Here is a 1153433-nt window from a genome sequence, read left to right on the forward strand (position 1 = left end):
GATCTCCAGCATCTTCAGTCCTCACTTTCTCCCTGTTCCCCCAACCTCCTGCACCTTGTGTCTACATTGGCTCCTGGCCCAGCAACAGCATGGTTTTCAAGTTCTCATCATTGTTCGCAAATCCCACTCTGCCCTCCACCCTCCCTATCTCTGTAACTTCCTCCAAGCTGCCTCAGTCAGTGTGATCAGCAATCTTGGATGTATGGCTCTCTGTTTCTCCATCCCAGTCATTGAGAAATATCATAAAAAGCTGAGCTCCCAGCACAGATCCCTTGGGATACCACTATTCACATCATCCTCATTGGAGGATGCACACACTATTCCTCCTCTCTGCCTCCTACCTCCAAACTAATTCCTGACCAAAGACAAATACTTTTCTCTAATTGGCTTGTGGCAGGAAGCAGTGGGTAATAGTGGAAGGATGATTGTCAGACTAGAGGCCTGTGTCGCGTGGAGTGCCTCGGGGCTCGGTGCTGGGCCCATTACTCTTTGTTACCTATATCAGTAACTTGGATGAGAATTTGCAAGGCATGATTGGGAAGTTTGCAGATGACATTACAAAAGACATTGAAGAAGGTTATCAGAAATTGCAGCAGGACCTTGATCAGCTGGAGAGATGGGCAGAGAAATGGAAAAATGATTTCAGAGAGATAATTGTGAGGTCTTGCACTTTAGGAACTTTAATCGAGGTGGGAGTACCATGGTGAATGGTAATGCCTTAAGGACTGTAGTGAAACAGAGAATTCTTGGAGTTCAGGTGCACGGTTCTCTGGAAGTTGAGTCACAGTTTGACAGGACAGTGAGGAAGGCTGGCCTTCATGAGTCAGGGCACTGAGTATAGATTTTGGGAAGTTATGTTGCAATTGTACAGAACGTTGGTGAGGTCGCACTTGGAGTATTTGGTCACTTTCTTGTAGGAAGGATATTATTAAACTGGAACGAGTTCAGAGGAAATTTACAAGCATGATGCCAGGACTCAACAGTATGAGTTTTTGTGAGAAGTTGGACAAGCTAGAACATTTTCTGAGAGTGTAGGAGACTGAGGGTTTTTTTTTGTTCGAAGTGTATTAGACTTTGAGAGACATGGATAGGGTGAATGCACTCAGTCTTTTTCCCAGGGTTGGGGAATTGAAGACTAGAGAGCATCGGTTTTAGGTTAGAGTGGAAAGAATAAAAGGGAACCTGAGGGGCAACTTGTTTGCACAGAGAGGGGCACACATATGGAATGAGCTGTCAGTGGAAGTGATTGAGGCAGGTATATTAGCAACTTTTAAAAAGGCATGTGGACAAATACATGGAGAGAAAACTCTGCGAAGGATATGGGCCAAGTGCAGGGAAATGGGGTTAGCATGGATGGACATTTTGGTTAGCATGGACCAGTGTGGACCAAAAAGCCTGTCTCTGTGCTGTAGGACTCGATGACTCTATGACTCTATAATTCCATATGTTTCCATGTTTATGTACAGTCTCTCAAACACAGAAACAAAGGAACTAGGAGCAGGAGTAGGCCATTCAGCCCTTCGAGTGGGCTCTGCCATTCACAATGACCAAGCTGATCATCCAACTTCGTCCCCTGTTCCCACTTTTTCCCCATAACCTTAATCCCTTTAGTGCTAAGTCCCTTTAGACCTATCTCCATCTTGACAACTTTTAATGTTTTGGTCTCAACCGCTTTCTGTGACAGAATATTCTACAAGCTTCCCACTCTCTGGCTAAAGAAATGTCTCCTCATCTCAGCCTGAAATAACCTTTCCCTTTGCTTTAAAATGCAATGCCTGGTTCTGGATTCTCCAGATATCAGGAGCATACTTCCTGTGTTTTTCCGGTCTTGTCCTGTTAGGATTTTAAAGGTTCCAATGTGATTCCTCTAAATCTTCTAATCCCCAGTGAATATAATCCTAACCAATCCAGTTTCTCCTCAGATCTAAGTGCTGTCATCCCAGGAATCAGTCTGGTAAACCTTTGCTGCCCTCCCCCCACAGCCAGGACAACCTTCCTCAGATAAGGAAACCAAAACTGCACACAATACAATCATAAAATCACACAGTATAGAAGAGGACATTCAGCCCATTAAATGTGTACCAGACAAGTTGCACTAAACCTACATCAATCCCACTTTCCAACATGAGCCCCATGGTTTGAATGTTATGACATTTAAACTGCTCACCCAAGTAGTTTTTAAAGTTTGTGAGTTTGCCACGTCAACTACCCTCCCAGGCTGTGCATTTCAGACCCACACCACCCTCTGGGTAAAAAAAACATTTTCCTCAAAACATCTTGAAACCTCCTATCTTTCACACTGAATGTGAACCAACTTGTTATTGACCCTCCCAAGAAGGAGAACAGCTGCTTTCTATCCACCCTGTCCATTCCCCTCCTAACCTTATACACCTCGATCAGGTCCCCCCTCCACCTTCTCTGCTCTGAAGAAAACAACCCGAGCTGATCCAATTTCTCTTCATCACTGAGAGGTTCCATCCCACACAACTTCCTGGTGATTCCCCTCTGTACCCTATCCAGTGCAATCACATCCTTTCTACAGTGTGGTGACCTGAACAGCACACAGTACTCCAGCTGTGGCCTAACCAATGTTCTGCTTAACTGCAGCATATCCTCTTGCTTTTATAACCAATACCTGAAATGACAAAGGCAAGTGTCCCCTGTGCCTTCATAACTGCTCTGTTAACCTGTCTTGCCACATTCAGGGATCAGTGGACAAGCACCCCAAGATCACTCTGTTCCTTTGAGTTTCCTCAGGTCAAACAACAAGGGAAAAAAACATTACTAAACAGGAACAGGCCCTTCAGCCCTCCAAGCCTGCGCTGATCCACAGCTTCTATCTAGACCTATCATCAATTTTCCAATGATCTGTATCCCTCTGCTCCCTGCTCATTCATGCATCTATCTCGATACATCTTTAATGATGCTATCATGCCCGCCTCTACCACTTCCGCTGGTAACGTGTTCCAAGTACCAACCACTCTCTGCGTAAAGAACTTTCCACACATAGCTCCCTTAAACCTTTCTCCTCTCACCTTGAACCCATGGTCCCTTGTAATTGAGCCCCTCACTCTGGGAAAAATCCTCTTGCTATCCACCCTGTTTATAGCTCTCATGATTTTGTAGACCTCGAAAAGGTCCTCCCTCAATCTTCAACTTTCTATTGAAAATAATGCTAATCTACTCAACCTCTCTTCAGAGCTCACACCTGCCATATGAGACAATCCTGGTTAACCTCCACTGCACCCTCTCCAAGCATCCACATCCTTCTGGTAATGTCGTGACCAGAACTGTATGCAGCATTCCAAATGTGGCCAAGCCAAAATCCGATAAAATTCTAACATGACCTGCCTACTCTTGTACCCCAACCGATGAAGGAAAGCATGCCATCTGCCTCCTTGACCACTCTATCAACCTGCATTACCACCTTCAGGGTACAATGGACCCGAACATCCAGATCTCTCTGTGCATCAATTTTCCCCAGGGCTTTCCATTCACCGTATAGTTTACTCCACTGTTGGATCTTCCAAAATTCATCAGATCACATTTGCCCAGATTGAACTCCATCTGTCTTTTTCTCTACCCAGATCTCCAATCTATCTATATTCTGCTGCATTCTCTGACAGTCCCCTTCACTATCTGCTACTCCACCAATCTTAGTGTCATCTGTAAACTTGTTAATCAGACCACCTATACCTTCCTCCATTCTGTCATATCTATCATAAACAAGAGTGCTCCCAGAATGGATTCCTGTTCTCCATTTTGAGAAACTCCCTTCCACTACTACTCTCTGTCTCCTGTTGCCCAGCCTGTTCTCTATCCATCTAGCTCGTACACCCTGGACCCCATGCGACTTTAATTTCTCCATCAGGTTTCATGGGGAACGTTATCAAACACCTTACTGAAGTCTATGTGTATGACATCTACAGCTCTTCCCTCATCGATCAACTTTGTCACTTCTTCAAAAAATTCTACAAAGTAGGTAAGACATGACATTCCCTGCACAAAATTATGCTTCCTATCACGGATACATCCATTTTCTTCCAAATCAGTATCTGTTCCAGCAGCTTCCCTTCCACTGATGTCAGGCTCACCGCTTGATAATTAACTGGATTATCCTTGCTACTCTTCTTATACAAGGGGACAACATTAGCTCTTCTCCATCCTCTGGGACCTCAACAGTGTTCAAGGTTGCCACTAAGATAGCTCTTAAGGCCCCAGCTATCTCCTTTCTTGCTTCCCACAGTAACCAGTGATAAATTCCATCCTGACCTGGGGACTTGTTCACCTTAATGCCTTTTAGAATACTCAACACTTTCTCCCTCCTTAAACCGACTTGACCTAGAGTAATCAAACATCTATCTTCAACTTCAACATCCATCTTTTCCCTCTTCTTAGTGAATACCAAAACAAACTACTCATGAAGAATCTCTCCCATTTTCCCTGACTCCATCCATAACTTTCCTCTGTCCTTCAGTGGGCCAGCCCACTCTAGTCATCCTCTTGTTGCTTATACATGAATAAAAGGTTTTGGGATTTTCCTTAACCCTGTTTGCTAATGATATTTCGTGACCTCTTTGAGCCCTTTTAATTCCTCATTTCAGATCAGTCCTAGTTTCCCAATATTCTTCCAAAGCTTTGTCTGTTTTCAGCCACCTAGACCTTATGTATGCTGCCTTTTTCCTCTAAGCTAGTCTCACAATTTTACCTGTCATCTACGGGGTTCCCTAATCTTGCCATTGCAATCCCTTATTTTCACAGGGGCATGTCTGTCCTGCATTCTAATCAACCTCTCTTTAATAGCCTCCCACATATCAAATGTGGATTTACCCTCAAACAGCTGCTCCCAATCTACATTCCCCAGTTTCTGCCAAATTTTGTTATCATTGGCCTTCCCCCAGTTTAGCCCTCTTCCTTTCGGACCACTCTCATCTTTGTTCATGTGCATTCTAAAAACTCACGGAATTGTGGTCACTCTTCCCAATGTAATCCGCGACTGAGATTTCAACCTCCTGGCTGCGCTCATTCCCCAACACCAGGTTCAGTATGGCCATTTCCTGAGTTGAACTATTTACATAGGATGTAAATTCCTCCTGGGTGCTCCTTACAAATTCTGCTCTGTCTAAACCTGTAACTTTACGTGAATCCCCGTCAATGTTGGGAAAATTAAAATCTCCCATCACCACCACCCTGTTGCTCCTACATCTTCCATAATCTGTTTACATATTTGACCTCGATCTCGTGCTTGCTGTTGGGAGGCCTGTAATACAGCTCTAGCATTGTTACTGTACTCTGCCCAAATTGCCCCACTGCTCAAGTCCTCCATCGTGCCTTCCTTCAGCACAGCTGTGATGTCCTCTCTGACCAGTAATGCAACTCCTCTACCCCTTTTAGCTCCATCCCGAACCCATCTGATACATCAGTATCCTGGGATATTTACTTCCCAATCTTGCCTTTCCTTCAACCAAGTCTCAGTAATAGCAATAACACCATACTAATAGGTACAAATCCAAGCCCTGAATTCCTCTGCCTTACCTACTACAGATCTTGCATTAAAACAAATGCAGCTCAGACCACCTGTCCCTTTCCGTTCATCATCTACCTATTCTTACCCTTAGTCACACTGATTTCATTACCTAGTTCCTTACAGGCTTTAGTTACTACCTCCTTACTGTCCACTAACCTCCTAATTTGGTTCCCATCCTTCTGCTACATCATTTTGAACCGTCCCCAAGAAAGTGAGCAAACGTAGCCTGGAGGACATTGGTTCCAGTCCTGCCAAGGTGCAGATTGTCTGATTTGTAATAGTCCAACCTCCCCCAGAACCAGTCCCAATGTCCCAAAAATCTGAACCCCCCCCCCCTCCCCACCAACTGCGCCATCTCTAAAGCCACTCATTCATCCTGCCTATTCTTTCATGTCAACTCTGAGTAGTACGTGTACGCAACACTGGTTGTAATCGTGAGATCACTGCTTCTAAGGTCTTTATTTTTAATGTGGTTCCTAACTCCCTAAATTCTGCGTGTAGGACCTCATCCCATTTATTGCGTATATCATTGAGGCCTACATGCACCATCACAGCTAGCTGTTCACCCTCCCCCTTCAGAGCTATTTGGGAGTCTCGTTTTCAACCACAGAACCACCTATCTGTTCCCCTTACAAAGTCCAAATAAACCACATCTGCTGGCTCCCCCTTATCAAATCCACTCTACATCCTCAAACAATTCCAGTCGATTTGTTAAGCATGATTTTTCTTTTGACAATCCATGCCGACTCTGTCCAATTCTGTCACTGTTTTCTCAGTGCTAAGCTATAAAATATTGTATAATGAATTTGAGCTTTTTCTCCACGACAGATATCCGGATAATTAGTCAAAAATTCCCTAAAGTTAATGCTCAATGTTTCCCTTCATGGGAAAGTAAGGGCTACACAGAAAACCACTGAGTGACCACTAGGACAGGATCCAGATCACAGGGGTATCAGAAAGCTGAACTGTATCGATTTTAATGTAAGGAGCTTGACCAGGAATGTGGTTGAACTGAGAGCATTGAGCAGCACGTGGGAATATAGAGTCATCGAGACATAGTATGGAAACAAATCCTATCGTCCAACCTGTCCATGCCGACCAGATGTTCCAACCAATCTGGTCCCACCTGCCAGAATCCGGCCCAAATGCCTCCAAACACTTTCTACTCATATGTCCATTCAAATGCCTTTTAAATGTTGCTTTTGTACCAGCCTCCACCACTTCCTCTGGCAGCTCATTCCATATACGTACCAACCTCTGCGTGAAAAAGTTGCCCCTTACATCTCTTTTATATCTTTCCCCTCTCATCCTAAACCTATGCCCTCTAATTCTGGACTCCCCCACCCCAGGGAAAAGACTTTGTCTATTTACCCTATCCATGCCCCTCATGATTTTGTAAAATTCCATAAGGCCAACCCTCAGCTTTCGACGCTCCAGGGAAAACAGCCCCAGCCTGTTCAGCTTCTCCCTGTAGCCCAAATCCTCCACTTCTGGCAACATCCTTGGAAATCTTTTCTGAACTCTTTCAAGTTTCACAACATCTTTTCAATAGCAAGAGACCAGAATATTTCAACAGTGGCCAAACCAATGTCCTGTACAGTCGCAACATGACCTACCGACTGCTGTGCTCCATACTTTGACCAATAAAGAAAAGCACAGCAAACACCTTCTTCACTATCCTATCTCCCTGTGACTCTTCTTTCAAGGAGCTATGAACCTGCACTCCAAGGTATCTTTGTTCAGCAACACTCCCTCGGACCTTACCATTAAGTGTATTAGTCCTGCTAAGATTTGCTTTCCCAAAATGCAGCACCTTGCATTTATCTGAATGAAACTCCATCTGCCATTTCTCAGCCAATTGGCCCATCTGATCAAGATCCTGTTGTAATCTGAGATAACCTTCTTCACTATCCACTACACCTACAATTTTGCTGTCATCTGCAAATTTACTAACCATATGTCTTATGATATTTCATATGCTGTTGAATGGTCTTTTTGTAATATCGTATTGTTGCAATTGCTGAGACATGATTGAACAAAGATAGGAATGTCAGCTCAACATTCCAGGGTAGAGAAGTCTCAGGTGGGATAGATAGGGTGCAAGAGAAGTAGGTATGTTGCATTCTTGATAAAGGAAACCATGACTGCAGTTTTGCTACTGAAGGTTCATTTCTTGGAAGGGTCTTCACATGATGCCGTCTGGGTAGAGCTAGACAAAAGGACAATCACTTTGCTGGGATTATACGACAGGGTCCCCAATAGTCAGATGGAGAGAGAGGAGCAGATATGTCGGCAAATCACTGAGAGGTGTGAGAGGAATGGGGTTATATTAGCAAGGAATTTCAACTTCTCTAACATAAACTTTATGTTTGACCTCATGTGAATGGAATTTTTGAAGTCCAACCAGGAGAGCTTTTGGTGCCAGGACGTAGATAGTCCCATCAGACATTGGCAGTGCTGGGCTCAATCCGAGGTAATGTCAAATTGTTGAAGAGACAATGGGTGAGCATTTTAGAGATAGTGAACATAACTCCGTAAGTTTCCTAATTATTATGGAAAGGAATAAGGGTAGTGCAGAAGTTAAGTGTCGAAAGTGAGGGCAATTTAAATTTCATTAGACAGAATATGGCAAATATAGACTGGGAGCAGTTATTTGCAGGTCAGTAACATTTGGAAAATGGGGATCTTTTTAATGTAGTTCAGGGCCAGCTCAGAAAGAAAGGGAAGGACAGCAGCTCCTGGGGTCTTGGATATCAAGGGACATGGATAGTTTGAGAAAGAAAAAGGAGGAAGCATATGCAAAGTACAGAGCATCAAAAAGAGGGAGGCCCTTCAGGAGGAGAGAAAGTGTGGGGAGGTGCTTAAAAAAATAGGAGGACAAAGAGGAGCCATAAAATATCTTTCGCAACCTGATCCCCTCACCCCAGAATACTTTGGAAAGTGGCACGAGGAAGAATAGATGCACTCGTGGTCATCTTTCAAAATACTAGACTCTGGAGCAGTTCCTATGGATTGGAGAGTGGTTAACATATTTAAGAAGGGAGGCAGAGACCGGTTAGCTTGATATCAGTAGTGGGAGAAATACTGGAGTCCATTATAAAAGATGTGCAGCAAATTTTGTTCTAACTGCACCTTATAAACTAGCACTCTTGACAAACCATCAAAAGTTATATCCCTCAAATGCCGGAAAGTTTATTAATATATCATTCTGTCCAATTGTTATGCATTTACAATATATTAACTTCAGTGTAAATATACTTGTTTTTCAACTGGATGGCCACATGAAATACTAACAGTTGATTCAATTTCGAGTCAATTTCTCCTCAAACACAGTGACCTGTCGCGATGCCCGGGTAATCAGTTGAAAGTGTGAGTGAGAAGGATATGGGGAGAAAGTGGGCTATTCTAGATACAAAGCATTGCTGACCACAATCATCATCTAGTGGCCTGCTGGGTGTAGCTTGTCAGGAGCTGGACAAGAAAGTAAGAGCCATTAAGCTGAACAGGAAAGTTTGCAATTAAAGATGCCCAAGTTAAGGACATTCGTCACATACTGAGAGTAAAAGGATTTGCCTGGATTCTGGAAACGTAGGAGCGTTAGCAGAGATGTGGTGACTGACAGATGTGAAAACAGTGGAAGGATTTGTTGGATTCATCAAATATGAAGTGCCAATTTCTAATTAGAGTGACAATCACGATACAAGCCAACTATTCTCATCCCAACTGCTGGTATTATTGGACAACACAGATCTCAGAACAAACCCAAAAACTGCTGAAGAAATGCAGTTGGTCTGCAGCATCTGCAGAGCATAATCACGCAAAGGCAAGTTGGGAAGTTGATGGTGAAGGGTTGTCTTTGTAATTGGAAGCCTGTGACCAGTGGTGTATGACAGGGATTGGGGCTGCGACCCTTTCTGTTTGGAATGTACATTGTTGAATTGACTGTGATTGTATAAATAGAAAGTTTTCAGTTACCACATAAGTTGGTGGTGTTGTTGATAATTGTTTTATTTTATTTTATTGTCACATGGACTCAAGTACAAAAGTATTGGAGTACAGTAAAAAGGATGTGATGTCACCTTGTAAGGAGCCATCTTAGGTACAAGGACCGAGATACAGAATCTTCAGAACAAAGGAAAAAGAAAGAATAAGTTTAAAAGTTACATGTTACAGACATCTTGACCGTTTTAGTTTTACGAAGAACATAAAGAAATAAATCATTATTTCAATCATTACAGTCTTTCTTAAGCGCTTAACTACCGTGGGATCATACTTTGAGTCATCACTTCGAGACCGGAAGGCAAACTGAGGCTGTGCTGGGCCAAAAGATCACCTTATACAGCAAAAGATCACCCTGTGGGCCAACAGACAACCACGCTGGGCCACTGAGAGGTCGCCATGCTAGGCCGAGAGTCCATCACGCTGGAGTGACAATTGAACATACTGAGCCGAGAGGCCACCATATTAAACTGAGAGTCCAACACGTCAGACCGAGAGTCTGCCTCACCGAGCTGGGAGGTCTCTATGCCAGGTCAGGACTCTGCCACACCAAGTCAAGAGGCTGCAATACTGGAGCTGCACTGTTCAGAGGCCTGGCAAGTGAGGCTGGGAGTCCGTGGCTGGGAGAGAAAAAAAGAGAGAACGACAAAAGAAAAACACAAAAGAAAGTAAAAACGAGTGGAAGAAAAAGCAGAAAAGGAAACAGCCGGAGCAGATGAACTTGGTCTGAAGAGACTTACTCTGCTGCCATCTTGGATGACTTGGTCCCAGGCTACAGTCTGATATTGATCAGCTGGTAATTGGGCAGATCAATGGCAGATGGAATTTAATCCTGATAAGTGTAAGGTGATCCAACTTGGGAGGTCTAATAAGGGAAGGATATACACAATGAAAGTTATGTGCCTTGGGTGTCCTTGTGCATGGATCACAGAGGGTTGGTCTGCAGGTACAACAAGCAATTCGAAAGGCAAATGGAATTTTGTCCTTCATTGCTAAAGGGATTGAGTTTATAAAGCGGAGAGGTTATGCTGCAGCTGTACAGGGTGCTGGTGAGGCCACACCTGGAGTACTTTGTGCAGTTTTGGTCTCCTTACTTGAGAAAGGATGTACTGGTACTCGAAGGGGTGCAGAGAAGGTTAATTCCAGGGGTTGAAGGGGTTGGCTTATGAGGAGAGACTCAGTAGATAGAGATATATTTATTGGAACCTAGAAGAATGAGGGGGGATCTTATAGAAACATATAGAATTATGAAGAGAATAGATAAAACAGAAGTAGAGAGAATATTTCAACTGGCAGGTGAAACTTGGACTGGAGGGCATCGCCTCAAAATTATGGGAAGCGGATTTAGGATTGAATTGAGAAGGAATTTCTTCACCCAGAGGGTCGTAAATCTATGAAATTCCTTGCCCAGTGAAGTAGTTGACGCTACTTCAGTAAACATTTTTAAACATTTAAAGGAATTAAGAGATAAGATGAGAGCGCAGGTAAGTGGAGTTGAGTCCGGGAAAAGATCAGCCATGATCTTATTGCACAGTGGAGCAGGTTCGAACGGCCAGACAGCCTACTCCTGCTCCTAGTTCTTATGTTCTTATGTTCCTTGGGAGTAATGAGGAACAAAGGGACCTTGGTGTACAACTCCATCGATCCCGGAAGGCATCAGCACAGCTAGACTGGGTGGTGAAGAAGACATTTGGGATGCTTGCCGTCATTAGCCAGGGTGAAGAATATAGGAGTAAGGAAGTCTCGTTGTTAATTGACAGAGCATTGATTAGGCTGTTTCTGGAACACTGTACAGTTCTGGTCATAACACTGTTGGAAGAACATGATTGGACTGGAGAGGGTGTAGAGGAGATTCACCAGGATGTTGCTTGGGATGGAAAGTGATAGTTACGAGGAGAGAGACTGGATAGACTGGGTTTGTTTCCTCTGGAGCAGAGGAAGCATGGTGGTGGGGGGTGTGGGGGAGAGGTGGGGGGGGGGGGGGTAGTGAATCTGATTAAGGTATACAAAATTCTGACAGACATAGACAAAGTCAATCGTGATCATCTTTTCCCCATGGCAGACATGTCTATGACCGGAGAAAAATAAGCTTAATGTGATGGAAAGGTGGTTTAGAGGGGAATTGAGGATTGTTTTCTTTCCCCAGAGGGTAGTAGAAATATGGAATGTGCTGCCTGAGAAGGTGGTGGACCCAGCTCAACTCACATTTAAGACACATCCAGATGAGCACATAAAATGCCAGGGCATGGAAGGCTATGGATCAAGTGCAGGTAAATGGGATTAGTGCAGTTTGGTGTTTACTGATCGGCATTGACATGATGGGCAGAAGGGCCTGTTTGTTTGCTGTATGACTTTATGACAATGAAGAGAAGGAGGTGGAAACATATTTCATGTCAATTGAGAAGCTATTTAAACAAGTGAGGTGAGGAAAAACAATGGAGCTTGCCCATGCAAAATGAACTTGGGAAGCACAAGAAGTTTCTATATCCCTGCCAGAGGAACATTCTCAGGATCACGCGGAAGTTAAAAGGTGAAAAGCACATATGCGTTGATCCCAGAAACATACAGACAGATGTTTCAGAACTTACAGAAATAACCTCCACAAACTTCTACTAAGTTTGAGAGAATTCAGCAAAATAATGTTGACAGGTGGATAAGAGCATTAAAGGCTGAGAATACTTACAATGTTGATGGAGAAATTATTCTCTGAAAAGGATTTAAAACTCCCTTCCCTTCTAGAATCAGAATTCATGAAGGGGAACAACACCATGGAAAGCAGCTAGAATGGCTAATGATTATAGACTTCATGAAATCCAAAACCCTGAAGATGCTGGAATCCAAAGTAGACAAACAGGAGGCTGGAAGAGCACAACAAGCCAAGCAGCATCAGGAGGTGGAGAAGTCACCTGATGGGAGATCAATCCAGAAACCTTATTCCCATCAGGCCCAGAAATGGGAGAAAAATAAAAAATGGGAGAGTGTGTGGAAGGCAGGTAGCCAGGGGTGAGAATGGACAGGAGGGAACAGCCCGAGAACTACTCTTCAGATTAAGAAAGAAATTGCTGTGGGTGGAAGCAATGATCAGAAGTTTAAATGATTCTCTTGGAATAAGGTGGGCCATGTGCATATGGAATGTTGCAAGCTGTGAGGTAGACCCGGGAGATTTATGGGAGTTAATAAAAATGAGTCAAAGGAGGGAACACAAACAGATAATCACATGGAGCAGGTTGTAGCTGTAACCATAACAAAAAGGCTGGAGGTGAATTCTGTCATTAGTAAAGTAAGTTGGAACTTAGATGAGAGGTGGACAGGATTTTAATCAAAAGGAATGGTGACTCCTTTTTCTTCAGCTAAACCCAGAATCAAACTGAGAGATACAGGGGCAAAACAATCACTTTTACTGGAGAAAGAATTGATTTTCCCTCCAGAGAGCTCGATGGATTCTAAGGTGTTCATCAATGGGATTGGTGGAGAATATATTCCACTTCCACTTTATAAAGTACAACTGGAATGTGATTTGTTATCAGGAGAAGTAATTGTCGGAGTGGGGAAAACATTCCCTGTTGAGGGTGTTGATTTCCTTCTGGGGAATGTTTTGTCAGGATTAAACGCAGTATCTTCCCCAATGATTGCAGAATGTCCAAAGGAGGGTCAAGAAACAGAATAATGATAGGAACAGGTTCCTGGTCTCACTCCTTCGTGTGAGGTAACCAGGGCAATGGTTCAACAAAATTCATCAACAGCAAGTGAAACGATCGCTGAAACTTTCCAAAAGGGTGAAGATTATCCAGGTGGAGTGTTTGGTATCATGTCCCTCATTACAGCAGATCCAAAAAGCAAATCCCGAATGAAATTAATGAGCACAGTCAGTTCATACTGAGGTCGAGGCTGGAGGGGATTCAGAATGGTATTATCTTCAGAATGGAGTGCTGATGAGGAAGTGGAGACACCACACCCCCCCCCCCCCCCCCCCCTCTCCATGCATCTCCAGATGAAGAATATTTGGTTAGACATTGGCTAGTGGTACCACCCTACTATCAGAAGGAGATATTATGAGGAGCACATCAGATATCCATGACAGGGCCATGGGGATTTGGAAATTGTCCAATTGTCCACAGGCATCCAGAATCAGGTGTTTTATTGAGCCAAAATTATATAAAGGTGTGGCGCAGTTTTATAAATGTATCATACTTGAACTCATCTTTACCAATCTGCCAGCTGCAGACGTCTCTGTCCATGAACGTATCACTAAGGGTGACCACCGCACAGTCCTTGTGAAGACCAACACCCGCCTTCACATTGAGAATAGCCTCCATCGTATTGTGTGGCACTATCACGAGACTAACTGGGACAGACTTACAACTGATCTCACAACTCATGACTGGGCATGCATGAGGCACTGTGGGCCATCAACAGCAGCAGAATTGTGCTCCAGCCCCGACTCGACCATTATCATCAAACCAGGGGATCAACACTGGTTCAATGGAGAATTCAGGAGGGCATACAAGGAGCAGCAGCAGTCATTCACCAAGATGAGGTATTCCTGTATTCCTGATGAAGGGATTTTGCCCGAAATGTCGACTTTACTGCTCCTTGGATGCTGCCTGAACTGCTGTGCTTTTCCAGCACCGCTCTAATCTGGACTCTTGTTTCCAACATCGGAATTCATTGTTTTTACCAAGATGAGGTATTTACCTGGTGAAACCACCAAACAGGACTACTTGCATGCCAAGCAGCACAAGCAGCAATTGATAGACTTTATTAGACAACCCACAACCAATGGATCAGGTCTAAGCTCTGCAGTCCTGTCACATCCAGTCATGAGTGCTGATGGACGATTAAACATCTCACTGGATGAACAGCTGCACAAATATTCCCATCCTCAATGATGGAAGAGTCCAACACATCAGGGCTAAGATAAGGCTAAAAATTTTGCAGAAAACCTCAGCCAGACGTTCTGAGTGGATGATCCATCTTGGCCTCCTCCAGTGGTCCTCAGCATTAAAGATAACGGTCTTCAGTCAATTCGATTCACTCCACGTGTTATCAAGAAATGGTTGGAGGCACTGGGCACTGCAAAGGCTATGGGGCTTGACAACATTCTGGTAATAGCACTGAAGACTTGTGCTCCAGAACTTGCCACTTCCCTAGCCAAGCTGTTCCAGGAAAGCTATAACACTGGCATCTGCCCAACAATGTCGAAAATTGCCCAACTATGTCCTGTACATAAAAAGCAGGACAAATCCAAGCCAGCCAGTTACCGCCCCATCAATCTCCTCTCGATCATCAGGAAAGTGATGGAATGTGTCATCAACAGTGCTATCAATCAGCACCTGCTCAGCAACAACTTGCTCCGTGATTCCCAGTTTGGGTTCCACCAGGGTCACTCAGCTCCTGGCTTCATTACAGATTGGTTCAAACATGGACAAAAAAGTTGAATTAGGGATGAGCAATAAATGCTGGCCTTGGGCAACTGGGAATAAGCAACAAATGGCAGTGATGCTCACATTACTGAAAATGAATAATTTTTTAAAAAAACACTTGTCAAGTTATAGGTAAACCTCAACATGTGATTGAAACAACATCCTTAATTCCTCTCCCAGTTTTTTAGGAACCATTCAGTCATGTACAGATGTGTCGAGTAGTGAGTATAATGGAGGAGGGGATGAGAGAAAGCATGAGATCCAAAGACAATTGGACAATTTCCAAAGTGAACTTCCTCCTATGAGGTGAACAAATTCAGAGATATTAGAGAATTCAGAAACTGTATTTTTGCAACTGGAGGAAGATCAACAGAGGGAGAGAGTGAGATTGCTCAGAGAATACAAAGAAGTTTGCGTGAGGAGTGGTTGGAGCCTGTCTTCGGTCTGTACTCGATGGAGTTTGGAAGGATGAGGGGGAATCTCAATGAAACATACAGTATACTGAGAGGCCTGGATAGAGTAGACATGGAGAAGATGTTTCCACTTGGCAGAGAGACTGAGGGCACAGCCTCAGAGTGAAGGGACCATCCTTTGGAACTGAGATGAGGAGGAGATTTTACATCCAGAGATTGGTTAATCTGTGGATTCATCATTGCCGCAGAATGCTGTGGAGGCCAAATCATTGAGTATATTTAAGACAGAGATAAGGCCCGTCCCCTGGAGAGGGGCAGCGCCGCTGGCGCGCTGCAGGACTGTCTCCCCCATTCAAAGGCCAGCACCTCTTCCCCAGAGAGACAGGGGGGAATTTATGTGGTGGGGGGCAGGCCTGTTGGGGAGAATCCAAAGGCAAGTCCCAGGCAGCCCCAAAATGGAGTCCTAGGCAGCAGCAGTGGAGGTGGCCCTCAGGCAACAGCAGCAGCAGTGGTGGAGGTCCTGGGGAGGGGCCCCAAAGCAGGTCCCAGGCAGCAGCAGTGAGGCAGGCCCCAAGCAGCAACAGGGAGAGTCCGTGCACGTGTGCACACAGAGTCACAGTCACACACTGATCCAATCTCCAAAGGGAAGGAAACACTCGAGTGGCCAGTCACAACTCAAGGGTGTTTGTGGACACCGCGTGCTCCTTCTCCAAGGACACCCGGGCTCTAACGTAACCCCGGAAGAGGGGCAGGCAGTCGGCCCTAACGACCCCCTCCACGGCCCGCTGCCTCCTCGTCCTGTTGATGGCCAGTTTGGTCAGGTCCAGGAGCAGACCCACGAGGAGGTCTTCGGACCTGCCCTCCCTCCTCCGTACCGGGCGCCCAAAGATCAGGAGCGTGGGACTGAAGTGCAACCAAAAGCAGAGGAGGAGGTTTTCAAGAAAATCAAAAAGGGAGTGCAAACGCACACACCCAATATATACATGTTCCACGGACTCCACAGCGACACAGAACAAGCAGTTGGGCTGGGAGTCTGTGAACCACCACAATCTGCGGTTGCAGGGGACTGCTGCGTGCAGCACCCTCCACCCCAGATCCCCGAGAAAAAGGGGGAGGACTCCCGCGTAGAGAGCCCTCCACTGGGGATCCCCACCGCCCGGTGGCAAATGGGCACGCCAAGGCGTGTCCGGACGGTGGATGAGGGAGAAGAGGTGGACGGTGTGCAGCAGCAGTCTTTACAGGGCCCTTCTTTTCACAGCTTTGAAAGAAACAAAATGAAAATTCCGGAGGCGGCTCAGTTTGTGGGGCACAGGCTCCCGCGGGAAGTACGGGACCTTGGGGCCAATGTGAAATTCCGTCCGGGCTGGTGTGAGCGCGGACGGGATCCCACCGCACACTTGAGCGTCCTCCAACTGGTGCACTATGTCGGGTCCGAGCACCGCCATTTGACAGTCCCCTTTTTTTTATTTCCACCAAGCACTGCCTTTCACATCAAAGTGCAATGCTGTGTGATGAAAACAGTAAAGGGGACGGCAGGGAATAAATCAAAATAGAGTTGGAGGGGGAGTCTTCTGGTTGTATTTTTTTAGTGCCCATCCTGGATAGTCTGCCTTTTTTTTCCTTTTTTGTAATTTTTTTTCCTCCTGATTCTTTTTTTACCCCCACACAACCGCCTAAATGTGGTAGTGCTTATTTTTTTCCCAAGCACCCATGGTGTGTGTGTGCAGGTGTGAGACACAGTGAGAGACACAAGGTGTACAAATCTTTATTCAATTTCCACCACCAGGAAGATAGGAAAAAACCCGAGTGGCCAGTAACAAGCACTGCCCTTCAAACCAAAGGGCAATGCTGTGTGATCAAAAACAGTGAAGGGGAGGGTAGGGAGTAAATCAAAATAGAGTTGGAGGGGGAGTCTTCTGGTTGTATTTTTCTTAAACCCCCACACTATCGCCTAACTGTGGTCGTGCTTATTTTTTTTCCCCAGCACCCATGGTGTGTGTGTGTGTGTGTGTAGATGTGCGACACAGTGAGAGACACAAAGTGCACGAATCTTTATTCAATTTCCACCACCAGCAAGATAGGAAAATACCCGAGTGGCCAGTGACAAGCACTGCCCTTCAAACGACAGGGCAATGCTGTGTGATCAAAACAGTGATGGGGGGGGGCGGTAGGGACTAAATCAAAATAGAGTTGGAGGGAGAAATAATGCACTCCACTCCCTGTAGCGCACCCCTCTCCCTGAACAACTCCAGGGTGTTGGTGGACACCGCGTGCTCCTTCTCCAAGGTCACCCGGGCTCTAGCGTAATCCCGGAAGAGGGGCAGGCAGTCGGCCCTAACGACCCCCTCCACGGCCCGCTGCCTCCTCGTCCTGTTGATGGCCAGTATGGCCAGGCCCAGGAACAGACCCACGAGGAGGTCTTCACACGTGCCCTCCCTCCTCCGTACCGGGTGTCCGAAGATCAGGAGCGTGGGACTGAAGTTCAACCAAAAGCAGAGGAGGAGGTTTTTAAGAAAATCAAAAAGGGAGTGCAAACGCCCACACCCAATATATACATGATCCACGGACTCCACAGCGCCACAGAACAAGCAGTTGGGCTGGGAGTCTGTGAACCACCGCAATCTGCGGTTGCAGGGGACTGCTGCGTGCAGCACCCTCCACCCCAGATCCCCGAGAAAAAGGGGGAGGACTCCCGCGTAGAGAGCCCTCCACTGGGGATCCCCTCCGCCCGGTGGCAAATGGGCACGCCAAGGCGTGTCCGGACGGTTGGATGAGGGAGAAGAGGTGGACGGTGTGCAGCAGCAGTCTATACAGGGCCCACCTTTTTACCCCCTGAAAAGGAACAAAATTAAAATCCCGGAGGCAGCTCAGGTTGTTGGGCACAGGCTCCCACGGGAAGATCTGTAGCATGCCCAATTCCCATTTGTTGATGGCCCTGACACTTGATTGTTTAACCATTTCCTGCTGGTTCCATTCAGTGACAGGCAGGATGTTGGAAGAACACAGCAAGTCAGGCAGCATTGGTTGGTGGAGAAGTTGATGTTTTGGGTGTAAACCTTCTTCAGGAATGGGGTTAGGTGTAGAGGAAGCTGCAGATAAAGGGGGCAGTGGGGACAGGATGATGAAGTGGGGATTGGTGATGACAGGTAGATGGTACAACTTGGTTGGTCAATGGGAGGAATGAATCTGGTAGGTGGCAGGCAGGAGTGGAAGGGAGGGAGAACTTAATGTTGAGTCATCTGGGCTGCAGGCTGCCCAGACGGAAGATGAGGTATTGTTCCTCCAATTTGTGGTTTGGTTCATTAAGACAATGGAGGAGGCTGATGATGGTCATGTCGGAAAGGGAATGGGAAGGGGAATTAAAATGGGCAGGGACTGAGAGGTCTGGTCGGCCCCTGCAGGCCTGGCTGTGATGCTCGGTGAAAAGTTCCCTAAGTTTATATTTGGTCTTCCTAATGTAGAGAAGACCACATCGGGGACACCTGATGCATTGAAATAGGTAGGAGGAGAAGCAAGTGAACCACTGTCTCATCTGGAAGGACTGTTTGGGGCCCTGGATGGAGGGCAGGGATCGGTGTACCAGCAGGCTTTTTATCTTTTTGTTTTGCAGGGGAAGGTTCCTGGGGGTTCGGAAGGGTAGGTGGGCAAGTGGCACAAACCAAGAATTGTCAAAGGCAACAGTCCTTGTGGAAGGCAGCCAGGGGTGGGGAGAGGAAGATGTTCTTGATGGTGAGGTCTAGTTGGAGATGGTGGAACTGTTTCAGGATGATGCGTTAATTGGTACAGGAATTGGCAATAGTTGTGGACAATGGGGACTCTGACTTTATTGTGTTTGGAGGGGGCTGGGTTTAGAGAAATGGAACGGGAAATTGAGGTGGTGCAGTGAATGACAGAAGGAGAAAAAGCATGTTATTCATAACATTTGGACACCTGTGATCAGCGGAATGTCTCCTCATCCGAGCAGATGGAGTGGAGGCAGAGGAATTGGGAGAATGGGATGGAGTTCTTGCAGGATACTGGTTGGGAGGAGGTGAAGTCCAGGTAGTAATGGGAGTGTGTGGGTTTGAGGTAAATGTCTGTCTGAAGATTATCACCTGAATTGGAAATGGAGAGGTAATGAAAGGGCAGAAAGGTGTCTGAGATGGATGAGGTGAATTTGAGGACAGGGTGGAATTTGTGGGGAAATTCAATGAACTGCTCCAGTTCAGCGTGGGTGCAGGGTGCCCTGCACTGATGTAATCACTGATGTAATGGCAGAAGAGTTGGGGCACAGTGCCTGTATAGTCACTGACGAGGGACTTGTCAACATAGCTCAACCGGGTGCCCATGGCCACCCCCTGGACCAGTTTGTCAAGGCAGAGGAGTGTATTGGTGGAGGGGGACTGGATGGGTCTGTTGCAGAGGGAAGGGTGTTGGGTCTGGAGGCAATCCTTGTCGGGTATGGTCATATATAAGGACTGCACATCCATAGTGGAGATAAAGCACTTAGGGCTTCGGAACTGGAGGTTTCTGAAAAGGTGGAGGGCATAGTTGGTGTAGTGGATGTAGGTGGGCAGTGCCTTAACCAAGGAGGAAAGTTGAGGTACGATGAGAGGAGTTTGGTGGGGAAGGGGCATGCTGAGACAATGAGTCAGCCGGATAGTTGGGCTTGTGGATCTTAGGGAGCAGGTAGAACTGGGCAGTGCAGATTGGAGGCAATGGAGGCAATGGGGGCACTGACTGTGTGAATGATTTTGGCCTGATGGGTCATGGCGGGGTCATGGGCAAGGGGGAAGTAGGACATGGTGTGTGAGAATTGGGGTTTGGCCTCTGTGACATTTAGGTCTGTTCTCCAGACTAGCACCTCCCCACCTTTGTCAGCGGGTTTGATGGTGAAGCAGGGGTTAGCACAGAGAGAGTGGAGTGCTCGATCGGAGGGGGGGTGTGGTTGGAGTGGGTGAGGGGAGAAATTGAGGCACATCAAAAGTCAGCAATGAAGAGGTCTCGGGTGCGTACACAGCTGGTGGTGGGGGGTGGTGGTGGAGGGTGGGGGAGGTGACCAAATGGAGGAGGAAGGTTGCAGGTTGGAGGAGGGTTCCTCAGAGGGAGGTTGGGAGTTTTTTTAAAGAAGAAGACACGGAGGTAGAGGCGGCAGAAGAAGAGCTCCGTGTCGTGGCAGGTGCAGGTTTCGTTGAGGTGGGGTCAGGCGGGAATGTCTGTGACCCTTTCCTGAAGATGGACCTTTTGGCCTCAGAGAGTTCAAGGTTGGGGGGGATAGTAAATATGGGGCAAGCCTCGGGGGTGAGGTTTTTGGGGAGGGCCCAAGGTGGCTGAAGGAGGGGAGGGGAGAAGGGTGATGGCATGTGGTGGGTGAGGGCTGGTTGTGATGTAGACGGGGGAATGGGTGTAGGAGAGAAAGGAGATTGGAACAGAGGTGAGTTGTGGAGTGAGATAGGGGAGTGGGAAGGTGGTGATGAGGTGAGGAGGGAGAAATGGAGGGATAGGGTGCACTGTGGAGGTGGATGGGTGAGGAAGGAGGGCGGGTGTGCTGGCTGGCTGCAGGTAGGCAGTTGGAATCAGGGTGACTCTGGGACATGTAGTATGAGTCCTGGTTGCAGAGTGGGTGGGGCCAGAAGTGGAGGCAGAGGCTGGAGTGAAGTCAAGGCCGGCTCGAGTGTTTTGACCCAGGTTGGATTCCAGCCTCAGGCACCTGTCTGTGTGGAGTTTGCATTTTCTCCAAGTGTCTGCGTAGGTTTCCTCTGGGTGCTCTGGTTTCCTCCCACAATCTGAAGACGTGCGCGTAAGGTGAATTGGCTGTGCTAAGTTGCCCATAGTGATCAGGGATGTGTAGGTTAGGTTCATTCGTCAGGGGAAAAGTAGAGTAATGGGAAAGGAGATTTGGTCTTCAGTGGGTTACTCTTCCAAGGATCAATGTGGACTTGTTGGGCCAAATGGCCTGTTTCCTCACAGTAGGGATTCTATGACAGTCCATTCCAGATTCCCACTACCCGCTGAGTGAAAACAGTCTTCACCAAATCTTATTTGCGGTGTCCATGATGAAACCTTTCAAACCATTCATTTTGTCTAGTGTCGTTTAGCTCTTGAGCTCCTTGTTCAATAAATGTTTTATTCTTTTTGATAAAATATGCGTTCCCTGACAGGGACAGTTAACTTTGTCCATTCAGGGAATGCTGGCTGACAGAAAAAAAAAGGGGAGTGTGATCACACAGCCTTGCCCTTTGATGTTTTGGGTAGTTCTTGTCACTGCCCACTCGGGTGTTTTTCCCCCATTGTGTGGAGATATCGGATCAGTGTTGGACTGTGACTCTCTCTGTGTGTTTGCGCACACGTGCAAGGACTCTCCCTGGGGCTGCTTGGGGCCTGCCTCACTGCTGCTGCTGGGGCTTGCCTTGGGGCCTGCCTCACTGCTGCTGCCTGGGGCTTGCCTTGGGGCCCCTCCCCAGGACTTCCACCACCACCGCTGCTGCTGTGGCCTGAGGAGAGGCCTGTCTCCACTGCTGCTGCTGCCCGAGGCCTGCCTCCACCTTCGCTGCCTGGGACTCGCCTTGGGGCCCCTCCCCAGGACCTCCACCACTGCCGCTGCTGCTGCCTGAGGCCTGCCTTCCACCACCGCTGCCTGGGACTCAATTTTGGGGGCTACCTGGGACTTGCCTTGGGGACCCTCCCCAACAGGTCTGCCCCGCACCACAGCGACCGAGGGCCTACCTGGGAATCGCCTGAGGCCTGCCTCCACCGCTGTTGTCACCTGAGGCAGGTCTCCACCGTCGCTGCTTGGGACACTCCCAGCGATCTCCACCACTGCTGCTGCCAGAGACCTGACACCACCACCAGCAGCAGAGGATGGCGAGCCCGAAGGTCGCGGGGCCCAGCCGCACCTACGCCGGGGTAGCCGCTGCCTTAGGCTCGGCTGTCCCAGCCCCGGCTGCAAACCACACCCCCTTTAGGCACCTAACTACACGCCTGGGGGTCAAGGCCTATCCCCACCCGAACATGACCATCGAGGCCTGCAGCAAGGCCATGGCTAGTGTGGTCGGCCCACTGGCCATCGTCGCTGCGGCCCGGATGTACGGGAAGGCCGTATTTTTCCTTGGGACCGAGCAGGCGGTCCACCTGGCCATGGAGAGGGGGCTCACTGTGGGCGGGACACATTTGCCCGTCGACCCTCTGGAGGTTACGGCCCAGAGGGTCGTGATCTCCAACGTGCCGCCCTTCATTGCCAGCGAGCTCCTTCTCCCCCACCTCACCACCTTGGGGGAGATCCGGTCGGGGATCCAACCGCTCCTGCTCGGTCTCAAGGACCCTGCCCTCCGGCACATCTACTCCTTCCGTCGCCAGGTGTTTATTTGCCTGGCCCGGGAGGAGGTCACGGAGGGCTCCTTTACCCTCCTCCACGAGGGCGCGGCCTACCGCGCCTTCTGGACGGCAGACGGAGTGCGGTGCCACCTGTGCCGCGAGGTGGGGCACATTAGAAAAAACTGCCCCACCCAGAAGGCCGCCCAGCCCTCACCCACGGCTGCCGGTGGTGCCGCCGCGCCCACTCCCCCTCCCCCAAAGTCAACACCACAGGCCCCGGCACCGGAGCCTGAGCCGGAGGCATCCGATCCTCCAGCCCCCGGCAGGGAGGGGGGTGAGCGTCCAGCCGGCCGGAAGGCGCGACGCGTCAGGCCCGCCCACGGGGAGACCACCCTATCCCCATCCCCGACACCCAACCCACGACCTGCCCCGCCCCGGCACGACAGTGCCCTTGCGGCCATGCCAGCATCGCCCCGGCGCGGGAACCCTGACCCCCGAACCCGTACCCGAACCTGACCCCACATCGACCCCCCACCCCGATGGAGAAACCCCTGGGGCTGCGACGCCTGCCCCAGGCACTGCAACATCTGGCCCCGGGGACCCTGAGCCCGAGCCCGAGCCCCGCCCCGCCCAGCCACACCCTGGCACTAACCTCGGGGGGACCACTGCTGCCCGACCTCCCGCAGCCACCGTGTCTCCGGGCCCCGGAGAGGGAACTGGGCCCCTGCCCCGCCCGCCATCACCTGATAAACCAGGGGCGGGGCAGGAAGTAACACGGCTGACCCTCCCCACCCTGGCCACGCCCCCTGCCTTCCCCCAGCCAATCGTAATCTGGGAAAGGCTGGTGGGAGGGGCTTCCCGCCCCATGACCAACAAGGCGGGCGGGGAGGAAAAGGCCCATAAATCCCCCCCTGTTTCTCTGGGGAAGAGGGGCTGGCCCTTGGAGGGGAGAGAGACAGTCCTGCAGCGCGACGGCGGCGCTGCCCCTCTCCGGGGGACGGGCCCACGAGACCCCCCAATGATCCCGCACCGCAGCCCGACCTGCCGAAACCCCCAGGGGCTACAGCAGGGCTTCCTGCTGCCTCAACTCCACTGGCCCCTGGGGGGGACTTTAACAACCACGAGGGCCACGGTGCGGGTGATGACAAAGGACCCTTTACTGGGTCGCCGAGCGGCGGAGGTGAGGTAGGTGTTATCCCCGCTCCTCCCTCCCAGACTGTTTTTCCGGGGGCCTTGGCCCTGGGGGATGACCTTTTCCTGGGGGATGACCTTTTCCCCGAGGAGCCAGGCGTCCCGGTGTCGGGAGGAGAGCGGGGCCCTGAGCCTCGGCCGCCCGACGACCGGAACTCGGGGCGTTCCGGGACGGGGTGCGCCGAGGAAGGTACCGCCAGTGACCCTGGGCGTGGGGTCGCCGGGGGTTCGAGGCCTGTTGGCGGCGCCGGACCAGCCCCCATCCTCTCGGTGGGGGAGGGGTCGGTGACCGAGGGCGACCTCCCGGAGGAGGGTTCAGGGTCGGTGGCGGACACCGGGGACGACGCGGACTCTGTCTGCAGTGACGTTTTAGAGTCCCAGGTGCCCCCCGCCGATCTCCCCCTCATCCCCCTCGAGGAACTCCGGAAATTTGTCGAGGAAACTCGAGGTCGCCGGGATAGAGCCCAACTGGCGCTCCACCGCTGGAGCTCTTTCGAAAAAGTTTATTGGTCGGCCCACGCTGCTCGCCAGGCGCCTGGGCTCAATTCCAATGAGCGAAAGCGAGTCAGGAACTTCCTGGGGGCACTCCTGGTGAGGGCGAGGGACTCCTGTGCCCCTCCCTCGTCCTCCCAGTAATTGTATTTGTTATTAACTGTACTGGTGGTGGTAGCACAACGCTTCTGACATGGAGACGACTATAGCCAGCCTCAACATCAACGGCAGCAGGGAGTCACAGCGCAGATTCCAGACCCTCTCGGTCCTTCGGGACGGGAGGTATGCGGTGTGCTTCCTGCAAGAAGCCCACACTACCCCGGGAGACGAAGCCATCTGGCTCCTGGAGTGGCGAGGAGGGGTCTACATGAGTCACCTCACCCGCAGATCTGGCGGGGTGGCTATCCTGTTGGCCCCGCATTTTTAGCCGGAGATCTTGGGGGTCAGGGAGCCGGTGCCAGGCTGCTTGCTTCACCTGACGGTTCGGCTGGGGGGCGCGGTGCTTCACTTGGTGAACGTATACGCTACCCTGGCCGGGCCGAGGCAAGCGAGCTTCTTCCAAGAACTGTCCGCTCATCTCGCTTCCATCGACGAGAACCAGTGCGTCGTCCTCGGGGGAGATTTTAACTGCGTCCTCGAGGGCAGGGACCACGGCGGTGCCCGCACTGGCTGTGCGTCGGGGAAGAGGTTGGGGGACTTGGTCAAGTCCTTCGACCTGGTGGACGTCTGGCGGAATCTCCATCCCGACTCCATCGCCTTCACCTTCGTGAGGCCTGGGGTCGGAGCGTCCAGAATCGACCGCCTGTACTTTTCGCGGGCGTACGCCTCCTGTTTTCCGAAGGCCTCCACGCGGCAGGTGTCGTGCACGGACCATCACCTGGTGTGGGCGGAACTCCTTCCGTTCGGCGCCAGGCTCGGCTCCGCATACTGGCACTTTAACAACCTGCTGCTGGAGGACGAGCGGTTCCGGGACTCGTTTCGTCGTTTCTGGGCCGGCTGGAGAAGGAAGCGGGGAAGCTTCCCCTCCCTGAGGCTATGGTGGGACGTGGGCAAGGCTCACGTCCGCGTCTTTTGTCAGGAGTACGCGAGGGAGTCGACCAAGAGGCGGAAATCCAGGATCGTGGAGTTGGAGAGGGAGATGCTCGACCTGGAGTCACGCCTCGGTCAGCCCGACGCGGACCCGGCCCTGCGCGGGGTGTACGAAGAGAAGAAGGCCGCGCTCCGGGACCTGCAGCTCGTCGGGGCTCGGGGCGCGTACGTGAGGTCGCGGATCCAGCTCCTGCAGGACCTGGACCGCGGCTCCCCCTTCTTCTACTCACTGGAAAAAAGGCGTGGCACCCGTCAGCAGCTCCTTGTGCTGCTGGCCGACGACGGGTCCCTCGTCTCGGATCCGGAGGGCGTCAGGGCCCACGTCCGAAACTATTACACGGCTCTGTTCTCTCCGGATCCATCCAGCGAGGATGCTCGCAGAGTTCTGTGGGAGGACCTGCCGCAGCTCGGCCCGGAGGACGCCGGAAGGCTCGACGCTCCCGTCACTTTAGAGGAGCTGACCGGCGCCCTCGACCGGCTCTCGAGGGGCAAAACCCCGGGGCTGGACGGGCTGACTGTGGAGTTCTTCAGGGCGTTCTGGGACGTCCTGGGGAACGACTACGCATAGGTCCTGGTGGAGTGTCTAAATGCCGGACAGCTGCCCCTTTCTTGGCGCAGGGCAGTCATTGTCCTGCTGCCAAAGAAGGGGGACCTTCGTTCCTTAAGGAACTGGCGTCTGGTCTCCCTCCTCAGCACGGACTACAAAATCTTCGCCAGGGTGTTGTCTTCTCGCCTGGCTTCCGTGCTGGCCCACATGAAGGGCAGTGCTTGTCACTGGCCACTCGGGTATTTTTCATATCTTCCTGGTGGTGGAAATTGAATAAAGATTGGTGCACTTTGTGTCTCTCACTGTGTCTCACACCTGCACACACACACTATGGATGCTGGGGAAAAAATAAGTGCGCCTAAGTGCGGTAGTGTGGGGGTTAAGAAAAAAAAAAAAATAAAAATGAAAGAAAAAAAAATAAAAGAAAAATAAGATAAATAGGGATTTTTCCAACTCTACAAAAAAAAATGCCAGGGAATTTTTGATCACACAGCATTGCCCTTTGATGTGAAGGGCAGTGCTTGTCACTGGCCACTCGGGTGTTTTCCCTATCTTCCTGGTGGTGGAAATTGAATAAAGATTCGTGCACTTTGTGTCCTTCACTGTGTTTTACACCTGCACACACAAAACAGAAAAAAATATATAAAAAAAAGAACAAAAAAAAAAGATTCGTGCACTTTGTGTCTTTCCCTGTGTCTCGCACCTACACACACAAACCATGGGTGCTGGGGAAAAAATAAGCACTACCGCAGTTAGGCGGTAGTGTGGGGGTTTAAAAAAAGAAAAAAAGAACAAGAGTTAAAAAATATTATACAAAGAAATAAAAAATAAAAAAGAGTGTCTTAATCCCTACCCTACCCTTCACTGTTTTGCTCACAGAGCATTGCCCTTTGATGCGAATGGCAGTGCTTTTCACTGGCCGCTTGGGTGTTTTCCTATCTTCCTGGTGGTGGAAATTCAATAAAGATTTGTACACCTGGTGTCTTTCAATATGCCTCGCACCTGCGCGCGAACACACACACACACACACACACACACACACCATGGGTGCTGGGGAAAAATAAGCACGACCACAGTTGGGCGGTAGTGTGGGGGTTAAAAAAACAGGCGTGTCAGGGGTTCTGATCATTCTGAGAGCTGGCTCTGAGGGAGCTGGATCAGTGTCATGGACTCTCCACATGGAAGGAAGAGAAAAAAAAGAGGAGTGTCAGATGGACTGATGAGTCAGGTACCTGACTCTGAATAACAACCTTCCAACCAACACCCCCTCCTTCTGTCACCCTCAATGTCCCCATGCTTCCTCTTGTTTCCCCTTCGATCCAGCTTGTGCTGCTTTTGGGAGAGGTTGGCCTTCCCTCCATCACCCAGGAATGTGGTCATCATCCCAGAGCAGTCACACTTTTAACCTGAGGGTCATCGCAGCTGAGGCAGGGGGAGAGAATGTGGCACATTCATGGTGGTCACACCTGTCATTAATCCACCGCAACCTCTCTTGGAGCTGCAAGAATTTCACCTCCCTCACTCAGACAGCTCCCATCCCTGGAAGGTAGTATTGCTGCACCTAATTTTGGGTTAATTTACCACTGAAATGTGACTACGGGAAACCAGCATTGGCTGGGCAGGCAACCACGACTCCTCTGGCCCTGGATTCAAAAAATGACCTTGGAATTGATCATCACATTCGGGATCACAGTGCCCACTGCCTCTGAAATCCTTCACGTACCGAGACTACACTCTCAGTATTCACCTTTCTCAGCTGTCATCTCAATTTACTCTAAATTCTGTGTCCAATGATCCTGCCCTTCCAGCTACCCAATGAAGGAGCAGCACTCCGAAAGCTTCTACTTCCAAATAAACCTATTTGACTATCATCTGGTGTTGTGCGCTTTTTAACTTTGGCCATCTGAAGGAGCTGCCATCTCAGACTGAATCAGCTGAACTGTTTTTCATTCATGATTTGAGAAGATGAAAGCCTGATCTTCAATCCCCAGCACAAAGCCCATTCTCAATCCGTCGCTCGGAGACATATACCTCAGAGAGACACCTACAGGCTGCACTCAGTAATACACACACTCTGTGAGACAGGCAGCACTGAGGAACACACTCACACTCCATGCTGCGGACAGGTGTCTCACTGAATGTGGGTGTGTTACTGTGCGCTGTCTGTGGTGTGTCTCTGAGTAACACACTCACACTCAGAGAGACATGTAGAGGCAGAATTCGGTTAAACACTCACACTCAGAGAGAGCACACAGCCAACAAAGTCTGTGATTGGCCGAAGATTATTTCAGGGGCGATCTGACATGCAGCAGAGAATGCACAGTGCGATCCCATCAGCTGGGCATGGACCAACAAAGCGAAGAGGGAATACATCAGATTGTACTTATTGAGTCCTAACAATTTTCTCTTTTTTTGGAATCTACATAAATTCCTGACCAAAGGGATCATTTGAAAATGATTGATGATTGTAACTGATTGACAGGCCAAGTAACCAATTGTGACCATGACCTGCTGAAATTCAGCCAATCAACTGGGGTGGAAGTCAGCTATTTCCAAAGCAAACAGAGACAGAGACTGAATCTTCACCTTTATTCCCTTTTCCACATTCACATTGACAGAAAAAAGAAACTGGAATTAATAGCCCAGACAGAGGAAGCTGCTCAAATTCACAGCCACAATGCAGCTTGAGGAAAACACTTGGAGAGATTTTCTCAATAACATGAGAATCCTGTCCCTTTAAACAGTGATAAAACCTTAAATTGAAACTGGAGGCTGAGCAGGAAGGAGATCTGGTTTACTGAAGCAGAGACTTCTGAGGTTCACATTGGTTTGTACAGCTGTCATCACAAGGCAATCCTGTCCCCATCAAACACTCCCAGGACAAGGACAGTATGAGGTTTGACACAGTGTAAAGCTCTCTTGCCGCTCCCCCAATGACCTGCTTTAACATCCAAACCTCAGAAGTTTCTCTGAGCAATCCTGAGAAGGAAGTGAGTTGAAATTCAGTTCTGACAATGACCTTTGTCCTGCCAGCTCAGCCCTGTTCTATTTAAAGTTGTGTCTCCTCTGTGGACTGTCTCAAACACTCTACACACATTCTGATCTCCTGATACTCTTGCTGAGGGGAGAGGGGAGAGTCACGTGGCTGAGGGCACAGGAGAAGCGAGCGTTGGACTCCCAGTCAGACCCAGAGAGGGTCAGCAGGCTGCTGACACTGTAGGTGCTGTCCGAAGCTCGCAGGTAGTTGCTGGTCTGAACCCCGTCCGAAATGACTGCACCGTCCTTCTTCCACTGCACCTCCAGCTGATCGGGATAGAAGTGATTGGCAAGGCACACCAGGGTGGCAGTGCCCTTGGCATTGATCTGCTGCGGGGAGGGAGGCATACAGGGTCAGCTTGGGCTGAGAGTTGTCACGGCCTGAAAGACAAGATAAACAATCTTAATTCCTACCACTGGAAGGGAATTCAACCCTTCACTGTCCATACAATCTTTTTGAACATTTGTAGTCAATACAGAATAAACCCAACAAACGACCAGGCATTGTTCAAATTGCTTCTTGGATGTGAGTGTCACTGGCAGGGCCAGCATTTATTACCCATCCCTAACTGCTGCAGAGAAAGTGATGGTGAAGCAGCAGAAAGAGAAGGGACAGTTTTGGACCATTGTTTATAAAATGAATGTGGGCAGCTGGAAGGGCTGTCAATGGGGGAGCATTTTCGTGACAGTTCTCAGATTGAGAGTAGGAATGCAAATGGAGAACCATGGAGCAAGTGTAAAAGTTTTCATTTTACTCAACTGTGTGGTGTTTTGGTAAAAGTGGATCGGAACAAGCGGCATTGTGGGAAATCAGTGTCAAGACAATGGGAGCCCTCGAAGGACGAGACAGAGATTGTTCAGAATCTGTTCCCACAAAGAGTAAGGGTGGGACTTCCAGATCTCGACCAAATGAACAAGAGGATTGGGGGTCATGTACTGACATGGATTGGGAACTGGTTCGCAGACAGGACAGGAAGAACGAGTCTTTTTCTGAATGACAGGTAATTACAACTTAGGGTGCCACAGGGGTCAGTCTTTGGGACTCAGCTATTCATAAATTATGATAATACAATCATCGAGTCAGAGAGACCCAAAAGGCCCATCAGCCCATTGTGTCCAGACTGGTCAGAAAACAACAACCCAATACTTCTCATCCATTTTACTAGCATCAGGGAATGAGATGCAGTATGTGTTCAATAAAGAATTAGATATAGTTGTTCGGATTAAAGGGATCAAAGGATTTGGGGAGAAAGCAGGAACAGGGGACAGTGTTGGATGATCAGCCATGATCATATTGAATGGTGGAGCAGGTTTGGGGGCCGAACGGCCTACTGCTGCTCCTAGTTTGGATGTTTCTATCTCTTTCTCAGATAATGAAGGAATGTCTCTTGTCAATTTGAAGCTGCAAGTCAAATGTTTGTGGAGGTGGAAGACGTGGCCATGGTGATTAATTCGGGTCAGTAAGGTGGTAAGAAGACACATGGGATAAACTGTTCTTCATTTTCCCTTGATGGAATGGGGGCATTGCTGGATTGGCAGCATTTATTGCCCATCGCTATTCACCCAGAGGGCAGTTTAGAGTCAACCACATTGCTGTGGGTCTGAGGTCACATGGGAAGGATGGCAGTTTCCTTCCCTGAAGGACATTAGGGAATCAGATGGCTTTTTCCTGACAATCAACGATGGTTTCATGGTCGTCATTAGACTCTTAATTGCAGATTTTCTTTGATTGAATTTGAATGCCACCATCTGCTGGATTCTAACCTTGGTCCCCAGAACATTATCTGGATCTCTGGATTAACAGTTCAGCAATAATACCATTAGTCCATCACCTCCTTTATCTCATTATTGGTTGACAGCGAAAGCAAGAAGTTTGTTTATTCTGCAACTGGATAAAACCCCAGTTAGAGCACAGTGAGGGAACAGTGTACGGTTCTGGTCACCAAATTACAGGAAGAATGGGATTCCATTAGAGATGTGGACAGATGAGGAGTTTGTCTGGAATGGGGACTTTGACCTTTGAGGAATGATTGGTTTGGCTGGGAGTGTTTTCTTTGGAACAGAGGAGGCTGACGGGAGATTTGATTGTGGTGTGTAAAATGATGAGGGGCCTGGACAGAGTGGGTGGGAAGGACTGATTTCCACCAGCACAGAGGGCAATAACCATGGGGAGAGATTGAAATCAGTTGGGGGCAGGATTAGAGGGGAGTTGAGGGTATTTGTTTTCACCCAGAGGCTGGTCGGATGTGGGACTCACTGTCTGAAAAGGTGGGAGAGGCAGAAACACTCATCACATTGAGAAAACGCTTGGATATTCACTTCAAACAGTGAAATCTCCAGAGTTATGGAGCAAGAGCTGGAAAGTGGGATGGAGCTCGATATCTCTTTAACAAACCTCCGATCACCCAGAGATCAGGAGAAATGTATCCGAGAACATTGGAACAGAATCGGATCAACACACTTCGGGAAAGAGTCACATTGGGGTGTCTGTGTAGAAGGTTCTAGATTACATTTCAAACCGTACTGCACACTGCTGGGCTGAGGTCAAGGGTGAGACTGCAAAGAGTCTCAGTGTCCTTTGGGTCACTGCTACTAATGACCCCATGCCCCCGGAAGGTGAGAGTGCACAGACAATGGGTGAATGTCAGGATCAGGAGACTTCAATCTTAAAGACAGACTTGCATTTGTGTAGCGCCTGTCCCCAACTCAAGATGTCCCAATGGATCTTTCCAGCAGATTGTGCAGAGCGAGATCCCCAACATAGTATGATAAATAGCAGAGAAATAGATTTTTTGTGATTTCTATGGGGGATAAATATTCATCAGGGACACCGGGGGTTCTGCCTGTACTTCATCCAATAGTGTCTTGGAATGGCATCTTTCACAACTGAAAGACTCCCAGTTCATCCAAAAAAAAGAAGAATAGATCACTGAAAGTGAAGTTGCACGTCGGTGGGCGGGGGGAGGGGGAGGTGGGGGTGTAGTGACAAAGTCATTTGGTTTGCTTTTCTTTATTGGTCAGTGCATTGAGTATTGGAGTTGGGAGCTGTTGCGGCGGTACAGGACGTTGGTTTGGGCACTTTTGGAATACTGTGTGCAATTCTGGTCTCCCTGCTATAGGGAAAATGTTGTGAATCTTAAAATGATTCAGAAAAGATTTACAAGGATGCTGCCAAGGTTGGAGGGTTTGAGCTATTGGGAGAGGCTGAATATGCTGAGGCTGTTTTCCCTGGATCTTTGCAGGTTGATGGGTGACCGTATAGAGGTTTATAAAATCATGAGGGGCATAGATAGGGTGAATAGAGAAGATCTTTTCTCCAGAGTGGGGGAGTCCAGAACTGGAGGGCAGAGGGTGAAGGTGACGGGGAAAGATTTAAAAGGGACCAAAGGGGCAACGTTTTCATTCAGAGGGTGTTAAATGTATGGAATGAGCTGCCAGAAGAAGTGGTGAAGGCTGGTACAAGTACAACATTTAAAAGGCATGCATATGTAAATAGGAAGAGTTTAGAGGGATATGGGCATCAATCCAGCCCTTAACATTTCAGGGTCTTCCAAAGACATTTCCAGACAGTTTTGTTTGACAAGCAGTCACAGTTGCAATGTCAGGAACGTGGCAGCCAGTTTCTACACAGCAAGATCCAACTCGAAGCAATGAGATCAAAGAGCATTAATGATGTTGGATTAATGATAAATATTGGCCTGATTAGATTCCCTACAGTGTGGAAATAGTCGTTCAGCCTGACAAGTCCACATCAACCCTCCGAACAGCAGCCCAATGAGAAACCTTCCGTACATTTACTCCTGACTATTTCACCGAACACTGTCGGGAATTTAGAACGGCCAATTCATCTGACCTGCACATCTTTGGACAGTGGGAGTAAACCAGAGCACCTGGGGGATACCCACACAGCCACAGGGAGAATGTGCAAACACCACACAGACAGTTTCCCAAGGCAGGAATTAAACCCGATCCTTGGTGCTGTGAGGTAGCAGTACGACCTCTGAGCCACCATGCCTGAAGTCAACACAACGATAAAGTAATTTGGTTCACTTGGATGGAAAATGAGAAAACAGAAGGTGAAGGAGAAGGTACGATTGATGGTTAGCGATGGGATTGATTGTTACCAGAAAATAAAAGATAGGGATGGATTTTTTCAATATCAAAGGAACTAAAGAAGTGCAGGGAAAATCAATAACAGAACAAACTTAAAGGGTTTGTATCTAAATGCACGAAGCATTCAGAGTAAGGTGGACAAAGTGACGCCAAAAAATCCAGGTAAATTGAGTGTCCAAGGAATTTAAACTAGTTAAAGTGGAGAAGGGCTCAGGAGAGGTTATTCAAGATTCTAGAAGATGTACGAGGACAGAGAGTACAGAAAGGAAGAAGAGTCGAACATCAAGCCCAGCAGATAAGAGGACAATAATGAGAAGGAGGGCAGTCAATGCAGGACTGAGGGTGTTGTACTTAAAAGCACACAGTATACACAATGAGCTGGTAGTGCAGATTGAAACTGGCAGGTAGGATGTTGTGGGTATCACAGAGACATAGCTGTAAGGGGATCCCGGCTGGGAACTAAATATCCAAGGATACATGTCCTATCAAAAGCTCAGTCAGATGGTCAGAGGGGGAAGAGTTGCCTTGTTCGTGTGAAATAAAATTCAATCAATAGCAAGAAGTGATCGACAGTCAGAAGGTGTAGAATCTGTGGGAATATTTGAGGAACCGCAATAAAGAATCTGATGCAGGTTATGTTCAGTTCTCCAAGCCATAATCAGGGTGTGGGGAATAAAATCAATCAGGACACAGAAAAGACATAAACTAAATGTTAGGGTAGACCTCGATGGATAGATGGACTAGGTAGTGCGTCTAAAGAAAAGGATTTCAAGGAATATCCACGAGATGGTTTTTGGAGCAGCTTGTGGTTGAGCCACTATGGAACAGGCAGGTTTGGATTTAGTGATCTCTAATGAGGCAAACCTGATTAGTGAGTTTAAGGTGAAAGTATCCCTGTGGATAAGGGACCATAATATGATGGAATTCCACCTGTAGCTTGAGAGGGAGAAGCTACAATCAGATGAAACTGTATTTTAGCTGAGTAAAGGGAACTACAAAGACATGAGGAAGGAGCTGGCCAGGGTTGATTGGAAGGGGAGCCGAGCAGGTAAGATGGTGGGGCAGCAAACCGCAGAGTTTCTGGGAGTAATTCAGGAAGTAGAGTAGGAATTCATCCCAAAAAAGAAAACAAAACATACTCAGGGGAGGACAAGGCAATCACGGCTGATAAGGGAGGTCTAGGACAGCATAAAAACAAAAGAAAAGGCATCCAATGTGGTGGAGAACAGTGGGAATTCAGAGAATTAGGAAGTCTTTAGAAACCTACAGAGGATAACGAAAAAAGCATTAAGGGTGGAGAAGGTGAAATGTGGGGGTATGCTCGCCAGTAATACAAAAGAAGATTGCAAGAGTTTTAGCAGATGTATAAAAAGGAAGAGGGAGGCAAAAATAGACATTGGATCACTGGAAAGTGAGGTTGGAGAAAGAATAGCAGGAAATGATGGAATAGCCAAGGAATTGAATCGGTACTTTGCATCAGTCTGCACCATGAAAAACACCAGTAGCATTCCAATACTTCAAGACTGTCAAGGGCAGAGGGGAGTGTAGTGTCCATTACTAAGGAGGAGGTACTGGGGAAGCTGAAAGGTCTGAATATGATAACTCACCCAAACTGGATGAACTACACCCGTGTGTTCTAAAGGAGATCACTGAGGAGAGTGTGGAGGCATTGGTGATGATCTTTAAGGATTCAATGGAGTCAGGGTGTGGAGGTGGAGATTTGGTGGGGGTAAGGGATTAAAAAGATGGCTCACATACCAACCCTGTTTAAGAAGGGAGGGAGGTAGAAGATGGGACATTATAGGCCAGTTAGCCTGGACTCAGCTTTTGGTAAGATTTTAGAATTCAATTTAGGGATGAAATTGCAGAGGACTTGGAAGTGCAATGGTAAAATAAGGCTGAGACAACACGGTTTCATCAAGGGGAGGTCATGCCTGGCAAATCTGTTAGAATTCTTTGAGGAGGCAATGAGCCAGTCAGACAAAGGAGAGTCCGAGGAAGTAATGTATTTGGATTTCCAGAAGGTATTTGACGTAAGATAAGCACCCATAGTGTTAGGGGCAATGTACTGGCATGGACTGAGGACTGGGACTGGCAGGTTGGTATAAAGCAGAGAGTGAGGAAAGATGGCAGCTGTTGACGAGTAGAGTTCTGCAGGTGTCAATGTTGGGACCATAACTATTCACGTTATACATGAACAATCTGGATGAAGGAAGTGAAAACATTGTTGCTAAGTTTGCAGGTGACATGAGATAGGTGGAGGGACAGGTAGTGTTGAGGAAGTGGGAAGGCTGAAAAAGGTCCTGGAGAGGCTCGGAGAGTGGGCAATGAAGTGACAGATAGAATACAAGAAGGAATGCAAAGACTGTTTGCTAAATGAGGAAAGCCTTTGGAAATCTAAAGCAGAAACCTCATTCAGGTTTCCCTTCAGGTGAACAGGCAGGTCCAGTTTGTGCTTGGGAAGGTAAATGAAATGTTCGCATTCATTTCAATAGGGCTAGAATACAAGGGCAGATTTGTACTGCTGAGGCTGTGTAAGGCTCTGGTCAGACTGAATTTGGAATATTGTGAGCAGATTTGGGACCCATATTCTAAGAAACAATGTGCTGGCATTGGAGGGATTTACAAGAATGATCCTGGGGATGAAGGGCTTGTCATTTAAGGCATGGTTGAGGACACTGGGTCTGTACTCGATGGAGTTTAGAAGGATGAGGAGCAATCTTATTGAAATTTACAGAATTCTGACAGGCCTGGATAAAGTGGATGCAGAGAAGATGTTTCCAAAAACAGGAGACACTCAGTAACCAAGGCACAGCCTCAGAATGAAGGGACGACCCTTTAGAGCAGTGATGAGGAGGAATTTCTTCAGCCAGAGGGTGGTGAATCTGTGGAACTCATTGCTTCAGAGGGCAGTGGAGGCCAAGTCACTGAGTGTATTTAAGACAGAGATAGATAGGTTCGTGATTGTTAAGGGGATGTAAAGTTCCTGTGGAGCAGGCAGGAGAATGGAGGTGAGCAGCATATCTGCCAAGATCAAATGGCAGAGCAGATTCAATGGGTGAATGGGTGATTTCTGCTCCTATTTCTTAACGTCGACTGGAGAGTTTCCCCAAAACGCTGGAACACTGAACCCACTGGACTATGAGCCCTGCTGTAGCTGTTTTTCATCAGAACATTGTCAACAGATAACCAAAGAGTGGAGAGAGTGTGCATTTAGATGGGAACTTCAGAATGCTTCCCAGCTCCTGGAATACCATGAGAGCAGGAGGTGTGGTCAGTGACAGCAGTTGGAGCTCCGGGTTTCGGAGCTTGAGCAGCAGCTGGTGTCAGTGCGGAGAGTCCGTGAAGCTGAGAGCTCCGTGGAGAGCATGTTTCTAGATGTGGTCACTCTGCAGCTTCAGAGTATGCAGGGAGAGAGTGAATGGGGGAGCAGCAGACAGTCCAAAAGAACCAGGCAGCAAGTACAGGAATCCCCAGAGTGCCTCCCACTCTCCAACTAGGATTCAGTTCAAAATCCTGATGAGAATGATCTTTCATCTGGGGAGTGCAGCCAGAGACATGTCCCTGGCCCCAGGGTGGGGGGCTCAGCTGTACAGGAGGGCACAAGGAAGACTGGAAGAGCGATACTGAGAGGATATTCGAGAGTGAGGATAATCAATAGGTGTTTCTACAGCTGCAGATGGGAATCCAGGATGGTGTGTTGTCTCCCTGGTGCCAAGGTCAAGGATGTCACTGAGCGGCTGCAGAGCACCCTGAGGGGAGAGGGGGAACAGGCAGCAGTCGTAGACCGCATTGGTCCCAGTGATGGATGGAGAAAAAGGAACATCGTCCTGCAGTCAGAAGTTCGGGAGCTCTGGAGGGAATAAGCAGCAGGAACTCAAAATGAGGAATCTCCGGATTTTCCCAGTGCCGCACGCAGGTGAGAATAGAATCAGGAGGTGAACACAGGTGACTGTGAGGCTGGAAAGAGGATCCCTGAGGGAGTGCATGAGATTCTTGTGAGGTGGTTTACTCGTGCTATTAGAGAGGGTTTAAACTAACTTGGCAGTGCTGTGGGAGCCAGGAGGGAATGTCAGAGAGGAACACAAAGGAACACAGAATCCTCAGTGCAGTCAATAAGTCACCTCCCAGTGGGAAGGATGTGGAGGAATACAAATGCATGAATTTACAGAGACCTGCAAATATGATAGAGTTGTTATAAATGGGCGGGAGGTCTTTAGTTTCTGAATATAGACTGGGATATTCAGGTGGCATCAGTGGCGCAGTGATGGCTCAGGTGGGGCAGCACGGTGGCTCAGTGGTTGGTACTGCAGACTCACAGTGCTAGGGTCACAGGTTCGATTCCAGCCTTGGATGACTGTCTGTGTGGAGTTTGCACATTCACCCTGTGTCTGCATGGGTTTCCTTCGGGTGTTCTGGTCTCCTCCCATTGTCCAAAGATGTGCAGGTCAGGTGAATTAGCCATGCTAAATTGCCCATAGTGTTAGATGCATTACTGACAGGGAAATGGATCTGGGTGGGTTACTCTTCGGAGGATCGGTGTGGACTTGTTGGGCCAAAGGGCCTGTTTCCACACTGTAGAGACTCTAATCTAATTATTGGCAGCGAAGAAGGCTGTCTAAGAATACAATGGAATCTTGAGCAGCTGGAACAGTGGGCTGAGGAATGGCAGATGGAGTTTAATTCAGATAAATGTGAGTGCTGTATTTTGGTAATACACAAGAAATGGGTGAGATCCCAAACAAATATTTCAGGTCAGTATTTATTGTGGAGAAAGCGAGGGGATTTGGAAAAATAGTGATGTCTTGAAAAGAGATAACACACAAAAGAGGAGACGCTCAAGATCTGAAAACACATAAAGGTAGGAGATAAACCCTAGGACCTGATCATGTGTATCCCAGAGCATTGTGGGAAACTAGGGAAGAGACTGCTGGGCTCCTTGCTGAGAAATGTGTATCACTGACAATCATGGGTAAGGTGCTGGAGAACCAGAGAGGTTGGCTAATGTTATGCCATTATTTAAGAAAGACTGTAAGGAAAAGCCAGGGGAACTATAGACCAGTGAGCCTGATGTCAGTGCTGGGTAAGATGTTGGAGTGGATTCTGTGGGATAGGATTTACATTCTTTGGATAATCTATGTGGTTTTATGCATAGGAAATCATGTCTCCTGAATTTGATTGAGGAGGTGACAACGAAGATTGATAAAGACAGAACAGTAGAAATAGTCTATATGGACTTCAGTCAAGTTTTTGACAAGGTTCCACATGATAGACTGGTTAGTAAGGTTAGACCACATGGGATCCAGGGGGAGTGAGCCATTGGGATAAAAAAAATTAGATTGAAGAGAGGACACAGAGAGTGGTGGTAAAAGGTTGCTTTTCAGACTGGAGATCTGTGAATAGCTGTGTGCCACTAACATTGGTGCTGGGTTCACTACTTTTATCATTTAAAGATATGATTTGGATGTGAATATAGGAGTTACAGTAAATTTGTAGACGATATCAAAATTGGTGAGATCGTGGATAGTAAAGAAATTCATCTCAGGGTACAGCGGGACCTTTATCAGATGGGGCAATGGGCAGAGGTGTGCCAAATGGAGTTCAGTTTAGATAACTGTAGGATGTTGCATTTTGGAAAGGCAACCCAGGGCAGAACCTATACAGTGGTAGGGCCCTGTGGGGTGTTGCTGAACAAAGAAACCTCAGAGTGAAGATGCAAGTGCGTTATTACTTGAAAGTGTGGTCACAGGTAGACAGGGTGATGAAGACGTTGTTGAGTACACTTGCCTTTATTGATCACTGCTTTGAGTATAGGAGTTGGAACATCATGTTGCAGCTATACAGGAGATTAGTGAGGCCACTTTGGAAATAGTGTGAACAATCATGATCACCTCGCAAGAGTAAGGATGCTGTTAAACTTAAAAAGCTGCAGAAAATACTTACAAGAACATGGCCAGGAATTGGAGGGTTTGAGCTATAGGGAAAGGCTGAAGAAACTGGGCCTATTTTTCATGCAGCATCCATGGCCTAGGGGTGACCTTATAGATGTTTATACAATCATGAGGGGCATGGACAGGGTTATATCCAAGGCCTTTTCCTTGCGAAATGGAGTCCAAACAAGATGGCATAGATTTAAGGTGAGAGGCAAAATATTCAAATGGGACCTGAGGGGTAACTTGTCACACAGAGGGTGGTGTGTGTCTGGATCGAGCTGCCAGAGAAAGTATTGGAGGCAGATACTATTCCAGCATTTAAAACACATTGGGATGGGTACATGAATAGGGAGGGTTTGAGGGATGGTAGACAAATGCTGGTTAATACGATGAGGTCAGTTTAGGATATCTGGTTATCATGGACAAGTTGAACTGAAAGGTCTGTTGACTCCATGACTATGAGAGGCTGGAAAAGTTGAGACTTTTTATTCTGACGCTTAAGAGTATGAGAAGTGAACTTATAGATGTTTATAAAATCATGAGGGCCATAGAAAATGTGAATAATTCAGGAAGGAGGTGAAGTTTTGTAGAAATGGCAAAAAAATTCCTGAAAATCAATCCAGGGATGAGGAACATCAGTTATACAGATTGATTGGAGAATTTGGGACTGTCTTCGTAGGAGAAGGTTGAGAGGAGATTTGTTTGAGGAATTAAAACCATGAGGGGCCTGGACAGAGTAAATAGGGAGAAAATGTTTCCAATTGAGAAAGGATTGAGACCAAGAGACCACAGACTGAAAGTAATTAGTGAAAGTAACAAAAGTGAGATGGGGAACAACATGTTCAGCCAGTGAGTTGGTTAAGGTGTGGAATGCACTGCCTGAGAGTGTGGTGGAGGCATCTTCAATTGAAACATTCCGAAGGGAATGAGACTGTTATTTGAAAAGGAACAATGTGCAGGGTGACAGGGAGAAGGCAGGAGAATGACACTCTGTAAATTGCTCATTCAGAGAATCAGTCCACACAGGATTTGTGGAATGCCTCCTTGTGCACAGTAACAATACTGCGATTGTGTGATTGAGCAGAGTTAAAGCTGGGGGAGGTGGGAGCTCGGTGTCTCACTGTGCTGCTGCTGGTACTGCTGCTGCTGCTGAGGTCAGTGATATCAGAGACTGGGACAGGGAGCCAGAGCTCACATCAAACTCTGCCCGTGTCCATCACACTTAGACTGGCAGGAGGCTACTCACTGATTTCACTCCATGCTGCAGGAATGGGACCACAGGCTGCAAATGGACAGAGCTCCTTCACACGGTGAGTAAAACTGACTGACTTATATCTTGCTGTTTAAAGGGGGCAATGGGACGAAAGAAATACAGCTGGACACCCTGTTAGACACAGTGCTCCTCAATCAACCATTTCATTCACTGCAGCTCCCCACTAACACCTTCAACAATTCAGCAACATTATTTTAGAAAGTGTGTTTCAGTATTGACAGGGTTAATAACGGAGGATTGAGGTTTACTTACTCAGTCTGAGCTTGGTTTCTTTACCGAATGTGAACCACAGTGAGAGCTCCCAGTGCAGAGGCTGTACAAAAACCTCTACTCTCTGCTTCCCCCAATCACTCTCAACCTCTCGCTGTCTCCCAGTCTCTCGTTCACTCTCAACTACTTTCTACCCCTCTCTGTCTCTCTCTCATCATGTGTCTTTCTGTCTCTGTCTCTCTCTGTGTCCAGCGGGGCTTGGGAGCTTTATGAAATTTATTTTTCGATATTAAATCTTCGCAAGTGGCCATGGAGTGGAAGAGGGAAACTTGAAGCCTTCAAGTGAGTGGTGGACAGCACAGGGACTGGAGTGTGTAGTGGACAGTGACAATCCCAGCATGGGGTAATTTGTTCAGTTTCATTTATATCTAATTGTGGACGTGTCATTTCAGACTGTGTGCCCATTATTATACATTTTATATGACTGATTCATGTGTCAGTGCACGAGGTGGTGCTGTGTGTCTTGAGGTTTTGGTATGGCTTTGTATCACTGTGTAGAATGGAGCTGCTATAGTAGTGGTTCTGACAATAATAGTCAGCGACATCCTCATTCTGAACGTTGCTGATTGTCAGGGTGAAACTGGTCCCTGATTCACTGCCGGTGAATCGATCAGAGACTCCTGTGAATCGATTTGTTGCAGAATAGATCAGGAGAGAGGGTTTCTGACCTTCTCGCTGCTGGTACCAAGCAAGGTAGCTGCTAATACTTTGACTGGCCGTACAGGTGATGGTTGCGGTCTGGCCCAGTCCCACTGGCAGCACTGGGGGAGACTGGGTCATGGTGAAGTCCCCATTGATACCTGAGGGGTCAGAGAGAAATGCAGTGAAGTCAGAACTGTCACAGAAAGAGCCGGTCAAATGAGATATTGTCGGAGACACTGAGCATTGCTCTTGTTTCAACATTTTCCCTTCAATCACAAGTCAGTGGAATTGGAGTGAAATGGAGAGCAGCTAAAGATTCAAGGTGGAAGGAGAGAGATTTGTACCTGCGACACAGAATGCCAGGGGCCAGATCAGCTGGATGTGTGAAATCATGGTGTGTGCTCCTGTCCCTGGGCCTGGTTCCTGATAAACTCTCCCTTCACTGGGCTCTGCTTTATAAAGCTGCAGCCTGTGAGAGTCTGACTGGGTGTTCCTCAGTATGTAAATGGAATTAGGCAGAGAGAGCCACGTCACACTTCCTCTTCTCTCTCTCTCTTTCTCTCTCTCTCTCATCCTTCCTTTTCATACTTCCTTTCTCCCTTTTCCCTTTTTTCTCTATCTCATCTTTCTCTTGTATATATTCATGTTATTCGTATACTTTCTCCCTCTCTTTCTATTTCCGTCTCCGACTCCGTCCTCTCCCAATTATATAACCATTTATATCTTTCCCTTTTTCCATGTATGTTTGACATTCTGTTTATCTCCCTTTCCTTCTGTGTTGGTTGGTCTCTCTCTCTCTCTCTCTCTCTCTCTCTCTTTCTTATCATTCATTTTTCCTCTTCACTTATATAATGCCTCGCCATCTCTCACTCAATCTCACAATGTACACTTGTGGTCTCTCTCTCTCTCTCTCTCTCTCTCTCTCTCTCTCTCTCTCTCTCTCTCTCTCTCTCTCTCTCTCTCTCATTCTCTCTCATATATCTTCTGTTTCTCTCTCAATCAGAAGTCCAATGACGTGATAGCATTTAATAAGTCTGTACTGGTCATCAATGCTCCAGCAACATCAATCCCAGCTTGGCATTGAGGGAGAGGATCAGCCATGGTCATATTGAATAACAGAGCAGACTCACAGGGCCAATCCCTAACCCTAACCCTAACCCTAACCCTAACCCTAACCCTACTCCTGCTCTCTGTTTCTATCTCTGTATGTCTGTGTAATCTCTAATCTCTGCCCCTGGATATTGATCCCTCTATTCATGGAAAAAGTTGCTTCCTGTCCACTCTATCCCTGCCTCTCATAATCTTTTTGCCCTTCAGCAGGTTCCCTCTCAAACTTCACTGCTCCAAGAAAAAGAATCCTGGCCTTTCCAATCCTTCCTCATAGCTCACACCCTCCTGGGAAATCTTTGCACGCTCTTGAGTACAGTCATATCCTTCTCATAATTTGATGACCAGGACCTGTCTGCATGTCTGTCTATCTCTTTCACTGGATTGCCTTTACTCTTTGTCTCACACCTACTCTGTCTCTCTCTCTGTCTCTCTCTCTGTCCGATCTCTCTGAGTCTCACTGTCTCATACTCTATCTTGCTCTATCTCTATTCTTCAACCCCACCATCTCTGCCTCTCTCTACCACTCTCTCTCCCCCTTTTACTCATCTTACACTGCCTGAGACTCTTTATCCCGCTCTCTCTCACTTTCACACCCTGTCCTATGTCACTCTCGCCAACAATCTCTCTCTCTCCCCCTCTCACTCACTCTGTCTCCCTCTCTCTGTATTGCTCCAGCTCCACCTCACTAATGGATGTTAACCCTTGACACCAGGGGTATGTCTACTCCGAGAATAAAGCCCCATTTCCCACATTGACTAGGGTTTGGCCTCTCTCAGGAAGATGGTCAGATTCTTGTGAAATGAAGGGCAATTCTGTGCTGTTGGCCTATTCTTACTGGTGACTGGTTTGTACACAAACCTCATTCCATGAAAGCCCAGCAGAGACAGGACATCCTCAGGCCATCAGTGTGAGCTGGAGGGATAGGACAGGCTCTGACCCATTGACCCATCCTGTCCATTCACAACATATTCCAATCCTTTCCCCTCACCTTCCCCTTCCATTGTTAAGCTCCAGTTTTACTGGTATAAGGACTGGACTTTCACACATTTACTATAGAAAGGAAATGGGCCTCCCACTCACTACGGTATTCATGTCCCACTGGATTGTCCAGTGGAGACCAGTAAGCATGGAATTTATTCCCACTGAACTCTCCAGTAGAGACCATTAAACATCGGCCTCTTTGCCACTGGAGCCTCCAATGGAGACCAGCAAAAATCGGTCTATTTCCCACTGAATACTCCAGAAGAGACTAGTTAACATATACCTTATTCCTGCTGGGCCCTCCAATAGAAACCAGGAGAGAAAGGCCTCCATTTCTTTGAACTCTCCAGTACAGATCAGTAAATATGGACCAGCTTCAAATTGGACCCTCCAATACAGACCAGTAAACATGTGACTCTTTGTGACTCGATCCTCCAATACAGACCAGTAAACAAGGAGGATATCATTGCCTAAGCAAGATTTAACTTCGGAATGAGGAGCAGGAATAGGTAATTCAGCACTTCAAGCCCGTTTGCACTTTCACATGATCATGGCTGATCTTAACCTCCTCTCCACTTTCCAGACTGCTCCCAATTGCCCTCTAGCCTGCTTTTCATCAGAACAATATCTGTTTCTTTCTTGAATCTGTTGATTGATTCTGCCTCTACTGTACTTGAAGAAGAGGGGGATGGGAGAGCTGGGGGGTGGGTGTTGCGCACTGACTTCAACAGATTCGCAACACTCTGAGAGAAGTAGTTGGAATGGAACAGATTCCATACAGTCTGGAACAAGGCCATTCAACCCAACAAGCCCACACCGAACCTTCAAAGAGCATTCCACCCAGAGCCAATCCGGAACCCTTTCCCTGTAACCCACATTTCCCATGACTCATGAATCTAACCTGCACTTTCCTGGACACTGTGGCTAAATTAGCAAGGCCAATCCTCCGAATGTGGACATCATTCGACTGTGGGAGGAAATTGGAGAACGCAGATAAAATCTCACAGACAGGGGGAGAATGTACAAACTCCATGAAGTCGCCCGAGGGTGAAATCGAACCTGGATCCCTGGCACTATGAGGCAGCAGTGCTAACCACAGCACCACTTCACCCCAGTTTTAAACATACCTCCTCTCACTCTTTCTCTGTGACCTATTGTTCAAGACTGGCCCACAAGAGGGAACATCTGTTCCATGCCTGCCCAATCAATCCCTTTTGCATCTTACATACTTCACCCAGATTCTCCCTTCATACGACTGAATTCCAGCGAGTACAAAATCTAGCTCTTCAACCATTCCTCATATGACAGCCCTTTCATCCAAGGGATCAGTCTGGTGAACATCCTCTGAACTGCATCCAGTGCCACCATATCCTTCACCAAGGAAGGAGACCACAACTGGACACAATGCTTCAGATGTGGTCTCACCAATGCCTCATAGAATTGTAACAATATTTCTTTATTTCTGTAATCCAGTCCTTTTATATTAAATACCAAGATTCCAATTGCTGCAAGAAATGCCAACATTCCAATTCCATGGGACTCAATTGGAACCTCTAACAGAGATCAGGAAACATGTGCTTCCATCCCACTGGACTGTCCAATGGACATCAATAAGCCTGGGCCTCTTTCCCACTGGACCCTTCAGTATTGGAGCTTCAAATCCCACATCCTCTCCATCACATAGGTCTCTTATTTCAAACTCCACAACATTGTCCTTCTCTGCTCTGCATCAGCCTCTTGACCACAGAAACTCTTATTCCTGCTCATCCCACCTCCAAACTCCATCATTCTGATGTCCTCTCTCAGCTTACTCCATCTGTGCTCAATAAAATCCAAATTGTGTGAAATGAAGTGGCCCCTTCCCTGTCTCACACCAAGGAGGAGATGGACAGATTTGATATTAGTAATTAGTTGAAAGTTTACGGAGAGTGGATGTGGTCAGAATTGGTCAAATTGATGACGGCTCCTGCAGTTGAATATCCTGCTGGCAGGCACGAGCCTTTTGCACACAGAATGGAGAAGTGTGTATGGTAGGAATATATTGTACAGCTCCACAGAACTAAACCTCAGCATCAGATGTCCCTCAGGAGGGGAGAGAGAATGTTCAGGGTCCTGAGCGCCATTTCCCAGACCAGGCAGTTTGCCTCCCAGTGAATGAATGAGGTGCCAGTTTGGAGCCCAGGTTAGGGGCAGTCTCTACTGTGGACCCAGGTCTACAAGGGGCAGCTGGAGATCGAGCTGAAAAGGAAAGATTTGCTGTGTTATTGGGAGAGAGGGTGGCAGTGGGAATAATTGGATCACTCACAGACACGATGGGCTGAATGGCCTCCTCGTGGGCGAGGGGGAGCAGATTTAGGACTGAATAGAGAAGGAACGTCTTCACCCAGAGGGTTGTGAATCGATGGAGTTACCCGCCCAGTGAAGTGGTTGAGGTTTCCTCATTAAATGATTTTCAAGCGAAGGCAGGTAATGTTTTGAACAGTAAACGAATCAAGGGTTTTGGTGAAAAGGTGGGTAAGGGGGAGCTGAGGCCATGAAAAGATCAGCCATGATCTCACTGAATGGCAGAGCAGACCGAGAGGCCGGAGAGCCTGCTCCCGCTCCTAGTTTTAATGTTCTTATGTGCTGTCAGATTCCAGGGAGTGCAGACAGTTCACAGTTTTTCCCCATCTCAGTAACAAATGTTCAGCTGCTCCGAGCTCCTTCTTTCACATCCTCTCTTGGTGAAGTTTCAACCTTGCGATCTGACAGTCTTTGCAGTTATTTTTTACACTGGGGCTTTCTGCTGTGGTCAGAATCTCTAATAATAACTGTCCAATCAGTGACAATCACAGCAGCTCAGAGCAGTCAGGACTGAGGAGCCAGGCTCACTGGGAAACATATTGGGAAGATTAAAGCCATCCTCTTCAGCTCCTGGTACAAACTCCATCCCTCTCCCTGAGCACTGTCTGCTGCTCAACCAGACTCTTTACAAAAACAGAATACCTCAGCAGATCCGGTCGCATATGGGGTAAGAAATCAGAGTTAACCTTTTGGGTCAAATGACCCTTCTTCAGAACAGTTCTGAGAAGATTCACTTGTCCCAAAATGTTAACTCTGCTTTCTCTCCACAGATGGTGCCAGACCTGCTGAGCTTTTCCTGCAATTTCTGTTTTTGTTCCTCATTTGCAGCATCTGCAGCTTTTTCAGCTTTTATTAAAGTACCAGATTCCTTACAATCTTGGCCTCATCTTTGAGGTTGATCTGAGCCCCAAATCCTCCCCAACACAGAGATCACTCACTGAAAATCTTGGTCATTTCTTTGGGACTCCAAACGTGATCATACTAATGTCCTGGGCCACATCACGGCCACTGCCCTCTGTAAACGTCAGCTCATCCCAAACTGTGCTGGTCGTATCCGAGCTCGCAACAAATCCCATCTCTATCCCCCACTGTCCTCACTGACCTACACTGGCTTCCGGTCCAACAACACCTCGATTTTCAAATTCTCGTCCTTGTTCTGAAGTCCCTCCTTGTCCATCCACCCTCCCCATCTCTGTAACCTCCTCCTAGCTGCCTCTCTCAGTGTGGTCAGCAATCTTGGATATATGGCTCTCTGTTCCTTCATCCAAGTCATTGAGAAATATTGTGAAATGCTAAAGTCCCAGGATGGATCCCTGGGCACACCATTATTCACCTCTTGCTCATTGGAAGACACACACATTATTCCCTCACTCTGTCTCCTATCTCCAATCTAATTCCTAACTCAAGGCAAATGTTTTTCTCTAATTCAATATGTTTCCCCGTTGATGAACAGTCTCTCAAACATTGAAAGTCGTAGCAGGAATAGGCCATTCAGCCCTTCGAGCCTGTTCTGCCATTCAATATGATCATGGCTGAGTATCCAAATCAGTTGCCTGTTCCTGCTTCCTCCCCATAACCTTTGATCCCTTTCATTCTAAGAACTGTATCGTGCCTTTTCTGGAAAACATTCTGTGATTTGAGCTGAACTACTTTCAGTGACAGAAACTCCTCCAGGCTTCCTGTAGAATGAAAACATTTCTCTCCATATCAGCCCTAAATGTCCTTTCCCGTATCCATAAACTTGAATACTTGATTCTGGACTCCCTCGTCATCAGGAACATCCTGACTTGTCCTGTTAGGATTTTCGAGTTTTCAGTGTGACTCCCCTCAATCTTCTAACCTCCAGTGAATATAATCCGAACTGATCCAGTTTCTCATCAGATCTAAGTGCTGTCTTCCCAGGAATCAGTCTGATAAACCTTCACGGCCCAGCGCCCACAGCCAGAACATCATTCCTCAGATAAGGAGACCAAAACTGCACACAATACAATCATAAAATCACACAGCACAGAACAGGCCCTTCGGCCCATTGTACCTGTACCAGTCAAACCACACTAAACCTGCAATCATCCAACTTTCCAACACAAGGCCCATAGCTTTAAACGTTATGATATTTCAAGGGTTCATCCAAGTACTTTTTAAACGTCACCTCAACTACCAGCCCAGACAATGCATACCAGACCCCCATCACCCTCTGGGTGAAAATCTCCTCTTCAAATCCCCGCTGAAGCTCCTGTCTTTCACATTGAATGTGTGCCAACTCTGAGTAAGGGGAACAACTGCTTTCTATTCACTCTGTCCATTTCCCTCATACCTCTATCAGGTCCCCTTCAACTTTCTCTGCTTCAAGGAAAACAACCCAAGTTTATCCAACCTCTCTTCATCACTGAAATGCTTCATCCCAAGCAACATCCTTGTGAATATCCCCTGCAACCCTTCCAGTACAATCCTATCCTTCTGATCGCGTGGTGACCAGAACTGCACACAGTACTCCAGCTGTGGCCTAACCAAAGTTCTGTATAGCTCCAACATATCTGACCTGGTCTTCTCATCTGTACCTGAAATGATAAAGGTAAGTGTTCTGTCTACCTTCATAAATACTTTATTCACCTGTTACATCTTCCAAAGTTCATCACCTCACATTTATCAGGGGTAAGTTCCATCTGACTCTGATCTGCCCATCTGACCAATCCAGTTAGATCCTCCTGTAACCTCAGACCTTCTTCCTCACTGTCAACCATCTGCCAAACCTCGTATCATCTACAAACTCAGTCATCATCCACTCACCCCCACCCCTCACCTCTCACAATCTCTTTTTTCTTGTTTCAATACATCCTGAACAATAAGGGACCCAGCACTGATCCCTGTGGTATCCCACTGCACACTGGGCCCAGTCACACAAACAACTTTCTGCCTCCACCCACTGTCTCCTGTCACTGAACCAGTTTTGTTTTGAATATTTCAGGTGTGGTCTCACTAAGGCCCATACAATTACACCAAGACATCCCTGATCCTGTACTCAAATCCTCTCACTATAAAGGTAACATATCATTTACCTTCTGCACTGCCTGCTGTACCTGCACGCTGACTTTCAGTGACTGGTATACACGGACACAGGCATCTCTGCATCTTCTTCACAGCTCCCCCTCCCACCCAGCTTTGTGTCATCTGCAAATTTGGAGATATTACTCTTAAGCTCCTTCAACTAAACCATGAACAAATGTTGTGACTAGCTGGATCCAGGCCTGTGGTACCCTTTCATAAAAAGGCCTGTTTTTCTTTTACTCTTTGTTTCTTGCCTGCCAACCAATTCTCTATCCATCTCAGTACACTGCCCCCAGTCCCATGAGTCTTACTTTCATACGCTAGTTTCTACTGTGGGACTTAATAAAACCTTCTGAATGTTCCAGATAAACCACATCCATTGGCCCACCCTTGTCAAATCCGCTCAATTCATCCTCAAACAATTCCAGTCAATTTCTCAAGCATGATTTCCATTTCAAAAACCATGTTGACTCTGTCTAATCCTGTCACCATTTTCCATGTGCTCAGTGATTAAATCTTTCACAACGGACTTGAGTATTTTCAAAATACCAATGTCAGGCTGACGGGTCTAAGATGCCCAGTTTTCTCTCTCCCTCCCAATTTAAACAGTGATGTTACATTCGCAAGTCACTGGGAACTGTTCCAGAATCTATATAATCTTGAACATCAATGGTTCCAAACTTTTTGGGCAATTCCTAAAATAATCTGAAATGTAGGTTATTGGTCCTTGCGGATTTATCAAACTTTAATCCCATAAATTTTCCAAAACCATTTCCCGAATACAACTAATTTTCTTCAGTACTGCTCTCAGTTTATACCCTGTCTTCCCGACATGTTTCAAATGTATTTGAGTTTTCCATTGTGTACAAAGATCCAGAATGCAGAAAAGGCAGAAATTTCCTTGGCTCTTGTCAGCGGTACTTGTCAATATACTTTCATCAAATCAATTTTCGATAGGAACGACGCACCACCCACCATTTCAATGCAATCTTCTGACCTGGCAATAGGATACAAATCCATCTTTGTGACTACATTCACTTTCCTATAGTGTACACAGAATCGAATTGAAACATCTGGCTGAGGAACCAAACAGGAAAACTCCAATTACTCTTACAATTCAATCAGGGGACCCTCTCTCGTTTGTGATCAGTAATTTGCTGATTTTTAGGTGGTTTGAATCATCCCCACATCCCGAGTTCTGCAAATAGACTTATTTTAAAATGTGAAATAAAGGCAGTAGCCAGGTTCATTTATTCAATACAAAAGATAAGTATAATACAAGAACAAATGCCAATGTAATAAACAGTGAAATTAAAACGATCAATGATACTGACGACAATAATGAAATACACTGTCAAAGTAAACACTTGCAGAAGTGTTACTAATTTACACACAGGACAGTAATTAAATGCAGGATAAAATTAAACACTGGTTAAATACTGTTAGAAGTTTGAGTTAAAAAGTGTGGTGCTGGAAAAGCACAGCAGGTCAGGCAGCATTTGAGGAAAACAAGAATTGATGTTTTGGGCATAAGCCCTTCATCAGGAATGTTGAGGCTGTGGGATGGGGGCTGAGAGACAAATAGGAGGGTGGGGGTCGGGATGGAGGGAAGGTAGCTTGGAAGGCGATAGGCAGATACAGGTGAGAGGTGATAGTTATAGAGGGGAGGGTGGAGTGGATAGGTGGGAAGGCTGATTGGAAGGTTGGATGTGGGTTGAGGTGGACGAAGGTGAGATGAGGAGACTGGTGAGGTCGATGTTGATGCCATATGATTAAAGGTTCCCAAGGCAAAAGATAAGTCATTCTTCCTCCAGTCATTGGATAGCTTGGATTTGGCAGTGGAGGAGGTCCAGCATGTCTTTGCATGTCTTTGGCAGAGTGAGAGTGGGAGTTGAAGTGGCCGGTCACAGGGTAGTGGGGTTATTTAGTGCGTGTGTCCCAGAGATGTTCCCTGAAACATTCTGTGTGTCCTCCACTGTCCCCCTCACCACATTCCTGATGAAGGGCTTATGCCCACAATGTCATTTCTCCTGTTTGTCGGACCTTTTCCAGTGCCACACTTTCCAACTCTGATCTCCAGCATATGCAGTCCTCACTTTCTGCAATTATAAGCGAAACAGTTTTGATCACAGAAACTTTAATCAGGCTTCCTACCCTTGGGGTCCGAATGCACTGTCACCACCCACCATCCCCTCCCTGCGAGCTCAGAGGGAAACCTTCGGGTCTCAGAATTTTCAGCTCACCACTGAGGAAAGTACAGGTTTAAAATGTGTCCTTTTGCTGAGGTTCTCACCGTCGGTTCTCTTGGCTCAGAACAAGCCTGTGTCTGGAAGGTCTTGTTCAGAGAGCGTTTGGTTGGTGTTCCCGCTCTCGGGTGTCATTTGTTACAATGATGCTCTTGGTTTGGTGTCTGGATTCAGCTTCTGTGTTCGGCCTCTGTGTTTCTTGGTTCTAAAGCTGCTTGTTGGTAGTCTGTGTTAGTAGGCCGAGGTTGTAAAAGTTAGTTTCAGCCAAGAGAATGTGTTCTGGTTGGTGTCCCTTTCAGAGTTGAGGTGTGAACTGGAATTCCAGGCAGAACAATAGTTCCAGGCAGCCATTTTTTTACAAAAATCGGGTTTTTGATGATAGTGACTTTTGCTCAATCCAACATAAGAGAACTCCAATTACTCTGACAGTTCAATCAATTGATTCTCCAACAAGTCTTGAGCTTCATTTGTTACTTTGACTTGTTTCTCTGGTTTTAATCAAAATGGGTTTTATTTTATTGGGTCTGAATAACCTACATCCACATCATGTTCGATTTAATCTGGCACACCTAAGTGTATCTTTTTAAGACCATGTATCAGTGCAGAGTTAGGCCATTCAGCCCATCATGTCTGCTCTGCCATTCGATCATAATTGATTTGTTTGTCAACCCCATTCACCTGCCTTCTCTGCATTTCCCTTGATCCCTTTACCAATTAAGAATCCATCTGTCTCTGTCTTAAACATACTCAACGACTTGGCCTCCACAGCATTCTGCGGCAATGATTAATCCACAGATTAACCACTCTCTGGATGTAAAATCTCTTCCTCATCTCGGTTCCAAAGGATGGTCCCTTCACTCTGAGGCTGTGCCCTCAGGTCTCAGTCTCTCTGCCAAGTGGAAACATCTTCTCCATGTCTACTCTATCCAGGCCTCTCAGTATACTGTATGTTTCACTGAGATTTCCCCTCATCCTTCCAAACTCCATCGAGTACAGACCGAATACAGGCTCCAACCACTCCTCACACAAACTTCTTTGTATTCTCTGAGCAATCTCACTCTGTCCCTCTGTTGATCTTCCTCCAAATGCAAAAATACAGTTTTTGAATTCTCTAATATCCCTGAATTTGTTCACCTCATAGAAGGAAGTTCACTTTGGAAATTGTCCAATTGTCTTTGGATCTCATGCTTTTTCTCATCCCCTCCTCCATTATACTCACGACCTGACACATCTGGACATGACTGAATGGTTACTCAAAAACTGGGAGAGGAATTAAGGATGTTGTTTCAATCACATGTTGAGGTTTACATTTAATGTGACAAGTGCTTTAAAAAATTTATTCATTTTGAGTAATGTGAGCATCACTGCCATTTGTTGCTTATCCCCAGTTGCCCAAGGCCAGCATTCATTTCTCATCCCTAATTCAACTCTTTTGTCCATGTTTGAACCAATCTATAATGAAGCCAGGAGCTGAGTGACCCTGGTGGAATCCAAACCGGGAATCACTTGAGCAGGTTATTGCTGAGCAGGTGCTGATTGATAGCACTGTTGATGACACATTCCATCACTTTCCTGATGATCGAAAGGAGACTGATGGGGCGGTAACTGACTGGCTTGGATTTGTCCTGCTTTTTATGTACAGGACATAGTTGGGCAATTTTCCACATTGTTGGGCAGATGCCAGTGTTATAGCTTTCCTGGAACAGCTTGGCGAGGGAAGTGGCAAGTTCTGGAGCACAACTCTTCAGTATTAATACCAGAATGTTGTCAGGGCCCATAGCCTTTGCTGTACCCAGTGCCCCCACCATTTCTTGATAACATGTGGAGTGAATTGAAATGACTGAAGTCGGTTGTCTTTAATGCTGAGGATCACTGGAAGAGGCCAAGATGGATCATCCACTCAGAACGTCTGGCTGACGATTTCTGCAAAAGTTTCAGCCTTATCTTTTGCCCTGATGTGTTGGACTCTTCCATCATTGAGGATGGGGATATTTGTGGAGCCTGCTCATCCAGTGAGATGTTTAATCATCCACCAGCACTCATGACTGGACGTGACAGGACTGCAGAGCTTAGACCTGATCCATTGGTTATGGGTTGTCTAATACTGTTTGTCAATTGCTGCTTGTGCTGCTTGGCATGCAAGTAGTCCTGTTTGGTGGTTCCACCAGGTAAATACCTCATCTTGGTAAAAACAATGACTGCAGATGCTGGAAACCAGAGTCGAGATTAGAGTGGTGCTGGAAAAGCACAGCAGTTCAGGCAGCATCCGAGGAGCAGTAAAATCGAAATTATGGGCAAAAACCCTTCATCAGGTATACAGGAATACCTCATCTTGGTGAATGACTGGTGCTGCTCCTGGTATGCCCTCCTGAATTCTCCATTGAACTAGTGTTGATCCCCTGGTTTGATGATCATGGTCGAGTCGGGATGGGCACAATTCTGCTGCTGCTGATGCCCCACAGTACCTCATGGATGCTCAGTCATGAGTTGTGAGATCGGTTGTAAGTCTGTCCCAGTTAGTACGGTGATAGTGCCACACAACACGATGGAGGCTATTCTCAATGTGAAGATGGGTGTTGGTCTTCACAAGGACTGTGCGGTGGTCACCCTTACTGATACTTTCGTGGACAGATGCATCTGTAGCTGGCAGATTGGTAAAGATGAGTTCAAGTATGATACATTTATAAAACTGTGCCACATCTTTATATAATTTTTGGTCTATAAAACACCTGATTCTGGATGCCTGTGGACAGTTGGACAATTTCCAAATCCCTATGGTCCTGTCATGGAACTCTGGTGTGCTCCTCACAATATCTCCTTATGATAGCTGGGTGGTACCACTAGCCAATGTCTAACCAACTATTCTTCATCTGGGTGTCCATGGAGGGGGCGGGGCGCGGGGGTGTCTCCACTTTCTCATCAGTGCTCCATTCTGAAGATAATAGCATTCTGAAACCCCTCCAGCCTCGACCTCAGTATGAACTTACAGTGCTCATTTATTTCATTCGGGATCTGCTTTTTGGATCTGCTGTAATTTGGGACATCATAGCAAACACTCCACCTGGATTATCTTCACCCTTTCGGAAAGTTTCAGCGATCGTTTTACTTGCTGTGATGTCACATTAGCCCTTATTGATGGATTTTGTTTAACCACTGCCCTGGTTACCTCACACGAAGGAGAGAGAACAGGAACCTGTTCCTATCATTAATCTGTTTCTTGGCCCTCCTTTGGACATTCTGCAATCATCGGGGAAGATACTGCCTTTAATCCTGACAAAACATTCCCCAGAAGGAAATCAACTCCCTCAACAGGGAATGTTTTCCCCACTCTGACAATTACGTCTCCTGATAACAAATCACATTCCAGTTGTACTTTTCAAGTGGAAGTGGAATATATTCTCCACCAATCCCATTGATGAACACCTTAGAATCCATCGAGCTCTCTGGAGGGAAAATCAATTCTTTCTCCAGTAAAAGTGATTGTGTTGCCCCTGTATCTCTCAGTTTGATTCTGGGTTTAGCTGAAGAAAAAGGAGTCACCATTCCTTTTGATAAAAGTCCTGTCCACCTCTCATCTACCTTCCAACTTACTTTACTAATGACAGAATTCACCTCCAGCCTTTTTGTTATAGTTACAGCTACAACCTGCTCCATGGGATTATCTGTTTGCATTCCCTCCTTTGACTCATTTTTAAAAACTCCTATAAATCTCCTGGGTCTACCTCACAGCTTGCAACATTCCATACGCACATGGCTCACCTTATTCCAAGAGAATCATTTAAACTTCTGATCATCACTTCCACCCACAGCAATTTCTCAATCTGAAGAGTAGTTCTCGGGCTGTTCCCTACTGTCCATTCTCTCCTCTGGCTACCTGCCTTCCACACACTCTCCCAATTTTTATTTTTCTGCCATTTTGGGCCTGATGGGAATAAGGTTTCTGGATTGATCTCCCATCATGTGACTTCTCCACCTCCTGATGCTGCTTGGCTTGTTGTGCTCTTCCAGCCTCCTGTTTGTCTGCTTTGGATTCCAGCATCTGCAGGATTTTGGCTTTAATGAAGTCTATAATCATTAGCCATTCTCGCTGCTTGTCATGCTGTTGTTCCCCTTCATGAATTCTGATTCTAGAAGGGAAAGTAGTTTTAAATCCTTCTCAGAGAATAATTTCTCCAACAACATTGTAAATGTTCTCAGCCTTTAATGCTCTTTTCCACCTGTCAACATTATTTTGCTGAATTCTCTCAAACTCAGTCGAAGTTTGTGGAGACTGTTTCTGTAAGTTCTGAAACATCTGTCTGTATGTTTCTGGGATCAATCCATATGTGCTTTTCACCATTTAACTTCCTCGTGATCCTGAGAATGTTCCTCTCGCAGCGATATAGAAACTTCTTGTGCTTCCCAAGTTCATTTTGCATGGGCAAGGTCCATTGTTTTTCCTCACCTCACTTGTTTAAATATCTTCTCAAAAGACATGAAAAATGCCTCCTTCTCTTCATAGTCACAGAATCATACAGCAAACAAACAGGCCGTTCTGCCCACCATGTCAATGCCGATCAGTAAACACCAAACTGCACTAATCCCATTTACCTGCACTTGGTCCATAGCCTTCCATGCCCTGGCATTTTATGCTCATTTGGATGTGTCTGAAATATTGTGAGAGGAGCTGCCTCCACCACCTTCTCAGGCAGCACATTCTATATTTCTACCACCCTCTGGGGAAAGAAAACAATCCTCAATTCCCCTCTAAACCACCTTTTCATCACATTAAGCTTATTCCCTCCGGTCATAGACATGTCTGCCGTGGGGAAAAGATGATCACGATTGACTTTGTCTATGTCTGTCAGAATTTTGTATACCTTAATCAGATTCACCACCCCCCCCCACCTCCCGTCCCCCCACCCCCCCCCCCCCCGCCCCCACCCCCGCCATGCTTCCTCTGCTCCAGAGGAAACAAACCCAGTCTATCCAGTCTCTCTCTTCATAACTAATACTTTTCATCCCAAGCAACATCCTGGCGAATCTCCTCTACACCCTCTCCAGTCCAATCATGTTCTTCCAACAGTGTTATGACCAGAACTGTCCAGTGTTCATGAAACGGCCGAACCAATGCTCTGTAAATTAACAACGAGACTTCCTTACTCCAATATTCTACACCCTGGCTAGCGATGGCAAGCATCCCATGTGTCTTCTTCACCACCCTGTCTGGCTGTGCTGATACCTTCCAGGATTGATGGAGTTGAACACCAAGGTCCCTTTGTTCCTCACTACTCCTAAGGAACATAAGAACATAAGAACTAGGAGCAGGAGTAGGCTGTCTGGCCGTTCGAACCTGCTCCACTGTGCAATAAGAGCATGGCTGATCTTTTCCCGGACTCAGCTCCACTTACCGGCGCTCTCATCTTATCTCTTAATTGCTTTAAATGTTTAAAAATGTTTATTGAAGTAGCGTCAACTACTTCACTCAGCAAGGACTTTCATAGATTTACGACCCTCTGGGTGAAGAAGTTCCTTCTCAATTCAATCCTAAATCTGCTCTCCTTAATTTTGAGGCGATGCCCTCTTGTCCAAGTTTCACCTGCCAGTGGAAATATTCTCTCTACTTCTTTTTTATCTATTCTCTTCATAATTTTATATGTTTCTATAAGATCCCCTCATTCTTCTAGGTTCCAATAAAAATATCCCAATCTACTCAGTCTCTCCTCATAAGCCAACCCCTTCAACCCTGGAATTAACCTACTCTGCACCCCTTCCATTGCCAGTACATCCTTTCTCAAGTAAGGAGACCAAAACTGCACGAAGTACTCCAGGTGTGGCCTCACGAGCACCCTGCACAGATGCAACATAACCTCTCTGCTTTTTAAACTCAATCCCTTCAGCAATGAAGTGTAAAATTCCATTTCCCTTCCGAATTGCTTGTTGTACCTGCAGACCAACCCTCTGTGATTCATGCACAAGGACACCCAAGGCACATAACTTTCATTGTGTATATCCTTCCCTTATTAGACCTCCCAAATCGGATCACATTACACTTGTCAGGATTAAATTCTATCTGCAATTGTTCTGCACAATTACCAGCTGATCAACATTAGACTGTAGCCTGAGACCCAGTAATCCAAGATGGCAGCAGAGTAGGACTCTTCAGATTGAATTCATCTGCTCCGTCTGTTTCCTTTTCTGCTTTTTCTTCCACTGGCTTTTATTTTCTTTTGTGTTTTTCTTTTGTCGTTCTCTCTTCATTTCTCTCCCTGCCACGGACTCCCAGCCTCACTTGCTAGGCCTCTGACCAGTGCAGTCCCAGTGTTGCGGCCTCTTGACTTGGTTTTCCAGAGTCCTGATCTGGCAGAGAGACTTCCCAGCTCGGTGAGACAGACTCTCGGTCTGACGTGTTGAGCTCTCAGTTTAATGTGGTGGCCTCTCGGCTCAGTATGTTCAATTATCATTCCAGCATGATGGACTCTCGGCCTAGCATGGTGCTCTCTCAGTGGCCCAGCGTGGTTGTCTCTAGACCCGCAGGGTGGTCTTTTGCTGTATAATGTGGTCTTTCAGCCCAGCACAGCCTCAGTTTGCCTTCCGGTCTCGAAGTGATGATTCAAAATATGATCCCACGGTAGATAAGCACTTAAGAAAGACTGTAATGAATGAACTTCCAGATTTATTTCTTTATTTTCTTCCAAAAACTAAAAAGGTCAAGAAGTCTGTAACGTGTAACGTTTTAATTTAGTCTTTCTTTCTAACTTCTTCTTAAGATTCTGAACCTTGGTCCTTGTACCTAAGATGGCTCCTTACAAGGTGACATCACATACTTTTCACTGTACTCCAATACTTTTGTACTTAAGTCCATCTAACAATAAAATAAAAATAAAACCATCTTCAACAACACCACCACTTACTGTGGTAACTGAAAACTTTCTAATTGTACAATCACAGTCAATTCATTAAGGTACATTACAAACAGAAAGGACGCAGCCCCAATTCCTGTCATACACCACTGGTCACAGGCTTCCAATTACTAAGACAACCCTTCACCATCAATTGTCAACTTGCCTTGGATACCATGGGCTCTGACCATCTGGACCAGCCTTCCATGTGAGGCCTTTGTCAAACAAATCAACACTGGCATCCCTACCTCTCCAAGTATTGCTTAATTCTGTACTTCAGGATTTTTTCTAATAAGTTCCCTGACACTGACATCGGACTATCTGGTCTGGAATTGCCTGGCCTATCCCTGCTGCCCTCTTGAACAAAGGAACCACATTGACAATCCCCCAGTCTGACACCTCACCTGTGGCCAGTGAAGTATTAATCAAGGGAAAGGCAATCAAACTTCCAATACAATGAAATGAAAAATACAGTTAAGTTAAACCTAAAGACGCGTGAGAGAAATGAACCCCTTCTCCCTGTTATTTAAGTACAATAAAGCAATAATGTTAGAATAGAAATGATTTTATTTAGCCGTGTTTTGAAATCTACTGAAATTGTGTTTTCTGTCAGTATGTTTTATTTTATCTTCATTTCTTTTGTGTACTGAGGTCTTATTATTCAATCTAAATCATCAGCATTGCGTTATTATGCTCCATAGATGCTGCAGACCAACTGCATTTCTTCAGCAGTTTCTGTTTGTGTTGCAGTCTGAGATCTGTGTTGTCCAATAATACCAGCAGTTGGAATGGGAATAGTTGGCTAGCATCATGACAGTCACTCTAATAAGAAATTGGCACTTCATATTTGATGAATCCAACAAACCCTTCCACTGTTTTCACATCTGTCAGTCACCACATCACTGCGACCGCTCCGACCTTTCCAGAATCCAGGCAAATCCTTTTACTCTCAGTATGTGACTTATGTCCTTAACTTGGGGCATCTTTAATTGCAAACTTTCTTGTTTAGCTTAATGACTCTTTCTTTCTTGTTCAGCTCCTGACAAGCTACACCCAGCAGACCACTAGATGATGATTGTGGTCAGCAATGCTTTGTATCTAGAATAGCCCACTTTCTCCCCATATCCTCCTCACTCACACTCTCACCTGATTACCCGGGCATCGCGGCAGGTCACTGTGTTTGAGGAGAAATTGACTCGAAAATAAATCAACTGTTGGTATTTCATGTGGCCATTCAGTTGAAAAACAAGTATATTTACACTGAAGTTAATAAATTATGAATGTATAATAATTGGACAGAATGATAAATTAAACTTTGCAGCATTTTAGGGATATAACTTTTGTCGGTTTGTCAAGAGTGCCGGTTCATAATGTATAGGTTGCAACAAACTTTGCTGCCCATCTTTTAGAATGGACTCCAGTATTTCTCCCACTGCTGATGTCACGCTAACCGGTCTACAAAACCCACTGTGTTCTCTCTGTCTTCCTTCTTAAATAGTGGGGTTATGTTTACCACTTTTCAGTTCATAGGAACTGCTCCTGAGTCTAGAATTCTGAAACATCACGACGAGTGCATCTATTCTTTCCAGTGCCACTTTCCTCAGTATTCTGGGGTGAGGGGATCAGGCTGCCAAAGATATTTCATGGCTCCTCTTTGTCCTCCTATTTTTTAAGCACCTCCCCACACTCTCTCTCCTCCTTAAGGGCCTCCCCTCTTTTTGATGCTCTGTACTTGGCATATGCTTATTCCTTTGTCTTTCTCAAACTATCCATGTCCTTTGACATCCAGGATCTCAGGAGCTGCTGTCCTTGCCTTTCTTTCTGAGCTGGCCCTGAACTACATTAAAAAGATCCCGACTTTCCAAATATCGACTGAATTCCAAGTAATTGCTCCCAGTCTGTATTTGCCATATTCTGTCTAATGAAATTGAAATTGGCCTTGCCTCACTTTAGACACAACTTCTGCGCTACCCTTAATCCTTTCGATAATAATTAGGAAACGTACGGAGTTATGTTCACTATCCCCAAAATGCTCACCCATTGACTCTTCAACAATTTGACATTACCTCAGACTGACCCCAGCACTGCCCATGTCTAGTGGGACTATCTACGTACTGGCACCAAAGGCTCTCCTGGGTGGACTTTAAAAATTCCATTCACATGAAGTCAAACATAAAGTTTATGTTCGAGAAATTGAAATTCCTTGCTAATATAACTGTATTCCTCTCACACCTCTCTGTGATTTGCCGACATATCTGCTACTCTCTCTCTCCATCTGACTATTGGGGAGTCTGCAGTATAATTCCTGCAAAGTGATTGTCCTTTTGTCTAGCTCTTCCCAGACGGCATCAGTTGAAGACCCTTCCAAGAAATGCTCCTTCAGTAGCAATACTGCAGTCATGGTTTCTTTTATCAATAATGCAATATACCAACCTCTCTTGCATCCTGTCTTTCCCACCTGAGACTTCTCTACCCTGGAATGTTGAGCAGCCAGTCCGATCTTTGTTCAATCATGTCTCAGCAATTGCAACAATATGATATTCCAAAAAGACAATGCAACAACAAATGAAATAGCATAACTGAAGTGGACAGCATAAAAGGTTAGGAGAAAGTGAGGACTGCAGATGCTGGAGATCAGAGCTTAAAAATGTGTTGCTGGAAAAGCGCAGGAGGTCAGGCAGCATCAAGGGAGCAGGAGAATCGACGTTTCGGGCATAAGCCCTTCTTCAGGGATTTATATTAAGCAAAGAAAGTTACCTAAGGTTACAACAGGACGTTGATCAGATGGGCCAATGGGCTGAGAAGTGGCAGATGGAGTTTTGTTCAGATAAGTGCGAGGTGCTGCATTTTGGGAAAGCAAACGTTACTCGGACTTATACACTAAATGGTAAGGTCCTCGAGAATGTTGCTGAACAAAGAGACCTTGGAGTGCAGGTTCATAGCTCCTTGAAAGTGGAGTCACAGGTAGATAGGATAGTGAAGAAGGTGTTTGCTATGCTTTTCTTTATTGGTCAGAGTATCGAGTACAGGAGTTGGGAGGTCATGTTGCCGCTGTATATGACATTGGTTAGGCTACTGTTGAAATATTCTGGTCTCCTTCCTATCGGAAAGATGTTGTGAAACATGAAAGTATTCAAAAAAGATTTACTAGGATGTTGCCAGGGTTGGAGGATTTGAGCTAAAGGGAGAGGTTGAAAAGGCTGGGGCTGTTTTCCCTGGAGCGTCGGAGGCTGAGGGGTGACCTTATAGAGGTTTTCAAAATTATGAGGGGCATAGACAGGATAAATAGACAAAGTCTTTTCCCTGGGGACGGGGAGTCCAGAACTAGAGGGCATAGGTTTTGGATGAGAGAGGAAAGATATAAAAGAGACGTGAGGGGCAGCTTTTTCACTCAAAGGGTGGTACGTATATGGAATGAGCTGCCAGAGGAAGTGGTGGAGGCTGGTACAATTGCAACATTTAAAAGGCATTTGGGTGCACACATGAACAAAAAGGGTTTGGAGGGATGTGGGCCAGGTGCTGGCAGGTTGGACGAGATTGGGTTGGGACATCTGGTCGGCGTGGACAGGTTGGACCAAAGGGTTTGTTTCCATGCTGTACATCTCTGTCTCGATGACTCTATATCCCCACGTGCTGTTCAATGCTCTCAGGTCAACCACATTACTGATCAAGCTCCTCACATTAAAATCGATACAGTTCAGCTTTCTGATCCTCCTGTGTTCTGGATCCTGTCCTAGTGGTCACTCACTGGTTTTCTGTGTAGCCCTTACTTTCCTATGAAGGGAAACATTGAGCATTAACTTTAGGGAATTTTAGACCAATTATCCGGACATCTGTAGTGGAGAAAAAGCTCAAATTCATTATAAAATATTTTATAGCTTAGCAGTGAGAAAACAGTGACAGAATCGGACAGAGTCAGCATGGATTGTCAAAAGAAAAATCATGCTGAACAAATCGACTGGAATTGTTTGAGGCGGTAGTAAGTGGATTTGATAAGGGGGAGCCCGAGGATGTTGTTTATTTGGACTTTGTAAGTGGAATAGATAGGTGGTTCTGTGGTCAAAAACGAGACTCCCAAATAGCTCTGAAGGGGGAGGGTGAACAGCTAGCTGTGATGGTGCATGTAGGACGCAATGATATACGTAATAAACAGGATGAGATCCAACATGCAGAATGTAGGGAGTTAGGAGCCACATTAAAATAAGGACCTCAGAGGTAGTAATCTCAGGATTGCAACCAGTGTTGCCTACTAGTCAGAATAGATATGGAAGAATAGGCAGGATGAAGGAGTGGCTTGAGAGATGGCGCAGTGGGTGTGGGGGTTCAGATTTTTGGGACATTGGGACTGGTTCTGGGGGAGGTGGGACTATTATAAATCAGACAGTCTGCACCTGGGCAGGACTGGAACCAATGTCCTCCAGGCTACTTTTGCTCACGTTCTTGGGGACGGTTCAAAATAATGTAGCTGTGGGATGGAAACCAAATGAGGAGGTTAGTGGACAGTAAGGAGGTACTAACTAAAGCCTGTAAGGAGCTAGGTAATGAAATCAGTGTGACTAAGGGTAAGAATAGGTCGATGATGAACGCAAAGGGACAGGTGGTCTGAGGTGCATTTGTTTTAATGCAAAAAGTGTAGTTGGTAAGGCAGAGGAATTCAGGACTTGGATGTGTACCTGGTCGTATGATGTTATTGCTATTACTGAGACTTGGTTGAGGGAAAGGCAAGATTGGCAGCTAAATATCCCAGGATACAGATGTATCAGATGGGTTTGAGAGGGAGGTAAAAGGGGTAGAGGAGTGGCGTTATTGGTCATAAGGGGCATCACAGCTGTATTGAATGAAGGCACAATGGAGGACTTGAGCAGTTGGGCAACTTGGGCAGACCTCAGAAACAGGAAGGGTACAGCAACAATGCTGGGGCTGTACCACAGGCCTCCCAACAGCGAGCGCGAGATACAGGTCAATTATGTGAACAGATTATGGAAGATGTAGGAGTAACAGGGTGGTGGTGATGGGAGATTTTAAATTTCCCAACATTGAAGGGGATTAACTTAAAGTTACAGGTTTAGACAGATCAGAATTTGTAAGGAGCACCCAGGAGGATTTTACATACTATGTAAATAGTTCAACCTGGGAAGGGGCCATACTGGACCTGGTGTTGGAGAATGAGCACAGCCAGGTGGTTGAAATCTCAGTCAGGGATTACTTTGGGAACAGTGATCACAATTCCTTAAGTTTTTAGAACACTAATGGACAAAGACGACAGTGGTCCTAAAGGAAGTCGGCTAAACTGGGGGAAGGCCAGCTATAGCAAAATTCGGCTGAAGCTGGGGAAAGTGGATTGGGAGCAGCTGTTTGAGGGTAAATCCACATTTGGTATGTGGGAGTTTTTTAAAGAGATGTTGATTAGAATGCAGGACATACATGTCCCCGTGAGCATGAGGGATTGAAGTGGTAGGATTAGGGAACCCTGGATGACAGGTGAAATTGTGAGACGAGCTAAGAGGAAAAAGGAAGCAAACATACGGTCTAGGTGGCTGACAACAGGCAAAGCTTTGGAAGAATATTGGGAAACTCGGACCGATCTGAAATGAGGAATTAAAAGGGCTAAAAGGGGTCAAAAAACATCATTAGCAAAATGGGTTAAGGAAAATCCCAAAGCCTTTCATTCATATATAAGGAGCAAGAGGGTGACTAGAGAAAGGGTTGGCCCACTCAAGGACAGAGGAAAGTTATGGATGGAGTCAGGGAAAATGGGAGAGATTCTTAATGAGTGGTTTGTTTTGGTATTCACCAAGGAGAGGGAAAAGATGGATGTTGAAGTTGGGGATAGATGTTTGATCACTCTTGGTCAAGTTGGTTTAAGGAGGGAGAAAGTGTTGAGTATTCTAAAAGGCATTTAGGTGGACAAATCCCCAGGTCAGGATGGAATCTATCCCTTGGTACTGTGGGAAGAAAGAGAGGAGATAGCTTGGGGCCTTAAGAGCTATCTTAATACAAATCTTGAACATGGGTGAGGTCCCAGAGGACTGGAGAATAGCTAATGTTGTCTCCTTGTATAAGAAGAGGAGCAAGGATAATCCAGGTAATTATCAAGCGGTGAGCCTGATGTCAGTGGAAAGGAAGCTGCAGGAACAGATACTGATTTGGAAGAAAATGGATGTATCCGTGATAGGAAGCATGATTTTGTGCAGGGATTGTCATGTCTTACCTACTTTGTAGATTTTTTGAAGAAGTGACAAAGTTGATAGATTAGGGAAGAGCTGTAGATGTCATACACATGGACTTCAGTAAGGTGTTTGATAACGTTCCCCATGTAGCCTGATGGAGAAATTATAATCTCATGGGGTCCAGGGTGTACTCACCAGATGGATAGAGAACAGGCTGGGCAACAGGAGACAGCGAGTAGTAGTGGAAGGGAGTTTCTCAAAATGAAGAATAGGAATCTATGCTGAGACCACTCTTATTTATGATATATATAAATATATATATATATATATATATAAATGATCTGGACGAAGGTATAGGTGGTCTGATTAACAAGTTTGCAGATGACACTAAGATTGGTGGAGTATCAGGGGACTATCAGAGAACGGAGCAGAATATAGATAGTTGGAGAGCTGGGCAGAGAAACGGACAGATGGAGTTCAATCTGAGCAAATGTGATCTGATGAATTTTGGAAGATCCAATTCTGGAGTAAACAATATGGTGAATGGAAAGCTCTGGGGAAAATTGATGCACAGAGAGATCTGGATGTTCGGGTCCATTGTACCATGTAGGTGGTAATGCAGGTTGATAGAGTGGTCAAGGAGGCAGATGGCATGCTTTCCTTCATCGGTTGGGGTACAAGAGTAGGCAGGTCATGTTCGAATTGTATCGGACTTTGGCTTGGCCACATTTGGAATGCTGCATACAATTCTGGTCACGACATTACCAGAAGGATGTGGATGCTTGGAGAGGGTGCAGACGAGGTTAACCAGAATTGTCTCATATGGAGGGCATGAGTTCTGAAGAGAGGTTAAGTAGATCAGCATTATTTTCAATAGAAAGTTGAAGATTGAGGGAGGACCATCTAGAGGTCTACAACATCATGAGAGCTATAAACAGGGTGGATAGCAAGAGGATTTTTCCCAGAGTGAGGGGCTCAATTACTAGGCACCATGGGTTCAAGGTGAGAGGAGAAAAGTTTAAGGGAGATATGTGTGGAAATTTCATTCTGCAGAGAGTGGTTGGGAGCGGAAGTGGTAGAGATGGGCATGATGGCATTATTAAAGATGTATCGAGATAGATGCATGAATGGGCAGGGAGCAGAGGGATACAGGTCCTTGGAAAATTGATGATAGGTCTCGATAGAAGGTGTGGATCAGGGCAGGCTTGGAGGGCCGAAGGGTCTTTTCCTGTTTTGTAATTTTCTTTGTCCCTTGCTCTTGGACCTGAGAAAGCTCAAAGGAACAGAGTAATCTAAGGGTACTTGTCCACTGATCCCTGAATGTGGCAAGACAGGTTAACAGAGCAGTTATGGAGGCATATGGGACACTTGCCTTTGTCATTTCAGGTATTGGTTATAAAAGCAGGAGGATATGTTGCAGTTAAGCAGAACATTGGTTAGGCCACAGCTGGAGTACTGTGTGCAGTACAGGTCACCACACTGTAGGAAGGATGTGATTGCACTGGATGGGGTGCAGAGGGGAATCACCAGGATGTTGTGTGGGATGGAACCTCTCAGTGATGAAGAGAAATTGGATCAGCTCGAGTTGTTTTCTTCAGAGCAGTGAAGGTGTCGGGGGGACCTGATCGAGGTGTATAAGGTTATGAGGGGAATGGACAGGGTGGAGAGAAAGCAGCTGTTCTCCTTCGTGGGAGGTTCAATAACAAGTTGGCTCACGTTCAATGTGAAAGATAGGAGGTTTCAAGATGCTTTGAGGAAAGTGTTTTTTACCCAGAGGGTGGTGGGGGTCTGGAGCGCACAGCTAGGGAGGGTCGTTGACGTGGGAAACTCACAAACTTTAAAAACTACTTGGGTGAGCAGGTGAAATGTCACAACATTCAAGCCATTGGACCTCATGTTGGAAAGTGGGATTGGTGTAAGTTTAGTGTAGTTTGGTTGGTACACAGTTAATGGGCTGAAGGGCCTCTTCTGTACTGTGTGATTTTATGATTGTATTAAGTGCAGTTTTGGTCTCCTTATCTGAGGAAGGATGTTCTGGCTGTGGGGGGAGGGCAGTGAAGGTTTACCAGACTGATTCCTGGGATGACAGCACTGAGAACTGATGAGAAACTGGATCAGTTAGGATTATATTCACTGGAGATAAGAAGGTTGAGAGGAATCGCATTGGAATCTTTAAAATCCGAACAGGACAAGACCGGAAAAACACAGGAAGTATGTTCCCGATCAGGAATCCAGAACCAGGAATTACATTTTTAAGAAAAGGGAAAGTTTATTTCAGACTGAGATGAGGAGACATTTCTTTAGCCAGAGAGTGGGAAGCTTGTGGAATATTCTAGCACAGAAAGCGGTTGAGACCAAAACATTAAAAGTTTTCAAGAAGGAGATAGGTCTAAAGGGACATAGGACTAAAGGGATTAAGGTTATGGGGAAAAAGTGGGAACAGGGGACTAAGTTGGATGATCAGCCTTGGTCATATTGAATGGCAGAGCCCACTCGAAGGGCTGAATGGCCTACTCCTGCTCCTAGTTCCTTTGTTTCGGTGTTTGAGTGAATGTCCATAAACATGGAAACCTATGGAATTATAGAGTCAAAGAGTCATTGAGTCCTGCAGCACAGAGACAGGCTTTTTGGTCCACACTGTTCCATGCTGACCAAAATGTCCATCCATGCTAACCACATTTCCCTGCATTTGGCCCATATCCTTCGGAGCCTTTCCTATCCATGTATTTGCCAACATTGCTTTTTAAAAGTTGTTAATATACCCGCCTCAATCACTTCCACTCACCGCGAACTCCATATGTGTGCCACCCTCTGTGTGAACATGTTCCCCCTCAGGTTCCGTTTTATTCGTTCCCCTCTAACCTAAAACTGATGCCCTCTCATCCTCAATTCCCCAACCCTGGGAAAGAGACAGAGGGAACTCACCCTATCCATGTCTCTGAAGGTCTTATACACTTCTCAAAAAACCCCTCAGTCTGCTACACTCTCAGAAAAAAATCCTAGCTTGTCCAACCTCTCACAAAAACTCAGATTGTCGAGTCTTGTACATGCTTGTACATTTCCTCTGAACTCGTACCAGTTTAATAATGTCCATCCTATAACAAGGTGACCAAATACTCCAAGTGCGTCCTCAACAACGTTCTGTACAATTGTAACATAACTTCCCAACTTCTATAGTCAATGCCCTGACTGATGAAGGCCAGTGTGTCAAAAGCCTTCCTCACTGCCCTTTCGAAGTGTGACTCAACTTCCAGAGAACTGTGTACCTGAACTCCAAGATCACTCTGTTTCACTATTTCAGCTTTTTATGATATTTCTCAATGACTTGGATGCAGAAACAGAGAGCCAACATCCAAGATGGCTGATCACACTGACTGAGGCAGCTTGGAGGAGGTTACAGACATAGGGAGGGTGAAGGACAGAGAGGGATTTGCGAGCAAGGATGAGAACTGGAAAATCAAGGTGTTGCTGGAGAGGAGCCGATGTAGACACAGGGTGCGGGAGTTGGGGGAACAGGACTTGATGCAAGTTTGGATACAGGCATCAGAATTTGGGATGAACTGAAGGTTACAGATGGCGATTGCTGTGATGTGTGCCAGAACAACATTGGAGTGGTCATGTTTAGAGTCCCACCGGCATGACTGAGATTTTCAGTGGCTGGTCTGTTTAATATGGAGGATATTGGGCTCAGGTCATTCTCAGAAATGTGGCCATGTTTGTAAAGTGTCTGGTTGTGCAGCAGACCCCCAGGGAGAGAGAAGGAGTTTGTACCAGGAGATGAAGAGGATGGCTTTGATCTTCCCAATATGTTTGACAGTGAGTCCAGGCTCCTCAGTCCTGACTGCTCTTAGCTGCTGTGATTGTCACTGATTGGACACTTATTATTAGAGATTCTGACCACAGCAAAAAGCCCCAGTGTAAAAAATAACTGCAAAGACTGTCAGATCGCAAAGTTGAAACTTCATCAAGAGAGGAAGTGAAAGAAGGAGCTCAGAGCAGCTGGATGTTTGTTACTGAGACGGGAGAAAACTGTAAACCATCTGCACTCCCTGGAATCTGACAGCACAGGAGGCTGGTTCTGGGATTTCTTTTGCAGAAACAGCACAGTAATGGAAACAGTGTCAGTCATTCTCTCACAAACACACACTTCTGCACTCTGGAGATCAGAAACAGAATCCAGCAGCAGCTCTGTCTCCAAGCTGTGAAACCTGCACAGAATTGTTCCCTCATTCAGTTTTTAACTGGCAGGATAGACCAAGCAGGAGTGGCAACACATTGGAGTGTACAGTCGGAAGGGAGTTGCCCTGGGAGAGCTCACCATTAACTATGGAACCCATGAAACCTCATGACAGCTGGTCAAACACGGGGAAGGAAACCTCCTGCTGATTACCACATAGCACCGCCCTCCCCTCCAACCTCAACTGAGCAGTCAGTCCTCCTCCATGTTGAACAACACTTGGAGGGAGCACTGAGGGTGGGAAGGATGCAGGATATACCCTGGGTAAGGGACTTCAAAGTCCACCATCAAGAGCTGCTCAGGAGCATCACTACTGAGCAATCTGGTCAAGTTCCACAAAATTCAGCTGCTCCACTGGACCTGGGGCAGGTGGTGTGGGAACCAAGAAGAGGGAAAAAATCCTCACTATCACCCTCACCAATCTGCCTGCTGCTGGTGTATCTGTCCATGACAGTATCAGTAAGAGTGACCACCGCACAGTCCGTGTGGAGACAAAATCCCATCTTCACATTGAGATTACCTGACATTTTGTTGGGCAAGAGATACGGGATGTCAGGAAGGACTTTGTTTTTAGCAGCAATTGGTAATGACTTGGAAATTATTGCCCATTCAGGTGAGGCAGGTGAAGACACTCAGTGATTACAATGACAGATTGGATGGGCTCTTGATGGAAATAAACCTGCAAGGCCCTGGGGGTCGAGTCGGGGAGGGGGTGGGACTGACTGGATTGCTCCATGAAATGACAGGATTTCCCTGACAGGCTGAATGTTCTCCCCCTGTGCTGGAAATAGGTCTCACTCAATGAGGGGTTCACAATTAGAGAGTTTGGATGCAGTAAATACAGGACCAATTGTTTCTCCAGGCAGGAGGGTTTAACCAGAGGGCACACATTTCAGAAAGGGTCTGAAGGACAAGAGAGAAGATAGGAACATTTTTATCCAGCGAGTTCATGGTGACTGTCTGCAAGGTGAATGGAAGTGGATTCAACAGCAACTTTCAAAAGGGCATTTGGAGAAATAGCTGAAAAGGAAACAATTGCAGGGTTATACAGGGAGGGCTGGGTAAATGGGACTCATTGGACTCATTTGACTAATAGTCACAATCGGCCCAGTGACCTCTGTCTGTGCTGTTTTAGAGCTTACACACACTTAGTCTCACCTTTACACAAAGACTGGGAGAAACAGACAACCCAGTTTACAGAAGAGTTTTTTTTCAAGCAAAACGCTCTTGAACCAACTCAGAAAACAGGCCAGACGAGATTTACTGATATAAATCGGCCATGCAATGGCAAGGAACAACGAAGCAAAAGTAATGAGTCTGAACAGGATGTTCAATAGCAGTATCATCAAGGGGGGAAGCGATGAAGGGCAGGTGGTCAGAGAGTATGCTCTAGGGGTCTGAAGGTTCTGTTGTCACTGGTGGGATGGAGGATGCAACAATGGGCAGGAGACCAGAGAGAGAAGATGGAAGGGGGAGGGAGGCAATGTGAGTCTGCAACAGGACACAGAGTGATGGAGGAGGGAGGCCATGGAGGCAATTGGCTGGCAGTGAGGTCAGGAGTCATTCTGGATTGATACTGGGTGTAAGAGAGGGAAGGACCCACTCTATATCAGACAAGTTGGGGTTTATGGAATATGGGTTTAGGAAGCTGGGAAAATAAATTGGAATCATGTAGTTTGGAGGTGGGACGAGTGGATTTAGGGTTTCTGTGGTCAAGGGGCTGAGGTAGTGCAGAGACAGACAGTGTTGTTGAAATTGAAATAAGAGACCTACATGATCGAGAGGATGTGGGTTTTGCAGCTCAGGTACTGGACAGTCCAGTGGGAAGGAGGTCCATGCTTACGAGTCCTATGCGAAGATGGCCCATGTATACATCAGCAGAGAGTCATAGATGATTACAGCATGGCATCAAGCCCTTTAGTTCAACTCATCCATGCTGACCAAGTTTCCAAAACTGAACTCGTCCCATTTGACTGTGTTTGGCCCCATCCTCTCAAAATCCTTCCTATCCATGTTCCTGTAAAAATGTCCTTGAAATGTCGTAATTGTACTCGCCTCTACCACTATCATTGGCAGCTCATTGCACACACACACCATCCCCTGTGTGAAATTGTTGCCTCTCTGGACCCTCTGAACTTAAACCTATTCCTTCTTGTGCGGGACTCTCCTACCCGGGGGCAAATCTATGACCCTCGTGATTCTTTAAACTTCTGTAAGGTCAACCGTCAATCTCCTGCATTCCCTGGAAAAATATCTCGGCCTATCCATCCTTGCCTTGTAATTCAAACTCTCCAATCTTGAAAACATCCCTGTTAATCTTCCTTTTATTCAATCCAGTGTAATAACTTCCTTCCTATAGCAGGTCGAGCAGAAATATACACAGTGTCCAAATGTGGCCTTCCCAATGCCTTGTACAGCTGTAACATGATGTCCCAGCTCCTGCTCTCCCAGCTTTGACCAGTGAAGGTGAGCAGGCCAAATACCTTCTTCATCACTTTGTCTACCTGTGGCCCCACTTCCAAGAAACTATGTACCTGTCCCCCTCAGTCTCTCTGTTCAAGAACACTACCCATTGCTCTACCATTAATTGTGTAATTCCTGCCCTGGTTTGTCTTACCAAAATGTAATTCCTTCCGTTTTACGAAATTTCCATCTGGATTTGTTGAACCACTGGCCCAGTTGATCAAGATGACATTGCACTCTTGGATAACCTTCTCCCCTGTCCACAATGCCAACAAATTTAATGTCAGCCACAAACCTCCTGACCATTCCTGCTATTTTCTCATCCAAATGTTTTATATAAATGATGAACAACAGTGGGTCCAGGATCGATTCTTGTAGCAGACGGCTGGTCACTGGCCTCCAGTATGAAGAACAACCGTCTCTCACCAGCCTCTACCTCCTAAAATCTGGCCAATTTTATATCCAATTGGTGAGCTCTCCCTGGATCCTATGTGATATATTCTTATTAAACAGTTTACCATGAGGAATCTTGTCTAAGGCCGTGCCTAACTCCATGTGGACAGAGTGTACTGCTCTAACTTTATCTATCTTCTTGAATACTTCTTCCAAAACTCAGTCATCGACACATCTCCATCGGAAACTCCAGTGAATAGGAGGCCTATGTTTATTAGTCTCACTTGGAGGCTCCAGTCAGAAGGAGGCCCAATTTTACTGGCCTGTCTTGGAAGATCCAGTCAGAAGAAGGCCCATGTTTACTGATCTCTCTTAGAGGATCCAGTCAGAAAGAGATCTATGTTTACTGGTCTCTGTTGGAGGTTCCAACAGGAAAAAGGTCCATGTTTACTGGTCTCCTTTGGAGAGTCCAATAGAAAGAAGGCCCATGTTTACTGGTCTCTACTGGATGATCCAATCCGAAGGAAGTCCATGTTTACGGTCTCTCATGGAGGTTGCAGTCAGAAGGAGGTCCATGCTTACTAGTCTCTCTTGGGATGTTCAGTGGGAAGGATGCCCATGTCTCTCCATTGGACAGCCCCATGAACTGAATTCCATGTTTACTGGACTCCAGTGGAGTGTCCAGTGCATCATGGACACCATGGTGAGTGTGGGGTCAGTTCCATTCTGTTGTAACTGTGTGATGCTCTGACCTCTATCCCAGTCAAACAGCCTGAATCAGAGACTGATCATGGAAGGGGAAGGACAGGGGAAGGGATTGGAACATGTTGTGAAAGGACAGGATGGATCAGTGGGTCAGAGCCTGTCCTATCCCTCCAGCTCACACTGATGGCCTGAGGATCTCCTCTCTCTGCTAGTCCTTTGTGGATGAGATTTATGTCCAAACCTTATCTTACGAAAATACAGCACTCACATTTATCTGAATTAAACTCCATCTGCCATTCCTCAGCCCACTGTCCCAGTTGATGAAGATCCTACTGCACTCTGAGACAGCCTCCTTCACTGGCCACGATGCTACCTGAAAATTCACCTGGACACAGTCTCACAACTCTGGCCCCTCTCTGCCCATTACATTCCAGTCTACATTCAGAAATTAAAGACCCCTTCCCCGCATTTATAACGACTCTGTCATATTTGCAGGTTTCTGTAAATTCCTTGCAGATGTATTTGTCCACATTCTTCCCACTGGGTGGTGACTAACTGACTGCATTGAGGATTCTATGGACCTCGGTGTTTGTTACTGAGATGGGAGAAAACTGTGAACCGTCTGCAATCCCTGGAATCTGACAGCACAGGAGGTTGGTTCTGGGATTTGTTTTGCAGTAACAGCACAGTGATGGAAAGTTTGTCAGTCACTCTCTCACAAACACACACGACTGCACTTCGAGATCAGAAACAGAATCCAGCAGCAGCTCTGTCTCCAAGCTGTGAAACCTGCACAGAATTCTTCCCTCATTCAGTTTATAACTGGCAGGATAGACCAAACAGGGGTGGCCACACAGTGGTGTGTACAGTCAGAAGGGAAATGCCCTGGGAGACCTCACCATTAACTATGGAACCCATGAAGCCTCATGACAGCAGGTCAAACATGGGGAAGGAAACCTCCTGCTGATTACCACATAGCACCGCCCTCCCCTCCAACCTCAACTGAGCAGTCAGTCCTCCTCCATGTTGAACAACACTTGGAGGGAGCACTGAGGGTGGGAAGGATGAAGGATATACCCTGAGTAAGGGACTTCAAAGTCCACCATCAAGAGCTGCTCAGAAGCATCACTGCTGAGCAAGGTGGTCAAGTTCCACCTGATTTAGCTGCGAGACTGCACCTGGGGCAGGTGGTGAGGGAACCAACAAGAGGGAAAAACATCCTCACTATCACCCTCACCAATCTGCCTGCTGCTGGTGTATCTGTCCATGACAGTATCAGTAAGAGTGACCACTGCACAGACCGTGTGGAGACAAAATCCCATCTTCACATTGAGATTACCTGACATTTTGTTGGGTAAGAGATACAGGATGTCAGGAAGAACTTTGTTTTTAGCAGCAATTGGTAATGACTTGGAAATGAGTGCCCATTCAGGTGAGGCAGGTGAAGACACTCAGTGATTACAATGACAGATTGGATGGGCTCTTGATGGAAATAAACCTGCAAGGCCCTGGGGGTCGAGTCGGGGAGGGGGTGGGACTGACTGGATTGCTCCATGAAATGACAGCATTTCCCTGACAGGCTGAATGTTCTCCCCCTGTGCTGGAAATAGGTCTCACTCAATGAGGGGTTCACAATTAGAGAGTTTGGATGCAGGAAATACAGGACAAATTGTTTCTCCAGGCAGGAGGGTCAGTAACCAGAGGGCACACATTTCAGAAAGGGTCTGAAGGACAAGAGAGAAGATAGGAACATTTTTATCCAGCGAGTTCATGATGACTGTCTGCAAGGTGAGTGGAAGTGGATTCAACAGCAACTTTCAAAAGGGCATTTGGAGAAATAGCTGAAAAGGAAACAATTGCAGGGTTATACAGGAAGGGCTGGGTAAATGGGACTCATTGGACTCATTTGACGAACAGTCACAATAGGCCCAGTGACCTCTGTCTGTGCTGTATAAGAGCTTACACACACTTAGTCTCACCTTTACACAAAGACTGGGAGAAACAGACAACCCAGTTTACAGAAGAGTGTTTTCTCAAGCAAAATGCTCTTGAACCAACTCAGGGAACAGGCCAGACTAGATTTACTGATGAGGAATAATTCAGCAAATCAATGGCAATGGAACAGTGAACCAAAAGTGATGGCACTGAACAGTATATTTAATAGAGCAACCATCGAGTGGGGAAGGGATGAAGGGCAGGAGGTCAGAGAGCACGCTGGAAGGGTCTGAAGGCTCTGCTGTCAATGGTGGGATGAAGGAAGCAGCAATGGATTGGAGACCAGAGACAGAAGATGGAAGGGGAAGGAGGGAATGTGAGTCTGCAGCAGGACACAGAGTGAGGGAGGAGGGAGGCCATGGAGGCAATTGGCTGGCAGTGAGGTCAGGGGTCATTCTGGAATGATAGACGGGGAAGACAGGCAAGGGCCCATTCCATATCAGAGAAGTTGCTTGCTCCTCCTGCAAAATGTGGCAGGTGGAAGACATGGCACACGTCTCCGCTGGCTACATCTGTGGGAAGTGCACCCAACTCCAGCTCCTTGAAAACCGTGTTAGGGAATTGGGGCTGAAGCTGAATGAACTACGGATCATTCGGGAGGCTGAGGGGGTAATTGAGAGGAGTTACTGGGAGTTGGTCACTTGTCAGTCTCAGCACAAGGATAAATGGGTTACACTTAGTGGGAGGAAAGGGGACAGTCAGTCAGTGCAGAGATCCCCTGTGGACATTCCCCTTAGCAGTAAGTATACCGTTTTGGATACTGCTGGGGGGGATAACCTACCAGAGGAAAGCCATAGCAGTCAGTTCTCTGACACTGAGCCTGACATTGTGGCAAAGAAGGGAAGGGGGCAGAATAGAAAAGTACTCGTGGTAGGGGACTCGATAGTTAGGGGAATCGACAGGAGATTTTGTGGTCAGCATCGGGATTCCCGGAAGGTATGATGCCTCCCTGGTGCCAGGGTCCGGGACGTCTCTGATCGGATGGAAAAGGTTCTAAAATGGGATGGTGAACAGCCAGAAATCTTGTTACATATTGGCACTAATGATATAGCCAGGAAAAGGATCGAAGATATAAAAAGTGATTTCAGGGAGTTAGGATGGAAGCTGCAGAGCAGGACGAACAGAGTAGTGTTCTCTAGTTTACTACCGGTGCCACGAGATAGTGAGGTGAGGAACAGGGAGCGGGTGCAGCTTAACACATGGCTGCACAGCTGGTGTAGGAGGGAGGGCTTCAGATATGTAGATAATTGGGGTGCCTTCTGGGGAAGGTGGGACCTGTACAAAAAGGACGGGTTGCATCTGAACTGGAAGGGGACCAATGTCCTGGGTGGGAGGTTTGCTCGAGTCGTTCGAGAGGGTTTAAACTAGTATGGCAGGGGGGTGGGAACCTGAGCTGTCTACCGGAGGTGAGAGTTGATGCAGGGGAGGCAACAGCAAAAGGTAGACCAGCTAGTGGGAAGGATTTTCCTGGGAAGGAACCAAGGGATCAGTTAAAGTGTGTTTGCTTTAACGCAAGGAGTATCTGAAATAAAAGTGATGAACTTAGAGCATGGATCAGTACCTGGTGCTATGATGTTGTGGCCATAACTGAAACATGGGTTTCTCAGGGGCAGGAATGGTTGCTGGATGTTCCAGGGTTTAGAGCATTTAAAAAGAATAGGGAGGGGGTAAAAGAGGACGGGGTGTAGCACTACTGAACAGAGAGGGTATCACAGCTACAGAAGCTTCCATTGTCGAGGAAGATCTGCCTACTGAGTCAGTATGGGTGGAAATTAGGAACAGCAAGGGAGCAGTCACCTCTTTAGGGGTTTACTACAGACCCCCCCAATAGCAGCAGGGAGATGGAAGAAAACATAGGTCGGCAGATTTTGGAATAGTGTGGACATAGTAGGGTTGTTGTAATGGGTGACTTTAACTTTCCCAATATTGATTGGAACCTCCTTCGCGCAGAAGATTTGAATGGAGCTGTTTTTGTAAGGTGTTCAGGAGGGATTCCTAACTCAGTACTTTGACAGGTCGACAACGGGAGAGGCCATTCTAGACTTAGTGCTCGGAAACGAGCCAGGGCAGGTATCAGATCTTGTGGTGGGAGAGCATTTTGGTGATAGTGACCACAACTGCCTCACATTCTACATAGCTATGGAGAAGGAGAGGATTAGGCAAAATGGGAGGATATTTAATTGGGAAAGAGGAAACTATGATGAGATTAGACATGAGTTAGGAAGCATGGATTGGGAGCAATTGTTCCATGGTAAAGGCACTATAGACATGTGGAGACTGTTTAAGGAACAGTTGTTGCAAGTGATGAATAAATATGTCCCTCTGAGACAGGCAAGAAGTGGTAAGATAAAGGAACCTTAGATGACGAGAACGGTGGAGCTTCTCGTCAAAAGGAAAAAGGTAGCTTTCATAAGGTGGAGGAAGCTAGGGTCAACCTCAGCTCTAGAGGATTACAGGCAGGCAAGGAAGGAGGCTTAAAAATGGTCTGAGGAGAGCCAGGAGGGGGCACAAGAAAGGCTTGGCAGAACAGATTAGGGAGAACACAAAGGCAGTTTACACTTATGTGAGGAATAGGAGAATGGTCAAAGAAAGAGTAGGGCCGATCTGATGTAGAATAGGGAATTTGTGTGTGGAGCCTGAGGAGGTAGGGGAAGCCCTAAATGAGTTTTTTCTTTCTGTCTTTACGAAAGAAACAAACTTTGTAGTGAATGAAACCTTTGAAGAGCAACTGTGCATGCTGAAATGGATAGAGATAGAGGAAGCTGATGTGCTGAAAATTTTGTCAAACATTAAGATTGACAAGTAACCAGGCCCGGACCAGATTTGTCCTCGGCTGCTTTGGGAAACGAGAAATGCAATTGCTTCGCCCCTTGCGAAGATCTTTTCATCCTCGCTCTCCACTGGAGTCATACCTGAGGACTGGAGAGAGGCAAATGTAATTCCTCTCTTTAAGAAAGGAAATAGGGAAATCCCCAGCAATTACAGACCTGTAAGTCTCACGTCTGTCGTCTGCAAGGTGTTAGAAAGGATTCTGAGGGATAGGATTTATGACCATCTGGAAGAGCATGGCTTGATTAAATGCAGTGAACACGGCTTTGTGAGGGGCAGGTCATGCCTCACAGACCTTATCGAGTTCTTTGAGGATGTGACTAGAAACGTTGATGAGGGTCGAGCTGTGGATGTGGTGTATATGGACTTCAGCAAGGCATTTGATAAGGTTCTCCATGGTAGGCTCACTCAGAAGGTCAGGAGGAATGGGATTCAGAGGAACATAGCTGTCTGGATACAGAATTGACTGGCCAACAGAAGTCAGCGAGTGGTAGTAGAAGGAAAATACTCTGCCTGGAACTCTGTGGTGAGTGGTGTTCGACAGGGCTCTGTCCTTGGGCCTCTATTGTTTATAATTTTCATTAATGACTTGGATGAGGGGATTCAAGGATGGGTCAGCAAGTTTGCAGATGACACAAAGGTTGGAGGTGTCGTTGACAGTATAGAGGGCTGTTGTAGGCTGCAGCGGGACATTGACAGGATGCAGAGATGGGCTGAGAGGTGGCAGATGGAGTTCAACCTGGATAAATGCGAGGTGATGCATTTTGGAAGGTCGAATTTGAAAGTTGAGTACAAGATTAAGTATAGGATTCTTGGCAGTGTGGAGGAACAGAGAGACCTTGGGGTGCAGGTACACAGATCCCTTAAAATGGCCACCCAGGTGGACAGGGTTGTTAAGAAAGCATATGGTGTTTAGGCTTTCATTAATAGGGGTATTGATTTTAAGAGTCGTGAGATCTTGTTGCAGCTCTATAAAACTTTGGTTAGACCGCACTTGGAATACTGTGTCCAGTTCTTGTCGCCCTATTATAAGAAAGATGTGGATGAGGATGTTTACCAGGATGCTGCCTGGACTGGAGGGCTTATCTTATGAGGAGAGGTAGACTGAGCTCGGACGTTTTTCATTGGAGAAAAGGAGGAGAAGAGGGGACCTAATTGAGGTATACAAGATAATGAGAGGCACAGATAGAGTCGATAGCCAGAGACTATTTCCCAGGGCAGAAATTACTAACACGAGGGTGTCATAGTTTTAAGCTGGTTGGAGGAAAGTATAGAGAGGATGTCAGAGGCGAGTTCTTTACACAGAGAGTTGTGGGCGGCACGGTGGCACAGTGGTTAGTACTGCTGCATCACAGCGCCAGAGACCCGGGTTCAATTCCCGCCTCAAGTGACTGACTGTGTGGAGTTTGCACGTTCTCCCCGTGTCTGCGTGGGTTTCCTCCGGGTGCGCTGGTTTCCTCCCACAGTCCAAAGATGTGCAGGTCAGGTGAATTGGCCATGCTAAATTGCCCATAGTGTTAGGTAAGTGGTAAATGTAGGGGTATGGGTGGGTTGCGCTTCGGCGGGTCGGTGTGCACTTGTTGGGCCGAAGGGCCTGTTTCCACACTGTAATGTAATCTAATCTAATCTAAAAAGTTGGAGTTTATGGAATATGGCTTTAGGAAACTTGTAGAGGACATTGAAATCATGTAGTTCGGAGGCAGGACAAGCAGGAATTAGGGTTTGTGTGGTCAAGGGGCTGAGGTAGTGCAGAGATGGACAACGTTGTTGAGATTGAAATAAGAGGCATACCTGATGGAGAGGATGTGGGGTTGGCAGCTCAGGTGGTGGAAAGTGCGGAGGGAAGGAGGGCCATGTTTATTGGTCCTATGGGAAGGTGGCCCATGTGTACATCATCAAAGGGTCGTAAAGATTTACAGCATGGCATCAGGCCCTTCAGCTCCACTCATCCATACTGACCAAGTTTCCAAAACTGAACTAGTCCCATTTGCCTGTGTTTGACCCAATCCTCTCTAAATCCTTCCTATCCATGTTCCTGTAAAAATGTTCTTGAAATGTAGTAATTGTACTCACCTCGAACACTTCTTCTGGCAGCTCATTACACATACAGACCAACATCTGTGTGAAAAGGTTGCCTCTCAGGTCCCTTCTAATTCTTTCCCCTCTCAACTTAAACCTATTCCTTCTCGTACTGGACTCTCCTACCCTGGGGAAAACACTTTGACTCTTCATCTTATCTATGATCCTCATGATTCTATAAACCTCTATAAAGTCACCCCTCAATCTTCTGCATTCCCTGGAAAAACATCTCGGCCTATCCATCCTAGTCTTGTAATTCAAACCCTCCAATCTCGATAACATCCCTGTTAATCTTTTTTTATTCAAACCACTGTAATAACTTCCTTCCTATAGCAGGGTGAGCAGGAATGCGCACAGAGTCTAAATATGGCCTTCCCAACGCTTTGTACAGCTGTAACATGATGTCCCAGCTCCTGCACTCCCTGCTTTGACCAGTGAAGGTGAGTGTGCCAAATACCTTCTTCACCACCCTGTCTACTTAGGACACTACTTCCAAGGAACTGTGTACCTGTACCCCTCGGTCACTCTGTTCAACAACACTCACCATGGCTCTACCATTAATTGTGTAATTCCTGCCCGAGTTTGTCTTGCCAAAATACAACTCCTTCCATTTATCGAAATTAAGCTCCATCTGGATTTGTTGACCCACTGGCCCAGTTGATCAAGATGACATTGCACTCTTGGATAACCTTCTTCCCTGCCCACTCTGCCAACAATTTTAATGTCAGCCACAAACTTAGTGACCATTCCTGCTATTTTCTCATCCAAATTGTTCACATAAACGATGAACAACAATGGATCCAGGATCGATTCTTGTGGCAGACGGCTGGTCACTGGCCTCCAGTCTGGAGAACAACCCTCTCTCACAAGCCTCTGCCTCCTAACATAGGCCAAATTTATATCCAATTGGCGAGCTCTCCCTGGATCCTATGTGATCTAATCTTATTAAGCAGTCTACCATGGGGAACCTTGTATCAGGCCTTGCTTAATTCCATGTAGCCAGAGTGTACTACTCTACCTTTGCCTATCTTCTTGCTTACTTCTTCAAAAACTCAACCATCTACTTATCTCCATTGGAAGTTCCAGTGAATAGGAGGCCCATATTTACTATCTTGGAGGATACAGTCAGAAGGATGTCCATGTTTACTGGTCCGTATTGGAGGATCCAGGAGGAAGGAGGTCCAAGTTTACTGGTCTGTATTGGAGGATCCAGGAGGAAGGAGGTCCATGTTTACTGATCTCTACTGGATGATCCAGTCAGAAAGAGGTCCATGTTTACTCGTCTCCTTTGGAGAGTCCAGTCAGAAGCAGACCAATGTTTACTTGTATTACTGATGAAGGGCTTTTGCCCAAAAGGTCAATTTTACTGCTCCTCGGATGCTGCCTGAACTGCTGTGCTCTTCCAGAACCACTAATCCAGAATCTGGTTTCCATCATCTGCAGTCATTGTTTTTACCCAATGTTTACTGGTCTCTAGTGGAGGCTCCTGCAGGAAGGAGGCCCATGTTTACTGGTCTCTGTTGGGAGGTTCAGTGGGAAGGAGACCCATGTCTCTCCATCAGACAGCCCCATGAACTGAATTCCATGTTTACTGGACTCTGTTGGAGAGTCCAGTGCATTGTGGACACCATGGTGGGTATGGGGTTCAGTTCCTTTCTGTTGTAACTGTGTGATGGTTCAACCCACATCCCAGTAAAACACCCTGACTCAGAGACTGATCATGGAAAGAGAAAGAGAGTGGTAGGAGAGGGGAAGGTATTGACAAATGTTGTGGATGGACAGGCTGGGTCAGTGGGTCAGAGCCTGTCCTGTCCCTCCAGCTCACACTGATGGCCTGAGGATCTCCTCTCTCGGCTGGGCCTTCATGGAATGAGATTTCTGTCCAAACCAGTCCCCAGTGAGAATAGGCCAACAGCACAGAACTGCCTTTCATTTGACAAGAATCTAGCCATCTTTCTGAGAGAGGCCAAACCCAGGTCAATGTGTAAAATGGGGCCTTACTCCAGGAGAAGAAATGCTTCTGGGGTCAGGGGTTAACATCCATGAGTGGGGCAGAGCATTCAACTGCGACCACCTGAGACACTGTGAGAAAGAGACAGAAGTGAGACAGAGACAGAGGGCGAGTGTCTGTATGTGTGTGTGTCTGTGTGTGTTTGTCTGCGTGTGTGTGTGTGTATCTGCGGGTGTGTGAGAGAGAGAGAGAGAGAAAGTGAGAGACATGAGCATGATTAGAGACAGAATGACAGAGAGGGAGGGAGTGCGGCTGTAGATTGTGAATACAGAGAAGGAGGGAGAGAGATAGAGGGAGGTATAGAGAAGAGAGATAACAGAGGCTTTAAATTGAAGCGAGAGAGGGAGTGAGTGATGGAGACAGTGAGAGATGGAGAAATAGAGATTATGAGATGGAGTGAGAAAGTGTGAGTGAGTTGGGGAGAGTGGCTATGAGACAGAGTGACATAGAGAGAGAGAACATGAAAGAGTTTAACGGTGGTAGAGAGAGAGGTAGAGAGAAAGAAGTGGCAGATGTGAGACAGAGAGAGAGGTGGACAGGTCCTGGTCACCACATTCTGGGAAGGATGTGATTGTACTTGAGAGGGTGCAGAGATTTCCCAGGATGCTGCCTGGGATGGAGGGTCAGCTGTGAGGAAATCTTGGAAAGGTTGGGATTGTTTCCTTGGAGCAGTGAAGGTTGAGAGGGGACATGATAGAGGGCAATAGCATTATTCAGGGCAGTGATAGGGTGGGCAGGAAGGCACTTTATACGTCAGTAGAGGACTCAATAACCTGGGACAGAGATTGAAGGTAACACAGACGTGGACACACGGAAACTCGGAGCTGGAGTAGGCCTTTCGGCTCTTTGAGCCTGCTCTGTCAATCAGTATGATCATGGCGACCCTCCATCTCAAAACCATATTCCTGCTTTCTCCCCATTCCCTTCATGCTGTTAAAATGCAAAACAATTATCTCTCTCTTTTTCTTGAATTTATTCAGTTCCTTGGGTTCCACAGCTGTCCTACCCTTTGAGTGAAGAAACGTTTCCTTGTCTCAGCCCTAAATGATCTACCCTGTATCCCCCTGACACTGTGTCCCCTAGTTCCAGACTCCTCAACCAGGGGAAACCTCCTCCCTGCCCAGCCCTGTTGATTTTTACACATTTCAATCAGATCCCCTCTAATCCTTCTGAACTCACGGGAGTCCAGACCCAGTCGAGTTCGAGAGAGTTGAGGAGAAATGTTTTTTACATTACATTACATTACTTACAGTGTGGAAACAGGCCCTTCGGCCCAACAAGTCCACACCACCCCGCCGAAGCGCAACCCACCCATACCCCTACATCTACCCCTTACCTAACACTACGGGCAATTTAGCATGGCCAATTCACCTGACCTGCACATCTTTGGACTGTGGGAGGAAACCGGAGCACCCGGAGGAAACCCACGCAGACACGGGGAGAATGTGCAAACTCCACACAGTCAGTCGCCTGAGGCGGGAATTGAACCCAGGTCTCAGGCGCTGTGAGGCAGCAGTGCTAACCACTGTGCCACCGTGCCGCCCACCCAGAGGGTGGTGGGAGTCTCGAACTCTCTGCCTGAAAGGCTGGTTGAGTCACAAACTCTCGTGACATTGGAGCAGTGTTTAGATATTCCCTTGTGTTGCTGCAGCCTCCAGGGTAATGGGCCAAGAGCTGGAGGGTGGGATTAATGTCATCAGATCTTTGTTTAACAGCACAGACACAATAGGCCAAATGGCCTCATTCAGTGCTGTTCACATCAATGACTCTCTGAGACAGAGAGAGAGAGAATGAGGGGGAGAGAGAGAGAAGAGGAAGTGTGAGGGGCTGACGTGGCTCTCTCTGTCTGATGCCATTTACATACTGAGGAACACCCAGTCAGACTCTCACAGACTGCAGCTTTATAAAGCAGAGCCCAGTGAAGGGAGAGTTTATCAGGAACCAGGCCCAGGGACTGGAGCACACACCATGATTTCACACATCCAGCTGATCTGGCCCCTGGCATTCTGTGTCGCAGGTACAAATCTCTCTCCTTCCACCTTGAATCTTTAGCTGCTCTCCATTTCACTCCAATTCCACTGACTTGTGATAGAAGGGAAAATGCTGAAACTAGAGGAATGCTCAGTATCTCCAACAATCTCTCATTTGACCGGCTCTTTCTGTGACAGTTCTGACTTCACTGTGTTTCTCTTTGACCCCTCAGGTATCAGTGGGGACATCATCATGACTCAGTCTCCCCCAGTGCTGTCAGTGGGACTGGGCCAGACCACAACCATTACCTGTACGGCCAGTCAAAGTATTAGCAATGCCCTTGCTTGGTACCAGCAGCGAGAAGGTCAGAAACCCTCTCTCCTGATCTATGATGCAACAACTCGATTCACAGGAGTCTCCGATCGATTCACCGGCAGTGGATCAGGGACCAGTTTCACCCTGACAATCAGCAATGTTCAGAATGAGGATGTCGCTGACTATTACTGTCAGAAGTTTACAGCTGGCCTTCACGGTGATACAGAGCCGTGCAAAATCTCAATACACATAGCACCACCTCCTGTACTGACACATTCATAATTATATGTTATACATAATAATAGACACTCAGCCCTACCTCTGTCACTGATACAAACACAGTAATAAATAAATAAAAATGAGCAAATTACCCCATGCTGGGATTGTCACTGTCCTCTACACACTCCAGTCCCTGTGGTGTCCACTGCTCACGGAAGGCCTCAAGTTTCCCTCTTACACTCCATGGCCTCGTGTGAAAAATGACTGCAAGATGTAATATCAAAAAATAAATTTAACAAACCTCGCGAGCCCAGCTGGACACATCTCAGAGAGAGAAAAAGAATGAGAGGAAGAAAGAAATGAATGAGGGAGAAACAGAGAGGGGCAGGGAGAGTGAGAGTGACAGAGGGAAGTAGAGAGTAGAGGTTTTTGTACAGCCTCTGCACTGGGAGTTCTCACTGTGGGACACATTCGGGAAAGGAACCAAGCTCAGACTGAGTAAGTAAATCTCTATCCTCCATTATTTACCCTGTCAATACTGAAACACAATTTCTGAAACACAAATGCTGAATTGTTGAAGGTGTTGGTAAGAAGCTGCAGTGAATGAAATGGTTGATTGAGGAGCACTGTGTCTAACAGGGTGTCCAGCTGTATTTCTTTAGTCCCATTGCCCCCTTTAAGCAGCAAGATATAAGTCAGTCAGTTTTACTCACCATGTGGAGGAGCTCTGTTCATTTGCAGCCTGTGGTCCCATTCCTGCAGCATGGAGTGAAATCAGTGAGTAGCCTCCTGTCAGTCTCAGTGTGACAGACACGGGCAGAGTTTGATGTGAGCTCTGGCTCCCTGTCCCAGTCTCTGATCTCACTGACCTCAGCAGCAGCAGCAGCAGCAGCAGCAGCAACACAGTGAGACACCGAGCTCCCACATCCCCCAGCTTTAACGCTGCTCAATCACACAATCACAGAATTGTTGCAGTGCACAAGGAGCCCATTCTGCCCATCCTGTCTGTACTAGCTCTCTGAATGAGCAATTCACTGAATGTCATTCTCCTGCCTTCTCCCTGTCACCCTGCCCATTGTTCCTTTTCAAATAACAGTCTCATTCCCTTCGGAATGTTTCAATTGAAGCTGCCTCCACCACACTCTCAGGCAGTGCATTCCACACCTTAACCACTCACTGGCCGAAAATGTTTTTCCTCATCTCACTTTGTTAGTTTTCCCAATTATTTTCAATCTGTGGTCTCTCGGTCTCAAATCCAGTCTCAATTGGGAACATCTTCCCCTATTTACTCTGTCCAGGCCCCTTCTGATTTTGCGTTCCTTGAATAAATCTCCTTTCAGCCTTCTCCAAAGAAGACAGTCCCAAATCCTCCAGTAGATCTTCATAACTGATCTTCCTCTTCCCTGGAATGACGTTTTGGAATATAATTTGTCATCACTACAAAGCATTCACATGCTTTCTGAATTAGTCACAGTATCTATTCCCTCATGATTTTATAAGTGTCTCAGCCTCCAATGCTGAAGGGTAAATTGCCCCAGTTTATTCATCCTCGTCTTATCGGTCAAACCCTCCAATTCCTAGCAAACTCTTTGTAAATCTTTTCCTGCACCTTTTAAAATTTTAACAACATCCTTCCTATCACAGGATGATCAGAATTGTTCACATTATTCCCAAAGTGGCCTCACTAATCTCCTGTACAGCTGCAACATGATGTCCCAACTCCTGTACTCAATACAGTGACCAATAAAGGCAAACGTACCCAACACGTTCTTCATTGCCCTGTCTCCCTGTGATCTAGTTTTAAGGAATAGTGCACGTTGCCCCCTCACCCCTCACCCCTCACCCCTCACCCCTCACCCCTCACCCCTCACCCCTCACCCCTCACCCCTCACCCCTCACCCCTCGGTCTCTTTGTTCAGCAACATTCCACAGGGCCCGACCATTAACTGTAAACCCCTGCCCCGGTTTCCCTTTCTAAATGCAACATCTCACATTTATCTAAACTGAACTCCATTTGCCACACCTCTGCCCATAATCCCATCTGATCAAGGTCCCGCTGTACCCTGAGATAATCTTCTTCATTATCCATTGTTGCACCAATTTTGGTGTCATTTACAAATTTATGTTAACTCCTATATTCACAGTGAAATCATTTATTTAAATGACCAAAAGCAGTGAACCCAGCCCCAATCCTTGTGGCACACAGCTGTTCACAGAAATCCCCAGTCTGAAAATCAACCCTTTACCACCACTCCCTCTCTCCTACCTTCAAGCTAATTTTTTACCCAAATGGCTAGCTCCCCCTGGATCCCATATGGTCTAACCTTACTAACCAGTCTATCACGTGGAACCTTGTCAAACACTTTGCTGAAGTCCATGCAGACGTATCTACTGTTCTGCCTTCATCAATCTTCTTTGTCACCTCAATCAAATCAGGGAGACACAACTTCCTATGCACAAAACCACATTGCTTATCCAAATGGATGGAAATCCTGTCTCTCAGAATCCACTCAAACATCTTACCCAGCACTGACATCAGACTTACTGGTCTATAGTTCCCTGGCTTTTCCTTACCGCCTTTCTGAAATAATGGTACAACACCTTACCTATAGCTGTTGATGATAAACATATCTCAGCAAGGGTTCCAGCATCTCTTCCCTAGTTTCCCACAATATTCTGAGATACACCTGATCAGGTTCCAGGGATTTATCTACCTTTATATGCTTTCAGACCTTTCACATCTCCTCATTTGTATTGTGGACTTTTTCAAAACATCACTATTTTTCCAAATTCCCTCGCTTTCATGTCATTCTCCCCAATAAATACTGACCTGAAATATTTGTTTCGGATCTCACCCATCTCCTGTGTCTTACCAAAATACAGCACTCACATTTATCTGAATTAAACTCCATCTGCCATTCCTCAGCCCACTGACCCAGTTGGTCAAGAGCCCATTATACTCTGAGACAGCCTTCTTCACTGGACACGATGCCACCTGAAAATTCACCTGAACACAGTCTCATAACTCTGGCCCCTCTCTGCCCGTTACATTGCTACTACCCCAGTCTATATTCAGAAATTAAAGACCCCGTAACCCCATTATAACGATTCTATCATATTTGCATGACTCTGGAAATTCCTTGAATTTGTATTCCTCCACATCCTTCCCAATGCGTGGTGAGGATACCGTCGACCTTGGTGTTCGTCTCTGATATTCCCTCCTGGCTCCCAGAGCCCTGTAAATCACCCCAAAGGAACTCAGTCCCAGCTCTGTTGAGGAGCAACACTGTCTGGTCTGTCCAGGTCCCATCTCCCCCAGACCCAGTCCCAATGTCCCAAGAATCTAAAGCTCTCCCTCCTGGACCCTCTCTCTAACCCCACAGTCATCTGCGTTATCCTCCTGTTCCTCTTCTCACTTGTGTGGATCACTGGAAGTAATGTGCAGATTCCTACTTTTTAGTTCCTAGTCCTAATTCCTTTCCACACTCCCTAAATTCTGACTGCAGGACCACGTCCTTTTCCTCCCTCCATCACTGAAACCGATGTGGACCACAACGCTGAGTGTTCCCCCTCTCCCCTCAGAGTGCTCTGCAGCTGCTCAGTGACATCCTTGACCCTGCCACCACACCATCCTGAATTCCCATCTGCAGCTGCAGACACACCTATCGATTGCCCTCACTCTTGAATCTCCTCTTACTATCGCTCTTCCAGTCTTTCTTGTGTCCCGCTGTACAGCTGAGCCCCCTGTGGTGCCATGGACTTGGCTCCGGCTGCACGCCCCAGATGAACCGTCGTTCCCATCAGGATTCCAAACAGCTCCAGCAGGACTCACAGTCCAGGGTTCAGTGTTCCAGGGTTTTGGGGAAACTCTCCAGAAGACTTTAAGAAATAGGAGCAGAAATCAGCCATTCAGCCCATTGAATCTGCTCTGCCATTTGATCTTGGCAGATATGCCTCTCACCCCCATTCTCCTGCCTGCTCCACAGGAACCTTCAATCCCCTTAACAATCGCAAACCGATCTATCTCTGTCTTAAATACACTCAGTGACTTGGCCTCCACTGCCCTCTGTAACAATGAGTTCCACAGATTCACCACCCTCTGGCTGAAGAAATTCCTCCTCATCTCAGAACGAAAGAGTCTGCCCTTCATTCTGAGGCTGTGCCTTGGTTACCGAGTCTCTCCTGTTTTTGGAAACATCTTATCCCCATCCACTCTTTCTAGGCTGATCAGTATTCTGTAAATTTCAATAAGATCTCTCCTCATCCTTCTAAACTCCATCGAGTACAGACCCAGAGTCCTCAACCACACCTCATATGACAAGCCCTTCATCCCCAGGATCATTCTTGTAAACCCCTCCAATGCCAGCACATTGTTTCTTAGAACATGGGTCCCAAATCTGTTCACAATATTCCAAAATTCAGTCTGACCAGACCCTTACACAGCTTCAGCAGTACATCTCTGCTCTTGTATTCTAGCCCGATTGAAATGAATGCTAACATTTCATTTGCCTTCACAAGCACAAACTGGCTGTTAACCTGAAGAGAAACCTGAATTAGGTTTGTGCTTTAGATTTCCAAAGGCTTTCCTTATTTAGCAAACAGTCTTTGCATCTCTTCTTCCTCCCAAAGTGCATACCCTCACATTGTAACACATTGTATTGTATCTGCCACTTCTTTGCCCACTCTCCCAGCCTATCCAGGACCTTTTCAGCCTTCCCACTTCCTCAACACTACCTGTCCCTCCACCTATCTCATGTCAACTTCAAACTTAGCAACAATGTATTCACTTGCTTCATCCAGATTGCTCATGTATAACGTGAATAGTTATGATCCCAACATTGACACCTGCAGTACTCTACATGTCACCAGCTGCCATTGTTCCTCACTCTTTGATTTATGCCAACCTGCCAGTCCTCATTCCATGCCAGTACATTGCCCCTAACACTATGGGCACTTAACGTATGTCAAATGCTTTCTGGAAATCCAAATAGATTACTTCCTCGGACTCTCCTTTGTCTGACTGGCCCATTGCCTCCTCAAAAAATTCTAACAGATTTGCCAGGCATGACCTCCCCTTGATGAAGCCGTGTTGACTCAGCCCTATTTTACCATTGCACTTCCAAGTCCTCTACAATTAAACTGAAGTTTAAAACCTTACCAACAACTGAATCCAGGCTAACTGGCCTATAATGTCCCATCTTCTACCTCCCTCCATTCTTAAACAGGGGTGTTATGTGAGCCATTTTCCTGTCTCTTGCCCACAACCAAATCCCTCCCCACCCCACCTCCACACCCTGACTCCATTGATTCCTGAACGATCATCACCAATGCCTCCACATTCTGCTCAGCGATCTCCTTCAGAACACACGGGTGTAGTTCATCTAGTCTGGGTGAGTTATACATATTCAGACCTTCCAGCTTTCCCAGTGCCTCCTCCTTAGTGATGGCCTCTCCACTCCCCTCTGCCCCCTGACAGCCTTGAAGTACTGGTACGCTGCTGGTGTTTTCCAAGGTGCAGACTGATGTAAAGTATCAATTCAATTCCTCGGCTATTCCTTCATTTCCTATTATCCTTTCTCCAGCCTCATTTTCCAGCGATCAAAAGTCTATTTTGAGTCCCTAATCCTTTTTATATATCTGATAAAACTCCTACAATCGTCTTTTATATTACTCGCTAGATAACTCCCACATTTCACCTTCTCAACCCTTAATGCTTTTTTAGTTATCCTCTCCAGGTTTTCAAAGGCTTCCTAATCCTCTGGCCTCCCACTATTCTCCACCACATTGTATGCCTTTTTCTTTTGCTTTTATGCTGTCCTTGACCTCCCTCATCAGCCATGGTTGCCTTGTCCTCCCCTTATTATGCTTCTTCTTTTTTGGGATGAATTCCTGCTCTACTTCCTGAATTACCCCCAGAAACTCAGCTGTTTGCTGCCCTGCTCGGTTCCCCTTACAATCAACTCTGGCCAGCTCCTTCCTCATTTCTTTGTAGTTCCCTTTACTCAACTGAAATCCTGTTCAATCTGATTGCAGCTTCTCCCTCTCAAACTACAGGGGGAATTCGATCATATTATGGTCACTTATCCATAGGGATACTTTCACCTTAAACTCACTAATCAAGTTTGCCTCAAAACACATCATTGAATCCAGACCTGCCTGTTCCATCGTGGCTCAACCACAAGCTGCTCCAAAATCCACCTCGTGAACATTCCATGAAATCCTTTCCTAGAGACGTGCTACCCAGTCCACCTATCCATTGAAGTCTGCCCTGACATTTTGTATCTGGCGTTTCTGTCTCCTGATTGATTTCCTTCCCCACACCCTGATTATTGCTTGGAGACCTGGACATCAGATTCTTTATTTCTTACGGTTCCTCAACTCTACCCACACAGATTCTACACCTTCTGACTTTCTATCCCTTCTTGCTATTGATTTAATTTCATTTCTCACTAACAAGGCAACTCTTCCCCCTCTGACCATCTGCCTGTCCTTTTGATGGGACATTATCCTTAGATATTTAGTTCCCAGCTCGGATCCCCTTACTGCCATGTCTCTGTGATACCCACAACATCGTACCTGCCAGTTTCAATCTGCACTACAAGCTCATTGTGTATACTGTGTGTATTTAAGTACAACACCCTCAGTCCTGCATTGACTGCCCTCCTTCCCATCATTGTCCTCTTATCTGCTCGGCTTTATGTTTGATCTCTGATCCTTTCCATCCTCTCAATTCTATTACATCCTCTAAAAACTTGAATAACCTCTCCTGAACCCTCCTCCACTTTAACTCGTTTAAATTTTTTGGAAACTCAATTTACCTTGATTTGTGGCATCACTTTGTCTCCCTTACTCGGAATGTTTCGTGCATTTAGATTCAAACTCTGGAAGTTTGTTCTATTATTGATTTTCCCTGCACTTTTATGCTTCCTTTGATATTCAAAATTCCATCCCTTCCTTTTATTTTCTGTGAACAATCAATCCCATCACTAACCAGCAATCCTACCTTCTCCTTTACCTTCCATTTACTCATTTTCCATCCAACTGAACCAAATTACTTTCTCCTTAGGTTGAGTTCAGACCAATATTTATCGTTGAGACAACATCATTATTGCTCTTTGATCTCATTGCTTCTCGTGGGATCTTGTTGTGCAAAAACTGGCTGCCACATTACTGACATTGCAACAGGGACTGCTTGTCAAACAAAACTGTCTGTAAATGTCTTTGGGAGAGCCTCGAGTGCTAAGGGCTGGATTGAAATACAATTAGAGTCAGAGAGATGGACAGCACAGAAACAGGCCCTTTGGTCCAACTCTTCCATGCTGACCAGATATCCAAAATTAATCTGGTCCCATTTGACAGCATTTGGCCCATATCGCTCTAAACTCTTCCTATTTATATACCCATGCCTTTGAAATGTTGTAATTGTACCAGTCTTCACCACTTCTTCCGGCAGCTCATTCTACACATTTATACCCTCGGAATGAAAACGTTGTCCCTTCGGTACCTTTTAAATCTTTCCATTGTCACCTTCAACCTATGCCCTCCAGTTCTGGATTCCCCCACTCTGGTGAAAAGATCTTCTCTTTTCACCCTATCTATACCCTACATGACTTTATAAACCTCTATACGGTCACCCATCAGCAGCAATGCTGCAGGGAAAATGACCTTAGCTTGTTCAGCCTCTTCCTTTTGCTCAAACCCTCCAACCTTGGCAACATCCTTGTAAATCTTTTCTGAACCATTTTAAGATTCACGACATTTTTCCTACAGAAGGGCAATCAGAATTGCACACAGTAATCCAAAAGTGCCCAAACCAATGTCCTGTACAGCGGCAACAGCTCCCAACTCCAATACTCAATGCACTGACCAAACAAGGAAAGCAAACCAAATTATTTCTTCACCCCCCTACTTACCTGCCTGCAACTCCACATTCAAGGAACTATTATTTTTACTTCTGGATGAACTGGGAGTCTTTCAGTTGTAAAAGATGCCATTCCATGACACTATTGGATGAAGAGCAGGCAGTTCCCACCTGCTGTCCCTGGTCAATATTTATTCCACAGTCAAGATCACTAAAAATCTATTTCTCTGTTAATTATCATACTGTGCTTGGGATCTTGCTGTTCACAGTCTGCTGGAAAGATACACTGGGGCATCCTCAGATGGGGACAGGTCCTACACAAATGCAAGTCTTTCATTAAGGTTTGAGTGTCCTGTTCCGGATCCTCATCCATTGTCTGCGCACTCTCACCTTCCAGGGGTCATGGGTTCATTAAGAGCAGTGACCTTGTCTGACCCCAGGACACTGAGACTCTTTGCAGTCTCACCTTTGACATCAGCCCAGTGGTGTGCAGCAAGGTTTGAAATATAATCGAGAACCGTCTACACAGACACCCCAATGTGACTCTTTCCTGAATTGTGTAGATCCAAGTCTGCTCCAATGTTCTTGGATAAAGCTCTCCTGATCTGTGGGTGATCGGAGGTTTGTTAAAGATGTACTGAACTCCGTCCCACTTTCCAGCTCTTGCTCCATAGCTCTAGAGGTTTCACTGTTTCAAGTGAATATCCAAGTGTTTTTTCAAGGTGATGAGGGTTTCTGCCTCTCCTGCCCTTTCAGACAGTGAGTCCCAGTTCTCATCAGCATCTGGGTGAAAACAATTACCCTCAACTCCCCTCCAACCCTGCCCCAAATTCATTTCAATCTCTCCCCATGGTTATTGCCCTCTGTGCTGGTGGAAATCAGTCCTTCCTACCCTCTCTGTCCAGGCCCCTCATCATTTTACACACCACAATCAAATCTCCCCTCGGCCATTTCTGTTCCAAAGAAAACACTCCCAGCCAAACCAATCATTCCTCAAAGCTCAAACTCCCCATTCCAGACAAACTCCACCTCTGTCCTGGTCTCTCATGGGATCACATCCTTCCTGTAATGTGGTGACCAGAACCGTACACTGTTCTCTCACTGTGCTCTAACTGGGGTTTTATACAGTTCCAGAATAAACAAACTTCTTGCTTTCACTGTCAACCAATAATGAGATAAGGGAGGTGATGGTCTAATGGTATTATTGCTGAACTGTTAATCCAGAGATTCAGATAATGTTCTGGGGACCAGGGTTAGAATCCAGCAGATGCTGGCATTCAAATTCAACCAAATAAAATCTGCAATTAAGAGTCTAATGATGACCATGAAACCATTGTTGTTTGTCAGGAAAACACCATCTGATTCCCGAATGTCCTTTAGGGAAGGAAACTGCCATCCTTACCATGTGACTCCGGACCCACAGCAATGTGGTTGACTTTAAACTGCCCTCTGGGTGATTAGGGATGGGCAATAAATACTGCCGATTTAGCAATGCCCTGATTCCATCGAGTGAACAGTTTATCCCATGTGTCTTCTTACCACCTTACTGACCTGCATTAATCACCATGGCCACATCTTCCACCTCCACACACATATGACTTCCAGCTTCAAATTGATGAGACACATTCCCTCATTGTCTGAAAAAAAGATAGAAACGTCCAAACTAGGAGCAGCAGTAGGCCATTCGGCCCCTCAAGCCTGCTCCACCATTCAATATGATCATGGCCGATCATCCAACACATTCCCCTTTTCCTGCTTTCTCCCCACATTCTTTGATCCCTTTAATCTGAAGAACGATATCTAATTCCTTCTTAAACACATACTGCATCTAATTCCCTCATGCTTGAAAAAATGATGGCAATTATTGAATTGTTGTTTTTTTGACCAGTGTGGACACAATGGGCTGATGGGCCTTTTGGGTCTCTCTGACTCGAAGACTCTATGATTATATATTACTCATAACTGGGTACCAAGGACTGACACACGTGATACCCTAACTTGTAACTACCTGTCATTCAGAAAAAGACTCGTTCTTCCTGTCCTGTCTGCCAACCAGTTCCCAATCCATGTCAGTACATGACCCCCAATCCTCTTGCTCATTTGGTCTAGATCTGGAAGTCCCACCCTAACTCATTGTGGGAACAGATTCTGAACGATCTCTGTCTCATCTTTCGTAAGCTCCCACTGCCTTGACACTGATTTCACATCATGTCGCTGCTTCCGGTCCACTTTTACCAAAGCACCACACAGTTTAGTAAAATGAAAACATTTACACTTGCTCCATGGTTCTCCATTTCCATCCCTCCTCTCAATCTCACTGAGTTCTGATCACTGTCACTGAAATGATCCTCCATTGATAGACCTTCCAGATGCCCACATTCATTCCTTAAACGATGGTCTAAAACTGTCCCTTCTCTTTCACCATCACCCTCTCGGGACAATTCGGGATGGGCAATAAATGCTGGCCCTGCCAGTGACACTCACATCCCAAGAAGCAATGTGAACAATGTCTGTTCTTTTGTCAGGTTAATTCTGTATTGACCAAAAATGTTCAAAAAGATTGTATTGAGAGTGAATATTGTGAGGGTTGAATTCCCCTCAAATGGCAGGGATTAAAATTGTTTCTCTTGTCTTTCAGGCCGTGAGAACTCTCAGCCCAAGCTGACCCTGCTACACCCCTCCCCAGAGCAGGTCAATGCCAAGGGCACTGCCACCATGGTGTGCCTTGCCAATCACTTCTATCCCGATGAGCTGGAGGTGCAGTGGAAGAAGGATGGTGCAGTCATTTCGGACGGGGTTCAGACCAGCAACTACCTGTTAGCTTCAGACAGCACCTACAGTGTCAGCAGCCTGCTGACCCTCTCTGGGTCTGACTGGGAGTCCAACGCTCGCTTCTCCTGTGCCCTCACCCACGTGACCCTCTCCTCTCCCCTCAGCAAGAGCATCAGGAGATCAGAATGTGTGTAGAGTGTTCGAGACAGTCCACAGAGGAGACACAACTTTAAATAGAACAGGGCTGAGCTGGCAGGACAAAGGTCATTGTCAGCACTGAATTTCAACTCTCCTCCTTCTCAAGACTGGCTCAGAGACATTTCTGATGTTTGGACATTAAAGCAGATCTTTGGACATTGTCGATAGAGATTTATGCTGTGTCAAACCTCATGCTGTCCTTGTCCTGGGAGTGCTTGATGGGGACAGGGTTGACTTGCGTTGCTAAATAAAATTTCTTGAACTGCTGAAGACTGTCAGCTGTACAAAACAATGTGAACCTCAGAAGTCTCTGCTTCTGTAAACCAGACCTTCTTCCTGCTTAGCTGTCAGTTCCAATTTAAGGTTTTGTCACTGTTTAAAGGGGCAGGATTCTCATGCTATTGAGAAAATCTCCACAATTGTTTTCCTCAAGCTCCATTGTGGCTGTGAATTTGAGCAGCTTCCTCTGTCTGGGCTGTTAATTCCAGTTGTTTTTTTTTCTGTCAATGTGAATGTGGAAAAGGGAATAAAGATGAAAATTCAGCCTTTGTCTCCGTGTGCTTTGGAAATAGACGACCCCACCCCCCCTCAGTTGATTGGCTGCATTTCAGCAGGTCATTGTCACAATTGGTTGCTTGGCCTGTCCATCAATTACAATCATCAATCCCTTTCAAATGATCCCTTTGACCAGGAATTTATGTAGGTTACAAGATTCCAAAAAGAACAGAAACTGAAAGCTGTTAGGACTCAATAAGTACAATCTGTCACATTCCCTCTTCAGTCTGTTGGTCCAGGCCCAGCTGATGGGATCGCACTGTGCAATCTCTGCTGCATGTTGAGTCGCCCCTGAAACAATCTTTGGCCGTTCACAGACTTTGTCGGCTGTGTGTCTCTCCGAGTGTGAGTGTTTAACTTAATGCTGCCTGTCGGTGTCTCTCTGAGTGTGGGTATGTTTTTCAGAGAAACACCTCCAGGCAGCACTGAGTAACACACGGACATTCGGAGCGATCTCTCCGCAGCATGGAGTGTGATCATGTTACTCAGTGCTGCCTGTCTCTCAGAGTGCGTGTGTTACTTAGTGCAACCTGTAGGTGTTTCCCTCAGTGCGAGTGTGTTACTCTGTGCTGTCTGCAGGTGTCTCCCTGAGGTATGTGTCTCTTGCTCTGGATTGAGAATGGGCCTTGTGCTGGGGATTGTAAATTACGCTTTAATCTTCTCAACTCATGAATGAAAAACAGTTCAGCTGATTCAGTCTGAGATGGCAGCTCATTCAGATGGCCAAGGTTAAAAAGCACACAACACCAGGTTAAAGTCAAACAGGTTTATTTGGAAGTAGAAGCTTTCGGAGCGTTTCTCCTTCATCAGGTACCTGGAGGGGCAGGATCATTGGACACAGAATTTCAAGTAAATTGAGATGGCAGCTGAGAAAGGTGAATACTGAGAGTATATTCTTGTTAAGCGAGGGATTTCAGAGGCAGTGGGCACTGTCTCGCCAATTCCGAGGGGATTTTCTGAATCCAGGGTTAGAGCAGTCGTGGCTGCCTGCCCAGACAATGCTGGCTCCCCATAGTCATATTTCAATGATTAATTAACACAAAACTAGGTGCAGCAGTATTACCTTCCAGGGAGGTGAGCTGTCTGAGGGAGGGAGGTTGAACTCTTGCAGCCCCAACAGAGGCTGCAGTGGATTAATGACAGGTATGACCACCATGAAGGTGCCACGTTCTCTCCTCTTGCCCAAGCTGTGATGAACCTCAGGTTAAAAGTGTGACTGCTCTGGGATGATAACCACCTTCCTGGATGATGGAGGGAAGGCCAACCTCTCCCAAAGGCAGCACAGGCTGGATCGAAGGGGAAACAAGAGTAAGCATGGGGAGATTGAGGGTGACAGAAGGAGGGAGGTTGGTTGGCAGATCACTATGTAAAAACAATGACTGCAGATGCTGGAAACCAGATTCTGGATTAGTGGTGCTGGAAGAGTACAACAGTTCAGGCAGCATCCAAGGAGCAGTATGGGCAATTTAGCGCGGCCAATTCACCTAACCTGCATGCCTTTCGATTGTGGGAGGAAAACGGAGCACCCAGAGGAAACCCACGCAGACCCAGGGAGAATGTACAAATTCCGCACAGACAGTTGCCTGAAGCTGGAATCAAACCTGGGTCAAAACACTCGGACCAGTCTTGACTTCGCTGCAGCCTCTGCCTCTACTTCTGGCCCTGCCCACTCTGTAACTAAGACTCCGGCTGCATTTCCCAGGGTTACCCTGAGTCCTACGTGCAGCTAGCCAGCACACTCACTCACCCTCCTCACCCATCCATCCCCACAGTGCACCCTATCCTTCCACTTCTCTCTCTTCACCTCATCCCCACCTTCCCACTCCCCCACCTCACTCCACAACCGACCTCCGTCCCAATCTCCTTTCTCTCCCACACCCATTCCCCTGTGCTACATCACAACCAACCCTCGCCCACCACATGCCATCACCCTTCCCCCCTTCCCTCCTTCAGCCAACCTGGGCCCCCCGAAAACCTCGCTCCCGAGCCTTGCCCCATATTTACTATCCCCTCCAACCTCGAACTCTCTGAGGCCAAAAGGTCCATCCTCAGGAAAGGGCTCACAGTCATTCCCGCCCGACCCCACCTCAAAGAAACCCGCCCCCACCACGACGCAGAGCTCTTCTTCCACCGACTCTGTTTCCGTGTCTTCGTCTTTAACAAAAACTCGCAAACTCCCTCTGAGGACCCCTTCTCCCAACCCCAACCTTCCTCCTTCACTTGGTCACCCCCTCCAGCTGTGTACACTTCCGAGACCCCTTCATTGCTGACTGCTGAAGTGACATCAGGTGCCTCAATTTCTCACCTCACCCCCTCCAGCCACACCCTCCCTGAACATGCAGCACTCCACTCTCTCCGCTCCAACCCCTGGTTCACTATCAAACCTGCTGACAAAGGTGGGGCAGTGGTAGTCCGGAGGATTAACTGTTATGTCGCACAGGCTGAACGCCAACTCTCCAACACCACGTCCTACTTTCCCCTTGACCATGACCCTGCTGCGATCCATCAGGCCAAAATCACTCGCACTGTCAGTGCCCCCATTGTCTCCAGTGATCTCCCCTCCACTGCCTCCAATCTCATAATCCCCCAGCCCTGCAATGCCCAGTTTTATCTGCTCCCCCAGATCCACAAGCCCATCTACCCTGGGTAACCCATCATCTCAGCATGTTCCTGCCCCAGTGAACTCATCTTGTCCTACCTCATCTCCATCCTCTCCTCCTTGGTTCAGACACTTCTCATCTACATCCGTTACACCAACCACACCCTCCATCTCTTCAGTAACATCTAGATCCCCAGCCCTGAGTGCTGTATCTCCACTATGGGTGTGCAGTCCTTACATATGTCCATACCCAATAAGGATGGCCTCCAGGCCCTCTGCTTCCTCCTCTCCAATAGACCCATCCAGTCTCCTCCACCAATACCCTCCTCCGCCTTGCTGAACTGGTCCTCATCCTCAACTACTTTTCCTTTAACTTCTCCCATTACCTCTAAATCCAGGGGGTGGCTATGAGCACCTGGAAGGGCCCCAGCTACCCCTGCCCCTTTATTGGTTATGTTGAACAGTCCCTCTTCAGTGCCTACACAGGCACTGTGCCCCAACTCTTCTGCCATTACATGAATGACTGTATTGGTGCAGTGACCTGTACCCAGTCTGAACTGGAGCAGTTCATTGACTTCATCCACAACTTGCACCTTGGCCTCAAATTCACTTGGTCCACCTTGGACACCTCCCTCCCCATTAATGATCTCTCCATTCCCATCTCCAGTGACAATCTTCAGACATTTACTACAAACCCACAGACTCCCATAACTAACCGGACTACAGCGCCTCCAACTCAGTATCCTGCAAGAACTCCATCCCATTCTCCCAATTCCTCTGCCTCTGCCCCAACTGCTCGGATAAGGAGACATTCCACTGATCACAGATGTCCCCCTATTATGAACAATGTGCTATTCCTCCTTCTGTCATGCACTGCACCACCTCCATTTCCCATTCCACTGCTCTAAACCCCTCCAAACGTAATCAAGGCAGAGCCCCCTTGTCCTCACCTACTACCCCACCAATCTCCATATCCACCACATCATCCTTAAATACTTCCACCAACTCCAGCTAGTCCACACCACCAGGAATATCTTACTCTCCCCACTGCTGGCTGCCTTCCACAAGGACCATTCCCTTTGACAATACTTGCTTTGTGCCACTCGCCCACCAACCCTCCCGACCCCCAGGAACCTTCCCTTGCAACCCCAAAAGATGCAAAGCCTGCTGGTACACCAACGCCTCCCCTCCATCCAGAACCCCAAACAGTCCTTCCAGTTGAGACAGAGGTTCACCTACCTCTCCTCCAACCTAGTTCACTACATCAGGTGCTCCCGATGTGGTCTTACCAAATGTAAACTTAGGGAATGTTTTGCCAAGCATCTCAACCAGGCCTGGTGGGACCGAACGGTTCTCCCAGTCACCACCCATTTTAATTCCACTTCCCACTCCCTTTCTGACATGACGATCACTGGCCTCCTGCATTGCCACAATGAACCAAACCACAAATTGAAAGAACAACATTTCATCTTCTGTCTGGGCAGCCTACAGCCCGGAGGACTCAACATTGAGTTTGCCAATTTCAAATAACCACCCTTCCCATCCCCAGACTCCCTTCCCAACTCCTCGCCCTCCCTTCACTCTTCCCTGCCACCAAACAGATTCATTCCTCCCATTAACCAACCAGGTAGTACCGTCTACCTGTCATCACTGATATCCACTTCGTCATCCTGTCCCAGTCTCCCCCTTTAACTGCAGCTCCCCCAAACCAAGTGGAAGAGATGCGGTGGAGGGCATCGTCGACGACGTCTGGGGGGAATTCATGATGGGATTAACCTCGACAGTTCCCACTTGCCTTTACACCGATGGTGGAACAGGAAGTCACCACGCAGTGGTCTCCTGGCTCACACTGAAACACCAAGTTGATGGTATAACTGCAGAGAGCAAGACAATGGCTTGGACTCACCGAACAACCAGAGGCTTCAACCAACAACTGGGTGACAGGCAAATGGATTGTTGGATAAACTCTCAGTATCTCAGGGAACAAACACAACTACTGAGCTACAAAACCAAACAGGATATTTTTTATGACAAATTGGCATTCCAAAAATAAAATCCAAACACAATATGTATAAACACTGAGTACAATCTCATTTCAAAGACAACAGCATTTTCTTTGAAAGCTGGATGATAATGAGATGGGAATCCAAACAATTACCCACTCCATCACACAGTGCTCTCATCATAACACATTTGAAAGCCTCTTAAAAACACGAAGGAGAGAGAAACATTGCAAAATTATTAACACGAGTGAGGATCCATTAAAAACTAGGATCATGATGTTAAATGCTCCCACCCAGAAACAACACGGATGCATTCACATCATTAGAATCTGAAATGATGTCAAAAAGTCTGCCAACCACTTTCATAAAGATGGAATATTTTAAATCTCAAGAGGCATTTATGATTTTTTTCCAGTTCCATAGCAAGGAAGCAGCAACTGACATATAAACTCTAACAAAATGATAACAGGCACTGAATACAGAGCAGGATCCTGAGAGAAAACAGATCAACAGCAGAGATCTGTCCAGTGCTGGGAACATTTTAGACAAGACACCTTGTTGCCAGCAAGTTACTGCAGCTTGAAAACTCCAGTACGGTCAGAAAGAGAAAAAGGACAATGTGCAGATTGTTGAACAGGCCCCTACACCTGGGCCTGAGGCAGGAGCCCAAGCTCCAACACACTGGCCTCACTTTACACCAATCTTCACACAGTGCGGCGTCATGAACTCCAGCCATCAATCCCTCTGGGACCGGGACGGAGTGAGGGAACAAGGATAATTGCAGAAGAGTCAATAAGGAGTAAAGCAAGATGGAGAGGGTGTTTTGGAAAGGGGCTAGAGGAGGAAATATACTTTGTGCCACTCAATACTGACATTGTCGACGTGTTTAACAGAATGAACAAAACATCATGCTGTGAAGACAAACAAGAGTCACATCAAAGTACTTTCCTTATCACAGGGGACATTTTCATTGTGGTGCGGCAAGTACCCTGCTTGTAAAGCTGTACACTCTATGTGTCTTTACAAATTGAGCCTGTTAGCTCCAAGCAGGGCCCCAGTTTATTTTTTTACAGATCAGGGACAGTGAAGCAGCCGCCCTCTCGTGGCGAGAGAGTGCTTGCACGGCTGCTGAGGATTATGGGTAAAGTCTCCTTCCATTCGCGCCCACACAAACCAGCAGCCACTTCAGCTGCTTTCTTGAAAATCACAAGCTTTAAGGCTCTGATCTTTCAACGGTGGAACTGGCTACACGATCATACGAATTAGGGACAAAAATGAAGGAGATTCATCCTCTTGAGCCTGCTCCCCATGGCTGACCTGATTATTCCACATTCTTGCCTCACTCTGATAGATTTTTGATAAGCAATGGCTATCTACTTCTTCACTACAAGCATTCAGAGGTTTCATTTCAATGTTTGAAGAAGAGTTCCAAAGATCTATGACCTTAAGCAAGGAAAAAAAAACTCTGCTTATCTTGGTCTTAAATCAGGGAACTTATTTTAGTTTTCTATTCTCCCTGAAAAGGAAGCATTCTTTTCACATCCACGCTGTATTCTATGTTCATGTTGATATGGCATCTGCTTTAATCAGCTGCTCTCCCATGAGGACAGCTGCCTATCCTGCCACCTTCAGTGACTGATGCACATAAATATCCAGGTCCTACTGCCCCTACACCCACCCCATACTTGTACCCTTTAGCTTGTTTTGTCTCTCCACGGTTTCTTTCCACAATAAACCAGTGACAGCTCTTTCCATTAAATTCTATCTGCAACCATCTGCTCATTCCATTAACTTACCTATATCTTTTTTTGAAGTTAGACACTATATTCTTCATGAGCCATAATACATCCAAGTTTCATCCCATCAGCAAATTTTGAAATTATGCCTTGTACACTCAGGTTAACATAGATTTAACTATTTTAAATAGTTTTTAAAATGAACTATTTTATAAATTATTGTAAATTAAACCTCAAATTTATTGCCCATCTCCAGTTGCTCGGACTGAGTTCTGAGCCAGATCATGGGGCCATGAAGAATGAATCGCTTCACTGTGGGACTGGAGTCACTGTGATGACTGGTTTCCATTGTCCAAACTACATTCATGAACATGACATTGAATTTCATAGTTTTTTTTTGTTCAGATCCCAGCACCTTCCTTCCCAGATATAACATGGCTCACCACCGCCCTCTCCAAGACAATTCGGGAAGGGCAACAAATAGCAGCCACTTTTGTGCCCGCCCATCCCAGGAGAAATCAAAATAAACGAGCTCCACTTCAAATGATCAAACTGGCTAGAATTGAATTAATCTCTTTGAAAAACTGGAGCCTCGGCTAAAAGTAGAGCCATGACATGGGTGAACCTGGTTTGTCAGACTGAAAGGTGGAGTGTCCTTCGGATTGACACTGGGATCAGGCACAAAATGAATTACACTCAAAAGACCGAACAAACGGCTATCAAAATGCGTCACGAAAATGCAAATAGCAGCAATTTATCTGGGAGAACTCAGCAAGTATCAGTGGGTGTAAGAGCATTAGACTGGCAAGTGTCAGATATTGTTGAATACACCAGAAACACAGTCACACAGAAAGGGAAGCTATTGGGATTGAGCAGGGAAACGGAAATATCTGAATTTCTCCACTGAGAGCTGGAAGGGGTTTTCTCGGTTGTAACTCCTCTGAGAATGATAAAGGTTGAAGGGCCATTTATATTATAAACAACACGGCAGTGCACAAGAAAGAATGTCGAGTGACATATCTCCTTTAACTGGGGAACAATACCAGAAACAAAGGTCAATGTGATTTTGGATTGAATATTGAGAGTGAGTAGATGGAGGGGAGAATGACCATGGCAGCTGTCCTGAAGAATGGTTAGGTCATGGCTAGAATATGGTGCACAGTTAGGGGCTGCTTTGCGGGACAATACATAATGGGACAGGGACAGAGGATCTAGGTCACAAGTTTTATTTCGGGATGTAGATTTCTTTACACAGAAGGTGGTAAGAATTTGCAATTTTCTGCCACAAGCTGTTAAAACAAAACCTATCCATGTTTTATTCTCTGCTGGGACATGGGTACTGCTGGCTGGATAGCATTTCCTGCCTGTCCCTCATTTTCTTTGAACGTGGTGAGGAGCTGCCTTCCTGAACCCGCTGCAGCCATGTGCTGTCGGTAGACCAAGAATGCCCTGAGGGAGAGAATTCCCCAATTTTAACCCAGTGACAGTGAAGGAACAGTGAGATATTTCTAAGTCAGGATGATGAATGGTTTGGGGGAAATCTTGTAGATGACAATGTTCCCATATGTGCACTATTTTAAAAGGTATTTAATGACCTGACAAAGAGGAATAATAAAGGGAAAGTAATGCTGAAAAGCATTCAACTGGATGGTGATGGACTAATTATTGTGGTGACCTTTTGGGCAGAGTTGGCTGTTCTTGTCCAGCAGCAACATTCTCCATGGTAACGCTTCATTGCATTCCAAAAGTACATGTTAAAACCTCAAAACTCTGACCTTGCACAAAGGCAGTGCTAAGTGTTGACAGATTTTATGACTTTTCAATGTATCAGCCTTGGCTAAGTTGGTAGAACTCCTTCCATGGAGTCAGAAAGGTTTAGGTTCAGTCCACTCGGAGGTGGGTCAACAACGATTTCACCCATCAGTGACAGAACTGCTGGGGAGCTCCTTCTGGTTCATGGGGAGGGCCCCAGTTAGAAACGAGCAGAGCAATGCTTGTTGGAGGCAGTGCTCTCACTGGAGACCTTGTATTATTATGGAATCCCAGACCAAAAGCAACTGAAGGCAGGTGTGGGTCATGGGAGAGGTGGCAGTTTAACATGAGGACACCATCTGAAGCAAGGTCCCTTGATTGGACACATTGTGGGAAAGCAACGCTGATTTGATCCCTGAACTGCCATTAAATCAGGATAGATTCAGGAATGTTGATGTCAATTGGCTCTTCGTCTGTTATATCATCTGTTGGTGGCTGGGAATTCCAGTTCACTCCTTCTATCCTGATATTCATTGGGAGAACTTTTGCTACCATTGGGGCACTGAAATGGGCCACCTGAATGATTAGGTTTGCCGAGAGTCATGTTTCCAACTGTGTTAAATCTCGCCCAAAGTGTAAAAATCAAAACTGATGTTTCATTTGCAAAACTGAGAGAAGATGCGTAGGTCGGGAGATTGGCCGTGCTAAATTACTCATTATGTTCAAGAGATGTGCAGGCTAGCAAATGGAAAATGCCATGGAAAACACAGGGTTACAGGGATAGGGTAGGGGAGGTGTGGGTCTGTGTGGGATGGTCTTCAAAGGGTCGGTATGATCTTGCTGGGCTGAATGGCCTCCTTCCACACTGAAGGAATTCCTTGATTCTATGATTCTATGAAGGTCAGAACAGGATCTCGACAGTGGAGGGAGGGAATTCTGATGTTCAAAGATTCTTATACAAAGAAACACAGTAAATGTAGATTTACCATCAGTGCAGACAAACTGAAAGGCAAAATTACACATTCTCCAGTCATATACCAGGTACAGGAAAGAGATCAGGGAAAATATTTTGATGCAGTTATTGGAACTTAATGATGAATGATGATAAACTGAGTGCTCCATTCACAAAAGGACAGAATTACTTTCCAGAATCTCAACAGGTCTGAAGCAAAAGAGGAAATGAGGATCAAATAGTAATTTGAAAATTTGGAACTTGAGTGAGAAAAAGTCCTTCTTATGAAGACATTTAATTTTGCCTTGCTTTCTCTCCATAGATGCTGCCTGACCCTCTGGGATCTCCAGGCTAACTGGTATTTGACTTTCTTGTACCATTTCTTGCAGATTGTCCTGATGTGTGCAAGACAAAAGCTTCGACAAAACGTCTCTTTTTTTCAGCAACACTCAAATTTGGATCAGTTTGGAGAGAAAGCAGGGACAAGGAATCATTTTTCCCTGCTGGGAGGGAGGGGGTGTGTGTGAAATCTCCCATGGCCAGGGTTCTCCTGGCTGTCACCACATCAGGAAGGCTGAAGCTTGATGATCGATGTGAATGGACAGGGCTCACTCTCACAGTCCTCAGGGCCATGGAGCCTCTTGTGATGGGAGCATCTGCTTGGTGTCAGGGCAGACAATGACATTGCAGTGGGATTGGAAATGTGACAATTCGACAATGGATGCTGCACAATGGTTGCACTGCCTCTTCCTCTCTGACTGATCCCTTCAGGAGTGAACGTGGATGTACAGAATAGCTGAACACCTTGGTTTTTGAAGAAGGCATGTGCAATGGAACATTATTCTCCAGCTGACTGTCACCAGCTTGGTGCTAGAAATGGTTCCTTTATACTTTGAGCTGAGAGCCTTGCTCCTGACCCAGCAGATTGGTGTTGAGTTGAGTTTCAGGCGATAAAGAGAGGCTGAGAAGGGAGTGAATGAGCAGATGAGTAAATCTGCTTCTCAAATTTCCCAGCAACATTGAGAGCTCAGGGTTAAGACACGAAGGAGAAAGGGTGAAGAGTTGAAGAAATCTTTCACACAGAGAGTGTGCATGAGTGGGTACAAAGAAAAGACCATTCAATTGTTTTGAACTTACAAATTAGAGGCTGAATTAGGTCATTCAATCCTTCAAGACTTCTCGACCAATCGATAGGACCATGGCTGATGTGATTTTGCTTCCAATGCCACATTCCCATCCATCACACAATGGTGAATGCTCAGCAAAAATGGACAGAAAAGCCAGATCCTGAACTACAACAGCAACCACCCAAACACATACAGGAGAAGCTGCATTAGGCCCCTGTTCAATAGGGCTACAACACACTGCAGCACTCCCGACCTGTGAATAGAAGAACACTTCTAAAAAGTCTTTGCCAAGAACAGATTTTCCCGCAACTTCATCCGCAGATACCTAACAGACAAACAACACGATGAGGACATGTCATGACCTAAATCACTAACCACGCTACCTTATATAAAATAAACGCCACAGAACTGACAGCCAGACCTGTCCAACCATGGAACGGTGGCTCAGTGGTTAACACTGTTGCCTCACAGTGGCAAGGATCCAGGTTCAATTCCCACATCAGGCAACTGTCTGTGTGGAGTTTGTACATTCTCCCCGTGTCTGCATTGATTTCCTCCGGGTGCTCCGGTTTCCTCCAACAATCCAAAGATGTGCAGGTCAGGTGAATTGGCCATGTTAAATTGCCCCCAGTGCTAGGTGCATTAGCCAGGGTCAGTATTGGGAAGGGGACTGGGTCTGTGTGGATTATTCTTTGGAGGGTCGGTGTGGAATTTTTGGGCCAGAGGGCCTGTTTCCATACTATAGGGAATCGAATCGCTCATAAACTGTCCAGAAACTGACAGCCACGCTCAGACAACAACGTATGAGAACAAAAGACCCAAAACCAATCATGTGAAAGACAAATGTAGTTCACAAGATTCCATTCAAAGCCTGCACAAAACACACAGGACACACAGCCAGACAACTAGCCATCCACATCCATGAGCACCAACGAACCACTAAACCCCATGAGCAGCTGTCCCAAGTAGCTATACAAACAGATGACAAGGACCACAAATTCGATTGGACCAACACTATGATCATAGGACAAGCTCAACAGAGGGCAGCCAGAGAATTTCTAGAGCCACGGGCTCTAGACCCAGCATACCAACTACTGAAATGGACATTCCCAAAATCAGCAACCAGCAACAGCAGGAATGGAACCAAATAAATTCCAGAAGACACAGCACAACAGCACTTCACAGGAAGCTCCAAAGCTCTGAAGATGTCACCTAGACAGAGGACAAAATGTCTACAAATCAACTTCCCAGCTCGGTGAGCATACTCACAACTACAGCAAGAGTGACGGGTTTTCCTGTCCTACAGTATTCTCCAAATTCTTACCTACTTTCCTCATAGTCATACCCTCCTGCCCCTTCCTACATATGGAATTGGACTGCCTCGTCCTGAGGCTTATAAGTTCCTTCTGGAACAAGGTCTCCAGGTATCTCTGCACCTCCCTGATGTGTCACCAATTATTTCAACTCAGCCTCCAGTTCAAACATCCTCTGTGGGGGTTGTTGTAGATTTATACATTCACTACAGATGTATTTAACTTGAGTCACTTTAATTTAATAAAGAAATTTAGATCGCACTTACAAATGAAAGATACCCATTCCTCTATTAATCCAGTAATTGTCTTCAGTATCTGAATTAAAGTTTTAGTGCTTTCCATTTATTTACCCTCTCGAATGTGGGTGTCCTGAAGCAGTACAAGACGACACGAGGATATACACGGGCTGGGAGGGTCAGATGGGCTGATCAGTAACAAGTGGAATTCATTCAGATAAATGTGAGTCAGTGGACTGAGCTCCCCCTGACCATGCGAGTGAGGTGAGGGCAGAGTGATAGCACTTGACATCAAGGCCTCTTTGATGGTGTGTGGCATCAAGGAGCCTGAGCAATGCAGCAGTTTTTCACCTGCTATTCCAGGGAAGGGATCAACATCTGGATCCCTCCGAGCAACTCCTGGGAGTTCTGTCATCCCAAAACGACAAGTCCTCCTCCTGAGTTCCCACAAATAGCAGCAAGTCTAAACTTTTTGGGGGAACTGACCTGAGCTCTCACAGCCCTTCTGCCATGCTCTGCTGGAAGATGGAGGGACTACTGGGGAGCCCTTGGGGCAGACAGCTCCATCAATATTGTTGGTCTTTAAACGTGAAGGTGAACTTGTCCTGGTCCTCAGCCCTCCCTGACCCGATATGGGCCAGGGCACATTTGAAATGACCAACTGTGTAAAGACCCATTTCCAGTCCATCAGCAATGAGCCAATGTGCTCTGAACACTTCCTGAGTGAGTTCACTCCATTATGTTTGGATAGACTACCAGAGAGTGCCCAGGCAGCCCAACCTCACACTCCAGGGTTTTGATAGCTCTCCCATCACAGAGTCCCTCCATGACCCCTTCAGTTCATTCACCACTGGAGGCCGGCTGATCCCAGTGGTTTTGATGGATGCATCCGTGTGTGATATAATTATATATATATATATATATATATATATTCAAAGTTTGTGAGAAGATTTGTAGCTCGGGTGCTCATTGTTGCGGTTCTGTTCGCTGAACTGGGAATTTGTGTTGCAGACGTTTCATTCCCTGTCTAGGTGACATCCTCAGTGCTTGGGAGCCTCCTGTGAAATGCTTCTGTGATGTATCCTCTGGCACTTAGGGTGATTTGTATCTGCCGCTTCTGGTTGTCAGTTCCAGCTGTCCACTGCAGTGGCTGGTATATTGGGTCCAGGTCAATGTGCTTATTGATCGAATCTGCGGATGAGTGCCATGCCTCTAGGAATTCCCTGGCTGTTCTCTGTTTGGGCTTGTCCTATGATAGTAGTGTTGTCCCAGTCGAAGTCATGTTGCTTGTCATCTGCTCAGGATAGCTGGTCGTGTCGTTTCGTGGCTAGTTGGTGTTCATGGATGCGGCCAAAGGACGAGGCACACTAGCATACTTCAAGAACATTTCTGAACTGGCAGCCAGACTACTGCGACCACTAGGACTCATAACAGCACACAACCAACAGCCACTCTCAGACAACAACTCACCAGGACGAAGGACCCGATACCCAGCATGAGCAAAACCAACAGAGTGTACAAAATCCCATGCAAGGACTGCACAAAACACTACATAGGACAAAAAGGAAGACAGCTAACGATCCGTATCCATGAATACCAACTAGCCATGAAACAACACGACAGGCTATCCTTAGTAGCCACACACGCAGATGACAAACAACATGAGTTCGACTGGGACAACATTACTATTATAGGACAAGCCAAACAGAGAACAGCCAGGGAATTCCTAGAGGCATGGCACTCATCCACAGATTCAATCAATAAGCACATCGACCTGGACCCAATATACCGACCACTGCAGCGGACAGCTGGAACTGACAACCGGAAGCGGCAGATACAAGTGGCTGAGCAGGAAGGAGATCTGGTTTACTGAGGCAGAGACTTCTGAGGTTCACATTGTTTTTGTACAGCTGACAGTTTTCAATATCTTTGAAAGGTTATGCTTGTTACTACAAGTCAGCACTGTCCCCAGCAAACAGTCTCCTGGACAGGGACAGAATAGGGTTAGATCCAGAGTAAAGCTCTTTCCATGCTGTTCCCACTAAAGACACCCAGGGCAGCGACAGGATAAGAAACAGAATAAAGCTGTCTCCACACTGTCCTTGTCAAGCACTCCCAGGACAGGGACAGCACTGGTTGGGAAGAGAGTGAAGCTCTCTCTACTGTGTCACAGTAACCTGCCTTAACCCCTGAACCTCAGAGGCTCCCAGAGGCCAGCCTCAAAAAGGAAGGGAGTTGAAATTCAGTGCTGACAATGACCTTTGTCCTGCCAGCTCAGCCCTGTTCTATTTAAAGTTGTGTCTCCTCTGTGGACTGTCTCAAACACTGTTTGGGATCTCACTGTCTCCTTGAAAGAGCCATTGGGACATCCTGAGTTGGGGACAGGTGCTACACAAATGCAAGTTTTCCTTTAAGGTTGACGTCTCGTGATCCGGGTCCTCATCCATTGACTGCGCACTCTCACCTTCCAGGGGCCATGGGGTCATTAGGAGCAGTGACCCTGTCTGACCCCAGGACATTGAGACTCTTTGCAGTCTCACCTTTGACCCTCAGCCCAGCAGTGTGCAGTAAGGTTCGAAATGTAATCTGGAACCTTCTAAACAGACACCCCAATGTGACTCCTTCCTGAAATGTTTGGATCCAAATCTGCTCCAAAGATCTTGGATAAAGTTCTCCTGATCTGTGGGTGATCGGAGGTTTGTTAAAGAGGGATCGAGCTCCATCCCACTTTCCAGCTCTTGCTCCAGAACTCTGGAGGGTTCACTGTTTCAAATGAATATCCAAGTGTTTTTTTTCAATATGATGAGGGTTTCTTGCCTCTCCCACCCTTTCACACAGTGAGTCCCACATCCCAGCCTCTGGGTGAACACAAATACACTCACCTCCCCTCTAATCCTGCCCCCAACTGATTTCAATCTCTCCCCATGGTTATTGCCCTCTGTGCTGGTGGAAATCAGTCCTTCCTACCCACTCTGTACAGGCCCCTCATCATTTTACACACCACAATCAAATCTCCGCTCAGCCGCCTCTGTTCCAAAGAAAACACTCCCAGTCAAATCAATCATTCCTCAAAGTTAAAACTCCCCATTCCTGACAAACTCCTCCTCTGTCCCCGTCTCTAATGGGATCACATCCTTCCTGTAATGTGGTGACCAGGACCGTACACTGTTCCCTCACTGTGCTCTAACTGGGGTTTTATACAGTTCCAGAATAAAGAAACTCCTTTCTTTCACAGTCAACCAATAATGAGATAAGGGAGGTGATGGTCTAATGGTGTTATTGCTGAACTGTTAACCCAGAGATCCAGATAATATTCTCAGGACCAGGGTTAGAATCCAGCAGATGGTGGCATTCAAATTCAATCAAAAAGATCTGCAATTTCATGTCTAATGATGACCATGAAACCATTGTTGATTGTCAGGGAAAAGCCATCTGATTCCCTAATGTCCTTTCGGTAAAGAAACTGCCATCCGTTTCATGTGACCTCAAACCCACAGCAATGTGGTTGACTCTAAACTTACCACCTTACTGACCCGCATTAATCACCATGGCCACATCTTCCACCTCCACACACATTTGACTTCCAACTTCAAACTGATGAGAGACATTTCTTCATTATCTGAGAATCAGATAGAAACATCCAAACCTATAGCAGCAGTAAGCCATTCGGCCCTTCAAGTCTGTTCCGCCATTCAATATGATCATGGCTGATCATCCAACACAGTCCCCTGTTCCTGCTTTCTCCCCACATTCTTTGATCCCTTTAATCCGAACAACTATATCTAATTCTTTATTGAACACATCCTGCATTTAATTCCCTGATGCTGGTAAAATAGATGAGAATTATTGAGTTGTGGTTTTTTGACCAGTATGGACACAATCGGCCTTTGGGTCTCTCTGACTCTATGACTCTATTATATTATATTATGAATAACTGAGTACCAAGGACTCACACATGTGGCACCCTAAGTTGTAATTACCTGTCATTCAGAAAAAAACTCACTCTTTCTGTCCGGTCTGCCAGCCAGTTCCCAATCCATGTCAGTACATGACCCCCAATCCTCTTGTTCATTTGGTCTAGATCTGGGAGTCCCACCCTTACTCATTGTGGGAACAGATTCTGAATGATCTCTGTCTCGTCCTTCGAGGGCTCCCACTGCCTTGATACTGATTTCTAATCGTATCGTTGGTTCCAATCCACTTTTACCAAAACACCACACAGTTTAGTAAAATGAAAACTTTTACACTTGCTCCATGGTTCTCCATTTCCATCCGTCCTCTCAATCTCACTGAGTTCTGATCATTGTCATTGAAATGCTCCCCCATTGATATCCTTTCCAGCTGCCCACATCTATTCTATAAACAATGGTCCAAAACTGTCCCTTCTCTCTCTCTGCTGTTTCACCATCACCTTCTCAGGTGCAATTAGGGATGGGTCATAAGTTCTGGCCCTGCCAATTACACACACATCCCAAGAAGCAATTTGAACAATGCCTGGTTTTTTGTTGGGTTTATTCTGTATTGACTACAAATATTCAAAAAGATTGAATGGCCAGTGAATATTGGGAGGTTTGAATTCCCTTCCAGTGGTAGGAAGTAAAATTGTTTCTTGTCTGTCAGGTGGTCAAAACTCTCATCCCAAGCTGACCCTGCTGCCCCCCTCCCCGGAGCAGGTCAATGCCAAGGGCACTGCCACCCTGGTGTGCCTTGCCAATCACTTCTATCCCGATGAGCTGGAGGTGCAGTGGAAGAAGGACGGTGCAGTCATTTCGGACGGGGTTCAGACCAGCAACTACCTGCGAGCTTCGGACAGCACCTACAGTGTCAGCAGCCTGCTGACCCCCTCTGAGTTTGACTGGGAGTCCAATGCTTGCTTCTCCTGTGCCCTCACCCACGTGAACCTCCCCTCTCCCCTCAGCAAGAGCATCAGGAGATCAGAATGTGTGTAGAGTGTTTGAGTCAGTCCACAGAGGAGACACAACTTTAAACAGAACAAGGCTGAGCTGGCAGGACAAAGGTCATTGTCAGCACTGAATTTCAACTCTCTTCCTTCTCAGGATTGCTCAGAGAAACATCTGAGGTTTGGATGTTAAAGCTTGTCATTGGGATAGTGGTGATAGAACTTTACACTGTGTCAAACCTCAGACTATCCTGGGAGTGTTTGTGGGGACAGGATTGCCTTGTGATGTCAGCTGCACAAAACAATGTAAACTTCAGAAGTCTCTGCTTCAGTGAACGACATCTTCTTCCTACTCAGCCACCAGTTCCAAGTTAAGGTTTTTTCACTGGTAAAGGGACAGGATTCCCATGTTATTGAGAAAATCTCTCTAAGTGTTTTCCTCAAGCTCCATTGTGGCTGTGAATTTGAGCAGCTTCCTCTGTCTGGGCTGTTAATTCCAGTTGTTTCTTTTTCTGTCAATGTGAATGTGGAAAAGGGAATAAAGGTGAAGATTCAGTCTCTGTCTCAGTGTGCTTTGGAAATAACTAACCTCCACCCAAACCCTCAGTTGATTGGTTGCATTTCAGCAGATCATTGTCACAATTGGTTACTTGGCCTGTCAATCAATTTCAATCATCAATCATTTTCAAATGATCCCTTTGACCAGGAATTTATGTTGGTTACAAGATTCCAAAAAGAACAGAAACTAAAAGCTGTTAGGACTCAATAAGTACAATCTGATGCATTCCCTCTTCACACTTTCGGTCCAGGCCCAGCTGATGGGATCATACTGTGCAATCTCTGCTGTATGTCAGACAGCCCCTGAAACAATCATTAGCCATTCACAGGCATTGCCGGCTGTGCCTCTCTCAGTGTGTGTTCAATTTTGAAATATTAAAAAAAGTGTGTTCAACTTAATGCTGCCTGTCGGTGTCTCTCTGAGTGTGGGCGTGTTACTCAGAGAGACACTCACAGGCAGCGCTCAGTAACGCCCGCATCCACATTCAGAGATACCTGCAGGCAGCATGGAGTGTGAGTGTGTTACTCACCGCGGCCTGTCTCTCAGAGTGTGTGTATTACTTAGTGCAACCTGTAGGTGTCTCTCTTAGTGCGAGTGTGTTACTCTGTGCTGCCTGTAGGTGTCTCCCTGAGGTATGTGTCTCCGAGCGATGGATTGAGAATGGGCTTTGTGCTGGGGATTGAAGATGAGGCTTTAATCTTCTCAAATCATGAATGAAAAACAGTTCAGCTGATTCAGTCTGAGATGGCAGCTCATTCAGATGGGCAAAGTTAAAAAAAACACACAACACCAGGTTGTAGTCAACAGGTTTATTTGGAAGTAAAAGCATTCGGAGCACTGTTCCTTCATCAGGTAGCTGGAATGGCAGGATCTTTGGACACAGAATTTATAGTAAATTCAGATGACAGCTGAAAAAGGTGAATACTGAGAGTATATTCTCAGTAAGGGAGGGATTTCAGAGGCAGTGGGCACTGTGCTCCCAAATGTGTTGCCGAATTTCGAAAGGATTTTATGGATCCAGGGTCAGAGCAGCCGTGGTTGCCTGCCCAGCCAATGCTGGCTCCCCATAGTCATATTTCAGTGGTTAATTAACCCAAAACTAGGTACAACAATATTATCTTCCAGGGAGGGGAGCTGTCTGAGGGTGGGAGGTTGAATTCCTGTAGCCCCAAGAGAGGTTGCGGTGGATTAATGACAGGTATGACCACCATGAAGGTGCCACCTTCTGTCCCCCTGCCTCAGCTGTAATAACCCTCAGGTTAAAAGTGTGACTGCTCAGGGATGATGACCATGTTCCTGGGTGATGGAGGGAAGGCCAACCTCTCCCAAAGGCAGCACAGGCTGGATTGAATGGGCATCAAGAGTAAGCATGGGGAGATTGAGGGTGACAGAAGGAGGGAGTTTGGTTGGGAGGTTGTTATTCAGAGTCAGGTCCCAGAGTATCAGTCCTTCTGACATTCCCCTTTTTTATCTGTCAGCCAGGATTCCCTGACTGGACAAAGTTAACTGTTCCTGTCAGGGAACTCATATTTTATCAAAAAGAATAAAACATTTCTTGAACAAGGAGCTCAAGAGCTAAACGACACAAGACAAAATGAATGGTTTGAAAGGTTTCCTCATGGACACCGCAAATCAGATTTGGGGAAGACTGTTTTCACTCAGCGGGTGGTGGGGATCTGGAATGGACTGTCATCGAATCCCTACTGTGAGGAAACAGGCCATTTGGCCCAACAAGTCCACACTGATCCTTCGAAGAGTAACCCACCCAGGACCCAATCCCCTATCCCATTACCTCTACTTTTGCCCTGACAAATGAACCTAATCTACACATCCCTGATCACTATAGGCAACTTAGCGCAGCCAATTCACATAAGCCGCACGACTTTAGACTTTGGAAGTAAACACAGAGCACCCAGAAGAAACCTACGCAGACCCTTAGAGAATGTGCAGACTCCACACATACAGTTGCCTGAGGGTGGAATTAAACCTGGGTCAAAACTCTCGGACTGGCCTTGACTTCGCTCCAGCCTCTGCCTGCACTTCTGGCCCCACCCACTCTGCAACCAAGACTCAGACGACATTTCCCAGAGTCACCCTGAGTCCAACTGCCTATCTGCAGCCAGCCAGCACACTCGCTCTCCTTCCTCACCCATCCACCCCCACAGTGCACCCTATCCTTCCACTTCTCCCTCTTCACCTCATCCCCACCTTCCCATTCCCGCACCATACTCTACAACCCACCTCCGTCCCAATCTCCTTTCTCTCCTACACCCATTCCCCGATGCAAGATCACAACCAACCCTCACCCACCACATGCCATCACCCTTCTCCCCTCCCCTCCCCTCCTTCAGCCAACCTGCCCCCCCCCACCGAAAACATCACCACTGAGCCTTGCCCCATATTTACTATCCCCCCTGACCTCGAACTTTCTGAGGCCAAATGATCTATCCTCAGGAAAGGGCTCACAGTCATTCCCGCCCGACCCCACCTCAAGAAGTCCCACACCCACCACGACACGGAGCTCTTCTTCCGCAGCGTCGACCTCCGTGTCTTCTTCTTTAATAAAAACTCCCAAAATCCCTCTGAAGACCACTTCTCCCACCTCCAACCTTCCTCCTCCAATTGGTCACCCCCCTACCCCCCACCACCAGCTGTGTACACACCCGAGACCTCATCATTGTTGACTATTGATGTGCCATCAGTCACCTCAATTTCTCCCCTCACCCACTCCAACCACACCCCCTCCGATTGCGCACTCCACTCTCTCTGTGCCAACCCCTGGTTCACCATCAAACCCACTGACAAAGTTGGGATGGTGTTAGTCTGGAGAACTGACCTAAATATCACAGAGGCCGAACTTTCTCCAACACCATGTCCTACCTCCCCCTTGCCGATAACCCCGCGGTGTTCCATCAGGCCAAAATCACTTGCACTGTCAGTGCCTCCATTGCCTCCAGTGATCTCCCCTCCACTGTCTCCAACCTCATAGTCCCCCAGCCCTTCATTGCCCACTTCTACCTGCTCCCCAAGATCGACAAACCCAACTATCCAGCTGACCCAACGTCTCAGCATGCCCCTTCCCCACTGAACTCCTCTCATCCTACCTCAACTCTCCTCCTTTGTTCAGGCACTGCCCACCGACATCCGCTGCACCAACCATGCCCTCCATCTCTTTAGTAACCTCCAGTTCCCCAGCCCTAAGTGCTTTATCTCCACGATGGATGTGCAGTCCTTATATATGTCCATACCTCACAAGGATGGCCTCCAGGTCCAACATCTTTACCTCCGCAACAGACCCATCCAGTCCCCCTCCACCAATACATTCCTCCGCCTTGCCATACTGGTCCAGGGGGTGGCCATGGGCACCCGGTTGAGCTGTGTTGACCAGTCACTCTTCAGTGACTATACAAGCACTCTGCCCCAACTCTTCTGCCATTACGTCAGTGATTCCATCAGTGCTGGACATCCTGCACCCAGGTTGAACTGGAGCAGTTCATTGACTTTCCCCACAACTTCCACCCTGTCCTCAAATTCACTTCATCCATCTCAGACACCTCCCTGCCCTTTCTTCACCTCTCCATTTCCGATTCTGGTGATAATCTTCAGACTGACATTTACTACAAATGCACAGACTCCCATTACTACCTGGGTACACCTCCTCCCAACCAGTATCCTGCAAGAACTCCATCCCATTCTCCCAATTCCTCTGCTTCCGCTCCATTTGCTCGGATGAGGAGACATTCCACTGATCACAGATGTCCACCTCTTACGACCAACGTGCTTTTCCTCCTTCTGTCATCCACTGCACCACCTCCATTTCCCGTTCCATTGCTCTAAACCCACCCCCCCTCCAAACACAATAAAGTCAGAGTCCCCATTGTCCTCAACTATTAACAATCTTCATATGCAACGCATCATCCTAAAACACTTCCACCAACCCCAACAAGACCACACCACCAAGAACATCTTCCTCTCCCCACCGCTGGCTGCCTTCCACAAGAACTGTTCCCTTTGACAATTCTTGGTTTGTGCCACTTGTCCACCTACCCTCCTGAACCCCCAGGAACCTTCCCCTGCAACACCAAAAGATAAAAAGCCTGCTGGTACACCAATCCCTCCCCTCCATCCAGGGCCCCAAACAGTCCTTCCAGGTGAGACAGAGGTTCACCTGCTTTTCCTCCAACCTATTTTACTGCATCAGGTGCCCGCGATGTGGTCTTCTCTACATTGGGAAGACCAAATATAATCTTAGGGAATGTTTCACCGAGCATCACAGCCAGGCCTGCAGGGGCCGACCAGATCTCTCATTCCCCACCCATTTTAATTCCCCTTTCCATTCCCTTTCCGACATGTCCATCATCAGCTTCCTTCATTGTTACAATGAACCAAACCACAAATTGGAGGAACAATATCTCATCTTACATCTGGGCAGCCTACAGCCCAGATGACCCAGCATTAAATTCTCCAATTTCAAATAACCACTCTTCTCTTCCCCCGACTCCTTTCCTAGCCCTATCCCTCCCTTCCACTCCCGCATGCCACCTACCGAATTCACTCCTCCCATTGACCAACCAAGTTGTACCATCTACGTGTCATCACCAATCCCCACTTCATCATCCTTGCCACACTACCCCCTCTGTCTGCAGCTTTCTCGACATCTAACCCCATTCCTGAAGAAGGGTTACACCCGAAACATCAACTTCTCCACCTCCTGATGCTGCCTGGCTTGCTGTGTTCTTCCAACCTCCTGCCTGTCACTGAATAGAACCAGCAGGAAAGGGTTGGATCATCAAGTGTCAGGGCCATCAACAAATGGGAATGGGGCATGCTACAGACAGATGCATTGAGACAGTCACTCACAAAGAGAAGACCAAACTGGAAATGAACAATAATCCACAGTGGACGGAATTAATGTCAGAAAGTGTGAGACCATGCACTTGGATCGGAATAATCTAATGGCCGACTATTATTTAAATGTGAGAGATTCCAACAAAATGCAGTACAGAGTGATCTGGGTAGGATTGTGCATGAAACACAGAGAGTAAGTGCAGGTACAGCAAGTCAGCGAGAATGTGAAAGGAATTTTCACCTTTATTGTTGGGGGTTGGAATTTAAAAGTAGAGAAGTCCTGTTAAAACTATCGAGGGTGTTTGTGAGCCTGCACTTGGAGTATTGGGTGCAATTTTGGTCCCTGTATTTAAGAAATGATGGACAGCTATTGGAGGTTTCATCCTGCTCCTATTTCCTGTGTGTTTGTGTGCTCCAGTGTCCTTCCCTCACAGCAGAGCTGGTTGGAGCATGCCTGCAGTAGCAGCCTCCAATCTCTGGGTGGTGCTGCCAAAAGATCTGCCTTGCCCAGGCTGTCACAATTCCCACATTGCAACAATGTCTGGACTTTGGAAGTATTCCATTGGCTTAAAATATTTCCAAACATCCTCAGTTCAAGGAACGAATAACACACATATAATTTTCTCTCCTTTTATATTTTATCTCCATGTCTTCCCAGCTATCGCCTGACAACTGTGTAAAATCTAGAATGAATCATGAATCTCTGGGAGAACTTAATCTATGACAACACTGGAATTAATGACCACCTCCTCAGTGGGCTTTGAGCGTGAAGGTCAACAGCAGTCTCACGGGGACTTGATCAGGGTAATCTTGATCGTGGTCCATTCAGTCAGTGTTTTTATCTGGGTCCAGATAGTACAGGAGAAAGTGAGGACTGCAGATGCTGGAGAACAGAGCTGAAAATATGTTGCTGGAAAAGCGCAGCAGGTCAGGCAGCATCCAAGGAACAGGAGAATCGACGTTTCGGGCATAAGCCCTTCTTCAGGAACTCGATGTGTTTCGACAGATTGAGCCTGTTCGCTCCAAACAGGGCCCCAGTTTATGTTTTACTGATCAGGGACAGTGAAGCAGCTGCCCTCTAGTGGCGAGAGAGCGCATGCTCGGCTGCTGAGGATTATGGGTAAAGTCCCCTTCCATTCGCGCCCATACAAACCAGTAGCCACTTCAGCTGCTTTCTTGAAAACCACAAGCTTTAAGGCGCTGATCCTTCAACGGTGGAACTGGCCACACGATCATACGAATTAGGGACAAAAATGAAGGAGATTCATCCTCTTGAGCCTGTTCCCCATGGCTGACCTGATTATTACACATTCTTGCCTCGGTCTGATAGATTTTTGATAAGCAATGGCTATCGACTTCTTCACTCCAAACATTCAGAGGTTTCATTTCTATGTTTGAAGAAGAGTTCCAAAGATCTGTGACCTTAAGCAAGAAAGAAAACCTGCTGATCTCGGTCTTAAATGAGGGAACTTATTTTAGTTTTATATTCTCCCTGAAAATAAGCATTCTTTTCACATCCACACTGTATTCTATGTTCATGTTGATATAGCATCTGCTTTAATCAGCTGCTCTCCCATGAGAACAGCTGCCTATCCTGCCACCTTCAATGACTGATGCTCATAAACATCCAGGTCCTACTGCCCCTACACCCACCCATACTTGTATAATTTAGTTTGTTTGTCTCTCCACGTTTTCCTTCCAAAATGAACCAGAGACAGCTCTTTCCATTAAATTCTATCCGCAACCATCTGCTCATTCCATTAACTTACCTTTATCTTTTTTTGAAGTTAGACACTATCTTCTTCATGAGCCATAATACATCCAAGTTTCATACCATCAGCAAATTTTGAAATTATGCCTTGTACATGCAGGTTAACATAGATGTAACTATTTTAAATAGTTTTTAAAGTGAACTATCGTATAAACTATTGTAAATTAAACCTCAAATTTATTGCCCATCTCTAGTTCCTCGGACTGAGTTCTGAGCCAGATTATGGGGCTGTTAAGTTTGAATCGCGTCACTGTGGGACTGGAGTCACAAACCGGGTGGTGACTGGGTTCCCTTGTCCAAACTACATTCATGAACATGACATTGAGTTTCATGGGTTTTTTTGTTCAGATCCCAGCGCCTTCCTTCCCAGATATTACATGGCTCACCACCGCCCGCTCCAGGAAAATTAGGAAAGGGCAACAAATCGCAGCCACTATTGTGCCCGGCCATCCCAGGAGAAATCAAAATAATTGAAATACACTTCAAATGATCAAACTGGTGAGACTTGAATTCATCTCTTTGAAAGACTGGAGCCTCGGCTAGAAACAGAGCCATGACATGGGTGAACCTGGTTTGTCAGACTGAAAGGTGGAGTGTCCTTCGGATTGACACTGGGATCAGGCACAAAATGAATTACACTCAAAGAGTGAACACACGGCTATCAAAGCAGGTCACCAAACTGCAAAGAGCAGCAATTTATCTGCGAGAACTCAACAGGTATCAGTGGGTGTAAGAGCATTAGGCAGGCAAGTGTCCGATAATGTTGAACACACCAGAAACACAGCCACACAGAAAGGGAAGCTATTGGGATAGAGCAGGGAAACGGGAATGACTGAATTTCTCCACTGAGAGCTGGAAGGGGTTTTCTTGGTTAAAACTCCTCTGAGAACGATAAAGGTTGAAGGGCCGTTTATATTATAAATAACACTGCAGCGCGCAAGACAGGATATCAAGTGACATATCTCATTTAAATTGGAAACAATATCAGAAACAAAGGTCAATGTGATTTTGGATTGAATATTGAGAGTGAGGAGATGGAGGGGAGATTGACCATATCAGCTGTCCTGAAGAATGCTTAGGTCATGGCTAGAATGGTGTATAGTTAGGGAGTCCCAGCTTTGAGGGACAATACAGAATGGGGCAGGGACAGGGGATCAAGGGTCACAAGAGATGTGCAGGATACCAAATGGAAAATGCCATGGAAATGCAGGGTTACAGGGATAGGGTCGGGGAGGTGTGGGTCTGGGTGGGATGACCTTCAAAGGGTCAATACGAGCTTGCTAGGCTGTGTGGCCTATTGCCACCTGTAGGGACTCCTCGATTCGATGATTCTGTGAAGGCCCGAACAGGATCTCAACATTGGAGGGAAGGTATTCTGATGTTCAAAAATTCTTCAACAAAGAAACACAGTAAATGTAGATTTATCATCAGTGCAGACAAACTGAAAGGAAACATGACTTATTCTCCAGTCATATAACAAGTACAGAAAAGAGATCAGGAAAAATATTTTGATGCAGTCAATGGAACTTAATGATGAATGATGATAAACATCGTGCTCCATTAAAAAAAAGACAGAATTACTTTTTAGAATTTCAACAGCAAAAGAGGAAATCAGGATCAAATAGTCACTTGAGAATATAATACTTGAGTGAGACAAAACCCTTCTTGTGAAAACATTTCATTTTGCCTTGCTTTCTCTCCATGGATACTGCCTGACCCGTTGGGATCTCCAGAGTTTTGCTGTGCTATTTCTTACAAATCTTCTTGTTGTGTGCAAGACAAAAGTTTTGACAAAATGTCTCTTTTATTCAGCAACACTTGAATTTGGATCATTTTGGAGAGAAAGCAGGGCCATGGAATCATCTTTCCCTGCAGGGAGGGAGGGAGTGTGTGTTGAATCTCCCATGGGCAGGGTTCTCCTGGCTGCCACCACATCAGGAAGGCTGGAGCTTGATGATCGAGCTGAATGGACAGGGCTCACTCTCACAGTCCTCAGGGCCATGGAGCCTCTTGTGATGGGAGCATCTGCTTGGTGTCAGGGCAGACAATGACATTGCAGTGGGATTGGAAATGGGACAACTCAACACTGGATGCTGCACAATGGCTGCACTGCCTCTTCCTCTATGCCTGATCCCTCCCCACACACAGGAGACTCTGCATTAGAAACCTGTTCTAAACGGCTACAACACACTGCAGCACTCCCGACATGCAAAGAGAAGACCATTTCTACAAAGACTTTGCTAATAACGGATATTCCAGCAACTTCATCCACAGCTGCCTAACAGGCAATCAACGCGATGAGGACATGCCACGACCGAACTCACTAGCCACAATATCTTATATAAAAACATCACAGAACTGACAGCTAGACTTCTCCAACCACTCATAAACTACCCAAAAACTGACAGCCATACTCAGACAACAACTCACAAGAACAAAAGGCCCAATACTCACCGTGTGAAAGACAGATGTAGTTTACAAGAATCCATGCAACGTTTGCAGGAAACACCTCGGACAAACAGGCAGACAACTCGCCATCCACATCCATGAACACCAATGAGCCACTAAACCCCATGAGCAGCTGTCCCGAGTACCTATACACACAGATGACAAGGACCACAAATTCGATTGGACCAACACTATGATCATAGGACAAGCTCAACAGAGGCCAGCCAGAGAATTCCGAGAGGTGTGACACTTATCCATGGGCTCCATCAATAAACACATTGACCTAGACCCAGTATACAGACCACTGCAACGAACATCAGGAACCAGGAACTGGAAACAGCAGGAATGGAACCAAATAAATTCCAGAAGATACAGTACAACAGCGCTTCACAGGAAGCTCCAAAGCTCTGAAGATGTCACATAGACAGAGGACAAAATGTCTACAAATCAACTTCCCAGCTCGGCGAGCATACCCACAACGACAGCAAAAGTGAGGGGTTTTCCTGTCCTACAGTGCTCTCCAAATCCTTACCTGCCATCTTCATAGTCATACCCTCCTGCCCCTTCCTAAACGTGGAATTGGACTGCTTGGACCTGAGGCTTATAAGTTCCTTCTGGAACAAACTCTCCTTTATCTTTGCACCTCCCGATGTGTCACCAATACTTTCAACTCAGGCTCCAATCCAAACACCCTGTGTGGGGGTTGTTGTGGATTTATCCATTCACTAGTGTTTAATCTGAGTCACTTTAACTGAATAAAGAAATGTTAATTCCATTTACAAACGAAAATTTTCTCAGGGTCCTGCATTCCTGCTGAACGTGCCCCTTCTGTCCCTAACTGTAGTTATTGCCCTCCTGCCACCGGGACCCCATTGCCCTCTCTATTCTCTCCCTCGTTTTCCGTGCCCTGATGGTGGAGGGTGTCACTTCACACACCTTTCCCTTAGGCTTCAGCTCGGGCCATTTCCAAAGCCAACACGAGACAGTGACTGAGATAGAGACTGAATCTTCTTCATCTTTATTCCCATTTTCAGATTGACATTGACAGAAAACAGACACCAATTAACAGTCCAGACAAAAGAAGCTGCACAAATTCACATCTACAATGGAGCTTGAGGAAAACACTTTTGGAGATTTTCCCAATAACATGAGAATCCTGTCCCTTCAAAAAGTGGGAAAACTTTAAGGTGGAATTGGTGGCTAAGCAGGAAGGAGATCTGGTTTAATGAAGCAGAGACATCTGAAGTTCACATTGTTTTTGTACAGCTGACAGTCTTCAATACCTTTGAAAGATTATGCTTGTTATTGCAAGTCAACATTGTCCCCAACAAACAGTCTCCTGGACAGGAACAGAATAGGGTTAGATACAGAGTAAAGCTCTTTCTGTACTGTTCCCACCAAAGACACCCAGGACAGGGACAGGATAAGATACGAAATAAAACTGTCTCCACAATGACAGGAACAGCACTGGTTGGGAACAGAGTGAATCTCTCTCTGCAGTGTCACAGTAACCTGCCTTAACCCCTGAACCTCAGAGTCTCTCAGAGGCCAGTCTCAAGAAGGAAGAGAGTTGAAATTCATTGCTGACAATGACCTTTGTCATGCCAGCTCAGCCCTGTTCTATTTAAAGTTGTGTCTCCTCTGTGAACTGTCTCCAACACTCTAAACACATTCTGATCTCCTGATGCTCTTGCTGAGGCGAGAGGGGAGGGTAACATGGGTGAGGGCACAGGAGAAGCGAGCGTTTGATTGGCAAAAGTATCATTTTGAAAATTTGTATCCAAAACCCAACAAATCCGATGTTTTTTAAATTCCTTTTTATTGTGGACATTGAAGTCCCCCACCAAGAGTACATGCTGTGCCCTCACCACCCTCAGAGCTTCCTCCAAGTGGTGTTCAACATGGAGGAGAAACTGATTCATCAGCCGAGGGAGGACAGTACGTGGTCATCAGCCAGAGGTTTCACAGAATCAGAGAATCATACAGTGTAGAAGAGGTCCCTCATCCGATCATGTCTGTCCCACCAAGGCAAAACTAAATCTACTCTCCATCCACTTTGCAGAACTGGGACAAGGTATTGAATGTTTGGATATTTCAGGTGCTCATCCATGTATTTTTTAAAAGTTATATTTTATGGGGATCTACTCTGCTCTTCTAATAGAGAAATGGCATCTTCTACTGAGAGAGCAGACATCAGATCATCCCATCTGAAAGATGGTCCATGAGAACTGAACCTCTGACAGTATTGCACTCCCTCAGTATTGACACACCAGCAGTGCAGCACTCCTTCATCATGAACTATCTGACAGTGCAGCACTCCCACGGTATTGACTTTCTGATATTGCAGCATTCCCTCAGTACTCACCCTCTGACAGTGCAACCCTCCCTCAGTACTCACCATCTGACAATGCAGCACTCCCTCAGTACTGACCCACCATTAGTGCAACACTCCGTCAGTGCTGGCACTTCAATAGCGTGGCACTCCCTCAGGACTGTCCCTCTGACAGTGTGGCAGTCCCTCAGTACTGACCCTCTGACAGTGTTGCACTGTACTCTCAGCCTGGATAATTTGCTTCAGTGATAGAATCATGTAATGATGGAATCTGTACAATGTCGAAGCAGGCCATTCACTCCAATGAGTTCACACCAATCCTCCGAAGAGCATCCCACCCAGATCCAAACCACTGCACTATCCCTGCAACCCTGCGTTTCCCAATGGCTCATCCACCCAGTCTGCTACATTGTGAGTGTGAGGGGAGAGTGCTCCCCACTGAGATCAGGCTGAGACCTCCCGGTCCAATAGCCAGCCTTGCTTCCCCATCCCAGCCCACACTTGGAGAATGAGACCACCTGGGGAGGCTAGAGATGTTTCCCAGCCAGAGATAGTCCCTCTAGGAGAGAGATGGTGAACAGATGTTCGGGGCAGGGGGCAGTGGGATCAGTTGTCTTGAGGTGGGGTGAGGGCACATTGAAGCCGGCGATGGCAGGTGCTGAGCCCTTTCCCCAGAAGAGTTTGTAAGTCGATGGGTGAAAGTGGGAGGGGCACTAGAGTAACAGCTTTGTTGCTGCTGAAACCCTTGCTGTCTGCTCAGTCACGTCTGAGAGACACACAGACACATCAGACACACAGGAAGCAGCTTTCTGTGGATGTTCTCCTGGGTCAGGCCTCATCAGTCACGGAGCTATGGTCAGTAACAGTATAAGCTGTGCACCCTGAAAGCCTGAGTCTGCAACTCAGCTCGGAAGGACCTCAGCTCATTCGTCAAAACTGGTTCTGTCCCTCTGCAGCCTAGCCAGTCTGCCTGTGCCTTTCCACCACTCCCAGGTTTTGCCTTCTGCCACAGCTCATTCTCCTGAGCGACAGCTGTACTCAGGCCCAGCACATGATCTTGTCCCACTGTCAGATCCTCTTCGAGAAACTCATGGCTCACCACCGCCCTCTCCAGGATAGTTAGGGAAGGGCAATAAACAACAGACATATCAATGTCCTCCCCATCCCAGGAGTAATCAACATAACTGATGAGCAATTCAAACAATCAAACTGGTGGAAGGTGGTTAAATCATTCCAGTTATTAAATTTCACCTGGTAATTCCTGTCTTAACTTCAAGGTGAAACTATCCTGGTCTTTGCTGAATTTAGACCAATTTTCATTGTTAACTTAATACATTTCCATCTTTATTCTTTCTCTCCAAACTGATACTAATTTGAATGTTTCGAAAAACAAAACATTTTGTTGAAGCTTTTTTCCTTGCATGTATCAGGACAATTTACAAGAAATGCCACAGCGAAGGGAAACAATATTTAAACTGGTGTGTTCATAGTGACAACACCTCAGCCTGTCAGCACTTTCCTCATATGCAATATAAATGTCATGTTTTTCCCCTTTGATTGGTTCTTTTACAATTATCCTGATGAGAGCAAAATGAAAAGCTTCCAAAAAACAAGCATTTTTCAGGCCAATTCAATATTCTCAAACGACTATTTGATCCTAATTTGCTCTTTTGCTTCAGACCTGTTCAAATTCCAAGAAGTAATTCAGTCCCATTTTGAATGGAGGACCCAGTTTACCAGCACTTGCTAAATTCCAATTTCTAGATCAAAATATTTTTCCTGATCTCCTTCCTGTTCCTGTTGTATGACCAGAGAATGTGTCATTTTGCCGTTCTGTTTGTCGGTATTGACAGTAATTTAGCATATCCAATTCACCTAACCTGCACTTTTTTGGATTGTGGGAGGAAACCGGAGCACCCGGAGGAAACCGACGCAGACACGGGGAGAATGTGCAAACGCCACACAGACAGTCGCCTGAGGTGGGAATTGAACCCGCGTCTCTGGCGCTGTGAGGCAACAGTGCTAACCACTGTGCCACCGTGCCGCCCGTAAAGTTGCAGCTTGGTGACACACCTTGGCAGCCGTTTGTTCGGTCTTTGTGTAATTCATTTTGTGCCGGATCTGTAGGGCACACCACCTTGCAATTTGAAAATACAGGTTCACCCATGTCATGGCCGAGGCTCCAGTCTTTCAAAGAGATGAAGTTAAGCCTCACCAGTTTAATCATTTGAATTGTACTTCATTTATTTTGATTTCTCCTGGGATGGGGCAAGCTTTGATTTGTCTGCTATTTGTTGTCCTTCCTGAATTGTTCGGGAGAGGGCGGTAGTGAGCAATGTCATATCGAGAACACAGAACATCGACCATGACAGCGCAGTACAGGCCCTTTAACCCTCGATGTTGCACCGTCCTATGGAACCATTCTGAAGCCCATCTATCCTACACTATTCCATTTTCACCTATACGTTTATCCTGTGACCATTTAAATGCCCTTAATGATGGCGAGTCTGCTACTGTTGCAAGCTGTGCATTCCATGCCCCTACTAGTCTCTGAGTAAAGAAACTACTTCTGACATGTCTCCTATATCTATCACCTCTCAATTTAAACCTATGTCCCCTCAGCATCTGAGGAAAAAGGCTCTCAATGTCCACCCTATCTAACCTTGTGATTATCTTAGTATGTCTCAATTTAGTCAGCTCTCAACCTTCTTCTCTCGAATGAAAACACCCACAAGTCCCTCATCCTTTCCTCATAAGGCCTTCCCTCCATGCCAGGCAACATCCTCGTATATTTCCTTTGAACCCTTAAGTTTTTTTAATGCGGTGACCACAACTGTATGCAATACTCCAATTGCTGCCAAACCAGAGTTTTGCACAGCTGCAGCATGACCTCATGACTCCTAAACCCAATCTCTCTACCAATAAAAATTGACCCACCATAAGCCTTCTTAACCACCCTATCAAACTGGGTTGAAAATGTGTTGCTGGAAAAGCGCAGCAGTTCAGGCAGCATCCAAGGAGCAGGAGAATCCACATTTCAGGAATGAAGAAGGGCTCATGCCCGAAACGTCGATTCTCCTGCTCCTTGGATGCTGCCTGACCTGCTTCACTTTTTCAGCAACACATTTTCAGCTCTGATCTCCAGCATCTGCAGTCCTCATTTTCTCCTATCAAACTTTCAAGGATCTGTGTACATGAATACCGAGATCTCTCTGCTCATCTACACTACTAAGAATCTTCCCATTAGCCCAGTGCTCTTTATTCCTGTTGCTCCTTCCAAAGTGAATTGCATCACACCTTTCTGCGTTAAACTCTGTATTTGCTACCTCTGCAGCTTATCCATGTCCCTGTGTAACCTGTAATATCCTTCAGCACTATCCACAACTCCACAAACCTCAGTGTCATCTGCAAATTTACTAACCCATCTTTCGATGCCCTCATTCAGGTCATTTATAAAAATGGCAAACAGCAGTGACCCCAAAAGAGATGCTTGCAGTACACCGCCAGTAACTGAACTCCAGGATGAACATTATCTATCAACAACCACACTCTGTCTTCCTTCAGCTCGCCAATTTCTGATCCAAACTGCTAAATTACCCATAATCCCATGCCTTGGTATTTTGTGCAGAACCTTATCAAATGCCTTACTGAAGTGCATATTCACCACATCAACCGCTTTACACTCATGCACCTGTTTGGTCACCTTCTCAAAGAACTCAGTAAGGTTTGTGAGGCCGGAGCTACCGTGTTGACTATCCCTAATTAACTTATTCCTTTCTGGATGATTATAAATCCTATCTCTTCTAACCTTTTCCAACACTTTACCCACAACCGAAGTAAGGCTCACTGGTCTATAATTACTAGGGTTGTCTCTACTCCCCTTCATGAACAAGGGGACTACATTTGCTATCCTCCAGTATTCTGGCACTGTTCCTCTCAACAATGATGACATAAAGATCAAAGCCAAAGCCTCGGAAATCTTCTCCCTCGCTTCCCAGAGAAACCTTGAATAAATCCCATCCGGCTCAGGGAACTTACGTATTTTCACACTTTACAGAATTGCTAACTCCTCCTCCTTAAGAGGGAAATCACAAAAAAGTAACATGAGATAGCTTTGCTTAATTGGGCTAAGGAGAATCCAAAGGGAGTTTATAAATGCATTAAGGACAAAAGAGTGATAATTACCAGAATAGGGCCCCTCAAAGATCAGCAAGGCAGTCTATGTGTGGAACTGCACGAGATTGGGCAGATACTAAACAAGTACTTTGTGTCAGTGTTTACTGTGGAGAAAGACACAGCAGATATAGAATTTGGGGAAATAGATGGTGACATCTTGAAAAATGTCCATATTACAGAGGAGGAAGTGCAGTATGTCTTAAAATGCATAAAAATAGATAAATCACTGAGACCTGATCAGGTACACCCCATAACTCTGTGGGAAGCTAGGGAAGTGATTACTGGGCCACTTGCTGAAATATTTATATCATCGATAGTCACAGGTCAGGTGCTGGAAGACCAGAGTTTAGCTAACGTGGTAAGGAAAAATCAAGAACCGGTGAGTCTAACATAGTTGGTGGGCAAATTGTTGGAGAGAATCCTGAGGGGCAGGATTTACATGTATTTGGAAAGACAAGGACTGATTCAGGATAGTCAACATGGCTTTGTACCTGGGAAATCATGACTAACTAACCTGATTGAGATTTTTGAAGAAGTAACAAAGACGATTGATGATGTCAGAGCAGTAGACGTGATCTGTATGGACTTCAGTGAGGCATTCAACAAATTTCCTTGTGGTGGATTGGTTTGCAAGGTTAGATCACATGGAAAAACAGAGAGAACTAGCTATTTGGGTACAGAAATGGCTTGAAGGGAGAAGACAGAGTGTGATGGAGGAGAGTTGCTTTTCAGACTGGAGGCCTGTGATCAGTGGTGTGCCACAAGGATCAGTGCTCGGTCCACTGCTTTTTATCATTGACATAATGATTTAGATGTGAACATAGGAGGTACAGTTAGTAAGTTTGCAGATGACAACAAATTGGAGACGTAGTGGTGAGTGAGGAAGGTTACCGCAGAGCACAATGGGCCGATGAGTGGCAGATGGACTTTGATTTAGATAAATGCGAGGTGCTGTATTTTGGAAAGTCAAATCAGGCCAGGATTTAGATGCTTAATCATGGAATTACTACAGCATGGAAACAGGCTATTTGGCCGAACAAGTCCACACCGATCCTCTGAAGAGTAACCCATCCAGATCCATTCCCCTACCCTGGTCCTCTACATTTAACCCTGACTAATGACCCTAACGTATATATGCCTGAACATTTGACAATTCAGCATGTCGAATTCCCCAAACTGCGAATCTTTGGACTATGGGAGGTAACCCACGCAGATACATGGAGAATGTACAAATTCTGCACAGACAGTCACCCGAGGCTGGAACTGAACCAGGGCTCTGGCACTGTGAGACTGCAGTGTTAATCACTGAGGCACTGAGCCACCGTGCTTTAATGGTGAGGTACTGGGGAGTGTTGCTGAACAAAAAGACCTTGGAGTGCAGGTTCATAGTTCCTTGAAATTAGAGTCACAGGTTGAAAAGAGAGTGAATATGGCATTTAGTATGGTTTCCATTATCAGTCAGAATTGAATACAAGTGTTGGGAGGTCAGGTTGTGGATGCACAGGACTTTGGTTTGGCCACATTTGGAATGTTGTGTGTAAATCTGGTCTCCCTTCTATCGGAAAGAAGTTGTGAATCTTGAAAGGGCTCAGAAAAGATTGACAAGAATGTTACCAGTGTTGCGTATTTTTTAAGCAATGGGGTGAGGCTGGACAGGCTGGGGATGTTTTTCCTGGAATGTCGGAGGCTGAGGGGTGACCTTATAGAGGTTTATAAAACCATGAATGCCATGGATAGGGTAAAAAGACAAAGCGTTTTCCCTGGGGTGGGGGAGTCCAGGACTAAAGGCACAGGTTTAGGGTGAGAGGGGGAAGATTTGAAAGGGACTTATGGAGCAACTTTTTCACACAGAGGGTGGTGCATGTGTGGAATGAGCTGCCAGAGGAAGTGGTGCAGGTTGGTACAGTTACAACATTTAAAGGACATTAGGATGGGTGTATGAATAGGAAGGGTTTGGAGGGATCTGGGTCGAGTGATGGCAAATGGGTCTAGATTAGTTTCATACATCGGGTCGATATGGGCGAGTTGGACCGAAGGGTCTGTTTCCGTGCTGTCCATCTCTATGATTCTGAGACTCTATGAAATTCAGGAAAGCTAACACAAATCCACAGACATTAACTGGGTAACAGTCACACCCACACTCAGGGACACACACCTACAGACAGTACTGGGTAGCAGTCACACCCACACTCAGAGACACACACCTACAGACAGTACTGGGTAGCAGTCACACCCACACTCAGGGACACACACCTACAGACAGTCCTGGGTAGCAGTCACACCCACACTCAGGGATACACACCTACAGACAGTCCTGGGTAGCAGTCACACCCACACTCAGGGATACACACCTACAGACAGTACTGGGTAGCAGTCACACCCACACTCAGGGATACACACCTACAGACAGTACTGGGTAGCAGTCACACCCACACTCAGGGATACACACCTACAGACAGTACTGGGTAACAGTCACACGCACACTCATAGACACACACCTACAGACAGTACTGGGTAGCAGTCACACCCACACTCAGGGACACACACCTACAGACAGTACTGGGTAACAGTCACACCCACACTCAGGGACACACACCTACAGACAGTACTGGGTAACAGTCACACCAACACTCAGAGACACACACCTACAGACAGTACTGGGTAGCAGTCACACCCACACTCAGGGACACACACCTACAGACAGTACTGGGTAGCAGTCACACCCACACTCAGGGACACACACCTACAGACAGTACTGGGTAGCAGTCACACCCACACTCAGGGACACACACCTACAGACAGTACTGGGTAACGTCACACCCACACTCAGAGACACACACGTACAGACAGGACTGGGTAGCAGTCACACCCACACTCAGGGACACACACCTACAGACAGTCATGTATGATGTAAGCTTCTGACTGATCCTCTTTCTGAGCCAGGTTATCACTCAGTTCAGCTTTGAGCTGTCACTGTGAGGAACAGGCTGGGGGGGAGAAATGAATGTATTGACTGAAGCCTCCAGTGTCTTTGATTGGCCTCAGCTCATTTGAAAATTGACTCAGCAGCATCAAAGTGGGCATCGTGCGATCCCACCAGATGGGTCTGGACCAACAGAGTGAAGAGGAAATGCGTCAGATTGGAATGATTTGGCCCAAGAAGATTTCAGTTTCTGTTCTGTTTAGAATCTTGTCAACTTGACAGATTCCAGATCGAAGGGATCTCTTGAAAATGATTGAAGATTGGCTGAAATCCAGTCTTTAGCTGATGTGTCATTGATTGACCATCCATGCAGCCAACCATGACAACCATTTGCTGAAACGTAGCCCATCAGCCGAGGCTGGAGCAGTCTATATACAAAGCACTCAGAGACAGAAACTGAATCATCTTCATCTTTATTCCCTTTTCCAGATTGACATTGACAGAAAACAGACTGCAATTAACAGCCCAGACAGAGGAAGCTGCACAAATTCACAGCCACAATGGAGCTTGAGGAAAACACTTGTGGAGATTTTCTCAAAAAAAAGAGAATCCTGTCCTTTTAAACACTGACAGAACCTTAAATTGGAACTGGCGGCTGAGCAGGAAGGAGATCTGGTTTACTGAAGCAGAGACTTCTGAGGTTCACGTTGATTTTGTACAGCTGACAGTCTTGAGTATCGAGGAGTTTTACTTGACATCACAGGTCAATGCTGTCCCCAACTAACACTCCCAGAAGAGGGTAGTACGGCGTTAGATACACTTTTAATGTCCTTTACACTGTCCCAATGACCTGCCTTAACCGCTGAACCTCAGAAGTGTCTCTGAGCCAGTTCCAAGAAGGAAGAGAGTTGAAATTCAGTGCTGACAATGACCTTTGCCCTGCCAGCTCAGCCCTGTTCTGTTTAAAGTTGTGTCTCCTCTGTGGACTGTCTCCAATACTCTACACACATTCTGATCTCCTGATGCTCTTGCTGAGGGGAGAGGGGAGGGTCACGTGGGTGAGGGCACAGGAGAAGCGAGCGTTGGACTCCCAGTCAGACCCAGAGAGGGTCAGCAGGCTGCTGACACTGTAGGTGTTGTCCGAAGCTCGCAGGTAGTTGCTTGTCTGAACCACGTCCGAAATGACTGCACCGTCCTTCTTCCACTGCACCTCCAGCTCATCGGGATAGAAGTGATTGGCAAGGCACACCAGGGTGGCAGTGCCCTTGGCATTGACCTGCTCCGGGGAGGGGGGCAGCAGGGTCAGCTTGGGCTGAGAGTTGTCATGGCCTGACAGACAAGAGAAACAATTTTAATTTCTGCCATTCAAAGGGATTTCAACTCTCTGAACATGAACTGGCAAAACAATTCATTTTGAACATTTGTATCCAACCCCTATAAAAGCCCATAAAAGAACAGGCATTGTTCGAATTGCTTCTTGGGATGTGGGTGTCACTGGCCACTATTGTCCATCCCTAATTGCCCCTGAGAAGGTGATGGTGAAAGAGAAGGGACAGTTTTAGACCATCGTTTATGGAATGAGTGTGGACAGCTGGAAGGGCTATCAATGTTAGAGCATTTCAGTGACAGTGATCAGAACTCAGTGAGATTGAGAGGAGGGATGGAAATGGAGAACCATGGTGCAATTGTAAAAGTTTTCGTTTGGGAACAAACCATTTTACTAAACAGGGCAGGGATTGGGTAAAAGTGGGCTGAAAGACAAAATGCAGGGGTGAAATTAACCAGGACCTGAGGAAAGCAAAGAGCTGACAGGATGAAATGTGTCGAAATGAAATCAGGGAAATCCCAGTGATGCTTATAATCACAGAAAGAACAAGAAGAGAATGAAGGAATGTATGAGGCCCATTCGAGAGCAGGAAGGGAACTTGTGCGGAGGTGGAAGATGGAGCAATGGTTCCTCAAGAAAACTTTCCATCTATTTTCACAAAAGAAAGGGACAAAGCAGAAACTGTGGTTCAGGAGGAAGCCTGTGCAATATTGGAACGGCATCTTTCACATCTGAAAGACTCCCAGTTCATCCAAAGAAAAGAAAGATTCATGCTGTCCCCAAGACATTTGCAGACAGTGTGAGACTTGTTTGAAATGTGGTCACTGTTGTCATTTAGGAAATGTGGAAGCCAGATTGTACACAACAAGATCTCACAAGCAACAATGAACCAAGGAACATTTTGAGTGATGTTAGTTCAGGGATAAATATCAGTCTGAATATGATTCAAAGAGAAAATAACTGGGACAGTTGGATGGAAAATGAGAAAATGGATGGCAAAGGAGAATGTCGGATTACTGGTTAGTGATGGAATTGATTGTTACCAGGAAATAAAAGGAAAGGACAGAATATTGTGAATGTCATATTGGACGAAGGAAACATAATTTGCAGGGAAGCTCAGCAAAAGAACAAACGTAAAAGCTTTGTCTTTTAACACACGAACCATTGGGAATAAAGTAGACAAAGTGGTACCACACAATCCAAGGTAAATAAGGAAGATTGGGGCTCATGGGAATTTATGAAAGCATCCAGACCATGTAATAGGATGGAGAGTATGGAAAAGATCAGGAATTGAACATGATGCCTAGCAGGGTGGAATGGTGGATCAGTGGTTAGCACTGCTGTCTCACAGCTCCGGAGACACAGACTCAATTCGAACTGACTGTCTGTGTGGAGTTTACACATTCTCCCTGTGTCTACTTGGGTTTCCTCCCATTGTCACAAAGATGTGTAGGATAGGAGGATTATCTATGGGAATTGTAGGGTGGGTGAGATACTTTTTGGATGGTCAGACTGGGCTGAATGGCCTGCTTCAACACTGTAGGGTTTCTATGATTTCTGACAGAGATAACTATGAGAAGGAGGCAGTCAGTGCATGACTGAGGGTGTTGTACTTCGATGCATCGAGTATATGAAACAAGGTAAATGAGCCTGTAGTGCAGGGACAGGGCTGCAAGGGGATCAGGGCTGGGAACTGAATATCCAAGATGCACATCCTATTGAAAGGAAATGCCAGGGGATAGAGGGTCAAGTGTGAAGGAGGAACTGAAGATAATCCTTATAAGTTGGGATGTGGTATTGTGGAGACTGACGATATCAAAATTTGTAATTCCCCAGGGTCTGATGCTCTGCAACTCAGAGTCCTTAAGAAAGTGGGTGTGGAAATTGTAGACACAATAGTGAACATTTTCCAGCATTCTGTAGACTCTGACAGAGTTCCAATGGACTGGACAGTATCCAATATAACTCCACTTTTTAATAAAAGGAGGGAGAGTGAAAATGAGGAATTATATATGAGGAAAACGCTGGAGTCAGTTATTAAAGATACAATAACCGAGCATTTGGAAAGCAGTGACAGGATCGGTCCAAGTCAGCATGGATTTACTGAAGGGAAATCAGGCCTGACACATCTTCTGGAAGGTTTTGAGGATGTGATCAGTGGAGAATGGTCAAGGTTGAATCAGTGGACAATAAAAACAAAAATTGATGAAAACATTCAGCCGGTCTGGCAGCTTCTTTGGAGAGCAAGCGAAGTTAGCATTTTGGATTGAGTGACCCTCCCTCAGGACTCAGTGGATGTTGTGTTCAGGACTTTCAAAAGACTTTTGACAAGGTCTCATACAAGAGATTAGTGAGTTACATAAAACCTCATGGTATTGGAGGTAATGTATTGACATGGAGAGAGAACTCGTTGGCAGATAGAAAGCAGAGAGTTGGAATAAATGGGTCCCTTTCAGAGTGGCAGGCAGTGATGAGTGGGGTACCGCAGGGTTCAGTGCTGGGACCCCAGCTGTTCACAATATACATAAACAATATGGACAAAGGAATTGAATGCAATCCCTACAAACATGCAGATGACATGAAGCTGGGTGACAATGTGTGCTGTGAGGAGGATGCTAAGAGGCTGCAGTGTGACATGGACAGGCTAGCTGAGTGGATAAATACTTGTAAAATGCAATATAATTTGGGTAAATGTGAGATTATCCACTTTGATGGTAAAACAGGAAGTCAGATTATTAATGAATGGTGGAAGTTTAGGAAAAGGTGAGGTGCAATGAGAGCTGGGTGTCATGGTGGAACAGCCACTGAAAGGGGGCATGCAGGTGCAGCAGGCAGTGAGGAAAGCTAATGGCATGTCGGCCTTCACAGTGAGAGAATATGTGTGTTGGAGTAAGGATGTCTTGCAGATTTATACAGGGCTTTGGTGAGGCTTCACTTTGAGTATTGTGTACACTTTTGGTCTCCGAGTCTGAGGAGTCCGAGTTGTTTCTATTGACGGAGTCCAGCGAAGGTTCACCAGACTGATTCCTGGGACGGCAGGACTGACATATGAGGAAAGACAGCATCAACTGGGCTTGTCCTCACTGGGATTTAGACGAATGAGGGGAATCTCACGGAAACATATAAAATCCTGATGGGATTTGACAGGCTTGATGCTGGAAGAATGTTGCCAATATTAGGGAAATCTAAAATTCAGGGTCAAAGATCATGAATAAGGGGTCAGTTATTCAGATGTTGTGAACTTGTGGAATTCTCTACCACAGAAAGCTGCTGGGGCCAGTTTGTTCGATATATTCCAGGGGGACCGTGTCCTTGTGTCTGAAGGGATTTATGGGTTTAGGGGGAGAGTGGGAATGGGATACTGAGATTGCATAATCAGCCATGATCATATTGAATGGTGGTGCAGGCTCAAAGGGCTGAATGGCCGATTCCTGCAGCAATTGTCGATATTTCTACATTTCTAATATCGGTAGATGGGGGTTTGGGATAGCAGGTTTACTCTGTTAATAAGAAATGAAATTAAATTGACAGCAAGAAGAAATATAGAGTTAGACTGCATAGAGTCTGTGTGAGTCAACTTAAGAAACCACAAAGGAACAAAGATCCTGATGGGAGTTATGTACAAGCCTCCTCGCAGTCGTCGGGATGTGGGTAAGAAAATAAATCAGGAGATAGAAAAGGCAAGTGAGAAAGGCATTATTACAATAGACATGGCGACTGCAATATGCAGATGGACTGGGAAAATAAGGTTGGGAATGGATCTCAAGGAAAGGAATTCGTGGAACGTCTGCGAGAGGCTTTTTTTGGAACAGTTTTTGATAGACCGACTAGGAAACAGGTAATTCTGGATTTGGTGATGTTTCATGAGGCAGCCCTGATTGGGGAGCTGAAGGTGAGTGAACCCTGAGGGGGCAGTGACCATAATATGATAGAATTCACCCTGCAGTTCGAGAGGGAGAAGCTGGAATTCATTGTAATATGAGGAGTTAATGAGCAAGTTAGACAAAGGAGAGCCAATGGACATGATCGATTTGGGTTTCCAGAAGGTCTTTGACAGGTTGCCACACAAGAAGCTGCTAAATAACATAAGAGCCCATGGGGTTTGGGGCCCGGTACTGACATGGATAGAGAGTGGAAATAAATGGGTCTTTTGCAGGATGGCAGCAAGTGCCTCGTGCAGTTCAGCAGGGGGCAGTGTTGGGACCTCAGCTATTCATGTAACAATTAATTATATATTAACGATCTGGGAAAAGGAACTGAGGGCATTGTTCCTAAATTTGCTGATAACACAAAGATGAGGGAGGGACAGGGAGAGTTGAGGAAGTAGGGAGGCTGCAGAAGAACTTGGAAAGGCACAGAGAGTGGGCAAAGAAGTGGCAGATGGAATACAGAGTGGGAAACTCTGAGGTTATGCCCTTAGGTTGGAAGAATAGAAGCTTAAACTGTTTTCTAAACGGGGAAATTTGGAATTCTGAAGCATCAAGGTACTCAGAAGTCCTCTTTCAGATTTCTCTGAAGGTTATCATGTCGGTTCAGTTGGCAAATAGGAAGACAAGTGAAATGTTATCATTCATTTGAACTGAGTTAGAATACAAGAGCAGATGTGTCCTGCTGAGGCTGTATGAGACTCTGGTCAGACTGCATTTGGAATATTGTGAACAGTTTTTGGACCTGTATCTAAGGAGGGATGTGCTTGTATTGGGGGAGATCCAGAGGAGGTTTATAAGAATGACCCTGGGGGTGACAGCGGGGTCTGATGAGGAGCGGTTGAGTACTCTGGATGTGTACTTGATGGAGTTCAGAAGGACGTGAGGGATCACATTGAAACTTACAGAATACTGAGAGGCCTGGATAGAGTGGGCGGGGAGAAGATGTTTTCACTCGTAAGAGAAACTCGGACCAGTGGGCACATCCACAGAGTTAAGGGATAACTCATGAGGACTGAGATGAGGAGGAATTTCTTCTGCCAGAAGGTGGTTAATCTATGGACCTCATTGCTGTGGAGGTGAAGTCATTGAGTGTACTTAGGACAGACATTGATTGGTTCTTGATTGGATAGGCGATCAAACATAATGGAAGAATGGTTGTGAGAAATACATCAGCCTTAAGCAAATGGCACAGCAGACTTAATGAGGCGAATGGCCTAATTCTGCTTCGATATCATAAGGCCTTGTGGTCTTTTGAAGAGACTCTGCCAAACCCTGGAACACTGAAAGTACTGGATTGTGAGCCCTGCTGGAGCTGTTTGTCATCAGAACTTTGCCAAGAGATAACCAAAGAGTGGAGATAGCGCAGATCCTATTCTTTGTGGGGACTTCAGAATGCTTCCCAGCTCCTGGAATACCATGAGAGCAGGAATTGTAGTCAGTGACAGCAGTTGGAGCTCCGGGTTTCGGAGCTTGAGCAGCAGCTGGTGTCAGTCCGGAGAGTCTGTGAGGCTGAGAGCTCCGTGGAGAGCACGTTTCGAGATGTGGCCACTCTGCAGCTTCAGAGTATGCAGGGAGAGAGGGAATGGGGGAGCAGCAAACAGTCCAAAAGAACCAGGCAGCTAGTACAGGAATCCCCTCAGAGTGTCCCACTGTCCAGCTGGGATTCAGTTCAGAATCCTGATGGGAGTGATGGTTCAGCTGGGGAATGTAGCCAGAGCCAGGTCCCTGGCACCGTGGGGGGGCTCAGCTGTACAGGGGGGCACAAGGAAGACTGGAAGAGTGATAGTGAGAGGTGATTCGACAGCGTGTGCAATTGATAGGTGTTTCTGCAGCTGCAGATGGGAATTCAGGATGGTGTGTTATCTCCCTGGTGCCAGGGTCAAGGATGTCACTGAGCAGCTGCAGAGCACTCAGAAGGGACAGGGGGAACAGGCAGCAGTTGTGGTCCACATCGGTCCCAGTGACAGAGGGAGACAAGGGATGTGGTCCTGCAGTCAGAATTTTGGCAGGAAATTTGTAGCAGGAGCTCAAAAACAGAAATCTCTGGATTACTCCAAGTGTCCCACACAAGTGAGAATAGGAACAGGAGGATAACACAGGTGTATGTGAGGCTGGAAAAGTGGTACAGGAGGGAGGGCTTTAGATTCTTGGGACTTTGGGAATGACTCTCGGAGAGATGTGACCTCTGTAGACCAAATGGGTTGCTCCTGAACAGAGCAGGAACTGAGCTCCTTGCTGGTGTTGTTGGAGAGGGTTTCAACTGACATGGAAGGGCTGTGGGCACCAGGGGCGAATATCCAAGGAACACAGAATCCTGGAAGAGTTAGATCACCAGAGTAAGGAATCGTAACTTAGTAGGCAGGGTCAAAGTGAGGAAGAGAGTCATCATTTCTAAACCCCGCTGACTGTGCATGTATGGGACTGCACGGAGTGTGGGGAATAAGATTGGGGAGTTACAGACACAGATTGCCAAGTGGAAATCTGAAGTTGTTGCTGTAACACATGAGGCTCAAATAAGGACAGGATTGGGTGTTAAATATTCCTGGATATAAGGTGTTCAGGAAAGATAGGAAAGGGTGGAAAGGGTGAGAGGTGTGGGATTGGTTAAAGAGATCGGTGCAGAGCTGCAGAAAGAGGATGTCCCAGAGGGCTCAAGGACAGAAGCGATTTGGTTTGAGATAAGGAGCAAAAAAGGTGCAATCAGCTTCGTCAGTGCAGTCTATAGGTCACCAACTAGTGGGAAGGAAGTAGAGTGACAAATCTGCAAGGAATTCATAGCAAACATTAGGGGGACTTTAAATATAAGAATTCGACTGGGATAGTAGCAGTGTGAAGGGCAAAGAGGGGCCAGAGTTGTGAGAGTGTGCTCAGGTGAATTTTCTCCAGCGGTGTGTTCCCATTCTAATGAGAAACAAAGCTCTGCCAGACCTGGATCTTGGGAATGAGGACGCCCAAGTAGATTAAGTGTCAGTGAGAGGACATTTATGGAAGAGTGACCATTGTATCACAAGGTTTAGGGTGACAGTGGAAAAGGACAAAGGACAATCCAAAGTAAAGTCATGATCATGGATCGTATCCCATGGAGCACCTCCAAATGTTTTACAATTAGAAATTTTCACTTTCTTTTTAACCAGAATATGAATGAGTCACAAAACAAATATTTTGCCTCAATACTTATCATTGATAAAGGTAGTGAATTGAAGGAAATTCAGAAAATAAATGTTGATGTCTTGAGTAGAGTCCTCATTACAGAAGAAGAGGTGCAGTGACCTTTAAACTGATAGAGAAATCCCCAGGATCTGATCAGGTCCATCCCAGTACTTTGTGTGAAGCTTGGGAAGAGACAGTGACACCCCTTGGTGAGATAATTATATCATCAACAGCCACGGAATGGAGCATGGCTCATGTTGTGCTGTTAGTTAAGAAGGTCTACAAGGAATACCCAGGGAATTCTAGACAGGTGAGACTGATATCAGTGGGGAATAAGTTGTTGGAGGGGATTTTGAAAGACAAGGATTGATTAAGGATAGTCCACAAGGCTTTGGAAGTGGGAAATCGAGTCTCACAAATTTGATTGAGTTTTTTGAAGACATGACCAAGAAGATAGCTGAGGGCAGAGTGGTAGACGTTGTTTACATGGACTTTAGCAAGGCCTTTGACGTGTTCCCGCATGGACAACTGGTTAGTAAGGTTAGATTAAATGGGATCCAGGGAGGGCAAGCCAACTGATACAAAATTGGCTTAATGGTTGGAGACAATGTGGTGGTAGAAGGTTACTGTTCAGACTGGAAGCCTGTGACCAGCGGTGTGGCAAAAGGATTGGTTCGGGGTTCATCATTGTTAATCATTTATAGAAAATATTTGAATGAGCATATAGGAGGTATGGTTTATGAGTTTGCAGCTGACACCAAAATTGGCGGCATAATGGGCAGTGATGAAGGCTATTTGAGAGTACATTTACATTCCATATTGAGATAATAGTGAGGTGTTGCATTTTGGTACAAAAACTAGTCCAAGGCTTACACAGTTAATTGTAGGGCCAGAGGGAGAGTTCTCAAAGAGTGAGACCAAGGGGTGGAGGCATATAGTGATATGTAGACAGGGTGATAAAGAAAGCATTTGGTAAACTTGCCTTCATTGGTCAGGGCATTGAGAAATGGAGTTGGGACATTATGTTACAGCTCTCCAAGATATTGGTCAGGCCACATTTCTGGTCACCCTGCTATTGGCAACATGTCATTAAACTGGAAAGAGTGTAAAAAAGATGACATGGCTGTCACCGAGACTGGAGGGTTTGAATTATCAGGAGAGGCTGGTTAGGCCTGAGCTATTTTCCATGGAAGGTAAGAGGTTGTGGGGTGACATTTTAGAGGTTTATAAAATCATGATGGGCATAGATAAGATCAAAGTCTTTTCCTCAAGGTAGGAGAGTCCAAAACTAGAGTGCAGAAGTTTAAAGCAAGAGGGGAAAGATTCAAAAGGGACCTTTGGTGCATCTCTTTCACATAGAGGATGGTGCGTGTATTGAATGAGCTGCCAGAGGACATCATAGAGGTGAGTCTGAATACAACATTTAAAAGATATTTGAACAGATACATGGAGAGGAAAGATTTAGGGGGAAATGATCCAAATGCAGGCAAAAGGGACCAAGGGGAATCGATAAGGTGAATAGCTCATGAAGGCTGTGATTATTTTGCAGATGAGGGAAAAAAAGTTCCTGTGGAAAATTCAGGGATGAGGAAAGTCAGTTAAGAAAGTATATTGGAGAAATTTGGATAGTCTTCCTTGGAGAAGAGAAGGCTGCGAGGACATTTGTTTCAGGAATGTAACATCAGGAGGGTTCTGGACAGAGTCAACAGGGAGAAAATGTTCCCAGTAATGAAAGGATTTACAGCAAGAGGCCACAGATTGCAAGTAATTAGTAAAATAATCAAAACTGAGAAGAGGAAAAACATTTTCAGCCAGTGAGTGGTTAAGGTGTGGAATGCACTGCCTGAGAGTGGGGTGGAGGCAGCTTCAATTGAAACATTCCGAAGGGAATGAGACTGTTATTTGAAAAGGAAAAATGTGCAGAGTGACAGGGAGAAGGCAGGAGAATGACACTCAGTGAATTGCTCATTCAGAGAGCTGGTCCAGACAGGATGGGCGGAATGGCCTCCTTGTGCACTGTGGGGGTGGATGGATGAGGAAGGAGAGCGAGTGTGCTGGCTGGCTGCAGGTAGGCAGTTGGACTCAGAGTGTCTCTGGGAAATGCAGTCTGAGTCTTGGTTGCAAAGTGGGTGGAGCCAGAAGTGGAGGCAGAGGCTGGAGTGAAGTCAAGGCTAATCCAAGTGTTTTGACCAAGGTTCGATTCCAGCTTCAGGCAACTGTCTGTGTGGAGTGAGCATGTCCTACCTATGTCTGTGTGGATTTCCTCTGGGTTTCTGTTTTGATGCCACAATCTAAAGACATGCAGGTTAGATGAATTGGCCATGCTAAATTGCCCACAGTGATCAGGGATTTGTAGATTAGATTACTTACAGTGTGAAAACAGGCCCTTCGGCCCAACAAGTCCACGCAGACCCGCCACCCACCCAGACCCATTCCCTTACATTTACCCATTCACCTAACACTACGGGCAATTTAGCCAGGCCAATTCATCTAACCTGTGCTTTGGATTGTGGGAGGAAACCAGAGCACCCGAATGAAACCCACGCAGACTCGGGGAAAATTTGCAAACTCACACAGAGAGTCGCCTGAGGCGGGAATTGAACCCCAGGTCTCTGGCGCTGTGAGGCAGCAGTGCATACCACTGTGCCACCGTGCTGCCCACAATTGATTTTGGCCTGATGGGTTAGGTTAGGTTCATTAATCAGGGGAAAAGTAGAGTAATACGATAAAACGTCTTGGGTGGGTAACTCCTCGAAGGATCAGTGTGGACTTGTTGGGCCAAATGGCCTGTTTACCCACAGTAGGGATTCTATGACAGTCCATTCAAGATTCCCACCACCCACTGAGTGAAAAAGCCCTTTTTCAAATCTCGTTTGCGATGTCCAAATGAAATCTTTCAAACCATTCATTTTGTCTAGTGTCGTTGAGCTCTTCTGTTCCTTGTTCAATAAATGTTTTATTCTTTTTGATAAAATATGAGTTCCCTGACAGGGACAGTTAACTTTTGTCCAATCAGGGAGCCCTAACTGACAGATAAACAGGGGAGTGTCTGAAGAACTGATAATCTGGTACCTGACTCTTACCAACAACCTGCCAACCAACCCCCTCCTTTTGTCACCCTCAATCTCCCCATGCTTACTCTTGATGCCGCTTTGATCCAGCTTATGCTGCCTTTGGGAGGAGTTGACCTTCCCTCCATCACCCAGGAACGTGGTCATCATCCCAGAGGAGCATAGTCCCACATGGTCATCACAGCTGGGGCAGGGGGAGACAATTCTCGGGGTTTCAAGAATTCAACCTCCCTCCCTCACTCAGACAGCTCCCCTCCCTGGAAGGTAATATTGCTGCACCTAGGTTTGGTTTAATTAACCACTGAAATATGACTATAGGGAGCCATCATTGGCTGGGCAGGCAGTCATGACTGCTCTGACTCTGGATTCAGAAAATCCACTTGTAACTGAGCAACACATTGGGGAGCACAGTGCCCACTGCCTCTGAAATCCCTCCCTTACTGAGAATACACTCTCAATATTCACCTTTTTCAACTGCCATCTCAATTTCACTGCAAATTCTGTGTCCAATAATCCTGCCCTCCAGGTACCTAATGAAGGGGCAGCGCTCTGAAAGCTTCTACTTCCAAATAAACCCCGTTTGACTATAACCTGGTGTTGTGTGTTTTTTTTAACTTTGGCCATCTGAATGAACTGCCATCTCAGACTGAATCAGCTGAACTGATTTTCATTCATGATTTGAGAAGATTAAAACCTAATCTTCAATCCCCAGCACAAAGCCCGTTCCCAATCCTTCGCTCGGAGACACATACCTCAGAGAGACAACTGCAGGCAGCACAGAGTAACACACTCGCACTAAGAGAGACACCTACAGGCAGCACAGCACAGAGTAACACACTCACACTGAGAGAGACACCTACAGGCAGTACAGAGTAACACACTCACACTGAGAGAGATACCTGCAGGCTGCACTAAGTAACACACTCACACTGAGAGAGACACCTACAGGCAGCATAGTGTAACACATGCACTCTGTGAGACAGGATTTGGAGATGCCGGTGTTGGACTGGGGTGCACAAAGTTAAAAATCACACAACACCAGGTTATAGTCCAACAGGTTTAATTGGAAGCATACTAGCTTTCAGAGCAACGCTCCTGCATCAGGTGATAGTGGAGGGCTCGATCGTAATACAGAATTATGATCGTAACACAGATCGTGACAAAATCTGTGTTACAATCGAACCCTCCACTATCACCCGATGAAGGAGCGGTGCTCTAAAAGCTAGTATGCTTCCAATTAAACCTGTTGGACTATAACCTGGTAAAAACAATGACTGCAGATGCTGAAAACCAAATACAGGATTAGTGGTGCTGGAAGTGCACAGCAGTTCAGGCAGCATCCAACGAGCAGCGAAATCGACGTTTCGGGCAAAAGCCCTTCATCAGGAATAAAGGCAGTGAGCCTGAAGCGTGGAGAGATAAGCTAGAGGAGGGTGGGGGTGGGGAGAAAGTAGCATAGGGTACAATGGGTGAGCGGGGGAGGAGATGAAGGTGATAGGTCAAGGAGGAGAGGGTGGAGTGGATAGGTGGAAAAGGAGATAGGCAGGTAGGTCAAGTCAAGGAGACAGTAACTGAGCTGAAAGTTTAGAACTAGGGTGAGGTGGGGGAAGGGGAAATGAGGAAACTGTTAAAATCCACATTGATGCCCTGGGGTTGAAGTGTTCCGAGGCGGAAGATGAGGCGTTCTTCCTCCAGGCGTCTGGTGGTGAGGGAGCGGCGGTGAAGGAGGCCCAGGACCTCCATGTCCTCGGCAGAGTGGGAGGGGGAGTTGAAATGTTGGGCCACGTGGCGGTTGGTTGATTGGTCTGGGGTGTCTCGGAGATGTTCCCTCAAGCACTCTGCTAGGAGGCGCCCAGTCTCCCCAATGTAGAGGAGACCACATCGGGAGCAACGGATACAATAAATGAAATTAGTGGATGTGCAGGTGAAACATTGATGGATGTGGAAGGCTCCTTTAGGGCCTTGGATAGAGGTGAGGGAGGAGTTGTGGGCACAGGTTTTACAGTTCCTGTGGTGGCAGGAGAAAGTGCCAGGATTGGAGGGTGGGTTGTTTGGGGGTGTGGACCTGACCAGGTAGTCACGGAGAGAACGGTCTTTGCGGAAGGCGGAAAGGGGTGGGGAGGGAAATATATCCCTGGTGGTGGGGTCTTTTTGGAGGTGGTGGAAATGTCGGTGGATGATTTGGTTGATGCGAAGGTTTGTAGGGTGGAAGGTGAGCACCAGGGGCGTTCTGTCCTTGTTACGGTTGGAGGGGTGGGGTCTGAGGGCGGAGGTGCGGGATGTGGACGAGATGCGTTGGAGGGCATGTTTAACCACGTGGGAAGTGAAATTGCAGTCTCTAAAGAAGGAGGCCATCTGGTGTGTTCTATGGTGGAACTGGTCCTCCTGGGAGCAGATACGGCGGAGGCGGCGAAATTGGGAATACGGGATGGCATTTTTGCAAGAGATAGGGTGGCAAGAGGTGTAATCCAGGTTGCTATGGGAGTCGGTGGGTTTGTAAAAACTATCAGTGTCAAGTCGGTCGTCACTAATGGAGATGGAGAGGTCCAGGAAGGGGAGCGAGGTGTCAGAGATAGTCCAGGTAAATTTAAGGTCAGGGTGTAATGTGTTGGTGAAGTTGATGAATTGCACAACCTCCTCGCGGGAGCACGAGGTGGCACCAATGCAGTCATCAATATAGCGGAGGAAGAGGTGGGGACTGGTGCCAGTGTAATTACGGAAGATCAACTGTTCTTCATAGCCAACAAAGAGACAGGCATAGCTGGGGCCCATACGTGTGCCCACGGCTACGTCTTTGGTCTGGAGGAAGTGGGAGGTTTGAAAGGAGAAATTGTTCAGGGTGAGGACCAGTTCGGGCAAACGAATGAGAGTGTCAGTGGAAGGGTACTGTTGGGGACGTCTGGAGAGGAAAAAACGGAGGGCTTGGAGGCCCTGGTCATGGCGAATGGAGGTGTAGAGGGATTGGATATCCATGGTGAAGATAAGGCGTTGGGGGCCAGGGAAACAGAAGTCTTAGAGAAGGTGGAGGGCGTGGGTGGTGTCTCAAACATATGTGGGGAGTTCCTGGACCAGGGGAGATAGGACAGTGTCAAGGTAGGTAGAGAAGAGTTCAGTGGGGCAGGAGCATGCTGAGACAATGGGTCGGCCAGGGTGGTCAGGCTTGTGGATCTTGGGAAGGAGGTAGAACCGGGCAGTGCGGGGTTCCCGGACTATGAGGTTGGAAGCTGTGGGTGGGAGATCTCCTGAGGTGATGAGGTTCTGTATGGTCTGGGAGATGATGGTTTGGTGATGGGGGGCAGTAGGAAGAGGTATCCTCGAGTTGGCGTTTGGCTTCAGCGGTGTAGAGGTCAGTGCGCCAGACTACCACTGCGTCCCCTTTATCCGCTGGCTTGATGGTGATGTTGGGATTGGAGCAGAGGGATTGGAGGGCTGCGCGTTGTGAGGGTGAGAGTTTGGAGTGGGGGAGGGGGGACGACAGGTTGAGGCGGTTAATATCCCGGCGGCAGTTGGAAATGAAGAGGTCGAGGGCAGGTAATAGGCCAGCGCGGGGTGTCCAGGTGGATGCAGTGTGTTGGAGGTGGGCGAAGGGGTCCTCGGAAGGTGGGCGGGAGTCCTGATTGTGAAAGTAAGCTCGGAGGCGGAGGCGACGGAAGAATTGTTCGATGTCACGGTGTGTATTAAATTAATTGATGCGTGGACGGAGGGGGATGAAGGTGAGTCCTTTGCTGAGGACTGATCGTTCGTCCTCAGTGAGTGGGAGGTCTGGAGGGATGGTGAAAACTCGGCAGGGCCGGGAGCTGGGATCTGGTGCGGGTGTGGAGCTGGGAGTGGGGTCGGAGCCAGTACCTGGAGTGGGTGTGATGGTGGGGGGAATGGGGGTGGAGGCATGAGCTGGGGTAATGTTGACCTCGGGGGTCTGGGGTGTGGGGATAGTGACAGGGGGGTCTGTGGGGGGCATGTCAGCAGAATGCAGGTGAGTGGCGCTGGTGGAGGCAGAAGTGGTGGTGATCATGGCAGAAGGGGTGGCGGGAGTCACTGAGCGTGTGGCATCAGCGATGATGTGAGGGCCAGAAGTGGCTGTGGGAGTGGCCATGATGTGGGCGGAAGTGACATCATCACTCAGTGTGGGGGTGGTAGCTGTGTCAGCCGCATGGCTAATGGCGTTTCCGAGGCCAGGGGAATCTTCTGGAAAGTTTGAGGAGCGCTGGTTATGGAGGTGGGTGGATAAAAGTTTGTTGTACTTACAGTTTTTGATGTTTGAGATGTGTAATTTTTAACAGAGGAACACACTCAAACTGAGAGAGACACCTCCAGGCAGCACTAAGCAACACATGCACTCTCTGAGATAGGCAGCACAGGAATAATGTGATCAAGGATAGTCAGCAAGGTTTTGTGAAGGGCAGGTCGTGCCTCACAAACCTTATTGAATTCTTTGAGAAGGTGACCAAGGAAGTGGACGAGGGTAAAGCAGTAGATATGGTGTACATGGATTTTAGCAAGGCGTTCGATAAGGTACCTCATGGCAGGCTAATGGAAAAACTACGGAGGTATGGCATTGAGGGTGCATTAGAGATTTGGATTAGGAATTGGCTGGCTGGAAGGAGACATAGGGTAGTAGTTGATGGTATAGTTTCATCTTGGAGCGCAGTTACTAGCGGTGTTCCACAAGGATCTGTTTTGGGACCATTGCTGTTTGTCATTTTTATAAATGACCTGGAGGAGGGGCTTGAAGGCTGGGTGAGCAAGTTTGCGGATGACACGAAAGTCGGTGGAGTTGTGGACAGCGAAGAAGGGTGTGGCAGGTTACAGCGGGATATAGATAAGTTGCAGAGTTGGGCAGTAAGGTGGCAAATGGAATTCAATGTAGCTAAGTGTGAAGTCATTCACTTTGTTAGGAGTAACAAGAAGATGGATTACTGGGCTAATGGTAGACTACTTGGGAGTGTGGATGAGCAGAGGGATCTTGGTGTTCATGTACACAGATCTTTGAAAGTTGCCACCCAGGTAAATAGTGCTGTGAAGAAGGAATATGGCGTACTGGGCTTTATTGGTAGAGGAATTGAGTTCCGGAGTCCTGAGGTTATGTTGCAGTTGTATAAGACTCTGGTGTGGCCTCATCTGGAGTATTGTGTGCAGTTTTGGTCGCCATATTATAGGAAGGATGTGGAGGCATTGGAACGAGTACAGAGGAGGTTTACCAGGATGTTGCCTGGCATGGTAGGAAGATCGTATGAGGAAAGGCTGAGGTACTTGGGGCTGTTCTCATTGGAGAAAAGAAGGTTTAGGGGAGATTTGATAGAGGTGTACAAGATGATTAGGGGTTTAGATAGGGTTGACCGTGAGAACCTTTTTCCGCGTATGGATTCAGCTGTTACTAGGGGACACAGCTTTAAATTAAGGGGTGGTAGGTATAGGACAGGTGTTAGGGGTAGACTTTTTACTCAGCGGGTTGTGAGTTCATGGAATGCCCTGCCAGTAGCAGTGGTGGACTCTCCCTCTTTATGGTCATTTAAGCGGGCATTGGACAAGCATATGGAGGTTATTGGGTTAGTGTAGGTTAGGTAGGCTTCGGTCGGCGCAACATCGAGGGCCGAAGGGCCTGTACTGCGCTGTATTTTTCTATGTTCTATGTTCTCTGAGTAACACACTCACACTCCATGCTATGGATAGGTGACTCGCCGAATGTGGGTGGATGACTGAATGTTGTCTGTGGGTGTCTCTCTGCATAACACACCCACACTCAGAGAGACATCTACAGGCAGTATTAGGTTAAATACTCACACTCAGAGAGACACACTCAGCCAACAATGTCTGTGATTGGCTGAAGATTGTTTCGGGGGCTATTCGACATACAGCAGAGATTGCACAGTTCGATCCCATCAGCTGGTCCTGGACCATCAGAGTGAAGAGGGAATACATCAGATTGTACTTATTGAGTCCTAACAATTTTCAGTTTCTGTTCTTTTTGAAATCTGCATAAATTCCTGATTAAAGGGATCATTTGAAAATGGCTGATGATTGAGAATTGAAATTGATTGACAGGCCAAGTAACCAATTGTGACAATGACCTGCTGAAATACAGCCTATCAACTCAGAGGTGAGGGCGGGGGGGAGGTGGAGGTCAGTGATTTCCAAAGCACGCAGAGACAGAAACTGAATCTTCACTTTTATTCCCTTTTCCACATTCACATTGAAAGAAAGAAAAAACTGCAATTAACAGCCCAGACAGAGGAAGCTGCTCAAATTCACAGCCACAATGGAGCTTGAGGAAAACACTTGGAGAGATTTTCTCAATAACATGAGAATCCTGTCCCTTTAATCAGTGATAAAACCTTAAATTGTAACTCGCAGCTGAGCAGGAAGGAGATCTGGTTTACTGAAGCAGAGACTTCTGAGGTTCACATTGGTTTGTACAGCTGACGTCACAAGGCAATCCTGTCCCCACAAACACTCCCAGGACAAGGACAGTATGAGGTCTGACACAGTGTAAAGCTCTCTTGCCGCTACCCCAATGATCTGCTTTAACATCCAAACCTCAGAAGTGTCTCTGAGCCAGTCCCAAGAAGGAAGAGAGTTGAAATTCAGTGATGACAATGAACTTTGTCCTGCCAGCTCAGCCCTGTTCTATTCAAAGTTGTGTCTCCTCTGTGGACTGTCTCAAAACTCTATACACATTCTGATCTCCTGATGCTCTTGCTGAGGGGAGAGGGGAGGGTCACGTGTGTGAGGGCACAGGAGAAGCGAGCGTTGGACTCCCAGTCAAACTCAGAGGGGGTCAGCAGGCTGCTGACACTGTAGGTGCTGTCCGAAGCTCGCAGGAAGTTGCTGGTCTGAACCCCGTCCGAAATGACTGCACCGTCCTTCTTCCACTGCACCTCTAGCTCATCGGGATAGAAGTGATTGGCAAGGCACACCAGGGTGGCAGTGCCCTTGGCATTGACCTGCTCCGGGGAGGGGGGCAGCAGGATCAGCTTGGGCTGAGAGTTCTCACGGCCTGAAAGACAAGAGAAACAATTTTAATTCCTGCCACTGGAAGGGAATGCAACCCTTCACTGTCCATACAATCTTTTTGAACATTTGTCGTCAATACAGAATAAACCCAACAAATGACCAGGCATTGTTCAATTGCTTCTTGGGATGTGAGTGTCACTGGCAGGGCCAGCATTTATTACCCATCCCTAATGCTCCAGAGAAAGTGATGGTGAAGCAGCAGGGAGAGAATTGACAGTTTTGGACCATTGTTTATAAAATGAAAGTGTGAAGCTGGAAGGGCTGTCAATGGGGGAGCATTTTCGTGACAGTGCTGAGAACTCAGTGAGATTGAGAGGAGGGATGGAAATAGAGAACCATGGAGCAAGTGTTAAAGGTTTCATTTTACTCAACTGTGTGGGGTTTTGATAAAAGTGGATCGGAACAAGCGGATTGTGGGAAATCAGTGTCAAGACAATGGGAGCCCTCGAAGGACGAGACAGAGATTGTTCAGAATCTGTTCCCACAATGAGTAAGGGTGGGACTCCCAGATCTTGACCAAATGAACAAGAGGATAGGGGGTCATGTACTGACATGGATTGGGATCTGGTTGTCAGACAGGACAGAAAGAAGGAGTCTTTTTCTGAATGTCAGGTAATTACAACTTAGGATGCCACAGGGGTCAGTGCTTGGTACTCAGTTATTCATAAATTATAATAATAGAATCATCGAGTCAGAGAGACCCAAAAGGCCCATCAGCCCATTGTGTTCATACTGGTCAAAAAACAACAACCCAATTATTCTCATCCATTTTACCAGCAAAAGGGAATTAGATGCAGTATGTGATCAATAAAGAATTAGATATAGTTCTTTGGATTAACGGGATCAAAGAATGTGGGGAGAAAGCAGGAACAGGGGACAGTGTTGCATGATCAGCCATGATCTTATTGAATGGTGGAACATGCTTGACGGGCCCAATGGCGTAATGCTGCTCCAGGTTTGGATGTTTCTATCTCTTTCTCAGATAATGAAGGAATGTCTCTTGTCAATTTGAAGCTGCAAGTCAAATGTTATTGGAGGTGGAAGATGTGGCCATGGTGATTAATGCAGGTCAGCAAGATGGTAAGAAGACACATGGGATAAACTGTTCTTCATTTTCCCTTGATGGAATGAGGCAATTGCTGGATTGGCAGCATTTATTGCCCATCCCAAATCACCCAGAGGGCAGTTTAGAGTCAACCACATTGTTGTGGATCTGGCGTCACATGGTAAGGATGGCAGTTTCCTTCCCGAAAGGATATCAGGGAATCAGATGGCTTTTTCCTGACAATCAATGATGGTTTCATGGTCGTCATTATACTCTTAATTCCAGATTTTGTTTGATTGAATTTGAATGCCACCATCTGCTGGATTCTAACCCTGGTCCACAGAACATTATCCGGATCTCTGGATTAACAGTTCAGTGATAATACCATTAGGCCATCACCTCCCTTATCTCATTATTGGTTGACAGTGAAAGCAAGGAGTTTGTTTATTCTGGAACTGTATAAAACCCCAGTTAGAGCACAGTGAGAGAACAGTGTACGGTTCTGGTCACCACATTACAGGAAGGATGGGATTCCATTAGAGATGTGGACAGACGAGGTGTTTGTCTGGAATGGGGACTTTGAGCTTTGAGGAATGATTGGTTTGGCTGGGAGTGTTTTCTTTGGAACAGAGGCGGCTGAGGGGAGATTTGATTGTGGTGTGTAAAATGATGAGGGGCCTGGACAGAGAGGGTAGGAAGGACTGATTTCCACCAGCACAGAGGGCAATAACCATGGGGAGAGATTGAAATCAGTTGGGGGCAGGGTTAGAAGGGAGTTGAGGGTATTTGTGTTCACCCAGAGGCTGGGATGTGGGACTCACTGTCTGAAAGGGTGGGAGAGGCAGAAACACTCATCACATTGAGAAAACACTTGGATATTCACTTCAAACAGTGAAACCTCAAGAGTTATGGAGCAAGAGCTGGAAAGTGGGATGGAGCTCGATACCTCTTTAACAAACCTCCGATCACCCACAGATCAGGAGAGCTTTATCTGAGAACATTGGAGCAGAATCGGATCCACACACTTCGGGAACGAGTCACATTGGGGTGTCTGTGTAGAAGGTCAGCGAGAAGGGGACATGAAAAGTCCTTGGTCGGTAGGATTAGGGAAAACCCAAAGGCTTTCCATAGGTATGTCAGGAATAAAAGGATGACTAGGGTAGGTATCGGTCCAGTCAAGGATAGTAGTGGGAAGTTGTGTGTGGAGGCGGAGGAGATTGGAGAGACACTAAATCAATACTTTACGTCAGTATTCACTCAGGAACAGGACACTGATGCTGATGTGAATATTGAGTCACAAGTGATTAGAATGGATGGCCTTGAGGTACGTCGGGAAGAGGTCTGGGGAATACTGGAAAGGATGAAAATAGATAAGTCCCCTGGGCCTGATGGCATTTATCCTAGGATCCTCTGGGAAGCTAGGGAGGAGATAGCGGAGCCATTGGCCTTGATTTTTATGTCGTCGTTGTCTAGGGGAATAGTGCCAGAAGACTGGAGGATAGCGAATGTGGTCCCCTTGTTCAAGAAGGGGAGCAGGGATAGCCCGAGTAACTATAGGCCAGTGAGTCTGAATTCTGTTGTGGGCAAAGTCTTAGACAGAATTGTAAGGGATAGGATTTATGAACATCTGGATAGGAATAATGTGATCAAGGATAGTCAGCATGGTTTTGTGAAGGGCAGGTCGTGCCTCACAAACCTTATTGAATTCTTTGAGAAGGTGACCACGGAAGTGGACGAGGGTAAAGCAGTAGATGTGGTGTATATGGAATTTAGCAAGGCATTCGATAAGGAACCCCATGGTAGGCTAATGCGAAAACTACGGAGGTATGGCATTGAGGGTGCATTAGAGGTTTGGATTAGGAATTGGCTGGCTGGAAGGAGACAGAGGGTAGTAGTTGATGGTATAGGTTCATCTTGGAGCGCAGTTACTAGCGGTGTTCCACAAGGATCTGTTTTGGGACCATTGCTGTTTGTCATTTTTATAAATGACCTGGAGGAGGGGCTTGAAGGCTGGGTGAGCAAGTTTGCGGATGACACGAAAGTCGGTGGAGTTGTGGACAGCGAAGAAGGATGTGGCAGGTTACAGCGCGATATAGATAAGTTGCAGAGCTGGGCAGTAAGGTGGCAAATGGAATTCAATGTAGCTAAGTGTAAAGTCATTCACTTTGGTAGGAGTAACAAGAAGATGGATTACTGGCTAATGGTATACTACTTGGTAGTGTGGATGAGCAGAGGGATCTTGGTGTCCATGTACAGATCTTTGAAAGTTGCCACCCAGGTAAATAGTGCTGTGAAGAAGGCATATGGCATACTGGGCTTTATTGGTAGAGGAATTGAGTTCCGGAGTCCTGAGGTCATGTTGCAGTTTGAAAAGACTCTGGTGCAGCCTCATCTGGAATATTGTGTGCAGTTTTGGTCGCCATACTATAGGAAGGATGTGGAGGCATTGGAACGAGTGCAGAGGAGGTTTACCAGGATGTTACCTGGTCTGGTAGGAAGATCGTATGAGGAAAGGCTGAGGCACTTGGGACTGTTCTCATTGGAGAAAGAAGGTTTAGGGGAGATTTGTTAGAGGTGTACAAGATGATTCGGGGTTTAGATAGGGTTGACAGTGAGAACCTTTTTTCCACGTATGGAGTCAGCCATAACGAGGGGACACAGCTTTAAATTAAGGGGTGGTAGGTATAGGACAGATGTTAGGGGTAGATTTTTTACTCAGCGGTTTGTGAGTTCATGGAATGCCCTGCCAGTAGCAGTGGTGGACTCTCCCTCTTTATGGTCATTCAAGCGGGCATTGGATAAGCATATGGAGGTTATTGGGCTAGTGTCGGTTAGGGAGGCTTCGGTCGGCGCAACATCAAGTGCCGAAGGGCCTGTACTGCGCTGTATTTTTCTATGTTCTATGTTCTATGTTCTATGTTCTAGATTACATTTCAAACCACACGGCTGGGCTGAGGTCAAGGGTGAGACTGGAATGAGTCTCAGTGTCCTTTGGGTCACTGCTCCTCATGGCCCCATGTCCCCGGAAGGTGAGAGTGCACCGACAATGGGTGAATGTCCGGATCAGGAGACTTCAATCTTAAAGAAAGACTTGCATTTGTGTCGCACCTGTCCCCAACTCAAGATGTCCCAATGGATCTTTCCAGCAGACTGTGCACAGCGAGATCCCAAACACAGTATGATAAATAGCAGAGAAATAGATTTTCAGTGATTTTGATTGGGGGATAAATATTGATCAGGGACACCAGGGGGATCTGGCTGCTCTTCATCCAACAGTGCCATGGAATGGCATCTTTCACAACTGAAAGACTCCCAGTTCATCCAAAAAAAAGAATAGTTCACTGAAAGTGAAGTTGCAGGTCGGTGGGGGGAGGAGGGGGGTGGGGTAGGTGGGGAGGGGGGGGGAGTGAGAAAGTCATTTGGTTTGCTTTCCTTTATTGGTCAATGCATTGAGTATTGGAGTTGGGAGCTGTTGCGGCTGTACAGGACGTTGGTGAGGGCACTTTTGGAATACTGTGTGCAATTCTGGTCTCCCTGCTGTCGGGAAAATGTGAATCTTAAAATGGTTCAGAAAAGATTTACAAGGATGGTGCCAAGGTTGGAGGGTTTGAGCTTTTGGGAGAGGCTGAATATGCGGAGGCTGTTTTCCCTGGGTCATTGCAGGTTGATGGGTGACCGTATAGAGGTTTATAAAATCATGAGCGGCATCGATAGGGTGAATACAGAAGATCTTTTCTCCAGAGTGGGGGGAGTCCAGAACTGGAGGGCATAGGTTGAAGGTGACGGGGAAAGATGTAAAAGGGACCTAAGGGGCAACGTTTTCATTCAGAGGGTGTTAAATGTGTGGAATGAGCTGCCAGAAGAAGTGGTGAAGGCTGGTACAATTACAACATTTAAAAGGCAAGCATATGTAAATAGGAAGAGTTTCGAGGGATATGGGCATCAATCCAGCCCTTAATATTTCAGGCTCTTCCAAAGACATTTCCAGACAGTTTTGTTTGACAAGCAGTCACTGTTGCAATGTCAGGAACGTGGCAGCCAGTTTCTACACAGCAAGATCCAACTAGAAGCAATGAGATCAAAAAGCATTAATGATGTTGGATTAATGATAAATATTGGCCTGATTAGATTCCCTACAGTGTGGAAACAGGCAGTTCAGACTGACAAGTCCACACCAACCCTCCGAACAGCAGCCGACCCAGAAACATTCACTACATTTACTCCTGACTGTTTCACCTCACACTGTAGGCAATTTAGAACGGCCAATTCACCTGACCTGCACGTCTTTGGTCAGTGGGACGAAACCAGAGCACCTGGGGGAAACCCACACAGACACAGGGAGAATGTGCAAACACCACACAGACAGTTTCCCAAGGACAGGAATTGAACCCAGGTCCTTGATGCTGTGAGGTAACAGTGCTACCCACTGAGCCACCATGCCTGAAGGTAACCCAAAGAGAAAGTAATTTGGTTCAGTTTGATGGAAAATGAGAAACCGAAGGTGAAGAAGAAGGTACGATTGCTGGTTAGTGATGGGATTGATTGTTACCAGAAAATTAAAGGTAGGGATGGAAATTTCAAAATCAAAGGAACCAAAGTGCCGGGAAAATCAATAATAGATCAAAATTAAAGAGTTTGTAACGAAATGCATGAAGCATTCCGAGTAAGATCGACAAAGTGATGCCACCAATCCAGGTAAATTGAGTTTCCAAGGAATTTAAACGAGTTAAAGTGGAGGAGGGCTCAGGGGAGATTATTTAAGTTTCTCGAAGATGTAAAAAGACAGAGAGTGTGGAAAGGATCTGGAGTCGAATGTAAAGCACAGCAGATAAGAGAACAATGATGAGAAGGAGGGCAGTCAATGCAGGACTGGGGGTGTTGTACTTAAATGCACACAGGATACATAATGGGCTTGTAGTGCAGATTGAAACTGGTAGGTACGATGTTGTGGGTATCACAGAGACATGGCTGTAAGGGGATCCCGGCTGGGAGCGAAATATCCAAGGATACATGTCCTATCAAAAGGACTGGCAGATTGGCAGAGGGGCAAGAGTTGCCTTGTTAGTAAGAAATAAAATTCAGTCAATAGCAAGAAGTGATAGAGAGTCAGTAGGTGTATAATCTGGGTGGGTAGATTTGAGGAACCGCAAGAAATAAAGAATCTGATGCAAGTTATGTCCAGATCTCCAAGGGTGTGGGGAAGGAAATCAATCAGGAGACAGAAAAGCCATATCCAAAATGTTATGGCATACTTCAATGGATAGGTGGACTGGGGAGCACATCTCAAGGAAAGAATTTCATGGAATGTCTATGAGATGGTTTTTGGAGCAGCTTGTGGTTCAGCCACTATGGAACAGGCAGGTCTGGATTCAGTGATGTGTATTGAGGCAAACTTGATTAGTGAGTTTAAGGTGAAAGTATCGCTGTGGATAAATGACCATAATATGATGGAATTCCCCCTATAGTTTGAAAGGGAGAAGCTGCAATCAGATGGAACAGTATTTCAGTTGAGTCAAGGTAACTGCAAAGGCATGAGGAAGGAGCTGGCCAGAGTTGATTGGAAGGGGAGCCGAACAGGTAAGATGGTGGGGTAGCAAACAGCAGAGTTTCTGGGGGTAATTCAGGAAGAAGAGCAGGAACTCATCCCAAAAAAGAAAAAACATACTAAAGGGAGAACAAGGCAACCATGGCTGATGGGGGAGGTCAAGGACAGCATAAAAGCAAAAGAAAACGTATACAATATGGTGGAGAATAGTGGGAAGCCAGAAGGTTAGGTAGTCTTTAAAAAACCTGGAGAGGACAACGAAAAAAGCATTAAGGATGGGGAAGGTGAAATGTGGGTGTAAGCACACCAGTAAGACAAAGAAAATTGTAATAGTTTTATCAGATATATAAAAAGGAACAGGGAGGCAAAAATAGACATTGGATCACTGCAAAATGACGCTGGAGAAAGAATAATAGAAATAGCAAAGGAATTAAATAGATAATTTGCATCAGTCTTCACCATGGAAAACACCAGCAGCATACCAGTACTTCAAGACTGTCAGGGGGCAGAGGGGAGTGTAGTGGCCATCACTAAGGAGGAGGTACTGGGGAAGCTGGTAGGTTTCAATGTGGATAACTCACCCAGATTGGATTAACTTCATCACTGTGTTCTGAAGGAGATCGCTGAGGAGATTGTGGAGGCATTGGTGATGATCTTTCAGGAATCAATGGATTCGGGGTTGTCGGTGGGGTGGGGAGGAATTTGGTGGGGGCAAGGGAATAGAAAATGGCTCTCATAACAGCCCTGTTCAAGAAGGGAGGGAGTTGGAAGATGGGAAATTATAGGTCAGTTAGCCTGGACTATTGCTGGTAAGGTTTTAGACTTCAATTTAAGGATGAAATTGCAGAACTTGGAAGTGCAATGGGAAAATAGGGCTGATTCAACATGGCTTCATCAAGGGGAGGTCATGCCTGGCAAATCTGTTAGAATTCTTTGAGGAGGCAATGAGCCAGTCAGCCAAAGGAGAGTCTGAGGAAGTAATCTATTTGGATTTTCCAGAACGCCTTTGACATCAGTTAAGAGCCCATAGTGTTAGGGGCAATGTACTGGCATGGACTGAGGACGGGCAGGTTGGCACAAAGCAGAGAATGAGGAAAAATGGCCGCTGGTGACGAGTAGAGTTCTGCATGTGTCAATGTTGGGACCATAACTATTCACGTCATACATGAAGAAAGTGAACACATTGTTGCTAAGTTTGCAGACAACATGAGGTGGAGGGACAGGTAGTGTTGAGGAAGTGGGAAGGCTGAAAAAGGTCCTGGATAGGCTGGGAGAGTGGGCAAAGAAGTTGCAGACAGAATGCAATGTGTTTCAGTGTGAGGTTATGCACTTTGGGAGGAAGAAGAAACACAAAGACTGTTTGCTAAATGAGGAAAGCCTTTGGAAATCTAAAGCACAAACCTCATTCAGGTTTCTCTTCAGGTGAACAGGCCGGTCCAGTTAGTGCTTGGGAAGGTAAATGAAATGATAGCATTCATTTCAATAGGTCCAGAATACAAGGGCAGAGATGTATTGCTGAGGCTGAGTAAGGCTCTGGTCACACTGCATTTGGAATATTGTGAGCAGTTTGGGACCCATATTCTAAGAAACGATGTGCTGGCATTGGAGGGGTTTACATGAATGATCCTGGGGATGAAGGGCTTGTCATGTGAGGCGTGGTTGAGGACTCTCAGTCTGGACTCGATGGACTTTAGAAGAATGAGGAGGGATCTTACTGAAATTTGCTGAATAATGATCAACCTGGATAGAGTGGTTGTGGAAAAGATGTTTCCAAAAACAGGAGAGACTCAGTAACCAAGGCACAGCCTCAGAATGAAGGGCCGACACTTTTGAGCTGAGATGAGGAGGAATTTCTTCATCCAGAGGGTGGTGAATCTGTGGAACTCATTGTTACAGAGGGCAGTGGAGGCCAAGTCACTGAGTGTATTTAAGACAGAGATAGATAGGTTCGTGATTGTTAAGGGGATCGAACGTTCGTGTAGAGTAGGCAGGAGAATGGGGTTAAGAAGCATATCTGCCAGGATCAAATGCAGATTCAATGGGCTGAATGGCTGATTTCTGCTCCTATTTCTTAAAGTCTTCTGGAGAGTTTCCCCAAAACCCTGGAACATTGAACCCACTGGACTGTGAGCCCTGCTGGAGCTGTTTATCATCAGAACTTTGCAAAGAGATGACCAAAGAGTGGAGAGGGTGTGCGTCCATGTGGGAATTACAGGATACTTTGCAGTTCCTGGAATACCATGATTGCAGGAAGTGTGGTCAGTGACAGCAGTTGGAACTCCGGGTTTCGGAGCTTGAGCAGCAGCTGGTGTCAGTGCGGAGAGTCCGTGCGGCTGAGAGCTCCGTGGAGAGCACGTTTCTAGATGTGGTCACTCTGCAGTTTCAGAGTATGCAGGGAGAGAGGGAATTGGGGACCAGCAGACAGTCCAAAAGGACCAAGCAGCTAGGAGAGGAATCCCCTGAGTGCATTCCACTCTCCAACCGGGATTCAGTTCAGAATCCTGACGAGAATGATGGTTCATCTCTGAAGTGCAGCCAGAGCCAAGTCCCTGGCACCAAGGTGGAGGGTTCAGCTGTACAGGGGGCACAAGTAAGACTGGAAGAACGATAGTGAGAGGAGATTCGAGAGTGAGGACAATCGATAGATGTGTCTGCAGCTGCAGATGGGAATCCAGGATGGTGTGTTGTCTCCCTGGTGCCAGGGTCAAGAATGTCTCTGAGCGGCTGCAGAGCACCCTGAGGGGAGAGGAGGAACAGTCAGCAGTCGTGGTCCACATCGGTCCCAGTGACAGCGGGAGAAAAGGGATGTGGTCCTGCAGTCAGACTTTAGGGGGCTCTGGAGGGAATTAGCACTGGGAGCTCAACAGTAGGAATCTCCGGATTGCTCCCAGTGCCCCAACCAAGTGGAAATAGGAACAGGAGGATAACACAGGTAAATGTGAAGCTGGAAAAAGGATCCAGGTTGGAGGGCTTTAGATTCTTGGGACATTGGGACTGGGTCTGGGGGAGATGGGACCTGGACAGACCAGACAGCGTTGTTCCTGAACAGAGCTGGGACTGAGTTCCTTTGGGATGATTTACTAGTGCTGTTGGAGAGGGTTTAAGCTAACTTCGCAGGGCTGTGCGAGCCAGGGGAGAATAACAGATAGGAACACCAAGGACCACAGAATTTTCCGTGCAGTCAATAAGTCACCACCCAGTGGGAAGGATGCAGAGGAATACAAGTGCAAGGAATTTACAGATACCTGCAAACTTGATAGAGTCATTATAAATGGCTCTTTAATTTTTGAATATAGACTGGGGTAGTAGCAGTGTAACAGGCAGGGAGGGGCCAGAGTTGTGAAAGTTTGTTCAGATGAATTTTCAGGTGGCATTGTGTCCAGTGAAGAAGGCTGTCTCAGAGTACAATGGGCTCTTGACCAACTGGGCCAGTGGGCTGAGGAATAGCAGATGGAGCTTAATTCAGATAAATGTGAGTGCTGTACTTTGCAAAGCCAAACCAGGGCAGGACTTTTACGGTTAATGGTAGGGCCCTGCGGAGTGTTGCTGAACAGAGACCTAGGGGTGAAGGTGCCGGTGCAGGTGCATTATTCCTTTACAGTGGAGTCACAGGCAGACAGGGAGATGAAGAAGGTGTTGGGTCTGCTTGCTTTTATTGGCCACTGCATTGAGTATAGGAGTTGGGACATCATTTTGCAGCTGTGCACCAGTTGCTGCGGCCAGGCATTTGGGAATAGTGTGAACAATTCTGATCATCCTGAGATAGGAAGGATGTTGTTAAACTTAAAAGGCAGCGGAAAAGATTTACAAGGAGGTGGCCAGGAATTGGGGGGTTTCAGCTGTTGGGAGAGGCTGAAGAAATGGGCCTATTTTCCCTACAACATCTAAGGCCTCGGGGTGACCTTAAAGATGTGCATAAAATCATGAGGGGCATGGACAGGGTGTAGATCCAAGGACTTTTCCTTGGTAAGGGGAGTCCAAAACAAGATGGCATAGGTTTAAGGTGAGAGGCAAAAGAGTCAAAAGGGACCTGAGGGTAACTTGTCACACAGAGGGTGGTGTGTGTCTGGATCGAGCTGCCAGAGAAAGTGTTGGAGGCGGATAAAATTACACCATTTAAAACACATTGGGATGGGAACATAGATAGGAGGGGTTGAGAGGGATGTAAGGCAAATGCTGGCAAATGGGATGAGGTCATTTAGGATATCTGGTTAACACGGGCAAGTTGGACTGAAATGTCTGTTTCCACGCTGTATGACTCCATGACTATGAGCAGCTAGAAAAGCTGAGACTTTTTTTCCCTCAAGTGTAAGAGTCTGAGGAGTGACAACATAGAGGTTTATTAAATCATGAGGGACATAGATAATGTGAATCATTCAGAAAGCAGGTGAATGTTTTGGAGCAATGGCAAAAAATATTCCCAAAGATCATTCCAGGGATGAGGAATATTAGTTATGAAGATAGTTTGGAGAATTTGGGACTATCTTCTTTGGAGAAGGCTGAAAGGAGGTTTGTTCGAGGAATTAAAATCAGGAGGGGCCTAGATACAGCAAATCGGGAGAAAATGTTCCCAATTGAGAAAGGATTCAGACTGAAAGACCACGGATTGAAAGTAATTGGGAAAAGTAACAAAAGTGAGATGGGGAACAACATTTTTGGCCAACAAGTGGTCAAGATCTGGAATGTACTGCCTGAGAGTGTGGTGGAGGCAGCTTCAATTGAAACATTCCGAAGGGAATGAGACTGTTATTTGAAAAGGAACAATGTGCAGAGTGACAGGGAGAAGGCAGGAGAATGACACTCAGTGAATTGCTCATTTAGAGAGCTGGTCCAGACAGGATGGGCAGAATGGCCTCCTTGTGCACTGAAACAATTCTGTGATTGTGTGATTGAGCAGAGTTAAAGCTGGGGGAGGTTGGAGCTCGGTGTCTCACTGTGCTGCTGCTGCTGCTGCTGAGGTCAGTGAGATCAGAGACTGGGACAGGGAGCCAGAGCTCACATCAAACTCTGCCCGTGTCTGTCACACTGAGACTGACAGGAGGCTACTCACTGATTTCACTCCATGCTGCAGGAATGGGACCACAGGCTGCAAATTGACAGAGCTCCTCCACACGGTGAGTAAAACTGACTGACTTATATCTTGATTTTTAACGGCGTTATAGGACTAAAGTGATACAGGTGTACACCGTATGGGGGGACGTGGTGTTCCTCAATAAAATATTTCCTTCACTGCAACACTTCAACAATTCAGTATTTGTGTTTTATAAATTGTGGTTAGAGATTGAAAGTGTTAATAATGGAGGATTGAGGTTTAGTTACTCAGTCTGAGCTTGGTTCCTTTACAGGACGTAAGGCCAGCTGTAATACTGAACGTTGCTGATTGTCAGGATGAAACTGGTCCCTGGTCTACTCGCTCGGAGACTTCTGTGAATCGAGTTGTGCACTGTAGATCAGGAGAGAGGGTTTCTGACCTTCTCTCTGCTGGTACCAAGCAAGGTAGTTGGTACTGCTTTGACTGGCCGTACAGGTGATGGTTGCTGTCTGGCCCAGTCCCACTGACAGCACCGGGGGAGACTGGGTCATGATGATGTCCCCACTGATACCTGAGGGATCAGAGAGGAACACAGTGAAGTCAGAACTTTCACAGAAAGAGCCTGTCAAATGAGAGATTGTTGGAGACACTGAGCATTCTTCTGGTTTCAGCATTTTCCCTTCAAGCACAAGTTAGTGGAATTGGAGTGAAATGAAGAGCAGCTAAAGATTCAAGGTGGAAGGAGAGAGATTTGTACCTGTGACACAGAATGCCAAGGGCCAGATCAGCTAGATGTATGAAATCATGGTATGTGCTCCTGTCCCTGTGCGTGGTTCCTGATAAACTCTCCCTTCACTGGGCTCTGCTTTATAAAGCTGCAGCCTGTGAGAGTCTGACTGGGTGTTCCTCAGTATGTAAATGGCATCAGGCAGAGAGAGCCACGTCAGCCCCTCACACTTCCTCTTCTCTCTCTCTCTCTCTATCTCTCTCTCTGTCTCAGAGAGTCATTGATGTGAACAGCACTGAATGGGACCATTTGGCCCATTGTTTCTGTGCTGTTAAACAAAGATCTGATGACACTAATCCCATCCTCCAGCTCTTGGCCCATTACCCTGGAGTCTACAGCAACACAAGGGAATATCTAAACACTGCTCCAATGTCACGAGAGTTTGTGACTCAACCAGCCTTTCAGGCAGTGAGTTCCAGACTCTCACCACCCTCTGGGTGAAAACATTTCTCCCTGACTCTCCTCTCACTCTCCAACTCGATTGGGCCTGGACTCAGAAAGATAAGAGGGGACTGATTGAAATGTATAATATTCTAACTGGGCTGGGCAGGGAGGATGTTTCCCCTGGTTGGGGATTCTGGAACCAGGTGGACAGTCTCAGGGGGATACGGGGTAGACCATTTCAGACTGAGATGAGGAAACGTTTCTTCTCTCAGAGGTTGGTCGATCTGTGGAATTATCTTCCACTGAAGGCTATGGAGGACATGGAACTGAATATATTCAAGAGAAAGAGAGAGAGAGATTTGTTTTGCGTTTTAACAGCATGAAGGGAATGTGGAGAAAGTAGGAAGGTGACTTCAAGAGAGAGGATCAGCCATGATCATACTGAATGACAGAGCAGTCTCAAAGGGCCGAATGGCCTAATCCTGCAGCAGTTTCTATGTGTCCATGTCTGTTTTTCTTTCAATCTCTGTCCCTGGTTAATGAGTCCTTGACTCTTGTAAAAAGTGCCTTCGTACTCACCCTATCACTGCCGTGAATAATCTTATCCCCCTCTACCAGGTCCCCTGCTGCAAGGAAAACAACCCCAACCTTTCCAATCTTTCCTCACAGCTGACCCTCCATCCCAGGCAGAATCCTTGGAAATCTCTGCACCCTCTCAAGTACAATCACACCCTTCCCAAAATGTGGTGACCAGGACCTGCCCCTCTGTCTCTCTCTTTCTGTCTCACTCTGTCTCGTAGCCACTCTCTCCAACTTACACTTCCTCACTCCGTCTCATAATCTCTATTGCTGCATCTTTCTCTCTCACTGTCACTCGCTCCGTCGCTCGCTTCAATTGAAAGCCTCCAAATGTTAATTGCCCCTCACTATTCCTCTCTCTGTCTCTCCGTCCCTCTCTGCATCCCAATCTACAGTCTCTCTCCTCCCTCTCTGTCATTCTTTCTCTTATCATACTCATCTCTCTCTCTCTCTCTCTCTCTCTCTCTCTCACTCTCTCTCACACACACTCAAACCTACCCACTCTTTCTTGATTCCCTTCACTCTTGGTATCACACCCATCCTTTCTCTTTCTCACTATCCATCCCTATCAGTCACATCTTTTTTCTACTCTCTCTCTGTCCCTCAACCACACCACCTCTACCTCTCTCGATCCCTTCACATATCTCACACTGTCTCAGATACCCCTCCCTGTATCGCTCAATCACACACACAATTAGCCTCTACCTCTATCTCTGTCTCGCTTCTCTGTCTTTCTCACAGTGTCCCAGGTGGTGACAGTTGAATTCAGGATAAATCTCCCTCTGCTCTGCCCCACTAATGGATGTTAACCCTTGACCCAGAAGCATGTCTTATCCTGGAATAACTCCCCATTTCTCACATTGACCAGGGTTTGACCTCGTTCAGGAAGACGGACAGATTCTTGTCAAATGAAAGGCAGTTCTGTTCTGTTGGCCTATTCTCACTGGGGACTGGTTTGGATCCAAACCTCATTCCATGAAGGCCCAGCAGAGAGAGGAGATCCTCAGGCCATCAGTGTGAGCTGGAGGGACAGGACATTTTCTGACCCAGTGACCCAGCCTGTCCATCCACAACATGTTCCAATCCTTTTCCTTTTCCTTCCCCTTCCATGATCAGTCTCTGAATCAGGCTGTTTGACTGGGATAAAGGTCAGAGCATCACACAGTTACAACAGAAAGGAACTGACCCCACACCCACCATGTGTTCATGACGCACCGGACTCTCCAACAGAGTCCACTAAACATGGAATTCAGTTCACAAGGCTGCTCGATAGAGAGACATGGGCCTCCTTCCCACTGAAGTTCCCAGAAGAGACCAGTAAACATGGGCTCCTTCCTGCTGGAACCTCCAAGAGAGAGCAGTAAACATTGTCCTACTTCTAATTTGATCCTCCAAGAGAGATCAGTAAACATGGGCCTCCTATTTCATTGGACCTTCCGATTCAGGCAAGTAGATGACTGAGTTTTTGAAAAAGTAATCACGAAGATAGGTAAAGGTAGATCAGTACAATCTGTCTACTTGGACTTTAGTATGGCCTTAGATAAGGTAGATTGCTCCGTTAGATTATATCACACAGGATCCAAGGAGAGCTCGCCAATTGGATATAAAATTGGCCTGATGATAGGAGGCAGAGGCTGGTGAGAGAGGGTTGTCCTTGAAACTGGAGGCCAGTGACCAGCCGCCTGCCACAAGAATCGATCCTGGACCCACTGTTGTTCATCATTTATATAAAACATTTGGATGAGAAAATAGCAGGAATGGTCAGGAAGTTTGTGGCTGACATTAAATTTGTTGGCATTGTGGACAGGGGAGAAGGTTATCCAAGAGTGCAATGTCATCTTGATCAACTGGGCCAGTGGGTCAACAAATCCAGATGGAAATTTTGATAAATGCAAGGAGTTACATTTTGGTAAGACAAACCAGGGCAGGAATTACACAATTAATGTTAGAGCCATGGGGAGTGTTGTTGAACAGAGTGACCGAGGGGTGCAGGTACAAAGTTCCTTGAAAATGGTGTCACAGGTAGACAGGGTGAAGAAGGTTTTTGGCACGCTCACTTTCACTGGTCAAAGCAGGGAGTACAGGAGCTGGGACATCATGTCACAGCTGTACAAGGCATTGGGAAGGCCACATTTGGTCACTGTGTACATTTCTGCTCACCCTGCTATAGGAAGGAAGTTATTACACTGGTTTGAATAAAAGAAAGATTAACAGGGATGTTACCAAGATTGGAGGGCTTGAATTATAAGGCAAGGATGGATATGCAAAGATGTTTTTCCAGGGAATGCAGGAGATTGAGGGGTGACCTTATAGAGGTTTATAGAATCATGAGGTTCATAGATAAGGTGAATAGCCAAAGTCTTTTCCCCAGGGTAGGAGAATCCAGTACTAGAAGGAATAGGTTTATGTTGAGGGGGGAAAGAATTAGAAGGGACCTGAGAGGCAACCTTTTCACACAGAGGATGGTGTGGATGTGTAATGAGCTGCCAGAAGAAGTGGTAGAAGGGAGTACAGTTACTACACTTCAAGGAGGTTTTTACAGCAACATGGATCTGAAGGATTCAGAGAGATTTGGGCCAAACACAGGCAAATGGGATTAGTTCAGTTTTGGAAACTTGGTCGGCATGGATGAGTTGAGCTGAAGGGCCTGATGCCATGCTGTAAACCTCTATGACCCTATGATGATGTATACATGGGCCACCTTCCTACAAGACCAGTAAACATGGACCTCCTTCCCACTGGAACCTCCAACAGACACCAATAAACATAGACCTCCTTCCCACTGGAATCTCCAATAGACACCAATAAACATAGACCTCCTTCCCACTGGAATCTCCAATAGACACCAATAAACATGGACCTCCTCCTCACTGGTTGTTTCAGGAGAGACCAGTAAACATGGGCCTCCTTCTCTCGGGACTGTCCAGTATTTGAGCTGCAAACCCCACATCCACTCCATCATGAGGATCTCTTCTTCCAATCTCAACAACACTGTCTCTCTCTACACGACGTCAGTCCCCTGGCCACAGAAATCCTAGTTCCTGCTTGTCCCACCTCCTAACTATTGATTCCAATGTCGTCTCCCAGATTCCTGAAGTCACATTTCATAAACCCCAACTTATCTGATATGGAGTGGTCCCTTCCTTGTCTGCCATCTGAAGTCGTTCAAGAATGGCCCCCGAACTCACTGCCAGCCAATTGCCTTCATGGCCTCCCTCCTCCCTCAATCTGTGTCCTGCTGCAGACTCACACTCTCTCCCTTCCCCTTCCATCTTCTGTTCTGGTCTCCTACCTATTGCTGCTTCCTCCATCCCACCATTGAAAGCAGAACGTTCAGGCCTCTACAGCGAGCTCTCTGACCTCCTGCCCTTCATCCCTCCTCCACTCAATTGTTGTGCTGTTGAATATATTGTTCAGTCCCATTGCTTTTGGTTGACTGTTCCCTTGTCATTGATTTGCTGATTTATTCCAGTAAATCTAGTCAGGGCTGTTCCCTGAGTTGGTTCAAGAGCGTTTTGCTTGAGAAAACACTCTTCTGTAAACTGGGTTGTCTGTTTCTCCCAGTCTTTGTGTAAAGGTGAGACTAAGTGTGTGTAAGTTCTTATACAGCACAGACAGAGGTCACTGGTCCTATTGTGACTGTTCGTCAAATGAATCCAATGAGTCCCATTTACCCAGCCCTTCCTGTATAACCCTGCAATTGTTTCCTTTTCAGCTATTTCCCCAAATGCCCTTTTGAAAGTTGCTGTTGAATCCACTTCCACTCACCTTGCAGACAGTCATCATGAACTCGCTGGATAAAAATGTTCCTATCTTCTCTCTTGTCCTTCAGACCCTTTCTGAAATGTGTGCCCTCTGGTGACTGACCGTCCTGCCTGGAGAAACAATTTGTCCTGTATTTACTGCATCCAAACTCTCGAATTGTGAACCCCTCATTGAGTGAGAACTATTTCCAGCACAGGGGGAGAACATTCAGCCTGTCAGGGAAATCCTGTCATTTCATGGAGCAATCCAGTCAGTCCCACCCCCTCCCCGACTCGACCCCCAGGGCCTTGCAGGTTTATTTCCATCAAGAGCCCATCCAATCTGTCATTGTAATCACTGAGTGTCTTCACCTGCCTCACCTGAATGGGCACGAATTTCCAAGTCATTTCCAATTGCTGCTAAAAACAAAGTCCTTCCTGACATCCTGTATCTCTTACCCAACAAAATGTCAGGTAATCTCAATGTGAAGATGGGATTTTGTCTCCACACGGACTGTGCAGTGGTCACTCTTACTGATACGGTCATGGACAGATACACCAGCAGCAGGCAGATTGGTGAGGATGATAGTGAGTATGCTTTTCCCTCTTGTTGGTTCCCTCACCACCCGCCCCAGGTCCAGTCTAGCAGCTGAATCAGGTGGAACGTGACCAGCTTGCTCAGTAGTGATGCTTCTGAGCACCTCTTGATGGTGGACTTTGAAGTCCCTTACTCAGGGTATATCCTTTATTCTTCCCACCCTCAGTGCTCCCTCCAAGTGTTGTTCAACATGGAGGAGGACTGACTGCTCAGTTGAGGTCGGAGGGGGAGGGCGGTGCTATGTGGTAATCAGCAGGAGGTTTCCTTCCCCATGTTTGACCTGCTGTCATGAGGCTTCATGGGTTCCATAGTTAATTGTGAGGTCTGCCAGGGCAACTCCCTTCTGACTGTACACACCACTGTGTTGCCTCGCCTGCTTCGTCTATCCTGCCAATTAAAAACTGAATGAGAGAACAATTCTGTGCAGGTTCCACAGCTTGGAGACAGAGCTGCTGCCGGATTCTGTTTCTGATCTCTGAGTGCAGGCATGTGTGTTTGTGAGAGAGTGACAAACACTGTTTCCATCACTGTGCTGTTTCTGCAAAACAAATCCCAGAACCAACCTCCTGTGCTTTCAGATTCCAGGGAGTGCAGACAGTTCACATTTTTCTTCCATCTCAGTAACAAACACCGAGGTCTACAGAATCCTCAGTGTAGTCAGTTAGTCACCACCCTGTGGGAAGGATGTGAACAAATACATCTGCAAGGAATTTACAGAAGCCTGCAAATATGACAGAGTCGTTATAAATGCGGAGAAGGGGTCTTTAATTTCTGAATGTAGACTGGAATGTAATGGAGAGAGAGGGGCCAGAGTTGTGAGACTGTGTCCAGGTGAATTTTCAGGTAGCATCGTGGCCAGTGAAGGAGGCTGTCTCAGAGTGCAGTAGGATCTTCATCAACTGGGCCAGTGGGCTGAGGAATGGCAGATGGAGTTTAATTCAGATAAATGTGAGTGCTGTATTTTGGAAAGATAAGGTTTGGACATAAGTCTCAATCCATTAAGGCCGAGCAGAGAGAGGAGATCCTCAGGCCATCAGTGTGAGCTGGAGGGATAGGACAGGCTCTGACCCACTGATCCATCCTGTCCTTTCACAACATGTTCCGATCCCTTCCCCTGTCCTTCCCCTTCCATGATCAGTCTCTGATTCAGGCTGTTTGACTGGGATAGAGGTCAGAGCATCACACAGTTACAACAGAATGGAACTGACCCCACACTCACCATGGTGTCCATGATGCACTGGACACTCCACTGGAGTCCAGTAAACATGGAATTCAGTTCATGGGGCTGTCCAATGGAGAGACATGGGCATCCTTCCCACTGAACATCCCAAGAGAGACTAGTAAGCATGGACTTCCTTCTGACTGGATCCTCCAAGAGAGACCGTAAACATGGACTTCCTTCGGACTGGATCATCCAGTAGAGACCAGTAAGCATGGGCCTCCTTTCTATTGGACTCTCCAAAGGAGACCAGTAAACATGGACCTTTTTCCTGTTGGAACCTCCAACAGAGACCAGTAAACATAGATCTCTTTCTGAATGGATCCTCCAAGAGAGACCAGTAAATATGGGCCTTCTTCTGACTGGATTTTCCAAGACAGGCCAGTAAACTTGGGCCTCCTTCTGACTGGATCTCCAAGTGAGACTAATAAACATAGGCCTCCTATTCACTGGAGTTTCCGATGGAGATGTGTAGATGACTGAGTTTTTGAAGAAGTATTCAAGAAGATAGATAAAGGTAGAGCGGTACACTCTGTCCACATGGAGTTAGACAAGATTCCTCATGGTAAACTGTTTAATAAGAATATATCACATAGGATGCAGGGAGAGCTCGCCAATTGGATATAAAATTGGCCTGATTTTAGGAGGTAGAGGCTGGTGAGAGACGGTTGTTCTTCATACTGGAAGCCAGTGACCAGCCGCCTGCCACAAGAATCGATCCTGAACCCACTGTTGTTCATCATTTATATAAAACATTTGGATGAGAAAATAGCAGGAATGGTCAGGAAGTTTGTGGCTGACATTAAATTTGTTGGCATTGTGGACAGGGGAGAAGGTTATCCAAGAGTGCAATGTCATCTTGATCAACTGGGCCAGTGGGTCAACAAATCCAGATGGAAATTTCGTTAAATGGAAGGAATTACACTTTGGTAAGGCAAACCAGGGCAGGAATAACACAATTAATGTTAGAGCAATGGGGAGTGTTGTTGAACAGAGAGACTGAGGGGTACAGGTACATAGTTCCTTGCAAGTGGGGCCACAGGTAGACAAAGTGATTAAGAAGGTATTTGGCATGCTCACCTTCACTGGTCAAAGCAGGGAATACAGGAGCTGGGACATCATGTTACAGCTGTACAAGGCATAGGGAAGGCCACATTTGGAAACTGTGTACATTTCTGCTCAACCTGCTGTAGGAAGGAAGTTATTACACTGGTTTGGATAAAAGGAAGATTAACAGGGATGTTTTCAAGATTGGAGGGTTTGAATTACAAGGCAAGGATGGATAGGCCGAGATGTTATTCCAGGGAATGCAGGAGATTGACGGTTGACCTTACAGAAGTTTATAGAATCACGAGGGTCATAGATTTTCCCCCGGGGAGGAGAGTCCGGTACAAGAAGGAATAGGTTTTAGTTCAGAGGGGAAAGAATGAGAAGGGTCCAGAGAGGCAACATTTTCACACAGGGGATGGTGTGTGTGTGCAATGAGCTGCCAAACATAGTGGTAGAGGCAAGTACAATTACTACATTTCAAGGACATTTTTACAGGAACATGGATAGGCAGGATTTTGAGAGGATTGGTCCAAACACAGGCAAATGGGACGAGATCAGTTTTGGAAACTTGGTCAGCATGGATGAGTTGAACTGAAGGGCTTGATGCTGTAAACATCTATGACTCTCTGCTGATGTATACATGGGCCATCTTCCCAAAGGACTCGTAAGAATGGACCTCCTTCCCACTGGACTGTCCAGTACCTGAGCTGCAAACCCCACATCCTCTCGATCATATAGGTCTCTTATTTCAATTTCAACAACACTGTCTGTCTCAGCACTACCTCAGCCCCTTGACCACAGAACCCCGAAATCCGCTCGTCCCACCTCCAAACTACATGATTCCAATATCCTTTCCCAGCTTCCTAAAGCCATATTCCATAAACCCCAACTTGTCTGATATAGAGTGGGTCCTTCCCTCTCTTACACCTAGTGTCGATCCAGAATGACCCCTGACCTCACTGCCAGCCAATTGCCTCCATGGCCTCCCTCCTCCATCACTCTGTGTCCTGCTGCTGACTCACATTCTCTCCCTCCCCCTTCCATCTTCTCTCGCTGGTCTCCTGCCCATTGTTGCATCCTCCATCCCACCATTGACAACAGAACCTTCAGATGCCTAGAGCATACTCTCTGACCACCTGCCCTTCATCGCTTCCCCCCTTGATGATACTGCTATTGAACATACTGTTGAAACTCATTACTTTTGCTTCATTGTTCCTTGCCATTGCATGGCCGACTTATATCAGTAAATCTCGTCTGGCCTGTTTGCTGAGTTGGTTCAAGAGCGTTTTGCTTGAGAAAAAACTCTGCTGTAAACTGGGTTGTCTGTTTCTCCCAGTCTTTGTGTAAAGGTGAGACTAAGTGTGTGTAAGCTCTTAAACAGCACAGACAGAGGTCACTGGGCCTATTGTGACTGTTAGTCAAATTAGTCCAATGAGTCCCATTTACCCAGCCCTTCCTGTATAACCCTACAATTATTTCCTTTTCAGCTATTTCTCCAAATGCCCTTTTGAAAGTTGCTGTTGAATCCACTTCCACTCACCTTGCAGACAGTCACCATGAACTCGCTGGATAAAAATGTTCCTATCTTCTCTCTTGTCCTTCAGACCCTTTCTGAAATGTGTGCCCTCTGGTGACTGACCGTCCTGCCTGGAGAAACAATTTGTCCTGTATTTACTGCATCCAAACTCTCGAATTGTGAACCCCTCATTGAGTGAGAACTATTTCCAGCACAGGGGGAGAACATTCAGCCTGTCAGGGAAATCCTGTCATTTCATGAAGCAATCCAGTCAGTCCCACCCCCTCCCCTACTCGACCCCCAGGGCCTTGCAGGTTTATTTCCATCAAGAGCCCATCCAATCTGTCATTGTAATCACTGAGTGTCTTCACCTGCCTCACGTGAATGGGCACTAATTTCCAAGTCATTCCCAATTGCTGCTAAAAACAAAGTCCTTCCTGCTATCCCACATCTCTTACCCAACACAATGTAAGGTAATCTCAATGTGAAGATGGGATTTTGTCTCCACACAGACTGTGCGGTTGCCACTCTTACTGATACGGTCATGGACAGATACACCAGCAGCAGACAGATTGGTGAGGATGATAGTGAGTATGTTTTTCCCTCTTGTTGGTTCCCTCACCACCCGCCCCAGGTCCAGTCTAGCAGCTGAATCAGGTGGAACTTGACCAGCTTGCTCAGTTGTGATGCTTCTGAGCAGCTCTTCATGGTGGACTTCGAAGTCCCTTACTCAGGGTATATCCTGCATCCTTCCCACTCTCAGTGCTCCCTCCAAGTGTTGTTCAACATGGAGGAGGACTGACTGCTCAGTTGAGGTTGGAGGGGAGGGCGGTGCTATGTGGTAATCAGCAGGAGGTTTCCTTCCCCATGTTTGACCTGCTGTCATGAGGCTTCATGGGTTCCATAGTAAATAGTGAGGACTCCCAGGGCAACTCCCTTCTGACTGTACACACCACTGTGTTGCCTCCTGTGCTTGGTCTATCCTGCCAGTTATAAACTGAATGAGGGGACAATTCTGTGCAGGTTTCACAGCTTGGAGACAGAGCTGCTGCTGGATTCTGTTTCTGATCTCTGAGTGCAGGCATGTGTGTTTGTGAGAGAGTGACTGACACATCACTGTGTCAGTCATCATCACTGTGCTGTTTCTGCAAAACAAATCCCAGAACCAGCCTCCTGTGCTGTCAGATTCCAGGGAGTGCAGATGGTTTGCAGTTTTCTCCCGTCTCAGTAACAAACATCCAGCTGCTTCGAGCTCCTTCTTTCACTTCCTCTTTTGGTGAAGTTTCAACTTTGCGATCTGACAGCCTTTGCAGTTATTTTTTACACTGGGGCTTTTTGCTGTGGTCAGAATCTCTAATAATAAGTGTTCAATCAGTGACAATCACAGCAGCTAAGAGCAGTCAGGACTGAGGAGCCTGGACTCACTGTGAAACATATTGGGAAGATCAAAGCCATCCTCTTCATCTCCTGGTACAAACTCCATCTCTCTCCCTGGGGGTCTGCTGCACAACCAGACACTTTACAAACATGACGACATCTCTGAGAATGATCTGAGTCCAATATCCTTCATATTAACAGACCAGCCACTGAAAATCTCAGTCATGCCGGTGGGACTCTAAACATGACCATTCCAATGTTGTTCTGGCACACATCACAGCAATCGCCGTTTGTAACATTCAGTTCTTCCCAAATTCTGATGCCTGTATCCAAACTTGCATCAAGTCCTGTTCCCTCAACTCCCGCACCCTGTGTCTACATCGGCTCCTCTCCAGCAACACCTTGATTTTCAAGTTCTCATCCTTTTTCGCAAATCCCTCTCTGCCCTTCACCCTCCCTCTGTCTGTAACCTCCTCCAAGCTCCTCATTCAGTGTGATCAGCCATTTTGGATGTATGGCTCTCTGTTTCTGCATTCAAGTCATTGAGAAAAATCATAAAAAGCTGAAATAGTGAAACAGAGAGATCTTGGAGTTCAGGTACACAGTTCTCTGGAAGTTGAGTCACAGTTCGAAAGGGCAGTGAGGAAGGCTTTTGACACACTGGCCTTCATCAGTCAGGGCATTGACTATAGAAGTTGGGAAGTTATGTTACAATTGTACAGAACGTTGGTGAGGTCGCACTTGGAGTATTTGGTCACCTTATTATAGGATGGACATTATTAAACTGGAACGAGTTCAGAGGAAATGTACAAGCATGTTGCCAGGACTCAACAATCTGAGTTTTTGTGAGAGGTTGGACAAGCTAGGATTTTTTCTGAGAGTGTAGGAGACTGAGGGGTTTTTTTTTAGAAGTGTATAAGACCTTGAGAGACATGGATAGGGTGAGTGCCCTCAGTCTCTTTCCCAGGGTTGGGGAATTGAGGATGAGAGAGCATCAGTTTTAGGTTCGAGGGGAAAGAATAAAATGGAACCTGAGGGGCAACTTGTTTACACAGAGGGTGTCACACATATGGAATTCGCCGTGAGTGGAAGTGATTGAGGCAGGTATATTAACAACTTTTAAAAAGGCATGTGGACAAATACATGGATAGGAAAGGCTCCGAAGGATTTGGTCCAAATGCAGGGAAATGGGATTAGCATGGATGAACATTTTGGTCAGCATGGACCAGTGTGGACCAAAAAGCCTGTCTCTGTGCTGCAGGACTCTATGACTCTTTGACTCTATAATTCCATAGGTTTCCATGTTTATGGACATTCACTCAAACACAGAAACAAAGGAACTAGGAGAAGGAGTAGGCCATTCAGCCCTTCGAGTGGGCTCTGCCATTCAATATGACCAAGGCTGATCATCCAACTTCGTCCCCTGTTCCCACTTTTTCCCCATAACCTTAATCCCTTTAATCCTAAGTCCCTTTAGACCTATCTCCTTCTTGAAAACTTTCAATGTTTTGGTGTCAACCGCTCTCTGTGATAGAATGTTCCACAATCTTCCCACTCTCTGGCTAAAGAAATGTCTCCTCATCTCAGTCTGAAATAACCTTTCCCTTTTCTTAAAAATGTAATTCCTGGTTCTGGATTCTCCAGTGATCAGGAACATACTTCCTGTGTTTTTCCGGTCTTGTCCTGTTAGGATTTTAAAGATTCCAATGTGATTCCTCTCAACCTTCTTATCTCCAGTGAATATAATCCTAAATGGTCCAGTTTCTCATCAGTTCGAAGTGCTGTCATCCCAGGAATCAGTCTGGTAAACCTTCACTGCCCTCCCTCCACAGTCAGAACATCCTTCCTCAGATAAGGAGACCAAAACTGCACACAACAGAATCATAAAATCACACAGTACAGAAGAGGCCCTTCAGCCCATTAACTGTGTACCAGCCAAACTACACTAAACTTTCACCAATCCCACTTTCCAACATGAGGTCCAATGGCTTGAATGTTATGACATTTCAACTGCTCACCCAAGTAGTTTTTAAAGTTTGTGAGTTTCCCACGTCAACTTCCCTCCCAGGCTGTGCGTTCCAGACCCCCACCACCGTCTGGGTAAAAAACACTTACCTCAAAGCATCTTGAAACCTCCTATCTTTCACATTGAATGTGTGCCAACTTGTTATTGACCCCCCCACGAAGGAGAACAGCTGCTTTCTGTCCACCCTGTCCATTCCCCTCATAACCTTGTACACCTCGATCAGGTCCCCCCTCCACCTTCTCTGCTCTGAAGAAAACAACCCGAGCTGATCCAATTTCTCTTCATCACTGAGAGATTCCACCCCACACAACATCCTGGTGATTCCCCTCTGTACCCCATCCAGTGCAATCACATCCTTCGTACAGTGTGGTGACCTGAACTGCACACAGTACTCCAGCTGTGGCCTAACCAATGTTCTACTTAACTGCAGCATATCCTCCTGCTTTTATAACCAATACCTGAAATGACAAAGGCAAGTGTCCCCTGTGCCTTCCTAAGCGGTCTGTTAATCTGTCTTGTCACATTCAGGGATCAGTGGACAAGCACCCCAAGATCACTCTGTTCTTTTGAGCTTTCTCAGGTCCAAGAACAAGGGACAAAGAAAATTACAAAACAGGAACAGGCCCTTCGGCCCTCCAAGCCTGCCCGGATCCACACCTTCTATCTAGACCTATCATCAATTTTCCAAGGATCTGTATCCCTCTGCTCCCTGCCCATTCATGCATCTATCTCGATACATCTTTAATGATGCCATCATGCCCGCCTCGACCACTTCCGCTACCAACCACTCTCTGCAGAAAGAACTTTCCACACATATCTCCCTTAAACTTTTCTCCTCTCACCTTGAACCCATGGTTCCTAGTAATTGAGCCCCTCACTCTGGGAAACATCCTCTTGCTATCCACCCTGTTTATAGCTCTCATGATTTTGTAGACCTCTAGAAGGTCCTCCCTCAATCTTCAACTTTGTATAGAAAATAATGCTAATCTAATTAACCTCTCTTCAGAGCTCATGCCCTCCATATGAGACAATTCTGGTTAACCTCGTCTGTACCCTCTCCAAGCATCCACATCCTTCTTGTAATGTCGTGACCAGAACTGTATGCAGCATTCCAAATGTGGCCAAGCCAAAGTCCGATACAATTCTGACATGACCTGCCTATTCTTGTACCCCAACCGATGAAGGAAAGCATGCCATCTGCCTCTTGACCACTCTATCAACCTGCATTACCACCTTCAGGGTACAATGGACCCGAACATCCAGATATCTCTGTGCATCAATTCTCCCCAGGGCTTCCCATTCACCATATAGTTTACTCCAGAATTGGATCTTCCAAAATTCATCAGATCACATTTGCTCAGATTGAACTCCATCTGTCCGTTTCTCTGCCCAGCTCTCCAATCTATCTATATTCTGCTACGTTCTCTGATAGTCCCCTGCTCCTCCACCAATCTTAGTGTCATCTGCAAGCTTGTTAATCAGACCACCTATACCATCTTCCAGATCATTTATATATATATATATATATATATATATATATATCATAAATAAGAGTGGTCTCAGCATAGATTCCTATTCTTCATTTTGAGAAACTCCCTTCCCCTACTACTCTCTGTCTCCTGTTGCCCAGCCTGTTCTCTATCCATCTAGCGAGTACACCCTGGACCCCATGCGACTTTAATTTCTCCATCAGGTTACATGGGGAACATTATCAAATACCTTACTGAAGTCCATGTGTATGACATCTACAGCTCTTCCCTAATCGATCAACTTTGTAACTTCTTCAAAAACTTCTATGAAGTAGGTAAGACATGACATTCCCTGCACAAAATCATGCTGCCTATCACGGATACATCCATTTTCTTCCAAATCAGTATCTGTTCCAGCAGCTTCCCTTCCACTGACGTCAGGCTCACCGCTTGATAATTACCTGGATTATCCTTGCTACTCTTCTTATACAAGGAGACAACATGAGCTCCTCTCCAGTCCTCTGGGACCTCACCCATATTCAAGATTGCTATGAAGATAGCTCTTCAGGCCCCAGCTATCTCCTCTCTTGCTTCCCACAGTACCCGGGGATAGATTCCATCCTGACCTGGGGATTTGTCCATCTTAATGCCTTTTGGAATACTCAACACTTTCTCCCTCCTTAAACCAACTTGACCAAGAGTGATCAAACATCTATCCCCAACTTCAACAACCATCTTTTCCCTCTCCTTGGCGAATACCAAAACAAACCACTCATTAAGAATCTCTCCCATTTTCCCTGACTCCATCCATAACTTTCCTCTGTCCTTGAGTGGGCCAACCCTTTCTCTAATCACCCTCTTGCTCCTTATATATGAATGAAAGGCTTTGGGATTTTCCTTAACCCATTTTGCTAATGATGTTTTTTGACCCCTTTTAGCCCTTTTAATTCCTCATTTCAGATCGATCCTAGTTTCCCAATATTCTTCCAAAGATTTGCCTGTTGTCAGCTACCTAGACCTTATGTATGCTTCCTTTTTCCTCTTAGCTACTCTCACAATTTCACCTGTCATCTAGGGTTCCCCAATCTTGCCACTTCAATCCCCCATTTTCATAGGGACATGTCTGTCTGCATTCTAATCAACCTCTCTTTAAAAGCCTCCCACATATCAATTGTGGATTTACCCTCAAACAGCTGCTCCCAATCCCCTTTCCCCAGCTTCTGCCGAATTTTGCTATAGTTGGCCTTCCCCCAGTTTAGCCGACTTTCTTTCGGACCACTGTCGTCTTTGTCCATTAGCGTTCTAAAAACTTACGGAATTGTGATCACTGTTCCCAAAGTAATCCCCGACTGAGATTTCAACCACCTGGCTGGGCTCATTCCCCAACACCAGGTCCAGTATGACCTCTTCATGAGTTGAACTATTTACGTACTGTGTAAAATCCTCCTGGGTGCTCCTTACAAATTCTGCTCTGTCTAAGCCTGTAACTTTAAGTGAATCCCCGTCAATGTTGGGAAAATTAGAAATCTCCCATCACCACCACTCTGTTACTCCTACATCTTCCATAATCTGTTCACATATTTGACCACTATCTCACGCTCGCTGTTGGGAGGCCTGTAGTACAGCCCCAGCATTGTTGCTGCACCCTTCCTGTTTCTGAGGTCTGCCCAAATTGCCCCACTGCTCAAGTCCTCCATTGTCCCTTCATTCAATACAGCTGTGATATCCTCTCTGACCAGTAACACCACTCCTCTACCACTTTTACCTCCCTCTCAAACCCATCTGATACATCTGTATCCTGGGATATTTAGTTGACAATCTTGCCTTTCCCTCAACCAACTCTCAGTAATAGCAATAACATCATTCTACCAGATACAAACCAAGCCCTGAATTCCTCTGCCTTACCTAATACACTTCATGCATTAAAACAAATGCACCTCAGACCACCTGTCCCTTTGCGTTCATCATCTACCTATTCTTACCCTTAGTCACACTGATTACATTACGTAGTTCCTTACAGGCTTTAGTTACTACCTCCTTACTGTCCACTAACCTCCACATTTGGTTCCCATCTCTCTGCTACATTATTTTGAACCGTCCCAAGAACGTGAGCAAAAGTAGCCTGGAGGACATTGGTTCCAGTTCTGCCCAGGTGCAGACTGTCTGATTTGTAATAGTCCCACCTCCCCCAGAACCAGTCCCAATGTCCCAAAAATCTGAACCCCACCCCCCCTCACTGCGCCATCTCTCAAGCCACTCGTTCATCCTGCCTATTCTTCCATGTCTATTCTGACGAGTACGCGACACTGTTTGCAATCCTGAGATTACTACCTCTGAGGTCCTTATTTTTAATGTGGCTCCTGACTCCCTAAATTCTGCATGTTGGACCTCATCCTGTTTATTACGTATATCATTGCGGCCTACATGCACCATCACAGCTAACTGTTCCCCCTCCCTCTTCAGAGCTATTCAGGAGACTTTTTTTGACCACAGAACCACCAAACTATTCCCCTTCAAAGTCCAAATAAACCACATCCGCTGGCTCCCCCTTATCAAATCCACTCACTACATCCTCAAACAAGTCCAGTCGATTTATTAAGCATGACTTTTCTTTTGACAATCCATGCTGACTCTGTCCGATTCTGTCACTGTTTTCTCACTGCTAAGCTATAAAATGTTTTATAATGAATTTGAGCTTTTTCTCCACTGCTGATGTCCGACTTATTGGTCTAAAATTCCCTAAAGTTCATGTTCAATGTTTCCCTTCATGGGAAAGTAAGGGCTACACAGAAAACCACTGAGTGACCACTAGGACAGGATCCAGAACACAGGAGGATCAGAAAGCTGAACTGTAGCTATTTTAATGCAAGGAGCTTGATCAGTAATGTGGTTGAACTGAGAGCATTGAACAGCACGTGGGGATATAGAGTCATCGAGACATAGAGATGTTCAGCATGGAAACAAACCCTTTGGTCCAACCTGTGCATGCCGACCAGATGTCCCAACCCAATCTAGTCCCACCTGCCAGCACCCGGCCCACATCCCTCCAAACCCTTTTTGTTCATGTGTGCACCCAAATGCCTTTTAAATGTTGCAATTGTACCAGCCTCAACCACTTATTCTGGCAGCTAATTCCATATACGTACCACCCTTTGAGTGAAAAAGTTGCCCCTCACGTCTCTTATATATCTTTCCCCTCTCATCCTAAACCTATGCCCTCTAGTTCTGGACTCCCCAACCCCAGGGAAAAGACTTTATCTATTTATCCTATCTATGCCCCTCATAATTTTGTAAACCTCTATAAGCCTCCACTGCTCCAGGGAAAACAGCCCCAACCTTTTCAGCCTCTCCCTTTAGCTCAAATATTCCAACCCTGGCAACATTCCAGTGAATCGTCTTTCAACACTTTCATCTTTCACAACATCTTTCCGATAGGAAGGAGACCAGAATATTTCCATAGTGGCTTAACCAATGTCATACACAGCCGCAACATGACCTCCCAACTCCTGTACTCGATACTCTGACCAATAAAAAAAAGCATAGCAAACACCTTCTTCACTATCCTATCTACCTGTGACTTCACTTTCGAGGAGCTAAGAACCTGCACTCCAAGGTCTCTTTGTTCAGCAACACTCTCTCGGGCCTTACCATTTAGTGTATAAGTCCTGCTAACGTTTGCATTCCCAAAATGCAGCACCTCGCATTTATCTGAATTAAAATCCATCTGCCACTTCTCAGCCCATTGGCCCATCTGATGAAGATCCTGTTGTAATCTGAGGTAATCTTCTTTGCTTAAAATAAATCCCTGAAGAAGGACTTCTTCCTGAAATGTCGATTCTCCTGTTCCTTTGGTGCTGCCTGACCTACTGCGCTTTTCCAGCAACACATTTTTAAGCTCTGATCTCCAGCATCTGCAGTCCTCACTTTCTCCTAACCTTCTTTGCAGTCCACTACACCTCCAATTTTGGTGTCATCTGCAAACTTACTAACCATACCTCTTTTGCTATTTCATTTGTTGTTGCATTTTGGAGTATCATATTGTTGCAATTGCTGAGACATGATTGAACAAAGATAGGACTGGCAGCTCAACATTCCAGGGTAGAGAAGTCTCAGATGGGAAAGACAGGGTGCAAGAGAGGTGGGTGTGTTGCATTATTGATAAAGGAAACCATGACTGCAGTACTGCTCCTGAAGGTTCATTTCTTGGAAGGGTCTTCACACGATGCCGTCTGAGTAGAGCTAGACAAAAGGACAATCACTTTGCTGGGATTATTCTACAGGCTCCCCAATCGTCAGATGGAGAGAGAGGAGCAGATATGTCGGCAAATCACTGAGAGGTGTGAGAGGAGTAGAGTTATATTAGCAAGGAATTTCAACTTCTCTAACATAAACTTTATGTTTAACTTAATGTGAATGGAATTTTTAAAGTCCACCCAGGAGAGCCTTTGGTGCCAGTACGTAGATAGTCCCACGAGACATGGGCAGTGCTGGGCTCAATCTGAGGTAATGTCAAATTGTTGAAGAGTCAGTGGGTGAGCATTTTGGAGATAGCGAACATAACTCCGTATATTTCCTAATTATTATGGAAAGGAATAAGGGTAACACAGAAGTTGTGTCTAAAGTGAGGCAAGGCCAATTTCAATTTCATTAGACAGGATCTGGCAAATACAGACTGGGAGAAATTACTTGCAGATCAGTCTACATTTGGAAAGTGGGGATCTTTTTAATGTAGTTCAGGGCCAGCTCAGAAAGAAAGGCAAGGACAGCAGCTCCTGGGATCCTGGATGTCAAAGGACATGGATAGTTTGAGAAAGAAAAAGGAATAAGCATATGCCAGTACAGAATATCAAAAAGAGGGGAGGCCCGAAAAGAGGAGAAAAAGTGTGGGGACGTGCTTTAAAAATAGGAGGACAAAGAAGAGCCAGAAAATATCTTTGGCAGCCTGATCCCCTCACCCCAGAATACTTAGGAAATGGCACGAGGAAGAATAGATGCACTCGTGGTCACCTTTCAGAATTCTAGACTTTGGAGCAGTTTGCAATGGATTGGAGAGTGGCTAACATACCCCACTATTTAAGAAGGCAGACAGAGAGAAAACAGTGGCCTTTGTAGACCGGTTAGCGTGACATCAGTAGTGGGAGAAATCATTATAAAAGATGTCCAGGAAACTTGCACCTTATGAACTAGCACTCTTGACAAACCGGCAAAACGTATATCTCTCAAATGCCGCAAAGTTTCATTCTGTCCAATTATTATACATTTATAATTTATTAACTTCAGTGTAAATATACTTGTTTTTCAATTAAATGGCCGCATGAAATATCAACAGTTGATTCAATTTCGAGTCAATTTCTCCTCAAACTCGGTGACCTGCCGCGATGCCCAGGTAATCAGTTGAGAGTGTGAGTGAGAAGGATATGTGGAGAGAGTGGGCTATTCTAGACAAAAAGCATTGCTGACCACAATCATCATCTAGTGGCCTGCTGGGTGTAGCTTGTCAGGAGCTGAACAAGAAAGAGTCATTTTGCTGAACAAGAAAGTTTGCAATTAAAGATGCCCAAGTTAAGTACATAAGTCACATACTGAGAGTATAAGGATTTGCCTGGATTCTGGAAAGGTAGGAGCGGTAGCAGTGATGTGTTGACTGACAGATGTGAAAACAGTGGAAGGGTTTGTTGGATTCATCAAATATGAAGTGCCAATTTCTAATCAGAGTGACAGTCACGATGCTAGCCAACTATTCCCATCCCAACTGCTGGTATTATTGGGCAACACAGATCTCAGACTGAAACAAACCCAAAAACTGCTGAAGAAATGCAGTTGGTCTGCAGCATCTGTGGAGCATAAGCACACAATGATTTCGATGTAATAATAATACCTCCTTAGACAAAAGAAATGAAGATGAAACATACTGACAGGAAACACAAATTCAAAAGAATTCAAAACACGGCAAAATAAAATCCTTTCTCTTCTAACATTATTGCTTTATTGTACTTAAATAATAGGGAGAAGTGGTTCATTTCTCTAACGCGTCTTTAGGTTTAACTTAACTGTAGTTTTCATTTCATTGTCTTGAAAGTTTGATTGCCTTTCCCTTGATTAATACTTCACTGGCCACAGGTGAAGTGCCAGACTGGAGGATTGTCAATGTGGTTTCTTTGTTCAAGAGGGCAGCAGGGATAGGCCAGGCAATTCCAGACCAGTTAGTCTGATGTCAGTGTGAGGGAAATTATTGGGAAAAATCCTGAAGTACAGGATTAAGCAATACTTGGAGAGGTAGGGATGCCAGTATTGATTTGTTTGACAAAGGCCCCACATGGAAGGCTGGTCCAGATGGTCAGAGCCCGTGGGATCCAAGGCAAGTTGACACGTTGATGGTGAAGGGTTGTCTTAGTAATTGGAAGCCTGTGACCAGTGGTGTATGACAGGGATTGAGGCTGCGACCCTTTCTGTTTGTAAAGTACCTTAATGAATTGACTGTGATTGTATAATTAGAAAGTTTGCAGATTCCACGTAAATTGGTGGTGTTGTTTATATTTGTTTTATTTTATTTTATTGTTACATGGACTCAAGTACAAAAGTATTGGAGTACAGTATGTGATATCACCTTGGAAGGAGCCATCTTAGGCACAAGGGCCAAAGTACAGAATCTTAAGAACAAGGTATAAACAAAGAATAAATTTGAAAGTTACACATTACAGACTTGTTGACCTTTTTAGTTTTAAGAAAAAAATAAAGGAATAAGTCTGGAATTTCAATCATTCCAGTCTTTCTTAAGTGCTTAGCTACAGTGGGATCATACTTTGAGTCATCACTTCGAGACCGGAAGGCAAGCTGAGGCTGTGCTGGGCCGAAAGACAACCTTATACAGCAAAAGACCACTCTGTGGGCCAAGAGACAACCACGCTGGACCACTGAGAGAGCACCATGCTAGGCCGAGAGTCCATCACGCTGGAGTGACAATTGAACATACTGAGCCGAGAGGCAACCAAATTAAGCTGAGAGCCCAACACATCAGACCGAGAGTCTGCCTCACCGAGCTGGGAGGTCTCTCTGCCAGGTCAGGACTCTGACACACCAAGTCAAGAGACTGCAACACTGGGGCTGCACTGGTCAGAGGCCTGGTGAGTGGGGCTAGGAGTCCGTGGCTGGGAGAGAAAAGAAGAGAGAACGACAAAAGAAAAACACAAAAGAAAATAAAAACCAGTGGAAGAAAAACCGAAAAGGAAACAGACGGAGCAGATGAATTTGGTCTGAAGTGTCCTACTCTGCTGCCATCTTGGATTACTGGGTCTCAGGCTACACTCTGATGTTGATCAGCTGGTAATGGGGCAGAACAATTGCAGATAGAATTTAATCCTGACAAGTGTAAGGTGATCCAATTTGGGAAGTCTAATAAGGGAAGGATATACACAATGAAAGGTTTGGGCCTTGAGTGTCCTTGTGCATGAATCACAGAGGGTTGGTCTGCAGGTACAACAAGCAATTAGGAAGGCAAATGGAATTTTGTCCTTCATTGCTAAAGGGATTGAGTTTAAAAAGCAGAGAGGTTATGTTGCAGCTGTACAGGGTGCTGGAGAGGCCACACCTGGAGTACTTTGTGCAGTTTTGGTCTCCTTACTTGAGAAAGGATGTACTGGCACTAGAACGGGGTTCAGAGAAGGTTAATTCCAGGGTTGAAGGGGTTGGCTTATGAGGAGAGACTGAGTAGACTGGCATATATTCATTGGAACTTAGAAGAATGAGGGGGATCTTATAGAAACATATAAAATTATGAAGAGAATAGATAAGACAGAAGTAGAGAGAATATTTCCACTGGCAGGTGAAACTTGGACAAGAGGGCATCGCCTCAAGATTAAGGGGAGCAGATTTAGGATTGAGTTGAGAAGGAACTTATTCACCCAGAGGGTCGTAAATCTATGAAATTCCTTGCCCAGCGAAGTAGTTGACGCTACTTCAGTAAACATTTTTAAACATTTAAAGGAATTAAGAGCGAAGATGAGAGCGCAGGTGAGTTGAGTCCAGGAAAAGATCAGCCATGATCTTATTGCACAGTGGAGCAGGTTCGAATGGCCAGACAGCCTACTCCTGCTCCTAATTGTTATGTTCTTATGTTCCTTGGGAGTAGTGAGGAACAAAGAAATTGGTGTACAAGTCCATCGATCCCGGAAGGTATCAGCACAGCGAGACAGGGTGGTGAAGAAGGCATATGGGATGCTTGCCATCATTAGCCAGGGTGTAGAATATAGGAGTAAGGAAGTCTTGTTATTGTTTTACAGAGCATTGGTTAGGCCATATCTGGAACACTGTGTACAGTTCTGGTCATAACACTGCTGGAAGAACATGATTGGACTGGAGAGGGTGCAGAGGAGAGTCACCAGGATGTTGCTTGGGATGGAAAGTGATAGTTATGAGGAGAAAGACTGGATCGACTGGGTTTGTTTCCTGTGGAGCAGAGAAAGCATGGCGGGGGTGGGAGTAGGGGCATGGTGGAAGGGGGTGGTGAATCTGATTAAGGTATACAAAATTCTGAGAGACACAGACAAAGTCAATCGTGATCATCTTTTCCCCACGACAGACATGTCCTTGACCGGAGGGAATAAGCTTAATGTGATGAAAAGGTGGTTTAGAGGGGAATTGAGGATTGTTTTCTTTCCCCAGAGGGTGGTAGAAATATGGAATGTGCTGCCTGAGAAGGTGGTGGAGGCAGCTCCTCTCACAACATTTAAGACACATCCAGACGAGCACAGAAAATGCCAGGGCAGGGAAGGCTATGGACCAAGTACAGGTAAATGGGATTAGTGCAGTTTGGTGTTTACTGATTGGCATTGACATGATGGGCAGAAGGGTCTGTTTGTTTGCTGTATGACTCTATAACTATGAAGAGAAGGAAGTGGAGGCACTTTTGATATCATTTGAGAAGATATTTAAACAAGTGAGGTGAGGAAAAACACTGGAGCTTGCCCATGCAAAATGAACTTGGGAAGCGCAAGAAGTTTCTATATCCCTGCCAGAGGAACATTCTCAGGATCACGAGGAAGTTACAAGGTGAAAAGCACATATGCATTGATCCGAGAAACATACAGACAGATGTTTCAGAACATACAGAAACAGTCTCCACAAACTTCTACTGAGTTTGAGAGAATTCAACAAAATAATGTTGACAGGTAGATAAGACCATTAAAGGCTGAGAATACTGACCAGGCTGTCAGAGAAATTGTTCTTTGAGAAGGATTTAAAACTTCCTTCCCGTCTAGAAACAGAATTCATGTAGAAAACTGAAGAGGAACAACAGTAAAACAAGCAGCTAAAATGGCTAATGATTATAGACTTCATTAAAGCCAAAACCCTGCAGAATGTGGAATGCAAAGTAGATAAACAGGAGGCTGGAAGAGCACAACAAGCCAAGCAGCATCAGGAGGTGGAGAAGTCACCTGATGGGAGATCAATCTAGAAACCTTATTCCCATCAGGCCCAGAAATGGGAGTAAAATAAAAATTGGGAGAGTGTGTGGAAGGCAGGTAGCCAGGGGAGAGAATGGACAGTAGGGAACAGCCCAATGAGTCCTCCTCAGATTAAGAAAGAAATTTCTGACGGTGGAAGTGATGCTCAGAAACTGAATGTTTCTCTGGGAATAAGGTGGGCCATGTGAAAATGGAATGTTGAAAGCTGTGAGGTAGACCCCCGGGATTTATGGGAGTTAATAAAATTGAGTCAGAGGAGGGAACACAAACAGATAGTCACATGGAGCAGGTTGTAGCTGTAACTATAACAAAAAGGCTGGAGGTGAATTCTGTCATTAGTAAAGGAAGTTATAAGATAGATGAGAGGTGGACAGGACTTTTATCAAAAGGAATGGTGACTCCTTTTTCTTCAGCTAAACCCAGAAACAAACTGAGAGATACAGGGGCAACACAATCACTTTTACTGGAGAAAGAATTGATTTTCCCTCCACAGAGCTCGATGGGAGCTAAGGTATTAATCAATGGGATTGATGGAGAATATATTTCACTTCTACTATATAAAGTACAACTGGAATGTGACTTGTTATCAGGAGAAGTAATTGATGGAGTGGGGAAAACATTCCCTGTTGAAGGAGTTGATTTCCTTTTGGGGAATGATTTGTCAGGACTAAAGGCAGTAACTTCCCCGATAATTACAGAATGTCCAAAGGAGAGCCAAGAAACAGAACAATGACAGGAACAGGTTCCTGGTTACCTCCTTCGTGTGAGGTAACCAGAGCAATGGTTAAACAAAATTCAGCAATAAGGGTTGATGTGACACCACAGCAAGTGAAAGGATCGCTGAAACTTTCCAAAAGGGTGAAGATAATCCAGCTGGAGTGTTTGCTATGATGTCACTAATTACGGCAGATCCAAAAAGCAGATCCTGAATGAAATAAATGAGCCCAGTCAGCTCACACTGAGGTCAAGGCTGGACGGGTTTCAGAGTGTTATTACCTTCAGAATGGAGCGCTGATGAGGAAGTGGAGATGCCCCCTTCATGGGCTCCCAGATGAAGAATGGTCAGTTAGACATTGGCTAGTGGTACCACCCAGCTATCATAGGGAGATATTGTGAGGAGCACATCAGAGTTCCATGACAGGACCATAGGGATTTGGAAAACACAGGCATCCAGAATCAGGTGTTTTCTTGAGCCAAAGTTATATAAAGATGTGGTGCAGTTTTATAAATGTATCATACTTGAACTCATCTTTACCAATCTGCCAGCTTCAGATGCATCTGTCCATGAAAGTACCACTAAGGGTGACACTGCACAGTCCTTGTGAAGACCAACATCCGCCTTCACATTGAGAATAGCCTCCATCGTGTTGTGTGACACTATCACGAGACTAACTGGGACAGACCTACAACCGATCTCACAACTCATGACTGGGCATCCATGAAGCACTGTGGGCCATCAACAGCAGCAGAATTGTGCGTCAGCCCCGACTCAACCATTATCATCAAACCAGGTGATCAACACTGGTTCAATGGAGAATTCAGGAGGGCATTCCAGGAGCAGCACCAGTCATTCACCAAGATGAGGTATTTACCTGGTGAAACCACCGAACAGGACTACTTGCATGCCAAGCAGCACAGGCAGCAAGTGACAGACAGTATTAGACAACCCACAACCAATGGATCAGGTCTAAGCTCTGCAGTCTGTCACGTCCAGTCATGAGTGCTGGTGGATGATTGAACATCTCAGGGGATGAGCAGGCTCCTCAAGTATCCCCATCCTCAACGACGGAAGAGTCCAACACACCAGGGCAAAAGATAAGGCTGAAGCTTTTGCAGAAATCTTCAGCCACAAGTCCTGAGTGGATGATCCATCTTGGCCTCCTCCAGTGGTCCTCAGCATTAAAGACAACCATCTTCAGTCAATTTGTTTCAATCCACGTGTTATCAAGAAAAGGGTGTAGGCACTGGGTACTGCCATGGCTATGGGCCCTGACAACATTTTGGTATTAATACTGAAGAGTTGTGCTCCAGAACTTTCCACTTCCCTCGTCCAGCTGTTCCAGGAAAGTTATAACACTGGCATCTGCCCGACAATGTGGAAAATTGCCCAACTATGTCCTGTACGTAAAAAGCAGGACAAATCCAAGCCAGCCAGTTACCGCCCCATCAATCTCCTCTCGATCATCAGGAAAGTGATGGAATGTGTCATCAACAGTGCTATCAGTCAGCACCTGCTCAGCAATAACCTGCTCCGTGATGCCCAGTTTGGGTTCCACCAGGGTCACTCAGATCCTGGCTTCATTATAGATTGGTTCAAACATGGACAAAAGAGTTGAACTAGGGATTAGCTATAAATGCTGGCCTTGGGCAACTGGGGATTAGCAACAAATGCTGGCCAGCCAGTGATGCTCACATTACACAAAATGAATAATTTTTAAAAAACCTTGTCAAATTATAGGTAAACCTCAACATGTGATTGAACCAGCATTCTTAATTCCTCTCCCAGTTTTTGAGGAACCATTCAGTCGTGTACAGGTTTGTGAAATAGTGAGTAAAATGGAGGAGGGGATGAGAAAAGGTGTGAGAACCAAAGATAATTGGACAATTTCCAAAGTGAACTTCCTCCTATGAGGTGAATAAATTCATTGATATGAGAGAATTCAGACACGGCATTTTTGTATCTGGAAGAAGATCAACAGAGGGACAGAGTGAGATTGCTTAGAGAATACAAAGACGTTTGTGTGAGGAGTGGTTGGGACCTGTATTCGATCTGTACTCGATGGAGTTTGGAAGGATGAGGGGGAATCTCAGTGAAACATACAGTATACTGAGAGGCCTGAATAGAGTAGACATGGAGAAGATGTTTCCACTTGGCAGAGAGACTGAGGGCACAGCCTCAGAGTGTAGGGACCATCCTTTGGAACTGAGATGAGGAGGAGATTTTACATCCAGAGAGTGTTTAATCTGTGGATTAATCATTGCCCCAGAATGCTGTGGAGGTCAAGTCATTGAGTGTATTTAAGACAGAAATCGATGGATTCTTGATTGGTAAAGGGATGAAGGGTAATGGAGATAAGGCACGAGAATGGGGTTAACAAACAAATCAACGATGATCGAATGGCAGAGCAGACGTGATAGGCTGAATGGCCTAACTCTGCCCTGAATCATGGTCTTTAAAAGATACACCTAGGTGTCCCAGATTAATCGAACATGATGTGGATGTAGGTTATTCAGGCCCAATAAAACAAAACCCATTTTAGTTAAAACCAGAGAAACAAGCCAAAGTAACAATTGAAGCTCAATATTTGTTGGAGAATCAAATGAATGAACTGTCAGAGTAATTGGAGTTCTTTTGTGGAGGATTGAACAAAAGTCAGTATCATTTAAAACCCTGGATTTTTTTTTTTAAATGGCTGCCTGGAACTATTGTTCTGCCTGGAATTCCAGTTCACACCTCAACTCTGAAAGGGACACCAACCGGAACACATTCTCTTAGCTGAAACTAACTTTTACAACCTCGGCCTACTAACAAAGACTACCAACAAGCAGCTTTAGAACCAAGAACCACAGAGGCCGAACACAGAAGCTGAATCCAGACACCAAACCAAGAGCATCATTGTAACAAAAGACACCCGAGAGCGGGAACACCAACCAAACGCTCTCTGAACAAGACCTTCCAGACACAGGCATGTTCTGAGCCAAGAGAACCGACGGTGAGAACCTCAGCAACAGGACGCATTTTAAACCTGTACTTTCCTCAGTGGTGAGCTGAAAATTCTGAGACCCGAAGGTTTCCCACTGAGCTCGCAGGGAGAGGATGGTGTGTGGTGACAGTGCATTCGGACCCCAAGGGTAGGAAGCCTGATTAAAGTTTCTGTGACCAAAACTGTTTCACTTGTAATTGTAGAAAGTGAGGACTGCGTATGCTGGAGATCAGAGTTGGAAAGTGTGGGACTGGAAAAGCAGAGCGGGTCCGACAAACAGGAGAAATGACTTTTTGGGCATAAGCCCTTCATCAGGAATGTAGTGAGGGGGACAGAGGAGGACACACAGAATGTTTCGGAGAACGTCTCTGGGACACACACACTAAATAACCCCACTGCCCTGTGACCGGCCACTTCAACTCTCAGTCTCACTCTGCCAAAGACATGCAAACACATGCTGGACCTCCTCCACTGCCACATCGAAGCTATCCAATGATTGGAGGAAAAATGACTTATCTTTTGCCTTGGGACCCTTTAATCACATGGGATCAACATCGACCTCACCAGTCTCCTCATCTCACCTTCCTCCACCTCAACCCACATCCAACCCTCCAATCAGCCTTCCCACCTATCCACTCCACCCTCCGCTCTATCACTATCACCTCTAACCTGTATCTGCCTATCGCATTCCAAGCTACCTTCCCTCCACCCCGACACCCCCTCTCCTATTTTTCTCTCAGCCCCCTTCCCACAGCCTCAACATTCCTGATGAAGGGCTTATGGCCAAAACATCAATTCTCATTTTCCTCAAAAGCTGCCTGCCCTGCTGTGCTTTTCCAGCACCACACTTTTAAACTCGGACTTCTAATAGTGTTTAACCAGTGTTTAATTTTATCCTGTATTTAATTACCGTCCTGTGTGTAAATTAGTAACACTTCTACAAGTGTAAACTTTGACAGTGTATTTCATTATTGTAGTCAGTATCATTGATTGTGTTAATTTCACTGTTTATTACATTGGCATTTGTTGTTGTATTATACTTATCTTTTGTATTGAATAAACACAGAGCTTCTTTTGCCCTGAACCTGTCTACTGCCTTCTTTATTTCACCATTTTAAATAAGTCTATTTGCAGAACTAGGGATCTGAGGATGATTAAAACGACCTAAAAATCAGCAAATTACTGATCACAAACGAGAGAGGGTCCTCTGATTGAATTGTAAGAGTAATTGGAGTTCTCTTGTTTAGTGACTCAGCCAGATGTTTCAATTTGATTCTGTGTACACTATAGGAAAGTGAATGTAGTCACAAAGATGGATTTGTATCTTATTGCCAGGTCAGAAGATTGCATTGAAATGGTGGGTTGTGCGTCATTCCTATCGAAAATTGATTTAATGAAAGTATATTGACAAGTACCGCTGACCAGAGCCAAGGAAATTTCTGCCTTTACTGCATTCTGGATCTTTGTACAGAATGGAAAACTCAAATACATTTGAAACATGTTGGGAAGACAGGGTATAGACTGAGAGCAGAACTGAAGAAAATTAGTTGTATTCGGGAAATGGTTTTGGATAATTTATGGAATTAAAGTTTGTTAAATCCGCAGGGACCAATAACCTACATTTCAGATTACTTTAGGAATTGCCCAAAAAGTTTGGAACCATTGATGTTCAAGATAATATAGATTCTGGAACAGTTCCCAGTGACTTGCGAATGTAACATCACTGTTTAAAATGGGAGGGAGAGAGAAAACTGGGCATCTTAGACCAGTCAGCCTGACATTGGTATTGGGGAAAATACTCAAGTCCGTTGTGAAAGATTTAATCACTGAGCACATGGAAAATGGTGACAGGATTAGACAGAGTCAACATGGTTTGTGAAATGGAAATCATGCTTGACCAATTGACTGGAATTGTTCAAGGATGTAATGAGCGGATTTGACAAGGGGCAGCCAATGGATGTGGTTTATCTGGAACATTCAGAAGGTTTTATTAAGTCCCACAGTAGGAATTAGCGTATGAAAGTAAGACTCATGGGACTGGGGGCAGTGTACTGAGATGGATAGAGAATTGGTTGGCAGGCAAGAAACAAAGAGTAAAAGAAAAACAGGCCTTTTTCTGAAAGGGTACCACAGGCCTGGATCCAGCTATTCACAACATTTGTTCATGGTTTAGATGAAGGAACTTAAGAGTAATATCTCCAAGTTTGCAGATGACACAAAGCTGGGTGGGAGGGGGAGCTGTGAAGAAGACGCAGAGATGCCTGTGTCCGTGTATACCAGTCACTGAAAGTCAGCGTGCAGGTACAGCAGACAGTGCAGAAGGGAAATGATATGTTACCTTTATAGTGAGAGGATTTGAGTACAGGATCTTGCTGTAATTGTATGGGCCTTAGTGAGACCACACCTGAAATATTCAAACCAAAACTGGTTCAGTGACAGGAGACAGAGGGTGGAGGCAGATATTTGTTTATGTGACTGGGCCCAGTGTGCAGTGGGATATCACAGGGATCAGTGCTGGGTCCCTTATTGTTCAGGTTGTATTGAAACAAGAAAAAAGAGAATGTGAGAGGTAAGGGGTGGGGGTGAGTGGATGATGACTGAGTTTGTAGATGACACGAGGTTTGGCAGATGGTTGAAAGTGAGGAAGAAGGTCTTAGGTTACAGGAGGATCTAACTGGATTGGTCAGATGGGCAGATCAGAGTCAGATGGAACTAACCCCTGAGAAATATGAGGTGATGAACTTTGGAAGATGTAACAGGTGAATAAGGTATTTATGAACGTAGACAGAACACTTGTATATATCATTTCAGGTACAGATGAGAAGACCAGGTCAGATATGTTGGAACTATACAGAACTTTGGTCAGGCCACAGCTGGAGTACTGTGTGCAGTTCAGGTCACCACACGATCGGAAGCATGGGATTGTACTGGAGGGGGTGCAGAGGATAGACACCAGGATGTTGCTTAGGATGAAGCATTTCAGCGATGAAGAGAGGCTGGATAAGCTAGGGTTATTTTCTTTGAAGCAGAGAGGGTTGACGGGGACCTGATAGAGGTATGAGGGAAATGGACAGAATGAATAGATAACAGTTGTTCCCCTTACTCAGAGTTGTCACACATTCAATGTGAAAGACAGGAGCTTCAGCGGGGATTTGAAGAGGAGATTTTCACCCAGAGGGTGATGGGGGTCTGGTATGCATTGTCTGGGCTGGTAGTTGAGGTGACCTTTTAAAAGTACTTGGATGAACCCTTGAAATATCATAACATTTAAAGCTATGGCCCTTGTGTTGGAAAGTTGGATGATTGCAGGTTTAGTGTGGTTTGACTGGTACACGTACAATGGGTCGAAGGGCCTCTTCTGTACTGTGTGATTTTATGATTGTATTGTGTGCAGTTTGGGTCTCCTTACCTGAGGAAGGATGTTCTAGACTGTGGGGGGAGGGCAGTGAAGGTTTACCAGACTTATTCCTGGGATGACAGCACTTAGATCTGATGAGAAACTGGATCAGTTAGGATTATATTCACTGGAGGTTAGAAGGTTGAGGGGAGTCACACTGAAAACTCTAAAATCCTAACAGGACAAGTCAGGATGTTCCTGATGACGAGGGAGTCCAGAATCAAGGATTAAAGTTTAAGGATATGGGAAAGGACATTTCGGGCTAAGATGGAGAGAAATGTTTTCATTCTACAGGAAGCCTGTAGAAGTTTCTGTCATTGAAAGCAGTTCAGCTCAAACCACTGAATGTTTTCCAGAAAGGGCACCATACAGTTCTTAGAATGAAAGGGATCAAAGGTTATGGGGAGAAAGCAGGAACAGGCAACTGAGTTGGATGATCAGCCATGATCATATTGAATGGCAGAACAGGCTCGAAGGGCTGAATGACCTACACCTGCTCCGAGTTTCACTGTTTGTGAGACTGTTCATCAACATGGAAACATATTGAATTAGAGAAAAAACATTTGCCTTGGGTTAGGAATTAGTTTGGAGATAGTAGACAGAGTGAGGGGATAATGTGTGTGTCCTCCAATGATCAAGAGGTGAATAGTGGAGTGCCCAGGGATCCATCCTGGGACTTTAGCATTTCACAATATTTCTCAATGACTTGGATGAGGGAATAGAGAGCCATATATCCAAGATTGCTGACCACACTGAGTGAGGCAGCTAGGAGGAGGTTACAGAGATGGGGAGGGTGGATGGACAAGGAGGGACTTCAGAACAAGGACGAGAATTTGAAAATCGAGGTGTTGTTGGACCGGGAGCCAATGTAGGTCAGTGAGGACAGTGGGGGATGGAGATGGGATTTGTTGTGAGTTCAGATACGACCAGCAGAGTTTGGGATGAGCTGACGTTTACAGAGGGCAGTGGCTGTGATGTGGCCCAGGACAACATTAGAATGATCACGTTTGGAGTTCCAAAGAAATGACCGAGATTTTCAGTGAGTTATCTCTGTGATGTGGAGGATTTGGGGCTCAGATCAGCCTCAAAGATGAGGCCAGGATTGTAAGGAATCCGGTACTAAATAAAAGCTGAAAAAGCTGCACATTCTGCAAATGAGAAACAAAAACAGAAATTGCTGGAAAAGCTCAGCAGGTCTGGCACCATCTGTGGAGAGAAAGCAGAGTTAACATTTTGGGACAAGTGAATCTTCTCAAAGCTGTTCTGAAGAAGGGTCATTTGACCCAAAAGGTTAACTCTGATTTCTTACCCCAGATGCGAACAGATCTGCTGATGTATTCTGTTTTTGTCAAGAGTCTAGTTGAGCAGCAGACAGTGCTCAGGGAGAGAGATGGAGTTTGTACAGGGAGCTGAAAAGGATGGTTTTGATCTTTCCAATATGTTTCCCAGTGAGCCAGGCTCCTCAGTCCTGACTGCTCTGAGCTGCTGTGATTGTCACTGATTGGACACTTATTATTAGAGATTCTGACCACAGCAGAAAGCCCCAGTGTAAAAAATAACTGCAAAGACTGTCAGATCGCAAGGTTGAAACTTCACCAAGAGAGGAAGTGAAAGAAGGAGCTCGGAGCAGCTGGATGTTTGTTACTGAGATGGGAGAAAACTGTGAACCATCTGCACTCCCTGGAATCTGACAGCACATAAGAACATTAAAACTAGGAGCAGGAGCAGGCTCTCTGGCCTCTCGGGCTGTTCTGCCATTCAGTGAGATCATGGCTGATCTTTTCATGTCCTCAGCTCCCCCTTACCCACCTTTTCACCAAAACCCTTGATTCATTTACTGTTCAAAAGATTACCTGCCTTAGCTTGAAAATCATTTACTGAGGAAACCTCAACCACTTCGCCTGGCGGGGAATTCCATCGATTCACAACCCTCTGGGTGAAGAAGTTCCTTCTCTATTCAGTCCTAAATCTGCTCCCCCTCGCACACGAGGAGGCCATTCAGCCCATCGTGTCTGTGAGTGATCCAATTAGTCCCACTGCCCCCCTCTCTCCCCATAACCCAGCAAATCGTTCCTTTTCAGCTCGATCTCCAGCTGCCTCTTGTAGACCTGGGTCCACAGCAGAGACTGTCCCTAACCTGGGCTCCAAACTGGCACCTCATTCATTCATTGCGAGGCAAACTGCCTGGGCTGGGAAATGGAGATCAGGACCCTGAACATTCCCTCTCCCCTCCTGAGGGACATCTGATGCTGACGTTTAGTTCTGAGGAGCTGTACAATATATTCCTACCATACACACTTCTCCATTCTGTGTGTAAAAGGCTCGAGCCTGCCAGCAGGATATTCAACTGCAGGAACCGTCATCAATTTGACCAATTCTGACCACACCCACTCTACGTAAACTTTCAACTAATTACTAATATCAAATCTGTCCATCTCCTCCTTGGTGTGAGACAGGGAAGGGTTCACTTCATTTCAGACAATTTGGATTTTATGGAGCACAGATGGAGTAAGCTGAGAGAGGACATCAGAATGATGGAGTTTGGAGGTGGGATGAGCAGGAATAAGAGTTTCTGTGGTCTAGGGGCTGATGCAGAGCAGAGAAGGACAATGTTGTGGAGTTTGAAATAAGAGACCTATGTGATGGAGAGGATGTGGGATTTGAAGCTCCAATACTGAAGGGTCCAGTGGGAAAGAGGCCCAGGCTTATTGATGTCCATTGGACATTCCAGTGGGATGGAAGCACATGTTTCCTGATCTCTGTTAGAGGTTCCAATTGAGTCCCATGGAATTGGAATGTTGGCATTTCTTGCAGCAATTGGAATCTTGGTATTTAATATAAAAGGACTGAATTACAGAAATAAAGAAATATTTTTACAATTCTATGAGGCATTGGTGAGACCACATCTGAAGCATTGTGTCCAGTTGTGGTCTCCTTCCTTGGTGAAGGATATGGTGGCACTGGATGCAGTTCAGAGGATGTTCAACAGACTGATCCCTGGGATGAAAGGGCTGTCATATGAGGAATGGTTGAATAGCTAGCTTTTGTACTCACTGGAATTCCGTCGTATGAAGGGAGAATCTGAGTGAAGTATATAAGATGCTAAAAGGGATTGATAGGTCAGGCATGGAACAGATGTTCCCTCTTGTGGGCCAGTCTTGAACAATAGGTCATAGATATAGAGTGAGAGGAGGTACTGTATGGAATCTGTTCCATTCCAACTACTTCTCTCAGAGGGGTGCGAATCTGTTGAAGTCAGTGCGCAACACCCACCCCCCAGCTCTCCCATCCCCCTCCCCACTCCCCCTCTTCCTCAATTACAGTAGAAGCAGAATCAATCAACAGATTCAAGAAAGAAACAGATATCTTTGTGATGAAAAGCAGGCTAGAGGGCAATTGGGAGCAGTCTGGAAAGTGGAGAGGAGGTTAAGATCAGCCATGATCATGTTAAATAGCAAACGGGCTTGAAGTGCTGAATTACCTATTCCTGCTCCTCATTCCGAAGTTCAATCTTGCTAAGGCAATGAGATCCTCCTTGTTTACTGGTCTGTATTGGAGGATCCAGTCACAAAGAGTCACATGTTTACTGGTCTGTATTGGAGGGTCCAATTTGAAGCTGGTCCATATTTACTGATCTGTACTGGAGAGTTCAAAGAAATGGAGGCCTTTCTCTCCTGGTTTCTATTGGAGGGCCCAGCAGGAATAAGGTCTATGTTAACTAGTGTCTTCTGGAGTATTCAGTGGGAAATAGACCCATTTTTACTGGTCTCCATTGGAGGCTCCAGTGGCAAAGAGGCCTATGTTTAATGGTCTCTACTGGAGAGTTCAGTGGGAATAAATTCCATGCTTACTGGTCTCCACTGGACAGTCCAGTGGGACATGAATACCGGAGTGAGTGTGGGGCCCATTTCCTTTCTGTAGTAACTGTGTGATGGTCCAATCCTCATCCCAGTAAAACTGGAGCTTGAACATGGAAGGGGAAGGTGAGGGGAAAGGATTCGAACATGTTGTGAAAGGACAGGATGGGTCAATGGGTCAGAGCCTGTCCTATCCCTCCAGCTCACACTGATGGCCTGAGGATGTCCTGTCTCTGCTGGGCTTTCATGGAATGAGGTTTGTGTCTAAACCAGTCCCCAGTGAGAATAGGCCAACAGCACAGAATTGCCCTTCATTTGACAAGAATCTGACCATCTTCCTGAGAGAGGCCAAACCCTGGTCAATGTGGGAAATGGGGCTTTATTCTAGGAGTAGACATACTCCTGGTGTCAAGGGTTAACATCCATTAGTGAGGTAGAGCTGGGGCAGATTTACCCTGTATTTAACTTTTACCATTTGGGACATTGTTAGAAAGGCAGAGAGAGGGAGACAGAGTGAGTGAGAGGGAGAGAGAGAGAGATTGTTGGCGAGAGAGACATAGAAGGAAATGGTGTGAAAGTGAGAGAGAGCGGGATAAAGAGTCTCAGGCAGTGTAAGATGAGTAAAAGGGGGAGAGAGAGAGTGGTAGAGAGAGGCAGAGATGATGGGGTTGAAGACTAGAGATAGAGCAAGATAGAGTATGAGGCAGTGTGACTCAGAGAGATGGGACAGAGAGAGAGAGACAGAGAGAGACAGAGTCGGTGTGAGACAAAGATTAAAGGCAATCCAGTGAAAGAGAGAGACAGACATGCAGAAAGGTCCTGGTCACCACATTATGAGAAGGATATGACTGTACTCGAGAGGGTGCAATGATTTCCCAGGAGGGTGTGAGCTATGAGGAAGGATTGGGAAGGCCGGGATTGTTTTTCTTGGAGCAGTGAAGGTTGAGAGGGAACCTTCTGAAGGGCATAAAGATTATGAGGGGCAGGGATAGAGTGGACAGGAAGGCAACTTTTTCCATGAATAGAGGGATCAATATCCAGGGGCAGAGATTAGGGATTACACAGACATACAGAGATAGAAACGGAGAGCAGAAGTAGGGTTAGGGTTAGGGTTAGGGATTGGCCCTGTGAGACTGCTCTGTTATTCAATATGACCATGGCTGATCCTTTTCCTCAATGCCAAGCTGGGATTGATGTTGCTAGAGCGTTGATGACCAGTACGGACTTATTACATGCTGTTCATGTCGATCTTCTGGTTGGGAGAGAGGGACGGGATAGATAGATGGATAGATGGATAGATGGATAGATGGATAGATGGATAGATGGATAGATGGATAGATGGATAGATGGATAGATGGATAGATGGATAGATGGATAGATGGATAGATGGATAGATGGATAGATAGATAGATAGATAGCGCAAGTGTACATCGTGAGACTGAGTGAGAGAGGGCGAGGCATGTAACCGCTGCCCCAGGACACACTGTTCCAATGTCCTGGAATAACGCCCGTTATAGAGATCAGTTAGAGAGCGACCGGAGGGAGGGAGACAGACAAAGATAGAGTGAGGCAATTAGAGATTGAGAGTATAAGGAGAGAATGAGTGAGAAAATAGCTAGCAATATAAGTGAAGGAGAAAAATGAATGATAAGAAAGAGAGAGAGAGAGAGACCAACCAACACAGAAGGAAAGGGAGATAAACAGAGAGTGTCAAACATACATGGAAAAAGGGAAAGATATAAATGGTTATATAATTGGGAGAGGACAGAGTCAGAGACGGAAATAAAAAAAGAGGGAGAAAGTCAACGAATAACAGGGATATATACAAGAGAAGGATGAGAAAGAGAAAAAAGGGTAAAGGGAGAAAGGAAGTATTAAAAAGGAAGGACGAGAGAGAGAGAGAAGAGGAAGTGTGAGGGGCTGACGTGGCTCTCTCTGCCTGATGCCATTTACATAGTGAGGAACACCCAGTCAGACTCTCACAGGCTGCAGCTTTATAAAGCAGAGCCCAGTGAAGGGAGAGTTTATCAGGTACCAGGCACAGGGACAGGAGCACACACCATGATTTCACACATCCAGCTGATCTGGCCCCTGGCATTCTGTGTCGCAGGTACAAAACTCTTTCCTTGCGCTTGAATCTTCAGCTGCTCTCCATTTCACTCCAATTACATTGACTTGTGATTGAAGGGAAAATGTTGAAACCAGAGGAATGCTCAGTGTCTCTGACAATCTCTCATTTGACAGGCTCTTTCTGTAACAGTTCTGATTTCATTGTGTTTCTCTCTGACCCCTCAGGTATCAGTGGGGACATCACCATGACCCAGTCTCCCCCGGTGCTGTCAGTGGGACTGGGCCAGACCGCAACCATCACCTGTACGGCCAGTCAAAGCATTAGCAGCTACCTCAGTTGGTACCAGCAGCGAGAAGGTCAGAAACCCTCTCTCCTGATCTATGATGCAACAGATCGAGACACAGGAGTCTCCGACCGATTCACCGGCAGTGGATCAGGGACCAGTTTCACCCTGACAATCAGCAATGTTCAGAATGAGGATGTCGCTGACTATTATTGTCAGAACTACGATAGCAGCTACACTCTACACAGTGATACAAAGCCATACAAAAACCTCAAGACACACAGCACCACCTCGTGCCCAGACACATGAATCAGTTATATAAAATGTATAATAATGGGCACACAGTCTGAACTGACACGTCCACAATTAGATACAAATGAAACTGAACAAATTACCCCATGCTGGGATTGTCACTGTCCACGACACACTCCAGTCCCTGTGCTGTCCACCACTCACTTGAAGGCCTCAAATTTCCCTCTTACACTCCATGGGCACGCGTGAAGATCAGCTGCAAGATTTAATATTGAAAAATAAATTTCATAAAGCTCCCAAGCCCCGCTGGACACAGAGAGAGACAGAGACAGAAAGACACATGAATGAGGGAGAGACAGAGAGGGGCAGAAAGAAGCTGAGAGTGAACGAGAGACTGGGAGACAGGGAGAGGTTGAGAGTGATGGGGGGAAGCATAGAGTTGAGGTTTTTGTACAGCCTCTGCACTGGGAGCTCTCATTGTGGTTCACGTTCGGTAAAGGAACCAAGCTCAGACTGAGTAAGTAAACCTTAATCCTCCATTATTAACCCTGACAATACTGAAACACACTTTCTAAAATACAGTTGCTGAATTGTTGAAGGTGTTAGTGGGGAGCTGCAGTGAATGAAATGGTTGATTGAGAAGCACTGTGTCTAACAGGGTGTCCAGCTGTATTTCTTCAGTCCCATTGCCCCCTTTAAAGAGCAAGATATAAGTCAGTCAGTTTTACTCACCGTGTGGAGGAGCTCTGTCCATTTGCAGCCTGTGGTCCCATTCCTGCAGCATGGAGTGAAATCAGTGAGTAGCCTCCTGTCAGTCTCAGTGTGACAGACACGGACAGAGTTTGATGTGAGCTCTGGCTCCCTGTCCCAGTCTCTGATCTCACTGACCTCAGCAGCAGCAGCAGCAGCAGCACAGTGAGACACCGGGCTCCCACCTCCCCCAGCTTTAACTCTGCTCAATCACACAATCACAGAATTGTTACAGTGCACAAGGAGGCCATTCCGTCCATCCTGTCTGTACTGGCTCTCTGAATGAGCAATTTACAGAGTGTCATTCTCCTGCCTTCTCCCTGTTACCCTGCACATTGTTCCTTTTCTAATAACAGTCTCATTCCCTTCGGAATGTTTCAATTGAAGCTGCCTCCTCCACACTCTCAGGCAGTGCATTCCACACCTTAACCAACTCACTGGCTGAACATGTTGTTTCCCCATCTCACTTTTGTTACTTTCACTAATTACTTTCAATCTGTGGTCTCTCGGTCTCAATCCTTTCTAATTGGATACATTTTCTCCCTATTTACTCTGTCCAGGCCCCTCCTAGTTTTAATTCCTCAAGCAAATATCCTCTCAGCCTTCTCCTAAGACGACAGTCCCAAATGCTCCAAACAATCTGTATAACTGATGTTCCTCATCCCTGGAATGATCTTCAGGAATATTTTTTGCCATTTCTACAAAACTCCACCTCCTTCCTGAATTATTCACATTTTCTATAACCCTCATGATTTTATAAACATCTATAAGTTCACTTCTCAGACTCTTATGCGTCAGAATAAAAAGTCTCAACTTTTCCAGCCTCTCATAGTCATGGAGTCAACAGACCTTTCAGTTCAACTTGTCCATGATAACCAGATATCCTAAACTGACCTCATCCTATTAACCAGCATTTGGCTTCCATCCCTCAAAACCCTTCCTATTCATGTTCCCATCCCAATGTGTTTTAAATGCTGTAATAGTATCTGCCTCCAATACTTTCTCTGGCAGCTCGATCCAGACACACACCACCCTCTGTGTGACAAGTTACCCCTCAGGTCCCTTTTGAATATTTTGCCTCTCACCTTAAACCTATGCCATCTTGTTTTGGAATCCCTTTCCCAAGGAAAAGGCCTTGGATATAACCCTGTCCATGCCCCTCATGATTGTATAAACATCTATAAGGTCACCCCGAAGCCTGAGATGCTGCAGGAAAAATAGTCCCAGTTTCTCCAGCCGTTCCCTACAGCTCAAACCCTCCAATCCCTTGCCATGTTCTTGTAAGTATTTTCTGCAGCTTTTTAAGTTTAACATCATCCTTACTATTGCGAGGTGATCAGGATTGTTCACATTATTCCCAAAGTGGCCTTACTAATCTCCTGTATAGGTGCAACATGATGTCCCAACTCCTATACTCAAAGCAATGACCAATAAAGGCAAGTGTACCCAACAACTTCTTCATCACCCTGTCAACCTGTGACCCCACTTTCAAGTAATAACTCACTTGCATCTTCCCTCTGAGGTCTCTTTGTTCAGCAACACCCCACAGGGCCCTCCCACTGTATAAGTTCTGCCCTGGGTTGCCTTTCCAAAATGCAACATCCCACAGTTATCTAAACTGAACTCCATTTGGCACACCTCTGCCCATTGCCCCATCTGATGAAGGTCCTGCTGTACCCTGAGATGAATTTCTTTACTATCCACTATCTCACCAATTTTGATGTCATCTACAAACTTACTGAAACTCCGAGATTCACATCCAAATAATTTCTTTAAATGATAAAAGTAGTGAACCCAGCACCAATGTTAGTGGCACACAGCTATTCACAGATCTCCAGTCCGAAAAGCAACCTTTTACCACCACTCTCTGTCTCCTCTCTTCAATCTAATTTTTTTGATTCCAATGGCTCATTCCCCCTGGATCCCATGTGGTCTAACCTTACTAACCAGTCTATCAGGTGGAACCTTGTCAAAAACTTTACTGAAGTCCATATAGACTATGTCTACTGTTCTGTCTTCATCAATCTTCGTTGTCAGCTCCTCAATCAAATTCAGCAGACATGATTTCCTATGCATAAAACCACATCGATTATCCAAAGAATGTAAATCCTATCCCACAGAATCCACTCCAACATCTTACCCAGCACTAACATCAGGGTCACTGGTCTGTAGTTCCCCTGGCTTTTCCTTACCGTCTTTCTTAAATAATGGCATAACATTAGCCAACCTATCTGGTTCTCCAGCACCTTACCCTTGGTTGTCGGTGATACACATTTCTCAGCAAGGGGCCCAGTAGTCTCTTCCCTAGTTTACCACAATGTTCTGGGATACACATGATCAGGTCCTAGGGTTTATCTACTACCTTTATGTGTTTTCAGATCTTGACCGTCTCCTCTTTTGTGTGTGATCTCTTTTCAAGACATCACTATTTTTCCAAATTCCCAAACTTTCTCCACAAAAAATACTGATCTGAAATATTTGTTTGGGATCTCACCCATCTCTTGTGTCTTACCAAAATACAGCACTCACATTTATCTGAATTAATCTCCATCTGCCATTCCTCAGCCCACTGGTCCAGTTGCTCAAGATTCCATTGTATTCTTCGACAGCCTTCTTCACTGCCAATAATTAGATTAGAGTCTGTACAGTGTGGAAACAGGCCCTTCGGCCCAACAAGTCCACACTGATCCTCCGAAGAGTAACCCACCCAGACCCAGTTCCCTATTAGTAATGCATCTAACACTATGGGCAATTTAGCATAGCTAATTCACCTGACCTGCACATCTTTGGACCATGGGAGGAAACCAGAACACCCGAAGGAAACCCATGCAGACACAGGAAGAATGTGCAAACTCCACACAAACAGTCATCCAAGGCTGGAATCGAACCTGTGACCCTAGCACTGTGAGGCTGCAGTACCATCCACTGAGCCACCATGCTGCCCCACCTGAGGCATCACTGCGCCACCGATGCCACCTGAAAATTCACCTGAACACACTCTCCCAACTCTGGGCTCTCCCTGCCCATTACACTGCTACTATCCCAGTCTATATTCAGAAACTAAAGACCCCCCGCCGATTTATAACAACTCTATCATATTTGCAGGTCTCTGTAAATTCATGCATTTATATTCCTCCACATCCTTCCCACTGGGAGGTGACTTCTTGACTGCACTGAGGATTCTGTGTTCCTTTGTGTTCCTCTCTGACATTCCCTCCTGGCTCCCACAGCTCTGACAAGTTAGTTTAAACCCTCTCTAATAGCACTAGTAAACCACCTCACAAGAGTCTAATCCACTCCCTCAGGGATCCTCTTTCCAGCCTCACAGTCACCTGTGTTCACCTCCTGATTCTATTCTCACCTGCGTGCGGCATTGGGAGTAATCCGGAGATTCCAACATTTGAGTTCCTGCTGCTTATTCCCTCCAGAGCTCCCGACCTTCTGACTGTAGGACCATGTTCCTTTTTCTCCATCCATCACTGGGACCAATGTGATCTACGACTGCTGTCTGTTCCCCCTCTCCCCTCAGGGTGCTCTGCAGCCGCTCAGTGACATCCTTGACCCTGGAACCAGGGAGACAACACACCATCCTGGATTCCCTTCAGCAGCTGCAGAAACACCTATCGATTGCCCTCACTCTCGAATATCCTCTCAGTATCGCTCTTCCAGTCTTCCTTGTGCCCTCCTGTACAGCTGAGCCCCCCACTGTGGTGGCAGGGACTTGGCTCTGGCAGCACTCCCCAGATGAACCATCATTCTCATCAGGATTTTGAACTGAATCCTGGTTGGAGAGTGGGATGCACTCGGGGATTCCTGTACTAGCTGCCTGGTCCTTTTGGACTGTCTGCTGCTCTCCCATTCCCTCTCTCCCTGCATACTCTGAAGCTTCAGAGTGACCACATCTAGAAACGTGCTCTCCACGGAGCTCTCAGCCTCACGGACTCTCCGCACTGACACCAGCTGCTGCTCAAACTCCGAAACCCGGAGCTCCAACTGCTGTCACTGACCACACTTCCTCGTCTCATGCATTCCAGGACCTGGGAAGCATTCTGAAGTTCCCACCTAAATGCACACTCTCTCCACTCTTTGGTTATCTGTTGACAATGTTCTGATAGTAAACAGCTCCAGCAGGACTCACAGTCCAGTGGGTTCAATGTTCCAGGGTTTTGGGGAAACTCTCCAGAAGCCTTTAAGAAATAGGAGCAGAAATCAGCCATTCAGCCCATTGAATCTGCTCTGCCATTTGATCTTGGCAGATATGCTTCTCACCCCCATTCTCCTTCCTACTCCACAGGAACGTTCGATCCCCTTAACAATCACGAACCTATCTATCTCTGTCTTAAATACACTCAGTGACTTGTCCTCCACTGTCCTCTGTAGCAATGAGTTCCACAGATTCCCCACCCTCTGGTTGAAGAAATTCCTCCTCATCTCAGCTCTGAAGGGTCGGCCCTTCATTTTGCGGCTGTGCCTTGGTTACCGAGTCTCTCCTGTTTTTGGAAATATCTTCTTTGCATCCACTCTATCCAGGCCTATCAGAATTCTGTAAATTTCAATAATATCCCTCCTCATCCTTCTAAACTCCATTGAGTACAGACCCAGAGTCCTCAACCACGCCTCATATGACAAACCCTTCATCCCCAGGATCATTCTTGTAAACCTCTCCAATGCCAGCACATTGTTTCTTAGAATACGGGTCTGAAAAATGCCCACAATATTCCAAATGCAGTTAGACCAGAACCTTACACAACCTCAGCAGTACATCTCTGTTTTTATATTCTCGCTCGATTGAAATAAATGCGAGCATTTCATTTACCTTCCCAAGCACAAACTGGACCTGCCAGTTAACCTTCAGAGAAACCTGAATGAGGTTTGTGCTTTAGATTTCCAAAGGCTTTCCTCATTTACCAAACAGTCTTTGAATTCCTTCTTGTATTCTATCTGCCACTTCTTTGCCAACTCTCAGAGCCTCTCCCGGACCTTTTACAGCCTTCCCACTTCCTCAACACGACTTGTCCCTCCACCTATCTCATGTCACCTGCAAACTTAGCAACACTGTCTTCACTTGCTTCATCCAGATTGTTCATGTATAACGTGAATAGTTATGGTCCCAACATTGACGCCTGCAGAACTCTACTCGTCACCAGCTGCCATCTTTCCTCACTCTCTGCTTTATACCAACCTGCCAGTCCCAGTCCTCATTCAATGCCAGTACATTGCCCCTAACACTATGGGTGCTTATCTTACTTTCAAATACCTTCTGGAAATCCAAATACATTACTTCCTCGGACTCTCCTTTGTCTGACTGGCTCATTGCCTCCTCAAAGAATTCTAACAGATTTGCCAGGCATGACCTCCCCTTGATGAAACCGTGTTGACTCAGCCCTATTTTACCATTGCACTTACAAGTCCTCTTAATTTTATCCCTAAATTGAATTCTAAAATCTTACCAACAACTGAGTCCAGGCTAACTGGCCTATAATGTACCATCTTCTACCTCCCTCCCTTCTTAAACAGGGTTGGTATGTCAGCCATTTTCTTACCCCTTACCCCCACCAAATCTCCACCTCCACACCCTGACTCCATTGATTCCTTAAAGATCATCACCAATGCCTCCACACTCTCCTCAGTGATCTCCTTCAGAACACACGGGTGTAGTTCATCCAGTCTGAGTGACTTATCCATATTCAGACCTTTCAGCTTCCCCAGTACCTCCTCCTTCGTAATGGACACTACACTCCCCTCTGCCCCCTGACAGTCTTGAAGTACTGGAAAGCTGCTGGTGTTTGTCATGGTGCAGACTGATGCAAAGTACCGATTCAATTCCTCGGCTATTCCATCATTTCCTATTATTCTTTCTCCAACCTCATTTTCCAGTGATCCAATGTCTATTTTTGCCTCCCTCTTCCTTTTTATATATCTGCTAAAATTCTTGCAATCTTCTTTTGTATTACTGGCGAGCATACCCCCACATTTCACCTTCTCCACCCTTAATGCTTATTTAGTTATCCTCTATAGGTTTTTAAGGACTTCCTCATTCTCTGACTTCCCACTGTTCTCCACCACATTGGATGCCTTTTCTTTTGCTTTTATGCTGTCCTAGACCTCCCTCATCAGCCGTGGTTGCCTTGTCCTCCCTGAGTATGTTTTTTTTTTCTTTTTTGGGATGAATTCCTGCTCTGCTTCCTGAATTACCCCCAGAAACTCTGCTGTTTGCTGCCCCACCATCTTACCTGCTCGGCTCCCCTTCCAATCAACTCTGGCCAGCTCCTTCCTCATGTCTTTGTACTTACCTTTACTCAACTGAAATACTGTTCCATCTGATTGTAGCTTCTCCCTCTCAATCGACAGGAGGAATTCCATCATATTATGGTCATTTATCCACAGGGATATTTTCACCTTAAACTCACTAATCAAGTTTGCCTCAATACACATCACTGAATCCAGACCTGCCTGTTCCATAGTGGCTCAACCACAAGCTGCTCCAAAAACCATCTCGTAGATATTCCTTGAAATCCTTTTCTTTAGACCACAACCCGGTCCACCCATCCATTGAGGTCTACCCTGACATTTCGTTTATGCCTTTTCTGTATCCTGATTGATTTTATTCCCCACACCCTGGTTACTGCTTGGAGAACTGGACATAACCTGCATCAGATTCTTTATTGCGGTTCCTCAACTATTCCCACAGATTCTACACCTTCTGACTCTCTGTCACTTCTTGCTATTGATTGAATTTTATTTCACACTAACAAGGCAACTCTTCCCCCTCTGACCATCTGCCTGTCCTTTTGATAGGACATGAATCCTTGGATATTTAGTTCCCAGCCGGGATCCCCTTACAGCCATGTCTCTGTGATACCCACAACATCGTACCTGCCAGTTTCAATCTGCACTACCAGCTCATTGTGTATACTGTGTGTATTTAAGTACAACACCCTCAGTCCTGCATTGACTGCCCTCATTCCCATCATTGTCCTCTTATCTGCTGGGCTTGATGTTCGACTCTTGTTCCTTTCTGTACTCTCTGTCCTCGTACGTCTTCTAGAAACTTGAATAACCTCTCCTGATCCTTCCTCCTCTTTAACTAGTTTAAATTCCTTGGACACTCAATTTACCTCGATTTATGGCATAACTTTGTCTACCTTATTAGGAATGCTTTGTGCATTTAGTTGCAATATCTTCAAGTTTGTTCTGTTATTGATTTTTCCTGCACTTCTTTAGTCCCTTTGATATTGAAAAAATCCGTCCCTATCTTTTATTTTCTGGTAACAATCAATCCCATCCCTAACCAGCAATCGTACCTTCTCCTTCACCTTCTGTTTTCTCATTTTCCATCCAAGTGAACCAAATTACTTTATCGTTGGGTTGACTTCAGGCATGGTGGCTCAGAGGGTAGCACTGCTACCTCACAGCACCAAAGACCCGGGTATAATTCCCGTCCTTGGGAAACTGTCTGTGTGGTGTTTGCACATTCTCCCTGTGTCTGTGTGGGTTTCCCCCAGGTGCTCTGGTTTACTCCCACTGTCCAAAGATGTGCAGGTCAGGTGAATTGGCGCCGTTCTAAATTCCCGACAGTGTTTGGTGAAATAGTCAGGAGTAAATGTACAGACGGTTTCTCATTGGGCTGCTGTTCGGAGGGTTGGTGTGGACTTATCAGGCTGAACTACTATTTCCACACTGTAGGGAATCTAATCAGGCCAATATTTATCATTAATCCAACATCATTATTGCTCTTTTATCTCATTGCTTCTAGTTGGATCTTGCTGTGTAGAAACTGGCTGCCACGTTCCTGACATTGCAACTGTGACTGCTTGTCAAACAAAACTGTCTGTAAATATCTTTGGAAGAGCCTGAAATATTAAGGGCTGGATTGATGCCCATATCCCTCTAAACTCTTCCTATTAATATACCCATGCCTTTTAAATGTTGTAATTGTACCAGCCTTCACCACTTCTTCTGGCAGCTCATTCCACACATTTAACACCCTCTGAATGAAAACATTGCCCCTTAGGTCCCTTTTAAATCTTTCCCCTGTCACCTTCAGCTTATGCCCTCCAGTTCTGGACTCCCCCACTCTGGAGAAAAGATCTTCTCTATTCACCCTATCTATGCCCCTCATGATTTTATAAACCTCTATACGGTCACCCATCAACCTGCAATGATCCAGGGAAAACAGCCTCCGCATATTCAGCCTCTCCCGATAGCTCAAACCCTCCAACCATGGCAGCATCCTTGTAAATATTTTCTGAACCATTTTAAGATGCACAACATTTTCCCTACAGCAGGGAGACCAGAATTGCATACAGTATTCCAAAAGTGCCCTCACCAACGTCCTTTACAGCTGCAACAGCTCCCAACTCCAATACTCAATGCACTGACCAATAAAGGAAAGCAAACCAAATGACTTTGTCACTCCCCCCCACCTCCCCCACTCCCCTCCTCCCCCACCAACCTGCAACTTCACTTTCAGTGAACTATTCTTTTTTTGGATGAACTGGGAGTCTTTCAGTTGTGAAAGATGCCATTCCATGGCACTGTTGGATGAAGAGCAGCCAGATCCCCCTGGTGTCTCTGATCAATATTTATCCCCCAATCAAAATCACTGAAAATCTATTTCTCTGCTATTTATCAGACTGTGTTTGGGATCTCGCTGTGCACAGTCTGCTGGAAAGATCCATTGGGACATGTTGAGTTGGGGACAGGTGCTACACAAATGCAAGTCTTTCTTTAAGTTTGAAGTCTCCTGATCCGGACATTCACCCATTGTCTGTGCACTCTCACCTTCCGGGGGCATGGGGTCATGAGGAGCAGTGACCCAAAGGACACTGAGACTCTTTGCAGTCTCACCCTTGACCTCAGCCCAGCAGTGTGCAGTAAGGTTTGAAATGTAATCTAGAACATAGAACACAGAACATAGAACATAGAAAAATACAGCGCAGTACAGGCCCTTCGGCCCTCGATGTTGCGCTGACCGAAGCCTACCTAACCTTCACTAGCCCAATAACCTCCATATGCTTGTCCAATGCCCGCTTAAATGACCCTAAAGAGGGAGAGTCCACCACTGCTACTGGCAGGGCATTCCATGAACTCACAACCCGCTGAGTAAAAAATCTACCCCTAACATCTGTCCTATACCTACCACCCCTTAATTTAAAGCTGTGTCCCCTAGTAACAGCTGACTCCATACGTGGAAAAAGGTTCTCACTGTCAACCCTATCTAAACCCCTAATCATCTTGTACACCTCTATCAAATCTCCCCTAAACCTTCTTTTTTCCAATGAGAACAGCCCCAAGTGCCTCAGCCTTTCCTCATACGATCTTCCTACCGTACCAGGCAACATCCTGGTAAACCTCCTCTGCACTCGTTCCAATGCCTCCACATCCTTCCTGTAGTATGGCGACCAAAACTGCACACAATACTCCAGATGAGGCTGCACCAGAGTCTTATACAACTGCAACATGACCTCAGGACTCCGGAACTCAATTCCTCTACCAATAAAACCCAGTACACCATATGCCGCCTTCACAGCACTATTTACCTGGGTGGCAACTTTCAGAGATCTGTGTACATGGACACCAAGATCCCTCTGCTCATCCACACGACCAAGTAGTCTACCATTAGCCCAGTAATCCATCTTCTTGTTACTCCTACCAAAGTGAATGACTTCACACTTAGCTACATTGAATTCCATTTGCTTCCTTACTGCCCAGCTCTGCAACTTATCTATATCACGCTGTAACCTGCCACATCCTTCTTCGCTGTCCACAACTCCACCGACTTTCGTGTCATCCGCAATCTTGCTCACCCAGCCTTCAAGCCCCTCCTCCAATTCATTTATAAAAATGACAAACAGCAATGGTCCCAAAACAGATCCTTGTGGAACACCGCTAGTAACTGCACTCCAAGATGAACCTATACCATCAACTACTACCCTCTGTCTCCTTCCAGCCAGCCAATTCCTAATCCAAACCTCTAATGCACCCTCAATGCCATACCTCTGTAGTTTTTGCATTAGCCTGATATGGGGTACCTTATCGAACGCCTTGCTAAAATCCATATACACCACACTAACTGCTTTACCCTCGTCCACTTCCTTGGTCACCTTCTCAAAGAATTCAATAAGGTTTGTGAGGCACGACCTGCCCTTCACAAAACCATGCTGACTATCCTTGATCACGTTATTCCGTTCCAGATGTTCATAAATCCTATCCCTTACAATTCTCTCGAAGACTTTGCCCACAACAGAAGTGAGACTCACTGGCCTATTGTTACTCGGGCTATCCCTGCTCCCCTTCTTGAACAAGGGGACCACATTCACTATCCTCCAGTCTTCTGGCACTATTCCCGTAGACAATGACGACATAAAAATCAAGGTCAATGGCTCCACTATCTCCTCCCGAGCTTCCCAGAGGATCCTAGGATAAATGCCATCAGGCCCAGGGGACTTATCTATTTTCATCCTTTCTAGTATTCCCCAGACCTCTTCCCTACGTACCTCAAGGCCATCCATTCTAATCACTTGTGACTCAATATTCACATCAGCAACAGTCTCCTGTTCCTGAGTGAATATTGACGAAAAATATTGATTTAGTGTCTCACCAATCTCCTCCGCCTCCACACACAACTTCCCACTACTATCCTTGACTGGACCGATACCTACCCTAGTCATCCTTTTATTCCTGACATACCTATAGAAAGCCTTAGGGTTTTCCCTAATCCTACCAACCAAGGAATTTTCATGTCCCCTTCTCGCTGACCTTCTACACAGACACCCCAACGTGACTCTTTCCCGAAGTGTGTGGATCCGATTCTGCTCCAATGTTCTCGGATACATTTCTCCTGATCTCTGGGTGATCGGAGGTTGGTAAAAGAGGGATCGAGCTCCATCCCACTTTCCAGCTCTTGCTCCATAACTCTGGAGGTTTCACTGTTTCAAATGAATATCCAAGTGTTTTTTTCAATATGATGAGAGCTTCTGCCTCTCCCACCCTTTCAGACAATGAGTCCCACATCCCACCAGCCTCTGGGTGAAAACAAATACCCTCGTCTCCCCTCTAATCCTGCCCCCAACTGATTTCAATCTCTCCCCATGGTTATTGCCCTCTGTGCTGGTGGAAATCAGTCCTTCCTACCCACTCTGTACAGGCCCCTCATCATTTTACACACCACAATCAAATCTCCCCTCAGCCTCCTCTGTTCCAAAGAAAACACTCCCAGCCAAACCAATCAATCCTCAAAGCCCAAAGTCCCCATTCCAGACAAACTCCTCGTCTGTCCCCATCTCTAATGGAATCCCATCCTTCCTGTAATGTGGTGACCAGAACCATACACTGTTCTCTCACTGTGCTCTAACTGGGGTTTTATACAGTTCCAGAATAAACAAACTCCTTGCTTTCGCTGTCAACCAATAATGAGATAAGGGAGGTGATGGTCTAATGGTATTATTGCTGAACTGTTAATCCAGAGATCCGGATAATGTTCTGGGGACCAGAGTTAGAATCCAGCAGATGGTGGCATTCAAATTCAATCAAAGAAAATCTGGAATTAAGAGTCTAATGACGACCATGACACCTTCGTTGATTGTCAGGAAAAAGCCATCTGATTCCCTGATGTCCTTTAGGGAAGGAAACTGCCATCATTACCATGTGACCCCAGACCCACAGCAATATGGTTGACTCTAAACTGCCCTCTGGGTGATTAGCGATGGGCAATAAATGCTGCTGATCCAGCAATGCCCTCATTCCATCAAGGGAAAATGAAGAACAGTTTATCCCATGTGTCTTCTTACCACCTTACTGACCCACATTAATCACCATGGCCACATCTTCCACCTCCACAAACATTTGACTTGCAGCTTCAAATTGACAAGAGACATTCCTTCATTATCTGAGAAAGAGATAGAAACATCCAAACCAGGACCAGCAGTAGGCCATTCGGCCCCCAAACCTGCTCCACCATTCAAGATGATCAAGGCTGATCATCCAACACTGTCCCCTGTTCCTGCTTTCTCCCTAAATTCTTTGATCCCTTTAATCCGAAGAACTATATCCAATTCTTTATTGAACACATCCTGCATCTAATTCCCTGATGCTAGTCAAATGGATGAGGATTTTTGGGTTGTTGTTTTATGACCAGTATGGACACAATGGGCTGATGGGCCTTTTGGGTCTCTCTGACTCGATGATTCTATTGTTATAATTTATGAATAACTGAGTACCAAGGGCTGACCCCTGTGGCACCCTAAGTTGTAATTACCTGTCATTCAGAAAAAGACTCCTTCTTTCTGTCCTGTCTGCCAACCAGTTCCCAATCCATGTCAGTACATGACCCCCTATCCTCTTGTTCATTTGGTCTAGATCTGGAAGTCCCACCCTTACTCTTTGTGGGAACAGATTCTGAACAATCTCTCTCTCGTTATTCGAGGGCTCCCACTGCCTTGACACTGATTTCCCTCAATGCCGCTTGTTCCGATCCACTTTTACCAAAACACCACACAGTTGAGTAAAATGAAAACTTTTACACTTGCTCCATGGATCTCCATTTCCATCCCTCCTCTCAATCTCACTGAGTTCAGAGCACTGTCACGAAAATGCTCCCCCATTGACAGCCCTTCCAGCTGCACACATTCATTTTATAAACAATGGTCCAAAACTGTCCGTTCTCTCTCTGCTGCTTCACCATCACTTTCTCTGGAGCATTAGGGATGGGTAATAAATGCTGGCCCTGCCAGAGACACACACATCCCAAGAAGCAATTTGAACAATGCCTGGTCATTTGTTGGGTTTATTCTGTATTGACGACAAATGTTCAAAAAGATTGTATGGACAGTGAAGGGTTGAATTCCCTTCCAGTGGCAGGAATTAAAATTGTTTCTCTTGTCTTTCAGGCCGTGACAACTCTCAGCCCAAGCTGACACTGCTGCCCCCCTCCCCGGAGCAGGTCAATGCCAAGGGCACTGCCACCCTGGTGTGCCTTGCCAATCACTTCTATCCCGATGAGCTGGAGGTGCAGTGGAAGAAGGACGGTGCAGTCATTTCGGACGGGGTTCAGACCAGCAACTACCTGAGAGCTTCGGACAGCACCTACAGTGTCAGCAGCCTGCTAACCCTCTCTGGGTCTGACTGGGAGTCCAACGCTCGCTTCTCCTGTGCCCTCACCCACGTGACCCTCCCCTCTCCCCTCAGCAAGAGCATCAGGAGATCAGAATGTGTGTAGAGTTTTGAGACAGTCCACAGAGGAGACACAACTTTAAATAGAACCGGGCTGAGCTGGCAGGACAAAGGTCATTGTCAGCACTGAATTTCAACTCTCTTCCTTCTTGGGACTGGCTCAGAGACACTTCGGAGGTTTGGATGTTAAAGCAGATCATTGGTGTAGCGGCAAGAGAGCTTTACACTGTGTCAGACCTCATACTGTCCTTGTCCTGGGAGTGTTTGGTGGGGACAGGATTGCCTTGTGATGTCAGCTGTACAAAACAATGTGAACCTCAGAAGTCTCTGCTTCAGTAAACCAGATCTCCTTCCTGCTCAGCTGCGAGTTACAATTTAAGGTTTTATCACTGATTAAAGGGACAGGATTCTCATGTTATTGAGAAAATCTCTCTAAGTGTTTTCCTCAAGCTCCATTGTGGCTGTGAATTTGAGCAGCTTCCTCTGTCTGGACTGTTAATTGCAGTTATTTCTTTCTGTCAATGTGAATGTGGAAAAGGGAATAAAAGTGAAGATTCAGTCTCTGTCTCTGCGTCCTTTGGACATAATTGACCGCCACCTCACACCCCCACCTCTGAGTTGATTGGCTGTATTTCAGCAGGTCATTGTCACAATTGGTTACTTGGCCTGTCAATCAATTTCAATTCTCAATTATCAGTCATTTTCAAATGATCCCTTTAATCAGGAATTTATGTAGATTCCAAAAAGAACAGAAACTAAAAATTGTTAGGACTCAATAAGTACAATCTGATGCATTTCCTCTTCACTCTGATGGGATCGAACTGTGCAATGTCTGCTGTATGCCGGATAGCCCCTGACATCATCTTCGGCCAATCACAGACATTGTTGGCTGAGTGCGTCTCTCTGAGTGTGAGTGTTTAACCTGATACTGCCTGTAGACGTCTCTCTGAGTGTGGGTGTGTTGCGCAGAGAGACACCCATAGACAGCATTCAGTAATACACCCACATTCAGCCAGACACCTATTCGGAGTATGGAGTGTGAGTGTGTTACTCAGTGCTGCCTGTCTCACAGAGTGCATGTGTTGCTTAGTGCTGCCTGGAGGTGTCTCTCTCAGTTTGAGTGTGTTACTCTGTTAAAAATCACACAGCACCAGGTTATAGTCCAACAGGTTTAATTGGAAGCACACTAGCTTTCAGAGCAACGCTCCTTCATCGGGTGATAGTGGAGGGTTCGATTGTAACACAGATATTGTCACGATTTGTGTTACGATCATAATTCTGTATTACAATCGAACCCTCCACTATCACCTGATGAAGGAGCGTTGCTCTGAAAGCTAGTGTGCTTCCAATTAAACCTGTTGGACTATAACCTGGTGTTGTGTGATTTTTAACTTTGTGCACCCCAGTCCAACACCGGCATCTCCAAATCCTGTCTCACAGAGTGCATGTGTTACACTATGCTGCCTGTAGGTGTCTCTCTCAGTGTGAGTGTGTTACTTAGTGCAGCCTGTAGGTGTCTCTCTCAGTGTGAGTGTGTTACTCTGTACTGCCTGTAGGTGTCTCTCTCAGTGTGGGTGTGTTACTCTGCGCTGTGCTGCCTGTAGGTGTCTCTCTCAGTGTGCATGTGTTACTCTGTGCTGCCTGTAGGTGTCTCTCTCAGTGTGGGTGTGTTACTCTGCGCTGCCTGTAGGTGTCTCTCTCAGTGTGCGTGTGTTACTCTGTGCTGCCAGCAGGTGTCTCTCTGAGGTATGTGTCTCCGAGCGATGGATTGGGAATGGGCTTTGTGCTGGGGATTGAAGATCAGGTTTTAATCTTCTCAAATCATGAATGAAAAACGGTTAATCTGATTCAGTCTGAGATGGCAGTTCATTCAGATGGCCAAAGTTAAAAATCACACAACACCAGGTTATAGTCAAACAGGGTTTATTTGGAAGTAGAAGCTTTCAGAGCGCTGCCCCTTCATTAGGTACCTGGAGGGCAGGATTATTGGACACAGAATTTGCAGTGAAATTGAGATGGCAGTTGAAAAAGGTGAATATTGAGAGTGTATTCTCAGTAAGGGAGGGATTTCAGAGGCAGTGGGCACTGTGCTCCCCAATGTGTTGCTCAATTACAAGTGGATTTTCTGAATCCAGAGTCAGAGCAGTCATGACTGCCTGCCCAGCCAATGCTGGCTCCCCACAGTCATATTTCAGTGGTTAATTAACCCAAACCTAGGTGCAACAATATTACCTTCCAGGGAGGGGAGCTGTCTGAGTGAGTGAGGGAGGTTGAATTCTTGAAACCCCAAGAATTCTCTCCCCTTACCCCAGCTGTGATGACCATGTGGGACTATGCTCCTCTGGGATGATGACCACGTTCCTGGGTGATGGAGGGAAGATCAACTCCTCCCAAAGGCAGCATAAGCTGGATCAAAGGGGCATCAAGAGTAAGCATGGGGAGATTGAGGGTGACAAAAGGAGGGGGTTGGTTGGCAGGTTGGTAGTCAGAGTCAGGTACCAGATTATCAGTTCTTCTGACACTCCCCTGTTTATCTGTCAGTTAGGGATCCCTGATTGGACAAAAGTTAACTGTCTCTGTCAGGGAACTCATATTTTATCAAAAAGAATAAAACATTTATTGAACAAGGAACACAAGAGCTCAACGAGCGGCACAGTGGCACAGTGGTTAGCACTGCTGCCTCACAGCGCCAGAGACCTGGGTTCAATTCCCACCTCTGGCGACTCTCTGTGTGGAGTTTGCAAATTTTCCCCGAGTCTGCGTGGGTTTCCTCCGGGTGCTCTGGTTTCCTCCCACAGTCCAAAGCCCAGGTTAGATGAATTGGCCTGGCTAAATTGCCCGTAGTGTTAGGTGAATGGGTAAATGTAGGGGAATGGGTCTGGGTGGGTGGCGGGTCTGCGTGGACTTGTTGGGCCGAAGGGCCTGTTTTCACACTGTAAGTACCTGCATGTCTTTAGATTGTGGGAGGAAAACAGAATACCCAGAGGAAATCCACACAGACATGGGTAGGACATGCTCACTCCACACAGACAGTTGCCTGAAGCTGGAATCGAACCTTGGTCAAAACACTTGGATTAGCCTTGACTTCACTCCAGCCTCTGCCTCCATTTCTGGCCCCACCCACTTTGCAACCAAGACTCAGACTACATTTCCCAGAGTCACTCTGAGTCCAACTGCCTACCTGCAGCCAGCCAGCACACTCGCTCTCCTTCCTCATCCATCCACCCCCACAGTGCACCCTATCCCTCCACCTTTCCCTCTTCACCTCATCCCCACCTTCCCACTCCCCCACCTCACTCCACAACCCATCTACGCCCCAATCTCCTTTCTGTTCCACACCCATTCCCCGTGCTATACCACACCACATGTCATCAACCCACCCTCCTCCCCTCCTTCAACCAACTTCGGCCCACACAAAAACCTCACCCCTGAGCCTTGCCCCATATTTACTGTCCCGCCCCGAACTCGAACTCTCTGAGGCCAAAATGTCCATCCTCAGGAAAGGGCTCACAGTCATTCCCGCCCGACCCCACCTCAATGAAACCCGCAACCGCCACGAAGCGGAGCTCTTCTTCCACCGCCTCTACCTCCATGTCTTCTTCTTTAACAAAAACTCCCAACATCCCTCTGAGGACCCCTCCTCCCACCTCCAACCTTCCTCCTCCCCTTGGTCATCCCTCCAGACGTGTACACATACATCGACCTCTTCATTGCTGACCAGCCACCTCAATTTCTCCACCCTCCCCCCCACCCCCCACCCTCTCCAACCACAACCCCGCTGAAGGTGCAGTGCTCCACTCACTCTGCACCAACCCCTGGTTCACCATCAAACCCGCTGACAAAGGCAGGAGCGATGGTAGTCTGGAGAATGGACATCGATGTGCCTGTGCCCAATCACCAACTCTCCAACACCACATCCTACCTCCTCCTTGCCCATGACCCCATCGCGTCCCATCAGGCCAAAATCACTCGCACTGTCAGTGCCCTCATTAACTCCAGTGACCACCCCTCCACTGCCTCTAATCTCATAGTCCCCCAGCCCCGCAATGCCCAGTTCAACCTGCTCCTGAAGATCCACAAACCCAACTAACCCGGCTGACCGATCATCCCAGCATGCTCCTGCTCCACCGAACTCCTCTCATCCTACCTGGACTCCAGCTTCTCCTCCTTGGTTCAGTCACTACCCTCCTCTGCCTCGCTGAACTGGTACTCACTATCAATAACATTCCCTTTAAGTTTTCTTCCTTCCTCCAAATCCAGGGAGTGGCCATGGGCACCCGCCCGCCTCTTTATCAGCTAAATTGAACTGTCCCTCTTTAGTGCCTACACAGGCACAGTGCCCCAACCCTTCTGCCATTACATTGATGACTGTATGATGGAGTGACCTGCACCCAGGCTGAACTGGAGCATTTCATCGACTTCGCTCACAACTTTCACCCCACCCTCAAATTGACTTGGTCCATCTCGGACACCTTCCTTCCCTTTCTTGACCTCTCCATTCCCATCTCTGGTGACAGTGTTCAGACAGACATTTACTACAAACCGACAGACTCCCATTACTACCTGGACTCCACCTCCGCCCACCGAGTATCCTGCAAGAACTTCATCCCATTCTCCCAATTCCTCTGCTTCTGCCCAATCTGCTCGGATATGGAGACATTCCAGTGATCACAGACGTCCACCTATTTTGAACAAGGTGCTTTTCCTCCTTCTGTCATCCACTGCACCATTGCCATTTCCCATTCCATTGCTCTCAAACCACCACCTCCAAACACAATAAAGACAGAGTCCCCAGTGTCCTCACTTATAACCCCACCAATCTCCGTATCCAACGCATCATCCTTAAACACTTCCGCTAACCCCAACTAGACCACACCACCAAGTACATCTTTCTCTCCCCACCCCTGGCTGCCTTCCACAAGCACCATTCCGTTTGACAATTTCGGGTTTGTGTCACTCTCCCACCAACCCTCCCGAATCCCGAGATACCTTTCCCTGCAACCCAAAAAGAAGTAAAGCCTGCTGGTACACCAACCCCTCACCTCCATCCAGTACCCCAAACAGTCCTTCCAGGTGAGACAGCGGTTCACCTGCCTCTCCTCCAACCTAGTTTACTGCATTAGGAGCTCCTGATGTGGTCTTCTCTCCATCTGGAAGACCAAACGTAAACTTAAGGAATGGTTCATCAAGCATCTTAGCTGGGCCTGCAGGGACTGACCAGGCCTCCCAGTCACCACCCATTTTAATTCCCCTTCCCATTCCCTTTCTGACGTGACCATCCTTGGCCTCCTCCATTTCCACAACGAACCAAACCGCAATTTGGAGAAAGAACACCCCATCTTCCACCTGGGCGCCCGACAGCCCGGAGGGCTCAACATTGACATCTCCAATTTCATATAACCAACCTTCCCATCCCATGTCTCCCTTCCCAACCCCTCTCCCTCCATTCCACTCCTTCCTGCCACCTACTAGATTCATTCCTCCCATTGACCAACCAGGTCATAACCTCTACCTGTCACCACCAATCACCACTTCATCATCCGATCCCTGCCTCCCCCTTTTATCTTCATCTCCCCCTACACCCACCTCCATTCCTGGAAAAGGGTTACACCTGAAACGTCAACTAGGGTGGCACGGTGGCTCAGTGGTTATCACTGCTGCCTCACAGCACCAGGGACCTGGGTTCAATTCCCGTCGCCTGTGTGAAGTTTGCACATTCTCCCATGTCTGCGTGGGTTTCCTCCAGGTGCTCTGGTTTCCTCCCATAATCCAAAAATGTGCAGATCATGTGAATTGGCTGTGCTAAATTGCCCATAGTTTTAGGTGTGTTAGTCAGATGTAAATATTGGGTAGAGAAATAGGTTTGTGTGGGCTATGCTTCAGAGGGGTTGTGCGGACTTGTTGGGCTGAAGGGCCTGTTTCCACACTGTAGAGAAGGGGGCAGCATGGTGGCTCAGTGGTTAGCACTGCTGCCTCAGAATGCCAGGGACCCAGGTTTGATTCCATCCTCAGACGACTGTCTGTGTGGAGTTTGCACATTCTCCCCGTGTCTGCATGGGTTTCCCCCGCGTGCTCCGGTTTCCGCCCACAGTCCAAAAATGTGCCAATCAGGTGAATTGGCCATCCTAAATTTCCCATCGTGTTATGTGCATTAGTCAGAGGGGAAATGGGTCTGGGTGGGTTACTCTTTGGGGTCAGTGTGGACTGGTTGGTCCAAAGGGCCTGTTTCCACACTGAAGGGAATCGAATCTAATCTACTCCGCTGCCTGGCTTGCTGTGTTCCTCCAGCCTCCTTCCGTTTCTACATTGAATGGAAACAGCAGGAAAGGGTTGGACAATCAAGTATCAGGGCCATAAACAAGTGGGACATGCAACAGATAGATGCATTGAGGTGGTCATTCACAAAGAGAAAACCAAACTGGAAATGAAACATTCAGACACAATGGACTGAATTTAACATCAGAAAGTGTGAGACCATGCATTTTGGTCAGAATAATCTAAAGGCCGACTAGTGTTTAAATTGTGAGAGATTCCAACAAAGTGCAGTACAGAGTGATCTGGGTGTTCTTGTGCATGGGACACTGAAAGTAAGTGCAGGTGCAGCAAGTAATTGAGAAGTTGAATGGAATTTTCAACTTTATTGCAGGGGGTTGGAATTTAAAAGTAGCGAAAGCCTGTTCAAACTGTACAGTGTGTTACTGAGCCTGCATTTGGATTATTGTGTGCAATTTTGGTCCCTGTTTTTAAGAAAGAATGGACAGCCATTGGATTCTCTCTCCTGCTCCTATTTCCCATGTCCTTGTGTGCTCCAGTGTCCTTCCCAACAGTGGAGCTGATTGGAGCCTGCCTGCAGTAACAGCCTCCAGTCTCTGGGTGGTGCTGCCAAAAGATCTGCCTTGCTGTCACAGTTCCCACATGACAACAATGTCTGGACTTCAGAAGTATTCCATTGGCTGTAAAACATTTCCAAACATCCTAAGTTCAAGGATGGTATAACAGAAATATAATTCTCTCTCTTTTTATATTTTATCTCCATGCCTTCCCACCTATTACCGAACAACATTCGACACTTGTGTCAAGTATGTAATAAATCATGAATCTCTGGGAGAACTTAATCTATGACAACACTTGGATTAATGATCACCTCCTCAGTGAGCTTTGAGGGTGAAGGTCAATAGCAGTCTCCTTGTGACTTGATCTGAGTTGGTCTGAGTCAGTCAGTGTTATTGTTCCGGGTAGAGACAGTACTGACCAACCTCAGACCCTGTGATCTGATTGAGATGAAGGGTTAGCTGTGCAGGGCTTTCACACATGGCTCATAAACATAGTGAAGCAGGGGTTCCCCATTTTGCGAGAGTAAATGGAACTAACAAACTGGGTGGGCGTGACACCCGCACACTATCCCCAAGTGAGTGGGGATAGGAACAATAATATTCTCAGACAGAAAGGATGGTAGAAATGGTACCCCACAGAGAGAGAGAGAGAGAGAGGACAGGAAGCAGGACACTCCCCAGAGACAGGCGAACAGTAACTGTCTGCTCCCCACTTTCTTGTTGTGACATATATCCTTGGGAAATGGGTTTGGTTTATATTTCTCAATTGTATTTAGGTTTGATGATGTGATTCGGGAACAAGGATTCCAATTCCATATTTTGTGTGGTAGCAGATCCACTGAAGGTCATGCTTTCATTTGGAGTTTGCCCAGGATTCTGTCCAGGCTGATACAGCATGGTCTACCAGTGCTGCTCCTATTGGGCTAATCCATCACAAATGAGGGAATCTGACCGACACTTTCTCTTTGTGCTAGCAAAGGGAAATTTGTTTACAATGTAATTGCGGCCAAAGAAATTAGTCAGTGGATATATTTCCAGCTGAATATAATGTTCTGTTTTTCATGATGGGATTAACCTCGACTGTACCCACTTGCCTTGACACCGACAGTGGAACACGAAGTCACCACGCAATGGTCTCCTGGCTCACACTGAGAAACCAAGTTGATGGTATAACTGCAGAGAGCAAGACAATGGCTTGGACTCACCGAACAACCAGAGGTTTCAGCCAACAACTGGGTCACAGGCAAATGGAGTGTTGTGTAAATGCTCAGTATCTCAGGGAACAAACACAACTACTGAGCTATAAAATTGTACAGGATTTTGAAATGAAAATTGGCATTCCAAAAATAAAATCCAAACACAATATGTATAAAAACTGAGTCGAATCTCATTACAAAGACGACAGCATTCCCTTTGAAAGCTGCACGGTAATGAGATGAGAATTGAAACAACTACCCACTCTATCCCATGGTGTTCTCATCATAACACGTTTGCACGCCTCTTAAAAACACGGAAGGAGAGGGAAACATTATAAACTATATTACCACGAGTGAGGACCCATTAAAAACTAGGACCATGATGTTATATGCTCCCAGCCAGAAATAACACAGATGCATTCACATCATTAGTTTGTTAAATGATGTTAAAAAGTCTGCCAACCACTTTCATGAAGACGGAGTATTTAAATCTCAAGACGCGTTGATGACTAATTTCCAGTTTCATAGCAAGGAAGAAGCAGCTGACACGTGAACTCTAACAAACTAATGATAACAGGCACTGAATCCAGAGCAGGCTCCTGAGAGAGAGAGAAAAAAATCAGCAGCCAAGGCCTGTCCAGTGCTGGAAGAATTTTAGACAAGACACCTTGTTGCCAGCAAGTTACTGCAGCTTAAAAATTCCAGTACGATCAGAAAGATAAAAAGGACAATGTGCAGATTGTTGAACAGGCCCCTGCACCTGGGCCTGAGGCAGGAGCCCAAGCTCCAACACACTGGCCTCACTTTACACCAACCTTCACACAGTGTGGGGTAATGAACTCCGGCCATCAATCCCTCTGGGACTGGGACAGAGTGAGGGAACAGGGACACTTGTAGAAGTGTAAATAAGGAGTAAAGCAAGATGGAGAGGGTGTTTTGGAAAGGGGTTAGAAGAGGAAGTATACTTTGTGTCACTCAGTACTGACATCATCTCCGTGTATCACAGAATGAACATAACAGCACACTGTCAAGACAAGCAAAAGTCACACTGAAGTACTTTTCTTATCATGGGGGCATTTTCATTGCGGTGTGATAAGTATCTTACTTCTGAAGCTGTGCTCTCTCTCTCTATGGATCTCTACAGATTGAGCCTGTTCGCTCCAAACAGTGCCCCAGTTTATTTTTTTACTGATCAGACACAGTGAAGCAGCTGCCCTCTAGTGGCGAGAGAGTGCTTGCACGGCTGCTGAGGATAATGGGTGAAGTCCCCTTCCCTTCACGCCCACACAAACCAGCAGCCACTTCAGCTGCTTTATTGAAAACCACAAGCTTTAAGGCGCTGATCTTTCAACGGTGGAACTGGCCACACCATCATATGAATTAGGGGCAGAGGAAAGAGATTCATCCTCATGAGCCTGCTCCCCATGGCTGACCTGATTATTCCACATTCTTGCCTCACTCTGATAGATTTTTAATAAGCAATGGCTATCTACTTCTTCACTACAAGCATTCAGAGGTTTCATTTCTATGTTTGAAGAAGAGTTCCAAAGACCTATGACCTTAAGCAAAAAAGAAAACTCTGCTTATCTTGGTCTTAAATGAGGGAATTTGTTTTAGTTTTATATTCTCCCTGAAAAGGAAGCATTCTTTTCACATCCACGCTGTATTCTATGTTCATGTTGATATGGCATCTGCTTTAATCAGCTGCTCTCTCATGAGAACAGCTACCTATCCTGCCACCTTCAATGACTGATGCACATAAATATCCAGGTCCTACTGCCCCTACACCCACCCCATACTTGTACCCTTTAGTTTGTTTTATCTTTCCACGTTTTCCTTCCCAAATGAATCAGTGACGTCTCTTTCCATTACATTCTGTCTGCGACCATCTGCTGATTCCATTAACTTACCTATATCCTTTTTTGAAGTTCGACACGATCTTCTTCATGAGCCGTAACACATCCAAGTTTCATACCATCAGCAAATTTTAAAACTATGCCTTGTACACTCAGGTTAACATAGATTTAAATATTTTAAATAATTTTTAAAATAAACAATTTTATAAACTATTGTAAATCAAGCCGCAAATTTATTGCCCATCTCTAGTTCCTTGGACTGAGTTCTGAGCCAGATTATGGGGCTGTTAAGTTTGAATCGTGTCACTGTGGGACTGGAGTCACAGACCGGGTGGTGACTGGGTTCCCTTGTCCAAACTACATTCATGAACATGACATTGAGTTTCATGGGTTTTTTTTGTTCAGATCCCAGCGCCTTCCTTCCCAGATATTACATGGCTCACCACTGCCCTCTCCAGGACAATTAGGGTAGAGACACTTTTGTGCCCGCCCATCCCAGGAGAAATCAAAATAAATGATACATTTCAAATGATCAAACTGATGAGACTTGAATTCATCTCTTTGAAAGACTGGAGCCTCGGCCAGAAATAGAGTCATGACATGGGTGAACCTGGTTTGTCAGACTGAAAGGTGGAGTGTCCTTCGGATTAACACTGGGATCAGGCACAAAATGAATTAAACTCAAAGACCGAACAAACGGCGATCAAAGCGAGTGTCAGATATTGTTGAACACACCAGAAACACAGTCACACAGAAAGGGAAGCTATTGGGATAGAGCAGGGAAACGGGAATGACTGAATTTCTCCACTGAGAGCTGGAAGGGGTTTTCTCAATTGTAACTCCTCTGAGAATGATAAAGGTTGAAGGACTGTTTATATTATAAACAACACTGCAGCGCTCAAGAAAGGATGCCGAGTGACAGATTGGAAATTGGAAACAATATCAGAAATAAAGGTCAATGTGATTTTGGATTGAATATTGAGAGTGAGGAGATGGAGGGGAGAATGACCATGGCAGCTGCCCTGAAGAATGGTTCAGTCACGTCTAGAATATGGTGTACAGTTAGGGGCTGCTTTGAGGGACAATACAGAATGGGGCAGGGACAGGGGATCAAGGGTCACATAAAATGTGCAGGATAGCAAATGGAAAATGCCATGGAAATGCAGAGTTACAGGGATAGGGTCGGGGAGGTGTGGGTCTGGGTGGGATAACCTTCAAAGGGTCAATACGAGCTTGCTGGACTGTGTGGCCTGCTTCCACCCTGTCGGGATCCCTCGATTTGATGATTCTGTGAAGGCCAGAACATGATCTCAACATTGGAGGGAGGGAATTCTGATGTTCAAAAATTCTTAAACAAATAATAACAGTAAATGTAGATTTACTATCAGTGCAGACAAACTGAAAGGAAAACTGACTGATTCTCCAGTCATATACCAGGTACAGAAAAGAGATCAGGAAAAATATTTTGATGCAGTCATTGGAACTTAATGATGAATGATGATAAACATAGTGCTCCATTAAAAAAAAAGACAGAATTACTTTTTAGAATTTCAACAGCCCTGAAGCAAAAGATGAAATCAGGATCAAATCGTCATTTGAGAATATAGTACTTGAGTGGGACAAAACCCTTCTTGTGAAAACATTTCATTTTGCCTTGCTTTCTCTCCATGGATACTGCCTGACCCGCTGGGATCTCCAGAGGTTTGCTGTGCTATTTCTTAAAAATTGTCTTGTTGTGTGCAAGACAAAAGTTTTGACAAAATTTCTCTTTTTTTTCAGCAACACTTGAATTTGGATCAGTTTGGAGAGAAAGCAGGGCCATGGAATCATCTGTCCGTGCAGGGAGGGAGGGAGTGTGTGTGGAATCTCCCATGGCCAGGGTTCTCCTGGCTGCCACCACATCAGGAAAGCTGGAGTTTGATGATCGAGGTGAATGGACAGGGCTCACTCTCACAGTCCTCAGGGCCATGGAGCCTCTTGTGATGGGAGCATCTGCTTGGTGTCAGGACAGACAATGACATTGCAGTGGGATTGGAAATGGGACAACTCGACAATGGAGGCTGCACAATGGCTGCACTGCCTCTTCCTCTCTGCCTGATCCCTCCCCACACACAGGAAAAGCTGCATTAGGAGCCTGTTGTAAAGGGCTACAACACACTGCAGCACTCCCGACCTGCAAAGAGAAGAACATTTCTACAAAGACTTTGCCAAGAACGGATATTCCCGCAACTTCATCCACAGATGCCTAACAGACAAACAACGTGATGAGGACATGTCACGACCTAACTCACTACCCACACTACCTTATATAAAAACATCACAGAACTGACAGCTAGACTTCTCCAACCACTCATAAACTGCCCAAAAACTGACAGCCATACTCAGACAACAACTCATGAGAACAAAAGGCCCAATACCCACCGTGTGAAAGACAGATGTAATTTACAAGATTCCATGCAACGTTTGCACAAAACACCTCGGACACACAGGCAGACAACTAGCCATCCACATCCATGAGCACCAACGAGCCACTAAACCCCATGAGCAGCTGTCCCAAGTTGCTCTCCACACAGATGACAAGGAACACAAATTCGATTGGGCCAATACTATGATCATAGGACAAGCTAAACAGAGGGCAGCCAGAGAATTCCGAGAGGCGTGACACTTTTCCGTGGGCTCCATCAATAAACACATTGACCTAGACCCAGTATATCAACAACTGCAACGAACATCAAGAACCAGTAACTGGAAAGAGCAGGAATGGAACCAAATAAATTCCAGAAGACACAGCACAACAGCGCTTCACAGGAAGCTCCAAAGCTCTGAAGATGTCACCTAGACAGAGGACAAAATGTCTACAAATCAACTTCCCAGCTCAGTGAGCATACCCGCAACTACAGCAAAAGTGAGGGGTTTTCCTGTCCTACAGTGCTCTCCAAATCCTTACCTGCCATCTTTATAGTCATACCCTCCTGCCCCTTCCTACATATGGAATTGGACTGCCTGGACCTGAGGCTTATACGTTCCTTCTGGAACAAAGTCTCCAGGTATCTCTGCACCTCCCTGATGTATCAGCAATACTTTCAACTCAGCCTCCAATCCAAACACCCTGTGTGGGGGTTGTTGTAGAATTATACATTCACTACAGATGTGTTTAATCTGAGTCAATTTAACTCAATAAAGAAATGTTGATCCCATTTACAAATGAAAGATACCCATTCCTCTATTAATCAAATAATTGTCTTCAGTATCTGAATTAAAGTTTTAGTGCTTTCCCTCCCGAATGGGGGTGTCCCGAAGCAGTACAAGACGACACGAGGATATAGATGGGCTGGAGGGTCAGATGGGCTGATCAGTAACAAGTGGAATTCATTCAGATAAATGTGAGTCAGTGGACTGAGCTCTCCCTGACCATGTGAGTGAGGTGAGGGCAGAGTGACAGCCCTTGACATCAAGGCCTCTTTGATGGTGTGTGGCATCAAGGAGCCTGAGCAATGCAGCAGTTTTTCACCTGCTATTCAAGGGAAGGGATCAACATCTGGATCCCTTTCAGCAACTCTGGGAGTTCCGTCATCCCAAAGGGACACATCCTCCTCCTCAGTTCACACAAATAGCAGCAAGTCGGCCACACACACTGTCCAAACTGTTTGGGGGAGCTGACCTGAACTCTCACAGCCCTTGTGCCATGCTCTGCTGGAAGATGGAGGAACCCTTGGGGCAGAGAGCTCCATCAATATTGTTTGTCTTTAAATGTGAAGGTGAACTTGTCCTGGTCCTCAGCTCTCCCTGACCCGATATGGACCAGAACACGTTCAAAATGACTAACTGTGTAATGACTCACTGCCAGTCCGACAGCAATGATCCAATCAGCTCTGAACACTCCCTGAGTGAGCTCACCCCATTATGTTCAGAGACACTGCCATTGATTGCCCAGAGAGCCCACCCTTCCACTCCAGGGTTTTGATAGCCCTCCCATCACAGAGTCCCCCCATGAACCCCTTCAGTTCGTTCTCCACTGGAAAGGGCTGGTCCCAGGGGTTTCGATGGATGGATGAGATATAACAGGGTCTACTCGATATGTTCCCTGTTCCCCACCCACTCACATGTGGACACAGGCTCTTCTCCATTCACCGTACATCCCCATTCAGGCACAGGTATTCAGGATGGGTACTGCCCCTTCAGAGCACCACCATGGTGGATGGGGAGTTATGGAGTGAAAGGTACCCTCCCCACTCTGGGTTGGATCTTCCCCATCTACACCCTGAGTTCAGCTCACTCTCGGCATCATTCTTCAATCTTTCTGAACTCCAGCATACGTTTCTTCTTTACCCCATTTATTGGGGATCATTTTCTCAGGCTCTGCATTCCTGCTGAAAGTGCCCCTTCTGTCCATAAAGTGCGCTCCTGCTCCCGGGACCCCATTGCCCTCTCTATTCTCCCCCTTGTGTTCCGTGCCTTAATGGTAGAGGGTTTCACTTCATACACACTTTCCCTGAGGCTTCAGCTCGGGCCATTCCCAAAGTACACACGAGACAGAGACTGAATCTTCTTCATCTTTATTCCCTTTTCCAGATTGACATTGACAGAAAACAGTCTGCAATTAACAGCCCAGACAGAGGAAGCTGCACAAATTCACAGCCACAATGGAGCTTGAGGAAAACACTTGTGGAGATTTTTTCAATAACCTGAGAATCCTGTCCCTTTAAACAGTGACAAAACCTTAAGGTGGAACTGGAGGCTGAGCCGGAAGGAGATCTGATTTACTGAAGCAGAGACTTCTGAGGTTCACGTTGATTTTGTACAGCTGACAGTCTTCAATATCTTTGAAAGGTTATGCTTAGTCTTACAAGTCAGCACTGTCTCCAACAAACAGTCTCCTGGACAGGGACAGAAAGGGTTACATACAGAGTAAAGCTCTTTCCATATTGTTCCCACCAAAGACACCCAGGACAGGGACAGGATAAGAAACAGAATAAAGCTGTCTCCACACTGTCCTCTTCAAATACTCCCAGGACAAGGACAGCACTCGGTTGTGTACAGAGTGAAGCTCTCTCTACAGTGTCACAGTAACCTGCCTTAACCTCTGTCCTGCCAGCTCAGCCCTGTTCTATTTAAAGTTGTGTCTCCTCTGTGGGCTGTCTCAAACACTCTACACACATTCTGATCTCCTGATGCTCTTGCTGAGGGGAGAGGGGAGGGTCACGTGAGTGAGGGCACAGGAGAAGCGAGCGTTGGACTCCCAGTCAGACCCAGAGAGGGTCAGCAGGCTGCTGACACTGTAGGTGCTGTCCGAAGCTCGAAGGTAGTTGCTGGTCTGAACCCCGTCCGAAATGACTGCACCGTCCTTCTTCCACTGCACCTCTAGCTCATCGGGATAGAAGTGATTGGCAAGGCACACCAGGGTGGCAGTGTCCTTGGCATTGACCTGCTCCGGGGAGGGGGGCAGCAGGGTCAGCTTGGGCTGAGAGTTCTCACGGCCTGAAAGATAAGAGAAACAATTTTAATCCCTGCCATTTGAAGGGATTTTAACTCTTTGAATATTCAATGGCAAAAGTATCATTTTGAACAATTGTTTCCAATATCAAACAAACCTGATTTTTTTAAGAAATTCTGTTTTGATGGTGGATATTGAAGTCCCCCACCCAGAGTACAGTCTATGCCATCACCACCCTCAGAGCTTCCTCCAAGTGCTGTTCAACATGGAGGAGAGACTGATTCATCAGCCGAGGGAGGACAGTACATGGTCATCAGCCAGAGGTTTCACAGAATCAGAGAATCATACAGTGTAGAAGAGGTCCCTCATCTGATCATGTCTGACCCACCAAAGCAAAACTAAATCAACTCTGCATCAACTTTCGAGAACTGAGCCCCAAGCATTGAATGTTCAGATATTTCAGGTGCTCATCCAGGTATTTTTTAAACGGTTGTGAAGTTTCCCACCTCAACTACCCTCCCAGGCAGTACATTCCAGACTCCCACATTCTGGGGGAAAAAGGCTTTCCTCAACTCCTCTCTCAAGCTCCTGTCTTTCACATTGAATGTGAGCCGACTTATTATTGACCCTCCAACTAAGGGGAGTAGCGACTTTCCATTCCTCCTGTCCATCACCCACATAACCTTATACACCTCTGTCAGAGCCCCACTCAAACTTCTCTGTTCCAAAGAAAACAACCTGAGCCTCTCTTCACATTTGAGATGGTCCGTCCAAGGCGTCCCAGGCAAAGGTTTTCTCTGCATGCTCCAGCCTCCTCCCACAGACCAAAGATGTGCAGGTCAGGTGAACAGCCTGTGCTAAGTTGCCCATAGTGTTCGGTGCAGGGGTAAATATGGGGAATGGGTCTGGGTGGGTAACTCTTCGGAGGGTCAGAGAGGATTTGTTGGGGTGAATGGCCTGTTTCCATACTATCGGAAATCCAATCTAATCGAATCTAATTTCCTGCTGAATCCCCTCTGCACCTCATCAAGTGTAAATCACGTCCTTCCTAAAGTACTCAGTACTCCAGCTGTGGCCCAGCCAGTTCTGCCCAGCTCGAACATATCCTCCCTGATCTTATAATCTGTGCCTAAATTGATAAAGACTTTACCACCTCCTCTGCTGGGTCTGTCCTGCTGATATGCCCAGGACATATCCAGGGATGGTGATGGTGGTGTCTTGGACATTGTCTGTAAGGTATGATTCTGTGAGTGTGACTGTGTCAGGTTGTTGCTTGAGTCGTCTGTGAGCTCTCCTGAATTTGGCACCAGCCCCCAGATGTTAGTAAGGAGGATGTAACAGGGTAGACAGGGCTGTGTTTGATGTTGTTTCCAGTGCCAAGGTCGATGTCAGGTGTCCCATCAGGTTTCCTTCTGTTTCTGAGCTTTCCCAGTGATTGTTAGAATGGAGGGCCTTGCTCAGCCATTACAGAGGGTGGTTAACAGTTACCATCATTGCTGTGGGTCTGGAGTCACGTGTAGGCCAGACAAGGTAAGGACAGCAGATTTTCATCCGGAAAGGACATCAGCCCTTTATCTCAATGTCTCTTTACCAAACATTTGATCACTCACAGATCAGGAAAATTTTATCCAAGAACAATGGAGCTGACTGGGATCAACATACTTCAAGAAGGAGTGACTTTGGCTGGCTGTGTAGAAGGTTCTAGACTACATTTCAAACTTTGCTGCCCAGCACTGGACTGAGCGTCAAGAGTGAGATTGCAAAGAGTCTCAGTGTCCTGGGTCCAGCCAGGGTCACTGCGCCTAATGACCCCATGACCCCTAAAAGGTGAAAGTGGTCTGACAATGGGCGAGGGTCCGGATGGATCTGAGGAGTGCAAACTCAAAGAAAGACTTGCATTTGTGTAGCATTTGTCCCCACCTTAGGATGACTAATGTCCCTCACTTCTGATTGCACAAAGCAAGATCCCAGCGTGCAGTCTGATAATGAGCAGAGAATCAGGTTTTTACTGATGTTGATTGGGAGATAAGTATTGACCAGGACACCAGGGGAATCTGTACTGCTCTTCTAATAGTGCCATGGCATCTTCTACTACCCCCTGAGAGGGCAAACATCAGAACATGTATCTGAAAGACAGCCCCACAGTGCTGAACCTCTGATAGTGCGACACTCCCTCAGTACTGACTCTCTGATAGTGCTGCACTCCTTCAGTACTGACCTTCTGACAGTGCGACACTCCCACAGTACTGACCTTCTGACAGTGTGACATTCCCTCAGTACTGACCCCCTGACAGTGCGACACTCCCACAGTACTGACCTTCTGACAGTGTGACATTCCCTCAGTACTGACCCCCTGACAGTGCGACATTCCCTCAGTACTGACCCCCTGACAGTGCGACATTCCCTCAGTACTGACCCCCTGACAGTGCGACATTCCCTCCGTACTGACCCCCTGACAGTGCGACATTCCCTCAGTACTGACACCCTGACAGTGCGACATTCCCTCAGTACTGACCCCCTGACAGTGCTGCACTCCCTCAGCGCTGCACTGCACTCTCAGCCTGGATAATTTGCTTCAGTGATAGAAACATGTAAAGATGGAATCTGTACAGTGTCGAAGCAGGTCATTTACCCCAATGAGTTCACACCAATCCTCCGAATCCCACACAGATCCAAACCAAGACACTATCCCAGTAATCTTGTGTTTCCCAATAGCTCATCCACCCAGTCAGCTTCATTGTGAGTGTGAGGGGAGAGTGCTTCCCGTTGAGACCTGGCTGACACCTCCCGGTCCAATAGCCTGCCTTGCTTCCCCATTCCTGCGCACACTTGGAGGAATGAGGTCATTTGGGGAGGCTGGGGATGTTTCCCAGCTAGAAATAGTGCCTTCAGGAGAGATGGAGAGCAGATGATTGGGTGGGAGCGGGGAGGGAGCAAGGGTGGGTGTGGTTGGTGTGGTCTGTTGTCGCAAGGTGACGTGTGGGACGTTGAAGCAGGTGGCGACAGGTACTGAGCCCTTTCCCTGGAAGGAGTTTGTAAGTCGACGGGTGAAAGTGAGGTGGGCACTCAAGTAACGCCTTTGTTGCTGCTGAAGCTCTTGCTATCTTGCTATCTTCCTATCCAGGCTGCTGTGCCTTTCCACCCCTCCGAGTTATACTCAGCCTGAGGACAACCAGCCATTCTTCTGAGGGGTAGTTGTACTCAGGCCCAGCACACGAAATTGTTCTTCTGTCAGATCCTCTTCGAAAAACCCATGGCTCACCACTGCCCTCTGCAGGACAGTTAGGGAAGGGCAATCAATAGCAGACACGTCAATACCCTCCCCATCCCAGAAGAAATCAAAATCAATTGATGTACAGCTCAAATGATCAAACTGGTGGAAGGTGGATTGGATCAGCCCAGTTATTAAATTTCATCTGATAATTGTTGTATTAAGTTCAAGATGAAACTATCCTGGTCTCTGCTGAACATAAGACTAATTTTCATTGTTAACTTAATACACTTCCATGTTCATTCTTCTCTCCAAACTGATCCTAATTTGAATGTTGCTTAAAAACAAAACATTTTGTCAAAGCTTTTTGTCTTGTTTGCATCAGGACAATATACTAGAAATGCCATAGCAAAGGAAAACAATATTTAAACTGACATGTTCATAGTGATAACACCTCAATCTATCAGCACTTTCCTCACTTGTAAGATAAATGTCATTTTTTTTCTCCTTTGATTGGTAATTTTGCAACTGCCCTGATGAGGGCAAACGAAAAACTTCCACAAAACAGGCATTTTTCAGACCAAGTTAATACTCGCAAGTGACTACAAAGAACAAGGAAAATTTACAGCCCAGGAGCAGGCCTTTTGGCCCTTCAAGCCTGAGCCGATCCAAATCTACTATCTAAACCTGTCAGTCAATTCCGAAGCATCTGTATTCCTCTGCTCCCCATCTACTCATGCATCTGTCCAGACGCATCTTAAGTGAATATGCCGTGCCTGCCTCTACCACCTCTGCTGGCAACGTGTTCCAGATGCCCACCACCCTCTGTGTGAAGTACTTGCTGTGTGTTTCCCCCTTAAACTTTCTTAAACTTTCCTTTTGAATCCTAATTTTCTCTTTTGCTTCAGACCTGTTCAAATTCCAAGCAGCAATTCTCTCCCATTTTGAATGGAGGACTCAGTTTATCAGCACTCACTAAATTCCAATCTCTGCATCAAAATATTTTTCCTGATCTCCTTTCTGTCCCTGGTGTATGACAGGAGAATGTGTCATTTTGCCTTTCTGTTTGCCGGCATTGACAGTAAACCTACATTTACTGTGTGTATTTTATTAAGATGTTTCGATAATCAGAATACCCTCCCTCCCCCCTCGAGATCCTGTTCTGGTGTTTCCTTGTTACTTAGATCCCCTATCCCTGTGCCATTCTGCATTGCCCCTCATAGGAGCCCCTAACTGTCCACCATATTCCAGATGTGACCTAACCATTCTTCAGTACAGCTGTCCTGGCCATTCTCTCCTCCATCTCCTCACTCTCAACATTCATTCCAAAATCCCCTTTCCCATTTTTTTTCTGAAAGTTTTCCCAATTTTAAGCATTTATGTCACTCGACATCCTTTCTTGTCCGCTGCAGTAAGTTGTTCACAATATGAGCTGCACTTCATCCTTTATCGTTCTGATTCATTATAACCAGGAAAGCTCCTTGCCAACTCTCAGTCGAGAAATTCAATTGATCCCATTGCCCTGCTCTATCCCAGTAGCTTTACTGTATTTCTGGTGTATTCAACAACATCTGCCTTATGCTCTTACACCCACTAATGGCTTTCTGTCATCTCTTGAGTTCTTCCCGATAAATTGCTTTTATTTTGCAGTTTGGTGACACGGTTTTGGTAGCCGTTTCTTAGATCTTTGAGTGTAATTCATTTTGTGCCTGATCCCAGTGCCAATTGTTGGGGCACTCCACCTTGCAATCTGAAAAAGCAGGTTCACCCATGTCTGGCCTAGACTCCAGTCTTTCAAAGAGACGAATTCAAGCCTCACTACGTTAACCATTTCAATTGTACCTCATTTATTTTGATTTCTCCTGGGATGGGGCATGTGTCTGTGATTTGTTGCCCTTCCCTAATTGTCCTGGAGAGGGCGGTGGTGAGCAATGTGATATCTGGGAAGGAAGGCGCTGGGATGTGTCCAAACAAAAACCACGTTCATGAATGTTCTTTGGGCAAAGGATCCTAGTCATTACCTGGTCTGTGACTCCAGACCCACACTGACTTGATTCATTCTTAACGATCCCATGATTTGGCTCAGCAAAGAACTCAGTCCGAGCAGCTGGAGATGGGAAATAAATATGAGGCTTGCCAATGACATTAATGCCCTGAGAAGGAATAATGCAGCTCTTTGCTGTCTGCCTTTTAGCCTCTGAGCCACCACACTCTCACTGTTAGGGGTCTCTAACCCTCTCACATTAATTAATTAGATGATGGAAGAGCTTTTAGTTTGAACTATATGTTCTCTTTTCCCATGCCTCTCTCCTCTCCACCTCCCTCCAAGCCTTTCACCAGATGTTTCCCGTGACAGCCTTGCTGTGCAGAGTGAAAGCTCTCTGTGTTCTCTCAGGCCTCACTCTGTCTTGTGTCTGTCTCCTCTCCAACGTAAGACAAAATACATACTTGCAGATACCAGCAGGTAGCGACAGACCCACCCCAAAGCTGTTAAACAGAATCTCATCTTTTTTAGCAGCACTTAAAAAAATCAGGACAATTAAACAGGACAGACATCCAAAACATGAAACCAGATGGATCCAACACACCACGCTTCAATGGATTACCAAAAATACACAAACCAGGAGTCCCCTCAGACGTGGTACACAAACATACAGACTGGCCAAAGAACTCCACTAAAAACTGAAACACCGAACTGAAGATACAAGCCACTCCATTCCCTCCACCCAAGAATTCCTGAACACCATCAAAGACAGATAGAAGAGGATGAAATAATGGTCTCCTTTGATGTTACAGCCCTTTTCACATCAATTAACATTGGCCTGACCAAAGAAACATTGGCATTGCTCCTAGGAACACCAGAACTACAAACACCAGCCAGCACGAATGTCATCAGCAAAGATAGCATCCTCAAGCCAGTGGACCTGTGCCTCACCACCCACTTCACATTCATTGATAAAACCTACAAACCTGTCAATGGAACGCCTATGTGGTCACCAATATCAGGTCTCATAGCAGAAGCAGTAATGCAGAGACTTGAACAAGCTGACAGCACATTTATCCAACCCAAACTTTGGGTCCGCTATGTAGATGACAACTTTGTCATCACAAAACGGAACAAATTAGAGGAAACCTACAACACTATCAACGATACCCTGACAGGCATCAAATTCATAAAAGAGGAGGTGAACAACAGACTCCCATTCCTAGACGTGACAGTTGAACGTACAGTTCACGGAGAGCTTCAAACCAGCATCTGCAGAAAAACAACACTCACGGACCAAATACCTAACTTCAGAAGCAATCATCTCAACACCCAGATGAAGCTGCATTAAGACATTATTTCAATGGGCTACATCACACTGCAGCACCCAAGAACTACAAAAAACAGAAGAAAAATATTTACGTTTTCAAGAAAAACAGGTACCCAATAAACACAGTCCGTCGATTCCTCAGAAACAAACCCAGACAAGTAGACACAACGCAACCAAAAACTATAGCCACACTACCTTACATACAGACTACTCACACCCCTTGGCATCATGGTAGCCCACAAACCTACCAACACACTTAAACAGCTACTAATGAACCTAAAGGATCCATTAGATACCACCTGCAAAACTAGCATCATTTATAAGATGCCGTGCAAGAACTATAAAAAAACACTATATCGGACCGACTAGCAGGAAACCTACCACCAGGATACCTGAACACCAACTGGCCACCAAAAGACATGACCCACTATCACTAGTTTCTGTACATACAGACAAAGAAGGACACCACTTTGACTGGGACAACACATGCATCCTAGGACAGACGAAACAAAGACACGCATGAGAATTCTGAGAGGCATGGCATTCTAACCCTAACTCCATCAATAAATACATCGATTTAAATCCCTTGAAAAAATGACCCAGAAACGGCATCACCCACCTTAAGAAACCAAGACCTAAAAATCGAGAGGCGGGACATACAATCAGCACTTCACTGGAGACTCTCACTGATGATGTTACCGAGTATGGTGACAAAACGTCGGAAAACAAACCTTCAGGCTCAGTGAGCAAACTTACGGACTTAGTAGTGGGTGTGTGGAATGCACTGCCGGCAGTGGTAGGAGAATCAGATACATTAGGGACATTTAAGTGACCCTTGGATAGACACATTGAAGTTCGTGCAATGGTTAGTCTGATCTTAGAGTAGGATAAAAGGCCTGAAGGGGCTGTACTGTGCTGTACTGTTCTATATTCTATATTCTGTGTCCTATGTTCTATGCTGAAAGCTTTCCCATAGCCCGTACAAGAAACTTCTTCACCAAAGATTCTTTCAGCTCCTTCATGATACCTTTCCAAGAGGCTCCGGGATACAATGTACACTGTTAATTTCCTACTACTGACTCTATATATCCACCTTGGAGTCAAAGAGCCACAGAGTTCTGCAGCCCTTTGCCCCAAACTCGTCCATGCCAACCACACATCGATCAGCTCTAACCCCATTTCCCTGCATTTCACCCACATCCTTCTAATCCTTTCCTATCCATTTATTTGATCAAATGCTTTTAAATGTTGTTAATTTACCCTCCTCACCCATTTCCACTGGCAGTTCATTCCATATGGTTCCCTTTTGTTCTTTCCCCTCTAAACTTAAACTGATGCCCTCTAATCCTCGATTCCCCAACCGTGTGAAAAAGACTGAGTGCATTCACCCTATATCTATCCAGTCATGATCTTATACACCTCCATAAGGTTACCCTCCCTCCCCCCGGACTCCTACACTCTAAAGAAAAAAGTCCTGGTTTGCCCAACATCTCCCTATAACTCAGACCATTGAGTCCTGGCAACATTTTGTAAATTTCTACTGCACTCTTTCCAGTTTAATAACATCCTTCCTATAACAAGGTGACCAACACTGAACACAGTACTCCAAGTGCAGCCTCACTAATATTTTATACAACTGCAACATAACTTCCTAACTTCTATGCTCATTTCCCTGACGGATGAAGACCAGTGTGCTAAAAGCCTTCTTCACTGCCCTGCCTACCTGTGACTCCAAGATTCTTCTGTTCCACTTCTTTAAGGCCCTGCCACTCAGCATGAAATTCCTACATTAATTTGACTTTCCAAAATGATAGACCTCAACTTAACTATACTAAACTCCATTTGCCATTTCTCAGCCCACTTCCCCAATTGATCAAGGTCCTGCTGTAGTTTCTGACAACCTTCCTCATTGTCCACAATACTGCCTCTTCTAACGTAATCAGCAAACTTACTAATCATGCCTTGTATATTCTGTCAAATTATTGATATAGATAACAAACAGTAATGGGCCCAGCACTGACCCCTGAGGCACTCCACAGGTCACAGGTCTCCAGTCCCACAAGCGTCCTTCCCCTATTACCCTCTGCTTCCTACCATCAAGCCAACTGTGTATCTGCTTTGTCAGCTCACCATGGATTCCATGCGATCTAACCTTCCAGATCAGCCTACCATGTGGAACCTTAGCAAAGGCCTTGCTGAAATCCACATATAATATGTCTACCACCCTGCCCTTGTCAACCTTCCTGGTCAATTCATGAAAGAACTCTAACAGATTTGTGAGGCATGAACGTCCACTCACAAACTCATTGCTGAAGCTACAGCCCAACACTGTTCCTATCAGTATGTTTCAGTCAAGGAGACAGAGAGAGCTCCGGTACATTCACAATGAACATCTCTGTTGAATGTCTGTTGTTGGGAAGTGATTGAATTTGGTTTTAGATACAGAATGTATGACAAATATGAACTACTCAGAGAGATTCAGCATGGATTTAAAACATCGAAGGATGTTGTTTGTATGAACTTGCAGAAGACATTCGAGAAAATTCCACGGAAGAATTATAGTGCAATAATGGGAACAAAAAGATGGCAGAATAATTAAATACATACTCTGGATCTTTGTACACAAAGGAAGACTCAGGTATATCCCAAAGAAATTGCAGCACAGGGTCTAGAGCAAGGGAGGAACTGGAGAAAATCAATTTTATTAGGTAAATGGTTTGGGGAAAATTGATGGGATTAATGTTCAATTAATCCATGGGGACCAATAATCTTCATCCCAGAGGACTTCAGGAAATGGCCTGAAAATTTTGGGAACATTAGCGGTCATCTTCCAAGACTCTATACATTCTGGAACAGTTCCTGCAGGTTGGGGAGTTGCTGATGTAACCTCACAATTTAAAAAGAGAGGGAGAGAGAAAACAGGGAATTTTAGATCAGTCAGCCTGACATTGGTATGAAGGAAAATACTGGAGTCCATTATAAAAGATTTAATGGCTGAGCACATGGAAAACAGTGAGAGGGTTGGATGGAGTCAGATGGATTATCGAAAGGGAAATCATGCTGAACAAATCCACTGGAATTGTTCGAGGACGTAACGAATGGACTTGATGAGGGCGAGCCAGTGGATGTGGTTAATTTGAACTTCCAGAATGCTTTTAATAAATCCTACAGAAGAGATATAAAATTAAGTCTCATAGGATTGGGCAGTGTTTTGGCACGGACAGGGAATTGGTTGGCAGACAGGAAACAAAGAGTTGGAATAAACAGGCCTTTTTTTCTGAAAGAGTACCACAGTTATTCATCATATCACTGAATGGTTTCGATGAAGGAAGCTAAGAGTAATATCTCCGATATTGCAGATATCGGAGCTGGGTGGGAGAGGGAGCTTGGAGGAGGATGCAGAGATACTTTTGTGTGATTTGAACAAATTGAGTTAGTGCCAGATGAAATGCAATATGGATAAATGTGAGGTTACATAGTTTAGTCACAAAAATGTGAATGCAGATTATGATCTGAGTGGTGATAGATTGGGAATGGGGAGGTTCAATGAGACCTTGGCATCCTGACACATCAGTCACTGAAAGTCAGCGTGCAGGAGCAGCAGGCGGTGAAGAAGGTAAAAAGGATGTTGGTCTTCATAGTGGGAGGATTCGAGAACAGGAGAGGGGTGCCTTAATGCAATTTTACAGGGCTTTAGTGAGATCACCTCAGGAGTACTCAATCCAAAATTGGCTCAGTGACAGGAGACAGAAGGCGAAGGCAGAAAGTTGTGTGTGTGAGTTGAGTACAGTGTGCAGTGTCAGTGCTGGGTCCCTTATTGCTTGTGATTTATAGAAATTATGTAGATGAGATTGTTGGAACGGAGTGCTGGTAACTCAGTTTGTAGATGACACAAAGATTGGCCGGATGGTTGACAGTGAGGAAGAAGATATTAGGTTATGGTAGGGTATAACCGGATTGGTCAGATGGGTAGATCAGAGTCAGATGGAATTTAACCCTAATAAATGTGACGTGATGCCTTTAGGAAGACACGACAGGTTAATAGGGTAGTTGTGAAGGCATATAAAAAACTTGCCTTCAACACTTCAGGTATCGATTCTAAGACAGGGTGGATATGTTGGAGCTGTACAGTCTTTGGTCCGCCCAAAGGAACCAAAGTACAGTTGTGGTCACCATAGGAAGGATGTGAATGTACTGGACAGGGTTGCAGCTCATGGAATACTGGGAAAACTAGTCATTTGGATACAGAACTGGCTCAAAGATAGAAGACAGAGGGTGGTGGTGGAGGGTTGCTTTTCAATTGGAGGCCTGTGACCAGTGGTGTGCCACAAGGATCACTGATGAGTTCACTGCTTTTCGTCATTTATATAACTGATTTGAATGTCAACGTACGAGGTATAATTAGCAAGTGTGCAGATGACACCAAAATTGGAGTTTAATGGACAGGGACGAAGGTTATCTCAGATTACAATGGGATCTTGATCAGATGGGCCAAGGGGCAGATCGAGTTTAGTTTAGATAAATGTGAGGTGCTGAAATTTGGAAAGGCAAATCAGAGCAGGACTTAAACAGGAAGGTCTTGGGGAGTGTTGCTGAACAAAGAGACCTTGGAGTGCAGGTTCATTGCTCCTTGAAGTCACAGGTAGATAGGATAGTGAAGAAGGCATTTGGTATGCTTTCCTTTATAGGTCAGAGTATTGAGTACAGGAGTTGGGAGGTCATGTTGCAGCTGTACAGGACATTAGTTAGACCACTTTTGGAATATTGAGTGCAATTCTGGTCTCCTTTCAATTGGAAAGATGTTGTGAAACTTGAAAGGGGTCAGAAAAGATTGGCAAGGATGTTGCCAGGGTTGGAGGATCTGAACTACAGTGAGAGACTGAACAAGCTGGGGCTGTTTTCCCTGGAGCATCAGAAGCTGAGGGGCGACCTTATAGAGGCTTATAAAATCATGAGGGGCATGGATAGGGTAAATAGACAAGGTAGTCCAGAATTAGGGGTTTAGGGTGAGATGGGAATAATGTAAAAGTGACCTTTTTCACACAGAGGATGGTGCGTAAGTTAAATGAGAAAGTGGTGGAGCTGCTCCAATTGCAACCTTTAAAAGGCATCTAGGACTAGATTAGTTTAGGATATCTGGTCAGCATGGACGGGTTGGAGTGAATGGTCAGTTTCCATGCTGTACATCCCTATGACTCCATGAGTGTATGACAGAGCAGATTAACCAGGATGTTGCCTGGGATGGAGTATTTCAGCAATGAGGTGAGGCGGGATAAGCTTGGGAGGTTTTCTTTGGAGCAGAGAAGGATTAGGCAGGACCTAATAGAGATATATAAGATTATGAGGGGAATAGACAGGGTGGAACTTTCTGAGGAGCAGGCAAATCAATGTTTCGGGCAAAAGCCTTTCATTAGGATTGCCTGATCTGCTGTGCTTTTCCAGCACCACTCTAGTCTTGACTCTGATCTCCAGCATCTGCAGTCCTCATTTTAGCCTAGGGCGGAACTTTCTCCTTAGGCGTAGGATCAACAATATGTTGGCACACATTCAATGTCAAAGAAGAGAGGATTTGAGGAAATCCTCACCCAGAAGTCGCACTACCTGGGAGGGTAGATGTGGTGGGTAACCTCACAACCTTTAAAAAATACTTAGATGAACACTTGAAATGTCATAACATTCAAAGCAATGGGCCTCATGTTGGAAGGTGCAACTACTGTCGGTTTAATGTCATTATGCTGGGACAGGTTCAATGGCCTGAAATGCCTCTTCTGTGCGATATGATTTTATGATCCTGTTGTGTGCACTTTTGGTCTCCTTATCTGACTGCAGGACCACATCCTTTTTCTTCCTCTGTCACTGGGACTGATGTGGACCACAACTGCTGCCTGTTCCCCCTCTCCCCTCAGGGTGCTCTGCAGCTGCTCAGTGACATCCTTGACCCTGACACCAGGGAGACAACACACCATCCTGGATGCCCATCTGCAGCTGCAGAAATACCTATTGATTGCCCTCACTCTCGAATCTCCTCTCACTATCGCTCTTCCAGTCTTCCTTGGGCCCCCCTGTACAGCTGAGCCCCTTGTGGTGCCATGTACTTGGCTCTGGCTGCACTCCCCAGATGAACCATCATTCTCATCAGGATTCTGAACTGAATCCTGGTTGGACAGTGGGATGCACTCAGGGGATTCCTGTACTAGCTGCCTGGTTCTTTTGGACTGTCTGCTGCTCCCCCATTCCCTCTCTCCCTGCATACACTGAAGCTGCAGAGTGACCACATCTAGAAACGTGCTCTCCACGGAGCTCTCAGCCTCACGGACTCTCCGCACTGACACCAGCTGCTGCTCAAGCTCCGAAACCAGGAGCTCCAACTGCTCTCACTGACCACACTTCCTGTAATCATGGTATTCCAGGAGCTGGGAAGCATCCTGAACATGGAACAGGATGCTTGCCATCTCAACTCCCTGGCTATCTCTTAGCAAAGTCCTGATGACGAACAGCCACAGCAGGATTTGTAATCCAGTGATCTCAGTGTTCCAGGGTTTTGGGGAAACTCTCCATAAGAGCATAATGCCTTAAGATGGAGGAACAGAATTTGGCCAATCAACCTATCAAGTCTGCTGTGCCATTTGACCATAGCTGATTGTTTCTCAACCCCTTTCTCCTGCCTTCTCCCCTACCAGTCAACAGCCTCACTATCTCTGTTTTAAACACACTCACCGACTTGACCTCTACAGTCTTCTGTGGCAATGAGTTCCACAGATTCACCACCCTCTGGCTGAGGAGATTCTTCCTCATCGCATTTCGAAAGGGTCATTCTTTAACTCTAAGTCTGTGCCCTCGGGTCTGAGTTTCATCGGCGAGTGGAAGCATCCTCTCCACACCACTCGATCCTGACCTCTCGGTATAGTGTAATTTTCAATCAGATACCGCACCCCCCATGTCCTTCCAAATTCCATGAAGTACAGACCCAAAATTCCCAACTGCAGCTCACATGACAAGCACAATATCCCCAGGATCATTCTTGTAAAGCTCTTCTGCACCCTCTCCAATGCCAGCACACCCTTCCTGAGCTATGCAGCCCAAACTGCTCACAATATTCCAAATGTGGTCTGACCATAGCCTTATCCAGCCTCAGCAGTCCACTTGTATTCTAGTTCTGTCACAACGAATGCCAGCATTGCTTTTGCCTTCATAATTGCCAACTGACCCTGCATGTTAACCTCAAGAGAAACCTGAGCAAGTTCCTTTCTGCTTCAGATTTCCAAATTTCCCCATTTAGGAAATAGACGACACCTCTATTCTTCCCACCAAAGTGCACAATCTCACACTTTCTCACATTGTACTCCATCTGCCACTTCTTTGCTCTCTCTCGCCTAGCTGGTCCAACTCCATCTGCAGCCTCTCTGATTCCTCAACACCATCTGTCCCTCCATCTAACTTTCTGTCTTCTGCAAACTTAGCAGCAATGGTCTCAGTCCATTTTCCAGAGGCATGGTGGCTCAGTGGCTAGCACTGCTGCCTCACAGTGCTAGGGACCCAGGTTCAATTCCCACCTTGGTTGACTATCTGTGTGGAATTTGCACATTCACCCTGTGTCTGTGTGGGCTTCCTCCCCCATTCCAAAAAAAAATGTATTGGCTGTGCTAAACTTCCCATAGTGTTAGGTGCATTAGTTGGGGGAAATGAGACTGGGTGGGTTACTCTTTGGAGGGGAGGGTTGGGCTAAAGGTCCTGCTTCCACAGTGTAGGGAATCCAATCATCAATGCATAGTTAATTTTTATGTGAATAGATGTAGTCCCAACACTGACCACTGCAGATGTGAAGCTAAAGAGCACAGCAGATCAGACAACATCCAAGGAATAGGCAAGTCAATGTTTCGGCTGAAATCCTTCGTCAGGACTGACCTGACTGACTAACTAACCTTCCCTAACAAAGGGTTCCATAACTGAAACATTGACTTTCCTACACCTTAGATGTAGACTGACCTACTGTGTTCTTCCAGCTTCACATCTATTGACTCTGACTTCCAGCATCTGCAATCCTTACTGTCTCCTAGTCACTGACCCCGCAGATTTCAACTAAGCACTGTCCACCACCCCGAAAAAATCCATTTTATCCTTCTCCCTATCCATGCCAGTATCGTGCCCATCTTATTTTCGTTTTCAGCTCATGTATGACAACTTGTCAAAATCTTCTGGCAATCCAAACAGACCATGTGCATTGGCTCTCCTCTGTCTAACTTGCTCATTAATCCCTACTGTTACATCAGATTCCAGCTTCTCCTTCTCAAACTGCAGGGTGAATTCTATCATATTATGGTCACTGCCCCCTAGAGGATTTTTCATCTTCTCTCAAATCAGTTTTGCCTCATTACACATCACCAGATCCAGAACTGCCTGTTCCATAGTGGGCTATACCACAGGCTGTTCCCAAAATCCATTTCATCGATAATCCAAAATTCCCTTCCTTGAGATCAGCTACCAGTTTGATTTTCCCTGTCCACCGCATATTCAAATTCCCCATGGTTGTTGTAACATTGCCTTTCTTACATGACAAATCAATCTCCTGATTTATTTTCTTCCCCACTATCGCTAGGAGGCCTGTACATGTGTCCTATCAGGGTCTTTTTCCCTTTGTGGTTCCTCAACTGTAACCCCACAGATTCTGCACTTTCTGACTGCATAAAGCTCCTGCTATCTATTTAATTTCATTTCTTACTCACAAGACAAACCTGCCCCCCTCTACCCACCTGCCTGGCTTTTCAATAGAGGACGTGCATCTTTGGATATTTAGTTCCCAGCCCAGATCACCATGCAGCCACATCTCTGTGATATACTCATCATACCTGTCAGTTTCAATCTGCACTGAAAGCTCATTGTGTATACTGTGTGCTTTTAAGTACAACACCCTCAGTCCTGCATTGACTGCCCTCTTTCTCAAAGTTGTCCCCTTTCATGCTGTGTTGAGAGTTAGTTTCCTGACCCTTTCCATACTCTGTTCTTTTATTTGTTCTGGAAACTTTAATAACCTCTCCAGATTCCACCCTCATTTAACTAGGTTAAAGTCCATGGGTACTTGACTTACCCCGATCTGCCACATCACTTTGTTTACCTCTTTCCAAATGTTTCATGCATTGAGATATAAGGCCTTTTAGTTTGTTCCATTCTCAAGTAACCCTGCACTTTTATGGTTCCTTGGTATATTGCGGCATTTTCAAATTCTGGGTCTTCCTTTTATTTCCTGGTATCAATCAGTCTCATCACAAACCAGCCATTCTACCTTGTCCTTTAACTTTCATTTTCTCATTTTCCACCTCTTTGGATGGAGTTCAGGTGAATATTTATCCCTGAAACATTAGTGTATATGCTCCTTGATCTCATTGTTGCTTGTGTCACCTTCTTGTGTACAAACTGGTTGTGACATTCCACACATTACAAGTGACTGGTCTTCAGTCAAGACCCTCACTGTCTGTAAATGTCTTTGGGAGAGCAAAAGGTGTGAGATACTCAATGGAAATACATGCCTTTTCAATGGAGTGGCACGGTGGCTCAGTGGTTAGCACTGCTGCCTCACAACACCAGGGACCCAGGTTTGATCCCTGCCTCATTCTCCCCATGACTGTATGGGTTCCTTCCAGGTGCTCTGGTTTCTCCCCTCAGTCCAAAGATGTGCTGGTTAGGTGAAACTGGCCATGCTAAATTGCCCATAGTGTTAGGTATGTTAGTCAGGGGTAAATATAGGAAAGTGAGCCTTGGAGGGTTACTGTTCAGAGGGCTGGTGCGGACTTGTTGGGCTGAAGGGCCTGTTTCCATATTGGAAGGAATCTAATTTTTTTTTAAAAACTGGGAGCCTTTCAGTTGTGAAAAAGCCATTCTATGGCACCATTAAATGAAGAGCAGGGCAGTTTCCCCCTGGTGTCCTGGTCAATTGACCTCCACCCAAAAACCATCACTAAAAATCTGATCCTCTGCTCATTATCATAATCTTGTTGTGCCCAGGGCGCTGGATGATTACAGTATGTGAAATATTACAACTCTAACTATTGCAAACTGATAGAATGAGATGTTGCGAGCTTCGGACAGCACCTACAGTGTCAGCAGCCTGCTGACCCTCTCTGGGTCTGACTGGGAGTCCAACGCTCGCTTCTCCTGTGCCCTCACCCACGTGACCCTCCCCTCAGCAAGAGCATCAGGAGATCAGAATGTGTGGAGAGTGTGTGAGACAGTCCACAGAGGAGACACAACTTTAAATAGAACAGGGCTGAGCTGGCAGGACAAAGGTCATTGTCAGCACTGAATTTCAACTCTCTTCCTTCTCGGGACTGGCTCAGAGACAGTTGAGGTTCAGGAGTTAAGACAGGTCATTGGGACACAGGGAGCTTTATGCTGTATCTAACCTTGTGCTGTCCCTATCCTGGGATTATTTGATGGGGACAGTGCTGACTCCTACTGCCAAGTAAAACATCTCAAAGATGCTGAAGACTGTCAGCTGTACAAAACAATGTGAACCTCAGAAGTCTCTGCTTCAGTAAACCAGATCTCCTTCCTGCTCAGCCACCAGTTCCACCTTAAGGTTTTGTCACTGTTCAAAGGACAGGATTCTCAGGTTATTGAGAAATCTCCACAAGTGTTTTCCTCAAGCTCCATTGTGGCTGTGAATTTGAGCAGCTTCCTCTGTCTGGGCTGTTAATTGCTGTGGTTTTACTGTCAGTCTGGAAAAAGGAATAATGATGATGATGATTTGGTCTCATGTACGCTGTAGAAATAGACTATCTGCCTCAGCTAATTGATCGACAGGTCACCCAGCCAATGACACATCTGTAGTTTGAACCGAGAGCCAATGACTTTCAAATGATCCCTTTGATCTGGAATCCGTCAAGGTTACAAGATTCCAAATAGATCAGAAACTAAAAGCTGCTGGGACTCAATCATTCCAATCTGAGGCATTCCCTCTTCACTCTGTTGGTCCAGACCCAGCTGGTGGGATCACACTATGCATAGGGAACACACTAAATGATTTAGATTACAGATGTTAGAGGCTGCAGTCACAAGATTCATTCCTCCCACTTTAGCCTGTCACAGCTCAAAAGTGAGGCCTAATTTCAGAGAGAGGTTCAATCAGGAACTCAGAGCACACATGAGCCTGTATGGGTGTGACTGTTACCCAATGATGTCTGTAGGTGCGTGTCTCTGCATGGGGGTGTGACTGTTACTCAGTACTGACTGCAGGTGTACCTGTCAGTGTGGGTGTGACTGTTGCCCAGTTAATGACTGTAGGTGTGTGTCTCAGCTTTGCAGCATTCCATCCCTCCTTGAGTTTGGTTTGTGTGAGAAACCCAGTTGGTGATTTCAGATTTGTTCAGAGGGGAAGGGACGGGGTGTGCTGTGTCCAGGGAAATTGCGATCGTATCCTGGCCCCCATTTCCATATTCCAGTTAAAATTAGATTAACGGGATGTTGTTATCCGTGTATTTATAACTGAGATTTACTGGAGAGAGTGCAGTCACTTACTGACAACCCTACTTCGGTCCAGAATGGGGTCATGTTGATACCAATCGAATGTTTGAAGTGAATGGGGAAGAATTGGGATCTTCCTATACAGCTAGCTGAAAGGCCAGTGGTGTAAAGCGAGCACAGAACACAGCCAAACCAACAAAGGGAGTTAGTTTATTGTTGAAAATACAATTGTTACAAATGTAAGCTGCCCCAAGAGATGGTTGCACCAGGGTGAACAACAGGGGGCAGCTGGATATTACAGATAAACACACCAACAAAAGGAACCTGTTCACTGAGACAACAGGCTGCTGCAAGTTTAAGCTTAAAATTTCCCCAGATTTTAACTACATTTAATATCGAACTTGTTTGAAAATTAAAGAAACAAGATAGATCATTTGTTCTTTGTACATTGTGCAAATCGAGTCCTTTAGCTGTTCCTCTGTCACGTCCACGCACATCGGTTTGTAAAGACTGAAAAGGGAAAAATGGTGGACAGACCTGTATAAAGATCCAAGCAGAACATTAAGTGGGTAAGGCAGGATGAGCAGAGTGCATCATGGGAACTGACCTGAGCAAAAACATCGTGATCTCTGCGAGTCAATGAATAGGAGCTGCTCTCAGTCCAGTGAGAGAGAGAGAAGCAAGCAAGCAAAGTCTGGATAGCAAGTAGTTCAGAAAGAGGGAGCACACAGGAGAGTGTGAGAGAAGAAAGGAGAGCAAAGAGAGACAGGAGAGAGTGAAGAAGATTCTCAGTTCGCCTGCGCAAGGTGACAAATCAGCAAACACTGGCATTTCTCACAGGCCCTCATCCTTCACAGAACCTGGAGAACTGACCTGTTCACCACATTAAACCAATGAGATTCTCAATTAACTGCTGCCAATGAAAATGACAAGAAGGTACTGATAGTAAAATACAACATTTCTTGTTCAACAATATACAAACCATCAATCCGTCAGATTGGATCCCAGAATGAGGAAGGATTTGAATGTACAAAGAGTTGGACAGCTGGCCCTGAGTAGGGCCATTTCTTGAGCTTGAGGATGGTGCCAGCAGTGAGGGGGGCTTGCTGTTGAGTTCAGGCGGTGATCCTCAGGATGGTGTTCCCTCACCATCAGGGGCTGAGAAGACGGGGGGTGGGTGGGGGAGAAGGGGGGAAGGACGAGGTGTGTGGCACTATGTGCTTTCCTTTGGAGCAGGGGAAGGCGGAGGCTGAGGGGGTTGAGTGCCAGTGGCAGTTTTGATCGAGGTCAGGGTCTTGCTGAGCCAGGAGTTTTTGGCAGCTTGGATCTCATTGAGGAGAGCTCCCCGATGGTGCTCCAGCTCCTGGGAAAGGCAGAGGAAGGAAACAATGATTTCACCGGGAAATAACCCGTCAGCACGACCCAGAGACAGAGTACCAATGTGGAGCCTGTTTGAAACGCACTCAGAGCGAGACCATGTCGGAACACTGGTCCTGTGCTCTCTCTCTCTCTCTCTCCCTCCCTCCTTCCCTCCCTCCCCTTGTGGAGCCCCCATTTCGGCTCTGTACCTGGATTTTACACTTGGCCTCCACCAGCTGCAGTTTGGTCTGCGCTAGCTCCAGCTCCATCTCCCGCAGCTGCTTCTTCAGAATCTCCTTCTCTTCATCAACATACTGCTTCGCGTGATCCTGGCCAGGCTCGGGGAGCTGCAGCTCACCGTCCTTCCTGAAGAGCTCACAGCAGCGGTCACATGACAGCACTTTACCCTGGGAATTGAATTGAAAAGGCAGCAAGCCTGAGGCACTCAGCAATGACCCTGCGCTTGCATCTTCTTATCCCACCACCGTGTTGAGAGTTTAATTCCTTATCAGGGAGAACAACGCGGCCGGCTGGGCCAGTATTTACTGCACGTCCACAATTGCCCTTGAAAAGGGGGGGGGGTAAGCTGCCTTACTGAAACGTTGCAATCCATTCAGTGTTGGGGCAGCCACAATGTGGGCGGCCCGGTGGCACAGTGGTTAGCACTGCTGCCTTACAGTGCCAGAGACCTGGGTTCAATTCCCGCCTCAGGCGACTGATTGTGTGGAGTTTGCACGTTCTCCCCGTGTCTGCGTGGGTTTCCTCCGGGTGCTCCAGTTTCCTCCCACAGTCCAAAAGATGTGCAGGTCAGGTGAATTGGCCATGCTAAATTGTCCGTAGTGTTAGGTAAGGGGTAGATGTAGGGGTATGAGTGGGTTACGCTTCGGCGGGGCGATGTGGACTTATTGGGCCGAAGGGCCTGTTTCCACACTGTAAGTAATCTAATCTAATCAATGGTGCTAATGCCAAGATTTTGACCCAGCAACACAAACGGAACAGCAATATTGTTTCTATGCTAGAATGGAGAGTGGCTTTCCTGATGAGACCTCAGTACCACCATGAACAGCAAACACGGTTTGATCTCAAAGTCAGCTCATCCCCAGGAGAAGGTGGGTGAGCTGCAATGGTGGATGGCTAAAAAATGCTGGCCCAGTCGGTGATGTCCACATCCCATGAAGGAATAAGGAGACATTTGATTGTTGGGTATTTAGCTCACTGTGGAAATCTATTCACAATCAGGTGGCTGGAGGGGCAGGAACCCTTCAAGACGTTTTAGAAACATTTAGCGGAGTCCTTGAAACCCCGTAGCATGCAAGGCTACAGGTCAAGAGCTGGGAAATGGGATTAGAACATATTTGATGACCAATGTGGACACCATGGGCCATAGCACCACTTTCCGTGCTGGAAAGACTGTGACCACACAGGATATGACTGGAGATTCCATTTGGAGACAGCAGAAACTCAAATGACAGAGTGGGGATTAGAGGCTGCTCAACTCCTACCTTCACTAGTTCCAGTTCCTCCTTACTCGCCGCCTGCTGTCTCTCCAACCGTGTACTCAACTGTGAGCAAATCTGAACAGAACAAGAGGGAGACTTAGTGCTGCTCTTGTCACCTCACTGATACATCTGCATAATACCCAGCTCAAGTTATCAGACTGCACTGTACTTAAGTTTAGTGAGAAGGCCTTAATTGTCATGGATTAAATGGGATTTTCTTGTTCCAAAGGAAACGGTGTCCCTACTTCTGGATATCCTCACAAAAGGTATCCATCTGTCATGTCCCCTCAGGGTCTTAAGTTAGCCCAGCAATATCTGTGGAGAGAGAAATAGAGTAGCGCTTCAAATCGAGTAAGGCTTCTGTAGAAACCTTAACTCTTATTTCTCTCTCCACAGATACCGCCAGACTCGCTGAGTTTCTCCAGCATTCTGCTTTTGGATCCCGATTTCCAGCATCCACAGTCTATTGCTTTTCTCCCTGAGGACCCTCCATTTCAATAGGATCACCTCTCACTCCCTAAACTCTAATGTGTACAGCATGTCCAACCTTTCCTCAGAGGATAACCCCCTCATCCCAGGAATGAGTTGAGTGAACGCTCCCTGAACTGTTTCTGACAATTACACCATAACATACAGAAGATGAAATGGCCATTCAGCCCATCAAGTCTGTTTCATGATTCAAAGAGATTATGGCTGGTCTGACCATCTTCAATTCCATTTTCCTGTCTTTTCCCCACAACCCTTGATATCCTTTCTTAAATGAGACCAAAATAATACACAGCTCTCCAGATGAGGCCTCATTAACATCCAGCAGGTAATAATTGTTAACTGGTGAGATGGCCACCAGTACAGCCCTGAGGATTGATTCAATATACAGGTACTAACTCCTGGCTCCAAGTACTCACCACGTTACACTTAACACTTAAAAAAAAAGAAAAAATTCTTCTTTTATTATTCAAGTGATCATCAACATAATAGATTTTATTGTTTTGCAACTGCTTTAGGTTCTTCTAAAAAGAGGCAGCATTGTAGCTCAGTGGTTAGCACTGCTGTCTCACAGCACCAGGGACCCAGGTTTGATTCCAGCTTTGGGTGACTGTCTGTGTGGAGTTTGCACATTCTCCCTGTGTCTGCGTGGGTTTCCTTCCACAGTCCAAAGATGTCCAGGTCAGGTGAATCGGCCATTTTAAATTGCCCATAGTTTTAGATCCATTAGTCAGATGGAAACAAGTTCACACTGACCCTTCGAAGAGTTACCCACTCAGACCTATTTCCCTCTGACTAATGCACCTGACACTATGGGCAATTTAAAATGGCCGATTCACCTGACCTGGACAGATGGACTTGTTTCCACACTGTAGGGAATCGAACCTAAATAGTAAATCAAAAACACACACACACTATGTATCCCAGTGCCAAGGATCCAGGTTCAATTCCATTTTTGGGCAACTGCTCGTGTGAAGTTTGCACATTCTCCCAGTATCTGGGTGAGTTTCCTCTGGGTGCTCCGGTTTCTTCCCATAGTCCAGACGTTTGCAGGCTGGCTGGACTGATTGGCCATGTTAAATTGCCCGTAATGTCTAGGCTCAGTGGATTAGTTGTAGAAGATGTTAGGATGCTATGACCTTCCTATTAACTTGGATGCTAACTTTGTGGTTCATGTACCAGGACACCCAGATCTCTCCTTGTTTTCCCGCACAATGGGGATAAAAATAGAACGCTTGCTTAGAGTTGTTGTGCTAGTCATGGGTTAATACTTGCTAAAGGGAGCTCTTGCTGGGACAGAAGGTTAGGAGAAAGCAGTTGGGACTTTCCAGTGCATTACTAGTCAACAAGTGATTGCGGTAAGTTAAGGATTCGTGCTATGAAAATACAGGTACAGGCCTCAAGAGGACGTGACAGTGGACTGCTGCTTGCACAGAGCATTCAGCAGGTACTGTGGTCACATCAGCTAAGGAAGACTGGGAATTTTCAACTCGAATGTCTCAAAACTACAACAGAGGTTCACTCAAATATTAGACTGAAGGTGAAACCTCAGTGTGTCTCATCGGTCAAAGGACCGAGAACACACATCCCAGGATCCACAGGTGAGACAGACTGACCTACAGTGACCTAGTTTAACAAGTCCCATCTCCTGAATGGGAAGTACCAATCTTCTCTGCCCAATAAATCCTGTTCATTTACTTTCCAAATTACTGCTTACCATCGCTGCAAGGAAGGTTATTCCCCAACAAGAAATTTCTTCCTCTTGGCTTCAGTCTAGCATTTAAATCCCAACATATCCAGCATGGTGAGGGAATAATCCATAGGGAAGAGGAGGAGAGGGTGAGAGACAGGGAGGAGTTCTCAGGTCTACCCAGAAAGTAAACGGTATTATTTATTCTCCCGTACCGTCCACTGAGGGCTTGTCCCTGGCAAACTGGTCCCATTGTCTGGGCCAGTGAAGGAGGGGCTGGCAGATGGACTGCAGTACACCCATCCGCTGCACAGGTTCACTACCTTTCCTTGTCAGCATCAGCCAGGAAGCTGGGCCCCAGCAGGATGCAGCTGCTCGAGGATGGTCACCCACTGACATTGAGAAAGGAATGAGAGACAAACCCCACACTCTGACCCTGAACCACCCAGCCACCCGATGCACCATTCGGTTCAACCCAATCTGCTCAGTGTCCATCTCCCAGGAAATAGGCAGCAGGTCACGGTGTCTGTACCTGTTTGTATTCTGAAATGATGGCACTTGTTCTGCTGACTTCACATTCCGCTTTCTCTAGCTCCCTGCGAAAAACCTCCTTAATCTGTAACAGTGGGAAAGCAAAGATCAGAGCGAGAGTCTCAATCAGCATCAAATGATAACCAAATGGATGAAGCCTCTACCCGCCCCCGCCTCCTGGGTCTCCCCTCACCGTGCAACTGCCCACACCCCCCCCCCTCTCCCTGCCCTCTCGGTACCTGCGCAGACTCCTCCTCCTGTCTCCTTTTCTCATCTTCAGTCTCCACCAGCCTCTGTTTGGTTTGGAGGAGCTCCTTGTTGAGGACATCAGCCTTGTCTTCAACCTGAGTGGGAAAGATGGACACAGTGTGAGGGAGCGAGCAGAGGACTCCTTCCAAGCTTCCAGACAGTACAATTGGACACTTAAACACCCTTCCCCAATTTCAGGGGGCTGGGGGAGAGCACACCTTGCTCTGGAGATGAAGCTGCATTCAATTGCCCAGCTCCAAGCCACCCAGTCAGTCAGTGAGCACACCACGCAGTATAACTGATCCCACGCAGGCCTGTCTGTTGGGGTATACAGCACAACCAGCCTGAGCTCTCTGCTTCCAACAAGAATGGTGTAGGTTCAAGTCCCGTGCCAGAGATTTGAGAAGTGGCGTTGAACTCTGACAATACAGTGCACACAGTGGGGAATGCTGTACTGTCACACCGACTGTCTTTTGGATGAGCCCTTAACCCAGTCGGCACCCCCCTTGCCCTCTCGGGCGAGTGGAAGTCTTGCCCTGGGTCGAATTCTGAACAGCAGGGAAAGTGTCCACTTGCTGAGTGTCACTTGCTTCCCACTCCCCACACCCCAGCTCCTGGACCCTTCCCACATTACAGTGGTGGCGACATTTCAAAAATAATGAATCTGAAAACCAGGTTGAAACAGCTGGAGGTTGAGAGAGATTGTACACAAACGCGAGGCTCCCTTTCGATTTGGGATCTTGGATTAGAGAGTGAGGAGAAGTCATGTCTCTTACCTGATCCAAGTCACTCCTCAGGGCGATTTTGCTGGTCACAAGCTCATGAGCCAAGTCATCGTTTTCCTGCTCCAGGCGCAAGCTGGCCTCCTGCAGCCTCCGATTCTCCCGCTGCACAAATCAAACCCACACAGATTCGCTCACTCAACCTGTGGCAATAACCTAACCTGCTGAGTGCTCCAAAGTCTCCAGTCACATGCTCAGAGCCTGACTCTCCCCACTCATCCTAGTCACCATCATCCTGGGTCTCCCCCTCACTCCCCAGTCACGAAGCCTGGGCCCTGGGTCTCCCCCACACTCCCCAGTCACGGAGCCTGGGCCCTGGGTCGCCCCCACACTCCCCAGTCACGGAGCCTGGGCCCTGGGTCGCCCCCACACTCCCCAGTCACGGAGCCTGGGCCCTGGGTCGCCCCCACACTCCCCAGTCACGGAGCCTGGGCCCTGGGTCGCCCCCACACTCCCCAGTCATGGAGCCTGGGTCTGGGTCTCCCCCACAATCCCCAGTCATGGAGCCTGGGTCTGGGTCTCCCCCTCACTCCCCAGACACGGAGCCTGGGTCTGGGTCTCCCCCTCACTCCCCAGTCACGGAGCCTGGGCCTGGGTCTCCCCCTCACTCCCCAGTCACGGAGCCTGGACCCTGGGTCTCCCCGTCACTGGGCCTGGGCCTGGGCCTGGGCCTGGGCCTCCCCCTCGCGCCCCAGTAACGGAGCCTGGGCCCTGGGTCTATTCCTCACTCCCCAGTCACGGAGCCTGGGGCCTGGGTCTCCCCCTCACTCCCCAGTCACGGAGCCAGAGCCTGGGCCTGGGCCTCCCCCTCGCGCCCCAGTAACGGAGCCTGGGCCCTGGGTCTATTCCTCACTCCCCAGTCACGGAGCCTGGGGCCTGGGTCTCCCCCTCACTCCCCAGTCACGGAGCCAGAGCCTGGGCCTGGGCCTCCCCCTCGCGCCCCAGTAACGGAGCCTGGGCCCTGGGTCTATTCCTCACTCCCCAGTCATGGAGCCTGGGCCCGGGGTTCCTCCCCCTCACTCCTCAGTCACGGAGCCTGGACCCTGGGTTCCTCCCCCTCGCTCCTCAGTCATGGAGCCTGGATCTGGGTCTCCCCCTCTCTCCCCCTGTCACAGAGTCTGGGAGCGAGTCATGAAGTAACTCTCCGAGCCTCGAATGTACCGTCACAGGACAGCAAGGAAAATCCTGATTGAAGGAGGGGATGGCATGCTGGGTTACATTGTCTCAAGGAAGTTGTTCAATATTGAATGGAACCAGCAGGAAAGGGCTGGACAATCAAGTCTCTGGGCCGTAAGCAAATGGGAATGGGATATGGAACAGGCAGACGCACAGAGACAGACACTCAAAGAGGAGACCAAACTTGAAATGAGATACTAATACACAGTCGATGGAGTTTAATGTCTGAAAGTGTAAGGTCATGTACCTTAGTCAGAATAATCAAAAGGCAGTCTATTATGCAAATAGAGAGAGATTCCAAAACAGTGCAGTGCAGAGGGATTGGTGTGTTCTTGTGCATCAAACACAGTTAGTGTAGATGCAGCAAGCAGCAATTGAGAAGGCAAATGGAATTTTATCCTTTACTGCCAAGAATGGAAATTGAAAAATAGAGGAATCTTGTTACAACTGTGCAGCTGCACTTGGAGAGCTGTGTGCAATTTTGGTTCCTGGAAAGGATGAACTGTCTTTGGAAGCCTCCTCCTATTTCTGATGTCCTTGTGCACTCCAGTGTGGTTCCCTCACTGCAGTAGCAGCCTCCAGTCACAGTTCCCACATTTACAACAACGTCTGAACAACAACGAAATACTGTTTTACAGCCAATGGAATACTGAGTCATAGAGACATACAGCACAGAAACAGACCCTATGATCCAACTCGCCCATGCCAACCAGATAATCCTAATCTAATCTAGTCCCATTTGCAAGCACATGGCTCATTTCCTGGTGCCTTTTAAATGGTGCAATTGTACCAGCCTTCACCACTTCGTCTGGCAGTTCATTCCACAATGTACCATGCTCTGTGTTAAAAAGTTGCCCCTTAGGTCTCTTTTATATCTTTCCCCTCTCACCCTAAATTTATGCCCTCTAGTTCTGGACTCCCCCACCCCAGGGAAAAGACTTTGTCTATTTATCCTATCCATGCCCCTCACGATTTTATAAATGTCTGTACGGTCATCCCTCAGCCTCCAGAGCTTCAGGGAAAACAGCCCCAGCCTATTCAGCCTCTCCCTCAAATCCTCCAACCCTGACAACACCCTTGTAAATCTTTTCTGAACCTTTTGAAGTTTCACATCTTTGAGCATCCTGAGCTCATGAACTATGCAACATAAAACAATTCTCTCTCCTTTTTGGTTCCTCTCCATGCCTTCCTACCTGTTCCCTCATAACATCCCTCCCTTGTTTAAAAGCTGGAATGAGTCAATAATCTCTGGGAGAACTTTGTGGCAACATTTGAGAATAATTACCACCTCCTCGGTGGGCTGTGTATATAAAGGTGTGTCTTGATCTGGATTGTCTCCAGTCAGTCTGTGTTATTGTCCTGGGATCAGACAGTGCTTACCAACCTTAGACCCTGTGATCTGATTGAGATGAAGGGTGAGCTGTGCAGGGCTTTAACACACGGGTCAGTGCAGTGAAGCAGGGATTACCCACTTCACAAGAGAGTGAATAGAATTAACAAACAGTGTTGGGGTGGGGGGGTACAAGAACAGTAACATCCTCAGACAGGATGCTAAAATTGGTTATCCCCAGTAAGAGCAACACTCCGCAGAGACGGTCTGTTCCTATTTCCTTGCTGTCCTTGGTTTGGTTTATATTTTCTCAGTTGTATTTCAGTTTGACAAGGTGATTCAGTAACAAGTATTCCAATTCCATATTTCGTGTAGCAGCAGATCTACTGAAGGTCATGCTTTCATTTGGAGGTTGCCCAGGTTGATACAGTATGATCTCCCAGTGCTGCTCCTATTGGGCTAAACCATCACACACCAGGGAATCTGATGGGCATTTTCTCTTTGTGCTGGCAAAGGGAGGGATTTGCTTTTACTGCAATGGCGGCCAACGAAATTAGTCAGTGGATGTATTTCTAGCTGAGCACAATGTTCTGTTGTACATGATGGGATTAACATCGACAGTTCCCACTTGCCTTTACCCCGACAGTGGAACAGGAAGTCACCACGCAGTGGTCTCCTGGCTCACACTGAGAAACCAAGTTGATGGGATAACTGCAGAGAGCAAGACAATGGCTTGGACTCACCGAACAACCAGAGGCTTCAGCCAACAACTGGGTCACAGGCAAATGGCGTATTGTGTAAACTCTCAGTATCTCAGGGAACAAACACAACTACTGAGCTACAAAACCGAACAGGATATTTTTATTACAAAGTAGCACTCCAAAATAAATTCCAAATGCAATATTTACAAAACCTGGACGCAATCTAATTTCAAATGTAGCTACAAAGACGACAGCATTTTCTTTGAAAGCTCAACGATAATGGGATGAGAATTCAAACACCCACCCACACTTCATCACACTGTGAAGACACACTATCCTCATCACAACACGTTTGTAAAGCTCTTCATAACACGTAAGGGGAGAGAAACATTGAAAACTGTGTTATCACGAGTGAGGGTCCAGTAAAAACTCAGATCATGATGCTAAACGATTCCAGTCATAAACAACACTGATGCATTTACACCATTAGGTTGTTTAACAATTTTTAAAAAATCTGATAAGAAAGAAAATAAGGACAATGTGCAGATTGTTGAACAGGCCCCTACACCTGGGCCTGAGGCAGGAGCCCAAGCTCCAACACACTGGCCTCACTTTACAACAACCTTCACACAGTGCGGGGTCATGAACTCCGATCATCAATCCCTCTGGGACCGGGATGGAGTGAGGGAACAGGGACAATTGTAGAAGAGTCAATAAGGGGTAAAGCAAGATGGAGAGGGTGTTTTGGAAAGGGGTTAGAAAAGGAAGTATACTTTGTGCCACTCAGTACTGACATCGTCTAAGTGTATCACAGAATGAACATAACAGCACACTGTGAAGACAAACAAAAGTCACAACAAAGTACTTTTTTTTCAGGAATATTGATGTATCATATCACAGGGGTCATTTCCATTGTGGTGCAATAACTATTGTGGTTTTAAAGCTGTACTTGGTCTCGTGACTAAGCTGGTTAGATCCTAGCAAAGCCCAAGTTTATTTGTACCGTTCATGGACAGAGAAACAGTTGCCCTCTAGTGACTTTCCAGAGCTTGTACTGCTGCTGAGCTACTCCCCCTACTACTGGCACCCGAAAGACCAACAGACAATTCAATGGATTCCAACTTTGACCTGGGCCCCCATTTCCACTACTCTTAGTCAGAAAGAGTTCTTCCTGAAATCACCCCAATTCTAATTTTATCAAACTTTATCCTGCTCTGGACTCTGGCACTGAAGAAAACAGTTTACATGAACACTTAAATCACCTCCAGGGGAAGAGCATCACTTACACAACCTGTTCTTTCTCATTAACAATTAGGGGCAGGGCAGCTTAACCGAGAACAGTCTCCCTTTTAAAAAAAAAAGAGGTGGTGCTTTCTTGCTGAGGGTCGACAGTCTGTGGAAATCTCATTTCTATATCAGAATGGAGGTTGGATCATTGAGTTTCCTCAAGGCTGAGTGAGATAGATTTTTCATGAACATAACAGTTAAGGACAATGGGGGAGACAGGAAAGCAGAAAGTGTAGCTGAGACCACAACCAGATGTGCAGTGATCTTCTTCATTAGTACAGCAGCTGCCAAAAAGGCCTGCTCCTGCTCCTGGGTCTGATGTTCTGGCAGATGGCAGAAGCAATCCTGGACCCTCACCTTTCCTTTGTCACTCACTGACAGAAATATAATTTCAAAACAAACATTATTTTCTTTAACAAGACCAATTCAACTCATTGCAGCATTTTTATCAGCTCTCTTTTCATCTCAACAGGGTTTTAGAAGCGTGTGTTTTGTGTTACGTTGGAGAGGAGACAGACACAAGACAGAGTGAGGCCTGAGAGAACACAGAGAGCTTTCACTCTGCACAGCAAGGCTGTCACAGGAAACATCTGGTGAAAGGTTTGGAGGGGGCTGAAGAGGAGAGAGTCATGGGAAAAGAGACCTGACAGTTCAAAATAAAAGCTCAACACATATTGCCACCATCTAATTAATAAATGTGAGACAATCACAGACCCATAACAGTACCAGTTTGGCGGCTCAGAGGCTAAAAGGCAGACAGCATAGAGCTGCAATATTCCTTCTCAGGGCATTAATGTCATTGACAAGCCTCATATATATTGCCCATCTCCAGCCGCTCGGACTGAGTTCTTTGCTGAGGGAGGTCATGGGTCCGTTAAGAATGAATCACGTCACTGTGGGACTGGAGTCACAGACCGGGTGGTGACTGGGTTCCCTTGTCCAAACTACATTCAGGAACATGACATTGAGTTTCATGGGTTTTTCTGGACAGATCCCAGCACCTTCCTTCTCAGATATTACATGGCTCACCAGTGCCCTCTCCAGGACAATTAGGGAAGGGCAACAAACAGTAGCCACTTTTGTACCCACCCCATCCCAGGAGAAATCAAAATAAATGAGATACACTTCAAATGATCAAAGTGGTGAGGCTTGAATTCATCTCTTTGAAAGACTGGAACCTCGGCCAGAAATACAGCCATGACATGGGTGAAGCTGGTTTGTCAGACTGAAAGGTGGAGTGTCCTTCGGATCAACACTGGGATCAGGCACAATATAAATTACACTCAAAAATCTAACAAAAGGCTATCAAAGCGGGTCACCAAACTGCAAAGAGCAGCAATTGAGGCTCTGCCTCCCCACCTCCCTTCCCCCTTCTCAGGTGGATCTGCAAGATTCCATTCAGAAGGGATTCCCTCAGGTATCCTGCTGAAAAATCAACTGCTGCCAAAATAGATTTGTCTAGTCATTCATTTGCTGGTCGTGGGATCTCACCATCTTGCCCATGTGAACGTGACTGCACTGTGCACACCGCTTTAAATATCCTGAGACATCGTTAAAGGCTGAACAAACAAGAGTTCTTTCTTCTTCATCATGTAAAAAGGGAGCAACAAGCAAGTGATAATGCACACTGAGCGCAAACACCGAAGCTTCAGCTGAAAGCCTTTTTGCACCATGTTAACCTGCTCCCTGGGCATTTCCTTCCAATGTCCGAGATGGTTATCAGGCTGGGCTGGAGGCTGACAGATCACATGGAATCCTTCAGGCAAGGTACACAAGGGCACAGTCCAGGCTTGCTGCAAACATTGGCCTTCCTTCTATTGAAGGGCTGGGAGATTCTCTATGGCGATTTCTAGTGCACATCCTCCGTGGAAATATCACAGACTTTACTGAAATGAAATGAACTGAAAGAAGAGAAGGAAATGGGAAGAATTAACCAGACAAGGGTGAGCATCAAGAGAGGTGGGAGTGTGTGGAAGGTTCAGTGCCAGTTAAAAATTCCAATTGGATTCCACAAGAGAAGCTCAAATATTTACAAAAGATATAACCGAGTACTGTGCACATTGCTCCCACAATACATTTGGAAATTGCAAATGGAATCACACTGAAGATCATTGGGACTAGGAATGCAATGTCACCTTCTCAAAGTTAAATGAAGGGTGGGCAATGAAAGCTGATCTTGCCAGTAACACTCATTCCAAAAACTAATGAAAACATGTCCATTCCCTCTTATCCCTAACCATGAAGGGAGATGCAGTATTGTCAACCTTGGTTTTGGGGAGATGTCACTAGCCTATTAATCCAGAGGGTCAGGCAAATTCCCTGGGACACAAGTTCAAATCCTACCATGGCAGGTGGGGAATGTGCAGTCCATGAATAAATCTGGAATTGAGCGCCACCCCACAGTATTGGTGATCATTGTGGTAACATCATCAGTTGGTATAAAAACACATCTGGTTTACTGATGTCCGTTATGGAAGGATTTCTAGACAAGATTTATTAGGATGTTGCCAGGGGTGGAGAGAGATTGGAGAAACTGGGCTTTTCTCTTCTGAGAGCAGAGGAGATTAAGACAGGACATGATTGACATGCATAAAATTATGAAGGATCTGGATCAGGGAAATAGGAAAGAACTTGCCCTCTAAGTGAAAATCTTTTCACAGAGGGTAGTGGGAATCTGGAACTCAGCCTGCAAGTGTTTTGGAGGTAAAACCCCTCACCACATTGAAGTAGTATTTAGACGTACACTTGTGATGACAAGGCATACAAGGCTATGGGCCAAGTGCTGGGAAGTAAGATTAGAAGGTAGGTGGGTGTTTTTGACTGGCTCAGGCCTATTGGGTCGAAGGGTCTTGTTCTTGTAGACCTGTTGTCGATGTCGGAGTCTACAAGGACTCCAGACCTACCCTTGTCTGTCATTTGCAAAGGCCATGCAATCCACTCGGTTCCAGGCTGTTAGGGATGAAGAACAAACACTGTACAGGTCATGCCAGTAATACCTGCATCCCAGGAAAGAATAGAGGCACTCAGTGGTAGTACCTTCAAGCTCCACTCCAAACACTGGAGCACTATCCTGAGGCTGGAATGCCATCTGCTGGATGATCGGTTGAACTACTGTCCTCTCAAGGCTTTGTCATTGTCTAAGGGCCGATCTGTCCAGGGTACTGGTCAATATTTCTCTTATAACCAATGGCATTAAACAGACACAAAAGCAAATACTGCAGATCTTATAGGGCGGCATGGTGGCTCAATAGTTAGCACTGCTGTCTCACAGCACCGGGGTCCCAGATTCGATTCCAGCAGGTCTGTGTGGAGTTTACACATTCTCCCCGTGTCTGCATGGGTTTCCTCCCACAGTCCAAAGATGTGCAGGTCAGGTGAATTGGCCGTGCTAAATTGCCCATAGTGTTAGGTGCATTCGTCAGAGGGAAATGGGTCTGGGTGGGTTACTCTTCGGAGGGTCGGTGTGGACTGGTTGGGCTAAAGGTCCTGTTTCCACACTGTAGGGAATCTAATTTAAGAAAAAAACAAGATGCTGGAGAAAGGCAGCCTCTGTGGGGAGAGGAGGAGTGAATGTCTTGGGTTCAATGATGTCTTATTGAAAAGGCAACACCTTGAAACCATAAATCTCTTTCTTTCTTTCTCTCTATGTGCTGGCAAACCTGATGATTCTTACTGTCCTAAAATAGCTCGCCTGACAAATTAGTGGCGGTTTCTCACATTCCAGCCACCACACAAAAAACTATCAAATTGGTCATAACATCCTTCAGAGCGTTACAAGATTGTGAAAGTTGTTACAGAAATAGGGTCCTCTTTGTTTTACATGCCAGTAAATTTGGTTTTTTTTATAAAAGGAAACAAATACAATCTGAACCAGATGGTTTCAGGGTGGTTAATTTCTTCCTAACTAGACTCAATACCTTTGGAGAGGGAGAAAGCAGATGCTTGAGGTCAGAGTCAAAAGAAAAGTGTGGTGCTGGAAAAGCACAGCAGGTCAGGCAGCATCCGAGGAGCAAGACAGCTGACGTTTTGAGCATCTCTTCCTGATCATGTTCCTCATCATATTCCTGATGAAGAGTTTATGCTCGAAACGTCAACTCTCCTGCTCCTCAGATGCTACCTGACCAGCTATGCTTTTCCAGCACCACACGTTTTGACTCCGGACCATTGGAGAAACCTGAAGTAATGTTTTGGCGGAAGTTGCAGAGGCCGGACAGGAAGTTTTTTGTACACAGCTACAGCAACTGGATATCTTACTCCCACTAACAGAGAGGTCTTTTTCCTTGTAATTTCCCCAAGGGTGGTACCAAGATGAGTCCAATGGGCTTCACTCAGCCATGATGCTGGTTATGTTTGACAAAACAAATCGCTCATTGCTTAGTCTACAACAGACCGAGACGGGAGGCGAAAACATCCGAGTGGTGGACAGCTTTGGAAACTATAGGCCCCAAGTTTACTTCCCCAGCATTTAAGGTCCCCTGTGGCACAGTGGCAGTGTTTCTACCTCCTGGACCTGGAGATCTGGGATCAGGACCTATAGCTTTAGAGGGTATGTAACAAGAACAGACGGATTGGAAAATGTCTCTTGCCTCATCAGATCTCACGATATGACTGAAATGTCTCTCTTCTGAATGAAATCTCAGCTGTTCTTGAATTTACAAGTTGTAATTGCTTCACCCAGGGAGTGGGCTCCTTGCATTGACCACTCACTCAAGTCACGCTTCTGTAGATTTAATTTGAGACGCCTGGTTCTGCTGGTCTGGACCAGCATGCTCTGCTATATTCTAGCCCCTGTGACACAGTGCCATGGTGCTAGGAAGAAGTGAGTAACCTAGCCTGCAAAGAACTGGCCAGCGAAAACTAATCTTGCTAACCCTCCTGGACATCAAAAGGAGATGACATGTGTGGGTTATCAGTGAAAAGTGCCTCGTGAATTGCTTGGATGAGGTGAAAAGCCCAGATTGAAGAGGAAAACGAATCTGGGAAATACACCTCTGACCTGGTTGCGATAATTAAAACTAACCCTGTATGATGCATGGTCATGGACTAGAGGCTCCAATAGCTCAGAGTGGTCCCAAACATGGCTGCCCTGTCCGCCCCTTACTGTAGTCTGAGCAGATCCCTTCGCACAGCCTCACAGAAATCAGCCTTTGTCATTTAGTCAGTCGCTGGTTTCTAGCAGCAAGCCACCCCCCCACCCGCCACCACCCCCCCCCACCCCCAACCCCCTCCCCAGCATCAATGCACACCCAACACCATTCCTCGTCACAAGACAGCTTCAAGAAACCTCACTCTGACGGGACACTTCCCCTACCTTATATCTGTCAATCGGGTCTTCCTGATGTGCCTGCTGCTCTCTCAGGGTTTGATACTCCTTCTCATATTTCTTCAGCTTTTTCGTTGGCACCTGGAGAGATCGAAGTAGAGAAAGGCATGTTAGTGGAAGCTACAGACAGCCCTCGTCACCACCAGCTGTGGAGAATGTTAACTAAGCTCAGCCTGCAGGTGGCAGTGTTGCTTCTGAGGTTGTTAAGAGCCCAACTCGTCACAGAGATACTGGGAAGTAAATCAGTGAAGACCGGGGCTGGGGAAGCTGCTTTACTCAGTGAGTAAGGGGAAGGTGGGGTCAGGTCTGTAAATGACAGTTAAATAAATAACACGAAGCAGTGCAGATCAGTCAGCGATGCCAATATTCATTGAGATCATGGTTTATCCAGATCCTAACTCCATCTATCCCTGGTTCCACTCTTCCAAAGTCACCCCTGAATGGCCTAATCTCTCAATCAATCCGAGCATCTGCTTTTAGTTATCTTAAACATCAGTCAGAAACATTGAAGAATATTAGGAGAACACAAATACAAATGATCCAAATATCAGAAATCTGGACAGAAAATAAAAACTACAAACAAGAACACATGAAATGGCGGAAGCAGGAAACCTAGAAGACAAACAAAGTTGTGGAGAAACTTGGCATCTGGGCAAACATTGGTGGAGATAGAACCTAGAACATTACAGCGCAGTACAGGCCCTTCGACCCTCTATGCTGTATCAACCTAAAGCCCATCTATCCTACACTATTCCATTCTCGCCCATATGCCCATCCAATGACCATTTAAATGCCCTAAAAGTTGGTGAATCTACTGCTGTTGCAGGCAGTAACTACCTCTGACATCTGACCTATAGCTTTAAATTGAGGAGTGATAGATATGTCCCTTCGTGCTAGGCATGACCATTAGAGGAAAAAGTCTCTCACTGTCTAATCTATCTAACCCTCCGATTATCTTATATGTTTCAATTAAGTCGCCTCTCAACCTTCTTCTCTCTAACAAAAACAACCTCAACTTCCTCTGCCTTTCCTCGTAAGGCCTCCCCTCCATACCAGGCAACATCCGAGTAAATCTCCTCTGAACCCCTTCCAAATCCTTCCTATAATGCGGTGACCAGAACTGTATGCAATACTACAAATGTAGTCGCACGAAGTTTTGGACAGCTGCAGCATGATCTCATGGTTCCGAAACTCAATCCCTCGACCAAAACTAACACACCGTATGCCTTCTTCACAACCCAACAACTTGGGTGGCAACTTTCAAGCATCTATGTACCTAGACAGAGATCTCTGTGCTCATCTACACTACCAAGAATCTTACCATTAGCCTAGTACTCTGCATTTATGTTACTCCTTCCAAAGTGAATCACCTCACTTTCTTTTGGCATTAAACTCCATATGCCACCTCTCAGCCCAGCTCTGCAGCTTATCCATGTCTCTCTGTAACCTACAACGTTCTTTGTCACTATCCACAACTCTACTGACCTTAGCGTCATCTGCAAATTTACTAAGCCATCCTTCAAAGCTCTCACCCAGGTCATTTATAAAAATGACAAATAACAAATGGACCCAAAACAGATCCTTGCAGTACACTAGTAACTGAACTCCAGGATGAATATTTCCCATCAACCACTGCCATCTGTCTTCTTTCAGCTAGCCAATTTTTAATCCAAACCTCTAAATCACTCTCAATCCCATACCTCCATACTTTGTGCAATAGTCTACAGTGGGGAGCCTTATCAAACACCTTACTGAAATCGATATACACTACATCAACCACTTTACCCTCATCCACTGTTTGGTCACCTTTTCAAAAGAACTCAATAATGTTGTGAGGCATGACCTACCCTTCACAAAAGCATGCGACTATCTCTAATCAACTTATTCCTTTCTAAATGATTATAACTCCTTCCTCTTCTAACCCTTTCCAACACTTTACCCACAACCGAAGTAAGGCTCACTGGCCTACAATTTCCAGAATTGTCTCTACTCCCCTTCTTGAACAGGGAATAACATTTGCTATCCTCCAGTCTTCTGGCACTATTCCTGTAGACAATGACGACTTAAAGATCAAAGCAAAGGCTCAGCTATTTCCTCACTGGCTTCCCAGAGAATCCTAGGATAAATCAAATCCGGACCAGGGGACTTCGCTATTTTCACACTTTCCAGAATTGCTAACACCTCCTCCTCATGCACCTCAATCCCATCTGGTCTCGTGGCCTGTCAGCATTCTCTTCGACCAGAACGCCTTTTTCTAGTATGAATACTGATGAAAAGTATTCAGTAAATGCATCCACATCCCTTCTGACTTCACGCACAACATTCCACGACTATGCTTGATTGGCCCTAATCTTCTTCTAGTCATTCTTTTATTCCTGATATAGCTTATAGAAAGTCTCAGGGTTTTCCTTGATCCGATCTGCCAATGACTTCCCACGTCCCTTCCTGGCTCTTCCTAGCTCTCTCTTTAGGTCTTTTCTGGTTAACCCGTAACTCTCAAGTATCTTTCACCTCTCATCCGAACATAAGCTTTCTTCTTCATCTCAAAGAGAGATTCAACTTCCTTATCAACTTCCTTAGTAAACCATGAATCTCACACTCGACAACTTCTTCCCTGCCTGACAGGTACATACTTATCAAGGACAAGCAGTAGGTGTTCCTTGAATAAGCTCCACATTTCAATTGCCCCATCCCATGCATTCTAAATCTTGTCTATTCATATTGTAATTGCCTTTCTCCCAGCTATAACTCTTGCCCTCCGGTATATACCTATTCCTTTCCATCGCTAAAATAAAAATAATCGAATTGTGGTCACTATCACCTACCTCCAAATCTAACACCTGGCCGGGTTCATTACCCAGTACCTAATCCAATGTAGCCTCACCTTTTGTTGGCCTATCTACATACTGTGTCAGGAAACCCTCGTGCACACATTGAACAAAAACTGACCATCGAAAGTACTCAAACTATAGTATTCCCAGTCAATATTTGGAAAGTTAAAGACCCCATAACAACTATCCTGTCACTCTCGCTCCTACCAAGGATCATCTTTGCTATCCTCTACATCCCTGGAACTATTCGGAGGCCTGGAGAAAATTCCCAACAGGGTGACTTCTTTTTTCCTGTTTCTAACCTCAGCCCATATGACCTCAGTAGACGAGTCCTCAAACATCTTTTCTGCAACTGTAATACTGTCCTTGACTAATAGTGCCACACCACCCCCTCTTTTACCATTTTCTGTGTTCTTACTAAAACATCCAAATCCCGCAACCCGCAATAACCATTCCTGTCCCTGTTCAACCCATGTCTCCGAAATGGCCACAACATCGAAGTCTTAGGTACCAACCTATGTTGCAACCACCTTATTCCGGATGCTCCTGGCATTGAAGTACACACATTGCAAACCAAGTTCTTTGCTGCCAGTGCCTTCTTGTGATCTTGAAATCTTAGTTCTGACTTCACTACTCTCACCCTCCCATATACTCAAACGACAATTTCGGCTCCCATTTCCCTGCTGAATTAGTTTAAACCCACCCGAAGAACAATAGCAAACAGCCTCCCCCAGGGTATTGGTACCTGTCTGATTCAGGTGAAGACTATCCTGTTTATAGAGGTCCTACCTACCCTAGAAAGAGCCCCAATTAGCCAGGTATCCAAAACACTATCTCCTGCACCATCCCCTGTAGCCATGTGTTCAACTCCTCTCTCTCCCTGTCCCTCAATTTGCTGGCATGTGGCACGGGCAACAAACTAGATATAACTCTGTTTATTCTAGCTCTTGGCTTCCACCTTAGCTTCCTGAATTTCTGTTTTAAATCCCCATCTCTCTTCCTACCTACGTTGTTGGTGCCGAAATGAACCACGACTTGGGGTTCCTCCCCCTCCCCCTCAAGGATTCTGAAAACACGATCAGAGACATCATGGACCCTGGCACCTGGGAGGCAACACACCAATCGTGAGTCTCTCCCATTCCCACAGAGCTTCCTATATGTTCTCCTAATGATGGAGTCCCCCAATGACCAATGCTCTGCTCCTCTTCACCCTTCCCTTCTGAGCAATAGGGACAGACTCTGTGCCAGAGACCTGTGCCCCATTGCTTATCCCCCCAAGAGTGTTCAAAATGGTATACTTGTTGTTGAGGGGAATGGCCACAGGGGGTCCCTGCACTACCTGCTAGTCCCCTTTCCATCCCCTGATGGTAACCCATCTACCTTCTTCTTTTACCTGATGTCCTAGTGGTATTATCACTGCCTAGTCTAACATCTTGGAGACCAGGGTTCAATTCCCACTATGGCAGCTCACCAAACTTAAATTCAATGAAGAAATCTGGAACTGAAAACTAGTCTCATACTGCAAAATAAAAATCCACCTGGTTCAGTAACATCCATTAGGAAAGGAAACCTGCCATCTGTACATGACCTGGCTTACATGTGACTCCAGACCCAAATGCCCTACGATATAGGCACACAAGCCAAACATTTCTAGGGCAATTTCATGGGCAAAAGTGCTGCCCACATCCCATGAGTAATCAAAGGAGAAGGGATGTGAGTTGGTGCTTCAAGTGACCCAGAGATGTTCATACTGTCTTCTGTTTGAAGCAGCGCACATGCATCTCCAGCAGAAAGCAGCTTGAGATGTTGACATGTTAACTGTCCACAGATGGGCTCAGGCACATAATGAGCCCTTGGGCTTTTGACTTTAATATTACAACTTATAGAAACTGCGATAAGCCAGGGGGAATTCTTCCACCCAGCAAAGCTAGGAATTGTGAAGTGAATTATCCGGAACGTGGTCTGGAAATATGGTGAAAAGACACCTTTTCAAAAGGTGCCCTCCACAACTGCTTAGTGTCACAATATGTTATACAGTCTATCAAGTCATTTTTAAAAAATGTATGCACTGCCATAATGAGGGAAACCAGAGAAGTGGCTTTTTTTCCACTGCAGCATTGGAGGTTGATGGATAATCTTATTAGAGGTTTATAAAGTCATAAGGGGTATAGATAAGATGGGTGTCTTTTCTCCAGAGAGGCAGATTTCAAGACTCAAGGGAAAATTTTTAAGGGGAGAGGTGAAAGACTTAACAAAGATGGAGATCAGTTTGTCTTTGTTTTACAGAGTGGTTCATGTGTGGAATGACCTTCCAGACAAAGTGGTGGATGTGGATACAGGTTCAGTTATGACAGTTAAAAGACATTTAGAGACTTTTATAAACAAGAAATGGTTGCAGGGATATTGGCCAAGTGAAGGCCAGGCACTAGGTTAGTTTAGGATTATAGTTGGCATGGATTATAGTTGAACCAAAAGGGCTTGTTTCCATGCTGTATGACTCTATGACAGTCGTGTACAGAAAGACCTTTTTATCTGATATTCTTGAAATTGCTCAGGACACAGAGGAGAACTACCCTGGTCTTCTTCAGAGTTGGATCTCGTACATCCATCGAAGACAGCACAGTTTAGATGGCTCATCCCAAAGCCATAACCTCCAAGAATGAAGTCTTTAGGTTTGCGCTCAAACTTTGGAGAGCGGCCCTCAACCTTTCAGCTTTTGATCGAGACAAGAATGATACCAACTGAGGCACAGTCAACATCTGACAAGCGGAGACAGAGGGCTAAATGATAGCAGTTAGGTAAGAATGGTTAATCTCTGATTGGAGGTGAGTTTATTTCCCTTCAATAGTGTTGCTGTGTTCTGCAAGTCTGTGTGTTCTCAAAAGGTGACATTCAGGCATATCAGACTGTTTCAGTCATTACTCCAGTCTCTTAAGCTCTATTCCCTAACTACCGTACTGAGAAAACACATATGGGTGACCTGTTTCTGGAAAAGAACAAAGTGTGAACTTCGTACCTTGGAGGCGTAATCTGCAATATTCAACTATAACAAAAGTTTACAAGAATGTTTAAAATCAACAGCTTCCTCTTTCATCTCAGGATCAGGCTACAATTCATCCAAAGAGAAAATTGTGATTGCAGTGAAAAACTGAAATGGCTTCTGATCAAGATAGAAAGTTGATTTGTGTACGAGCCAATATGAGCTGTCTGTTTTCTTATTTATACCCGAGCTCCACCCTGAAAATACTTGGATAAAAAAAATCCTTAACCACACAAGGTGATATTCGGTCAATCACAGAACCAGGTCAAGTGAGGCTGATTTCAAACACTGAAGACTTCATGGAAGAGGAAGAGTTTGTGGGCCCATCTCCCTGGGTGGAGAATGGGTGACCATATTTTCAGACTGCAACTTCAGCTTCGATTCCCCAGGCTGAGGGGGCACAATGGAGCTCACCCGGTTTCACAACTGGCTCGTGTTTGTCTCTGTGGTACGATCCACGTGGCGGTGATGGATCAGGACGTGACACCCTCACAGAAGTCTGATGTTTGCCATTTTTCTGATCACATGGGGTGGAGGGAGGCGGGGGGGTGGTAATGCTAGAGGCCCAGGCGAATACTCTGGAGAAACGGGTTCAAATCCCAGCGCAGCAGATGGTGAAACTTCAACATCATGAATCAATGTGGAACTTGGCAGTTCTCCACAGTAACGGTGACCATAGCAACAAGCATCGATTGTTAACAAACCCATCAGGGTGACGTTTTGCCCTTTACAGAATGAAATCTGCCATCCTTATCCAGTCTGACCTACACTTGACTCCACACCCACAGCCATGTGGTTGACTCTGAACTACATCCTGAAACAAAGAGCAGTTTGGGCTGGGGAATAAGAGCTGGCCTTTTCTGTGACATCCCATGACAAATAGAAAGAAAAAGGGTCTAAGCAATCCAGTGAGTAATACGGGAGACAACAAATATTCAAAGGACAAGGAGGCAAAACACAGCAAACACAGTCTTTCTCTCAAACTTCAGAAATGCTGTCCTCTGGGGCATCTGTTTGGAGGGCCAAAGTCTCAATGTTAAGATCCTCTCGGAGCTTAGCTCCTGTTATGAAATTTTCTGATGCAGAAGAGAATCTCTACACACACCTTTCCAGTCCAATAAGCTGTTAACAACTTTGGGGATCAGTGAGTGCTAAACAGTTTAAGTAGCTAAACAGAGATAGGGTGAAGATGGATGATGATGCAGAGGGAGGAAAATACAAAGTGTTGTCAATAAGGCAGCTGAATAGTCTGGAGTTCAGCTGAGGGTCACACACATATGGAGATGGCAGACGGTCAGATTCAGGCAGAGGAAGGGTGTTGTTTGTTAGGGTGTAGTTGTGATGGGCACAAAGTGCATTGCTTTCAGTCTTCCCAATAGTTGGTTGGAGGATATTTCTGCTCTTTCAGGATTGGATGCTAGCTCAGCAGAGAGATTAAAAAAATGGTATTACAAGGATTTAGGAGAGGTGGCGCCATGTTAGAGCTCGGTATTGTCAGAACCCATGTAGAACTGGATATATTTTCAGATGATATCATTGAGAGGCAGCACATAGATAAGAAATAAGAGGCCAAAGGAAAATAATTTAACTTCGAGGATACAAACATAGAAGATAGGAGTAGGCCATTTGACCCCTCAAGCGTGCTCTACTACTCAGTATGATAATGCCTGATGAAGACAGAAGAGGGGGAACCAGAACACATATACCCGGACTCTCAAAAGGTGCCATTTAAAGGTTCATAGACAAAGTAATGGAATTCGGGATAAGAAATTAGTACGGACAGAGGATTGCTTAACAGGAGGCCAAGAGTCAAGTTAAACAGACTGAATGTTAGGAGTTCTGAAAGGATCAGTGATGGGACCTCAGCTATTCACGATCTACATTAATGGTTGAGATAAAGGGACCAAGCAATGCAAGTTTGCTGATAATACAAAGCATAGAGGAAACGTCAGCTGTGAGGACAACGGGACAGAATGAGGCTTCAGAGTGTAACAGATGGGCAAAATGAATGGTCACAGAGACAAATGCAGCATATATAATGTGTGAAACTGATTTCACTCACTTTGGTGGCAGGAATAAAAAAGTGGGACATTTTAAGAAAAAAATATGAGAAATTTGGAAATGCTGTGATGAAGAGGAGTCAGAGTCATAGAGACGTACGGCATGGAAACAGACCCTTCGGTCCAACCCGTCCATGCTGACCAGATATCCCAACCCAATCTAGTCCCACCTGCCAGCACCCAGCCCATATTCCTCCAAACCCTTCCTATTCATATACCCATCCAAATGCCTCTTAAATTTGCAATTGTACTAGCCTCCACCACTTCCTCTGGCAGCTTGTTCCATACACGTACCACCCTGTGTGAAAAAGTTGCCTCTTAAGTCTCTTTTATATCTTTCCCCTCTCACCCTAAACCTATGCCCTCTAGTTCTGGACTCCCTGACCTCAGGGAAAAGACTTTACCCATTTATCCTATCATGCCCCTCATAGTTTTGTAAATCCCTCAGCCTCTGACGCTCCAGGAAAAACAGCCCCAGACTGTTCAACCTCCCCCTACAGCAACCTCCAACCCTGGCAACATCCTTGTAAATCTTTTCTGAACCCTTTCAAGTTTCACAATATCATCCCGACAGGAAGGGGACCAGAATTGCATGCAATATTCCAACAGTGGCCTAACCAATGTCCTGTACAGCTGCAACATGACCTCCCAACTCCTGCACTCGGTACTCTGACTGATAAAGGAAATCATACCAAACGTTTTCTTCACTATCCTATCTACCTGCGACTCCACTTTCAAGGAGCTATGAACCTGCACTCCAAGGTCTCTTTGTTCAGCAACATTCCCAAGGACCTTACCATTAGGTGAATAAGTCCTGCTAAGATTTGCTTTCCCAAAATGCAGCACCTCGCATTTACCTGAATTAAACTCCATCTGCCACTTCTCAGCCCATTGGCCCATCTGGTCCAGATCCTGTTGTAATCTGAGGTAACCCTCTTTGCTGTCCATTACACCTCCAATTTTGGTGTCATCTGCAAACTGACTAACTGTACCTCTTATGCTCACATCCAAATCATTTATGTAAATGACAAAAAGTAGAGGACCCAGCACCGATCCTTGTGGCACTCCACTGGTCACAGGCCTCCAATCTGAAAAACAACCCTCCATCACCAAGTCATAGACTCTTACAGCACAAAGAGGCCATTCAGCCCAGATTGGTCCGTGCCGATCAAAATGTCCCTCCACGCTAACCCCATTTCCCTGCACTTGGCCCATCTCCTTCATGTATTTATCCAAATGCCTTTTAAATGTTGCTAATGTACCCATCTCGACCACTTCTGCTGGCAGCTTATTTCATATGCGAGCCACCCTCTGTAAAAGATCCCCCACAGGTTCCCTTTTAATCTTAAAGAAAACCTCTAACCTTAAACTGATGCCCTCTGGCCCTCAATTCCCCAACCCTGGGATAAAGACTGAGTGCATTCACCTTATCCATGCCTCTCATCTTATACACTTCTTTAAATCATTGATAACAAACAGTAATGGGTGCCGCAGTAAGCCCAAGGCACTCCACTCGTCACAGGCCTCCAGTCCAACAAACATCTTTCTCCTATTACCCTCTGCCTCTTACCATCAAGCCAAGTTTGCATCCAATTTGCCAGCTCGCCCTGATCCCATGTGAGGAATCTTGTCAACGGCCTTACTGAAAACCATATAGACTATGACTACTGGCATAGTCAACCTTCCTGGCTACTTCAAAGAACTCTAACAAATTTGTGAGGCTTGATTTCTCACTCACAAAGCCAGGCTGACTATTCCTAATCAAACATCTTTCCAAATCCAAGTTTATCTCATCCCTCAGAATCTTCTCAAGTACCTTACCCACCACAAATGTTAAGCTTACTGGTATATAGATCCCAGGCTTTTCTTTGCAGCCCTTCCTGAATAATGGCACAACATTCATTACCCTCCAGCCTTCCGAGACCTCACCCATGGCTAACAATGATGAAAAGATATCAGCCAGGGCTCCTGCGATTTCTTCTCTCGCCTCTTGCAGTGTTCTTGGATATATCTGGGTCAGACCCAGGAGATTTATCCAACTTCATACATTCTAATACATCCAACATATGATCATGGCTGATCATCCAACTTACTAGGCTGTTTCCTGTTTCTCCCCCTCCATTTCCTTTGATCCCTTTAGCCCCAAGTGCTGTACCCAACTCCTTCTTGAAATCAAACAATCGTGACTGTTTTCTGGGGGAATGAATTCCACAGGCCCACCATTCTCTGGCTGAAGAAATTTCTCATCTCAGTCCTAAATGGTTTACCTTGAATCCTTACACTGTAACCCTGGGTTCTGGATTCCTCGGTCATTAGGAACATCCCTCCAGAGTCGACCTGGCTTCAAGTCTAGCCCTATCAGAACTTTATAGGGTTTTTTAAAATTAAAATGAGGGTCCCCCTTCATTATTCTGAACTCCAGTGAATATAATCCTCACCAATTCAACTTCTCCTTTTAAGTCAATCCTGTCTCCCAGGAATCAGTCTGGTGAGCCTTCACTGCAGTTCCTCTGCAGCCAGAACATCCTTCCTCAGATAACAAGACATCCTTACTCCTGTACTTGAATCTTCTCACTATGAAGGCCAACATACCATTTACCTTCTTCACCACCTGCTGCACCTGCACGTTTACTTTCACTGACTGGTGTACAAGGACATCCAGGTCTCATTGCACATTCTACTATCTAAATTGAAAGCTTTCCTGTTTTGGCTAAAAATAAAAATGGACAACCTCACATTTATCAACATTATACTGCACCATACATGCATTTGGCCACTCAGCCTGCTCAAATCACACTGAGGCATCTCTGCATCCACCTCTCAGCTCATCCTCCCACCCAGCTTTGTGTCATGTGCAAACTTAGATTTTACATTTAGTTCCCTTGCTAAATCATTTACTGTGAATAGCTGGTTCCTAACACTGACCCCTGCAGTACTCTATTGGTCACTGCCTGCCATTCAGAAAATGAGCTGTCTATTCCTTCTGTCTGCCAACCTGATGTCAATACACTGTCCTCAATCGTATGGCTTTGATTTTACACACTAATCTCTTATCCAGGACTTATCAAAAATCTAAATGAACCACATTCCATAAGTCCCCCTCCAACTCCAGGAGTTGTATCCTCGAAGAATTCCAATAGATTTGTGAAGCATGATTTCCCTTTTGCCAATTCATGCTGACTCTGTCTAAACCTCTCCCTGTTTTCCAAGTGCTCAACTAATAAATCTTTTACAATGGATAGTATTTTGTCCATGACCGATGTCAGACTAACTGGTCTATATTTCCCATTTTCCTGTCTCTTTCTTTTTAAATAGTGGGGTTACATTAGTTATCCTCCAATCCATAGGAATTCCAGAGTCTGTAAAATGTTCAAAGATGACCAATGTATCCACTATTTATAGGATCACTTCTTTAAGTACTCTGGAATGTAGGTCATTAGGCCGTGACTATTTATTGGGCATTTATCCCATTTATTTTTCTAACACCACTTCCCATTAACAGTTTAAAAGTGCACAAGTACAAAGGAGATCCTATGTAGGTGTGCGCTAATATTAAAGATCCAAACATTTGCTCACACAAGTAGCTATTTTATATTATACGGTGTTGTGTTCTGACTTACGTACAAAGTAACGCGAGAATGGAACCATTGGTAATCTGGGGATTCCTGGAATAGATTTCCTTTCATCCCTCAGTCTCACTAAACCTTCGGTTCCTTGACATTTATGATATGCCCTCTTTTGTGAGAGCAACCAAACAATGTACTTAGTTGGTCAGCCAATTCTTTGTCCCCCATTACAAAGTTCTCTGCTTTTGACTGTAAGGAACCTAACTTGTCTTCATAATCCATAGAAATTTTGACTTCAGTTTTTATTCCCCACAAGTTTACCCTTGTACGCCATTTTCCTTCTCATTATCAATCCCTTTCTGCACCACCATGCCAGAGGTCTGTTGCTTATTTCTGGCCATTTGCATACCTCTACTCTCCCTTGTAAAGTAGGGATTTGGTCATTTTTCCCTTTTTACTTGTGCATTTAACAGGATGTCAGGCTAATTGGCTAATAATTGTTACAGTTCCACTATGCCTTTCCACTGTCAACCCTTTCAGTAAAAGTTCTGCATCTATCACAGTCTCATATCATTACTTCCTCCATTTAGATTGCGGACCCTAATCTCAGGATCAATTATACCTTTGTGAGGAATGCTATCATATTATGGTCACTCATCACAATGGGCCTTACATAACTAGACTGCCAATGATTTCTTTCTCATTAGCAACACTCAGTTCCTCAATGTATTGGTCCAAAAAAAAACATTCCAGGAAATCATCCCATACATTATTGCTACTAATTTGTTTTGCTCAATCTAGATGCAGATTAAATCATCCATAATTAGAGTTGTTGCTTTATTGCATGTGTTGCTAATCTCCCGAGTATGCCATTCCTAACGTCACTACTACAGTTTGGGTGTCTATATACAGTCCCTACTCAGGTTTGTTTTTTACCCTTTGGTGTCTCTCAGCTCTGCCCATACAAATTCCACATTGTCAGAACTAATTCTCTTTAACCAGCAGTACAATTCCAATGCCTTTTCCTTTTTCGCTGTCCTTCCTGAATATCGAATACCCCGGTCACCCTGCAGCCATGTCTCCATAATTCTGATTATATCAAATGCATTTACATCATGTGCACGATTAATTTGCTTTATTATGAATGCTCCACACATTAAGCCACAAAGCCTTAAGGCTGGTCTTTTTAACATTAATGGGAACAGGACAAGTAATTTTGACTGTCGCCCTATCTGATCCTGATCCGAGATTCCTCTGCCTTTCACTTTTCTTACTCCCCTCTTTTCCCCCCCCCACCTATTTTTTATTCTAGTCCTCGACTGTCCTCCCTCTGACATCTTGCATAGGTTCCCATCCCCTGCCATTTTAGTTTCAGGCCTCCTCAACCGACCAAACACTTACCCAAGGACATCAGTCCTAGTTCTGCCCAGATGGACCTTGTCCAGTTTGTACTGGTTGTACCGCCCCCAGAACCAGTCCCACTGTCCCAGGAATCTGAAGCATCTCCCCACCCCCTCTCCATTACCAGCCACATCTTCAATCGGATATATTCTGCTATTTCTACTCCGACTAGTATATGGCACTGGCATAATCCTGAAATCACTACCTTTGAGTCCCAATTTTAAACTTACTTCTGCAACCCTATATTCTGCATTTAAGACCTCGCCCTTTTTTTTAACCCAAGTGTACCATGACCACTGGCTGTTCACCCTCCCCCACTATGTAGCCACTCTGAGACATTGATACCCATAATACCAGGAGGCAACATATTATTCTGGAATCTCATTTGTGGCAATATAAATGCCTGCCTATTCCCCTTCCAATTGAAACCCTTGTAGCTATTGCATTCCCCCACTTTTTACACCTCTCTTGCAGAGCACAGACACCAAATTTAGCCATTGCTGCTCCCCCAAGTACAGTTCGTCTGTAGGCCCCCCTTTATCCACAGCACTGTTACTCCATCAAAGAACTCTAATACATTGGTTAAACATCACTTTTCTTTGGGAAAAACTTGCTGACTCTTCCCAATTACCTTGAGGTTTTCTAACTGCATGACTATAATCTCTACTGATCAATTTTAACACCTTGCCCATGTCAAAATGTCAAGCTAACTGGCCTTGAGCTTTGTGTTTTCTGCCTCCTTCTTGTCTTGAACGTAGCAGGTTTCTACTTTCCAATCGGATGGTAGCTTTCTTGAATCTTGGAGGTTTTGGAAGAAAATACCAACTCATCGACTACCTCATTATCGCAACCTCTTTAATGATTCTCGGATGAAGCCCATCTGGACCCAGAAACTTGTCAGCTCTAGCTTCTGAAGTGGCACTTTGTGACTGTAATTTTGCTACTTTCCTGTCTCTCTTCCACCTCCAGACTTACAGCTATTACTGGAATGGGTTTTGCATCCTCCATGGTGAGGACAGAGTAAAATACCTGTTCATTTCATCAGCCATTTTCTTATCTACTATTAACTCCCCATTCTCATTCACTAAAGGACCAACACTTATTTCACTTCCCTTTTCTTTCCAGACACCTGTATTGCTACGCTTGCTATTTTTACATTTCTCATGAGCTACCTGTCAAATACTAACATCTTTGTAATAGACTTTTAGTCATTCTCTGCCTTTTTTTTTAAATATTCTGACTAATCACCCTTGTATAATTATGGTTTTTCCCTCAGCTTTGACACTTTTCCTAGCTTCATTAGCTATGGATGGTGGGTCCTTCTTAGAACCCCTGCAGTGTGGAAACAGAACGCTCGGCCCAACAAACCCACCCAGACCCATTTCCCCAATCCAATTAGCCTATATTTAAGCCCTGACTAATGCATCTAACCTCCACGGGCAATTTAGCATGGCCAATTCACCTAACCTGCACATCTTTGGATTATGGGAGGAAACCCACGCAGACACAGGGAGAATGTGCAAACTCTACACAGACAGTTGCCCGGGATTGGGCGCTGTGAGACAACAGTGTTAACCACAGCGCCAAAGTGCCTTCCTTTTAGAATATCGCCTTAAATGTCTGCCAGGCTCTCTCTATTTAACCTGAATTAGATAATTACAGTATTCAGGGATTTAATCTAATTGGCCTGTCGCTGAGCCTAGTCAGCCAGTGTAATACAGTCTGAAACATTAATCATAAGACCCAGGCATCTCCCTTTCAAAATGGATATAAAATATTTAAATCACATTGTGGTCAATGCTACACACCTGTACTCTGAGATCTTGAGTTAATCCTGGTACTTTGAATCTTTTATCTTTGCATCACAGGATCAGTGAGCAGCCTTGGAAGAGGCACGCATGTGGCTCAGCCAGATTTGGTGAGGCATGGCTAAATGACACATGGCTTGTCTGCTATGCCGGCCCGAGTCCACTTCTGTGGATTTAAGGGAGCAGAGGTGGAAGCCATACTCGGGGGGGAAATGGTCAAGCTGGGACAAAAGGAATGACGTTTAGAAGTTTGGGGGCAACAAAGATGGAAGATACAAGACTGCGATGAGCAAATTGATGGCTGCGAAACAGCACGGTGAACAGCTGATGGCTCAAGCTCAGAACCTGATACTACCACTGAGTGACTTTACACACAAGAGAGTTTTACACGTGAACTAAGACAGAGAGAAGGGAGAAGAGCAATACAAAGTATGTATATAGATTCACTTGCAATGGGAATAGAGAAGCCAAGTGAGAAGATACAACTGTACCTAGATAGACATCTGAAGGACAGCGAACACAGAGGAGAGGGGTACGGTCTGAAAAGTTGAGGTATAGTTTGAAATCACCTGGGATAAAGGAGTCAGTCAGTCAGTACAGTCGTCAAGAGGGGGGAGCCAGGAAGATCTCTCTCTTTTAGAGAGCAAGCATTTTTACCCCACTGCAGTATTCTTAATTAGTAACCAGCCCAGGGCAGAGCTTTTACCCTGGTTATCACAGACTGCCATGTGTGGGATCTTACCCTGTGAAAATGAGAGATGTTTGCCTACAAAAGAGTGACAAAACTTCAAAAATATTTCATTAGTCGTTAAACCCCTTTGGGTCTTCCTAAACTAACATTTGTAGTGTACATTTCTTCCAATCTTTCTTTGTTCATAGATTTCTAACAGCCTAGTCTTATTGATTTAACACTCTGTGATTAGCATCCTTCTTACACCACTAAGCGAAAAACACTGCAGCCCAGATTAAACACACAGCTGAACCTGAAGAGGTAAGGCACTACACTGAACATTAACTACATTAACACTGAACATACAAACAAATCGATCAGAATTGAAAGGAGTCATCTCTTCTCAACTGATCCCATTTTCCTTTATATACATACTTGAAAAGGTCTCCAAACCCAAATCCTTGGAGATCATCATGACCTTTTCCACTACCTAGTCTGAAAACAGAGCACCAATTAAAAGATTCCAGAAACTGTTTGCTGCAGGTCAATTCACACTTTCAACTGCAGTCACTAACTGGAGAAAGTTACGTCACTGCCAACTATTCCTTCCCCTGACTAAAATTCTTAGCATCTCCAAGCTTTGATCTCACTGATCATCAAGATTGGATATTGGCTAACTGGGTCTTAGAAGGACAGGCTCGTCTTCCTGATTGTACCCATGTTTGGTGTTAAATGAGGTAATCACAGCTGGGAACAGTAACTAATGAATAAATCAGAGAGAGAGAGAGAGAGAGAGAGAGAGAGAGAGAGAGAGAGAGAGAGAGAGAGAGAGAGAGAGAGAGAAAAGCAGGAGGAAGAAAAAGAGGAAGAGATCAGACAGAAAGGGAGGAAGCCTGACAATGTCTGACACACAGCCTCAACCCTCAGTTGGTTCTCCTCGTGTTTATATGATTCCCACTCTGTTCATCTTTCCTCCAGACACATGTCCTACTCTATCCTGATCAAATACCTTGCCTCGACCCAGTTTTTTTTTCAGATCAATGCTGTCATTATTTCAAACTAACAGACTTACACCCTCTGCCCACATTGATCCTTACTGTCTGAAAACAGAACAAAAAGAACTGCTGATTCGGAAAATCTAAAACAAAAACAGAAATTGCTGGCAAAACTCAGCAGGTCTAGCAGCGTCTGTACAGAGAAAGCAGAGTTAACATTTCAAGTCGAGCGACTCACCATCAGAGCTCGTCTCAGAGTCCTCTCTGCTTTTCCTCGTCAAAATCCTCTACGAACAAGATTTCCTACTCAAATTCCTTTGAATTGCCTGTCACTGATAACAACACAGACTGATTGCAAAGGCAACACATCCCCCATCTCATTCATCAGCCTCATCTCTACAGGGCGGACCTCACGTGATGCCATCCCAATGCAATATATTCTCTTGCTGTATGTGGCAAGATTGGGAAAGTCGCTATACAAATGTAACTTCGAAACACATTGTCGAATGCTATTTGAAGAATACAGGGAGCATCAATCTGGAGAGAAGAATTCCCGCACAGTATTATCCAAACCTGCCTGCGTTCAGGTGCATGTGAGTTAGGAGCAGAACAAGGCCACTTGCCCCTCAAGCATGCTCCACGATTCAGGAAGATTCAGAGATCATTGTGTCACTGCTAGTGTTTATCTTTTTTCCGTGTTTCCTGCGTGGATGAAGTTTCCTTGATCTTTAAACTCAAACAGCAATCAGACTTTCCCAGGCGGGAGAACTGGTACGGAGGGTGGTTTGCAATAATTGTTGGATTGACCCTTATTTTCAAAAGTTGACTAATTGTTCAGTTATATGGCATCAGGGGAAAAATAAGCACTACCGCTGATGTTCCCCTCCCACCACACTACCACCTAACAGTGGTATTGTGGGAGGGAAAAGGGGAGAAAAGGGAAAAAAAAGTGTGGCCTCAGGCTTCCCTCCCTCAGGCACTGTGCCTCTGGCCACCTCCCCAAGCCTTTGGTGACCTCCAACCTCATTCTCTGCCCGGAGCCACGACCCCTCTGACAATGCCCAACATACACCGGCCCACAATCCCCAGCATAAATGTTCCAGATACAACTCGCCCTCCTCTACCTTGTCCAAGTTGGCAATAATGTGAGAGCCTTCAGAGTGCTAGGCCTTGCCTTGCGTTCACTGGCCACGGTCACCCACTCCCTCCACACACCCACTGCGAACCCTCCCAAAGCAGGCTTTGGACAAGCTTCCTTGGGTTGACAAACGTTCAGCAATTTTTCTGCTCTTTACCCCCAAGGGCACTGAAGCATACTACAGTTCAGTCAACACACAACAGTCTGCATGACTCAGCAATTCTTCACAGGAGTCACTTACCAAAGTTTATTTCATTAAACCATTTTACCATTTCCTGCAGTTATGATCTTTAAGTTAATCGTTGCACTTCACTGCATACTCCATCTCGGTTGTACATAGGAACGGGTGCACACGCAAAAGGGCATCATGTCTGTGCTAGCAAGCTGCATCTGTCCTACGTCTTATCACAAAATCATTACACAACCACTTCAATCTAGAAGGGCAAGGGGAGTAGATACATGGGTACATCACCTCTCCAAACCACTCAACATCCTAACTTGGAAATATATTGCTGTTCTTTCATTGTCATTGGGTCAAAATCCTGGAATTCCCACTCTAATGGCAACCAAGAGCATGTGCACCGCAATGGTTCAAGGTGGCAGCTCACCACCCCCTTCTCCAGGGCAACTTGGAACAGGCATAAGAGATGCCCATGTGCCCTGAATGAATTTTTTTATTTAGGAGAACATTCTAGCTCCTCTTTAAATAGTGCAGTGACACTTCTTACACCCGGGAGGGAGGAATTAGACTGTGCCTTTGTCTCACAGCTCAACTCTGCATGTGCCAGTCTGGATTATCTGCTCAGATTTCTGAAATGCACCCTTCAGCTTCTGTCTCAAAGTCAAGAGGGTTCGAAGGCTTACTGGAGATCACTGCACAAACAACAACCGCAATCAATGGTCTTAACAAGCAGAGGTCCATTAGATTGAGGGGTTTTTTTAAGGCTATCAAACGTCCTTGAACAAGGCCAGCATCCTCACAATTACTGTTCACAGCAGTGAGGCGACCTCGATCAATGTAGCGAAAATGTGGCTGTGGTGCATCATTGCTCCTCTTTCTCTTGGTTGTTATCAAGGCAGTTAGCTACATTACCACTTCCCTCTGCTTCTCAGTTCCTCGAGTCCGCCCTCTCTGGGCACCTCCTATCAAGTTTTTAGCATCTTCAGCAATGGCTCATCCCTCCCTCCAAAGTCCATCCTTGGACGCACTTCTTTTTCTCAATTATATCAGAATTCTGGGTAAATGCCACACTGACTGAGAAGAAATATCTGGCAATCATTTAAACTTGCACAGGTTCCAGAAGTCAGGGCGCTGGATGATTACAGTATGTGAAATATTACAACTCTAACTATTGCAAACTGATAGAATGAGATGTTGCTATCGTGTTACGGAATGGTTCTGAACCCATCCAGAAGAAACAGAAGTACACCATTCAGCCCCTTGAGCCTTTCCTGCCTTTCAAAACGACCAAAGATGATCTTTTTTGCGACTACACTTCCCTGCCCTGTCACTCAATCCCCACAGATGTCAGAAATCCATTGATCAAACTTTAATATACCAAATGACCAAAAGAGCACTCTAAAGATTCAAAACCTCAAACAAAGGCATTTTCCCATTTTGTCCTGAATAGTTGTCCTGATCCTGAAATTATGAATCTTAATTCTGAATACTGCAGCTGAAGGAAGCAGCATCCCACCGTGTTAAGCCCTCTCAAGGGTTTCAATTACATCAAATCTCATTCTTGTTGAAACTGGAGAGTACGGGCTCATTCCCTTCATTCATTCTGTCCTTACAAACCAACCCTCTAATCCCAGGAATAGAGACCAAACTATACATTGTAATGCATGTGTGATCCCACCAAAACCCTAGACAATTGCAGCTGGATTCTTAGACCGTATTACTTCAACACCCTGATCAACAATCCATTTGTCTTCCTAATTCTCTCCTGTACCTTCAAGGTAAATATTTTGCACTGTGCGCACAAAGGTACCTAAACCTGTTCAAAGGCTATGCCTATCAAAAGAGAAAAACCTCAGTTTTCCACATTATGCTGTCATCTTCACAGTGATTCACAATACCTATATAGTCACATTTGCAAACAGTGTCCTTCTGCATCTAACAGCTTACTTTCCTACCTAACTGTGTAGGCACAGCAATGAAAGTGAAGTCAGACTATTATTTGAAACCTGCTTTCCAAAAGGTGAATTCCAGTTCCCTCATCCCCTCCATCACTAAACAGCTTATCATGTATTACCCCCATCCTCTTAGTTGTTTCTGTGACGGAAACCCGCATGCAAACCCACATGAGCTCTTCATTCTTGACCTTAAATAGCTGGTGTCCCACGCTCTACTGGCTGAGCGCTTTCGGCTTCTGTGTCATTATTGCCTTAGTGTTCACCAGCACCAATCCAAAGATGTGCAGTCAGGTGAATTGGCCGTAGTGTTAGCTAAGGGGTAAATGTAGGGGTATGGGTGGGTTGCGGGTCGGTGTGGACTTATTGGGCCGAAGGGCCTGTTTCCACATTGTAATGTAATCTAATCTAATCACCTCTGTCTTTGTTGACGTTAATGAGCTCTCAGCTAAGCATGACCTCACTCTCGGCCGCACTCTTCCCCATTTCCGATCTGGCCCAGACCGACAGTCCTCTGGATAAGCTTGTTGCTTTAACCTAACATCTTGAGCACCTCTAGTTTAAACAGATTAGTACCTGCTGGCAATGCCCTCAGCTGCTGGTGTTCTAAATCCTGGAACATCCTCACTAAACCTCTTCTCCTCCTCTTCTTCTTCCTGCAAGACTCTTGGTAACATTTACATCATCTGCCCTAATATCTCACCACACTGCTCAGTGTCGAACTTCGCTGGAATGTTTTCTTTTAATATCTGAAGGCACTATATCAATGCAACATTTTGTTGCTGTAAGCTTCAGTGGCTACATTTAAACCTCCATATTGTCTTCAGCTCCTTTGAGATCTCTCCTGCTGGCATTTTCCTCTGCACCTGGTCATTATCCCTACCCTCATTGAGCTGCACGGAGGCCCAAGCCCCCTCTCTTAAAGATTATTGTTTGTACATGAGTGTTAATCCTTCCCTGGCATCAACCATTGTTCTCTAACTTTCCCAAGATGCCCCCTACTCTTCCAACTCCAGCACCTGGTAGCTAGACCATTACTCACCCAGAGCACTCAAATTTCCTCCCCAAACACCTCTGCTCTTCACTTGTCTCACCACTCCCTCAGAACACAAGTCGTTCATTTGGATGTTTGCCTCTCCATGCCCTTTAACACGGAGGTATCCACTTCTCATGTCTGAGGGGTCCATTCAGGAACTTTGTAAAGTCAACAGTCGCTCAGCCAAACAAGGAAACCTCTGAACTTGGTGTGTTTACCACACTGGTCATTTCAAATATGTCAAACACAAGTCGGTTACAGATGGTGCCTGATATTCTACAAGAACCCTATAGCATGATGTTTCACAGTGGAATTACCTTTTACTCAAAGGCATTAATTAACGTAGAACGATCAGAGAAACCACTTCACTGGAGTCAGCATCATCAGAACAACAATAACTTGAAATTTATACTGCACCTTTAAATATCTTCAGGAGCTCTATCAAACAGAACCTGACACCAGGCCATATACTGAAACATCAGCATAGGTGGTAATTCTACTTGGACAAGGGGATTAGTGTACATGGGTTTGATACTCCCAGTGAGAGTCAGCACCTTGAGGGAAGAAGTGGGGTCTGTAGAACTGCACCCACACACCCTGTTAGAGCCCACCACCTTCACGCTAAGGAGGGAGTGGGAAACTTTAAAAATAAATAACCCCTCAAATGTATTTTATTATTACTCTTTACAACAGAATAAGACACTGGCCAATGGGGCTATTGGGAATAAGGGTCAGAGAGTGGGACAGAAATTAAGTCAACAATTTAGTGTGTAAAAGATCAGTATTTTAATTTTCAGATGGGGAAAAAATACTGCTTTAAACCAAGGAAAGAGATGCTGAAGTTTTGAACCAAGTTACTGAGACTCACTAGTAGTTACACAGTTGCTTTGTGCAAAGGGTGGGTGCAGGGATGGGTAGGGGCAAGAGGAGGAAAGGTATGATTGTTGGACTCAGCACCATGAGTGCACGTTCAGGGCAGCTTTGCTCACAGCCTGTTAGATTGAAAGACCAAAGAGGCAGTTGTCTAGATCAGAAAAGCTCTGCTATGATGACCCACTGATTGGTGAGCAGTCTGCGTAAGCAGTGTATGGCAGAAAGTCTCCAAAGCGCTAAAGAGTTGATCCCTCTCCCTTTGTTTTTCTGCAAAGAATTGGAAGATTGCTCACTATTCTCAATTCCCATTTGCTTACAAGTTGCCTATCAGCGACTGAGATACAACCACCCTGTATCATAGAATCCCTAGAGTGAAAACAGGCCATTTGACCCAAAGTCCACACCGACCTTCCAAAGGAGTATCCCACCCAGACCCATTCCCCTACCCCCCGCTACATTTCCCCTGACTAGTGCACCTAGCCTACGCATCACTGAATATTATGGGCAATTTATCAAGGCCAATTCACCTAACCTGGGACTGTGGGAGAAACCCAGAGGAAACCAACACAGGGAGAATGTGTAAACTCCACACAGTCACCAGAGGCTGGAATCGAACCTGGGTCCCTGGCACTGCGAGGCAGCAGTGGTAACCACTGAGTCACCGTCCGTCCCATATATTCAATAAAAAACTGGAAAGAAGATCGGAGGAGGACCCAGAAGCTGCAAAAGGATACCTTGCCTAATCTTGCGGACTCGGTGCTATTGAACTGTGTTCCCCTAATATTTTTCTCTATGTTTTTTCTCTTGTTTGTTCGTCTGTCTGTATGCATGTTTAGGGATGTAACAGGTAGGGTTTATGTCAGAGAATTGTAAATTGATTTTTTTTTGGCTTGTGGTTAGAATCGATTTATTTGTAATCATAGTAGCTTCTTCCAAGTACAGAAACCAGTCAGTATTTTCTGTTAACTTCAATTCAGCAAACAGAAACATAGGGGATTTTGAGCAACCAGATTAAATCTTTGACTTTCCTGACAATCTCAGGAGTAGTGGGTCTTGAGTATTAGTGTAACTTTCCAAGAGGATTATTACATCTACTTGATTAATTCAAGTGACTGATGTGTGTATACTGCTATAATTAAACTTTGCACTATGCATTGTAGGAGGGAAAAATAAACAGTAACTCTTTCACAAGGATTTGTTGGTAACCTCAGGATTTTTCATTCCCTCCACTTAATTAAAGGGAAACTTTGCAATAATTTAGGGAGATCCAGTTTGTGATAGAAACAATGAGAGTTTAAATTTAACAATTCATCTTTTTGGCACATCATTTGCAAAGTTGGTATTTGCTTTCTAAACTAAACAAATTAAGTAAAGGGGCATTCCAGGCCACCCCACCAGGCATATCAGAGTCAATCACATTTGGAGGCAGATACAGGCCATACTGAATAAAGACATCAATTTTTTTTAAATAAAGGCAATGAATCACCTGAATTTTCCATTGCAAACCGGCAATTTCAACAGTCACTCTTACAATGCCACTTTCTTCATCCTGAACATAAGTACAAGAACTGCCAGGGGAGGATTCAAATTCTCAGTTTCTGGATTACAAGTCCCAATAACATCACCGTCACATGGTGGGAGGAGGGCATGGGAAGGAAACAGGGAGCCAGGCAACTTGAGGAGCAAAAACAAAAGCACCTCATCACTGAGGTACCTCTGGAGTGTGGCCATTGCAATACAGGAATGCAGCAGTCCATCTGCGCACAGGGAGATCCCATAAGTGAACATTCATGTTTTTACAACATGACAGTCTTTTTAAAACAGAGATGCAGGCCTAAAGATAAATTTTGGTGAGGCCACTGGTTTGCTTGCTTTCAAACAAAGGTACACTGAACCTTTCACATTCAATCAGGGAGCAAATACGACCTTATAGTTCAATGGCTCATCTGAAAGCCAGCACTAGATAATTTCACTTATAACCCCTACATTAACTGGATCTTGCCTTGTATCATTGACTAAATACCATTTGCAATGACCTACCATTGACTTGGGCTTTGTGGTTGCCACCATATTGGCCAAAGTGTCCTCCTCATCCACTTGACCGAAGACGTGAGCATCATACGCAACCGTCATAGAAACCTCTTCCATCATTTTGGCAAAAAAGCAACGACTTTTAAAAAATAATAAATTAAATAAATAAATACCGCCTCCCTAAGTGGAGGGAAAAGTGCCAAGAGACTGAAGAGTTTCTGCACTGCATCCACTCGGGGCACTAAAATGGGTCGTGGTGAAGGAGCAGATTAAGATCAGTCTTCTTTACTCGAAACATGGGTTACACACCACAGACTCCATCAATTGACAGCACAGTAGCTCCCATTGACAGAAACCCAAGAGAGAGTGTTGAAGGGTCGGAGTTTTATTTAAGTGTGTGCTCCCTCTTTCCACATCTGGGCCGAACCCCAATTCTGAAGCTGCGCTTCCAAATTCAGGAGATAAACAGCTCAAGAAACCGGGGGTAGACGCGGATTAAACGGTCTCATCTCTTGGAGGGGAGGGAGATCCTCATCTGCAGCCTGCTGACCACTTCCTGCCTGTCATCTGCCAGAACTCAGAGCAGGGATTGAAGAGCTCGGTGGCCGGTTAGCACTGGCTGCTCTCAGTGCACGTTCCTTTGAGGGGGTGGGCTTGGCGAGCAGTTTAAACGGTCATAAACGACATCCTGTGCCTCTCCACAGAGTGAGAGCAGAAGCCGCGGAGGCTGAGTTTCAGAGCGCACGCGTTCACGCTCACTCTCACACATCGATTATCTGAGGCTCTTCGTGTACACACACACACACACACGAAAAGAAAACAGCAGCACAATCACAAAGGAATTGTGGCAGTGGGCCACCTCAAAACTGCCTTAACTATTTCCTGGTTCCGATCACTCCCTCCGCAGGTGTCTCAAGAGATTCCAGGCTTGAATCAACTGAATGGTATTTTGTCGTCTCTTGAGAGAGCGAGCCCCCCTGCAGGAGGGGAGTAGCAGGCTCTTTAGGGGAGTCAGGAAGTCAGGAGTTTCTGGAAAGGTTGCCTGCCATTTTTCACAACATGAACTACCTGTTCCACAAGAGGTGAAAGGAGCTGCAGCCAGTGCCTGTTCCCACAGTCAACTCTCTCCGTCTAAGGCGACTGCAGCTTTTCTTAACACTGTGCAAAACCAGGAAGCAGCAGCGATCAAAAATAAACTTTCAGATGCTCTAGATTCCTCCCTAATTCACGTGCTCTCTTTCAAGGAGTGGCTTGTTTCAGTCTATCAGTTCCTAAGGGCAGGTTAATCAGCTACAGAGAGACAGAGAGAGAGAGAGAGAGAGAGAGAGAGAGAGACATACACAGACAGAGACAGAGAGAGACAAACAAATAGAGGAGGGCAGGGGAGAACCACAGACAGACAGAGACACACATACGGAGAGAGATAGAGAGAGAGAGAGAGAGAGATGCACACAGAGAGACAGAAACAGAGAGTGAGAGACTCAAACAGACAAAAGGCTGGGGGAGGGCAGGGGTGGCCCCGTGAGGCTCAGTGCTAGCAGTCAGAATCAAAAGTAGTACTGCTCCTCAATGTAACTGCGACTGCGAGAGAGGGAGAAACTCAGAAGGAGACACAATCCGTTAATTAGGCAACACCTACTTGAAGATGAACACAAGGATCTTAAGTACAATTTACAGATCATTGGAGGGTGGATGGAGTTGGAGGGAGAGGAGGAATATTTGACAATTTGCTGTTCTTTAACAGTCCAGCCTTTCTCATTTATATAAAACATTTCAGGACCTCAGGCATGTCCCAAAGCTCTTTAGTCAATGAAGTATTTAGAGTCATAGAGATGTACAGCATGGAAACAGACCCTTCCGTCCAAGCCGATCAGATATCCCAATCCAATCTAGTCCCACCTGCCAGCACCCGGCCCATATCCCTCCAAACCCCTCCTGTTCATATATCCTTCCAGATGCCTTTTAAATGTTGCAATTGTACTAGCCTCCATCACTTCCTTTGGCAGCCCATTCCAACACGCAGTACCCTCTGCATGAAAATGTTGACCTTTTGACCCCTTTTATATCTTTCCCCTATCAACCTAAACCTATGCCCTGTAGTTCTGGACTCCCCAATCCCAGGGAAAAGACCTTGTCTATTTACCCTATCCATGCGCCAAGTATACTCATCATTGCAATGTAGGAAATTTATCTGTTCGACGACAAAGAATTGTAGAGATCCAAAATAAACAAAAAAACAGAAAATATTGGAGAAACTCAGCGGGTCTGACAGCATTTGCAGAGAGAAAGCATTACTGCCCCAAGTCCATTGATTCTGAAGAACAGTCACTAGATGCTGTCAAACCTGCTGAGTTTCTCCAACAATTTTGTTTATGTTTGAAACAAACATCTGTCAGTTTGTACATAGGATGATCCTGCAACCAGCACCATGATAAATCACCAGGTGGTATGTTTTAGTGATGTTGGTCGATAAATACCAGCCAGGACACCAGGAAGCAATCCCTTGCTCTTCTTCATACAGTGAAATGGACAGACCCTGAACATTCTTAAGCCTCCCCCCCACCCCCCACGAGGACACAGCTGTGGCCTTGATTTAAAGTCTCACTCAAAGGTTGGCGCCATTGACAGTGCAGCACACCCTCAGAATCCAATGTCTTGTTGGGTAATGAAGCCCCTGCAGTAATGACTGGAACCTAGAGGCAAAAGTGTTACATGCTGAGCAATATGGAGTAACACTTTACACATTAATCAGTGAACAAGTTTCTGTGCTCATCACAGTAAGACTATCTGAGGCCGCAGTCCATGTTTAATAACTCTATGTTAGCCTAAGTACCAGTCAGAAACATAGTAAAGCCTCCTCTAGCCTTTTAAACAGGAAGTAAAGCTCCTCTACACTATCCCCATCAAACGCCCTCCCCAATGGAACGGAAAGTCAACCTACAGCAGGTGGACTGCAGCAGTTCAAGGAGGCAGCTCACTGCCAGCTTCAAGGGCAACTAGGGATGGGCATTAAATGCTGACCAGCCAGGGATGCCCATATCCCACAAATGAATTTTCCAAACTCTCAGGATAGGAACAGCACGGGGTTACATCCCGAGTAAAGCTCCCTCGATACTCTGCCTATCAAGCACACCCAGGACAGAGCCAAAGCTCAAAAGGGGGTTTAGAAAGAGGCGGGGAAATTTGTCTTTACTGATGACAACTTGACCTCAACAGAGCCTAAAGCCCCTTATTACTAATGAAATGCTGTCACTACTTTTGTAAGGAAATGTGGGTCCAGATTGCTTCCAAAAATAGCAATGAGGTAAATGACCAGATTACCTTGCAACACTGGCCAAGCAGTCAACATTCGCAAGAACAGAGTGTGGGTTTGGATAATGGATGCTGGTGTAATAGAAGAATATCTCTTGCTCTTCACCTATTACTTCATCCTTTCACATTCAGCCTAGCACGACAGCACCATAGTTTAAAATCCCATTTGAAGAAGAGACCTCCAACTGTGCAGCACTTTCTCTTTACTGCACTGAGACATTAGGCAGAGTTATGTGGTCAACTCTCACATTCATGACCTTCTGATTCAGAGGCTAGCGAGGATGTAACTCCACAGAAGCTGGTATCCCAACCACTAAGGCACCCTTTATATGGAGCAAATCTTTGACACTGATCCAGCCTCCTCAGAGCCTATGCTAAGTGAACAGAGCCTTAACCTTAGGGTGACATGGTGGCTCAGTGGTTAGCAATGATGCCTCACAGCACCGGGACTCAGGATCAATTCCAGCCTCGGGCGACTGTCTGTGTGGAGTTTGCACATTCTCCCAGTATCTGTGTGGGTGTCCTCTGGGTACTCCAGTTTTCTCCCACAATCCAAAGAAGTGCAGGTCAGGTGAAGTGGCTATGCTAAACTGCCGTAGTGTTCAGGGATGTGTTGGTTAGATGTATTGGACAGGAGTAAACATAGAGTAGTCAGGGAATGGGTCCAGTTGCATCACTCTTCAGAGGTTTGGCGTGGACTTGTTGGGCTGAATAGCCTGTTTCCACACTGCAGGAATTTTATGACACTCCTGATCTGATCAATCAGACAGGGTTCTGATTGGGGCTGTTAACCTGGTCCAATCAGGGAACCCATTCTATGACACCCAGCTGGCTGACATCATTACAATTTGTCCAATGAACCAAGGCTGACATTTAAGCATACTGCATGTGATTAGGGAGACTGTAGAATCTTCTCACATACTCTCAGATTTGGATTAGTCCAAGTTAGACCCAGGAATAGTGGTGAAGCAAACAACTTGGAATACTACCTGAATCCCATCAGAAATTTCAACCCATGTACTTTGAGCTGGTGTGCAGGTTTTATAATCTGAACTGGAACATCACCAGACACAATGGTAGCTTAAAATACAATGCATCCTGCTTTATTGCAACACTGACCACATCTGGATGAAAAGTGACAGGATATGAATGGTACATAACTGAAGTACACCAAATTGTATTGAGAAATAGCTGGACATGCTATGCACTCTGAAGACCAGACATCCCATGACATGGAATCACAGTCAAACCATCAAAAAACAAAAAGGCCAAAGTACTAGAGAAATTCAACAGGTCTGGCAGAGAATGACAGAGAGATCATGCTTAGAGTCTGGTATGATTCCTATTCAGAATGGTGCAATTGCCATTCCACTCAGTTCTTCAGAAATATAAAGTGTATTATAGTGTAGGACAGAGGAGGGCATAGTCAGCAACACAGTCAAACATGAGCAGCTGCTGTGAATGGTCAACTGTTATGAGTAAATGTGCCCTTTCATGGCAGGGGACTTAACACTAACATGCAGAATTCACACTGAATTAGTGGAAACTAAGTGTTGCCAGAGAATTCCAGATTCCAGAAACTGCCCATCACGATTTACAATTTCCCAGGGAATCTCCAAGGAATCAGCTGTGTTCAGGATTCAGCAGGGTCTTGAAGCGCAACTTTATTCTGCACTGCAGAAACACTGTGGTTGGAGATATATTTGAGTGATAGGTCCTCCTTCTGGTAGCTGGGTAACCACTTCTGCTCTAAGCCTGCAGCATCAGTCCAGGAAGAGATAGTATTCACTTATGACACTCATTTCCCTGAGGATATTGCATCACACTTGGCTCCATGTCATCAAGTCATTCAGCTTGGGGACAGGCTACTGGATACAATACAATCACAAGGGAGTCGGAATGGACAATTTAATTAGGGGATTATCATTGGGACTTCTCTTGCTTTCTGAGAGAGCACACAAGTGGAGAAAACAAAGGGAGAAAGGTGCAGAGAGTGAGATCACAGATGATAATTTTTATGCCCCTCAGAAATATCTAAAAGTCAGCCCAGAGTCCAAATAGCAAAGCACACTGTTGGGATGCCCAGAATGTATCACAGGCGTAGTCTTGTGTCAGCTTTTTCCTATATTCAAACTTCCTGTATTCGAGCATATGCTTTTCTTTTCAGATATTGGCTTAACTGCATACCTGATATACCCAGGCTTCTATTGCTCTATGTATCTGTGCCATTTCTGAACCATACCCAATGAATGGTATGAGGCCATCCCCTTACCTTGCTGCCAGTGAAGAGTACTACTCACTTCGTCCCACTCCAATGTCACGTTAGATTAGGAAGCAGCTAGATGACAGACAGTCGGCACAAGAATTTCTATTCCTTGTTAGTGTAAAGTCACCCCAATTTTGTGTTCTTTATTTCTTCATTATGAAGAGGTTAGACTGGGAAGTGTGTTGGAAAGGGACTCAACATTTGCAGAATTTTACAGAACACCACAGCTATAATACAGGAGCAGAGAGAAGACGCACTAAACTTCCACACCATCCTAAAGTGTGAGAGAGCTAATCAAATACCAGTTTTTGCTCATACTACATAGGAGAGTCTTTCAGAATCTAAATGTTATCAGTCTCTCCCAGATCCATCTCCCCAGCTCCATTTATTTTTCTCCCACATTCAAACTTCCTGTATTTTAGCATATGCTTTTCCTTTCAGATTTGGCAAGATGAGTGTCCAGGGTTTCCACACTCCTGTTCCACCGTCCCTCACCAACGCTCCCCACCCCCACTCCCACCTCCTCCACCTGTTCAGCACATATACTGCTTTTCCCAAGCTATTGCCTCTGATGGAGAGTTCCTGGATTCAAAAGTGTTAACTCTACCTGCTGATGTTCACCAGAAATTGCTGTTTTTGTTTCCACACTACCTATTCTCCTCTGGCTCAACAAATGCAGTCCATCCCATCAACAGGCTTTACAGCTGGAACTGAATTTACTCGAGTATCTTGGAAATGGAGCAAGCCCAGAGGTCAGAGAACCCGTATCATTTGTGTTTCAGCTTATAGCTGTGGAGTCACAAGCCACCACATTAACCCTTTCACTTTTCGAAGTCGAGGGGATCACATTATGTTCTTTGCCCCGGAGAAGCAAAGGCTGAGGAGAACCCCCCAACGGAAAGGAGAAGGGGTTCAAGGGGGATAAAAAGATATGACACCAAGATAGATGAAATTAAGAAGCATAAACCCTTGCAAAGACGAGTTGGGTGCAATGGCGTGTTTCCTGTCTATCATATTGCAGGTCAGGGGAGATAGGATAGGTCAGATTCACAAAACAGTAGATAGCTAAGTGTATAGCAGTGGCTAAACAGTACAGACTATTGATAGTAAAGACAATTTTCCTGCACTCTTGGGAGAAGACCAAATTTGGCTGCTGACAAGCCTGATGTCATTGTCCATGACCAGAGTTCCTGGTCTGCCCAGTCAGAGAAGGTCTGGAGTCTTCAAATCATCCTGTACTGTTCCCACTGGTTGGAGACGGAAGCTCCCATCTTTCTCTACTTCCTGTCCTACGTCCCCCTCACCAATCTGGGGCTGCCCACAAGAGCCACCACCTGCTGACCACCCTGTCTGCTCACTGCCCCACAACATGTTTCCTAGCTGTTCTTTCTTGAGTTGCTGTCCACTCTCCTTCCAAAAGAACACCAAGCATGAACTCTCAGTAAGAACAACAGCAACCCTTAAATTCTCCCTTGCAGTACCATGCCATAATCAAAACTCAAAGAAAATTCAGGATATTAATGCTGCTGGCTGGGATAAGTTTATAGCCCACCCATCACTACCCTGGAGTACACAGTGGTGAGCTGCTTTCCAAATCCTTGAACCTGTCATCATCTCCCAAGGCTTATATCCATCTTTCCTGGATCTCCATGTTTGAATTTCTCCAATCAGATTTCTGATCCATAAAACAGAGGAGCAGAAATTAGGCCATTCAGTCCATCGATTCTGCTCCACTATTCAACTATGGCTGGTAAGCCTCCTCCCGGTAACCCTTGATCCCCTTGACAATCGGGGGCCTCTACAGCCTTCTGTGGCAATGAATTCCATAGATTTCTCACTCTCTGGCTGAGGTTTCTCCTTACTTCCCTTCGAAATGGTCTTCCCTTTATTCTAAGCCTGTGCCCTTCGGTCCTAGTCTCTCCAACCAATTGAAACACCTCCCCAAATCTACTATGACTGGGCCATTCAGTATTCTGCATGTTACTACTAGATACTTCTCAGCTCCATTGAGTATAAACCCAGAATCCTGTTAAAGCTTTTCATTCCTGGGACCATTCTCACTAATCTCCTCTGAACATGCTCCAGGGTCAGTCAGCCCTTCCTGAGATATTGGGCCCAAAACTGTGCACAATACTCAAATGTGATCTGACCAGAGCCTCAGAAGTAAATCCCTGCTTTTATATTCCCCAACGGGCTGGGGATACACTCGGATTCCACTCATTCTGCTTGAATAAATGAATCAACAATATGATTCACCCTGATCCTGGCCCATTACCTAGTGTGCCCTTCAGAAGATCTATGTTTAGCCTCCACATCTGCACATACCCTCAGCAATGTCAGCCAACAATAGTTTTTAAGATATGGAGCCAACTTTGCTTCAACTCACCATCACCACTACCACTGACACCTTCACCTGTTGGGTGAGACTAACAGCCTTTGATATCAAGGTCCCAATTAATGTGTGGCGCATCAAGGAGCAAAACAGGAATCAATGGGAATCAGGCAGAAAACCCTTCACTCGCTGGAATCATACCTGACACATCAGAAAAGATCAGTCATCGCAGCTTCAGGACCCCTCTCTGCAGGAGTTCCTTGGAGTCGGGTCCTAGGCCCAATCATCTTCAGCTACTTCAAATGACCTTCCCTCCATCATAAGGTGGGGATGTTCACTGATGAATGCACAATGTTCAGTACCATTCATGGCTCCTTAGAAACTGAAGCAGTCCATAATCCAAGAACAGCAAGACCTGAACAATATCCAGGCTTGTTTTGACAAGCGGGAACGAACATTCACACCACACGAATGCCAGGCAATGGTCATCTCCAATAAGAGACAATCTAACCACTGCACTTCAAAATTCAGTGCTGCCCCATCACTGAAACCCCCCCATCAACATCCTTGAGTTACGACAGACCAGAAACTTAACTGGGCTCACCACAATAGATACTGCGGCTACAAGAACAGATCAGAGGCTAGGAATACTGCAGCAATTAACTCCTCAAAGCCTTTCTACAAGGTACAAGGACTGCTTTGTCTAGGTGATGCCAAGCTTCTTGAGTGAGGTTGGAGCTGAACTCATTCAGGCAAGTGGGGAACATTCCATCACACTCCTGACTTGTGCCTTGTAGATGGTGGACAGGCTTTGGAGGAGCCAAGAGGGGTGACTTCACTTGCTGCAGTATTCCTGGTTTCTGACCTGCTCTGGTAGTTACTGTATTTAGATGGCAAGTCCAGCTGAGTTCCTGGTCGATGGCAACTCCAAGGATGTTGCCGGTGGGGGATTCAACGATGGTAATGCCATTGAACACCAATGGAGTGATGGTCAGATTCTTTTTATAGGAGATAGTCATTGCCTGGCACATGTGGGGCACAAATATTTATTAGCTCACACACGATTGTTGTTCAGACTATGCTGAATAGGAGTTCAAATAGGCTTCATGTCATGTGTCTACTGCCCTGAACTAATATGGACTCTTAAGGATTTATCTGGTTTCAGAAGGACTGATAACAAAGAATCCTGCTAACAGGCCTAACGTCTCTAATAAGATCATCAGGACTTGCAATCAAAACGTGTACACGTATAACATTGCACCGAATACCTTCACCACAAAAACACTGTTGAATCTCAATGTGTAAGACACAAACCTTGCCAGAATAATAGGCCCTGATCACCCACACCAATTTGTACCCACATAAACTGTGGAAGTAAAAACTCAAAAACACAGATTATAACTGACTGCAACTGGTGACATATGGACAGGTTTGAAACAAGGAGCACATCGGGTGTCAGAATTTTCCAGTTTGACCTTGTAGTTAAATCTAAGGGTGTTGAACGGAGAGACTGGCTAGTTTGCTTGCAACATTTGTACTTCCTTAGTGCTCAGCTCCTTCTGTCTTCGGACTAGTTTTCATGTGGGACCAATTACTGGTTGCTAGGATACAAGAAGGTGCCTTAGGAACAGCGAAAACAAGAGAACGCAGCCCATGGGATTAAATTCACGTTGTGGAGTACAGTTTGTACGTTTTTCACTCATTATGACTCAGTCTTTTGCTCTTTGATAGAAATTCTCTTGGGATTAACAGTGTTAAACAAGCAATTTCTTGCATTTTAATGTCAAACTACAAAACATCCAATGGCAAAGCTGCTGTCCTAAAACAGGTCAAAAGGTTTCCAATTGCACTTTCTTAGCTGCAGACTATGAATGACACACAGAAAGCGGAGACAATTCAAAACACAATCCTTTAATCTGTCATTCTCGCCAACACAAGAAGAAAACATGATCAGATAGTTAATAAGATCTGCTTTGGGTGCCTTAGCCAGAGATTCTTGCACTGCGAGAACCCAGAGACTTGTATTAACTCCAGAGTTTGGAATAGAATACCACACGGTATTTAAACAGCACCTTGAAATTGCATAATCAAATAAAATTTGACCATGAGCCAGGTAAGGTGATACGAGAGAAGGGATGGCTTTAAAACAACAATTTAAGACGACAGGGATTACAGGCATTCAGGATTGAGCTGGATAGGGGAGGATGAAAGAAAAGAAATTGGACCTCCCCCACAAGAGAGCCTGGAATGTGGATGCTAAACCAGGAAGTGGACAAGAGACACAACTCAAGAGCCCAGGCGAACAGCAAAGAGATTTTATTCTTTATTCTTTTCATGGCTGTGGTGCCACCCCAATTGCCATTGAACTGAAAGACTTGCTGAGCCATTTCAGATTGCAGGTAACCACACTGTTGCAGCTTTGGAGTCACACACAGCCAAAGTTAAAAATCACAAATCACCGGGTTAGAGTCCAACAGGTTTGTTTGGAAGGACTCGCTTTTGGAGTACTGCTCCTGATGAATCTCCTGTTGTGAGATTTTTTTTTTAAAAAACCTTTGTCCACCCAGTCCAACACCAGCATATCCACATCACACATTGGCCAGGCTCAGGCAGCAGATTTTCTTCCCTAAAAAGGGCATTAGTGAAGTAGATGGGATTTTACAAGAGTTGATGATAGTAGTTTTCAATTCCAGATTGATTAATAAATCCCACCAGCTTCCAATGGTGGGATGTGGACTCCTGTCTCCAGCTCAGAGACATTACCATGACACCATTCTCCTCCCAAGTGTTAAATATAGGGTAAACATGACATGAGATTATTTCATGATTGGGTTGGCAAAAGTACAGAGGCAGATCGCTTGTTGACAGTGCACAGGGTAGTTTGCCCCGTTATGGTAAATATTCCTGGTCACGGCACAAGGTGGCAACCTCCAATAGGGCGTGGGGATCAGCAATGCTGACGGCAGTAATGGAGTCAGGTCTGTTCCAGCCTTGTGGGACCTTGTGCACCCGGTGCACTGTGGGAGCGACACCAACGAAATGCTCGGGATGGGAGGGATACAATGTGTCAGGCAACAAGGTCAACAGAGTGGCTGAACAAATTTGTGTATGTGTGCGTGTGCGCACTTACTTGCTTCAGGTGAATTCACTGAGGGGCTGCTTTACACAGGGGCAAAAACAGTGAAGGAACCTCATTGATGTGTATGCACTAAACAGGAAGTAGGTGTAGATAGCCTCACAGAACAATCTGAAGAACTTAGATGCTGCCTGACCTGCTGAGTTTTTCTCGCAATTTCTGATTCCATTTCAGGGCTGTGCAGCTCTCAGAAGCAGGGATAAGGATCTCCTCAAGGTGCACCTTTAGACAAGCATTGATGACAAGGGACAGAGATTTGCAGTGACTCTGAGCAAATGGCAGACCCATATCAGCAACTGAATTCCTGGTAGAGTAACTGGGATCATTTGAACAAAGTGAAAAAAAGACACATCAAGGTTCAGTGGTTCCTCCTATCATTCAGGCAGTTCCGTGGTGCAATTATGGAAGTGTGACAAATCATAACAATGATTTCGATCCACAAGTCCCTAAAACAGACATCCAGGGAGGAAAACCCCACAGGGGAGCAGATTTGGAAACCCATAACTCCAAAGTCACTCTCCTCTCATCTGTCAGCAGCTGGGTTCCAGTGGTGGACTTGGAGTATTGGTATTTATTCCCAACTTTCAAAACCATAACCTGATTTGTTTCACTATTTAAAAAACTAATTGTGTGCTGTGGAAAGGGAATGCTGGGCTTTTATTTACTAATGAAAGGACAGCAGCAAATGAGAGAGATGGAAACACTCAGCAAGTCTGGCAGCAGCTGTGGACAGAGAAGCAGTGTAAATGTTTCAGCTCAATGATCTTTGATCAAAACTGATGGGAAGTGTCCCAGTATTTGAGTCAGTGGGAGGGGTGTGGAGGCAGTCGGAACAAAAAAGGATCTGTCATCATAGGATGGAGACCAGGAGATTAAATAATTTTTTAAAAAGGCTTAATAACAATTTGTTTTCTTCATGAATACAACAAGATTAAAGTATGGCCTTTTTCATTTATCCTATAAATGACCTGGATTATTGATATACAAGGCAGGCATGTGTAGCTGCTTCTTCAGTGTTGCACAGTACTGAGGACAACTTCAGTTAATTCCTGGATCAAAATCTGAAGACGCTTTCCTGATTAATAGTGTCTGCACTTTGCTCATTAAACCAACTGTGGTACGAACTTTTGTTTGTTTGCATACTGAAGTGGGTGGCACGGTGGCTCAGTGGTTAGCAGTGCTGCCTTACAGCGACAGGGTCCCAGGTTCAATTCCAGCCTCGGGCGACTGCCTGTGTGGAGTTTGCACATTCTCCAAGTGTCTGCGTGGCTTTCCTCTGGGTGCTTCCTCCCGCAATCCAAAGATGTGCAGGTCAGGTGGATTGGCCATGCTAAATTGCCCGTAGTGTTAGGTGCATTGGTCAGAGGGGAAATGGGTCTGGGTGGGTTGCTCTTTGGAGGGTTGGTGTGGACTCGGGCTGAAGAGCCTGTTTCCACACTGTAGGGAATCTAATCTAATCTAATCTCACTTGTATGTGCCGAGCGATGCAGGTAATCCCCAATTGCTCTTTTCTCCACGACTCTCACCCATCCAATAACTTACCTTTATGTTACAGGCTTGCTCCATTAGTCTCCTGGCATTTTCCTCAGCCCTATAGCGTTTTGGCAACTGGACGCGGAAGAACTTCAGTGCCCCTTCAAAGTCAGCCTGCAGCAAGTCCTCTTTCGAAGTCTAGGAAGAGAAAACCAAATATGAGCTGCAGCCTCACAACATAGTGCATTAGACATTTAGCATGAAATTCAGCAGTGAAGTAGTTTCCAATTCGCAGCATTTATTGAAAGAGGGAGAAATGACACTTCTAAAAACCAGAGCTCTTCAGTTTGTATACACTACCGACACCAGGCAAGGTCTGCCATAACCCCACACACACACAAAAAAAAGCTGAACACTCTTCCATAACACGTTGAGGGGTCTTAATTCGATTGGGGGCTATTGTCAAAATTATAACTATCTCAAGGTTACAAAGTTGGTGCGGGGAGCTGGGGGTGTTGTTCGGGGTGCAAGCCTTGTGGCAATCAAGACGTAAATCTGTTTCAGGAACACATCAGCCGAGATGCGACATTGTTGCAGAACATTGCAGAGGTCGAAACAGGCAGCTTTAGTGACAAGATGGATGCGCAGTTGGAACCACACCTCAAGAGTCAACTGCAAAACACTAAATATACAAGCAGATTGGTTTTATCTCAAACTGTTGCCAGGGAGAGGGATGGAAACAGCAGCTAGACAGAAGTCTGTGTGTAGGGAGCAATCAGGCTTTGTTGCATCTGCAAACTTTGAAATCATGCCTCTCCATCAAGCCAAGTTAATTCATATTTTTGAAAAGGAACATTGGCTCCAGTGCACACCTTGGTGAGGGGAAAAAAAAACAATGCAACTACGCACTGCTACTCTTTGCTTTCCACTCCTTAGCTAATTTCATACCAATATTACCACTGTCCCTTAATCATGGGAGCTTCATTCTTGCAGTCGATTATGCAGTAAGTTTGTCAAAAGCCTCAGCCAATACAATAGCAACTCTTTCCCCCAACTCAAGTTTACCAGACACCGTTCACCTTCAGTCAATGCCTGCTGGCTGTTGTTTATTAACGCAGGAATTTCCAAACTCCAATTAATAGTTTCTAGAATTATGGTAAGGTTTGGGTCCTCCATGCTTGATGTTATGCTGACTGACCAGTGGACAGGTTTCTCCTACTTCCTTTGGTTGAACAGCCATGTAATATTTGCAGCTTCCAGTCCTTGGCATTTTTCCCCACATTAATGACGATTGGAAGATTACAATCAGAGCTCTAGTTACAATTCGTGACTTCTTTGGATGAATTGCATCGTTTCTACTCTGGGAGCTGTTCTTTAACCATTTTATCCTCTCAAATTTCAGAGATCTTCTTCCTTCACAGCATTCACATCTGTGTGTCTGGGTTTAGAACATAGAAGAATACAGCGCAGTACAGGCCCTTCGGCCCTCGATGTTGCGCCGATCCAAGCCCACCTAACCTACACTAGCCCACTATCCTCCATATACCTATCCAATGCCCGTTTAAATGCCCATAAAGAGGGAGAGTCCACCACTGCTACTGGCAGGGCATTCCATGAACTCATGACTCGCTGAGTAAAGGATCTACCCCTAACATCTGTCCTATACCTACCACCCCTTAATTTAAAGCTATGCCCCCTCGTAATAGCTGACTCCATACGTGGAAAAAGGTTCTCACGGTCAACCCTATCTAAACCCCTAATCATCTTGTACACCTCTATCAAGTCACCCCTAAACCTTCTTTTCTCCAATGAAAACAACCCCAAGTGCCTCAGCCTTTCCTCATACGATCTTCCTACCATACCAGGCAACATCCTGGTAAACCTCCTCTGCACCCGTTCCAGTGCCTCCACATCCTTCCTATAGTATGGCGACCAAAACTGTACACAATACTCCAGATATGGCCGCACCAGAGTCTTATACAACTGCAACATGACTTCAGGACTACGGAACTCAATTCCTCTACCAATAAAAGCCAGTACGCCATATGCCTTCTTCACTGCACTATTTACCTGGGTGGCAACTTTCAAAGATCTGTGTACATGGACACCAAGATCCCTCTGCTCATCCACACTACCAAGTATCCGACCATTTGCCCAGTACCCCATCTTTTTGTTACTCATACCAAAGTGAACCACCTCACACTTACCCACATTGAACTCCATTTGCCACCTTTCTGCCCAGCTCTGCAGCTTCTCTATATCCCGCTGTAACCTGACACATCCTTCCTCACTGTCAACAACTCCACCGACTTTCGTATCATCCGCAAACTTGCACACCCAACCTTCAAGCCCCTCCTCCAGGTCATTTATAAAAATGACAAACAGCAATGGTCCCAAAACAGATCCTTGCGGAACACTGCTAGTAACTGCACTCCAAGATGAACCTTTACCATCAACTACTACCCTCAGTCTTCTTCCAGCCAGCCAATTCCTAATCCAAACCTCCAACTCACCCTCAATGCCATACCTCCGTATGTTTTGCAGTAGCCTACCATGGGGCACCTTATCAAACGCCTTACTAAAATCCATATACACCACATCTACTGCTTTACCCTCGTCCACCTCCAGTCAAGGATAGTAGAAGAATTCAATAAGGTTTGTGAGGCACAACCTGCCCTTCACAAAACCATGCTGACTATCCCGGATCACATTATTCCTATCCAGATGTTCATAAATCCTATCCCTTACAATTCTCTCTAAGAATTTGCCCACTACAGAAGTGAGACTCACCGGCCTATAGTTACTAGGGTTATCCCTACTCCCCTTCTTGAACAAGGGAACCACATTTGCTATCCTCCAGTCTTCTGGCACTATTCCTGTAGACAATGAGGACATAAAAATCAAGGCCAATGGCTCTGCAATCTCTTCCCTTGCTTCCCAGAGAATCCTAGGATAAATGCAATCAGGCCCAGGGGACTTATCTATTTTCACCCTTTCCAGAATTTCCAACACCTCTTCCCTACGTACCTCAAAGCCATCCATTCTAATTAATTGTGACTCAGTACTCACATCGGCAACAATGTCCTATTCTTGAGTGAATACTGATGAAAAGTATTCATTCAGTATCTCCCCAATCTCTTCAGCCTCCACACACAACTTCCCACTACTATCCTTGACTGGACCTATTCCTACCCTAGTCATTCTTTTATTCCTGACATACCTATAGAAAGCCTTAGGGTTTTCCCTAATCCTACCAACTAAGGACTTTTCATGTCCCCCTCCTTGCTGCTCTTAGCTCTCTCTTCAGGTCCTTCCTGGCTACCTTATAACACTCAATCGCCCCAATTGAACCTTCATACCACATCTTTACATAGGCCGCCCTCTTCCATTTAACAAGGGATTCCAATTCCTTATTAAACCACGGCTCCCTCACACGACCCTTTCCTCCCTGCCTGACAGGTACATACTTATCAAGGACACTCAATAGTTGCTCCTTGAACAAGCTCCACATATCAATTGCACCCTTGCCTTGAAGCCTACTTTTCCAAGCCACGCATCCTAAGTCATGCCTCACCGCATCATAATTTCCCTGCCCCCAGCTCTAACTCTTGCCCTGCAGTGCACACTTATCCCTCTCCATCACTAGAATAAAAGTCACCGAATTGTGGTCACTGTCCCCAAAGTGCTCACCTACCTCTAATTCTAACACTTGGCCTGGTTCATTACCCAGAACCAAATTATTAAAGCATTCCTTATCTCAGCCATGTCGTCTGCCTCTACAAGGATTTCTTTAAATCAGCCTTACGTTCCCCCTGATGACCTCTCTATCTCAAAAGCATTACTCTTCCGAATTATGTTCCCAGCTAATCTGGGTCATTTTTTTGCCCTCATCTCCTACTTTGCACTCTTCTGTTTACATCTGCGACTATAAACCTTACTTGACTCTATTTGCAATATTGTCAAACTGGGACAAGCAGGGAAAACACACTGAAGGGTTTCAAAAGACAGTAGACGGAATCCCTATAGCCTGCAATTCAATATTAACTACATGGATTCAGAAGCAGAATACTAACAGCATGGAAAAATGACCCCAAAGGCACAGACTGCAAACGTGTTGGGCTAAATGTGCAAATGATAGCCATGATGTGAAGGTGCCGGTGCTGGACTGGGGTGGGCAAAGTCAAAAATCAAATGAAGCTGGTTATAGTGCAACAACTTTATTTGAAACTGCAAGCTTTCAGTGTCTCTGCTCCTTTCTCAGGTAGCTAGTGAGAGAGAATGCATTGAACACAGAATTTAAGATCAAAGGTCATACAACTTATCAGAACATATTGAACAAACCTAGATGGATATTAAGTCTTTAATCAGTTAGAATGGAAGTGCAGGTTTTGTTTGATTAATAATATAAATTCCAGAATTTCTTTTGAGTCACTGGCCCAACATAACTTCAGGTTCTATCAGAATGAGGGTGACACCTCAGGTCAGACAACACATTTTAGGTGTAAGGCCATGTTTCAAATCTGTTTGCATCACATCCTGGAGGCAGACTGGTTTTATTCCCAAAGTAGGAATTTATAAATGTTACATTGCCTGATTGTCTACAGATAGTGAGTGAGTGAATGAATGTGAGAGACAGAGAGAGAGAGATAGAGGAGAGAGAGCAAGCGAGGAGAGAGAGCGACAGAGTATGTATGTATGTATGCGCCTGTAAGAGAGAGTGTATAGTGTGGTGGGGTCACCTACAGTGTGACATGAACCCAAGATTCCGGTTGAGGCCATCCTCATGAGTATTGAACATGGCTATCAGCCTCTGGTTGGCAATGATGCATTGTTGTGTCCCCCAAAGTTCACCTTGGAGGACAGTTACCTGAAGATCCGAGGTGGAATATCCTTGACCACTGAAGTGTTTCTCCACTGGGAGGGAGCATCCCTGTCTGGTGATTGCTGCATTGTGCCCATTCATCTGTTAGGGTTCATATCACACTGCAGGTGACCCCACCACGCTATACACTCAAACATATAGAGACACTCTCACAGGCATATACTCCCTCTCTCACACACACACACACTCTGTCTCTTCCCCCAACACAAATCTATGGGGTGAGTTTGCAGGTTTCTATTTGCAGATATATTCTATTATGTTCAAAAAGCACCCAATCTGCAGAGTCAGTCAGCCAGTCAATATGGCATTTTATAAATTCCTACTTTGAAATAAAACCAACCTGACTCCAGGATGCGATCCAAACAGATTTGAAACATGCCCTCACACCTGAAATGCATTGTCTGACCAGAGGTGTCACCCTTATTCTGATAAAATCTTAAGTCACTGCCCGCATAACTTCAAAGAAATTCTGGAATTTACACATCAATCAATCAAAACCTGCACCTCCATTCTAACTGATTAAAGACTTAATACTCATTTAGATTTGTTCAATACATTCTCAAATTGTATGACCCATTGATTGTTTAAATTCCGTCTAATGCATTCGCTCTCACTCACTGCCTGAGGAAGGAGCAGGGGCTCCAAAAGCGTGCAGCTTCAAATAAACCTGGTCTCATGTGACCTGGTCTCAGACTTAAATGTGTAAATGCAGAGAATGGCAGGAGAGATTTGACATGTAATAAATCACTAATCTACATTACTGAAGGAAGTTGTTCATCCCCTGGGAGCTGTGATGGTCAATAAACAGCTAGCCGGCCAATCCTATTTCATAGCTCTTGACATGCAGCCCCTATGGGTCAGAGCATATTTAAGACTTAATATACATGATGAGGATTTCTGCCTCTTGACCCTATCAAACGGAGTTCATCCTTCACCAGCTATTGGGGGAAGCAGCCTCCCACAACTCCACTGGAATCCATCCAATTATTACTTACTTGAGAAATGATGTGCCCTGGTTATTGCCCTCTCTGATGGAAATCAGTCCTTCCCATCCAGGCCCCTCATCATTTTACACACCTCAATCAAATCTCCCCTCAGCCTCCTCTTTCCCCAAAGGAAACAGTCCCGGCTAATCCAATCAATCCTCAAAGCTAAAACTTCCCTTTCCTGACAAAATCCCCTCGTCTCTGATGGGATCGTGTAATTCTGGTAATGCAGATAACCAGGACCTATTTCCAAATCCTGACTTTAAATAATGGAACTATGACTGTAATTTGAAGTTTTTAAACTTTATTTCTACTTTCTACTGACAAGACCTGTAATGCAGAAGTTTTAAATTTAATTCTTTTCTTTAATTATTTTCCTACTTTTTAACCTAAGATTTTTCACACAGATACCTTGTATCTAAGGTGGCACAGTGAATGGTGACAGTAAACTTTTCACCTGTACTCCTAGATCCCTGTACTTGAGGACACGTTACAATAAAATTTAATGCTAATGACTCTGAAAGTCTGCTTCACCTGCTCTGTTATCTACAGGGATCAGTGGACATAGGCTTCAGAGTGATTCTGTTCCTTTAGACGATTCAACATCCCCACAATCTAGTGTGTACTCCCTTGCCTGGATTAGTGGTGCTGGAAGAGCACAGCAGCTCAGGCAGCATCCAAGTAGCTTCGAAATCGACGTTTCGGGCAAAAGCCCTTCATCAGGAATAAAGGCAGTGAGCCTGAAGCATGGAGAGATAAGCTCGAGGAGGGTGGGGGTGGGGAGAAAGTAGCATAGAGTACAATGGGTGAGTGGGGGAGGGGATGAAGGTGATAGGTCAAGGAGGAGAGGGTGGAGTGGATAGGTGGAAAAGAAGATAGGCAGGTAGGACAAGTCCGGACAAGTCATGGGGACAGTTACTGAGCTGGAAGTTTAGAACTAGGGTGAGGTGGGGGAAGGGGAAATGAGGAAGCTGTTGAAGTCCACATTGATGCCCGGGGGTGGAAGTGTTCCGAGGCAGAAGATGAGGCGTTCTTCCTCCAGGCGTCTGGTGGTGAGGGAGTGGCGGTGAAGGAGGCCCAGGACCTCCATGTCCTCGGCAGAGTGGGAGGGGGAGTTGAAATGTTGGGCCACGGGGCAGTGTGGTTGATTGGTGCGGGTGTTCCGGAGATGTTCCCTAAAGCGCTCTGCTAGGAGGCGCCCAGTCTCCCCAATGTAAAGGAGACCACATCGGGAGCAACGGATACAATAAATGATATTAGTGGATGTGCAGGTAAAACTTTGATGGATGTGGAAGGCTCCTTTAGGATAGAGGTGAGAGAGGAGGTGTGGGCACAGGTTTTACAGTTCCTGCTGTGGCAGGGGAAAGTGCCAGGATTGGAGAGTGGGTTGTTTGGGGGCGTGGACCTGACCAGGTAGTCGCGGAGTGAACGGTCTTTGCGGAAGGCGGAAAGGGGTGGGGAGGGAAATATATCCCTGGTAATGGGGTCTGTTTGGAGGTGGCGGAAATGGCATCTGCAGTCATTGTTTTTACCTCGTACTCCCTTGCCTGTCGGCTCTCACAAACACATTATCTCACATTTGAATTATTCAACGGATACAGTATGTCTAAAGATCATTCGGCCAATTACGCACATGCCAGCTCTTTGCAACAGCAGTTTAGCTAGTCTCACGACCCTGCCATTTCCCCTACAATTCGACAATTGCAACCCCACTCTTCCTACCAGTTCCCTTTTCAAAGCCACAATAGGCTCTGCCTTGATTACTTTGAGTCAGCCCATTCCAGATCCCAGCCAGTCTCTGCTTAAAGATGCTTCTCACGACTCCTCAAATTCCATGGTTAAATTGGTGTCCTCTTGATCTGCACCTTTATGCCAAGGTTAACTATTTCTCTTTTACAGATCCGGTTTGGAACAGCTGATGATTTGGAATTCCAGTGGCTACCTTTCTCCAATCCCCAATACCTTCCTGCCAGCGACAGTTTACTTCATCATCAATAACAGGGTCAAATTGTGGATCTTGGGGCAGCGGTGGCTCAGTGGTTAGCACGGCTGCCTCCCAGTGCCAGGAAACGAGGTTTGATTCCCACCACGGGTGACTGTCTGTGTGGAGTTTGCACACTCTCCCTGTGTCTGCGTGGGTTTCCTCCGGGTTCTCTGGTTTCCTCCCACAGTCCAAAAGATGTGCAGGTCAGGTGAATTAACCATGCTAAATTGTCCATAGTGTTAGGTGCATTAGTCAGGGGTAAATGGGTCTGGGTGGGTTACTCTGAGGGTCGGTGTGGACTTGTTGGGCCAAAGGGCCTGGTTTCCACACTGTAGGGAATCTAATTTAACCAAATCCTAACCCTGATATTTTTTTAAAATTCACTCGTGTGAGGTGGGTGTTGCTAGCTGGCCAGTTTTTGTTGCCTGTCCCTGGTTGCTCAGGAAGATGGTGGTGAGTTGCCCTTTTTGAACCACCACAGCCTGTGCTCTAAGTTGACTCACAATGCCCTTAGAGACGGCAGGATTGTAACCCAGTGACACTGAAGGAATGGGGATAGATTTCCAAGTCAGGATGGTGATTGGCTTGGAGGGGAACTTGCAGGTGGCGGTGCTCCCATGTATCTGCTGCCCTTGTCCTTTGAGATGGATGTAGCCATGGATTTAGATGGTGCTGTCTCAGGATAGAACATACAACATAGAACATAGAAAAATACAGCGCAGTACAGGCCCTTCGGCCCTCGATGTTGCGCCGACCGAAGCCTACCTAACCTACACTAGCCCAATAACCTCCATATGCTTATCTAATGCCCGCTTGAATGACCATAAAGAGGGAGAGTCCACCACTGATACTGGCAGGGCATTCCATGAACTCACAACCCGCTGAGTAAAAAATCTACCCCTAACATCTGTCCTATACCAACCTCCCCTTAATTTAAAGTTGTGTCCCCTAGTAACAGCTGACTTCATACGCGGAAAAAGGTTCTCACTGTCTAAACCTCTAATCATCTTGTACACCTCTATCAAATCTCCCCTAAACCTTCTTTTCTCCAATGAGAACAGCCCCAAGTGCCTCAGCCTTTCCTCATACGATCTTCCTACTTTGCCAGGCAACATCCTGGTAAAGCTCCTCTGCACCCGTTCCAGTGCCTCCACATCCTTCCTATAGTATGGCGACCAAAACTGTACAAAATACTCCAGATAAGGCCGCACGAGAGTCTTATACAACTGCAACATGACCTCAGGACTCCGGAACTCAATTCCTCTACCAATAAAGCCCAGTACGCCATATGCCTTCTTCACAGCACTATTTACCTGGGTGCCAACATTCAGAGATCTGTGTACATGGACACCAAGATCCCTCTGCAAATCCACACTACCAAGTAGCCTACCATTAGCCCAGTAATCAATCTTCTTGTTACTCATACCAAAGTGAATGACTTCACACTTAGCTACTTTACTTTATAGACATTCTGTGCATTAATCAGGCTTCCAAACCATCACTAATCTAGGAAATCACAACAACAACCAGTGGAAGTTTAGAGTCCAGTGATAGCACAGTAAGGTTGTCTTCAATGGATCACAGACTCTTTTTTTGCAAGTATATTTGCAAATATCAGAAACTTGCAACAAAAGTATGGATTAGTGGTGCTGGAAGAGCACAGCAGCCCAGGCAGCATCCAAGGAGTCTTTGGCAAATTTCCACAGTGCATCTTGTGGATAGTAACAGCTGTGTGCACTGAGTGTCAGTGGTGGAGGGAGTGAATGTGGTGCAAATCAAGCAGGTTGCTTTGTCCTGGATAGTGTCAAGCTTGGAGTGTTGTTGGAGCTTTGTCCATCCAGGCAAGTGGGTAGCATTCCATCACAATCCTGATTTGAGGGACAGGCTTTGGGGAGTCAGGTGGTGAGTTATTCACCATAGTATTCCGAGCGTCTGATCTACTAAATTGTCCATAGTGCTAGATGCATTAGTCACGGCAAATATAGGGAACGGGTCCGGGTGGGTTACTCTTTGGAGGGTCGGTGTGGATTTTTATATTAGATTACCTACAGTGTGGAAACTGGCCCTTCAGCCCAACCAGTCCACACCGACCCTCTGAAGAGAAACCCACACCCCCTATATTTACCCCTGACTAATTCACCTAACACTACGGGCAATTTAGCGTGGCCAATTCACCTAACCTGCACATTTTTGGACTGTGGAAGGAAACCGGAGCACCTGGAGGAAACCCCCACAGACACAGGGAGAATGTGCAAATTCCACACAGACAGTTGCCCGAGGCGGGAATTGAACCCGGATCCCTGGTGCTGTGAGGCAGTAGTGCTAACCACTGAGCCACCATACCACTCCAAACTTTAAGCAGACAATTCAGTGCTTTCCTGAATGACTGCAGTACTGATTAGATTCCCTACCATATGAAAACAGGCCCTTCGGCCCGTGGGATTCAATTCCAACCTTGGGCAACTGTCTGTGTGGAGTTTGCACATTCTCTCCGTGTCTGCGTTGGTTTCCTCCCACAGTCCAAAGATGTGCAGGTCAGGTGAATTGGTCATGCTAAACTGCCCATAGTATTAGGTGCATTAGTCAGAGGGAAATAGGTCTGGGTGGGTTACACTTTGGAGGGTCAGTGTGTACTGGTTGGGCTGAAGGGCCTGTTTCCACACTGTAGGGAATCTAATCTACTCTTTTAGCCAGAGTTTATGTGGCGAGTCCAGTTGAGGTGCTGTTCTATGGTAACCTCAGGGATAGTGGGGGATTCAGTCATGGTAATACCATTGAATGTCCAGGCCCAGTGGTTAGATTGTCTCATATTGGAGATGGTCATTGCCTGGCATTTGGGTGCTGTAATCTGTTTGCCTCTCTCAATGAAGGGTTATATTATTTCTCAGAATTTGCCCACCATTGAGGTTAGGCTGACTGGCTTACAATTACTTAGCCTCTGAACCATTCTTTTTTTTTAAAAAACAGCAGTACAATACTAGCAATCATTTATTACCATGCCTATAGCCACAAAGGATTGAGAAATGATGTAGTTTATTGCATAAAATGCAGGAAAAAACAAAAAACAAAAATCAGTGACTTCTAAAATCTACATTCGGCTAACCAATCCAAATTTTCATTCCAGGAGATTCCAAAAGTCACAGACATTACTGTGAGCAAACCAGGAAGGAAACGGAAACAGTCATAACAAATTAGATGTTTAAAAAGATATTCTTGGAACCCTGTTCACCAATGCTACAAATATCAGCCATGCAACAAAAAAAACCAAAAATGCTCGGTGACCAACATCGAAGAGTCACCCAACAGGAGAAGGGGCTATTCGCCATTTGATTGTTGTGGGAAATGATGCTCCGCAAGTAAGGGTATGATAGGAAACCAGCACTGGGAGAGAGCGAGTTTGAACAGCAGCAGGTAATCATACATAGGATTATATATGTAGCACATACTGTACAGAAAGAGGCCATTTGGCCCATATAGTCTGTGCTGGCAAATCTCCTCCACAAGTCTACATGTAAATCTATCACACTGTTCTACTTCTCCCTCCCTTATTTAGTATGCCCTTTAATGTATCTGTACCATTTGTTTCAACCACTCTGCTTCTGGGTTTCCTCAGGAAATGAGAATGGATAAGATCATAAGATGGTGATATAGCAGTGACATCAATAGTCACATGCTAGACATGAAGGAGAGATGGAATAACTTATATTAGACAGATGTATTACAGATATAGATCTGTGGTGACCAACATGAATCACAACTGATTGGTTGATTGCTTGCAGTGAGCGTGTGCATTTGCTGGGCAAGGAAATGTCTAAATCTTCAATTACTGCAAACCTAATTAAGGCTGTAAATGGCTTGAAGAGAAATTAACACTTCCTGAAGTTGGAAGATTTTGAGCAACTTATTTATTCATTGCAACAGTAGCTTAATAAAGAACCAGCTGAAATTGGAACAGAATGAGCTTGGCCCTTGACTCTGGAACATGTACCAGTAGCCAACCCAGCATGACTGATGGTAACGCCACTGAATATCAAAGAGAGATGGCTCAATCATTTCTTACTGGAGATGGTCATTGCCTGGCATTTGTGTGGTCCAAATGTTACTTACCACTTTTCAGCCCAAGCCTGGATATTGACTAGATCTATTGCACTTGGACAGGGACTGTTTCGTTATCTGTAAAGTCATGAATAGTGCTGAACGTTGTATCTGCCACTCATTTGGCCCCTCTGCTAATGTTCCTGCATCTTCCTGAAGTGTATGTTGCTCATTCTGCTACAGTGTGCAGTTCTAGGCCTCCTGTTTGAAATGGGACACTTGTATTAGCAGGTCAGAGGAGGTTTACTCAGTCAGTTCCTCAGATGAAGGCACTATTTTACGATGGGGAAAGCACGTTGGGCCTTTATCCAGTGGAGCATAAGGAATGAAAGATCATCCTACTAAGGCATGAGAGATTCCGAGGGGACTCAATGATGTATGCACAGGGCGCTTCTTCTAGAGAAAGCTAGAATTCAGGAACAGGGTTTGAAAATAAAAAGGGGTCTGTCATTTAAGGAAGATAAGGACCGTCTCTGTTCTGAGACGGTCATTACTCTGTGGAATTCTCTTCCTCAGAACAGCGAATGCGGAAAATATTCAAGGTTGTGTTCGACAGATATTCGATGGGTAAGGGAGTCAAACATTATGGAGTGCTGGCAGGAAAGCGGAATTAAAGCCAAATCATGTCAGCCACGATCCCATTGAATGGCAGAGCAGGTATGAAGGGCCGAGTGGCCTCATCCTATATCTGTACCCTCCTGAAAAGCTCATTCAGCTCTTGCGTCTTCCTGAAATGGTCACATTTGCCAACCCCTCACATCCCTAGTTGTGCCATCTACAAAGTTCAACACCGCACCTTAGACACTTAAACAAATCAACTACTGTGCTGAGAGTAAACCTGGATACCACACCGTCTTCAGTAAATGCATACTGGCTATCCTCAATTAACCCTTGTATCTCTGAATACTCATTAACTTGATCCTGAATTATTGAGGTGAATTGGACACTGGACAAGTTAGTCAGCCTGTACATCTTTTGAAGGACACAATGTTCCATCAGAGCTACTCTCCAGTCCTGCGTCACAATTGAGGCAGCCAGAATGCTGAAAAAAAAATTGAGACCCAAGATTGTACCTTCTTCGAACAACACAGTGTACCTGCCACCAGAGCCTAGTTACTTATCCACCCAGAGCTCTTCTGACAGGCGTGAAGCAGAAAATACATTTGAGAGCCAACTGAAACATCAAAGATTTGGACGGGGGTGCAAAAGCAAGTAACAGAAGCAAAGAGGAATTATGAGAAATGGACTAGAAGCTAAGACAAAAAGGGAGATCCCAAAGTATATAGACACAAACAGGAAGAGTATGGTTAAAGGAATGCAAGGCTGATCAAAGACCAAGAAAGGGATTTATACATGTAGACAGGAATATCACTGATATGTTAAACTAACATTTTGATCAGAAGAACCTTGAAAGGCAACAGGAGAACAATGCAAAAGAAGCTTCAAGAACAGAGGGATCGGTGTGTGCATGTGCACAGATCACTGAAGGTTGCAGAATAGATGGAGACAGTGGTTAATAGATCAGTGTCCTCAACTTCATTAATAGGGGCATAGAGAATATGAGCAAGGATGTTAAATTTGTATAAGAGTCAGTCATACAGCACAGAACCAAACCCTTAGGTCCAACTCATTGATGCGAACCACACTTCCCCAAATTGAACTAGCACCACCCGCCCCCCCCCCCACCACCCCCCCCCACCACCCCAACACCCCCTTGCTTGCATCTGGCCTGTCTCCCTCTAAACATTTCCTATTCATGTACCTGTCCAAAATGTCTTTTAAATGTACTAACTATATCTGCATCTACCACTTCCTCTGGTAGTTCATTCCAGATACTATATGACAAAGTTGCCCCTTAGGTCCCTTTTCAATTTTTCTCAACTTAAAAATATGCCCTCTAGTTTTGAAGTCCCCTACCTCAGGAAAATACCTTGGCTTTTTACTTTATCTATGCCCCTTAAGATTTTGTAAACCTGATAAGGTCACCCCTCAACCTCCTACCCTCCAGGGATAAAAAAAAGGATTCGGACTATCCTTATAACTCAAGCCCTCCAGTCCCAGTAACATCCTTGTAAATTTTTTTTGAACCCTCTATAATTTAATATCCTTCCTAAAACAGGGTGACCAGAAGTGGATACAGTAATCCAGAACAGTCCTCATCAACATCCTGCTCAACTCAACATGATGTCCCAACTCCTATACTCAGTGGAGTGAGCAATTAAGGTAAGCATGTTAAATGCCTTCTTTACCAGCCTGTCTACCTGTGACACAGCTTTCAACAAACTATGTGCCTGAAACCCTAGGTCTCCCTGTTGGGCAACATTATCCAGGGCTCTATTATATAAGCCCAGCCCTTGTTTGTTTTACCAAAATGTAATACATTGTATTACTCCAAATTTAACTCCATCTGCCACTTCTCGGTCCATTTGCCCAATTCGTCTAGATTCTTTTGTCACCTTAGATAACCTTCATGTGTTCAATTTTGGTGACGTCCGCAGACTTACTAACCACGCCTCTTAAATTCTCATCCAAATTGTTCATACTAAATGACAAGAGTGGACCCAGCACCAATCCCTGCAGAATACTGCTGGTTACAGGCCTCCAGTCCAAAAAGCAACCCTTTACCATCATCCTGTCTCTTACTGTCGACCCAATTTTGTATTCAGTGAGCAAACTCCCTGAATCTCATGTGCTCCAATGTTACTAACCAGTCTACCATGCAGAATGCTTTTCTAAAGTCCATGTAGATGTCTACTGCGCTCTGCCCTCAATCTTTTCGGTCACATCCTCAGAAAAGTCAACCAAGTTTGTGAACCATGATTCCCCACACACAAAGCCATTCTGACCATCCCTAATCACTCCTTGCCTCTCCAACAACACACCCAACACTGACAGACACACCAGCTTACAGTTCCCAGGCTGCTTCTTACAGCCTTTCTTAAAAGAAGGCACATTAGCCATATCCAATCCTCTGGCACCTCACCAGTATCTGTAGATGATACAAATATCTACGCTAAAGGCCCTGCTAATTTTTTCCCTAGATTCCCACTTGTTAGACTTCAGCTGGGCTATTGTGTACAGTTGTGAGTACACTATAGGAAGGATGTCTACACATTGCAATGTGTGCACAGCGATTTACAAGAATGGTTCTAGTAATGAGAAGCTTGAGTGATAAGGATAGTTTGAAGCTGAGACTGTTCTTGTTGGAGAGGTGGCAGCTGAGGGGAGATTTGATAAAGATTTTCAAAATTATGAGCAGGTTAGACAGAATAGATAGGGAGAAAATGTTCCTGCTAGTAAAAGAGAAAAAGAACAAGAGGGTGTACACAAAGTCGTGTGCACAAAACCTCTCTCATGCAGTCAAGTGTATGGAATGCACTGCCTGGAAACGTGGTGCAGGCAGATTCAATGGAGACATTCATTCAAAATGGGCACTGGATGGTTATTTCAATAGAAATAGTGTGCAGGGTGATATAACAGAATTGGAGCAGGCAAAATGGGCCAAATGGCCTTCTCTGGGCCATAATAATCCTAAGGATCAGAATTCTGAGTTTGCTCTTGATCACTTACATTTCAAATAAATGTTAAATATTCATCTTCCACAATTCGATTTTGTTTCAATCCAGAGAATCTGGTCTTTCCTCTTGAACTGCTCTTCATATAGCACAATGCTATACTCTTTCATTATCTGCTGGCTTTTATTCAAGTCACCTTCAATTCCATCTAACCCCTTTGTTCACAATACGACACCTCAAATTCATGATTTTCCATGTTGTTAGCTTCAACTCATCTTGTACCTCTTTAAATTAGTTTAGTATGAAACCATTTCACTCTATTCTTTGCAGTCATTAAGAGCACATTTGTTTTGTCTTCACATTTGAAATTTGAAGATTTGTTATTCCATCTTGCTTGCTCATGTTCTTACTGATTTGTTCTGAATCTTTAGTATCCACCTCGATTGTTTTTACTCTAACTGGTCTCCAGCACTCATGATTTAAAATTATCCTCTCCTTTCCTAAATTAAGCAATGTTTCAATAGAGACAGCACATGTGTGTGAGGGTGAGAATGCGAGCAAGAGAATGTGAGAGCAAGGGGAAGAAAACAGAGGAGAATAATGACATCAACGCTTGTTCGCTGCCAAATCCTCGATGCACAGATCTAAAATCAGAAGAATATTCTCAAAGAAAGGTGGTGACATAACGCAGAGTTACGTGTAATCTTCAAAAAGGTTTTACGGAGGGTCGTACAGGAGGGAAGGATAGTGATGATACAAAGGTCAGGATTCACACAACATGGGACTCAGTGGCTGAAGAAGCGGCCTCCAATTGTTAGGCAATGCTATCAAGGCCAGAGTCAAATAACCGGAGAGAGTCCGGTGATTGTGCAGGGAGGCGAGGAAAACTTATAAACACGAGGATGAGAATCCTCTCAATGGTGGAACTTGGTGCAATGTAAGATAGAGACAGCAGAGTTATAGACAAGTTAATGTTTAAGGAGGAGAGGGGGTAGCATACTGACAGGGTAGCATTGGGATAATAGGGTCTAGAGACATTGGAGAAAGGTTTCAGCTGTGGATATGCCGAGGTTACTGCTCTTAGGATGTGATTGGCAGGAATGTGGAATCAAGCCAGGGCTGTATCTATAAGGCTGATGACAATGGATAAAGGTGTTGCAAGGATGATATAGTTGACTGTGACATATACTGCAAGGTCAAGGAGGAAGAGGTAGCCAAACGTGTGATGGTCACAATCAGAGTTCTGTGGCAGAGACAGAAGTCAGACTTGGGTGATTCAAACACTGAGTTACACAAAAGACAATTGGGTGAGCAGGGAGATTAGATTAGATTACAGTGTGGAAACAGGCCCTTCAGCCCAACAAGTCCACACTGACCCGCTGAAGGGCAACCCACCCATAACCCTACATTTACCCCTTACCTAACACTACGGACAATTTGGCATGGCCAATTCACCTGACCTGCACATCTTTGGACTGTGGGAGGAAACCAGAGCACCCGGAGGAAACCCACGCAGACACGGGGAGAATGTGCAAACTCCATACAGTCAGTCGTCTGAGGCGGGAAATGAAGCCGGGTCTCTGGCGCTGTGAGGCAGCAGTGCTAACCACTGTGCCACCGTGCCGCGTTTTTGAGAAAGGTGGACGACAGCAACTACATTAAGAGGAAATCAGACATGCGCTCAAAAAGGAGCAATGTCCATTAAGAAAGGGCCCAAAAGGGAAGCTGAGTGGTTCAAGGTTTCGGGTTTAGAATAGGGGTTAGAGAACAAGAATTGGGTCTTATTGAGAAGGCAAGGATGGGACAAAGGGTTAACCTTGGGGGAGAACATGGTTTGGTGGGCAGTGGAAAGAGTGGGTTGTGGTAGACGCAACTAAGATGATGGCCTCAGTTTTGAAGTCCAGAAATTTATGCCACTTGATCAAATAGAGGGTGGATTGGAGAAATAGAAATTGTTAAGGGTGGTTGGTTGTAGAGAAAAGCTAAAGGATTTTCTGTTCGTGCCGGGATAATCCCAAGTACTGAGCAGTTTTGGAAGATGACAGCAGGGTCAAATGATGCTAGTTCAGATCCACCCAGATTATTGAACCAAGGTTGAGACTGGCTGTGGCCAGATACACTGAAGTCTGTGGTCCCAGAGTCTGTCTGATATAATATGAATTCACACAATGATTGTTCAGATATGACACCACAACTACAGCAACAATTGGACACAATTTAACCGTTTTGCTCAGCTCCCAATTAAAAAATTACAGTTCAATAGTATCGGTCACCATCTCAGGAATTCCCACAATGCTTAGAGCCATAGAGTCCAAGAGTAACACAGCATGGAAACAGGCCTTTTGGCCCAAACCAGTCCATGCTGACTATAGTGCCCACGCAGCTAGTTCCAATTGCCCGCATTTGGCCCATATCCCCCTCAACCCTTCCCAAGTGTGTTTTGCAATGTTGCTACTGTACCTGCCTCAACCACTTTCTCTGGCAGCCCATTCTGTTTACATTCCACTCTGAGTGGAGATGTTGCCCCTCAGGTCCTCCTTAAATCTTTTCCCTCTCACCTTAAACCTATGCCATCTAGTTTTCAATTCACCATCCCTGGGAAAAAGATAATATGCATTCATCCTATCTGTGCCCCTCGTGAATTTATGCACCTCAGCAAGGTCACCCCGATTCTCCTATATTCCAAAGGATAAAGTCTTATCCTGGCCAATCTCTCCCTATAACCTAAGCCTACTACCCCTGGCAACATCCTCGTAAACGTTTTGTTTTTCCGATAACAAGGTGACCAAAACTGCAAACAATACTCCGAGTGCAGCCTCACCAATGAGTTATAGAACTGTAACATAATATAGGAGAAAGTGAGGACTGCAGATGCTGGAGATCAGAGCTGAAAATGTGTTGCTGGAAAAGTGCAGCAGGTCAGGCAGCATCCAAGGAGCAGGAGAACCGACGTTTTGGGCATCAGCCCTTCTTCAGGAATGAGCAAAGTGTGCCAAGCGGGCTAAAAGATAGGGAGGAGGGACTTGGGTGAGCGGCGTTGGAAATGCGATAGGTGGAAGGAGATTAAGGTCAGGGTGATAGGCCGGAGTGGGGGTGGGGGTGGGGGTGGAGGGGTCAGGAAGGTGGTGCTGAGTTCGAGGGTTGGGACTGAGACAAGGTGGGGGAAAGGGGAAATGAGGAAACTGGAGAAATCTGAGTTCATCCCTTGGGGTTGGAGGATTCCTAGGCGGAAGATGAGGCACTCTTCCTCCAACTGTCATGTTGCTATGGTCTGGTGATGGAGGAGTCCAAGGACCTGCATGCCCTTGGTGGAGTGGGAGGGGGAGTTGAAGTGTTGAGCCACGGGATGGTTGGATTGGTTGGTCCGGGTGTCACAGAGGTGTTCTCAGAAACATTCTGCAAGTAGGCAGCCTAATATCCCAACTTCTCTACTCAGTGCCTTGACAGATGAACGCCAGCATGCTAAATGCCTTCTTTACCACCCAGTCTACCTGAGACACCACTTTCAAAGAACTATGTACAGAGGAACCTCAATTATCCAAAGGACATGGGTTGGGAGCATTTCGCTCAGTTTATCGAATTCCGGATAATTGAATGCTGGGTAACAGTGTAGCCAAGCATCGGAACATTGCAATCTTGCCGAACAAGCTGACATTCGGATAATTGAGGTTCCTCTGTACTTGTACTCCTAGATCCCTGTGTTCCACAACACCTCACTATTTACTGTAGAAGTCCCACTTTCCAAAGTACAACACCTCACAATTATCTGCATTGAATTGCATTTGTTAATCTTCAGCTCACCCCCACATCTGATTAAGATCCCACTGTAATTTTTGATAACCTATCAATGATACCCCTAATTTTGTAATTGCAAACTTAATCATGCCTTGTATATTCATATCCAGATCATTTACGTAAATAATAAAGGTCTCAGCAGGTGAAACTTTGATGGATGTGGACATCCACCAATATCATTTATTGTATCCGTTGCTCCCGATGTGGTCTCCTCTACATTGGGGAGACTGGGCGCCTCCTAGCAGAGCGCTTTAGGGAACATCTCCGAGACACCCGCACCAATCAACCAAACCGCCCCGTGGCCCAACATTTCAACTCCCCCTCCCACTCTGCCGAGGACATGGAGGTCCTGGGCCTCCTTCACCGCCACTCCCTCACCACCAGACGCCTGGAGGAAGAACGCCTCATCTTCCGCCTCGGAACACTTCAACCCCAGGGTATCAATGTGGACTTCAACAGCTTCCTCATTTCCCCTTCCCCCACCTCATCCTAGTTTCAAACTTCCAGCTCAGTTACTGTCTCCTTGACTTGTCCGACCTGCCTATCTTCTTTTCCACCTATTCTCTCCACCCTCTCCTCCTTGACCTATCACCTTCATCTCCTCCCCCACTCACCCATTGTACTCTATGCTACTCTCTCCCCACCCCCACCCTCCTCTAGCTTATCTCTCCATGCTTCAGGCTCACTGCCTTTATTCCTGATGAAGGGCTTTTGCCCGAAACGTTGATTTCGCTGCTCGTTGGATGCTGCCTGAACTGCTGTGCTCTTCCAGCACCACTAATCCAGTATTTAATTTCCTGCAAACAATCCATGCTGACTATCCCTAATCAGATCTCGACTATCCAAGTGTTGGTTGATCCTCAGGATCAACTCCAACAACTTGCCTATCACTGATGTCAGGGTCACTGGCCTGTAATTTCCTGGTTTGTCTTTGCTATCTTTCTCAAACAAAGAAACAACATTAGCCACCCTCCAGTCTTCCAGAACTTCACCAAATGGATAGAGACGAAGCAAAAGTCTCTGCAAATTCTTTGCTAACGTCCAACAACATCCGATGATAAACTTGATCAGGCCCAGGGTATTTATCGATCTTAATGTACCTGAAGACTGCAAACACCTCCTCTCTCGTAATATGTATGCGGTCCAAAACATCCAATGAAGTATTTTTGAAATACAAAATCACAGCTGCAGCTATAGGAAATGTGGCAGCCAACCAGTGCATAGCCAGGTGCCATAGCGGTCATAATGACTGGATAATTTGTTCTAGTGAAGTCAAGGACATTCCCTACATCCCCAAAATGATACCATGGGACACTACCTGAACAGGCAGGTGTGGCCTTGGCTTCACAACACATCTCAAAATGTTTATTTGATGGATTGATGAGGGTGTCAAAAAGGGGTTTTTTTGGGGGTGTAGAAAATTAGAGTTCAGGCCACAAGCAGATCAGCCACGATTTCATTGAAAAGTTCCGAGCTGGTCCCAGGTGCCAAATGGCCCACTCCCGCTCCTAATTCATACAATTTTAATGGAATGATACTAACAGTGCAGCACTCCCTTGCTACTCAAATTCAGTCACATGCAACAGGATTTGAATCCAGATCCTCCAACTCAAAAGCCTGTGCCGACAGGGCCCCATAATTAACATCTACCTCTCAAGAGTCCCACCATAAACCACCGCCCTCCCCCACCTCCAAATTAACTTGGGACCGACTGATGCTGCAAGCAAATCTGTCCTGCTCCCATCAGCTTCCCTCACCATAAGGTCATTAGTGGAGGAACTTGAAACCGTGATTCACAAGCAACCAACTACATACTCACTATCCTGGTGAGCATTAGTCAGTCATTACTGGGTGCTTCTGTGGCACAACCTCTTAACAGATTTATTAGCTTTACACAGTTACCAACATCCATGTTGGCCTCCCAAACTGCAGTTTGAGGAGATCAGACAGCAAACCGTCTCGCTGCTGTTATAGTCAGCTCTCAGCTGTCACGAGTGAAAATCCAGATTAGTGAAGACAAACCACTGGAGGTCAAGGGGCTCTGGCTCCGCTGGCTGTGCCACCTCAGTTTATCATTGCAACCCACCCACATCTGGCTGTAAATCCCCAGATTACTTGCCAGTGGCAGTGCCACACCCCACTCAGGCATGATTAGCTTGTCCTTGCATGAGCAACTCCACAACTACCTTGTTAATTAACCCAATGAATGAAAGCAAAGGCAGCTCCCAAGAGGCACAGGGTTGCTCCATTTACACAAGACTCAATGCGTGCACACTGTCAAAAACCCGCACAAGTACACTGCCACAATTCACATTTCAGGTACTGCATGGGCAAACCAGGCAAGCTGACAACTGCAGCCCTTAAATATCAGCAGGGGATGTCAAGTGTCCTGTTATACAAGTTGTGCCAGATTTTTTTTTACAAAAGCAGTCAGTCAGACATCAAGGCAACAATGTATGCAAGGATTTCATGCTGCTTTTCAGTGCACAGATCCTTAAGAGATCTGACTGCTTTCAATGCTCAGGGTCCTCCCACAGGCAGCCATCAATAAGCTGAATGACTGTCAAACGTCATTCATTCCGGGCTGCAGGCCTCTGCCTCCCATTAGCAAACCCCTGAACCCGACAGCCACAATCTCCCGGAGACCAGAGACTCACCGGCAGCAGCCGAGGTACAAACAAGCGATGGCCCATCCCCAGCAGCTCGAGCAGCCGGCAGGCATACTCGTTCACCATCTTGTGGCCGTCATCCTGCGGCTCTTGGGTTTTGGATCGGGGGTTCTGCACGGCCGAGAGGGAAGGGGCGGAACAGGGAAGCCCCTCTTCCGTCAGGAGGAAGTAGGATGGATCCAGCTTGCTGGTTCGGGTGACAAAGTGAACTGGAAGTCACTTGAGAGGCGGGGGAAGGGGTCACGAAGGGGTTAATTTGGCCGTCTTGCCCCTACCAGTCAGTCAACAGCAAACGCAGGCTTGCCGACATGGTGTTGCCCGGTGAAAAGAAAATGACAGCACGTTGAGATACACGCCGAGGAGCTGAGGCAGAGCTGCTCCTGCTAATGTAGTCGGTGAGCTCATCGCCTCTGGCTGGAAATGTGATGATTGCTGCTCTCAGCGTTGCTGTGAATGTGTAATGAGGGAGCCAGTGACTGAGCATGCAAGCCCATGCCTCATGGGAACTGTCTGGAAACAGAGAGGGCTGTACTGAGGCACCTCAGCTCTCAGCTGGTCCAATCCTCTGACATACTGACCACCCCCTGCAGACAGTTATCAATGCCGTGCAGCTTCAGTTAGAAGTCAGACTCGCTCGCTTTGTTCAGCTTTCCAGCCTCCCAGTACAGTGCTACTCCTTCATTCTCATTCCCTGAGTAAACAGTATAAATTGATAGTCAGGTTCAGATCTAATTCCCTGCTGGTGTTCGAGGTATGTCACTGTAATGGGGACTCTTGCTTTAAACCCCATGTTTTGATGATTATCTCTAAGTGACATTTCAATTGTTAATGGCAACAAAAAATTAATTGCTTAAATTGCCATGTCCCTGTAAGGGACTGGTACCCTTGAATTTTGTTTAATCTTAAAGGATTGATTCAAATTTTTAGATTAGATTCCCTACAGTGGGGAAACAGGCCCTTTGGCCCAACAAGTGCACACCGACTTACTCCAAAGAGTAACCCGTAAAGACCCATTTCCCTCTGACTAATGCACCTAACACTATGAACAATTTAACATGGCCAGTTCACCTGACCTGCATATCTTTGGACTGTGGGAGGAAACCCACACAGACACGGGGAGAATGTGCAAACTCTACACAGTCGCCTGAGGTTAGCATCGAACCTCGCTAACCACTGAGTGCTGCCTCATGTTGTTTTAAAAAAGGGATACTTCACCCAGTCTCAGGTTCTCTGGGTAGAACAGCAGGATATACCTCGAATCTCAGATGATGCTGTGCGTCAGGACGGCTCTTATTCTTCCTTTTCCGAGATGGCATTTCTAAAGTCTCAGAACTGAAAGATTGAGTGGGTATTGGGTGATGTAGCTACAGTACAAAGAGGGGCCAGGGAGATCAGACTGCAGAACCAGGAGATAGAGTGAGTGTGACAGCTTAGAAAACCTAGACAGGATTATTTAGAGGCTTTATAGATTAGAAAGGTAAAGCACATCAGCATGACTGGCCAAAGGCAGAGGCCACCTCATTACAATATAGCAGCTATCAGCTTTCTTTACCCCACAAAAACTAACTCAAAGCAAATTACAACATGCTAAAACATGGAGGTACAGATACAGCTAGGGATATTTGTAATACTGCAAAGTGTGCGACGTCACAACCTGCACTGCTGACTCCAACACCAGATGGAATCATTCTATAGTACATCAGCAATGTCAAATAACATGCTGTATGTAATGAGGCCAGTGGTCTGTTCTGAAGAGGAGTCGTATTGCACTTGGAAACCCTATTTCCATTTGAACAGATGTTCCCAGACCTGCTGAGTTTCTCCTGCATGTGTTCGAACCAGGTCACAACATGGCACTAGAGGCGGAGGTGTGTGTGCGCATGTGATGGTGCAACAGGAATTTAGACACTTCAGTTGAAGATTGAAGTGGAAGATAACTACATTTGGAATCTCCAGATTAGTTCCATACCACAAGGTACTGAGTATAAGAAAAAGAAGAAAGGTCAGATAAGCACATGGCTGTAGGGATGGGGTAGGAGAAGAGCATTAGATTTTTGGATCATTGAGAGTGTTTCTGGACAGGTTTCCCCGAACCAGAATGGTCCAATATCCTTGCTAGGAGATTTGCTCACGCTGTTGGGGATGTTTTATACTGATTTATCAGTGGATGGGACAGATTTGACGTAAAATTGAGAGCAAGATTAATGTTCAGTCAGATACAGAAGGGAGACAAGACGTAAGCAGGTTAAGGAACACAGAGGACCAGAAAGCTAAACTGTATCTATTTTAATGCAAGGAACTTGACCAGTAAGGCAGATTAACTTATTGCTTTGATCAGCACGTGAGAAGGATGGACGGAACTGGGAGCTCAACATTCCAGGGTATAGAGGCCTCAGGTGTGATAGGGGTGGATGTGAAAGAGATGGGGGCTACGCATTATTGATGAAGGAGATCATCACTGCTGTAATGAGGGAGGATGTCTTAGAAAGCTCTTCAGATGCTACTGATATGGTTTACAGACATCAGTAAAGCCTTTGATAAGGTTCCAAACGGAAGGCTATTCTTAAAGATAAGATGATGTGGAGGTGCCGATGCCGATGTTGGACTGGGATGGACAAAGTTAAAAATCACAACACCAGGTTATAGTCCAACAGGTTTATTTGGAGGTTCTAGCTTCCATCAGGTCGCTACCTGAAGGAGTAGCACTAACAACTATTGCAACCTGTTGGACTATAACCTGGTGTTGTGAGATTTTTAACTTGAAAGTTAAGAGCCCTTGGGATCCAAGGCAAATTGGCAAGTAAGAGGCAGACATGATGGTGGAGGGTTGTCTTTTCAATTGGAAGCCTGTGACCAGTGGTGCAGCAGAGTGATCAGTACTGTGACCTTTGCTGTTTGTTACATAAATGAGTGACTTGGATGTGAATGTAGAAGGTATCATTAGCAAGTTTATAAATGACACAAAAATCAGGATTGTTGCTGATAGCGAATAAGATGGTCTCAGGCTATTGTCTGATATTGATCGCCTTGTAAATTGGGCAGAGCAATGGCAAATGGAATTTAATCTTGATAAGTGCAAGGTGATGCATTTTGGGAAGTCTAAGGGAAGGATATACCCAATGAATGGTCGGAGGTCCTAAGGGAGGAGTGAGGATTAAAAGGGACCTTGGTGTACCAGTCCATCGATCCCTGAAGGCATCAGCACAGCGAGACAGGGTGGTAAAGGTGGCATATGGGAAGCTGGCCTTAATTAGCTGGGGCAGGGAATATAGGAATAAGAAAGTCTTGTTACAACTTTATAAAACATTGGTTGGGCCTGAAGTGGAACATTATGAGCAGATCTGATCACCACATTATTGAATCTTATCTTTCAAGCTAGGGAGGAGATAGCGGAGCCATTGGCCTTGATTTTTAGGTCGTCGTTGTCTTCGGGGACAGTGCCAGAAGACTGGAGGATAGCGAATGTGGTCCCCTTGTTCAAGAAGGGGAGCAGGGATAGCCCGAGTAACTATAGGCCAGTGAGTCTCACTTCTGTTGTGGGCAAAGTCTTAGAGAGAATTGTAAGGGATAGGATTTATGAACATCTGGATAGGAATAATGTGATCAAGGATAGTCAGCATGGTTTTGTGAAGGGCAGGTCGTGCCTCACAAACCTTATTGAATTCTTTGAGAAGGTGACCAAGGAAGTGGACGAGGGTAAAGCAGAAGATGTGGTGTACATGGATTTTAGCAAGGCGTTCGATAAGGTACCCCATGGCAGGCTAATGCAAAAACTACGGAGGTATGGCATTGAGGGTGCATTAGAGGTTTGGATTAGGAATTGGCTGGCTGGAAGGAGACAGAGGGTAGTAGTTGATGGTATAGGTTCATCTTGGAGCGCAGTTACTAGCGGTGTTCCACAAGGATCTGTTTTGGGACCATTGCTGTTTGTCATTTTTATAAATGACCTGGAGGAGGGGCTTGAAGGCTGGGTGAGCAAGTTTGCGGATGACACGAAAGTCGGTGGAGTTGTGGACAGCGAAGAAGGATGTGGCAGGTTACAGCGCGATATAGATAAGTTGCAGAGCTGGGCAGTAAGGTGGCAAATGGAATTCAATGTAGCTAAGTGTGAAGTCATTCACTTTGGTAGGAGTAACAAGAAGATGGATTACTGGGCTAATGGTAGACTACTTGGGAGTGTGGATGAGCAGAGGGATCTTGGTGTCCATGTACACAGATCTTTGAAAGTTGCCACCCAGGTAAATAGTGCTGTGAAGGCGGCATATGGTGTACTGGGCTTTATTGGTAGAGGAATTGAGTTCCGGAGACGTGAGGTCATGTTGCAGTTGTATAAGACTCTGGTGCGGCCTCATCTGGAGTATTGTGTGCAGTTTTGGTCGCCATACTACAGGAAGGATGTGGAGGCATTGGAACGAGTACAGAGGAGGTTTACCAGGATGTTGCCTGGCATGGTAGGAAGATCATATGAGGAAAGGCTGAGGCACTTGGGACTTTTCTCATTGGAAAAAAGAAGGTTTAGGGGAGATTTGATAGAGGTGTACAAGATGGTTAGGGATTTAAGATAGGGTTGACAGTGAGAACCTTTTTCCACGTTTGGAGTCAGCTGTTACTAGGGGACACAGCTTTAAATTAAGGGGTGGTAGGTATAGGACAGATGTTAGGGGTAGATTTTTTACTCAGCGGGTTGAGAGTTCATGGAATGCCCTGCCAGTAGCAGTGGTGGACTCTCCCTCTTTAGGGTCATTTAAGCGGGCATTGGACAAGCATATGGAGGATAGTGGGTTAGTGTAGGTCAGGTAGGCTTCAGTCGGCACAACATCGAGGGCTGAAGGGCCTGTACTGCGCTGTATTTTTCTATGTTCTATGTTCTATGAAAAGAAGTGATTACACTGGAGAAGGTGGAGAGGAGATTCACCAGGATGTTGTGTGGGATGAAGGTTTCAGTTAAGAAGAAATAGACTTCTCTGCTCCAGGGGAGGATTTGGAAGGGGTAACCTGATTGGAGTATACAAAATTATGAGGAGCATTGACACAGTAAGAATCGCTTCCCCATGGATAATGTGTCTCAAGGCCAATGGGCACAAATTTAAGGTTAGGAGCAGCTGTTTAAGAGGAATACAGAATACAGAACAGTATAGCACAGTATAGCCCCTTCAGCCCTTGATGTTCAGCCAACCTTTTATCCTACTCCAAGATCAAACTAACCTATATACCCTTCATTTTACTAGCATCCATGTGCCTATCCAAGAGTAGCTTAAATGTCCCTAATGGATCTGACTCTACAATCACTGCTGGCAGTGCATTCTACACACCCAGCACTGTGTGTAAAGAACCTGCCTTTGACATTTCCCCAAAACTTTCCTGCAATCACCTTAAAAAAATTATGTCCCCTCGTGATAGCCATTTCAGCCATGGGAAAAAGTCTCTGGCTATCCACACTATCTATTTCTCTCATAATCACGTACACCAGTATCAAGTCACCTCTTATCCTTCTTCATTCTAATAAGAAAAGCCCTAGTTCTCTCAATCTTTCCTCATAACACATGCCCTCCAGTCCAGGCAGCATCCTGGTAAATCTCCTCTGCACCCTCTCTATAGCTTCCACATCCTTTCGATAATGAGGCGACCAGAACCGAACACAATATTCCTAGTGCGGTCTAACCAGGGCTCTGTGGAGCTGCAGCATAACCTTGCGGCTCTCAAACTCATTTTCCCTGCTAATGAAAGCCAACACACACCATACACCTTCTTAACAACCCTATCAACTTGGGTAGCAACTTCAAGGGATCTATGAACATGGACCCCAAGATCCTTCTGTTCCTCCAAATTGTGAAGGATCCTGATTTTAACCCTGTCTTCTGTATCCAAATTTGACCTTCCAAAATGAATCAGGTTGAACCCCATTTGCCAGTTCTCAGCCCAGCTCTGCATCCTGGCAACGTCCTGTTGCAATCTGCAACAGCCCTCCACACTACCCACTACTCCATCAACCTTCATGTCATCGGCAAACTTACTAAACCACCCTTCCATTTCCTCATCCAAGTCATATATATAATCATAGAGCAGAGATCCCAGAACAGATCCCTGCGGAACACCACTGCTGACAGATCTCCAGGCTGAATACTTTCCATCTACTACCACCCACTATCTTCTATGGGCCAGCCAATTCTGTGTCCAGACAGCCACATAGGCCTTTCAACCCACTATGGCTGTGCCAACCATGATGGCCATTCAAAACTAAACCCATCTGCTTGCACCCGGTCTCTATCACTTCATTCCTTGCCTGTTCAAGTGTCTACGTAAAACATTTCCTTGAATATGGAGAAAGTGAGGACTGTAGATGCTGGAGATCAGTAGCTGAAAAATGTGTTGCTGGAAAAGCGCAGCAGGTCAGGCAGCATCCAAGGAGGAGAATCGACATTTCGGGCATGAGCCCTTCTTCAGAAATGAGGAGGGTATGCCAAGCAGGCTAAGATAAAAGGTAGGGAGGAGGGGTGTTGGTAAGGAGATAGGTGGAAGGAGGTTAAAGTGAGGGTGATAGGCCAGAGAGGGGGTGGGGGCGGAGAGGTCGTGAAGAAGATTGCAGGTCAAAAAGGCGGTGCTGAGTCCGAGGGTTGGGACTGACATAAGGTGGGGGAAGGGGAAATGAGGAAGCCGGAAAAATCTGCATTTATCTCGTGCGGTTGGAGGGTTCCTAGGCGGAAGATGAGGCGCTCTTCCTCCAGGCGTCGTGTTGCTATGGTCTGGCGATGGAGACGGTAAAGGACCTGCATGTCGTTGGCGGAGTGGGAGGGGGAGTTAAAGTGTTCAGCCACGGGGCGGTTGGTGCAGGTGCCCCAGAGGTGTTCTCTGAAATGTTGTGCAAGTAGGCAGCCTGTCTCCCCAATGTAGAGGAGGCCACATCGGGTGCAGCGGATGCAGTAAATGATGTCTGTGGAGGTGCAGGTGAATTTGTGACGGATATGGAAGGATCCCTTGGGGCCTTGGAGGGAAGTAAGGGGGGGGGGGGGGGGGGGGGGGGTGGAGAGGAGGTGTGGGCGCAAGTTTTGCATTTCTTGCGGTTGCAGGGGAAGGTGCCGAGTGGAGATTGGGTTGGTGGGGGGTCTGGACCTGACGAAGGAGTCGCGGAGGGAGTGGTTTTTCCGGAACGCTGATAGGGGAGGGGAGGGAAGGGAAATATATCCTTGGTGGTGGGGTCTGTTTGGACGTGGCGGAAATGACAAAAGACGATACGATGTATCTGGAGGTTGGTGGGGTGAGTCCCAACCCTCTGACTCAGCCTTCTTGACCTGCAGTCTTCTTCCCGACCTCTCCACCCCCACCCCCTCTCCAGCCTATCACCCTCACCTTAACCTCCTTCCACCTATCGCATTCCCAACACCCCTCCCCCCCTACCTTTTATCTTAGCCTGCTTGGCACACCTTCCTCATTCCTGAAGAAGGGCTTATTGTCGATTCTCCCGCTCCTTGGATGCTGCCTGACCTGCTGCGCTTTTCCAGCAACACATTTTTCATTTCCTTGAATATGTCAAGTACCATTCATCCTTAAAGCTGGATAAACCTTGGTGAAGGAGTGAATTAAAGATTTGTTTGCATTCTTAGCACAGCATCTCATGACACCAAAACTAAGCTTTCTTGGCGATAACTTTGAATGTCCCCTCTGGCCCAATTCTACTTTCCTGCACATTCCCTTTAATATCCCACCCAGTCTAACTCCCCTCTCTTGCAGAGTGGCATAGTTGCCATGTCACTAAACCTCTAATCCAAAACATAGACAAAGTTTTGAATGGGTTTGAATCCCCCGCCCTGGGCAGAGTGGGAGGGGGAGTTGAAATGTTGGGCCACGGGGCGGTGTGGTTGATTGGTGCGGGTGTCCCGGAGATGTTCCCTAAAGCGCTCTGCTAGGAGGCGCCCAGTCTCTCCAATGTAGAGGAGACCGCATCGGGAGCAACGGACACAATAAATGATATTAGCGGATGTGCAAGTAAAACTTTGATGGTCTCTTTTATATCTTTTCCCTCTCACCCTAAACCTATGCCCTCTAGTTCTGTACTCCCCGATCCAAGGGAAGAGGCCTTGGATATTTATCCTATCCATGCCTCTCATGATTTTGTAAACCTCTATAAGGTCACCCCTCAGCCTCCGACGCTCCGGGGAAAACAGCCCCAGCTGGTTTAGCCTCTGCCTATAGCTCAAATCCTCCAACCCTGGCAACATCCTTGGAAATCTTTTCTGAACCTTTTCAAGTTTCACAACATCTTTCTGATAGGAAGGAGTGCACGCAATATTCCAACAGTGGTCTAACCAATGTCCTGTACAGCTGCAACATGACCTTCCAACTCCTGTACTGAATACTCTGACCAATAAAGGACAGCATATCAAACGCCTTCTTCACGATCCTATCTACCTGCAACGCCACTTTCAAGGAGCTATGAACCTGCACTCTAAAGTCTCTTAAGTCATGGCCTAATACCATATTCCTGCTCACTCCTGAAAACCCTCGAAGATCCCACCAGTTTACCAACAATTTGATATCCTTTAACAATCCAGTCTAACTCTATTTACCTTATCCCATTCTCTTCAATATCCAACTTCATTAGATTCCCTACAGTGTGGATACAGTCCCTTCGGCCCAACCAGTCCACACCGACCCTTTGAAGAGTAATCCACCCAGACCCATTTCCCTCTGATTGATGCACCTAACACTATGGACAATTTAGCATGGCCAATTCACCTGACCTGCACAGCTTTGGACTGAGAGGGGAAACCGGAGCACCCGGAGGAAACCCACGCAGACACGGGGAGAATGTGCAAACTCCAGTTAGCCCAATGCTGGAATTGGACCTGGGACCCTGGTGCTGTGAGGCAGCAGTGCTAAGAACTGAGCCCCAACTGGTTTAATTCGACTCTGTTGCTTGCTCCCAATTCTTTTTAATATCCTTTCTGGTCTACTCACATTCTTGTAATCTCTCTTCATTCCCTTTAAGAACTTACCTGACCGCATTCTACAGAATCCTGTCCGTACTCTACTGCCCTGTACAGCTTTATTCTAGATCACCACTGACTGGTGGTACCTATTCACATCATATCACTCCCTATATTGCGTGTTTTCCCAATCAGTACAATCCCCCAATCATTTTAATACCCCAGCCAGTCTAATCTCGCTTTTCTGTTCAGTCTGCCTGCCTTCAAAAGACCCACCAAGTGGGATAATCCCACCCTCTTAAACTCTTGTCATAATCTAATATGCCAATCTAAACCTGCTACTCATTCACAAACCATTATACAAGGAAGGAAGGGCAGAGTAAAGAGGGAGATATATGTCAGTTACCCTGACCTCAATCCCTGAGGGAATGTTCGAATCATGGTAACAGAGCATGTGAGAAATATGGGCCTGAGAGTCTGACTCTGGTGGTGGATATGTTGCTGGAGGGGATTCGGAAAAATAGGATTTATTTGCATTTAGAGGGGCAAGGAATGATTAGGGATAAATCAGTACGGTTGTGACGGAAATAATTTCTCACAAACTTGAATGAGTTTTTTTGAGGAAGAAACTGAAGTGGGAGATGGCACAGGGCAGGCTGATGGCCACTGAGCCATCAGTTGGCCTGTTGAGACATAAGATGGCCGCCGGACCACAATATGGTGAGAGACAGCACAGCAAATGCAGACACTGCCTGGGGCCACTAGAACGTCAGCACAATGCACTCACAGCCAAGTTGATTAGTTTAAGGTGGATAGGGGAGAGAGTACATGAGTAATGTACACTGCCTGAAGTGTCTGGGTCCAGCCAACACCTTTGACAGTTTGATACGTTCTCAATACAGAGTGCCAAAAACCAGGGCTGCAGTAATTGTCCTTCTCAGGAGGAGAGATTAGCACCCATTACTACAGCAATGAACTTTCGCGCAGCCATTGAAACTGAATACCTGCATTGAAACTGACAACAACTGCGCTGAAATTAACAAAGGCTGAGCTGGAACTGACCATGACTCTATCGAAACTAACAACAATTCTGCAATGTTTGCCATAAACAAATCATGCTACAAAGACAATAATCTCATCACTGACCTAGAGAAGAATCACAGCTGACCATTGTGCTGTTGGTATCTCTCTCTCCCCGGAGCTCCAGTATTTCCTTGTACAATAAACTCAGTCATTGAACCCTGACTCTGACTCAGAGACTGGGGAGTTTCCCCATAACAAAACCAAAAAGATGTAGGAGGCAGAGCAATGGACATGGTTTAGATTTTAGATTAGATTCCCTACAGTGTGGAAACAGGCCCTTCGGTCCAACCAGTCCACATCGACCCTCTGAAAAGTAACCCACCCAAACCCATTTCCCTCTGACTAATGCACCTAACACTATGGGCAATTTTGAATGGCTAATTCACCTGACCTGCACATCTTTGGACTGTGGGAGGAAACCCACGCAGACACGGTGAGAATGTGCAAACTCCACACAGACAGTCACCAGAGGGTGGAAACGAACCTGGGTCCCTGGCGCTGTGAGGCAGCAGTGCTAACCACTGAGCCACCATGCCACCCCAACATTAATGGGATGAGGGCATCACTGGCCAAGCTAGCATTTATTGCCAATTTCTAATTGCCCGGAGAGTAGATTTGGACTTTAGTGATGTTTTTGACAAGGTTCTGCATGATAAACTAAATTAGTAAAGTTAGAGCACATGGGATTCAGAGTGAGCTTGCCAATTGGGTACAAAATTGGTTTAATGGCAGGAGGCAGAGTGATAGTGGAGGGTTGTTTTTCAGACTGGAAGCCTGTTACCAGTGGTGTTCCACAGGGTTCAGTGCTGGGTCCGCTTTTGTTGGACAAGGAGATTTTGATCAATTGGGTCAATAGGCTGAGGAGTGGCAGATGGAATTCAGTTTGGACAATTATGAGGTATTGCATTTTAGTATAACATTCAAGGGCAAGACCTGTACAATTAATAGTCGGCCCTTGAGTAGTATCTAGAACAGAGAGACCTAGGGTTTCAGGTGCATAAATCTTTGAAATTTGCATCACATACAGACTAGGTGGTTAAGAAGGGTTTAGCTCACTTGCTTCATTGCTCAGACCTTTGAATACAAGAGTTGGAACATCACGTTGAGGTTGTACAGGACATTGGTAAGGTGGTAAGGCCTCTTGTGGAGTATCGTGCCCAGTTCGAGGAAAGGATTATCAAGCTGTAGAGGGTTCAGAAAAGATTTACCAGGATGTTTCCATGAATGGAAGGTTTGAGTTTAGGGAGGGACTGGATAGGTTGGGACCTTGTTCATTGGAGTGTAGGTACTTGAAGAGTGACCTTATGGAAGTTTGTAAAATCATGAGGGGTATAGATAAAGGTGAATAGTGGGTGTCTTTCCTTTAGGGTGGGGGATTTCAAGACTAGGGGGCATACTTTTAAGGTGAGAGCAGAAAGATTTTAAAAAGAGCACGAGGGGAAACTTAATTTTTTAACAGCGGTTTGTGTGTGGAATTAACTTCGAGGAAGCAGTAGGTGCAGGTACAGTTACAATGTTTAAAAGACATTTTGATAAATACATAAGTAAGAAAGGTTTGGAGGGAGATGGACCAAGTGCAGGCTGGTGAGACGAGTTTAGTTTGGAATTATGGTCGGCATGGATTGGGCTCCATGCTACATGACTCTATAAATCCATTACCATTAGACTGAGTCACTGGTTTATGAAAGAGAGAAACATACTGCACAAATGAGCTGAGGCTGTCATGAGTAGGACAGAAGAAGAAAAAAAAAGCCAGCAAACGCAATGTATTTGGATTTACAAAAAGCATTTGCTAAGAGACCACACAAGAGATTACTAACAAATTTGAGCTTCAGATGATTAGGGTTTAAAAATAGTAAATTTAATGCATTAAGTTTACTTTTCCATCTTACCTTCAGCAGAGCCAGTGCCACATTGAAAATGATGCTCAGTCCCTGAGAAGAAAGACAAGATGTTAGTCCTCAATCACACTAGACTTAATAAACACTAAAGAGTGTTTTAGAAATTTACCTCCTTTTTCATACATAGTCAGCCAAGGACCCACTCTTCCACTGTCTCTATTCCTTTAAACATCCAATTCTGTGACCCTTTCTTCAGATTCAGCTGCCCATACCTCCAATTTAAAGATTTGACCTTGCCATCAAAAAATTTCAGTGATCTCTCGTCCCTCACCTGTAACTTCACCCATTCACAATGCTGGATGATGATTTTTGGGTTCCCTGTAAATGTCAGCCAGTGAACTATTTTATCTTTGACAGTTCCACTTTCATCTGCTCTCATTCTCTATTTGTTGTAGGTAGCTTGCTTCATGTTTGAAGAATTCACCAGACATGTTCTTAACCTCTTCTCCATCTACATCTACTTGGAGCCCTGGCTTGGTCTTCACGACCGCATCATTTTTGTTGCAATGAAATATTGCAATGAAAAATTGAAATATTTCTTCCTGAATAGTCCCCTATTGTTCCATTAGATTCTCTGTTAGTCTTCAGCTCTATTTCACACTGATTAGCTCACCTCACACCCCAGTGAAGTCAACTTACCTGCAACACCAAGCAGAAGCATCTATTTTCACTGTTTGAGAGCTATTTGTAACATCAAGTGCCAGGACAAAATTCCCAACATCACGATTTTTGCTAAGTGATATGTATCTGACAGCACACGTTCAGAGAGATCAGCTTTGCCAGGTTGGTAATGTGTTTCAAACGGAGAATGACCTGACATCAAAGGCTATACTCAACAGAAGAACCAAAAATGTCCAAAATTTTGTTTTTCTACCTATCTGGAAGTCTCAACCTTGGACCGTAGCATACCAATAAATAAGAAACATCAACTGTGTATCGACCTAAATGGCGAAGTCTCTTATCAAATTCACTGGATGACATTTCAGAAGAACTGAGTCATCTGTCTTCCTGACCAGTGAACAGAACAGAACCATCATCTATCCTTCTAACACTAATATGACATTTGCAAAAGGTTGTAGAAATTGAGACTTGGTTTAATGTCACGAGAGACAACATCAACCCAGATTTAACTAATGTAAATTTTTTGTCCTGAACATTCTTCCAAAGCTACAAGAAAATTTGACGGATGTCCTCTCAACCCCTGGAAGTTAACCCTCTAATACAGAACTTTAGTTCATTCCTTGCATTCATTGCACAGATAGATAACATGGGTGACCCGCTGAGATTTCCAGCATTTTGTTTTCAGTACAGATTCCAGCATCCGCAGTAATTTGCTCCTCCAAAGATACATGGATTGCAAAGATGCATACCCAGCACATTCTCCTCAATGTCAAGGAAATCTTAGTTACAAGTCTCCCCATATGATCTATTACAACAGACCAGCAAATAAGTGGTCAGCAAACTCTGCTACTTGGATCTATTGCGACAGACAACCTGTGCCTTGATGAGGAACTCAGCATACACATTGGAACAGTAGCTAGCAACCTTTGACTGACCAAACAGGCACAGAGGGCCAGAACGCTGACCTACACAATTGAGTACTCTCAGCACAGTGTTGAACAGCAAAGTCTGGTCAACTTGTATCGACTGAGAAAACAAAGCCTTAACAGCATTCATCTCCAGCATCTGCAATGCAACCATAACATAATACAAAGAGAACAAAGAAAATTTATAGCCCAGGAACAGGCCCTCCAAGCCTCAGCCGATCCAAATCTACCGCCCAATTCCTGACCATCTGTATCCCTCTGCCCCCCACCTACTCATGCGTCTATCCAGACGCACCTTAAATGATTCTACCATGCCTGCCTCGACCACCTCTGCTGGCAACGCGTTCCAGACAACCAGTACCGTTTGTATGAAGTACTTGCCGCGTGTATCCCCCTTAAATTTTTCACCTCTCACCTTGAAAGTGTGACCTCTCGGTACTGAATCCCTCACCCTAGGAAAAAGCTTGTCTCTATCCACCCTGTCTATATTCTTTACAATTTTGTAGACCTCAGTCAGGTTTCCCCCCTCAATCTCCTTTATCCTAATGAAAACAAACCTAACCTACTCAACCTCTCTTCATAGCTAGCACCTTCCATACCAGGCAACATTCTCGTGAACCTTCTCTGCACCCTCTCCAAAGCGCCACGTCCTTCGGGTAATGTGACGACCAGAGCTGTACACAGTATTCTAAATGCAGCCGAACCAACGTCGTGTACAATTTTAACATGACCTGACACTCAATACCCCGTCCGATGAAGGCGAGCATACTATATGCCTTCTTGACCACTCTATCCACCTGTGCAGCACCCTTCAGGGTACAATGGACCTGCACTCCCAGATCTCTTTGCTCATCAACTTTTCCCAAGGCTCTTCCGTTCACTGTATAACTCGCTCAACAATTATACTTCCCAAAATGCATCGCTTCACATTTGCCTGGATTGAATTCCATCTGACACTTCTCTGCCCAACTCTCCAGTCTATATTCTCCTGCATTCTTTGATAGGCCCTTGTGCTTTCTGCTACTCCAGTCTGTGTCATCTGCAAATTTGCTGATCATACCAAAAAATGCCCTCTTCCAGATCATTTATGTATATCACAAACAACAGTGGCCCCAGCACTGATCCCTGTGGAACACCACTGGTCACCTTTCTCCATTTCGAGAAACTCCCTTCAAATACGACTGTCTCCTGTTGCTCAACCAGTTCTTTATCCACCTAGGTAGAACACCCTGCATACTGTGTGACTCACTTTCTCTATTAGTTTATCATGGGGTAAACAGACAGTTTAATGTAGACAGACAGTTACCATTGAGGTAATCTTCTAGGGTAAAAGGTGCCAAGCATGCCACTGCAAATCATGCTAAGGCAGCTTTGTTGAATTGATCATGCTTGCAGACTGGAAATTAGCTACATCCCCAAGGACAAGCCGTATGGAGAAGCAGCAGGATGGTCTTGGCAAAAATGCTAAATCGAGATACAAAAGTTTTAAGTATCAAAATTGCGACAAATGGAAAACTAGCTGATGATCAATGCAAATAGCACCACATTGGGACAGGAGTTCACCAGCTGCAGGATGTGTGTTTTCAGAAACTCCTAAGCAGATGCCAGCCCAGAACAAAGTCACACCATCCCACACCACCAGCAAGTGACAATTTTGATTGTAGCACATTTTTTCCTCAGCAGATTTGGGCAGTTCAGCCAGAGATACAAATTATTAGTTTTCCAATTCTTTCATTGTACTCTATGTCAACGCAGGTTCAGTATCCCTTATTGCTCTGGAACTGAGTGGGTCACTCAACCAGAGTGAGTAAGAGTCTTAAGTATTTCATGAGAGGTTAAGAGTGTGGGTCTGGAGTCACATGGAGACAATAAATGGACAACAATAACAGATTTCCTTTCCTAAAAGGGATAATATTGTGATCTAGATTTGCTTTTTAAAAACGATAATCAACAGTGGTCACATGGTCATTAGGTCAGATTTTTATTGTTTTTTTAAAAATGAAAATCAAATTTCATTATCTGTCATGGTGTGATCTGAACCCTTGTAATCCAGACCTCCAGGCCACCCTTATGCTAGTCCATTACATCACTGCTGCTTCTTCAAAGAGCTTGGAGTTATTAAATTCTGCAATATCCCCACTGCAGTTTTTGCCCCATAGTTTCCATGCAGATTTGCTGCTCTCTCATGCCATTTGGAAATCTGTAAAATACTCTCAGGAATAGGATCATATTCCTTATGCTTCTCAGTTCTAACCAAATGAATGTCATCCTTGCCCCCTCAAGGTATCCCCTCAACAGTACAATTACTTCCTTAATCAGTGCTGCCACCCCACCCCACCCTGCTTCCCTGGGCAGAATAAGCCAAACAAAACACTAATTGAATCTGTTAATTGGTGAGTAAGTAGCTGCAATTACTTTTGCCTTAATTTTAACACTGATGTGCTGGGGTTCTCGATCATTGAGAATAGGAATATTTGGAGAGTATTCCCCCTTCCTGATAGTTGAACTGTCCATCACCATTCACGGCTGCACAGCTTTGATCAGTTGTGAAGCTTGATCACATGTTGAGCACAAAAGTAGCCCTGTGTTCTAGCTTCAGCAGATTGGCATCGGTCACGCTTGGTGCTGGGCCCTAAAGTTATCTGTCTGGAGTACATTCCAAGCTGTTCTGTTTGGGTGGGCTTTTGGCTCCTAAATGCTTGAAAAGGTTTGAAGAGATGCAAGCTCTGTAATTGTAACTTGCTCTGCTGCTTATAAGACTGTGGAGGCTGGTGTTATATAAAGACCTAGTTAATTAGTTCCAAACTTTTAACAAATACACATTGTAGAACAAAGAGGTTTTCAACACAAGGGAGAACAGAGTCATCAGCAGGAGGTCTCTGCATCCATGTTTGACCTGATGCTTGGAGGCTTCACAGAATCAGGATTTGATGTTGGCAACTCCCAGGCAATTTCCTCTGGACTGCACAACTGTCAGCTCTGCTGGGTTTGGCCTGCTGGTGGGACAGGACATTCCTGTTTGGTGTTGGGGGCATTTGGAATATTGTCTGTAAGGTATGTTTCAGTGGGGGCTGTTGTTCTGCAAGATTTGAACTCAGTATCCAGAACGACACTCTTCAGTAACATTCCTCTGTTACTGGTTTCACCAGGGCACTGTTCGCCCATTCTCTCGCACCAGTGACTAGTACACTAACATCTGTAAGAAACAATGTTTGTTTTAAGATCTACAGAGACACATTCTGCTTCTGCTGTGTCTAATTAAACTTATTTTATTAGCTCTTAGATCAGTGAGTGTGTTTCCCAGAGCAAATACCCTTTTTTTTTTAAAAGAGGTGAGCCAATGGAAGGAGGAGAAATGGGAGCAAAAGGGGGTCTAACAGTTACATAATGTTTCAAATGAAAACAGTATTGTTCCCCAGTCTGAGCTTCCAGTTTCATGAAGTCTGACATCTCATGTCCCAGATGGTGGGGCAAAATAAGGTGGCAGAGAGTTTGTTGGGTCCCTGATTTATGAGATGTTTAAAGAGATCCACTCGAGGGAGACTAGCAGCTGCTGTATAATGAGGAATTTATTACAAAGGTGTGTAATTTTAAGAGATCGATATACCAACATTTCCTGTACTTACAAAAAGCTACTCTCAAACGCCAAAAGGCATGGATTTATGGTAGGCAAAGGTGAAGATTGCAGATGCTGGAAACCAGAGTTTAGATCAGAGTGGTGGCTCAGTGGTTAGCACTGCTGCCTCACAGCACCAGGGACCCGGGTTCAATTCCTGCTTCGGGCAACTGTGTGTGGAGGTTACACATTCTCCCCGTGTCTGCGGGGGTTTCTTCCGGTTTCATCCCACAGTCCAAAAGATGTGCAGGTTAGGTGAGTTGACCATGCTAAATTGCCCGTAGTGTTAGGTGCAGGGGTAAATGTAGGGGAATGGGTCTGGGTGGGTTGCTCTTCAGAGGGTCGATGTGGACTTGGTGGGCTAAAGGGCCTGTTTCCACGCTGTAGGTAATCTTAAAACAAAAGTGGTGCTGGAAAAGCACAGCAGGTCTAGCAGCATCCAAGGAGCAGGAAAATGGATGTTTCAGACAAAAAACCCTTCATCAGTAATTTATAGGAAGTCAGGTAGTTATAATAGCTGACTTGGAACAGTTATGTGTAGGGCAGCTCAGTGGTTAGCAATGCTGACTCACCGCACCAAGGTCCCAGGTTCGATTCCAGCCTTGGGTGACTGTGTGGAGTTTGCACGTTCTCCCAGTGTCTGCGTGGGTTTCCTCCAGGTGCTCCAGTTTCCTCCCACAGTCCAAAGATTGCAGGTCAGGTGAATTGGCAATGCTAAATTGCCCATAGTGTTAGGTCAATTAGTCAGAGAGAAATGGGACTGGGTGGGTTATTCTTCGGAGGGTCAGTGTGGGCTTGTTGGGCCAAAGGGCTTGTTTCCACACTGTAGGGAATCTAATCTAATCATCACAACACCAGGTTATAGTCCAACAGGTTTAATTGGAAGCACACTAGCTTTCGGAGCGTCGCTTCTTCATTTTTCATCAGGATCACCTGATGAAGGAGCGACGCTCTGAAAGCTACTGTGCTTCCAATTAAACCTGTTGGACTATAACCTGGTGCTGTGTAATTTTTAAACTTTGTACATCCCAGTCCAACACCGGCATCTTCAAATCATAATCTAATCTAGTCAGCAGCAGAGTGTTAGGTTTCAATGTTCGCTGCATTTCCCCAGAGTAATCTGCAGCAACAACACTTCTGGAGTCATCTCTGGCTCTACGTCAGAGGATTGAAAGTTCAAATCCCATTCAAGAGACTTGAGCAATGGGGTTGAGCTACCTCTGTAATTGTCACCACTTGCGAGATTGTCTGCTCTCCCTCTTTTTCTTGAGATGTTCAAAGAGATCCACTAGAGGGAGACTAGCAGCTGCTGTATAATGAGGAAACAGCATAAATTCACTGACTCCTGAAATTGCTGTCGAAGAGGATACTATCCGTCAGTGCCACACTATAGATTCTAATTCCACACGACTTTCAGGTCCACAGATCAACTTGCTCCAGGCGGTAAAATAGTCAGCTGCAATAGGTGGTTAAATTGCACTGAAATGGTTTTCAGACAATCCAAAAGACTGAAAAGAACTGTAAGTGAAGGCATGTTCAGGGACATTATTACTATCATCAGTGCCCTTCTCTCCCTCTGATGGTGACCCTCACGGGGGCACAGTGCCCTCCTCTCCTGAACATTCAATGAAAACGTGTCAATGCCAAAAACAGAACGGTTCGAGTAAGCCTGAGGCACCAGATCACCTCAACATGTCCAAACTGCAGCCAACAATGGAATGCTCAATTACACCCATCAGGCAGAGTTGCCCAAGCTGTAGCTAGCTGTGGTCACTGGTGTGAAACATCTGAATTACAAGCAGGGACTGTGAGCAAAATCAAGCAGGGAATGGAGGCAGCGGAAGGTGATGAGAAAGCAGCAGGATCACATCAGTGGAGAACATAATGTGGAACACCACAATTAAATTGCAAGACCATGATAAAATGATATACAATCAATTTAGCAAAACCTTGATCTGCTGAAACCGACATCATAGGATACACGGCCAGTTTACTGTATAAATTCAAAAGGTAATACCACCTGTCCTCCCCTCCAACCCCAAAGTCAGGCTTTCCTCTGCTTCAAGCATTTAACCATTGATGCAACAGCCTCTGGTTAAACCACTCCCAGCAGACAAACATTCCCCAGATAAGGCAGATTAAAAATATTCTCTCTCCCCCTCACACTCACATACAGCAACAATCTCAGATTGTTAACTCATTATCAAGCAGTATCCATAACCTGCACCCAGCTTTCTTATTGCAGCATCTACTGCCTTTAGAGCAGATATATTCTTTGCTCTCATACTCTAGGTTGTATGTAACTAACCGGATAAATCGTTCGGCTTTTTGTTTCTGTAAAACTTTCTACCAGCACTAGCTTTGGGGATTCCTGCACATATTTTAACAGATTCACATTTTCCCCCCCCACCCCCGTCTTTAAGTGTCAGTTCCATTATTCAATTCCTTTCACTTCCTCATTCAGTGGAACACATACCTAAAGGAACAAAGATAAAGAACAATACTGCACAGCAACATTTGCTGCCACATTTTGCCCTTCCATACTAAAACGGTCTTCAATTACAGGAACTGTATCTCTCTATTCCCGTGTGTCTAGGGGCTTCTTGAATGCTGCTAATGTGTCTGCTTCCACCACCTCCAGCAGTGCATTCCAGGCACTTACCCTTTTAAAAAAAAAACTGCCTCAACTCTTAAACCCCACCACAGCCCAGTACCATGAACCGGTGTCCCCTAGTAATTGACCAATCAACCCTGGGGGAAAAAGCCTTACACTTTCTAGTCTATCCATACAATCACAAGCTTATAAACTTCTATCAGGACGCCCTTCAACCCCCTGCATTCCAGTGAAAACAAAGCCAGTCTAGCCAACCTTTCTGCAGAGCTAAAATCCCTCATACCAGGCAACATCCCAGTAAACCTTTTCTGTACCCTCACCAAAGCATTCACATCCTTCGGATAGTGTGGTGACTAGAATTGCCTTTAATATTCCAAGTGCGGCCTAACTAAAAAGTTCTATAAAGCTGCAGCATAACTTGCCCATCCTTATGCTCAGTGCTCCTTCCAATGAAGGCAAGCATACCTTAAGCCTTTTTTGAACTACATTATCTACCTGCACTGCCAACTTCAGTGATCTGTAGACCTGCACACCGAGATCCCTCTATGTCAATACTCCTCAGGAGTCTGCCACTGTATAATTCCCACCTGTACTCGACTTTCCAAAACGCATCACCTCATATTTGTCCAGATTAAACTCCATCGGTCACTTTTCTGACCGTGCCTCCAGCTGATCTATATCCTGCCGTACCCCGATAATCCTCCTCAATATCCACAACTCCAATCTTTGTATCATTCGCAAACTAATTAGACTAGCTGAATTTTCTTCGAAATCATTTATGCAGATCACCGGAGGCCCCAGCACTGATTCCTGTGGAACACCACGAGTCACAGCCCTCCGTTCTGAAAAGTATCCTTCCACTGCTACCCTTCCATGACTCAGCCAATTCCGAATCCATCTTGCCAGCTCACCCTTAATACCATGTGACTTCACCTTTTATACCAGTCTGCCATGAGGAATCTCTGTTAAAGGCTTTACCGACATCCACGTAGACAGCATTCAACCACTTCCCTCTCAATCATCGTCTTCACCTCCCCAAACAATTCAACAAAGTTAATGAGGCTCTACCACCCCAGCCTAATGCTAATAAGTCCACTTGCTTCTAAATGCATATAGACTGTGTCACTGAGAATCTTTTCCAATAATTTCCCGACCACCGAAGTGAGACTCACAGGCCTGCAATTTCCAGGATTACCCCTGCTACCCTTCTTAAACAATGGGACAACAGTCTACTCTCCAGGCCTCCAGGACCTCACCTATGGCCAAAGTGGATACAAAGATGTCTGTCAATGCTCCAGCAATTTGTTCTCTCGCCTCCCTCAATATTGTGGGATAGATCCCATAAGGACCTGGGCAGTTATCTACCTCAATATTTTTTTTAAGAGAACACTTCCTTTTTAATAGCAACTTGGTGTAGAAACTCAACACTCTTTCTCCCGAGATCATCCTACACCAATTCCTTCTCTTTGGGGAATACACAGTATTCATTTCAGACCTTTTGGCTGCACACACAGATTCCCTCCTTCTGTCAATGATCTGTCCATTGCCTGGCCATCTTCAAGAGTTGTACACAACAACCTCTGCTCCCCACCCCCACCCCGTCACTGGCCCAGAAGTAGAATTGGCAGAGCAATGTTTGGAGCTTGTGTCCCATACGGTCAAATTTAAGTCTTCACCCAAGTTTAACATACAGCAAGAAACTGAAGCAAAATCAGTCCTATCTCTAGGGTAAACCATTTCAAATTCATCTGCGACACGAGCAGCCTTCAAACTTTTTTTTAAAGATTAAAAATGTTCCTTTAACCACATTCAGAGATGTTTTTTTAAAAAAAGTTGTCACCTTTGTCCCATCCATGCCATGCGTTACCGACCCAATTGTTAAGTACCTTTCCCTAACCGACTCTATCAAGTCCACACCTACATCGATCATCTTTTGGATGTTATTCCTTTCCACCCCAGGAGATTCTTTCAACTATTTATCTGAATACATACAGTTTGGCACTACACATCATCGCTACCACAAACTCAGATTACTTACAAATACTACAGAAAAGTAAACTCCTGCCCAATAGTACCTCTAGTTGAGTGTGAACTCCACACACTTCCAACTCACAGCTCAGCTCAGATACATTCTTAATTTACACAGCAGTTAGAGGGGTGAAATACACAGCCAATCAGAGAGCAGCTACTCACACCTCCTGTTTAATGACAAGTCACACCATCCACTTATCCAATTAACCTAATGCCAGTATAATCCAGCACATAGTTAAGGAATTGAATAAACAAGCATAAACACCTCAGAGTACTAAACAGGCAGAATTTCAACACATGGTGCAATAAAATAACTAAGTGGAAAAGTCATTGCTTCTGTTCTGATCATTCCCGAGACTAAACTTCATTCATTTCATATAAAGAATCAAATAATGGATACAAAACGGGAGGCCATTCAGATGTGAGGCAGCTCTCTGTGAGAGCAACTCAGTCAGTTCCACGTCATCACTCGAATTTTCACCACAGCTCGACAATTTCTTGCCTCTTCAGATAATTATCCAAATACTTTTTGAAAGCTGTAATTGAATCTGTCTTCACCACACTCTCAGAAAATGCATTCCAGATCCCAACCACACGCTACTTACAGCGTTTTTCCTCATTGCATCACTGCTACTTTTGCCAATCTCAATAAATCAGTGTCTTTGAGTTCTTGATCCTTCCACTGATGGGAACAATTTCTCCATATCTATTCTGTCCAGACTCCTCCTCATTTCAACCTCGCTCAGACTTCATCTCACGCTTCTCCTCCAAGGAATACAACCTGGAGCATCTCTGGTATATCCTGATCACTGGAGTCCCTCAATCCTGGAATCATTCTGGTGAGTTTTCTCTACACCTTCTCAGAAGTCTTCACATTCTTACTTCTATAGTAATAGAAGCAGGAGTAAGCTATTTGGCCAATCGAACCTGCTCTGTCATTCATTAAGATCATGGCTGATCTACCCATCGTCTTAGCTCCTCCTACTTGCATTATCCCACATTCCTTAATTCTCCAAACATGCAAAACTGTGACTTGAATATATTTAATGAAGCTTCCTTGAGCAGAGAATTCCATAGATTCACTACTCTCTGGGAAAAGCAGTTCCCCCTTATCTCTGTCTTAAATCTACTCACCCTAATCTTGACGCCATGTCCCCTAGTCCTAGTCTCACCCATCAGCAGAAATAACTTGCCTGCCTCCATCTTATCTATCCCTTTCATAATTTTATATGTTTCTATAAGATCCCCTCTCATTCTTCTAAATTCCAGCCAGTAGAGTCCCAGGCGGCACAACCTCTCCTCACAGGGTTAACCCCCTCATCTCCAGTACCAAACTGGTGAACATCCGCCAAAGCCAGGATATCCTTCCTCAAGTAAGGAGACAAGAACAGCGCACAATACTCCAGGTGCGGCTTCACCAACACCTCGTACAATTGCAATAGAACCTCGCTGCTCTTAAATTCAATCCCTCTCGCAATGAGAGGCAATATTCCGTTTGCCTTCCTGATTAGCTGTTGCACCTACAAATCAACTTTTAGCGATTCATGTCGCTAAGCCCCTCTGCACAACAGCATGCTGTAACTTTTCACCATTTAAATAATACTTTGACTCACATTTTTACTTCCAATGTGGATAACCTCACATTTACCGACATGTAACTCTGAAGATGGACAAGGGAGATCCAGTAGATGTAGTGTACCTGGACTTTCAGAAAGCTTTTGATAAAGTCCCACATAGGAGGTTAGTGAGCAAAATTAGGGCGTGTGGTATTGGGGGCAAAGTACTAGCTTGGATTGAAAGTTGGTTGGCTGATAGGAAAGAAAGAGTAGTGATAAATGGCTCCATTTAGGAATGGCAGGCAGTGACCAGTGGGGTACCGCAGGGATCAGTACTGGGACCGCAGCTTTTTACAATATATGTTAATGATATAGAAGATGGTATTAGTAATAACATTAGCAAATTTGCTGATGATACTAAGCTGGGTGGCAGGGTGAAATGTGATGAAGATGTTAGGAGATAACAGGGTGACCTGGACAAGTTAGGTGAGTGGTCAGATGCATGGCAGATGCAGGTTAATGTGGATAAATGTATGGTTATCCACTTTGGTGGCAAGAACAGGAAGGCAGATTACTACCTAAATGGAATCAATTTGTAAAGGGGCAGTACAAAGAGATCTGGGTGTTCTTGTACAGCAGTCAATGAAGGTAAGCATGCAGGTACAGCAGGTAGTGAAGAAGGCTAATAGCATGCTGGCCTTCATAACAAGAGGGATTGAGTATAGAAGCAAAGAGGTTCTTCTGCAGCTGTACAGGGCCCTGGTGAGACCACACCTGGAGGACTGTGTGCAGTTCTGGACTCCAAATTTGAGGATAGACATTCTGGCTATTGAGGGAGTGTAGCGTAGGTTCACAAGGTCAATTCCTGGAATGGCGGGATTACCTTACATTGAAAGACTGGAGCGACTGGGCTTGTATACCCTTGAGTTTAGAAGACTGAGAGGGGATATGATTGAGATATATAAGATTATTAAAGGATTGGACACTCTGGAGGCAGGAAACATGTTTCCGCTGATGGGTGAGTGCCGAACCAGAGGACACAGCTTAAAAATATGGGGTAGACCATTTAGGACAGAGATGAGGAGAAACTTCTTCACCCAGAGAATGGTGGCTGTGTGGAATGCTCTGCCCCAGAGGGCAGTGGAGGCCCAGTCTCTGGATTCATTTAAGAAAGAGTTGGATAGAGCTCTCAAGGATTGTGGAATCAAGGGTTATGGAGATAAGGCAGGAACAGGATACTGATTAAGGATGATCAGCCATGATCATATTGAATGGTGGTGCAGGCTCGAAGGGCAGAATTGCCTTCTCCTGCATCTATTGTCAATTGTCGTCCATCTGCCAGACCCTTGCCCACTTACTTAACCCATCGAAATCTCTCTGCAGATCCTCCAAATCCTCTGCACAGTTTGCCTTTCCACTCAGTTTAGTGTCTGGAGTAAATGTGGATATGTGGAATCATGAACAGTTGCAGGCCCAAAACTGACACCTTCTTGAATCATTGTGCCTAGAATTGGTACTGAAGTTGATGCTGAACCAGTGTTTCATAAAGGCTTATCACAATCTATTGTGCTCCATACCACTATTTACAAAGTTCATGATTCTATATGACTTATTACTACATTTACCTGAGTAATAAGTGATCTCACATAACAGTTGACCCCCTATTTTTGGCCAAAGATCTGAAATTTTCCATGTATCTCATGTAAAAGTTGACCCTAGTTCTTCACAGATAACAGATCAACATTTGTCAGTCAAGATAATACCCTATACATAAATGTTATGATGAGGAAATGAATGTTTTTGTGCTAATATGTGATTTGATGTCCAATTCGCACCAATTTGACGCAAAGGAGTCAGGTGACAACCAACCTTGTAGAATGCAATCATATACCTAGTCGAGGTTTTGAAATTTCTTCACCATTTTATGTAAAAACGCCCTCCGGAAAAGACAAAAACATCATGTTTTAATGTAAGTTCCACATTTAAACTGAAAGTTATTGAAGTTGCAGAGAAGACTGTGTCACAGCAAGAGAATTTTGTGTATCGGAGAAACCTGTGAGAGACTGGAGGAAGATTTGAAGCAACTTCAGACAATGTTAAAACTAAAGTGTGCCAACAGAGGTCGACCTAACAAGTGGCCACAATTGGAGAAAAACTTGCTGAGTGGGTACTTGAAAATCATCAAAATGGAAAATGTGTTAGTCCTGAAGCCATCCGAATTCACGCACGAAATGAATCAAAGAAGGATGGAATTTTGGATCTTAAGTCAAGTGTGGGACGGCGCACAAGGTTCATGAGAGGGGATGACTTAGTACTTCAGCAGAGAGCTTAGACTGCACAAAAGCCGACTACTAGAAGATACTACAGTTTCAGCAGTTTGTAATCAGAAGGAGGCAGAAGGAATGCCACAAGTTCTCATGCATTAGAGATATGGAGGAAATGTCTATTACTCTCGACATGCTGGAGAATCAAACTGTGAACCAAAAAGGAGAAAATAAACAGGATTGGTGAGAACCACTGGCCATGAGAAAAGTAGGTTTACATTAGGTCATTCTGTATGGCTGATGGCATACAAGTTAAAACTGATGGCTGTTTTTAAGTGAAATTTTCAAAAGGGATTGACATCCATGTACATTTACAAGGCTGGATAAAGGTGGATGTAGGAAATGCATAAAGGAAGTTTAAAGGAATTTATGACCTGTTGGACTACGCAAGGAGAAATGTTTGCTCATCTGGGACCAGTTTAGATCACATCTAGTGAAGAATGTTGTTGATAACATCCAATCACACAACACTGACATAGCTGTAATTCCCAGTGGACTTACAAGTGATTTGCAACCAAACCATAGTGGTATCAATAAGCTAATCAAGGACATACAGTCATAGAGATGTTCAGCAGGGAAACAGACCCTTCAGTCCAACTCATCCATGTGAACCAGATATCCTAAATTAATTAGTCCCAATTGCCAGCACTTGGCCCATATTCCGTGAAACCCTTCCTATTCATATACCCATCCAGATGCCTCTTAAATGTTGTAATTGTACCAGCCTCCACCCACTTCCTCTGGCAGCTCATTCCATGCACGTACCACCCTCTGTGTGAAAACATGCCTCTTAAATCTTTACCCTCTCACCCTAAGCCTACGCCTTCTAGTTTTCGACTCCCCCACCCCAATGAAAATACCTTTTCTATTTACCTTATCCATGCCCCTGATGATTTTACAATCCTCTATAAGGTCACTCTTCAGCCTCCAACGTTCCTGGGAAAACAATCCCAACATTTTCAGCCCCTGCCTATAGCTCAAACCCTCCAACACTAGCAACATCCTTGTAAATCTTTTCTGACCCTTTCAAGTTTCACAACATTGTTATGGTAGGAGGAAGACCAGAATATTCCAACAGTGGCCTAACCAGTATCCTGTACAGCTGGAGCACGACCTCCCAACTCCTATACTCAATGTTCTGACCGATGAAGAAAAGCAAACCAAACGCCTTCTTCACTTTCCTATCTACCTGCAACTCCACTTTCAAGGAACTATGAACCTGCACTCCAAGCTCTCTTTGTTCATCAATGTGCGAGATAAGTGGCTATCCAGCCCCATCTACGGCACTTTTTATTTCCCTTCCCAGGAACAAAGACACGGAGGAGTCTGTCCAAAACTTTTTCATTCAACTTTGCAAAGTCGGGTGCTGTTCCCAAAGGTACACACACACAAGCATAGTAATCTCCACACATTATATACATGTATATGTGGGCTGGGTCTACTACTGCTGCCTTGACCAACGAGTGCTCGGATTCCCCACTGTTTTCCTTATTTGGGTTCTGGTGCCTGCGATTATTTTGTTATTCACTTGGCCAATCAGTGTTTGAGCTTCCCGTTCTTCCCTTATATGGATGATGTTGTACAACTGTGGTTAAGGGCGGTCTCTCAACTATCGAGGAAAGCTGTTACAACTGTTTCATTCATATAAACGTGGGGGAGGTCCGGCAACAGTTTCGAGTGTCTGCTTGTGTTTACTATGAGGTAGAAAAGACTAAAAGGCAGCTAACCGTCTACCCCCTACATGCTTGTGTTCACTATGAGGTAGAAAAGACTAAAAGGCAGCTAACCGTTTAAAAATTACACTACCCCCTACATCAACAATCCCTAGGACCTTCCCATTAAGTGTGTAAGTCCTGCCCTGATTTGCCTTTCCAAAGTGCAATACCTCACATTTATTGTGATGAAGAATGAAGTGGAATAACTGATGGCATGATGGAGAAAAAGCAAACATGAAAGGAGGCAATATGAGGGCTCAATCACTGCCACTGATGTGTCAATGGAGCGTTGATTCTTGGAAGGAAATAAAAGCTGACACTATTTCCAAATCATTCAAGAAATGTGGCATTTTGAATGAATTGGACAGTAAAGAGCACAAATCATCTGTGGGATGACATAGATGAAGAAGCAGATGATGTGCTATCACTAACTGCCAAGGAATCCAGATGATGATATTATTCATCCTGATGATTGTGAAGCTTTTTAGTGCTGAAAATGCTGATGGAGGACAGGAAAAAATGGTGGCTGTCAGAGCTGCTCCTTTTTTTGAGGTATTTTAGGTGTTGGAGATGATTTCCTCAAATTCCAGGAGCAGCAATGACTGTTTTACTTGCCGTTGCATTGTTTTGGAACTTTGGTGAAAAAAAAACAGTCAAAACAATGGCACTTTTAAAAGAGAGAAGGACAGACAAAAGGCAGCACATGGTCAGTGAAGGAGAGAGAGAGAGAGAAACTGAACTGTCACAGCAGTGAATCTGAGCAGTTTATTGCCTTTGCTGTTTGAATTCATGTATCTCTGCTCATGGGAGTGTGTCTAGGAAAAGTTAAACAGCGAAATTTACAACTGATCTTGGAGTAACCTGTGTGGGAGAGCTCACAGCATAAAAACAGATAAGTGCATAGTTTTTAACGTGTAACCTTGCTGTAAGTCTACAGTAGTGAGTAGACTGGGTTCTTCCTTGATTATATGTTTTATTGAAATTGGTCTCTTGATTAAATTTTAAAAATATAAACCTCAAATACTAAGAGGATAAGTTTCTAGGACCTGATCAGGCGTACCTTAGAACTCTGTGGGAGGCTAGAGAAGTGATTGCTGGTCCTCTTGCTGAGATATTTGTATCATCGATAGTCACAGGTTAGGTGCCAGAACTGGAGGTTGGCTAACGTGATATGACTATTTAAGAAAGGTGGTAAGGAAAAGCCAGGGAACTATAGACCAGTGAGCCTGACGTTGGTGGTGGCCAAATTGTTGGCGTGAATCCAGAGGGACAGGATGTACATGTATTTGGAAATGCAAGGACTGATTAGGGATAGTCCACATGGCTTTGTGTGTGGAAAATTATTTCTCACAAACTTAGTTGAGTTTTTTGAAGAAGTAACAGAGAGGATTGATGAGGACAGAGCAGTAAACGTGATCTATATGGACTTCAGTAAGGCGTTCGACAAGGTTCCCCACAGAAGACTGGTTAGCAAGGTTAGATCTTATGGAATACAGGGAGAACTAGCCATTTGGATACAGAACTGCCTCAAAGGTAGAAGCCAGAGTGTGATGGTGGAGGGTTGTCTGTCGACTGGAGGCCTGTGACCAGTGGAGAGCCACAAGGATCGGTGCTGAGTCTACTATTTTTCGTCATTTATATAAATGAGTTGGATGTGAACAGAGGAGGTATAGTTAGTAAGGTTGCAGATAGAACATAGAAAAGTACAGCACAGAACATGCCCTTTGGCCCACGATGTTGTGTCGAGGATTAATCCTAATGGAAAATAAAGTAACAACCTACGCACCCTTCAATTCACTGCTATCCAAATGCATGTCAAGCAGTCGCTTAACTGTCCCTAATGACTCTGCTTCCACCACCACTGCTGGCAACGCATTCCATGCATTCACAATTCTCTGCATAAAGAACCTTCCTCTGATGTACCCTCTATATCTTTCTCCTAGTATCTTAAAACTATGACTCCTCATGCCAGTCAATCCTGCCCTGGGGACAAGTCTCTGGCTATTGACTCTATCCATACCTCTCATTATCTTGTATACCTCAATCAGGTCACCTCTCTTCCTCCTCCTTTCCAGAGAGAAAAGTCTGAGCTTAGTCAACCTCTCTTCATAAGGCAAGCCCGCCAGTCCAGGCAGCATCCTGGTAAACCTTCTTTGCACCCTCTCCAAAGCCTCTGTATCCTTCCTATAGTAGGGCAACCAGAACTGGACACAATATTCCAAGTGTGGTCTCACCAGGGACTTGTAGAGATGCAGCAAAACCTCACGGCTCTTAAACTCGATCCCCCATTAATGAAAGCCAAAATGCCACATGCTTTTTTAACAAACCTATCCACTTGGGTGGCAACTTTGAGGGATCTATGTACTTGAACACCAAGATCCCTCTGTTCCATCACACTGCCAAGAATCCTGTCTTTAATCCTATATTCAGCATTCGAGTTCGACCTTCCAAAATGCATCACTCACATTTATCCAGACTGAACTCCATTTGCCATTTCTCAGCCCAGCTCTGCATCCTGTCCATGTCGCGCTGCAGCCTGTAGTAGCCCTCGACACTATTGATGGCACCTCCAACCTTTGTGTCATCTGCAAATTTACTAACCCACCCCTCAACCTCCTCATCCAAGTCATTTATAAAAACTAGAAAGAGCAGAGGCCCAAGAACAGAGCCCTGTGGGACACCACTCAACACTGATCTCCAGGCAGGATACTTTCCATCTACAACCACTGTCTGCCTTCTGTCAGCCAACCAATTCTGAATCCAGATAGCCAAATCTCCCTGTATCCCATACTTCCTGACTTTATGAATGAGCCTACCATGGGGAACTTTATCAAATGCCTTGCTGAAGTCCACATACACCACATCCACTGCTCGACCGTCATTGACCTGTCTTGTCACCACCTCAAAGAAATCAATAAGATTTGTGAGGCATGACCTGCCCCTCACAAAGCCATGCTGACTGCCTTTAATCACGTTATGCTTTTCCAAATAGTCATAAATCCTATCCCTCAGATGTAAGACTGACTGGTATTTAATTGCCAGGGATTTCCCTATTACCCTTCTTGAAAGGAGGAACAACATTCGCCTCTTTCCAATCCTCCAGTATGACTCCCGTGGAGAGTAAGAAGTCAAAGATCTTTGCCAGCAGCTTAGCAACCTTTCTACCTTCCCGGAGGAGTCTAGGATAAATCTGGTCTGGCCTTGGGGACTTATCAATCTCAATGTTTGCCAAAATTTCCAGCTTCTGTTCAAGCCTGTATCCCAACTCCTCAAAGTCCTCATTCACAACAAGGTCCCTTTCCTTAGTGGAGACCGAAGCAAAAAACTCATTTAACACCAAAATTGAGGTGTAGTGGACAGCAAAGGAGGTTATCTTAGAGTACAACTGGATCTTGATCAGATGGCCAATGGGAGTTGGGAGATCATTTTGCGGCTGTACAGGACATTGGTTAGGCCACTTTTGGAATAATGTGCAATTCGGGTCGCCTTCATTTCGGAAAGATGTTGTGAAACTTGAAAAGGTTCAGAAAAGATTTACAAGGATGTTGACAGGGTTGGAGCATTTGAGCTATAGGGAGAGGTTGAATAGGCTGGGGCTGTTTTCCCTGGAGCTTCAGGGCTGAGGGTGACCTTATAGAGGTTTATAAATTCAGGAGGGGCATGGATAGGATAAACAGACAAGGTCTTTTCCCTGGGGTGTGGGGGTTCCAGAACTAGAGGGCATAGGTTTAGGGTTGAGATGGGAAAGAGATAAAAGGGACCTAAGGAGCAACATTTTCAAGCAGAGGGTGGTGCGTGTATGGAATGAGCTGCCAGAGGAAGTGGCGGAGGCTGGTACAATTACAACATTTAAAAGGAATCTGGATGGCTATCTGAATAGGAAGGGATTGGAGGGATATGGGCCAAGTACTGGCAAATGAGCCTAGATTTGGTTAGGATAGCTGGTCGGCATGGACGAGTTGGACCGAAGTGTCTGTTTCCATGCTGTACATGTCTTTGACTCTATAACAGTGTCATTTTGCATGATTTTAATGAACTTTTGTATTTGACATGCTCAATTTAAGATGTAACATGTACCGGTAATTGTGATTTAAAGCCATCTTATATTCCTACTTCACTTTTTCTACGTACAAATTAAAGCTTATTGTCAGCAAATCATTTCTGCTTCTATTGGCTTTATTTGATAATTCGTCATATTTTTTTCCTCCTTACTCACTTAGAGATCAATTGAACTTTTTTAAATGAGATGGCATGAATTTCAGCCCCTCAAAAGTAGTATCCATGTAATAGTCAGCTCCATACATTTAACCTTAAAAAGATGTCTAAACAATTTGACTATTACATACAGTAACCAGTTTCTAAACAGGCCCTGCCACCTTCAATGATTTGTTCATTTAGATCGCAGGTTGCACTGTTCCTTGACAGAAGTGTACCTTTTATCGTATATTCTTTCATCTCGGCCTTCCTACTGAAGTATACCATTTCACAGTGCTCTGCATTAAACTTCATCAGCACCGGCTTGTTTACAACAGATTCACTTGACATCTATAACCATCATATCAGTTCACAATTCCTCCAAGTTTCTGTATCATCGACACTTACTTCCACTGAATTAGCATTGCACAGCTCAAGATTTCTCCCAAAATGCTTTTCATATTAATAACATATAACAAACCTCCCAATATAGTGGATAATGTAGCCCAGCAAACATTTAGGAAAGAATTCAACTCAACAATGTTGGACGTCTGGATGGATTGACCTATATTAGATATATATTAGGTATTCCTGATGAAGGGCTTTTGCCTGAAATATCGATTCTCTTGCTCCTCAGATGCTGCCTCACCTGCTGTGCTTTTCCAACACCACACTCTTGACTCTAATCTCCAGCATCATGCAGTACTCAGTTTCACCTATATGAGGTATACCCAAGACTGGAGTGTCACAACACAACACAAAATTTAGATCGCTGGAAAAGTCAGCAGGTCTGGCAGCATCTTCAGAGTGAACGCTTCGGGTCCAGTGATCCTTCTTCACAACTAGATTTCTCTCACTGGAGCCAAAATATCAACTCTGATTTCCCTCCATAGATGCTGCCAGACTTTTCCCAGCAATTTCTGGTTTGGCTTCTGATTTCCAGCATCCACACTTCCTTTGGTTTCTTTAACACAATATCATACACATCCTAAACTTTGAAACCTGCATACAACACAGCAAAACGCAGAACATAACAACCAGATCTAAGCTCAACAGTTTTACCACTTCCAGGTGTGAAGTGTATTGGACAATTAAGCAATTAGTATCGCTACATCCTCACTGATGGGGAAAGCCAAAGTTATTAGTTCAAAAGCCAAGTTTGAAGCATTTGCATCTAGCTTCAGCCAGAAGTGCCAAATGGATGATCCATTTCAGCCTCCTCCAGTGGTTCTCAGCATCACAGATACCAATCTTCAGCCAATTCGATTCACTCCATGCTGCTGATGTACTGATGCAAATGTGATAGAACCTGACAATATTCCCCATCTTCCGCCTCGGAACACTTCAACCCCAGGGCATCAATGTGGACTTCAACAGTTTCCTCATTTCCCCTTCCCCCACCTCACCCTAGTTCCAAACTTCCAGCTCAGCACTGTCCCCATGACTTGTCCTACCTGCCTATCTTCTCTTCCACCTATCCACTCCACCCTCCCCCCCTCCCCCGACCTATCACCTTCATCCCCTCCCCCACTCACCTATTGTACTCTATGCTACTTTCTTCCCCCCCATCCTCCTCTCATTTATCTCTCCACCCTTCAGGCTCTCTGCCTGTATTCCTGATGAAGGGCTTTTGCCCGAAACGTCGATTTTCCTGCTCCTCGGATGCTGCCTGAACTGCTGTGCTTTTCCAGCACCACTCTAATCTAGACTCTGGTTTCCAGCATCAGCAGTCATTGTTTTTACCCTGACAATATTCAGGCAATAGTACTGAAGAGGTGCACTCCAGCACCTGTCACTCTCCTAGCCAACCTATAGCTGCAACACTGGCAACCACCTGACAATATGGAAAATGTCTAGCTATATCTTGTCCACAAAACAATAGAACAAATCTAACCCAGAAAATTACTGCTCCATTAATCTACTCTTAATGTTCAATAAATGACAGAATAGATCAGTGACCTTGTGACCAAACCACATTTGCTCAACAATAACCTGCTCAGGTCACACCAAATTTGGATTGTGTTAGGGCCACTCAGCTCAATACAGCCTTAATTCAAACATGACAACATAACTGACTCAAGACAGGAAGAGAGCATAAGTGCCCTTGACATCAAGACTATATTTCACGAATGGGGAATTAAGGAGCCCGAGCAAATTTAAAATCAATGGAAGTGGAGAAGGCTCCCCACATGCCAGCACAAAGGAAGATGACTGTGTTTGTTATAGAGTCTTCGTCCTGTACAGCACAGAAACAAACCCTTTGCTCCAACTCATCCATGCAGACCAGATATCCCAAATTAATCCAGTCCCATTTGCCAGCACTTGGCCCATATCCCTCCAAACCCTTCCTATTCATGCCTTTTAAATATTGTAATTGTACCAGCATCTACCATCTCCTCTAGTTGTTCATTCCATACATGCACAAGCCTCTGCATGAAAAAGTTGAACCTTAGGTCCTTTTTAAATCTTTCACCTCTCACCTTAAAACTATGCCCTCTAGTTTTGGACTCCAATACCCTGGGGAACATTTCTTGGCTACTCATCCCTATCCATGCCTCTCATAGTTTTATAAACTTCTATCAGGTCACCCCTCATCCTCCGATGCTCCAGGGAAAACAGCCCCAGCCTAATCTGCCTCTGACTATAGCTCAAATGCTCCAACCCTGGCAACATCCTTGAAATTTTTTTTCTGAACTCTTTCAAGTTTCTTCTTACAGCAAGGAGACCAGAATTGAATGCAGTATTCCAAAATGGTCAACCATGTCAAAAGTGGGGATGTTCACTGATGATTGCACAATGCTCAATGCTATTTGCAATTCCCAAGATAATGAATCAATTAATGCTCATGTGCACTGAGTTTTTGTCCTCTGTCCAATAAAAAATCATGAAGCAGTCAGACCTTGACTGTTAGATGCTGGCTAGTTGAGTGTACGTAACTTATGTATAGTCTCCTCATGTCAGGAATATAGTGGAGTAATCTTTATTTCCCTGATCGAACACAGTTCTACTAATATTCAAATCCAGCCCATTGATTAATACTCCAACCAACATCATTGCACAGTGTTAGCAGTGTGCACCACTCATCAGAAGCAGTGCCGCAACACACCATGGTATCACCTTCCAAACATGCAACATCTCCCACCTCAAAGGACAGGCAATGTGCAGGTTGTCTTATGAGAAAAGGTTGGATTGGACACGCTTGTGTTTACTGGAGTTTGGTAGAGCAAAAAGTGACTTGACTGATACATATGAGATCCTGAGGGGCCCTGACAGCCAGAAACATATGAATTAGGAGCTGAAACAGGCCAACTGGGCTTTCGAACCTGCTCCACTATTTAATAAGGTTACACCTGACGTGACATGTATGCAACATTGCATCTACCCATTTGATTCATTTGCCTAACAAGAATCTATCCACATTAATCTTAAAAATATTCAATGACCTCATCTCCACAACCTTCCGAGGTAGACAGTTTCCAAGTTGAACAATGCTTAGAGAAAAATGTTCCCTTGTCTCTGTCTTTAAAGGCCGACCATTAATTTTAAAACAGTGTCCTCCAACTTTGTCTGACTGACCCACAGGAGGAAATGATTTGGAGATGCCGGTGTTGGACTGGGGTGTACAAAATTAAAAATCACACAACACCAGGTTATAGTCCAACAGGTTTAATTGGAAGCACACTAGCTTTCGGAGCACCACTCCTTCATCAGATGAAGGCGCTCCGAAAGCTAGTGTGCTTCCAGTTAAACCTGTTGGACTATAACCTGCTGTTGTATGATTTTTAACTTTGTACAGGAGGAAATGTCCTTTTCACATCCACCTTGTGAAAGACCTCATGATTTTATACATTACAACCAAATCACCTTTCACTCTTCTAAACAAGTGCTGTCTGTCCAATCTTCCATCATAGAACTACATGCTTATTTCACATATCAATCTAGTAAACCTTCTCTGAATCACTGCTAAACATCTGGATTCTTCTTAAAATAAAGAGACCAGACTGCAGGCAGCATTTAAGATGTGGTCTCACCAATATATCAGTACAACTGAAACAGAATATCCTTACCTTTGTATTCCTTTTGTAATACATAGCATTCGATTAGCCTTCTTAATCACTTGCTGCACCTGCACACTAACTTTTTGTGACTCATGTACTAGATGGGGAGGTCTTGGAGGAGGGGAATCGGAGGGGGTGATGGTGGGGGTGACTGGGTGAGGGGAGAAACAGTGGGCTCTGGTTGAAACCTGGTTTGCGGAGCGCATTGCTGAGGCCATGCAATCTGTCGAAGCTGCAGATTAACATTCTCAGTTTGATTTAGGAAAGGACTGCAAAGCAAGATGACCATCTGGACCAGTAAACCCACTGTTGGCCCGTTTTTGTGTACGCTTGCTCACAGTCTGCCTCATGTGACAACTCCTCTGAGGAAGAATATGAATCAGCAAATACTGAATATGAGAGAGATGTCTCATGGGGCATTACTTAAAGCTCCCAGAAAGAAATATCTGGCACCAACCGTGCATAGTGATGAGGTGACTGTATTAGGAGACCAGTGGCCTAGGCCAATAACCTCGTCATAAAATTTCAAATCCAAAGCCCTATGAGGGGTGCAGAGTTGGACTGTACTCATCGCTCAGTATCTGATGCGCATCGTTCTATTCAAAGTGATGTTGAGTAGTGGAGTGGTCCTAACCAGCTTGATGATCATCGCAGGACATTGAGCTTTAATGTTCTTAGAAACTGTTTCCCAATCAAGTGTAAAGAAACAAATGCCAGCTTACGTATCATAGGTACTCAAAAATGTCATATGCGGAATAATCTCACTTGAACATTTCTGTAAAGGTCACCAGAGGGCAATACTGATACACCACTCTGGTCAGATATACACAAACTCACACACGAACAGCTTAGTCCTGACCAAATAACTACTACAATAATGTTCAATTTTATATGATCTATTTTTACATACTTCTACTTGTGGGAAGTAATTGTGAAGCCAACTTTGTCTGCCTCAGGTAAACATTGACTGGGACTGATTCCATGCTTTCATTAGCATTAAATGGGGGTTGAAGGTGGAAGAGATGGAGAAGATTGGGATTTCCTGACAGCCAGTGTTAGATGAAGTGGCCCCCTGTGTTCTTGTACTGCAAATCCTGACCCAAAAATACTGGTGTTTCTCTCTGTCTCTGTCTGGAATACAATTACACAGTGCTGATTCCATCCATGCCTAAGTTTATCTGTAGCTGAAATTCAGCTGCCTAGCATCCACAAACAGGATTGTGACAATAATTCCAATGTTTCAACTTGTTCTTGCCACTCAATTGATTTTTTCCTATTTTCGTGCTACGTTTTGCCCCTTATCCAGTCATGTCCATCATGTGCTTGATACTCCATGTCATTTCAACAATTCTTTATCATATTTGCTTCTCATCTCCACCTTTGCATGACCCATCTCTAACATGGACTATCCCTTCCTGAATTTTTCAGTTTCCATTTTTGGGGACAGGTTATTTGCTAAATTCTGAAGCACACTGGCTCCAACAGGTGGCTACACCTCCTCACATCCTGCTTCCTGTAAAGGTTCCATCCCATTCTCCCAGTTTCACCATCCATGGGGATAATGCTTCCTTCCACAATAACATTTCCTAGATGTCTTTCATTTTCACCATCTGAGGATTGTCCCCACTCCGCCCTGAGGGAACTCAACTGTGCTTACATAGAACATAGAATAGAGAACGTACAACGTTACACCACAGTACAGGCCCTTCGGCCCTCGATGTTGCACCGACCTGTGAAATTAATCTGCTGCCCACCTAACCTACATCATTCCATTATCCAATGTACGTTCAATGCCCATTTAAATGCTCTTAACATCGGCGAGTCTACTGCTGTTGCAGGTAGGCAGTTCCATACCCCTACTACTCTCTGAGTAAAGAAACTACCCCTGATATCTGTCCTGAATCTATCACTCCTCAATTTAAAGCTATTTTCCCTCATATTAGCCTTCACCATCCAAGAAAAAAGGCTCTCAGTGTCCACCCTATCTAACTGTCTGATTATATGTCTCTATTAAGTCACCTCTCAACCCTCTTCTCTCCAATGAAAACAGCCTCAGTTCCCTCAGCCTTCCCTCATAAGACCTTCCTTCCATACCAGGCAACATCCTAGTAAATGTCCTCTGAATCCTTTCCAAAGCTCCCACATCCTTCCTATAATGTGACCAGAACTGTACGCAATACTCCAGGTGTGGTCTTACCAGTGTCTTGTACAACTGAAGCATGACCTCGTGGCTCCGAAACACAAACCCCCTACCAATAAATGCCAACACAGCATATGCCTTCTTAACAATCCTATAACCTGGGTGACAACCTTCAAGGATTTATGCACCTGGACATCGAGATCTCTCTGTTCATATAAGCTGCCAAGAGAATTTTACCATTAGCCCAATACTCTGCATTCCTGTTACTTCTTCCAAAGTGAACTATCTCACACTTTTCCGCATTAAACTCCATTTGCCACTTCTCAGCTCAGCTCTGCATCTTATTTATGTCCCTCTGTAACCTACAATATCCTTCCGTGCTATCCTGCACATTTCCCACATGCCTGCCCACGACCCTTCCCCATGCCCTCCTTCTCAGAACCATGACATTCCCCCCATCTCCAGGGATCGGGGTCTGTCATTTTCACCACCTCAGCCTAGTGTCACCATTAAACATTTCTTCTACTTCTCTCCTCCATCAGTATTCTGGAGGGACCATTCCCTCCAGGACATCCTGGTCCACTACTCAATCCCCTCCATCCACAGCACTTTCCCATGCAGTTACAGAAGGTGCAATACTTGTTTTTTACTTCCTAACTCTCCAAGGCTCCAAACACTGCTTCCAGGTGAAGGAGCCATTTACTTTTACCTCTCTCAATTCGGTTGCCTTCTGAGCAGCGAACAGAGTCAATGTTCTCTATATTGGGGAGACCAAACACAAACTGGGTGACTACCTTGTGGAGCACCTCTGCAAACATGAAAGGTATTATTTCATTGAATGTCATAGAACCAAAGAGTGCAGAAGAGGCTATTCGGCCCATTGAGTTTGCACTGACAGTGAGAAACACCTGACATTCAACCTAATCTCATTTACTAGCGCTTGGTCCATAGCCTTGAATGTTATGGCATACCAAGTTCTTATCCAAATCCCTTTTTTAAAGGATATGAGGCAATTTGCTTCATACTCACCACCCACCCAGGCAATTCCAGACCATCACCAGTCTCTGTGTAAAAGGATTTTCCTCATGTTCCCCCCAAACCTCCTGTCCCTCATCTTGAACCTGTGTCTCCTTGTGACTGACCCTTCAACTGAGGGGAACAGCCGCTCCTTATCATCTCTGTATACACCCTTCATGATCTGGTACATTTCAATCGGATCGCCCCTCAGTCTTCTCTACTCCAACAAAAACAATCCAAGCCTGTCCAACCTTTCCTCATAATTTAAATTTCTCTATCCTGACAGCATCCCGGTGAATCTCCTTTGCAATCACAGCCTGCACACAGTACTCCAGCTGTGGTCTCACAAAACTTTTAGACAACTCCAAATGAATTCCCTGTTTTTATAATCTATGACTTGATTGATTAAGGCGTGTCCCATATGTCTTTACACCACCCTACTAACATGCCCTTCGGCCTTCACAAATTGGATTAGCTTCCCTACAGTATGGAAACAGGCCCTTTGGCCCAACAAGTCCACACTGACCCTCTGAAGAATAACCCACCCAGACCCATTCCCCGACCCTACATTTATCCCTGACTAACACACCTAACACTATGAGCAATTTAGCATGGCAAATTCACCTAACCTGCACACCTTTGGACTGTGGGAGGAAACTGTAACACCCGGAGGAAACCCACGCAGACACGGGGAGAATGTGCAAACTCCACACAGACAGTCGCCCGAGGCCGGAATCAAACCCGGGTCCTTGGTGCTGTGAGGCAGCAGTGCTAACCACTGAGCCACCGTGCTGCCCAAAGTTTTCTACGGACAAACAATTCAAGGTACCTTAGTTCCACAGAATTCCTAAAGTCACGCCATTCATTGAATACTTTATTGTCAAATTGCTATTTTAAAAGTGTGTCATCTCATTCACTCCGGGGTTAAATTTCCTCTGCCACTTACCTGCCCATTTGTTTATATCTTCCTGTAGCCCAGGACACTCAACGTCACTGTTAACCACCTGACCAATCTTTGCGTCATTTGCAAACTTACTAATCCAACCCCTACACAGTGATCTATCTCATATAAATGACAAATAGGGAACTCAACACAGACCCCTAAGTATGCCATAGGACATTAGCTTCTGGTCATTAAAGCAGCCTTCTATCATGACCCTCTGCCTCCTACAACTGAGCCAATTTTGAATCCACATTTCAGCAAAAGTTCACTCGGATGACCCTCAATATGGAAGGACAGTCCTATGAACCAAGGCTAAATAGGTTGGGATTCCACTCACTGGAATTTAGAAGAATGACAGGTCATCTCATTGAAATATAAAGGATTCTTATGCGGCTTAATAGGATAAAGGCTGACAGTCAGTTCCCCTCAAAGAACAAAGAAAATTACAGCACGAGAACAGGCCCTCCGGCCCTCCAAGCCTGTGCTGATCCAGATCCTCCATCTAAACCTGTCGCCCATTTTCTAAGGTTCTCTATCCCTCTGCTCCCTGCTCATTCATGTCTAGATACATCTTAAATTATGCTATTGTGCCTGCCTCTACCACCTCTGCTGGCAACGCATTCCAGACACCCATCACCCTCTGCGTAAAGAATGTTCCACGCATGTTTCTCTTCAACTCCTCCTCTCTCACCTTGAACTCATGATCTTGAGTAATTGAATCCCCCACTCTGGGAAAAAGCTTCTTGCTAGCCACCCTGTCTATACCTGTCATGATTTTGTAAACCTCAATCAGGTGCCCCATCAACATCTGTCTTTCAATTGAAAATAATCTTAATCTACTCAACCTCTCTTCATAGCTAGCATCGTCCATACCAGATAACATCCTGGTGAACCTCCTCTGCACCCTCTCCAAAGCATCCACATCCATTTAATAATGTGGCGACCAGGACTGTACGCAGTATTCCAAATGTGGCCAAACCAAAGTCCTATACAACTGTAACATGACCTGCCAACTCTTGTACTCAATACCCCGTCTGATGAAGGAAAGCATGCCATATGCCTTCTTGACCAATCTATCCACCTGCGTTGCCAGCTTTCGGGTACACTGGACCTGAACACCCAGATCTCTCTGTACATTAATTTTCCCCAGGGCTTTACCATTTACCGTATAGTTTGCTCTGGAATTGGCTCAGGAGTGAGTCTCGGATGAGATGACATATTCTCAGAACAAAGGGGCCTCAACTTAAGTCTGAAATTAGGAGGAATTTATTTTCTCAGAGGCTGGAGGGTCTTTGGAACTCTTGCCACAGAGAACTGTGGAGGCAGAGTCGTTGTGTATATTTAAGGCTGAGTTAGATTTTTGATCAGTCGAGGAAACATGGGTTACAGGAAAGGGGGATAAAGTGGACATGAGAAATGTCAGATCAGCCATGATCCTATTGAAAAATGGAGCAGTTCCTATTTATGGACTGATGGATACTGAGCTTGTGGTCATTTGCTATTTCTAGTCATCACCTTGTTCTCATGCTTGCATCTCTGTCATGAACCTGCTACAATTTTCCAGTGGGGACCAACACTATTCCCTTTGCCTTTTGCTCTATGACACCTTTGTTGTTTAATTTCTTCCACACTCCCACCCTCTCCACGACTTGCTCTTTTGTTCATTCTTGCATAAGAATGTGCGTTGTGTGTAGAAGATGATGTGCTGTCTGTTTAAGAGGGTGCACTGTGTGTGTAACAGCTTGTGCTGTGTCTAGCAGCATGTAGCTTGTGTAAGAATGTGCACTGAATGTGTAAGAGGGGGCATTCTGAGTTTAAGAACGGACATTCTGTGTGTAGGAGGGAGTGTTGCGTCTAAGAGGGAATGTTGTGTTTAAAAGCTGGGCAAGTGAGTATGTAAAAGCATGTGTAAGAGTGTGTGCATCTCGGATACATGACTGTATGAGACAGGGAGGAACACTTCAACCCCAGGGCATCAATGTGGATTTCCCCTTCTCCCACCTCACCCCAGCTCCAACCGTCCAGCTCAGCACTGCCCTCATGACTTGTCCTACTGCCTACCTTCTTTTCCACCTATCCAATTCACCCTCCTCTCTGACCTATCATCTCCATCCCTACCCCCATTCATCTATTATACTCTATGCTACTTTCTCCCCACCCCCAACCCCCCTCTCATTTATCTCTCCACCCTGCAGGCAACCTGCCTCTATTCCTTATGAAAGGCTTTTGCCCGAAACATCGATTTTCCTGCTCCTCGGATGCTGTCCTGACCTGCTGTGCTTTTCCAGCACCACTCTAATCTAGACTCTGGTTTCCAGCATCTGCAGTCCTTGTTTTTACCCAGTATGAGACAGGGTGCATATTAGGTTTAAGTGTGCATTGGGTGTAAGGATGTATGTGAATATATGTAAGACTGTGAGATAGGGTGTAAGAGAAAGTGACAGAGAGTAAGAGCCTGTAAAAGTGTGTACAAAGAGTGTAAGAGCATGTGACAATATAAGACTCATAGATGTACAGCATGGAAACAGACCTTTTGGTCCAACTCATCCATGCCAACCAGATATCCTAACCTAGTCTAGTGCCATTTGCCAGCACTTCGCCCGTATCCCTCTAAAACCTTCCTATTCATGTATCCATCCAGATGCCTTTTGAAGGTTGTAATTGTACCAGCCTCCACCACTTCATCTGGCAGCTCATTCCACACACTCACACACTACCCTCTGTGTGAAAAAGTTGCCCCTTAGGCCTTTTAAATTGTTTCTCTCTCACCCTAAACCTACGCCCTCCAGTTTTGGAATTCCCTACCCCAGGGTAAAGACCTGTTTCGTTACTGTATTCATGCCCCTCATGATTTTATAAACCTTTATAAGGTCACCCCTCAGTCTTTGACGCTCCAGAGAAAACCATGTGACAGAATGAGAATGTGTGCAGTAGAGTGTAAGAGCATGTGAGACAGCATAAATGAGTGAAGCAGAGAATAAAAGTGTGTATTCTTACCTCAGAGAGCAGCAGATCGATGATGTGGAAGACCATGCAGAGTGGGAACTTGACAGTGAAGAGTGTGAGGAACCACTGTGAAGCATACATGTGTGCCTCCAAGTTCAGATCCATGAAGTGATTATGGAGATCAGGTAACCGTTCCTGCAAATACCAAACAAGAATTAGGGGTTTGTCTTCAACACCCACTCTCAAAATAACAGGCAACCATTATACAGGCCAACACAAACACAAGTAGTAAGGGTCTGAGGAAGGGTCATCAGAACCGAAACATTAACTCTGATTTCTCTTCACAGATGCTGCCAGACCTGCTGAGCTTTTCCAGCTATTTCTATTTTTGTTTCTGATTTACAGCATTCGCAGTTCTTTCAGTTTTTATTATCGAGGCCATACCGACAGTTCATACTCACTGCTTTAAACAAAATGAGCAGGACTCCAATTTTACCATGTAATGAGGTGCATCATTAAGAATCCATTTTTGCAATAGAGAAAAGGCACGATATTTAAACTATCATAAGTACACCATCACTGGCAGGTCACCTTAGGTCCCACACAGCGTAAATGGAACAAGGGCTACATGTGACAAGAAACCATCAGCCAATCATCCAAACGGAACACAGGGCTGTTGTCCTTTGAGGGATGTGTTCAAAATCATGAAAGACAGTATAGGTAGAGAGAACCCGTCCTATTAGGAGGAGGATCGAGAAACATGGGATACAGATTTAAAGGGATTGGTAGGAAAGACAGAGGAGAAAACAAGGAAAACCTTTGTTTCCATAGTGAGTGATTAGAATCTAAGTGCACAGAATCTGGCAGAGTGAAAAAGGCAGATTCAATAATGGCTTTTGTAAGGGAGAGTTTAAAACAAAACCATGCAGGACTACATGGAAAAGGTAGACTAGCTGAGTTGCCATGGCAGTCAGTACAGGTTTGATGGACTGAATGGCCACTTTGTATGCTGTAAACATTGTATGGTTGCAAAGTTAAAATTCAGTTGGTTGTGAAGGAGCAGCGTTCCGAAAGCTAGTGCTTCCAATTAAACCTGTTGGACTATAATCTGGTGTTGTGTGATTTTTAACTTTGCACACCCCAGTCCAACACCAGCATCTCCAAATCATGACTACCATCGACACCACTGACCGTACGGTTGCATGAGTGCAGAAATGGGTGACACTGAGGACAGCATGAGAAGCTCAGGGTTCCAAGTGATGTAGTTCGCTGCTGGATACTTCACTGCATCCCTGTTTGTGTCACCGTCACCCAAACATTTCTGGAAATCAATGAACGGGGCGTTGATATAGTACCACCTTATTAAATAGGCACCTTCATCAATTGGTAATGTTATCTTCAAGGTGAAAGTGGATACTGCAGATTGGAGTCAAGACTAGAGTTGTTGGAACGCTGATGAAGGGTTTTTGCCTGAAACATCAATTTTCCTGCTCCTCGGATGCTGCCTGATCTGTTGCGTTTTTCCAGCACTACTCTAACCTTGACCCCAATGTTATGAGCAGCAGAGATTTAATTCCATCTGCAGGAACTATGGTATTTGTACAGAGTTACTGCAGCATTTTTGAAGAAAACAGATACACTGTTGAAGCTTTTCATCTTGTACTATCAAATGCCAAAGAGGAATAATAATTTATATTATAAATACAGAAGCTCAGCACTATGGAGCGACTAAAGTTTACCTTTCATAAATTAATCAGGATTTTCTTTTAAGTTTTTGAGTACACAAGTTCATCCAAAACTGCGTTCTGTCAGCTGCTTCTTTTCAACAGTGAAAACACTTTGAGAAAACACTGGCTAGACATCTGCAGGTGTGGATCAGAATCTGTAACTCTGAAGCTGTGACAGGTGATATATATAGGGCAGTGTATGCGAACAGTTTCATGTGGATAGATGATACTCCTGGCTGCTTTACAACTTCCTGACTTCCCTTCAGGGTTTTGACCCAGGCCTTTTCACCAGGTTGGCTTCAGTAATAGGCCATTTACTCAGTGACAGATTCTACTGAATCCCTTTCGCAGATTAGATTAGATTAGATTACTTAGTGTGGAAACAGGCCCTTCGGCCCAAAAAGTCCACACAGCCCCGCCGAAGCGCAACCCACCCATACCCCTACATCTAACCCTTACCGAACACTATGGGCAATTTAGCATGGCCAATTCACCTGACCTGCATATCTTTGGACTGTGGGAGGAAACCGGAGCACCCGGAGGAAACCCACGCAGACACGGGGAGAATGTGCAAACTCCACACAGTCAGTCGCCTGAGGCGGGAATTGAACCCGGGTCTCTGGCGCTGTGAGGCAGCAGTGCTAACCACAGTGCCACTGTGCCACCGTGCTGCCCACAAACTCACACCAAACTCACCAACGTTCTCCTTGCTTGCTTCAATAGACTCCATTGATACATGCAAACTCAGAATCAGTGTAGAGTTTTAATTTCCCATGAACAGCCTGAAATCCGACCTTTTAGATATTAATAAATAATTCAAATGTCCACCCAAGCACTCTGGTTTCAGTTTAACAATCTTAGAAATGATGACGACTATGGATCTGAATTCTGATTCAGAAGGTTGTGATTTCAAGTCCAAGTCCCATACAAAAACATAAGCAATGATCTTGACTGACCATTCAATGTGCGACTGGGAGAGAACTGCACAACTGGGAGTAAAGGTACTGTCTTTCAGGAGCAACATACAAACAAGTCTAATTCTACCCTATCAAGTTGATTTAATGAAGAGAACTAGGTGTCCATGCTGATACTTGACTCACAACTGGCAACATGACTGCACTTGCTACACTTTGAAATTATTGAACACGAAGTAACCCATGTTCCAAGAGGGATCTGCGACCTGCAACACCAGCAAAACACTCGCTGAGGTGGCAAGAGTGAAACCCCGCCCACCTATTGCTGCAGATAATTACAACCATTGAATACATATTCAAATGAACAAAAACATACAGTGAAATGCAATATTTCCAAAGGAAAAATACAAGACAACATTGAATAAACTCACAGAATTTTCATCTCAATCCATGTGTGGTGAGACAAGGCACTTGGTGCTTACCTGGAGTAGCCTCTCAAGTTGGTAAAATTTGCAATGTAGATCCTCAAAGTTGTTCTTGTAGAGTTCCCGGAGACCATAATCATACATAATCTTCACCAAGACGCAAAATGCCTGCTCCTCCGGCATCTGTGAATAGGTATTTATTCCACACGTCAGGATGACATTCATTAGCCATAGAAGGTCTCTGAACAGATCAGACTAACATTTTTGATCAGCCCTGAAGCCAACAATGTTCACTATTACTCAGAGGTAGCACTCTCAGCTGAGCCCAAACATTTAAAGATTCATTCTGATACTGAACTCAAAGTCTACACAGGCACTCTGAGTGTGGTATGGTCAGAAATGGTCAGACCATAACAGAGTGAGATAAGACAGCATATACTTGGGGAAGTTGAGAATTTGGTGCATGGGAGGAAAGATGCTTTTGGTCAGATTCATTGGAAGAACTTAAGTTTGCTGAGCGGGCATTCAGTGAAGGGGAAGAAGAAGAGGTCACTTTATGAGTAAATGCTATTAGGTACTACATTTCAAAGTCGGGGAATTTTGCAAAAATGTAAATTTATAAAATGACCCATCACTAGAAAAAATAAGTCAAAAGGAAACATTACAAAAATAAGATTAAGGTATGATACGCCCATCCTCTGGCAAATTGGGGGTTTGGATAGTTCACATGATCAAGACAGACACATGTGCAGGATGGATCACCAGGTGTAAAATCTTCAGCTACAGTGGTATCAATGTGGTACATCTGCTTGGAAGAGAACTGCGTGGACAGCATATTCATGCAGGTTAGAGGCAATGCAAGCAGTTAGGGAATGGGCAACTCAAGACAGCCAAAGAAAGCAAAGTAGGAGTTCCACAAGATCTCTCTCACTAAATGGGTATCTCTGCAGAATACTAACAAAGGTGAAACAGAAGGATAAGGCAGATGAATACATAGTTGGAAAGATGGCATACGAAGGGCCTCTAGATTCCATGGACAATTGAGATTGGCTCTGGGGATGATGGCACCGGTACAAGCTGGACGGGGTGCACCTGAACAAAGCTGGGACGGAGTTTCTTGGACGGCATTTGGCTAGTGCTTTGGGCGACATGAGATTTAAACTAACTCAATCAGAGAAAAGGAGGAGGGGTTGGAGAACCTGGAGAGCGGATTAGAAAGTATCACTCTGGTGCACAAGAACACAGGGAAAGACACAGGGAACACACCAAGACAATAACATCTAGCAGACTAAGAGGTGAAGTTGCGGAAAAGAAGGAAAGAAATAAATCTAAATCAGGGTGACATATTTGTGAGCATACAGCGTATAGTCAATAAGATTGTTGAGGTACAGGTGCAGATTGCCAGGTGAAATTATGACATTATGGCTCCAGAGACATGGTTGAAGATTCAGCAGGAATGGGTGTTAAATAATCCTGGTCACAAGGTATTCAGAAAAGACATGAAAGGGAGAACCATGGCAGTATTGGTTATGGAGTTCAGTGTAGTGGTGGAGAAACCGGATGTCAAAGAGGTTTCAAGGACAGAATCAATTTGGCAAAAGCTAAGGAACAAAAATGGTGCAATCACATTGCTCAGTGGTAATTCCAAGATTGTATTCAGAAGAACTTTCTACAACAGCGTGCGCCTAGTCCAACAAAAAAAAAGAGGAGCTGCTCGGGTTCTTGGGAATTAGGTGGATCAAATTGATCAAGTTCAGTGGGGGAAGCACATAGGGGACTGTGATCATTGTAAATATAAACTTTACAAATGACAATGGGAAAGAACAAAGGACAACCCAGAATCTGAGTTCAGCAGGGAAAGAGGAGAGCTCGGTTGGACAGATTGGAACTGAAGATTGGCAACAAAAACAGTAGCTGATCAATGGGTTACCTTCAATGAAGAGATGGTTCATTAAGGTATATTCCCTCAAAAGAAGGAGGTAGGAAAAACAAATTCAGAGATCCCAGGACATAAATGGAGATAGAGGAAGAAAAAAAAAACCTGATGGGTATGAGGTAAAAAATTGAATTCAGAGCCAAGATGAATGCAGGAGATTCAGAAGGGAAGTGAAACCCAAATAAGAGCAGCTAGGAGAGGTTAAAAATAAAGATTGGCAGCTCATATAAAGAATAATCTCAATGTCTTCTATAGAACATATAAACAGCAAAAGTAATGGAGTCACAGGCTATTCAGGATAGTGAAGAAGGCATTTGGTATGCTTTCCTTTATTCGTCATACTATTGAGTACAGGAGTTGGGAGGTCACGTTGCGGCTGTACAGGACATTGGTTAGGCCGCTGTTGGAATACTGTGTGCAATTCTGGTCTCCTTCTTATCAGAAGGATTTTGTGAAACTTGAAAGGGTTCAGTAAAGATTGACAAGGATGCTGTCAAGATTGGAGAATTTGAGCTAAGGGAGAGGTTGAATAGGCTGGGGCTGTTTTCCCTGGGGCATCATAGACTGAGGGTGACCTTATACAGGTTTATTAAATCATGAGGGGCATGGATAGGATAAATAGACAAAGTCTTTTCCCTGATGTGGGAGAGTCCAGAACTAGAGGGCATAAGTTCAGAGTCAGAGGGAAAAGACATAAAAGAAACCTAAACGGCAACTTTTTCACTCAGAGGATGGTATGTGTATGGAATGAGCTGCCAGAGGAAGTAGTGGAGGCTGGTACAATTGCAACATTTAAAAGGCATCTGGATGGGTATATGAATAGGAAGGGTTTGGAGGGATATGGGCCGGGTGCTGGCAGGTGAGACTAGATTGTGTTGGGATATCTGGTCGGCATGGACAAGTTGAACTGAAGGGTCTGTTTCCGTGCTGTACATCTCTATGACTCTATGTAGGAAATGGAAGAGTAGGGCCAATTAGGGACAACCAATGAGATTTACACGTGGAGGCAGGGAACATGGCTGTGGCATTAAATGAATAAGTTGAATCTGTCTTTCATAGGGAAGGAGATGCTGACCAAACTATGGTGTCAGAGGAGAAAACAGTCATTGGAAAGGTTTAAAATTGATAAGGAGGGGCATTGGATAGACACTGGTATTTAAAGGTGATACAAATGATCCAAGAATATTAGAGTCACAGAGTCACAGAGATGTACAGTACGGAAACAGACCCTTTAGTCCAACTCGCCCATACCAACCAGATATCCTAACCTAATCTCATCCCATTTGCCAGCACTTGGCCCATATTCCTCTAAACCCTTTCTATTCATACACCCATCCAGATACCTTTTAAAGGCTGTAATTGTACCAGCCTCCACCACTCCCTCTGGCAGCTCATTTCTTACTCGCACTCTCTGTATGAAAAGGTTGTCCCCTAGGTCTCTTTTAAATTTTTCCCTCACCCTAAACCTATGCCCTCTAGTTCTGAACTCACCCACCCCACGGAAAAGATTTTCTTTATTTACCCTATCCATACCCCTCATGATTTAATACACCTCTATAAGGGCACTCCTCAGCCTCCGACACTCCAGGGAAAACAGCCCCAGCCTATTCAGACTCTCCCTGTAGCTCAAATCTTCCAACCCTGGCAACATTCTTGTAAATCGTTTCTGAACCCTTTCAAGTTTCACAACATCTTTCCGAAAGGAAGGAGACCTGAACTGCAAGCAATATTCCAACAGTGGCCTAACCAATGTCATGTACAGCTGCAACATGACCTCCCACCCCAGGGAAAAGATTTTGTTTATTTATCCTATCCATGTTCCTCACGATTTATTTACCCTATCCATACCCCTCATGATTTAATACACCTCTATAAGGGCACTCCTCAGCCTCCAACGCTCCAGGGAAAACAGCCCCAGCCTATCCATCCTCTCCCTACAGCTCAAATCCTCCAACCCTGGCAACATTCTTGTAAATCTTTTCTGAACCCTTTCAAGTTTCACAACATCCTTCCAATGTCCCTCCTTATCAATTTTAAGGAGACCAGAACTGCACGCAATATTCCAACAGTGGCCTAAACCAATGTCCTGTACAGCTGCAACATGACCTCCCAACTCCTGTACTCAATACGCTGACCAATAAAGGAAAGCATTAGCGAGTTTTGAGTTTTGGAAACCTAAACACATAAATAGAAAGTGAGTCACTAACACCGTCAGAGGCTCACTGATGATGTTACCTAGTATGGTGATGAAACATCTGAAAACGAACCTTCCAGCTAGTTAGCAAACTTACATCCAAAGGAAAGCATACCAAACGCCTTCTTCACGATCCTATGACTCTACTTTCAAGGAGCTATGAACCCTCACTCTTTGCTTAGCAACACTCCCCAGGACCTTGCCATTAATATTGAAGGGTGGAAATCACAGAGGCACTGATGGAGAACTAGAAAATTGCAAACATTGTGCCCTTGCTCGAAAATAATTTGTAAGGAGAAATCCAGCAGTTACAGACCGATCTGTTTACCTTTTGCTGACTGGCAACTTCTTGATGTGCAGGGGACAATTTCCAAATTTGTGGAAGATACGAAACATGGAAGCATAGTAAACAGCACTTTCGTGGAAAGCATATGGAGAGAGACTCTTAATAATGGGCACTATCCTAACTATGCAGGGCACAGTGACCTGGGTGGATATCTGCCTCAGTCATTAAAGGTGACAAGACAGGTACGCCAGTGCTTCAATTAATAATTAATAATACAATTAATAAAGCATACGCTATCCTAGGCTTCAATAATAGGGACAAAGAGTATAACAGAAAGGAAGCTAGTCTGAACCATCATAATTCACCAGTTAGACTTCAGCTGCCGTTCTGGGCATCAGACTATTGGAGACTATGGGACTGTTTTCCATGAAGAGAAAAGTGCTGAGAGCAGGTTTAATAGGAGTTTCCAGAATCAAGAGGTGGCTGGATGGAGTAGATTGGGAGAAAAGGTTCCCTCCCATAAAAGAAGTGAGAACAGAGGGTGAAAATACAAGGTAACTTAGAAATGAAGCACATTGTGAGCGATTCGGTTCTGGAGCTCCCTACCTGGAAAGGTGGTGCAGGCAGGTTCAATTAAGGCATTCAAGAGGGCAATAGATGATAATTTAGTTAAGAGCAGGATTTTTGGAAAAGGCAGGAGAATGGCACTAAGTCATGATGCGCATTCAGTTTGCTAGCGGATATATGATGGGCTGAACAGCTTCCATCTACAGTGTAACAACTTTGTGATTCTGTGAAATGAGTTCCCCACCATCAGACATGAACATCAGTCTGCCTCCCAGGGTACACAAACAGACCCATGGCATCCCAGGTGCCCCGAACATTTACAGTTAGCTCTCGATCCACATCGCTGAAACACATGACCTAGTTGTCATCACATTTCTGTTTGTTGGAGCTTGCTGTGCACAAATTGACTGCCACAGTCCTCAATCTTAAAACAGCGACTGCAGCTCAGAAATTCTTATCGGCTGAGGGCAGTCAATCTGCGGAATTCTTTACCACAGAAGGATGTCGAGGAGGGTCATTAAGTGTATTTGAGGATGAGATGGACAGAGTTTGATAGAGTTAGGGAATCAGGGGTTACAGGAAAAGGCAAGAAAAGTGGAGTTGAAGATTACCAGATCAGCCATGATCTCAGTGACTGAGGGAGCGGATTTGACAGCCAGATTAGCCTCCTTGTGCTCCTGTATCGTGTGTCACGGTTAATGGAGCTGCCTTTGCTGCCAGCCTCTTGCTTCCTTCTTAAAACCCGTACTTCATTTCAAGTTCCGATAGAGAGCTTCCGAGAAGGTTTTTCTGGAGTACCAGAACCTCTCAATAGTATGGTACACATGGACCAATATTTCCAACTGAAGTTAAGGGTAGGGGATCACAGTCTGCTCATGTGCAGCAGCTTGGGATTGAGAATCTGGATCATGATGGTTGGGGGGAGAAGGAGGAGGCTACCAACTCTAAGGGCTCACCTCCTACCTGGCTTCAACAGCCTGAGGAATAGCATCTCACTGCCAGGTTGAGGTCCTTCATGTGAGCTCCTTCTGTTCCTGTGGCAGACAGCCACCTGATAACTGTGAAGCACCTTCTCACCTGATACTTACTGGAGGTGATAGTGTAAGCCGCAGGACCATTGCAAAACCCAACCTGGCTCTTCCTCATTAACTGGTTTACTGCCCAGCCACTTGCACAGAAAGTGATTGCCACACGGGGTGGATGAAGGTCAGAAGTCCTGACTGTCATATCGCATGTAGTGACATGAGATTTTCTGAAGCACAACAATGTACTTACATGCAGCAGAAGTACAGCAGCAAGGAAAGACTGGCCCTGGCAATAGCCAATGTCCTCGTCATACACAGAGTACGCCTGCGGAGAACGAAACAGCAGTGAAAATCAAGGCTCAGTTACCAGCTCCACAATCATTGTCTCCACCTTGTAAAGATTTGCCCCCACCACCTCCATCTCCACGTGAGCTCACAGTTTAAAAGAATTCTACACATTTTTAACCTGGATTCTTACGAGTTTTAAAGGACAGGCAACTTTAGGATACTTTGTTCAATCAGGTCGCTAAGAAAGTCAGTAAAATGCCAGAGTTCTAACACCTGGAGAGAAGTTGAATATTTATAGCCTGCAGTAGCATTTTTAGTCGAAATAAATAAACACTTTATTTTGAAAAACGCATTTAAATAGGCAGGCAGATGATTAAGAATTAGCAATTGGCATGTGATTGCAATTGTGTATGTAAATGTTTCCTCTCTTGGAAGTGTGTAAAAAGATATCTCTTGTTGGGAAAGCTGTACATATTAAAGTGCTCACGGACTGTACTTGTGCAAAGATTACATGTGCCAAGGACAGGTATCACACAGCTGCAGAAGTCAATGGTTACATACAGTCATCGAATGCTACAGCACAGAGACACTTTGGCCCAAACTGGTCCATGTTTACCAAAATGTCCACCCACACTAACCCCATTTCCTTGTACTTTGCCCAAATTAGGCTTATGCCCAAAACATCGACTCTCCTGCTCCTCGGATGCTGCCTGACCTGCTCTGCTTTTCCAGTGCCACACTTTTTGACTCTGATCTCCAGCATCTGCAGTCCCCACTTCCTCCCAAATCTTTCTTATTCTTTCCTATCCATGGACTTGTCCAAATGCCTTTTAAATGTTGTTAATGTACCCACCTCAATTACTTCCACTGGCAGCTCATTCCATATGCATACCATCCTCTGTGTAAAAAGGTTGCCTCTCAGGTTCCCATTTATTCTTTCTCCTCTGACCTTAAACTGATGCTGGGTTTGGATTCTGGATAATCCAAGATGGAGGAAGGGAAGAATTTCTGGCTATAAGAGCTGCCCCTTTTTTTTGAGGTATTTTAGGTGCTGGAGGTGATTTCATCAAATTCCAGGAGCAGCAATTACTGTTTTGTACGCTGTTGCATTGTTTTGGAACTTTGGGGGGGAAAAAAAGTCAAAACAACAGCAGTTTTAAAAGGGAGAAGGACAGACAAAAGAAGCACATGGTGAGGTCAGTGCAGGAGAGAGAGAGAGAGAGAGAGAGAGAGAGAGAGAGAGAGAGGGAGGGAGAGAGAGAGAGAACCTGCACAGTTACTGCCTTTGCTGTTTTTGAATTCATGTATTGCTGGACATCGGCGTCATCTGGGAAAATTAACAAACAGTGAATTTCACAAGTAATCTTGGAGGAACCTGTTTGGGCGAAGTTCACAATACAGAGTCAGATATGTTAATAGTTGTTTTAAGTCTGTCCAACAGAAAGGCTGCAGTAGTGAGTACAGTGGGTTCTTTCTTGATTATGTGTTTTTGGAGATAAGTCTCTTGATTAAACTTAAAATATAAGCCATAACTATTAATTTGATCTGGTGCAGTGTTTTGTAAAGGAATAAGACGGTGTTATTTTCTGGGTCTGTAGATTGTGAAGGAGCAAAAATGGCTTTTGCAGTGATATGTACATCTTATCAGATGTGAAAATGTGTTGCTGGAAAAGCGCAGCAGGTCAGGCAGTATCCAAGGAACAGGAGAATTGACGTTTCGGGCATCAGCCCTTCTTCAGGAATTCTTGTCAGATGTGGCAGTCTAAAGAGAGTTTAAGGGTAACTGCGGATTATATCTGCCATAAATGCTGTTGGATGTGAATCTTATCAGATCGAATGGATCGGTTGGAGACACAGTTAGAAGCGATAAGGAATTTGCAACAGCAATAGTATGAGATGGATGGCAGTTATAGGAAGGGGGGAAAGTCTCAGATACAGACACAGACACAGACACAGACACGGGTTAACTCCAGGAAGGGTAAGAGAGGAAGGCACCGAGGACAGGAGTCTTTTGTGGATATACCCATTTCAAACAGGTATGATGTTTTGGAAAATGTAGGGGATGATGGATTCTCAGGGGAACGCAGCACGAACAACAGCCAAGTTTCTGGTATTGAGGCTGGCTCTAATGCAACAAGAGGTACGTCAGCTTCCAAGAGATCAATTGTGTTGGGGATTCTCTAGTCCGAGGTACAGACAGACATTTCTGTGGCCAGCAGAGAAAAAGCAGAATGGTGTGTTGTTTCCTTGGTGCCAGGATCAAGGATGTCTCAGAGAGGGTGCAGAATGTTCTCACAGGGGAAGAGGGGCCAGCAAAAGGTCATTGTCCACATTGGTACCAGCGATATAGGAAGGGAAAAGGTTGAGATTCTGAAGGGAGGTTACAGAGAGTTAGGCAGAAATTTAAAAAGGAGGTCCTCAAGGGTAGTAATATCTGGATTACTCCCAGTGCTACGAGCTAGTGAGGGCAGGAATAGGAGGATAGAGCAGATGAATGCATGGCTGAGGAGCTGGTGTGTGGGAGAAGGATTCACATTTTTGGATCATTGGAATCTTTTTTGGGGTAGACGTGACCTGCACAAGAAGGACGGATTGCACTTAAATTGGAAGGGGACTAATATACTGGCAGGGAAATTTCCTAGAACTGCTCGGGAGGATTTAAACTAGTAAGGTGGGGGGGGGGGGGGGGGGGGAGGGGGGGGTGGAGACCCAGGGAGATAGTGAGGAAATAAATCAATCTGAGGCTGGTACAGTTGAGAACAGAAGTGAGTCAAACAGTCAGGGCAGGCAGGGACAAAGCAGGACTAATAAATTAAACTACATTTATTTAAATGTAAGAGGCCTAACAGGGAAGGCAGATGAACTCAGGGCATGGTTAGGAACATGGGACTGGGATATTATAGCAATTACAGAAACATGGCTCAGGGATGGGCAGGACTGGCAGCTTAATGTTCCAGGATACAAATGCTACAGGAAGGATAGAAAGGGAGGCAAGAGAGGAAGGGGAGTGGCATTCTTGATAAGGGATAGCATTACAGCTGTACTGAGGGAGAACATTCCTGGAAATACATCCAGGGAAATTATTTGGGTGGAACTGAGAAATAAGAAAGGGATGATCACCTTATTGGGTATGTATTATAGACCCCCTAATAGTCAGAGGGAAATTGAGAAACAACTTGTCAGGAGATCTCAGCTATCAGTAACAATAATAGGGTAGTTATGGTCGGGTATGTTAACTTTCCAAACATCGACTGGGACTGCCATAGTGTTAAAGGTTTAGATGGAGAGGAATTTTTTAAGTGCGTACAAGACAATTTTCTGACTCAGTATGTGGATGTACTCACTAGAGAAGGTGCAAAACTTGACTAACTCTTGGGAAATAAGGCAGGGCAGGTGACTGAGGTGTCAGTAGGGGAGCACTTTGGGGCAAGCGACCATAATTCTACTCTTTTTAAAATAGTGATGGAAAAGGATAGACCAGATCTAAAAGCTGAAGTTCTAAATTGGAGAAAGGCCAATTTTGACAGTATTAGGCAAGAACTTTCAAAACTGATTGGAGGCAGATATTCGCAGGTAAAGGGACGGCTGGAAAATGGGAAGCCTTCAGAAATGAGAACAAGAATCCAGAGAAAGTACATTCCTGTCAGGGTGAAAGGAAAGGCTGGTAGGTATAGGGAATGCTGGATGACTAAAGAAATTGAGGGTTTGGTTAAGAAAAAAGGAAGCATATGTCAGGTATAGACAGGATAGATCGAGTGAATCCTTAGAAGAGTATAAAGGAAGTAGGAGTATACTTAAGAGGGAAATCAGGAGGACAAAAAGGGGACATGAGATAGCTTTGGCAAATAGAATTAAGGAGAATCCAAAGGGATTTTACAAATATATTAAGGACAAAGGGGTAACTAGGAAGAGAATAGCGCCCCTCAAAGATCAGCAGCCTTTGTGTGGAGCCACAGAAAATGGGGGAGATACTAAATGAATATTTTGCATCAGTATTTACTGTGGAAAAGGATATGGAAGATATAGACTGTGGGGAAATAGATGGTGACATCTTGCAGAATATCCATATTATAGAGGAGGAAGTGCTAGATATCTTGAAACAGGTAAAGGTGGATAATTCCCCAGGACCTGATCAGGTGTACCCGAGAACTCTGTGGGAAGCTAGAGAAGTGATTGCTGGGCCTCTTGCTGAGATATTTGTATCATCGATCGTCACAGGGGGGGTGCCGGAAGGCTGGAGGTTGGCTAACGTGGTACCACTGTTTAAGAAGGGCCGTAAAAACAAACCAGGGAACTATAGACCGGTGAGCCTGACCTCGGTGGTGGGTAAGTTGTTGGAGGGAATCCTGAGCGACAGGATGCACACGTATTTAGAAAGGCAAGGACTGATTAGGGATAGTCAACATGGCTTTATGCGTGGGAAATCATGTCTCACAAACTTGATTGAGTTTTTTGAAGAAGTAACAAAGAAGATTGATGAGGGCAGAGCAGTAGATGTGATCTATATGGACTTCAGTAAGGCGTTCGACAAGGTTCCCCATGGGAGACAGGTTAGCAAGGTTAGATCACATGGAATACAGGGGGAACTAGCCATTTGGATACAGAACTGGCTCAAAGGTAGAAGACAGAGGGTGGTGGTGGAGGGTTGTTTTTCAGACTTGAAGCCTGTGACCAGTGGAGTGCCACAAGGATCCTCTACTTTTTGTCATTTACATAAATGATTTTGATGCGAGCATAAGAGGTACAGTTAGTTAGTTTGCAGATGACACCAAAATTGGAAGTGTAGTGGACAGCGAAGAGGGTTACCTCAGATTACAACAGGATCTGGACCAGATGGGCCAATGGGCTGAGAAGTGGCAGATGGAGTTTAATTCAGATAAATATGAGGTGCTGCATTTTGGGAAAGCAAATCTTAGCAGGACTTATACACTTAATGGTAATGTCCTAAGGAGTGTTGCTGAACAAAGCAACCTTGGAGTGCAGGCTCATAGCTCCTTGAAAGTGGAGTCGCAGGTAGATAGGATAGTGAAGAAGGCGTTTGGTATGCTTTCCTTTATTGGTCAAGAGTATTGAGTACAGGAGTTGGGAGATCATGTTGCAGCTGTATAGGACATTGGTTGGACCACTGTTGGAATATTGCATGCAATTCTGGTCTCCTTCCTATTGGAAAGATGTTGCGAAACTTGAAAGGGTTCAGAAAAGATCTACAAGGATGTTGCCAGGGTTGGAGGATTTGAGCTATAGGGAGAGGCTGAACAGGCAGGGGCTGTTTTCCCTGGAGCGTCGGAGGCTGAGGGTTGACCTTATAGAGGTTAACAAAATTATGAGGGGCATGGATAGGATAAATAGACAAAGTCTTTTCCCTGGGGTCGGGGAGTCTAGAACTAGAGGGGCATACGTTTTGGATGAGAGGGAAAAGATATAAAAGAGACCCTAAGGGGCAACTTTTTCACAAAGAGGGTGGTACATGTATGGAATGAGCTGCCAGAGGAAGTGGTGGAGGTTGGTACAATTGCAACATTTAAAAGGCATTTGGATGGGTATATGAATAGGAAGGGTTTGGAGGGATATGGACCGGGTGCTGCCAAGTGGGACTAGATTGAGTTGGGATATCTGGTCGGCATGGACGGGTTGGACCGAAGGGTCTGTTTCCATGCTGTACATCTCTATGACTCTATGATGCCCTCAAGTCCTCAAATCCCCAAACCTGGGAGAAAATCGGTGTGCATTTACCCGATCCATGCCTCTCATGATCTTAGATATTTCTATAAGCTCCCCCCCAGTCTCCTACCCTCTATAAGAGAAAAGTCCTAGCTTGTCCAACCACTCCCTGTAACTCAGACCATTGAGTCCAGGCAACATCCTTGTAAATTTCTTCTGCACACTTTCCAGTTTAATAACATCCTCCCGATTGCAAGGTGACCAAAACTGAACACAATACTCCAAGTGTGACCTCACCAACGTCCTATACAACTTCATCATAATTTCCCAACTTCTATACTCAATGCCCTGACTGATGAAGGCCAGTGTGCCAAATGTCTTTTTCACTGCCTTGTCTACCTGTGACTCTACTTTCAGAGAATTGTGTGCCTGAACTCCAAGGTCCCTCTGTTCCACTACACTCTTTAAGCTTCTACCATTCACCAGGAAACTCCTACCTTGATTTGACTTTCCAAAATGCAAGACCTCACACTTGTCTATATTAAATTCCATTTGCCACTACCCCAGCTGATCAAGGTCCTGCTGCAACTTCTGATAACTTTCCTCACTGTCCACAGTATGAATATGTTTTATCCACTGGGGGAAGAATTGCTACACAGCTTCTTTATAGTGTCTTTTAGTTAAGCATGTGAGAATTGGGAGTTATCAACCAAGACCCAGCACGATGGCTCAGTGGTTTAGCACTGCTGCCTCATAGCATCAGCGAGCGAGGTTCAATTCCCACCTCAGGGGCTGTCTGTGTGCAGTTTGCACATTCTCCCTGTGTCTGCATCGGTTTCCTCCAACGATGTGAGGTTTGGTGAATTGGCCGTGCTAAATTGCCCATAGTGCTCAGAGGTGTTTAGGTTAGGTGCATGAGTCAGGGGTAAGTCTAGGGGAATGGGTCTGGGTGGGATAGCCTTCGGAGGGTTGGTGTGGATTTATTGGGCCAAAGGGGCTGTTCCACACAGTAGGGGTGCTAATTCCTGAGGTGTAGGGGGGCTGAGAAAATAAGACAACAGCCAAAACCAGGGGGTTTGGGTGTGAATTAAGGAAGGTTTTGGGCAGAAAGTGTGGTTTCTCAGTAAAGATTCTTTTCCAATATGTTGTGGTGACTGTGCACATTGGATGGATGCCAAGGCTAAATTATAGAACTTTTCAGCATAGGAACCAGCCCTTTGGCCTACAGTGTTGTGCCCAACATAACATCAAATTAAACCAATCTCTTCCACCTGCCCTTGGCCTATTTCTCCCTATGGCTTGCATATTCATGTGCTTATCTAAACAGTCTTTTAACACCTCTGATGTATTTGCCTCCACCACCATCCCTAGTAGCTTGTTCCAGACTCCTACCACTCTCTGTGTAAAAAAACTGCTCCTCACATCTCCTTTGAACTTTCTCACCTTAAACGCATGTCTCCTTGTATTAGACATTTCAACTCTGGGAAGAAGATTCTAATCGTCAACCTTATCTATACATCTCATAATCTTATAGACTTCGATCAGTCTCCCCTCAGCCTTTGCTGCTCCAGAGAAAACAACTTGAGTTTTTTTCTTGCCCCTCCTTATAGCTCATACCCTCCTAATCCAGGCAGTATCCTGGTAGATGCTGGCAGCATCTTAGTAAAACTCTTCTGTATCCTCTCCAAAGCCTCCACATTCTTCCTGTAACGTGGCAACCACAATTGAATGCAATACACTAAGTGTGGCCTAACTGAAGTCTTAGAAAGCTGCAACATGACATCCTGAATTTTGCACTCAATGCCCTGACCGATAAAGGCAAGCATGCCATATGCCTTCTTTATCACCCTATCTACTTGCATGACCACTTTCAGGAACCTGTGGACTCGAACCCCAAGATCTCTCTGTACATCAATGCTGCTGACGGTTCTGCTATTAACTCTATACTTTCCTTCACATTTGATCTCTCAAAGTGCAACACCTCACACTTACCTGGATTAAACTCCATTTGCCATTTCTCCGACCATATCTGTCACTAATCTATATTCCACTGTATCCTTTGACAACCTTCTAAATTATCCACAACTCTTTGTATTGTCTGCCAACTTAATAATCCACCCATCTGCATTTTGATCCAAGTCATTTATAAATAACAAACAGCAGAGGTCCCAGTACGGATCCCTTCAGAACACCACTAATCATGGACCCCTAGACAGAACAAAACTCTTCCACCACATGCTTTCTATGGCCAAGTCAATTCTCAATCCACATGGCCAAGTCATCCTAGATCCCATGCATCTTAATCTTCTGGAGGGACCATGAGGGACCTAGGCGAGGGTCTTACTAAAAGGCATGAAGAAAACATCCACTGCCCAAACCTCACCTCATCGAAAAATTCAATCATGTTAGTAAGACATGATCTGCTCTCACAAAGCCATTCTGACTGTCCTAAGTATAGGTCATGCTTTTCTAAATGCATGTAAACCCTACACCTAAACATTCTCTCCAACAGCTTCTCTTGGGTGAATGCTGGCATAAAGTACTCATTTAGGAGCTTGCTCACATCCTCTGCCTCCAAGTGGTCCTTGAGTGGTCCTATCTCCTCCTTAATTATCCTCTTGTTTTTAATGTATGTATAGAATGCCTTGGGATTCTCTACTTGCCAAGGTCATCTTGTGCCCCTCTGGGTCTCCTAACTCCCTGTTCGAGTCCTTTCCTGCTTTCTGTGTATTCCTTATGGACCTGATTTTAGTTTCTTAAACCTTACATGTGCTTCTTTTTCCCTTTTGATTAAATTCACAACCTCACTCGTTTTCCAAGGTTCCTTTACCTTGCCATCTTTGTCCTTCCTCCTTACTGGAATGTGCTGGTCATGAACTCTGATGAGCAGGTCTTTAAATATTTCCCACATGTCCGACATGGACTTTCCCAATAACAGCTTCTCCCAATTAACACTCCCTAGCCCCTGTCTATTACGGACATAATTTGCCCTCCCCAAATTTCGTAACTTCTCACAAGATCCTGACTTATCCTTATTCATTGCTATCTTAAAACTTAAGGAATTGTGATCACTGTTTCCAAAATGCTGTCCCACTAGAAGGTCAATCACCTGACCAGGCTCAGTATTGCCCCTCTTCTAGGTGGACAATCCACACACTGTTCCAAGAAAACCTCTCGGATGCACTTAACAAATTCTGCCCTGTCTAAGGCTCTCACTCTAAGGGAGTCCCAGCCAATACTGGGGAAGTTAAAGTCCCCACAATAACAACCCTGTTGTTATTACAACTTTGCATAATCTCGTCTGGAAAGTTCAGCAGCCAGTCCTGTCCCTCTCTCGAGCAAGTCTCAATAATGGCCACAACATCATAGTCCTATGCACTGATCCAGAATCTAAGTTCATCTGCCTTACCTATAATAATCCTTGCGTTGAAATAAACACACTTCGTGTTCATTTACCTATCTTTGCCTCTCCTTCCTTCCTGACTTACTGGTCCTAATGGGAAAGTGAGGACTGCAGATGCTGGAGTCAATAGCGTGGCACTGGAAAAGCACAGCAGGTCAGGCAGCATCCAAGGAGCGGGAGAGTTGACGTTTCAAGCATAAGTTCTTCAGCTTATGCTCGAAATATCAACTCTCCTGCTCTTCGGATGCTGCCTGACCTGCTGTGCTTTTCCAGCGCCACACTTTTGATCTACTGGTCCTAACACCCATCTTCCCCTCAATCCCCATGAACAGATTTAAACTGGTCAAACCAATCAAGGTGTTTTTGTCATTTTGTCCAGCTTAGAGATTTTGTATCCAGGAATTAGAATGTTTACTTTAATAAACCATTCATAGTTGAGCCAAGCCCCATATGTGTGTGAATTTGTTCTTTACGAAGTTCTGAAGTCCAAGGCCCATCGTAAGGGAGGAAATGGGAACTACTTACACATTTCACAAAACTCTGTGCCTACTCTGACATTGTTAAAAATCACACAACACCAGGTTATAGTCCAAAAAGTTTATTTGGACGTACGAGCTTGCAGAGCGCTGCTCCTTCGTCAGGTAGCTATGCAGCAGGATCATAAGACAGAATTTACAGCAAAAGATCACAGTGTCATGCATGCAACTGATACGATGTATTGAACAAACCTAGATTACTGTTAAGTCTTTCATCTTTTAGAATGGGTTGCAGGATCATTAATATGTAAATCCTAGAACTTCTTTCAAATCACATTCTCGAGATAACTTAAGGTTTTATAACAAAAGGTGACATCTCAGCTCAGACAATGCATGAAAGGTGTGAGGTTAGAGTCTGTCTGTATCCCAATCTTGAGTCAGATTGGTTCTATTTCCAATGTAGGAATTTATAAAATGTCATACGAATTGATTGCCTGCAGATGGTATGCTTTTTGAACAAAACAGAATGCATCTGCAAATGTAAATTCACCCCTTAGATGTGTGAGTGTGTGTGTGTGTGTATGAATGAGAGAGAGTGTGAGAGAGAGAGTGTGAGAGAGAGAGAGAGAGAGAGAGAGAGAGAGAGAGAGAGAGAGTGAGTGTGTGTGTGTGTGTATGTGTGCGCACGCACCTCAGGGGTGTCTGTGTGTATATCTGAGAGAGCGTGTGTATGAGACTGTGTGTGTGTGTAAGTGTGTGAGAGAGAGAATGAAAATATGTAAACCTAACTCTGACCTTTACACTGTTAACATAAGTTACCAACATTCAAATCCTCATTTCAGCTTTATTCAGCATGATTATAAAGAATTTCCCACTAATCTTGACATTTAGATTAGCACAGAGGAGGGCCATACAGCCCACCATATCTGTAGTAATTCTTTCACAAAATAATCAAATTATTTCCTCTCCACTGCTCTTTTTATTTATTTTATGGATGATGATGAGATGATCAGAAAGTTAAGTCAGGATGGTATGGAGGAAGCAATTGACATTATCAAAGAAAGTTCTTCAATCCCTGATCAATGCAGTTTCTCAGCCCCTATTCTTATGTTCACGGACATCTGCTCAGGCAGTTTCCCAGAAAAGTTCGCTTGGCCTGCAAACTAAGCAGATTTGGCTCCTTAGAAATTGATAAAGTGAAGGGGTGGTAATGAAAATGTGACGGCAAATATATCACGTTAAAAAAAATGTGCAAAAGTTTCAAAGAAAGAGGAAGTGCTGCATATTCCTGATCACACCTGGAAAACTCACATTCCCAGCTTTCACATTCTTCAGAATGTGTAAAATATTATCTGGGTTAACTCAATAATCTCTGAACAAAAGTGTCATCTTATTGAGTAAGCTTGGAATCTATTTTATACATCCCATCATGCAGCAATTCTCTTAGCCCTTTTGACACAGGTGAATATTTATATGGTCTCAATGTAACACACTGTGTGTGAAGTAAATCTAGCTGCTTTCAGCTCCACCATTCAAAGGCCAGACTGCATGGTAAATGACTGTTCTCCTCAGATGCTGCATTCACAATCAATCATCAAAACTATAACAGGCTCTGCGCTCCCAGGCTGCAGCCACATCTTGCATTTATGCTGACTCTCTCTGCACTACCCCATCCCCACAGGTTATCATTCCTTCAGCGCTGTATTGCTTGTACTATGCCATTAAATGCACCAAAATTAAAATTCCAGTACTGGCTGTTTAAAAGCACAATTTACTTACAATTCCAGACCTAACCAGGCAGCAAACATTCTCTTAAGAACATAAGAACTAGGAGCAGGAATAGGCCGTCTGGCCCCTTGAGCCTGCTCCGCCATGCAATAAGATCATGGCTGATCTCTCTCATGGCCTCAGCTCCACTTACCTGCCCTCTCACCATAACCCTTAATTCCTTTTCTGTTCAAAAAAATATCTATCTTAGCTTCAAACACATTTACTGAGGAAAACTCAACCACTTCACTGGGCAGGGAATTCATCGATTCACAACCCTCTGGTTGAAGAAGTTCCTTCTCAATTCAGTCCTAAATCTGCTCCCTCTAATTCTGAGGCTAAGCCCGCTTGTCCTCATTTCACCTGCCAGTGGAAACATCCTCTCTACTTCTATCTTATCTATTCCCTTCATAATTTTATATGTTTCTATAAAATCTCCCCCTCATTCTTCTAAATTCCAATGAATATAATCCCAGTCTACTCAGTCTCTCCTCATAAACCAACCCCCTCAACTCCAGAATCAACCTAGTGAACCTCCTCTGCACCCCCTCTAGTGCCAGTACATCCTTTCTCAAGAAAGATCAAAGCTCCACGTTCAAAATGATAAAGTTTACGATGGATTTGATAAAAACTGGACAAGGACTAAAGCATGCTGGGAAATGGAAACAGACTTTGACCCAAGTGACTGTGCTAATTATTCGACCAGGTGCCGCACAAAAGGCTGCTGCATAAGATAAAGATGCAAAGCGTTACGGACAATGTAGTGCATGGACAGAGGATTGGTTAACAAACAGGCCTTGACCAAAGTGACTGCTAAGCTGCAGAATACAGACAGGCTGCAGCTACCAACAGACAGTTTGGAAACAAACCTGGTAGCTACAGGCCGTACAGTACACACCTGAATTTGGGTTTGAATGGAGGCAATCCTCAAGGCAATCAGAAACATCGAAGTGTGCACCAGACACGGAGGCGCCTCACACCCTTACTTGGAGGATGCTACGTACACCCAGCACCTCCAGGAATGGGTGCCATAGCATAAATTAAGTTGAGGAGTTAAATGTATGGCACAAAGATTGGCATGGGAAAAATGGGTTTTAGTTATAGAGTCATCGAGATATACAGCATGGAAACAGACCCTTCGGTCCAACTTGTCCATGCCAACCAGCTATCCCAATTCAATCCAGTCCCACCTGCCAGCACCTGGCCTATATCCTTCCAAACCCTTCCTATTCATATACCCATCCAAATGCCTTTTAAATGTTGCAATTGTACTAGCCTCCACCACTTCCTCTGTAAGCTCATTCCATACATGTACCACCCTCTGAGTGAAAAAGTTGCCCCGTAGGTGTCTTTTATATATTTCCCCTCTCACCCTAAACCTACGCCCTGTAGTTCTGGACTCCCCCATCCCAGAGAAAAGACTTTGTCTATTTATCCTATCTATGCCCCTCATAATTTTGTAAACCTCTATAAGGTCAACCCTCAGCCTCCAACGCTCCAATGAAAATAGCCCCAGCCCATTCAACCTCTCCCTATAGCTCAAATCCTCCAACCCTGGCAACATCCTTGTAAATCTTTTCAGGACCCTTTCAAGTTTCGTAGCATTCTTCCAATAGGAAGGAGACCAGAATTGCACACAATATTCCAACAGTGGCCTAACCAAGGTTCTGTACAGTTGCAACATGCCCTCTCAACTCCTGCACTCAATACTCTGGCCAATAACCATGGGTAGAAAGGAGCTGATCTGGTGGAACCGGTATAAACTTGAACTATGCTGGGACCCAGCATCCAGGCAAATTGTGAATTTGATTATTCAGTTTGGGTGTTAGTTCAGGAACTAAATCCAGTGGGCTACAGGGAAGAACATGCTGTGCTTCATAAAAGTAGTGCTGAGAGATCTTTTGCCCTCCACCTGAGAGGACAGACACTAAGCAAGAAGATAACCTCACAGAACCAAGACTGAACCTGTATGACAAGCTGCTATGCTGGATTCTGAATTTATATTTCTGTGGATTAGTATCCCACATTTTGGGATCATTCTCCCAGTGAATAAACACTATTTCCTGATAAAGGGCTTATGCCTAAAATGTCGATTCTTCTGCTCCTCAGATGATGCCTGATCTGCTATGCTTTTCTAGCACCACACTCTCGACTACTAACTGCAGCAACAGACTGGGAATACTATCACTCTTCGTCAATATAATGCACTACAGAAATTCACCAAGGCTCCTGCCAAGTACCGTCCAAACCTGCAACCACTACCATTTGGAAGGATAAGGACAGCAGATACATAGAAACACTACCCCTTGTGAGTTTCCCTCCAAGCTACTCACCATCCTGACTTCAAAATGGGCGGCACAGTAGTTAGCACTGCTGCCTCACAGCGCCAGAGACCCAGGTTCAATTCCTGACTCAGGCGACTGACTGTGTGGAGTTTGCACATTCTCTCCATGTCTGTGTGGGTTTTCTCCAGGTGCCCCAGTTTCCTCCCACAGTCCAAAGATGTGCAGGTCAGGTGAATTGACCATGCTAAATTGCCCGTAGTGTTAGGTAAAGGGGTAAATGTAGGGGAATGGGTGGGTTGCGCTTCGGCAGGTCGGTGTGGACTTGTTGGGGCAGAGGGCCTGTTTCCACACTCTAAATAATCTAACCTAATCTAAAATATATCGTCGTTCCTTCACTGATGCTGGGTCAAAATCCTGGAATTCCCTCCCTAACTGCATTGTGGATCTACCCACAGCACATGGATTGCAGTGGTTCCAGAAGGCAGCTCACCACCACCTTCTCAAGGGGCAATTAGGGACAGGAACCAAGTGCTGGCCCAGCCAGTGATGCTCACATCCCATGAATTAATTTTATTAAATTGCCCTATGTGCCGATACATATTCCCGTGGAAAGAGAAAGACAGTCAGTCCAAGAACAAGGGGTCTCAGGGTGCTTCCTTACACAGTAAGTATTTCTGGAGTCTCCTGGAATTAAAAATTAATACCCAAAATACCAGTGCAAACAAAAGATCCAGGAGCAAAATCACAGCAAATCAGAAAGAAGCAAGAACCGACTTCAGCTCTTTCAATTCTTTTGATCACTTCCATTTATTACTTATAAAACGTGATCACAAAAACTGGTCAATGGACTGAGGAGTAATCTTTTAACTGGCTGATGGATAAGCCATTTGTTTTCCAATGGGCCAAAGGAATTTTGTGTGCCATAAGGTTGGATATGTAGGGTAACCAATGATGGGAGTGTAGGGACCGAACCTCACATTGGAACACCTCTGTAACATGCTGTGGAATGTTACGATTACCAGCTATTGTTAATGAAACATTGAAGAGTCAGAATATGTCACAGCAAGTGCGTTGGCTTCCCACGTCTGCAGATGGGACTTTGCCGTTGAGTACTTGGCTTTCAATCCGTGGCTGCTGTCTGAATGTTTTACCAACAGCAGCTAAAGGAACCACCAGGCCTGACACACAAGCCATGCCCAAAGAGAAAAGGTGGCAAGAGTGGTGGGTGGGAGAAGGGTGGAAGACAGCAGTCTGATCACAACAATTTGGGGTACCAGCTACAGTGCAGAAGCAATGGTGCACTTATGAGATAGAAAAGTTGTCTCATGCTGAATGACTCAATTGCCTCCCCATGTTCAAATGCTGGCTTGACTGGTTTGTCATTAACACCATGACATTATGGCTTGAGACTCAGTTCTCATATTACGCAGAGGTGCAATGACATCTGAGACTATTTCACCCCTTTGATTTGATGTGACATTGCCAAGCAAGCAACTTGATAGAAAATATCAAAGCACCTTCAGCCAATTCAAAGTGCACTGTATCTATAAACATTATAGAGATAGTAGACTGGAGCTTCAAATGTCACACTCAGCTGAGGAACAAGATAACCCTTCGGTGATCTAATGCCCACTGTGGCCAAACAAGCTGAGTATACACAGTGTCTCAAGTTAGACCTGAAACATGCACACTTGTGAAACAGAAATGTGAGGAACTATAGCCATGAACATATTCAGAATTAAATGGAGGAAAACAGGATTCAGCTAGCAGTCAATAGCACTGAATAATGCTGTGAGGCATGCATGTATGCGTGATTCCAAACATGCAGGATTTATCTATTAAAAATCACACAACACCAGGTTATAGTCCAACAGGTTTAATTGGAAGCACACTAGCTTTCGGAGCGATGCTCCTTCATCAGGTGCCACTACCACCTGATGAAGGAGCGTTACTCCGAAAGCTAGCGTGCTTCCAATTAAACCTGTTGGACTATAACCTGGTGTTGTGTGATTTTTAACTTTGTACACCCAGGTCCAACACCGGCATCTCCAAATCATTATATATTAATAAATACAAACCTGCAACCCAATCGAAAGATTACCCATTAACAGCAATCTAGGTTTGTTCAATATATCACATCAGTGTATGACACTACGAACCTTTGCAATAAATTCTGCCACCTATGATCCTATTCTACTAACTACCTGACAAAGCGCTCTGAAAGCTTGTACTTCCAAATAAACCTGTTGGACGATAACCTGGTGTCACATGATTTTTAACTCTGTCCAACACTGGCACCCCAACATTATGATTTCAAATTGCTAGTGAAGCTTGACAAACACTGGCTAAAGGGGCAGTGGAAGCAGGTTCAACTACACCTTCAAAAGGGAATTGGATAAATACCCGATTGAGTGAACTTAGGGAGTGATGGGGTAGCATAAGGGGGTGGAACTAAATGGAGAACATTTTCAAAGAGCTGTAACAGGTACGAGGGATTGAATCTGAAAAATGTGTCGCTGGAAAAGAGCAGCAGGTCAGGCAGCATCAAAGGAGCTGGAGAATCGACATTTAGGGCATAAGCCCTTCTTCAAGATGCTGGTCTCCAGCATCTGCAGTCCTCACTTTCTCCACGAGGGATTGAATGGCCTCCGTCCATTGTTATAAATCCAAAACTATTCATGTCTCATTGCTAATTATATGCATAGTTAATATTTATAATGACTAGAAATCATGTCTGCACACAACTAAATAGATCTTGATATTTATTTATAAACTGATTCAAAGCAAGAGCTCTGAGGATTCAGCCTCAGAGAAACCCTGGATCGTATTCACCAGAGAAGGGGTGCACTTAACATCATTGGCTGCAAGTGAACTTGGTAGCAATTGAATGTGAAAATATACTTTTCATTCTTTTTTGTTTCCAGCCCAAGTATCAGCTATTTCAGATGGTAACAGTGGGGAGGAGCTTTTAATTGTTGTTTTGGTGATCTGGGCAACAGCACTAGGCCTGCGTAGATCACATCGCCTTAAATGGGAAGCCGATCCAACAAGGCAAAGTCAGCAGGTGGGAATTGTTGGCTTGGAGAAGCTGACGCAAATTCTACAGATGAGGAAATGCATAAGTTTGTCATGGCGCAGAGAACTGGAGACATGCCATTGCTGGAGACGCAGTGGCTATTCCAAAGGAGTGGCAGTAGACAACAACAACCCCCAAAGTGAATGAGAAACATTGGATATAAGAAGAAGCAGAAATAGGAGTGGGTAATTCAGCTCCTCGAACCTGCTCTGGCATTTTGATACGATCATGACTGATCTTATCTCAGTTTCAACTCCATTTTCCTGCCCACTCCTCAACCCATGACTTATTATAAACCATGACTTTCTACTCTTTCAATGTCCAGTTGTCCACCGCACTCTGGGTTTGTGAACTCCACAGATTCACATGTCTCTGAGAGAAGCAACTTCTCATTTCTGATTTAAATCTGCCACTGCTTCGCCGAAAGCTTTGACCTCTCGTTCTAGATTGCCCTGCAAGGGGAAATATCCATTGTATGTCTACTTTGTCAATTCTCTTCAGGATCTTAATATATAGACTTTAATTAGATTTCTTCTCATTCTCTCATTGAGGGGGATATGAAGCAAGGGAAGTGAGATGCAGAGTTACCGAATCAGTAAGTATACTCCAATATTCTTCACAACCTATACAATTCCACGTGCAGAGTCCTTGTAAAGAGGTCCAGAGTGTCCTGGGTTCACCCACAGCTTACACTGACCGACTCATCTCAGTAATGGCAGTAATTCTCTACTTAGGCCTCAGTACATCCAGGCTCAGAGAAGAGAACAATTTCAATTGAATAATGTAGACTTAGACGTTGTAAGTGTGTCCATATTTGGACAGCAGTCAATACTTCCATGTTGAAGTTCCCATTTGAGGGAGGAAGCAAGGGTGGCTAGGCTTAGGGGATCAATACTACTGTAAGTACCTGTTCTTCTATCAGGGTCCTGGAAGGAAAAGTGTAGAGTGTAGCAGCATAGTTGATAACCTCAACCAGTCTGAAGGACCTAATCTCACAGCTCAACTTCAGATTAGCAGCCGATCTCGATCATTGAATATCAGGTCAGAAGTCAATTGATTTCTTACTTTGACAGCCTGTGAAATTCTCTCCTGCCTACGCCTCCCCCCCCCCTCTCCCCACACCATTCAATATTTTCAGGCCTGATCATTCACCCTAGTCCCCCGCTCTAGCTTTCTCTTTATATCTTTGATTTCTTTAGCCCTAGGGGCTATGTCTAACTCCTTAAAAACAGTTAATGTTTGGCCTGAAACACTTTCCAAAGGCTCACTACTTTCTGGGTGAAGACATTCCTCCTCACATAAACAAAATGACCTATCCCTTACTCTTAAACTGTAACCCCTCGTCTAGACGCCGGTGACTGGAACATTATTCCGACATTTATCCCATCGATTACTGTGAGAATATTATAGGTTCATATGTTATCAGACCCCCGCCGCATCCCCCCCGCCAATTCTTCTAAAATCCAGTGAATATAGCCTAACTGATTCAGTCCCTCTTCTTAAGTCAGTCTGCCATCCAGGAATCAGTCTGGTAAATCTTCATTTCCATCCACAGGCAGAACACCCTTCTTCAGATAAGGAGATCAAAACTGCACACAATTCTCCAGGTGTGATCTCACCAAAGCTCTGTACAATTGCAGCAAGACATGGGTGGCATGGTGGCTCAGTGGTTAGCATTGCTGCCTCTCAGTGCCAGGGACCAAGGTTTGATTCCAGCCTCGGGTGACTACCTGTGTGGAGTTTGCACGTTCTCCCCGTGTCTGTGTGGGTTTTCTCCGGGTGATCCCACAATCCAAAGATGTGCAGGTCAGGTGAATTGGCCATGCTAAATTGCCCATAGTGTTTGGTGCATTAGTCAGGGGTAAATATAAGGGCGTGGAATGGGTCTGGGTGGGTTACTCCTTGGAGGGTCGGTGTAGACTTGTTGGGACTAATGGCCTGTTTCCATACTGTAGGGAATCTAATCCCTGCTCTTGTACTCAAATCCTCTCATATTGCAGGCCAACATACCATTTTCCTTCTTCACCACTTGCTGCATTTACATGCTTATTTTCAGCAACTGGTGCACACCCAGGTCTTGTTGCACCTCCCGTTTCCCAATCTATCGCCATTCCAAAAATAATCTGTCTTCAGGTTTTTGCTAATAAATGGACAACGTCATATTTATCCACAGCACATCTACCATTAATTTTCCCATTAACTCAACCTGTCCAAATCACACTGAAGCATCTCTGCATCATCCTCTCAGCTTACACTCAAACCTAGTTTTTTGTCATCTGTAAACTTGAAAACGTCAAATTTAGTTCCCTCATCTAAGTCATTAAAAGCACTAATACCTCAATTATCATTGACACCAATGTCAAATGAAACAATTTGAAATGAATAGTGAAAATATAATCCGGTCTTCACAGTTACTCCGCTGGAGTTTTGTGCAAGAACAGAAAAAATAGAAGCAGAGATCAGCCATTGAACAAAGTCAGAACAAACCCACTGCCTGCACAATCCTGTCAAAGCCAAAAATCAATGGACTTCTATCCTGATATTCAGTGACAGAGATAGGCTTTGATTTCTTTTTAAGTGCCGCATTGTTAGACGTGCACTGCCAGAGAAATATCGGCCACTTTGAAAGAGTGCAGGAATTGTTTTGCAGGAGGTTCACAGAATGACTGGGTACATTAAGATGCAAAGGTGCTGTAAAGTATTTACAAGGATAATATGAATGCTGAAAGGTTATAAAAATCAAAGACTGAACAGGAGGGGGCCTTCTCTCCATGGGTGGCTGCATGGAGGTCTTCAGGAGTTCAAAGATATAAAAGCAGAACATTATTTAAAAGGAACAAGATTGCAGATGTTTAAGGTACAAAGGGATTTTTCTTATTGTTTTATTGATTCAGGGAATGAGAGCTCTGACAGCTGGACTATCGGTTAATTCCCCTTGAGAAGGTGAGCTGTCTTCTTGAAGTACTACAATCTATTTGGTGGAGGCAGATGCACAATCCCTGATTTTGGCCCAGTGAGATCGAAGAATTGAGTATATATTTCCAGGTCAGAATGGGAACTTACAAGTGGCAGTGCTCTCTAGATGGTACCTGCTGTGGGTTTGGAAGGTGCTGTCGAAGGAGCCTTGGTGAATTCCTGCAGTGCATCTTGTAAATGGTACACACTTTGAGGAAGGATGTGTTTAAAGGACCACATGCTCTTTTTTTCTTTCTGAATATAAACTGAAATGGAAGTTGATCTGCTTAAATAACAGGAAAATTTTTCAACCTGGGGAAAAAAAAAATCAAGGGCAGCCCATTTTCATCTGTAAGATGACATTGCTTTGAGTAGCAGTGAGGGGGCTACATGGAGACAGAGTGGCACCAAGAGTATTGGAGTTGACAGGCATTTAGTTGAGCAGGGCAGCCAAAGACCTCCAGAGCTAGCTAATTAAAAACATTTCACTCACCCCTTGTCCCATTGAAAGTGAAAGGCAAAAAGCCAAGAAAGCTTAAAAGTATCAATTCTGCCAAGAAAGAAAACAAGGCCAAATTTCCGAAGTGAAGAGTGACCATAACTTTACAAACTATAGCATATCATCATTGCTGAAATCAAAAGGAGCTGAGAGAGATAATTTAACCCACCCTTGTCATTTGGATTTTTGATCTTCATAATATTGTTTTCTGTCCATACTTCCTCCATCAAAACATTTATGTCTTAGCCCTTGAGCTTGTCTAACACGGTTTGAGATTCTTGCTCAATGTGTGGATGAGAGCGAGGGCTGTAGGGAGGATGAGCAATCTAACCATAGCACCGTGGTACAGGGAGTCATTCAAATGGGGGAGAAAAGAGAAACGCAGTTGTAATTAGGAGTAGTATAATCAGGGAATACACACTGTTCTCTGTGGCCAAGATCAGGAGTTCCGAAGGCTGTGTTACCTGCCTGGCGCACAGATTCAGAATATCTGTGTGGAGTTTGCACGTTCTCCCCGTGTCTGCGTGGGTTTCCTCCGGGTGCTCCGGTTTCCTCCCACAGTCCAAAGATGTGCAGGTCAGGTGAATTGGCCATGCTAAATTGCCCGTAGTGTTAGGTCAGGGGTAGATGTAGATGTAGGGGTATGGGTGGGTTACGCTTCGGCGGGCGCGGTGTGGACTTGTTGGGCCGAAGGGCCTGTTTCCACACTGTAAGTAATCTAATCTAATCTCATCTGGGCTGCAGTGGGCGGACAAAGAGTTCCAGCAAATCACAAGATGAGGGCTGTGAATAGAGCTTTAAACTAAATTGTTGGGGGGCGTTGGTTCAGGTGCATGGAAAAGTTCAAAAGTTCAAGTCGGGGGGTTGGGGGGGGGGGAAGGTGTCATGGGTGGAGGGTTCAGCAGATGTTATTAAAGTTTCCAGAACAAGTAATAGGACAGAGAGTAGAGAAAGGATCAGGAATCTAGCATCAGCACAGCAGATTAGAAGACAACGACGAGAAGGGGGCAGTCACCTCAGGACTGAGGGTGTTGTACTTCAATGCAAGCAGTATATGAAACACTGCATTGTCGTGCAGATTGAAATTGGCAGGGATGACATGAACATCACAATGACATGGCTGCAAGGATTCTGGACTGGGGACTAAATATTCAAGGATACATGTCTTATCAGAAGGATGGGCAGAGGGGATGGGTTGCCTTGCTAGTAAGAATTGAAATTAAATCAATCGCAAGAAGTGACACAGAGTCAGAAGGCACAGAATCAGCGTGAATAGAGTTGAAGTCCCACCAGGAATAAAGACCTTGATGGGAATTATGTACAGGTAGCACTCACAAAATGGGGAAGAAAATAAATCAGGATATAGAAAAGACATGTAAGAAAAGCAGCCTTACAATCATCATAGGGGACTTCAATACACAGATGGATTGGGAAAATCTGGTTGGTAGCAGATAAGGCATTGATAAGATTCCCATGGTAGGCTTATGCGGAAAGTCAGGAGGCATGGGATAGCGGGAAATTTGGCCAATTGGATAGAGAACTGGCTAACCGGTCGAAGTCAGAGAGTGGTGGTAGATAGTAAATATTCAGCCTGGAGCCCAGTTACAGGTGGAGTTCCGCAGGGATCAGTTCTGGGTCCTCTGCTGTTTGTAATTTTTATTAATGACTTGGAAGAGGGAGTCGAAGGGTGGGTCAGTAAATTTGGAGACGATACGAAGATTGGTGGAGTTGTGGACAGTGAGTACGGCTGTTGTCGGCTGCAAAGGGACTTAGATATGATGCAGAGCTGGGCTGAGGAGTGGCAGATGGAGTTCAACCCTGTCAAGTGTGAGGTTGTCCATTTTGGAAGGACAAATAAGAATGCGGAATACAGGGTTAACTGTAGGGTTCTTAGTAAGGTGGAGGAGCAGAGGGATCTTGGGGTCTATGTTCATAGATCTTTGAAAGTTGCCACTCAGGTGGATAGAGCTTGTAAGAAGGCCTATGGTGTATTAGTGTTCATTAGCAGAGGGATTGAATTCAAGAGTCATGAGGTGATGTTGCAGCTGTGTAGGACCTTGGTAAGGCCACATTTGGAGTAGAACATAGAACATAGAACATAGAACAATACAGCACAGAACAGGCTCTTCGGCCCACGATGTTGTGCCGAACTTCTAACCTAGATTAAGCACCCATCCATGTACCTATCCAAATGCCGCTTAAAGGTCGCCAATGATTCTGACTCTACCACTCCCACGGGCAGCGCATTCCATGCCCCCACCACTCTCTGGGTAAAGAACCCACCCCTGACATCTCCACTATACCTTCCACCCTTCACCTTAAATTTATGTCCCCTTGTAACACTCTGTTGTACCCGGGGAAAAAGTTTCTGACTGTCTACTCTATCTATTCCTCTGATCATCTTATAAACCTCTATCAAGTCACCCCTCATCCTTCGCCGTTCCAACGAGAAAAGGCCGAGAACTCTCAGCCTATCCTCGTACGACCTACTCTCCATTCCAGGCAACATCCTGGTAAATCTGCTCTGCACCCTCTCCAAAGCTTCCACATCTTTCCTAAAGTGAGGCGACCAGAACTGCACACAGTACTCCAACTGTGGCCTAACCAAAGTCCTGTACAGCTGCAACATCACTTCACGACTCTTGAATTCAATCCCTCTGCTAATGAACGATAATACTCCATAGGCCTTCTTACAAACTCTATCCACCTGAGTGGCAACCTTCAAAGATCTATGTACATAGAGCCCAAGATCCCTCTGTTCCTCCACCTGACTAAGAACCCTACCATTAACCCTGTATTCCGCATTCTTATTTGTTCTTCCAAAATGGTCAACCTCACACTTGGCAGGGTTGAACTCCATCTGCCACTCCTCAGCCCAGCTCTGCATCATATCTAAGTCCCTCTGCAGCCGACAACAGCCCTCCTCACTGTCCACAACTCCACCTATCTTCGTATCGTCTGCAAATTTACTGACCCACCCTTCGACTCCCTCATCTAAGTCATTAATAAAAATTACAAACAGCAGAGGACCCAGAACTGATCCCTGCGGAACTCCACTTGTAACTGGGCTCCAGGCTGAATATTTACCATCTACCACCACTCTCTGCCTTCGACCGGTTAGCCAGTTTTCTATCCAATTGGCCAAATTTCTTTCTATCCCATGCCTCCTGACTTTCCGCATAAGCCTACCATGGGGAACCTTATCAAATGCCTTACTAAAATCCATGTGCACTACATCCATTGCTCTACCCTCATCCACATGCTTGCTCACCTCCTCGAAGAATTCAATAAGACTTGTAAGGCAAGACCTTCCCTTCACAAATCCGTGCTGGCTGTCCCTAATCAAGCAGTGTCTTTCCAGGTACTCATAAATCCTATCCCTCAGTACCCTTTCCATTACTTTGCCTACCACAGAAGTAAGACTAACTGGCCTGTAATTCCCGGGGTTATCCCTATTTCCTTTTTTGAACAGGGGCACAACATTCGCTACTCTCCAGTCCCCTGGTACCACCCCCGTTGCCAATGAAGACGAGAAGATCATTGCCAACGGTACTGCAATTTCCTCTCTTGCTTCCCACATAATCCTAGGATATATCCCGTCAGGCCCGGGGGACTTGTCTATCCTCAACTTGTTCAAAATGTCCAACACATCTTCCTTCCTAACAATTATCTCTTCTAGCTTAACAGTCCGTTTCACACTCTCCTCTTCAACAATACGGTCCCTCTCGTTCGTAAATACTGAAGAGAAGTACTTGTTCAAGACCTCTCCTATCTCTTCCAACTCAATACACAGTCTCCCACAACTGTCCTTGATCGGACCTACCCTCATTCTCGTCATTCTCAGGTTTCTCACCTTGGGGTTATCCTTGATCCTATCTGCCAAGGATTTTTCATGCCCTCTCTTAGCTCTCCTAATCCCTTTCTTCAGCTCCCTCCTGGCTATCCTGTATCCCTCCAATGCTCCGTCTGAACCCTGTTTCCTCAACCTTATGTAAGCCTCCTTCTTCCTCTTTACTAGACATTCAACCTCCCTCGTCAACCAAGGCTCCCTCACACGACCATTTCTTTCCTGCCTGATAGGTACATACATATCAAGGACACGTCGTATCTGCTCCTTGAAAAAGTTCCACATTTCCACGACATCCTTCCCTGACAGCCTATGCTCCCAACGTATGCTCCTCAAATCCTGTCTTACAGCATCGTAATTTCCCTTCCCCCAATTGTAAAATCTACCTTGTTGTGCGCACCTATCTCTCTCCATAACCAAGGTGAAAGTCACAGAATTGTGGTCACCATCACCAAAATGTTCACCCACTAACAAGCCCACCACTTGTCCCGGTTCATTACCGAGTACCAAATCCAATATGGCCTCCCCTCTGGTTGGACACTCTACATACTGCGTTAGAAAAGCTTCCTGGACACACTGCACAAACACCGCCCCATCCAATCTACTTGATCTAAAGAGCTTCCAATCAATATTTGGGAAGTTGAAGTCGACCATGACTACGACCCTGTGGCTTCTGCACCTTTCCAAAATCTGTTTCCCAATCTGTTTCTCCACATCTCTGCTGCTATTGGGGGGCCTATAATAAACACCCAACAAGGTGACTGCACCTTTCCTATTTCTGACTTCAGCCCATACTACTCCAGAGGCAGATCGCCCTCAAACGTCCTTTCTGCAGCCGTTATACCATTTCTAATTAGCAATGCCACCCCCCCCTCCTTTTTTACCACCCTCCCTAATCTTACTGAAACATCTGTAACCAGGAACCTCCAACAGCCATTCCTGTCCCTCATCTATCCATGTTTCCGTGATGGCCACAACATCGTAGTCCCAGGTACCGATCCACGCCTTAAGTTCACCCACCTTATTTCTGATACTCCTTGCGTTGAAGTATACGCACTTGAGCCCATCTCCGTGTCCGCAAGTAGTCCCTGTCAGTGCTCCCTTCTCCACAGCCTCCCTACAGTCTTGGGCATCCTGACACACAGCTAGCTTACTTGCTGGACTACAAGTCCGGATCCCCTGCCAAATTAGTTTAAACCCCCCTGAAGAGTGCTAGCAAACCTACCCCCCAGGATATTGGTGCCCTTCTGGTTCAGGTGCAACCCGTCCTGTTTATACTGGTCCCACCTTCCCCAGAATGCAGTCCAATTGTCCAAATATCTGAAGCCCTCCCTCCTACACCATCCTTGCAGCCACGTGTTCAACTGCACTCTCTCCCTATTCTTTGCCTCACTGTCACGTGGCACCGGCAACAACCCAGAGATGACGACTCTGTCTGTCCTAGCTTTTAGCTTCCAGCCTAACTCCTTGAGCTCTTGAATGACCTCCCCACCCCTCTTCCTACCTATGTAGGAAGTGTACTGTGTGCAGTTCTGGTCGCCTCACTTTAGGAAAGATGTGGAAGCTTTGGAGAGGGTGCAGAGGAGATTTACCAGGATGTTGCCTGGAATGGAGAATAGGTTGTACGAGGATAGGTTGAGAGTGCTAGGCCTTTTCTCATTGGAACGGCGAAGGATGAGGGGTGACTTGATAGAGGTTTATAAGATGATCAGGGGAATAGATAGAGTAGACAGTCAGAGACTTTTTCCCCGGGTACAACAGAGTGTTACAAGGGGACATAAATTTAAGGTGAAGGATGGAAAGTATAGGGGGGATGTCAGGGGTAGGTTCTTTACCCAGAGAGTGGTGGGGGCATGGAATGCGCTGCCTGTGGGAGTGGCAGAGTCAGAATCATTGGTGACCTTTAAGCGGCAATTGGATAGGTACATGGATAGGTGTTCGGCACAACATCGTGGGCCGAAGGACCTGTTCGGTGCTGTATTGTTCTATGTTCTATCTCAAGAAAAGGATTTCATGGAAGGTCTACAAAATGGCTTTTGGAGCAGCTTGTGGTAGAGCCCAGTAGGGAACAGGCAATTCTGGATTTGGTGACGTATAATATGGCAGACTCGATTATAGAGCCCTAGAGGGCAGTGACCATAAACATGATAGAATTTATGGGAGAAGGTGGAATCAGGTGTAATGGTATTACAATCGAGTAAAGGTAATGACAAAGACATGAAGAAACAGTTGGCCAGGATTGACTGGAAGGAGAACCTAGCAGGGCAGATGGAGGAGTTGCAATGGCAGGAGTTTCTGGGGGATAATTCAGGAGGCATAGCAGAAATTCATGCCAAGGAAGCAGCAACATACTAAGGGGAGGACAATACAACTATGGCTGACAGGGGAAGTCAAGGAAAACATAAAAGCAAAAGAAAAAACATACAAAGTGGCAAAGGTTAGTGGGAATCTAGATGCTTTGGAAGCCTTTAAAAATCAGTAGAGGACATCTGAAAAAACAAAAAGGGGGGGAGGGGGGGAGGGAGTAGGTAAAATATGAGTGTAAGCTAGCTAGTAGTATAAAAGAAGATTGCAAGAGTTTTTTGAGATATAGAAAAGGTAAGAGAGAGGCCAAAGTGGACATTGGACCATTGGAAAATGAGACTACAGAAGTAGTAATGGGGAACAAAGGAAGGGCAGAGGAACTGAACAGATACAATCAGCCTTCACAGTGGAAGACACCAGCAAACCTTCAAGAGAGTCAGGGCACAGATGTGAGCATAGTGGCCATCGTTAAGGAGAAGGCACTGGGGAAGATAAAAGGTCTGAAGATGCATAAAATAGATGACACCTCAGGGTTGTGAAGGAGATAGCTGAGCAGATTGTGGAGCTATTTCTGGTCATCTTTCAGGAATCACTCAAGTCATAGAGGGTTCCAGAGGACAGGCAAATGGCTAATGTAACGCACCTGTTTAAGAAAGTAGGGAGGCAGAAGACGAGAAATTAATCGGCCAATTAGCTTGACCTCAGTTACTGGTAAGGTTTTAGGGTTCATTATTAGGGATGAGATTGCTTGGAAGAGCATGGTAAAATGGGGCGGAGTCAGCATGGCTTTGTCAAGGCAAGTCCATGTCTGACAAATCTGTCAAAATTCTTTGAGGAGATAATAAACAAGTTAGACAAAGGAGAGCCATAGGGCATGAGCTGTTTGAGTTTCCAGAAAGCCTTATGGGAGGCTGCTAAATAAGATAAGAGCCCATGGTGTTGGGGCAAGGTATTGACCTGGATAGAGGATTGGCTGACTGGCAGAAGGCAGAGACTGGGGAAAAAGGGATCTATGTCAGGATAGCAACCAGCAACGCGTAGAGTTCCACAGGGGTCAGTGTTGGGATCACACCTATTCACTTATACATTAACAATCTGCACGAAGGAACTAAGGGCATTGTTGCTAAATTTGCAGATGACACGAAGACAGATAGAGAGACTGGCAGTGTTGAGGAAGTGGGAAGGTTGCAGAAGAAATTGTCAAGCTAGGAGAGTGGACAAAGAAGTGGTACATGGAATAACTGTGGGAAAGTGTGAGGTTATGCACTTTAGTAGGAAGAATTGAAATGCAGACTATTTTTTAAATGGGGAAAGATTTCAGAAATCTGAAGCATAAAAGGACTTGGGAGTCCTTATTCAGGATTCTCTTAAGGTTAACATGCAGGTTTAGTTAGTGGTTAGGATAGGCAGGTGCAAGGTTATCATTCATCTCAACAGAGCTGGAATACAAGAGCAAGGATGTCATATGAGGAATGGTTGAGGATTCTGGAACTGTACTCAATCGAACTCAGAAGGATTGGGGAAGAGGGGGGTGGAATCTGGTTGTAACTTATAGAATACGGACAGGCCAGATAGAGTGGACACAGGGAAGATATTTCCACTAATAGAAGAGACAAAGACCCAAGGGCACAGCCTCAGAATGAAGGGATCACCCTTTGGAACTGAGATGAGGAGGAATTTCTTTAGTCTGAGGGTGGTGAATCTGTAGAACTCAATGCTGCAGAAGGCTGTGGAGATCAAGTAAATGAGTGTATTTATGACAATAATAGATTTATTCTTGATTGGTAAAGACATCAAGGGATATGGGGAAAAGTCAGGAGAATGGGGTTGAGAAATATATCAGCCATGATTGAATGACGGAGCAGACTTGTGGACCAAATGGCCTAATTCTGCTCCTATATTTTGTGGACTTATGGTTCAGAATAAAGGTGGCGCGATTACTTACGGAGTTCTTGTTTGTAGAATTGGGAGCAGAAACTGTGTACAACTCAGCACAATTAATAAACTTAAATTTTGATTGAAGTTCCATGAAATCCAAACCCTGAGAATGATGATACACAGAAAGACTAGTCCTTGGTTCTAATAACCTGAATATTCTTGGCTCCTGATGCCCATTTTATACAGAATTATGAAGCATTTTGGAATGTACTATTTGCCCAAACATATATGCGCCAATGTTTCTGCTTCACATGAGCTCCCACCCTCTCCATCTAATCCCATCAATACATCCTCCTTTTATCCTACATGTGCTTACCCAAGTCCCATTTAAATTCATTATCTGGTGAAGTTCCCAAGACCAGGAAATATCCCAGGGAACGATCCCATATTTTTTTGCCAATGTTAACAATGCAAGTATGTAACACAGACAAAAAAATTGCAGTGCCTTTATAGTCTGGATGAATTTCAGACCAGTGAGGTGAGTGGTTTATAAAAACAGGATGCATTCCCACTTATTTTAGTATTTTAATATTCTAGACCAGCTGCCTAGTCACCAAGAACACTTTGCTGATTTTAAGAATATAAATCATAGATTTTTCACGAGAAGTGACTGTTCCATGAATGTATAAACTTCAAGAATATATATATTTTCCAGTCTACATTCAATATTTTTCGATGAAATTCCCTACAGTATGGAAACAGGTCCTTCGGCCCAACAAGTCCACACTGACCTTCTGAAGAGTAACCCCCCCAGACCCATTCCCCATATTCACCCCTGGTTATGGGGCAATTTAGCATGGTCAATTCACCTAACCTGCACATCTTTGGATTGTGGTAGGAAACCCACGCAAACACTGGAAGAATATGCAAACTGCACACAGTCAGTCACCCAAGGCAGGAATTGAACCTGGGTCCCTGGCGCTGTGAGGCAGCAGTGCTAACCACTAAGTCATGAGCCACTGTGCCGCCCCATTGGAACCCAGCATTTTCACACGTTGTAGTTGTGCAGTACTATTCAGCTGCCATGTTAAGCGATTAACTTTCGTGAAAATGTAAGATAAATCTTTCGGGTTCCTCTATTCCCAAATGTTCACACTCTATTTCTTCCTGACAATATTGCTGTGCAGGTTAATGTGAATGTGACAGGCCAACTGACACCTCCTGGCCAGTCAGTGCAATGCTCCTAAAACAAGGAATGATTGCCTTATGGCATAACAATGGGAAATAAAAACAGAACATGGTGGATATGCTCAACAGGTCAGGAACTGTCTGTGAAGAGGCGGAGTGAGAGAGAGAAAAGAAGAGAGTGTGTTAGCATTTCAGGTCAATAACTTTTCATCAAGATTGGGAAAAGTTGGAAATATAGTAAGGTTGGACAAAAGAGACCAATATCCATGTGCTGAATCAAGCAGCGAATGACTTTGAGGCTTACAACAGGTTTACTGTAAATCTACAGTTTAGCACACCCAACAGTTTTCACCTCTCCACTCTGTTCCTTTTCTTGTCCAAAAATCAGCCTCCAGCCCCAAACCAGAGAAGAATCCAGCTTTTGTTTTAATCAACCTGTTCAGACATGTTATAACACAACTCGGAAGCAAGTGGGACTTGAACTGGAAAAGGTAGGTACAATACCACTGTGCAACAAGACCCTTCAGAACCCAGCTCTATTTTTTAACTTTGAAAAACTCATCATCGAATCACCCAATTAAAAAACTACACAACTAACAATGAACAAGCACTGCCCACCAGGGGACCTTATTTCTATTGGCTTTTGTTTTTAAGAAGCTGAGTTCTAGATATTTCTAACCAAGCTGTTCAGAGATGTTATTACACACTGCTGGATTAGGTGGGACTTGAATTCAGGCCTCCCAGGGACACTGCTACTGTACCTCAAGGAGAAATATGTGTATTTACTGTCCACTTTCAGTATCCACTTTATCTACCTGTGTAACCCTATACACACTACATAGAGAAACACAGAAGATATAATTGTACATAAGGCACAGATACAGTAAATACACACACAACAGTTCAATGATAGAAATCTGAAACGAAAACAGAAATTGCATTGGAGCAGAGCTAGTGCATCAAGTCCAGTGACCCTTCTTCAGAAGTGATAGCTAGGGAAAGGTGGCCGAAGACAGGGGATTAGAGGGGAGGAAGGAGCAAGTGGATAGGTGGAGATGTAGTCCGGAAACAAAGAACGACAGTTAGGGAGACAAAGGGATGGATAATGGTGAGGCAGGAAGAAAGAAAAACTGCTAGTGGGCACGAAAAGCAGCCCACGTGACGCCAGGTCCTGGGGTGTGGGGTGGGGAAAGGACATGGAAGGAGGTGTTCAGGCCTTAAAATTATTGAACTGGATATTCAGTCCTGAGGGCTGCAGGGACCTTAAAAGGAAAATGAGATGGTGTCCTTCCAGCTTGCAGTGAGTCTCACTGGAGCACTGCTGCAAGCCCGAGAAAGAGATGTTGACCAGGGAACATGGAGGAGCATTGAAGTGGCAGACAACTGGAAGCTCAGGGTCATTTTTACAAACAGATTGTAGGTGTTCCACAAAGCGGTCACCCAGTCTGCATTTCATCTTCCCAATGTACAGGAGACCACATTGAGAACAGCCAATACAATAGACTAGATTGAGTGAAGTGCAGGTAAATTGCTGCTTCACCTGGAAGGTGTGTCTGAGGTCTTGGATAGTGAAGAAGAAGGAGGTAAACTGGCAGAGTTATGTGCTCTGCAATTGCATGGAAAGGTGCATTAGGACTTGAGGAGGTGTGGGCCACAGTGTCCCAGAAGTAACAGTCCCTGCGGAATGTTGGTAAGGGAGGGGCGGGAAATTATGTTTCTGCTGGTGGAATCCCATTGGATATGGCATAAATTGTGTTGCATAATGCTTTGGATGCAGATACTGGAGAGGTAGACAGTGAGGATTAAATGGACCCTATTAGCGTTTTGGGAGGGGAGAGAAGGGGTGACTACAGAAGTGTGGGAGCTGAGGAAAAAGATGGACATTTCTGAGGCCCCTCTGCAAAAGGTAGATCGTCAGAAAAGATGCAACGGAGAGAGAGAAACTGGGCGAATAGGATAGAGCCTTTAAAGGAAGCAGGGCTGAGGATGTAACAGGAAGATTGTAATTCCACACATCGCCAATACACAGACACAGGCACAGGCACAAAAACAACGTCATACTGTACATTGTTCACAAATGCAGGGACTGTCAATTCTACACATAGCACCTTCACACAAAAACAAGGAACAGTGTAATTCTATACATAGCTCCTTCACACGCAGTGCAATTCTAAACACAATCAACATTTGACACAAACACAGGGGCTGAGAGTTTCAATGCACAGCCCAAATAAACACATCCACACAAAAAAACATATCTGCTGCTGAACTGCAAGTATAAAGGCTTTCAATCTACATCATTAGTTAATTTAAAATAATGTCTGAACATATTTTACACTAAGTAATTACACTTCTTCAAACAGTCGATGAAGAAAAGCAGATATAGCTTTTGGACCAGTTAGGAATTATGTACAGCACAAAGTGGGTCAATGCACTGGGTTTCCATGCCATAGTTACCTGCAACCGTATCTCCATCAGAAGCAAATTGTAATAACCTACCTTACAGATCTTGTACAATGAATCTTGTCCATCCCCCTCAGTGTCCTTGAAATAATCGTGGGCTGGGAAAGTCCGATTAATATCACGGGTAATGACGTTTTCCTGAATGGAATCCTGTATGAAGAATAGAAATAAAGTAAACATTGTGCGATTTACAATAAGAAATAAGCATGATTAACAGAGAGTATATGCACTATGCACAGTTTTTAACATATTACTCAAAAATCTTGTGGAGCACTGTTCAAGGAATCCTTTCATTGTTTGCTGTCTCTTCATTTTGACACCATGTCCTGTGTTCAGCCCTTTTACCCCACAACATCTCTTTTTTCCACTCAGTCTGACCTTCATTGGATCTCTAGAATCTCAAAATCCCAACAGTGCGGAAAGAGGCCATTCAGCCCATCACGTCTGCACCAACTGTCTGAAGAGCATCCCACCCAGACCCACCCTCCAGACCTATTCCTGCATTTCCCACAGCAAGTCCACCTAATCTATACATCCCTGGACAATTTGAGCAATTTCCCATGGCCAATCCAATTAACCTGCACATTCCTGGACATAATGGGGCATTTTAGCATGGCACGGTGGCACAGTGGTAAGCACTGCTGCCTCACGGCACCAGAGACCCGGGTTCAATTCCTGCCTCAGGCGACTGACTGTGTGGAGTTTGCACATTCTCCCCGTGTCTGCATGGGTTTCCTCCAGTGCTCCGGTTTCCTCCCACAGTCCAAAGATGTGCAGGTCAGGTGAATTGGCCATGCTAAATTGCCCATAGTGTTAGGTAAGGGGTAAATGTAGGGGTATGGGTCTGGGTGGGTTGCTCTTCAGAGGGTCGGTGTGGCCTTTTTGGGTCGAAGGGCCTGTTTCCACACTGTAAGTAATCTAATCTAATCTAATCTAATACACCTAATCTGCACATCTTTGGACTTTGGGAGGAAACTGCAGCACCTAGAGGAATCTCATGCGGATACGGGAAGAATGTGCAAACTCCACATAGTCAGCCACCCAAAGGTGGAATTGAACCCGGGTCCTTGGCACTGAGAGACAGCAGCAGCTAACCACTGAGTCACCCTTATACCTTCCAATATCACTCAATCTTACCTGAGCATTTCTTCACCCATGTCTTTTTGTAATGACCTTACAATCAACAGTTTGTATTGTTTTCAATCTTTCTCTGTCTACCCCTCTAATCCAGGCCTGTCCATGGGATGGCCTGAGGACCACAGTGCGACTTGTCAAAGGCTGCTAGCTGGACTGCGATCAGTGTCCTGACTACAGATGGAAGTCTGTGCAGGAGATGCTGCTTTAATCAAAGGCAGGTTCTTACTCTTGAGTTTATCAGCAGCAAACATGGGAGAGAAGCGGACACTGATTGAAGAAGCAGTGAGTTGTGACAGCAAGTGGCTTCATGAAGCCTGCGCAGTGGGAGGTGGAGTGGAAATAATGAAGTTTGCTAGGTGAGGGGAAAGACAAGGCTGCACATCATCGTCATCTGGCAGGAGTCGGGGAAAGAGGCTTAGAGTCATGAAAAGACCTGGCTGCTATCCTCTACAGGCTTCCTGAAGTATTGGTTAAATCTAACTCCTTACCTCAGGCCCAATTCCTCACCTACTTCCCTAGCAACCAGGGCTTGGGGCTTAGTCTGTATGTTTAACTCTACTCCAAAACTGGAAAGGCCCAAAAACAAAAGGTTTCAGGAGTTGGCACTGCTATTTTTACTGGCCGTTTCTATTAATTAGTTAATTAAATTGCCAGATTTACTGCTTTGAAAATCAAAGAAACAACAACCCAAGTTTAGTCCATGGCCAAACCTTACATTGCTGAAAATTCACAATGGAGCAAACCCCCCAACCAATGGAGTGAAAAAATGAAAAGTGGTCCAACATACCAAAAGGTAGGACAAGCATGATCTACTTCATCTTTCAAAATCTCTGCATTCCTCATTCTGTCGCTCTTCCTAATCTCTCCCACATCCTGAATTCTCTCAGTCCCCAATACTTCCTGTCTCTATTCCTAATCCACACTGCTTCCAGTGTCTCCCAATCCCCTGTCTGATTCCTGCTGTCCTGCGTCTCCCATTCCCCATGTCCAATTCCCTCTGCCCTCAATTGCTCCCTTTCCCAAGTCTGATTCCCTCTGTCCCTAATCTCTCCCATTCCCCTGTCTGATTCTCTCTGTCCCCAATCTCTCCCACTCCCTATCCAATTGCCTCTGTCCCCAATCTCTCCCAGTCCCTGTCTGATTCCCACTCCCAATCACTGTCTGATCTGTTGTCCCTAATATCTCCCGCTCTCCGTCCCCACTTTTTATTTCACTTGTTCATCGGATGCGGTTATCATTGGCTGAGGCAGCATTTATTGCCTGTACCAAATGCCCTACAAAGGATGGTGATGACATATCTTATTGAATCACTACAGTCTTTAGGTCATTGCCTGGCTCTGTGTGGGATGAGAAATATTTGCCATTTATCAGCTCAAAGCTGAATATTGTCCAGGTCTTACAGCGTTTCGGATACGTGTGCAGCTTTTGTTCTGTTTGCAAGAGACCGCCAGGATTTTGACCCAGCAAAACTGTGAAATATTTCCAGGCCAGGATAGCAAGCGGCTTTGAGGTAGTGTTCCCATGTATCCACTGCCCGTGTCCTTCGAGATAGAAGTGATCATGGGTTAGAAGATGCTGGACCTTTGGAAAATTCAGGCTGGGAGCTGACATTTGACCCTGCAAATATATTATATGAATATGCAGAGAAAATCTAAAGCAGTAAATTCTGCCCCAAATTTTTGTATTTAAATTTTAAAACTCGTGATTATTCTCTCACACCAACGGGTGGAGCTCCACACACAAGAAGCCACATGGAATTAGCAGCTGGTGGGACTGGGGAAGAGAACAGCAGGTAGACCTCAACGTTCATCTGTTAACTCGTGTTCAAGCTGCAGATACTGGGACCACAGCAAAACTGCACACAGGTCAGAGCGGATGTTTTACAAAGTGCAAATTCAAATGTACTGCGCTGACAGAGTGAGATCTATAGTCAAAGAATTAAATGAAATTTGAAAAAGAACATCGAACAAATTTATGCCATGCACAGTATAATGAGGATCTCACCTCAACTGTTCCCACGAAGATTAGACGCCATTGCATGGAATTGAGCAGCACAGAAAAGAGGCCACTCAACCAACAAGTGCAAACTATTCCATAATCTCTTCACTATGTTCCACACTCAACTACAGTCTGACTAAAGCTGCCGTTATTCAATTCCCTATTGAACGTATTAGTCGGATTCATATTTTTACCAGCTCTGGTACTGGAGGAGGGGAAGCAGGTTGAATGACGGGCACATCACTGCTGACTCTGCTTGAATTCCTGCCTCTCCGCAAGAGTGAGACCAGGGCCTCGTCAATACGAAAATGGTGCGTACGCTAAAGTCAGTAGTCACATGTTAACACAACTAGGTGAACTGATATATTCGGGCAGCGGCTAAACCGGAAACGCTACATGTGAAGTGTCTCCTACCTGTCCTCCTCCTCTAACCAAAAACAAAACACTCTGTGGGGAGGGTTGGTAAGGTAAAGATTTTTTTCAACCCTTCTGGCAATTTAGAGCCGAAGGGATGGAAGCTAGGGCAGTCACGTGCTCCTCTTGCAGGATGTGGGAGGTAAGGGTCACCACTAGCGTGCCCGCTGACTTCACCTATGAGAAGTGCAGCCAATTCCAGCTCCTCACAGACCGCGTTAGGGAACTGGAGCTAGAGGTGATCATTCAGGAGGCTGAGGAGGTGACAGAGAGGAGTTGTAGGGAGGTAGTTCACACCTAAGTTACAGGATAAAGGTAGCTGGGTGGCCGTCAAAAGAGGAAAAGGGCACAGGCAGTCACAGTGCAGTCATCCCTGTAGCTGTTCCCCTCAATAATAAGCATACCGCTTTGGATACTGATGGGGGGGGGGGGAGGGAAGTGACCTACCAGGGGAAAGCCAGGTCTTAAGCACTGAGCCTCGCTCTGAGGTTCAAATGGGAAGGGGGTAGAATAGGACAGCGATAGTCATAGGGAATTCAGTAGTGGTCGCAAATGAGACTTCTGAATGGTATGTTGCCTCCCGGGTGCCAAAGACAGGGATGTCTCGGATTGAGTTTACAGGATTTGTGGTACACATTGGTATCAATGACATAGCTAGGAAAAAGGATGAAGATCTGACAAGTGAATATAGGGAATTAGGTCGGAAACTAAAGGCAGGACAAGCAGAGTAGTAATCTCAGGATTGCTACCGGTGTCACAGACTAGTGAAGCTAGTCTAGTGAACAGGGAGCGAGTGCAGCTGAAGACATGGCTGCATGGCTGGTGTAGGAGACAGAGCTTCAGATGTGGATCATTGGGATACCTTCTGGGGAAGGGGGGACCTATACAAGGAGGGTAGATTGCGCCTGAACTGGAGGGGCGCCAATATCCTGGGCAGGAGGTTTGCTAGAGCTCTTCAGGAGGGTTTAAACTAGTTTAACAGGGGGATGGGAACCGGAGCTCCAGATCAGAGGATATGGTAGTTGGTGAACAGGCAGATACAGCGTGCAGAGAGTCTGTGAGGAAGGACAGACAGTTGATACGGCAAAGTTGCAGTCAGTGTGATGGGTTGAAGTGTATCGATTTTAATGCAAGACGTGACAGGACGAAGGGTGATGAACTTAGAGCATGGATCAGTACTTGGAGCTACGAAGTTGTGGCCATGACGGAGACTTGGATATCACAGAGGCAGGAATGGTTGTTGGACATTCCAGGGTTTAGAGGTTTCAAAAGGTATAGGGAGGGAGGTAAAAGAGATGGAGGAGTGGCATTACTAATTAGGGAGAGTATCACAGCTGCAGAAAGGAAGGTCATCGAGGAGGGTTAGTCTACAGAGTCAGTATGGGTGGAAGTCAGAAACAGGAAAAGAGCAGTCACTTTATTCGGAGTTTTCTATCAATTTCCAATAGCAACAGAGATACATGGAGGAGCAGGTTGGGAGGAAGAGTTGGGAAAGGTGCAGTGGAACAGGTTTGTTGTCATGGGTGACTTCAACTTCCGTAATATTGATTGGAACTTCCTTACTGCAAATAGTTTGGATGGAGCAGATTTTGTTGGTGTGTCCAGGAAGGATTCCTGACTCAAAATATAGATAGGCCGACTACAGGGGAGGCCATATTGGATTTGGTGCTTGGCAATGAACCAGGTCAGGTGACAGATCTCACAATGGGAGAGCATTTCCGTGAAATTGATCATAACTCCATGACCTTTACTATAGTCAAGGACAGGGATAGAAGCAGATGGTGTGGGAAAGTATTTAATTGTGGGAGGGGGAATTACAATGCTATTGGGCAGGAACTGTACAGCATAAATTGGGAGCAGATATTCTCGGGGAAATGCACGACAGAAACGTGGAGGTTATTTTGGGAGCACTTGCTGCAAGTGCTGGATAGGTCTGTCCCACTGAGGCAAGGTAGGCATGGTAGGGTGAAAGAACCTTGGGAGACAAGGGATGTGGAGCATCTAGTCAACAGGAAGAAGGAAGCTTACTTAGGGTTGAGAGAGCAAGGATCAGATAGGGCTCCGGAGGATTACAAGGTAGTCAGGAAGGAACTGAAGAATGGACTTAGGAGAGCAAGGAGGAGGCATGAAAAAGCCGTGGTGACTATGATTAAGAAAAGCCCTAAGGTGTTCTACACTTATGCGAGGAACAAGAGGATGGCCAGAGTGAGGGTAGGACCAATCAGGGATAGTGTCGGGAACTTGTGCCTGGAGTTGGAGGTGGTAGGGGAGGCCCTTAAATGAATACTTTGCTTCAGTGTTCTATAGTGAGAGGAAAGTTGTTTGTGATGACAGCGTGAAACAGGCTGATAGGTTTGAATAGATTGATGTTAAGGAGGAGGATGATCTGGAAATTTTGAAAATCATTAGGATAGATAAGTTCCTTGGGCCAGACAGGATATACCCAAGAATACTGCAGGAAGTGAGGGAAGAGATTGCTGTGCCTTTGGTAATGGTCTTTGCATCCTCACTGCCCACTGGAGTAGTGCCAAACGATTGGAGGGTGGCAAATGTCATTTCCCTGTTCAAGAAACAGAATAGGGATAATCCTAGGAATTACAGACCAGTCAGTCTTACATCAGTGGTGGGCAGAGTTTTGGAGAGGATTCTGAGAGACAGGATTTATGATATTTGAAAAAGCATAGCTTAATTAGAGATAGTATGGCTTTGTGATTGGACTATGGTCATGCCTCACAAGCCTTAACAAATTCTTTGAGGATGTGACAAAACAGATTGATGAAAGTAGAGCAGTGGATGTGGAGAATATGGATTTTAGCAAGGCATTTGACAAGTTTCCCCATGGTAGGCTCATTCAGAAAGTGAGGAAGCATGGGGAAATTTGGCTGTCTGGATACAGAATTGGGTGGTAGTAGATGGAAAGTACCCAGCCTGGAGCTCGGAGACCTGTGATATTGCACAGGCATCTGTTCTGCAATCTCTGCTGCTCGTGATTGTTATAAATGACTTGGATGAGGAAGTCGAATGGTGGGTTAGTAAGTTTGCTGATGACAGGAAGGTGGGAGGTGTGGTGGATAGTGTGGAGGGCTGTTGAAGGTTGCAACGGGACATTGACAGGATTCAGAGCTGGGCTGATAAGTGGAAGATGAAGTTCAACCTGGAAAAGTGTGAAGTGATTCATTTTGGAAGGTCGGATTTGAATGCAGATTAAAGATAGGATTTTTGGCAGTGTGGAGGAACAGAGGGATCTTGGGGTCCACATTCATAGATTCCTCAAAATTGCCACTCAAGTTGTTAGGGTTGTTAAGAAGGCATATGGTGTGCTGGCTGTCATCAGCAGGGGGAGTGAGTTTTAGAGCTGCAAGGTTATGCTGCAGCTCTATAAAACTCTGATTAGACCACATTTGGAATATTGTATCCAGTTCTGCTTGCCTCATTATAGGAAAGGTATGGAAGCTTTAGAGAGGGTGCAGAGGAGATTTACCAGGATGCTGCCTGGACTGGAGGGCATGTCTTATGAAGAAAGGTTGAGGGAGCTAGGGCTTTTCTCATTGGAGCGAAGAAGGATGAGAGGTGACTTGATATAGAGGTGTACAAGTTGATGACAGGCAGAGATAGAGTGGATAGCCAGAGACTTTTTCCCAGGGCAGAAATGGCTATCATGAGGAGCCATAACTTTAAGGTGACTGGAGACAGGTTTAAGGGAGATGTCAGAGATAGGTTATTTACACAGAGAGTGGTGGGTGTTTGGAATGCACTGCCAGCGGTGGGAGGACAGTCAGATACATAAGGGACATTTAATTGACTCTTGGAAAGGCATAAGAATGACAGCAAATGTAGGGTCTCTGTAGGTTAGTTTAATCTGAGAGTAGGATAAAAGGTGGCATAATATCGAGGGCTGAAAGGCCTGTAGTGTGCTGTACTGTTCTATGTTTCAGAACCTAGTGCGCCCAGAGACTGAGAAGGCTATAGTCAGAATGGGCGGCACGGTGGCACAGTGGTTAGCACTGCTGCCTCACAGCGCCAGAGACCCGGGTTCAATTCCCGCCTCAGGCGACTGACTGTGTGGAGTTTTGCACATTCTCCCCGTGTCTGCGTGGGTTTCCTCCGGGTGCTCCGGTTTCCTCCCACAGTCCAAAAATGTGCAGCTTTGGTGAATTGACCATGCTAAATTGTCCGTAGTGTTGGGTGAAGGGGTAAATGTAGGAGTATGGGTCTGGGTGGTATACGCTTCGGCGGGTCGGTGTGGACTTGTTGGGCCGAAGGGCCTGTTTCCACACTGTAAGTAATCTAATCTAATTCATAGGAACATGTTTGGCACTTGCTTGTGAACCTAAAGATCCCGCAGCATTTCCAATGCCCCCTCGAGGAAAACCAATGTCTGTCACGTACCAGGCTGCCATTGACACTGCCTCACCATTTACCCCAGTCACAACAATTTCAATCCCTCTTTATCCTGCTTCCCGTCTCTGGGAGTCTCTCAGACGCATCACCCCGGTCAGCCTCAGGTGGGAAACACTGAGATCTCTACAGTCACAGTGGTTAATCGTGTCTTTGAGAGAGGTCAGTGGTCAGTTGTGTCTGTACAAGAGGTCGGTGGTCAGTCATGTCTGTAAATGAGGTCAATGGTCAGTTGTGTCCATAAAAGGGGTCAGTGATGTCTGTACAAGAGATCAGTGGTCAGTCGTGTCTGTATACGGGATCAGTGGTCAGTCATATCTGCACAACAGGTCAGTGGTCAGTTGTGTCTACACGAGAGTTAAGTGGCTAGTCAAGTCCAAATCAGGGGTCAGTGGGGGGGTCAGTCATGTCTGTACAGTGGGTCAGTGGTCAGTTGTGCCTGTAAGGTGGAAGATGGTGTCTGTATGAAACGTCAAGGGTTTCAGAGCCTTTAAGAGTTAGTGAGAATGGGATCTGTGACTTTTTATCAAGTCAACGTCCAATCACAAAGAAGATTATCTCCTGAGTAGGCAGAGAGTTCAACCACATTTCAGAGTACACACCGTCCAGACTCTACCCTATAAAGCTCAGAGTGTCCAATTTAAGCTTATTTAATGAGCACTGACGAAGATCTCTGCTATTAGCGCATTAATTTTCCAATTACTTTAATGAGCTATCATAACATCAGCACAGTCACTGTTAAGCTGACAGGGATCTCAGATGGAAAGCTTCTGGCAAGCTCGTTTTAATGAATCTACAATTACTTGGCCTTTGTAAATGGATTAGTAAGGCAGCTTGGCACACAGTGAAAATATCATCACTTGGTAAACAGGACCCACATATTTTGCCGGTGATGTGGGGCTAAGGCATTTCACCTGCAGAAAATCACCTGTGGCAAATATGCCTCCCCAGCCGAGAGAAAGAGGAAGTATCACTGGAGTGCGCACACCAAAAGGAGACACACAACACAGGGAGAATGAGGGTGGTGTATCACAGATTCAGGAATGGATCCCGCAAGAGAAACATTCCGAAGCCCAGACATGCCACAATGGCTTCCTCCAGTACTGCATAAACTATCAGTGTATCTACACAACAAGTAAAGCTCAAATTTGGGAAGTTAGAAAAAAATTTATCTGTGTAACGATTTGGAGATGCCGGTGTACAAAGTTAAAAATCACACAACACCAGGTTATAGTCTAACAGGTTTATTTGGAAGCACACTAGCTTTCAGAGTGTCGCTCCTTCATCAGGTGGTTGTAGAGTATACAATTGTAAGACACAGAATTTATCGCAAAAGTTTACAGTGTGATGTAACTGAAATTATACATTGAAAAATACCTTGATTGTTGTTGAGTCTCTCATCTGTTAGAATGGCCATGATAGTTTCACTTCTTTCACATGTAAACCACAAAACTTTTTTATAGAAAAGTGACATCCTCAGGTTAGAACTGTAACAATTAGTGTTAGCCCCCTGTGTTCCCTGTTTGTGCTATAACGTTTAGACTGATTCTAATCTGAAAAGTGAGTTAACAGAGTCTTACATGGATTCATGCAGTTTTTGAACAAAGTTGCAGTTTACTTGCAGAATTACATTGTACTCTGCTCAAAAATTGCATGAATCCATGTCAGATTCTGTTAACTCACTTTTTAGATTAGAATCAGTCTAAACATTATGGCACAGACAGGTAACACAGGGAGCTAACACCTTCAACATCTTAACATCTTATCTGGGCTGACACCAATTGTTACAGTTAACCTGAGAATGTAACTTAAACAAACTTTTGTGGTTTACATGTGAAAGAAGTGAAACTATCATGGCCATTCTAACAGATGAGAGACTCAGCAAACAATCAAGCTATTTTTCAATGTATAATTTCAGTTACATCACACTGTAAACTTTTGCTATAAATTCTGTGCCTTACAATTGTATCCTCCACAACCACCTGATGAAGGAGAGGTGCTCCGAAAGCTAGTGCTTCCAATTAAACCTGTTGGACTATAACCCGGTGTTGTGTGATTTTTATTTGTGTCACAGTACACTCACCATCATGGGCTACATTGCCACTCTCTCAGATGTTACACATGGCAACAAACTACAGAATCCAGATCTCAGCTGCATATGTGACTGGAAGTGACAGGAAACTTCTGTGTTAACGAGCCTAATCTGCAGGTCAACAGGATTGCTTCAGTTGCCCTGCAAGACACTGTGGTTTGGGAAGTCTCACCAGCATATGATATGGAAAATAAAGAACATGAAAGCGTGGGAAGGGTTAAAGCATGAAGACCACTGGCAATCTGTGGTCTGTGGAAGGCAGGATGGGATAAGAATAGTGGAATGCTCTTACACCAATTAACAGAGTAAGGTTAAGACTGAAAGGTCATTATGGCGAGATGAGATAGCACAAGTAATAAAGCAAGTTTCTCTATGAAGGATCATTGTGACAAGATTGGGACAATAAATATTTGTGACATGATATTAAAATATCTAATTAATAGTTAGTAGAGTCAGCTTGTAACCGAAGACTATTATAATAGATGGAATAGCTAAATATCTATCATGACAGGTTAGTCTGGAATGGAAGATCACTGCAACAGAGTTAGCAATAAATATCTAACCGTGACATTAGATTAACATTAAGTAGAATGTACAACTAAAGAGATAATGGGAGCTAACATCACTGACTTATTGCGTAGCTGGAGCGAGGTACTTTGATTAATATAGTTGGACATGCTGATAAGCTAACAGAAGCATGATCAAAAAAATAAACATCCACGGACCCTGAGGATTGTGGGCATTCGGGAAACTGCTTTCTCAGTGTCACGGTTTTTTGTTTGCAAATAAAATACCTACTTCTTGAAGAACCCTCTACGTCTCCTGGTGATTCTCTATATTTTCTCCACGACAATAACAGATTTACAGTCAGATGTAAGAGGGGACACACAACAAATAATAGCAAGCCCGGTGTAAGCTGGAGGATGTATCTTAATTAAAGGTTCAGAGAATATCATAGTCCATATCGTAAAATGGAGAGTCCGCCACTGTTGTATCAAATGGCAAATACCCATATTCAAACAAATTTTAAATCTCTCAATTTTGTGAATGGTTCAATGTGGAATGCAGATGTGTGGGATTAAGCTGAGGAATATTGATGTTAGGCAGGAAAGGACCTGAATTTATATGGCGCCTTTGATGACAACATAATGATCAAACGGCTTTGTAGTCAATCAATCAAGTACTTTTGATTGAAGCCAGGTCAAAGGTTGCTTGGGCAGCAAGTATTCTAAAACTGGCAAGATTAGCATGGCCCTTGTGCAACGTGGACAACAAATTTGTGAAGCATATTTAGAACGAGGATCTTGTGGCAGGGTGGTAGTGTCCTCCACCTTGAGGAGGAAATAAAGAACAGTACAGCAGAGGAATAGGCCATTCGACTCACCATGCCTGCGCCAATACACGATCCTTTCTAAAATTAAAGACCTTTTGCTTCTACACGATCTGTATCCCTCTATTTCCTGCACCTGTCACGATTCCTTTCAAACACTGTTATTGTATCTGCTTCTACCACCTCCTCTGGCAGCGCACTTCATCCTCTTGGTGAAAACCTTGCCCCTCACACTCCCTTTAAACTTTCCCCTTTTTGCTTAACGGTCTGCAGAGGCACTTGGATGGGTGGGCAATGATTCAGTTGTCATTCTCCACACAGGTATCAACCAAAAAAGTGAGAAAGAGGAAAGAGGTTCTGCTGATAGAATATGAGCAGCTAGGGACTCATTTAAAAAGGTAATAATGTACGAATTATTGAGCAAAGTGGCATAGGATCAACAAGATTAAAGGGGTAAACACGTGGCTCAAGGATTGACTGTATTATTGAGTAGATTGAGAAGGCTTAGAATTAAATATTTTTCTTGTTTGAAAAGTGAAGACATCTGGAGAAAAACCTTTCCACATAGCAAGTGGTTTTGATATGGAATGCGCTGTGTCTGTGGTTCAGGCATGTTCGGCACGGTGGCACAGTGGTTTGCACTGCTGCCTCACAGCGCCAAAGACCCGGGTTCAATTCCCACCTCAGGCGACTCTGTGTGGAGTTTGCACATTCTCCCCGTGTCTGTGTGGGTTTCCTCTGGGTGCTCCGGTTTCCTCCCACAATCCAAAGATGTGCAGGCTAGGTGAATTGGCCATGCTAAGTTGCCCGTAGTGTTAGGTGAAGGGGTAAATGTAGGGGAATGGATCTGGATGGGTTGCGCTTCGGTGGGTCGGTGTGGTCTTGTTGGGCCAAAGGGCCTGTTTCCACACTGTAAGTAATCTAATCTAGATTTAAGACAGGGATAGCTGGTTCTTGATTAGGAAGGGTATCAAGGGTTACAGGAGAATGGGATTGAGAAACGTATCAGCCGTGATCGAATGGTGGAGAAATATAGATGGGCTGAATGGCCTAATTCTGTTCCTATATCTTAAGACAAAATCAAATTTTACAACAAGGTGGACATAGGAGCTATGTAGTTAGATAATGAACGGCTTCATCCACAGGTAGGTTTTCGGGAGTCTCTTAAAGCTGAAAAGAGTGGCATAGAGAGGCTGAGAAGCATAAAAAGGGAATTCCAGTATTGGACACTGAAGACATGCCAAAAATGATGAAGCAATTAAAATTGGGCATGCTAAAGAGACTAGAGTAAAATGAGTGGAGAGAGTTGAGAGGTAGGATGAAATTACAGAGATAGGGAGAAAGTAAAGATATTGAGAGAAAACCACAGTAAAAATTTTAAAATCAAAGCAGTGCTTAACAGGAGCCAATTAAGGTCTGTGAGCAGAGGGAACGATTGAATGAATGAAACATGATGTGAGTTAGCATATGAAGACAGTGTTTTGTACGAGCATGCATTTATGGAAGGTGGGACATTCTTCTCAGGAGCACATGGAAATAGACAACTTAGAGAAAACAAGAATTTCAGCCTCACCAGCAAAGCATTTCCAGCATCTGCAGTCTTTTGCCGTATCGGTTCGGGGAGAATGTGTGAGCGGTTAAAGGAAGGCGTGAGGATGGAAAGTGTGAAAGACAACATTGCATGGCACAGGAAGATTGCAGAGAAAAATGAAATGACCCCAGAGGTGCAGACCATCAGACAGGCAACATATTTGACATTTCAGTGAGCTGATCGAAGTGGTGAAGCCTTTCAATTGGCCAAAGTAGCACAGACATTGAGAACAAAATAAAACAGAGTATCCTTCTCCTTCCTGGTCTCTGATGATTGAATATGTTTGAATTCTGAATGAGGTTAGAGCCAGTTTGAGCCTAATATCCAGTAACAATCCAAGGGCACAAGGTCAAAGCTGAAGAATGCTTTTTGCTGCTAGCTACAGCTCAGTCAGGAATTGGCATTCTCACCTCTGAGATAGCAGGCTGTGAGTTTGCACCCCCACTCCCTAGGTTCAAATATATAATCGAGCCCTATGTTTCAGAGTGGTGCTGAGGGAGTGCAGCACTGCTTGCCTTTCCCAACAGACATTTAACTGATGCCTTCTCCGCCTTCCGAGGCAAACGTAAGAGATCTCACACTGTTTGAAAATACCCAGGGGAATCCTCCTGACTGGTATTTATTTACCTTGCCAGCAACATCGAGAAGCAGGTTATTATGTATTGTAGCACACGCATCGTGCAAGTAGCTGTCATGCTTCCCACATTTCAGCCGTGACCAAACACAAAATACTCAATTGACTAGGAATTTGGGGTATGCTGAATTAATGAAAGGGAATGTACAAAATACAGGGTTATCTTGCTCTTTACTTGGAGAAGGTATCTGAAGTTTCTGGCTCTGGTACAGTTGATGAAAAGGCAGGGGAAAACCCAGATAAAGGAGCTCTGCCGTGAGAGAAGAGGCAGCATCTATGTTCAATCATGCAGAGATTAAACTTCATGCAAGTGATAGGTTTATGTGTTACTGAGTTAATGAGTCAAAGTGATAGATTATCACTGTCACATTCCTCAAACCGCAATCCAGCTCATCTATTTCAAATGCACTCAAGGAAGGCATTTCTGCCAAACTAGCACAAATTGCATTTCAATTCCCTTGGGCTTTAAGTAAAGAAGGTTTGAAAGAGGATGCTGGAAGGGGCAAATCACAAAGAGGGAGACCCAGACCAAATGCCATTCATCCACCCACCCACCCCCTCCCCTTTCACTGGCTCATTCAGAGAAACGGCCATGTTCCAGAAAAGGTTGCACATTTGATATTTACGCTCGCTGGACTAGGGTCAGCAACATACACAGAAACAGCCAACTTGAAAAACAAACCCGTTTTGAGTTGAACACGTTATAATGTGGTAAAAACAATGACTGCAGGTGCTGGAAACCAGATTCTGGATTAGTGGTGCTGGAAGAGCACAGCAGTTCAGGCAGCATCCAAATAGCTTTGTGGCCAGCCAGGCAAATAAATGATACCCAGCCATCAAAACAAAACACAACCTTTCCAACATGTACATGTTCACACAAAACATTCATTTTTTTATGCAGTACGCAGTAAGCTAGCCCCTTTAAAGATATAATGCACAGAATTCTAAAGCACAGAAAGAAGCCATTCAGGTCCATTGATCTATTGCATTGTTTGTACTTTACACAAGCATCCTCAGTCATTAAGGATGAAATCAATGATAAGAGAGAACTTTATTGGTCATACTAATATAAGAAAGACTGTCGAGGCAGTTATGTATAATCTCATACAACCATTCTAGATAGGTGGAGGCGGTATCTGTGGGAGAACGTTACAGTAATAGTTTCATAATTCATGTTTGATTTGAAGTAAAATCAAATAATGATAGATCAAGAGTGGCACAGTGGCTTAGTGGTTAGCACTGCTGCCTCACAGCGCCAGGGATCCAAGTTCGATTCCAGCCCTCAGGCAACGGTCTGTGTGGAATTCGCACATTCTCCCCGCATCTGTGTGGATTTCCTTCGGTGGTCCATTTTCCTCCCACAGTTCAAAGTTAATCAGGTAGGTGACATGGCCATGCTAAATTGTCCATAGTGTTCAGGAATGTGTAGGTTAGGGGCATTATTAAGGGGAAGTGTAGAGTAATAGGGTGGAGCAATGGATCTGGGTCGGTTACTCTTCAGAGGGTCGGTGTGGACTTGTTGGGCCAAATGGCCTGTTTCCACACTGCAGGGATACTATGATTCTATAAGAGCAAACATTTTAAATTGTGGAAAGATAGAATTTAGTAAGCCAGGATGAAATTTGCCAAGACTGGAACCAGCGTCTCAATGGGAAATCAGTGTCTGGGCAGTTGGAGGCCTCCAAGGACAAGACAGAGATCATTCACAATCACGCCCAAATCTAGACTCTCAGCCCAGAATGTGAAAACGCAGCTAGAGTTGGGAAGCTCAAGCAGGGAAAGTGATTTTGGATACCTGGAGTCCAATCCCACAGAAAGCTGAGAGGATGATAGAAAATGCAGGGGTGAAATTAAACAGGACCGGAAAAAAGCAAAGAGCTGACAGGCTGAAATATGTCCAAGTGAATCAGGGAAATCCCAGTGATGTTTTATAATCACAGAAAGATCAAGAAGAGAAAAAAGGAATGGGTCATGCCAATTCGAGAGCAGGAAGGTAGCTTGTGTTTGGAGGTGGAAGACAGTGTAATGGTTCTTAATGAAAACTTTACATCTGTTTACACATTGTGGACAGCACGGTGGCACAGTGGTTAGCACTGCTGCCTCACAGCGTCAGAGAACTGGGTTCAATTCCTGCCTCAGGCAACTGTCTGTGTGGAGTTTGCATATTCTCCCCGTGTCTGCGTGGGTTTCCTCCCATAGTCCAAAAATGTGCAGATTAGGTGAATTGACCATGCTAAATTGTAAGGTGTGTTAGGTGAAGGGGTAAATGTAGGGGAATGGGTCTGGGTAGGTTGCTCTTCGGAGGGTCGGTGTGGACCTGTTGGGCTGAAGGGCCTGTCTCCACACTGTAAGTAATCTAGTCTAAGTAATCTAATCTAATCAAATAAGACAGGGACAAAGCAGGTACTGTAGTTTGGGAGGAGGACTGTGAAATATTGCATGGGGTACTAGAGGTGAAGGGGTTTCTCATCGTTGAAAGAAGATGAATCTCCAGAATTCTGTGTGTTAGGATTGAGCCGTCACTATCACCTGATGAAGGAGCGACGAAAGCTACTGTGCTTCCAATTAAACCTGTTGGACTATAACTTTGTACACCCCAGTCCAACACTGGCGTCTCCAAAACCATATCCTGAAGAAGGCAGTGGTGAGCTGTTTTCTTGATCCACTGCAGTGCTGTGGAGACATCCACAATGCCCGGACGGCGAAAGTTCCAGGATTTTGATCCAGTGAAGGAACACTGATATATTTCCAAGTCAGGATACTGAGTGGCTGCAGGGGAATATGCAGGGAGGGGGGTTTCCATGTATCAGCTGCCCTCGTCTTTATTTGTGCTGCATGGTGTCACATGTATTGAGTATTACTGAAGCTGCAGCTATTCAGGCAAGTTTGGAGCATCCACCAGACTCCAGACTTGTACCTTGTTGATGGTGAACAGGCTTTGGGGAATGTGAAGGTAAGGAAAATACTGAAACACAACATAACTCATTTAGATAGGTACATATTAATCAAGGACAGTTTGAATGAAATACAGGGATAATGCTGGGAATTACAGACTAATCAGTCTAATGTCTGTGGTGGGCAAATTATTGGAGAGGATTCTCAAAGACAGGATTTATGATTATTTGGAAAACTATAGTTTTATTAGAGATAGTCAGCATGGCTTTGAGAGGGGCGGGTCATGCCTCACAATCCTTATTGAATTCTTTTAGGATGTGACGAAACACATTGACGCAAGTAGAGCAGTGGATGTGGAGTATATGGACTTTAGCATGGTGTTTGATAAAGTTGCCCATGGCAGGCTCATTCAGAAAGTAAGGAGGCATGGGATACAGGGAAATTTGGCTATCTGGATACAGAATCGACTGGCTCATATACGACAGAGGGTGGTAGCAGATGGAAAGTATTCAGCCTGGAGCTCGGTGACCAGTGGTGTTCTGTGGGATCTGTTCTGGGACCTCTGCTCTTTGTGATTTTCATAAACTACTTGGATGAGGAAGTGGAAGGGAGAGTTACTAAGTTTGCTGATGACATGAAGGTTGGTGGAGTTATGGATAGTGTGGAGGGCTGTTGTAATTTGCAACAGGACAGTGACAGGATGCAGAGCTGGGCTGAGAAGTGGCAGGTAGAGTTCAACCTGGAAAGGTGTGAACTGATTCATTTTGGAATGTCAAATTTGAATGCAGAATACAGGATTAAAGGCGGGATTCTTAGCTGTGTGGAGGAACAGAGGGATCTCAGGGCCCATGTTCATAGATCCCTCAAAGTTGCCACCCAAGATGATAGGGTTGTTTAGAAGGCATATGATGTACTGGCTTTCATCAGCAGGGGAAGTGAGTTTAAGAGTTGCGAGGTTATGCTGCAGCTCTATAGAGCCCTGGTTAGACCACGCTTGGATTACTGTGTTCAGTCCTGGTCACCTCATTATAGGAAGGATGTGGAAGCTTTAGAGAGAGTACAGAAGAGATTTACCAGGATACTACCTGGATTGTCTTATGAAGAAAGGTTAAGGGAGCTAGGGTTTTTCTTATTGGAGCAAACAGGATGAGAGGTGACTTGATAGAGGTGTACAAGATGATGAGAGGTATAGAAAGAGCGTGAACAGCTAAAGACTTCTTCCCAGGGCAGAAATGTCAATCACGAGGGGGCATAATTTTAAGGTGATTGGAGGAAGGTTTTGGGGAGATGTCAGAGGTAGGTTCTTTACACAGAGAGTGGTGGGTACGTGGAATGCACTGCCAGCAGTGGTAGTAGAGTCAGATACATTAGGGACATTTAAGAGACTCTTAGATAGGCACATGGATGATCGTAAAATGAAGGGTATGTAGGTTAGTTTGATGTTAGAGTATGATAAAAGTTTGGCACAACATTGAAGGGTCTGTACTGTGCTGTACTGTACTGTTCTATGTATACTTAATTCATCATTCTACATGCATTGACAGTTCAGCGTGTTCAAGAACGTGCAGACTTTTCTTGTGCCTTGAATTTAATTTGTCTGTCTACTTGCTGATTGCAAGGCAGGATTGTCACTAGGAATTTGTAAGAAGTGCTTTTTTTTTGCTCTATCCAGTAGAATAATATAAAAAACATGGAACAGAACAATCATAGACTTTGTTTTTGCAACATTGGGCCGAGTTTGAAAGGAGCACTTTCTGCTGTGGAGTAGGGGTAGGATATTTTAAGATGATGATCTAGGAGCAAAGGACAACATTGAAATGTATTTGCTTATATAATTAACCCAGGAGCTGCACTTCAAAAAGTGAAGAATATGCTAGCCTTGGAGGTGATCCGGGGGATGAAGGGCTTGTCATACGAGGAATGGTTCAGGGCTCTGGGTCTGTACTCGATGGAGTTCAGAAAGATGAGATGAGATCTCATTGAAACTTCGAATACCAAGAAGCCTCATTCGAATGGCCACAGAGCAGATGTTTCCACTATTAGGAGCAACTAGGACACGAGGGCGCAGTCTCAGAGTGAAGGGACAACCCTTCAGTACTGAGATCAGGAGGAATTTCTTCAGCCAGAGACGGTGAATCTGTGGAACCCATTGCCACATTGTGCTGTGGAGGCCAAATCATTAAATGTCTTTAAGACAGAGGTAGATTCTTGATTAGTAAGGGGATCGAGGGTTATGGGGAGAAGGCGGGAGAATAGAGTTGGGAAACATAGCAGTCTTAATCGAATGGTGGTGCAGACTCGATGAGCCAAATGGCCTAATTCTGCTCCTATATTGAATGTTCTTAACGTGTTAAGAGTCATAGAGTTGTACAGCATGGAAACAGACCCTTCAGTCCAACTCATCTATGCCAACCAGATATCCTGAATTAATCTAGATTCCATTTGCCAGCATTTGGCCTATATTCCTATAAACCTTTCCTATTCAAGTACCCATCCAGACGCCTTATAAATGTTGTAATTGTACCCACCTCTACCACTTCCTCTGGCAGCTTATTCCATACACACACACCCCTGCTGGAAAATGTTGGCCCTTAGGTCCCTTGTAAAACTTTACCCTCTCACCGTAAACCGCGACCCTCTTTGTTTTGGACTCCCCTACCCTGGGGAAAAAACCTTGACTATTCATACTATCCATGTCCCTAATGATTTTATAAACTTCCATAAGATCACCTCTTATAATCCAATGCTTCAAGGAAAATTGTCCCAGCCTATTCAGCCTCTCCAACCCTGGCAACATCCTTGTATATCTTTTGTGAATCCTTTCAAGTTTCACAACATCTTTCCAAAAGCAGGGAGACCAGAACTGAAAGCAGTATTCCAAAAGTGGCCTCACTAATGCCCTATACAGCCACGACTCCTACACCCAATGCACTGACCAATAAAGGTACACCTGTGACTCCATCTTCAAGGAACAATTAACCTGCACTCCAAGGTCCCTTTGTTCAGCAATACTTCCCAGGACCCTACCATTAAGCGTATAAGTCCTTCCCTGATTTGTCTTATCAAAAATGCAACACTTCACATTTATCTTAATTAAATTCCATCTGCCACTCCTCCACCCATCTGATCAAGTTCATTCTAAAATTCTGCCAATGACCATCAAACAATTCGCCACTCCAAAGTTTTCAACAAGGGAACATTTAACTGGTAACTGGAATTTGAGAGGAAAATCAGGCAAAACTATTGCACATCAAGGATCAAAGTATGCAGAACGTTAACAGGAGTACAAGCAGCAGTATCAAAAGAGGGGAGGCAGAGAACTGGGCGGGTAAGAGAATTATAGACAGATTTATCTTTTTTTCCAAAAAATGATTAAAGAAAATAAGATCACCAGAAAATGGAGTGGCCACAGAGTGACCATGGTGATTGTAGGCATGTAAAGCCCACCCAACAACCTAACTCCGAACAGTCCATCACCACACAAGCTTTCATCAAGCTGCCCAACCAGCAATCACATTGTGACCTTCCTTTTAACAGCCAGCACACCAGATCCTTCCTTCTGACCTATTCTGTGATTGCTGCAGACAATACTGTGGCTGCCTGACACTCTGCAGATGCAATGAGGAATGAAAGTGCTGATACCAACAGCGATGGGCCTGGTGGGTCACAAGGCCCAGTCATCAGGCCTGTTGTTGCTACTGGTTACATTCATAAGGAAGCACTTTCCATCACATGCAGTTTTAATCATATGGCTTTAAAGAAGTGAAGCCATCTACTGAACAGCGTTCAGTTCTAATCAGTGATAAAGAGTTGAACACAGCTAATGAGATAGTTACCTCGACAGTACTGTCAGCAATGTACAGTACTAAATATTCCCAGTTCTGAGTTAGAGGATGTGGGATTTAGTCCCAGGCCAGTTCATAACCAGAATAGTAATCCAGTACAGTGCTACATTGTTGAATATGGTCTTTCAGATTAAGACCATTAAATGAAGGCCCTGTCTACCTCCTCGATATAAGAACAATACAATCTATATAAGCACTTTTAACAATTCCCAGGGGTGACAGCTTAAGGATATGAGGTAAACCATTTAGGACTGAGATGAGGAAAAATCTCTTCCCCAGCCTATGAAACTTGCTGCCACAGAAAGAAATCAAGGCCAAAACAGTGAATATTTTTAAGAAGGAGTTAGATCTAGCACTTGGGGCTAAAGGGACCAAAGGGTATGAGGGAAAAGCAGGAAGCAGCTAATTGAATTGGATCATCAGCCATGACCATAATGAATGGTAGTGCAGGCTTGACGGGCTGAATGATTTACTGCAGCTCCTACTTTCAGAAAATAAACCAGAGCAATACTCCTCATGTCTGTCCGAAATTCACTACACAGACACCACCACAAAAACACAGATTTGCTGCTCATTTAAAAACTGGTAATGTTGAAAATGTTTAGTTTAGAAGTACGTAGGGCGAGAGAAACAGTCAATGTTTTCGACTTAGTTCATCTTACAACTTTGTTTCTTGACTCTGGGCATGCGTTCTCCACCACAGAACCTCTCTTGTGCAAGACAAAGGTGCATACTGCAAAGCTCTCTGATGTAAGCACAATGACAGTGTACCAATACCGCTGCTGCCAAGGAGATCTTTTCCAATGTTTCAATCAACTGAATACATAGCAAAACCTTACAGCATACTCAATCTCTGTTTTTATTCTGGGATCACACTCCCTCGCGGTGTGCATGTGATATTCTAATATTATTGATAGCATGATAACACCTCCGCTCCATGACACCTCTACAGGAGATCCTCAGGGGAGTGTCCAAGGCCCGAACATCTTCAGTTGCTTCATCAATGATCTTCCCACTAACACAAGATCAACAGTGGGGATATTCGGCGAAGTTTGCACAATGTTCAGCACCATTCGTGGCTCCTCAGTTAAAGTCCATGTCCAAGTGCAGCAAAACATGGACAATATCCAGGCTTGGGCTTACAATTGGCAAGTTACCTTTGCGCCTCACATATGTTGAGCAATGACTATCTCCAATGAAAGACAATCTAACCATTGTCCTTTGACATTTCAATAGCATTACCATCACTATCAACATCCTTGAGAATGCACTGTCCAGAAACTGAAGTGGACGAGTCATACAAATAAGAGCAGGTCAGAAGGTTCGGAATCCTGCAGCATGTAAATCACCTCCTAATTCCCCAAAGCCTGTCTGCCATCGACAAGGTACTAGTCAGGTGTGTGATGGAATATTGTCCACTCACTTGCATGAGTACAGCTCCAACAGTATTCCATAGTATTCATGACAAAGCAACCATTTTGTTGGTATCACATCCATTACCTTAAACATTCACTCCGTCCACCAGCAATGCTCAGTAGCAGCGGTGTGTACCAGCTGCAAGATGCACTGCAGCACCTCATCAAAGATCACAGAATCTGCCTTAGACAGTGTCTTTGAAACTAGCAAAATCTAACATCTAAAAGGAATGGGGCAGCAGTTACATGGGAAAACCACTAAGATCTCTTCCAAGCCATTCATCATCCTGACTTGGAACCACATCGTTGTTCCTTCAGCAATCCAGGGTCAAAATCCTGGAACTCCTTCCCGATCAGAATTGTGGATGCCTCTGCACCTGAAGGACTGCAGCAGTTCAAGGAGGCAGCTCAGCACCACCTTCTCCAGGGAAGTTCAGGATGGAAAAAGGGCCGGGCTATTCAGCAACACACACATATACAATCATAAAAAAACCTACAACACAGAAATAGGCCCTTTGGTTCATCATGTCTGCGCCCGTCAAAAAACAACTATTAAATATTCTCCTCCCATTTCCCAGCACTTGACCCATAGCCTTGAATACCTTAGCATCTCAAATGCATATTTACAATGTTCTTCAATGTTATGAGGGTTTCTACGTCTCCCACACTCCTCAGCAGTCCAGACTTCTACAACCTTCTGGGTGAAAACAGCTTTTTCTCACATCTCCTCCAAACCTCCTGTTCTTTCCCTTAAAGCTATGCTTCCTTGCCACGGTTCTCTCTGGAGAAAATGTTTCTTTCTTTCTACCTTCACCATGCCCCACATAATTTTATACATCTCAATTATGTCTCCTTGGCATCTCTCCTTTCCTCCAAGGAAAACAACTGCAGTCTGTCCAATTTCTCTTTGAAAATAAAGGTCTCCAGCCCAGGCAATATCCTGGTAAGTCTCCTCTAAACCCTCTCCAGCATGATCACATCTCTCCTATAATGTGGATTCAAGAACTGCCCACAATAATTGATCTTTGGCCTAACCAACATTTCATGCAGTTCCAGCATAACTGTTCTGCTCTTAAGCTGTATGTTTCATCTCAGAAAGGGAAGTGTCCCATATGCCTTCTCATGAAAGAATAAATAAAAAGATATCCCTTCTCAGTGCAAGTGACCATATCACACCAAGTCCAAGAGCAAATGACTATATTAGACCCCTGCCCAGTGTATCTCACCTCAGTGTGCATGATCATATCTCACTCTCTCCCTGTGTATGACAATGTAACATCCCTTCCCAAGGTATGAGACTTCTTCCAAAGCATTTGACACTGTCACACAACCTGTCAGTGTACAGAAAAATATCACACCCCACCCAGTGCAGATGAGAATATCACACCCCCATTCATTGTATATTGTGACATCGTACCTGCTCCAGCGTAAATCTTAATCCGATTGGAGACTAGCTTTCAGGTCTCACTGGATCTAAATCACAACCTGAAACTCAAAAAGATGAGCATATCTTCTCTCCTATGGCCTGACATTGCCTTCCACCTTGCCTTGCAATGTTTACCTTCTCCCTGTAACCAAATGCCCTCTGAATAGCTGGTTGACCCCCACCCACACTGACTGGCCTGCCTCATCCCCAAATGAAAGCTCTCCTCTCCTACTGTATACTGGTCAGGTTAAAGCATCTAGGAGAAAGTGAGGACTGCAGATGCTGGAGGTCAGTGTCAAGAGTGTGGCACTGGAAAAGCACAGCAGATCAGGCAGCATCCAAGGAGCAAGAGAATCGATGTTTCGGGATGAAGGGCTTATGCCCGAAACATCGATTCGCCTGCTCCTCGGATGCTGCCTGATCTGCTGTGCTTTTCCAGCAACACATTCTCGAGGTTAAAGCATCTGTGTTTTACAGGCATCAACTGATTGACACTTGCCCTGGCAGTGCAGATTAACAAAAGCAGCCCAAAATGGTAAAGAATATACAGTGCGCCTGCAGTGTATTAGATATCACCTTTTGGATTTACAGTCAATGAGATACCTCAGAAGTGCAGTCGCTGTGTGATTGCTGTGGGAGTTGCATCCTTTGAAAACAGGTTAAAAGCCCAGACACTTAATTGGGCACAAATCCAGTCTTATAAACGTGACTAGAGCTCTGCTTCATGCTGCAGACAACCTTTTTGAGTGCAGTCCAGCAGGAAGGGATTTGCATTCAAGTCTCACAGGAGCACAGTGAGTTAAATAACAGCATCTATTTTTGAACAGTGAGATGGGATGCAATGAGCACCGTGTGAAGCAACTTCCTGAGTTTATCATGCAGTAACCTCAGGCGATGCGGAACAAGAATTAATTGAATTGTGCAAAAGGAGTGCTGTGCTGCCAGGCTCTGGGGCTGTGCACAGCAGAGCTGAAATAAGACAAGGGAATTCCACAGCAGAACAGAGCCATCTCACCCTGAGCCTCTGAGAGCTTATGAATAGTTCTTTTTCATGTCTTTCTGATACCCTTCAATCTTCTTAGTGCACTTCTGTGCACAATGGTCTCAGGAAAGTTGTACAGCGATCTACTTTCCAGTCTGAACACAGTCTCAGATCAGACAGAGCAAGAGACACTTTCGTGATTCTTGAATCAAGGGCTGCTTGATACACCTCTGCAAATCCTCAGTTTCTTACAGACTGACAGACTGAGATCCCAAATGTCCCCCCTATCTTTGTGAAATTTTATACTTGTTCTCCATGCCTACTCACGACATAGGTTGCACTGGCTAGACTAGCATTTGCTGCTCAGCCACAGTGACATTGTGAAGATCACCTTCTCCTCAATCGAGTATTGAGGGAAGGGAATAATCAGTCACATTGGAGTATGGTCGCCAATGCTGACTGGATGAATTCCTGAGGGTTTCATCATATGACGAGCTGCCCAAAATTGCCATTGATCCCCTGACACTATAAAACCATCATGGTGACCCATTTCCATGCACCCAATGGAAAAGAAAATTAGTCCAATAACCCACTGGACAGACCTTCACAATCAAAGAGCCTTGTTTACTCCATCTCCGACAGCTTCGCAATCAGATAAATGTGAGGTGCTGCAGTTTTTGGCAAGCAAATCTTAGCAATTCTTATACATTTAATGGTAAGGTCCTAGGGAGTGTTGCTGACCAAAGAGACCTTGGAGTGCAGATTCATAGCTCCTTGAAAGTGGAGTCACAGGTAGATAGGATAGTGAAGGAGGAGTTTGGTATGCCTTCCTTTATTGGTCAGAGTATTGAGTACAGGAGTTGGGAGATCATGTTGCAGTTGTACGGGACATTGGTTAGGCCACTGTTGGATTATTGCGTGCAATTCTGGTCTCCTTCCTATCAGAAAGATATTGTGAAACTTGAAAGGGTTCAGAAAGGATTTACAAGGATGTTGCCAGGGTTGGAAGATTTGAGCGACAGGGGGAGATTGAACAGTCTGGGGCTGTTTTCCCTAGAGTGTCGGAGGCTGAGGGGTGACCTTATAGAGGTTTATAAAATCATGAGGGGCATGGACAGGATAAATAGACAAAGTCTTTTCCCTGGGGTCGGGGAGTCCAGAACTAGAGGGCATAGGTTTAGGGTGAGAGGGGAAAGATATAAAAGAGAGCTATGGGGCAACATTTTCATGCACAGGGTGGTACGTGTATGGAATGAGCTGCCAGAGGAAGTGGTGGAGACTGGTACAATTGCAACATTTAGACCAATAGAGATGTACAGCATGGTTAAAAGCATGATTAAAAGGCAGGTGGGACTAGATTGGGATGGGATATCTGGTCGGCATGGACGGGTTGGACTGAAGGGTCTGTTTCCATGCTGTACATCTCTATGACTCTAAATGTATTGAGGTGTTCAAAATTATGACAGGTCTGGGTCGAGTGGACAGGGAGAAACTGTTCTCACTGGAAGAAGTACTCATGAACACAGAGGACACAGATTGAGGGTGGGTGGCAAAAGAAGAAAAGGGAACATGTGGAAAAACAGAAAGTAGTTAAGGTCTGGAATGCACTGCCTGAGAGTGTAGTCGGAGCAGCTTCACTCAAGGCTTTCAATTGGAATTGGATCATTATTGGAAAAGGAAGATGATGTAGGGCCACAGGGAGAAGCATGAGGTGAACTGCTTCATCAGAGAGCCACAGCAGACACAAGGGGGTGAACGGCCTCTTCTATGAAGCCAATGAGTAATGAACTGAAGTGGATTATGTCAGAAGGTAGAGTCTCTAATGGGACAGTGAACATGGGGTGGGGAAAGGGGTTAAATGGGTGGGTAGAGTGTGTGATAGGGGAGAGTGTACATGGGGTGGGGAAGGGTAGTTTTAATGAAAAGAATGGACAATCTCTATGCTATTTTATTGTTGAACATGAAAGATACCATGTCTTTAGCAATGCTTTCTTTTCTCAGTTCACTGCCAGCCACAATCACAGCAAGTATTCACAAACAGTGAAAATCAAATTCAGATAATCTGCTCTAATTATGTTGATTAAAGGATTGAGAGAGAACTCCCATGCTCTTTCGCCAAGTGCTGTGGAATGCTCTGTGTTCACATGGGAGGGCAGACAGGACCCAATTAATATCTCAACAACAGCACCTCTGACAGTGTAGCACTGAATGAGCAAAAGACAAATGGCTGTCATGTCCAGTCCCCAGCTGTGCTGAACTAACTGATCAGAAAGGGAGATGGAAAGACAGAAAGGTACAGAAACAGAGACAAAGAATTAAGAATGGAGGAGCTGGAGACTGAGAAAGAAAAAATGAAAGGGGCAGAAAGGGGGAGACGGGGGAGAGAAAGGGAGCAACAGAGACAAAAAAAAATGAAGTGAGAGAGAGAGAAAAATTGAGACGAAGACAAAGAAAGTGGAAGATAAAAAGTGAGGGGGAGACAAAGAGACACAGGGACAGGGGAGAGACAGGGATGTAGGAGAAGGACAGGGGCAGGAGAGAGACAGGGGCAGGGAGACAAGGACAGGATAGGGGAGAGACGGGGACAGGGGAGAGATAGGGACAGGGAGAGAGACAGTGACTGGGAAAGACAGAGACAGTGGGAGAGTGACAGGGAGGGGAGAGAGCGACAGGGATGGTGGGTAGAGACAGGGATCAGGGGGAGTGACAGGGATACTAGAGAGCGACACGGATGGGGCAAGAGGTTCGGCCAGATGCCGAAACAGAGATGGGGGCACAGAATGACATAGATTTGGTCAGAGACATGGACAGGCGAAATACAAAGACAGGGGGAGACACACAGGGACGGAGTCGGAGACAGGGGCGGGGGGAAAAGATGGGGATGGGTGGGAGAGATAGGGATGGGGAAGAGCAACAGGGATTGCGGGTAGACAATGTCGGGAAAGAGATGGGGACAGGTGGAGGAACAGGGAGAGGGGAAGAGCCACAGGGATAGGGGGCGACAGGGACGAGGAGGGGCCGAGTGACAGGGAGGGGTGGGTCGCAACAGGGACAGGGGATGACACAGGGACAGGCAGAGATACAGCGATGGGGAAAGTGACAGAGACAATGGCAACCACAGGGACGCGGGCGGCACAGGGATGGGAGGAGAGACAAGTGCAGTAGGAATGAAAGACAGAGCAAGAAAGGAGGAGAGAGGGCTAAACCTGGGGAGAGAGAAAGAGGTGGGGAGGAAAGGAGAAATTGAAAGAGCGAGAGACTTGGAGAGTGAAAGAGAGAATGAGAGAAAGAGAGATTGTAACAGAAGCTGTTCCATTTGTACTTAACCAGCTTCCATGATAATAAGACAATGGCGTTTCTTGTACAAAGTACCCTCTTGATGTTAAAAATAAACTTTACATTTTCTATTGAAATACTGAAGTAAACCTCTTTTGAGGAATTTCCTTGTACCCCAGGATGGAGTCTGGTCTGAATTTTGGACTTGACTGTGATCTACATCTTGTGCCAAACTCCAGTGCTCATGTACTTTCCCCTCTCCTTACTCTGAATAACTTCAGTCATCCAAAGTTAAAAAGCACACAACACCAGGTTTATTTGGAAGCACTAGCTTTCGGAGTGCTGCTCCTTCAACAGGACCATAAGACCCAGAATTTACAGTAACAGATTACAGTGTCACGCAACTGAAATGATATATTGAACAAACCTTGATTGTTGTTAAGTTTTTCATCTTTTAGAATGGTTTGCAGGTTTCAGTTCATTAATGTGTAAATGCCAGGACTTCTTTTAAGTCACATTCCCAAGATAGCTTCAGGTTTTATAAAAAAAAAGGTGACATCTCAGCTCAGACAATGCATTAAAGGATAAACCTGTTGGACTATAACCTGGTATTGTGTGATTTTTAACTTTGTTCACCCCATCCCAACACCAGCTCCTCCACAGTCATCCAGTTCTCACTCCCAAGATTTGCACCGACTTTTAACACCTAACAATAATTTGACAGTGCTTTCATTGTAGTAAAATGCTCCACAACACTTCAAAGGGAGCTATCAGATAAACGGAGAGCCACACAAGGACGAATTAGGACAGATGCTAAAAGCTTGGTTGATGGAGTATGTTAAAGGAAATAGGAAAGACAAATAAGTGTAAAGATAGGAAATTTCAGTGTGAGGCCTTGACAGGTAAAGGTTAGCCACTGATAGCAGAGTGAGAAAAATGAGCAATGAGGCAGATTTTAGAAGTACAGATATCTCTCTTTCAAACATCTTTCTTTAATCGATATTGATTTTAGTAATCTCCTCAAGGAATCACAAAAAAACTCAACCTGTAGGTACAGAAAGTAATTAGAAAGGCAAATAGAATGTTGACCTTTAGAATCATTGGGTAACGACTGTAATGAGGTCAGTCAGGTGGACCTCAGAGTGTGAGTTCCCTGACTAGGGATTTTAGCCTGGTCAGACCAGGGAGCCCTGGCTGACAGACAAGAACAGGAATTTCAGACATCCCGTTCTCTCTGAGAGTTAGCTCTGAGGGAGTTGGATCAGCATTAAGGATTCTTCACATGTAAATAAAGGGTGGTTTGGTGACAGGATTCCAGCATCTGTGGAGTCGTTTTATGTAGAATCCCTACAGTGAAGATAGAAGCCATTCGGCCCATTGAGACTGCACTGACCTCCTGAAGAGCATCCCACTCAATCCCCATAATCCCACATGACTAATCCACCTAGCCTGCACAACTTTGGACTGTGGGAGGAAACCAGCACACAGAGAAAACCCACGCAGATACAGGGAGAACGTGCAAGTTCAAACAGACTGTCGCTCAAGGGTGGAATTCAGCCCAGGTCCCTGGGACTGTGAGGCAGCAGTCCCAACCATAATGTCACCCCCTTTATTGCAAGAAGGATGGAATATAAAAGTTGAGAAGTTTGGCTGCTGCCACATGAGGCATTGACGAGGCATTATCTGAAGGACTGGATAAATTCCTGGGATGAAAGGACCTGCCTTGTGAAAAGTGATTGAGTAGGTTGGATCTATATTTACTGGATTTTAAAAGAATAAGATGTGATTTTCTGGTAACATAAAATACACATTTGAGATGGTCTAATAAGGTAGATGCTGGCCTGATGTTTAGTCTCCAAGGAAAGACTAGAACTCTTATGCGGAAAGTCAGGAGGCATGGGATAGAGGGAAATTTGGCCAATTGGATAGAAAACTGGCTAACCAGTCGAAGGCAGAGAGTGGTGGTAGATGGTAAATATTCAGCCTGGAGCCCAGTTACAAGTGGAGTTCCGCAGGGATCAGTTCTGGGTCCTCTGCTGTTTGTAATTTTTATTAATGACTTAGATGAGGGAGTCGAAGGGTGGGTCAGTAAATTTGCAGATGATACGAAGATAGGTGGAGTTGTGGACAGTGAGGAGGGCTGTTGTCGGCTGCAGAGGGACTTAGATATGATGCAGAGCTGGGCTGAGGAGTGGCAGATGGAGTTCAACCCTGCCAAGTGTGAGGTTGTCCATTTTGGAAGAACAAATAAGAATGCGGAATACAGGGTTAATGGTAGGGTTCTTAGTCAGGTGGAGGAACAGAGGGATCTTGGGGTCTATGTACATAGATCTTTGAAGGTTGCCACTCAGGTGGATAGAGTTTATAAGAAGGCCTATGGAGTATTATCGTTCATTAGCAGAGGGATTGAATTCAAGAGTCGTGAAGTGATGTTGCAGCTGTACAGGACTTTGGTTAGGCCACAGTTGGAGTACTGTGTGCAGTTCTGGTCGCCTCACTTTAGGAAAGATGTGGAAGCTTTGGAGAGGGTGCAGAGAAGATTTACCAGGATGTTGCCTGGAATGGAGAGTAGGTCGTACGAGGATAGGTTGAGAGTTCTCGGCCTTTTCTCGTTGGAACGGCGAAGGATGAGGGGTGACTTGATAGAGGTTTATAAGATGATCAGAGGAATAGATAGAGTAGACAGTCAGAAACTTTTTCCGCGGGTACAACAGAGTGTTACAAGGGGACATAAATTTAAGGTGAAGGGTGGAAGGTATAGGGGAGATGTCAGGGGTGGGTTCTTTACCCAGAGAGTGGTGGGGGCATGGAATGTGCTGCCCGTGGGAGTGGTAGAGTCAGAATCATTGGCGACCTTTAAGCGGCATTTGGATAGGTACATGGATGGGTGCTTAATCTAGGTTAGAAGTTCGGCACAACATCGTGGGCCGAAGGGCCTGTTCTGTGCTGTATTGTTCTATGTTCTATGTAGAACTAAGCAGCACACTTTCAAAATAAAGGGTCTACCATTTGAGACTGAGATAACAAGGAACCTATTTTCTCAGGAGGTGGAATTCCCTTCCCCAAACAGCAGCGGCCACTAGTCATTGAATATATTCAAGGCTGATTTGCACAGACTTTGGATTGACAAAGGTTATAGGGAGGGGTTGCAGGCAAGATGGTGGAGCTAAGGCCGCAATCAGACCAGCCATGATTGTGTTAAAGATGGGGCATGATCAAGGGGCTGAGTGGCCTCTTCCTGTTTCTATTTCTTACGATATTGTGCACCTTGAGATTAAGATTGTCAAACTGTCATTATATGACAAAATGCACATGCTGCAACGTCTAGAGGTTGTCAGCAAGACAGCTAATTCACTTTGATAAGTACCCAGCTGACGAGACAATGACACAGAGCCCCTGTGGAGAAGTGAAGGCTGTGTGTCCTCAGATTACCGAAAACCAAATACTCAGCACTGGAGCTATTTCCGAATCTCTCTCCCCCACCCCCTCCAAACCTTACATTCACTCAGCACTGTCAACTTGTATGGCTCAAAATCACTTTAAACACTCCAGACAAAGCTGGGCCACAATGGAATGAGCCTGAGCAAATTAGCCCTGGCTAAAAATATCACTGCCTCCTACCACCTGCATTTGCATTGCTTTGCCATTGAAGTCCTCTGCCATCTCATTCAGACCTCAGGCGTACTGATCACAATACAGTCTGCGGCAGACAGGGCAAACCCACTAAAACAACGGAACAAGGAATCCTCAAACTCTGCATTCTTCCAGGATTTAGTTCCTGCTGTAAAACAGCAAAAGTGAATTAACAGCAGACGTCTGTGAAGAATATCAGAGTGATTCAGCAAATAGTTACAAATGAGGGAAGGAACAGAGAGCTGGAATATGACAAACACTGTTGGCACCAGCTCTCATCTTTACAGACTGCTTTGTATTGTGGCTATTTGTCTGAATTCTGATTGTTCTGGCCAGCAAACCAAGATCATTCAGGTTGAATAATGGAATCGTGGCAGGGGAGAGGGCAATACAACAAACCAATATCACAAACCTATAATTACTATACAGTATGAAACCCTATAGGGAATTCTATGACTATGAATTGATGACAATCTTTGTTACAAGAAGGTGGAACTGTAACTGGAGCTGAATAGCATGTCACTCTAAATGGAGGCGAAATGAAATAACAAAGGAGAAAGAATGGAAAATGATTCAATGTTGATCAGGTGAGGCAGTTTTGGGGAGTGGAGGTGGGGAGAGGTTTGTCGTGTGCAGTATGAACACTAGGCTGATTTATTTTATTTCAAGACTATACTTTATATACAATCCTTATATCCAGGACATACATAAAATAGTTTGGTTCTATACAATCTCTGCAGATGGAAAACAAAACAAAAACCCAAAACATATTTACTTCGATTAGATTAGATTCCCTACAGTGTGGAAACAGGTCCTTCGGCCCAACAAGTCCACACCGACCCTCCGAAGAGTAACCCACCCAGACCCATTTCCTTCTAACTAATGCACCTAACACTATGGGCAATATCACATGGCCAATTCACCTGGCCTGCACATCTTTAGACTGTGGGAGGAAACTGCAGCACCCAGAGGAAACCCACACAGACACAGGGAGAATGTGCAAACTCCACACAGAGAGTCGTCCGAGGCTGGAATTGAACCTGGGACCCAGGTTCCAGTGGAGGAGGCAACAGTGCTAACCACTGAGTCACCGTGACCGTGACGCCCCTTATGCAAGATTGTATTTACATATTTGAACTAGCAGGAGGGTCCAATAACTGAACAAATCCCACTGTAGTTTGAAAGACCTTAGATGGTGGTCTTTCCTTACAAACATGAGGTTGAACCTGTTAAATGGGCTAAATGGTCATCCGTTGCTTCTGATGCTGTGTGAGCCCAAAGCACAGATCCACGCACTACACCAGCCACATCAACAGTGTGATTGCAAGGGTACGTCAAATGCTGGGCATTCTGCAGTGAGCAAACTCAGTTTCTGACTTCCCAAAGCCTGTCCAACATGTGGAAGGCACAAGTCAGGAGGATGATGGAATACTCCCCACTTGCCTGGATGGGTGCAGCTCCAACAAGCAAGAAATGAGACACCGTCCAGGACAAAGCAGCCCAGTTGATTGGCAATCCATCTAAAACAATGCTTATTCATCTGCTTCATTGCTGGTGCACAGTTGCAGCAGTGTGTACTATCTGCAAGACACACTGTAGCAACTCATCAATTTAGACAGCACCTTCCAAATCCATGACCAATTCCACCTGGATACAAGTGTACACCTTCCCCTGCATATTCCCCTCCAGGCCACTTACCATTCTGACTTGGAAATACAATTCTTCAATGTCACTGAATCAAAGTCAGGGAACTCCCTCCCCAACAGTACAGTAGATTTATGTACATTCCAAGGACTGCAGGAATTCAAGAAGGTATAGAGACATTCAGCACAGAAACAGACCCTTCCATCCAACTCTTCCATGCCGACCAGATATCCCAACACAATCTAGTCCCACCTGCCAGCACCTGGCCCATATCCCTCCAAACCCTTCCTATTCATATACCCATCCAGATGCCTCTTAAATGTTGTAATTGTACCAGCCTCCACCGCTTCCTCTGGCAGCTCATTCCATACACGTACCACCCTGTGCATAAAAAAGTTGCCCCTTAGGTCTCTTTTATATCTTTCCCTTCTCACCCTAAACCTATGCCCTCTAGTTCTGGACTCCCACACCCCAGGGAAAAGACCTTGTCTATTTATCCTATCCATGCCCCTCATGATTTTATAACTTCTATCAGGTCACCCCTCAGCCTCCGACGCTCCAGGGAAATGCAGACCCACCTAGCACTGCCGACCATGTCACCTCCACAAATGCTGCCGCCAAAGACACTGTTTCAGCAAACGCCACCCAGAATATCACTTTCACTCCCTCGGGTGCCGTTGAACGCACCAATTCCTCCCCCACGACCGCCACCGTTTACATAACTTCCTCTGGTGATATCACCTATGATATCACTATCACATGACCACCCCCACTCTAGGGACAATCTCCACCTCCACTCCCAACTCCAGGCCCCAGCCCTGTCAGATTTTTACCATTCCCCCAGACTTCCCCCTCACGGAGGATGAATGATCAGTCCTCAGTAGATGTCTCACCTTCATTCACTATGCTCTGGGCCAACTAATTCCACATGCGTTGCAGCATTGAACTTTTCTTCTGCCACCTCCACCTCCGTACTTAGTTTTTCAACTGTGACTCCCACCTTCCCTCCGAAGACCCTTCTCCCACCTCCAACATATTCTCTTGGAGACCCCTTGCAGGCCTTTTACTCTTCCTCAACCTCTTTATCTCCAAATGCCATCACGACAATGACCTCCTCAACCTGTCCACCCCTCTCACCCACTTCAACTTCTCACCCTCACAACGTGCAGCCCTCCACTCCCTCTGCTCCAACCACAATCTTACCTTTAAACCAGCAGACAAGGGGGAGGTGCAGTGGTAGTTTGGCACATCAAGCTCTACATCACCAAAGGAGCCAGATGCCAACTCACAGACACCTGCTCCCACCGCTCCCTCGACTTCACCTCCCATCACCTCCCAGACCATCCACAACCTCATCACCTCAGGGGATCTCCTATCCACAGCCTCCAACCTCACAGTTCCCCAGCCCCGTACACCCTCCACCTGACTTTTGTTTCCCCAGCCCCAATTCCTCATCTTCACAATGGACATCCAGTCCCTGTATATGTCCATCCACAATGGCGAAGAGGAGGCTATCCAGGATGTTCTGGAGTGGAATTACTCCTCTTGGGAGCAGATATGGTGGAGGTGCAGGAATTGAGAGTAAGAGATCGTATTTATTACAGGAGAGGGGATGGAAGGAGGTGTACTCAAGTTAGCTGATCTTAAGTTCGCACAGATCATCACCACGTGATCAACAATGCCCTCCAATGCATCTGCTCCACATCCTGAACCTATGTCCTTAAACCCCACCCCTCCAACGCACAAGAGTATAGGATTCCCAGTCCTCACTTTCAATCCCACTAATCTCCAGATACAACTCATTATCCTCCACCATTTCCACCACCTACAATCACACGAAAGATATATTTTCTTCACTACCCCTATCTGCATTCCATAGAGACAATTCCCTCAGTGACTCCCTAGTTAGGTCCACATTCCCCGTCAACTTATCCTCAACACCCAGCATATCCCTTGTCACCACATGTGGTGTAAAACCTGCGCCCACACCTTCTCCATCATTTCCAAGGCCCCAAAGGATCTTTTCAGATCTGGCAGAGATTTTCCTGCACATCCACCCAACTCGCCTACTGTGTCCTTTATTCTCGATGGGATCTCCTCTACATTGGGGAGACTGGACACCAACTCATGGTGCAGTTCAGGGAACACCTCTGGAACACATGCACCAAACAACCCCCACCAACCTGTGGCCGACCACTTCAACTCCCTCTCCCACTCCACCAAGGACATACAAGTCCTGCGCCTCCTCCATTGCCAAATCAAAGCCACCCGACAACTGAAGAAAGTACGCCTCATCCTCCACCTTGGGACCTTTCAACCAAAGACTGTACCAGTTTCCAAATTTCCCCTCCCATCACTTCATCCCAGATCCAAACCTCCAACTCGGCACAGCCCTCTTCACCTATCCATCTTCCTTCCCACCTATCCACTGCACCCTCCCCATCAATCTTTCACAATTACCCCTCACCTGTATCCACATATCATCTTCCCAGCTACCTTACCCCCAGCCCCACTATTTATCTCTCAGCCCCCTTCCCCCTCCCGGTGAATGGCTTGAGTCCAAAAATGTCAACTCTCATGCTCCTCAGATACTGCCTGACCTGCTGTGCTTTAACAGCACCACACTTTTGGACTCTGACTCTATAGCATTGCAGTCCTCACTTTCTCCCTGTGAGACAATCTGTTTTCCCTGATTTTTCTTTGCCAAGAGTGCATTTATTTGACATTACAAAACTGGAATAGTTAATTAGCAGTAGTTAATATATTGTTATTTTATTAAGCATTTTGATAGTTATAGTTAAGTCAATTCTTTTATTTTTATTTTGTCTGTATTTTAACTAAAGTGTATTAATAAACTGTGTTTTGTTTCAAGGTTGATAGTTTGACCAGTCAAATTGCATCCGGAACACAATGCCTTATACTTAGTTAAGATAAAGTTAGGGTATAGACTGTTTTCTTAATATATCTTTAGGAGGTTTTGTTTGGTCCATAACAGTATACATCAGGCAATAGATCTAATATTGACAGAAAAGATAACGTAAATGTGTTAAACCAACAAAACCAATCCTATGCTGCTAGTAATCTTCATCATGACTGAAGCCCTTTTGCTTAGCAGGATATATCTAAAAAGGCTTTTCTGCATAGCTTTCTCTTATTTACTGAACAAAATCCTGCAATACCTTACACACAATGCGTTCACGTAGAAAACCCTGGCCACCTTTCTCTGCCATGACAGACTGTATGGTCTCCTTCATTTATGGTTTTAGCAGTCGCCCAAAGGGGCGAATATTGGTGAGGAGTGGTTCAAACATTTGGTCAACAAGGTGACATTTAAGAAAGAAAGTAAAGAAGTGGGAAGTAGTAAGAAAAGTGATAGAATGAAAGGCCAAGGCAACCGTTAGCATGGGAGCCATTGGTTGCTGTTCTGCAAGAGCACAACTGGTATTGGTCTACCTACCTGACAAGTCCCCAGTGTCCAGTGCATGCATTCAGGTCAGAGATGAAAGCAATGTCTAACTAAATCATTTTTATGAGAAGCTTATGTCATTAAAGAAATCAGATTTCTTACAAGAATCAATGAGAGTCATTCTCAGGCGTCACGGGGAAATTCTAATTTAGAACAGAGTGCAGCCTAATGAAAGAAAAGCCTACCAGGGATTGCTCCTGTGATTGAGGTCACTATATTCAAAAGGGCTGGCAGTTTGATTAATGAGGGGAAGTAAGTGACACAGAAAAGCTACAAATACAAAAAAAATCCCCACATTCGCTGAGTATAATCACAAAGATCCAGAAACTCCAGGAGTTGTCCACATTTAAAATATTAGCACACCTCACGCAGCAATATGAAGACAGGAATTTTATACCATGCATACTGTTAAACTGTGATACCTTAAGCCTTTTTCCTTTCCTCTTACCATGGGTAGGGACATAACCAGACAAAGGGCATGCTTATGTCTGTTTCCATTGCAATTTTTCCTGTAAAAACTCGTTTGTCACCAGAGGTTATGGATCGAGACACATCAAGAATCAAGACCAGGGGACTCTCCCACATTTATCACCAACTCCAGACACACAGATTGATATTCAACCTTATTATGAACACATCAAAACCTGAAGGGGAACTAAACCCTGAAGTTTGGTCAGAAGAAGGGATGCCATTGAGTGTGCCACAGCCTTGATGCTGTGAAAGTCAAATTATTAAGCAAAGCAGAAAAATATTAAATTGTCTGTGCTTATAAAAGTCTGTCGACGTCTACAAATGTCATGCTGCAAGAGACAAGAGATTAAGTACCTGGCATTCCTCATTTGTTTTTCCTTTTATCTAAGAACTCACAGGTCAATCAGATATTACAAACATTCTAACTCAAGGAAGATAACTCCATTGCTGGAAGAGTTTAGCAGTGTACTGTTGATCTGAGAGACTGCAATTTGCATTCAAAAGCAGATGTGACAGACAATATTTGTTCTAATTAACAATTGCTAGATTTAAAAGAAGGGCTGATGCCCGAAACGTCAATTCTCCTGTTCCTTGGATGCTGCCTGACCTGCTGCGCTTTTCCAGCAACACATTTTCAGCTCTGATCTCCAGCATCTGCGGTCCTCACTTTCTCCTCGAATTGCTAGATTTAGTAGATTATCCCCCAAATCATGCACATGGAAGTCAGAGGAACACAGTATGATAAATATTACATTGTGTCAGGCAGGATCTATTAAAACATTGTTGAAGTATTGTTGCATGACTCGATAATGTGACAGGTCTCATTGCTTTGTATCCTTCAAATGAGTGTCTCGGTCAGTTGTAAATTGCATTTCCGTCTTCCTGGTACAGATCTTCCCATCTCCAGATGGTCGGAAATCGAACATACCACAGCTAATGTACTGGAGGACCTCCAGACATCCTGGCCCACTGACTACACACTCACTGTTAAAAATCACACAAATATATAATCCTATATATATTTGGAAGTACTAGCTTTCAGAGTGCTGCTCCTTCATCAGGTAACTGTTGGACTATAACCTGGTTTTGTGTGCTTTTAAACTTTGTTCACCTCAGTCCAATACTGGCACCTCCACATCATACATGGTAATTTGGAGCCCCCCTGAAAAAATCCCAGACTTTGGCTCTGAATCAGAGAGTTTAGAGAGATCTGACTCACTAACCTTTATAGCTAACGTTGGAGGAAATAAAACCTGCTGTAACTCCTGGCTTATTATAAACTGACATTTCCAAACTCTAGTACTGACTTTCCCCACCTCCCAGCCTCTTGACTCTTCACCTACCCATTTCCACCCCTAACCTCATCAACCCCTTTGCCACACTACCCCATCAATCCACATTATCTGCTAACTGACTCGCTTGCCTACTTCACCGGCCACCCCCAGTCCCTTGTCCAACTAGCACCCTAATCCCTTACACAAAACACACCTTATCCTTTTACCAACCACGACCTTAGACTCTGCTCAAGGCCAAGAATGTGGGGCAGGATGAAGGACTTTTGCCTGAGGTACCCATTTTTCTGCTCCTCGGATGCTGCCTGAGTGGCTGTGCTTTTCCAGCACCACACTCTTGGCTCTAATCTCCAGGATCTGCAGCACTCACTTTTACCCTGCTCAAGGTATTTAGCCCCTTGCCAACTAATCCTTTACCAACGTGCACCTAAACCTTTACTTTCTCTTAGTAGCTTGTCCAACAGTCTCTGGTACCTTGAGACTGTCCCTTACTCGAATTATGGAAGCTACTGGTATGTGAGGCTTATGCACAGATGCATATCAATACTGCTTGCATAGTTCACTGCACTGTATCTATTGTGATGGATCTCGCATCAGAAGTTGCACTCAAAATATCCTGGGCAGACATGCGGTTTTGTCTGATCTGGGTTGGCAACGTGGATTCTGATGCCAGCCCAGATCAGAAGATTTGAGCCTTTACTTCATCGATTTACAAAGGCAGGAAAGAAAACAAAACAGAACCTCAGAATCCCCTGGGAATCTGACAGCCAGCATCTTATGCTTTCAAAACTGCCATCACTGTTGTAATGCAGGAGGTACAATTTGAGCACCAAATGGCACATGTAGGTAATGACGAGACAATCAATTTTAGATGCTGATTGAAAAATGAATAATGGCCAAATTTTTTTTAATATTATTGAATTGTGAGACATGGCTGTGACTGGCTGGAGAGCATTTATCGTCTATCTGTTGTTGCCCTTGAGAAAGTGATGACGAGCTGCCTTCCTGAACCTCTGCATGTGCTGTAGATTGACCCACAATGCTTATCTATGAGTAACATTAAATCCACTTCTGTTATTTTTAAGTCACTTCTGGGTAAGGATAAGAGTGATCCTTGGGTGAAAGTACTAAACTGGGGGAAGGCTAACTTCAACAGCATCGGGAAGGAACTGTGAAATGTCAATGGGGGTGGCTGTTTGAGGGCAAATCCACATCAGCATGTGGGAATCTTTTAAAGGTCGGTTGATGAGATTTCAGGACTAGGGTGTTCCTGTGAAAATGAAGGATACGAATGGCAACATTCAAGAACCTAGGATGACAGGAGAATTTGTGAGATAAGTCAAAAAAAGAAAAGGAGGCATAGATAAGATGCAGGAAACTAAAGACAGACAGAGTCCTTGAAAAGCAGGAAAGAACTAAAAAAGGAGTTAGGAGAGCTAAATGGGGCCATGAAATGTCCTTGGTAAACAAGATTAAAGAAAATCCCAAGGCATTTTCTATGTATATAAGGAACAAGATGGTAACTACAGAAAAAGAAATCCCCTCAAGAAAAAAGGAGGGAACACAAGCATGGAGCTGGAAGAAGTGGGTGAGGTCCTTAACGATTACTTTGCATCTGCATCCACACAGTAGAAGGACAGGGTCTCAGGCGGGTATCGTGATGTTCTGGGCCATGTCAATATGAAAAATGGTGTTGGTTCATTTGAAAAGCAGTTAAGGTGGACAAGTCCCCAGGGTCTGATGGGATCTATCACAGAATATTGAGGGAGTTGATGGAGACTGTTGCTGTGGCCTTGTGCGAAACCTTTGTACAGCAAACTCTGTTTTAACTGGAACCTTATGAACTGGCACTCTCGATAAGCCAGCAAAAATTATATGTATCAAATACACAGTTTATTGTATTATTGCGATCTCTGTGATGTCGGAGTAGTCAGTTCAGGGTGCAAGTGAAAAGGCTCTTTACCAGTAAGTTTTATTTAAGATAAAATTGCATTATTATTTAAGTGACTTATGCTATAAATAAAGTATAACAGTGATGCGTATACCCCTTACATTATGTTTCGATTACTTAGTGCGCGCTTTACATTGATTGTGTTGACTTCTTGATCAACCAGAATATCTGCACACTCCTGGTTCTTTAAGTGTCGGTTCATAAAAAGCTTGCTGTACCTTCTTTAGGCACAGGCGAGTTCCCAGAGCACTGCAGATTAGCCAATAACATTCCTTGTTTAAGAAGGGAGACAGGAATAATCTGGGAAATTACAGGCTAGGTGAGCATTATGTCAGTGGTAGGTTTTTTGTGGAAGTGACAAAAATGATTGATGAGAGCAGGGCAGTGGATGTTATCTGTATGGACTTTAGCAAGCCCTTTGACCAGGTTCTTCATGGCGGGCTGATACAGAAGGTGCAGTCACATGGATCCATGATGAGCTGTAAGGTGGATACAGAACTGGTTTGATCATAGAAGACAGTAGCGGTGGAAAGACAATTTCTGACTGGTGACTGGTGACCAGTGGGGTTTTTTTTTTGCAGGGATCTACACTGTTTATAAATGGGTGAAAATGTAGGTGGTCTGATTAGTAAGTTTGCAAGATTGGGAGAGCTGCAGATAGTGGGTATTGCTAGAGGACACAACAGAACATAGATAGGCTGGAGATCTGCACAGAATTTAATCCAGACAAATTTGAGGACAATGTGTTTTCGAAGATCTAATGCAGTGTACAGTAAATGGCTTGGAAGCATTAATATACAGAGAGATCTAGGCACACAAATCCACAATTCCCCAAAAGTGGCAATACAAGTGGACAAGGTGATGGAGGCGCTGAGTATAAAAATTGCAGCTGTTTATAACTTTAGTTAACAAACATTTGGAATATTGTGTACAGGTCTGGTCACCACAGAGGCTTTAGTTAAGAAAGATTTGGAAGAGAGAGTACAGAAAATGTTTACCATGTATTAGCTATGAGGAGAGATTACACAAACTAGATTTGTTTTCACTTGCATGTCAGAGGCTGAGGGGTGACCTGACAGAAGTTGACAGAATTAGAAAAGGCATGGATATATTCAGTGTCTACCTCCCAGGATAGAAATGCCAATCGCTGGGGGACAGTTTAAAGAGAAGGGGAAAGCTTAAAGCAGATGGGAGAGGCAAGTTTTTACGCAGAGGGTAGTAAATGAGCTGCTCGGTGGAGGCAAGTACAATAGCAACATTTAGGAGGCATCTTAACAGATATGTGAAAAATCAGGAAATAGAGGGATACGCGCAGAGGTGAGAGGTTTTCACATTAGAAATGTGTCAGCGCAAGCTTGGTGGGCTGAAGGGCCTGTTCTCGTGCTGTATTGTTCTTTCCCTTTTATATGTTTTTGACTCAAGAGATGGTGTGGTATCAAGTGGCTCCGACAAATAGACCTCTTGCATGTTAGTTGCGTTGTTGGAACCTAAATAGAAAGGAAATGCTCGACCAAAGATATGGCGTATTAACATCAAAACATAACAGCAACAACCATCATTTATAGGTGCCCTTCACTGAAACCGACTGGTTGGGAAACTTAGAACACAATGGGATAGTCTCAGAATAGAGACTGGAATGAGGAGCAACTTCTTCACTTAGAGGCTAGTGAATCTTTGAAATTCTCCACTGCAGAGAGCAGAGGAGGCTCAGTCATTGAGTATATTTCAGGCTGAAACAAACCATCTTTTGGTCTCTCACAGAATAAAGTGATATGGGAGCGGATGGGCAAGTGAAGATGAGGCAGAAGATCAGCCATAAACTTAGTAAATGGCAGAACAGCTTTGAAGTTATGTGGTGTACTCTCACTCCTATTTGTTATATTTTAAATTTCCATAACCAGCAATGGTAGTTGGCGACCAGAAGCAAAGAGGGTAGATACACAAAAGCTAGAAATGGAATAGAGAAATCAAAGGGGAGTGTTATCTGGTTGGAGATGTTACCACAACAACGAAGGGAAAGGCCGTGAAGAGGGTGAAGAGAAGATAAAGATTCGCTCACTGAGGCTCTGGGAGAATGCTGGTCAATCTAAGGGGCCAGCAGCAAAGTTGAGGTTTCACACTCAGCGCACCCCGCCTTTAAACTCCACCAGCAGAGAAACAATTACTGCCCCCTTTACCGAATTCCCTCTGTTCACGCACAAGCCAGCCCTTCAGCATTCACAACCTTGAGCTGGATGATTGGCAGATTTGGCTTCACTGACCCTGGCCAGAGAAAAGGTGAACCGCATCACTCCCTCCAGATGTTGTCTGCTAAAGCTGGATAGTAAGTGCATGTGAGAGTGTGTGCGAGTGCAAGAGAGAGAGTTTGTGCGTATGAGAGAGAGGGTGTATGCGCGTGTGTGTGTGAGTGTGAGTGAGAGAGAGAGAGAGAGAGAGAGAGAGAGAGAGAGAGAGAGAGAGAGAGAGAGAGAGAGAGTGTGTGTGTGTGTGTGTGTGTGTGTATTTGTGCACGTTAGAGAATCGAGTGTGAGCAAGTGAGTGTGTGTTTGTGTGAGAGAGAGAGTGTGTGCATGTGTGTCTGCACGTCCACATGCCCGCACATGAGTGAATAAGTGAATAGACAAGTTGGAATGGAACAAGTGCGGGTTTAGGAGTATTAATGGTGGTTGAATAAGCTGCCACAAACACACCAGGAACTAATACATAAAACTCACTTGCACAAACAGAGCTGAGTTACTTGGCTTTACTAGTTTAGATTCAGTATCTAGTGTAGAGTTAGTGTAACTTTAGTGGTAGAGACATAGTGGCCCATATGATTTTATGATCCTCAAAAAAGAAGTAAGACAAAGACCTTTCAGAAAGAATAAGGATAGCAAAGTTTTGGCACAGGCATTACAGCAATATGTTGTCTGACAGGACACTTAGAGTGAAGATTATTTCAGAGAAGTGAAAGGACTGATAAATATGGCTGAGTCAGGGATAGAAGTTCAAGCTGTACTCAAGGAAACAGCTGAACTTAGGAGACCTGCAGTGCCTGGCTATCAACTGTTATTAACCCTGGCATAGTGCTGCTGCTGCTGAAAACAAGCAAAAGTTCTGAATACTCTGATCTTTAATCTCTGGCAAAGTGACTGCACAGGGTCTTCTAGTTCTCTATTGGGACTGGATGGCCTACATGAGGACCCTTTGAAGTTTCCTTGCTCAATGTGCTACAAATACGGGATGACAAGCTTCATTCTGTTGCAGTGCAAACGAGTAATCCAGTCCCTTTGATGTTGCCTTTGCCTCGTTCTAATTCTGAAGACGACTTTTGGAGTGGAGGGGGGAAGAGCACGAGAAGAAATGACGTGCCCTGATTCTGATGAATAAGTTGCTCGGATCACAGGTCTGTCCGTCAATTCTGTAATATGCTGGAATAAAGCTGTCTTTAACTGAGGGAGTTTAGAGGGAAAAACATTAAAGCTGCTCAAGAAATAAATGAAAGCCTAGAGCAGCTACAAAAACAGAAATTGTGGCAAAAGCTCAGCAGGTCCCAGCTGCATTGTGGAAAGAAATCAGAGTTAATGTTTCGCGTGCAGTGAACCTTCCTCAGAGCATGCCAATTCTGATTGCTTTCCACAAATGCTGCCTGACCTGCTGAGCTTTTCCAGTAATTTCTGTTTTTGTTTCTGACTTCCAGCATCCACAGTTCTTTCATTTTTTTATTTAGCTTAGAGCAGGTGCCTGATACAGAAGAAGCCAGTGTAATTTTGATGGGACAAATGGCCTGTTTCTTCCTGTAATATCATGATTCCTATGCCACAACAGATGTTTGTGACAAAATTGCCATTAAAATCAAATCAAAGGTAGTGCATGGGTTTGTTGTTCTTTGCTGAAGAGTTCCGGGGCTGGGGGCCTTCAGTTATGTGGAGAGACTGGACAAGCTGGAAATGTTCTCCTGAGAACAGGCAAAATCACCAGCAGGGGAATGGATTTTGATAATGCAATTCGAGCAAAACTGATTCTCCGGCCAGGAGAGGTGATAACCAGAGGGCTCACCCTCGAAGCAATTAGCTAAAGGACCCGGAGAGGAGAAAGAATGGGAGATGGGGCACAGAAGGACTAATTGGGTGGTTCTTTCTAGATAGAGAGAGTCAGTCATCAAGGTGTGGCGTTCTTCATTAGTGAGTCTGCATCACTTTTCCTATCCGAAAAAAATTGTTAAGCTTTTATTACATTATTTAAGCCTCATCTTTAATTGCAACCCAAACAGTTTTCATTAGGGGCTGGTGCCCCAGCTGCCAAAGGGACTGGACTATGCACAGAGCAGAAAGAGCGCAATGTGAAACTCAAAGCACAGAATTAATTACCGGAGTTGCAGCTTCCCACTGAGCATCTCCTATGCATACTCAAAAATAAAGGGCAGCTTATAACATGCCTTATTTACTTCAGTCTGGTTTTAATGAATGTATATTAGCAGGTCACTTGAGAACAGTCTGCCCAAGAGTTGTAGCCATCTTCAAAATGAACAGCAAAAAGGAATCCAGCTGCCGGCTGACCTGGCTTGAACCTGTAATCTTTACACCTGATTTATGGCACTATTTATAACTGGGTAGGCTGGTGCATGGAATACAAATGTGTCATTACTGGTAACAGTGAACTGAGAGATCAGAAACCACATCTGTCAGAGAGCAGATGCACGAAACAACTAAGGGGCTATTCTGTGAAACTGGGCTCTCACTGCACGTGAGTTGTGAAGGAGAATTAGCAAGGTAAGGGGCAGTGTGTGATGAATCCTTTGATTTAAATAAATAGCATACACCTCACTCCCTTTTATGGCTGTATAATAGTCAAGGGACTTGGACGCCCTGGACAGACTGGGTGGCAGGTCTCTTTCTGGAGACACCTGGTTGAAGATGTCATTCACAGTTTGCTTGATAGCACTCTCTCACCGAGTCAGAAAAACCGTGGACTCAAATCTCACTCTAGAACCTGCGCACAAAACCGGCCTGATGGACAAGTGCAGTACTGAGAGTGTGCTGCCCTGTTAGGCAGGTGAGAGGAAACATGGGGGTTCGGTGTCTTCTTTCAAATACAGCATTAAAAGCAGGACCTGATCTAATTGTCTGAATAAGGGTGTTAGCCATTTTGGACTGAAGCTACAGGAAATCTCTTCACTCAGAGCATTGTGAATCTTTGGAATTCTATCACAGAGAACTGTGGATGCTTGGTGATTGAGCTGGCTGGGATTGATTGACTGGTGGAGGAATGACAGGATACGACGGGAAGGTGGAGTTCAGCTTGCAGATTAGTCATGACCACAGTGAACGACAAAACAGGCTCCGGGGACTCTTTCACCCAGAGGGTGGTGGGAATCTGGAACTCATTGCCGGTAAGGCTGGGAGATGCAGAAACCCTCAGAACATTTCAGGTGGACTTAAATGTGCACTTGCAATGCGAAGGCATACAAGTCTATGGGTCAGTTGCTGGAAAATGGAGAGTTAGGTAGTTGTTTCTGACCAGTATAGACAGTATGGGCCAAAGGGCTTTTTCCTGTAGATTTCAACGACTCAAAAATGTCTCTGGGTATCTGAAACCAACTTTGAAACACTGACAGACTGCCCAAGCAGGGGAAACGGTCTTTTACCATCTTTCTGAAGAATGGTTTCTGTTTCAATAAGATGACCTATTGTGCTTCTAAACACCAGAGAGTACAGGACCAGTCTATGGAATTTCTAATGATAGAACACAGGACTCCTGTCATATTCTCGAAATTAAATTAGTGAAACTTTGCTGCACCCACTCTAAAGCAAGTTATCCTTTACTTAAGTACAGAGAACTGTACAAGTACTCCAACTATGGTCTCACCAAAGATCAAATCATCGAAGACTAAGAAACCTCATATTCCAAAGCCTTACAATACTTACTTACCTCATTCCTTGTTATGTGTGCTAGCTAACTTCTTGTGATTTCCTGAGAGACATGGGCATTGTTGGCTGCCGAGCATTTATCGCCCATTCCTGGTTAGTGCTGAGGTGGTGGTGGTGAACTGCCTTCTTGAACCACAGCTGATGATACCCTTATGGAGGCAATTCCAGGATTTTGATCCAGTGACAGCGAAGAAACAGCGATTTATGGTGAGTGGCTTGGAGGGGAACTTGCAGGGGGTGGTATTCCCACGTATCTGCCATCCTTGTCCTTCCAGATGGAAATGATCATGGGTTTTGAAGGTGCTGTCTAAAGATCTTTGGTGAATTGCTGTAATGCATCTTGTAAATGTTGCACACTGCAGACACTGACTGTCAGATGGTGGAGGGTGTGGATATTTAGAGATGTGGTGCCAATCAAGCAGCTGCTTTGTCCTGCATAGTGTCAAGCTTCTCAAGTGTTATTGGAGCTGCATCCATCCAAGCAAGTGGGGGGTATTCCATCACACTCTTGACTTGTGCCTTGTAGATTTTGGACTTGGGGAATCAGGAGGAGAGTTCCTCTCTGCAATATTCCTGGCCTATGACCAGCTCTTGTAATGTTTAGTGTGGTAAGTCCAGTTGATTTTCTGGTCAATGGTAACCCCCAGGATATTGATAGTGGGAGATTTGGTTATAGTAACACCACTGAATGTTAAGGGATGGGAGTTAGATTGTCTCTTATTGGAGATGGCCATTGCATGCTATTTGTGTGGCGTGGATGTTACTTGCCACTTTTCATCAAGCCTGGACCTAGATATTTCCAGATCATGTAACATTTGGATATGGACTGTTTCAGTATCCGAGGAGACGTGAATGGTGCTGAACATTGTGCAATCAACGGTGAACATCCCCACTTCTGACAGAAAGGAAAGGTACAAAGGCCCTCATAAACCACCAAAGACCAACATTTATTAATTTTATTCCTTTTGATAAACTTTTAACAACTTTGCATTTTTACTATAAAAGTGGATTATTCTACACTTCCCCACTTTATTGTCCATCTGTGACTTTCTCATAGGCCACCATTTTGTCCCGTATCCTTTTGAAGTTGGTTTATTCCCTCCTCTTGGCTTGTTCACAGGTGTCTATGTATCATCAGCAAACTTGAATATTTTACAATTGGTCCTGTTAACTCATCAGTATTGATTATAAACAACTGAAGCCCAAATATTGATCTCCGTAGTACCCCATTCGTGACTTGCTGTTACACATTGATTATTTGGTTACGTCTATTCTCTGTTTGCTGCTCTTTAACCAATCTTCCATTCATACTAGTAACTCCCTCAACCATGTCTTGTGTGCCAAGTTCAGTAAGGCAAATAATTGAACATATTTTTGAATAATAAATGTATTATAATAATACTATTATACATTTATATGTATGTATTATTATAATGCATATAAATGTATTATATTTACTGGGTCCTCCTTACCTATACTGCTCGTTATATTTCCAAAAGAAAATTCTTGAAGATTTGTTAATCAAATTCCTTCCATAAATCTGCCTAATCACATTATGATTTTCCAACTGTCCTGTCATCACATCCTTAATAATAAATTTCTCTTACTGCGAGTCAGACTAAGAACATATGGATCTGCCATTTAATAAGATCATAGCTGATCTGATTGCAGCCTCCACTCTACATTCCTGCACAACCCCGATCATCTTTCAACCCTTTGCTTATTAAGAATCTATGTATCCGTGTCTTAAAAATATTCAAGGACTCTGCTTACCCCCACTTCTTGAGGATCTGGAGATCTGAATATTCACACATTCTGAAAAAAGATTTCTCCTCCGGTCTGTCTAAGTTGGGTGACCCATGCTTTGTAACAGTGACCCCTAGGTTTAGATTCCTAAATGAGTGGAAGCATTTGTCCCACATTTGCTTTTTCAAGACCCCCCACCCCCAGAAAGTCGTATGTTTCAATCAAGTCACCTTATTCCTCTGTTGTCCAGCAGATACAAACCTAGCCTGTCCACCCTCCCTTCATAAAATACTACCACACCCCCATTCCTGATATTAGTCTAATAAACCTTCTCTGAACTGCTTTCAACAAATTTCCATTGTTCCTTCAATGTGGTCTCACCAGTACTCAGTATAACTGAAACATAACCTTCCCATTTTTGTCATCAATTCCCCTCATAGTAAACATTTTATTTTATTCGCTTTCCTAATTACTTGCTATATCTGCAAAGTAATGTTTCACAATTAATGTATTAGGACACCCGGCTCTCTCGATACCTTAGAACTCTGCAGTCTCTCACCATTTGGAGAATATGCTCTTTTTACTGCCTCAATGGGCAATTTCACATTTTCCCACATTATACTCAAGTTTTCAAATCTTCTCCCACTTTCTGACTTATGTCCTGTTGTTGCTTCTTTATGTCCTCTTCACAACTCACTTTCCTACGTATTCTTATGTCATCAGTAAATCTTTAAATGAAAATTCATTTATGTAAATTGTAGAGTTAAAGCCTGATCATGACTGATCCCTGTGACACACCATTCATGACATTTAACTGACCCAAATTATATCTCCTCTCTCCTCCCTGTTAGTCAGTCGAATTTCTATCCATACCAATATGTTACTCTCTACATATGAAGTTTTATTTCCTTCAATAGGCTTTTGACTGTGGCAGCTGAAAATGTGTTGCTGGAAAAGCACAGCAGGCCAGGCAGCATCCAAGGAGCAGGGGAATCGACCTTTCGGGCATCAGCCCCTCTTCAGGAATCCTGAAGAAGGGCTCATGCCCGAAACGTCGATTCTCCTGCTCCTTGGATGCTGCCTGAGCTGCTGCGCTTTTCCAGCAACACATTTTCAGCTCTGATCTCCAGCATCCGCAGTCCTCACTTTCTCTTCCTTTTGACTGTGGCAGTTTATCAAAAGCCTTTTGAAAATCTAAGTACAGTGCATCGATTGGTTTCCTTTTATCAACAGCATATGTTAGTTCTCCAAATATCTCCAAAATGTGAAACATGATTTCCTTTCCACAAAATCACGTCAACTCTATCTAATTACTATGAATGTTTCTAAGTCCACTGTTATAAATTATAGGGAAAGGTGATAGCCTAGTGGTATTATCCCTTAACTGTTAGAGACCCAGGTGATGTTCTGTGATGCCCTCATTATATGAATGATCAAAACAATTAATACGAGTTTCTAATATTTTCCCAATGACAGGCACTAAGCTATCGTTTTCTGCATTGAATAAAGGAGTTACGCTTGATATTTTCCAGTCTAATGGGGCCTTCTATGAATCTAGAGAATTTTGGAAAATGAAAGCCAATACATTTTGATCCCCTTACTCCAGGAGAGATGTAGTTAAATTGGAGGCAGTTCAGTGGAGGTTCACTAGATTAATTCCAGAGCTGAAAGATTTGTCTTATGAAGATCTGGGGTATTCAATTTTTGGCGGCACGGTGGCTTAGTGGTCAGCACTGCTGCCTCACAGCACCAAGGACCCGGGTTTGATCCCAGCCTCGGGTGACTGTGTGTAAAGTTTGCACGTTCTCCCAGTGTCTGCGTGGGTTTCGTCCAGGTGCTCCAGTTTCCTCCCACAATCCAAAGACGCGCAGGTCAGGTGAATTTGCCATGTTTAATTTCCCATAGTGTTCAGGGATGTGTAGATTAGCTGCATTAGTCAGGGGTAAATGTAGAGTAATTAGGTAGGGAGTGGGTCTGGATGGGTTACTCTTCAGAAGGTCGGTGTGGACTTCTTGGGACGAATGGCCTGTTTCCACACTGTAGGGATTCTGTGAAGCAGCAATTGAGCTGTTCAGGCCTGCACGCTTCACAGTATAGAATAAGAGGAGATCTAATTGAGGTCTATAAGATGGTAAAGGGGATTGACAAAGTAGACACGGAAAGAATGTTTCCCTTGTGGGGCAATCTTGAATTAGAGGTAAAATTTTAAGATAAAGGGTCGTTGATTTAAAATAGGAACGAGGAGAAGTTACTTTTCTCAAAGGAATGTGGAATTCACTACCCCAGTGCGTGGGGGACGCCAGGACATTCAGTAAATTTAAGGATGATAGAAAGAATTTTTTAATTAATAATAGTTGAAGGAACAGCACTCAGGAAAGTGGAGTTGAGGCCAAGATCAGCCATGATCATATTAAATGGCAGAGCAGGCTCAAGAGGCTGATTTATCTACTCCTGCTTCTTATGTTATGTGCTTATTAGGTGACTAGCTATTTTTTAAAAGATCATACAACGACTTCCATCAGGTCTGGAGCACCTGTCAGCCCATAATTCCAACTGAGCTGTGGTTCACAGATGTTTCTCTCGCTCTTTTCTCAGGCAGAAAGAAGTTATATTTTCTACCATCCAATTGACAGGAAATTTAGGGAATTCTGGGCAATCAAACCCACTCTATCCACAGGCTGACTCATGGGCTCAGTGACATTTCTGTGGAATGGTTAACAGAACAGGTGACAGGAAACTTTGCCATCCAGAAGGTGCTTGAACTGTGGTAAGAAACAAAAATCGCAAAATGATAACAGGACAGGAAGTCATTTGGCCTATCATATCTAGCCCTGCAGTCTGACAGGGGATTAGAACAGTAACAGTACTGCTTGCAGACAGAAATAAAGGGTAGACCTTCCACTAGCTGCAGGAAGGGTTAATCAGTTTATGATGCAGCCCGTAGAATTTCAGTGTTTCAAACCTGTGGTTCCACTGAGGTATCTGCATTACAGAATTGAAGAACATCATTAAACAATCAGTAAGTATAATGTCCTAAATCAAGGCTGCTGATTATTTTTCTTGCAAGACCACTTTTTAAAATTCACAATGATTATCATATTAGTCTGCAAGATAACTAGGTTAGTTAAATAATTGAGCTAAACTAATTAAAAGCACTCTCAAAAAAAAACACACCTTTCCCCCGAATGACCTTCAAATGGCATCTGTCTTACTGTAATCCATGGAGAAATCATCCATAATTGCTGTGCACCCTGTTACGGATGTTCCTGAAGCCACAGGGCGAGCAATTTTCAGATAAACCACATAAATCTTTTGCTGAGACAGATACTGAACTGCAACCCTAACACAGATGAGCCCTCCTTTGCTCCTGTTAACAGACATATACACTATCCACTTTAGGTTCTATATTCTAATGCCAGGCCCACAAATAACAGAACTGACTCCAACATTCAAAACTGCAAATCCAACTCAGCCAGGATTTATTCATTGTATCATCAAAAGTCACAGGTGAGGTACTGGAAGACTGGAGGTTGACTAATGTGCTGCCACTATTTAAGAAAGGTGGTCCTGGTTTTGGAGGGAATCCTGAGGGACAGGATTTACATGGATTTAGAAAGGCAAGTTCTTTTCAGGGAAGAGTCAACATGGCTTTGTGTGTGCAAAATCATGTCTTTTGAAGAGCTAACAAAGAAAATTGATGAGGGCAAAGTGGTGGATATGATCTATATGGATTTCAGTAAGGCCTACAACAAGGTTCCTCATGGTTAGCAAGATTAGATAACATGGAATCCCGGGAGAACTAGCCATTTGGATATAGAAAGGACTCAAAGGTAGAAGATAGAAGGTGGTGGTGGTGGAGGGTTGTTTTTCAAACTGGAGGCCTGTGACCAGTGGAGTGCCACAAGGATCGGTGCTTTTCGTCATTTACATAAATGATTTGGATGTGAACATAGGAGGTACAGTTAGTAAGTTTGCAGATGACACCAAAATTGGAGGTTTAGTGGACAGCAAAGAAGGTTACCTCAGAGTACAACGAGATCTTGATCAGAGGAGCCAATTGGCTGAGGAGTGGCAAATAGAGTTTAATTTAGATAAATGTGAGGTGCTGCATTTTGGAAAGGCAAATCAGGACAGAACTTACACACTTAATGGTAAGGTCCTGGGGAGTGTTGCTGAACAAAGAGACTTTGGAGTGCAGGTTCATAGTTCCCTGAAAGTGGAGTCTCAGGTGAAGAAGGAATTTGGTATGCTTTCCTTTTTTGGTCAGAGCATTGAGTATAGGAGTTGGGAGGTCATGTTGCAGCTGTATAGGATATTGGTTAGGCTACTTTTGGAATATTGTGTGCAATTCTGGTCTCCTTCCTATAGGAACAATGTTATGAAACTTGAAAAGGTTCAGAAAAGATTGACAAGGATGTTGCCAGGGCTGGAAAGTTTCAGCCAGGGAGAGGCTGAATAGGGTAGAGCTGTTTTCAGGCTGTTTTCACAGGAGCATCGGAGACTGAGGAGTGACCACATAGAGGTTTATAAAATCATGAGGGGCATGGATAGGGTAAAGAGACAAGGTCTTTTCCCTGGGGTGGGGGAATCCAGAACTAGAGGGTATAGGTTTAGTGTGAGGGGGGAAAGATTTAAAAGGGATCTAAGGACCAACGTCTTCATAGAAAGGGTGGTGTGTGTACGAAATGAGCTGCCAGAGGAAGTGGTGGAGACAGGTACAATTCCAACATTTAAAAGTCATTTGGATGAATATACAAATAGGAAAGGTTTAGAGGGATATGGGCCAAGTGCTGGCAAATGGGAATCGATTAATTTAGGATATCTGGTTCGCATTGGACGCATTGAACCAAAGGATCCATGCTATAAATCTCTATGACTCTCTGACCAGACTCCTACCCCACTCGGGAGATAGTTTGCCGGCTTTTAAACTGTCAGGTGAACCAAACAAGATGCCATTAATCTTAACATAATGCAAAGCTGACAGGTTGCACAAGGAAACACCAGGGACAAGGCAAGGTGTACTACCATATGGAAACAACTAATATTTTTATTAGGAGGGGGTTGGGGTTCAGGGTGGCAGAACTAGGTCAGAGAACAGATAAGAAAGGGTAAGAAAGGGAAGTCAGCAAGAGAAGAGAGAATGGAGAGAAAGGAAAAGCAGGAAGGGGAGAAACGCTGGATAGAAGAATGAGAGAGGAAAAAAGTGAGGACAGAGTGATAGAGTGAGGAGAAATGAGGGGGAAGAGGAAGGGTGAGGTGAATAAGAGGGATGGGGAGAAGGAGGGGATAGAGGGGGTGAGGGGATAAGCATTGACAGAGCTGCAGATAGATATTGGGAGAACTGGCCATGAATCTTAAGGAAATTGGCATAATCCATATTTGGGTTGTGTTTCTTCTGACAGTTTTTTTTTGCATTTACTTGATGCTTTCTGACAGATTCCACCTCCCCGCCCCAGCCCTTTCTTGTAGTGCTACATACATTCAGCCCTCATAGTTTCATGCAGCAGTTACCACAGATTTAATTAAAGCAATACAGTACAGAGGAATTCGGCTGCACCAATCACTGCTGTGGTCGGTCACTCAGAACGATCAAATCTCCTGCCCACAACCATAAGCTGTTTACTGCTCAGTCTGTGGTAATCATTTAAATGATTGGTCCACTATATTTTGAGGGTTATCTAAAGTCAGTTACCCATTACTGAAAGATTGCATGACAAAGATTTTTGAGAAGTTTTCAATAGAAGGGTTGAGGAAAGGTCATACTGTCCAGTTCTTTTTTGCAGAGCAGAATAGGTTCTTTGCCACAACAGGGCCATGCTGATTTCACAATCTCACCACTTGTTCATTGACAAAGTTTCCAGTGAATCATTTGTTGTGCTTAATTGTCACTCTCACCTGGTTCCATTTCTTTCCATCCCATTGGAGCCAGAGAATTCCTTGCAGTGGTTTATCTTTCTGCTCCCACACTGTTTCGTTTGGAGTCCCTCAAGGATCTATCCTTGGTCTCTCTTATTTCTCACCTACACATCACCCCCCCGGGACATGGCTTGATAGTGCAGTGTTAGTTTTTCCCATGTACACTGACGACAGCAAGCTCCACATTATTACCACCTTTCCCCACTCTATAACTGTCACCAAATTATCAAACGAGGCGAAAGTGGGGTACTGCAGATGCTGGAGATTAGAGTCTAGATTAGAGTGGTGCTGGAAAAGCACAGCAGGTCAGGCAGCATCCGAAGAGCAGGAAAATTGACGTTTCAGGCAAAAGCCCTTCATCAGGACTGAATGGCTTTTGCCCGAAATGTTGATTTTCCTGCTCCTTGGTTGCTGCCTGACCTGCTGTGCTTTTCCAGCACTACTCTAGTCTAAATGATCAAACTGCTTATCCCACAATCAGTTCTGGATGATCAGAGACTTCGTCTCTCAGTACTGGAAAGACTGAAGCCATTGGTTTCAGTGGCCGCTTCAACTCCATTCCTGATCTCTTGACCCATCCATCTCCATGGCAACAGTCTGAGATAAGGCCAGTATGGATAACCTTGTTGTCACCTTTGACCCCCCCGCCCCCCAAGGTGAGCATCTGACAGCCTAACTGCGCCGTTCCTAAGATCACTTACTTCCACTTCCATTAACATCATCCAACTACAGCTTTCCTCCCATCTGCCACTGAAACCCTCATTCACAATTTTGTGACTTCTATATCGACTATTCCAAAACATTCCTGACAGTCTCTGCTGTTATGGACCAGACCAGACCCACAAAATATTTCAAGAAGGTAGCCCAGACCCTAACTTTTCTATTCACTTTAAGCAGGGATAAAGGTGGATACTCCAGGAGTAATGCAGCTGGTCAAACCACTCAGCTTTAAACAAAACAGAATTTATTTACAGACTACCGATCGAAGCACAAGCAAAAGAAAACACAATTTAGAATAACAACTATTTGATAACCCAACAGACTCTATCACAATTTAATGATGTTGTCCCAATTTCCTGCAACATCCCATAAACACAGCCCCTTGGCAAAAAGGTAAATTCAAACACAGGTTCTAACAGGAGAGATGTCAGAGTGAGGAGGAGGAGGAGCATCAGCCAGGAATCATTTGCTGAATCAGGAAAGCTTCTCCCCCCGCAGCTCCAAACTAAAAAAGAACTAAAATAAAAGCTGGAAGTACTGGCCACTCCCCTTTCATTGTACAACTGTTTAAAAACAAACACCTGACAGACCTCCTCTGATTGCTGACTTTGGCAGTATCTTTCAGCCATCATTACAGTAGTCGGTTCAGACATATCAGCACCTCCGCCTTTCCAACTCTTCTTGGAAAAAAAACACAAGGTCAAAATAACCTTGTTAAAGGAGCAGCATCGTCACACTACAGCCTAAGTCTTTACTTGCATTAAGTTCTGCTGGTCTACACCTGAGCAAAGCCTTGATTTTCAAAAACTCAGCCATCTGCATTACAAAACCCCATCCTCTCCCCTTACCATCGCTGGAATCTCCTCCAGTCTCACAACCCTCCAAAGTTTCTGCACTCTTCTAATTCCGGTCTCTTCAACATCATGATTTTAAATGCTGCCTATGGCCCCTAATTCTAGGATCCTCTGCTCAAACCTTTTCTGCCTCTTTTGCTTCCTTCAAAACGCATTTGTCTTGTGCGTGTCCCTGTACAGTAGCAGGCTGCGTTCAACAACATTTCACTGCCCTCAGAGCGCACCTCTGCTTCCCAGGCTCCAATCTCACAATACACTTGCCTGAGGCCACTTCCATTTTATTTTTAATTCATAGAACCATAAAATCCCTACAGTGTGGAAGCAGGCCATTCAACCCATCGAGTCCGCACCGACCCTCCGAAGAGCATCCCAAGCAGACCTACCCCCCTATCTTATCCCTACATTTATCATGGCTAATCTATTTTACGTGCATATCTTTGGATTATGGGAGGAAACAGGAGCACCCGAAGGAAATCAATGCAGACACGGGGAGAATGTGCAAACTCCACACAGTCAGGTAGTGTAAGGCAGTACTGCTAACCACTGAGCCACAATGCCAGATTACTGTATGTTGCCTGAGGACACCACCTCTAAAATATGATACTGTCAAGTGCTAATAGCAAAACAGCACGAGCAAGGATATTTTATATCACTTTCCAGTTAAATATCAAAAAGCCACTTTCGAGAACATTCACAGTCTTGGCATACTCAAATGAAGTGCCAGCAGACACCAGATTAAGTATCCATCAGTTTTCCAGTATTGCGGCAATATCCCAGCGGGATGCCCTTGTGCATCTTGAAATGTACCAGGAAAGCATACCCTCGCTGACTTCTGGCTCACCTTGAGTAATATCCAGAGGTTCCTGCTCTGTCTGTTTATTGGCATGACCTGCTAAATGTTCGGAGGATTTTGTACAAATTTGTGGCTGAGAGTGACCAGAAATGTAGGAGTGAGCAAATAGCTAAAGGAAAATAAAAGCCAAACTATCACTAACTTCCGATACAACAGGCAAGATCAACTGGCCCTGACCAAGCTCCTTAAACCAGCTGCTCTTTTCCAGTCGGGAACCTTTCTCACACACATACGAGAGTCTTGTTGGACATTCCACAGCATTTATAATTAATTTCACTGCTGGTCATTTACAATGTAGGATTAAGACAGGGACTTTGTTTACAATGGCATGTCTTGGAATTCTCTATCAGTCAAATCTGACAAAAATGCTTCTAATGGCTACCAATTTAAAAAAGGATGTTGATCACATTGGTGTAAATTTACAAAGTTCTATCTTGTGGATATTTTTAGATTAGATGAGATTCCCCACAGTATGGAAACAGGCCCTTTGGCCCAACAAGTCCGCACCGACCCTCCGAAGACTAACCCTCCCAGACCCATTCCCCAACCCTATATTTCCCTCTGACTAATGCACTGAACACTATGGGCAATTCAGCACAGCCAATTTACCATCTTTGAATTGTAGAAGGAAACCGTAGCACCCGGAGGAAACCCAAGCAGACACGGGGAGAACATACAAACTCCACACAGATGGTCGCCAGAGTTGGGAATCGAACCCGGGTCCCTGGCACTGTGAGGCAGCAATGCTAACCACTGAGCCACCGTGCCACCCCAATATCTGTTACTAAAATTACATTCAACAATAATGACTGACTTTAGCATTTTTGAATCCCATTATACATCATTCGTTCTTCAAGAAGTACATGTTCATTAAGCATCCCTAGTTAACTAAAGGATGAGGCCGAGGAAACAGAAAAACAAAAATGCAGAATGGTCCCATCATGGTCAGCACACAGAACTGTCTTGAGAATGTAATTTGAATATGACAAATGTCAGAAAGAATTGCTAACATGCTTGGAGCTGACTTGAGTGCAGGAATCTATACAGCACAATGATTTTAATGGAGGGAGACTTCCAGGACATACTGTTGGTAAGCAAGACCCTTGTCCGAGTCCTGTAACGGTAAATGAACAGCAGTGAAATTAATTATGAAAGCTGTGGAGGAAACAAAATACTTTGTGACAACATTTGAAAAATTCTCGACTGGAAAAAATTCATCGCACAAGCTAGTCAGGTGCAGTCAGGAAAGCTTACACTTCACCATTAAGATACTCCTTAACCTGACACACCCAGAATCCCCAAGCCAGTTAGAACATAGGAAAGTACAGCACAGAACAGGCTCTTTGGCCTACGATGTTGAGCCGAGGTTTAATCCTAATGTAAAATATCGTAACTTAATCTCCTCAACTCACTGCTCTCCATGTACCTGTCCAGCAGTCACTTCAATTAGGAGACGAGCTCTGGGAAATTCCCTTACAACCAGCTATGATAGGGGCATTTGCCTCTTGTGAAGAATGTTTCACAACTTTGGAATGCTTCAAAGTATGTTAAAGCCAATTAAGTCCATGAAAAGTCCTGCACAGGGTACAGAAATCCCGTAAGCAGCTGTGTGATATTGACCAGTGAACTTGTTTCAGTGATATCAGTAGAATATCCATCATTTATACCTACCTAAGGTAGCCACAGCCTCGATTAACATCTTAACCGAAAGATGGTCCCTCCAATGGTGTGGCATTCCCTCAATACTGACCCTCTGATGGTGTCTGGTTAAAGAGTATCTTAATGATGAGGTGTAAGCTTTCCTGACTGCACCTGACTAGCTTGTGGCAGGAGTTTTATCCAGTCGAGAACTTTTCAAATGCTGTAGCAAAGTATTTTGTTTCCTCCATAGCTTTCAGTTTTAATTTCACTTCCTCAGTACTGAACCTCCAACAGTGCGGCACTCCTTCTGTACTGACCCTCCGACAGCCCGGCATTCCCTCAGCACTGCACTCTCAGCATGGATGATGTGCTCATTTCTCTGGGGTGGGGTGTGAAGCCACAACACAGAGTCTGAGGGGAGGGTGCTCCCCACTGAGGCCTGGCTGACTGTTTACTTCTACGTAGCTATCATTCCCAGTAATAACTAGCTGGCTAGACTTTATGAATGAATGCTCTATTTTTATAGATGAGTCCTACTTGATTTTCTACACGTATTTAACACAGTGAGAAGCAGCACTGAATCAGCTCCTCAGTCTGTCATAACATAAATGCTCTTCCCGCGTCAGTGAGGTGTGTTTGGTTTCTTCCTGGAATCCAGGATCTTGGGCACTGCCAGGTATAACCAACTTATACTAATGTAGAGACCAGTGTTTTCACATCAAACTGATTTCACTTTAAACAGCAACAATGTCGAGTTTTCCTATCTGCAATTAAAGATTAATCGTATTTTAAATTGAGAACATCGACACTTACCAACAGATTGGTTTACTGCAATCTATTTGGAAGATGGTGCTTGGTGTGTGTGCGTGTGTGTCTGTGTGGTGCGGTGTCTGTGTGTGGGGTGGGGTGTGGTGTGGTGGTTACCTCCACATGTATGCTCACCACTACCTGTCTTGGCCTATCCAATATCTGTATTTCATCAGATTGCTTGTCCAACATCCAGCTCTGCCACACTGGTCCCAGCCCACTCGAGTCTCATTCACCCACCATGTGCCCCCTGAACTCTAGTGGCTCCATACTTCGGCAAAAAAATCTTGATTTTCAAACTCTTACTCTTGTCTTGCAATCTTTCCGTGGTCTTGAGCTGCTGCATCTCCGGAACCCTCGGAGATATCTGCTCTCCAGCAATTCTGGCCTTCTGATTTTAAATGCTCCAACATTGTCAGTGACACCTTCAGCTGCCCTAAACTCTGCAATACTCTCCCTAACCTGGCCTGTCTCAGTTTCCTCAATGAAGATCTTTCCTAAAACCAACCGCTGGCCAAGCTTGCTTCCTAACCCCTCTTTTAAGTGACTCACTGTCGAACTTTGTTTGATAACACTCCTGGGAAGTAGTTGGGATATTTTATTCCAATAAAACCATTATGTAAGGTGTTGATTTGTTGAGCGAACCTTTCTCATTATTTGTTTATGAGATGTGGATGTCAATAACTGGGCCAGAATTTATTGCCTGTTCCTAGTTGCCTTCAAGAGGGTGGTGGTGAGCTATCTCCTTGAACTCCTGGAGGGTATGTGTACAAGGACACACACAATTCTCTTAGGAAGGGAATTCCAGGATTTTGACCAAGTGACGGTGAAGGAATGGCGATGTATTTCCAAGTCAGGATGGTGAGTGGCTTGGAGGGGAACTTACAGGGGATGGTGTCCGGTGTATCTGCTGCCCTTGTTCTTCTAGACAGAAGTGGTCATGGGATTGGAAGGTGCTATCGTCGGAGCTTTGGTGAATTTCTGCAGTGCATCTTGTAGATGGTACACACTGCTGCTACTGAGCATCAGTGATGGAGAGAGTGGATGTTTGTGGATGCGTCAATCAAGCTGTTTTGTCCTGGATGGTGCTGTGGCCGGACACCTGCTCAAAATGATCGATTTATGATGGATTTATGAAAAATGGACAATAAATGAGGTATGCTGGGAAATGTAGACAAGCCTAGACCAAACCGACTGTGCTAATAAGCATGTTGCAGACTCCACACAGGCTACAGCTACAGACAGACAGTACGCAATTGACCTAGCAGCTGCAGACAATACAATATACACTCGAATTTGGAATTGAATAGAACCAACCGGAATGCCATCCCCAGGACAATTGGAAAAATTAAGTTGCTTACATGAAGACGCCTCACACCCTTATTTGGAGAGGGCTACATGATATACGTACACCCAATACCTCCAGGAATGGATGCTTAAGGATCATCCTGCCATCGACATGTCAACTCCTGACTAGGTCCGATTAATCAGGGTGATTGAACCCTGATTGATCTATTGGTGGGCATTGAGGACCCTCCCAAAAAGGCGTGAAGACTTCTAATCACTGCAATGCCACCTCAGGAGCAGTAACTCAAGACCAACCACTGTGAAGAGAAGACACCCCTGGGACCACCGTTGGAAGATGACCAGATGATCATCACCACGTGGATTAAAGCCCAGATTTGGTGTGGTGGTATATGATCACCCAGAGTTAATAGAATCATAGAATCCCTACAGTGTGGGAACAGGCCATTTGGCTCAACAAGTCCACATCAACCCCCTAAATAATACCTCACCCAGACCCATTCCCCAACCCATTACTTTACATTTCCCCTGACTAATGCACCTAATCTACACATCCCTGAACACTATGGGCAGTTTAACAGGGCCAATTCACCTAACCTACACATCTTTGGGCTGTGGGAGGAAACCGGAGCACATGGAAGAAACCCACACAGATACGGGGAGAATGTGCAAACTCCACAAAGACAGTTGGCCGAGGTGGGAATCGAGCCCAGGTCCCTGGCACTGTGAGGCAGGACTGCTAACCAGTTAAGTTAAAGCACAAGATAGTTGATTAGATTTATAGTGTAAATTGTTAGTTTATAGTGCACTATGTTGTTAAAGTATTAATTGTGGTACATAAATAAATGTTGTTTATTATTGATAGTCGACTTGCAGTTTCTTTTCCAGATATAAGAGTTAAAACACTGTGTGGCAGGTGCAACAGTGTAAAGCTTCTTGAGTGTTATTAGCTAAGTGGGAGAATTCCATCACACTCTTGCCTTGGGGAGTCAGGAAGCGAGGTACTTGCTGCAGTATTCATCGCATCTAACCTGCTCGCGTAGCCACTGTATTTATATGGCGAATCCAGTTCAGTTTCTGACAAATGGTAACCCCACAGGATGTTGACAGTGGGAGATTCAGTCACAGTATTGACATTGCCAAAATTGGTGGTGTAGTGGACAGCAAAGAAGGCTACCGTGAAGAACAATGGGACCTTGATCAAATGGGCCGACGGGTTGCAGATGCAGTTTCATTTAGATAAATGTGAGGTGCTGAATTTTGGTAGGGCAAATCAAGGCAGGACTTATACACTTAATGTTAATGTCTTGGGAAGTGTTGCTGAAAACAAAGATCTTGGGGCGCAGGTTCATAGTGATATGAAAGTAGACTCACAGGTAGACAGGATCGTGAAGAAGGCACTGGGTATGTTTGCCTTTACTGGTCAGTGCATTGAGTGTAGGAGTTGCGGCTGTACCGGACATTGGTGAGGCCACGTTTGGAAAACTGCGTTCATTTCTGGTCTCTCTGGTATAGGAAAGATGTTATGAAACTTGAAAAAGTTCAGAAAAGACTTACAAGGATGTTGCCAGGGTTGGAGGGTTTGAGCTACTGGGAGAGGCTGAACAGGCTGGAGCTGTTTCCCCTGCAGTGTCGGAGGATGAGGGGTGACTTTATAGAAGTTTGTAAGTTCTTGAGGTACATGGATAGGCCTTTCCCCCAGGTTACGTGAGTCCAAAACTAGAGGGCATAGGTTTAAGGTGAGGGGGGAAAGATTTAAAAGGGATTTAAGGAGCAGAGGGTGGTGGGTAAATGGAATGGGCTGCCAAAGGCTGGTACAATAACAACATTTAAAAGACATCTGGATCGGTATATGAACAGGAAGGGCTTTGAGGGATATGGGCCAAATGCTGGCAAGCGGAACTAGATTAATGGAGAATATCTGTTCGGCACAGACGAGTTGGATGCATTCCATGCTGTACATCTCTGTGACTCTATGAATGTCAAGGGTAACATTTAGATTGTCCTTTGTTGTAGATGGTCATGCATTGTATGAGAGCTGAGAAGGCACGGCATAGGGGGCAGCATTGCACAGGAACTGCATTGAAGTAGCGTCAAATTGGATTGGGCTCACATTCCCTTTGAAAGACTGAGGCCAAAGCCAAACAGCTCTGCAAATAGAGGAAAAGAAGCGATAAATTAAGAGGCAGCAATTAGCTGATCCCTAGCAGGAGGACAGCTCAGGGACAACTAAGGCAGCTCAGCTTGGGGCTAAACCTGGAGGCACAGCTACATCACTGGAAGGCTGTACTGGAGGAGGAGCTATGCTGTAGGAGGGAAAAAAAGACACTGCAGAACAATCTGCACTGGAATGTGGTCATTGCAAAAAGGAATGCAGCGTACCTTATACCAAAGATAATCAAAAACGGAGAAAAAAGACAAATCAAAAAGGCAAAGGGGAAAACAGACAAAACCTTCACAAAATTGATGTAGTCCTGTGGTAGACTGCAGTGCACTGGGAGACAATCACACTTGGTCGATTTAGGGCGATTCATTTATTAAACCTCTTCGATACAGGCTGTTCAAATATGTATTCTATAGATATATGTATTATATATATATATATAAAAGTCACTTTTTAAATGTAAAACAATTAACAATAAATCAATGTTTAAAAATAATTTAACATTACATTCTTACAGCTTAACTCTCCCATATCGCACAGTACATAACCTTTCAAGTACTACAGCAACGTCTTTGCACCCAACAGATAATCGAAAAAGTTGGTTTCAGGATGCGGTGCCGGCAAGCGGAAAGGCATTCCACAAACTGCACTCCAAGTCAGTGCTGATTGACTGAAGGTACCAGCAGCAAAGGAGCTGGAGAGCTCGAAGGGTTAATCAGCAGCATTCACACCGAGGGCAATGCAAAACATTAACTGCTGTTTCCCCTTTTTTTGCAACGTATTCCTGAGTAGCGCGACACGAACAGAATCAGAAGATTCCGCCCACCTTAACCTTCGCTTATTGTCTCTTTATATCAATGATCCTGGTGCCAGTGAAACAGTCAAACCCAGTTGGCACTTTCTTTCATCCTTATCAGTACCAGAACTACAGAGAGGACAAGTCACTGTCACAGTTAACGCAACAACCAGAAAGATCTTTCAGGATCAATGCACTGTGACGGTTTTTTTTTGCATTTGTTTATTATTGTTTAAAGATAAAATCAATTCCTACCCTCTTTAACTACACTCCTCGAAATAGTAAATGTGTGTTGGTTACATTAGGCACAGTCACAGAATAAACTCCACCAAATATTTCGTACACTTTGTGCAAGCTTACACTAAAATGTTATAAAGGGTTGCAGCCTACAACAGAATACGGCACACCTAGTCAAAGTGTTCATTGTTCCTGTAGAAAGCTGTACAAAACAGTTGCCCCCTTGATGATCACAACGATGTATAGTCAATACAGTACCTCGAGGTGCACTCTTTACAAGAGCCTCTCCACTGCCCAGCCCTTCTACCCATATTCCAAAGCAGCGAGTGCAACGCCATCTCCAGCTCTGTGAACAGAGTCGAGGCCTGTAAGCCAATAGGTTCATTACTTCATGAGCTCCACCTTGTTCAAAACGATCAGAACGCTGCTGACCAGTGCTCACCCTCCAGTGTGCCAAAGTGGGTCACAGAAATCTGAGACAACCCTTTGCCCAAGCCGTTGTTGAGACCATGGGTTAATCGGGAATTTCAAAACAAACCTGACAGATTTGTGTTCGTCAGGGTGAATAGGGATTGTGAAACCAAGGCAAGTAGGCAGGATTAAGATACAGATCACAACCGACAAGAATAATGGAATGGCCTCCTGTCGCTCCACAGCAGACCATTCCAATAAGCCCTTTGAGCTATCAATCCTCCTGTTCCCAGCAGTGGTTTCACATCAGAGTGCCAGACAGTTAGGGAGCGCCGTAACTGCAATCTGCTTTCTGTCCTCAAAAAAAATACTTAAAGCTTTGTCAGATGGAGCAGGAATTGGCCCGTTTCCTGGGTTTGGGATCTCTTGCCGTCTCGTTTCCTAAAGGCAAGCACAGCGAGCAGGCCATTTGTGACAGCCTCCTCAAGCCGAGCCTGAAGACGCTATTGGAGAGGTTGTAGATGACACAGTTGCAGAAGCTGTTGCTGATGGCCAGCCACGTCGTGACGAATGACAGAGAGGGGCTCTCCAGCACACGGGAGCTCTCCAGCAGGAAGTAAAGAATGTAGGGGAGCCACAGCACATAGAAGACGCTTGTAATCCGAAAGAGGACCATTGCATAGCGCCGGTCAGGGCTGGGCCCACCCTCAGCAGCTTCCACATCCTGGCTGGGAAAACGGGCACGGCGCTCATTAATTTCTTTGGTGTGCTGCCGGCAGATTTTAAATATGTGGAAGTAGGTGAAGCAGACGATGAAGGCAGCAGGAGCATACAGCAAACAGACTATGAAGCCTGTGAAGTAGGCATTAGTTTCCCAGGAGGTAGCACACCACTCAAAGATGTCTCCGTGGTAGCCTGGCTTCTCCCATCCAAAGAATGAGGGCAGGAAAACTGCACAGGAGTATATCCATATGAGAATGATACACAGCCGAAGACGACAGGGGGTGACGAGCTGGCTATAGGAGAGTGGTTTCGTTATGGCTAGGTAGCGGTCGATACTGATACAAGCCAGGCAAGCCATGGACACACTCTTCAGCACTGAAATGATGTAGCCAAAGACCTGGCAGGTGAGAGACTCCTGCATGCCCGTGGGATAGTGAAGGAGAGAAAGCGCAGGAACCAAGCAGCTTACCCCGACAAGTAGGTCTGCATAGGCCATGGTCTGGATGAAGTAGCTCGTGGTGTAATGGTGGAGAAGTGGGGCACAGTGGAACACAAAGATCACCGTCAGATTTCCCAGTATGATCAGAACTGTCAGCAACACGATGATGGCAGTCTCGAGGACACAAACATCAACTGCGTCGTAGTGGCCAAAGCCCAATGGGCAAGCGTGGTTGGACAGGTTAACCGAGGTGTTGCTCACACTCACAGCTCTCCATTCAACCGTGGTCTGGTTCATGGCAGAGGTAAGGGTGGGCCACAGACCAAAGCAAATGGAAGCAGCCAGCACAGCATCTGCTCTTGCTGCAGTTCCTCCGCCTCACTCTGCTGCTGCCCTGCTTTCACTCCACTCTTCGGGCATGCTCTGGCTCACTCCTCCCTCCGAACCATTCTGCTGCTTCCCAGGTCCACTCCACTCCAGTCCTCGCTCTCACAGTGCTCCGTACTGCTCCTCCGGCTCTCTTTGCTGCTCCCCTTCGTCTCCGCAGCCAGCACTCTCGGGCTGCACATGCCTCCTCGGCATCAGAGGACTGCTGACACACCTCGACACAGCAAGGCTGCTAACCAGCTCCCTCCAGTGTACCGCTTCCAGCTGTTTCTCACGGCAGAGTGGAGGAAAGAGAGAGGGGGAGACAAGAGTCTTGAGAGAAATGAAAAGATCTCACAGGAACACCAATACCAAGGGATATTCCCTGCCTTTCAAATAAAAAAGTGATCTGAGGCACTTTTTGTCTTCGGAGCAAAAATGCAGCAAAGCTCTTCAAAGCCCGCAAAATTAACCAAGAAGCCAGAAGGTAGATCACTGCATTCGCAGACAATTCTAAGTTCCCAGTCTGCCAGATACATTAATCAATGTTTCCTTCCTTGCGAGAGAAGAAGCTGCACGCACAAAGCAGTAATCTCCTGATTCAGGCAAGAGTCTAGCGCATCCATTGTGTTAAAGAAACAGATCCTGTCGGTGCCACATTTGTATCACCGCTGCTCTCTCCTCCTCCCACAGCAGCTGCACCTGAGCCCCTCGCCTTTGCTCCATCGCAGCTGATGCGGAAGAATTCCAGCCACCTTTGCTTCCCTGCTCCCGAACGAGCAGCGACAGCACCAATGGCCATCGGAGCTGGGGTTTTTTTTTGTCGCTTGGTAACAGTTGCCAGGCACATGTCGGCTCACAGCCACTCACACTCACACTGCCCTAGACTGTGACAAATGAAGATAACGTGACGGGACCCACCGGTTTTACAGCCAGACTGCCCCTTAAGGCTGGTTCCTAAATCAGGTACAGACAGACCGCAGCAAACAGTACCGGGAGGACAGAGTTGAAAGAGTTGGTCTCCGCACAAAGGGAAGATGAACACAAAGGCACACTTTCACTACACTAACCCTAATGTCAGCTGTAATACAATCAGCACAGGAAAACTCCATTCATTATTCATCACACGAAAAGGAATCTTAAAAAAAACGCTCATTATAAATTTAGCTTGCAAACTGTTTAATGACATTTGCATTTCTAACGAGCCGTGTGGACTACATACAAGTAGTAGCCGACAGACTGACCGCCCATCAAATGCACTTTGTTTATCCTGACCTATGGAGTGTATCCTGAGGTCATAGATAGCCATCCCACAGTATTATGAAAGGAGATTGTATTCAGGGGAGAAGAGTGGTGTTTCCTGCATCAATTACACGCCATATGATAAGGTGGGTGCAGGCCTGCACACCTTCCCAGTGTGAGGTTCCAGTGAGGGATCAGTTTACAGTGTTACCTCACAGCTGCAAGAGCGATGAGGAACAGCGAGTGGTCAGGTGGAGGGTGAACGAGTGAAGGAGGAGAAATGAGGGAGTGGAGGAAGTGGCCCAACAAAGGGGGAAGCAAAAGTGACAGGGCTAGGGAAGGGAGCTGAGGGGGTGAATGATGGAGGAGGAAGAGTGCAGACTCCGTGCTGCAAACAGGAATATTTTCTGAAGTGGTAGCCCTACGCCTGACTGAAGAAACTGCCTGTGAATACACTCCAGGCCCACCCTTGGACCAGGGGTCAAGCTGGGTCTGAGACTTGCATCTGGGCTCGTCCTGGCAACAGTAAGATTTAATATTTTGAAAATAAATATTATAGTCAAGTATTTTTAGACAGGGCTATAATTTCCTTCCATAATGAGTGAGTACTTTCTGCCATACACTTGCCATACTTTTTAATCACAAATCTTTAAACTGCAGGATGTTCCTGATGAGTGACAAATCAGTGGGAAGCACCTTCAAAAAGCAACTGGTAATAAAGTGCAAACGATCAGGGCAGAAACCCTGAAAGAGATTTTTTTTGTAGCCAGTAAGAATAACACAGAATTCTTTTCCACTCAATCTTTAAGATTAGATTAGATTCCCTACAGTGTGGAAACAGGCCCTTCGGCCCAACTAGTCCACACCGACCCTCTGAAGAGTAATCCACCCAGCCCATATCCCTCCCTGATGCACCTAACACTATGGGCAATTTAGCATGGCCAAAATCTTCCTCAATCATATGTTTGTGCTTTATACATCCACTGAGCATTACAAACCATGCCTCAGAACTGCCAAGTCCCAGTTATTTGGAGTGAGAGTCACTCACTTGATTAAAAGACAGTTTAATACACAACAAAGCAGTCAGAAAAAAACAAACTTAGCTCCATATAGTCAATGGATTTTAAATCAGGTTCAAACCCTTCCTATTCACATACCCATCCAGATGCCTTTTAAATGTTGCAATTGTACCAGCCTCCACCACTTTCTCTGGCAACTCATTCCACACATATACCACCCTCTGTGTGAAAAAGTTGCCCCTTAAATCTCTTTTATATCTTTCCCCTCTCACCATAAACCTATACCCTCTAGTTCTGGACTCCCCAACCCAGCAAAAATACTTTGTCTATTTACCCTATGATTTTATAAACCTCTACAAAGTCACCCCTCAACCTCTGACGCTCCAGGGAAAACAGCCCCAGCCTGTTCAGCCTCTCCCTGTAGCTCAAATCTTCCAACCCTGGCAACATCCTTCTAAATTTTTTCTGAACCCTTTCAAGTTTCACAACATCCTTCTAATAAAATTGCATGCAATATTCAAAAAGATCTTCTCCACATCTACTCTGCCAAGACCCCTCAGGACTTTGTGTACTTCCATCACTGAGTGTCAGGAATAAAGGTGATGAACTTAGAGCATACATCAGCATTTGGAGCTACGATGCTGTGGCCATTACACAGACTTGGTATCACAGGGGCAGGAATGGTTGTTGGATGTTCCAGGGTTTGGATGTCTCAAAAGGAATAGGGAGAGTGGTAAAATTGGTGGGGAGAGGCATTGCAAATCAGGGATAGGACCACAGCTGCAGAAAGGGAGGTCGTCGAGGATGGTTCATCTACTGAGTCAGTCTGGGTGGAAGTCAGGCTGCCCAGTAGCAACAGAGACATGGAGGAGCAGGTTTGGAGGCAGATTTTGGAAAGATGCAGAAGTAACAGGAACAATATTCGCCTCCCTCCAATCCTCCAATACAACTCCTGTGGAGAATGAGGAAGTAAAGATCTTGACCAGTGGCTTAGCAATCTCTTTTCTCACTTCCCGGAGCAACCTAGGATAAATCTGATAAATCCGCGGGACTTATCAATCTTAATGTTTGTCAAAATTTCCAGCACATCAACTACCTCAATCTTGATCTATTCAAGCCTGTTTCCCCACTCCCCAAAGTTCTCATTCACAACAAGGTCCCTTTCCTTCGTGAAAACCAAAGCAAAAACCTCATTTAGGGTTTCCCCTATCTGTTCAGACTCCATGCACAAGTTCCCTATGCTATCCCTGACTGGCCCTACCTTCTCCCTGATCATTCTCTTATTCCTCACGTATGAGTAAAATACCTTTGGGTTCTCCTTAATCCTTCCTGCCAAGCCTTTTTCATGTCCCCTCCTGGCTCTCCTCAGTCCATTTCTGAGCTTCTTTCTCGCAAGCCTGTAATCCTCTAAAGCTGTGCTCGATCCTTGCTTCCTCCACCTTATGTAAGCTGCCTTCTTCCTTTTCACGAGAAGCTCCCCATCATCAAAAGTTCCTTAAATCTTACCCCTTCTTACCTGTCTCAGAGGAACAAACGTATACATCACTCGCAACAACTACTCCTTAAACAGTCTCTACATGTCTGTTGTGCCTTTTCTGTGGAATAATTGCTCCCAATCTGTACTTCCCAACTCCTGTCTGATAGTATCATAATTTCCTTTTCCCCAATTAAAATTTTTCCCATGGTAACTACTCCTTTCCCTCTCCGTGGCTATGATAAATGCGAGGCAATTGTGGTCACTGTCACCAAAGTGTTCTCCCACGGTGAGATCTGACACCTGTCCTGGCTCATTGCCAAGCACCAAATCCAAAATGGCCTCTCCCCTCTTTGGCCTGTATACATACTGAGTAAGGAAAGCCTCGTGAACACACCTGACAAAAACGGCTCCATCCAAACCTTGCACTAGTTTTTCAATCTCCTGACTGCTATTATGGGGTCTGTAAAAAAAACCCCAATGAGGCAACTGCTCCCTCGCTGTTCCTAACTTCCACCCATACTGACTCATTGGACAATCCTTCCTCGACAACCTTCATTTCTGAACCTGTGATGCACTCTCTGATTAGTAATGCTACAACCCCTCCTCTTCCTTTTAAATGTTCTAAACCCTGGAACATCGAGCAACCACTCCTGACCCTGTGAAACCCACGTCTCCGTTATGGCCACAACATCATAGTCCCAAGTACTGATCCATGCTCTAAGTTCATCACTCTAAACTTTGACACTCCTTGCATTACAGCAGACACACATTAATCAATCCCTTTGTTCCATCACGTGAAAAACCTTCCCGATAGATTCACTACATCCTGTCACTGCCTCACCTACAACTACCCTCACCTTCAGATGTGCCATCCCTTGCCAAACTAGTTTAGACCCTTCCAAACCACTCGAGCAAATCTCCCACCCAGGACATTTGTGCCCCTCCAGTTCAGGTGCAACCGTCCTTCATGTACAGGTTCCACCTTCCCCAGAAGGCATCCCAATGGTCTAAGTATGTGAAGCCCTCCCTCCTGCACCAGCCACGTAGCCAATTGTTAAACTGCACTCACTGACTGTTCCTCACCTCACTAGGGCAGCATGGTGGCTCAACTGTTAGTACTGTGCCTCACAACACCAGAGTCCCAGGTTCGATTCCAGCCTTGGATGACTATTTGTGTGGAGTATGCACATTCTCCCCGTGTCTGTGTGGATTTCTATGGCTGCTCCGGTTTCCTCCCACAGTCCAATGATGTGCAGGTCAGGTGAATCGGCCATGCTAAATTGTCCATAGTGTGAGGTGCATTAGTCAGAGAAGAATAGGTCTGGGTGGGTTGCTGTTCGGACGGTCGGTGTGGACTGGTTGGGCCGAAGGGCCTGTTTCCACACTGTAGGCAATCTAATCTAAAAATCTAATCTCGTGGCACTGGTAGCAAACCTGAGAACACTAGTCTACTCGTCCTGCTCTTCAGTTTCCATCCTAGCTCTCTGTAGTCACTTTTCAGATCCTCAATCCCTTTCCTGGCGAACATGAAGAAACCTTCAAATAAAATTAAGAGAAGCAAGCCATGCCTTTGTGACAGGGATAAAAAAGATTAATCATTTTGCGGAACTTTACAATGTCAATCAATTATTTTAACAAAACCATACTATTACGACCAACACCAAATGTTTGATCAGGGAATTTATATAAACTTGTTTGTAATTCTCTCTTAGTTTCCAAATATTTCAGTTTTAAAAGAAACCAATAGCTTGACTTCAAATCAGGTAAAAAGTTAGTTTATTACACACCTATTGCCAGAGGTTATTCATGTAAGAAGTGACAAAGCTATGAGCTAAAATAAGGATACAAAGACTGAAAGTAAGAGCATTGTATGTCATGGATCAGGCTGAAAATGAGATTAGTCTCTACAATTGTTGCAAATTGTTACTTTGGCTTGTTTGAAGATTTTTTTTCTGAAGTGCAAGGATGACTATTCTATCAATATCAAATTGCCAGTCAAGATCATCATAATGCAAAAAGGCAGCCGAACCACCACCTTCTCAATTATGGACGGGCAGTAAATGCTGGTCGCTAGTTTTGAGAAGATCTGTAGCTCAGTTTGAGAGTCTGGCTGTAGGTTTGCTCACTGAGCTGGAAGGTTGATTTCCAGACGTTTTGTCACCATACTAGGTAACATCATCTGTGAGCCCTTGGACAAAGGCTTCGTCTAGAGGCTGAAATTGAACCTTCTAGCTCAATGAACAAACTTACTTCCAAAATAAATGCTGACTTGCCAGCGATACCCACGTCCCACAAGATAATTGAAAAGAGGGTGGTGGTAGATGGAAAGTGTTCTGTCTGGTGACTAGTGGTGTTCCACAGGGATCTGTTCTGGGATCTCTGCTCTTTGTGATTTTTATAAGTGACTTGGATGAGAAAGTAAAGTGGAAGGGTGAGTTAGTAAGTTTGCTGATTACACCAAGATTAGATGAGTGGTGGATAGTGTCGAGGGCTGTTGTGGGTTGCAACGAAACATTGACAGGATGCAGAGCTGGACTGAGAAGTGGCAGATGGAGTTCAATCTGAAAAGTGTGAAGTAATTCATTTTGGACAGCCGAATTTGAATGCAGATTACAGGGTTAAAGGCAGGACTCTTGGCAGCGTGGAAGCACAGAGGGATCTTGGGTCCACCTCCATAAATCTCTCAAAGTTGCCAATCAAAGTTGGTAGGTTGTTAAGGCGTATGGTGTGTTGGCTTTCATTAACAGAGGGATCGAGTTTAAGAGCTGCGAGGGTGTGCTGCAGATCCATAAAGCCCTGGTTAGACCACACTTGGAATACTGTGTTCAGTTCTGGTCACCTCATTATAGGAAGGATGTGGAAGCTTCAGAGAGGGTGCAGAGTGGAGTTACAAGATGCTGCCTGTCTAGGAGGGTGTCTTTTGAAGAAAGGTTGAGAGCGCTAGGGCTTTTCTCATTGGAATGAAGAAGGATGACAGGTGACTCGATAGACGTGTACAAGATGTTGAGAGGCTTAGATTGGGTGGATTGTCAGAGACTTTTTCCCAAGGCGGAAATGGCTTATCACAAGGGGCCATAATTCAAGGTCATTGGAGGAAGGTTTAGGGGAGATGTCTGAGGTAGGTCCTTTAAACAGAGTGTGGTGGATGCATGGAATCCTCTGCCAGAAGTGGTGGTAGAGTCAGATACATTAGGTAAAAACAATGACTGCAGATGCTGGAAACCAAATACTGGATTAGTGGTGCTGGAAGAGCACAGCAGTTCAGGCAGCATCCAACGAGCAGTGAAATCGACGTTTCGGGCAAAAGCCCTTTATTCCTGATGAAGGGCTTTTGCCCGAAACGTCGATTTCGCTGCTCGTTGGATGCTGCCTGAACTGCTGTGCTCTTCCAGCACCACTAATCCAGTATCAGATACATTAGGGACATTTAAGCGACTCTTGGATAGACACACAGATTATAGCAAAATGTAGGGTATGTAGGTTAGTTTGAACTAAGAGTAGGATAAAATGTCGGTACAACATCGAGTGTTGAAGGGCCTGTATTGTGCTGTGCTGTACTGTGCTATGTTCTATGAAGGAGTTGAAAAGTTGAAGTCACCTTCAGCAGCTACAATGGCTTCTGTAGTTAAATAGAGGATGATCCCATAGTGGAATGAGTAGAACATGTTCTTTGAAAAGTGAAGGCTTCTTCGTTTCACATTTACATCACTGTAAGTTTAATCTCTCAGTGGGCTGGTTTAGTACAGTAGTCCTGAATACCCTCCTCCTGACTCCCTGTTGAGAAGCAGTAACTACTTCAAGTTGTCTGCCTCATGGTCTATGGACAAAATGGTCACTCACTGTTGAATCATGCCTCTATATTAGATTTGGGTGAGCATAGGTGTAGATCCAATCCACTGTTTGTTAGTCAAGGTAATTCGCTTCTTACCTCAGCCATTAGTTTGAATGACCATGATTCTCTAAGTATTTGATTGAGTATGAAGTGTTTTTCACACCTTCAAGGTGTTTGTGTTTATCCTTGGGAATGCTCACTGGATTTCTAAAGTTTTCTTCTGGATTTCAGTGTAATCTAGTTCCCATGCTCGCGGAATCCGCAAGGGTCTGACATCTGGGAACCATCTTGTAAGGCTCCTTGTGTCCTCTTTAAGAACAAACTGGCTTTTCCTTACCAAATAAAAAACTAAACATTTTGTGGCAACATTGTGCTCAAAATAAATCTGTCTGAGTGGCGTAGTTACATCATGGTAATAGATAATGCTTTTGTTTCGAGGATAGGTTTCACAATTGCAACCATTATTGTTTTTAATGTACTTGAGACAATAATTTATTCTGAAAATCCTCTTGAGACTGCGAAAGTCATCATTCGTCGAAGAACAAGATGGCAAGTGCAGAAAAGTTGCAGCCAGCTGACATCACCTGCCCTGTCCGTGCACTGATGACAGCCATGCTGTTGAGCACTTTGATGTCTGTACACGGAATGGATTTGTGTGGGTGAGAGAAATAGACAGTGAGGTGGAGCAGGCAGTGAATGGAAGAACGAACATGCAACAAGGGGAGAAGGGGATGAGGTAGATAGGAGATAAGTACTGAAGCAGCCTAGCCCCAGTCCATGGCCTCCCGGCTCTGGAAAGGGGTCGTCCCAGGTAGCTTGTATACTCTACTTGTGGCACTGAGCAATTTGTCAAGTTTAGAAAGGCTCAGTTCTCATTTGTGACTTGCAAAGTTTTCATTTCGGGTTTTTAAGGCAAAAAGAATGGTGTTGACCCTGCACAAACATCAGGTCAAAGTTTGCACCTACTACGTACCTTCCCTTGATCTGTTGACAGTATAATTTGAACCATGTTCTGCTATACCAATTGCTACATCACATCACTGTGCACATATGTCAGTGAATCAGGGAGTCATGGGTTTAAAATCTCACATTGGTTGACTTTCCCTGCTCTGAAAACTGGTGCTTTTCACAAGGTAGTGTCGCTACAGATGAGGCTTTAAACCAGGCCCAATATGTTCTTTCAGGTGAGTGCAAAGGATCTGAGAGCACTAGTCAAAGAAGAGCAGCAGAGATCTCCTGGTGCTCTGGATATTATTATGCATCTATTCCTTGGATTATCTGATCATCAACATGTTGAGTGATTTTCTGGGTACAAATTAGTAATTACACCACACAAAAAACAACTATTTTGTTATCCTGCCATCATTGTATAAATGCAAGTCATTCTTTCTTTTCTTTAAGCTGTGCTGACAATCTTGGCAGCATAGTGGCTCAGTGGTTTGCATTGCTGCCTCACAGCGATAGGGACCCCAGGTTCGATTCTAGCCTCAGGCATTGTCTATGTGGATTTTACTCCTTCTCCCTGTGTCTCCATGGGTTTCCTCCGGGTGCTCCAGTTTCCTTCCGCAGCCCAAAGATGTGCAGGTTAGGAGGATTGGCCATGCTAAATTGCCCGTAGTATCTAGGGATTAGCTAGGTGGATTAGCCATGGGAAATGCAGGGTTACAGGGATATGGTAGGTGGATGGATCTGCGTGGGATGCTTTTCAGAGTGTTGGTGTGGACTTGATGAGCTGAATGGCCTGCTTCCACAACGTAGGGATTCTATGATTTGTGCATCTATGACTGGGTATAGTCAGGCCATAGGTCTCACAAACTTATGAGTTGATCCTCTTCTGTTCATTTGCTCATTTGGGAGAGTGTAAAAAAATCTTGTTGATTGTTTCTTCACAAGGTCTGGAAGTTACCTGACAATTCCAACACAGGTCCAAGTGGGAGAAAGATGGGGGTGAGTCAGGAAGCGAAGTCAGAGTGAAATGACTGATTTTTCTTTTTCACCAGTTTTTAAAACACCTGGACTCAGATGATGAGCAAATTTCACAATTAACAAACAACCATTTACTATTATATAGTACTTTGAACATGGTGAAAATACTCTATGGCCCTTCACATTGGGTGTTATCAAAATTTGGACACGACACTGCACAATGAGATACCAGGACTGGTTCCCAAAATCTTGGTCAGAAGTGGATTGTGAGAAGCATTTCAAAGAGGGAGAGAGGCATAGACAGGCAGAGAGGGTTAAAAAGGGAACTTGAGAGCACGGGACCTGGGTAATCTACTGACAAAGTGGAGCAACAAAAACTGAGATGATCTCATTAATTAAAGAACTGCTTCTGCATCACAAACCGTTTGGTCACAACACATGGTAAAATAATGCAGGCAATTACCTTTCAAAGAAAAGACAGACACTAAGTCATGTACTGTGAGCAAGATGCAAACATAGAGCTCTGGAGGTAATCATTACATGTTTCCTCCAAACACCTGCTACATTACAGGTGACTCTTCTCTCTGCATCCAGGGCACTGCTTTAAACTGCAGGTCTTGCAAGATATCAAGCTAGGATTGGTTCTCAGACTTCTTTCAAAAACAACCATCAACAGAGTGACTGGTAAAAACAACATAAAGTTACTGAATTCACTGGCATTTTGCTTGATCCTTTCATTCATGCCTGCAGACTTTATTTTTGAAAACTAGTTTAAAACACAGAATAAAAACATCTCCATTGATTCTTTTAAAGTGCCTGCTTTGACTTGTCTTGTCTCAGGATTCCTCCTCTTTGAGCTGGTCCTTTTGAGCTGTATCCTTCCCATAGTTTACATTGCTCTTTAATCTCAAGTTCCTATTATCAGAGCTAACTAATCGTGATTTAATTCTTCGTACTTATCTCTCTGTCTTCTCTGACAGCCCATTTCATGCTGGATGGAGTCACACTGGCACACACAGAGATGGCTGTGGTTGTTGGAGGTCAGTCATCTCAGCTCCAGGACATCTCTGCAGCAGTTCCTCAGGGTAGTGTCCTAGGTCCAACTATCTTCAGCTGCTTCATCAATTACCTTCCTTCCATCATAAGGTCACAAGCAGGGACATTGGCCAATGATTGCACAATGTTCAGCACTGTTCACGACTCCTCAGATACTGAAGCAGTCCATGACGAAATGTGCCAAGATCTGGACAATATGCAGGTGTGGGCTGAAGTGGCAAGGAACATCCCTGCCACACAAATGCCAGCCATGACCATCTCCAATAGGAGGCGATCTAACAAGAGCAGGTCAAACACTAGGAATACTGGAGTGAGAAACTCACCTCCAGACTGCCCAGAGCCTGTCCACCATCTACAAGGCTCAAGACAGAAGTGCAATAGAATGCTCCTTACTTCCCTGGATGGATGCAGCTCCAACAGCATTCCAGACGCTTGACAGCACCCTGGACAAAGCAGCCCGGTTGATTGGCACCACATTTATAAACATCCACTCTCTCCACCACTGATGCCTAGTAACAGCAGTGGGTACTATCTACAAGATGCACTGCAGAAATTCACTAAAGATCCTTGGACAGCACCTTCCAAACCCACAACCACTTCCATTTAGCAGATACATGGAAACTTCCATTTAGCAGATACATGGAAACATCTCCAAGTTCCTCTCCAAGCCGCCCAGTATCCTGAATTGGAAATATATCTCTGTTCCAGTATCCTGGAACTCACTCCTAAAGGACATTGTGAATCAACCTACACACATAGACTGCAGGACTTCAAGAATGCAGCTCACCAGAATCTTCTCAAGGGCAACGAGGGGCAGTCAATCAATGCTGGCCAGCCAGTGATGCCCATGGCCCATGAGTGAATTTTAAAAAGTGCCCTGAGTAAGGTGACAACCAGACATGCCTGATCTTGGTATCCCACACTTGGCTGAGCTGCTGCTCCCTGCTTTAGCTCTCACCTTGACAGTCAGTCATGGTTGGCTGCATCATCAATAGGCTTCCACTACTCCATTATTTCACAGTTTAATATGTTTGATTAATACAAAATAAACATGGAAGAAGCAGCTCATTCAGCTCACCTTAACTCATTCATCTAGCAAGATTTATTCACTTTTATTCATTCACGGATGTGAATGCGCCACAATTTATTGTCCACCCCTAATTGTCATGGAGAAGGCAGCGATGACCTGTATTCTTGAACCGGTGCAGTCCATTTGAAGTAGAGACACCCACAATACCATGAGGGAGGGAGTACCAGATTTTTACTCAGCGACACTGAAGGAGCAATAATATGTTTCCAAATCAGGATGGTGAGTAGTTTGGAGGGGAACTTGCAGGGGGTGGAGTTCCAATTGATCTACCGTCCTTGTCCGCTTCGATGAAAGTGGGCATGCGATTAGAAGGTGCTGTCTCAGGAACCTTGATAATTTCTGCAATGCATCCCATAGATGGTACACACTGTTGCTGCTGATTGTTGTTGGTGGAAGGAGTGGATGCTTGTGAATGGGGTGCCAATCAAGTAGCTGCTTTGTCCTGATTGGTGTCAAGCTTCTTAAGTGCTGTTGGAGCTGCATCCATCCAGGCAATGACAGCACCGTGTTCACAGCACTAGGCGAGCATTTCAGAACTTCAAGTTAAAGGCTTTGGGAGATCCATTCCTTGTGGAAAATGCAACATTTGTCCCTCACTAATCACACTGTCCTATTCATGTAATTTAACTGAAGTAATAAACTTGTTTTAACTAACTTACATCACTCTGGAATATCATCTCTCAAACATCTTCCCTTCATATTGTCAACTCAAACTGCAGGCTGACCTGTGCAGAATGCAGCTTGGTCACAGCTTCCACTCATATAAAATCAACTGTTTTGACAACTGTGATTGAACATCCTGTCCTCTTGGACTTACCACCTCTGCAAACCGAAGCTCATCATAGTTCTGCAAGATTTGACAGATTTTTTAAAAACGCTGAACGAACTATACCAAGGGCTGTTAACAGCTTGTGCAAAAGATTGACAAAAATCAGTTTGGGGATGTCTAGATTATAACGCACATTCAAATTGCTAGATTATGCTGACAAGTGCACATGGATAGGCGATAACCTGATGTTCCATTCTGAGAGACAGGGACCTTGTTAGATCAGGTGGCTGATCCCTTAAAACAAGTTCCTTGGGAAAGTCATCGAGTCATAGAGATGTACAGCATGGGAGTGGAGCCTTTGGTCTAACTCGCCCATGCCGACCAGATATCTTAACCTGATGTGGACTCATCTGCCAGCACTTGGCCCATATCCCTTCCTATTCATATACCCATCTGGACGCCTGTGTAATGTTGTAATTGTCAATTCCTTCAGCTGTGTGGAAGAAATGGGACATGTTATAGGGTGAGACAACTTCTTCGGCTCCTTTCACCACAAATTAAGGGGTATGCAGGTAAATCGATAACAAAAGCCATGTTTCTGCTGGACAATGCTTCTCAAAGAAGCACTTCTGAAAGCATTCTTTGAGGCAGTAGATGCAGAGGAGAAACTGGAAAGTTCTTTTTAAGAACACGTCCATCGACTAAATGATGCCTCCAGGGTGTAGCATTTCGCCGAGAAATCCTTTTTGCTAAAAATAGATTGTGCTGAAGTAAAATCCTGCAGCATTTTAATGGTATCACTACTGAAAGATTTCAGGATAACGTCGATGGTCTCTTCTGGTGTGGGTATTGTAGATTTTGAGAAAGGTGGGGGAATGTAAAATGAAAAACATGCTTCCGGAGCTTGTAAATTTGTGGTTGAGATATTAAAAACTTCAGTTGTGGAATAACTTTATCTCGCCAATCCTCGTCAGACAGAGGTAACTTTACTAAGTCATCACAGAGTGATGATATTATTATATCAAAGAGTAAACAGAGCAGTACTGTAGTCAGCTTAACTGGCTGCTCACTCAGACCAGATGTAAATTCTGATGCATTGGAGTGGAGTAGAAATGACTAAAATATAGATTATATTAAGGGCAAATAAAATACCTAAAAAAATTAAATCTGAAGAAATGCAAAACTCATCTCTCATCCTTTGGTGACCCAAAGAACATGAGAATAGTAATTTCTGGCAATGTTTCACATGTTAATCTTCTTGAAGAACATGCAAATGCAACTGATTTCAACATACTGTCTACACAAATGCATAACTCAGGTCTTGGAAACCAAAGTTTTAGGCAAAACATATATATTTATCCACAAGCAATGTTTTTGAGGGGTTGAAATCCATGCAACAGCTCTGGAACAGTCAATAACAAAAACAGAAGTTGCTGGAAAAGCTCAGCAGGTCTGGCAGTATCTGCAAAGAGAAATCAAGAGTTAATGGTTCTGGTCCAGTGACCCTTCCTCAGAAACATTAACGCTGAATTCTCTTCACAGACACTGCCCCAGACCTGCTGAGCTTTTCCAGCAACTTCTGTTTTTGTTCCCGATTTACAGCATCCACAGTTCTTTTGGTTTTGAACAGTCCCAGGGAATCTATTTCTGACAGTTTAAGTGTGAAAAGAGCAATTGGGAGAAAAACTTAATAGAACATTCCCATCAACTATGTTCCCAAAACTAGCATAAAGTAAATAAAAAATTAAGGACTCTGAGGCCAAAGGTCAGGGGTTGGCTTATACATGAAAGTTTAGATCAGAGTGGTGCTGGAAAAGCACAGCAGGTCAGGCAGCATCCGAGGAGCTGGAAAATTGACATTTCGGGCAAAAGCCCTTCCTCAGGAATAGGCTTTCTGCCTCTGTTCCTGATGAAGGGCTTTTGCCCGAAACATCGATTTTCCTGCTCCTCAGATGCTGCCTAACCTGCTGTGCTTTTCCAGCACCACTCTGATCTAAACTCTGGTTTCCAGTATCTGTAGTCCTCACTTTTGCCTTATACATGAAAGTGACAAATATTCAAGTTTATATAGTGTTTCTTCCAGGTGAAAATGGGAAGTGCTGTTCTTTAGAAAGCTAAGAAAATAAAATAAGCTATTAAAAGTAATTTGGCTGCTGAAACACTGGATCTTGCAGGAGGAGCAGATGTGGGATTCTATTTATTATTTCAAATGAGATTTTGTAGATGGGCATACTGAAGATCGGATATTCATTGAAGGCTGATAATCATTCTTGGGATATATATATTCCATGGAAAAGTAAGTGAGAAAAAAAAAACACTGATTGATCTTATTGGTTTGAGACAAATATGGGATAATAAGAAAACCTCTAAAATTAAATATATGAAAGCAAGTCATCAACTATCTACTTATTTTACTCTTCATCTCATTGGATGAACACCGTTCCAATAACGTTCAAGAAGCTCAACATCATCCAGGATAAAGCAGCCCACTTGGTTAGCATCACACCCACATTATATGTCATGCACCACCTACAAGATATTCTGCCGAAACTTAGCAAGGCTCTTTCAACAATACCTTCTAAACCCTCGAACTTTACCCCTTACAAAGGCGGCAGATACATGGGAAAACCACCCAAGTTCCTCTCACCATCCTGCTTTGAAAATATATCATTCTTTCACTATTGCTGGATCAAAATCTGAAACACCTTTCCTTACAGCACTGCAAGCATCTATTCAAGACGTCTCACCAACAACATCTCCATGGCAGTTAGGATGGACAATAAATGCTGGACCACCTCATGACACCTGTATCCCGTGAATGAATTTTTAAAACTGCCTTAAGGAGGTATATTTCATGCTTTGTTAAGAATATGGAGCTTTTTGATTTAATGCATTTTCCGATTTTGGTTGTGCATATTAACTCACATTTTGCTTCGAAGGAGGTGAAGAGAATCTGCTAATTTTATGTTAATTGAGCATAACATCATGCAGGTGGTAGGTACTAACTAGATATTAATGACAGCCCCTGTAAGTAGACACTGTGATTGCTGGGTTAGGAGGTGTCTGTTCATAATGTAAATAAATGAAGCAACATGTAAAAACTGAATTAAAAGGCAGTAACAGAAAATGAATTGAAAACTATCCTGCGAGATACTCAGATGCGAGTGATAGGGAAGATCGGATTCAGCTGGGATGCATTCGACGGCAGAATTTCCCTACTTCGATTATTCATACGGTGGAGTGAGATGGGGAGAGCTACCAGCCCTCCATGAAATCCTAACTGAGCAAGAATCAACATGCTCAAATAAAGGAGAGTGGATTGACACTACAGCGAGTCCTGGCAAAGTTATTGGAATACAAGATAAACTGTTGGAAAGTAGCTTGCTGTTTCACCTCTAAGATGCATTAACTAATGAAAAAAAGAGCTGCTGTCCCAGAGAGAATCCATCACCAGAGCTTTTACTCTCAATCAGCAACACCAGTCTTTCATTTCACAATCTAATAATGCTAACATCAACAAGTTACCCGCGGAGAGTCAGCCTCACTTGCTGCACGACCCTTTGATGGAAACCAATTACTGCTTCCCGACTCCACCTGCTCCTGCTGATAGGATTTACAGTCAGCTGGAACTTGGCCATTCAGTCCCTACCCTTCAATGTTTTATTTTTGTGCAATGAGGACTGTATTGGAAGAGCTTAGCTGTGCAAAATGTAACACATCAAGTGTGTTGTCAACTGCAGTCAGCTCCATACAATGCATCAGTTCAAACCCAATGCAAGCAATTCACTGCACTGCCTCAAAGTAGACACAATGTGATCGGAGAATATTTCTTTCTATGGTTACTTAGATATATAAAGGACTTTCTTTCATATCATGCCTTTACAAATCTAATGTACGTGCCACTCTGATTCATGTGTGATAAACGTAATATGGTAGTTGCCATAGAAGGAAAGGAACAATCTTTTTTTATACAAGTTCACACTAAAGTGGTGAAATAAATTCCTTCCTTTTGGGTCTGTTGATCAAGATCTAGGAGAAATACTCTTCTTTGAACACTTTGATGTGATATTTCTTAAGGCTGGTGCCTTAGAGATTATAGGTTTAGTTTTCAGAGAAGGGTTCTGAAGATAGAGGTATTGAGAATAGAATAGAATCCCTACAGTGTGGAACCAGACCTTTCAGCCCAACACGTCCACACCAACCCTCCAAAGAGTAACCCACCCAGACCCATTCCTCTACCCTACTACCCTAACTAATTCCCTCCGTGAGACCCTTATCAGGTCCATGCCCCCCACCAACAGACCTTCCCCAATATAGAAGAGAATCCCTACAGTGTGGAAACAACTCCACACCAACCCTCCAAAGAGTAAACCACCCAGACCCATTTCCCTACCCTCCTACCCTAACTAATTTCCTCCACAATTCCCGTATCAGGTCTATGCTCCCCACCAACAAGCTTCCCCACCTGGCACCTTCCTTTGCAACCATAGGAATCGCAAAACCTGCGCCCACACTTCCCCCCTCACCTCCGTCCAAGGCCCAAAGGAGCCTTCTACATCCATCAGAGTTCTACCTGCACTTCCACACGTCATTTACTGTGTCCGTTGCTCCCGATGCAGTCTCCTCTACATTGGGGATACAGGACGCCTACTTGCAGAGCGCTTGAGAGAACATCTCCTGGACACCCCACCACCCCATGGCTGAACACTTCAACTCCCTTTCCCACTCCGCCAAGAACATGCAGGTCCTGGGCCTCCTCCATTGCCAAACCCTAACCACCCGATGCCTGGAGGAAGAACACCTCATCTTCTGCCTTGGGACCTCCAACCCCAGGGCATTAATGTGGATTTCACAAGTTTCCTCATTTCCCCTCCCCTCACCTTATCTCAGTTCCAACCTTCCAACTCAGCACTGCCCTCATGACCTGTCCTACCTGTTGATTTTCCTTCCCACCTATCCGCTCCACCCTCCTCTCTGACCTATAACCATTACCCCCACCTCCATCTGCCTATCACACTCTCAACTACCTTCCCCCAAGCCCCACACCCCCTCCCATTTATCCCTCAACCCCTTGGCTCACAGCCTCATTCCTGATGAAGGGCTTATGCCTGAAACGGCGATTTTCCTGCTCCTCGGATGCTGCCTGACCTGCTGTGCTTTTCCAGCACCACACTCTCAACTCTAATCTCTAGCATCTGCAGTCCTCACTTTCACCCTGACTAATGCACCTAACCTACACACCCCTGAATACTATGGGCAATTTAACATGACTAATTCACCTAACCTGCATATCTTTGGATAGTGGGAGGAAACCCACCCAGACATGGAGTGCATGTGCATTCTCCACACAGACAGTTGCCCAAGGTTGGGATTGAACCCAGGTCCCTGGCACTGTGAGACAGCAGTGCTAACCACTGAGCCACCTAACAAATCCACACTGACCCTCCAAAGAGTAAACCACCCATGCCTCTATCCTATTACTTTATATTTAGCCTTGACTAATGCACCGAAACTGCACATCTCTGAACTGTGGGAGGAAACCCACACAGACTCAGGGAGAATGTGCAAACTCCGCACAGACAGTCGCCCAAGGCTGGAATTGAACCCAGGTCCCTAGTGCTGTAAGGCAGCAGTGTCAGCCACCGTGCCACCTTGTATTTATATAGTGTTTTACATGGTCTCAAGAAGCCACAAAGCACTTTAGAAGCAACTAAGAATGTTTTTTTTTGAAGTATAGCCCCTCTTCTAATGTTGGAAAATACAGCAGCTGATTTGCACACAGTAAGTTCTAACACACAAAAATGAGGCTGAATAATTGAATCTTTTATTTTGTAATGCAGATTCAAGAAAAGATTGGTTGGAACACTGGAAAACCTCATTTGGTCTTTTTCAGAACAGTGCTATGGCACCTTATGCATTCACCTACAGAGCCCTAAGATCATCCAACCCACTGGGGTTGTCAGCCAATACCACACACTCAGACATCTGGCATGAGGCACAAGCACCTGACGCTCTGACGAGGAGAATAAGAAATAGCCTTTGGCTGTTGTTTACACATCATTATAATTAAATAATTGCACATAATTATAATTAACTAAATGTATGCGATAAGAAAACATCAAGATTCACCAGGGCAAATGGACTGAAGCAACAGCTAACCTTGAGTGTAAAGAAGTCAGATGGTCCAGGTTCTTTCCCTTGACTCACAACAGGAGGAATTGCTGCTGTGTGGCCTGAAGGATTGAGCAAACCAATCAGCTGCATTGGGTGGTCCCTGCTCAGTTTATCTTTCCATTAATTAAAAAAAGGAGGACTAATAGGGTTGTCATAATGGGGGGATTTTAATTTTCCGAACATAGACTGGGACTGCCAGAGTGTTAAATGCTTAGATGGGAGGGAATTTGTGAAGTATGTTCAGGAAACTTTCCTCAACCAGTATATAGAGGACAAGGGCAAAACTCGACCTACTCTTGGGAAATAGAGCAGGTCAGGTGACTGAGGTGACAGTGGGGGGAGCACTTTGGGCCCAGTAGCCATTGTTCTATTAATCTTAAAATAGTTATGGAGGGGGGACAAAACTGGTCCACAGGTTCAAGTTCGAAATTGGGGCAAGGCGAATTTTGATGAAATTAGACAGGAGCTTGCAGGGGTTGACTGGAGTAGTTTGAAGACAAAGCAATTTCCAGCAAGTGGGAGCTGTGAGGTTCCTGTGAGGGTGAAGGGCAAGGTTGGCAGGGATAGGGAACCTTGATTAACAAGAGATAACCAGGTGACAGTGAGGGAGACTGGGAGGAAGCAGCCAGTACAGGGACCCCCTGCGGCCGTTCCCCTCAAGAACAAGTATACCGTTTTGGATACTTGTGGGGGGGGACTTACCGGGGGTAAGCAATGGGGTTCAGGCCTCTGGCACAGAGCCTGTCCCCATTGCTCAGAAGGGAAGGATGGAGAAGAGCAGAGCAATAGTTATTGGGGACTCGATAGTTTGGGGCACAGATAGGTGGTTCTGTGGGGGCGAGAGAGACTCACGTTTGGTATGTTGCCTCCCAGGTGCAAGGGTACATGACGTCTCTGATTGTGTTTTCCAGGTCCTTAAGGTGGAAGGGGAGCAGCCCAAAGTCGTGGTCCACTTTGGCACCAACGACATAGGTAGGAGGAGGGCTGAGGATGTTAGGCAGGCTTTCAGGGAGCTAGGTTGGAAGCTCAGAGTTAGAACGAACAGAGTTGTTGTCTCTGGTTTGTTACCCGTGCCACGTGATAGAGAGTCGAGGAATAGGGAGAGAGAACAGTTAAATGCGTGGCTCCAGGGATGGTGCAGGAGGGAGGGATTCCAGTATCTGGATAACTGGGGTTCTTTCTGGGGAAGGTGGGACCTCTATAAACAGGATGGTCTACACCTGAACCTGAGGGGCACCAGTATCCTTGGGGGGGAGATTTGCTAGTGCTCTTGGGGGGGGTTTAAACTAACTCTGCAGGGGCATGGGAAACTGGACTGTAGCTTTAGGGTGCAGGACCTGGAGTGTAGGGAGGTTAGGAACATGGCATCAATCTCAAAGGAGGGTGCCTGTAAACAGGAAAGTGGCTTGAAGTGTGTATACTTCAATGCAAGAAGTATACGAAATAAGGTAGGTGAACTTGCAGCGTGGGTTGGTACCTGGGACTTCGATGTTGTGACTATTACGGAGACATGGGTAGAGCAGGGACAGGATTGGCTGTTGCAGGTTCCAGAGTTTAAATGTTTTAGTAGGGTCAGAGGTGGGGATAAAAGAGGGGGAGGTGTGGCATTGCTTGTCAAAGATAGTATTACAGCGGTGGAAAGGACGATGGATAAAGACTCGCCATCTGAGGTAGTTTGGGCTGAGGTTAGGAGTAGGAAAGGTGAGGTCACCCTGTTAGGAGTTTTCTACAGGCCTCCTAATAGTCCTAGAGATGTAGAAGAAAGGATTGCGAGGATGATTCAGGAGAAGAGTGAAAGTAATAAGGTGGTTGTTATGGGGGACTTTAACTTTCCTGATATTAACTGGGAAAGCAATAGCTCGAGTTCGTTAGATGGGTTGGTGTTTGTCCAATGTGTGCAGGAGGGTTTCCTGACACAATATGTAGACAGGCCCACAAGAGATGAGGTCATACTGGATTTGGTTCTGGGTAACAAACCAGGCCAGGTGTTAGAATTGGAAGTAGGTGAGCACTTTGGGGACAGTGACCACAATTCGGTGACTTTTACTCGAGTGATGGAGAGGGATAAGTGTGCATTGCAGGACAAGAGTTATAGCTGGGGGCAGGGAAATTATGATGCGGTGAGGCATGACTTAGGATGCGTGGCTTGGAAAAGTAGGCTTCAAGGCAAGGGTGCAATTGATATGTGGAGCTTGTTCAAAGAGCAACTATTGAGTGTCCTTGATAAATATGTACCTGTCAGGCAGGGAGGAAAGGGTCGTGTGAGGGAGCCGTGGTTTAATAAGGAATTGGAACCCCTTGTTAAAGGAAAGAGGGCGGCCTATGTAAACATGAGGCATGAAGGTTCAATTGGGGCGATTGAGAATTTATAAGGTCGCCAGAAAGGATCTGAAGAGAGAGCTAAAAGCAGCAAAGAGGGGACATGAAAAGTCCTTAGTTCGTGGATTAGGGAAAACCCAAAGGCTTTCTATAGGTATGTCAGGAATAAAAGAATGACTAGGGTAGGAATAGGTCCAGTCAAGGCTAGTAGTGGGAAGTTGCGTGTGGAGGCTGAAGAGATTGGGGAGACACTGAATGAATACTTTTCGTCAGTATTCACTCAGGAACAGGACATTGTTGCCGATGTGAATACTGAGTCACAATTAATTAGAATGGATGGCTTTGAGGTTTGTAGAGAAGAGGTGTTGGAAATTCTGGCAAGGGTGAAAATAGATAAGTCCCCTGGGCCTGATGGCATTTATCCTAGGATTCTCTGGGAAGCAAGGGAAGAGATTGCAGAGCCATTGGCCTTGATTTTTATGTCCTTGTTGTCTACAGAAATAGTGCCGGAAGACTGGAGGATAGCAAATGTGGTTCCCTTGTTCAAGAAGGGGAGTAGGGATAACCCTAGTAACTATAGGCCGGTGAGTCTCACTTCTGTTGTGGGCAAAGCTTTAGAGAGAATTGTAAGGGATAGGATTTATGAACATCTGGATAGGCATAATGTGATCAAGGATAGTCAGCATAGTTTTGCGAAGGGCAGGTCGTGCCTCACAAACCTTGTTGAATTCTTTGAGAAGGTGACTAAGGAGGTGGACGAGGGTAAAGCGGTAGATGTTGTGTATATGGATTTTAGTAAGGCATTTGATAAGGTACCCCATGGTAGGCTACTGCAAAAAATACGGATGTATGGCACTGGGGGTGAGTTGGAGGATTGGATTAGGAATTGGTTGACTGGAAGAAGACAGAGGATAGTAGTTGATGGTAAAGGTTCATCTTGGAATGCAGTTACTAGCAGTGTTCTGCAAGGATCTGTTTTGGGACCATTGCTGTTTGTCATTTTTATAAATGACCTGGAAGAGGGGCTAGAAGGTTGGGTGAGCAAGTTTGTGGATGATACGAAAGTTAATGGAGTTGTTGACAGTGAGGAAGGATGTGGCAGGTTACAGTGGGATATAGATAAGCTGCAAAGCTGGGCAGAAAGGTGGCAAATGGAGTTCAATGTAGCTAAGTGTGAGGTGATTCACTTTGGTATGAGTAACAAAAAGATGGGGTACTGGGCTAATGGTCGGATACTTGGTAGTGTGGATGAGCAGAGGGATCTTGGTGCCTATGTACACAGATCTCTGAAAGTTGCCACCCAGGTAAATAGTGTGGTGAAGAAGGCATATGGCGTACTGGCTTTTATTGGTAGAGGAATTGAGTTCCGGAGTCCTGAGGTCATGCTGCAGTTGTATAAGACTCTGGTGCAGCCGCATCTGGAGTATTGTGTGCAGTTTTGGTCGCCATACTATAGGAAGGATGTGGAGGCACTGGAACGGGTGCAGAAGAGGTTTACCAGGATGTTGCCTGGTATGGTAGGAAGATCGTATGAGGAAAGGCTGAGGCACTTGGGGCTGTTCTCATTGGAGAAAAGAAGGTTTAGGGGTGACTTGATAGAGGTGTACAAGATGATTAGGGGTTTAGATAGGGTTGACCGTGAGAACCTTTTTCCCCGTATGGAGTCGGCTATTACGAGGGGGCACAGCTTTAAATTAAGGGGTGGTAGGTATAGGACAGATGTGAGGGGTAGATTCTTTACTCAGCGAGTCGTGAGTTCATGGAATGCCCTGCCAGTAGCAGTGGTGGACTCTCCCTCTTTATGGGCATTTAAGCGGGCATTGGATAGGCATATGGAGGATAGTGGGCTAGTGTAGGTTAGGGAGGCTTGGATTGGCGCAACATCGAGGGCCAAAGGGCCTGTACTGCGCTGTATTTTTCTATGTTTCTATAACCAGAAAAGAGGAGGTATGGCTCAGGCACAGGCATCTAGAATCTAGGGAATCCCTGGAAGTATATAGGGGACAGAGGAGTTTACTGAAGGAGGAAATCAGGAGGGTGAAAAGAGGGCACAACATAGCCTTGGCTGAGAATATTATGATGAATCCAAAGAGGTTCTTTAAGTATATTATAGGGAAAAGAACAACTCGAGAGACACTGAGACGCTTCAAGGACCAAAGTGGACACATCAGTGTGGAACTGCAGGAAATGGGCAAGATCCTCAATAAATATTTCTCCTGTGTGTTTACCATGGAGCAAAACATGAAGACTTGGGAACTTGGGGAAATTAGCGGTGATGTCTTGGAGACAGTCTGTATCACAGTAGAGGTGGTGTTGGATGTATCAGAATGTATGAAGGTGGATAAATCTTCTGGTCCAAGAAAACTGTTAGAGGCTACAGAAGAAAATGTGGGGATCCTAGTTGATATTTTTGCACCATTTTTAGCCACGGGTGAGGTCCCGGAAGACTGGAGGGATGAAATGTTATGCCAACATTCAAGAGGGCCTGCAAAGAAAAACCTGGGAATTATGGACCAGTCAGCTTAACATCTGTGGTAGGTATGTTACTTGAGAAGATTCTGAGGGATTAGATATACATGCATTTGGAAAGACAGGGTTTGATTAGGAATAGTCAGCATGGCTTTGTGAGTAGGAGATCATGCCTCACAAATTTGTTAGAGTTCTTTGATAAAGTGACCAGGAAGGTTGACAACAGAAGGGCGGTAGATGTAGTCTATATGGATTTCAGTAAGGCCTTTGATAAGGTTCCACATGGTAGGCTGCTCTGGAAGGTTAGATTACATGGAATCCAGGGCGAGCTGGCAAATTCGATACACAACTGGCCTGACGATAGGAAGGAGGGTAATAGTGGAAGGGTGTTTGTTGGACTGGAGGCCTGTGACTAGTGGTGTCCATCATGGGTCAGTGCTGGGCCCATTACGGTTTGTTATCTATATCAATGATGTGGATGAGTATGTACAAGGCATGATTAAGAAGTTTGCAGATGACACTAAAATAGGCAGCATCGTGAACAGTGAGAAGGTTATCAGAAATTGCAGCAGGATCTTGATCAGCTGGGGAAGGGGGCCGAGAAATGGCAAATGGAGTCTAATACAGATAAGTGTGAGGTCTTGCATTTCAAAACGTCAAATCGAATTAGGAGTTTCATGGTGAATGGTAGCACCTTAAGGAGTGTAGTGGAACAAAGGGACCTTTAAGTTCAGGTGCATGATTCTCTGAATGTGAAGTCACAGGTAGACAGGACAGTGAAGGAGGCTTTTGGCACATTGCCTTCATTAGTTAGGGCACTAAGTACAGAAGTTGGGAAGTTATATTGCAGTTGTACAGGAAGGTGGTGAGGCTGCAGTTGGAGTATTGTGTTCAGTCAAGATCAGTGTGGTGCTGGAAAAGCACAGCAGGTCAGGGAGCATCCAAGGAGCAGGAAAATCAATGTTTTGGGCAAAAGTCCTTAATCAGGAATCATCAGGTATTGTGTTCAGTGTTGCTCACCTTGTTATAGGAAGGATGATATTAAAGTAGAAAGGGTGCAGAAGAAATTTGCAAGCATGATGCCAGGACTCAACGGTCTGAATTTAGAGGGAGATGTTGGACAAGCTTGGAGTTTTTTCTTTAAAGCATAGGAGACTGAGGAGCATCATGTAGAAGTGTAAAAAATCATGACAGGCATGGATAGAATGAATCCACTCATTCTATTTCCCAGGGTTGGTGAATTGAGGACTAAAGGGCATCAGTTTAAGGTAAGAGGGGAAAGAATAAAAGGAATCGGAGGGGCAGTTTTTTTTCCATAGAGGGTAGTACACATATGGAATGAGCTGCCAGTGGAAGTGTTTGAGGCGGGTATATTAACAACATTTAAAGAACATTTGGACAAATACATGGACAAGAAAAGTTTTGGAAGGTTATGGACTAAGTGCAGGGAAATAGATGGACATTTTGGTCAGCATGGACCAGTTTGGGCCAAAGGGCTTGTCTCCATGTTGTAGGACACTGACTCTAACTTGTAGCACTGTTGTTGCACAGATTTAGAGGGCTTTGCAGTACGGTGCGTACAGCAAATCATGAAGTCCATGCTGTTGAAACATCTGATTTTTTAAAAATTTTATATGGAGGGGCATATACAAAAATGGTTTTGATTATTAATGTTATTCCTTATCACACTAAATGTGAGATGGCTATTGCATACAGCTTTAATCAAACCGGACAGAAAATATTAATCAGTCTTCCCTCACCTATTGAGAGGGTAAAGGCATAAGTCATGCAAAGAGCATCCCAGATTCAAATCCAGCTAATCTGGAGGTTGCTGATCTCAAGTGGAACAAAAACTGGGATACTACAGCTCGCTTCAAAATTCCTTGGGTCAGATAGGATGCCTTCATGTTCAAATAGTCCCCAATAGTCACAACCTCTGTCTCATGCATGACGGTGATGAGACTCAGCTGACCAACTTTGGTACTATATCCCAGCAAGATTCGTCCGAGGAAAAACTGACAAAATAAAATCATTATTGGGTATTTCCATTTCAGTGTTGGAGAATGAGACAGAGCAGGACCAGTTTGGGCCAAAGGGCCTGTCTCTGTGTTATAGGGCTCTATGACTCTAACTTGCAGCACTGCTGTTCCACAGATTTAGACGGCTTTGCAGAGCACATTTTATCCATTGTGCCCGTGTCAGTTCTTCCAACAGCTCTCCTGGTCTGTCCAAATGTCCCTTCTTTTTCCATAGTCCTGCCAATTTCTCCTCTTTGATTACTTATCCCATTTCCTTTTGAACGTTATGTCAAATTGGCTTCTCTTGCCCTTGACACAGTTCATTCCGGGTCACAACAACCCATTGAATGACACATATTCCCTCTGGCTCTTTAGCCAGTTACAGTAAATTTGTCTCCTCGGGTTAGCTTTTAATTCATACTTCAAAAGTAATGGGGGGGGGGGGCAGCATGGTGGCTCTGTGGTTTGCACTGCTGACTCTCAGTGCCAGGGGACCCAGGTTCAATTCCAGCTTTGACTGATTGTATGGATTTGCATGGTCTCCTCGTGTCTGCTTGGGTTTCCTCCTTTCTCACGCAGCCTAAAGATGTGCAGGTTAATTTGAATGGCCATGCTAAATTGCCCATAGTGTTCAGGGTTGTGCAATTTAGCTGCATGAACCCTGGTAAATGTAGATTATGTGGATATTGTAGGGGCTCTGGATGGGGATGTACTTCAGAGGTTCAGTGTAGACTCGATGGGCTGAATGGACTCTTTCTACACTGTAGGGATTCTATGATTCAATCTAACAGTTTCATTCATAGTTTCCTCCCATCTGTACTAACTTATGCTATGCTGGGTTCCACAGGCACCACGAAATGGTGAAAAAAGCTTTTTCCAATTAAAAGTAACTAAAGGGCTACAGCACACAGGACAAAAAGCTATGGTAGTATCTGCATTTTGTAGACGCTGGTCCAGTAGGAATGCTTCTAAAGCACTCCAAGCTACTACCAAAAAGTCATAGAGCTGTACATCATATGGACAAGCTGGTGTTGGACTGGGGTGAACAAAGTTAAAATTGAGGGATGTACAGCACAGAAACAGTCCAACTCATCCATACCAATCAGATATCCGAAATTAATCTAGTTCCATTTGCCAGTACTTGGGCTATATCCCTCTAAACCCTTCCTATTTATCTCCCCACCCAGATGCCTTTTAAATGTTGTAATTATACCAGCCTCTACCACTTCCTCTGGGAGCTCATTCCATACATACACTACCATCTGCATGAAAAGGTTGTCCCTTAGGTCCTTTTTAAATCTTTCCCCTCTAACCTTAAACCTATGCCCTCTAGTTCTGGATTCCCTCACTCCAGGAAAAAGATCTTGTCTATTCACCCTATTCATGATTGGGTTGGGATATCTGGTCGGCATGGACGCGTTGGACTGAAGGGTCTGTTTCCGTGCTGTACATCTCTATGACTCTATGTTCCTCATGATTTTATAAACCTCTACAAAGTCACCTCACAGCCTCCGAAACTCCAGGGATAACAGCCCCAGCCTATTAGCCTCTCAGAGTTCAAACTGTCCAACCCTGGCAACATCCTCGTAAATCTTTTCTGAACCCATTTAGCTGTCAGGAGTTTGCTGCGTTTGCTTATATTAAGACTTGTATGACTAACCCTATTCAGAGGCAACTTACATGACAATTTAGAATTTATAGTGTATGGAACAGACTACCTGCAAGGCGGCTATATCGGCCAATTGATTTACCAGAGTTATTGCTTGTTTGGGTATTTCAATGAACTTGTTACTCGAGTAAATGTGTTTTGACAGACTGGTTTGTTGTTTTGAGCTACTGTTCTACTCTGCTGCAGAGTTGAGTCATACTTCACATTGAATGGTAGACTGCTTGATAAAATTGGCCCCCTGTTGTTTAGTCTGCAACACAGATTTCACAGCAAACACACTCGAGCTCTCCAGGAACTCCGTGCCTCCTCCTGCCTGTCACTAATATGAAACCGGGCAATTGTCGACCCTCAGCTATTTATAGAGGAATTGCAACTCAGAGGTAATCAAAGATCAAATCCATCTTTGTGGCCAGGACTGACAGACACAAAATCATTCGGGACAATGCACCAAAACTTGAGATTACCTGGAAGGATGGAGGAAGAATATTCTGACTATCAGTAAATTTTACATCCAATTACTTGCCACTCCAAATACTTCAGTATCATAAAAGCTAATAGTGGTACAATATCACAGTGAATCATTCATATTTAGCCTATTATTGAGGAGGCAGGCACTCCAATTATTTTCATTTAGGCTATAAGTTCCAAATTGTGGTGTAAATTGCCTCTGAAGGGGGTTAGTAATACAGGCCTTGATCTAAGTGCATGCAGCAAAACCCTTACAGCTAAGGCATGCTAACATCAGAAATGGTCACCAAAAGTGAGTGTTCACATCACTCTAATGTCGAGTGCATAACAGATGATATGGTCAATATCCTGACGTTTGTGTGGGTTTGCAATGTGTAAATTGACTGATGTTTTCCTGCAGTGGTTAGACTTCAAACATGTAGCACTGTAGGCAAGCCAGAGATGGTGAAAGGCACAATATCGTGCATGGTTTCTATTACTTATACAACAGTGTATGTATCGCACACTTTCAGCATCTTGGTATTTTAGTGTAAATGTAAAAAAGGTATTTTAAAGACAGCACTATCGAAACTTCAACAATGAGGGAAAAAAAATCAATCTTTGTTGCAAGTGGTGTAACTCTGGATATCTTGACCACATTTTAACACTGATATCAGAGCATCACAAGATTGCACACTCTAGCATTATCATCAGCTAATTAGGCTTCCCTGCTCTCTCAAACCTTTCTAAATCTGAAAACTGATTTCCTACACTTCCACTGACTGCCCTGACACTGGTCCTTTGTCATTATGTCAGTTCTCAAATAATTCATCTTTAAATTTGTGACTTAATTATCATCAGAGACCTTTTACAAGATTCTTCCGCTGCTGATTTTGATGGCCATGTTATCAAAGTCTTGAATTTCACTCCTGGAAACAGTGATGCTTCTGTCATTAAATGGCAGTCAAAGAATCATAGAATGCTACAATACAAAGGGGCCAGATATATGTATATGCTGGCTCTCAGCAAATTTAACTCAGCCAGTCCAACTTCCTTGTCCTTACCTTGCAGTGCAGCAAATTTCTCTCTTCACCTGTATATTCACTCCCCTTTTGAAACCCATGATTTGGAGATGCCGGTGTTGGGCTGGGTTGTGCAAGGTTAAAATTCACACAACACCAGGTTTATTTGGAAGCAAGACTTATATGACTAACCTTCTTCAGAGTGCTGCTCCTTCACCAGGTGGTTGTGGAGTATAAGACCACCTGTCTTAAACTCAAAATTGAAAATCATATAACACCAGGTTGTGTGATTTTTAACTTTGTATACCTCATCCAACACCGGCATCTCCAAATCATGTCTTACACTCCACAACCGCCTGATGAAGGAGCGTCGCTCCAAAAGCTAGTGTGCTTCCAAATAAACCTGTTGGACTATAACCTGGTGTTGTGCGATTTTTAACTTTCGAAACCCATGATTGAAGGTACCTCTAAGCACATTCTCAGGCAGTGAACTCTAAGTCCTAACCACTTGCTGTGTAAAAAAGCTTTCCTCACGGAAGTTGGTACTTTTGTTACAACCTTAAATCAGTGTCCTCTGCTTCACAGCCCTTCTGCTAATAGGAACTTTCTCCCTATCTACTCCATCGGGACACTTCATGCTTTCAAATTTCCATACCAGATGTCCTCTTAAAGGAGAATGGCCCCAGTCTCTTCAATCTAGCCACAACACTTTTTTTGTCTTCGAATGTGCTATCACTGGTTGGTCCAGCATTTATTGTCTTCCCAGGTTGCCTGCAGAAGACGATTGTGAATTGTTTTCCTGAACAGTTGCAGTCCATGTGATGTACGGACACCCACAACTCTGTTAGGGTGGAACTTCCAGGATTTTGATCCAGTGGCAGTGAACAAATACTAATACAGTTGCAAATCAGTGCACCTTAGAAAGGAGTGCACAAGCAGCGGTGTTCCTACGTATCTGCTGCCTTAGACCTTCTAGGTGTTAAAAGCTGCAGATTTAGACCATTAGATGAACTTAGGGCTTGGATAAGTACCTGGGAGTATGATGTTACTGCTATTGGTGAGACTTAGTTGAGGGAAGGGCATGTTTGGCAACTAAATATCCAAGCTTATAGATTCTTTAGGCGGGATAGAGGGGGAAATAAAAAGAGTGGAGGATTTGCCTTACTGATCAGAGAAGATATCACAACTGTGCTGAAGGAGGGCACTATGGAGGACGCTAGCAGTGAGGCAAAATGGGCAGAGCTCAGAAACAGGAAGGGTGTGGTAACAATGTTGGGACTGTACTACAGGCGTCCTAATAATGAGCGCGAGATAGAGGTACAAATATGTAAACAGATTATGGAAAGATGTAGGAGCAACAGGGTGGTGGTGATAGGAGATTTTAATTTTCTCAACACTGACTGGGATAACACTCACTTAGTGTTAGGGTCGAGATGGAGCAGAATTTGTAAGGAGCATTTTCTAGAGCGGTATGTAAATAGTCCAACTCGGGAAGGGGCCAAATTAGACCTGGTGTTGGGGAATGAGCCCGGCCAGAAGGTTGATGTTTCAGTTGGGGATTACTTTGTGAACAGTGATCACAATTCACTAAGTTTTAGAATACTCATGGTCAAACTTGAGAGTGGTCCTAAAGAAAGAGGGCTAAACTGGGGGAAGGCCAACTCTACCAAAATCCAGCAGGAGCTGAGGAATGTAGATTGGGAGCAGCTGTTTGAAGGTAAATCCAAATTTGAGGCTTTTAAAGAAAGGTTTATTTAGAGTGCAGGACATAAATGTCCCTGTGAAAATGAGGGATTGAAATGGTAATATTAGGGAACCATGGGTGACAGGTGAGACTGAGAGACAAATGAAGAGGAAAAAGGAAGCATTCATAAGGTCTCGGCGTCTGAAAACAGATGATGCTTTGGAAGAATATCGGGAATGTATCAATCTGAAATGAGGAATTAAGAGACTAAAAGGGGTTATGAGATATCTTTAGCAAACAGGGTTAAGGAAAACCCCAAAGCTGTTTATTCATATATAAGGAGCAAGAGGGTAGCCAGGGAAAGGGTTGGCCCACTCAAGGACAAAGGAGGTAAGTTATGTGTGGAGTCAGAGAAAATGGTGAGATTCTTAATTGCATCAGTATTCACCGAGGAGAGAGACATGATGAGTGTTGAGGTTGGGGATAGATGTTTGGCATAAGGAAGGGGAAAAGTGTTGGGTATTCTAAAAGGCATTCAAGTAGACAAGTCCCCAGGTCCAGATGGGATCTATCCCAGGTTACTGAGGGAAATGAGAAGGGAAATAGCTGATGCCTTAACAGATATCTTTGCAGCATCCTTTAACACAGGTGAGGTCCCAGAGAAGTGGAGAATTGCTACTGTCTCCTTGTTTAAGATGTGTAGCAGGGATAATCCAGGTAATTATAGACCGGTGAGCCTGACTTCAGTGGGAGGGAAGCTGCTGGAGCAGATATTGAGGGATAGGATCTATTCCCATTTGCAAGAAAATTGGCTTATCAGTGATCGGCAACATTGCTTTGTGCAGGGAAGTTATGTCTCACCAAATTAATAGAATTCTTTGAGGAAGTGACAAAGTTGATTGATGAGGGAAGGGCTGTAGATGTTATATACATGGACATTTGATAAGGTCGCCCATGGTAAACTAACGGCGAATGTGAAGTCACATGTTGTGCAGGGTATTCTAGCTAGGTAGATAAAGAACAAGTTGAGCAACAGGAGACAGAGAGTAGTAGTGGAAGGGAATTTCTCAAAATGGAGAACTGTGATCAGTGGTGTTCCACAGGGATCTGTGTTGGGACCACTGTTGTTTGTGATATATATAAATGATCTGGAGGAAGGTATAGATGGTCTGATTAGCAAGCTTACAGATGACACTAAGATTGGTGGAGTAGCAGATAGTGAAGGGTACTGTCAAAGAATACAGCAGAATATAAATAGATTGGAGTGTTGGGCAGAGAAATGGTAGACAGAGTTCAATCCGGGCAAATGTGAGGTGATGCATTTTGGAAGATCCGATTTAAGAGCGAACGATACAGTAAATGGAAATGTCCTGGGGAAAATTGATGTCCTGGGTGTTCAGGTACATTGTACCCTGAAGGTGGCACGCAGGTCAATAGAGTGGTCAAGAAGGCATATGACATGCTTTCCTTCAATGGACAGTGTATTGAGTACAAGATTGGCAGGTCATGCTGCAGTGGTATAAGACTTTGGCTCGGCCACATTTGGAATACTGTGTACAGTTCTGGTTGTCACATTACCAAAAGGAAGTGGATGCTTTGGAGAGTTCACCAGGATGTTGCCTGTTATGGAGGGCGATAGCTAAGAAGAGAGGTTGAGTAGATTAGGATTATCTTCATTAGAATGACAGAAGTTGAGGGGGGACCTGATTGGGGTCTACAAAATCATGAGAAGTATAGACAGGGTGGATAGCAAGAAGCTTTTTCCCAGAGTGGGGGATTCAATTACAAGGGGTCACAAGTTCAAAGTGAGAGGGGAAATGTTTAAGGGAGATATGCATGGAACGTTCTTAATGCAGAGGGTGGTTGGTGCCTGGAAGGTATTGCCAGCAGAGGTGGTAGAGGTGGGCATGATAGCGTCATTTAAGATGAATCTAGACAGATACAAGAGTGGGCAGGGAGCAGAGGGATACAGACCCTTAGAAAATAGGTGACAGGTTTAGATAAAGGATCTGGATCGGCGCAGGTTTGGAGGGCCAAAGGACATATTCCTGTGCTGTAACTTTCTTTGTTCTAGTGCATTGCTGCAGTGCACTGCTGCCACTGTACGCCTGTTATCAAGACAGTGAATGTTTAAGGTGGTGGATGGGGGAGCTGGTCAAGCAGACTGCTTCGTTTTCGATGACTCTAAGCTGACTGTTGCTCGAACTTCACTGATCCAGGCAGTATTCCGTCATGCTCCTGACTTGTGTTATGTAAATGTGAGTCAGGCTTTGGAGAATCAGGTGGTGAGTTACTGACCAGAGAATTCCCAACCTCTGACGTGCTCTTGGAGTCACTATTTATATTACCATTCCAGTTCAGTCTCTGGTCAATGGTAACATCCAGGATGTTGATCATAGGCATTAAGTGATGGTAACGCCACTGAAAATCAAGTGGAGATGCTTAAATTCTTTGAGGACCCACAGCACTCCATGGATACCCAGCTTTGAGCAGCTAAGTTCATCCCATTTAGCAAGGTGGCAGAAATACACACAATGGAGTGTGTCCTCAGTATCAAGATGAAACCGAATTCTCACAAGAACTATGTGCCTTTTGTTGTTTTTAATTGTGCTAATGCAAACAAATAGATTTGCAAAACGCAGACTGATGAAGGGGAGGTAAAGTATATTTTTCCTCTTGAAGGTTCTCTAATGAGGCCAGGAAGATTATTGGCAGTTGCTCCACAAATTCTTTAGCAAGTTATCAAATCTCACTACAACCGGCTTTCTATTATCATTCTGAAGGGTGACTAGACCTGAAAAATTAACTCTGCTTTCTCTCCACAGGTACTGCAGTGTTTTTCAAACAATTTCTGATTTTGCTTCTATTACCTGATCTTCGACAATTTTTATCCCAGGTATCTCAAATATATTGCATTGTGAGCTCCATAACACTTATTTTCCTTAGAAAGGGCAGATGCAAAGTATTCAGATAGTGGCTCAGCCATTCCCTCTTTCTCTTCATGGTCTTTCATAAGCCCCATCTCTCCCTGATCCTACTCTTTCACTATTTATAAAAACTGCAGTCCAATGTATGTTATATGTTTCTGAAGGATTTTGAAACAGATGATCAATAATATGGTCATAACACCTCTCATAATGACCAATCTGACCACAGACTGAGTCCTTGAGCACTCAGTCAGCTCAGTCAGTAGTGGTGTTGCCAAGCTATTTCTGGTGATGGGCATTGAAGACCTCAGTCAGAGTACATATTGAGCCTTTGTCACCCCATTTGTTTCTTCCAGGGGTGTTGAGCACAAGGAAGTACTGCTTCACGAATGGAGGGGTGCAGATAGGTGGTAATGAGCAGGATGTTTCCTTGACCTGTATTTGACCATGAGTCTTCCACAATTAAGGCTGAGGACTTCCAGGGTCACTCAAGTTTGGCACAAGTCCCAGATACTTGACAGGATGATTTTGCAGGGCTCACTGAGCAGCGGGTGCCTTGTTTCAAGTACTGGTCCTTCCGGTTTAATTCTTACTTTGTTTTTTATTAATGGTTTCACACATTCAGTTTCCTGCTGGGTCATGGGCAGTTATGAGCCAAGTACTGAAATCTCTTTTCTTGGAACCAGTCTCATAATTCTTTTCTGCATCTACTTTTATTGGACATAATACTCCAACTGATACCAAACCAATATTCTGTTAGGGTCTGTCAAATTAACTTGCTTGTGTATTTTAGAAGTCCAGTATTCCAGATTCCATTCAACTACTTTTGAACTACTTTTAACCCAGCCAGCTCAAATTATTTGTGCACATTCACCCCACCCCACCCAACCCCCCCCTCCCCCCACCATCCCTCTATTCCTTTGCTCTGGTCATAATTGTAACATTTATTTTCTATTGCCTCTCTCAACTTCATATTAAAACATATCACTTCACACAGCTCTGCAATGAATTTATCTACCACAAGTTTGCTGATTCTACTAGCTAGTCTGTAACCTCTGCCAGAGGAAGTGATGGAGGCTGGTATAATTGCAACATTTAAGGGGCATCTGGATGGGTTTGGAGGGATATGGGCCGGCTGCTGGCAAGTGGGACTAGATTGGTTGGGATATCTGGTCGGTATGAACGGGTTGGACTGAAGGGTCTGTTTCCATGCTGTACATATCTATGACTCTAGGACTCTGGAAGTCTGACACTGTTCTCACAGGCAAGAATATTCCAGGTTTTATGCAAAGTTTTAAATTGCCATGTTGCTAGTTTCTCTTTAATTCCATGGAATGTCGCTGCCAAGTCTATCAACCATCTTTTGGAAGTCCACATCAACCTCATTATCCTCTTTGTTATTCCATCAAAAGGCACACGTCAGATGGATTAAATGGAATTTGCCTTTCACAAATCCATGCTGACTTTCCTTCATTAATCCACGTGGTTAATATTCTTCAGGATTCCTTTCGTGAACAAGGTTGCAATTTTTGTAATTTTCTAGTTCATCTGCCGTCCTCACTTTCTCCTAGAAGATTTTAACCTACTGCGAATCCTCTTGCAAGGATGCCTTCCTTGAAGAAGCTCTCTTCCTCCCTCTACAATGATTTCAGTGAGTCCCTCTCTCACTGCACACTCCAGGTCATCTCCTCTGCCCAGAAGCTCTTCAGCCACGTTCTCAAACAGACTCGCTACCACAGCCACATCTCCTTCCTCAGCAGCTACCTACGGAACCGACTGACCCCACATGGACTCTGGACCACGTTCAGACCAAAAAGATTTGGACCCAAACAAGTAACCATGCTAACTGGCCTTCCATGAGGAGCCTTGTTGAACACCTTAATGGAATCCATACATAACACATCCACTGCTCGGCTCTCATAATTCTCTTCATTACTTCTTCAAAAATATTAATCGAGTTTGTGAGACATGATTTCCCACACACAAAGCCATGCTGATTATCCCTAATCAGTCCTTGCCTTTCCAAATACATGTAAATCCTGTCCTGCAGGATTCACTCCAAAATTTGCCCACTACCAGTGTCAGGCTCACTGGTCTACATTTCCCTGACTTGTCCTTACCACCTTTCTTAAATAATGGCACCACATTAACCAACCTCCAGTCTTCTGACACTTCACCTGTGACTATTAATGATATAAATACCTCAGCAAGGGGCCCAGCAATCACTTCTCTAGCTTCCCACAGAGCTCTCAGATATGCCTGATCAGGTCCTGGGAATTTATCCACCTTTACGCATTTTAAGACAATCAGCACCTCCTCCTCTGTAATACGGGCATTTATTTCCTCATATTCTATACCTTCCACGTCGTTCTCCACAGTAAATACAAATGCAAAATACTCATTTAGTAGTTATCCCATCTCCGGGAGTTCCACACATAGGCTGCCTTGATGATCTCTGAGGGGTCTTATTCTCTCCCTAGTTACCCTTTTGTCCTTAATGTATTCAAAAAAACCCTTTGGATTCTCCTTAGCCCTATTTGCCAAAGCTGTCTCATGTCCTCTTTCTTCCCACCTTATTTCCCTCTTAAGTATACTCCTTTACACTCTTCTAAGGATTCACTCCATCTCTGCTGTCTGTACCTGACATATACTTCCTTGTCTTTTTTGACCAAAACCTCAATTTCTTTAGTCATCCAGTATTCCCTACACCTACCAGCCTTGCCTTTCACCCCAACAGGAACATACTGTCTCTGGACTCCCATTATCTCATTTTTGAAGGCTTCCCATTTTCCAGTTGCCCCTTTACCTGCGAACATCCGCACCCAACCAACTTCTGAAAGTTCTTGCCTAATACCGTCAAAACTGGCTTTCATCCAATTTAGAACTTTAACCTTTAGATACTGTCTAGCCTTTTCCATCACTATTCTTGTCTAATTCATCGAAATTTCAATGACTAAAAGCCGAAGCTAAAGAACCTCTCCGCCTAAGAAAATCCTTCCAAACCTGGTATCAGCCAGTGAACCTTCTCTATACCACCTCCAATGCCAGTATATCTTTTCTTAGGTAAGGGGACCAAAATTGCTCACATAAGTTCAGCTATGGTCTGATTGGAGCCTTGCGCAGTTTTATCAGATCTCCCTATTTTTTTGATTCCCTTTTAAATAAAAAAGTGAGAAATATGTTGATCCTTTCTATGGCATGAGCTTCTGCAGAGAGAAGAACCTTTTTTTTAAAACTTTGATTTGTTTTGATTATTGTTACATATACCGAAGTACAATGAAAGGTTTTGATTGCTAGCAGTATAGGCAGATCTAGGAGGTAAGGATATACAGATCATGGGGTGCTTGGACAAAGTAAGGCATACAGGTTACATTAACAAGCTCATTATTTGAATTTCGAGAGTCCATTCATCAGTGTAATAACTGCAGGGAAGCTGCTGCTCTTGGACCTTTGATGTAAGTGTTCAAGCTTCTGCATCGTCTGCCTGACAGAAGAGGTTGTAGGAGAACATTACGGGCTGGGAGGGGTCTTTGATGATGTTGGCAGTCTTTCCACGGCAACAGGAAATGTAAATGGAGTCTATGGATTGAAGTTTGGCTTCTGTGATGGTTTGGCCTAAGGACACAACCTTCTATAGTTTGTCTGGGAACTGGGAAGAGCAGTTGTTGTACAAAGCTGTTATGAATCTGAATAGTAAGCTCTCTATGATTCATCTGTAAGAGTTGGTGAGAGTCCTTCAACATGCCAGATTTCCTGAGCTGCCAAAGGAAGAAGGGGCATTGTTGTGCCATCCTGACCATTGCATCTACATGGGAAGTCCAGGAGAGGTTGTCAGCTATCGTCACTACAAGGAAAATGACACTCTCAACCCTCTCAACCTCTGCTCCGTTTCTGCAGTGAGTATGTTCTGACTTATTTGGAGGGATAGGCATTTACATTTCCATATTACTAACTAGGTATTGCAACATCAATGAGTATACTTTGTTTTAATAAGTGCTTTGAAAGGCTGGTCGTGGCATTAATCAACTCCAGCCTCTCCACTACTTGACACACTCCAATTTGCCTATCGGACCAACAGATCCACGTCAGATGCCATATCACTTGCCCTTCACTCCTCCCTAGAACATCTTGACACCAAGAGCAGCTACATAAGAATCCTCGTCATTGACTACAGTTCAGCCTTCAACACTATTATCCCCTCGAGACTGATTACTAAACTTTGTGATCTCGGACTAAGCCTCACTCTCTGCAACTGGATCCTCAGTTTCCTGACCCACATGCCACAATTAGTGAAGATTGGGGACAATATTTCATCCTCACTAACACTCAACACTGGAGTCCCAGAGGTGTATTCTCAGCCCCCTACTGTATTTACTGTATAGCCATGACTGAGTCGCCAAATGCCAGACTAATGTCATTTATATGTTCGCTGATGACATCACCATAGCTAGTCGAATTTTAGATGGTGATGAGACAGACTACAGACCTGGAAGGTGGAAGACCTGGAAAAATGGTGCACTGAGAACAACCTAGCTCTCAATGCTGGCAAAACCAAGGGAGTCATTATTAACTTTCAGCGGGATGTGACTGATGCCCTCCCCTACACATTAACAGCACAGAGGTGGAACAAGTGGAGAGTGTCAAGCTCCTGGGTGTGGTCATCCACAACAAGCTTTCTTGGACTCATGTGGACGCACTGGTTACAAAGGCCCAACAACATCTCTTCTTCCTCAGGCAGCTGAGTAAATTTGGCATGACGGCAAATACCCTTGCCAACTTTTATAGGTGCGCTATTGACAGCATCCTGTCTAGATGCACCACTACCTGATATGGCAACAGCACTTTTCAAGATTGGAGACGGTTACAGAGAGTGGTGAACTCGGCCTGGACAATCACAAAGGCCAACCTCCCAGCTACAGAAACCACCTACAAGGCCCACTGTCAAGGAAAGGCTGCCAGCAATCTCAAAGATCCATCCCACCCTGGCAATGTTTTTCTACAACCTCTATCATCAGGGAGAAGGTACAGAAGCCTGAACACATGCACCAGCCGGTTTCATAACAGCTTCGACCCTACTGTTGTTAGAATACTGAATGGACCCACAAACTCTTAATATTGGTCTGTACCTGAGTTTTTGTCTTTGCCGCCAGTTACCTCTTATTTACTATCTATGCTACTTAACTCGGTGATCTGCCTGTATTGCTCACAAGACAAAGCTTTTCACTGTGCCTTGGTACACAGGACAATAAATTCAATTCAATTCAATTCAAATCAATAATTTTGTGTTTATTGAAGAAACCTGGTTAATAGTTGTTTTTCATTTAAAACTTAATAAAGTTAAGGTAATTAATTGGCCATCTTAGTATCTGAGAAATACATTTTTATTTAATGTTGTGATCTATGGAGTAATGGGGCGAGACCAAGAATGCACGCCTCCAGCCTTCATCATGACAAAATACCGGGTTTCTCATTTCCATATCACAAACTTGATAAAACCATTTTGAATTCTGCTCAAAGTATGTTGTCATTTTCGCAAGGATTGCAAGTGACAAAAAAGAATCAGGGTTTTGTCAGTACAAGGATGATGGAAATGTCTGAAAGAACATTTTGCAAACTGCAGTCAGAATTTTGTCGACCCCATGAGTACTATTTCAGAAGGAACAGGTTCACGAGGATTTATTAAGGGGAGCAGAACGGACAACTAATCAAGTTAATGGTTTCCAGCTGCTGCTTGTTATTGAAGGAGGAACTTTTTTTTTGAGCAGGGGTAGGGTTAGTGGGAGTGATTTTGCTGATGGAGCTGGGTTTTAATCGGCATTAATTTACTTGGACTTAGATAGTCTTTGGTATAGTCCCATATAGAAATCTTTTGTTGAGAATGAAAGCATTAAAACAGAAGGAATTAATAGTAATTCAATTGAAAATTAAGTTCAAGGTAATACATGGACAGTGGTTGGAATATTTTCTTAGTGCCCAAAAATTCACGTTATTCAGAAATAAAACACCAGATGCTACTCTGAATAATGTTGCACAATGGCCAATGGATGGGAAAGCATGAAACACAATCGAGAGTCTGTTAGCAAAGGAAAGGAAAGATTGGTTATTGGTTATAGATACCGTCTAATCAACTTGCTCAAAGATGTTTTGATATAACAATGGCACAGTGTGACTTAAACCTGGGTCTCCTAGCTCAGAAGTGACAGCACTACTACTGTGTCACAAGAGCCATGCGTGAAGCTGTGATCAATCAGGTTGATAAAGTATTGGGAAGCTTGTGTGGCTGTTGACTTTCAATTAAAACCAAAGTTGTATATTGGATGTAGAGAAGAAAAGGTGAAAAATTGACCTTTTGTCCTCCTAGTTATGCAAAATGACTCATAGACCATATCTGGTTTCATTAGTGAAAGCATACAAGGAAACCTGATCCCAGGACAGAAGGCTGAGAAGCATAGGTAGAAGCATAGACAGGATATGTAAGTTACAAATACACAGAAATGACTGATGGGCAAAGACCAGGTTAATGCTTTCATGTAACTCTTTGTCATCCTCTTTTAACGTAGATTGTGCATTCAGTTCAAGTATGACCAAAAGCCATCACCATCAGCTGAAACCGGGTTGAAAGCTACAACTCTCAGAGTACACCAGAGAGCAGGAATACCCAGAATACTGTACAGCCTCAGGCCTGTGTCAGTTCTAAGTCTTGATCACAACAAAGCTAAGTTCCAATTCTAGTCTTGAGGTTGTCTCTGTGCACATGCACAATATTAACAATGGACAAGATTAATTATTGACACTGTCGAGAGTGTGGTGCTGGAAAAGCACAGCAGGTCAGGCAGCATTTGAGGAGCAGGAGAATCGACTATTTGGGCAAAAGCCCTTTGTCAGGAATGTTGACATATTGACAAAATGTGCTGAGACACCTTTAAACCTCACGCCAGCCTCATATTTAGATTAGATTACTTACAGTGTGGAAACAGGCCCTTCGGCCCAACAAGTCCACACCGACCCACCGAAGTGCAACCCACTCAGACCTATTCCCCTACATTTACCCCTTCACCTAACACTACGGGCAATTTAGCATGGCCAATTCACCTGACCTGCACATTTTTGGACTGTGGGAGGAAACCGGAGCATCCGGAGGAAACCCACGCAGACACGGGGAGAATGTGCAAACTCCACACAATCCACACTTAGGCGGGAATTGAACCCGGTTCACTTGCGCTGTGAGGCGGCAGTGCTAACCACTGTGCCACCGTGCCGCCCACCCGTGAATAATAAGTGAGGGATGATAGCAACAAAAGAGGAAGCGATTAGTCGAATTTTGTTTTGTTTTGAGAAAGCATGTAGCTTTTATTGTTTTGAGAAAGCATGTAGGTAACTAGGGAGGCAATCTGACTCCAGTCAACAGTGATATGCTGTGGTATTTCTTTTATCATGTGCTTTTATGTCACGCTAGACGTTTTGAGATCAATTCAGATTGATTGAGGGGAAGACAAGGTCAAGCTTCAATTTCTCTATTCATTATATTTACACACTGAACACTATCATGTTTGGTGATCATTAATACACCAGTGTTCTCAACACGTAGCTGCCATGGTGCTGACTTGTGATACAGATCACTACCTGATGTGAATTAGGGTACAATCACAGTCATTGAGTCATTCAGATGTACAGCATGGAAACAGGCCCTTCGGTCCAATCCATCCATGTCGACCAAATATCCCAACCCAATCCAGTCCCACCTCCAGCACCCACCCATATCCCTCCAAACCCTTCCTATTCATATACCCATCCAAATGCCTCTCAAATGTTGCAATCATACCAGCCTCCACCACTTCCTCTGGCAGCTCATTCCATACATGTACCACCCTCTACGTGAAAAAGTTGCTCCTGAGGTCTCTTTCATATCTTTCCTCTCTCACCCTAAACCTATGCCCTCTAGTTCTGGATTCCCCGACCCCAGGGAAAAGACTTTGTCTATTTACCCTATCCATGCCCCTCATAATTTTATAAACCTCAACAATTTCAAACAGGTATGCGCTTTTGGAAAATGGAGGGGGTGATGGATTCTCAGGGGAGTGTAGCACGAACAGCCAAGTTTCTGGCATTGAGACTGGCTCTAATGCAACGAGGGGTTTGTCAGATTCCAAGAGATCGATTGTGTTAGGGGACTCTCTTGTCCAAGGTACAGACAGATGTTTCTGTGGCCAGCAGTGAAAAATCAGAATGCTGTGTTGCTTCCCTGATGCCAGCATCAAGGATGTGTCAGAAAGTGTACAGAATGTTCTCACGGGGGAGAGGGGCCAGCAAAAAGGCATTGTCCACATTGGAACCAACGACATAGGAAGGATAAAGGTTGAGATTCTGAAGGGCAATTACAGAGTTAGGCAGAAATTTAAAAAGGAGGTCCTCAAAAGTAGTAATATCTGGATTACTCCCAGTGCTACGAGCTAGTGAGGGCAGGAATAGGAGGATAGAGCAGATGAATGTATGGCTGAGGAGCTGGTGTATGGGAGAAGGATTCACATTTTTGGATCATTGGAATCTCTTTTGGGGTAGACGTGACCTGCACAAGAAGGACAGATTGCACCTAAATTGGAAGGGGACTAATATACTGGCAGGGAAATTTGCTAGAGCTGCTTGGGAGGATTTAAACTAGTAAGGTGGGGGGGGAGGACCCAGGGAGATAATGAGGAAAGAGATCAATCTGAGACTGGTTCAGCCGAGAACAGAAGTGAGTCAAACAGTCAGGGCAGGCAGGGACAAGGCAGGACTAATAAATTAAACTGCATTTATTTCAATGTAAGGGGCCTAACAGGGAAGGCAGATGAACTCAGGGCATGGTTAGGAACATGGGACTGGGATATTATAGCAATTACAGAAACATGGCTCAGGGATGGGCAGGACTGGCAGCTTAATGTTCCAGGATACAAATGCTATAAGAAGGATAGAAAGGGAGACAAGAGAGGAGGGGGAGTGGCATTTTTGATAAAGGATAGCATTACAGCTGTGCTGAGGGAGGATATTCCTGGAAATGCATCCAGGGAAGTTATTTGGGAGGAACCGAGAAATAAGAAATGGATGATCACCTTATTGAATATGTACTATAGACCCCCTAATTGTCAGAGGGAAATTGAGAAACAAACTTGTAAGGAGATCTCAGCTATCTGTAAGAATAATAGGGTGGTTATGGTAGGGGATTTTAACTTTCCAAACATAGACTGGGACTGCCATAGTGTTAAGGGTTTAGATGGAGAGGAATTTGTTAAGTGTGTACAGGACAATTTTTTGATTCGGTATGGGATGTACCTACGAGAGAAGGTGCAAAATATGACCCACACTTGGGAAATAAGGCAGGGCAGGTGACCGAGGTGTCATTAGGGGAGCACTTTGGGGCAAGCGACCATAATTCTATTCGTTTTAAAATAGTGATGGATAAGGATAGACCAGATCTAAACGTTGAAGTTCTAAATTGGAGAAAGGCCAATTTTGACAGTATTAGGCAAGAACTTTCAAAAGCTAATTGGGGGGCAGATATTCGCAGATAAAGGGACAGCTGGAAAATGGGAAGTCTTCAGAAATGAGATAACAAGAATCCAGAGAAAGTATATTCCTGTCAGGGTGAAAAGAAAGGCTGGTAGGTATAGGGAATGCTGGATGACTAAAGAAATTGCGGGTTTGGTTAAGAAAAAGAAGGAAGCATATGTCAGGTATAGACAGGGTAGATCGAGTGAATCCTTAGAAGAGTGTAAAGAAAGTAGGAGTATACTTAAGAGGGAAATCAGGAGGGCAAAAAGGGGACATGAGATAGCTTTTGCAAAGAGAGTTAAGGAGAATCTGAAGGTTTTTACAAATACATTAAGGACAAAAGGGTAACTAGGGAGAGAATTGGGCCCTTCAAAGATCAGCAAGGCAGCCTTTGTGTGGAGCTGCAGAAAATGGGGGACATACTAAGTGAGTATCTTGCATCAGTGTTTACTGTGGAAAAGGAGATGGAAGATACAAAATGTAGGGAAATAGATGGGGACACCTTGAAAAATGTCTATGTTATAGAGGAAGAAATGCTGCACGTCTTGAAACGAATAAAGGTAGATAAATCCCCAGGACCTGATCAGGTATACCCTAGAACTCTGTGGGAAGTTAGAGAAGTGATTGCTGGGCCTCTTGCTGAGATATTTGTATCATCGATAGTCACAGATGAGGTGCCAGAAGACTAGAGGTTGGCTAAACGTGGTGCCACTGTTTAAGAAGGGTGGTATGGACAAGCCAGGGAACTATAGACCAGTGAGCCTGACCTCAGTGGTGGGTAAGTTGTTGAAGGGAATCCTGAGGGACAGGGTGTACATGTATTTGGAAAGGCAAGGACTGATTAGGGATAGTCAACATGGCTTTGTGCGTGGGAAATCATGTCTCACAAACTTGATTGAGTTTTTTGAAGTAACAAAGAGGATTGATGAGGGCAGAGCAATAGACATCGATATGGACTTCAGTAAGGCATTCGACAAGGTTCCCCATGGGAGACTGGTTCAGAAGGTTAGATCTCATGGAATACAGGGAGAACTAACCATTTGGATAAAGAACTGGCTCAAAGGTAGAACACAGAGGGTGGTGATCGAGGGTTGTTTTTCAGACTGGAGGCCTGTGACCAGTGGAGTGCCACAAGGATCGGTGCTGGGTCCTCTACTTTTTGTCATTTACATAAATGATTTGGATGCGAGCATAAGAGGTATGATTATTAAGTTTGCAGATGACACCAAAATTGGAGGTATGGTGGACAGCGAAGAAGGTTACCTCAGATTACAACAGGATCTTGATCAGATGGGCCAATGGGCTGAGAAGTGGCAGATGGAGTTTAATTCAGATATATGCGAGGTGCTGCATTTTGGGAAAGCAAATCTTAGCAGGACTTATACACTTTATGGTAAGGTCCTAGGGAGTGTTGCTGAACAAAGAGACCTTGGAGTGCAGGTTCATAGCTTTTTGAAAGTGGAGTCACAGGTAGATAGGATAGTGAAGTCAGCTTTTGGTATGCTTTCCTTTATTGGTCAGAGTATTGAGTACAGGAGTTGGGAGGTCATGTTGCGGCCGTACAGGTCATTGGTTAGGCCACTGTTGGAATATTGCATGCAATTCTGGTCTCCTTCCTATCGGAAAGACGTTGTGAAATTTGACAGGGTTCAGAAAAGATTTACAAGGATGTTCCCAGGGTTGGAGGATTTGAGCTATAAGGAGAGGCTGAACAGGCTGGGGCCGTTTTCCCTGAAGCGTCGGAGGCTGAGGGGTGACCTTATAGAGGTTTACAAAATTATGAGGGGCATGGATCGGATAAATAGACAAAATCTTTTCCCTGGGGTCGGGGAGTCCAGAACTAGTGGGCATAAGTTTAGGGTCAGAGGGGAAAGATATAAAAGAGACCTAAGGGACAACCTTTTCACGCAGAGGGTGGTACGTGCATGGAATGAGCTGCCAGAGGATGTGGTGGAGGCTGGTACAATTGCAACATTTAAAAGGCATCTGGATGGGTATATGAATAGGAAGGGTTTGGAGGGATATGGGCCAGGTGCTGGCAGGTGGGACTAGATTGGGTTGGATATCTGGTCGGCATGGACGGGTTGGACCGAAGGGTCTGTTTCCGTGCTGTATATCTCTATGACTCTATGACTCAGGTCACCCCTCAGCCTCCGATGCTCCAGGGAAAACAGCCCTCGCCTGTTCACCTTCTCCCTGTCACTCAAATCCTCCAACCCTGGCAACATCCTTGTAAATCTTTTCTGAACCCTTTTTACACATTGAAGTTTACACAGAAACATAGAAAATAGGTGCAAGACTAGGCCATTCAGCCCTTCGAACCCTGCACCACCATCCAATATGATTATGGCTGAAAATGCATTTTCAGTGTCCCACTCCTGCTTTTTCTCCATACCCTTTAATCCCTTTAGCCACAAGAGCCACATCCAGCTCCCTTTTGAATATATCTAATGAACTGGCCCCAACAGTGTTCTGTGATGGAGAAATGGGTCTAACGTGGAGGAACATTTTGGTCAGCATGGTCCAATGTGTGCCAAAGGACCTGTCTCCGTGCTGCAGGACTCTGTGACTTTATGACTCTATGTCTCTCAACCTCCTATGCCCCAGCCTATCCAGCCTTCCTTGATAACTCAAGCTTTCCATACTCAGCAATGTCTCATAATATATGAAGGGATCTAGGGATCAGCAAAGAAAAGGGCTCCAGCAAAAACAATGACTGTAATAATCAAGTAGAGAGGTGCATGGATCTCCAGGAACTACATAGAAAACATGCCAGTCATTAAAGGCACAGTAGAGAAGCTTAACTAAGCTATTGACTCACTTGTCAAGGGCAAGTATGATGCTATACCACCTGAACTCTGCAGCATACGAAACCAGCACTCCTGCAGCATACGAAACCAGCACTCCTGCAGCATCTGCATAAACAACTCTGTCACTGCCCCAGGGTTGTGGTCAGTGCAAGTACATCAGCAATCACATTAACTGTAGCAACTGTTGAGACATTTCATTGTTCAGCAGGGAACTGAATTTTCTCCTGTTACCAACATCAGGCCTGCAGGTCTTGACTGAACGTATCTTTCCTGAATCCCAGAGTGGTTTCAAAACTGGAATATTGAAAATGAAATCAATATCTACAAACATCTTCTCAGACCAGCAGCCACAAGAGAAAATAATGTACCATATTGCTCATTTCACCAAGTCATAAGAGCACAGATTATGTTTGGCTGCGCCATAGTTGTAATGTTACTAGGCAAGTAATCCAGAAATCCTCATGTTCTTGGGAAATGGATTTGAATCTCTCCAAGGCAATGGTGAAACTCGAATTCAATTAATAAATATGGAATTAAAAATAACACTGGTTTAAAGGTGACCATGTAACCATTGTTAATTCTTGTAAAAACATCTGGTTTACTATACCTGGTTTGCTGACGTCCTTTAGGGAAGGAAACAGCTTACATTTGGTTCTAGACCCACAGCAATGTGTAACTGAGCTGCCCTCTGAAATGACCCAGTAAGCTGCTCACTTCAAGGGCATTAAGGGATGGTCAACAATTGCTGGTGCAGTTGTTGATGGCCACTTCCCATGAATGAATTAACAAAATAATTGCCTGTTTAGGCTGCTGGCAAAAATTGGTGAATGCTGAAACTGCTGGAGATGATCTGCTCTTCCCATGGTAAGGGATAGGTCAGGACATCTACGAGAGAGCAACTTCAAACTCTTTGAGATCTCCAGTGGGGTCAAACGGGGTTGTGTGCTGCTGTAACATTCTCTCTTCTCTTTACTGCTATCATGTACCTTCAGGTCATCTACAGAGGGTACCTGCTCACATACCAGAACTGGTGGGAAGCTGTTCAACCTCTCTCACCCAAGATCCAAGACAAAGAATGGCAAAGTCCTCATCTGAGAGCTGTTCTGTACTGACAAATACCTTCAATGGCAAAGAGATTGATGCTCTCACTCCGGTCAAATATTAGATTTGAGCATCATACGAATGTGCAAACAAGGATCAAGAATAGGCCACTTAGTCCTTCGAGCCTGCTCAGCCATTCAATCAGATCCTGGCTGATCCAATTTTAGCCTCAACTCTACATTCCTGCACACCCTCCCAATAATTTTTAATCCAGAATCTATCTACCTCTGCCCTAAAAATATTCAAAGATTCTGCATTCACTGCCTTTTCAGGAAGGGAATTCCAAAAAACTGACAGCCTCATACAAAAAAGTTTCATCATTTCTGTTTGAACTGGGCACCGATGTGATCCTTAGTTCGAGGTTTCCCCCTCAACAGGAAACATCCTTTCAACATCCACCCATTCAAGGCCCCTCACGATCCGATATATTTCAATGAAATCATTTCATACTTTTTAAACTCCAGTTGATACAGGCCATCTATCTATCCTTTCCTCAGTCTGGGTATTACTCTCGTAAAATGTTTCTGAACTGCTGACAAAAAGTTAACGTCCTTCCATAACTAAGGTGACCAGTCATGTACACAATACTTCAAGTGCAATCTCACTGATGCCCTATATAACTGAAACATAACTTTGAGGTACACACAATTCACCTCACATTAAACCATAACATTCTATTAGCTTTCCTGAATATTTGCTCCACCTGCATACTAACCTTCTGCAACTCAGGCACTGGAACAATCAAAATACTTGGGAGTCACCGATAACCAGAACCTCAACTGGACTCACCATGTACATGCACAGGACAAAAGCTAGGAAGCCTGCAGTGGATAATTCAGCGCCTGGCTCCCCAAAGCCTGTCCACCATCTAAAAGGCAAAAGTCAGGAGTGTGATGGACTACTCCCTACACCACCTTGACTCAATATCAGCAGTATGTACTGCCTACAAGGTAAACTGCAGAAATTCACCAAGGATCATTCTCCAAACCAACAACCATTCCCATCTAGAAGGATAAGGGCTGCAGATACACTGTGTGGGTTCCCCTCCAAACCCCACACCATCCTGATTTGGAACTATATATTTGTTCCTCCACTGTCCCTGAACTTCCCTCACTAAGGTCATTGTGGGTCAACCTACAGCAGCTCAACACCACATTCTCCAGTGTAACCAGGGCTGGCAATAAAAAAAGCTGGCCAGCCAGCAATGCCCATGTCCCCTGAGAGAATAAATAAAACAGAACACTCAGAACTCTGCATCTCAGAGCTCTTCCAGCTCTCACCATTTAGTTAATAAGCTTTTTTCCTATTTTTTCTGCAAAACTAGACAATTTCACACTTTTCCACATTGTACTCCACATGCCAGATCTTTGTCCACTCATTTAGATTAGATTAGATTAGATTCGATTCCCTGCAGTATGGAAACAGGCCCTTCGGCCCAACAAGTCCACAATGACCCTCCGAATAACCCACCCAGACCCATTCCCCTACATTTACCCCTGACTAATGTACCTAACACTATGGGCAATTTAACATGGCCAATTCACCTGACCTGCACATCTTTGGATTGGGGGAGGAACCCTGAGCACCCGGAGGAAACCCACGCAGACACAGGGAGAATGTGCAAACTCCACACAGACAGTCGCCTGAGGTGGGAATCGAACCCGGGTCTCTGGCGCTGTGAGGTAGCAGTGCTAACCACTGAGCCACCGTGCCACCCTATAAACAGATTTAACCTATCTACATAGCTTTGTAAGCTCTTAATGTCATCTGTACAACTCACTTTCCTACCTTAAGATCAATACCAGGAAGACAAGTGTCACAATCTCAGATTGACTTCCACCATGTATCAGCACTGACAATGTGACTCTGGACACTACCGGTAGCTTCACATATCCATACTCCACAGTCATTACCAAACTGTCCCTCACGCTGCAAATCAGCGCATGGCTTGCCAAAGTTGCAGCTATATTATTTCAGCTGAGTAGCAGAGTGTGGAACTACAGCTACTTGACTAAGGGCACCAGACTGCGTTTCAACCAAGCTTATGCCCTGCAGTATATTTCTCTGCGGTGCTCAGCAGGAGATAAGGCTGAACGGTTTTCACTTTCACTGTCTCGGACATACCCTTGACACCTCTGATCAGCACAAGATCACCAATTCAGGGTTGCTGAAGTGTACCACACTCATTGTCAAACCAATAGTGTCTGCATTGGCTCAACCACATTCAGTAATAGATGATGGCAGGAAACCCCAAAGATCTCTCATGTGGTGAACCGGTCCTTGGCTATGACCTCCCAAGCACCCATAGTCCCGCTGCAAGGACTCTGCCACGGGAAACGTGAAGATGGCAGGCACTAACCCTGGGAGAGAGTCATTGATCACTCTGACATCTGAAAGATGAGTGCTTGGGAAGGAATCAGAGATGGCGAGCAGAAATAAAAAGCTCAACTGGTTAAGAGGAGAGGCCAGAGAAAACATAGGGCAGGAACTCAAGCACGCTTTCAACCCACCATCTTCCTTTGCAACAGAACCTGCCATTCCAGAGCAAGTCTCCTGAGCTCCAGCAGGCAACAGTTAACCACCCCAGTGAACATTGCTGGTATATCGCATGCACTTCTGGTTACCACATTATAGAAGCGATATGATAGCACTGGAGACGGTGTAGGGGAGATTTACCAGGACGTTGCTTTGGGTGGACAGTCTCAGTTATGAAGAGAGATTGGACAAAATGAGGTTGCTCTCCTTAGAGCAGAGGAGACATGATTCAGATGAATAAAATCTTGAGTGGCACAGACAGGATAATCGGGAAAAAGCTTTTCCTCTTGATGGAGGGATCTGTGACCAGGGGCCGTGGATTTAAGGCAAGGAGGTTTAGAGGAGACGGGAGGACAAGCTTTTTCACAGAGATGGTGGTGGGAATCTGGAACTCACTGTCTCTAAGGGCAAAATAGGCAGAAACCCTCATAACATTTAAGAAGTATTTCAATGTGCTCTTGCAATGCCAAAGCATACAAGGCTATGGCCAAGTGCTGGAAAATTGGATTAGAAAAGTCAGGTGGTTGTTATTGACCAGCATGGACATGTTGGACCAAAGGGGTTCTGGATTAGTGGTGCTGGAAGAGCACAGCAGTTCAGGCAGCATCCAAGTAGCTTTGAAATCGACGTTTCAGGCAAAAGCCCTTCATCAGGAATGATGGACCAAAGGGCCTTTTTCTGTGCTGTGGATCTCTTTGACTAGGACCACCTTATGAGACAGAAGGCTGCCATTGTACTGTCAGTGGTAAAACATCTGCCCCTGAGTCAGTAGGTTGTTGCTTCAAATGCCATTCTTCAGGCTTAAACACACAATGCAGGTTGACGCTACAAGTGTGGTACTGAAGGAGAGGATATCAAACTGAAGCCCCAGTTGGCCCACAAGACATTATTTTGCAGAAGAGCAGAGGTTTTCCTGCTGTATTAGCGAGCAAATATTCCTCAATCAAGATCACATAAGCAGATTATCTGATCAATAACACATCACTGCTTTTGGGAGCTTGTTGTGCACAATCTGACTTCCACATTTCCACAACACAACAGTAACAAGAATTCATAAACACTTCACTGGCTGAAAAGTACCTTGAGACGTCCTGAGGTTGAGAGAATCATCACCATCAGTCTGGAGGCCTGGTCATTCGATATAAAAAAAAATTCCATGGTACTATTACGAAGATTTATTTCAACTTTAACACACTAACATATCAAAATATAGAGTCCTACAGCATGGAGACAGGGTCTTTGGTCTAAACCGGTCCGTGCTGACCAAAATGTCCCTCTATTCTAACCCCATTTCCCTGTACTTGGCCCATATCCTTCTAAGCTGAAAATGTGTTGCTGGAAAAGCGCAGCAGGTCAGGCAGCATCCAAGGAGCAGGAGAATCGATCTTTCGGGCATAAGCCCTTCTTCTCCTGTTCCTTGGATGCTGCCTGACCTGCTGCGCTTTTCCAGCAACACATTTTTCAGCTCTGATCTCCAGCATCTGCTGTCCTCACTTTCTCCTCCCATATCCTTCTAATCCTTGCCTGTGTATTTGCCCAAATGCTTTTTAAATGATGTTAATGTACCAGCCCCAATCACTTTCACTGGCAGTTCATTCCATATGGGTGTGCCGCTGCTGCTCCTTTAACAAGGTTAAGTCATCCTTGTTTTTTTATTCAGGAGGTCATAAAGACACAGGCCCCAAAACGTCTGGGGTTGATCTACTTGAGGAAGCTTTAAGTTTTAAAAGAAACACTTGTACAATGAAAGTGGAGCGGCCAGTTCTCCCAGCTCAGCTTTTCTCTGGTTTAGCTTGGGTTCAGAACTGCTAGGCACTCAGTTTTGAGGTTCCTGATCCAAGAAACAGCTACATGGAAGGAGGTGTACCATGCTGAATCTCTCAGTCATCTCTCTCTCTCTCTTCTGTAAGACCCAGTTTTGATTTTACCTATTTTTGCCAAGGGATGCATATGGGATTGTTGCAGGAATTTGGAACAGAATCATTAAGTGTGTTGGGTTTTCGGATAGGTTGCGTTATTCTATATTCTGTTCTCTTTTGTTTGTGTTTCATTCGGTAATCTTGCAAATAAATTCTGTTGTGTTTAAAGCTAAGTGATTGGGCCAGCTGCATCAGTCCTGGAACATCCACTTACCCCGTTTAAAACAACCAGCAAAGTTAGGGTCCGAGCTACTTTCTTGAAATGTCTTGAAGCGGCCTGGCCTGGTCCATAACATGGGTACCAGTCTCAATATGACAAAGTTGACCCTCAGGTTCCCTTTTATTCTTTCCACTCTAACCTTGTTCTGATGCCCTCTAGTCCTCTATTCGCAAACCCTGGGAAAAAGACTGAGTGCATCCACCCTGTCCATGCCTCTCATGATCTTATCCAGCTCTTTAAGGTTCCCTCTCAGTTTTCTACACGCTAAAGAAAAAAGTCCTAGCTTGTCCAACCTCTCCCTATAATTCAGACCATTGAGTCTATGCAAAATCCTTATAAATTTCTTCCCGTTTAATAAAGTCCTTCCTATAACAAGGTGACCAAAACTGAACACAAGTGCAGCCTCACCAATGTCCTATACAACGGCAACATAACTTCCCAACTTCTATACTCAATGTCCTGACTGATGAAGGCCTGTGTGCCAAAAGCCTTCTTCACTGCCCTGTCTACCTGTGACTCCACTTTCAGAGAATCCTTAAGGTCTTACCATTCATCATGAAACTCCTACCTTGATTTGACTTTCAAAAATGTAAGACTTCATACTTATCTACATTCAACTCAATTTGCCATTTCTCAGCCCACTTCACCAACTGATCAAGGTCCTGCTACAACCCTCCTCACTGTCCACGATACCGCCTATTTTAATGTCATCTGCAAACTTACTAATCATGCCTTGCAAATTCTCATCCAAATCATTGATATAAAAAACAAACAGTAATGGGCTTAGCACCGACCCCTGAGGTACATCAGTAGTCACGGGCCTCCAGTCCATTATTACCCTCTGCTTCCTACCATCAAGCCAATTGTGTATCGAATGTGCCAGCTCGCCCTGGATTCCACGCGATCTAATCTTCCAGAGCAGCCTACCATGTGGAACCTTATCAAAGACCTTAGTGACATTCATATAGACTACATCTACTGCCCTCATCAACCTTCTTGGTCACTTCATCAAACAACTCTAACAAATTGAGAGGCATGATCGCCCATGCACAAAGCTATGCTGACTACTCCTAATCAAACCCTGTCTTTCCAAATGCATTTACATCTTGTCTCTCAGAATTTTCTCAAGTAACGTACTCACCACAGATGTTAAGCTCACTGATCTATAGTTCCCAGGCTTTTCTTTGCAGCCCTGCTTGAAAAATGGCACAACATTCGCTACCCTCCAGTCTTCCGGGACCTCACCCGTAGCTAACAATGATGCAATCTGGTTGTTATCACTTACAAAAAAGCAAAACACTGCAGATATTGGAAATCTGAAAAATTCTGTTGCAATGTCATCAAACTGCTCCTTTCCACAGATGCTGCCTGGCCAGCTAAGGATTGTCAGCTTTTTTGTTTATTTCTAGACGATATCATGCTGCTGTTTTGGGTAAATTAGCTTCCACCATCCCTAAATTGCACAAGTGACTATCCTTCAAAAGTACTTCAAAGACTGTAAAGAACTTTTGGATGCCTTGAGACTGAGAACTTAATTTGTGCCTTTCTTCTTGTCACATTTCTGAAGGGACATATCTCACAAGCTTCTCTCTAAATCCTTACAGCAGTCAAGCAAAAGCATTGTGTGCCTGAACCAGCCTCAGCTACTCTTTATAGCAGCACAACCTCCCATTCACAGAGCTTCAATATGAGCGCCTCTGGCTATTTAAGATAACAAATAACTCTTCCATCTTTTACATGATATAAATCTTGGTTTACATGATACTTTGTTTATAAAAAAAATTCAATTCGAAATTTCAGTTTACCTGAGCAAACAGAAAGAGATCAGATTCTTGTCAAATTGCACCTGCAGTTGAAAGATGAAATGAACATTGCAATACACCTGTGCTATCCAATAAGATAAACTGCAGAAAGGTGCTGTAAATCCAATAAACACTGCTTTGTGAGTACATTAATCACAGTGTTTATATCATGCTCATTATTATTCCCGTCTGCCTTCATAACTCACAGAGCAAGGATGCAGCAGTGCTCCTGACAGAATGGTGCACTCCTCTTCCTCTTGGGAGAGATGAATGCCAGCAATAAAAATGCCAAAGTAACACAAATGCAGCCTTGCTGAGTGATGATAATCCAAGTGCTGGCTTAGAACGCTGTGTGACTTGGAGCATGTGTGTACGCAAACTTCCTACAATGTAGCTCCTTCTGTTCTTGCATCTTGCAAATTTAGCCGGCTCAGTAGATTAACTGTCATGGTTAGATCGAAAATTTAAAATATGACAAAATTTGTGCAAACAAGTCGATACTTTTCAGAATCGATGTTTGAAATTTTTTAAATCTGAAAGTATCCGGCCCTTAATGCATCCTACCCAGTATTCTTGATTCTTACATCACGTTTCCTTCCTGACCACAAAGCACAGGAATGTACCATGCAACAAGCTTCCTGAAATCTTCTCCTCAAATAGGTTTACCTATGCACTACCACGCTTCCCCCCAAAATTCCTGATCCTTCTCCTTTATCCTTCTGGCTCTGATTCACTGGATAGCAGTCCAACCCCACAGTCAGCAGGTTTGCAGGCTCAAGGCTGAACCCATCAGCATAACACCTCCTTATGAGCAGTAGTGAGAGAGTGCTACTTTGTCAGGAATGCTGCCACTTGGACAAGGCCTTAAAAAGCGGGATCGCTGTGCTCTCTCAAGCAGATACAAAAGAATCCAAGTTCTTTTATTTCAAGTCATGAGCTGGGAATGTTTTCCTAGCATTTTGGCCAATACTTATCCCACGAGGAACATCATTCAAACAGATTATCATTTTGTATTAATTATTAACAATTGTCTATGAATAATAATTAATCATTCTAAAGCTGTCAAGATTGCAGCATGCGGGAGCTTGCTATGCACAGGGTCCTATATTATAACAGTGATTATACTTCAATATTTCTCCCTTTGCTGTAAAGTGCCTCAGGACATCCTACAACTGAGAAGATGATGTGTGAATGAAGTGGGATCATTTGCACAGTTGGCTGAATGGCAGGTTTACGCTGCAGAGTGTCACCAACAGCACAGGTTCAATTCCTGAAATTACCATCAAAGATCTACTTTTCAACTTCATCTCTCGCCCGAGGTTTAGAGACTCTCAGGTTAAGCTCACCACCTCTCTCACGAGAAAGCAGCCCTATGGTCCTCTAAGGAGGCTTTTTATATAAATAGAAGTATTTTAATTTTTCTTTTACATGTAACCCATCAGTATAGTTCCATGGATACTAGACAACATCCCCTAGTCATTCTTTAAGCGTGAGCTGAGTGAGTGTTGAAGTTAACAGCACAGTGCTGCTCTTTATGAATCAGAGAGTCTCACATGTTCACCGTCAGTCACATGGTTCAATGACTTACAGAATCCCGAAGTGTGAAAGCAGGACATTTGGCCCACCGTGTCCACACCAACCCTCCAAAGAGCATCCCACCTAGATCCACCCCCCCTAACCTATCCCTGTAGCTTTGCATTTACCATGGCTAATCCACGTAGCTTGCACATCACTGGATACTATGGGTAATTTAGCATAGCCAACCCACCTAACCCAGCACATCTTTAGATTGTGGGAGGAAACTGGAGCACCCAGAGGAAACCCATACAGATACTGGAGAATGTACAAAACATAGACAGTCGCCCGGGGCTAGAAGTGAACCCAGATCCCTAGTGCTGCAAGGCAGCAGTGTCACCCTTGCCTGTGTTCTGGTTACAGTCCAATTAAAGAGTTGCCCTTTTGATAAACAGAGGCAGGAGCACATCTGATCACCAGTAACCAGTGGTAGTTATTGCTAGCCACACTGTTACATTATTAGCAGCAAATTATATACCAGCAATGAAAACACTGCTTGTATGTGAAAACTGTATTTAAGTGACTTAACTTAAAGGAGAAAACTTGCATTGTTTGATTAAAATGTGTCGTCTTTCATCTGAATTTATACTTTCACTGCATGCCAAAGTCAATTGAGGGCAGCAATGCTGCCTGCCAGCAATGACAAACGCTCACCATCTGCAGGACAGGTATCTCAATTAATACTTCACAGAAAGGACAGTTGAACACATCGACTGAAGATAGAGATGTGCTGCATGCCGCTCCATGCTGGTCCTGAACGTTAATCAGGAGAGAGCTGTGACCATTTCAAAAGGTGCTGTAACCATGGGTTTCCTCCCAGTGTGGAAAGTAGAGGTGGAGGGAACTGCTGAGGACACCAGCTCTTACGTTAGGTATCTTCCCTAAATAGGTAGTGATGTGCACTCTGCTTGATTTAACATGTCAGATTATTTTAAAAAAATTAAATTCAGCCCTGGCCATTCATTAAGATAATTGGAAGACAATCAGTGGGAACATGTGGATTCAAAGTGTGTAGGATTGCAGTATTCACTGGCGCGAATCTACAGCCTAATTTAAGAGACTTTTTTCAAAATCACAGCATATTGCGCATTTACCTATTTTCAATTTTGTTTCATTCAACTTGAAACACAGACACAAACTTCTAAAGAAACAATCTTGTCCAGCAAAATTCCAGTGGAATTCTTTGAGGAAGTAACAGTCTGTATTATCAGCTTTCTTCACAAACGTTGAAATTCGGAGCAGGATAGGCCATTCAGCTGTCAAATCGACTTGCCATTTTTATGATCATAGCTGATCACCCAACCCAAAAATACCCCTATTTCCTTTTCTTCCCATACCATTTAATCTCTTCAGCTCTAAGAACTACATCTATCTCGTTCTTTATGTTCCTCTTCTTTTGTATTCCCTAGATGTGATGACACTACCTCCTCTAGGCTAGCATCCAAATCATTGACAAACACAGTGAAGAGAAGTGGTCCTAGAATAGAACACATTATCCACTTGTATCCAGTCTGGGAAACTGCTCTTAACACCTACCTTCTGTCCCATTCTAGCCAGTTTTGTTTGAGTTTGCTGGCCACCCACAAAACATATCCCTTAATCTCCTCTCGTAAACTCATGTGCAATACCTTGTCAGAGGCTTTCTTTTGTCTGTGCAAATTATTATCTGAATATTAAATAATTGTTGCACTTTTTTTGATAAATGCTAACCACACGCACTGCACTCTCTCAGAATGGTGAGTAAATTTGACAGTTGAATGACCTACGCCTGCTCCTAATGTCAACGTTTCTAATAGAAGCTGAAAATACACATTTGTTAAGGGATGTTTCAAGGAATGAGCAGGCTGGGTGGGTCAGTCATGATAAATGCTGGCTGATCAGGATAGGGTGGGGCATTGGGTCTGGATGGGGTGTTCTTTGGCGGGTCTGTGCAGACTCACCAAATGGGCTAAATGGCCTCTTTCCACATTGTAGAGATTCTGTGACCAGATAAGTTAAAACAAATTAAACTTCTTCCCACAGTTGCAAACTGAACATTCTAATGGTACTGATCATTCAATTAGATCTGCAACATTCTAAAATTGTCCTGCTAAGCAGAATACTTAAATTCAATAGTTAAACAATCGTTAAAAATAGGGCGGCACGGTGGTACAGTGGTTAGCACTGCTGCCTCACAGTGCCTGAGACCTGGGTTCAATTCCCGCCTCAGGCGACTCTCTGTGTGGAGTTTGCACATTCTCCCCGTGTCTGCGTGGGTTTCCTCCAGGTGCTCCGGTTTCCTCCCACAGTCCAAAGATGTGCAGGTCAGGTGAATTGGCCATGCTAAATTGCCCGTAGTGTTAGGTAAGGGGTAAATGTAGGGGTATGGGTGGGTTGCGCTTCGGCGGGTCAGTGTGGACTTGTTGGGCTGAAGGGCCTGTTTCCACACTGTAATGTAATGTAATCTAATCTAATCTAATCTAATTAAACTAGCATTGAAAGCTTAAAGCTGAGAGTAAAATTCCACACCAGCAAACAGACAACATTCTCAAACTGGAATAACATTGCTTTGGTAAGATCACTCATTGCACATTTGGACCTGATTCAGCTACACAAGAGGCAGCTCTCTCCTGACTCAGTCCCGAAGCTAAGTGCAGACACAGAAATAAAAGGCAAGTTGCAACAGATCTCATCAATGCAGACAAGCATCAATGTTTTACAACACGATGGAATATTGTACTGTGAAAATGACCAGTTACGTCGGTTCAAGATACCAGCCCTTACCAGGATGAAGAAACTGGCCAATAAAGAGGTGCTCAGTGTGTAAACTGTACAATGGAAGCCTACATGCTTACCAGCAGCACTTTGCTAATCCAATAAGAAATTGCTCAGATTGTGAACTGACAATTTAATGATAAGCAGCAACTGACTGATTCAGAAATGAATTCTGAATAGCACAGATGGTGCAAGCACACAATGGAGTTTACAAATGTGCTTGAGAGAGAGAGAAGCACCTGCACTTCGACCATTGAGGTTGCTGCACATTTCAGTTTCATGGTTCGTAGCTGCAGCATTGAAACAAAGGCAGCCTGGAAAAATCAGTTCTCATAGTTAACGCAGGCTGGGTCCAAGCCAATTCACGGAAAAGGATACTTTCCCCGTAAGCATTCCTCATGCGTTATAGTCAATGGACTGGAAGATAAAGTTAACATTTATCGGATCCAATCGTCAGGATGGGCACAGGCACTGAATGACCAGCAAGTAACCTCCTACCTTGAGTCGACTCTCTTCCAGCAGGTAGATGATACAAAAGTTTGAAAACATGTACCAACAGATTTCAGAACAACTTCTTCCGCTCTGTTATCAGATTTATGAAGGGATCTCTCAAGGCCCATGAGGAATATAAAGAAATCAAGAAAGAATTCAAATAGGGAATTAGGAGAGCAAGAAGGGGCCATGAAATACCCTGGACAAGTCGGGTTAAGGAGAATCCCAAGGCATTCCACACAGAAATTAAATACCTCGGGAGAAGCTGGGACCACTCAAGGATAAACCAGTCAACTTTAGCTTGGAGGCAGAGGAAGGGGTCGAAATCGTAAATGAATACTTTGCTTTGGTAGTCCCCAGGAGAAGCATACGGAGGATAGTGAGATTAGTATGGAGTTTGCTAATACGTTAGGGCATTTTGAGAAAAAAAAGAAAGTGGTGTTGGGTCTCATGAACAGCATTCAAGTGGTTAAGTCCCCAGTGGCTGATGGTATTGAGGTTATTGAGAGAGGCAAGAAAGGAGATTGGTGGGGCTTTGCCCAAGGTTTTTGTATCCTCACTGGCCACTGGAAAGGTCCCAGAGGACTCGCAACTAACTAATGCTGTTCTTCCGTTCAATAAGGGAAACAGGGATAATCCAGAAAAAGATAGACAGGTGAGTCTCATATCGGTGGTTGGGAAGCTAATGGAGAGAATTCTTAGGGGTTGGATTTATGCGCTTTTGGAAACATCTGGCCTAATTAAGGACAGTCAGCACGGCAGGTCATGTCTGACTAACCTAATTTTTCGAGAAGGTGAAGATGAGGGTAGAGTAGTGGATGTTATCTACATGGGTTTCAGCAGGGTCCCTCATGATAGGCTCATCCAGAAGATTAAGAGGCACTTGGTCACTTGGATTCAGAATCGGCTTGCCCATAGAAGGCAGAGAGTGGTGGTGAAAGGGTGCTTTTCTGGCTGGAGGTGCATGACTAGTGGTGTTCTGCAGGGATTCATACTGGCATCAAATTTGTGATATAAATAAATTAACTAAATGAAAATGTAGATGGGTGGGGTAGTAAGTTTGCAGATGATACAAAGGTTAGTGAAGTTGTGGATAGTTTTGGAGGTTGTCAAAGGATACGGCAGGCTATAGATCGGCTGCAGGTATGGATGGAGAAGTGGCAGATGGAGTATAATCCAGTACGAAATGCTGCACTTTGGGAGAGCAAATTTTAAAGAAAGATATACAGTTTAATGGCAGGACCCTCAACGGCATTATGTACATAGAAATCTTGGGGTTCAAGTCCATGGCTCCCTGAAAGTGGCCTTGCAAGTAGATAGGATGGTAAAGGAGGCATATGGTATGCTTGCCTTTTTTGGTTGGGGAACTGACTTCACGAGTCAGGATGTCATGTTGCAGCTTCATAAGACTTTGGTTAGGGCACACTTAGAGTATTGCATTCAATCCTGTTCACCACATTATAGGAAGGATGTGGAGGCTTTGGAGAGGGTGCAGAAGAGGTTTACTAGGATGTTGCCTGGATTAGAAGATATGAGCTATAAGGAGAGACTAGAAAAACTTAGATTGTTTTCTCTGGAGCAGCAGAGGCTAAGGAGAGACTTTATAGAAGTTTATAAAATTATGAGATGCATTAGCAGGGTCGATGGTCAGAATCTTTTTCCTACCATTGAAATGTCTAATACAATGGGGCATGCATTTAAGTTGAGAAGGGGAAAGTTCAAAGAAGATATAAAAGGCAAGTTGTTTTACACAAGGAGTGGTAGAACCCTGGAAAGTGCTATCAGGGGTAGTGGTGGAGGCAGATACAATAATGGCGTTTATAAAACCTCTAGACTTCTAGAAAAGCGCAGGAATATGCAAGGAATGTGGACCAAAGGAAAGGGGAAAGGATTATCTTAATGTGGTGTCATGTTCGGCACAATATTGTTGGCAGAACGGCCCTTTCCCGTGCTGTACTGTTCTATGTTCTATGTTCGAATTGATCTTTCTCTGCACCTTCTTTGTAGTTGTAACACTATATTCTGCATTCTGTTCTTATACCCTGAATTACTTATGTAAGGTATGATTTGTCTGGTTAGCGTGCAAAATAGTACTTAGCACTGCATCTCATAGATGTGACAATAATAAAGCAAGTCAACAAAAAAGTTAAGACCATGGGTCTCCACAGACCAGTGTAATCGATTGGAGATGTTCAGCTAAAATGGTTTGTGTTGGGGTGGTACAATGAACAGCAACACGTCCACAATCCTGCCACACTGAGGGTCTGCCATTACACTCTGCACCAGATTCCTCCCACCACCTTCCTGCTCTCTGTCCCACAATCAGCTATGTAGCAGAACAATGTCCAGAAAAGCACCACATCACAGAGATGGTTGGGAAGTACTGCAAGACAGCTGTTAACAAGTGAGGAACAGGAAGACAGGCTGGGAGGCTGTCTCAATACCACCACCACCACAGCAGAGTGAGTATATCACAAAGGGAAGGACTGCAGTGAAGGAGTGAATAATGCCTCCCAATCAATGCAGAAACAACCTCAAAAGCAACAAAAGCATACCCCACAGCCTAGTGCATACATACCACTGGCGTGACAAGTGGACACAAGCCTAACACGGCTGACAGTATGCTCCTACCCCGCACATACACCCACCCCATCACATTCAGAAACAGAGGGGCCACATTTTATTCCTCACATTTCAACTGCACTTGACCAATAAATGTGTTACACGAAAGCACCGTCAGCAACAAACATCATCCATTTTAAAATTTGCTCACGGCCACCCTTGAACAAACCACTCCTCCTTTCACAAACATGGTCAGGTTAAACATAGCTCATCAAATGCTCCTTTGCATTAGGAATACACATTTTAAGTAACTCTTCCCACTTCAATCTATAAAGATGTCATCACAGATTTGGAAAGCCTTCTGTGTGCACATCACTAGTATGCACAAGCTAAATGCTGACCATTAACACAATGAAGAGCAACAGACAGCAAAAACTTGATGGCAGCAATGTTTCTGATTATTGACGTTAATTTAAAAGCTGAAGTTTGTAAGCAGTGGTTATGTGAAAGTTCCACACTTGGATGCAAAGACAGAAAGTATCTTCTTTTCTCACGCCAAATTCACATCATCCTAAAAGAACCGCTCATGCCTGTTTCCAGCCCATTCAGCACTTGAGTAATATTTAACCCAGAGTTTTCTGCATTTTGCATCATAGATATACTCTGGTTGAATATCAAATGCAAGAAAGGTACACACCACAGATTGTTGTCATTTCAAATCAAGCTCGTACCAATCTTGTCAAAATGTCATCATAGTACCAGACTCCACACACCTGAATACAGTACACACGTGAACAAAGTAGAGCGGGTTCCCCACATGTGAACATGGCACAGCAGGCTCCAGATACATAAACACTGTCCACGTGTGTGAACACAGTACAAAAGCACCATGGTCTTGGGAATGCCAATCACAAATGGCTTTTACCTTCAATAATGACAACATGAAACTCAGCCTTGTCCTACCTTGGTGATCAGGTTTCTGTATTTTTCCAGCATCACTTGATTGTCATGGCAACCTGACAACAGCTGCCAAACTTCAGCTCTCAGTGCTTCTGGAACACCATTTCTGACCAGGCCTGGCAACCCTTTGGGCCTAGCAGTCAGGTTGCTGTGCCTGAGGGAAGAGACACCATTAGTAGGACAAAACTAAAAAAGCATCAGTAAGTGGGTTAAACATGACAATGGCATCATCCAGCGATGAAAACATTTAATACAAATACTTCCCCATTCATGGACTTCTAAAATAAATTCTGCTCTAATTCACTGTGTTTCCCCTCCTCCCATGAACCTGCTGTTCTATCTGTTTGTTGTGAGATTCTGAGTCCACCCCAATATAACAGTCACAGTCATGGATAAGCAGGTTAAGCAGTCTCACTTCCAAGTTGTCAAGGTGAAGGTCTGAGCCACAGTTGAGCTCACAATCCAGTCAAGACGCCCCAGAACAGTAATGGAGGAGGGCTGTCATCAGACGGGCTGACTATCCGTCAAAGTGAGAAAATGTGAAAACCTCTATAGGAGCTATTCAAGGCTGAAGGACAAATGAAGGCAATAACACAGCGGATATCTCCCACGCTGCTTTCTAAAAAAACTGCCATAGAACTTTTGTTTTTATGTCCAGCCAAGGGTTTAACAACTATTTCAAAGAAACAAATATACATGCTTTATACGTGCTCAATGTACTTAATCAAATATATTATTCAATTAAGTACACTGAGCACGTATAAAGGCCAACTTTAGCAGGGGAGATGTCCCTAAATCTGGGCCAGGAGAACCAGGGTTCAAGCCCCATCATTTCCAGAGCAGTATTATAACTTACCCAAACAGGTTGATTTAAAAATAAAGAGGAATATCCTTCGTCTGCAGCTCCATTCACATCTCACTGTTTGCTAAAGCTTTTTGCAACCAGTGGCTGCTGAAGGGGCTAACATGCATTACCTTCCTCTAAAATATTATTGTGGTTTAAATCGATTAGTTTCTTCTGGAATTTGGTTTTCATTATGGTATCCACTAAGGACTGGTTTTTTTAATTAACTAGCTTATTGGTTTACCTGATTATTATTCAAAATAGGTTTGAGGCAGACTAATGGAATTGCCATAGCTCAGTGCACAGCATCTTGTCCTGGTGTCAGCAGGTCATGAGGTCAAGTCCCACTTGGGAGAGTTCAACATAAAATCCAGGCTGATATAAGGCAGTGGCAAAGAAAAGGGGAAAGGCAGAGAGAGAAAGGGATAGTGACATGTTATCGGGTTAGAAATCCAGGAGTTTGGGTTCAAATCTCAATCAGCAGCTGGTCGAAGGCAAATTGGGCAACACAGGTGGATTATGTAGTGGTCAGACTGCTGGCTCACAATGCAGAAAAAAGCCACATTCCTGAATTGCTGATAAAGCGTTCCAATCCCTAATGCATCTAAATATCTAGAGTGGCCATAAACAAGTCCAGACAATCAATGCTTGAAGGAATTAATAATCCAGAGGGCCAGCCTAATGCTCTGGGGACATAGGTTCAAATCCTACCGCAGGAGGTGCTGAAATTCAGTTTCAACTGATACTGTCAATTTAAGGGCGAGTTTATTAGACCACATGTTCACTACTCAAAAAAGAGTATAGATCAAGGCTTACAAAAAGGTCTTAGTGATTCAGTAGTAGTGTCGCTATCTCTAAGCCAGAAAGCCTGGGTTCAAGTCCCACCTGCTTTAAAGGTAGTGGACTAACAGGTTGATTATAAATACATGGATTGAGATTTATATTATTGCGCCCCTTCCTTGTGTTTGTTTTCAAAAGAGAAAGAATATTCCAAAAAGACATAAGCAGCGATTTCTGGGTTGGTTCGGGATGAGGCAGATATTTATAATGTTGATGCTCGATTTATTTACAGAATGTAAGTAAAAGATTGGTGATTTGGTTTTCAACTGCATCGAATGGCTTCAGAATTAATTAACAGGGAAGACTCAGAAAAATTACAGCGACCTCTAGATGACCCTTCTAACAATATACCAGAAACACAGCTTTTAATTCTCAAGGCTGGGAATGCCTCCATAAATCTCGAATATTCCTAAGGATAATGTCTCTCGTCTGACAGAGCTCCTTGAGGATTACAGCATTGTTCTTGGTCAAACTGGATCTTGTTGCACTGCGAACAATGACAGTGTCCCAGGCCACAGCTGGACTATTTGCTAAAAGCTGACAACAACTTATTTTTAACTGTTCGGCCTTTCTGGAAAAAGAAAAATTCAATATTTGGGAAAAGATAATCCTCACATTCATTAGATTTAAAGCAGTCACGGAGTAACCGAGGGACAGAGAGCATATGACAGCACGAAAGGCAAGAATGAGTGAAAGAATTAGAGAGACAGAATGAAGAACAGCAAAGGTGAGAAGCGCTGAGAAAAAGAGGTAAAAAAGTCAAGAGAGTGAGTAAAACAAAGAGCGAATGATAAAGAGAGAGCTCGAAGGAAACATAGAAACACATGTAGGCCATTTGGTTGTACAGACCTGCTCTGCCATTCAACATGATTGTAGCTAATCATTCAACTCAGTATCCCGCTCCTATTTTCTCCTGATATCCCTTTGATTGGTTAGCCTCAAGAAACATATCAATGTTTTTCCAAAGAAAATTGAGTGTTTTGGTTCTGAAGAGGTGTTATTGGATTTGAAACATTAACTCTGCTTTCTCTCACAGACACTGCCAGACCTGTTGAGTTTCTTCATCATTCTGCAGCAGAGTATTTAATACGCTTTCACTTTTCCTCATCTCAGCCATACATGGCCTACTCTCATCCGTAAACTGAGACTTCTGGTTGCAGACCTTGCCGTCATTGGGAATAATCTTCCTGCGGCATGGTGGCTCAGTGGTTAGCACAGCAGTCTCACAGCACCTGGGACCCGGGTTTGATTCCAGCCTCAGGCGACAATGTCTGTGTGGAGTTTGCACATTCCCCCTGCGTCTGCATGGATTTCCTCCGGGTGTTTCAGTTTCCTCCCCAAGGTCCAAAGATGTGCAGGTTAGGTGGATTGGCCATGCTAAATTGTCTGAAAATGTGTTGCTGGAAAAGCGCAGCAGGTCAGGCAGCATCCAAGGAACAGGAGAATCGACGTTTCGGGCATCAGCCCTTCTTCAGGAAGAAGAAGGGCTGATGCCCGAAACGTCAATTCTCCTGTTCCTTGGATGCTGCCTGACCTGCTGCGCTTTTCCAGCAACACATTTTCAGGTCTGATCTCTAGCATCTACAGTCCTCACTTTCTCCTCCATGCTAAATTGTCTATAGTGTTAAGGAATGTGGAGGTTAGGTGCATTAGTCGGGAGTAAATGAAGAGTAATAGAGTGGGGGAATAGGTTTGGGTGGGTTTTCTTTGGAGGGTCAGTGTGGACTTGTTGGCCAAATGGCCTGTTTCGACATTGTATGGACTCTACATGTTATACGTTTACTCTGTCTAGTTCTTTCAGAATTATATAGATGCCATTGAGATCCCCTCTCATTATTCTAAACTCCAAAAACTGTAGTCCCAATCGATCCAGTCCCTCTTCCTTTATAAGTTCTGTCATCCTTGGAATCAGCCTGGTACAAAATAAAACAAAGAACTGTGGATGTTGAAGATCTGAAACTTTTCCAGTCTGGTAAAGCTTTGTTGCACTTCATCCATAGCCACAACACCCTTCCTCAGATAAGGAGACAAAAATTGCACACAATACTCTCAGTATGGTCTCACCAAGGCTCTGTATAATTGCAGCAAGACATCCCTGTTCTTGAACTTGAATCCTCTCACGATGAAACCACATGCTATTTACCTTCTTCACCACCTGCTGCTCCTGCACACTGACTTTGTCTGCTTGGTCTCAATGTACACAGGCATCCCGACCTCATTACACCTCCCCATTCCTAATCTATCACCACTCAGATAATAACCTGCCTTCCCGGTTTTGCTACCAAAGAGCATAACGTACATCTATCCACATTATGTTTCATCTGCTATGCGAACACGCGCTCACCCAACTTGACCAAAGCAACTTCCTCAAAGTTCATCCAGTGTGTGATGTCTGCACGCTTGGAGATATTACACTTAGATCCCTCATCTAAATTATTAATATCTATTCCAAAAAGCTGGGATCCTAACACTGATGCCTGGATACCCTACTAGTCGCTGCCTGCCGTTTGCAAAAAAAGACTCATTTATTCCTACACTTCATTTCCTGTCTGGCAATCAGTTCTCTCTCCATGTCAGTGCACTATACCCAATCCCATCACTTTTATCTTGAATGAGAAACAGAATGAAGGGGAAAAATCAGACAGTGTGTATCACAAAGCAAGGGAAGGGCACAAACGAGGAAGATAGTGTGATGGAGATTGAGAATGTTCGTGAAGCAAAGTACAAGGCAGTGAGACCAAGCAGACAATTGTAAGGTTGAGATAGAGGGGTGACAATCAGAGACTGAGAGTGAAAGTGCAAGTGAGGAGGCAAGAGAGAACGGCGAGGGCGAGAAGGGGCACAGCAGCAAGCATGAGGTTGTCAAATCAAAACGATGGCAAATGAGAGAAGGGCAGGATGAATGTGGGGGCAGAATGTGTGTGGGAGTGTACAGAGAGCACTGGTGATGGACAAGTGTGGCTTTAACGCTGGGGCCAACTACAAAGGATGTGCACAGGGTGAATAATGCAGAGGGAGAGCACAGGGCAGAAAGATAGTGGTGAATGTAATTAAGCAAGATGTGAGAGAGAAAGTGAGTAGGATAAAGAACAAGGCCAAAAGCAAAAGAAAGAGGAAGGTGCAAGGGAGAGGTCTAAGAGAGACAGAGGGCAAGAAAATAGGGAAAAAGCAGGTAAGGCAGAGCTGGGACTCAAACACCTCCAACACATTTCAGTGGAAAGCAACATATCGTTTCATTTCTCCAATCACTTGCTTTACCAACAATGATAGTGTGCAAACCAAAGGAAATACATGATGTTTTTAAACATGCAATAAACATGTTTTGCAGTAGAAAGCAGATTCACTTCTTCCTGGATAATTACAGTACTCACCATCTGTGCAGCAACTCCCCCCACGATTCCAGAATTTTCTCCGGGCAGTCCTTGGAAACGTCCCCAGTGCCACTCGACAGTTCATTATCACTTTCTGTAAGACAGTAGAAAGAGAAAGAGATGATGCTCAGCATTAGACAGCATGAAGACACTGAAATCAAAGAGCAATGGACTCACGGGGGACAATGGGGGCAATGATTTCAAGACCAGGCTTTCTTGTTGCTGCACACAGTAATTAATTATACAAATGCTCTTCAATAAATTCTTCTTTCAATAATCCTGGGGCAAATGGCATTGTCCACACCTGTGGGTTAGAGGGTTTCCGATCAGGTACTCCCTCAAAATGTGTGATGGCCATGGAGGTGTTCAAACTAGCTGACAGTCTGACTCTCGGGCCCTTCATTCGTTCAGTTCTTTCCTGAACTGAAAGCAGAAAGCAAACCCGACCATATTCCGTTGGCTTCTTCTTCCAATTGGGTAATTAATGCCACATCTGAATGGAGAAACTGTTCCAGATTTTCTTAGAATCATTAAAGTGTGGAATCAGGCCATTCGGTCAAACAATTCCACATCAACCTTCCATCCCACCAGACCCATCCCCTATCCCTGTAACGCTGTGTTTTCCATGGCTTACATTCTTAACCTACACATCTGTGAACCCTATGGGCAATTTAGCACGGCCAACTCACCTCATTTGCACATGTTTGGACTGAGAGGGGAAACCGGAGCACCCAGCAGAAACCCACTGTTATGGACCAGGCCATACCCCTTCTCAAAACATTTCAAAGTAGGAGCCTGGACCCTAACTTTGCTAGTTTTAAGCAGGTATAAAGTGGATTTTCCAAGGATGATGCAACTTAAGTTTTAAGCAAAACAGAATTTATTTGCAAGAATACCAAATGAAAAACAAACAAAACAGAATACAAAATAACAACTTATCCGAAAACCCAACAGACGATCTCAACTTTGGTCCAAATTCCTGCAACAATCTCCATATACACCCCTTGGCAAAAAAAAAGGAAAAAGCAAACACAGGGTCATACAGGAGAGAGGTCAGAGAGAGGGAAGTTCACCAAGAGACCTGCTTCCTTGGGTCCAGCAGCTTCACAGCTCACTGAATAACAAGACTGCTAAAATCCAAAACAAACCAAATCAAAATAGAGAAAAGCTACGCTGGGAGAGTTGGCCACTCCCCTTTCATTATACAAGTGTTTTTTTAAATTTGAAAGCATTCTCAAGTAGTTAAACCCAGACATTTCAGAATCGCTGCTTTTAAGACCCCTACGCTGAAAAAAAAAGTCAAGGGCAGTATAACCTTGTTAAAGGAGCAGCATCGTCACACCCACACAGGGAAAATGTGCAAACTCAGCACAGACAGTCACCCAAGGGTAGAATCAAACCGGGGTCCATGGTGCTGTGAGGCAGCAGTGCTAACCACTGTCTCTCTCTCTTCCTTCCCCTCCCCCCTTCCCCACACACACACACACGTGGAACAGAAGTAATACTCAAAGATATAGCAAAAAGAAACTCCTAAGACATTGGTCTAACTGACATGTTATTGAATTGGGGATCATTACAATCATCAACACAGTGGTTTCATTGCCAAAACAAAAACTGCGAGGAAACCATCTGGATGTTTGAAAGTCTGACGCACAGACATTTTGCTGAGATTCTCTCACCCATAACATTCCCGGAAATAAAAAGTTTCTTTTTTCTGTCCTATTCATCTCATATGTGAACAAACAGGTGAAAATGTGCTTATATTTGAAGAGTTTACATTTTAAGTATGTATATTACTAATTAGTAATTTATTTTTGCCACATATTGGAGGATTGATTCTTTGGAATGAATTGTAGTGAAATGTGAGATTTATACATAGTAATCATTTTTAAGTGTTTAGAGTTCAAAGTAGTGGTATATGGGCACTGGTCTATTTAAAAATTAAAGGAGGTCAATCTTTTCAGAACCATGATTTTAAAACTAATACGTGTCAGAGAACAGTTGACCACAAGGACCCCTGAGGTGTTAATGGAAGTTTGTATATATTGGGGGTTTACAACAGAAGAGCCATTACCTTTAGCAGATGCTAGGATGAGCAATTCTTCTTTGTTTAAGTCTAGTTCTAAAGTTTTGAGATTCAGTTTGAAAGAGACCTGACTGTGGTAGAGTAAGTACAGCCTCTCCAACAAAAAGGAGATTGAGCAGAGCAGTTTAGGACATCAGGTACTTCCAGAACTTCCAGACCAGGAGTGTTTGGTTATAAATCAGCATTGGCTATTCAAAACTGAGAAAATCTAAGCTCTCGGGTTGCGTGAGCAATCAAAGGAAAAGCTTCACAGCTCACAGGACGAGAAATCCAAATAAACAGCTAAGCCAAAACTACAGTACGGACAGGGAAGGAAATTTTCTCTGGATCTTTACTAAATGTAATGTGGTAGTGCTGGGGAATAGATGGGATTTGTTCAGCCGTGTGCTTTGAGATCTTCCAATCAGTGTTGTGGTTCTGTTCGCTGAGCTGGGAATTTGTCTTGCAAACGTTTCGTCCCCTGTCTAGGTGACATCCTCAGTGCTTGGGAACCTCCTGTGAAGCGCTTCACAGGAGGCTCCCAAGCACTGAGGATGTCACCTAGACAGGGGACGAAATGTTTGCAAGACAAATTTCCAACTTGGCGAACAGAACCATAACAACGAGCACCCGAGCTACAAATCTGCTCCCAAACCTCTTCCAATCAGTGCTTTAACTAGATAGCTTAGGTTAGGTCATCTATTTTTCTGTTTCATTTGTGTAATACACATCTGTCCGATTGCTAAAACTAAATATGTTGCCTGATGTGCTCTTGTTTCAGTGAAAGGCCATCATGCTAAATTAACAGGTAGGTGGTCTACAAAGCCAAATTTCATCCTGGGATCTGATTTGCCCAGGAGTAACATCAGCTGGGAGCATAACAATATCAATCATTGATTCTTGTTAAGTGACAAAACTTGGTTGAGCTTTTTTTATCCTAAATAAAATAGAGTCAGACATTATTTTAACAGCTTGGTTAATTAGTTGTGTTTTCCATTTGTAACAGCTGGCAGAATAACAAGATTTGATTTCCAGTGCACTATTTCTACCAGGGTCACGACATTATTGTAGAATTACACGCCAGTTAGCCTAAGACCTGAATCCATTATTCAGCAAGTAGCAACTGAATGCTTAGAAAATCAGAACACAATGAAGCAGCGACAACATAGATTTGTAAATGGGAACTAGTCTATCTGACTCCTCTATTTCCTCAACATCTCTATTTCCATTTCTGGGGATAAACTGGCCACTATTATTCACTTTAAACCCACCAACCCCCACAGCCATCTGGACTTTACATCCTTGCCCCTGCTTCCTGTAAAGACTCCATTGCATTCTCCCAGTGAATCAGAGGTTGGTCAACAGTCATCACATCGGAATTCTGGGAGACATTGCCACAGTCATCACAATGGTAGAAAGAGACCTCTGTAGGACCTCCTCCATGATTTTGCAAAGAAGGGCAGCAAATCAGAGGGTAGCTATTAGTCATTACAGCAGATTTCTGGGAGACATCGCTACAATCATCACAACTGTACAGTAGGTCAGAAAGAACCTGGTAGGAGAAAGTGAGGACTGCAGATGCTGGAGATCAGTAGCTGAAAAGTGTGTTGCTGGAAAAGCGCAACAGGTCAGGGAGAATCCAAGGAGCAGGAGAATCGACATTTTGGGCATAAGCCCTTCTTCAGGAATGAGGAAGGTGTGCCAACCAGGCTAAGATAAAAGGTAGGGAGGAGGGACTTGGGGGAGGGGCGTTGGGAATGTGATAAGTGGGAGGAGGTTAAGGTGAGGGTGATAGGCCGGAGAGGCGGTGGGGGCGGAGAGGTCGGGAAGATGATTGCAGGTCAAGAAGGCGGAGCTGAGTCCGAGGGTTGGGACTGAGATAAGGTGGGGGGAGGGGAAATGAGGAAGCTGGAGAAATCTGCATTCATCCCTTGTGGTTGGAGGGCTCGTAGGCGGAAGATGAGGCGCTCTTCCTCCAGGCGTCGTGTTGCCATGGTCTGGCGATGGAGGAGTCCAAGGACCTGCATGTCCTTGGTGAAGTGGGAGGGGGAGTTGAAGTGTTGAGCCACGGGGCGGTTGGGTTGGTCAGTGCGGGTGTCCCAGAGGTGTTCTCTGAATCATTCCGCAAGTAGGCGGCCTGTTTCCCCAATATAGAGGAGGCCACATCAGGTGCAGCGGATGCAGTAAATGATGTGTGTGGAGGTGCAGGTGAATTTATGGCGGATATGGAAGGATCCCTTGGGGCCTTGGAGGGAAGTAAGGGGGGAGGTGTGGGCACAAGTTTTGCATTTGTTGCAGTTGCAGGGGAAGGTGCCAGGAGAGGAGGTTGGGTTGGTGGGGGATACGGACCTGACAAGGGAGTCACGGAGGGAGTGGTCTTTTCGGAACACTGATAGGGGAGGGGAGGGAAATATATCCCTGGTGGTGGGGTCCATTTGGAGGTGGCGATGTATATGGAGGTTGATGGGGTGGTAGGTGAGGACCAGTGGGGTTCTGTCCTGCTGGCAATTGGAGGGGCGCCATCCCATATTCCCAATTCCTTCATCTCCGCCGCATCTGCTCCCAGGAGGACCAGTTCCAATACTGAACAACCCAGATGGCCACCTTCTTCAAAGACCGCAATATCCCCCCAGAGTGATCGACGATGCTCTCCACCGCATCTCCTCCACTTCCCACTCCTCCGCCCTTGAGCCCCACCCCTCCAATCGCCACCAGGACAGAACCCCACTGGTCCTCACCTACCACCCTACCAACCTCCATATACATCGTATCATCCATCGTCATTTCCGCCACCTCCAAACAGACTCCACCACCAGGGATATATTGACCCCGATTGAGTGTTGCAGACTGGCACATTCCAAGGTCCAGGACTACGGGTTGAGAGACGCGCTGAAGTTTGGGACAGCTGCTGCCAAGGCGTGGTGAGGAAAGACCGCCATGTAACGTCTGCCTGCCTAAGCACAGGAGGCTGACGCATTAAGGGGGCTCCACTGAACTCCCAGCTAAATATGTGGATAGTAATCGTACAGACCAGTATATATGAATGATTACTCTGTCCCTGTGTGCAAAGAAATGGAATGTTTACATATGTATGGCATGAACTAATTGTACAGATCATCAAAATATTTTATGAATAAAGTATATTTTTGAAATTTAAAAAAAGTGATTGATAAAAAGGCTCTGTAAAGCAGACAACTGGTAAGGTAAAGGTGTACAAGGGAGCAACCATTAAGACAGTGGGCTGATATTAGAGTTAGTTAAGAGGCTTTGGCATGAGGAGGCTGAGCAGAGGTTTTTAACTCTACTTTCTTCCTGTCGAGACTGAAAGCAGTAGGGATGGCAGTTAGGGCAGTGGCATGCTCCTCTTGCAGAATGCAGGTGATCAGGGAGATTTCCATGATCCTTAGTGGCTACGGGTGTGAGAGGTACACCTGGCTGCAGCTCCTGACAGATCATATTTGGGAGCTGGATGTACTCAGGACCATCCAGGGTGCAGGGAACATCATTGAAAAGAGCTATAGTGAAGTGGTCAATCCTAAGGTGCAGGTAGCTGGGTGACCACCAGAAGAAGTCGGGGGGGTTAGGGAGAAAGATAATGCATTCCCCTCAATATCACGGATACCGCCTTGGATATTTTTGAGGGGCTAGCAGCAGCAGTCAGGTCAGTAGCACTGTGCCAAGCTGTGAGGCTCACAAGGAAAGGGTGTAGTCAGACAGAGCAATACTGATAGGAGACTCAGTTGTGAGGACAACAGACAGGAGATTCTGTGGCTGCAGATGAGAACACCAGGATGGTGTGTTGCCTCTGGGTACCAGGGTAAAGAATGTCTCTGAGCGGTTGTACAACATTCTGAAGGGGAAGGGTGAGCAGCCACAGGTCATTGTGCACATTGGCACAAAAGAGAGGTAGACAAAAGATGGGGTCCTTTGAAATGAGTAAAGGGAGTTAGGTAAGAAGTTAAAAAGCAGGACCTCAAGATTAATGATATCCAGATTACTCCCAGTGCCATGGGCCAGTGAGAATAAAAATAGAAAGATAGGCCAGATGAATGCGTGGCTGAGGAGCTGGTGTAGGGGAAGGGTTTTCAGTTCTTGGGATCATTGGGATCTCTTCTGGGCTAGAGGTTACCCTATCCCTTTACAAGAGGAACGGTGTTGTACTTGAACCGGATGGAGTCCAATACCCTTACGGGGAGATTTGATAGTATTACCCAGGAGGATTTAACTAGTTTGACAGGGGTATGGGACTCTGAATAAGAGAGGGGCCATCGAGAAATAAGGGTAAAATACAATAGCCATTGAGAGCAAATTTACTATTCAGGATATTCAGGGGCACAGTCAAGGGAGGAACTGGTTTAAAGGGCATTTATTTCAATGCAGGAGGCCTGACTAGTAAGGCAGATGAGCTCAGAGCATGGATTCGCTCTAGGGACTGGGATTTTATAGTTATAACACAAACCTGGCTGCTCAATGTTCCAGGATACAGAAGCTACAAGCATGATAAAGTATAATTAAGCAAGGAGAAAGAGTTGGCCTTTTGATAACGGAGTTGTCTTTGAGAAGACATTCTTAAGGGGTCATCAAATGAGGCCAAATAGTTAGAACTTAGGAACAAAAAAGGGCATGGTGATTTTGTTGGGGCTGTATTATAGGCCCCCAAATAGCCAGCGAGCCCTAGAGGAACAGATGTATAGAGAGATTGCAGATACCTGGAGGAATGATAGAGTAGTATTAGTTGGAGATTTCAATTTCCTCTGTATTGACTAGGCCACTCAGAGTGTAAAAGGCCCAGATGGGGTGGAATTTGTCAAACGGTCATTTTGAGTGCGAGCAGCAGCTCAGGTAAGACTGTTTGTTTTAAAAGTACTTACCGGTAGCGGGCAGCGGTGTTTTTTTTTCACTCTCTTCACAGAAAGAGCGGGAGCAGCAGGGGGAAGTGACGACGACCAGAGAGGCAGCCTAGACCCGGAAGCAGGTAGTGCGTAAGCTTACCTGGGTAGGTTTGTTTCCCCTTTAAAAGCGCGCAGCTGAAGAACCCGAGGCACTACGGAGGTAGTGCCTCCCACCCGCCCTCCTCCTCTAACCTAATAATAAGATCCGTTGTGGTAAGGAGGTAAGTGCCGAATTTTGCTTGTTGTATTCTTTAGACCCAGTTTTTTGTTTAAAATAAAGGTTAGCTTTAGAGGGATGGCAGTGAAGGCAGTGCAATGTTCCTCCTGCAACATGTATGAGGTGAGGGATGCCATGGACGTCCCTGCTGATTACACTTGCAGGAAGTGCACCCATCTCCAGCTCCTCCAAGACCGTGTTAGGGAACTGGAGCTGGAGTTGGATGAACTTCGGATCATTCGGGAGGCAGAGGGGGTCATAGATCGGAGCTATAGGGAAGTAGTAACTCCAAAGATGGCAGATAGATGGGTGACAGTGAGGGGGACTGGGAGGAAGCAGCCAGTGCAGGGACCCCCTGTGGTCGTTCCCCTCAAGAACAAGTATACCGTTTTGGATACTTGTGGGGGGGACGACTTACCAGGGGTAAGTAACGGGGCTCAGGCCTCTGGCACGGAGCCTGTCCCCGCTACTCAGAAGGGAAGGGTGGAGAAGAGCAGAGCAATAATAATTGGGGACTCGATAGTTCGGGGCACAGATAGGCGGTTTTGTGGGAACGAGAGAGACTCACGTTTGGTATGTTGCCTCCCAGGTGCAAGGGTACGTGATGTCTCTGATCGTGTTTTCCGGGTCCTTAAGGGGGAGGGGGAGCAGCCTGAAGTCGTGGTCCATATTGGCACCAATGACATAGGTAGGAGGGGGGCTGAGGATGTTAGACAGGCTTTTAGGGAGCTAGGTTGGAAGCTCAGAGTTAGAACGAACAGAGTTGTTGTCTCTGGTTTGTTACCCGTGCCACGTGATAGAGAGTCGAGGAATAGGGAGAGAGAAGAGTTAAATGCGTGGCTACAGGGATGGTGCAGGAGGGAGGGATTTCGGTACTTGGATAACTGGGGTTCTTTCTGGGGAAGGTGGGACCTCTATAAACAGGATGGTCTGCACCTGAACCTGAGGGGCACCAGTATCCTTGGGGGGAGGTTTGCTAGTGCTCTTGGGGGGGGTTTAAACTAACTCTGCAGGGGCATGGGAACCCAGACTGTAGTTTAGGGTGCAGGACCTGGAGTGTAGGGAGGTTAGGAATATGGCATCAATCTTAAAGGAGGGTGCCTGTAAACAGAAGAGTGGCTTGAAGTGTGTGTACTTTAATGCCAGAAGTATACGAAATAAGGTAGGTGAACTCGCAGCGTGGGTTGGTACCTGGGACTTCGATGTTGTGGCTATTACGGAGACATGGCTAGATCAGGGACAGGATTGGCTGTTGCAGGTTCCAGGGTTTAAATGTTTTAGTAGGGTCAGAGGTGGGGGCAAAAGAGGGGGGGGTGTGGCTTTGCTTGTCAAAGATAGTATTACAGCGGTGGAAAGGAAGATGGACAAAGATTTGCCATCTGAGGTAGTTTGGGTGGAGGTTAGGAATAGGAGAGGTGAGGTCACCCTGTTAGGAGTCTTTTACAGGCCTCCTAATAGTCCTAGAATCGTTGAAGAAAGGATTGCGAAGATGATTCAGGAGAAGAGCGACAGTAATAGGGTGATTGTTATGGGAGACTTTAACTTTCCTGATATTGATTGGGAAAGCTATAGCTCAAGTTCGTTAGATGGGTCAGTGTTTGTGCAATGTGTGCAGGAGAGTTTCCTGACACAATATGTAGATAAGCCTACAAGAGGTGAGGCCATACTGGATTTGGTTCTGGGTAACGAACCAGGCCAGGTATTAGAACTAGAGGTAGGTGAGCACTTTGGGGACAGTGACCACAATTCGGTGATTTTTACTCTTGTGATGGAGAGGGATAAGTGTGTACTACAGGGCAAGAGTTATAGCTGGGGGCAGGGAAATTATGATGCGTTGAGGCATGACTTAGGATGTGTGGATTGGAAAAGTAGATTCCAAGGCAAGAGCGTAATTGATATGTGGAACTTGTTCAAGGAGCAACTATTGAGTGTCCTTGATATGTACGTACCTATCAGGCAGGGAGGAAAGGGTCGTGTGAGGGAGCCGTGGTTTAATAAGGAGTTGGAATCCCTTGTTAAACGGAAGAGGGCGGCCTTTGTAAAGATGAGGCGTGAAGGTTCAATAGGGGCAATTGAGAGTTATAAGGTAGCCCGGAAGGACCTGAAGAGAGAGCTAAGAGCAGCAAGGAGGGGACATGAAAGGTCCTTAGTTGGTAGGATTAGGGAAAACCCTAAGGCTTTCTATAGGTATGTTAGGAATAAAAGAATGACTAGGGAAGGAATAGGTCCAATCGAGGATAGTAATGGGAAGTTGCGTGTGGAGGCTGAAGAGATTGGGGAGGCGCTGAATGAATACTTTTCGTCAGTATTCACTCAGGAACAGGACATTGTTGTCGATATAAATACTGAGGCACAAATAAGTAGAATGGATGGCTTTGAGATATGTAGAGAAGAGGTGTTGGAAATTCTGGCAAGGGTGAAAATAGATAAGTCCCCTGGGCCTGATGGTATTTATCCTAGGATTCTCTGGGAAGCAAGGGAGGAGATTGCAGAGCCATTGGCCTTGATTTTTGCGTCCTCTTTGTCGACAGGAGTAGTGCCAGAGGACTGGAGGCTAGCAAACGTGGTTCCCTTGTTCAAGAAGGGGAGTAGGGATAATCCTAGTAACTATAGGCCAGTGAGTCTCACTTCTGTTGTGGGCAAAGTCTTAGAGAGAATTGTAAGGGATAGGATTTATGCACATCTGGATAAGAGTGATGTGATCAAGGATAGTCAGCATGGTTTTGTGAAGGGCAGGTCGTGCCTCACAAACCTTATTGAATTCTTTGAGAAGGTGACTAAGGAGGTAGATGAGGGGAAAGCGGTAGATGTGGTATATATGGATTTTAGTAAGGCGTTTGATAAGGTCCCCCATGGTAGGCTACTGCAGAAAATACAGAGATATGGCATTGAAGGTGAGTTGGAGGTTTGGATTAGGAATTGGCTCTCTGGAAGAAGACAGAGGGTAGTAGTTGATGGCAAAGGTTCATCTTGGAGTGCCGTCACTAGCGGTGTTCCGCAAGGATCTGTTTTGGGACCATTGCTGTTTGTCATTTTTATAAATGACCTGGAGGAAGGGTTAGAAGGTTGGGTGAGCAAGTTTGCGGATGATACGAAAGTCGGAGGAGTTGTAGACAGTGAGGAAGGATATGGCAGGTTACAGCGGGATATAGAGAAGCTGCAGAGCTGGGCAGAAAGGTGGCAAATGGAGTTCAATGTAGCTAAGTGTGAAGTGATTCACTTTGGTAAGAGTAATAAAAAGATGGATTACTGGGCTAATGGTAGACTACTTGGTAGTGTGGAAGAGCAGAGGGATCTTGGTGTCCATGTACACAGATCTCTGAAAGTTGCCACCCAGGTAAATAGTGCAGTGAAGAAGGCATATGGCGTACTGGCTTTTATTGGTAGAGGAATTGAGTTCCGAAGTCCTGAGGTCATGCTGCAGTTGTATAAGACTCTGGTGCGGCCGCATCTGGAATATTGTGTGCAGTTTTGGTCGCCATACTATAGGAAGGATGTGGAGGCACTGGAACGGGTGCAGAGGAAGTTTACCAGGATGTTGCCTGGTATGGTAGGAAAATCCTATGAGGAAAGGCTGAGGCACTTGGGGTTCTTTTCATTGGAGAAAAGAAGGTTTAGGGGTGATTTGATAGAGGTGTACAAGATGATTAGGGGGTTAGATCGGGTTGACAGTGAGAACCTTTTTCCACGTATGGAGTCAGCTATTACAAGGGGGCATAGCTTTAAATTAAGGGGGGGTAGATATAGGACTGATGTTAGGGGTAGGTTCTTTACTCAGCGAGTCGTAAGTTCATGGAATGCCCTGCCAGTAGCAGTAGTGGACTCTCCCTCTTTATGGGTATTTAAGCGGGCATTGGATAGGTATATGCAGGATAGTGGCTTAGTGTAGGTTAGGGGTGCTTTGATCGGCGCAACATCGAGGGCCGAAGGGCCTGTACTGCGCTGTAATGTTCTATGTTCTATGTTCTATGTTCTAAATGCGTCCAAGTAAGTTTCCTAAATCAGGACGGTGCAACACGGACCTCCTCTTAGGAAATGAAATCGGGCAAGTGACTGAAGTTTCAGTCAGAGCGCATTTTGGGTCCAGTGACCACAAATCTCTTAGTTTTAACATACCACGTTAGCCAACATCCAGTCTTCTGGCATCTCACCTGTGCCTATCAATGTTACAAATATCTCAGTAAGGGCCCTCGTAATCACTTCCCTAGCTTCCCACATGCTTCTCAGATATGACTGATCAGGTCTTGGGAACTCATCCACCTTTTGTACTTTAAGACATCTTGCACCTCCTTCTCTGTAATAGGGACATTTTTTAAGATGTCACCATCTATTTTCCCACATTCTATATCTTCCATGTCCTTCTCCACAGTAAACACTGATGCAAAAGACTCGTTAAGTATCTCCTCCATCTCTTGTGGTTCCACATATAGGCTGCCTTGCTGATTTTAAAGCAGTCCTATTCTCTCCCTATTACCATTTTGTCCTTAATGTATTGATAAAATCCCTTTGGATTCTCTTTAACCCTATTTTCCAAAGCTATCTCATGTCCCCTTTTTGCCATACTGATTTCCCTCTTAAGTCTAGCCTTTATACACTCTAAGGATTCTCTCAATCTCTGCTGTCTGTACCCGATATAGGTTTCTTCTTTTTCCTGACCAAAACCTCCATTTCTCTGGTCATCCAGCATTCCCTACACTTCCAAATCTTGCCTTTCACCCTAACAGGCACTTCTGTCTCTGGACTCTTGTTGTCTTATTTCTGAAGTTTTCACAAGGATCAAAGGAAATGGTGAGGGTCAGTGGGTACAAGGGGAGGGGAGCTCTGTCCTAATCCAGTCAGCCATGATTTTATTGAATGGCAAAGCACAATTGGAGGGATGAATGGTCCACTCATGCTAGCTCCATTGTCTTTATGTTTTTAAACTAAATTCTACAAATGTTAAAGGCTTCAGGGAGGTCTGGAATTTATGAACACGAGCCTCTAAAAGTGGCATATTAAGGTCCTTTGCTTCAATAATAGAGACACAGGACACAAAACCAAGGAGGTTTTACTGAACTTTTATAGATCACTGATAAGGCATAGCTGGAGCGTTGGGACAAATTCTGGGTACCAGACTTCAGAAAGTGTGTCAAGGTATTGGACAGTACACCATGACTAACCTTCAACTGTCTCTTTCACTTCCTAGATCTCTCCAAGATCTCTCTGCTTCTCCAATTCTGGGTGGTTTTGCATTTCTAATTTTGACTGCTCCACCATTGGTGGGCTAAGCCCCACAGCAGTTTTGGTTCTAAACTCTGGAATTTCCTCCTTAAAACTCTCTGCCCCTTTCGTTTTTAGAAATGACCTCTTTTGACCGAACGTTTAGTCGTAGTTTTGGCTCCAATATCTCCTTTATGTAGTTCAGTGCAATGTGTTTGGTCATGCTCCTGTATTTCATGAGACAGTTTATTAATATTGAAGGTGCTATACAAATATAAATTGTTGTCGTGTTTGCTGAGGGTGCAGAGAAAATACACTAGAATGGTACCAGGGTCATGGAGCTTCAGTTTTGTGCAGATATTAGAGAAACTGATCACAGACAGTTATACAGCCAGAGTTGTACAGCATGGAAACAGACCCTTCAGTCCAACTCATCCATACGAACCAGACATCCTAATCTAGCCCCATTTACCAGCATTTGGCACTCAGCCCTCTAAACCCTTCCTATTCATATACCCATCCAGATGCCTTTTAAATGTAATTGTATCTGCTTCCACCACCTCTTTTGACATCTTATTTCATAAAATGTTGCCCCTCACGTGCCTTTTAAATCTTCTCCTTTCATCTTCAACCTATGGCCTCTCGCTTTGGATTCTCCCACTATGGTGAAAAGACCTTACCTATTCACCCTATCTATGCCCCTCATGATTTTATAAACTTCTATAAAGTCATCCCTCAGCCTCTGGCATTCCAGGGAAAATAGCCCCAGCCTCTCCCTATTTAAGAGGATATTTGACAGCAAAGTTTAAAATCAAGAGTGGTTTTAAAACAGCAGAAACTGTTTCCAGCACAGGAGTTTTGGAAATCAGACACATTTTCCAAATGATTTGCAAAGTATCCTGAGGTGAGATAGGAAACGTATCTTTAAACCATAAGTTACTGCATTTGGAATGTGCTACTTGATAGGCAAATTGAATAGCAACATTCAAAAAGGAATTAAACAAATCCTTGAATTGGTTAAAAGTGCAGGTCTATGAGGAAACAGGAGGATGGGACTGATTCGCTCACTCCATCAAGGAGCCAGCATAGACTGGATGAGCTAAATGACCTTACTCTGTGATTCTCTGAAAGCCAAACTTCAGAATCATTGAGGTAAGCCTGTGAAAATGTGGATAGTTCTCTGTGCACAAGTATTACAATACACCCATAGTTCAAACGGTGCCACAAGTTGCAGCCATCATCTTTCATTCAAAAGAAATAAATCTCATGCTCAACATTTTTCATTTTATAGTATTTTCATATCGCAACTCACTGAGTTGCTATTGAGACAAAATTTGAATTTCATGTAAAATTGAAATTTTAACTGCTAATTTGTAAGACTGGAAGGTTAGCTAAGAATAGTGCATTTCTCAAAAGAAATTATCTTGGAGAAAAGATATGGTGTTAGGTGTACCGAAGAAAGCACAACACGTAACTCAAGGTCCAAGCTGTTAAATACGACCGAAGCTATTGTATGCATTCATCATTGCCAGTGATGATCCATTCAATGTTGTTGAGAGTTGGGAGTTATCGCTGCCTGTGCAGGTCTTAAGTAATAGCAGAGGCGTAGTCATTTATATCTGGGTTTCAATGAAACATGACAGGAGTGAATTTCACCGGGAAGCCTGTGTGACACAGCTTACAGGGCAAGAACAGCCCTGTCCTTTAACTTGGCTGACAGGGGAGAAGAGACCTCACCCAACCAAAAGGCCAGAGATGAGAACCTGGACCCAGCCAGCACAGCAGAAACGAGGCCTAGACCCAGCCACAGACCACGGACGGGCCCTGTGCTTTCACCCAGCCACAGGCTGGAGGAGAGCCCTGTTTTGTGACATAGCGCACCCTTCCCCACCAACCCCCCCCCACCCCAGCAGTTTCCACAAGGTTTGCGAGAAGAAATGCTTTTTGACATAGCTTCAATTAGAGTAGGACAGTTCAGGAATTATGTCTCCTTGTTTTGAATTCTCTCCAGCAATGGAAATTATTTCTCTCCATTTATCCTATTGAACACTAAAATCAAATCACCCCATACATCTAAACTCAGGGGAAGATAAGCCTCATCCACATCACTAATACGGAGAATTTAATCCTTTCAATCCCGAGATCATACTGGGGAAGCTGTGGTGCACCCCCTCCTACCCCAATATCTCCATCCAGAGGTCAGAACTGAACCCAGAATTCCAATTAGAGTCAAACCCAAGCTTTCTACAACTGGAACATTAACTTCCAACCTTTGCATTTCAATTCTCTCAAGATAATGGCCAACATTCCATTAGCAGTTTCAATGATTTTTACATAATTTCACTAGCATTTCACACTGTCTGTCAATGTACCCCATCTACAATTCAACATTTTGTCGCATTTAGAGAACATTCTCCTCTATTTTAAATCCTAAGTGCATGCCCTACAGTGTATTTGACCTACTGCTATTTTGCCCACTTGCTTATTAGTCCTGTCCCTAAAATGGGATAATTCACCAGCAGATTAAATTAATTCAATGCTTGCAGTCAGCCATTTAATCCTGATACCAGCAAAAGAAAATGTCTCCTGTGCAATAACTGATTAACTCCATGATTACCTACAACACAATATCTAACATTAGACACACTAGTACAACGGTTGAAGAAATGTTATGAGCATTACTCCCAGCATGTAAATGCACGGCCAGATCGAGTGTCAAGAGCAGTGATAATACAAAGCCAGCATCCTGATTTAAGCAAAGCATTGAACTGATTTGCTCCGATTTAGGTTTCGAGCAGAACAAAACAAAAAAAAAATCTATAAATGCAGGAGTGAAAACGGAGGGACAATTACATGAATAGTTTCCATCACATCCCTCATTGAGCTGTCAATATTAAATAAATCCTAGGTGTGACAATTTCAGGTTACAGTTTCAGTTCCTGAGGAGACAATTTTCACCAAACCAACTGATGTGGCTAACAGTGAGTAGAATTCATGCATCACTATATCTGTTAAAATAGGACAACCTGTATATTATTGCTTTTCCAATGAGGGGAGACAAGTCAAAGTGCATTAATATCCAGTGCACACAAGCAGCAGTGTGTGTGAACTGTAAGATGCACTGAGAAATTTGATAAGGCATCTGAGACAGCACCTTCCAAACCCACGACCTCGTCCATTGAGAAGGACAAGGACAGCAGATATATACCAATACTATCACCTGCAAGTTTCCCTCACTCACCACCCTGACTTGAAAATATGTCGTTCCGTTCCTTCACTGTCACTGGTTAATATCCTGGAAATCCCTCCATGGGGGCGGAGTTAGGCGTGGAGGCGAAGACAGGACAGGACAGAACCCCACTGGTCCTCACCTACCACCCCACCAACCTCCAGATACATCGTATCATCCGTCGTCATTTCCGCCACCTCCAAACAGACCCCACCACCAAGGATATATTTTCCACCCCTCCCCTGTCAGCATTCTGGAAGGACCACTCCCTCTGTGACTTCCCCAGTCAGGTCCACACCCCCCCACCAACGCAACCTCCACTCCCAGCACCTTCCCCTGCAACCGCAAGAAATGCAAAACTTGCGCCCACACCTCCCTCCTTACTTCCCTCCAAGGCCCCAAGGGATCCTTCCATATCCATCACAAATTCACCTGCACCTCCACACACATCATTTACTGCATCCGCTGCACCCGATGTGGCCTCCTCTACATTGGGGAGACAGGCTGCCTACTTGCGGAACGTTTCAGAGAACACCTCTGGGACACCCGCACCGACCAACCCAACCGACCCGTGGCGGAACACTTCAACTTCCCCTCCCATTCCGCCAAGGACATGAAGGTCCTTGGCCTCCTTCATTGCCAGACCATGGCAACACGACGCCTGGAGGAAGAGCGCCTCATCTTCCGCCTAGGAACCCTTCAACCACAAGGAATGAATGCAGATTTTTCTCCAGCTTCCTCATTTCCCCTCCCCCCCCACCTTATCTCAGTCCCAACCCTCGGACTCAGCACCGCCTTCTTGACCTGCAATCTTCTTCCCGACCTCTCCACCCCCACCCCGTCTCCGGCCTATCACCCTCACCTTAACCTCCTTCCACCTATCGCATTCCCAACACCCCTCCCCCAAGTCCCTCCCCCCCTACCTTTTATCTTAGCCTCCTTGGCACACCCTCCTCATTCCTAAAGAAGGGCTTATGCCCGAAACATCAATTGTCCTGCTCCTTGGATGCTGCCTGACCTGCTGCGCTTTTCCAGCAACACATTTTTCAGTGACACTTAAATGCTCCTTGAATTGGCCTAGGAAACCTCTCAGTTGTAACAATTGGTAGAAACTCTCAAATACCTGCTCAATGATGCCCAGTTCGGGTTCCGCCAGGGTCACTCAGCTCCTGACTTCATTACAGCTTTGGTTCAAATATGAACAAAAACACTGAATTCCAGACATGAGATGAGTGACAGAACTTGATATCAAGGCTGCAATCAATTGCATTACCATCACTGAATCTCCCATTCTGGAGGTTACCATTGACCACAAACTGAGCTGGACTAGCCATATTAATACTGTAGATTGTCAGAGGTTAGGAATCCCACAGTGTGTACCCCACCTCTAGACACCAAGGCCTATCCTCCATCTACAAGGTACAAGCCAGAGGTGTGATAGCATAATCCCCACTGGCCTGAATGAATGCAGCTCCAACAACAGTCAAGAAGCTTGACACCATTCAGAACAAAGTAACACACTTGACTGGCGCCACTTCCACAAACATTCACTCCCTCTACCACCAACGTTCAGTAGCAGCAACGTGTACCAGCTAAAAGATGCACTGCAGAAATTCAACAAGGCAGCACCTTCCAAAACCACAACGACTTCCGTCAAGAAGGACAAGGACAGCAGGGAACACCTCCACTGCAAGTTCCCTTTCCATCCCTACTTGGAAATCTATCATTGTTCCTTTTATTTCAAAATCCTGGAATTCCCTCCTGAGCAGAATTGTGGATCTACCCACAGCACATGGACCACAGTGGTTCAAACTGCAGCTCACCAGCACCTTCTCCAGGGAAAATAGGGACGGGCAAGAAATGTTGGCCGGCCAGCAATGTCCACATCCCATGAATAAAATATACTAATCACCAAAGTGGTTAGGTTCTTAAGATGACTGACAACAATATCTAGAGACATGAAATTATACAGAAGTCTTGTCAAACTTGTATTGAATCCTAATTACATCGCATCTTTCTTAATATGAATGATTCCACGGTCCTATTTTTAATCTTCCATTGATTTGGAAAATATTGTGGCAATTTTCAATTTCAAGCCACGCAAATGTGATGGTGAGGCTGGAGAACAAGACTCCAGAAAGAGTGTGACCTATGGTTCTGTGAACTTTAAATCAGCTGTCAATTTTCCATGAGCTCACTGGCAGTCACCAAAGTTATCCTCTCTCCAAATACTAACTTACACATTCTCTGAAATAATATGAAGGCACTAGAGAAGGTGCAAGAGAGATTTACAAAGATGATACGAGAACTGAAAAATTAAAACTATCGTGAATCATTGAAAAGACTGGGGGCTTTTCTTTTGAAAAAGAGAACTGAGGGATGATATAACAGAGATCTTTAATATTATGTAGACACTTCACCGAAAAGTAATTGTGCAAAATGTAGGCTATTTTTAATATAATAGTCATATATTTATACACATTGAGCATTGATCGACTGACAGAAAACAGAAAGAAAAAATACACTGGTCAGTTTCAGTGCGTGAGCCTCAGAAAATGGACAATCTTTAACAATGACTAATGTGATGATTGAATTTAATACTTCCAGCTTTGTTGACTGCAAAAAGCTATGTGGGATGTTAGCTCTGAGGAGGATGTGTCGAGCCTGCAAAGGTATTTGACAGGGTTAAATGAGTGGACATGAACGTAGCAGATGGAATACAATGTGGAGAAATGCTTGGTCGGAAGAGACAAAAATGCAGAGTATTTTTGAACGGTGAGAGATTGAAAAGTGTCAACATTCTGTTTGAAATGCTGTTTTGAACATAAATCACAGAAAATTAATATGCAGCATGCATGAATTAGGAAAGCAAATGGCTCATTAGACTTTTATTAAAAAGGGTTTGGGATATAACAATAAATAAGTCTTAATCCCCAATTGTACCGGTGGGACCACACTGGGAGTATTTTGGACAACGCTGGTCTCCTTACCTAAAAAGAACTTTAGAGTTTTTGCCTACAAGGGAATGCAATGAAGATTCACTGGACTGATTCCTAAAATAATGGAATTATCCTACGAGAAAAGATTGAGTGGATTAGGCCTACATTCCCTAGAGTTTAGAAGAATCAGAGATGATCTAATTGAAACATGGAACATTATTAACAGGCTTGACAGATTAGCTGTTGGGAGAATGCTTCCCCTGCCTCTGGGAAATCTAGAGTTGGAGGTTACAGTTTCAGAATAAAGGGTCAGCCACTTAGAAACCGGCATTATTAATTGGATATTGAACGTTGAATGATATTCAGTTAGCATAGATTAATCTATGCTCATATCACATGCATACACACATGTATTGACAGATGGATATATACAATATATGAGAACATACTGAAATTGAAATATTTGGATTTGGATGTGCATTTGTGACATTTGTATGCCTAAGTAAAAGCTTATTAAAGTCTGAAAAGATTAGGCTCCAGTTTGACTCTTCATTGTCTGGTCTCTTGGAAAGAGAGAGATGAGAATTTTCTTTACTCTAAGGATTTTGAATTTCCAAATATTCTCCTTCAAAATGATGGAGCTGTCACAGTGTTTTCAAGTCCAAGATATTGCTCTAGGAGGTGCATACTCCTCTAAATACTGTCAATCATTACCACGATTTCTATTTAGTCTCAGGCAGTGGCACTTAGGCAAAGCCTCCCACTGAACATTACTTATATACAGTACAGTACAATCTTCAAATAAAGAACACATTGGTTCATATGCTTGAGTATGTATAGTTCCATTCTCATGCAATCTCACGTTATAACAAAATCGTGCATTGACCATGCCATTTAACCAAATGGAGTCGGTATAATGTTATAGCCATCACAGGTAAGGAAAGTTCACGTTCTACAAATAACGATCTAAATTCTTCAATCACGTTAAAACCAGTTTGCGATGAAGTAACACACGTTATTGCAGAACTGACTGTGCTAAGAGAAAGTGAGGACTGCAGATGCTAGAGATCAGAGTTGAGTGTGTGGTGCTGGAAAAGCACAGCAGGTCAGGCAGTATCCAAGGAGCAGGAGAATCAATGTTTCGGGCATAAGCCCTTCATCAGGAATGAGGCTTGTGGGCTTGTGGGCCGGGGGAAGGGGGGGGGGGGGGGGGGGGGGGAAGGGGGGGAAGGTAGGTATCCTTCGAAAAGGCTTCACAGGAAGATTAAAATCAACAAGGGGAAAGTGAGGACTGCAGATGCTGAAGATCAGAGTCAAGAGTGACACTTCAACGCCCCCCCCCCCCCTCCCACTCCTCCAAGGACAAGCAGGTCTTGGGCCTCCTCCATGGTCAAACCCTAACCACTTGACACCTGGAAGAAGAATGCCTCATCTTCTGCCTTGGGACCCTCCAACCACACTGGATCAATGCAGATTTCACCAGTTTCTTCATGTCCCCTCCCCCCTACCTTATCCCAGTCCCAAGCCTCCCACTCGGTACTGCACTCCTAATCTGTTCATCTTCCTTCCCACCTAACCACTCCACCCTCCTCTCTGACTTATCACTTTCACTCCACCTTCATCTACCTATTCACCTTCCCCCAAACCCCAACCCACCCAGCCCCCACCCTCATTTATCTCTCAGCCCCCTACAGCCCACAAGCCTCGTTCCCGATGAAGGACTTATGCCAGTAACGTCTATTCTCCTGCTCCTTGGATGCTGCCTGACCCACTGTGCTTTTCCAGCACCACACTCTCAACTGTAATAAGGCTGAAATCAGAGAAACTTCAGGGCCCTTCAGCTCACCATCTCTATACTGACCAACAAACACCATACAACAGTAAACCCTTTAACCTGCACTTGGTCCACAGTTTACTATGCCCTGGCATTTTAACTGCTTGTCCAGATGCTTCTTCAATGTTGCAAGAGTACCTGCCTCCACCTATCCTTTCAGGCAGCACGTTCCATATTTCTACTACCCTCTCGGTTAAAAAAACAAATTCGCACATCCCCTCTATATCATTTAGTCCTCACCTTAAATTTGTGACCTCTGGTCTTAGACATGGCTGCCATGGCAAAAAGATAGTCATGATCTACCCTGTGTATGCCTCTCATAATTTTGTGTATCTTAATCAGATTTTTCCTCAACCTCCTCTGCCCCAGGGAGAACAAACGCAGCCCATCCACAGTCTGTCCTCATAACTGAGTCTTTCAATCCCAGGCAACACCCTGAATCTCCTCTGCACCTTCCCCAGTGCAATCATGTCCTTCTAATAATGTGGTGAACTGAACTGCACACTTGCAACACAAGAGGAACGGAACAAGAGCAGAATAGTGAGGCTGAGGTAAATCAGGCACAGTGAGAAAAGAGACGTGGTGGACTCAGGGGCTGAATGGCCTATTTGTGACCCTTTTAGAGTCATCGTCATAGAGATGTACATCATGGAAACCAACCCTTCGGGCAAATCCGTTCATGCTGACCAGATATCCCAACCCAATCTAGTCCCACCTGCCAGCACCCGGCCCATATCCCTCCAAACCCTTCCTATTCATATACCCGTCCAAATGCCTCTCAAATGTTGCAATTGTACCAGCCTCCACCACTTCCTCTGGCAGCTCATTCCATACACGTACCACCCTCTGTGTGAAAAAGTTGCCCCCTAGGTCTCTTTTATATCTTTCCCTTCTCACCCAAAACCTTTTGGCCTCTCGTTCTGGACTCCCTGACCCTAGGGAAAAGACTTTGCCTATTTACCATATCCATGCCTTTCTTATATGTTATTCAGTGTGGAGGGCTGGGGTGGTGCACAGTTCCGGAGGGCGATGCTGGATGAAGGAAGAGAGAAAATAGTTTACCAAAAGAAAAGTGAGGACTTCGAGCTCCCTGACTGTGCTTCTAATAAAAGACTGGTATTTATATTCCTCAACACAATCCATCTCCACACAAACCACCAGTCCCATTTCCTTTGTTGTAGAAGCCATAATAAAAGGAAATATTTACACTCTATTTACAGGATACTGCTCTGAAATGTGTCCAGATGTTAGATAACATTACCCAGTTATTCATTGTTTGACCTTGCTTGGCTGCCTCTGCCTTTGTTAAAGAGCTGGAAATGGAGTCTTCAAGCAATCTCATACACCCTCTTAGCCTGCAGGAGAAAGATGCTATTAACTGATTTCATTTGCAAGCACAAAGTTGTGATTGCTTTGCAGATTGCTATCAGTATTTGAGAAACAAGCCCGCTGATCCTGCAGTTCTTTCATCGGAGATTGAATTTGACAGTATGCAGAATAAATGTATTCAGCGCTGTGTCTGATATAGAAAATAACAATCTCGTAAAATGAGCACTTGGAAGAGTGCAGATTAATCTGTTTATCACACAGCGCTCCATGTTTCCCCATGATACATCACCAAAATGAAAAGTGGCCTTTGACACAACTGCCTGCCTGATGTATTTGCATATATAAGAGCAGTGTGGGCTGATCTGACCATAACTAGTGAGAATTAAGCAAGCCAATAAAGTGTCAATTGATTCAGCTTGCAATCTTAACATATGGTGTCAGAATCACCAGTTGTGCCACCCACTGTTGCTGTCAGCATTTCAACCCATTCTAAATCAGAGTGACATATTATTCAAGTGCATTTCGCGAGCACTTATCTTCAGCCAGTTTATACTGTAGCCTGTGGGTTGTCTTTCGGTTTCAGAATCAGCCTGGAAGATTTGTGCACATGTATGTGTGAGAGAGGGAGAGAGAGAGAGAGAGAGAGAGAGGGAGAGAGAGAGAGAGAGAGAGGGAGAGAGAGAGAAAGAGGGAGAGAGAGAGAAAGAGGGAGAGAGAGAGAAAGAGGGAGTGAGAGGGAGGCAGAGAGAGAGAAAGAGGGAGGGAGAGGGAGGGAGAGAGAGAGAAAGAGGGAGGGAGAGAGAGAAAGAGGGAGGGAGAGAGAGAGAGAAAGAGGGAGGGAGAGAGAGAGAGAAAGAGGGAGGGAGAGGGAGGGAAAGAGGGATGGAAAGAGGGAGGGAGAGGGAGAGAGAAAGAGGGAGGGAGAGAGAGAAAGAAAGAGGGAGGGAGAGAGAGAGAGAAAGAGGGAGGGAGAGGGAGGGAAAGAGGGATGGAAAGAGGGAGGGAGAGGGAGAGAGAAAGAGGGAGGGAGAGAGAGAAAGAAAGAGGGAGGGAGAGAGAGAAAGAGGGAGAGGGAGAGGGAGGAGGGGGAGAGAGAGAAGTGAGAGTGAGAGTGAGAGTGAGAGTGAGAGAGAGAAGAGTGTTTTAGAAGCTGCACCATCTTGTTGGCTCCCAGCCTTGATTTAGCAAACAGCACTCTTGCCTCCAGGGAGACAAAATGTTGTGGGATCACAGCCCATTCGGAGAACTGCACGAGTTAGACTGACACTTCAATACAGTACTGAAGTAGCACTGAACTGCAGTCTGCCCATTAAATCGAGGGACTCATTCACCCCTCAGGTGGGATTAAACGTTCCCTGGTAACTTTCCCTCTGAGCTGCGAGACTACAAACATGCTGTGCCATGCTTGGAAGGATTTATTTTAAGTTTTTTGGCTTTCTATCTTTTCCACACGCAGAGTAAGAATGAGAAGGGGAGAGGAAGAGATGAATGCTTTCAGTTTGCAGGCTCTGAATGTTACTCTCTCCACTGTCCTGGTGCTTACATCTTTGAAGATTCTGTAACTCAACCACACCAAAAGTAAAAGACTTTTGGAGTCTGGAATAAAAGACCCCAGTTATGCTTCCCTCTTCGTTGGGTATGTGGGACAGTCCATCTTCCGCACCTACACCAGCACCATTCCCAACCTTTTCCTCCGCTACATTGATAACTATATTGGCACCACCTCATGCTCCAATGAGGAGGTTGAACAGTTCATCAACTTCACGGACACCTTCCACCTTGACTTCAAGTTCACCTAGACCATCTTGGGCACCTCCCACTCCTTCCTGGACCTCTCCATCTCTATTTCAGGTGACCAGCTCGACATGGACATCTACTTCAAACCCACCGATTCCCACAATCACCCGGACTACACCTCCCACACCATCAAACCCCATACACACCCACAAAAACACTGTCCCTTACACGCAATTCCTCCGCCTCCCTGCATCTGCTACGAAAATGACCAATTCCACCACAGAACATCTCAGATGGCCTCCATCTTCAAGGACCAAAACGTCCCCTCCCACATGGTCAACAATGTCCTCCAGTGCATCTCCTCCACTTTCTGCAACTCCGTTCTAGAACCCCACCCCTTCAGTCACAACAAGGACTGAACCCCCCCCCACCCCCCCATCCCCACCTAGCCACCTCACACCTGGAGGAAGAAGAACACCTCATCTTCTGCCTTGGGACCCTCCAATCACACAGCATCAATGTTGATTTCACCAGTTTCCTCAACTCCTCTCTCCCACACCTTATCCCAGATCCAACCTTCTAATTCGGCACTGCCCTTGAACTGTTCTACCTGTCTATTTTTCTTTCTACCTATCCACTCCACCCTCCACTCCGACCTATCACCATGAAACCCCATCTTCATCAACCTCTCACATTCCCAGCTACCTGCCTCCCAAGCCCCCTCCCCTCCCAATTATCTCTCAGCCTCCTTGGGCCCCCCCCCCCCTCCACATTCCTGATGAATAATTCATGCTCGAAATGTTGACTTTCCTGCTCTTTGGATGCTGCCTGACCAGCTGTGCTTTGCCAGCACCACCCTTTTTGACTCTGATCTCCAGCATCTGCAGTCCTCACTTTCTCGTGAAAGACTTTTGACGCCACTCAGTCTCGAATTCTCCCCGTCTTTCAGAGCAATATCGCACTGCGTAGCTCAAAGACGTGCAGCACTTGATTGTCAAGTTGCAAAGGTCTCCTGATATTCCAGTTATTTGTAGACCAACTTTCATTTCAGTTTATAAACCCAAAGAGGAAAATATGTTGTCTCTTAGTCAGACCCGGCATTTGCTTTTATCTGGTGCTTCCCAAATTATTGAAGGTGACAGAACTCGAATTTCAAAGCCCATGGAAATGGAACGCCTGGTCCATTCGTAAATTAATTCATTATTTGATTCCAGATGTACTTCAAGGTATTTATTACCTCTTCAATAATACTTTTTGAAAAATAATAGTGTCTTTCACAGTGTGAAATCTCATTTCCCCCAGCAAAGAGTGTAATACTGTGTCTAATGTAAATAGATCTTCTGGTTGCAGGATCCATAGAGCTGTGAAAAAGGTTTGAGTCTGACACTTCAGGCAACGTGCCTTTTCTTACTTTGTAATATTCTGTGAGATTGCTATCTTAAAAACATTTGACTATGAGAATGGATGTTATTTCTCTGTCTGTAATGATAGACTACCTAACTACAAAAGTAAAAGGAAACAGAATCACTGAGATTTTGACACATTCACGTGCATATCTGGGATCGGTAGGTAAAAAAGCTCCATAAATAGGTGTTGACAAGAAACCATGTTATTATAACAGCTAACCAGGAATTGGAGCCATGACTCCATTATTAAACAGTAATGTTACTGCACTGCACATTAGCACTTATGCAATTTAGAGTCATAGAATCATTCAGCACAGAAATAAACGCTTCAGTTGAACCAGATTTCTGAATTGAACTAGTCCCATTCAGAGTCATAGAAATGTACAGCACAGAAACAGATCTTCAATCCAACTCATTCATGCCAAGCCGATAACCTAAATTAATCTAGTCCCATTTGCCAGTTTTTTGCCCATATCCCTCTAAACCCTTCCTATCCATGTGCCAATCCAGATGTCTTTTAAATGCTCATAATTGTACCCACCTCCACCACTTCCTCTGGTGCGAAAAAGTTGCCCGTCAGATTTCTTTTAAATCTTTTCCCTCTCAACCGATTGTAACCTTATCAGTTCAAATAGTTTGGATAGAGCAGTTTTTGTCAGGTGTGTTAAGGAAGGTTACCTGACAATGTGTAGATGGGCTGATTAGAGGGGAGACCATATTGGATTTGGTGCTTAGCAGAGAACCAGGTCAGGTGTTAGATATCTCGCTGGGAGAGCAGTTTGGTGATGGTGATAGCGATAGCGATCGCAACTCCCTGACCTTTACTATACTCATGGAGAGGGCTAGGAGCAGATGGTATGGGAAAGTATTTAATTGGGGAGGGGAAATTACAATACTATTAGGCAGAAATTGGGGTGCCTAAACTGGGAACAGATGTCCTCAGGGAAATGCACAATAGAAATGACAGTGTTGGACAGGTTTGTCCCACTGAGGTGAGGAAGGGATTGTAGGCTGACAGAATCTTAAGTGACAAGGGATGTGGAACATCTAGTTAAAAGGAAGAAATAAGCTTACTTAAGGTTGGGGAGGCAAGGATCAGACAGGGCTCTACAGGGTTACAAAGGTAGCCAGGAAGGAACTGAAGAATGGACTTGGGAGAGCTAGGAGACATGAAAATGCTTTAGCCGGTACGATTCAGGAAAACCTCAAGGTATTCTAAACTTGTGCGCGGAACTAGAGTGAGGGTAGGGCTGATCAGGGATAATGGAGGGAACATGTGTCTTGAGTCAAAGGAAGAAGGGGAGTTTCTCAATCAACACTTTGCTTCAGTATTCACGACTGAGAGGGACCTTGACGTTTCTGAGGACAGCATGAGACAGACTGATATAAAGAACAAAGAAAATTTACAGCCCAGGAACAGGCACTTCAGCCATCCAAGCCTGAGCCGATCAAAATGTACTTTCTAAACCTGTCGGTCAATTCCTAAGCATCTGTATCCCTCTACCCCCCACCTGCTCATGCATTTATCCAGACACATCTTAAGTGAATCTACCGTGCCTGCCCCTACCACCTCTGCTGGTAACACGTTCCAAATGCCCACCACATTCTGTGTGAAGTATCCCTCTTAAACTTTCCACCTTTCACCTTGAAAGCGTGACCTCTCATTATTGAATCCTTCACCCTGGAAAAAAGCTTGTCTCTATCCACCCTGTCTATACCCTTCACAATTTTGTAAACCTCAATCAGGTCCTCCCCATAATCTCCTTTTTTCTAATAAAAATAAACCTAACCTACTAAACATTTCTTCATAGCTAGCACTTTCCATACCAGGCAACATCCTCGTAAAACTTCTCTGCACCCTCTCCAAAGCGTCCACATCCTTTTGGTAATGTGGTGACCAGAACTGTACACAGTATTCTAAATGTGGCCGAACCAACATCTTGTACAATTTTAACATGACTTGCCAGCTCTTATACTCAATACTCCGTCCAACGAAGGCAAGCATACTATATGCCTTCTTGACCACTCTATCCACCTGTGCAGCATCCTTCAAGGTACAATGGACCTGCACTCCCAGATCTCTGCCCATCAACGTTTCCCAAGGCTCTTCCGTTTATTGTATAATTCGCTCTAGAATTAGTCTTGCCTAAATGCATCACCTTACATTTGTCTGGATTGAAAACCATCTGCCATCTTTCCACCCAACTCTCCAGTCTATCTATATCCTCCTGCAATCTCTAACAGTCCAAAAGGTTGATGTTAGGAAGGGAGATATGCTGAAAATTGTGAAAAACATAAGGATAGATAAAGCCCCTGAGCCAGATGGCATATACCCAAAGTAGTGAGGCAAGAGATTGCTGCGCCTTTGACGATTATCTTTGCATCCTCATTGTACCCTGGAGTAGTGCCAGTTGATTGGAGGATGGCAAATGTTATCCCCTCATTCAAAAAAGAGAATAGGGATGATCTTAGGATTGATAGATCACTCAGTCTTACGTCGGTGATGTGCAAAGTATTGGAGAGGATTCTGAGGGACAGGATTTATGATTACTTGGAAAACTATAGTTTAATTAGAGATTGTCAGCATGGCGTTGTGAGGGGCAGGTCTGCCTCACAAACCTTATTGAATTCTTTGAGGATGTGACAAAACACATTGAAGAAGTTAGAACAGTGAATGTGGTCTAAATGGATTTTAGCAAGGCATTTGATAAGGTTCCTCATGATAGGCTCATTCAGAAAGTAAGGAGGTATGGAAAAGATGGAAATCTGTCTGTCTGGATTCAGAATTGGCTGATCGAAGGAAGACAGAGGATGGTAGTAGATGGAAAGTATTCATCCTGGAGCTGGGTGAGCAGCGGTGTTCCACAAAGTTCAATTCTGGGACTTTTGCTCTTTGCGATTTTTACAAATGACTCGGATGAGGATTTGGAAGGGTGGATTAGCAACTTTACTGATATCACGAAGGTTAGTTAAGTTGTGGATAGTGTGGAGTACTGTTGTAGGTTGCAATGAGACATTGACAGGATGCAGGACTGGGATGCTAAGTGGCAGATGGAGTTTAATATGGAAAGGTGTGAAGTCATTCACTTTGGAAGGTCGAATTTGAATGCAGATTACAGGGTTAAAGGCAGGATTTTTGGCAGTGTAGACGATCAAAAGGATCTTGGGGTCCATGTTCATTGATCCCTCAAAGTTGCCACCAAGGTTCATAGGTTTGTTAAGAAGTCATATGGTGTGTTGGCTTTCATTAGCAGGGGGATTGAGCTTAACAGCTGTGAGATTATGCTGCAGATCTATAGAGCCCTGGTTAGACTACACTTGGAATACTGTGTTCAGTTCTGGTCACCTCATTATTGGAAGGATGTGGAAGCTTTGGAGAGGCTGCAGAAGAGATTTACCAGGATGCTGCCTGGACTGGAGGGCATGTCTTATGATGAAAGGTTGAAGGAGCTAGGGCTTTTCTCATTGGAACAAAGAACATAGAACATTGGAACGCAGTATAGGCCCTCCAGCCCTCGAAGTTGCACCGACCTGTGAAACCAATCTGAAGCCCATCTAACCTACACTATTCCATTATCATCCATATGTTTATCCAATCACCATTTAAATGCCCTTAAATGTGACAAGTCTACTACTGGTGTTCTACACCCTTGCTATTCTCTGAGTAAAGAAACTACCTGTGACATATGTCTTACATCCATCACCCCTCAATTTAAAGCAATGTCCCCTCATGTGAGCCATCACCATCCAAGGAAAAAGGCTCTCGCTGTCCACTCTATCAAACCCTCTGATTATCTTCTAGGTGTCTATTAAGTCACCTCTCAACCTTCTACTGTCTAACGAAAAGTCTCACATTCCTCAGCCTTTCCTCATAAGGCCTTTCCTCCATATCAGGCAACATCCTGGTAAATCTCCTCTGCACCCTTTCCAATGCTTACACATCCTTCCTAGAATGTGGTGACCAGAACTGTACGCAATACGGCCACACCAGAGTTTTGTAGAGCTGCAACGTGATCTCATGGCTCCGAAACTCAATCCTTCTACCAATGAATGCTAACACGCCATATGCCTTCTTAACAACCCTATCAATGTGGGTGGCAACTTTCAGGGATCTATGTACATGGACACGGAGATCTCTCTGCTCATATACACTATGAAAAATCTTATCATTAGCCTGTACTCTTTTTCCCTTTAACTCCTTCCAAAGTGAATCACCTCTCAGATTTCTGCATTAAGCTCCATTTGCCACCTCTCAGCCCAGCTCTGCAGTTTATCCCTCTGTAACCTACAACATCCTTCCACACTATCCACAACTTCACCGGCCTTAGTGTCATCCACAAAGATATTAACCCATGCTTCTATGCTCTTATCTAGATCATTTAGAAAAATGACAAACAGCAATGGCCCCAAACCAGATCTTTGAGGTTCACCACTAGTAACTGAACTCCAGGATGAACATTTCCCATCAGCCACCATCTTCTTTCAGCTAGCCAATTTCTGATCTAACTGTGAAATCAATCTCAATCCCATGCCTCCGTATTTTGTGCAATAGCTGACTGTGGGGAACCTTACCAAACACCTTACTGAAATGCATACAGACCACATCAACCATCTGTTTGGTCTCCATCTCAAAGAGCTCAATAATGTTTGAGAGATGCAACCTACCCTTCACAAAAACGTGTTGACTATCCTTAATCAAATTATAAATCCTATCTCCTAACCTTTTCTAACACTTTATCCACAAATGAAGTAAGGCTCAGTGGTTTATAATTACCAGGGTTGTCTCTATTCACCTTCTTGAAAAAGGGGCAAGATTTGCTAACACCTCATCCTTATGAACCCCAATCCTGTCTAGTCTAATATCCTGTATCTCAGTATCCTCCTCCACAACATTGTCTTTTTCCAGTGTGAATATTGATGAAAAATATTAATTTAGCGCCTCTCCTATCTCGTTGAACGCCATGCACAACTTTTTACTGCTATCCTTGACAGGCCCTAATTTTACACTAGTCATTCCTGATATATGAAAGCTTTCGGCTTTTCCTTGATCCTACCTGTCTCACGTCCCCTCCTGGCTCTTCTTAGCTCTCTCTTTCGGTCCCTCCTGGCTAACTTGTAACTCTCAAGCACCCTAACTGAGCCTTCACATCTCATCTTTACATAAGCCTCCTTCTTCCTCTTGACAAGAAATTTAATTTCTTTAGTAACCTGCAGCTGCCTCACTCGACAACTTCCTCCCTGCCTGACAGGTACATACTTACCAAGGACACACAGTAGCTGTTCCTTGAACAAACTCCACATTTGAATTGTGCCCAACCTCAGCAGTTTCCCTTGCCCCTCCTATGCATTCTAAATCTTGCCTAAACGCATCATAATGGTCTTTTCCCCAGCCATAACTCTTGCCCTGTGGTATGTACCTATTCTTTTCCATCACTAAAGTAAACGTAACTGATTTATGGTGACTATCTCCAAAGTACTCACCTACCTCCACCTCTAACACCTAACCTTGTTCATTACCCGATATCAAATCGGATCTGGCCTCGCCCCTTGTTAGCCTATCTACATACTGTTTCAGGAAACCCTCCTGCACACATTGGACAAAAACTGTGCTGTCTAAAATACACGAACTATAGCATTTCCAGTCAATATTTGTAAAGTTAAAGTCCCTCATTACAACTAGCCTGTTACTTTCACTCCAATCCAGAATCATCTTTGCAATCCTTTCCTTTACTTCTCTGGAACTTTACGAAAGCCAGTAGAAAACTCCCAACTGGATTTCTTGTACACCTCTATCAAGTCCAATTTTGGGCCCCACACCTCAGGAAGGACATACTAGCACTGAAGTGTGTCCAGCGAAGATTCACACGCATGATCCCTGGAATGTAGGCCTAACATATGATGAACAGCTGAGGATCCTGGGATTGTATTCATTAGAGTTTAGAACGTTGAGGGGAGATCTAATATAAAATTACAAAATAGTGTATAGCTTAGAAAGGGTGAACGTTGGGAAGTTGTTTCTGTAGGCGTGGAGACTAGAATCCATGGGTACAGCCTTACAGGGGGTCAATTTAGAACAGAAATCAGGGGACATTTCTTCAGCCAGAGAGTGGTGGGCCTGTGGAATTCATTGCTACAGAACACAGTGGAGGCCGGGACTTTGAGGCAGAGATTGATAAATTCTTGATCTCACAAGGAATTAAGGGAAACGGGGAGAGAGTGTGGGTAAGTGGAATTGAAACGTCCATCAGTCATGATTCAATGACGGAGTGGACTCAATGGGCCAAATGACCTTGCTTCCACTCCTATGTCTTGTGGTCTTATGGTCTGAAGTCATCTCTCAACTCTCTTTGCTCCAATGAGAAAAGCCCTAGCTCCCGCAACCTTTCTTCATAAGATATGCCTCCAGTCCAGGCAGGATCCTGGTAAATCGCTTCTGCACCCTCTCGAAAGCTTCTACATCCTTCCTATAATGAGGCGACCAGACTCTACACCTCCATCCGCCATGACCAGGGCCTCCAAGCCCTCCATTTTTTCCTCTCCAGACGTCCCCAACAGTACCCTAACACCAACACACTCATTCGTTTGACCGAACTGGTCCTTGCCCTTAACAATTTCTCCTTTGAATCCTCCCACTTCCTCCAGACCAAAGGGGTAGCCATGGGCACACGTATGGGCCCCAGCTATGCCTGTCTCTTTGTTGGCGACGTAGAGCAGTTGATCTTCCGTAATTACACCGACACCACTCCCCACCTCTTCCTCGGCTACATTGATGACTGCATTGGCGCTACCTTGTGCTCCCGCGAGGAGGTTGAGCAATTCATCAACTTCACCAACACATTCCACCCTGACCTTAAATTTACCTGGACCATCTCTGACACCTCCCTCCCCTTCCTGGACCTCTCCATCTCCATTAATGATGACCGACTTGACACTGACATTTTTTACAAACCCACCGACTCCCACAGCTACCTGGATTAACACCTCTTCCCACCCTACCTCTTGCAAAAATGCCATCCCGTATTCCCAATTCCTCCGCCAGATTGCTCCCAGGAGGACCAGTTCCACCACAGAACACATCAGATGGCCTCCTTCTTTAGAGACCGCAATTTCCCTTCCCATGTGGTCAAAGATGCCCTCCAACGCATCTCGTCTACATCCCGCACCTCCACCCTCAGACCCCACCTCTCCAACCGTAACAAGGACAGAACGCCCCTGGTGCTCACCTTCCACCCTCCCAACCTTCGCATAAACCAAATCATCCACCGACATTTCCGCCACCTCCAAACAGACCCCACCACCAGGGATATATTTCCCGCCCCTGATCCTTTCCGCCTTCTGCAAAGACCGTTCCCTCCGTGACTACCTGGTCAGGTCCACGCCCCCAAACAACCCACCCTCCAATCCTGGCACTTTCTCCTGCCACCCCGCAGGAACTGTAAAACCTGCGCCCACACCTCCTCCCTCACCTCTATCCAAGGCCCTAAAGGAGCCTTCCACATCCATCAAACTTTTACTTGCACATCCACTAATATCATTTATTGTATCCGTTGCTCCCGATGTGGTCTCCTCTACATTGGGGAGACTGGGCACCTCCTAGCAGAGCGCTTTAGGGAACATCTCCGGGACACCCGCACCAATCAACCACACCGGCCCGTGGCCCAACATTTCAACTCCCCCTCCCACTCTGCCGAGGGCATGGAGGGCCTGGGCCTCCTTCACCGCCGCTCCCTCACCACCAGACGCCTGGAGGAAGAACGCCTCATCTTCCGCCTCGGAACACTTCAACCCCAGGGCATCAATGTGGACTTCAACAGTTTCCTCATTTCCCCTTCCCCCACCTCACCCTAGTTCTAAACTTCCAGCTCAATCACTGTCCCCATGACTTGTCCGGACTTGTCCTACCTGCCTATCTTCTTTTCCACCTATCCACTCCACCCTCTCCTCCTTGACCTATCACCTTCATCCCCTCCCCCACTCACCCATTGTACTCTATGCTACTTTCTCCCCACCCCCACCCTCCTCTAGCTTATCTCCCCACGCTTCAGACTCACTGCCTTTATTCCTGATGAAGGGCTTTTGCCCGAAACGTCGATTTCGAAGCTACTTGGATGCTGCCTGAACTGCTGTGCTCTTCCAGCACCACTAATCCAGAATCTGGTTTCCAGCATCTGCAGTCATTGTTTTTACCACAATATTCCAAGCATGGTTTAATCAGAGCTTTATGGAGTTGCAACAAAAACCTCACAGCTCTTAAACGCAATCCCTCTGCTAATGAAAGCCAACACACCATACGCCTTCCTACTGACCCTATCAACTTGGGTGGTAACTTTGAGGGATCTATTGTGTTCAAGTCTCACCTGCAGCAGGGATGCATCATAACATCTCTGAACATGTCGATTAAAAATCCTTACCCAGCGGAGCTCCTGCAGGGATGGTCTGGAGCTGAGATGACTGACCTCCAACACCCATCACCATCTGCCCATTTGCATTGTCCTCCATACCCTGGATGAGAGGTGACTTGATAGAGGTGTACAAGATGTTGAGAGGCATAGATAGAGTGGATAGCCAGAGACGTTTTCCCATGGTGGAAGTGTCTATCATGAGGTGGCAAAAAATTGAAGGTAATTGGAGGAAGGTTTAGGGTAGATGTCACCGGTAGGTTCTTCACTCAGAGAGTGGTGGGTACGTGGAATATACTGCCAGCAGTGGTTTAGACCCAGAGACATTTGGGACATTTGTGAGACTCTTGGATAGGCACATGGAGGTTTGAACAATGGCGGGTATGCAAGTTAGTGTGATCTTAGAGTAGGATAGAAGGCCAGCACAACATCAAGGGCCGAAGGGCCTGTGCTGTGCTGTATTGTTCTCAATTCACCTTAAAATCTACGCCCTCCAGTTTTGGAATCCCCTACACTTGGAAAAAGAAACCTTGGCCGTTTGCCTTATTTATGCCTCTTACAATTTTATAAACCTCTGTAAGGTCTCCCCTCAACCTCTTATGCTCCAGGGAAAAAGGTCCCAGGCTATCCTTATAACTCAAACCCTCCAGTCCCAATAACATTCTTGTAAATGGCTTCTGCACCCTTCCCAATTTAATAAGATCTTTCCTATGGCAGGGTGACCAGATTGTACGTGGCCGCACTGATGTCCTGTATAACAGCAACATGACAACTCCGATACACAGTGGTCTAACTGATGAAGGCAAGCGTGTCAAATTTTTTCTTCACCATCCTGTCTACCTGTCCATAGATCAATGTAAATTCATAAATAAAAAGGCTCCGTTGATTGCCTCCTTGAACTGCTGCAATCCATGTCGTGTTGGGATACCAACTGCACTATTAGGGAGGGAATTCCAGGATTTTGACCAAGTCACTGTAAAGGATTAGCGATATGGTTTCAAGTAAGGATGGAAGGGAACTTGCAAGTGATGGTTCTCACTTGTATCTGCTACCCATGCCCTTCTAGGTGAAGGAGTTCCCAGACTTGGACGGTTCTCTTGGAGGCTACTTTCAAGGAACTATGTACCTGAACGCCTCGGTCTCTCTGTTCAACAACACTCCCCAGAGCTCTGCCATTAACTGTATATGTCCTGCCCTGGTTTGTCTTACAAAAATGTAATATCTCATGTTTATCTGAAGCAAACTCCATTGTCCATTGCTCAACCCACTGACCCAGCTGATCAACATTCTTCACTGTCCACTGTACCACCAATTTTGGTGTCATCCACAAACTAACTGACCATGCCCTCCTAACACTCTTCTCCAAATCATTGATCTAAATAGTGGATATGGTATTTCTCTGCAGATTAGGCACGGATAGTTAACTTATAGGCTGACCAAAAAAAGGAGAAACAAAGTGGGCAGACAATGTGACTGGTCCTGACCACCCTACATTCTTTCCATTTCTCAGGGGTGAAAGTACATAGATGAGCAGTGAGTTTGAAACGCCCCATGCACTGCCTTCAACATGTACTCCCTTCATCACTGGTGCTCAGTAGTAGCAGCCTATACTATCAGAAGGTGCACTGCAGCAATTTACCAAGACTTCCTCCAAGAGAACCGTCCAAGCCTGAGAACTCCATCACCTAGAAGGGCATGGGTAGCAGATACAAGTGAGAACCATCACTGACAAGTTCCCGTCCATCCTCACTTGAAACCACATTATCATTCCTTTACAGTGACTGGGTCAAAATCCTGGAATTCCCTCCCGAATAGTGCAGTTGGTGTCCAAACACGACATGGATTGCAGCAGTTCAAGGAGGCAATCAACGGCGCCTTTTTATTTATGAACTTCCATTGATCTATGGATGGCCAATAATTGTGGGCTAAGCCAGGGATGTCTACATCGCATGAACACATTTTAAAAACAGAGTAACAGGTAGAACCAATGGCAGACAGTGATTTCAAACAAATCAAGCCCCAGTTAAATACAAGAAGCACCACCAATAAATTTAAACAGACCATGCTCTGCTTAGTAAAAGATCAAACATATCATAAAGAGGAAGATCTAGAAAAGAAAAAAAAAATAGAAACTGACCAGACTTGCAGTGGAAGAATCCTGCACCATCCGAAAAGCAAGAAGCTCCAACACGAAGCTGAAGTTCGCTATTGGAGCTGGGAAAGAAGTTAGTGTAGAGTTGACAAAAACACAACCAAAACATGAGGTAAACGTAAAGGTGAAAATGTGACGGCAGAGATTACGATCCACAGAAAACAGTTCAGCTTTACTCAATTTACAGCCACTCCGAACGTTAGGGAATGACGGCATTCAAACCATCAAGCAAAGGAGTAAGGGCAACAAGTTGGTGCAATCATTAAACATTAATTTGCACTTGATGTCGCATCGAGTGTGAAGTGTGATATATTGTGTCGGTAAAAACAGCAACCCTTGCTGATTCAGAAAATGCTGGAGGAACTTAGCCAGTCTGTGGAGAGAAAAACAGAGTGAATGTTTCAATCCAATGACCTTTTTCAGAAACAAGGGCCACTGAAAGCATCAACTGGTTTTCTCTCCAAAGATGCTGTTACGTTTCTTCAGCATTTTCTCTTTTTTTTGTTTCAGATCTCTCACATTCACAGTTCTTTGCTTTATTATTTTGCTGATTCTGATTACTGAAGCACGTGGCAGGCAAATTAAAATGCTACGTGAAGCAAATCTTCATAAATCAGGAGAAGTAAAACACGGTTAGAGGGGAAAACAGTTCAGTGCACCAAGTTCTTAAAGGATTGTTTTCCGAGATCATCTAGGAGTGACAACTCAATCAAAACAACCAGGACCCGGAATCATGATGACAGAAATGAGCAAGCAAGCACTGGAACTCTGAAAAAGTGACCAGGAAGGACATGCACCAGAAGATCAGGAAGTGATCCACCGACACTGCATGAGCAAAAGAATAAATAATGCAGAAAGCACGAGTCTAGTACCCAAACAGCACCAACGCACCATAAAGAACAAATGTTAATTGACTGTGTCTTTCATCACAACTAATGAAATACGTTGAAGTGCAGTCAATGTTGTAATGAAGTGATGCACAAAGTGATCAGTTGCAAATCTAATAGTGCACCCAAGAGATTCCAGTATGGTCATGAGACTGCTATGAGGTCTATCATTTAAATGAATGAACTGTCAGTAAAAGAATTACACAATTACAAATTGTGGACTGTTAAAATTGCAACAAAGGTGAGCACCCAAGTTGTTTTTAAAGGGCAAAACTACATGGACTCTGGGGATTTGAGGGAAAACGATGTGCTATTGCCAGATGTGAAGGTAGATTATCCATTATATAAAAAGTGAGCGGTACAGATTTGAACCCAAGTTTTAATGTCAAGTTTTAACCCAAGTTTCAGTTTATTCACAAAACTGAAAACCAATACTCGGGAGGCCAAGGTGTGAGAGCAAGATCAATTAAATAGATCATTGAAAGAGCCAGACGATGGGCCAATTGTCTCTGGTCTGCACAGGTCTACACAGTTACTGTGAAGGAGGGACGGACTAAGCCAGAAGTATGCTGACCACTACAGTGGACCTTGGTGGGTGATCTTCAGGAACTAGGGTTTCCCCGAACATGTTTATTTCACTTTGCCACAATGTCCACCGACAGTTCACCCCAATGGTAACTCTAAGCACAGAGCAGCATATGGAGAGATGGCAAAATCCCTACAAAAAGCTACTTCATACACAGTGATTCAGAGGAATCTGAGGAGGGCGAGCCAAGTAAAACTGGTAAATGTTCAATATATTTACTGATCTAACACAAGGACCGGTGCTGGATCCTCTACTTTTTGTCATTTACATAAATGATTTGGATGCGAGCATAAGAGTTACAGTTAGTAAGTTTGCAGATGACACCAAAATTGGAGGTGTAGTGGACAGCAAAGAGGGTTACCTCAGATTACAACAGGATCTTGATCAGATGGGCCAATGGGCTGAGAAGTGGCAGATGGAGTTTAATTCAGATAAATGCGAGGTGCTGCATTTTGGGAAAGCAAATCTTAGCAGGACTTGTACATCTAATGGTAAGGTCCTAAGGAGTGTTGCTGAACAAAGAGACCTTGGAGTGCAGGTTCATAGCTCCTTGAAAGTGGAGTCGCAGGTAGATAGGATAGTGAAGGCGGCATTTGGTATGCTTTCCTTTATTGGTCAGGGTATTGAGTACAGGAGTTGGGAGGTCATGTTGCAGTTGTACAGGACATTGGTTAGGCCACTGTTGGAATATTGCATGCAATTCTGGTCTCCTTCCTATCAGAAAGATGTTGCGAAACTTGAAAGGGTTCAGAAAAGATTTACAAGGATGTTGCCAGGGTTGGAGCATCTGAGCTACAGGGAGAGTATGAACAGGCTGGGGCTGTTTTCCCTGGAGCGTTGGAGGCTGAGGGGTGACCTTATAGAGGTTTACAAAATTATGAGGGGCATGGATAGGATAAATAGACAAAGTCTTTTCCCTGGGGCAGTGGAGTCCAGAACTAGAGAGCATAGGTTTAGGGTGAGAGGGGAAAGATATAAAAGAGACCTAAGGGGCAACGTTTTCACGCAGAGGGTGGTACGTGCATGGAATCAGTTGCCAGAGGATGTCGTGGAGGCTGGTACAATTGCAACATTTAAGAAGCATTTGGATGGGTATATGAATAGGAAGGATTTGGAGGGATATGGGCCGGGTGCTGGCAGGTGGGACTAGATTGGGTTGGGATATCTGGTCGGCATGGACGGGTTGGATTGAAGGGTCTGTTTCTATGTCGTACATCTCTATGATTCTATGACTCTGGAGGAACAGGCAGGCAGATTGAACAGAAACAGCGGATTATTATAATATAGTGCAATGCTATTAGCCAATTTCTAGCATGGAAACAACATCTGGCAATTTGCCCAAACAGGTACAGAACATCATTGATTGTTGCAGCAATGTTGTTGGAAAAAGGAGTTATTCCATTTTAAGAGCCCATGAGTCTTGTTCAGAGAATGACAAAGGAATGAGGCATTGTAAAATATGAGCTGATCAGGCTTTGTTTGGGAAAAATGCAATGGCTGTGAAAACACTTTGGAACATTCTGGAGTTGCTATAAAAATGAAAATGCTTTAAGCGTTGATTAGATTTGAGTATTCTGTTCCAGGTCACCCAATCTACGGAACAATGCTGATTAACATTATTCACTGATTGGATAAATAGATGATGAGAGATGTGACTTTAAAACATCAATTAGAAAACCTAGACTCTTGGCTCCTGTAACAGAGGAGTCTAAGTCCCACTTGCCATGGAAGTTTGTCATAACACATCCAAGTAAGATGCTAAAAAGTTATTATCTCGAGTTAATTTTCTTCTTCCACAGGATATGGGGTCACTGGTTTGGCCAGCATCTATTGCTCAACCCCAGTTGTCTTTGAGAAGATGGTGGTGAGTCCTGCAAGGTAAGGTGCCCCACAGGGTTGTTAGGAAGGGAGTTCTAGGATTTTGACCTAGTGACAGTGAAGGAACAGCAGTATATTTCCAAGTCAGGATGGAGAGTGGCTTGGGAGGGAGCTTACAGGTGGATGATGTTCCCATGTATCTGCTGCCCTTGCCCATCCATATGGTAGAGATCACAGATTTGAAAAGTGTTGTCCAAGAAGCCTTGTTGAGTTGAAGTGCATCATGTATCTGGTACAGATTGCTGACACCTGAGGGTTGGTGGTGAAGGGCTAGAATGCTTGAGTTGTGGGTGAGGATGCCAATCAAGTGGCAGCTTTGCCCTGGATGGAATCAAGCTCAAGTGTTCAAGTTAAACCAGTTCTACCAGATCAGCTCCCTTCTACCCTGGTACTGGTGCCAATGCCCATGAAAGCATTTGGTATGCTTTCTTTTTATTGGTCAGAGTATTGAGTACAGGAGTTGGGAGGTCATGTTGCGGCTGTACAGGACATTGATTAGGCCACTTTTGGAATACTGCGTGCAATTCTGGTCTCCTTCCAATCAGAAAGATGTTGTGAAACTTGAAAAGGCTCAGAAAAGATTTACAAGGATGTTGCCAGGGTTGGAGGATTTGAGCTATCGGGAGAGGTTGAATAGACTGGGGCTGTTTTACCTGCAGCGCTGGAGACTGAGAAGTGACCTTACAGAGGTTTATAAAATCATGAGGGACATGGGTAGGATAAATAGACAAAGTCTTTTCCCTGGGGGAGGGGAGTCCAGAACTAGAGGGGCATAGGTTTAGGGCAAGAGGGAAAGATATAAAAAAGACCTACGGAGCAGCTTTTTCACTCAGAGGGTGGTACGTGTATGGAATGGGCTGCCAGAGGAAGTGGTGGAGGCTGGTACAATTGCAACATTTAAAAGGCATCTGGATGGATATATGAATAGGAAGGGTTTGGAGGGATAGGGGCCAGGTGCCAGCAGGTGGGACTAGATTGGGTTGGGATATCTGGTTGGCATGGACGGGTTGGACCGAAGGGTCTGTTTCCGTGCTGTACATCTCTATGACTATGATTTGCACAGACCCAGGCAAGAGGGAGTATTCCATCGCACTCCTGACTTATGCCTTGTAGAAGGTGGACAGGCTTTGGAGAGCCAAGGAGGTGAATACACTTGAGATGAAGGCCACACTGGGTGAGTGTCGCCTCAAGGATCCCTAGGAAAACTATAACTAATAAGAATCAAATTAAAACTATTGGCTGGTTGGAGTCATACCTGGCACATGCTATGGACCAGGCCAGAGCCCCACAAAACACTTCAATAAAGTAGCCCGGACCCGAACTTTGCTCGTTGTTTTAAGCAGATATATCGTGGATGCTGCAAGAGTGATGCAGCTGGCACAGTCACTTAGTTTTAGACAAAACAGAATTTATTTGCAAGATTATTGCGTAATGCGCAAACAAAAGCGCATGGAATATAGAATAACAACCTGTCTGAAAACCCAAAAGATTATCTCAACTTAATGATGCTGTTCCAAATTCCTGCAACAATCCCCATGAACACCCCTTGGCAAAAAAGGTAAAATCAAACACAGGGACTTACAGGGCAGCGAGAGATGCCAGACATTCAGCATGAAACACCTTCTTCCATGTAGTTGCTTCTTTGACCGGCAGCCTCAAAAAACTGACAAGCTGCTCTGACAAGAAACCAAACGAGACCAGAGAAAAGCTGGGCTGGGAGAACTGACAACTCCCCTTTCACTGTACAAGTGGGATTTTTAAAAATGTGAAAGCTTTTTGCCTGAGGCAGTATCTGTTAGCTATTATCAAATTGGCCCTCAAACCCCTCCAAACTAGACACCCTGGAACCGGTGTCTTTACGACAGCTCTGAAAAAAAAAGCCAATGTCAACACAACTTTATTAAAGGAGCAGCATTGTCACATATAAAGGAAGATGGTGTGGTTGTTGAAGGTCAGTCCTCTCAACTCCAGGACATAGAGTCATAGAGATATACAGCACGGAACAGACCCTTCAGTCCAACCTGTCCATGCTGACCAGATATCCCAACCCAATCTAGTCCCACCTGCCAGCACCCGGCCCACATCCCTCCAAACCCTCCCTATTCATATACCCATCCAAATGCCTCTTAATGTTGCAATTGTACCAGGTGGATCTCTGCAGGATGTTGCTCAGGATAGTGTCCTAGGTCCAATCATCTTCAGCTGCTTCCCTCCATCATAAGGTCAGAAGTGGGGATGTTCACCAACGACTGCACAATATACAGCACCATTCGTGACTCCATGTCTGAAAGTAGCAACATCTGAATGATATTCAGGCTTAGGCCAACAAATGGCAAGTAACATCCACACCACTCTCTAGGTGAGAATCCAACCATCACCCTTTTAGATTAGCATTTCTGTACCCCTGCTATCAACTCCATTGACCAGAAACTGAAGTGACTAGCCATACAGATACTGTGGCTGAAAGAGTAGGACAGAGGCTAGGTATCTTGCAGGAACAACTCACCCATGAACTCCCCAAAGCCTGTCTACCACCTACAAGGCAAAAGTCATGAGTGCTCCATCACAGTCCGCATTTGCCTGGACGAGTACAGCTCCAAAAATGGTCAGGAAGATTAACACAAGCCAGGACAAAAGCAGTCTGCTGATTGGCACTGCGCCCACAAGCATCCACTCCCTCCACCACTGATGCCATAGCGCAGAAGTGTACTGCAGAAATTCACCAAAGCTCCTTTGACAATACCTTCCAAACCCACATCTAGAAGAATAAGGGCAGCAGCTACATGGGACCACCACCACTTGCAAGTTCCTCTCCAAGCCACTCACCTGACTTGAAGTAGATCGCCAGTCCTTCAGTATCATTGGATCAAAATCCGGGAATTTCCTCACTAACAGCGTTGTAGGTCAACCTACATCACAGGAACTGCAACAGTTCAAGAAGGCAGCTCACTGCCTTCACCAAGAAAATTAAGTAAAAGCTATAAATGCCAGCTTAGCTGGAAACATGCATATTCCACGCATGAAAGAAAAGACCAAATTGGGAAGATGGTCAATACCAGCAATACTGCAACAAATTACAAAAGGGCATGAATAAACCTTTTGGATTGTTACACAGCTGAGATATCAGGCCCGTTTTGAAACTTGGAAAAATCAAGTGGCTTACATTTTTAGTTGTACAAGGTAACATTGAAGCAGTGAGATTATCACTTTTGAGTTAAGCAAAAACTGACTGATGACAAACCTTGGATTGGTCCAGCTATAGTTTGTTACAGATTTGTAAGTGCAGAGCAGCTAAAGACATCCACAGTCAGCAAACAGAAGACATCTCTCTCTCGCTCTTCTATCAGTGAGTGAAAACACAAAAGATAACCAAGAAACTTAAAAGAAGGAACTCTAACAAACACCTAGGATCCCTGGATCAACTACAAGTAGAGAATGAGGTAAAAACAACGACTGCAGATGCTGGAAACCAGATTCTGGATTAGTGGTGCTGGAAGAGCCTGCTTTTGCCCGAAACGTCGATTTCGAAGCTACTTGGATGCTGCCTGAACTGCTGTGCTCTTCCAGCACCGGTCAGGTGAATTGGCCATGCTAAATTGCCCGTAGTGTTAGGTCAGGGGTAAAGGTAGGGGTATGGGTGGGTTGCGCTTCGGCGGGGCGGTGTGGACTTGTTGGGCCGAAGGGCCTGTTTCCACACTGTAAGTAATCTAATCTAATCTAATCTAATCTAATCCAGATACAAGTAGAGAATGACCACTGTTTTACAGACAGCAGTGCTTCACCTTGTTGACATTAAAAGGGACTGAGAAAGACAATTTAACCCACCTCTGAGATCTGGACGTTTGATCTTTATAATTTTGTTTTTCTATCTATATTTTTCCACCCAAACTTGTGGCAAATCATCAGTCTTTGATCTGTCTAATTATGAATAAATGCACGTATTTGAGATTTCTGAAAGGATATCACTGAAGTTGCATATTAGAGATCCTTTCTTTTTCTCTGCCATTTGTTCAAGTAAAGCATGCTTACAATACATGGATATTTTCTCAGTTAGTAATGTAATCTGGCATGAATTGCTTTTGTCCTGAATAGCCCATCAGACAAACTGGTCAGTTCCTGGTTTAATTAAGATTTTACACATTTTGTGAAATAAAATTATTGTTTGCTATTTCCGGTTAAGAAATATCAACTTTGTAAGGATAATCCCAGAGATATGTGCGTTTGCACATCAGGAAAGGATTGACAAAATGCGCATGCACCCGTCAAAAGAAAAGGGTGGGGTGTGGCCTAATGGAGGCCTTTAAAACTACCAGACATTTTGACAGAATGGCTACAGAGAGAATATTTAGAGAACATCATTTAGAGAGACTGTAAATAAATAAATAGGGAATTCAAAAGAAACATCTTTCCCCAGACAGTGATCAGAACATGAAACTTGCTGCAAAAAGGGAGCATTTGAACTGAATAGCATAGACATATTTATAGGGAAACTAGGCAAACAAAAGGAAGAGATAGACAATGATAGCTAGAGAGAGGAGGCTCAAGTGTTACATGAGTGCAACATGGTCTAGGTGGGGCAAATGGAGTATCTGTGTGCCATACAGTCTAAGCGATCTTATGTAAATATCTAAGACTTATTTTTGGTAAGAAATAAGTAGAAATTACCATTTAAATCATAAGTTCATGAGGAAGTTAGTTGTGAAGCAATTCATCTAAAATAACAGGGTAATTCACCAACAGATATGCTATTCTTCTGATTTGCTGTGATTTCAGCGCTCAAACTAATTTAACAGTTATGTTTTGTCTTAAACCATTTTCATTCAAATACTCAAAGACACCTAATCTTCATGAAGTAATGGCTGCATTATCAAAAGCCTCATGCCTACATGGGCCAAATTAACTTGATTAACAGAAGGAAATGCCTAAAAGTCACTTTTCTGCTGTTAGGAGCTCTAACCTCACTTTACCTTCATTTTTTAAATAGTATTTTTGGGTGTTTTGGCTTTTCACCATCTTTGAATTCTGACTTTCTCCAGGTTCCTGCTTGCCAGGTTCGACACAGCAGTCATCATCACTAGGAGCTCAAAGTCAAAAGAATTCATTGACAAGCCAGCCTGATAACAACAGGGAGGTAGGAAGGTAGCAAGGTAGCAGGGGTGAGATTCACTGGCTAGAAAGCACCAGGACGGCTGAGTGCTCTGCTCACTGGTTCCAGTCAGCCAGGTAAGGCAGAGGGATGGTTAGACCTGCAACTCCAAATCACAAACAGCAATCAAACATTAGGAGTGGGGGATGATCATCATACTGCTCTGGCTGTGAAATGGACAAATTGTTCCAGCACGAGGAAAGCAGTATTTTTGTTAATTCCTTCATGGGATGTGGGTGGTGCTGGCTGGGCCAGGATCAATTGCCGATCCCTAATTGCCGAGAGGACAGTCAACCACATTGCTGTGGGTCCAGAGTCACTTATAGGCCAGACCACTTAAGGACAGCAGATTTCCTTCCCTAAAGGACAATAGTGAACCAGATGGGGTTTGCACAAACACTGACAGTGGTTACAGGTCATCATTAGGTTAATTCCAGATTTTAGTAAATTTCAACATCAAATCCATGGGTAAGATTTGAATCCACATTCCCAGAACATTACCCTGGTTCTGGATTACTGGTCCAGTTTTGGATGTAGCTTTGCTTACTGAGCTGAAAGGTTCACTTCCAGACGTTTTGTTACCTTACTAGGTAACATCTTCAGTGGACCTCATGCGAAATAATGCTGAAAATTCCTGCTTTCTATTTATATGTTTGGGTTTCTTTGGACAAACAGGTAGAAAACTAGCCACCAGGATACATGAACACCAACTAGCCACAAAAAGACATGACCCTCTCTCACTAGTATCCTCACATACGGATGAGGAAGGGCATCACTTCAACTGGGACAATACATCCATCCTAGGACAAGCCAAACAAAGACACACATGAGAATTCCTAGAAGCATGGCATTGCAACCAGAACTCTACGAATAAACACATTGAGTTAGACTCCATCTATCATCCCCTGAGAAAAGGAACACGAAGTGACTTCACCACAGGAAATAACATCACCACAGGAAATGACCTCACCAACTCAAAGAAACCCAAACATATAAATAGAAAGCAGGAATTTTCAGCATTGCTTCGAATAAGGTCCACTGAAGATGTTACCTAGTAAGGTAACGAAACGTCTGGAAATGAACCTTTCAGCTCAGCGAGCAAACCTACATCCAAAACCTCAACCTGAGCTACAAATCTTCTCAAAACTCATTACTAGCCCAGTGTCATTGCCACTATTTCATCACAAATTTGAAGATTAATTGAGATGCCAGAACGGAGGGAAATTCCAGCACCTCCTGCATCACAAGCAGTACTGTGAAGGCACTGATCTGATGGATTCAGACCTTCACACCTCCCTTCAGCCTGTTGGATTTCCTTGATAGGTGTGTGCTGAGAGATGGGGCAGGACAGATGCCTGGGGGGAGAAATGGCACATTGAGTGGAAGGAGAAGGAATGAAAGAGAGAGGACAGAAGTGAGAAATATCCAATCACAATGATCCAACCACCATGAAAATACTGCCAGGTTTAATTGTCCAGTCTGCCCATAAAGTTTGTAAGTTCTTTGCACAGTAATTATTTCTAATCAATATTTCCAAGGTTGGTGGGATTTGAACTGGCCCAGAGGTTGGGACATGACCACTGCACCAAAAGACTCTCCTTTAATATATGTATCTAATTCAAATTTTAGGTAGAACTTTCCAATTCTAACTGGCTAAAAACAGACGGCATTACTTTTGGCAAAATCTTGCCCCAGTTTGAATATGCTTACCCATGTGAAAATTATTGCTTGAGAGTTTTCAAAACTGCTTCTATCAAATCTGAACCACACTTGATATCAAGGTTTGGAACTGTGCAGTTCCTGTGCATTCCGTTGCCATGTGCAAAAAATCCCACTGAAGTACTGAGAACCTCATATTATAAATGAACCACTTGTTAACTTGCTCAATCAGATATTTATTTTTGTTATATAATGCAATAATACTTCTGTTTCTGCTTTTAGAGTAGGCAGCTGGATGAGGAGTTGAACATGAGATATACGTCAAATATTTCAGCAATGCAAGGACACATGGTAGTAATGTAAAGCTGCTGCCGTTGACTGAATCTGTTGCGGTACACTCAAAACAATAACCACCTTCAGCAGGTATGCATTCTGCTAACACCAGTTCCGATGTTCTTTCCTTCATTTCAGTCTTTGAGAAAGACACACAAATGGGACAACCTCTGACGTTGAATGACGTAACAGAGGACATCACTCCAAAAACCTTCTGCTCGTGCCAGAGTCAAATGCAGCAATTCAATAGGAATTCACGGAGATGAGAATTTTTGCCTTTCAGGAAGTGATGGACAGGATGCACTGTCATGGGGATAGTTTGTCTGCTTGTAGACTCAATAGATGGGATGCTCCGAATTACTTTGGGTTGCCACCCTGTCCATTGCCTCTGAAGAAAGACTTTCAAAACGATATTCCATAACATGCGTAAGTACTCCGGGGATCAATCCCAAATATGTTGGAAAACTGATGTGGGTAAACATGTTCCAATCCCAATGGCATATGGTATCAATTACAGGGCTCATGTTTTCCATCACAAGCTTCCACTGCAAAAGAAAAAGTATGTTCTTTATATCAGGGTCGATGTGAGCCTCAAAGTATTTACATTTGTTCCTGGAGTTTCGCAACTGAGCTGAAAATAAGGACTGTCAGATTCCAATGAGTATTCAATAGTTGTTTTTGACAGACTACTTCAGTAAGTGCCAGCAATCACTGGAATTCACGTTGACAAGAAAGTAAAGGAATTGCACACGAATGCCTGTTGAAATGAAGTTAGGGATTTCTGAGCATTCAAGAGCTGTAAAATAGCATGGGCTTGAGAAAGAAAAACCTCATTCAGCATTTATGTGTATCCCATTCTAACTTAATTGTCAGAATTTCTCAATCCACAGTCTTAACTTTAACACTCCACCAAAACCTCTCTTTCAAAGGCATTATCTAACAGATTCTCGGATGTAGCAATCAATAAATATCACAAAAGCCTTTTCTACTTCTGCTGCTGTTCACTTTTCCTATCCCTAATTTGGTTAGAGCATTAAAGGCCATATCTTTTCTCTTCTGGACTATGGACTAAAAATGAAGAAAATGGACATTGCTTTTAAAAGGACACCAAGTTCAAGGAATTGTTTGCAACTTTGGGAAAACAAGGGAAGCTGGCTGGTGCACATGAAACAATGTCACTTTTCTTGGCGACATCGAGAACAGACAAAGTGGAATCATTTGTTATGGGTTCAGGGGAGCTCAGCAAAACAACAAGCCTCTGACTTGACAAGCCGCAGTTTATCATAGACTCTGTGAAGCATGAAGAGAGAAGCAAGGAGACGTCCACAAGTTAGCTGCATTAATCTCTCTGCCCTTGATCAAAGTTGCTTCCCCCAATTCCTGTTTGAAGAACAGAAAAACTACATTTGGAGAAACCAAACAAAAACTAAATCCCAAGGATAACAAGAATGACCTTGGGTCCAATCAAGCAACCATTGAACTATAAATTCATTATGGCTATGCAGATATCAATGAGACAAGATGGAAGAACTGGGGATTGCATTTCTGGACTGCTGCTGGACTAGTGAAACAGAACTATATTGATCATGAGAGAATTTTTAAAAGGGGTAAGCTACATAAATTAGAAATCCTGTTCTCTTACTGTTCTTAAAGTTAAGAGTATTACAATAAATTGTTACAGAAGGAACCTGCTGAGGTTTGCTTTTATACCGATAGCAATCATAGAATCCCTACAGTGTGGAAGCAGGCCATGCATCCATACCGATACTGAAGAGCATCACGTTCAGACCCTCTGCCCTAACCCTGTAGCCCTGCGTTTCCCATGGCTAATCCACCTAGCCTGCATATCCTTGGACACTATGTGCTACTCAGCATGGTCAATCCACCTCGTCCACACAGCTTTGTGACTGTGGGAGGAAACCGGAGTACACAGAAGAAACCCATGCAGACATTGAGGGAATGCACAAACTCCATCCAGACAGTTGCCCTGACGTGGGAATCAAACCTGGGCCCCTGGTGCTGTGAGGCAGCAGTGCTAACCACTGAGCCACCGTGCCGTCCTCATCGGTTCAGAGGTAAACTGGGATTTTTGGTAGTCTCATTAAATCTTCATATTTGTGGCAACTCAGGGAACAGTGGGAAATTATTTCCAGTCATCATGGCAAGAGAATGTTAAATGAACTACAGTGGCTGAGTTACTGTGGGTTATCCTGTCACTCTCATCAGTATGAGATCTCAGCAAATTCCTCAATTCATAAATGTTATCACCCAAAACATCCACACCGGAGGTTCTGATGGATAATTCATCAGTTTGACTCACTTGGCCAGACTGCACCATAGCTCATGCAAACAAATTTCTCTCCCTCTTAAAAAATTCATTAACTGTTCCCAAGGTCGTGGACTAGAGATTCAAACAGTCTTTCAGGGTTTCTAAGTGGTTTCTCCCCTGGCCAGTTAAACTTACAGAGCAGACACAACCATTTCAAGAGACAAATTATGTTCATACTTTGCTTTAAGGCCTAGTATTCTCAACAACAAAATGATGACATAACTCACCAAATCAATCTTCTCCACAGTCTTAGCTTGCTGCCCATAATTGCATGGCTCTCTATCTCAGTTTACACAAAGAGTTGCTAGCTACTAGGCAGTTGAAAGCTTAGAATTTTATTTGTTCATGGGATGGGAGTGTCACTGGCTCGTCCAGCATACACTGACCATCCCCTAAATGCCTTGGAGGTGGTGGTGGTGAGGTGACTTTCTGAACCACTGCAGCCCATGTGGTGTAGGGAGATCCACAATGCTGTTAAAGAGGGAGTTGCAGGATTTTGAAACTGAAGTCTCGGCGATCTGTTTCTAAATCAGGTTGTTGAATGGCTTGGAGAGGAACTTGCAGTTGGTGTTGCTGTGCATCTTTCAAGGTGCTTTGTCCTTCAAGGGGGCAAGGGTAACGGATTTGGGAAGTGCTATCGAAGGAGTCTCGGTGAGGTGCTATAGTCCATCCTGCAGATGATGTCACTGTACATTAGTAAAAGGAGTTCATGCTGAGACTAGTGAATGGAACAGGAATATAGGGACAGGGGTTGGCCATTCAGCCCTCAAGTCTGTTCCACCATTCAATGAGATCATGGCTGATCAATGGCCTAACTCCTTCCATATACCTGCTTGTGGCCTATTTCCATGAATGCTTTTGTTTAAAAGAAAATCTATCTCAGATTTAAAATTAACAATTGATTCAGCATTCACTGCCATTTGTGGGAGGGATTCTAAACATCTACCACCCTTTCTGTGTACACATGCTTCCTAACCTCTCGCTTGAATGGTCTGGTCCTAATTCTCAGACACTGTCCCCAGTTCTAGAATCCCTGGCCACTGAAAATATTTTATCTTTATCTACCCTGTGAATATCATCTCAAAGACCTTGATTAGATTCTTCTTTAACCTTCTAAATTCTAGAGAAAACTGGCCTAACTGACATAACCTCTTCTCATAATCAGCCCCAAAATTACAGGTTCCTTCTTGTAAATCTATGTTGCATTCCCACCAAGACAAATATATCCTTTGCCAAGGTGTGGTGCCCAGATCTGCTCTGCTTACTCCAAGTGGGGTCGAACCAGGGTTTTGTATAGCTGCAGCATAACTTCTGCAACCTTACACTCCAGTCCTCCAGATATAAAGGCCAGCCTTGTAGGCTGTTATAATCCTGCACAGTGTCCAGCTTTTTGAGTATTGCTGGAGTGGCATTCATCTAGGTAAGTGGAAAAAAAAATTCATCATGCTTCTGTCTTGTGCTGTGTTGATGGTGAACAGGCTTTGGGGAGTCAGGAGGTGAGCTACTTGTTGCACAATTCCTAGCTTTTAACCTGCTCTTGTAGCCCAAGTATTTGTGTGATCAGTCCACTTCAGTTGCTGGTCTACAGTAATCACCAAAGTTGATGATAGTGGGGGTTCAATGATTGTAATGCTATTATTTTCTTACTGGTACTGATTTCCTTCAATTCCTCCCTCTCATTGGACCCTTTTGTGAACAAACTACGTGTTGAATTTTTCTCCTAGCTTTGTCCACATTACAATTTCCTTGGTTCTGACTGGAAGAGATTTACAACCCAAGGTTGTAAGGCCAATGCAGTTTACAGAAAAGGACATGGACAAGGACATGAGGGGATATGAACACTAAGAATTCTAAATCAAGGCACTGCTAAAACAGGCATTCATGCAGATTAGCAAACAGAGGTGACTGTTTGTAAGGGCTGATGAGAGTTGGGAAAGAGCAAGCATGTGCATGTGTTTAAATACTTAAGGTGGGAGGTTGGCCGTAGCAATTGGAACTCCCTCCTCGATCACATTGGAGGTCTTAAATGAAAGATGAACATTCAAAATGGTGGGCGGCACGGTGGCACAGTGGTTAGCACTGCTGCCTCACAGTGCCAGAGACCCGGGTTCATTTCCCGCCTCAGGCGACTGACTGTGTGGAGTTTGCACGTTCTCCCCGTGTCTGCGTGGGTTTCCTCCGGGTGCTCCGGTTTCCTCCCACAGTCCAAAGATGTGCAGGTCAGGTGAATTTGCCATGCTAAATTGCCCGTAGTGTTAGGTAAGGGGTTGATGTAGGGGTATGGGTGGGTTGCGCTTCAGCGGGGTGGTGTGGACTTGTTGGGCCAAAGGGCCTGTTTCCACACTGTAAGTAATCTAATCTAATCTAATCTAAATAATAAATTGGAGTTGAGGTTCAAGCAGAATTGGATTGCCATGGTTGATGTGAATGTGCTACCAGTGTATTTGGAATTCCCAACGTTACTGGTTTGCAGAAAGAAAAAGTCCACTGTCTGCCGACAGTAATGTGAGAGAACGGCACTGCAAGCTGGCAGGAGTAGGGCACAAGGTTGTGGAGAGTGGGAAGAGCTAAGTTCCAAAGATAATTCTCTTTTTGAAGAACTGCAGGTGACATTGCAGATATGCACCAGTGGCTACAGCGTACTGATTACATTCCATCCACTCCGGCGGTGACAGATCAGAGTCAGCATGTTCTTCCTACTTGAATTACCATGTAAATGAATATGCATTGCACTTCCCAAGTCTATTGAAAGAGGCAGAGTAATAATAGCAAGAAAAATTGTTCTTGCTTGTAAATTGCTTTGCTGAACAACTATGCTCTGGAGATTAAGTCAGGGATTTTTGTGATCAAAAAAACCAAAAAGCCAGCAAGAAATCTCAGAATAGACTGGCTTTCATTCTCATCATGAGTTAAGTAGTAGACTGTAACTTACAAGAAATTGCAGCATGTGGTAAAGGCTATGGAAGCATGTTGCATTTCTTGATTTGCAGCATATGCACAAATTAACAGAAGTAGGCCAGTCAGCCCATTGAGCCTGCACCTCCATTCAAAAGGCTCAAGGTTGATCTGTTTGTTTTTCAAATTCTACATCCACATCTATTCCCTAATAACTTCCAATTCCCTGGCCAAACAAGAAACGAATATTACCTTGACTGCACTGCCTTCTGAAGCAGGCTGCTCCAACATCACACAGAAACAAGTTCCCCTCATCTCTATCCTAAAATGGTGACTTAATTTTAAAACAGAGCTCGCTGCTGACTGTAAGAGCCCTTTTAAGAAGCCAGAAGCGGTGGAGGGGTTTGCACGATCTTAGATTTTACAACAACATCTGAAAAGACTAACAATTTTAAAAGTCTCTTGCTTATAAAGTTCATTCCATTGTATCTCCCTGTTACCCAACCTATTGTTCAATTACATAATGGAACCTCTTTTACATGTATAATTTCCCTCCTCTTCTGATAGATCATTCCAATCATTTATTTACCTGTGTGAAGAAAGTTTTCAATCCACTTTTCACTAACTTATTTTTCCTTGTTCTGTTAGTTTGACTTGGTCTCAAGCAAAACTCTAGCCTTAACTTATTGAGTCCATTTTGTATGCATCAGTCCCCAATCTTAACCTTGCCTTTTGACAAGAGAGCTTGATCCTTCCTTATCGCACTCTCAAATCCGACTGCCGTCCATAAACTTGGGATTTGTTAAACTTATACTACAATTCAATGCAAATCCCTCAACAATGGAGCATTGACCAGACTCACAAGACACAATTCCCATAAACTATTCACATCACTAATATCAAAAACTCTCTTTTTCCTACTACAAGTTGCAGCCTACAGTAAAAAAAAAGACATTCCTCTGTGAAATTCTGTTTTGTTTGCATAAAGGAAAATTGTTCTAATACAAGATTTCAGCATGGCATTATGCAATCAATAACTTTATTTTGAAGTACAATTTGCCAACACGCTAGTAACTTTGGTTCTCCCAACAATGATATTCAGATGCTGATTCATTATTCCCGATAAAAATAGCTCTTGCCTATGGTACAGGAAACAGCAGAATTCCACAGAGGAATGATTTTATAATGAGCTGTACAGGAATGTGACCAGGTAAGGAGACTAAATTGATATTCATGTGGACTAATTTAGCAGATGGGCACAGGAATGGCAGATGGATTTTTAATCAAGATAAACCTAAGGTAATGCATAATTGAACAGGTAACAAGATTGTGCACAATGAAACGGCTCATATCCTTGGATCTGCTCATCACACTGAGGGCTTATCATGACTGTATCATCGGAGCATTCCAATTCCATACCAGAATGACTACTTAATTAACGTGTTAAAAATAACAGACTAGGAAGAACCTCGAGGAGTCCCATGGTCAGAAAGGTTGTTGCGCTCACTGTGACTCAAGTGCACCTTAGCACATGCAAATGTCAAACTGATTAAATATAAATCGTAATATTTTCTCACTTGTGCTTTGTGTAGCTAAAAGACATTTTCAAGAATGACCCACATGAGGACACTGATCTCGGTTGGTCCACAATGGAGGTATCCTTTCAAAAAGGTTTGCCTTGACGATATACCAAGAGATTAAGCTGCCCATTACAATCAGAAATATTTTGAAAGGAATTAGTAAGGATGAAAGGAAGGAAAAGAAAGATCTTGCAATTCAATAACAACCTCTGTAATCTCAAGATGTTCCCTGAAGCAGCTTTGCAGCCATTTCATGCTTTATAAAAGAAGCCACTGTTATAACAATGCAGTCATTAACTGGTGCACACAGCCAGGTCCCACAGACACAATATGATAGTGAGCAGATAATCTGTTCGTCATCATGGTTGAACAAGAAATGATGGCTCAGACATCAGAAGTCGTCTCAGGTTCTTTTTTTCATATAATTTTAGATTTTATTCTTTATGAAGCATGTTTTTTGGTGGAGCCTACTGAGCTTTCTGATGTGGAGTGTGATACACCAAAAACATCAGCACAATCTCCTGAGTTAATTAGGCTAATTGAAATTCAGTTACTATAATCATCTGGATAAAGGGACAACAAAAACTGTACAGGAGTTTACTCAGGGTTTCTAAACTGGACTGTGATTCACTGAACTGATCACCACGAGTGCCTACATTGATTAGACCAATGAAGATAAAAGTAATTCCCAGATTAAATCTTTGCATCAGTTGAACAGCATTGTATTAGTTATTACTGTATTGTTCTTGGAGTAGAACCAAGTGCAAGAATGATTTAGGGAGCAAAGATCAATTTCAAAATTATTGAAATGCAGAAAGCTGGGAAAAGAGGAGATCATTTGCCCTGCTCAGTTAAGGGCTCTTTTCAATCGACATTTGAAGAAAGTGGAACACGTTTGAAGTCTTCTTTCAGATGGCCATGAAGAAAGATTAAAAAGGTGGTGGAATATTTGTTACAACAACATGGGATTGTGCAGCACTGTTGCTGCTGCAACAACCTGACCTTTCTGCGATGGGTACGGATAGTTCGGCTTTTTTTTTAAACTGGCCTGTACTGTCATGGGAGCAGCTTGCAGTGAACCACCACTGGATATCCATTCCAGTAAATGATGATTCCATAAAGCAATCCCTGACACCTTTCTGATCAACAGCACTCATAGCTCTCATTCAACGTTAAAAAAAACACCACCATAACTTGGTCAATTGGCCAGCTAGAGTAATTTAACAAACATCTAATGCAAGTCAGTAACCAAAGACGTAAAGCAATCACAACAAGTGAAGGAAACAAACCCTGTGCTTTTCCTCCCATTATACTGCCAACATACGCACAAGCATTAATTTCACAAGCACATATCATGCAAATGTAGAGATCATGCAATCAAACATTACATCTGGTACTTATTCTTATATTTAAAGATTAGAGACACAGTTATCCACATATAGTTCATGGCTAAAGTATTAGTCAACACTGCTCGAAGACAATATGATAGCTAGAATGAAAGCTGCATTTTTTTTTACACGTTAAATTCTGAGTGAAAGGGCAGGGATCTCTAACTTTCAATAGTCTCCAGCAGCATCCATACGAAAATATAGCACATGAATGCGTATCAGCTGTTTAATGGCTTGTGCAATGATTTTGTTGAAATAAACGAGTTCTGTTCAGGAACAGTATGTTTTTCTAAACCTTGTCACGTACCTTCATCATCCTTATCATCCTGAGGGGAGAGGGTCACACTGGCTTGCCTCCCATGGTACAGCATAAAGCCGGTTGCAGCAGGAGCAGTTCCATCTCTCTCAGACTGCTTTTGCAAGGACACCACTTCATACATCGTGTCACTAATACCTGCGTGATCTTTGCCTTCCGACTGAAAAAGAAAGAAAAATCTCTTGTGCTTTTGGACCAAAATGAACCATTTTTGAGGCCTGGAAATAAATGGAGCAAGTAAAATGCAACAATAATCACAGCGATCAGGACAGTGAATAGCTTGTGGCACTAAAAAATACCAGAATTAGCAGTCTTATGATATTAAATCATAGTACAACACAACATTGACAAAAACATTATCTGGTCTCTATCACACTTGCGAGAATCTTACAGTGTACTTTCACTTCTGGCATTGCACCAAGGAACACATGATAAATTTGCATCATGATTTTTACAAACATATGAATCAGGAGTAGGTTTCAGCTGGTCAGCCCCTCGATCCTGCTCTGCCCTTCAATAAGATCATAAAGGATCTGATTGTGACCTCAAATCTATATTCCCAACTCCCTGGATAACCTTTCACTCCCTTATTTAACAAGAATCTACGTACTTTGGCTTAAAAATACTCAAGTAGTCAGCTTCCACCATCTTTTCGGGATCAGAGGTGCTGCATTTTGGGAAAGCAAATCTTAGCAGGACTTTTTAGGTTAGCACCGATGCCTCACAGCACCAGCGATCTGGGTTTGATTCCAACCTCGGGTGACTGTCTGTGACAAGTTTGCACACTCGCCCCGTGTCTGCATGGGTTTCCTCCCCCAGTCCAAAGATGGGCAGGTCAGGTGAAGTTGCTATAGTCAGAGGGAAATGGGTCTGGGTGGGTTACTCTGCAGAGGGTTGGTGTGGATTTGTTGGGCTAAAGGCTGTTTCCATACTGGAGGGAATCTAATCTTATACACTTAATGGTAAGGTGCTGGGGAGTGTTGCTGAACAAAGACACCCTGGAGTACAGGTTCATAGCTCCTAGAAAGCAAGTGTCACAGGTAGATAGGATAGTGGAGAAGGCATTTGGTATGACTTACGAACCTTAGGAAAAAAAAAGACTATGTTTGAATGGACAACCCCTTATTTTTTAGAAGAGTGATCACTTGCTCTAGATTCTCCCACAAGAAGAAACATCCTCCCCACCCCCACCTTATTAACACCCTTGAAGATTTTCTGTTTCAATCAAGTCACCTCTTCTTTTTCTAAACTTTCGCAGATAAAAGCCCACCCTGCTCAATCCTTCCTCATAATCTTATACACCGCTATCAGGTTCCCCCTCTCCCCCAATCTCTCCCCACAGGAAATGACCCAAGTTTATCTAGCCTATTTTGTCACGGAAATGTTCCATCCTGGGAAATCTCCTCTGCGTCCCGGACAGTGCAATCCCACCCTTCCTGCAGTGTGAGAACTGCACATATTACTCCCAGCATTAACTACAAAAGGAATCATGCAGGTACCACAAGTCTTTAGGAAAGCTAATATAACGTTATCATTTATCGTGATGGGAATTGAATACAAAAGTAGGATGCTCTGTATCCTCTATGCAATGCACTGGTGAGACCAGGGTGGGATTGGTCACTTCATTTAAGAGGGGTGCAAGTGTTTTGGAGGCAGTTCAGAGAGGATTACAAAGATTTATAAAATCATGAGGGATATAGGTAAAATGAATAGCAAAACTCTTATCCCTACAGTGGGGGCATATTTTCAAGGTGAGGGGAGAAAGGTTAAAGGGCATGTGAGGAGAACATTTTTCATATGTGCTCATATATGGACTGAACTGCCAGAGGAAGTGGTGGATGCAGGTGCAGTTATAACATTTAAAAGAGATTTGAACAGGTACATGAATAGGAAAGATTTAGGCGGACATGGGCCAAACATAGACAAGTGATACTAGTTTAATTTGGAAAATGTGGTTGGCATGAACAAGTTGGATTGAAGGGTTTGTTTCCATGCTGTCTACCTCTATTCTGTCAGCCTGCTGCAGCATTCCAAAGAAGCTCAACGCGAGCTGGAGGAACAATACCTCATCTTTCATTTTACAACTTGCAGCTTCTGATTCAGCATGGAGTTTAGTGCTTTCAGATCATAATCTCTACACCCACCACACCATTTTGTCTCATTTTCTTTGCATTTTTGGTCTTAACTTTGAATTTGGATGGCAACTGTTCATTACTTTGCCAAATATACCTGCTCTATTAGCATTCTCTTTAACTATGTCACTTAATTATTTTGTCGCTTCTTCCATCTTATCCCAGTCCTTCCCTTTTTATTTCCACACCCTTTCCATTTCACTCTCCTCAAAACCTTTTCTCATACTTCGCAATTCTTATGAAAGCCTGAAACACTGTGAACTCTGTTTCTCTCTCCACACGTGTGGCTGAACCTGCTACGCTCAACCATTTCTCTCTTATTACAAATAAACAGAGATTAGATTACATTACAGTGTGGAAACAGGTCCTTCAGCCCAACAAGTCCACACCGACCCGCCGAAGCGCAACCCACCCATACCCCTACATTTACCCCTTACCTAACACTACGGGCAATTTAGCATGGCCAATTCACCTAACCTGCACATTTTCGGACTGTGGGAGGAAACCGGAGCACCCAGAGGAAACCCACGCAGACACGGGAAGAATGTGCAAACTCCACACAGTCAGTCGCCTGAGGCGGGAATTGAACCCAGGTCCCTGGCGCTGTGAGGCAGAGTAGACTTTCAAGTCATGACACAAGGTAAGAAAAGCAGCAAGTTGAATAATGTTATACACCAAGATAATTACAGTTTCTTACTATACCTATCTGAGTTCATTTATTTACAGTGGGAAAGTGCTGATTCACAAAGGAGAGCAAGGAAGATGACTATTAAGAGCAGTATTTGAGATTATCCTATAACATCTTAAGAAAAAGAAGCCGATGGGATGGCACAATGGCTAGGTCCAAGCAGGACGTATTTTCACTTCAGACCCAAAGCTTGCATGTCCACAAGTTTATGAAGATCTAGACTAGGTTTTTTACTGTGTGATTAATTGAGACATTACACTCGTTCTTGAGTGGGCCAAATTATGTTACAATAGTTTCTGGCAGGGCAGTTAGAATAGCAGACTTCAATTGAAATATTTTGTTGAACAAAGATGGTAATTGCTCAAAATGAAACAGAAATTTCATGAGGGCATTTAAAAAAATGATATCTTCAAATTTCAAAGTCTTAAGCAAATAATCAATGGGTCAATGTTACCAAAGCTTCCTGCCACTGCACAACTTGCTTTATAGAACATAGAACATAGAACAGTACAGCTAAGAACAGGCCCTTCAGCCCACGATGTTGTGCCGACCACTGATCCTCATGCATGCACCCTCACATTTCTGTGACCATATGCATGTCCAGTAGTCTCTTAAATGTCCCCAATGACCTTGCTTCCACAACTGCTGCTGGCAACGCATTCCATGCTCTCACAACTCTCTGTGTAAAGAACCCGCCTCTGACATCCCCTCTATACTTTCCTCCAACCAGCTTAAAACTATGACCCCTCATGTATGTCATGTCTGCCCTGGGAAATAGTCTCTGGCTATCGACTCTATCTATGCCTCTCATTATCTTGTATACCTCAATTAGATCCCCTCTCCTCTTCCTTTTCTCCAATGAAAAAAGTCCGAGCTTAGTCAACCTCTCTTCATAAGATAAGCCCTCCAGTCCAGGCAGTATCCTGGTAAACCTCCTCTTAACCCTCTCCAAAGCATCCACATCTTTCCTATAATAGGGCGACCAGAACTGGACGCAGTATTCCAAGTGCGGTCTAACCAAAGTTTTATAGAGCTGCAACAAGACCTCACGACTTAAACTCAATCCCCCTGTTAATGAAAGGCAAAACATCATATGCTTTCTTAACAACCCTGTCTAGTTGGATGGTCATTTTAAGGGATTTATGTACCTGCACACCAAGATCCCTCTGTTCCTCCACGCTGCCAAGAATCCTATCCTTAATCCTGTACTCAGCTTTCAAATTCGACCTTCCAAAATGCATCACCTCGCATTTATCCAGGTTGAACTCTATCTGCCACCTCTCAGCCCATCTCTGCATTCTGTCAATGTCCCACTGCAGCCTACAACAGCCCTCTATACTGCCAACGACACCTCCAACCTTTGTGTCATCTGCAAACTTGCTGACCCATCCTTCAATCCCCTCATCCAAGTCATTAATAAAAATTACAAACAGTAGAGGCCCAAGTACAGAGCCCTGTGGAACACTACTCACCACAGACTTCCAGGCAGAATATTTTCCATCTACTACCACTTGCTGTCTTCTGTTGGCCAGCCAATTCTGTATCCAGACAGCTATGTTCCCCTGAATCCCATGCCTCCTGATCTTCTGAGTGAGCCTACCATGGGGAACCTTATCAAATGCCTTGCTGAAGTCCATATACACCACATCCACAGCTCGACCCTCATCAACTTTTCTAGTCACATCCTCAAAGAACTCAATAAGGTTTGTGAGGCATGACCTGCCCCTCACAAAGCCATCTTGACTGCATTCAACCAAGCCATGCTCTCCCAGATGGTCATAAATCCTATCCCTCAGAATCCTTTCTAACATCTTGCAGATGACAGACGTGAGACTGACTGGTCTGTAATTGCCGGGGATTCCCCTATTTCCTTTCTTGAAGAGAGGAATTACATTTGCCTCTCTCCAGTCCTCAGGTACAACTCCAGTGGAGAGCGAGGATGAAAAGATCTTCGCAAGTGGCGAAGCAATTGTATTTCTCGTTTCCCAAAGCAGCCGAGGACAAATCTGGTCCGGGCCTGGCGACTTATCAATCTTAATGTTTAACAAAATTTTCAGCACATCAGCTTCCTCTATCTCTTATCCATTCCAGCATGCCCACCTGCTCTTCAAAAGTTTCATTCACTACAAAGTTCATTTCTTTCGTAAAGACAGAAGCAAAAAACTCATTTAGGGCCTCCCCTACCTTCTCAGACTCCACACACAAATTCCCTATGCTATCCCTGGCCCTACTCTTTCTTTGACCATTCTCTTATTCCTCACATAAGTGTAAAAAGCCTTTGTGTTTTCCCTAATCCGTTCTGCCAAGCCTTACTCGTACCCCCTCCTGGCTCTCCTCAGACCACTTTTCAGCTTCTTTCTCGCCTGCCTGTAATCCTCTCGAGCTGAGCTTGACCCTAGCTTCCTCCACCTTATGTAAGCTACCTTTTTCCTTTTGACGAGAAGCTCCACCGCTCTCGTCATCCAAGGTTCCTTTATCTTACCACTTCTTGCCTGTCTCAGAGGGACATATTTATTCATCACTTGCAACAACTGTTCCTTAAACAGTCTCCACATGTCTATCGTGCCTTTACCATGGAACAATTGCTCCCAATCCATGTTTCCTAACTCATGTCTAATCACATCATAGTTTCCTCTTCCCCAGTTAAATACCCTCCCATTTTGCCTAATCCTCTCCTTCTCCATAGCAATGTGAGGCAGTTGTGGTCACTATCACCAAAATGCTCTCCCACCACAAGATCTGATACCTGCCCCGGCTTGTTTCCAAGCACCAAGTCTAGAATGGCCTCTCTCCTCGTCGGCCTGTCAACGTACTGAGTTAGGAAACCCTCCTGAACACACCTTACAAAAACAGCTCCATTCAAATCTTCTGCTCGAAGGAGGTTCCAATCAATATTGGGAAAGTTAAAGTCACCCATTACAACAACCCTACTACGTCCACACTTTTCCAATATCTGCCAACCTATGCTTTCTTCCATCTTGCTGCTGCTATTGGGGGGCCTGTAGTAAACCCCTAAAGAGGTGACTGCTCCCTTGCTGTTCCTAATTTCCACCCATACCGACTCGGTAAGGCAGATCTTCCTCGACAATGGAAGCTTCTGTAGCTGTGATACCCTCTCTGATTAGTAGTGCTACACCCCCTCCTCTTTCCCCCCCTCCCTATTCTTTCTAAATGCTCTAAACCCTGGAACATCCAGCAACCGTTCCTGCCCCTGAGAAACCCATGTCTCTGTTATGGCCATAACATCATAGCACCAGGTACTGATCCATGCTCTAAGTTCGTCATTTTTATTCCTGATACTCCTTGCGTTAAAGCAAACACACTTTAACTGATCCCTTGGTTCCTTCCCAGGAAAAGCCTTCCCACTAGCTGGTCTACCTCTTGCTATTGCCTCACCTGCAGCACCTCTCACCTCCGGTATACAGCTCGGGTTCCCACCCCACTGCCATACGAGTTTAAACCCTCTCAAACTACTCGAGCAAACCAGGATATTGGTCCCCTTCCAGTTCAGATGCAACCCGTCCTTCTTGTCCAGGTCCCACCTTCCTCAGAAGGCACCCCAATTATCTACATATCTGAAGCCCTCCCTCCTACACCAGCTGCGCAGCCATGTGTTAAGCTGCACCCACTCCCTGTTCCTCACCTCACTATCTCGTGGCACCGGTAGTAAACTAGAGAACACTACTCTGTTCGTCCTGCTTTGCAGCTTCCATCCTAACTCCCTGAAATCACTTTTTATGTCTTCGATCCTTTTCCTGGTTATATCATTAGTGCCAATATGTAACACAATTTCTGGCTGTTCGCCCTCCCCTTTTAGAACCTTTTTCACCCGATCAGAGACATCCTGGACCCTGGCGGCACGGTGGCACAGTGGTTAGCACTGCTGCCTCACAGCGCCAGAGACCCGGGTTCAATTCCTGACTCAGGTGACTGACTGTGTGGAGTTTGCACATTCTCCCCGTGTCTGCGTGGGTTTCCTCTGGGTGCTCCGGTTTCCTCCCACACTCCAAAGATGTGCAGGTCAGGTGAATTGGCCATGCTAAATTGCCCGTAGTGTTAGGCAAGGGGTAGATGTCGATGTAGGGGTATGGGTGGGTTGCGCTTCGGAGGTTCGGTGTGGACTTGTTGGGCCGAAGGGCCTGTTTCCACACTGTAAGTAATCTAATCTAATCTAATCTAATCTGGCACCAGGGAGGCAACATACCTTCCAGGAATCCCGATCCTGACCACAAAATCTCCTGTCGATTCCCCTAACTATCGAGTCCCCTACCACGAGTACTTTTCTATTCTGCCCCCTTCCCTTCTTTGCCACAATGTCAGGCTCAGTTCCAGAGAACTGACTGCTATGGCTTTCCTCTGGTAGGTCATCCCCCCAGCAGTATCCAAAATGGTATACTTATTGCTGAGGGGAATGTCCACAGGGGGTCTCTGCACTGTCTGTCTGTCCTCTTTCCTCCCCCTAGCTGTAACCCATCTATCCTTGTCCTGAGCCTTAGGAGTGACCAACTCCCGGTAACTCCTCTCAATTACCCCCTCAGCCTCCCAAATGATCCGTAGTTCATCCAGGAGAATAAAATATTTATGATTTGCTATCATCACTGCAAAGGTTAAATTTGACAAGAATAGAAATATACACAGTAGATAATGTCAGAACCAATAAAAGTCTCCATTTACATTTTATTCCTATGTAGAAGAAACATTTTTCAATACGTTTGCTGGACGTTTCTTCCAATTTAACAACGTCAATCACAACAGCTAGGACTGTTACGCAGTTCCTCAATATTTACTCTATCAATATGAAACACAAATTGACAGTCATGCAGTAAAGCCCTCTTGGAAATTTGAAGCAAATAAAAGTAGACCCTCGCAAGACTATAGGAATAGACTGTTCTGACAAAACCAGATAGGTAATTTTGTTTATTCACAATTTAAAATGAAGGGGTGCTCCTCCAGCTGGAACCTGAATTGAATATATCAAGTGTTTCATTGGAATAAACACAAAATGCTTCTTCTGCCCTGTGCTAAGGTCATTAATGCAGTTAAGAAATAGTAGCAAACTAAGAATAAGAGATCAAGGCTCTGGGGATAGGAGTTCAAATCCGACCAGAGCAGCTAGTGGTATTGATATTCAGTGAATAAATCTGGATTTAAAAGATGGTCCAATGTTTACCTCAAAACTACTGTCAACCATTGTAAAAAAAACTTCTTTATTAGCACTCTTTAAGAGAAGGAAAACTGCCACCCTTACTTTTGCCTATATATAACTCACAACAATGTGACTGATTCTGAAATGGTTTCGGAAATAGCTAAGCAAGCTAGTAAATTAGACTCAATTGCTAAAAGGTCTAAAAACAAGAATGAAACCAGAACAGACCGCCCAAGCAACCTAGGGCCCAGCAAGGGTCCTCCTCATCAACATCTGAGAGCAACAGCTCGACAGTCATACTCAGAATGATACCATCACCATCGCTGGGTATGATCTGTCCCAATGGCAGGACAGACCTAGCAGAGGTGTTGGAACAGTGCTATACAGTCGGGAGGGAGTGCCCTGAGAGTCAAAGAATATTACAGTGCAGGATCAGGCCCTTCAGCCCTCCAAGCCTGTGCCAATCCCTATCCTCTATCTAAATCTGCCACCTATTTTCTAAGGATCTGTATCCCTTTGCTTCCTGTCCATTCATGTATCTGTCTAGATATTTCTTAGATGACGCTATCATTCCCGCCCCTACCATCTCCGCTGGCAACGCATTCCAGGCACACATCACCCTCTGCATAAACAAGTCTCCATGTACATCTCCTTGAAACTTTTCCCCTTTCACTTTGAATTCGTGACCCCAAGTAATTGAGTCCCCCACTCGGGGGAAAAAGTTTCTTGCTATCCAATCTATCTACACCCCTCATGCTTTTGTAGGCCTCAATCAGGTTCCCTCCTCAACTGCCTTCTTTCCAATGAAAATAATCCTAATCTACTCAACCTCACTTCATAGCTAGTGCCCTCCATACCAGGCAACATCCTGGTGAACCTCCTCTGCACCCTCTCCAAAGCATCCACATCCTTTTGGTAAATGTGGTGACCAGATCTGTATGCAGTATTCCAAATGTGTCCAAACCAAAGTCTTATACAATTGTAACATGGCCTGCCAACTCTTGTACTCAATACCCTATCCAATGAAGGAAAGCATGCCATAAGCCTTCTTGATAACTCTCCTGACCTGCGTTGCCACCTTAAGGGCACAATGGATATGAACACCCAGATATCTCTGTACATCAATTTTCCCCAGGACTTTTCCATTTGAAGTATAGTTCACTCTGGAATTGCATCTTCCAAAATGCAACACCTTGCATTTGTTGGGATTGAACTCCATCTGCCATTTCTCTGCCCAACTTTCCAATCTATCTACATTCTGCTGTATTCTCGGACAGTCCCCTTCAATATCTGCTACTCCATCAATCTTAGTGTCACCTGCAAACTTGCTAATGAGGCAACCTACAGCTTCCTCCAGATCATTTATGTATATCACAAACAATAGTGGTCCCAGCATGGATCCCATAGGACACTGGTCAGAGGTCTCCATTTTGAGAAGCTCCCTTCCCCTACTACTTTCTATGTGTTGATCCCAACCAGTTCTCTATCCATCTAGCTCAAACACCCTGGACCCCATGCAACTTCACCTTCTTCGACAGCCTACCATGGGGAACCTTATCAAATGCCTTACTAAAGTCCATGTATATGACACTTACATCCCTTCCCTCTTTAATCAACTTTGTCACATCTTCAAATAATTTTGTTACGTTTGTAAGACATGACCTCCCCAAAACCATGCTGCCGCCTAACACTGATAAGCCCATTTTCCTCCAAATGGGTATAATATCCTATCCCTTAGTATCTTCTGAAGTAGCTTCCCTACCACTGACATCAGGCTCACAGGTCTGTAATTACCTGGATTATCCTAGGTACCCTTCTTAAACAAGGGGACAACATTAGCAATTCTCCAGTCCTCTGGGACCTCCCCCGTTTTCAAGGATGCTGCAAAGTTATCTGTTAAAGCCTCAGCTATTGCCTCTCTCCCTTCCCTCAGTAACCTGGGATAGATCCCATCTGGTCCTGGAGACTTGTCCACCTTAATGCCTTTTTGAATACCCAACACTTCCTCTCTCCTTATGCCGACTTGACCTAGAGTAATCAAACATCTATCCCTGACCTCAACGGCCAGCATGTCTCTCTACACGGTGTTATTTTTTAAAATGTTCATCTGATGGAGAAGAAAATTAATTGAGCAATCCTTACTGTATTTAATTCCCTTTTGGTTAAGGAATTGAGCTTATACTTGATGACAATTACAGAGTTACTAGTTCCTAGTGGACTCTCAAAGTCAAGACATTGAGATTAAGCTTGTATCAATGGTGTGCCACTGAAATTTGAGTCATACAAGGTCCCCACAGAATAAAAATCCCTGAAGTTGACCAAAGGAAGAGCTTTTTAAAAAAATAGATATCCCTAGAAAGATTCCTTATCTCCAGTGCATGAAGACTAGCTATATCTAATTAAAATCACAAGTTGGAAAGAAAATTAGAGTTGTAGAGATGTACAGCATGGAAACAAACCCTCCGGTCCAACTCTTCCATGTGGACCAGTTATCCTAACCTAATCTAGTCCCATTTGCTAACACTTGGCCCATAACCCTCTGAACCCTTCCTTCATATAACAATCTAGTTGCCTTTTAAATGCTGTAATTGTACCAGCCTCCACCATTTCCTCAGGCAGCTTATTCCATACATGCACCACCCTGTGAGAAAAAGTTGGACATGGAGTGTCTTGTTGAGCTTTGAGGGGATCTATTCTCGCCCATGTTACCCTTTTGTCCTTAATGTCTTTATAAAATCCCTTTGGATTCTCCTTGACCCTATTTGCCAAAGCTATCTCATGTCCCCTTTTTGCCCTCCTAACTTCCCTCTTAAGCATACTCCTATTGCCTTTATACTCTAAGGATTCACTCGATCTCTTCTGTCCATATCTGACATGTGTTTCCTTCTTTTTCTTAACCAAAAGCTGAATTTCTCTAGTCATCTAGCTTTCCCTACACCTATCAGCCTTTCCTTTCACCCATAGGAATATACTGTCTCTGGACTCTCGTTCTCATTTTTGAAGGCTTCCCATTTTCCAGCCGTCCCTTTGCATGCGAACATCTACCCCAACTCAGCTTTTGAAAGTTCTTGCCTTCTTCCAATTTAGAATTTCAACTTTTAGATCCAATCTATCCTTTTCCATCATTATTTTAAAACTAAAAGAATTATGGTCGCTGGCCACAAGGTGCTCCCCCAACTGACACCTCAGTCACCTGCCCTGCCTTATTTCCCAAGAGTAGGTCAAGTTTGCACCTCCTCTAGTAAGTACGCCCACATATCGAATCAGAAAGTTTTATTGTACACACTGAAATTCTAAGAGTAATCTTCAAATCTAACATTAAGTAAACAGGAACTCTCAAGAAAGTATTACATTTCACCTTTAACAGGTAACTTGCTTTTTCTTAATTGTTAGAATACAAGTTCCACTCTGGGAATTTAATGTACTTCCTCCTAACAGTTATGTCTCCTGCCAGTACTGCTTTTAACTTTGGATTTGTAATTTTTAATGATTATACAAAACTATCTACTTACCTTGGGAGCCTTGGACTGACTTAAACAATCATTCTGTTCAAATATTTTCGATATTTCTTATAATCTTTTTTGATTTGCTTGAGCTGATCCTGCCTCAACATTGACTCCACACGCCGTGAAGTCTCATGGCGTCAGGGCAATGAAACCTCTCGCTGATTACTACATACTGCCCTCCCACATATGATGAACTAGTTGTTTTTCTATGTTGAGCAAGACTTGGAGGAAGCACCAAGGGTGGTGAGGGCACAGAATGTACTCTGGGTGGGGAACTTCAAAAATCCATCAACAAGAGTGGCTCAGTAGCACTATAAGTGACTGAGCTGATCGAGTTCTTAAGAACATAACTGCTAGACTGAGTTTTTGACAGATGATGACATAACTAACAGAACAGAAAAACCTCTGTCTTAGTCCTTAACAAACTACCTTTTGCAGATGCAGCTATATTTAACAATATCATTAGGAGTGACCAGGGGATCTTGTGGAGAAGACCATCATCACATTGAGAACACCCTCCATCGTGCTGCACGGCTCTAACACTGTGCTAAGTGGCAAGTTAAGCAATTCCATAACCAACAGGTCAAATGTAACCCCTGCAATTCAGCCACAGTCAACTATCAAGATCGACAGCTATTTAAACAATTCGCTGGAGGAGAAGACTCCACAAATATCCCCATCATCAAGGATGGAAGAGCCCTGCACATCAGCACAAAAGGTAAGGCTGAAGCATTTGCAACAAGCTTCAGCCAGAGATGCTGAGTTAATGATCCATTTCAGCCTCTGCCAATAATCCCAAGTATCACAGATGCCAGTGTTCAGTCAATTTGATTCACTCCACGTGGCATCAAGAAATGGTTGATGGCACTGGAGACTGCAAAGGCTTTGGGGCCCTATAATATTCTGGCAGTAGTACTGAAGACATGAATCCAGAACTTGCCACTCCCCAAGCCAAGCTGTTCAAATACAGCTACAGTACTAGTATCTACCTGAAAATGTGGAAAATTGCCCAGATATGCTCTGTAGAATAATGCAGGACAAATCGAGCTCAGCAATTACCACCCCATCAGTCTGCTGTCAATCATCAGGAAAGCAATGGAAGGTGTCATCAACCATGCTTTCAAGCAGCAGCTGCTCAGTGATGCCCAGTTTGGGTACCGCAGGGCCACTTAGCTCCTGATCTCATTACAGCCTTGGTTCAAACATGGACAAAAGAGCTGAATTCCAGAGGGGAGGTGAGTGTGACAACACTTGACATCAAGGCTGTGTTTGACCAAGTGGGAATCAACAAGCCCTAGCAAAATCAAAGACAATAGGAAAACTTTCAGCTGGTCAGAGTCACGCCTACACAAAGGGAGATGGTTGTGTTGTTGAAGGTCTGTCATCTCAGCTCCAGGTCACATCTTAAGAAGTTCCTCATGACACTATCCTCCATCCAGCCATCTGCACACGCTTCATTCATGTTATTCCTTCCATCATAAGATCAGAAATTGAGTTTTTCACTGATGACTGCATAATGTTCAGCACCATTTGCAACTCAAATAATGAAGCAGACCATGTCCAAATACAGAAGGCCACATATCAGTCAATTCAGGATGGGCAATAATGCCCGCCTTGTCTGTGACGTCCAGACACATGAACAAGAGACCTCTTACGTTCCAAAGTTCAATTTCTCTATCCAAGATCTACCTGTACATACTCCTTGACAATGGAATTGAATACAGTGTATCTCCCTCATCTCTCATCTGCACAGCATGAAACAGTCACTCATACATAGTACAAAATGTATAACACATACTGCAACGCATGCAGTCTGAAGCATAATGAGCAAACATTAGGTGCAAAATGTTCATTAACACATGTACAGCACAAAACATACAATACTCCAGTGTGAAGTGCACAAACAGCACAAAACGATAAGGTACTTGAGCACTCAGAAATGTACAGCATTAGGCAAAACAGCACAAAGTGTAACAAAAATTTAAGACTCAGTCAAAATGTACACGCTAAAAGGAGAAAAGAATAACAGAGCACATACTAGCAGAAAACGAGAAAAATAATGAAAAAGACAGACACTGTCAGTCAGTTAGCAACAGCATTGAAAGAGTGCAATAGCGAAACGGATAGAGCCTCAGAAAGAGAGACAAAACTTGCATTTTACCGAACAATACCACAAGTAGCTACTGAGAACCATGAGTCGCGCTTATTTCCTGGGATCTCTCCAAGTCTTTGGTGGGATGTGAAGAAGGGCTGCCTTTCAAAAAGGACATTCACCTCTAATGGATTCAGGAATCTCCAACCGAGTTGCAAACGGTCAGTAAATCGCATGAAATTTGGGCAGCACTGCCCTCCTGAGGTGGATTATTTCACACTCAGTTTGCTAAGCTCTCTTTTAAGTAGCCAGAGTAAATGGACTTAATTTTGACAGCTTGCATGAATGGGTAAATCCAGGTTGTACAGCAGCCATATTTAAGTGCAACCCTTTAGATGCAGTCTTTGAAAAAGCAAATCATTGCATACACAGAGTTAGGATTAAGTTAAAAATCACAACACCAGGTTATAGTCCAAGAGGTTTAATTGGAAGCACCTTAGATTTCGGAGCAACCTGTTGGACTATAACCTGGTGTTGTGATTTTTAACTTCGTACACCCCAGTCCAACACCGGCATCTCCAAATCAGGCTTAACTTAGTGACTCTTAAATCAAAAACTCTGAATTTTCATTCTAATTCTGCTGCTTTATTGGGTTTGCTTTCTTACTAAATGCTTTAAAATATGTTTGTATTATATAACAAGTCATTTACTCCTCTGATGGCACCATAATTTAAAGCCTAGATTTCCTGAAAAAAAGAGGACTAACGCAGTCTCATACATTTACTGAGAACCCACCTTTGCACAAACACCATAAAGATGCAAAGAACTTGAAAAGAACATTGGGGAGGCAATGGTCTTGAGGCATTATCGCTAGACTATCAATCCAGAAACTTAGCTAATGCTCTGAGGACCTGGAAGTGGCGGAATTTGAATTCAAGAAAGAATTTGGAGTTAACAATTTAATGATGACCGGGAAGCCATTGTTGACTATGGGAAAAATTCATGGGGTTCACGAATGTCCTTTACAAAAAGAAATCTGTCATCCTGACCTGACCTGCATGTGACTCTCCAAATCCACATCAATGTGGTTGACTCTTAACTGCCCTCTGGGCAAGAAATGCTGGTCTAACTAGGGACATCTACATCCGCTGAGTAAATAAAAAACAAGATTTCATTTGACACACTGGATCACATAATCACCTCCAGTTCAAACACTCCAGAAACGTAACTATATACCCCAGGCTGATACTGCAGTTCAATGCTGAGGGATTTGCACTTTCAGAGAGGCCATCTTTCAGATAACACATTAAAGGGAAATCCAGGCAGAAGTAAAATATTCCATTACAATTTTAAAGAAGAGCAGGGGAGTTCACCCTGCTCTCGTGGTTCTCATTGAGTTGAGATGTCATATTTAGGTCGTATGGACCATTAGTGAGACTTTTGAACGACTGTGCACAGTTCTGGTTGCCCTGCTGTAGAAAGGATATTATTGAATTGGAGAGGGTTCAGAAAAGAGTTACTGTTGCTGAGAATGGAGGGCTTGAGTTATAAGCACAGGCTGGGACTTTTTTTCACTAGAAAATAAGAGGTTGAGGGCTGACCTTATAGATATTTATAAAATCATAAGGGGAATATTCTTAAGGTCAGAGGAGAAAAATTTAAAAGGGACTTGAGGGGCAATGGTTTCACACAGAAGGTAGTTAGCGTCTGGAGATGAACTGCCAGAGGAAGTGGTAGATGCAGGTACAGTTGGACAAGTACGTGAATAGAAAAGATTTGGAAGGATATAGGGCAAATGCAGACACTTGGGATTAGTTTAACTTACAAAATTCAGTTGGCATGTACAACTTGGATCAAAGGATCTGTTTCGGTGCAGTATAACTCTACAATGAAATCCAATCGCTATTGAAGAAAAGTGAGAGGGAGAAGCCAAACAATCAAAGGTGTTTACTTAACACCTGCTGTCAGGAAATGCCTAGAGTCTCTAATTAAAGCAAGGATGAGTGAACACATTGAAACTTTTCAGTGGATCAGAGAGCGGTAGCATGGATTTGTAAAGAGTAGGTCAGGTCTGATAAATCCAAATGAATATTTTAAACAGCTGACTGAAGTAAATTACAGGGTATTAGGGTGCAGAAGGAGGCCATTCAGTCCATTATGTCCACACTGGCACTCCAAACAAGCTTCATGTCTTAGTGCCATTATTCTACCTTTCACCATATTCTTAAAAATTAGATCATTGTTCAAATAGGAAGAATACTCCATTGCCCTTTTAAGTGCTGCATTTGACTCCATGTCTATTAGACTTCCCAGCAGTGTATTCCAGACCCAAACTTATAATGAAATAGCTATAGATATGATTTGTATGGGTTTGCAGAGGGCGCGAGATAATACAGGATTGTAGCTAAATTTTAATAAATAGAATTATTGACTTAGGAAGCATACTGAGCAACCAGGGATGGAGAGCAGGGAACAATGGACAAGTACTTTCACTGACAGAATTTGGCTCAGTGTCATCCAGAAAGAATGTGTGCTGGAACTTTACCTCATCACCATAGTTATCAAAGACGTGGATGACGAGACAGAAAGTCACAGATCCAAATTTGCTGTTGCCACAAAGATAGCTAGTGGTATAATGATAATGTTTCCAGTCCAGCAATCCAGAGACTCAAACCAATGCTCCAGAGACAAATCTAAATGCAATTATTGAATTAATCTGGAATAAAAAGACTAGCTTCAGTTGTAGTGACCATGAAATACTAATCCTGTCATTAACATCCTTCAGGTAGAGAAACCTGACATTCTTATCTGGTCTGGCCTATAAGTGGCTGCAGGTCGACAGCAATGGTGGTTGACTCTTAGCTGCCGTCTGACAAGGCCCTCAACTAACAGGCATCAAACTAGGCAAAGGAAATGATAAAGGTGCATATTATCCAGTTGACCCAGCAAATCCTCCTCACTAACAGCTGGACAACTAGAAGAGCTGCCCCGAAGTCTACTGTTGTGTTCCTTGCCTTGTCACAGTGTCTACACAGCACATGTCCTCAATTAGCTGTAGGCTGTTTCTAAACTTCCAGAGGCCATGATGCAATTGTCTTACAGTTTCAGCCAACTGGCAGAAACGCATTAGTATGGCAACTCTGTCTCAAAACATCTCCAAATTCTCACAAACGGGACATATTAGCGGAGGAGACAAAAGCTTTGTCAAAGCAATGGGTTTTAGAGTTATAAAGGATGGAAATCAAGCACAAATGCTACAAATATTTGAGAAAGAATGTCAAGATATGCAGACCCCAAAAATCAAGGGCAAAGCCACAGATGTTGAGATAAATGCAAATCTGGCGTTGAAGATAAGCAGCAGGATAATAACAGATATAGGCAACAGTAAAGCCATTAAAATGTTGAAGTGCGAAGATGATTTTTTTTTAATTGATGCTATGCAAAACTGGGAACCACTGTAACGCAATTGCTCAGCGGTTTGCAATTTGAATGGTCACACTTCACTTAGAATTGAATTTATTTTTTAGGGTCAAGCAAGCAAAAATGTGCAATTGGAGAGGTATTAGACAATTCCAGCCGAATCAAGGAGAATATAATGAAACTTAGCACAGAGAATGTAGGGAACAGTGAGGTATCCAAGTGACTGTACAATGTGGATTACAGTGAGATATCTGCGACTGTAGTATGGATTACAGTGAGGTACCCCAGCAACTGAACTGTGTAGATTAAAGTGAGGTATTCCAGTGACTGTACAGAGTGGATTACAATGAGGTACCTCGATGACTGTACAGTATGGAGTTTAGTAAAATATCTCAGTGATGGTACAGTGTGGATTAGAGAGTATCCCAGTGACTGTACAGTGTGGATTACAGAGAGGTATCCCAGTGATGGTACAATGTGGATTATAGTGAGGCATTTCAATGACTCTACTATGAAAATTACACTCCATTACCCCAGTGATTTTACAGTGAAGTATCCCAGTGAGGATTGTAGTGAGATATTTCAGTGGCTGTACAGTGTGGAGTACAGTGAGGTATCCTTGTGACAGTACTGTGTGGATTATAGTGAGGTCTTTCGGTAATAGTACAGTCTGGATTACAGTGAGATATGCCAGTGATGATACAGTGCAGGTTAAGGTTTCCCAGTATTTCTACAGTGCATTTAAGAAATTGTATGATAAAGAGCAGGTCTGTCAACAAAATGAAATGCCACAGAATAAAAGAGACAGTATCATGGTACGTAATTGGTGAAGTGTCAAAAAAACAGAGTAATAGTGAACTCCTGTTTCAAGGACTAGAGAAATTTGTGCTGTAGATAATTGGAACTTCATAATGACCTAATGGAAATGGAGGCAAGGTGTAATGACATCTTCCCTTTAATTTGTCCTTTTCCAACTGGCAATCACAATGATGATAGTGTGACATTTTTCATCATCTTCATGTGGACACCTACTCTGCTGTTACATTGTCCTTCTTTGAGCATTTCACTTTGTTCCAACTGCTCACCTCTTTTAAAAGCATCAGGCTGTACTGCCCTCAAAGGGAAAAACACCCTCACTGATACTTCTTCAGTGCAATCCTTCCTCTGCATCATATGACAACTCACTCCTGGCAATTCCAATCTGCATCTCACCATATTGCTTCTAATTCTAGCTCATTCACTATTGTCTTATCCTCCTGAAGACTCACCCCTCCAAGTAATCTCCTCAACAACCTTCGTTGTCAAGCAGTCTCATTCATCCCATTGTTTCAATCCCAAAGAAGACGATCTCTCAACAGTTCCTTGTATCACAACCCCAACTCACATCCTCCTTCCACATCCCAATCTACGCTTCTTCTGTATCTGCCCCTGGACAAATCTATCCCCCAATTCATTGACAACTACAATTTCAAAATCCCAAATCCTTGGAACCTCGGTTTACCACAACATTTTGGCAGCAACTGGTTTAGACAAACACAGCCTCACCTCCTCCTTTGATGACCTAGTGCCAGTGAAACCATTCCTCTCTCTCATGCTGGCCATTCTTTTGGCTATGACCCTCACCTCCATTCATTTCATCCAAGGAATGTAGACTTGAAAAGATCTGGTGGACACCTGGTATCTCATCCACTGCCAGATCTAGCTGGGTCACTGAAACCACTTCCCAGGTCCTCCTCTCAGCTCCTAAAGCTGCCGATTATTCCAGGACCATCATGGAATATAAACATAATCCCCAGTTTTGTTCCCCAACTGCAGTCTGCTTCCTTAAAGCCTCCTCCCCTGTCCACGCCACCCCCACCTCCAATAAGTGCAAGAAGCTCATGCAGCATTTTTGCCCCGAAGATGGAGATGAGCAAATCAGCTGCTTTTCCCATGTGCCTCCCTCCCACTAGGCCGCCTGGACAACCCTCTAATGCTCCTCCCTGCCCAAGCCCTGAACTCTCAGTTTCCTGCAGTTTCTCTCCTCTCTACCTTCATGCCTTTTAAAGTTCATCTTGTTCATGAGAGCCCCTTCCTGTTCCCTTGATCCCATTCCCACCTTCCCCTCCGGTTCCCACAGTCACTGAGATTGAAAACTTCAGAGCGGTACGGTGCCTCAGTGGTTAGCACTGCTGCTAGGGACCCGGGTTCGATTCCGGCGTCAGGCGACTGTGTGGAGTTCGCACTTACTCCCCTTGTCTGTGCGGGTTTCCTTCGGGTGCTCCGGTTTCCTCCCACAGTCCAAAGATGTGCAGGTTAGGTGAACTGGCCGTGCTAAATTGCCCAGTGTTCAGGGATGTACAGTTTAGGTGCATGAGTCAGGGGTAAGTATATGGTAGGGAAATGGGTCTGGGTGGGTTATTCTTCAGAGGGTCAGCGTGGACTTGTTGGGCCAAAGGGCCTGTTTCTACACAGTAGGGATTGAAAAAACAAAACTGTTCCCTCTCTTCGGATGTTGTCCATTTCTCCTTTCAATATTTTGTCATCAACTCCAACCCTCTTCAAACAATATCCCTTTATATCTGTGTTCTTGAAAATCTATCTCCAAGCTCCCTTTCCTCTCCCAAATTCTCATCACCCCCAAATCCATTCCCATCTTTCCCAAAGCACTGAATCAGAACAATCACATTTCTACCACAAACACACCAACACATTAAAACAGCAGCTAATGAACCTAAAATACCCTATACAGACAACAAGCAAAAACACTACATTGGGCAAACAGGCCGAAAAATAGCCACCAGGTTACACAAACATCAACTAGCCACAAAAAGACATGACCGACTATCACTAGCATTCTTACATATGGATGAGAAAGGACACCATTTTGACTGAGTCAACACATCCATCCTAGGACAAGCCAAACAGAGGCATGCACGGGAATTCCGAGAAGCATATCATTCCAACTAAAACTCTCAACAAACACACCGATTTGGACACCATCTTTCACCTTCTGAGAAAAAGAACAGGAAATGACATCACCAACACCAGAAATAACACCAACACCCCAAGGAAACCTAAACGTATAAATAGAAAGTGGGCCATAACCAGTTCTTCACCGAAGGCTCACCGATGATGTTACCTAGTATGGTGACAGAACATCTGAAAATGAACCTTCCAACTCAGCAAGCAAACTTACATCCAGATTTCTACCCTTGCCACATTTTAGAAAAGGTTTTTATCAAAACCACATCTGATCTCCCATGCAGTAAACTCCCCCTCCCTGGTTTTTTCGACTTGTATGCAGCATTTGACCACAAAATCCTCCCAAAGTTTAGCAATATCTTGACTTTAAAATGTTCTTCCTTATTTTCAAATCTCTCCATTGTCTCATTGCTTCCTACCCCTGTAACCTGCTCCAACCCCACAACTCTTAAAGATATCTCTATTCCTTCAATTCTGGCCTCTTGTGAAATCCCAACCACCAACTCCTCCACTATTTGTGAGCGTGCCTTCAATTGGCAAGGGCCCAAGTTCAGCAATTCTGCACTTCTACCACACTTTAGTCTTTTAACGCACTTCACAAAACTGAATGCTATAAACCAAGCCTTTGGTCATTTGACTTAATATCTCTAAGTGATTTGAGGTCAGTAGGTGTGCCTTGGGAGGTGTCCAAGTGTGCCATGGAATTTTGTACAAAAGTAATGCAGATCAATGTAAAGCAAGCAATCCTAAACAACAGTGGTTAGCACTGCTGCCTCACAGCGCCAGAGACCCGGATTCAATTCCCGCCTCAGGCGACTGACTGTGTGGAGTTTGCACGTTCTCCCCGTGTCTGCGTGGGTTTCCTCCGGGTGCTCCAATTTCCTCCCACAGTCCAAAGATGTGCAGGTCAGGTGAATTGGCCATGCTAAATTGCCCGTAGTGTTAGGTAAGGGGTAAATGTAGGGGTATGGGTGGGTTGCGCTTCAGCGGGTCGGTGTGGACTTGTTGGGCCGAAGGGCCTGTTTCCACACTGTAAGTAATCTAATCTAATATTCTATCCAACTAAAATTACAACCCATAAAACTCAGAAACACTAATCTAACTAAAAGTGAGGTATCAGTCTTTCATCATCACCGGTGGTCTCTTGCAGGTAATGGTGACTCTTTCCCATTGCCGTAGGTGGCTGTACAGTCTGATATAGTTTCCGCAAACTCTGACACACTTGGGCTAAAGGTGGCCGTGTGAATTCTAAAGTTCAACATTCAAAACGCAGGTGGTCAGAGGGAAAATTTGAGATGACACAACCGTTTTTATTTGTGACCATAGAAACCAGCAACAGCATTCACGCATGTTTTCGTCCCAGATTAACAGGCTCTGCCCACGCCAGCTGGCCAAGGTTTTCACACTAACCTGGCGAATTGTCATTGACTCGACTTCACCTATTTCTCAATCCATGAAATGTAATTTATGCATTACTTCAATTATATAATCAGACCCCTGAACCGAATGCAGCAAAAGAAACAGATTTAGGGCCGTGAATAGTTAGAAACAATTAAGCTGAGCAGATTTTCATAACATATGCACTCACAATTGTATTCTTTCCTGATGTGTTTGAAACATCCTCATGTTTGTCTCTTTGCATTCTGTAAGTTAACAGCTGTAGATATTAATAGTTGATTATGCAGAGATTGTTCTGAGGAAGGGTCACTGGACCCAGACGTTAACTCTGATTTCTCTCCACAATTGCTGCCAGCCTTGCTGAGCTTTTCCAGCAACTTCTGTACTTGTTTCTGATTTCCAACATCTGCAGTTCCTTTCTGTTTTTGTCTCAAGATTGTTACCACGTGCTCCAATCATGGATACTTTTGATTTTGTTCAGGAAGAGGGCCGAGACCCTGCAAGTCTTACAGATCAGTTCCTGGGTTAGTGGGCAGCAGTTTGTGAACAACCAGTCTGTTAGTGAGGGGAGGGGAGGTGAGGTGGCTCCATGCAGCTAAAGTGCTGCTGTTTCCTGGCTCCATTCAACTGGGGTTCAGAGAAGCCCCAGGAGTGGTGTGATAGCTTCCTGCTGCCGAGCAGATGGAGTTCAGACAAACCTGCTGAGAACCGACTCACTCTCTGTACAGAAGCCTTGGCTGAGGGAAGTCACTCACGAAGAAGCTGTTTGCTCAGGAGGTGGACAAGGAAAAGCCTGCTGGTCACGGCTGTCTGTTAGTGAAGCTGGCAGTTGGGAGAAAGGAAGATGCATGGAGCAGGAGGAGTTCCAGCTCAGAGCAGCTGCAGGGCTTGAATTTAGATGTCAAAGTGCAACCTTGAGAATCCAGTGGGGCACCGTTTCTGTAGAAGCTACTGAGCAACAGTTGGATGAGTAAGTGTTAAGGCAGTCAAGTTGGAACAGCTTTACATACTGTGATTATTTGCTAATCTTCATGGAGCAAACATTTGTTCTGTTTGCTTAAAAATCATGAAATTTTGTGGCTTTATTCGCTTAGGTCACAACAGAGATGTCAAATTTCACCGACTTCAAATAAAACGTTCCTGGTCACTAACCAGATTGTAACCAAGCCAGGAGCTCTGCCTGGAATCATAACAAGAATGAGTGCGTACAGTCTAGAAAGCTGTGGTTAGAAGTGCAGTAGAGCAGATTCAATTGAGGTCTTCAAAAGATTAATTATCTGTAGAAAAAAATGTGCAGGGCTATGGGAAAGAGGTGAGGAAGTGGAACTGGTTGTTCTTGAAGGGAGGTGGCACTGACAAGATGGGCTGAATGGCTGCCTTCTACACTACACCACCCCATGATTCTATAAGTGCACAGCACGGATTACCTGAAGAGCATTCGTAAGTCAGAACACAGTATAATACAGAACAATATAAAGTAGCCATTTGTAAGCACATGCAAACATTTGCATGTTGGATCTTTAAAGCTAATTTAATATGGGATTTTATTCATAGGTCAGACATTTGTAAATCGGGGACCCTGCAATATGTGACTGATATCTGCTCAGTTCTTTCTTACTGATCTACACCCAAGTGTCTCAACTGTAATATATTGTTCACAGAGAGAATGCATCACAATTAGTCCAAGGTTCCAATAAGGTTATTCATTTGCACTCAGAAGGAACCAAATGCTATGAGAAATAAAATTCCACATCTGTGACTGCTTATAGTTGTAAGTCTGTTGAAATTGTACTGAAGTGGGAAGAATAAAAATTACCTTCAAAAGCACTCATGAAAATGCAAGCCTTTTTATTAAATCGCAGCTGTGTCAGCATCTGAAAAATATATTTTTGATTGAGAACTTAGTGCTGACAAGGTGTCTCAACTCGACAATGACCTTCCCCTTCTCTTCTCAAATGCTGATTAACCTACTGCGTAGTTCCAGGTCTTTTGCTTTTGGGTGCAGTTGCCAGAAATTGCAGTTCATGGCTTGCCTCAATTGCCTGAATCTTCAATGCAAAGAATGACCGTGTATTTATAAAGTAATATTCTCATGCTCAGCACACCACACCACACATAGTGAACGTCAAGAGAGCTACTTTTGTCGAAAGAAATAGCAGCCAATTTGCACACAGCAAGGACCCATAAAGAAGAGAGATGAATGACCAGTTAATCAGATACGTCAGTCCTGTGCTTCAGTTTCTCTTCGTTGTATTCATCATTTTTTTCTCCTTCATATTGTTGTTTCATGGCAGTGTAGGTTAAAAACTCAATTCCATTTTCGCTGAGGATTTCAAGTGAAATTTCATATTTTCCCTTTCAGATTCACTAATGGTCAATATCAGAGATATTGATACTCCTCTGAATGCTATTCAGACTGTATCGTGCAGTTGCACTGTTCAGCCCACTGAACATTTTTATTCCTTCATGAGATAAAATATAGAATAGTACAGCACAGTGCAGGTCCTTCATCCCACGATATTGTGCTGAGCATTATCTTAATCTCAAATCAACCTAACCGAAACACCCTTCAATTTACTGCCATCCATGAGCTTTCCCAGCAGTCGCTTAGAATGTCCCTGACTCTACCACCATCGCTGGCAGTGCATTCCACACACCCACCACTCTGCCTAAAGAACTTATCTCCGACATCTCTCCTACACCTTCTCCCAATCACCTTAAAATTATGACCCCTCGTGACAGCCATTTCTGCCCTGGGGAAAAGACTCCGGCTATCTATTTAATCTATGCCTCTCATTACCTTGTACATCTCTATCAAGTCGCCTCTCTTCCTTCTGTCAATGTCTTGTTGTAGCCTGTAGCAGCCCTTGACACCATCTACACCACCACCCACCTTTGTGTCATCGGCAAACGTACTAACCCCACTTCCACTTCTTCATCCAAGTCACTTATAAAAACTACAAAGAGCAGAGGCCCAAGAACAGATCCCGCGGGACACCACTGGTCACTGACCTCCAGGCTGAATACTTTCCATCCACATCCACTTCCACTCGCTGCCTTCTTTCAGCCAGCCAATTCTATATCCAGACAGCCAAATTTCCCTGTTTCCCATGACTCCTAACTTTCTTACCATGGGGAACCTTATCGAATGCCTTACCGAAATCCATATACACCACATCCACTGCTAGACCATCATCACCTGGTCTTGTCACATCCTCAAAGAACTCAATAAAATTTGGACATCAAAGTCAGCATTTGCTGCCCATCCCTGATCTTGAATTGATTGGCCCTCAAAATATTTCAGAGAATAGTTAAGAGATAACTACATTATTGTGGGTCATGTTGGCCAGATCAGGTAAGGCAGATTTCCTTCCCTAAAGGACACTGGTGAACTGGATAGGCTTTTACAACAGTGACTCACGTTATTTTCTTCTGGGTTCTTGGTTCCATCCTCTTTCAATGAAGCATTCCCACAGTACTGCATTGGAAATTAGACAACCAGTCTTCACAACACATTAGGTAAAACAAGAGTAACGACTGCACATTTAACTGCATAACCAGAAAATGGACTTGGTGCTACAGGGACTCCATGAATTTTTTATTACATTGTAACAGTGGCGTCAGAAGTAGCAACAACTACTTCAAACCATGCAGCCCTATTGGGTAAACACAACATATTCTACATTACCATTGCAAAGAGGAATTGGGTAGCTATCTCTACACGCTGAGCAATATTTCTCACCCAATGCGAACACATGCCACCATATGCATTAGGAGTAGGGCACTCAGCCCCTCAAGCCTGTGTCACCTTGCACTAAGTTATAACTGAGCTAATTACTCCACGTTCCTGCCACTGCCAGATATCCTTCCACACCCTTTACGTACCAAGAATTTACCTATCATGACCTTAAAAATATTCAAATACTCGGTTTCCACTGTATTTTCAATTTGGGCTCCAAAGACTCACGATCCAGTCAGAAAGAATTTCCGCTCATCTTTATCGTAAATGGATGACCTTTCATTTTTAAAGTGACCTTTAGTTCTAGATTCTCCAACTAGAGGGAGCACTCTTTCCATATCTACCCTGTCAAGATCCATCAGGATCTTATGTATTTCAATCATGTTCAACCTCTCACCTTTTAGGCTCCAGCAGACGCAAGGCCTAGTGTGCCCAGTGTTTCCTCAGAAGGCAACCACTCCATAAAAATCATCAAAATGGGTTATCTGGTCATTAAGACAGTCATACCTGCTGTGCACAAATTGACAGATGTGTTTCCTTCATTCCTACAGTGGCCAAAGCTCAAAAGGATTTCGTTGGTTGGGAAATGCTCCGAGATACAGTATGCTGAAGCCATGGAAGGCACATGAGCAATATATTCACATTCCTTGGAAAGGCTGTTAAATACAGTTGGCAAGTTACTAAGCAGACAGTGTATTCACTGTCTTCAAACTGGGATACCCACTGCTGTATGCGCGCGTACATGCGTGTTCTGCTCATGTACGTGCGCTGTGTGCCCAAAGTCCTGAGAAAGTGTTCTACCTATGCTGCAGGATTGAACAGCATGCATGCACAGCAAAGAATCTATCAGGACCAAGCACCGAAAAAGAAGGGCTGTGTAACAATGCAAAAGAGAATTCAAGTCCACATTTAGTGAGGCTTCATTTCAGGTAACTACACTCCATAAAACTCTCATTCTCTCATTCCATGTTTATACAACCAATTTAAGCTCAATTAACTTTTCATTCATATATCTATCATGTTTCCTCATTCTATTAAGTGTCAAGCATTCCTTCAGACCGGATTAGATGATAACACGTCAGATAACGACAACATTTTAAAGGGCATGTTGTCGAGTAATATTCTAGGATGGAGCTTGGACTCAAATCATGGCCAGTATTCAGAGACAGGTTCATTGTACTGCTTGCTCTTCAAATCTTTTATTTTATGTAACCTAGCATTCTAATAAAGCTGTTCAGGCATGTTATTACATAGCGCTGGAACAGGTGGGACTTGAACCCGGCCGTCCAGGTCCATGCATGGGAACACTATCACTGCACCCATCTGTTTGCTATTCAAAAGTCTTACAATATTATAGAGGGGATGGTAGCACAATGGTAATGTTAATGCACAGGTTACCTAGAGGTCATACTAGTGATCCAGAGACATAAATTTAAATCCATTGCAATGGGGGGAATTTACATTAAATTCATTAAAAACGTGGAACGAAAATGCCAACTTAAAGTGGATCATGAAATTATATGATCATATTAAACCCGTCCAGTTCACTAATGTTCTTTAGGGAAGGATCTCTGTCTTCCCTACTTGGTCTGGCCTTCATATATCTGCAATGTGTTTCTTTAACCTCCCTTTGAAATGGCCTAGAAAGCCATTCAGCAACAAGTGACTAACTGACATCAAGGACAAATCAGGATTGCAAACAAAAGCGGGCCCATATCCCCAAAATAAAAACAAAGAAGGTGACTAAGGAGGTAGATGAGGGGAAAGCGGTAGATGTGGTATATATGGATTTTAGTAAGGCGTTTGATAAGGTCCCCCATGGTAGGCTACTGCAGAAAATACAGAGATATGGCATTGAAGGTGAGTTGGAGGTTTGGATTAGGAATTGGCTCTCTGGAAGAAGACAGAGGGTGGTAGTTGATGGCAAAGGTTCATCTTGGAGTGCCGTCACTAGCGGTGTTCCGCAAGGATCTGTTTTGGGACCATTGCTGTTTGTCATTTTTATAAACGACCTGGAGGAAGGGTTAGAAGGTTGGGTGAGCAAGTTTGCGGATGATACAAAAGTCGGAGGAGTTGTAGACAGTGAGGAAGGATATGGCAGGTTACAGCGGGATATAGAGAAGCTGCAGAGCTGGGCAGAAAGGTGGCAAATGGAGTTCAATGTAGCTAAGTGTGAAGTGATTCACTTTGGTAAGAGTAAGAAAAAGATGGATTACTGGGCTAATGGTAGACTACTTGGTAGTGTGGAAGAGCAGAGGGATCTTGGTGTCCATGTACACAGATCTCTGAAAGTTGCCACCCAGGTAAATAGTGCAGTGAAGAAGGCATATGGCGTACTGGCTTTTATTGGTAGAGGAATTGAGTTCCAGAGTCCTGAGGTCATGCTGCAGTTGTACAAGACTCTGGTGCGGCCGCATCTGGAATATTGTGTGCAGTTTTGGTCGCCATACTATAGGAAGGATGTGGAGGCACTGGAACGGGTGCAGAGGAAGTTTACCAGGATGTTGCCTGGTATGGTAGGAAAATCCTATGAGGAAAGGCTGAGGCACTTGGGGTTGTTTTCATTGGAGAAAAGAAGGTTTAGGGGTGATTTGATAGAGGTGTACAAGATGATTAGGGGGTTAGATCGGGTTGACAGTGAGAACCTTTTTCCACGTATGGAGTCAGCTATTACAAGGGGGCATAGCTTTAAATTAAGGGGGGGTAGATATAGGACTGCTGTTAGGGGTAGGTTCTTCACTCAGCGAGTCGTAAGTTCATGGAATGCCCTGCCAGTAGCAGTAGTGGACTCTCCCTCTTTATGGGTATTTAAGCGGGCATTGGATAGGTATATGCAGGATAGTGGCTTAGTGTAGGTTAGGGGTGCTTTGATCGGCGCAACATCGAGGGCCGAAGGGCCTGTACTGCGCTGTAATGTTCTATGTTCTATGTTCTAAAAATTGTGGATTTTCACAGCATATCATCCACCAAACCAAGTTTCTCACCAGCCCTTGTGCTCCCAACACATCAGATGCTACAGCCAACCCATTCAGTAGGGCAGTGAAAAAAAGATTTTCACAGTACAGGTTGCTCTATTTTCACACATTTCATCAACGTGAATTCCCTGTAACACAATTGACGGACTGGAGATGCTTTTTAAAACAGCTGTTGGCTGTAACACAATTACAGCGCCAAAACTTTAAGCGCTGATTCTAAAGTACAATTTTTCAAGAAGCAGGGTTGCACAAGAACATGACCATCGCGTTACAGAAGAACTGACTATATCAGAAAATGACATAAAGCAGTGGACTCAGCACCAATCCTTGTGGCACACTGCTGGTCACAGGCCTTCAGTCTCAAAAGCAACCCTCCACCACCACCTTCTAGCCAGTTCTGTATCCAATTGGTTAGTTCTCCCTGCATTCCAAGAGATCTAACCTTGCTAACCAGTCTCCCATGAGGAACCTTGTTGAATGCCTTACTGAAGTCCATATAGATCACATCCACCACTCTGCCCTCATCAAGCTTCTTTGTTCCTTCTTTAAAAACTCAATTAAGTTTATGAGACACAATTTCCCAAGCACAAAGTTACATTCACTACCCCAACGAGCCCTTGCCTGTCCAAATACATGTAAATCCTCTCCCTCAGGATTCCCTCCAACAACTTGCCCACTACCAATGTCAGGCTCACTGGTCTATCGCCCCCTGGCTTTTCCTGACCAACCTTTCTAAATAGTAGCACCATGTTAGCCAACCTGCAGTCTTCCGGCACCTCACCTGTAGCTACTGATGATGCAAATGTCTCAGCAAGAGTCCCAGCAATCACTTCCCTAGCTTCCCACTAAGCTAATGAGTCTATAGTGTTTTGCTACAAACACAATCATTTTTGACCAAGTACATCAAATCTACCTTTTGAGATGAGAAACTCAATCCAACCTCTCAGTCATCCAATTAAATCTGCTGGATTTTGAACAGCTTCAACTTGACAGTTTTGACATTCGTAGTCTTTTTGTTTATAATACCAGCAGAGGATACATCACAGCCAGAACCAAGTTTGACTAATACCACTCATATCAATCTCTCTCAGAAGTCTGATTTCCAGAAAGAATCCTCTATTTCTCCTGCAATTACAAGTTTTCAACAGCTGCATATGCAACTTGGGTTGTATCGGAACTTTTGCGAAAGGAATGTCTGTGCAAACAAAAGGGTATTTACTAATTGAGCCCTAATTCACATGAACAAGTGTCAATACTTTGAAGCGATGAGTAATTTATGACCTCTCTACCTTCCTTTATTGGAAGGTACCTATCCTGGGAATGTTTGATGGGGACTACATAGAGAGAGCTTTACACTGTACTTTGCCCCAAACTTGTGCCTGTCCTGGGAGTTTTTGATAGGGACAATGTAAAGGGAGCTTTCCTCAATATCTAACCCCATGCTGTGCCTTTCCTGGGTGTGTTGGATGGACAGCGTAAAGAAGCTTTGCTTGGTATCTAACCTTACGCTGTACCTATCTTGGGAATGTTTAAGGGGGACAGTATAGAGGGAGATATAATCTATATCTAACCTGCTAATGTACCTTCTAAGTGTGTTTAATGAGGACATGCTTGACCACCGTTTTAGGCACTAACTGTTTCATTCTTCAGTGCTGTGACAATCAAAAAATTGCCAGCAAGAAAAACAAACTAGTTTCAATCTGTTTTTCATACAAATTATCACTGAGAGCAAATTGGCCTGAAAACTGAAGAAGAAAAGCTTTAAGATGCAAATGCACTGAGCACCGTCTTGCAACTTTACTGTCTGCCCGATTATGAAGTATAATGACTGCTATAACAGCTTTGTACCAAGCAAGGAACATAAATTATACTCAGCATTTGGAAAAAAGAAACAGCATATTAAAATAAACTCAGCTGCAATGTGCTAAAAATAACTCTCAAGACTGGTAATTTCAACAATTCATCATAAATTCATCCATTATGTAGTAAAATCATTAGGAAATGAAAGCACTCAGCCTGCTACTGCCTTCAGCATATTATAATTATCAGAATTCAGACACACACTAAAAATGTTTTTTGTAGTTGCAGGGCAATTTTCATTTTTACTATGGCCAGAAAAGCACAAAACACAGTCCCATCACGGTAGCTGGGAAAATATAGCCAACATCCAACCCAAGGTGAATACACCATAGGACCAGAACTTACAAACATTCACATCGATAACACCTATTAATGTAGAGAGTCTCAAAATTTAAGATTGAGCCACATGTAGAAAAAGTTGAGCAGATTACCAAAAGTTTGGTCAAAGATAAAGGCTTCACAAGGGTGTATTAAAGGACAAATGAGAGGTGGATAGTTATCAGGAGGTAATGCTACAGCTTAAGGCAAAGGGAAGGTATGACTGTCAATGGTGCAGTGATTAGAATCAGAGATGCACTAGAGACCAAAACCGGTGATGTGCAGGTATCCCAAAGGTTTCACAGGCTGGAGGAGGTTAGAGAAATGGGAAGGGGAGAAAGTATGTAAGAGAGAGTGAGGACAAACAGCAAACATCTCTGTCCACTGTAGGATGTTACAACAGATAAAGGAAACTTGGAAACAGCGTTCATTCAATGTACGACGGAGAACTGCTGCCATAATAACCTTGAAGGTGCTGTAGTCTATCCAGTATGTGCAGCAATTATGGCATACTGAGGGGTGGATGCTGAGTCCATGGCAGAATATCAATCGAATAGTTTCATCTGGAAATGGTGCTGAGCTTCATCCAAGCTATTCATGCAAATTGAGAGTGTTTCATGACTCATAAAATAATAGAATAACATAACTCTGAACAAGGCCATTTGGCCAATCATGCCTGTGTCTGAACACTGAAATGCTCAAACAGCTATTCAGTCATGCATCCTTGCTTTTCTCTCCATAGCGCTGCAAATTTCTCCTTTTCCCAGCACACAGCTAATTTGATCATGAATATAGCAAGTAGATCCGTTCCCATGAGCGGTTTGAGCCTTGGAAAAGCTCTGAAAAGGGCCAGTCATAAATATCTGACCTGTTAGTTACAGTCATAGAGATGTGTAGTACAAAACCAGACACTTCGGTCCAACTTGTCCATGCCGACCAGATACCCTAACTTAATCTAGTCCCATTTGCCAGCACTTAGCCCATATCTCTCTAAACCCTTCCCATCCAGACACCTTTTAAATGCTGTAATTGTACCAGCCTCCTGTGGTAGATCATTTCATACATGCATCACACTCTGTGTGAAAACATTGCCCCTTAGGTGCCTTTTAACCTTTCCTCTCTCACTTTAAACCTAAGCTCTTTAATTTTGAACTCCCCCACTCCAGGAAATGCACTCAATACCAAAACCGGACATGTGCAGGTATCCCAAAGGGTACGCAGGCTGGAAGAGGTGAGAGAAAAGGGAAGGGGAGACAGTACGTGTGAGTGACTGAGTGAGTGAGTGACTGAGTGAGAGTGAGTGACTGAGTGAGAGTGAGAGCGAGAGCGAGAGCGAGAGCGAGAGCGAGAGCGAGAGCGAGAGAGCAAGAGCGGGAGAGAGAGAGAGACAGATTGAGAGAGGGAGAGAGAGAGATTGAGAGGGGGAGAGAGGGAGAGAGAGAGAGGGAGAGAGAGAGAGAGAGAGAGAGAGAGAGAGAGGGAGAGAGATCTCTGTCCAAAGTAGGATGTTACAACAGGGAAACTTGGAAGCAGCTCTCATTCAATGTAGGACTGAGAATTGCTGCCATAATAATGTTGAAGGTGTTGTTGACCCCTTGTCTATTGACCCTATCCATGCCCCTCATGATTTTGTAAACCTCTATAAGGTCACCCTTCAGCCTCTGATGCTCCAAGGAAAACAGCCTCAGTCTGTTCAGCCTCTCCCTGTAACTCAAATCCTCCAACCCTGGCAACATTCTTGTAAATCTTTTCTGAACCCTTTCAGGTTTCACAACACCCTTCCGATAGAAAGGAGACCAGAATTATTCTTGGAACCAAAGAGACTAAACGCTCAGTTTTGGTTCAGGACACTGGGGCACTCAATGCTTTTGAACAACCCAGGGAGGCAAAATCTTTGCTTAAATTAAGGTGAAGTATATTCAGATTTTGGCAGTGCAAGGAGGCATTCATTAGAACACATATAAAGAGAGACCCTTGAACCAACCAATGGTGTCAGACAATGAGGAGTGATACACTGGCAATGTTTCATTTTGTGAATAACTTGTAAACTAAGTAAAGATTAATTTCCAATCTCCTTCAGCAACTGCCTTACAGCAAGCAAAAAAACACAAGGAACTGCAGAAGGAGGAAATCAGAAACAAAAATAGAAATTGCTCAAAAAACTCAGCAGGCCTGGCAGCATTGTGAGAGAAAGCAGAGTTAACATTTTGGGGTCCAGCAACCCTTCTTCAGAATTGATAATAGCTAAGAAAAGTTCAGTACATATACTGAAGATGTTGGGTGGGGCGGGGGTGCAACTAGTGAAAGGCAGGTGAGATAGACCATAAGACATAGGAGCAGAAATTAGGTCATTCATCCCCTCAAGTCATTCAATCATGGCTGCTAAGTTTCTCAACTCCACTCTCCCACTTTCTCCCCATAATCCTTGAAACTCAAGAATCTATCTCAGTCTTAAATATACTCAATGACCTGGCCTCCACAACCTTCTGTGACACTGAATTCCATAGATTCACCACTCTCTGGCTGAAGAAAATTCTCCATTCTAAAAGGTTTCCCTTTACTCTAAGGCTGTGCCCTCAGATCGTAGTCTCTGCTATCATTGTAAACATCTTCCCGTTATGAAGATGTAGAGGTACTGTATCTTTAAGAGAGCTGAAAAGCTAGCAAGGCCTGCTTGATGCAGCACAAAGTGTTCTGAACAAGGTAACAATGTAACATTTGTTCAAAACAGCTAGTAGTAGTTGGGGTGCCATGAGACAAAAACAAATTCAAATTCAGCCAATCATTTTAAACTATGCCCCAAGTTATCAAACTCCAATCAAATGTGAATATAGTAGTTTGATAATATTAAAAGCAATGAAACAATCCGATTTTATCCCCACTCTCTGCTTTCTGCAAGACAGCCAAGCTTCTATCTATGCCAGCACCTTGCGTCTAACATCATGGGTACTTACCTTACTTAGTAGCATCCTGTGAGGCACCTTGTCAAAAGCATTCTTGAAGTCTATGTAGATAACATCCATTGGCTCTCTTTGGTCTAATCTGCTTGTTACTTTTTCAAAGAATTCCAGCAGATTTGTCAGGCATGACCTCCCCTTGATGAAACCGTGCTGACGTTGCCCTATTTTACCATATACTTCCAAGTATTCAGAAATCTCATCCTTTACAATGGATTCCAAGATCTTACTCGCGACTGAGGTTTGGCTAATTGGTGTGTAATTTTCCATCTTTTGCCTCGTTTTTAAACGAGGGTGTCACTTTAGCAATTTTCCAGTCCTCTGGGAACGTCCCTGACTCTAACGATTCCAGAAAGTTCACCACTAACGCCTCCACTATCTCTTCAGTTATCTCCCTTAGAATTTTGGGTTGTAATCCATCTGGTCCAGGTGATTTATCCACCTTCAGGTCATTCAATTCTTCTGGCACCTTCTCCTTGGTGATGGCCATCATACTCAGCTCTGCCCCCTCACTCTCAAAGTTTTGGGAAATTACTTGTGTCTTCCACCATGAAGAGTGATGCAAAGTAATTATTCAGTTCCTCAGCCATTTTCCTGTTCCCCACTACTTTATTTTCTGTGTCATTTTCCAGCAACCCAATGTTCACTTCTGCCTCTCTTTTGCCCTTTATATATTGAAAGAAACTCTTACAGTCTTCCTTTATATTACTGGGTAGCTTACTCTCCCATTTAATCTTCTCCCTCCTTATTTCTTTTCTTGTTGCCCTCTGTTGGTCTCTTAAGTTTTCCGCTGCCCTTCACCGCATTACATGTTTTCTCTTTTGCTATTATGCTATCCCTGACTTCCCTAGTCAGCTATGGTTGCCTCATCCTCCCTGTACCATGCTTCTTTTCCCTCGGGATGAATCTCTGCTGTGTCTCCCGAATTATTCCCAGAAATTCCTGCCATTGCTGTTCCAGTGTCTTTCCAGCTAGGCTCCTCTCCCAGTCAATCCTACCCAGCTCCTCCCTCATGCCTCTGTAGTTGACTTTATTCAGCTGTAATATCGTTACCTCTGATTCTATCTTCTCCCTCTCAAACTGCAGAGTAAATTCAATCATATTATGTCACTGCCTCCTGAGGGTTCCTGATCAAGTCTGGCTCATTGCACAATACTAAATCCAGAATTGTCTGTTCCATAGTGAGCTCCACAACAAGCTGCTCCAAAAAGCATATTCCACAAATTCCTTTTCTTGCAATCCACTACCAACGTGATTTTCCCATCCACCTGTGTATTGAAATCCTCCACGATCATTGTAACCTTGCCTTTCATACACATCTTTTCTATCTCCTGACTACTATTTGGAGGCCTGTACGTAACTCCATTTATGGTTCCTTTTTACCTTGGCAGTTTCTCAATTCTCCTAAATAGATCCTATACCATCTGACCCTACTTCACTTCTTACCACTGATTTCATTTAATACAAATAGGGTGACCCCACGCCCTCTGCCTACCTGCCTATCTTTTTGATTGGATATATGTCCTTGAATATTCAGTTCCCAATCCTGATGCCCACAATGTCATACCTGCCAATTTTGATCTGCGCCACAAGCTCATCTACCTCATTCCTAACACTGTGTGTATTCAAATACAACCTTCCCTCTTCTCACTGTCATTTGTTTGTCCAGTGCGCTTGATGTTTGATTGCTAATCTTTTCCAAACGCTCTGTCCTATTACCTCCCTTAATTCGGGTTTTCTAATTTCCCCTTTAACTGAACCCACTCCCCTTCTCACCTTCCTTTCTACCGTGTCTGTTGCTCTCAATGTGATCTCCTCTACATCGGGGAAACAGGACACCAACTCACAATGTTTCTGAGAACACATGCACCAAATGACCCCACCACCCTGTGGCCAACCACTTCAACTGCTCCGCCCACTCTGCCAAGGACATGCAAGTCCTGGGCCTCCTCCACCGCTAAATCCTAGCCACCGGACGCCTGGAGGAAGAACACCTCATCTTCTGCCTTGGGACCCTCCAACCACACAGCATCAATGTCAGGTTCACAGTTTCCTCATCTTCCCACCCCCACCTCATCCCAGATCCAATCCTCCAACACGGCACCACCTTCCTGAATTGTCCTACCTGTCTATCTTCCTTCCCACCTCTCCATTCCACCATCTGCCCCGCCTATCACCATCACCCCCCCATCTGCATCTATTTATCGCTTTCCCAGCTGCCTTCCCTTCAGCCCCACCCCCACTCTCCAACTTCTCTCTCAGCACCTTCCTCCCACCCCCACATTCCTGATGAAGGGCTTATGCCCAAAACATCAATTCTCCTGCTCCTCAGATGCTGCCTGACCTGCTGTGCTTTTCCAGCACCACACTTTCCAACTCTGATCTCTGGCATCTGCAGTCGTCACTTTCGCCCAAAATCCCAAGTGTGGCCTAACCAGGGCTCTATAGAGCTACAGCATAACCTCACAGCTCTCAAACTCAATCACTCTGCTAATTAAAGCCAACATACTATATACCTTAACAACCCTATCAACTGGGATGGGAACTTTGAGGGATCTATAGACATGGACCCCAAGATCTTTCTGTTCCTCCACATTGCCACGACTCATGCCTTTAAACTCTATGTTCTGCATTCAAATTCAAATTTCCAAAATGAATCACTTTACACTTTTCCATATTGAATTCCACCTGTCACTTATCAGTCCAGCTCTGCAGCCTGTCAATGTCCTGTTGCAACTGACAACAGCTTTCCACACTATCCACAACTCCACCAATCTTGGTGACATCGGCAAACGTACTAACCCACTCTGCCACTTCCTCATTCAAGTTATTTATAAAAATCATAAAGAGCAGAGGTCCCAGAACCAATCCCTGCATAACACCGAGCTCAAAGCTGAATATTTCCATCTAATACCACCCACTGTCTTCTATGCACCAGCCAATTCTGTATCCAGACGGCCACATTTCTCTGTATCCCATGCCTCTTTACTTTCTGAACAAGCCTACCATGGAGAACTTTATCAAACGCCTTGCTAAAATTTATGTATGCTGCACCCACTGTTCTATCTTCATCAATGTGTTTTGTCACATCCTCAAAAAATTCTAGGAGGCTTGTGAGGCATGACCCGCCCCTCTCAAAACCATTCTAACGATCTCTAACCAAACTACGGTTTTCCAAATAATCAAAGATCCTGTCTCTCAGAATCTTCGCCCATAATTTGTCCATCACCAACAGAAGACTGACTGTTCTTTAATTCCTAGGGTTATCCCTAGTCCCTTTCTTGAACAAGGGAATAACATTTGCCACCCTCCAATCAATTGGCACTACTCCAGTGGACAGTGAGGACACAAACGTCATTGTCAAAGGAGCAGTAATCTCTTCCCTCGCTTCCTGTAGTAACCTTGGGTATATTCCATCTAGCCCAGGGGACTTATCTATACTTATGTTTTTCAAATCTTTCAGCACATTTTCCTTCCTCACATCAAGCTATTTGAGCATATCAGCCTGTTTCACGCCATCCTCACAAATAACAAGGTCCCTCTCACTAGTGAATACTGAAGCAATATATTCATTAAGGATCGCCCCTACCACCTCCAAATCCAGGTACAAGTTCCCTCAACTATCCCCAATCAGCTCTACCCTCACTCTGACCATCCTCTTGTTCCTCACATAGGTGTAGAATGCTGAAGGGTTTTCCTGAATCTGACCCGCTAAAGCTTATTCATGCCCCTTCTAGTTTTCCTCAGTCCATTCTTCAGTTCCTTCCTGGCTACGTTGTAACCCTCTAGAGCCCTGTCTGACCCTTGCTTCCTCAACCCTAAGTAAGCTTCCTACTTCCTCTTGACTAAATGTTCCACATCCCTTGTCACCCACGGTTCCTTCATCCCACCGTCCCTTCCTTGCCTCAGTGGGACAAACCTGTCCAGCATTATGAGCAAGTGCACCCGAAATATCTTCCACATTTCTGTTATGCATTTTCCTGAGAACATCTGTTCCCAATTAGATGCCCCAGTTCTTGCCTAATAGCATTGTAATTCCCGGTCCCCCAATTAAATACTTTACCATTCCATCGGTTTATAACCCTCTCCACGACTATGGTAAAGGTCAGGAAGTTATGATCACTTTCACGGAAATGCTCTCGCACCAAGAGAGCTGACACCTGGCCTGGCTCGTTGCCAACCACCAAGTCCAACGTGGCCTCCCCTCGAATCGATATATGTCTGATCTACATGTTGAGTCAGGATTTCTTCCTGGACACTCCTGACAAAAACTGCTCCAGCCAAACTATTTGAACGAAGGAGGTTCCAATCAATATTAGGGAAGTTCAAGTCACCCATGACGACAATCCTGTTATTTCTGCCCCTTCCCAAAATCTGCCACTCAATCTGTTCCTCCGTGTCTCTGTTGCTATTGGGGGGATCTGTAGAAAACTCCTAATAAAGTGACTGCTCCTTTCTTGTTTCTAGGTTCCACTCATACTGATTCTGTAGACAAACTCTCCTGAATGACGTCAAAGGCTGTGATACTATCCCTGATTAGCAATGCCACCTCCCCAGCCTCTTTTACCTCACCACCTATTCCTTTTGAAACATCTAAACCCCGAACATCCAACAACTATTCCTGCCCCTGTGATATCCAAGTCTCCATAAAGGCTACAACATCATAGTTCCAAGTAGTGATCCATGCCTTAAGATCATCACCCTCCTTCCTGAAACTTCTTGCATTAAAAGGGACACACTTCAACCCATCATACTGACTGCAACTTTGCTCTCTCAACTGTCTATCCCTCCTCACAGACTCTTTGCATGCTGTATCTGGCTGTTCACTTGCCACTCCATCTTCAGATCTATAGCTCCGGGTTCCAACTCTCACTTCCAAACCAGTTTAAACCCTCCTGAAGCACTCTAGCAAACCTCCCGCCCAGGATATTGGTGTTCCTCCAGTTCAGCTGCAACCCATCCTCCTTGTATAGGTCACACCATCCCCAGCAGGTGTAATCCATATATCTGAAGCCCTCCCTCTTACACCAGCCCTGCTTAATCTTATTGACCCTTGTGGCTCAGGTAGCAATCCAGAGATCATCATCTTTTTGGTTCTGCTGTTTAATTTAGCTTCTGACTGTTCATGCGCCTTTAGCAGAACCTCTGCCACAGTTTTATCTATGTTGTTGGTACCTACGTGGACCACAACCACTGGATCTTTACCTTCCCACTCCAAGTTCCTCTGCAGCCCAGATGCAATATCCCAAACACCAGGCAGGCAACACAACCTTCAGGACTCTCGATCCTGGTCGCAGAGAGCAGTATCTATACCTCTAACTATATTATCCCCAATTACAACAACATTTCTCTTCTGTTCCCCCCATTTAAATGGCTCCCTGAGCCATGACGCTGTGGTGAGTCAGCTCATCCTCCCTGCAGTCCCAAAGGGTGTCCACACACGGAGTAAAACTCCTGAACCTGTTGGACAAGGACATGGGCTGAGGCTCCTACAACTCTACCTGCCTCACTCACAGCCACACCCTCCTGTCCCTGAGCACCGGCTGAATTTGAGTTAGATAGTCTAAGGGGTGTGATTGTCTCCTGGAACACAGCATCTAGGTAACTCTCCCCCTCTTGGATGTGTAACAATGTTTGAAGCTCAGTCTCCACCTCATCGATTCTGATCCAGAGTCCTTCCAGCAACCAACATTTACTACAGAAATGGTCAATGGGAACCACATGGGGTCTACCAGCTCCTACATCATGCAGAAACAACACATCACCTGACTCTCCATCCTTATTTTATTGCATTAGTTTTGAACTTTTTAAAAATTTTTAACTGTTTTTGTATCTCTGTTTATGCAACTTGTAACCAATAAATAAGGTGCAACCTATAAACTAACAAGGTTCATTTTGACACAGATTCAAATGCAGCAGACCCCTTATTAGCCAACTGCATGCAGCCCAGAGAAACAGAAAACAAAAGAATGGGTTAAAGCCAACCTAGGAGACTGAATAGCTGCTAATGAGGATTATTAGTGGTTAACAATGGATTGTTCATGGGTGCAGCTCATATACAGGCTTGAGCATCTTCTCCCACGGCGAAAGTGAGGGCTGCAGATGCTAGAGATTAGAGTTGGGAGTGTGGTGCTGGAAAAGCTCAGCAGGTCAGACAGCATCTGAAGAGCAAGAGAATCGATGTTTTGGGCAAAACACCTTCTGCCTGACCTACTGCACTGCACCGCACTCTTGACACTTTCTCCCATGTCCTTACCACAACCCCCACACATCAGGCCTTGTTATCACATGGGCTGCAAGCACAAATAACCCATTGTCAGGCACTAATGGTCTCCATTAGCAACTATTCATTCTCCCAGTCTGCCCTGCTATCCTCTCCTTTGTCTGCTCAACTATTTTTCTCTCTCTTTGTGCTCCATCTACACCTATCATTTATTCTTCATTATCTCTCCCCACACCCATCTTTAGCTCATACACCATCCTTTTCCTTGCTATGAATCAGTTCTGAAGAACAGTCACAGGATCTGAAATTCATTTGGTCTCCACGGATGCTGTCGGACCTCCTGAGCTTTTCCAGCAATTTCTGATTTTGTGTCTATGAGCTAAGTTTTTTTGTATTTGGAGGTCATTGTCTCGAAAAATGTATTTTTCAGAGTAGGGCAGCTATGCTTCACTCTTTATTCCTTGTTCACGTTGTCAGGATTCAAACATGTGATGATAACATCTCTGCCACAGAACTAACATCATCTATTCAGACCTAAACTATTCAACAACCCACACCTCTGCTTCAACAGCCTTAAAACTAGGCTAACGAGTGCAAGGAATTAGGCGAATGAGAGAATATTAAAAGGAAGGAATCAAGCAAATAATGGATTGTCTGACATGCAATAGACAATTTTTGAATACAATATTAATAATTCCAAGTACTAACATTGTGATTTAAAACTTTGAGTTGTCACAATGAAAATCAAGACAAGCCAATTACAGTCCAACAATTTACAAACATTAAACAGCTATTCTATTCATTCTTTAGTCGCAATGTACCTCCCCCTAATGGCCTTCCTTCTTACAATTTGAGGCTTCCATTATGGCAGTCATCACTGGAATCTTCCCATAGAAGTTGTCAACACCTTTCCAACTGAGGGAATCTAATTGATCAGACTACAGCAGCTAAGTGGCAAGATCGGAGTTATATCGCTTGATGTCAGAGGATTGATGCCTCAAACTTACTGCCATTTTATGCATCTTTGTAACTCTGAAATCACACCACATGATTAAATATTTGAGAGAGAGTAAAGTGAACATAGTCTCCATAGGAAACAAGGCTGGGGAAATACTGACGAGGAACCAGGAAGTGGCAGAGGAGTTAAATAAATACTTTGCATCAGTCTTCATAGTAGAAGGCAGTAACAGCATTCCAAAAATACAAAAATAATCAATGGATAAAAGGGGAGAAGAAATAAATGCAATAACTATCGCTACAGAAAAGGTTGTAGAGTCATAGACATGTGCAGCACCGAAATAGACCCTTTGGTCTAAATCACTCACTCTGACCAGATATCCTAAATTAAAATAAGTAAGGAAATTAATAGGGCTGCTAAAGGCCATTAACTTCCCTGGACCAGAGAGGTTACGATTTAGGATTCTGAAAGAAGTAGCTACAGGCAGGTCAATGCAACGGTAGCAATTTTTCATCAATCCTGAGATTGTGGAGAAGTCTCAGATGATTGGAATTGTGTGAAGTATTCAGACACAGCTAAACTAGAAAGTTCTGAATGCCTTAACCTTTTGAATGTTTTCGTGAAATAAATGATTATCGGATTCAGATAAAGCAAAAGGAGAATAAGTTTCCCTTAAAAAGGAATTATACTAGGAAGTATAGGAATTTTGTTATAATGGAGAAACTTGACAGTCCACAAATATAAAACTAGCTTAGTTTTTCAGGACCAGTTATGGGTTTGGCAGTATGGTGTCTTAAAAAGACAGTGACAGCTCAATCAGCAAGCTGTAACTTATTCATTTTTATATCGCAAAACGTTCTGCCCAAGAGTAGAAATTCTTATTAACTGAATTGATTTCTATTGCTTGCAATGTGGGGTAACTGAACAACATACAATGAAGAGGTGTAGTGTTACTCAAAAACTTCTGGAGTTCTGCATTATTCTGCTACACGTGGATTCCAGTGGTTTCTGTTTATTACAGTCAAGTAATGACATGAATGCTGGCAGTAATTCCCACTGCACATTCTGAGCCAAGATGAACTAATTAATGCAATTCTAAGCAAAGTGCATAAATTGAGAGATCCGATACGTGCACCTGTACATTTTCATAAGTAGCTGAACATAAAATTACATTTTTATTTGTTATTTCTAATTTTTAAAAATCCAAACATTGTAACCAGCACTGCCTGGAAAATACACGTTTATAAAACTGAAATCACTGCATATCTGAGGAATAACTTTTCAGACGCTGAGACATAATACTAAAGGAGGTAATAGCAATTGTTGGAGGCTCATAATTGAAGCCCCAGAATATCTCTACAGGAGCTGTGCAGGACAGCTATCTTCAACTGCTTCCATCAACGACCTGCCTTCTGCTCCATATCAAACAAAATGGTGGACTGAGAACAGTGTGGATATTTCAGCTGCTCCTGAATTGCAGGGTTTCTCATATAATCCTTATGGTTCTTACATTTCAGAATCATTCAATTTTTAATTTGAATCGGTGTGAAACTCTTGCAGTCCAAATAATTGCAGAAAAGCATAAATAAGTAGCGATTTTTTTTAAAAATAGAGTTTGTGTAGGGGGGCACTGCCTCCATGTGTTTGCTATGCATCAATCTGTAGAGAGATCTTTTATCGCTTTCCCTGTTTTAACATTTGATATTTCTACATTTGGATAAGTTCATGAACAGGAAAGGTTTGGAGGGATATGGGCAAAGCGCAGGTAGATGGGACTTGTTTAGTTTGAAAACATGGCCAGTATGGACTAGTTGGACCAATGGGTATGTTTCCATGCTGTATGACTCTATGACTCTAACTATTCACAAAGGGAAGGTGACAGAAGAACAGAGGTAACTGTAGGCCTATTAATTTAACATTTAGTATTGGGAAAATATTGGAGTCTACTGTCTAGGATGTAATAGCAAAGCATTCCAAATATAATCAAGCAGAGTCAACATGGCTTCATCAAGTGAAAATTATACCTGATAAATTAATAGGTCTTTGAGAAAGCAACAAGTAGGATAGTTAAAGGAGAAGCAATGGACGTTATGTATTTGGACATTCAGAAGGTGTTTGAGAAGGTACGTCACATTAGGCTACTTAACATAAGACTCCAGATGAAGGGCCTTTGCCCAAAACGTTGATTTTTCTGCTCCTCAGATGCTGCCTGACCGACTGTGCTTTTCCAACATCGCTCTAATGTTGACTCTCATCTCCAACTTCTGCAGTACTCACTTTCGCCTACTTTATATAAGAGTCCATAGTATTGAAGGTAGTATAATAGCATTGGTATAAAATTGACTAACAAATAGAAGACAGAATTGGGATACAGGTATTTTCAGGATGGCTACCTGCAACTAAATGTGTACCACAGGGATTAGGGTTAGGGCCACAATTATTTACACTATACGTAAATCCGTTGGACGAGAGAAGTGAATGCACTATTATAATAGAGATAACATAAATATAGGTGAGAAGCCAAGCGGTAAGGATAGAAGAGTCTGCAGAGATATATTGTCAGGTTAAGCAAGTGGGCAAAAAACTGGCAGAAAAAACATAATCTGAGAAAATGTAAGGTTATGCATTTTGGCAGGTCAAATAGAGGAATTGAATATATTTGAACGAGGAAAGACTGCAGAAAGCAGTGGAAAGAGGGATTTGGAATCCTTATGCATATATCACAAAAAGTTAGTATGTAAGTTCAGCAACTAATCAGGAAGGCAAATGGAATGTTGAATTTTTTTTTTATATATAGGTAGACAATTCTTTATCCAAAATTCTGAAATCCGAAAAGCTCCAAAATCCAAAGCTTTTTTTGTGAAGTTTTTACCTCATTAGCAAGGTCATTTGGCGTGCAAACCATTAGCCCAACTCCACACTCACTCGACGCGAGTCACTCAGATGCAACGTGGGGGAGGTGTGGCCCAGCACTGGCAGGCCTCAATTCTGTCTTAGAGCCCGTAGTGCTCACACTGAGTCTGCTGTTCGGTAAGACATTTTACAAAATTTCACCGATGAGTTGTCACTTATTCTGAAATTCGAAAAATTCCAAGCTTTTCGGATAAAAGATTGTGTACCTATACCATTCTCTTTGAAATACAGGGAAGTGTTGCTAGAAATATGCAAGACACTAGTCAGACCACACCAAGAATACTGTGAACAGTTTTAAACACCTTGAATAAGGAAAGTAATACTGGCATTGGAGGCAGTCCAGAGAAGGTTCACTAGTTTGACTCCAGGTATGGAAGGATTGTTTTTTTAATGAGGGGAGGTTGAGTAGTTTGTGCCTTTATAAATTGTAGTTTCAACAAATGAAACACGACCTTATTGAAAGACACAAAAGTTTTAGAGGATTTGACAGACTGGATGGTGAAAGGTTGCTTCCCCTTGTGAAGAGTCTAGAACTAGAGGATATAATCTCAGAAAAAGAAATCAGCCAATTACAAGGGATGAGAGGGATGATTTTCTCTCAGCAGGTAGTGACTCTATGGAATCCTTTACCACAAAGAGCTGTAGTGCCTGAGTTGTGTACTCTTGTGTTCAAAGCTGAGTCAGACAGATTTTTAATCAGTAAGGGAGTCAAGAGGTACAGGACTTAAAGGCAGGAAAGCGGAGTTGAGAATCCTCAGATTAATGATGAATAAATTGAACTTATTCGGCTCAATGGGCTGTATGTCCTACGTCTGCTCTGACATTTTATGTGAATGTCAATGCAATTGCCTTTCAGAGAAGTGCCACCATTTGATAAGGTGATGCAAAGTGCATCAGAGAAAGGTATCTTTTGTTTGTTTCTTAAAACTCGTACCTGTTTCAACTTCATGTAGAAAGCTTCCGAGAAGGTTTTTCTGCTGAAGTACCAGAATCTCTCATTGGTTGGATAGACACGGACCACTGTTTCCAACTGAAACCGGACTGGCTCTACCACCTCAGTAATTACTAAGTCGACAGCTACAGTCATGTCGACCCTTTTATCTGTGAGTAAAATAACCAATCTGAAATTAGTCAGCTGGTGCTGCCTTTGCATAAAATACAAGCGATCATGTAGTTTGCAGCTTTACTAAGCATAAATTCCAAAGAAATTGCAAAGTTCAAGTTTTGTGTCAGAGTTCTGACAAAGGGGCCAAGACTTTAAACATTAGGTAAATATGCTTCGCTGTCCACTTAGGTTGCTAGACCTGCTCTATTTCCCCAACATTTATTTGGATTTAATTGAAATTTCCAGCAACTGCAGTATTTTTCTTTTGCTGAAGTACCTACCAATTTCAGTTTTGACATTTCTAATAGATCCACTAACATCTGCTTCTTGGGCAAGTTTGTCATATCCTCTGATGAAAATGTGCTTTCTGATATCATCCCTGCACAGCCTAGATCCAAATTCTAAAGCTGTGCCTGACTGTTCTGGACTCTTGCACCAGAGGCAATACTATCTACCCACTTAAAAACCTTAATTCGGCCAAACCTTAATCCTTAAACTCAAAGGCATACAGGTTGGTGTTTCGACATTGCCAGTCCATGTAAGGTCAAGACATCTTTCCTCCAGAAGTGCCCGGAACACAGCGCAAAATTCAAAATGGAACTTAACCAGGACTCTACGCAACTGTACCACCACCCCCTTTTCAACCCAATTAAGGTAAACAATAACACTGCGTTGGTCCTTTCCATCATACTCTAGCCTATTCCGCAAGCCCGAGCCTCGTGATCCCAACCTCTCTGCTTTTCCACAGATTGTTGTCAACATGCAGTTATACTTTCCAGCTTTATTACGCAGCATTTACCGGCCTTGAACGGATTTAGTTAATAATCCATCCAAAGCTTAAGCTTCTATAACAAGCAATGACGACACACCAATGTGGGAAACAATTCAACTTAGAATGTTTTTCCCATCACAGTTTTTCCTTACTTCTGCTCTCCAACTGTGTCCAGACCGTCCATAACCCAGGTTTCCTCTTTCCGAGAATACCCTATTTCCACTCAGTCTCTTTTACTCTGTCATCAACATACAGCCCATTACGACCTCTCCTCCACTTTGTGCTTCCTTCAGTTCCAGAGAAATCTCATCCAAGCACTATCTCCTCTTTAGTCAGTAAGGAAACGTCACCCTCACAAAGCCCCTTCCTCAATCACTGATTGCCCATTTCAGTTGGTAGATTAAACAAGTAATTTTGAACTGAAAAATACCTTTAGGAGTCTCCTCATTTAGAGCCTGAAATGCAGGACCACTAGGGTTCCATATTCCTGTGATTACATAGGACTTGCCATCAACACTCTTTCCCATGGATTCCTGAATAAAAACAGAACAAAATGAGCAGCCAGAAAGGAGGCAGATACTTTGTCAAGTCCCAGAAAATATGTTCCTCAAAACAGCATCAGGCCTTTGAAGTTTTACACAGATACACCATGATTCAAGGAGCGAGACTCGAGGGTGTGGTGTCACCAAATCACTACCATCATGCATTTCCAGCAAGACTTTCTTATTCTTGTACTCCAGACCCCTTCCAATAATGCCAGCCTGTCATTTCCCTTCCAAAATACTTGCTGTACCTGCAATGCTAATCTGCATCCATTGGACAATCATTATGATTCCAGATAATGGTGCAAGCTGTCAGGTGAGAACCCAGAATGAAACTTGGACACTTTTTTAAAAATTGTTAATGTGCCGGTCAGTCACCAATACATTAGTCATACAAGTGACATTTGTGTCAGACATATAATATTTGTTTAACGTCTCTGCAGTTTAGGTCAGAATATAAGCTCTTGTTTTGTAAATAGGAGGATTTCACTGGTTGGAGGTCTGGAAGGTCTCAATCCCTGTGAGGTGGTGTGACAGCCCCTGTCCTTTGACAGGGGCTTACTTCCACACAGTTGGTGTTTGTTTATGCTGACGTCATCCAGAGCTGTCACCCTGCCTGTTTTCGGTCATGATTCATCCTGTCCTCTACTGTGGTGCTGATTTAGTTACAAATATAGGAAACACAACAACTTCCTGAGAACATCCCAAAGCACTTCACAGCTACTGTTGCTTTTTTTTAAAAAATGCAGTCTCTACTGAAATGTAGAGAATGTGCTGTCAAACCACATGCAGCAGGATTGCACAGGTAACATGATATTGAAGAGATAATGTGTCTTTAATGATGGCTTGAAGGACAAGCATTAGCTAGGACATAGGGAAGAACTCTCCTGCTCTAAACAATGCCATGGAACCTTTTAAATTCACTTGAGGGAGCTGACGAGAAATCAGCTTAACAAATCATTAGAAAGATAGCACTTCTGACGGTATTGCATTCCCTCAATGCTTTGCTGTAAAGCTGGTCTAGATTACATAATGTGTTTGAGCCTCTGTAGTGGGGCATGAGCCCAAACCTTCTAATTCAAAAGGCAGGAATACTATCAGCTGTAGTGTTCACATCACCTTATTTCACAAAATATCATCGAACTAGAGGTGGTTATGGCTTGGTGCTAATGTCACTGGACTATTAATCCAGAAATTAGATTAGAGTGGTGCTGGAAAAGCACAGCAGGTCAGGCAGCATCTGAGGAGGGTTTCCAGTATCTGCAGTCCTCACTTTTGCCTATTAATCCAGAAATCCAAGAGAAGATTCTGGGGACAAGGGTTTAATATCCACCAGAGCAGACGGTGAAACTTGAACTGAATATAAATCTAGAATAAAATGCTAGCCTCATGACAGTCATGTGACTATTGTTAGTGGCCCCCTGGATTCATCTGGATCTTTAATGCCCTCGGGGGAAGGAAAGCTGCCATCCTTACTGGTCTGACTCACGCATAGACCCACAGCAATGTGGCTGACATTTAACAGCTGGCATGTGCAATAACCGCTGGCCTAGCCAGCAACACCACCCATCCCCACCATAAACAAATTCAAAAGAAAGGAGCTTATTGAGTTAGCGTGTCAGCCTTTGCCACCAACTGCAGAATCCTCCTTGACCTACGTCTGTTCAGCCATTTATCACAACTTCAAAGATAAAACTGTTTATCCACCAAACTCACCATGTCAAGCAAATGCATGTCGCTGTTCCGCACATTTTTCCCTGGACTAAGGAGCATGCCAAAACATCTGCAAAAGGCAAAATACTACACATCAGTCGACACTTCACACACAGCAGGAAACATGAGGCCTAAATGCTTCACACTGTCAAATTGTATGACAAAATCTGTACCTACGCACGAGTGATGAAGGATATCGCCTACTTTCGGTCATAAGGTGTGTTTTTTTTTGTCACTTCAACAACTCAATCACAGCCACATCCCACTCTAATATCAGTTAACATTTTCAATCACAAGTTCAAACCATCGCTTGCATTATCAGCAAAAAGTTGTGAAGCTGGCAAATCAGAAACAGCTCAATTTCATATCCGACTACATTGATTACTGTGATTTCCTCTGACCAGGATGACATCTAGTGGTGGAAATTAAGTAATACAGAATTAAAGATTTACCTTCCATTATCCCATGATTAACATTAAACAGTTAATTGCCACTTTTCAGCCCAAGCCTGTCCAGATCTTATTGCATTTGATTATGGATTGCTTCGGTATTTGAGTAGTCACAAATGGTGCTGAACATTATGCAATCATTGGCAAACATCCCCTCCTTATGACGAATTAATTATAGTTAGAAAATTGAACTATACAGTTTCTGTGCACAGGGGGCCCAGTCAAGTCCTAGAGCAGTTGTATATCTTTGTGGAGTGAGGCTTCAGGGCAAGTCTTGGGAGGCATGGTGCTCAGGAGAAGCTCTGCACCAGTAATAGTTCAGCGCAGAGAAGGAATATTTGCTGTTTGACATGCATTTGGGGTATCCAATCTTTGGTTATCTGTTTACCATAACTTTCTAATGAATTATGCCATTTGGAATATCTCATATTTATGATCTCACAGTCTAATCCTTTTTTTCTGCCAACAATCTTTGTATGCTTGCTTGAGCAAGTTTTATTCAAAATAAATTTGTTAGTTTTCACAGGAAACCTGGCTGACTTGTTTGTAATCTGAAACTAGCCACAGTTTAAAACTTGTGTAACTGGCCTAATTATCACCCTGATTATATATAAAATTTGTTAGGACCAGTGGAGAAGTGGGACAGGAATGGAATCAGTGCAGTCCTCAATCTCAGTTGTAATGGTATACTATTATTCAGATTTTCTTAAATTAAACAGGGGGGCACGGTGGCACAGTGGTTAGCACTGCTGCCTCACAGCACCAGAGACCTGGGTTCAATTCCTGCCTCAGGCGACTGACTGTGTGGAGTTTGCACGTTCTCCCTGTGTCTGCGTGAGTTTCCTCCCACAGTCCAAAGATGTGCAAGTCAGGTGAATTGGCCATTGCTAAATTGCCCGTAGTGTTAGGTAAGGGGTGAATGTAGGGGTATGGGTGGGTTGCGCTTCGGCGGGTCAGTGTGGACTTGTTGGGCCGAAGGGCCTGTTTCCACACTGTAAGTAATCTAATCTAATCTAAACTGAGTGAAAGGATTAAATTACGAACAATTGTTTAGAATAAACTGGGATTTACTTAGTATTCAGGATTAAGGGGATTTTTGAGCACATTGGTTAAATGACTCAGAGATTTGATTAGGTTAAAAAAAGAGAAAACCCATATGCTCTCAAGGCCAGAACAAGGGGTTATAATCCAACGAGAGTTAAATCATTTAGGAGGAAAACATTTGTCTTTTTCAAATACCAGCAGCTGATCGTTCTTGAGGTGATAATTCAGAGACAGATTTTCCTCTTCACAGACTGGATAATAATCAATCTTCTGATTTATGTGACACATAACGAAATGAAAGCGGGTCAGGGTGTAGAAGGGACCGGAAGTGTGATGTTTGGTGGGTGCAGTCTGATCTTCTAGATTTACTATATTTTAGACGATGGATTGAAAATGAGAAGATGTACACTGTTTTAAAAAGTGGGGAATATACAAGGATTTGTTTGCAGCTTTGTGGAATCAAGGGAAACTAACTGATATATGTGGAGAGAGTGAGTCCAGACAAAGTGGAACAGTTTGTCATGGGTTCAGGAGAGCTCAGCATAGTAACGACCCTCTGAATGGTCAAAATGCTGTTTAACACAGAATGTGAGGGAGTGAAATAGAAAGGCAATCTCCAGAAGATGACTACCAATTTTTCTCTCTCCCTTTTCTCTGTTATATTGGCTTCTCCAATTTTGAATCAAAACAAATACAGAAACACTGCATTTGGCTACACAAAGAAACAATACTTAGATCCAAAGATGACAAAAAAAGACAATGGGTTCAGCCAAGCCACCACTGATCTACAGACTGATCACCACCGTGCAGGTAACATTGAGGTATCAGTAAAGAATCAAAAGGATAGTGAAACCAATCCACCTTATTTGACATTTGAACTGGTGATACAGAACTGTGCTGTCCTTTACTTTCCCCAACTTGTGATATTTTTGTGTGAGGATAATTTATAAAAGGGGTGAAGTTTTTGAAATACAAAAATTAGAAATCCTGCTCTTTTACTGTTTTTGTTAAAGCTAGGGGTTATTCTTATCATTACTGAAGGAATCTGAGCAAGATCTGTACTTATTCTTAAAATGAGATTTTTGATAATTTCATTAACTTTTAACGTTACTGCTGACTACAGGAAAAGTGGATTCAATTTCCAATGCACTATTCCAGTAAGTTGTGGCACAGATTATTAAAACAGCATTTCAACACACAACTGGCCCTGCCACATCTGAAAGGACTGCTGCATCTAATGACAGATAGCAAAGTTTGCTGAAAAATCAGGATTTAGTCCACGTCAGGTGAGTACAAATAGTCTGTAAACAGAAGTAGCAGAGATCAAAATGATCACGCCATGGCAAAATCTTTACACACTGTGGGAATTCTTAATGTCCCTTCACAGTGGTTACACAAGAAACAGTGGCACTCATTCAGCCTTTCTAACAATCCACCATTCAATGAGTCCTGCATCTGAATACCCTACACAACCCTTAGTTCCTTACCTTTTGATGCCATTGGCTATTAGAACAGGTCAATGTGATCCATCTTGTGTGCGGACGAAGGGAGTTAGCATGACCTCTGCTTGTGCGTACTAGCTTGTTTCCCACAGCTTAATAGCAAAGTGGGAAAAATATCTAAGTCTGTCCGTCTCAGGACACAGTCTTTCTTAACTTCGCCATCACCTCCTTGTGACAATGTGGAAAATGGGCCCCTCACAGCTCCCAGCGGAACCTCGAGGTGGTTTGGTCCCCAGGATGGCAACATGTTAGATCACTAGCATGTGGACAGACCTTGACACTCTCAAAGCCAACTCCAAATATGAACGAATAGCCTCAGTGCCTGGAGGATATCTCCAGTGGATGGATTGACTGAAGGCTGAGGGAGTAAAACTCTGACAACGAAATCTGAAATGGAGCCCAACGGCTGATTCATGTCTACATACGTCAGTTTTCCAGCAACTCCTAGAACAAACCTATTGCTAAACATGGTGTCTTGTGCTCTTTTCACTCACCAGGAGAGACTAAGGGGTGGATCCCTGATATTTGGGGTTTCTACACATTTTGCTCAGACTTAAGCCCTGAACCAGACATTACAGTTTCCCTGCAGAGCATGAACACAACAGAGGAGACAGAGTTGATGGCGATGGCACAAACCACCACCTTCCAAAAAGGAAGCTGACAATGTAGGAAACATTTGATTTCACGGGGCATGGTTGAAGAGAAGTGAATCGAATTGATATATTTCAGAGGAGGCTACATAGGCACATGATGGAGAAGGTTATCGAAGGTTATGATACTAAATTTAGATGAGAATGGATAGGTGGAACGTGAACTGGTTGGTCTGAATGGGAAACATCCCTCTCCCAAATTCAACAACCAAATCAGATTTAACTTCTATCTCAATTTTAAGATCTTGTACATTTACATGAAAGACAGCTGATGAAATTTTAAGAAGTGATTAATTGGATAGGCAGGACACTCAGTCATCCTGAGAATATGAGAAGGCACTGTAAAAATCAAAATATTTTCTTTATCCCTCTCTCCTATGATCTACATTCATGTGGTGCAATCTCAGCCGACTTACCCTTAAACCACAATAATTTCTTCTGCTGCTACCTGATGTGTGAGGAGTATAATGAAGGCCATAAGAAAGGCAAGTACATATTTTAATAAAGCTAATGATTATAATTCAATTGAAAGATTAATTTAGGGGCAGTTCGTTGAAAAGTGTGTCCTGGAAACCGCATTCTATTGAAAACTTTTACACAAACCTCTGAAAACAAAACGTAAACTAAGTTATAAATGTTATCGTGTGCGTCATATTGACTCATTGCAGAGCAAGTGTGAGTACAGTCATCTCAGAACACATTCCACACTCTCTAGGAACCCCCCCCACCCCCCAAAGTATATTTTTAACAAATCCATTTGGGAAAGAGCACTTAATTAGGTTAGTGAATAGCTTCAATTGAAGTTCTGAATAAATTTAATTTTAAACCCAGAGGGAAAGAATAATCAGCTTCAAAGAGGATTTCTCGACTGCATCTCATTTTGCCAGAGTGCTTTTAAATATTGAGATTACAGGTGTATTAATTCAGAGAGTAAATCAAATTGATTGTAGGAAATTCTTTATGTGGACTCTAAAGTACTGGAACAATCTCGCACTGGACAGCGCAAATAGGGTAGTCCCAGTAACTGTTCGGATGGCACCCAGGAAACTTTCACACTCATACAACATTAAAGTCTATCACCAAAGAGGACTTAACAAGCAGCAGCTGATCTGGGTACAGGACATATGCAAGAGTGCATAGTATTCATATGACATGAACAGATATAGTTGAAGAGCAATTGAAAGTGAAGACCCTAGGTGAAGCTTTCCTCCCTAATGCAGGGATATCAAGGGCAGCTGCAGTCCCATACCAAGGTCCGTCAACTAAGTACCAACTGAATCAATGACTCTGGTCAGCAAGCCTCAGCTGAAATGTCCTGACAAGCTAGGAAAATACATTCTGAAAATTTTGAACAGTTGGCACACTTGTAGCTCCATTGGTTAAAGCTGTAATGCTGCACAGGCCAGGCTCAAGTACATATGAAGCTCAATTCCAGAAGCCGCTGGATCACCTGACCTCAACCAGACCAGCAATGTCGCAAATCACCATGTTGTGCAAGGGATATGAGGGGCTAGGAGGAAACATAATCATTCACAGTTCACACAGCATGAGCTAACTCGTAACCTATACTGCAGCTGTTTGGGTGCCAGGAAGGATGGATCAGTCAATTAGCCCGCTCATTTTTAGTCAGGCCATGCCCATGAAGAACAAACACATAGGCAGGAGGAGACTTCATACAATATCATCACACGTGAGGCTGACAAAGGTTATAAAACCAGAGAAAGTCTGTCAACTTCCCGACAAAGTAGATGTTTTCAATCTACTTAAAGGCCTTATTTCAAAAAAGTAAGTTAATAAGCATACCGCTCAACAGCAAGTTCACAATTCGATGTTTGCTGCACAGTGATGATCAATTTCTTCTCTATCCCCTGTCGCAACTTAAAATACAGTTTCTCTCTGTCTTTCGGTACAGCACTGTGAAGAGAGTAGTAATTATTTTAGTTTCTTGCTTCGCTTGTCATAACAACACGAGTAAAGGTAATTTACCATAAGAGCAGAGATTGCAAGGTGTGCACATGCCATGAATGTTAGTTCACTCGTGAAACAACTGAAAGAGGTCACTTCAGAAAGGATCAAAGCAACGTCCTCTCCCCTGCATCAGACACAAAGAGAATCACCAACATGTCATATATAACATTGAAAACAACAAATGCTGGAGATCACAGCAGGTCAGACAGTATCCATGAACAGGGAGCAATCTAACATTTCAAATCGAGATGGCTCTTCATCAGAGCTAAGTGTGGAAGCGGCAGCCTTTATGCTATAGTTGGGAGTGGGTGCAGAGTCCGGGGACGGGGACTGGGGGGGGGGGGTGAAGAGAGAAGAGGAAAGATGCTGACACTTCAGATTAAGTGATCTGATCGCTTAATCTGAACTATCAAAATCTTTTCTCCACTAGCACTCCACACCCTCCCCCACTACCACTCTACACCCTCCCCCACACACACAAAGCTATAGCATAGATGCTGCCCCTCCACACTTCACTTCAGTTCCAATGAAGAGTCAACTAGACTCGAAATGCTAGCTTGCCTTCTCTCCCTTCTTGCCTGACCCACTGTGATCTCCAACATTTGTTGTTTTCGGTACAGATTCCAACATCTGCAGTAATTTGTACCTACTCATGTATAACATTGCCTTTTGAACTAGTTTTCTTAATTAGAATGATTTCCGTTGTCCAGGATCTTATTCTAATACAAATTGGTGTTAAAAGATAAGGGTTGGCCCTAAAGCAACTGGATTCTATCATTAAGAATTATTAATTTCAAAACATTACTTCACACTAAAATCTCGGCTGACACTCTACTGAAGAGGAGTTATACATTTGCACCCATCCCTCAAATTCTCCACTGTTGGAAACTGAACTGAGGTACCGTCTGTCCTCTTGGAAGAATGGAAAAATCCCCCATTACGTTATTTTAGTGGGGGATTTTTCATGACATGTCCACATTATGCGAGCAGCTGGTTCTCCCTAATGTCCATCCAAAATTATTGCTCAGCCATCTTAATTCATATAGATGATCTGGTCATTTATTTCATTGCTGTTTGGGTGTATTTGCAATAATTAACTGCTGGGCTTGTTGTATTATAACTGCAACTACACTTCTAAGGAATCATAAACTGCTTCGACAGGCTGCAAAATGCACTGAATATAGGTCGAGGAAAACCTTAAGACTCATTAATGATGGAATGGCAATGCAGTATTACAAATAACTCTCACTGCACCATACCTTTAAAGATTTGGTGGAGGGGGTCTCTGAACCAAAGTACCCCTGCTCCCACTTTGAAACTGCCTATCCTTCAAATTCTCACCTGAAATTGCCTTTTCCATCATCTTCCTTCACTTCAAGAGAGACAGTGAAGTTGTAGGTGTCCTTCTCAGGACTGGCATCGCACATGTCTTTCACTTCTGTCGATTGTTTAGAAGATCGACGAAAAGCAGTGGCAAAACTGTACAGGATGCGGCTGACCTGGAGAAAATGCAGGGGAAGCACGCAAATTTAACTTGTCTGCTGCAATTGCAATGCTCTCTTCTACAAGGTTACTTTGCAAATTTGTTTAGACTCCCACCTGGAATTCTGGGTTCAGTTCTGGCCTCCACACCTCATGAAGAAGATACTGACCTTGGAGGGGGTGCAGAACAGATTCCCCAGGATTGAAAGGGTTAAATTATGTGGGTTACTCACATACCTAGGCCCATATACTGTTGAGTATAGTGGTGATCAGACTGTGGTGTTTATGACCATAACTTTTGTTGCTTGGATGGAAGGTCAGCAAAGATTTTCTCTGGTGGGACAGTTAAAAACCATGTATCACTTTAAAACTAGAGGCAGGAAAATCAGGGCTGATGTCAGGGAGTACCTTTTCACACAAGGTAGTCTGAAACCAGACCATTCTCTGACAAAAAGCTACAGTTATAGGGGATTCATGGAAACTTTGAGCGCAGACTGGCACAGGTTTGTTGGGAAGGATATCGAGGGATACAGAATAAGGAAAACAGGTTCCGATCAGCACTGATTTAACATATGCGTCAAAGGTGGAAACAAGTTGGAGATTTTGCCAACACAATAATCTATCATCCCCAAAGTGTAGGCTGATGTCAGATCTGACACCAAAATAAATTCTAGAATTACACCAGAATGGTCTAACCCAGGTTCATTCAAACAGGGTTCCCCATAATCTCAGAGTTAAACAAATGCATTCCTAAAAGAAATTACACATAAATTTCAGACTCTCTGTTTGGGTGTTTCTCTCACCATTACAGGGTTTTCCCCCCCAAAAAATTAAAAGTCACATTATCTCCAAACAACTTGAACACACTCAAACTGCTCAAACACACACTCTGCACTTACTTTTCAAACTGTTCGAACACTTTCTACACTAACGTTCAAACTGCTCAAACTTTCCGTGCACCCAGTTTCAAATTTTCCATTAGCGTTCCAACTCTCTGCACTCACATGCTGGGCTCTAGCGAAGCTTGGTCTCAGTGACAGTGCTACAACCACCAGAGAGTCTATTAAAGGGAGCTGCTGTCAGCCCACACAAACCCCAGTAAAGTCACCAATAAAGAAAATCCAATGAATGTTTGCTGCAAAATGCATTTAATAAAATTTAATAATAACATTAATCCCTAAAAAGTGTTTGCACTTCCATCAACTGATGTGCAGTCTTGTTTTGTATTTGCTTTATATAATGGGAAATAAGGAGGAAGGGTGTAAGTTCCACCGAATTTCACAATATACTGGAGGATTCCTTAACCAAAACGGAAGTTGAAAACCATTCGCTTAACCAGAAAGCATTGTGAATAAATATTTATTTGATGCCCTTAAAAAAGACAAAATATTTTAAAGCAGGAATAAAAATTGTTTCATTTATCAAAATACTGCATGTTTCCTCTCCCAAAATAGTGCACTAAAACAATGTTGTGAGTTAGAGAGACGGTTGAGAGGTGACTTAATTGAGATGTATAACATAATCAGGGTTTGAGAGGGTGGACAGTGAGAGCCATTTTCCTAGATGGTGATGGCCACCACGAGGGGACAGATTTAAATGGAGGGGTGATAGATATAGGACAGACGTCAGAGGTAGTTTCTTTACCCAGAGTAGTAGGGGCGTGGAGCACACTGCAACAGTTGTAGACTCACCAACTTTATGGGTATTTAAATGGCATGTGGATGAGAATGGAATAGTGTAGGTTAGATTGGCTTCAGCCTGGTTCCACAGTTCGCCACAACATCTAGGGCTAAAAGGCCTGTACTGCGCTATAATGTTCTAAGTTCTATTGTGTGCCCTGTGTCTGCTCTAAAAACCTTCCAGACAATTGGGATCTCCAAACAGTAGATTTCTGTACTGGAAAGGTCATAGTGAGTCATTATGTCACAAGCTCAGGGATTTCTATACACCCTTCAGTAAGGCAGGAGAGGTGTGAAGACCATTGGAAAGACAGTGTCACACAGGACATGCTATAATTTCCCCAAAGGATGTGAAGTCAAGTTTCTAGAATCTGCTCGTGGGTGCAAAGTGACTCAACACAAAGACAAATAGGAACTGAGCAGAGAGGGAGGCTGTATAGATTTGCAATGGGTGGATCGCATTTAAACAGAGTTGAATATTTTAAGAAACCATTGACGTGGTCAATAAGGGAATGTCTGGGGATATTACCAACATGGACCTTCAGAATGCATTGTGATTCTGCATTGCAGACCATCAGCTCATGGAATTGGAGGCAACTAATTGACATAAATAGGGAATTAATTAAAGGTATAGTCACCCGTTGTCCAGCCAACCAAGTTAACTGGCACTCCAGAATTGATAGCGCACATAGTCAAATTGACAGAATGTGACTCTCAGTATCTCCATGGAATTTGATCAGCTTTTCGCTATATCTCTTGGCTTATATAAAAGAATATGGAGCTGTATATCTTCATTTTCCAGTAACACAATTGTGTGGATGGCCAAAGGAAGTATTTCTGTAACAAGACACTAACAAGCTAAACAAGTGGGCAAAACTGCAGCAGTTGAAATAAATTGTTGGAAAAGATGAGCTCACTCACTTTCGGCCCAAGATACATCACTGCATTTCTGAAACAGCATGAAGCTGAGAATTGGAAGTGAGGAGAGAGTGGGGGTCTACTTACAGGAAATACTGATAATCAGCTCACAGGCTATTGGAATATTAACATTCATCTCATGTCAGCTGGAATACAAAGCGATGGAAATTATACTTTCACATCTGGCATTATTGAGCCTCTCTATAAAACCCAAGAAATTGGAGCAGGAATAGACCCTTGAGCCTTTCATTGGGATCGTGGCTGATCCAATACCCCTCACATCCAGCCTCCTTCATTTTCTCCACAACCCTTTATTCTGGTAATGGTCAAGAATCTATCTCAGCCCCTAATATAGATAAGGACTCTGCCCCCCATAGCTCTGTGGTAAGGAGTTCCAATGAGGACACAGTTCCTCATTTTAGTCTTAAATTGACGGCCCTTCACACTGAGACAATACCCCTGATCCTAGACTCTCCCATGAGGAGAACCATACTCTCAGTTGGTTATAATAGATTAGGCAGCATCATTAAAAGGCATGATAGTAGATACACTTTTAAGGAATAAATGCATGCATTGCACCAGTTGCACATTTCTATCTGGTGCAAAATTACAAGATACAAATAGCTAATAAAAGAAATTAGGGATAGTATAGATCCAAAGAGGAGTCACAAAGTTACTAGAAAAAGTGCCAAACTTGAGAATTGGGAACAGTTTCAGCAAAAGAGGACCAAGAGGAGAGAAATAAGAATAAACTGGAAAGGAACATAAATGCAACTGTTAAGAGCTGCTACAAATATGTGGGGAAAAAAACGATCACGAAGACAAATGTAGGTCCTTAACAGTGTGGGAATTGACAAGGAAATGACAGAGCAATTAAATAACTACTTTAGTTCTGTTTTCACAGAAGGCAGCACAATTAACTTCCAAAATGCTAGGGAACTAAGGGTCCATTGGGAAGGAGGAAGTGGAAGAAATTAATAATTAATTTAAATAGTGCTGGAGAAATCAATGGTAATGAAAGCTGATAAATCCCCAAGGCCTGACAATCTCCAGGTTACTAAAGGAGGTGTCTATGGATACTCTGGACGCATTTGTTGTCTCCAGGTTGAATTGGAGGGTGGCAAATGTAACCCACTGTTTAAAAAAGGTTGGAAGGTAGAGAAAAGTGAGTAATAATCCAGTTAGTCTGCAAAGTAAAATGCTAGTCTACTATAAAGGATGCAATAACTGGGCACTTAGAAAATGTCAATGCGATTAGACACAGTCAATATAGATAACTGAAAAGGAAATCATGTTTGACAAACCTTAAGCTTTTTTGAGGTTCCAGTGAGTAGAACAGATAAGGGAGAACTGCAGAATCTTTATTTAGATTTTCAGCATAATTTCCATGTAAGAGCTTACTGTTTAAGACTAAAGCACATATAATTGAGGTAGTAGGCAGACAGTAAACAGTAGGAATAAGTTAGCCTTCTACAGAGTGAAAAGCTGTGAGTAGTGGGGCACAGGGATCAATGTTTAGGCCTCAACTATTTACAATGTATGTCAACAGTTTGGATAAGTGAATTAAATGTTCCTATTTCCATGTTTGCTGGTGACACAGGTGGGATTGTGAGGAGGAGGTAGCGAGGCATCAGGATAATTTTGACAAGTTGAGTGAGCAAACGTGACACATGCAGTATAACATAGTTATCCACTGTGGTAGGAAAACCAGAATGGCAGAGTATTGTTTAAACAGTGATATACTTGGAAGTATCGATGCCCTTACACGCCAGTCACTTAAACCAAGCATACTGGTGCAGACTTAGGACTGAGTAGAGGAGAAATTTCTTCACCCAAAAGCGAAGCAGTTGGGGCTACCTCATTGAATTTTTTTAGGACAAAGATAACTAGACTTTTGAACAGTAACGAAATTAAGGGTTATGATGAGTAGGTGGGTGAGTGGAACTGGATCCGCAAGAAAGATCAGCGATGATCTTATTGAATGGCGAGCAGCCGCAATGGACCAGGTGGCCTACTCCTGCTCCTATTTCTTTTGAGTATCTGGAAGGCAAAACTGTTATTACAGTGCCTCCACTGGTAGGTAGGCATTATTACAACACAAAGCATTTACACTGATAATTTCTATTATTATGGATGTAAGGAAAAAGTTGGCACAGGACATGATTCTAATTCGTTGATGGATGAGAGCATCACTGACCAATGGCAACACTGCTGCCCTGTAAGGAATCACTGATGGTTATATACTAGTTAAGGGATAATTGGTTGAGCACTTGATTAGGTATATTCGGGAACAAGTAATCGGAGTTTAATTTGTTTAAGGGTCTACTGGGAGCTGGAATAAAACTCTGACCAGCACATTAATTGTCTTGACTCTGTCAAACCAATCTTTAACCTCTGTCTGCCCATCTCTTCAAGCCCTTAAGAAGATAATGCGAGATAAAAATGTGGTAATGGGTTCCTTGGGCTGGACATATATTTGTCACAAAGGAAATTACTTGGTTCTTTTACTAAGTAATGGTAATGGAGGGGGGTCATGGCAGTGGTGGGAGTAAGGGATGAAGATCCTGAACTGTCTACTTTGGGTTTATTATTTTGTCAAGTTAGGTCCTCGACATCCTTTCACGATTTTTGGTCCGAAGAATCTTCAGGTGAACGTCAGGAAGACTGAATGGGTGACCACAATTGACTTTGTAACATCACCCCTGTTCTAGTCTGGTTTTCTAGAAAGAGCTGCCTGGATCTGCAGTGCCACTTCAGTTTGGCAAGATATTGATAAGGCCTCCAAAACTATCTCAAAAGAATAATACTCATAATGAATAGCCACAATTTCAACCCTGATGGAAAATGCAACTCTATCTGGTTCAGATGAGGAGCTGCCTTATCATTTCAGAACAAACCAAAAACAAGGAGCACACTGGCTTCACAGAAGAATGAAGACTATATGTAGATTTGACTGGAAATTATTTAAGGAAAGTCACTGTGTCAGTTCAGTCAATGAGGAATAAATTACCAGATTGCTTATCTGACTGAGCAGCAATTTCCTCTCGTTAAATATTGGCAAGATTGGAGTATTGCTTAAATAATGTTAAAAGATTAAATTGGACTATCACTCTGGACATTAACGTAACATTAATGGGGTAAACTGCACTGACTGAACATTCTGGACGTGGGTGGGGATGACATACATGTAGGAAGGCAGATGACTCCCACTCCATTTCAACGGTCATTTGCTACTACTCTCCTACGATTATCAAATGAAACTATCATTCAGCCCCTTCCATTCAGAAATACTTTCAAAGCCATCCCCTAGTCAGGCACGCTTGCATGATCCTCCCTGATGCTGAAGTCTATCACACCTACATTGCCTGGGGAAGTAGCGGAGCCAAAACCCGTTTGCAGGGTCGCCCCGAAGTTACGCCTACATTGTGAGGAAATAGTCTGCATAACGATTCCTTAGGATTAGGGCATTTACATTAGCATTATGTCTGAGGACTATTTCATCCTACCATTGTACCTGGGGTAACATGTAGTTATGGGGCGGGGAAGAAATAGGGCAGTGGCCAGAGTATCTGTGAGCATTACCAACTGACCTATATAAAAGGGGATGTGTTTCCTTTGTTCGGTGTCTCTTCTGACTTGATTTTGCACGCCATGCAAAGAGTGTTAAAGGGGGTCACCTAGCTTGTACAGGCTTTAATAAACTTTAATTGTTTGCAGAAGTTGGTGTGTGTGAATTGCATGTCATGTGTGAAACCTCAGGAAAAGAACCTAACACTTTCAGTCCCCACTCCAAACCACATTCCCTAACTACCAACTCCATCCACTGCCCTAGCAACAATAAGATGAAGCCATTTTGTGCTATTACATCGAACTGAAATGAACTTCCAACCTTATTCATATATCTATAAAGACATCGATTTCCACCTCAGTTTGACTACTTGTCCTGTTTCAGCTCATCTATTATTGTAATCCACATCCTGGCTTTATTACCACAAGACTTGATTATCTGAATGAATTCTCGATTGGTCTTCACGTTCTTTCCTACACTGACTCTAGGTTAAGCCATGTCTCGATTTTAAATTTCTCAGATTTGTTTTTTTAGATCCCATCAAGGCCTCACTCCCCATCTCTGGAATATCCTCCAGCTCTAAACCTCTCATCTGTGCACTCCTTTCATTCTGGACTCTTTTGCATCTCCAACATTGTTGATTGCAATTCAGCTGCATAAACCCCACACTCTAAATCCCTTTGTGACACCTGTCTCTCCACCTCACTTTCTTCCTTTAACATACCTAAAAGCTAATATATCTAATAACTTATATGGTTCAGTGCCAGATTCCACTTTGAAAATGCTCCTGTAAAACAGCTCATGACGATTCATTTTGTTAATTGTACTATTTAAATATTAGTGGTAGATATCAGTGGGATCTTAATTCAGATATGCCAATGCAGCAATACAACTGACCCATTCAAAACAGTTACAATGTGGATATGGAAATACATAGATCAAGTGAATTCCTTGAGAAGTTCGAGGGTGTCAGAGTACACTTAAGTGAGAAATCATGAGGGTTAAAACAGGACATGAGATGGCTTTGGTAGATAAGGTAAAGGAGAATCCAAAAAGATTCAACAAGTACATAAAGGTCAAAAGATTAGTAACGGAGAGAATATGACTTCTTAAAGATCAACAAGGTCAGTTACATATGCGGAGGCATAAAAGAGATGGGTGAGATCCAAAATGAATATTTCTCATCAGTACTTACCCTCAAGAAAGGCATGGATGCTAGGGAATTTGGGAAAATAAATAGTGAAGTCTTGAAAAGTGTCCACATTACAAAATATGTGGTGCTAGAATTCTTAAAATGCATTTAGATAGATAAATCCCTGGGACCAGATGAAGTGCATCCCAGGGCTTTGTGGGAGGCTAGGGAGGAAATTGCAGTGCCCCAGCAGAGTTTTTTTTTATCATCAATAGCCACAGATGAAGTGCCTGAAGATTGGAGAATAGCTTATGTTGTGCAACTATTTAAGAAAAGCTGCAGGGAAATGCCGGGGAACTGCAGACCAGTGAGCCTAATGTCTGTGGTGGTTAAGTTGCTAGAGGGGATTCTGAGAGACAGGATCCACAGGCACTTGGAGCAGCAAGGACTCATTTAACAGTCAGCAGGGCTTTGTGAATGGGAAATCATGTCTCACAAATTTGACTGAGCTTTTGTGAAGGGGTGATCAAGAAAGTAAAGGAGGGCAGTGCAGTCGATATTGTTTATATGGAGGCCAAAGTGAGAACTGCAGATGCTGGAGATCAGAGTTGAGAGTTTGGTGCTGGAAAAGCACAGCAGGTTAAGCAGCCTCTGAGGAGCAGGAAAATTGAGCCCTTCATCAGGACTTTAGACAAAGTACCGCATGGTAGGTTCTGGAGCAAAGTTAAATCTCTCAGGATCCAGGGAGAGCTAGCTGGATGGATAAAAAAACTGGCTTAACAGTAGAAGACAGAAGGGGGTGATAGAAACTAACATGATCATTCTAACAGATGAGAGACATTACAAACAATCAAGGTATTTTTCAATGTATAATTTCAGTTACAGCACGCTGTAAACTTTGCTATAAATTCTGTGTCTTACAATTGTACCCTCCACAACCACCTGAAGAAGAAGCAGCGCTCTGAAAGCTAGTGCTTCCAATTAAACCTGTTGGACGATTACCCGTTGTTGTTTGATTTTTAACAGGATGGTAGAGGGTTGTTTTTCACATTGGAAGCCTGTGACCAGCAGTGTACCACTGGATCCATTATTATTCATTATTTATACAAATGGTGTAGATGAAAACCTAAGAGATATGGTTAGTAAGTTTGCAGATGACACTAAAATGGGTGGTATTGTGGACAGTGAGGGAGGTTTTTGGGTATGCAGCAAGATCTTGATCAGATATGTAGATCATTGCAGAAGGTGGGGCCTGTACATGAAAGACAGGTGTCACTTAAGCTGCAGGGACACTAATATCCTGGGCAGGAGATTCGCTAGAGCACTTCTGGAGAATTTAAACTAGTTTGGCAGGGGGATGGGAACCAGAGATACAGATCAGAGGAGAGGGCAGTTGCTGAATTGGCAGAAGTAGAATACAGAGAGTCTGCCAGAAAGGATACACAGTTGATAGGGCAAAAGGACGGGTTAAAATGTGTCTGTTTCAATGCAAGGAGTGTCAGGAATAAGAGTGATAAACTTACAGCATGGATCAGTACTTGGAACTACAATGCTGTGGTCATAACAGAGACATGGATTTCACAGGGACAGGAATGGTTGCTGGGTGTTCCAGGGTTTAGATCTTTTAAAAAGAACAGGGACGGCGAAAAAAGAGGAGGGGGAGTAGCACTGTTAATCAGAAGGTGCATCATCACAGCTGCAGAAAAGGAGGTTGTTGAGGAGGGTTTGTCTACTGAGTCAGTGTGGGTGGGAGTCAGGAACAGGAAAGGAGCAGTCACTTTATTGGGTGTTTTCTATAGATGCCCCGATAGCAGCAGAGAGATGGAAGAACAGATTGGAAGATTGGACAGCAGATCTTGGAAAGGTGCAGATGTAACAGAGTTGTTGTTATGGGTGACTTCAACTTTCCCAATATTGATTGGAACCTCCTCAGTGCAGATGATCTAGATGGAGCCGATTTTGTCAGGTGTGTCCAGGAAGGATTCCTGACTCAACATGTAGGCAGACTGACGAGGGAGGAGGCCATATTGGATTTGGTGCTGGGCAACGAACCAGGCCACATGTCAGATCTCTCAGTGGGAGAGCATTTCAGTAACACTGACCATAGCCATGGGGAGAGATAGGAACAGACAGTATGGGAAGGTATTTAACTAGAGGAGGGGAAAATTATACTGGTATTAGACAAGAGCTGTGGAGTATAAATTGGGAACAATTATTCTACGGGAAATACACAACAGAAATGTGGAGGCTGTTTAAGGAGCACTTGTTGTGAGTGTTGGATAACTTTGTCCCACTGAGACAGGCAAGGAATGGTAAGGTGAAGGAGCCTCGGATGACAAGAGAAGAGGAGCTTCTTATCAAAAGGAAGAAGGAAGCTTACTTAAGGTTGAGGAAGCAAGGAGCAGGCAGTGTTAGAGGATTACAGCATAACTAGGAAAGAACTCAAAAATGGACTGAGGAGAGGTAGGAGGGGGCACAAAAAAGCCTTGGCAGGAGAAATTAGGGAAAATCTAAAGGTGTTCTACACTTATGTGAGGAATAACAAAATGATCAGAGAGATGATAAGGTCGATCAGGGATAGTGCCTCGAATTTGAAGAAGTAGGGGAGGCCCTAAGTGAGTTTTTTGCTTCACCATTCATTAGAGAGAGGTCCCTCGTTGATTGTGAGAACACTGTGGACCAGGTTAATAGGCTTGAACAGACTGATATGCTGGATGCGCTGGACATTCTGGGAAGCATCAAGATAGATAAGTCCCCAAGGCCGGACCAGATGTATCCAAGATTACTACAGGAAGCGAGGAATGAGATTGCTGTGCCACTGGCGAGGATCTTTGCATCCTCATTCTCCACGTGAGTAGTACTGGATGATTGGAGGGTGGCGAATGTTGTTCTATTCAAGAAAGGGAATCAGGAAATCTCTGGGAATTACAGACCAGTCAGTCTCCTGTATGAGGTATGCAAGGAACTGGAAAGGATTCCGAGAGATGGGATTTATGACTATTTGGATAAACATAGCTTGATTAAAGATAGTCAGCATAGCTTTGAGAGGGGCAGGTCATGCCTCACAAGCCTTATTGAGTTCTTTGAGGTCATGATGAGACAGGTTGATGAAGGTCAAGCAGTGGATGTGGTGTATATGGATGTCAGTAAGTACCGCGATAAGGTTCCCCACGGTTGGCACATTCAGAGGGTTAGGAGTTATGGGATACAAGGAAATTTGGCTGTCTGGATACAGAATTGACTGGCTGAAAGAAGACAGAGAATGGTAGTGGATGGAAAGTATTCCACCTGGAGGTCAGTGACGAATAATGTCCTGCAGGTATCTGTTGTTGGGCCTCTGCTCTTTGTGGTCTTTCTCAGTGACTTGGATGAAGAAGTGAAGGGTGAGTTAATAAGTTTGCTGATGACACAAAGGTCGGTAGTGTTGTAGATAGTGTTGAGGGCTGTTGCAGGCTACAACAAGACAGACAGGATGCAGAAACCAAAAGAGAAAATGCTGGAAAATCTCAGCAGGTCTGGCAGCATCTGTAAGGAGAGAAAAGAGCTGACGTTTCAAGTCTAACTGACCCTTTGTCAAAAGCTGACAGGACAGGATGCAGAGCTGGGCTGAGAAGTGGTAGATGGACTGTAACTTGGATAAAAGTGAAATAATTCATTTTCGAAAGCTGAATTTGAATGCAGATTACAGAGTTAAAGAAGGGATTCTTGGCAGTATGAAGGAACAGAGGGATCTTGGGGTCCATGTACATATATCCCTCAAAATTGCTGCCCAAGTTGATAGGGTTGTTAAAAAGGCGTATGTTGTCTTGGCTTTCATTAAAAGGGAGATTGAGTTAAAGAGCCGCAAGGTTTTGCTGCAGTTTTATAAGACCCCGGTTAGACCATACTTGGAATATTGTGTCCAGATCTGGTCGCCTCATAATAGGAACAAAGTAGATGTTTTAGAGAGGATGCAGAGGAGATTTACCAGGATGCTGTCTGGATTGGAGGGCATATCTTATGAAAAGAGGTTGAGTGAGCTAGAACTTGGGCGGCACGGTGGCACAGTGGTTAGCACTGCTGCCTCACAGCGCCTGAGACCTGGGTTCAATTCCCGCCTCAGGCGACTGACTGTGTGGAGTTTGCACGTTCTCCCCGTGTCTGTGTGGGTTTCCTCCCACAGTCCAAAGATGTGCAGGCCAGGTGAATTGGCTATGCTAAATTGCCCATAGTGTTAGGTAAGGGGTAAATGTAGATGTAGGGGTATGGGTGGGTTACGCTTCGGCGGGGCGGTGTGGACTTGTTGGGCCGAAGGGCCTGTTTCCACACTGTAAGTAATCTAATCTAAAAAAAAAACTTTTCACACCGGAGAGAAGGAGGAAGAGAGGGGACTTGATAGAGATGTACAAGGTAATGAGAGAGACAGAGTAGACAGCCAGAGACTTTTCCCCAGGGCAGAAATGGCTGTCACGAGGGGTCATAATTTTAAGGTGGTTGGAGGAAGGTTTAGGGGCGATGTCAAAGGTAGGTAGGTTCTTTAGGCAAAGAGTGGTGGGTGCCAGTGGTGGTAGTAAAGTCAGAGACTACTAGGCAAGCACATGAATGGCAGTAAATTGAAGGATGTGTAGGTTAGGTTGATCTTCGATGAAGATAAATGCTTGGCACAATATTGTGGGCTGAAGGGCCTATAATGTGCTGTACTGTACAATGCTCTTATTGGGCCAGTGGACTGAGGTATGATAGATGGAGTTTAAGAGTTTGGAGAAGATTTGTAGCTCAGGTTATGGATCTGGTTGTAAGTTTGCTGGCTGAGCCAGTAGATTTGTTCTCAGACGTTTAATCACCATGCTAGATAACATCATCAGTGAGCCTCCACTGAAGTGTTGGTGTTCTGCTCTGCTTGTCCCATACACACAGACGAAGAAGGATACCAGTTCAACTGGGACAATACATCCATCCTGGGACAGGCTAAATGAAGACATGAACGGGAATTCCTAGAGGCCTGGCATTCAAACCGGAACTCCATTAACAAACATTTAGATGTGGACCCCATTTACCAACCTCTCAAACAGAGCCGGAAATGATATCACCTACCACAACAAACCAAGACAGATAAATAGCAAGCGGGACAGAACACCAACACTTCACTTCACTGATGATGTTACCTAGCATGGTGACAAAACATCTGAGAACAAATCTACCAGCTCAGCGAGCCAACTTACAACCAGATGGAGTTTAATTTAGATAAATGCAAGGTGTTGCGTTTTGGTCAGGCAATCCAGGGCAGGACTTACACAGTCAACAGTAGGGCCCTGGGGAGTGTTATAGAACAAAGAGATCTAGGGGTAGAAGTTAATCGCTCCTTGAAAATGGAGTCATAGGTAAACAGGGCAGTAAAGAAGGCTTTCAACATGCTAGCTTTCATCAGTCAGAGCATTGGGTAGAGGAGTTGGACTGTCTTATTGCTGCTGTACAAGACATTGGTGAGGCCACATTTGGAGTACTGCGTGCAGTTCTGGTTTCCTATTAATAGAAAGGATATCATTTTAGTAGAAAGAGTGCAGAAAAGAGTTACTAGGATACTTTCTGGACTGGAGTTATAAGGAGAAGCTTTTCACTGGAGCGATGGAGACTGAGGGATGACCTTATAGAAGTATATAAAATCTTGAGAAGCATAGATAAGCTTTTCCCCAGGTCAGGGAGTGTAAAACTAAAGGGCAGAGGTTTAAGGCTAGAGGGGTGGGAGACAAAGGAGCCCAGAGGCACAACTTTTCAAACAGAGCATGGTGAATAGCTGGAATGGGCTGCCAGAGATAGTGGTAGAAGCCAATACAACTTTGTCATTTAAGAAGCATGTAGACAGGAACATGGATGGGATAGGTATGGAGGGATATGCACCAAATGCAGACAAGTGGGCCTAGTTTCAATTATGAAAACTGGACAGCATGGCAACGTCGGGCCTGCTTCCATGCGGTAGACCTCTGACTCTATTTTAAGAATTACAGTTAAAAGAGCTAAAGGTACTTCTTCATTCTTGCCATCTGACTCTGAGGATTCATACGTAGGACCTTCTTTGATGCCCAACATTAGGCAAAACCAAAAGCATATCCAACAACCACAAGGAACACTGAAAGCAGCAATGACAGACAGGTGGCGATGGTTCAGTTGTACAGACCTCATCTGAAGTATCAAATTGAGTTTTACATGAAGGGAGGATATATTGTACATCACAGATTCACCAGACACTTATTCTTAAAGGCTACATTTCAAGGATAGGTTTGACTAGTTGATAGAGTTTGGCTATTTGAAGAGTAAAGAGTTGAACCGAAGTGTTTGAAATGATAAAGGGCTTCAATAAAGACAAACTACTACCTCTCCTGGAGAACAAGGGAACACCATGTTGAAATTAAATCCTAGCTCATTCCAGGGTGCAGTAAGAAATATTTTTTGACAAACTGCAGCAAGTTTCAGCAAGCTCTCGACCTTAAAAGACTGCATTGCTGGGTTGATTTATTAAGACCAAGACCTACATTGGGTAAAAGCATCAAGGCATAAAGTATCTAATATTAAGCTGACAATCAATTTAGTATAGTCAGTCAGGATTGCACGGTAGCATGCATGTGCGTGGAAATTATATATTTTAATACACAGAACCCTATTCTTTACAAATAGAAAGAACATATACATACACTTCAAGGGTTTAAGCTGAGCAAACATAGGCGACAGCCTGATTCGTTTCTCAGGAGTGCCTTGACCAGTCAGTCATCCTGTTTGGTGTAAAATGTAAACAAAGCCAGATAATTAACTTAAAAATCACACAACACCAGATTATAGTCCAACAGGTTTAATCGGAAGCACACTAGCTTTCGGAGCGACACTCCTTCATCAGGTCGCTCTGAAAGCTAGTGTGCTTCCAATTAAACCTGTTGGACTATAACCTGGTGTTGTGTGATTTTTAACTTTGTACACCCCAGTCCAACACCGGCATCTCCAAATCAAGATAATTAACTGTTAGTCATAGCGGGTTTTGAGTAGATTTGTAGTTCAGGTTGAGGATCTGGATGTAAGACTGCTTGCTGAGTTGGAAGGTTCGTTTTCAGATGTTTCGTCACTCTACTTGGTAACATCATCAGTGAGCCTCCAGTGAAGCACTGGTGGTATGGCCGGCTTTTTATTAATGTGTTTAGGTTTCCTTGGGATGGTGATATCATTTTCTGTTATTTTTCTCAGGAGGATGGTAAATGGATTCCAGGTCAATGTGTTTGTTGATAAGAACACGGTTGGAGTGCCGTGTTACTAGGAATTCCCGCGTGTCTCTCTGTTTGGCTTGTCCCGAAATGGATGTGTTGCCCCAGTCGAAGTGGTGTCCTTCCTCATCTGTATGTACCCACTCGCCACAAAAAGTCATGACCCACTCTAACTAGTGTCTTTACATACTAGCATCTAGTACCTGAAAACGAACCTTCCAGCTCAGCAAGCAAACTTACATCCATCTGTCAGTCATCATTAACTCGCTCATTTTCCATGGCAAAGCCTGTACCGATCAGAATCCACTCGTCAATCTACCTTCACACTTTATAAATGTTGATATTCCTCTTCAACTGGTGTTTCTTGGGAAGTGCCCTGATGCGTGCAAGAGGAAACATTTCAATAAAATATGCCTTTTTCAGCAAGATTCAAGTTCTGCACTTCAAAACAAATATTTGTATACCTTCTTAATCAGTGGGGTGACATTAGCAATATTCCAATCAAATAGTTTCATTTCTGAAGGAAGAGATATTTGACAGATTATACAAATGCCTGCAATTTTTCCACCTAGTTCTTTTAACATAGTAAGGGAGATATATCTACCTTAGCGGTCTCAAACCTTTTTCTTAATCAAAGCCACTTCAAATTAATGATGCTACAAAAACATGGGAGATACATGGACTCATAGGTGTCTACAGCACATCAAGGCAGACAAGACAAATACCTAATTATTGTTATCCCATTTTCCAACACTTGACCCATAGCCTTATATGCTTTGGCACTGCAATTGAACATCTAAAAATCTCTTTCATGTTATGAGAGTTTCTGCCTCTACTGCAGATTTATACAAATTGATGAGGGTATATATTAAGTACAATTACTGCATATGATATTATTTAAAAGATACATTTAAAATGTAGGAATTTATCTTCACCTTTATTTCAATGGGAAATTCAACCTGTTCAGGGTGCCCACCTGCGCTGTGTAATCTGGTGTATATATTGACAGAGCATCTCTGATGGAGTTGATGTAAATATAAAGAGTTCCTGTCATACTGCCGCTATGTAGTTCACTGCAATTGGCAGGGCTACCTGTAATCAACATCATTGATTTAAATGTAAAAAGGCCATGTTAAAAGTGACCTTAATTGCCCAGCTGCAGCACACAACCAGCTACCTGATTGTATGATCTGATTATATGACTTGAATCTTGTAATCCATTATCTTTACAAAATCTGATGCGAGCTACTCAGCCAGTCATTCATGATCAACATATTGCTGACCTCTGGCTATCTTCAGACCTCATTAGCTCCAATGCAGTTCTTTTTAAATTGTATTTAATCAAGTTCCAATCTTTGATTTATATTTTGATTCTCTTGTACTACTGGTATTTTGTTCTCTTCTACTTGTCAAGACAGAGCACGAATCTTACAAATCTACAAAGGGCACTGATTCAGATAGGCCCATACAGTCCAGAACTCAGCAACTGCCTCATCATATTCTACAGCACAGTACTACATAGCAAAGGTTATCATATACACTTATACCATGTTAACACTCAATTCAATGTAACAATGCCCAGTATAACAGGACCCTTCCATGCAACACACATCCCCGGCTTCCTTTCCTTACAAACATCCCTCTCTCACACTTTCCCTGACTGACAAAAACCGACAAGTTGAAACCATCTGTGCTGCATCACACTTATTCACCCTATGAAGACCTGTTCAACCACCTGCTTCTTCCATCTCAGTGCTCCATACAGATCCACCTCCCTGAGCAAGATCCAACAGTAGACTTCTTTTGATCAAGGAATGGGAAACAAAAAGTCACAAACAAGCTGCTTGTGACATTCCCAATACATTGAATGGCAAGCTTTGAACTCCATCAATGCAAGTGGTTCTTATTAATCAGGCTCAGGACAAGGTCCTGCAAGGCAAACATCCAGTACAAATCCCTTACATGCTTGTGGAGACACAAACAATGCTGCACATTACTGAGGAGAGGTCTCACGACAAACAAAGTAGCAGATTAACCACTTTAAGTTAGATGGCGGTTACTTGGCTCCAGGGATTTACATTCACTAAACAATCACAAAAACAAGCCTGCTATTTCCTTATAATTAATTACAGTATCCATCTTCCATGGACCAACAGCTCAGTTTCTCCTCCTCTTATAATTCCGTGAAAAATTTGCCGTCAGATTTTCTTGCAAGTTATTTTTCATGTTTCTCTCTACAGTTCTTAACACTTTGTACTCTTTTATTCTTTTGAAATATATCCTCCTGTTTACTGGTGTTCCGTTAAAGTGGGAGCAAATTACTGTGGATTCTGGAGTGTTAAATAAGGACAGAAAATGGATAAATTCAGCAGGCCTGGCAGGAGCTGCAGTGAGAGGAACAGAATTAAGGTTTTGAGTTGAGAATGAATTTTCTTCAGAGTACTGAATTTTTGGAGGAGAAACCACTCCAGTCAAGACATTAACTTTGTTCTTCTCTGCACAGATGCTGCCAGATCTGTTGAGTTTCTCCAACACTTCCGAATTTTATTTCTGTCTTACCAGTTTCCTACTGGCTTTAGGCTCTTCTAAATTTATATCAAGAACCCAACTACACAAGCTCACAACTAAACATTTTAAAATGAACCATTCTGTTCTCAAGTGTGTTCTTCCAGCATTTCAGAATTCCTGAATGAACAAGCAGCTTCACATGTCTCAAAATTGTCAAAACTAAAAGGTACAAAATAATTATCACAACTGTTGCTCAAAGCCCACAATAAAATTGGCAGGTATAAAGTTAACTGAAGATGAAGTTCTTTGCTAAAATACTTACCATTAGAGCAAGGTGAAGCTGGTACCAATATAAAGACGGCAAACTCAAAAATACAAAACTTCTTAAAACAGGAAATTTGAAGAGAAATAGAGAGAAAGAGAGAGAATATTTTCCTGTGGGACATTGAAAGCAAGTACATATGAGAAAAAGAACTGGAAGTAGTTGAAAGGATGTGGTATTCATAAAGATGCAGCAATGGGGGAGTATAACAAATGAGGTTTTTCAGAAACAATTCTAATCATTGAACTACATATTATAAAAAATATCCAGAGACTGGGAATGTTAAATGTTAGGTCCTGCAAAAACATACAACACATTATTCCTCCAAGGTATTTTGAAATTACGTTCACATTTGACACATCTACAGGTTACTGAACTTAAGTAAATAACAGCTTTAATATCCTAATCCTGGTTAACTCTACAGTCACTCTGATAGCCATCTGTTCACTTACTTGAATCGTAGCCTCAGGGACTGACAGCTTGACTATTCAACACCCCAAATGAGCAAACAGAGATCAGCAAAGTGATCCATCAAATAGCTCTGAATCTTACAAAATAGCTCTGAATCTTACTACAACATTTTTAACGAAGATGGCTTTTATTCAGGAAGAAAGCATTTACGCTAGTCATTGCCTGATGCAGATGCAATTCTGACCAGTCTTGTTTCCAGCATTCTATTCTGACATTTATCAGGGTGGGACAAGGGATGTGGGGGCTCAGGTGACAACTCTACGGTAGGTCATGCACAAAATCTCCAAAAAAAAAGGTTTTCTTAGACGCTATATTTATTATTTTCAATATCTGAGGAATAGACAAATCTATATATGACTGCAATTATGATATTCGTCCTTGCTACTTATCTACATGCTGTTAATCTGTTTAGCAGTTTACAGTTTAAGCTATAATCTGGTGTACTCATGCAGGTGTACTCATAGTACAGTACGTCAAAGCAATTCACTGCTCATAACTATACTTTGATATTGCTGTGAGAGAAGTGACAGGGAACTATATAAATTCACTTCCTCTAATTATTTTACGCAAAAAGTTAGTAAGTTTAAGTAAAAAAAACTGAAGTTTCCAATTTTGATAACTGCATTGCACCAATTTTAACTTGAAAGCAAAAATAATTTTAGTAATTGAAGGGTCAAAATACAGTACTTACAGCTTCTTTGATCTCACAGCAGAACACGTGAAGTTGGTACTCATCTGTACTGCAGTAACTCTCAGTAAATGCAAAGCAATTACTTTCTGCAGTCCCGTCAACACCACGGACACAGAATAACACGTTATATATTGGAAATGCAGCTATCTCAGTGGTCGTAGCCTGGTCTATTATCCTGAAGAGGGGGGAAAAGAAAAAAATAGGAATGTTGAACCCAGAATGAAGATGTTAAAAGAAAGACTCTCTTTCAATACTAAATGAATTTGAAGTGTGAAGATTCCACATATGACAGCAATTAATCCCAATTGGGGAAGATTGACTTTACTTGTTTACAAACAAGAAACACTTATTCCAATTTGCAACTGTTTACATGGTACCTAATTAAACAGCATATTCTGTAGAATGATAGAATCTTACAACAGCTTAACAGTCTGTGAAACCTGTGCCAGCTCTTTGAAAGAGCATCAAATTAGTCCTACTCCCCTTACATTTCACTCAGTGCTCAAATTTCTTTTTTTTTTCAAGTTTTCTTTTTTGACATTAGTATGCCTGTTAAAAAGAGTCTTGCCTTCTAACTCAGTAAAGGAAAACAAAGTTTTAGGGCATCAGACTTTAGGATGGATGAAAGCCCTTAGAGATATTTATTCGAATGGTATTTCAGTTACATGGGGTGGTTCACCACAGTCAGATTACAAGGGTGTTCAAAGTTTTGATTAGATTAGATTCACTACAATGTGGAAACAGGCCCTTTGGCTCAACCAGTCCACACCAACCCTCAGAAGAGTAACCCACCCAGACCCATTTCCCTCTGACTAATGCACCTAATACTATGGGCAATTTAGCCTGGCCAATTCACCTGACTGGCACATCTTAGGACTGTGGGAGGAAACCAGAGCACTCGGAGGAAACCCACACAGACACTGGGAGAATGTGCAAACTCCACACAGACAGTCGCCCGAGGCTGGAAACGAACCTTGGGACCCTGGTGCTGTGGGGCAGCAGTGCTAACCACTGAGCCACCGTGCCACCCATGAAGCCTGCTTACACATAAATAAATGGAACTCTTTTCATTCACCAGATGGATACCGTTCCTTCACTGCTACAAGGGCAAATACATGGAACTCCCTACAACAGTGGGTACAGCAATTCACAAAGCCAGCACCTTCTCGTGGGGACAATGCTCACATCCTATGAATGAATTAAAAAGTAACCACAGGACATAGATTTAAACTAACCAGCAGAGGTATCAGATGGTTCGAGAACTTATTTTACAACAATTTATGATGATTTGGAAAGCACTGCTCAAAACTTTTTTTTAAAATGACAATCTCATAGTCATCATTACTGACATTATTTGAAAATTCCTGATTAATTTAAATAAATTCCCCAATGCCATGGTGTGAACTGAATTCACGTCAGCTGATTATGCCAGCGAAATACCATAATCCTGTCATAAACCATGAGTTACAAGCAGATTCAATCTTAACCTTCAAAAGCGAACTGAATATATAAAAAGAACAGGAATGAAAAGCTAATGTTTTTAAACTGTCACCTTAAATACACAGAATTGTCACATAAAGCCAACTGGTCCACTGCGATCATTTAGGGAAGGAAGTCTCCCATCCTTATCTGATCTGGGCCCATAGCAATGTGGTTAAAATAAGAACCAGGCGGAGGAAACCATTCCGTCCTTGAAGCTGTTCTGCCAATTATTATGATTGATAACATTATGGTCTTAACTTCACTTCTCTCTCTGCCTCAGAATTCCTGACCCCAGGGACAATCAAAAATTTGACAAACTCAACCTTGAATACATTCATGGAATAACCTCAATGACGCTGAGGAAAGGGAACTTCAAACTTTAACAACCCTTGGAGAAAAGAAATTCATCTCAATCTTTATTGGAAGAGCCTTTAATTTGAAATTATAACCCTAGCTGGAGATTCTCCTCACCCCCTCCAAGAATAAACATTAACATCTGCCCTGTCAAGTCTCCTCAGAAAATTAGAGCATTATGATTGCTTCAATAAGATTATCACACATTCCTCTAAATTCTAATGAGTATATGCCCTTCAGTTGAATTGAATTTATTGTTACGTGTACTGAGGCACAGTGAAAAGCTTCATCTTGCGAGCAATACAGGCAGATCACAGAGTTAAGTAGCATGGATAGTAAATAATAGGTAAAAAGTTGCAAACACAAAAAACACAGGTACAGGCTAATGTTAAGAGTTTAAGAGTCCAGTTTCAGTTATTCTCAGAAATAAGACTTTCATTTACTATCTCTTGACTGTGGATACCTCAGTCCCTTGTTCTGGTTGACTTCTCAATACCTCCCAGCTAATTGCGTCGCTTTCTTTTGACGCAACACTAAGTAGATTCGCCCATGAGCTTCAAATTAAAATCTTCAAACATTCAGCTTCTGTTTGTTCACAAAAATGAAACTTAAATCAAGTCCCATCTGCAAAACACTTGGCAAAACAAGACAGTTTTTACAATGCAGACTGGAAACAAGTATTTACTCTGGCTGTCTCTTCATTGGCTGGAAACCACACCATGTCAAAGCTGCAACACCCTCAGCAAGCACTTAGGTAAAGCAAAACCATGGAATTTCCCTAAGCTCCACCCAATTCCATGACAATGCAACTTGCTCTAGGAATGACCTCAAATTGATCTTTAGATTAAGGTATTCTACATACAACATATCTTCTTTGATGAATTTTACAGACTTCAGGATTTACTAATTTAATCCTTTAAAGTAATTTAGTTGTAACTCCCAAAACAAACACATCTCAATGGACTGCCCTTATTGCAAGGATTGCAGACATCATGTCTCCACTAAAAGTCCACATACAGGCCATATATTATTTCAATATCTCCATCTCCCATTTTATGATCTTGCCTTTCAACTTTGCCTGTTAATCACTTAAGCCAATATGGCCAAATCTGTTACATGCAAAAGACACCAAACTACCCTCATTGTATTTACCCCCATTTCCTCCAGTTGAAACTTTAATTCTAAAGCAACTAAATTATATATTAAAACACGGGAACCATGAACTTGACAGTTACAGCCCTTCAGAATTACTCAGTCTACCTGCATGGGACCTCATAGATTAGATTACTTACAGTGTGGAAATAGGCCCTTCGGCCCAACAAGTCCACACAGACCCTCCAAACAGCAACCCACCCAGACCCATTCCCCTACATTTACCCCTTCACCTCACACTACGGGCCTCATTCCTGCCTCAGGCGACTGACTGTGTGGAGTTTGCACGTTCTCCCCTGGTCTGCGTGGGTTTCCTCCGGGTGCTCCGGTTTCCTCCCACAGTCCAGAGATGGAAAGGTCAGGTGAATTGGCCATGCTAAATTGCCCGTAGTGTTAGGTAAGGGGTAAGTGTAGGGGTATGGGAAAGTTGCGCTTCGGCGGGTCGGTGTGGACTTGTTGGCCCGAAGGGCCTGTTTCCACACTGTAATGTAATCTAAATCTAATCTAAATCTAATCAAAATGGGCCATCCAGTCCATGGACTCCGTTCTGACATTTAATGAGATCATGAATATTCTGCTGTTCTATTCCTGAAAGAGACAGAATCATACAGTACACAGAAGAGGCCACTCAGTTATTGAGTCTGAACCACCAAACAAATACACTAAATCTACTGTCCAGCACCTGGCCCATCATCTTGAATTATATAACATTTCAAAGGCTGATCAAATAATTTTATTTAAAGTTTGTGAGGTCACCCACCTCAACTCTCCCCCCAGACAGTGCAGTTCAGAAAAACCAACACCCTCTGGGTGAAAAAACATTTCTTCAAGTCACATATAAACCTCCCGCCTTCCATCCAAAAATTAGGCCCCCTTCTTATGACCCTGTGACTTAGGGGAACAACTGCTTTCCATCCACCCTGTCCATGTCCCTCATGCCCTTAAATAAACCTATTAGGACATCCCTCAAAGTTCTCGGCTCTACAGTAACCAACCCAAGCTTATCCAACCTCTTTTCAAAGATGAAATGCTCCATCCAGATAACACCCCCTTTGCAAACACACCCTTCCTGTAAGTTGGTGGCCAGAACTGGTTGTTGCTGGAGTTGGAGGGTTTGAGCTATAGGGAAAGGTTAAATAGGCTGGAGCTGTTCTCCCTGGAGCATCGGAGGCTGAGGGGTAACCTTATAGAGGTTTATAAAATCATGAGGGGCATAGATAGGTCTTTTTTCCTGGGGTGGGGGGAGTCCAGAACTAGAGGGCATAGGTTTTGGGTGAGGGGGGAGAAATTTAAAAGAGACCTAAGGGGCAGTTCTTTCACACAGAGGGTGGTGCATGTACGGAATGAGCTGCCAGAGAAAGTGGCAGAGGCTGGTACAATTGCAACATTTAAAAGGAATCTGGATGGGTATATGAACAGGTGGTGCTTAGAGAGATATGGGCAAAGTGCTGGCAAATAGGACTAAATTAGGTTAGGATTCTGACCAAATTGTATCATCTCACACTTCTCTATATTGAACCTCATCTGCCACTTAGCCACCTTGTCAGTGTCCTTTCCGAGTTCCACACCGTCATGCTCCCAGTTTACAATTTTTCCAAATTTATTGTTACCTGCAAACTTTGTGCATCAAGATCTATTTCAGTAGAAACAAGCATCCCAATACTGACCCCCTGGGGAACCAGACTACAAACCTTCCTCCAGCCTGAAAAATATCCATTGACCATTATTCTCTGCTTTCTAGCATTCAGACAATTTTGTACCAATGTAACTACCATCCCTTTTATATCACGATCTATAACATTCCTCAAGTCTTGCGTGGCACATCAATGGCATCACCCTCATCAAGCCTTGTTGCTTTTTATTCAAAAGTATACTTTATTCTTAAAAATGATCTTAAGTAGATGCAAATGTTCGAAATAAACAAAAAAAAGAATTTTGGAATTTTGACATTACTCAATACTTTTTGACAGTTGTCAAAAAAAGAATTTTCTACTAGGAAACTATTCTCGTTCGTTTTGAGGCACCAAGAGAGTCTGACAACTGAACAGACCTTCGTTATACTTTGGCCTCTTTCTGCACCATAACAATCTGTTTGATTCTGTGATTGTGAAATTCAGATAAAATTCAAGCTTGTTATTGTTTCACCCTCATTAACTTTATTTGCAGTACACTCTTATGCTTGCATGTGCTGTCTCCTCTGGTCACATTCTGGTTACCAGTCTTTAGATGATTGTCCTGCATTTTTGCCTTGCATTTTCTCGTTCATTTTCCAAATATTTCCTCACCTGAATGTTCCTCTGTACCAGTTAGTTCAAAGCCTTTTTTATACAACTCTGGTTACACAGTTCACCAGAACACTGATCCCAACTCAGTTCAAGTGAAGGCTCTCTCAACGGGATAGCTCCCCGTTTCCCCAATATATGTGTTCCATGAATAAAACCAAATGCCCCATGAATTGAAACCAATTGTTCCCACAGCTGTCTGAGCCAGATGTAAAAATCTCTGAACAGCTTTATACTAATTCATTCGTAGCTCTGGTAGTAATCCAGGGATCATCTTCAGGGCTCCACTTTTTAGCTTAGTCCCTTGTTGCTCATATTCTGTCAACAGAATGTCATTCTCAGCCCTACCTATGTCATTGAACCCCCATGACCCATGACAACTGCATCAATCTCCAAGCTCCTTACCAACCACAAAGATATTAATTTAACCCTAACACCAAGTATGCAGCACAGCATTTTTAAGATTAATGCTCTCCAAATCAGCTTTGCAAGAAATTCTGTTGTAAAAATTGCCAGAAAGAGTAAAATGAATGGAGAATTTGATATTGGCCTAGGTACCAGGCCCACCCTACCCCTGGTAATCCTCAATTACCTCAGGGATTCGTGTCAAAAGACGGCAGGTAGGGTGTCATTCAACAACAGGAGGGGAGAAGGCGGCCTCTGGAAAACAATGTAGTTGTTCAATTAGGCATGAGATGCAAATTCATTGACAGAATGAAGCTCTCACACTGGGAGAGGTGAAAATGGAACCAAGTTAGCTGAATAATGGACAGCAGATCGCAAAGATGGTCAGTGTCAAAAATGGCAAAAGGCAAGGTGAAGTGTCTTCCTTACTTTCCAAAATCCCATTATGTGGAACGCTCACAACAGATCAGAGATGTAAGAGAAAAAAGAAAATCAGGAAAATGCTCAGCAATTGTTGGAATTTCAGGTTGACATGTCCCCACGTTTTGATAGCTTCTGCCGTGGAATCGTAGAAGTGACTAGTGAGATTATTGATGCATTGGCTTTAATGTTTCAAATGCACTAGATTTGGGAAAGGCTCAATGATAATGAAAATAGATAATGTAATTCCCTCATTCAAAAAGGGAGGGAGTAAGAAAGCAGAAAACTGTAGGTAAGTTAGCTTAACCTCTATCCCAAGAAAAATGCTCAAAGCTGCTACTCAAGATGTCATAACAGGGCTCTGGATAAGTGTAAGATAGTCAGGCAGAGTCAAAATGGTTTTGTCAGATGGAAACCACTTTTAACCAATCTATGGAGGATCATGGAAGAATTAACATGTAATGTGGATAAAGGAGAACCTCTGGACATATTTTACTTCAAATCCAAGACGACATTTGATAAGGTGCCACATCAAAGGTTATTGCAAGAAATAGAAACTTATTATGCAGGGAATATATTGGCATAGGCAGGGAAATGGCTGGCTTACAGGAACTACAGTTGGCATAAGTACATTTTTTTTTGGTTGGCAAGACACAAGCAGTACAGCCACAGGGATCAATGCTAAGCCTCAACCCTTTTTTACAATTTATATAAACATGATAGAAGGTATGGTTCATAAATTTGCTGGTGACACAAAAATAGGTAGAAAAGTAAGTTGCAAAGAGGACACAAGGAAGCGACTAAAGGATATAGATAAGTTAGGTGAATCAGCAAAGATCAGACAAATGGAGTATAATGTGGGAACATGTGAAGTTTTCCATTTGACAGGAAGAATAAGAAAGCATATTGCCTATGTGGCAGGAGATTGCAGAGCTCAGAAGCTCACAAAAGGATAGTACAAAGCTACAATGAGTAATTAGGAAAGCAAGTAGAATGCTCTTGTTTATTGCTTGGGAATTGAACACAAATGTAAAGGCTTAACCTTCAGTTATACAGCATTAGTGAGACCACATCTGGAGTACTGGGCACAGTATTGGTCACATTGAGGAAGGATGTAAATCTATTGGAGGCAGTTCAGAGAAGGTTTACTGGACTAATACTTGGATTGAGATGATTGTGAATAGAAGAGAGGTTAGACAGGATAGATTTGTACTCCCTGTAGGGATTCTATGGTATTTACTGGAGTTCAGATAGTAAAAGGCAATTTGATTGAAACATACAACATCCTTAGGGGACTTGACAGGGGAGATGTAGAGATGATGTTTTCTCTGGTGAGAGAATTAGGGTTATTGTTTAGAAATAATGGGTCACCCACTGAAAATGGAGATCATGCAGATTTCTTTTCCTTGGAAAGTCATGAGTCTTTGGCACAGCCCTTCTCAAAAGACAGTGGAGGCAGAGTCTTTGACTATTTTTAAAACAGGGTGAAAAGATTCTTCAATGAAGGAAGTCAAAGGTTATTAGGACTAAGTGGGATTGTGGAGTTGAGATTAAAACCAGATCAGGCATGACTCAAATGAATAGCAAAGCAGACTTGAAGGGCCGAATGACATACTCCTGCTCCTAACTGAGCTGTTCGTGGATAGTGATGCAGCATATAACCAAACATGGCAGGAAACATGTCAGAGTCACGGAGATCTACAACATGGAAAAAGACCCTTCAGTCCAACTCATGTATGCTGATTAGATATCCCAAATTAATCTAGCTCCATTTGCCAGCGTTTGGCCCATATGGCCAAATTGGCTTATTTGGCCTAAACCCTTCCTATCCATTTTCCCCATCCAGATGCCTTTCAAATGTTGCAACTGTACCAGCCTCCACCACCACCTCTGGAAGCTCATTCCATACACACACCACCCTTTGCATGAAAAAGTTGCCCCTTAGGACCCTTCTAAATCTTTCCCCTCTCATCTTAAACCTATACCCTCCTGGTTTTGGACTCCCTTACTCTGGGAAAACCACCTTGGCTTTCACCCTATCCATGCCCCTCATAATTTTATAAACCTCCATAAGGGCACCCCTCAGTCTCTGACGCTCCAGAGAAAACAGTCCCGGTCGATTCAGCCTTTCTCAATATCTCAAACCCACTAACCTTGACAACTTCCCTGTAAATCCTTTCTGAATCCTTTTACGTTTCTCAACATCTTTCCTTAACAGTCTAATACAATAGGAACCCAAGCGGAGCTTAGCTAGGCGTAATGAACCGATTACTTCTACCTCAAGGGAAGACTGTCAAAATGGTTAAAAATGTTCAAAATAGATCTCAATATGTAAAGGGCTCTGAAAACTAATCTCAGCAGTCAACAATTTTTTTGTTCCTAATTTTATTACTCCAACTGCTACTAATCTAAAACAAACGTTAGTGCAAGTGCCTTTCTCTCCACTTCAGAGCAGACAGGAGAGGCAGACGGAATACTTGGCCGCAACCTCGGTTGCAAAAGTAACAGGAACACATCTATGTTACACAATTTAAGGAAAATAACTGCATAAATATGTACCAACACAAAGAACTACAATACATAGATGAACTGATGCACCTCAAATCAACAAGGCACACTATCTTACAGACAATGGATAGGAACATGCAAGCGTATGGGATTGTTCTATGCCATGAGGGCATGAGAAGGGGATGCCACACAACATCAGAATGTCTTCTAGACTAGAACAAGTGAACTGACACGCAGAAAATCAAAAAAAAGTGTCATTTATACCCAAGGGCGGTTAGACGTTTATTGACCATTACTTCAACAACAACATTGCGTGGATGACAGATGAATAGTGTTAGTGATTGTAACCAAGATAACTGGTTGAGATGAATTTTAAAATTAGTACCATAAATACTTCAATTAATGAAGATGAGATTATTAATAGCCATTTAGCAGCATACTTTTTTTTAATATAAGAGTCAATAAAACAAGGTAGAAAAAATTCAGTTGGTACACCTCAGCAGTCTTCCAACTGATTACTCCCTTTAACCAGTACAAATGGAATGCCTCTCACAGGGTTCCACCATACAGTTGACAGAACAGTGCAGTAAACCTTCTGAAAACCAACAGTCATAATCTAAAACTTCCAAAACACAAACATTCCTACACTTTTCAAAGCACTGTGCTATACGTACCCAGTTGTACAACTTGGCAATAAGAGAGAGTTTCCATCAGAGGTGATAGTATGTGCATTTCACTATGTTTATTCACTGGGTAAATAGTGACTGTATCCTTGAATACCATTGGTAGCTCGCAACACAAGCGACATAATCTTGACCAACCCCTCAGCATATAGGAGACAGAGTATAGCACTGAGATGGACATAGGAAAAGAGGACTGCGGGGGGGTGGGCTGCAAGGGAAAGGGGGTTCATGAGGCAGGTGGAGCAAAGAGTCCACACGGGAAGGGCAGAGGAAAGGGCTCAGTCCCTCAAACACATGAATGTGGTCAGAGAGGGAGGGTAGGTGCACAGGCAGTGGGTGAACAGAGAAGGTGGTGGTGGGGCTGGCGCAAGTCATGCAGTTGTTTTGTTTACATGATACCATTATAGATCCACAATAGAAAAGCATCAAAACATTAAGAGTTCCAAATCTAAAACTGGCCACAGCACAGAAATGTGACTATGTAAGGCAGGCAGGGGTTCAGAATACAGAAACCCAGGGATGATGAGGACTGAAGAGTTTACAGAGGAAATGCGTCAGAATGAGGGCCAAGTGAACTCTGTGAAGAACCTGGCACTGCTGGGATTGTTCTTAAGGTAGATAAGATTTAAAAGAAACCTGAATATAGACATTGTGATTGAACAAATGAGGAGGAACTCTCTCCTCTCCAAAGGGGTCAGCAACCTGAGGCTATAGATTTGAAACAGTTTCAAAACCACCAGAAAGGACTTTCTTCCCAGTGGATAGTTCTGATCTGAAAGTATGAAGGAGTCAGGCTCCAGTGGAATTTTGAGGAGGTGTAGAAGTTTAATTGCATTGTGATGGGTCTAAACTAGATGTTTTGATCTGAGCACAGATACAAACAATTGGCAAGAATATTGCCATGATTGAATGGCCTGAGCTACAGGGAGGAGCTGAATATGCTGGGGCTTTTATCCCTGGAGGAAAATCTGAGGAGTGACCTTATAGAGGTATATAAAATCATGGTAAGGTAGATGGCCAACATCTTTTTGCCATGGTGGGGGAGTCCAAAACCAGAAGGCATAGGTTTAAGATGAGATGGGAAAGATGGGAAAGATGGGAAAGATGGGAAAGATGGGAAAGATGGGAAAGATGGGAAAGATGGGAAAGATGGGAAAGATGGGAAAGGGGCAGCTTTTTCATGCGGAAGGCAAGGTGTGTATGGAACAAGCTGCCAGAGGTTGCAGATACAATTACAACATTTAAAAGGCAATAGGTTGGGGTACATGATTAAGAAAGATTTTGAGAGAAATGGACCAAATGCTGGAAAATGGGACTAGATCAGTTCAGGATGTTTGGTAGGTGTTGACGAGTTGGACCAAAGGGTTTGTTTCTGTGTTGCATGACTCTATGACTACATAAAACTAGATGTTTCAGAAGCTGCAGCTATAACAGTCACTCTTTTTGGAGAAACTAAAGCAGTAACTAAGCATAGAGAGGCAATAGATCGATGTGGTTCAGACATTCATATTAAATATTTAAAGCGGGTGTGACAGAAGACTGAAAACGTAGCTAAAATAAGCATTTGCTGAAAATGTGGCAAGCTTTTCCAGTGGTCTAAGGACAAATTCAGTCCAGATCTAACGAGCTAAATATATTTGGCATTTTAAACAGAGATAATGTGCACACTGGGATTTGTTGCCAGCAACTTTCAAAACTATTTTTAAAAGTCTAAAATAGTCTCGATACAGTCAGGTTTGTGAGGAGAAATAACGTTCAGTCTAGAGGGTGGCTAGCAAAACTAGGATGCCTGATACAAGTAGACCAGTGCCATTCATCATGGCTATACCTGCACCATACAGGAACAGTAAAGGTGAGCTCTTCGAAGGATTCCAAAAGGAATCCTTAACCCCTGCACCACGGTAAGGTGTCTCACCACGCAGAGGGTCCTGTCCTGCCCTCAACATTCAAAAAAGGTGTAAGCTGCTCAGAAACAGATGTATAAATCAGTCGTGCCGATATTTTTCTTAAATTGAGGAATCACCAAGTTAAATCCCAAAAGGGAGGAATTGAGAAGCGGGTGCAAGGTTTGACTTACATGAACAAACAGACTCCAGCATGTTAGGTTCGTGCACAATCACCGGTTAGTACAGACTTGATATGGTACAAACCCAATTTACAACAAGACTGATTACTAACATCGGTGCAAGGCACCTAATGCAGCAAATAGAACTACAGTCCGGGAAATGATTTAGATCCTGCTTCCATCTCAGAAGTCTCACTCAATGTACGTGGCTACCGATAGCGGAGTTACTATTTCTCTTAGTCCAGTCTCATTATATACAATACATTTAAAAAAGCATAACTTAACAATAATATTCAGCACTTCAAAGTTGGAGAAATAATGCAGGTGAGATAGGACTAACTGCAAATTTGGCAGACTCAGCAAGAAGTGGCTACCATAAGGAACACAAATTGTAGATTCAGCCCTAATCTGTACGTTAAGCATGCGTAGTTGGGAGTCACAGGACTCGGCTTACATAGAATAACATCTTGAAATACCCACATCTCTTTTTTGAAGTAAGTTTGGAAATAAAAGCAGAAATACACAAGGAAGCCTCAAAACAATTTCTTCCATTTTACCAAGAAGCAACAGTTCCAAATATTTCAGTGTTATGCCTGCATGTTACAAATGTGAAACTTTATACGATTGCTGAGTTTGGGACAACATTTATTTTAGGGCAAAATGCGGGAATTATACTTATATACAGAATGATGATCATATTACCAGATGTGGACTCTGCCAAGGCAGATCTGAATCTGCTGGTACTGAAAGATTAATTGGGGAGCCAGGTTATTTTACTGGGAAGATAGTGCAAGGAATATGAGCAAACAGAAGTAGAAGCAGCATTCCCCCCCTCAGCAGGAGGCAATGGCTTTGTGGTATTATTGCTGGGCCGGTTAATTCTGAGACCCAGATAATGTCCTGGGAACCTGGGTTTGAATCCTGCCACAACAGATGGTGCAATTTGAATTCAATAAAAGAAATTCTGGAATTAAGAGGCTAGCAATGACTATGAATCCATTGCTGACTATCAGAAAAACCCATCTGATTCACTAATGTCCATTAAGGAAGGAAACTGTCATCTTTACCCGGACTACCCACATGTAACTCCAGACCCACAGCAATGTGGTTGACTCTTAACTGTCCTCTGGGCAATTAAGGATGGGCAATAAATGCCTGCCTAGCCAGTGACACCCTCATCCTCTGAAATGATTTGAGTTGACACTCTGAGATGTACAGAATGGAAACAGACCCTTTTGTCCAACCCATCCATGCCGACTAGATTTCCCAACCCAATCTAGTCCCACCTGCCAGCACCCGGTCCATATCCCTCCAAACCCTTCCTATTCACATACCCATCCAAATGCCTCTTAAATGTTGCAATTGTCCCAGCCTCCACCACTTCCTCTGGCAGCTCATTCCATACATGTACCACCCTCAGCGTGAAAAGGTTGCTCCTTAGGTCTCTTTCATATCTTTCCCCTCTCACCCTAAACCTATGCCCTCTCATTCTGGACTCCCCGACCCCAGGAAAAGGCCTTGCCCATTTACCCTATCCATGCCCCTCAATTTTGTAAACCTCTATAAGGTCATCCCTCAGCTTCCGACAGTCCAGAGAAAACAGCCTCAGCCTGTTCAGCCTCTCCCTATAGCTCAAATCCTCCAACCCTGGCAACATCCTTTTCTGAAAATCTTTTCTGAACCCTTTCAAGTTTCACAACATCTTTCCGATAGGAAGGAAACCAGAATTGCGATCAATATTCCAACAGTGGCCTAACCAATGTCCTGTACAGCCACAACATGACCTCCCAACTCCTGAACTCAATACTCTGACCAATAAACGAAAGCATACCGAACGCCGCCTTCCCTATCCTATTGACCTGTGACTCCACTTTCAAGGAGCTATGAACCTGAACTCCAAGGTCTCTTTGTTCAGCAACGCTCCCTAGCACCTTACCATTAAGTGTATAAGTCCTGCTAAGATTTGCTTTCCCAAAGTGCAGCACCTCGCATTTATCTGAATTAAACTCCATCTGCCACTTCTCAGCCCATTGGCCCATCTGGTCCAGATCCTGTTGTAATCTGAGGTTAACCCTCTTTGCTGTCCACTACACCTCCAATTTTGGTGTCATCTGCAAACTTACTAACTGTACCTCTTATGCTCGCATCAAAATCATTTATGTAAATGACAAAAAGTAGAGGACCCAGCACCGATCCTTGTGGCACTTCACTGGTCACAGGCCTCCAGTCTGAAAAACAACCCTCCAGTCTTCTACCTTTGAGCCAGTTCAGTATCCAAATGGTTAGCTCTCCCTGTATTCCATGAGGCCTAACCTTGCTATTCAGTCTCCCATGGGGAACCTTGTTGAACGCCTTACTGAAGTCCAAATTGATCACATCTACTGCTCTGCCCTCATCAATCTTCTTTGTTACTTCTTCAAAAAACTCAATCAATTTTGTGAGTCATGATTTCCCACGCACAAAGCCATATTGACTATTCCTAATCAGTCCTTGCCTTTCTAAATACATGTACATCCTGTCCCTCAGGATTCCCTCCAACAATTTGCCCACCACCAACGTCAGGCTCACCGGTCTATAGTTCCCTGGATTGTCCTTTCCGCCCTTCTTAAACAGTGGTACCACGTTAGCCAACCTCCAGTCTCCCAGAACCTCACCTGTGACTATCGATGATACAAATATCTCAGCAAGAGGCCCAGCAATCACTTCTCTAGCTTCCCACAGAGTTCTCGGGTACACTTGATCAGGTCCTGGGGATTTATCCACCTTCACCCGTTTCAAGACATCCAGCACTTCCTCCTCTGTGATCTGGACATTTTGCAAGATGCCACCATCTATTTCCCTACAATCTATATCTTCCATATCCTTTTCCACAGTAAATACTGATGCAAGATACTCATTTAGTATCGTCCCCATTTACTGCAGCTCCACACAAAGGTCATCTTGCTAATCTCTCCCCAGTTACCCCTTTGTCCTTAATGTATTTGTAAAAACCCTTTGGATTCTCCTTAATTCTATTTGCCAAAGCTATCTCATGTCCCCTTTTTGTCCTCCTGATTTCCCTCTTAAGTATACTCCTACTGCCTTTATACTCTTCTAAAGATTCGCTCAATCCATCCTGTGTATACCTGACATATGCTTCCTTCTTTTTCTTAACCAAACCCTCAATATCTTTAGTCATCCAGCATTCCCTATACCTACCAGCCTTTCCTTTCACCCTAACAGGAATATACTTTTTCTGGATTCTCATTATCTCATGTCTGAAGATATCCCATTTTCCAGCCGTCCCTTTACCTGCGAACATCTGCCCCCAATCAGCTTTTGAAAGTTCTTGCCTAACACCGTCAAAATTGGTCTTTCTCCAATTTAGAATTTCAACTTTTAGATCTGGCCTATCCTTTTCCATCACTATTTCAAAACTAATAAAATTATGGTCGCTAGCCCCGAAGTGCTCCCTCACTGACACCTCAGTCACCTGCCCTGCCTTATTTCCCAAGAGTAGGTCAAGCTTTGCACCTTCTCTAGTAGGTTCATCCACATACTGAATCAGAAAGTTGCCTTGTTGATTGACTATTACCTCCAAAGTCCCAGAAAGTATTAAGAATGCTAGGTTTTGTAACAGTTCTACTTTAAAGGTCAATTTAATTCAAGATAGAGTGAAAAGGGGACTTAAAGGAGAGTTAATCAGCATTCATTCATCAGTGCATGATCCATGTCATAGAGACATAGAAATGTATAGCACAGAAACAGACCCTTCAGTCCAACTCATCCATGCCAACCAGATATCCCAATTTAATCTAGTCACATTTGCCAACACATGGCCTCTAACCCTCTAAAACCTTCCTATTTACACATCTATCCATTGAAATGTTGTAATTGTGCCAACCTCCACCATTTCCTCTGGCAGCTCATTCCACACATGCATTATCCCCTGCATGAAAAGGTTGCTCCTTAGGTCCCTTTTAGATCTTTCCCCCTATCATCCTAACTCTATGCCCCCTCATTCATCAGTCCCACCCCAGGGAAGAGACCTTATCTATTTACTGCATCCATACCCCTCATGATTTTATAAACCTCTATAAGGTCACTCCACAGCCTCCGACACCCCAGTGAATACAGCCCCAGCCTAGTCAGCCTGTCCCTATAGCTCGAACCCTCCAACCCTGGCAACATCCTCATAAATCTTTTCTGAACCCTTTCAAGTTTCACAACATTCTTCCTATAGGAGGGAGATCAGAATTGCACACAATATTCCAAAAGTGGCCGAACCATTGTCCGGTATAACCGCAATATGACCTCCCAACTCTTATACTCAATGCTCTAACCAATAAAGGAAAGCATACCAAACACCTTCTTCACTATTCTATCCACTTTCAATGAACCAAGAACCTGCACTGCAAAGTCTCTTTGTTCAGCAACACTCCCTAGGACCTGACTCTGAAGTGTATAAATCCTGCCCTGATTTGCCTTTCCAAAATGCAACACTTCACATTTATCTAAATTAAACTCCACTGCCTGTTGTACTGCTGAGGTCACCTTCTTCACTGTCCACTACACATCCAATTCTGGTATCATCTGCAAACTTACTAACTATACCTCTTATGTTCACATCCAATCTTTTCAATAAATGACAAAATACAATGGACCCATCATCAACCCTTGTGGCACATCACTAATCACAGGCCTCCAGTCTGAAAAGTAACACTCCACACCATCCTTTGACTTCTACCTTCAAACCAGTTCTGCATCCAAATGGCTAGCTATCCCTGTAATTCCATGTGAAGTAACCTTGCTCATCAGTCTACCATGAAGAACCTTGTCAAACATCTAACTAAAGTCCTTATAGTCATGTCCATCACTCTGCTCTCATCAATCCTCTTTGTTACTTCTTCAAAAAACTCAATCAATCAAGTTACAACGTGGAGGTGCTGGTGTTGGACTGGAGTGGACAAAGTTGTGAGATTTTTAACTCAATCAAGTTAACGAGACATGATTTCTCAAGAACAAAGCCATGTTGACTATTCCTAATCAGTCCCTGCCTTTCCAAATACAAGTAAATACTGTCCCTCAGGATTGTCTCCAACAACTTGCCCACCACCGATGTCAGGCTCACTGGTCTATAGTTCCCCAGCTTTTCCTTACCACATTTCTTAAACAGTGGCACCATGTTAGACAACTACCAGGCTTCCGGCACCTCACCTATGACAATTAATGGTACACATATCTCAGCAATGGACCCAGTGATCACTTCATAAAATCCCTACAATGTAAGAACAGGTCAATTCGCCCAACAAGTCCACACGACCCCTTGAAGAGTAACACACCCAGACTCATCCCCCTACTCTACTACCCTACACTAATGCATCTGACCTACACATCCCTGAACACTATGGGTAATTTAGCACTGCTAATTCACTTAACCTGCACATCTTTGGATTGTGGGAGGAAACCAGAGCACCTGGGGAGAATGTATAGAGAGCTGACAAAGGCTGGAATCGAACCTGGGTCCCTGGTGCTGTGAGGCAGCAGTGCTAACCACTGATCCGCCTCGCCGCCCCACAGAGGTATATAGAGGTTCTCAGGTATACCGAATTAAGTCCAGGGGATTTATCCACCTTTATGTATTTTAAGAAATCCAGCACCACCTCCTCTGTAATTTTTCACTGTCGGCTGCAGAAACATGTCTGTGCCTCTGACTAGAGAGTCGCCTATCACAATCAATCGCTTGAAACCTAACGTACATTAGAGCCAGTCTCACTACCAGAAACTTGGCTGTTCATACTACATTCCACTTAGAGTCCATCAGCCCCTACATTTTCCAAAAACTGCATACTTCTTTGAGATGGGGATAGCCACAGGAGACTCCTGCACTACCTACTTCCTCCTCCTACCTTTCCTGGAAGTAAGCCATCTACCTGACTGTATCTGCAGTTTTTCTCCCTTCCTGCAGCTGCCACCCATCACACCACCTAGCTTCTGTAAAGTCCTCATTGCCTCTAAGTGCTGCTGCAACTGATCCATGCGATCTGATAGGATTCGCAAACAAATACAGACATAATCATCAATAACATGGAAATGTTCCTTATTCGCCCACATCCAACAGGAAGAGCATATCACATTCCATAGGCCATCATTGCACCTTAATCTACAGACCCAGAGGATAGCACAGTCATACTAGTCTAAAAAAGACTGCTCCAGGCTTAGTACCTATGTTTTATAGTTTTTAAAATTTAATCAAGAGACAGATCTAAATGAAACATATAATCAAAAAGAACCCACTCTACTCACAATTGCAGATTTACAACAAAAAATAGTATGGTTACACCTGGATCCCCTACACAGGTTCCTCCAAGGTCAGCTATGATTTTCACTGTTTGTTAATTTTTCTTAGATGCACTCCAATGTCCAGAGATACTCGAACTCAAACAGCAAAGGCAGTGGCTGTGCAGATTTAATGCTGTGTCAGACAGCAGTGGAGGTTTCTTTCTCATTTGATTCACTGACCGTGTGGTCTCTGCCTTTGTCTCTCTCTTCCTCTTTTTTCAAGTGCTGCTCATGTCACCGCACAAATGGCTTAGGGTGCCAGAGTGCATAGGAATTGTACAACCAGATTGCACACTCTCCTAGAAGACACCCTTGAACTCCACAGTTAGGTGACACTGCCAGGATCCAGAAGAAAGCCCCATGGTACACCATGCAAGAATGCTAATGGAGTCCACAATCAGATTGAAAAGACTGGGTTGGGGGCATTTAAACAAGTGTGTAGATCCTCCTAGCTTTTGCTCATGGAAGGAATCTCCAATTCACTAACTGTGAAAATTAATTCTGGGGTTAAAGTTACCAGGCTGTGAAAAGGAAAGAACAGAGCCAAATCTCTGGGAAGCAAGAATTACTTCGGACTGGTTGTAGAAAATTGAATGTCCACCTAAGAGACTATTTAAAATATAGCTGTAGCATAGAAGCTTTGGTTGTAATAAAAATTAAGAAAAAAGTATCTTTCCATATTTTAAAACATAAGTTGCTTGCAAAATAATGTTGAAATGCTTAGTCAAGATTGTTTTTTTCCTTGTTGCAAAAATTAGAAAAATGAAGAGATAAAAAGTCTAGTTTTAGGAATAAATGAGAAAATAGGGAAATAAGTTCAGTACAACGGTCCTTCTAGCTAGTCCACACTGGCACCAAGCCTTGGGTCTGCACTGGGCCTTGGTTCCTGACTGCTCTGGGCTTCACCTCAAAGCTCTCGAGGCCGGGAGACAGCCTTGGAATCACCTTGAACCTGGAAGTCCAAGCTGAGGCCACACTGGGCCGAGAGACCACCAAGCTGGGCTAAGAAAGCGCCACGCCGGGATGGGAGACTGCCATGCTGGGTTGGGAGACCACCATGCCGGGCCAAGAGGACACTTCGCCAGGTCCCTGCCGAGGCCGGGAGAGCGAGAAGAAAGAAAAGAGAGGGAGAAAAAAAAAGAAATGAATGGAGCGGATGAGCTCTGTCTGAAGCTGGCATTTACTCCGCTGCCATCTTGGACTGACTTACTGTTACAATCTCTGTAAATTAACCTTTTAGAAAAATAAAACTAATTCCCAGGGGCCAGTAAAAAGGATTTGTACAGGATTTCACATTTAAAGACCCCTCTTTCTTTCTCCTTCTCTTTTCTTTTCTTCTCGCTCTCCCGGCCTCAGCAGGGACCTGGCGAAGTGTCCTCTTGGCCCGGCATGGTGGTCTCCCAACGCAGCATGGCAGTCTCCCATCCCGGCGTGGCGCTTTCTTAGCCCAGCTTGGTGGTCTCTCGGCCCAGTGTGGCCTCAGCTTGGACTTCCAGGTTCAAGGTGATTCCAAGGCTGTCTCCCGGCCTCGAGAGCTTTGAGGTGAAGCCCACAGCAGTCAGGAACCAAGGCCCAGTGCAGACCCAAGGTCGGTGCCAGTGTGGACTAGCTAGAAGGACCGTTGTACTGAACTTTTTATTTCCCTATTTTCTCATTTATTGCTAAAACTAGACTGTTTACCTCTTCATTTTTCCAATTTTCTTTTCCTAAGAACTTGCACTGAAGAATCTGTACCAAGGTACCTTGTACCTAAGATGATATCATAAATGGCGACTTCTAAACTTTTCACTGCACTCACTTGAGTACTTGACAATAAAGCTAATTCAATTCAATAAATAGATGGATAAATAAATTTATAAACTAATTTGATATAAAACTCACATTTTTCAAAGTCTGAAAAATTGACAAATTTATTTGAAGTAATCACAAAGATACAACATTATTTTATTCATAAGAAACTAAACTGTTCCTTAATTGGATGATGATAATGGGCAGTAACTTCTCAAAAACCACTTGTTTTAATGTATGTTCATTGCACTCTTTATAGTGGGATTCATAATTCAAAAACATTTTAGGGAATCTAAAACTAGAGACCATCAATATAAGGAGACAGTGAGGTCTGGGGATGCCGGAGATCAGAGTTCAGACCGTGTTGCTGGAAAGGCACAGCAGGTCAGGCAGCACCCGAGGAGCAGGAAAATCGACATTTCGGGCTGTAGCCTGATGAAGGGCTCTTCGGATGCTGCCTGACCTGCTGTGCTTTTCCAGGAACACACTCCCAACTGTCAATATAAGATCCAGTACAGAAGTCAGAAAAAACATCTTTATCTAGAGAGTCGTTTAAATAAAAAAAAAAGAACTTGCTACTATGTGGAGTAGTTACAACAAAACTACAGATGCATTTCAGGGAAAGCACGTGATGGAGGAAGGACCTGCAGGGGGCTAACAAACAGTCAAAAATAAGACATTGTTCAGCAATCTTCAAACAGCCTAACCCAGCACCTACCAAAAGATACTGAGAATATTTTCTGGGACAGGATTGCCTGTTTTAGTGGGCTGTAAATCATTAGCTCAGTTGTTAACAGAACCAGAGTAAAAGATAGCAACTAAAGAAAGTGAAAATCAGATAGAATATTGCGAAACTTACATGTTAACAAACAACATTATATCAAAAGATAAAGAAGCCAAAGAAAGAAGAGCTGGGTAAATAAACACAACTCATCAACTTAGGGAACCTACTGGTCCAATGGGCTAACGTTCCATTTCTTTAAATAGCTGCTCAACAGATGAGCAGTTCCTAAAAGGTCACAAATTGGTTGGTTACAGTTATTCAGAGAAAGCGATGTTGACCACAGCTCTTGATCCACTACAATCTTTGTGCAAAAAGCAGGTTACCCAACAAAAAAAGAAAAACAGTACATATGCTCAAGTCAGAACAGCATGTAGCTTGGATGGGAATGTGGAGGGAGGGTTGCCCCCATGACTATCTGAGCTTCTCAGTAATAAAGGATGCAGACAATGAGATACTGTTGGATTTCAGTTTCGTGAGTTGTTATATTGAATTGTAGGTTACCCATATTGCGGTCACAGTACACTGATGATGACAGTTCAACATTGATTCAATATTGAATGGAATGAACATATTTGAGTCAATTCCTCTGTTCTAGATGAAGTTGAGCTGTTGTTGTGGTTGCACCCAGAAAGTGGGGGAACATTGTCTCAACATATCCTTGATCTCAGCTTTGCAAACAATGGAAAAGAGCATTGAAGTGGGACATTTATTGCCGAAAAGGCCAATCTTTATTACACATTTGTAGCAACTAACTGACAGGGCTGGTCTGGATTAGCTTCTGGTCAACACTAAGCCACAGCATATTGAAGGTGGGAGACTCAAGCAGTGTTGGCACTAATGAAGGTCAAGAAAAATAGTTCAGGCTTTCCCCTTTTTTGGATTAACTATGAACATCTCTTTTGGATCTACTGAAAGAACAGCTACAGATGGGTGGGCTGAGATTAGTTTCCTAAGTAACTCTCAGTGATGTTTGAGGACTGTGACAGTTGGTCTCTGACAACCACAATTACTTATTTTGTATCATGTCTGACTTCATCCATTACACTGCTTTCAATTCAACCTCCACTGGCCTCAGACTTGCCCAGGCCCTTTAGGACAGTCTCAGTGCAAAGCTAAATGTCACAGAGATGGACCAGCCATATAAATACTGCGGCCACAACAGTATGTTAGAAGCTGGAAATTCTATGGCAAATAACTCACCTCCTGACTCCCCCAAAGGGATGGGTGCAACGCCAACAACACTCAACAAACTCAACAACGTTCAAAATAAAGCAACTTACTTGACTGGCACTCCATCCACTACCTTCAATATTCACTCTCTTCACCACCTAGTCAGAGTGCCAACGCAGCAAATACTATTTACAAAATGCACAGCTACATCTCACCAAGGCTCTTTGACACCTCTTCCTGTTGTGGAGGAGGCTAAAACAATGGGAAATATTTTAAACATGAGATCTCCCTTTTAAGAAAGGGACAAAGAGATTTTTTGTTTGCTTTCAGAGTGTTGCTAAAGCTCTGCAAAAAGCAAGTTACCCAACAAAGAAAAGAAAGAACTGGATACAGGGAATGAGGAACTGTTGGATTTGAGCTTCGCAAGTTGAGGCATTGAATTGTAGGTTATCCATATTGAAGTCACAGTACACTAATGATGACAGTTCAACATTGATTGAATATTGAATGGAATGAACACATTTGAGTCTTCCCCAGAAAACAGTGAAGTCTGTTACTAACGTTATTCAAGGCTAAATGAGGTCAATGTTTTGACAGAGAAGATTATGGGATGCAGTGAAGCAATCATCATGTTGTTTTCCAATGCTGCAGCAGGCTCAAAAAGCCAAATGGCTCCTCCTTGTTCCAGTGTTTCTTCTAAACCCACAACCACTTCCATCTGGAAGATACACGGGAACAAGTTACCCTTCAAGCCACACACCACTCCTGTTTTGGAAATATATTGCCATTCCTTCACTGCCACTGAATCAGAATCCTTGAACTCCCACCCTAAAGCACTGCGGGTGAATCTACACCAAATGGACTGCAGTGGTTTAAGAAGGAAACTCACAACATCATCTCAAGAACATCAGGGCAGCACGGTGGCACAGTGGTTAGCTGCCTCACAGTGCCAGAGACCCGGGTTCAATTCTCGCCTCAGCCAACTGGCTGTATGGAGTTTGCATATTCTCCACGTGTCTGCGTGGGTTTCCTCCGGGTGCTGCTGTTTCCTCCTACAGTCCAAAAAATGTGCAGGTCAGGTGAATTGGCCATGCTAAATTGCCCGTGGTGTTAGGTGAAGGGATAAAATGTAGGGGAATAGGTCTGAGTGGGTTGCTCTTCGGAGGGTCGGTGTGAACTTGTTGGGCCATAGGGCCCGTTTCCACACTGTAGGTAATCCCATGAACTAAAAAAAAATAAAGGCAGCAACTTCAACTTCTCCTTTAGAATTGACAAGAATGTTTGGATCAAGGCTGGAATGAGGGCTTCAAGCTTTATCCAACTTAAGTGTTGATTATCTGATTAATTCTATAGCATCAGGTTTGATGCAGGGTCACGGTTGTAAAAGAACCACCATTTCATTTCTGAAACTCCGGTTCTATATTCAACCCACATCCCCCTGAAGAAGAAAGTCTCTCTTTGCTGATCTCACACTGGCATGACAACCAGCTTCATTGTTGGAAACCACAGGAAACTAAACCATAGTTTAACTCAATTAAGAACTTTGATATATCAAATCAAATTTTTAAAAGAATTACACTAATGCAGAGACAGAAATTACTCCCTGTGATTATAGTTAACTGAGGACAATTGATGTCAACATTGAGTCAAACCTCAAAAACAAGTGCCATTCCCAAGGTTGATATCACTCAACATGTGCACAGGATGAAGGGTTGCATGCCATCTTGAGATTTCCTTTGTTAAATTAAAGGTAATTATCCTCATTGTTTATAGCTAACATCAATTAGTTAGTATTTGAAAAATAATGCAAAAGCAGAATGACTGGCCAGCCTTACCTTACGGATCCATCTGCAACATTTGGCACATACAGGGTTATGTGGATAGGAACTCGGCAGCTGGCATGGAGGTTGGCCATGGCACGAAGAGCCTCTGCTTCATTGCGAGGAGAAGTCACCTTCGTGCAGCCCAGGTAGGTTAACTTATTGAACAGCACACTCTCCTCTTCCTCAGCACTGGGTGATGCAACTTTAGGTGCAAGGAGTTCTGTTGAAAATATATCCTAAATCAGTCTGATTGCAACAGGACGAAGTACACCACACCACACATCACAGTGACTTCCAGCATGCAATTTCCAAGAAAAACAACTGAAAATATTGGAAAGACAGCTGTCCCCCCATACCCACAGGGGACACGTTCATCGACCTACTGCAGAACCCCGAAACCACAGATAGGAGCGAACCCATTCATTTAAATGGGAAATGTACCTTCTGCGCAGCCTCCCGGGCCCTGGTTCTGGAACATTCCCTATAATATGTTCGGGCCGCGGTAAACCATAGGTAACTGAAACCGCAGTAACCAGACCCGCGGATACGGGGATCGCCCTGTACACAGTGTGTCATGGTGAGTGAAAATCTGCATTGGGAACAGGTGGGCTGTTACACTTTGGGAGCACACCCTTCACTAGTCTCCAGATATTCACATAAGACTGCTGACCTATTAAGATTGCCTTGCTTCTAAGGAGCACCATCTATTGAGTGGAACGGAGCACACAAATTCTGAGAAAAGCCTCATCAGCAATGACCTTCCTTTGTGACAATTTGTAATATCCTGCTACATCAATAAATTCCTAAATTAAGTTAATTCCACTCCCTGAAAGGTGAGTAGATAGCTGGGATGGAACAGAGTGTAGGAAACCAGAACATCTGTAGAAAGTTCATAAAATAGCAGGAACTTTTCTATCTTACCAATCATATATTCAGGCTGAGCTTGTCAATTGTATAAATAATTGGCTTAACAATAGGAGATAGAGTAAAGGGGTGTTGCTTTTCGGATTTCAGGTCTGTGAACAGTGGTGTTCCAGTGGTGTTCTGGTTCCTCTTTTGTTTGTCATTTATATTAATGATTTGGATGAGAATAGAGAAGGCATGGTTAGTACATTTGCAAAATTGGTGGCATAGTAGACAGTGAAGAAGGTTTTCTAAGATTACAAAGGAATCTTGATGAAATGGTTCAACGGGCTGAAAAATGGCAGATGGAGTTCAATCTGGATAAATGTGAGGTATTGCATTTTGACACACCAAAGGTAGGGCTTGTACAATTAGTGGTACAGCCTTGTGTAGTGTTGTAGAACAGAGGGGCCTAGAGGTTCACGTATATAATTCTTTCAAGTTTGCATCATGTACAGAAAGGATGGTTAAAAATGCTTTTGGCACACTTGCCTTTGAGTATAGGAGTAGGGAAGCCATATTGAGGTGACCACAGAATAGAATAGAATCCCTCCAGTGTGAAAACAGGCCATTTGGCTCAACAAGTCCACACTAAACAAGTACCCCACACAGACCCATTTCCCTACTCTATCCCTGTAACCTTGCATTTCCCCAGGCTAATGCATTTAACCTATGGGCAATTTAGCATGGCCAATCCTCCTAACTTGCACATCTTTCGACTACGGAAGGAAACCAAAGCATCCTGCAGGAACCCATGCAGACATGGAAGAACATGCAAACTTCACACAGACAGTCATCATAGTTGGAATCTGAGGCAGCAGTGCTAACCATAAAGCCACCGTGCAAGACAGGACATTGGTGAGATCTTTTCTGGACTACTGTGACCAGAACTCTGGTCACCCCAGTTATAGGAGGGAGGTGTTCAGAAGAGATAGAGTTAATAGTAGTTATCTTTTCCATAGGATGGAGAATTTCAAAGGCGGGGGCATGTTTTTAACAGGCAAATCTTTACACAGAGGGTGGTCCTTGTATGGAATGAACTTTCAGAGGAAGCGTGGATGCAGGTACAATTACAACATTTAAAAGACATTTACATTTAAAAGACGTTTGGACCAGTACAGAACAATTTCTGTTATCTGAGCACCAATAATCCAAATTTTGGATTATTCAAACAAGATCTCAAGGGTCCGTAAAAGCATTACATAAAAGAGGTATTACCAACACTGTTGCGATGATCACATCTTTTGCTTACAATGATTAAAAGTGAATTTGGATTATCGAAATGCTGCCGAGAACAGTCCTGGACATCAATGGGAGCCCAGGCACTGTCTCCAAAACTGTTAAAACTAGGTTTTCAAAACACGCAGACACACACAGACACACAGCAGCTTTGCAGCAGTCCCCTAACTTTGCAACTGGCAGATGTGAAAACTGTCAGTATTCTCTGAGGAAGTAGAAAGATGGAGATTAGTGTAAAACCACCCCGACACATGCATCTGAGCAGCAAACAAACACCAGAGGCTGGATTTCCCTCACTCAGTTTGCACTTTTCATGTTCTCAACAGCGTCATTGAAGTCTCCAGATCTGAAAGGAGGAGAATTTGCAAACATGCTTTTTTTTCAGATAACAGCCAGCTCTATCTAACCAGGGGGTCACAGCAAGCACTGGGGGTTTTCTATGGTTAGTGACACCCCCACCACCATCCTCACTTTCCCTGGAGTTACACACAGGGGTGTACCCTGCCATACAAACCCCACTTCTCCAGATAATCTCTCCAACATTGTCCTGTCCAGGGCAGAGTGGGAACATGTCGTCAAAAAGTTGCAGTAAAAGTTCGTGTGTGTCTGCCTGCCTGCTCAGAAACAAACCCTGAGACAGAGGGCAGAAGCAAGGGAAACAGACAGAGGAAAAAGGAAACTTCAGAAAACTCCAAGTCCTAAAGGAGGGGCATTAGGTCAGTTATCCAAACAATCAGAACAAAATACTCCCCGCCCATCTTATTCGGGTAATCAAGGTTGTTCTGTACATTAATAGGAAAGGTTTAGAGGGATATGGGCGACAACAATACTTGCTTAGAGTATGTGAATTACTCCATATTGCTCAACTATATTCTATTATCTGTGAGCACCTGCTTCAGAAATGCCAACATGTAACAGGGGAATGATATATCATTGATTTCTCAGGCTTTCAGCTCACCTGAAGGTAGCAAAATACTAAGTGCAGGAAATTCAAATTCCACCACCTATCATAGCAAGAGTTGAACCAAGGTCTCCAGAACATTAGCTAAGTTTCTTGATTAATGTTCTAGTAATAATGCCACTAGGCCATCACCTCCCACCCTGCAATTCACACCCTCTGCCACTGGTGCAACACAACTGCAATACATACTATCCTCAAGACAATAGGTGCAGGAATAGGCCATTCTGCCCTTCAAGCCTGCACCACCATTCAATATGATCATGGCTGATCATCTTTAATCAGTATCCTGTTCCTGCCTTATCTCTATACCCCGTGATTCCACTATCCTTGAGAGCTCTATCCAACTCTTTCTTAAATGAATCCAGAGACTGGGCCTCCACTGCCCTCTGGGGCAGAGCATTCCACACAGCCACCACTCTCTGGGTGAAGAAGTTTCTCCTCATCTCTGTCCTAAATGGTCTACCACGTATTTTTAAGTTGTGTCCTCTGGTTCGGCACTCACCCATCAGCGGAAACATGTTTCCTGCCTCCAGAGTGTCTAATCCTTTAATAATCTTATATATCTCAATCAGATCCCCTCTCAGTCTTCTAAACTCAAGGGTATACAAGCCCAGTCGCTCCAGTCTTTCAATGTAAGGTAATCCCGCCATTCCAGGAATTGATCTTGTGAACCTACGCTACACTCCCTCAATAGCCAGAATGCCTTCCATCAAATTTGGAGACCAGAACTGCACACAATCCTCCAGGTGTGGTCTACCAGGGCCCTGTCCAGCTGCAGAAGAACCTCTTTGCTTCTATACTCAATCCCTCTTGTTATGAAGGCCAGCATGCTATTAGCCTTCTTCACTACCTGCTGTACCTGCATGCTTACCTTCATTGACTGGTGTACAAGAATACCCAGATCTCTCTGTACTGCCCCTTTACCTAAATTGATTCCATTTAGGTAGTAATCTGCCTTCCTGTTCTTGCCACCAAAGTGGATAACCTTACATTTATCCACATTAAACTGCATCTGCCATGCATCTGACCACTCACCTAACCTGTCCAGGTCACCCTGTAATCTCCTAACATCCTCATCACATTTCACCCTGCCACCCAGCTTAGTATCATCAGCAAATTTGCTAATGTTATTACTAATACCATCTTCTATATCATTAATATATATTGTAAAAAGCTGCGGTCCCAGTACTGATACCTGCGGTACCCCACTGGTCACTGCCTGCCATTCCGAAATGAAGCCGTTTATCACTACTCTTTGTTTCCTGTCAGCCAACCAACTTTCAATCCAAGTTAGTACTTTGCCCCCAATTCCATGCGTGCTAATTTTGCTCACTAACCTCCTATGTGGGACTTTATCAAAAGCTTTCTGAAAGTCCTGGTACACAACATCTACTGGATCTCCCTCGTCCATCTTCAGAGTTACATCCTCAAAAAATTCCAGAAGATTAGTCAAGCATGATTTCCCCTTCATAAATCCATGCTGACTCTGACCTATCCTGTTACTACTATCCAGATGTGTCGTAATTTCATCCTTTATAATAGACTCCAGCATCTTTCCCACCACTGAGGTCAGACTAACTGGTCTATAATTTCCTGCTTTCTCTCTCCCACCTTTCTTAAAAAGTGGTACATTAGCCACCCTCCAAATCCGCAGGAACTGATCTCGAATCTATCAAACTCTGGAAAATAATCACCAACGCATCCACGATTTCTCGTGCCACCTCCTTCAGTACCCTGGGATGTAGACCATCAGGCCCCGGGGACTTATCAACCTTCAGACTGAACAGTCTCTCCAACACCAATTCCTGGCAAATATAAATTCCCTTAAGTGCAAGTCCTTCAGCCACTGTTACCTCAGGGAGATTGCTTGTGTCTTCCCCAGTGAACACAGATCTGAAGTACCAATTCAATTCAATTCTTCTGCCATTTCTTTGTTCCCCGTAATATATTCCCCTGTTTCTGTCTTCAAGGGCCCAATTTTAGTCTTAACCATTTTTTTGCCTTTCACATACCTAAAAAAAGCTTTTACTATCCTCCTTTATATTTTTGGCCAGTTTACCTTCGTACCTCATTTTCTTCTCTGCGTATTTCCTTCTTAGTAATCCTCTGTTGTTCATTAAAAGCTTCCCAGTCCTCCGTTTTCCCACTTATCCCACTTTTCCCACATACTTCCCAGAAGTATGTTATACTTCTTCTCTTTTAACTTTATATGTTTCTTAACTTTCCTCGTCAGCCATGGCCACCCAAGCCTCCTCCTCGGATCTTTCTTCCTTTTTGGAATGAACTGATCCTGCATCTTCTGCATTATACACAGAAATATCTGCTATTGTTCCTCCACTGTCATCCCTGGGAAGGTATTGCACCATTGAACTTTGGCCAGCTCCTCCCTCATAGCTCCATAGTTCCCTTTATTCAACCAAAATATTGTCACTTCCGATTGTACCCTCTCCCTCTAAAATTGCAGATTGAAGCTTATTGTATTCTGGTCACTACTTCCTAATGGCTCCTTCACTTCGAGGTCCCTGATCAATTCTGGTTCGTTGTACAATACCAGATCCAGAATTGCCTTCTCCCTGGTAGGCTCCAGCACCAGCTGTTCTAAGAATCCATCTCAGAGGCACTCCACAAAGTCTCTTTCTTGAGGTCCAATACCATCCTGATTCTCCCAGTCTACCTACATGTTGAAATCCCCCATAACAACTGTAGTAACATCTTTGCGACAGGCCAATTTCAGCTCCTGATTCAACTTACATCCGATATCCAGACTACTGTTTGGGGGCCTGTAGATAACTCCCAGGAGGGTCTTTTTACCCTTAGAATTTCTCAGCTCTATCCACACTGACTCTACATCCCCTGATTCTTGGTCCCCCCCGTGCAAGGGACTGAATATCATCCCTTACCAACATGGCTACCCCACCCCCTCTGCCCATCAGTCTGTCCTTACGATAGCACGTATAGCCTTGAATATTCATTTCCCAGGCTCTGTCCACTTGAAGCCACGTCTCAGTTATCCCCACAATATCGTATCTGCCAATTTCCAAAAGAGCCTCAAGCTCATCCATCTTATTTCTAATGCTTCGTGCATTCATATATAGTATTTTTAATTTGTTACTGCCCTCACCCTTCCCATCAACTCCTATTTCACTCAACCTTACAGCATGATCCCTTTTTGAGTTTTCTGCTTCATTGATACAGTTGTCTTTCTTGACTTCCCTGGTTCTAACTTTCCCTTCAATTTCCTTGTTAAACATCCCCCTCCCCCTCCTGCTACTTAGTTTAAACGTAGCTGTGTTGCAGTCGCAAACTTGCCTGTCAGAATGCTGGTCCCCAACCTATTAAGGTCCAAACTGCCTCTCTTGCATAATTTATGCTTACCACAAAACATACCCCAGTGATCCAAGAATTTAAATCCTTGCTTCCTGCACCAGTTCCCCAGCCACACGTTCAAGTCCATTATCTCCCTGTTCCTGGCCTCACCAGCCCAAGGAACTGGAAGCAAACCGGAGGTAACTACCCTGGACGTCCTGCTTTCCAGCTTCTTCCTAGTTCTCCAAAGTCCCGCTGTAGTGTGTTCCTCCTCTTCTTCCCGACATCATTTGTGCCGACACGTACCACCACCTCTGGCTCTTCACCTTCATCCTGCACTCTGTCTGTGATGTCTTTAATTCTGGCACCAGGAAGGCAACACACCATCCTTAAGTCCCGTCTGCTGCCACAAAAACCCCGGTCAGTTCCTCTCACTATGGAGTCGCCTATTACCACGGCTCTGTGCGATGTCCAACTCTTCCGCTCTGTCTCCACGCCGACTTTTGATGAACAGACCTGGCCGCCTCACGGACTGGCAGTGTCATCTGTCTCGACGGTTTCCAAAAGATTCAACTTGTTCCTGACAGGTACTTCCCCCGGGGTCTCTTGCACCTGTCTCCTCTCTGCCTTCCTCATCGTCTGCTCTCTTCTGGTATGGTCGGTGTAATAACCTTGCTGAAGGTCTTGTCCAGAAAGATCTCGTTCTCTCGGATGAGCCTAAGGTCCTCGAGTTCTTTCATCAGTGCTGCAATATGCTCTGTCAGTAGCTGAACGTGCACACACTTTCCACACTGATACGAGCCAGACACACCAGAGTCGTTGACCTCCCACATCAAGCATATAGCACACTGAACCAGCTTGGCAGTCATGTCTTCACCCTCTTCAACTGTGGCGTAATCACTTCATTCAACCTCCTTGTCAAAGACTCCTGAGCTAAAGCCTCACACTTTTCGTGGACTCAGCCCTCTCACCCTTAATTCCTTTATTATTCAAGAAAAATCTCTCTTAGCTTTAAAAACATCCACTGAACATCTCTGGTCAACTACTTCACTGGACAGGTTTACATCCCTCTAGGTGAAGAAGTTCCTTCTTAATTCAGTCCTAAATCTGCTCCCTCTAATCTTGGTACAATGCTTTCTTGCCCTAGTTTCACCTGCCAGAGGAAACATCCTCTCTACTTCTATCTTATCTATTCTGCTCATAATTTCATACGTTTCTATAAAATCCCCCCCTCATTCTTCTAAATTCCAATGAATATAATCCCAGTCTACTCAGTCTCTCTTCATAAGTCAACCCCCTCAACTCCAGAATCAACCTAGTGAACCTCCTCTGCAGCCCCTCGAGTGCCAGTACATCCTTGCTCAAGTAAGGAGACAAAAACTGCACACAGCACTCCAGGTGTGGCCTCTCCAGCACCCTGTACAGCTGCAGCATAACCTTCCTGCTTTTTAAACTCAATCCCTTTAGCAATGAAGGACAAAATTCCATTTGCCTTCCTAATTACTTGTTGTACCTGCAGACCAACCCTCTGTCATTCATGCACAAGGACACCCAGGTCCTTCTGCATAGCAGCATGTGCAACTTTTACCATTCAAGTAATAGTCCTTTTTGCTGTTACTCCTAACAAAATGGATGACATCACATTTATTAACATTGTATTCCATCTGCCAAACCTGTTGCCCACTCACTCAAACTATCTACATCCCTCTGCAAACTTTCACAGTTCTCTGCACACTTCGCTCTGCCACTCATCTGAAAACTTTGACACACTACACGTGGCCCCCAACTCCAAATCATCAAAATAACTTGTGAATAATTGCAATCCCAACACTGATCTGAGGCACAGCACTAGTTACTGATTGCCAACTAGAATAGCAATCATTTATCCCCACTTTTTGCTTCATGGTAGTCAACCGATCCCCTATCCATGCTAATACGCTACCCCCTAACACCAAGCATCTTTATCTTTTGCAGCAGCCTCTTGTGCGCCACCTTGTCAAAGGCCTTTTGGAAATCTAGGTATATCACACCTACTGGTCCCCATTGTCCACCTTGCTCATAATGTCTTCATAGAATTCCAAAAGATTAGTTAAGCATGACCTACCCTTCATGAAACCATGCTGCATCTGTACAATGGGACAACTTCTATTTCTTCTTTGATAATAGATTCAAGCATCTTCCCCATGACAGGCGTTAAGCTAATCTGTCTATAATTCCCCATCTTTTGTCTAACCCCTTTTTTAAACATGGCATCACATTTGCTGTTTTTCAATCTGCTGGAACTGCCCCAGCAAATTTTCTAAAATTCCAGCACTTGCTATTTCTCCCGCCATCTCATTTAGTACATAGAACATAAAACATTACAGCGCAGTACAGATCCTTTGGCCCTTGATGTTGCGCCGACCTGTCATATCAATCTGAAGCCCATCGAACCTACACTGTTCCATGTACATCCATATGCAGTACCCTCGGATGTATTCCATTAGGGCCAGGAGACTTGTCTATCCTTAGCTTCATTAGCTTGCTCAACACCACTTCTCTAATAATGATTGTTTCCAGGTCTTCACCTACCTTTGCCTCTTTGTCAATTACTGGCATGTTATTAGTGTCTTCCACTGTGAACACCGACACAAAATACCTATTCAATGCCTCGACCATTTCATCATATCCCATAACTAAATGTCCCTTTTCATCCTCAAATGGACCTACGTTTACTTTAGCCACTCTTTCTCGTTTTATATATTTATAGAAACTTTTGCTATCTATCTTTATATTCTGTGTCAGTTTCTTCTCATGTTATATCTTACTTTTCTTTATAGCTCTTTTTGTGGCTTCCTGTTGACCCTTAAAATTTTACCACTCTTCTCATTTCCTGTGGATAATAGCCACTCTCTATGGTTTCTCTCTCTCAATTTGATAGTCTCTCTTTAGACATCCGTGGCAGATTTTTTTTTTACAGTCCTTCCTTTTCACTGGAGTAGACTTTTGATAAGCACTTTGAAAAGTTGCTTTAAAAGTCATCCACTGCTCTTGTGCCACCATAAAATGTTTGTTTCCAGTCTACTTTATCCAAGTCCTCCCTTATCCTGTTGCAGTCTCCTTTGTTTAAGCACAGGATGCTGATATTGGATTTTACCTTCACATTCTCCATCTGTATTCTAAATTCAACCATACTGTGATTGTTCCTTCCAAGAGGATCCCTAACCAGAAGGTCGTTAATTGTTCCTGTCTCATTACACAGGACCAGATCTAGGATAGCTTGCTCCCTCGTCAGTTCCATTCCATACTGTTCAAGTGTGTGGCCTCACATGTTTTAAAGGGAACACTGCTTGTTGTATCCTTGCTTTTGGACTCTCCCACAAACCAAACCATCTTCCATACTAGAAAAGCACAGCAGGTCAGGCAGCATCCGAGGTGTAGGAAAATCGACATTTCGGGCAAAAGTCCTGATTCCTGATGAAGGGCTTTTGCCCGAAACATCCATTTTCTTGCTCATCGGATTCTGCCTGACCTGCTGTGTTTTTCCAGAACCACTCTGATCTAAACGCTGTTAAGACAAATAAGTCTAATAGGAAAATCAGGCAGGGCCAGGTTAATGAACACAGCAGGACTAGCAGTCTGAAATGTACTTATGTTAATGCAAGGAGTATAACAGGTAAGGCATACAAGTTTATAGGTGAGTGTGTGGTGGTGGAAAAGCACAGCAGGCCAGGCAACATTCGAGGAGCAGGAAAATTGAAGTTTTGGGCAGAAGCCCTTCATCAGGAATGAGGCTTGTGGGCCAGTGGGCTGAGAGGTAAATGGGAGGGGAATTGGGGCTGGGGTGGGGGGGGGAAAGTAGCTGAGAATGCAATAGGTAGATGAAGATGGGGCAGAAGATGATAGGTCCGACAGGAGGGTGGAGTGGATAGATGGGAAAGGTCAAGAGGGTGGTGTCAAGTTGGAGACTTGGGATTGGGATAAGGTGTGGTGGGAGGGGATATGAGGAAACTGGTGAAATATGAGTTGTTAGCATGGATTAGTACTTGGAATTATAATGCTGTAGCTATTTACAAAATTTGGTTGAGAAAAGGACAGAACCGGCAGCAGGGTTTAGATGTTTCAGGCAAGATACAGAGGGGTATAAAGTGTGTGAGTGTGAGTGTGTGAGTGTGTGAGTGTGAGTGTGAGTGTGAGTGTGAGTGAGAGAGAGAGAGAGAGAGAGAGAGAGGAAGAGAGAGGGAGAGGAAGAGAGAGAGAGGGAGAGGAAGAGAGAGAGAGAGGGAGAGGAAGAGAGAGAGAGAGAGAGAGAGAGAGAGAGAGAGAGAGAGAGAGAGAGAGAGAGAGAGGAGAAAGAGAGAGAGTGAGTGTGTGTGTGTTGGGGGGGGGTGGGGGGAGAGAAAGAGAGAAGAGTTGCATTACTGATTAAGAAGAATGTCACAGCTAAGAGAGGACACCTTGGATGGTTCATCCAGCAAGGCCATATGGGTAGAACTCAGGAATAAGATAGATGCAATCACTATGATGGGGTTATACCTCGAACCTCCCATTGACCAGCAGGAGATGGAGGAACAGATATGTCAGTATATTATAAAAAGATATAAAAACAACAGGGCTGTTGTAGTGAATGATTTTAACTTCCCCTATATTGACTGGGACTCCCTTAGTGCCAGGAGCTTGAATGAGGCAGAATTTGTTGGGTGCATCTGGAATGTTTCTTGAAACAATATGTCAATAGTCCAACTCGGCAAGGGGCCGTACTAGATCTTGTACTGGGGAATGAGCCTGGCCAGGTGATCAAAGTTGCAGTAGAGGAGCAGTTAGGAACAGTGACCATAATCCCATAAGTTTTAAGATAGTTAAGCATGGATAAGGATATGACTAGTCCTCCAGTGCAAATGTTGAAGGAAGGCTAATTACAACAGGAACTGAAGAAATTAGATTTGGGGTGGCTATTTGAGGGCAAATCTGCATCTGTCATATGGGAATCTAAAGGTTTTAAAGGCCAGTTGATCAGAGTTTAGGACTGGCATGTTCCTGTGATGATGAAAGATAAGGACGGCAATTGTTGGGAGCCCTGCATGATAGGAGATATTGGAAGTTTAATCAAAAAGAGAAAGGAAGCATATGTAAGGTTTAGGAAACTAAAATCAGATAAGGCCCTTGAAGAATATAAAGGAAGCAAGATGACTTAAACAAGGAATTAGGAGGGCTAAAAAGATCTTTGGCAAGTAGAATTAAGGACAGTCCTGTAGCATATTAGGTGTACATTAGGGGCAAGAAGGTAGCTTGGGAAAGGGTAAGTCCACTCAAGGACAAAGGAGGGAATTTCTGTGTGCAGCCAAAGGAAGCAGGTGAGATCCTTCAAGAGTATTTTGTATCAGTATTCACCAACATGTGGATGATAGTAAGATTAGGGAGGGGTATGTTGACATTCTAGGGCATGTTTTTATTATTAAGGAGGTAGTGGTACTGGTATCTTAAAAATTATTTAGAGAGACAAGTCTTCAGGGCCTGTATCCCAGAATACTGAGAAATGCAAGGGAAGAGGTTGCTGTGGCCTTGACAAAGCTCTCTATTATCACCTATAGCCACAGGCAAGGTCACAGAAGACAGGATAATAGCAATGTTGCTCCTTTGTTTAAGAAAGGCAACAGAGATACTCCAGGAAAATATAGGCTGGTGAGCTTTAGATCAGTAGTCAGGAAATTACTGAAGAAGATTCTTAAGGACAGGATTTGGAAAAGAATGACTTTATTAGGATGTTCAACATGGGTTACAGCTGAGGAGATGTTGTCTCACAAATTTGACTGATTTTTTTTGAGGAAGTGATGAAGATCATTAATTTTCTAAAATGTCTGGCAAGGTCCTTCATGGGTAAGCTGGCCCAGAAGATCAAGTCACATGAGATCCACAGTTGGTAGGTTGGATACAAAATCTGCTTGGTCATAGAAGACCAAGAAGGGTAGTTATGGAGGGTTGTTTCTCTGACTGAAAGTTTGTGACTAGTGGTTTTCCACAAGGATCAGTGCTGGGACCTCTGCTGATTGTTACATTTAAATGATTTACATGAAAATGTAGGTGGCCTGATTAGTAAGGTCACAGATGACATGAAAATTGGTGCAATTGTAAATAGCGAGAAAGATTGTCAAAGGATACAGCAGGATATAGATCAGTCAGAAAATTAGGCAGAGAAATGACAGAATTCAATCCAGGCAAGTGTAAGGTGATGCATTCTGGGAGGTAAATTGCAGGACTCTTACGAACATTGGTAGACAGAAGGATCTTGCAGTGCAAGTCTATAGCTCCCTGAAAGAACAAGTGGATAAGCTGATAAAAAGAGGTTTCCAGCATGCTTGCCTTCATTAGTTGGGGTACTGAATATACAAGTTGGCAAGTCATGCTGCAGCTATATAAAACTTTTGTTAGGCCTCATTTGGAGTAGTGTGTGCAGTTCTGGTTGCCACATTATAGTGTAGTGATTGTAACAAGGTCAGCCAACTTGACCTCACAGAACATGAGCTCCCTGATTGGGGCTGTTAATCTGCGAAAAATTAGACAGGAATTAGCCTGGAAGTCCCCAACAATAACTCCAGACATCATGAAGTCTCATGACATCAAGTCAAAAATGGTAAGGTAATCCCCTGCAGATTACCATCACTGAACGCCCCCACAATCAAATTCATAGGGTCACTTTGATCAGAAATTGAACTGGACCAGCCATGTAAATACTGCAACTAAAGGAGGAGGTCAGATGCTAGGAATCCTGTAGTGAATATCTCACCTCCTACACTCTCCTAAGCCTGCATACCATCTATAAGACACAAGTCGGAGGTGGAATGGAGTGCAGCTCCAACACACTCAAGAAATTTCACAGAAGCCAAGATAAAGCGGTCCACTTGACTGACACCAACCTATAAACAAGCATTTCTTCCATCACTGACCTTCAGTAGCAGTAGAGTGCACCATCTACAAAATGCACTGCAGAAATTCACTAAGGCTCCTTCAACAACATCTTCCAAACCCATGAGCAATATCATCTCACAAGACAGCAGAAACACCGGACCACCACCACCTGCAAGGTTCCCTCCAAGTTACACACCATCTGACTTGAGAATATGTTGTCATTCCTTCACTGTCACTGAGTCCAAACCCTAGAACTCCCTCCCTAACAGTACTGTAGGTGTATCTACAGCAAATGGACTTCAGTGGTTCAAAAAGGCAGCTCACCACCACTATCTCAATTAGGAATAAGCAATAAATTCTTGCCCTTCCTCAGCTGATTAGTCAGTAATGCTCCACTTGGAGGAAGTTCTGAGGGCATAGATTGCATCATCGCATAAGGGAGTTCAACATCCATTAGCAAGATTGATAGCAGTACTTATGGTGACAAACCTGGTTGAGTACTTAAGGATATATCTGCAAGACTTGTCTTTCATTAAGTTGTGAAGGAACCAACAACAGGGGAAAACCTACTAAATATTTTCAAATCAATCCATCGGTCATAGATGCAACTGTCCATGCTAACATAGGTAGATGCTGACCTTGAAAAGGTGAAGTCGCATTGTCACACTAAGGAAATTCTACATAAGTGTTGAACAGTGACTGCAACATGTGTTCAAGAAAGTAGTGAGACAGAAAGCAGGAAACTACAGGCCAGTTACCTATATCCATCACTGGGAAATGCAAGAATCTATTGTTAAAAAGGTAGCCGCAGCACATTGGACAAATTCATACTATCAGGTACAGTCAATATGATTTAGCGCAAAAAAAGTATGATTTTATCTTTTATTTGAGGATGTAAAAACAGTGGATAACTGAGAAGCAGTAGACGTAGTGCATTTGGATTTCCAAAAGGTAATCGATAAGATGTGACAATAACATTTACTCCACAAGATCAATGGTGTTAGGTTGACATATTATTACGGATAGAGGATTGGCCAACAAAAGGGAAAGAAAGACAGAATAAATGAGTCATTTTCAATTTAGCTAACTCTTACCCAGTGGAGTGTTCCAGGGTTCAATGTAGGAATTTCAACGATCTGCCATTTATGTTAATAACTTAACTGTCATGACCAACTGCATTGTTGCCACATTGGTTGACAATGTGAAGATAGGGGGCAAAGTAAAGAGCCTGCAAAGGGATACAGATAGGTGAAAAGAATGGGTGTAAAATTTGGCAGATGGAGGCACAATATGGAAAAATATGAGCTTGAACATGTCCACATTGGCAGAAATAAACAAGTAAAATATTGCTTAAACGCAGAGAGCTTTGCTACAAATAGATTCAAGTGTTTTTGTATATGAATCACAGATTAATATGCAAGCCAAAAAGGATAACAAATGGTCTTCATCAAAAGAGGACAGCAAGATAACAGTAAGGAAGTCTTGCTGTACATGCAATGGTGTGACTATACCTGGAACACTGTGTACAATTTTGGTTTCCTTACTTCAAGGGGAAGTGTAGTTGCAGTGAAAGCACATCAGAGAATGTTCTAGCCTGACTCTGACTCTTTTAATGGTGAGTTTGTCTTACTAGCAAAGATTAAGCAATCCAGATTTACAGTCACTGCAGTTTAGAAGAACAAGACATTATCTTATTGAAACATATAAAATCCTGAAGTGACTCAGCAAGAAATTGACAGGATGTCCCCTGCAACCGCCCCACCCCAGGAGAATTTAAAACTAGGGCATAATTTCAAAGCAAGAAGTCTCCCATTTAAATAAGGAGGAACATCTACTCTCAGAAGGTCCAGCTATTGAATGCTGAATCATTCAGCATATTGCTGAACTGAGTTAGAGAGACTTTTAATTGATAAATTACTCAACGGTTACTTAAAGGCAATGAGATAAACAGTGGAATTAAAGCCACATCTTTCTTTTTATATCTGTGGCATTACCACCATGCGAAATGGGACAGATCTGGAAAAGATGTAGCAACTCAAAACTGCACGTCTAAGAGGCACTGTGGGCCATCAACAGCAGGAAAAGTGCATTCAACCTTAATCTGCAACTTCACAGCCCCGCATATCTTTCACACTACCACTGCCATCAAGAGGAGATCAACCCCTAGGATCAGCGCCACATGAAGCCATCATATAAGACTACTTGCATGTCAAACAATGGAAACAGTATGTGTTGCAAGCGACTCCACAGTGGATCAGAAAACGCATACCTACTCATGAACGGTGGAGGACAATGGAGTGGAAAAGTGTGGTGCTGGAAAAGCACCAGGGGTCAGGCAGCATCTGAGGAGCAGGATTGGCATAAACCCTTCATCAGGAATGACAATTAAATAGTTAACTGGACGAAAAGGCAGCTCCTCACATATTCCCATCCACAAAGGTGGGGCCAGCCCAGCACAGCAGCGCAAAAACCAAATTCACAATGACCCCCAGCCAGAAGTCCCAAGTGGACGATCCATCTCAGCCTCTTCCAGAAGTCCTGAGCATCACAGATACAGTCATGCCACCAAATCCATGTGAAATCAAGGAACATCTGAAGGCACTGAATACTGCAATGATTCTGTCAATATCACAGTCACAGTGCTTAAGAACTATGTGACAGAACTAGCTGCATCCCAAGCCAAACTGTTCCAGCACAACTGCAACACTGGCATCTACTGGACAACATGGAAAATTACTCATATATGTCCAATACACAAAAAGTGGGACATATCGAACCTCAAAACTACATCATATCAAATCTATTCTTGATCATCAACAAATCAATGGAAGCGGTCAATGACAATGATGTAAAGTAGGACTTACACCACAATAACCGGCTCATTGATGCTCAGATTCGGTTCTGCAAAGGCCACTTGGCTCCTGACTCCAATATTGCCTTGATCCAATCATGAACAAGGGACCTGAACTCTCAAAGTGAGGCGAGAGTAGCTACCCTTGACATCCAACCCGAATTTGAATTAATATGGTACCACGTAGCCCTGGCAAAATTGAGGTCAAGGAAAATCTAAGGGAAGTTTATGGAGTCATTGGAATCATGCCGAATATAAGAGTTTGCTGTTGGAGTTCAGTGACATCAAACAAACACATAATTGTAGGAGCTCCTTAGTGTGGTAGTGCAGGCTCAACATCTTCAGGTTCATTCGTGACCCTTTCCTCACCATGAGGTCAGATGTGGGGATTGTCATTGATGACTGCACGTTGTCGAGTTCCATTCATGCATTCTCTGGTAGTGCTGTGTGTGTGTGCGCGCGTGTGCGTGTGTGAGAGAGAGAGAGAGAGAGAGAGAGAGAACGCGCGCGTGTGTGTGTGTGTAAAATGAAGAAAACCCAAAAAAGCTTAAACACAATCCATACACAAAAAGACCTCATTTCACTGATCAACCAAATTAAAGGATGATAGCCACACTGAAGACAACAGCATCTCAGCAATGCGAAAATGAGAAGGATTGCAAGAGAAATAACTTTCCGCTTCTTGGTGTCGATTACTGACGCTCAGAATTTTCTTAATCCTATATATATTCTTTTCAATCCTTGGCATTTGTATTAAACAGTCTGTCTTTCATCTGTCTTAATTCTGATTGAATGCATGAATATGGAGCTTTGAAGGCGTATAGTTTATATTACATAAATTAGAAATTGTTTCTTTTTACTGCTTTTGTTGCAATTAAGAGTGTTGCAATCAATAAGGTTCATTTCTGTTACTGAAAGAACCAGCCGTGAATTGCATTGGACTCTGAATAGCAGTCGGTCAGGCAAATTGATCATCTTTGTGGTCTCATTGGGATTTTACATAGTTACCAACTTTGGGACAACTTGGGAATGATGGGACACGATTATTGGTGTTCTCCTCTCAAGTAAGTCATGAAATGGTGTAAACTTTTTTCCAAGTGTTATCTCTTCTCAAAAGGCAAATCATTAAATAAATCTACAGATCACATCAACATCAATTCAATCAACAATAGACAGAACGTTACTCTGTTGGCAAGTGAGATTGGAGAGGAACTGTTCAATATCAGGATGTTCAAAAACCAAAGTTTACTAAGCTCGCAGGGACTTATCAAAATCAACCTCATGTATGCTTTTCCATAATGTGAGATCGTGATGTCATGATATTGTCACCAGACTAAAGCAGAAGTCCAGTTAATGCACAGGGATATGGGCTCACGTCATCCAAGGCAGCTGTTGGAATTTGAATTCAATTAACAATTCTCAAATTGAAACCTCATTTCAGTAATAGTGACCACAAACCTATTTTATTATTCTAATTATCCATCTAGCTTACTAATGTTTGGAAAACAAAAACTGCCATCCCTATCCATTAAGATTAACCTGCAGTGTGTGGCTGACTCTTAGCTGTTTCTAAAATGGCTGTTCAGTTCAACACCAATTCAGAATGAACAGTTAATTCTAGCCTTGCCAGCAAGACCACACATGAAAGAATTTTTTTTTAAAAACATACTGGGTTGAATAAAGGAAATGCTTCCATATTAATTTCTCAGAAAGTGAAGACCACCCTACACTTCAAGTTGACTTGTCCAAAAGCAGGGAGATGGTGACAACCCATTGATATGAGGAAATCAATGAGAATCACCATGTCTTCAAAGTGTTCTGAAATACCACAGCGTAGGCGTGGGTGGATCACAACACAATTTAAGGAAGGAGCTGTTATATTATCCAACTCCACATTGACAATACAAGCACGGCTCAGATATCATTAGGCTACTCACCAGCAACGTGATGGAAGAAGTCATCGACAGTGCTACATGGCAACACCTGTTCAGTATCTACTCAGCAACACCCAGTTTGGGTTCCACCAGGGCCACCTAGCTCCAGCCATGGTTTAAATATGGACAAAAGAGAGGAATTCCAGAAGTTAGGTGAGAGCGACAGCCCTTGACGTCAAGGCTGAATTTGACCAAATGTGGCATGAAGGAGCTTGAATGTAACTGCAGCCACCGGCAATAAGGGGAAAACTATCCACTGGTTGGAGTCATACATGGCACAATGGAAGATGGTTGCGATTGCTGTAGATCAGTCAGCTCTGCTCTAGGACATCCCTGCAGGAATTGTTTAGGTTGTCCTAAGCCTAACTAATTTCAGCTGCTTCACCAATGTCCTCCCCTCCATCATGTCTATGCTTATCTATGCTACTTAACTATGTGATCTGCCTGTATTGCTCACAAGACAAAGCTTTTCACTGTGCCTTGGTACACTCAACAATAAATTCAATAAACTCAGATATGGAGATGTTTGCCCCTGTTTGCACAATGTTCGGCACCAGTCACTACTCCTCAGACACAGAAGCATTTGCCTCCAAACACAGCAAGACCTGGATAATACCCAGGCTTGGGCCAGAAACTAACAAGTTACATTCATGTAACAACAACTACGTTCATTAAGGGGACAATCTAACCATTGCCCTTGACAACCTGGAGGCTATCATTTATCAAAAACCGAACTGAACGAGCCATATAAATACGATGGCTATAAGAGCAATTCACCAAAGCCCCTAGCTTAGCACCATTTAAACCCATGACCACTTTCATCTAGAAGGACAAGGGCAGTAGATACAAGAGAACACCACAACCTGCAAGTTCCTCTCCAATCCACTTAGTATCCTGACTTGGAAATATATCGCTGTTCCTTCACTGTCACTGGGTCAAGATCCTGGAATTCTCTAATGTCATTGCGAGATCTCTACATCACATGGATTGCAGCATTCAAAAAGGCAGCTCACCACCACCTCTCCAAGAAAACTAGAGACAGGCGATAAATCCTGACCCAGTAAGTGATGTCCACATCCCATGAATGAAATTTAAAAAACGACTGGCACGATTTCGCCTTGACAAAGAGGCAAAGAACAAGTTTTGTTTTCAATGGTTGACACAGCGGATGGCAGTCAAATTATCTGTCCAGAGACACCTGAACGTACCCTTCACCAAATTTGTCAAAAATTTAAGATCTATACGAGCCAAACATTAACTCAAGCCTAAGGTGTTTGATTCGATTAGATTAGATTCCCTACAGTATGGCAACAGGCCCTTCGGCCCAACAAATCCACACCGACCCTCCGAAGAGTAACCCACCCCCTCTGACTAATGCACCTAACAACTATGGACAATTTAGCACAGCCAATTCATCTGACCTGCACATCTTTGGAATGTGGGAGGAAACCGGAGTACCCAGAGGAAACCCATACAGACACGGGGAGAATATGCAAACTCCACACAGACAGTCACCCAAGGCTGGAATTGAACCTGGGACCCTGGCGCTGTGAGGCAGCTGTGCTAACCACTGAGCCATCATGCTACCCAAGATCTCTCACAAGATGGTGCATGAATCCATTAAGAACCAGCAATGCAAGATGGGTTTATGCCAAGGAATTGTTCTTCTGCAAGCAAAAGCCTGTGATGGAATCAACATTTTGTCCTGCAACAGGTTTTAAGTTTATTCTCGTAAATCATTCCACATAAACTTCAATGATTGCAAAATTAACTTGGAGTTCAATTTGTTGTCTTCTACAAAAAATCTTTTCTTGGGGGAAATGATCAAGCAAAATACACAAAATTGCCCAAAAGCATTCCTTGTTAACTGCACAAGAATGATCTCCTTCCTGGTTGAGAAACATCAGAGGCATGCAGTAACTTGCAAAGCCATATTTCATAACATGACATCAAATTCCAGCAAGCTTGGCTCTTAACCAGAGTATGTAAACAGCATTCCAAACAGGGAGAAAGATAGCTACCCACACTCAACACGTAGGGTGATACAGGTGATAAACATTTAGCATTCAAGTGAAAAAGAAATTGGGATTTGAGCATCACTTCTGAGGAAATGTTTGCAAAGATACGTGTGCCCTCATTTTCCACAATCAAATTAGCTTTACAGATCTCTTCAAACAATTGGTACAAATATATTTTCTACTAAAGAAATAAGTACCTGTAAGTTGAACATCATCTAGTATTCTAAAATTACACACAATTCTCCAGCCGAAGCAAAGTTTTATATGGTTCCAGTATTACCTCCCTGCTCTTAAACTCTATGCTTCAGCTAATAAAAGCACGTATCCCACATACCTTCCTAATGACTTTATCCACTGTCCTGATATGTTAAGGTACTGGTGTCCCTCTGATCATCAGTGCTTCCCAGAATCAGAACATTCATCATGTGTTCCCTTGTCTTATTTGTCCTGCCCAAGTGCATCACCTCAATTTATCGTCATCACTATTTGTATTGTCTGCAAACTTACAGATCAACCCTCTTCAATTCTAAACCACTTATACAAACCACAAATGGCAAGAGACCCAACAGTGACTTCTGTGGGACACCCCTGGGCACTTACATTCAGTTGGAAAAACACCCTCACTCATCACCCTCTGCTTCCCGACACTCAACCAGTTGTGGATCTAATTTTGCCAAATCTCCTGGATCCCTTTGCTATCAGACTTCCATGGGGGACATGTTCTTATGGTCTCAATGTAAAAAATAAGAAATAGGAGCAGAGTAGAATATTCGACCATCAAGCCTGTCTCACCATTCTATAAGATCAGAGTTGTTCTGCCCCAAACCAAAACTCTTCCTTCATGTAGCTCCTCATAACCGTCAACTCCAGACTATTTCAAAAATCTATTTACCAACTCTTTAAACACTTTCAGTGATCTATCCTTCACAACTCTATGGGGTAGAGAATTCAAGGTATAGACTACCCTGTGAGAGAAAACGATTCCTTCACAACTTAGTTTAAAATGAGAATCCCCTTATTCTGACACTATGTCCTCTAGGTTGAGATTCCACCACGTGTGGAAACACCTTCTCAACATCTACCCTATTAAGCTCCCTCAAACTTTTGTATGTTTCAATAAAACCTGCAAAACGAATAAACCCAAATGACCTGCTTAACCATTCTTGATCATTCAACCCCTTTATCCCAGGAATCAGTCCCATGAATCTGTTTTGAACTGCCTCCAATACAAGTTCATCCTTTTTTCAAAACAGGAACCAAAACTGGACACAGTACTCCATGTGGAGGCTCACTAATACCTGAACAGTTGTAACCAAGAACAAGACATCCCCATTTTTAAACTCCAACCCCCTAGTAATAAAGGCCAAAATTCCATTCACCTTCTCACTTATTTGCTGCAGCCGTGCTAACTTGACTGAAAACAACCAATGCTGGAGATCACAGCAGGTCAGACAGCATCCACGGATAGACAGCAAGCTAATGTTTCAAATCTGGATGACCCTTCATCAGAGCTAAAGTGAAGTGTGGAGGAGACAGCATTTTTGCTATAGTTTGGGGTGGGAGGGTGATCGGTGCAGGGTGCTGGTGGAGAAAAGATGCTGCAAGTTCAGATTAAGTGATCACAATGTGAGGATGGCAGAACAATGGTGTGTCGCCTGCCAGACTTGAAAGGACAGATAGCCACCTTAGTGAGGGGAAGGAAGAGGGGACGTGAGAGCAGAATGTAACAAGTTAAAAGATCAAGGAAGAAATAGTTCACAATTTGAAGGTGTTCGATATTAAGTCCGGAAGGCTGTAAAGTGCCTAGTCTTAAGGTGAGATGTTGCTCCTCCAGTTGGCACTATGATTCACTGGAACGCTGCAGCATGCTGAGGACAGACATTTGCTCTTACCTGTGCTAACTTACTGTGTTTGATGCACAAGAACACCCAGAAGCCTCTGCACTGCTCTATGTTGGAATTTCTCTCCATTTACTTAACAGTCTGACTTTAGATTCTTCCTCCCAAAGTTCATGACCTCACACTTTCCTACATTAAAATCCATCTGCCAAGTTTGTGCCCAGTCTCTGAGCTCATTTCTGCGTCCTTGCACTCTCATCGCAATAGCAATGTCTATATTGTAAGTACATTTGTGTATATGACACTCTGCATCCACCCCTCTCCAACCCCTCCAAGGCATTAACATTGACTATAAACAATTGAGGAGAAAGAGATGACTGCAGATGCTGGAGATCAGAGTCAAAGAGTGCGATGCTGGAAAAGCACAGCCAGTCAGGCAACATCCAAGCAGCAGGAGAACAGACATTTCGAGCATAAGCTCTTCATCAGTAGCTCTCCCTGATGAAAAGCTTATGCTCGAAACATCGACTGCCCTGCTCCTTGGTGCTGCCTGACCAGTTGTGCTTTTCCAGCGCCACACTCTTTAACATGAACTGAGGCTCAGGACTGATCCTGTGGCACTCCACAAGTCCAAAGATGTGCAAATTAGGTAGATTGGCAATGCTAATTCACCCTACTGTGTGCTAGGAATGTGCAGGCCATGTGGATTAGCCATGGGAAATGCAGGATTATAGGGATAAAGTAGGGGGCCTGGGACTGTGTCTGGGTGGAATGCACTTTGGAGAATCAGTACAAACTTGGTGGGTTGAATGGCCTCTTTCTGCACTCTTACGATTCCAAATTACGTGTTTCCAAACTGAAAAGGCACTATTAATCCTGACTCTTTGTTTTCTGTGTTAGTCAATCCTCAATCCATGCTAACACATTATCCTCATTATACGGTACCTTATGAGTGCTGATTGGAAAGCCTTTTTTTATTAACCAACTCTGCTTGTTACATCCGCAAAGAACTCTAGCAAATTTGTGCAACTTAATATACCTTTCACAAAACCATTTTGACTCTGATTGTGTTCAACAATTATTTCCTTAATAACCTCAATTCTACATTCCTGAATATCCCCAGTCATCTTTCATCCCTATCTCAGGGATAACTGAAGTTTGCAGGAGTACTCCAGATATCTTTTGCTTTTTGGATGTGTAATTGTTTCCTAACTTAATTCCTAAAAGGTCCACATCTAGGTTTGTGGCTGTGTTCCTTAGTCTTAGGCTGTCCAACTACAGAAACTGTTTTCCTCCATATTGAGCTCCCCTTAATATCTTCAAAACTTTGAACAACTAACCTCAAATCTTCTAAATTCCAATGGGTTACAATGCTAGTCAGTGTCATCCTACCTCAAAATGTAGCACTTGGTATCATTCTAATAAACCTACACTCCATTTCCTTCCAAGGCTAATATATATTCTTCCTAAGGTGCAATGACGAGAATTAAACACAATTCCAGAGGTGGTCTAATTAAAGCTTTGTGTAGCTGACAAATTGAAATCCTTTATATTCTAGTCCTGTATGTTGTACGAAGTCCAGTATCCCATGAGCCTTCTTGATTATTCTTGTATCTGTTCAAAATGTTTTAATGATTACTCACTCAGACTTCCAAGTCCCATTCACTTGGTCTCGCTTTGTAATTTTATGCCTCCATCTAAACTGGTTACAATACTACCAACCTCTGCATCATTGTTAAGCTTGTATTTGTGGCTCTTTTTCTTGCAATCTAAGTCATTAACAAATAGTGAATATCAGAGGCACCAACACTGAAACCAACATTGACTACTTGGGACATCTCAGAAACTCAATCTTCATCAAACAGTGCATTTATCTTCATGAGATTGCCATCACTAAGGAGGACAAGGGAAGCAAATTTGTGGAACCATCACATTATAGTTCCTTTTCAGATCACACAAGATTCTGATTTGGACATCAATCTCTATCATTTGTTGTTTCTGGTTCTGTACTTTGGAAGGATGGAAAAAACACCATTTAGAAATGAAAAACAAGATTAGGGGTGGGTGTCAAGGAAAATGATATGACCACTTCAGGAAAATGAAAATGCGACAGACAATAATTGTAGCCTTTTTAACACCATCCCTGTGCAAATCAACAACTCTTCATTCAAGTAGACATCATTCATTTTGGATCTTTTTCATAACAAACAGCAACAGTTTTGAACAAATTCACTTAAATCTAATAAAGTTCACTGAAGACACCTAAATCAAAAATATCAATAATCAGTTCTGATGAAGGGTCACTGAACTCAAAACATTCACTCTGTTTTTCTCTCTCTCTCTCTCTCTCTCTCTCTCTCTATGGATGCTGCCAGACATGCTGAGTTTCTCCAGCAGTTTGTTTTTGTTTCAAATTTCCATCTGTTAAAGAGTCAGAGTCAAAGAGATGTACAGCACAGAAACAGACCCTTCGGTCCAACTCATCCAGGTCAACCAGATATCTGAAATTAATCTAGTCCCATTTGCCAGCACTTGGCCCATATCCCTCCAAATCCTTCCTACTCATACACCCATCCAGATTCCTTTTAATTGTTTTAATTGTACTAGCCTCCAACGCTTCCTCTGGCAGCTCATTGCATACATGTACCACCCTCTGCATGAAAAAGTTGCCCCTTAGGTCCCTTTTAAACCTTTCTCCTCTCTTCCTAAACCTGTGCCCTCTAGCTCTGGACTTCCCAACCCAGGGAAAAGACCTTGACTGTTTACCCTTTCCATGCCCCTCATGATTTGATAAATCTCCATAAGGTCACCCCTCAACTTCTAATGCTCCAGGGAAAACAGCCTCAGCCTATTCAGCCTCTCCCTTTAGCTCAAACCCTCTAATATCCTTGTAAATCTTTTCTGAAACCTTTCAAGTTTCACAATATCCTTCCTATGGGAAGGAGACCAGAATTGCACACAATATTCCAGAAGTGGACTAACCAATGCCTTGTACAGCCCCAAGTTCTTCCTTTTCATTTCTGCACCTAAACCAATATTCTGTAATGAAAGCTAACGCCTTGTGTTTTATAATAAATTAAAGGATGCTGCCTAATTTCATAATGGTATCATAGCTGATCAAGCTATCTGCTGTGCATTTCCACTATTCTCATGTCTGGTGAAAGCAGTCATTAACCAGCTTTAAAATACAACTGCGAAAATATATATGTAGACATCCTTTTGGGGGACAAAAGCTGAAATGACAAGAACAGCCACTGAAAATGTATGCGATGGCAAAAATATGATCCTAAGACCATCTGTATGTAATAACAAACAAAGCAGTGAAAGTGCTGAGAGCAGATTCAATTGGCTAGATACCTGGTCAGATGGCACAGAATTCTAATCAAGATAATTTATCTGAGCTTCAAGAAGGGAGTCGACTTAGTATTAAAACCTTGCAGTGGTTAAGCCAAGTGCTGTCTTGTTTCAGAAAGCAGACTCACTCTCCTCGCTGATGAAGCATGAATGCAAATAATGCTGGGGAGGGGGAAAGAAGGGGGCGAAGGAAGGAAATCAGATGACAGTGACCAAATTTGGCCATCCCGTGCTGAAGTCAAAGCTGTGCAGTGTATTTCCTTGTCACACTGGTGCACTTTCCATAAAAGGGGTAGGACACAATACCTCGTACAAAATGAGCAAGACGTCAACGTGCTTCCATCGCTCAAAGACATGAATCATAAGGGACGGGAGAGTAAAATGAATTAAACGGTTAATTAAAATTTTCACAGCAGCATTCAGAGGTTGCTGGAGCACAACATTATATTTTCAACCTAAGTACTATGGACCAAATTGATGCAGGATTGAGAAATATTCATGGTGGTTAAACTGTGTGCTGGATAACTTCTTGATTTCACAATACCATACTTACTCTCACCAGTGTAATAGACCAACACCTTGTGAAAAAGTAGCCTAAATAATGGATAGAGCATACTGTTCCTTGCATATTATCAGAATATGTATAGTTATTCCTCACGTACTAGCAGCAGGAACTATAATTGCTATTGGTGCGTGCCAATAATTATTCTTTTACCTTCTTCTGCGGATGAGGTTAAAATTAAATGCAGAGGTTTCTGTTTCAAAGATGCTTCACGTGTCATCAGGCTTCTGTATCCCTCCTCATCTCCTGCCCCGGCCATCATTTCATCTCTCTGGCCTTCCTCCAGTGCCTTCTTTAACTGCTGCTCACTTCCATTGCAAGCTATCTGTGGGCAGTGAACACAAAATAACACATTCCTGTAAAACACTCATTCCACAAACACTGGCAATTTGTAATTCAATGTGTGATTATTCAGTCACTGCCAATAGCAAGGTCTCTAATTCGACTTAAAAGTTGAGAGCTTGTTTTCAGTTAAAAGGTTTCCATAACTGGAAATTCAAAGGAAAAACTCAGCACTTAACTCAAATTGGCACTTACCTGCACAAATGACAATCTCATATTTACACTAACAACAAGCTGCTTCATTTGACAACTGCGCCACAGCGCTGAAGTGGATAATGGACCTGGCACATCTTTGTACTCATCACTAAAACTGGTACTGTAGCGCTTTAAACGAGGTAAAGCCCCAGATACTTCTTTTAACACATAGTACGAAATCTAACATTCTGCAAATTCTGAACACTGATTATAAAACCAATCGAGAAGGCATGTTGTATACTTAACCCTTTACAACAATTCTTAGGTGTCTACTGCTGATAATTCAAAAACATTTTCTTGTGCTAAAATGTTTTGAATCAACCAATACAATTTAAGCTCTACCTGTTCCAATGAAATTTGGCACAAGCTATAGGAACAGCACCATATCATTCAATTACAAACTCTGGACTCAGCATTGAGTTCAACTACTGTACTTCTGACAATAATCTTTGCCTTCAGTCAGCAGCACACCTGCTCCAGGCACACCTTTTGTTTCTTTGTTTCTTTTCATTCTCTGTCTCCATTTCCTTTGACTCTGGAGGACTAACTTTTCTGTCAATCTCTCTAGACTTCCATTTGATCACGAATTTGCTTTTTAACCCTTACCCCGTCATCACTGTGCTGACAACCTCAATGATATTACTAACCTTGCCCAGTTCTAAAAAGCTAACTCTTGCTCTCTCCACAGATGCTGCCAGACCTGCTGAGTTTCTCCAGCACTTTCTGTTCTCGGTTTGAATTTACGATCCAGAATATTCAAACTGAACAATAAGTAATAAGCAGATTTTCATCGCTTGCATTAGATATTAATTTAAAACAGCTATGAAATAACAGATATGGATTATGCATAAAATTCTGAAGGCTTCATGACTGTTAAGCTGAAGGAGACTTCATTCAGGCTTATAGGTAATACCTGAAGTATAGAGGCCTCTGCATCAACTACAATTCATGCAGTATGAATGCACCACTGTAACTGTAATTCAGACTGAATTCAGTTCTCATGGCACTAGTGGCTCAGGTCCACCCAACATTTTGTTGAAAAAAAAACTTAGATAAAAATAACATTCCCTTCAGCTTATTATGAACATCTCAACAGGCTCACTCATTTAACAAGATCAAAATGAAATAGTTTCTTTTAGTAAGTACTGTAATTCAGTGCAACACACACTATAACCAATGATTATAGCTTGTTTCAAAAGTCAATTGACAATTTAGTGATGAAATTTCTCTGCATCTCAGTCCTAAAGGTCTTGCCCCTTATTACGATATCAACAACCACAAAGCCTGGACTGGAATTAGAGACTGGCAGATAATTTAGTTATTGCGCAAAATGAGAAAGGCCTTTAGAGACAGTTGAATTGCAAATATATCCCCTTAAAGGGCAAAGAATGAGCATCCAAAGCTACAGCTCTCTGAATGCATACAGATATTGAGATTAAATTGAAACATAATAAGATGTGTGTTAAATGTTGAGTTCATAAGTTATAATTAAGCCAAATAGAAAAAGTACAGGACTAAATAAAACAGGAATTAAGAATAGGAGAATACCTAACCAGCAACATATAAAGGAAGACGAAAGTCTTTAATGAACATCGAAATATTAGAATATAGTCAAAGGTCCAATTAGACACCAAAAAGGAGAAAATTTATAAAGGTTAAGAGTATGTGTAAGTTACTAAATGAGTACTTTGCGCCATCTTCACGAAAGACCAGAAGGCTGCCAATGTAACAATAAAATAACGTGAACTTACAAAAATTTGATAGGATAAAAATTGAAAGACAACTTATAAAGAAGGTTTGCAGTGCTTAAGATAGAAAAATTACCCAGTCCAGATGGGATGCCTCCTAGGTTGCTAAGCAAAATAAAGGTGGAATCAGAGGAGGCTCTGATCAATTTACCAATCAACCCTACATTAAGAAAGTGGTGCCAGAGCTCTGGAGAACTGCAAATTTTACATCTTTGTTTGTTCAAACAGAGAAATCAAACATGGCAACGATGTGCCCATCAGCCTCCCAGAGATTTAGAGATAACAATCCAGAGAAAAATAACTGGTACTCAGTAAATGAACGCCAGCAAGGATTTATTAAAGACAACACAGAAGCAAAATATCAGTACTATGGATACAAGAAATCTACAAATGAACATGAGAAAAGGTCAGCAAGCCAGACACAATCAAGAGAATTGGGGTGGCACAGTGGCTCAGTGGTTAGAATTGCTGCCTCACAGCACCAGGGTCCCAGGTTCGATTCCATCCTCGGGCGACTGTCTGTGTGGAGTTTGCACATTCTCCCCGTGTCTGCATGGGTTTCCCCCACCGTAAGATGTGCAGGTGAATTGGCCGTGCTAAATTGCCCATAGTGTTTGGTACATTAGTCAGAGGGAAATGGGTCTGGGTGGGTTACTCTTTGGAGGATCGGCGTGGACTAGTTGGGCCAAAGGGCCTGTTTCCACACTGTAGGGAATCGAATCTATAAAAAGAAACAGTTACTATTTCAGGTTGAGATGACCTTTCATCGGGTGGAGAAACTTTAACTAGAGTGGATGCCAGGGACAGCAGACTTCAGTCAAGTGGCATGACCAGAGAAACACCTTGAAGCAGATAAAGGCCAGGGAAGATTTGGTTTTGGTATGTGAAATCGTACAGGGTCATTAACCAGAGGCACAGGTTCAAGGTCATCAGCAAAAGCTCCAAAGATGACATGAAACAAAAGCCTAAATTTGCTTGAAAGGGTGCCAGAAGCATGTACATTATTAATATTCACAAAGGAAGACGACAACTTCCTTTAGTGGAAATATTTCCAGGACAATGGGGAAGGAGAAATAGGGTACAAATAACCAAATTACTGGCACCAGTGCTGAGTGTCACATGGCAACTTTTTTGTGTTTCATCTATGGTTCCACAAATCTTGCCAGCGAAGCAGTTAAAATTTCCACTCGCCCAAGCTCAACCTGGCCTGCTAACAAATGACAAGAGTCATTATAGATTAATGGAAGATTGGATCACAACTGACACATAATTAGCTTACACACCTTGCACCTGTCCACCCTCAACTGTACCCTATGGACTTTGCAATTGCAAAGATGCTATTTTTTGATCTTTTGAATTAAAGCTGATCCAAGGAGTGTTTGTTTTTTCCCCCTCAACTAACCTTCCCTTCAGTCCTTCATAGAATTCATGTATTCATTGAAGAGGAGTTCCAATTGTTTTAGCTTCTCACCAGAGGACCTAAAGCATTACTAATACATTTAACGTGCACAGAAGTCAAAAATGATTACAAATTTCACAAAGAATGAGGGCACTCAAGTGCAGCATATACCTTGTCAAGATGACATGTTAACTCAACTTGGTATCACAATTACACAGCACTTCCTTAATGCTCTTCCCTGTCAGTTCGATGCTCTACAACCACAAAGCTGGAAACAGAAATCTTTTCGTTGAGAGCTTCCTTCTCACTGAGGCGGCTTCAGGACAATCCACCATATCCAATAACCGGCTCTGTCAACTCTGTTCACATTTTACAGCAGGACAATCGACAACAATCTCGGCAAAACAGCCCCCAACAGAGGAACAGGAATATGCCATCCAGTCCATAGAGCCAATTAATACAATAATGGTTCTACAAATAGTTCAATGCTTTTCATCTACACTATTCCCTTTATATTATTGGCAATCAGAACTCTATCAATCTCTACCATACTCATTTCTTACTTCAGTACAAAATTACATTTCCCTTATTTTTAAACTGTGCCCACTGATGCCTGCATCTACTTTGCCTCACCCTTAAGTATTTTATATGTTTCAATGAAATCACCACTTTTCCTCCGAGACATGAGAGAATACAGGTCCAGTTTGTCCAATCTCTCCTCATTGGACAGTCCCACCATCCCAAAAACAAAGTGAGTGTGGGGCTCTCAGACCCCAATCTGAAACTATCTTGCCCAATCACCGTCCCTCTTTTCCCACACTCCCTCTTTCCCCAGCCCCTGCTTCCCAATATTCAAACATGCTTTTCAGGAAATAATTCGACAGTTATCTGAAGAGGAAATATTTGCTGACTTTTGGGGAAATGACCAAGATTGGATACAGGTGTATTTCTCTTGCAGAGGACAGAGACATAAATCAGCCAAAAGCCTGATGTCGGTGGTGGGCAGGTTGTTGGAGGGAATCCTGAGGGACAGGGTGTACATGTATTTGGAAAGGTAAGGACTCATTAGGGATCGTCAACATGGCTTTGTGTGTGGGAAATCATGTCTCACAAACTTGATTGAGTTTTTTGAAGAAGTAGCAAAGAGGATTGATGAGGGCAGAGCGGTAGATGTGACCTATATGGACTTCAGTAAGGCATTCGACAAGATTCTCCATGACAGACTGCTGAGCAAGGTTAGATCTCATGGAATACAGAGAGAACTCGCCATTTGGATACAGAACTGGCTCAAAGGTAGAATACAGGGTGGTGGTGGAGGGTTGTTTTTCAGACTGGAGGCCTGTGACCTTTGGAGTGCCACAAGGATTGGTGCTGGGTCCTCTATTTTTCATCATTTATATAAATGATTTTATATAAATGTACAGAGACCCTAACGGCCATTAGGGAGGCCAATCTGTTTACGTTCCAAATTCCACATTCGCAGCTATCCCTAATAGCTTAGATGGCCTTGCGTAACACGAAACTATTTACGACTACCTTAAAATAATTCAATGACTCACCTCCGGTACTTTCTGAGGCACAGTCCCAAAGTTGTATGACCATCTGATAAAAAAGCATTTCCTCATTTCTGTCCTAAAATAACAATCCTCAATTTTAACACAGTTAAAACAGTCTCCCTTATTCTCAGTTGTAAAACAGCGCCCCAATTTTCGACTCACCCACAAGAAAATATTATTTTCAAACCAACCTGATCAAGACCATTCAGGATCTTATAGACTTCAATCAAATCACTTCTCAATCTTCTAAACTCAAAGTGGAAACATGTCTAGCTTCTCCAATCTTGCCTCATAAGGCAAACCACACATTCCAGGATCAGTGAGCCTATCTCCATGCACTTACAGTCGTGGAAGGTAATTACGGCCACAGATTCTTTGAATTCCATATGTGGCAGCCCCAGCTGCATGCGACAGGAAATATGGCACTATTCACATATATCTTCAGTACTACATTTGTCATCTATCTAGAACATATATAATCAAAGGGTAGTGCTAGCCAAAATAGATGCTTTAACCAAAACTGAATTGTTTATCTGTTGCTTGGGCAATGTGAAAAGGTACATTGTGAGGAGGAAAGGGAACTAGTGAAGTGAAAGAGCATTACAATTGTAAAATGGTCACAGTGCAGAAGATGACCATTTGGCCCAAAAGTTCTCTGCAAGAGAAATTCACTGAGACCCGCTCCCACACATGTGCCCTGAAAGTCCAGTAAATACTTCCTTTTCTGATAACTATTGGGTTTTCTCCTGCAAATCATATTTGAACATTTCGAGGCAGTGTCAGGATAGAGGGGGAAGAGTGAGAGAGTGAGAGTGAGAGTGTGTGTGTGTGTGTGTGTGTGTGTGTGTGTGTGTGTGTATGAATGAGAGAGACAGTGAGTGAGTGAGTGAGTGAGTGAGTGAGTGAGTGAGTGAGTGGACGGATGGGCGGGCGGAGAAGGGGTTGATTGAAGGTGATTTCAGACATTGAGATCTAGCTAGCTAAAGGATTGGCTCACAGTGAGGAGATAAAGGGAGAGTGAAGAGATGAAAGAGACTGCAATACGGAATTGCATGCCATGGAAGAATTTAAACACAAAGATGAGGAATTTTAAGTTTAAGCATTCAGTGAAGATAGAGGCGAAAGCTTTATACGTGTCGAGCTGGCAGGTGGGACTAGATTGGGTTGGGATATTTGATCAGCATGGACAGGTTGGACCGAAGGGTCTGTTTCCGTGCTGTACATCTCTATGATTCTAAGTCTGGACAAACTTTGAATTATGAAGACGGTACAGGGCTGGTCAAGAAAGAATTGGAGCAATCAATTCAGAGATGGCCAAGGCACAGATGACCAATTAAGCAGCAGAGGCGAGATTTAAGAAAATTAGAACAAATAGCTTTGGTTTTAAAAGGCACCAAGATTCCGTTCTCGCAGCTTCAAACAAAAAATAAACTCCCGATTACCTTTAGCGTTGGCTTTTCCTCTCCATTGGTTGAAGAAGAGTCTTCTGCTTGCTGAGGCACAATGACAAACTCCTCACTGTTCAGTGTGGAAACCGAGTCTGAAGAACCACTCACTTTACGCAACGCTTGAACATCCATCTCTCTCAATCAGCACAACACATAGCAACAATCTGGAAAGAAAACAGTTTCAGACATGAAAGCTTTTCAAGTTTGTGTTCATTGCTGATTTTTAAAATTATATTTTTCTGGCTAAAGAAGCAGGAAACTTTGAGAGAAGCTTGTTTATGCTTTCAAATATCATTAAACGACAAGATAGAAAATAGCTAGAATTTAACAAAAGACAGTTCATTCTAAATGATATCCCCCTATTAATTACAGACATCAGTTCTCTAAACGTCAAACGCCTTAGAAGTGTACACTGCCAGCAGTTGTTCAACTAATGACTTCAAATAATTTCTGATCTACTTGGGACTCAGCAGCCAACGAGCGACATTACTCATACATTGCTCATACACAATATGATAATTACACTGATTGGAAAAATCAAAGCAGTTTCAAGACAGCTGCATGCCACCATACCAGAGAACGTGTCTAAATAGAAGAGGTAAGACTGAAAATATTCTGCATGCAGCCGACCAAACAGTGCAGATTTATCCACTACCTGAACTCACTTGAGAAATCATATTGCCTCCTCTGAGGAATTTTAGAATTAGAAATATATCAAGAGGGGGTGTGAATGAAACTGTGATGTATCAGCCTACAGCACAGATAGAATGACAATACACTGCATTACAGGACTACTGAGAAAAGGCCCGTGAGTCTGTGCATTAATTCTCCCAAATCCAAAGTAGGACCAACTCCTTTGTGTTTATTGCACAGATCCAAATTCTGCCTTTCGACTGATGACATCCTCAAATTAGCATGTAACCCACACTCTGCCTCTGATATCAGCCGTTCAACTCCCGTGGGAATCGAGCAAGCTAGGAACTAACTTGAAAAAAAACAAGAATAATATGACCAAAAGAACTTGTCACATTGCTTCTCTTACAGAGTGTGGCTTTATAATGTAAGATAAGTAGTTAAAAAATGCATTTATTGTGTTCTTAGTGCCTTTTAATGCAAACAAAGCACAGGATAGCAGTAAATAGAGCAGAATAATGGTAAAAACATGGATCATTAATGTGCTGAAGAGGCACATAATATGTTAAATGTGAGGAAGTACATTTTGATGGGCTACATTCAGTACTCCTTGAAAACAGGCGTTTCTTAAAGATACTAGGAATCTGAGAATACGTGTACATAAATCATTAAAATTAATGACACAGGTTAATAAGTCACTTTAATAACAGGGAAACAAAGCACTGCAATTCGTTCTTAGCGTGAGATAACAGAAAACCCAAGAAGCTTGATTAAACTTGCCAAGCACCTTAGACCACAGTTAAGTGTACTGTGAACTGTCCTGGACTCCATTGAATAAAAGAACTTGGAGGCACTGAGAAATATGCAAAGTCAATGTAGTAGAATGCTACCAGAACTGACCCAATTCAGAACAGAAGAAATACTCCTCAACCTGAGCTGACTAAAATCCTCAGTTAATGTATCAGAGATGATGATACAGGAATCACTCTGCTCACATGCCCTCGTATCACATTGTGAGTATGGCCTTTAAAGGAAGTCTGCTTGATGATTATGGGTTAACCATCAACTTAAGACCGGAGTATTCCAGAAACCATCAAATTCAAACCGTGCCCACATCTATTATAGTGACGAGTGACAGGATGTAGTTAACCTCACTGATCATAGGAGCACAATCTTAAAAAATATCTGCATTGACAGAGGGAGCAAAGAAATTTGACAGAGGATGGCAGAGAGCAAGCTCAGCATTTGCCAATTTACACAAAAACCTGTTGAAGAAATGAAGCATCAAATCTAATTACCTTCCACCAAAACATCTCTCTTCAAGTAAGTGGACCAGAATTGTACACAATACTCCAAGTATGGTTGCACAAATGCCTCATACTGTTTCAGGAACACTTACTTTTATACTATACTCCTTTAGTAAACGATTGCCAAAATTCCAGTGGCATTCTTTTTTATCAGCAGTACCTGCATACTAGCTTTCTGCAATTCATGCATGAGAACACAATGGTCCCTCAGGCATACACTGTTTGAATGGTTCCACTTAAGACCATATGATATAGGAGTGGAAACAAGGCCATTCAGCCCATCAAGTCCACTTCACTATTTAATCATGGTTGATGGGCGTTTCAACTTCACGTACATAGCCTGTAGTCCTTAATCCCTTGCGAGATCAAGAATTTATCAATCCCTGCTTTGAAGACACCCAACGTCCTGGACGCCACTGTGCTCCATGACAATGAATTCCACAGGTCCATCACTCTCTGGCTGAAGAAATGTCTCCTCATTTCCATTCTAAATTGACACCCTCTAATTCTAAGGCTGTGCCCAAGGGTCCTAGTCTCCCTGCCTAATGGAAACAACTTCCCAGCGACCACCCTTTCTAAGCCATGCATCATCTTGCAAGCTTCTATTAGATCTCCCCTCAACTCTAATGACTATAATCTCAGGATCCTCAGCCATTCATCATATGTTAGGCCTACCATTCCAGGGATCATCCATGTGAATCTCCACTGGACATGCTCCAGTGCCAGTATGCCCCTCCTGAAGTGTGGGGCCCAAAATTGGACACAGTATTCTTTATAAAGTCTCAGTAGCATATCGCTGCTTTTATATTCCAGCCCTCTTGAGATAAATGATAACATTACATTTGCTTTCTTAATCATGGACTCAACCTGCAAGTCAACCCTTAGAGAATCCTGAACTAGCACCCCAGATCCCTTTGTGCTTTGGCTTTATGAATTTTCTCATCATTTAAAAAAATAGTTCATGCCTATATTCTTTTATCCAAAGTGCAAGACCTCGCACTTGCTCACATTGAATTTCATCAGCCATTCCCTGGACCACTCTCCGAAACAGTCTAAATCCTTCTGCAGCCTCCCCACCTCCTCAGAACTACCTGCCCGTCTGCCTAATTTTGTATCATTGGCAAACTTCGCCAGGATGCCCCCCAGTCCCTTCATCCAGATCATTAATATATAAAGTGAACAGCTGAGGTCCCAACACTGAACTCTATGGGACCCCATTTGTCACCAGCTGCCATTCCGAAAAAGAACCTTTTATCCCAACTCTCCGCCTTCTTTCAGACAGCCAATCCTCAATCCATGCCAGTAGATCACCTCCTTTCTTTCTCTGCAATCTCCTCTAACACAAGGCCTGCAGTCCTCCAAACATGTGCACACTCGCTCTAACCCCAACTTTAATGGCTGAACCTTTTGTGGCTGGACCTTCAACCAACTAAGACCCAAAGCTCTGGAATTCGCTGCCTGCACTTGTCCATCTCTCTACCTCTTTTCCTTCCTTTAAGATACTCTTTAAAGTGCAACTCTTCAGCCAAGCTTTGGCCATATGACCTAATATCTTGTGACTCACTATCATAACATGATTCCTATTGCACAGGAATTTCATTTCATTAAAAGCACAGCAGTAACAACAGTGCAGGAAGAGGCTTCACCTTCCATTAAACAGTGAAACGCTTCAATGTTTCTGATATTTTTTATTTGCCCATGGGACAAGGGCAGTGCAGCTGCAGCAGCATTTATTGCCCATCCTTAGTTGCCCTTGAGAAGATGTCTGTAAGCTGCCTTCTTGAATCGCTGCAGTCCATAGTGCTGTTCAGGAAGCAATTGTAAGACTTTGACCCAAAACACCGTGTGAACAATATACCTCCAAGTCTCATAATGGTGAGTGGCTTGGAGGGAAGCTTGCAGGTGATGGTGTTCCCATATATCTGCTGCCCTTGTCCTTCTAGAGGGCAGTGGCCATGGGTTTTCAAGGTTCAGTCTAAGGATATTTGGTGAATTTCTGCGGTGCGTCATGTATCTATTGCACACTGTTGTTACTGAGCATTGGCATTGGAGTGACTGAATGTTTGTGGATATGGTCTAATAAAGAATGACAACCTAATCAGAGCCCTAACTGAAACAGAGAAACAACAGATACCTCTTTAAAAAGTATCTCCCCAGCTAATGGAAGATGAAGGGGGTAACCATGAGGGGTCCAGCCATCAAAGGATACTGGGGACGAACTCTCCACAGTGATCATGAACTGACAAAATGAATTCAGCAATCATCCCTGAATCAGCTGTCAATGTAATGACATTCAAGAGATGGAAATGATGAGAAGCAGCCCACGACAGTAGATCAGACAAGGCTGAGATCATTTTCATGAAAAGAAACACGGTGAGATTTTGAAACTGTATTTATGAGAAGAACATCAATTGATTAGCAGCACTAATCAAGATACCTCCTCTGCAATTAAGCTTTCGAATCATGGAGATCTACAATGCAGAAAAAGGACCCCTTTGCCCATCATGACAGCACCAATCAAAAACAATCACCTACCTATTCTAACCATTCTCATTAGACTTCCCAGAAAAGAAATATGGAAGAGAGAGATATCATAAGATGGAGAACTGAAGTGGTAAAACTTACTCAGTAAGGAAAAAAAGATGACAATTGGTTATGGATCACATCCTGCTGTGTGGATTAGCAGAGGTATCATAAACATTACTCTAAGACTGGATCGAAGTACACATTGTCCTCAGACAGGGTGAGGGGAGGGGGGTGAACCTGCTGGATAAATTGCCCTCAGACTGGGTCAGTAGAGGGAGTGAACATGCAGCTGTACCTCACTGGGTTGCAGTCAGGAGGGAATGGGAAGGGTGCTGTACACACGGCCCTCAGACTGGATCAGGAGTGAGAGGGAGGGTTGCAGGGAAGGGGTGAAGCTGCTGTTCACACTGGATGGCAGTTAGACAGCAGACAAGGATTGGCAGAGTGAAGCTGGTTTTCACTGGTTTCATGCTGAGTCAGGGTGATTAAAAACTAAAAAAGCTGCATCTCTTTCTACTGAAGTCTTCACAAGTCCCCATTCTCATTGGTAGGTCAGCGTCGCTCCGAAAGCTAGTGTGCTTCCAATTAAACTTATTGGACTATAACCTGGAGTTGTATGATTTTTAATGAAATTCATGTAAGAATGATAACTAACACAAACAACGCGACTGTTGAAAGCACTCCGATGGACTGGAAGGTAGCTAATGCAACCCTGTTATTTAAGAAGGGAGGCAAACAGAAACAGTGAATTAGAGACCAGTTAGCTTCAAATCATAGACTACATACAATGTGAAAGCAGGCCATTTGGCCAATCGAATTTCCACCAATCCTCCGAAGAGCAGCTCACCTAGACCCACTCCCCTGGCCTATCCCTGTAACCATGCATTTTCCATTGCTAATCCACTTAGCCTGCACGTCCCGACATATTATGAGCAAGTTAATTTGGCCACACCACCTAACTTGCCCATATCATTCTAAAGACAAATGCTACAGCCCATTATAAAAGATGTAATAGCACAGAACTTGAAAGATGGGGATATGAATGGACAGAGCCAGCATGGATTTATAGACTCAAAGATATGGACTCATACGGAAACAGACCCTTTAGTCCAACTCATTCATGCCAACCAGGTATCCTAGATAAATCTAGCCCCATTTTCCAGCATTTGGCCCATATCCCTCAAAACCCTTCCTATTCATGTACCCATCCTGATGCCTTTTAAATGTTGCAATTGTATCAGCCTCCGCTACTTCCTCTGGAAGCTCATTCCATACATGTAATATGCTCTGTATGAAAAAACTGCCCCTTAAGTCCCTTTTACAGTTTCCCCTTTCACCTTAAACCTTTGCCCTCTAGTGCTGGGCTCCCCTACCCCTGAAAAAAGACCTTGTCTATTTATCCTACCAATGCCCCTCATGATTTTAAAAACCTCTATAAGGTCACCCCTCAGCGTCAGACACTAGATGGAAAATAGTTCCAGTTTATTCAGCCTCATTCTATAGCTCAAATTCTCCAGCTGTGGCAACATCCTTGTCAGTCTTTTCTGAATGCTTTCAAATTTCACAACATCCTTCCTATGGCAGGGACACCAGAACTGCACATAGTATTCCAAAAGCGACCTACCACTGTCCTGTGCAGCCGCAACACGACCTCCCAACTCTTGTACTCAATACTCTGACCAATAAAGGAAAGCATAACAAATGCCTTCTTCCCTATCTTATCTATTTGCAACTCTACTTTCAAGGAACTATGAACCTGCACTCCAAGGTCTCTTTGTTCAGCAACTCTTCCCAGGACTTTACCATTGAGTGTATAAGCCCTGCCCTGATTTGCCTTTCCAAATGCAGCACCTCGCATTTATCTAAATTAAACCCCAGTGGTCACTCATCGGCCCATTGGCCTATCTGATCAAGATCCAATTGTACACTGCAGTAACCTTCTTCACTGTCCACTACACCCTCCAATTTTAGTGTCATCTGTAAACTTACTAATAAAAACTCCCACATCCAAATTATTTACATAAACGATGAAAAGCAGTGGACCCAGCACCGATTCTTGTGGCACTCCACTGCTCACAGACCTCCAGTTTGAAAAGTAACCCTCCACCACCACCCTCTGTCTTCTACCTTTGAGTCAGTTATGCATCCAAATGGCTGGTTCTCCCTGTATTCCATGTGATCTAACCTTACTAACCAGTCTAGGAGGAACCTTGTCGAACGCCTCACTGAAGCCCATATAGATCACTTCCACTGCTCTGCCCTCATCAATCCTCTTTGTTCCTTCTTCAAAAAACGCAATCAAGATTGAGACACACCATTTCCCATGCACAAAGCCATGCTGACTATTCCTGATCAGTCCTTGCCTTTCCAAATACTTTCCCTCAGGATCCCCATCACCATCTGCCTCACTGGTCTATAGTTCCCTTGACTTTCCTTCCCATCTTTCTGAGTGGCACTATGTTAGCCGACCTCCAGTCCTCCGGCACCTTACCTATGGCTATTGATGCTACAAATACCTCAGTGAAGCTCAGCAAGGACATACCAATTACATTGCTAACTTTCCACAGAGATGAAGGGGAATTAGAATTAGAACTAAGTTTATTGTCATGTGTACTCAAATACAGGGATACAGGAGTACAGTGAAAAGTTTACAAAGTCGCCATACCCAGTGCCATCTTAAGTACAAAGTAGAAGAATAAAGAAATAAGTTAAAAGTTAATCATTACTGTCCTTCTTAATATAAAGTTGAAAAAATAAAGAAGTCCTGCTTGACAAATTTGCTGTATGCAGTAGATTGGATAAGGAAGAGCCAGCAGATAGTGGATTGGAAACTTGGATTTCAAGAAGGTTTTCGATAAGGTCTCACATCAGAGATTAGCATGCAAAAGTAAAGTGTATGAGATTGGAGGTAGTAAACTGACATGTATAGATAATTGGTTGGCAGACAGCAAACAAAGAATAAGTATAAATGGGTCCTTTTTTGAGTGGCAGGCAGTTACTAGTTAGGAACCACAAGAATCAGAGCAATTCACAATATACATTAATGATTTAGATGAGGGAATTAAATGTAATATCTATATGTTTGCAGACAACACAAAGCTGGGTGGGAGGACATGCCTTGAGACGGATACAGGAAAGCTTCACTGTGATTGGACAAGTAAATTGGCAAATACATGGCTGGTGCAGAAAAATGTGGTTAAATGCGAGATCATGTAATTTGGTAGCAAAAGCAGGCAGGCAGATTATTTGAATGGAGATAGATTGGGAAAGGTGGAGGTGCAATGAGACCTGGGTGTCCTTGTTCACCAGTTGCTGGAAGTTAGCATGCAGAAGCAGCAGGCATTGAAAAAGGCAAATGGTATGCTGGCCTGCATAGTGAGAGAATTCACACACAGGAGCAGGGATGTCTTGCTGCAATTGTATTGGGTATTGGTTAGACCAAACCTGGAGTATTACGTGCAGTCTTGGTCTCCTTATCTGAAGAAGAATGTTCTGGCTGTGGGGGGAGTGTGAAGATTTACCAGACTGATTCCTGGGACGGCAGGTCTGATCAGTTACAACTATATTCATTGGACTTTACAAGAATGAGCGGCGGTGGGGGGCGCGGTATCTCATAGAAACCCATAAAAGTCAAAAAGGATTGGACAGAGAAGATGCAGGAAGAATGCTCACTCTGACTGGAGAGTCCAGATCCAGAGGTCACAGTCTAAGAATGAGTTGTCTGCCTTTTAAGACAGGGATGAAGAGGAACTTCTTCACCTACAGAGTAATGAGCTTTTGAAATTTTCTACCACAGAGTTTAAAACATGAAAGATATAGATATAGTTCATTGAACTAAAGTAATCAAAGGAAATGGGGCAAAAGCAGGAACAGGGGACCAAGTTGGATAATCAGCCATAAATTGCATTGAATGGCAGAAAGGGCTCAAATAGCCTACCCCTACTCGTATAATCTATGTTTCTAGAACCTGTGGTAACAAGCTGAGTAATTCTGTCCCCAAAAAGCAGATTCTGGATCTGCTGCTGGAGATCTGACAGCCTACAGCTTGCTCCTGCATCCATCAGCCTGCAGATCAGACTGCAGGGTTGCAGGTAGGTGGCACACACATGTACAATATTGGGTTGCTGGAGGCACTCTACTAACACAGTGCACTGGTGTAAGTATCAGACCAGCATGAACACACACCTCAGTAAAGTGGGGACAGGGACTCTTCCCAGTTCAAAGTAGTATGCTTCATTTTCTTTCCATTCACTCCTAAGGGAATCCAAAGGCATTTTTACAATCACATCACTAAGATACCATTACGCAGTAACTACACGCCTACACTCTCACCTGCTTGCATCAGCATGCCCAATGAGGTCCAAGTGGAGAATTCCCCAGGGTAGCTGAGAATAGTCCGAGCCATGGGTTAAAGTTAATTCCAATAAATTCCTGCCCCCTAATATTTGAATGAGAAATGAATGATCTCATTAGTATTACTAGTATTGCCCCTAAACATTAGTGTTCACTATCGAGTCAGCAAAAACTTTAAACCAAGGCTACAAAAAGCCACAATGATGGCTTACTGAAACCGGAGGCAGAATTTGGGTGAATGTAATTTCCTTGAAATCACAGGTTTCAACTAATGACTAGTGGAGGGTTTCCAGTCCTACAAAAATGGATACGGGCCAAGTACACCTTAAAATAAACCTTCACTTCAGACTGCAAAATAATCACATACTTGTGGCCTTGATGGATCATATCTTGGCTGATACTGGAACTGTTTAACCTCTGCTGCACTTCCCCTTCAGTAACACCACACAGTTGCATTGTAAGGATTTCGACACGACTCACTAGGTACAAAATTAAATTGTTCAAGTCATTATTTCAACAGAGCTCAAGGTATTTGCTTTGCAAAATAAAAACTGAAGTCATTCTGAGCACAATGACTAACAATGCACAGGAAAACCACCCAAAGCTACACTGAGAGAAAGGATGACAATATTGAGTTACCAGTTTATTTAGCAAAGAGCAATTTCAACAGAATCTTGGAATAGCTGCAGGGCAAGAGACCAGTGATTTTTAAAAACAGGCAATCCAGGACAAAATTAATAATTTTACCACAGAATTCTGGGTAATCCAAGATGGAGGATAGGAAAAATTTGTAGCTTTAAGAGCTACTCCTTTTTTGAGGTATTTTAGGTGTCAGAGGTGATCTCCTCGAATTCTTGGAGCAGCAATTACTGTTTTCTAACATGTTGTATTGTTTTGGATCTTTGGGGGGTGGGGGGGGGAACAACAACAGCACTTCAACAAGGAGGAAGACAACAAAGGCAATGAATACATGGTCAGTGTGTGAGAGAGAGAAGATATCAATCTGAGACTAGTACCAATGGGAAAGGGAGCAAGTCAAACAGTCAGGGCAAGCAGGAACAAAGCACAGAGCATGGTAAATTAAACTGCATTTATTTCAATGCAAGAGGTCTAACAGGTAAGGCAGGTGAACTCAGGGATGGTTAGCAACATGGGACTGAGATGTTTTAGCAACTACAGAGATGTGGATCAAGAATGGACAGGACTGGCATCTTACTGTTCCAGGATACAAATTCTATCCAAAGGATGGAAAGGGAGGCAAGAGAGGAGGGTGTGTGGTGTTTTTGATAAGGGACAACATTACAGCTGTGCTTAGGGAGGATAATCCTGGGAATGTGGAGACAGTGAGGTCCGTAGATGCTGGAGATAAGAGTTGAGAGCGTGTCGCTGGAAAAGCACAGCAGGTCAGGCAGTATCAGAGGAATGTGTCCAGGGAAGTTATTTGGGTGGAACTGAGAAATAAGAAAGGTGATAATTGTACGGCAGACCACCCCCTCTCAATTGAGATTGGAAAGGATAGACCGGATCTAAAAGTTGAAGTTCTAAATTGAAGGAAGGCCAACTTTAACAGTATTAGGCAAGAACTTTCAAAAGTTCATTGAGTGCAGATGTTCGCAGGTAAAGGGACGGCTGGAAAATGGGGAGCCTTCAAAAATGACATAACGAGACTCCAGGGACTGTATGTTTCTGTTAGGGTGAAAGGAAAGGCTGGTAGGTGTAGGGAATGCTGGACAACTGGAGAAATTGAGGTTTCGGTTAAGTAAAAAAAGGAAGCATACATCAGGTATAGACAGCAGAGATCAAGTGAATCCTTAGAAGAATATAAAGGCAGTATACTTAAGAGGGAAATCAGGAAGGCAAAAAGGGAATATGAGATAGCTTTGGTTAATATGGTTAAGGAAAATCCAAAGGGATTTTATAAATGCATGAAGGACAAAAGGGTAATCAAGGAGAGAATTGGGCCCGTCAAAGATCAGCAAAGCAGCCTATGGGTGGAGCAGCAGGAGATGAGGGAAATACTAAACAAGTATTTTGCATCAGTGTTTACTGTGGAGAACCGCATGGAAGGTACAGAATGTAGGGAAATAGATGGTGGCATCTTGAAAAATGTGCATATTAGACAGGAGGTGGTGCTGAATGTCTTAAAATGTATGAAGATGGATAAATCCCCAGGACCTGATCAGGTGTATCCTAGAACTCTGTGGGAAGATAGTCAAGTGATTGCTGGGCCCCTTGCTGAAATATTCGTATCATCAATAGTCACAGGTGAGGTGCCGGAAGACTGGAGGTTGGCAAACGTGGTGCCACTATTTAAGTGGTAAGGACAAGCCAGGGAACTATAGACCAGTGAGCCAGACATTGGTGATGGGCAAATTGTTGGAAGGAATCCTGAGGGACAGAATTTGCGTGTATTTGGAAAGGCAAGGACTGATTAGGGATAGTCAAATAGCTTTGTGTATGGGAAATCATGTCTCACAAACATGATTGACATCTTTTGGAAATCACACAACACCAGGTTATAGTCCAACAGGTTTATTTGGAAGCACTATATGGGTAGTGCTTGTATAGAATGAACTGCCAGAGGAAGTGGTGGAGACTGGTACAACTGCAACATTTAAAAGGCATCTAGATGGGTATATGAATAGGAAGGTTTTACATCAATATGAGCCAAGTGCCAGCAAATGGGACTAGATTAATTTAGGATATCTGATCAGAGTAGATGAGTCTGTTTCCATGCTGTACATCTCTATGACTACATGCCTCGAACCAAAGTTAAGCTGATTGGCCTATAGTTGCTGGCTTTATCATTGCTCCCTGTTTTGAACTTGAATAGCACGTGTAATTCTCCAGAACTATGGCAAACCCCCCCCCCCCACTCCCCACCATATAAGGGGAAATGAAGCTTATGACCAGGACTTCAACAGCATCTTCAACATCTATGGATGCATCCCATCTGCTCCTGGATGCACACTTATCAACTTTAAAAATAGCCAGCCTTTCTAAAACTTGTTCATAATTCTGCAGCTTATCCAGTGTCTCAATTAACTATCCTTTCCCTTCAGATGAGAAAACAAAATTGTGTGGCTGCAGGGATTGCTCTTTAGAAAGCAGCAACAGATTCAATGGGCCAACTGACTGTAATGGCTCAATGTTTTTGGCAGCATTATCTTCCTTAGTTGAAAGAGAGACACAGCATTCATTTGGATACAGAACTGGCTCAAAGGTAGAGCACAGAGGGTGGTGGTGGAGAGTTGTTTTTCAGACTGGAGGCCTGTGACCAGCGAGTGCTACAGGGTTCGGTGCTGGGTTCCCCATTTTTCATCATTTATGTAAATGATTTGGATGCGAGAGTAAGAGGTATACTTAGAAAGTTTACAGATGTAGTGGTCAGCAAAGAAGGTTACCTCAGATTACAATAGGATCTTGATCAGATGGACCAACGGGCTGAGAAGTGGCAGATGGAGTTCAATTCAGATAAATATGAGATGCTGCATTTTGGGAAAGCAAATCTTAGCAGGACTTATACACTTAATAGTAAGGTCCTAGGGAGGTTTGCTGAACAAAGAGACCTTGGAGTGCAGGTTCATAGTTCCTTGAAAGTGGAGTCGCAGGTATTGAATACAGGAGTTGGGAGATTATGTTGTGGCTGTACAGGACATTGGTTAGGGCACTGTTGGAATAGTGTGTGCAGTTCTGGTCTCCTGCGTATCGGAAAGATGTTGGGAAACTTGAAAGGGTTCAGAAAAGATTTACAAGAATGTTGCCAGGATTGGACGATTTGTGCTATATGGAGAGGTTGAATAGGCTGGGGCTGTTTTCCCTGGAGTGTCGGAGGCTGAGGGGTGACCTTATAGAGGTTTATAAAATCATGAGGGACATGGATAGGATAAATAGACAAAGTCTTTTCCCTAGGGTTAGGGAGTCCAGAACTAGAGTGCATAGGTTTAGGGTCAGGAGGGGAAGATATAAAAGAGATCTAAGGGGCAACTTTTTCACACAGAGGGTGGTCCATGTATGGAATGAACTGCCAGAGAAAGTGGTGGAGGCCCGTACAATTGCAACATTTAAAAGGCATTTGGATGAGTATATGAATAGGAAGGGTTTGGAGAGATATGGAACGGGTGCTGGCAGGTGGGACTAGATTGGGTTGGGATATCTGGTCGGCATGGATGGGTTGGACCAAAGGTTCTGTTTCTGTGCTGTACATCTCTATGACTCTAGTACATCTATCATGCCCTCTGCTTTCCTGCATAGATCTTCTTATTTGGTCATAATCAGTTCCACCTCTTAGTACCCACTTATGCCTGTAGAAAATCTATAGATTCCCTCTTACAAGTTGCCAAACTCGTCTGATATTGTTTCTTTTGTTACTGCCATTTTAAATTTACTTTCCACTTCTACTATCAACCTGACATCCGTCATCCACAGCTTTCTTTTTTGCTTCAGCTTTTACCATCCAGTGAGCTCCAGCTTTGACTGCTCTATCCTTCCTCCTTATGGGAGGTTTGAATGTGGTGCGGCTATGCCCAAAGTAACTCCTCTTTAAAGACAGTACATTGCACTGTGACAGTTTTGCTTGTCCATCTTTTATTGCAATTTACCTGGCATGAGTCTGTTCTCAACTTACTGAAATTGGTCTTCATCCCATGAAGTTTACTTGACGAATGGCAGAACACACAGTTACGCAAACCAGGACTCCGCTACAACAAGCTAGTATTTCCAAAACTACAGCTAATTATTTAACAAGAATCATGCACTTCCTGGGTCAAGCGGGCTTAGTGGGTTGGATATGATCAATTGTAAATAAACATTCAAGTAACACAGCAGAAAATCTCCACTTCCTACTTTTACCTACATTGCAAACTTTTCACTGCATTCATTAGAGTGCTCATTCAAACAATTAGCTAATTATTTCATAAAGCTAATTCAATTCAATTACCAATTTGCACTAAGCATGCCACAGAAACTATGCTTATCAGATCATCTCCCTTCGACAGAAGATATGCTATTTCTTTTTATTAAGAAAAAGGAATAAGCACACCATTGAAATGGAACAAATACAACAACTTCAAGGCTGCTGCCTTATCCCTACATGCTGAATGCATTGACAAGATCACTGTTTTGTGGGCACACTGTTTTGGAGGCAGCACGGTGACCCATGGGTTTGCACTGCTACCTCACAGTGCTCAGGACCCAGGTTCAATTCCCACCTCAGGCAACTGTCAGTGTGGAGTTTGCACGTTCTCCCCGTGTCTGCGTGGGTTTCCTCTGGGTGCTCCGGTTTCCTCCCACAGTCCAAAGATGTGCATGTCAGGTGAATTGGCCATGCTAAATTGCCCATAATATTCAGCGATGTATAGTTAGGCGCATTAGGCAAATATAGGGGAGGGGAATGAAACTGGGTCAGTGTGAACTTGTTGGGCGGAAGGGCCTGTTTCCACAGTGTATGATTCTAATTCATACATTACTCGCTATTTAAATCCAGCAACAGAGTGTACCACAAGCATCAATATTTTTCAATAAGCCTAAAATTCATTATCCTAGGGTAGATCACAGGCAAGAAATGCAATGACAGCGGGCACTACACTGATCCCAGTTGAAGAGTGTGGTGCTGGAAAAGCACAGCCGGTCAGGTAGCATCCGAGGAGCAGGAGAGTCAACATTTCGAGCATAAGCTCTTCATTAGGAATTGGAGGCTGGTACAGGTAGATGAGAGTAAACCGGTTGATGTGGTGTATATGGATTTCAGCAAGGCATTCAATAAGGCTCCCCACAGTAGGCTATTGTACAAAATGTGGAGGAATGGGATTGTGGGAGATATAGCAGTTTGGATCAGTAATTAGCTTGCTGGAAGACGACAGAGGGTGGTGGTTAATGGGAAGTGATCATCCTGGAGTCCAGTTACTCGTGGTGTACCGCAAGGGTCGGTGTTGGGTCCACTGCTGTTCGCCATTTTTATAAACGACCTGGATGAGGGCGTAGAAAGGTGGGTTAGTAAATTTGCAGACGGCACTAAGGTCGGTGGAGTTGTGGATAGTGACGAAGGATGTTGTAGGTTACAGAGAGACATAGATAAGTTGCAGAGCTGGGCTGAGAGATGGCAAATGGAGTTTAATGCGGACAAGTGTGGGGTGATTCACTTTGGTCGGAGTAACTGGAATGCAAAGTACTGGGCTAATGGTAAGATTCTTGGTAGTGTAGATGAGCAGAGAGATCTCGGTGTCCATGTACACAGATCCTTGAAAGTTGCCACCCAGATTGATAGGGTTGTTAAGAAGGCATACAGTGTTTTAGCTTTTATTAATAGAGGGATCGAGTTCCAGAACCATGAGGTTATTTGCTGCAGCTGTACAAAACTCTGGTGCGGCCGCATTTGGAGTATTGTGTACAGTTCTGGTCACTGCATTATAAGAAGCATGTGGAAGCTTTGGAAAGGGTGCAGAGGAGATTTACTAGGATATGGCCTGGTAAGGAGGGAAGGTCGTACGAGGAAAGGGTGAGGGACTTGAGGCTGTTTTCGTTAGAGAGAAGAAGGTTGAGAGGGGTCTTAAAAGAGACATATAAGATAATCAGAGGATTAGATAGGGTGGACAGGGAGACCCTTTTTCCAAGAATGGTGACAGAGAGCACGAGGAGGCATAGCTTTAAATTGAGGGGTGATAGATATAGGACAGATGTCAGAAGTAGTTTCTTTACTCAGAGAGTAGTAAGGGTATGGAATGCTTTGCCTGCAACAGTAGTAGATTTGCCAACTTTAAGTCCTCATTGGACAAGCATATGGATGTACATGGAATAGTGTAGGTTAGATGGGCTTCAGATTAGTATGACAAGTCGGCGCAACATCGAGGGCCGAAGGGCCTGTACTGCGCTGTAATGTTCTATGATTGCAACATTTAAAAGGCATCTGGATGGGTATTATGAATAGAAAGGGTTTGGAGGGATATGGGCCAGGTGGTGGCAGGTGGGACTAGATTGGGTTGGGATACCTGGTCGGCATGGACGAATTGGACCGAAGGGTCTGTTTCTGTACTGTACATCTCTATGACTCTATGATCCCAGCCAACAGCAGAAAGTACACAATGCAATGCCACAGCAAGTGGACAGACATATACTAAAGATTTCAGGATTTTCCTTAATATTAGTTCAGAAGTCACTCCTAAATCACACTGGTTTAATCAAATCTCCCAGCCCCCTCAGCCCAATAAACTTCAATACATAAAAATTGCTCTATAAATTCAAATTTATCACATTTACTTCAATCTCATAAACTGCATTGCATCATCCATCACAATGAATGGAAGAATGGGAATGGACTGTTTTCGTCACCACTGTAACCACACCACCCTCAGTTTGACCTGACTACTTTAACCAAGTTTTAAACTTCAACAGCTCCTGCTATGTACGTAAGGGTAGAAGTAGGCCATTCGGTCCCTTGAGCCTGTTCCACCATTCAATGAAACAATAGAGCTAAGAGAGGGCATGAAAAATCCCTGGCGGATAGGATCAAGGATAACCCCAAGGCATTCTATGCGTATGTGAGAAACCTGAGAATGACGAGAACGAGGGTAGGTCCGATCAAGGACAGTGGTGGGAGACTGTGTATTGAGTCGGAAGAGATAGGAGAGGTCTTGAACAAGTACTTCTCTTCAGTATTTACGAACGAGAGGGACTGTATTGTTGAAGAGGAGAGTGTGAAACGGACTGATAAGCTAGAAGAGATATCTGTTAGGAAGGAAGATGTGTTGGACATTTTGAACAACTTGAGGATAGACAAGTCCCCCGGGCCTGACGGGATATATCCTAGGATTATGTGGGAAGCAAGAGAGGAAATTGCAGTACCGTTGGCAATGATCTTCTCGTCTTCACTGGCAACGGGGGTGGTACCAGGGGACTGGAGAGTAGCGAATGTTGTGCCCCTGTTCAAAAAAGGGAATAGGGATAACCCCGGGAATTACAGGCCAGTTAGTCTTACTTCTGTGGTAGGCAAAGTAATGGAAAGGGTACTGAGGGATAGGATTTACGAGTATCTGGAACGGCACTGCTTGATTAGGGACAGCCAGCACGGATTTGTGAAGGGTAGGTCTTGCCTTACAAGTCTTATTGAATTCTTCGAGGAGGTGACCAAGCATGTGGATGAGGGTAGAGCAGTGGATGTAGTGTACATGGATTTTAGTAAGGCATTTGATAAGGTTCCCCATGGTAGGCTTATGCGGAAAGTCAGGAGGCATGGGATAGAGGGAAATTTGGCCAATTGGATAGAAAACTGGCTAACCGGTCGAAGTCAGAGAGTGGTGGTAGATGGTAAATATTCAGCATGGAGTCCAGTTACAAGTGGAGTTCCGCAGGGATCAGTTCTGGGTCCTCTGCTGTTTGTAATTTTTATTAATGACTTAGATGAGGGAGTCGAAGGGTGGGTCAGTAAATTTGCAGATGATACAAAGATAGGTGGAGTTGTGGACAGTGAGGAGGGCTGTTGTCGGCTGCAGAGGGACTTAGATATGATGCAGAGCTGGGCTGAGGAGTGGCAGATGGAGTTCAACCCTGCCAAGTGTGAAGTTGTCCATTTTGGAAGAACAAATAAGAATGCGGAATACAGGGTTAATGGTAGGGTTCTTGGTCAGGTGGAGGAACAGAGGGATCTTGGGGTCTATGTACATAGATCTTTGAAGGTTGCCACTCAGGTGGATAGAGTTTGTAAGAAGGCCTATGGAGTATTATCGTTCATTAGCAGAGGGATTGAATTCAAGAGTCGTGAGGTGATGTTGCAGCTGTACAGGACTTTGGTTAGGCCACATTTGGAGTACTGTGTGCAGTTCTGGTCGCCTCACTTTAGGAAAGATGTGGAAGCTTTGGAGAGGGTGCAGAGAAGATTTACCAGGATGTTGCCTGGAATGGAGAGTAGGTCATACGAGGATAGGTTGAGAGTTCTCGGCCTTTTCTCGTTGGAACGGCGAAGGATGAGGGGTGACTTGATAGAGGTTTATAAGATGATCAGAGGAATAGATAGAGTAGACAGTCAGAAACTTTTTCCCCGGGTACAACAGAGTGTTACAAGGGGACATAAATTTAAGGTGAAGGGTGGAAGGTATAGGGGAGATGTCAGGGGTGGGTTCTTCACCCAGAGAGTGGTGGGGGCATGGAATGCGCTGCCCGTGGGAGTGGTAGAGTCAGATTCATTGGCGACCTTTAAGCGGCATTTGGATAGGTACATGGATGGGTGCTTAATCTAGGATAGAAGTTCGGCACAACATCGTGGGCCGAAGGGCCTGTTCTGTGCTGTATTGTTCTATGTTCTATGTTCTATGTTCTAATACCTGATCTATTTGCGTTTCAGTTACCACATTCTCACCTGCTCCAGTAACATCTGACTCCCTTGCTTAACAGGAATCGCAGTCTTTAAAATAGTCATTTCCATTGCCTTCTAGGCAGAGAGTTCCACAGTTGCAGATCCCACAGAGAGAAAAAAAAACATTCCTCAAGTCTGTACTAAAAAGACAAACTCCACATTCTAGACTCACCCACAAGTCGAAACATGCTTTCTATACCCACCTTATCAGTGCTATCCAGGATCTTATGCATTTCAATCAAATCACTCCTCACTCTTCTGAAGTAGAAAAGCATCCAGTCTCTCCAATCTTCTCTCATAAGACAACCCTCTTATTCCATCCAGCACTCATTTCAAGTCTCCCCTTGGAAATCTTATTTTGCTTAAAGTTGTTTTATTTACCCTGTCTCTCCATTTAAAACGCTATTCTGTTTTAATGGCTTTTACTGTCTGGTTGCATCTCTCACATCACCTCATCACATATCACACAAACAGCAAGGCCGCCGACTGCACTGCAAGATTTACTACCATCGTGTCTGCACCCTGCAGGAGAGGACTGCTTTTTTAAAACATTTTTTAAAAAAGAAACAGTTCTTTGCATCTGTATCGCAATAAATTTCATTTTCAACATTTTTTGGCTGTTGTGTTTGTTAGAACCTGCTGTGAAACAAAATTCTCTGTCGTGCTGTAATCTTCAGTACTTTACCTGCACAGATAGTCGGTGAGCAACTATACAGTAGCTGGGCAAGTAACTTCATTAGAGATGTCTCTGCAAGCAAGAAGCCTGCTTTCTTCATTTCAGATTTCCTTCATAAGGAAGGAAAGTTTTGCAAGTTACTTCATCTAGAAATGCACAGTGCTGCACATATATATATATATAGCACAACAGCAACAGAGACACAGAGGGGCAGATTGGCAGGTAAATGTTGGAAAGGTGCAGAAGTAACAGGGTTGTTGTCATGTGTAACTTCAACTTCCCTAATATTGATTAGAACCTCTTTAGTTCAAATAGTTTGGATGGAGCAGTTTTTTTGTCAGGTGTGTACAGGAAGGATTCCTGACTCAATACACAGATCGGCTGACTCGAGGGGAGGCCGTATTGGATTTGGTGCTTGGCAACAAACCATGCCAGGTGTCAGATCTCTCGGTGGGAGAGCATTTCAGTGATTGTGATCACAACTCTCAGGCCTTTACTGCAGACATGATAGGATAAGAGCAGACATTATGGGAAAGTATTTAATTGGGGGACAGGGAATTACAATGCTATTAGGCAGGAACTGAGATGCCTACATTGGAAACAGATGTTCTTAGGGAAATGCACGACAGAAATGTGGAGGTTGTTTAGGAAGAACTTGCTGATATTGCTGCATTGGTTTGTCCCACTGAGGCAAGGAAGAGATGGTAGGGTGAAGGAATTGTGGGTGACAAGGGATGTGGAATATCTAGTCAAGAGGAAGAAGGAAGCTTACTGAAGGTTGAGGAGCCAAGAATAAGACAGGGTTCCAGAGGGTTACAATGTAGCCAGGACTGAACTGAAGAATGGACTAAGGAGAGTTAGAGAGGCTTGAAAAAGCTTTAGTGGGTAGGATTAAGGAAAATCCTAAGGCACTCTACACCTATGTGAGGAACAAGAGGATGGCCAGAGTGAGGGTAGGGCCGATCAGAGATAGTGGAGGGAACTTGTGCCTGGAGTCGGAGGTCCTCAATGACTACTTTGCTTCAATATTCACGACTGAGAGAGACATAAGCAGATATGCTCAAACAGGTTGATGCTGAGGAGGATGTACTGGAAATTTTGAAAAACGTAAGGATAGATAAATCCCTGGGCCAGATGGGATACACCCAAGGTTACGAGAGCAAGGGAAGACATTGCTGCACTTTTGGTAATGATCTTTGTATCCTCACTGTCCACTGGACTATTACCAGATGGTGGAAGGTATCAAATGTCATTCCCTTGTCCAAGAAAGGGAATAGGGATAATCCTGGGAATTACACATCAGTCAATCTTACGTCAGTGGTGGGCAAAGTATTGGAGAGGATTCTGAGGGGCAGGATTTATGATTATTTGGAAATCTATAGTTTAATTAGAGATAGTCAGCATGGCTTTGTGAAGGGCAGATCATGCCTCACTGAATTATTTGAGGATGTGACAAAACATGTTGATGAAGATTGAACAGTGGATGTGATGTATATGGATTTTAGCGAGGCGTTTGATAAGGTTCCCCATAGTAAGCTCATTCAGAAAGTGAGGAGGCATAGGATATGGAGAAATGTGTCTGTCTGGATACAGAACTGGCTAGCCCAAAGAAGAGAGGGTGGTAGTAGATGGAAAGTATGTTGCTGGAAAAGCACAGCAGATCAGGCAGCATCTGAGGAGCTCCTCAGATGCTGCCTGACCTGCTATGCTTTTCCAGCAACACACTCTCAACTCTGGTCTCCAGACTTCGCTGTCTCCTCATAGATGGAAAGTGTTCAGCCTGGAGCTCGGTGACCAATAGTGTTCCACAGGGATCCGTTCTGGGACATCTGCTCTGTGATTTTTATAAATGGCTTGGATGAGGAAGTGGAAGGGTAGGTTAATAAGTTTGCCGATGACATGAAGGTTGGAGGAGTGGTGGATATTGTGGAGGGCTGTTGTAGGTTGCAATGGGACTTTGACAGGATGCAGAGCTGGGCTGATAAGTAGCAGACGGAGTTCAACCTGGAAAAGTGTGAAGTGATTCATTTTGAAAGGTCAAATGTGAATACAGGGTTAAAGGCAGGATTCTTGGCAGTGTGGAAGAACACAGGGATCTTGGGGTCCACGTCCATGGATCCCTCCAAGTTACCATTCAAGTTGATAGGCGAATGGTGTGCTGGCTTGCATTAGCAGGGGAATTGCGTTTAACAGCCATGAGGGTATGCTGCAGTTCTACAGAGCCCTGGTTTGACCACACTTGGAATAGTGAGTTCAGTTCTGGCTGCCTCATTAGAGGAAGGACGAGGAAGCTTTAGAGAGGGTGCAGGGGAGATTTACCAGGATGTTGCCTAGGCTGGAGAGCATGTCTTATGAAAAATGGTTAAGGGAGCTGGGGCATTTCTCAATGGAGCAAAGAAGGATGAGAGGTGACTTGATTGAGATGTACAAGATGGCATAAATACACTGAATAGTCAGAGACTTTTTCCCAGGGGAGAAATGGGCTATCACAGGAAGCATAATTTTAAGGTGATTAGAGGAAGGTTTAGGGGAGATGAGATAGGTTCTTTACACAGAATGTGGTGAGTGCATGGAGTGCACTGCCAGCAGTGGTAGTAGAGTCAGAAACATTAGGGACATTTGAGTGACTCTTGGATAAGCACATGGACGGCAGTAAAATTAAGGGTATGTAACTTCATTTGATCTTAGAGTGGGATAAGAGGTCAGCACAACATCAAGGACCAAAAGGCCTACACTGTGCTGTACTGTTCTAGTTCTAGTATTTCAATGTTTACATTGGTTTTTCTGGACAAACATTGTCCTCAGGAACACAACCTTGGCTTGGATATTGATTCCTCCAGGAAACCACACTCCACTTTAAATTATTTCATCAAAAGTTGTAATTTTCAGGAATGAAGCCCCAGGTGAAAACACCCTGAATTAATCGAGTAAACCTATGTTTGAATGATATACAGAAAATTTGCTGTTCTTACATATTTTTCACTTGTTGAATCAATGGTCTCAAATGAATCCTGTATAAATCACTGACACTCTCAGAAACATCAAATTTGGGGGAACATTTACTGCTTTGAGTTACCAAAAATTTTGTACCAAAAGCCAGCAATCCTACATCCGTTAATTCCCCTTTCTAGTAAAAGCTGTAATCATAAACCTGGCAGTTCTCACAGATCAGAAGAAAATCTTTAAATTCAAACCACTTTTTTAAAAAACTTTAAACTTAAGGCAAAACAAGTACTTCCCGGTATACTTTAAATACTTAGTCAACTGGATTACAAGAATACAGACGGTGGCCAACCTTACAATAGAGGAAGAACTCAGTAACCACTGTAGAAAAAGTGGCCAGTATTTCCCCACTCCCTACCGCCACCTACACAATAGGTTTCAAATGATATCAGATGAGCACCACTTAAACTTTATTAGGGATTATATTGCTATAACTGTCCGGTACGTTCAGCCACAACACAACATCTATGTTCTGTGCCAGCAATTAACTTGAACATGTAAATGGTGAATGTACATAATCTCCCAAAAACTCCTCAGCTCAATCAATAGGTATTCTTGAACAGACTGACAATGCTCTCTACAGCAAAAAGCAAGAGTCTAGACAATTGTATTGCCTGCCTACGTTTTAGACATCTGGTCCAGGCTAGAAAAGAAGAGGCACTCTGAGTGTTGGTCCTTCAGACAGCAAGTTGAATCATAACATAGGAACTCATGGTAAATTAAGAATAAAAAGTAGTTGAAGTTGCTTCTGCCCTCACTATAAAATACAAAAAGTGTTCCACTAACATCTGTACATTAGGAGGTACTAAACGCGAGGATTGTCAAACCTCCTAGTCTAGATTAAGTTCATCCCAGCATTTTAGAAGAGGTGGCGAATGAGGTAGAAGAAATGTTGGTGTTAATTTTCCAAAATTATCCAGACTCAGGATATGTTCCATTAAACTGGAAAATAGCAAATGTATGCTCTTCATAAGAGGGAGGATGCTGGATAGCAAAAGCAGGACACTGTAGGCTTGTGTTTGTTGCGGGCAAGAATTTAGAAACAATCAAGGTATTATTAGGTGTGTGCTTAGTAAAGCTCAAGGCAGCTGAGAACAGTTAGCATGGCTTTATCAAAGTTATGTTTAACCAATTTATTGGAGTGCTATGAAGGAGTAACATACACTACCTGTAGACAGGGATTTCCAGAAGGTAAAAACAATGACTGCAGATGCTGGAAACCAGATTCAAGATTAGAGTGGTGCTGGAAAACCACAGCAGGTCAGGGCAGCACCCGAGGAGCAGGAAAATCGACGTTTCGGGCAAAAGGCCTGCATCAGGATCTATTCCTGATGAAGGGCTTTTGCCCCAAAAGTCAATTTTCCTGCTCCTCGGGGGCTGCCCTGACCTGCTGTGCTTTTCCAGCACCACTCTCAACTAGACCCAGGGATTTCCAGAAGGCATTTGATGAGGTACATCAAAGTTATTGCAGAAATTAAAAGCTCATGGTAACTTACCAGTTCTTTGGATGGCAGAAAACAGCACTCAGAAATGGATCATTATCTGGGGATTAACTTCTCACAATTTATGTCAATGACTTGGATGAAGGAAGCAATTACATGGTAGTATGGCTAGCACTCAAAACCAAAATAGATAATAGAAAAGTATGTTGTAAAGTAGATACTAAATTGCAGATGGATGTAAATAAGTTGAGTGAGAAGGCAAAAGTCTGGCAGATGCAGTAAAATGTGGAAAAATATGAAGTTGCTCACTTTGTCAGGAAGAATGAGAATCAGCAGAGTGTCACTTAAATGAAGAATGACTACAGAACAATTGAAGTGTTCTGGTGCACGAGACAAAATGTTAGTATGCAGATACAGAATACAAATCAAAACGTGTGACACTGAACAAGCATAGCAGGTCAGGCAGCACCCGAGGAGCAAGAGAATCAACGTTTTGGGCATAAGCACTTGGTTAGGAAATACAATCAAGGCACCCAATCAGATGCTGTCCTTGAGTACAAGAGGAATTCCATGTAAAAGTAAAGAGGCAGGAGGAGCTAAATTTAGATAAATGTGAGGTGTTGGCATTTTGGTAATGCAAAGCAAGAAAGGACTTATACAGTTAATGGTAGGGTCCTGAGGAGTGTTGCTGAACAAAGAAACTTTGGAATGCACGTTCAAATTTCCTTGAAAAGTGGAGTCACAGGTCGACAGGTGAGACGCAGGGATTTGGCATACTTCCCTTTGTTAGTCAGTGCACTGAGTACAGGAGTTGGGAGATCATTTTATGGCTATACAGGACATTGGTTAGGCCACTTTTAAAATAATATGTTCAATTCTGGTCTCCCTGCTATAGGAAAGGTGTCGTTAAACATGAAAGGGTTCGGAAAGGATTTACTAGGATGCTGCCAGGATTGGAGGTTTTGAGCTATAGGGAGAGGCTGGAGAGGCTGAATAGGCCAGGGCCTTTTCCCTGCAGCATTAGAGGCTGAGGGGTGATCTTATACAGGTTTATAAAATCATGAGATCGTGGCTGGGTGAATAGCCTAGGTATGCTTCCCAGGGTTGGGAAGTCCAAAACTAGAGGACATAGGTTTAAGATTGAATAGGAAAGACTTAAAAGGACCTGAGGGGTAACCTTTTCACATGGGGTGGTGCACGTCTAGAACGAGTTGCCAGAGGAAATTGTGGAGGCAGGTCCAATTACAACATTTTACAGGCATCTGGATGGGTACATGAATAGGCACAATTTAGAGGGACATGGGTCAAATGTTGGCAGATGGGGCTAGATCAGTTTAGGGTATCTTGTCAGCATGGGTGAGTTGGACTGAAGGGTCTGTTTCCATGCTGCATGACTACGTTTTGCTTTTTTTTTGCGTCGGGGTTGGGGGCAGAACAATACCTTGAGATAGGTAGGCACACACCCAGAATATGCACTTACGTTCCCAATCAAAATGAAAACTTTATGATGGAATCTCAACTTTGGTTACAATAAGCTCACTTTTGTAAGCTGAGTAGCACCACCTGGTGGACTGAATTCAAAACTAAATTCAAGGACAGGATTTTGAAGAGAAAACAGACCACTCCTGTCAAACTCGGAAGATTTCAAAATCTGTTTGTAAACCATGAAACGCGACTGTTCAGATTATATAAAACTTTTAAGAGTATCACATGTCCACAATATCACACAGGCTTCAATTAAATATCTCACCAGTGTTGATCAGCATGGAGCACCATCTGTTCAAGGACAGTCCCTGAGCGAAACAAGGGCCGCAAATATCAAAGACTGTACAAGGGGAAGCAATTATCTTGATAGTCAGGAGATGAGGGACCCTGTCTGCCCACTCCATTCCCAACCTCTCCCAGCACTGTTTGATGGACACGGCGCAAAACGTGTTACAGCTTTATCTACTTACTATAAATAGTTATGGATGAGTCTTTATCCAGTGACTACAGACTGTCCCCATGAGGAGAGACTGATGACTACATTCTCAAAAGTTAAAAAGAATGAGACATGATCTCATTAAAACTAAAAGGGATTGATAGATAGTGACATCATGAAAAACGTCCCTATTATAGAGGTGGTGGGGCTGGATGTCTTAAAACGTACAAAGATGGATAAATCCCCAGGACGTGATCAGGTGTACCCTGAAACTCTGTGGGAAGCTCAGGAAGTGATTACTGGGCCCCTTGCTGAATTATTTGCATCACTGATAGTCACTGGTAAGATGCCAGAAGACTGGAGGTTGGTAAATTATTTAAGAAAGGTGGGAAGGAAAAGCCAGGGAACTATAGACCAGTGATCCTGACATCAATGGCGGGCAAATTGTTGGAGGGGATCCTGAGGAACAGGATGTACATGTATTTGGAAAGGCAAGGACTGATTAGGGATAGTCAGCATGGGTTTGTCTGTAGGAAATCATGTATCACAAACTTGATTGAGTTTTTTTGAAAGAAGTAACAAAGAGGATTGATGAAGGCAGCGCGCTGGACGTGATCTATATGGACTTAGATAAGACGTTCAACAAGATTCCGCATGGTAGACTGGTTAGCAAGGTTAGAACACATGGAATACAGGGAGAACCAGCCATTTGGATACAGATCTGACTCAAAAATAGGGTGTTCTCTCGTCTTCGGGCACCTCACCTGTGGCTGACGATGATATAAATATCTCAGCAAGGGGCCCAACAACTGCTAGAGGCCTGGGACCAGTGGTGTGCCACAAGGGTCAGTAGTTTTTGGCTTTTATGTAAGTTATTTGTATGTGAATGTAGGCAGTATGGTTAGTAACTGCAGATAACACCAAAATTGGTGGTGTCGTGGAAGAAGGTTCCTCAGAGTACAACGGGACCTTGATCAGACGGGCCAGTGGGCCGATGAATGCCAGATGCAGTTTCATATAGATAAATGTGAAGTGCTGCACTTTGGAAAGGCAAATCAGGGTAAGAGTTAATGGTAAGACAGTGTTGTTGAATAAAGAGACCTCAAGGTGCAAGTTCATAATTTCTTGACAGTAGTCACAGGTAGACAGGATAGTGAAGGTGGTGTTTGGTATGCTTGCCTTTATTGGTCAGTGCACTGAGTACAAGAATTGGGAGGTCATGCTGTGGCTGTCCAGGACATTGGTTAGCCCACGTTTGGAATACTGCTTTCAATTCTGGTCTCTCTGCTGCAGGAAAAATGTTGTTGAACTTGAAAGGGTGCAGAAAGGATTTACAAGGATGTTGCCAAGGTTGGAGGGTTTGAGCTACTGGGAGAGGCTGAATAGGTTGGGGCTATTTCCTGTAGAGTGTCACAGGCTGAGGGGGGACCATGTAGAAAGTTATAACATCATGAGGGGCATAGATAGGGTGAATAGCCAATATCTTCTTCCCAGGGTAGGGAAGGCAAAAACTAGAGGGCATGGGTTTAGGGTGATGGGGAAAGATTTAAAAGGAACCTCAGCATCTTTTTCACACAGAGGGTGATGTGTAGACTGCCAGAGTAAATGGTGAAGGCTGGTACAATTATAACACTGAAAAGGCATCTGGATGGGAATGTGAATAGGACGGATTTAGAAAGATATGGGCCAAATGCTGACAATGGGACTAGATTAATTCAAGATATCTGATTGGCATAGACAAGTGGGACTGAAGGGTCTGTTTCTATGCTGTACAACTCTATGACTGAACACAGCAAGGATTTTTCCCTTCGCCTGAAGGTAGGGTGTTCTAGAATCTAGGGACACAGTCTTAGAATTGAGACCAGGCCCTTTAGGAGGAGGACATTGTTCAATCATGAACATTTGGAACTCTCTGCACCAAAGGGCCGTAAAAGCTCAGATGCTGAGTGTGCAGAAAATCAACTATAACCAAGTTGTATGACAAAGAAGATTCAATGGTTTGAATGGCCTCCTCCTGCTTCAATTTCTTAGATTTCTATTTTCAACAACACAAGGCACTATGATTGAGCCCAATCCAGTGCTCCTCCCCTTTCTAGCAGTAGGACTATCCACGATTCTCATTCACCGAAGCTAACTATGGCAATCACAGTTTAGAAAGCCTCTCTCTGGTGACAACAAAAACAAAGAAACTCAGAGCAGGTGGTAAATCCACTCTTCGAGACAGAGCCAAGTGATTCCACAACCAACAGGTCAGATCTAAGCTGTGCAGTCCTGCCACATCCAGTCATGATTGATGGTAGACAATTCAACAGCTCACTAGAGGGGGAGGCTCTACAAACATTCCCATCCTCCATATTGGAACAACCCAAACTGCAGTGTTGCGATCTATGCTCATGGGTCACTTCAATGACTTACTGACACGTCTGAAATGAATGAGACCCTAATTTCCATTTGCTCTTCTGGTTTCTGCACATTTCTTCAGGCTCTTCACCTCCCCATGGGAAATCGAACTTTAGTCACTCTTGCATCTTGCCATTGGTCACTCCACATTAATTTATCAAATGGATTTTTTTGTAAGATTTGTTTTGTGGTAACAGTGCCTGTCACTGGCAGCTACCACATTTGTGTTAATTCATTTTAGCCATGATAAGCAGTGGACATTAAAGCAAATTTAATAGGGTGGCACAGTGGCACACAGCACCAGGGACCTAGGTTTGACTCCATTCTCGGGTGACAGTGTGGAGTTTGCATATTCTTCCCGTACCTGCATGGACTTCCTCCAGGTGCTCCGCTTTCCTCCGAGATGTGCAGGTTAGATGGATTGACCATGCTAAATTCCCCATAGTGTCCAGGGGTATGCAGGCTACATGGATTAGCCAAGTGAAATACAGGGTTACAGATATAGGGTAAGGGGTTTTGGTTCTTCAGAGGATCGCTGTGGACTCATTGGGCCAAACGGCCTACTTGTACACTTTAAGGAGTCTGTGATCAGTGCAAAAGATAAGGCTAAAGCATTCACAGCAATCTTCAACCAGAAGTGTCGAGCAGATGATCCATCTCAGCCTCCTCCAGTAGTCCCACAGATTATCAGATACCAGTCTTCAGCCAATTCATTTCACTCCATTTGATATCAAGAAACAGTTAGAGACACTGGAAACTACAAAGGCTATGGGCCCTGAAATATTCCAGCAATAGGACTGAAGACTGAAGCTCCAGAATGTGCCAAGCTGATCCAGTACAGTTACAACACTGACATCTACCTGACAATGTAGAAAATTGCCCAGGTATGTCCTGTACACAAGAAGCAGGACAAATCCAACCGGGCCATTTACCGCCCCATTATCGCCCCACCAATCTACTCTCAATCATCAAGAAAGTGATGGCAGTTACTCAGTTTGGGTTCCGCCAGGGTCACTCAGCTCCTGACCTCATTACAACCTTGGTTCAAACATAGACAAGAGAGCTGAATGAGAGGTAAGGTGAGAGTAACAGCTTTTGATATCAAAATGACATTCGACCAAGTGTGGCATCAAGGGCTCCCTAGCAAAACTGGAATCAATGCGTATCGAGGGCAAACTCTCTGCCAGTTAGGCTCATACCAGGCACATAGGAAGATGGTTGTGTTTGTTGAAAGACAGTCCATCATTGCTCCAGGATATCTCTGCAGGACTCCCTCAGGGTGGTGTTCTAGGCCCAACCATCTTCTGCGGCTTCATCAATCACCATCCCTCCACCTTATGGTCAAAAGTGGAGATGTTCACTGATGATTGCACTGTTCAGCACCATTCACAACACCTCACATACTGAAGCAGTCTACATTCAAATGCAACAAGATCTGAACAATATCCACACTTGGGTTGACAAGAGGCAAGTAACATTTGCACCACACAAATGCCAGGCAATGAGCATCTCCAATAAGAGACAATCTTACCACCACCCCTTGACATTCAATGGTGTCACCATCACCGAATTCCCCACTATCAACATCATAGGAGTTACCACTGACCAGGAACTCAGTTGGACTTGTGACTTAATCACAGTAATCACAAAGCAACACAGAGGTTAGGAACATTACCGGGAGTAACTCACTTCCTGAATCTCCAAAGACTGTCCATCATCTATAAAGCTTAAGTCAGGAGTGTGATGGAATACTCCCACTTGCCTGGATGAGTGCAGCTTTGACAATACTCAAGAAGCTTGATGCCACCCAAGACAAAGCAGCCCTCTTGATTGGCACTACATCCACAAACATCCACTCCCTCCAGCACTGACACTCAGTAGCAGCAGTGTGTACCATCTACAAGATGCACTGCAGAAATTCACCAAAGATCTTCAGACAACACCTTCTAAATCCATGACCACTTCCATCTTGAAGAACAAGGGCAGCAGATAGTTGGGAACACCATTCTCAGCGGGTTGCCATTCAAGCTACTCACCATTCTAACTTGGAAATATATCCTCAGTGTCACTTGGTCAAGATGCTGAAATACCCTAACAGCATTATGGGTTTCCCTACAGAACAAGTGGTTCAAGATGGCATCTCACCACAGCTAACTTCTCAAGGGTAATTAGAGACTGGCAATAAATGCAGGCCAGGCACCGATGCCCACATACCACAAAAGAATTGAAAAGATAAGCAGGGAGATTAACGTGGGATCATATAAAAGGTTGGTTAGGACACAGCTAGAATATTGTGTGCAGATCCGTTAATATATATCCAAGTTCAAGAAAACGCACTACAGCAGGGCTTCAATTGCAGAGGAGATTCACAAGAATATTGCCTAGGCTAGGAGTTTTAGTTACAAAGACAGACTGGATTGACCAGTGTTGTTCAGCTTGGAGCAGTGGAGACTAAAGGGAGGTAAAAACAATTACTGCAGATGCTGGAAACCAGATTCTGGATTAGTGGCACTGGAAAAGCACAGCAGTTCAGGCAGCATCCAAGGAGCAGGAAAATCGATGTTTCAGGCAAAAGGCCTTCATCAGAAACACAGAGACATGGCTAAGACGTATAAAATTATGAGGGGCGTAGGTAGAAAGGAACATTTCCCCTTGATAGAGGGGTCAATGACCATAGATTTAAAATAAGGAGCAGGAAGTTTACAAGGGATGTGAGAAAACTTATTTTAATTCAGGGAGAGGTGGGAATCTAGAATTCACTGCCTGTAAGTGGTGGTTGTTTTTGACTGGCACATACCCACTGGGACAAAGAGCCGTTATCTATGCTGTCGACCTCTAGCTACCATTTGCCTTCCTAATTGCTTGTTGCATCTACCTTTCATCAATTCAATATTGAAAGATTAATCAAAAAGAAGAAGAAAGTATATTCATGTTTTAGAAACCTGAAATCAGACAGAGCCCTTGAGGAATATAAAGGAAGCAGGAAAGAACTTAAACAAAGAATTCGGAGGGCTAAAAGCAGCCATGAAATGTCCTTGGCAAATAGTGTTAAAAAGGATGCCAAAGCATTTTAAGTGTATTACAGAAGCAAGACAGTAACTGGGGGAAGGAGAGGTCCACTCAAGGACAGGGGAGGGAATTTATGCATGGAACCAGAGGAAGTGCATGAGGTCGTTAAAGAGTATTCTGCATTGGTATCCTCAAAGGAGAACAACATGGATGATGGCAAGAGAAGGACGGATACAGGGATATTCTAGGGTATGTCAATATTAAGACGGAGATAGTGCTGAGTGTCATGAAAACAATTCAGGTAGGTAAATCCCCAGGGCCTGATTAGATCTAACCCAGGATACTGGAAGAGGAAAGGGAGGAGATTGCTCGGGCCTTGACAAAGATCTTTGCATCCTCTTTAGTAACAAGTGAGGTCCCAGAAAACTGGAGAATAGCCAATGTTTCTCCTTTGATTAAAAAGGTCAACAGTGATAATCCAGGAAATTATAAATTGATGAGCCTGACATCATGGGTAGAGAAATTATTGCAAAAGATTGTTAACGACAGGATTTACTAACATTTGGAAAGGATGGACTTTTTAGGGATAGTTAACATGGCTCTGTCCAAGGGAGGTTTTGTCAAGGAATTTTTAAAGAAAGTGACCAAGTTGATCGAGGGTAGGGTAATGGATGTTGTCTATATGAACTTTACTAAGGCATGTGACAAGATCCCTCATGGCAGGCTACTCCAGAAGATTGTCGCTTGAGATTCATGGTAAGTTGGATACAAAATTGGCTTTGTCATAGAAAGCAGAGGGTATCGGTGGAGAGGTATTTTTCTAATTGAAGGTCTGCGATCAGTGGTGCTCTGCAAGGATCAGTGCTAGAACCTCTGTTGTCTGTAATTTATGTAAAGGATTTGGATAAAAATGTAGGTGATCTGACTCATACATTTGTAGACAACATGAAAATTAGTGGAGTTGTGAGTAGTGAGAAAGATTGTCAAATGATACAATAGGATATAGGTCAGTTAGAAAGTTGGGTGAGGAAATGGCAGATGGCGACAAGTGGAAGAACGCAGCGGACAGGCCAGAGGCTGGAAGAACGCAGCAGACACGCTCAAGATTGGAAGAACACAAAAGAAGGGTTACACCCAAAACATTGACTTCTCCACCTCCTGATACTGCCTGGCTTGCTGTGTTCTCCCAGCCTCCTGCTTATCAACGTAAAGCTGATAAAGAAGGCACGTGGCATCCGTGCCTTCATCAGTTGGGGCATTGAGTATAAACACTGGCAAGCCACAATGCACTCTATAAACCACCATTTCGACTGGGACAACACATCTATCCTGGGACAGGCTAAGCAAAGACATGTCAGAGAATTCCTAGAGGCCTGGCACTCCAACCACAACGGCATAAACAAACACATAGATCTAGATGCCATCTATCAACCCCTCAGAAAATGAACAGGAAATGACATCACCACAAACCCTAGGAACCCCATCCAGGAGAAAGATATAAATAGAAAGCAGGAAACAACAGCATCGCTTCACTTGGAGGCCGCCACTGATGATGTTACCTAGCCAGGTAATGAAACGTCTGGATATCAAACCTACAGCTCAGCGAGCAAACCTTCACCCTATAGCACTCTATAAAACTTCAGTTAGGCCACATTTTGAGTTTTGCATGCAGTTCTGGTCCCCACACTACATGAAGGATGTACAGGCTCTGAAGAGGGGGCAAAAGAGGTTTACCACAATGTTGCCTGGTTTGAATTTCTATAAGCACAGGATGGACAAACTTGGATTGTTTTCCCCAGCATATAGGAGACTGAGGGGGCGACCTGATAGAAGTATATAAATTTGAATGCCATGAATAGGGTGCATAGTCAGAGTCTTTTTCCCAGGGAGGAAATGTGAAATACTAGAGGGCACAGGTTTAAAAGTGAGAGGGAGAAGGAAATGTGTGAGATAAGTTTTATACACGATGGGTGGTAGTTGCCTGGAGCACATTGCCATTGCAACGTTTAAGAGACATTTAGACAGAGACATGACCAGGCAAGGAATAGACCATGTGCAGACAGATGGGATTAGTTTCAAATGACAACATAGTTGCCACATATTCTGTGGACCGAAGGGCCTGTTCCTATGCTGTGCTGTTTTACATTCTATAATGTACAAGGAAACCCGCACGTTCCATTTGTACATCCACACTTCCTAACATACCATTTAAATAATGTTCTTCCTTTCTGTTTTTCACAGCAAAGTTTATAACTTCACATTTCACCACTGCCCATCTGTGAAGGTCACGCTCTCTCTCCCACACTCTCTGCGAGGGTCACTCTCTCTCTCCCACACTCTCTGCGAGGGTTTCTCACTGTCAGTGAGGGTCTCTCATTCTCTCACTTTCAGTGACGGTCTCTCACACTCACCCTTTCACCTCCAGTAAGGGTCTGCCGGTCTCCCACTCTCCCTCTCAGTGAGGGTCTCCCACTCTCCCTCTCAGTGAGGGTCTCCCACTCTCCCTCTCAGTGAGGGTCTCCCACTCTCTTTCACTTTCAGGGAGGGTGTCTACCACGCTCGCTTTCAATGAAGCTCCCTCTCACTTTCCGTGAGGGTCCCTCCCAGGGTCCCTCCCTCACTCTCTCTCTCTCCTCTCAGTGAGGGTCTCCCACTCTCCCTCTCACTTTCCGTGAGGGTCCCTCCCAGGGTCCCTCCCCCTCTCTCACATTCAGTGGACGTCCCTCCCTCTCTCTCAGTGAGGGTGTCCCACTCCGTGTCTCACTTTCAGCCAGGGTGTGCTGTACTCTCAGTGAGGCCTCTCATTCTCTCGGCCCGTCACTCTCACTGACACTAAGTGACGGCCTGTGGGTCGATGAGGGTCTCACTCACGGTGCGGCTCCGAGTCTCTCAGTCTCAGTGAGAGTCCACCTCCCTCTCTCAGTGTTTGGGAGGGGGGGGTCTCTGTCTCTCTCATACAGGGTCCTTCCACTCCACTCTCCCTCACTGGTGTTGGGTTTACTGCCACTGGCGCCTTGTCTTCTTACCGGTTTGTCGCTGTCGTTTTCCGAGGCCCGGTCGCTCCTGCGCCGACATCGTCCCCCCCAACACTCCCCGGCGATTGCGCATGCTCCCTCCTGCACCAGCATCGCGCCTGCGCGTCCAGCCGAGGTCACCGCGCAGACTCCGGCCGTCTGCCGGCAGTGCGCATGCTCGCCCCACCCCCCTGCAAGGTCCTCCCATCACGCCTCCTCCACCCTGGGCTGTGCGCCGAGTGGGAGATGACGGACCCGTACATACGGACAGGTGTCACCAACGTGTGATCACACAAAAGGCAACGAGGTCGGTACACGAGTAAAGCATGTGGGATATGAACCAAACGTGTAGTTTGAACTATCTTGGCAGCGTGAGCAAACACTAACCATGTTGCTGAAACCCCCGCCCCCGGAGTGGTCTTGTCCTGCCAACTCCTCCTGCGAGTAAACAGGCAACCTGTCAATGTTTATCTCTAACTCGTAGGGCAAAGCACCAGTGTGTTGCATGGGCCGTGTTATTCCCAGTTGTCAGGGACCCTAGTTAATTCTGAAATAGGATTGGAAATGTCTTGCTATTAGTCATGATCCGGAGATGCTGGTGTCAGACTGGGGGGTTAAAAATTACAACACAAGGTTATAGTCCAACAGGTTTAATGGGAAGCATTGGGCAGTAGGGTCTCACAGCACCAGAGTCCTGGGTTTGATACCCACCTGAGACGACAATCACCCGAGACAATCGCTCTGAAATCTAGCGTGCTTCCAATTAAACCTGTTGGACTATAACCTGGTATTGTGAGATTTTAAACTTTGCACACCCCAGTCCAACACTGGCATCTACACACCTGAGGAGTTTGCTCATTCTCCTGGTATCTGTGTGGGTTTCCTCCCACAATCCAAAGATGTGCAGGTCAAGTGAATTGGCTATGCTAAATTGCCTAGTATTAGGTAGGTCTAAATATAGCAATGGGGCTTGGGTGGGTTTTTTTTAAAACTGGTTGTGATTTTTTACACTTAGCAACAGGGTGAATTATATGCAGCTGTATTCTGAGTTTTAGAAAAGCTTGAGGTAGTGTTTAAGCCTTGTGGCTCACAGCTGGAATGCATTGCACAGGATTGTTTAAGATAGGTCTGTAACTTTTTAACAAAGATAATGAGCACCTGAATTTGCACTATTGAATCAGCAAGGAGTCATTTGTTGCAAATTCTCACTTGTAGTGCAATATTCTGGTCTCTAGTACATGAGAGACTGTCATTACCAGATTGTATCACCATACAACTAGAAATAAAGCAAACTGCACTAGTGTTTTCAGTATTTTTAGTGGGAGTAACATGTGCCTACTTTACAGTGCAAAGACAGCTGCACAAGTCCACTGAACTGAAACAGTCAAAAATCACAACACCAGCTTATGTAGTCCAACAGATTTAACTGGAAGCACATGCTTTCAGAGCACCACTCCACAGGTGACAATCACCTGAAGCAGCAACAGTAGAGTGCTTCCAATTAAATCAGTTTAAAGGCATTGGTGAGATTTTTAAACTTTGATTTGGAGATGTTGGAGTGGAGTGTACAGAAAAGTGAAACAGCACATTCCTCATGTCAGCTATTCCTTTGATCCCATGCTTGCCTGAGAAGTTATATGTAACCAGCTCTACTGAGGTTGACTAACTGCTCATGTGACATCTGTCTGCATGCCAAGGGAGCTTAACTCTTGCAGTGTCTTTGTTCACATTTCAAACCATTTAGAAAACCCAGTTAGATGATACTTTCAGCTCCCCAAGCTTTAGAACACTGCTTTTCCAGGCAGCAAGTTTATGCTTGCATTCTGTCACTGCAAATCATCCAATGCCAGAGATGAAAACTCAGCATTACTTAATCCTGTTGCCACCCAAAGCATTGCTGCACCAGAACCTGTTTTAAATATTTGTACCATGACCACAAAAACACCAATGCATGAATCTTCATTTCCACTTTATTTGATTTTGCAGATTACAACAAACAATTGGTCCAATGTTGATTGCATCCTTTCACCTGCAAGAGGAACAGAATATTTAAGACATTAGAAAACATACCATTTTAAAAACTGCATTCAACTTGCAGGCCTCAGTGTAGGAAGCTTCAGCTCATTGAAAGTTGCCAAGTACTTGTATTGGGTTGTAAGCACAGAATCAGAAATCGAGTCATCACTTGTCAGTGAGAGAGTTCAAGAACGAGTCTCATCATTTCCATGCATTGTCCCATGTTGGACTTGTAACCCTTAAAACATTAAGTAAACATCCTCCAACTGGAAGGTTGGATCATTTTAAACAGTTTGCACAATCTGGACAGATTGTTAAAAGCAATCAAAAATTGCAAAGCAAGCACAAAGTAATCTTGTGTCCCAAACCTGCAATACAGTTAATCAAGCAGTGCTGAAAGCAGCAGCTGATCTACAGACCCGCAAACATTACCAATGACCAAACTGCAATTAAGCTGAAAATTCAGATGTCAGACTGTACCTTTTCACCAAAGTTCAGAATTTCCTTTAAAGATAGTCTTTAAATCCATCTGTAGAAGCCTTTCTTCAACCGAGTCACTTTGAATACCAAATCTACTCAATATCCTGAACTTCCAGTTGGTGCAACTCTAAATGCAGAAATCATGTGTTATCACAAAACCCAGTCACCAGACAACAATGTTCAGAGGGCCATGAAACCTCAGATGGAATGGAACGGTTGGGGTAGAATCAGCAAAGTTCATATGGCAGAATTATTCATCAATGGTTTCATTTAGTTAAAAGCCTAAAGGGCACTGAATCTCATGTCAGGCCAACAGCATTTTCTTGAGGAAAAGTAAAGATACTTTAATCCAAAGCATGACTATCTGCCATTTGCAGGCAAACAGCAACTAAACTACACAGCTCTTATGAAAACTGACCTCTGGGTGCTGCAATGATCCTGGATCCTACAGCTTCAGATTCTGAAAGAGAATAGGAATGTTAGTTATTTTTGATAATCCTGCTTCTGATCTTACTGTCTAAGTGTGCACAAAATCAGTTAGAGCTAATATTAGTCAGTCTTCACTGGTAAATCAAGTCTCATGTTTGCATCACAGGCACTTGACAAGACAGGAAAAGAAAAAAGGAACAGGCCACTTACCAAGTAGCAGGCTTTAGCTTAGAAACAGAAGCGGTAAACTAGTTGAACTGAAGGCCGGGGGTTGGGGGGGGGAGGGAGATCAAACTGTTTCCATGCTGTCTGGCAGACCTATGCCATAATAGTTCTGACCCTAAGGGGAAGCAAAGGGAGCAAATTACATGGAGCCTCAAGAAATTCTGAAACAAGCTTAGTAAATTCTGTTGTCAGTCACTTATTTCTCCTCATGTTTCAGAGACCTAATTCATACATCATACAAAACCAGGCTGGTACTACAGATGCAGTCACTACCTTGTCAAACATACCTGGCATGCAAGATTGGTCCAAAGCTGAAAACTTTACATCTTGAGTCAGGAATCTGAAAAAAAATAAGAGAATCAACTCAACAGAAAAGACTGGATGTACCTCAAAACACTAGCAAAGAGGAAATGTCAGATAGGGGCAAATTTTTTCTTCAGTTATCTGCTGAACTATGAGCTCATCATTAAATCCTTAGTGGGAAACCCTGAACAATGCAGCTCCTGTGATGTCACAGGGAAAGAAATCAGCTCCCATACTGCAGTTAATGCAGAGACTGATTCATACCTAGCTTAAAGCATAATTATATATCTGTAGCCCTAAGTATGGCACATCTAGCAAAGTGTGCTAGTACTTCACCACACTAGAGGCTTGGCTAAATTTCCAACTGTGACAACACAGGCTGAGTAACAGAGTTAGGGTTCAACAATCCAGCCTTCCACAAGTTCTATCTACTCACCTTCCATTAGTCCTGTTCTTGAACATGGCTGCTCACCCAAATACCTGAAAAGGATGGAAACACCACTGAAATTCTGCAAAAGCTAGTGTATATAGCAAGGAAATATTACAACTACGGGGAGTGGGGACTGTGGCTAAATGTCCAGATTTAAGAATTGGCACAAGTTCATGAGTTGAATGGCCTTTAAATCCAAATAGATTAAAATGCCAAACAAAGTCTTTTGCTCCTAGTTGAGGAGTGTATGACATTCAGCACATCCTGCACAAGTAAAGATTTTTTAAAAACTTACAATCTCAAATTCAATAAGAGCCATGATCACGTTCCCATAAACATCTAGATTTAAGGGTACTTTAATTGTTAAGTGCAATCTTTAAGTTAAAGGATGTTGAAAAAAATCAGTGCTGAGGTCAGTAACAAGTAGGAAAACTACTACAGAAAAGCTGTGCACAGTCAAAACATTACACAATGAATGCCTGTCCCAGGTCTTCAGACAAACTACAGTGGAAAAGTTTGAGAATGCAGACACATGAAGCCATTCTACATAAATTGCTTTGAATTAGTGGTGCTGGAAAAGCACAGCAGTTCAGGCAGCATCCTAGGAGCTTTGAAATTGGCGTTTCAGGCAAAAGCCCTTCATCAGGAACCTGGGCTCTCCATATAACACTGCTCTTTATACTGGCTTAAAAAGATCAGTCAGAAAGCTGACCACAAGACAGCCTACAAAAGGCACTTGAGCAAAATCAGTAAACATTTACAATGGGGCCACAATTGCTAGTGATATCTAATACAAGCAGAACTCTGCATCATCCCAATTAACAAACAAGTCAAAACCCATGGCAAATTTCTCACCTGAGGTTTAGAGTCAACATCCAAGATTTGTTCACATCGAGAGTCAAAATCTAAAAACAAGAATTCATTCAAATTCAGAGTAGGAAAGACTTGCATGCAGCTTTTCAGTTTCAATAAAAGGAAATGTCAGATAGGAGCGAAAGACTGTTGCATAAATTCTTCATTAGTTCTCTGCTGAACTATGAGCTCATCATTCAATCCTGTTAGGCTAGAATCCTTGATACAATGCTGCTCATGTGGTATACTAGAGAAGCAGATAGACTGACATGTAGTTCAAATACCATGCTTACAAGCATATGTTCCCAGTTTAGAATGCATTGATGCAAGCAGAGTAAATGGCAATTTTCAAATTTGGACTAATCCAGAACCAATTAACTTGGATCTTTGAACATGAAGAGCTGGCATAATCAACTGCACCCTGCTTTGTTCTCCTTGAAGGTGAATCAATATTGGAGCCAGGTCATTTGTATTTGCCACATTTACAGAATTTGAATGTTCAGTCAGGCCAATTGCTCAGATACCAACCTCAAATGAGCATTTTATCAAGGATTCACTATTACACCATCACACAACCAAACTCATTCCACTTACCTTCCATTACTTAAGTCCTTGGAATAATCTGAAAGAGAACATACAGCAAGTTTGATAACAGTCCTACAAGTGCAATTACAAATTGAATACACCATACAATCAGCATTTGGACGACATCTTTGGATCAGTTGCTAGGAGAAACTAGCACAATGGGGACAGTAACAATATAGTAGTCCTTTTAGGCAAAAGGAACTGTCAGCCTTGAGATCAGAATGCAGGAGGTGAGGTTATGTTGTACTGATTCAGTAATTACAAGTCTTCCACATTTTTTCAGAGAGATTCCCATTGTAATTATATTAGCATCATTGACAGTACAATGAAACCACCACTCCATCTCAAGAATCCCACATCCAGACCAAGGTCAACTAATAGATGTACCAACTTATTACAAGGAGTCTCACTGTATCGTAACAAGGGCTCTCACCTAGGTATCAAATTCTTGTGCGCACAGAATCACCCATACCTGGAAAAGAAGCATCTGGGTTAGTGATCTGCCATTAAGCTGAACACATCAAAAAATCCCAACTGTGTGCCTCAGAACCAGTTTATGGCGGTTTATGTAATCGTCATCTTTTAGTCAAGAGTAGCAAATAACCATCATCACTGCACACAAGATCTAAAAAATGTTCCCATTTTGACCAGAGACACGGAGGAGCTTTTTGACAGTTTGCCCAGAAAGGGACCATCAGGGTCCTGTTTAAGATCAACACCATGCTAAAGCACAAATCAAAATGCAGAAGGATTTCTTCCAAATAGCCCATTTGAAAGAATATACTGGCCTTTGAGGGAGCTTTAGATTTGCTATAGTTCAATTACAGAGATTCGATGTAGTGATTCAATGGACTGACCAGCCCAAAAGTCAAATTAGTTTGGAACAATGAGCCAATGAGGGTCAAATACAGCAAGCTTTTGAGTTAATGCAGAAAACAGCCTCCTCTTAGTGTAAGGCATAAGCCGTGAAAGCAAATTCGGATCAGTTTTTAAAATGCCACACTGCCCAAGGGAGCTCATTAAGGGACTATGAAACCAGTTACCTTCGCAGCCAGGTGATGAGTAGCTTGACAGATCCAGACCTGGAAAGATAGCAGTGTCACACTCATTGCTTTAACATGCAAACCCTCAACTAGAGCTACACGCCTCATTATACAACCGTTTTCAGAAACATTTCTGACCACTACTCGTTAATCATTGGCAGTCAAAGGAAGGTTATAACAGGGCAGACTATCTCCATGGATCACAGACTGGTTCTGGGCAACAGAACCACAAGATCTGTTAAGTGATAACAGACTTGAACAGAAAAATTACTCAAGAGATAGATATGTGGAATTAGTTATGCGAGGATTAGGTGCTACAATTACAGAGTACACTGGAGATAAACTGCAGTTAACAGCAAATTAAATAGTTAACCAGAGGAAGCACAAAGTTAATGACAATCATACCAAACAGACCAACTGGAAGGACTAAGATGTCTCCTCTAGTCCACATGCTCCAGCAAGCGTGCCCACAGGATACACATGGACAAGTCTTGGCCTCAAAGATCAAAACGGTTGTTAAATCAACTGCCCCATGCGATACTGTATTGGAATTACTTGCCGCTCCATCCACGAAGGTGCGGAACCTGCCAACCATAGGAACAAAATTAGATTGTACAAGCAGGGAGCCACGCCAGTGACTATCCCGGGGATAAGGGGCCGTGTGCTCAGCATGTTGGGAACTCACCACAGTGACTCTGATGTCCCTACCAACATGGGCTCATCACAGCGTCGGCCCGCTCCCAAAAAACTGAGCCCCGGGGAAAGACCGTGCTCCAGGCTCCCTTCTCACCAAACCCCAAAAATAATCACCCAGCCACCTCACGCTTTATCCTCTCCCCCCACCCCGGCCGAGGCCCACGTGGAACCAGCGAGGCGCGGTACCCAACACTTCTATCTTCATACCTACCACAGCAGCAGACAGCGCACGAAAGAGACCAGGCGGCTCCGGGCGCCGCCTTTTATAGTTAATGCCGCGCAAGGACTGACGGGATCCGGACCAGCCGACCCGAACATCCCAGGTTCTATTGGCTGAGCCTGTTGTCAATAGCATGGCCGCCCGACAATCCCTTTCGCTTGTTGGTTAGAACCCGCTATGGGGGAGGGATGGGTCGTCAACTCACCGCCCATCTTCGATGACGTAAACCCCCCACCCCCGCGCGCGCGCCGCTCGCAGGGTTTCCTTAGTTGCCTGGCACGGGTGGGGCCTGATCAATTTGTGGTGTAATGTGGAGCCTCCGTGGAGTTCTGTGAGAGAGAGAGAGAGAGAGAGAAACCATATCCTTGAATGGCGGGCATTTTCCGATGAGGAAACTGGCAGCACGTTGTTTAGAATTGAGGCGAACTTAATGAAATATGTATAAAAATGGCACAACACCGGGTCGGTTTCATTAGTGAAATACGCCACAGGGTTTTGATCGGCGACGCAGAGATTAAAGGAAAGTTAAAGATAGTCTTGAGATGGGGGATTGACTGTTTAGGAGCGGAGAGTTTCTTCCCTCAGCATTTAGAATATGCTCCACCATTTAACATAGAGTCATAGAGATGTACAGCATGGAAACAGACCCTTCGGTCCAACCCGTCCATGCTGACCAGATATCCCAACCCAATCTAGTCCCTCCTGCCAGCACCCGGCCCATATCCCTCCAAACCCTTCCTATTCATATACTCATCCAAATGCCTCTTAAATGTTGCAATTGTACCAGCCTCCACCACATCCTCTGGCAGCTCATTCCATACACGTACCACCCTCTGCGTGAAAAAGTTGCCCCTTAGGTTTTATATCTTTCCCCTCTCACCCTAAACCTACGCCCTCTAGTTCTGGGCTTCCCTAACCCTATCCATGCCCCTCATGATTTTGTAAACCTCTTTAAGGTCACCCCTCAGCCTCTGACACTCCAGGGAAAACAGCCCCAGACTGTTCAGCCTCTCCCTACAGTTCAAATCCTCCAACCCTGGCAACATCCTTGTCAATCTTTTATGAACTCTTTCAAGTTTCACAACATCTTTCTGATAGGATGGAGATAAGAATGGCACGCAATATTCCAACAGTGGCCTAACCAATGTCCTATACAACTGCAACATGACCTCCCAATTCCTGTACTCAATACTCTGACCAATAAACGAAAGCATACCAAATGCCACCTTCACTATCCTATCTACCTGTGATTCCACTTTTAAGGAGCTATGAACCTGCACTCCAAGGTGTCTTTGTTCAGCAACACTCCCTAGGACTTTATTATTAATTGTATAAATCTTGCTAAGATTTGCTTTCCCAAAATGCAGCACCTCACATTTATCTGAATTAAACTCCATCTGCCACTTTATGTAGAAGGTTTGATATATTAATGTAGGGGGTGAGTTAGTATGTGAATGGCTGATGCACAAACTGAAAATGGGATTGAGGAGTGCAATGTAAATTACAGAAAATCTCAACAGTACACAGGTTGAGCAGAAAGTAGCACATAATTTCATAGAATCCCTACAGTGTGGAAACAGCCATTTGGTGCAACAAGTCCACACTGACCTTCCAAAGAGTATCTCACCCAGACCCTCTTCCCCCACAGTCAACATTTCCCCTGACTAATGTATCTAGCCTACACATCCCTGAACACTATGCACAATTTAGCATGGCTTGCATATCTATGTTCCGGTAGGAGAAAACTGGAGGAAACCCACGCAGACATCAGGAGAATGTGCAAAGTCACGCAGTTGCCCAAGACTGGAATCAAACCTAAGTCCCTGGCACAGTGAGGCAGCAATGCTACCCACCACTGCCACCCAGTCTGCAGATGTGTAAAGTAATTAATTTGGACAGGTCTAAATGGAATACACAATATGTAGGACAACATCAAGAAGGGTAGAGGAGAAAAGGGAGTGTGGGGTTCATATTGTATACACATAACTCCACACACCATTCTGACTGGACACTACTTCACCATTACTTCATTAGTGTTTGGTTAAAATCCTGGATCACCCTGACAGCAATGTCTCCATGTGGACTGTAGAGGTTCAATTTGAAGGAATTAATAGCATTCCAAAAAAAAAGTTCTAATGGAAAAGTCACAGGACTCAGAACGTTAACTCTGCCTTCCCTCACACAGATGCTGCCAGACCTGCTGAGTTTCGCCAGCAATTTCTGTTTTTGTTTCAGGGTCTCCAGCATCTTTGTTTTATGTATTCCAAAAAAGAATTGTTAGTAATAGGGCAAATGGGAAGAGGAAATAAATACAATTGCTGTCACTAAAGAAAAATCACTAGGGAAACTAATGGGTTAAAAGCCAATACATCTCCAGAACTGATGGTTTCCTCGAAAATGAGGCTCAAGATGTAATAATAGGAACAAAGAAATGACAAAATAAACTGAATAGGTACTTTGCATCAGTCTTCACAGTGGAAGACACCAGTAGTGTACCAGAACTTAAAGAAAGTTGAGGCAGAGTTAAGTGCAATGGCTATTAAAATAAGGAGGAGGTGCTAGGGAATCTGAAAGGTTTGAATGTGGATAAATAACCTGGGACCAAATGGACTACACCACAGAGTTCTAATGAGATAGCTGAGGAAATTGTAGTGGTGATCTTTCAAGAATCACTAGAGTCATGGAGGATCCCAGAAGACTAGAAAATAGCTAATGTAACACGCTTGTTTAAGAAAGGAGGGAGCCAGAAAACAGAAAATGATAGCCCAGTTAGCCTGACCTCAGTTATTTTTCAGTCCATTATTATGGATGAGATTGCTGAATACTTGGAAGTATACAGTAAAATAGGGCTTAACACAGCTTTGTCAAGGGGAAGTCTTACAAATCTATTAGAATTCCTTGAGAAATTAACAAGCAATTTAGACAAAGAAGAGCCACAGGACATGATCTACTTGGATTTTCAGAAGGTGCTGCACAGGACACTGCTAATTAAGATAAGAGTACATGGTGTCCAGGGAAACGTACTGGCATGGATAGAGGATTGGCTGAATGGCAGAAGGTAGAGAGTGGGGATAAAGGGGTCTTCTTCAGGATGGCAACCAATGATAGCAGTGGAGTTCCACAGGGGTCAATGTGGGAACTGCAACTATTCACATTACACATTAGTGATCTGGACAAAAGAATTGAGGCTATTGATGTTATGTTTGCAGGTCATAAGTGGAGGGACAGGTAGTGTTGAGGAGCTGGGAGGCTACAGAAGGACTTGAACAGGCTAGGAGATTGGGCAGATGGAATACCATTTAGGAAAATGTGAAGTTATGCACTTTGGTAGGAAAAATAGAGCCATAGTCCATTTTCTAAATGGGCAATGGCTTCAGAAAGCTGAAGGGTCTGAGGATTAGATTAGATTAGACTTACAGTGTGGAAACAGGCCCTTCGGCCCAACAAGTCCACACCGACCCGCCGAAGCGCAGCCCACCCATTCCCCTACATTTACCCCTTACCTAACACTACGGGCAATTTAGCATGGCCAATTCACCTGACCTTGCACATCTTTGGACTGTGGGAGGAAACCGGAGCACCCGAAGGAAACCCACGCAGACACGGGGAGAACGTGCAAACTCCACACAGTCAGTCGCCCGAGGTGGGAATTGAACCCGGGTCTCTGGCGCTGTGAGGCAGCAGTGCTAACCACTGTGCCACCGTGACGCCCAAACTAGGAGTCCTAGTTTAGGAGTTTCTAAGGTTAACAAGTTCAATTGGCAGTTAGGAATGCAATGCAATGTTGCCATTCATTTCAAGTAGACAAGAATACAAGAGCAGAGACGTACAACTGAGGCTGCAGAAAGCTCTGGTCAGGCCACATTTGGAATATTGTGGGCAATTTTGAGCTCCGTGTCTAACTGTCACGAAGTTAGTGTGTAAAAATGGTAAAATTGTGAAATGGGAGTGGGCATTGCAATGTCCTGTAAGGGATGGTATTCTTTTCGGTGCTTGGAGAGTTCAAAAATGGAAGTCTGAACAGCAGTTTAAAGTGCAAGTGCACAGAGAGCACCCAAATTGAATTAACACTTTGTATCGAGCAGGCCCAAGTAGTATTTTCACCCAGACAGCAGTTTAAATTCAGCCAATTAATTCAAAAAGGTACTTGGAGACTTAGGACCAGTTGAATTTAAAACAGATTGTTTTGACACATGGAAGCCACACAAGTAAGAATTTAATATGTAATCGTAGGTATAAAAGATGCAGGCATTTCAAAATTGAGAGATCTAACTGCCATCTAAAGAAATAAAGTTAAAAATCACACAACACCAGGTTATAGTCCAACAGGTTTATTTGGAAATACATGCTTCTGGAGCGCTGCTCTTTCATCAGGTAGCTTGTGGAGTAGGATCATAGGACACAGAATTTATAGTGAAAGATCGTAGTGGCATATACTGATGCAATATATGGAACAAACCTAGATTGCTGTTAAGTTTTTCATCTTTCAGAGTGGGCTGCAAGTTTCGATTCATTAATATGTAAATCTCAGAACTTCCTTCAAGTCACATTCCCAAGATAACTTAAGGTTTTATAAAAAAAGGCGATATCTCCGTTCAGGCAGTGCATTAAAGGTGTAGAGTCTGTATGTATTCCAATCTTGAGTCAGTCTGGTTCTGTTTCCAAAGTAGGAATTTATAAAATGTCACATGGATTTTAAAAAGAATTGACTGCCTACAGATGTATCTGCAAATTCAGCCCATAGACTTGTATGTGTGTGTGCGTGAGTGTGATGGAGTATTTGCCTGTGAGAGGGTATACACATGGGTGTGTGTGTGTGCGTGAGTGTGATGGAGTATTTGCCTGTGAGAGGGTATACACATGGGTGTGTGTGTGTGTGCGTGAGTGTGATGGAGTATTTGCCTGTGAGAGGGTATACACATGGGTGTGTGTGTGTGCGTGAGTGTGATGGAGTATTTGCCTGTGAGAGGGTATACACATGGGTGTGTGTGTGTGCGTGAGTGTGATGGAGTATTTGCCTGTGAGAGGGTATACACATGGGTGTATGTGTGTGCGTGAGTGTGATGGAGTATTTGCCTGTGAGAGGGTATACACATGGGTGTGTGTGTGAGTGTGATGGAGTATTTGCCTGTGAGAGGGTATACACATGGGTGTATGTGTGTGCGTGAGTGTGATGGAGTATTTGCCTGTGAGAGGGTATACACATGGGTGTATGTGTGTGCGTGAGTGTGATGGAGTATTTGCCTGTGAGAGGGTATACACATGGGTGTGTGTGTGTGCGTGAGTGTGATGGAGTATTTGCCTGTGAGAGGGTATACACATGGGTGTATGTGTGTGCGTGAGTGTGATGGAGTATTTGCCTGTGAGAGGGTATACACATGGGTGTGTGTGTGTGCGTGAGTGTGATGGAGTATTTGCCTGTGAGAGGGTATACACATGGGTGTATGTGTGTGTGCGTGAGTGTGATGGAGTATTTGCCTGTGAGAGGGTATACACATGGGTGTATGTGTGTGTGCGTGAGTGTGATGGAGTATTTGCCTGTGAGAGGGTATACACATGGGTGTGTGTGTGTGCGTGCACTTGTGAGAGAGAGAGAGGGGTGCGTGAATGTGTGAGTCTGTAAGAGTGTGTGCTTTTGTGTGTGTGTGTATGAGAGAGTGAATAATGTAGTGGGGTCACCTGTAGTGTGACACATGATCCCAAGGATCTTTTGCTATAAATTCTGTGTCCTATGATCCTGCCCCACTAGCTACCTGACGAAAGTGCAGTGTTCCGAAAGCTTGTACTTCCAAATGAACCTGTAGGACTGTAGCCTGGTGTCGTGTGATTTTTAACTTTGTCCACCCCAGTCCAACATCAGCACCTCCACATCATAAAGAAATAAACATCAGATCTTGAAGAAAGAAGCACCATCTAGTCATCTATTCATAAACAGCACTACAGCTTGTTCAGCTAATATTCTTGACACCAGAAAATGACTGACAAAAGGCATTTTGGAAAGAGGAAGATGACAGAAGATACAGAAAGTTCAGGAGGATCCATCCAATGTGGACATTAAGGGATTAAGTGCTAATTTGCTATTATTGTGAATTGTGTTATTGGAACTGCATGTTAATAGAATTGTGGTCAGCTAAGGGATAGTGGTTAGTTAGGGGAAAGGTTATTCTGTTAATAGTTTTGTTAGTGTTCACAGTTAGGGTTTAATTAATAGTTACTTTTTATTTATACAGTGGAAATCAGTGGAAATCTTCTTTCATTCATACACTTTTAACACATTACGAGGTGAGGCGATCTTCTCTGAGTAATTTAGTTTAATTAGCAGAGGGACTCAACATAGCACTAAGGAAGGATATGCTGGTGTTGGAGAGGGTCCAGAGAAGGGGATGATGGTCTTGTTACATGAGGAGTGGTTGAGTACTCTTGGCTTGTACTTGGTTTAGTAGGATGAGGAGGGATCTGATAGAAACTTACAAAATACTGAATAGAGTGGACATGGAGAAAATGCTTCCAATTGTAGGAGAGACTAGGACCTGAGGGCACAGCCTCAGAGTGAAGGGACGACATTTAGAATTGCGCTGAGGAGGAATCTCTTCTGCCAGAGGGTGGTTAATCTGTAGCATTCATTGCCACAGAGTGCTGATGAGGCCAAATCTTTTAGTGTATATAATGTAGAGATGGATAGGTTCTTGATTACTAAGGCGATCAAAGCTTATGGAGAAAGGTCATTAGAATTAGTTGAAGCAACAAAGCCACGTTTGAATTGTGGAGCAGTCTCGATGGGCCAAATGGCCCAATTATGCTCCCATATAGAATCGTAGAGATGTACATCACCCTTTGGTCCAACTCGTCAATGTCGAGAAGATATCCCACCCCGATCTAGTCCCACCTGCCAGCACCCTGACCATATCCCTCCAAACCCTTCCTATTCATATACCCATCCAGATGCTTTTTAAATGTTGCCAGCCTCCACTACTTCCTCTAGCAGCCCATTCCACACACGTACCACTCTATGCATGAAATAGTTGCCCCTTAGGTCCCTTTTCTAACTTTCCCCTCTAGTTCTGGACTCCCCTACCCAGGGAAAAAGCCTTGTGTATTTACCCTATCCATGCCCCTCATGATTTTATAAACCTCTATCAGGTCACCCCTCAGCCTTCGACGCTTCAATGAAAACAGCCCCAGCCTGTTCAGCCTCTCCCTATAGCTCAAATCCTCCAACCCTGGCAACATCCTTGTTAATCTTTTCAGAACCCTTTCACATTCCACAACATCTTTCTGATAGGAAGGAAAACAGAATTGCATGCAATATTCTAAAAGTGGCCTAACCAATGTCCTGTACAGCCGCAACATGACCTCCCAATTCCTGTACTCAATAGCGTGACCAACAAAGGAAAGCATACCAAACGCCTTCTTCACTATCCTATCTACCTGCGACTCCACTTTCAAGGAGCTATGAATCTGCACACCAAGTTCTCTTTGTTTCCTCGGGCCTTACCACTAAGTGTATAAGTCCTGCTAAGATTTGCTTTCCCAACACGCAGCACCTCACATTTATCTAAAATAAGTTCCATCTGCCACTCCACAGCCCATTGGCCCATCTGATCAAGATCCCGTTGTAATTCGGGATAACCTTTGCTGTCCACTGCACCTCCAATTTTGGTGTCATCTGCAAACTTACTAACTATACCTCTTGTGCTCACATCCAAATCATTTCTATAAATGATGAAAAGAAGTCGACCCAGCACCAATCCTTGTGGCACTCCACTGGTCACAGGCCTCCAGTCTGAAAAACAACCCTTCACCACCACTCTGTGCCTTCTACCTTTGAGCCAGTTCTGTATCCAAATGGCTAGTTCTCCCTGTATTCCATGAGATCTAACCTTGCTAATCAGTTTCCCGTGGGGAACCTTGTTGAATGCTTTACGTCTTACTAAAGTCCATTTAGATCACATCTACCACTCTGCCCTCATCAATCCTCTTTGTTACTTCAAAAGACTCAATCAGGTTTGTGAGACATGATTTCCCACGCACAAAACCATGTTGACTATCCCTAATCAGTCCTTGCCTTTCCAAATACATATACATTCTGTCCCTCAGGATTCCCTCCACCAACATCAGGCTCACTGGTCTGTAGTTCCTTGGCTTGTCCTTACCACCTTTGTTAAATAGTGGCACCACGTTAGCCAACCTCCAGTCTTTCGGCACCTCACCTGTGATCATCAATGATACAAATATTTCAGCAAGAGGCCCAGCAATCACATCCCTAGCGTCTAGGGTATACCTGATCAGGTCCTGGGGATTTATTCACTTTAATGCATCTCAAGACATCTAGCATTTCCTCCTCTGTAATATGGACATTTTCAAGATGTCACCATCTGTTTCTCTGCATTCTATATCTTCCATATCCTTTTCCGCAGTAAACACTGATGCAAAATACTCATTGAGTATCTCCCCCATTTTCTGTGGCTCCACACAAAGACCGCCTTGCTGATCTTTGAGGGGCCCTATTCTCTCCCTAGTTATACTTTTATCCTTAATGTACTTGTAAATACCGTTTGGATTCTTCTTAATTCTATTTGCCAAAGCTATCTCATGTCCCCATTTTGCCCTCCTGATTTCCCTCTTAAGTATACTCCTACTGCCCTTATACTCTTCTAAGGATTCACTCGATCTATCCTGTCTATACCTGACATATGCTTCCTTCTTTTTCTTAAAAAAACCCTCAATTTCTTTAGTCATCCAGCATTCTCTATACCTATCAGCCTTTCCTTTCACCCGAACAGGAATATACTGTCTCTGAACTCTTATTATCTCATTTCTGAAGGCTTCACATTTTCCAGCAATCCCTTTACTTGTGAATATCTGCTCCCAATCAGTTTTTGAAAGTTCTTGCCTGATACCATCAAAATTGACCTTTCTCCAACTTAGAACTTCAACTTTTAGATCTGGTCTATCCTTTTCCATCACTATTTTAAAACTAATAGAATTATGGTCTCTGGCCCCAAAGTACTCCTCACTGACACCTCAGTTACCTGCCCTGCCTTATTTCCCAAGAGTGAGTCAAGTTTTGCACCTTCTCTAGTGGGTACATCCACATACTGACTCAGAAAATGTTCTTATACATGCTTAACAAATTCATCTCCATTTAAACCCTTAACACTATGACAGTCTCAGTCTATGTTTGGAAAGTTAAAATCTCCTACCATAACCACCCTATTATTCTTACAGATAGCTGAGATCTCCTGACAAGTTTGTTTCTCAATTTCTCTTTGACTCTTGGGGGGGGTCTATAGTACAATCGCAATAAGGTGATCATCCTTTTCTTATTTCTCAGTTCCACCCAAATAATTTCCCTGGATGTATTTCCGGGAATATCCTCCCTCAGCACAGCCACTCCCCCTCCTCTCTTGCCTCCCTTTCTATCCTTCCTGTAGCATTTGTATCCTGGAACATTAAGCTGCCAGTCCTGCCCATCCCTGAGCCATGTTTCTGTAATTGCTATGATATCCCAGTCCCATGTTCCTAACCATGCCTTGAGTTCATCTGCTTTACATACAGACATTGAAATTTATTTTTCCTATACACAAGTCTGTACATTTACTATCCAGCATTCTGCTGAGGTATCAGCGGAGCCCATCTTAATCACAGAATCATACAGTACAGAAAAGGTGCTTCAGCCCATTTGTGAGATGACTTGCTTCAATTACCTTCCCAGGGATTACATTTCAGACCCACACCATCCTCTGAGCAAAAAAAAACATTTTTCTCAAATCCCATCTAAATCCCCTGCCTTGCACTTTAAAACTATGTCGGCCTCTTATTATTGACCCTTCAATTAAGGGCGATGGCTGCTTTCTATCCACCCTGCCCATTCCCCTCATAAGCTTGGAGGTCTATTAGGTCCCTCCTCAATCTTTTGCTCCAAAGAAAACAACCCAAAATTATCCAGCCTCTCTTCAGCTGAAGTGCTCCACCTCAGGCAGCATCTTCATGAAACAAAAAGCAGATGTTAACAGGAGAAAGGACTACATCGACTTCTCCACCTCCTGATGCTGCCTGGCTTGCTATGTTCTTCCAGCCTCCTCCTTGTCTACACAGGAGACACTCAGCAGGTCTGGTGGTGTCTATGGAAAGAGAAACTGAATTTTAAATCCAGTGAACCATCTTCAGAATCAAACTGCCCGACCTGGCTGAATTTCTCCAGCAATTGCTGGTTTTGGTTCAGATTTCCAGCATCTGCAGTTCATTGTTTCATATTAATATTCTGGTGATTTCTTCCTATTTTGCAGAGACCAGAACTGCACATCAACTGGGACAACAGCTTACTAAAGTCCTGTAAAGCTCCAATATGATCACACTGCTTCTATAATCTGTGCCTCCACTGATAAAACAAAGTGTACTGCATGTCTTCTTAACTACCCTGTTAAGCTGCCTTGCAACCTTCAAGGATTTGTTTTCTGATGAGCTTCCTAGTGTCCTGCCATTCATTCACTACTCACTTGTCTTGTTACTTCTTCGAAAGTGCAACATCTCACATTTATCAGGATTAAATTCCATCTGCCCATCTGAGCAATCCGACTGTTTCCTCCGTAGGCTAAGACGTACTTCCTCACTGTCAACAACCTGGCCAATCCTTCTATCACCTGCAAATCGACTTATCGGCATCCCCCACACTCTCATATTATAAATATATATATAACACAAACAATAGTAAGGGAATTAAAGGCCAACGGGAGAAAGACAGAAAAGTGCAATTGAGGATTATCAGATGATCTCATTGAATAGCAGCTATAGACTTATAAATTGGGGATGGACACTTAGCTGGACCCATGAACGAACAATAAATATCCTTGGAAGTAGCTGTAAAGGTCAACAAAGCATAAGGCATATTTTACTGTGTTTTTAGTTACTTAATACTATAAATGCAGGGATAAGGTGGCACAGTGGCTCAGTGGTTAGCACTGCTGCCTCACAGCGCCAGGGATCTGGGTTCAATTCCCACCTCAGGCAACTGTCTGTGTGGACATTCTACCTGTGTCTGTGTGGGTTTCCTCCGGTTGCTCCGGTTTCCTCCCACAATCCAAAGATGTGCAGGTTAGGTGAATTGGCCATGCTAAATTGCCCGTAGTGTAAGGTGCATTAGTCAGGGGTAAATGTAGGGAAATGGGTCTGGGTGGGTTGTTCTTCGGAGGGTCAGTGTGGACTTGTTGAGCCAAATGGCCTGTTTCCACACTGTAAGGAATCTATGTTGAAACTGTGTAAAACTACTAGACTACTGTGAGAGAACATTGTACAATTCTGGTCACTGCATTACCAGATGACATGATGCCACCAGAGAGGAGTGAGAGGAGATTTACAAGACTATTGTCAGGAATGGAGAATTTTAGCTGGGAGGAATCATTGGATAGACTGGGACTGTTTTCTTTGGAGCAGAAGAGGCTGAAGAGACATTTAATCAAGGTGTGTAAAACAGTGAGGGGCCTGGATAGAGTGGGTAGTTATCTTGATTTGCAAACATCACTAATAATACAACTTAAGTTTAAAAAATATTTTCACACAAAGTGATTCATCTAGGCTGAAATGTGATGGAGTGAACAAAATAATTGTTTTAGCTTACTGGCTGATTTAAATCAGCAGAGAGGGAGAGATTTAAATAAATTGGTGACTGGGTTCAGGGACAATTGAACCATTAGTCACCCAGAGTGTGGGATCTGGGACTCACTGTCCAAATGGGTGGGAAAGGCAGAAACCTTCACCACATTTTGAAAAAAACTTGGTGGTGGGCATGGTACGGAATTGTTGTCAGGCCCCGACTTCCTGCTTGTCACTTTCCCTGCAGTTGCCTGAGTAGCCAGGAGCAGCAGGAAAATGAGGCACAGGTCTCTGGCACAGAGTCTGTCTCTATTGCTCAGAAGGGAAGGGGGAAAAGGAGCAGTGCGTTAGTCACTGGGGACTCCATAGTTAGGGGGACAGATGGAAGATTCCGTGTGAACGAGAGAGACTCACGATTGGTGTGTTGCCTCTCAGGTACCAGGGTTCGTGATGTCTCAGATCCTGTTTTCGGGATCCTTGATGGGGAGGGGGTGCAGCCCCAAGTCGTGGTCCATGTAGCACCAACAACAGAGGTAGGAAGAGGGATGGAGATTTAAGGTAGAAATTCAGGGAGCTAGGGTGAAAACATAAAGCTAGAACAAACAGAGTTGTTACCCCTGGTTTGTTGCCCATGCCACGTGCTAGTGAGGCAAGGAATAGGGAGAGAGAGGAGTAGAACACGTGGCTACAGTGATGGTGCAGGAGAGAGGGTTTAGAATTTCTGGATAATTGGGGCTTTTTCTGGGCAAGGTGGGACCTCTACAAACAGGATGGTCTTCGCCTGAACGTGAAGGGTACCAATATCATGGGGGGGTTTTTGCTAATGCTCTTCAGGAGAGTTTAAACTAATTCAGCAGGGGGATGGGAACCTAAATTGTAGTTCCAGTATACAGGAGGGTGAGAGTAGTGAGGTCAGAAATAGGTCACAAGAGGGCACTGGCAAGCAAGAGGTTGATATGAAATGTGTCCACCTCAACTCCAGGAGCACCCAGAATAAGGTGGGTGAACTTGCAGCATGGGAGGGTACCTGGGATTTTGATGTTGTGGCCATTTCAGAGACATGGGTATAGCAGGGACAGAATAGATTCCCTACAGTATGAAAACAAGCCCTTTGGCCCAACAATTGGGCAGGTGGGCGGCACGGTGGCACAGTGGTTAGCACTGCTGCCTCACAGTGCCAGAGACCCAGGTTCAGTTCCCGCCTCAGGTGACTGACTGTGTGGAGTTTGCACATTCTCCCTGTGTCTGTGTGGGTTTCCTCCGGGTGCTCCGGTTTCCTCCCACAGTCCAAAGATGTGCAGGTTAGGCGAATTGGCCATGCTAAATTGCCCGTAGTGTTTGGTGAAGGAGTAAATGTAAGGGTGGGTTGCTCTTCGGAGGGTCGATATGGACTTGTTGGGCCGAGGGGCCTGTTTCCACACTGTAAGTAATCTAATCTAATCAAAAAAAAAGTCCACACTGACCCTCTGAAGATTAACCCACCCAGACCCATTCCCCTAAATTTACCCCTGACTAATGCACCTATCACTATGGGCAATTTAGCATGGTCAATTCACCTGATTGTGGGAGGAACCCAGAGCACCTGGAGGAAGTTTACGCAGACACAGAGTGGACAAACTCCACACAGACAGTCGCCCAAGGCAGGAATCGAACAAGGATCCCTGGTACTGTGAGGTAGCAGTGCTAACCACTGAGCTACCGTAATGGTTGTTGCAGGTTCCAGGATTTAGTTGTTTCAGTCAGAACGGAGAAGACTGTTAAAGATATAGAGGTGTGGCATTGTTAGTCAAGGCAAAAGGGACGTTTGACACGTCTACTGAGGTAGAATGGGCTGAGGTTAGAAACAGGAAAGGAGAGGTCACCCTGTTGGGAGTTTTCTACAGGCCTCCGAATAGTTCCAGAGATGCAGAGGAAAGGATAGCAAAGATGATTCTCGATAGGAGTGAGAGTGATAGGGTAGTTGTTATGAAGGACTTTAACTTTCCAAATATTGATTGGGAATGCTATAGTTCGAGTTCTTTAGATGGGTCAGTTTTTGTCCAGTGTGTGCAGGATGGCTTCCTGACACAGTATGTAGACAGGCCAACAAGGGGCGAGGCCACATTGGATTTAGTACTGGGTAATGAGCCTGGCCAGGTGTTAGACTTGGAGGTAGGTGAGCACTTTCGTGGTAGTGACCACAATTCAGTTATGTTTACTTTAGTGATGGAACGGGATAGGTACATACTGCAGAGCAAGAGTTATAGCTGGGGGAAAGGTAATTACGATGCAATTAGGCAAGAATTAGGATGTATAGGATGGGGAAGGAAACTGCAGGGAATGGGCACAATTGAAATGTGAAACTTACTCAAGGAACAGATACTGTGTGTTCTTGACAAGTATGTACTGTCAAGCAGGGAGGAAGTGGTTGGGTGAAGGAGCAGTGGTTACTAAAGAAGCTGAATCTCGTCAAGAGGAAGAAAAAGGCTTATGTTGGGATGAGACGTGAAGGCTCAGTTAGGGCACTTAACAGTTACAAGTTAGCCAGGATATATCGAAAGAGAGAGTTAAGAAGAGCCAGGAGGGGTCATGAGAAGTCGTTGGTGAATAGGGCCAAGGAAAACTCTCGGGCTTTCTGGTATATCAGGAATAAAAGAATGACGAGAGTAAGATTAGGGCCAATCAAGGATAGTGGTAGGAAGTTGTGCATGGAGTCCGAGGAGTTGGGGAGGCTCTAAATGAATATTTTTCATCAGTATTCACACTGGAAAAAGATAATGTTGTCGAGGAGAATACTGAGGTACAGGCTACCTGACTAGATGGGATTGAGGTTCACAAGGAGGAGGTGTTAGCAATTCTGGAAAATGTGAAAATAGATAAGTCCCCTGGAGCAAGTAGGATTTATCCTAGGATTCTCTGTGAAGCCAGGGAGGAGATTGTTGAGCCTTTGGCTTTGATCTTTATGTCATCGTTGTCTACAGGAATAGTGCCGGAAGATTGGAGGATAGCAAATGTTGTTCCCTTGTTCAAGGAGGGGAGTTGAGACAATCCTGGTAATTATAGACCAGTGAGCCTTACTTCGCTTGTGGGTAAGGTATTGGAAAGAATTCTAAGAGATAAGATTTATAATCATCTGGAGAGAAATAAATTGAATAAGGATAGTCAACATGGTTTTGTGGAGGATAGGTCTTGCCTCACCAACCTTACTGAGTTCTTTGAGAGGGTGGCAAAACAGGTGGATGAAGGTAAAGTGGTTGATTTGGTGTATATGGATTTCAGTAAGACATTTGATAAAGTTCCCCACAGTAGGCTATTGCATAAAATACAGAGGCATGAGATTGAGGGTGATTTGGTGGCTTGGATAAGAAATTGGCTAGCTGAAAGAAGACAGAGGGTGGTGATTGATGGGAAATGTTCATCCTGGAGTTCAGTTAGTAGTGGTGTACTGCAAGGATCTGTTTTAGGGCCACTGCTGTTTGTCATTTTTATAAATGACATGGATGAGGGCGTAGAAGAATGACTTGATAAATTTGCAGGTGACACTAATGTCGGTAGAGTTGTGGATAGTGTTGTATGTTACAAAGGGACATAGATAAGCTGCAGAGCTGGGCTGAGAGGTGGCAAATGCGGAAAAGTGTGAGGTAATTCACATTGGAAGGAGTAACAGGAATGCAGAGTACTGGGTTAATGGTAAGATTCTTACTAGTGTAGATAAATAGAGAGATCTCGGTGTCCATGTGCATAGATCCCTGAAAGTTGCCAGTCAGATTGATAGGATTGTTAAGAAGGCATATGGTGTGTTAGCTTTTATTGGTAGAGGGATTGAGTTTCACAGCCATGAAGACATGCTGCAGCTGTACAAAACTCTGGTGTGGTCACACTTGGAGTATTGTATACAGTTTTGGTCACTGCATTATAGGAAGGATGTGGAAGCTTTGGAAAGGGTTCAGCGGAGATTCACTTGGAAGCTGCCTGGTATGGAGGGAAGGTCTTACAAGGAAAGGCTGAGGGACCTGAGGCTGATTTCATTAGAAATTTGAGAGGTGACTTAATTGAGACACATAGGATAAGATAGAGTGGACAGTGAGAGCCTTTTTCTTCAGTTGGTGATAGCTAGTTCAAGGGGGTATACTTTAAATTGAGGGGTGATAGATATAGGACAGATGTCAGAGGTAGGTTCTTTACTCAGAGAGTGGTAGGGATGTGGAATGGCTTGCCTGCAAAGTAGTTGACTCGCCAACATTAAGGACATTTAAATGGTCATTGGGTAGACTTATGGATGAAAATGGAATAGTGTAGGTTAGATGGGCTTAGGATTGGTTCCACAGGTCGGCGCAACATTGAGGGCCGAAGGGCCCGTACTGCGCTGTAATGTTCTATGTTCTATGGCTGAAGTCTCACGAAAGGGAATGTGACAGATGCAATGTATGATTAGCTGATCAGGACATAGCGGGGTAGAGTGCTGTGAGAACCAATGTGTTGCTGGGCAACAGCATGACTGGCAAAGGATGTGACTACAGGCAATGACAATGTGAAGCCTGTGATCTGACTTCTGACCTTGTCAAATGGCACATTACATGGTTCTGCTTGCTGGTCATTGGCATTGATTCTCTGTAGATAGCTGGGCATGTACGTGGGCCCATTGATGCAGATTACTGCCATTTTCAGATTCCGTTGTCTCCGAAACTGTAAATTTCAAACTTCCAAGGTATGCCGCTCTTTTAATTCAGTGCTGCAGAGATGAGCTAACTCACCCAAGGGGGTGAGTGCTCATTTATAGCTAGTCACAGTTAATCCAGCGTCAATTTACTAGACTCAGATGTTTACAGAGGATGTTGGCCCATTGTGTCTGCATCAGTCAACAAAGATCTAACTATACTATTCCCATTCATCAGCTCTTGGCCTTGAAGTATGGCAATTCAGTGAATATCTGAATATTGCTGAAATGTTACAAGAGTTTCTGATTCAACTGTTCTTTCTTGCAATGAGTTAAAGACTCCAATCAGCCTCCAGATAAAAAGATTCCTCCTCATAGCCCCCACATCTTCCATCTGACCTCTGTCCATTGGTCTCTCTACTAATGGAAAAAATAACTTGCAATGGCATATGATCTGTCATTGAGAAAACGCTCGAGTCCATTATTAAGAAATAAATAACTGGACATTTAGAACATCCTATCACAATCAAAACATGATTTTGTCAAGGGGTAATCCTGTTGACAAACTTGCAGGAGTTCTTTTGAGGCTGTAACACATTGATAAAGAGAAACCATAAGGCATTCAATAAGATATCATATAAAAGGTTATTGCACAAGGAAGGAACTTAGAATTTTGGGGACAAGGATAGAGGACTGGTTAACATGCAGAAGACAGAGAAATGGGATTAATGCACCTTTCAGCTTGGAAAGATGAAATTAGCAGAGTATATCCAAATTTACTAATGATACAAAAATAGATGGGAGGACACAACGAGTCTGCATGGGATATAGATAAATGAGTGGGCATAAAGTTGGCACATGGAATTTACTGTATGAAAATGTGAGTTCATGAAGTTCAGTAGGAAGAATCAAAAGACGGACTACTGTTGAAGTAGAGGGGGACTCCAAACAAAGTGCAGATCAAAGGAACCCGTGTGTTCTTGTGCGTGAAACACAAAACGTTAACACCTGGGTGCAGCAATGAATTAAGGCAAATGGAATCTTGGCCTCAGAGCACTGACACGGTGGCTCAGTGGTTAGCACTGCTGCATCACAGCACTAGGGACCTGGGTTTGATCCCAGCCTTGGGTGACTGTGTGGAGTTTTGGAATCTTGGCCTTTATTGTTTAGGGTTTAAAAATAGAGAAGTCTTGTTACGAACTGTGCAGGACAGTGATGAGGCCACATTTGGAGTACTGTGTACAGTTGTGGTCGCCGTACTTAAGAAAGGTTTACTGTCATTGGAGACAGTTCAAAACAGATTTGTTAGGCTGATTCCTGGGATAAAGGTATAGACTTACCAATAACAGCTAAGCAGCGTAGGCCTTTAGTCATTCAAATTTGGAAGAATGAGAGGTGATCTTGTTGAAACATATAAGATTCTGAGGGGTTTGACGAGGTAGACATTGAGAAGATGGTGATTTTTGAGAAGATTTGTAGCTCAGGTTGAGGTTCAGATTGCAAGTTTGTTCACTGAGCTGGAAGGTTTGTTTTCAGACATTTCGTCACCATGTTAGGTAATGTCATCAGTGAGCCTCCGGTGAAGCACTGGTGTCAGGTCCCGTTTTTTATTTATGTGTCTTGGTCTCTTAAGGTGGCTGATATCATTTCCGGTTCTTTTTCTAAGAGGATGGTAAATGGGATCCAAATCGGTGTTTATTGATGGAGTTCTGGTTTGAATCCCAGGTCTCAAGGAAATCCCGCACATGTCTCTGTTTGGCCTGTCCTAGGATGGATGTATTATCCAAGTTGAAGTGGTGCCCTTCTTCGTCTGTATGTAAGGATACTAGTGACAGAGGGTCATGTCTTTTGGTGGCTAGTTGATGTTTGTGTAGCCTGATGGCTAGTTTTATGCGGGTCTGTCTGATGTAGTGTTTGTTCCATTCCTTGCATGTTATTTTGTAAATTACATTCATTTTGCTGGTTGTTTGCATTGGGTCCTTTAGGTTCATCAGTAGCTGTTTCAAAGTGTTGGTAGGTTTGTGAGCTCCCATGATGCTAAGGGGTCGCAGTAGTCTGGTAGTCATTTCAGAAATGTCTTTGATGCATGGTAGTATGACGAGAGTTTCTGGGTGTGTTGTGTCTACTTGTTTGGGTTTGTTGTTTAAGAATCGGCAGACGTGTGTTTATCAGATACCCATTCTTCTTGAATATGCTGTATAGGTATTTTTCTTCTGCTGATCGTAGTTCCTGGGTGCTGATGTATGTTGTGGCACGTTTAATGCAGCTCCATTTGTGGGTGTTGGGATGATTGCTCCCTGCAGTTGAGTATCTGGTCTGTGTGTGTTGCTTTCTCTGCAGATGCTGGTCTGCAGTTCTCCATTAACTGTTGGTTCCACTGTGACATTTAGGAAGGGGAGTCTGTTGTTGTACTCCTCCTCTTTAGTGAAATTTATGCCAGGAAGGATGTTCTTGATTACTTGTTGTAGGCTTCCTCCCATTTGTTCCATTTTGTGAAGACGAAAGTGTCATCCATGTAGCAGATCCAAAGTTTGGGTTGAACCGTGGGGAGGGCTGTTCACTCGAGTCTCTGCATTACTGCTTCTGCTAAGAAGCCTCATACTGGTGGTTGTTCCATTGATTTGTTTGTAGGCCTTGCCATTGAAGGTGAAGTGGATAGTTAAGTTTAGGTCTACTAGTTGAGAAGATCTTTCCCCTAACAGGGAGGTTTCAAACTAAGGGACGTAGTTACAGATTAAGGAAACACTGGGATGCAAAGAAATGTCTTCTCTCAGAGGGTGACAGTTGTTTGGAATTCTCTACCCCAGACCATTATGGAAGCTAGATCACTGAAAGTACTTAAAGAGGAGGTAGAAAAGTTTTTGAAATATTGAGAGATTGCGGACCATGAACAGCTGGCATGAAAGGAAGTGACACCTGGAGCTGATCAGCCATGAACTGACAAAACGGTGGGGCAAGCCTGAAGGGCTGAATGGCCGACTCCTGTTCCTACTTCTTATGTTCTATCCACTCGATCTGGTTCGTCTTATACATCTCTACAGGCTCCCTGTCAACTTTCATTGCTTCAAAGAAAACAACCACAGCCTTTCCAATCTTTCGTCTTAACTCAGACCCTCCAGCAGAGACAGCATCCTGGTAAAAACAAACATAGATGAAGAGTCCCTTAACTCAAAATGTTAACTCTGCTTTCTCCCCAAGGATGCCTTCAGACCTGCTGAGTCTCCTCAGCAATTCCTGGTTTTGTTTCAGATCGAGGTAAAGTTCTAAACATTAAAGTCGCTTGGTCTTGAATGTGTTGTAATTCTGTGCCGGACTAGATTTAGAATCAACTAGGCCAAAGTGAGGACTGCAAGTGCTGGAGATTAGGGTCAAGAGTGTGGTGCTGGAAAAGCACAGCAGGTCAAGCAGAAGTGCTTTTGCCCGAAACGTCGATTTTCCTGCTCCTCGGATGCTGCCTGACCTGCTGTGCTTTTCCAGCACCACACTCTTGACTCTAGATTTAGAATCAGTCCAAAGATAGACTGGCAGTTCATCTATACTGTGATGCTTATACAGACACACCAGGAATCTTTCTGGGAGAGAGATTGCTGCTAATCTGTCAAAGTGTGCAACTTCACAATCACTGAGCCCTCAATTACTGACAGGACAGCCTGGCTACAATATTCATGCATTTGACTTGTCAATGAATAATGCACCCTTTCACTATTACAGGATGCGATGATACCAGGCTGCAGCACCAACTTTTATATTATAAACAGTTACCTCAAAGGGTCTTAGCCTGTCCTTTGGATTGCAAAGGAATAGGCCATTCAGCTCCTCAAGCATATGTATTTCCATCATTAATATTATTTGCAAATGACAGGAAATGCCTTTAATGGGATGTCTAGTTTGGGTACCCTTTCGATGACCTCCTGACTTGCCGAGAAAAGAAATTAGGTGCCTCTGTTAAGCGATTTTATTGAACAGATTGATGTATTATTTGCAATGTTTATAAATTATATGAATGCATATATCTGAGCTTCATACTTATACAATCAGACTCAAATTGTCGCTCATTTTGCAGTTATGGGATCAGGTTGACATATTGTCCATGTGCAGCGTGTACTTAGTTGAACACTATTCATTGTCTTTCAGGCAGATTTAAGCCAGAAATCCCTCCTGTTGGCTCAGTAATGAGGTCATTTATGCTGCCGACTGTTCTGCATACCCTGGTACAACGTTAATATCAGTCACGTGAATATTAGTTGCTGTTTCTCAGAATAGCCAGTGTGATTTAAAGTGCTGGGTTTTTCAAGGCTTTGTGAAGGGGACAATCAGTGCTGCCTCTGTATTATTTTCCATAATGGAGCACAATTACGTCACAGCGAATTGTAGGTGGGAGAATGCGGGTCAGCATCATGTGCCACTAAGTTAGACTCCCTGCCACTGTCTTGTGGCAGTACTTAGCTGCAGGAGCATAACGAAGGGCAGTATTCTGCAGCAGAATTGACCAGGGCCACAGTTGCAAAGAATTCTGGCTGTGCACATCTGTGATTTTTTAATAAGCTAAGTTTCACTGTTCAGCCAATAGGTGAGAGTTCTGTCTAATTAAAACACTGAATGCTGTATAGTTAAATGATAGAGCCATTCATTAATTTTCTGACCCTATAATCCGTCTGGCCCCGAGTGTCAAATGTTACAATTGACCTTCATCATTGGCAGCGATTTCCAGATTTCCATGCTGAAGTGCTCAGTCTCCATGCGGCTCCTGTCTTGGTCCCTGAATATTAGTGTCTTACTAATATTGTCCCTGTCTTACTTATGGTGTCTGTGATAGGCAGTGAGTACAATCAAGTTTTAGGTTCAGGGACTTGTAGTCAGGACATTTGGTTGTAAGCTTTTGATTGGATGTAATGTGGTCCAGAGGTTTGCTTGGTGGGTGGCAGGGAGAAAGAGAGAGAGAGTATTTCAATTGCTACCATTTCCCCAATCTTTCACCACTGTCTTATTACCTATATTGTCGGATTTCATAGTGCTTTCGTCTTCCAAGTGCTTAGAAGGTCCAAAGACAGGACTAATGGAAAGTGAGTGGTTGAGACTCACTGTGGATAGTTGAATCGGTGGTCCCTGTTAGAATGTTCACTTCTATGGGGGCTCAAGAATTGTGAAGTTGCACACTTTGACAGTCTAGCAGCAATCTAGCAGTCTAGGAGGCTTGACCGAGCCTATGTACAGCCATGTTAGGGGAACACCTGCACATTTTGAAATGTTACAAATGTGTGCTGCATGTTCTATATACCTGCTTAGATGTGTCTGCTAGGTAACTTGTAAACATTAAATTCACTATAGCCAACTTGCTTCTCTAGTTTCCTCTGTTCAGATTTAAAACTCTTGTTTCAGAACTTCCAAATTTCCTGTAAAATTCTATCAGATTATAGTCACTACTTCCCAAAAGCTTATCTACATCAAGGTTATTAATTAGCCCTTTCTCATTATACAGCATTTAATCCAAAATAGTCCAAACCCTCGCTGGTTCTTCAACATACTGCTCCAGAAATCCATCTTAAACACATGCCAAGAATTCATCCTCCACATTCCACATGCTGATTATGTTTATTAAATCAAAGTTGCCCATTATTACTGTATTACCCATGTTACCTTTAATTTTCTGATTTATACTATGCTAAACATTACTCCTAATGTTTGATGGGTAATAAACAACACTAATAAAGAGCCCTCTTGTGGCACAGCGGTAGAGTCTCTATCCCCACCCGTGTTCAAGTCCCACATGTTCCAGAGGTGTGTAATAACATCTCTGAACAGGTTGATTAGAAAAATAGGTTAAATGATTAAAAACACACCAATGTTTTCTTCCCCTTGCTGTTTCACATCTCTGTCCAAATTGATTCCACATTGCGTCACAGTGGCTCAGTGGTTAGCACTGCTGCCTCACAGCACCAGGGTCCCAGGTTCGATTCCAGCCTCAGGCAACTGTCTGTGTGGAGTTTGCACATTCTCCCTGTGTCTGCGTGGGTTTCCTCTGGGTGCTCCGGTTTCCTCCTACATTCTAAAGATGTGCGGGTCAGGTGAATTGGCTGTGCTAAATTGCCCGTGGTGTTAGGTGCATTAGTCAGGGGTAAATGGGTCTGGGTGGGTTACTCTTCGGAGGGTCGGTGTGGGCTGAAGAGCCTGTTTCCACACTGTAGGGAATCTAATCTAATCATGATCCTTCAATACAAAATCCTCTCTTGCTAAGATAATCTTTTATTAAGAATGCTAATCGCCTCCATTTCCTTTTTTTCCCATCTTTCATAAAACAATGAATAACCTTGAATATTCGGTCCTGGTCACCCTGTAACTATTTCTCTCCAAAGGCAATTAAATCATGCCCATTTACATCTATTGTGGCTTCAAATCATCCACTTTGTTGCAAATACTGCATGCATTCAGATGGACTACCTTGACTTTCTAAACATTGTTCTACATTCTAATCCCATTTGATGCTTGCCTTCACATTGTTGATGTTTTTACATTCATTTATGGGATGATGGTGTCACTGGCTAGGCCAGCATTTATTACCCATCCTTAATTGCCCAGAGGGCAGATAAGAATCAACCACATTGATGTGGGCCTGGAGTCTCATGCAGGCCAGACCAGGTAAGGATTAACAGTCCAACGATAATATCACTAGGTCACTGCCTCCCTTTAATCTTCTAATTTTGATTCCTACTTTTCAGTTTCTTGTTACCCCTCTGAGCTCTTGCTCAGGTTCCCACCTGCATTAAACTAGTTTCAACCCATGTTGACAACATTAATAAGTCTCCTTGAAATCAAAGTTGCCCATTATTACTGTTGCAATTTGCCACATTGTACTTCATCTTTTACAGTTCCCAACTGTCCAAGAACTGGGTCCAAAAACTCACAAATCTGATGTCCTTCTTCCTACATACTCTTATTCCAATGCAGACTAGCATGGCACTGAAAGCAATACTGAGATTTCTTTCAGGACCTCACCCGCTTTTCACCCTCCCCAGAATGTCCGAGAGTTATGCTGAGAAACTTCGACCCTGTCCCCAGGAGGCACCGTACTATCCCCGAGTCATGACTAAGTTGCATGTGATGAATCCCATATTGCTGTTCCACTCTTCCTCCTTCTGTCACGTGCAGCTGAACCAACTGTGGTGCCGTGGACTTGGCTGGAACTGTACTCTTTTGAGGAATCACAGCCCTCCCCAGCAGCCAAAATGAAAACCAATTGGCGAACTCCTGCCTGGTTCTCAGACTTTCTGGCAGTCACTGAATCCCTTTCTGTCTGTACGGTCCTGTGGTATGACCACCTTCATAAACCCACTATCCAAATTGTTCACTGCCTCCCGCAAGCACCTCAGTGACTCCATCTGCTGTCTAGTTTCAAATCTCGGGAGTTCACACTTCCAAATTTGAGACGCATGGGGTGTCCTTCATTTCCTACCTACCACTGGCCAAACTGCCCAGCTATGCCTTAAATTTAATAATAAGCACAATAACACACTGGCTATTCACCGATTAGCTTTATTCCCTTTACCAAAGGAGAAGCAAATAATACTAGTATTTGAAAATCAGAAAAATAAAGCAAGGAGTACCTTTTTCCTTTGCCGAACTCTCTGGTCACCAAACCCCAGGACCTCATTTAATTTAAGTTCTACTCTATCAGATTGATGAGGACAGAGCAGGAGATGTGATCTATATGGACTTCAGTAAGGCGTTCGACAAGGTTCCCCATGGGAGACTGATTAGCAAAGGTTAGATCTCATGGAATACAGGGAGAACTAGCCATTTGGATACAGAACTGGCTCAAAGGTAGAAGACAGAGGGTGGTGTTGGAGAATTATTTTTCAGAGTAGAGGCCTGTAACTGGTGGAGTGCCACAAGGATCAGTGCTGGGTCCAATACTTTTTGTCATTTACATAAATGATTTGGATGCGAGCATAAGAGGTACAGTTAGTAAGTTTGCAGATGACACCAAAATTGTAGTGGACAGTGAAGAAGGTTACCTCAGATTCCAACAGGATCTTGACCAGATGGGAAAATGGGCTGAGGAGTGGCAGATAGAGTTTAATTCAGATAAATGCAAGGTGCCGCATTTTGGGAAAGCAAATCTTAGCAGGACTTATACACTTAATGGTAAGGTCCGAGGGAGTGTTGCTGAATAAAGAGACATTGGAGTGCAGTTTCATTGCTCCTTGAAAGTGGAGTCACAGGTAGATAGGATAGTGAAGGAGTTTGGTATGCTTTATTTTATTGGTCAGAGTATTGAGTACAGGAGTTGGGAGATTATGTTGCAGCTGTACAGGACAGTGGTTAGGCCGCTGTTGGAATATTGCGTTCAATTCTGGTCTCCTTCCTATCGGAAAGATGTTGTGGAACTTGAAAGAGTTCAGAAGAGATTTACAAGGATGTTGCCAGAGTTGGAGGATTTCAGCTATAGGAAGAGGCTGAACAGGCTGGGGCTGTTTTCCCTGGAGCATCAGAGGTTGAGGGGTGACCTTAGAGAGGTTTATAAAATCATGAAGGACATGGATAGGATAAATAGACATTTTATCTTTTCCCTAGTGTGGGGGAGTCCAGAACTAGAGGGCATAGGTTTAGGGTGAGAGGGGAAAGATATAAGAGAGACTTAAGGGGCAACCCTTTCACACAGAGGGTGGTACGTGTATGGAATGAGCTGCCAGAGGGAGTGGTGGAGGCTGGTACAATTGCAACATTTAAGAGGCATTTGGATGGGTATATGAGTAGGAAGGGTTTGGAGGGATATGGGCCAGGTGCTGGCAGGTGGGACTGGGATATCTGGTCGGCGTGGAGTCTGTTTCCGTGCTGAACATCTCTATAACTCTAAATATATGCCCTATTCACTCTTTTATGTGTGTCCTTCCAGACAATGTTGCTGATGGAGAAGATTAAAACCTGGATGAGTTTCACAGACTGCTTCTATCTAATTCCATTACAACCATTTTGGTTTCAAGGTTTTGTGGAAGAACATATTTGAATAATAATCAGTCCTCAATGGGACAGCAATGAGGGGCATTCTAAATGGTGGAAGAAAACAACTTGCACATACGTTATACAGCATGACCCCAGGAAGCTTCACAGCCAACTGTTGGGAATATTTGTCACGCTATATAAAGATAGAAAAGTAAGTTGTGAAGAGGAGATTGAGAGTCGACAGAGGGATTTCAACAGATTAAGCAAATGTGGAAAATTTGGTAGAAGAAGTATACTGTGGCAAATGTGAACTTGTGTACTTTTAACAGAATGGAAAATCAGTACGTTATTTGAATGAAAATTACAGAACTCTGTGGTTCAAAGGCATCTCGGTGTCCTGGTACTTGAGTCACAAAATGTTTTGAGAGTACAGCAAGCAATTATAGAATAGAATCACAGAAAACTTAGAGCTTTTGGCCAATCACGTCTATGCTTGCCAAAAACCTAAGCCGATCCCATATTCTAGCATTTGGTCCACAGCCCTGTAGATATTTACAGTGTATGTTATTAGGAATTAAGATGACAAATGGAATGTGGTTTATTGTTTTATATTGCAATATAAAAACAGATAGGTTTTACAGCAACCGCAGGTGGCCCTTGCAAAATTATATCTGGAGTACTGTGGATAAATTTAGTCCCCTTGCTTAAGGAAGGGTATAATTTCATTGGAAGCAGTTCAAAGAAGTTTCACTCGACTGATGATGGGTTGGTCTTACAAGGAGAGGTTGAATGCATTAGGGTTATACCCACTGAAAGCCACAAAAACAAGCAGTGATCTTACTAAAATACAAGATTCTGAGGATATTTTGACAGGTTGGCTTCCCCATCTGGAAAGATAGAACCAAGAGCCACAATTTAAAAATTAAGACAGAGAGCAGGAGAAATATCTTCTCCAAGTAATCTGTGGAAATCTGCTCCCCAGGGAGCAATGGAGGCTGGATCATTGTATTAATTCAAGGCTGGATTAGGTAAGATTGTAGTTTAATATGCGAGTCAAAGTTTATTGAGCACAGACAGGAAAGCAAAGGTTTTGTTGTATGATGCAGCAGGTGTGGCACTAAATGATTTCGTGCAGTCCCCAGCAACTGATTATATTGGTGGCGTGGGCTTACTCCCCAGGTTGGAGTAAGCTTCTGCTAGGAGTGCTCATCTCACTGGTGAGCCACCATTCAATGCTCAACAAGGCAGTCTAGTACATCAGACATCTGAAAGCACACACAGCACAAACAGTTTTCTTGCATCAGTTTATTTTACCTAAGGTTTCGCCTCTGTCCACCGGGGCTTGCGAGCGGCTCATATGTTTTCAGCTGATGTCCTTGAGTAGTCGTAGGTTACTGGACCAATCAGAACTCAGCCTGAACACGTTTTCATAACTTAAGTTTCAAATAATTTTCTCTATCATTATCAGCTTTACTAGTAATGGGGAACCTAGTTTAGCAGAAATCATTAACTTTTAATCATGTAAAGTGGGTCAATCCTGATAGGTTAAAGAACAGAAAGCAGGAAACAGGAAAGCCAGGTGAATAGATATATATATTAGAAAACTGATATTTACATAAAGCCTGTCCAATCTGTCCAGTTCCTTTCTGCCCAACATGGCTCTTTGTATTTCACACTTTCCTCAAACAACTCCCTCAACTGTTCCACATGATGTCCAACATAACATTCTAATCCTATCTTTGGTTGACAATTTACAGATGATCACTAAAATTCCAGGGATATTAATCTTTACTCACGAAAAGAGTGTTACTGAAGAAGGGATGAACACTTAGTTAACGATGGATGGATGACTATTATTTTAGATAAATTAAGCTGAAGACCCAGACCTAATACAAATGTCAGGTTTGTCCTGAGGCTGTGAGAAGGAGAGCACAGAGGCCAAAGGAGTTATATTTCAGGACTAAAGTGAGTGACAGCTTTTTCCAGAGCTCTGGAGAATGAGTCAGTGCTAATCTGGGACTTACAGGCCAATTAACATCTGCAACAGGCCAAGTCTTCAAATAACAAAATGCTGCATACCTGGTTAAATATATATTTTAAAAAAAAGTTTGAAGCAATCAGAATAGATTTCAAAAGGGGCAATCAGGCTTAACAAAACTCAGAGCTCTGAGGAGTGAACAAAGTTGGTAGATGAGATAAACTGGGGCTTTTTCTATGCATTTGAGAAAAGCCTCTGACAAAGATGTCACTTGAGAACTTGACAGCAGATAAATCATTATGAAATTGGGGGGGGGGAGTTGGGGAATGGGAAACTAGATTTAAAAACTGGTCAGAGCAGAGGAAACAGTTTAATAAAAAGCAGAATAATGGTATCCAACAGGTTTCCCCTCTGGGTTACTCATGCACTCTGCATGTATCAAGGATTTTAACATTAACCTTAAAAATAGTATTAAAATACGCAGATAAACCAAAACAGGAGTTATACTTCATTCTTTAGAAGACTAAAGGAAACCACCAGACAGAGGGAATGGGCTGAAAAAGAGTTAGATGCAAGTAACTGCAAATATGGGGTGATGCATTTTGGTACAGTTAGCAGCAGAAATTATTCTGATAGGGAGTAGACTTGGAGCTCTGGATAGTACAGTCTTTTAAACATTGTAAAACGTTCAGTGCAACACTGAAATTGGATAAAGGTTTTTAAAAAAAATGGAATTCTATTCTGTTTTATCTTGAGGTATATAAAAAGAAGTTAAGGGATAAAGCATCAAAATTTCAGACAAAGTAACGTCTGCAGATTGACCTATACAATGTAAAAGATATTACAGCTTTGGAGAGGATGCAGTGCAGACTCCTGAACGGACTTGACTAGTGAAAGGAAATACAAAAACTTGTAAAATTAAATTTTTCTTGTTAAAACCATGGTAAATACAGAATATTTAAAATTTAGAAGGGAACATAATTTATAGTGTTGAGGAGTCAAGAGCAAGGGGCATCAATATAAGATTAAGTGAGATAAAAGACATGATAAAGTTTTTTTTTGAATTCACTGCCAGGGTTTGGAATTCACTGCCAGGGTTAGTGATGAGGTAGAAACTACATCAATAGTGAAACAGACGGGTAAATGTAATTGTAAGCATCTGCTTATGAGAATTAGTTTGATGGAACATCTTTGTATACCTTCTCACTCTGCAATGTTAAAAGACAACAAAATACCTTCTAACCCATGTAATAAACTCTACGGATCGCAATATTCCACTGGCTACTACCCCTTTTCCTGTAAACTAACTAATCTATCTGTTCTGAGGATTTCTCTCAATATGAAATTCCTTCCTACCTTGATGCTGCCTAATTACTGTAATCATCTCAATGAATGATTCATCTTGTTCCTGTGTTTGTCCTGACTGGAATCAATACACTGTAACCTCTGCAGTCTAGAACAAATAGGATCAAGTCATTTGTGGATTTCAGAATTTTCTGGACTGTAGAAAGGTGTTAAAATGCTTAACACTAGAAGCGAGTGAACCAGAAAAGACAAAGCATTTGAGCATTTATCTGAAAGAGTGATAAAAAAATTAATTATAAAATTTGTTTTATTTAATCAAAATACTGTGCTGTTTCTTCCATGTTCCTGCAGAGTACTAGATCACAATGTAACCAAATCAAGAGAGAATGCTCTGACTACTCAAACATTCCACACAATTGGAGTCTCTGAACAACAGATTTCCAGACTGGATAGGTTACAGTGTATAAAAAGCCAAGTTACTGGTTCAATCATTAAAATCATGTGACTGGCACAGCTGACTTATGAAGCTCTTCAAGCCTTGCTTTGATGTGATAATCTCCCTCACTAAAGATTCAGATTGTCAGTAGCCTCTGAAACAAGAGGGTACAGTTATAACAAGAGGATATCCTGGAGGCAATGCTGCCATTCAATCAGATCACAGCTGATTTGTCACCATAACTATCTATACACCCTGGTTCTGTCCTGCTGAGTGACTTTACCCAAGGGGAAAAAAAATCCACAACTTCAGTTTTGAAATTTTCAATTGACTCCCAACCTCAACAGCTATTTATGAAAGTTAGTTGCAGAATTCCAGTACCTTTAAGTGTGAAATCACTCCTGAACAGCCCCTCTAATTTTATTGGGCTTTATCTGAATTCTTCAGAAGAAATTATTTTTCTCCAACAATGCCAATGATCATCCACATGTCCCTTACCTCCAGTTTTGTGTTAATGCATTAATTTCAACGCATTTGTGGGTCCGTAAATGTTAGATGAAAGGGAAACAAGTTTGGATAGAGCAGAGTGAGAGCAAGGAAGAAGCTGTCTTGTCTGTCAATGTGCTACAGTGGAAAACACCTAATCAGGGAGTCAGCGAAATCATCCCAAACTCTGTCTCTCCCCCCCGCCCCACCCCCAATTTCCCTGAACAATCCCACTTTGCAGAAGTATTTCTGCAGCAAAATCAAGGAGTCAGTGACATAATTAGTTTATTCCAAGAATGCTATAAATAATGGAATATTCTGTGTTCTGTACATTTCCCAATCCATTTATAATTTTTTTATAAAAGGCTTCACAAATCCATGCACAAATGCTTCATTGGATGGTCTATAAGAGGTATATTAGAAAAACCGCTCATCAGTCATTATAATGGGATATCCCAGTTTGAAAAACACACATACAACTCAAGCACGACACACAAATCCACTCAACTATAAATCTACTGTCAAACCTGGCCACACACATTCCTTTGGAGTATCCATATTTCTCTTACATATTAGCTACCTATAGTAAAAACACCTTTTGTCATTCGTTTACAGAAATGTACAGAACCACAGGGTTTTCCATTCACAGCATTGGTACTCCATCATCGAGGAATCTGCCCAAGTAGTTCCACTGTAGTCCCTTTTCCTCAACCCATTTCCCATCCCCTTCAACACTCGCACCTTCCCAAGAGAAGGTACACCAGTTTTGTTTCTGTTCCTTCTGAACGTTGACACCTACAAATAAGTTCCTTAAACAGTTTTGGGGAAGTAACACTGAATCTTGCAGACAGGTTTCCTGGGCTGTTTCAGGATAGGTGGAGAAATAGGCCCAGAGTGTAACACACAGTGAGGTGCTTGGTGGGACCCTTGAAGATTCAAACAGTCAAAATGCTCTCTGTTGGATCTAATTGTTCAACATTAGCTACCTGGTCTTCAAAGAACCTGAGAATGACACACCTTTCTTCCCCATTCTCCCCCCTCACAATGCAGCAACAGTCCAATCACTTTCTGCTGCTATCTTCATCAGGCGGGGGAAAGTCATGAGGTTAAACAAGCAATGGTTGCGTGCAACTTGGAGCAATGCAACAAATGTTCCTTTCCTGCAAAAGAAAACACCGCTTTGTATAATCAGTTCTAAATCCAAACGAAACAGTTCACACTAAATTAAAAGCAGCACCCCCGACCCCCACCCCCCCCCTCTACCGAGGCGCTACAGACAAATATCTGTCCCCAGTGCACATTCAGTCTGGCCCAGTAGTTGAGACGGAAGTATGAATCAGTTCGCCAATGGCTTTCGCCTCATCTTGAGGCGGGGATTCTTCCCCATTCTGTCCCTTGGAGGTGGTCTCTGGTGAAATACTGTGTAGCCCCTCCAGCAGTGTGCAGCCCGGGTGGTTCTTTTTGAAGTGCTGATTTAAAATAGCCTGGAAGGGAAAGCTCTTGCCGCAGACGTGGCAGTGGAAGGGCTTGTTCCCGGTGTGCTTGCGGATGTGATATTCCAGCTGGTCCTTGCGGGTGTACTTTTTCCCGCAGATTCGGCACACAAAGGGTGTTATGCCCATGTGCAACCGCATATGGCGATCCAGGCTTCCCTTCTGGTTAAAAGACTTGCCGCAGTACAGACATGTCAGGCGAGGGTTGTAACGGTACCAGCGCTCAGCCACTTCTTGGTCCCGGAGGTACTCTTCATAGCCACTGACACCAAACAGGGGAGTCTCATCTGCCTGTACGTGAACACAACATTAAAGCAGAGGCTGAGATAACAGAATGGCAAGTGCAAGGCATGAGTTCAATCAGTATGTCCTGAATTTGCAGGTGTCAGAATGACGACTTGTATTTGCACCCTTCAGCTTCTCTTTAGAAGAAAAGAAAGTTCACAGTTCACAACCTCAAAGCATCCCAAAGCGGTTTACAGCCAATGAGTTCCTCAGGGTGCTTTTTCTTCTTTACTAATGTAAAGAGCACCAATGGAGAAAATCATTCCGATGACACTCTATTCTTGTAAACCTCTTCCGGACCCTTCTAAAGCCAGCATATTCTTTCTTAGTTACTGAGCTCAAAACTGCACACAATATTCCAAATGCAGTCTGAGCATTATACAGCATCAGGAATACATCTTTGCTTCTGTACTCTGGCCCTCGTGAAATGAACATCAATACTGCTTTGTTAACTGCCAATTGAATCTGCATGATAATCTTAAGAGAATCCTGAACTAGAACTCCCAAGTTTCTTCATGCTTCAGACTTCGAAAACTTGCCCTAAATAGAAGATGGTCTACACCTCTAATCTTCCAACCAAAGTGCATAACCTCACACATTCCAACATTATAGTCCATCAGCCACTTCTTAGCCCACTCTCAGCCTGTTCACATCCTTCTGCAGTCTTCCTGCCTCTTGACCTTTGTATCATCTGCAAACGTAGCAACTATGCCCTTCGTTCTTTCATCCAGATCATTAATATGAACAGGGATGTGGTTGACCCTTTACTGTCCTGTGTGCAATAATTGCTGGCCTAGCCAGTGATGTCATCATCCTGCGAGTTGTGAAAAGTTGTGGTCCCAACACTGATCCACTAGTCACCGGCTGCCATCCTAAAAAAGACCCCTTCATCCCCACACCCAGCCTTCTGCCATGATTCCAATTCTCTAACCATGTCAGTACCTTACCCCTAACATAATGGGCTTTTATCTTATTTAGCAGCCTTCTGTGTGGCACCTTGTCAAAGGCTTTCGGGAAAATCAAATAGATTGCATCCACTGACTCTTGGTAAAACTTGCTCATTACCTCCTCAAAGAATTCTAACATTTGTTAGGCATGACCTCCCCTTCATGAAGCTGAGCTGACTCAGCCCTGTTTTAACATACACTTCGAAGTATTCTGCAATCTCATCCCTCACATAAGACTCTGAAACCTTACCAACGACCAAGGTCAAGCAAATTGGCCTATAGTTTTCTGTCTTCTGCCACCCTCCCTTCTGGAATAGGAGTGTTGTGGTAGCCATTTTCTAGGACTCTGGGACCCTTTCTGACTCCAGTGATTCTTGAAAGATCACCAATACTTTTATAACTTTTCAACTGTCTCCTTCAGGACTCTGGGATTTAGAATATCCAGTCTGGGTGATTTATCCACCTTCAGACCTTTCAACGTCCCCAGCATCTTCTCCTTAAATGATGGTCACAACACTCATCCCTGCCCCTATTCTTGAAGATCAGGTATGGTACTGGTGTCTCCCGCTGTGAAGACTAATACACAGTACCATTCAGTTCCTCTGTCATTTCTTTGTTCCCCATTATCATTTCTCCAGCTTCATTTTCTAGTGAAACAAGCACTCGTGCCTCTCGCTTACATCTAAAAACTCTTGCAGTCTTCTTTTATATTACTAGCTAGCTTACCCTCATTTCATCTTTGCCCCTCTTCTTGCTTTTTTAGTTATTCTGTACTGGTTTTTAAAGGCTTCCCAATAAGCTTCACTACATTGTAAGTGTTTTTCTTTTATTCTGTCCCTGACTTCCCTGGTCAGGCATGGTTACCTCATCTTCCCCTTGTCTTTCTTCCTTCTTCCTTGAGGTGAATTTTTGGCTGTACCTCCCTAGTTACCCTCAGAAACTCCTGCCTTTGCTGCTCCACTATCTTCACATCCCTTCCAAACAACTCTGGCCAGCTCCTCGCTCATGTCTTTATAGTTACCTTTACTCAATTATAGTACCATTATGTCTGATTCCAGGTTCTCTCTCACAAGCTGCATGGGTGAATTTGATCATATTATGGTCACTACCCACTACCAGTTCCTTCACCTTCAACTCCATAATCAAGTCTACCTCATTATGCATCACCAAATCCAAAACTGCATCTGTTCCCTAGTTGGCTCAACCGCAAGCTGCTCCAAAAAAACCCATTTTGTAGACATTCCTCGAATTCCTTTTCTTGAGATCCAACCTGATTTTCCCAGTCCATCTACACATTGAAGCCCCACATGTTTATTGTAATACTGCTTTTCTAATTTGCCTTTTCTATGTCCCAATTTAGTTTCTTCCTCACATCCTGACTACTGCTAGGAGTGAGGATCTAAAATTTGAATTTAGGCTGTTGTCAGAAGCAACAAGTATATGTAGATTTTTATTAACCACAAAATGAATTTTCAATTTAAAATAACAACTAAATGGCTGCAAGTGATGATTTGACCCTGTGTACTTGAACTGATGTTTTGTTAAGTTGGCTGCATTTAGAGATAAGAGAAAACCATGGAGTTTTCATAATTTGAATCATAAGACAGTGATTTGGTATTTGAACTAACCTTGAACTGCTACCATGACATGACGATTTATGTAATTAAGATCCCTTTCCCAGGGAATATCATTGGAATAGCCTGCTGTCAATCATGTCACATTTGATTGGTCTTTTCTTGTAATTAAGTCTGTACTGTCTCTTAAAAAACATAATAATGTGTAATTTTTGAATGCAATTGCGCAACTTCACCATGGAATACAGAAGCTTTAACTTCTGTGTTGCTGGACAGAATTGCGTCAAGGTGCTTTAATTCAATAAACTAATGACCCTTGCTTTTGTACAGATCACATTCCATTGATTCTTTTGACCGATCTCCAACCAAGAGGCCCCTCTTGAGGGGTCTTTACCTTAAGGAGGCCTGTACATAACTCCGATCAGGGTCTTTTCCCCTTCGCAGTTCCTCAGCTCTAGCCACACAAATTTTACATCTTCCAAATTTATATCATTTCTTGCTATCAATTTAATTTCATTTCTTACTAACTAGGCAACCCTCTGTGCATCTGCCTATCCTTTCAGTAGGATGTGTATTCTTGGATATTTAATTCCCAGCCCTGATCCCCTTGCAGCCACATCTACAATACCAACAACATCGTATCTGCCAATTTAAATCTGCGCTACAAGCTCATTCACCTTGCTTGATATACTGCACACATTTAAGACAGCCTCAGTCCTACATTGATTGCCCCCTTTCTCATTGTTGCCCCCTTATCTGCTGTGCCTGAAATTAGATTCTAGACTTGTTCCATACGCTCTGTCCTATGATTTGTTCTGGAAACTTTAATAAACTCTGCTGAGTTTATTAATAAACTTTAATAAACTCTGTTGAATCCTCACCAGCAGGATTCAGATGGAACCTGTTGCATTGGAATAGCTCCCTCTTTCCCCCAGTACTGGTGTTAATGTCCATGAATTCAAACCTATTTCTCCCACACCAACCTCTGAGCTACACCTTTAACTCTTCAATCTTTTTGACCCTATGCCAATTTGCTCATGGCTCAGCTAGTAATGTAGCAAACAGATAGGAGGTCCTGTGGGAATGAGAGAGACTCATGGTTGGTGTGTTGCCTCCCAAGTGCCAGGATCAGTGGTGACTTGGATCATGTTTTCTGGATCCTTGAGGTGGTGGAAGCAGCCCCAAGCCATGGTCCATGTAGGTACCGACGACGTAGTTAGGAAAAGAGATGAGGATGTGAGGCAGAAAGTCAAGGAGCTAGGGTGGAAGCTTAGATCTAGAACAAACAGAGTTATCTCTGGTTTGTAACCTGTGCCATTTGGAAGCGAGGGAAGGAATAGAAATAGGAAGAGAGAGAGAGAGAGAGAGAGAGAGAGAGAGAGCGCGAGCGCAGTTGAATATGTGGCTACAGGAATGGTGCAGGGAGGGAGGGAGGGAGGGATTCAGATATCTGGAGAATTGGGGCTCATTCTGGGGTAGGTGGGACCTGCTCTTCAGGAGGGTTTAAACTAATTCAACAGGGGGATGAGAACCTGAATTGTATCACCAGTGTACAGGAGGTTGAGAGTAGTGAGGTCATGAATAAAGTTTCAAGGTCACAGGAATGTACCAGCAGGCAGGAAGGTGGTTTGAAGTGTGTCTACTTTTTTTTTATTCTGCTTCCAGCAGAATATAGATAGATTGGAGAGATGGGCAGAGAAGTGGCAGATGGAGTTCAATGCAGGCAAATGCAAGGTGATGCATTTTGGAAGATCCAATTCAAGAGCAAACTATACAGTAAATGGAAAAGTCCTGGGACAAATTGACATAGAGACACCTGCGTGTTCAGGTCAGTTGTTCCCTGAAGGTGGCAATGCAGGTCAGTAGAGTGGTCAATGCAACATACAACATGATTTCCTTCATCGGACAGGATACTGAGTACAAGAGTTGGCAGCTCACGTTACAGTTGTATATGACTTTGGTTCAGCCACATTTGGAATACAGCGTATAGTTCTGGTCGCCACATTACCAAAAGGATGTGGATGCTTTTGAGAAGTTGCAGAGAAGGTTCACCAAGATGTTGCCTGGTATGGAGGGCGCTAGCTATGAACAGAGGTTGAATAAATTAGGATTATTTTCATTAGAAAGATGGAGGTTGAGGAGGGACCTGATTGAGGTCTACAAAATCATGAGGGGTGTAGACAGGGTGGATAGCAAGAAGCTATTTCCCCAGAGTGCGGAACTCAATTACTAGGGGTCACGAGTTCAAAGTTAGGGGGGTAAAGTTTAGGGGAGATATGTGGGGAAAGTTCTTCACACAGAGGGTGGCGGAGGCCTGGAATGTGTTGCCAGCAGAGATGGCAGAGGCAAGAATGATAGCATCATTTAAGATGCATCTAGACAGATACATGAATGGGCAGGGAGCAAAGGGATACAGATCCTAGAAAGGAGGTGACAGGTTTAGATAGAGGATCTGGATTGGCAAAGGCTTGGAGGGCCGAAGGGCTTGTTCCTGTGCTGTAATGTTCTTTGTTGTACTTCAACGTCACGAACCTCCGGAATAAGGTGGGTGAACAAGCAGCATGGGTTGGTACCTGGGACTTCGATGTTGTGGCCATTTCGGAAACATGGACAGGAATGCTTGTTGCAGGTTCTGGAGTTTAGATGTTTCAGTAAGATCAGGGAAGGTGGTAAAGGAGGGGGAGGTGTGGTGTTGTTAGGCAAGGACAGTATTATGATTGTAGAAAGGGTGTTTGAGGACTCCTCTACTGAGGTCATATGGGTTGAGATTAGAAACAGGAAAGGAGAGGTTACACTGTTGGAAGTTTTCTATAGGCATCCGAATAATTCCAGAGATGTAGAAGAAAGGATTGCAAAGATGATTCTGGATAGGAGCGAAAATAACAAGGTAGTTGTAATGGGGACTTTAAAACTTCCTCAATATTGACTGGGGATACTATAGTTCAAGTAGTTTAGATGGGTCAGTTTTTGTTCAATGTGTGTAGGAGGTTTTCTGACACAGTATGAAGGTAGGCTAACAAGAGGTGTGGCTACATTGGATTTGGTATTGGGTAATGAACCTGGCCAGGTGTTAGATTTGGAGGTAGATGAGCACTTTGGTTTTAGTGGCCACAATTCGGTTACATTTAATTTAGCAGTAGAAAGGAATAGGTATATACCACAGGGCAAGAGTTATTGCTGGGAGAAAAACCATTATGATGCGATTAGCAAGACTTAGGATGCATAGGATGGGGAAGGAAACTGCAGGAGATGGGCACATTTGAAATGTGGAGCTTGTTCAAGGAACAGTTACTACATGTCCTTAATAAGTATGTACCTGTCAGGCAGGGAGGAAGTGATCAAGTGAGGGAGCTGTGGTTTACTAAAGAAGTTAAATCGCTTGTCAAGACGAAGAAGGCGGCTTATGTAAAGATGAGACGTGATGGCTCAGTTAGGACACTTGAGAGTTACAAGTTAGCCAGGAAGGGGCTAAAGAGAGCCAAGAGGAGCGAGGAGGGGACAGGAGAAGTCTTTGGCAGGTAGGATCAAGGAAAACCCTACAGCGGTCTATAGGTATGTCAGGAATAAAAGAATGACTAGAGTAAGATTAGGGCCAGTCAAGGGCCATAGTGGGAGTTGTGCATGGAGTCTGAAGAGATAGGAGGCGCTAAATGAATATTTTTCCTTCGTATTCACACAGGAAAAAGACAATGTTGTTGAGGAGAATACTCAGATTCAGGCTATTAGACTAGACGGGATTGAGGTACATAAGGAGGGGGAGTTAGCAATTCTGGAAAATGTGAAACTAGATAAGTTCCCTGGGCTGGATAAGAAATTGGGTAGCAGTAAGAAAACAGAGGGTGGTGGTTGATGGGAAATGTTCATCTTGGAGTTTGGTTACTAGTGGTGTACTGCAAGGATCTGTTTTGGGGTCACTGCTGTTTGTCATTTTCTTAAATGACCTGGATGAGGGCATAGAAAGATGGGTTAGTAAATTTGCGGATGACACTAAAGTCAATGGAGTTTTGGACAGTGCGGAAGGATGTTGCAGGTTACAGAGGGACACAGTTAAGCTGCAGAGCTGGACTGAGACGTGGCAAATGGAGTTTAATGTGGAAAAGTGTGAAGTGATTCTGGGCTAACGGCAAGATTCTTGGCAGTGTGGTTGAGCAGAGAGATCTGTGTCCATGCGCACATATCCATGAAAGTTGCCACCCAGGTTGGTAGGGTTGTTAAGGAGGTGTATGGTGTGTTAACTTTTATTCGTAGAGGGCTTGAATTTTGAAGCCATGAGATCATATTGCAGCTGTACAAAACTTTGGTGCGGACGCACTTGGAATATTGCGTACAGTTCTGGTCACCACATTATCGAAAGGATGTGGAAGCATTGGAAAGGGTACGGGGAGATTTACCAGAATGTTGCCTGGTATGGATGGAAGATCTTATGAGGAAAGGCTGAAGGACTTGAGGCTGTTTTCATTAGAAAGAAGGTGGCTAAGAGGTGATTTAATAGAGGCATTCAAAATAATCAGAGGATTAGATAGGGTTGACAGTGAGAGCAGTTTTGCTTAGATGGTGATGACTAGCATGAGGGAACATCGCTTGAAACCAAGGAGTGATAGATATAGGACATAAGTCTGAGGTAGGTTCTTTACTCAGTAGTAAGGGCATGGAATGCCCTGCCTACAACAGTAATGGACATGCCAACATGAAAAGCATTTAAATGATAATTGGATAAATAGATGGATGATAATAGAATAGTGTAGGTTAGATTGGTTTCATAGGTTGGCATAACATCGTGGGCCAGAGGACCTGTACTGTGTTGTATTATTGTGTGTTCTAGAGATTACCACCTTTTAGTTTCTGCATTTAGTTTATCCCCTAGCTGCTCATATTCTGTCAGCAGAGCCTCTTTCTGCCGATACCGCTGGTACCTATGTGGACTACGACAACAGGATCTATTCCCTCCTACTCCAAGCTCCACTGCAGCCCAGAAGATATCCTTAACTGGGGACCAGGCTTTGGTGACACTCGATCCTAGCCACAGAGAAAGATATCTATTCCTCTGACTATACTATCCTCAATTACAACTATAGTTCACTTTCTGATCAGTTTGCTCAACCTCCCGACAGCCCCACTCATCCACACAGGGAGCAAGAATCTCAAACCTGTCAGACAAGCACAAGGGCTGAGGCTCCTTCATCACTACTTCCGGAATCGCTCCGTCTGCCTCACCTGTAGTCACACCCTCCTATCCCTGACCACTAACCAAATTTGAGATAGTTAATCGAGGGAGTGTGACTGCCTCTTGAAACAAGCAATGCCCAGCTTACTCCCCCGACCTGATGTGTGGCAGTGTTCAAAATTCAGAGCCCAGTTCATCAACTGAAGCCAGACTTCCTCAAGCAACCAACACTTGCTACAGATGTCATAGAGTCCCCCAACACGGAGACAGGCCCTTTGGCTCAAACTGGTCATGCCAACCAAAGCTTCCCTCCATGCTAACCCCATTTCCCAGCACTTGGCCCATATCCTTCTAATCCTTTCTCCTCCACGGATTTGTCCAAATGCCTTTTAATTGGGAATGTACCCGTCTCAACCACTTCCGCTGGCAGCTCATTCCATATGCTTACCATCTTCTGTGTAAAAACGTTACCCTCAGGTTCCCTTTTATTCTTTTCCCTTTAACCTTAAACTGATGCTCTCAAGACCTTGATTCTTCAACCCTGGAAAAAGACTGAGTGCATTCACCCCTCCATGCCTCTCATGATCTTATTCACCTCTATTAAGATCAGAACATTAGGAGCAGGATTGGGCCGTCTGGCCCTTCGAGCCTGCTCCACCACTCAATAAGGGCACGGCTAATCTTTTTGTAGACTTAGCTCCACTTACCCATGTTTTCACCATATCCCTTAATTCCTGTATTTTTCAAAAAAGTATCTACCTTAGCTTTAAAACAGATTACTGAAGTAACGTCAACTACTTCCCTGAGCAAGAAATTTCACAGATTAACAACCTGAGTGAAGAAGTTCCTTCTCAGTTCAGTTCTAAACCTGCTTCCTCTAATCTTGAGGCCGTGCCCTCTTGCCCTAGTCTCACCTACCAGTGGAAACATCCTACCTCTTTCTATTTTATCAATTCTCTTAATAATTTTATATAGTTCTATAAAGACCTCTCTTCATTCTCAATCCCCATCTACTCAGCGTCTCATAAGCCAACCCCCTCAACTCCGGAATCAACCTAGTGAACCTCCTCTGCACCCCCTCCAGTGCCAGCACATCCATTCTTAAGGAGACCAAACCTGCACATAGTACTCCAGGTGTGGCCTCACCAGCACCTTGTACAGCTGTAACATTACCTCCGCTTTTAAACTCAACCCCTTTAGTAATGAAGGACAAAATTCCATTTGCCTTCCTAATTACTTGTTGTACCTGCAGACCAACCCTCTGAGATTCATGCACAAGGACAAACAGGTCCCTCTGCAAATTAGCATGCTGCAACTTTTTACCATTCAAGTAATAATCTATTTTGCTGTTACTCCTACCAAAATGTATGGCTTCACTTTTACGAACATTGTATTCCATCAGCCAGACCTTTGCCCACTCACTCAATGTAACTATGTTCCTCTGCAAAGTTTCAGTCCTCTGCACACTTTGCTCTGCCACTCATCTTAGTGTCATCTGCAAATTTTGACACCGTACACATCGTTCCCAACTCCAAATCATCTATATGAAGTGAAAATAATTGTGGTCCCAAATCCCTGAGGCACACTGCAGGTCACTGATTGCCAGCCAGAATAGCACTCATTTATCTCCACTCTGTTTCCTGTCAGTCAACCAATCCTCTATCCATGCAAATACACTACCCCTAACACTATGCACCCTTATCTAATGCAGCAGCCTCGTGTGCGGCACCTTGTCAAAGGCCTTTTGGAAATCTAGGTACACCACACCTACTGGGTCCCCGTTGCTCATAATGTCTTTATAGAATTCCAAAAGATTAGTTAAGCATGACCTGCCCTTCATGAAACCATGCGGCATCCGTACAATGGGACAATTTATTTTGAGATGCCCTGCTATTTCTTCCAAAGATCCCCCTCAGTCTCCTAAACTTTAAAGAAAAAAGTCCTAGCTTGTACAACCTCTCCCTATAACTCAAGACCATGGAGTCCAGGCAACATCCTTATAAATTTCGCCTGCACTGCTTCCAGTTTAATAACATGCTTCCTCTAACAAGGTGACCAAAAATGAGCACAATACTCCAAGTGCAGCCTCAGCAATGTCCTTTATAACTGAAACATAATCTCTCAACCTGTATACTCAAAGGCCAGCATGCCAAAAGCCTTCATCATTGCCTTGTCTACTTGTGACTCCACTTTCAGAGAAGTGTGAACCTGAACTCCAGATCCCCTTGTTCCACTACACTCCTTAAGGGCCTACCATCCACCAAACTCCTACCTTGATTTGACTTTCCAAAAATGCAAGACCTCACGTTTATCTATGTTAAACACCATTTGCCACTTCTCGGCCCACTTCCCCAACTGATCAACGTCCTGCTGCAATTTCTGACAACCTTCCTCACCTGTCCACCTATTTTAGGTATCATCAGCAAACTTACTAATTGTGCCTTGTATATTCTCAAACAAATCATCGACAAAGATTACAAACGGTTATCTGCATCACATCCAGCACCAAACCCTGAGGCACTCCAATAGTCACAGGCTTCCAGTCCAGCCACAACATCCTTCCACTATTATTGTCTGCATCCCACTATCAAGCCAATTTTTAAATATGGCCATAATGAACTACAATAGGATCCACCAGCTCCCATAACATGTAGGTACAGTACACTCTTGCAGCTTATCACCCAAACTGTCCTGCAAAATGAGTCCATATCCTCCCCACCACTTTGCTGAATTTTCCTGGGCTGTCTCTAAATATTCTCATTATTTCAGTGTGAGAATTTATCCAGTGGAACAGCTTTGCCTGGTAGAAGCAGTTTGTGTTGATTTCTTCAATACAGGTTTCTTTCAGAAAATACATTGGATTCCAGAATCCTCATAATCCGGGAGGAACAAGTGACTAAATCGATGGTCCCCGAAGCTCTCCAGGTGTACAGTAGACTGATAGATTCATTGCTATTTTGTTAATAATTTCATTATTAATCAACTCCCAATAGTACAGATTTTGTTGTTGTTGAAACTTTTGTTCTTGCACTCATTAGAATATGACGCAAGAATAGCACATTTGAGACTTCCAATTTGGTATTCTTGCATCTGTCCTGATGAATGCAAGATGAAAAGCGTGAGTAAAACTGTCTCAATTTAGCAAAGCTCTATTATTCTTATATTTAAGCACGTATGTTATTCAACGTCAGGGTGATAGAGGGTAAATTCGCTGAACTCTTTTGTCAGAGTTGTTCCTAAAATACAGCACCTGCTGTAACCAGAAATCAATACACCCACACCACAATGTCATTAGTAAAATTAAAAAAAACACATTTTCATCGGATATTGTAATGCACTGCAGTCCGCCTCCAATCCATCATCAGTGGGACTGTCCTACAATTTTGAGCAAATCCCATCAAAAGAACTGGGGAGGAAAGAAATTCTGGAACAACATAAAAACATTTGATGGTGGGATGGATGCAGTTGGTTAGACTGAGACGGGCAGGACTGTTTCACTACCATGGACGGTGTTACCTGAGAGTTGGGCTGTTTCCGTTCTTCATTTTTGGCTGGAGACTCACTCCTTGCTCTGTGGCGCTCGGGCACGGTGCAAACAACACTGCCAGATGGACTAAACCTGATTAGCAAACACATCAATAATGGACAGCTTAGTCAATGTCACCCAATACTGGGAAGTGCTGTACAAAGGCTAGACATCGAGACAAAAGACAGATGCATGTTAGCGCACCAGTGAAAGCATATTCTTTCATTGAGGAACATTGTTGCAGCCAGTAAGGTGAAGAAAAAAAGAATCAGACAAAATTTTTGGTGCAGTAATTAACCAGTAATAGTGATGACCTGTGCCATTTCTCACAGCAAATTGTGATGTACAGTTTTACAAAATTGTCCCAAATATTGTTGGAAGGGGCTGGGTTTTACTTCATGTGCTCCAGTCAGTTGCAACTTGTAACTGCTATGCTTTATCCACATCATGAGTGGGTTGATTGGAGAGAGACTCTCTCTTTTACATGATTCTCTCTTCACTCAAAGTTCGTTCAGATTTACAGATAATTCAAGATTCAAAGTTGGCAGCAGTCGATCCTACTATTCTTCAACTTACATGAATAATAAGTGTGGTAGACCTATTTTAATTTGTAGCTGTGGATTACAATCACATTCACATCAGCTCCATTGCACTGCAGCAAAGGAGACAGAAGAACATAAGCAACAGCATAAAAGGCAGTCATTTGGGTATATTGTCAGTGCTACCCCTATGGAGAAGCTATTCACTTAGTCCTAGTTCTCGTCCTCTACCACTGCCCTCACTTTTCCCATCCTGCAGCTCTTTCAAAGTTATTATTGATCTACTTCCACGAGGAAGTGCACTCCAGGTCATTTTGACCCACTGCATAAAGATAATCTCCCCCTCCTGGTTCTTTCAGCAACATTTTTTATTAAAACGTATTTTTTGAACAACTGAACAGAGCCATGAAAAATGGATCCCCATATTATGGGGCTGATCCCCCACCGGCTGAATTACCCAGGCTCCTCAACACATATGTCCCAAGGATATCAGACTGTTCGGGTTATTATTCAGGGTTCTTTTTAATGTCCCTTTAATAGGGACTTGAAAAACCAATACGTACTGGATTGCAATGGACACTGCATTCGGGGGCACACATCAAACGACAAACATCCCTTCATTAAGACAATTACTGTGTTAATGAGTGAGGTACGTATGACGGATTTAAGGGTGCAAGGAGTTTTCCGATCCAAACCACTATATCACCTTCAATCCTATGCCTCCGTGTTCTCTGCAATAGTCTACTGTGAGGAACCTTATCAAACGCTTTATTGAAATCCAAATACATTACATCAAAGGCTTTACCCTCAACCACCTGTTTGGTCATATTCCAAAAGAACTCAACTTTGAGAGTCACGACCTACTCTTCACAAAACTGTGTTGACTATCTTTAATCAAATTTTTCCTTTCTAGATGATTATCAATCATCTCTCTTATAAGCCTTTCCAAAACTTTGCCCACAACAGAAGACAGACTCACTGGTCTATAATTACCAGGGCTGTCTCTCCTCCCCTTCTTGAACAAGGGGACAACATTTGCTATCCTCAGTCTTCTGACACTATTCCTGTAGACAGTGATGACCTAAAGATCAAAGCCAAAGGCTCTGCAATCTCCTCCCTAGCTTCCCAGAGAATCCTAGGATAAATCTCATCCAGCCCAGGGAACTTATCAATTTTCACAGTTTCCAAAATTCCTAACACCTCCTCCTTACGTACCTCAATCCCGTCTAGTCTACTAGCCTGTATTTCAGTATTCTCCTCGACAACATTGTCCTTTTCCTGTATGAATATTGATGAAAAATATTCATTTAACACCTCTCCTATCTCTTTAGACTCCACACACAACTTCCCACTACTGTCCTTGACTGGCCCTAATCTTAGATTAGATTAGATTAGATTACATTACATTACAATACAATACAGTGTGGAAACAGGCCCTTCGGCCCAACAAGTCGACACCGACCATCAACCCACCCATACCCCTACATTTACCCCTTACCTAACACTACGGGCAATTTAGCACGGCCAATTCACCTGACCTGCACATCTTTGGACTGTGGGAGGAAACCGGAGCACCCGGAGGAAACCCACGCAGACACGGGGAGAACGTGCAAACTCCACACAGTCAGTCGCCTGAGGCGGGAATTGAACCCGGGTCTCAGGCGCTGCTAACCACTGTGCCACCGTGCCGCCCACTTACTCCAGTCATTCTTTTATTCCTGACATACCTAGAGACAGCTTTAGGGTTTTTCTTGATCCTACCTGCCAAAGACTTTTCATTCCCCCTCCTGGTTCTTCTCAGCTCTCTCTTTAGCCCCTTCCTGGCTAACTTGTAACACTCAAGCACCCTAACTGAGCCATCACATCTCACCTTTACACAAGCCTTCTTCGTCTTGACAAGAGATTCAACTTCTTTAGTAAACCACAGCTTCCCCATTTGATCACTTCCTCCCTGCCTGACAGGTACATACTAGTAGCTGTTCCTTGAACAAACTCCACATTTCAAACGTGCCCATCTCTTGCAGTTTCCTTCCCCATCCTATGCATCCTAAATCTTGCCTAATCGCATCATACTTGTTTTTCTCCCAGCAATAACTCTTGCCCTGTGGTATATGCCTATTCCTTTCCATCACTAAATTAAATGTAACCAAATTGTGGTCACTAAAACCAAAGTGCTCATCTACCTCCAAATCTAACACCTGGCCAGGTTTACTACCCAGTACCAAATCCAATGTTGCCTCACCCCTTGTTGCACTTGTCTACATACTGTGTCAGGTAACCATCCTGCACAAATTGGACAAAAACTGACCCATCTAAACTGCTTGAACTATAGTGTTTCCAGACAATATTTGGAAAGTTAAAGTACCCATTACAACTCCCCAGTTACTTTCACACTTATCCAGAATCATCTTTGTAATCCTTTCCTCTACATCTCCGGAACTATTCGGATGCCTATAGAAAACTCCCAACATGGTAACCTCCCCTTTCCTGTTTCTAACCTCAGCTGGCAAGTATTCAAATGTCCTTTCTGTCACCATAATACTGTCCTTGACTAACGGTGTCACACCACCCCCCTCTTTTACCACCTTCCCTGATCTTATGGAAACATCTAAACCCCAGAACCTGGAACAACCATTTCTGCCCCTTTTCTATCCATGTCCCCAAAATGGCCACAACATTGAAGTCTCAGATACCAATACATGCTGCAAGTACGCCAACCTTATTCCAGATGCTTCTGGCGTTGAAATAGGCACACTTCAAAACACCTTCCTACCTGCCAGTACACCCTTGCAACCTTGAAATCATATTCAGGACTTCACTATTCTCAACCTCCTGTACACTGGAGCTATAGCTCCTGTACAGTTCAGTTTCCCAGCCATCCCCCTCCACTGAATTAGTTTAAACCCTCCCGAAGAGCATTCACAAAATCCATGCCCAACCCCAAACCCCCCACTCCCCAACCCCACCCAGGATATTTGTACTCATCTGGTTCAGGTGTAGACTATCCTAATTGTATAAGTTTGGGCGGCACGGTGTATAAGTCTATTTGGGCGGCACGGTGGCACAGTGGTTAGCACTGTTGCCTCAGCGCAAGAGACCCGGGTTCAATTCCCGCCTCAGGCGACTGACTGTGTTGAGTTTGCACATTCTCCCAGTGTCTGCATGGGTTTCCTCCGGGTGCTCCGGTTTCCTCCCACAGTCCAAAGAAGTCCAAAGGTCAGGTGAATTGGCCATGCTAAATTGCCCGTAGTGTTAGGTAAGGGGTAAATGTAGGGGTATGGGTAGGTTGCGCTTCGGCGGGTCGGTGTGGACTTGTTGGGCCGAAGGGCCTGTTTCCACACTGTAATGTAATCTAAAAAAGTCCCACATACCCCAGAATGAGCCCCAGTTATCCAGGTATCTGAATCTCTTCCGACTGCACTATCCCTGTAGCCATGTGTTCAACTGCTCTCTCTCCCTCTTCCAAGCATGTGGCATGGGTAACAAACCAGAGATGACAACTCTGCTTGTTCTAAGCTTCCACCCTAGCTCCCTGAATTTCTGCCTGACATCCCCATCAGTTTGCCTACCTATGCCGTTGTTATCTATATGGACCACGACTTGGGGCTGCTCCCTCTCAAGGATCCTGAAAACATGATCAGAAGAATCGTGAACCCTGGCTCCTGGGATGCAACACACCAAGTGAGAGTCTCTTTCTCTCATTCCCACAAAATTTCCTATCTGTCCCCTTCACTATGGAGTCCCCAATGACTAATGTTCTGCTCATTTTCCCACTTCCCTTTGGAGCAACAAGGACAGACACTGTGCCAGAAACCTCTACCCCATGGCTCACCCCGTTAAGTACCTCCCAACACATATCCAAAATGGTATACATGTTATACAGGAGACTGGCTACAGGGGATCCTTGCACTGACTGTTTCTTACCCCTTCTTACAGTCACCCAACTATCTTCACTTCTAGGAGTAACCACCTCCTGCAGCTTGTATCTATAACCGTCTCTGCCCCACAAATGATCCTGAGATCATCCAGTTCCAGCTCCTATACCCTCACATTGTCTTCAAGGAAACGGAGTTGAGTGCACTTCCTGCAGCTGCACCATCTGGATCACTAATGGTGTCCCTCACCTCAACCTCCCACTGGGGAAAACATTGCTCGGCCTGCATTGCCAACCCTGCTAACTTCCCTTATTAAGGAACGAAAGAGAAAAAAAAGCTGACTTCATTTCCCTCCTAGTGGTGTAATGTTAGAGGTGGTGGGGAGTCTTGGGTTTAGCAAACACCCAACGTATGTACTCATAGGGGGACAAAAGTAGTCCCGGAAGCCTCTGCACTCTGCTAAGTTTTTAAATGAAGAATTTACCTTCCTGACAGCCCCCTGATTTCCACTCTCGTCGCAAAAATGAAGATATGCGACAAGTTATCCTCAATTAATCTAGTCCCATTTTCCAGCATTTGGCCCATGTCCCTCTAACTTGTTGCATCACAATCACATCTGTCACTTTAATGTCTGACCCTAAGGAAGAGCTCAGTTAAAGTCAGGTATAATATTTAGTCGAATAGAGTGATCTAAACTGAGCCTGGTATCAGACTCACCATGAAGGAAGACAGTGCAACAAAGACCTCAGCTTTTGGAAACCAGACTCAGGGTGAACTGATGAAGTCATTAGAAGTGGTTATTAAGATGACCAATGTTAGTGAGAGAAGTTCTTTCTTTTACATACAGGATTAGACTAGAAGGCCAGAAGAAACAGGAACAAGTGTCGGCCATTTGGTCTCTTGAGCCTGCTCCACCATTCAAAACGCTGATCCAACATTCCTTATGTCCTTTTCTGCTTTTTCCCATAACCCTCAATTCCCCTACTGATTAAGAATGCATCTATCTCAGCCTTAAACATACACAAGGACTGTGCCTGCACAGTTCTCCATGGCAAGGAGTTCCAAAGACTCAACGCTCAGAGAAAAAATTCCTCCTTGTCTCAGTCTTAAATTAGTACCCATTTATTCTGAGACTGCCCTTGGTCATAGACTCTCCCCTGAGGGGAAACATCTCAGCATTTACCCAATCAAGCTCCTTAAGATTCCTATATATTTCATGAGATCACCCATTATTTATTGGGGTTTAAAAGAATGGAGTCCCAAACTTTTAGCCTTTGTCCCTCCAGATTATTCCAGTCAATCTCATCAGAACTGCTCCAATCTTTCCTTTAAAACCTGCTGACTGTCCTCCAGATGAGGTCTCACCAGCATTTTGTATAGTCACAGTGAGACTTCCCTACTCTTATCTGCCCAACCCCCCCCCCCCCCCCCCCTGAAATAAGAGACAATATTCCATTAGCCTTCCTGATTCCCTGCTGCACCTATGTGCTCGTTTCTGTATCCCAATATGTGGCAGTGGTGCAGCCATTAACAGTTCAGGAGACGGAAGAAACCCACTGGTTCAATAAGGGAATGTTTGACAGGGCGAGGGCAACAAATTCAACAATAAGTATGTTTTTCAAGGGCCTCTGGTGATTGGACGTGGATGACTGCAGGGAATCTAAGAGGTTGTCAATGACTACAAAAGAAAAAAATAAAATAAAATGCTTTTCACAACCTCAAAGCCCTCCGTGATTAATTAAATATTAAGCTAGAGTTAAATACGAGCAGTCTGTCTATGCACAGTAAGATCATACAGACAGTAAGCCGATAACCAGATGGTTTGTTTTTAATGGTGGCAGTAGTTCAGAGATTAACTTTGGCCAGACACTAGGGAGAACTTGCCTGCTCTTCTTCCAAACAGTATTAAAGGATTTTGTGAACAACAGGGCAGATGGCCTTGGTTTTAAGTGTTCAGAAAGACAGGGAAACAGGCGATGACTTTTCAAAGTCACCAAAAGAAAACTGAGATATGTTTAGACCAGCCACAATCTAACTGGATGGCAGAACCAGCTCAATAGATTGAAATGTCCAGTTCTGATTCTATGAATCAATAGACTTGGACTTTTACAAAAGGATTGGAGGAAACAATATATTACTTACAACAGGATAAGCTAATTGGCCTGGAATTTACAAGCTGAAGTGTGTCCTGAGTAAAACCATATAGCCAAGTCAATTCATACCCTTGAAATGCTGGTCTTAACGAACAAATAGCTCATTGTTACACAAGTCCAATTCTAACCATTCTGTAAGGATTCAAGCAGCATGATTTTTCTGTTTGTTCTGGAACTGATGGCCTTTAACTTATTCACATTCAATAAACCCATGCGTCCACACACTAATCTGTACATGAGCACCTGTACAGATCACACAAATTCCATGCAAACCTTTGATACATTGTGCTCATTGATACATTGAATATCAGACAAAAACAGTCCTGTCTCATACTACCAAATGATATAGTACATTTAATACAGTAAATTGATAAAAAGCATGACCTAACAAAATTCATCACAGAAATAAAAGATGATCTAAAAAACCAGGGATTTAAAATTTAAATTAGTGAGCCGGGTTCTAAGACGATGGTAGAGTGCTTAAAATCTGGCTTGAGAAGCCAAAACTGGAGTGCTCAGATAACTTGGAGGGTTGGCAGGGGTTACAGTTCAGGATGGAGGAGGCCCTGAAGGAATTTGAGTATGAGGCTGTGAATTCAACATCAAGTCAAGGCATTGTCAAGACCAACGTAGGCTACAAGTATATGTTGGGAAGGAGAGGATTTACAATCAAACAATGGATATTCAATAGTGACACAAGCCTGATCATTGTGATGGAATTAAGTCAGTTTGTTTCGTTTGAAAGGAGAAAAGGGTTTGGGAAATCACTTTCCCAGTACAGCCACTGCCATTGCTGTTGATTCAAAGGTGGAGGCATGAAGAACAACAAACACAGTAGTTGAATACATTAGGTTTGTGGTCCATTGAGTTTAGGAGAGAGTGTAGTCATTGAATTGAGCTCTTTAGAATGATTTAAAGGACAGGTGAAAGCGAGAGAAACTTCTGATGGAAATAAAGAGGTAACACCTTAAAATTTAAGCCAAGTGTTCAGAATATGTCAGGAAGCAATTTTCCACTCAAAGGAAATCCTCCTCACCAAATAACATTTGAGGATGTGGTCAAGTGAAAATTTAAACATGGATACTGATAAGGTTTTGATTAAAAGCACTTTGTGCTATAAAACCAAGACAGATAACTGCCCCTCTTCTACAGTTATGTCCCTGCTCAGGACACAGACAACATCACACTGGGTGATGCTGAAGGACCTCTGCAATTGCAGGAGCGCATCATCTTCCCACATTCTGTCCTCAAAAATATCAACCTAAACTTAAGCTTCCTTCACAATTCATTTTGTTACAGAACCCCTTTAAGGTCTGGTTTTTGGGTTAATTTGATTTCTTAAGAGGTATCGCTTTTTAAAATTGCCAAAAACCAAGATCACTGAGGTTGAATTAAGTTACAGATCAGCCACACTCTAAACTGGAATGCAGAACAATCTGAGGGGCTGAATGACCACTTCCCGTTCCTATGTTCAAAATATTTAAATGACGAGAAAATATTTGGGAAAGCCCAAGGTCCAGAATGCAGCATACAATGTCAAGAATTATCATTTACAAACATCACAAGCCCAGCATCCCAGTAAAAGAATTATGCTGACCGAGGAACCCTGCCCCTCTCTCAGTACCTGTCCATCTCACTGAAGCTGCTGGAAGGTCTTGAGATCTTGCCACTTGAGGCAGCGGTGGGAAAGGCCTCCTGGACCAGGGTGCTGTGCCCAGCACTGTCAATCACCATAGCTGTTACCTCCTCTGCGCTGCTGCCATCCTCCCCGGATGGCTGGTTCTCCGACATGATCCACTCATCTGGCGTCTCTGTCTTGATCCGCATCCCGCCAATTTGCCGAATAGCCTCTGGGCTGTGGTCGCCACTGACCCCTGTCTCCACATACCACTGGCCCACCCGGTCAATTCTAACCAGCCTCTCATCAGCCCCGCTGCTCCCCAACTCGTCCTGCAGTGGGCTTCTGCGGCTAAAACCCGAGGTTGCCCGGCCACGGCGGCTGCTTGGGGTAGCGATGCTGCGGGTTTGGGCCGGGCGCTTGGGACCGTCCTGGTTCAACTCCGCCTCCACTTCAGAGACATCAATTCGGAAGTGAATGCCATCGAGGATCTGCGTGCACTTGTCGATGATGTACTGCATCTGGAGGAAGCTGGCAGCTGTCAGGTAGCTGATGATATCGGCCACCTGCAGGCACAGCTTGCCCGTATAGCAGAAGGCCAGGAGGCGCTCAAACACCGCGGGGCTCTTGATGACAGAGATGGAAACAGCGCTCATCTCACCCAGTGACATATGGTCACGGAAGTAGGGCGAACTGGCAGCCAGCACTGCTTTGTGGGCACGGAAGGACTTCCCCTGGACGTCGACCACAATGTCACAGAGCCGCCCCTGCATCCGCAGTTGGTTGAGCTGGGCCAGCACCGAGCTGCTGAAATCGGGCACCTCCAGTTGGATGCTGCCCTCCTTCTCCATGGCTCGTGGTACAGCTCACACGGTCCTGCAGGGTGAAACAAGCACAGTCTTAGCAAACAGGAATACTGTCAAAGTCGATTGACTCGCAGGAAGCAAACAAACTGCACTAAGGGATAGCTAGCCATTTGAATCTCACCATATTGTGGTTCATAGGATTGTTGGGCTGTTATGTGCAGAGTCACAGATTTCCTGAGTGTAGAGGGAGAGACTGGGGATCCCTCCTCTGAAGGATCAGAGGCCAAGATGCAGGGAATTCAGACTGTGAGCAAGACCAGTCAAGTATTTGTGGATAGAAAAGACACTCATTTAGGATTGATCTCTGTCCTCTTGTAATCAGGGTGAATGCTTGGGAAAGTTTTACTGAAGGAGCTTATGTGGCAGGTAAGGGCCATCAGGATGAAAATTTTTCCAGATGTCAGTCATTTCCTCACCACATCTACTGCATTCCCTTGGGCTCTACCTGGCATTCAATTACTAACTCCCTGGTCACTGCCATTCCGCAATATCCAGTCACCTGTGAACAAGAACCTCACAATTCATAACCTTTCTGCAGATACTGACACTCTGCCCTTGTTCAGCTGGATCTATATTTTTCACAATCCACCCGACCCAAGCCACCTCAGTACGATACTGACCACAGTTCTGCTTTGGCCACGTCCTAGATTCCTCTGCCATCTTTGCAGCCAGCACTTACTCCACTGTCCTCTTTCTACTTCACATACACCTTTATTTAGTATTCACTCTCCCAAGCCTTAACTTGATCCACCCTCCTTTCCTCTCTCCAATTTGGCACTCGGTCATAGAGATGCACAGCACGGAAACAGACCCTTCGGTACATGGCGACCAGATATCCGAACCCAATCTAGTCCCACTTGCCAGCACCTGGCCGATATCCCTCCAAATCCTTTCTATTCATTTACCCATCCAAATGCCTTTTAAGTGTTACAATTGTACTATCCTCCACCACTTCCTCTGGCACCACTTACATACACGCACCACCCTCTGTGTGAAAAAGTGGCCCCATAGGTCTCTTTTATATCTTTCCCCTCTCACCCTAAACCTATACCCTCTAGTTCTGGACTCCCCCCTCCTCCTCCTCACCCCCACCCACCCCGACCCCAGGGAAAAGACTTTGTCTATGTATCCCATCCATGCCTCTCATAATTTTATAAACACTATGATGTCATCCCTTAGCCTCTGATGCTCTAGGGAAAACAGCCCCAGCCTATTAAATGTCGCCTTATTGCTCAAATCCTCCAACCCTGGCAATATCCAATCTTTTCTGAACCCTGTCAAGTTTCACATCTTTCCAATTGGAAGGACATCAGAATTGCATGCAATATTCCAACAGTGGCCTAACCAATGTCCTGTACAGCTGCAACATGATCTCCCAACTCCTGTACTCAATACTCTGACCAATAAAGGAAAGCATACCAAACACCCTCTTCACTAACCTATCTTCCTGCAATTCTACATTTAAGAAGCTATGAAACTGCACTCCAAGGCTTTTTGTTCAGCAACACTCCCTAGGACCTTACAATGAAGTGTATAAGTCCTGCCCTGATTTGGTTTCCCAAAATGAAGCACCTCGCATTGAACTAAATTAAACTCCGTCTGTCACTCCTCAGCCCATTGGCCCATCTGATCAAGATCCCATTGTAATCTGAGGTAACCTCCTTCGCTGTCCACTACACCTCCAATTTTGGTGTCATCTGCAAACCTACTAACTTATACCTCTTATGTTCACATCCAAATCATTTTATATAAATGATGAAAAGTAGTGGTACTCTACACCTTTTAGCAACTTCTGTTTTTACCTCTTTGTTCCATGTTCTTCTTCACCTTAAGTTCCTCCACCCATATTATAACCTTAGTATCTCATATGTCCTCCTCTAGTTGCAAACTCCCCAATTTTGATCCATTTTATACATCTTTCATTAATCTCACTAACACCACTTTGCAACATCACAGTCAGTAAAATTGCCCAATGTCTCTTGCCTGCTACATCTTCAACCCTCATTTCCATTCAAATTCACCACAATGTTGTAACAATCATTGCTTAAAGGTCAATGAGCCCCAAATTCAATCTCAGATAACAACCAGGTTGTTGAACACATTTCCCAGCAATGCACGAATCAAGACAGTTAAGAGGCCAGAGGACCAGCATAGTCCCAGGCCAACACAGGTCTACACAGGAGATGGTTGACCCCAGGGCAGTGCTGACCCTCCTGTGAAATATGCTAGGGTGGTAGTTGCTGCTACAATTGGTCTCCATGCCACTATTTACCACACTGAAGTATCAATGGAGTTTTAGTTTTAGGGTGAATTACTGAACTGAATAAGGAATTGCTTCTTTTCATCCCATATATATCCATCACCCTTTCTCACACCAAACCCAACTCACCAATTACCAGGCGACTCTGTCACAGTCCAGGGACCTTGCATCGCAGAACATGCAACAACTCTCCAGCACAGGGTTCCCATAGAATACAGCCATTCCGTTGTCTTAATCTACAAATAAAAACAATATTAACTTGTAAAACCAACATGAGACACACAAGAAAATGCAATGACTTACAGAAATGGAAACCAGTCATTAACACAGAGGCTGGATTAGGATTGGATTCCTTTATCTTTGTATAATTCTCTGCACTCATCACAGGACTTTCCCTTTGCAATATGGAATCAGCAGGTTTTGGGATGACCTGCTATTTCACAGCACATCAAGCACGCCACTTAACACTGTATTCATAGCAACAAGGATTTATGAACACTCTTGTGAACTTCCCCTTAACTTGTTCTGTGCACGCAGACCTGACATTCATCAAGTATCATTCAGGGAATTGAAAGTTGGTATCAATAATGGTGACAATGCAAAGATCACCAGTTATTTTGGGTTCTCTTGTGGTAGTGTCACCTACCACTGGATCAACAGACCCAGGTTCAAGGCCCACCTGCTCCAGAGGTGTGTAATAACATCTCTGAACAAGTTGATCAGAAAATATTATTCAACTGAGCAACAGTATGGGAAGCACCAACACACCCATTACCCCATTCCTCAGTCTATTTGAACAATCTCTCAGCCCTTTATCTCCCTCCTACCAAATTAATTTGTCTCATGTTGTTCCTTCTGAAAGGTCAGAAACAAGTTATATTAGTTTTCTAAAAAAACTGTCAAAATTGGATTCCAAACGTTACTTCTGTTTCTCTCTCCAAATATGCTATCAGAATTGCCGAGTTTCTTGAGTTTTTTTGTCTTTATTTTGTATTTCCAGCATCTGCAGTGTTTTGCATTAGTCATCTGGTGACGAATAGAACTGCACAATGCAGATAATCCAATGCCACTATTCAGAATTTGTTGGTCTGGAGGTCTGTGGTGAGTGGAGTGCTGGGCCCATTCCAGTTGCTATCCATATCAATGATTTGGAAGAGAATGTACAAGGCATGATTAGTAAGTTTGCAAATGACATTAAAAATAGGTGGTATCTTGGTCAGCAAGGAAAGTTCTCAGAAATTCTCAGCAGTACCTTGATCAGCTGTGGAAGTGGGCCGAGAAATGGCAAATGGAGTTTAATATAGACAAGTGAGTGTCTTACATTTTTGGAAAGTCAAGTCAAGGCAGGAGTTTTGTGGTGAATGGTAGGGCCTGAAGGACTGTAGTGGAACAGAGGGACCTTGGAGTTCAGGTGCACGATGCTCTGAAAGTGGAGTCACAGGTAGACAGGGCAGTGAAGGCGGCATTTGGCACATTGACCTTCATCAGTCAGGGCATTGAGTACAGTAGTTGGGAAGTTATGATGCAGTTATACAGGATGTTGGTGAGTCCTTGTCATAGGAAGGATGTTACTAAACTGTAAAGTGTACAGAAGAAACTTACAAGGATATTGCCTAGACTCAATGGCCTGAGTTAGAGGGAGAGGTTGGACAAGATCGGACTTTTTTTAAGAGCATAGGAGACTTCTTATAGAAGTCATGATTTGGAGATGCCGGTGTTGGACTGGGGTGCACAAAGTTAAAAATCACACAACACTAGGTTATAGTCCAACAGGTTTAATTGGAAGCACAGGTTATCACCTGATGAAGGAGCATTGCTCCGAAAGCTAGTGTGCTTCCAATTGAACCTGTTGGACTATAACCTGGTGATGTGTGATTTGTAATCTTATAGAAGTGTATAAGAGGAGAGGCATTGATAGGGTGAATGCACTCAGTCTATTTCCCAGGGTTGGGGAATCAAGGACTTGAGCGCCTCAGTTTGAGATTAGAGGGCAAAGAATAAAAGGGAACCTGAAGGGCAACTTTTTGTTTTACACACACAGGGTGGTACACATATAGAATGAGCTGCCAGCAGAAGTGGTCGAGGCGGGTACATCAACAATATTCAAAAGGCATTTGAACAAATACATGGACAGGAAAGGACTAGAAGGAGGTGAGCCAAGCGCAGGGAAACAGGATTAGCGTGAATGGGGGGGGGGGGGGGGGGGCTGGGGAAGACCACCTTCGGGAAGAGGATTACACCCTCACCCCCCACCACCACCACCACCACCACCCCCACCCCCACCCCCCCGGGGAGGGGGGAGGGGGGAGGGGGGAGGGGGGCTGGACACACCCAGCCCCAGGGGAGGTGCTTCCTTGGCTACACCCCCTCCCCCCCCTCCCCCCGTGGAGGGGCTCCCTGGCCCATACCTCAGGGGCTGCTCCTTTCCCTTCCCCGCCTCCCCAAGACCACACCTCACCCTCACCCCCCTACCACCCCAAGACCTTCTCACTCCCCCTCCCCGCCCCCGACTCCGCCCAAGCGCCGGTGCAGGCCTCAATGTGAGAGTGACTTGTCCTCGCGGCCCCGGCCTCTGCCTGTCCCCCTATCCTCACTCCCTCACTCACCCTCGGCTCTGTGACCGGACATTGGCCGCCCCAGCACCGCGCATGCGCCCTCGCCCGCACCTCCAGCTCCAGCGACACATCGTTTCCGGCACGGGCCGGAAGTTCCGCCAGCGGACTACATTTCCCGCCCCCACCACCGAGCGCTCAAGGTGGGGGGGAAACGGAGCTTTGCGGGCGATGGGCTGCGCACCAGCTCGGGCGGGGGGAGATCGTTTCCCCGTTAATGGACAATCCCTTTTTCCCCCCTTCATTCAGCGCCGGCTCTCAAATGGACGCTCCAAGGTCCTCGAATCAGTCAGGGGGATGACGCGCCTGCGCGCCCTTTACTCTCTCCCCCCCCCCCCGCACTGCTCCCTGGGAGTTATAGTCTCTTTCACTATGTCCTTACTGCGATTAGACGTCCGGCGGGGGGCGTTCAAACTACAACCACCAGGAGGCTATGCGACGCTCTCTCGCCAACATCCCCGGTTGTAGCCTCCACAGACAGCGCCGCAGGCAGGTTATGGAAGGTACTGATTATTGACCTGTCTGCTTCAGGAATGGGCGACCTCAAAGTTTGTCAGGGCACAGGTTTCTTATCCCTAAACGTTCTGCTGAAAGCTAAAATATTTGATCAATTTGCAGGAAACAGAGAAAATAAATAGAGCTGGCAATGGTTGGCCAGCACCTTTCCATCTCAGAAAGATGATGGATAAATATATCAAAACCTCCCCCTTCAAACAGGGTGCCTCAAACCGTCCTGGACTCCACAGGACTGTCCCATAATCAGTTTGAGGCACCTTTTTTTGTGCTGTATGATTCTGTGAATTGAATGTTATTAATATTCAGGAACCTGCAACACAAAGAGACTTCAGGATACTTGTCCACGAAACACAGAAAGTTAGCACATGGGAGTAGCTGGGAATCTGGAACGTTGGCCCATATTTCAAGGAAGTTGGAATATAATAGTAGGGGAGTCTTGCTGCATTTGTACAAGTTGCTGGTGAGACCACATCTGGAGTACAGTCAGCTGGTTTGGTCCCCTCATTGAAGGAAAGATATTATTTCACTGGAGACTGATCAGAGAAGGTTCACTAGGATGATCCCTGGTATGGAGGAATTGGCTTATGAGCAAAGGCAAAACAGGCTGGGACACTACTCACTGGAGTCTGGAAGAATGAGAGGTGATCTCATTGAAAGATTTAGGATTCTTAAGGGGCTTGGTGGGTAAATGCTGAGAAGACCCTTCCCATCGTGGGAGAGCCAAGACCAGAGTGCATTGTCTCAGTAAAAAGGGACGTCAGTTTAAGACTGCAATGAGGAGGACTTCTTTCTCAGAGGATTATGTGTCTTTGGAACTTCTTGTCATAGAGAACTATGGCAGCAGAGTCCATACGTATGATTAAGGCTGAGATTGATAGATTTTTAATCACTTTTGTTTGGACAGACACCTTGATGGTGTAAGATGCTACATAAGCGCAGGATGATATTGTTGTTCTGATTGTAAAAATCCAGTTGGTTCATTAATGTCCCATATAGAAGCAAACCTAGGCCAATTTTGACAGTAGTAGGCAAGAACTTTCGAAAGCTGATCGGGGGCAGATGTTGGCAGGTAAAAAGATGGCTGGCAAATGGGAAGCCTTCAGAAATGAGATAACGAGAGTCCAGAGAAAGTATATTCCTGTCAGGGTGAAAGGACAGGCTGGTAGGTATAGGGAATGCTGGATGACTAAAGAAATTGAGGGTTTGGTTGAGAAAAAGAAGGAAGCATATGTCAGGTATAGACAGGATAGATAGAAGAGTATAAAGGAAGTAGGAGTATACTTAAGAGAGAAATCAGGAGGGCAAAAAGGGGGCATGAGATAGCTTTGGCAAATAGAATTAAGGAGAATCCAAAGGGTTTTTACAAATACATTAAGGACAAAAGGGTAACTAGGGAGAGAATAGGGCCCCTCAAAGAACAGCAAGGCGGCCTTTGTGTGGAGCCACAGAAAATGGAGCGATACTAAATGAGTATTTTGCATCAGTAGTTACTGTGAAAAAAGACATGGAAGATATAGAATATAGAGAAATAGATGGTGACATCTTGAAAAATGTTCATATTACAGAGGAGGAAGTGCTGGATGTCTTGAAATGCATAATAGTGGATAAATGCCCAGGACCTGATCAGGTGTACCCTAGAACTCTGTGGGAAGCTAGAGAAGTGATTGCTGGGCCTCTTGCTGAGATATTTGTATCATCGATAGTCACAATTGAGGTGCTGAAAGACTGGAGGTTGGCTAACGTGGTGTCACTGTTTAAGAAAGGTAGTAAGGACAAGCCAGGGAACTATAGACCAGTGAGCCTGACCTCAGTGGTGGGCAAGTTGTTGGAGGGAATCCTGAGGGACAGGGTGTACATGTATTTGGAAAGGCAAGGACTTTAGGGATAGTCAACATGGCTTTGTGCATGGGAAATCATATCTCACAAACTCACACTGAGAGTGGTGGGTGCATGGAATGCACTGACAGCGGTGCTAGTAGAGTCAGAGACATTAGGGACATTTAAGCGACTGCTGGACAAGCTCATGAATGGCAGTAAAAATTGAGGGATGTGGAGGATAGATTGATCTTAGATTAAGATGCTTGACACATCATCGTGGGCCGAAGGGCCTGCACTGTGCTGTAGTGTTGTATGTCCCATATTCTAAAAGACATGGCCATCTTCCACTTCATCTGGAGGTGGACCGTGTCTGCAGGGACAACATGTACAATGCTCTGGATAAGGCAGGGGGAGAACATGCCTAAATCCCGATGGCCACATTAGCGTGCGGCTGCATCAAGCTGTGTGTAGACCGTCAGTATGTAAATACCAAGTGTCACTACATACTGAGGTTCTACCTGTCCCCAGCATCGTCAAGGATGGGACGGCCTTCATGCCATGGAATGCTCCAATTGGTTGGACCGTTCCACATGACCTGCCCTTTGTAGAGAAATTTGCAAAGAACAACACCTTTGACCACAAAATCTATCAGGAAGTGGTCAGCGCGTAGCATCCTTGAGACCCTGAGGGGAGAGTACGGATTCTGTCATGTGGCTCCCTGAGCAGACTGTCAGAGTCATTTGGCAGAATGCCTCTTCACCAGAATTTTCCAGCAAACACCAAGCGATCGCTTGTCTGGTGGTGAGACCTGTGAGATCCTTCCTGCCTGCCTGGACTCTCTACACGACCACATGCTGCGGGGGGTAGAGACTGTCACACACCTCCTTCCAGAATGTGCCTTTGCAAAGGGAAGTCTGGAGAGAAATGCAGTGATTTCTGTCAAGATTTGTCCCGAGCAGCTCTGTGGACTGTGTGCTCTACGGTCTGTTCCTCGGGATGTACACCAAGACAAATATTGACTGCGCCCAGAGCACCATCAACTCAGTGCAGGATGCTCTTTGGTCTGCCCAAAACCTGTTCGTCTTCCAGAACAAGGAGTTGACCGTGACCAAGTGTTGTAGACTGGCACATTCCAACGTCCAGGACAATGCGCTTAGGAATGCACTAAAGTTTGGGGTAGCTGCTGCCAAGGTGCATTGGGGAAAGACCACTGTGTAAACTCTTTCTGCTGAAGTTTAATGGGGGCCCATTCAGTTATCAGACCCATGTGAAGCCTCAAGCGTATGTAAATATTATCTTGTTTAAGCAAGTATTATCGTGAGTTTTTATTTTGTTCTCAATATGCAAAGTCTTTATAGAATTGAACTGCTCTAGCAATTATGTAGGTATATAAAAACATTTTGATGATTAAAATATATATTTTTGAAATGAAAAAAGTAAATACAAGTCTATATTTCTTTATTTCTTACAATAAGGTAACAACCCCCGAAACATTTGTTTGAGTTTTTGTTATTATCTTAATGCTGATATGACTCATTCCTGTCCTCACGGTGAATTAACATGGGTTTGATATTCTCCCCATGAAGATGATGGCATTGATAGCAACTTCTCGGATCAGCAGCAGGAATGGCCGATTGGCATTGAAGATCTCCAGACTGGGCCGCAGTGACCGTCCCATCACTATCACCGTAGATGCTCCAGCAGCTTCACTACCTTCCTCATTCACCTGCCAACCAGAGATTCACATGTCAGGATGACCATGTAGAGTGCAACACAGCCACCACCCTATCCCCATCAAATACTCCCAGGACAGGGACAGCACAGGGTTAGTTACACAATAAAGTTTTGTCTAAGCCATTCCCCACCCCGCCCATCAAATACTCCCAGGACAGGGACAGCATGGGGTTAGTTACAGATCAAAGCCTCCTCTACACTGTCGCACCATCAAACACACCCAGGACAGGGACAGCATGGTGTTAGATACAGAGTAAAACTCCCTCTCCACTGTCCCCATCAAACACTTCCACAACAAGGACACCATGGGGTTAGATACAGAGAAAAGCTCTCTGTCCACTATTCCCCATTAAACACTCTCAGGACAGGGGCAGCACGGGGTTAGATACAGAGTAAAGCTCCCTCTACACTGTCCCCCATTAAACACTTCCAGGGCAGGGACAGCACGGGGTTAGATATAGAGCAAAACGTAATACCCTGGAGGTTTAAGTTTGCCATTTGAATTCTTACTGTAAAAGTAAGAATTTACATATTTGGGAAAACTACTGAGGAATATTGTGAAAATGGAACAGGAACTGGAGCAACACAAGCAGAAAATTCACACTGTTATCATGTATCCCTGTCGTTTCCCACCAACGGTGTTTTTGATTCTTGTTCTAACAAAGGCTAACGATCAAATACTACACAACGGTCCTCTTGAACTCTTGGATAAGCACCCTGTGTTGGATCGTACCTCCAAGAAAGCTTTATGGAATGCATCAGATATGTAAATGTTATTGCTGGTTCCTTCAATTATCCCTGTGAGAGAAAGAGGAGAATGAGTCTTACATCATAGCCAAACTTAGCTCCCTGCTACAGGATCAGAGGAGCAGGCAGGAATTGGAGGCAGTGCTATATTTAAAGCCTCCTTAAATCTGCTCACTGTGGCCATTCGAGTTTGTCAGAGTCAATGCTAGCCATAAATAAAATCTGCAGGGCAGGATGTGCCATCAGTTTGGCTGCTCATAGAATCCCCACAGTGTGGAAGTAGACCATTCAGCCCATCAAGTCTACACTGGCCCTCCAGAGAGAACATCCCACCCAGACCCATCCTCAACCCTCTACCCTTTCCCTGCAACCCTGCATTTTACCATGGCTAGTTCATCTAGCCTGCACATCTCTGGATACTATGGGCAATTTAGCGTGGCCAATCCACCCAACCTGGACATCTTTGGACTGTGGGAGGAAACCAGAGCACCCAGAGGGGACCCCCGCAGACACAAGGGGAATGCGCAAACTCCACATAGACAAATACCCGAGGGAAGTCCCTAGCACTGCGAAGTAACAGCGCTAACCAGTGAGCCACCCGACTCCTGGAAGGGCTTTCACTGACGTTGTGTTGTGAGATTTGGAGAACTGGGGCTGAATGTTTGCCAGCATATGGGGCAGTTAGAGATGAGGAATTGGCACAACCCCCTCTCCCCCACTCAACATATGGTTTGTTGACACAATACTGCCCCTCCCGTGCCCCCCCCCTAACCCTCCTCTCATTTACCTCTCCACCCTTCAGGCTCTCTGCCTGTATGCCTGATGAAGGGCTTTTGCCCGAAACGTCGATTTTCCTGCTCCTCGGATGCTGCCTGACCTGCTGTGCTTTTCCAGCCCCACTCTAATCCAGAATCTGGTTTCCAGCATCTGCAGTCATTGATTTTACCTGAGTCATTTGTCCAGAGGTACTGCCAGCACAATAGGCCAGCCAGCCAAGGAGGGTCAGTGGTTGGAGATGTCTATTCAAGGCCAATTGGAAGAGGCTAGCAGTGCAGAGGCAGCCTCCCACCTACAGTCAGTCAGGGCAGCTGAGGCACCAGGCATGCTTTGGGGCCTACCATTTGTCTCAGGATGAGCTGTAACTCTGGAACTGACTGCTTCAGTGGTGGCATGTGGTCATTTTTTTTTTTAATTTGAAATTTCTGGAAGTTGGACAGAGGGCAACTCAAAATGGAAATGTTTTTGCTCCCTCTTCCCCTGAGTGATCAGGTTTCATCTTCTGTCATTGGGAGCCTGACCTTATTGGATGGTCAGTCCATCCTTTTTACACTAATTTGGTCAATTTAAGTCACTGTTGTCTGACTGATTTCCACGTAGTGTAGAGTCATGATCCCATTTTGACCCCCCGCTCCCAATGTTAGGGTCCAAATCCCAAAGCCACCCCTGCTCATGCCATCACCCCCACCTTAGAAACCAATGGTGGTGTTGACAGTGATCTCAGGTTGACAATGTGGAATAACAGAGGGGCCAAATGGCCAGGCAGCATTGCAGGTGTGACAGGAGTGGCAGTGCAAGATAGATGGGGAGGGAGTGAGATGGAGGGGCAAGCTGGGGTGCGGGTGTAGGTTGGGCCCGGGTGGAGCGGTCCTGTGAAAAGTTGCTATCAAACCTGGCAAGTTGGCTTTCTCTTGGTTGAAGAGATCATTCAGGCCCATCTGCTTCAGCCTGTCGGTGAGGCTGAAAGAGTCCTCAACTCGGAACCGGGGCAACGAGAGTTCCACGTCCGTTGAGGTCAGTTGCTTCAGCCACCCCATGATCTTCTCGTGTGTCAGCTGATTCTCGACACCCGTCAGGGTAGCTTCTGCCAGTGGGAGGATCAGCACCATGGAGACATCATCCCCTTTGTACGGGAGCTCGATCACCTTCACCCCATCCTTGGAGAACTTGCCAAAACGAAAGGAGCCCTGTTGCTGCATCATTGGGGCTTTGCAGACGCTTCTATCCGCTTTCTCAAAGTCCCTTTTCACTGTCACCTCCTTCTCAAACATGGACTTCCACAGTCCCTGCTCAAACAGGTTGAAACATTTAACAATTTCTTCTCGCACAAGGCCTTGTATTTACACAGCATCTTTGCAAGCAAAACACCTACTTCACAGGTCACAGACAAAATCTGAACGAAACACAGAGAATGCTGGAGAAACTCAGCAGATCTGGCAGCATCCGTGGAGAGAGAAATGGAGTTAATATTTCGAGATCGCTGTGCCTCTTCTCCAGAACTGAAACGGGCTAGAAATTGCTAGGGGCTTTTTTCTGCTGTTGTCAGAGGAGGAGGCAGAGCAGCATTTGGAACAAAAAGTGAGGGTGCCCAGAACGATAGGAATGATAATGGTGGAAAAGATGAGGTGGGGATGTAAAAGGTACACAAAAGAAGTTGTGACTTGGAGAAAATGGGTCGGTTCTGCTGACCGCATGGTCAACGAGACACGGGGGGACGGTGGTTGGGTGGGTGATTGGTCATACAGAGGTGGTGTGGAGGTGGATGCAAATAAAATTGAGGAGAATGGTCACGCTTTGGAGTTGTACAATGCAATGCCGAGTCCGAGAAGCTGTGAAGTGCCTAGGTAGAAAATGAGCTGTTGTTCTTCTGGCTTGCGTTGTACTTTGTTGGAACACTGCAAGATGGCAATGTTAGCCACAAGAGCAAGATGGTTCATTGGAACAGAAGGTCGGGGTCATTTGTACGGACAGAGTGGAAGCTCCACTGGATCAGTTTCTATTTGGTCTCGCCATGTGACCAAGTCACAATGAGCAAATTAAATGTTTATTTTTTTGGAAATTCTTTTGTGGGATGTGGGTGCAGCTAGAAATATCTGCCTTTGTTCCACCATCTTGATTGCCCTTGAGCTGAATGGTTTGCTAGCCCATTTCGGAGGGCAGATAAGAGTCAACCGCATTGCTATGGGTCTGGAGACACTTGTAGGACAGAAGGACGCGGCAGAGTTGGCAGGTTTCTTTCTCTCAAGGACATTAATGAATCACATGGGTTTTTACTGAAATATATGGTCACCAATAGTAAAACTAGTTTTCAATTACAGATTTCAACACTGCTATCTAAGGATTTGAACCCAGGTTCCTTGAAGCCTAGACCGCTAGCTTACTAATCTAGTGATGTTACACCAGCATTTTATACTTGGTCAAAGCAGGAGGTTTCAAAGAACACCTGAAGGAAAGGGTGGAGATATTGAGAAGTTTTGGGGTAGAATTCCAGAGCTTAGATTGTAAGGAGCTGAAATTGGGTGTGAGAGAGGAGAAATTTAAAAAAGTCCTGGAGGGGTGTTTGGACACTAGAGAGGGTCAAAGTGAAAGAGGTCACTGAATGGAAAACTTGGCAAGCTATTTCCTTCACCCTCGACTGGTGTGCTAATCAGGAATGCTGGATACCAGGTACAGTGCCCTATGCTGCGTCCCTCACTGAGGTCAGTGAAAAGCAGGAGCCAGACACACTCCCAGATGTGTAACCAGAGCAGACAATTAGTTCACTGAGCAATGGAGTCACAGGCACAGCACTGACCCTTCCCATCCACCCTGAATGATTTACTGCCCTTCAGAACCAGGAAAATAAATCTGAACCTCTCTGTCAGAGAGCTGCATATTTAGTCTGCCCATAATTCAGAAGCAGCCCCCATCCCTACCTCAGGTTTGAGGCTTGAATTTTTTTTTGGTATTTATTTGTTTATGGGATGGGAACATCACTGGCTAAGACAACATGTACTGCCCATCCCTAATTACCCAGCAAGCACTTAAGAGTCAGCCACATTACTGTGGCTCTGGAGTCACATGTAGGCCAGACCAGGTAAGGATGGCAGATTTCCTTCCTTAAAGGGCATTGATGAACCAGATGGGCTTTTACAACAACCGACAGTGGTTAAATTAGGCTTGTATTTTTACTCAAATACCAAATTTTGTTTTCTTTTGAGTTCACATTTGTTTGACCATCTGTGTGAAATACTAGCTGTGGTGCTAGATCAGTAATCCAGTGACATTGCCACTATTGCATTGCCTCACCTCTCCTGTCCCTCCTGTTGTATCTCTCTCTGCTCTTGGCAGCCAACCTGTTGACAGGGGTCTTTAGGGATGAGGAATGGTGGGCACACTTACCCCCAAGGTGTTTTCCCTTCTCCATACACGGAGACATACCCTTCCGAATTTATTAGGAATAAATGGTGTGGGTCTGAACTCAGATCCCCGTCATGGGGAAGTCCCATGACATCCCCCAGCATCCTTTGAGGTGACATAGTGGGACAAGGAGAGTTGGTGTAGCAGGCCTCCACCACCTTCCTCATCCTGGGATTGTTATTATTAACTCTTAAATAACTGCCAGTAATCAACTCTGCGAAGTTTGTGAACCTACCTTAAAATAGATTGCGTTAACAATAACCAGGGTGGTGTAGGGTGTTATGGCATCAGGAGGGATGACATCTCTGATAAGCCCCTCAGTCTTGTTGGCCACCCAAGCATTGATGATCTTTCTGGCTGACTTTGGTTTGTCCTGTTAAAAAAAGACTTGCTATCAGATCGGCCTGGTCCGAAACTGAGGACATTTCAAAGCCTCAGAGCAAACCGACTAGATGTCACTGTTCATCAGCAGGGAGTATTATAACTAATCCCTGCACAGTGAAATCCCATAAACAGAATGAGAAAACAACCAAAACATCAGAATGGTTACGTGACGATAGTTACTGGATAAAGTTCGGTCTGACACTGGGAGAAACGTGTTGCTCTTTGCACAATAGTTAGAGACAAAAAATACTGCAGATACTGAAGTTCAAAGTAGACAAGCAGGAGGCTGGAAGAACACAGCAAGCCAAAAGGCAAAAGCCCTAAAGAAGGGTTATGCCCGAAACGTCGATTCTCCTGCACCTCGGATGCTGCCTGACCAGCTGTGCTTTCCCAGCACCACACTCTTGATTCCGAATGCTGCCTGGCTCACTGTGTTCTTCCAGCCTCCTGATTGGTTATTTTGCACAATGGTACCTTTGACTTAATGCTGTTTGCATAATGGTCCAGACAAGGAAGTGGTTTAATGTCCCTTCTGAAAGATGAAGCCACCAACAGTGCAGACAGAGTGTGCAGCCTGTCCTTAATACTGACCCTCTCACAGTGCAGTGCTCCCTCAGCACTTACCCTCCGACTGCAGCACTCTCTCACTGCAGATCCTCTGACCGTGCAGCACTCCCTCAGTACTAAATGTCTGACAGTGCAGCACCCCCTCAGAACTGACCCTCCAATAATGCAGCACCGCCTCAGTACTGACCCTCCAATAATGCAGCATTGCCTCAGCACTGACCCTCTGACAGTGCAGCTGTCTGTCACTACTGACAGAACTCTCCCAGTACTGACATTCGGACATTGCATTGCTCCCTCAGCACTGACCTTCTGACTGCAGCACTCCCTCAGTACTGACCCTCTGACAGTGCAGCACTCCCTCAGTACTGACCCTCCGACAGTGCAGCACTCCCTCAGTACTGACCCTCTGACAGTGCAGCACTCCCCCAGTACTGACCCTCTGACAGTGCAGGACTCCCCCAGTACTGACCCTCTGACAGTGCAGCACTCCCTCAGGACTAAGCCTCTGACAGTGCAGCACTCCCTCAGTACTGACCCTCTGACAGTGCAGCACTCCCTCAGTACTGACCCTCTGACAGTGCAGCACTCCCTCAGTACTGACCCTCTGACAGTGCAGCACTCCCTCAGTACTGACCCTCTGACAGTGCAGCACTGTATCAGCACAGCAGTGGAATTTTGTGTTGAACTCTCTGGAGTGGGCCTTGAACCTTTGGCTCAGTGTTGATGAGGTGTCCTCCATGAAATCATTCTTGGATGATTGGAGCCCCCATTGGCTATTTTAAAACTTCTTCTGATGTTATCCTAATCAGTTGGCAAAAAGATTAGTGGAGACAGTAATGTTACCCTGGGAGTGCATAGGCTCCTCTCCTCGAGAATGGGTGTGTGTTGAGGTGCAGGGTAGTAATCAGAGGAATCAGAGTCTGATTGCTCCAAATAGGGGAACAGGGTTCCTTCAACCCAAACAGGCTATGTTGACTTCTGATATGAGGACTGCTGATGATGGATCTTCCTCTTCTTCTACTGCCACCCCCACTGCTCCCCTCCCTCCTTCCCCTTACCTTATCTTCCCATCCCCTCTACTCATCCTCACCTTATCACTCACCTCTACTGACCTCCATTTGCTTCCTGCTCTTCTGCCAGCTCTTATTCTCCCTCCAATCTTCTCCCTCAATCAATCCTTTCCCTGTAGTTCCCCCTTCCCTCCCTCCTGATCCTCCCACATCTCCTCTCCCTCTCCTGCATTGTTGTCCATCACCCCTCCTGCCCCTCTATTATCCTGCATTCCTCACCTTGAAGTTGACAGGGATGAGCTTGGCGCTGTACACCGCCTCACTGATGTTCTGGAATGTTTGGTTGTACGTTAATGACTTCTCACCAAAGAGCCGGTTGGCTGAAACCAGCTCTGAAGACTTGTTGGCTTTCCGGTACAGCCGGCAGTTGAGCTTAGCGAAGAAGTAGTGCACTTGGTCTGATGTCTTCTCCGTGATGGTGTCAAACTTAAAGACCTGCAGATAGAGAGATGGAGGAAATGGAAGCATAAGATTGGAACAGCTGTATATCATTTTTCAAACAGCACTGTGGGGACATCAGTGTGCATACTGCCATCATTCTTCACCTCAGTATATTCTTCACCACATTCCCGATGTATAGAAGCTTTCACCCCTATCAAGGCAAGGAGGGGGTGGATACTGGGGCTAGGGGCCCCTCCTGACCATAACAGGGGGCACTGAACTGTCCCAGGCCACCCTCACTGGCCTTTCCTAACTTTCGTCAGGCTTCCAGGAGGGGCAGGGTGACTGGTCCTTCGGTCAGAAGGGAAATTTAGAAATCTGGGAAAAATATAGTTGCAGATTCTTGTCTGTGACAGACTCAGGTATGGCCAAGACTGGGTACAGGATTGGTAGCAAATAGGGTCAGGTTTGTTTGTGATTGGTCATCTCCATCTTTCCCCCACCCCACCTCCACCAATCCCTTACTGTTGTAGATGGCTTGAGCCTGGATTGACACATGGCTTGTGAGCCACCAATCCGCTTGGTCCAGAGAGGAATCCATCTGGAATTCTGGGTTCAGATCTGGCCTCTGCACCTCAGGAAGGAGACACTGGCCTTGGAGTGGGCGCTGCCCAGATTGCCCAGAATAATCCCAAGATTGAAAGGGTTAATTTCTCAGGAGAAACTCTGCTTGGATTGCCTCACATTGGCGAGGGAGAGGAGGATATAATTGAGGAGCTGAAAGTGAAGGTGATTGGTGCCGTTTGAGAGGAACAATGCCCCCTGGTGGAGCAGTTGAGAATGAGGGGCTGGAATCTTCAAACTGGAGTGAGGTCTTTCAGGGCTTCAGCAAACATTTTTTCACTTGAAGGGGAGTGGAAATCTGGAACTGTCTTACCAAGAGAAACCTCCTGATGCTGGGTTGGGGAGAGTGGGGAGGAGGGGAGGGGTTTCAATTGAACATTTTAACACTAAGCTCAAAAGTTTTTCGAAACACAAGGTCATTGAGGCTTAGAGAACAAGCTGGGGAGATGAAGTTCAGATACAGAACAACCAGGATTGAATTGAAAGGTAGAACAGGCTCACAGAGCTAAATGGCTTCATTGTTCTGAAGGATTCTGAAGAATAGTCATATTGGACTTGAAACATCACCTTTTATTTCTCACTCCAATGATGTTGCCAGAACAGCTTAATTTCTCCAGCAGTTTCTTATCTACTGATCCTCCGACAGTGCTGCATGCCCTTAGTACTGGATGGTCTTTGTCCATTGTCTCAAGGTAACTATGGCCCACTGTTGTGGTGTAAATCCTGTTTTGCATCCCTCACAATTATTGTATGCAGTTTTGGTCTCCTTTTCTGAGGGAAGATGCTCTTACTCTCTCTCAAGTGCAACAAAGGTTTACCAGGCTGATTCTGGGGATGGTGGGACTGACACATGAGGAGAGATTGACTGGGTTAGGATTGTTTTCACTGGAGTTCAGACAAGTGAGAGGGGATCTCATAGAGACTTATAAAACTCTATTAGGGCTAGACTGTGTTGATGCAGGGAGGATGTTCCCAGTGATGAGGGGGTCACAGTCTGAGGGTTTGGGGAAAACCAATTAGAATGGAGATGAGGAGACATTTCTTCACCCAAAAAGTGGTGAATTCATTATCACAGGAAGTAGTTGACACCAAAATATTGAACGTTTTCAAGAGGCGGCTAGATAGAGCACTTAGGGTGAGTGGGATCAAAGGTTATGGGGAGAAAGCAGGATTAGGCTATTGAGTTGGATGATCAGCCATGATTGTGATGAATGGCCTCCTCCTGCTCCTATCTTCTATGTTTCTATGTTTCTATTTCACAGTACCTACCTCCATTAGCTGCTGCAGGGTGTCGCCACACGCTCCCAATTTTGTCATGGCAAAAGCTGTGGAGATGCTCAGGGGTGACAGGAAGATGTTCTCCCCATCTGCCTTTGATTTGGCCAGTTGTTTGTAAAACTCAAAGGCGAATTTGCTGTTAGCCCTGGACAGCTCCCAGACCCGAGGGTTGGTGTTCTCGGGGAGGTCCTTAGCCTTTGGCTGCGTCGCTTTGTCCGCTGTCTGAGCCGTTTGGGTTTTCTTGTCTGGTGTACGATACACGCACATGGGCTGGCCTGGGATGTCCTTGAGTTTGGTGTTACAGTGGGTCAGACTGTTATCACTGGAAGGAGTAGGATCTATCGCCCCCACGAGGACGGCATAAAGGAACAAGGCGAAGCGTCTCATCCTGGAAAAGGGGGAGTGAGTGAAAGATTATCTCAAGTTAACAAGAGAATAGAACCTGAAAATATAAAACAGGCAGCAATATTGATGAACAATATTGGGGTGGTGCTGGGTGCCTCAGTACTGCTGTCCCACAGCACCGGGGACACGGATTCAATTCCAGCCTCGGGCAACTGTCTGTGTGGAGTTTGCACATTCTCCCCGTGTCTGCGTGGGTTTCCTCCGGGTGCTCTGGTTTCCTCCCACAGTCCAAAGATGTGCAGGTTAGGTGGATTGGCCATGCTAAATTACCCATAGCTTCCAGGGATGTACAGGCTAGGTGTATTAGGCATGGTAAATGCAGGGTTACAGGGATAGGGTTAGGAGGTTGTGTCTGAGTGGGATGGTCTTCGGAGGGTTGGTGTGGACTTGATGGACCGAATGGTCTGTTTTCTTACTGCAGGAATTCTCTGGTGAAATGATCGCGACAATCTTTGAATATATAAATGTGAAGTCACTATTGTCCCACTAGAGAGAGACAACTGGTGGTGGTTGAACCTGACAGTCGCCACGTCTCAGGTAAGGGGGAGGTTGAGAAGGAGGGACTTTCACAGTAGCCTCAGTCTCCATGGGAACCCATACTGTCAGCCAGCTAACTGAGCTAAGCAACGTCCTGATGAATGTGTACATAAGGGAATAATTGAGCGTTAGGAAAGAGGAAGACATTAGATACACAGAGGAGCGATGGATAAGAGACAACACAAAGAGATTAGGGACAAAGTAAAAATATGAGCAATTAAGAAAGCAAAGAAAAAAATCAAGGGCATTAAATTATTATGGAGTATAAAACATTAGAAACATAATTAATAGAAAGAGTAACACAAAAGGAAGGCTGTGAAGGGAACGGGTCCTGGGACAACAGGATCACCCCACAGATTATGGTAGGGAAATGGTATAAATATTAAATAATCAGGGATAAGGATAGGTTAACATGATGTTGAATGACAACATGGGAACTGAGATAACTGTATCCAACATCAGAAAGATTATATTTTTAAAAACTAATCAAACTCATAAAGGATACAATTCCTGGTCCAGTTGGATTACATCTGCAGGTGTTAAAAGATGTTAAATTATGTGATTTTTAAATAAATTTGCTTAATATATCATTACAACTCTATGACACTGTAACCCTTTTACTATAAATTCTGTATTTTGTGGTCCTGTTCCACAACCAGAGAAAATGGGTGAGATTCTCAATGATTACTTTGCATCAGTGTTCACTGAGGAGAGGAACATAATGAATGTTGAGATTAGAGAGAGAAGTTTGTTTACTCTGGATCACATTGACATAAGACAGGAAGATGTTGGGTAGGCTAAAGGATATTAAGGTGGACAAATTCCCAGGATCGAATGGGATCTATCCCAGGTTGCTGAGGGAGGCGAGAGAGGAAATAGCTGGGCCTTTGACAGATATCTTTGCAACATCCTTAATCACAGGTGAAGTCCCCCTGTACAAGAAGGGTAGTAGGGATATTCTGGATAACTACAGACCAGTGAGCCTGACGTCAGTTGTGGGAAAATTGCTGGAGAAGGTACTGAGTGACCAAGTTGATAGATGAAGGAGGGGCTGTAGATGTCATATACATGGACTTTAGTAAGGCATTTGATAAGGTCCCCCATGGTAAATTAACGGAGAATGTGAAGTCACATGGTGTGCAGGGTGTTCTAGCTAGGTGGGTAAAGAACAAGTTGAGCAACAGTAGACAGAGAGTAGTAGTTGAAGGGAGTTTCTCGAAATGGAGAAAGTTGACTAGTGTTGTTCCACAGGGATCAGTGCTGGGGCTGCTTTTGTTTGTGATATACATAAATGATCTGGAAGAGGGCATTGGTATGATCAGCAAGTTTGCAGATGACACGAAGATTGGTGGAGTAGCAGAAAGCATAGGGGATTGTCAAAAAATACAGGAGAATATAGATAGAGTGGAGAGTTTGGCGGAAAAGTGGCAGGTGGAGTTCAATCCAGGCAAATGTGAGGTGATGCACTTTGGGAAGTCTAATTCTAGAGCGAACGATACTGTAAATGGAAGAGCCTTGGGAAAAGTTGATGAGCTGAGAGAAGTGGGAGTTCAGGTCCATTGTACTCTGATAGTGGCTGCACAGGTGGATAGAGTGGTCAAGAAGGCATATGGCATGCTTGCCTTCATCAGGCGGGGTATTGAGTATAAGAGCTGGCAGATCATGTTAAAATTGTACAAGACTTTGGTGTGGCCGCATTTGGAATACTGTGTACAGCTCTGGTCGCCACATTACCAAAAGGATGTGGACGCTTTGGAGAGGGTGCAGAGAAGGTTTACAAGGATGTTGCTTACTGAAATGCATAGTCATACAGTTATAGTGAACCACAGCACAGAAAAAAGACTCTTCAGCATATCGCATCTACTCCAGTCAAAAACAAGCACCTGCCTGTTCTAATCCCATTTTCCAGCAGTTTGCCCATAGTCCTGTGTGCCTTCGCATTGCAAGCGCACAACTAAGTACTTCTTCAATGTTCTGAGGGTTTCTCCATCTACCACCCTTACAGGCAGTGAATTCCAAATCCCCACCATCCTTTGAGTGAAAACTCTTTTCCTCACATCCCCTCTAAACCTCCTGTCCCTTACCTTCAATTGAAGACCCCTATTCATTGATCCCTCCATCAAGGGAAAGGTTTTTTTCCTGTCTACCCCATCTTTGCCCCTCATACTTTTATACATCTCAATCATGTCCCCTCTCAATCTCCTCTGCTCTTAGGAAAACAACCCCAGTCTATCCAATCTCTCCTCATAAACTGATGTCCAGCCCAGGCACCATCCTGGTAAATCTGCTCTGCAGTCTCTCCAGTGCTATCACATCCCTCCTATAATGTGAATTCCAGAACTGCACACAAGGCTCTAGCTGTGGCGTAAACAATGTTTTATACAGTTCCAGCACCACCTCCCTGCTCTTAAACTCCATGCCTCAGCTAATAAAGGCATATCCCATATGCCTTCTGAACCACTTTATCCACCTGTCCCCATAACTTAAGGTACTGGTGTACATGCACACCAAGATCCCTCTGATCCTCTGTGTTTCCCAGGGTCCTACCATCCATCATGTATTCCCTTGCGTTGTTTGTCATGCCTCGTATTTATCCAGGAGGTAAAAACAATGACTGCAGATGCTGGAAACCAGATTCTGGATTAGTGGTGCTGGAAGAGCACAGCAGTTCAGGCAGCATCCAAGTCGTTCCGAAATCGAAGTTTTGGGCAAAGAAGGGCTTTTGCCCGAAACGTCGATTTCGAAGCTACTTGGATGCTGCCTGAACTGCTGTGCTCTTCCAGCACCACTAATCCAGAATCATATTTATCCAGATTGAATTCCATTTGCCACTGATCAGCCCATCTGACCAGTCCATCTCTACGCTCCTGTAATCTAAGGCTATCCTCCTCACTATTTACCACCTACTAAGGTTTGTATCATCTGTGAGCTTACTGATTAACCGACCTGCATTCAATTCTAAATTATTGATAAAGCAAGAGATTCAGCACTGACCCCTGTGGGGCCTTATTGGTTACAGACTTCCAGTCCGAAAAACACCCCTCAACCACCATCATCTGCTTCCTGACCCTCAACCAGTTGTGATCCAACTTATCAAATTTCCTCGGATTCCGAGGGGTGTTACCTTTGCTCTCAGTCCCCCATGAGGATCTTATCTCAAGACTTGTTCCAAGTCGACAACTTCAGAAGCATTGCATTTTTCACACCTGGTCACCTCTTTGAAAAATGTAATCAAGTTGGTCAGACCTGACCTCCCCTTAACAAAGCCATGCTGTTGGAGAAAGTGAGAACTGCAGATGCTGGAGATCAGAATCAAAAAATGTGGCACTGGAAAAGCACAGCTGGTCAGGCAGCATCTGAGGAGCAGGAGAATCGACGTTTCGGGCATAAGCCCTTCATCAGGAAACCATACTGCTCTTGATTAATCCCTGCCTCTCCAAATGCAGATTAATTGTGTCCCTCAGGATAGTATCCAGCAGTTTCCCCACCACCTAGCTCCTATCTTGAATAATGGTATCACACTGGCTGTCCTCCAGAATCTCTCATGCAGCCAGAGATGAACTGAAATGTTTGCAATTCTTGCCTCCCTTCAGCTCAACCATATTTTCCGAAGCCAAAAGGCTCTTCTGATCACCCTGCTATAGGAAGGATATTATTAAATTGAAAAGGGTGCAGAAAAGATTTATAAGGATGTTACTGTGACTGGAGGGTTTGAGTTATAAGGAGAGGCTGGATAGGCTGGGATCTTTTTCACTGGAGCGGAGGAGTTTGAGGGGTGACCTTATAGAGGTTTATAAGATTATGTGGGGCATGGATAAGATAAATAATTAAGGCCTTTTTCCCAGGGTAAGGGAGTCCAAAACTAGAGGATATAGGTTTAAGGTAAGAGAGGGAAGTTTTAAAGGAAACCTATGGGGCAACCATAGATGCATAGATGGAATGAACAGCCTGAGGAAGTGTTAGAGATGGGTACTATTACAACATTTAAAATACATTAGGACAGGAACATGGATAGGAAAGGTTTAGATGGATATGGGCCAAAAGCAGGCAGTGGGACTAGTTTAGTTTGGGAAATCTGGTCAGCATGGACAAGTTGAACCAGAGTCCATTTTCCGCTGTATGACTCTGTGACTCTAAGTGACAAAATGGATAGCTAACTGGCTTCCATACTGAAAGCAGAGAGTGGGAGTAAAGAGGAGTTATTCAGAGTGTGAGAAGGTCGGAAGTGGTTCACAGTGAGACAGTGCTGGGATCATTGCTTTCACCATTTACGATTCTAACTCAGGAGTCAAAAACACAAGTTACAAATTTAGGGAAAACACCAAATTAGGATGATGGTCAATACTGAGGAGGGTTCAACAAATTACAGGTAGGTAAATAATTGGAAATTAAGTTGAACATAGATAAATACCAGGTTGTGGGAAGAATAAGGAAGTCATTTGTTATTTGGAAGGTGTGAGTTTAGGTGGGAGAATGAAGCCCTTGGATTACTGTGCCAGTCACTAAAAGGTGTCCGGAATTGAAAAATGTGGTGCTGGAAAAACACAGCAGGCCAGGCAGCATCTGAGGAGCAGGAGAATTGACGTTTCGAGCCCGAAACGTCGATTCTCCTGCTCCTCGGATGCTGCCTGGCCTGCTGTGTTTTTCCAGCACCACATTTTCCAACTCTGGTCTCCAGCATCTGCAGTCCTCACTTTCTACTAAAAGTTGTCCCCCAGGTTAGCAAGGCCATGAAAAAGCTTGGGATTTGTTTCCAAAGGGATAGAATTGAAAATAGTATTGAACCTTGGTTACGTCACACTCAGCAAGCGATTGCAAAAGCAAATGATTCTCTACCTTTGATGTCAAAGGGATTTGCAGTTTAAGACATATTACTAGAATTGTATAAAGCTATTGTCAGCCTACAGCTGGAGACCTGTGTAGAACTTTGGTTTCCTCACATAATCCAGGATCCAATAACCTTCCAGGTTATTGAAGATCCACTAAAGTGCTCCTTGTGATGGTTGGATTGGCATATGAGAAGAGATTGAAGAGACAGGGGCTATATTCTCCAGAGGTTAAAAGGATGTGAAACTTATAAAATGCTTTCATGATTTGACAGAGTGAATGCTTGGAGGATCTTTCCCCAGTTGAGGGGAGTTGAGGACATGGGGCTCAGCCTCCGAATAAAGAACAGACCATTGAGGAATGAGATAGAAAGCCCTTGAGATGTTTTGTGGGAGGAAACTGTGAATGCTCAGCAATTGAGTACAGATTGAGTATAGATTATTGGGCCTTAGGAAATTAAGGGATTGTATAGACATGTTGGGAATGTAGAGCTGATGTAGAAGAACAACCTTGATAGTAATGAAGAACAGAGCAGATTAGAGGGTCTGAGTGCTCCAATCTTGTTCTTACATTTTATGTCCTTATCTCAGGATCAAATATAACTGGGACCAGGGATGGGACGGTGTACATCAGGGCCCAAATACAGCGGCCTGGCTCTCTACTGAGATCCTGCTGTACTTAGGCTAGAGGTTCAGGATGCCCGAGTCAGAAGAAGCCCCTAGACTTGTGATTTCTGTCCTTACCCTGGAGTGGGGACTACAGTGACCACAAGGAGGCCTCGGGATAAGGAGGGCATGGCATCCGGAGAGGACCAAGTCTGAGGTTTCTCACAGGGAAGGGTTGGTAAGCCTGGCCAGAGGGTGAGCTTGGGAAAGAGATTTGAAGGGATGAATATTTTGGAAGCCAGGCTATGAGGCACGATGACAGGGTCACATCTTGTGAAAGTCCCTGATGGACAAAGACCGCTCCCCCTCCTGAATACTATTCCACCATGCTCTTTCTCCAAACTTGTCTCAAAAATAGCATTTTCATTTTTGCCCACCTTCCGCTGCCAGCATGATATGGCAATGATGGTACATCAAGGGTATTAAGTGGGTATGATTTTGACCCCCCCCCCCCCCTCACTGGATCGTGGGATTGGGTTGGGGTTAGGCCCGATAACAGTTATCTGACCATCCAGCTGCACTCATCGAAAACACACCCTGCTAGGCAGTGGAGCCATTAAATCCAGGATCAAAAATGCAAACAGGTAGAGCTTCAGAAAATATCCAGTGGGAGAGACAGAGTTGGCAGTTTGGGAGCAGCATGTAAATAGTCCAACTCAGGAAGGGGCCATACTGGACCTGGTATTGGGGAATGAGCCCGGCCAGGTGGTTGATGTTTCAGTTGGGGATTATTTTGTGAACAGTGATCATAATTCACTAAGTTTTAGAATACTCATGGACAAACCTGAGAGTGGTCCTAAAGGAAGAGGGCTAAACTGGGGGAAGGCCAATGATAGCAAAATTCAGCAGGAGCCGGGGAATGTAGATTGGGAGCAGCTTTTTGAGGGTAAATCCACATTTGATATGTGGGAGGTTTTTAAAAAGAGGTTGATTAGAGTGCAGGACAGACATGTCCCTGTGAAAATGAGAGATTGAAATGGCAAGATAAGGGAACCCTGGATGACAGGTGAAATTGTGAGACTAGCTAAGAAGAAAAAGGAAGCAGACATAAGGTCTAGGTGGCTGAAAACAGACAAAGCTTTGGAAGAATATCGGGATTATAGGACCAATCTGAAACGATGAATAAAGAGGATTAAAAGGAGTCATGAAATATCTTTAGCAAACAGGGTTAAGGAAGACCCCAAAGCCTTTTATTCCTATATAAGAAGCAAGAGGGTGACTAGAGAAAGGGTTGGCCCACTCAAGGATAAAGGAGGAAAGTTATGCGTGAAGTCAGAGAAAATGGGTGAGATTCTTTGTATCGGTATTCACCAAGCAGAGGGACATGATGGATGTTGAAGTTGGATACAGATGTTTGATTACTGTAGGTCAGGTCGGCATAAGAAGGGAGGAAGTGTTGGGTATTTTAAAAAGAATTAAGGTGGAAAAGTCCCCAGGTCAGGATGGGATCTATCCCAGGTTACTGAGGGAAGTGAGAGAAGAAATAGCTGGGGCCTTCACAGATATCTTTGTAGCCGCCTTGGAGATCCCAGAGGACTGGAGAATGGTTAATGGTGTCCCCTTGTTTAAGAAGGGTAGCCAGGATAATCCAGATAATGAGAGACTGGTGAGCCTGATGTCAGTGGTAGGGAAGCTGCTGGAGAAGATATTGAGGGATAGGATCTATCACATTTGGAAGAAAATTTATCAGTGATAGGCAACATGGTTTTGTATGGGTAAGGTGATGTCTTACCAACTCAACAGAATTCTTTGAGGAAGTGACAAAAGTTGATTAATGAGGGAAGGGCTGTAGATGTCATATATATGGACTTTAGTAAGGTGTTTGTTAAGGTTCCCCATGGTAAACCAGTGGAGAAAGTGAAGCCGCATGGAGCCCAGGGTGTACTAGCTAGATGGATAGAGAACAGGCTGGGCAACAAGAGACAGAGAGTAGTAGTGGAAGAAAGTTTCTCAAAATGGAAAACTGTGACCAGTGGTGTTCCCCAGGGATTCGTGCTGGGACCACAGTTGTTTGTGATATATATAAACTATCTGGAGGAAGGTATAGGTGGTCTCATTAGCAAGTTTGCAGGTAATACTAAGATTGGTGGAGTAGCAGATAATGAAGGGGACTGTCAGAGTACAGATAGATTGGAGAGTTGGGCAGAGAAATGACAGATGAAGTTCGCAAATGTGAGATTCAAGAGCAAACTATACCGTAAATGGAAAGGTCCTGGTGAAAATTGGTTTACAGAGAGATCTGGGTGTTCTGGTCCATTGTACCCTGAAGGTGGCAACGCAAGTCAATAGAGTGGTCAAGAAGGCATACGGCATGCTCTCGTTCATCAGACAGGATATTGAGTACAAGAGTTGGCAGGACATGTTACAGTTGTATTGGACTTTGGTTCAGCCACATTTGGAATACAGTGTATAGTTCTGGTCGCCACATTACCAAAAGGATGTGGATTCTTTGAAGAGGGTGCAGAGGAGGTTCACCAGGATGTTGCCTGCTAAGGAGGGCACTAGCTATGAAGTGAGGTTGAGTAGATTAGGATTATTTTCACTAGAAAGACAGAGGTTGAGGGGGGGACCCAATTGAGGTCCACAAAATCATGAGAGGTCTAGACCGGGTGGATAGCAAGAAACGTTTTCCTAAAGTGGGGGACTCAATTACTTGGGGTCATGGGTTCAAAGTGAGTGAGCAAACGTTTAAGGGAGATATGCATGGAACGTTCTTTACACAGAGGGTGGTTGGTGCCTGGAATGCGTTGCCAGCGGAGGTGGTAAAGGTGGGCATGATAGCCTCCTTTGAGATATATCTAGACAGATACATGAAGGGCAGGGAGCAGAGAGATCCCGATCTTTCAAAAATAGGTGACAGGTTGAGATAGAGGATGTGGAGGGCAGAAGGGCCTGCTCTTGTGCTGTAATGTTCTTTGTTCTTTGGGATTTGTGTCAGGGAAGACGGTTTGGGGCTTCCCAGCACTTAAGTTGGAGGAAGGCTCTGCTCATCCAGCCTTGGACAGGGGACAAATAGTCTCCATTGGAAAAGGGCAAGCAAGGCTGGAGCAAGGCGAACGCCAGGCCGGAGGCTGTAAGGTTGAGAATTTAAGCCTAACATGGAGCAGAATTGCCTCCAGGAATGGATGCAGATGGGAAATAGGGCTTGGGGGTCGGGGAGGTTAAGGGGGAGCCTTGTATGTACAGTGCAGTGCAAAGAAGGGGTTAGAAATCTCCTTAACTGTGATTGAGACAGTGGGGGCAAGTGAGATGGGAGGGCCAAGGCAGTGAATCTGGACTGGCATTTACATGGAGTGGGAGGGCTGGCAGGGTTACGAAGGTGGTTAGCTTCACATCAGAGATTAATGTGTAAAAGTAAAGCACATGGGATTGAGGGTCGTGTATTGATATGGATAGAAAACTAGAAGACAGGGAACAAAGAGGGGGAATGATGAAGGATTTTGGTCCGATAAACATGCTCCTCAGATGCTGTCTGACCTGCTGTGCACTTCTAGCTTCACACCTAGCGACCCCCACAGGAATAAAATGAGTCTCTTTTTGAATGGCAAGCATTGACGATTGAAATACTGCAGGGGGCAGTGCTTGGAACAAAAACAGGAGTTGCTGGAAAAGCTCAGTATGTCTGGCAGCATCTATGGAGAGAGATCAGAGTGAACGTTTCGAATCCAGTGACCCTTCCTTAGAATACAGTACTCAGTACTCGGAGCTGATTGAGAGAGGGGAATGTTCAACGAGACCCGGGTGTCGTTGTACCCCAGTTGCTGAAAGTAAGCCGCAGGCAGTGAATAAGGTAAATGGTATGTTGACCTTCACAGGCAGAGAGTTCACAGGAATAAAGATGTCCTGCTGTAATTATACAAAGCACTGGTGTGACCACGCTTGGACTATTATGTACAGTTTTGGTCTCCTTATGTGAGGAAGGATGTTCTTGCTCTCTCTCTCTCTCTCTCTCTCTCGAGTACAGCGAAGGTTGAACCAATTGAAACATTGATTGGCAAAACTGACCTATATGGACCGATTGAGTCAGTTAGGATTGTGTTCACTGGAGCTTAGAAGAATGAGGGGGGAGTCTGACAGAAACCTATAAAATTTTTAAAAAAGGAATACATAGAATAGATGCAGGAAGATTCTCCTGATGATTACGGAGTCCAGAACCAGGGCTCATAGTTTAAGGATAAAAGATAAACCTATTAGGACAGAACTGAGGAGAAATGTCTTCATCTGTAGAATGGTGAGCCTGTGGAATTCATTCCCACAGAAAGTGTTTGAAGCCAAAACATTGGGTTTTCAAGAAGGAAGTAGATATAGCTCTTGTGACTGAAGTGAAATGGATGGTCCTAAAGTGCTTTACAGTCAATGAAGTAATTTTGAAATTACAGAGGGAAAAAGGGATATGCAGCTGAAGTTTTTCTGTGCGACAGAATTGCAAGAATGCAAAATCTCAAAGGGAATGACAATTTATACTGCAACAGGCAGAGGATGTGGGTGAGACCCTAAATGAGTACTTTGCATCAGTAGTTGCCCAGGAGAAGGAGAAGGAGCTCAGTGAGATTTGTGTGGAGCATGCTAATATGCTAGGGCATTTTGAGATCAAGAAAGAAGTGTTGTTGGATCTCCTGTAGAGCATTAAGGTGGACAAGTCCCCAGAGCTCAATAGTATCTACCCCAGGTTTATGAGAGAGGCAAGAGAGGAGATTGCTGGGTGACCAAGATCTCTGTATCCTTATTAACCACTGGAGAGGTCCCAGAGGACTGGCGAGTACTAATGTTGTTCTTCTGTTCAAGAATGGAAATAGTGATGATCCAGAAAACTACAGACCTGGGATTCTCACATCGGTGGTTGGGAAACTAATTGGTGAGAGTTCTTCAGGATGGGGTTTATGCACACTTGGAAAAGAATGGCCTAATTATGGACAGTCAGCATGGCTTTGTGCAGGGCAGGTCATGTCTTACTAACTTGAATGAATTTTTCAAGGAGGTGACGAAGGTGATTGATGAGGGTAGAGCAGTGCATGATGTCTACATGGACTTAGTAAGGTTTTTAACAAGTCCCTCATGGTAGGCTTATCCAGAAGATTAAGGTGCATGGGATCCATGGTGACCTTGCTGCATGGATTCAGAATTGCCTTGCCCATAGATAGTGGCGGAAGGGTGTTTTCAGGCTGGAGGTCCATGACCTGTCGTGTTCTGCAAGGATCCATTCTGGCACCTCTGCTGTTTGTAATCTATATAAATAAATGACTTGGCTGAATATGTGGACGAGTGGTTAGTTAGTTTGTGGACGAGATAAAGCTCGGTGGAGAAGGAGTGGACAGTGTAGAAGGCTGTCAAAGGTTACAGCGAATATAGCTCAGTGGCAGATATGGTTGGAGAAATGGCAGATGGAGTTTAAGCCAGGTAAGTGTAAGTGTTCTTTGGGGGATCAGATGTTAAGGAAAACTATGCAGTTAATGGCAGGACGCTGAACAGCATTGATGTCATAGAGTTATAGAGTCATAGAGACATACAGCACAGAAACAGACCCTTCGGGCCAACTCATCCATGCCGACCAGATATCCCAACCCAATCTAGTCCCACCAGCCAGCACCCGGTCCATATCCCTCCAAACCCTTCCTATTCATATACCCATCCAGATACCTTTTAAATGTTGCAATTGTACCAGCCTCCATCACATCCTCTGGCAGCCCATTCCATACACGTACCACCCTCTGTGTGAAAAAGTTGCCCCTTAGGTCTCTTTTATATCTTTCCCCTCTCACCCTAAACCTATGCCCTTTAGTTCTGGACTCCCTGACTCCAGGGAAAAGACTTTGCCTATTTATCCTATCCATGCCCCTCACGATTTCATAAACCTCTATAAGGTCACCCCTCAGCCTCTGACGCTTCAGGGAAAACAGCCCCAGACTATTCAACCTCTCCCTATAGCTCAAATCCTCCAACCCTGGTAACATCCTTGTAAACCTTTTCCAAAACCTTTCAAGTTTCACAACATTTTTCCGATAGGAAGGAGACCAGAATTGCACTCAATATTTCAACAGTGGCCTAACCAATGTTCTGTACAGCCACAACATGACCTCCCAACTCCTGTACTGAATACTCTGACCAATAAAGGAAAGCATACCAAACGCCTTCTTCACTATCCTATCTACCTGCGACTCCACTTTCAAGGAGCTATGAACCTGCACTCCAAGGTCTCTTTGTTCAGCAACACTCCCTAGGACCTTACCATTAAGTGTATAAGTCCTGCTAAGAATTGCTTTCCCAAAATGCAGCACCTCGCATTTATCTAAATGGAACTCCATCTGCCACTCCTCAGCCCATTGGCCCATCTGGTTACGATCCTGTTGTAATCTGAGGTAACCCTCATCGCTGTCTACCAAACCTCCAATTTTGGTGTCATCTGCAAAATTACTAACTAAACCTCTTATGCTCACATCCAAATCATTTATATAAATGATGAAAAGTAGAGGACCCAGCACCGATCCTTGTGGCACTCCACTGGTCACAGGCCTCCAGTCTGAAAAAACAACCCTCCACCACCACCCTCTGTCTTCTACCTTTGAGCCAGTTCTGTATCCAGTACATAGGAATCTTGGGGTTCAAGTTGATAGCCCACTGAAAGTGGCCACAAAAGTAGATAGAGTGGTAAAGAAGTGGTAAAGAATGTGGCATACTCGACTTTATTGGTCGGGGAATTGAGTATAAGATTCAGGATGTCATGATGCAGCTTTATAAGACTTTGGTTAGGCTACACTTAGAGTATTGCATTTAATTATGTTTGCCACATTTTAGGAAGGAAGTGGAGGCTTTGGAGAGGGTGCAGAAGAGGTTGACCAGGTTGCTGCCTGGAATCAAGATTATGAGCGAAAAGGAGAAACTGGAAAAACTCAAATTTCTTTCTCATGAGCGGCAGATGCAAAATAAAGACTTGATATAAATTTATAAAATGATAAGATGTATGGATAGGGTTGACAGTCAGAATCTGTTTCTCAGAGTTGAAATGTCTAATACTATGGGGCAAGCATTTAAGGTGAGGGGGGAAAGTTCAAAGGTGACATAAGGTAGGCAACCCTGCCTACCCACAGTATTAACCGCACAGAACACTGAAAATCAAGCCTGTCCAAACCAAACAAGAAACATCCAGAATGCCTCAGCATTATCCAAACAGGCTGACAAGGGAAACCAGACATGAACATAGTCACTCACAGACCAGAGAATACACTTCCCAAGACAAACTGACAATAAGCTTCCTGGACTCGATAAACACAGCTGTCCCAAAGCCCTAAGGGCAGTCTCATACCAAAGCCACACAAAGGACAGGTCAGACGTAGAGACACCAGAATACCTCACTCACAGGAGGGAAACAATGGAGTCACATTACTGCCAGGAAAAGGGACATTCTCACCTACTCTCGAAGAGAACTGGAATCTCCTGATCCCACTAAGAACTGGTTAATGCTGACAGAATGCTTCATTGGATCTAGGTTCAGGACATTATTCTGATAACTGCTTTGTGATTATCACCATCGGAACTGGATTACTTGATTATCAAGACCATTGTATTTTCCCTATTTTTAATTAGCATCACTGTACAGTATTCCTATAAAAACTGGCTTGATTCTCAGCTCAGGGAAGAGAATCCTTGATCGATATGGACAGACTGTCAGTTCTGTGTCAGCCTGGTCAATTTCTCTTCCAGCTATATCACTTGGAATAAACAGCTTGTGAATTTCACCCGATTTGGCTTGTGTGGTCTCTACTCAATTGGGCTCAATTCTCTGACAGTTGATCAATGTGAGGTTATCCACTTTGGAAGTGAAAATATTGGTCAGAGTATTATTTAAATGGTGAAAAATTACCGCATGCTGTGTGCAGGGGGACTTAGTGACATGAATCGCTAAAAGTAGATTTGCAGGTGCAACTGGTAATCAGGAAGGCAAACAGAATATTGGCTCTCATTGCGAGAGGGATTGTATTTAAGAGCAGCAAGGTTCTATTGCAATTGTACCAGGTATTGGTGAGGCCACACCTGGAGTATTGTGTACAGTCTGGTCTCCTTACTTGAGGAAGGATATCCTGGCTTCGGAGTCGGTGCAGAGGAGGTTCACCGGGTTGATTCTGGAGATGAGGGGGTTAACCCTGTGAGGAGAGGTTTGGCTGCCTGGGACTCTACTCGCTAGAATTTAGAAGAATGAGAGAGGATCTTATAGAAACATATAAAGTTCTGAAAGGGATAGATAAGATAATGGCAGGCAAGTTGTTTCCATGGTGGGTGAGACTAGGACTGGGGACATGGCCTCAAGATTAGGGGGAATAGATTTAGGACAAAGATGAGGAGGAACTGCTTTTCCCAGAGAGTAATGGATCTATGGAATTCTGTGCCCAAGGAAGCTTCATTACATATATTCAAGACCCAGTTGGATGGGTTTTTGCATGTTAGGGGAATTAAGGGTTATGGGGATAATGCAGGTAGGAGGAGCTGAGACGATGGGTAGATCAGCCTTGATCTTAATAAATGACAGAGCAGGCTTGATGGGGACAAATGGCCTACTTCTGCTTCCAATACTATGAAACTATGAAATCAGCAACCATATTACCTCCTTTGGAACGGACTGTGATATTAACACTTCTCAGGCTCTTGAGCAGATTGTAGCAAGTTTTCCTCTGATAAAAGACCATGGAGCAGATATCTCCCCTATCTATCCCCTTACCCACCTCCGATTGGTCAGTTAGCAGTGCCACTGGAGAAGCATGGGTAATGTGCCATACAACCCAGTCCTAGGGTTACCAAGGGAGCCATGCCATAGGCAAGTGAGTGCGGAATGGGAGGGTGTCTGTCATAGGGTCAGGTGGGAACCAGGAGTGAGGCTTGGGGGGGGGGTGTGGGAAGCAAGAACAAAGAGATGACTGGAAGTGGGACTTCTGCTCCCTGATGCTGACACCCTCAAGCAGGCACCAAATTGAGGGACCAAATCCCTACTACCTCCCCTCCTTCCCTATCATCATCTGCCCTCAGGGGAAAATTCTGGCGCAGTTTGCTCTTCAGACTCCCCACCTTGTATCAGCCCTACTTGGTGAAGGTTGGATGCTGGCAGTGGGGAAGATGAGGCTTGGGACGAGTGTACATCAATTATCTTCCCGCCTCAGCTTTAACTGGGGCAAAGCTGGGAAGGTCGCTATTGCTACCTGGCACTCACCCTCCTGGTTAAATGTCCCACCAATGTCACATTGGGAAAGTGGGGGGGAAGGGTATTAAATGCTGAAAGCATTGACAAGATCACTGTTTTGTGGGGGACACTGTTTTGGGGGCAGCCCGGTGGCTCAGTGGTTAGCACTTCTGCCTCACGGCGCTAGGGACCCAGGTTCAATTCCCGCCTCGGGCAACTGTCTGTGTGGAGTTTGCACATTCTCCCCGTGTCTGCGTGGTTTTCCTCCGGGTGCACTGGTTTCCTCCCACAATCCAAAGATGTGCAGGTCGGGTGAATTGGCCATGCTAAGTTGCACGTAATGTTAGGTGCATTAGTCAGAGGGAAATGGTTCTGGGTGGGTTACTCTTCGGAGGGTCGGTGTGGACTCATTGGGCAGAAGAGCCTGTTTCCCCAATGTAGGGAACCTCATCTAATCTAAAAATCATTAATTTAAACCTTGATTCTTCAGAATGCTGACAATGACCCTTCCTGCAGTGGGTGAAGCCTCCACATGAGGGCAGTACAAGCACTTGACTGGCGAAGAGGAAACTGGGGATATAGGGTGAAGGAAGACGGTACTGGGGAAGGAGGGCAGGAAGGGGTGTGGGGAAGTGGGGAAGTGGGGAAAGCAGAAGTGCAATGTCATATTCCACCCCCCTCCCCACCACAGGGTAGATTGAGTAATAGGAGCAACCACATTTCATCATCAGCTACTGTGCATCTCACCCTTCATAAATGAAGTTTCTCCAGACAAAAACTTATCACTGTTGACATGCACTGAGTTAAACTAATCTGCCATTTTCAGGATAATCTATACATAGCTCATAATGAGCTTACTATCCAAAATCTGAATGTGCATCCAGGACTTGAAAAGGTTGGCGGAAAGGTACAAAGGAATGTCACCCAGGGGGCATTGATCATCTTCAGAACCACCTCCGTCCTGAGTCCTGTGGTCAATCCAGCTCCTGGCAGTCAATTCCAAGGCAGCTAGTGTTCAAGAAGTGATCAGTAAATATTGTGCTCACGGCTTCTCCATTGGGAACACAAACAAGAGAAGCAAAAGACCAGTTTTCATGTGCTAGGCTTCAAAGCAATGAGGGTCAACTCGAGGAGCCATCACAGCCAAGGTCAATCCTGTCCTGCCTGATCTGATTTGATCCTGAATAAATCCTGTTTATGGGCAGCACGGTGGTTAGCACTGCTGCCTCACAGCGTCAGAGACCCGGGTTCAATTCCCACCTCAGGCAACTGTCCGTGTGGAGTTTGCACGTTCTCCCTGTGTCTGCGTGGGTTTCCTCCGGGTGCTCCGGTTTCCTCCCACAGTCCAAAAATGTACAGATTAGGTGAATTGACCATGCTAAATTGTCCGTAGTGTTAGGTGAAGGGGTAAATGTAGGGGAATGGGTTTGGGTGGGTTGCTCTTCGGAAGGTCGGTGTGGACTTGTTTCTACAGTGTAAGTAATCTAATCTAATCTAAAACCCCTGGTCAAATCTTAATCAACTCCCTCCACAATCCCATCCTCTGAACCAAGCCTCAATCAATCCCTTCCCCTCCTAATCCCTTCATTTGGGATCAATCCTTCATGCAACCACTTCCCCTGTGCTCCATTCCTCACTCAATTCCTTCCTATGAGGACCCTTCTTCGGCCGATCCCTTATCCTCACTCAAACCTTTCCCCGTGACAGCCAACACTGTCCCCACACAATCGAGTTTCACACAAACCTTCCCTTTGTATTCCTTCCTTCAGTTCAATCCGCCCTCACTTGATCAAGTCTTAACCCGATCTCCTTCTCGGTGATCCTTTTGAGATTCTTCACTCGATCCCGTCCTTACACAATCTTTCCCTGGGGAACCCTTTCCTCCGTGATTCCTTCCACACCCGGATACACTCCCAAAGGGTCACTAGAAACTGGATCCAGAGTGGGTTTGATTCCCTGGATGTTGGCTAGTTGGCTGGTGGAGGTGGGGGGGGGTGGAATCTGAGGCTCAACCCAATACGCTCCCACCATATCCTGGGGCTGTTAACCAGGAGGAGCCGGGATTGTATTCGAGCCAGAGGTCACTGAGCTGTCGGAGAGCTTCCAGTCCGCAATCCCACTGGTAGGTTCACCATTATATTCAAGATTCTCTTGATTTCCTGATTCTCTCTGTATAATAAAATCGAGATTCAGCCACATACCTGTTAAAAGCTCTCTCCAATCTCAGTCCTCTGATAAAGTTTCAAACAAAATTGCAAGTCCTGTAATTTCACGAGAAAAAAGCCCAGAAAAGTGTGCTCGAGACCAGGTCAGTGTCTGTTAGGCTGCTTCAGAGTACTGCCCAAGGTACAAAACCTGTGTAAATAACAACATCCAATAGCAGATGCATTCGAATCCAAAACAAACTCCTCTCCTCTGCACTTAACCCTTAGGACATGCTCCTTTGATCTTTCCTGTGCTTATACACTCAGCTTGATAGAGAAATGGGGGGAAGGGAGAGGCTTTCAAACCTGGCACAACGATGAGCACGGAGGGGGGGGAGGTAACAATGAGAGGTGGCTCGGTTTGTGTAGTGCTAACTCAGTCAGGAAATTGTGGAGTCATTCCTGTTTCAGAACTTCAGAGCCTAAACCAGGGTGAAACTCCAGTGTAACACTGATGGAGTACTTCACTGTCAGAGGGTCAGTGCTGAGGGAGTGCCGCACTGTTGGTGGGTCAGTACTGAGGGAGTGCTGCACTGTCAGAGGGTCAGTACTGAGGGAGTGCTGCTCTGTCGGAGGGTCAGTACTGAGGGAGTGCCGCACTGTCAGAGGGTCAGTGCTGAGGGAGTGCTGCACTGTCGGAGGGTCAGTGCTGAGGGAGTGCTGCACTGTCGGAGGGTCAGTACTGAGGGAGTGCCGCACTGTCGGAGGGTCAGTACTGAGAGAGTGCTGCACTGTCGGAGGGTCAGTACTGAGGGAGTGCTGCACTGTCGGAGGGTCAGTGCTGAGGGAGTGCTGCACTGTCGGAGGGTCAGTACTGAGGGAGTGCCGCACTGTCGGAGGGTCAGTACTGAGAGAGTGCTGCACTGTCGGAGGGTCAGTACTGAGGGAGTGCTGCACTGTCGGAGGGTCAGTACTGAGGGAGTGCTGCTCTGTCGGAGGGTCAGTACTGAGAGAGTGCTGCACTGTCGGAGGGTCAGTGCTGAGGGAGTGCTGCACTGTCGGAGGGTCAGTGCTGAGGGAGTGCCGCACTGTCGGAGGGTCAGTACTGAGGGAGTGCCGCACTGTCGGAGGGTCAGTACTGAGAGAGTGCTGCACTGTCGGAGGGTCAGTACTGAGGGAGTGCTGCTCTGTCGGAGGGTCAGTACTGAGAGAGTGCTGCACTGTCGGAGGGTCAGTGATGAGGGAGTGCCGCACTGTCAGAGGGTCAGGACAGAGGGAGTGCTGCACTGTCAGAGGGTAAGTGATGAGGGAGTGCTGCACTGTCGGAGGGTCAGTACTGGGGGAGTGCTGCACTGTCAGAGGGTCAGTACTGAGGGAGTGCTGCACTGCGGAGGTTCAATACCAAGGGAGTGCCATGCTGTCAGTGGGTCAGGACAGAGGGAGTGCTGCACTGTAAGAGGTTCGGTACTGAGGGAGTGCTGCACTGTCAGAGGGGTCAGTACTGCAAGCGGGCATCAGAGCCGCCCTGCATTTGCCACGGGACTATGCCTACATCGGTAAAACTATAGGAATTCATTTTGTGTTTTAAACGGCAGCCACAGCTTAAACCCACAGAACGCAGCAGCTGCCAGTCCACCCACGTGACCAGGAGATGGGAGCCAGAGGACAGATCAAATCCACACTAGGCCAGACACTAACCATGACTCATAGACCGAAACTCCGGAGCTAATTAATATGGAGACCCATCTCCTAATCAAATCAAGAGACTGCCTGAAACACACCCATATTCATCAATACAGAACCATCCTGACACAAAGGACAGGCATCCACCAGACAGGAACAAACAGACTAATACACACCAGCACCCCAAGGGAACAAAGGGGGGTGCTGGCCTCCAGCCCTCACAGAGAGAGACAAGCAGATAGTACCCGGACCCGTTTACATAATCCAATTAGCACCCTATTGTGTGCACACTGCAACTCTCCTGGGACAGCAGGAAACCCACCATTTGCACCTACACCAGCAATGATGGGGAACTATCATCCCATTCATACTCAAAATCCTCACAACCTGACAAAGAAAGGTATATAATGTGTAGCAGCGCGCGGGAACAGCAGAACAGCTGAGATTCAGACCAAGAGCAGCACATTCTTGTCACCCATCAACTGAGCAAACTGATATCTGAATCAAATTTAATGCCTTCTATTTATTTGAACAAATGTGAACCGATTGCTTCTTTCTTGCGCTGCAGGGTTTCTTTGACACGAATCATCTTCTCCATAAATCCTTCACGATCGCCAGTGTCTTCCTGGTCTCCCAGGCTTTAAATCCAAGAGTATTTACCTTAGAATTTTAGAATCACAGGGTATTGATGTAGACCATTCAGCCTGTCCCATCTGTACTGGATCTTCTCTCAATTTTGTTTTTTTCTCTCTCTCTCCTGTCATTGTCCATATTCCTCCAAATCGTTCCTTCTGAAGGATTTCTCCAGTTGCATGTTGAAAGTTGCAATTAACCCAGCTTTGGCCATCTTTTCAGACAGTGTGTCCCAGATCACAACATCTCACTGTCCAGAAATATCTCCTCACCTCTCACTTTGGTTCTTCTCCTATTTCTCTTAAATATCTATCATCTAATCGCCAGTTTCTCTGGAACATTCTGGGCATTACGTATCTTGAACACAAGAGGTAGCCAACGAACGCCTAAAATTAATGGTATAGTGCACAGTGAAGAAGAGATTTTGATCATTTGGTTCAATGGCCTGAGGAGTAGCAGAAAGAGTTGAATTTGGATAAATGCCGCATCCCAGCCCCTGACTTTGTTAATTCTCTGTCTTTGTACTTGCTTAAAATCTCTTCCATGCTTACCACCTTTCCTTCCCAATGAATGAACATTGACCTGAAACAATATAACGCTGTTCCTATTTCCATTGAGGCCACCTGACCCAGAATGTTTCTAGATATAGGTGTCGAAAAGTGTGGTGCTGGAAAAGCACAGCGGGTCGGGCAGCATCTGAGGAGCAGGAGAGTCAACGTTTCGGACATAAGCCCTTCATCAGAGCCGCATTCCTGTTGAAGAGCTTATGCCCGAAACGTTGACTCCTCGGATGCTGCCTGACCCACTGTGCTTTTCCAGCACCACACTTTTCGACTCTGACTCTCCAGCATCGGCAGTCCTCACTTTCTCCCGAGACAGAGATGTTTCTACCATTGCATTTTAGTAAAATAAACAAGGACAGGACTTACTCAATTAATGGTAGGTCCCAGGATAATGTTGTAGAACAGAAAGGTTCAGGAATATAATTCTCTAAAACTTGCATCTCCAGTTGCATGTTGAAAGGGAGTTTAAGGAGGCATTTAGCACACTTACCTTCACTGCTAAGGCCATTGAGTATTGGACTTGGGACGTCATATTGAGGTTCTAAGATATACCAGCTGAATAGTAACAACATTATGCTAATATAGTACAAAGTCTGCAGGTACCTGACCTGGCCATTGTAAAACAAAACCTGGGATCAAGTCACATGAGGAGATATTGGCTCAGGTAACTAAACTTGGTCCAAATTTTAAAGAAAGTTTTTAAGGAGTAAAGTGAGGTGAGGAGAGGAAGAGATGTAGGGAGCTCAGCATCTGAAGTGATTAAACTTGGGGAGCTCGAGAGACCTAAACTAGAGGAGTGCTCAAGATTGGAAGAGGTTACAGAGACAGGGAGGGGAAGGATGAGAAGACATAGAAGGTAGTTTCAAAATAAAGTTGACCAGGGACTAGTACAGACTCGCAAGTGCAGATTCATACAGGGCACAGGATTCGTGAGGAAATTAAAATGGGGGCAGTGAAGTTTTGAATAGCCCACATTCCTGATGAAGGGCTTTTGCCCGAAACGTCGATTTCGAAGCTCCTTGGATGCTGCCTGAACTGCTGTGCTCTTCCAGCACCACTAATCCAGAATCAGGTTTCCAGCCTCTGCAGTCATTGTTTTTAACCTCTAGAATACAAACTAGTCAGCATTGCATTGGAGCAATTGAGACTGGAAATAATAATAGAGGATTTCAGCAGCAGGTAAACTGAGATGGGGGAAATGGCTGAATTTAACAGAGATAGAAATAGGCCGAGTTCGGCTGCACTGACTGTGGGTTAGGTGGTCTGACAATTTAGCAGCACTGGAGGAGTGGGTGGTGAGGTGGAACTGGCCGTCATCCGTATACAGGAAACACCAACACTGCACTATCGGAGCACAGGGGCAGTGTATAGGTGAGAAATAGGAGGGACCAAGGGTAGACCCTTGGGGTGTGCCAGAGGGACCGGTGCGGTAGCAGGGAGAGAATCCATTGAAGGGAATTGTCTCGCTCCAATGAGATGGATAAGAATGGAACCGGGTGAAAGCTAGAGAGGGAGGGCTGGAGGAGGATTGGTTGGGGACAGATCGAAAGGGAGGTGGAGGGAAGACATTACTGCAGTCACACGGGAGGTCAGATGTGGCTTTGATAAGAGCTGTCTCCATCCTGAGGCAGGGACAGAAATCCCTTTTTGTTGGGATTAAGTGTTCTGGGAACGGAGTTTGAGAGGTGACGACATGTTCGAGGAGTTTGAAGCGGAAAGGGGACTTGGGGCAGGAGTTTGCATGGACACAGGGATAAAGGATTGGTTCTTGAGGGAAATGGCAATGATAGCAGATTTAAAGAGGAAGAGAGGGAGACAACATCTGAAGAGACAGAACCATTACTAATAAAAACGCATATCTGCTGGGAATTGAGTAATGTAACAAAGAACAAGGGGAGATGTAAACAAGGGGTTTCAAGACACTAGTGAGAAGCAAAACAATGAGACAAAAATTGTTGTAGTGGATTCCACCCTGACCAAGGTGTGTTGAGAATCACCAATTGTACTGAATTTTCATTCTGTGTCATTCTCTGGTTAATCAATCCTGTTACTGGTCACTGAGGTTATTGCCATTCTTATAAATGATTAACCTTCAATTTAAAAATGGCTTGTGACAACTTTGGTCAGTAGTGTTTGCACTGGTGAGACATGTGACTGCACTTCTACTGAGCTTCAGAGGCAGCTGGCCAGATGCTGCCATCAGCTAACAAAGTAGATAGGCCGGCTGACTCCTGAGTGGTACCACCCTGAGCCCCAACGCAGGAATATGGCCAAAAATAACAGGCGCAGGATGAATTTCGCTGGTCCAGCCAACACTACAAAATGATCATAAAAGTCTAGTGAGGATGAGGCAATGTTTCTTTTATGCAGTTACGGTCTGGATTAGACTCCCAGAAAGATGAGTAGACACAAAGTTAGCTGTAACTTTCAAAAGACATGACCGCGAGCAGGAGGGATTTTCCAGGTTGTGGGAAAAAGATAGGGAACTGTGACTTTCAAACAAGTGGAGTTACAGTGGGCTGAATGGACTCCTGTGTGGTATCGTTCTATGAATAGATTGACAGGGCAACAGCAGCATTATGCTTGGGAGGTGGAGTTTGAGGGTGAATGGGCCAAGGCCTAGAGCAGACAAGAGGGTGGATATTTACAGGGAGGTTGGGATGGTCTGTAAAATGAGGAAATGGAGTGAGCTGCTGGATCCCTGATCGAGATCTCAGAGGCAGAGAGACCATTTAATGATCATTTAGAGGCCGCAAAGGTGAGAGGGTTCAGGTTAAGGGAAGCAGCATGAAAGAAAAGAGGGAGCAAGGGGAACTTAGGAGGAAGTTAAAGTTCCTCGATAAGTAATCGACAACTCCAAAGGGTGAAGGAAAATGCTGCATAACCCCTAACCTCCAACAATACTGGTTTGCAATGGGACATATTGGGATTGGTAAGCTTGGTCAAAACTGTCCCCTTAGTTGAGGGGTCAATTATGAGAGGGCACAGTATTCAGGTAAGGGGCAGGAGATTCAGAGGAGATTCAGGAAAAACCTTTTTCACTTCACGGGCGGTGGGAATCTGGAATGCACTGCCTGGTGAGGTAGTGAAGGCCAGAAATCTTACAACCTTTAAAAAACATTTGTATGAACAATTCAAACATCATAAAATTCAAGGACATGGGACAAATGCAGGAAATTGGGATTGGTGTGCCTTTAGCAGTAGCTATGCCTGTGCAGACTCGATGGTCAAAAGGGCCTTTTCTGCGCTGTGTGAATTTATGAAAGGAATAGGGTTAAAGGGGGTGACTTAAAGGAGGAGAGGTCTAGGGAGGAATTTGAGAGTCAACGTCCCAGGCAGCTGAAGGTGTGGTCAACACGGGTGGATTAATTAAAACCAGGAACAATCAAGGTCAGAATCGGAGGAGCACAGATATCTCAAAGGCTTCCCGGGGCTGGAAGAGGTGCCAGGGATAGGGAGAGGGCAAAGTCATAGAATGTGATAAGAATTTTAATGTCAAAGGTTAACATCCTGGTTGCTGGACCAGGAGCCAACATAGGTCAGTGAACTCAGGGAACGATGGGCGAATGGGCAGCAGAGTTTGGGATGAAGTGTACGGAGGGCGGTGGCTGTGATGTAGGCTTGGACAACACTGGAATGGTGACATTTGGAGTTCCAAAGACATGGCTGAGGTTTTCAGTGGCTGATGATCTGAATCCTGACAGGCAAACAAATTGGACCCTTCCATTTGGTAATTAGGAGGGACATATTCTACCCATATATACAGGAGAATGGATCACAGGGGGTTAATTCAGGCTGGATTCATTTGGTGACAATTTAATAGTTGAGGAATATTTGTGGTCCCTCATAACAAACTTTGGTTGGAGGTGAGTACATGAATTAGAGGTTCAACTCAAATGTCACAGAATCCCTGCAGTGTGGAAGCAGGCCAGTCAGCCCATCAAGTCCATACCGATCCTCTGAAGAGCATTCAACCCAGACCCATCCCCTACCCTATCCCTGTAACCATGCATTTCCCATGGCCACTCCACCCTAACCTGCACATCTTTGGACCGTGGGAGGAAATTGGAGCATCCAGAGGACGTGGGGAGAATGTGCGGAGTTTGCACAGTTGCCCAACTGAACCTGGGTTCCTGGCACTGTGAGGCAGCAGTGCTAACCACTGAACCATCATACCACCTTCAATATTACTGTGTCCCTCAAGACTCCTGCCTTAACCCTGGTTTTTACCGAGTTACCTGTTCTGGACCCTTAAATGGGTCACGCCCTGACTTACTGAAGATTGGCTCAAAGCTGAAATATTCTGGTTAAAAGCAGCACTGGCCTGTATTGCTGGATTGCACAGTCAGGCCCAGCATTGGGAGCTAGGCTTCAGTGTTCCCCTTGGTCTGGAGTTCCACTGAGAGCTGTATAACCGCATCCATCTTCTGACAGTGTTTGGATGTGGTTGGAAGCTGTTTCAAGGGTACCGCAATCTCAGTATTCAGTGGAGAACCTTGAGTGTCTTAACAACCACCAGTAGGAGGCGATGGCCTAGTGGTATTATGACTAGACCAGGTCTGGGTACATGGGTTCAAATCCCACTGTGGCGTTTGAATTTAATTTTTAAAAACTGGAATTCAGAGTGTAATGATGGTCGTGACGCCATTGTCGATTGTTTGAAAAACCCATTGGATGCATGAATGCCCTTTAGGGGAGGAAATCTGCAGTCGTTACCCGGTCTGGCCTATATGTGACTCCAGCCCCACAGCAGTATGGTTGACTCTTGACTGCCCCCTGGGCAATTAGCAGTGGGCAGTAAATGCTGGTCCAGCTAGTGATACCGTCATCCCATGAATGATTGTTTAAGAATGTTAATTGAAAAAATACCAATGTGTTTAAGTTAATGTTCTTTTCCCTAATTTACATTGCTATTCTTATCGTCTTGAGTGTCAGGCGAAAGGATCAGACAAATTGTGTCAGTTTTCTTAGCAATACATTTGGTTGTACAGACCTATCTGCAGTGAACCTCAGTTATTTTGATTGCAGGGCTACTGGGGCACAGACCAAATGCACACCGCACTTTGAAGGAAGTTGGAATGCTGGATGAGTTTCAGGGCTGGTAGTGGTTGCGTTTTGGGCAAATATTATCAAATCAATGACTTGGCAAAACAAGGCACCTGAAAAGTAATATTTGCAATGAGCAATGCTGGTTGGGAGACAGGATAGGATTACCTCTGGCTTCATCCCTCTTAAGAGCTGGTGGCATTGTGGTAAGGTCACTGGATGAATTATTGAGCTCCTCATCCTCATGTTCTGTGGAGATGGGTCTGAATTCCGAGGTGGCAGCTGTTAAAAACAAAGAGAGCTCTTGTGGTGTAGTGGTAGTGTCCAACTTGTGGGCCCAGGAGGCCTGAGATGAAGTCTCACCAGAGGTTTGTCATAACATCTCAGAACAGGTTGCCATGCTCACGATGACAATCGGAACACACAGTGTCAAGCGCTCTCGGTTTGTCACCGTCCCTGTCCCAGACCCTCTGTATCCTCACTGCCCGTGTCAGACCCTCTGTATCCTCATCATCACGATGTCAAACCCTCAGTAACCTTACTGTTCCTGTATTAAACCCTCAGTATCATTATGGACCTTGCATTAAACCATCAGCACTCCCTATCAGTATCCATGTCGCCTTTAGAAACACTCAGTGTCTCTTGCAGTAACAATCTCTATTGTCAATCTCTTAGCTCTTAGAATGAAAAGCTTAACGTGAGGACTCTAGGTCTATACTCGATGGAATTTATAAGGATGTGGGGGCAGTGGTGGGGGGGGGGGAGGATCTAATTGAAAAATATAGTACACTGAATGGCCTGGACAGAGTAGATGTTGGGAAGGTGTTTCCATCGAGACTAGGACCCAAGGGCACAGCGTTAATGGGAAGACCTTTCTGAACAGAGGAGAAACTTCTTCAGCCAGAGAGTGGTGAATTGTTGGGAATTCATTAGTACAGAAGGCTGTGGAGGCCAAGGTCATTGAGTATATTTAAGAGTGAAATGGCTAGGGGGATCAAGGGTTACGGGGACAATGGGGTTGAGAAACTAATCAGCCATGATTGAATGGCGGAGCAGACTCAATGGGCTATAGGGCCTAATTTCTGCTTCTATGCCTTATGGTCTTTTTAAGCTGATATCATCACTTTCAAATGCAGTTCCTTGATGTGGGGAGCCCAGTACAATTCCCTTAGCCCCAGAAATATTGAATCAGTTTTTCCGAGTCCAGTGCCAGTCTAGAGTTCGCTGGAATCTGTAGAATCGAATTCCTCATATTTTTCCAACAGCCCCTCGGTTTCAATGTTATACCCTGCATCAAACTTGATGACACTTGTGAAATCACATCATCATTCCCTAGAATTCCACGGTGTGTGCTCAATTCTGTCTTGATTATTCGATGCATAGTTGGAAAGTGTGAATGAACGGTCCATGTTTGTTTCAGACTGTCACATGCCTCAGCCAGTGAAGACAGAGTACTGGATTAGTGGTGCTGGAAGAGCACAGCAGTTCAGGCAGCATCCAACGAGCAGCGAAATCAACATAGGCCAGGCCTTAAATCTTTCACACTCCCAAAACTACAGGGGCATTCCAGGAGCAGCAATTACTGCTTCATATGCTGTCGCATTGTTTTGGAACTTTGGGGAAAAAAAAAGTCAAAACAACAGCAGTTTTAAAAGGGAGAAGAGCAAAGGAAGCACATGGTGAGGTCACTGTGGGGGAGGGGGGGGAAAGGGGAAGAGAGAGAGAGACACACACACACACACAGAGACAGAGACTGACACTGCCTTGCTGTTTGAATTCATGTATCTCTGGATATTGGAGTGCAGCTGGGAAAATGATCAAACAGTGAAATTCACAAGTGATCTTGGAGGAACTGCTGGGTGAAGTTCACAGCACAGAATCAGATAAGTTAATTGTTGTTTAAAGTGGACTACACAATATCTGCAGTTGTGAGTAGAGTGGGTTCTTTCTTGATTACATGCTCTTGGAAATATGTCTCTTGATTAAATTAATAGTTATGGCTTATATTTTAAGTTTAACCTGGGGCAGCATTTGTAGAGGAATAAGATGGTGATATTTTCTAGATGTGTAGATTGTGAAGGAGTAAAAATGGCCTTTAATGGAGTGATATGTGCTTCTTGTCAGATGTGGGAATTTAAAGAGAGTTTAAGGGTTACTGCGGATTATATCTGCCATAAATGCTGTTGGTTGCGAATCTCATCATGTCGATTGGATCAGTTGGAGAGACAGTTAGAAGCGATGAGGAATTTGCAACAGTAACAGTATGTGATGGATGGCAATTTATAGGAAAGGGGGAAAAAGTCTCAGATAATCACATAGATGGGTTAACTCCAGGAAAGAGGAGAGGTAGGCAGATAGTGCAGGAGTCTTTTGTGGCTATACACATTTCAAATAGGTATGTCAGGGGTGATGCATTCTCAGGGGAGCGTAGCACAAACAACCAAGTTTCTGGTATTGAGACTGGCTCTAATGCAACGAGGGGTATATCGGGTTGCAAGAAATCAATTGTGTTCAGGGATTCTCTAGAGGTACAGACAGGTGTTTCTGTGGGCAGCAGCGAAAAAGCAGAATGGTGTGTTGTTTCCCTGGTGCCAGGATCAAGGATGTCTCAGAGAGGGTGCAGAATGTTCTCACGGGGGAGAGGGGCCAGCAAGAGGTCATTATCCACATTGGTACCAGCGATATAGGAAGGGAAAAGGTTGGGATTCTGAAGGGAGATTACGGAGACTTAGGCAGAAATTTAAAAAGGTCCTCAAGAGTAGTAATATCTGGATTACTCCCGGTGCTACGAGCTAGTGAGGGCAGGAATAGGAGGATAGAGCAGATGAATGTATGGCTGAGGAGCTGGTGTATGGGAGAAGGATTCACATTTTTGGGTCATTGGAATCTCTTTTGGGGTAGAAGTGACCTGTACAAGAAGCACGGATTGCACCTAAATTGGAAGGGACTAATGTACTCGCAGGGAAATTTGTTAGAACTGCTCGGGAAGATTTAAACAAGTGGGATGAGAGGACCCAGGGAGATAGTGAGGAAAGAGATCAATCTGATACTGGTACAGTTGAGAACAGAAGCGAGTCAAACAGTCAGGACCAATAAATTAAACAGCATTTATTTCAATGCAAGAGGCCTAACAAGATGGTTAGGAACATGGGACTGGGATATCATAGCAATTACAGAAACATGGCTCAGGGATGGACAGGACTGGCAGCTTAATGTTCCAGGATACAAATGCTCCAGGAAGGATAGAAAGGGAGGCAAGAGAGGAGGGGGAGTGGTATTCTTGATAAGGGATAGCATTACAGCTGTGCTGAGGGAGGATATTCCTGGAAATGCATCCAGGGAAATTATTTGGGTGGAACTGAGAAATAAGAAAGGGATTGTATTATAGACCTCTAATAGTCAGAGGGAAATTGAGAAACAAACTTGTAAGGAGATCCCAGCTATCTGTAAGAATAATAGGGTGGTTATGGCAGAGGATTTTAACTTTCCAAACATCGACTGGGACTGCCCTAGTGTTAAAGGTTTAGATGGAGAGGAATTTCTTAAGTGTGTACAAGACAATTTTCTGATTCAGTATGTGGATGTACCTACTAGAGAAGGTGCAAAACTTGACCTACTCTTGGGAAATAATGTAGGGCAGGTGACTGAGGTGTCAGTGGGGGAGCACTTTGGGGCCAGCGACCATAATTCTATTAGATTTAAAATAGTGATGGAAAAGGATAGACCAGATCTAAAAGTTGAAGATCTAATTTGGAGGAAGGCAAATTTTGACGGTATTAGGCAAGAACTTTCAAAAGCTGACTGGGGGCAAATGTTCGCAGGTAAAGGGAAGGCTGGAAAGTGGGAAGCCTTCAGAAATGAGAAAACAAGAATCCAGAGAAAGTATATTCCTGTTTGGGTGAAAGGCTGGTAGGTACAGGGAAATGCTGGATGACTAAAGAAATTGAGGGTTTGGTTAAGAAAAAGGAGGAAGCATATGTAAGGTATAGATAGGAGAGAGAGTGAATCCTTAGAAGAGTATAAAGGCAGTAGGAGTATATTTAAGAGGGAAATCAGCAGAGCTAAAAGGGGATATGAGATAGAATTAAAGAGAATCCAACTTGCCAAAGCTAAGGGTTGTTACAAATACATGAAGTACAAAAGGGGTAACTAGGGAGAGAATAGGTCCCTTCAAAGATCAGCAAGGTGGCCTTTGTGTGGAGCCACAGAAAATGGGGGAGATACTAAATGAATATTTTGCTTCAGTGTTTACTGTGGAAAAGGATATGGAAGATATAGACTGTAGGGAAATAGATGGTGACATCTTGCAAAATGTCCATATTAGAGAGGAGGAAGTGCTGGATGTCTTGAAACACAAAGGTGGATAAATCCCCAGAACCTGATCAGGTGTACTTGAGAACTCTGTGGGAAGCTAGAGAAGTGTTTACTGGGCCTCTTGCGGAGATATTTGTATCATCGATAGTCACAGGTGAGGTGCTGAAAGATTGGAGGCTAGCTAATGTGGTGCCTATGTTTAAGGAAGGTGGTAAGGACAAGACAGGGAACTGCCCATCGGTGGTGAGCAAATTGTTGGAGGGAATCTGGAGGGAAAAGATGTACATGTATTTGGAAAGTCAAGGACCGATTAGGGATAGTCAGCATGGCTTTGTGTGTGGGAAATCATGTCTCTCAAACTTGATTGAGTTTTTTGAAAAAGTAACAAAGTGGATTGATGAGGGCAGAGCAGTAGATGTGATCTATATGGACTTCAGCAAGGCGTTCAACAAGGTTCCCCATGGGAGACAGATTAGCAAGGTTAGATCTCACGGAATACAGGGAGAACTAGCTATTTGGATACAGAACTGGCTCAAAGATAGAAGATAGAGGGTGGTGGTGGAGGGTTGTTTTTCAGATTGGAGGCCTGTGACCAGTGGAGTGCCACAAGGATCGGTGCTGGGTCCTCTACTTTTTGTCATTTACATAAATGATTTGGATGCGAACATAAGAGGTACAGTTAGTAAGTTTTCAGATGACACCAAAATTGGAGGTGTAGTGGACAACGAAGACGGATACCTCAGATTACAACGGGATCTTGACCAGATGGGCCAATGGGCTGAGAAGTGTCAGATGGAGTTTAATTCAGATAAATGCGATGTGCTGCATTTTGGGAAAGCAAATCTTAGCAGGACTTATACACTTAATGGTAAGATCCTAGGGAGTGTTGCTGAACAGACACACCTTGGAGTGCAGGTTTGTATCTCCTTGAAAGTGGAGTCGCAGGTAGATAGGATAGTGAAGGCGGCGTTTGGTATGCTTTCATTTATTGGTCAGAGTACAGGAGTTGGGAGGTCATGTTGCAGCTGTATAGGACATTGGTTAGGCCACTGTTGGAAATATTGCGTGTAATTCTGGTCTCCTTCCTGTCAGAAAGATATTGTGAAACTTGACAGGGTTCAGAAAAGATTTACAAGGATGTTGCCAGGGTTGGAGGATTTGAGCTATAGGGAGAGGCTGAACAGGCTGGGGCTGTTTTCCCTGGAGCGTCGGAGGCTGAGGGGTGACCTTATCGAGTTATGAGGGGCATGGATAGGGTAAATAGACAAAGTCTTTTCCCTGGGGCTGGGGAGTCCAGAACTACAGTGCATAGGTTTACTTACAGTGTGGAAACCGGCCTTTTGACGCAATAGGTCTACACCGACCCTCCGAAGAGCAACCCACCCAGACCCATTCCCCTACATTTACCCTTCACCTAACACGACGGGCAATTTAGAATGGCCAATTCACCTAACCTGCACATTTTTGGACTGTGGGAGGAAACCAGAGTACCCAGAGGAAACCCATGCTGACACTCCACACAAACAGTTGCCTGAGGCAGGAATTGAACCCGGGTCTCTGGTGCTGTGAGGCAGCAGTGCTAACCACTGTGCCACCCGTGAGAGGGGAAAGATATAAAAGAGACCTAAGGGGCAACTTTTTCACTCAGAGGGTGGTACATGTATGGAATGAGCTGCCAGAGGAAGTGGTGGAGGCTGGTACAATTGCAACATTTAAAGGGCATTTGGATGGGTATATGAATAGGAAGGGTTTGGAGGCATACGGTCCGGGCGCTGGCAGGTGGGAGGAGATTGGATTGGGATATCTTCTCGACAGGTTGGACCAAAGGGTCTGTTTCCATGCTGTACAGCTGGGGGGACCGATCAACTGGGGGGGAAAAAAAAATCATGTCCTAGACCAGATAGATTTTTTTTAAGATTCCCTACAGTGTGGAAACAGGCCCTTCAGGCTAACAAGTCCACACAGACCCTCCGAAGAGCAACCCACCCTGACTTGTGCACCTATCACCAAGGGTAATTTAGCCTGCCCAATTCACCTAGCTCGTACATCTTTGGACTGTGGGAGGAAACCCACGCAGACACAGGGAGAATGTGCAAACTCCACACAGACAGTTGCCCGAGGCTGGAATTGAACCTGGGTCCCAGGCGCTGTGAGACAGCAGTGCTAACCACTGAGCCATCGTGCCACCCGTTGTCATGGATCCTCTGGCCTGGGACCACGTACAAGTAGTCAGAGTGGATCATGTGATCTATGATGGACCACAGGTCAGGGGACAATACCCTGGTGAAAACTTTGTGGAGGACCTTACTAAGTGAATCATCATCAGGGCTGAGTTGGGAACCCATGCTCAGAGTGTGTTGCGCTGGAGGAGGCCACAGAGGGCAAAGACTTGACATTGCAGGATAGCTACAGGAAGATAGGGCAGTTGGATAATCAGTTAACAAATGTAAATAAACAGCACCAAGGACACCAGATGTAATTTAACTTTTTTTTTCTTTTAAACAATTTTTTGAAGTCCTTTTGAACTTCTCACGTTGCACGAACTGCATTCATCTTCTGACAAGCAGAACAATCTCATGTACAGTTTATTTTCCCCCTTTTTTTTTAAATCTCCCCAATCCTGAAGCTGAATATTATTGTACTATACAAAGGCAAAAAACAATGTTCACACAGTGAATTCTTTACAAAGGAAAAAAAGCTACATTCCACATTGGAGAAAGATATTCTAAAACATTCCATACTGGAGTATATCAAACAAAATTTTCAGGAAATTTTTTTTTTAACCTTAATTTAAGAAAACTAAACAAGCTGATGTGTGAGAAAGGCAACATTCTCACTGCGAGAATTGGCTGCAGCAATGGTGGTTAGATTACACCCTCCTAACAACCATCGGTACACTCTCTTCCTCAGATCCCTTGGCAAAGACCAAACATGACTGGGCAGCGGAAACTGGCCATGTGCCACCGTCGATCTAAAAGTACTTCACACAGAGTAATTCCTAAGAGCCAGTGTATAAAATGAGACTGATCATGGGGCTGAGACAGAATGGGAGGCCTGAGATTGAGGGGAGGAGTTGAGTGACAGGCAGTGAAGGGACGCAGCCATCCAAAAAGGTTCCTCAGCTGCCAGCTTCCACATCCTGCACTTCCAGCAGGATATAAGAAATGGTACATTTCCAACATTAATGCTCAGAATCTTCCTCTGGATCTCAAACCCCTTGAGCACACAGTGCCCACAATAGAGATCATACATAAAATGCCCATAGTTAACTGGGCTAGTATCTGGTTGGAAGTGTAATTCACTTGAAAGGGCCGGGTGGCCCAACACATCCCTCGTCCATCGGGAGGTTTCACGCCAAAATGAATGATAAAAAAGGGCTAGCACATGGTGGAGCCCTCAACTGTCTTGAGGTTGGCAGCTCCCTACATGTGGGTGGTGGCAGTTTCCCCACACATCAAAACAAATCCCAACTTCTTTGCAGCACGTTCATTCCTCAGCGCACTGTCCAAATTATGCAGAACTCCAAGCTCCTGCTACAGGACTGGGAATGGCATCTCAGCATGTGAAAGAGGCATGCATTGAGGGAAACGGGAAAAGAGCATTGGATACAAAGAAAGGTAGATGTTGGGAAAACAGATGTGGGGTGAAGGAGAGAGAGAGAGAGAGAGAGAGACAGACAGAGAGGGAGGCAGAGCGAGAGAGAGAGAGAGGGAGGCAGCGAGAGAGAGAGAGAGAGAGAGAGAGAGACAGAGAGGGAGGCAGCGAGAGAGAGAGAGAGAGAGAGAGAGAGAGAGAGGGAGGGAGGCAGCGAGAGAGAGAGAGAGGCAGCGAGAGAGAGAGAGAGAGAGAGAGAGACAGAGAGGGAGGCAGCGAGAGAGAGAGAGAGAGAGAGAGAGGGAGAGAGGGAGGGAGGGAGGCAGCGAGAGAGAGAGAGAGGGAGGGAGGGAGGCAGCGAGAGAGAGAGAGAGAGAGAGAGAGAGAGAGAGAGACAGACAGAGAGGGAGGCAGCGAGAGAGAGAGAGAGGCAGCGAGAGAGAGAGAGAGAGAGGGAGGGAGGGAGGCAGCGAGAGAGAGAGAGAGAGAGGGAGGGAGGCAGCGAGAGAGAGAGAGGGGGGGAGGCAGCGAGAGAGAGAGAGGGAGGGAGGCAGCAAGAGAGAGAGAGGGAGGGAGGGAGGCAGCGAGAGAGCGAGAGAGAGAGCGAGAGAGAGAGAGAGAGAGGGAGGGAGGCAGCGAGAGAGAGAGAGAGGGAGGGAGGCAGCGAGAGAGAGAGAGAGGGAGGGAGAGGCAGCGAGAGAGAGAGAGGCAGCGAGAGGGAGGGAGAGGCAGCGAGAGGCAGCGAGAGGGAGGGAGAGGGAGGGAGAGGGAGGGAGAGGGAGGGAGAGGGAGGGAGAGGGAGGGAGAGGGAGGGAGAGGGAGGGAGAGGGAGGGAGAGGGAGGGAGAGGGAGGGAGAGGGAGGGAGAGGGAGGGAGAGGGAGGGAGAGGCAGGGAGAGGCAGGGAGAGGCAGGGAGAGGCAGGGAGAGGCAGGGAGAGGCAGGGAGAGGCAGGGAGAGGCAGGGAGAGGCAGGGAGAGGCAGGGAGAGGCAGGGAGAGGCAGGGAGAGGCAGGGAGAGGCAGGGAGAGGGAGGGAGAGGGAGGGAGAGGGAGGGAGAGGCAGGGAGAGGCAGGGAGAGGCAGGGAGAGGCAGGGAGAGGCAGGGAGAGGCAGGGAGAGGCAGGGAGAGGCAGGGAGAGGCAGAGAGAGGCAGAGAGAGGGAGGGAGAGGCAGAGAGAGGGAGGGAGAGGCAGAGAGAGGGAGGAAGAGGCAGAGAGAGGGAGGGAGAGGCAGAGAGAGGGAGGGAGAGGCAGAGAGAGGGAGGGAGAGGCAGAGAGAGGGAGGGAGAGGCAGAGAGAGGGAGGGAGAGGCAGAGAGAGGGAGGGAGAGGCAGAGAGAGGGAGGGAGAGGCAGAGAGAGGGAGGGAGAGGCAGAGAGAGGGAGGGAGAGGCAGAGAGAGGGAGGGAGAGGCAGAGAGAGGGAGGGAGAGGCAGAGAGAGGGAGGGAGAGGCAGAGAGAGGGAGGGAGAGGCAGAGAGAGGGAGGGAGAGGCAGAGAGAGGGAGGGAGAGGCAGAGAGAGGGAGGGAGAGGCAGAGAGAGGGAGGGAGAGGCAGAGAGAGGGAGGGAGAGGCAGAGAGAGGGAGGGAGAGGCAGAGAGAGGGAGGGAGAGGCAGAGAGAGGGAGGGAGAGGCAGAGAGAGGGAGGGAGAGGCAGAGAGAGGGAGGGAGAGGCAGAGAGAGGGAGGGAGAGGCAGAGAGAGGGAGGGAGAGGCAGAGAGAGGGAGGGAGAGGCAGAGAGAGGGAGGGAGAGGCAGAGAGAGGGAGGGAGAGGCAGAGAGAGGGAGGGAGAGGCAGAGAGAGGGAGGGAGAGGCAGAGAGAGGGAGGGAGAGGCAGAGAGAGGGAGGGAGAGGCAGAGAGAGGGAGGGAGAGGCAGAGGGAGGGAGGGAGAGGCAGAGGGAGGGAGGGAGAGGCAGAGGGAGGGAGGGAGAGGCAGAGGGAGGGAGGCAGAGGCAGAGAGGGAGGGAGGCAGAGGCAGAGAGGGAGGGAGGCAGAGGCAGAGAGGGAGGGAGGCAGAGGCAGAGAGGGAGGGAGGCAGAGGCAGAGAGGGAGGGAGGCAGAGGCAGAGAGGGAGGGAGGCAGAGGCAGAGAGGGAGGGAGAGGCAGAGAGGGAGGGAGAGGCAGAGAGGGAGGGAGAGGCAGAGAGGGAGGGAGAGGCAGAGAGGGAGGGAGAGGCAGAGAGGGAGGGAGAGGCAGAGAGGGAGGGAGAGGCAGAGAGGGAGGGAGAGGCAGAGAGGGAGGGAGAGGCAGAGAGGGAGGGAGAGGCAGAGAGGGAGGGAGAGGCAGAGAGGGAGGGAGAGGCAGAGAGGGAGGGAGAGGCAGAGAGGGAGAGAGAGGCAGAGAGGGAGAGAGAGGCAGAGAGGGAGAGAGAGGCAGAGAGGGAGAGAGAGGCAGAGAGGGAGAGAGAGGCAGAGAGGGAGAGAGAGGCAGAGAGGGAGAGAGAGGCAGAGAGGGAGAGAGAGGCAGAGAGGGAGAGAGAGGCAGAGAGGGAGAGAGAGGCAGAGAGGGAGAGAGAGGCAGAGAGGGAGAGAGAGGCAGAGAGGGAGAGAGAGGCAGAGAGGGAGAGAGAGGCAGAGAGGGAGAGAGAGGCAGAGAGGGAGAGAGAGGCAGAGAGGGAGAGAGAGGCAGAGAGGGAGAGAGAGGCAGAGAGGGAGAGAGAGGCAGAGAGGGAGAGAGAGGCAGAGAGGGAGAGAGAGGCAGAGAGGGAGAGAGAGGCAGAGAGGGAGAGAGAGGCAGAGAGGGAGAGAGAGGCAGAGAGGGAGAGAGAGGCAGAGAGGGAGAGAGAGGCAGAGAGGGAGAGAGAGGCAGAGAGGGAGAGAGAGGCAGAGAGGGAGAGAGAGGCAGAGAGGGAGAGAGAGGCAGAGAGGGAGAGAGAGGCAGAGAGGGAGAGAGAGGCAGAGAGGGAGAGAGAGGCAGAGAGGGAGAGAGAGGCAGAGAGGGAGAGAGAGGCAGAGAGGGAGAGAGAGGCAGAGAGGGAGAGAGAGGCAGAGAGGGAGAGAGAGGCAGAGAGGGAGAGACAGGCAGAGAGGGAGAGACAGGCAGAGAGGGAGAGACAGGCAGAGAGGGAGAGACAGGCAGAGAGGGAGAGACAGGCAGAGAGGGAGAGACAGGCAGAGAGGGAGAGACAGGCAGAGAGGGAGAGACAGGCAGAGAGGGAGAGACAGGCAGAGAGGGAGAGACAGGCAGAGAGGGAGAGACAGGCAGAGAGGGAGAGACAGGCAGAGAGGGAGAGACAGGCAGAGAGGGAGAGACAGGCAGAGAGGGAGAGACAGGCAGAGAGGGAGAGACAGGCAGAGAGGGAGAGACAGGCAGAGAGGGAGAGACAGGCAGAGAGGGAGAGACAGGCAGAGAGGGAGAGACAGGCAGAGAGGGAGAGACAGGCAGAGAGGGAGAGAGAGAGAGAGAGAGAGAGAGACAGGCAGAGAGGGAGAGAGAGAGAGACAGGCAGAGAGGGGGAGAGAGAGAGACAGGCAGAGAGGGGGAGAGAGAGAGACAGGCAGAGAGGGGGAGAGAGAGAGACAGGCAGAGAGGGGGAGAGAGAGAGACAGGCAGAGAGGGAGAGAGAGAGACAGGCAGAGAGGGAGAGAGAGAGAGAGAGACAGGCAGAGAGGGAGAGAGAGAGAGACAGGCAGAGAGGGAGAGAGAGAGAGACAGGCAGAGAGGGGGAGAGAGAGAGACAGGCAGAGAGGGGGAGAGAGAGAGAGACAGGCAGAGAGGGGGAGAGAGAGAGACAGGCAGAGAGGGAGAGAGAGAGAGACAGGCAGAGAGGGAGAGAGAGAGAGACAGGCAGAGGGGGAGAGAGAGAGAGACAGGCAGAGAGGGAGAGAGAGAGAGACAGGCAGAGAGGGAGAGAGAGAGACAGGCAGAGAGGGAGAGAGAGACAGGCAGAGAGAGACGGGGGGGTTGGAGCGGAGAAGGGAGGTACAGACAGAAATTTAAAAAAAGACAAAGAGAAACTAAGCCAAAGTGAGAACAAGATGGAGATAGAGTTTAGGAGAACATGAGATGAACAGACATCGAGGGAGATACTAGTGCCGGCAAAAATGAGTAGACTAGGAGAATCTTGGGGTTATCTCAAGTCTGCTGGCTTGGGAGTGTGAGGCAACAGTTTAGGGTGTGTGTGGGAGCATTGTGTTAGAAATGTGCAGTCTAGCAGCGAGACAATAAAAACCTGGTGAGGGATGACAGCCAGTCCCTGGCACTAGCGCAGCCTAATTGTAGGATAAAATTCATACCTCTGCTGAGAGCAAACAGCTGAATTAAAAGTACAGAAAACAGCTGGTCTGAGATTAACTGATGCAATTTCACAAACACACTCACTGCTGACTTTTCTGCACTGGCATCTCAAAAAGAAACATTCCAAGCCTTGAGACGGGATGAGAGCAGTTAGAAACTGCGACTGGCAGCGGTTTACAAACTAAACCAAAAGTGCCATTGTCAATCTAAACTGTACAGCACCCCACACAGTGTGAAAATCACACTCGGTCAACATTTGGCCATTTGTGGTAACAATTCCCATCCCCACGATGGCCAGGTGCAACCAGTGGTGCATGTACACTCTGAGGCCCTCACTGATCATCAGTAGCAGCCGGACAAGCTACAATTAAAGACATTCGCTCAATCTAGCTCTCTGTTCAGACTGGGTGCACCGCATCTCTAAAAAGAAAAAAGGTAGTCATAGACGAATCAAAACTGACAGAACCTGGAATATTCTGCCCGAGATCCAGACAGACGACAAACAAACCAGGCCTCCGTCTGCAGGTTTGGTTCCAGAGAGCTGGAGCTTCTTGAAGCCACAAGGACACTGGAGAGACAAGGGTCAGAAGGAATGGAATGGATGGGGGTGGGGTGGGGAAGAGATTCGGGAGGGATAGGGTGGAATTGCATCTGTGAACATATCCAACATTTCAAAGTCAGCAGAATGTACTGGGAAGCCTCATCCAGTCTAGTCTGGACCTGTGACAGTGATAACTCCTCTCCTTTGGTGTCTCCAGCCTCAACCTGCCAGAATTCAGCAGAGCCAAGTCTATAGTGAGAGGGTGACACACATGGTGTGGGAGATCACCCAGTGAAACGAGCTGGGTGAAATTATGCAGGTTCTGTCAGTCAGTCAGTCGTGAACGACAGTTCAGGGCCACTGTGGACTTGGAACCGAGTGCTAAGAGTTGGTATCCTGTGGCCCATTCTGGTGCCCAACCTCCAGCTGAATGTGCCCCCAGGGAAATCCGAGTAGCCAAAGACTGAATTTGTGGATATTACGCCTGTTTTAATATTGGCAATCAGCAGTACCCTCCCCTCTCCAAACCCAAATAATCATCAACTCCTTCCTATTGGGTAAAACAACTTCACAGAAGTTATTGACAAGATCAAGGGAGTGAAACAGCTGATAGGACACAGATTAAACATTCAAAAGAAAGTCACTGCATCCAACACCGCGAGGAATACCCTCACACCCTGGTATTCGACACTGCAAGAGATACCCTTCAAACAATGTACCCAACACAGTGAGTGAAGGAGGGATAGGTATATATGCCCTATGTATTCTACCAGCCCAGATGCTAACACATTCCCACGGTTGTTGTAGCAACACAGTGGAGATCAACGTACTTGGTATTCTGAAGGAAAGAGTTACACACCCTGCTGCAAAAGCAATCTAAAAACATTTGATTTGTGACTGATACTATTAACAAAGCATTGATCAACAGTAGTTTAACGGGGAGCGTTTTGCTCAGGAAACCTTTCAGTTTAAAACATCCCAGAGAAAATGCGAGAACTCTCTGGGCAGCAGTCCCCAAAGTGAACTGACCTTGCCCCTCTCATTTCTGGGATCAACAAAAGATGTGCACTTTCACCTTGCGAGGTTGTATTTACACTGTGCTTCCTTCCTTCATTCATACTAACCCCCAGTGAGAAGGAACAAAAAACTGCACTTCCTAGAATTTGGAAATAAACGGGGAGATGCCCATATCCCGAGTATGTTTGGAGAAAGAGGTTTCTGATGGATGTGTCATCTTCTCTCCCTCCCATCAACAAACAGCCCAGTTTGTACAGTCTAGCTCTTCATCCATTCCTTGAAATAGGGGAATTTGCAAAGTTCCCTCCCGTCTGGTAGCTTTCCTGTTTAAACAGTGACACTGCAGACCTTTCAGGAATAAGTGAACCTGGATGCTGCCTACCCCGGGTGACTTATCACGCTCTCAATGATAGAGAACAGCAGCCTGAACACTGCATTGCAGCTAAGGAGCAGCAATTGAAGGTTATGAGATATGAGAGCTGGTGCAGCAGGGAAAGGGTGGAACAGGACTCAACCCTCAGTGAGAAAATGCCTAAAAAGCAAAAAAATGGGACTGCACCACTAGCTTGGAATCAGGAAGGTCTCCCTGATACAGGTCCATTTCCAGACATTTAGGAATCATCCTATGTCCCCAGCATGTATGAGGACAACAATACAGACTTGTTGATTTAATCTCTGAGGTGGCACAAATGCTACACACCATACAAAGGGGCATTAAACCTGCGGGCAAAGTACTGAACAGGGCCAGTAGCAAACTGAAGGTAGCACGTGTTTGGGATGAGGAAGGGTGAAGGTCAGGCATGAACTCAGAAGTTTGAACTCAAGCCAACTAGGGGGGGTCTTGAGAAACATGAAATCCACTATTCTCAACACACAGTCTGGAAACCCCTTGCTGTGTGATGCCCCCTCCAGTTGACAGGATTCATCAGGTCCCATCCTGTTGAATGCAGTACTGGGAATGGAAGTTGTGGTGGGTTCACTGGGCACTGCTGTGATGAACACTGCCCAGCTTGCTAGGTCCTAGCTGTCACATTTAGTCTTGAGCCAGTTCTACACAGTTACTGAGACCAGCTGAATCAAGCTGCCAAACAATAGGGTCAGGTCTAAAATAAAACCACTTTGGTTCCTGAAGTGTACTCAAACAAAAATCAGCCTTTGTCCACTTTTAAAAGCAGTGTCAAAAAGAACTTTTCTGCATTAAAAAACACACAATAACTGCACAAAGCTCAAATGCCAAGCAGAAGTCAGTCACCAATAGCCCTCCCACACAATAGCCTGACTTGGCCAGTTAAGTGCACACCATCAGGGGAGTCACAGACAGTGGGGACTTTGCAGAGGAGGGGGGGTCATAAAACTGAGACCCTGCTGGGGAGCAGGGTACATGGAGAGCCAGGACCCTGATGGCCATTTCAAAGTTCATGTCCACACAACACCAGATGAAAATGCAACAGACTCGAGGCTTGGGGGTGACTGGATTCTCAATATAACTCATCAGAGCCATAGAGAAACTAATGATTAAATACCAAACTTGTTCAAAGCTCATTGCATATCGAGGAGAAGCAACACTGACCATTGGTGCTCCAAACATGCCATGTGAATGACGACTTCTCTCTCAAGTTCTATCTCATTTCATCATTTTCCACTGGTGATACATGGATTCCTGTGACTTTTGCTGCTGTTGACTAGTGTTTAAGAGTGCAGATAGGAGACAGCCGGACTCTCGATCCTATTTCTAGCTCCTCCAGGCCCTCCCAGAGCGAAGGCTCTGGGTCTTAGTCCCTCCCATTGAGGGGCCCCAGTGTCCCAGCTCCTTCCCACACTTGGTCTACCAATGCTCCTGATTTCCCTGCTCCCCTGCATGGAAATTGCTTGACAGACTGTTCAATGCTTTGAAGATAGCGGTGTAAGGGCATACCTTAAAGAGAGCATCTTAAATAGCCGGTCTGTCCTCTGCATGGCACACTTCCAACAGATGCAAAAACATGCAGTCACAGTTCAGGAGATGGATTCTCCACCCTCACTGTCCCACATTAAGACCCTGTTGCCAAACCCCTCCACACTGGGGACCTCATGACCAAATCACCATCTCTCCAGTCTGAGTGAGGCATCAGCTTCCATGAGACTCTCGAGAGCCAGGTGAAGCAAAAGGATGCAATGTCTTCAACAGAGAATATGTTCAAAAAGCAATAAAACCTTTTCCAGTAAGGTTGCTCTTGGGTTAGTTAATTTCCACCCTGTGGAAAGCAAAATGACAATATTTAAGAGTGTTACTTTTCTGGTTGAGAGGATTCCTGACTTTTCCTCCTTGTGGCTGTAAAACCTTCAGGCGAAGGTCCTGAATAAGGGAGAGATGCCGGAGCGCTCTCCCTCCAGGGAAGTAACAACCTTTCAGTAAGTATGTTAGTGGAAGGATTTTCTCCTCACTGCGGTGGAACTAAAAAGGTTCCATCTGTGACGTTGTCCTTCGTCACATCATCTCAGAATCCCATGGGAATGTGACTTCATCAACTTGCGCTGTTGCAGGCACAGTTCTGAAGTAGGGGTATACAATAGGGTGAGATTACTTCACTAAGATTAACCAGGTAATCATAAAGATATGTCCCATGCCTTGCGAGCCAAGGCATGCATGCTAATAAAACAAAGTTAATTCACACATAACAACAACAACAACAAAAAAAAATAAATTTGATGCTACTTTGACGCATTGCATCTAGATGAGTGGCATGTCAAGTTTGTTGGGTTGCAGTGCTGCGTTTGTTTTACTTTCGATGAGACGTTTGGGCAGGCTTGCCCAGAGCTGGTTACTCGTTTAAATCCCATTCTGCTTGTTGTCGCAGCGGTCCCCTGCCCCCTCAGTGTCAGGGGGCAGGTTGAGAGAGTTGCTCTTGCTGGTTAGAGTGTTGATAGAGCTTTCTGTCATAAAGCTGGAGGCCCCGACCTTTGATCCCTCACTACACAAAGAGAAGAACAGATAAGGGCTTCAGCTTGGTGCACAGACATGACTGACCTTTGCTTTTAATGATCCTGTGGACACAGAAAATTCACTCTCTTCAACCCGGTGTTTCTTAGCCTCTAACTACTAGAATCATGGAATCCCTACAGTGTGGAAGCCAGCCGTTTGGCCCAGCGAATCTGCACCGACTCTCCGAAAAGCATCCCACCCAGACCCACCCCCACCCTATCCCTGTTACCCTGCATTTACCATGGCAAGCCTACCTAAGCCTGCACATCGCCAAACAACATGGGACAATTCAGCATGGTCAATCCACCTGACCTGTACATCTTTGGATTCGGGGAGGAAAACCGAACACCCGGAGGAAACCCACGCAGAACCACGAGGGGAAAGTGCAAGCTCTACACACACACAGTCGTCAGAGGTTGGAATTGAACCCAGATCCCTGCTGCTGCAAAGCAGCTGTGCAAACCACTGAGCTGCCGCTGGATATTACTCTCTGGCTGAATGAGGACTACAACAGGCCAGTGTTAAACGTACACTCATTGACACAAACACCCAACCTAAATTCATTGGAAATAACATGACAAGGCAAGCCTCAAGACTAGAGCTATCTAAAGTGCCTCACAGAAATACAATAGGCAACACAAAACACTCAGCAGTGTCTTGACGTGCCTCTAGAGCACCACGTGCTCTCTGATTGGGAGAGAATTAAGTTGATCAATGGTAAAAGTACAATTGAAAGCATCTGTGATTGAGACTGTCGACCCTTTAAAGCTGCAACAGGACATCCAGTGGAATAAGGGAGTCCAATTGTGGAATTTAGGGAGTGCCATCCCAAACGCCAATGCCCCCGGAATACTGTGGAACGCAACTGTGGCAAAAACAGTGCCCATCTTGACAGGAGTTAGAGTACAACCTATCCTTAACACCACAACCAAAGTGGTGTTGATCATCAAATTTGGAATACAGTCAGTTCTTACACTGCCATGTTCACAACTGAACCTTCCGACCTTGTGCAGTCAGAATATTCTAACCCTCTTCAATCCAGTCTCTCTCAGGATTTTAAAACTAGAGAACTGTTCACCTCCGGTGCTACTTTGTCAAAATGGTCAGTCTGAGAGACTGCAGGCTATTAGATTAGATTCACCAGATGCCATGATCTGGATTGGAAGATTAGCTCAATGCATACTGCCTTTACAAGTATGACAGTGGCTAGCTTGGCCAAACAGAACTTGGAACCGGGCCTGCATACCTGAGGTTACTACAGTCAGTGTCACTCACTTGCAGACATTCGATGTTGTGTCTTCATGTGTCTCTACCAAAAGCCTACACTTTGTCAATGGCAAAACCTCTTGGCTCATGGAAACACTCGCCAAGAAACTCATCAGAATGGGACATGGTCCTTACTCAGAGAGGGTGTCAAAGCTTGCTAACTGATTGAACCACGGTGATAAACACTAGGCTCAGAGTTGTTACCTGAGGGAAGGCTGCAGGTCCTCAGGGGCCTTATGCTGCTGCTCAGACTGTCCATTCTCAGTCTGATTGTTAGATGCCAGTTTATACTGGATATCAAGCGAGGGACGACTTTCCTGCGTATTAAATATAAAGAATTACGATCCATCACAAATGTCATGCATTTTGGTCAAATGACATTGCTCGGAATGCTGTCACAACATTATTATAGACAGTAAGAGCTGGAGGATGGTACAGGGAATTACATCAGGCAAAACAAGGAAATGGCAAAGACTTGCAAGCATTTATTAGCCTTCACAGTGGAAAGCCCATGAACATCTCAATAATAGTATAATATCAAGGGGAAGAGAGGAGCAATGTCAAACAATCGTTATCACTGGAGGACAAGTATTAGGCAAACAGTGACCTTTCTCCAGGTCCTCTGGACTTGTTGGCGTGCCTCAGACACTTGAAAGAAGGGGCCAGAGTGATAGCGGATGCATTGATGGTAATCGTCCAAAATTCCACAGATTCTGTCATGGCTCTAGCAGATTGGAAAAATGTGAATGCAACACCACTGTTGGAAAATGGAGGGAGACGGGAAGCTAATCGGCCAGATAATCTAACATCTGCCATTGGGAAAATGCCATTACTAGGAGCAGGACATGAGGAAAATCAGAAGACAATAAAGTCAACAGGGATTGGTGAAAGACAAATCGTGTTTACCAAACTTAGAGTTCTTGGAGGATGTAACAAGCAGGGTCAATGAGGTGGAATGAGAAGATGTGCTGTATTTGGATTTCCAATAGGTGCCACAGAAAAGGTTACTGCACTGTTTCTTTAGTTGTTTATTCTTCTACCTTTATATTCAATGTTTTGGTTAATCTGTGTTTTAAGAGGACACCAGAGAGTGGCAACACTATATAATCCTTTTCACTGCATTTTGTAAATAAATACAAGTGATAATACATAAATAAATAAACGGAATAACAAAGCAACAGCTCATGGTGTCCAGGGTTCTGTGTTAACATGGATAGAGGATTGATTTAACATTCTGAGGAGGCTTGACAGGAGGAATGCTGAAAGAATGTTTCCCCTCAACAGGAAGTCTACAGCATGGGACTACAGTTTCAGGACACAAGTTGTAGAGATCATAGGGCAAGAGACACTTTGGGAGGATGAGAGGACAGTGAATTCAGAATTGAGATGAATGCTGCAATCACTGAGGATGAGCGTTCACAGTACAGAGGCTGAAAGGATGAGGGATGAAAGCAATGAAGAAATTTCAGTGGGTAATCTGGTGTGGTAACGTGAGTGGTTGGTAGAGAATGAGGAATTTCTGCAGGAGGTGAGACGGGTGGAGGAAGGTGTGTAATCCAAGAGATGAGAAAGTGCTGGAACAGCACGAGGTTGGGACAGACTGCGATTTTGGTGATGGTTGCCACCACAGTGGTTTGGACAAAGGGCAGTCAAGCCAGGAAGGAATTACTAAAAAGGGGAAAATGTTTTGAATTGCATTTTAATTTTTCAGTTACATGCAGGTAAAACACATTAAATGGGAATTCACCTGCACCCTTATAAATAGACAAATTGAAGGGCTTTTGCCCAAAACGCCAGTTTTCCTGCTCCTTGGATGCTGCCTAACCTGCTGTGCTTTTCTAGCACCACTCTGATCTAAACTCTGATTTCCAGTATCTGCAGTCCTCACTTTTGCCAAATTGAAACGATTGTCCATGAGCGTGCTCGTTATGTGCACATCTGTAAATAAATGGTTATAAAACTATGTAGATAGGCTCCTGTGCCATTTTTCACAATCTGCAACATAATTCAGTCCTGAACCAGGAACCTGTAAAAGCCATGCCAGTGTATGATGTTCCTGTAATGACACAGGCTTTGGTCACAAGAGATTTAGATTACTTAGATTTAGATTTAGTGTAGAAACAGGCCCTTCAGCCCAACAGGTCCACACCAACCCTCCCAAGAGCAACCCACCCAGACCCATTCCTCTACATTTACCCCTTCACCTAACACTATGGGGAATTTAGAATGGCCAATTCACCTAACCTGTACATTTTTGGACTGTGGGAGGAAACCGGAGCACCCGGAGGAAACTCACGCAGACATGGGGAGAATGTGCAAACTCCACAGAGTTGCCTGAGGTGGGAATTGAACCCGGGTCTTTGGCACTGTGAGGCAGCAGTGCTAACTGCTGTGCCACCGCGCCGCCCTAGTGGACAGATGGACAATAACAACTGATCCAGGACTGGGTACGGATGGGAAGTGGAAAGGTGGAAAACATGGGCACCCATTGGACATGGGGGAGGGGTGGCAGGGAAGAGTTTGGTGAGAGTGCAGCTTCAGGTGGTGTTACCGGGAGACCACAATGAGTGTCTCAGTTGATTCCTCAAGGGATGCCAAGTGGGAAGATATTGACTTTCTAAAGAGGTGCCAATCTGGTTCATTGGCAGAATAGGAAGTTTGGGATAGGGGTTGGTGATTACATCAAAGATGCTCAGAAATGAAACATGATGAGAGAAGAGAGCAGTCTAGGCAAGGTAGAGAGAGAATGGAAGTAGAGAAACTGAGAAAAGGCAAACAAAAGACTAACCACTGTAGAAGATGAATGACCCTGTGAGAAGAAATGTCTCGCTCAAATGAGAAATCCCCTACTTTTTCGATATAGCCCTGAGTTTCGGATTGCCCCACAACAGGGTATATGCGTTTAGCATCTACCCTGTCAAGTCCATTCAGAATCTATAAAGGGGACATTAGAAAGGAGTTCCAGTTACAAATCATGAGGTTGGGATGGGATAACGTTGATGTGAGTGAGACACACAACATGGAGCATCACCAAGATGTTGTCTCGATTCCACCAAAGATCACAACACCAGAAATATCTGAAAGTATTCCTTTACTCCATATCCCGACATCCCATTACTATCCAAATAATCAACCAAAGCCCTCTCGAATCCCTGAAGATGTGAACGATGAGTGAAATCTGAATTCTTTGAAGGACAGACTATCAAAGAGTGTATTCCTGGAAGTATTTCCTTGATAATGTAGACTCTAATTGTGGGCACCCTCTGGAAAAAAGGGTGAGGTGGAGATAACCATTAGATCCAGAAGGAATGGGGAATTCAACTCAGTTCAGTCCAGTCCTGGGCGCAACACTAGAGGTAGATGTGATTTATAAGGGGGCAGAATGTGTTCCTCGGGATGATAAGCTTCAGTTATGTAGGTAAATTGGAGAATGATCTCCTTGGCAAAGAGATCGTTGAGAGAAAATGTGATCAAGTTGTTCAAAATCATGAGGACAGAGTGGACAGGAAGAAACAGTTCCCACCAGTGGGCGGATTAGAACCAGAAGGCACCGATTTAGAGAGCAGGGGAAAAAAAGCCACAGAGAGGACGTTTTCTTTCATCCAGCGAGTGGTTAGAATATGAATGTGCTGCCTGTGAGTGTGGCAGAGGCCAATTCAATTGAGGCTTTCAGGGGGGAATTGGCACTTGATGAATTGCTCCTTCAAAAGGCTCATCAAAGACATGATAGATGGAGCAGCCTACTTGTCTGGCGTAACCATTCTGTGATTCCCTGTGAGCCCATGAAAATGATCTGTCAGCCAGGAAACACACAGTCACAAGCTAAAGCTAAAAAGCAACTAAGACCAGTCATAAACTGTCAACAAGTGGGAGACGGACTGAGACCGAATATCAGAAGCATGACTTCGGGCAATGGTTTTGGGGGGGGGGGGGAAGGGAGAAAGTGGGGGGGGAAGAAGAGAGGGGTTTGGAGCCAGGAGCTTGCCCCTTTAGGAGGAAAGTCGGCACCAACCTGACAGATTCACATCAAGCATCCAAGGAGCAGGAGAATCGACGTTTCGGGCATGAGCCCTTCTTCAGGAACGAGGAAAGTGCGCCCAGCAGGCTAAGATAAAAGGTAGGGAGGAGGGACTTGGGGGAGGGGCGTTGGAAATGCGATAGGTGGAAGGAGGTCAAGGTGAGGGTGATAGGCCGGAGTGGGGGCGGGGGCGGAGGCGGAGAGGTTGGGAAGAAGATTGCAGGTTATGAAGGTGGTGCTCAGTTCGAGGGTTGGGACTGAGACAAGGTGGGTGGGGGGGGGGGTGGGGTGGGAAATGAGGAAACTGGAGAAATCTGAGTTCATCCCTTGTGGTTGGAGGGTTCCTAGGCGGAAGATGAGGCGCTCTTCCTCCAGCCGTCGTGTTGCTATGGTCTGGCGATGGAGGAGTCCAAGGACCTACATGTCCTTGGTGGAGTGGGAGGGGGAGTGAAGTTTTGAGCCACGGGGTGGTTGGGTTGGTTGGTCTGGGTGTCCCAGAGATGTTCTCTGAAACGTTCTGCAAGTAGGCGGCCCGTCTCCCCAATGTAGAGGAGGCCACATCGGGTGCAGCAGATGCAGTAAATGATGTGTGTGGAGGTGCAGGTGAATTTGTGACGGATATGAAAGGATCCCATGGGGCCTTGGAGGGAAGTAAGGTGGGAGGTGTGGGCGCAAGTCGATTCTCCTGCTCCTTGGATGCTGCCTGACCTGCTGCGCTTTTCCAGCAACACATTTTCAGCTCTGATCTCCAGCATCTGCAGTCCTCACTTTCTCCTAGATTCACATCAAGCCTGCCCCACAGCCAGAATACAGGGTGTTGCTTTATAGGACTCTCGCTCTTCATTAGGAGAAGGCCCCAGCCCCGAGAGCTGTTCAGTCTGATTATCCAGCACCTCCAGCAGTCCCAGCAATGCCAGAGGTCGGTAAGTAGTGCTTCCAAGATAACTACCAGTCCCAAAGGACGGTTGCATCCAGGTCAGTAGGGATAAGGTGGCGGAGTTGGCCAACTTAGGGAGCGTGTTGCTCAAAAGGAGGTTGTCGGGCTTTTAAAATCAGCACAGAAGGAAAGGAAAGGGCCAATTCTAAAACTTCATTCAGGAAACGTAGACATCACTGTCATTTATTGCCCATCCCTAGTTGCTTTTGAAGGTGGTGCACAACTGCCTCCTTGAACTGCTGCAGTCCATATGGTGTAAGAATATCCACAATGCTGTTAGAAGGGGCATTTCCCAGTGAAGGAACGGTGCTATATTTCTAAGTCAGGATGGAGTGCGGCTTGGAGGGGAACTTGCAGGTGGTGGTGGTGGTTATGGCATCCCCAAACATTTGCTGCCCTTGTCCTTGTAGATAGTGGTGACCATACGTTTGGAAGGTGTTGTCTGAAAAGCTTGGTGCATTTCTGCAGGACAAAGTGTATTTTGTGGGAGGGTTCGCGTCCAGTGCACACAAGACTAACCTCTGAAGACAGTGACCTGCTCCTTTCTGCATTTTTAAAATCTTGCAAACAAAAAAAAAACTGCTTACTGCTGCCTATTCGCTCACTCATGCTAACAACAACATTGGAGGGGGTGGGGGAGTTGTGCAAGGGTCATTTTGAGCTTCAAACAAGACCTTGGGAGCCAAATTACAACAACGATCCACTGATGAAAACCAAGAGCAGGCATGCTTAAGGAATTGGCTATAAATCCAGTAACTTTAAATGTGTAGTTTGTACTAGTAGTTGGGGCTCATATACATCCGTTACTGGACCCAGGGGAATTTGAACCCCCAAAAGGACAAATAATGGCCAGGAAAAAGATGTACAGTAAAGAGCGCTGCCATCCCTGGATCAGCTTCTTCAATGGGACAGTCGAGGAGTTACGTGCTGATCTCACAGGAGAATTAATCCTGCTTTTGGCAGGAATGTGTTGCTCTATGGTAACAGAACTCTGTTAGTCTGAGGATTAGAATAAGCAGTGATTGGGTTGAAATGTTCTCACTCACCGTTTCCAGCTCATGCTTCCGCTTGCCAATCTCCCTCTCGACCTGATGCAGCTCCAAGCTCAGCTGCTCACTGGACATCAGGCTGGGCCATGAAGTGTGCTGTGGAGGTGGCTGGCTGGAGACCTCTCTCGGCAACAGCACTGGGCTATTAGCAGGCTGAAACACGCAAGGCCAAACAAGGACAGGTCAAAGAGAATCACTGGGCACTTTCAAATCTCTCCAGTCCAAAACTAGTCTGACTGCCCCCGCTGCCTCACTAACTCACACCAAGTGCTGCTCACCCAATTGCTGTTTGCTGACCTCAATGGACTCCTAGCTCAGCAACACCTCAATTTTTATAATGCACAGCCTTGTTTTCAGACTCTATTATCTTCCCCACGCCACCTCCCATTTCTAATCTCTTTCTGTCCTACAAGCCTGACAGGTCTTACCTATAAGGTGACTAAGGAGGTGGACGAGGGTAAAGCGGTAGATATGGTGTATATGGATTTTAGTAAGGCGTTTGATAAGGTGCCCCATTTGATAAGGTGCAAAAACTACAGAGGTATGGCATTGAGGGTGAGTTGGAGGTTTGGATTAGGAATTGGCTGGCTGGAAGAAGACAGAGGGTAGTAGTTGATGGTAAAGGTTCATCTTGGAGTGCAGTTACTAGCGGTCTTCCGCAAGGATCTGTTTTGGGACCATTGCTGTTTGACATTTTTATAAATGACCTGGAGGAGGGGCTTGAAGGTTGGGTAAGCACGTTTGCGGGTGATACAAAAGTCGGTGGAGTTGTTGATAGTGAGGAAGGATGTGTCAGGTTACAGCGGGATATAGATAAAGCTGCAGAGCTGGGCAGAAAGGTGGCAAATGGAGTTCAATGTAGCTAAGTGTGAGGTGATTCACTTTGGTAAGAGTAATAAAAAGATGGGGTACTGGGCTAATGGTCGGATACTTGGTAGTGTGGAAGAGCAGAGGGATCTTGGTGTCCATGTACACAGATCTCTGAAAGTTGCCACCCAGGTAAATAGTGCGGTGAAGTAGTCATATGGCGTACTGGCTTTTATTGGTAGAGGAATTGAGTTCTGGAGTCCTGAGGTCATGTTGCAGTTGTATAAGACTCTGGTGCGGCCACATCTGGAGTATTGTGTGCAGTTTTGGTTGCCATACTAGAGGAAGGATGTGGAGGCACTGGAACGGGTGCAGAGGTGGTTTACCAGGATGTTGCCTGGTAATGGTAGGAAGATCGTATGAGGAAAGGCTGAGGCACTTGGGGCTGTTTTCATTGGAGAAAAGGCGGCTTAGGGGTGACTTGATAGAGGTGTACAAGATGATTAGGGGTTTAGATAGGGTTGACCATGAGAACCTTTCTCCACGTATGGAGTCAGCTATTACGAGGGGGCATAGCTTTAAATTAAGGGGTGGGAGGTTTGGGACAGATGTTAGGGGTAGATTCTTTACTCAGCGAGTCGTGAGTTCATGGAATGCCCTGCCAGTAGCAGTGGTGGACTCTCCCTCTTTATGGGCATTTAAATGGGCATTGGATAGGCATATGGAGGATAGTGGGCTAGTTTAGGTTAGGTGGGCTTGGATCGGCGCAACATCGGAGGCCAAAGGGCCTGTACTGCGCTGTATTGTTCTATGTTCTATAACTCTGTCCCTAACTTTTTGTACAATTTCAAATTGCTCCACCATTTGTAACAGGCCTTAAGTGTCCTAGATTCTAAACACTCAGATTCTCTCTTTAGAGCTCTGTGCCAGGGGAGATCAGAGAGAAGATGCAGTCAGCATTTTGCAGACTGTTCTTTATCTTGGTAGCCAGGAGGAAACATCCTGTCGACAGCTATCTTATCTACTCTGTAAAAGATTTGTATATTTGAATGGACAATATCCCTGCTTCTTCTACTCAAGAGGGGAAAGGTTCAGTCTTTTTAATCTTTCCTCATAGGACTGAGAGGCAATGCTTTCACAGAGGTTGGTGCATGTGTGGAATAAACTGCCAGAGGAAGTGGTAAGTACAGGTACAGTTACAACATTTAAGAGACATTTGGACAGGTACATGAATAGGAAAGGATTAGAGGAATATGGGCCAAATGCAGGCAAAGGACTAGTTTAGTTTGGGGAACATGGTTACAGTCATACAGACCCGTCGGTTCAACCCGTCCATGTCGACCAGATATCCCAACCCAATCTAGTCCCACCTGCCAGCACCCGGCCCATATCCCTCCAAACCCTTCCTATTCATATACCCATCCAGATGCTTTTTAAAATGTTGCAATTGTACCAGCCTCCACCACTTCCTCTGGCAGTTCATTCCACACACGTACCATCCTCTGTGTGAAAAAGTTGCCCCTTAGGTCTCTTTTATATCTTTCCCCTCTCACCCTAAACCTATGCCCTCTAGTTCTGGACTCCCCCAGCCTGGGAAAGACTTTGTCTATTTACCCTATCCATGTCCCTCATGATTTTATAAACCTCTACAAGGTCACCCCTCAGCCTCTGACACTCCAGGGAAAACAGCCCCAACCTATTCAACCTCTCCCTATAGCTCAAATCCTCCAACCCTGGGAACTTCCTTGTAAATCTTTTCTGAATCCTTTCAAGTTTCACAACATGCTTCCAATAGGAAGGGGACCAGAATTGCATGCAATCTTCTAAAGGTGGTCTAACCAATGTCCTGTCCAGCCCTAACACAACTTCCGAACTTCTCTACTCAATAGTTTGACCAAACGCCTTCTTCACTATCCTATCTATCTGCAACTCTACCTTCAAGAAGCTATGAACCTGCATGCCAAAAGTTTTTTTGTTCAGTAACACTCCTTATTTTTAAGTGCATAAGCCCTGCCCTGATTTGCCTTTCCAAAATGCAGTATCTGGCATTTATCTAAAATAATTTCCATCGGCCACTCCTTAAGCCCACTGCCCCAACTGATCAAGATCCTGTTGTAAATTGATGACCTTGTCAAGAGGGACTGAAGGGTCTGTTTCCTATTACTCTATGGGTTTTTGCCTTTTTTTGTGCATGCCCTCTGTTAACCTATTCCACTGTGCTTCTGCATACTCTCCTCTGTCCGGGTGTTCATCAACAGATGGTAGACAGACAGGCCAGAACATGGGGTTTAGTTACTTGCCTCCATTCCTCGGAGCTGGTTCTGCTGGCTGATCTGCTGGTTCACTTGCTGCAACTCCAGCCTCAGTTGCTCCCTGTCTGTTGGAGGCATTTGAGCCACAGTGTGTTTTCCAGAAGCAGCCACTTCTTGAATGTTCAGTCTCTCTCTGGAATGTAGTAATTCATTGGTCAATAAACATGCGTGCACTTAAAAAACACAAACAATCCAATTTTCTCCCTTCTCTCCTGAAGGTGCTGACCCTCACTGGGGGACAGGTCCACAAGCTTCACTTATCTGCTGACAGTGAAGATGCGCTGGGTTGTGAAGTCTACCTTCTCTCTCTCTCTGAGTTCCACACACTGAATGAGATAGCGTCCAACAAATTGTTCCTTCTGCCTCAGAGCTGACCACCTACAGGTAGCTTCACCGCAAGTCTCACATGATTACATAACAGACCACACAAACGGGCACTCTAAACTGGTCTTTACACTCCACGTGATCCTTCATCTTACCGTATCAATTTAGCTCCACATTCCTTCACATGCTTTTACTTATTTCAGTTCAGCCTCTCCTTACTGGAGCCAGTTTGATATTTGCACCACTGTCTAATCATACGCAGTGATAGTGCTACGCATTGATACATACAGAGACCATTTGGGGAAGATGGAGTCAAGGATGGGAAATGATAGGTGTGATAGGGTGAGGTAGATCTTACCTGTCGATGAAATGTCCCTGAGTAGGCATGGCTTGGTGTGACGAGTAAGAGACTGACGAGCTTGCCCAACTATTGTGGCTTCCATATGGATTGTAATCTACAGAAAATAAAAAAAAGGACATGGTTAGAGAAGCTTTCACTATCAGAAGAAGAAAGCAGGCTGTGTTCTTGACGTGAAGAGTGAAATTTCAGGTACATGAGCAATTCTGTCCTGTGTGGACATTATCCAGAGAGTGCTTTCAGCCCAGAGGTCATACAGTTCCACAGTGCTCTATTACTTTTGCTGACCCTCGGAACATCCCCATTAGGTATGAAGGGTCACTGTGTCAGAAACATTATTAACTCCGATTTCTCGCCAGAAAACCTGTTGAGCTTTTCTGCAATTTCTGTGTTTGTTTTTGTTTTAATTACCTCAAAGCAGCAGATAGGTAAAATAAGTCTCAGACGATCATAGGACTACTCTCTCTCGAGGGAGAGGGAGAGGGAGAGGGAGAGGGAGAGGATCCTTTAAAGGTAATCCCAGTTGGTGTGGGAATTGAACCCATGCTCTCGGTGTCACTCTGCATCACAAACTGGACATCCAACCAACTGAGCTAACCAACCCCGAAAACAGCAGATCGTCAGGACCAGGTTAAAGTAAATACCGCTCACATTCATACTCATTGTGATGGGAGAGTTACACCAATGTGTCAGGGAGAAATAAAAGACAGCATCTTCATCATATTATTCTCGAACAGATCTTGGTGGGTGACCAGGGTGCAGATACAGAACACTTCCACGTGGCACTGATATCTAGCAAGAATTAATTTCTACTGAGATTCCCTAACGATGAAACAACACAACTTGTCTTCCTATATGTTAACTTGTGTTCCTTACACACCCAGGTTTACCTGAACAATTAGAGGTTCCACAGCTTTTACAAAAAAAAATTCTGCTTTTCTATTTTTATGGGGCAGGTAAATAATCTCAAACTTCACAGCATTATAATCTGTCTGCCACCATGCTGCCCATTCCTTTAACTGGTCTTTACTTCTATGTTGTCTCTCTCTCTCTCTGTCCTCTACACCTTACTTTGATATCTTGCTGTCCAGCAATATGAGGTGAAGACTCATATAATCTATTCATAGCTGAGGCCTCAGCACTGAGCCTTGCACAAGAGAGACAGACTGCCAGTTTAAAAGTACTCCACTATATACCCACTGTGATTCCTGTTCAGTTAACTAATCCTCTATCCATGACAATATGCCACCAAGTCAATGAACTCTTATTTTGAAGATTAATCATGTGATGAATATGATTTTCTTTTTGGAAATTAAGTAATGGGAACGTCAGGATGGGGTTCCGACGTCAGTGATGGGAATATCAGAATTGAATTTTGTCAGTGATGGGACGATCTGAATGTGATTACGATGTCAATGATGGGAATATCGGGACGGTATTAGAACTGACACTGATTGTAATATAGAAGGAGGTATAACCAGCATTGTCCTGAATATTTAGAATGCAGTCACTCTTTGTGGGTTTAATGGATATCAGTGAGTGCAGTTGCACAATGTTTGCCTGGAGTTGCCGTTACCTGAAACACTGATGGGCTTTGTGGCAATGCCTTGAGAGGCCATTGCCTGCACCGGCCCTGTCGTCTGATAGCTGGTTTTAGAGGTGCGGGAAATAGCACCGAATTTGGAAACAGTTGGCAACTCTCCAAAGGGGATGATGGGATCCTCCTCCTTGCTCTCAGCTGTTCTCCTCTGAAGGTCCAGATTCATCAGCTGCTCCCTCAGGCCTTTACTGTCAACGTTCTGTGAAACAACAAGGAAGCTGTGAGTTACCTTCGTTCACACAAATACTGCTCTAAAACATTACCGGTCGGTCGGTCGGTCGGCTGGCCTTGTTGCAGCATTGCCTCAATCGGTGAACCACTGTGGTACTTCAGCTAAGTGCATGTAAAGCCCTTGCCATTCTGCTCCATCGCTCACTCAGGCATTTCGACATAAACCCAGGTTGGGGTTAGTGGCGGGGATTATTCTCTACAGCAGGCAGAAGTGCCTGATTCCATCAGGGAGTGGTTGCACTTGGAGACTTTTGCACAGACAGATATTTTGATTTTGGTAATGATTTACAAACCTTCCCCCAAAGGGGTTCAACTCAGTCATATCACACTGGGTTGCTTTAAAAGCTACAAAAGGTCCATCCATTACCAGCACAGCTGCCCTCCACACACTCAAAACCAACCCTGAAATCAAAACCTCAAGTACTGAAAAAGAAACACGATTGAGCAGACGGCAAGAAAGACACCAAAATTACATCCAGGTCCATGCAGCCTGACTGATCTGTGCCAAGGTTTATGCTGCACATGATCTGTGCTCATCATCAGCATACCCTTCTGCTATATGAACCTACCTACCATAGATTCATTTAGGATGATACCTATGGCCACTGCAATTTCCAGCAGCAAGTTCCACAGTTTAACCACTTATGGAAAGAGGTTTCTCTTGAACTCCACCAACAAACGGACCCTAGAGATATATTTGCCTCCGCAACTCGCTGGTCAGGTCCACGCCCCCTGACAACCCACCCTCCCCTCCCAGCACCTTCCCCTGCCACCGTAGGAATTGAGAAACCTGCGCCCACACCTCCATCCAAGGCCCCAAAGGAGTCTTCTGCATGTCATTTCCTGCATTGGTTGCTCCTGATGCAGTCTCCTCTACACTGGGAAGACAGGACGCCTACTCGCAGAGCGCTTCAGAGAACATCTCTGGGACACCCACACCAATCAACCTCACCACCTCATGGCTGAACATTTCAACTCCCCCTCCCACTGCGGAGGACATGCAGGTCCTGGGCCTCCTCCACCGCCACTCCCTCGCCACCCGACGCCTGGAGGAAGAACGCCTCATCTTCCATCTCAGAACAATTCAACCCCAGGGCATCAATATGGACTTTCACCAGTTTCCTCATTTCCCCTCCCCCAACCTGCCAGCTCAGCACTGTCCTCATGACCTGTCACACCTGTCAACTTCCTTCCCAACCTCTTCTCCGACCTATCACCTTCATCCCCTCCTCCATCCACCTACTGCACTCTTAGCTCCCTTCCCCCCAGCCCCAACCCCCCCTCACATTTATTTCTCCACCCGAGGCTTCCAGCCTCATCCCTGATGGGCTTTTGCCTGAAATGTTGATTTTTCCTGTTCCGCGGAAGCTGCCTGACCTGCTGTGCTTCCCCAGCACTACTCTAATCTGGATTCCAGATAAAGATGCAGAGTAACTCTGTTATTATGGTGGTGTTATAATTATCACCATTTGCACAAGCAGAAACATCAAAACTATCTGATTAAGGCTGAACATGAAAACACGCGATTTTTATCATGATCATCATTACTGGAACCCCATCTCCACCATTACACACAATGGCAAACCCAGTTCAATCTTGGATGAACTGAAATACCGCCACAACTTTAGGAGGAAGGGGGTCTTTTTTTAACCCAAAGCACATCCTATTCACACGTTAAAACAGAAGAGGAAGGACTCCACACATTACGACACACTTGTACCAAAATGCCTGATTATCACTGACATCCTGTACACGCAGTTCCAAGAAAAGCAGTTGTACAATCACTGCTGCCTGTCAATGATTCACCATCTCTAAGGGCATGTGAAACAAGCCAAGCACAGAGTCAACATACACACCCACCTGTTCCAACCACATGATCCTATTACTGTCCTTCCCAATGTCCTTGGGTTTAATGCTTTGTAAACAGTTACGACGAGACAATGTGGTTAGTAAAGACTTTCACTGCTAGGTTTGTGACTGACGAGCACCTGACTGGTGGCATGAACAAGTCCTCGCTCATTGTCTGAGCACTGTAAAGGACTTGTGTGAGACAACATTGGAACCAACCCAGCTTCTTCCAGGACACACATCTTTGACACTTGGCACTGCAACTCAACACGAAACCCTCAAATCAAAGAGAACAGTATGGTTAAGTGCTGTTAACTTTTCTGAGGTTGAGGTACATTACAAAGACAACTTTATCTGCATCTGACCCTGTGCCATACCTATCCCAGGAGTGTTTGATAGGAACAGTGCAGAGGAAGCTTTACCCTTTGTAAGCAGTACAATGAATATCATAGGCTAATTCTTGCTTCAAGGCCTTCTATTCCCATGAGTCCTGGTGGATTTGATTCCCTCCCTAGCTCAAGCATGTCAGGAGTGTGCTGCTGTCCTGAATGGGGTGTTGTGTGTGTGCATGGACCGCGGATTTCAGAGGCACTTCCTATACGTATTTCACTGGACTCACCTCCATTGAGGTGAATTAATGCCATTATTCACTATGTATCTTAGTAAACTAATGCAAGAGTGTGCCTTACGTTCATCTCCATTCCACTGGAAGGCATAACGTCTTTAGGTTGTGCATTTTGGCTGCCTATGTAGGAACCAATAGTATCGCAAGACCAGGGTGAGTACTGAGCAGTGTATTCATGATCCTTGTACTTCTTGACTGCTTTCAGGTCCTCTTCGGAATACTGAGCATAGAAATATATAAGCACACGGTTAACATTTATACTGAAACCAACAGATGAAAGACTGGCACCTGCACAAACAGGGCCCTTGCCTCTGAGTCAGAAGCCCCAGATTTATGTCTCACCTGTACCATGCATGTATGAAAATGGCATTTCTGAACAGGTTAATTCGAAATCATAGAATCCCTGCAGTGTGGAAACAGGCCATTTGGCCCAACAATTCCACACTGACCCTCCGAAAAGTAACCCACGCAGACCCATTCCCCTCCCCTATTATTTGGCACTTACCCCTGGCTAATGCATCTAATCTACATATCCCTGAACACTATGGGCAATTTAGCCAACTCACCTAATCTGCACATCTTTGGATTGTGGAAGGAAACCCGGAAAATATTAAAGGAAACTGAACTTGCAGAGGCTATGATTGACCTGCATGTTTTACTGAGAGACAGCGAGATTCTGGGGTTGAGGGAGCCAAGAATTGGGTTGGATTCAAGATTCAAAGGAGTCAGTGATTGAACTGCAACACTAACTGGGGGAGAACCAATGTTTGGACTGGATCACAGGTGGGAGGAAAGCCAGTGGACTGAATGAGCCAGTCACTGGTAGACTTTAATGCAATTGCAGGATACGGTCTTTCTTTTCCCATGCAGTGGTCGTGCATTCTTGATAAGAGAAACCTGAGAAAGTTCCAAGTACCTCTGGTGAAACATCGACAAAGGAAGATGGCATTGCTGCGGTTGGGGGGAAGGGAGGTGGGGAAATGGTCTTCCTCTCCTCGAGCTGGGCCATTAACTCTTTCCTGCGCCGGTGAAGATAATCCAGGCTTGGCTGAGGTTGAGGTTGGTGCTGTGGCACTCTGACATGAGGATCCTAGAAGCAAACAGTACAACAACGTCCTGTTACAAGCGAAGAGAAACTTTTACCCAGAGATCTGTCAGAACTGGAACTTGCTGTTACAAGTAGACATTGATACAACTAGCATAGATGTATTTAAGGAGTTTTTTAGGATTTATAACAGCACCTTCCAAAACTATGCACTGAGGAGGATAGGGGCAGCAGATACTTGGGAACATCATCTTCAAGCCCCCCTCCAAGTCTCTCACTGTTCCGACTTGGAAATATATCACCATTCCTTAAATGTGGCAGGATTAAACTCCTGACAGCATTATGGTGTTCCTCTATCACATGGATTGCAGTGGTTCAAGATGGAAGCTCACGACTGTTTCTAAGGCAATTAGGGATGGGTAATACACAAATATTGCGAACAAATGAAAGAAAATGCTAGATAAGTTATGCAAGGGAGAAGGGAATACAAAGTTTGTGAGAAGATTTGTAGCTCGGGTGCTCGTTGTTGTGGTTCTGTTCGCCGAGCTGGGAATTTGCGTTGCAGACGTTTTGTCCCCTGTCTAGGTGACATCCTCAGTGCTGGGGAGCCTCCTGTGAAACGCTTCTGTGTTGTTTCCTCCAGCATTTATAGTGGTTTGTCTCTGCCGCTTCCAGTTGTCAGTTCCAACTGTCCGTTGCAGTAGCCGGTATATTGGGTCCAAGTCGATGAGCTTATTGATGGGACAACACTACTATTATAGGACAAGCCAAACAGAGAACAGCCAGGGAATTCCTAAAGGCATGGCACTCATCCACAGATTCACAGGAGGATGTCACCTAGACAGGGGGCAAAACGTCTGCAACACAAATTCCCAGCTCGGCGAACAGAACCACAACAAGGAGGGAATACAAAAGGCAGAGACATGTTCAGAAGAAGTATGGTGAGAACAGCTGCTTTTGGAGCATGAACACTAGCATGAGCTTGCTGGGCTGACTGGCCTGTTAGGTTGTGCAGTGAAGAAGCAACTCTGCTCAGTTAAGCTGGTCCTGCTCAGGCCTGTGGTAGACTCAGAGACGTACAGAATGGAAACAGACCCTTCGGTCCAACCCGTCCATGCCGACCAGATATCCCAACCCAATCTAGTCCCACCTGCCAGCACCCGGCCCATATCCCTCCAAACCCTTCCTATTCATATACCCATCCAAATGCCTCTCAAATGTTGCAATTGTACCAGCCTCCACCACTTCCTCTGGCAGCTCATTCCATACACGTACCACCCTGTGCATGAAAAAGTTGCCCCTTAGGTCTCTTTCATATCTTTCCCCTCTCACCCTAAACCTATGCCCTCTAGTTCTGGACTCCCCTACCCCAGGGAAAAGATTTTGTCTATTTATCCTATCCATGTCCCTCATGATTTTATAAACCTCTATAAGGTCAACCCTCAGCCTCCGACGCTCCAGGGAAAACAGCCCCAGCCTGTTCAGCCTCTCCCTATAGCTCAAATCCTCCAACCCTGGCAACATCCTTGGAAATCTTTTCTGAACCCTTTCAAGTTTCACAACATCTTTCTGATAGAAAGGAGACCAGAATTGCACACAATATTCCAACAGTGGTCTAACCAATGTCCTGTATAGCCGCAACATGACCTCCCAACTCCTGTACTCAATACTCTGACCAATAAAGGAAAGCATACCAAACGCCTTCTTCATTATCCTATCTACCTGCAACTCCACTTTCAAGGAGGTATGAACCTGCACTCCAAAGTCTCTGTTCAGCAACACTCCCTAGGACCTAACCATTAAGGGTAGAAGTCCTGGCCTGATGTGCCTTTCCAAAATGCAGCACCTCGCATTTATTGAAATTAAACTCCATCTGCTATTTCTCAGCCCGTTGGCCCACCTGATCAAGATCCTGTTGTAATCTGAGATCAGTAATTCTTCGCTGTCTGTTACACCTCCAATTTTGGCATCATCTGCAAACTTACTAACTATACCTCTTATGCTCGCATCAAAATCATTTATATAAATAATGAAAAGCACAGATCCCTGTGGCACTCCACTGGTCACAGGCCACTCGTCTGAAAAACAACCCTCCACCACCACCCTCTATCTTCTACCTTTGAGCCAGTTCTGTATCCAAATGGCTAGTTCTCCCTGTATTCCATGAGATTCAAACCTGCTAATCAGTCTCCAATGGGGAACCTTGTCGAACACCTTACTGAAGTCCGTACAGATCACATCTACTGCTCTGCCCTCATCAATCCTCTTTGTTACTTCTTCAAAAAAACTCAATTAAGTTTATGAGACATTATTTCCTATGCACAAAGCCATGTTGACTATCCCTAATCCTGCCTTTCCCAATACATGTACATCCTGTCCCTCAGGATTCCCTCCAACAACTTGCCCACCACTGACATCAAGCTCACTGGTCTATAGTTCCCCAACTTGTCCTTACCAACTTTCTTAAATTGTGGCACCACGTTAGCCAACCTCTAACCTTTGGGCATCTCACCTGTGACTACATTTCAGCAAGAGGCCCAGCAATCACCTTCCCAGCTTCCCAGAGTTCTTGGGTACACCTGATCAGGTCCTGGGGATTTATCCACTTTTATCAGTTTCAAGACATCCAGCACTTCCTCCTCTGTAATTTGGACATTTTTCAAGATGTCACCATCTATTTCCCCACATTCTATATCTTTCATGTCCTTTTCCACAGTAAACACTGATACAAAATACTCATTTAGTATCTCCCCCATTTCCTGCGGTTCCACACAAAGGCTGCCTTCCTGATCTTTGAAGAGCCTTTATTATCTCCCCAGTTACTCTTTGTCCTTCATGTATTTGTAAAAACCCTTTGGATTCTCCTTAACCCTATTTGCCAACGCTATCTCATGTCCCCTTTTTGCCCTCCTGATAACCCTCTGAAGTATATTCCTACTGCCTTTACACTATAAGGATTCACTCTCTCTCTCTCCTGTCTGCTTCCTTCTTTTCCTTAACCAAACCCTCAACATCTCTCATCACCCAGCATTCCCTCCAAGGATTTTGTAAGGTTTACATTCAAAACCTCTCTCATTAGTGAGGATGCAGCCATTTCGACTCGGACTTCTCCACTTAGTTCCCATTCTGTTTTTAACAATGTCTCCCCCATTTAAAAAGTTACACAATCAAATTGCTCTGTTTTTGCCCCTTGCACTCTTCCATTCTCACTCAGGTAATTTTCAAATGGAAACTGGAAGATGCCCTCATTAGTATGTCCTCCATATCTTCATGCTCCAAGATTTCCTCTGCTTCAAATCAGTCCTTCCCTTCCCTTCCCCATCTTTTGTACTTCTTATAGCTCATGAAATTCCAGGCTATCCCCCAAATCGTCAGCAGGGACCAACGGTAAAAATGTGATTCCTCGTGTGGTTCAGAGCAGGACAGCCACACCTGAGAAGTGGGGTGATGCTGGACTGGGGTAGAACAGAGCAGCAAGACCAAAACGGAACTCAGACCATTTTGAACAATAAAGGAAAAGCAGCAAGTGCTTCAGCATTTGAACAGGTCAATCCTGTGTTCCACCACTGGATTAGCCCATAGCCTGGATCGTTTCTCCCCCCTCACTGTCAGGGTGGAGGTCGGTGGAATTGAGGGATTCGTTTCATATGATAGACCAACTCTTCCCCATTGCCCGATGGAGATGCTGGGATTAAACGCCAGCCCTATGTTTATCCGCACGTATGGGGCTGTGTTTGACGACTGTGTGGAATGGTGGCGAGGAATTGGGCTCTAGAGGATTCACCCTGACAGTCTCTGGCAGCGTAGTACAGACTGACAACAACAGACAGCATCGACAACATAATCGTACAAAACACAGAAACAACAGGTCCAAGGCAGACTCACAGCTTACCCTGTAAGGTGGTCTGATCTGGTTGGGGTGAGGACTCACAGTGTAGTAGTTTTCAGGGGCATAGCGGTCCCTGGGCTCTGTGATATAGTTGGTGACAGCAGATGGCACATCGACTGGTATCGGGCTGCTTCGCATTTCCTCCCTCGTGTAGGATTGTGGAGGATGATACACCCGGCGCCCATCGTAATGTGCCGGGTACATTCCTGACACCGGCTGTGCCAGTGGGTACTGTTGAGGGCTGGAGTACTGAGAACTTCCCATCCTCTCTGAAATGTAGGCTGGGTAATGGTCCTGGTACTGGAGGGTGGAAGGGGGCATTGGAGGTTCTGGCACGTTGCTTGTCCGTCGATACGGTGGCAGGTATGGAGTCACAGTTCCTGAAGAATGGTGAGGATAGTAAAGGTCTGGCAAAAACAAAAAGGAGATTTCAGCAAAAAAAAAACCTGGCAACAGTTAACAACAAAGAAAGTCGATACTCAGTAGTGATGATACTGAAGAGTGGCTGGAGTCTAACTGAATGGTTTATGCACAAAAATGGACACATCGGTATAGCCTAAACTATTGCAGCCAATTTACATATTTGTAACTGCTGTTATTCTTCTAATATAAGAAATACAGAACTCCCACAACAGCAACATGGTCATGACTGGATAACCTAATGCAGTGGTTGATTGAGGGGGACATTTTGGCCAGGGCACCTCTTCAACATGGTGCCATCGGATCTTTTATATGCACCTGACAGGGTGGACAGGATTTTGATTTAAATCTGAAATTTATCAGAGACGTTTGTATACATTCACATATGCTTCTAATTGGAGCACGAGTCTGCCTCAAACGGTTTCATTGAATCATCTCACACAGCTCAGGGGCAAGAGGAGAACACTGCAAAGGTCAGAGCAATGTTTTTGGACAGAAGTCGCCCTCTGAGACTTGACGTTTTTGTGGCCAACGAGATATCAGAATGTTGCGTTGCCTCCCTGGTGCTAGGATCAAGGATATTCTCAAAGAGAAAAAGGGACCAGCAGGAAGTTGTTGTACACTTGGATTAATGATAGAGGAAGGGAAAAGTACGAGATTCTGAGGAGAGTGTTTAGGAAATTAGGCAGGAATTTAAAAAAGTAGGTCCTCGAGGGTAGTTATATCTGGATTACTCCCTGTGTCAGGAGCTAGTGAATAGAAATAGAGGGATCGAGCAGATGAATGTGTAGCTGAGGAGTTGGTGCAAGGGAGAAGGGTTCATATTTTTGGATCGCTGGACTCTATTCTGGGGTAGAAGTGACCTGTACAACAAGGACAGATTATACCGGAAGTGGAAGGGGACAAATATACTGACAGGGAAATTTGCTACAACTGCTCGGGAGAACGTAAACTCGGTTTTCTGGGGGCGGAGGAGAGGGGGAAGACCCAGGGAAATAGTGAGGAAAGAGATCAGTCTGAGTCTGCGCAATTGGGAAAAGGAGCAAGTCAAACAGGCAAGATAGACAGGAATAAGGCAGAGAGGAAGGTAGGACTGACCTATTAAACTGCATTTATTTCAATGCAAGAGGCCTAACAGGAAGGGGAGATGAACTCGGTACGGTTAGGAACATGGGACTGGGATATCATAGCAATTATAAACTTCTATGGCTCAGGGATGGACAGGACTGGCAGCTTAATGTTCCAGGGTAGAGAAGCTATAAGGATAGAAAGAGGCGAGACAGGAGGAGCAGCAGCATTTTTTATTGCGGGATAGCATTATGGCTGTACTTAGGGAGGATATTCCTGGGAGCTCGTCCAAGGAAGTTATTTGGGTGGAATCGAGAAATAAAAAGGGTATGATCATCCTATTAGGATTGGACTCAAGATCCCTCAATAGTCAGCAGGAAATTGAGACTCAAACTTGTAAGGAGATCTCGGTTATCAATAAGAATAAATAGCATGGTAAAGGTAGGGGATTTTAACTTTCCAAACATGAACTGGGACTGCCATAGTGTTAAGGGCTTGGATGGAGAGGAATTTAAGTGCATACCTACCAGAGAAGGAGCAAAACTTGGCCTACTCTTGGGAAAGAAGGCAGGACAGGTGACGGAGGTGTCATTTGGGGCCACTGATCATAATTCTAACTTCAAAATAGTAATGGAAAAGATAGACCAGCCCTAAAAAGTTAAAGTTCTAAATCAAAGGAAGGACAATTTTGACAGTATTAGGCAAGAACTTCAAAAAGTCAATGAGGGGTGTATATTCACAGGTAAAAGGGATAGCTGGAAAGTGGAAAGCCTTGAGAAATGAGATCACGAGATCCAGGGACAATATGTTCCTATTAGGGTGAAGGGTATGGCTGGTAAGTATAGGGAAGGCTGGAAGACTAGAGAAACTGAGGTTTTAGGGGACATGAGATAGCTCTGGCAAATAGGGTCAAGGAGAATCCAAGAGGGTTTTTACAAATACTTTATGGACAAAAGGGTAACTAGGGAGAGAACAGGACCCCTTAAGGATCAGCAAGGCTGACTCTGTGTGGAATTGCAGGAGATGGGGGAGATACTAAACATGTATTTTTACATTAGTGTTTACTGTAGAGAAGAATATGGAAGCAAGAGAACTTGGGGAAATAAATAGTGATATCTTGAAAAATTTCCATCTTACAGAGATAATGGTGGTGGTGGCGAAGGTATGGACATTTTAAAACACAAAGGTGGAGACCTGTGACCAGAGGCCATATGGATCAGTGCTAGGCTCACTGCTTTTCTTCATTGTACTGGACACTGGTTAGGGCAGTTTTGGCATACTGCATTCAATTCTGGTCTCCCTGCTATTGGAAGGATGTTGTGAAACTGGAAAGAGCTCGGACAAGATCTACAAGGATATTGCCAGGGTTGAAGGCTTTGAACAATAGGGAGAGGCTGATTAGGCTGGGGCTACTGAGCATTTGGAAGCTGAGGGGTGACCTTATATAAGTTTATAAAACCATGAGGGGCATAGATAGGGTGAATAGCCAAGATTTTTTCCATGGGGTAGGGGAGTCCAAAACAAGAGGGCACGTTTGAGGGCAAGAGGGATAAGAGTTAAAAAGGGACACAAGGAGCAACCTTTTCACGAAGAGGGCGGTGCCTGTATGGAATGAGCTGCCAGAGGAAGCGGTGGAGGCTGACACAATTGCAACATTTAAAAGGCATCTGGATGGGTAGATGAACAGGGACAGATATGGGCCAAATGCTGACAAATGGGGCTAGATTAGTTTAGGATACCTGTTCAGCATGGACGGGTTTGACCGAAGGGTCTGTTTCCATGCTGTTCAGCTCTGTGACTCAGAGTTGTTGTGGCTTCGTAAAGGAGCCAACTGCAACAACAGCACCACCTTGTGGTCGCAGCGTGGAACACAAGGGAGTGATACTGCTTCTCAAAAAACCTCAGAACGGAAGAAATCTTTTCTCATTAATCTGACAAGTAACAAAGATTAGTGACTCTCCCAATACCCAGTCTCCAAATTGTGCACCAGTCACCTATGGCTACCGCCCTTCTGATGTAGGTGCCATTTTTATGCACCTGCAATGTGCTGGTTCTGCAAAATCCAGTAATCTCAGTCACGTCCAGGATTGGTTGATCCACTCTCTTGAAAACCTGTGACCGACCTTTCCCTCCCTCACCATTCCCCACCTCCACCAACGCAGGAAGCCTGCATTCAAATGCCTCCCTCTGCGCGGAGATGGAAATTCTCGCTCTAGAAACCAGAGTCCCTGCGGTGCCTTCCTTGGGACAGGGTTTAGCTACCGAAGAGTTTACCACGTGACCTGGTTGAGCTTTGGTCTTCTGTCTGCATGTGGTACAAGTGGTTTCTGCAGGATCTGTGTCGGTGGTCCTTACCGAGTCTCTGTTACATGATGCCAACTGTGTTTTCACAAGGGGAGACTACTCACTTGGTGGATACTGCGCAGCCTCATACGAAGTTGCAGAGCTCCGTGGGTCCTGGTAGTAAATGTCAGGTTGCTGAGCAGGTGGGTACATTTGCGAACCCCGCGGTACCATCTGAATTGGCTTGGAGACTGGCATGGGTGGCATCTCTGCACTGATCCGGGGTGGCACAGACAGGGTATTGATGGGCAAGGCACCAAGAGTATTCTTCTGGGACATTTCCATCCTGCTGAGGGAAAGGGAAGACAGAGGATGAGCTTGAGCTGACCGGGAGAGACTCACTTTGACAGTAGAGGAAGGGCAAAATCAGGGGTGCAGGGGGAGCCTGGTCCACATTCCACCCCCATTTCTCCTCCTCCTCTGCTCCACATCCTGCAACATTCTCACACAAAACTAATGATCAGCTTGTCAGAGCCGTCGCAGTCAGAGCCTCGTACGCAACCGCCTTCCCAGACCACAAAACAGCCTCAGGGTCATTTTAATGCTTTTGACAACAATCAGTCGATAAGGCAGCGAGTGGCTCACAGCTCACTGGGAGAAGGTGACAGTGGCTCACCCCAAGATTGAAACCAGTATCTCAATGAGTCTTGTGCACTCATTGGATACCGTGGATTGACTTTAACATTAAGAGTCAATGCAGAAGCGTGATCTCGTCAGGGTATAGCAGGGATCGGAAAATGGCACAGCAGACAGCTTTAGTGTGTTTCTGTTTTGGAGATATCGGGACTGTTTGTGCAGGATCTATGCAGCTAGCATCATGTTGCATAGAGAAACTGCTACTCACCACTCCTGTGGTAACTAAACAACGGACATTAAAATCTTAGGTACAGTCTGGGACTCGAACAGTGTTGGAGGTTTGACTGACATTTATCCTGCTCTTGAAAGCATTTCTTTGCTCTTGGGGGATATGGGTGATTGCTAGCAGGGACACTCATTACAGCCCATCGTTAGCTACAAGATAAAGGAAGACCCCTGCAGTTCTAAAGCAGCCTTTGTCAATTTAGTGCCTCTCTAAGTACCTGTCCACCAATAAAAGTGTGATCACCCTTGAAAAGTAGGCAGCACGTTGCCATTTTGCAAGTAGCAATATGCTACAGCAAGACTATAAGCCTGGAAGAGGTAATAAAGCTTTTCACTGTGTCTTGGTAAAGTAGTGTAATGAATTCAAATAATAATTCTTTAACTAGAATCAGGGGTCATTAAAAATGAAGGGTCACCCATTTACAACAGAGATGAGGAATCATACCCTCTCTCAGCGGGCTGAGTCTTTAGAATTCCCTTCCTCAAAAGGTAGTGACTCCAGAATCTTAAAATATTTAAAGGCAGAAGTGGGGAAGATTCTGTATAACCAAAGAGATGATAGATGAAGGATATGTAGGAATTGGGAGCTGAAGTTAAAATCAGGTCAGCCATGATCTTAGCGAACAGCAGAGCAAGTTTGAAAGGCTGACTGGCCTCCAAATCCTTGTTTGTATCATGCGCTGATAATGCTTCAGTTATGGCGACTGCTGGATAAATGCTGACGAGGACATCAGAGACAACCATCCTGTGCTCATGCTAAACAATGCCAAGAGATTGACTGACCCAAGACTGGAATGGTGAGTCCTCAGTTCAAGACATTAGTGATAAAGCTCACTGCTTATAACACTTTACTGGGGATTGAAAGCACAGTGGGTTTGCTATTGGCAATCTGGAAGTTTGGAGAAAGTGAGGACTGCAGATGCTGGAAGTTTGGGCTAATAATCCAAAGAAACTTGTTGAAATACCACTTACGACATTTTGGTTTGAGTAGAATGTGATTGTCATCAGACAAAGAAACAAAAAGAATGCGGGCAAGGAACCTGGCTTTCATAAGAAACTACAGCACTATGCCCCTGGTAACCTGACTTTCAACAATTCTCATTGCCCTTGGTCAGCACTCCCCACCTCCAACAAGCCCAGCAGCTCCAGTCTGACATTACGGACTGATTCAACCACTCATGCTTACACACAGGTCTTTTATTTAAAAAGATTCGATTCCCTACAGTGTGGAAACAGGCCCTTCGGCCCAACCAGTCCACACCGACCCTCCGAAGAGTAGCCCACCCAGACCCATTTCCCTCTGAACACTAACACTATGGGACAATTTAGCATGGCCAATTCACCCTGACCTGCACATCTTTGGACTGTGGGAGTAAACCGGAGCACCCGGAGGAAACCCACGCAGACACGGGGAGAATGTCACCCAAGGATGGAATTGAACCTGGGACCCTGGTGCTGTGAGGCAACAGTGCTAACCACTGAGCCACCGTGCCACCCCTTACAATTTTGATAACCTTCTCTCAGATTTCAAGGTAAATCACCATATGTGTGAGAGAAATAATTCCATCATTAGTTAACTGTGAGTCATGTCTCTCTCCCTCATCTTGTCAGAGCATCAAGGTTTTTAGTCCCTCAGTTCACCAGCTATTGATACTGACACCTTCACAACACCACCCCCACCCCATCCATCTTATCATCCCACACAGGCCTGGGTTACTAATTCATTAACTAGGTCTGCCAGCTGACTCAATTACATTCTCAACCCATCTGAATGAACCTGCGTCTGTGCACAGTGATTACACCAAAGCCCAGAGTTACCCCTCAAAATCCTCAGCACACAGCTCTTCTGTAATTTACTATTCTCTCATCCAGCAAATGCAACCTGTGGCTTGGTGGAGCACTCTCTCCAGTTTCTGAATCTTGATGTTGTGAGCACAGCTCCCAAACTAGACGGAGACAGTCCAGTGATAGCTAAGATGCCATTTCTGACCTCTCAGGTTGATATCAAAACGTGCCATGACACTAGTTCCTGACGAGTGGTGGCAAGAGGTCTCCCTGGTGACCTGAACAAATACCTCGACCTCAACCAAAACGGTCAAGATTACAAGCATCTGGTTTTCCTGTGGTTGTTTGTGGGATCCTGCTGTGTAAAAATCAGTTGCTGTGTTTTCTACACTGCAGTGGTGACAATTCATTAAACTGCAGATCATATTTGGGAGGCTCGAGGTTGTGAAAGGTACTTTATAAATGCAAGTGCTCTCTTTTGATGGCTTTCTAAGCTTGAAAAGCCCCTGTAAAATTGCAATGTGAATGACTAATCCTCATGAGAAAATCTTTAGTAAGAGGAAAGCACTTTGACGTGGGGAGCGCTCAGAATCTGGAATACCCCGTCACATAGGCAGGTTAAATCATGAGCTTCAAAATCGGAATCAAATAATTATTTGAAAAGGTTCACAGAGTCACGAGATAAATAACTCCCACAGGGAGCTAGCATGGACAGAACAGACTGAAAGGCTTCCTTCTATGCTGTAATAATTCAATGATTAAACCACAGAGGGAGATCAACCCCCCCCCCCCCCCAACCCAGGCTCTGGGACAGTGAATGGAACTGGTGGGGAACGGTACGGTGTTGCAGGCAAAGCCCAGGACAAAAAAGGGTCCATCAGGGCTCATGAACCGGCTTCCAGGTGGTGGGTTCGAAGCCCTTGTCAGGAGCACCACCAGGACCTGTGATCAGTGTCCCGGCCGGGATTGCAGGATGACCTCCAGAGGTGGCACAGAGAGTCCTGATGGCTAGACCAGGTGATGGAGCCCGCGATCGTGTTAAGAGCACTTTAGAGTGAAGGTTTTAAAAAGGGTTTCCTTACGAGTCAGGTGGCGACCCCGACACCGATCCCGGTGCGCTCATGCTCATGTCACTCATCTTGCCAGACTTCATGGCGAGGTCGTAGGCACAGTCGGTGCCACGGGAGATCAGCTGTGCAATGCTGCTGCTCGCTGCCACCATGCCGTTCTGAATGGACACAGGCTTCGTGCCAGTTTCCAAGGAGCCCTCGTCTGATAAGGTGTTGGACGTGACTGACAGCACCCCTCCGACCTTGCTGAGCTGGGTTAGGGACTGGCTGAGGGGCCGGCCGGCTGCTAACCTCTTGTTCCGCATGCGAAACCTGGTGAGCAGGGAGAGAGAGAGAGAGAGAGAGAGAGAGAGAGAGAGAGAGACAGAGACAGAGAGAGAGAGACAGAGACAGAGACAGAGACAGAGACAGAGAGAGAGAGAGAGAGAGACAGAGACAGAGACAGAGACAGAGACAGAGACAGAGAGAGGGGGGGGGGGGGGGGGGGGGGGGGGGGGGGGGAGGGAGAGAGAGGGGGGGCGGGGGGAGAGAGACAGACAGAACAGAGACAGAGACAGAGAGAGACAGAGAGAGAGAGACACACAGACAGACAGAGTCAGAAAGGGAGACAGACAGACAGAAAGAGAGAGAGAGACAGACATTCAGAAAAAGAGAGAGAGAGAGAGAGACAGTCAGAGAGAGAGAGAGACAGTCAGAGAGAGAGAGAGAGAGAGACAGTCAGAGAGAGAGAGAGAGAGAGAGTCAGAGAGAGAGACAGAGAGAGACAGAGAGAGAGAGAGAGAGAGAGAGTCAGAGAGAGAGAGAGAGAGAGAGAGAGAGAGAGAGAGAGAGAGAGAGAGAGAGAGAGAGAGAGACAGAGAGAGAGACAGAGAGAGAGAGAGAGGGGGGGGGGGAGGGAGAGAGAGAGAAGGGGACAGAGAGAGAGAGAGAGAGAGAGAGAGAGAGAGAGAGAGAGAGAGAGAGAGAGAGAGAGAGAGAGAGAGACAGAGACACAGAGAGACAGACAGAGAGACAGAAGTTAAATGATGTAACTCAGTACAGTCAGCAACTAGCCTGACCCACTCAATCAGACCAGTTCAAATCAGTGCCAGGGAGAGGGGCAGTGGCAGAGAGATGCAGTCGGAGAGCAAGATAGTGAGTGAGGGATGGCGGTGTGCAAGAGTCAGCACATAAGGTGACAATGGGGAACATTTCTGGACCTGAAAATTCTTCATGCAGCATGAAGTATAAATGTTTAACAGGGAGTCAGAAGATGAAGAGGAAGAAGATCCCCTGCTATTTCAGGGTAAGTCTATCATTCTCATATTTCATTATAAACTGTCTGTTTGCTGATGTTCTGCAGACTTGGGTTTCTGACCAGAAATCAGTGACTTGCCATCGGTCCTATATCCAAAACTCTCACCAGGTGCAGTGAGTGAAATCTAAGAGGGGTGAAAAAACGTACGGGACATGGTAACAAAAGTTATATTTAAACACCATACAAATGCAAGCTGCTGTCATCTGATTGACAGACAAGGATCAGTGCACTTCGGAACAGGAGCTGAGTGAGAGCGAACAGGGAGCAGCCTGGGAAAGCAAGAGGCTCTGAGGGGAAGCTGAAAAGTGACCTCCAAGAGGCCTGTGATCTGACTGGCTAAGGTGAAGGAACTCTTAGGAAACAGTGATCATAACATGATTGAATTTACTCTGCAATCTGAGAGGGAGAAGATAGAATGAAGGCAACTACAGAGGCATGAGCTGAGTAGAACAGACTGGGAGAGGAGAACAGAAAAAGATAGTGGAACAGCAAATGGCAGGAGTTTCTGGGAGTAATTTGGGTGACACAGCAGAGATTCATCCCAATGAAAAAGGAGCTCGGTATAGGGAGGATGAGGCAACCATGGCGGACTAGGGAAGTCAGAGACAGCATAAAAGTAAAAGAGAAAGCATTTAAATGTGGCGAAGGGCAGTGGGAAACCAGAGTACTGGGGGGTGGGGGTTACAAAGACCAGAGGGCAACTAAAGAAGAAATAAGGAAGGAGAAGATTAAACAGGAGGGTAAGCTAGCCAGTAATATAAAAATCTAAGAGCTTCTTTAAATAAGTACAGGGCAAAAGAGACTGGCAAGAGTGGACATTGGGCCGCTGGAGAGATAATAGTGGGAAACAAGGAAATGGTGAACAATTACTTCGCATCAGTCTTCATGGTGGAAGATAAGAAAAATATCCCAAATATTCAAGAAAGTAAGGGGACAAAGCTGAGTATGGTGGTGCTAGAAAAACTGAATGGCCTGAAGGTGGTTAAATCACCTGGACCAGATGGACTACACCCCAACGTTCTAAGGAAATAGCTGAAGGGATAGCAGAGCCATTAGTGATGGTCTTTCAGGAATCGGGGTCCCAGAGGACTGGAAAATCGCTAACATGACATCCCTGTTTAAAAAAGGAGTTAAGGCAAAAGATGGAAAATTACAGGCTGATTAACTTAACCTCTGTCGTGGATAAGATCCTGAAATCCGTTGCGAAGGATGAGCTTTCTGAATACTTGGAAGTGCATGGTAAAATATGGCAAAGTCAGCAGGATTTCAACAAGGGGAGGTCATGTCTGACAAATCTGCTAGAATTCTTAGAGGAAGTAACAAGCAGGTGAGACTGAGGAGAGCCAATGGATGTTATCTACATAGACTTCAAGAATGCTTTTGACAAGGTGCCTCACAGGAGGCTACTGAGTAAGATAAGGACCCATGGTGTTAGAGGCAAGGTGCTGGCATGAATAGAAGCTTGGCTGTCTGGCAGAAAGCAGAGAGTGGGGATAAAATGGTCTTTCTCGGGATGGCAGCCGGTGTGTTCCACAAGGTTCAGTTATTAGCACCACAAATTTTCACTTTATACATTAATGATCTAGATGAACTGGAGATTAGATTAGATTCTCTACAGTGTCCACTCAACAAGTCCACACTGCCCCTCCAAAGAGAAACCCACCCAAACCCATTCCCCTACCCTATATTTACCCCTGACTAACACATCTAACACTATGGGCAATACAGCATGGCCAATTCACCTGACCTGCACATCTTTGGATTGTGGCAGGAAACCGGAGCACCCGGAGGAAACCCACGCAGACACCCGGAGCATGTGCAAATTCCACACAGATAGGTGGGAATCGAACCTAGGACCCTGGTGCTGAGAGGCAGCAGTGCTCATCACTGAGCCACCCATGCCGCCGTTGGACTGGAGTGGACAAAGTTAAAAATCACACAATACCAGGTTATAGTCCAATAAGTTTAATTGGAAGCACTGCTCCTTCATCAGGTGGTGTGGAGTACACAGTTGTAAGACACAGAATTTATAGCAAAAGTTTACAGTGCGATGTAACTGAAATTATACATTGAAAAATACCTCAATTGTTTGTTGATAGCTTCACTTCTTTCATACATAAATCACAAAACGTTCTAAGTTACATTCTCAAGTTAAATGTAACAATTGGTGTCAGCCAGATAATATATTGAAAGTGTTAGCCCAGTGTTCCCTGTCTGTGTCATAATGTTTAGACTGATTCTAATCTAAAAGTGAGTTAACAGAGTCTTGCATGGATTCATGGAGTTAGTGAGCAAAATACAACGTAAATCTGCACTGACTGAGAAATGAAATGGTACAATGGTTTGGGGAATGATATGGTTGGATGTAGTGGGAGAATGAAGTGGAAGAGCATGTCATGAAAAGCACTGGATAACTGGGATTGACAGGGGAGGGGATGAAGTGGAAGTCGAGTGACATGATGAGCACTTACCGAGGAATGAAATATGGGGAGTGATATGACAGACACTGGTGGGGGAATGAAATATGAGGGAGTAATGATTCCTTTCACATCTATTCTGAAGGGATAACACAATTAGTTCCTAATGGGGCAAACACTGACCGTTTCTGATGTTGTAACTTTGGATTATGTATGGGAGCTGTGGGGAACAATCAGCATCAAATGCTCCTTGATCAAGTGTCGATGCTGCACCCTCAGCGAGCAGCCCACCCCCAGCATTGTGGTAGGGGTAAAGTAGGAACTGGGAGGCCACTTACTTTTCAAGTTCATCCTGGGAATGGGCGAAGGTGCAGCTGGCTCCTCGAGGACAGCCTCCCCGCTGTCTCAGGTCCCGACACATGCTCGTTTTGTATTTGCTGCTCTGTGCTGACTGCGTTTTGAAAAAAACAAAGAGAGAAAGCTTGACTTGGAGGTACAGAGCCTGTAGCATTAATACTTCTTTGTTCAGAGAACCAGGCATCGCAGACAACAGCCTTAGCATTCCCTAAGGTGACTGAATCTCTCTCCTGCTGACATGCACACGCGCGCACAACACGACAAAAACAAAATCTCTGGGTTGTTAAACGGTTAGAGAGAAACCAAATCCCCCAAAGGGGGCCCTGACTGTATTAATGCTACTGGATACTTGCCTAAGAGGAGGGCCCAGGTGAAAGTGAGGACTCAGATGCTGGAGATTAGAATAAAGAGTGTGGCACTGGAAAAGCACAGCGGGTCAGGCAGCATCTGAGCAGGTGCGGGTGAAGGTAGCTGAGAGTGTAATAGCTGGATGGAGGTGGGGGTAAAGGCGATAGGTTGGAGAGGAGGTCGGAGAGGGCGGCGGAGTGGATAGTGGGAAGGAAGATGGACGGGTGGAACAGGTCATGAGGGCGGTGCTGAGTTGGAAGGTTGGAACTGGGATAAGGTGGGGAGAGGCAAAAATGAGGAAACTGGTGAAATCCACACTGATGCCATGGGGTTGGGGGCTCCTGAGGTGGAAGATGAGGCATTTTTCCTTCAGGCATCAGGTGGTAAGGGAGTGGCAATGGAGGCAGCCCAGGACCTGCATGTCCTTGGCAGAGCGGGAGGGGGAGTTGAAGTGCCCAGCCACAGGGTGGTGGGGATGGTTGGTGCAGGTGTCCCAGAGATGCTGTCTGAAGCGCTCTGCGAGTAGGCGTCCAGTTGCCCCAACGTAGATGAGACCTCATCGGGAGCGACGGATATAGTAGAGAGGGGGGCCTGGCTTGGCTGTCACACACCTTCGTGGTAAAACAGCAGACCAAAGACCATGTAAGGACTCAAGTGAATAATGAATGAAGTACTTGGAGGGGATGCCCAAGAACAGAATGCCAGCCATGGCTTGGTTACAACACCATCATCTCACAGACTCTCAGAACAGTACAGGAGCAGACTATCCCGACTGAGTCTGCGATGGCTTTTCCAAATAAAATCCAGAGATGGTCCTACTCACTTGCTCTTTTCACAAACCGGAGACTGGTTTTCCCCAAGGATAAGCCAATTCCCTTTTGAAGTAATTCATATCCGCAACGTATCAGGGAAATTCATTTCAATTCTGAACCATTTATTGTTTCAAACCTTAAATCTACACCCTCTGATTTTTTTTTTAAAAAATGCATTCATTCACGGGATGAGGGCATTGCTACTTAGGCCAACACTTGGCGCTCACCCCAGAGAGTAGTTAAGACTTAAAACACATTGCTGTGGGTCTAGAGTCACATGTTTGTCAGACAGCAGTTTCCTTCCCTAGAAGGGAATAAGTGAACCAGAGGATTTTTCTAACAATCGACAATGGTTTCATGGTCATCATTAGACTCTTCATTCCAGATTTTCTTTTTATTGAACCAAATTGCATCATCTGCAATGGCAGGATTTGAACCCAGGCCCCCAGAACATGACCTCGGTCTCCGGATTAACAGTCCAGCAATTATACCGTTAGGCCACTGCTTCTGCCTTGTCATCCAGTCTTTAGAAATTTTTAAAAGAAAATTTAATCCACCAAAAAGGTCAAGATTTCCATTAAATTCCTCTTGGCCTTCTCTGCTCAAAGCAAATTTTCCCAGCTTCTTCATTTTATCCACATAGCCGCTCAAACTATAGAAGCATTCTGGTACTGATCGTTTCATGGAATCCCTAACAGCATGGAAAAAGGCCCTTTGGCCCAACAAGTCCACACTGAACATCTGAAGAGTATCCTACACAATACCATTCCCCAACCCTATGACTCTATGTTTACCCCTAATTTACACATCCCTGAACACTATGGGCAATTTATTATGGCCAATTCAACTAAGCTGCACCTCTTTCGATTGTAGGAGGTAACTGGAGCACCCAGAGGAAACCCATACACACAGGGAGAATGTGCAAACTCCACACAGTCACCAGAGGCTGGAATCGAAGACGGTTCCTGGTGTTGTGCAGCAGCAATGCTAACCACTAAACCACTGAGCCACCCTGGTTTAACCATGGCAGTAAGAGAGTGGGATTTCTGCAAGCCATCAACTGAGCTAGCCCCAGTTCATTTTTTGAGGCAGGCATTGCCAGTGGCAGGAGTGTTATTTGAGATGCTCAACATGGGCTGATGCTCCCACGCAGTCCAGAGGGAGTGCTGTATTGTTGGATGAGATGTTAAACAGAGCTTCCCACCTGCCCTCTCAGTTACATATGAGCAAATCACATGGTCATAGAACATAGAAAGGTACAGCACAGAACAGGCCCTTGGCCCACAATGCTGTGCCGAGATCTAATCCTAATGTAAAATATAGTAACTTAACCTACACACCCCTCAACTCACTGCTATCCATGTGCATGTCCAGCAGTTGCTTCAATGTCCCTAATGACTCTGCTTCCTCACCACGGCTGGCAATGCATTCCACGCATTCAGAACTCTCTGCATAAAGAACCTACCTCCGACGTCTCCTTTATACCTTCCTCCTAATATCTTCAAACTATGACTTCTCGTACCAGTCAATCCTGCCCTGGGGAAAAGTCTCTGGCTATTGAATCTACCTATTCCTCTTATTATTTTGTACATCTCGATCAGGTCTCCTCTCCAGAGAGGAAAGTCCGAGCTTATTCAACCTTTCTTCATAAAGCAAGCCCTCCAGTCCAAGCAGCATCCTGGTAAACCTTCTTTGCACCCTCTCCAGAGCCTCTGTATCTTTCCTATAGTACGGCAGCCAGAACTGGACACAATATTCCAAGTGTGGTCTCACCAGGGACTTGTAGAGCTGCAGCAAAACCTCACGACTCTTAAACTCGATCTCCCTGTTAATGAAAGCCAAAACACCATATGCTTTCTTAACAACCCTATCCACTTGGGTGGCAACTTTGAAGGACGTACTTGCACACCCAGATCCCTCTGTTCCTCCACACTGCCAAGAATCCTGTCTTTAATCCTATATTCAGCATTCGAATTCGACCTTCCAAAATGCATCACTTCGCACTTATTCAGGTTGAACTCCATCTGCCATTTCTCAGCTCTGCATTCTGTCCATGTCGCGCTGCAGCCTGCAGTAGCCCTCTATACTATCGACGACACCTCCAACCTTGGTGTCATCTGCAAATTTACTAACCCACCCCTCAATCTCCTCATCCAAGTCATTTATGAAAACTACAAACAGCAGAGGCCCAAGAACAGAGCCCTGCGGGACCCCACTCAACACTGACCTCCAGGCAGGATACTTTCCATCTACAACTACTCTCTGCTTTCTGTCAGCCAACCAATTCTAAATCCAGATAGCCAAATCTCCCTGTATCCCATACTTCCTGACTTTACGAATGAGCCAGCTTGGTCAATATTTATTCCTTCAATCAACACACCACAAAACTCATAATTATGCTCATAATATATGTGCGCAATTTGATTTTTTGTGATTTCCTACATTACAAAACTATGTTCCAACGCTTTGGATCATCCCAATGACGAGAAAGGAATTCTATAAAAGGAACATTCTTTCTTCATGTATATGAACTAAAACCAATCACTCCATATTTGGATCAGGTTGACTGCACAATTTCATAGGTGGGGCCACACTTGGGATTCTGTGAGCAGTTAGTCTTATACTACTTGGTGATGGTAAAACAACAAAGTTCACTGGATTAACCAGAGATGAGAACTAGATGAGAGGGGTCTCCTTGAAACATGCGAGATTCCTGAAGGAGCTTGACATAGAAACTGTTCCCACTGCTGGCAGGAATCCAGAACACAGGCTAACAGCCTAAGGTTAAGAAGGGCAGGACTGATGAGTCACTTCTTCACTTAGAGTCATAGAGATGTACAGAATGGAAACAGACCCTTCGGTCCAACCCGTCCATGCCGGCCAGATATCCCAACTCAATCTAGTCCCACCTGCCAGCACCCAGTCCATATCACTCCAAACCCTTCCTATTTATATACACATCCAAATGACTCTCAAATGTTGCAATTGTACCAGCCTCCACCTCGGGCAGCTCATTCCATACATGTACCACACTCTGCACGAAAAAGTTGCCCCATAGGTCTTTCCCCTCTCACTCTCTAGTTCTGGACTCCCTGACCCCAGGGAAAAGACTTTGTCTATTGACCCTGTCCATGCCCCTCAATTTTGTAAACTTCTGTAAGGTCACCCTCCAGGGAAAACAGCCCCAGTCTGTTCAGCCTCTCCCTATAGCTCAAATTGTCCAACCCTGGCAACATCCTTGTAAATCTTCTCTGAATCCTTTCAGGTTTCACAACATCTTTCTGATAGGAAGGAGACCAGAATTGCATGAAATATTCCAACAGTGGCCTCAACCATGTCCGCAACATGACCTCTCAACTCCTGTACTCAGTACTCTGACCAATAAAGGAAAGCATACCAAACGCCTTCTTCACTATCCTATCTACCTGTGACTCTACTTTCAGGGAGCTATGAACCTGCACTCCAAGGTCTCTTTGTTCAGCAACACTCCCTAGGACCTTACCATTAGGTGTATAAATCTTGCTAAGATTTGCTTTCCCAAAATGCAGCACCTCGCATTTATCTGAATTAAACTCCATCTGCCACTTCTCAGCCCATTGACCCATCTGGTCCAGATCCTGTTGTAATCGGAGGTAACCCTCTTCGCGGTCCACTACACCCCCAATTTTGGTGTCATCCGAAAACTTACTAACTGTACCTCTTATTCTTGCATCCAAATCATTTATGTAAATGACAAAATGTAGAGGACCCAGCACCGATCCTTGTGACACTCCACTGGTCACAGGCCTCCAATCTGAAAAACAACCCTCCACCACCACCCTCTGTCTTCTACCTTTGAGCCAGTTCTGTATCCAAATGGCTAGTTCTCCCTGTATTCCATGAGATCTAACCTTGCTAATCAGTCTCCCATGGGGAACCTTGTCGAACACCTTACTGAAGTCCATATAAATCACATCTACCACTCTGCCCTCATCAATCCACTTTATTACTTCTTCAAAAAACTCAATCAAGTTTGTGAGACATGATTTCCTATGCACAAAGCCATATTGACTATCCCTAATCAGTCCTTGCCTTTCCAAATACATGTACACCCTGTCCCTCAGGATTCCCTCCAACAACTTGCCCACCACAGACGTCAGGCTAACTGGTCTATAGTTCCCTGGCTGGTCTTTACTACCCTGCTTAAATAGTGGTACCACGTTTAGCCAACCTCCAGTCTTCTGGCACCTCCCTGTGACTATTGACAATACAAATATCTCAGCAAGAGGCCCAGCAATCACTTCTCTAGCTTCCCACAGAATTCTAGGGTACACCTGATCAGGTCCTGGGGATTTATCAACCTTTACCCAAGTCAAGACATCCAGCACTTCCTCCTCTGTAATCTGGACATTTTGCAAGATGTCACCACCTATTTCCCTACAGTCTATATTTTCCATATCCCTTTCCACAGTAAATACTGATGCAAAATACTCATTTAGTATCTCCCCAGTTTTCTGCGGCTCCACACAAAGGCTGCCTTGCTGATCTTTATGGGGCCCTATTCTCTCCCTAGTTACCCTTTTGTCCTTAATGTATTTGTAAAAACCCTTTGGATTCTCCGTAATTCTATTTGCAAAAGCTATCTCATGTCCCTTTTTTGCCCTCCTGATTTCCCTCTTAAGTATACTCCTACTTCCTTTCTACTCTAAGGATTCACTCGATCTATCCTGTCTATATGCTTCCTTCTTTTTCTTAACCAAACCCTCAATTTCTTTAGTCATCCAGCATTCCCTATACCTACCAGCCTTTCCTTTCACCCTGACAGGAATATACTTTCTCTGGATTCTCGTTATCTCATTTCTGAAGGTTTCCCATTGTCCAGCTGTACCTTTACCTGTGAACATCTGCCCCCAGTCAGCTTTCGAAAGTTCTTGCCTGTTACCGTCAAAATTGGCCTTTCTCCAAATTAGAACTTCAACTTTTAGATCTGGTTGATCCTTTTCCATCACTATTTTAAAACGAATAGAATTATGGTCACTGGCCCCAAAGTGCTCCCCCACTGACACCTCAGTCACCTGCCCTGCCTTATTTCCCAAGAGTAGGTCAAGTTTTGCACCTTCTCTAGGAGGTACATCCACACTTAAAGGGTTGAGAATCTTTAGATTTCGTTGAGCCCAGAAGGTTGCATCAAGGCAGGGATGGTGAGAGTTTTGGAGAACCGGGGAAAAATCAAGAAATTTGAGGGATGGGTGGGAAATGAAGTTAAAGTTGCTAATCAGCCATGGTTGAAGTGAATGACAGGATAGGCCTGAGGGGTCATATGGTTTACTCCTACTCCAGTTACTTATGTAGGATTTTCTTTGGTTCTGAAAAGATAAAATCAACTATGCGATGGTATTCTATAAAAGCAACGCATTATAGTTATTACATCAGGGAGCAGTGAGATATGGTTTCTACTTCACTCTTGTGAGCTCCACACCTCTGCTGCATCACTGCAAACAGGTACTGAATAAGTTGTGAAGAAGGCATGATGTGGTAAAGTCTGTATTGGACTCGGGTGGACAAAGTTAAAAATCACACAACACCAGATTATCGTCCAACAGGTTTATTTGGAAGCACTAGCTTTCGGAGTGCTACTCCTTCGTCAGGTGGAAGATCATAGGACACAGAGTTTATAGCAAAAGATTACAGTGTCATGCAACTGAAATGAGATATTGAGCAAACCCGAATTGTTAAGTTTTTGGTCCTATAGGGTTGCAAGGTTTGGTTCATTAATATGTAAATCCCAGAACTTCCTTTTAAGTCATCTTCTCGAGATAACTTTAGGTTTTGTAACAAAAGGTGACATCTCAGCACAGACAATGCATTCAAGGTGAGGTTAGAGTCTGTCTGTATCCCAATCTTGAGTCAAACTGGTTCTATTTTCTAGTGGAATTTAGATGTATTGACAACCTGCAGATTATGCACTTTTTGAGCAAAATAGAATATATCTGCAAATATAATTCTGTATATACAAACTCAACCCATAGATTTCTGTGTGTGCACAAGCATGAGAGAGACATAGAGCAAGTGTGCATGTGTATGTGAAAGGGTGCCCGTTTGCGCGAGTGAAAGCTTGGTACAGCGTATGTGGATGTGATGGAGTATAAGCCTGTCGGGATGGGGAGGGTGTCGAGTGAGGGGGGCAATTGAGAGAGCGTGTCTACGTGAGAGAGTGTATGTAGGAGTGTGTCTGAACGTGCGCTCATGTGAAAGAGAGAGAATGTATAGAGTAGTGGGATCACCTGTAGTGTGACACAAACCCAAGAAGTCCGCCTTGGAGGACAGACACCCGAAGATCCGAGGCCGAATGTCCCTGACCGCTGAAGTGCTCTCTGACTGGGAGGGAGCATCCCTGTCTGTTGATTGTTAAGCGAAGTCCGTCTTAGCGTCTGTTTGGTCTCGCCAAGGTACCATGCCTCAGGGCATCCTTGCCTGCAGCGCATGAGATAGATAACATTGGCAGAGTCACATGAGTATCTGCTGCGTAGACGGTGGGTGGTGCCCCCAAGGGTAATGGTGGCATCCATGTTGACACTGACACGTCTTGCAATGTTCGACATGACAGGGTTGCAGAGTGTTGTGGTCGATGTTGTCCTGAAAGCCGGCCAGTTTGCTGTGAACAACCGCCTGTTTAAGGTTTAGTGGTTGATTAAAAAGCGAGAAGTGGAGGCATAGGGATGATCTTGGAGAGATGCCCATCCTCATTGATAATGTGTTGCAGGCTGTGAAGAACATGTAGTTTTTCAGCTCTTGGGAAGTACTGGACAATGAAGGGTATCCTATCGGTTCTGTGTGTCTCACTGCTGAGGAGGTCATTACGGATTCTCGCTGTGACACGTCAGAACTGGTGATTGATGAGTTGAGCATTGTACCCAGTTCTTACGGAGGCATCCTTGAGCACCTTCAGGCATCTGTCATGTTCCTCCTCATCTGAACTGACCCTGTGCATGTGGAGAGATTGTCCGTAGGGGGATGGCTATTTTAATGTGTTTTGAGTGGAAGCTAAAGAAGTGTAGCATTGTGAGGTTATCAAGGGGTTTGCAGTTGAGTGAGGTACTGTGCTGCTTTTATCTTTGATGGAGATGCAAGTGTCCAAGAATGAGACTGATGGTGGGATGAAACTTGTTGCTATCACTGTGTCGTTGTTTCAGTGACTCCTCGCCATGGATCCAGAGAAAGGAAAGGTCGTCAATATATCTGGTGTATAGTATTGTTTGGAGGTCCTGTGCAGCAAAGAAGTCTTGTTCCAACTTGTGCATGAAAATATTGGCATAATGGTGTGCAAATTTGGTCCCCATGGTTGTTCTGTGTGTCTGGATGAAGAACTGGTTGTCAAAGGTGAAAATGTTGTGGTCAGGAACGAAGCAGATGAGTTGAAGGACGGTGCTCAGATATTGGCAGTAGTTGGTATTGAGTACTGAAGCTGTAGCAGTGAGACTGTCATTGTGGGGGATGCTGGTGTAGAGAGCGGGAACGCCCACTTTGACGAGGAAGGTTCCCGGTTCGACTAGTCCGGGGGTGCTGAGTTTCTGTGAGAAATCTGTAGTGTTGCGACAGAAGCTGGAGGTCCCTTGTACAATGGGTTTCAAGATGCCTTCGACATAGCCAGTGAGGTTCTCAGACATTGTAGCTTCCAGGTGTGTTGGCGCTGCATATCTTCAGGAGGTAAGAGAAGTCCCCTACACGCAAATTGCACAGGATGACAGCAAATAGGGAATCCTGAAGGACTGGATCAAAAAGTCTTGATCAATGTGTTTAATTCACTGGTGTGTTCTTCCATCAGATCAGCCAGTAGTTGCCTGTAGTGTTCCTGGTTGTTCAGTTGTTGGTATACTTACTTGCAGTAATCGGTGTTATTTTGAATGACGATAGCTCCTCCTTTATCTGCTGGCTTGATGACAATGTTGCGATTGGTTTTGAGAGCACGGATGGCATTGTGTTGTGACTGGGTGATGTTTGGGTGAGAAACGTGGGTTTCTTCCAGGTGCTCCGGTTTCCTCCCACAGTCCAAAGATGTGCAGGTTAGGTGAATTGGCTGTACTAAACTGCCTGTAGTGTTAGGTGCATTTTGTCAGGGGTAAAATGTAGGGGAATGGGTCTGGCTGGGTTGCTCTTTGGAGGGTCGGTGTGGACTTTTTGGGCCGAAGGGCCTGTTTCCACACTGTCGGGAATCTAAAAAATGACGACTTAAAAGTAGTTCTGGGATTTACATATTAATGAACCGAAATTTGCAACCCATTCCAAAAAGACTCAACAATCCAGATTTGTTCAATGTATCATTTCAGTTGCATGACGCTGTAATCTTTTGCTGAAAATTGTGTCTTATGACCTTACACTCCACAACCACCTGGTAAAGGGGCAGCGCTCTGAAAGCTAGTGCTGCCAAATAAACCTGTTGGACTATAACTTGGTGCTGTGCGACTTTTAACTGTGAAGCAGGCAGCACTGTGCACAGACAGACAGAGTTCAGAAAGAGCTTGGTCTGCGCCCGTTTGAAGTTGGGAGTGCAGCAGACTATTTGTGCACAGTGAGTTCTGACCGACAGCAATGCGACATTGAACTGCGAAGCTGAAAGATCAATACTCAGACCTGAAGGCAAGTGCGTTTCCACTGACCCATGCACAGAATGATTCCAGTGCAGAAAATGGGAGTCACGTCAAAATGTGAAAACAAGAAAAGCTTTAAATATTCAGATCAGCCAACATTTGTTGAGAAAGAGAATTAACATTTCAGGTCAATGACCTACCATCAGAACTATTAGCATTTATGGTATTCAGCTTTCTAACTGTTTGTCAAGTCCACATTCAGTGTTGGTCACAGTTTCCTTACCTGTTGTTGGTCAGTGCCTTTCTTGCTGTGGTTCTGTATAAAATCCACCAGGCCATGCACTACAGTCTTTACTGCCACCAGGCCACATTCCAGCTGCTCCCATGTTGGAGGAGGGGCATCTGCAGAAATAACAGAAGATCAGGAAGTTATACAAAGAGAACAATAGAGAACATTGCAATTAGCAAATTGAACTCACACTTAGCAAGAGGAACGCCCAGAATCCTCTCACTGACAGGACAGGGACCTGGGCTGAAAGCACTAACGTAGGTACAGCAGGTCATAATGAGGACAAATGGGATTTTGGCATATTTTTACTGAAGGAATGGAGCATAAAAGTGGTGTCGAAGTTGTGCAAGATATTGGGGAGACCGTTTCTGGAGCAGTGTACAGTTCTGATCCCTTAAGGATGTGCAGTTAATCCTCTATCTCAAATTCATGATTCGTGAATTTGCCTAACACACCAAACGTAAGTGGCAACAAAATTCAATATCTGCTGAAAAACTCACGTATCCATGATTTCTAACTTATCTTTAACATTTATTGTAAAATGAGCTCCAGATTCTCAAAATGTCATCATTTGCTGAGGCTCTCAGAAATGGAATCCTCACGGATAGGGAGGATTGACTGCAATTGTATTGGAGGCAGTTCGGAGGAGGGTCTCTAAACTAGCTCCAGAGATGAAAAACTCAGCTTACGGGGAAACTTTGAGCATTTCTGGCCTATACACTGTACAATAGAGAAGAACGAAATTCTGGCCGTAAGTTTGCTCGCTGAGCTGCAAGGGTTGTTTTCAGATATTTTGTCACCTTACTGGGTAACCTCAACAGTCAGCCTCTGGTGAAGCGCTGGTGATATGTCCCACTTTCTATTTGTGTATTTAGGTTTGTTTGGGTGGGCGATGTCATTTCTGGTTCTTTTTCTCAGAGGATGGTAGATGGGATCCAAACTGACGTGTTTATTGATAGAATTCCAGTTGGAATGCCATGCTTCAAGGAATTCTCGTCCGTGTCTGTTTGGCTTATCCTAGGATGGATGTGTTGTCCTTCTTTGTCTGTTTGTAAGGATATTAGTGATAGTGGGTCATGTTTTTTTGTGGCTAGTTGATGTTCACGTATCCTGGTGGCTAGTTTTTTGCCTGTTTGTCCAGTGTAGTGTTTGTTACAGTCCTTGCAAGGTACCATATAAATGACATTAGTTTTGCTTGTTGTCTGTATAAGGTCTTCCAAGTTCATTGGCCACTGTTTTAGTAGGTTTGTGGGCTACCGTGATGCCAAGAGGTCAGAGTAGTCTGGAAGTCATTTCAGAGATGCCTTTGATGTAGGGTAAAGTGGCGTGTTGTGTCTGCTTGTTTGGGTTTGTTGCTGAGCAATTGGTGGTCTGTGTTTATTGGGTATCTTCTTGAATATGCCGTATAGGCATTTCTCTTCTGCTCTTCATAGTTCCTCGGTGCTGCAGTGTGGGGTAGCTCATTGAAATAATGCCCTAATGCAGTTCCTTTTGTGGGTGTTGGGATGATTGCTTCTGTCATTAAGTATTTGGTCCATGTGTGTTGGTTTCCTGTAGACACAGGTTTGAAGTTCCCCGTTGATTGTTCGCTCTACTGTGACATGCAGGAATGGCAGTTTGTTGTTGTTCTCCTCCTCTTTTGTGAATTTTATGCCAGTGAGGATATTATTGATGGTGTTGTAGGCTTCCTCTAATTTGCTTCGTTTTGTGATGACAAAGCTATCAACCACATTGCAGATCCAAAGTTTGAGATGGATGGTTGGGAGAACTGCTTTGCAGTCTCTATATTACCACGCCCGCTAGGAACTCTGATACTGGCGATCCCATGGGTATTCCATTGATTTGTTTGTCGGTCTTGAATGTGAAGTGGGTGGTAAGGCACAGGTCCACGAGCTTGACAATGTTATCTTTGCAGATGACATCGGCGCTGTCTGGTGTTTGTATCTTTGGTTGCTCTTGTAGCGTCATCAGTGTTTCTTTGGAACACCCATGGGATCACCAATATCAGGGTTCCTAGCAGACGTGGTAATGCAGAGACTCGAAAAAAAACAGCTCTCCCAACTATCCAAACCAAACTTTGGATCCGCTACGTGGATGACACCTGTCATCACCAACGAAGCAAATTAGAGGAAACCTACAACACCATCAATAATATCCTCACTGGCATAAAATTCACAAAAGAGAGCAACAAACTGCCATTCCTAGATGTTACAGTAGAGTAAATGTTCAACGGGGAACTTCAAACGTGTGCCTATAGGAAAACAACACACACTGACCAAATACTTAACTACAGATGCAATCATCCCAACACCCACAAACGGAGCTGCATTAGGACATTTCAATGAGCTACCACACACTGTAGCAGCGAGGAGCTATTAACAACAGAAATACCTACACAGCATATTCAATTCGAACAGATACCTAACATAAACAGTCTGCCGATTCCTCAGCAACAAACTCAAACAAGCAGACACAACGTGCCCAAAATCCCTCGCCACTTTACCCTACAAAGACATCTCTGAAATGACTTCCAGACTACTCAGATCTCTTGGCATCACGGTAGCCCACAAACCTACCAACACACTACAACAGCGGCTAATGAATTTAAAAGACCCTATTCAGGCAACAAGCAAAACGAATGCCGTTTACAAAATACCTTGCAACAACTGTAACAAACACTACATCGGATAAACAGGCAGACGAGACCAGGATACATGAACATCAACTAGCCACAAAAAGACATGACTCACTGTCACTAATATCCTTACAAACTGACAAAGAAGGACACCACATCGACTGGGACAACACATCCATCCTAGGACGAGCCAAACAGACACGGACAAGAATTCCTTGAAGCATGGCATTCCAACCAGAACTCTATCAATGAACACGCCGATTTGGATCCCATCTACCATTCTCTGAGGAAAAGAACAGGAAATAACATTGCCCACCCAAAGAAACCTAAACACACAAATAGAAAGTGGGACATACCATCAGCGCTTCACCAGAGGCTCACTGATGATGTTACTTTGTAAGGTGATGAAATGTCTGAAAACCAATCCAGCTCAGCGAGCAAACTTGCATCCAGAACCTCAACCTGAACTACAAATCTTCTCAAAGATCACACACATAATGGAGGTATTTAAGATAGAGTTGTAGAATTGTACAGCATGGAAACAGATGCTTTGGTCCAATGTGCCCATGCTGAACAGATATCCTAAGTTAATCTGGGCCTGTTTGCCAGTATTTGGCCCATAACTCTTTCTATTCATACAGACATCCAGATGCTTTTTTAAATGCTGTAACTGTATCAGCCTTCACCACTTCCTCTGGCAGCTCATTCTATACATGCACCACCCTCTGGGTGAAAACGTCACAGAGATCTCTCTATTTCTGGACTCCCCTGCTCTGGGGAAAAGACCTTGGCTATTTACCTTATCCATGCCCCTCATGATTTTATAAATCTCTGTAAGGTCACCTCTCAGCCTCAGACACTGCAGGGAAAATAGCCTCAGCCTATTCAACCTCCCCCCATAGCTTAAACCCTCCAATCGCAGCAACATCCTTGTAAATCTTTTCTGAATCCTTTCAAGTTTCACAGCATCCTTCCTTCGGCAGGGTGATGTTAAAGGGGAATGACAAAGTGGACAGAGGATGACTCCCCCGTGTGGGGAAATCTAGAGCGAGAGGTCATAGTTTTAGGATATAGGGTAGCAGGTTTAAAACCGAGATGAGGAGGAATCATTTCTCTCAAAGGGACAGGAACCTATGGAATTCACTACCAGAGAATGCTGGCATACTGAATAAATGTAAGGAGGAAATAGACTTTTAATCCTTATTGGGTTAAAGGGTTATAGGGAACGGATGGGAAAGTGGAGCTGAGGCAGAGATGAGATCAGCCATGATCGTGTGAAATGGTAGAGCAGGCTCAAGGAGCTGAATTGCCTGCTTCTGCTACTAGATCTTATGGGACAGCTCCTTGCAGCAGACTAAAATATTCCCAAGGTGTTTCACTGAACTGACTATCAAACAAAACATAGCAAGCCAAAGGTCACTTAGGTCAAGTGACCAAAATACTAAGTAGGCTTTAAGGAAGGCGGTGTATGTAAGCAAAGGTAAAGAGAGGGTATAAATATGACCTGACAGCTGCTGTGGGCTGAGGATGGTACAATCCATGCCAGCCATCCTTCGCCATTAGTTATCATCTGCAGCTGGTGGAAACTCAGGCAGTATGGAGGCCATTGCATCACGACCACATTTATGGCACAGAATGATCACGTCGAGGTTTCGCTGTAAAGTCCTCGAGAAAATGCCAAGATTTATAACTGGGTACAATAAGGTGCAGCTTCCAACTTCCAAAGCTCATCCAACCCGTCTCAGGCTGGCCATATCTTACTTCCACTCCTATGTCTTATGGTCTTATCTGCAACCTATATCTTAAATGGAACTGAGTTCTTTTTGCTCATCACTCTTGCACTTGCTGAGCTATTCTGAAGCTCACAGAATCATGTAGTACCAAGGAGGCTCTTTGGCTCATCGAATCTGTAGAGCTAAAAAGGTATAACTACTAACCACGCGAGTCCCACTTTCCCATACTAGGCCCACAGCCTTGAACGCTATGACACTTTAAGTGATCATCCAAGTACTTTTAAAAAGGGTTCGGAGAAAGTGAAAGACTGTGGATGCTGGAGATCAGAGTTGAGAGTGCATTGCTGGGAAGGCACAGCAGGTCAGGCAGCATCCGTGGAGCAGGAGAATTGACGTTTCGGACATAGGCCCTTAGTTAGAAAATGAATCCTTAGGAAGGGCTTATGCCCAAAACGTCGATTCTCTTGCTCCTCGGATGCTGCCTGACCTGTTGTGCTTTCCCAGCAACACGTTCTCGATTTTTTAAAAGGGTGAGAGTTTCCACCTCAACTACCCTCCCAGGCTGTGCATTCCTCCAGTGAAGCAGTCCCCTTCAAATCTCGGAGATGTACAGCACGAAAACAGACCCTTCAGCCCTACTCGTTCATGCAGACCAGATACCCTCACCTCATCTTGTCCCATTTGCCAGCAGTTGGCCCATATCTCTCTAAACCCTTCCCATTCGTATACCCATCTGGACACTTTTTAAGTGTTGTAATCGTACCAGCCTCCATCACTTCCTTTGACAGCTCATTCCAACTGCGCACCACCCTCTGAATGAAACAGTTGCTCCTTAGGTTCCTTTTAAGTTTTTCCCCCTCTCTCCCTAAACCTATGCCCTCTAGTTCTGGACTCCCCCACTCCAGGGAAAAGACTGTCTATTTACCCTATCCATGCTCCTCATGATTTTATAAACCTCCAAAAAGGTCACCCCTCCGCCTCTGATGCTCCAGGGAAAACAGCCCCAGCCTGTTCAGCCTCTCCCTATAGCTCAAATTCTCCAACCCTGGCAACATCCTTGGAAATCCTTTCTGACCCTTTCAAGTTTCACAACATCTTTCCGATAGGAAGGAGACCAGAATTGCACGCAATATTCCAACAGTGGCCTAACCAATGTCCTGTACAGCTGCAACATGACCTCCCAACTCCTGTACTCAATACTCTGACCAATAAAGGAAAGCATACCAAATGACTTCTTCACTATCCTATATATCTGCGACTTCACTTTTTTTCCAGTGGACTCAACAGACCCACTTCCATCCTATTCTCCCCACCCCCAAACCTCAAGTTGCTGTAGTCTTGTTCAACATTCAATACTCTGGTATCTCAGCTCTCTGCTAAATCTAGCCTCAAGCAACCCTCATTTAATCGCTCCACCATTGGCGACAATCTTTGGCTATCCAGGCTGCAAGCTCTGGAATTCCCTGCATGGAAAAAGGCCCTTTGGCCCAAACTAGTCCATGCGACCATGGTGCCCACTCAGCTAGTTCCAATTGCCCACATTTGGCCCGTATCCCTCCAGACCCTTCCCATCCACATACCTATCCAAATGAACCAATGCATGCATAGCTCTCTGCAGAGTGTTTTGCTTCATCTTTAGCCACTGGTGAAGTTCCAGAAGACTGGAGTGTTGCTAATGTTCTTCTATTGTTTAAGAAAGGTAGCAAAGACAAGCCAGGAAACTGCAGGCTAGTGAGCCTGACATCAGTGGTAGGCAAGTTGTTGGAGGGGATACTGAGGAACAGGATCGACCAACATTTAGATAATCAAGTCTGATTAGGGACAGTCAGTATTTGTGTATTTGTATTTGTGCATGGGAAGTCATGTCTGACAAATCTTTTAGAGTTTTTCAAAGAGATAACCAAGAGGATGGATGAGGGTAGGGCAGTGGATGTTGTCTATATGGACTTCAGTAAGGCCTGTGACAAAGTCCCACACGGCAGACTAGTTATGAAGGTTAGGGTGCATGAGATCCAGGGAGAGCTAGCTAATTGGATTCAAAATTGGCTTGATAGTAGGAAGCAGAGGGTGATAGCTAAAGGTTGTTTCTCAAACTGGAGATCTGTGACGAGTGGTGTGCCACAGGGATTGGTGTTGGGACCTTTGCTATTTGTTATTTACATAAATAGTCTGGATGCAAATGTACAAGTATTAGTACAAGGCTTAGAGGTGGCAAATGGAGTTTAATGCAGCAAAGTGTGAGGTGATTCACTTTGGAAGGAGTAACAGGAATAAAGAGTATGGGGCTAATGGTAAGATTCTTGGTGGTATAGATAAACAGATCGAGCTCTGTGTCCATGTGCGTGGATCCCTGAAAGTTGCCAACCAGGTTGATAGGGTTGTTATGAAGGCATAGAGGGATTGAGTTTCAGATCCATGAGGTCATGCTGCAGCTGTACAAACCTCTAGTGCAGCGCCACTTGGAATACGGCGTACAGTTCTAGTCACCGCATTACAGGAAGGATGTGGAAACACTGGAAAGGGTTCAGAGGAAATTTACCAGGATGTTGCCTAGTATGGAGGGAAGGTCCTTTGAGGAAAGGCTGAGGGGCTTGAGGCTGTTTTCATTAGACAGAAGAAGGTTGAGAGGCGACTTAGTTGAGATATAGAAGTAAACTAGAGGGTTAGATGGAGTGGACAGAGAGAGCCTTTTTCATCAGATAGCAATGGCTAGCATGAGAAGATATAGTTTTAAATTGAGGGGTGATTGATATAGACAGATGTCAGAGGTAGCTGCTTTACTCAGTAGTAGGGGTGTGGAACTACCTGCTTGCAACAGTAGTAGACTCGCCAACTAAAGGCATTTAAATAGTCATTGGATAGACATATGAATTAAAGTGGAATAATGTAGGTTAGATGGGCTTCAGATTAGTTTCTCAGGTCAGCATAACATTGAGTTGAAGGGCCAGTACTGCACTGTAATTGTCTATGTATACGGATGATACAAAATCATCGACAGCGAGGAAGGTTATCCAAAATAACAGGTGGATCTTGATCAGATGGGAAAGTGGGCTGAGGACTGGCAAATGCAATTCAACACAGCTAAGTGTGAAGTGTTGCACTTTGGAAAGTCAAACCAAGGTAGGACTTATACAGTAAATGGTAAGGTCCTGAAGAGTGTTGTGGAACAGAGGGACCGAGGAATACAAGTATATAGTTCTTCGAAAGCTCACTACAGGTAGATAGGGTGATGAAGGCGGCATTTAGCATGTTGGTCTTCATTGGTGGAAGCATCGAGTATAGGAGTTGAGATACTATGTTAGAGTCGTGTAAGTCATTGATGAGGCTGCACTTCGGAGTATCGTGTGCAGTTTTGTTTGCCCCGTTATAAGAAAGATGTAGTTAAACTGAAAAGAGTGCAAAGATGATTTACGAGGATGTTGCCAGAACTTGGCATGAGCTATAAGGAGAGGTTGGTCAGAAAAGAACTTTATTCCTTGGAATGTATGAGAATGAGGGGTGACTTACTGAAGTGTATAAAATCATGAGGGACACAGATAGGATGAATGCTAATATTCTTTTCCCAGGGGAATTGAAAACTAGAGAGGGCATAGGTTTAAAGATGAGAAGGGCAAGATTTGAGGAGGACCCGAGGGACAACTTCACGATTCACAGAGTGGTGCGTATATGGAATGGGCTGCCAGAGAGAGTGGCAGGTATAACAGATACATTTAAAAAAACATTTGGATAGGTACACAAATGGAAGGATCTTGAAGCAAATGGAACTAGCTGAATGGGCACCATGGTCAGTATGGACTAGTTTGGGCTGAAGGGCCTGTTTCCATGTTGTATTACTCGATAAAACTCTCCACCTCGCTACTTATTTCCTGATAACTGCCTTGTGACTCAGTGTCAACATTTGTTTGTTAACATGAGACTTACTGGGAGCATTTTCTTATATTAAAGGCACTACATCAATATACGTTGCTCTTGTTGGTTATGAGAATGATGATACTGATGGGTATGTGTTAATTCCCGAGAGCTGGGGCAATGTGAGAGGTGACTAGTTTTTAAGACATTTGACAAATGAACAACTGTTTTCAGTACCTGGACTGGGGTCAATGTTGGCCAGTAACTCGAGGTGTGGACGAAGCCGGTTCAGATTGGCAGGGTCTCCAGTTCGTTGAAGGGCAATTGTCAGCTCCTGAACGCTCTGTGCGAAGGAGGCAGGCGTCTGCAGCTGTAAATAAAGAACACACAGGGAAGCTCAATCATAACCAACCTTCACAAAATTCCCCCACAGCTCCACATCATCCAGCTGACATCACAAGACATCTAAGTCTTGAGCAAACCTGCTCAATCAGAAGAGCACGAGTAACAGTTAAAGAACACAGTACAGAATCAGACAGATATCTGATAAGCCCGTCTCTTTTGAATGAACGTAACTAGCTCTCCATCAATACTCGCCATCCAGAGGCAGGCGTTTAGCAGAAAAAGCCCTGCAAACTACTGAGGAGTTAATTTACTGTTTGAATTTCAATCCTGATTTGGGACCACTCCACATGGCATAGTGTTGGGCTTAAAAAAAAATCTCCAAGCCAGATCATTAAGGGTTAATTGGACATGTCAATGCGTAATGACGGAAGTAGAAAATTATACAGAAAGCAGGCCTAGTGCTAAAGCAACCGGTTTTGGCTGGAAGGTCACTGCACTAATGTGGGCTGGGAACTGGGAAATCAGGCTATTGTACAGCTAACACAAAGATGGCTGTAATTATTTGAACAATGGAACACCTGGGAATGTACTGGAAGTGCTATGAAATCGTGATAGAGCACACAACATTAGATTCAGCCCAGCATTAATAGCAGGGGCTTTGCCCACTCATTGGACTGTCATCACTGGCCCAGGACACTCAAACCCAGTCCACGGATCTTCACCAGCGGACTGGGGCTCGTGAGGCTGGTGCTGTAGAATCCTAGATAGAGGTCCAAGTGCCACCATCACCAGTCCCCGACGAGTAGAAAGGTAGTGATGTGCATTAGCTTGGATCTGTATAAGTAGTTTGAGCGAATAGATTCGCTCAGTAGTTTTTTATATACGTACACATTTCTATTAATTAAAGCTAATAACTGATGCGCATTCAAGTGCATGTCACGTATTCATTTTGATCAGACCTTAAAAGAACCCATTAGATACTTGCGGCCTAACAATATACATAGACTGAAGTGAATTTTATAGAGTTATATATATATGCAGTCATACCTGCCCCCACCTTCAGGCCGGTTTTCTCGTTAACAGAGCTTCCGGGACTCTACTCCACACGCCACAAGCAACGAGAAAAGTCCTGCATTTGCAGGAACAGCCTTATGTACACCCTCCCCGATCACACACACTACCCATCCATTTAATCCCCTTTCTCACTCCATATACACTCTCCCCTATCACAGACCTTTCTTTCAGAGGGGATAGTTGTCTTAGCAGTTTGCTATGCATTTCCTTCAATTTTCTGGATAAAACAAAAAGCTTAAGCTGTCGTACCTTGTCAATAATGGACTGCATGTGAGATTTGTGTGACAGGTCTCCATAAAGGAGAGAAGACCACTGGTCAGGAGCAATGCGAAGGCCAGCTTCCATGGCGATCTGCACAATCTGAGAGTCATGCTCCCGCCGTAGTGCTTCATATGTCCGAAACTCCTCTTTCAGTTGCATCAGAGAGGAATCTTCATCTCGCTTTGTGACCTGCAACAAAGACTTGGGAACTAAGCAAGCATCAGACGCAGGCTCAGGAACTAAGTAACCATTAAACAGACTGAAATAAATCAAGACCTAACTGTTGAACACAGTACCAGGAATAAATTAACAATAAAAAATGGTGAGGAAATTTGTTTGGCTCTAACAAAATCATACAGCATATAGAGGTCAATTGTGTCCGTGCCTTTAGTAAAATCCCTCAATTAAACCAACTTCTCCCTCCAAATGGCCCCTACAATGTTTTCTTTTAATCTATTTGTCTAATTAATTCATGGAAGTTGATAAAGAATCTGCTTGGATTACCCTTTGAAGCAGAGCATTCTAGATCACAACACACTATGTAAAATAAATCCTCATCCTGCCTCTGGTCTTTTGCAAATTTTCATTAATCCAAGTCCCACTGGTCACCAGATCTCTTGCCACTGGAAACGGTGTTTCTTTATATACACTGTGAACGCCTCATTTGAAACTGCGATTAATTCTTCCATGTATCTCCAACTGCCATGTACTTGGCCATTTCACCAGTCTTTTGGTACCCTTCTGTAGTCAGCTACTATCCTTCTCATTGTTTAATACACTAATTTACATTATGTAGTGGCAGGGATATGGTCGGACAACCCCAATCATTTGGCAGGAGCATTAGCAGTCAAATGTTAATCAGGCCACCGACCACAGAAGCACTACAATGAAGGGAGTAAGGCTGTTCTGCCCATCATGTCTGCATGATATCAAATAAAGATTTTACTAAAAGGCTTTTCCCTCACCTTGTCTTTTTTCCCCCAAACGTTAGTCCAATTCCATTTTGAATGCTACTACTGAGCCCAAGGATAACATTAGAAGAATGACAATAGCTTGGTTGAAGAGGTAGATAATAGACAGCATCTTAAAAAGGTGGAAAGGGGAGATAGATGTAGAGGCTTATTAATGAAGGATTTCCAGAACTTAGGGCAGGGTCACCACTGTTGGAGGGATAATAATGAAGGTCAAAACTGGAAGAGCACAGAGATCTCAGAGGGTTGGAAAGAAGTTTCAGACATATTTCGGGGTGAGGCCATGCATAGATTTGAAACAAGGATGAGAACTAAAACATGCAGTGTTTCTGGAGCAGGATCAATATGGCCTCGTGAGGAAGATCCATGATAAATAAATGGGATTTGATAAGAGTTAGGATACAGGCAGAAGTGTTTTGATGAGCTCAAGGATAGAAGCCAGGAAAGCTCTGCAGATATGCATTGAAACACTGATTCCAAAGGTAATGAAAGACATGATCTGTTCAGCAGCAGAAGGGCTGAGAGGAGGAGAGATGCTATGGAAGTGCAACTTGATGGTTTTAATGATGGACTGGATGCAAGGTCTGAAGCTCACCTTGTGAAACATAGGATCTCAAGGTTGGCAACAGTGTGGACCATCACACATTGGTCTGGGGAGTAGAGGTAGTCAGGGTGACTAGGATCAAAGGCAAATGCTATATTCTTCCCATTGTTAACTCAGGAAATTTCTACCGCACCAATATTGGACAAAAGACACACAGGGTGATAAATCCAGGCTATTGGAGACGTTGCGTGAGGATGGTGGCGAGTCATCTATGTATATGTTGGGAGTGTTGTAGAAGGACCTGGGGTTCAAGTGCATAATTTTGTAAAGCTTGCATGACATGTAGACAGGGTGGTTAAAAAGGCATTTAGTGCATTTGCCTTCATTGGCTAGTCCACTGAGTATAGGAATTGGGAAGTCATATCGAGGCTGTCAGAACATTGATGAGGCCTCTTCTGGAATACTGTGTATAGTTCTGGTCGTCCAGTTATAGAAAGGATATTAAACCGGAGAGGGTCCAGAAGAGATTTATCAAGATGTTGCTGGATAGGGAAGGTTTGAGCTATAAGAAAAAGCTGACTGGCTGGGACTTTTTCACCTGCAGGGTAGGAGGTTGAAGTTTATAAAGGGTATAGATAGAGTTAATGGTAATTGTCTTTTCCCTAGGATGGAGAATTTCAAGATGTGGAGGGGGGGACATTTTTAAGGTGAGAGGAGAGAGGTTTAAAAACAGCAGGGGAGGAAAATGTTTTTATACAGAGGGTGGCTCATGCGTGGAATGAACTTCCTGAGGAAGTGGGGGATGTGGGTACAATTACAATATTTAAAAGACATTTGGAGGTGTACATGAATAGGAATGATATGAAATGAAGAAGTGGACCAGGACCACTCAGGTGGGACTAGTTCAGTTTGGCATTATGTTTGGCCTGAACTTGTTGGGCTAAAGCTTCTGTTTCTGTGCTGCATGATTCTATGACTTTACGAGAGATGCAACATGAATGAGCCCGATGCCATCAGCAAACCTTTGAAACGATGTACTTCATAATCAAGAATACAAATTAATTATGTAACTAGTTGTTGCCCTAAAATCAGTAACCTTCAGTCTGTATATCCCACTCCAAACCAAAACCTACTTTGAAACAGGAGGCTCTGTACAGCAGCTGCACCACGTGTCCAATGCTGGTCTTTGAGGCTTGAGGAAATCGAGGCTCCAACCTCTGGACAACAAACAACACCAAGACCTTTCTAGAGAGTGCAGAGCCATCTTCCAGTGCAAGCAGGACCAGTTTGAGGGCTTCTTCCTGCATAGCTGGGAGCCAGAGAGGTCATTATTCAAGAAAATACTTGCAATCTGATTGACAACACACCATTTTAGATTCAGTCCTGAACAAGTAGTTACACCTGTCCAACACTCTGCTCCAATTCCAGCCCAGTACCTTCCTATTTCCAATCTGGTATGTCCTCTGGCTCCTCCCAACCCCAGATCAGAGCTACTCCTGCTCACCCCAATCTGAGACTGGACCAGGCCCCTGCTCCAGGTCCAATTAATTTAATTTGTTTTCTATTATGCATTTTTTGACTCTGTCCAATTCCCATAATGCCTTCATTAGGATATTCAGATATAAAGAGTAAGATTTAACATAAATGAAACATTCATATGATACAGAGGAAGGGGAGAATAGTGCTTTCAAATAATAGTTCTAACTCTAATGTTCTTTCGGTTTTGAGAGGAAAGCATACAATTGCCACAGCTTTACTTTGTATCTAACCCATACAAAGAGATTGATGAGCAGAGTATAGATAGAGCTTCACTTTTTGGTTTGAAAAAGCACAATTAGCTTTATTTTCTACTTAGAAAAGTAGAGCTAGCTTTACTTTTAGTAAAATGGGTAAAGAAGACTTTACTTTCAGTTTTCTTTTGGGGGGGGGGGGGGGGGGAGAGAGAGCGGTGGGCGGCTTTGAACCTCACCCTATGCTATCCCTGTCCTAAGTGAGAGATGGGGACAGTGTAGAGGAGCTTTACTCTAACTCCAAATATGGTCTCTGTCCTGGGAATGTTTGATGGAAGACAGTGAAGCCTGACACTTTAAGAGTGTAGATACAACTTTACTGTGTATCTGACCTCATGCTGTCTGTCCTGTGCGTACTTCAAGGGACAAAGAAGACCAAAACACAGAAGTAGAATTAGGCCATTCAGCCCTTTAACATTGAAATGGGAAGTTTACTCTATATCTAACCCCTGCCTTCGAACTGTTCCATTCCCCAGCACTCTACAGCATTAAATGTTGATCCAAAAATTGCAAAAGGAAAACATCTATTTGATGAGAGTCTAAAATCCTGACAGGTTAACACATCTAGGGCGTATGAAATGTCAACTTGCTGAGCCATTCAGTAACCCTACCTGGTCCAAGAAACTGACAGCCCCTGGCTCGGACAGCTGCCCAGAGATTGGATGAGAGTTGCTGTGGGTTTTGATGCTGAAGGATGAGCTCAGTGACCGTGCGCTCCCCCAGTGAACGAGCAGCTCTCATTGCCCGGATCCGACCTTCCTCTTCCACTAGCTGACAGTGGACCAGTGTAACCAGCTTCCTCTGCATGGGCCTGCTCAGCACGCTCTGTGCAGCACTGCTGAGCACCACACCTGCAATACAAAACAGCACAGCTCAGCAGTACAGCAGGGCCAGATCTGAGCAGCTGGCGTAGACTGGAGCCAGGTCCACAGTTCCAACACCAAAATCACTGACCATCAGGGATACAGAGCTTAAAAATGTGTTGCTGGAAAAGCGCAGGAGGTCAGGCAGCATCAAAGGAGAAGGAGAATCGATGTTTCGGGCATAAGCCCTTCTTCAGGAACACATTCAGGAGCCCTCTTCCAGCAACACATTTTTAAGCTCTGATCCCCAGCATCTGCAGTCCTCACTTTCATCAGGGATACAGCCAAACTTGAGCAGGCCAAGGAAGACCATCTTCCATAGGCATAAGTCCAGCATCCTGTATTTCTACACTGTCCAATTTCTCAGTATTCTATTATGCTAGTGCCAAGCTTACAACTCGAGAACACTTGAGAAAAGGGAGTCACATATACTGCAAGACCCGGCAGTCACTGACCGCATCAGCTGTAAAAAGAGTCTGCTCTCATGACATAATTTTTGACCAACTGTAGTTAAATTGAAATTACAAATGATACCAGCCAGCCAGTTACTGTGTAGGATTTCCCTTCTCAGTTTTGCCACCTTGTCATCACTTTGAGAGCTGGAATTCCTGCCCTGAACTGACCTCTGAGGTTTTAGTTGGATTTAGTCTGTTTTTCGTGCCCTTTGTCAATTCACTTCAGTAACAGTCCATGTCATCCCCAAGGCTACTCGGTGTTATGAAATAATGAGATTGTGGGTTTGTCTGAACAACAACTTGCATTTGTATCTCTAACATTGTAACATGTCCCAGCGCACTATGAAAGTGGTAAATTTTAAAAGACATCTTAAGGAGATCAAATTAAAAGGGCATGAATTCGAGAACTGGGGGAAGGCCTAGCAACTGTGGGCACACACCAATGGTGGATTGAAAGGAGCAGGGGTTGGATAAGAGGTCAGAATTGGAATCCTGATATGGAGCATCAAGCATGGAGGGACTGAACAACAACAGGATAAGACATCGTGACTCATAGAACATGAGCCTGCTTAGTAAAAGGACAATCTTCAAAATATATAGCTCAGATAACCAGGCGAAAGGAAGTACTGCAGATGCTGGAGATTAAAGTCAAGCGTGTGGTGCTGGAAAAGCACAGCAGGTCAGGCAGCATCCGAGGAGCAGGAAAATCAACGTTTTGGGCAAAAGCCCTTCATCAGGAAGGGGGCCACATTTCCTGATGAAGGGCTTTTGCCCGAAATGTCAATATTCCTGCTCCTCGGATGCTGCCTGACCAGCTGCGTTTTTCCAGCATAGCTCTGATAACCAGCAAACTTCTAAACTTTTATATATTTACAGAAGCAGTAAAGGTTCTATAAGAAGAGACCTTGCTGATCCTAACAGCACTGTGGCTATAGGTACACCACACAGACTGCAGCAGCTCACAATGACATCTCACCAGCCACTCAGGTGTTGGACAACGCATGGTGGCCCAAACACTGCCACCAACATCCCATGAAATAATTGTTTAAATACATGACAATGAGAGGTGCCAAGAACCATCTCACAGGCCTGAAATTGGGCAGCTAGCTCCAGGCATCATCTTGCTGAATGGCTTGCTGAGTGGAAGGCACCATGGGTCAGTAGATGCCTGTGCGTGGTGTTCCACACTGACAACACTTTGTGCTATGGGTTGAAGCAGAGGGGCATCATAAAGCTGTAACGGCTATGGCACAGGGTCAAGGCCTAAGTTTCTTTGCCCACTCTAAATAGGGCAGAGTTTGTCTGGAGTCTTTCTCCTGCTATTCTGGGTACAGAGCAGGACATGGGGTGGGGGAAAATCAAGGGCTGGATACTTTCCAGGTGACTGGGAACCTCCCATCAGACCACAGCAGAGACTATGCTAGCAAAGATCACACTGGGAGTGTGGCAGGAGCATCAGACAAGGTTCCAGGTTATGCTCTGTGAATCAGGTACCTAGATCACTCGGCACTTCTAAGCAAGCAGAGATAGATTGGACAACAGAATAAAGCCAGGGCAAACACATTTCTGCTGTTTTACTAATCATTGCTTTCTGCTGGCCTTCCAATCAACATTTTTCTTCATTGACAATTATGCCCAATGGATTTTCCAGCTCAAGAAGTTACTCCCCTTCAAACACGAAAGTTTGGGATGGCACAGGGGCTCAGTGGTTAACACCGCTGCCTCACAACACCAGTGAGCTGGTTCGATTCCAGACTTGGGCGGCCGTTTGCACATTTTCCCTATGCTTACGTGGGCTTCCTCCAGGTGCTCTGGTTTCCTCCCACAATCACAAAGATGTGTAGGTATGACTGAACTAAAAATTGCCCTGCAGTATCCAGGGTTAATCCACCAAACCTGCATACCCATGTGGAGCTATGGGATGAAGAGTTGGGTCTTGGGGGGCTCTTTGGAGGGTCGGTACAAACTAAATGGGCCTAATGGCCTCTTCCACATGCTAGGGATTCTGAGTGCGCCAATAATTTGAACTGCAAATTCATTTGAAGCAGGAGGTCAATGTACAGGGCTCTAGTAGCACAGAATTTTAAAACGTTTAACTGGAGAAGATAAGGTGATGACCGCCCGCATCATGTCATGGATACAGGGTTAACAGCTAAATCTCAGTAAAGTAACACCCGAGGCCGAGCGGGAAGACACTTACAGTTGTATGCTAAACACTTGAACTGCAAGCAGAAACTAATTTAATCAGCAACGTAAGGAAAGGTATTGGGGAGAAGACCTAAACACAGCAGGCAGTGATTTCCCACATCTCAAGCGTCAGACGGTCTCCCATAAAAGGCATGACTCACACAGAATTTCAGATGACAGAACAGGTTATTATTATTCCATTTTGTCAGACACATGGTATACTGTACACAGGCTCCCAACTGCTGCTTGCAGCCTAGCTCCTTATAAAGCAGCCAGTCATGACAGAATGATGCCTGATGCAAATTATTGTTCTACTAAATCACTAGGAGTGGAACTTCACCCATCCCCATAATTAAATTTCAGTCTGTAACTCGCTCCCGGGTATCTGTTAGGTTATGATAAATCATTCAGACCCTTTATTATAATTTAGTCTGTAACATGCTCCTGGATATCTGTAATTCTATATATAAAACATCCCAAACCTCTTGATTATATTCCATTCTGTAAATCATTCCTGGGTATCTGTTATATATAAACCACCCCAATGTTTTAGATTAGATTCCAGTCTGAAACTCAATCCGAGAGATCTAATCCTATACATACACCATTCAAACATTTTTGATTAGATTTCAGCTTGTAACACATGCCCACATATCAAATATTCCATATATAAAATATTTAAACCCGTTGGTTAGGTTCTCGACCTTAACTCCCGCCCACCCAGTCTTCCATCCATATGCCAAAACCTGGGGGCTCTTGTGCTATAAGTATTGTCCCCACCCCTGAAACAAGAGGCCCAGGTTAAAGTCCCACTTGTCCCAGTGGTATGTAATAACAGCTTTATTAGAAAGCATCCACACCAAAATCTTTGATTAGATTCCAACCTGCAGCTCACTGGATCTGTTATTTTGCACATGAACCACTCGAACCTCTCAATTATTTTGCAGCCTGTAACTCACTCCCAAGTACAATTATTCTACATATAAACAACCCTGAAACCCTCAATTAGATTTCAGCCTGCAACTCAATCCTGAATATCTTAGCAGTCTGCATAAAAACCACGCCTGGAGGAAGAACGCCTCATCTTCCGCCTCGGAACACTTCAACCCCAGGGCATCTATGTGGACTTCATCAGTTTCCTCATTTCCCCTCCCCTAACCTTACCCCAGTTCCAAACTTCCAGCTCAGCACCGTCCCCATGACCTGTCCTACCTGCCAATCTTTCTTTCCACCTATCCGCTCCACCCCCACCCCACCCTCCAAATTTATCTCTCGACCCTGGAGGTTCCCTGCCTCCATTCCTGATGAAGGGCTTTTGCCCGAAATGTCGATTTTCCTGCTCCGCGGATGCTGCCTGACCTGCTGTGCTTTTCCAGCACCACTCTAATCTAGATTTTGGTTTCTAGCATCTGCAGTCCTCACTTTTGCCTGCATAAAAACCACCCAAACTATAAGATTAGACAGTCTGTAACACATGCCCAGGTATCTGTGATGCTTTATATATACCCTCAAACCCAATTACATTCCAGCCTGTAACTCACTTCTGCAGATGTTATTCTATATATGTAAAACCCTTTGAGCCTCCAAGTAGATTTCAGTCTGTAACTCACTTCTGGGTATTGGTCATTCTATATATAAGCTCTTCAAATCCCTCATAAGCAAAATATTGCCAAAGGTGGACATTTTAAATAAAAGCAGAAAATGCTGCAGACGTTCAGCATCTGAGAGAGAAACAGTCAGTATTTTGAGTCCAGTTGGAGCTTTCTTCTGAACTGCCCAGTTGTCCAAAACCTTGGTTTAGATTTTAGCTTGTAACTCACTGAGGTACCTACTACTATACGTAAAGTGCCTGAAGCAAGTGTTTAAAATAAATACTCGATAAACCTCCCAAAAAATAAATCTCCATGTCAGTGTACAGTAGGAATGTCTCAATAACTTCAAGTACCTCTGGTACTGCTGAGTGGTTTGAGGTACAGTGCCAATTCCTCCACACATTTCTTTGCCTCTTCATAGTGTTTGGTATTTTCTGCTCCTGTACACAAGGTGACAGACTGTGGCTCTGGAATCTGCACATAATTAGAATAATTTTACAAAATGTTGTTCACTGTATATAATTAATAGTGAAATGATAACATACTGTAATAAAAATTTTAATTAATGTAAGATATTATAGAGCTTTAGCAGCATTCACAAGAGAACACAAGTTTGTTATACAGTAACAAATTAACACATTTCACTTAAATTGCAATTTAAAACGATAGCGTAAATGTATTGTGTCTTTCGTGACTTCAAACACTCCCTTATACCCACTGAAGCACTTCAGAAGTGCAGTCACTGTTGCACTGTGTGAAACACTGTTGTCTTGAGATGGTTATATCCACAGTAAATAGAACAAGTACCCAAACACAGCACCAAGCTGCAGAATGCACAGATAATGTGACCCCAGTCTCTCCACATACATACCAATGTGCCCCCAGGGAAAAGGTTCGCCGTCTAAATATAAAAGGATAGAGTGAAATGAGGAAGTGTAGATGTGATTGCGTTAACTGGAGTTTGCACTTGTTTTGACACATTCAGTCATGACTCAATGGCCTGTGGAATCAACCCACAGAAGCACTCTGGCCTGAACTGAGGTGTGCGAGCTTTAGTACCAGAAAGAATCTGATTATGAACCAAAATTTTAAGTACAGAATTGTAAAATCAGGCAGTATCCATTCCATTCAAAAACAAATACTCAGCAACAAAGACTTGTGGCTTACAAGGGAATATAAAGGTTATCACTAGATTAAAGGTAGCTTAAAATATTTCAAAGAATAATCACAAGCAAAGGAGAGTTTTAGTATCAGAGGTGGTGACCAGAAAGTTGTCCAAAAAAAAAACCACAACAAAATAGGATGAATAAACTAGCTAGAAATCTAAAGTCAGGCTAGAAGAGCTTTCTCTAGTATATAAACAATAAAGCATCCCTTAAAGGCAGTGACGAGAGAAATCATTGTGGGGAATAAGCAAATGACAGACACATTAAACAAATACTTTGTGATTTCACAGCTGAAGCTGCTACAAATTACATACCAGAAACATAGGAAAACAAATGTACTTAAGGTAATTAGTATTAGCAAAGAAAATGTATTACAAAAGCTTAAGGAATAAGAGCCGATGGCCTACTTCCCAGCACTGGCTATAACTTTCCAGAAGTCCTAAATTTTAAAACTGTCCCTGCACCTTAGAAATTTGCAAATGCTACACTGGTTATTCAAGAAAGAAGGTAAGTGTGTAAACAGGGAGGCACCATGGCTCAGTGGTTAGCACTGCTGCCTCACAGCACCAGGGACATTAGTCAGATGGAGGTGGGTCCTCTTCAGAGGGTTGGTGTAGACTTGTTGGACCAAAGGGCCTGTTTCCACACCGTCGGGAATCTAATCTAATCTAATCTATAAATCAGTTTAACCCGTCATTAGGAAAACTCAATAATTCAGTATTATGAAATCTTAATGCACTTAAAGAGTAATAGTATAATCAGAGTCAACACTGTTTTAAGAAAGGGAAATCATACTTGACAAATTTGTCAAAAGGAGCACAGGATGCAGCAAAGCTGGATGTCGAAAAGCCTTTTGAGGAGGTGTATTGTTATTAAAAACTTCATACTGAAAGATTTTTTGAACGGGAGTTTGAGACAGTGTGGTCAACTTGTGCAGTGAGTTACATGCTCATAGCAGCCAAATGGTTTTTTTTTAGATTACTTACAGTGTGGAAACAGGCCCTTCGGCCCAACAAGTCCACACCGCCCCGCCGAAGCGCAACCCACCCATACCCCTACATCTACCCCTTACCTAACACTATGGACAATTTAGCATGGCCAATTCACCTGACCTGCACATCTTTGGATTGTGGGAGGAAACCGGAGCACCCGGAGGAAACCCACGCAGACACGGGGAGAACGTGCAAACTCCACACAGTCAGTCGCCTGAGGCGGGAATTGAACCCGGATCTCTGGCGCTGTGAGGCAGCAGTGCTAACCACTGTGCCACCGTGCCGCTTAGCAAGTTCTGTGGTTTTCAGGATAATTAAAGATGTGAACTAATTGCAATGTTTAAGCTGATTAAGTTAGTCAACAGGGCAGACAGAAAGATACCATTTCCTCTGATCGCAGAGAGGGGTGGGTCTACAACAAAGGGTGGGTCTACAACAAAGGGTGCTAACTTAAAATTGAACCAAGCCATTCCAAGGGGACATTAAGAAATATTCTACAGACAAAGGCAACAATCTTCAAACCTCTCCTCAAAAAAGCTGTCATTACACAGGGGCCAAGGAGAAATTTTTAAAACTGTGATTGGCTAAGACTTTTGTTCGGTATGACTATCAAGGGTTACAGAACTAAGACTGGCGAATGGAATTCAGATACAGGACAGCCTGCAACAGAGTGAAAGAGACTAGAGGGGTTGAATGGCAGGTTGCGATGAAGGGGCCATGAGATAAAGTTAGCATGTGCTGGTTAATTAAAAAGTTTCTGTCTGTAGTGCAGTAGGAATTGGAAAGATCGAGTTCCACAGAAACCAGCGAAGTGGTCACTGAACAGGCCGCATGAAGAGGAGAAAAGAATCTCGCACAGAGTGTTGCAATGACTCAGCAACTGCAACTCTGAAAATAACAACTCCTTCAGACAAACATGTGTCACAGGCACTGAAACTGAAACTCTTGCCAAACACTGCTGTGACACTACATGCAACAGGACCATTCACAGAACGTACTATCATCATCAAATGGTGCAGGTTCAGTTTCACTCTCTCATCCACAGTGATCAGAGCTTGCAATTTCCAGCTCAACTCAGCTTACTGACACCACAGGGCTACTATCTAGGGAGAGAGTAACTGACAACATCTTCTAATACAAGGAGAGAGATAGTTCATCAGATCTTTCCACAGCAACAGTCCTCTTCTTCATTAGAAAGAAGCACCAAGTGTGGTATCACACAAGGAGAGCAGAATACACTGACCACAGTAGCACACAGAGTACTTGTGTACTGACTAAAGCTGACTTGTACTGACTTGTGTACTGACATAGGAAACAAGTAAATGTTGTCCTTCTTGGATACTATAAGCAGCTTTAATGGCAGTAAGACTGGAAGGAATGATGATGATTTTGGGTGTGAAGACATTGCTTGCACCTGAGGAAATGGGACTCGCTCAGATTTGCCAAGCACCTCCAGGAAATAAATAATACTCTCCCAGGCACAGTAGCATATAAAAATTGAGAAAAAAAAATCATAGGGACAATAATACATTGAGGTTAAATTTTCATTCAACACCACTAATTCAAAGAGCTTTAGAGAAGTTTTAAAGAGGGCTGCTTATAGAATAAGGATCCATCCAATTCGTAAATGACTGCTGTGGTACGTGTGCACTTCTGTATAAGACAGCAATGGCAGCAGCATGGGCTACAAGGGTTAAGGCCATATATTGAAAAACTCCTACCTTATTTGGCAAGCAAAGGCAGGAAAACATACTTGAAAAAGTAACTTAAACTCTTACCTGGGCCCCCACCAGTTGTAACAGTGCAGAGTTCACAGGTAACATATCTATATCTGTGTTGATAGTGGTTTGGTCAAAAGGACAGGCTTTGCGATGAAGTTTGTTGAGACACATCTTGCAGACTGTGTGTCCACAGCCTAAGCTGATGGGCTTGCGTATGTTCTCATCGAATGTCTGGCAGCAGATTGGGCAGGAGAGGAAGTCTGTCCATTGTGGAGCCTGCACAGGCATTGTGGCGGTGAAAAATGGGGAGATTCCTGTGGAATCAAACTGTCAGTAACAGGGTCGCGTTGACATCGTCTCAGAGCTCATTGTACAATACATCATCTGTAATCAAAAAGGTAAACAGGTCAAAGGTTAATCCAAAGTTGCTGGTGGAATCATTTGACAGTTCAAAAAGGGCACATCATTCACTCACCCAACTGTGCATTGCTGAAAGAAAGGTATGTCTGCCATTTTAACTAAGGACATGGGGCTTACTGCCCCGAATCTGTCTAAAGACATTGTACTTACACAGATTTCTAGAATGTCATGTTAAACCCCAGCCACCTGTCTGGACATTGATAACATTGTGTTTTCACATGCTGTCAGTCTCTCACTCATGCAGGTCAGCACAAGTAACATTGCCATATATTTCAGTGGGGAGCATTTTGGGAACACTAATCATAGTCATTAAGTTTTTAAGATCAATAAGGGTAAGACTGGTCCTCTGGTGGAAGTGCAAAATTGAGGGAAGGTTAATTACAGCATTATGAGACAGGAACTGGAGAAACCAGATTGGGGACTGCCATTTGATGGCAATCTGCATTTGATATGAGGGTATCTCTTAAGGAGCAGTTTGATCAGAGTTCAGGACCAACACATTCCTGTGAGGATGAAAGGTATGGGAGCCTTGGAAAACAAGGGGGATTGAAGGTTTAGTCAAAAAGAAGGAGGAAGTATATTTAAGGTTTAGGAAACTTAAATCAAACAAAGCCATTGAGGAATGTAAAGGAAGCAGAAAAGGACAAAGAAGGGAATTTATGCATGAAGCCAGAGAAAGGGGGTGAGGTGCTCAATGGTTCCATCACTGAGATGGACAACAATTTCATAGAGATGTACAGACCCTTCTGACTAACGTGTCAATGCCAACTAGACATCCTAAATTAATCTAGTCCCATTTGCCAGCATTTGACTCATATCCCTCTAAACCCTTCCTGTTTATATACTCATCCAGGTGCCTTTTGTTATTGCACCAGCCTTCACCAATCCCTCTGGCAGATCATTCCATCCACACACCAACCTCTGCATGAAAACGCTACCACTTAAGTCCTTTGTAAATCTCTCCAGTCTCACCTTCAACCTGTGCCCTCTAATTTTAGACTCACGCAGCCGGGGAAAAGATGCCATGTCTATTTACCCTATCCGTGCCCCTCATTATTTTATAAACCTCGATTCGGTGATCCCTTAGCCTCCGATGCTCCAGGGAAAACAGCTTATTCAACCTCTCTATAGCTCAAATCCTCCAGCCCTAGCAGCATCCTTGTAAACCTTTTCTGAATCCTTCCAAGTTTCACAAAACTCTTTCAACAGGAGAGACAGCAGAATTGCAAACACTACTCCAAGTGTCCTATCCAACGTCCTGTACAGCCACATCACGACCTCCCAATTCCTACACTCAATACACTGAACAATAAAGACAAGCATACTAAATGTCTTTTCCACTATCCTGTCCAGCTGGAACTATGAACCTGCACTCCAAGGTCACTTTGTTCAGCAACACTCCCCAGTACTTTCCCATTAAGTGCATAAGTCTTACCATGATTTGCCTTTCCAAAACACAGCACCTTACATTTATCTAAATTGAACTCCATCTGCCACTCCTCAGCCCATTGGCCCATCTGATCAAGATCCCATTGTAATCGGAGATAATTGCACCTCCAATTTTGGTGTCATCTGCAAACTTACTAATCATTCCTCCTATGTTCACATCCAAATCATTTATATAAATGACAAAACCAGCGGACACAGCACCGATCCTGGTACAACACTGGTCACAGGCCTTGAGTCTGAAAAGCAATCCTCCTCTACCACCCTATGTCTTCGACTTTCGGTAGCAAATGGCTAAGTTCTGCCTGTACTCCATGAGATCTAACCTTGCTAACCAGTCTACCACGTGGAACCTTGTCAAACATCTTTACTGAAGTCCAGAAAGATCACGTCCACCGCTCTACCCTCAGCGATCCCTTTTGGTACTGCTTCAAAAAACCTCAATCAAGTCAGTGAGATGTGATTTCCCAGGCACAAACTCATGTTGATTAATTCTAATCAGTCCTTGCCTTTCCAAATACATGTCTATCCTGTCCCTCAGGATTCCCTGCAACAACTTGCTGACCACTGATGTCAGGCTCACTGGTCTATACTTCCCAGCTTTTCCTTACCACCTTCCTTAAGTAGTGGCACTTTAGCCAGCCTCCAGTCTTCAGGCACCTCACTTGTGATTATTGATGATAAAAATATATGGATGATATTAAGATCATGGAAGGGTATGTTGATATTCGACAGCACGTCAACATTAAAGATGGCGGCGGCATTGGGGGTTTTGAAAAACATTAAAAGGTTGATAAGGCCCCAGGCCCTGAAGGGATCGACCCCAGGATACTGGAGGAGGCAAGGGAGGAGATTGTTGGGGCATGGACAAATGTTTGAAGCCTCCTTAGCCACTGGAGAGGTCCAGAAGACTGGAGAATAGCCAATGTTGCTCTTTTGTTTAAAAAGGGTAACCAGGATAATCTAGGAGATTATAGGCTGGTGAGTTTTACAGCAGTGGTAGGGAAATTATATAAGATACTTCAGGACAGGATTCACTCAATTGGAAAAGACGACTTATTAGGGATAGTCAGCATGGCTTTGAGAGGGGAAGATCTTGTATCACCAACTCGATTCCACTTTGAGGAAATGACAAAGATGCTTGAGGAGGTTAGGGTAGTGGATGCTGTCTACATGGGCTTTACAAAAATATTTGACAAAGTCTCTCATGGTGGACTGTACCAGAAGACGAATTCATGGTAACTTGGCAATTTGGGTACAAAATTGGCTTGGTAATAGGAGTCAGAGGGTAGATGTGGAGGAGTATTTTTCTCACGAAGCCTGGGACTAGTTGTGGTCCACAAGGATCAGTGATGGGACCTCTGTTGTTTGATGTGTTATGTAGATGAAAATGTAGGTGGTCTAATTAGCAAGTTTGCAGAGGACAAGAATTGGTGCATTTGTGGACAGTGAGGAAGGTTATCAAAGGATACAGCAGGGTACATCAGTTGGAAAGTTGGGTAATGAAAGAGCAGATGGAGTTTAGTCCAGACATGTGTGAAGTGGTGCACCTTGTGAGGTCAAATGCAACAGAAAGGTATACAGCAAGTGGCAGGACCCTTAGGAGCATTGATTTACAGAGGGATCTTGGGGTCCAAGTCCATAGCTCCCAGAAAGTGAATATGGTGGTAAAGAAGGTGTTATGGCACATTGATCATCATCAGTTGGGGCACCAAGTGTAAAAGCTGGCAAGTCATGGTGCAGCTGTATTAAAAAAACAATTTTAGCTAGGCCTCATTTGGGAGTAGTGTATGCAGTTCCTATCCCTAGAGAATGCGTAGATTTTGGAGAGGGTGTAAAAGATGTTTAACTAGATTGGAGGATTTAGTTAAACTTAGATCGTTTTCACTAGAGTGTCGCAGGCTGAGGGAAGTATATAAAATTATGAGAGGTGGATAATCAAAATCTCTTCCCAGGGTGAAAACATCAAATACTATGGGGCATAGGTTTAAGGAAAGTGGGGAGAAGCTTATGGGATAATTGTTTTTTAAACACAGAGAGGCAAGGGCCAAGAACATACTGGGGACATGGTAGAAGCAGAATTGGGACTCAGCAAAGTTTGAGAGACATTTAGACAAAACCATGAACACGCAGAGAACAGAGGGATACGGACCATGTACAAGCAGATGAGATTCATTAAGAATAGCATCATGGTGGGAGAAAGTGAAGACCACAAATGCTGGAGATCAGAGTCAAAGAGTGAGATACTGGAAAAGCAGTCAAATCAGGCAGCATCTGAGGAGCAGGACAGTCGACATTTTGAGCATAAGCTCTTCATCAGGAAAGGCTTATGCACAAAACGTCAACTCTCCTGCTCCTTGGAATGCTGCCTGACCAGCATCGTGGTGGGCTGAAGGGCCTGTTCCTTTGCTACACAGTTTTATGTTTCCTATACGAAATCTGTATTCTCATGGCATATTTCACAATCTCAGGAATTGCCAACATTTTTGATAGCCAATGAACTGCCTTTGTAAGCAATTGCTGTGAGCAATTGGTAAATTGACAAGCAGCAATGAGATTAAGACCAGACCACCTGAAAGACATCAAGCCTGAATGTGTAACGATCCCTCAGCAGAATGTCTGCCAAGATTACTGTTTCAAGTACTGGGATTTGAACTGCTTATTCAGATGACAGAGTATTACTCATCTAGTCAAGGCTTAACAGTAATTTTGGAACCTGGAATCTAGAACAGGAATGGCAGGATGGAACCGTTCCTTAGTTAGCTCAGAGATAACTGGTGAGAAAATTAAATTGCCATCTCGTTGCCATGGAAGACAAGCCTAAAGTTGGGTAACATGTTTGAGGATCAACAACCAGAAGGCACAGATTTACAAGTGTTCTGCAGAAGAAGCAAAAGTGAAGTGAAAAGAAGCCTGTCTCACAAAGTAATGCACTGCCTAGAAGTGAGGTGAAGGCAAGCTCAATTGAGACTTTGAAGAGGCATTAGATGATTATTTCAATAGAAACTATGTTACAGGGTTATGAGAGAAAAGCAGGAAATTGGCACAAAGTCAAAATGCTCAGAAAGCCAGTGCAGACTCAATGGGCTGAATGGCTTCCATAGCAATTTGGAGGGTTGAACAGCTCACAGAACAGAATAAACACACACCGAGTCCTTGATAAACCTCCTAACATACTTCATTTTCACAGTCTCAATGCATTTCCAACTCCTTTCTGTCAAAGTTAACTTCCCTTTAAAAGCATTCAGACTCAACTTCGAAAGCATCCACTGGGCAAATATCTATCTTCTGAATTCCCTTTTGGATTTATTGGTGATGATCTTACAAATATAGTATAAAAATAAAAACAGAACACACTGAAAACTAGGCTGATGTTTCCAGTGAACAGCTTTTTTATTTGTCGTTTCTATTTTTTATTTTGTGTTAACTTGAAGGGTCCTCGTTTTGGTTAACTCATGAAGAGCTGCCTACTCCATTCTCCAGCATATGTGGAGCTTCTGCATCATAGGGTAGATCTTACCCCAGCAACACAAAATAAAGCAAAGGCCTTGCCACATTCTCCCAATCTGGCTCCCATCTTATGCTGCATGGGGAAGGCATTAAGCAACCTAGCTTCCCTCTTCCCAATTCATGGCCAGTTGAAGGGTTCTTTATCTCCACTACAGTGGATATACAGCAGGGGAATGTAAAGGCAGATTAGGAGATGGGGGGTGAGTGAGGGGGGGGGGGGTGAGTGAGGGGGGAGGGGGTGAGTGAGGGGGGGGGGGGGGTGAGTGAGGGGGGGGGGGGGTGAGTGAGGGGGGGGGGGTGAGTGAGGGGGGGGGGTGAGTGAGGGGGGGGGTGAGTGAGGGGGGGGGGTGAGTGAGGGGGGGGGGTGAGTGAGGGGGGGGGGGTGAGTGAGGGGGGGGTGAGAGTGAGGGGGGGGGTGAGTGAGGGGGGAGGGTGAGTGAGGGGGGGGGTGAGTGAGGGGGGGGGGTGAGTGAGGGGGGGGGTGAGTGAGGGGGGGGGGTGAGTGAGGGGGGGGGTGAGTGAGGGGGGGGGGGTGAGTGAGGGGGGGGGGGGTGAGTGAGGGGGGGGGGGTGAGTGAGGGGGGGGGTGAGTGAGGGGGGGGGTGAGTGAGGGGGGGGGTGAGTGAGGGGGGGGGGTGAGTGAGGGGGGGGGGGTGAGTGAGGGGGGGGGGTGAGGGAGGGGGGGGGGGGGGTGAGTGAGGGGGGGGTGAGTGAGGGGGGGGGGTGAGTGAGGGGGGGGGTGAGTGAGGGGGGGGGTGAGTGAGGGGGGGGGGTGAGTGAGGGGGGGGGGGGTGAGTGAGGGGGGGGGTGAGTGAGGGGGGGGGGTGAGTGAGGGGGGGGTGAGTGAGGGGGGGGGGTGAGTGAGGGGGGGGGTGAGTGAGGGGGGGGGTGAGTGAGGGGGGGGGGGGGGTGAGTGAGGGGGGGGGTGAGTGAGGGGGGGGGGTGAGTGAGGGGGGGGGTGAGTGAGGGGGGGGGTGAGTGAGGGGGGGGTGAGTGAGGGGGGGGTGAGTGAGGGGGGGGTGAGTGAGGGGGGGGGGTGAGTGAGGGGGGGGGTGAGTGAGGGGGGGGGGGTGAGTGAGGGGGGGGGGTGAGTGAGGGGGGGGGGTGAGTGAGGGGGGGGGTGAGTGAGGGGGGGGGTGAGTGAGGGGGGGGGGTGAGTGAGGGGGGGGGGTGAGTGAGGGGGGGGGGGTGAGTGAGGGGGGGGGTGAGTGAGGGGGGGGGTGAGTGAGGGGGGGGGTGAGTGAGGGGGGGGGGGGTGAGTGAGGGGGGGGGTGAGTGAGGGGGGGGGGTGAGTGAGGGGGGGGGTGAGTGAGGGGGGGGGTGAGTGAGGGGGGGGTGAGTGAGGGGGGGGGTGAGTGAGGGGGGGGGGAGTGAGGGGGGGGGGAGTGAGGGGGGGGGGGTGAGTGAGGGGGGGGGTGAGTGAGGGGGGGGGTGAGTGGGGGGGGGGGTGAGTGGGGGGGGGGTGAGTGAGGGGGGGGTGAGTGAGGGGGGGGTGAGTGAGGGGGGGGTGAGTGAGGGGGGGTGAGTGAGGGGGGGTGAGTGAGGGGGGGTGAGTGAGGGGGGGTGAGTGAGGGGGGGTGAGTGAGGGGGGGTGAGTGAGGGGGGGTGAGTGAGGGAGGGAGGGAGTGAGTGTGATGGGGGGGGGGGGGGAGAAGAGTAGGGAGGAGATCATGTGCCCAGTGAAGATGAATATACTCCCAAGATGTTACTCTCCCTCAACCCGAGTTGCCCATGACCCTCCTAGATGGAGTTCATAGAATCAGAGTCCCTACAGTGTGGAAGCAGGCCATTCAGCCCACTGAGTCCACACTGACCCTTCGAAGAGAGTCTCACCCAGACTCACCATCAACCCTAGCCCCGTAACCCTGCACTTCCCCAGAGCTAAGGACATTATGGGCAATCTTTGGACTGTGGTAGGAAACTGGAGCATGCAGAGGAAACCTTCGCAGACACAGGGGGAATGTGCAAACTCTCACACAGACAGACAGTCACCCAAAGGTAGGATTGAACCCAGGTCCCTGGTGCTGTGAGGCAGTCATGCTAGCCACTAAGCCACCATCCCTCCTTGTCCTGAAACAAGGAAAGATGCTCCAAGCATAATATTGACACAAGACACTTGGGTTTCAGGTGGGAAGGTCAAAGACCAACCTTTTGATTAGAAATGGAACTATACAGCCAGTAAAATCCAGTCTTCTATCTAACCCATGTTGTACTTTAAGTGCAGAGTGCTGTTCTCCCAGTGCTAACTTAATTCCTTCCTCTCAGAGAAAACTGAATGAAAAAATTCTCTCCCTACTATAACTGCAGCACAACCCCAAGTAACAATTCCAATCAGTTCAACAAAAAAAAAACCCAGGAAGTGTCTACACACTATGGGAACCCACTTCAGAGCCAGAACTGCCTAGGGAACTTCCAAAAATGGTTAGACACAGTTAAATGACATCCAGTAGCACTTGCTGAATGCCTTTTCTGTTATGGAAGAAACAGGAAAATAGGAATTTTACCAAACAGCGCAACATGTTTGAGAAGTCGACTATCCCAAAGGGGTATAAAAGGCACAAAGAACAGAAATTGCCGGAAAAACTCAATAGGCCTGGCTGCAATGGAGAGAGAACAAAATTAACATTGCAGTCCAATGACCCTTCTTCAGTACCAACTTTCCTACAGAAAAGTTTTCCAGTTTACAAGATATTCTAATAGTGCATTTTCATTTCAGCATGAATTGCAAATAATAAAACTTAGTGGAATGGAGCTGCCTCTACTTTCACATTAGTTCAGTAGCTTCTCATATACCAAGAAATACTTTTTAAAAAGTATTGAGCATCTGCAGTTACAACGTGCCACTGCAGTGTTTCTCCTGACCCTGTTTACTCCCTATTCTGTCTGCCTCTCACTTGATCCATTTGCCCCCTCCTGCATGTTGCTTTCCTCTCTTAACTCTCTTCTGTTCTCTGCCTATCAACTGACAGCCACACAACACTTCCTTCTGCTGAATCCCTTGCTGTTTCCCAGTCACTCAGTCTCTTCAGGAGACGAGGGCAGTGAGCACTATGTTCCGCAGCGAGGGTCAGCGCCACTGGGAGAGGAGGCTTTATATAGAACTTCCTCCAATGAGGGTCAGCACCTTTGGGGGATGCAAGGGAAAAGCCAGAAAAATAAAAGGATAACATCCGCTTAAAATGAATGACTATAATTAGGCTGTGATTTGCTCAGATTTCTGTGCTGTTGTACGTTGCTCATCAGTAGCAAGGACCCTGCCCACCATACAAAGCACTGAAGTGACGCTAACGTCGATCTGTGGATACCTAAATAAAACCATTAAAGCAGCTTTTCTGTTTGACAGTGAGGTATCCTGAAGGGGTTTTACAAATAACAGGTTTTTTTCTTGGAATGGTATATTAATAAACCCATCCCAAAAGTTTCTTTGGCAGGAGACTGACTAAAAGGAAGCCACCAAGCATATGGCACTTAAGAAATCTCCCTTGTTAATTTTGTCATAAACTAGGTGTCGCTCTGCTCTTTCCCAGCTCAAGATAGGAGTGAAGATGACAAATCAATAAAAGTCTTGACCGAATGTCTGGGGTTTGCACATTCTCCCCATGCCTACGTAGGTTTCCTCTGGGTGTTCCAGTTTCCTCCCACAGTGCAATGTTGTGCAGATTAGTTGAATTGGCCATTACAACTTGCCCATAGTGTCCACGGATGTGCAGTCTAGGTGGGTCAGCCTTGAAAATTACAGGGATGGGATGGGTTTGGGCGAGATGCTCGTCAAAGGGTCGGTGTGGACACAAGCAGAATGGCTTGCTTCCACACTGTAGGGCTTCTATGATTCTCAGGTGCTGATTCAACCTGTGTCCGTGTGCAGCATGGCCTGGGTAACCTCAAATCTTAAGATTGTGTGGTGCAAATATTATACACAGTGAAAGTGCCAGGCAATTCGCTGTTGCAGGCAAGAGAGAATCTAGCCACCTCCCTTTGATGTTGCATGCCACTGAATTCCCCACTACCAGTATCCTCGTAAGTTATCATCGACCAGAAACTCAACTGGATTGTCCACTTAAAATATTGTGGCTACAAGAACAGACCTGAAGCTTGGAATTGTACAGCAAACAACTCCTTTTTGTCCACCATCTCTGTGGCATAAGAGAGGGCTGTAATGGAACACATTGACTTGCCTACATGAATACAACTCACCAACATCCAAGAACACTCCAGAAGCTCCATAAAGCAGCCTCTTGATGAAGCTCAGTTGACCAACTTCAACATGCACTCCTTTCACCATGGAGGCACAGTGGCAGCAGTGCGTGCCATCTATGATATGCACCACAACAACTTCCCAAGGTTCTTTTTGTACAGCATCCTCCATATTAGTAAACTCTACAACTAGAAGGTCAAGACACTGTAGGACAGTGGTGAGCACTGTTGCATGATGTTTAACTTTGTACACTCCAGTCCAACACCGGCGTCTCCAAATCATGTTCAGGGATGGTTAGGTTAGGTGCATTAGTCAGGGGTAAATGTAGAGCAGTAGGGGAAGGGGGTGGGTTACTCTTCAGAGCGTCAGTGTGGACTTGTTGGGCTGAATGGCCTGTATCCACACTGTAGGAATTCTACGACGCTCTGAAATGGTGAGGATACAAGTGGCATAACTAAAACATTCAAAATAAGTGCTATTCAAGGTAGGGCTGACCAGGAAGTATGCTGGGTGGGAGCATTCCATTTGAATGTCAACTGCCTTTCAAGAATGAGGAACATTCTCAAAAAGAAATATTCTACTGACCTTTGTGCAAACAGGGTGGATCCCAGCACAGTGCAAATATGACCAGGATCAGTCTGCGGCACTTGATGTTTTAAACTGTCAAGACAAGGTATTAAAACTTTGTGGAAATGCCTGACCATACACTGCTGCCTTGAAACTAGGATGCCAACAGAGTCAGGAAGCAGTGTGGATATCAGAGGAGTGATGCAAATTTGAGACTAGAGGGACCTGGCCTCCTTGGCACACAAACGGCCACTAAAATGGTCAACCACCATTAAGGAAGAGAACAGTCTGCATTTACAAGTTGTTGCATGCACATCTTAGGGGTCAACTTAACTAAAGCATCTATATCCTGGGAGATTACAATGTGACTGAGCTCATAATAGGCAACAGGAACAATTCATAAAACCAAAGCCATGGAGCAACCAGAAAATGAAATTGGTCTTAGAAATTCTCTTTTTTTCTCATAATATGTAATTGAATGGCACTGGTTTGGGGCAACTTATGCACATTTTACTGTATTTTCATACATACAAGTAACAATAAATTATTTATGTTACATAATTTGCAAAGAATTAGAAACTAATGTGCTAGGGTTCCGCGTTCATCATCCCACTGTAGTCATGTACCAGGTAACAATTACAATATCCACTAGTCACACAGAACTGTATACTTGAAGCTCCAGCACATTAAGTCTAATGCATGATTTCTTTCTAAGAGCTGGAAGACACAACATCCATGACCTTTTGGCTCAAAACGTGTGGTTATCATTTAGCCACACTGACAATAATGATTTCCTCAACTTATTTCCAGAGCAAGTCAACAGAGTGATGTCTCCAGTCCTTGGAAGAAATTTGAGATATCAGCACTCAGCCAGGTAAAACCTGAATAGTTTTATTCACAAAGTACAGAAGAAAAACTGGTTGATCCACATACCAAACATGGCATATTCATTCCTTAATCCTGATGCAAGAATGATACCACTCTGAAATAAGAAAGCTAGATCACAAGACTTTGTGAATCAAAGGGATACTGTGCCAGTATGTAAACCATGTCACTTATCAATGTCTGCAGAATGGAGGTGACTCATACCCCAACTTGCACAAAGTCCCATTCTCACACTGCCTCAATTTTTAAATTATCCTCGTTTTCTAATGACTCCTTGGCCTCAACCCTTTTCTCTGTAGTTCTCTCCTCCTCTTGTCATGCAGCTCTTCAACATCTCTGCTTTCTTCTAATACTGTTCTCATGCTTTTTTTAAAAATCACAACACCAGGTTATAGTCCAACAGATTTAATTGGAAGCACTAGGTTTTGGAGCACCACTCCTTCATCCGGTCGTTGTCGCATGCTTTTTGATTTTTACTGTTCCACCATTCATGGCCATACCTTCAGCTGTCCAAGTCCTACATTCTGAAACTCCCATCTTAAAAGCTCTTTATTGTTTCATTTCTGACTTAGGAAACTATTTAAAATCTATTTGTTTTGGTCAATCCTTACTTAAGGGCATACTTGCTGAGGGAGTACAATGCAGTTTCAGTAGATTATTCTCTGGGATGGCATGATTTGTCTAATGGGGAAAGATTGAGGAAGTATTCTTCAGAGGGGCTGTATTCTTCAGAGTTTCAAAGAATGATGGGGAACTCAAAACGGTACAAAATTCTTGCAGGGCACGAGAGGGTAGATGTTTCCTCTGGGCACTCCAGAACCAGGGGACAATCTCAGAATAACAGGCAAGCTATTTCAGACTGAGATGGGGTGGAAATTTTTTCACACGGAGGGTAGTGATTTATGGGAATTCTCCGTCCCAGAGAGCTTAAGTACATCCAAGAAGAATTGGATATACTTGGATATACTGAGTATATCCAACAAGAATTTCTAGTGTCTAATGACATTGAAGAATATGGAGATAATGTGAGGAAAACGGCATTAAGGAAATGATCTAGAATGGAGGGAAGTACTCTGTTGCAAATGTGTGTCATGTGGTGGAAGGAGAGAATTTAGAAGATGATGGATGGAGTGCCAAACAAATGGGCTTCTGTATCCTGGGGAGAATGGCCTGCTTTGGTCCTTATGTTCCTAACTTTGAACAAATATTTGGTCACCAGTCCTAATATTCTGATGTCAAAATTTATTTCACTATATTCAAGGCACTGTTTAAATACCAGTTCTTATCATTCCTTTTTTTTCCCCTTTCACTAACTCTAAACATCACAGTGACAGAACATAGGCTGGGTCCTGTTTCAATGGAGGCCAGTTAGCTGCTAATTGATATCTTAAAATGGCAGCAATGCCCTAGATTACTCTTCCTCTTCTTGGTAGAAGTGTCCTAGTATTAAATAGGGTCATACTGCAGTGCTCCAAGAATATATCAATGCAAGTGACAGCACAGCACTGGAACTAGGACACACATAGTTCAGCAACTCTCAGCACGATGACTCAGACTGTGGAAAAGGACCCAGAACCTTGGACGTAGTGTTCCTGCTGGACAGATCCCTTGATTTCTCTCACCTTTCCCTCAGACCTTTCTAGCTCACAATGTGGAAGGCACGGTGCATGATTTTAGATGAAAGACCTCTACAACTCAGGAACACTGCATCGGTTTTTCCAAGAAAGCTTTATTTTCTCACCAGGGGTCAGTCAGATTTTAACAGAGAAAAAAAGAAGCCAGACACTCAGGTATAGAATGTAATGATGCGTTTACGTAGTATCATTAAAAGATTTTCAATTTCCTATCCTTATAGTCAAGTCCTTCCATGTTCTTGCCTCCCAATCTTGATCATCTCCTCCAGTTATACAACTCTCGAGACCTCTGGGCTCTTCCAAGGCTGGCTGCTTGCACTTTTCTGATATTTCCTCCTTTGATAAAGGTAGGCTCTTGTTTGAGATCAATCTCCTACTATACCAGAGAGTGAACTGAACGTACCTTTTGCGGCCATCTCTATGCTGGCAGCCTGATTTTTGCTGGCTCAGTACTAAGCTTTGGGTTGTACTCTCCAAAAGCCTGTCTTCATTGAAGATGCTTTGATAAAACTCTGCTTCACTTACACAACTGCTACAGTCCAATGCATTGGCTTGTTTTAGCTGTACTAAAGGAGCTATGAGATGCAAGTTGTTGTAGTTAAAGTAGCAAAACTCACCAAGATACTTGACTAAATAAAGTCTGACATGGAGTCACAAAGACATTAGGACATGAAACCAGAACTTGGTCAAACAGTGGATTTTAAGGAGCAAGGTGAAGGACAGAACTGGAGGGAGAAAATGTGAAAGTGAACAAGAGTCTATAGTGTTCTCAAATCATAGAAACTTTTATTATATTCTTTCATGGGATATGGGCATCGCTGCCAAGGTGAACATTTGTGGCCTTGATGGGGTGGTGGTGAGCTGCCTTCTTGAACCAGTGTCGTCTATTTGTTATGGATGCTCCCAAAGTACTGTTATGAAGGGAGTTCCAGGATATGATCCAGTAAAGGACTGATTACATAGTTTATTTAGGGCAGCGTGGTGGTCAGTGGTTAGCACTACTGCCTCACAGCACCAGGGACCTGGGTGCGATTCCACCCTAAGGCGACTGTGTGGGGTTTGCACATTCTTCCTGTGTCTGCGGGGGTTTCCTCCCACAGTCCAAAGATGGATTGGCCATGTTAAATTGCACATAGTGTTCAGGGATGTGTAGATTAGGTGCATTGGCCACGGGAAATGCAGGCTTACATGGATAAAGGGGGTTTCTGGGTGGAGTGCTCTTTGGGGTTCAGTGTAGACTTGTTGGCCGGATGGCACGTTTCCACGCTGTAGGGATTTGCTGATCCTATGAACTCAATGGTGTGTGGTTTGGAAGGGAATATCTCCTTGCATCAGCTACATGCGTCCTTCTAGATAGCAAAATGTCACCGATCTCAAAGATGTGCCAAAAGGAGGTTTGGTGAGTTACTACAGCTCATCTTATAAAGGGTACTCTGTTGCAAATGTGTGTCATGTGGTGGAAGGAGAGAATTTAGAAGATGATGGATGGAGTGGCAAAAAAAATGGGCTTCTGTATCCTGGATGGTGCTAATGTTCTTGAACATTTTTGGAACTGCACTCACCCAGGCAAATGGTGAGTATTCCATCCTGACTTGTGCCCTGTAGATGGTGGACAGACGTCAGGCAGTCAAATGGTGAGTTACTCACCACAGAATTCCCAGCCTCTAATCTACTCTTGTAGCCACTATTTTTTTTAAGGCTGGTCCAGTTGCGTATCTGGTCTATGGCTTAGCCTAATCCCTGAATAATTCCTGCAGTGATGCCAAACTGAGATTACTGGGTTCCCAAGAACAACAACCATGTTCCTCTCTGCTAGCACTTAGAGCACAAAAGTGGTGGAAATTGTCAACAATGGTGCTATCGAGTAGCACTTACAAAAGGAATAATCTACTTACTGACACTTATTTCAGGTTCCACCAGGGCCACTCAGCTACTACCTTTATTATAACCATGGTTTAAACATGGGTAAAAGAACTAAGCTCCAAAGATGGACTAAACGTAGCTGCCCTTCAGATCAAGGTAGCATTTGACTTAGTGTCAAATGTTACCACTCTGTGGATTGGAATCACTGTTGCACAGAGGTAGATGCTAGTTTGTTGGAGATCAGTTATCACAGCCCCAGGACACTACAGGAGTTTCCCAGGATACCGTCCTAGGCCTAACCATCTTCAGCTACTTCAACGACTTTTCCTCTGTCACAAGGTCAGAAGTGGGATGTTCACTGATGATTGCACAAATGTTCAGCACAACTCATGACTCCTCAGTTACTAAAGCAGGCCACAGAGCTGGACAAGTGGCAATTAATATCGGCCCACACAAGAACAAGGCAAAGGCCTGCAACAAAACAGAGTCTATCCATCACCCTTTGGCATTACCATTGCTAAATTCCCTACCCCAATATCAACGTCCTGATAAGAAACTGAACTGGGCCAGTTTAAATCATAACTATGGAATGAGAACAGGTCGGAGGCTTTCTGCAGTAATCAATCCAGCCCATCTTCCTCAGTGCCATCTACAAGACACAAATCAGTCAAGTGAGAGATTACCTTCCATTTGCCTAGTTGGGTCCAGCTCCAACAACACAAGAATCTCAACACCATACAAGATAAAAAATCTTGCTTGATTGGCATACCATCCATTTTTAGCAGTAACTCCCTCCACCATTGATGCATAGTTGGAAAGGCATGTGCCACCTACAAGATGCACAGTATCAACTCACCATAATCACTACCACCTAGAAGGATAAGGGCAAGTTCCCTCCAAACCCTACATTACCTTGACTTGGAGCCATATTAGCTGTTCCTTTACTGGGTCAAGATCATGGAACTCTCTTCCTAACAGCACTATGAACATCTCTAAACCACAGAGATTTAAGTGATTCTAAAAAGACAGTGCACCACCATCTTCTCAAGGACAATCACAGACAGGCAACAAATGCTGGGCAAGCCAGTGATACAAACAACTCACAAGCAAACAAATAAAAGGCACCTGCTCTTCCACTTACAACTGGGGTTGATTCTTTGAATATATATATAAAATATACAAACAAGGAACAAGAGGAGGTCATTCTGATATTTGAGCCTGCTCACCATTCAATATTATCATGGCTGACCTGATTTAAACTTAAAACTCCAAACTCCTGCATATCCCCACAGCCACCAAGAATCTACCTGCCTCTGCCTTAAAGATATTTAAGGATCCACTGCCTGTTGATGAAGGGCATTCCAAAAAACACTCAATCCTCAGAAAATATGTTCCCACATCTCAGTTTAAAAATAATGGATCACCCATCTCAGACAATGATCCTTAATTCTAGCTTTTCCCGCAAGAGGAAAATTCCTTTCAAGGTGCAGCTAGTCAAGTTCCCTCAGGATTTTATAAGTTTCAATTAAGTCATGTCTGACTCTAAACTCGTGATTATAAAAACCTAGCCGATCTTGACTTTCCTCATAAAAGAATCCACTCATTTCAGATATTAATCTCAAAAACCTTCTCTAAATTACAGGAGGATGTTAATGCATTCTTTGCATGTACAGTGACTAGTACTGCACATAATGCTCCAGAAGCGGTCTCTAGTGCCCCATATCACAAACTCTGAGCTTGCATTTACTTCCCATCGCAATAAACCATAACATTCTATTTGAATTCCTAATTACTTGCTGGACCTGTATATTAACATTGTGATTACGCACTTAGATGTCCAGATCTCTCTGCAACCTCATGCTTTTTAGACAATGTATTTACTTTTCATTCTTTCTGCAAAAATGGACAATTTCACACTTTCACATATTGTACAGTCAGATTGTTGTCCACTCATTTAACTTATCTATATTGTTTGAGAGCTTATTCTACCTCACAACTCACTTTCCTACCCATTTTGCGTTTCAACAAATTCAGCTACCATACCTTTATTAAAATTATTTATATAAAAAGAGTTGAGGCCCCAGCATCGACCCCTGTGGCACACCATGCATGACATCCTGTCAACTACGTTGGCTCTGCCTGAATATCCTGAACTTGTTTAAGTGTCCTGTTAAAATTTCTTTTGATAACAGCTTCTAACATTTCCCTATGACTAATGTTAACCTAACTGGCCTGTAGTTTCTCACTCTGTCTCCCTTCCCTTTTTGATTAGAAATAGTTACAGGAATCCTTTAAATAAAAAAGGAACATTCCCTGAACCTAAATTAAAAGCAATGCTTCAACCATCTCACTAGCTGCTTCTTTTAAGACCCCAGGTAATCCTTCAGGACTTGTCAACTTGCAGTTCCAACAATTCATTCAGTACTACTTCCTTGGTAATTGCAGTTTTCTTAATCTCCTTTTTCAATTCCTGATTTGCAGCTATTTTCCTAATGTTACTTGTGTCCTCTCTAGTGAAGATCAATGCAAAATATCTGTTCGATTTGTCTAACATCATTTTATCCTCCAATATTAATTCCTCAGAATTACTTTCTGTAGGCCCAGTACTTAAATTTGTTAAATTTCTTTCTTTTTCAAATATTTGAAGATTTTCTTGCTTTTATATTTTTGACTCCTGTTTTCTTGCACTCTAAATTTTCCACCCTTATTAATCTTTTAGTAACTCTTTGCAGATCAATCTGCCAACTATCTTTGCAGAATGATATATGTTCTGTGTGTTTGATGCTTTCATAGAATCCCTGTGTGGAAGCAGGCCATTAGGCCCACTGATTTCACACTGACCTTCCGAAGAGCATCCCATCCAGACCCAGTCCCAACCCTACACGGCTAATCCAACTAGCTTGCACATCCCTGGGCACGATGTGAAATTCAGCAAAGCCAATCCACCGAACCTACACATCTTTCGATTTTGCACGTGCACAGAGGAGTATGGGGGCGGGGGGGGGGGGGGTGGGGGTCCCATCCATTATAACTTTGTTGGAATGCATTAATTCTACATTTTCTGGAATATCCTCTTCAGTACACTCTGTTCTAACCTATGCCTTAATCTGAATTGCTACTTCTTTTGCTAGATCTGTCTTCATGCCCTCATATTTGTCCTTGTTTAAATTCAAACTAGTCTTAGACTCGCACTTCCCCATTTAAATATCCCAATATGTAAAATTTAATCATATTATAGTCACTGCTAACCAGGGTGGTTTCACTGATTAATCCTATCTCATTGGTCAAAACCAGGTATAGTATAGCCTGCTATCAGGTTGCTGCCATAACATGCTGGTTTAAGAAACTGTCCCATAAGCATTCAATGATTCCTCATCTAGCTTTCTTTTAAAACAAAACCTGATTTTGCCAGTCTACAATTGGAAACAGTTTCTAATTTTATTGCCACACCTCAGCTTTTCTCCAATAACCAGGAAATTAATCTTTTTCCAGCAAACAAGCAAGTGTTTTTTTAAGGTTTATTAAGATTCGGATTTCACTTCCCTTTTAGGTAATGCATTCTAGATCATTCCATGCGAAGGAGTATCTCCTGTCCCCTCTCATTCTTTTGAGAATTTAAAAAAAATTAACGAGATCTGGTTACCAACTCACTTGCCAGAGGAAAGAGTTTGTCAGTAGCTATATCAAAGCATTTCATAATTTTCTCTCTATATAATGGCTCCTCTTCAACTGTTTTACTTGAAGAACAGTCTCAGCTGCCTACATTGTCCTCGCACAACCAAGCTTCCTCATTTGTATCTCACCCCTGTAAACTTCCTCAGACTATCTCACCCAAGTCCTGACATCCTTCTTGCAACACAGAGGCCGAAACAATGATATGTAAAGGTTTAGCATACTTTCCAGGCTCATGTCGGAATCTATTTACTAAGCCAGGGATTCTTGAATTTTTATTTCCTTACCCAACACCCTCAAAAGATTTTGGAAAATATATTCTTAGATTGCTCTGGTCTTGTGCAACGCTTACAATACTACTACGCATAGTATATACCTCTCCAAGATTTTTTATCTGCCAGCATTCCTTCATATTTTACTGAGTGAAATTGCATCTTCCATGTGCCTGTCCATGTCACTGGTTTATATACACCTTCCTGAAATTTGCTACTATATCACCAAGTTTTGGTTAGCCAAAAAGTTCAAAATTGGATATCATTCGCTCAAGACAATCAACACAGCTCTCCGTTTCCTATTCATTCGCCAGTTATCCACTTGAATCAGTCTCACACCTTCAAAATTGAGTTTCCTATTTTCCAAGTTAAAACCATTATGTGACAGTTTACCAAATACCTTTTGATCGTCCATGTGTGCATCTGCTGTGCTAACTTTGTCTGCTGCATCAGTTTGTGTTCTGGGCCTGCTTGGTTGAAAAGGCGGGTAGGAAATACCACAAGAACTGCTAATTGAAGCAAGACCATGATCCAACTCACTTATTGTGCATTACTCCTGTAGTTGTAAAAGCTGGTACTAATGGAGTTGTGGATTAATCGCAGAACTCAAACTTGGTATCTATACGTCTACAGTTGCTAAGATGACAAAGGCCCCCAGTGCGGACAGCATTGGGAACACTGGTCCAAGGTTACCTGCCCTCCCTAGCACAGACAGCATGTGGATAATCTGAGACGCAATGTTGTATCGCGTTGTTTGCTGATGGAATTTTGCTCCAGAATAAATAATCACCGACTGCTGTAATCCCAGACCCTGTATCAAACATTTCACACTCACTTACTGAAATACTACTTTTAATGGCCACTTAGCAGGTTGCGTGTGGGTATCAGGGCTCCCATAGCTGGTAAAATGAAGAATTACAGAAAAGGGCAAGACACACAGGTAAATACACATGGACCTGACAGCACTTCTCAGGTGGAGGCCTCATGGTAGTATCGCTGGACTGCTAATCTAGGGACACAGGTAATGTTCTCAAGACACAGGTTCGAAGCCTGCCACAGCAGACGGTGGAATTTAAATTCGATTTTAAAAATCTGGAATTAAGAGTCTCAGTGACCATGAATCCATTGCTGATTGTCAGAAATACCCATCTGATTCACTCACGCCTTTTAGGAAAGGAAACTACTATCTTTACGCCATCTGGCCTACATGTGACTCCAGACCCACAAACGTGGTCGACTCTTAACTGCCCTCTGGGCAATAAGGGACCGGCAATAAATGTTGGTCTAGCCAGTGACGTCCAAATCGTGTGAATGAATTTTTAAAAATACACAAATGATGCTTTCTAGAAAGAAGAGGCGAATGCATACGGACCACAGACATAGGCCTGACTGGAAACAGTTCAGAGATTTTATTCAGCTCCTCCTAAAGCCCTTCAGCAGAATATCTTTCTTGCTGCTTGCATAGTTAACTTTAACTTGGAAAGTAGGACGTGAGTTGGAAGCTGTTGTTTTTGTGCCTGATACTTTCCAATCTCATACTGGAGGCTTGATTTCCTGAGGCTGAATACCCCATGTCTGCCTCACTTCAGGGAACACCTATTAAGTAAACATTCCACTCACTTCCTTGTGTGTTAGCTGTTAATTAATGGATAAAAGTGACAAAGTACAAGGAAAGATTGTTTGGATTACTGATTCATTGGGGTTCAGAAGAATGAGTGGGGATCTCATGGAAGTCTATAAAGTTTAATAGGACGAGACAGGGTAGATGCAGGATGTTACTGATGGTGGGAGAGTCCAGAACTAGGTGAGAGTCATATAGAACTCATCCATGCTAACCAGGATTCCCAAACTGACTTGAGTTTTGTGAAGCAGTAACGGGGGGATTGATTGGGGCAGAGCGGTGGATGTGGTCTGTGAGATCTTCGGTGGGGTGTTCGACGGGGTTCCCCAGGGGAGACTGGTTGCAAGATTGGATCTCGCGGAATGGGGGTGGAGCTGGCCATTTGGATACAGAACTGGCTCGGGGGTGGAGGATGGAGGGTGGTGGAGGAGGGTTGTTTTTCAGGCTGGAGGCCTGTGGCCAGTGGAGTGCTGCAGGGATCGGTGCTGGGTCCCCTACTTTTTGTCATTTGCATGGATGATTTGGGTGCGGGCATGGGAGGTGCGGTTGGTGAGTTTGCAGATGACATCAGGGTTGGGGGTGTGATGGATAGCGAAGAGGGTTGCCTCTGATTGCGACAGGATCTTAGTTGGATGCGCCAGTGGGTGGCGGATGGAGTTTGGTTCATATGGATGCGGGGTGTTGCATTTTGGGGAAGTGAATCTTGGCAGGAATTCTACAGTTAATGGAAAGTTCCCAGAGAGTGTTGGAGTGCAGGTTCATAGCTCCTTGAAAGTGGAGTTGCAGTTAGATAGGATAGTGAAGGTGGCATTTGGTATGCTTTCCTTTATTGGTCAGAGTATTGGGTACAGGAGTTGGGAGGTCATGTTGCGACTGTACAGGACATTGGTTAGGCCACTGTTGGAATATCTCACGCAATTCTGGTCTCCTTTCTGAAAGATGTTGTGAAACTTGAAAGGGTTCAGAATGGATTTACAAGGATGTTGCCAGGGTTGGAGGATTTGAGCTATGGGGAGAGACTGAACAGGCTGGGACTGTTTTCCCTGGAGCGAAGGTTGAGGGGTGACCTTACAGAGGTTTACAAAATTGCCTATTTATCAAAGTCTTTTCCCTGGGTTGGGGGGGTGTGGGGGGAGAGGGGAAAGAGTCCCAGAGAGCATAGTTTTAGGGTGAGGAGGAGGGGGGGGGAAGAAGATATAAAGGGTGGTACTTATATGGAATGAGCTGCCAGAGGAAGTAGTGAAGGCTGGTACAAATGCATCATTTAAAAGGCATTTGGATGGGTGTATGAATAGGAAGGGTTTGGTGTGATATGGGCCGGGTGCTGGCAGGTGGGACTAGATTAGGTTGGGATAGGATATCTGGTCGGCATGGACCGAAGGGTCTGTTTCCATGATGTACATCTCTATGACTCTATAACTAGTCCCATTTGCCTGCATTTGGCCTATAACCCTCTAAACTTTTCCTATCCAGGTATCTGCCAAAATATTTTAAGTGCAGTAATTGGAGTCACCTCTACCACTTCCTCTGGCAACTTGTTCCATATACACACCACTCAGAGAAAAGGTTGCCCCTCAGGTCCCTTTTAAATCTTTTCCCCTCTCACCTTAAATCCATGTCTTCCAGTTAATGGACTCCCTATACTAGGGAAAATACCTTGGCTATTCGCATTATCTATGCCCCTCTTGATTTTATAAACCTCTATACAGTCACTCCTTAGCCTTCTTCATTTCAGTGAAAAAAAATCCCAGCATATCCAGCCTCTCCTTATAGCTCAAACCCTCCAGTACAGTGACATCTTTGTAAATTGTTTTTGCACCCTTAACTTAAATTTAATTGACTATTTAACGATATGGAATAAATCATATGGGACTAAGAGGAGGAGAAATTTCTTTATCCAGAGAGTGGTGAGCCTATGGAACTCATTACCACAGAAAACAGTCATGAGTAAAACATTATATGATTTCAAGAATGAATTGAATCTAGCACTTGGGATTAAAAGGATCAAAGATGCAAGGAAAACTCATTAGTGGGAACATGCTAATGAGTTGGACAATCAGCCATGATCATAACGAATAACGGAGCACATTAAGGGCCCAAATAGCCTACTCCTGCCCTTATTTTCAATTTTACTATGCTAAGTAGCAGAGGGGAAACATTATTTACACAGAACTTACAGCAAATGAATAGACAAGTAGGCCCAACAGTTTCACGGCATCTACATACTACCAGTCTCTGTCCAAACACAGTGCATCTTTCTATGCCATTTTTCCTCATATCATTACTTAGATTCCTCTAAAGTGCATCTATGAATGTTTCTCCTGAATTTCACATTAGATTTATTTGAAACTACCCATGACCCATAGTTTTTGGCTCACCACAGGAAAAACAATTTCCCCCAGCCTATCAAGCCATAATTTTAAAGATCCCTTTTGGTCAGTCCAAGACATTCAGACATTGAGATAAAAAAGAAACCAGTTTTACAACCTATAACTCCACTGCACACAGACCAGTTTAAAGATAACTCCATACAGATGATAAAAACAAAAAAAATTAGCACTGCATTCAAAATCCCAGGAACTCAATACCAAACAGTAAGATTATAAGATGCTAATTAGTCAACACATCAACTACTAATTTTGATCCAGTTCCATTTCTCACTTCTCTGCATTTTCAGTTGGTACCTTGTCTTTCAGTATGGCACTAACCTCCAATTCATTACAGTACCAATTGTTATTAACAGTATCCAGGGAGAACTGGGTGTACTGTAAGTGCTTGTCATCAATGACAATTTGGAATTTCTTTACAGGGCCTGAGTGTGGCAAGCAATCTCACATCCTCGAAGTGAGACTGTGAGAATAAATCATCCTGACACTTCCTGACATGTCTTTCTACAAACACTAACTCACTTGGCGTGGCTAAAGTTCATCAACCGATAGACAGCGTCATTGATCAGAAACTTGAATGAAAGACCAACTCACACAGAATCGAACTGCAAAAGCATCAGTTACTTCTCACAGTTAACTCACACGCCCACCTCTACCCCAGGCACACATATCCTCCACCACCTGTCCCATCCTCAGAGAGTCACATATCCTTCATCTGCCGAACCCTGGGTGGGCACAAATACCCATCTTTGTCAAACATTCCCATGAACACAATTCTTGCATCCACTGTAGCCTGCTCATCTGGACAAAGGTTCTTCACTTTCTTGTACCCTACCATGAACACCCAGAGTATGCCACCACCACACTATCCTCATAGACTCTCATCCTCAACACCCACATAGCCCCACAACCCTCTGCTTTGATTTTAGCATTCCCCTATCACCACATCTATCACTTTAACTCCCATTCTCCCAAAGGCTGTACATAGTTCTGGTTTCTCTAGCTGCAGAATAAAAAGGGTTCATGGATCAAAAAATGGTATAATGACAGACTGGGACAAAGATGGCATGTGCACTTTGTGGATTGGAAATGGTGAAGCATAAACAGAAACACACATGAAACGTAATTACACCTTCCCCAGCTGTACCTTTATTGCTTTACAGAGAATGACAAATGCTCAAATGTCCTCAGATTCAGGACTATTACTGGGATATGGACCTATAGTGTGGCTTTCAGTATTATTGAGAAACTTCAAGAATTGTTGAATTCCTTCACCGTGGAAACAGGTAATTCTGCCCATCATGTCTAGACTCACCCCAACCCTGCAGTCCTGCATTTCCCATGACTAATTCAACTAACCTGCACATCCATAGACACTAGGAGTAATTTAGCACAGCCAATCCATGAAACTGCACATCTTTGGACAGTGGAAGGAAACCGGAGCATCCGTAAAACGTGCAAGCTCCATTCATACAGTCGTCCAAGGCTTGAATGAAACCACAGTCGCTGGCGCTGAGGGGCAGCAGTGCTAACTACTGAGCTAATGTGCCACCCTAACTGTAAATGGCAGAGCTGAGCCATACAGAAACATCACTCCATTCACGTCAAACACTGCATTTCCAGTGCTCCCTCACTTTGTAGGTATAGCTTACAACTAACCTACATACCTACAATGCCTCAGTTTTAAAACTCTTAATGTTGGAGTTTGAAACAAGGAAATATCCCTCCCTATTTGTGACCTCGTCCAGCCCCTACAACCCTCCCCATCTCTGCAAACTCCCTCAATGCCTACAGTACCACACTCCATCTCTAAAATCCTACAACCCCTATAGACTCTAATCTGCAGTACTCACTTTCGCCTAGTAATCTTATGCTGCACCTGTCCTCAGCTGTTGATTGGAACAGTATAGAGAGCGCTTTACTTTCAGTTTAAGAGAGAGCAGAAGGAGCTTTAGTCTGTGTCTAATCATGTTCTGTACCTGCCCTGGAAGAATTTGATTGGGAGAACGGACTTGGCTGTTAGGAGCTCTAGCGAAGAAGTACTTTTAAATCTCCAGCCTGAGGAACTCATTGCGTTCACCCAAGCTCCACATGGATGTTGAAGTGCGTGTTGACACTTTGTGATGCTCTTATTTTTTACAAAAAAAATCTGTGCCCCAGACACTAATGGTTTTATTAAACAGAGCGCTCAACCCAGAAATTTCCTAACCTCTTGTTCTGTACTGTTTGCAGTTTTAACATCTCACTGGTTCAATGCTGGAGGAGTAATGAGTGCTATTCCTGTAAAAACAAAACAGCAACAGGATATCAGGGAGCGGACTCCCTTGGAGGGAGATTGACAAAATCTTACTGTGGAAATCCCAGCCTTGGGACATTAATAGCTGGCAAATTAACAGATTTTGCTCCTACTGTGTGTTTTGGGAGGGGTTACCTGTGTGAAGACAGGGGTGAAGAGAATTACTGGAGGTTGCAACGTTTGTGTGATCCTTCATTACCTGTACAATGGTCCCTTTTACTTTCCTTTCTCTTTACATTGTCACGGATAATGCAAATGCAGCCTGAAGGCTGTGTTTATAGGCACTGTCACTGCTAGGTGAACAGCTGCAATCTGTAAATGTTAAAAGTGAGATTTGCAATTGACTCAGTGTAGCAAAATCAACCACATTTATTGTATCAAAACAGGGAACCACATACAGGTAGCAACAAAGATCGGGGATGCATTGGTGGTAATTTCCAGAATCCTTGTATTCTGGAAAACTACCAGAGGATTGGAAAACTGCCAATATAAAGGGAAAGAAGCGAAGAAAACACTAACTATAAGTTAGTTTAAAATCTGTTATCAGAAAAATGTTAAGAGTCTTAAGACACGATAGCAGAGTGTTTAGAAATAGAAAGACAACGATCCAGCAGAGTTGGTGTGGCTTCATAAAAGGAAAAATATGCCTGACAAATTTACTAGAATTCATTGAGGTGATAACAAGCAGGATAGATAAAGGGGAATATGTAACATATTTGGAGTTTCAGAAGGCATTTATTAAGGTAACTACTTACTCAGATCAGAGACCATGGTGGGGAGAGTAGATACAGCACGGATAGAGGATTCAGAGTTGGGATAGCATTTTCAGGATTGGAATCTATAACTACTGTTGGGCCACAGGGACCAAAGCTGAGGGCCACAATTATTTACAATATATCTTCACAACTTGAATGAGATGACAAATGGCGAGGGTTGCACAGATTCTGCAGTGAGATGTAGACAGGTTAAGCAAGTGGGTAAAAACTTGGTAGATGGAGTATAATGTGGGAAATTGTTAGTTAATGTAATTTGGCAGAAAGAAGAGAAGCTCAGTATTATTTAAATGGAGAAAAACTGCAGAAAACTACAGAAGAGACATTTAAGAGTCTTTGTTCATGAATCAGTAAAAGCTGAAATCCAAGTTCAGTGGGTAATAGTGAAGTCGAATGGAATGTTTTAATCCCAAAGGGAGTGGAGTATTAAAAATAGGGAGGTTTTGCTAAAACGCTACAAAGGCATTAGTCAGACCACAGTTGGAATACACTGAACCCTTTTGGGCCTTTTATTTAAGGAAAGACATACTGACATTGGAAGCAGTCCAGAGAAGGTTCACTCGGCTGATCACAGGTATAGAGGGACTGTCTTACAAGGAGAGGTTGTGTAGGTGGACCTGTATTCGTTGGAATATAAAAAGAGAGGTGACCCTATTGAAACATACAAGACTCTTAGGAAACTTAACAGGGTAGATACGGACAGACTCGCTCTCTTTGTGGAAGAGTCTAGAAACAGAGGAGAAAATCTCAGAATAAAGGGTCACATATTTGAGGCAGAACGGAGGAGGAATGTCTTCTCTTTGTGAGTAATGAATCTGTAGAGTCCTTTAACGCAGAGGGTTGTTGAGTCTGTGTTAAGCATAGTCAAGGCTGAGACTGAGGATTTTTAATCAGTAAGAGAATCAAGGGTGATGTGGAAAATGAAAACGGTTAAGAGGGAATTGACATTTCCACATCAGCCATGACCTCAACTGGTGGAGCAGGCTGAATGGCCTACTTCAGCTCCTATACCTTATAGTCTTAGTCAGACTGCAGCAGTTCCTCAGATTAACTTCACAAATTGCTGCTTCTGGTGACAGGTCTCAAGAGCAATGTCGCTATCCTAGCGCAGTGCAACATGGTCAGACAATCATCCTTTTCAATGCCTCTACCAAGAAAATTTACAGGGCGATTGTAATTGTTACTGTGTTTTCCCGGAACTTAGAGTTCGAATTTTCAGGTTATGCTAGTGGGAACGTAAAGTCTGAGCCTAAAATCTCATGCGTAACCAAAGCCAACCTAGCCACAGCAGATAGTTTCCTCTTTCTGATTGACCCTACCTCACCTCTACTCTGCCCAATTTCAGCTCCAGCTCTCTCAGGTTCTCAGTCTGGTTGACTCAGCTCAGTGCTTCTCTTATATTTTCTCCCCAACTTTAGATCTGCAGCCAGATTTGCAGGATATCCCAAAATGCTTTGATTAGATTAGATTACTTACAGTGTGGAAACAGGCCCTTCGGCCCAACAAGTCCACACCGCCCCGCCGAAGCGCAACCCACCCATACCCCTACATTGACCCCTTACCTAACACTACGGGCAATTTAGCATGGCCAATTCACCTAACCTGCACATCTTTGGACTGTGGGAGGAAACCGGAGCACCCGGAGGAAACCCACGCAGACACGGGGAGAATGTGCAAACTCCACACAGTCAGTCGCCTGAGGCAGGAATTGAACCCAGGTCTCTGGCGCTGTGAGGCAGCAGTGCTAACCACTTTGCCACCGTGCCGCTTTGCTTTTAGTAAAGTACTTTGAAAGCATTTCACAGTTGTGGGAAACTCTGCAGGTATTTACAAACAGCAATGTGAGAAGGAGCAGACACTCTCTCTTAATTCGGGTTATGGAGACAAAATGTTAGTGTGACTCTAAACCGAATCACACTTTCAAAGAGCTGGCACAGACATGACAGGTCAAAGGTCACCTGTTGTGCTATAATATTCAATTGTGTAGTAAATGATGCTATTTGCAAAAAGAGTTCTAGCCAGGACTTCCTCTGCTAGTACAACAGAATACTGTAGAATCTTTCCCATCCACAGCCAACAATTCAATGTCCCCAGAATCTCTCAGATTATAGGCTCAGGTCTCCAAAGTGGGACTTGATCCCACAATCTTCTCACTCATCATTCAAAGCTGCTTACCCATGAAACTCACAATTGAAGGCCACATCCGGAGTACTGTATACAATGTGTGTTTCCCTACTTTTGGGGGGGGGGGGGGGGGGGGGGGGGGGGGTGTGGGGGAACAAAAATTCTATAATTGCTTTAAAGTATTCCCAAAAAGGTTTATTTAACTCATTCCTGGAATGAAGCAAGGTTGGCCCTATACCCATCGGAATTTAAGAGGAAAAGTAGTGATCTTATTGAAGCAGGAGTAGGCTACCTGGCCCTTCAAACCTGTTCTTGAACTGAGCCAATTGCTCCACAAATCCTGCCTATCCCTGAGAATCTTTCAATCTCTTGCTTAACAAGCACATGTCTGCCCCTGCTTCAAAGTCTCTGCTTCAAGCACTTTTTGGGGAACAGAGCTCCAAAGACTAACAACTCTGAAAGAAACAACTTCTCCTTATATCAGTCTTAAATGGGCAACCCATTATTTTTAAAATAGTAACGCCTAGGTAAAGTTAGGGTAAATACTAAATTGAAGTTTTTATTGCAGGTAAGACTAGAACTCTGGAACACAACTTAAGGAGGAGTTTTCCTTACAAATGAAGAGATTTTCTCTCTAATAGTCATTAGTCTGTGGAATTCTCTTCCCCAGAAAGTAGTGGAGGCTGAATGTATTCATGGAAGAATTGTAATTTAAAAAAAATTAGACTAGATTCCCTACAGTTTGAAAACTTGTTGGGTTTGGCCCAACAAGTCCACACCAACCCTCCAAAGAGCAACCCACCCAGACGCATCTCCCTCTGACTAATGCACCTAACACTATGGCCAATTTACCTGACATGCACATCTGTGGATTGCGGGAGGAAACTGGAGTACCCGGAGGATTCCCGATAGACACAGGGAGAATGTGCAAACCCCAGACAGTCGCCAGAGGCTGGAATCGAACCTGGATCCCTGGCCTTGAGAGGCAATAGTGCTAACCACTGAGCTACCGTGCCAGCAGTGGCAGGGATGGACGGGAAGGGGTAATTGAGCGGAGATCAAATCAGATATCATATGACTGTGCAGGCTCAATGTGGAAGCGCGTACAATCCTGTTGTTTAAGAAATATTTAGACCCTGCAGTGTTTGCCACTGAGACACTGTGCTCCTCTTGTCTCCAGCAGATTTTGGAAGCAAATGGTAACAAAAAGAACATCACAAGAACTACCTGATCTCATCAACTGTATTATACATTTCACACACAACCAAGCATAAGTTGAAAAATTTGAAGTTTTTGTCTCACTAAATGAGGTAAAGTATACTAGCATGCAAAAAAATGATTCTTAACCATCCATGGCACACAAAAATATATCTAATTAAATTTGTTTTAGAATACTCTAATAGAAAGGTCAACCTACAACAGTAATAGATCTCCTTCTACAAACCATATTGAACCACCTTCAGGACACTTTGCACATACTTTTCAGAAGAGAATTTACCCCTGTCAGCTTTTTCTTCAACAGCTCTATCAAAGTGTTGTTGACAAGGTGATGGTCTTCTGTCTGGCCTCCTTTCACCAGGTTTCCCTTCACTTTGAGACTGCTGCTGCTCAGGCTTCCTGCCAACCCTTCTGACACCTTTTCATAGAAGGCTGATTACATAGACTTTTGATAAGGGAATCTAGAGTTATGGGGTACAGCAAGAAATGTGGAGCTGAGCACTCTAGACTAGGCATGAACTTACTGAATAGAAAAGCAGGCTTGATGGGCCAAATGGCCTAATCCTTCTTCTAATTCACACCTTCCCACTCAAGTTTACTTCAACAACAGCTTGCCTAACTATAGTAGAAAGCTATCAAGCAATGTCTGACCTAGAATCACACAAGGAGATATTAAAGGTAGATCATAAAATATGTTAAATAGTTAACGAGCTACATTTCAATGAGTATGTTAAAAGGGAAGTAGGAAAGTAGGGAGGCAGCACCAAACCTTAGATCCTTGGCACTGGAGGCATAGCTACCAATGTTGGAATAATTAAAATCAAGGCAGTACAAAATACCAGAATTGGTGCTGTGTAGAAATCTCAGGAACTCGCAAGACCACAAGAGGGGTTTGAAAACAAGGATGCACTTTTTAAAATCAAGGTATTGTTTCACTGGGAACAAATGAAGATCAACGAAATGGGACCTAATGACTTGGCCGCAGAGCATGAGTTCCAATTTATGGAAACTGGACATTGCAATAAAGTCTGCAGGTGAGACTCCCAAACAGATGAGGGTTTCTCCAGCAGATAATCTGAAGCAGATAAGTCATAATGGTAAACAGGTTAAAATGGGTAGTCCTACTGCTGACATGAATAGGTGACCAAGATTAAATACAACAACACAGCGAAGAGTCTCATTCAGCCTCAGCAAGGAAAGAGACAGAGTCAGTGGCTCGACGCTTGTCGGTGGGTGCAAAGTCAATGGCTTTGTTCATCCTCATTTTCACTTGGAGGAAATTTCTGCTGCTTCATAAATGGATACTGGACAAATAGTGTGAATAGATACAGCAAAGCATTGACATCTGTTGTCTTCACAGTGTAAAACATGATACCTGCCACCGCTATTTATCACCAACAAGACTGCTCTCTCTTCAAAATTCACTCTGCTGAACCCAGTATTCTTGACAATTTTAGTGCTCGCCATTGGCTGTTGTTGCCAATCTCAAACATTAACAATAACTAGAGGAACTCATGACTATTAGTCTGACTGCCAGATTAGTATAACACGATTTTACAAAATAACCTGGCTTTGGATTAGTGCAACCCAGTTGTATAAATGAACCTGACTGGTGGATTAGTTGTAATGATTAACCTTATGTTGGGTTACTGTAACCCAGTTTTACCAATTATGCTGATGGATTGCCAAAGCCCAGCTTTACCTGTTGGATTAGTACATCCTGGCTTTACCATTTAACTGGACTATCAGATTAAAATAACCCAGTTTTTACATATTAAACTGACAACAGGAATCTTGTCAAAGGAGAACACAAGCTGCTCCCAATATATCTTCAACAAGGGAAATATCTCCAGGCTAAACTACATAGGTTTGTTTACAGATAAAATAATACATGGATGCAGAAATACATGACAGGCAGTAGAAATGTTCCAGCATTTAGGAAAAGATATCAACTACTCCAACTCTATGCTGATCTGCATGGACCCTACTCTCAAACCAGGTTCGAATTATACCACCCAATACAGAACTACACTTTGTTTTCTATTCTTCAGATACACATACACCTATTACCCATCTTCCAATTTACCCATTTCCTTCAGGCCAGATTAATCTCACTAGATCTTCAGAACATACAAGTTAGAATCAGGAAAAGACCATTCAGCCTAGTGAACTGCTGTCATTTGATGAGATTTTGGCTGATCTAATATTGATGTCAGCTCCTTGCCACGGAGTCTGAATCAGTGTCATACAGCACTGAAACAGACCCTCCAGTCCAACTCGTCCGCGCCAACTAGACATCTCAATTTGCCAGCATTTGGCCCTTATCCCTTTAAACCATTCCTATTCATGTACTCATCCAGATGCTTTTTGAATATTGTAATTGTACCCACCTCCACCACTTCCTTCTGAAAATCCTTGCGTTATGAATTAATTCTGCCATCTGCATACCAGCCAACTGGGCTGGTCTACCAAATTCATACCTAGTTCCAAATTCATAACTAGGCTCTTACCTAGTTCCACCACTTCCATTCACTCTTATATCTCCAAAAGTAATTTGGTGTTCATTCTAATACTCTCAGATGTGATGACTGGTATCCTTCCTTACAATTATAATATCGAGTTATGGAAGGTGCTGTAAACATTCAACTTATGCATCATCTCCAACCTCATTCACAATTACTTGTGTCTTTTTTTTGGAGGTGATCTATTTGCCACATTTCAGACTTTCAGAACTCTGCTCTTCATGAACCACCAGTCTTCCAGATGCTGGAGCTAATGATACCCCATCAACTGAGGTACTACACACCAAGTCACAATGAGGAAAACTAAAAATACTGCTAGAGGTCTGAAACAAAAACAGGAAATGCTGAAAAAAATTAGCATCTGGCAAAAGAGAGCAAGCGAGATAATGGCTCATGAGCCCTGATGAGGGATCATTCACCTGAAACCTCAACTCTTACGGTCTCCAAAGACACTGACAGAATATTTCCAGAACTTTCTGTTTGCAACATATTAGAGAACAGTACAGCACAGGAAAAGTCTCTTCAGCCCACAATATCTGTGCCAATCATGATGCCATTCTAAACTCATTCCCATCTGACTGTATCTCTACATTCGCTGCCTAGTATTTATATTCATAGCTATCCAGTTTTCCCTTAGGCCACTGTTCCAGTTGATGTCTCACGATAGAATCATAGATAGTTAAAGCACAGGAGAAGGCCATTCAGTCCATTGTGTCGACACTGACTCTCTGCAAGATAACAACTTCATTCTCCCATTCTTTCCCTAATGGATTTTTTAAAAAATCAAGTAGTTAGCTGATTCCATTTTGAAAGTTTCCATTGCACAGAGTGCATTTCAGATCCTAATTATTGGTTGCTTAAGGAAAGAAAAATACTTTGCATGCTCCCATTGCTTATTTAGCCAATCAAGTTAAATCTCTGCCTTTTTGTTCGCAATCCTTCCACCAATGGGAACAGTTTCTCTCTACCTATTCTGTACTTCTTCTCTTGACTTTCTCTACTCTGAATAGAGAAATATATTGATAACTAACTTACTCCCAGCAACTTTCCACACATTGAATATCAGTTTCGATGATGCTTCTTGACGTGTACATATTAAATCAAGATACCAGGAAAATCCACAATTGAGACTCAAAGTGTGCACTAAAATCACACAAGAAAGAGAAAGCTGGGCCATCTGAAAGACAGTACTTTCAACATTGCAGGTCTCAGTGCTGCACTGGGAGGGTCAACCTATATTATGAGTTTACATCAAAGTGGGGCTTGAATTTATCCCTCTGACTCAGAGGGAAGAATGAAAACACTCAAGGCATCATGATTCAGTGGTTAAAAACAAGAACTGCAGATGCTGGAAATCACAAACAAAAACAGATATTGCTGGAAAAGCTCAGCAGACCTTCAGAGCCAGGATCACCAAAGCAAAAACATTAACTCAAATTTCTCTCCACGCATATTTCAGCAGTTAGTACGCTTGCTCCTGAGACAAAGTCATGGGTGCACTCCATAGATTTAAACTCAGTCTATTCAGGCCCACACTGCAGTATAAAACAGGAGTTGCCATCAATTTCCACAAATTCTCAGTACTCCAATAAGTAACAGAAACATAGAAAATATGAGCCATTAATAGGCAATTCAAATTATTGGGCTTGCTCCACTATTCAATGGGATCAAGACTGATTAACCAACTCAGTACCCTGAACACCTTTCCTCTATACCTTTGATCCCTTCATCTACCACCTTCTTGAAAATATTCTATTTTATATGTTTTGGCCTCAACCACTTTGTGGCAAAGAATTTCACAGGTTCAACATTCTTTAGGTGAAGAACTTTCTCCTCATCCAAGTCCTAAATGGCCTAACCTGTATTATTAAACTGTGGTCGCTAGTTCTGAACAACTTGGTCATCGGGAATATCCTTCCTGCGTTTACCTTGTCTAGCCCTGTTAGAACTTTGTTGCTTCCTATGAGAACCCCCCTCATTCTTCTAAACTGCAGTGAAGAAACTAATTCAGTACCTCTTCACACGTCCGTCTGGTAAACCTTCACTGCCCTCCCTCCTTAGGCAGAACATCCTTCCTCAGAAAGAGACTAAAACCACACACAGTCATCCAAGTGTGGTATCATCAAGATCCTGTACAATTGCAGCAAGACATCTCTGCTCCTGCACGTGAATCCTCTCGCTATGAAGGCCAACACATCATTTGACTTCAACGCATGCTGCATTTGCATGCTTACTTTCAGTGACTGGTGGTCAAGGACACCCAGGTCACCTTTCGCCTCCCTATTTCCAATGTATCACCATTCAGATAATAATCTGTCTTTGTTTTTGCTAAAGTGGATAACCTCATATGCATTCACATTATATTTCATCTGCCATCCACTTGGACCTGTAACTTACTAGTAGACCAACCTGCCATTTGGAAAAAAAGTTTAAATTTCTACTTTTTTTTCCCCCGGTATGCCAACCACCTTCTTTATTCACATTAATTGAGCACAAGATCTCAACAACAATTTTTCAAAAGTGTATGGCCTGTTCATACTATACTGTCAACTCCTGATTTCATGGGAGTCTTACTAGCCTAACCCACACAATTTAAGGATTTGGTACTAGAACATGTAACAAAACCTACAGTGACTCTTTCAAACTAACCTAGACCAGCTCACAAGGGGAGCAAGTGCTCAAAGCATACTGGCAGTGTAAAAATGTGCTGGGTTAGAAAATAAAATTACTGTCTTGAAGCAAATCAACCTATCCCTCAACAAGTATATGAGATCCCATCATTGCTTAAATACAGACTCAGCTGCTCACAAAGCAAAACAAAAGGCCCAAACCACTAACATGGGAACTGGCACAGGGCAGAATACATTCACATGGACCTAAGCACAGGACAGAACTCACTAACACAGGCCCGAGCACAGGACAATACAAATAAACACAGGCTAAAGTGAGGGATAAAACACAAACATAGGCCTGAGTGCAGGGTAAAATGCATGAATACAAGACCAAGTAATTGTAGGGTGAAATATATGCCTGAGCATGGCATGAAGTAGAAATATGACACCAAGTACAAGCTGAAATACAGAAACTTGGGCCCGAGTACAGCATAAGACATAAATACAGAATGGCTCTGCATATAGAGACACAAAGCACAATCTGACACACACAAGCATGTCCAAAAATGCAAACTTTGAACCAAACTTTGATAACAAATAAGAACACTACTATATAAAGAGAACTTGGCACAGGCAGGAACAAACTAAATGCAGTACAACTCAATCTCTGGAGGGGGAAAAATACAAGGACACAAATAAAGAAATAAGGGAAAGCATAGGCCCACACACAGAGAACTAACAGTGAGAAACTGTCGTAGTTAGACTGATGGCACAATTGCTGCAGTAACACCGACACGGCTTCACATATCAATTCAAATTCTGCTCTCAATAGTACTTTGAGTCAACCTTGCTCAGGTTAAAGGAGTCACTGCCAAACCCCACTTACACGACAAAAAGGCATGCTTTGAGCACTCAACGGGCCCTGTTAACAAAGGCTGTTCTGTGTGAAACCCAGATGTCCTACAATCGGTGACCCCCTCGTCTCTTTGCTTCCCATAGTCCGTCAACTCAACACCCGAGTAACACCCCATCACCCAGTTACTACACCCCACATCTGGGGCATCTGTCTGTCATGATAACCCCTGCCGCAGCTGGATTGGGGGGGGCGGGGAAAAAGAGAGAGAAAAGAGAGGGGGCGGTGAAGAGAACCAGAGAGGGGGCATGGCAGATGGGGAATAGGCAGTGGTAGGGAGAGGGGGGAGGTTGGCATGGATAGCAGGAGAGGGAGGAGTTGGCGGGGATTAGGGGAGAGGAGGGGTTAGTGGGGATGGGGGTTGGTGGGGGAATAGGAAAGAGAGCAGGTTGGCCAGGGATGATGGGGTTGGCAGGTGGAGGGTGGGGAGAGAGGGGTGGTTGGCAGGTGGAGGGTGGGGAGAGAGGGGTGGTTGGCAGGTGGGGGTAAGGAGAGGGGGTGGTTGGCAGGTGGGGGTAAGGAGAGGGGGTGGTTGGCAGGTGGGGGTAAGGAGAGGGGTGGCCGGGGTTCGGGAGGGGGGGGGGTGTCGGGTCGGGAGAGGGGGGTGTCGGGTCGGGTCAGGGGGGGGGGGGGTTGGGTGTAGGAAGCAGGGGGGTCGGCGGTGGGGGTGGTCAGCGGTAGAGAGAGGGGGGGGTCGGCGGTAGGGGGGTTTCGGCGGTGGGGCAGGGGGCGGCGTCGGCGGCAGGGAGAGGTGGGGGGGGGTCGGCGGCAGGGAGAGGTGGGGGGGGGTCGGCGGCAGGGAGAGGTGGGGGGGGTCGGCGGCAGGGAGAGGTGGGGGGGGGGTCGGCGGCAGGGAGAGGTGGGGGGGGGTCGGCGGCAGGGAGAGGTGGGGGGGGGGGGTCGGCGGCAGGGAGAGGTGGGGGGGGGGTCGGCGGCAGGGAGAGGTGGGGGGGGGGGTCGGCGGCAGGGAGAGGTGGGGGGGGGGTCGGCGGCAGGGAGAGGTGGGGGGGGGGTCGGCGGCAGGGAGAGGTGGGGTTGGTGGTAGGGGGGGTTCAGGGGTAGGGAGAGGGGAGTCGGGGGTGGGGGGTGGGGGGGGAGGGGGATCGGGGGTGGGGGGGGAGGGGGAGTCGGGGGTGGGGGGGGAGTGTCGGGGGTGGGGGGGGAGTGTCGGGGGTGGGGGGGAGTGTCGGGGGTGGGGGGGGAGTGTCGGGGGTGGGGGGGGGTGTCGGGGGTGGGGGGGGGTGTCGGGGGTGGGGGGGGGGTGTCGGGGGTGGGGGGGGGTGTCGGGGGTGGGGGGGGGGTGTCGGGGGTGGGGGGGGGGTGTCGGGGGTGGGGGGGGAGTCGGGGGTGGGGGGGGGGTGTCGGGGGTGGGGGGGGGGGGGTGTCGGGGGTGGGGGGGGGTGTCGGGGGTGGGGGGGGAGGGGGAGTCGGGGGTGGGGGGGGGGGTGTCGGGGGTGGGGGGGGTGTCGGGGGTGGGGGGGGAGTGTCGGGGGTGGGGGGGGGGAGTGTCGGGGGTGGGGGGGGGGTGTCGGGGGTGGGGGTGGGGGGTGTCGGGGGTGGGGGGGGGGGTGTCGGGGGTGGGTGTCGGGGGTGGGTGTCGGGGGTGGGTGTCGGGGGTGGGTGTCGGGGGTGGGGGGGGGGTGTCGGGGGTGGGGGGGGGGTGTCGGGGGTGGGGGGGGGTGTCGGGGGTGGGGGGGGGGTGTCGGGGGTGGGGGGGGGGGTGTCGGGGGTGGGGGGGGGTGTCGGGGGTGGGGGGGGGGTGTCGGGGGTGGGGGGGGGGTGTCGGGGGTGGGGGGGGGGGTGTCGGGGGTGGGGGGGGGTGTCGGGGGTGGGGGGGGGGTGTCGGGGGTGGGGGGGGGGGTGTCGGGGGGGTGTCGGGGGTGGGGGGGGGTGTCGGGGGTGGGGGGTAGAAGGGGGGTCGGGGGTAGAGGAGAGGGGGAGACGGAATGGCAGCGATTACTGCTTGGAGACTGCCAGCTACATCCAGGCCCAGGCCCAGGCCCAGGAGGAGGAGGAGGAGGCCCAAAGCCCAAACTCAAACCCTACAGGCGCGGGCGCGAGCACAATCCCAGGCCCAGGCCCAGGCCCCGGCCCAGGCCCCAGGCTCCGCTGCTCTTTGTCTGCGGAGGCTGTCTCCATCCTGCCAGGCCTGGGATGGTTGGGGTTCATCCAGCCAGTCTTTACCCCCCCCCCCCCGCCCCCCGCCTCCCTCCCCACCCCCCACACCCCACACCCCACACACCGCCGTTACCCAGCGAGTGAAAAAAAAGTGAAATAATTTTTTTTAAGAATGTTGCTCAGAGCGGCGAACTCGACAGGGGTTTGCACCGACACGGTGCGCGCGCACCCGCCCCCCCCCCTCGCCGTGTGCCCCGTGCCCCGTGCCCCGTGCCCGCGAGCCCGAGCCCGAGCCCGAGCCCGAGCCCGAGCCCTCCCCAACGGCTGCCCTCGCGCAGCGGAGAACGTTGTATTTTCGAAACCCTTCCTCCTCCTACCGCGCTCGAGGCTCCTCTCCGTCTGCCCCGGCTTCCCGAGGGCTCTCCAACATCGCTGGCTGTTGTGTGGGTCTGAGGGGGGGGGGGGGGGTGATGGTGATGTTTACCCCCCCCTCCTCCTCCTCCTCCTCCTCTGTGTGTGTGTGTCTCTGGTTCAGGACGCAGCTGCCTGAGCAGGATCAGGAGCACCCCCCCCCTCTCCCAGTCCCCTCCCCCCCTCAAACCCTCCTCCTCCCACCGCCCACTCACTGAACCCTCCCGGGTCACTGCCAGGTGGAGCAGGCACTTGCCTGGATCCGCCCAACTCCGACACAAGCCCCTCCCCCCCGCCCCGCCCCGCCCCGCCCCGCCCCGCCCCGCCCCGCCAGTCCGCGCCCGGGAGCAGAGCCCGCCCACTTTTAACCCTCGCTGTGCCTCAGGGTAGCCACTGTGTGCTGCTCCCACACCCCAAGGGAGTGGAGTTACTGAGGGGTGGGTGAGGGGGGCAACGTCCGAGCTCTGAGCCCAGCAGCCGCCCACTGGTGGCTCAGAAAGTGTCTGCAATTAAAAAAAAACACACATACACACAGGGCTGGGGGTAAGTCCCCTACCCCCTTGGAAGCTGGGGTTAAACACCACCAACTGCTCCAGACAGGTGCGCTGGCATCTCTAACTAAACAGGCTGGCTAGAAAAAGATAGGTTATTAATTTAAAAAAAAAACAGGCCGCCTGAGCATTCAAGGAACAAAAACAGAAATTGCCAGAGAAACTCCAGCAGGTCTGGCAACGTCTGTGCAAGAGAGAGAGAAACAGAGTTGACACTTTCACCAGAGTTAACAATGAGTCCAGTGACCCTTCCTCAGAACAGAATGGGACTGTACTAAAGAAGGGTCCATGGACTCAAGATGTTAATGCTGTTTCTCCATTCACAGTTACTGCCAGACGCGCTGACCTTCTCCAGCAATGTCTGTTTTTGTTTCTGATTTCCAGCATCCGCAGTTCTACATCAGCCTTGCCAATCTACCCACAACTTTAGGATGAAACAAATTTAGAAACAAATGCAGAGTTTCTCTAGCTTCACAGAGGATTCACATTGCAGTCCCCAGGAATGTACAAAATTATGGTTGTGTCTAGTTTATTTTCCCCTCATCAGCCCTCTCCCTCTGGTGGGATATACTTTACCTCTGGGCATCAACAGCCCTGCAGCCAATCATGAAGTGGGTCAGCAACTATTCAGCTATAGAAAGCATCACATCTAATCCTTCAATCAATGCCTGCACCGAAAGGTGATCAGCAGCAGGTACTTGGGGCAATATTCCTTTTTTAAAACAGTTTGGAAGAGTGGTATCCTTGTTATCCTGGCCTGGTATTCCTTTAATCAGTGCGTAAAGGCAGATTATCTCCAAAGGGCTGTAAAAATCTGCATGGATCCCTTTCAGTGTGTCGTTGATGTGTATTCAGCTCATCTCACCTGGGATAGTTGGTGGGAGGAAAAGTGTGGGGTGGGGGGGAAGGGCATTGGTTTGGAGCATTGCATGTGGCCTCTAAGACAACTTAAAGCACTTGACAGGCAATACCTATGTAGTTTGTCACTATTATAATATAGAAAATGAGGCAACCAATTTAAGCACAGCAAGATCCCTCAAGGAACAATGTGCAAAAGAGTACACAATCTTTGTTTGGGTGTTAGTTTATGGATAAATATGACCCAGGACCTGTAGAACCTACACCCTGTTCTTCTTACAGACCTTTGTTGGATCTTACATGCCCAACAGAGAGGGTCCTCAGAACAAGGTCTTATCAATGAACAGCACCTTCTACAAAGCAGAGCTCCTGCAATACTGTGTTGCGACATCAGCCTAATCTTTGGAGTGAGATTTAACTAATGACCTTTGAATTTTAGAGCAAGTACAAGACAGCTGAACTATCGCTGACACTGTCAGGGACACTCCTCTGTGTTCCTGCACCAGCTGAAGATACTTACTGAACACAGGACACACTGCTTCTCCCAGGCTTGCTCTAAAAAAACAGAGTTTACATTATGCTAAAGTCCACAAGCAGGTTAAACTAGGCAAATTCTGATTCTGTTCAATCTCAGCATATCTGTGTTTTTATTTCAAACACAGTTACTCTGAATTGATATCTCTGTAAATGAAATGAAGATAAACTTAATAAATTTCCATTGCAGGACTGAACATGAGGGCCCTCAATCCAATCTACATCAATGTTCCAAATGGACTCTTTATCATAGTTTTGTCTTCTTGATATGACCTCAGTCACTATTAACATTCAGCATTTTTGTTACCTCACTGTGCTTGTCAATTATATTTGTTATCCCCAAATGATTGCACATCTTCTATAGTCAAGTCATAGACAACACATTATCCTAATTCCAAAGGAGAGGCTGAAAAAGGAAGACATCAATTCACAGCTATCGCCAACAGTACAAGAACCACACTCATGTTCCCATGTTGGTACCAAATGATTGGGTACAGTCACATCATGACATGCAAAGATTAAAGATAATAAAATTCAATATAAACATTGTTCTCAATAAATACAAATACGTTCTACAGAAGAAAGAGTGCAATGAATAGCATAATGCCAAACTCAGTGAGACTAGTGCACAAATTAACAATAATGTGCACATCACTGTATAACGATGTGAGCCCATGTAAAACGCTGCAAGCGCACAGAAGCAGTTTGCTGTGAACAATCCCAGAAGCACAGTGTCATGCCATTATTATTTTGGATTCAGATTTTCTTAAAGCAATTTTTAACTTTTTGACATCCCCTACAAGGTTTCTTAATTTCTTTTGCTCCTGGAAAGTGTAGGTAATTGAATTTTGTGCACTGTCTGCAATGGGCAAATGATCAGAGTTTTAAAATTGAGGTATTGCTTACCTGGGAACCAATGTCAGTGAGCAGGCGTAGGTCTGATAGGTAATAAGAACTTGGTGTGAATGGACAGCACAACAAGGATGAAAGTACATGTTCTAACTATGAAGGGTTGAGTGTAACTGGACCATTCAGTAACTGGAGATTTTCAGTTTAGGATTGGCCACACTCTAGTTTGAGAGATTAGATTAGATTAGATTACTTCCAGTGTGGAAACAGGCCCTTCGGCCCAACAACCCGCAACCCACCCATTCCCCTACATTTACCCCTTTACCTAACACTATTTAGCATGGCCAATTCACCTGACCTGCACATCTTTGGACTGTGGGAGGAAACCGGAGCACCCAGAGGAAACCCACGCAGACACGGGGAGAATGTGCAAACTCCACACAGTCAGTCGCCTGAGTTGGGAATTGAACCCAGGTCTCAGGCGCTGTTAGGCAGCAGTGCTAACCACTGTGCCACCGCACGGCACGGTTGCACAGGTTGGGTTTGAAATACGCCTCTGCAAATTTCTAAAAAATAAGCTTGGACACCCAGTCAATTTGGACTCCAGGCCTCAGTGAGGTATCCTCTCAGCGGCCTGTGGTGCTTTTGTTTTAGATTAGATTACATTACACTGTGGAAACAGGCCCTTCAGCCCAACAAGTCCACACCGACCCACGACCCACCCATACCCCTACATTTACCCCTTTAATAACACTACGGGCAATTTAGCATGGCCAATTCACCTGACCAGCACATCTTTGGACTGTGCGAGGAAACCAGAGCACCCAGAAGAAACCCACACAGACACAGGGAGAACGTGCAAACTCGTCGGTCGCCTGAGGCGGGAATTGAACCCGGGTCTCTGGCGCTGTGAGGCAGCAGTGCTAGCCACTGTGCCAACGTGCCGCCCAACCAGGCAACCAAGCAGCCTCCCAGCCTGCCATGTCCTCTGCACGGACTTCCGGTCTCGAGGTGAATCAAGTCCCGTCGCAGATTGGAGGCAAGGTGCCGGTGTGGCAGGATTGGAAGGACTGCTATTCTGAACTTCTTAATTTCTTTATTTTTCTAATTTATTCCTCTGATCTGTAAAGCTGGATATTTTATTTCTTTACTTTCGTAATTTTTCTTACCCTAAGAACTTGTACTGAAGAATTTGTACCTAGGTACCTTGTACTTAAGATGGTCCCGTAAGAGGCCACATGTAAACTTTTCACTGTTCTCATTTGAATACTTGTGACAGTAAACCTAATTCAATTCAAAGAATATTTTCAAAATAAATTCAAATTTTCCTCGTACTGTGTGCTTTTTAAAAAGTCATTCTTGAATGTATAGTTCAAATGTTATTTACCACGTGGGAGACCAAATTTGAATGGCTCAGACATTTACAACACAGGAGTTGTCCATTCGCCCTCATGTGCACACCAATCAACAAAGATCTGATGACACTAATCCCAGCTTTTGGCCCATAGCCTGGAGGCTACAGGAACACTAGTTTTCAATGCTATGAGATTTTGTGATTCAACCACACATTCAGGCAGTGACGTCCAGCCTCCTACCAACTTCTGGGTGAAAGAAATCCCTGCTCCACTCTCCTCTTAGCCTTCTATCTCAGCTTAAATCTCTGTCCCTGGATATTGACGTCTTTATTAATGGAAAAAGGGCCCTATTATCCACCCTATCTCTGCCCCTCATAATCTTATACCCCTCTATCAGGATACATCTCAACCAAAGAAAACATCCCCGGCCTTTCCAACCATTCCTCATAGCTCAGACCCTCCGGGGAGGCAGCATCCTGGTAAATCTCCTCTGCACCCTCTCAAGTACAATCACACCCAACCTATATTATGATCAGAATTACATGGAGTACTTTATTTGTGGCCTAACTGACAGTTTATACAGTGCCAGCATGACCTCCCTGCAAGGTCTCATTGATCTTCGGCTCTCTCCAGGATCTGGTGTAATCCCCTGATTTCTTAGCCCTCCCCTAATTGCATATCTCATATTTTTCTGGGTTGATTTCCATTAATTTCTGCTCTGCCCACCTGACCAATAAGTTGTTATCCTCTTGCAGTTTACTACTATTCTCCTATTTACCACCCTACCGATGTTCATATTATCCACAACCTTTGTGATCATATTCTCGACATTAAAGTCCAGAACATTAACGTACACCACAAATCCCAAGCCATGCGGATTGTCAACAGAAACACGCTTCCAGTTACAAAAACATCCCTCTACCATCACCCTAATCTTCGCGCCTCTTAGCCAATTTTAGATCTAACATGTCATGTTGCCTTGCATCCCATCAGCTCTTACTTTCTTCATCAATCTGCCTTGAGGAACCTTATCAAAAGCTTTGTTAACTTCCACATAGACAATTGTATTACCTTCATCAACACTCCTCGTTACCTCCTGAAAAGATTCAATCAAATTTGTCGACCATGCACTTCCTTTAACAAATGTGTGCGGGCTATCCCTGATCAATCCGCGTTTCTCCCAGTGCAGATATTCTGTGCCTCAGAGGTCTTTCTAATAATTTCCCCACCACCAAAGTTAGACTTGTAATTTCCTGGTTTATCCCTCCTTCCTTTTTTTTTAATAATGGGACGTTAGCAGCCCTTCAGAATACTATCCAAGTATTGCTGTAACTGAGCAACTGATTGTTAAACCATCCACAAAATTGAGAATGGATCATAGTCATTAATAGCACAGAAGGAGACCATTTGACCCAGCAAGACCTTATAGAAGTTTATAAAATGATGAGAGACATACATAGGGTGAATAGCCAGGGTCTTTTGCCCAGGGGAGAGGAGTCCAAAACTCGAGGTCATAGATTTAAGGTGAGCGGGGAAAGATTTAAAAGGGGCAACATTTTCACACAGAGGCTAGTACAGAAAGTGGTGGAGGCTGGTACAATTACAACATTTAAAAGGAATCTGGATGGTTATGTAAAATAGGAAGGGTTCAGAGAGATATGGGCCAAATGCTGGCAAATAGGACTAGATTAATTTCGGATATCTGGTCAGCATGGTCAAATTGGATTGAAGAGGTTGTATCCATGATGTACAGCTCAATGACTCTGACTCAAATCCATGCCAGTGCACAGGAGAGCAATCCAGTCAGTCACACTCCTCACTCAATCGCATGCGGGTTAATTTTTTTCAATCTAGTCTATTCAATTTCCTTTTAAGTTCATTCATTGTGTCTGCTAGCATGCCCTTGTGGAGATCACTGACTTATACCACAATGCCTCACATCTCCAACAGACTCTAATTTGAAAATATTCACCTCAACTATACATCTGTGTGTAGAGGGCATCACTTTGAAGTTTGCAGATGATGCAAAATTTGGAAGGGTAGTAAACAGTGAAAAGCATCGTAAAAGTCTTGAGAAGGCCTTCACAGAGATTCATGAAATGGGAAGATGTCACAGGCAAAGCTCAACACTGAAGTGTAAAATGATAAATTTTGGTAGGGAAGCAGTATTACGAACTAAGTGGTAATGATCTCACATTCATGGCTGATAATCTTGGTCCCCTCAACAAGTGGAAACAAATTTTCAATCTCAAACTGATCAAAAATCTTCAAAACCTTAAATATCTCACCTCAATCTTTTCTTTGGAAAAGAGTTGTGGCTTACTAAGACTGTAAGTTGTAGGAGCAGAAGTAGACAATTCAATCCATTGAGTCTGTTGCATCACTCAATGAAATCATGGCTGATTTGATCACCCTCAACTCCATTTTCTTGCCTGATCCCCAGAACCCTTGAATCCCTTACTGATTAAAAATCTGTTTATCTCAGCCTCGAATATGCATAACAACCTAACCTTGACACTCACCTGCAGTGAAGAATTCCAGTGATTCATGACCTTCTGAGAGAAAAATTCCACCTCACCTCTGTCTCCAATGTGTGACCCCTTACTCTGAGATTATGCTTCTTGGTCCTAATCTAGAAGTTACAACCTCTCGGTTTGGTATCATGCTTGTCAACCTTTCTGGGCTTTTCTTCATTGCCACTATATTTTTTTTGTAATGTGGAGTTCATAATTGGACAGAAGATTTCAAATGTGATCTAAGGTTCCAAATGAAGTTTACAGTTCTTCCCCTTTTGAAATAAACCCCAGTACTTTGTTGGCATTTTTAATAGTGTTATTAAGACTCCCTATTCCTGGCAACATTGCTGAGGTGCCATGGCTTAGATGGTTAAAGTGGCAGCCTAGTAAACAAGTGATCCTGGGTTCAAATCCCTGTAGTGCCTGCGTGCTGTGTCAAAAGTTTGCTGTTGCATCTTCTTTTATGGGTGGCACAGTGGTTAGCACTGCTGCCTAACAGCACCAAAGGCCTGGGTTCAATTCCCACCTTAGGCAACTGTTTGTGTGGAGTTTGCACATGCTCCCCGTGTCTGCGTGGGTTTCCTCCGGGTGCTCCGGTTTCCTCCCACAGTCCAAAAGTGTGCAGGTCAGGTGAATTGGCCATGTTAAATTGCCCGTAGTGTTAGGTGAAGGGGTAAATGTAGGGGTCTGGGTGGGTTGCTCTTCAGAGGGTCAGTGTGGACTTGTTGGGCTGAAGGACCTGTTTCCACACTGTAAGTAATCTAACCTAAATTTCCTCCACCTGTCTCGAGTGGAATCATATCCTTCCTGTAATGTGGTGACTGCAACTGCACAGTTTTCTTATTGGAGTCTAACTCATGTCTCACAATAACCTGTTGACCAGAATTGTACATAGTTCTCACACTGTGGTCTAACTGGGATTTTATACATTTCCACAATAACGGCCCTGCTCTTGTACTCCAGGACCTTGCCATTATGGATCTGTGGACATGCATTCCAAGGAGTGACTGTTCCTCTGTAATTTTCAATACACTATCATTTATTGTGTACTCCTTATCTTGCTTTGTGTTACGTCATACTTCACTTGATTTAATTCTGTTGTACAAGTTTCTACCCATCTGACCAATCAATTGATATCTCCCTGCAGTCTACAGCTTTCTGCCTTTTGATCAACCCCATAGCCAACTTTTTAATCATTTGCACACCCCCCACATTTAATTGTTAAATACAATGAACATCAAGGTACCCAGTACTAAGCCCTGGAGAATATATCTGGAAACTTACATCTAGTCACAAGTATACCTGTCAAATATTACACTTTCCATTCTGCCAATTTGCCCTTCTCCCTTAAGTTTCCTAATCTGCACATCTTTGGATTGTGGGAGGAAGCCCATGCAGACATGAGGAGAATGTGCAAACTCCACACAGACAATCACCTGATTGTTCAGTTTCCTAAATAATCTTCCATGAGGAACCTTGTCAAAATCCTGGCTAAAATGGACAATATCAAGTGTTGCTATCCTTATCAACTCTCTTTGTTACCACTGTATAAATTTTAATCAGGTTAGATTTGACCTTCCCTTAACTAATCTTTGCGCACTGCTGTTCATTATTCCGTGACTTTCAACACAGCAGCATATACTGTGTCTCAGAGAGTTTGCTCCAATGCTTAGCTCACCAGTAAGGTCAGACTGATGCCTGCCATTAGTCAGACTAACCCTTCCCTTTTTAAAGTTAAAAATCACACAACACCAGGTTATAGTCCAACAGGTTTAATTGGAAGCACACTAGCTTTCGGAGCGACGCTCCTTCATACAACATTACCAGTCTTTCAACACCACACACCTGGCTCGACAGAATTGAAACATGATGGGAGGCTGGTGTTTCTTCCACTGCCTTCCTTACCAGCCTGGGATATTTTTCATCCCTGGTGACTTAACCACTTTCAAGGACAGTAGACACTAATATTTTTTTCCTGATTACATTTATTTCATCCAACATTTCGCACTCTTCCTTCTAGACCCATTTCCACCTTCACATACAAGTTACTTTCTTGGTCTCTAATTGGCCCTCCTCTGGCCTTACTTATCCTCTTGCTCTTTATGCACTTAAAGATCATTGGGTTTCCTGTCATTTTATTTGTCATTACACCTCCTATCTCCTGTAAATAATAAACCAGTTTGTTTTGTAATTTCACCCCTGTCTGCACTGAGCTCTTGGCTTCTGGAATAGACACATTATTTCATGGTGGCATAGTGGCTCAATGGTTAGTACTGCTGCCTTACAGGACCAGGGTTCAATTCCAGCCTCAGGTGATTGTTTGTGTGGAGTTTGCACACTTTCCCCATGTCTGTGTGGGCTTCCTCCCACAATCCAAAGATGTGCAGATTAGGTGAATTGGACACGCTAAATTGCCCATAGCATTCAGGAGTGTGTAGGTTAGCTGCATTAGTTGGGGTAAATGGGTTGAGGTGGGTTACTCTTCTGAGGGTTGGTGTGGACCTGTTGGGCTGAATGGCCTGTTTCCACACTGTAGGGATGCTATGATCTATTTATTCTTAACCTATTCTGGTAGATCTTCCAAAATTTGTCAAGTCCCACCCACCTCTCCTTTCAGGAACAACCTTATCTGAATCCCTCTGTATCACCTCCTTCGATGCCTACCATTGCTCTAACACTTGATTTACCCTCAAGCAGCTGTTTTGAAACAAAAACTGATGTATGCTGGAAAACCTCAGCAAGTCTGGGAGCATCTGTGAAGAGTAATCAAAGTTAACATTTCTGGCCTGGTAACCCTTCCTCATAACAATGTTGAGGAAGGGTCACCGGATCCAAAATGTTAACTTTGATTTCTCTTCACTGATGCTGCCAGACATGCTGAGCTTTTTCAGCATACGTCTGTTTTTGTTTCTGATTTACAGCATCTGCAGTTCTTTTGGTTTTAAGCTGTTCTGAGTTCACTTTTGCAAAATCACATTCCAGCTTTGTAAAGTTGGCCTTTCCTCAATTTAAAACTTTGACTCTTAGTCCATCATTAATAATTTCCATTATTATTCTGATCCTTCCTAAGCTAAAGTTAACTATCACTGAACATAGAACAATACAGTGCAGAACAGGCCCTTCAGCCCTCAATGTTGCGCCGACCTCTGACCTATTCTCTGATCATCCCTCTACACTATCTCATCATCATCCATGTCCATATGCAGGGATTGTTTAAATCTCCCTAATGTGGCTGAGTCATTGGCAGGTAGGGCATTCCATGCCCTTACCACTCTCTGAGTAAAGCACCTGCCTCTGATATCGGTCTTAAATCTATCACCCCTCAATTTGTAGTTATGCCCATTCATACAAGCTGACGTCATCATCCTAGGAAAAAAGCTTTCACTGTCTACCTATCTAATTCTCTGATCATCTTGTATGTCTCTATCAAATCCCCTCTTAGCCTTTTTCTTTTCAATGAGAACAGACCCAAGTCTCTCAGCTTTTCCTCATAAGACTTCCCTCCAAACCAGGCAACAGCCTGGTAAATCCCCTCTGCACTTTTCCAATGCTTCCACATCCTTCCTGAAATATGGCAACCAGAACTGGACACAATATTCCAAGTACGGCCGCACTAGCGTTTTGTATAGTTGCAGCATGATATTGCGGTTCCGGAACTTAATCCCTCTACCAATGAAACCTAACACACCGTATGCCTTCTTAACGGCATGATTAACCTGGGTGGCAACTGTCAGGGATCTATGTACATGGACTCCAAGATCCCTCTGCACATCCACACTCCCAAGAATCTTTCCATTGACCCAGTACTCTGCCTTCCTGTTATTCTTCCCAAAGTGAATCACCTCACATTTATCTGCATTGAACTCCATTTGCCACCTCTCAGCCCAATTCTGCAGTTTATCCAAGTCCCCCTGCAATCTGTAACATTCTTCCAAACTGTCCACAACTCCACCGACTTTAGTGTCATCTGCAAATTTACTTAGCCATCCACCTATGCCTGCGTCTACGTCATTTATAAAAAATGACAAACGGCAGTGGTCCCAAAACAGATCCTTGTGGCCACTAGTAACCGGACTCCAGGCTAAATTTTTTCCATCAACCATCACTCGCTGCCTTCTTTCAGAAAGCCAGTTTCTAATCCAAACTGCTAAGTCACCCACAATCCCTTGCCTCTGGGAAGTTATTCTATACTGGTGGGCTCGTTATGTACTGGCTAAAAAAGTTCGCTGATGTACATTTTTAACAATTGGTTGCTTTTGCATAGAGGAGAAGGAAGTGAAGACAGCAGATGCTGGAGATTAGAATCGAGAGTGTGGTGCTGGAAAAGCACAGCAGGTCAGGCAGCATCCGAGGAGCAGGAGAATCGACATTTCGGGCATAAGCCCTTCATCAGTCAGCCCTTTCTGATTCCTGATGAAGGGCTTAAGTGTCGATTCTCCTGCTCCTCGGATGCTGCTTGACCTGCTGTGCTTTTCCAGCACCACCCTCTCAACTTTTACACAGAGTTCATTTCAGTTACTACTTGGGTAATTGGAATCTTCTATACCATCATTTTGAATCTCCCTTTTCAGTAATTTGACTGCATATCTGCTCTCCTATTTCCCTTTGATTGAATACATGAAGAGTATTTAACCTTTGTATTCTCCTGACCAAAATGCACCACTTATCAATATGAAAATTACTTTTTTTTAATTGCCTGATTGATCCCTAGTTCTCTTTATCAAAGTCTATAAGGACTGCTTTTTACCTTAACAATAGTTGATTTCTGTTTCTGTGCTCCGAGTACAGGTACCTACCCTTCTGCTTACTTCCTGTTCCTTTCAAGATACATACAAATTATCATCTCCCCATCTTCTCCCTCTTCTCTCACCAATTCTTCAGATGCTCATAGAATCATAGAATTTCTACAGTGTGGAAGCAGGTCATTCAACCCATCAGGTTCACAATGACCCTCCAAAGAGCAAGCCACCTAGACCCACCCCCCCTACTCTATCCCTGTAATCCTGCATTTACCATGGCTAACCCAACTAGCCTGCACATTCCTGGACACTGCAGGGCTATGTAGCTTGGCCAATCCACCTAAGCTGCACATCCTTGGATTGTGGGAGAAACCAGGACACTGGAGGAAACCTGGGGGTGAAATCAAACCCGGCTCCTTGGTGCTATGAGGCAGCTGTGCTAACCACTGAGCCACCAGCTGCCCCACGTTGATAGGGAGATATTAGTTAGAGGTTATTGGGAACAATATTAGTTAATGAGATGATGGTGGAAGGAAATTAGTTTATGAGATAATGAAATAGTGGTGGGGAGATATTGGTTGATACGATGGTGGCTGAAAATGTGTTGCTGGAAAAGCGCAGCAGGTCAGGCAGCATCCAAGGAATGAAACGTCGATTCTCCTGTTCCTTGGATGATGCCTGACCTGCTGCGCTTTTCCAGCAACACATTTTCAGCTCTGATCTCCAGCATCTGCAGTCCTCACTTTCTCCTTGATACGATGGTGGAAAATATTAGCTAAGAAAATAATGTTGAGGAGGTATGAGTAAATGAGACAATGATAGGGAATGATCAGTTTTTGAAGTTTCAATTAATTTCCATAAACTGCAATACTTCAAACTCCAGTGAATGAATGATGATTTACTGTGAATTGCACTCTACAATGAACAACACAGTAAAATACAGTGAAAAGCCCTGTAAAAGGAATCATCATGGTTCAACTTTGTCCCATTGGATACAGTTAAAAATCACACAACACCAAATTATGGTCCAACAGGTGAATTTGAACGTACAAGGTTTAGGAGCACTGTTCCTTCATCAGGTAGCTAGTGAGGCAGGATACATAGGACATAGAATTTATAAGTAAAAGATCAAAGTGTCATACAACTGATGCAATGTATTAGACAAATCTAGATGGCTGTTACGTCTTTAATCACTTAGAATGGGGATGCAGTTTTCATAGAACATAGAACAATACAGCGCAGAACAGGCCCTTCGGCCCTCAATGTTGCACCGACTTGTGAATTATTCTCAGATTGTCCCCCTACACTATCCCAAAATCATCCATGAGCTTACCCAAGGATTGTTTAAATCTCCCTAATGTGGCTGAGTTTTGATTGATTAATATGTAAATCCATGAATTTCTTTTAAGTCACAGTCCTGAGATAACTTAAGGTTTTATCAGTACATAAATAAAGTGACATCTCAGCTCAGGCAATGCATAAATGGTGTGAGATTAGAGTCTGTCTGCATCCCATCCTGGAGTCAGACTTATTTCCAAAGTAGGAATTTAGAAAATGTCACATTGACTGACTGCTTTTTGTGCTTTTTGAACAAAAACAGACACACACACACACACACATCTATGGGGTGAATTTACAGATACATTCTATTAAGTTTTGTACCCTTTGTATCCTATCCCACCAGCTACTTGATGAAGAAGCAGCACTTTGAAAGCTACTGCCTCCAAATAAACCCGTTGGACTCTAACTTGGTGTTGTGTGATTTTTAAACTTTGTCCAGTCCAGTCCAACACCAGCATCTCCACACCATTGGACACAAACCGTACTGGAAACAAACAGCACCTCAACATTTGACAGAAACAGTCAGCCACACAAACATGTCAAAACCAGCAGTATGTCTGACCACAGCGGTCTACTGTCTTTTACAAAAACCACAGGAAACCTAGAAAAAAAAACACTCACAAGAGAAGTTTAAGGCGTTTGAACTCAGGCTGTCCTGCAACCTGATTACCTTGTGTGTACTTGTAAATGATGGTCAACTTCTTCAGTCAGCTATAATCAGACAAACTTCATAGATTTTCACAGCTCCTTGCTGTTGTCGAAATCTTATACGGTGGTACAACTGAATACTTTTCACACCTCTGCTCTCTCAGTGGACAGCACACAAAAGGCCTCACTGTGTCATTTCCCTGTAGCGCAGACAACAAAGACGGTCTGAAACAAGGAAGCAGCAAATTAAAGTGACAGGGAACTTGCTTATCAAAAAAAACGCCAACTCATTCTGCTTAGCCAGGAACACGGACGGAGCTTGGATGAGACATTTCGTGATTGTGCAACAGGAAATACCAGCAGCAAGTGAACAGTGCAGGCAGGCTGGCCTGTAAATTAATCCAATCCCCGTTTAGTTGAGACCAGCTGAAAACTGATCGAATTCTCACAAACAGGAGTTTCTCAGGCCCCACATCAGTTTTTCTCAGTGCAGTGAGCCTAGCTGCTCAATGCTGCCAGGCTGTAGCATAAGTCAGTCACGGGCTGTAATGGTACTTAAGTGAACCTGACTCAAAGGGTGAAAAATCCCTAATTTGATAGCAGCCTAAAGAACTTTGCAAGCAACTGCCCTTAATCATTTATGCTTTCGCTTGTAGGCACTAGCTCCTAAATTGTTGCCAACCACTGGCTTGTCTGGCTTTTCACTGCTCCTTATTTATTATATGCTTCACGTTCTCATAGAACTACAGATGGAGTGCAACACAGAAACAGTCTATTTTACCCAAATGGTCAATTGTAGTGACTGTGCTTCACGCACAAGTCCAACCACCTCACTTCACCATGAGCCCTTCTTACTGATTTTCTAACTAGTGGGGATTATCTTTCACTGCTGACCAGTTCAAAACTGCTCAGGGTCTTAAGATGTAAAATACAGTGTGGCCTCATCTTCTCCTGACATTTTGATGTTTTGGCAGTTTTCTTGCCTGTTCAAACACTCAGTAAAAACGAGTTCCATGCATCAGGTCAGCAACAGCCAAAGAGATAGTCTTGAGGCAGCAATATAAATGCAGAGAGTGGGAAAGGTAAAGTGATATCGAGAGGGAATTACAGAGCTGAGGGTCCAAGGCGATGTACGGTATGATTCCTGGTGTGAAGGGCTTATGCCCGAAATGCCAATTCTCCTGCTCCTCAGATGCTGCCTGATCCTGCTGTGCTTTTCCAGCACCATACTTTTGACTCTGATCTCCAGCATCTGCAGTTCTCACTTTCGCCTAGATGTATGGCCTAAATGCTCCAAAGCATATACTCAATATTTGGCAAAAACAGAAAACCCGGGATAATCTCATCCCAATCACTCTCAGCAATCTGTTGTTGGAAAGTATTAGAATCAATTATCAAGGAAGCAATATGAAAGAATTAAGAACAAAGAGCATTGCAGCACAGGAACAGGCCCTTCGGCCCTCCAAGCCTGTGCCAATCCAGATCCTCTACCTAAACCTGTCGCCTATTTTCTAAGGATCTGTATCCCTTTGCTCCCTGCCCATTCATGTATCTGTCTAGATACATCTTAAATTATGCTATTGTGCCCATGTCTACCACCACCGCTGGCAACGACAACCACCAGACACCCACCACCATCTGCATAAAGAATTTGCCATGCATATCTCCCCTAAACATTTCCCCTCTAACGCCGAACTTCTGAACCCTAGTAATTGAGTCTCCCACTCTGGGAAAAAGCTTCTTGCTATCCACCCTGTCTATATCGCTCATGATTTTGTAGACTTCAATCAGGTCCCCCCTCAACCTCTGTCTTTCTAATGAAAATAATCCTAATCTACTCAACTTCTCTTCATAGCTAGATTCCTTTAGATTAGATTACTTACTTAGAGTGTGGAAACAGGCCCTTTGGCCCAACAGGTCCACACCGACCCACCGAAGCACAACCCTCCCAGACCCATTCTTTACATTTACCCCTTCACCTAACACAACAGGCAATTTAACATGGCCAATTCACCTAACTGCACATTTTTGGACTTGTGGGAGGAAACCAGAGTACCTGAAGGAAACCCACGCAGACACGGGGAGAATGTGCAAACTCCACACAGTCAGTCGCCTGAGGCGGGAATTGAATCCCGGTTTCTGGTGCTGTAAGGCAGCAGTGCTAACCACTGTGCTACCCACAATGTCCTCCTAGTGTCCTCCATACCAGGCAACATCCTGGTGAACCTCCTCTGCATCCTCTCTGAAGCATCCACATCCTTTTGGTAATGTGGTGACCAGAACTGTATGCAGTATTCCAAATGTGGCTGAATCAAAGTCCTATACAACTGTAACATGACCTGCCAACTCTTGTACTCAATGCCCCGTCTGGTGAAGGAAAGCATGCCGTATGCCTTCTTGACCACTCTGTCGATCTGCATTGCCACCTTCAGGGTACAGTGGACCTGAATGCCCAGATCTCTCTGTGCATCAACTTTCCCCAGGGCTTTCCATTTACTGTATAGCTTGCTCTTGAACTGGATCTTCCAAAATGCATCACCTCACATTTGCCGGGATTAAACTCCACCTGCTATTTCTCCTTCCAAGTCTCCAATCTATCTACATTCTGCTGTATTCTCTGACAGTCCCCTTGACTATCTGCTACTCCACCAATCTTAGTGTCACCTGCAAACTTGCTAATCAGACCACCTATACCTTCCTCCAGATCATTTATGTATATCACAAGCAAGAGTGATCCCAGCATGGATCCCTGTGGAACACCACTGGTCACGGTTCTCCATTTTGAGAAACTCCTTTCCACTCCTACTCTCTGTCTCCTGTTACCCAGCCTGTTCTCTCTCTCTCTGGCTAGTACACTCTGGACCCCATGCGAATTCACTTTCTCCATCAGCCCACCATGGGGAACTTTAACAAACGCCCTACTGAAGGTGTTTGGAAAGTCAGAACATTTGTAAAGTCAAAACGCTATCCATCAGAATCAGCATGGCTTTTTGAAGGGCAAGTCATGTTTGAGTAATTTGCTGGAGTTCTTCAAAGATGTAACAAGCAAAGTGGATAATGGGGATTCTGTAGGTGTAATTTCTTTGGATTTCCGGAAGGCGTTTGATAAGGTGCCAAGGTTGGATCATTTGGGATTAAGGGTAATTTATCCGCTGGATAGATGACTGGCTGATGGACAGAAGAGAAAGTTGGGATAAATGTTTTTTTTTCTGGATGGCAAAATGTAATGAGTGGGATGCCACAGGGTTTTACAGCTATTTACAATCTACATTAATGACTTGGATTCATGGATAGAAGGCTCCATAACCAAATTTGCAGATGGCACAAAAATAGGTGGGATATTAAATTGCAGTGAGGAAATAAGAATCTTACAAATGGAGAGTGTTAAGCTCCTGGGAGTGGTCATCCACAACAAGCTTTCTTGGACTCTTCATGTGGACACACTGGTTACAAAGGTCCAACAATGTCTCTTCTTCCTCAGGTACCTGAGGAGATTTGGCATGATGGTGAATAGCTTTGCCAACTTTTATAGGTGCGCCTTGAGAGCGTTCTGTCTGGATGTGTCACTACCCGGTATGGTAACTGTACCATTCAAGATTGGAGATGGTTACAGAGAGTGGTGAACTCGGCCTGGACAATCACAAAGGCCAACCTCCCGTCTATAGAATCCATCCATCAGGCCCGCTATCAAGGAAAGGCCGCCAGCATTCTCAAAGATCCATCCCACCCTGGCAATGTTTTTCTATAACCTCTGCCATCGGGGAGAAGGTACAGAAGCCTGAACACACACACCAGCCGGTTTTGTAACAGTATCTACCCTACTGTAATGGACTCGCAAACTCTTAACATTTGCCTGTACCTGTGTTTTTGTTTTTACTGCTGTTTACCTGTTATTTACTTATCTATGCTACTTAACTCTGTGATCTGCCTCTGTCACTCACAAGGCAAATCTTTTCACTGTGCCTCAGTACACGTGACAATAAATTCAACTCAATTCAATTCAATTCGGTTCGGTGTAGATAGGTTGGGAGAGGGGGCCAGAATGTGGCAAATGGAGTTTAATGTGAATAAGTGCAAGGTCATGCGTTTGGATTGGAGGCATGGGGAGAGACTTCAGAGTGCTCCCGTGTAGATGGATCTAGGTGCACTTAGAACATAAAACATAGAACATAGAACAATACAGCACAGAACAGGCCCTTCGGCCCACAATGTTGTGCCGAACTTCTAACCTAGATTAAGCACCCATCCATGTAGCTATCCAAATGCCGCTTAAAGGTCGCCAATGATTCTGACTCTACCACTCCCACAGGCAGCGCATTCCATGCCCCCACCACTCTCTGGGTAAAGAACCCACCCCTGACATCTCCCCTATACCTTCCACCCTTCACCTTAAATTTATGTCCCCTTGTAACACTCTGTTGTACCCGGGGAAAAAGTTTCTGACTGTCTACTCTATCTATTCCTCTGATCATCTTATAAACCTCTACTTGTTCATGAATCACAGAAAACTAGGATACAGGTACAGCAGATAATAAAGAAAGTGAAAGGAATGTTGGCTTTTATTGCTGACGGAATAGAATATAAAGGTAAGGAAGTATTGTTGCAACCATACAACATATTGGTGAGACCACACCTGGAGTATTATGCGCAGTTTTGGTTCCCTTAAGATATAATGGCATTGGAGGCAGTTCAGAGGAGGTTCACTAGATTGATCCCAGAGATGGGGGGTTTGTCGCATGAAGAGAGATTGAACAGTTTAGACGTAAACTCTCTGGTATTTAGAAGAATGAGGGGACATAAAATTCAAGATGATAAGAGATGTGGATAAGATAAACATCGAGTGGACACTTCCTCTTTTGGTAAAAACAATGACTGCAGATGCTGGAAACCAGATTCTGGATTAGTGGTGCTGGAAGAGCACAGCACTTCAGGCAGCATCCAAGTAGCTTCGAAATCAACGTTTCGGGCAAAACCTTGAAGAAGTTTTCCTCCTCTCTCTACAAGAATCTCAGGGAGTCCCTATCCCACTGCAACTCCCAGGTCATTTCCTCTGCCCTGAAGCTCTTCAACCATGTCGTGAAACAAACACGCTACCACAGCCACATTCGCTTCCTCAGTGCCTGCCTCCGTAACCAACTCATCCCACACGGACTCCAGACCACCTTTAAACCAGCAGAGTTCAGACCCGAACAGGACTTCCTCTTTTGGGCATTCTAGGATGAGAGGTCATAGTCTTAGGGTAAAGGGGGAACAAATTTCAAACAGAGTTGAGGAGAAACTATTTCTCCCAAAGGGGTGTGAATCCTTGGAATTCACTGCCCCAAAGTGTGGTGGATGCTGGGGCAGTTGAATAATTTTAAGGAGGCGTGAGACAGATTTTTAATTGGTAATGGGTTGAAGGGATGTGGCGAGAAGGCAGGAAAATAGGGGGTGAGGAGCATATCAGCCGTGATCGAATGGCAGAGCTGACAGGATGGGTCTAATGGGCTAATTCTGTTCCTATATTTAGATTAGATTAGATTAGATTACTTACAGTGTGGAAACAGGCCCTTTGGCCCAACAAGTCCACACCGACCCGCCGAAGCGCAACCCACCCAGACCTATTCCCGTACATTTACCCCTTCACCTCACACCACGGGCAATTTAGCATGGCCAATTCACCTGACCTGCACATCTTTGGACTGTGGGAGGAAACCGGAGCACCCGGAGGAAACCCACGCAGACATGGGGAGAATCTGCAAACTCCACACAATCAGTCGTCTGAGGCGGGAATTGAACCGGGGTCTCTTATCTTTTGAATTTATGAATAATGCTGCCAAACTCAGTTACACCAATTAGCCTACAGCCTCAGCAAAAGGAAGGAGCTGGTCACTGACGTCCGGAAGCAGAGTGGAAGACACACCCCATCTGCATCAGTGGTGCTGAGATGGAGATGGTCGGAAGCATCAAACTATCGGTAGAGATGATCATCAACAATCTATCCTGGTCCACCATGTGGAAATGCTAGTTAAGAAAGCATGACAATACCTCTACTTACTCAGGAGGTGAAGGAAATTTGGCCCGTCCACAAATCTCTTACCAATATTTATGGATGCACCACAGAAAATATCCTGTCAGGATGCATTGCCATGAGATACGGCAACCGCTCTTCCCAAGAAACTACACAGTCGCAAGCACATCCCATTCATCATGGAAGCCAGCCTTCCATCCATTGTCTCCATTTATACTGCCCTGGGAAAACAACCAACGTAATTTTAAAAAAACCCTCCCACCCTGGTTATACTCCTCCACCCTCTTCCATCGTGCGGAAGATATAAAAGTTTGAAAACACGTACAAACAGATTAAATAACAGCTGTTGTCAGACTTTTGAACAGGCCCCTCAAATGTTAATTCTGATCTCTCTCCCTCTCTCTGCACCTTTCTGTTGCAATGACACTGTATTCTGCACTCTGTTCTGCTACCCTGATGCACTCTGCATGGTATGATCTGCCTACATAGCATGCAAAACAATATTTTCACCGTATCTCGGTAAATGTGACAACAATAAATCAAACTCAAACTCAGATCAGGAGAAGAGCACAACCTTATACAGACTACACATTACTCTCAGATCTCAAAGGCTATTTGATGGCTTATAGTTATAGAGTCATAGAGATTTACAGCACGGAAACAGACCCTTCAGTCCAACACGTCCACGCCAACCAGATATCCCAACCCAATCTATTCCCATCTGCCAGCACCCAGCCCATATCTCTCCAAACCCTTCATATTCATATACCCATTCAGACGCTTTTAGTGTTCTCTAATCAGGCCTGGCACAAAGAATGCTGTTCTTTTTGACATTTTGATTCCAAAGTTTCATGACCAGCAGGACAACTTTATATTTCCGGTACTTATAATCTGAAATTAATTGAACAGAAGAACTGGGATGTGAACTCCAGTTTCTCCACATGATGAGTGCAGTCACCATCAGCAGTGGAGGTGTAGAACAGAGCACTCTGCGTTTTCCTTGTGCCCCTAGAATACTCAGACAGCCTCTTGATGGAGCAGCTCGGTGGCTGGTCTCAGGGAGACCAAGGGTTAAATGGGAGGGCTTTGCTGGGAGCCTGTATTAGGTGGGCAGACAGCCTGGGTGACTAAGCAGGTGCCTGCTCTATCCAGTAGTGACAGGGCAAGTTCAAGGTCTACTGCTCAAGAGCTAGAGGGTAGAGGGGGATGTTATTCCCAAATTAAAATTTGGGACACAAAAAGGAGAGGGGAGGGGCAGCATGATGGCACAGTGGTTCGCACTGCTGCCTCGCAGCGCAAGAGACCCGGGTTCAATTCCCGCCTCAGGCGACTCTCTGTGTGGAGTTTGCCCATTCTCCCCGTGTCTGCGTGGGTTTCCTCCGGGTGCTCCGGTTTCCTCCCACAGTCCAAAACAAATGTGTAGGTCAGGTGAATTGGCCATGCTAAATTGCCCGTAGTGTTAGGTGAAGGGGTAAATGTAGGAGAATGGGTCTGGGTGGGTTACGCTTCGGCGGGTCGGTGTGGACTCATTGGGCCGAAGGGCCTGTTTCCACACTGTAAGTAATCTAATCTAATCTAACTGTGATAGACATCACTAGAAAATGAGTTTAAAATTATTTCAACTAAATTCGAATTCACAGACCGATACGGTTTGGGATTTGAATTCCCTGGGTTATAGTTTCAGCCAGAGGTGCCACACGGATGATCCATTTATTCCATCAATAGAGTTGAAGAACCTGTGCTTGAGAACCTGCTGCATCTCTACTATTGCAATAGAGCTACAACAGCAGCCCTTCTGTGGTACAGTGGTAGTGTCCCTCCCCCTGAATCAGGATGCTATCTGCTCCAGAGGTGTGTAATAACATCACTGGACAGATTGATTAGAAAAAGAGATTAAATAGGAAAAAAAAGCCATCTATCCAATCTGGTCTGAAGGGTTTTAGTTATGAGAAGAGATTTGATAAACTCAGATTAGATTACTTACAGTGTGGAAACAGGCCCTTCAGCCCAACAAGTCCACACCGCCCCGCCGAAGCGCAACCCACCCATACCCCTACATTTACCCCTTACCTAACACTACGGACAACTTAGCATGACCAATTCACCTGACCCGAACATCTTTGGACTGTGGGAGGAAACCGGAGCACCCGGAGGAAACCCACGCAGACACAGGGAGGACGTGCAAACTCCACACAGTTAGTCGCCTGAGGCGGGAATTGAACCCAGGTCTCTGGCGCTGTGAGGCAGCAGTGCTAACCACCGTGCCACCGTGCCGCCCATTGTTTTCACTGGAAACACAGAGGCTGAGGGGTGACCTGTCCACAAAAAGTGGAGGAGGCTGGTGCAATTACAACATTTAAAAGGCATTTGGATGGGTACATGAATAGGAAGGGTTTGGAGGGATATGAGCTGGGTACTGACAAGTGGAACTAAATATCTGGTTGGCATGGACGAGTTGGACGGAAGGGTCTGTTTCGGTGCTGTACATCTCTATGACTCTACGACTCCATAAAATTATGAGAGACAATAGATTGGATGGATGGTCAGAGGCTTTTTCCCAGGGTGGAAATGTCAGCTACAAGAGGGCACAGGTTCAAGGTGAGAGGGGGAAGGTTTAAGGGAGAAGTGTGGGGAAACGTTTTCACACAGAGAGTGGTGGTTGCCTGGAATGCACTGCCAGTGTTGGCGGTGGAAGCAGACAGGTTAGCAACATTTCAGGCTCAATAGATACATGAACAGGTGGTGACTGGAGGGATAGAAACCGAATATGGACAATAAGTAATGGATCTAAATAAGGAGGAGGAATTGGTAAAGGCTTGGTTGGCTGAAGAGCCTGTTCCTGTGCTGTATTGTATTGTAATGTGGAAAATTGCCTAGGTATGTCCTGTGCACAAAAACAGGAAAGCCCAACCCAGCCAATTGTTGCCTTATCAGTCTACTCTCGATCATTAGGAAAGAAGTGGAGGGCATCACTGACAGCATTATCACCCAGCCTTTACACAGCAGCCTTCTCATTTATGCTCAGGTTGAGTCCTACCAGTACTGCTTGGCTTCAGATTCTATAATTGCCTTCGTTCAAACATGAAGTTTCAAATAAGAAATTGAATTCTGGAAATAAGTTGTGATTTACTGGTTTTTGTATCAAAGCAGCATTAAACAGCAAGGTCAAAGTAAAGCAAAATCAGGGAGAAAATTTTCCACTGTTAGGAATCATACTTAGCATGATGGAAAACCAGGTCGTATTTCAAGTCAATTGTCTCAGCTCCAACACTTTGATGCAGGAGTCTCTCAGGGTAGTATCCTATGCACCTTCAGCTGCTTCATCAATTACCTTCCCTCCATCGCAAGATCAAAATGCTTGGGCTGATAAGTGGCAAATAATGTTTGTGCCACTAAAGTGCCAAGCAATGACAGTTTCAAAGATCCTGAAGAATATTCCCAATAACCAGTGTTTATTCTACATTAGAATATTCTCAGTAACCACACTGTGTTCGTGTTGCTCTGTGCAAGAATATTCTCAATAACCACACGGTGCTACTCGGTGATAGGATATTTCCAACAACCACAGCGTTTCTTTGTGACAATGAGTGACTTCAGAGTGACACTGACATATACCAGGTAAAAACAATGACTGCAGATGCTGGAAACCAGATTCTGGATTAGTGGTGCTGGAAGAGCACAGCAGTTCAAGCAGCACCAACGAGCAGCGAAATTGACATTTTGGGCAAAAGCCCTTCATCAGGAATAAAGGCAGTGAGCCTGAAGCATGGAGAGATAAGCTAGAGGAGGGTGGGGGTGGGGAGAGAGTAGCATAGAGTACAATGGGTGAGTGGGGGAGGGGATGAAGGTGATAGGTCAGGGAGGAGAGGGTGGTGTGGATAGGTGGAAAAGAAGATAGGCAGGTCGGACAAGTCTGGACAAGTCAAGGGGACAGTTACTGAGCTGGAAGTTTAGAACTAGGGTGAGGTGGGGGAAGGGGAAATGAGGAAACTGCTGAAGTCTACATTGATGCCCTGGGGTTGAAGTGTTCCGAGGCGGAAGATGAGGCGTTCTTCCTCCAGGCATCTGGTGGTGAGGGAGCGGCGGTGAAGGAGACCCAGGACCTCCATGTCCTTTTACTGACATATACCTGGCAGATGAATTTCAAGGCAGAGACATGTTGGTTGAAAAAATATGGAGAGATAATATAGGGTCAATGGTACGACTTTGAGGGGAGTACAGGAAGAGATGGACCTTGGAGTTCATGTCCATGATTCTCTGAAGGGTGGCGAGTTGAAAGAATTAAGAAGACTTGAAGGATCCTTGGGTTGATAAATAGAGGCATAGAGTGCAAAACTAAGGAGGTGACGCTACACTTCTGCAAATCATTGGTCAGCCCTCATTTGCAGTATGATGTTCAGTTCTGGGCACCTCATCTAAGGAAGGATATTAAAGACCTGGAGGAGTGCAAAGGGAGATTTACTAGAATGATACCAGAAATGTGAGGTTTTACACGCAAGAGAAATTGGGCTTATTCTCCTTGGAGTAGAGAAGATTAAGATGTGACCTTATTGAGGGGTTCAAAATTATGTACACTTTTTAGATTAGATTACTTACAGTGTGGACACAGGCCCTTCGACCCAACAAGTCCACACCAACCCGCCAAAGAGCAACCCACCCCCCCCTACATTTACCCCTTCACCTAACACTACAGACAATTTAGCATGGCCAATTCACCTACCTGCACATTTTTCGACTGTGGGAGAAAACCCACGCAGACACGGGGAGAATGTGCAAACTCCACACAGACAGTTGCCCGAGGAGGGAAATGAACCCAGGTCTCTAGTACTATGAGGCAGCAGTGCTAACCACTGTGCTACCGTGCCACCCCAATGTTTTGTGATAGGCTAAACAGGATATTCTGGTTCCACTGATTGGTATGTCAGTAACTCGGGGGCCACGATTTCAAGATTGTCAACAAGACAGCTAGCAGTTGGATAAGAAGAATTATCTTTACTCAAAGAGTTGTTAGGATTTGGAATGTGCTGCCTGGAAAAGTGGAGGTGGATTCCTTGGGAGATTTCAAAAGAGAGCTTGATATTTACTAGAAGGTGATGAATTTATCAGGCTACGGGGATAGGGCTGAAGACTGGAACTGGCTGAGTGGCACTTTTGAGAGCTGGTACAGTCGCAGTACAGAAGGTTGAATATATGTAAGATCCTCTTCTATCAACATATCCACAGCAGATAGAACATAGGACATAGAATATAGAACAATACAGCACAGAACAGGCCCTTCGGCCCACGATGTTGTGCCGAACATTTGTCCTAGCTTAAGCACCCATCCATGTACCTGTCCAATTGCCGCTTAAAGGTCACCAATGATTCTGACTCTACCACTCCCACAGGCAGCGCATTCCATGCTCCCCCCACTCTCTGGGTAAAGAACCTACCGCTGACATCTCCCCTATACCTTCCACCCTTCACCTTAAATTTATGTCCCCTTGTAACACTCTTTTGTACCCGGGAAAAAAGTTTCTGACTGTCTACTCTATCTATTCCCCTGATCATCTTACAAACCTCGATCAAGTCACCCCTCATCCTTCGCCGTTCCAATGAGAAAAGGCCTAGCACTCTCAACCTATCCTCGTACGACCTATTCTCCATTCCAGGCAACATCCTGGTAAATCTGCTCTGCACCCTCTCCAAAGCTTCCACATCTTTCCCAAAGTGAGGCGACCAGAACTGCACACAGTACTCCAAATGTGGCCTAACCAAAGTCCTGTACAGCTGCAACATCACTTCACGACTCTTGAATTCAATCCCTCTGCTAATGAACGCTAATACACCATAGGCCTTCTTACAAGCTCTATCCACCTGAGTGGCAACTTTCAAAGATCTATGAACATAGACCCCAAGATCCCTCTGCTCCTCCACTTTACTAAGAACCCTACTGTTAACCCTGTATTCCGCATTCTTATTTGTCCTTCCAAAATGGACAACCTCACACTTGACAGGGTTGAACTCCATCTGCCACTCCTCAGCCCAGCTCTGCATCATATCTAAGTCCCTTTGCAGCCGACAACAGCCCTCCTCACTGTCCACAGCTCCACCAGTCTTCGTATTGTCTGCAAATTTACTGACCCACCCTTCGACTCCCTCTTCCAAGTCATTAATAAAAATTACAAACAGCAGAGGACCCAGAACTGAACCCTGCGGAACTCCACTTGTAACTGGGCTCCAGGCTGAATATTTACCATCTACCATCACTCTCTGACTTCGACCGGTTAGCCAGTTTTCTATCCAACTGGCCAAATTTCCCTCTATCCCATGCCTCCTGACTTTCCGCATAAGCCTACCATGGGGAATCTTATCAAAAGCCTTACTAAAATCCATGTACACTACATCCACTGCTCTACCCTCATCCACATGCTTGGTCACCTCCTCAAAGAATTCAATAAGACTTGTAAGGCAAGACCTACCCTTCACAAATCCGTGTTGGCTGTCCCTAATCAAGCAGTGTCTTTCCAGATACTCATAAATCCTATCCCTCAGTACCCTTTCCATTACTTTGCCTACCACCGAAGTAAGACTAACTGGCCTGTACTTCCCGGGGTTATCCCTATTCCCTTTTTTGAACAGGGGCACAACATTCGCCGCTCTCCAGTCCTCTGGTACCACTCCCGTTGAAAGTGAAGACGAAAAGATCATTGCCAACGGTTCTGCAATTTCCTCTCTTGCTTTCCACATAATCCTAGGATATATCCTGTCAGGCCTGGGGGACTTGTCTATCCTCAAGTTGTTCAAAATGTCAAATACATCTTCCTTCCTAACAAGTATCTCTTCTAGCTTACCAGTCCGTTTCACACTCTCCTCTTCAACAATACGGTCCCTCTCATTTGTAAATACTGAAGAAAAGTACTCATTCAAGACCTCTCCTATCTCTTCCGACTCAATACACAGTCTCCCACTACTGTCCTTGATCGGACCTACCCTCGTTCTTGTCATTCTCATGTTTCTCACATACGCATAAAATGCCTTGGGGTTATCCTTGATCCTATCCGCCAAAGATTTTTCATGCCCTCTCTTAGCTCTCCTAATCCCTTTCTTCAGCTCCCTCCTGGCTATCCTGTATCCCTCCAATGCTCTGTCTGAACCTTGTTTCCTCAACCTTATGTAAGCCTCCTTCTTCCTCTTTACTAGACATTCAACCTCCCTCGTCAACCAAGGCTCCCTCACACGACCATTTCTTTCCTGCCTGATAGGTACATACATATCAAGGACAAGTTGTATCTGTTCCTTGAAAAAGTTCCACGTTTCCACGACATCCTGCCCTGACAGCCTATGCTCCCAACTTATGCTCCTCAGATCCTGTCTTACAGCATCGTATTTACCCTTCCCCCAATTGTAAAACCTACCCTGTTGCACACACCTATCTCTCTCCATAACCAAGGTGAAAGTCACAGAATTGTGGTCACCAAAATGTTCACACATTAACAAGCCCATCACCTGTCCCGGTTCGTTACCAAGTACCAAATCCAATATGGCCTCCCCTCTGGTTGGACACTCTACATACTGAGTTAGAAAAGCTTCCTGGACACACTGCACAAACACCGCCCCATCCAATCTACTTGATCTAAAGAGCTTCCAATCAATATTTGGGAAGTTGAAGTCGCCCATGACTACTACCCTGTGGCTTCTGCACCTTTCCAAAATCTGTTTCCCAATCTGTTTCTCCACATCTCTGCTGCTATTGGGGGGCCTATAGTAAACACCCAACAAGGTGACTGCACCTTTCCTATTTCTGACTTCAGCCCATACTACCTCCAAATGCAGATCCCCCTCGAACTGCCTTTCTGCAGCCGTTATACCATTTCTAATTAGCATCATAGATACAGCACATTGTTAGAGACAGAGTAAACCTCTATCTACACTACTCCATAAAACAATATGCACAGGTGCAGCATGGGATTAGATAAAGATGCAAAGCTCCCTCTACCCTTTTAACTTGAGAGCAACGCTCCCTTGATGCTGTCCCTATCAAACACATTCCCAAGACAGGGACAGCACTGGGTCAGATGCAGAGTGAAGCTGCCTCTACTCTTCTAAAGGGGAAATTAAAGCTCTTTGTACACTGTCCTCCATCAAACGCTCCAAGGAACAGGATAGAACTGGGTGAGATACTGAGAAAAGCTGCCTCTACAATGTCCCCATCAAACACTTGCAGGACGGGGAGGGGTTTGTATGTGTGTGGAGGAAGGGTTGTGCAGGATTGGGGATGGGAAACTGTGTGTGGTGGGGGAAGAGGGTGTGTTGGGTGGTGCGGGGAAGGCAGTGTGTGTGTGTGGGGGGAAGTGTGTGGTGGGGAGTGTGTGTAAGGGGAGGGTTTGTGTGGGGGGGGGACGAGGGTGTATGTGTGGGGGGAAGAGGGTGTATGTGTGGGGGGAGAGTGTGTGTAGTGGATGTGGGGCTGTATGTGGGAGATGGGGTGTGTGTGAGGGGGAGGGGTGTGTGTGTGAGGGGCAGGGGGTGTGTGTGGGGTGGGTGTGTGTGTAGGGGAGGAGCAGAGTGTGTGGATGGGAGGAGGGTGTGTGTTGGGGGGGAAGGGTGTGTGTGGTGGGGGCGTGTGTGGATGAACATTTGGATGTTCCTGTCTAATACCAACAAAGGTAGCTTCACTCCAATTTACAACTTCAACTTTTTGATCAGTTCTATCTTTTTCCATAAGTATTTTAAAACTAAGATGGGTGGTACTGTGGCTCATCGATTAGCACTGCTGCCTCACAGGGACCCGGGTTTGATTCCAGCCTCAGGCAACTGTCTCTGTGGAGTTTGCACGTTCTCACTGCATCTGTGTGGGTTTTCTCCCACAGTCCAAAGATGTGCAGGTTAGGTGGATCAGTTGGCCCTGCTAAATTGCCCATAGTATCCAAGGCTGTGCAGGCTAGGTAGATTAGCAATGGGAAATGCAGGATTACAGGGATGGAGTTGGTCTGGGTGGGATGCTCTTCAGAGGGTCGGTGTGGACTTGATGGGCCAAATGGCCTACTTCCACACTGTAGGGATTCTATGGTAATAAAATTATCATCACTCACCCCAAAACGATCCCTCAATAGCATCTCAGTCACCTGCTCTGCTTATTTCCCAACAAAAGGTCAAGTATTGCTCCTTCTCTAGTAGGTACATCCACATATTGAATAAGAACATTTTCTGTACACTTAACAAATTCTTCCTCCTTAAACCCCTTAACACTATGTTGGGAAAATTAAAATCTCCTACCATTACAACCCTATTACTTTTACAGATATCTGCATCTCAAATTCCCGCAGACTATTGGGGCGGGGGGGCGGGGGGGGTTGGGGGGGGGGGGGTGGGGGGAGGGGAGGCGGGCTGGCGCTATAATACAATCCAACAAAGGGATCATCCCTTCCTTATTTCTCCATTCCACCCATAAAACATCCCTGGATGATCTCGCAGGCATGTCCACCCTAAGTAAAGCCGTAATATTATTCCTAAACAAAAATGCCACACCCCACCTCCTCTCTTTTGCCTCCCTTCCTAAAGCTTCTATACCATGGAACATTAAGCTGCCATATCCATCCCTGAGCCATGTTTCTCTATGATATCTCAGTCCCATGTTCCCAACCATGCCCTGAGTTCAGCTGCCTTGCCTGTCAGACCTCTTACACTGGAGTAAATGCAACTTAATTTATCCATTTTTCCTCATTCTCTGCCAAGCTGTTGACTTTCTTGACTATTTTATTTGTTCCCCTTATCTTCTGTACCAGCCTCAGCCATTTCTCTTTTCTAACTGTTGCTTTTCTGGTTCACCTTACTAGTTTAACTCCTTCTGAGTAGCACGAACAAAGTTCTACACAAGAATGCTAGTTCCCTATCCAATTCAGGTTGAACCCGTCCCTCTTATACAGATAATTTCTATCCCTGAAAAGATCCCAATGATCGAAAAATGTGAATCCTTGCCTCTTGCACAAGCTCCTCAGCTACACATTCATCTGTTACAGCCTCCTATTTCTACTCTCTCTAGCTCATGAGACTGGTGGTAGTCCAGATACCATGACCCTCAAGGACCTACTTTTTTAACTTCCTGCCTGGTTTTCCATATTCTCTCTGCAGAACCTCATCCCTTTCCCTACCTGTGTCTTTGGTACCAATGTGGGCACCGACCTCCTGCTGGTCACTCTCCCCTTTCAGAATATTCTGCACCCTCTCCGAGACATCCTTAACCCTGGCACCAGGAAGGCAACAGCATCCTGATGTCATCCTGATCACATTTGTCTGTGATCTTGAATACAGAGTCCCCTATCACGATCAATCGCTTGGACGCTGACATGCCCCTCATTGCAATCTCAGAACCAGAAAGCTGGCTGCCAGTGCTAAACTCCCCTGAGAAACCCACCCCCATCCCCCCACTTCCTACAGTATCCCAAACGGCATAACTGTTTGAGGTGGGGATAGCCACAGGAGACACCTGGGTAAAAACAAGGACTGCAGATGCTGGAAACCAGATTCTAGATTAGAGTGGTGCTGGTAAAGCACAACAGTTCAGGCAGCATCCGGGGAATCAGTCTCTGTGGTGCAATCGGTTAGCGTGTTTGTTGTTAACTGAAAGGTTGGTGGTTCGGGCCCACCCAGCGATGTGTTTTCCTCGTGTTGAACGCCCCACAGCATCAGTTTGTCGTTTGCACTTTATTTTAACCACAGGAGACACCTGCACTACCTGGCTGCTTTTCCTATTGTTCCTAGTGGTCAACCATCTACCTGACTGTATTTGCAGTGTCTCCAAGTTCCCTGAAACTGCCTTCTATCATACCCCTTAATGCCTCTAACTGCTACTCCAACTAATCCATACAGTCTGATAAAGTTCGCTGTCAAAGCACACTCCCTGGAGACATAATTTCCAGGAGCATTCAAAATCTCCCTGATCTCCAATCTAGAGAGCCAGAAGTTGCCTAAAAACAAACACATCACTCTTTGCTCAAAAACACAACTTTAACACAGTCTCTGTTGTATCATTCCTGATTCTCCTCCATTTACATCATTTCTAGCTAATGTATATCTCTACCCTTTACCTTATACCACCTCAATAGTTTTACAAGACCTACATCCCGGAGTGTTGAAAGGAAGTGGCTTTAGAGACAATTGATACATTGGTAATTACCTTCGAAACTTCGATAGATTCCAGAATGATTCCTGAAGATTAGAAGGAAGTAAATGTCACCTGACTCTTTAAGAAGTGGGTGAGAGAGAAAACAGCACATCAGCAAGCCTTTCACCTGAAGTAGGGCTGTTGGTTATCTCAGTTGGCAGGATTGCTGGTTTGTGATGCCAACCAGGTGGGTCCCATTCCTGCACAGATCCTTCCTTTTTGACCTTTGCCCCTTGCCTGAGGTGTGGTGACCTTCAGGTTAAACCACCATTAATCACCTCTCTCTAATGAGAGAGCAGCCCTCTGGGGCTGTGGTGACTTTACTCAAATCTGTTGTTCAGGACATGATAAATAGACACTTGGACAACTATATGATTGGGCATGTATTTGTTGTTGGGAAATTATGTTTGATGAACTTGTTGTTTTCTGAGAACGTTACTAAGAAAAGGAGTGCTGATGGACTTAGTATGCTTGGATTTTCAGAAGGCTTTTGATAAAGTCTCTCACAGGAAGCTGCTTAGAAAGACGAAGGCACATGGTATGGGAGGTAATATACTGGCATAGATTAACGATTGGCTGGCAGACATGAAGCAGAGAATAGGAATAAATTCTTGTGTTGGTCAGGATGTGACTAGTTGTTAATCACAAAGATCAGCACTGAACGGTCCTCAACTATTTACAGCATACAACATTGATTCGGATGTGGGGACTAAATGTAATATTTCTAAATTTACAGATGATATAAATCTATGTGTGAATGTATGTTCTGGGGAAGATGTAATGTGTCTTCAGGAGAACTTGGACCGGCTTAGCGAATTGGGCAAGACCTTGGCAGTTAGATCATAATGTGGAAAGATGTGAGGTTATCCACTTTGGTAGGAGAAACAGATGTACAGAGTCTTTCTTAAATGGTGAGAGTGCTGATGTACAAAAAGGTGTCCTTATCGCTAAGTTATTGAAGGCTAACATGCAGGTATGGCAAGCTGTTAGGAGAGCTCATGGAATGTTACCCTTTATTGAAAGACAGTTTGAATCCAGAAATAGTGAAGTTTTACTTCCGTTGTAGGAGGGTTTGACAGACTGCCTATCCTACAGCTGTTATGATGTTCTATTTTCCTGTCTGTAAATATGAGAATGGTGCCTGACTGTCCCAGTATTTCTATGTTAGGTAGTAAAATTAAAGCAGGTTCACTTTGAGAACAGTCTATCGCTCCTTCAGCTTTACTCTTATTGTTTCTGTCATCCCCAGTGACCCTTACCAGTTGACACCCTTGTTCCTTCATGTCTTATTCCCCTACGATGATACGTCTTTAACATGTTTGTGTAAAATGTCCAATTCTTCTTCCTAGCTTCAGGAGCGTTTATCAGGCAAGTCGCTTTACAAACCCTCCTCACTTTTCAAAGGCTGTCCTTGTGAAGATACCAAAACCAAGACTTCACCTCCGATAGATAGACACTTGGACAACTATCTGACTGAGCATGCATTTGTTGTTGGGAAATTATGTTTGATGAACTTGGTGTTTTCTGAGAACGTTACTAAGAAAAGGAGTGCTGATGGACTTAGTATGCATAGATGTTCTTGTTGCTGGATGTTCATCCACTAATTCTTTCATTTTCACTTGTGAAGCTTGCAATTGCTCCTGTGCTTCCCTACAAGTTCCTGTGAGTCTTTGAGAATCCATCTTTTTGGTTTAAGGACTTCTCTCCCATTGATTTTAATGAATCCCTAATCTCATGAACAAGAGACCTTAAGACTATAAGAAATATATTGTAAACAGTTGCAGTCCCAGCACTAATTGCTGTGAAATCCCATTGGTTACAGATCGCAAACTTGAAAAAGAACTCCTTATCCCCACTAGTTGTTTCCTGCCCATTCGCCAGTTCTCCATCAGGCCAATATATTACCTTCAACAGCATAGGTTCTTAGATCTTCTGTAAGATAACTTGTCAAATGCCTTCTGGAAGTCCAATTATAACACATTTACTGGTTCCCACCTATTCACTTTAATAAACAAATTAGACTTTGAGGTTTGTGTAAAGGTTTGTAGCTTGGGTGCCAGTTGCCATAATTGTGGGTATGTTTGCTGATCTGGGAAGGTGATTTTCTCCCACAGTCTAAAGATGTGCAGATTAGGTGGATTGCTAAATTGTCATGCTAAATTGCCCATCGTATCTAAGACTGTGCAGGCTAGGTAGATTAGCCATAGGAAATGAAGCGTTATAGGGATGGAGTGGGTCTGGGTGGAATGCTCTTTAGAGGGTCGTGTGGAGTTGATGGGCCAAATGGCCTCCTTCCACACTGTAGGGTTTCTGTGGTGACATCTTCAGTGCTTTGGAGCCTCCTGTGAGACATTGCTGTACTGTTGTACTGTGCCTTTTGGAATTGATTTGGCTTCATTCCTGCTGCTTCCGTTTGCCGGCTCCAGTTGTCCATTGTAGTGGCCGGTATGTTGGGTGTAAGTCTATGTGTGAGTTGATTGAGTCTGTAAGTGAGTGCCGTGTTTCTCAGGATTCTCTGGCTGTCCTCCGTTTAGCAACCGGAATCGTCGACTGGAAGCAGCAGGAACGGAACCAAACCAATTCCTGAAGACACAATGCCAGACGACGTTTCACAGGAGGCTCCAGAGCACTGAAGATGTCACCTAGACAGGGGACAAAACGCCTGCAAATCAACCTCCCGGCTCGGCAAACATTCCCACAACCACGACAAGGCTTTGAGATATAGCAGCAGAACAAAGCCATTCAGCCTATTAAGTTTTCTTCACTGTTCAATCATGGCTGATATGTTTCTCAACTGTATTCTCTTGCTTTCTCCCCTTAACATGCCTTCCCCTTACTAATGAAGAACCGATCTATCTCTGTCTTAAACGCACTTGAGGAATGACCACCACAGATTCCTGTGGCAGTGACTTCCACAGATTCATCGCCTGCTGCCTGAAGAAATTCCACCTCCTTTCATGAACCAAAACAAATTGACTAAATTCAGTGGATTAATTTGGGGAATATTTGGTAGTCATAGGAAGAAATCTACTCCTTTGTTGCAATCTTGTGGATACTGGCCTTACTCATGGTTTTGTGTCTGGTGGATACTGGCCGTACACATGGTTTTGTGTCTGGTGGATACTGGCCTTACCCATGGTTTTCAGTGTGGTGGACACTGGCCGTACACATGGTTTTGTGTCTGGTGGACACTGGCCGTACACATGGTTTTGTCTCTGATGGATACTGGCCATACACAAGGTTCGTGTCTGGAGGATACTGGCCGTACACATGGTTTTGTGTGTGGTGGATACTGGCCGTACATGTGGTTTTGTGTCTGGTGGATACTGGCCGTACAGATGGTTTTGTCTCTGATGGATACTGGCCGTACACAAGGTTCGTGTCTGGAGGATACTGGCCTTACCCATGGTTTTGACTCTTGTGGATACTGGCCTTATCCATGATTTTTTGTCTGATAGATACAGGCTTTACACTTGGTTTTGTGTCTGGTGGATACTGGCCTCACCCATGGTTTTGTCTCTGGTGGATACTGGCCTTACCCATGGTTTTGTGTCTGATGGATACTGGCCTTACCCATGGTTTTGAGTCTGGTGGATACTGGCCTTACCCATGGTTTTGTGTCTGGTGAATACTGGCCTTACCCATGGTTTTGTGTCTGGTGGATACTGGCCTTACACATGGTTTTGAGTCTGGTGGATACTGGCCTTACCCATGGTTTTGTGTCTGATGGATACTGGCCTTACACATGGTTTTGTGTCTGGTGGATACTGGCCTTACACATGGTTTTGAGTGTGGTGGATACTGGCCGTACACATGGTTTTGTGTCTGGTGGATACTGGCCTTACACATGGTTTTGTGTCTGGTGGATACTGGCCATACACATGGTTTTGTGTCTGGTGGATACTGGCCTTACGCTTGGTTTTGTGTCTGGTGGATACTGGCCGTACACATGGTTTTGTGTCTGGTCGATACTGGCTTGATACATGGTGTTGAGTCTTGTGTATACTGGCCTTACCCATGGTTTTGTGTCTGATAGATACTGGCCTTAACCATGGTTTTGTGTCTGGTGGATACTGGCCGTACACTCGGTTTTGTTTCTGGTGGTTACTGGCCTTACACATGGTTTTGAGTCTGGTCGATACTGGCCTTACACATGGTTTTGTGTCTGATGGATACTGGCTGTAAACAAGGTTCGTGTCTGGTGGATACTGGCCGTACACATGGTTTTGTGTGTGGAGGATACTGGCCGTATACACGGTTCGTGTCTGGTGGATACTGGCCTTACCCATGGTTTTGTGTCTCATAGATACAGGCCTTACTCTTGGTTTTGTGTCTGGTGGATACTGGCCGTATACAATGTTCGGGTCTGGTGGATACTCGCCGTACACATGGTTTTGTGTGTGGTGGATAGTGGCCATATACAAGGTTCGTGTCTGGTGGATACTGGCCGTACACATGGTTTTGTGTGTGGTGGATACTGCTGTATACAAGGTTTGTGTCTGGTGGATACTGGCCGTACACTTGGTTTTGAGCCTGGTGGATACTGGCCTTACCCATGGTTTTGTGTCTGGTGGATACTGGCCGTACACATGGTTCTGTGTCTGGTGGATACTGGCCTTACACATGGTTTTGTGTCTGGTGGATACTGGCCTAACACATGGTTTTGTGTCTGGTGGATACTGGCCGTACACATGGTTTTGAGTCTGGTGGATACTGGCCTTACACATGGTTTTGTGTCTGGTGGATACTGGCCTAACACATGGTTTTGTGTCTGGTGGATACTGGCCGTACACATGGTTTTGAGTCTGGTGGATACTGGCCTTACACATGGTTTTGTGTCTGGTGGATACTGGCCTAACACATGTTTTTGTGTCTGGTGGATACTGGCCGTACACATGGTTTTGAGTCTGGTGGATACTGGCCTTACACATGGTTTTGTGTCTGGTGGATTCTGGCCGTACACATGGTTTTGAGTCTGGTGGATACTGGCCTAACACATGGTTTTGTGTCTGGTGGATACTGGCCTAACACATGGTTTTGTGTCTGATAGATACTGGCCGTACACTTGGTTTTGTGTCTGATAGATACTGGCCTTACACTTGGTTTTGTGTCTGGTGGATACTGGCCTTACACATGGTTTTGTGTCTGATAGATACTGGCCTTACACATGGTTTTGTGTCTGGTGGATTCTGGCCGTACACATGGTTTTGAGTCTGGTGGATACTGGCCTAACACATGGTTTTGTGTCTGATAGATACTGGCCGTACACTTGGTTTTGTGTCTGGTTGATACTGGCCTTACACATGGTTTTGTGTCTGGTGGATTCTGGCCGTACACATGGTTTTGAGTCTGGTGGATACTGGCCTAACACATGGTTTTGTGTCTGGTGGATACTGGCCGTACACTTGGTTTTGTGTCTGATAGATACTGGCCGTACACTTGGTTTTGTGTCTGGTGGATACTGGCCGTACACATGGTTTTGTGCGTGGTGGATACTGGCCTTACACATGGTTTTGAGTCTGGTGGATACTGGCCTTACCCATGGTTTTGTGTCTGGTGGATACTGGCCGTACACATGGTTTTGTGCGTGGTGGATACTGGCCTTACACATGGTTTTGAGTCTGGTGGATACTGGCCTTACCCATGGTTTTGAGTCTGGTGGATACTGGCCTTACCCATGGTTTTGTGTCTGGTGGATACTGGCCTTACACATGGTTTTGTGTCTGGTGGATACTGGGCATATGCTTGGTTTTGTGTCTGGTGGATACTGGCCTTACACATGGTTTTGAATCTGGTCGATACTGGCCTTACACAGGGTTTTGTGTCTGATGGATACTGGCCGTACACATGGTTTTGTGTGTGGTGGATACTGGCCGTATACACGGTTCGTGTCTGGTGGATACTGGCCTTACCCATGGTTTTGTGTCTCATAGATACAGGCCTTACTCTTGGTTTTGTGTCTGGTGGATACTGGCCGTATACAATGTTCGGGTCTGGTGGATACTCGCCGTACACATGGTTTTGTGTGTGGTGGATAGTGGCCATATACAAGGTTCGTGTCTGGTGGATACTGGCCGTACACATGGTTTTGTGTGTGGTGGATACTGCTGTATACAAGGTTCGTGTCTGGTGGATACTGGCCGTACACTTGGTTTTGAGCCTGGTGGATACTGGCCTTACCCATGGTTTTGTGTCTGGTGGATACTGGCCGTACACATGGTTCTGTGTCTGGTGGATACTGGCCTTACACATGGTTTTGTGTCTGGTGGATACTGGCCTAACACATGGTTTTGTGTCTGGTGGATACTGGCCGTACACATGGTTTTGAGTCTGGTGGATACTGGCCTTACACATGGTTTTGTGTCTGGTGGATACTGGCCTAACACATGGTTTTGTGTCTGGTGGATACTGGCCGTACACATGGTTTTGAGTCTGGTGGATACTGGCCTTACACATGGTTTTGTGTCTGGTGGATACTGGCCTAACACATGTTTTTGTGTCTGGTGGATACTGGCCGTACACATGGTTTTGAGTCTGGTGGATACTGGCCTTACACATGGTTTTGTGTCTGGTGGATTCTGGCCGTACACATGGTTTTGAGTCTGGTGGATACTGGCCTAACACATGGTTTTGTGTCTGGTGGATACTGGCCTAACACATGGTTTTGTGTCTGATAGATACTGGCCGTACACTTGGTTTTGTGTCTGATAGATACTGGCCGTACACTTGGTTTTGTGTCTGGTGGATACTGGCCTTACACATGGTTTTGTGTCTGATAGATACTGGCCTTACACATGGTTTTGTGTCTGGTGGATTCTGGCCGTACACATGGTTTTGAGTCTGGTGGATACTGGCCTAACACATGGTTTTGTGTCTGATAGATACTGGCCGTACACTTGGTTTTGTGTCTGGTGGATACTGGCCTTACACATGGTTTTGTGTCTGGTGGATACTGGCCGTACACATGGTTTTGTGTCTGGTGGATACTGGCCTTACGCATGGTTTTGTGTCTGGTGGATACTGCTCTTACATAAGTTTTTGAGTCTGGTGGATACTGGCCTTACACATGGTTTCATTTCTGGTGGATACTGGCCGTACACAAGGTTCATGTCTGGTGGATTCTCGCTGTACAAATGGTTTTGTGTCTCATAGATACAGGCCTTACCCTTGGTTTTGTGTCTGGTGGATACTGGCCTTACCCATGTTTTTGTGTCTGGTCGATACTGGCCGTACACATGGTTTTGTGTCTGGTGGATACTGGCCGTACACATGGTTTTGTGTCTGGTGGATACTGGCCGTACACATGGTTTTGTGCGTGGTGGATACTGGCCTTACCCATGGTTTTGAGTGTGGAGGATACTGGCCGTACACATGGTTTTGTGTCTGGTGGATACTGGCCGTACACATGGTTTTGTGTCTGGTGGATACTGGCCTTACCCATGGTTTTGTGTCTGGTGGATACTGGCCGTACACATGGTTCTGTGTCTGGTGGATACTGGCCTTACCCATGGTTTTGTGTCTGGTGGATACTGGCCTTACACATGGTTTAGTGTCTGGTGGATACTGGCCGTACACATGGTTTTGTGTCTGGTGGATACTGGCCTTACCCATGGTTTTGTGTCTGGTGGATACTGCTCTTACATAAGTTTTTGAGTCTGGTGGATACTGGCCTTACCCATGGTTTTGTGTCTGGTGGATACTGGGCATATGCTTGGTTTTGTGTCTGGTGGATACTGGCTATACACATGGTTTTGTGTCTGGTGGATACTGGCCGTACACATGGTTTTGTGCGTGGTGGATCCTGGCCTTACCCATGGTTTTGTGTCTGGTGGATACTGGCCGTACACATGGTTCTGTGTCTGGTGGATACTGGCCTTACCCATGGTTTTGTGTCTGGTGGATACTGGCCTTACACATGGTTTAGTGTCTGGTGGATACTGGCCGTACACATGGTTTTGTGTCTGGTGGATACTGGCCTTACCCATGGTTTTGTGTCTGGTGGATACTGCTCTTACATAAGTTTTTGTGTCTGGTGGATACTGGCCTTACCCATGGTTTTGTGTCTGGTGGATACTGGCCGTACACATGGTTTTGTGCGTGGTGGATCCTGGCCTTACCCATGGTTTTGTGTCTGGTGGATACTGGGCATATGCTTGGTTTTGTGTCTGGTGGATACTGGCTTTACACATGGTTTTGTGTCTGGTGGATACTGGCTTGACACATGGTTTTGTGTCTGATGGATACTGGCCTTACCCTTGGTTTTGTGTCTGGTGGATACTGGCTTTACACATGGTTTTGTGTCTGGTCGATACTGGCTTGACACATGGTTTTGTGTCTGGTGGATACTGGCCTTACACATGGTTTTGTGTCTGGTCGATACTGGCCTTACACATGGTTTTGTGTCTGGTGGATACTGGCCTTACCCATGGTTTTGTCTCTGGTGGATACTGGCCGTACACTTGGTTTTGTGTCTGGTGGATACTGGCCGTACACTTGGTTTTGTGTCTGGTGGTTACTGGCCTTACACATGGTTTTGAGTCTGGTCGATACTGGCCTTACACATGGTTTTGTGTCTGGTGGATACTGGCCGTACACAAGGTTCGTGTCTGGTGGATACTGGCCTTACCCATGGTTTTGTGTGTGGTGGATACTGGCCTTACCCATGGTTTTGTGTCTGATGGATACTGGCCTTACCCATGGTTTTGTGTCTCATAGATACAGGCCTTACCCATGGTTTTGTGTCTGGTGGATACTGGCCTTACCCATGGTGTTGCGTCTAAGAGATATAGGCCTTACACATGGTTTTGTGTCTCATAGATACAGGACTTACCCATGGTTTTGTGTCTGGTGGATACTGGCCGTACACTTGGTTTTGTGTCTGGTGGATACTGGCCTTACCCATGGTTTTGAGTCTGGTGGATACTGGCCGTACACATGGTTTTGTGTCTGGTGGATACTGGCCGTACACTTGGTTTTGTGTCTGGTGGATACTGGCCTTACACTTGGTTTTGAGTCTGGTGGATACTGGCCGTACACATGGTTTTGTGTCTGGTGGATACTGGCCTTACACATGGTTTTGAGTCTGGTGGATACTGGCCGTACACATGGTGTTGCGTCTAAGAGATATAGGCCTTACACATGGTTTTGTGTCTCATAGATACTGGCTGTACACTTGGTTTTGTGTCTGGTGGATACTGGCCTTACACATGGTTTTGAGTCTGGTGGATACTGGCCGTACACATGGTTTTGTGTCTGGTGGATACTGGCCGTACACATGGTTTTGTGTCTGGTCGATACTGGCTTGACACATGGTTTTGAGTCTGATGGATACTGGCCTTACCCATGGTTTTGTGTCTGATAGATACTGGCCTTACCCATGGTTTTGTGTCTGGTGGATACTGGCTGTAAACTTGGTTTTGTGTCTGGTGGATACTGGCCGTACACATGGTTTTGTGTCTGGTGGATACTGGCCGTACACATGTTTTGAGTCTGGTGGATACTGGCCTAACACATGGTTTTGTGTCTGGTGGATACTGGCCGTACACATGGTTTTGTGTCTGGTGGATACTGGCCGTACACATGGTTTTGTGTCTGGTCGATACTGGCTTGACACATGGTTTTGAGTCTGATGGATACTGGCCTTACCCATGGTTTTGTGTCTGATAGATACTGGCCTTACCCATGGTTTTGTGTCTGGTGGATACTGGCTGTAAACTTGGTTTTGTGTCTGGTGGATACTGGCCGTACACATGGTTTTGTGTCTGGTGGATACTGGCCGTACACATGGTTTTGTGTCTGGTGGATACTGGCCGTACACATGGTTTTGTGTCTGGTGGATACTGGCCGTACACATGGTTTTGAGTCTGGTGGATACTGGCCGTACACATTGTTTTGAGTCTGGTGGATACTGGCCTTACACGTGGTGTTGTGTCTGGTGGATACTAGCCTTACACTTGGTTTTGTGTCTGGTGGATACTGGCCGTACACATTGTTTTGAGTCTGGTGGATACTGGCCTTACACGTGGTTTTGTGTCTGATGGATACTGGCCGTACACAAGGTTCGTGTCTGGTGGATACTCGCCGTACACATGGTTTTGTGTGTGGTGGATACTGGCCGTATACAAGGTTCGTGTCTGGTGGATACTGGCCGTACACTTGGTTTTGAGCCTGGTGGATACTGGCCTTACCCATGGTTTTGAGTCTGATGGATACTGGCCTTACACATGGTTTTGTGTCTGATAGATACTGGCCTTACACTTGGTTTTGGGTCTGATGGATACAGGCCTTACACATGGTTTCATTCCTGGTGGATACTGGCCGTACACAAGGTTCATGTCTGGTGGATACTCGCTGTACAAATGGTTTTGTGTCTCATAGATACAGGCCTTACACATGGTTTTGTCTCTGACGGATACTGGCCATACACAAGGTTCGTGTCTGGTGGATACTCGCTGTACACGTCGTTTTGTGTCAGGTGGATAGTGGCCGTACACTTGGTTTTGAGTCTGATGGATACTGGCCTTACACGTGGTTTCATGTCTGGTGGATACTGGCCTTACACATGGTTTTGTGTCTGATAGATACTGGCCTTACCTACTGGCCTTACCCATAGTTTTGTGTCTGGTGGATACTGGCCTTATCCACGGTTTTGCGTGTGGTGGATACTGGCGTTACCCATGGTTTTGTTTCTGGTGGATACTGGCCTTACCCACGGTTTTGAGTCTGGTCGATACTGGCTTGACACATGGTTTTGAGTCTTGTGTATACTGGCCTTACCCATGGTTTTGTGTCTGATAGATACTGGCCTTACCCATAGTTTTGTGTCTGGTGGATACTGGCCGTACACTTGGTTTTGTTTCTGGTGGATACTGGCCGTACACATGGTTTTGTTTCTGGTGGATACTGGCCGTACACATGGTTTTGTGTCTGGTGGATACTGGCCTTACACATGGTTTTGTGTCTAGGCGATACTGGCTTGACACATAAGACCATAAGACCATAAGACATAGGAGTGGAAGTAAGGCCATTCGGCCCATCGATTCCACTCCGCCATTCAATCATGGCTGATGCGCATTTCAGCTCCACTTACCAGCGTTCTCCCCGTAGCCCTTAATTCCTCTAGACAACAAGAATCTATCAATCTCGGCCTTGAAGACATTTAGCGTCCCGGCTTCCACTGCACTCTGTGGCAATGAATTCCACAGGCCCACCACTCTCTGGCTGAAGAAATGTCTCCGCATTTCTGTTCTGAAATGACCCCCTCTAATTCTAAGGCTGTGTCCACGGGTCCTAGTCTCCTCGTCTAATGGAAACAATTTCCTAGCATCCACCTTTTTCAAGCCATGTATTATTTTGTACGTCTCTATTAAGTCTCCCCTTAATCTTCTAAACTCCAACGAATACAATCCCAGTATCCTCAGCCGTTCCTCGTATGCTAGACCTGTCATTCCAGGGATCATCCGTGTGAATCTCCACTGGACATGCTCCAGTGCCAGTATGTCCTTCCTGAGGTGTGGGGACCAAAACTGGACACAGTACTCCAAATGGGGCCTAACCAGAGCTTTATAAAGTCTTAGTAGTACATCTCTGCTTTTATATTCCAACCCTCTTGAGATAAGAGATAACATTGCATTCGCTTTCTTAATCACAGACTCAACCTGCATGTTTACCTTTAGAGAATCCTCGACTAGCACTCCCATATCCCTTTGTGCTTTGGCTTTATTAATTTTCTCACCATTTAGAAAGTAGTCCATGCTTTTATTCTTTTTGCCAAAGTGCAAGACCTCGCACTTGCTCACGTTAAATTCCATCAGCCATTTCCTGGACCACTCTCCCAACCTGTCTAGATCCTTCTGTAGCCTCCCCACTTCCTCAGTACTACCTGCCTGTCCACCTAACTTCGTATCATCGGCAAACTTCGCTAGAATGCCCCCGGTTCCCTCATCCAAATCATTAATATATAATGCAACAGCTGTGGCCCCAGCACCGAACCCTGCGGGACACCGCTCGTCACCGGCTGCCATTCTGAAAAAGAACCTTTTATCCCAACTCTCTACCTTCTGTTAGACAGCCAATCCTCAATCCATCCCAGCAGCTCACCTCGAACACCATGGGCCCTCACCTTGCTCAGCAGCCTCCCGTGTGGCACCTTATCAAAGGCCTTTTGAAAGTCTAGATAGACCACATCCACTGGGTTTCCCTGGTCTAACCTACTTGTTACCTCTTCAAAAAATTCCAACAGGTTTGTCAATCATGACCTCCCCTTACTAAATCCATGTTGACTTGTTCTAATCAGACTCTGCTCTTCCAAGAATTTAGAAACCTCATCCTTAATGATGGATTCTAGAATTTTACCAACAACCGAGGTTAAGCTGATTGGCCTATAATTTTCCATCTTTTGCCTTGATCCTTTCTTGAACAAGGGGGTTACAACAGCCATCTTCCAATCATCCGAACCTTTCCTGACTCCAGTGACTCTTGAAAGATCTCAACCAATGCCTCTGCTATTTCCTCAGCCATCTCTCTCAGAACTCTAGGGCGTATCCCATCGGGGCCAGGAGATTTATCAATTTTAAGACTTTTTAACTTTTCTAGCACTATCTCTTTCGTAATGGCAACCATACTCAACTCAGCCCCGTGACACCCTTTAATTTTTGGGATATTACTCATGTCTTCCACTGTGAAAACTGACGCAAAGTACTTGTTAAGTTCTCCTGCTATTTCCTTATCTCCCATCACTAGGCTTCCTGCATCAGTTTGAAGTGGCCCAATGTCTACTTTTGCCTGTCGTTTGTTTCTTATGTACTGAAAGAAACTTTTACTATTATTTCTAATATTACTGGCTAGCCTACCTTCATATTTGATCCTCTCATTTCTTATTACACTCTTTGTTATCCTCCGTTTGCTTTTGTATCCTTCCCAATCTTCTGATTTCCCACTGTTCTTAGCCACTTTATAGGATCTCTCTTTTTCTTTAATACATTTCCTGACTTCCTTTGTCAGCCATGGTTGTCTAATCCCTCCCCGGTTAATCTTTCTTTTCTTGGGAATGAACCTCTGTACAGTGTCCTCAATTATACCTACAAACTCCTGCCATTTTTGCTCTACTGTCTTCCCGGTTAGCCTCTGCTTCCAGTCTATTTTAGTCAGTTCCTCTCTCATGCCCTCATAATTACCTTTATTCAACTGTAACACCATTACATCCGATTTTGCCTTCTCCCTTTCAAACTCCAGACAGAACTCTACCATATTATGGTCGCTACTTCCTAAGGGTTCCCTTACTTGAAGATCTTTTATAGAGTCTGGTTCATTGCAAAGCACTAATTCCAGAATAGTCTGCTCTCTTGTGGGCTCCATGACAAGCTGTTCCAAAAAGGCATCCTGTAAGCATTCCATGAATTCCCTTTCTTTAGATCCACTAGCAACATTATTTACCCAGTCCACCTGCATATTGAAGTCACCCATGATCAAAGTAACCTTGCCTTTCTGACATGCCTTCTCTATATGGTTTTGAGTCTGATGGATACTGGCCTTACCCATGATTTTGTCTCTGGTGGATACTGGCCTTACCCATGGTTTTGTCTCTGGTGGATACTGGCCTTACCCATGGTTTTGTCTCTGGTGGATACTGGCCTTAATCATGGTTTTGTATCTGGTGCTGTCTCTCTAAAACTTCTTGTGACCGATTTGCAATTGACTTCAATTGTTTTATACCTTAACAGTTCATAATCTCCTGGGAAACGTTCGACATGAACCTGTTAGTTAATTGACAGTCCATAATGATAAAATAAATGCATTAACGCTTGTACTGTTACCCTAACTGTAATTATGTTTAAGGAAATAGCTTCTGGAAATTCTTATGGATACGGAGTCCCGCTCTCGTTTTCAGTAATGGTCTGACACAATTAGTTAATATATTATCTTTTATAGATTCATCTGTAGCTTCAACTCCCAATGTCACTGTTTTGACTTGTCAAAACTACTTTGCTTAACCCTTCCAAATTCAATCTAGGATTTCCAGATTACTTCTTTAAATTCCAAGGTACTAATTTGTACACAACCCATACAGTTCTTTTTTTGTTTTCAATGTCCTAATCCCCTAGAAGCTACCTCTGATAGTGAAGTGTAAATGTCTTTGTGCTTTACCTGTCCACCTAGTCTGCATGGGGCAATATCCTTTGGCCATTCATCTGAATTGCCCTTTTCACAAAAGCCATGAAGGATGTTTCTACCCCCTTCTCCTAAACCTTGTAAACTTCTTTGCAAACTTTAATACTTCCTTGCTTGACTTTAGACTATGACTTGTATTCTGCTCATCAGACCTTGCGTCAGCATCTGCATGTCTTTTCTCAACATATATCCCCCATCTCTCTCTTCCTTTTCCCACTACAATTTGAATTTGAGTCATTCAGTTCCCTTTCAGGGTCTGAAACCTCCCCCCAGAATTTTGTTTCATTTCAAGTAGCTTTTAAATTTTCCTCAAGCTATTTTAACCATAACTGAGTTTCACCCGATTCCGATGTTTCACTACCTGAAGTCTTTGACCGCTCCTTTATTTCTGCCAAATGTTATGCTAGTATTTCAAATAACTTCACCATCTTGACTTCAGCAGGCAATGCCACCTCAATTAAATTGGCATTCAACTGCAAATCAGTTAGCTTAGTTTTCTGGGTCCACTTTAAGGACAACTCTGCCACCTGCAGGAAGACCTTTGCAGCTTACAGTGTGGTTTCTTATTTCATAGAATCCCTAACAGTTGCCCAACAAGTCCACACCGACCCTCCGAAGAGTAACCAACCCAAAATATTACTCTACATTAACCTAAATCACCTAATCTGCACATCTCTGCACACTACGGGCAATTTAGCACGGCCAATTCACCTGACCTGCACATCTTTGGACTGTGGGAGGAAATCGGAGCGCCCGGAGGAAACCCACGCAGACACGGGGAGAACGTGCAAACTCCACACAGACAGTCGCCTGAGGCTGGAATCGAACCTGGGTCCCTGGTGCTGTGAGGCAGCAGTGCTAACCACTGAGCCAAGTACAGACCTTGGTGCTTTCTTTGTCTTGATTGCATATCATACCGAAATCATTGTTGTTTCTATTTCAAAATCATTCCACATGAGCCCCCAATCTCTTATTCTAATCCACTGATTCTCAAGCCCCACTATTCCTAGAGTCACTATAAAAGTTAACTATTAACAAAGTCAAACCATGCAAAGTCCCTGATTTACCAGTATAATGTAATAAAGTTAACAGAAAACACAGAGCAGGCTCCTGTACTTAAAAAAGAACAACTGTTTACTACAAATAACTAAATTTATCAGAAGTGAACAGTTATGACATAGCAACATATGGCTCTACAGGTTAAAATTCTTTTAAAAACCCCTAATCGCGCATACAGACTCAGAAAACAAAATAAAACATTGGTTTCATGGGTAGAGAAAACAAAATAGAGAAACAAAGTTCAATTGCACCATTCCACAGGTTCATTGACATGTTTCTTTTGGTTTGTGGGCAGGAGGCACTGAGTGACTGGTACACTATCTACAAAGTCCCTTAGTTACTGGCTGAAGGCAACAGCTCTTGGCAACTAGTAATGGAAAATAACAGGCCTTCTCCATGCTTCAGATACTGCAGGGAGGAAGAGGGACAGTGAGATATACCCTGCCCTTTCAGCAGTCTGCAGCCTTCTCCCTGTATCATTCCACACTCAGAATCTGTTCAACAACACAAGAATCAGTCGGTGATGCACTTAGGCAGGACAAACTTGGCAAGGGAACGGTGAACAGTCAGACCCTGCGAAGGATCAACAGTTGTCAGGCTGATGACCTCTAGTATCAATGACTGGTCACAATTACACACATCCTTTGCTGGCCATATCTCACTCTGCGTATGTACCTCGCTGCCTATGCCATCTACAAACCAACATTCTCCACTGTTTGAACAATGCAGCAGTGCAAACACCACACACAATGAGTTTCAGTAACTTGTTTATAAATGGGCAACAGTTCCTTCCATAGGTTTCAAAACAATCCTTTTCCAATCAAAGATGCAGAAAATAAAGGGAACATTTTACAAAACTCATGAACAGGATGAAATGCTGGGCCAACATTTATTACCCAGAGGATAGTTAAGAGTTAACCATGTTACTGGGGCTCTGGAGTCACATGTCAGCCAGACAACAATTTCCTTCCCCAAAGGGCTTTGCAGAACCAGATACGCTTTTCCCCCAACAATCATTTTATGATCATTAGACTCTTAATTCTAGATTTGCATGGAATCCAAATTCCACCATGGCAGGATTTGAGCCCACAGTAACAGGTCATTACTTGGACATCAGGATTAGCAGCCCAGTGATAATGCCATCAGGTACCCAGAGATGCCTGCATAAATGAGTACGTCCAGAGATGGACACAGATACTGGCAGTTACACGTACACACACACAGGCAAATGTATACAGATACATGAGTACACACAGCTACAGACACAGATTGATACACACAGTTATGCAGACATATAGAAAAATACGTAAGGACAAATGTAGCTACATGCAAATACAGACACAGATACACAGGGATATACACAGCTACTAAAGAGAGAGGTACAGAGCTGTGCACACATTGATACATGCAAAGCGATGTGGATGTTCCATAAACTCAAACATCTGCACTCAGAAATATGTGCAAGTACCTAGAATTAATTACCTGCACATATATCTTGCAAAGAACGCTTAGTGTTTCAAATCCCTGCAGTGACCTGCATTAACTACACTGAGCTGATTAGCCACATGAGGGCGTTGGTGTTAGTCAGTGGGGGTTTGTTGGAGGTGGAGTTTAGCCATTCAGTCTGAGGATTGTATTCGAACATCCTGTGGACCAGGGCTGGGGTTCTGGACACTGTGCGGTGTGGCTTAACACTCCCCCACATGCACCCTTTGGGATTAAACTGCTCATTATATTAGGGCAACTCCTCAAGTTTCCTAAACTGTTCCTCTGGCACCATTCCTCCCCGCCTCAATCTATCAATCCATTGTGGGAAGGACTTTGGTGCATTTCTCAATGTCGAATGAACATAAGAAATAGGAATGCTGTAAAAACAAAATTAAATCCAGATAAATGTGAGGACAAAAAAGGTAACGTGTTACATGGGACGCACTGAGGATCATTGTCATAGGGCCATAGAGTCATACAGCATGGAAACAGACCCTTCGGTCCAACTTGTCTGTGCTGAGTTTCCCAAGCTAAACTAGTCCCATTTGCCCGCTTTTGGCCCATATTCCTCTAGACCCTTGCTATTAATGAACTTATCCAAATGCCTTTTAAATGTTGTAACTGTACCTGTACTTGCTCAGGAAGTTTACTCCACGTACAAACCACTCTCTGTGTGAAAACATTGCTCCTCATGTCCTTTCTAAATCTTTCTTCTCTCACTTTAAAAAGCTGTCCCCTAGTTTCGAACTCTCCCACCTGGGGGAAAAGATCCTTGCCATTCACCCTTATCTATACTCCTCACGATTTTATAGACCTCTGTAAGGTCACCCCTAAACCTACGATGCTTCAGTGGGATCAGAACTGCACACAGCACTCCAGAAGAGGCCTCTCCAAACTCCTGTACAACCTTGACATGGTGTCCCAACTCCGATACACAGGGGTCTGAGCAAATAGGGCAAGGGTGCTGAAATCAGCCTGTCTACCAGTGACACAGATTGCAAAGAATTAAATACCTGTACTCCTAGATCTCTCTGTTGTACAACACTCCTCAGAGCCCTACCATTAATCCTATAAGCCCTGTCCTTACCACTGGTACCTTAAGGCATTGAAGCTGGTGGATGAAGTGGTTACAAAGGTATATGGATACTTGCCTTCCTTAGCTGAGGCATAGAGTTTAACAGCAGGGAGGTTCTATGGGAAATGTACAAAATATTGGTAAGAGAGTCCCAGCAGTGAACACAGGAGCAGGGGTTTCTGGGATTGGGGTTCGGTGTTCTGTAGTTAGGTTTTGACCAGAGATTGGAGGAGATGGGGCATGTCACTGAGCGGCACATTATCAGAGCGATCGGTTTGTCAGGGCAGCATTTCAAAGCTGTGAGCAAAGCATCTTCTTGGGCACAGACCCTTGGAGAACAGGGCGGAGATTGGCTGAGATGGAGAGGGGGTAAGGTGCTGACAATGAGAGTTCAAAGTGCATTCCTGGAGTGGGCCAGTAGGAGCTGTCATCGAGATTACAGTTCAACAGTACTGATGGGATGCTGGACTGTCAGCAGGTCAGTACCGCTTTGTCAGAGGGCCAGTACAGAGGGAATGCTACACTGTCAGAGGGCCAGTACAGAGGGAATGCTACACTGTCAGAGGGCCAGTACAGGGGGAATGCTACACTGTCAGAGGGTCAGTACAGGGGGAATGCTACACTGTCAGAGGGTCAGTACTGAGGGAATGCTACACTGTCAGAGGGTCAGTACAGAGGGAATGCTACACTGTCAGAGGGCCAGTACAGAGGGAATGCTACACTGTCAGAGGGCCAGTACAGAGGGAATGCTACACTGTCAGAGGGGCCAGTACAGAGGGAATGCTACACTGTCAGAGGGCCAGTACAGAGGGAATGCTACACTGTCAGAGGGCCAGTACAGAGGGAATGCTACACTGTCAGAGGGCCAGTACAGAGGGAATGCTACACTGTCAGAGGGCCAGTACAGAGGGAATGCTACACTGTCAGAGGGTCAGTACAGGGGGAATGCTACACTGTCAGAGGGTCAGTACTGAGGGAATGCTACACTGTCAGAGGGTCAGTACAGGGGGAATGCTACACTGTCAGAGGGTCAGTACTGAGGGAGTGCTACACTGTCAGAGGGGCCAGTACAGAGGGAATGCTACACTGTCAGAGGGCCAGTACAGAGGGAATGCTACACTGTCAGAGGGTCAGTACAGGGGGAATGCTACACTGTCAGAGGGTCAGTACTGAGGGAGTGCTACACTGTCAGAGGGGCCAGTACAGAGGGAATGCTACACTGTCAGAGGGCCAGTACAGAGGGAATGCTACACTGTCAGAGGGCCAGTACAGAGGGAATGCTACACTGTCAGAGGGTCAGTACAGGGGGAATGCTACACTGTCAGAGGGTCAGTACTGAGGGAATGCTACACCGTCAGAGGGTCAGTACAGAGGGAATGCTACACTGTCAGAGGGTCAGTACTGAGGGAGTGCTGCACTATCGGAGGGTCAGTACTGAGAGAGCGCAGCAATGTCGGAGGGTCAGGACTGAGGGAGCGCTGGACTGTCAGAGGGTCAGTGCTGAGGGAGTGCTGCACTGTCAGAGTGTCAGTATTGAGGGAGTGCTGCACTGTCAGAGGGTCAGTGCTGAGGGAGTGGTGCACTGTCAGAGGGTCAGTACTGAGGGAGTGCTGCACTGTCAGAGGGTCAGTACAGAGGGAATGCTACACTGTCAGAGGGTCAGTACTGAGGGAATGCTACACTGTCAGAGGGTCAGTACAGGGGGAATGCTACACTGTCAGAGGGTCAGTACTGAGGGAGTGCTACACTGTCAGAGGGTCAGTACAGAGGGAATGCTACACTGTCAGAGGGTCAGTACTGAGGGAATGCTACACTGTCAGAGGGTCAGTCACCTTAACCTCCTTCCACCTATCTCATTCCCAACGCCCCTCCCCCAAGTCCCTCCTCCCTACCTTTTATCTTAGCCTCCTTGGCACACCCTCCTCATTCCTGAAGAAGGGCTCATGCCCAAAACGTCGATTCTCCTGCTCCTTGGACGCTGCCTGACCTGCTGCACTTTTCCAGCAACACATTTTCAGCACTATTCGACGAAGAGCAGGACAGCACACCCCCTTGCCCCAGATTGCTGGTTAATATTTACCCCCAATCAGCATCATTGAGAACACTCAGTTTTTACTGTGTGGGAGCTTGCCGGCAAACTGGCCGTCACATAACTTATGTACAACTGTGATGTCCTCCAATAATAATTGATTGGCAGTAAAGTGCTTTCATGAGGGTCGTGGGAGCAAGGATGTGAAAGGCGCTATATGAATGCAAGTTTTCCTCAGAGCATAGCTGGTTGAAGATAAGATGTTGACAGATCAAACCATCAGACTTGGAGCTGTCAGGAAAGATGGTGTAGCCTTAGGAAGTGGCAACATGCCCAAGTGCTTTGGAAGGGGGAAGGAGATGGGGCCAGTTATTGCTGGGATAGAGGGGTGAAGGAGATTTGGAGGGAGGGAGAGGCGCTGACAGCAGGGTTGAAAGAGAATGGTGGAAGGTAGCTGTAGAGAGGGTCATCACTCACAATCTCAGCTGATGTGGGGAGCAAGAAGAGAAGTTGGCAGCGTAATGGGATACTGTAGGAAGATGGTCATGCTTTCCCATCATTCCCATTTGTATTCCCACACACCAGGCAGCAGCCCGGCTAAATTGGGTCAGAGCTTCACTGGCCTAAACATCCTTCCTACCAACACACCAACAATCTCTACTGCTCAGTGCTGTTCAGCAATGAGTTCAGGAGTAGCCTCTCGCCAAATAGGCACTCAGGTCAGCTGAACGTGCGTAGAGCAGGTTAAAAGTTGAAGTTCCAGTCAAAGGATTGATTCCCAAGCTAACTGCATTGGTGAAAATTGGTACCCTCCTCCCTTCCAATTTCCGTATTTAACTGCACATATGTGGATGCCAAAACTCATTTTCGGTTTCGCAAAGTGCCATCAAAACAACCGAAACATTCTTGGCCAAAGAGAAAGGGGTTTTTGAAGGAGAGTCTACAGGAAGAGAAAGAGAAAGATGGAGAAGCATAAGGAGGGGATTCCAGACTCTCGGACCGAGGCAGCCGAAGGCCTAATGGCTGAGCGATTATATTCAAAGGAGCTCAGGAGGTCAGAGTTAGAGGAGAACGGATTGGTAGGGTGGTGGGATTTGAAAACATGGGTGAGAATGTTAAAATGAAGGCCCCGTTCAATAGGGGGCATGCGATGGGGGTGATAGGTGAACGGGACTAGTCGTGAGTTCAGCCAAGAGGTTTAGATACAGACATCACATTGGGCCATTGCCATTGGGAAGTGGGAGACAGCGGAAACCATTCTTTGTTCTACCACAGGGTTAAAAATCACACAACACCAGGTTGTAGTCCAACAGGTTTAGTTGGAAACACATTAGCTTTTGAGGAGCTGCCTCTTTATCAGGTGGCTGTGGAACAGGACAGAATTTATCGCAAAATGGTTACAGTGTCATGGTGCTATAATGATATATTAAACAAATTTAGATGAAGTCATCTTTTAGAATGGGATATGTTAGTTTGAGTTCTTTAATATGTAAATCTCAGAACTCCTTTTAAGTTACATTCTCAAGATAGCTTCAGCTTTTCGAACAATAGGTGCCATCTCAGCTCAGACAACGCATTTAAGGTGTGAGGTTACCATCTGTCTGTATCTCCCAATGTTGAGTCAGACTGGTTCTCTTTTCTAATGTGGGACTTACAGAATATCGCATGGATTTATGCAGTTTTTGAGCAAATAAAATGTAATTCTGCAAACACAAATTCACCCCATAAACTTATATGTGTGTGCACGCAGGAGAGACAGAGTGAGTGTGTGCATGTGAATGTGTGCATTTGGGTGTGAGTGCATGTGAAAGACTGTGTTTAAACTTGGTCAAGTATGTGTGTGAGTGTGATGGGATATAAGCCTGTGAGATGGTGTGTGCGTGGGTGTGAATGGGGAGTGCATGTGTGTGCTTATGAGAGAGAGCTTGTGGATGAGAGAGGGTGTGTGTGTGTATGTGTCTGTGTGTCTGTGTCTGTGTGTGTGTGTGTGTGTGTGTGTGTCTGTGTGTCCATGTGTAGTGCAATGGTGGTCACCTGTAGTGTGACATGAACCCAAGATCTCAGGTGAGTCCATCCCCATGGGTACCGAACTTGGCTATCAGCCTCTGCTCAGCCATTTTGCGTTGTTGCTTATCCCGATGTCCACCTTGGAGGATGGTCACCTGAAGATCCGAGGCCAAATGTCCTGGACTGCTGAAATGTTCTCTGATTGGGAGGGAACACTCCTATCTGGTGAGCCGGTGTGCAGTGTCCATTCACCCGTTGTCCCAACAGTTATTCAGTCTCACCAATGTACCATACCTCAGGGCATCCTTGCCTGCAGCGTATGACACCATGGTGACTGAGTCACATGAGTATCTGGTGCGTACATGGTGGGAGGCGTCCCCATGTATGATGGTGGTATCCATGTCAACACTCTGACACATCTTGCAGCGGCTGCCGTGACAGGGTTGTGCAGTATCATGGTCGATGTTATCCTGAAGGCTGGGCAGTTTGCTGCGAACAATGGTCTGTTTGAGGTTTGGTGGTTGTTTAAAGGGGAGAAGTGGCCCGGGTTCGATTCCAGCCTCAGGTGACTGTCTGTGTAGAGTTTGCACAATCTCCTTGTGTCTGCGAGAGTTTCCTCTGGGTGCTCTGGTTTCTTCAAACAGTCCAAAGATTTGGTGAATTGATCGTGCTAAATTGCCCTTGGTGTTCAGGGATGTGTAGGTTAGGTGCATTAGTCAGGGGTAAATGTAGAGTAATAGCATAGGGGAATGGGTCTGGGTGGGCTACTCTTTGAAGAGTCAGTGTGGACATCTTGGGCCGAAGGGCCTGTATCCACACTGTAGGAACACTATGTCTTGGCAAGGTGCTAATCCTCATTGATAATGTGTTGCAGGCTACAAAGAACATGGCGTAGTTTTTCAGCTCCTGGGAAGTACTGAACAACGAAGGGTACAGCTCTTGTCTGTCTCCTGGGGAGGTCATTACAGTTTCTTGCTGTGGCACATTGGAACTGGCGGTCAAGGAGGTGAGCATTGTCCCCTGTTCTTATGAGGGCATCCTTGAGTAATTCCAGGTGCCCATCACATTCCTCCTCATCTGTATAAGATTATTAAAGGATTGGACACTCTGGAGGCAGGAAACGTGTTTCTGCTGATGGGTGAGTGTTGAACCAGAGGACACAGCTTAAAAATAAGGAGTAGGCCATTTAGAACAGAGATGAGGAGAAACTTCTTCACCCAGAGAGTGGTGGCTGTGTGGAATGCTCTGCCCCAGAGGGCAGTGAAGGCCCAGTCTCTGGATTTGTTTAAGAAAGAGTTGGATAGAGCTCTGAAGGATAGTGGAATCAAGGGTTATGGAGATAAAAAGGTAAAAACAATGACTGCAGATGCTGGAAACCAGATTCTGGATTAGTGGTGCTGGAAGAGCACAGCAGTTCAGGCAGCATCCAAGGAGCAGCGAAATCAACGTTTCAGGCAAAAGCCCTTCATCAGGAATAAAGGCAGTGAGCCTGAAGCGTGGAGAGATAAGCTCGAGGAGGGTGGGGGTGGGGAGAGAGTAGCATAGAGTACAATGGGTGAGTGGGGGAGGGGATGAAGGTGATAGGTCAGGGAGGAGAGGGTGGAGTGGATAGGTGCAAAAGAAGATAGGCAGGTAGGACAAGTCGGGACAAGTCATGGGGACAGCGCTGAGCTGGAAGTTTGGAACTAGGGTGAGGTGGAGGAAGGGGAAATGAGGAAACTGGTTAAATCCACATTGATGCCCTGGGGTTGGAGATCCCAAGGCAGAAGATGAGGCGTTCTTCCTCCAGGCATCTGGTGGTGAGGGAGCGGCGGTGAAGGAGGCCCAGGACCTCCATGTCCTCGGCAGAGTGGGAGGGGGAGTTGAAATGTTGGGCCACGGGGCGGTGTGATTGATTGGTGCGGGTGTCCCGGAGATGTTCCCTAGAGCGCTCTGCTAGGAGGCGCCCAGTCTCCCCAATGTAGAGGAGACCGCATCGGGAGCAACGGATACAATAAATGATATTAGTGGATGTGCAGGTAAAACTTTGATGGATGTGGAAGGCTCCTTTAGGGCCTTGGATGGAGGTGAGGGAGGAGGTGTGGGCGCAGGTTTTGCAATTTCTGCGGTGGCAGGGGAAAGTGCCAGAATGGGAGGGTGAGTCGTAGGGGGGTGTGGACCTGACCAGGTAGTCACGGAGGGAACGGTCTTTGCGGAAGGCGGAAAGGAGTGGGGAGGGAAATATATCCCTGGTGGTGGGGTCTGTTTGGAGGTGGCGGAAATGTCGGTGGATGATTTGGTTTATGCGAAGGTTGGTAGGGTGGAAGGTGAGCACCAGGGGCGTTCTGTCCTTGTTACGGTTGGAGGGGTGGGGTCTGAGGGCGGAGGGGTGGGGTCTGAGGGCAGAGGTGCGGGATGTGGACGAGATGCGTTGGAGGGCACTTTTAACCACGTGGGAAGGGAAATTGCGGTCTCTAAAGAAGGAGGCCATCTGGTGTGTCCTATGGTGGAACTGGTCCTTCTGGGAGCAGATACGGTGGAGGCGGAGGAATTGGGAATATGGGATGGCATTTTTGCAAGAGGTAGGGTGGGAAGAGGTGTAATCCAGGTAGCTGTGGGAGTTGGTATCAAGTCGGTCGTCATTAATGGAGATGGAGAGGTCCAGGAAGAGGAGGGAGGTGTCAGAGATAGTCTAGGTAAATTTAAGGTCAGGGTGGAATGTGTTGGTGAAGTTGATGAATTGCTCAACCTCCTCGCGGGAGCACGAGGTGGCGCCAATGCAGTCATCAATGTAGCGGAGGAAGAGGTGGGGAGAGGTGCCGATGTAATTACGGAAGATCAACTGCTCTACATAGCCAACAAAGAGACAGGCATAGCTGGGGCCCATACGTGTGCCCATGGCTACCCCTTTGGTCTGGAGGAAGTGGGAGGATTCAAAGGAGAAGTTGTTAAGGGGTGCAGATAAGGCAGGAACAGGATACTGATTGAGGATGATTAGCCATGATCATAATGAATGGTGGTGCAGGCTCGAAGGGCAGAATGGCCTACTCCTGCACCTATTGTCTATTGTCTATTGAACAGATCTGGTATATGCGTAGGGCTTGTCCGTAGGGGATGGCTGTTCTAATATGTTTCAGATGGAAGCTGGAGAAGTGTAGCATTGTGAGGTTATCCATTGGTTTGTGATAGAGTGAGGTGCTGAGTACCCATCCTTGATGGAGATGTATGTGTCCAAGAGTGAGGCAGATACTGAAGAGTAGTCCATGTCAAGTCTAATGGTGGGATGTAACTCACTGATATCATTTGTAGTTTTTCCAGTGACACCTCACCATGGGTCCAGAGGAAGAAAATGTCATCAATAAACTTGGTGTATGGTGTTGATTGGAGGACCTGTGCAGAAAAGAAATCTTGTTTGAACCTGTGCATGAAAATGTTGGCATATTCGGGTGCAGATAGACTTTAACTTCCCACCTTTAATTCACTGTCTGAGCTGTGCTGGCCCCTTTGGTTAGAAAAGCTGAAGCTATCTTGAGAATGTAACTTAAGAAGAGTTCTGGGATTTACACATTTGAGAACCGAAACTTGCATATCCTATTCTAAAAGATCATTATAGCTTCATGACACTGTCAACTTTTGTGATAAATTCTGTGTCTTATTGTCCTGCTCCACAACCACCTGATGAAGGAGCAGCGCCCCGAAAGCTAGTGCTTCCAAATAAACCTGTTGGACTACAACCTGGTGTAGTGTGATTTCTAACCATGTCGACCCTAGTCCAACACCGGCTGTTCCATATCGTGACTACCACAGGGTGGCAGCCTTGGGCTGGTTTCAAAACGTACAGGTAGTCAGTTAGAAAACAGAACTGGGGCAAGATAAGATTTGGCTAAATTTCAGGAGTTTCCAGGACTTAATGATTAATCTCCAGAAAATCCCCTGTGAACAAAACAAAAACAGGAAAAATGCCATTAGGAAGATTAACCCCACCCCCCCCCTCGCCAATGCCCCACCTGTTTATTCCTCTTTGCAAACAATCAGGGGTCTGGATGAGGAGGGAATACTCACATTGAACGGGAATAACCAGACACAATTTATACTGACCAGCAGTAATGCTGTTTTCCCACATTACAGTAGCATGGGAAGTCCAGGCATCATGAAGGGAATTGAATGAAGATAAAATTCATTCAAACATAAAGGTCGAGGGGTTTAAATTTCCCGGTCCCTCAGTGCACTGTGGCTGAAAGGTCCAAGAGACTAAGCTTTCCCCACTGCACCTTGGCAGCAGCTGCCCCAAGCTTTAGTGAGTCACGGCACATTGTGCTGGAGCTTGAGAACGTGTCAGCCTGCAACACTTGGACAAACGCAACTCCACCCACTGGAAGACTTGTGACCGCTGGGCAGGTCACAGAGCCTCTTTCATTGAGTCGATGGTCCTCCAGGTGCAGTCTACAGCAGTGTCCTGTGTCACAGAGCTGCTGCTCGGGACGAACTTTGACAGAAACTATCTCGTTCCAGTTCTTTGCAAAAAGCCCAGGACATAAGAGTACAAGAATGGGAGTAGACCATTCAGCCCGTTGAGCCTGTTTGCTACTCAGTATGATCCTGGCTAATTGTACACGTGAGAATGTTTGACCCACATCCCCATCAACTTGATAATCAAATATTGATCAATTTCTATTTTGAACATTCTCAGAGGCTGAGCTTCCTCTTGTTAGAGAACTCCAAAGACTCCCAACCCTCCAATTCGAAACATTTTCCCTCAACTTTGTGCTTAATGGCATCACTCTTATTCTAAATTGTAGCCCTTGGTTCTAGACTCCCTGAGCAGGGAAATCTCTGGCCTGCATCTACCCTACCTGTCCCTTTCAGTATGTATTTTGTAGGTTTCAATGAGCTCACCCCTCAATCTTTGAAACTCAAGAGTAACCGGACTCTGATCATCCCTTCATAGGACAATTCCGCAATCCCGGGAACAAGGGGTCATTGGGAAAACATCATAGCCTCAAGACTCGGCTCTCGGGAAATACAGAGACAGGAGTTGGAAGTCGAAAACTGTCAAGTCACCTTTCAGTTCAGAGCAAAGAGGACTTTGCTTGATGGGGCATTCTTTGCACAGTCACAGAGTCATAGAATCTAACAGCACCAACCAGCATTCCAATCTGACCTCGTCCCATTTTCCAGCATTTGGCCATACCTGTTGCTGCCAGCACACCCTCTGGCAGATTGTTCCTTACACCCATCACCTTCTGTGTTAAAAAGTCCCCCCTTAGGTCTTTTTTAAATCTGTCCCCTTTCACCTCAAACCTATGCCCCTCTGGTTTTGAACTCCCCCACCCTTGGAAAAAGATCTTGGCTGTTCACCCTATCCATGTCCCTCGTGATTTTATAAACCTCAATGACTATCTCCCTTCAGCCTCCGATGCTCCAGGGAAAAAAAAAACGCCTCGGCCTATTCAGCCTCTCCTTATAACTGAAACTCTTCAGTCCTGGCAACATTCTTGCCAATCTTTCCTACACCCTCTCAACTTCAACAACACCTTTCCTCTGGAAGGGCGAACAGAATTGCAAGTATTATTCCCAAACTTGGTCTCACCAATGTCCTCTACAGCTGCGACATGACATCTCAACTCCTCTACTCAGTGCACTGGCCACTGAAGGAAAGCGTAGCAAACACCTGCTTCAGCAACCTGTCTATCTGCCCTGAAGATGTGCTCAATGGTGTGCGTGTTGAGTCTGATTGGATCATGCCTGTGTTGATCCATTGTTGAGCCTGAAGTTGACACCTAACCCAGCTTATCCCAGAATTTGACAAAGTGTCTCCAAATCAAACAGAGAGTAAAGAGCCAGCCATCAATGATGGCTGCTTTTGGTAGGAGCGCACGTAAACTGGACATGTTAAACTGAACTGAACTGTTGCCTTCAAAGCATAGTGGGAGGAGTATTTAAACTTAACGCAGTTACAACCACAATATAAATCTACTGCTGAGAGAAGATGTCCCACTTTTACAACCCAGCAGCTGCGGTGAATGTAGAATCACATGGCACTGAAACAGACTCTTTGGCTCAATTTGTCCCTGCTGAGCAGTATTCCTAACCTGAACTAATCCCACTTGCCTGGGTTGGCCCATGTCCCTCTAAACCTTTCCTATTATTTTGCCTGTCCAATGTCTTTTAATTGTTATAATTGTACCCACTTCCTCTAGTGGCAGGGCGGTGAAGTTTGCCTTCATCAGTCAGCGCACTGAGTACAGAAGTTAAGATGTCAAGTTGACGTAGTGCAAGTCACTAGTAGGGCCACATTTGGAAAACTGTGTACAATTCTGGTCACCCTGTGACAGGAAGGATGTTATTAAACTAGAAAAGATGCAAAAACAATTTGCAAGGATGTTCTCGAGATTGGAAGGCTTGAGTTATAAGGAGAGTCTGAATAGCGGGAGTTTTCCCCTAAAACATAGGAGGTTGAGGGATGATCTGATGGATGTTTATAAAATCGTGAGGGGCATAGATAAGGTGAATAGCCAAGGTCTTTTTCCCAGGGGTAGGGGAATCCAAAACTCGAGGACGTAGGTTTAAAGTTGAGAGGGGAAAGATTTGAAAGGGGCCTGAGGGGCAATTTTTTTCACACAGATGGCAGTGCGTGTATGGAATGAGCTGGCCAGAGGAGGTGGTAGAAGCTAGGAAAGAAAGTGTGGGGCCCCTAGTGGATGTATTTGTAACATTGACAGCCATGCGTCAGGTACTGGAAGACCTGATCATCAGTTAAGAAAGGCCGCAAGAAAAAAACAGAGAACTGCAGGCCACTGAGCCTGACGTCAGTGGTGGGTGAGTTGTTGGAGAGGATTCTGAGAGACAGGATCTATGGCCATTGAGGGAAGATGTACAAACAAGACAAGATTAGGACCAGGAGGAAATCCTACTGCTCTGGTCTGCTCCACTACACCGACCACACTTCACTTTCCTGAACCTGTCATACAACATAGAACATAGAACATATAACGTTACAGCGCAGGACAGGCCATTCGGCCCTCAATGTTGCACCGCCCTGTCATACTAATCTGAAGCCCATCACACCTACACTATTCCATGTACGTCCATTTGCCTGTCCAAAGACAACTTAAATGCACTTAAACTTGGCGAATCTACTACCGATGCAGGCAAAGCATTCCATACCCTTACTACTCTCTGAGTAAAGAAGCTACCTCTGACATCTGTCTTATACCTATCTCCCCTCACTTTAAAGTTGTGTCCCCTCGTGTTTGCCGTTCCCCATACTTGGAAAAAGGCTCTCCCTGTCCACCCTATCTAACCCTTTGATTATCTTGTATGTCTCGATTAAGTCACCTCTCAACCTTCTTCTCTCTAATGAGGCCCTCAGCCTTTCCTCGAATTTTCTTCCATACCAGGCAACATCCTAGTAAATCTCCTCTGCACCCTTTCCGAAGCTTCCACATCCTTCTTATAATGTGGTGACCAGAACTGTACACAATTACTAGGGAATCTAACCAAATTCCTCATCAAAAATATTCACTCTTCCAGTTCTATGAGAGGAACATGCCACAGTCTCTGGGATAACAAATATATCCTTGTTCCAGACTGGTTAAGGAGGGCAAACCTCATCTCTGAAAGAACCATCAGTGTACTACTTCAGACTTTACCACAAAGTAATTGCTATTGGGCAGTGCATTGAGTATAGGAGTTGGGAAGTCACATTGCTGACATTGGGTTGGCCACTGTTGGAACACTGCATTCAATTCTGGTCTCCTTGTTACAGGAACGATGTTGTGAAACTTGAAAGGGTGCAGAAAAGATTTACAAGGAGGTTTCCAGGGTTAAATGGTTTCAGCTATAGCAAGAGGCTGAATAGGCTGGGGCTGTTTTCCCTGGAGGGCTGCAGGCTGAGGGGTGACCCTATAGAGGTTCATAAAATCATGAGGGGTGTGGATAGGGTGCACAGGTATCCCAGGATAGGGAAGTCCAAAACTAGAGGGCATAGGTTGAAGGTGAGACTGGAAAGATAGTTTTTCATGCAGAGGGTGGTACGTGTATGGAATGGGCTGCCAGAGGAGGTGGTAGAGACAGGTATAATTAAAGTATTTAAAAGGCATTAGGATGGATATATGATTAGGAAGGGTGTGGAGGAATATGGGCCAAATGCTGACAAATGAGACTAGGTTAATTTAGGATATCTGGTTGGCATGGACAAGTTGGATGGAAGGGTCTGTTTCTGTGTTGTACATCTCTATGACTCTATGACTCTAATGTGATTGTTTCAATGTACTCATTACTGATACAAGCATTTTATTCCAAATTAGGTAATGCATTGAATCAAAATTCTTCCAGGTGCTGAGATGATATTCGAATTTGTATCTTTAAGATCATTAACTTACCCCCTTGGACTGATTGTTCAGCTATATTTCTGCTATGTCACCATATCACCAAATCATGGCTGGCCATACAGTGTACTGAACAGATAGTGCTATGAAATGTTATTTACTCAATCACCAAATTACTGACACAGTTTGAGACTGAGAAGCCCAGAGAGAGAGAGAGAGAGAGAGAGAGAGAGGGCTATAAACCGATTAGTATGGAAAGACAGGCAGGTTAAGCCATTAGAGGAGTGGTGATCATCACATCTTTCTGATCAGTATCGTCCTGTGGGAGAGGCTGTATTACTGAACTCAGATAGTTAGCCAGAATCTGACATCCCCTAACCTCGCAGACATCTCAGAGTCTACTTTGTTTTTAATTTCGAAAAAATACTTTATTCATCAAAAGCCTTGACATATATACACATACATACATATGCACGTAGTCGCAAACACAGTTCGGTACCATACAGTAGTACTTCAAAGAAACAAACAGACACTGGAGTTTCACTCTATCCAAACAAACCAAGTGCATCTCTTACTTGAATAAGATTATATTTATATGCAACTGAGGCACCAGGAGGGTCTGATACCTGAACAGACGCCCATTTAATTTTGGCAGAAAGACCTCAGACAGTGGTCTTTCCCCACGGTGCCTTGGCGGCAGCTGCCCCAAGCGTTAGTGTGTCCCTCAGTGCATTGTCCTGGACCTTGGAAGGTGCCAGTCTGCAACACTCAGTTAGAGTCAACTCCTTGCTCTGGAAGATCAGCAAGTTTTGGGCAGACCAAAGACCGTCTTTCACTGAGTTGTTGGTCCTCCAGGCGCTGTTGTCTCGGTGTGTGTGCGTCCTGAGGTACAGCCCGTGGAGCAGAGAGTCCTGCATCACAGAGCAGCTCGGGACAACCCTCAACAAAAACCACTGCATCTTACTCCAGAGTTCTTTTGCAAAGGTAGATTCCAGAAGGAGATGTGTGACAGTCCCTACCTCTCCACAGTCACTTTGAGGGCAATATGCGGTGGCAGAGAGAGACCGGGCATACATGAAGGATCTCTAAACTTCAATCTGCAACCTTTAGCTAAAAAGCATATCGTTCAGAATGTTACTGAGGTGATAAGGTTACAGCAAGGGCAAGGGGACATCAGGAGCTAAGTTTACATGGCAATCTATCTCCACAAGCCATAGACATGAAAGATTAGGAATGAGACAAGAAGAAGCAAGGTGAAGGGACAGTAGGTGAACTCAATTTTTTAATTTCAAAAATACGCTTTAATCACAAAAGTTATCTTTATATACATATATACACATATTGTCACAAACACCGTTCGGTCTGTACAGTAGCATACCACGGAAACAAACAGACAATAGAGTTTGACTCTATCCAAACAAACCAAAGATATCTCTTGCACATACGAGATTCTCAATGTTAAATCTGATGCACAGAGAGAGAAAAAGGAAGGATTAGGTTAAGGCAGAGGGGAGGGAAAAGAAGGCGAACGAAGCACCTTTTTATAATCTTGGTGACTAATTTGGAGTCTGAGGAAATGAGGCCTCACAGTCAACGTGATTCAGAGCAATTGACAATTGTCACCGTTTGTTTAACAGTACAACCTGACCATTGACAGCGTCTTACTGTAAAGGCTGAATAACAAGCTGAGGGAAGGAAAATGTCAGCTGGGAGGCCAGCCAATAGATCATTAGGTATGTGCAGGAAGCCTATGTCCTATTTCCCTTGAGAGAATTCCAGACATTTGCATTTTATTTGAATTAGATTGCTCTCCCCTAATCTGGTGGCGTTTTCTCTCTCATTCCCCACAGCAGTGAGCAACAATGTGAAGGATGGTGTGATGAATCTGAACAATCAACAGTTAGATCACAAATCACATCAGTTATGTAACAGGATTCTCGTTCCTCGGCTTCTGGAGATTGCAATCAACTGCTGAACAACGTGTCTGAAAAAAAATAACGCTGCAATTAATCCCATTTCCTCGCTCTCTCTTTCAGAGAATCATCCAACCATGATGAAAACATGGTTCTCCCTGCCTCTCCCACATTCATACTTGCCTCTTTTAAATTGTTATTTCCTTATTAGCGCATAGCACGATCGTAATCCCTTTCCTCAACCAGGGAGAGGGAGGGTAAGAGGATGTTCAGCCCTTCATCCTGATGAAGGGTTTCGGCACAAAACGTCGATTCTCCTGTTCCTCGGATGCTACCTGACCTGCTGCGCTTTTCCAGCAACACACTCTCGACTCTGAGCTCCAGCATCTGCAGTTCTCACTGTACCCTGTTCTGTTGCTGGGCCTATTCCGTCGAATGGAAGGTCAATATGCATTCACGTAATGCCTTTTCTTGCTTGTAGGACAACTTGAAGCGATTTGGTGCCAATTGGAAAGCATTGGATCTGCAGCCCCTGTGGCAACGTAAGGAACGGCACAGCAAGATCCCACATACAATGATGAGATGGCAACCATTTGGGGAAGCTTGTCTCGTATACAGCTAAGAGCTGGGCCCCGGGTCACTGGGAAGGCCTGATTCAACAGGTTTGTGATCAGTTGCTGAGGTTAACAGTTTCTGGAGAGCATTGGGGAGTTTTCCTTTGAGTCTAACCCTGTGCTGTCCCTGTCCTGGCTGTGTTCAAGGAGGACAATGTAGAGGAAATTTTACTCTGTATCTAACCCCTCACTGTTCCTCCCCTAGGAGTGTTTGATGGGGACAGTGTAAATGGAGCTTTACTCTGTATCTAACCCCATGCTGTCCCTGTCCTGGGAATGTTTGATGGAGACAATGTCAAGGGAGATTTACTTCGATTTAAAAGCGTAGAAGGAACTTTATCATGTATCTAACTCTATGTTCTACTTCCTGTTTGAGGCATTAAATTTCTGAGTTGCAGCTCCCAATCCCAATCCTTGGAACCTCTGCTCACCATAACATTTCGGCAGCGACTGGTTTACTCAATCACAGCCTCACCTCCATCCTTTGATGTCTTAATCCCAGTGAAACCATTGCTCTCTCTCACTCTGGCCAATCCCCCTGCTACAACACTCATCCCCACTCAAGTCAGCCAAGGGACATATACTTGAGGAGATCTGGTGGACAACTCATACCTCAGTTAGGGGTAGATTTAGCTGGAACACTGAAACCCCTCCTGGATCCTCCTCCCATCTGCTAAAGCTGCTGATTATTCCAGGACTGTTGTGAAATGTAAAGATATACCTGATTGCAGACTATCTGCTTAAAGCCCCCTCCCCTGTCCCCTCTACCCTCACCTCCAGCAACAAGTGGGAGGAGCACATGGAGTGTCTTTGTCCCTAAGATGGAGACCATCCAATCAGCTGCTTCTGCCTCCCTTCTGCGAGGCCGCCAGACAAACCACCTTTAATGCTCCTCCATGCCCAAGGCCTGAGCTCATAGCTTTCTCTAGTTTCTCTCCTCTCTTTCCCTCATGCCCTCTCAGAGTTCATCTTGACCATGAGAACCGCGCCCCCCCCTCCCCCACCTCCTGTTTCCTCAATCCCATTCCCACCTTCTCCTCCTGTACCCCACCGTCACTGAGATTGAAAACCGTTCCATCTGTTCAGGTGCTGAGCTTTTCTCCATTCAATCTGTTGTCATCAACCCCTCCTTAAAATAACACCGCTTTATCCCTGTAAGCTTGCAAATACCTGTCCCGAGAGCCCTTACCTCTCTCCAATCCTCATCGCCTTCCAAGTCCATTCCCGTCTTTCCCAAAACACTGAATCACAACAGTCAAGTTTCTCTCCCTGCACCAGTACTGAGTCAGCTCTAATCAAAGCCATCTCTGACCTCCCTTGGGACTGCAGTAACCTTTCCCTCCACCGCCCTCTTGACCTATCTCCAACCTCCGACACTATCCTCCTCCAAACCCCCTCTCCACTGTCATCCAACTCTCATCTGGTTTCATTCTAGTCCATCTCACTGGAGCCAGAGAATTCCTGCAATGGTTGATCTTCCTGCTCCCATGCTATTCCCTCTGGTGTCCCCCAGGGATCTATTCTCCGGTTTCTAACCTACACACTGCCCCTCGGAGGACATGGTCTGATGGTTTTTCCCACATACACAGATGGCAGCCAGCTCCACTTCACCACCAGCTCTCCACACCCCTTCATTGTCACTAAATGAGCAGACTGCGTATCCCACACCCAGCACTGGATGGTCAGAGATCTCTTCCTTCAACACTGGAAAGACAGAAGCCATTGGTTCCAGTGCCCACTTCAAGCTCCGTTCTGAGCTGCTGACCTATCCATCTCTGTGTCAAACAGTCTGAGATGAGGCCAGTCTGGATAACCTTAGTTATCCTTTGACCCCGTGATGAGCTGCCAGCCTCACCGAGATCACAGTACATAGAACGTAGATCAGACCCATTGGCCCACCATGTTGTGCCAAACTTGATGCCAAATTAAGCTAATCCCTTCTGCCTGCTCTTGGTCCATGTCCCTCCATCCCTTGCATACTCAAATGCTCCTCTAAAAATCCCTTAAAAGCCCTTATCACTTCTGCTTTCACCATCACCCTGGCTGCACCTTCCAGACTCCTACCACTCTTTGTAAAAAAAACTTGCCCCCTCCCGCTACCTCCTTTGAACCTTCCCTCTCACACCTTAGGCTAGGTGCCAGTGTGGACTGGGTCGAAAGGACCGCTGTTCTGAAGTTTTTATTTCTCCATTTTCTAATATATTCCTGCAATCTGCAATGCTGGACGCTTTCACTTCTTTATCTTCGAATCTTTTTCCTAAGAACTTGTGCTGAAGAATCTGTCCCTAGGTACCTTTGTACCTAAGATGGCGCCGTATGGCAATTAATTCAATCAATTCAATTCAGTTAAATGCATGCTGTCCTGTAATAGAAGTCTCAACTCTGGGAAAAGAACTGTTAGCCCTATCCCGGCATCCCATAATTTTAGAGACCTCTATCAAACCTTCCCTCAGCCTCCGCTGCTCTAGAGAAAACAACCCGAGCTTTTCGATCTTCTCCTCATTCCTCATGCCCTCCAATCCACGCGGCATCCTGGTAAACCTCTTCCATCATCTATTTCCACCTCAGTAACACCACCCGACCTCCCCCTGCCTCAGCTCCTTCACTGCTGAAACTCTCATTCATGATTGCGGGATCTCCAGATTCAGCTATTCCCACCCAGTTAGACCGCTGTAGACATTTACAGCACAGAAGGAGGAGGCTATTCATGCCGCCATGTTTGCATTGGTCAATCAAGCTCTGACCAAACTATTCCCATTCTCTTGCTTTTGACCCATAGCCCTGGAGGTTACAGTAAAACAAATGAATATCTAAATACTTTTAGGGGAGGTCTACTGGTATTCTTGCTGGACTGTTAATGTTTTGGGTACCAGGGTTCAAATCCTGCCACAGAGTCTGACGATAGCCATTATCGATTGTCAGAAAACTCACCTGGTTCCCTCATGCCCTTTTAGGGAAGGAAACTGCCATCTTCACCTGGTCTGGTCTCCTGGTCTGGTTGTTGACTCTTAACTGTGCTCTGGGCAATTAGGGATGGGCAATAATTGCTGGCCTAGCCAGTGATACCCTCATCCTGTGAATGAATAAAAAATGGTGCTTCAATGTAATGAGAGTTTGTGAGTCAGGCCAGCCTTTCAGGCAATGGGTTCGAGACTCCCACCACCCTCTGAGTGAAAACATTTCTCCTCAATTCCCCCCTCACTCTCCAACTCCACTGGGCTTGGACTCACTTGAGTTTAGAGGGATCCGATTGAAATGTACAAACTTCTAACAGGGCTGGACAGACTCAATGGAGGGAGGAGGTTTCCCCTGGCTGGGGAGTCTACAACCAGAGGGCCCAGACTCATTTAGGACTGAGATGAGGAAACATTCTTTTTTCACTCAGGGGACGGTCAACCTGTTGAATTCTCTACCACAGAAACCTGTGGAGGTCATGACATTGAATATATACAAGAAAGAGAAAGCTAATTTTTTTTACATTTTAACACCATCAAAGAGGATGAGGAAAAGGCAGGAATTTGGGATTGAGATTGAGGATCAGCCATTTTCAAAAGCTCGAATATCCTCCTCCTGTTCCTAGTTTCTGTGTTATCTTCAATCTTTGCTCCTGGTTAGTGACCTCTTCACACATAGGAAAAGAGCCTTCCTATCCACCCTGTTTCTGCCCCTCATAACCTTATACCCCTCTATCAGGCCCCTCTCAACCTTTACTGCTCCAAGGAAAACCACCCCAGCCAGTTCCTCTGGACTGCTTCCCCCACACACTCCCCTCAATAAACCTGAGATCACCTAACATTCTGCTACCCCCAGCTGCAGCTCATAACAAGGCCCATTAGATGCTAGGCTAACAACATTCTTCCTGAAGAAGGGCTCATGCCCGAAACATCGATCCTCCTGCTCCTTGGATGCTGCCTGACCTGCTGCGCTTTTCCAGCAACACCTTTTCAGCTCTGATCTCCAGCATCTGCAGTCCTCACTTTCTCCCCTAACAACATTCTTCTTTGCAGATCAATCCATGTCTTTCTTTCTTTCTTTCTTTCTCTCTTGCTCTCTCTCTCTCTTATCTCTCCCTCTGTCTCCCTCTCTCCCTCTCCCTCTCTCTCTCTCTCTCTCTCTCTCTCTCACTCACACTCACCTCTTCCAGCTCCATAACCCTCCAAGATATTTGAGATCCTTTTATTCTGGTCTCCTCTGCCCCCTCCTTCACCCTCTCCCTGTGGGCCAAGCGCACTCATATCTCCAAATGTCCCTCAGTGTCATGGTATGTCTCATTATACAACTGGGAAGTACCTTGGGACCCATCTTTCTGTTAAAGGCGCTAGACAAATGTACATTTTCTTTGTCAACCATCGTTGCATTTTGACTTCTCGGAGAAAATGAGGACTGCAGATGCTGGAGATCAGAGCTGAAAATGTGTTGCTGGAAAAGCGCAGCAGGTCAGGCAGCTTCCAAGGAGCAGGAGAATCGACGTTTCGGGCATGAGCCCTTCTTCAGGAATGAGGCAAATGATAATGATGTTTGAGCAAACCAGTGGATTGGGAATTCAATCATATCAGCTCATTGTGGATATCACTCCCTGCTGCGTCAGGAAGGAAGGATGAATTATTCACTGTTCTTGGCAACTGTTGAGGGACACCACAGGGAACCTTGTCGCTCGCTCTGCCCTGCCTGCTCAGGGACCAGTCTCATTTCTCTGCCACCCAATGCCAGCCAGCTTGTTGCCGTGGGAACCTAAGGAGGTGTGAGATCCTACAAGCTACAGGGTGAGGCCGTTCAGCTTGGCAGTCTTTTGCTGTTCAAGATAAAGCTGACCAAATGGGCCGAGGAGGGGCAGATGGAGTTTAATTTAGATAAATGTCAGGTGTTGCATTTTGGAAAGGCAAATCATCGCAGGACTTACACATTAATGGTAGGATCCTGGGAAATGTTGCTGAACAAAGAGATCTTGGGGTGCAGGCTCATAGCTCCTTCAAAGTGGAGTTGCAGATAGACAAGGAAGTGGAGATTAAGATTGGTACATTTGCCTTTATTGGTCAGTGCATTGAGTATAAGAGTTGGCTTGCCATGTTACGGCTGTACAGGACATTGGTGAGGCCACTTTTGGAATAATATGAATGTCCATATCTGATCTCCCTGCTATTGGGAAGATTAAACTTGAAAGGGTTCAGGGAAAGATTGACAGGGATGTTGCCAGGGTTGAAGGATTTGAGCTCTTGGGAGAGGCTGAACAGGCTGGGGCTATTTTCCCTGGAGCGTTGGAGGCTGAGGGGTGACCTTATGTAAGTTTATAAAATCTTGAAGGGCATGAATTGGGGGATTAGCCAAGATCTTTTCCCCAGGGTGGGGGGAATCCCAAACTAGACGGTGTCAGTTGAAAGTGAAATGGGAAAGATTTAAAAGGGGTCGAAGGGGCAACCTTTTCACGCAGAGGGTGGTACATGTTGGAATGAATCACCAGAGAAATTGGTGGGGGCTGGTACAATTACATTTAAAAAGCAAGTGGATGGACATATGAATAGGAAGGGTTTGGAGGGATATGGGCCAAATACTGGAAAACCGCAATAGATTAATTTAGGATATCTGGTTGGTATGGACAAGTTGGACCCGAGTTGGTCTGTTTCCATGCTAAATGACTCTATGAAACTAACTCCTCCAAACCATTAACATATCCATTCATTTGCTGAACAGCTGGGGGTACACTTCCTCTGGGTCAGGGTGACTGATTCACTTCCAAGGCAACAATTCCCCTCTCCACTATCTTTACTGTCTCTAATAGTTCACACTCCTTGACCTGAATCTCCATGTCTGTTTCCCTAGGTGAAAGCAAACTGATTAAAAACCCGCCCCCTTCTGTTTGCCACCAGACACAGGTTAGCCTTCTGGTCGCAAGTTACCCTCAGAGAACTGGTGACACCGACCATGGAGGCCATTCAACCTCTCATGAACCTGCTGCTACAGTGCCAGAGGAATCCATCACCTTCCAATTCTCCCTTGCCTTTCCCCACCCTTGCCTTAGCGACAGCTCTCCTCGGTTTGAGATGCAAATAATTTTGGCTCAATTCCGCGACTTTCTTTTTAATTTCTCCTCCACAGTCTGGCTGTGAAGCTCTGCCCAGAGCGGTCCCCAGTCCAGCGAGCAATCTCATTCTTTGCACCTTGTTCATGGGGTGTGGGCGACACTGCCTGAAGCAGCATTTATTACCCGCCCCTAGTTGTCCCGCTGAAGTTGGTGCTGAGCTGCCTTCTTGAACCGCTGCAGTCTACGAGTTGTTGGCAGGCCCACAATGCCCTTAGGGAGGGAATTCCAGGATTCTGACCCAGTGACAGTGAAGGAACGGTTATATATTTCCAAGTAAGGATGGCAAGCAGTTTGAAGGGGAACTTGCAAGTGACGGTGTTCTCATGTATCTGTGTTCTTGTCCTTCTAGTTGGAAGTGATTGTGGGCTTGGAAGGTGCTGTCTAAGGATCTTTGGCAAATTTCTGCAAGCCATCTTGTAGATAGTACACACTGCTACTACTGAGCGTTGATAGAGGCAGTGGATAATTATAAATGTGGTGCCAGTCAGAAGGGCTGCTTTATGCTGCATGGCATCAAGCTTCTTGAGTGTTGTTGGGGTTGTACCCATCCAACAAGTGGGGAGTATTCCATCCCAGTCCTGACATCTGCCTTGTAGATGGTGAACAGAAGGGGAGTCAGAAGGTGGGTTACTCACTGCAGTATTCCGAGCCTCTGACATGCTCTTGTAGCTATTGTGTTCGTGGCTTGTCCAGTTAAGTTTCTGTTCAATGGTAACCTGCAAGATGTTGATAGTCGGGGATTCAATGATGGTACAACATTGAATGTCAAGGAATGATGGTTAGATTGTTTCTTATTGGAGATGATTTTATTTGATTTGAATGTTCCTCGCCACTAGTCACCTGAATGTTGTCCAAATCTTGTTGCATGTGGACATGAGCTGCTTCAGTATCTGAGGGGTCATGCATGATGCTGAACCTTGTATGATCATTGGTGAACATCTCCACATCTCCACCTCATAGCAGAGGGAAGGTCATTGATGAAGCAGCTGAAAAAGGCTGGGCCCAGGACACTCTCGTGAGAAGCTCCTGCAGAGATGTCCTGGAGCTGAGACGACTGGCCTCCAACAACCACGACCGTCCTTGCAGGTGCTAGGTAGGACTCCAACCAGCAGAGAGTTTGCCCCCTGATACCCATTAATTCCAGTTTTGCTACGGTCGAACGCAGCTTTGATGTCCCTCTCCCCTCCCCTCGCAGCTTTGATGTCCCTCTCCCCTCCCCTCGCAGCTTTGATGTCCCTCTCCCCTCCCCTCGCAGCTTTGATGTCCCTCTCCCCTCCCCTCGCAGCTTTGATGTCCCTCTCCCCTCCCCTCGCAGCTTTGATGTCCCTCTCCCCTCCCCTCGCAGCTTTGATGTTACTCTCCCCTCCCCTCGCAGCTTTGATGTCCCTCTCCCCTCCCCTCGCAGCTTTGATGTTACTCTCCCCTCCCCTCGCAGCTTTGATGTCCCTCTCCCCTCCCCTCGCAGCTTTGATGTCACTCTCCCCTCCCCTCGCAGCTTTGATGTCCCTCTCCCCTCCCCTCGCAGCTTTGATGTCCCTCTCCCCTCCCCTCGCAGCTTTGATGTCACTCTCCCCTCCCCTTGCAGCTTTGATGTCACTCTCCCCTCCCCTCCGGAATCCAGCTCTTTTGTCCATGTTTGAACCAAGGCTGGAGTGAGGTCAGGAGCTGAATGGCCCTGTGGTACCCAAACTGGGTGTCACCGAGCAGGTTACTGCTGAGCAGGTGCTGCTTGATAGCGCTGTCAGTGACACCTTCCATCACTCTCCTGACGATTGAGAGCAGACGAGTGGGGTGGTAATTGGTCGGGCTGGATTGGTCCTACGTTTTGTGTATATGCGATACCTGGGCAATTTTCCAAAATGTTGGATGCATGCCGGTGTTGTCCCCAGCTTGGCTAGGGGAGTGGCAAGAGCACAAGCCTTCAGTACCTTTGCTGGAATGTTGTCACGGCCCATAATCTTCGCAGTATCCAGTGTCTCCAAGGGCAAGTCAGTCTCTAACACATTGCCATTGGTCTAAAGTCACATGTAGTCCAGATGAGCTGAGGGCAACAGCTTCATTCCCTAACGGACATGAATGAACTATTGATAGGTTTTATTTATCAACAATCTGTAGTTTCACAGCCACTCTTACTAACTGTTTGCTATTTTTAATTGAGTTTTTAAAGCAAATTAATTGGTTTTAAATTTCCATTGACTGCTATCGTATTCGTGTCTCTCGAGTGTGCGCTGGTCACGTAATGCAGTAACTTTATCACAAGCTGACAGTTCCCAGTAACATTGACCAGGCGAAACACTTAAGTAGTTCTGTGGACTAGAATGGCTGTTTTCCTGGAGTTTAGCCCTGCCCCAAGGATCCTTAGCACAGGCTCTCAGTAAGCTGAGACGCTCATGGTTGAGTTGGGGGTTGGGGGTGGGGAGCAGAGCTAACCTAGATTGTCCACCTAATGGTCCCCAGTGTCGTTAAAAGAACGAACTCCAGCCTGTGATCCACTTCATTGCTGTGACTAATTGCTTCAGCAAACCGATTGGGTTTGTGTCGAAGCTGGTAGCATTTTATTGCTGCTGGTGTCATTCTTACAAAATTAGTGACACGCACGCTGTGTGGGTAAACAATTCCGGTTCTCATATTTGGTGAAAACATTACAGCCATCCCACGCTGAGCCCAAGTACACGGGTAACACAATCGAGCTCTTTCAACGTCATTATGCTTTGTGCGTTTGGACAAAAGGAACACTATTTAATAATAGATAATCAGGCTACAAATGCTCTTTGTGATTTCCAGAGGAGCATTTGGCAGAGGCGGGTGCTTGCCTGGTCTCATTCCCAGGGTCTGGAGCAGCTGGAGCAGCCCGTTTGCTTCCTTCGCACCTGACCGCCACATCAGTGCAGGCCGTTGTTGTTGTTTTCGCGGTTTCAGGTTCAGGTTACCTGCGGGCGTACCGGTTCCCATGGCAACAACTCACTCCAGGCAGGGGAGAACATCGGGGATAGTGGGGGAGGTCCGGGGTTGGACATGCATCAGCTTGAGGCCTGGAGGAAATCTCTCACCGCAACAATCCAGAATGTTCCACAGGCCTGCTCTGAGTTCCACTTCAAGTTTTTACTTGACTCCTTCTTTTTGACATTTGTTATTGAATCCAATTCACTGTCTTTTCAGGCAATGTGTTCCAAATGACAAAAAAACGTTCCTCGTCTCTCCTGTTGCCAACATCTCCTTAATTCTTGTTACCCCAGTAATTCAGATTACTATCGCCACCCCTTGATCAACCGAAGAAAGAAGTGGGGGTGATGAGGGCTCAATTTTACCCGGTCTATCCCAACTCAAGGAGACCCCACCTCTGACTGAGGCTACTCAAGGACATGCTGAGGCACCAATATGGTGGCGTTCTCATCATTGGGTTAGGCCCCGCTCTAGGCCAGGAATGTCTTGTCTGGTCATAGTGAGCGAGGGATTGAGGGCAGAACAGACTGGGTGTTTGTGGGTGAGATGGGAGTGAACTGAGAGTGGGTGAGGGTGGGCGAGTCGAGGGTCGAAGATGTGGCTCATGGTTGAGGGTAAAAGGAGAGATGGAGGGCGATTTGAACTGGGGGTAATGGTGCGTTGAGGTTTGAGGATGAATTGAATATGAGTTGCGGATTGAGGGTGATTTGAGGATTGAGGGTGAGTTGGTGTTTAAGAGTGAGTTGAAGGTTGAGGGTGATTTGGGATTTTTTTTAAGATTCCCTACAGTATGGAAACAGGCTTGTTGGCCCTTCCACACTGACCCTCAGAAGAATAACCCACCCAGACCCATTCCCTTACCCAAGGGGCGGCACGGTGGCACAGTGGTTAGCAATGCTGCCTCACAGCGCCAGGGACCCAGGTTCGATTCCCACCTTGGGTGACTGTCTGTGTGGAGTTTGCACGTTCTCCCCGTGTCTGCGTGGGTTTCCTACGGGTGCTCTGGTTTCCTCCCACAATCCAAAGATGTGCAGGTCAGGTGAATTGGCCATCCTAATTTATCCATAGTGTTAGGTGCCTTAGTTAGGGCTAAATATAGGGGAGGGGAATGGGTCCCTCTTCAGAGAGTCAGTGTGGGCATGTTGGGCTTGTTGGGGAGAATGTGCAAAATCCACACAGAGGGTGGGGAGGGTGAAGTGGATAGGTGGGAAGGGTGATGGACAGGTTGAAGAGTTGGATCTGGGATGAGGTTGCAGGAGGGGAAACTTGAAAATTAGTGAAGTCGATGTTGAAGGGTCCCAAAGTGGAAGATTAGGCATTCGTCTTCTCGTCATCGGGTGGCTTGGATTTGGCAGGGGAGGAGGTGCAGGGCTTCCATGTCTTTGGTCAAGTGGGAGGGGGAGTTGAAGTGGACAGCCACAGGAGGGCGGACTTGTTTGGTGCATGTGTCCCAGAGATGTTTCTTGAAAGGTTCCGCGAGTTGGCATCCTGTCTCCCCAATGTCGAGGAGACCACATTGCAAGCAACGAAAACAGTAGATGAAGTGGGTGGATGTGCAAGAAAATCCCTGCTGGATGTGAAAAGATTCTTTGGGACCTTGGACGGAGGAGAGGGGGAGGTATAGGTGCAGGTTTTACATCTGCTTTACTGCAAGGGAAGGTGCAGGGTGTTGATGTTGGGTTGGTGGGGGGCATATACCTAACAAGGGAGTCACAGAGGGACTGGTCTCCGTGGAATGCAGATAATGGTGGCAAGGGAAATATATCTCTGATGCTGGGGTCTGACTGTAGGTGGTGGAAATGGCGTTGCATCTGGAGATTAATGAAGTGGAAGGTGAGGACCAGAAGGTTTCTATCCTGGTTGCGGTTGGAGGGCTAGGGTTCAAGGTTGGAAGTGGGAAGTGGAGGAGATGCATTGGAGGGCATGATTTGTCACATGGGAGGGGAAATTGCGGTCCTTGAAATAGGACGCCATCTTGGAGGTCCTGGAGTGGAATCGCTCCTCCTGGGAGCAGATGTGGCCGAGGCGGAGGAATTGGGAGTAAGGGATTGTGTTTTTACCGGAGGGGGGATGGGAGGAGGTGTAGTCAAAGTAGCTGACGGAATCGGTGGGTTTGAAATGGATGTGTGTGTTGAGTTGGTCACTGGAAATGGAGATGGATCGGTCCAGGAAGGACAGGGACATGTCCAAGATGGTCCATGTGAACTTGAGGTCAGAGTGGAAGATGTTTGTGAAGTTGATGAACCTCCTCGTGGGAGCACGAGGTGGCGCCGATGTAGCAGAAGAAAAAGTGGGGTATGGTGCCAGTGTAACTGGCAGTGTAACTGGTTCCAGTGATGTTTTCACATCTGGCACAGATTTTCCTGCACATCCAAACACCTTATCTACTGTGTCCATTGCTCTCGATGTGGACTCCTCTACATCAGGGAGACAGGATGCCAACTTGCAGAATGTTTCAGGGAACACCTCTGGGACACACGCCCCACTGCCCAATGGCTGACAACTTCAAATTCCCCTCCCACTCCATCAAGAACATGCAAGCCCTGCACCTGCTCTCTGCCAAATCCAAGCCACACTGGAGGAACAATGTCTCATCTTCCACCTTGGGACCACATGGCATCAACATAGACTTCACCAGATCTCCTCTTCCAAATCTCCTCTCCCCCCCCAACCCTCCAACTCGGCCCCGCCCTCTTGACCAGTCCTACCTGTCCATCTTCCTTCTCAGCTATCCGCTGCAACCACCCCACTGACCTATCACAATTACCCCCGACCTGCACCCACCTACCTACCTTCCCCCCCCAGCCCCAGCTCCACACCCCTATTTATCACTCCCTTCCCCTTCCACATTCCTGATGAAGGGCTTATGCCCGAAACGTCGACTCTCCTACTCCTCGGAAGCTGCCTGATCTGCTGTGCTTTTCCAGCACCAGACTCTCAACTCTGACTCTCCGGTGTGTGTGTGTGTGTGTGTGTCCCCTCAAGTACAGAAGTACAGGAATACAGTGAAACATGCACAATGTTGCTTAGATACAAAGGTACACAGGTGCAAAACTGTGTACCAGCAGCAACATAGAGAAACAAAGTTAAAAATAAAGCATTACCGTTGTTCTCAGAGTAAGTGGAAAAATAAAGAAATAAAGTTAAAAGTTAACATTACAGCTTTTCCTAGGCTTAAGTGGAAGTATAGAAGAATAAAGGTGAAAGTTCAAAGTCTTTTTTAAGTGCACTCCCTGCAAGAACTCAGTCTCGTCTGCCTTGACCCACTCTCCGAGAAAACGTGGGCTTCCTGCACCCACCAACACTTCAGACTCATTCTGACAATGTGGCACTCAGGCCAACAGCACTTCCACGCACCAGATCTTATGCTGGCAATCCTGCACAGGGCAGGGTGGTGGGCAGTGTGTGTGTGTCAGTTTGTATGAGTGCGTGGGTCTGGGTGTGTGAGCTCATGTGTGTGTATATCTGTGCGTGCGCATGTCTATGTGTGGGAGTGTATGTGAGTGTGTATCTCTGTATGTGTCTGTGTGAGGTTATGGTGCGGGTCTGTGTATATCAGTGTTTGTCTGTGTATGAGTGTGACTGTGAGTCACTTTGTGAGTGTGTATCTATGCGGAAAAGTGTGGTGCTGGAAAAGCACAGCAGGTCAGGCAGCATCCAAGGAAGAGGGAGAGTCGACATTTTGGGCATAACTCCTTCATCAGGAATGTGAAGGGGACTGGGAGATAATAAAGGAAGTGGGGTGTGGGGAAAGTAACTGGGAAGGTGGATGCAGGTGGGGGTGATTGTGATAGGTCGGTGGAGAGGGTGGAGTGAATAACTGGGAAGGAAGATGGACAGGTCAAGAGGGCGGTGCCGAGTTGGAGACTTGGATCTGGGATGAGATAGGGGAGGGGAGATTGGGAAACTAGTGAAGTCTATATTGATGCCATGTGGTTGAAGGGATCCAAAGCTGAAGATGAGGCCTTCTTCATCCGACCATGGTCCCACTGCTCATCACCAAACCATCATTTCCCGGGCCATCCACAACTTCACCACCTCAGGGGATCTCCAGTCCACAGCCTCCAATCTCATAGTTTCCCAACCTCGCACCGCCCAGTTCTATCTCTTCCCCAAAACCCACAAACCCAATTGCCCTGGTTGACCAGGCGGAGGTGGGTACTGGAGATTAGAGTCAAGATTAGAGTGGTCCTGGCAAAGCACAGCAGGTCAGGCAGCATCCAAGGAGCAGGAAAATTGATGTTTCAGGCAAAAGCCCTTCATCAGGAATTGGTTGTCCTGGTTGACCACCTGCTCTAACCTCACCGAAGTTATCTGCTCATATCTCGATTCTGCCCTGTCCCCCTTTGGTCCAGGAACTCACCACCCACGCCCTCCACCTCCTCCATGACTTTTAATACCCTGGTCCCCAACACCACATCTTCACCATGGCCATCCAGTCCCTGTACATGTCTGTCTCCCATGCCAAAGGCCTGCAAGCCCTTCGTTTCTTGCTCTCCTGCCGACCTTTCCAGTCTCCCTCCAATGACACACATTTGATTGCTGGAACTGGTCCTCCGCCTCAACAATTTCTCCTTCATGGCCCCCCAGCCATGCCAGCCTCTGCGTAGGACACATGGAACAGTCCAACTTCCTCAGTTACACCGGCACCATTCCCCACCTTTTACTCCGCTACATCGATGACAGTATTGGCACCGCCTTGTGCTCCCACAAGGGGGTTGAACAGTTCATCAACTTCACCAACACCTTCTGCTCTGACCTCAAATTCACATGAACCATCTCGGACACCTCTTCCTGGATCTCTGCATCTCCATTTCCACATCTATTTCAAACCCACTGACTCCCCACAGCTACCTTGACTACACCTCTTCCCACAACCCCCCCCCCTTGTAAAACACAATCTCTTATTCCCAGTTCCTCCGCTTCCACTGTATCTGTTCCCGGGAGGAGCATTTCTACTCTAGGACATCCCAGATGGCCTCCTACTTCAAGGATCGCAAGTTCCCCTCTCTCGTGGTGAACAATGCCCTCCAGTGTATCTCCTCCACTTCCTACACCTCTGCCCTTGAACCCCACCCCTCTAACCGCAACAAGGATAGAACCCCACTGGTCCTCACCTTCACCCCACTAATCTCTGGATACAATGCATTATCCTCCACCATTTCCAGCACCTAGAGTCAGACTCCACTACCAAACTTCCCTGCCCACCCATACCTGCATTCTGCAGAGACCATTCCCTCCATGACCCCCGCATTAGGTCCACTTTCCCACCCACCAACCCATCCTCCACTGCCGGCACCTTCCCTTGCCGCTGCAACCTGCGCCCACATCTCCCTGCCCACCTCCGTCCAAGGCCCCGAAGGATCTTTTCACATTCAGCAGAGATTTTCCTGCACATACTCATCTACTGTGTCCGTTGCTCTCCATGTGGTCTCCTCTACATCAGGGAGACAGGACGCCAACTGGCGAAGCGTTTCAGAGAACATCTTTCTGGGCACACGCTCCAAACAACCCCACTGGCCTGTGGCTGATATTTCCCCTCCCACTCTCCCAAGGACATACAAGCCTTCCCCACTGCCAAGTCAAAGCCTTCCACCAAATGGATGAAGAAGGCCTCACCTTCCTCCATGGGATCCTTCAACCACATGGCAGCAACATTGACTTCACTAGTTTCCAAATCTCCTCTCTCCCCAACTTCATCCCAGATCGAATCCTCCAACTCAGACCTCTTGACCTATCCTACTTGTCTATCTTCTTTCCAAGCTATCTGCTCCACCCTCCCCACTGACCTATCACAATTACCCCCCACCTGCATCATCTTCTCACCTACCTTCCACCCCAGCCCCACCCCCATCCCCCTATTTATCTCTCAGCCCCCTACCCCCTCCACATTCCTGATGAAGAGCCCGTGCCCGAGATGTCAACTCTCCTGTTCCTCGGATGCTGCCTGATCTGCTGTGCTTTTCCAGTGCTACACTTTTCACCACCCATACACACACAAACAGACACACACACAAACAGACAGACAGACACACACACACACACACAGACATAAACACACACACAAAAGACACAGACACACACACGGACAAAAACAGACACACAGACACATGCTCTCTCACACACACACAAACCCCCACAGAGGGTGTGTATCTATGTGTGTGTCTGTGTGCGTGTGTGTGAGGGAGAGCATGTGTCTGTGTCTGTATTTGTGTGTGTGTGTGCGTGAGAAAGAGAACTGGTGTGTGTGTCTATATGTGTGTCTGTATGTACATGTCTGTAGGACACACATATAGACACACAACTTCTCTCTTTCCCATGTGCATACACAGATACACACCCAAACTCAAACCCCCACGGACACACACACACACACATACACACATATAGACACACACCCTCTCGCTTTCTCACGCGCACACACACAAAAATACACACACACAGGCACATGTACTCACTCTCCCTCACACACACACACATGCTCACGTACACACAAACACAAATCCCCCAGACACATACACACAGACACACACATAGACACACAACCTCTCTCTTTCTCACGCACACACACACAAATACACATACACAGATACACGCTCTCCCTCACTCTCACACACACACACATATACAAACACAAACCCCCACAGACACATACACACATATAGACACACACCCTCTCTTTCAGACACACACAAATCCACACACACGCTCTCCTGTCCCTCACACACATTTACAAACCCCCACACATATACAGACACACACATAGACACACACCCTCTCTTCTTCTCACGAACACACACACAAATACATACACAGACACACGCGCTCCCTCACACACAAACATAAACCCCCACACATACACAGACACACATATAGACACACACCCTCTCTCACGAACACACAGACAGACACACACACACACTCTCCCTCTCCCTCACACAAACACAAACCCCCACACATACACAGACACACATATAGACACACACGCTCTCTCTTTCTCACGAACACACACACACAAGTACACAGACACACATACAGACACACACACACAAATACACACACACACACTCCATTTGGTGGAAGCCTACAGGCCTTTCTATTTGTAAAGTACATGGGATCCCTTGCTATTCACAGAAAACAAAGGGACAGTTATGGTTCAGTTGCTGTTTGTTTTTCTCATTCCCCCACCCTTGGATCACTCGATACTTGAAAACAAGTGTTATGTAACGCCGGGCTGCGTGAGTGAGTGCCAAGCAGTAGTGAGCCCACCGCATGGAGGGACAGCACTGTTTAAAGTTGATGTAACTGTGTTAACACTGAGTAACAGCCGTCCTCAGACCAATATGTGCAGAATGCAGGCTGCACTCCCTCTCGGGCGGGGGTACGGGGATATAGAGTGGGTTGAGAAGGTGGGGGTGCAAGGATTCCAGGACTGAAAGGAATTTTGTTGTTCGGTTTTGAGCTTCCAGGAAAGCTATGACATGATCCGGTCTCTGCAAATGTCGATAGCAAGCGTAAGGGGAGGAACGGGGAAAGGAATACGGATTTCTTTAGCGCCTGTCCCAACCCCGGCCTGTCCCGAAAATAATTTCCAATGGCAAGCTGTTGACGTACCGTCGCTGTTGGAGTTGTGGGAAAACACAGCAGCTGGTGGTGCACAGCAAGATCCCACAAAGATCATGGCCAGGAAAGCTCTTTTTTTCTTCTGGGATGTCGAATGAGGAATAGGGTGCCACGGAGAACTGCCTATTGTGGGCGACACGGTGGCACAGCGGTTAGCACTGCTGCCTCACAGCGCCAGGGACCCCCGGGTTCAATTCCTGCTTCAGGTGGAGTTTGCACATTCTCCCCATGTCTGCATGGGTTTCCTCCAGATGCTTCGGTTTCCTCCCATAATCCAAAAAAAAACTGTTCAGGTTAGGTGAATTGGCCATGCTAAATTGCTCGTAGTGTTAGGTGAAGGGGTAAAGGTAGGGGAATGGGTCTGGGTGGGTTGTGCTTCGGCGGGTCGGTGTGGACTTGTTGGGCCGAAGGGCCTGTCTCCACACTGTTAGTAATCTAATCATTGTCATATGCTGTTGGCCCATTGAGAAGAGCAGTCAGGACCACAGGTTCATGTCTTTTCTGAAACTCAGATCCTCTGACAGTGCAGCACCTGTCTCAGTACTGTCCTGGGAGTGCTCTCACACACATATCCACTCCTGCACAATGACTACGAATCCACAGACATCTGTAAACCCACATAAGTAAGGGGATTTACACACCCGGGGAAAGAAACGTTAGACCTGCACGTTAGTTAGGTAACCAACAATAACACGTATGCAGGCACACACACAGATGCAAGTAGACACACAAAAGTACACACTGATAAAGGTAGACACATAAATACACACACACACACACGCACTGATAAAGGTAGACACACATAAATACACACACACACACGCACTGATAAAGGTAGACACACATAAATACACACACACACATGCACTGATAAAGGTAGACAGATATAAGCACACACACACACACACACACAGGTAGACTCTTACTCAAATAGAAACACACACAGAGATAACTCTTGCACACAAATATGCTCTTACACACAGCCACACAGGCACATTCCCACAGAGATACACTGTACGCAGCCACACATAGATACACTTACCTGTAGACAGATATACACACACGTACACACATAGATGCACTCTCACACACAGACACCACAACAAATATACACCACACAAAGGTGATAAGTTGAGGTGAAATTTCTTCACCCAGAGAGTGATGAACTGGTGAAATTCTCTGTGGTTGAGGCCAAAATGTCGAATGTTCATTCAAACACTCCGAGGACAGGTACTGGATTGGAACTACAACTGGTCATCATTTTGTGCATTGTTTCAGTAAATGAGGACAGGCTAAATTCAGAAAATATGAGGTGATTGGTTTATGTGCTTGATTAAGAGGGGGAAAATACAGTACAAAAGTAAGCTTGCAGGAATATAAAGACTGACACTAAGAGTTTCTATAGGTATAGAAAAAGAGATTGGTGAAAACAAATGTAGGTCCCTTACAGACAGAAACAGGGGAATGTATAATAGGAGGGAAAGAAATGGCTGAGCAACTGAATACATACTTTAGTTCTGTCTTCACAATAGAGGACACAAATTAGACACCAGACATGTTGGAGAATGCAAGATTTAGAGAGATGGAAAACTGAGGGAGATCAATAGTAGTAGCAAAATGGTGCTGGGAAAATTGATGGGATAGAAGGCAGATAAATCCTCAGGGCCTGATAATGTACATTCCAGAATACTCAAGGAAGTGGCTGTCGAGATGATGGGTGGTCATCTTCCAGGATTCTATAGACTGTGGAAGAGTCCCTGCAGACCGGAGGGTAACTAATGTCACTCCAATATTCAAAAAGGGAAGTAGAGAGAAAACAGGGAATTATAGGCCAGTAAACCTAACATTGATAGTGGGGGAAATTCTCAAATTCATCATCAAGGACTTTATAACGGAGCAATTAGAACGCAGTGGCAGGATCAGGCAGACTCAAGCGTGGATTTATAAAAGGGAAATCATGTTTGACAAATCTGTTGGATTTATAAAATCATGAGGGACATGGATAGGATAAATAGGCAAGGTCTTTTTCCTGGGAAAGGGGAGCCCAGAACTAGAGGGCGTAGGTTGAGGGTGAGAGGGGAAAGATTTAAAAGGGACCTAAGGGGCAACTTTCTCATGAAGAGGGTGGTGCATTAATTGTATGAGCTGCCAGAGGTGATGGTGGAAGCTGGTACAATTATAACATTGAAAAGGCATCTGGATGGGTATATGAATAGGAAGGGTTTGGAGGGATATGGGCCTGGTGCTGGCAGGTGGGACTAGATTAATTTAGGATATCTGGTCTGCATGGGCGAGTTAGACAAAGTGTCTGTTTCCGTGCTGTACATCTCTATGACCCTATTAGTCTATGTAATGAGTAGACTTGACAAGAGGGAGCCAGATGACGTGGTATATTTGGACTTTCAGAAAGCGTTTGACAAAGTTCCGCATTAGCGATTATTGTGTAAGATTAAAGTGCATGGGATTAGGAGAAGTATATTAAGATGGATAGAAAACTGGTTGGAAGAGATGAAACAAAGAGTAGGAATTAATGGGTCCTTTTCAAGATGGCAGGCAGTAACCAGTGAGGTGCCACAAGGATCAGTGCTGGGACCCCAGCTATTCACAGTATAGATTAATAATTTGGTAACAAAACATAACATCACAAAGTTTGCACATGATACCAAGTTGGGTGGGAGAGTGAGCTGTGATGAGGTTGCAGAGATCCTTCAGCATAATCTGGACAGGTTGGGTGAGTGGGCAATGCAATGGCAGATGCCATATAATTTGGATAAATGTGAAGAAGGCAAATTATACGTTGGCCTTCATTGTGAGAGGTTTTGAGTACAGGTGCAGGGGTGTGTTGCTGTAGTTATACAGGGCCTTGTATATTACGTGCAGTTTTGGTCTCCTTATCTGAGGAAGGATGCTCTTGCTCTTGAGGGAGTGCAGCGAAGGTTTATCAGGCTGATTCAATGGGATGAAAATGTATGAAGAGAGATTGATTTGGAGGTGCTGGTGTTGGACTAGGGTGTACAAAGTATATTCCACAACCACCTGAAGGAGCAATGCTCCAAAATAAACCTGTTGGACTTTAACTTGGTCTTGTGTGATTTTTAACTGAGGAGAATTGATTATTTTGGGATTGTTTTTGCTGGAATTCAGATGAGTGAAAGGGGATCTCATAGAAAGTTATAAAATTCTAACAGGACTGGAGAGGATAGAGGCAAGTAGGATGTTCCCCGTGGTGGGTGTGTCTGGAAGCAGGGTCACACGATACAAAATACCGTGCAAGAACTGTAACAAACACTACATTCGACAAACAGGCAGAAAACTAGCCACCAGGATATATGAACACCAACTAGCCACAAAACAACATGATCCTCTCTCACCTAGTATCCTTACTTACAGATGAGGAAGGACACCACTTCGACTGGGACAACACATCCATCCCAGGACAAACCAAACAGAGACACGCACGAGAATTCCAAGAAGCATGGCATTCCAACTGAAACTCTATCAACAAACACATTGACTTGGACCTGATTTACCACCGCCTGAGAAAAAAAAACAGGAAATGATTAACAACAGGAAATGATGTCACCAACCCAAAGAAACCCAAACATATGACTAGAAAGCAGGAATTATCAACAGTGCTTCGCAGGAGGCCCACTGAACTTGTTACCCAGTAGGGTGACAAAATGTCTGGAAATGAACCTTCCAGCTCAGTGAGCTAGCCTACATCCAGAACCTCAACCTAAGCTACTAATCTTCTCAAAACTTGTGCAGAATTGTCCATCAGGAAACGAGAGCCTGTTGGTTGGCATTGCTAATGGGCAACTTCCCTAATTGTCAAAGTGTCCCACTCCAATAAAAAAGATCCATTGTTTGAAACAGGGTCTGAACAGGCAATATCTGACTAGGGGTGTTACGCTACAATCCAATACCACCCACAGTTCCAGTGAGGCTGTGTCACAGACTTGTCGCCATTGTGGTGCTCTGAGTTTTTTTACAAAATCATAGAATGTTATAGTGTGGAGGTAGCCAACTGAGTCTATGCTGATCCTCCGAAGAGCACCCCACCCAGATCCACCCTCCCACCCTAAGCCCGTAACTCCGTATTTTCTATGTCGAATCCACCTAGCCAGTCCATCCCTGGACACTATGGGGCAATTTAGCATGGCTAATCCACCTAACCTGCACAACTTCGGACTGTGGGAGGAAACTGGAGCACCTGGAGGAAACCCACGCAGACATAGGGAGAAAGTGCAGACTCCAGACAGACCATCGCCTGAGGCTGGGATTGAATGTGGGTCACTGGGGCTGTGAGGCAACAATGCTAACCACTGAGCCACTGTGCCACCCAACAAGGACAGCTCCTTCATTTGGGAGGGGAAGCATTTGGTCATTTCATTTTATTCATTAAAGTGGGGGGAGGGGTGGAGTGCTGTGACAGATACAGGGCCAAGTGTTTCTGGGATATTTGCCCGCCACTGCGGCGTTCCGGCAATGGGATCGACCCCTGCATGCAGAGGCAGCAGTGCGGGCAGGAATGGGCTGCAAGGCCAGCGTGACATGGAGTGTACTATCAATCTGGGCAGTGTTAATGACGGGGTTAATGCGGTTTTGTGGAGCGAGCAAGCGAACAAAGCGCCTAGTGTTCAAAGAGCTTCCCAGGCAGCTGCCGGATGTTCCTCTTCCAATGAGGGAGCTGGAACAGCCACGGGCAATGGTAACGTGGGAGGTGACACGGTCTCAGCCTCGATAGGGACTTGAGTCAGGAAAATCATAGTCCAAACAGATCAGGCTCCAGAGTGAAATTAAAGGGGTGTCTTTTTGTTTTTAAGGAAGAAAAGTGAATGTATAACTGGACAGAATGTCCCTTACTCTCTGTACCGTGAAATGACAGGGCAGTGGTATTTGGCAGGCAACCAGTCCCATTAATATAAAAAAACAACCAACCAAATCAAAGAAACAAAGCCCTTTGTCAAAGCAGCCTTGATGCCGGTCCAGCGCTCTCGAAGGCGATTAGTGCAGTGAGTAAAGGCATTTTTTCCTGATAAAGCTGCGTGGAGGGAATTAGGTGAAAAACAAATGCATTTTGGTAGGGCCTAGCTTGGGCCTGTCTGACCTACTTCAGCCTTCACCAAATGAGGAGCCCAAAAGTCTGGGGACTTTTGAGAAATAAAAGTGATGAATTCTCCGGATGTGACATACGTGTCCTCTGGGTCAACCCTGTCATGTATAGGGGAGCCCGACAGAAGACAGGGATGAGGGTGAGTGCTTTTCAGAGGAGGAACACCTAGCAACATAGGGATTAGAAGCAAAATAGGCAAGTCAGCCCTTCAAGCCCACTCATGGCTGATGTTAGTCTAGGTTAGAGTGGCGCTGGAAAAGTACGGCAGGTCAGGCAGCATCTGAGGAGCAGGAAAATCCACGTTTCGGGCAAAAGCACCACTCTAATGTTGACTCTAATTTCCAGCATCTGCAGTACTCACTTTCACCATGGCTGATATTATCCTGGTGTCAATTCCACTTTCCTGCCCATCTGCTCCCCATAGCCCTTTCTTCCACTTTTCATCAGAAACATCTCCACTTGTTTCTTGAATCTGTTGACTGATTCTGCCTCCACTGCTCTCTGGGGGCAGTGACTTCCACAAACTCACAACCCTCTGGGAGATGTCGTTTCTCCTCTTCTCAGTTTTGAATCCACCTCCTCTCACTCTATATCGATGACCTCTTGCGAGGGACTGTCCTTCACCTCAAACAGATCCCCCTTCATGCTTCTGAACTCCAGTGACTACAAACTCAAGCTATTCAATATGTGTCACGTACAATGGCCCTTTATCCCTGGAATCAATGTTATGAACCTACTCTGAACTGCCTCCATATCCTTCCTTAATTAAAGACCAAAACCAAACACAATAACCACTGAGGTGGTCTCATCAACACCTTATATAGTTAGAGCAATACTTCTTTACTGTTATAATCCAGTCCTTTTGCAATAAATGCTAAGATTCCATTTGCCTTTCTCACTATGTGCTACAACTAGGAGATGGTGAGGACTGCAGATGCTGGAGAAGTCAGAGTTGATAAAATGTGAAAAAGCACAGAAGGTGCCCAACATCCGAGGGGCAAGAGACTCAGCGTTCTGGACCTAACACTTCATCAGGACTGGGGGAGGGAGTAGGGGGGGCTGAGAAATAAATGAGGGGGGGAGGGTGGGACTTGGGGAAAGGTAGGTGAGATGGCGATAGGTGTGCAAAGATAGGAAATGATTGTGATAGGTCAGTGGGAAGTGTGGAGCAGATAGGCAGGAAGTAAGATGGACAGGTAGATCAGGTCATGAGGATGGGGTTGGGTCTGAGGGTTAGATCTAGGATGGGTTGGGAGGAGGGGAGATTTGGAAACTGGAGAATTCAATGCTGAGGCCATGTGGTTGTAGGTTTCTGAGGCGGAAGATGAAGTGTTCTTCCTCCAGTTTGTGGGCGGCCTTGTTTAGGTGGTGGAGGAGGAGCAGAATGGACATATCATGGGGGGGGGGGGGTAGTGGGAGGGGGTGTTGAAATGGATGGCCACAGGAGGGTGGGGTTGGTTGGTGCGTATGGACCAGTGATGTTCCCTGAACCGTTCCGCGTGTTTGTGCTCAGTCTCCCTGATGTACTGGAGGCCACATCGAGAGCAACAGATGCAGTAAATGAGGTTCGAACATATGCAAGTTAATCTCTGCCGGATTTGGAATGACCCTTTGGGGCCTTGGATGGAGGGGTGGGGGAAGGTGTGGGCGCAGGCTTTGCACCTCTTACGGCGGCAGGGGAGGGTACCAGGTGTGGAGAGGAGGTTGGTGGGGAGTGTGGACGCCTGGAGGGAGTTACAGAGGGAATGGTCCCCACAGAATGCAGTTGGGGCGGGGGGGGTGGGAATTATAGTTTCGTGGCGGGGTCTGACTGTAGGTGGTGAAAATGATAGAGGATGATATGCTGGATTTGGACATTTGGGGTGGAAGGTGAGGACCCTGTTGTGGTTGGGAGGGGGATTTGTTTGGGGGCGGGAGGTGCAGGAAATGGAGAAGATGCAATTGAGGGTATTTGTTGATAACGGGGGAGGGGAAATTACAGTCTGGGATGTCCTGGAATGGATTCACTCTGCTGGGAGCAGATGTGGTGGAGGCAGAGGAATTGGGAGTAAGGGATTGTGTTTTTATGGGGGTGGGGGCGAGGGTGGTAAGAGGGGGTGTAATCCAGGTAGCTGTGGGAGTCGGTGGGTTTGAAGTAGATGTCAGAGTTGAGTAGGTCGCTGGAGATGGAGAAGGAGAGGTCCAGGAAAGGGAGGGAGGTGTCGGAGATAGTGAATTTGAGGTCAGGGTGGAAAACGTTGGTTTGGTGGATGAACTGTTCAAGCTCCTCGTGGGAGCACGAGGCAGCACCGATACAGTTATTGATGTAGCGGAGGTAAAGGTAGGGATGGTGCCGGTGTAGCTGTGGAAGAGGCAGGCATAGCTGGGACCCATGTGGATACCCATAGCCACTCCTCTGGTTTGTCGGAAGTGGGCAGATTGAAAGGAGAAGTTGTTCAGGTGAGGACCATTTCCACCAATCGAATGAGAGCATCAGTGGAAGGGGACTGGGTAGGTCAAAAGGAGAAGAAGAAATGGAGGGCTTTTGTAAAAGCTGCATCTGCAGACCCACTTCCTGCGATTCACGCACAGATTCCCAGATCCCTCTTCACTGATGCACTTTGAGTCTGCTTCCCATTTAAATAATAATTTGCCTTTTCATTTTTCTAGCCCAAATGGATAACCTCGCGCTTATCCACAATAAACTCCATCTGTCAAATTCTGGCCTATTCTCCTAGCCCATCAATGTCCAATTGTAAATCCTTTATTTCCTCATTAGAGCCTCCTTTCCCACCTATATGATTTCTGTGAGTTTTATAAACGACTTGAATGAGAAAGTGGAAGGGTAGGTTTATAAGTTTGCTGATGACATGAAGGTTGGTGGAGTTGTGGGCAGTGTGGAGGACTGTTGTAGGTTGCAATTTGATCAGTTCTCTGTATAGGAAGGACGTGGCAGCTTTATAGAGGGTGCAGAGGAGACTTATCAAGATGCTGCCTGGACTGGAGGGCATGTCTTATGAAGAAAGGTTGAGGGAGCTAGGGCTTTTCTCACTGGAGCGAAGAAGGATGAGAGGTGACTTGACAAGATGATGAGATGATTTGGAGATTTGGAGATGATTTGGAGATGCCGGAGTCGGACTGGGGTGGACAAAGGTAAAAATCACACCACACCAGGTTATAGTCCAACAGGTTTATTTGAAGTCACTAGCTTTCGGAGCGCCCCTCCTTCATCGGGTGGTTGTCGAGCAGAATCATATGACACAGAATTGAGAGCAACAGGATTGCAGTGTCATTGGAATGTAATAGTAAACAAATTCAGCTTGAGCCTTTCAAAGCATAGATAGAATGGATAGCCAGTGACCTTTTCCGAGAGTGGAAATGGCTGTCATGAGGGGGCACAATTTTAAGGTGATTGCAGGAAGGTTTAGGGGAGATGTCAGAGGTAGGTTCTTTACACAGAGAGTGGTGGGTGCATGGAATGCACTGCCAGCGGTGGTGGTAGAGTGAGATACATTAAGGACATTTTGGATATGTACATGGAAGGGTATGTAGGTTAGTTTGATCTTAGAGTGGGATAAAAAGTCGGCATAACATCGAGGGCCGTAGGGCCTGTACTGTGCTGTACTGTTCGATGTTCTATGTTTTAGTTTAGTATCAATTGTGAAGTTTGCTGTGTTAGACTCTGTCCCTGCTTGCACATCATTTGTACAGGTTGCAAAATAGGGTCAGAGTAGCATCAGCCTGCATTCTGTGCTTGAAGTATCTGGGGTGGGTCAAGGTTTGATCTCCCTGAAATAGCTCAGTACAATTTTACCCAACCTCGCTGCCCTATGGTAACCCCAATCAGCTAGTTTGTGAATATTGTCGCTTCCCCTACAACCCACCGCCACTTCCCACCCTTTCTCTCTTTTCCTCCTTCAGATGGTTCAGGCAAGGATGAAACATCCACTCTCATCTCACGGTGGTTCAGATTCACTGCCTCTCTCAAAAGAGATCTCTCACTGTGACTGAAGGGCACCAACCATCATCGAATGGTGGAGCAGAATCGCTGAGCCGCATAGCCACAATCTGCTCCCACGTCCTGTGGTTTATCATGGTCTCTGTCTCACTCTAAGCTGTACTGCGTTGGTCAGGTATGTTTTTACCTGTTGGGATCCAACAAGCTTTCACTATCATCCTGGCAACAGTGAAGATACATCCTGGCCGGCCTGACCCCCATCTGCCTACCAAGATGTTTGTTTTCACCCGTGGGTTCCTGGATTGACAGAATTGGGCTGAAGACAAGTGTTTTAAATCTGAACACACAGTTCTGGCAATCACCCTGCCTCGGTACTATAGATGTTGTGGTTCTGTTCGCCGAGCTGGGAACTTGTGTTGCAGAAGCGCTTCACAGGAGGTTCCCAAGCACTGAGGATGTCACCTAGACAGGGGACGAAACGTCTGCAACACAAATTCCCAGCTCGGCGAACAGAACCACAACAACGAGCACCCGAGCTACAAATCTTCTCACAAACTTTGAACACCTATCGGTACTATAGATCAATATCTATTACACAGGTCCAGCTCATACTCTGAGTAAAAAGGGTGACATAGTGTCACACGATCTCTCTTGTAGCATCATATCAACTTCATGTCTTTCTTCCCTCAGTGGATTCTAAACGTATTCTTTAGGAGCACACCATAACCAAGAACCATGGTGTCAGTGAGTGAAAGAACGATGTCAGAAAGTCTTTCCTGTGGTTGGAAATTGAGCAGGTCCAGTCAAACAGAAGCAGCATGGCTGAAGGAGCATTGAAGCTTTACAATGTATTGCCCTGTGTTTAGCCTGATTGTGAAGCCAGGCAGTGAGGAGTCAGTGCACAGAGTGCAATTGTTAACTAAGCAGAGACAGTTTTCTTGTCAGGCAATTGATTAAGGGGACAATGCAAGCACTTAATGGTCACTTCAATCTGTGAAGAGATCCCATTTTCAAGTGGGCTAAGCTTGATTAGTATATCCAGTGACAAAGGGTCAGCATTGATATTTTCTTCAATGATCTGTACAAACACGGGCATTTTTAGCACTGCTGCCTCACAGCACCAGGGTCCCAGGTTTGATTCCAGCCTCGGGCGACTGTCTGTGTGGAGTTTGCACATTCTCCCCATGTCTGCGTGGGTTTCCTCCGGGTGCTCCGGTTTCCTCCTACAATCCAAAGAAGTGCAGGTCAGGTGAATTGGCCGTGCTAGATTGCCCCATAGTGTTGGGTGCATTGGTCCGGGGTAAATGTAGGGGAGTGAGTTGCTGTTCGGAGGGTCAGTGTGGACTTGTTGGGCTGAAGGGCCTGTTTCCATACTGTAGGTTGGATTGGAGCTAATGAGGGACAGAACTGCAGGATTTAAGCTGAAACATCATCTGACCACGAACAATCGACAGATGACTTAACATTAACAGAGGAAATTCAACCGAGCAAACCACTTCAAGGATCAAAATCTGAGGATGATTGGGACTACTCTGTCAGCCGGCTGATTAAAGTGTGACATTTAAAAGCAAAGAGAATGTGGAAACAATGAGGCAGGAAGACCATGAGACAACTGCCCCATCTAAGTTTGCAGATGATACCAAAATTGGTGATTTAGTGGACAGTGAATAAGAATATTTAAGACTACTAAGAGATCTTGATCAGTTTGAGTCAGTCAGGCTGAGGAGCGACAGATGGAGTTTAATTTGGATAAATGTGAGGTATTGCATTTTGGTAAAACAAACAAGAACAGGATTTATACAATTAATTAGATTACCTACAGTGTGGAAACAGGCCCTTCGGCCCAACAAGTTCACACCAACCCTCTGAAGAGCAACCTATTCCCCTACATTTACCCCTTCACCTAATGCACCAATTTAGCATGGCCAATTCACCTAACCTGCACATTTTTGGATTGTGGGAGGAAGACACGGGGAGAATGTGCAAACTCCACACAGACATTTGCCTGAGGCAGGAATTGAAGCCGGGTCTTTGGCGCTGTGAGGCAGCAGTGCTAACCACTGTGCCACTGTGCTGCCCACGGTAGGGCTCTGGGTAGTGCTGCAGAACAGAGAGACCTAGGGGGTCCAGGTACATAATTCTTTGAAATTTGTGTCACAGGTGGACAGGGTGGTTAAGAAAGCGTTTAGTGCACTTACATTCATTGCTGAGATCTTTCAGTATAGGAGTTGGGATGTCACATTGATGTTGTACAGGAGGCCTCTTCTGCAGTACTGTGGGCAGTTCTACTCCTGTTCCAGGAAGGGTATCAGTAAGCTGGAGAAGGTTCAGAAAAGATTAACCAGGATGTTGCTGGGAATGGAGGATTTGAGATGTAAAAATAGACTAGAAGGCTTGGGACATTTACACTGGAGTGTAGGAGGTTGAAGGGCTGACCTTATTAAGGTCGATACAATCATGAGTTACATAGGTAAAGGATCTTTTCCCCCAGGTGGGAGAGTTCAAAACTAGGGGACAGCTTTTTAAAGTGAGAGAAGAACGATTTAAAAAGGACATGAGGAGCAAATTTTTCACACAAAGCGTGGTTCAGAGAAAGTGGTGGAGGCAGGTACGGTTACAACATTTAAAAGACACTTGGATAAGTTCATGAATGGGAAATGTTTGGAGGAAAATGGGCCAAATGCGGGTAAGTAGGATATTTTAGTTTGGGGACATGGTTGGCTTGGACTGGTTGGACTGAAGGGTCTGTTTCTGTGCTGTGTCATTCTATGACTCCATGTTATGAATATAGTGTGAAGATTGTCTCACCTAAAGAGACTGAATTTTACTGGATGAAGGGTCATTTCCAAGCAAGAAGCCTGTACAGAGGAGGGAAAACATGGACTCTTAAGAGTTTACAAGACCCATGAAATGGAGGATATCGATGGTGTGGAGATGCCTTTCCTTGGCAAGATCAAACCCATCAAGCAAAAGCTACTGAAGAGCTGATATCCAACTGGAAGGAAACAAAGCATGCATTAGGTTATCCAAGGTTGCAACAGTGTTGGTCATTCTGACACAGAATGTAGCTGGAGAAAAATTATATTCAGCTGTTACATATGGGCCAGGAGGGACTGGACTCAAGGTCATAGGACAACTGAATTCACCCTGATAATATGGTGAGAGAAAGATGCTTAAGGGCAAGCCTAGAGCAATTAGAGTCGTAGAGATGTACAGCACGGAAACAGACCCTTCAGTCCAACCCGTCCATGCTGACCAGATATCCCAAAACAATCTAGTCCCACCTGCCAGCACCCGGCCCATATCCCTCCAAACCCTTCCTGTTCATATACCCATCCAGAAGCCTTTTAAATGCTGTAATTGTACCAGCCTCCACCACTTCCTCTGGCAGCTCATTCCATACATGCACCACCCTCTGCGTGAAAAGTTTGCCCCTTAGGTCCCTTTTAAATCTTTTCTCTCTCAACCTAAACCTATGCCCTCAAGTTCTGGACTCCCTCACCCCAGGGAAAAGTCATTGTTTGTTTATCCTATTCATGCCCCCTCCAGATTTTATAAACCTCTACAAGGTCACCCCTCAGCCTCCGACGCTCCAGGGAAAACAGTCCCAGCCTGTTCAGCCTCTCCCTGTAGCTCAAATCCTCCAACCCTGGCAACAGCCTTGTAAATCTTTTCTGAACCTTTTCAAGTTTCACAGCGCCGTTCCGGTACAGCCGCAACATGACCTCATGTAGTCAATACTCTGACCAATAAAGGAAAGCATATCAAACGCCTTCTTCACTATCCTATCTACCATCTCTACTTTCAAGGAACTATGAACCTGAACTCCAAGGTCTCTTTGTTCAGCAATACTCCCTAGGGCCTTACCATTAACTGTATAAGTCCTGCTCTGATTGGCTTTTCCAAAATGCAGTACTTCGCATTTACCTAAATTAAACACCATCTGCCACTTCTCAGCCCATTGGCCCATCTGATTGAAATCCCATTGTACTCTGAGATAACCTTCTTCGTTATCCACTCCACCTCAAATTTTGGCGTCATCTGCAAATTTATTAACTATACCTGCTATTTTCACATCCAAATCATTTCTATAAATGATGAAAAGTAGTGGACCCAGCACCGATCCTTGTGGCACTCCACTGGTCACAGGCCTCTAGTCTGAAAAACAACCCTCCAACACCACCCTCTGTCTTCTACCTTTGAGCCAGTTCTGTATCCAAATGGCAAGTTCTCCCTGTATTCCTTGAGATCTAACCTTGCTAACCCATCTCCCATGAGGAACCTTGTTGAATGCCTTACTGAAGTCCATATAGATCATGTTCCCCCACTCTGCCTTCATCTATCCTCTTTGTTACTTCTTCAAAAAACTCAATCAAGTTCGTGAGACATGAGTTCCCACACACAAAGCCATGCTGACTATCCCTGATCAGTCTTAAGTAGTAAAACGTGTACTGACCACAGTCGGATTCATAAAGTAGAGAAACTGGAAAGCTGAGACTATTATGAAAAATTCATTACTGAACCTCCCTGGCTGGTCTCAGGGATTGGGTGTGTTGCGACGTGTGTGAGAAACACTTTACATCCTGAAATGAAAGAAAAAGGCTGCTCCTGCCCTCTTCCTAAAGGTAAAGAGGGAAATTGACTCAGCATTGAAACAAATAATTATTTTACCTGTGCCAGGACCAGCAGACTGAAAGAACTGCAGATGCTGTGGATCAGAATCAAAAACAGAAGTGGCTGGAAAAACTCAGCGGGGTCTGGCAGCATCTGTGAAGAAAAATCAAAGCTAATGTTTCAGGTCTGGTTGTCTTTCTCTCTACATATTATCAGCATGCATTTAATTGTCCTATGATCTTGAGTTCAGTACCTCTTGGCCCATGTTGGTTCGAATGTAGCAGCTGAAAAGGAACTTTCACAGTTCTGAGGAAGGGTCACTAGACCCGAAACGTTAACTTTGGATGCTCTTCACAGATGCTACCGGATCTGCTGAGCTATTCCAGCAAGTTCTGCTTTTGTCACCAATAGGCTGACCCCTGGAGATGGTGCCACTGGCAAAACCCAACACATTGATCAGAGACTGTAAAGATCTTTCTTTTGTCAAGATGACGGCAGAGTAACATGCTCATTTTTCTCTTTTTTGTTTTTTTCTTTTTTTTTACTTCTGCTCTTTTTCCTTTTCTCTTCATTTGTTTGGCCCTCCTTTGGCAGTGTAGTAACGTCAGGACGAGTGAGACATGGCTCCACTCCAGCCCAGGTTCTCCTGGTGAGCGAAGGTCTGGATTATCAGGCTAGGCCCAGGCATCTGAAGGAGGAGAAAGGCGGTCTCATCACGGTATGGTGTGTTGCCCTGTCTGTCAGTCTCCTGGTGTGGCAGTCTTGTCCCGGTTTGGAGGTCTCATCTTCATCTGGGGGGTCTGCTTCGTCTTCAGCATCCAGGTATTGAGGTCTACAAAATCATGAGAGGTGGATAGCAAGAAGCTCTTTTTCCAGAACTCAATTACTAGGGGTCACGAGTTCAAGCTGAGAGGAAAAATGTTTAAGGTGAAATGTGTGGAAAGTTCTTTACGCAGAGGGTGGTGGGGGCCTGGAATGCGTTGCCAGTGGAGGTGGTAGACGCGGTAACAATAGCATCATTTAAGATGTATCTAGACAGACACATGAATGGGCAGGGAGCAGAGGGATATAGATTCTTAGAAAATAGGCGACAGGTTTAGATCGAGGGTTTGGATCGGCGCAGGTTTGGAGGGCCGAAGGGCCTGTTCCTATGCTGTAATGTTCTTTGTTCTTTGTTGTTATTCCAATGTCTCAGCAGGCTGTCTCATTCAATCTTTTTAAACAAACGCTTCCTGAATAGCAGTCTTGTTCTGGCTGTGTTTTCAGAGTATTCCACCGTTTCTAAATTGGCTTTCCAGGAGCCATTAACTGAAATTTGATAAACTTTGCCTTCATTTTACTTGGTTTTATTATTGTGAATGACTTCTGTCATTGATATAGGTGCCAAGGTGGGGTGACGTAAAATCTTTCACTGCATTTTTCATGCAAAAGTACGTGGGACATTATATTTCTATTCTAAAATGGTTGAACTCCAAGTTTATTTGTGGATTGAAATGTAAATTGAGGAACAGTTTAATCTTTATGAAGCTAAAAGCAAACTGTGTTTTACAACTACTGCTCCATAAAGGTCTAGGTTGCTCATGAACTTCGTTACTCCATTTTGGGAGGCTTGGTCTCGACAGATGGTCCCATCAAAGACAGAAATCATCCAGAAGACGGTGTGAAACAGCATGGAAGGACTCCACAGAGCTATGTGACACATGAATAACTTCCTGCTCTGTGGATCCACTCTGACAGAACACCACAGTGCATTCTGTGTTGCATCATCAACTGGGACCAGATGTCAAATGCTAATACAAGTTCTTACGCTCAGCTCAAAATTAGAGATTGCTAGAAAAGCTCAGCAGGTCTGAGAAATCTGAGTTAACCTTTTGGGTCGAATGACCCTGCCTGAGAACCGTTGCTTAGGGAGACCGGCACACAGGGTTCCCACTGTACTGGACCGAGACCGCCTTTCTCTCCTTCAAGTGCCTGGGCCTAACTGTGGATCTGGAGCTTTGGCCTAGCCTACGAGTCTAGACCCTTGCTTGCCAGGAAACCCTGGGCTGGGGTGAAGCGATATTTGGTTTGTCCTGGCATTGCTGTCACTGTTGAAGGAGGCCAATAAAAAATGGAGGAAAAGGTAAAAAAGGACCAGAGCAAAAGGCAAAAAGAGAAAGGTGAGCCCCCTACTTGATACGGACCTGACTTAGCTTATAGTCAGCTGTCAGGCTCCTTGGCACTGTGTTGCTTCATCCGCGTCAGAGTGAATTCACTGAAGACAAGGGCAGCAGAAGAGATTTCAGCTGCTTGTGATGTGACTGAACTCCAGACACTTGCAGGGACAGGAAACCAAGTTGGCAAGTTCCTGGGGTGGCTATAGACGCTGACAACATTCCGGCAATGGTACTGAAGACTTACGTTCCAGGGCTTGCTGTTCCCCTAGCCAAGCTGTTCCTGTACAGTTACAACACTGGCATCTACCTGACAGTGTGGAAAATTGTCCAGGTATGTCCTGTACACAAAACGTAGGACAAATCCTACCCAGCCACACACTGCCCCATCAGTCTACTTTTGATCGTAAGGAGAGTGATGGAAGGTGTCACCGGCAGTGCTATCAAGCAGCTGTTGCTCAGCAATAACCTGCTCAGTGACACCCAGTTTGGGTTCCACCAGGGACACTCAGCTCCTGGCCTCATTCCAGCCTTGGGTTCAAACATGGACAAAAGACAATTCCAGAGGGGAGGTAAGAAGGTGAGGAATGCAGCCTGTGACATCAAGGCTGCATTCAACTAAGTGTGGCATCAAGGAGCCCTCGCAAAAATGGAATCAATGGTTATCGGGGAGAGAATTCACAGTTGGTTGAAGTCATACCTGGCACATAAGAAGATAGCTGTGCTTGTTGGAGGTCAGTCAGTGTCAGGTCCTAGGCCCAACCATATTTAGCTACTTCATCAATGACTTTCCCTTTGGCATAAGGTCAGAGATTTTCACCGATGATTGCACAATGTTCAGCACCATTCACAACTCCTCAGACACTGAAGCAATCCATGTTGAAATGCAACAAGATTGGGATAATATTCAGCTTTGGGCTGACAAGAGGCAAGTAACATTCGTGCCACACAAATGCCAGCCAATAACCATCTCCAATAAGAGACAGTCTAACCACTGTCCCTTGACAATCAGTGGTGCTTCCGTCACTGAATCCCGCACTATCAACCTCCTGGGCTTACCATTGACCAGAAACTCAACTGGACTCATCATATCAGGGGTGGCACAGTGGCTCAGTGGTTAGCATTGCTGCCTTACAATACTTGATTCCACTCTTGGGTGACTGTCTGTCTGGATTTTGCATATTGTAGGTTTATTCCGGACGGTTTGTTTCCACCCACAGTCCAAAGATGTGCAGGTTAGGGTGGATTGACCACAGGGTTACGGGGAGAGGGTAGGGTTGTGGGTCTGTGTGTGATGGTCTTCAGCGGGCTAGTGTGGACTTGATAGGCCTATGGCCTCTTTCTGTGGTGCAGGATTTTATGAATCAAAGATGGAAATTAAGGACAACCTCATACAATATGACAAGTTGCTGACCCACGCCGTTTTGAGGCCAAGAAATTGAATAGACCTGATGCTCATGCAGGGCACCAGAAATCTTACTGTCAAATCTTTCAGTTGATTGTTGGAAATAAATATGTAGCTGTCAAAAGAAATGAAATAAATACTGTTGCTATACGAGCAGGCCGGTGGTCTAAACCAAGTTCTGTAATTTCCACAGAGAGGTGGAACCATTGACTTTGATGACAAACACAGCTCTACCAGCCACAACCTAGCGACTAAATGGAATCGTAAATGTACAGGAGCCTGCTGAAGAACATGCTGAGGTCAGACAGTATTGAATGAGAGTATGACCAGTCTACGTGCCACACATTCCCATTGTCAGGGAGTACTGTGGAGAGAGAGTGGTGTGAATGATTTCCTCTTGGATATTGGGTAATAGGTAGGATCAGAAACCTGGGGGGAGAAATGGTATATTGGGTAGCATCACAGACTTGGGTGTGCATGCAGCATAAGAGGTTCAATCTGACTATATGCAATTCTATCGATACACAATTTTCAAGATCACAGGAAGTGATGAATCGTCACATGACCTCATCCTCTCTGGCAGCTTTGTGGCTGAACTCCCAAGATGATCCATTGATCTCTTTTTTAAAAAACGCAGTGAATTGCTGGGGGAGTTTAAATTCTGAGGGGCAATTATCCTGTATCTGGTACAATCTGAAAATGTCTCCAATTCTTGAGCTCAAGTGGAGACTTCAGGAGGTTCTGAATGACCTCCCTGGATAGTTAACTTGGAAAAGCATTTGACTTCCATTGACAACCCCCAGCCCCCACCCTGCCGTCCTCAACTTCCCCTCCCAGCATAACCTCTTGACCTTGCTGCCCTTCCATGCCCACCCAGCTGATGCACAACCCAGGAGGCACCCGACCCCTTAACCCACTCACCTCTCCCACCCTAACTACTTCACTCAGGGACACATACCTATAGATCGCGGAGATATTTATGTAATTTTGGATGTAGTTTTGCTCGCTGAGCTGGAAGGTTCATTTTCAGATGTTTCATCATCATCACTGTCTGGAGGCTCACAGATGATGTTACCTAGTACTGTGATGGAATGTCTGAAAATGAACCTTCCAGCTCAGCGAGCAAACCTACATCCAGAACCTCAATCTGAGCTACAAATCTTCTCACAACTGGCTAATATTTAAGTAATACTTACCGAGGGTACAGCAGCTCGTGCTGTAAAAAGTGGGCGGTGCAGATTTTTCCCACTGCTCCCTCTGGGATGTGTGAGATGTGAAGGATCCTCTATGGGAAGATCACTCAGAAAGATTGCGGCGACGTAATCGGATCAGAAATGAATTTTCTCACCCTGACAATAAGATCGAGCTCAAGGTTTTCCTGACCTTAATAGATGCTTTATACATTATCACTACAATGAGATCAAATGTTATGATATCTGTTGAGGATTCCATCTCAACCTTCTGTTTCAATTTTTTTTGTAATCTTTTCTGAAACAATCTGTCCCATTATATAAATGTGTGCGATAATTTAGTGAGTCTTTGTGTTGATTCACTGAACATTAGCAGATAAGCCACGCAGCTATAGTAACATTGTTCCTTCTCTATGCACTGCCAAAGATTGTGAAATGAGAGGAGATCATAGTATTATTATATTGTGCACTCTGTACAGGATCAGGCCAGTCAGTCCATCATGCCCATATTGCTCTGTAAACTGATTACAATGGATGGTGCTGAAGTGTGTGAATATGATTATGTGTCCGTGTGCAAAAGCGTGACTATGTGCATATGACTGAGTGGGAGTGTGTGTTTGTGCATTTGTGTGCATGTGTGAGAGTGAGTGTGTGCGCTTGTGTGAGTGATTGTGTGTCTTTGTGTTAGAGTGAGAGCGTTTCTAAGTGAGAAAGTGTATATGTTTCTGTGTGAGAGTGGGTGTCTAAATGTGCCTGTGTTTGTGTGTGTGTGTAGTGTGTGTGTAGTATGTGTGTGAGAGAATGAATGTGTGTTTGTGTGAGTGTGTGCCTTTGTATTAGAGTGTTTGAGAGTGAGAGGCTGTATATGTCTGTGTATGAGAGAGAGAGTGAGTGAGTGTGTATGTGTGTGTGTGTGTGTGAGTGTGAGAGTTTGTATGTGTGTGTGTGTAAGTGTGTGCCTTTGTGTCAGAGTGTTAGAGTGTAAGATACTGTATATATCTGTGTATGAGAGAGTGAATGTGTGTGTGAGAGAGAGAGTGTGTGTGAATGTTTTTCCAAGTTTGCCCTGTCTCACAGCACAACCCATGCCTCTGCCTATGTGACTCCTTTCCTCCTCAGTCACACTCCCTACGTCAGCCTTCATGGCCTCAATCCCTTTCAATGACTGAGCCCATTTCCTTCCTCATTCGCCCCACCCTACCCACCTCCAGCTCACTACCACGGCACCCACTTCCATGACTCAAGGGGTGGTGTCACTAGCTTTGGGCGGCGGGATGTGGGCTAATGGAAATAGTCTATCAGGCAGAAGGAAAGACTTGAGGGGAGGTGACGTAAATGAGACTGATGGCTCTGTGCTAATAACTGGACTGCATCGTCAATGATTGGGACATGAAGGGTGAAAGTTCTGCTGAAGTCCAGTTCAACTACAGGTGGAGATGCTGGTGTCAGACTGGGGTGGACAAAGTTAAAAAACACATGACAGCTAGCTACCTGACGAAGGAGCAGCACGCCAAAGGCTTGTACTTTCAAATAAACCTTTTGGCCTATAACCTGGTGCCCTGTCATTTTTAATTCAGCTCAACTATGTCACACTACAAAATGGAAATTGCTTACAAATATTTACCAGTTTGCACTCGAGTCATAGAGATATACAGCATGGAAACAGACCCTTTGGTCCAACCCGTCCATGCCAACCAGATATCCCATCCCAATTTGGTCTCACCTGCCAGCGCCCGGTCCATATCCCTCCAAACCCTTCCTATTCATGTACTCATCCAGATGCCTTTGAAGTGTTGCAATCATACTAGCCTCCATCACTTCCTCTGGCAGCTCATTCCATGCACATACCACCCTCTGTGTGAAAAGTTGCCCTTTAGGTCTCTTTTATATCTTTCCCCTCTCACCCTAAACCTACGTCCTCTAGTTCTGGACTCCCTCACCCCAGGGAGAAAATACTTATTCTATTTATCCTATCCATGCCCCCTCATGATTTTATAAGGTCACCCCTCAGCCTCCAACACTCCAGCAAAAACAGCCCCAGCCTATTCAGCCTCTCCCTATAGCTCAAACCCTTCAACCCTGGCAACATCCTTGTAAATCTTTTCTGAACCCTTTCAAGTTTCACAACATCTTTCCGATAGGAAGGAAACCAGAGTTGCAATATTCCAACAGTGGCCTAACCAATATCCTGTACAGCCGCAACATGACCTCCCAACTCCTGAACTCAATACTCTGACCAATAAAAGAAAGCATACCAAACGCCTTCTTCACTATCCTATCTACCTGCGACTCTACTTTCAAGGAGCTATGAACCTGCACTCCAAGGTCTCTTTGTTCAGCAACACTCCCTGGGACCTTACTATTAAGTGTATAAGTCCTGCTAAGATTTGCTTTCCCAAAATGCAGCACCTCGCATTTATCTGAATTAAACTCCATCTGCCACTTCTCAGCCCATTGGCCCATCTGGTCCAGATCCTGTTGTAATCTGAGGTAATCCTCCTTACTGTCCACTACACCTCCAATTTTGGTGTCAGGTGCAAACTTACTAACTGTACCTCTTATGCTCGCATCCAAATCATTTATGTAAATGACAAAAAGTAGAGGACCCAGCACCGATCCTTGTGGTACTCCACTGGTCACAGGCCTCCAGTCTGAAAAACAACCCTCCACCACCACCTTTGAGCCAGTTCTGTATCCAAATAGCTAGTTCCTCCTGTATTCTGTGAGATCTAACCTTGCTAATCAGTCTCCCACGGGGAACCTTGTTGAATGCCTTACTGAAGTCCATATAGATCACATCTACTGCTCTGCCCTCATCAATCCTCTTTGTTACTTTTTCAAAAAACTCAATCAAGTTTGTGAGATATAATTTCCCACACACAAAGCCATGTTGACTATCCCTAATCAGTCCTTGCCTTTCCAAATACATGTACGTCCTGTCCCTCAGGATTCCCTCCAACAACTTGCCCACCACCGAGGTCAGGCTCACCAGTCTATAGTTCCTTGGCTTGTCCTTACCACCCTTCTTAAACAGTAGCACCACGTTAGCCAACCTCCAGTCTCCCAGAACCTCACCTGTGACTATCGATGATACAAATATCTCAGCAAGGGGCCCAGCAATCACTTCTCTAGCTTCCCACAGAGTTCTAGGGTGTATGGTGTCCAGTTCCTGTGGACCCCGTGCTCCTGGAATCTGCTATTCATACACCAAGATCAGAAAGGGAATCTTTCTGGGCTCATAGTTTACTTACAGACAAGGAGCTGATTGAACTCTGTGGTGATGGTGGTGGGGAGGAGCAGGTGTGCAGGGAAAGGAGACAGGAACATCAAGAATGTTGAGCCCATGAGGTGCGTTGGGCATTTTGTAACTTTTTTTTCTTGTGTTCTTTTCCTGTACTGTTTTGAATTGTATTGTTTTGTATTTGTTGTAACATTTAAAAAATTATTTTTTTTCAAAATTAAAAAAAAAAGTTGAGCCAAGTCTTTCGATGATGGTTAGTGAATGTCTCTTTATACACACTGGGATAGGGAGCTCTCTCTGCCCCCAGGTGCCAGAAGTCATTTGCAGCTTTCAATGGAGAGATTGGCAGATTCTAGTCAGTTAAGGCTTTCCCCTGATGCAAGCTGGGCTAGTACGTTATTATTTAACTGGGAGCCAATAACTGGGACCCACTCCTGACTGTCCGGCCAAATTCAGCTCTAACTCCATTTACAAATTTGCTGCCATCACCACTGCAGTGGGTCGGGTGTCAAATAATGACGAGGTGGAGTACGGAAAAGCAATAGGCAGCTTAGTGGGCATGCTGTAAGGACAACAATCTCTCCCTCAATGTCAGCAAAATGAAAGAGCTCGTCGCCAACTTCAGGAAGTGGTCTGGAGGACACAGTCCTCTCTGCATCAATAGGGCTGAGGTGGCGATGGTTGAGAGTGTCAAGTTCCTAAGAGTGGATAAAGAATGGAGCTGGAAGAAGCACATCTGGTTAAGCAGCCTTTTAGGGAGAAGGGGCGTTAACGTTTCAGGTCGGATCCTTTCATCATGACCTGTAACGTTGACTCCCCTTTTTCATTCATGCTGCTTGACCTGCCGTGTTTTTTCCCACTCTTTATCCACTCTGACTCTCCAGCATCTCCAGAGTTCTCGTAATCTCCAAGTTCTTAAGAGTCATTATCGCCCACAATCTGTCCTGCTCCATACATGTTGATGTTACAGTTAAGAAAGCATGCCAACCCCCCCCCCCCCCACCACCTCAGAAAGCTAAAGAAATTCAGCATGTCCTCAAAAGCTCTTATCCGTTTTGATAAGTGATGGATCACAGCTTGGTATGGCAACTGCTGAGCCCAAGACCACAAGAAATGTATATAGTCCTTTAAAGGTTGTGTCACAAGTGGACAGGGTGGTTAAGGCTGCATTTAGGATGCTTGCCTTCGTTGCCCAGACCTTTGAATATAGGAGTTGAGATGTCATGTTGAGGTGGTACAAGATGTTGCATAGGCCACTTTTGGAGTATTGTGTACAGTTTTTGTCATCCTGCTATAGGAAGGATATTATTAAATTGGTGAGGGTTCAGAAAACTATTGACCAGGATGTCGCTGCAACCGAAGGGTTTGGGTTATAAAGAGAAGCTGGATAGGCTGGGACTTTCTTCACTGGAGCGTAGGAGGTTGAGGGGTGACATCATAAAATCAAGAGGAGCTTAGACAAGGTGAAAAACAAAGGCCTTTTTCCTTAGAGTGGGGGAGTTCAAGACTAGAGGGGTTTAAAGTTGAGAGGTGAAAGATTTAAAACTGACCTCTTGTTCACACAGAGGGTGGGTTGTGTGTGGAATGAACTACGAGAGAAATGCAAGTACAGTTAAAACATCTAAAAGACATTTGGACAGGTACGTGAATAGGAAAGGTTTAGAGGGATATAGGCCACACACAGGCAAGTGGTCAACTAAGTTAGCTTGGGGAAACTTGGTTGTAATGGACAAATTGGACCAAAGTATGACTTTATGACTCTATAAATTACTGAGAGTTGTGAACACAGCCCCTTCAAAAACCAGTCTTCCATCCAATGATTCTGTCTACACTTTTCACTGCCTAGGGAAGGCAACCAGCGTAACCAAGTACCCCTCACACCTCAGTTATACTCTCTTCCATCGGATAGAGATACAAAACTTTGAAAACACGTGGCAACACATTCAAGAACAGCTTCTTCCTTGCTGCTAGACTTTAAGATTAGATTAGATTAGATTACTTTACAGTGTGGAAACAGGCCCTTTGGCCCAACAAGTCCACACCGACCCGCCGAAGCGCAACCCACCCATACCCCTACATTTACCCCTTACCTAACACTACGGGCAATTTAGCATGGCCAATTCACCTGACCTGCACATCTTTGGACTGTGGGAGGAAACCGGAGCACCCGGAGGAAACCCACGCAGACACTGGGAGAACGTGCAAACTCCACACAGTCAGTCACCTGAGTCGGGAATTGAACCCGGGTCTCTGGCGCTGTGAGGCAACAGTGCTAACCACTGTGCCACCGTGCTGCCCACTTGTGAACTGGCCTCTCACATGTCCGAGTTGATCTTTCTCTGCACCTTCTCTGTATTTGCAACACTATTTCCTGCATTCTATTTTATTACCCTGATGTACTTATGGAAGGTAGGTGCTATTCCAGTGCCACACATTTTGATTCTAATCTCCAACATCTGCAGTCCTCACCTTCTCCTGATTTGTCTGGTTAGCACACAATACAATACTTTTCACTGTATCTCAGTACATGTGACAATAATAAATCAAATCAAATCAAAAAAAGAGACAAACACTCTGCCTGCCTGACTGACTTTCAGCACGAAAGCAATTCATGCCAGGTTTTGTCAGTAACAGAGAATAATTACTGTAAACATGTTGATATTTAATAAAAAGCGCAGAAAATAAAGGATGTTTAATTACTACTATTCAACTTAAACTATAATGTTACACAAAACACCAAAAACACACACACACACACACAAACACACACACACACACACACACACACACACACTCCTGGCATGGAAATTCAATATAGATGGATTATAGAAAAAACATGATTGAACGAATTGATACAGCAAGTGTGAGCATTGAGGTAGTTGTGAAGTGAGTGAGCTCTGAATGAGAAAATGAACAGCCCCGAGATGCAGCCTGTTCGAATCCATGAGCTGGCTGCCTGTCTGTGTGAGTGTGTAGCAGCCTCTCAGTGCTAGTTGTTGGGAGTGCAAGCGCCTGCTTTCTGAGCTGCCTACAGGAATATCAGAGAGCTTCCAGTGACCAACATGGAGGTCCTTTGTAGCAAGTGGTGAGCCAAGTAGCTGCATTGGTTTCTAGGTTAAAATAATTCCACAGAGTCCAGTCTCTCATGATTAAGTCATCCTTAGTGCATAGTGCTTGACGCAGATCCAGCTGGCCCAGAACAGGCTCCTAGAGTGAGCAGAACCCCTGACACTCCTATTTAGATCTGTCAGCCAGGGCTCTCTGATTGCACTGGGTTAAAAGTCCCAGTTAGGAACTCACATTCTTTGAGGTCTACCTGGCCCTGGGTCGAATTACTACGCCCCTTCCCCTCCCCAAGTCTGGATATATAGGCCTGTTCTTTTTTTTTGGTAGCTCCTCCCGGAACATTTTCGCACCAGTTCTGGTTGCTCCAGCTCTGACCTTTACTCAATCAATGTTACACTGGACCATAGCCCGTCCATTGTGCCTGACACACCTTGGAAGAAATTCCTCATCTTTTTCCAACCGTAACAGGATCGAGGCTGCATCCATCTCAGACTGTGAGGTTTCTTCGAGGGGGACCCAGGGGTTCTGCCAACCTTTCCAGTTATTCTGAGGGGGGCCGGGTGCGTTTTGTCTCTGCTCCCGTTTATGAGGGAGCAGCTTTCATGTGACTGACATGTTCAGCACGGCCTTATCTCTCCGAACGTTGTACGTCATGGGACCTGACCTCTTGTCATCCCTGCCTTGACCCATGCTGGGCCTTTTCCATGGTTGCCGCGTCACACTTTGTCCGCTGTAGTAAACTGTCTCTCTCACTTAGAGGGGGACATGCGACTAGCATTTCAACGCCCCCTCTCCACCACCACCGAGGTCTGGAAATGTCAGCTTTAACCTGGTGTGGAGTCCTCTCCCCATTAGCAACTCTGTAGTTGCACAATGGGGTGGTCCTATAAACAAAGAGGAACTGGGGCAGTTTCGTACCTAGTGATGCTGGAGGCTGTTTCTTTAGGCCTGCCTTCAACGTTTGGACTGCTCTTTCCACCAGACCGTCGGACGATGGATGGTATCGAGCTGTCCGACCACGCCGAATGCCATTTGATTTCAGGAAACACTCGAATTCCGTCCTTGTAAATGTCATCCAATTGTCCATGACCAAAACTTCCGGGAGTAGGTGTAAGGGAAGGGATGCTTGCAGGTTCTCAATTGCCATCTATGAGTTGACGAATGAACTCTATGCATGCTCAACCACTTTGAATGGGCATCCACAATGACCAAGAACCACGAATGTCATAGAGTCACAGAGATGGACAGCACGGAAATAGACCCTTTGGTCCAACCCGTCCATGCTGACCAGATATCCCAACCCAATCTAGTCCCACCTGCCAGCACCCGGCCCATATCCCTCCAAACCCTTCCTATTCATATACCCATCCAGATGCCTTTTAAATGTTGCAATTGTACCAGCCTCCACCATTTCCTCTGGCAGCTCATTCCATACACGTACCACCCTCTGTGTGAAAAAGTTGCCCCTTAGGTCTCTTTTATATCTTTCTCCTCTCACCCTAAACCTATGCCCTCTAGTTCTGGACTCCCCTACTCCAGGGAAAAGACTTTGTCTATTTACCCTATCCATGCCCCTCATAATTTTGTGAACCTCAATAAGGTCACCCCTCAGCCTCCGACACTCCGGGGAAAACAGCCCCAGACTGTTCAGCCTCTTCCTATAGCTTGAATCCTCCAACCCTGGCAACATCCTTGTACATTTTTTCTGATCCTTTCAAGTTTCACAACATCTTTCCGATCGGAAGGAGACCAGAATTGCACACAATATTCCAACAGTGGCCTAACCAATATCCTGTATAGCTGCAACATGACCTCCCAACTCCTGTACCCAACACTCTGACCAATAAAGGAAAGCATACCAAACGCCTTCTTCACGATCCTAACCTTCCTGAAAAATGCCCAGGTACTTAATTAGGACTTCACTCAAGCAGCTATTTTCTAACTGAAAAATGTTGAGCCAATCAAGTTGAATCTTTCTCAACCAATTACAGTCCATCAAGCTTGGGCCACAACCTTGCATTACAATCAGTGGTAACTAAACCAGCTGCATCTCATACAAGACCAGGACGGGAGTTGTACTATTAAGATTGATTTGGAGATGCCGATGTTGGACTGGGGTGCACAAAGTTAAAAATCACGCAACACTCGGTTATAGTCCAACTAGGTTATAATTGACAATAGAATAGACAATAGGTGCAGGAGTAGGCCATTCTGCCCTTCCAGCCTGCACCACCATTCAATATGATCATGGCTGATCATCTTTAATCAGTATTCTGTTCCTGCCTTATCTCTATACCCCGTGATTCCACTATCCTTGAGAGCTCTATCCAACTCTTTCTTAAATGAATCCAGAGACTGGGCCTCCACTGCCCTCTGGGGCAGAGCATTCCACACACCTACCACTCTCTGGGTGAAGAAGTTTCTCCTCATCTCTGTCCTAAATGGTCTACCACGTATTTTTAAGCTGTGTCCTCTGGTTCGGCACTCACCCATCAGCGGAAACATGTTTCCTGCCTCCAGAGTGTCCAATCCTTTAATAATCCTATATGTCTCAATCAGATCCCCTCTCAATCTTCTAAACTCAAGGGTATACAAAACCAGTCGCTCCAGTCTTTCAGCGTAAGGTAGTCCCGCCATTCCCGGAATTGACCTTGTGAACCTACGTTGCACTCCCTCAATAGCCAGAATGCCTTTCCTCAAATTTGGAGACCAGAACTGCACACAGTACTCCAGGTGTGGTCTCACCAGGGCCCTGTACAGCTGCAGAAGAACCTCTTTGCTTCTATATTCAATCCCTCTTGTTATGAAGGCCAGCCTTCTTCACTACCTGCTGTACCTGCATGCTTGCCTTCATTGACTTGTGTACAAGAACACCCAGATCTCTTTGTACTGCCCCTTTACAAATTGATTCCATTTAGGTAGTAATCTGCCTTCCTGTTCTTGCCACCAAAGTGGATAACCATACATTTATCCACATTAAACTGCATCTGCCATGCATCTGACCACTCACCTAACCTGTCCAGGTCACCCTGTTATCTCCTAACATCCTCCTCACATTTCACCCTGCCACCCAGCTTAGTATCATCAGCAAATTTGCTAATGTTATTACTAATACCATCTTCTATATCATTAATATATATTGTAAAAAGCTGCGGTCCCAGTACTGATCCCGGCGGTACCCCACTGGTCACTGCCTGCCATTCCGAAATGGAGCCGTTTATCACTACTCTTTGTTTCCTATCAGCCAACCAACTTTCAATCCAAGTTAGTACTTTGCCCCCAATACCATGTGCCCTAATTTTGCTCACGAACCTCCTATGTGGGACTTTATCAAAAGCTTTCTGAAAGTTCAGGTACACTACATCTACTGGATCTCCCTCGTCCATCTTCAGAGTTACATCCTCAAAAAATTCCAGATTAGTCAAGCATGATTTCCCCTTCATAAATCCATGCTGACTCTGACCTATCCTGTTGCTACTATCCAGATTTGTCCTAATTTCATCCTTTATAAGTGGTGGCATCTTTCCCACCACTGAGGTCAGACTAACTGGTCTATATTTTCCTGCTTTCTCTCTCCCACCTTTCTTAAAAAGTGGTACAACATTAGCCACCCTCCAATCCCCAGGAACTGATCCCGAATCTGTCGAACTCTGGAAAATAATCACCAACGCATCCACGATTTCTCGAGCCACCTCCTTCAGTACCCTGGGATGTAGACCATCAGGCCCTGGGGACTTATCAACCTTCAGACCTAACAGTCTCTCCAACACGAATTCCTGGCAAATATAAATTCCCTTAAGTGCAAGTCCTTCAGCCACTGTTACCTCAGGGAGATTGCTTGTGTATTCCCCAGTGAACACAGATCTGAAGTACCAATTCAATTCTTCTGCCATTTCTTTGTTCCCTGTAATATTCCCCTGTTTCTGTCTTCAAGGGCCCAATTTTAGTCTTAACTATTTTTTTGCCTTTCACATACCTAAAAAAACTTTTACTATCCTCCTTTATATTTTTGGCCAGTTTACCTTTGTACCTAATTTTTTCTCTGCGTATTTCCTTCTTAGTAATCCCCTGTTGTTCTTTAAAAGTTTCCCAGTCCTCCGTTTTCCCACTTATCTTTGCTATGTTATACTTTCTCTCTTTTAACTTTATATGTTTTTTAACTTTCCTCGTCAGCCACGGCCACCCATGCCTCCTCCTCGGATCTTTCTTCCTTTTTGGAATGAACTGATCCTGCATCTTCTGCATTATACACAGAAATATCCGCCATTGTTCCTCCATGGTCATCCCTGCTAAGGTATTGCACCATTGAACTTTGGCCAGCTCCTCCCTCATAGCTCCATAGTTCCCTTTATTCAACAGAAATATTGTCACTTCCGATTGTACCCTCTCCCTCTCAAATTGCAGATTGAAACTTATTGTATTATGGTCACTACTTCCCAATGGCTCCTTCACTTCGAGGTCCTTGATCAATTCTGGTTTGTTGCACAATACCAGATCCAGAATTGCCTTCTCCCTGGTAGGCTCCAGCACCAGCTGTTCTAAGAATCCATCTCGGAGGCACTCCGCAAAATCACTTTCTTGAGGTCCAATACCATCCTGATTCTCCCAGTCTACCTGCATGTTGAAATCCCCCATAACAACTGTAGTAACATCTTTGTGACAGGCCAATTTCAGCTCCTGATTTAACTTACATCCAACATCCAGACTACTGTTTGGGGGCCTGTAGATAACTCCCAAGAGGGTCTTTTTACCCTTAGAATTTCTCAGCTCTATCCATACTGACTCTACATCCCCTGATTCTTGGTCTCCCCCCCGTGCAAGGGACTGAATATCATCCCTTACCAACATGGCTACCCCACCCCCTCTGCCCATCAGTCTGTCCTTACGATAGCACGTATAGCCTTGAATATTCATTTCCCAGGCTCTGTCCACTTGAAGCCACGTCTCAGTTATCCCCACAATATCGTATCTGCCAATTTCCAAAAGAGCCTCAAGCTCATCCATCTTATTTCTAATGCTTCGTGCATTCATGTATAGTATTTTTAATTTGTTACTGCCCTCACCCTTCCCATCAACTCCTATTTCACTCAACCTTACAGCATGATCCCTTTTTGAGTTTTCTGCTTCATTGATACAGTTGTCGTTCTTGACTTCCCTTGTTCTAACTTTCCCTTCAATTTCCTTATTAAACATCCAGTTTGTCTTCACCACCATCCACCCCCCCCCCCCATTACTAGGTGGGGGGGTGAAGCAAACTAGCTTTCAGAGCGCCACTCCTTCATCAGGTGGTTTTGACACACACCTGATGAAGGAGCAGCGCTCCAAAAGCTCGTGCTTCCAATTAAACCTGTTGGACTCTAACCTGGTACTGTGTGATTTTTCCCATTAAGCTGGAATGGTTCACTGCTATAGGTTCTCAGCCTGGCTGAGGTCTTATAGAGACTTAAGGCTTGGAGTGAATTTTTGTCAAGAGTGAATCCACAATCACTGATACAGCCATGCCAGTATCAACATCCGTTAGAACCCAGTTACCAGTTAACCAGATGTTTATTTTGATTGGTTCTGATTTGGACATTGCTAAGCTATCCAAATATTCCAAATCAGGTGCAGGTGGACTTTCCCGGGTGTGCACTTTCCTGGATACTGGCTTAAGAGTTTTCTTGCTTAATGACCTAGTGGGATACTTTTGTTGTCTCCAGTCCACATGCTGACTGCAACTACAGTGGCCTACTGGCCCTGATCCTCAAAATTTTCACTGCTCGACCAAGGGGTTTGGCGTTTTATTGTGGACCGACCTAGAGTCTCTCTGTTCAGGATATGTCCTGAGTAAGGCTGTGCAGTTTAGGTTAGGTTAGATTACCTACAGTGTGGAAACAGGCCCTTCGGCCCAGACCAGTCCTCCAAAGAGTAACTCACCCAAACCCACTTCCCTTTGACTAATGCACCTAGCACTATTGGGCAATTTAGCATGGCCAATTCACCTGACCTGCACATCTTTGGATTGTGGGAGGAACCCAGAGGAAACTCACGCAGACACGGGGAGAATGTGCAGACTCCACACAGTCAGTCGCCTGAGGCGGGAATTGAACCTGGGACCCTGGTGCTGCGAGGCAGCAGTGCTAACCACTGAGCCATCATGCCTTCACTCAAGTAGTATTCCCCAAGCTCTGTCAGCCTGGTGAGCGTGTCCACTTCTGTTGGAAAACCCTGTAACTCATATGCTTCACTTGTTGCATTTTCTAATGACAAAGCTAGTAGTAGGCCTAGTTGAAGTCCAGTTAGTCTTCAGCGAGCAGGTGCTTTTGCATGGTCACATCATTAAGCCCACATACCAAATGGTCTCTCAGCATCTCACTTGTCATCTTTACCTCATCAAAAATTGCAATATGGATTCCCTTGTTGTTGACCGACTGAATAAACCTGATCGCGCCTCAGAATTTGAAGAAGCTTGAATTCATAACATTCCTTAGGTAAGGGATACTCTAGAAAGGTTTTAGTATCTGGTGCCTCTGGGAAAGTTAGGCTCCTAATTAAGGATAAAGTAGCGGTCCACAAGCTGTCAGGAGAACTGCTCATTGTTTTTCGTTTATCTGGAAAACGGAATGCATTCTTTCTGCATTCTGGGGCAAATCTCCAATGGCAGGATTGAACGATACAAGCTTCCCAACTAACAGCATGATGTCAGGAATGCTTATGGCAACTGAAAGACTTCAGGGGTGTATTTTTTTTCTCTCATCACAGGTGAAATAACTCTACAGATGCCAATATCCTGTCACCAAGTCTCCCTTTATTTACACATGTATAATACATGATATTGATATTTCTCCCCCAGAACCAGCTGTCATAGTGAAGAGAACCCCTGAATCTCCTGTTTATACCTGTCAGTCGGGGCTCCCTGATTGGACCAGTTTAACAGCCCCAATCAGGGAACTCATATTCTATGCAGTCCACCTGGCTAACATGGTTCCAATCTCTAGGATACACGCGCACACAGCCACAAACATACACACACACAAACTCACACAAATACGCACATGCACACATACAAAATCACATTCACACACACACACAGTCAGAGAGGGGAGGGGAATAGGAAAATACCTCTCTGTCTAATCTTAGCTGACCCTGCTGAAGGCGCTGTCCTTTTACGAGGATGCTGGGAGTTGAGATGTTTTATTGTGCTGTGTCTCTGTTAACAAAGACAGTCTGAATGACTTGCACTCCTTGCTGTATGATGTATGGTGTTTGCAAAACGAGGGGATTCAGGGAGATGAACTGCATCACCCTAGCTCCTTTCCCTACAATGGTTTGGAGGCTTGTCACCCACGCCACAAGGTTGGGAAGGGGGGTGTTAGGCAGGGAAACGTGAGAGCTGAACTGTGCACAGGAACATCCCACAAACAGCAAAGCGAGAGCGACTGGATAAGCTGCTTTTGAAGGATATTGGCTGATGTGGGGGTCCGGGCACATCTCCACAACCACCTTCCTTGCCAACCCCCTTCCCCTCCCACCCAACCACAGTATTCCGGGCCTTGTGGTTTTATTGACATCCATCTAAAAATCAAGAGCAAGGATTTGGGAAGGACTGGCCTTACTCTTGCACTTCCCTGAGCTAATGTGCAGTCCCCACCAAAACTCCTGGCGGCCGGTGCCACCATAAGGACAGTCACAGGGCACAGCACCAAAAAGGACCCATCCTGAAGTCCAGCCTGGGCTGGCTAGACCATCAAAGATCAAAGAACAAAGAACATTACAACACAGGAATAGGCCCTTCAGCCCTCCAAGCCTGCACCGATCCAGATCCTCGATCTAAACCTGCTGCCTATTTTCTAAGGATCTGTGTCTCTCTGCTCCCTGCCCATTCATGTGTCTGTCTGGATGCATCTTAAATGTTACTATTGTGCCCACCTCTACCACCTCCATTGGCAATGCATTCCAGGCACCCACCACCCTCGCCATAAAGCACTCTCCATCTTTTCCCTGGGGTCGGGGAGCCCAGAATTAGAGGGCATAGGTTTAAAGTGAGAGGGGAAAGATATGAAAGAGACCTAAGGGGCAACTTTTTCACACAGAGGGTGGTACGTGTATGGAATGAGCTGCCAGAGGAAGTGGTGGAGGCTGGTACAATTGCAACATTTAAGAGGCATTTGGATGGGTATATGAATAGGAAGGGTTTGGAGGGATATGGGCCGGGTGCTGGCAGGTGGGACTAGATTGGTTTGGGATATCTGGTCAGCATGGACGGGTTGGACCGAAGGGTCTGTTTCCATGCTGTACAGCTCTATGACTCTATGACTCTATCTCCCTTAAACTTTTCCCCTCTCACCTTGAACTCATGACCCCTAGTAATTGAATCCCCCACTCTGGGAAAAAGCGTCTTGCGATCCACCCCGTCTATACCTCTCGCGATTTTGTAGACCTCCATCAGATTCCCCCCTCAACCTCCATCTTTCTAATGCAAGTAGTGTGGGGGAAATGTTTCCAGCTCCTTACACACACAGTGTCCCTGAGCTCCTTGGAGACACTGTTTCTGCTTGTGCATGATTGAGTGTCCGTTTATACTAATTTCAGCAACAGCTGTTAATCCAGGAATTGTCCACAGCCTTGAACACTGGAACATGTTCAGTGTAAAAGGTGAAGGAAATTTCCATTGAGTGTATTCCCCAGCCTAAAGATAGCTGTGAGGCTGGACTACATAGTACCTGGATTAGTGGTGCTGGAAAAGCAGAGCAGTTCAGGCAGCATCCGAGGAGCAGGAAAATCAACGTTTAGGGTAAAAGCCCTTCCTCAGGAATACAGGCAGAGAGCCTGAAGCGTGGAGAGATAAGCTCGAGGAGGGTGGGGGTGGGGAGAAAGTGGCATAGAGGACAATAGGTGAGTGGGAGAGGGGATGAAGGTGAAGGAGGAGGGTGGAGTGGATAGGTGGAAAAGGAGATCGGCAGGTAGGACAAGTCATGGGGACAGTGCTGAGCTGGAAGTTTGGAACTAGGGTGAGGTGGGGGAAGGGGAAATGAGGAAACTGGTGAAGTCCACATTGATACCCTGGGGTTGAAGTGTTCCGAGGCGGAAGATGAGGCGTTCTTCCTCCAGGCGTCTGGTGGTAAGGGAGCGGCGGTGAAGGAGGCCCAGGACCTGCATGTCCTCGGCAGAGTGGGAGGGGGAGTTGAAATGTTGGGCCACGGGGCGGTGTGGTTGATTGGTGCAGGTGTCCCGGAGATGTTCCCTAAAGCGCTCTGCTAGGAGGCGCCCAGTCTCCCCAATGTAAAGGAGACCACATCGGGAGCAACGGATACAATAAATGATATTGGTGGATGTGCAGGTGAAACTTCGATGGATGTGGAAGGCTCCTTTAGGGCCTTGGCTAGAGGTGAGGGAGGAGGTGTGGACGCAGGTTTTGCAATTCCTGCGGTGGCAGGGGAGGGTGCCAGGATGGAAGGGTGGGTTGTAGGGGGGCGTGGACCTGACCAGGTAGTCACGGAGGGAACGGTCTTTCTGGAAGCAGGAATGGGTGGGGAGGGAAATATATCCCTGGTGGTGGGGTCCGTTTGGAGGTGGCGGAAATGTCGGCGGATGATTTGGTTTATGCGAAGGTTGGTAGGGTGGAAGGTGAGCACCAGGGGCGTTCTGTCCTTGTTACGGTTGGAGGGGTGGGGTCTGAGGGCGGAGGTGCGGGATGTGGACGAGATTTGTTGGAGGGCATCTTTAACCACGTGGGAAGGGAAATTGCATTTCTTTAACCACGTGGGAAGGAAAATTGTGTTTCTTTAACCATATGGGAAGGAAAATTGTGTTTCTTTAACCACATGGGAAGGAAAATTGCGGTCTTTAACCACGTGGGAAGCCTGTATACAGGGCAGTGTGTGTGTATTTGGAACAACAGCTTAAATATCACAGGGTAAGGGAGTTCAGTATTTTTGCTCAATAGCATAGGAGTCATGTCGTTGTAAACATGTTTGCACATGAAGAAACTGAGCTGGTTGTCTGAGCTCCAGATCCAATGAGTCAGGTTTGAAGCCTTTGTACATGAGTTTGTGGGTTAGTTCACTGAGCATATCATTGGACAAATAACTAACAGAACAAATTCTTCCAAACAGAAACTTTACACAGAGGTACCCAGCCTCTAAATTGCGAGTTGTTGTTGACCTGCAAGGGTAGTGCCAAGCCTGTGAGTGCAAAGGGAACGTTACTTCCATTTTAAATCACAACCCTATACCAAGATCAACAAAAGAGGCAGTAAAACCAGAGAAGGTGCAGTATACAAACGGAAGCAGGATAAGAATTGGCAAAACAACATAGGACCTGAAGAGACAGGTGACATTAACTTGACATGAATTTGAGACAGGTCAAAAGAATACCAATAAAAGTTTCTTAAAAAATGTATTTTTACATTGCTTTATATTAACACTCAACCACAAAGCATCTCAAAATGCTTTAAGCTAACGTATTAGGCCAATCAGACTGGTTCGCCTGTCCTCAGTTGTTGGTAAGATTTTGGAGTCCATTGCGAAGGATGAGATTTCTGAATACTTGGAAGTGTAGGGTAAAATAGGGCCAAGTCAGCATGGTTTCATCAAGGGGAGGTCATGTCTGACAAATCTGCTGGAATTCTTTGAGAAAGTAATGAGCAGGTTAGACCAAGGAGAGTCAATGAACATTATCAACTTGGACTTCAAGAAGGCCTCTGACAAGGTGCTGACAGGAGGCTACTGAATGAAATAAGGATCCATGGTGTCAGGGGCAAGTGGCTAGAAGATTGGCTGTCTGACAAAAAGCAGAAACTGGGGATAAAAGGGTCCTTCTCAGGATGGCAGCTGGAGACAAGTGGTGTTCCACAAGGGTCGGTGTTGGGACCACAACTTTTCACTTTATACATTAATGATCTGGATGAAGGAACTGATGGCATTTCAATTAATTTTGCAGACGATTCAAAGATAGGTGAAGGGGCAAGTTGTATTGAGGAGGCGGGGGGTCTGCAGAAAGATTTAGACTGGTTAGGAGAGTGGACAAAGAAGTGGCAGATGAAATGCAATGTTGTAATGTGTAAGGTCATAGGATGAGGGAGCTGCTGGCTTGGCCAGCATTTAATTGCCCATCCCTGACGTTAGTTAAGAGTCGACCACATTACTGTGGATCTGGAATTATATGTAGCCCAGACCAGGTAAGGATGGCAGTTTCCTTCCTTAAAGGACATTAGTGAACCAGATGGGTTTTTCCTGACAATCAAACAGTGGATTCATGGTCATTATTTGACTCTTAATTCCAGATTTTTATTGAATCCAAATTCCACCATTTACCATGATTGTCAGGCGCTGTGGGATGACCCAGAGAGACTATGTTTTTCTGTCTCTCTTCCTTATGGCCAAATATCGACAAGGCCAAGGGTACTAGCGGAAATTCGGATGCTTCGTTCTGACTGGGAGGTAATTTTCCACAAATGGGGCAAGGCCCGAGGCTGTGGATTGCAGTATTTTTCCAACTCAGAAGTGTGTCAATGTCAACTATATGAAGCAATGATCCCTTTGTGGACACACTGATTTGACATGCCGAGCAGTGGAATGAATGTTGAATTTGTGAGATTACACAGTGGCCCATCAAGGAGGGAATGACGTCCTAAATGACGTGTGTATTGATTCACTCCTGCAGCCAAGGTTTGGAGATTTACTCAGAATAATCTATTTAATCGATGTACATCATGCAATGACATTTCCTGGATATTCTGTTGTATCTGATGTTCACTCACACTCTCACACTCTCACACACACAAACACACACACGGTAAGTCTCTGGATTAAGCTGTATATATCGAACTCCATCTCCTGTTTTTTACAATGGAGGTGTTATTTTGAAGAAAAGTATTGACAGTTCTGTCAATTAACGGATAAGGTCAAATTTATATTGATCCATTAATGTTCAAAATGCTAATGACGCAGAACTGTGATCTCAACCTCAAGTCATGGTTGGATACAAAGAGTATTGAGATTATCTAAAGCCTTGTGGAAATGGATGATTCGATTTCATTTAATGTTAGTGTTTGATGGGGCTCTCTGAGGGCAATTTAGTTGCTGTCATTCTGACGACTGTGACAATGTCTCCCATTGTTTTGTTGGTGTAAACCACATTGGAACACCTTGAACCCCTGAAGGGAGCTTTATAAATGGCAATGCTGTGTCTAGTGGTAATGCCACTGAAATGTACTCCAGTATGCCAGACAAATCTCTGAGGGTGAGGGTTCAAAGCTCACCTTGGTAGCTTGTCTGATTTAACCTCAATGAATAAAGTGTCGAGTAGAGTCATAGAGTTTTACAGCATGGAAATAGCCCCCACGATCCAACTCTTCCATGCTGGCCAGATATCCTAAATTAGTCTAGTCCCATTGGCCAGCATTTGGCCCATATCTCTCTCTGACCCCCTTCCTATTCATGTACCCACCCAGTTGTCTTTTAAATGTTGTAATTGTACCAGCCCCCACCATCTCCTCTGACAGCTCAGTGCAAAAATGTACGAAAATGTTGCCCTGAATTCCCCTTTTAAATTTTTCCCTCTCACCTAAAACCTATGCCCTCTAGTTTTGGACCCCCTTACCTTAGGATAAAGATCTTGGCTCTTTACTCTATCCGTGCCCTTCATGATATTATAAACCTCGATAAACCCCTCAGCCTCCAACATTCCAGGGAAAATAGCTCCAGCCTATTCAGCCTCTCTCTATAGGTCAAATGCTCCAATCCCGGCAGCATCATTCTAAATCTTTTAGGCACCCTTTCAAGTTTAACAAAATCTTTCCTGTAGGGAGGACAGAACTGAACGCATTATTCCAAAATTGGCCTCACCAATGTCCGCACATGACCTCTCAATTCCTATACTCAATGCATTGACCAAAGAGTCAGACAGTCATAGAGACGTAAAGCATGAAAACAGACCCTTCGGTCCAACCCGTCCATGCTGACCAGATATCCCAACCCAATCTAGTCCCACCTGCCAGCACCTGGCCATGTCCCTCCAAACCCGTCCTATTCATATACCCATCCAAATGCCTCTTAAATGTTGCAATTGTACCAGCCTCCAGCACTTTCTCTGGCAGCTCATTCCATACACACACCACCCTCTGTGTAAAAAAGTTGCCTTTTGGGTCTCTTTTATATCTTTTCCCTCTCACCCTAAACCTATGCCGTCTAGTTCTGGACTCCCCGACCCCAGGGAAAAGACTTTGTCTATTTACCCTATCCATGTCCCTCATGATTTTATAAACCTCTACAAGGTCACCCCTCAGCCTCTGATGCTCCAAGGAAAGCAACCCCAGCCTGTTCATCCTCTCCCTGTAGATCAAATTTTCCAACCCTGCCAACATCCTTGTAAATCATTTCTGAACCCTTTCAAGTTTCACAACATCTTTCCGATAGGAAGGAGACCAGAATTGCACGCAATATTCCAACAGTGGCCTATGAGCAATGACCAATGAAGGCAAGCGTACCAGATGCCTTCTTCACCACCCTGTCTACCTGCGATTCCACTTTCAAGGAGTTGTCAAACAAGTCTCAATCGATTCATTGATTCATACAGCGCAGGAAAGTCCCTTTGACCCATTGATTCTGCACTGACATACGTACCACCAAAGGTGCACTAATCCCAATTTCCTGCACTTGTCCCATATTCTTGAATGATGAAGTCTATGAAGCTATTGCTGTAAAAAAAAACACTTGGTTCATTGCAGGTATAGGAAACCATCTGTCCATACCTGGTCTGGTCTCCACTTGACTCCACCTCCACAGCCATGGTGTTGACACTTAACTGCCCTTTGGTTTGACCAAGCAAGGCACTCAGTTAGATGACAGTTAGCGATGGGCAAAAGATACTGGCTATATCCCACAAAATAATTTGAGAAAAATGACTACCTTCTAAGGTATGATGCCCAAACATACGAGATAATGTTTTGAGCTTCCCATTAAAGCTAAGATCCCAAGGGTAAGGTTTTGGTGCTAATGGTGATTCGGGTGGTGTGTCACAGAGAGGTTAGGAGGGCAGCCCAGCAGGGGGCAAGTGGTGACAATTCCATAACAGCAGGCACTGTGCCAGGCTTTGGGTTCTTAGATGGGCATCAGACCCAGTGTCAGAGTTGAAAGTGTTCAGTCCATCCCTCTCTTCCAGTGTGCACATGCTCATCCCATTTCCATGGTTACTAGCCCAGGGAGTCCAAGGAATTAAACAGAATTAAAGTCCAGGTGTAGGCCATTCATTCTCCCCTGAGACAACTTCATCTAGTCCTATTACATAAATCCTTTTATAAGCTCAGAGACTGTAGGAGAAACTCAGCAGGTCTGGTCGCATCTGTGGAGAGAGAGAGAGAGAAACAGAGTTAATGTCCAACGTAACTCTTTGTCAGAAGTAAATAAGAAAGTTCCTTTGTCCCTCATGGACTGATCCAGTTTTCCCTTACAGCATCTATGTTTATAAAAAAAATGAGGGGCATAGATAAGGTGAGTGGCCAAGGCCATTTGATTCAGGGTAGGGCATAGGTTTAAAGTGCTCATGGAAAGATTTAATAGGGACCTGAGGAGCAATGTTTTCATGCAGAGGATGGTGCACATATAGAATGAGTTGCCTGAGGAAGTGGTGGACAATTACAACAATTAAAGTACATTAGGACATGTACATGGATAGGAAAGGTTTAGAGGGATATGGGACAAACACTTTCACAGGGGGCGAGTTTTCAGTTGGCATGGATGAGTTGGGCCGAAGGGCCTGTTTCCATGAGTCTGTCAATATAGCAGAGCAATCAATGCTTTACTAATTGCAGCCATAAAGTAGTGACATTAAGAATCAATTAACTGTTCATTTGGACCCACTTGAAGCCGATTTATAGCACCATAAAATGAATAGAACATTCATTCTAATCATTAGACTAAAACTCCTGAAACAGCAAGGCTGTGTGATCGCTACCTCGTTGTCAAGTCAGGGGTGGTCAAACGGCAAAGGCTGAAGACCATTTCAAGATGGTAAGGTGGAGTTGGGAACAACTGAGGCGCCAGTTTGGCAGTATGACTCCTGTGACCCATTTCCAGTCCGGATTGGCACTACCGAAATGTGAGTGGCTTGCCAGCAACAAATATGTTGGGCAGACTGCTTCCGGATAAAGGCAGAGTGCCATTCTGGGGGCAAGTGGGACATGAGCAGCTTAACCTCAGGGGGTCACAGACGGTCAGCAAGAGAGTGAGGAGTGAGTCATTGAGTCAACTTACAGCATGGAAACAGACCTTTCTGTGCAACCCGTCCATGTCAACCATGCTCCCAAACTAAATTAGTTCCACTGCAAGCGTTTGGCCCATATCCCTCCAAACATTTCCTATTCATGAACATATCCAAGTGCCTTTTAAGTGTTGTAACTGCACCTGCATCCACCACTTCCTCAGAAAGTTCATTCCACACATGAATCACTGTGTAAAAAACTTGCCCTCATGTCCTTTTTAAATCTTTCTCCCCTCATCTTAAAAATATATCCCCTAGTTTCCCCACCATGGGGAAAAGACCCTTGTCATTCACCTTATGATTTTATAAACCTCAATAAAGTCACCCCTCAACCTTCAGTGAAAGAGATCTCAGTCTTTCCAGTCTATTTTTGTAGCGCAAACCCTCCATTCTCAGCAACATCCTAGGAAACCTTTTCTGAACCCTCTCCAACCTTTCCCATAACAGGGCAATTAGAACCATACACAGTACTCCAGAAGAGGTCTCACCAATGTCCTGTGTAATCTCAACATGACATCCCAACTCCTAAACTCAAAGGTCTGAGCAATGAAGGCAAGTATGCTGAACGCCTTCTTAACCAACCTGTCAAATGTGATGCAAACTTCAAATGATTATGTAAATGAACTCCTATGTCTTTCTTTTCTACCACACTGCCCAAGTTCCTAACTTTAATTGTATAAGTCCCCCCCCCCCCATTTGCTTTACCGAAATGCAATACCTCGCATTTATCCAAATAAAACTCCATCTGCCACTTCTCAGCCCATTGACCCAATTGATCAAGGTCTCTTTGTGGGCGATGAGAAATACCTCAGCTCAGAGAGTTGTCAGGATTTGGAATCTGCTGCCTGGGAAAGTGGTGGAGGTGGATTCCATCGGAGGTGTCAAATGAGAGCTAGATATACATTTGAAATTGATAAAGTTAGAAACTGATAATGGAGATAGGGCTGGAGAGTGGAACTAGGGTAGCTCTGTCAGGAGCAGGTACAGATATGAATGGCCTTCTTCCATCCTGTAAAATTCTATGATTCTACGACTCTAAGGGAAGTGGGCTGTGTGGCTGAAGTAAGACCCCAGTCACTTCAATGAAATTAACTTGCAAACTGATTGTTCCCGATAGAAGGGGAGATTTGCAAAGGGCTGTGCATGGTGAAAGGGCCAATCTGGCAGCAATTTGCACAAAGCCATCACAGGCATGGTCCAGCACTGGCAGTGGAGTCTGACCCTGTTGATTGATTACATTCCCCACAGTGGGAGTAGACCCTTCGGCCCAACAGGTCCACACCGACCCTCCGAAGAGCAACCCACCCAGACCCACCTCCCTCTGACTAATGCATCTAACACTATGGGCAACTTAGCATGGTCAATTCACCTGACTTGCACATCTTTGGACTGTGGGAGGAAATCCATGCAGACCTTTGCAGAATGTGCAAATTCCACAGAGACAGTCGCCCAAGGCTGGAATCAAACCTGGGGACCCCGGTGCCATGAGGCAGCGGTGCTTACCACTGAGCCCACCGTGCCGCCCCTGTTCACGATTTGGAAGGCGATTGAACAGTCCCAGAGGCCTGTGAATCTTCAACCTGAGTTCTTCTCTTCGCTATGTCGCAGGAATTGTTCTTTGCCCTCTGCCCCCACCCTCCACCACCTTGGAGTTCCAGAAATAAACAACTGATCCAGAACAGAAAGCTGCCGAGTCAGCGATTCAAGCTGGCTGTCATTTTTTTCTGTAATAATTACACCGCAGCATTGTAAATTATCAGTCAGTTGGCTCACCAATCAATGATTGCATTCAAGGAATTGCCTGTATATTGACTGAAGGCCACTGTTTTACTGCACACTTGATAAAGAAGCAGTTGGCTGCCTCAGCTGAGTTACAGGAATGAGGTTACCCCTGTGCTGACTCTGCACTTGCAGCTGACCTATGTGCTGCTGTCTGCCTCAGAGAGTCATTCGGTACAGCAGAGAGTCTTTGGCCCATTGAATCTGCACTGACAAATGGGAAAAAAAACAGGATTGGTTGTCAGCTCTTTCAAATGTCACAACTCCACCTTCACCAGAAAGTGCTTGCTACGAAGAGAGGTTGAGTAGGTTAGGTTTATTTTCATTAGAAAAAAGGAAATTGAGGGGGGCAACTGATTGAGGTTTACAAAATCATGAAGGGTATAGACAGGGTGGATAGAGACAAGCTTTTTCCCAGGGTGAAGGATTCAATAACGCTTTCTAGGTGAGAGGTGAAAAGTTTAAGGCAAGTACTTCACACAGAGGGTGATGGGTGTCTGGAATACGTTGCCAGCAGAGGTGGTAGAGGCAGGTATGGTAGATTCATTTAAGATACATCTGGAGAGATGCATGAGTAGGTGGGGAGCAGAGGGATCCAGATGTTTAGGAATTGACCAACAGGTTTTGACTCAGGCTTGGAGGGCCGAAAAGCCTGTTCCTGGACTGTAAATTTTCTTTGTTCTTTGTTCTAAAACTTGCAGATTCGCATTCCCAGTCTCCAGGATTATCCCACAGAATCTAGGAATTAAAGTATTCCAGGACTTGTAGCTTGAATCCACCTTCCTCCCTCTTCAATATCCTGGGAAGTCAAAGATCTGTCCATCTCTATCTCAAACATATTCAATGGTGGAGCATCCACAGCCTCCACAGAGAATATTATAGCTTTGAAAATCTTTGAGGGAAGATATTCCTCCTTACCTTAGCCCAAAATGAGTGGCCTTTCATTCTGAGACTCTGTTTTTGATACCCCCAGGCAAGGTGAAGCAACCCCTCAGTGTCCATCCTGTTATAGAGTCATAGAGATGTACAGCACAGAAACGGACCCCGCACTCCAACTCATCCATGATGACTAGATATCCTAAATAAGTCCAGTCCCATTTGCCAGCATTTGGCCCATATCTGCCTAAATCCATCCTATTCATATCCCCATCCAGATGCTTTTTAATTGTTGTCATTGCACCCACCATCACCACTTCCTCCGGCAGCTTGTTCCATCCTCCTTCCTGATGAAGGGCTTTTACCCGAAATGTCGATGTTCCTGCTCCTCGGATGCTGCCTGACCTGCTGTGCTTTTCCGGCGCCACTCTAATCTTGACTCTGATCTCCAACATCTGCAGTACCCACTTCTGCCTGTTCTGTACACGCACCATGCTTTGTGTGAAAAAGATGCCCCCTTTTACTTCTGTCCCACCTCAGCTCAAACCTCAAGCTTTGGACTCCCCTACCCTAGGGAAAAGACCTTGTCTATTCACTCTATTCAGGCCCATCATGATTTTATAAACCTCTTTGAGGTCACCTCTCGGTCTCCGATGCTCCAGGGAAAATAGCTGCAGCCTTTTCATTCTCTCCCTGTAGCTCAAACACTCCCATCCCAGCAACATCCTCGTAAATCTTTTCTGAACCCTTTCAAGTTTCACGACATCTTGCCAATATTATGTCCATTTAGAGTCTCAAAGCCTGTCATTCTTTTCAACTCCAGAGAGTGTAGGCCCAGTTTACTCAGTGAACTTTCACTCTACTGTCTCCAACGCAATTATATTGTTCCCTAAATGGCTCGACCAAAACTACACACACTATTCCAGATGTGTCCACTAAGAGCTTGCAATTGGAGCAAGGCTTCCTTTTTTTCCCTGTATCCCAAACCCCTTGGAATAAAAACCAATGTGCTATTTGCTTTCCTAACTGCTTGCTATATCTTCCTGTATTCCTTGTACAAGTACCTGGAAGGTAGTTTTGAATATCCACATTTGGTAGTCCCACCAGTTGGGAATGCTAAATTGTCCAGGGAGGAGTTTATTGGGACTGGAGGCTAATCTGCCAGTTTCAACTTTCCTTTTGGTTTTGCACCCAGCCATTTATAAAAACAGTGTGGTCACTCACTGAAGAAAGAGTGAACATTGTGTGACAATTACATATGCACTCTGAGTGCCTATTGACCATGGCCCTGAGTGTCATGCCAGACAGTAAAGAGGACTAAAGTGTGAACAGTGTGCATTGGGCACTGAGCCAACCTGATATGGTCACTGGCTGGGCACAAAGTGGACAATAACTAGAATGGAGTGTGATTGGATACTGGATGGCGAGTGATTAGACACTGAGTGGGTACTGGATGGACAGTGTGTGGATACTGACCTGTCCAGCATACCGCAGAAGAGTCATACTAGACTTGAAACGTTAACTCTGTTTCTCTCTGCGTCGATGCCGCCAGACCAGCTGAGTTTATCCAGCATTCTCTGTTTGTTTCCGATTTCCAATATCTGCATACTTTACTTTTAATTCATCACTCCTGATTGGAAACCAAATGATGACTGAATGAATAATGGTCCCGTACTGACTGGGCACCATTTGCAGGGAAAGGTCACATTTACGCGGCACTGGGAGGGAACATCCTGGATGTTGATCGCACTCTTTGGGTAAACCTGCAGCAGGTTTGGCATCTGTAGATGGGCACCAAGTGGCAAGGGTTCAATGCTCCCTGTTCCTCCATTGGTGGTGTGCCCATTCGGCTAATATTCTGCATTTTCTGTCCAAGTTACGGCCAAATCTCCTTGAACTGCTTGCACAGTCCGTGAGTATGACTTGAAGATGAGATGAGTGAACAGGAATGTGATCAGGAATTACACTCTGAGGAGGACGCAGATTGGAATTGCCTTGATTAGAATTGGCACTGATAGGATTGTTAAGATGCACAGAAACCACAGTGAAGCAATTAAGTCTCTTGTCATCTAAAACGAAATGGAATGCACAATACTTGTTTAATCACTTGCTCTGGTTCCAAGATTTAATCATTGGTACAGTTTAATCCAAGGGAATGAATTCTGTGAACTGAGGTCATGTCCTGTGAATGGTCATGAGGAACATTGAAATCTGCAGAGCAAGAAAAACACCCACTGATGCTTTGTTCCACTTTAGCGATTGTGGAGAATTTCTCTCCCTGCATGTTCGCTGCGGCTGTAACACTGTATTCTGCACTCTGTTCTGATACCTTGATCTGCCTATAGAGCACACAATCAAACACTTTTCACCCAATCTTTGTACTTTTGACAGCAATCAATCAATCAATAAATCAAGAATCCTGATTTCTCGAAAGGACTATCCATTCTGGGGTAACCCCACCCACAGTATAACCCACTCTTACAAGTGGCAGAGGGCTACATAAACAGACCACATCACACTACCCCCCCCCCCCCCCGCCACACACACACACACACACACACACACAGACCCTCTCTCATATATTCACACACACACACACACACACACACACACACAGACCCTCTCTCATATATTCACACACACACACACGCACACACTCATACACGCACCCTCTCACAGACTTATACCACTTTACACTCACGCTCACATACATGCACACACTCTCTCTCAGACACTCATAACCCCCACCCCCTCTAACCCCCCACACACCAAACATGTATATACACACATATAAGTTTTGAGGGGTGAATTTGTACTTGCAGAATACATTTTACTTTGCACAAAAACTGCACGAATCCATATAAGATTCTGTAAAGCCATTTTTTTTAGATTAGAATCAGTCTGAGCATTGTGGCACAGACAGCCTCACACAGGGCAATCACACCTTAAATGCATGATCTGAGTCGACATGACACCAATTGTTAAAGTTTACTTTTAAATGTTCTGTGATTTATATATGAAGGAACTGAAAGCAATATGTTCATTTTAAAAGATGAGAGATTTAACAAACAACCCAGTTGTTTTTCAGGATATAATTTCAGTTGCATCACACTGTAAGCGTTTGCTATAAATTCTGTGTCTTACGATTTTATACTCCACAACCATCTGATGAAGGAGCGTCGCTCCAAAAGCTAGTGCTTACAAATAAACCTGTTTGACCATAATCTGGCGTTGTGTGATTTTTAACTTTGTCCACCCCAGTCCAACTCCAAATTATACCAGCCCTCAGCTGATTACAGTAGGATTCTTGTTTTTAGCTCCTGTAACACGGGCAGATCACACAGTACTGAAGGATTCAATTAATCTTTGTTCCAACTCCTGGTGTCTTTGCGTGTACACTACAATCACAGGCACATGTATACAGTGGTCTGCTTTTCCTCCCCAGCATATCATGCTGCAAGGAGACTCAGGACAATGGGGACTGAGAGTGTCACACCATTTGCTCACACAGTGAGCACATCTCTTAATGGTACATTGTGCAGGGGGCCTGGTGGTGGAGGTTGTAACCAATTGACAGCTCCACACGTACAACGTTGTGTTCAACATGAGGACTTCATTAAAGTTAGACTGAGGTGTCTGTCTGCAGGGCGTGTGCTGTGTGGTAGGGGTGTCACATGACTGTGGTAGACTAGGAGATGTGTACATTTCAAACCAAACGTTCCCCTTTTCATACAATGCGCATTTCTTGGTACCCAAGTTTCCCTATATACAGGGAGGAAGAGAAAGTCAGGACTGCAGATGCTGGAGCTCAGAGTCGAGAGTGTGGTGCTGGAAAAGCACAGCAGGTCAGGCAACATCCGAGGGGCAGGAGAATCGACGTTCTGGGCATTAGCCCTTCATCAGGAATTATGCTTTTGGGTCGGGAGCTGAGCGATAAATGGGAGTTGGGGGGGGAATGGGGTTGAGGGGAGGTAGCTGGGAAAATGAAAGGTGGATGAAGGTGAGGGAGACAGTGATAAGTCGGGGGGGGGGGGAGACATGAACGGGTCCGGAGACCGGTGCCGAGTTGGAGGCTTGGGACTTGGATAATGTGGGGGGAGGGGAAATGAGGAATCTGTTGAAAACCACATCGATTTCCCCTCCCCCCACATTATCCCAGTCCCGAGCCTCCAACATGGAACTGCCCTCCGGACGCATCCATCAATGCCCCCTCTGACCTATCACCTTCTCCCTCACTTTCATCCACCTATCGCTTTCCCTATGTACACACGACCCTTCTCATCCATTTTCTATTCCTGCAGTCGGACTGACGGAGCTGCAATGCATCCAAGCTTCACTTGTCAGGAATCATCTTTCCCATCTCAGGTGGTGAAGATGTTTACCTTTGTAGGGTGTGGCAGTGAGATCCCTTCAGGGCTTCATTGCGATGTTTGTGTTGCTGTGCCCCCATAGCTCTCCACATTGTCTCACGGCTACTGCGCTGTGAACTCATTTTGGGGGTTGGCTGTCACTTCCATCATTGTTCCCTTCTTTTCCAGCTAGAGTATTGTGTGGAATTTTGGAATCCACATTACAGGAGAGATGTGACAGCACTGGAGAGGGTGCAGAGGAGATTTGCCTGGACTGACTGGGGTTGTTTTCCTTAGAGCAGAGGAGATTGGGAGGGCACGTGATTGAGATGCATAAAATTATGAGGGGCATAGACAATGTAGACAGGAAGGAACCAGAGCGTTAAGGGATTAGATGGGGTGGAATTTGTTAAGTGTGTTCAGGAATGTTTCCTCAAGCAGTGCACAGAGGGTCCTACTTGGGAAGGGGCAAAACTCAACCTACTCTTGGCAAATAGGGCAGGTCAGGTGACAGTGGGGGAGCACTTTAGGGCCAGTGGCCATAGTTCTATTAATTTTAAAATAGTTATGGAGGGGGGACAAAACTGGTCCACAGGTTCAAGTTCTAAACTGGGGCAAGGTGAATTTTGATGGAATTAGACAGGAGCTTTCAGGAGTTTGATTGGAGCAGTTTGTTTGCAGGAAAAGAGACCTCTGACACGTGGGAGGCTTTTAAAAGTGAGATATCTAGAGTTCAAGGTCTATATGTTCCTGTGAGGGTGAAGGGCAAGGTTGGCAGGGATAGGGGACCCTGGATGACAAGTGACATTGAGGCTTTAACGAGAAAAGAAGAGGCATGGCTCAGGTATAGGCAGCTGGGATCAAGGGAATCCCTGGAGATATATACAGGATATAGAAGTTTACTGAAGAAGGAAATCAGGACGGCGACAAGGGGGCATGAAGTAGCCTTGGCTAGGAAGATTATGGTGAATCCAAAGAGGCATTTTAAGTATATTAAAGGAAAAAGAAAAACTGGAGAGAAACTTGGGCCCCTCAAGGTCCCAAGTGGAGATGTATGTGTAGAACTGCAGGAGATGGGCGAGGTTCTCAATGAATATATTTCTCCTCTGTGTCTACCATGGAGAAAGACATGAAGACTTTTGAACTTTAGGAAGTTAGTGGTGATATCTTGGGGACAGTCCATATCACAGTCGAAGAGGTGCTGGACGCGTTAGAATGTATGAAGATGGATAAATCTCCTGGTCCTGACCAGATATATCCAACAACACTGCAAGAGGCTCGAGAAGTTTCGGGGGCCCTGGCTGATATTTTTGCATCATCTTTAACCATGGGTGAGGTCTTGGAAGACTGGAGGGTAGTGAATGTTGTGCCTTTATTCAAGAATAGCTGCAAAGAAAAATTGGGAACTCTCGATCAGTCAGCTGTGGTGGGTAAGTTAGAACATAGAACATAGAACATAGAACATAGAACAATACAGAACAGAACAGGCCCTTCGGCCCACGATGTTGTGCCGAACTTCTAACCTAGATTAAGCACCCATCCATGTACCTATCCAAATGCCGCTTAAAGGTCGCCAATGATTCTGACTCTACCACTCCCACGGGCAGCGCATTCCATGCCCCCACCACTCTCTGGGTAAAGAACCCACCCCTGACATCTCCCCTATACCTTCCACCCTTCACCTTAAATTTATGTCCCCTTGTAACACTCTGTTGTACCCAGGGAAAAAGTTTCTGACTGTCTAGTCTATCTATTCCTCTGATCATCTTATAAACCTCTATCAAGTCACCCCTCATCCTTCGCCGTTCCAACGAGAAAAGGCCGAGAACTCTCAACCTATTCTCGTACGACCTATTCTCCATTCCAGGCAACATCCTGGTAAATCTTCTCTGCACCCTCTCCAAAGCTTCCACATCTTTCCTAAAGTGAGGCGACCAGAACTGCACACAGTACTCCAACTGTGGCCTAACCAAAGTCCTGTACAGCTGCAACATCACTTCACGACTCTTGAATTCAATCCCTCTGCTAATGAACGATAATATTCCATAGGCCTTCTTACAAACTCTATCCACCTGAGTGGCAACCTTCAAAGATCTATGTACATAGACCCCAAGATCCCTCTGTTCCTCCACCTGACTAAGAACCCTACCATTAACCCTGTATTCCGCATTCTTATTTGTTCTTCCAAAATGGACAACCTCACACTTGGCAGGGTTGAACTCCATCTGCCACTCCTCAGCCCAGCTCTGCATCATATCTAAGTCCCTCTGCAGCCGACAACTGCCCTCCTCACTGTCCACAACTCCACCTATCTTCGTATCATCTGCAAATTTACTGACCCACCCTTCGACTCCCTCATCTAAGTCATTAATAAAAATTACAAACAGCAGAGGACCCAGAACTGAACCCTGCGGAACTCCACTTATAACTGGGCTCCAGGCTGAATATTTACCATCTACCACCACTCTCTGCCTTCGACCGGTTAGCCAGTTTTCTATCCAATTGGCCAAATTTCCCTCTATCCCATGCCTCCTGACTTTCCGCATAAGCCTACCATGGGGAACCTTATCAAATGCCTTACTAAAATCCATGTACACTACATCCACTGCTCTACCCTCATCCACATGCTTGGTCACCTCCTCGAAGAATTCAATAAGACTTGTAAGGCAAGACCTACCCTTCACAAATCCGTGCTGGCTGTCCCTAATCAAGCAGTGTCTTTCCAGATACTCGTAAATCCTATCCCTCAGTACCCTTTCCATTACTTTGCCTACCACAGAAGTAAGACTAACTGGCCTGTAATTCCCGGGGTTATCCCTATTCCCTTTTTTGAACAGGGGCACAACATTCGCTACTCTCCAGTCCCCTGGTACCACCCCCGTTGCCAGTAAAGACGAGAAGATCATTGCCAACGGTACTGCAATTTCCTCTCTTGCTTCCCACATAATCCTAGGATATATCCCATCAGGCCCGGGGGACTTGTCTATCCTCAAGTTGTTCAAAATGTCCAACACATCTTCCTTCCTAACAGGTATCTCTTCTAGCTTATCAGTCCGTTTCACACTCTCCTCATCAACAATACGGTCCCTCTCGTTCGTAAATACTGAAGAGAAGTACTTGTTCAAGACCTCTCCTATCTCTTCCGACTCAATACACAGTCTCCCACTACTGTCCTTGATCGGACCTACCCTCGTTCTCGTCATTCTCAGGTTTCTCACATACGCATAAAATGCCTTGGGGTTATCCTTGATCCTATCCGCCAAAGATTTTTCATGCCCTCTCTTAGCTCTCCTAATCCCTTTCTTCAGGTCCCTTCTGGCTATCCTGTATCCCTCCACTGCTCTGTCTGAACCTTGTTTCCTCAACCTTATGTAAGCCTCCTTCTTCCTCTTTACTAGACATTCAACCTCCCTCGTCAACCAAGGCTCCCTCACACGACCATTTCTTTCCTGCCTGATAGGTACATACATATCAAGGACACGTCGTATCTGCTCCTTGAAAAAGTTCCACATTTCCACCACATCCTTCCCTGACAGCCTATGCTCCCAACGTATGCTCCTCAAATCCTGTCTTACAGCATCGTAATTTCCCTTCCCCCAATTGTAAAATCTACCTTGTTGTGCGCACCTATCTCTCTCCATAACCAAGGTGAAAGTCACAGAATTGTGGTCACCATCACCAAAATGTTCACCCACTAACAAGCCCGCCACTTGTCCCCGTTCATTACCGAGTACCAAATCCAATATGGCCTCCCCTCTGGTTGGACATTCTACATACTGCGTTAGAAAAGCTTCCTGGACACACTGCACAAACACCGCCCCATCCAATCTACTTGATCTAAAGAGCTTCCAATCAATATTTGGGAAGTTGAAGTCGCCCATGACTACGACCCTGTGGCTTCTGCACCTTTCCAAAATCTGTTTCCCAATCTGTTTCTCTACATCTCTGCTGCTATTGTGGGGCCTATAGTAAACACCCAACAAGGTGACTGCACCTTTCCTATTTCTGACTTCAGCCCATACTACCTCCAGAGGCAGATCCCCCTCAAACTTCCTTTCTGCAGCCGTTATACCATTTCTAATTAGCAATGCCACCCCCCCTCCTTTTTTACCACCCTCCCTAATCTTACTGAAACATCTGTAACCAGGAACCTCCAACAGCCATTCCTGTCCCTCATCTATCCATGTTTCCGTGATGGCCACAACATCGTAGTCCCAGGTACCGATCCACGCCTTAAGTTCACCCACCTTATTTCTGATACTCCTTGCGTTGAAGTATACGCACTTGAGCCCATCTCTGTGTCCGCAAGTAGTCCCAGTCAGTGCTACCTTCTCCACAGCCTCCCTACAGTCTTGGGCATCCTGACACACAGCTAGCTTACTTGCTGGACTACAAGTCCGGATCCCATCCCCCTGCCAAATTAGTTTAAACCCCCCCGAAGAGTGCTAGCAAACCTACCCCCCAGGATATTGGTGCCCTTCTGGTTCAGGTGCAACCCGTCCTGTTTATACAGGTCCCACCTTCCCCAGAATGCAGTCCAATTGTCCAAATATCTGAAGCCCTCCCTCCTACACCATCCTTGCAGCCACATGTTAGACAATAGACAATAGACAATAGATGCAGGAGTAGGCCATTCTGCCCTTCGAGCCTGCACCGCCATTCAATATGATCATGGCTGATCATTCCTAATCAGTATCCTGTTCCAGCCTTATCTCCATACCCCTTGACTCCACTATCTTTAAGAGCTCTATCCAATTCTTTCTTAAAAGAATCCAGAGACTGGGCCTCCACTGCCCTCTGGGGCAGAGCATTCCACACAGCCACCACTCTCTGGGTGAAGTAGTTTCTCCTCATCTCTGTCCTAAATGGTCTACCCCGTATTTTTAAGTTGTGTCCTCTGGTTCGGCACTCCCCCATCAACGGAAATATGTTCCCTCCTGCCAGAGTGTCCAGTCCTTTCATAAGCCTATACGTTTCAATCAGATCCCCTCTCAGTCTTCTAAACTCAAGGGTATACAAGCCCAGTCGCTTCAGTCTTTCCGTGTAAGGCAATCCTGCCATTCCAGGAATTGACCTCGTGAACCTACGCTGCACTCCCTCAATAGCCAGAATGTCTTTCCTCAAATTTGGAGACCAGAACTGTACACAGTACTCCAGGTGTGGTCTCACCAGGGCCCTGTACAGCTGCAGAAGCACCTCTTTGCTTCTATACTCAATCCCTCTTGTTATGAAGGCCAGCATGCTATTAGCCTTCTTCACGACCTGCTGTACCTGCATGCTTGCCTTCATTGACTGGTGGACAAGAACACCCAGATCTCTCTGAACAGCCCCTTTACCTAATTTGATACCATTGAGGTAGTAATCTGCCTTCCTGTTCTTGCTACCAAAGTGGATAACCAGACATTTATCCACATTAAACTGCATCTGCCATGCATCTGCCCACTCACCTAACTTGTCCAGGTCACCCTGTAATCCCCTAACATCCTCATCACATTTCACCCTACCACCTAGCTTTGTGTCATCAGCAAATTTGCTAATGTTATTGCTGATACCATCTTCTATATCATTTACATATATTGTAAAAAGCTGCGGTCCCAGCACGGATCCCTGCGGTACCCCACTGGTCACTGCCTGCCATTTCGAAATGGAGCCGTTAATCACAACCCTTTGTTTCCTATTAGCCAACCAATTCTCTATCCAATCTAGTACTTTGCCCCCAATCCCGTGCGCCCTAATTTTACTCACTAACCTCTTGTGTGGGACTTTATCAAAAGCTTTCTGAAAGTCCAGGTACAGTACATCCACTGGATCTCCCTCGTCCATCTTCCGAGTTACATCCTCAAAAAATTCAAGAAGATTAGTCAAGCATGATTTCCCCTTCATAAATCCATGCTGACTCTGTCCTATCCTGTTACTATTATCCAGATGTGCCGTAATTTCATCCTTTATAATAGACTCCAGCATCTTTCCCACCACTGAGGTCAGACTAACTGGTCTATAATTTCCTGCTTTCTCCCGCCCACCCTTCTTAAAAAGTGGCACAACATTAGCCGCCCTCCAATCCTCAGGAACCAACCCCGATTCTATTGAACTCTGGAAAATAATCACCAGCGCATCCACGATTTCCCGAGCCACCTCCTTCAGTACCCTGGGATGCAGGCCATCAGGTCCCGGAGACTTATCAACCTTCAGACCTAACAGTCTCTCCAACACCAAATCCTGGCAAATAGAAATTCCCTTAAGTTCAGGTCCTTCAGCCACTGTTACCTCAGGGAGATTGCTTGTGTCTTCCCCAGTGAACACAGATCTGAAGTACCCATTTAATTCCTCTGCCATTTCTTCGTTCCCAGTAATATATTCCCCTGCTTCTATCTTCAAGGGCCCAATTTTTGTCCTAACCATTTTTTTGCCTTGGACATACCTAAAAAAGCTTTTACTATCCTCCTTTATATTCTTGGCCAGTTTACCTTCGTACCTCATTTTTTCTCTGCGTATTTCCTTCTTACTAATCCTCTGTTGTTCTTTAAAAGCTTCCCAGTCCTCCGTTTTCCCGCTTATCTTCGCTAAGTTATACTTTTTCTCTTTTAACCTTATATGTTTCTTTACTTCCCTTTACTTCCCTTGTCAGTTCAACTGCACTCTCTCCCTATTCTTTGCCTCACTGTCACGTGGCACCGGCAACAACCCAGAGATGACGACTCTGTTTGTCCTAGCTTTTAGCTTCCAGCCTAACTCCCTGAGCTCTTGAATGACCTCCCCACCCCTCTTCCTACCTATGTCGTTGGTGCCAATGTGTACCACGACCTCTGGCTGCACACCCTCCCCCTTAAGGATTCTGAAGACACGGTCCGAGACGTCTCGGACCCTAGCACCCGGGAGGCAACAAACCATCCGAGAGTCTCGCCCATGTCCACAGAACCGCCTGTCCGTCCCTCTAACTAGAGAGTCCCCTATAACTAGCGCTCTCCTCCTCTCCCCCTTTCCCTTCTGAGTCTCAGAGCCACAGACCCCTTCACTGCAGCTTACACCTGCAAGGCTGTCCCCCCCAACAGTTTCCAAAGCTGTATACCTATTTTTTAGGGGAACGACCACAGGGGAACCCTGCACTGCCTGCTTCTTCCCCTTCCCACCTCTAACTGTTACCCAGGTACCTCTGTTCTCCGGCGTAACTATGTCCCTGTAGCTTCTATCGATCACCCTCTCAGCCTCTCGAATAATCCTCAGCTCATCCAGCTCCAGTTCCAGTTCCCTAACTCGTTCGGTGAGGATCAGGATCTGACTGCATTTCCTGCAGACGAAGTCGGCAGGAGTATCGGTGGTCACCCCTACCTCAAACATCCTGCAGGAGGAACATTCCACCGCCTGCGCTGCCATAATTGTACACTTTGTCTCCAAAAACAAGACCACTGAGTCAATAACCTGTGGACTTTAAAGTTAGGTTAGAGGAGGAGGGTGGGAGGGAGGCCCTACGAAAGTAGGACCTGGGGTCTAGAACACACCCACTCAAATACTAATCACTTACCTTCCCACCCAGCTATGCGCTCCAACCTCACTTCCGCTGCCCGCTACAGGTAAGTAATTTTGAAACAAACTGTCTTACCTTAGCTGTAGTCTCCCGGGTTCGCTTTTCCTTGGCCGCTGCTCCCACTCAAATGACCGTTGGTGATTAAAGGGTGAGTATTTATACTCACAGTTCTCCTTCCCGGCTACCCCTCTGTTTGCCGTCACTTCCTCTGCTGCTCCCGCTCTTTCTGTGAAGAGAGAAAAAAAAACACCGCTGCCCGCTACAGGTAAGTAATTTTGAAACAAACTGTCTTACCTTAGCTGTAGTCTCCCGGGTTCGCTTTTCCTCGGCCGCTGCTCCCACTCAAATGAACTCCAAGGTCCCTCTGTTCCACTACACTCCTTCAGGCCCTACCATTCACCATGAAACTCCAACATTGAATCGACTTTCCAAAATGCAAGACCTCGCACTTAAGTAACTTAAGTTACTTGAGAAGATTCTGAGAGAGAAGATATACATGCATTTGGAAAGACAGGGTTTGACTAGGAGTAGTCAGCATGGCTTTGTGAGTGGGAGATTATGCCTCACAACTTTCTTAGAATTCTTTGATGAAGTGACCAGGAAGGTTGACGAGGGCAGGGCAATAGACATAGTCTATATGGATTTCAGTAAGGCCTTTGATAAGGTTCCACATGGTAGGCTGCTCTGGAAGGTTAGATTGCATGGAGTCCAGGGGGAGCTGGCAAATTGGATACACAGTTGGCTTGAAGGTAGGAAGCAGAGGGTAGTAATGGAAGGATGCTTGTCTGAATGGAGGCCTGTGACTAGTGGTGTACCTCTGGGTTCAGTGCTGGGCCTAATGCTGTTTGTTATTGATATCAATGATTTGGATGAGATTGTACAAGGCATGATTAACAAGTTTGCCGATGACAATAAAATAGGTGGTATCGTGGATGGTGAGGAAGGTTGTCAGAAATTGCAGCAGGACCTTGATCAGCTGGGGAAGTGGGCCGAGAAGTGGTAAATGGAGTTTAATATGGATAAGCACGAGGTCTTGCATTTTGGAAAGTCGATTCAATGTTGGAGTTTCATGGTGAATGGTAGGGCCTGAAGGAGTGTAGTGGAACAGAGGGACCTTGGAGTTCAGGTACACGATTTTCTGAAAGTGGAGTCACAGGCCAGTGAAATCACAGGGCAGTGAAGAAGGCTTTTGGCACACTGGCCTTCATCAGTCAGGGCACTGAGTATAGATGTTGGGAAGTTATGTTGCAGTTATACAGGATGTTGGTGAGGCCGGACTTGGAGTATTGTGCTCAGTTTTGGTCACCTTGTAATAGGAAGAATGTTAAAGGGGTGGCACGGTGGCTCAGTGGTTTGCACTGCTGCCCCACAGCGCCAAGGTACCAGGTTCAATTCTGGCCTTGGGTGACTGTCTGTGTGGAGTTTGCACATTCTCCCTGTGTCTGTATGGGTTTCCTCTGGGTGCTCTGGTTTCCTCCCACAGTCCAAAGGTGTGCAGGTCAGGTGAATTGGCCATGCTAAATTGACAATATTTGCTAGGTGCATTTGGGTTACTCTTTGGAGGGTCGGTGTGGACTTGTTGGGCCGAAGGGCCTGTTTCCACACTGTAGGGAATCTAATCTTATGAAACGAGAAAGAGTGCAGAAGAAATTTACAAGGATATTGCCTGGACTCAGTGGTCTGAGTTACAGGGAGATGTTGGTAAAACAAGGACTGCCGAGTTGGAAACCAGATTCTAGATTAGAGTGGTGCTGGAAATATCGTGGTCGCCATCACTTCCACCCCCATCAATGCCACTCACCTGTATTCTGCTGACATGCCCCACAGATCTCACTGTCACCATCCCTGCCCCCCAGAACCCTGAGGGGAACACTACCCCTGCTCATGACTCCACCCCCATTCCTCACACCTCCACTTCCACTCCAGTTACAGGCTCCAGCTCCACACCCACACCAGATCCCAGCTCCCAGCCCTGCCGAGTTTTCACCATCCCCCCAGACCTCCCCTCACTGAGGACGAACGATCAGTCCTCAGCAAAGGACTCACCTTCATCCCCCTCCATCCACACATCAATGAATTTAATACACGCCGTGACGTCGAACAATTCTTCCGTCGCCTCCGCCTCCGAGCTTACTTTCACAATCAGGACTCCCGCCCACCTTCCGAGGACCCCTTCGCCCACCTCCAACACACTGCATCCACCTGGACACCCCGCGCTGGCCTATTACCCACCCTCGGCCTCTTCATCTCCAACTGCCACCAGGACATTAACCGCCTCAACCTGTCTACCTCCCTCCCCCACTCCAACCTCTCACCCTCACAACGCACAGCCCTCCAATCCCTCTGCTCCAATCCCAACCTCACCATTAAGCCAGCGGATAAAGTGGGCGCAGTGGTAGTCTGGCGCACTGACCTCTACACCGCTGAAGCCAAACGCCAACTCGAGGACACCTCCTCCTACCGCCCCCTCGACCATGACCCCACCCCCCATCACCAAACCATCATCTCCCAGACCATACAGAACCTCATCACCTCAGGAGATCTCCCACCCACAGCTTCCAACCTCATAGTCTGGGAACCCTGCACTACCCTGTTCTACCTCCTTCCCAAGATCCATAAGCCTGACCACCCTGACCGACCCATTGTCTCAGCATGCTCCTGTCCCTCCGAGCTCATCTCTACCTACCTCGACACTGTCCTATCCCCCCAGTCCAGGAGCTCCCCACATACATTCAAGACACCACCCACGTCCTCCACCTCCTCCAAGACTTCCATTTCCCCGGCCCCCAACGCCTCATCTTCACCATGGATATCCAATCCCCCTACACCTCCATCCGCCATGACCAGGTTCTCTAAGCGCTCCATTTCTTCCTCTCCCTACGTCCCCAACAGTACCTTTCCACCGACACTCTCATTCATTTGGCTGAACTGGTCCTCACCCTCAACAATTTCTCCTTCAATTCCTCCCACTTCATCCAGACCAAAGGGGTAGCCATGGGCACCTGTGTGTGCCCTAGCTATGCCTGTCTCTTTGTTGGCTATGTAGAACAGTCGATCCTCCACAGTTACATCGGTACCACTCCCCACCTCTTCCTCCGCTACATTGATGACTGCATTGGCGCCACCTCGTGCTCCCACGAGGAGGTTGAGCAATTCATCAACTTCACCAACACATTCCACCCTGACCTTAAATTTACCTGGACCATCTCTGACACCTTCCTCCCCATCCTGGACCTCTCCATCTCCATTAATGATGACCGACTTGATACCGACATTTTTTACAAACCGACCGACTCCCACAGCTACCTGGATTATACCTCTTCCCACCCTACCTCCTGCAAAAAATGCCATCCTGTATTCCCAATTCCTCCGCCTTCGCCATATCTGCTCCCAGCAGGATCAGATTAGATTTAGATTACATTATAGTGTGGAAGCAGGCCCTTCGGCCCAACAAGTCCACACCGACCCGCTGAAGCGCAACCCACCCATACCCCTACATTTACCCCTTACCTAACACTACGGGCAATTTAGCATGGCCAATTCACCTGACCTGCACATCTTTGGACTGTGGGAGGAAACCGGAGCACCCGGAGGAAACCCACGCAGACACGGGGAGAACATGCAAACTCCACACAGTTAGTCGCCTGAGTCGGGAATTGAACCCAGTCTCTGGCGCTGTGAGACAGCAGTGCTAACCACTGTGCCACCGTGCCGCCCACCATAGAACACCGTGCCTCCTTCTTTAGAGACCGCAATTTCCCTTCCCACATGGTTAAAGATGCCCTCCAACGCATTTCATCCACATCCCGCACCTCCGCCCTCAGACCCCACCCCTCCAACTGTAACAAGGACAGAACCCCCCTGGTGCTCACCTTCCACCCTACCAACCTTTGCATAAACCAAATCATCTGCCGACATTTTGGCCACCTCCAAAAGGACCCCACCACCAGGGATATATTTCCCTCCCCACCCCTTTCCGCCTTCTGCAAAGACCGTTCCCTCTGTGACTACCTGGTCAGGTCCACGCCCCCCTACAACCCACCCTCCAATCCTGGCACTTTCCCCTGCCACCGCAGGAACTGTAAAACCTGTGCCCACACCACCTCCCTCACCTCTATCCAAGGCCCTAAAGGAGCCTTCCACATCCATCAAAGTTTTACCTGCACATCCACCAATGTCATTTATTGTGTCCGTTGCTCCCGATGCAGTCTGGTCTACATTGGGGAGACTGGGCGCCTCCTAGCAGAGCGCTTTAGGGAACATCTCCGGGACACCCGCACCAATCAACCAAACCGCCCCGTGGCCCAACATTTCAACTCCCCCTCCCACTCTGCCGAGGACATGGAGGTCCTGGGCCTCCTTCACCGCCGCTCTCTCACCACCAGACGCCTGGAGGAAGAACGCCTCATCTTCTGCCTCAGAACACTTCAACCCCAGGGCATCAATGTGGATTTAACCAGTTTCCTCATTTCCCCTCCCCCACCTCAGCCTAGTTCCAAACTTCCAGCTCAGCACTGTCCCCATGACCTGTCCTACTTGACTATCTTCATTTCCACCAACCACTCCACACTCCCCTCTGACCTATCACCTCCATCCCCACCCCCATTCACCCACTGTGCTCTTTGCTACCTTCCCCCACCTCCATCCCCTCCCCCACTCACCTATTGTACTCGATGCTACTTTCTCCCCACCCCCACCCCTCTCTCACTTATCTCTCCACCCTGCAGGCTTCCTGCCTCTATTCCTATTGCCCGAAACGTCGATTGTCCTGCTCCTCGGATGCTGCCTGACTTGCTGTGCTTTTCCAGCACCACTCTAATCTAGAATACACGGAGAGGTTGGACAAGTTAGGAATTTTTTCTTCAGAGTCTGGGAGACTAAGGGGATCGTTATTGAGGTGCATAAGATGATGAGAGGTATGGGTAGGGTGAATGCATTCAATCTTACTCCCAGATTTGGGGAATCAAGCATGAGAGGGGATCAGTTTAAGCTCAGAGAGAAAGAATTAAAGGGAACCTGAGGGGCAACGTTTTTACACAGAGGGTGGTACGCATAATGGAATGAGCTGCCAGTGGAAGTGGTTGAGGCGGGTACATTAACAATATTTAAAAGGCATTTGGACAAACACATGGATAGAAAAGGTTTAGCAGGATATGGGCCAAGTGCAGGGAAACGGGGTCAGTGTGGACAGATACTTTGTTCGGCGTGGACCAGTTTGGGCCAAAGTCCGTGCTGTAGGACTCAATGACTCTGTGATTATGTGATTCTTCCACCTTGATACTGATTTGGGCTTACCTTCTCACTCACTCACTGAGATGGTATTCTCCTGGTTAACATCTTAAGCCTGTGAACACTTCTTTGTAAACGTCAAGGATGTGTTCCACGGTCGCTGCTGCCAGGACATGTAACAAATCTCTTTCAGTACATCAAGGGTCAAATTCATCCACCTAACTGTTCTAATTTCATTTTCCAGTACTTGGCCCATAGCCTTGTATGTTTTAGCTTCATAAGTTGACATCTAAATACTTCTTTAATGTTCTGATGGTTTCAGCCTCTACTACCCTGATAAGGAGTGAATTCCACCACCCTCTCGGTGAAACCAGCTTTTCCTCATGTCCCGTCTAAATGTCCTGCCCCTTACCTTAAATCTACATCCTAAATCAATGATCCATCTATCAAGAGCAAGGTTTCTTCCTGCATACCCTATCTGTGCCCCTCATTATTTCATACATTTCAATCATGTCCCCTGTCAATCTACTCTGCTCTAAGGAGAACAACCCCACTCTATCCAAAACCCTCCAGCTCAGGCAACATCCTGGTAAATCCCCTCTGCACCCTCTCTGGTGTTATCCTAACCCTTGTTGGTTAGATTAGATTACTTACAGTGGAAACAGGCCCTTCGGCCCAACAAGTCCACACCGCACCCCCCGAAGCGTAACCCACCCATACCCCTACATCTACATCTACACCTTACCTAACACTACGGGCAATTTAGCATGGTCAATTCACCTGACCTGCACATCTTTGGAGTGTGGGAGGAAACCGGAGCACCCGGAGGAAACCCACGCAGACACGGGGAGAACGTGCAAACTCCACACAGAGAGTTGCCTGAGGTGGGAATTGAACCCAGGTCTCAGGCACTGTGAGGCAGCAGTGCTAACCACTGTGCCACCGTGCCGCCCAAAGTGTTGGAAAGTGTTGGAAAGTGTTTCAGATTGTTGCAGTGAGAGCACCTCTGCCTTCTTTTTTCGTATGATGCCTTATTTAAATTCTGTGACTGATTAGATTAGATTAGATTTAGATTACTTGCAGTGTGGAAACAGGCCCTTCGGCCCAACAAGTCCACACCGACCCTCCGACTGATCTGACCTTTCTGCCTGGAATATCCATCAGAACAATACGAGGTCCTGCCATCAATAAACTGAAATTATTGGTTCCCAATCCCAGCATTTCTCCACATGTCAATTGGTGTCTTGAGTGTATGTTGTCCACTGTCAGTAGATGTGATGTCAGTGTAGAATCGCTAATGCCTAATGCAATCAACATCTCTAACTAAGTCATCTTCCAGTTGTCCAGATTACTGCAAGCTGAGTTAGTATTGTATCCGTATTAATCAATGGACTCTTTGAAATTTGGTCCTTAATGTTGGATATGTTCCATTCTCCCAGGCTTGCTCGTGCCAGAACCAGTTCTCAGTTATTGACCTGATTTATGTACCACTCACAGTTGGGATTTAAAGATTGCCCTCAAATCTTTTAAAATCTACGCCACGTGTTTGTCACGTTCTTCGGACACAAAAGGCTTTTTCCAGCAACTATAATACTGCAATAGCTTCTAACTGTTCTGGTTGATCATCAAATCCATTGCCATTTCATAGTTCCAGCACCTGGCATGGAACCAAATCTTGTCTTCCTTGGTAAGTGAACACGAGTTGGTCAGAGAAAAGCAATATTCCTGACTGATTTTTCATTATTTTTCTTTTATCAACTTTGGTTTGGATCTCTGAATGAGGAATTGTGAGCTGAAGATAACTTGAGGGCTTTTGGACACCTCAGGAAGGACATACTGGCACTAGTGTGTGTCCAGCAGAAACTCACAGGGATGATCCCTGGAATGGTAGGCCTAACATATGATGAACGGCTGAGGAGCCTGGTATTGTATTCATTAGAGTGTAGAAGGTTGAGGGGAGATCTAATAGAAACCTACAAGATAATGCATGGCTTAGAAAAGGTGGACGCTGGGAAGTTGTTTTTTGTTAGGCAGAGAGATAGGACAGCCTGAGAATTAGAGGGTGTCAATTTAGACTGAAAATGAGGAGACATTTCTTTAGCCAGGGAGTGGTGGGCCTGTGGAATTCATTGCCATGGAGAGCAGTGAGGTTAAATGTCTTCAAGGCAGAGATCGATAAATTCTTGATCTTGCAGGGAATAAAGGGATACAGGGAGAGTGTGGGTAAGTGGAGTTGAAATGCTCATTAGCCATGATTGAATGGTGGAGTGGACTCGATGGGCTGAATGGCCTTGCTTCCACTCCTATATCTTATGGTCTAATGGAAACAAATTGTGGTAAAAGGAAATGAATAGATCAAAAAAAAACAAAAGTTTGTTTATAAGGTCAGGTCTGGAGGTGAATTGCAGGCTCATTTTTGATTGAAAGGGATCCTGCAGAGTAACCTTGAGAAGAGCATTCTGTTTAAACATTTCCAGAAAAAACAACCAAGTCTGCCTGTTAAACAATGCATCATGAAAACCACTTAAGTAATCTGGCCAGTTTTGTTATTTTCTTTTATCTATCCCTGAACTGTGTTTGCTCGTCTGAGTTGAAAAGTGTGCTGCTGGAAAAGCACAGTAGGTCAGGCAGCATCGGAATGGGCCCTTCATCAGGAATGTGGGGGTGGTGGGGGAAGGGGGCTGACGGGTAAAGAGGGGGATGGGGGTGGGGCTGGGAGTAGGTAGCTGGGAAGGCGATAGGTCGACGCAGATGGGAGGTAATTGTGATAGGTCAGTGGGGAAGGTGGAGCAGTTAGGTGGGAAGGAAGGTTGACAGGTGGGACAGTTCAAGAGGGCGATGCCAAGTTGGATATGGGATATGGTAGGGGGAGGGCGGGAATTTGGAAACTGGTGAGGTTGATGCTGATGCCATGGGGTTGAAGAGCCCAAAGGTGGAAGATGAGGCGTTCTTCCTCCAGTTGGTGGGTGGCTTTGATTGGGCAGAGGAGGAGACCCAGGACTTGTATGTCCTTGGCAGAGTGGGAGGGGGAGTTGAAGTGGCCAGTCACAGGGCAGTAGATTTGTTTGGTGGTTGTGTCCCAGAGATGTTTTCTGAAACGCTCATGAGTTGGTGTCCTGTCTCCCCGATGTCGAGGAGGCCACATCGAGAGCAACAGACACAGGAGAGGAGGCAAATGGATGTGTAGGAAAATCTCTGTCGGATGTGAGAAGATTCTTTGGGTCCTTGGATAGAGGTGACCAGGGAGATGTGGGCGGTGGCAGGGGAAGGTGCCAGGTGTGGAGGGTGAGTAGGGCGCAGACCTAACAAAGGAGTCACAGAGGGAATGGTGTCTGCGGAATGCATATAGAGGTGAAGAGGGAAATATATCCTTGGTGGTGAGATCTGACTGTAGGTGGTGCAAATGGTGGAGGATAATGTGCTCTATCTGGAGATTGGTGGGGTGAAAGGTTCTATCTTTGTTGCTTTGGGAAGGGTGAGGTTCAAAGGCAGAAATGCGGGAAGTGGAGGAGAATGCACTGGGGGCCATTGTTGATCACGTAGGAGGGGAAATTGCAGTCACTGAAATAAGAGGCCATCCAGGATGTCCTGGAGTGCAATTGCTCCTCCTGGGAGCAAATGCGGTGGAGGCAGAAAACTGGGAGTAAGGGATAGCTTTTTTACAGGAGGGGGGATGGGAGGAAGTGTGGTCAAGGTAGCTGTGGGAGTGGTGGGTTTGAAATAGATGTCTGTGTTGAGTCGGTCGGTCGCTGGAGATGGAGACAGAGAGGTCCAAGGAGGGGAGACTCATTTCTGTCTATCTTCTATGTCAATAGGGTTGAAAACAAATGTGTCAGGTTTGGAGCATTGATACTAATGAACTTACATTGTTGCTTAATTTTTCTTCTGGTAAAGTTATTGTGTGTTTAATAAATTGTTAAGTCTTTTGTTTAAGATACAAAGCTGGTGTCTGGAATTCATTATTCACAGAATCTGGGACTGGTTATTCAGAAGTGGAGGCTGGTACAATTGCAACATTTAAAAGGCATTTGGATGGGTGTATGAATAGGAAGGGTTTGGTGGGATAGGGGCTGGGTGCTGGCAGGTGGGATTAGATTGAGTTGGGATATCTGGTCAGCATGGACAAGTTGGACTGAAGGGTCTGATTCTGTGCTATGCATCTCTATGACTCTTGACTCTAAGTCTGGTTAGGAACCATTGGAATAAGTATTGTGCATCTTTGAAGTTTTTAATTTGACTACGTTGCGAAGATAAAGGGTTGATCTTTTGGCTGATTTGGAGCTGTTGTCCATCTCCATGTCATAATAAGCGTTTCAAATGTGGCTTGGTTCTTTGAGGTTTTTTTTTGTTTGTCTTATTTGTAGCTCTCACAACTCCATACACTCATCTCAGTTTCATTTCTGACACCATGGAACAGATGTATAAGAGAGATGTGTCATGTATGAAGGAACAGCGATATATTTGCAAGTCGGGACAGTGAAGGGAACTTGCTGAGGGTGGTGTTCCCATGTTTCTGCTCCCCTTATCCTTCTAGATGGAAGTGGTCTTGGCTTTGGAAAACGCTGTCTCACATGCATTCATGAATTTCTGCAGTGCACCTTGTAGTCAGTACAACTACTGGCGCTTCTACTGGTTAACATGGAGTGGAGGGAGTGGATGTTTATGGATATGGTGCCAAACAAGCAGGGGCCACTTTTCCCTGGATGGTATCGAGCTCCTTGAGTGTTAGTGGAGCTGCACCCATCCATGGAGTATTCCATCACACTCCTGCCTTGCACCTTGTAGGCGGTGGACAGCCTCTGGGAGGGGGGCAGGAGGTGGGTTACTCACTGCAGGGTTCCTAGCCTCTGTCCCTGCCTCTGTGGTGAAGAGCTGAGGGTCTTGATTTAACATTTCTGACAATGCAGCATTGCCTCGCTTCCACACGGAAAGTCAGCCGAGATTGTTAGTTTTATGAGCCACAGTGGGAGTTCAGGTACAGCTTTCTGAATCAGGTGGAGAGTGCTATGTACTGACCCAGCCCTGGCGATATTGTCTTTGTGCTGTCATGATCTGAGTACACTGGAACACAGAACATAGGACAGTACAGCACATGACAGGCCCTCGGCCCTCGATATTGTGCCGGCCTTTTATCCCACTCTAAGATCAGACTAACCTACATATGCTTCATTGTATTAAGAACATAGAAGAGTACAGCACAGAACAGGCCCTTCAACCCACGATGTTGTGCCAACCACTGATCCTCATGTATGCACCCTCAAATTTCTGTGACCAGGAGTCTCTCAAATGTCCCCAATGACCTTGCCTCCACAACTGCTGCTGGCAACGCATTCCATGCTCTCACAACTCTCTGTGTAAAGAACCCACCTCTGACATCCCCTCTATACTTTCCTCCAACCAGCTTAAAACTATGACCCCTCATGTATGTCATGTCTGCCCTGGGAAATAGTCTCTGGCTATTGACTCTATCTATGCCTCTCATTATCTTGTATACCTCAATTAGATCCCCTCTCCTCTTCCTTTTCTCCAATGAAAAAAGTCCGAGCTTAGTCAACCTCTCTTCATAAGATAAGCCCTCCAGTCCAGGCAGCATCCTGGTAAACCTCCTCCTGAACCCGCTCCAAAGCATCCACATCTTTCCTATAATAGGGCGACCAGAACTGGACGCAGTATTCCAAGTGCGGTCTAACCAAAGTTTTATAGAGCTGCAACAAGACCTCACGACTCTTAAAATCAATACCCCTGTTAATGAAAGCCAAAACACCATATGTTTTCTTAACAACCCTGTCCAGTTGGGTGGCCATTTTAAGGGATTTATGTACCTGCACACCAAGATCCCTCTGTTCCTCCACACTGCCAAGAATCCTATCCTTAATCCTGTACTCAGCTTTCAAATTCAACCTTCCAAAATGCATCACCTCGCATTTATTCAGGTTGAACTCCATCTGCCACCTCTCAGCCCATCTCTGCATCCTGTCAATGTCCCGCTGCAGCCTACAACAGCCCTCTATACTGTCAACGATACCTCCAACCTTTGTGTCATCTGCAAACTTGCTGATCCATCCTTCAATCCCCTCATCCAAGTCACTAATAAAAATTACAAACAATAGAGGCCCAAGGACAGAGCCCTGTGGAACACTACTCACCACAGACTTCCAGGCAGAATATTTTCCTTCGACTACCACTCGCTGTCTTCTGTTGGCCAGCCAATTCTGTATGGAGACAGCTAAGTTCCCCTGAATCCCATTCCTCCTGACCTTCTGAACGAGCCTACCATGGGGAACCTTATCAAATGCCTTGCTGAAGTCCATATACACCACATCCACAGCTCGACCCTCATCAACTTTTCTAGTCACATCCTCAAAGAACTCGATAAGGTTTGTGAGGCATGACCTGCCCCTCACAAAGCCGTGCTGACTGCATTTAACCAAGCCATGCTCTTCCAGATGGTCATAAATCCTATCCCTCAGAATCCTTTCTAACATCTTGCAGATGACAGACGTGAGACTGACTGGTCTGTAATTGCCGGGGATTTCCCTATTTCCTTTCTTGAAGAGAGGAATTACATTTGCCTCTCTCCAGTCCTCAGGTACGACTCCAGTGGAGAGCGAGGATGAAAAGATCTTCGCAAGTGGCGAAGCAATTGTATTTCTCGTTTCCCAAAGCAGCCGAGGACAAATCTGGTCCGGGCCTGGTGACTTGTCAATCTTAATGTTTGACAAAATTTTCAGCACATCAGCTTCCTCTATCTCTATCCATTCCAGCATGCACACCTGCTCTTCAAAAGTTTCATTCACTACAAAGTTCATTTCTTTCGTAAAGACAGAAGCAAAAAACTCATTTAGGGCCTCCCCTACCTTCTCAGACTCCACACACAAATTCCCTATGCTATCCCTGGCCCTACTCTTTCTTTGACCATTCTCTTATTCCTCACATAAGTGTAAAAAGCCTTTGTGTTTTCCCTAATCCGTTCTGCCAAGCCTTACTCGTACCCCCTCCTGGCTCTCCTCAGACCATTTTTGAGCTCCTTCCTCACCTGCCTGTAATCCTCTCGAGCTGAGCTTGACCCTAGCTTCCTCCACCTTATGTAAGCTACCTTTTTCCTTTTGACGAGAAGCTCCACCGCTCTCGTCATCCAAGGTTCCTTTTTCTTACCACTTCTTGCCTGTCTCAGAGGGACATATTTATTCATCACTTGCAACAATTGTTCCTTAAACAGTCTCCACATGTCTATCGTGCCTTTACCATGGAACAATTGCTCCCAATCCATGTTTCCTAACTCATGTCTAATCGCATCATAGTTTCCTCTTCCCCAGTTAAATACCCTCCCATTTTGCCTAATCCTCTCCTTCTCCATAGCAATGTGAGGCAGTTGTGGTCACTATCACCAAAATGCTCTCCCACCACAAGATCTGATACCTGCCCCGGCTCGTTTCCAAGCACCAAGTCTAGAATGGCCTCTCCCCTCGTCGGCCTGTCCACGTACTGAGTTAGGAAACCCTCCTGAACACACCTTACAAAAACAGCTCCATTCAAATCTTCTGCTCGAAGGAGGTTCCAGTCAATATTGGGAAAGTTAAAGTCACCCATTACAACAACCCTACTACGTCCACACTTTTCCAAAATCTGCCGACCTATGCTTTCTTCCATCTCCCTGCTGCTATTGGGGAGCCTGTAGTAAACCCCTAACGAGGTGACTGCTCCCTTACTGTTCCTAATTTCCACCCATACCGACTCGGTAAGGCAGATCTTCCTCGACAATGGAAGCTTCTGTAGCTGTGATACCCTCTCTGATTTGTTGTGCTACACCCCCTTGTGTCTATAATTAACTTCCTTGTGTCTATTGAAGAGTCGCTTAGATGTCTCTAATGTATCTGACTCTACTACCACTGCTGGCAGTGCAGTCCATGCCCTCTCTGTAGATAGATCCTACCTCAGACATCTCCCCTAAACCTTCCTCCAGTCATGTTAAAATTATGCCTCTCATGGTAGACATTTTCAGCCCTGGGGAAAAAAAGTCTTTGGCTATCCACGCTCTATCTATGCCTCTCACTGTCTCTATCAAGTCACCTCTCATCCTTCTTCCCTCCAATGAGAAAAGCCCTTGCTCCCTCAACCTTTCTTCATAAGACATGCCCTCCAGTCCAGGCAGCATCCTGGTAAATCTCCTCTGCAGTTTCTCGAGAGCTTTTATATCCTTGCTGCAATGAGGTGACCTGAACTGAACACAATATTCCAAGTGTGGTCTAATCAGGCTCTATAGAGCTGCAGCATAACCTCACGGCTCTTAAACTCAATCCTCCAGCTAATGAAAACTAATACTATTGCCTCGTCACCTTCTTAATAACCCAATCAACTTGGGTGACAACTTTGAGGGATCTATGGACATGGACCCCAAAATCCCCCTGTTCCTCCACACTGCCAAGAATTCCGCCTTTAACCCTGCATTCAAATTCGACCTTCCAAAATGAATCACCTCACACTTTTCCAGGTTGAACTTCATCCATTACTTCTCAGCCCAGTTCTGCATCCTGTCAATGTCCTGTTGCAACCTACACCAACCCTCCACACTATTTACAACTCCTCCAACTGTCCTATCATCAGCAATTTTACTAACCCACCCTTCCTCATCCAAGACATTTATAAAAATCACAAAGAGCAGAGGTCCTGAACAGATCCCTGAAGAACACCACTGGTCACTGAGCTCCAGGCTGAATACTGTCCATCTACCACCACCTTCTGTTTTCTATGGGCCAGCCAATTCTGGATCCAGACAGACAAACTTCCCTGTATCCCATGCCTCCTTACTTTCTGAATGAGCCTTCCATGGGGAACCTTATCAAATTCTAGGCTAGAGTGGTGCTGAAAAAGCATAACAGTTCAGGCAGCATCCGAGGAGCAGGAAAATCGACGTTTTAGGCAAAAGCCCTTCGTCAGGAATATTCCTGAGGTAGGGCTTTTGCCTGAAACGTCGGTTTTCCTGCTCCTCGGATGCTGCCTGAACTGCTGTGCTTTTTCAGCACCACTCTAATCTAGAATCTGGTTTCCAGCATCTGCAGTCCTTGTTTTTACCTAGAACCTTATCAAATGCCATGCTAAAATCCATATGCAGAGGAATCGCGATTATCCGAATATCAATTATCCGAATCTTGGATTATCCGAAGGGCATCTCAAGGTCCCGATAGAAACGTTACGTCGAAGAGCTGTTTCAATCCCGATTTAGTCTTTTGTTTACAGGTCCAATGATTAAAAACCAGCTCGGCTCACTGAAATGTTGCCGAGAACAGTCCTGGATAGTCCAGGCACTATTTCTAAATGACTGACCTCCCACGCTCTCTCTCCCTCTCTCCCCCCCACACCTTTCCTGGAGTTCAACACAGTGGTGTACCCCAAAGTCTGCTATGGGGTTGGGGGTAGGCGGGGGAGGGGGGGGGAGCGGGATGTGGTGGGAGTGGACGGGGTAGGGGGCACGCTGGGGGGCAGACAGGCTTGGGGGCGGGTGGGGGGGGCAGGGTGGGAGTGGATGTTGTTGAGGGCGGGTTGTGGGGTGGGGTGGTGTTGGACAGGGTTGGGAGTGGGCAGGGGAGCGGGGTCCCGCACGCAGTGAGCTATTGCCTAGTCTCCTGAACGGGGGAGCAGACTTCACAGAAAACTCAAAGGCCAAGAGGAAACCAATTAACCGAATAATTAATTATCCGAACGAAATAGTGCCCACCCATCTCGTTCGGATAACCGAGGTTCCTCTATACACCACATTCACCGCTCTACCTTTATCAAAGTGTTTTGGTACATCCTCAAATAATTCAATGAGGTTTGTGAGGCATAACCTGCCCTTCACATAGCCATGCTGACTATTTCTAATCAAGCTGTGATTTTCCAAATAATCGTAAATCCTGTCTCTCAAAATCCTCTCCAATACTTTTCACATCACAGACGTAAGACTGACTGGTCTGTAATTTCCAGGACTATCCCTATTCCTTTTCTTGAACAAGGGAATAATATTTGCCACCCTCCAAACATCTGGCACGACTCCAGTGGACAGTGAGGACACAAAGATCATCGCCAAAGGCGCAGCAATCTCTTCCCTCACTTCCCGCAGTAACCTTGAGTATATCCCATCTGGCCCAAAGGACTTACCTATCCTCGTGATTTTCAAAATTTTCAGCATATCCTCCTTCCTAACATTAATCTGTTCTGGCATATCAGTCTGTTTGACACTGTCCTCACAAATGTCAAGGTCCCTCTCAGTATTGTAGCAAAGCATTCATCAAAGACCTCCCCTACTTCTTCCAACTCCTTCCCTCCACTCTCCCTGATCAGCCCTACCCTCACTCTGGCCATCCTCTTGTTCCTCATGTAAATGTAGAATGCCTTAGTGTTTTCGTTAATCCTAACCACTAAAGCTTTTTCATGCCCCCTTCTAGCTCTTCTAAGTCCATTCTTCCTGACCATCTTGTTACCCTCTGGAGCCCTGTCTGATCTGATCTTTGCTTTCTCAATGTTAATTAAGTTCCCTTCTTCCTCTTGACTCGATGCTCCACATCCCTTGTCACCCACAGTTCCTTCATCCTATCATTACCTCAGTGGATCAAACCTATCCAGCACTATCAGCAAGTGTTCCTTAAACAACCTCCACATTTCTGTCGTGCATTTCCTTGAGAACATCTGTTCTAAACCTAGGCACCCCAGTTCCTGCCTAATAGCATTGTAACACCCCCTCCCCCAATTAAATGCTTTCCCATATCTTCTGCTCCTATCCCTCCCCCTGACTATAGTAAAGGTCAGGGGGTTTTGATCACTGTCACTGAAATGCTCTCCCTTCGAGAGATCTGACACCTGGCATGGCTCATTGCCAAGCACCAAATCCAATATGGCCTCCCCTCTAGTCGGCCTATCTACATATTGTGTCAGGAACCCTTTCTGGACGCACCTGACAAACACTGCTCCATCCAAACTATTTGAACTAAGGAGGTTTCAATCAATCATTAGGGAAGTTGAAGCCACCTGTGACGACAAGCCTGTTACTTCTACACATTTCCAAAATCTGCCTCACAGTCTGTCCCTCTGTGTCTCGGTTGCTATTGGGTGGCCTCCCAATAAAGTGACTGCTCCTTTCCTGTTTGACTTCCACTAACTCAGTAGACAAACCCTCCTCGATGACCTCCCTTTCTGCAGCTGTGATACTATGGTTAGCAATGCCACTCTCCCACCTTTTTTACCTCCCCCGCTATTCCTTTTGAAACATCTAAACCCTGGAACATCCAAGAACCATTCCTGCCCCTGTGATATCCAAGTGTCTGGAATAGCCATAACAGCATAGTTCCAAGTACTGCACCTTGCTCTGAGTTTGTCAGCCTTCTTCCTGATTCTTATTGCTTTAAAATAGACACACTTCAACCCTGACTGCCCCTTTGCCCTAACAAGTGCCAATCCGTCCTCACAGACACTCTGCATACCGTATCTGGCTATTCACTACCTACTCCATCCTCTGATTTGTAGGTGTGGTTCCCATTCCCCTGCCAAACTAGTTTAAACCCTCCCATAGAACTCTAGCAAACCTCCCGCCCAGGATATTGCTACGCCTCCAGTTCACATGCAATCTGACCTCCTTGTACAGGTCCCACATTCCCCAGAAGGTATCCCAATGATCCACACATCTGAAGCCCTCCCTTCTACACCAGCTCTGCAGCCATGTGTTCATCTGCACGTGCTCACTCGATTGGGTTGGGATAGCTTGTCGGCATGGACGAGTTGGACCGAAGGGTCTATTTCTGTGCTGTACATCTCTATGATTCTATGACTCGGTTCCAAGCCTCACTAGCACATGGTATGAGTAGCAATCCTGAAATTACTACTCTGCTCGTCCTACCTTCTAGCTTCCAACCTAACTCCCTGTGTTGACTTTTCAGGTCCTCCTCCCCTTTCCTTACCTATGTCATTGGAACTGATGTGCACCATGACTTCTGGCTGCTATCCCTCCCTCTTCAGAATCCTGTACATGCGATCAGAGACATCTCTGACTCTGGCACCCAGGAGGCAATGCACCATCCAAGAGTCTCGCTCGCGACCACAGAATCTCTTGTCTGTTCCTTGCACAATTGATTCTCCTATCACTATCGCTATCCAATTCTTCCTCCTTCCCTTCTGAGCCACAAAGACAGGCACTGTGCCAGAAACCTAGCCGCTGTGGCTTTCCCCAGTAGGTCATCCCCTCTCAACAGTATCCAAAACGGCATGCTTCTTATTAAATTAGATTAGATTAGATTAGATTCCCGACAGTGTGGAAACAGGCCCTTCAGCCCAACAAGTCCACACTGACCCTCTGAAGAATAACCCACCCAGACCCATTTCCCCTCTGACTAATGCCCCTAACACTATGGGTAATTTAGCATGGCCAATTCACCTGACTTGAGGAGAAATTGAGGACTGCAGATGTTCAGAAACTCAGATTTCTCCAGTTTCCTCATTTCCCCTCCCCCCACCTTGTCTCAGTCAAATCCCTCGAACTCAGCATCGCCTTCCTAACCTGCAATCTTCTTCCTGACCTCTCCGCCCCCATCCCCACTCCGACCTATCACCCTCACCTTGACCTCCCTCCACCTATCGCATTCCCAACCCCCCTCCCCCAAGTCCCTCCTCCCTACCTTTTATCTTAGCCAGCTGGACACACTTTCCTCATTCCTGAAGAAGGGCTTATGCCTGAAACGTCGATTCTCCTGTTCCTTGGATGCTGCCTGACCTGCTGCGCTTTTCCAGCAACACATTTTCAGCAATTCACCTGATCTGCACATCTTTGGACTGTGGGAGGAAATTGGAGCACCCGGAGGAAACCCACGCAGAATGTGCAAACTCCACACAGTCAGTCACCCAAGGCGGGAATTGAACCCAGGTCCCTGGCGCTGTGATGTAGCAGTGCTAACCACTGAGCCACCATATTGAGGGGAACGGCCACAGGGTGAGCCTGCACTGTCTGCCTATTCCCTTTCTCTCTCCTAACAATCACCCAGCTACCTTTGTCTTGTAACTTAGGTGTGACTACCTGCCTATAACTCCTCTGTATCACCCTCTCAGCCTCCCGAAGGATCTGAAGTTCATCCAGCTCCCTAACATGGTCTGCGAGGAGCTGGAGTTGGGTGCATTTAGAGTCATAGAATCATAGACTCATAGAGTCAGAGAGATGTGCATCATGGAAACAGACCCTTCGGTCCAACCCGTCCATGCTGACCAGATATCCCAACCCAATCTAGTCCCACCTGCCAGCACCCGGCCCATACCCCTCCAAATCCTTCCTATTTATATACCCATCCAAATGCCTTTTAAATGTTACAATTGTACCAGCCTCCAGCACTTCCTCTGGCAGCTCATTCCATACACGTACTAACCTCTGTGTGAAAAAGTTGCAACTTAGGTCTCTTTTATATCTTTCCCCTCTCAACCGAAACCTCTCATTCTAGACTGCCCAAACCCAGGGAAAAGACTTTGCCTATTTATCCTCTCCATGACCCTCATAATTTTGTAAACCTCTATAAGGTCAACCCTCAGCCTCCAACGCTCCAGAGAAAACAGCCCCAGCCTGTTCAGCCTCTCCCTATAGCTCAAATCCTCCAACCCTGGCAACATCCTTGTAAATCGTTTTTGAACCCTTTCAAGTTTCACAACATCTTTCCAATAGGAAGGAGACCAGAATTGCACGCAATATTCCAACAGTGGCCTAACTAATGTCCTGTACAGCCACAACATGACCTCCCAACTCCTATACTCAATACTCTGACCAATAAAGGAAAGCATAACAAACACCTTCTTCACTACCTTATCTACCTGCGACTCCACTTTCAAGGAGCTATGAGCCTGCACTCCAAGGTCTCTTTGTTCAGCAACACTCCCTGGGAACTTACCATTAAGTGTATAAGTCCTGCTAAGATTTGCTTTCGCAAAATGCAACACCTCACATTTATCTGAATTAAACTCCATCTGCCACTTCTCAGCCCATTGGCCCATCTGGTCAAGATCTTGTTGTAATCTGAGGTAACCCTGTTCACTGTCCACTACACCTCCAATTTTGGTGTCATCTGCAAACTGACTAACTGTACCTCTTATGCTCACATCCAAATCATTTATGTAAATGACAAAAAGTAGAGGACCCAGCACCGATCCTTGTGGCACTCCACTGGTCACAGGCCTCCAGTCTGAAAAACAACCCTCCACCACCACCCTCTGTCTTCTACCTTTGAGCCAGTTCTGTATCCAAATGGCTAGTTCTCCCTGTATTCCGTGAGATCTAACCTTGCTAACTTATCTCCCATGGGGAACCTTGTCGAATGCATTATTGAAGTCCATATAGTAGTCACATCTACTGCTCTGCCCTCATCAATCTTCTTTGTTACTTTTCCAAAAAACTCAACCAAGTTTGTGAGACATGATTTCCCACGCACAAAGCCATGTTGACTCTCCTTAATCAGTCCTTGCCTTTCCAAGTACATGTACATCCTGTCCCTCAGGATTCCCTCCAACAACTTGCCCACCACCGAGGTCCGGCTCACCGGTCTATAGTTACCTGGCTTGTCTTTACCACCCTTCTTAAAAAGTGGCACCACGTTTGCCAACCTCCAATCTTCCGGCACCTCACGTGTGACTATCGATGATGCAAATATCTCAGCAAGAGGCCCAGCAATCACTTCTCTAGCTTCCCACAGAGTTCTTGGGTAGGTCGGGCAGTTCGTGCCTCACAAACCTTATTGAATTCTTTGAGAAGGTGACTAAGGAGGTGGATGAGGGTAAAGCGATAGATGTGGTGTATATGGATTTTAGTAAGGCATTTGATAAGGTTCCCCATGGTAGGATACTGCAAAAAATACAGAGGTATGGCATTGACGGTGAGTTGGAGGTTTGGATTAGGAATTGGCTGGCTGGAAGAAGACAGAGGGTAGTAGTTGATGGTAAAGGTTCATCTTGGAGTGCAGTTACTAGCAGTGTTCCGCAAGGATCTGTTTTGGGACTATTGCTGTTTGTCATTTTTATAAATGACCTGGAGGAGGGGCTAGAAGGTTGGGTGAACAAGTTTGCGGATGATACGAAAGTCGGTGGAGTTGTTGACAGTGAGGAAGGATGTGTCAGGTTACAGCGGGATATAGATAAGCTGCAGAGCTGAGCAGAAAGGTGGCAAATGGAGTTCAATGTGGGTAAGTGTGAGGTGATTCACTTTGGTAGGAGTAACAAAAAGATGGGATACTGGGCTAATGGTCGGATACTTGGTAGTGTGGATGAGCAGAGGGATCTTGGTGTCCATGTACACAGATCTTTGAAAGTTGCCACCCAGGTAAATAGTGCTGTGAAGAAGGCATATGGTGTACTGGCTTTTATTGGTAGAGGAATTGAGTTCCGGAGTCCTGAGGTCATGTTGCAGTTGTATAAGACTCTGGTGCGGCCGCATCTGGAGTATTGTGTGCAGTTTTGGTTGCCATACTATAGGAAGGATGTGGAGGCACTGGAACGGGTGCAGAGGAGGTTTACCAGGATGTTGCCTGGTATGGTAGGAAGATCCTATGAGGAAAGGCTGAGGCACTTGGGGTTGTTTTCATTGGAGAAAAGGAGGTTTAGGGGTGACTTGATAGAGGTGTACAAGATGATTAGGGGTTTAGATAGGGTTGACCATGAGAACTTTTTTTCACGTATGGAGTCAGCTATTACGAGGGGGCATAGCTTTAAATTAAGGGGTGGTAGGTATAGGACAGATGTTAGGGGTAGATTCTTTACTCAGCGGGTTGTGAGTTCATGGAATGCCCTGTCAGTAGCAGTGGTGGACTCTCCCTCTTTATGGGCATTGGATAGGCATATGGAGGATAGTGGGTTAGTGTAGGTTAGGTGGGCTTGGATCGGCGCAACATCGAGGGCCGAAGGGCCTGTACTGTGCTGTATTTTTTCTATGTTTCTATGTTTCTATGTATACCTGATCAGGTCCTGGGGATTTATCCACCTTTAACCGTTTTAAGACATCCAGCACTTCCTCCTCTATAATATGGATATTTTGCAAGATGTCGCCATCTATTTCCCCACAGTCTATATCTTTCATATCCTTTTCCACAGTAAATACTGATGCAAAATACTTATTTAATACTTGCCCCACTTTCTGTGGCTCCACACAAAGGCTGCCTTGCTGATCTTTATGGGTCCCTATTCTCTCCCTAGTTACCCTTTTGTCCTTAATGTATTTGTAAAAACCCTTTGGATTCTCCTTAATTCTATTTGCCAAAGCTATCTCATGTCCCCATTTTGCCCTCCTGATTTCCCTCTTAAGTATACTCCTACTTCCTTTATACTCTTCTAAGGATTCACTCAATCTATCCTGTCTATACCTGACATATGCTTCCTTCTTTTCTTAACTAAACCCTTAATTTCTTCAGTCATCCAGCATTCCCTATACCTACCAGTCTTTCCTTTCACCCTGACAGGATTTTCTGGACTCTTGTTATCTCATTTCTGAATGCTTCCCATTTTCCAGCCGTCCCTTTACCTGCGAACATCTGTCCCCAATCAGCTTTCAAAAGTTCTTGCCTAATTCCATCAAAATTGGCCTTTCTCCAATTTAGAACTTCAACTTTTAGATCTGGTCTATCCTTTTCCATCACTATTTTAAAACGAGTAGAATTATAGTCGCTGGCCCCAAAGTGCTCCCCCACTGACACCTCAGTCACCTGCCCTGCCTTATTTCCCAAGAGTAGGTCAAGTTTTGCACCTTCTCTCGTAGGTACATCCACATACTGAATCAGAAAATTGTCTTGTACACACTTAACAAATTCCTCTCCATCTAAACCTTTAACACAATGGCAGCCCCAGTCGATGTTTGGAAAGTTAAAATCTCCTATTATTCTTACAGATAGCTGAGATCTCCTTACAAGTTTGTTTCTCTATTTCCCTCTATTAGGGGGTCTATAATACAATCCTAATAAGGTGATCATTCCTTTCTTATTTCTCAGTTCCACCCAAATAACTTCCCTGGATGTATTTCCGGGAATATCCTCCCTCAGCACAGCTGTAATGCTATCCCTTATCAAGAATGCCACTCCCCCTCCTCTCTTGTCTCCCTTTCTATCCTTCCTGTAGCATTTGTATCCTGGAACATTAAGCTGCCAGTCCTGCCCATCCCTGAGCCATGTTTCTGTAATTACTATGATATCCCAGTCCCATGTTCCTAACCGTACCGAGTTCATCTGCCTTCCCTGTTAGGCCCCTTACATTGAAATAAATGCAGTTTTATTTATGAGTCCTACCTTGTCCCTGCCTGCCCTGACTGTTTGACTCGCTCCTTTTCCCGACTGGTCCAGTCTCAGATCGATCTCTTTCCTCACTATCTCCCTGGGTCCCACCTCCCAACCTTACTAGTTTAAATCCTCCCGAGCAGTTCTAGCAAATCTCCCTGCCAGTATATTAGTCCCCTTCCAATTTAGGTGCAATCCGTGCTTCTTGTACAGGTCACTTCTACCCCAAAAGAGATTCCAATGATCCAAAAATGTGAATCCTTCTCCCATACACCAGCTCCTCAGCCATGCATTCATCTGCTCTATCCTCTTATTCCTGCCCTCACTAGCTCGTAGCACCGGGAGTAATCCAGATATTACTACCCTTGAGGACCTCCTTTTTAAATTTCTGCCTAACTCTCTGTAATCTCCCTTCAGAATCTCAACCTCCCTTCCTATATCGTCGGTTCCAAATGTGCACAATGACCTTTTGCTGGCCCCTCTCCCCCGTGACAACATTCTGCACCCTCTCTGAGACATCCTTGATCCTGGCACCAGGGAAACAACACACCATTCTGCTTCTTGCAAGCGAAGTCAGCAGGGACAACATTGGTGACCCTGACCTCACCACATCCCGCAAGAGGAGCATGTAACTGTCCTTGCTTCCAACCCCTCTGCTCTAAATTACCAAGAAAGAGTTGGGCAGTTATGGCAAGTCTCCATTATGAGGGTGTCTTCCCTCAGCTGGTTTAACGTGTAATTTGCCATCATCCAGCTGACACCAGTTGATCTTAACAACTTCATAGGGGTCTTCTTCAGTGAAATATTGAGAATAGGAAAATTTCTCCATTGTCAGATGCAGCGTCCTGTACTAACAAAATACAATTCCCTATGGAATGAATTGGGACATGGAAACGTTTAGGTTATGCTCATCATAAATGTGCTGTACCAGTCTGATCCCACTCCAATACATAGCTCTGGAGGTTTTGCTGTTCCAAGTGAATATCCAAGTGTTTTTTTTTCAATGTGATGAGGGTTTCTGCCTCTCCCATCTTTTCAGACAGTGAGCCCCACATCCCACCAGCCTCTGGGTGAAAACAATTACTCCTCAACTCCCCTCGAACGCTGCCCCCAATTTATTTCAGTCTCTCCCTCCCCATGGTTACTGCCCTCTGTGCTGATGGAAATCAATCCTTCCTACCCTCTCATCATTTTACACACCTTGATCAAATCTCCCCTCAATCTCCCTGTGTTCCAAACAATATGGTCCCAGCTAAACCAATCATTTTTCAAAGCTAAAGCATCCCTTTCCTGACAAAATCCTCTTAAATCTTTGTGTTCTGCTTGTGACTGGTTGCCAGGGTCTTTTCATGCTTTCTCGTTGTTTTCCTCATCTCCCGTTTAATTTCATCTCTAAACTTTATCCTCCCCTAGGCCATTTGCAACAAGGTTGAGCTCTGATCATGGAACACCCCAACTTTCCCGTTTAGCCTTCCCCTCCTTTCTTTGCTCCTTGGTATCTTGGGCAGCTGTCTAGATTCAGGAATCCCACCCTTATTCTTTAGAACATAGAACAAAGAACATAGAAAAATACAGTGCAGTACAGGTCCTTTGGCCCTCGATGTTGTGCCAATCCAAGCCCACCTAACTAAACTAGCCCACTATCCTCCATATGCCTACCCAATGCCCGTTTAAATACCCATAAAGAGGGAGAGTCCACCACTGCTACTGGCAGGGCATTCCATGAACTCACGACTCGCTGAGTAAAGAATCTACCCCTAACATCAGTCCTATACCTACCACCCCTTAATTTAAAGCTATGCCCCCTCGTAATAGCTGACTCCATACGTGAAAAAAAGTTCTCATGGTCAACCCTATCTAAACCCCTAATCATCTTGTACACCTCTATCAAGTCACCCCTAAGCCGCCTTTTCTCTAATGAAAACAACCCCAAGTGCCTCAGCCTTTCCTCATACAATCTTCCTACCATACCAGGCAACATCCTGGTAAACCTCTTTTGCATCCGTTCCAGTGCCTCCACATCCTTCCTATAGTATGGCGACCAAAACTGCACACAATACTCCAGATGCGCCCGCACCAGAGTCTTATACAACTGCAACATGACCTCAGGACTGCAGAACTCAATTCCTCTACCAAAAAAAGCCAGTACACCATATGCCTTCTTCATAGCACTATTTACCTGGGTGGCAACTTTCAGAGGTACATTTTTGTGGATATATTTTGTTCTGGAACTCTCATGCTCTTGAGTACCAGTTAACCTTGGGAAATTAATTCTTCTCCAGAGTCAAACTTAGAGTGGAACATTGCAGAACTTTGCTCACAGACTTTCCTCATCACATTACGATGCATAGTTATTTCTCAACTTGGCCACAATCTACTTCAGGATCAGGTTATTGTTAGTGGGATCTTCAAAGTGGGAGTCTTCATGGTGATCAATTTTGTTCCAGTTTATATGTCCAAGGTCTAAACACTTGACTCTCTCAGAGTTCCAGCTAGGATCAGCTTCTCCTGTTTCATGGAAAATAAGAGCAGGAATAGGCCATCCAGTCCTTTGAGCCTGCTCCACCATTCAATGTTATCATGGCTGATTGTCCAACTCCGTATCCTATTCCCGCTTTCTCCCTTTGATCCCTTTCTATCTAACTCCTTTTTGAAGACATCCAACATTTTGGCCTCGAACACTTTATGTGGCAGTGAATTCCATAGGTTCACCACTCTCTGGGTGAAGACATTTCTCCTCATCTCAATCCTAAAATGGCCTATTCTCTGTATCCTTAGGCTGTAACTCCCTGGTTCTGGATTCCCCAGTCATTGGGAGCCTAAACTCCAATGAACCAGTTCAGTCCATCTTCCTACATTAGTCCTGTCATCTCAAGGGTCAGACTCCAATGAACCAATCAACTCCATCTTCCTACAGCAGTCCTGTCATCCAAAGAGTCAGACTGGTAAACCTTTGCTGACCTCCCTCCATTAGCAGAACATTCTTCCTCAAGTAAGGAGACCAAGATTGCACACATAACTCAAATATGTGGCGATTGTGAGACTGGCCTGTGCACAAATTGGCCTCTGTCTTCAACCCCATTACAACGTGCTTACAAGCATACTCCATTGGCTGTAACATACTTCATGATGTTGTTGAAACAAAGATAGCAGGAAGAATGAGGCAGTAACTTTGGGTAACATCTAACATGTCTACTGCCTAGCAACAGATGCTAGGCTGATTTGTGGGACAAAGACAGAATGTCGCTTACTTGAAAACTAATCAATATGTATGATTTGGAGATGCCGGTGTTAGACTGGCTGTACAAAGTTAAAAATCATACAACACCAGGTTATAGTCCAAAGCTAGCAGAAGCACTAGCTTTCGGAGTGTTGCTCCTTCAGGTGTATGTGGAGAATAACATTGTAAGACACAGTTAAAAATCACACGACACCAGGTTATAGTCCAACAGGTTTAATTGGAAGCACACTAGCTTTCGGAGCGCCGCTCCTTCATCAGGTGATTTTTAACTTTGTATACCCTAGTCCAACACCGGCATCTCCAACTCATGATTGTAAGACACAGAATTTATAGCAAAAGTTTACAGTGTAATGTAACTGAAATTATAGATTGAAAAAGAGCTGGATTGTTTATTAAGTCTTCAAAGTTTGTGAGAAGATTTGTAGCTTGGGTGCTCATTATTATGGTTCTGTTCGCCGAGTTGGGAATTTGTGTTGCAGACGTTTTGTCCCCTGTCTAGGTGACATCCTCAGTGCTTGGGAGCCTCCTGTGAAGCGCTTCTGTGATGTTTCCTCCGGCATTTATAATGATTTGTCTCTGCTGCTTCCGGTTGTCAGTTCCAGCTGTCCGCTGCAGTGGCCGGTATATTGGGTCCAGGTCGATGTGCTTATTGATTGAATCTGTGGATGGGTGCCATGCCTCGAGGAATTCCCTGGCTGTTCTCTGTTTGGCTTGTCCTATAATAGTAGTGTTGTCCCAGTTGAACTCACGTTGCTTGTCATCTGAGAGTGTGGCTACTAAGGATAGCTGGTCGTGTCGTTTTGAAACGTTTGTGCATGCATGTGTCTGTGTGTGTCTGTGTGTGTCTGTGTGTGTGGGGGGGGGTGGGTAGAGGGACGGTGTTACTGTCATAGTTACCACTGGAGAAGTGCCATCTCAAATGATCCAGTAAATAGCAGCCGGTAAGAGAGAACAAAGGATGTAAATGGGACTGACTCTTGTGTAAATAGAATTAAAAATCACAAAACACCGGGTTGTAGTCCAACAGGTTTAATTGGAAGCACAAAGCTAGCGTGCTTCCAATTAAACCTGTTGGACTACAACCTGGTGTTGTGTGATTTTTAACTTTGTACACCCCTGTCCAACACCGGCACCTCCAAATTGTGTAAATAGACAGCAACATTTCACTTTTAATGAATCGCACTGGCCTGGTGTACTTGCTGAAGATTATTTACATGAGGGCACTTTATGACTTCTCCTTGTGGGAGAATCTGGGACAGAGGGCAATCTGTCAGGGGAAGGCTTATATATTACTACAAGATGAGAGGGAATTTATTCTCTCAAAAAGGAGTGAATCTGTGGAATTCTTTACCGCAGAGGGTCGTCGTTAAGTGCAATAGAGATTTTTAATCATAAATGTTACAGGAATGAAGCAGGAAAGTGGAGTTGGGATTATCAGATTACCCTAGGACTCACAATGCTGTGGCTCCATGTATTACTGCAGAGACACGATCACATCATCCGGGCTGACAGTGCATGCAGTACCAAGGGAGTGCTGCACTGTCAGAGGGTCAGTACTGAGGGAGTGCTGCACTGTCAGAGAGTCAGTACTGAGGGAATGCTGGACTGTCAGAGGGTCAGTACTGAGGGAGTGCTGCACTGTCAGAGGGTCAGTACCAAGGGAGTGCTGCACTGTCAGAGGGTCAGTACCAAGGGAGTGCTGCACTGTCAGAGGGTCAGTACTGAGGGAGTGCAACACTGTCGGAGGGTCAGTGCTAAGGGAGTGCTGCACTGTCAGAGGGTCAGTGCTGAGGGAATGCTGCACTGTCAGAGGGTCAGTACTGAGGGAGTGCTGCACTGTCAGAGGGTCAGTACTGAGAGAGCGCAGCAATGTCGGAGGGTCAGTACTGAGGGAGTGCTGGACTGTCAGAGGGTCAGTACTGAGGGAGTGCTGCATGGTCAGAGGGTCAGTACTGAGGGAGTGCAGCACTGTCAGATGGTGGGTACTGAGGGAGTGCTGCACTGACGGAGGGTCAGTACTGAGGGAGTGCTGCACTGTCGAGGGTCAGTACTGAGGGAGTGCAGCACTGTCAGAGGGTCATTACTGAGGGAGTGCTGCATTGTCAGAGGGTCAGTACTGAGGGAGTGCTGCACTGTTCGAGGGTCAGTACTGAAGGAGTGCTGCACTGTCAGAGGGTCAGTACTGAGGGAGTGCTGCACTGTCAGAGGGTCAGTACTGAGGGAGTGCAGCACTGTCAGAGGGTCAGTACTGAGGGAGTGCTGCATTGTCAGAGGGTCAGTACTGAGAGAGCGCTGCACTGTCGGAGGGTCAGTGCTGAGGGAGAGCTGCACTGTCAGAGGGTCAGTACTGAGGGAGTGCTGCACTGTCAGAGGGTCAGTACTGAGTGAGTGCTGCACTGTCGGAGGGTCAGTGCTGAGGGAGAGCTGCACTGTCAGAGAGTCAGTACTGAAGGAGTGCCGCACTGTCGGAGGGTCAGTACTGAGGGCGTGCTGCACTGTCAGAGAGTCAGTACTGAGGGAGTGCAGCTCTGTCAGAGAGTCAGGACTGAGGGCGTGCTGCACTGTCAGAGAGTCAGTACTGAGGGAGTGCAGCTCTGTCAGAGGGTCAGGACTGAGGGAGAGCTGCACTGTCAGAGAGTCAGTAGTGAGGGCGTGCTGCACTGTCGGAGGGTCAGTACTGAGGGAGTGCGGCACTGTCGGAGGGTTGGTACTCAGGGAGTGCTGCACTGTTGGAGTGTCAGTACTAAGGGAGCGCGGCACTGTCGGAGGGTCAGTGCTGAGGGAGTGCTGCATTGTCAGAGGGTCAGTGCTGAGGGAATGCTGCACTGTCAGAGGGTCAGTACTGAGGGTTTGCAACACCTTCGGAGGGTCAGGACAGAGGGAGTGCTGCACTGTCGGAGGGTCAGTGCTGAGGGCGTGCTGCACTGTCAGAGGGTCAGTACTGAGGGAGTGCTGCACTGTCGGATGGTCAGTACTGAGGTAGTGCTGCACTGTCGGCGGGTGAGTACTGTGGGAGTGCTGCACAGTCAGAGGTTCAGTACTGAGGGAGTGCAGCACTGTCGGAGGGTTGGTACTGAGGGAGTGCTGCACTGTCGGAGGGTCAGGACAGAGGGAGTGTTGCACTGTCAGAGGGTCAGTACTGAGGGAGTGCTGCACTGTCAATAGGTCAGTATTGAGGGAGTGCTGCACTGTCGGAGGGCCAGTGCTGAGGGAGTGCTGCACGGTCAGAGGGTCAGGACTGAGGGAGTGCAGCATTGTCAGAGGGTCAGATCTGAGGGAGTGCTGCAGTGTCAGAGGGTCAGTATTGAGGGAGTGCAGCACTGTCGGAGAGTCAGTACTGATGGAGTGCTGCACTGTCGGAGGGTCAGTACTGAGGGAGCGCTGCACTGTCGGAGGGTCAGTACTGAGGGAGTGCAGCACTGTCAGAGGGTCAGATCGGAGGGAGTGCTGCACTGTCGGAGAGTCAGTACTCATGGAGTGCTGCACTGTTGGAGGGTCAGTACTGAGGGAGTGCTGCACTGTCGGAGGGTCAGTACTGAGGGAGTGCTGCACTGTCAGAGGGTCAGTACTGAGGGAGCGCTGCACTGTCAGAGGGTCAGTACTGAGGGAGTGCAGCACTGTCAGAGGGTCAGTACTGAGGGATTGCAGCACTCTCGGAGGGTCAGTACTGAGGGAGTGCTGCACTGTCAGAGGGTCAGTACTGTGGGAGTGCTGCACTGTCGGAGGGTCAGTGCTGAGGGAGTGCTGCACTGTCAGAGGGTCAGTATTGAGGGAGTGCTGCACTGTCGGAGGGTCAGTACTGAGGGAGTGCTGCACTGTCGGAGGGTCAGTACTGAGGGAGTGTTGCACTGTCGGCGGGTCAGTACTGAGGGAGTGCAGCACTGTCGGAGGGTTGGTACTGAGGGCGTGTTGCACTGTCGGAGTGTCAGTATTGAGGGAGTGCAGCACTGTCGGAGTGTCAGTGCTGAGGGAGCGCAGCAATGTCGGAGGGTCAGTACTGAGGGAGCGCTGCACTGTCAAAGGGTCAGTACTGAGGGACTGCTGCACTGTCTGAGCGTCAGTACTGAGGGAGTGCTGCACTGTCGGTTAGTCAGTACTGAGGGAGTGCTGCACTGTCGGAGGGTCAGTACTGAGGGAGTGCTGCACTGTCGGAGGGTCAGGACAGAGGGAGGGCTGCACAGTCGGAGGGTCAGTACTGTGGGAGTGCTGCACTGTCAGAGGGTCATTACTGAGGGAGTGCAGCACTGTCAGAGGTTGGGTACTGAGGGAGTGCTGCACCATCGGAGGGTCAGTGCTGAGGGAGTGCCGCACTGTCGGAGGGTCAGTACTGAGGGAGTGCAGCACTGTCGGAGAGTCAGTACTGATGGAGTGCAGCACTGTCGGAGGGTCAGTACTGAGGGAGTGCTGCACTGTCGGAGGGTTAGTACTGAGGGAGCGCTGCACTGTCAGAGGGTCAGCACTGAGGGAGTGCAGCACTGTCGGAGGGTCAGTACTGAGGGAGTGCTGCAGTGTCAGAGGGTCAGTACTGAGGGAGTGCGGCACTGTCGGAGAGTCAGTACTGATGGAGTGCAGCACTGTCGGTTGGTCAGTGCTCATGGAGTGCTGCACTGTCGGAGGGTCAGTGCTGAGAGAGTGCTGCACTGTCAGAGGGTCAGTATTGAGGGAGTGCTGCACTGTCGGAGGGTCAGTGCTGAGAGAGTGCTGCACTGTCGGAGGGTCAGTACTGAGGGAGTGTTGCACTGTCGGCGGGGCAGTACTGCGGGAGTGCAGCACTGTCGGAGGGTTGGTACTGAGGGAGTGTTGCACTGTCAGAGGGTCAGTATTGAGGGAGTGCAGCACTGTCGGAGGATCAGTACTGAGGGAGTGCTGCACTGTCGGAGGGTCAGGACAGAGGGAGGGCTGCACTGTCGGAGGGTCAGTACTGTGGGAGTGCTGCACTGTCAGAGGGTCAGTACTGAGGGAGTGCAGCACTGTCAGAGGGTGGGTACTTCAGGGAGTGCTGCACTGTCGGAGGGTCAGTACTGAGGCAGTGCTGCACTGTCGGAGGGTCAGTACTGAGGGATTTCTGCACTGTCGGAGGGTCAGTACTGAGGGAGTGCAGCACTGTCGGAGAATCAGTACTGAGGGGGCGCTGCACTGTCAGAGGGTCAGTACTGAGGGAGCGCAGCAATGTCGAAGGGTCAGTACTGAGGGAGTGCTGCACAGTCAGAGGGTCAGTACTGAGGGAGCGCAGCACTGTCGGAGGGTCAGTGCTGAGGGAGTGCTGCACTGTCAGAGGGTCAGTGCTGAGGGAGTGCTGCACTGTCAGAGGGTCAGTATTGAGGGAGTCCTGCACTGTCGGAGGGTCAGTACTGAGGGAGTGTTGCACTGTCGGCGGGGCAGTACTGAGGGAGTGCAGCACTGTCGGAGGGTTGGTACTGAGGGAGTGTTGCGCTGTCGGAGTGTCAGTACTGAGGGAGTGCAGCACTGTCGGAGGGTCAGTACTGAGGGAGTGCAGCACTGTCGGAGGGTTGGTACTGAGGGAGTGTTGCACTGTCAGAGGGTCAGTATTGAGGGAGTGCAGCACTGTCGGAGGGTCAGTACTGAGGGAGTGCTGCACTGTCGGAGGGTCAGGACAGAGGGAGGGCTGCACTGTCGGAGGGTCAGTACTGTGGGAGTGCTGCACTGTCAGAGGGTCAGTACTGAGGGAGTGCAGCACTGTCAGAGGGTGGGTACTTCAGGGAGTGCTGCACTGTCGGAGGGTCAGTACTGAGGGATTTCTGCACTGTCGGAGGGTCAGTACTGAGGGAGTGCAGCACTGTCGGATAATCAGTACTGAGGGGGCGCTGCACTGTCAGAATGTCAGTAATGACAGAGTGCTGCATTGTCAGAGGGTCAGTACTGAGGGAGCGCAGCAATGTCGAAGGGTCAGGACTGAGGGAGTGCTGCACAGTCAGAGGGTCAGTACTGAGGGAGCGCAGCACTGTCGGAGGGTCAGTGCTGAGGGAGTGCTGCACTGTCAGAGGGTCAGTGCTGAGGGAGTGCTGCACTGTCAGAGTGTCAGTATTGAGGGAGTCCTGCACTGTCGGAGGGTCAGTACTGAGGGAGTGTTGCACTGTCGGCGGGGCAGTACTGAGGGAGTGCAGCACTGTCGGAGGGTTGGTACTGAGGGAGTGTTGCGCTGTCGGAGTGTCAGTACTGAGGGAGTGCTGCACTGTCGGAGGGTCAGTACTGAGGGAGTGCTGCACTGTCGGAGGGTCAGGACAGAGGGAGGGCTGCGCTGTCGGAGGGTCAGTACTGTGGGAGTGCCGCACTGTCAGAGGGTTATTACTGAGGGAGTGCTGCACTGTCAGAGGGTGGGTACTGAGGGAGTGCTGCACTGTCGGAGGGTCAGTACTGAGGGAGTGCAGCACTGTCAGAGGGTCAGTACTGAGGGAGTGCAGCACTGTCAGAGGGTGGGTACTGAGGGAGTGCTGCACTGTCGGAGGGTCAGTACTGAGGGATTACTGCACTGTCGGAGGGTCAGTACTGAGGGAGTGCAGCACTGTCAGAGGGTCAGTACTGAGGGAGTGCTGCACTGTCGGAGGGTCAGTACTGAGGGAGTGCTGCACTGTCGGAGGGTCAGTACTGAGGGATTGCAGCACTCTCGGAGGGTCAGTACTGAGGGAGTGCTGCACTGTCAGAGGGTCAGTACTGTGGGAGTGCTGCACTGTCGGAGGGTCAGTGCTGAGGGAGTGCTGCACTGTCAGAGGGTCAGTATTGAGGGAGTGCTGCACTGTCGGAGGGTCAGTACTGAGGGAGTGCTGCACTGTCGGAGGGTTGGTACTGAGGGCGTGTTGCACTGTCGGAGTGTCAGTATTGAGGGAGTGCAGCACTGTCGGAGTGTCAGTGCTGAGGGAGCGCAGCAATGTCGGAGGGTCAGTACTGAGGGAGCGCTGCACTGTCAAAGGGTCAGTACTGAGGGACTGCTGCACTGTCTGAGCGTCAGTACTGAGGGAGTGCTGCACTGTCGGTTAGTCAGTACTGAGGGAGTGCTGCACTGTCGGAGGGTCAGTACTGAGGGAGTGCTGCACTGTCGGAGGGTCAGGACAGAGGGAGGGCTGCACAGTCGGAGGGTCAGTACTGTGGGAGTGCTGCACTGTCAGAGGGTCATTACTGAGGGAGTGCAGCACTGTCAGAGGTTGGGTACTGAGGGAGTGCTGCACCGTCGGAGGGTCAGTGCTGAGGGAGTGCCGCACTGTCGGAGGGTCAGTACTGAGGGAGTGCAGCACTGTCGGAGAGTCAGTACTGATGGAGTGCAGCACTGTCGGAGGGTCAGTACTGAGGGAGTGCTGCACTGTCGGAGGGTTAGTACTGAGGGAGCGCTGCACTGTCAGAGGGTCAGCACTGAGGGAGTGCAGCACTGTCGGAGGGTCAGTACTGAGGGAGTGCTGCAGTGTCAGAGGGTCAGTACTGAGGGAGTGCGGCACTATCGGAGAGTCAGTACTGATGGAGTGCAGCACTGTCGGTTGGTCAGTGCTGAGGGAGTGCTGCACTGTCGGAGGGTCAGTGCTGAGAGAGTGCTGCACTGTCAGAGGGTCAGTATTGAGGGAGTGCTGCACTGTCGGAGGGTCAGTGCTGAGAGAGTGCTGCACTGTCGGAGGGTCAGTACTGAGGGAGTGTTGCACTGTCGGCGGGGCAGTACTGCGGGAGTGCAGCACTGTCGGAGGGTTGGTACTGAGGGAGTGTTGCACTGTCAGAGGGTCAGTATTGAGGGAGTGCAGCACTGTCGGAGGGTCAGTACTGAGGGAGTGCTGCACTGTCGGAGGGTCAGGACAGAGGGAGGGCTGCACTGTCGGAGGGTCAGTACTGTGGGAGTGCTGCACTGTCAGAGGGTCAGTACTGAGGGAGTGCAGCACTGTCAGAGGGTGGGTACTTCAGGGAGTGCTGCACTGTCGGAGGGTCAGTACTGAGGCAGTGCTGCACTGTCGGAGGGTCAGTACTGAGGGATTTCTGCACTGTCGGAGGGTCAGTACTGAGGGAGTGCAGCACTGTCGGAGAATCAGTACTGAGGGGGCGCTGCACTGTCAGAGGGTCAGTACTGAGGGAGCGCAGCAATGTCGAAGGGTCAGTACTGAGGGAGTGCTGCACAGTCAGAGGGTCAGTACTGAGGGAGCGCAGCACTGTCGGAGGGTCAGTGCTGAGGGAGTGCTGCACTGTCAGAGGGTCAGTGCTGAGGGAGTGCTGCACTGTCAGAGGGTCAGTATTGAGGGAGTCCTGCACTGTCGGAGGGTCAGTACTGAGGGAGTGTTGCACTGTCGGCGGGGCAGTACTGAGGGAGTGCAGCACTGTCGGAGGGTCGGTACTGAGGGAGTGTTGCGCTGTCGGAGTGTCAGTACTGAGGGAGTGCAGCACTGTCGGAGGGTCAGTACTGAGGGAGTGCAGCACTGTCGGAGGGTTGGTACTGAGGGAGTGTTGCACTGTCAGAGGGTCAGTATTGAGGGAGTGCAGCACTGTCGGAGGGTCAGTACTGAGGGAGTGCTGCACTGTCGGAGGGTCAGGACAGAGGGAGGGCTGCACTGTCGGAGGGTCAGTACTGTGGGAGTGCTGCACTGTCAGAGGGTCAGTACTGAGGGAGTGCAGCACTGTCAGAGGGTGGGTACTTCAGGGAGTGCTGCACTGTCGGAGGGTCAGTACTGAGGGATTTCTGCACTGTCGGAGGGTCAGTACTGAGGGAGTGCAGCACTGTCGGATAATCAGTACTGAGGGGGCGCTGCACTGTCAGAATGTCAGTAATGACAGAGTGCTGCATTGTCAGAGGGTCAGTACTGAGGGAGTGCAGCACTGTCGGAGGGTCAGTATTGAGGGAGTGCAGCACTGTCAGAGGGTCAGTATTGAGGGAGTGCAGCACTGTCGGAGGGTCAGTACTGATGGAGTTCTGCACTGTCGGAGAGTCAGTACTGATGGAGTTCTGCACTGTCGGAGGGTCAGTACTGAGGGAGTGCAGCACTGTCAGAGGGTCAGTACTGAGGGAGTGCTGCACTGTCGGAGGGTCAGTACTGAGGGAGTGCTGCACTGTCGGAGGGTCAGTACTGAGGGAGTGCAGCACTGTCGGAGGGTCAGTACTGAGGGAGTGCTGCACTGTCAGAGGGTGGGTACTGAGGGAGTGCTGCACTGTCGGAGGGTCAGTACTGAGGGAGTGCAGCACTGTCAGGGGGTCAGTACTGAGGGAGTGCAGCACTGTCAGAGGGTGGGTACTGAGGGAGTGCTGCACTGTCGGAGGGTCAGTACTGAGGGATTTCTGCACTGTCGGAGGGTCAGTACTGAGGGAGTGCTGCACTGTCGGAGGGCCAGTACTGAGGGAGTGCTGCACTGTCGGAGGGTCAGTACTGAGGGAGTGCTGCACTGTCGGAGGGTCAGTACTGAGGAAGTGCAGCACTGTCGGAGAGTCAGTACTGATGGAGTGCAGCACTGTCGGAGGGTCAGTACTGATGGAGTTCTGCACTGTCGGAGGGTCAGTACTGAGGGAGCGCTGCACTGTCGGAGGGTCAGTACTGAGGGAGCGCTGCACCGTCGGAGGGTCAGTATTGAGGGAGTGCTGCACTGTCGGAGGGTCAGTACTGAGGGAGCGCTGCACTGTCGGATGGTCAGTACTGAGGGAGTGCTGCACTGTCGGAGGGTCAGTACTGAGGGAGTGCTGCACTGTCGGAGGGTCAGTACTGAGGGAGTGCTGCACTGTCGGAGGGTCAGTACTGAGGGAGTGCAGCACTGTCGGAGAGTCAGTACTGATGGAGTGCAGCACTGTCGGAGGGTCAGTACTGAGGGAGTGCTGCACTGTCGGAGAGTCAGTACTGATGAAGTTCTGCACTGTCGGAGGGTCAGTACTGAGGGAGCGCTGCACTGTCAGAGGGTCAGTACTGAGGGAGTGCAGCACTGTCGGAGGGTCAGTACTGAGGGAGTGCAGCACTGTCAGAGGGTCAGTACTGAGGGAGTGCAGCACTGTCGGAGGGTCAGTACTGAGGGAGTGCAGCACTGTCGGAGGGTCAGTACTGAGGGAGTGCTGCACTGTCAGAGGGTCAGTACTGAGTGAGCGCTGCACTGTCAGAGGGTCAGTACTGAGGGAGTGCTGCACTGTCGGAGGTCAGTACTAAGGGAGTGCAGGACTGTCGGAGGGTCAGTACTGAGGGAGTGCTGCACTGTCAGAGGGTCAGTACTGAGGGATTGCAGCACTCTCGGAGGGTCGGTACTATGGGAATACCGCCCTGTGAAACGGCCAGTACATTGGGAGTGCAGTACTGATGGAGTGCTGCACCATCATGGGTCAGTGTTGAGGGAATGCTGCATTTTCAGAGTCATAGAGTCATAGAGATGTACAGCACAGAAACATTCCGTTCAATCCAACCCGCCCATACCGACCAGATATCCCAATCCAATCTAGTCCCACCTGCCAGCACCCGGCCCATATCCCTCCAAACCCTTCCTATTCATATACCAATCCAAATGCCTTTTAAATGTTGTAATTGTACCAGCCTCCACCACATCCTCTGGCAGCTCATTCCATACACGTACCACCCTCTGTTTGAAAAGGTTGCCCCTTAGCTCTCATTTATATCTTTCCCCTCTCACCCTAAACCTATGCCCTCTTGTTCTGGACTCCCTGACCCCAGGGAAAAGACTTTGTCTACTTACCCTATCCATGCCCCTCATAATTTTGTAAACCTCTACAAGGTCACCCCTCAGCCTCCAACACTCCAGGGAAAACAGCCCCAGCCTGTTCAGCCTCTCCCTGTAGCTCAAATCCTCCAACCCTGGCAACAACCTTGTAAATCTTTTCTGAACCCTTTCATGTTTCACAACATCTTTCTGATAGGAAGGAGACCTGAAGTGCATGAAATATTCCAACAGTGGCCTAACCAATGTCCTGTACAGCTGCAACATGGTACTGAGGGAATACCACACTGTCGAACGGCCAGCACAGAGGGACTGCAATATTGAGGGAATGCTGCACTGTCTCAGGTCAATACTGATGGAATGCTGCACTGTTGGAGGGTCAGTACAGAAGGAGTGCAGTACTAAGGGAGTGCTGCACTGTGGGGTGTTCAGTAGTGAAGGAGTGCGGTACTGAGGGAGTGTTGTATGTTGGAGGGTCAGTACTAATAATGCTGCACTGTGACGGGTCAATACTGAGGGTGTACTGCATTGTTAGAGAGTCAGCACTGAGAGAGTGCTGCAGTGATGGAGGGTTGGCACTCAGGAAGCGGCTTACTATTGGAGGGTCAATACTGAGTAAGTGCTGCACTAATGGAGGATCAGTACTGAGGGAATACAGTAGTGAAGGAGTGCTGCATAGTTGGAGGGTCAGTACGGAAGAAGTGTTGTACTGTCAGAGGGTCAGTACTGAGAGAATACCACACTGTCAGAGGTTCACTACAGAGGGAGTGCAGTATTGATGGAGGGTTGTACAGTTGGAGGGTCAGTACTGGGGGAGTGCTGCACTATCAGAGGGTCAGTACTGAGGGAATGTAGTAATGAGGGAGTGCTACACAGTCGGAGGGTCAGTACTGAGGGAGTGCTGAGCTGTCATGGGTCAGTACTGAGGGAGTGCAGCACTGTCAGAGGGTCAGTACTGAGGGAGTGCAGCACTGTCGGAGAGTCAGTACTGATGGAGTGCAGCACTGTCGGAGGGTCAGTACTGAGGGAGTGCTGCACTGTCAGAGGGTCAGTACTGAGGGAGTGCTGTACTGTCGGAGGGTCAGTACTGAGGGAGTGCTGCACTGTCAGAGGGTCGGTACTGAGGGAGTGCTGCACTGTCGGAGGGTCAGTACTGAGGGAGTGCTGCACTGTCAGAGGGTCAGTACTGAGGGAGTGCTGCACTGTCGGAGGGTCAGTACTGAGGGAGTGCTGCACTGTCGGAGGGTCAGTACTGAGGGAGTGCTGCACTGTCAGAGGGTCAGTACTGAGGGAGTGCTGCACTGTCAGAGGGTCAGTACTGAGGGAGTGCAGTACTGAGGGGGTTCTGCACTGTCGGAGGGTCAGTACTGAGGGAGTGCTGCACTGTCAGAGGGTCAGTACTGAGGGAGTGCAGCACTGTCGGAGAGTCAGTACTGATGGAGTGCAGCACTGTCGGAGGGTCAGTACTGAGGGAGTGCTGCACTGTCGGAGGGTCAGTACTGAGGGAGTGCTGCACTGTCAGAGGGTCAGTACTGAGGGAGTGCTGCACTGTCAGATGGTCAGGACAGAGAGGGTGCAGTACTGAGGGGGTTCTGCACTGTCGGAGGGTCAGTAATGAAGGAGTGTTGCAGGGATGGAGCATCGGTACAGATGGAGTAGCCCACTGTCAGAGGGTCAATACTGTGCGACTGCTGCACTGACGGAGGGTCAGTAACTGAGGGAATTCAGTACTGAGTGAGTGCTGAGTGGTCGAAGAGTCAGTACTGAGCGAATGTTGTACTGTCAGAGGTTCAGCAAAGAGGAAGTGCAGTACTGAGGGAGTTCTGCACTGTCAGAGGGTCAGTTCTGAGGGTATAGAGTACTGAGGGAGTACAGTACTGATGCAGTGCTGCACTATTTGAGGGTCAGTAAGAATGCCCCACTGTTGGATGGTCAGCACTGAGGCAGATTGCACTGTCGGAGGGTCAGTGCTGAGCAAAAATGCGCTGTCAGACGGTCAGTACTGAGGGAGTGCTGCACTGTCGGAGGGTCAGTGCTGAGGGAGTGCAGCACTGTCAGAGGGTCAGGGCTGAGGGAGTGCTGCACTGTCGGAGGGTCAGTGCTGAGGGGGTGCTGCACTGTCAGAGGGTCAGTACTGTGGGAGTGCTGCACTGTCGGAGGGTCAGTGCTGAGGGAGTGCTGCACTGTCGGAGGGTCAGTGCTGAGGGAGTGCTGCACTGTCGGAGGGTCAGTACTGAGGGAGTGCTGCACTGTCGGAGGGTCAGTACTGAGGGAGTGCTGCACTGTCAGAGGGTCAGTGCTGAGGGAGTGCTGCACTGTCGGATGGTCAGTGCTGAGGGAGTGCTGCACTGTCGGAGGGTCAGTGCTGAGGGAGTGCTGCACTGTCGGAGGGTCAGTACTGAGGGAGTGCTGCACTGTCAGAGGGTCAGTGCTGAGGGAGTTCTGCACTGTTGGAGGGTCAGTGCTGAGGGAGTGCTGCACTGTTGGAGGGTCAGTGCTGAGGGAGTGCAGCACTGTCGGAGGGTCAGTGCTGAGGGAGTGCTGCACTGTCAGAGGGTCAGTGCTGAGGGAGTGCTGCACTGTCAGAGGGTCAGTAGTGAACAAGTGCCACACTGACATGAGCCAGTACTGAGTGAATGCTGCACTGTCAGAGGGTCAGTACAAAGGGAGTGCAGTTCTGAGGGAGTTCTGCACGATCAGAGGGTCAGTACTGAGGAAGAGCTGCAATGTTGGATGATCAGTACTGAGGGATGACTGCACCATCATGGGTCAGTACTGAGGGAGTATCGCACTGCCAGAGGGTCAGTACTGATGGAGTATCGCACTGCCAGAGGGTCAGTACTGAGGGAGTATCGCACTGCCAGAGGGTCAGTACTGAGGGAGTATCGCACTGCCAGAGGGTCAGTACTGAGGGAGTATCGCACTGCCAGATGTTCAGTACTGAGGGAGTATCGCACTGGCATGGATCAGTAATGAGGGAGTGCAGCGCTATTGCAAGGTCAGTACCGAGGGAATGCAGTACTGAGGGAGCGCCATACTGTCAGAGGGTCAGTACTGAAGGAGCAATGCACTTTTGGAGGGTCAGTACTGAATGGGTGCCACACTGACACAAGTCAGTACTGAGGGAGTGCTGCACTGTCAGAGGGTCAGTACAGACGGAATGCAGTACTGAGACAGTGCTACACTGTTGGAGGGTCAGTACTGAGAGAGTGCTACACTGTCAGAGCGTTAGTACTGAGGGAGTGCTGCACTGTCAGAGGGTCAGTACTGAGCGAGTCCCTCACTGTTGGAGGGTCAGTACAAAGGGAGTGCAGTACTGAGAGAGTGCCATACTGTCAGAGGATCAGTACTGAGGGAGTGCGGTACTGAGGAAGCGCTGCACTGTCACTGGTCAGTACTGAGTGAACGCTGCATTCTCACAGGGGTCAGTACTGAGGGAGTGCTGCACCATCACAAAGTCAACATTGAGGGAGTGCCGCACTGTTGCAGGGTCAGCGCTGAGGGAATGCCGCACTATCTGAGGCTCACTGCTGAGGGAGTGCCGCACTATCAGAGAGTAAGTACTGACGGAGTGCCACACTGTTGGAGGGTCAGTGCTGAGGGACTGCTGCACTGTTGGAGGGTCAATACAGAGGGAACACAGTACTGAGAGAATACTGCACTCTCGGAAAGTCAGTACTGGGAGGGCTGCAAGGTCGGAGGGACTGCCTTTCAGATTGGATGATCTAATGTCTGCCCTGTCAGGGACCAGTTAACAATGTCACGGTCCCATTGGAAGAAGAGCAGTGAACTTCCCCTGGTGACCAGTCAATATTTATCACCATCAACATCACTAAATATCTGACTCCTTGCTCATCATCAGTCTGCTTGGTGGAAGAGTTTGATAAAAGCAAATTAGCTCTGCTAATCCCTTCACTACAGCAGGGTACTTAATCAGTTATAATGCTTTTTGCGGCATCTAATGGTTTGATTTATTGTTGTCACGTGAACGAAGATGCAGCGAAAAGCATTTTTTGCCTGCTATCCAGGCAAATCATACCTTCTATAAGTACATCAGGGTAATAGAACAAAATGCAGAATATAGTGATAGAGACATAGTGAAAGATCAACTCTAATCGGTGAGAGGGTCATTCATAAGTCTGACAACAGCAGAGAAGGAGCTGTTCGTGAATCTGTTGGTATGTGTATTCAAACCTTTGTATCTTCAGGTTCAGATGGAAGAGGGTAGAAGACTGGGGTGGGAGGGATCATTGATTATGTTGGCTGTTGTTGCAAGACAACACAAAGTATAGATTAGATTCCCTTACAGTGTGCAAACAGGCCCTTCGGCCCACATCAACCCGCTGAAGAGTAACCCAGCCAGACCCATTTCCCTCTGTCTAATGCACCTAACACTATGGGTAATTTAGCATGGCCAATTCACCTGACCTGCACATCTTTGGACTGTGGGAGGAAACCCACGCAGACACGAGGAGAATGTGCAAACTCCACACAGGCGGTCGCCTGAGGCTGGAATCAAACCTTGGTCCCTGGTGCTGTGAGGCAGCACTGAGCCACTGTGCTGCCTCTAGACAGAGTCCATAGATGGAAGGCTGGTTTGCCTGAAGGACTGGGCTGTGTTCACGACTCGCTGTAATTTCTAGCGGTCTTGTGTACTGCAGTTGCCATACCATGGTGTGATGCATCTAAATAGGATGCTTTCTGTGGTGCATCTATAAACATAGAGGAGTTGTTGTGCTTGCTTAAGCACAGCATCAAAGAGGATGGACCAGGGCAGACTGTCGGTGATGCTTATTCCTAGGAACTTGAAGTTCTCAACTATCTCCATGTCAGCACCGTTGATACAGACAAGGGCGTGCCCTCCATTCGGTTTCCTGAAGTCAATGGTTATAAAAAGTGCTATGTAAATGCAACTGTTTCTTTGTGCCATGTGAGAGTTATTAAATTAGAAAACCCTGATGTCTAATACTTGCCTCTAATTCCTCATCCTAAAGGTATGAAGGACACTCTATAATTATGTTTTTGATTTAAAGATAATCTGGTAGAGCTTGTGAGTGTCTGAAAGGGGTAACATTGAGGAGTGCTTGAAGCACCACTCACTATGATGCCATCAGGCAGACCTTGTGTGAGAACAGCAGAGGATCTGCTAACAGACTATAAGATGTGGGACCAGATGTAGGCCATTCAGCCCATTGAGTCTGCTCCAACATTCAATGAGACCAGGACAGATCTGATCATCTGCAACTCCTTTTCCTGCCTTTTCCCCATAACCCTTGATTCCCTTCTGGGTAAAAATAAAAATCTGAATATCTCAGATTTGAATATACTTAATGACCTAGCCTCAATGGCCCTTTGCAGGAAAGAATTCCATCGATGCACTAGCCTCTGAGAGAATGACTTCATCCTCACCTTGATCAGAAAAACCTTCAGTTCTGTCACCACACCAGACAACTTATCCATCGAATTTGAAAATGTTGAATTTTGAAACCCTGACAGCATTAACTTGAAACTCAGCCAACCATTCCTGATGAAGGGCTTTTGCCCGAAACGTTGATTTTCCTGCTCCTCGGCTGCTGCCTGACCTGCTGTGCTTTTCCAGCACCACTCTGGTCTAAACCTAAGTATTCACAATGGCTATAATGGGGATGTATCAATGAAAGCAACACTATTGAGACTGAATGATGAGATGTCAGCTGGAGGCCTCCAGTTCAGGAGTTGCAATTTTTTTTTGACTCTCAAACTGCGGGTCCTGGCATCAGCCAAAGTAGAGTGTGTTTTAACGCGGCATTAATTTTCGATAGTGCCGTTACATTCCAGCTTCCCCCACTGTGTGATCAACACCCCCAACCCCTTGCTGTTAGTGGTAAAAGTTGAATATGTCAGAAATATCAGTGATGGGAATTCAGCAAATGGGTTCCACCCACCATTTTAAAAGTCAGCGAAGTCTTCCTAATTCCAGCCTGTTACCTCTGGTCCTGTTGTCACAGATTCCTGAGAACGTGAGGAGCAGGGATAGGTCATCTGGCCCATCAAAGCTGCTTAGATATTCATTAAGATCATAGCTGATCTTTTCACGGGCTCAACTCCACCTACCTGCCTGCTCACCATAACCTCTAATTCCTTTACTGGTCAAAAATCTTTGCCTTAAAAATATTCAACGAGACAGTCTCAACTGCTTCATTGGGCAGGGACTTCCACAGATTCATGACTGTTTGGCGTGGCACAGTGGCTCAGTGGTTAGCACTGCTGCCTCACTGCACCAACGACCCAGGTTCGATTCCAATCTTGGACGACTTGTCTGTGTGGAGTTTGCCCGTTCTCCCCGTGTCTGCGTGGGTTTCCTCTGAGTGCTATGGTTTCCTCCCACAGTCCAAAGGTGTGCAGGTTAGCTGGACTGGCCATGCTAAATTGCCCATAGTGTTCTGAGATGTGTAGGTTAGGTGGCTTAGCCATGGGAAATGCAGGGTTACTGGGATAGGGTTGGGGGGGAGGGGTGAGTCTGAGTGGAGAGTTAGTGTGGACTTGTTAAAGCGACTGACCTGTTTCCACACAGTGGGATTCTACACATCTGCTTCCCCCCCACCTGAACAGTAGAGATTGTTTAGTGTCTTCTGACCTTATTACAGGAAACTTACTCAGTCAACTTCCCCATTCGAAAATAAGACCTCAGGTGAGGAAACTGAAGTCTGAAACACAGCAACCTAGGATGCAGATAATAAAGAAAGGGAATGGGATGTTAGCTTTTATAGCTAATGGAATAGAATATGAAGGTAAGGAAGTATTGTTGCAGCTTTACATCATATTGCTGAGACCACAACTGAAGTACTGTACACAGTTTTGGTTCCCTTATTTGAGGAAAGATGTAGTGGCATTGGAGGCAGTTCAGAGGAGGTTGACTAGATTGATCCCAGAGATGAGAGGGGTTTGTCGTATGAAGAGAGATTGAACAGTTTAGGTGTAAACTCTCTGGTATTTAGAAGAATGAGGGGATATCGAATTCATGTATGATAAAAGGGGTGGATAAAATAGACGTGGAATAGATGCTTCCTATTGTGGGACATTCCAGGATGAGAGGTCATTCTCTCAGGATAAGGAGGAGCAAATTTGAAACAGAGTTGAGGGGAAACTATTTCTCCCAATGGGTTGCGAATGCTTGGAATTCGCTACCCCATAGTGTGGTGGATGCTGGGACAGTGAGTAAAGTTAAGGAGGGGTTAGATGGGTTTTTAATTGGTCCTGGGTTGAAGGGATATGGAGGGAAGGTGGGAAAATGGAGGGGTGAGGAGCATATCCGCCATGATCGAATGGTGGAGCAGACTTGACGGGCCGAATGGTCTTATGAACTCTTACGAACTTATGAAGTTTTGGGCAAGTAGTTGCTGGGTGCAGGAGAGAGGGAGAGGTTGGTCAGGATCTCACATGGAGAAACATGCATGGAGTTACTTGTGAGAGTGATCTTGGCAAGGCCCCAGTCTATTCCTCCAGCATCCAGCACGGTTACTATCGGGGTATGGATCTGAGTGTCGAGTCTGACGCAATATCTGCCCTGGTAGCAGTGATGGAGTCAGCAGCAGGAATGTACTATCTGATCCCAACTGCAACCGACAGTTAATGCTCAGCTACAGAAGCAGGGCAACAGGAAAAACCGAGTACATCGCGAGCTTTACAAGATCTGAGAAAGGAGGGTCAGAGAGGGCACGAACAGAACTGGGAAGTGTCCAGCGGCTATAAAAAGCCTAGCCAGTGGGAGTGTTATAAATAACTCCAAACTTAGAATGAGGTACATTTACTGAACCACAACCACATCCCAGTATTAAAGTATTCGAGGAACATGAGAGGAAAAGTCATGTAATACCCAATATCACATATCAAATTCTGTTCAATACACTGATGCTGACGCTGACTCCATTTGAATGCATCATGTTCCTCTGATAGCCAATGTTTCACAGACACAGTCATTCTAACATCTCGTGTTTAATGTTCACACACTGTCCAGTAGTGTTAATAAACACACAGCCTGATATACAATGTTTAATATATACAGACACTGTAACATTTCATGTTTAATATATAGGTACTGCTAAATACACGATGTTTGATATGCATATACAGTTTAATACATGTTTAACATTCACATAATGCCTAAAATATAATGTTTAGAATACACATATTGTTAAACATAATATATACACATTAATATACTCACCATTCGATAGCCAGTGTTTAATATGAACTCAGTGTCTAATGTATTGTTCAGAATACAGAACATCGAACAGCACAGGAGCTGGCCCTTTAGCCCACAGTGTTGTGGTAAACCTGATGCCAAATTGAACTAACTCCTTCCGCCTCCCCTTGGTCCATATCCCTCCTTTCATGTGCTTATTTAAAAGTGGGCGGCACGGTGGCACAGTGGATAGCACTGCTGCCTCACAGCGCCTGAGACCAGGGTTCAATTCCTGCCTCAGGCGACTGACTGTGTGGAGTTTGCACGTTCTCCCCGTGTCTGCGTGGGTTTCCTCCGGGTGCTCCGGTTTCCTCCCACAGTCCAAAGATGTGCAGGCCAGGTGAATTGGCCATGCTAAATTGCCCATAGTGTTAGGTAAGGGGTAAATGTAGATGTAGGGGTATGGGTGGGTTACGCTTCGGCGGGGCGGTGTGGACCTGTTGGGCCGAAGGGCCTGTTTCCACACTGTAAGTAATCTAATCTAATCTAATCTAAAAGTCCCTTAAAAGGCCCAATCATATTTGCTTTCCACATTCCTTGGCAGCACGTTCCAGACTCCTACCACTGTCTGTGAAAAACTTACCCCTTACACCTCCTTTGAACTTTCCCCCTCTCACCTTAAATGTGTGCCCCCTAACATTAGACATTTCATCTCTGAGAAAAAAATTCTGACTGTTTAATGTTTATAAATGGCCTAATATGTGATATTTATTGTCTACACACTGTCTAATAGTGCTTAGTGTATATACAGTGTCTGATATACACTGTCTAATATAGTGTTTGATGTACACACACCATGTAATTTACATTCTAACAGTTCTCTCACTTGCTTTTTGATGTAGTAGTCTACCTGGCTCAGTCATTGCTAGAGACCTTGATGTTTCAAAATGTGTTCTCATCAGCTGATAGTAGACTTGGCATGCTTGTCCTTTCCTCTCAGCCTCACTGCATACTCAGCAGCAATCCCTTCACTGACCAGAGAAGCTGGATGTTTCGTCGAGAGTTGTTTTGCCGAGATAGTCTGAGGTAGCGAATGGTCTTTCCCCAGTAACGGGACTCCACACATCATGCTGACTGGTGACCGACACTGAGTTTGCAGCACAGAAGCTAATGCAACGAACAAGGGGAGCCTCTGATACAATGGCAGATGCGTTCAAATGGGACGCAGGACTGATGGCATCTCTGCACCATCCCCAAGTGTAGCAGCTCTTGACCAGCTGCCCCCCCCCAAAATGCATTCCTTCGCACATCCCTGGATCGGGTTTTTGTGTGTCATGTGTCTGTCCATTTCCTGGCTGCCACTTCTTGATACACGCCACGAACCTCACATAGTTCACATCACTTCTATATCCTGTGTTAAGTTCACTTTTCGAGATTGTGTCCCATGCAAATGGCCCAAGGAAGCCATTCGGTTCAAATACAATTTGGGATGACCATATAATGAAGGTCAATCTCACCTCCCCCCCCTTGGACAGAATGAGGAAAGAGAGCTGAAGTTCCATTTGCTCGAAATTGTTTAAGCACTCCTCTGCTCTCTCTGGTGCTCAAAGTTGCTGGCAAAGTGCTTTCGGCATTTCTGCCTGTCATGTTGCCTTATCCGTCTGCAGTTCTGTTGCTAGGAAACTTGACAACATTCTGGGCAGAGCTGCGAGCAAACAATGGGGAATGCTAGAAATGTTCCCTAAAGGAATGCCCCAGCCAATAGGTGGCATCATGGGGGCTCGGTTACTTGGCAATCTCTTGTTCTCTTTGAAACGGGGATAAATACTGCGCAAAGTGGATTGACTTTGCCCACAATTCTGACTTCCTGGGAGCTGCAGAGAAGAATTCACATGATCAAATGAAACTAAAGGCGTGGGGGGAGGGGGGGGGGGGAGGTGGGGGTGGGCACAGTGGCTCAGTGGTTAGTATTGCTTTCTCACAGTACCAGGGACCCAGTTTCAATTCCATCCTCAAATGACTGCCTGTGTGGAGTTTGCACATTCTCCCCGTGTTGGTGTGAGTGTCCTCAGGGTGCTCTGGGCTTCCTCCCATAGTCCAAAGATGTGCAGACTAGATAGAT

General features: G+C 45.0%; 5 protein-coding genes, 1 long non-coding RNA gene and 3 other non-coding genes across 22 annotated transcripts; 1 reads left to right on the forward strand and 8 right to left on the reverse strand.

Annotated features, from left to right (window-relative positions):
* Positions 1-245595: 245595 nt before the first annotated feature.
* Positions 245596-751816, reverse strand: LOC140479548 (rab GTPase-activating protein 1-like). Of its 5 annotated transcripts, XM_072573351.1 has the most exons (27): positions 751693-751746; positions 727237-727348; positions 718045-718214; positions 711516-711687; positions 685524-685731; positions 662275-662449; positions 643619-643776; positions 642113-642223; positions 636668-636734; positions 634840-634942; positions 633467-633633; positions 589235-589403; positions 534849-534942; positions 529797-529947; positions 403655-403768; positions 371779-371853; positions 365578-365703; positions 362506-362649; positions 331745-331786; positions 297989-298117; positions 261807-261899; positions 251996-252106; positions 251210-251314; positions 250972-251055; positions 248267-248338; positions 246974-247171; positions 245596-246768 (listed from the first exon to the last, which is right to left on the reverse strand). In XM_072573351.1, the coding sequence occupies exons 3-27, from the start codon at positions 718180-718182 to the stop codon at positions 246619-246621; spliced, it is 3156 nt and encodes a 1051-aa protein (XP_072429452.1). In that variant the 5' UTR covers positions 718183-718214; positions 727237-727348; positions 751693-751746; the 3' UTR covers positions 245596-246618. The 5 variants fall into 5 exon arrangements, with proteins under 5 accessions (XP_072429452.1, XP_072429451.1, XP_072429454.1 ...); XM_072573350.1 differs by lacking the exon at positions 727237-727348 and having other exon boundaries at positions 751693-751816; XM_072573352.1 differs by lacking the exons at positions 245596-246768; positions 246974-247171; positions 248267-248338; ... (2 more) ...; positions 251996-252106; positions 727237-727348 and adding an exon at positions 252585-258396 and having other exon boundaries at positions 751693-751816.
* Positions 465809-469325, reverse strand: LOC140479547 (G-protein coupled receptor 52-like). Its single transcript, XM_072573349.1, has one exon. It carries the CDS (start codon positions 468324-468326, stop codon positions 467250-467252), a length of 1077 nt encoding a protein of 358 aa, XP_072429450.1. The 5' UTR covers positions 468327-469325; the 3' UTR covers positions 465809-467249.
* A 2554-nt stretch (positions 751817-754370) lies between the features above and the next one.
* On the reverse strand, positions 754371-754442 carry LOC140480181 (small nucleolar RNA SNORD47). The gene has a single exon (XR_011961205.1). It is a non-coding gene; the product is annotated as a small nucleolar RNA SNORD47 (small nucleolar RNA).
* Positions 754443-756536: 2094 nt separating this feature from the next.
* Positions 756537-756621, reverse strand: LOC140480182 (small nucleolar RNA snR60/Z15/Z230/Z193/J17). Its single transcript, XR_011961206.1, has one exon. It is a non-coding gene; the product is annotated as a small nucleolar RNA snR60/Z15/Z230/Z193/J17 (small nucleolar RNA).
* Positions 756622-757244: 623 nt separating this feature from the next.
* LOC140480179 (small nucleolar RNA SNORD79) lies at positions 757245-757323 on the reverse strand. Its single transcript, XR_011961203.1, has one exon. It is a non-coding gene; the product is annotated as a small nucleolar RNA SNORD79 (small nucleolar RNA).
* A 28094-nt stretch (positions 757324-785417) lies between these two features.
* Positions 785418-815500, reverse strand: zbtb37 (zinc finger and BTB domain containing 37). Of its 4 annotated transcripts, XM_072573356.1 has the most exons (6): positions 813885-814731; positions 813556-813763; positions 812762-812868; positions 809513-810382; positions 801312-801414; positions 785418-790116 (listed from the first exon to the last, which is right to left on the reverse strand). In XM_072573356.1, the coding sequence occupies exons 4-6, from the start codon at positions 810355-810357 to the stop codon at positions 789634-789636; spliced, it is 1431 nt and encodes a 476-aa protein (XP_072429457.1). In that variant the 5' UTR covers positions 810358-810382; positions 812762-812868; positions 813556-813763; positions 813885-814731; the 3' UTR covers positions 785418-789633. The 4 variants fall into 4 exon arrangements, with proteins under 4 accessions (XP_072429457.1, XP_072429456.1, XP_072429460.1 ...); XM_072573355.1 differs by lacking the exons at positions 813556-813763; positions 813885-814731 and adding an exon at positions 815239-815500; XM_072573359.1 differs by lacking the exon at positions 813556-813763.
* A 3519-nt stretch (positions 815501-819019) lies between these two features.
* serpinc1 (serpin peptidase inhibitor, clade C (antithrombin), member 1) lies at positions 819020-846493 on the reverse strand. Of its 2 annotated transcripts, none has more exons than XM_072573360.1 (7): positions 846341-846493; positions 828531-828927; positions 826476-826691; positions 824471-824608; positions 821729-822122; positions 820046-820110; positions 819020-819304 (listed from the first exon to the last, which is right to left on the reverse strand). In XM_072573360.1, the coding sequence occupies exons 2-7, from the start codon at positions 828924-828926 to the stop codon at positions 819134-819136; spliced, it is 1380 nt and encodes a 459-aa protein (XP_072429461.1). In that variant the 5' UTR covers position 828927; positions 846341-846493; the 3' UTR covers positions 819020-819133. The 2 variants fall into 2 exon arrangements, with proteins under 2 accessions (XP_072429461.1, XP_072429462.1); XM_072573361.1 differs by lacking the exon at positions 846341-846493 and adding an exon at positions 845884-846074.
* A 19529-nt stretch (positions 846494-866022) lies between these two features.
* On the reverse strand, positions 866023-986066 carry LOC140479551 (roquin-1-like). Of its 6 annotated transcripts, none has more exons than XM_072573363.1 (20): positions 985861-986066; positions 935047-935373; positions 931464-931584; positions 926625-926864; positions 925357-925532; positions 922697-922897; positions 921266-921398; positions 912806-912924; positions 902777-902889; positions 898737-899036; positions 895074-895297; positions 891181-891584; positions 887160-887333; positions 886308-886463; positions 883516-883738; positions 881940-882036; positions 881246-881390; positions 878136-878291; positions 872339-872451; positions 866023-870857 (listed from the first exon to the last, which is right to left on the reverse strand). In XM_072573363.1, exons 2-20 carry the CDS (start codon positions 935275-935277, stop codon positions 870716-870718), a joined length of 3468 nt encoding a protein of 1155 aa, XP_072429464.1. In that variant the 5' UTR covers positions 935278-935373; positions 985861-986066; the 3' UTR covers positions 866023-870715. The 6 variants fall into 6 exon arrangements, with proteins under 6 accessions (XP_072429464.1, XP_072429465.1, XP_072429463.1 ...); XM_072573364.1 differs by lacking the exon at positions 985861-986066 and adding an exon at positions 985812-985829; XM_072573362.1 differs by lacking the exon at positions 985861-986066 and adding an exon at positions 972414-972541.
* A 71029-nt stretch (positions 986067-1057095) lies between these two features.
* On the forward strand, positions 1057096-1073162 carry LOC140479553 (uncharacterized). The gene is made up of 3 exons (XR_011961075.1): positions 1057096-1057317; positions 1061319-1061530; positions 1069721-1073162. It is a non-coding gene; the product is annotated as an uncharacterized lncRNA (long non-coding RNA).
* Positions 1073163-1153433: the final 80271 nt, after the last annotated feature.

Source organism: Chiloscyllium punctatum, chromosome 7, assembly GCF_047496795.1.
Source record: "Chiloscyllium punctatum isolate Juve2018m chromosome 7, sChiPun1.3, whole genome shotgun sequence".
Classification (NCBI taxonomy): Eukaryota; Metazoa; Chordata; class Chondrichthyes; order Orectolobiformes; family Hemiscylliidae; genus Chiloscyllium; species Chiloscyllium punctatum.

What these genes read in the sequence shown, in the direction of transcription:
- LOC140479551 (XM_072573363.1), bottom strand. Translation starts at nt 935,277, where the DNA reads ATGCCTGTGCAGGCTCCACAATGGACAGACTTCCTCTCCTGCCCAATC. An exon ending in CAGGGACATTTCATCGACAG is followed by an intron (nt 881,391 to 881,939) that starts GTAAGATCTACC and finishes ACTACATTCCAG; the next exon opens with AGAGAGACTGAACATTCAAG. An exon ending in GACCTGCAGCCTTCCCTCAG is followed by an intron (nt 870,858 to 872,338) that starts GTAACAACTCTG and finishes CTCTTTGTGTAG; the next exon opens with TGAGGGATCAAAGGTCGGGG.
- serpinc1 (XM_072573360.1), bottom strand. Translation starts at nt 828,926, where the DNA reads ATGAGACGCTTCGCCTTGTTCCTTTATGCCGTCCTCGTGGGGGCGATA. An exon ending in CCCTGCAGCAGCTAATGGAG is followed by an intron (nt 826,692 to 828,530) that starts GTAGGTACTGTG and finishes CTCTATCTGCAG; the next exon opens with GTCTTTAAGTTTGACACCAT. An exon ending in AGAGAAAGCCAACTTGCCAG is followed by an intron (nt 820,111 to 821,728) that starts GTTTGATAGCAA and finishes TTTCTCTCACAG; the next exon opens with GGATAATTGAAGGAACCAGC.
- zbtb37 (XM_072573355.1), bottom strand. Translation starts at nt 810,357, where the DNA reads ATGGAGAAGGAGGGCAGCATCCAACTGGAGGTGCCCGATTTCAGCAGC. An exon ending in AGCTTCAGTGAGATGGACAG is followed by an intron (nt 801,415 to 809,512) that starts GTACTGAGAGAG and finishes TTTGCTAATCAG; the next exon opens with GTTTAGTCCATCTGGCAGTG. An exon ending in GGAAACAGCCCAACTCTCAG is followed by an intron (nt 790,117 to 801,311) that starts GTAACACCGTCC and finishes GTTCACGTACAG; the next exon opens with GCAGATGAGACTCCCCTGTT.
- LOC140479547 (XM_072573349.1), bottom strand. Translation starts at nt 468,326, where the DNA reads ATGAACCAGACCACGGTTGAATGGAGAGCTGTGAGTGTGAGCAACACC.
- LOC140479548 (XM_072573350.1), bottom strand. Translation starts at nt 718,182, where the DNA reads ATGGATGTTCAAGCGTTGCGTAAAGTGAGTGGTTCTTCAGACTCGGTT. An exon ending in TGTGAACTTGCTGTTGAGCG is followed by an intron (nt 636,735 to 642,112) that starts GTATGCTTATTA and finishes TGCCTTTTGCAG; the next exon opens with ATGTTTTGGCATGCTCCTTA. An exon ending in TCATTTCAGAATACAAACAG is followed by an intron (nt 248,339 to 250,971) that starts GTACAGACACCG and finishes TGTTCTGTTCAG; the next exon opens with ATTTGCTCACAGTTGAGTAC.